The sequence below is a fragment of the Scyliorhinus canicula genome, chromosome 9 (genome assembly GCF_902713615.1).
Source record: "Scyliorhinus canicula chromosome 9, sScyCan1.1, whole genome shotgun sequence".
Taxonomy (NCBI): domain Eukaryota; kingdom Metazoa; phylum Chordata; class Chondrichthyes; order Carcharhiniformes; family Scyliorhinidae; genus Scyliorhinus; species Scyliorhinus canicula.
The window spans coordinates 135,960,047-137,113,479 of record NC_052154.1 but is presented as its reverse complement, the minus strand read 5'-3'; the positions used below and the strand labels follow the sequence as shown (position 1 = coordinate 137,113,479).

General features: G+C 46.5%; 1 protein-coding gene across 6 annotated transcripts; it reads left to right on the top strand.

Moving 5' to 3' along the window:
* The first annotated feature begins 265,382 nt into the window (after positions 1–265,382).
* Positions 265,383–1,149,214, top strand: LOC119971728 (synaptotagmin-7-like). Of its 6 annotated transcripts, XM_038807685.1 has the most exons (13): positions 265,383–265,621; positions 645,796–645,899; positions 863,583–863,662; positions 887,588–887,719; positions 888,209–888,412; positions 903,435–903,797; positions 936,834–936,956; positions 981,797–981,932; positions 1,083,579–1,083,843; positions 1,110,532–1,110,701; positions 1,129,057–1,129,171; positions 1,131,493–1,131,692; positions 1,149,071–1,149,214. In XM_038807685.1, the coding sequence occupies exons 1-13, from the start codon at positions 265,600–265,602 to the stop codon at positions 1,149,173–1,149,175; spliced, it is 2,019 nt and encodes a 672-aa protein (XP_038663613.1). In that variant the 5' UTR covers positions 265,383–265,599; the 3' UTR covers positions 1,149,176–1,149,214. The 6 variants fall into 6 exon arrangements, with proteins under 6 accessions (XP_038663613.1, XP_038663614.1, XP_038663616.1 ...); XM_038807687.1 differs by lacking the exons at positions 265,383–265,621; positions 645,796–645,899 and adding an exon at positions 762,375–762,392; XM_038807686.1 differs by lacking the exons at positions 887,588–887,719; positions 888,209–888,412.
* Positions 1,149,215–1,153,433: the final 4,219 nt, after the last annotated feature.

Here is a 1,153,433-nt window from a genome sequence, read left to right as displayed (position 1 = left end):
ATATTGTGGATGCTGGAAATCTGAAAATAAAACAGAAAATGCCTGAAATCTGCAATCAGGCAGATGCTGCAGATTTTCTGTTTCTATTAATTCCTTTCTTGCTCTGTTCTGACCTCTTTTCCTGGCAAGATGCTCGGAGATGCGGTTTTACATGCTCAAGCAAATTGTTTTTACTGCAGCTACTAGGGTTGATTCAACAACATCAGTAAAGATTGGCGCTAACAGGAAGAGATGGTGGGATTCTGTTGTCTTTTTATAAATTTCTTATCAATATATAGGCAATGACAGCAAAGCTGCATTTGGTAATCCAACAAAAGGGTTGGATGGGCCTTCTCTTTGAATCATCGTCATGCTCATGGTGATAATGGCCTGGAGTTTATCCTTGAGGCAGGTAGTGGGAGTCATGGAAATTGCCATCTCATTTGCTCGTAAAGGTGGGATCTTCATTTCCTGCGGGGGGGTGGAAATGGACGTGGGCTGGAGATGGCTCTGCCCACCTGGGAAGAAGTTTGGAGGCAGTTACAGGGACTGCTGGACACAAAGGTGGACTGTTTAAAAGGCCCACCACAGTGCTGTGCATTGTAATATACCTTTAAGGAATCTCAGCTCTACATCACTAGAATGAAATGTGTCAAATGATCCAGTTTTAGCTTCATTTTTGCTTTGAGCAAAGTACATACACAAGCTCTGATGCCTTCAACCTTCAACTGTTCTCATGTGCCTAATCTTAATAAATGAACACACAATGTGTTCACCAAATTTGTCAAGAGCGATTGGTGCTTTGTGTGTTGTGCAGTAAATAAGCCCCAGGTATTATATCATTAAAACAATGTAATATGGTGATCAATGGTGGTATGACAGGTGGTAGCAGGATTAAGTACAGGTATGACATGGTGAACATCCTTAGATTGTGCTATATAACATGAAAAGTCCCTCAACATTTTGGTCAGACCGCAAAGACGTCTCTGCATTGACAAGTGTTGAAAATGCTGTGCAGTGCCTGCAGAGAAAAGCTTTGGAGACAGAGCACTGAGCGAGTGCTCAGGTAAAGAGGTGGTCCCTCATGATGGGATTGCAACACTGTCAGTGTTGTGAATGGGACAGTACATCGAGAAGACCAGCTCTGGGTTAGCTCGATCGTGAAAGGTGAGTGACCAGTGGGCTGGATCGATGGCAAGCAAGGGGGAGTCAAACAAAAAAGGGAGGTCCCTGGATGCGGGCTACATCACATAGCCCTGTCGTTTTGCTGGGGTCGGGGTGGTGTGGACATCCGGGGGGGGGCACATCACACTCACTGGGGCTGAAGGCTCCATCACTCCTCACCCATAGTGGCACTCAGTCCCTCCACCTCCCCCCCACCACGCACGTATCGGACAGAACACAGAGGCAGCTTTCATCAGTGGTACAGTGGGTTTAATTACAAACATTATACATATGGGCCTAGCCCCTATAACTAAGCTGTGCCCTGCATCCATGCCAACATACTAGGTGTCTAAATCTCTGGCCTTATGGGCCCTATCACTAAATCTTGGTGATTGCCCAGATGGTACAGCAGAAGTGGAGGTCGACTGGTGCAGGTCCTCATTGGCGCTCGTTTTCTGGGCTGGCCCAGCAAGGATGGGCCTGGCTGCTCCTCAGGTATCCCGGCTGGCATGTTGCCACCCTGTTCTTCCCGCTGCCCACCAGATACAGCAGGGACGGTAGGCAGGGGAGTCCGACGGTAGGCGCGGTGTTGGAACCCATCCTGCAGGTGTCATCGGCACGGGCCCCTGCACCTCCTGCTCCCTCGGGGTGCCCGATTCCCCCCGGGCGTCTCCATAGGATGGGGTGTGAACAAAGCCATCCCCCGAGGCACCCCCGACACCTGCGCTGCCAGTCCTGGAGGCCCGCTCTGGTATTGACCAGAGTCTGTACGTTAGTGGCCATGGAGCTCAGGGATTGCACCATCATAATCCCCGTGCGACGTTGGCCAGCACCTGGACAATTCTGCCGATGCTCTCAGCGATGGGCTGCTGAGACTGGGCCACAATGAGGAACACCACTGTGATCTGCAGCTGGCTCTGGCTCATGGCTGCCTGTGAGTGGGCTGCCCTGTCCTGGTCCACGGACACTGCCTGCACAGAAAGCCCTTGGCCTTGCATAACCTGAGCTATGTCAGACACCGTCACCCCCATCGTCTCTACCGCGGTCGCCACCCGTGCGGTTTCAGCCTGGGTGGCAAGCACGACCGGCACCATTTCCTACTCCTGCATGCGGATGCACTCCTCCACTTGCATCTGCAGGTGCTTGAAGCCAGCTGTCCTTCCCTTCTCTAATCCCTGGGTTTCTGACTGCATCGGGTCTATGGGTGGTTGTGGAAATTCCAGGAACCCGGGACCCGTCTGGGCTGTAGCTGGTTGCTGGGGCTGCCCTTCGATCATCTGGCCCCTCAGCTGCTCCTACCTCCACTTCCTGTACCAGAATGGCTGTGAAGTACTCGCCAATAGGTACCCCAGAAGCCTCATCACTAGACACCAACCGAGGTGATAGTCTCTGCGATGGTGGAGGGTGTAGGAGATAGCAGTGACGGAAAGTCTATGCCCTCATCAGAGCCAAAGTCGGAGGTTTCCTGTGTCGTTTTGTGGTGTGTCTTGATCCCTGTATGTCTGTCCCCTGGGTTTCTGTCCCTTTGTCAATATGCCCTGGTTTGTGTCAGGCGCAGGGATGCTAAGACAGCTACCCTCCCCGTTGGTGCTTGATCTGCAGGCCACAGCTCTGGTACTGGCTGGGGGCACCGGATGGGCCGGGACCATCAGCGGCTGGTCCTGTAAGATACGAGACAGCATGTATGGTTAGAGAGGCGGAAGGGGTGAGGGGGTGGAGTGAGGGGGCGGGGCCAGACAGGGGGGGACTCACTTGGTGGTCCGCATCCGATCTCAGCATCAGCAAACTCCCAGTCCACCAGTGAGGTGCAGTGGCCTCTGCTCGTGCACGGTGAGGGGGTCCAATTCAGATGTACCTCCTCCAGTTTTCTCCCACTCCCTGCGGTTATGGGTGTTCTTCTCCTGGTGGGGTGGGGGGGGGGGGGGCACACAAACATCAACAGTGTTAGGCGGTCTGATGCATGCAGCCCAGCGGTCAGATCTATGATGGCATAGGTGCACAGGGCACCCGGCCAATTAGGCTGGCATGGGTGGGTGCACCCATGTGGGCCAGGGCGGGAGTTGGACCATCCCCCGGGTTGGGGGGGGTGCGGTGTCACATGTGTGGGGAGTAGCGGTGTTGGTGCCAGTGGCACAGTGCTGGGTAACCCCCTCCTCTGCTCCATGGCCTCCAGGAGCGTGTTCAAATCGCCATCCCGGGAAATTGGCGCTGCATGGTGGGCGGCCACCTTCCCTGCAACGGCTGTGTGTGGGGGATGCATTTTTTTAAGGTGTCGCGGCGACACGTCAATGAAGCGACCCGCGTATTGGACGTCGATTGCAGGCCGCTCCACCAGGCGCTTCTCATGGTGCCCATGCTGGCCCATTGTGGGCCGCTGAATCGGTGGGCTATGGGGCCCGTTGATGCCGGCGTAAAACACACCGGTATTTACGACGGTGTCAATACTTAGCCCCATTATAGGAGAATCCAGCCCCAGATCTTCAGCCACTCAGTGGGTGTGATTTACGCTGTCAGTCTGGTGGGCCAGGCCCTGATAGAGCCGGCAAGGTCAGCTCCGCAGGGTTTGGGGTGCCATCTTTAAAGGATGCCCCGATCAGCGCTGAAATTAAATGCCCCACCACCCCACCACGGACACAGAGGACCCCTTCACAAGCATCAGGGGCTCCCGCCCTCTCACATAACCACAGCACCAGCAACAGGTCTCCCCCAACAAACACAATGAGAATCCCCCTGCAATGGGGCTCCCCAGAGAGCCCTATCCTGCCACAGGATGGCACAGCCAGGGGGTTGTGTCGGGAGCAGTGTCAGAGCACTGTCCAGGCATGTCCCTCTCCCACAGGGGTTACACTTGCGTTTGCGCCTCCAGAGATCCCCTCAACTGATTCAATCCTTTTCAACCTATTGCAAACCTCGCCGATGTGACATCAGGCTGGCGAGGTATGACTATTCAGTGATGGGAGGATCTTAAAAATGTATTACAAGGATATTCTCGACCTTTCTAGGCAGGAACCTCGTTATGTCACCGGTGAGGGGCATTAAAAATCGGGAAACCGGGGCGGGATTCTCCAACCCCCTATCGGGCCGGAGAATCCCGGGGGTGGGCGTTAACCACGCCCCACCGCTCCGTGCAGGCTCTCGTATTCTCCAGGCTGTGAAAAAGCCCACCGACGGGCATTGCGCCGCGCACCTCGCAGAATGGCTAGAATTCGGCGCGACGCGATGGTTCCCGGGGCCTCTGCAAATCTTCAGCCTGGATGGGCCGAAGTCCTGCCGATGCCGGCGTCAATCAAAGTAGGTTTTAAACAGTGTCTACCAGTCGGCTAGCTGACGCCGACGAGCAAGGAGGTAGGGGTCGGCGTGGAGCGGCCGGTGGAGAGGAGACGGCACAGCCTTGGCTGGGGGGGTTGCAGGTGCCGGTGGAGGATGCCCCCCTAGGCGGGGGTGCGTGCCGGTAATTGGAGTCGGTGGCGGTGGGTGGGTGGGGGCGGTGGGTGGGAGGAAGGCCGGTAATTGGGGTCGGTGGCGGTGGGTGGGTGGGGGCGGTGGGTGGGAGGAAGGCGTTGGGGTTGATGTGCGGAGGGGATCGGGTGTGCTGGGGAGGGGATCGGGAGTGCCGGGGACAGGAGTGCCGGGGGCTGGGGGTGTGGGGGGAGGGGGGTGTTTGCCTGGCCAGGTACCAGCTGGCAACAGTGGCGACCATGCAGCCCATGGCACCTGGTTGCGGAGGGAGGTATGTGCAATGATAGTATGTCGTCTACCTCCACCCCCTGCAGACCATTATGTTTGGCCGTCACCCAGCGATGTTGGTCGCCGTAGCAGGGGCTGCTCTTCTACATGTTGCCCGATGGGAGCTGGAGCAGGAGCGTGCCAGGGAGGCGGCGGAGGCTGCCACAGAGGAGCGTGCTGCAGAGGGGCAGGCGGCAGGCTGGAGGGCCTCCCGCCCAACAGGGGAGAGAGGAGGATGAGGATGGAGGATGAGGAGGAGGAAGTGCCACGTCAATGGAGGCACCTGATGAGGCCTCGTGTGTGCCGGCGCCGCTAGTCATACCAGGACCTCACAGACCGGGCATGCCAGAGGAGACTCCAGATGAGCCGGGAAACCATCGCTCATATCCGCCACATGATGGCACACCTGGCACCGCGTGGCACAGGAGAAGGACACCCTCTCTCGGTGGCCGTCAAGGTGACGGTGGCTCTGAACTTCTATGCCACGGGGTTGTTCCAGTCATCGAGTGGGGACCTGTCTGGAATCGCCCAGGCATTGCTGCACAAGTGCATCCGTGCAGTGACTGCCGCCCTGTACGACATTGTGGACTGCTATATTCAGTTCCCTGTGGACCGCGCCCACCTGGATGCCTGGGCAGCGGGCTTTGCTGCCATGGCCAGGATCCCCGTGATACAGGGGGCAATCGATGGGATGCACATCGCCATGCAACCACCAGCGGGTAACAGGGCCATGTTCATGAACAGGAAGGGGTACTACTTCATGAACATTCAGGTGGTCTGTGACTGCCCCATGAAGATCCTGAACGTCTGCGCCCGGTACCCGGGCAGTGTACATAAATCATTCGTATTGGCGTAATCTTTCATCCCCACCATGTTCGAGGGACCCCCCCCCCCACCACCGGCTGAGGGGCTGGTTGCTGGGCGACAAGGGCTACCCGTTGTGGTCATGGCTGATGACGCCTGTACGGTGGCCATAGACTGACGTGGAGACCCGCTACAATGATGCCCATGCAGCGACCAGGGGTGTGGTCGAGAAATGCTTTGGGCTGCTAAACATGTGCTTTAGGTGCCTGGACCAATCTGGAGGGGGACCTCCAGTACCCGTCAAATAGGTTGGCTGCATCGTTGTTGTCTGCTGCGTCCTGCACAATATAGCCCAGCAGAGGGGCGATGTGCTGGAGGCAGAGGAGGGGAAGGAGAAACACGACAAAGGGCGGGCCTTCGCAGATGAGGAGGATGGGGGAGACGGGCTGGACAGGGATGGGAGGCTGCCCACCGTCACCGGCTGGGCCAGCGGGCACAGGAAGGGTAGATAGCCGCATGGTTCACAGACGGGGAAAAAAAAAATCTGCGAGTATGGGCACGGACAGCACAGTATGGCACCAGTCCACCACCAACCACACTCACCTCGCCCACCACCCACAGCCAGCCCGTCACCCACCACCCGCACCCCACCCACCACCGCACTACCCGCATGCGCACCACCCCTCCATTGCACATCTACCTGCAGCACAATGGGCAGGGCTCACACGCTCGCCAGTTGAAACGGGTCTATTGCATGGAATGGAGGATGATGACAACCCGCTCTGCGATGAACTTCGGGCTCTACATCGTTGGATAATGTCTGACTCATGGCCACAGTAACACCTTCCACCTGGCCTGTCCCTGCATGCGGCCAGGTATGGAGTGCTGCCAGCCTGTTCTGCCCGTTGCCAACCAGATGCACCTGGGATGGAAGGGGGAGTGGGGTGGGGTTTGAGTCCGAGGTGTCGTGGCATTCCGGGACCGCCCCTGCAGGAGGCACCGGCATGGGCCCCAGCACCTCCTCCTTCCTCAGGTTGCCCGGGGCTTCTCCATGGGTCGGAGATGCGAACAGATTCAGCACCTGACATATCCCCGGCACCTGCCGCTGCCAGTCCTGGAGGCCCACACTGGTATCAACAAGTGATACCAAGTTTTCAGCCATGGAGCTCAGGGAGGTGGCCATCCCTTTCTGTGTCTGGGTGACTTTGGCCAGCACCTGGGCAATGGTGCCGCTGCCCTCAGCGATGGCCTGCTGAGACTGGGCCACGGCATTGAGTGCCGCTGTGATCTGCAGCTGGCTCTGGCTCATGGCTGCCTGTGAGGCGCCAGCCATGTCCTGGGCCACGGCCACCACCTGCTTAGAAAGCCCCAGGCCTTGCATACTGCTCCCCATGTCTGACGCCGTCACACCCATTGCCTCCACCGCAGATGCCACCCGTGCGGTTTCGGCCTGGGTGACATGCATGACCGGCATCACTCCCTGCTCCTACACGTGGGTGGACTCCTCCACCTGCGTCTGCAGGTGCTGCAAGCCGGCCATCACCCCCTTCGATCCTTCCAGGGTCACTGACGGCATCGGGTCCAAGCGTGAGTGTGGCAACTTCAGGAACCGGGGACCCGTCTGAGCAGCAGCTGGTTGCTGGTGCCAGTCTGCTCTCCGATCGTCCGGCCCCTCGGCTGCTCCTATCTCCACCTGCTGTACCAGGATGGCTGTATGGTGCGCACCAGTGAGTGTCCCAGAAGCCTCATCCCTAAAGTGACCAACCAAGGCGAGTGTCTCTGCAATGGTGGAGGGTGTAGGAGATAGCAGTGGCATCATGTCAAGGTCCTCATCGAATCCGAAGTCTGGGGTGGTGTCTGTCTGTCCTCTGTGTGGGCATGTCCTCTGTGTGGGCGTCTCCTGTGTGTGGGCATGTCCTGTGTGTGGGCGTGACCTGGGAGTCAGTCTCCTGGGCGGGCGTGTCCTGTGTGTCAGTGTTCTGGGTGGGTGTGTCCTGTGTGTCAGTATTCTGGGTTGACTGGGATGGGGGCCTGTTGGTGTGGCTGCCCTCCCCATTGCTGGATGTGGCCCTACGACGTCGCCGCACTGGCACCACATGGGGGCGGCGTATGCCTGATGGTCCGGGTCTATCCTTGGCTTGTGTGTGCCACGGCACTGGGGGTGGGTGTTGTATGCCTGACGGCCTGGGTCAGTCCCTGTCTTTGGGGTGCCCTGGCACTGGGGGTGAACGTTCTATGTCTGACGGCCCAGGTCGGTTCCTGGCTTATGGGTGCACCGGCACTAGGTGGGGGTGGTCGGCATCCGCAGGGATGGGTGGGTTGACGTTTGGTCCTGTAATACACAATACAGCATGCATGGTTAGAAATGCAGACGGGGGTAGAAGGTGGGGGGGGGGGGTGAGGAGGGCAGGCAGTGGGGGGTCTCACTTGGTGCTGCGCCCCCGACCTCTGCTTCCGCAACCTCCCGGTTCTCGGGTCCACCTGCAAGGTCCAGGGCCCTCTGTTCAAGAACGGTGAGGGGGCGCAATTCAGGTGGAATCCCTCCGGTCCTCTTAAGCTCCCAGTTGTTAAAAATATACAAGGGGTTAATGTAAATACACTTAGACTAGCTAGACACTAGAGGGAGCACCAGAGACATTCACACCACACACAGGCATTCAACCAATAGGTCAGTAAGATAGGACACAGCCAATGGGCATTCACGATACACACAGAGGTGACACTACCACAGGAGGGCATTACACCAACCCATATAAAAGGACACAGCACACATGATCTTCCTCTTTCCAGTGGAGACACTTTGTGAGCACACAGGGTTGATTTGAAACACATCACACCCACCACGTGGATTGTAGCAGACTGGTTTGTCAGTCTGAGTAGCTATAGCAGGATTAACAGGAGAGCCGAATCCAAGTTGGAGAATTGCTAATAGTTTAATAAATGTGTTAATGCCATCTCCAAGTCTGAACCTTCCTTTGTCAGAGTGCACATCAAGGAAGCAGCATATGCTACGTCAAGAGCATAACAAAATATGGTACCCAGGAGTGACCTGTTTAAATCCATATAGTTACAACTCAGCAAACAGTGACAACCAGCAACAGCACCCAGGCAAGATGATGTTCCATAGTGAGACAACTGCACGTCTCCACACAGAAAATGACTCCAGTGTCACAAGCCTCCACAGCGAGCTCATGGACAGCCTCCACGATAGAAGGAACGCAAGATTCCAGAGCGCAGTCCTTGCATGAACAAGACCATGAGGGTCTAGCAACCTCCTCTGAGCAACCAGCAGCAGACAATGCAAGTCAGCCATGCTCAAGTGAACAACAGAAAGACTATGACAGTCTGCCATGCTCAAGGGCACAGCAAGAAGACTATGACAGTCTACCATGCTCTAGTGAACAAGAAGAAGACTACCCAGCTCAAGTGAACGACAAGAAGACACTGAGGCTCTACCCACTGTATGTGCGACAAGTGACAACAGCATCCCACTTCCCATACAAGATGTGCAATGTGACAGACCTCAGCTAGTGTGTACAGAGGCACTCGACAAGCACAGTGAGACCACTGATGACTCCGGTGACACTACGTTACTTCAAACCTCATTCGCTTGAGCCTCTCCACAAGCAAATGCATTCCTGAATGTTTTGACTCCGGACGTGGAGCATCAAGAAATCTCAGAAGATGCAAGTGAACCTGCAATGACTCCAGACGGGGAGCATCGACAAGCCAAAGCTGATTCAAGTAAACCGGACATGACTCCAGACGGGGAGCGCCGCGGACTCAGTGAGGGCACGCTCTGGAAACAGCAGATGCCACAAAGCACGCTGACTCGAGTAACCGTGTGAAGGACTCCTATTATCCACAGAGTGTGGTCCTTGAGCGCAGCAAACACGACAACAAAACCAACCAACACAACAACAACATCATAGACAACATCCAGAAGCATACCAGAGGCAACAACGTCGACAGCAAGCACGACAAAAACAACAATGGAACAACTACTATGACATGGTACACCTCTGCCCATAAGAGACACTGTTACTGCTCAGCTCAGTACAATGACATACCATGGCAGGACGACACAGATTGCATACATCGTTACCACAAGCATCAGAAGAAAAAAAGACTCCACATCAGACAACAGAGTGATGTGATCACTTCTTGGTTCCTTACGCACAGGGACACTGACAGCGTTTACAAAGCAATGCCACCATCAACATCACCACCTCACCAACCAAACAAGAAAGACACTCAACCATAATAATTAATTAATTTTGGACTCGTGAATATGATTTGGACTTATTGTTTAATGATCACTGTTCTCACAATTTGTACATAGGATTACTCATCTACCTAGTTTGTTCAATTTTCTTTAACACTACAGAAAATATGTAACATGACAAAAAGGGGGATGTGGTGATATGCATCACTGTAATTACACATGGGGTTAATGTAAATGCACTTAGACTAGCTAGACACTAGAGGGAGCACCAGAGATATGACACACAGACATTCAACCAATAGGTCAGTAAGATAGGACACGACCAATGGGCATTCACGATACACACAGAGGTGTGACGACCACAGGGGGGCATTACACCAACCCATATCATTACACCACACATGATCTTCCTCTTTCCAGTGGAGACACTTTGTGAGTACACAGGGTTGATTTGAAACACATCACACCCACCACATGGATTGTAGCAGACTGGTTAGTCAGTCTGAGGAGCTATAGCAGGATTAACAGGAGAGTTGCATCCAAGTAGGAGAATTGTTAACAGTTTAATAAATGTGTTAAAGCTATCTCCAAGTCTGAACCTTCCTTTGTCAGAGTGCACATCAAGGAAGCAGCTTATGCTACGTCAAGAGCATAACAAAACAATGGCCGCCCATCTCCTGGGGGTTGGCGGGGGGGTGGGGGGGAAGAGGGATGACAGAGATAAATGGCAACAGTGTTAGGCAGACATATACTTGCAGACCAGCAGTTGTGTGTATGTTGGAAAAGGTTCAGAACCATCCTGCCAATGCAGCCTGCATGGGTGTGTGCAGCCATGTTGATTTCAGCTAGGGCTGTGCCGCCCATCCGGGGGGGGGGGGGAGGTACTCACCCTGGCTGCCCTGACTATGTCATTGAACTTCTAGTGGCACTGGCTGCCTGTTACGGCCACGGCGCTGACGGCCTCTGCCACCTCCCTCCACATGCGCCGGCTGATGTTCGGTGCGACCCTGCAATCGTGTCCAGGGTACAGGGCCGCCCTCCTCTGCTGCATTTTTTCAGGAGTGCCTCAATGTCCCGCTCCTGGAAACACGGCGCAACGCGGCAGGCAGCCATTTGCCGTCTCTCCGGTGGCGACGTCTTTTGTGGAGCGACACCGCACGGCATCAATTACGCTGCACACATCTGTGACCCCGTTCCTTGGTCACGCCGATGCGATTGGCATCACGCCAGTGATAGCCCCTTCCGGGGCGGAGGATTCCGCTACTTCCAGTCGGCCCGACACCAGAGTGGTTCACGCCGCTTTTGATGTCAGCGGCGGGCCATCGCGCCGATTTCAGAGAATCCCACTGCAGATCTTGCTGCCTAGAATTACATTTCTTAATCCTCGTGAGAGTTTGTGCCTGCATCACCATTCATGCTGATAGCAAACACGGGCTCAAAGCTGCCCCCAGTATACTTACAGGAAAAATGCAAAGCTGTCATCTGATCCCCCACGTAAGTACAGTATCCATTTGCAAGACAAACTGAAGGTCGAAATGGACAGATTGGGGAAAAATGGCAGAATTAGATGAGTACAAGAGCACTTTGCATCCGATTGATGCAGCTCAATCACGTGTCATAAAGAAGGATGGATCATTGAGACTATGCCTCAATCCACAACATTTAAATACAGCTTTGAAACATCTTCATAAAAAAAATCCAGATGAGAATAGTTAATTCCAAGATTCACAGTGCAAAATTCTTCGCAAAGCTTGATGCCAACCATAGATACTCATCAGTAGATCACACAGAGAAGTCCCAAGAGCTTACTATATTTCATAACCCATTCAGACAATACTGTTTCCAACAGCTTCCTTTTGTGATAAATAATAAAATAAGCATCCCCACCGCACCATCACAGACATGGAGGGGCCCCCTCACAAGCAGGAGGAACAAATCAAGAACATGGCCATAATCTACACTTATTGATGCGCATGGCAAGTAATGAAGGATTGGTTTTCGACATTTCGAAAGGTGACATCAATATGTAGCAGATCAATTTCTAAAGTTCTGTTCACTGCAATGCTTTTTTAAAAAATTTAAATTAGCCAATTATTTTTCTTTTCCAATTAAGAGAGAATTTACCATGCCAATCCACCTAACCAGCACATCTTTGGGTTGTGGGGGTGAAACCCATGCAGACTATTGCTATGCTATCATACATCCTGATTCAAGTAAAATAGAGCAGCGTTTTTCAAATTTTTTTTCCGGGGACCAATTTTTACCAACCGGCCAACCTTCGGGACCCATGCTGGTGACCTTTGCAACCCACGCCGGCCAACCTTCGATCCACGCCGGCTGACCTTCATGACCCACATTGGCCATCATTCACGATCCACCATTTTCTCTTACCTTTAATGCGAGAGGTGAGCCTGCTTTGTCCTCACGATCTCACTCCAATCAGGTTCGCAGGAGGAGAGGGCTATGCACATATCGGGTGCAGGATTCATCGGTTCATTTGTGGCGTCTTCATCTTTGTGAGGACGGAAAATCCAACCTCGCACATGCAGGTCGTTGTGAAGGACAAAAGCAACAAAATGCTTACTTTACTCAGCTTCAGATACTCCTCGGAGACTCTTCTCCAGAATGCTGACAGTTTGATTGACATGTGCTGTGTTTTTTATGTGCTGGCAAAGCTGAGGAGCAGAAGTTCAGTCAGCTTCATTTGGAGTCAGGCTTGCCAGTCCATTTACAGTTTCCTTACTAATGCTGTTTTCTTCAATGTGCCGTAGTGGTGTGGGGAACATATAGTCATTTTGGCTTTGCACTCGCAATTGCCAATCTTTCAATGAGTTTTGGAAAGCTGCGATTTCTTCACAGTGTCGAAAGCAATCATCATCCTTCCCTTGCAATTTGAGGTTCAGTTCATTTAGAATTGAAAAGATGTCTGCAAGGTAAGACATGGTTAGCATCCAAGTTTCATCAGGAAACAAATCAGCCAGAGAGGACAATTTCTCGAGGAGGAAAGAGTGGATTTCGTACCTCAGTTCGTAAACGCTGAGTAGATCTCTTGTTGACTGATCATTACAGTAACTCTTCAAATGGATGAAGTCCACCGTCATAGGGATTGACTGGTCAGTGTTTCGATTCAATGTTTTAATGTAGTCTAAAAGGTCAGCAAAAAACTTATAGCTGCCCTTCAGTACACAGAGGGCGACGATGTGATGATTTCCCATGGCTTTCATTACATCCCTTTCCAAACATTCAGATCTGGCCATGATTAAACCATGAGGAATATATCCTCTCTCCAGATAATTTGAATAATGTTTAGGGATGCAAAACAGATCGAGGTCATAGCCTTGTTCATCATCGGTGATCACCATGCAGTCAGCCGGCGGCACTTTGACCCCGGGTTCAGGTCCTAACACGCCCGGGCTGCATGCGCACTGATGAGCGGGCACGCATGTGCAGTGTGCGTGCATTTTTTTAAGGTAGTCGCGGCCGCCATTTTTAAAGCCACTCGCAGCCAGCATTATTAAAAGCCGGCTGCTGCGGCTGTTGCACGTGAATTCCCGCAATCAGGAACGCCACGATGGATGGCTCTGCGACCCTCCTGACACCCACCTGCGACCCACCTGCTGGTCGCGACCCACACTTTAAAAATGCCTGAAATAGATGATATCAAGGTCAAGCCAACATCTCAAGGTTAGAATGATCCTCGAAGAAGCCTCAGACTCTTTAATTTCTTGTCTCTATAACATTTCAAATATTGTTCAAAAATCTTCTTCACGAAGGGAATTGTTGAGGAACAATGTACCTTTCCTGTTGCATGAAGACCACCCATACCTCATTGAAGAACTGACATAGTCATTATCAGAAGCATCAAAATTACAATTTTATATTCCTTGGGCGGCACAGTGGCACAATGATTAGCACTATTGCCTTACAGCTCCAGGGACCCAAGTTCAATTCCAGCCTCGGGTGACTGTGTGGACTTTGTACTTTCTCCCTGTGTCTGCGTGGGTTTCCTCTGGATGCTCCGGTTTCCTCCCACAGTCCAACGATGTGAGGTTAGGTGGATTGGCCATGCTAAATTGCCCCTTTGTGTCCAAAGGTTAGGTGCATTACTGGGTTACGGGGATAGGGTGGAGGCGTGGGCTTAAATAGGGTGCTCTTTCAAGGGTCGGTATAGACTCGATGGGTCGAATGGCCTCCTTCTGCACTGTAACATGTATGTTTGTCTGTATTTACATATGTGACAACTACTCTGGAGATAGATGTCTCACAGGAAGGTCTGGGAGCATGCACACTACAAAAAGGCAAACTGATTGCATTTGTCCGTAATGCAATCTAACTACTCCAATATTGAGTAGGAAAGATTAGATTTGGTGTTTGGAAGCATGTGTTCCATACCCATTTTTTTCGCAAAAGATATTAGAGACTGAATGCTAAATCGTCTCCAGTGGCTTGTGAAAACCATTGACCAGCGCACTGATGATGACTCTTGATAAAGATTCAAGGTTACAACTGTTAGTTTAGCTACAAGCCAGGTAATGTGATGATAAAATTGGATGCACTTTGCAGATTGACTAACCCAATGAAAACAGAAGATATATCCTTCGATCTGCAAGCTAACATAATTGACATCGAACTTGAATATGTTCTCCAAATTGATCTGGTACATTATTCCACAATGCAAAGGTCACTAGTTACAAGAAGACTACAAAAGAGTTTGCACTACAGAAACTGTGAAAAGCCATCAGTAAAAGGATGGCCTGATTTGATTCAGCATGTCCATGAATACATGAGACCATTTTCACCTTACCATTGTGAGCTGGGCACCTCCTGGGAAGTCATTTATCAAGGCAGGCAAGCCACCATACCAGAATCTTTGTAACCTGATATTCTTCAGCAACTTTATCACACACAAAAGGAACATAAATTGGATGGGAAGACTCACAAGAGAGACAGTCTATTTGCAGGGTTTGAACAATGACATTGAAGCCATTGTCCAGAAGTGTGAGGTATGTCAAGAGCATTTGTCAAGTCAGGACAAAGTAACATTGATTGCACATGAAGTTCCTACCCATCCTTAGTCCAGAATTGCAACCACCTCTTTCCATGTCCATGACACTGACTTCATCGTCATCATCATCTGCTTTACGAAGTACCCATTATTTGACAATTGCATGAAATGGCAAGCACGACTGTTGCTCGCACTCTAAGTGCTATTTTAAGTTTATTCAGTTTGCTTAGAGAGATCATAATGGATAATGGTCTGCAATTCAATGGTAACACATGATGTGTTATGCGGGTTGGTTTGACATTGACTGCAACTGGATGCAGGGAAACTAGAAACAAACGTCTAACACCGGAGATGATGCAACACGGTTTTATTTAAACTATGAACGGCTGTACATGTTCAGCTGTGGGTTGACACTCTACTAATCCTACTGACGACCTTTTACTGGTTCGACCAGACTTACTAGCTACCACATGGCAATAATGTCCACTGACTTGTGCACTCTGACTGTCTCAGTGTCTGGGTCCCGAAAAGAGCAGGAGTCTTAATGCCCTGTGAGCTTTATAGTGCTGGTGTCTTGACTGGTGATTGGTTGTTTTGTGTTGTGTGGTTATTGGTCATCCTATGTGTCAATCACTGCCTGTCTGCATCTCATTATATACATGAGTGGATATTATGACAACACATTTCAGGATAAACTCGTGAGAAGTAGAATACTGATCACATTACTTCTTCTCCTCATTACCCTAGGTCTAACGGCCTAGTTGAATGAACGATTCTCATGATGAAACCATAATTCTCAAATGTAGAAGACCAAACAAGATCTACATATTGCAATGTTTCATCTGAGAGTGATACTTTTAAGTGCAATTATTCTATCACTAGCAGATCTCAAGCTTGGTAGACCAGAGCACATCAGCTTTACCTGCTTTTACTCATTCTACACTCTCAGAAAATGTTATAACTACAAGGGACGATGACCACCATACACGATAAAAATGCAGGTACAAAATGACCAAATTTACGGTTGGAACGACAAGTTCACATCCAGAATCCCGCAGAAGATATCCGCCAACCAGCTAACGTGATGAGCAGCGCATCAGGGTGGCCGAGTTGTCTGAAGCGCTGCGTTCACGTCGCAGTCTCTTCTGGAGGCGTGTGTTCAAATCCCACTCCTGATATTGACTTTACACAGGGGCTGTTTAGCTCACTGGGCTAAATCGCTGGCTTTTAAAGCAGACCAAGGCAAGCCAGCAGCACGGTTCGATTCCCGTAACAGCCTCCCTGAACAGGCGCCGGAATGTGACGACAGGGGCTTTTCACAGTAACTTCTTTGAAGCCTACTTGTGACAATAAGCGATTTTCATTTCATTTCATTTCAAATCAGGTCCATTTCAGCTCTTCATCCACCGTATAATCCTATTACATCCAGGACAAGATCCCAAATGCAGCCAGGAATAATATCCAAGAATGGCAATCCCGCAGATTATTGTGAGCAATTAAATAAACTCTCAGACAAGGGGCGGCATTCTCCCCTACCCGGCGTGACGGAGGGTCCCGGAGTAGGGGAGTGGCGCCAACCACTCAGGGGTCGGGCCTCCCCAAAGGTGGGGAATTCTCCCCACCTTTGGGGGGCCAGCCCCGCGCCGGAGCGGTTGGCACCAGAAGACTGGCGCAAAAAACCAGCGCCCCCGGCAGCGGGGCTGGCCGAAAGGCTTTCACCGGTCGGCGCATGTGCCGGCAGTGACGTCAGTGGCAGGTGTTTGCTGACGTCACTGCCGGCGCATGCGTGATGTGGGGTTCTCTTCCACTTCCGCCATGGTGGCCGCGGAAGGAGAAAGAGTGCTGCCAGGGCACTGGCCCGGAGTCTGAGCAGGGGGCCCCGATCGTGGGCCAGGCCACCGTGGGGGCACCCCCGGGGTTTGATCGCCCCCCCCCCCAGGACCCCGGGGGCCCGCTTAGCGCCGCTGATCCCGCCGCTACAAAGGTGGTTCAAACCTCGGCGGCGGGAGAGGCCTCCCAGCGGCGGGACTTCGGCCCAGGCCGGAGAATCACCGCAGGGGCCTCGCCGGTCGGAGTGGCGAGATTCCTGCCGCCGCCACTTTCCAGGTGGCGGAGAATATCTGCCACGGCGGGGGCGGAATTTCAGGCGGCCCCAGGCGATTCTCCGACCCCCGAATTTCGCTCAAGATCTGTGTGTACGAGCAGATTGCCTTTATGCTTTAGATTCATCAGTTCTATGCACTTATGTAATGGTAACTAAACATGAACATGTAAACATGTCTTGTAAATAGTTATGCTTTTTTGGAAGGAAGTATATTTAAAAAGAAAGGGGATGTTGTAAAATATCTTTAAAGGATATCAGCATGACATCACTAGAAAGGAATGTCTCATGTAATCCAGTCTTAGTTTCAGTTTTGTTTCAGTTTTGCTTTGAGCAGATGTCTTCAAGGTTTATATCCATGTATAACTATTCTTGTGTGCCGAGGCTCAATAAATGAACCAATAATATATTTACCAAATCCCTTATCAATGATCGTGTCTTGTACTGTAAATAAGCCCAAAGTATAATATCATTATTATAATACAACACTGTGGGACTTTGTCCCAGTTAAAATAAAAACACAAAGTCCCTCCGACCATCACCCCTCACAGCCTCTCAACCACCAAACACTTCCCATACCCGATCCATACCAGTTCCATACTCCACCCACCCCATACTCCCTGCCCCCATGCAATACTCTGCCCTTCCACACATGCCCCATGGCCCCTCCTGTCCCTTATGCCAAGCTCTGCCCTTCCACCCACCTCAATGGCCCCTCATCCACCTATGACAAGCTATGGTGCTTCCATGTCCATTGCCCCAAGGAGCCCTCTAGTGACAGTGAGGCATGTAAAACAAAAAAGATATAAAAACTATAATTCACAAACAAGTGTTTCATATGTAAAAGAAAAATGTCATTTCGCTATAAGCTAATAAAAGTGTCAATCATCCATACCCTTTCAAGTATGAATAACAAAACCACAAACTATTGAAACCACTAATCATTGCATAAAAAAACAGTTTCAGTGAGCTTGCGTTTATCCTTTGAATAATGCTTTCTCTAGGGCGTAAGTGTTTTAATACTCTAATGATGGTCAATAGGAGGCCTTCCAGACATGGAAGAAAAAGCAGCCTGTCTTTCCAGGTACATGAGAGAGAGGGAGCCTCCATTTTTAGGTTCTCTCTCTCCAAGTTTTTGAACTTTATGTTAAAAATAGTCTCAGCAGTTAGCCCACAGTTTCCCACTCCATAGGACAGATTTTGCCTGTAGCCTGAGGCCAAGTAGGCAGGGAGGGCCTTGAAGCCTCTCTGGGACATCAGCTCCCTGGTCTTCCACTGAGAAGCCGATTCCAGGTAGCTGCACAGTTTCCTGATGCCTCCAGGCCAAATGGAACCAACAACCAGCCTTCGCAAGTCTTTAACCAGCTCAGTTGACTATGTGGTGTAAAATGACTGGGAGGCAAGATGGAACCGAGGAACTGGCATGTGGCTGACAATGCAAATTTACACGCCTGTCTAACTCTGGGCTGATTCATATCAGGCATCGAAATGTCAGCACCAGGACTCTCAGATAGGTGCAGAGCTCAGATGCATTTGGGAGATATTTAAAACATAGGAAATGTTATTGTGTGTGTATAGGTTTATTTTGTTCTAAATATTGCAACTTGTATGTCTTTATTAAGGTGCAAAGTCTTATTGGTCTAGAATTTTCACATTAGCAGAGCCAGGAATATGGCAAACTATAAGGGCCGCAAAAGGACATTTCCTTCACCTGCATCTTTGGATGTGATTTGTCGCTGTTTTAACTTTTATCAAAGTTCGGGCCAAATTTTACCAGCCCCTCGGTGATGAGCTGGGATCAGGAATGTGGAACAAATGGCACAGGAAAGTGGGTGGGGTTGTCGGGGCGCGGTGGGGAGGGGGGGTTGTGGGGGGTGGGTATAGCTTCACACACACTGTCATTTTTCCAGTGGAATTAAAGCTGGTAAATCATCATCCTGTTACCCGCCTAATTGAACGAATCAAATGGCTAATTAAGAGACTCTTTCTGCCTCTGTGGGTATTTTGGCCACAGCAAGAGAACCCCCGCTGTGTTGGGAGAAGACCAAGTGAAGTCTAGCAGCCTTCTGTGGTGGAAGGATCCTTATTTTTAAGAATTCGGTGGCTCACACAGCAATGGCGCCAACTGTCAACAGCAGCTCCCCCTCCACTTTACCCCCCCCCCCCTCCCCCCCCCACAACTATCGCACCTCAAATGATGGAGCCTCTTTCTCAGGCCCCAGTGCCCTCCAACTCTGCTTACCTATCCAACAGGGCGCCTCGGCCATTGGGGCATCCTCTCCTTGCAGCTGCGATCTCACATTGGGCAGCACCGTGGGCAGCATGGTAGCATAGTGGTTAGCACTATGGCTTCACAGTGCCATGGTCCCAGGTTCGATTCCCGGCTTGGGTCACTGTCTGTGCGGAGTCTGCACGTTCTCTCCGTGTCTGCGTGGGTTTTCTCCGGGTGCTCCAGTTTCCTCCCACAGTCCCAAAAGATGTGCTTGTTAGGTAATTTGGACATTGCAAATTCTTCCTCTGTGTATCCGAACAGGTGCCGGAATGTGCCGACTAGGGGCTTTTCACAATAACTTCCTTGCAGTGTTAATATAAGCCTACTTGTGACAATAAAGATTACTATTTCATTGGCCTCTACTGGCAGTAGCACTGCTGATATATTGGTCCTCTGATTAAGCTGGGAGCTCTTGGGAGTGGGCCACCTTTCTTAGTTTGCCATCGCCAGCAATATGCCATCCCAGGGCACCTTCCACTTTTAGCCCCAGTGGCGGGGCTTCTGCCTCCTCCATAAAATTCACTCTACTGTTTCAATCAGTTTAGTACAAGTGTGACACACAAGTATGTTGGGGCAGTACGGTAGCACAGGTGACTAGCACTGGTGGCTTCACAGCGCCAGGGTCCCAGGATCGATTCCCCGGGTCACTGTCTGTGAGGAGTCTGTACGTTCTCCCCATGTCTGCGCGGGTTTTCTCCGGGTGCTCCGGCTTCCTCCCACAGTCCAAAGACTTGCAGGTTAAGTGGATTGGCCACGCTAAATTGCCCTTAGTGACCAAAACGGTTAGGAGGGGTTATTGGGTTATGGGGATAGGATGGAAATGAGGGCTTAAGTGGGTCGGTGCAGACTCGATGGGCCAAATGGCCTCCTTCTGTACTGTATGTTCTATGTTCTATACAGGTGTAACACCAATGTTTGATGTCTGAAATCAAAAGACAATACAGCGAGCAGGTGGAACGTACCAATGTAAATAGTAGCAGAACCATGGCATTTATCGCAACAAGTACAGGAAAATAAATTACTATTCATTTCAATCAGCAATATGTCTCAAAATGCTCGCGTTCTGTTCTCTCAATCTGTCAAAGAGAAGATTTTCAAGGTAGCCACTTTAGCAGTTATCAGTACATTCACCAGCATGAGATCCACTTATGAACAATTTAATTAAAGCTCTCATTTTAACAGTGCCACTGAGTTCAAAGCTTACCAACTGTAAGGCCAGCTGCTTTAGTAATCAACTGGAAACATCCTTCAGCGTTAGGCAGGCGGAGAGAAGCAGAACAAAGACATTTGAACATTTGTAGCCTCTTTCCTTCATTCATACAAGGCCCCAATTATTTTGTGTTGTGTCTGTCTGTCTCCCTAATGCATAGAACATTTCCCGAGTTAACTATACATATCGGAAAAAATGAAAGCAAAGGTGGATTGAATCATGGAACATGGGATTAATTGTTTTATCAACCTAGAGGCTAAAACAACCCACATTCATTCTGTCAGGTGGTGAAGGTTGTATCTTTCCATACTGCTGGTGTACTTGTACCTAATTGGAAAATACATGTAGTTCTGCTTCTTGGAACGTCTCGCTCCTTTTTCCATTTCTCCCAATCTCTCACTATCTCATTAATAATGTTTTGTGAAACTACCTGCGTGAAAATAGTTTTCCTGTGAAAACATAAGAACTAAATAAAAATGTTCCAAATATTATGCTTTACTATGTTTTGATATTGTTGGGAAAGACAATTTTATAATTATCATTACAGCCTGAGGAGTTTTTTTCAAGCTGTATTCTGCTGAGACAAACACACTAATGAATTCTGGGAATTCTCAGGCATGTGGCTCAGACTTTGGCTTGCTGCCCATTCGAGGCAATCGCACTGTCACTGCAAATTGCAGGCGTCCCTTCAACTATCAATCACCGCCATTATCAAGCTGAGAAACTGAAATCCTAGTGTTTCCATAGAAGCTGCGTGGCCTTCAACAAAAAGGCTGAAGAACTTAAAGACGCAAAGAACAATTCGAAAGGTAGGTTTGAAGTTGTGAGAAAGGAAATTATGTCACTACTTATTTTTAGCAGTGAATTTGCTCAGTAGATACGACGGGACATAAATAATGGTTGAAATCTATAGGTGAGACAATCAGCTGCAAGAACTCTGAGTATCAACCACTGATGAATAGACATGGCATAAATTTGCCAAAATATAACATTAAGTGTGAAGTAATGGTTAGGAAATGTGAACGGATGGACAAATTTTACTGATTAATGGATCACCCGTGGTGTTACTCATAGTTCTAGGCATACTGAGTAAATTCAAGAAATATTAACTGGGGTCCTTGTCTCAGATGAATGACTCATTTTCTGTTTAGTTTTTGGTGATGGTTGATGATGCACTATCAATTACGACGAGACGAGAGTAGAGAGTAATCGAGGCTTTGTTACGCAGAGATGTGTAGCCTCCTGCAGCTGCTGCCGAAATGGCTGCAGCTCGGAGAGCCCACACATTTATACTCCACCTACTGGGCGGAGCCAGCAGGCAGGGACCTACCCCCGTACATGTAGTACAGGAGCCTTACTGTAATACACCTCATTTGCGATATATATACAACAGTGGTGACTACCACAGTTGAGGGGGAAATCTGTGCACAGATAAACACGGTTGTTCTTTAAATAGTGCCTTAAAGGTGAACAGCTCACACCTAAACCAAGTCAGGAACTAATTTAATATCTCACCCCCAAAGGAGAGTGGACGCGATTTAACTAAAAAAGTTCCATGTGTCACTTCGAGCCCGGTTTCCTGACAGCCGCGTTGCAAGATCGCAGCTTGTATCTAATGGCACATAGTGCCGAAAATGAGATCCCACGCTTCACATGGGTACTGGCTTTCCGCCAGCCGATTCGTCATACTTGCACCCAGCAGCTGGCCGTTGATATGTTGGGTAAGCTGGGTCTACGAGGACTGCGCTTACTGCAGTGGTGAGTAACACTTGAAGAAATGCAACTCGATTTTATTGAACACTTAACTATAATACATGCTTTAGCTTTGGGTTGACACTATGCTGACTTGACTGGAGACCTGAGGCTAACCTGACCAGACTATCTTACTACCACATGATGTTTGTTCTAGTTGCTGCTCACAAGCTCTGACTGTCTCAGAGGCTGGATCCCGAGAAAGAGGGAAAACTAGTGCCCTCTGGCTTGATAGTGGTCGTGTCCTGTCTGGTGATTGGTTTCTGTGTTCTGTGTGCTCACTGGTCATCCTGTGTGTCAATCGCCTGTCTGCACTCCATCATATACCTGGATGTATATTATGACAGCCGTAGCAAGGGGGAGCTGCTTTTAAACGCTCCCTCACAACTCATTCCCAGTCAGCACATAAGCATTGCACCACGCAGACCTGCTCAGGTTTCTGGACGCAGTGGAAGTGAGACGGGACAGCCTGTTCCCCCGAGGTGGTTGGAGGACCAGCAGTAGTGCCACCAATGCCGCCTGGGAGGCAGTGGCAGCGGTCATCAGTTTGGGCAGTGTGACAAGGAGGACCGCCGTATAGTGCAGAAGACCAACAACCTCTACTGAACTGCAAGGATAAGTGAACACCAGCCCCCGGCATCAGTTCAGCCTGCCACCCACCCCCCCTGACATCTGACCCCCCCCCCCCCCCTCAAACAGGTCAGCAACAGGCAACTCACATCCTCCCCACATCCAATCCCTGCATTTGAGTCCCAGCACACCCTGGCACCCACCAGCACAATCCCTCCATGTCCAGTTGCGGTGTCCACCCATGCAACCACCCTGGACGCATCAAGTGCATGGCTCACAAAGCTCCTTCTGTCCCAGCAGGAGAGGTTAGCCCATAATACATGTGAAAGGGCTCAGACGGTCGGTGGAGTCCCAGATATCAACGCCCTCACCCACTATGAGGAATGTGCTGTGGGATTGTGGGGTTGACCGAGGAAAGAGCAGTCGCCCACAGAGAGATTGGCCTTTGCTGCAGAGATGAGGATCCACTGCCCCTTTACCCAAATGATCTGCCTCAAATTTGTTATTCATGTCAGACAAAATTATCCTTTCCTCCTACTGACCACATGTCCATTCTCTCACATGATCGCCTTCTGGGGTACCCCCCCCCCCCCCAACCCCCCAACCCCACCGCCGCCACCCACGAGAACACCCCGAAGGATAATTCTGTGGAGAACACCATTGAGGCACCACAGCTATCATCGCCACCTTCCACCAATGCAGAGACACACACCTCGGTGGGCGACACTTGTTGTTAGGGTTCTGTTGCACAATCTTGTGAGCACCACACAGATGCTGATGGACATCAGGAACATCCAAGGCAGTAAGCAGACAGAGGTCTGAGTCCCTGTCAGATGATGGGCGTCTGGGAAAGTTGCTGATACAGATACTAGGACACGGCCGTGAGATTCAGGCAGGGATGTCTGTAACACTCCGGTGAGTGCAAAGCCGATTGTAGGAGTCCCAAAGCCTACAGATGCAGATTATGGTGCTGACAATGCGTGGCACCGAGGCCTACACTGCTAGCATGGCGACCCCAGTGGAAGACATGGAGCATGATGTCAGCGCCTCGAGTGGTGGTTTCCAAGGCATGGCTCAGTCTGTGCCAACCATAGCTGAAGGCATTGACATCATGTCCCAGATGCTGATGGATATTGTCGAGGCACCCCAGAGAGTGACCCATTCACTGTGGAGCATTGCTGAGGGCATCAACACCATGGTGCAGACAATGGGGAGCCAGCAGGACTGGCAGAGCCAAATGACTCAGAGGCCTCTGGAGCTCACTCCAGGTGCCTTTTTGTCCCATGGAGACCTCCAGGGCCCTAAGCACATTGTCCGGGAGGGGGGAGCACTGGAGGCCCACTCGGTGCCGGCCACCAGGGAGATGGTGACGGTTTCCAGTTTTTCAGAATCCCTCCCTCTTGACGCCAACGAGTTTCAAAGTCAGCGGGCAGAATGGGGTGGCATGACAATGCCAGTGACGCTGGTAAGTCAGCCAGGGCACACAGCTCCAGGTCCTCCAGAGGATGTCCGCCAAGGGCATCAAAGACCACAGGGCACGAAAAGCAGCAGGCTGCTTCCACCTCTGATGTGCATCCTGGGGATACACCTAGATGTAGCAGTAGAGCACGTAAAATCAAGTCACCTACATAGAACATGGCGGAAGGGCGAGTGAGCATCCATTTCCCCTCTCCAGCATTGGTAGTAGGTTCCAGACTCCAGACCACAGAAGGAGCTAAAGCAGGTAACCACATGGGGCGGGTATCTCCGACTCCCTGCCGGGTGGGAGAATCGCCGGGGGTCAGCATGAATCTCACCCCCTCCGTCCTCCCAATTCTGTAGCCCCCCCCAAAAACTGGCCCGGCGTGAGTCATACCGCCCACCTCAGAGAATGGCGGGGTCTGGCGCGACTCAATGGGCGCTGGGGCCACCTGAATTCTCCGGCCCTTAATGGGCCAAAGCCCCGTCCACCTGTTGCTGGTCCCGCCGGCGTAAATCAGAGCAGGTCCCTTACCGACGGGACCTGGCTATGCGGGTGGACTCCAGGGTTCCTGGGGGACCGCGGGGGGATCTGGCCCCGGGAAATGCCCCCATGGTGGCCTGGCCCACGGTCGGGGCCCACTGATCCGCGGGTGGGCCGGTTTCATGGGGGCACTGTATTTCTCCGCATCGGCCGCTGTGGTCCTCTGCAATGGCCGATGCGGAGACGAACGCTCCCGCGGATGCGCGGGGATGACACCAGCATTCGCTGACGCTCCCGTGCATGCGCTAACTTGTGCCAGCCAGTGGAGGCCCTTTGGCGCCGGTTGGCGTGGTGCCAAGCCCCTATCCCGCCGGCCGGCCCGGTGCCAACCACTCCGGGGCGGGCCTAGTCCCTGAAGGTGCGGAGGATTCCGTACCTTTTGGGGCGGTCCGACACCGGAGTGGTTCATGCCACTCCATCCCGCCGGGAACCCACGCCCTGCCAGGTATGGGAGAATCCCGCCCATGGTCTCCAGACATTAAAACAGTCAACAGTACAATAAGTCTCCCCCCCTCTCCCAGAACTCCAGCAGTAGACTCACATTAGTGGAAAGTTGCTCGAAAGTAACGTAACAAAGCACCTCAAAAGCCACACTGACACAGGGCACGGCACGAGAACAAAAGAACACTGCTGCCCCTTCGCTAACACTGGTACTAGGTAATAATAATAATAATAATAATCGCTTATTGTCATGAGGAGGCTTCAATGAAGTTATTGTGAAAAGCCCTAGTCACCACATTCCGGTGCCTCTTCGGAGGGCTGGTACGGGAATTGAACCCACGGCACTGGCATTGTTCTGTATTTCAAGCCAGCAATTTAGCCCACTGTGCTAAACCAGCCCCATCATCTCACTTTCACCCTTTTCCTTGCTCCAAGCTACAGATGTAAGAGGGCAGCATCAGACAAGCACATGGCCACCTTGAACAGCAACAGTACAATAACAAACACACTGCTTCCGGACATGAAACATGAACAGTCAACAGGACAATAAAGTCACCAGCCATCTGCATAAGCATTTCTTCAAGGCCTTCAGAAGTTGCTCAGTTGAATCGGACCACCACTCTTCCCCTCCTTCAGCACTGGCAACAGGACACCTGATTTCCTTCCTTTCCTTGCTCCAGGCCATAGAAGTACAAGAAGCAGTAAGGGCAGCACGGTGGCACAGTGGGTTAGCCCTGCAATCTCACGGCGCCAAGGTCCCAAGTTCGATCCCGGCTCTGGGTCACTGTCTGTGTGGAGTTTGCACATTCTCCGCGTGTTTGCGTGGGTTTCACACCTGCAACCCAAAGATGTGCAGGCTAGGTGGATTGGCCACGCTAAATTGCCCCTTAAGTGGAAAAAATGAATTGGGTACTCTAAATTTATTTTTTTTAAAGCAGTAGGAAACAAGCATATGGATTCCAGACATTAAATATTGAACAGGCAACAATACAAGAAAAGGCACCAGCAAGCTGCAAAAGCACTTCTTCATACCTTCAGCAAATTGCTCAGTTGAATCCAGCAACCACCCTTTATCTTCATCAGCACTGGCAGTAGTTTCATCTCACTCTCTCCAGGGCAGCATGGTAGCATGGTGGTTAGCATAAATGCTTCACAGCTCCAGGGTCCCAGGTTCGATTCCCGGCTGGGTCACTGTCTGTGCGGAGTCTGCACGTCCTCCGCGTGGGTTTCCTCCGGGTGCTCCGGTTTCCTCCCACAGTCCAAAGATGTGCGGGTTAGGTGGATTGGCCATGCTAAATTGCCTGTAGTGTCCTAAAAAGTAAGGTTAAGGGGTTACGGGTATAGGGTGGATACGTGGGTTTGAGTAGGGTGATCATTGCTCGGCACAACATTGAGGGCCGAAGGGCCTGTTCTGTGCTGTACTGTTCTAAGTTCTAAGTTTACCTTACTGCAGGCCACAGAAGCAAAAGAGGTGGCAGCAAACAGATATACAGTCTCCAGGCAGCTCCAACAGCATTTGGGTCACTCCCCTTCTGGTAGCTCCCAGGAGCAGACTCTCAAAGGCAGGAATAATCATACCGGAAAGTCACACTAACATAGAGAAAAGTGAAAGAGCATCCCTTCCCCTTCTTCAGACTGGTAGTAGGCCTGTTTACATTCCAGCCACAGAGCAGAAGAGGCACCGGAAAACAAACACTAGGGGCGGGATTCTCCAAATTGGAGGCAGAGTGTCGGTGCGGTCGTGAAAGCTGTCGTGTTTTACGATGGCACGAAACGGGCGCGGGCACTGCCGATTCTGGCTCCCATAGGGAGCCAGCACGGAGCTGGAGTGGTTGGTGCTGCTCCAGCCTCCCTTCCCGGCGCCAACTGGGCGCCGCGCCAATGCGCAAATGTGCGGGGGACTTCCTCAACACGCGGGGGACTTCCTCAACACGCCAGCCCCGATGCCACATGGCACGAGGGTTCAGGGGCCGGCCACGTAACAAAATAGGGCCGGGGCTGGAGAGGGTGACCCGGCGATCGGTGGGCCCCGATTGTGGGCCAGACCCCATCGGAAGCCCCCCCCCCCGGTGAAGGAGCCCCCCTCCCCCCCCCCCCCCCCCCACAGGCCGCCCCCTGATCCTGCACGCAGAGTTCCCGCTGGCTGCGAGCAGGTGTGGACGGCACCGGCGGGACTCTGCCGGTTCCACACATCCGCTTGGTCCATCAAGGCCAGAGAATCAGCGGCCCGGCCTTGGACAGCGGCCCACGACCGGTGCCGCGCCAAATGCGCCGGCGCAAATGGCGTAGATTCTCCACTCCTCAGAGAATCGCGTCTCAGCGTTGGGGTGGCGTGGCGTGATTGCGGCGATTCTCCGGCCCGGCGCAGGGCTCGGAGAATCCCGCCCTAGATCTCCAGGCATTGTAGCCAGAAGCAGGAGCAATCAGTAAACACCACCTGCAGCCACTTGAGAGCTGTGAAGTGCTTACATCACTAACAATGCCTATTCCTTATTAGCAATAGCCTTCAGCTGCGCAGCTAGGGGCTGCTCACAGTCAAAGGGGGTTAAAGTGACCTTCAGTGGAAGTGATTGGTAGGACAGACAGGCAGCAGCTGTGGTTAGCCCTGTTATGGATGTATACAATACTGGAAGATGGCTTATATGCTCCGTCGATGCTCAGCCCATTCACCCCTACATCCTAGGGACAACCCCTGACTTATGACACCCAGCTCTCCAACCAGGTCCATCCCCCCCTGGTATGTCCCCCCTCCCTTCCCCAAGCCCTGGGGCATGCAAATCCTGTGCTCCTGGGCTGCATGCCAGAGAATGGAAATGGCTACTCACCCCCTCGCTCCCCGTCAACAGCCATTATACCAGCTTCCCATTTTTAAAGAAGAGTGCTAAATGGCACCTGCATAATCTCTCACTGCAGAGCCAGTTAGTTCCTGTGAGGCCATTAGATTGGACTTATATATCGCTAATGAGATCGAGATTGGTCTCTCCCACAATTTAACCAGCGTGGATATGTGGAGCTTGTTCAAGGAACAGCTATTGCGTGTTCTTGATCAGTACGTACCAGTCAGACAGGGAGGAAAGGGTAGAGCGAGGGAACCGTGGTTTACCAAAGAAGTGGAATCTCTTGTTAAGAGGAAAAAGGAGGCCTATGTGAAGATGAGGCGTGAAGTTTCAGTTGGGGCGCTTGATAGTTACAGGGAAGCGAGGAAGGATCTAAAGAGAGAGCTAAGACGAGCAAGGAGGGGACATGAGAAGTCTTTGGCAGGTAGGATCAAGGAAAACCCAAAAGCTTTCTATAGGTATGTCAGGAATAAAAGAATGACTAGGGTAAGAGTAGGGCCAGTCAAGGACAGTGGTGGGAAGTTGTGTGTGGAGGCTGAGGAGATAAGCGAGATACTAAATGAATACTTTTTGTCAGTATTCACTCAGGAAAAAGATAATATTGTGGAGGAGAATGCTGAGACCCAGGCTATTAGAATAGATGGCATTGAGGTGAGTAGGGAAGAAGTGTTGGCAATTCTGGACAAGGTGAAAATAGATAAGTCCCCGGGGCCTGATGGGATTTATCCTAGGATTCTCTGGGAAGCCAGGGAAGAGATTGCTGAGCCTTTGGCTTTGATTTTTAGGTCATCATTGGCTACAGGAATAGTGCCAGAGGACTGGAGGATAGCAAATGTGGTCCCTTTGTTCAAGAAGGGGAGTAGAGATAACCCCGGTAACTATAGGCCGGTGAGCCTAACATCTGTGGTGGGTAAAGTCTTGGAGAGGATTATAAAAGATACGATTTATAATCATCTAGATAGGAATAATATGATTAGGGATGGTCAGCATGGTTTTGTGAAGGGTAGGTCATGCCTCACAAACCTTATCGGGTTCTTTGAGATGGTGACTAAACAGGTGGACGAGGGTAGAGCAGTTGATGTGGTGTTTATGGATTTCAGTAAAGCGTTTGATAAGGTTCCCCACGGTCGGCTATTGCAGAAAATACGGAGGCTGGGGATTGAGGGTGATTTAGAGATGTGGATCAGAAATTGGCTAGTTGAAAGAAGACAGAGAGTGGTGGTTGATGGGAAATGTTCAGAATGGAGTTCAGTTACGAGTGGCGTACCACAAGGATCTGTTCTGGGGCCGTTGCTGTTTGTCATTTTTATAAATGACCTTGAGGAGGGCGCAGAAGGATGGGTGAGTAAATTTGCAGACGACACTAAAATCGGTGGAGTTGTAGACAGCGCGGAAGGATGTTGCAGGTTACAGAGGGACATAGATAAGCTGCAGAGCTGGGCTGAGAGGTGGCAAATGGAGTTTAATGTGGAGAAGTGTGAGGTGATTCACTTTGGAAAGAATAACAGGAATGAGGAATATTTGGCTAATGGTAAAATTCTTGGTAGTGTGGATGAGCAGAGGGATCTCGGTGTCCATGTACATAGATCCCTGAAAGTTGCCATCCAGGTTGATAGGGTTGTGAAGAAGGCCTATGGTGTGATGGCCTTTATTGGTAGAGGGATTGAGTTCCGGAGCCATGAGGTCATGTTGCAGTTGTGCAAAACTCTAGTACGGCCGCATTTGGAGTATTGCGTACAGTTCTGGTCGCCTCATTATAGGAAGGACGTGGAAGCTTTGGAACGGGTGCAGAGGAGATTTACCAGGATGTTGCCTGGTATGGAGGGAAAATCTTATGAGGAAAGGCTGATGGATTTGAGGTTGTTTTCGTTAGAGAGAAGAAGGTTAAGAGGTGACCTAATAGAGGCATACAAAATGATCAGAGGGTTAGATAGGGTGGACAGCGAGAGCCTTCTCCCGCGGATGGAGGTGGCTAGCACGAGGGGACATAACCTTAAATTGAGGGGTAATAGATATAGGACAGAGGTCAGAGGTGGGTTTTTTACGCAAAGAGTGGTGAGGCCGTGGAATGCCTTACCTGCAACAGTAGTGAACTCGCCAACATTGAGGGCATTTAAAAGTTTACTGGATAAGCATATGGATGATAATGGCATAGTGTAGGTTAGATGGCCTTTAGTTTTTTCCATGTCGGTGCAACATCGAGGGCCGAAGGGCCTGTACTGCGCTGTATCGTTCTATGTGTCCAGATTCTCGCTGGGCGCAACGTGGCCGTTTAAATCATGCCCAGTAGCTCCAGTAGTAGAACACTTCATCCGTACAGCATTGCAATATTAGCCTCGATTATATGCTAAATCCTGAAGTGGTTTTAAACTCACAATTTAAATCAGTTATGCGTTCTACCAATTGACCCAAATCATTATAATGAACGAACCAAATTGACACTGTCAAAACAACAGAGCCAACAACAGCGGTTGGAAACTTGCCAGTGTTTTATCTTAAATTGTAAAAGTTTCATTTAAACAATTAAGCTTATTTCGTTAGTTAGCTTAACACTTTGTGAGTTAGAACAAGCAGCATCCAGTGAACCACCAGCAGCACTCTGAAAATAACTGTGCACAGCTGTGACCATTCAGACTTGTAACTGGCACCGGTGTCAAACACATGTTATTGAAAATGTTGATATTGATGAAATGCAGAATCTAATAGTGAGAGACTAAGCACGGACAAGGGCAGCAATTATGTGAATTAATGAAGGATAAATGAATGTAGGGTGCAGAAAAACGTGTTGCACATGTCAACTTAGGCCCAGACATTAACAGATCTGTTTTCAAATGTTATGTGGGGAGGTAAATCTTCGTACACTCTTCGGTATAGAACAGCAACATTATTCCAAATGGCCATTTGCTTCCTCACACACCAAATGGTCTGGGCAGTGTGGAGTTCAACATTCTGATATCCAGTAATAATACCATTTCCCAAAACTTCCCAAGATATTGCTTCCCATGTAATGGAACGTCAGTTGTGTGCACCATGATCTGCAGTTAAGACCATAGCAACACCTTTGCACCATCGTTGATACAATAGACCCTTTTACGTATATGTATTATGAATCTCATAGTGCCAGCTTTGGAGGTTTTGGAGCTACTATGCACAAAAGTATATCAACTAAAATTGGCTTCCACTTTAAAAATGAATAATCAGGTCATCATTATATATTGGTATCAATCAAAAGAGATAAGATTCCATTTACAATGGATAATACAAAATGTATTCATATTTCATCAGCGGAATTCTCCGTGTCCGAAACGAAGTGCTGACGCTGGGACTGAAGCAGTGGTGTTCTACGACAGCAGAATTGCCGCTGTTCCCAGAACAACCCATTGACCGTTAAGGGGCTAGCACCGGTGCCATGTGGAACACCATTGATTCCAATGAAAAACGGTGTCTGATTCACCGGTTCGGGATTGGCACTGCAGAGGCTGACAAGCTGCAGCCGTATACCAGCGCTCCACTCCCCACACACACCATTCCAGCCAACATGCCAACAGCAAGGAGAGCAGCACCATGGTTCACCGACGCCTAGCTGGAGATCCTACGAGACGCAATGGAGGAGAGTTAAGCTACCCTATATCCTCGGTTGTGGAGGCGGTTGCCACCCACCGCCATGCACCAGGCCTGGCCGTAGTTGGGAGAGGTCATGAGTGCCGGAGGCAACACCACTAGGACTGGTCAGCAGTGCCACAAGAAACTGCACAGCCTCCTCAGGGCGGTCAGCACTGTGCCCCTGGCACCAACCCCTGTCCCACATGCCCATGACCCCACCTACACCCTCCCCCCAGGTGCCATGGACTCGAAGGCCACCAGCAACCCACCCCCTATGCTGCACGCGTCCACCTGCCTAACATTGTGGATCCACTGACTCTCCCACCACCCCACCCCCCAGAAGAAAACGCCGCACAACCGCTTGGAGTAGGAGAAAACCAGAGGGAGACCGCCAGATTTGCAGCCCCTCACTGTGGCAGAGAAGACAGGCCTGGGGAGCAGGCAGTCACCGAGGCGGAGGTCGGCATCAGGCAAGGAAGTGAGACCCCAACACGTTGCAGTTCCCCGTGGCACGTGTGTCACGATTCCCATCCCCACTCCTCCACCGCCCCTCCCCCCGCCCCACACCCAATTGCTCCCTCCACCACCCCCACAACTTCCCCACACCACCCTCTCCACCCCCACCATCCCCACACCGCCATGCCCATCACCACCTCCACACCCCTCACACTACCCCCTTCACCACCCGCCACCCCCCCCACAGTGCACCCTCCACCACCCCCACACTGCCCGCCCACTATCACCCCCCGCCACCCCCCACAGTGCACCCTCCACCACCCCCACACTGCCCGCCCACTATCACCCCCCGACACCCCCCACAGTGCACCCTCCACCACCCCCACACTGCCCGCCCACTATCACCACCCCCCGCCACCCTCCACTGCCCCCACACTGCCCGCCCACTATCACCCGCCACGCTAACCCGCGTTCCAATCACACATCTTGTCTTGTGTCTTGCACCTGGCGATGACGCGGTCCTTTCTGGTGTTCCCCGACCTCAATCACAACCTCAATCATAGGAGTAAAGAAGCAGCGAGGAGTAGGACATGAAGAGGAGCTCTCAACCCGTAGCCAGAAACACCCCGGAGCATCAGTCCCTGGACGACACTGACTTTTCATCACAGCTGTATGCAACACCCTCCACCATCCCAGAGACACTGGCCTCGGTTGGGAAATTTAGTGAAAGTCTACTGGGGCAGATGCGCACCACACACATGTTGCGGTGCAGCAGGTGGAGGTAGGAACCCCCAAAGAGGCGGATGGTCGGATGGTAGCTTGACCTAGGGACTAGCTGATGTCCAGATCAGTTTCAGGCTTCTGGAACGGACAGTCCCATCGATCGTGGGGAAGCAGTATCAGAGCCAGGGTCTACCTGACGGGTTGTCAGCGAGCATCCAGCACTTGCAGTTACAGCCAAGGGAGTCAAACCACCAGCAGAAGCAGGAGACGGTGCCAACCATGCATGCCATCCTGGCCAACACCGCACGAGCTGTATGCAACACCCTCCACCATCCCAGAGACACTGGCCTCGGTTGGGAAATTTAGTGAAAGTCTACTGGGGCAGATGCGCACCACACACATGTTGCGGTGCAGCAGGTGGAGGTAGGAACCCCCAAAGAGGCGGATGGTCGGATGGTAGCCTGACCTAGGGACTAGCTGATGTCCAGATCAGTTTCAGGCTTCTGGAACGGACAGTCCCATCGATCGTGGGGAAGCAGTATCAGAGCCAGGGTCTACCTGACGGGTTGTCAGCGAGCATCCAGCACTTGTAGTTACAGCCGAGGGAGTCAAACCACCAGCAGAAGCAGGAGACGGTGCCAACCATGCATGCCATCCTGGCCAACACCGCACGAGTTTCATCCACAATGGTGTCGAAGGTTTCAGCCATGGGTCAACATGTCCAAGGCCTGGAGCACTCTATGTGGGCGGTGGCCGAGGCCCAGGACAGGGCTGCCCTCTCACAGGCAGTCATGTGCCAAGGCCACCTGGACATTGCAGTGGCGCTACTGAGCATGACCCAGTCACAGCAGGCCATGGCTCAGTGCGTCAGCGGCAGTGCCCAGGCACTGGCCGACAGAGCACAGACCCAAAACGTGGTGGCACAGTCGCAGTGGGATGCTCGACTGTCCCAGAGTGAGCTGGTTCATGCCCTGTGCTCTGTGGCTGCGAGCATCGACACCCTGGTCAGGGCGGGCATGGGTCTCCAGGACGGGCAGTGGCAGGTGGCGGGTGAGGGCCTCAAGGGTTAGTGCCGCTCGCACCCCCGACCCATGGAGTAACCTGGGGCCATCGGGCACCCCGAGGGAGGAGGAGGTGCTGGGGCAGGTGCTGGTGACTCCAGCAGGGTTGGTGCCAGAACAGCATGGTGCCTCGGTCTCCCCTCCACTCCCCCCCCCCCACTTCCCTGGTGCATCTGGTGAGAAGCAGGCAGAACAGGGTGGCACCACGCAACCTGGGATACCCAAGCAGCAGCTGGAACAATCCAGGCCCAGTCGCCCCAGAAGAACCCTGCAAAAGTGTGTTGTGTTATGCTTCTTCACGTAGCATAAGCTGCTTCCTTGATGTATACTCTGACAAACGAAGGTTCAGACTTGGAGATAGATTTAACACATTTACTGAACAGTTCACAAATTTCCTACTTGGGTTTGACTCTCCTGCCAATCTTTTGATAGTAACATAATCTAACTAACCAGTCTGCTCTAATCCATGCGGTGTGTGTGATGCTTCCTGATCTGCCCTTGTCTCTCTGCGTGTCGCCTATGGAAAGAGAAAGAGCATGTGTCCCCTGTCCTTTTATATGGGTAGCCCCCTTGTGGTAGTGTCACCTCTGGGTGTGTCTTGAATGCCCATTGGTCGTGTCCTATCTTACTGGCCTATCGGTTGAATGTCTGTGTGTCATGATGTTTCTGGTGCTCCCTATAGTGTTTATTTAGTTCTCGTGTATTTATATTAAGCCCTTGTGTATTTACAGTGTCCTCGTGTATCTACATTAACCCCTTGTGTATTTACAGTGATGCATATCACCACAAAGGGGACCCAGGTAACAGGGTGGAAATCGCAGCAGGCCACTTCCATTCCTGATGTACCTCCTGGGATCCACCTAGGTGTAGCGTTAGGACCCGTAAGGCCAGAAACGTAGACACCAGTTAAGGGCAGCACAGTAGCATTGTGGATAGCACAATTGTTTCACAGCTCCAGGGTCCCAGGTTCGATTCCGGCTTGGGTCACTGTCTGTGCGGAGTCTGCACATCCTCCGTGTGTGCGTGGGTTTCCTCCGGGTGCTCCAGTTTCCTCCCACAGTCCAAAGATGTGCAGGTTAGGTGGATTGGCCATGATAAATTTCCCTTAGTGTCCAAAATTGTCCTTAGTGTTGGGTGGGGTTACAGGGTTATGGGGATAGGGTGGAGGTGTTGACCTTGGGTAGGGTACTCTTTCCAAGAGCCGGTGCAGTCTTGATGGGCCGAATGGCCTCCTTCTGCACTATAAATTGTATGAAATGAGACATTATATCTAGACTCTGTTTACTTGCTCTGTTGGTGCAGATTCCATGGGCGTGATTCTTCGGAAACCGGTGGGGCGGGCAACTCCGGTGCGAAGGAGTGGCGTGAACCACTTCGGCGTCAGGCCGCCCCAAAGGTGTGGAATCCTCCGCACCTTCAGGGGCTAGGCCGGCGCCGGAGTGGTTTGCGCCGGCCGGTGAGGAAGGGGCTTGGCGCCATACCAACCGGCGCCAAAGGGCCTCCGCTGGCTGGCGCGAGTTGGCACATGCACAGGAGTGACAGCATGTGCTGGTGTCATCCCAGCGCATGCGCCGACCATCATGGGCTGTTACAACAGCCGGCGCGGAGGAATAACAACGGCACAGGCGGGCAGTGTGTGGGTGGTGGAAGGTGCACTGTGGGGGGTGGCGGTGGGGTGATAGTGTGGGGGTGGTTGAGGGTGCACTGTGGGGGGCGGCGGGTGGTGAAAGGAGCCACCCCCCCCCGCCCCCACCCCCCCGATAGAGAGGCCGGCCCAATGATCGGTGGGCCCCAATCCTCGGCCAGGCCACTACTAGAGCCCCCCCCCCCGGGGTCAGACACCCTCTCCCCCCCAACAGGCCGCCCCCGGAACCTTCAATGCGGAGGTCCCGCCGGCTTAGAGGACGTTAGAATGGCGCCGGCGAGACTCGGAGTTTTGGTGACGGCCGCTCGGCCCATCCAGGCTGGAGAATCGGCGCGCCGGCCCTTGCCGGCCCAGGCCAGAGAGTTGGCACATAGCCTGACCGGTGCCGTGCTGACCACGCCGGCCCCAGTAGCGCCGATTCTCCGCAGAGCGTCCTGGCATCGGCGCAGCATGGCACAATTCGAGCAGCGCCGTGACGATTCTCCGATCAGGACGGGGGCCGGAGAATCCCGCCAAATAACTCAATTTCTCTCTCCACAGATGCTACCAGACCTACTCAGTATTTCCAGAATTTTCAATTTTATACTCCAACATATGGCTCCATATGCACATTCAACTTTACAAAAAAAAAAACGTTTGCTTTTAATGCACAGAGAGTAGAGGGTGCCTGTAACTCGCTGCCAGGGGAGACGTAGTGGAAGCAGGGACGATAGTGACTTCCAAGGGCGTCTTGACAAATACATGAATAGGATGGGACTAGAGGGATATGATCCCTGGAAGGGTAGGGCGCATTAGTTCAGACGGGCAGAATGGTCAGCGCAGGTTTGGAAGGCCGAAGGGCCTGTTCCTGTGCCGTAACTTTCTTTGTTCTTTGTTCTTTGTTCAATTTGTCATGCCCCACTGTTGATACTCTCCCAACCCTTCTGCAGTGTGATGGATGTGTCTCATAGTCACCTTCACTAAGTGAATTGTATCTATTGGGTAAATAGACCTCACCTTCACTCACTCACTTTGTAGGAGAGGCGAATGTAAAACATCTGGATGGGGACAAGACAGGAGATAGGGTTATCAGATATAGCTCACTGGTACTGAGGAAAAGATAAATGGTGGATCTACATCCCTGTAAGTCAGAGATGGAAAGTCAGGGTCCTCACAGATAGCTGGTGCCAAAGTTGCAAATATCTCAGACACACAAAACTTCTTTCAGAACATTTGCATGTAACGAAAGCAAAATATCCATGAAATTTTGCATGCCATTCACACTCACTACAGTAATGTAGAGGATGGAGGAGTCCAACTCAATTACTAGTGTCAGACTGTCTTCCACAGAGATGGCAGACCATCTCTATTAAGCTGCAAATGAGAAAATGCACAACCGTGCAGATGTTGGGTCCTAAAACATTTGTGTCTTAAAAAGAATAACAATGACCTTATTTTCTGGTTTACAGCATATTACTGGCCTTGACCAAGTTGATCTGCAGGGGAGTAGCAAGAGCACTGGCCCAGGAGAGACAGATGATGGTGAAAGGGGATACGCAAGAGGGAACTTGCCTCACCCATTGCATTGCCAAGCTCTCCCTGCTAGTACCCAACATGTTACCTCATCTCCTGATGCCAACTCTGTCCCTGCATGGGTGCAGGTGGAGATTTTTTTTGTGGCACTCTCAGGGGTCCAAAGATCCAGAGGTTATAGGTCAAAATCAGCTTATCAGTCAGGGTAGAGATCTGAGCAGCCTGCCTCTCCTTCAAGCAGATGTCCCATGTAGAAGCATTAGGAAGGATAAGACTCCCAGCTCTCACTCATTTCTGCATTCCAAATATCAACTCACCCTTTCCTTTGTTTCATCATAAATGTCAATAAATGATTGGATCCATTGGGCAGATGGGCAATGTACAATGTGCGTGTATGCATGATTGAAGGACTGCTTTATTGGAAATTAGGAGGTTAGCTGGTTGGTCCGAGTGGTGTTTGTGGGCTCGAGAAATTTTCAAGTAAAACTGAACCTTCAAATCATTAGAGAAGCCCTGGCAGTAACATGCCCTACAGGTATGGTGATGCGGGTCCCATCTTTATCTTAATTATTCTCCTTTTCTTCAATGTTGTATGTTTTCTGTATTAGGGGAACAGTGATAAATACCTTTAACCTCTTAAATCCGAAAGCCTCTCTACTTCACAATGTTGTGCATTTTGCAGAATAACATTATTAGTCTTGGCATCCATTTGGGAAGATGATCACAGACATCTCCAGACTTAGATAGATGCCAGACGTGCATCTTCAACATTCTGATGACTTGCTGAATAACATACCAACTAGACCACCATATAGTTGTCATCGTAGTTCTCCTGCATCTCATCGATGGAGGGCAGGGATGACCACGTTTGAAGGGAGTATCCATTGTCTCCTATAAAGCAGCCCTTAAATGAAACAAAAGAGATCTTTAATGTTCAACTGTCACAGTAGAAAAGCATCTTGATGGTTGTCAGGAAATCAGACAGAGACATGCATGAGCTACTTCTTGTGGTTGTACAGCAGCTGTATATTGATGAAAAAGTATGCTTTGTTTTTTGTAAAGACTATTGGTTGCTGTGATAGTGCTCAGATTGCTATGTGTGTGCAGTTATCCAGCCAGAGAGATGAATCCCAGTGTCCCCCTATTCTAATTATTATCAACACAGGGGAAATTTGCAGAACTCCCAGCTTTGACAGACAATGCATCTTTCCTCTACAATTATGTGCAGTGGAGTGCAAGACCCTCGCTAAGTCTCCAGTAGCAATGGAGGCAGAGGCAAAAACATTGTCGGCTGTGGTGACCTTCACAACATTGGGAATTCTTGGCTGCCAGGCCCAGGAGAGTTTTGGTCCGATCAAATATCACCTGTCTTGACAACTTCAGCCTGTGGGAATTGTCAAGTTGCAAGCATTCAGAAAAGCTAAGCCTCCTGTGATCTTTTCTCCTCCCCTTTCCATCTCCCGCCTGTGCATCTGTTTATCTCACCGCAGCACATTGTCCTAATGACAGACTTCCTTTTCCGATGTGGTATGAAACACAACCAAAATTCTATCCACCCTAATGTTGTCGACTTGAAAGGCTGCAACCTTTTTAAAAAGATGGAAGCATTGAATCATGCTCTGCTAAATGTTTATCAAAGGGAATAGGGACTCCAATTGGCATATCTGTGCTTTTATTCAAATGGGACAGTCACAACTTTAAATACTGAAGAGAAACTGTGGCTCAATATTGCTTCTGTTTCATTGGCGAGATTCATGAATCCTGGGAAAGCTGTGTAGGAGATGTTAACTTAAAGGTTAGTGAAATTCAATTTAAAATGGCCTAATTAATGTCTCACAAGAATGCTGTGCGAGTTACTGCCCACATGCATATCTGTGATAAGTAGGTTACTCATGTATATCCAGATACACCTCTGTTAAACTTAAAAGTAGGGGTACTAGAGCTTTGTTGCAGTCATGATCCACTCACTGACCACCCCACCAGCTCACCCATGCTTGAAGGTTAAAAACCACTATCTTAGAAGGAGCAGACATGCTTAGGCCCACAACCACGCTTGCTGTCCTTAATGCTGTAAATCCCAAATCATCAAGTATGTGTTCAACTTCCTTTTAAAATTATCTATGAAATCAGCTTCCATCACCTTTTTACGTAGAGCATTCCGGATCCTGGCAACTCTGAGTGAAAACAACTCCAGAGATATTTTACTATGCTTTTGAGTATATGATCTTTATTGATCCACTCACAAGAGGGAATTTTCTTTTCTGTATGAAGCATCCTCAATGTCCAAGGTTGCTATTCATGGCTCTCCACACACCTCTATTAGTTTCTCCATGCTGCCATGAGATTACCATGGGGCAAGTAGACGAGACAAGCCCCAAGAGCCACCCCTGCTAATATGGGGAATAAACGAGCATTGTCGATGTTATTAAGCACTACGTGCTAATCAACTGAGCTAACTGGCCCTACTTTCCCTATTTATTCTATTAAAATCTTTGAGGTCATCACTTAACCTCAAAGGAGAACTGTCTTTTTCAACCCTCATATCTGAAGCATTTCCAAGGAAACTCCTGGGCCAGAATTTTATATTCGGAGATTGGGCACATGCTCAATCTGATCAGATGTAAAATATGATAATAACAACAATAATAATCTTTATTGTCACAAGTAGGCTTACATTAACACTACAATGAAGTTACTGTGAAAACTGGAGCGGTTCGGGCTTGGAACAGGGTTCACCGCTTGGGTAAAGCTCCTGTACAACGCTCCCATGGCGAGTGTACAGACCAACAATACCAACTCCCAATACTTCCAGCTGCACAGGGGCACCAGACAAGGATGCCCACTGTCCCCGCTGCTGTTCGCACTAGCAATTGAACCGCTAGCAATCGCGCTCAGGGCAGCAAAAAATTGGAGGGGGATCCGAAGGGGAGGTAGAGAGCACAGAGTCTCACTCTATGCGGATGATCTGCTCCTCTATATCTCGGACCCACAAAGCAGCATGGACGGAATCATCGCGCTCCTGAAAGAGTTTGGAGCCTTCTCGGGCTACAAACTCAACATGAGCGAAAGTGAGATCTTCCCATTACACCCGCAAGGGGGGGGGGGGGGGGGGGGGGGGGGGGCAGCACTAAAGGGGCTGCCGTTTCAAACAAGCCCGACATAAATTCCGCTACCTGGGGATCCAAATAGCCCATGACTGGAAAGGGATCCACAAATGGAACCTCACCAGCCTGACGGAGGAAGTTAAAAGGACCTGCAAAGATGGAACACACTCCCGCTCTCCCTCGCGGGGAGAGTTCAGACGATCAAAATGAACGTACTGCCCAGGTTCCTCTTCCTGTTTAGATCCATTCCGATCTACATCCCCAAGGCCTTTTTCAAAGCGCTGGACAAACTCATCATGGCGTTCGTATGGGGGGGGGTAAAAATGCTAGGATCCCAAAGAAGGTCTTACAAAAACCAAAACCAGGGGAGGGCTAGCCCTCCCGAATCTACAATTCTACCACTGGGCAGCAACAGCCCCGAGCGAGTAAGGGGATGGATCCAGGAGCCAGAAGCTGAGTGGGTGCGTTGCGGAGGAGGCCTCCTGCATGGGAACCTCCCTCCGGGCCCTCGCCACGGCAGCACTCCCATCCCCACCCAAAAACACTCCAGCAGCCCCAGTGGTGACAGCCACCCTCCAATCCTGGAACCAACTGCGGCAGCAACTTGGCCTGACCAAAATGTCGAACAGGGCTCCCATTCTGCAACAACCATAGGTTCAAACCAGCACTGACCGACGCCACCTTCAAAAGGTGGAGGCAGGACGGGGGGACACTGACAGTCAGGGACCTATACACGGACGACAGGATCGCAACACTGGACGAACTGACAGAGAAATTTCAGCTAGCTGGGGGGAACGAGCTACGGTACCTGCAGCCCCAAAACTTCCTACGAAAGGAGACAAGGACGTACCCACAACCGCCACGACAGACACTACTGGAAGGACCTACTGGACGCAAGTATCCTAGAGAAAGGGAACTGTAGTGACATGTAGGACCGACTGGTAGATAGGGACGACACCGTACTGGACGCAACAAGGAGGAATGGGGAGGACGACCTGGGGATGGAGATCGGGTGGGGACTCTGGAGCGAAGCACTGCATAGGGTCAACTCCACCTCCACGTGCGCAAGGCTCAGCCTGACGCAACTAAAAGTGGTACATAGAGCCCACTTAACAAGAACCCGTATGAGTAGGTTCTTCCCGGAGGTGGAAGACAAATGTGAACGGTGCCAAAGAGGCCCGGCCAACCACGCCCACATGTTCTGGTCTTGCCCCAGACTCGTGGAGTACTGGACAGCCTTCTTCGAGGTAATGTCCAAAGTGGTGGGAGTGAGGGTGGAGCCATGCCCGATAGTGGCGGTCTTCGGGGTTTCAGAACAGCCAGATCTATTCCTGGGGAGGAGGGCGGATGCCCTTGCCTTTGCCTCCCTGATCGCCCGCCGTAGAATCCTGTTTGGCTGGCGGTCAGCAGCACCGCCAGAGCTGCGGACTGGCTGTCCGACCTCTCGGAATCTCTCCAAATGGAGAAAATCAAATTTGCCATCCGAGGGTCGGACGACGGCTTCCACAGAACGTGGGAGCCATTCATGCAACTGTTCCGGGACCTATTTGTGGCCAATGTACAAGAGGAAGAATAGTCGGGGGAAGGTAGCGGGAGGGGGGGGGGGGCTACAGGTTCGTTACGGGGGTTCGCTGGCTAGCTAAGGCCCAAAACCAAGCTAAATAAACATGTTGAGGGGGGGGGGGGCGCAGTTACTACTACGAAGATGCTTACCTGTAATATGTATGTTAATTTTTGCGTGTTTGTTTTGTTTGTTTTTTTTTTTGTTTCTCTCTCCTAACAATTTGTAATTTGTTCAATATAAAATACGAAAACTGAATAAAAACATTTATAAAAAAAGAAAAAGTTACTGTGAAAAGCCCCTAGTCACCACATTCCGGTGCCTGTTCGGATACATGAAGGGAGAATTCAGAATGTCCAATTCACCTAACAGCATGTCTTTTGGAACTAGTGGGAGGAAAATGGAGCACCCGGAGGAAACCCACGCAGACACAGGAAGAACGTGTAGACTCCGCACAGACAGTGACCCAGTCGGGAATCGAACCTGGGACCCTGGTGCTGTGAAGTGACAGTGCAAATCACTGTGCTACCATGCTGCCCTACTAATCTGTAAGATGCATTCATTTAAAGCTGACCAAATTATAGTCTGTTAACATTTTTTGATTCAAAGTGCTCAATTTAAGGTCCACATCCATTCATTTTTTTCAAGCAAATAAATCAATCCGTTGCTGTTTTATGGACAGGAATTTCGCCCAAAGTAAACCAACCTTTTTGCTGGTCTGTCAAATCTTTGTCCCGCCCACTGTGATTCTTGAAGTCCTTGGATAGATGGCACCAGTAAGGTATTAGTTGTACCTTTTCAGTCCTGGGGCAGGATTGATACCAACAAGAAAGAGCTGTACCACTGTAATCCTAGGATCAGTGACACTACTAAGAGGACCAGTCCTCCTGCTACATTCTAGGGTAAGGCGCTGCTGTTTATCTTCAACTCTGATTGCAGCTCTACTGTTTGGAGGAAGATGACACAGCTGATGGTTGTTAGTTTTGTAATGGATTGTCAGCAGCATTGCTTGGAAAAGATCGCTTTCTATCACAGAGACATATATCCTGGGCCCTAGGCAGGGGGAGTCACAACCAGTATAAGAGCAACATGCTTCCATTTCTTGAATTAACTGTCTCGAGATTGTCTGTCACATACACCAGCCTGCATCCTGCAGCCACTTTCCTCAGAACCATCACGCCATCAGTTGATTGGCTTCCATAGGCTGCTATCTTCCGAAGGCTAATATCGTTTGCATGTCCTGTTGACCCATTGGATGAGGAAACCATCCGTTTGGTGTTTCCTCAAATTACATGCTCAGGAAAGCTTCTTCCAAGGACAGGCTTCAGCCTGGTCGAGAGACAATGTCCACATAGTTCGCATGTCTTATATCACAGGAGGTGCAGTTCTCGATGCAGTGAGCAGGAAATATCAGATATATTTAAGGGCAGCATGGTGGTTAGCATAAATGCTTCACAGCTCCAGGGTCCCAGGTTCGATTCCCGGCTGGGTCACTGTCTGTGCGGAGTCTGCACGTCCTCCCCGTGTGTGCGTGGGTTTCCTCCGGGTGCTCCGGTTTCCTCCCACAGTCCAAAGATGTGCGGTAGGTGGATTGGGCATGCTTAAATCTGTCCGTAGTGTCCTTAAAAGTAAGGTTAAAAAGGGGGGGGGGGGGGGTTTGTTGGGTTACGGTATAGGGTGGATACGTGGGTTTGAGTAGGGTGATCATTGCTCGGCACAACATTGAGGGTCGAAGGGCCTGTTCTGTGCTGTACTGTTCTATGTTCTATGATCAGATGATATTGGACATCTTCTCGATGTCATCGTGCACGCACGCAATTTCGAAGTCATGAGAGCACACGTGAAGCAGATGTACAACTGCCACCAATTAAAGACCAATTAAGGTCATTAATAAGTCAATGCCTAGATGTTTTGTGCTGCATGTGTGAATTTCAGCTCAGTGCACAGGTAAAACGGGTGGGCGCTAATCATGTTTTTATCATTTTCTCATCCCAGTGCAGGACAAAAGGCCGCTGGAGATGCAGCACTTTGTCATTGTCAGTTTATCACTATGCGAGTCCCAAGTTACCCCTGAGTTGCAGAACATAATGAAGCAGAATCAGCATGGCTTCATGAAGGGGAAATCATGCCTGACAAACTTATTAGAATTCTTTGAGGTAGTAAAGAGCAGGATAGATAAAGGGGAATCAGTAGATGTAACATACTTGGATTTCCAAAAAGTGTTCGAAAAGGTACTGCATATAATAATATATGAGCCCAGGGCGATGGGGGTAGTATATTAGCATAGAGAAAGGATTGACTAACTAATAGAAGACAGAGAGTTGGGATAAGAGGGGCTTTTTCAAGATGGCACATTGTAACCTGTGGAGTGCCACAGGGAGCAGTGCTGGAGCACAATTATTTACAATATTGTTACAACCCCCAGGTCTAGTGCGCAGTCAATTCCAGCCCCACTTGACCCAGAGTCGTAACATAATTAAAATTAAGAAATAATTCTTAGAAAAACACACAAAGTCTTTGGCCTTGACTGCCCAATAACTGCAATCACCAGGTATGTAAATTTAAACACAATTAAGTCTATTAATAACAATAACTATAATTAAATACAACACGTTAACTATTATCCAATTCCTAACCCCACTCCCCCACTGAAACAAAGAGCTGGATTCTCTGATCCCCAACACCGAAATCGCATTCGGTGACAGGGTGCAGAATCCCCAATGATCACAGAATCGGGGGTAGTGCCATTTCGCGATGCTCCCCCCCCCCCCCCCCCCCCCCCCCCGTGAAAAGCAGGGTACTCTCATGGTCTCTTCCGTCGGAAACTCAGTGTGGCGCCTGCGGACTCACTCCAGCACCGCCACAGTCGGGCAGGGCCAAAATGTGAGCGGGGGGGGGGCATTATTCAGGGCTGGGAAAACTTTGGGGGGGGGGGGCAGTTCGGGGTGCACAAGCCGGCTGCAGTGGGGGACTCTTTTTGTGGGCATGGTCCGTGGGTTGCGTCCACCATGAAGCATGACGCGGCCGCTGTGGGCTAAGGATTATTGCAGTACTCATGATCTGCATGGACTCCTCCATGACAGAAACCATAGCACGCATTACCTCCTGGATCTCTGCCAGATATTCCCATGCATCCCGCTGAACATCCAGCATCTGCCGTCTCCACAGGCTTGTCATCTGCCTCAGATCAGCATGGCCATGGTCTCTAGCAGTGCTCCCATAGTCAATGCCCTGGGACCTCTCTACTTCTATCAGCTTCTCATATAACTGTGATATGCCCTCACCTCTGTGCATTACCCATGGAAATGATGACCTAATGCCCACCAACGTGAAAGTATCTGCGCTGGTGCCTTGTTCCAAGAGACAGCGTGACACTGGTGGAGGAGCAATGTCTCCTGGTAACTTTGTGAGGGGTCCTCAGGGTCACCTGTGGCTTCTGTGGATGGCACGTCTACAGAAGGAAAGCACAAGATCAGTAAATTCAATCATCATATTCACTATGCAGTTAGGAGGGCTGAGGAGACAATACAGACTGGTGCCATCTACATTGGAGCTTCAATGGCTGCTCTGGCTGTGGCAGTTAATTTTCTAATGAGAGGAGACAGTAATGTTTCCTGTACTTGTCACACACACATCTGTCATCTGCACTCTTTCCTTCATCTGATACCTCCGCCTCGCCACACCTCACATGGAACGAGCTGGCCAGTGGCACTCCAGCTCCAGTGCATCGGAGTTCAGTGTGAGAAATATGGAGTCATGCACTTAGAGAGGACTAATATGGAAAGGTCATACTATAATGGCACAATTTTGAAAAGTATGCGTGAGCAAAGAAACCTTGGTGCCCATGTATATCAATTCTTACGGGGAAATTGGCAAGGTGGTTGAAAAAACATATGGGTTAATTGGGTTTGTAAATATGGAGATTGTGCTGGAAATGTATAAATCATTATTTTGGGATCAACTGGAATATTGTGGACAAGTCTGGGTGTCACATTTCAGGAAAGACTGAAAAGTCTTAGAAAGGGCACACACCAGGGCCTCAACTTTACCCTGTCCTCTCTAAGTGCATTACTCCATATTTCTCACACTGAACTACGTCTATCATGCTTCTGCCAATTTCACCCTCCTTTCTATGTCATCTGTAAGTCTACATCTGTCCTTATCATCCATTACATTACCAGCTGCAAACTTTATTTTGATGCTCCTCATACCCGATTCTGAGTCATTCAAACTAATTGAAAAGAAATGGACCCAAAACTGACCCTTGGGGAAGACCACTCTAACCCATTTCCGTCCACCAACACCATCTGCTTGCAGTCTCTGAGCCAGTTTCATATCCATATCACTACTTTCCCTGAATTCCATGAGCTTTCATTTTCTTAACAAGCCTCCTGTGTAGAACTTTGTCAAGTGCCTTCTAACAGACCATATAAATATAATCTACCACACAATCTTGATTAACTGCTCTGTTACTTCATTAAATAATTAATTCAACTTAATCTGATACAATTTACCTTCACTGTTCTTTGAATAACCCAAATTAAAAGCTGTTTGTGCCCATTAATGGTTTCCAATAATTTCTTGCCTTCAATGTTCAGCTGAGTGCTTGTAGTTTCCTGGTTTATTCCTCTCTATTTTATTAAATAGTTCATTAGCAGTCCCCCAATCCTACTCTTTTCACCAATGTGGATTGAAAAATTGTGACCAATGCCAATGCTAGTTCTATTTTTGTTTCTTTCAGCAAATTTGAATGCATTCCATCTGAGCCAGTTAACTTACTGACCTCTAGTAATGCTAATATTTCAGTATATCGTCTCTATCTATTACTATCATGTCCATAACTTCCCTCTCCTCTTTCAGTTTAAAAAAAAATCATTTTGGGATATTGTCATGCCCTTGCTTTTGAGGCTTTAGTAGGGCCACATTTCTCCTTGTTAACCTCTTACACTTAAAAGGCTGAAAGTTTGTGTAAATGGGGGTCATGATTTGTGATCTCTACAAGTCTTATTCCCTTTGAGGCAGGCAGCACTCAAACTTGCTACACCTTCCTCATTTAAATGATTGTATCATTGGTCTGAATAGGGTCAGTGCTGTTGGTTGCCTAAGTGCTCAGAAATGGGTGAGCAGCATCCATTGGTATTGAGGTCCTTTCATATCACCTCAGGATGTAGGTGACAATGGAGGTCAGTGCCTAGATTCTGGCCCCAAGGACCTTGCATTAGTCCAACTTGAAGTTCAATGATCTTGCGCAAATGGTTGAGTTCAATGAATACATCTTAACATGACATGCCCTGCCAACTTCATGACCAACCTTTCATAATACTCAAGCCAGTCACAGCTCCATCACCCATTCATCAGCAGTTTCTAGCGCTCAGGACTTGGGTCTTGAATCCACCTACTCCACCTTACCCTTATACAGCTTCCAATGATGGCAACCCCATAACCAAATCCCACTGCTTCCACATACCTTCAACTATTTAGCTGTGGCAGGTACATCATCGAATGCAGTGTGACACATCACTTACATTGGTCCCACTCTAGTGTAGGACAAGGTGACTCATAACTGCTGGGAGCAGATAGGAACTAATGTGGGACAAGAATGCCTGCATCTCCTGAGTTCTACAAAAGAGATGGTACTCACAACCTGAGTTCAGCCATATCAGAGGTTGTGATACCTAACATCACTGAGAACATTGACATGAGAGCATGTTCCTGCCTTATTCCCCCTCTCAATTGGGGCATGCCCTCATCCTGTTATGTGGCATGATGTGCAAGTTACTTGTGGCATAACCATGCAGTCCTTGTTTTTAAACCCACCGCTTTTACCCCACCTCAAACTTTTCCTTTCTGCTTTTCTGCTTTTGGACACCCAGGAGCTGGCACATGCCCAGCCATAGCAGCCTCAGGAGGAAGGGCAAAAGCAACATTCTCGCATTGATGAAGAAGCACCATCACTTATCTGAAACTCACAACTGCCAGCTTAGATGCTGGCACTTCATGACCTTTATAGAGTTTTGTAGAATCAGGGATCTGTAGGTGATGAGTCACAGGGCACAAGTGAGCTATAGCCAGACAGGAGAAAGGCTGTTTCATTTGCCAGCTCACTAGGGGATAAAGTTGCAGATGTGTTCTGCTGCAAGGACTTAGAATGAGGACTTAAATAAGGCAGCTTACAGAAGATTATTGATGAACATGAATACTGAAATGCTTCGGGCAACAGCAGGTTGTCATTGTCAAGGAGGAATCCAGTTCCAACGTGGTATTGGGCATCACATATAGCTTGGGTTCTATTATTTCAGTGTGGAAGTAGTAGCCAACGTTTTGATGGTTCTTGCAGACCTGCCCATGATGGAGTGTCTCGTAGTCAACATTTGAACTTTCACAGTGGCACAGATGAAAGACACCAAGCATCTCAGTGCTGCAGATGAAGCTCAAAGATTCATGCCTGCATCTATGCAGGCTCAAACTGCTGCTGTCGTGGCTGAGGTCCCAGTGCACAAAGTGTCTCCTTCACTGGATTACAAGGATTTCTGAAATGCCGATCCTGAGGAATGGATGGCAGCTCTCTTCGGTGACATAGTAGTGCTCCCACGACTGCAACTCCATCATTGATCGTGTTGTTGCCCTGTCAGCCAGACAACCCAGATGACTGCCAGCCATACTGCAGTCTGTAACCGTGCCTTTAAGAGCTATTCAAGGACATCCTGCAAAGACATCTAGAGTCTTCCTACAGTCAAATTCTCCAGTCATGCTGCAACCATTGTGGGGAAACTGTAGGAGCAGCACTGACAAAGCAGGCACTATGGGAATGCACAGCGGTGAATCATTCATTTTTGATTTTATCATTGAAAGTGTTGTCAGATAACGGTGTGATGGCAAGGGTTCTGTTGTTGGCTTTTACTTGGAGAATCTGGCTGTGAATATTGCAGATGAATGGGAAAGTGGTGTGCACTGGGAGGGAGTGGCATAGTGGTACTGTCACTGAACTAGTAATTGAGAGATCTATGGTAATGCTCGGGGGATCTGGGTTCGAATCCTGCCATGGCAGATGATGAAATTTGAATTCACTAAAAATTTGGAATTAAAAGTCTAACGATGACCATGAAATAAACCATTGTCGTAAAAACCCTTTTGGTTCACTAACGTCCTTCAGGGAAGGGAATCTGCTGCCCTTACCCAGACTGACCTACATGTGTCTCCAGACCCACACGTGATGCGTTGACTCTTGACTGCTCCCCGTTGAATTGAGTTGACTAGCGAGCCATTCAGTTCAAGGGCAACTAGGGATGGGCAACAAGTACTGGTTCAGCCAGTGACACCCACATCCCAAGAACGATTAAAAAAAAACTGAAACAATGATAACGAGAGGATGCCGCTCAAAGGAAACTGGTCCCTGAGTGGTTGCCCACAGACAATCCATCTGGAAAGAAGGTTGAGCAGGTTGAGCCTATACCCAGTGGAGTTTTAAAAGATGAGACGTGTGGATTCTTTGGTTCCCTAGCTGTGTGTTTCTCGGCGGTGTGCCATTTGCTCGCAATGGGATTCTATCTTCCTACTGCTTGTCAATGGGATTTCCTATTGGAAACACCCATGTCGCCGGGAAGCCCGCGGGCGTGTGTACGCTGCCGGTGGGAAAAGTGAATCCCAACGACCAGAGAATTCCAGCTGTGATCTTATTGAAACATAAGATTCTGAGAGAAGAGCTCTGAAGAAGAGTCATACAGACTCAAAACATTAATTCTGTTTCTCTCTCCACAGGTGCTGCCTGACCTGTTGGTTTATCCAGCATTTTCTGGTTTTATTTCTGATTTCCAGCGTCCGCAGCAATTTGCTTTTATTAAGATTGTGAGGGTGCTTGACAGAGGAGACATTGAGAGAAGGCTTCTCCTGATGGGGAATCAGAACTATGGGCCAGAGTTTATAAATAAGGGATCTCCCATTTTAGATGGAGATGAGGAGTGGTTAGTGTTTGGAATTCTCTAACCCTGAGCACAATGGAGGCTGATTATTGAGTATATTGAGTTTCACCCCCTCCCTCAATGCAGAGTTTTCTCTCTTTGTAGCCCCTTCTCCATGGGTGTTACAGCCCCACAGATTCTGCAATTGTAGCCCCCATACCTATTGCAGCCTTTGTGTGAACAAATCACCAAATCCTCTATCCTCACTGGGATGACCACCTGCCAGTCCATCATAACATTTCCAAAAGCACTCCACAGTGTTTCCACGTACTTTCCAATAGCAGATGCTACTCAAGATCACCTCAGCTGACGCTTGGGTGACTAGCCTTTCAAACAGCACTGTGGCAGCTGAACGCAGCTGGAATTTGTGTTACAAACGAATGCTTCAAATGAACCTGCGTGGTCCAACTTTAGAAAACATGCATCAAATCAGCTGGAACGGCAATTTGGCATCACAATCTGACCAATTGGGAAGCTTCTAGCACATGGATAGCACATCTGTGCAAGTGCTCTTCCCAATATGGAGTGCCATGTCGGCTGTGCTAAAAGTGCCACATGTGCCATTTGCAGAGTCCCTGGCTCCTGTATTTCCAGCTGCAGCAGACATATGGAGCCAAACGTCCCAACCTATATGTTTATAAAATGTTTTGGGGTTCAATTTAATTTTTCCTGCTAATCTTTTCTCAAATCCTGCTTTGCCTCCCATATTAGTTTCTTCAATTCCCTCCTGTCCTTTCCATAATCTTCCAGGTTGTTAATTAAATTTTGCTCCTGACCTCACCAGTAAGTCTCTGGCCAAGAAGAAGAAATGGCTTCAACATGGCAATGTGATCAAAGTGGAGTGCGTGCAGCTGGAGGAGCTAAAGGTCGATGGTCTTGTGTCTGAACAGACAGGTGACACAGCAGAAGATGACCTTTGTTGACACAGGAGAGAAGAAAAATCTGCTCCATCATGAAGGAAAATCAAAACTGCTGGAGACTGACCTTATTCTACATTTTTGAAATGTTGTTTACTCCTTTATTTTAACTTGTGTTTCCTTTGCAATCTAGAGCACTTTAGCTTTAGGTGCTTTACCTTTTCCCTTCAAAGGAATAGGCCTAGTTTGTACATGAACTATTTCTTCCTGAATGCCTTCCATTACTGTCGTACAGTTACACTTCAATCATCTTTTCAAGTCTCCCTGTCGTCTGTCTCTTTCATAAATGACTGAAATGAGATCTTTCTCAAATGAACATTTTAACTTCAAGGTGAGTGGCAGGGAAGAGTTTGATGAACTTTTAATTTATATCAGTTTGCATCAAATCAAGGAGTGCTTGTTTGAATGCCTGGTGAGTAAAGATAATTTTGAATCCTCTCATTTCATTTCTGCACCCCAATTCCTAATCTATAATTGCATTGCTTCATAAATCTTTCAAAATCAATAAGTTGGTATTATTGCCATGCTTGTCTCAATCATGCTGGGCTTAAGTGTTTCAAGGTTTGTGCTTGATGTTATTCATGAATTAATTGGGTAGAAATTGAATACACTCTCGTTATATTCCTACAACCCGAGAGTTTGAGAGTTCTAATGACTTATTTACTTATTCTCACTTATCTTTTCATTATTGATGCTTTTCATTTGGGCTCTAATCTCGAAATCTGCCCCCCCCCCCCCCCCCCCCCCCCCCCACACACACACACACACACACACACTACAATCTTCTTCCCGTTCCTCCCACACTCCACTAGCTCCCTCCTTGCCCCCCCCGTCTCTTACTAGTTTTAGTAACTGGTCTTTTATTTGGATTTTTAAAAACTTATTTGAGGGGAAGATATTCTTTGGTTCTTATGTTAGAAAATGTGTCTTATAATAGCAGGATGTTTGCTTCTAATTATCATTTCCAGAACAATTCTAAATGCCTTATGTTACAACAATTTGATAGTTCTTATAGAAACGAAAAAGGGAACTTCCCCAATATGTTAGCGGACAAAATTATGCCTATTTTTATGGGATGGTGGAGAGAGTGGGTGAAAAGCAGAGCAGTCAGAAAGCCTGGAGTAAAGGTTTTGTTCACACCCTGCTGATTTGAAGAACAGTAACCGATACGAGTAGACATGTGATATTGGGGCCACAACTGGGTGAGTAGTGGGAGCAAACATAGATTGGCCAGCAACCAAGGGGGGGTATGAGGTGGATTGCATGAGGAAAGGCAGAAGATTGTGGGTGGGACGGAGTGCACAGAGATTTAAGACAAATGAGGGCTGTAGAAAAAATGGTGGGTGTTGAGGTATGGTGCAGGGAGACAATGGGATTTGGGTGGAAAGGTGACAAGCATGGTCCATAGAGATGATTGCGGAGGGTGGAGCAGATCGGGCAGAGGTGGAAACTGGGAATGAGATTGGAGGATGGAGGACATCAGGACAGCATTGGATTGCAGTGAATTGTTGAATAACCAGAAGAAGTTGTCTGATTACTGGGCAGTGTAGTTTGAGGGATATGGGGTAGCAGGTGGAAACATTCCTGTATCACATGGCCCATAGCCTCTTCCAGAGAAGCATTTACCTGCTCTATCAGCAGTATTTGCCTTCCTTTACCAAATAATTTACCGAGGCCTGGTAAGCCTTACCAGCCAATGTTAAAGGAGGAACTCAGATAAAGGGCAGGATTTTCCAGCCCTTCCCGTCAGCAGTATCTTCTGGTCCCGCCAATCCTGCTTTGGGTTTCCTGGTGGCAGAGCCACGGTGGCAAAATGCCATTGTTAGCGGCAGGACTGGAAGATCCTGCTGCTGACCAATGGAGAGCAGTCGCTGCTGCCGAATACAAGGCTGCGGCAATCTTTGGCATACAACCTCTTTAAATATTTCAATTCAGTCACTTGTCATCTGCCACCAATTTTGTTCCAGTTCCATTCAAACCGACAGTGCATGCTCTTGTGGTGGACTGGTTTCTAGTTTGAAGCTATTCCCTATAACTTTCCACCAATCAAAACCTATCAGTTTTGGGGGGTTTAAATTATTGTCAAATGTTATCATAGAAAATCTTTTCCCAGATCTGACTTGTCCACCTGGTTCTTTGCACATCACCAAGAATGGCTCCTTAGCACCACCACAGACTGAGCTGGCCGGGCCCTAAAGGAAATAACTGCTAGACTGGGACAGCAGCAGGTGGTGAGGGAACCAACAAGAGGGAAAAAACATACTTGACCTCATTCTCACCAATCTACCTGCTGCAGATGCATCTGTCCATGACAGTAATGGTAGAAGTGACCACCCACACAGTCCTTGTCTTCACATTGAGAATACCCTCCATCGTATTGTGTGGCACTACCCTGAGCAAAATGGGATAGACTTTTAAATTATCTAGCAACTCAAGACGGGTTATCCATGAGGCGCTGTGCGTCAACATCAGCAACAGAATTGTATTCAACCATAATCTCATGACCCGACATATCCTCCCACTCTACCATTACCACCAACCCAGGGGATGAACCCTGGTTCAATGAAGAGTGAAGGAGAACATGCCAGGAGCAACATCAGGCATACCGAAAATGAGATGTCAACCTGGTGAAGCTCCAACAGAGGACTACTTGTGTGTTGAACAGAATGAGCAGCGAGTAATAGATGGAGATAGGTTATCCCACAATCAGCACATCAGATCTAAGCACTGCAGTCCTGCCACATCCAGCCATGAATAGTGGTGGACAATTAAACAACTCAGTGGAGGAGGAGGCTCCACAAATATCCCCATCCTCAGTGATGGAGGAGCCCAGCACATATGTACAAAAGACAAGGCTGAGGCATTTGCTACAATCTTCAGCCAGAAGTGCATAGTGGATGATCCATCTCTGTCCCCTCCAGAGGTCCCCAGCATCACAGATGTCAGTCTTCAGCCAATTGGATTTACTCCAAGTGATATCAGTAAACGGCTGAGGGCACTGGATAGTGCAAAAGTGATGGGCCCTGACGATATTCCAGCAATAGTACTGAAGACATGTTTTCCAGAACTTGCCGCATCGCTAGCCAAGCTATTCCAGTACAGCTACAACATTGGCAATGTGAAAAATTGTCCAGGTGTGTCTATTACACAAAATAACAGGACAAATCCAACCCAACCAAATACCGGCCTATCAGTCTCCTCTCCATCATCAGTAAAGTGATGGATGGAGTCATCAACAATGCTATCAAGCAACATGTACTCAGCAATATCCTGGTCACGGATACTCAGTTTGGGTTCTGCCAGGATCAGTCAGCTCCGGACCTAATTACAGCCTTGGTTCAAACATGGCTAAAAGAGCTGAATGCCAGAGGTGAGGTGAGAGTGACTTCCCTTGACATCAAGGCAGCATTTGACCGAGTATGGCATAATAATAATAATCATTATTAGTGCCACAAGTAGGCTTTATTAGTGTCACATGTAGGCTTACATTAACACTGCAGTTAAGTTGCTGTGAAAATCCCATAGTCGCCACACTAAGGTATACTGAGGGAGAATTCAGAATGTCCAATTCACCTAACAAGCACCTCTTTTTGGATTTGTGGAAGAACGCGGAGCACCCAGAAGAAACCCATGCTGACACAGGGAGAATGTGCAGATCCACACAGACAGTGGCCCAAGCCAGGAATTGAACTCTGGCCCCTGGCATTGTGAAACAACAGTGCTACCCACTGTTAACTGGAGTGAATGGGAATCATGAGGAGAAACTCTCCGCTGGTTGGAGTCATACCTGGCACAAAGGAAGATGGTTGTGGTGTTTGGAGGTCAATCATCTCAGCTCCAGGACATCACTGTAGGAGTTCCTCAGAGTAGTGCCCTAGGCCCAATCATCTTCAGCTGCTTCATCAATAATCTACCTTCCATGACAAGGTCAGAAGTGAGGATGTTCGCAGACTGCACAATGTTCAATACCATTCATGACTCCTCAGATAATGAAACAGTTCGTATGACAAAAATGTATATTTTATGGTAAATGAAGTGTTAACAATTTGATATGAATGCTTCCAACCACTAGGATGGTGATCAAGAACACACACGTGAATCACATGATACCTTGATTCTGGGAGTAGGTGATTAGGCGGGATATAGAGTTGTGTTTTCATAAGCTCTGTAGATAGAATAATAGTCTTAGTATATTTTGTAATATTTGCATCTTAGTAAGTTAGTTCAAATCTAGTTTAGTTGTAGTGTTAGTAAATAAACTTTGTTTGAAACATAGCTTGATATTCTTTGTAAGACACTACCATGCAAAGCCATCATCATCCACAAAGCAAAGAACATCACAGTGCATGTTCAAATGCAGCAAGACCTGGACAATATCTAGGCGTGGTCTGACAAGTGGCAAGTTACAATTGTGCCTCACAAGTGCCAGACAAAGACCATCTCCTACAAGAGAAGATCTAACCATCGCCCTTTGACATTTAATAGCATTACACGACACTCAACATCCTGAGGTTACCATTCAGAAACTGAACTGGACTAGCCATATTAATACTGGGACTACAGAGCAGGTCAAAGGCTAGGAATCCAACGGCGTGTAACTCACCTCCTGTCTGCTGTCCCCCCCCCCCCACCTCCCCTACCCCCATCCCCCCCACCCCCCTCACCCCCGCCCCCCGACCGAAAACCTGTCTACCATTTACAAGGCACAAGTCAGGAGTGTAATGGAAAACTCTCCACTTGCCTGGATGAGTCCAACAACACTCAAGCTCAACACCTTCACGGCCAAAGCAGCCTTCTTGAATGCTCCCCCTTCCACAAATATTCAAACCATCCATCACTGACGAACAGTGGCAGCTGTGTGCACCATCTTCAATATGCACTGCAGTAACTCACCAAGGTTCCTTAGACAGCACTTTCTAAACCCACGACCGCTACTATCTGGAAGGACAAGAGCAGCAGATACCTGGGAACCCCACAACCTGGAGGTTCCCCTTCAAGTCACGGTAGCATTGTGAGGGCAGCACGGTAGCATTGTGGATAGCACAATTGCTTCACAGTTCCAGGGTCCCAGGTTCGATTCCGGCTTGGGTCACTGTCTGTGCGGAGTCTGCACATCCTCCCCGTCTGTGCGTGGGTTTCCTCCGGGTGTTCCGGTTTCCTCCCACAGTCCAAAGATGTGCAGCTTAGGTGGATTGGCCATGATAAATTGCCCTTAGTATCCAAAATTGCCATTAGTGTTGGGTGGGGTTACTCGGTTATGGGGATAGGGTGGAGGTGTTGACCTTGGGTAGGGTGCTCTTTCTAAGAGCCGGTGCAGGACTCGATGGGCAGAATGGTCTCCTTCTCCACTGTAAATTCTATGATTCTATGAAGTCACTCATCACCCTGACTTGGAAATATATCACTGTTCTTTTACTGCTGCTAGGCCAAAATTCTAGAACCTCCTCCCTAACAGCACAGTGGGTGTATCTGTGCCTCAGGGACTGCTGCGATTCAAGAAGGCAGCTCACTATCTCCTTCAAAAGGCAGCGAGGGATGGGCAATAAATGCTGGCCGAACCAGTGACACCCATATCCTGTAAATGAATAAAAAAACATATGGAAATTAAAGCTGGCCCTGATATCCATCAAATTCTTGTCCTCACGAGTCAATAATATTTCTCAGCCTGATACAAATTACAAATTACACTAAAACATTCTAGCTTAGTTAAACCAAAAGAAAGTATTTTGTTCTCAGGGATTATTATAGTACATGACCTACATTTTGTGATGAGTTCGTTTAGACAGTAAGCGTGAGAAAAATATAGAAAGAGAAGAAATAAACTATGTGAAATTATGGGCAAAGTTTTCTGGCCCATTTGCCTCAGGCACAAATTCCATTAGGGCCACCAGATATCGTGACAGGACCAAAACAGGATTAGCCACGGTGAGATCTCAGGTTGAGATCTTCCCCGCCCATTTCCCCCTCCCCCCCCCCCCCCCCCCCCCCCCCCCCCCCCCCCCCGCGCCCCACAACCCCGGCAACGTAGTCAGGTTCATGTCTAGTGAAGGCGTGATCCTGATTACTATTAACTTGCATGCATTTTATTATTCAGAAACGGCTTGATGCCATTGCTTCAGGGGTCATCAGATGGAAAATATGGAAACCAATCGTGCTGACCACACAGAGGTGAGTATAGCGGGGGCCAGGGCAAGGGAGTCCTTGTACTGCACTTTGAAATTGGATCTTAAATCCGGCTCCAGGATGACCTACCCCGCCAGGGTAACGACACAAAACATGCGCCCTTGCTTATTTTTAACAAAGTATCAGAAGATTGGGATTCTCCGATCCAAGTTCACCCCGCCACCGCTGCCAGCAATGTTTAGAGAATTTGGTGCTCAGCCAAAGCATTGTTGTGGGGTTTTCTTCACAAAATAACTGGAAGAGTCTCAGGCACAGAACAATCATTTAATCACCAACATGCTGGGAGAGCACAACTTCAGAGAAAGACCTCCGGAGCTGACTCGGCCCAATATACGAAACGGGCTCATGTTTAACCAGTTAACCGGTTATGTCAGTAAGAGTATTGTTTAAATTTGATGGTATCTGTTTTAAACGTTACATTATGCAAGTTGTATTTGTACACCCATGCAGTGTGAGTGTTATCTACTTTTATCTATTCTTCATCTTTCTATGGATTCCTTTCCAACCTCCCTGGTGCCAGACACAATAGATCTGTGGTCCTTCGATCAAGTTATTGAAATGTGTGTTAACCTTTATCCTGGCTACTTGCAGAATGTGTCTTAAGAACAAGCTGTTAATGTCACTGAGAACCAGTTAAACTGGAAGCAAGTTGCTTGACTCTTCTGCTGACCGCTGCAGGTGGTGCCACGTTAGCTTTTAGTTAACATATTTGTAAATTGTCCTTTACTGCTTTAGTATCCAAAATAAACTGCATAGGTTGAAAAATCCCTAAGATTAATTGCTAATTGGCCTAATAGATTGTTGTTGATAAATACTAATTGTTTACCTCCCCACAACAGCGTCATTCTCTGCAGCGGGATCAGAGAATCCCGCTGGCATGAATGGATGGAGAATTCTGGCCCTGAGTGAAAACCTGGCTGTGTTTCTGGGCAAAAGAATGTCGGTGTACAGTCAGAACCTGACACTTCCCATTTTTTAGGAAAATTCTACCCAATGTGTGGCGAATTATAAACCGAGTAATTCACACTGTGTTCCACTATACGGATTGTGTCCTTGTGGGCTCTGTATACGAGCCATTGCGCGGCTCTGCCCATAGCGGGAGATGAGGCATGGCTCCTCCTACTAGCCGGAAGTATAAAGCTCTGCAGTCGTGAGCCTGCTGCCAGTTCATCTCGTCACAGGCAGGCTCTGTTGTAAGATTATGAAAACCACTGTTCACTTCCAATCACGTATCTTGTGAATTGATGGTCTCATCAATTTAATAATCTTAGGAATCTTGAAGAAAAGTACAATGGAATCAGCCCTCAAACCTGACCGACTAGAACTCGACCCGCAGGCTGCAGAGGCGAAATAAATCTTTCTACACTGGCTCAGATGTTTCAAGGCCTACCTGGCTGAATCAAGCACTTCAGAAACTACGGAGGAGCAGAAACTCAGTCTACTGCACGCAAGGGTGAGCCACCGTATCTCTACCCGATTTAACAGTACTACCTCGTATACAGAGGCCCTGGCCATGCTCAATCGAATGTACTTGAGGCCCATCAACGAGGTCTACGTGTGCCACATTTTTACGACCCGCCGCCAGCGCCCCGCGGAGTCGCTGGAGGAATTCCTGCATGATTTAAAAGTTTTAGCTCGGGACTGTAATTATCAAGTATCAGCCGCCCAGCATATAGAGCTCGTTGTCCGAGATGTGTACGTGGCAGGGCTCAGGTCGAACTATGTGCGCCAACGGTTGCTTGAGAAAGGGGCCCAGAACTTGGAGGACACTGTAGAGTTAGCTACAACCATGGAGGTATCGTTTCGCAGCCTCACCTCGTTCCCCGGGACCAAGCAACCCCATCCTGGGCCCCCGACCAGCGACTGCCCCAGGCCTGTGCCGCGCAGCCACCCCACCCACTACGCAGCCCCAGTGTGCCATTTTTGTGGGCAGCCCCAACACCCACGGCAGCACTGCCTGGCCCGCAACGCGACCTGCAGCAGCTGCAGTCGCAAAGAACACTATGCCCGGGTCTGCCTGGCGAAGAAATCCCCGTCTCCAAACTCTCCCACAACCCAGCGCACTCGCTTCCAGAACTCGCAGGCCCGCAGGCCCCGAAATGATGTGGCCTGTATGCCGACTCCACCCCCACCCGACACGTGCGACTCATGGGGGCCGCCATCTTGGCAACCCTTGACCACACGGCTGGCCACGTGCGACTCATGGGGGCCGCCATCTTGGACGCCATCTTCCTCACCGCCCGCCACGTGCGATCCACGGGGGCGGCCATCTTGGGATCCATCCTCTTCAACCTCTGAAATTCATCTCGAAGATTACGACCTCAGCGGACAGTCATCACGGGGCCACTCCAGCACAGCTGATCGAGCCGCCGACTACCCGCAAATCAGCGCAACCACGTTGGACCAGTCGCGTCTGAAACACCTCCGCAACTCGATGATGACCGTTAAAATCAACGGGTGGTGGGGAGTTCTGTGGTGGGAGAGCGGGGTTGCTTGGGGGCGTATTTCAATTTATTTTTATATTAGGGCACTCTTTAAAAATGGCACTCCAGTCTTCAAAAAAATAAAGTTGCTGGTGGGGCATGCTCAATTAGAACTCATCCCACCAGTATGACATTGTGGTACCGTCCCTTACTTTTTTTTGTCCATCAGTTTAAAATTCTAACAGGAAAACCCACCAACGCAATCAGTGGGCTACTATCTGCTTTTCCCGCCCAAGCTTACACTTTACCAAAATATAGCAAAATTCCACCTGATGTTTGCAAATTCAACCTGGTTGGAACGGTTGGGGGCTGGATTCTCCCGTCGCCGACGTCAAAATCGCGTTCGGCGATCGGCCAGAGAATCAAAGTTCCCGACTGAATCGGGGGCAGCGCCGCTTTCGCGATGCCGAGTTCCCGACGGCGTTGGTCACATGTGGTCTCAACGGTCGGGATCTCGGCGTGGTGGCTGTGGACTCAATCACAGTCGGGTGAGGGCCGATCCGCGGTCAGGGCGGGACCTTATTAGGGGCTGGGGGCACTGTGGGGAGGGGGGGGGGAGGTGGTCTGGGACATGAGCCGGCCAAAGGGAGGGCACTAATTCGTGGGCCGCGTCTGTGAGCGACCTCCGCCATGTAGCATGGTGCGGCCGTTGCACACCATGACCGTGCGCATGCGCAGCCACGAACCCGGCAATTCTCTGGGCTGCATCGGCAGCTAGAGCCGGGTGCCAGACAGAGGATCAGTGGCCATTTTACGCCACATTTTGTGGCATAAAACGCCACCTTTCCCGCACCGGCGTGGTGACATAGCCTCAAAATCGGACACTCCAGCCACTGAACTTTGCGGATTGATTTGGATAGGTAAATGGTGGATCAAAGGACCCCTTTCGATATGGTCACAGAACACAATGGCGGAGGTCAGGTGGCATTTGGAATTGCTAAAAGTAAAAAACAATTTGTGTAAAAGGTTCATAAGCTCTTTGGAACTGTGAAGCTCATCGGAATTGTCAATAACAACTGTCAAAAGTATCAAGATGAACAACCGTCAAGTTGTCAAGACATTTAAAGCTCCTGTGCTGGATCCTCCCTTTTTGGGACTATGTCCCCATGCCGACGTGAAAACTGTGGTCTTTTACGCCAGGAAAACTGGCGTCAAAAGGCCACACATTCACTCCCTTGCAGGGGGCTAGCACACAGCTGTCGTGGAGCTCTCAGCTCTAACCTCCGGGTCAGAGGTCGCGCAGGCGCACGGCTGCGTCTCCACAGGCCACTGCGTGCTCCAGGGTGGACTCAGACTGCAGACCGGGACCGCTGGCCTGGCCCGAACCACCAGCACAAACAAACTCCAGTCCCGAATGAGGCTCCCCCGCCCTCCGATCGGCCCTTCCCTGACTGTGGCGGCCCCGGACTGAGTCTGCAGTCGCCATGTAGGTATCACGGACGGTGGGACCATAAGTGGTCCACGCCATCGGGAATTTGGCCGTTCAGGGACGGAGAATAGTGGGGCTGGTCTCAGGCAATGGCCTCAGGTGGTGGACTCAGTGCAGCGTACTCTACTTTTCAGGGGGGGGGCGGAGAATCACAGAATCAGCACCGGGCCCAATTTCATGCGGGAAACTGGATTATCCGCCCCGTCGCCAAACGCGATTTCGTCATCAGGGTGCAGAGAATCCAGCCCCCTGTCCTTTAATTCATTACAAAAACAGCTTGAATAATTGGGTTGGTGCTGCATAACTGATTTCACAAACATCCAATATAACAGCACAGCACCTGCCATTTCACAGTTTGATTGACAGCTCTAAGTTATTTTGGACTCTTTGAAGTGGGAGTATATACCAATATTGTTTTTATAAAGGATCTTGCAATTGGGTGAAATGGTTGTTATAAGGAATGTAAATGTAGTAAATTGATTTTTATGAACTATATAATAGTCTGTTAATATGGTACAGTGCCTTGTGTTTGGAAATTGGTCAAGATAAAGTTACTTTGACGGATTATATAAGTTGTTTGAATGGTAATGTATGCACAACAGGCATTGTTTTAATTTTGATTCATTTCCAAAATATCTACTTTGATCTTTAAATATGCATTTGATGATTTTGGATTATTTTTTCATCTTCTAATGAGAATTGCACATATTCTCTAACTAATTAAAATGGGTGAAAATCCTGACAGGAACAGCTTTAAAAGGGAGCGGAGCCACTGAGCAGCTAATTAAAAAGAGCAGGAATCCTGAGCAGTAATAGTTTAAAAAGGAGCGGAGGCCCTGAGCATCTGTGAATCTCTGAGTAGCATGGGAAAGAAATACACAGTGATGTGACAGCACAGAAAAGGAGCAGAGGTAGGTAACGGGTAAAATATTTCACTTAATCCACCAATTACTTCAATAAAATCAAGCAATTTGTTAAAAACAAAAAAAAGCTATGTTGATTAAACACATTCAATGAATTAATTAAATAGTGAAAACAAGGTTAGACAGAGATGCCATTGCATGTGATGTGCTGTGACAGCAGAATTGGGGATTTTGTGGCAAGCACAGCGAGCTCAGACTCGCTGAGTCTGACTCCTGCATTTGCAGGAAGTGTCTTTAGCTCAGGTAATTTCAGCTCAGTGCAATTGAGCTGAAATCTGAGGTGACAACATTGCAGGGCATTGGGAGGTGGAAGGGGGTGGAGGGGGGGGGCTACATGGGGCTGCGTGGACAGTTTGGCCCAGGAGGCAGTTACGTCTGTTAGATTGTGATTAGCAAGATGGCGCCAGAGCGTGGCGACTCTCTGTGAGCTCTACCAAACAGATCCTCTATTTACATCTCCTATAATCGTACTATGTACTTTCTTTATATTTTCTTTTCTTTTCATGTATGAAATTATCTGTTTGAGCTGCTTGCAGAAAAATACTTTTCGCTGTACTTCAGTACACGTGACAATAAACAAATCTAATCCAAGTGGTACAGGTCTGGTTTGTGGTCAGGTGAAAGAGACCGTGGGTGGAATTCTTTGTTTCTGGGATCTTCCGCTCTGCCAGCAGCACACCCATGCCCACGGGTTTCCCGAAGGTGTGGAATGGCCAAAATGGGAAATCCCACTGGCTGGCTGCCAGAACGGAGGATCACGCTGCTGGTGAGGACGTGCTGGAAAACACAGCTGGCGGACGGAGAATCTCGCCCCATAACTGCGAGTCTGCTATTTAGGGGATCCCACATTTAGTATTGGAGGTGCCTCAATCTCTGTGTTTATCGAATGGTATAAGTTCTTTGCTAACTCTATGAATAAGGGCACTGTCTGCATAGCGGGTGAGCCAACTGATGACCACACTGTGGTACAGGCCATTCAAGAGGAAGGAATGAGCAGCAATATGGTAGTTGTGAAAGAAAGACTCAAATTCCTTTCATGTGGGCCGGATGTCACAAAGCACTTTACAGCCAATTCATTATTTTTTGTAGTGTAATGACTTTGCAGTGGAGACAGCAGGCACAATAAAGTGGGGATGGATACTGTTCTTTGTAGTCACCAGAGTTCCGAAGGTTGTGTTGCTTGCTGGGTGCCAGGATTTAGGATACCTCCTCAAGGCTTCAGTGGGAAGGGAAGGGTCTGGATATTATGGCCCACGTAGGAATGAATGAAATAGGTAGAATGAGTGAAACAGGTAGAACAAGAAATGATGTTCAGCTTGAAGAGTTTGAGGAACTAGGACCAAAATTAAAAGGCAGATCTGGATTGTTAAGTGAGCAATGTGAAATCAATAGATTTTTGGATACTAAGGGCATCAGGCAATGTGAGATAGTGCGGTAAGATGGATTTGAGGTAGAAGATCAATCATGATCTTATTGAATGAATTAACTGACCAAATGGCTTACTCCAGTTCCTATTCCTTATGTTCTTTTAATTGATTCATCATAATCCAAGATAATTATTAGACCTGAGCTACAGTAACGCAGTCTCAAAAGAGAATGAAGACTGGTTTTACTTCAGAACACTGAGCATAGGAATTACAAATGGATGAAATTCAAATATGAAGACTTAAGGGGCGGGATTCTATGTTGGAGGGATCCTCCACTTCGTCGGCAGCGCAAACCGCCTGCGGATTTCCCGGCGGCATGGGGGTGCCTACAATGGAAACCCCATTGGCCGGCTGCTGGGACGGAGGATCCAGCTGGCAGCAGGGGTGCGCCACACCAGAAAAGGGTGCAGCGCAATGGAGAAATCCGCCCGACATGTTTGGACTACAATTCTATGTGCGCCATTTTAATATAAGTGTCACCATAGAATCATAGAATTCCTACAGTGCAAAAGGAGGTAATTCGGCCCATCGAGTTTACACCGATCCTCCAAAGGAGCACTCTACCTAGACCCACGCACCCTATAACCCAGTAACACCACCTAAGTGGCAATCTAGCATGGCGAATCCACCCAACCTGCTCAACTTTCGACTGTGGGAGGAAACCGGATCACCTGGAGGAAACCCACGCAGACACAAGGAGAACATGCAGACACCACACAGTCAGTCACCCAAGGTCAGAATTGAACCCGGGTCCTGGCGCTGTGAAGCAGCAATGCTAACCACTGTGCCACCGAGCTTCCCCCAAATCATCTTTAGTTGAAATGTATTAATTAATGTATAAATGCAGACAGGAATGTGGTGTGACTATATTCTGTCCAACAAATTTCTGCTTTTTAAAAAATTCACGTTCTAGTCCAGTTGCTCACCCCAATGAGTGCTAGGTTGTGCAGAGCAGGATAACCTCTTGGCGCTGTATCGGAGGGCTCCCCTAACTGATCCAGACACCAGAACCGTATCTTGAGCAGGCCAATCGTCTGCTCAACCACACAAGCGTTCATGCTTGAGCCTCATTGTAGCGAGTCTCAGCGGGTCTTTGCTGCCTCTGAACTGGCGTAATCAGCTACCTTTGTCCCCAAGAAGCCATTCCTCCGGCAGCTGCTCTCCCTGAAACTGGCTGGGACTATCATGTAACTATCATGGACACTCATTGGGAAACGGGCACACATCTGCATGAAGCATATAGCGTAGTCACAGACGATCTGGACACTGAAGAGGTGGTATCCCTTGCAGTTCACAAATGGCGCCCCATGCCACTATGGGGAGTGTAGAGCCATGTGGATGCAGTTGATGACACCCTGCACCTGGGGCATGCCTGCCATACAGGCAAAACCCACAGCCCTCGCATCTTGGCTCGCCTCGTCCTGGTCCAAGTTGATGTACATGGGGGGGGGGGGGGGGGGGGGAGGGGGGCTCTCAAATAGCGCTGTAACTTACCTTATGCACTTGTGTGCTCCTGACTGGGAACCCGTGCCGCCCAAAGACGAGCGCAGCCATAGCAGTCAAATCGGCAGAAACTCTCAGTTCACAGCCAATGGGTGACCTCCCAATCAATGTGGTGCCAACTCTGGCATCACCTGGCACAGGTAGTCCACCATCTTCTGGGACTGACATAGTCTTCTCCGCCACTGAACCTATGAGTAGCAAATCAAGGGATAAAAAGCCCCTCCCAACCAGCCTCAAATTCCCGCCTAGCTTCAAATTTTCAGCTCCCAAACTCACTCTTTGATGTGCTTCACTCTGGATGTGTCCTCTCTATCTCACTGGGAGTGTGCAAAGCTCAGGCCCCCACTCCCCCCACCCACCTCACATGGGCAGGGCAAGCCCGAGCCCGATTCCTGGCACGGGCATAATGCCAGCCTGGGAATGCCCCTGCCAGCTTGGCAATGCTACATGGGGACCCTGGCAGTGCACAGAGGCCTCCGATCCACTAGGAGACCTCCCCAAGTGCTGTTCCACCTGCCCCCCATTTGTGGGGACCAGTACTGAATGACACTCGCCTAAGGTCTCCGAGGTGAAGTAGTTATATCCCAATGCCTCGGGTAGATCAGGCGAGCTGCATATTAGAGTGAGATCAGCTACTCATTCTAATACGCACATTTGCCAAATACTGATGCCTCCCACAACGGGCTGGATCCAGATTGCGAAGTCTCACGAGAACCCATTAGATCTCGCAAGGCGTGGCGAGCCGGGTAGATCACGGAAGATGTCCCTCTTATCATCTACCGGCTGTGTTCTGTCCACGTTCGCCCGAAACAAGGGCGCAACGTGGCTGGTAGATTGCACCAAATGTGTGGGCTAGCCCGGAGGGAAACTCCCCAGGGCCCGGAAAAGTGACTAAGTGTGGTTAATAGCGGTGGGGAACTCGCTGACAGAGCTCACCTGAAATTACACCGAGAAACATTTCCGTTAGATCCGCACAATATAATTTTATTTATTTTCACAAAGAAAAATTTGGGAAGAAAAACTGGGAGACATTGAAACAAAAGTAGAAACCTTGGGAGAATATTCATCTTTACTGACTGGAACCTGCCCGCAAGGGATACAGGAAGGTGATCTCACTTCCTCAAGGCAGCCGTGACCCCCATTTACCAGGAATGTAAAATGTAGTTTATGGGACGAGGCTACCTGGATTCCCAGATAACAGAAGCTGGATGTGGCCAGGCATAAGGCAACCTCCCCAGATCAATTCTCCTTCCTGGGAGATTCACCGGAAAGTATTCGCTTTGTCCAGGTTCAATTTATATCCCGAGAAGGAGCCAAAACACTGAAGCAGCTTCATTATCTCCTCTACACTGGAGAGAGGCACACAACTGGCACACAGCAACAAATCATTCACATACTAGAGAAACACTGTACTCCGTCTCCCATCCCATTCTCTATCCCTCTCCACCTCATTGATGACCGCAATGGCCAAGGCAAACAATAGCAGGGACAATGGTCATCCCTGCCTCGTGCCTCTCTTCAGCTGGAAATATTTCAAGCTCAAGGCTTTCGTATGAACACTCGGGGTGTGGGCCCGATATAGGTGTTGGGCGTATTAAAAAATATTAAGGTAGGTAAGTCCCCAGGGCCTGATGGGATCTACCCCAAATACTGAAGGATGCAAGAGAGGAAATTGCTGAAGCCTTGACAGAAATCTTTGGATTCTCACTGTCTTCAGGTGATGTCCCGGAGGACTGGAGAATAGCCAATGTTGTTCCTTTGTTTGAGAAGGGTAGCAAGGATAATCCAGGGAACTACAGGCCAGTGAGCCTTACATCAGTGGTAGCAAAATTACTGGAGAGAATTCTTCGAGACAGGATCTACTCCCATTTGGAAGCAAATGAATGTATTAGCAAGAGGCAGCTTGTTTTTGTGAAGGGGAGGTCGTGTCTCACTAACTTGATAGGGTTTTTCGAGGAGGTCACAAAAATGATTTATGCAGATAGGGCAGTGGATGTTGTCTATATGAACTCAGGTAAAGCCTTTGACAAGGTCCCTCATGGCAGACTGGTGAAGTCACACGGGATCAGAGGTGAACTGGCAAGATGGAAACAGAACTGGCTAGGTCATAGAAGGCAGAGAGTAGCAATGGAAGGGTGCTTTTTCTGATTGAGGGCAGTGACTAGCGGTGTTCCGCAGGGATCAGTGCTGGTACCTTTGCTGTTCATAGTACATGTAAATGATTTGGAGGAAAATGTAATTGGTCTGATTAGTAAGTTTGCGGACGACACAAAGGTTGGTGGAATTGCGGATAGCGATGAGGACTGTCAGAGGATACAGCAGGATTTAGATCATTTGGAGACTTGGGCAGAGAGGTGGCAGATGGAGTTTAATCTGGATAAATGTGAGGTAATGCATTTTGGAAGGTAGGGAATATACAATGAATGGTAGAAACCTCAAGAGTATTGACAGTCAGAGAGATCTAGGTGTACAGGTCCACAGGTCACTGAAAGGGGCAACACAGGTGGAGAAGGTAGTCAAGAAAGCATACTCCATGCTTGCCTTCATTGGCCGGGGCTGTCATGTTATGTACTCTGGGATAACAAAGGCTGCAACTGGATGCAGCTTTAACCAAAAGATACTTCAGACCTTGAAGTTAGTTCAATCTGATTTATTGAACCAGTAGCACAGTTAGCACAGTTCTCTATGAGTTCGACTCTCTGCTAACCTAAGTGTGGTACTGTGTCTGACTGAACCAGGCTAGCTCTTAGCTACATGCTGCAGGTGTGATACTGTAATACACCCTGACTCACTCTGTAGATGTTCATCAGTGGAAAGAGGCGGAGTGGAGTGCCTCGTGCTTTTTATAGTGAGATACCACCCCTGAGTGTCCTGCCTGCTCATTGGTCATGTCCTGTTCTCTGTTTTCATTAGCTGCCTGTCTGTGATTGTCTGTATATCATTATCTGCATGTCTGCATATCATGACATCTCCCTTTTTTTTTGTTGGCACATGGGAACATACTCACAAGCGGTGGCATATGTGAACGTATTTACATGTGAAGACAGCTGTCTAATGTGAGAAAACAGAACATAGCAAACAAAACAAATGTTCATAAGTCCAGTCTCTGGGGCTTGTGTCTGATCCTTGTCGACCGCCGGAGAGGTGGCGGTGGGGACAACGGTGCCTTGACAGGCAGGATGGAAACCTGACTGGTGGCCTCGTAGTTTGAGGTATTAGGAGGTGGCAAAACAACGGACGGAAAAGGAGAAGAAAGCGGTTGCGGGCAGGCAACTTTGCGCAGTGCCCATCTGTTTCATCGCATAACAGAACCATCAGCCGTACATATAATATACGGATGGGGCGGAGCCTGTCGAACAACGACAGCTGGAGCAGACCAGCCACCATCCGGTATCTTGATCCTGACAGTGTCTGCCAGGGATAACACAGGCAAATTGGATACATGAGCATCATAGCCCTGCTTTTGCTGGTTTCGCAGCTGCTGCACCTTCTGTAGCACCCTGAGGTGATCCAGATTGGGCAAGTGTATGGCTGGAGGTGTCGTCCACAGGTCCCTGTTCATCCGGAGTTGAGCCGGTGACATGCCAGTGGACAGTGTAGTCACCCTGTACGCAAGCAGCGCGAGGTTGATGTCAGAAGCAGAATCCGCGGCCTTGCAGATGAGCTGTTTCACAATGTGCACCCCTTTTTCAACCTTCCCGTTGGACTGCGGATAGTGTGGGCTGGAAATGACATGTTTGAAATGGTATGACTTGGCAAACATAGAGCACTTGTGGCTGTTGAAGCACGGGCCATTGTCACTCATGACAGCGAGTGGGACACCATGCCTGGAGAACGTCTCCTTACAGGCCTTGATGACGGTCCGAGATCTGAGGTTTGAGAGCTTCACGACTTCAGGGTAATTAGAGAAATAGTCAATAATCAACACGTAGTAACGACCTTTCGCACGAAAGAGGTCGATGTCAACATTGGTCCATGGGGAGTGTGGTGAATTATATGCCTCGTAATTCACACTGTATTGCCTTGCATGTATTGTGTCCTTGTGGGCTCTGTATGTGAGCCGTTGCGCGGCTCTGCCCATAGGGGGAGATGAGTTTGTACTGGGCTCCACCCTTGGCTCCGCCCATGGCTCTGCCCATGGCTCCTCCCACTAATCGGAAGTATAAAGTGCTGCAGCCGTAAGCCTGCTCTCAGTTCCTCTGGTCGCAGGCTGGCTTAGTTGTACGACTATTAAAACCACAGTTTACTTCAAATCGTGTGTCTAATGAATTGATGGTCACATCAGGGAGGTCTCGATTTGATGCTGCTGAAGCGTCTCCTTGCTCTGCGCTGGCTGAAAGAGTTGACAGGTTACACAGTTGAAGACTATGTTCGAGATGTCCTGGCTAGTACCATGCCAGTAGATAGCCTGCCTGGCTCTGCGTCTGCACTCCTCGACACCCAGGTGTCCCTCCTGGATTTGGTAGAGCACCAAGCTCTGGAGACCTAGTGGAATGACAATCCGTACCAGCTTGAGGAGGATACCATCAATCACCGTCAGGCCGTCCTTTACATTGTAAAATTGAGGGCACTACCCTTTCTGCCAGCCATTGGCAAGGAGGTGCATGACACGCTGCAAGAGGGGGTCTTTGGCTGTCTCCTCGCGGATGCGAACCATCTTCTCATCAGACGCCGGGAGGGTGCTAGCACACAGTTGCACTTGTGCTTCAATCTGCCGGATGATTTCCAGTGGTTCACTAGGCAATGTGAAGGAGTGGGCCAATGCATCAGCGATGATGAGCTCCTTGCCAGGCATGTACACTAAGTCAAAGTCGTATCTTCTGAGTTTGAGGAGGATGCGCTGCAATCAAGGCATCATATCGTTCAGATCCTTGTGGATAATGTGGACCAGAGGCCTATGATACGTCTCGACAGTGAATGTCGGCAGACCATAGACATAGTCGCAAAACTTGAGAATGCCAGTGAGAAGACCCAGGCTTTCCTTCTCTATTTGCGCATACCTTGTTTCGGTGGGCATCATGGCCCTCGATGCGTAGGCTACCAGTGCTCAGGATGAAATGGCATCGCGTTGAAGCAGCACCGCACCTATGCCATCCATGTTCGCATCTGTCGAGATCTTCGTCTCTCTGTCTGGGTCGAAAAGTGCCAAGACGGGTGCAGTGGTGAGCTTGGCTTTCAGCTCCAACCACTCTGCCTGATGTGCTGCCTTCCACTCAAAGGCAGTGGACTTTTTCACCAGGTTTCGTAGGGCCGTGTTGTATGAGGCCAGGTTTGGGATGAACTTGCCCAGAAAATTGACTATGCCCAGGAAGTGCAGCACATTCTTTAACAACAATGGAATCAGCTGACCTGAAAATTTCTCACAAAATTCGATCGGGAAACCGTCCGGGCCCAGCGCCTTTTCGGACTTCATCAAGCCCATACACATCATGACCTTCTCCAAGGTAAAATGGGACTCCAATTCCTCCCTACTCTTTCATTCTACTACTGGGCTAGAAAGGGGGTTCGATTCCCTTAACAGCCTCCCCGGACAGGCGCCGGAATGTGGCGACTAGGGGCTTTTCACAGTATCTTCATTGAAGCCTGCTCGTGACAATGAGCGATTTTCATTTAATTCATTCAGAGGGTTCCAACTTACAAAGACTGAGATAGAAAACCTCAAAAGCGTCATTGACCTTACCTAGGGTGCAGACGTCAGGGGCACTCAGTTTGGCTTCTCACAGGGTCACTCAGCTCCTAACCACATTACAACCTTGGATCAAACATGGATAAAAGAGCTGCCAGAAAGGTGAGGTGAGAGTGAGGGTGACTGCCATGACATAAAAGCAGCATTTGACCGAGTATGGCTTTGGGAATCAAGGGGGGAACTCTCCATTGGTTGGAGTCATACCTGGCACAAAGGAAAATGGTTGTGGTGGCTGGAAGTCAATCATCTCAGCTCCAGGACATCACTGCAGAAGTTCCTCATGGTAATGTCTGTGGTGATATGCCCATGGGCTATATCATAGATGGATGGTGTGCAACCTCCAACAAGCAGATGGTGGTGCACACACACCATGCAGTCTCAAGACCAAGATCATGTGACCAGTGAGTCCCATATAAGGGGAGACACATCCAGCTATCTTCAGAACAAGATTGAGAGGTTAATAAGACAAAAATATGACTGGTCAGTGCAAGGTGCAGATTCCAGAGAAGTACTAAGCAGACTCCATGATAACGTGCTCTGTATCAGATTGCTATCTTACCACACGAGACTCAATAAAAGATTCTGGTTTGGACAAGTCAAAGTGTTTGGTAGATTCCTTCATAAGTATAAAGGACCAAACACAACATGGAACTACAAGTGCTGAAGATTTAAAGATGTATAAATACCCTTGTCCAGAGTCAACCTGCAGTTCACAGAGAGTTCATCAATGGGTAACAGGCTGGCTCTGAAGTAAGTTGATTAAAGCCTCGATTCATATCGGAAAGACGTGTCTGGTGAACAACGTCCGGCCTTTGGAAAAGTTTGTTCCAGTTGCGGCCCTGTTGGGCATTTTGTAAAATAATGTTTTGCGCGTTCTACCATGGACCATGGTTCCTCATCGCGGCGAGGAACCAGGAGAATCCCCCAAAATCTTTATGTTGGTATTAAAATCGATGGTGATACTGTGCAATTATTTCATACATTGTGACTAACTCTAAAGCGACAGCCAAACTCATGAGTCGAGCTGCTTTGAAAAAGCTAAACATGCAGCGGGACTTCACTGATGGGCCAGGGCTGATCATGGACTTCGGAACAAGAACTCTGGAGACCATCAATGTTTGCGAACTCGTGATCTCAGTGGCAGACATGAAGCACACATTTCACACTGTGAAGCAACTGTGCTAACCACTATGCTACCGTGATGCCCGTATTTTCTTATTTATCAAAATCACAATCCTCCAGGCCCTACAGTCAAATCCCGAATTAAATACTTGGCTCCACCCAGCCCTTCTGTAACCTTGTCTGATCTTTAATCCACAAATGGGTCTCCTGCAACAGTACCACATCAGCCTTCAAAATCTTTTTACCGAGACACCATTTAACCCCCTTACATTCCATGTGATCGGCCAAATAGGGGGTCATCTATTCCTCCCCGCCCGTGACCCAGAGTTAGCCATTCCCACCACATAGGGAAGTCCAGAAACTACTCAAAGAGAGCCGACATCAGGTCCACCCAAGATGGCCACCACAGCCCCGTCAAGACAGAAAAAAGAAACGTTTACAGTCTGGATCAGCGAATTACCTCACCCCCCACCTCCATCAATACCTACCACACCCAAATAACCCACCAAACAACAGCAAGGCAAACAAAGTCTCCTACCCTTCCCGCCTCCCAAATTCCAACCAAAACAAAAACAAAACAGCTAAGATCATGCTTAAAAAAAAACACAGTATGAATTGCAGAGACCCCCATCACTCCGTTCCCGTTAACTAACTACTCAGCTATTTTGCTATGAGGATGGCCCCCACGCAGTGTAAATCGCAAAACAACAAAAACCCATAACGCCGACCAGCCTAAGCCCAAATCCCCAATTTTAAATGCTCCAGGAAAAAATAAGATACATGAACAACACCCATTCCACTAAACCTACAGTAAAGGTCCAGGTATGAAGCTCCAAAATGCCCACTAAACACCCCACCAAAACACCCAAATTCACGCACACACACATCTCCCAACCAATATAATTTACAGTTATCACGATCCCAGACTATGGGCGCGATTCTCCGCCCCCCATGCCGGGTGGGAGAATAGCGGGAGGGCCTCCCGACATTTTTCACGCCCTCCCGCTATTCTCCCCCCCCCCCCCACGCCCGACCCACGCCACGAATTGCCGCTCGCCGTTTTTTATGGCAAGCGGCGATTCTTCGAGGCCGATGGGCCAAGCGGCCGGGCCTTCACGCCAGTTTCAACATGGCAGCAAACACACCTGCTCGCTGCCGTCGTGAAACGGGCGCCAGATGCCCGTTTGGGGCATCTGGGGGCCCGATTGGCACGGCAGTACCACGGCCGTGCCAAGGGGGGCATAGGCCCGCGATCGGTGGGCACCGATTGCGGGCTGTGCGTCCGTAACGGACGCACTCTTTTCCCTCCGCCACCCCGCAAGATTAAGCCGCCACATCTTGCGGGGCGGCTGAGGGAAAAGACGCCAACTGCGCATGCGCAGGTTGGCATTATCCAAACTGCGCATGCGCGCCCGACGTCATCGGCCGTGTCAGCCTGCGTGACGCTTGACGTGCGGCCTTGACGACCGTCATCAAGGCCGTGCCACCATGACACACGAGGCCGCGCTCCTAGCCCTGCCCGGGGGGGAGAATCGGCCCTGGAAGTGGGTGTGAAGGCTGGCGTGGGTCACGGCCTGTCCCACGGCAGCTTTTACGATTCTCCGCATTTGCAGAGAATCTCGCCCTATGTTTCTGCACAAATGCCTCAGCCTTCAGCAAACTCACGCCCACTGATTTCCCAACAGTGTGGGCTACCCACAATGCGAAACCCCATTGGCCGGCTGCCGAGATGGAGAATCCCACCTATGATCTACCGATTTATGTCACTCGGAGGCACACAGGGTAAATCATGCCAAATTTAACATTGTTCCGATACAACTCAGCCATGACCTTGTTGAATAGTGCTCGTTTCCTGACCAGTTCCGCTCCAACATCTTGATAGATCCTCACAAAATGGCCTTCCCATTTGGAGTCCCGATTATCTTTTGCCCACCGCAAATCTCTTTCTTTGTCTTGACAACTGTAAAAGCACATGATGATCGCATGCAGTAACATAGCAGCATGGGTTATCTGCACCAAAGACCTGTAGGTCTGATCCAACTCAGGAGGGGGCCGCCATTTCCCCCTCCCTCACCATCTTCCAAAACTGCGACATATACTTTGTTGGACTCGGACCTTCCCAAGCCCTCCGGCAAACCACCCGCCCTCAAAGTCTATTTTCTGGAACAATATTCCAAACCATCCACCTTGGCTCTCAATGCTATTGTCCTCAGCCACCCATGCCATCTCCACTTCCAGAGAGGAGATCTGGTCACTTTGCCTTGAAAAAGCCACCTATACCTCTCTTAGCTCCGCCACCTGTGCATTTACCACTTCATCGACTTTTGCCAAGGCTGTTCGAATGAAGCGCATCGTCCCTTCAATAGTTCTTTCATGATCCTCATAAACCTCCCACTGTGGTCTCTGGTGTTTCCCCACTAGGATGCCTGTGAGCATCTTAACGTTTAGTGGAGGGGTCACCGACGCTGCAGGAGCCTCTGCCATTTTCTTCACAGACAGAGCTCTTGAGGCTGCCGAGTTCAACAACATTTCCTTATTTTGCTTCTGCCTTCTCTTGTATTTATTGGCACCCTTTTGTCATGGGAGTCTTAATTGTTCGATGTAACCAAACCCCTGCCCAAATCACCTCAAAAGATCAGGCGAAAAGCATTTAAATAAATGTTCTCTGGCAGGAGCCACCTCTTGTGCGACTGGTCTTCTACATGTCACCACCGGAAGTCCCCCAGCCACCCACGCAATATTCACTGACAGCATGGCCTCCATAACCAGTGGCTTTGTACTTCCAGAATTCCGCACCCTCTGGCTTAAAAGTGCAGCCTGAGTGTGGGGGTTCATTCTGATTGTACTCGTCCTCTCCCCTGTGCGACGGTCTTTAGCTCTCATGAGGCTAGAAATCAATCCTTGTCACAGTCTCCCAGTCTGCCCATGCAGCCGAGCAACTCATGCGACCTCAGCCAGGGACCTCACAGTTGCCCCTTGTGCTGACCCTGTGGGTATACCCACTCCAAACCACTTTCCAGCTGCTCTTTAGAAGGGCAATCCCTCAGCAGTTATATCACCATAGGACCAGCAAGGAGGCCACAGAAAGTGCTCCTGCAAAACAGCCACCAGATCCCTTTCAACCGAGAGGCCCACAGCCATGAAGCCGTTCAGGCCTGCGAGATTCACCCCTTTCCCACCCGAGATGCTGAGACTGAACCCCCTCACATCCTCAGCCCGAGTTGCACCAGGTTTCCCACATCCTCTCCGGTTGCCCCCTCTGCAACTGGCAGCCTGGAGGGTGATGAAGACCTGAGCGCTCACCTCTGATATCCCCTTCGGAGGTGAGGTCACCAGGTACTCATTTTTATATGGCTGTTATAAAGCACGCCGGCGTGATGTCACGCTGGTGTCCAATGAATACTCAGTGAGGGAGGATGTCCAATCGGGAAGACTCACTAAAGTATTTAAATGTGGTGTCCAACCTTATTGTTACTTGACCTGTGAGGCACATGGAAAACCGGGAAATCTGATTGTATTTTGTGCCCACATCACCTCTCTCGTGAGGAGATAACGCGGGCTGAAAATCACCTCCAGATTATTTGAAAAGTTCTATACTGATACAGCTGATTTCATCCAACTTCGTCCATCATTCAGAAAGAAAGTATATTTTCACTCCCATTACAGCACCTGTTGTGTCACCACTGTCCTCTCTCAAAGTCAATACCAGATGTTGATCACTCTTAAGATCTTCCTGACACAGTTCCCAAATTTGACCACTGCTATTTTGAATTCAAACCCTCTTCTCTTACTTTAACTTTGCTGTATAATTATGCAAATGTTCTGTCCAAATTTTAGCTGAATTTCCCATTTTTCTGTAAAACGAGCTTCAACATCAAACCTAAAATGAAAGGACTAGCTAGTTCAAATGTTACTTCATGCTCCACACAGTGTTTAATTTCAGGCTTGTATTTTTTCCAAAAGTCGCCTTCATTTTTTTTTTACATTTAAGGACTTATTTTTATCTGTGGCACATTATCAAGTGGGAAGAATAGCTATTCAATTTAAAAATAATATCCTGCAGCAAGAACTCAGTCATCATCCTGATAGTTCATGAATTACCTTCTTAATGGATTGTGTTATAGTTTTGTGTCTTGCATCAATGATATTCCATTTTAACGATATCCATGCAAAAAAATTCAGTTTGCTTTATCTCAACTTGACATTCATAGCAGAATTTCCAACAAGATATATGATCATTATTTTAAACTTCTAGATGTACAGAGCTAGTCCAACTGACATTACTGCCAGGAAGCTCTTTGGGAAAAAAACGACACTTACCAAAAACGTTCCACTCCCTCGTAACCGAACTTCAAACATGTATCGTTAAATTTATTTGTATCTCAGAAGATATTTTTCTTTGTAAAGCACAAGTAGATCACACTAAATTCATCATGTTCCAGTTATTCAGCACAGAAGCACAAGAAGAGTAGAAATTTGTGCAGAAGTCATTACCATTCAATCAGATCAATGGGATTCATACATCACAAAGCACTAATAAAAATATAACTTTTGCACCAGACTGGTCTCTGACTGGTGAAGAAATTCTGTTGGTTTTAAAGTTAATTCAATCATTTGTCATGATTTTCATGCGCCTTAATTTATATCTTTTGGACATGACTTTAAACTAACAAGGGGCAGGGAGGGCTCAGGTAAGGCAAAATCTAGAAATCTGAACAGAAAGTCAAGGATGAAGAGCAGAGTAGTGATTTGGGTGAAATCAAACTGATAGTTTCAGGAAGGGGCAGAGGACTAAAAATTTGGTCGCATACCGTCACCTTGAGAAGGGGGCGCAATGTCCCTTGCATACCCCGTAGACTTTGAGTAAACACTGTCCTGATGCCTCACAACAAACCAGCTGATGTAACATCAGGATTTCAAATTTGGACCATGCAGTTACTGTGCAGATATCCATTCATCACTCCAAAGATGGCTGCAAGATGATTCTTGCACTAAAGAGCCAAACACCCAAACTGGGGTTAAAATATTTTATTGACAATTATTTTCTTTGCAAAATGTCTGGAAGTACTCGGGAGTATTTCTGCAAATATTTTGTATTGGGCACCTGAATCTTCTTCAGAGTGTGATTGCACCCTCACCGGGAGGGCCGAGGAATAGGCAACATCGCCATGCAAATCCTGCAACAACAAGTTGGGCCATGATGCCTGTGTCTTGGGTCTGCAGGATGACAGGGCAATGGAGTTGATGCACAGGGGAGGTTCGATGCAAAGTCTTATGTCAGGTTAACGCTGGAGTCTTCCATGCACCTTGACAGTGATAGGAGACTGTCTAGCAGTGCAGACAATGCAATGAGTAACTCAGTTACCCAGTGTACTGGCAAATTTAATCAAGTGTTTTTCAAACTTCTTTTCTGGGGACCCATTTTTACCAACCACCTGACCTTCAGGACCCACACCGGCCGATATTCGTGACCATGCGTCAACACATTCGACCCACGCCACCCGAACTTCCCAACCCACCATTTTTGCTTACCTTTACTGCGATAGGTGAGCCTGCTTGGTCCTCACTTCCTTTGCCATTCAATGTTACATTTCTGATGGGTTGTTCATCAGAGGTCCTGGAGCTCACATCAGCACTGCTTTGTCCTGCCGTGGACCCTCCTGTGAAGCTCTCTCCAGCAGACTCAGTTGTAAGATCTTGGCCTGTTTGTATCTCTGGCTCTCTATTCCTTAGTCCAAAATGATCCATCTTCAGTTCATCACACAGTCCTGTTGATTGCCTTCTGGAAGCTACAAAACAGAGGAAGCTCTTCTCAGTAATTACATGCCCAGAGTGCATGATGTCAGTGTACTGGGTGCGTGACCCTGCCGTCACTTCTGACGAGAAGACTCCATCGATTAAATACAAAATTTACTCCTGTGACAGCACACTGATGTACGGAGGAGGCGATCTGCCTCGCAAGGCTTCAGGCCGATGTACTGCTACATCCAGCTGAGGCAGCACACATGTGCGAGGTGTCCAGCATTCTTGAAACATGGCCATGGCCAGCTATTTTAAAAGCCCGTCGCGGCTATTGGTCACTCCTTCCCGTGATCCGGAACGCCGTGACCGATCGCTCCGGGACTCTCCCAACACCTGCCCATGACCTACCCGTGGGTCGCGGCTCTGAGTTTGAAAATGGCTGCAGCCTACTTGGTTAACTCACCGTGTGCTGATCCCATATCTATACTAGTCTCTAGGGTACATGCTGTACTAGTATCTGAGCTGATGACTGCAAGTGTCAAATCAAGAGATAGAGTCTACTCATTAATGTTATGCTGAGCTCTGTCTCTCTTGGGCTGCTGAGGATGAGTGTCTGGAAATATGAAATTAAAAGGTGCAGGTTTGTGTAAGGAAAGAGGGGGAATAACTGGGATGTAATGAAAGATGTCCGTAGACAGAGTACCTGCAGCTCGCTCATCATGGCAGATAGCAGGATAAGGAGATGCGGGGAGTTGAGAAGCAGCATGAGGTAGTAATCATCAATGTTCTCAGTAACACCAGACCCCAAGGGTCTCTTTGCAGATGGCCTTTGATGTTGGGAGCCAGTTACTTCGCAGGGCTCAGGAAGGATGCAGTTTTTCACAATCCAGCTCGCTTTCCCTACTTCCCTCTATGGTGTGCGACCGTATCTTGCGAGAGAATGTCAGTGATGGTGTAATGCCTGTGGTGAGTGGGGTGATGTGTCTGACATACCTGAATGGGTGAAGTCAGCAACAGGTGGGTTGTGAGGCTGGCAGCATTATTAGATGTGTGAGAGTGAGATGGAGTATCTTGATGTTAGGTGTGACTGCTGAGTATCAGGGACTGCACCGTATGGTTGCTAAACAATGCCGTTCAGCCCACTGCTGAGTTTGGATGCCACAGGTAATGTGTAAGGGAGGAGCGTGGGACCTGCTTGACCCAATGTACAATCATTCAGCTGAAATGGTATACAAATTCACATATTGCTGTTAGGATACTGGACCAAACACCAACTTTTGTTAGAATATCGGGCGAGAACCCCAAACAATGTGTATTGGTAAAGCTGTGAGGAAAGGATCCTTCACCCCAAGAGTGATAACTCTAACCATTAGGTATCTTTTATGTTAAAACAAACTTTAATTTAAACACAGAATTAACCACATTAACACAAAATAAATAGTTTTACGATTATCAGTTAAACAGTTCTTAAATAAAAGGAAAAACGTGAACTTACTGTATATACCGGCTACTAACTCCAATAAAGCAATGTCATACAGTTTGAATGCCACTTATAAATGAAGTTAACAAAGCAGGTCACTTGCTTAGCCATGTGAGGGACTTTTGGAAAAGGTTCCTTTAAAGAGCAGGTACAGTACACTTCTGCGCAACCAAATAACATTTGGCAAAACTGCTATTCAACTTAAAATCCTGTAACAGACTGCAAAATTGCAGACAGATCTGGCTCCTCCCATTAATTATTTCATCTGTATCCCACTAAGTTCCATGGCCTGTTTAGCTAGGACTAAACACCACTCCCTCATAAATTATCTACACTGCAGGGAACCTCCAGCAATCAAAACACAATTCAATTATTCCTTTATCTTTAACTAAGTAAATGGCTGAAATCAATCATTACTTCACATTTTGTTACTCTTTTATTACAGCTTTAACAGACATACTGCCTATATGTATGTTAAACCAAGGTTTTTAATAACATTACTGCCACAAATATAAAATATAATATGCAATAATTATTACATTCATCACATTGCCTACTCGACCGAAACAAAATAGGCCGGTTGAAAATCATGGGCCCTGCAAAATGCTAAAATATTCTAGCCCAGGGTAATTAATAACTATAATCGGGCATCAATGGCAAGGCTACAGCGGGATAAACAGTGAAAGGTTAAAATTACAAGCACAGTATCTGAATGCACAAAGCATTCATAATAAGGTGGAAAAACTAATGGTTTGCTGTGAAAAACACATTTTCATGAACTGGATTTTCTTTACTCAAGATTGGAAGGACATTGCATTATTTGGGCACTTGGGGCAGAATTCTCCTTTTCCCCCCCCACCAAGTGCCTTGGAGGGTAGCTCCTGTGGTGTTGCTCCCACTGGTCAGAATGGCAGGAACTCGCACCCGATTCTGCACTTGGAGCCTTGTTAGTTATGCATGAGCACGTATCTGTCCCAATCACCTGGAAGGTCAGAAGCAGATTCATGCAACTACTGTCAGCTCGCAGGTTTGAAGACCCAGGGACTATATGTAACCACCAGACCAGCATACTCATATCACTCTCTCCAACCCACATGTCTTCATGGGATCATGCAGGGTGTCTCGAGCCGAGATGCCAAAGGCTAGCAGCTTCAGGAAGAAGTCTGCATCATGAGGGGGCGGGACAGTGTAGATGGGAGAAACTGTTCCCGCTCATAAAAGGATCAAGAATGAGAAGGCACAGTTTTTAGGTGATTTGCGAAAGAAATGTAATATTTATCGTACTAGTGTCACAAGTAGGCTTACATTAACACTGCAACAAAGGTTCTGTGAAAATACCCAAGTTGTCACACGCCGGCGCCTGTTTGGGTACACGGAGGAAGAATTCAGAATGCCCAATTCACCTAACAAGCATGTCTTTCGGGATTTGTGAGAGGCAACCGGAGCACCCAGAGGAATCCCAGCTGACACAGGGAGAACGTGCAGACCCCGCACAGACAGTGAATCAGACCGGAAATCGAACCCAGGATCCTGGCGCTGTGAAGTAACAGTACTAACCACTGTGCCACCGTGCCGCCCTGTAATGTAAAAGTAAATGTGATGCAAAAAAAAAACTTCTTCACACAATGAGTGTTTCGGGCCTGGAATGCACTGCGTGGAAGTGTGGTGGAGGTTGATTCGACTGAGGCATTAGATGATTACTTGAATAGAAAAAGTATGCAGAGATCCAGGGGGCAGGGGAATGGCACTAAGCCATAATGCTTGTTTGGAGGGCCGGTGCAGGCTCAATGGGCCAAATAGCCCCCTTCGGCACCATAACAGTTCTTTGACTCTGTAATTTAACAACCAAGCCTCGAGGCCTGGATTCAAGAAGTCCGGATGAAGAAACATGTCCTCTACCCGAGGGATGTCTTCAGGAAGCACATCCTTCTCACTTCTCCACTGCTGGAGACTATTTCCCAGGAGGTCAGCACAGCTACCATCCGTGCAAGAAGCACCATGCAGTGCAGGAAATGAATAAATGAACTCACCCACCCTGCCAGGGCAAGTCCTCTCTCAGCTCCTTCTACAATCAAACTCTCATAATGCACAATGTATTCAAATAGCTATTCCTTTCACAGATTTCAATCACCCATTAGCAGGGGACACATATCAACAAACACATATCATTCCCTCAGACATTTACTCATCTCCAACATTCCATCTGTCATGTTACTCACACACCATCCGTTGGTCCTTCTTTGGAGCACTCACCTATCTGCATAACCAGATTGCGAAGGACACAGCTAACTGCAATCATGACAGAGCAGACTCGATGAGCCGAATGGCATAATTCTGCTCCTATGTCTTATGGTCTTATGATCTTATCTGGAAAACCCTCTCTGGCTCTCTGGAGTGTATTGAACAGAGTCACCTGAGTGGTTGAAGCATCTCAATCGCACCTTCAGAAGTCCTGTGTGAGTTGGGAGCAGTGTTGTATCCTCAGCACGGGTCTGAGGGAGATGCACTGGAGCCATCAGCCACTGTTTACGTGGGTAGCCCTTATCTCCCAACAACCATCCCTACAGAAGTTCTGGATCCGGTCTTTGCGGAGAACATTCCACATTCCCTCTGAGCTCTTCGCCTGTGGGGTGTCCATGCCCCTTGTGGCCCTCTACCCATCTCGAGTCTGCATGCATCCCCTTCCAGTAAATGATGTGCTATCCCGTTGATCGCCTTACTTGTGAACATTTTGTGCAGCCTTGTCAGGGTCCAGTTTCCCTCCACTCAATCTTTCCTCTGCCTACCATTGTTCCTCATTCTCATCCAGCTGCTTACCCCTCTGCCTACCATTGTGTCGCCTTGCCTTTCCCCACCTGCCCTTACACAACCCTCCTTCCAAGTTGCGAGACCTTATCTCCTTCAGCCCACCACCTCACCTTGCACCCCACCCCCAGTAAAACTTTGGTCTGTTGGAGTGGAGGGTCCATGAATCCACAAGCACTATCCATGAAAACCAGCTTGATGTGAAGCTGCAGCTCACAAACCGATCTGCCCCTGCAGAGTGATGTTCAGAGCAACAGGACCGATGCAGGGCTATGGTAGGTAGACTATGTATGTTGCACTCACTCCAAATTCTCAAATAAATGGAGGTCTGTCTTGTGTACATCACTCTTTTTCAGATAGGTTTGAGACTGACATGATTTCCCACTGGTATGACACAAGATTAGAGGGCCTGATGAGATTCTGGCAAATAGCTGTTTTAATGTACATTCATGAGATGCAAATGGCGTTAACACACCACCAGGCACTGGGAGAACTGATCCACCATTGAGAGAATTTAAAATTGCTTTTACGCTTGTGGGTTTCCACCTTTTTGGCTTTCATTTGATTCTCTCCACCCGCCTGCTGCCAAAGATGCCACGAGCGGGATGGGAGAGTTTGATCCCTGTGGTGAATGTATAATATAAATTCACACTGTGTATCCCTGTGGGCTCCATCTGTGAGCCGTTGCGCGGCTCTGCCCACAGGGGGAGATGAGGAGCATGTATAGGGCACCACACTTGGCTCCACCCATGGCTCCGCCCATGCCTCCTCCCACAACCGGAAGTATAAAGTGCTGCGGTCTTGCGAGCCTGCCTTCAGTTCAGCAAGTCGCAGGCAGGCTCAGGTGTAAGTTAATTAAAGCCACAGTTTACTTCTACTCGTGTCCTTGAGTGAATTGATGGTCGCATCAACCCTTTTTTAAAATTAAAAATGTCACGCATTCAGCTTTAGACTGGGAGCAACAATGCACTTTCAAAGAAATCGCCTGACCAATATTGTATTTGAGGGGAAAGAGCTGTTTGTTTACTTTGGACTCCAGTCACTTTAGCTGATGGATGGGGGGGGGGGGGGGGGGGGGGGGGGGGGGGGATGAAAAAAGGCAAAGGCTAGTGATTTACTTGAATTCGCATGTCAGAGACAAGTTTTAAGTTTTGAATCCATTGGTTATGAACTCTCATTTTGGGCAGTAAACTGAGAAGGAAGACTACCCTAGCCGATTCTCTCTCCCTGCCCCCTGCCTTGCCTGAAATTCTGTGTGGTTATCATCCTGCAGCCAGATAATCCATTCCTGAGTGTAACTTGTCTGCATTTGGAAACTTGAAAATCTGAGATGAGAAGCTGTATATTTTCCTCTACTCTGCAGCTCCATTGATGAGAACCGCCAGACATCTACCGGGACCAGTCTTTGCAAAAGGGAGCTCCAGATCAACAGTGTCGAACCTCTACGAAATGTTCTTTTCTTACAGATTTTCTTATAAACTTTGCAGAGAGTGTGCCCTGTGTCCGGTGTCTGTGTATGCGTCTTCATTCGTGATGAGGAATTTTTAAGAAGAGGTAGGTAATTATACTTCCAGATTATAACTTTGTTAGCGGGTTAATTCAACTTGTTAAAACCCAATCATTCTAGGTTTATTAGAACAAGCCTGGTTAAAGTCTCTTTTTTGTAGGTCTAACAGTAGTGAAGACAAATAATTGGTCATTTTGGTGAATGAATTGAACATTGAAGCTAATGGTGCAACCTATTGGAGTTGTGGGGTTATGTAAACTGTGCACTCCTCCCATCCGGTCATAACAGCACAAATAGAGATAAATGAGTTTGGAATAGGATTTGGGTTTACTGTCACGTGTACCAAGGTACAGTGAAAAGTATTGTTCTGCGTACAGTTCAGACAGATTGCTCCACACGTAACAAGCATAGAACATACGACAGATACACAATGTAAATACATCGGGTGAAGCATAAGGAGTGTAGTACTGCTCAGTAGAGAAGATGCGTGGAGAGCTCTGCGGCGGGTTTCTCCCTTCTGGGTCTAGGTCCCCCAGCCCGCCGGGAAGCAGGTGAGAATCACTCCGGACTTTTTCCTTGAAGATCCGGGGTGCTTCTCCGTTTTCCAGGGGGCTAGCAGAGCCCTGGCGTGCGTCCTGCATCTCTGGCTGCCAGTGGGGTCCTGCCAACCAGACCTTGCATGCCCACAGCGGCCGCAAATGGGTCCGTGTATGCGCACGGCGGTCCACATTTGCGCGGGCGATGCTGACATGGCGGAACCACACAGCGAGCCAACATGGACGAAAGTAGGTCCCTCCCAGATCGCGATGGCCCGCCAATCAGTGGCCCCCGATCGCAGGCCTAGCCACCGCTGAGGCCCCCCCTGCCCCCCACCAAGACCGACACCACGGCCGCGGGTCCCGGCTCCCGCCGGGTGGTGCCATATGTAAGCCACGCCATTGGGAGTTCGGCCGGTTGACCGCGGAGAATCACTGCAGGGACCTGTTCCAACAGCCCCCGACCAGCGCCGCGTCGACCGCGCGCGTGGGACTGGTGGGTCCGCGGAGAATAGAAGCGCCGTCGCACCGGATTTCCGGCATGAATGACTATTCTCCGTCCCCACGCCGGGCGCGATTCTGCTGTGGAAGGTCAGAGAATCCCGCCCCAGTTCAGTCCATAAGAGGGTAATTCAGGAGTCTGGTAACAGTGGAGAAGAACCTGTTTTTTTTTTTACATAGAATTTTTACAGTGCGGAAGGAGGCCATTCGGCCCATCGAGTCTGCACCAACTCTTGGAAAGAGCACCCCACCCAACCGCACACCTCCACCCTATCCCCATAACCCAGTTACCCCACCCAACACTAAGAGCAATTTTGGACACTGAGGGCAATTTTTGCATGGCCAATCCACCTAACCTGCACATTTTGGACTGTGGGAGGAAACCGGAGCACCCGGAGGAAACCCATGCACACACGGGGAGAACGTGCAGACTCCGCACAGACAGTGACTCAAGCCGGGAATCGAACCTGGGACCCTGGAGCTGTGAAGCAATTGTGCTAACCACTATGCTACCGTGCTGCCCTAAATAGAATCTGTTAGTGCATGTTCTTAGGTTTTTGTATCTCCTGCCCGATGGAAAAGGTTGGAAGAGTGAATAACCCGGGTGCAAGGGGTCTTTGATTATGCTGCCTGCTTTCCCAAGGTAGTGGGAGGTGTAGACAGAGTCAATGAATGGGAGGCAGGTTTGCGTGCTCGACTGGGCTGTGTTCATGACTCTGAAGTTTCTTACATTCTTGGACCGAGCAGTTGCCATACCAGGCTGTGATGCAGCCGGATAGGATGCTCTCTATGGCACATCTGGAAAAATTGGTAAGAGTTAATGTGGACATACCGAATTTCCTTAATTTTCTGAGGAAGTATAGGCACTGTTGTCATAGCACCAACCAGGACAGATTGTTAGTGATGCGCACACCTAGGAATGTGAAGCTGTCAACCATCTTCACTTCGGCACCATTGATATAGAAAGGAGTGTTTACGATACTTTGCTTCCTGCTGCTCCTTTGAGTCTAGTTGCCATTATTAAGGCATGGTTTTCAGGTGTCCAATGTGGAGAACTAAATATTCAAGTCTGTATGACTCCTGAAAAGGTTAGACTGTGTTCGACTAAAGCTAAATACGTTTTACTTGATTCTTTAACATGTTTTATTTAATGCAGTTTTAATTACAACTCAACCCCAAACCTTTGCCACTTCCCCCCCCCCCCCCCCCCTTATTTTGGCACCCCAGACTCAGCCCCTCCCCACACATCCTCAGAAGAATCTCCATCAGATGCTGTTTCTAACATCGGCATGACTGAGTCCTGGGTTCGGGAGAAGTCTTGGTTGCAGGTATACGGAGGTGTTGGTGGGCACCCAGGGGTTGTTGAAAGTGCAGAGATGGAGAGCTGGGGAGATGAAATTGCAGGAAGGGGAAGGTGCAGGGTGTACTGGGGGAGAGGGAGACATGACAGCTGGAGCATAAAGGGTATTTTCACAATCTTGTTGGCTTAAAGGGATATACTATGTACTCCTGGCAGATGCTGTGCCCGCTAGGTGCAGTCTTTAAAAAAAGATGTAAAAGTTTGGGTAAGTCTTAAATAATCAGTACTTACCCACTGTGATAAATGGAGGTATTCGTTACATATTATGTTTTGTTATTGTAATGTTATTAAAAACCCTGGTTTAAAATACATACAGGTAGTAGGTCTACTGAAACTGTAATTAAGTAGTCATAAAATCATTGATTTTAACGATTTACTTGTTTACCTACAGATGGTTAATGGAATGTTGTTTATGTTTACGAGATTCCCTGGGGTGTAGATAATTTATGAGAGATTGTGTTTAGTCCTAGCTGAACAGGTCATGGGGCATCTTAATGGGAAGAGCCAGGTCTGTCTGTAGTTTTGCAGCCTGCTATAAGGTTTTAAATTGAACAAAAATTTGCAATATGATTTCAGTCTGACAAGACAGAAGGATTTTCAGGTTGTTCCTAAAAGTGTCTCTATCCAAAGATCTGCACAGAGAAGCATGTATCCTGATGGTTAACTTTATTTATAAGAGGCATCTAAACTTGCTTAATTGGAATATATTTTGGCAGGTGTAGACAGGGAGTTAAAATGTATTTTTCCTTTTATTTAAGAACTGTTTTAACTTAATTGGAAAACTATTAATGTGTTGCTGATGTTATTTATTCTGTTTTTAAATTAAAATTAACATTTGTTTTAACATAAGGATACATATTGGCCAGTGCATTCACTCCTGTGGTTTAGTAGTCTTCCCTCAAAGTCTTACAAATTGCACATTATTGGGATTCACGTACGGGAGACCCTACATCCACATGGCAGCACACAAACGCGGGCACACCGCAACTTCCAGATTTGAGCATAAGTGGGATCCCCAGAAGTTACAGTGCCATTGCAGACCTCAATAGTTAAAAACTTCTCAGCATGTATCTCTATTACGTCTGCAAAATCCAGGCCAAAAGATTTTTGGGCACTGTTAGAGAATGAAGGGATATGGAGATCGGGCAGGGAAGTAGAATTGCTGTATAACGTGAGCCATCGTCCTATTGCATAATGAGGGACCGTTACACCTATACACCTGCTTCCATTTCTTATGTTTCTGTGAGAGAAGAGCACTGTCCGAAGATTGCAGCTTTACATAGATATGTTGTTTACAGATCTATTAGATAGGACCATTACATTTTACAGCACAGAGGCCATTCACATCTCTGCTATTTATTTTGCTGAAGAAATTTAATTCCCTCCTACCTTGTCCAGAGCTCTGTATTTTTCTATTTCAAATACTTATCCAATTTTCCATTAAATGATGTAACTTTCTATTTCCATCTCTCATTCTCTAACCACTCCCTGTAGCGAGCATGCACTCACCAATTAAATTGCCAAATATATAATTTTTTTCAAACCTTTCCCCATCACTCTCTTTGAGATGATTTTAAACTGATGGCACTTTGTCAAGTTAGGTGGATTGGATATGCTAAATTGCCCCTTAATGTGCAGGTTAGTGGTGTTGTGGGGAAGGGGTGGGGGAGTGGGCCTGGGTGGGGTGCTCTTTCAGAGGGTCGGTGCAGACTCAAAGGGCCAAATGGCCGCCTTCTGCATTGTAGGAATTCAATGGTTCTATGGTCACTGACTCCCAAACCAAAGAAATCAGCCCTCTTTCACTTTATCGAAATGCCATAATGTTAAAAGCCGCCATGTTACCACTTTTCAGTCTACTCTACTGCAGTGGAAATTGTCTTAGGGGTCAAGTTAAATCCCTTCTGCCCAGTAAGAGAAAGAAGAGGGAGATCTTTAAAATGGACTTCCAGCCTCATTCTTGCTGGAACCCTGTCACAACTTAAAATGATCATTGCAGTTAGTGGTTAAGGTACCTGTCAAAGGGAGTCAACAACCTCATGGACATATGGAAATCAGGGTGGGACTATGTCAATGACAACCTGATTTCTTTTTACTCCTGAGTGAGGAAACCGCTGACCTGCATTTGCTCCAGGTGAATTCAAGTTGACAGCTCTCGAGAAGGATGAAAGGTAAGGAAAATTTAAAATGGCTGGGTGGGCAGAGTTATCTGAAGGAATATCTCTGGTATTATTCAAACAAATATTATAGTCAGAATAGATAACCGAGCATATTAAATCCCTTCTTTAGTTAAGTCCTAATTCAAAGAAGTAAACGCTCCTAAAATTCTAATAATCTCTTATTGTATGCTTCAAATGAAGTTACTGTGAAAAGCCCCTCGTCACCACATTCCAGCGCCTGTTCAGGGAGGCCGGTACAGGAATTGAACCTGCGCTGCTGCCTTGTTCTGCATTACAACCAGCGGTTTAGCCCACTGTGCTGAACCAGCCCCTTGGTTTGTTAATTGAAGACAATTGTGGTTTACAATAGCTTTTAAAAAGTACTACCGCAACAACACAAATTTAATATTATGGCACCTTGCTTCAAAATGCCTTATTTGAAGGAGATCTCTTATTATTTGGGCAGAATTAACTTTTCATTACCCTGATAAAAATGTAATGAAAATTGTAATGCTAATCGTTATTTGGACTATGCTTACTTCTTTAAATTCGCTTTGTTCATTCTTTTACTGTAAAATTGCTTACGTCATTCAATATCATAAATGATTATGGAACATTGTGTACATTTATTATACAGTGGGGCTTTCAATAATTTTCACTTTGAAGCCCAACATGTTCCAGGAAGTAACAATGTCAAAATTGACACATCCACTTTCATAGAGATATATAAAGTGCTGTTTCCTAAAATTGCAATGATCTACAACTTTGTCCTCAGCGAATTCTATTTTAAGATCATCGAACTAATTGAGTGCAGGTATTTCTTCCCTATTTAACAGTTTATTTTTAGACACGAGAAACTAATCCCTATTTTTGTTCACCGCATTTTGTCCTGTACGGGTCTACCTGCATAGTCTGGATTTTTTCAAAAGAAGCTTTTCATTAATAGTTAATAACCAATAATTACCATGCTCTCTTTTTTCATGTTTTACATTCAGTTCTGTTCATCAAATTCCATGGTGAATAACCATATTTCATCATGCTGCTATGGCGTTCTCATTTCTTAGCATTCTCATGTTATTTTCGAACAGCAATGGCACTTTGTAGATGTGAAATAAAGTTAACCATTATGGTATGCACATTAGAACTGATTATAACCAACTGCCTGGCATAAAAAATGGTAACTGCTGTGTTTTTATAGTGATGTAAAGGCACCAATCACTCATACACATGTTGTGAGGCAATATATTAAGGTTAGGTACATGGGAAAATTTATATATAGGTAAAAAGTTTGAAGATATCCGCAACAGAGGTGTATGTGTATGTGTGTTCATGTGCTTTGCTCAAAAGCAGAAGTGAAAATAAGAGTTGGAGCTGAACTCTCCTCTTCCCGTCACCAGCAGCAAGAATTGTGATTGGGCAGAGAATAGCACACAAGTGAAAAATCACAATTTTCTCCCGGTGCCGATTCCGACACCATGCTCTGTTCCCCGCTGACGGTATTATCGAAGTTTGCGTCCTGCGCCACTGGTTCCATGCGAAACTTTCATCTGCATGGATTCAAATCTCATTAGCGGATAGGACAAGTCATGCTCTATCGCTCCGAGATGTTGCACCCCTCTCAGATAGAAGTCACACGGGTGTAAATATATGCTGCAAATATTTACAAGCAGGAATTGGGCACCATGGCTGTTGAGGGGGAGCAAGAGGCTAACAAAACTCTCAAATATTGTAGGGCTTGCATGGACAAGGTGGGGAAAGTAGCAGGGAACAACCTGGTGCCAAGTCGTGGCCTCAGAGTATCCCCCTTGGGATCGGGATGGCGTGGCTCAGACCACCATTGCTGCAGTATGTGGTTTAAACATACCCCTCTGGTGTTACTTACAGGCTTCTGCCTTCTCACACTGCTGACTGCTAACTGGGTCCTGTAAATATACAGCGAGCCTCTGGTGCTGTGGAAGCCCACACAGGTCACCCCACTCGATACCCTCATATCCCAGTGGTATCATCAAGGGGATGGGCATGGCCATGCTCAATCACTGGCTCACCAGGTGTTGACACTCCTCAGAAGCGCAGCCCCACTGAAGGGGAAGCCGGGGATTAGCAGAGCTCACTCCAACCAACCTGCACCATGACCTTTGGAATCCTCCCTGGCACACGGCCCTCTCAGGGCAAATGCGGCACTAGTGACCCCAATCCCCTCAGGATCCTGAGCTGTCTTCTCCTGGTGAGGCTGGTAGCACTGACTGCCTCTGCCACCTCCTCTCAGGCACTGTTCAGGAGCTGATATCAGTCTGCAACCCACACTGGAGAAGGTGGTGTCCCTCCTCCCCTCATTGGCATCTAGCAGTGGGTCCACCTAAGATTCCCAAATCAGGGGCAGGCCATCTGTAAGTAACCTTCATGGCTGCAATGGGTATGTGGTGAGTGGAGCGCTTAAAAGAAGCTCTAGCTTGTCAAGGTCTTTAGCGGTAACTCCGACCCCAGCAGTAACACCGCCTACTGGGCTGGGAATTGCCTCCAATTCACACCTGCTGAGTGCTGACACATTTGCATATCCTGAATCATGGAACGAATAGCACCCCCAACAGAAAAGTAAACCGCACGCTATTCAGTTCCACCGGGAACACTTAGGGCGGGTTTTACCGAGCAACTCGCCGTGTGTTTTTCAGCGGTAAAGGCAGCCCGCCAGTGAGATTTTCTAGTCCCACTGTTGACAATGGGATTTCCCTTTGAATGCACCCCTCATCGCCGGGAAGCTCGAGGCGAGGGTGCGCCATCGGCGGGCCCGGAATATCCCACAGGCGTGAACAGCCAGTAAATTCCGCCTTTGTCTCTCAAACAGAGAATTCAGCCCTGGATCGCATGACACACTTCCCTTCTGGTGATGCCATGCTTCTATCACTCAATGGACTATTAGTTCAGTAACAATCTGAATATAGTGTATAGAATAAATGGCGCATTTATTTATTTATTTATTTACAATTAAGGGGCAATTTAGCATGGCCAATTCATCTACGCTGCACACCTGTTGGGTTGTGGAGGTGAGACCGACGCAGACACAGGGAGAATGTGCAAATTCCACGAGGACAGTGAGCCGAGGCTAGGATCAAACTCAGGTCCTCAATGCTGTGAAGCAGCAGTGCTAACCACTGCGTCACCGTGCCTTCCTTGAATGCCTCATTTATTTTGCCATTCTAGTTCCTGTGATCTTAGCCTTTAAATGGGCAGACAGAACAAATGCCTGTTTCAGATTTGGTTTGTCTAAATGTCCTGAACGGAACATTGAAGGTGACTCAGAAAATGGCTGAAAATGTTTTTCACTTTCTATTTTTGTGGGGTCAGGAAGAACAAGGAATGTTTGTCCTTACCCTACAAAATGTTCTGGTCAGCTGCTGACCTGTGACCCTCTGGATCACTTCACCCATGCTCCAGGTGGTGAGCCAGGGGATTTCCTGCCCCTTGCAACCAGCCAGCAGCACCAGAGCATCTATTTGATGTGCACAGCTCATTGGATCAATGCAAAGAGTCCCAACCCCAATATGACATGGGCTTCTAGACAAAAACAACATGCAGGCCAACATCTGTTCACTGGCAACCTGTTTTGCAGCAATATTTCAAATCAAGCCAGTTATCTTTAAAGGACATGCTATTGTCATGTAACAATCTGTGGGATCAAGTGAACCCGGCCAGCTATTAATATTTCCCTCCAATCTGTTTTTTGAGAATTGGCCCATTCGCAACAGGATTGCTCTAATGGTCCATTGTTCTGATGTAGGTATTTCACCACATCAAAATTAAATTCCTGAAATTAGGTGTGTTTATAATGGCATCAGATTTTTATAAAATCTAATTTTCCCAAAAGGAAATTGTGCATTCTGTCTCAATTAATTAAAACATTGCAATCATCTTGTAAAAGATCACCTGCCCTTTTATATTCAAAACACACAGATTATCGTGCACAGAAATTCAGCCAGCATCAGGAAATGAAAGGTAGATTCCAACTTTGGATGGGACTTTTGTTTTAGAATTGAGTTCTTTGAAGCACACTTGGCTTTTTTTCATTTCTGATGCCAACTGATTATCCATTTCCAGCACATTTTATTCCGATTTCAGATTCCTGACGGTTACAGATTTTGTTTAATGTCCTGATGCAGGTGGTCACACTGTAGATTTTATTTTCAATAACATTCGCTACTAAATCTGACTTGGACGCATCAAAAAAATTTGCCTGAGCCAGCTTCATGCCCCAGCAACATGTTCACACTTTTCAAAGTTTCTCAAGGATTCTTTGAGAAAAGAATGAGATCTGCTCTTTCCTAAATAATTTCTTTCACCGTCCTATTTTCTCCCTCTCACAGCAGATCTGTAATTGCACTGCCCTCTCTGACCTCCTCGTCCCCCATCCAGAGGGAAGTCAACTTGCTGTCAGGCTTAAACCAGCATGGGCAAATGCACAAGAGTCGCCCAGGTAATTATCTATTGGTTGTTGACCTCTTCCCTTGTGTCAATATTTGATTCTAGCTGCAGCTCAAGATTGGGCAAACACTGGGTGGTATTTTCCCAGGCAAAGGGCAGGGTGGGGGTGGAATGGTGTTGCATGGACTAGAGATTTGGACATATGGGTGAGTTAAATTTGCTGAAAGTGTTGTCCAACTGCAGTTCCAGCATCATTCCACCCTTTTCTCGGTTTCCAAGGCAAGTGAGAATTCCGACTCACCTGTTGGGTAAGTAATTAAACAGCTCACCGAGTAATTTTTAGACCCTCAATCTAGATTTAAGTCAGGGCACCTGTTTCCCAATCTGTCAACAACTCGGAAGGGTCACTATTGAGTTTGAGGAAGCAACTAAACAGGAGTATAAGGAAACAAAAGGTTTATTGACCTAGAACAGAAACTCTTTACACTGGTCCCAGAGGGACTACCTGTGCCCAGCCCACACTCGGACCAGAGTTTTTATGTCCTGATTAGCTCCACCGTCAGCAGGTGAGAGACTACTGTCCTAGAATTCCTTCTTAGAGAGTTCTTTCAATGTTTGCAGGAGATTGTCAACTTTTGGAGTGTACTTCACCTGCCTTATACTAAGCTTATCTTCAGCTGTATCCCCCTGCTGCCAGCATTGCCCACATCAACGTACGAAGCTACACCTTGCACCTCTAATAAGGGTCAAAGACGTGGGGCTTCCCACACACTGCAGCATCAGCAGCACCTGCCTCTATGCAGCCATATGCCTTTCCGGATGGCAGAAATGATTTTTAAAAAAATAATTTTTATTCAAACGGAAGAAAAGAGAAAAAACAGTAACCCTACCCCCCAAATACATAAGCAATAAATTAACACAAATAATTAAATAACATGGAAACAACTGCACATACCCAGTAAAGAACACCCCCCCCCCCCCCCCCCCCCCGGGGGGTTGCTGCTGAAATTGACCACCCCCTAATGCTCCGCCAGGAAGTCTAGAAACGGCTGCCACCGCTGGAAGAACCCTTGCACCGACTCCCTTAGGGCAAAATTGACCCTCTCCAGTTTCATAAACCCAGCCATATCGTTGATCCAAGATTCAGGATTGGGGGCTTCGCATCCTTCCACTGCAAAAGAATCCTGCGCCGGGCTACCAGGGACGCAAAGGCCAGAATACCGGCCTCTTTCGCCTCCTCCACTCCCGGCTCCGCTGCCACCCCAAAAATTGCGAGCCCCCAACCCGGCTCAACCCTGGAGCCAACCACCCTTGACAACGTCTCCGCGACGCCCCTCCAAAAGCCCTCCAGCGCAGAACACACCCAAAACATGTGGGTATGGTTTGCCGGGCTCCCTGAACACCTGACACACCTGTCCTCTTCCCCCAAAGAACCGGCTCAGCCTTGTCCCAGTCATGTGCGCCCCATGCAGCACCTTTAATTGAATCAAACTAAGCCTCGCGCAGGAGGAGGAGGAATTCACCCTCTCCAGGGCACCTGCCCACGTTCCCTCATCAATCTCCTCTAAAAGCTCTTCCTCCCACTTATCCTTCAGCTCCTCCACCGAGGCCTCCTCCCCCTCCTGCATCACTTGGTAGAATGCCGAGATCCTCCCCTCACCGACTCACGTCCCCAAGAGCACTCTGTCCTAAACCCCCCTTGGCGGCAACAGTGGAAACTCCACCACCTGCCGCCTAACAAACGCCCTAATCTGCATGTATCTAAAGGTGTTCCCTGGGGGGGAGGCCCAACCTTCCCTCCAACTCCTCCAAGGTCGCAAACTTCCCGTCGAGAAAGAGGTCCCCCATCCGCCTGATACCTGCCCTGTGCCAGCTCACAAACCCTCAGTCCATCCTCCCTGGTATAAACCGGTGGCTCCCCCGTATCGGGGACCAAACTGAGGCCTTCACTTCCCCCCTATGCCGCCTCCACTGCCCCAAAATCTTGAGGGTAGCCGCCACCACCGGACTCGTAGTATTACTTGTTCGGGGGAGCGGCAATGGCGCCGTCACCAGCGCCTCCAGACTCGTGCCCACACAGGACGCCACCTCCATCCTTTTCCAAGCCGCCCCCTCCCCCTCCATCATCCACCTACATATCATCGCCACATTGGCGGCCCAGTAGTACCCACAGAGGTTGGGCAACGCCAACCCCCCCCACATCCCTACTCCACTCCAGGAACACCCTCCTCACCCTCGGGGTCTTCTGCGCCCACACAAACTACATAATACTCCTCTTGACCCTCCTGAAGGAAGCCTTCGGAATCATGATATGGAGGCACTGGAAAAGGAACAAGAACCTCGGGAGTACCGTCATTTTGACAGACTGAACCCTGCCCGCTAGGGAGAGTGGCAACACATCCCACCTGCTAAACCCCTCCTCCATCTGCTCCACCAGCTTCATAAAGTTGAGACTGTGCAGGGTCCCCCAGCTCCTGGCTATCTAGACCCCCAGGTACCTGAAACTCCTCTCCTCCCTTTTCAGCGGGAGCTCCCCAATCCATCTCTCCTGGTCCCCAGGATGCACCACGAACAGCTCACTCTTCCCCACGTTGAGCTTATACCCGGAGAAGCCCCCGAACTCCTCAAGGGTCCTCATCACCTCCGGCATCCCCCCCACAGGGTCTGCCACGTACAACAATAAATCATCCGCGTATAATGACAGCCGATGCTCCTCCCCCCCGCTCTATCCCCCTCCAGCTCCTCGACTCCCTCAGTGCCATAGCCAGGGGCTCGATCGCCAGCATGGGGGGAGACAGGGGACACCCCTGCCTCGTCCCCCGGTACAGTCAAAAATTCTCTGACCTCCTCCCATTCATAACCACACTCGCCACCGGGGCATCATACAGCAGCCTCACCCACCTAATAAATCCCTTTCCAAACCCGAACCTTTTCAGAACCTCCCAAAGATATCCCCACTCCACCCTATCGAAGGCCTTCTCCGCGTCCATCGACGCCACTATCTCCGCCTCCCCATCCACCGCCGGCATCATTATGACATTGAGAAGCCTCCGTACATTGACGTTCAACTGCCTTCCCTTCACAAAACCCATTTGATCCTCGTGTATGACCTGTGGCCGGATGGCAGAAATGATGAACACAGAGATTCAGCTGGAAGGAGACAAGGTCACCAAACAGGGTCTGCAGGCAGAAGGGCAAGGGGCGGAATTCTCCGTTTCTGAGATTAAATGTTGATACCAGGGGCTGGATTCTCCCCTACCCGGCGTGACGGAGGGTGCCGGCGTAGGGGAGTGGCGCCAACCACTCAGGGGTCGCGCCTCCCCAAAGGTGGGGAATTCTCCCCACCTTTGGGGGCCAGCCCCGCGCCGGAGCAGTTTGCACCAGAAGACTGGCGCAAACACCCGGCGCCGTCGGAAGCGGGGCTGGCCGAAAGGCTTTCGGCGGTCGGCGCATGCGCGATGCGGGGTTCTCCTCCGCGTCCGCCATGGCGGAGGCCGTGGCGGAGCGGAAGGAGAAAGAGTGCCCCCACGGCACTGCCCCGCAGAGTGAGCGGGGCCCCCGATCGCGGGCCAGGCCTCCGTGGGGGCACCCCCCCGGGTCCGATCGCCCCCCCGCCCCCCCAGGACCCCGGGGGCCCGCTCGCGCCGCTGAGCCCGCCGTTTCAGAGGTGGTTTAAACCTCGGCGGCGGGAGAAGGCCTCCCAGCGGCGGGACTTCGGCCCATCCGGGCCGGAGATTTGTGTAAGTTTTTTAACAAATGAAATCCCGCCGGCCCCAGCTGTTTTCACAGGCTGCCGGCGGGATTTGCACAACGCCGGTTTTTGACCGGCGGGAGAATTACAAAACCTGCGGGAGCGGAAATAACGCCGCTTCCCGCCTATTCTCCGACCCTGCGTGGGGTCGGAGAATTTCGCCCCAGGACAGAATTCATGGACTTTTACGACAGCAAAATTGACGTTGAACCTGGACCAATTTAGCGACTGTGGAGGGGCTAGCACCGACACCATGTGGAACACAATCGATTCTAATGAAAAGCAATGCGGGATTTGCCAGGTCCAAGATTGGCTAACTCGGGAGGCTAGCAAGCTGCAGCAGCATATACACATTACAATCCCCACACACACTCATCCCTGCCAACAAGATGGCACTGGGTGTGATGTAGCATTCCCATACAACTGATGGGTCAGCTGGGGCTAGAGGGCACCTGCAGGGGGTGGCCTGGGGCGATACCTATGGCCCTAAGTTCACAGTGGGCAGTCAGTGTCGTGTACAACTGCATGGCTGCCTTTTCGGCTATGGTAACGGTGCTCCATGCTCGTCCACCTCAACCCCACAGCCTACCTCCTGGCCACCCCCTGCTACTGCCCCCCGGCCAGCGGTACAATTGTCAGCAAACTATGGCGATGTTGGACACTTTCCGTAACCCCTCTCTTTCCCTCAGCAGCCACGACGCTGGTTTCACAAACTCAGCCCATCGGAGGCAGAGAATATCGGAGGCCCCGGAGAATATGATATTTACTGTACGTGCGCTCAGGGCCACGTTGACACCGCTGTTGAGGTGATGGAGAATTGCGATTTGCCGTCAAATCAGCGCCCACTGCCATTTTGACTTCGGAACATAGTCTCTGCCCAATCGCGTTGCGCGATTTTGCCGTCAGCCAACAGAGAATCCCGCCTAAGATGTTTGAGCACTTCTGCCTCCAGTAGCTACTTGATTTAAGCTATCAAGGCAGGTTGCTACTGACATCGACAGCCTCCTGGAACAAGGCCTTCTTCACAGTGGACCAGGGGCTCAGATGTTGCCAGTGGATAAAAAGGTGTCTGTGACCAGACGGCTATCCCCACTCTGCCACCACAGCCACCCTCCATTCCCTCCCAACCCTGGGTCTCTGCCTCAAGGCTCTACGCTCTAGTCTTCTACAAGGAAAGAAAACTGACAAGTGTGAGTGTTCATAATGGCTTGTGTGGAGAGGAGGGAAGGACAACGTCTCTGGATGGTGATGGTGAGGCATGGAGTTAATTGGCTGAGGTGAGGATGAGTTTTTTGCTGTTCAAATGGGGATGTGAGGTTCCTGCAGAGATAGGAATGAGTGGAGTTGCAAGGTCTCTTGAGTAGTGCTGTGCAGGGGAATTCTTGGAAAATCAAAGCTCCTCATGTTCTGAATGCACTGCCTCCAGATTGAAGGGACCACATTTCTGCTGATGACTTCCTTGTCCGCGTACATTCATGCCTGTTTGATTGGAGATGCTGCCTTCTTCCTCCAGTCTTTGGGAGAGCTCACTTCAGTGCAGTTCCTTGGGCCCTATAGCAGGCCTTCCAGGTTAAAGTGAGAGACCAGTAGTTGGAGGATAGGGAGCAGCCTTTCCATCTTTCCTTTCCATTCCTGTGTTTGTTGCAATCACAAAAATGTAAGTGATGGTGGGCTATTGTGACCTTGAATAGGAAATTCTTCTTTTGGCAGATGTAGCATGCCCTGCTTGATGTGTTGAAAGACACTCACATGGGGGAAGCGAATGGGTGGATGCCCCAGATACTGAGAGCGCTGAGGGTCAGGGCAATGTCAAGATTCCTCATTGTTCACTTTGATGTTCTCTTCCTTTCAAATTTTGATTCTGGAGAATCATGGAGCCAGTTGATTGCAATTGACCAGTATGACATGACAGCATGGGGGATCTGTATGGTGAACAAAGTGATTATTAATACAAGTGCCATATTACAATGGTGACTTATCTCAACTAGTGCCTAGATTTAGCCGTGCCCACCAGGTGCCTATAGTTTCTTACTCTTCTTCACCCTCCCACTACATCCAGGTGCACCCCCGGATCCACAGCTGAGGTTGAGGCGGCCTGCTGACTTACACCCCTGCTACCAGAGAGGACAAGTACCCCATGGGGGACCTGGATCTAAGGGTCCAGGCCTACCTTCAGGCTGGCCTCCTCAATGTGGGGGCTGAAGGTTTGTTGCTCAGATGGAGTGGCTTATCAGATGGAGTGAACACCCCCAAGGCCTGCTGGGTGCAAGGCCCCTGGGCTCGTCCATGGGATAGAGGGGCAGTGGGATTGAGGTGCAGAAGCCCTGCCGTCCCCTGGCGTGGACACTCGTGGATTCCCACTAGTGCCTGCACCATGGAGCTCATAACCTCAGCCATGGAGGTCATGGAGTGGGCATTGTAGCCACCTGGGGTGACCACTGCCCAACACAAAATGGAAGATTGCAAGGAATGCAGGGAAAATGGACATGTTGCAAAAGCAAGCAGCTTGCAAAGTGCTTGTGTATTCTGACTACTGCAGAAACCAGTTCTGAATGCTGCAGAAACCAGACAGCACTGTGAAAGAAAACAAGTTAGCATACTAATGAGGCGATACCGGGCGATCCCCAGGTACAATTGAAACAAGTTAACACAAATCGATACATTAAATGGAAAGCCAGACTTCTCGGCGCCAAAAGAAGTCCAAAACAATAAGTCCCAAGAACCGCCCAGGGATCGAGGAACTGCCCCGTTATTGGGGATTTCAAATCAATCGATTGGGAAGAGACCCAATCGATTGCAAGTGAATAGAGGGTCCGCCCAGACTCTGAGAGAGGTATAAGACAGAGACCGTGACCCCAGCTCTCTCTCTCTGCCAGCCTCTCCTTGACCAGCCAACCCTCCCAGCAGAACACCGTTGCAGCAAAAGAACCTTGAGGAGGAGAGGCCTGGACAGTAGCCGCCATCACGTATGTGTCATACAATGCACGCTACGAGAGTAGACACTCCTGACCCCCTTTAGTCCATAACTACTGGAAGCCTGCGGACCCAGGACAAAGCTAGAGGCTGTTGTTCCCTGACCCGGCAGTCCCCTTATCCAGATAAGTATTTGGCCTATTAGTGGTAGGATTAGCCTAGTCTTATAGTTTTATATGCATGATTAGTAGATTACTGTAATATAATAAACATGTCTTGTTTGAACTTACTAACTGGTGTATGGATTTATTGCTTTGAACTTGAACTTGAAACTTGTGGCGGTATCTTAACGATACCTGGCGACTCCAAAGCTAAGGAACGAAACAGAGCCAAATTGAGTGTTAAGCACACTTACCCAGAACGAGCACCAGCATCCCCCACCATGGAGTGCACATCCTGCACCAAGGTCTCCACTGCAGATGCCACCCTCGCAGTGTAGACTCATTGTGTAGGAGTGACGGCACCTTCTCTACTGTCAGAAGGTGATGGGACCCCTTGCAAACCAAGGAGGGATGCTGTCATCCCTTCCTGATGCTCCTAACTCTGCCTTTGTAGCTCCAGCAAGTCTGGGGCGACTGCCCCCAGGAGCACGTAATCGGCCAGTGACTGAATACCTCAATCCTTCCTAGTGCTGGATCCCTGGGATGTTTTTGCTTCCGCCTGCTGTGGATCAACAGCTGTGAGGTGCTCACGAATGAGTGACCCAGATGCCTGCACATTAGTTAATCCCACCAAGGTTTGAGTATCTGCACAGTTGGAGGGTGCGGGTGACCTCTGTGATGCCTCCTCAGTGCTTTTCTGGCTGGACTTGGAACAAGTGCTGGAGAGGTGTACAAATGGAGCTCCCCACTGATTGCAGAGTTTTGGGCTGGATTCTCCAATCACCGATGCAGAAATCATGTTCGGCGATTGGCCGGAGAGTCCATTTCTATCCTGGAATCTCCGTTTTTCAAATGCTCCGCCCCCTGAGGCCCTCCCCTGATGTTCCATCCCAATGGGCCGAGTCCCCGATGGCGTGGGGCATGTGTCCTCACAACTTTTGGGGACCTCGTGTGGTGGTTGCGGACTGTGTCCAGTGCTGCCACAGACGGGAGTGGGGGGAGCTATTCTACTGGCAGGGGGGGCTTCGACGGGGGCTGGGGGGACTGGTGGGGGGTGGTCCGGGGGTGGCAAGGCTCGTTACAGGGGGGCAGTTGTTTGCAGGCCGGATCCATGCGTGCCCGGCGCCATGCTGTGGCGGCCGCATCGTGCGCATGCGCGGCCACAGACCCAGCCATTCTGCGGCCATATCCGCAGGTAAAGCCAGGGGCTTTACGCAGCACAGCTGCTAGCGCCCTACTGGGCGGAGGATTGGTACGGGGGCGGCACCAACTTTCTGGTCGTAAGACCAGATGGATCCTGCGGACATAGCCGCAGAATCGGAGAATCCAGCCCTCGGTTTTCCAGGGATGAGCGTATCAGAGACAAGCCACCACGAGCACGTCAGAAAAACGTTATTAAAGAGGCTGAACATTCGCTGAGTTTTCCTATTGTCGGCGCTGGCGGAAGGTTTCTCAAGGAACTGACACTTTCAAAAAATATGGTAAGATTCCACCCACTGTGTGGTATAGCAAATGTGAGTCCTATTATCTGACACATTTTTTCACAGCTTAACTAATAAAATCTCAGTAGCTATGGTTGCATTCCCAAAAATAGCAAGTAGGTGATCAATTTACTAGCTCCAGTCTGCACCAAACACAAATAAGAAGAAAATGTATAAAAATACATTTTCAAAAAACCACAACAGGTCCTTTGTATGATGTAATATTTTTATTTTCATATTAGGTCATGTATTCTTTTGCAGAAATAACTAGAAATCAGGAATATTAATAAATGTTTTTCCTCAAGAGGCACTGCAAAACGCTGGGACCATTTTTGTAGCTGGCCCAGAAATCGTCAACTTTGCATTTAGATTCAGAAAGAAAAAACTGACTTTAACTTTCATTACCATGTTCTGTTAATCATTAATTCTAAAAAATGCTTTTGAAATACATGCAGCAATCATGCCTTCCCATCACTCTCTACTATTATCTGACACAATATCAGACAGGTTGTCTATTAAGTTTGTTTACAATTCACTGTGATTACACTTTAATGTGCTGGGGATTGTGCAGGAGCTGGGCTGCAGTTGTTTGAAGTAGTTGTTAAAATTCTGCAGAGCAGAATTATTCCCTTAGGCAATCTAGATAGATGCATCTTATTTTATTCAAGGAAGAAATTGTGCTTCAGCTGCTTTCCCCCACTGCAACAGTGAACAGTTCTATCCCACTGGTGCTTTGCTGTAATGCCGAAGATTCTGCTCCTCCTCCACGATATTGATATACAAGGGTGCACCCTTGGGAATGACATATTTGCTCATTAGAAGCTCTCACTGTGAGTAGAGGTGAGAAGGGCCAACACTGTCAGGAGCAAATCCACAAGTCAGTAGGCAGAATTGCAAACAGAATTCTGTAAAATGTATTTCAGAGCTACACGAATCATTAATGGTACTCTTCAAGCTCAGAAACTCTAAACAACAGCCTGACAACAGCTGCTCCTTAAATTCCAGAGTGCATTTTCGGTGTAAATGATAGAAATTTTGAATTGTCGCTGCATTAATCCTCATTGCAACGTAAGTAGATCCCTTGGTAAAGCCAAAATACATGCCCAAACTTGGAGGGTAAAATAAATCGCTGCAAAACAGGGGAAAATCCATAGAGTACAGAAGGAGACCATTTAGCCCATCAAGTTTGCAATGACCCTCCGAAAGAGCACGCGACCCTGACCTGCCCGTCCTATCCCCGTAATCCCACACATTGTTCATAGTCAATCCACCATAGTCCATAGTCAATGTACATCTTTGGACTGTGGGAGGAAACCAGAGCATCCAGTGAAAACGCTTGTAGTCATGGGGAGAACGTACAAACTCCACACGGACAATGACCCAAGTCCAGAATCAGACCAGGGTCCTTGGCATTGTGAGGCAGCAGTGCTAACTACTGTGCCACCCCAATGTTTTTTTTAATGCCTTTCCTGTACCGCTAATATGTGAATAACAGCATGGAAATCAATTTCCTTGATTTTCATTCTCGTGCCTTTGTGACTTTGGTGTAGTTTGTCGTTTATTGGAATTATATTGCAAGGATTGAGTTCATAGCACTCGGAGTGAATACTAAGTATTAATGTTGCTTGGCAGCAGCATAAATGTAGAAGGCAATCAGCAGTGAGTTAGCTTATCAATCAGAATTTTACTTTGGCTTTCACTATTAAGATTTTCAGACAGACAAGAAATGCTGAAAATATATGTGTATGGGAGTGGGTGGGAGAATTGCAAAGTCAGCCCAGCAAACATGATGCTACAATTGCGAACATGTTACATAGCCCAGTGATAAGTGCACTTTCCAATAGTACAAAAATGAGCTGACCCTCCCCTGGTCCTACATACCTCAACGGGATTGGAAACAGAGATCATTGGTGTCTTCTCCACCACAGTTACCAAGACAGGGGGCTGGATTCTCCGCTCCGCCACGCCACTTTTCAGCCTCGACCCGCTGGCAGGATTCTCCGTTACGCCGGCCGGTCTATGGGGTTTCCCATTGTGGGGCGGCCCCAAGCCATCGGGAAACCCCCGGGCACTGGCAAAACGGAGAATCCCGCCGGCGGAGAATCCTGCCTCGAGTTTTAGAGTCCTCAATTCTTAACTTACTGACCCCTGAGAAAAGGATTTGCAAGAGTATGGAGAAAGAGTAGGGCCATCTGAGTTTCCCTTGTAGAGAGTCAACATGAACACAAAGAGCGGATTGGTTGATTGATTGCTAACTCTTCCACAAAAAACATTCAATTCCTCCACCACCGATGAACAGTGGCAGCCATGTGTACCATCTACAAGATTACTGCAGTAACTCACCAAGGTTCCATAGGCAGCACCTTCCATACCCACGACCACTACCATCTATGACCCAACCACCTGGAGGTTCCCCTAAGTCACTCACCACCCTGGTTTGGAAATATATCGTTGTTCCCTCACAACGGTCAAAATCCGGAAACTCCCTCCCTAACAGCACTGTGGGTTGGTACCTACACCTCAGGAACTGCAGCGGTTCAAGAAGGCAGCTCACAACCATCTTCTCAAGGTAACTAGGAATGGACAATAAATGCTCGCCTAGCCAGTGATGCCCAGATCCTGTAAAAATGAATTTTTAAAAAAGTTTCCTTCTGGCCTATAGCCATTCTATAATTTTACATGTAATTTGGATTCAGCCTTATTCACATAAGGTAGAAATGCTTCCAGCATTGAAAGTGACTGTGATTGGCAAATTGTTCACTAATATCCACAGATCTGATGTTACCATCAAATTCAAAGACCTGCAGCAACTTAAAAAGGCAGCTTAATTTTCAGCGTTTGAAAGCAAGAAATTTCATCACAGAAACAAAATGCCTGTAAGGAGTTTGAGAATAGCCCTTTACACACATTGGGCCATTACAGCTCTGCTACAATGCAGGGTCCTTAAACAGGGAGAAGGGAGGAGGTGGTTAGCAACGTTCATGCTCCCACATAAAGAAATTGTAAGTTGTGGGTTCACTGACAAGGACTTTCAACAAAGTACTTTATTTACCAGCTCTGCAGCTACCTCGATACTTGTGCCCTGCCTACACCCCTGGGGATAACTCAGGTGCTCCCTCCATATGGCCTCTTTTGTAGCCGCGCCATCACGCCTGTCCAAGTCCTTCTGAAGCCCGCCTGCTTCCTCAATACTACCTGCCCCTCTACAGATCCTTGTATCATCTGCAAACTTAGCAACCGTGCCTTCAGTACCTTCCTGCAGATCATTAATGTATATTGTGAAAAGTTGTGGTCCCAGCACCAACCCCTGAGGTACATCATTAGTCACCGGCTGCCATCCTGAAAAAGACCCCTTTATCCTTCTGCCAGTCAGCCAATCTTCTATCCATGCCAGGATCTTACCCTGAACACCATGGGCTCTGAACTTATTTAACAGTGTCCTATGCGGCACCTTGTCAAAGGCCTTCTGGAAATCTAAATAAATCACGTCCACTGGTTCTCCTTTGTCTAACTTCATTGTTACTTCCTCAAAGAACTTGAATAGATTTGTCAGACATGACCTCCCCTTGATGAAGCCGTGCTGACTCAGTTCTATTTTGTCATGCACTTCCAAGTACTCCGCGATCTCATCATTAATAATGGACTCTAAAATCTTACCATTGATCGAAGTCAGCCTATAATCTCCCATCATCTGCCTCCCTCCCTTCTTAAACAGTGAAATGAAATGAAAATCGCTTATTGTCACGAGTAGGCTTCAAATGAAGTTACTGTGAAAAGCCCCTAGTCACCACATTCCGGCGCCTGTTCGGGGAGGCTGTTACGGGAATCGAACCGTGCTGCTGGCCTACCTTGGTCTGCTTTCAAAGCCAGCAATTTAGCCCTGAGCTAAACAGCCCCAGTGGTGTTACATGAGCCACTTTACAGTCCTCTGGGACCCTTTCTGCCTCCAGTGATTCCTGAAAGATGATCACCAATGCCTCCAGAATCTCATCAGCTATCTCTTTTAGAACCCTGGGATGTAGTCCATCCGGTCCAAGTGATTTATCCACCTTCAGACCTTTCAGTTTCCCCAGAACCATCTCCTTAGTAATGGTCACAGCACTCACCTCTGCCTCCTGGTTCTCCTGGAGCTCTGGCATCCCGCTGGTGTCTTCCACCGTGAAGACTGATGCAAAGTAGCTTTTCAGTTTGTCTGCCATTTCTTTGTTTCCTATTATTACTTCTCCAGCCATATTTTCCAGTGGTCCAATATCTATTTTTGCCTCTCTCTTACTTTTTATGTTTTGAACAAAAACTCCACTTGCCGGAGTTACCCAAGGAACTAATCTAACCCCTGTGTGTTGGAGACCCCGAGTGAGCGCCGGTTAGTACTGGCATCCACAAACGGGGATGAGGCATACCAGCACTTGTGGGGTCTCCCAGTGGATAGGGGGCTCCTGGGTAACTGGGCTCTGGTAGGTTGGTATCCTGGTACCCCTGATACCACCAGGCAAAATGGCAAAATGCCACCTGGACACCTTGGCGCTGTCAATCTGGCATCCTGGCACTGCTAGCCTGGCACCCTGACAATGTGACTGCCAGAGTGACCAGATGGCATTGCCAGAGTGCCCAGGTGGCACTACCAGGCTGACACATTGACAGTGCCAAGGTGCCCGGGTGTCATTTTGCCTGGGCAGAGGGATGGGGTCCGCGGGTGCCCAGTCTTTATGAGGTGGGGTGTGGGGAGTTCAATGACCCTCTTATAGGGAACTTGGGGTGTTGGGGGGGGGGGGGGGGGGGGGGGGGTCCAAAGATCTCGTTGAGGGACATGCTGAGCTCCTCAGTGCAGGAAATGGGACTGAGTGCGACCTCAGCATGGCATTCCCTGTTGAGGCGCAGATAGGAAACAGTTTTCTGTCAGATAGCAGAGTCTTTCCCGGCGCTACGAGTGACAGGAAACACCCAATTAAACGCGCAAAACACAGAGCTCTGTTTCATTTCTGTTTACTCGCATCCCTGGAAACTTGTGTTTGGCCTGCACAGGCGCACTGAACTTGTGATTACACTGATTGATGGTGTTGTAGTTTTGCTGTGGCCACCATTCGCACTGTTTAACAACACAGAACTTTTCATCAGTGTTCGCCAGGTGTGCTATATAAGCTCACAGTGCCGAGAAACACACGCTATCTAACAAACTCCGGTTAGGTACAGGGCCTCAGCGGGGAATGTGTAGCCAAGACCATGCTTAGTCCTGTTTGCTCCATTGAGGAGCCCTGTTTGCTGAAAGTCCTCAAATGACGTCCCAATATCTTGAGAGCTCCGAACACCCCCCCCAAGCCCCAATGCCGCCCCACACAGGAAACCCCTCGGCCCAATCATCGTCGTGTAAAAACAATGCCAGCCTGGCACACTGGCAGTGCCATGCAAAAAGTGCAGAATATACTGGAGAGGGATTTGGATAGTTTAAGTGAATGGACTAGGATCTGGCAGATGGAATACAATATTGACAAATGTGAGGTTACCCATTTTGGTAGGAATAACACCAAAAGGGGTTATTATTTAAATGATTAAATATTAAAACATGCAGCAGTGCAGAGGAACCTGGGTGTGCTAGTGCATGAGTCATAAAAGTTGGTTTTAGGTGCAACAGGTGATTAAGAAGACGAATGGAGTTTTGTCTTTCATTGCCAGAGGGATGGAGTTTAAGACTAGGGAGGTAATGCTGCAACTGTATAAGGTGGTAGTGAGGCCATACCTGGAGTATTGTGTTCAGTTTTGGTCTCCTTACCTGAGAAAGGACGTACTGATACTGGAAGGTGTGCAGAGAAAATTCACTAGGTTAATCCCAAAGCTGAAGGGGTTGGAGTATGAAGAGAGGTTGAGTAGACTGGGACTGTATTCGTTGGAATTTAGAAGGGTGCGGGGGGGATCTTATATAAACATATAAAATTATGAAGGAAATAGATAGGATAGATGCGGGCAGGTTGTTTCCACTGGCGGGTGAAAGCAGAACTAGGGGGCATAGCCTCAAAATAAGGGGAAGTAGATTTAGGACTGAGTTTAGGAGGAAATTCTTCACCCAAAGGGTTGTGAATCTATGGAATTCTTTTCCCAGTGAAGCAGTTGAGGCTCCTTCATTAAATGTTTCCAAGATAAAGATAGATCGTTTTTTGAAGAATAAAGGGATTAAGGGTTATGGTGTCTGGGCGGGAAAGTGGAGCTGAGTCCACAAAAGTTCAGCCATGATCTCATTGAATGGTGGAGCAGGCTCGAGGGGCCAGATGGCCTACTTCTGCTCCTAGTTCTTATGTTCACCAGATTGTGCCCCAGAAGCCTGTCCACTAAAGTCGCCACACGTGGTGTGTGTCTTTGCGCTGGTGGAAGGTGGGGATGACAGCTGTGGCACCTCGATGGTGGTCTCTTGGGTGGTGGGGACGTAGAGGAGCGCTGGTGGGGACAATTTCCAGCCCCAACAGATGGAGATCTTGCGAGTGAGAGGGCATGTGATCAGTGAGAGGGAAGGATCTTTTTGTCTTGTTGCCTTTTTTACCTACTGTAAATATGGCAATCAATGAGGTTGCCCTTCTTTCTTTAGATATCAATATTATATTGCTCAGAGTTGCCAGGTATCAAATGATACCACCACAAGGTTCAACCGGATATCGATCAAAGAGCCAGACACCAGTTAGTTAGTTCAAGATCAAGGCTAATTTATTTACACACACAATTATCAGGCAACATAAACACTACTAGTTAAACTACACCTATCAACTATGACAACCTGTACTTAACTTCAGGCACCCGGCTTAGGTCAGAGGAACAGTGGCCGTTGTTCGATTCTGGATCTATCGAGTCTGTAGAAGTAACTGCTGCTCAGCTGGGCTCATCCGTCTGGTAGCGGGTGTTGAACTTGCACTTGCTTCTGGTGGTGCTGCACTTGGAAGCAGACGTTGCCAGAGCGCCTGGTCCAAGAGAGGCAGAACACATGGTGGTCTCTCTTTTTATCCTTGGGGGTTTTTGCACTCTTTTGGGTGGTCCTTCAGTTTGGACCCCACTAATTGGGTAATTCTTGATCACTGTGTCCGATTCGAACCAATAAAGGGGTGGGTGCCTTGATGGCTGGGCATGTCCTAAGTGGTCACTGACCCTGTTGTTTACACTTCCTGAGTACAGGGTGTGGAGCCGAAATGTCTGGGATTGTATCGGTCGCTCAAGTATCAGTCCTTTGTCTGATGGAGATGAGCCATCAAAATGCTAATTCGTTGGGGGTTTCGATACCGTCTGGATTCCTCGCTCACAAATATACATTCAGGCTCTGAGCCTGCCTGAATCTCGCATTGTCCATTTTTCCCGTTATGCCTTGCGACCTTCCCTGTTCCTTATTGTAAGTGGCCATCCCAGATGGCTACAGTCTGACATGAACAACTCACCTGAGAAGATCATCTAGGTGAAGGAGCAATAGATCCTCGCCTCTCTGGCACAGGCCAATCTCGCTGTCGGAGACTGCTCTCTCCTCGGTCAATGCCACAATCTCCAGGGCCCGTTCCTCATAGTGGGTCAGGACTCGGATCTCTGGTACTCCCGCCCCCGCCTTTGCCTTTCCCACTTACTATGGGCTATCTTCTCCAGCGGGGACAAAGAGAGGGCTTTGTGAACCATGCGTTTGATGGATCAGGGAGGTCTATAGCAGGTGGCATTTATGGGCTCCGCAACTGGGCATCAAGGGACTGTGCTGGTGGGTGCCTGGGGAAGTTGAGGAACAAGCATGTAGGTCGGATGTGGGGAGGGAGCAAGGTGTCTGCCAGTGATTAGTATTGGGGGGGGGGGGGGGGGCGTTGGGAATTTGAGGTGTGGCAGGCAGAACTGAAGCCAGGAAAGAGGTGGTAACTTACCTTTGCAGCTCGGTGGAGGTTGTTGGCCTTCTCCCTACATTGGACAGCGGTTCTCCTGGTCATGCTGCCCATAGTGACAGCTGCTGCCACTGCCTCCCAGGCGGTATTAGTGACCCTACTGCTGGTCCTCCAAACCCCTCGGGAACAGTATGTCCCATCTCACCTGCACAGCATCCAAAAGCTTGGCCAGGTCAGCATCACCAAAGTGAGGAACAGGTCTGTGCGCTGCCATGCTTGTGTGCTGACTGGGAGTGAGTGGTGAGGGAGCAATTAAAAGTAGCTTCCCCTTCTTAGTGGCGAGACGCTAAGGAGTGAGTCCCGTGAATCAGACAGGAAGACAGCCAGTAATGACGAGAAGATCGTGGGGGCTCATTTTTGGCACTATGTGCCATTAAATATGGGCTGTAATCTCACCAATGCGGCCATCAAGAAATGCCATGCCAATCGCACCCAAAATGACACAGAAATGTTACCATTAAATAGCGCCCAGAGTCTCCCAAACAGGGAATTTCGTCCTCAGGCTTTCTCTTGATACAGCTGTTTGTGGACTGAATTGCCATATATTCCACAAACGCTTGGGGAGGCGGTGGTGTAGTGGAATTGTAAGTGGTCTGAGAACCCAGAGATCCAGGTTCACATCCTGCAGTGACAGATGGTGAAATTTGGATTCAATTAAAAATTTGGAATTAATAGTCTGATAATGACCATGAAGCTTTTGACAGAAGTGATTGACTTTGTCAGGGACAAGGGACTGGGGGCGAGTAGTGTTCTTGAACTGCTGTTAAACTTCTTTTTTCTTGTGGGTTTGTATGTATTGTTTTGTACTAAGTTTGGGGCAGTTACTCAGTTTTGTTTGCGGGTTAACGTTCTTAATGAGGGATGGTGGGTGAAATGTTCTTCTTTGTGTTTGTTGGGGATTGTAATGTTTGCATATGTATGTAAGTCGGTCGAGCCGGGGAGAGGAAGACCAGTAGGGGGGTAGGATGTTTGGCGGCATGGGCGGGGGCTACCAGGCTAGCTGGGCGGGCTAGCTCCCGGAAGCGCAGGTGAGAAATTTGTTGAAGGGGGTTGGCATTGTTATTTTGTTATGGGGGGAGCTTTGCCTGTTCATCGTAATAACCTCTACCTTGTCCTCACATGCTGGCCTGCTGCTTTGGTTCCTATTTATCATTATGCTTCTTGTAGCATTACCCTTGCCTTCACCCCCATTTGCTAGTTTAAAATCCTTGCGACCACCCTATTTATCCTTTCCACTAGAACACTAGTCCTAGATCGGTTCAGGTGGAGACTGTCCCAATGATCCCACCTGCCCCAAGACTACCTGATTTAACTACCTGATTCACATTCAAGATTTCACGACTGACTGAGTCACCATACAATCTTCCACAATTCACCACTTTTGTGCATACGAAATGTTTCAGTAGAGTTGCATTTGATGGGTTTGGGTGATACAAATCAGACAGCATTCCTAATTTACATAATGAGAGAGTTTTTTATTAATAATATATTGCAGGTCAGTTTTATTTAACTTTTCAAAACTTTCCAGTTGAAAAGTGAAGTGAGGGACTCACGGAAAGATGATAGACATAAAGAAAGACCTGCATTTTTATGATGGGTGGCATTTTCCCGTCTGTTTTAGTCCCGATTCTGAGCCTCTCTGAAAAAGAAAATTTTGTGGACATGGTTTACGCCGTCACTGTGGCGGGGCAGGGTGGGACCTGATAGAGATGGCGAGGACAGCTCCTCAGAGATCAGGGCATCGTTTAAAAAGGGCACCCCAAACAGTACAGAAAGAAAACCGTCCCAACCCCACACCCCCATGGACATAGGGGACGGATTCCGAAAGTATACGGTTACTGAACTAAACTATCCTATCTCTGACTACAGAACTCTCAAATACTGATCTCTCTTAGGCCTAATTACTTTCTACCTTTTCTACTCAGAACCCCAGAAGTCACATGATATATATATGGCTGTTCTATGATTCCCTCTAGTGGTAAGAAGCATTATCGTTAACCTGTTAACTCTTTACATCCCAGTCAATATACATACCATAACAGAGGGCTCTTCCCTCCCAACAAACATAACGTGAATGCCACCCCAAGGGGCTGCCAACTTGACAGTGCTGACCTGTGCCAGGAATGCCCCCCCCCCCCTCCATGGGCTCCACGTACCTTTGCGACCCAGGGAAGGTTTGTTCGACTGATTAACGTTTTAGAACCAGTTGTAAACCTCACTAACGAGGTATTAATATTCAGTTTGAGGGGATCATGTGGCAGGGGGACTCGTTAAATATATTAAAATGTATTTAATTTAAGTTCTCGACATTTCTGGGCGTGAACCTCTACATCATTGGCGAGAGACGTGGAAAATCGGAAAACGTGATCTCGCCGGCGAGAATCAAGTTGCCCGATTCTCGCAGGATTTTCTGCCTGCTTTGCCATTCTCACTGACAGCTAACATGGGCTAAAACTCAACTCCAATATTTTCAAAACTTCAGGTCGGCCAAAAGTGCTTTATAGTTGTGTAGTCACCGTTGTAATGGAGGAAACATAGCAACAATGTGTGCATCGGAAGCTCCCACGGACAATAATCTGATAATAACCAATTAATCTGTTTTTGCAATGTTGATTGAATGAAGAATATTGGCCATTGTACTCGGAATCAATTTCCTGCTCAACTTTGAAACAGTACCATGAGATCTTTCACATCTACTTGTAAAGAGCAGAGAGCCTCAGTTTACTATCACGCTAATTATTTTGTTTAATTCCTGGAGTAGGGCTGGAAACCACACCTTTCTTAGAGGTATGAGTGTTACCAACTAACTGATCCATGGCTCACTGAAAGAAGTAAGAGTTCTTGTAAGACTTCTTACTGTGCTCATCCCAGTCCAATGCCTGCATCTCCACATCATCACTGAAAGAAGGAAGATTTCAGTTTAATTTCCAGGTTTCACTATGTAAAGTTAGTGCTTTAGACTTTACAGAGGCTGTTGATTCAGCAAACTTGTAAACAGTGGACTGATGGTTGATTAATTAGATAATACAGAAATTATAACATTAAAGTGTGATTATGATCACGTGAGGAGGAGCCAACTGGCTCTCCTCTTAGATCCCCTCATTTGACTGCAACAGTCTTTTTTTTAAATGGATATACTTCACAATTCTTTGAGTGCTTAACCATTTCCGTGCTCTGACCATAGAAGACACAATCAGGACAAATTTTCTTGAGTTTGTTAAAAAGAAAAGAGGATAGGTTTATTGTACGGAAGAAAAATTAATAAAAACGCTCTGACTTTCACACACTCACAATGGGTTACAAAGTGGGTTCAGGAAATAAAATAATTCAAGAATCCAGTAAAAGTGAAATGGTATACAGTTCCTGAAGGATGGTGGCTCAGCTGGCTTCAGAATCAATTCGGTCGTCTGCTGTTCACACTCGGTGATCCTGCTGCTCTGACACGGTGGTCCGGCTCCTCTCACTCGGTGGTCCGGCTCCTCTCACTCGGTGGTCCGGCTCCTCTCACTCGGTGGTCCGGCTCCTCTCACTCGGTGGTCCGGCTCCTCTCTCTCGGTGGTCCGGCTCCTCTCACTCGGTGGTCCTGCTCCTCTCACTCGGTGGTCCTGCTCCTCTCACTCGGTGGTCCGGCTCCTCTCACTCGGTGGTCCTGCTCCTCTCACTCGGTGGTCCGGCTCCTCTCACTCGGTGGTCCGGCTCCTCTCACTCGGTGGTCCGGCTCCTCTCACTCGGTGGTCCTCCTCTCACTCGGTGGTCCGGCTCCTCTCACTCGGTGGTCCTCCTCTCACTCGGTGGTCCGGCTCCTCTCACTCGGTGGTCCGGCTCTTCTCACTCGGTGGTCCTGCTCCTCTCACTCGGTGGTCCTCCTCTCACTCGGTGGTCCTCCTCTCACTCGGTGGTCCGGCTCCTCTCACTCGGTGGTCCGGCTCCTCTCACTCGGTGGTCCGGCTCCTCTCACTCGGTGGTCCGGCTCCTCTCACTCGGTGGTCCTGCTCCTCTCACTCGGTGGTCCTGCTCCTCTCACTCGGTGGTCCTGCTCCTCTCACTCGGTGGTCCGGCTCCTCTCACTCGGTGGTCCGGCTCCTCTCACTCGGTGGTCCTGCTCCTCTCACTCGGTGGTCCTGCTCCTCTCACTCGGTGGTCCTGCTCCTCTCACTCGGTGGTCCTGCTCCTCTCACTCGGTGGTCCTCCTCTCACTCGGTGGTCTTCCTCTCACTCGGTGGTCCGGCTCCTCTCACTCGGTGGTCCGGCTCCTCTCACTCGGTGGTCCTCCTCTCACTCGGTGGTCCGGCTCCTCTCACTCGGTGGTCCGGCCCGTCTCACTCGGTGGTCCTCCTCTCACTCGGTGGTCCGGCTCCTCTCACTCGGTGGTCCGGCTCCTCTCACTCGGTGGTCCTCCTCTCACTCGGTGGTCCGGCTCCTCTCACTCGGTGGTCCTGCTCCTCTCACTCGGTGGTCCTCCTCTCACTCGGTGGTCTTCCTCTCACTCGGTGGTCCGGCTCCTCTCACTCGGTGGTCCGGCTCCTCTCACTCGGTGGTCCTCCTCTCACTCGGTGGTCCTGCTCCTCTCACTCGGTGGTACTGCTCCTCTCACTCGGTGGTCCTGCTCCTCTCACTCGGTGGTCCTCCTCTCACTCGGTGGTCCGGCCCGTCTCACTCGGTGGTCCGGCTCCTCTCACTCGGTGGTCCTCCTCTCACTCGGTGGTCCTGCTCCTCTCACTCGGTGGTACTGCTCCTCTCACTCGGTGGTCCTCCTCTCACTCGGTGGTACTGCTCCTCTCACTCGGTGGTCCGGCTCCTCTCACTCGGTGGTACTGCTCCTCTCACTCGGTGGTCCTGCTCCTCTCACTCGGTGGTCCGGCTCCTCTCACTCGGTGGTCCGGCTCCTCTCACTCGGTGGTCCGGCTCCTCTCACTCAGTGGTCCTGCTCCTCTCACTCGGTGGTCCTCCTCTCACTCGGTGGTCCTCCTCTCACTCGGTGGTCCTCCTCTCACTCGGTGGTCCTCCACTCACTCGGTGGTCCGGCTCCTCTCACTCCGGTGGTCCTGCTCCTCTCACTCGGTGGTCCTGCTCCTCTCACTCGGTGGTCCTCCACTCACTCGGTGGTCCGGCTCCTCTCACTCGGTAGTCCGGCTCCTCTCACTCGGTGGTCCTCCTCTCACTCGGTGGTCCTACTCCTCTCACTCGGTGGTCCTGCTGCTCTCACTCGGTGGTCCTCCTCTCACTCGGTGGTCCTGCTCCTCTCACTCGGTGGTCCTCCTCTCACTCGGTGGTCCGGCTCCTCTCACTCGGTGGTCCGGCTCCTCTCACTCGGTGCTCCTCCTCTCACTCGGTGGTCCGGCTCCTCTCACTCGGTAGTCCGGCTCCTCTCACTCGGTGGTCCTCCTCTCACTCGGTGGTCCTACTCCTCTCACTCGGTGGTCCTGCTTCTCTCACTCGGTGGTCCTCCTCTCACTCGGTGGTCTGGCTCCTCTCACTCGGTGGTCCGGCCCGTCTCACTCGGTGGTCCGGCTCCTCTCACTCGGTGGTCCTCCTCTCACTCGGTGGTCCTCCTCTCACTCGGTGGTCCTGCTCCTCTCACTCGGTGGTCCTGCTCCTCTCACTCGGTGGTCCGGCTCCTCTCACTCGGTGGTCTGGCTCCTCTCACTCGGTGGTCCGGCCCGTCTCACTCGGTGGTCCGGCTCCTCTCACTCGGTGGTCCTCCTCTCACTCGGTGGTCCTGCTCCTCTCACTCGGTGGTCCTGCTCCTCTCACTCGGTGGTCCGGCTCCTCTCACTCGGTGGTCCGGCTCCTCTCACTCGGTGGTCCGGCTCCTCTCACTCGGTGGTACTGCTCCTCTCACTCGGTGGTCCGGCTCCTCTCACTCGGTGGTCCGGCTCCTCTCACTCGGTGGTACTGCTCCTCTCACTCGGTGGTCCGGCTCCTCTCACTCGGTGGTCCGGCTCCTCTCACTCGGTGGTCCGGCTCCTCTCACTCGGTGGTCCGGCTCCTCTCACTCGGTGGTCCGGCTCCTCTCACTCGGTGGTCCGGCTCCTCTCACTCGGTGGTCCGGCTCCTCTCACTCGGTGGTACTGCTCCTCTCACTCGGTGGTCCGGCTCCTCTCACTCGGTGGTCCGGCTCCTCTCACTCGGTGGTCCGGCTCCTCTCACTCGGTGGTCCGGCTCCTCTCACTCGGTGGTCTGGCTCCTCTCACTCGGTGGTCTGGCTCCTCTCACTCGGTGGTCCTGCTGCTCTCACTCGGTGGTCCGGCTCCTCTCACTCGGTGGTCCGGCTCCTCTCACTCGGTGGTACTGCTCCTCTCACTCGGTGGTCCTGCTGCTCGCACTCGGTGGTCCGGCTCCTCTCACTTGGTGGTCCTGCTCCTCTCACTCGGTGGTCCGGCTCCTCTCACTCGGTGGTACTGCTCTCTCTCTCAGTGGTCCTGTTGAAACTTTTGCAGTCAATTTTTAGGTTCCCCACTAATTTACTTTCAAATTGCATTTTCCCCAGCTTAATCTCTCCCGTGGTCTGCCTTTGCTGAATTTGAAACTGTTCCCAATCCTCAGGTCGATTGCTTTTTCTTGCTAATTTGTATGACTCTTCTTTGAATCTAATTCCATGTCTAATTCAGCTTGTAAGCCATGGTTTGTCCACAGTTCCCTTTCTACTTTTGCGGCAAATAGGAATAAATAATTTTTGGTGTTCACCAATTCGTTCCTTGAATGTCTGCCATTGCCTGTCCGCTGTCCTTCCTTTCAGTAATGTTTCACAGTCCTTTATAGCCATCTCATGCCTCATACCATCATAGTTACCTTTATTGACGTTCAGGACCCTGGTCTCAGAATCAACTACCTAACTATTCACCTTGACAAAGAATTCTACCATATTATGGTCACTCATCCCCAAGGACTCTATCACAACTAGATTGCTAACTAATCCTTTCTTATTGAAAAACACACAGTCCATGATGGCCTTTTCCCTTGTTGGGTCCTAAACATACTGGTCCAGAAATCCATCCCATATACACTCCAGAAATTCCTCCTCTATTGTACTGTGACTAATTTAAGTCACTCAATCTATATGCAGATTAAAGCCACCCGTAATCATAGAGGTTGCTTTCCCATATACATCTCTGATTTCCTGTCTGATGCTATCCCCATTACCACTGCAGTTTGGTGGTCTGTATACCACTCCGACAAATTTTTTTGGCTCCTTGATCTTTCTTAACCCAACCCAGTCAGATTCCACAGCATCTGTACTGATATCTTTCCTCAATATTGTATCAATATATTCTTTAATTAACAATGTAACTCCACCACGTTTTCCTTTCTGTCTGTCCTTCCTAAAAACTAAATAGCCCTCAATATTTAGATCTCATCCTTGCTCACCTTGGAGCCATGTCTCCGTATTCCCAACGGTATCATTTCCCTTTACATCAAGCGGCGCAATTTCCCTTGTAAGTCGTCCATTTTATTTTGAGTGCTCCGTGCGTTCAGGTACAAAACCTGAAGGCTAGTCCTTTTAACATACCTTGTCCCATCCCTACTATTTTTTACAGTGTCATTATCTGATACAGGTATCAGGTAGACAGTCGCAATGAGGAATGAAATGTTTATTGCAACTAACATGGGTAACATTTGTACAGGCACAGAGTTTCTAATATACTCTCGTCCCAGTTTCACTCTGAACAGGACCCGGCTTCCCGGGATGCATGCTGATCCCTCATTGGCATGGACTGTGAGGGCACACCCCTTAAAGGGACCGCGCTACCACATAGTTAGAACATTCTTCAGCTTGCAGAGCAAAAAATAAATTAATCCCATTGTCTGGTTCATACACATCTATACACCTTTTGTTCTGTAGTATCCTGGGTGATGCATATAATCCATCATCTGCCTACCCTCCAACAACCATCTTCCCTTCAATTATCCTCATATAATGTGCTTTATTTTGAAAATCTTCAATAGTGCTCTAGAAAATTGTAACACCTGGAACTCTCAGAGCAAAGTTACATCATGTCACATCTCTCTGGAGAGCTCAGCTGTTCAATATCTAATTGATAGGTGTATTTTCAGGGAACCCACTGCCTTTCTGCCAAAGACCAAGTGATTTTTAAATATAACATAACATTCATCAGAACTTTGAAAAACAGATGTTGACACCTGTCATGCTGATGATGAAGTAATATTTACACCTACCACATCTTTATTCGGTTGATGCTTGTACCCATTTTAGGATGTCAGCATTGAGGAATAAAACCAGTTCCATACATTCTTCACAACCAAAAATGAAGGACTTTATTTCTTTTGCTAAATTTCACACCTCCTAAAGACCTTGGCATGGTTCCCTTTTTTTCCCCCAGAACCCGCACTCCAGTGTGCCAATCAGAGCTCCATTTAATGACCACACCTCATCCACCTGGATCTGATGGGCTGTGAGTGAGCACTCTGGTGCAGCCAGCCAGCTCAACTTTAGAGTTGCAAAATATTAGATGGCTTGCGTCGTGCACAGCCTGGTAAAAGGTATTGCAATTTTTTCAGTATTAAAATCCTTACAGTACAGAAGGAGGCCATTCGGTCCATCAAGTCTGCACCGACATTCCAAAAGAGCGCCCTACCTAGGCCCACTCCCCATCCTATCCCCATAACCCCACCGAACCTGCACATCTTTAGACACTAAGGGGAAATTTAAAATGATCAATCAACCCAACCTGCACACCTTTGGACAGTGGGAGCAAACCGGAGCACCCGGAGGAAACTCACGCAGACAGGGGGAGAACGTGCAAACTGCACACAGTCACCCAAGGCCAGAATTGAACCCGGGTCCCTGATGCTGTGAGGCAGCAGTGCGAACCACTGTGCCACCTGATCCACCAGGTGGACCCTGGTGAGGGCATTCATTCTCCACCTCGTTAACCACCTTCTGTCTCAACAAAGGTCTGACAGGCATCAGGCCTTAACTAGATTTGGACTTCAGTCAGTAAGATGTCTGCTAAGTTAACCTTGCAATTTATTTTCCCCAAATTACCTTGTCCATAACCTTAGTTACACTGACAGTCTAATCATATTTTAAGATGGATCAGATAAGAAATTAGAGGGGTGAATTTCAAAGGGAATTTGGCGCCTTTTGTTTATTTTGGTCTAACTAAATTATTTTACATTGAAGTTAGGGTTGTGTGGGGCGGGGGGGGGGGGGGGGGGGGTGATTATATTATGTAAACAAATGAATGCCCGTGACCTATAAAACTTCAGATGACCCAGAAACATGAAAATATAAAGAGGAAGTTACAACCATATAAATAATTCACATCAGCTTTACTCAGCTTGATTTTATAAATCGAACCCAAATGTTTCCCATCACATCAGCTCTGCAGATGTGTTACTATTTCCCCAGCAAATTGATTCCTATCCCATGTTTTTTTTCTTCTAACTGCTCCAATATTGACAGTGTTTGAAGATGCTCAGAATTAAATGTATCATCTATGCCCAGGCAATTTTTCACCCGGCAGGATTAGGAGGATTATGTGTTGCCTCCAATAAAACTTCACCACATTTCAGGAGATCATCTGTAATAACAACCTCTACTTTGCGAAATATAGTTTAGTACACCTTTATTTGGTGCCTGCATTTTCCAGTGCTCGCTCTTTTGCATTAACACAGTGAGCCTCAATTGCAGAGGTCAACTGGTCCATTTCCCGTTTATTAGGTGTAATAATTTGCCATGTCGCAATTTGTATCCTACAATTTCCAGCTATCAACTCTGATAAACCACCATGATAAATACAAAATTAATCACCAAAAAGCCTTTGGGTTCCACTGAGTGCCTAATATAGCATCAGAGAATCTTACAGTATATAGGCGACCACATGGCCCATTTCCCATGTGCTGGCTCTTTGAAAGATCTGTCCCATTAGTACCATCTCCCTAATGTTCACTACTGCCCTGTAATTTTCTCCCCTTCAGGTGTTTGTTTGCCCTTTTGAAAGTTACTATTGGGCTGAGTTTTACCAGCCTTTTGAAGATGGACTGGGATGCAATATGACTGGCAAGATGGGACGGGAAGACAGCAGGTGGCATGCTTGTCCTCCTGCCACACCATCTTCTCAATGGCAGGCAAGGCGGTGGGCGTCCCTCCCATCCAGAGCCCAATTGAACCACTTAAGTAGCCAATTAATGGCCAGCTTGTGTCTCCACAAATATTTAACCAGCAGCAGGGAAACCTCCACCGCATGAGGAGACCCTCCCCAGCACCTGCCTGACTGCCTGGGACCCCTGGAGGGCGTACTTCCATTGCCTTCCTTCTCCAGGTGCGTTCCTGCAGTGCCACCACCATTGGTAGTGCTGCTAAGGTTGCTGAGTTTCTATATTCTGATTGGGCCAGCAGTTCTTGAGGTTGGAAACCATCCTGAATAGGAACAGTGGCATTGGGGGCAACCGATTAGTTAGCTGCAGGTGACAAGATATGACTCATGGACCCTCCGACAGCCAAAGCAGGTTTGCGCCCAACTTTCAGGCTCAGCTTTGGGATGTGTGCCACTAGCGCCAAATCCTGCCCATTGAGTTGGTTCCCCCCCCTCCCCCCCCCACACCCTTTCAGCTAATATATTCCAGATCATTATAACTCAACGTGTAAAATAAATTTACGTCATCTCACCTCTGCCTCCAATTAGATTAAAGTAGTTTCCTCTGATCACTGACCCTTCTGAAACAGTTTATCCCTTATTTATTCCATCAATCAAGAGTTTGAATAGCTCTATTAGATCTCCCCTGAACGGTCACCGGACACCAATCCAAACTTCTTTAAGTCTCTCCACACAACTGAAGTTCCTCCTCCCTGGTAACATTCCGATATTTCTCTACCCTAGCTCTACATTTTTTCAAATGGAATGATACATTAAAAATATTGTATAAACCCAAAAGAGGAAATTGCAGATGCTTTTTCCAACGCATTCTCGATTCAGGAATTGTCACCTGATGTTGGAACTATCTAAATCAAGGGTGGGCAAACTTTTCCGTGCAAGGGCCACATTCAGAAATTCACAATTTTAAAGGGCCGCATAGTATATTAAGTAAAATAATTACTTCACCCGGTTATGATTCTGGGCGCCTCATATAGAACAGTACAGCACGGAACAGGCCCTTCGGCCCTCGATGTTGTGCCGAGCAATGATCACCCTACTCAAGTCAACGTATCCACCCTATACCAGTAAGTAACCCAACAGCCCCCCGCATTAACCTTAAAAAAATATTTTTTTTTTAAAAATGTTTTTAAAAATTTTTTTTAATGACTTGGTGGGCCGCATAAAGACCTTTGGCGGGCCGCATGCGGTCCGCAGGCCGTAGTTTGCCCACCCCTGATCTAAATGTATCTCCATTATTTCAGAATGGTAAGAAAGAAAACTGGGAAACCTGGGCGGGATTCTCCGAGCCTCCGCACCGATCCCGAGATCGGGTCCGATGCCGCTCCCGTGCCCGGAGAATCACCGCCAATCGCATGCGCGCGGTCGACGTGGTGCCAGTCGGGGGGGCCATTGAAAGCAGCCCCTGCGGCGATTCACCGAGTGCAGCTGGCCGAGTTCCCGACGGCGTGGTTCTCTCATGGTTCCACCCGTCGGGAACTCGGTGTGGCATCTGCGGACTCAGTCCGTGGCCATCCTGGAGGGGGGGGAATCATACATGGGGGAGGGGGGGACCTCCAGGATGGCCAGGCTACCGATCGGGGGCCATTGATCCGCGGGCACAAACGATCTGGGGGGGGGGCCTATGTTTTCGTTGCCGGTTGCGGTGTGGGTCGGCCATGTCGCGCGGGGCAGCCACGCAGGCCGCCGACGTGCACATGCGCGGACTCCCGATCGAAAGTGCAGGGCCCCGTATTGGCAACTGGAGATGCAAGGAATACTCCGGGGCCCTGCTAGCCCCTTACAAATCGGAGAATCACCCTGGACTTCCTCCAGATAAATCCAGATTTATTCACGTGCGTTTTCCGTGGGTTTGGGGACATATCCCCATTTTTGGAGAACCCCGCCCCCTGTTTGACTAACATTTTTGTGGGGAAGTTATTGGAATCATTCAGGATGTGTGGCTGAGTGTTTCACTCTGTTCCAGTCGGGGAGAATCCAACCCAGAGGTGTGGGGATGGCTGACTCCTGCCCTTGCTTTTGAGAAACTAATACACAAATCAGCCAATTAACAGCTGCGTGCTGGTTCTTGACCAACCTTTGAGAGTTTGCTGCTGCCCAATGGGCCATGGTGGGTGGAACATCTGGACACATTGCTGACAAGCCGGAAGAAGGTCATGGCCACTCACTTAAAGGGGCATCTAGCAAGGGACGGTATTAGATGCACTGGGGTGAGAGTATTCATGAAAAAAGATTTTTGTGCTGCTGATAAATATTTTGAAGCATTCTCAGAATAATACAATCTCTACAGTGCATAAGGTGGCCATTCAGCCCATCGAGTCTGCACCAACCCTTCGAATGAGCATTCTACCCGTGTCTACTCCTGCGTCGATCCCGCTCTATCCTTATAACCCCGTAACCTAACTTGCACATCCCTGGATACAAATGGGCAATTTAGCATGGCCAATGCCCACATCTTTGGACTGTGGGAGGAAATCGAAGCACCCAGAAGAAATCCACACAGACACGGCGTGAACACACACACTGCACAAAGACTGTGACCCAAGGCCGAATTGAGGCCAGGTCCCTGGCAGTGTGATGCAGTGCTAACCACTGTGCCGCCATGCCACCCCAGGTGAGCGTCAACTTTTATTTATTTATGTGTTTATTTACTGTATTATAGAAACTTTGACAGGTGTGGTGATTTGTGGCGAGTGTCCCTTTAAGGGCAACACAGCAGAATAAGCGTCAGCTGACTTCGGAGCCCAATTGGGAGTGAGAGTGGGTAATCCCCCCATGGAGATGGAATCCTCTATTAGGCAGAGGACATGTAGGGGACTAAGCTAGCCATGTGGCTGCTGTACTGCTGTTTTTATTTTTAATAAATCCGTTTTGTTTTTCTTTTTTTAACAAACAATTTTATTGAGGTATTTTTCGGCATTGTAAACAGTTACAGATAACAAACAGAAAAAAAGACAAAAATATGCAAACACCAACGTAAAGCCAATGCCTCAATCGAACCATACTGCACAAGCCCGCTCCTCTCCCATGGACACTACCCGCCTATTTATCCCTCCTACTCTACTCTAATCTCACCCCCCCCCCCCCCCCCCCCCCCCCCCCCCCCCCTCCTCCGCTGACGTTCACTCTCCCGCGAAGAAGTCGATGAATGGTTGCCACCTTCGGGCGAATCCCAGTACAGATCCCCTCAAGGCGAACTTAATTTTTTCCATACCCAGAAAACTAGACTTGGCCGAAAGCCATAGTTCGGTCTTTGGGGGTTTTGAGTCCCTCCATGCCAGCAGTATTCGCCCCCGGGCTATTAGGGAAGCAAAGGCCAAAACATCGGCCTCTTTCTCCCCCTGGACCCCCGGGTCTTCCGAAACCCCAAAAATTGCCACCCCTGGACTCATCACCACCCTGTTTTAAGCACCTGGGACATGATCCCCGTAAATCCCTCCCAGTACCCCGTAAGCTTAGGACATGCCCAAAACATGTGAACATGGTTTGCTGGTCCTCCCGCGCATCTAGCGCACTTATCCTCTACCCCAAAGAATTTGCTCATCCAAGCTACCGTCATGTGGGCCCGGTGAACAACCTTAAATTGAATCAGGCCGAGCCTGGCACATGTTGCAGTTGAGTTTACCCTACTCAGGGCTTCTGCCCACAGCCCGTCCTCCATCTCCCCACCAAGCTTCTCCTCCCATTTGAGTTTCAGTTCCTCCGTCTGGGACTCTTCCCCCTTCATGAGCACCTTGTAAATATCTGAGACTCTACCCTCTCATCCTTCTCTTCCAAAGACTATTCTGTCCTGGATCCCCGTTGGCGGGAGGCGTGGGAAGGATGGGACCTGTCTGCGGACAAAGTCTCGCATCTGTAAGTACCTAAAGTCATTTCCCCTTGCCAGCCCAAATTTCTCTTCCAAGCCCATCAAACTCGCAAAGCTCCCCTCCAGGAACATATCGCCCACACTCCTCGCCCCCGCCCACCACCATGTTCGAAACCCTCCATTCATGTTCCCGGGGGCAAATCGATGATTATCACATATTGGAGCCCATACAGATGCACCCATCTCCTCTACATGCCTCCTCCACTGGCCACATATCCGCAGGGCCGCCCCCACTACTGGGCTGGTGGAGTACCTGGCCGGCGACAGCGGTAGAGGATCCTTGACCAGGGCTGTCAAACTGGTGCCCCTGCACGAAGCCGCCTCCACCCGCTCCCAGATAGACCCCGTACCCACCATCCACTTCCTTATCGTAGCGATGTTAGCCGCCCAGTAGTAGTTAATCAGACTTGGCAGTGCCAGCCCTCCCTCGCTGCAGCTCCTTTCAAGCATCGCCTTCTTCACCCGCGGGGATTTTCCTGCCTATCCAAAGCTCATGATGGTTTTGCCAGTCCTCTCGAAGAAGGACCGTGGCCGTTTTGTTTTTCTAATGAAGTCTGTGAAAGTGCATCATTAGAGCAGGCAAGAAAAAACTGAATGCATTTCAAACATTCGGGCGATTTTGCGTATCATGTTTAAGCACTCATCATCTCTCCACAGATGGCAGAGGGAAGTGAGTGAGGTGATGACCTAAGCAGAAGGACAAGTACTGTCCCAAGGTCAATGATGACTCCCGATGAGCTCTCTTCCAAGCTGCAAGTGCCAGACGCACATCCTGATTCCAGCTGATGGTAAGAGGAGAGCTTCCAGCCTTAACAAAGCAGCCTTGATGGTGGTCAAAGCTTTGGGGTCATCAAGAGGACCTAGGTACAATGCAGAAAGCTTCTCAACAACCTTTTACAATCTGCCAGGACGTGAATGAGGTTATGGTACAGACGTTCACAGAGGTGTGTGTGGGAAAAGCTCCATTCGGGTCTTATGTTGTGCATTGACAAACAGTGCGCGGCGCATGATGCACAATTGCCACTGTGCTCAGCCTCAAAGGCATTTTTCAGGAGAGGAGAGAATGATTGTGCAGTAGATGCTAAATCATTGCAATGTCACTGTCTTTGTAGGAGAAGGTGTTAAATATTGGCTGTGAAAGATAAAAGATGGGAGGCGGTGTGATCAATCTCGTTATCCTCATATCAATAGAGGAGGAGACTAAGCTCACTAACAGCAAATTGAACAGGTCCATTGGGAGGGGTGAGATAGGTGGAAGGCCCCAGGGTGGCGAGACTGCCATGGGCATTATGTTCAATTGAGAGAGATGGAAGTTAAGAGGGCTATGGGGATGGTGCATGATGTCTGCTACGTTGCTATGAAAAAGGCTTTAATCTTACCTACAAGAATGCTGTCATACATCCGTGAGGATTGACTGAATACATGTTGGAAGTTGTGAAATGCAACATCTCACAATGCATGAATTGTTGCCAATGCAAAAGTATGTCCATCTAAATTCTCCTCAAAGGTTGAAGATGGCAATAGCCTTCCCTATTTTTGTCTCTTGCACAGTGCAGTATTGGCTGCTACTGCCAAAAGTTGCCAGGGTCCGACGCTTACCTCTGGAGATGATGAGGAATCCCCAAAGGGTGCAGCATCTAGTCCTCATTCTGCACCCAGTCTCAGCACATTTACGAGAACCTCAGTGGGGAATCACACTTCGGAACTAAGGGAACTACAAACTGGTGAGTACGCACCATAGTAGCACATGCAGCTGCCAGACACTGAGATGGAGCAGGCCTCTGACAGCCAGAGCAATGCTGGAGGGGAATCAGTTGCTGAGTCTCAGTCAGATGACAAGCCTCTGGCATTGTCTGTAAGGCAGCAGATGCTGGGCATCCAGGGCGAGGTGCACAGAGATGTGGGAGAGATTCCGAGATATTGCATGTTCCGACATGGGCTTTGGAGGTGTCATTGCTGCGATCACACACTCAACCGAGAATGCAGATTCCTCCTTTGACAGACTGGCGACTGTCTCAGAGGGGAAAACCCAGCAGATTACACAAACAATTGTGGGAATGCATCCTGACCTGCACTCCAGGGGTCCAGAATCAGAGAGATAGCAGGAAAAGGAGCCTGGAGTCACATACAGCTCCTGGCCCTTCTCAGGGAAGGAGGGAGGGCCAATTACATATCATGCTGGAGGGTAAGCAGCAGCTGATGCCATTTGGAGGTACCTCTTAGGGCTATCTCATTCTGATAGGGACAGCATCTCCTCTGTCCCTCTGTCATAGGCATAGATGCCATCAAGTGCACTAGCAGCAGGAGGCTGTACCCCGACTGTGCAGGAGACTACCACTATGCTGGGGCCCTCATGACCCTATGTGATCAGAGGACGACTGCCAAAGTCTTACTAACCAAGTGGGCATAAGGGTTGCTCCACCACACCTGGCACACTACAGTACCGAAAGAAAATGAAAAGAACCTCGCACTAGTCACGTTTCAGTGCATGTGAGTGATTTTATAGCTTGCCTAACTTGCAAAGGACAATAAGGTTCTGTGTAAATAAATTATGTGTTGTTTGAACATCCGAGAGAAGAGCACTGGTTTATTTAGTGTGTATAATAATGCATTGAGATGGATGGCCTGATTTTCATGTGTATTAAATTGCAACCAGGGCTTGTGTGTTTGTTATTTAAGATGAGAACTGGTTTTCCGCTGAGGCTGGAGAGTGGAGAAGGAAACAATGGACAAGATGAGATGTTTTGATGGACTGAGCTTCCGGAACCTCTGGAGGGTTAAAGCATCCTGTATTTCACCCCAATCTGTAGGCTTGCTGACAGGCCCTTACACATCTATCTGTGTCCTTTACGCCTCCTCTTCATCTATCTCCTCATCAGATGTTCTACCTTGGTTCTTCCCCTATTAGGGGATCCCCTCACTGGAGTAGATAGGTGGATGCCTTTATGTGCAGCTTACATAAAGTTCCAGGAGGCTTTTGATAAGATCCTGCAGAAGAGACCGTTGGCTAAAATCAAACCAAAGGGAGTTGAAGGCAAATTAGTGACTTGGTCAAGAAATTAGTTAGGTCGGGAGTAGGGATAATGCACATGTCCTCAAATTAGGAAGAAGTAGCAAGTTTCCACAGGAAACTCTTACCAGTGCTTCACTATATTTATTAATGGCTTGATTAACAGATTAGAAAGCAAGATATCTAACTTTTCCAATGACACAAAGGTTGGTTGCATAGTAAGTGGTGTAGATTGGACCATAAAATTAATCAGAAACGTGGATAGATGAAGTGACTGGGCAAAACAGTGGCAGATAGATTTCAACACAGGTCATACATTTTGGATCAATTCTGGAGAGATCCTAATAGCTGTGACTTGCTATCATCTGTAAAATGCGATCAGACAGTCAGGCTTCACAGCACCAGGGACCGAGATTTGATTCCCAGCTTGGGTCACTGTCTGTGTGTAGTCTGCGCTTATCCACAACTCTGCATGGGTTTCCTCCGGGTGCCCCGGTTTCCTCCCACAAGTCCTGAAAAACATGCTTGTTAGATGAATTGGACATTCTGAATTCTCCCTCAGTGTACCCGAACAGGCGCATGTGACGACGAGGGAATTTTCACAGTAACTTGATTGCAGTGTTAATGTAAGCCTACTTGTCACACAATAAAGATTCTAAATTATAAAGATTTACCCTAAATTGTGCACAATATTGGCATGAATTTTGCTCAGAGTGGCACAGGAAAATCTTTCTGTGTTCACCTGGTGTACGGTTGCCCAGGAACATTTTGCAGGCTTGTCAGTGGAGATTTTTAAGCTTCTGATTAAGTATGGTGCTTTCTACATGGGATCTCTGGTATCTGTTTGAAGGAAAAGTAACAGGGTTACTTTTCTATCAATTTGATTGAAAAATTCTTACTGAAGGAAAAATTCTGACTGAAGGACCCAGAGCTGGCTGGGAGTTTTGCAGGGTGGGTGCTATAGAATTAGGATGGAAGGCAGGTGTGGTATGCATGTTGCCACCCTGACTCCCTCTGATTCAGTTCGAGGCAGGAATGATCAAAGATGGCCTCTAGTTTGGAGGACATTTGGGGCCATTTTGGCTACTTATGAGCTTCATTCCAATGCCACTGTTATTCAACCAGCTGTGAGCATATGGTGAGACTGCCCAGTAAAAGGGGAGCCTCCACTTACCTCAACAACAATTTTGCCATCCCCTGCATTGCTGCCTTGGCTGCCTGATTGGCTGCGGTGATGCCTCACACTACATCCATTCCATTGCCACCAGTCCTAGCTAGTCCCGCCCACTGCAGTGCCAATAACGTCTTGGCTGTTGGGAGAGGGTCACTCACATGACCAGTAAATTCATTCTACAGAGCAGAAAATGGAAAATAAAAAAACATAGAAATATAGGGTGCGATCGAACGGCAGTGTTAAGCCCGAATTGGTGATGCGACAAGGCCGTTAAATCTCGTACGAGGCCTCTTCCGAAATTTGCAATGCTTGAAATTCCTCCCGAGATCTAACAAGATTTCACAAGCTGTCACGATCTGGATCTCACCCTCATTGGGCGATCCCTCACACTACCTCCATTCAAGGGCCTCCTCCATTGTCACAAATCCTGACTAGTCCTGGCTAACTGCAGTGGCAACAGTAATCACTTTTCTCATTGGCATTACTGGGTCTGCTTATTGGCGAGCGTGATCCAGATTTACAAAGTTAAGTGAGCAGTTATGTGTCAGTGCCAAATTCTCTCAAAGCCCAGGAACCAACGGCCGCCTCTGGGAGACCTCACCATGGCGCCCTTAGAACTGGTCTACATAAACGTGGACAAGGCGTAATGGCACCTGAGGGGAGTCTTCCAGGTCATTGGAGGATCTCGGGTGGTCGGGCTCTTGGTGGGATGGTATCCTTGTAGTGCCGCTGACACTTCCAGTCTGGCGTGTAGCGTGCCCAGTGATGCTGGCAGGGGCACTGCCATAGTGTCAGGTTGGCAGTGCCACAGTGCCCAGGTGCAAGGTTGCCCATGCCAGGGATTGAGGGGGGGGGGGGCTCGAGAACCCCCAAACAGGTAGGTTGGTGCATTTGAGGGGTTCAAAGGTCACAGTGGGGGTGGGGGTGGTTTGAGAGAGCGGGGTGGCATTTAAAAATGGCTCAGCTCATCAGTGCAGGAAATGAAGGCGAGTGTGTCCTTGGCAGGACGTTCTTCACTGAGGCCAGAAAAACCAAACCACCGAGGCCAAAGAGTCCTGTTTGATAGCAGGTAATTCTCGGTGCTGCAGGTGCCGAGGCACAGTATATTAAACCTGCCCAAAACAGGACTCCGTTTTTCAAATCTCATCCATAAATACTATGTAAATGAGTGTAAAGGCGGTGAAATAAAGATTGGGAATTTAATTGCCACCCCTGGACTCATCACCACCCTGTTTTAAGCACCTGGGACATGATCCCCGCAAATCCCTCCCAGTACCCCCTAAGCTTAGGACATGCCCAAAACATGTGAACATGGTTTGTTGGTCCTCCCGCGCATCTAGCGCACTTATCCTCTACCCCAAAGAATTTGCTCATCCAAGCTACCGTCATGTGGGCCCGGTGAATGAATTTAAATTCATTTTCTTGCAAGGGAATGCCACTCCACACTTATAAAATTAAGTTTTGAGGCAAATAGAGCTTGTTCATTGATAATTGTCATTTATTACTGTATTCAAAACTCAATTACTCCTAATTACACAAGTGCTAAATTTTGAATTTGTCCTTGGTATGAGAAAAATTGGTGATTACCCCAAGTTCACAACTGTGATTGGGATCTCTGTGCAAATTTCAACAGTGAGGACTACAACAGCATAATCTGCAGAGGAGTAAGATATGACTGACAGTAACATTCGGATTTCCATATTTATGGAAGTATGGATGCCAGAAATTCCTGTTCGCGTTGCCCTGCAATAATGGTGACTGCTAATGATCTCTCAGTTATTAGAAAACAAAATCCATGGACTTTGGCCACTGAGAAGTAAGATAAGGGCTGGGATTCTCTGACCCACCAGGTCGGAGAATCTTCGGGGGAGGCGCAAATCCTATCACGCCACCCCGACGCCGGCTGCCCTATTCTCCGGCGCCGTTTTTCGGGACCGGCGGGATTCCCACCACACCGGTCAGGGGCCGTTGATATTGCCCCCCCCCCCCCCCCCCCCCCCCGGCGATTCTCCTGTCCCCAATGGGCCGAGTGGCCGTCGAATTTTGGCCAGTCCCGCCGGCGTGAATTACTCACATCATGCATGGCGGGACCTGGCAGGGACAGTCCTGGGGGGGGAGGCGTGGGAGGATCATACCCCAGGGGTCTCACGGTGGCCTGGCCCACGATCAGGGCCTACCGATCCTGCGGATGGGCTGTTTCCGTGGAGGCCTTCTTTCCTCTGCATCGGGCCCCTCTAGGGCTCCGCCATATTTCCCGGGGTTCAGCGCGGAGAAGAGAACCACCCCAACATGCGCGGAAAGACGCCGGCTGTTCATACATGCGAGGAAATACGTTGGCCGGTCTGCGCGCATGCGCAAAATCATGCCGACCATTTCACGCATGCACTAACTCGCATCGGCCCTTTGGCACCAGCTGGAGCAGTGCCAATTACTCCGGCGGCAACCTAGCTCCCAAAAATTTGGAGAATTTCTCACTTTCTGAGGCCGTTGACGCCGGAGTGGTTGGCAGCGATTTTCCCGGCGGCGTGGGGTTTTAGTCCCCAGAAGAGAGAATCCCGCCCAAGATTACCCAAATTAAATTCTCAAAGGACCCGTATTCACAGCAGAGAGGAGACCTTTGTCTGGGCGCAAGTCAATTGAAGATGCCATTGGTAAAAGGCAGATTAGAAGAATTTGATGTATACAATATGGATATGTATGAAAGACTCTCATAAAATCAGTCAAATATGTGTTCCTCAAGAGTTTTCAATCCTTTCAATTCATGGGGAAATTGCAGAGTAATTAGCTAAAGGAAACAAAAAATTCAAAGACAAAACAAAACAGATTTTTTGGTGCCATTCACCAACAGTAGCGCACATGAGAAGTGAGAGTGGAGGTCATATTTGAGACAACAGTTGGGACAGTTAATTAACTATAGAACAGCTTTTTCTGAATTTTTGAGGCATGATTTAAACATTAGTTCTTTTTAAATGTTTGGAATATTCAGGTAAATTCAGAGATGCTGCATTCAGCGTTCAGCATGTCAATCAGAGCATTCATGAGAAATAGGGCTATATCATACTCTCTTGGCGTCCTGAGATCATTGTACTTATCCATTAAACTGTGCTTTACCTGCACAAAGATGCAGACAAGTATAACTTTTCTGGCATTAGAAGCTGTTTTACTGATTGGGGAGCGATGATAGGATGGTTCTTACTTTGTTCACCTCCTGAGTGACCGAAGACCGACGTGTTTGACAATAAAATACCCCACTATGTGCTGTAACTGTTAAGAAAAGAAAAATTACAGGGCCGGGATTCTCCCCTACCCGGCGGGGCGGGGGGTCCCGGCGGGATGGAGTGGCATGAACCACTCCGGCGTCGGGCCGCCCCAAAGGTGCTTTCTCCGTACCTTTAGGGACTAAGCCCTAACCCTGAGGGGCTAGGCCCGCGGCGGAGTGGTTGGCGCCCCGCCAGCCGACGTAAAAGGCCTTTGGCACCACGCCAGTCGGGGCCGAAGGGATACGGCCGGCGGAAGTCTGTGCATGTGCCGGAGCGTCAGCTGCTGACGTCATCCCCGCACATGCGCAAGGGGGGGGGGGGGGGGGCACTTCCGCGTCAGCCATGGTGAAGACTATGGTGAACGCGGAAGGAAAAGAGTGCCCCCACGGCACAGGCCCGCCCGCCGATTGGTGGGCCCCAATCGCGGGCCAGGCCACCGTGGGGGCACCCCCCAGGCCAGATCGCGCCGCCAGTCCCACCGGTAAGGTAGGTGGTTTGGGGACCGGCATGACAGCAGCGGGACTTCGGCCCATTGCGGGCAGGGGAATCGCCAGGGGGGGTCCCGCCGACCAGCGCGGCGCGATTCCCACCCCGCCGAATCTCTGGTGCTGGAGACTTCGGGAGACGGCAGGGACGGGATTCATGCCGCCCCCCGGCGATTCTCCGACCCGGCAGGGGGTTGGAGAATCCAGCTCCAGATTTTTTTTGTAAGTTTTAAAACAAAGAATAAATATTTATTAGATAACATTCAAAACTTATTTGGATAATGGAGTCCGAGTTTGACCTATTCACATTTCATGATGATAAAATAGTTTTTTTTCCACACCAAGTCTTTGGAATCCACGGCGATGCCCAAATTGGGGCTGACGCCGGATTGACGCTGGTCAGCCATGCTCCCCCCCCTCGGAAGTTGCGTAATCGTGTTGCGTGCTGCATGCCTTTGCAACAGCATTGGCACGTTATTGGTAGGCCCTCCCGTGATGCTCCACCCCTGATGGGCCGAGTTCCTGACCGCGCAGAGCCATATGGTCTCAGCGTTCGGGAACCTGGTGTGGCGGCTGCAGACTGTGTCCAGCACCACCACACTCAGCCAGGATCCATGCCACTGGCCGGGGGGGGACTTCCAGGAAGGCTTGGAGGTCTGCTGGGGGGGTGGCCAAGGTGTGTCCTGTGGGTTCCGTGCATAGCCAGTGCCATGTTGCACAGCGCGGTCGCTGCAGGTCGTCTCCATGCACAAGGGGGGGGGCCAGGGATCCGGCCATTCTCCAGCCAATTTTGACGTGAAGAGTTTCACCTGGCGCCGCTGATAGCCCCTCACTGTTCCCGGAATCGCCGAAGGTTCGGTGCCAATCTTTGGGTTGTAAAATGCCTGTGAATTCTCTGTATGAGCCGACACTTAGCCGCTGAAGCAGAGTATCCAGCCCAATGTGTTTTTTGTGCACCCAGACTCATTTGTCAAATGTACAGAATATGAATGCAGAAAAAATGTATAGGAAACAACCCCAGTCCAATCCCGACCATTGCTCTTTGCATTAATTCAGCCCTGCCCATCATCCTACTCCAATTGTGTTACTGTTGAACATCGTGATGAAATGTAGTTAGGCAAATTGAAAGGACATAAGGTAAATAAATTGAATGGCTAAATGTTATTACCATGGTGTTCCAGTGATTTTGAAGAGCTGCAGCAATTACAAGAACATTCTTTTCGCACTCTGCAGACCTGCTCAGGGACCCCAGCCCAACTTTCAACCGTGCTGCAAAGGTAGGGTCAGTGAAGTCGCTTGGGTAACTGCAGAAAAAACACTATTTAACGTCCCCTTCCCGACACAATGCTCAAATTCCAGTCATTGATACAGCATTGCTATTTCAGCAACCAACTGGCAGATCTATCAGTTCAGCAAAGTGTTAGCCGTGACATTCAATGATTTTTGTCAGTGGATACCAAATTGTAAACTAGCGTAAGTATATGGAACTGTTGACATGTCACTTGAGATAGGTCCTATCCTTAGCTGGAGCTCTTCAGCAGATGCCCCGGGGACCCATGTATTAACATGTCCTTGCAGTTACTCCCATCATCCAACTGGAGAATGGAAAAGGCAGAAAGAAAACAGTGGGGTAGAGTTCCCTCACTGATCCAAATTGCAGTGGTTTTGTTAATTATTTTATCTGCATAATCACATAATCATAATTGTAAACCCATCTATGAACTAGGGTAATCAGGCAGCATAATAGGATATAATCATTTGTCTGTTCTTTACATTAAAAATATTAATTGACATTTTAAGAGTGGCAACCCAGTGCAGTTTTGTTAGTACAGCTGAAAATTGACATCACAAAAACAAGCATTTTTAATGAGGGTTTAGCCCTCCAACAGTGAGTAAGGCCAATTTAAATCACTGAATCTGACATAAAAATTATATTGAATCAGATATTAATTTCACTGATATGTGCTTTTCCGTTTCATAGTAAATTAAATTGGTTTTCTTGTATAAAAACTTATAAAAGGTGCCTGATATTCCTGTGCACCGAAAAAAAAGCTCCATTTGAAGGAGCTTCTCAAACAGCCACAACTGGGTGTTGTCATAATACACATCCAGGTATATGATGGCGAGCAGACAGGCAGTGATTGACACACAGGATGACCAGTGAACACACAGAACACAGCAGCCAATCACCAGACAGGACACGACCACTATAAAGCCAGAGGGCACTAGTTTTCCCGCTCTCTTGGAATCCAGCCTCTGAGACAGTCAGAGCTCGTGAGCAGCAACTAGAACATACACCATGTGATAGTAAGATAGTCTGGTCAGGTTAGCCTCAGGTCTCCAGTCAAGTCAGCATAGTGTCAACCCACAGCTAAAGCATGTATTATAGTTAAGTGTTCAATAAAATCGAGTTGCATTTCTTCAAGTGTTGGAAGCCTGTCTCTGTCACCACTGCAGTAAATGCAATCCTCGTAGACCCAGCTTACCCAACACATGATGGTACCAGAGAGTTTTGCTCACGTTTGACGGTCCTACCTTGAGATACTCTGCCTTTGACCAGCGATCAGCCATCCGGTAACATGGACAGCGTACACCCTCCTCCGCAGCTCCGCATCGCCGGCAACCTTGGTGCTAACTGGAAGATTTTCAATCAGAAGTTCCAGCTATATCTTGAAGCCACCGACCTCAAGGCTGCATTGAATTCCAGGAAGATCGCTCTCTTCCTCTCTACAGCAGGGGACCACGCTGTCCACATCTTCAACTCCCTCACTTTTGCTGAATGCGAGGGCAAGACGAAGTTTAAAAGTCCTGCTGAAGTTCGACAGCCACTGTGACATCGAGGTCAATGAGAGCTTTGAACGCTGTGTGTTCCAGCAGAGGCTTCAGGGTAAGGATGAACCTTTTCAGTCCTTTTTAACCCATATCCGCATCCTCGCGCAGTCATGCAACTTGATGGAACCATCAATTCACCAGACACGTGTTTCCAATATGAATCTAGGCTTTAATCGACTTACTTCAGAGCCAGCCTCTTACCTGTCGATGATCTCGTAGTGAACTCAGGCTGACTCTGGACAAGTGTATTTATACAGCTGCACTAGGGGGAGGAGTCGTGGGCAGAGCCAAGGGTGGAGCCCAGTACAAGTTCCTGAGTGCTCCCAGCGCTACTCTCCCTAGTGGTAGGATAGCACTACTGCGCTTACAAAGACAGTGTGAATTAACATATATATATCATAATTACATTCACCACATTCACCCCCTGCAAAAAAATCAAGTCCGGCAGAGGTGGTGGTCTAGTCTATAAAGTCAGTCTGTCCGGTGGTCGAATTGTCCGCTGTGATCTGCGGAGCACCGGGGTTGCAGCCTCTTGCGGTGGCTGGATGGGTGTTGTGTGCTGGGGTACGATGGCGGACTCCAGGAAGGGTTGTATCCGAGCTTCATACTCTCCTGGTTCGACCGGGGACTGGGGGCGCTGGCGGCTGGCCGGCGCGGGGGCGCGGAATTGCTGGAGCGAGCTCGTGGGCTCGGGAGCGCAAGGGGGCGACAGCATGGGGTGTAGGGTGGGAGGTCCTTCTGTGGGGGTAGAGGGGGCGCTGGATCCAGCGGGTGCCAGATCCCGGAGGGATACTGTGTCCTGACGGCCGTCAGGGAACTCGACGAATGCGTACTGGGGGTTGGAGTGGAGCAGGCGCACCTTCTCAACAAGGGGGTCGGTTTTGTGCGCCCTGACGTGTTTCCTCAGAAGTACCGGGCCCGGCGTCCGCAGCAATGCCGGAATGAGACCCCCGTGGTAGAGCCCCTGGAAAAAATGAAGAGCCTTTCGTGAGGGGTCTGGTTGGTCGCCGTGCACAAAAGGGACCTAATAGCGTGGAGCGCGTCTGGGAGGACTTCCTGCCACTGGGAGACTTGGAGCTTTCTAGACCGGAGGGTCAGTAGGACGGTCTTCCAGACCGTCGCGTTCTCCCTTTCCATCTGCCCGTTCCCCCTGGGGTTGTAGCTGGTAGTCCTGCTCTTGGCAATGACCTTGTCGAGCAGGTACTGACGCAGCTCGTCGCTCATGAAGGACGAAACCCGGTCGCTGTGTACGTAGCTGGGGAAACCAAACAGGGTGAAGATGCTATGCAGGGCCCTAATGACTGTGTGGGAGGTCATGTCAGGGCACGGGATAGCGAATGGGAAACGGGAGAACTCGTCTACGACGTTTAAGAAGTAAACGTTCTTGTTAGTTGAAGGGAGTGGCCCTTTAAAATCAATCGAGAGGGCCTAGAAGCCTTGACCAGGTGGGCCCTGTCTGGTCTATAGAAGTGCGGTTTGCACTCTGCACAGATCGGGCAGTCCCTGGTGACCGCTTTTACCTCCTCGTTGAAGAAAGGCAGGTTTCGGGCTCTGATGTAGTGGGCGAGCCGGGTGACCTCCGGGTGGCAGAGGTCATTGTGGATGACCTTTAATCGGTCGATCTGTGCGCTGGTGCATGTCCCGCGGGATAGGGCATCCGGAGGCTCGTTGAGCTTCCCGGGTCGATATTTGATATCGTAATTGTAGGTGGAGAGTTCGATCATCCACCTCAGAATTTCAGCGTTTTTTATTTTGCCCCTTTGCGAGTTGTCGAACATGAAGGCAACCAATCTTTGGTCGGTGATGAGGGTGAACCTCCCACCTGCGAGGTAGTGCCTCCAGTGACGGATAGCCTCCACAATGGCTTGTGCTTCTTTCTCGACTGAAGAATGTCGGAGTTCTGAAGCGGAGAGGGTACGGGAGAAAAATGCAACTGGTCTCCCTGCCTGATTTAACGTGGCTGCAAGAGCTACCTCTGAGGCGTCGCTCTCTACCTGAAATGGGGTGGATTCATCCACCGCCCGCATGGCCGTTTTGGCGATGTCCTCCTTGATGCCGTCGAAGGCCTGGCGTGCCTCGGCTGACAGGGGAAATCGTGTGGTCCTAAAGAGTGGGGGGGCTTTGTCCACATATTGAGGGACCCACTGGGCGTAGTAGGAAAAAAATCCCAAGCACCGTTTGAGAGCCTTAGGACAATGAGGGGGAGGGAGTTCTAAGAGGGGGCGCATACGGTCCGGGTCGGGGCCCAGGACTCCGTTATCCACGACATAGCTGAGGATGGCTAGTCTGGATGTGCGGAAAACGCATTTCTCCTTGTACGTGAGATTCAGTTTCTGTGCCGTCTGGAGAAAACGGTGTAGGTTGGCGTCGTGGTCCTGCTGGTCATAGCCGCAGATGGTGACATTGTCCAAGTATGGAAACGTTGCCCGCAGCCTTTACTGGTCCACCATTCGGTCCATTGCTCGTTGCAACAACAAGACCCCATTAGTGACGCCGAAGGGGACCCGGAGGAAATGGAAGAGGCGGCCATCGGCCTCGAATGCCGTGTAGTGGCGGTCCTCCGGGCGGATTGGGAGCTGGTGGTATGCAGACTTCAGATCCACCGTGGAAAAGAGCCGGTACTGGCCGATCTGGTTTACCATGTCTGCAATCCTGGGGAGGGGGTACGTGTCGAGGAGTGTAAATCTATTTATGGTCTGACTGTAGTTGACCACCATACGGAATTTTTCCCCGGTCTTAATGACCACCACCTGAGCTCTCCAGGGACTATTGCTGCCCTCTATAACCCCATCACTGAGTAGCCTTCGGACCTCTGCTCTGACAAATACCCTATCCTGCAGGCTATACCGCCTGCTACGAGTGGCTATGGGTTTACAGTCCTTAGTGAGATTGGCAAAGAGAGGAGGGGGGGAATTTGCAGCGTAGCGAGGCTGCAGATCGTGAGTGGGGGCAGGGGCCCTCCGAAGCTGAGGGTGAGGCTCTTGAGGTTGCATTGGAAGTCTAGGCCTAATAAGAGTAGCGAGCAGAGTTCGAGCAAAACGTAGAGTTTGAATTTCGAGTAGCTAGCGCCTCGGATTGTGAGTGTCGCGGCGGTGCGCCGCTGGATCTGGACCGAGTGGGAGCCTGAAATGAGCGAGATAGTTTGCTGCGCGGGGAAAACAGGGAGCGAACAGCGTCTTACCAGGTCTGGATGTATGAAGCTCTCCGTGCTCCCGGAGTCGAAGAGGCATGGCGTTTTGTACCCGTTGATATGGACCTCTGCCATCGAGTTTCGTAGATTCTTTGGTCGTGATTGGTCCAGGGTGACCGCGCTGAGTTGCGGGTAGTCGGCGGCTCGATCAGCTGTGCTGGAGTGGCCCCGTGATGACTGCCCTCTGAGTTCATAGTCGAATTCGAATTCCTCCGCAGAATTGTCCGAGCGCGGAGATGCCGATCGGGCCCGTGGATCGCACGTGGCGGGCGGCGAGGAAGATGGCGTCCAAGATGGCGGCCCCCATGAGTCGCACGTGGCCGGCCGCGTGGTGGAGGTTTTCCAAGATGGCGGCCCCCATGGATCGCATGTGGCTGGAGGGGACGGAGTCGGGGCATAGGCCGCAGCGTTTCGGGCCCCGCGGGCCTGCGAGTGAGGGGAGCGATTACTGCGAGTCGCTGGGGAGTTGGAAGCTGGGTCCCTTTTTGCGAGGCACACTCTTGCGTAATGGCTTTTTCACCCGCAGCTGCTGCAGGTTGCGTTGCGGGCCGGGCAGTGCTGCCGCGGGTGCTGGTTCTGGCCGCAGAAATGGCAGTCTGGAGCAGCATAGTGGCTGGCTGGAACAGCATAGTGGCTGGCTGGGGCAGCATGGTGGCTGGGCGGCCGCGTAGCAGAGGCCTGGGGGAGACGCTGGTCGGGGGCCCATGATTGGGTCGCGGGGTCCGCGGGGAACGAGTGAAGGCTGCGGAAGGAGACCTCCATCGTGGTAGCAGCTTCCACAGTCGTTTCTAAGTCCTGGGCCTCCTTTTCCAGCAGTCGTTGGCGCACATAGTTAGACCTGAGGCCTGCTACAAAAACATCGCGTACCGTCAATTCCCTGTGTTCAGCCGCGGTAACCGCTTGGTAATTACAGTCATTGGACAAATTATTAAGTTCCCTTAGGAATTCGGCGAGTGATTCCGTAGGCCGCTGGCGGCGAGTCGTGAACACATGGCGAGCGTAAACTTCATTAATGGGCCTTACATACATTTTATCGAGAACTGCTAACGCCGCAGGATATGAACTGGCTGAGTTTAGTTGTGTAGAGATTCTGTGGCTTACCCTCGCGTGCAGTAGACTTAGCTTCTGATCCTCTGTCGTTTCGGCTGTGTTCACTTCTGCCAGGTAGGCCTTGAAGCACCGGATCCAGTGGGAGAAAATTTCTTTAGCCTCTGCATCCTGCGGGTCGAGTTCCAGGCATCCAGGCTTGAGGGCCGATTCCGTATTCGATTTTTACTGTTCTTAAGTCGATTAAATTGATGGAACCATCAATTCACCAGACACGTGTTTCCGATATGAATCTAGGCTTTAATCGAGTTACTTCAGAGCCAGCCTGTTACCTGTCGATGAACTCGTAGTGAACTCAGGCTGACTCTGGACAAGGGTATTTATACAGCTGCACTGGGGGAGGAGTCATGGGCGGAGCCAAGGGTGGAGCCCAGTACAAGTTCCCGAGTACTCCCAGAGCTACTCCCCCTAGTGGTAGGATAGCGCTATTGCGCTTTCAAAGACAGTGTGAATTAACATATATACATCTATATTACATTCACCACACAACTATGGCTCCACTTCCGATTCCATGATCCGGGATCAAATCGTTTTCGGAGTCCACTCCGTTCCCCTTTGCCAGCAGCTCCTAAACGTTAAGCAGCTCACCCTTACCATCGCCATCGAGACCTGCGTCCTCCACGAGCACACTAACAACCAGTACTCCCATATCAAGGCGGCAGAAATGGCACGGCAAACCCCCACGATGTGGAACGGGTGCAGGCCATCAAATAAATGCAGGGCCTGAGTCTGGATGAGGGCGGCCATTTCGCGCACTTTTCCCAGGTTCCTGCGCATGCGCGCCTCAACCAAGGGGACAGCGAGGCCGATGACCGAACCGCGCAAGTACGCATGTCCTTCGACCGCACTACGCATGCGCAGTGGCGCACGGGACGTCCTGATAGCGGCGCTATGACGTGCTCCAGCTGTGGCTCCACCCATTTAAAGCGGCAATGTCCCGCGAAATCTCGACGTTGTCTCCAGTCTAGCAAGCGTGGCCACTACGCAGCCCTTTGCAGATCTGCTCCATTGCCCAACACACAGCGATCCCAGCCACAGCGCAAGAGTGTCCGGTCAGTACAGCAACCCGTCACAGACTCCAACCCCGACATTCTTCCAGATCCCGACACTGAGGGCCTCATATCCCCATTCCAGGTGGGCATCATCACCAAGCATACGCTGCCTTTATCAACGATGGTGAAACAACTCCCAATAATGAGCATTGATCCAGACGATGAGTGGTGTGCCACCCTTACAGTCAACAAAGCTCGCATACACTTCAAGCTGGACACCGGCGCTTCAGCTAACCTCATTTCAAAGTCTGACCTTGCCACCATCCGCGTCAAGCCAAGCATTCTTCCACCGGCCTGCCAGCTCCTCAACTACAATGGCAATGCCATTGCTGCCAGTGGCTCATGCCAGCTTGCGGTGTCCCATCGTTCTTCAAAAGCAACGCTGCGTTTTGAAATTGTAGGAACAAACAGTGCTTCCCTGCTCGGGCCTGCTAACTCCTGAACCTTGTGCAGTGGGTTCACACCATGTCATCCACAGAGGCAACGGCCTTGCCAGATGTTAACTTCCAAGCCCAACTCGATGACATCATAGCACAATACCATAGCGTGTTCGAAGGTATGGGCACACTCCCTTACCGTTACAAAATCCTGTTGAAGCCAAATGCCACCCCTGTGGTCCACGCACCGCGTCGGGTGCCGGCATCCCTTAGGGACCGCCTCAAGCAGCAGCTGCAAGACCTCCAGGACCAGGGTGTAATTTCTAAGGTCACGGAACTCAGGAACTGGGTTAGCTCCATGGTTTGTGTCAAAAAGCCGTCAGGGGAACGAATATGTATCGACCCCAAAGATTTGAACCGTTACATCATGAGGGAACACTACCCAATACCTAAACGAGAAGAGCTAACCAGCGAGATGGCTCATGCCAAGTTCTTCACGAAGCTGGGTGCCTCCAAGGGGTTTTGGCAAATACAGCTGGACACGTCCAGTCAAAAGCTGTGCACATTTAATATCCCGTTCGGCTGCTACTGTTACAACCAAATGCCCTTTGGCATCATCTCCGCCTCAGAGGTGTTCCACTGAGACAGTCAGAGCTCATGAGCAGCAACTAGAACATACACCATGTGGTGGTAAGATAGTCTGGTCAGGTTAGCCTCAGGTCTCCAGTCAACTCAGCATAGTGTCAACCCACAGTTAAAGCATGTATTGTAGTTAAGTGTTCAATAAAATCGAGTTGCATTTCTTCAAGTGTTGGAAGCCTTTCTCTCTCACTGCTGCAGTAAACGCAGTCCTCGTAGACCCAGCTTACCCAACACATCAGGTGTAATATATAGAAACCTGTTAAACTCAATATTTCGATCAGGGAATGTGGCTTTTTTTATGGAAAGTGCCAGTATCAGAGGAGACCATTTTTTAAACTAAAATTAATGATTGCTGAAACTTAATTTATTCTGGACATAAGTTGTATTTATAACTCCCTGATCTTTTGCGCTCATCATTTTGATAATAATTATGTCATCCAGCACATTGGCCAAGTATGCTCAACATTTTAAACATAAAATAATTAGGTAAGTTCAGAAAAAACGAACCTGCATTGATATAGCAGATTTGTGGCATTAGTCGTCCAAAAATACATAACAGTCAATCATGTATGTCACTGTACCATTAATCACTGTGTAAGGCCTTGTTAAGGGAATTGCAGTTAAACGAGTGACATTGATTATCTTAGAAATACAGATAGCTGCACTTTGGTTTGAGAGCTTCTTGTGGGTGAACAGCTATGAAGAAGTGTCTTACAATAAACCAGCTTGAATCTAACAGACCAGACTGGATTGATTCTTCCACCAATTTGTAAGTAACAAAGTATAGGTACCAGACCCCTTATCCAGCATCGCAAAATCCAGAAAATCCCAATACACTGCTCAATTCAAAGCTGGCCCCCTGGGTAGCAATTTTAATTAAAACCCTTTCATTCTTTGGGTGCGATTTAACAAAAAAAGGTCCCATCGTGGGCGCATTTGGCAGGGTGCTTGCAGCGCCGAGAATGACCCCGGTATTTAAACGGGACTCTTCTTTTTTCAGGCCACGGCGAGGAAGGCCCAGCCAGGGCCACACTTTCCTTCATTTCCTACACTGAGAAGCTCAGCTCATCAGTGCAGGAAGAGATCGTAGAGCCATTTAAACATGGTGCCCCAATCTCTCGACCCCCCAATGCCCCAATGTACCGATTAGGAGGTCCTTGAGCCCCCCTCTCCCCACCTCATAAGGGCAGGGCGCCCCTGGGCCTGATCCCTATGGGCACGATGCCATCTGGATGTCTTGGCACTGCCGGCCTGGCACCCTGGCAATGCCCATGCTGGGCAGCACAGTAGCACAGTGGCTAGCACTGTGGCTTCATAGCACCAGGGTCCCAGGTTTGATTCCTCGCTGGGTCACTGTCTATGCGGAGTCTGCACGTTCTCCCCGTGTCTGCGTGGGTTTCCTCCGGGTGCTCCGGTTTCCTCCCAGAGTCCAAAGACGTGCAGGTTAGGTGGATTGGCCATGCTAAATTGCCCTCAGTGTCCAAAAAAAAGGTCAGGAGGGATTATTGGGTTTCAGGGATATGGTGGAAGTGAAGGCTGAAGTGGGTCGGTGCAGATTTGATTTGCCTAATGACCTCCTTCTGCACTGTATGTTCTATAAGCCTGGCATGCCATCCTGACACTACCAGGATGCCAGGCTGGCAGTGCCAAGGTACCTGAGTGGCACCAGCAGTGCCAGGGTACCATCCTGCCCAGAAACCCACCACCCGGGGGCCTCTGATAACCTGGGAGACCCCCCCTCCTCTGATAACCTGGGAGACGTCCCCCACCCCACCCCCACCCCCACCCCCCAGGTGCTGTTTCACTGCTACACAGTGGTGCTCGACCGTGGTCTCTGAGGCGAGGGGATTCCATCCTGGACGCTGGATGGATCCGGCACAGACATATTCAGGTGAGGCTAACTACCCACATTCCCCTCCGAGGTCAGAGATGGCTAGCCCAGTGTCCCAGGGCTCATTGCCCGTGAGCGAAGATGGCTACTCACCTCCTCGGCTCCCTGTAGGAGCCCTTTCGCCAGATTCACATTTTTAAAAATGATTATTGACTTTTTGCCATGCTGCAGCGGGATCCCGATTTGATCTACAGTAGTGCGCCGGTTGCATCGCAACCGATTTGTCGTCCGGCACAGTTCTCATTTTTGCCCTCTCCTGCTCTTCAAGTGCAACAAGGCCACTGAATCATGCCGTCAGTCTTGAAATTACTCATCAGTTGAGCACCCACAGCCCTCTGGGGAACAGATATTCAATGATTCCCAACTATCTAAGTGCATTTCAACTGCCCTCAGTGCTAAATGGCAGATCTGCTATCCTGAGACTATGACCCTCTAGTTCCAGACTATCTCTCAGCATCTGGCCTGCTAAGCCACTAAAAATGTTACATGTATCAATGAGACCGGCTCTCAGTTTTCTAGACACAAGAGAATATGAGCCCATTCTACTCAACCATTCCTCATAGGACAGCCTGATCTTCCCAACAATCATATCAAATGGAACGTATTCATTCGTTATGTAAGGAGACCAAAACTCTAAATAGCATCCCAGACGTGATGCCACCAAAGCCCTATATAATTGTATCAAGTTTTCCTTACTCCTATATTTCAATTACTTTGCTGTAACATATAATTTACCTTTCGAATTGTTTGCTGCACATACGGATTAATTACAAAGCAAATCACTAACAAGAGACTACATTGCATGGAAGTGATGGGGGTGCCACTGGGAGCCCTGTGTTGCGTCTTTAAGGGAAGGCCTGCCAAATTAAGTGCTGCTCAGTCACTGAACTAGACCGTGGTGTGCCTTTCTGGGCCTTTACTGGGGCTGGTTTAGCACAGTGGCTAAACAGCTGGCTTATAATGCAGAACTAAGGCCAGCAGCACGGGTTCAATTTCCGTACTGACTTCCCTGAACAGGCGGTGGAATGTGGCGACTAGGGACTTTTCACAGTAACTTCATTGAAGCCTACTAATGCCAATAAGCAATTATTATTATTTCCCAAGATCAAGGAACCCAGGGATAGAAGGCTTGCCTGTCGAGAGCAGCTGGCCATTCAGAGGCCGGCAGCTCTATTGAACAACACTCGATCATTATTGGATCCTAAGTCATAGGTTAGTGATAGTGAGGATGGGAGTCGTGGGCTCCAAGTCTTGAGGGGAAGGATCACAGCAAATGCACTGGGGTGCCTCTCTTCAGGCTGCACCCCCCTTCCTAATGCCAGATCCCTTGACTAGGCAGTGAATGCCTTTGAAACTGCAAGCAACCCCACACGCATTTGCCATGGGTCCCTCAGGTAAGTCTCCTTCTTGCCACTGGATTATTTCCTTTTATTTTTTCATGGAATGTGGGGCATCGCTGACTAGGCCAGCATTTATTGCCCATTCCTAATTGCCCTGAAAAGATAGTGGTGAGCTGCTTCTTCAACCGCTACAATTCATATGGAGTAGGTACACCTGCACTGCTGCTAGGAAGGGGATTCCGACTTCCGGTGTGACATGTAAGAGGACCCGCTTTTTTCGGCACTTTTGTCGGTTTTTGTGGGTGATACTCACCAGAAAACATTATAGACCCGCAGAATAGATTCCCCTTCGCCCAAAAGAAAAGAAAGAGAAACCAGGAAGCCTATAATAGATCTTCTCTGATGTACTCTGGAACCTTGTGGAGCGCCTCAGCATCTAAGATGGCATTCGCAAATCTGCAATTGGTAGCAGCCCTGATCACGCTAGGCACGCTTTTGCATGCGCTGGCCAAGGAATTCAACAAACAATTTAATTTGTACTTCGAGAGGCAATGGATGCTGATATTGGACAGACTATGTAAGTCAATAGAGGAAACACTGGGCCTGATCCGGATGGAGCCCGATAAAGCCATTGGGATGGTTAAAAAACATGACGAGACAGTGAAGGGTGTTGAGGAGGTGCTTACAAGATACGAGGACCAGCTTGCGTCATGAGTGGCCAAGTTGGCAGTGGTGGCCTATGAAAGTAAAAGGTTGAAGGCGAAGGTCACGACCTGGAAAATCGGCCACAGAGGTACAACCTCCGAGTTGTAGGATTGCCAGAGGGAATGGAAGGCCTGAACCCACCGAGTATTTATCATGAATGTTCTGGAAGATGGTGGCCGATAATGGTCCCTCCTCCCCACCTGGTACTTGACTGGGCACATCGCTCAGGAAGAAGCCTCAAAGTAGTGAGCCACCTCGTGCGTTGATCATTTGGTTTCATTACTTCCACGATAAGGAGAAGGTCTTACAGTGGGCCAAGGAGCACCGCGATGCAAAATGGGAAAGAAACATTATATGAATGTATCAAGATGTCGGTGTAGAATAGTGAGGAAGCGGGTGGTCTTTAAGAGTTGAAGGCAATGCTTTACAGGAAGGGCATTCATTTCGGAGTAGTGTACCTGGCGAGGCTGAGGATCACACACAAAGCCAAGGACTCTTTTTTTCGAGACACCTCAAGAGGTCAAGGACTTTATGAACAAACATGGGCCAGGGTCCACATAAATGAAAGGTGTTTTGTTGGGGATTTCTTTATTTGTGGTTTCTTATGAAAGTTGCGGGCTGAAGGAGGTGATGGGTTTACTGTATATAGATCTTCATAATTAGTCGTTCGATTTTGTTTTCTCTAGTTGAAGGGATAGTGGAGGAATTTACATGTTGTATGGTTGATGGATCCCTATTTACTCTCTTCTCTTCTGAGAAATAGTTTATCCTCATGTTGGGCAAAGATCTTGTCCCTTTCATTGTCCTAATGGGAGCTACCTCGCTCGCAGTGTATAATGCTGGCCAATGGGAGAGAGATGGAGGGAGGAGCTGCAGCCATAAAACCAGTAGGAACTGGTTTGGCGTACTTAATGTCAGAGTTAGGCAGAAGGGAGGGGGGGGGGGGGGGTTGAAGTTGTGGGTCTGGTTCCAGCTTGGGGATTTAGGGGGAATAAGGGAGGAGGGGAGGGGTTAGCTGGCTGATGGTTGATCTAGAACATTCATTGTGTTTTTCCTGAGGTGGGATTGGCTGCCTCTTTGGGAAATCCTTTGATCGATATCTCTTAAAGATTTAATTGCTTATCCCTGTCGGTGGAAGCGACTGATTCCAGAAGGGGGGGGGGGGGCTGCGAAACTGCGATTTCAGCTGGTCACCTGGAACGTAAGGGGAATGGTTGGCACAGTGAAGAGATTGAGAGTTGTTTCCCATCCAAAGAACTTAAACGCTGATGTGATGTTTTATGCAGGAGGCCCACTTGTGTGTGAGGGATTAGACCAAACTCCAGAAGGGATGTGTAGGGCACGTGTTCCAATCTGGCTTCAATGTTAGAGACCGAGGCGCAGCAATTTTAACTAATAAGAGAGCGCCTTTTTCGACCACCAGGATTGTGACTGACCATAACGGAATGTATGTAATAGTGAGTGGGTCCTTGACAGGTATTCTGGTAGTTATGGTAAATATATAAGCCCCTAACTGGGATGATGCAGCATTTATCAAATGTGTACTACTGTAGTTGCCATCCCTGATTTGTACACACATCGATTGGTCTTGGGAGGATGGGTGGTCTTTAACTGCGTGTGGGAACCCAAAACGGACTGATCGAGGCCTAAATTTCTGCCTCTCTTGGGGATGGTGACAGTGCTTCGAACTTTCAATGAGCAGATGGGGAGAGCGGACCCGTAGAGATTCCTGCATTGACATGTTCGGGAGTTCTCATTTTTCTCGTAATTACATAAGGTACTCAAGAATAGACTATTCTTCCCATAAATCTCTGCTGCTGGGGGTCAGAAAGGTGGAACATTCAGGGATAGTAATCTCTGACCTTGCTCCACATTTTGTAGACCTTGAGCTGGGACAGATTCCATCCAGCGGACTCCATGGAGATTAGATGTGGCACTACTGGCTGAAAAGGTGTTCTGTGATCGCATAGCTGCTGCCATTGAGAAGTACATTAGGTTTAATAGTAATGGATTGGTCTCTCCATGCACACTATGGAGACACTTAAGCCAGTGATAAGAGGAGAGGTGATCTTGTATAAAGCAAACTTAGAAAGGGCAGTGAGAGAGGAATGGCAGTATTTGTTTGGACAGATCCTGGAAACAGATTGTCTCTACCCGGAGGCTCCTACGAGAGAATTGTATGCAACCAGAAAGTGGCTCCAGGTGCAGTTTAACTTGGTATCCATTGGAAAAACGGTGAACCAGGTAAGGCACGCGAGGGGTATAGTATATGAGGACGGTGAGAAGGCTGGTCATTTGTCGGCATACCAGCTGAGGCACCAGGTGGCCTCTCAGGAGATTATGCAGGTCAGAAACATGAGGGGTGGTTTAGTGACAGCACCGAGGGAAGTCAATGAGACATTTCAGGCTTTCTAAGGAGATCTGTTCAGTTCGGAGCCACCGGAGGGGCTGTCAAATATGGCAATGTTTCTAAACAGGTTGTCCTTCCCGAGAGTAGAGAGGAGAGGAGGGAGGAGTTGGAGGCCCCGCAAAGCTTTGATGAAGTGCTGAGGGTGATTGGGCTGGTGCAGATGAACAAGGCTCCGGGCCCTGATGGGTATCCCATTGAGTTTTACAAAACATTTTCAGACCAGATAAAACCATTAATGGTAGACATATTCAATGACGCTTTAGCTTGAGGTTCCGTGGCTGATATACTTCCACAGGCCTTCTTTTCCCTTATTTTAAAGAAAGAGTGTGGTTCTTTCAGGTCCATTTAACTGCTAATGGATATTAAGGTGCTGGCTTTGCAGTTAGAGCATGTGTCCCAGATCTAGTGGCAGAAGATCAGATAGGATATGTGAAGGGAAGGCAGCTGTGGTCTACTATACGGTGGATTCTGAACGTTGTCCTCTCGCCTCCTTTGACCCTCAAGGTGGAGGTTATTATATTGATGGATGCAGAGAAAGCATTCAACAGAGTGGAGTGGAAATACCTCATTGAGGTACTTGGGAACTTTGGGTAGGGGCAGAAATCTATTTCACGAGTGTGGCGCTGTACAAGAACTCCAAGGCGAATGTCCGCACTAATGCGACAAGATCAGGATATTTTCCTCTGAACAGGGCTACAAAATGGGGGTGCCCACTGTCAGCGCACCTTTTCACTCTGGTGATAGAACCTCTGCCAAAAGCACTGAGGGCTTCTCAGGGATCGAGGGGGATTGATCGGGGGGGGGGGGGGGGGGGGGGGGAGAGAAGGGAGCATGGGGTGTCAATAAATTCTCTCTGTCACAGATCCGGTCGCCTCCAAAGACAAGGTTATGAGTGTGCTAAGGGGATTTGGCTCCTTCTCAGGCTCTAAGTTAAACTTTCCAGTTAATCCCCAGGGAGGGGAGCCAATCTGGGGTATTACCCTTCCGCCAGGACAGAGGTAGCTTCCGGTATCTGGGTATCCGCATGACATATGATTGACACGGGCTTAATAAGTTTATTAGATACGGTGAGACTTAATTTGCAGAGATGGGGTAGCCTGCTTATCCCTGGCAGGCAGAGTTTAAACCTTAAAGATGAACATTCTGCTGAGGGTCCTATTCTTGTTTCAATGCCTTCCTATTTTTCTCACTAAATCATTCTTTACTGGGGTGAACAAGATAGTGAATTCCTTTATATGGGCGGTCAGAGAGCCAGAATTTGCAGAGTCTATCTCCAGAGGGTCTGTCAGTATAGAGGTGAGGGGGGTGGCTAGCACTACCTAATTTCCTCATTTATTACTGGGCAACCAATGTGGAGAGGGTGTTCGGGTGGTACAAAGAATCAGACACCATATGGGAGACGATGGATGAAGGTTTGTGTAAAGGGTTGAGCCTCTGGGCCCTATTAACAGCACCACTCCCATTCTCTGCAATGAAATATACCTCAAACCCGGTGCTGATCTCCACTTTGAAGATATGGAGTCAGCTCTGATAACATTGGAAGCTGAGTGACATGTCATTGTTGACTTCTGTAAGTGCTCACCATGTGTTTGCACCATCAGGTTTGGACTCAACCTTTAGGGAATGGGAAGGAAAGGGGCTTTAGAGACTTATTTATTGATGGATGGTTTGCCAGATCTGCTGCTCCAGCTGGGAAACAACAAGAAACTCCATTTAGAGCAACAAACTCAGGCTCCTTTAATACCTGAACTAGATGTTTGCCACCATCCGGGACCTGGATGTCAGGCTGACTGGACTATCATTAACAGGTTTCTCTCTCCCTTCATGGGCAATGGTGTCACACTTGCTTCTTCCAATCCAACTGTTCTAGAAAATACTGGAGGATCTGAACCAATGGGCTCGATTCAACTAAATGGGAACAAAGTTGCTTCAGTATTCACTAGACAGAGGACCTTGTTGCTCATGAGAACAGTGTGAACCAGGTTAATAGACTTGAACAGGTTGATATTAAGAAGGAGGATGTGCTAGAAATTTTGAAAAGCAGCAGGATAGATAAATCCCCTGGACCAGACGGGATATACCCAAGGTTCCAACGGAAGCGAGGGGGGAGATTGCTGCACCGTTGGCGATGATCTTTGCGTCCGCACTCTCCGCTGGAGTAGTACCGGATGATTGGAGGGAGGTGAATGTTGTTCCCCTGTTTAAGAAAGGGAATAGGGAAATCCCTGGGAATTACAGACCCATGAGTCTTACGTCTGTGGTGAGCAAAATATTGGAAAGGATTCTGAGAGATAGGATTTATAATTATTTCGAAAAATATATGTTGATTAGCGATAGTCAGCATGGCTTTGTGAGGGGCAAGTCATGCCTCACAAGCCTCATTGAATTCTTTGAGGATGTGAACAGACATATTGATGAAGGTCGGGCAGTGGATGTGGTGTATATGGGTTTCAGTAAGGCATTTGATAAGGTTCCCCATAGTAGGCTCATTCAGAAAGCTAGGGGGTATGGGATACAGGGAAATTTGGTTGTCTGGATACAGAATTGGCTGGCTGAAAGAAGACAGCGAGTGGTAGTGGATGGAAAGTATTCCCCCTGGAGGGCGGTGACCAATGATGTCCCAGAGGGATCACGGGCGGGATTCTCCTCTACCCAGCGGGGCGGGCCGTAACAAGCGCTGAGGTGTGGCGTGAACCACTCCAGCATAGGGCCGCACGAAAGGTGCGGAATCCTTTGCACCTTCAGGGGCGAGGCCAGCGCTGGCGGGGTTGGCGGCGCGCCAGCCGACGTGGAAGGGCTTGGCACCGCACCAACTGGTGCCGAAGGGCCTCCACCGGCCGGTGCGACTTGGCGCTTGCGCGGGAGCGCCAGCGTGTGCTGGCATCATCTTAGCGCATGCGCAGGGGGTTCTTCTCCACGTCAGCCATGGCGGAGGTTGACAGCAGCCGGTGCGGAGGGAAAGAGTGCCCCCAAGGCACAGGCCCGCCCGCGGATTGGTTGGCCCCAATCGCGGGCCAGGCCATCGTGGGGGCACCTCCAGGGGCCAGATCCCCGTCACCCCTCCCCTCCCCCCGAGGACTCTGCAGGCCACCCGCAGAGCCAGGTCCCACCGGTACTGGTTTGATTTATGCCAGCGGGACTGGCCGGAAACGGGCGGCCACCCGGCCCATCGCGGGGCGGAGAATCGCCGGGTGGGGGGGCACTGCCAATGGCCCCCAACCGGCGCAACGTGATTCCTGCCCCTGTCGAAGAACTGGCACCGGAGAATTCGGCAGCCGGCGGCGGGGCGGGATTCACGCTGCACCCCGGCGATTCACCAACCCGGCAGGGGGTCGGAGAATCCCGCCCCTGTTCTGGGACCTCTGCTCTTTGTGGTTTTTATAAATGACTTGGATGAGGAAGTGAATGGGTGAGATAGTAAGTTTGCTGATGACACGAAGGTTGGTGGAGTTGTGAATAGTGTTGAGGGCAGTTGCAGGTTACAACAGGACACAAATAGGGTGCAGAGCTGGGCTGAGAAGTGGCAGATAGAGTTTAATCTAAATAAATGCTTCATTTTGGAAGGTCCAATTTGAATGCTGTACACAGGGTTAAAGGCAGGATTCTTGGAAGTGTGGAGGGACAGAGGGATCTTGGGGTCCACGTACATGGGTCCCTAGAAGCTGCCACCCAGGTTGATAGGGTTGTTAAGAAGGCATATGGTGTATTGGGTTTCATGAACAGGGAAATTGAGTTTAAGAGCGGCGAGGTTTTGCTGCTGCTTAATAAAACCCTAGTTAGACCATATTTGGAATATTGGGCAAAATTCTCCCCTACCCGGCAGGGCGGGGTGTCCTGGTGTAGCGGAGTGGCGCCAACCACTCCGGCGTCGGGCCTCCCCAAATTTGCGGACTTCTCAGATGAGGATAAAGGTCGACACAACATCATGGGCCGAAGGGCCTGTACTGTGCTATGTTCTATAAGGTCCCATAGCGAGCATTTAGTGGGTGTTTCTCGGCAACATTGTGGGCATAATCGTCTGGCCATGCTGCACCGGAAAAGCAGCTTGCCGCAGTGTGGCCGTTAAAAGCCGGGAGACCCTGCTCCCGAATTCTACCCAGCACGCAACGCCTTGCGAGATAAAATGGAATCTCATGAGATGATGTGATGTGCATCCCACCCCCAATGGGCGGGGTCACTTTTTAGCAAAACTGCATATGAGAGTGAGGCTGTAACCCTATTCTTAATGTGCAGATTTCCAAGGACCTCCGGCATTTGGATTCAATCCCTTTGCCTTGGGAACCTTGGGCAAGCACCATTTGGTACTGGTCCCCACAAATGGTGACCAGATGGAATGACACGTGGCATCCTGGCAGTGCCACCTGGGTGCCAGCCTGGCACTACCCAGGTGCCCAGGCTGTTACTGGCAGAGTACCAGGTTGGCACTGCCAAGGTGCTGAGCTGGAATTTTCTGCGTGTGCGCGATCAGGCCGGGGTTGCCTTCTGGGGGTGCGGGGGGTGGGTGGTGGACCATCCCATGTTGCGTTCGAGCTGGGGGAGGGCTCGGGGCACCATTCAAAAATGACGTCCCTACAACAGGGACTTCCGTTGAGCAGAGCACCCCATTGTTACAACCGGGGTATGTGCGGCCTCAGCTCCGCGTTTCCTGTTTAGGCCCCTTATTCAAAGCGCGTCGCGTTGAATCGGCTAAACGTGCTCGCTTGGGGATCTTGTTCCCTTTTGGGAAGATCATGCCCTATCTCTCTGGCTATGTACAATCATGATTGGTCAATTAGCTTTCACCTCCATAATTGTCTTGTAATCAATATGCTGCTTTGGTTTTATTTTGCAACTGATAACTTAAGGCTTAGTTCTTTCACACTATCTACATTTTGTACATACTGCATGCCTGTTTATCAATTTGTAATAATGTTTATTTCAATGTTACAAGAAATGTACAAAAAAGAAACCAGAGTTTTTCTGAATTTGCTGGCAGTGCAAGATTCCAATACTTTCTCTAAAATTTTCAAATTTTCTCTAAATGTGGATCCTCTTAGCCTTGCATGTATAGGGATATATTGTCATTAACAATCATGTGTATTTGATTTTAATCTGTGTACAAATTATTTTTAATGATTACATTATACAGTAGGGTGTTTTTTAATAGATTGTTACAATGGGACATCACGGGAAATTACATTGCATCAAAGTGTATTTATGATTTACCTGGAACAAGACAAGCCACTATAATCAGCACGTCCTAAAATAAAGAGAAAGACTTGCAAATTATATAGCAAATTATCATGTCTTGGAGAAGCACCTCAAAGTACTTCACAATGAGTTACTTTGAAGTGCAGAGACTATTGTTATACAGACAAACACAGGAGCTCTTTTGTTCACAGTAACATCCCACAAACAGCAAAGAGATGACTAACTAGCTATTCTGTTTGTGACAGTAATAGTTGAGGGAGGAATGTTGGAACAGTAACAGTAAACCTAAATCAAAAGAAAAGGAGCTGGATCAGAAGGGGTGTAGCAAGAGTTTTAAAGCATGAAGATCTTGCAAATACTACAAGAAGCATGTATGTATCCTTTTAATATACAAAGTTCAAAAATGCTGAATGTGAAATGTTGTGAGGTTTAGTCATGGAAGGATTTTTCATAAGATCAGTTTCTGAATGAAATTACATATCAGCCACCGAGCCACACTTGAGATTGCTCTGATAATTCCAAGATGACCTTCACAGGTCTCAAAGGAGTTTTAATTAATGATATACCTAAGGTGTGAGGAGGAGGAGTGCAGTGTCTGCACCACAGCGATCAGACAGGCAATCTGTTTAGCTGACTCCACTTTTACTACTAGCACAGCAAGAAACAGGGCAGTCATATTAATACGACGTGGTGGAAACCAGACTAAACATCAAGAGCAATGTCAGTACCCTAAACCAATTCTAATTTCCCTGTAGAAGTGGTTGGCAGAGAGGTACCTTGAGGGAACAAAACTATTGAAGCACAAAGACATACTTTTGGCCTTGTCCCATCCATCCCTTTAATTTTGCCCAGTTCTGATGAAAGGTCACAGATCTAAAATGTTAACTCTTGCCGAGGTTTTGTGAACAGAACACCTTTCCTGACATCCCATCCAGAACTCAAAATTTACATTTCATTTGTAAAGATATCACATTACATGAGTTTCACTTTACTCATGTGTGCATCGTTGTTGTTTGTTGAGACTGGCAGAGTTAGAGAGCTCAATGTTCTGGCACCCCTCATGGTTGGCACACATTGATAGTTGCAGGGGAATTAGGGACATTCCTTTATTGTGGAAGAAACATGTTTTTTGCATTTTATTTTATTAAATGTTCATGTTCATGTCCAGCGTTGTACTCCCCTTTCTATGCAATTTGTCTGAATTTGCAGGCTCAGCTGGTCTTCATTTCACTGTAAAAGAGATCACTCAAAAGGGATAATGAATTATGAATTAGATGAACCCAAAGCTCTGGAAGGATACTGCCATGTGGAGTCCGCACTTTAAGTCCATAATTTTCTTACCTTGACTGACTGACCCCACTACCCCTCACAACCTTACCTAGGACAGCAGGTTTCTCTCATTTCTCTCCTCCATGCCCCAACTCTATTATTTGTCCTCCCCTAGATTCCTCTTCCAATCCACCATACCCCCCCAACCCAACCGTATGATCCACCTCAGAACTGGCTCACCCTTGCCTGTCCCCAACATCCATGCAAGTTGCAATTCTCCTACTCTCCTCCCTCGTTCTGTAGAGTTAAACAAGGAAAACCACTGACCTTGGTCACACTACTGCACAGAGCCGATTGGAGCACGTCACAAGTTTCTCATGTGTCGCTGACTTTAACTTGAAGGTAGGACTTTATTAAAAATTGTTTCACACTATTGAATATACATGACATGCAACCGGTATTACAAGTCTAAACCTGCCAAAGGCCACTGTAATGCTCGACACATTGCTGACTTTACCTCTGCATTTTAACCCGTTGGGAAACTGAAATTTTACATCCTAATGCCATGTTTCCCATTGTTGAGGGCTCCATAAAATCCTCCCCCCACCTCTGTTTCTCTCCACTGCCATAACCTGCTGACTTCACCAGCATGCTCTGCTCCTATTCTATAGATTGGAAGCAAGTTACAGTTGCCTGCCATCTTGCCCAGTGATATTCCTCAGGATAAATCTAAGAAAATCACCTCTCACATTTCAATTATCCACATCAACCATGTTCATGGCCTGAGTCAGATTAATAATTAGCTGCAAAATGGTGTTGAGATATGGACAATTTTGCACTGGACAATTTTGCACTGGACTGTTGGAGATAATCACATTATTGTATGAATGAACTTCACTTCATATTTGTATTTGAAAAACTGCATCTGACTTGAACAACAGTTAAAGTATTGTGACTAGTGAATTCTCCGCCTTGCTCAGTCTGTCAGAGAGGAAAAGAATCTTGAGAAGCACCTGATCAGAAGTATATGCTGGCATGATAATATCTTAGATACCAAAGAGTCTGTTTGGGAAAGTTACATTATCAGGATACTTGATTAATATACAAGTGTAAAGATAGATTTAACAAATTCATGAGTGGAAAACCCTGTGGAATCCTGTCCTACTTTCCAATGTCGATACACAACACGTGAAGCTCCTCGTCAAGAGCACGGACTTGTGAAGTCTACCCCATGGTGCTCATTCAGCTAAACTGGACTCATTCAAAGGGAACTCTTTATTGAGCCCCAAATAATAATTCTTTGCAATAAGTCTAGACCACCTCAGCTTGGTAATTACAGCTCAAAGCCAGAGTCCATAAGGCATTATTTAAATTGCCTGTCTACAAATTTGACAATGGTAGCCAGGAGGTGCTTCTACGCAATCATGCTTACATGCCTGCACAGAGCTCTACTCCCCTCAGTTGATTTCAAATCCATTGATTGGATGGGCAGGAGCATTCAATCTCAAAATATTTAAATGATCATCACTCAAGCTATCAAGTGTTCAGGTAGTTCATAAAGACCCTGAGAAATGTTTCAATTCTGTTGGGCGTGCACTAAAATTATACTGCATGTGTGAGATGTTACGTGCAAGAGATTTGGCACAGTATCCATAAAAGTAGTAGTATAAGCACACTCTTATGATTCATTAGATTAGGGCTCCCCTGGTCAAAATGGGGAAGGTTCATACAGAGCAGAAGGTACACAAGTGCATGAAATAGGAGGAGGCATTGCTCCACCATTCAATATGATCATGACTGATCCAGGGCATCATGGAGAGCATTAGCTCCATGCAGACGGGGAAGGCGCCGGATTCCCGGCGGACTTCTATAAAACATTTGCGACAGCACTGGCCCCGCACCTGCGGGAGATGTTCACAGACTCGCTAGCTCGGGGCACACTGCCACCCACGTTAGCACAGGCCTCAATCTCGCTGATACCTAAGAAAGACAAAGACCCAACGGAATGTGGGTCATACAGACCCATATCTCTGCTGAACGCAGACGTCAAAATACTGGCCAAAATCCTAGCCAAAAGGCTAGAAGACTGTGTACCTGAGGTGGTCACAGAGGACCAGACGGGCTTCGTCAAAGGTAGACAGCTCACCTCGAACATCAGGCACCTGCTGAACGTGATAATGACCCCCTCCGGGGAGAGAACACAAGAGGTGATCGTCTCCCTGGACGCAGAAAAGGCCTTCGACAGAGTCGAATGGAAATACCTCATAGAGGTACTGGAGCGGTTCGGGCTTGGAACAGGGATCACCGCTTGGGTAAAGCTCCTATACAACGCTCCCATGGCTACAAACTCAACATGAGCAAAAGCGAGATCTTCCCAGTACACCAGCAAGGGCGGGGGGGGGGGGGGGGGGGGGGGGGCAGCACTAAAGGGGCTGCTGTTCAAACAAGCCCGACATAAATTCCGCTACCTGGGGATCCAAATGGCCCATGACTGGAAAGGGATCCACAAATGGAACCTCACCAGCCTGGCGGAGGAAGCAAAAAAGGACCTGCAAAGATGGAACACACTCCCACTCTCCCACTCTCCCTCGCGGGGAGAGTCCAGATGATCAAAATGGACGTATTGCCCAGGTTCCTCTCCCTGTTTAGATCCATTCCGATCTACATCCCCAAGGCATTCTTCAAAGTGCTGGCAAACTTATCATGGCGTTCGTATGGGGGGGTAAAAATGTTAGGATCCCAAAGAAGGTCCTACAAAAAACAAAATCCAGGGGGGGGCTAGCCCTCCCGAACCTACAATTCTACCACTGGGCGGCAACAGCCGAGCGAGTAAGGGGATGGATCCAGGAGCCAGAAGCCGAGTGGGTGCGTGCGGAGGAGGCCTCCTGCATGGGGACCTCCCTCCGGGCCCTCGCCACGGCAGCACTCCCATCCCCACCCAAAAAACACTCCAGCAGCCCAGTGGTGACAGCCACCCTCCAATCCTGGAACCAACTGCGGCAGCAATTTAGCCTGACCAAAATGTCGGACAAGGCTCCCATCTGCAACAACCATATGTTCACACCAGCACTGACTGACGCCACCTTCAAAAGGTGGAGACAGGACGGGGGGACACTGACAATCAGGGCCCTATACACGGACGACAGGATCGCAACACTGGACGAACTGACAGAGAAATTTCGGCTAGCTGGGGGGAACGAGCTGCAGTACCTCCAGCTCAAAAACTTCCTACGAAAGGAGACAAGGACGTACCCACAACTGCCACGACAGACACTACTGGAAGACCTACTGGACGCAAGTATCCTAGAGAAAGGGAACTGTAGCGACTTGTATGACCGACTGGTAGAAAGGGACGACACCGTACTGGACGCAACAAGAAGGAAATGGGAGGACGACCTGGGGATGGAGATAGGGTGGGGACTCTGGAGCGAAGCACTACATAGGGTCAACTCCACCTCCACGTGCGCAAGGCTCAGCCTGACGCAACTAAAAGTGGTACATAGAGCCCACTTAACAAAAAACCGTATGAGCAGGTTCTTTCCGGAGGTGGAGGACAGATGCGAACGGTGCCAAAGAGGCCCGGCCAACCACGCCCGCATGTTCTGGTCTTGCCCCAGACTTGTGGAGTACTGGACAGCCTTCTTCGAGGCTATGTCCAAAGTGGTGTGTGTGAGGGTGGAGCCATGCCCGATAGTGGCGGTCTTCGGGGTTTCAGACCAGCCAGATCTATTCCTGGGGAGGAGGGCGGACGCCCTTGCCTTTGCCTCCCTGATCGCCCGCCGTAGAATCCTGTTTGGCTGGCGGTCAGCAGCACCGCCCAGAGCTGCAGACTGGCTGTCCGACCTCTCGGAATCTCTCCAAATGGAGAAAATCAAATTCGCCATCCGAGGGTCGGACGACGTCTTCCACAGAACGTGGGAGCCATTCATGCAATTGTTCCGGGACCTGTTTGTTGCCAACGAACAAGAGGAAGAATAGTCAGGTGGCCAAGAATCAGGGGAAAATGGATGGGAATCGGGGGAAGGTTGCGGGGGGGGGGGGGGGGGGAGGGGGGGGGGCTACGGGTTCGTTATGGGGGTTTGACGGCTAGCTAAGGCCCAAAACCAAACTGTAAATAAATGCCAATAAACATGTGCCTCGGCCATATTGGGGAATGTAAAATATGTATGCCGGCTAAAGGGGGGAGGCCACAGTTATTATTACGAAGATGCTTACCTGTAAATATATATGTTAATTTTTGCGTGTTTTTTTTTTCTCTCTCTAACAATTTGTAATTTGTTCAATATAAAACATGAAAACTGAATTTAAAAAACCTTTATAAAATTTTTTTTTTTTAAATGACTGATCCAGGGCTTCAACTCCATTTCCCACCCACTCACCATTTGTCTATCTCCTTCTTGAAACCATTTAATGATTCAGACTCCACCGCACAATGAGGCAGAGAGTTCCACAAATTCATCACCCTCTGCGAGAAATAGTTCCTCCTCATCGCAGTTTTAAATCAACCGCTTCTCAATCTATACCGTGACCTCTGTAATCAACAACATAGCATCCACGGCCCTCTGGGGCAGTGAATTCCAAAGATTCACAAACCTTTGAGTGAAGTGATATCTTCTCATCCTAGTCCTAAATAATCGGCCCTTTATCCTGAGACTGTACCGGAGTTTTAGATTCCCTGACCAGCGGAAACAGTCTACCCCATAAAATCTTTACAGAATCTTGTACATTCTTCTAAACTCCAGAGGAAACAGACTCAGTTTAACCAGAGACCCTAGTGAGCCTTTGCTGCACCACCTCCAATGCAAGAACATCCTTTCTTAAATGTGGAGACCAAAGCTGTACACAGTAGACCACATGTGGTCTTAGCAAAACACAGTACAACTTGAGCAAAATTTATTTGAACCTATACTCCAATCCCCTTGCAAAATAGGCCAACCTATTTTCCCTCCTAAGTATTTGTCGTACCTGCAAATTAACTTGTTGCATTCCTTGTACGAACACACTCAAGTCTCTTTGAATATCAACACTTACTGGTTTTTGACAGTTTAAAAAATATTCAGCTCTGCTATTCTTTCAATCAAGGTGAATAACTTCACACTTCCCTGCATTATTATCCATCCGTCATTTTGTTTGTCCACTCACTTAACCTGTCTATATAGCTTTTCAGCCTTTCTGGGCAAGATTTTCCAGGAAACCAGCAAAGGCCAATGGCAGGTGGGAAAAGCAATGTTGAGCCCGTGAATGGCAATGGCAGCATTTCCTGTTTTATAGTGTGGCATTTAGTGCCCAATGTTTTCTGCCAGAATTTCCACACTGTATTGCTGGTGGCATGGCCTCTGATTCACCAGCCCTGCCATCACCTCAACACCACAATCATCGTGGGACCACATTTAAAGACCGCTACAGTGTTTGAGGCATACAAAATGATCAGAGGGTTAGATAGGGTGGACAGTGAGAACCTTCTCCCGTGGATGGAGGTGGCTAGCACGAGGGGACATAGCCTTAAATTGAGGGGTAATAGATATAGGACAGAGGTCAGAGGTGGGTTTTTTACGCAAAGAGTGGTGAGGCCGTGGAATGCCCTACCTGCAACAGTAATGAACTCGCCAACATTGAGGGCATTTAAAAGTTTATTGGATAAGCATATGGATGATAATGGCATAGTGTAGGTTAGATGGCCTTTAGTTTTTGACTTCCCATGTCGGTGCAACATCGTGGGCCGAAGGGCCTGTACTGCGCTGTATCGTTCTATGTTCTATGTTCTATGTTCTAGTGCGCAACACTCAGACTTCGCAGGTCGCCGGGTAGTGATGGCTGCCAAGAAATGCATCCCCAGGTTTTTGGATCCTTCCTTGGAGAGACTCCAAGCATGTAGTGAAGGCCCACCGTGATGTGCTTTACCTGCGCTCAGTAAGAAAACTTACCAGCAAGGTCAACAGCACCAGCTGCAGAAATGGACAGCCATCCAGTGTTGCAAGAGGATAAATGATCTTCTCCATTCAGTCAGAGTAAGTCACTATTCTCATCGCTCTCAATTCACATACTCACACACCCATTACAAATCTACAGGGCCCTCACTCATTGCCAGCTCAAGGGACTCACTCTGCCACACACATCTTCATCTCGCCTGTGGGTCATGCCCTCATCATCCCACTCACCTGTCTGGGATCTCTGCCTCTTGTTGTGAGCCAGCTTCTTCAGCATAAAAAAACAGATGGACAGAGTGTAAACAGAATGCGTGCCAGGGAAGATGATAAGGATGCATGGAGGATTTGTCTGCCTTAGGTCTGAGGTGATTGTCCAATGCAATGAGGTTAACACAGCCAAGGTGGTGAATGCTGTGGAGACTTTGGGGCAAGATTTTCATCCTGCACTGCTACAGGACATATACTCCATGGTGCAGGCATTTGTTGGGATCCATGAGTCCAACGCCAGAGGACAACAGTGTTTCTCAAACCCATTTCAGCTTCCCATCTATCCAAAGGAGTTAGCCAGGGGCCTTTAGGTACTCATAGGGAGGCGGAGAAGCTGGTGCATAGCCCGGGGCCTTCCACCCATGTAACTCTGGGAGTTTACCACCCAACTGAATCTCCGCTTCCTGTGATTGCATCAGCTCCAGCTCTGCAGGCCAGTAGGGTTGCACCAACACACTGCAGGACCCTGAACGCAGGCTGGTGCCTGCCAGGCCTCAGCCCTCCTGAGGACACCTGGTCAGGTCATCACCGACAACAGGGCATGGCAGACAGCAGGGGGCCAGAGCAGGCCTCGGAGGATGGGGGACAGAGCGGGCCTCAGAGCAGGCCTTGGAATGGAGGGGTCAGATTGAGCCTTGGAGCGGGGAGCAAAAGCTGGCCTCAGAGCAGAAGGGGCCAGAGCAGGCCTCCAAGCAGGGGGAACAGAGCGGGCCTCGGAGCATGGGAGCCAGAGTGGGTATCGGAGTGGGTATCGGAGCGGGTAGGCCTCGGAGCAGGGGTGCCAGAGTTGGTATCGGAGCAGGGAGGCCAGAGCGGCCCTTGGAATGGGGGGAGTCTTGACGAGCCTTGGAGCGGGGGGCTGGAGCAGGCCACAGAGTGGGCTCCTGAGTAGGGGGCCAGAGCAGGTGACCAGAGCAGGCACCAGAGCATGCCTCGAGCAAGAGAAAGAGTGTAACTAAGTTTAGAAAGAGGGGGTTGAATGTGTGTGAGGAAGGGGTTTGATTGTGAGTGTAAGTGGAGGGTTGAGTTTGGATCAGAGAAGGTTGAGTGTGTGTGAGAGGGGAGTTGAGTGTGTGAGAGAGGGGTTGAGAGTATGAGAGAGGGGGTGAGTGTGAGAGAGGGTGTTGCATGTGAGAGAGAGAGAGAGATGTGTGTGTCAGGGAGACGTGTGTGTACCTGTTTTTGTCTGCATGTTTATGATGAGACCATCAATTCACACGACATGTGGTTAGAAGTGAACAGTGGTTTTAATCGTCTGACAACAGCCTGCCTGTGATGAGATGAACTCCAGATGAACTGGCAGGCAGGCTCAAAGCATCAACCTTTGTACATCTGGTTAAGGGGAGGAGCCATGGGCGGAGCCAAGGATGGAACTCAGTACAAGCTCCTCATCTCCCCCTATGGGTAGAGCCGCGCAACTACACGTGATCCAATACAATATACAGGCTCAACACATGTTGTACAATACAGTGTGGATTATTAGTATTTATAATTCACCACATTCACCCCCTGTAAAAAAACAAGTCCGGCGGGGGTGATGGTTTACAGATTGAGTCTGTCCGGTGGTCAAGTTGTCCGTTGTGATCGGCGGAGCACCGGGGTTGCAGCCCCTTCTGGTGGCTGGATGATCACGGTCGGTTGGGGTACAATGGCAGACTCCGGCGGTGATTCTGTCCGAGCTTCGTACCTGTCTGGTTCGACTGGGGAGTGGGGGCACTGGAAGCTTGCGGGTGCGGGCGCACGGAACATGTGTAGCGAACTGGTAGGCGCGGGGGCATGGGGCGCGGCGAGTTGGGTGGGATGTAGTGTAAGGTGTACCTCGGTGGTGGTAGTGGTGGGGTTTGATCCTGCAGGCGCTAGGTCCCGGAGGGATACAGTGTCCTGACGGCCGTCAGGGTATTCTATGAAGGCGTATTGGGGGTTTGAGTGTAGCAGAAGCACGTTTTCTACGAGTGGGTCAGTTTTGTGTGCCCTGACGTGCTTCCGGAGGAGTACTGGGCCCGGTGTCTTCAACCATGCCGGGAGCGAAGCCCCCGTGGTAGTGCCCCTGGCAAAAATAAAGAGCCGCTCGTGAGGGGTCTGGTTGGTGGTGGTACATAAGAGGGACCTAATAGCGTGGAGCACATCTGGGAGGACTTCCTGCCAATGGGAGATTGGGAGATTCCTGGACCGGAGGGTCAGTAGGACAGTCTTCCAGACCATCGCATTCTCCCTCTCCACCTGCCCGTTCCTCCTGGGGTTATTGCTGGTAGTCCTGCTCGAGGCGATGCCCTTGTCGAGCAGGTACTGACGCAGCTCGTCGCTCATAAATGACGAACCCTGGTCGCTGTGTACATAGCTGGGGAAACCAAACAGGGTGAAGATACTATGCAGGGCCCTAATGACTGTCTGGAGGAGGTCATATCGGGGCATGGGATAGCAAAAAGGAATCGGGAGAACTCGTCGATGACATTCAGGAAGTACACATTCCGGTTAGTCGAAGGGAGTGGTCCTTTGAAATCGATAGCGAGGCGTTCAAAGGGCCTAGAAGCCTTGACCAGGTGGGCCCTGTCTGGTCGGTAGAAGTGTGGTTTGCAGTCCGCGCAGATCGGGCAATCCCTGGTGACGGCTTTTACCTCCTCAGTGGAGAAAGGCAGATTTTGGGCTTTAATGTAGTGGGCGAGCCGGGTGACTCCCCGGGTGGCAGAGGTCAATGTGGATGGCTTTTAAGCGGTCGCTCTGCGTGTTGGCGCACGTGCCGCGGGACAGGGCATCTGGCGGCTCGTTGAGCTTCCCCGGTCGATATCGTATTTGTAGGTGGAGAGCTCGATCCTCCACTTCAGAATTTTATCATTTTTAATTTAGCCCCTTTGTGAGTTGTCAAACATGAAGGCAACCGATCTTTGGTCGGTGATGAGGGTGAACCTCCTACCTGCGAGGTAGTGCCTCCAGTGACGTATAGCCTCCACAATGGCTTGTGCTTCTTTTTTGACCAAGGAGTGTCGGAGTTTCGAAGCGGAGAGGGTTCGGGAGAAAAATGCGACCGGATTCATCCACCGCCCGCATGGCCGCTTTGGTGATGTCCACCTTGATGCAGTTGAAGGCCTGGCGAGCCTCAGCCGACAGGGGGAAAAGTGTGGCCTTAAATAGTGGGCGGGCTTTGTCCGCATATTGAGGGACCCACTGGGCATAGTATGAAAAGAATCCCAGGCACCATTTAAGGGCCCTAGGACAATGAGGGAGAGGAAGCATACGGTCCGGTTCGGGGCCCAGGACTCCGTTTTCCACGACATAGCTGAGGATGGCTAGCCTGGTCGTGCGGAAAACGCATTTCTCCATGTTGTAAGTGAGGTTGAGTTTCTGGGCCGTCTGGAGAAATCGATGGAGGTTGGCATCGTGGTCCTGCTGGTCATAACCGCAGATGGTGACATTATCCAAGTACGGAAACGTGGCCCGCAGCCCGTACTGGTCCACCATTCGGTCCATTGCTCGTTGGAATACCGAGACCCCGTTCGTGACGCCAAAGGGAACCCGGAGGAAATGGAAGAGGCGGCCATCGGCCTCGAATGCTATGTAGTAGCGGTCCTCCGGGCGGGTTGGGAGCTGGTGGTATGCAGACTTCAGATCCACCGCTGAGAAAATACGATACTGGGCGATCTGATTCACCATGTCTGCAATCCTGGGGAGGGGGTACGCATCGAGGAGCGTAAACCGATTAATGGTCTGACTATAGTCCACGACCATGCGGAATTTTTCCCCGGTCTAGACGACCACCACCTGAGCTCTCCAGGGGCTATTACTGGCCTCTATGATCCCCTCACGTAGGAGCCTCCAGACCACGGTTCTGATAAACACCCAGTCCTGAAGGCTGTACCGCCTGCTGCGAGTGGCTACGGGTTTGCAGTCCGGAGTGAGATTGGCAAAGAGTGGACGGGGGGAGATTCGCAGCATGGCTAGGCTGCAGATGGTGAGTGGGGGTAGGGATCCGCCGAAGCTGAGTGTGAGACTTTTGAGGTTACACTGGAAGTCGAGTCCCAGTAAGAGTGGGGCGCAGAGTTCGGGCAGGACGAATAGTTGAAAATTAGAGTAACTAGCGCCTTGGATCGTTAGGGTCGCGACAGTGCACCCTTGGATGTGAACAGAGTGGGAGCCCGAAGCGAGGGAGATAGTTTGCCGTGGAGGAAAAACAGGGAGCAAACAGCGTCTTACCAGATCTGGGTGTATGAAGCTCTCGGTGCTCCCGAAGTCGAAGAGGCACGGTGTACTGTACCCGTTGACTTGAACGGTCGTCATTGAGTTGCAGAGGTGTTTTGGACGCGACTGGTCCAACGGGACTGCGCCGAGTTGCGGGTAGTCGGCGGCTCGGTCCGCTGTGTTGGGGTGGCCCCGTGGTGAATGCCCGCTGAGGTCGCAGGCTTCGATCAGATTTTCTGAATTTGGAGAGGATGGAGCCCAAGATGGCTGCCCCCGTGGATCGCACGTGGCGGGCGGCGAGGAAGATGGCGTCCAAGATGGCGGCCCCCATGAGTCGCACGTGGTCGGCCGCGTGGTGGGTGGGGGCGGAGTCGAGGTATAGGCCGCAGCGTTACGGGGCCTGCGGGCCCGCGAATTCAGAGAACAAGTGCTTTGAGTCGCGGGAGGGTTAGAGGCTGGGGCTTTCTTCGCCAGACACACTCTGGCATAGTGTCCTTTGCGACCGCAGCTGCTGCAGGTCGTGTTGTGGGCTGGGCACTGCTGCCGTGGGTGCTGGGGCTGGCCACAAAAGTGGCAGGCTGGGGCAGCATAGTGGCTGGGTGGCCGCACGGCGCAGGCCTGGGGCAGTCGCTGGTCGCGGGCCCACGACGGGGTCGCGGAGTCCGCAGGGAACGAGGTGAGGCTGCGAAACGAGACCTCCATAGTAGAAGCGAGTTCAACAGTGTCTTCTAGATTTTGGGCCCCCTTCTCCAGCAGTCGCTGGCGCACGTAATTGGATCTGAGGCCTGCAACAAAGACATCGCGGACAGCAAGTTCCCTATGTTCAGCAGCATTTACAGCCTGGTAATTACAGTCCCAGGATAAGGCTTTTAAGTCTCTTAGGAATTCTTCTAGCGATTCTGTGGGGCGCTGGCGGCGAGTAGTAAAAATGTGGCGCCCGTAGACCTCATTGACGGGCCTCACGTACATTCTGTTGAGTAGGGCCAGGGCCTCTGTATATTTATGTGTGAGAGAGGGAGACGTGTGTGTGAGAGAGCGAGACGTGTATGTGTGACAGGGAGATGTGTGTGTGTGAGAGAGCGAGGTGTGTGTGTGTGTGCGTGAGAGAGGGAGATGTGTGTGTTGAGAAAAGGGAGATGTGTGTGTGTGAGAGAGAGGGAGATATGTGACTGTGTGTGAGAGAGGGAGATGTGTATGTGTGTGTGTGGGAGAGGGAGATGTGCGACTGTGTGAAAGAGGGAGATGTTTGCATGTGAAAGAGAGGGAGACGTGTGTGTGAGAGGGAGTTGTGGGTGAGTGTGAGAGAGGGAGGCATGTGTGCGTCTATGTATGTGAGGGAGAGACAGATGATTGTGTGTGTGTGTATGAGAGGGATAGAGGTGCATGTTTACAACATGGGTATCAACTTTAAAGCATTGCTCCTCCCATTATAAAATGACAAAAAGTTGACTTTTTAAAAATAACTTTAGAGTATCAAATTCTTTTTTCCAATTAAGGGGCAATTTAGACAATTCACCAACTGTGCACAACTTTTTGGATTGTGGGGGTGAGACCCACGCAGACATGGAGAGACTGTGCAAACTCCACACTGACAGGGACCCAGGGCCGGGATCAAACCTGTTGTCCTCGGCGTTGAGAGGCAGCAGTGTTAACCACCACGGCCGCGGGTCCGACCTCCCGCTGGGTAGCATCCGGTTGGAACCACGCAGGCGGGACTCGGTGGGATTTCGGCCGTTCGCGTGCAGAGAATCACCATGGGGGCCTATTTCAGCAGCCCCCGACCGGTAACCACTTGGGCGCGATTGGCACCGATTCGCCGGTCGCCAGAGAATCGTGGAGCGGTGTGGCAGGAATTTCCCGCACCCCCTGCAATTCTCCGACTCGGCGCGGGCTCGGAGAATCCCGCCCAATATCTGTTCAATGCAAGATGTCAGCTTAAATGATACGCCAACAATATACCTGGAACATGTGGTTTTATTCATTGCTTTTTGGTTTTCCTTGGAATTGTTCGTTGAGTTGTTCAGACTCCTCAGGGAGGTAAGTAACAACACCAACAACTAACAATTATATACTGTTCCAGTACTGAAAGAAATGTCTCAAACTGCTTTACAGGGAGTAGAAAACATGAACAAATAAGCAGGAAGAAAATAACAAGTGGAATGGAGCCTGTTTCAGAGTATTTGAAAGTTTGTAAAGGCAGGAAGGGGATCTATGATGAAGTGATGTTGGAAAAAGGCACACAGAGTAAGGGCATGGTTACTAAAAAGCGGGAAGCAAACCCGGGACCCCGGCATTGTGAAGCAACAGTGCTAACCACTGTGCTACTGTGCTGTACGTAATCCCAAAGAAACATAGAAATTAGGCCACTCTGCCCATCAAGCCTGCTGCACCTTTCAATAAGATCATGGCTGATTTTATTGTACCTTAACTTCTTATTCCTGCCTACCCAGCGATAACTTTTCACCCCCTTGTTATTCAAGGATCTATCTAATTCTGTCTTAAAAATATTCAAAGACTCTGCTTCCACTGCTTTTTGATCATTCCAGACACGCACCAACCTCTCAGAGAAAATATCTCTCCTCAACTCCATCTTAAATGAATAACCTGATATTTTTAAACAGTGACCCCCTAGTTCTAGATTCTTCCACAAGAGGAAACATTTGCTCCACATTAACCCTGTCAATACTCCTCAGGATCTTAAAGGTTTTGATCAAGTCACCTCTCACTCTTCTGAACTCCACTGGATACACGTCTAAACTTTCCTCACAAAGACAACCTGCCCATTCCTGGTATTAGTCTCGTAAACCTTCTCTGAACTGTTACTGATGAATTTACATGTTTCCTTCAGAAAAGAAAACCATTCTCCCAAAGTTTGTGTGGGTTTCCTCTGGGTGCTGCGGTTTCCTCCCACAGTCCAAAGATGTGCAGTTTAGGTGGATTGGCCATGCTAAATTGCCCCTAAGTGTCCAAAGGTTAGGTGAGGATTATGGTATAGGGCTGAGGTAGGGTGCTTTTTCAGAGGGTCAGTGCAGGTTCGATGGGCCAAATGACCTCCTTCTGCACTGTAGGGATTCTGATTTACTCTTCTGACACAGCAACCCCTTCACACAAAGACATCAGTGATGACCACACAAGAAATTCCTGTTGAACATGCGACACTGACACTTTTCCTTGTTGATTGGATCAGGTCATTGGCTCATTTGCTGCACCAGACCCAGGAATCCTCCTCTGCAATCTCCATCCAAGCCACCTTGGTCGGGATGGAGGGTCATCTTAAGCCATATTCAGGAAAGAGCACCTACTGCCTTTCCCTGATAGCCTGAGAAGAATGTGCAGGGAGGCATCGTTGAATCGTGGGTTGGTCTGCTTTGTCAAGCACTCATCTCTCCAAAAATATGGCACTCTCAAGCAGTGGATCATTGTGGCAGTTCCACACAGCCTCCCTGTGTGAACAGGAGGCACTTTAATCAGCCACCCATAGATGCAGCTGACGTTGAGTTTCACCGCTGAAAAATTTCCCCCACCTGTAAATTACACATGTTTTGCATGTATGCCGCTGTCAGTTTGAATTTTAATTATAATCACATGGGGGAAATCAAAACCAGAGAAAATAGAAATGGTGCAGAGTTCCAGTAATGCCACCAGGAATTACACGGTGTTTATGAAATCCCGGCCAGGGTTAACATTGTTAAGAGGACAGCTGATGTTGAATGCTAGGGTATTATTAAATCCTGCACACAACTGTATTTTGCAATTTGATATAAATGTGAGGAAAGTTGCAAAGACCAGTAAAGGACTCTTTTGTGATTATTTTAAGCAAAATAAATGTTCAATACACATGAAATAAAATAAAAGTAAAGTTGCCATAATCCCAGATGACTAAAGTCTGCTTTCCCCTTTGAGGGGGAGAGCAGGCTGGTGATGATTTAACCTGAGAGTCACTTCACCTTAGGTGAGGGGAAGACTGGAAGGTGGGGCCTTCATGAATAACCTCAGCCAGTACAGGAATTGAACCCACGCTTTTGGCCTTGTTCTGCATCACAAACCAGCCGTTTAGTCAACTGAGCTGAACCAGTCCCCAAAAAACAGTAAAACACGCAAGAAAGTCAAGTTAAAATGCACTGAACGACATTAATGGCAATCCACAATATCTTTAAAAGAGTTCATTTGCCCCATCGAACCTGCACTGACCCTTTTATTTACCTAACCTCAGAACCAGCCCCCCCCCTCCCAAACAACATCCCATTGGTTTTAAAACTACAAATAAAGTCCAGAGATTTTTACCACATCAGGCACCTATATCATTTAGATTTGATTCTGATTTAGAATAGAGACAACGTGTTTCTCAAAACAAACTTTGGCTAAGCACAGCCTTTGGATGTGGACTCAACTTGCTGCTGCGTAGGCTGTGGTCTCAAACACCTACCTTGAACAGAGTGAATATGCCTCTGATATACTGTTGTCACTTTTGATCATCCCTTTTCTGAAATAACAGAAGCCCCTCTTAAATATCTTTATTACATGAGCTCACCTTTGAGAAGGGAGGATAAACAGTAAGGTATATAATTAACAGTTGGTAGGCCAACAACTTACAAACTTATAAGAATTTTGACATTCCCGACACAAGATCATTTGGCCAGTTGGTGAAACTGGTCAGGGAACATTTCAATCCCTGACCTCCAATCATACCACAGCGATGTTAGTTCAATTCAGCTGTCAGGGACCCAGGAGAGACTAACTCTGCCTTTGTTGCCAGACTCAGGCAAATGGCCAAGCACTGCCAGTTTGGTGTAGCACTGGGAGACACGCTGCATGATCATTTAGTATGTGGTATGAACAACGTAAGTGTGCAAAAGGAGCTTCTGGTTGAAATGAAGATTACCCTAGGCAGCACAATTGAGATCGGCCATCCAAGTGTGCTGAGAGGGGCGTGTCAGAGCTTCAAAGCATGAAAGAGGGTGAGGTAAACCAGTCGTGGGGCATATAGCTGCAAGGCGCACAGCCAGGTCGACAGGCACAGAGGATGTTCAGCCATGATCCCAGGAACAAGGGGCTGGATTCTCCGACCCCCAGCCGGGTCGGAGAATCGGCGGGGTGTGGCGTGAATCCCGCCTCCGCCGGCCGCAGAATTCTCCAGCACCGGATATTCAGCGGGGGCGGGAATTGCGCCGCGCCGGTTGGTGGGCCCACAACCCGGCGATTCTCTGGCCTGCGATGGGCCGAAGTCCCGCTGATGTAATGCCTCTACCGCCGGCGTGAATCAAACCACCTCCCTTACCGGCGGGACTGGCGGCGCGGGTGGGCTCCAAGGTCCTGGGGGGAGGTGCGGGGTGATCTGGCCCGGGGGGTGCCCCCACGGTGGCCTGGCCCGCGATTGGGGCCCACCGATCCACGGGTGGGCCTGTGCCGTGGGGGCACTCTTTTCCTTCGGCGTTGGCCATAGCCTCCGCGATGGCCGACGAGGACGTGATCCCTCCCCTGCGCATGCGCGGGGATGACGTCAGCAGCCGCTGATGCTCCAGCGCATGCGCGGACTTCCGCCGGCTGGCGAAGTCCCTTCGGCCCTGGCTGGCGTGGCGCCAAAGGCCTTCCACGCCAGCCGGCGGGGCGGGAACCACTTCGGCACGGGCCTAGCCCCTCAAGGTGAGGGCATGGTCCCTAAAGGTGCGGAGAAATCCGCACCTTTGGTGCGGCCCGATGCCGGAGTGGTTCACGCCACTCCATCCTGCCGGGACCCCCAGCCCCGCCGGGTATGGGAGAATCCCGCCCAAGATCGTAGTCAGTTGCCAAGAAAGAAAATTGGGCCCTCAGCCTAGGAGTCAAGGTGACTGTTATTGGTGCTGGGAAGATCGCCCCCAGGAATTGTGCTGCTGCAGAGAGTTCATTTGTTTTCGGTGCAGTAGGGGAGGTCATATCCAGGCATATTGCCACGCTCATCAGAATGTGGCAATTCAGAAAAACAACAGCAAACCACTGCTGAAAGTGGAGAAGAATTCAGATGAGGAGTTTGAAACATACAGATTTAACGTGGTGAGTGAGCAAAACAGCCCCACTGTCTGTGTGGAGTCTGCACGTTCTCCCTATGTTTGCGTGGGTTTACTCTGGGTGCTCCGGTTTCCTCCCACAGTCCAAAGATGTGCAGGTTAGGTGGATTGGCTTTGTTAAATTGTCTCTTAGTGTCCAAAAAGGTGAGGTGGGGTTACTGGGATAGGGTGCTCTTTACAAGAACCTGTGCAGACTCAATAGGCCGAATGGCCTCCTTCTATGATGCTATGATACATCCAACCTCCACCCTTGGGAGTGGTCTAGACCCCCCATGGAGAAGGGTACATATGGATTTTGCTGGTCCTTTCATGGGCAAGGCATTCCTTGTTTTGGTCGACGTCCATTCAAAGTGGTTGGAAGTTCAAGAGTTGGGAACAACAACCTCGGCAGCCACAATAGAGGCTTTGCAGCGAGTGTTCGGCCTCCCTGGACAATGGTATCCCCTTCAATGGTGAAGATTTTCATAATTTCATCAGAATGAATGGCAATCACCATACAAGAGCAGCCCTCTATCACCCTGCCTTAAATGGGTTAGCGGGGAAAGCTGGATAAACTTTCAAGGCAGCTACGTCTTCGGTTGGCCAACCTTCTTATGTCTTACAATATTAGCTCCCATGCTACTACGGGTGTCACACTGGCAGAAATACTGATGGGCCGTCGTTTAAGGAACCTGTTGGTCTTGGTCTTCCCAAATTTGGTGGGATGTGGAGGCGTGGCTGGCCTCCCAGAAGAAACACACACTTTACGAAAAGGGGACAGTAGGTGACCTGGTCCTTGTCAGAAACCTGCCTCAGGCCCACTATGATTACCAGGTCGGATTGTGTCCAAGACGGGGCCAGTTTCATATGTAGTGGACTTGGATGGGAAGACAATAAAGAAACACTTAGACCAAGTGAGAGGTCAGGGAACCATAACCCCAATCCTAGAGCAGTTGGAGCCAACAGCCAGCACCAGTGTTTCTGTGGCAGATCCAGTGAAAAGGGGATCCAGCAGTCTCGAGGAGGACTCGTTATTGATCCAGGAACAAGCTCCAGAAGGGAATAAATCTGCGGTATTGGTTGCCCCATGGGAATATTCTGCAAAGAGTGATGATATCATCACCTCCAAGTTGGAGGAACAAGTTCCTCATCAGAAACTTGCCTCAGGCCCACTATGATTAAGATGGTCCATGAGAACTAGGAAATGTCCTGATTGATTAATGCTCTGATGAACTGTTTGGATTCTCTTCCCATGTGTGCCTCAGTCTTATATTGTATATAATTGTTGTATGTAGCCTGTTTGTACATACGTTATTTGAGGGACTTTAAGGGCTGGTTGGATGTGGTAGCATGACCCCTTTAAGGGGCGTGCCCTCGTGGTCCATGTGACTGACTCAGGGCCTATTGTGCGAGAGTGTGCAAATCCCGACCAATGAAGGATCGGCGTACGTCCGTGGAGCGGGGTTCTGGTCAGAGTGTTAACACCTATATTAGAGATTCTGTGCCCTTACATAGGTTTCTCACGTTAGTTGCCAATAAACACTTTGTTCTTCATTACTACCTTCGACCTATACAAGGAATCCTGCCTTGAGCCACCAAAGTACCGTGACTGGAGTGGGCTCGTCAGAGAGAGACTACATGTGAATGGTGACAATGATGAGCTTCAGGGTTAAGAGGGTTGTGATGGAGGCGGTGAGGGTGCTCACGATCATTGGTTGGGAGGGTAAAGGTTGCATTGGAGAGGTCAATGATAAAGCAGGGAAGAGTGTGGGTTACAGGTGAAGGGTAGGAAGTGTTCAAGACTGTTTGAAAGGAAACACACATCGCTGCTGAGGTACTGTCCACTCCCTTGTTCCAGCTCAAGATTTGCCGTTTGGGATGAGGGTCATCAGGTGGACGGATCTGCAGGTCAGCTCAAATGGACAACTGAAGGTGAATCCTAATATACTGTCCTGACAAGGGGAAAGTGTTTCTACAGAAGAAGCAGTAGGGGGTTGGGAACGCAGGCATGATTCAGGGACCTACGTCAACCCCTTTTCGGCATACATAGGCATTAATATGTATAGAAGCCAATAAACCAGCAGACCTCCATAAAGTGCAACTAATCATATAATTACTGGTGTGCAATAACAATTTACAATGCTTCTGCACTGGTGCCAGCAGAGTGAATTCAGGACTTTTGAATTTTACATGGCCTACCACTGTGACTGGTGCTTCCCCGACATTGCAGCAGGGATAGAGGCAGCATGCTGGCTACTATACTCCCTTATCTATGATGACCTTGATGGGTGTCATCTGGAGGCCCGAGGCCTGGAATGCCCTGGCTGTCTTTGGGTCTCCTGCTCTCGAACAGCTGCACGCTCAGTGGTCTGAGAGGCTGGAGCTGATGGGGTCACAGGCAGAGGGGATTCGGAATGCATGGATACACTTGGAGAGTCCTGAGTGGAGGGCCCTGGGGGACATCTGCCCAATGCGCTTCTTCCTTTTGCATGTCTGAGGGCCCCACCCTGACTCTTGAGGAGAAGAGGCACCATCTGGAGGGAGGTCGAGATGCCCCACCCCTTCTCGCATTGCCACTGCAAAGCTCACCATGGCTCCAGCGATGGAGGGCAGGTCTATGCTCATCTCTGGCAGAAACTGGCCATTCTGCTGGGCTACATTTTCCATGACGCCTGCCACCCTTCCCATGGAGATCGCGATATGTGCATGTGTCAGTGCCACTACAGTAAGAGCTGGCAGACAGATTCCTCCGCCTCATTTTGTTGAGGGCCTCTGACACCTCTTTTGGATGTTTCCCCGCCTCTCACTGCATCTCCGGCATCCCATCCAGTACCGCTGCCAGAGATTCATCATCAGACTCGGACTTAGCATAGGCCTCTTTCCCAGCAGTCGTCAGAGTACCGGTGACCTTGGATGTTCCTACCTCCTCCAGCTGCAGACATGTGTCTGTGCAGTGAGTGTGAGGTCATGTCCAAACTAGATCTACGCACCACCGAGGTGATTGTCTTTGGGCTGATGGAGGGTGCAGGTGAAAGCTGTGAAGGCTCTGCAGGTGAGAGGTCATCATTGTCATCCTCACCCTCAGTTCCCTGTGGGCTGAGATTAGGATCAGGGTCTGGCCTCACTCTTTTCCTGCTGGCACCTGTAATGGAAAAAAGACAGGAGTAACTGTTTGAGCTGCCTCCCAAATTGCACAGATCCTCATCCTAAGGTTTTGATGGCTTCCTCACTGCCAAAATATGGGGGGGGGGGGGGAGGTGGGGTGCAGGGAAACCTCATTGTCAAAGTCATGCTACTCCCCTGCCTGCTCAGCAGCCCAGTCATATGGTGTGAGGGGGGTGCAGATTAGACAAGCCTCCTGTCGTCTTCTGCCTCTCACACCTGTTGTATGCCACCTTCTCCCGGATAAAGAAGAAAGATGGTTTGTGAGCACTTCTGATGCAGGTGGCATTTGCATACTGCCAATCTCTACCATAAACCCTTTGGCAACTGTGTGTACCATATGAAAGATGCACTGTTGTAGTCCCCAAGAGCAGTTTGGCAGCACCCTCCAGAAACATGAGCTCCAGCAACTAGAAGGACAAGAACAACAGAATCATGGCAGCAGCAATCTCTGTATTTTCCCTCTATGTCCCGCCCAACCCCCCGCACACCCCAATCAGCCTCGCCCATTCCCCCTCCCAAGTGAGTGTGGCTGGGTCAGTGTGGCTGGGTCAGCAAGCTGCAGTTGCCTCCCTACCAGCAGATGACATAGACTGCAGTGGGGCTATGAGGCAGCACTCCAGCACTTTACAAAGGGCTTTTCCACATGACAGCAGAGATGCTGGCCTCGCCATTGAAGACCATGGACGGGATTCTCCGATATTGCGCCAAGTGTTGACGTCGCGTCAAAATTGGCGTGAGCAACGCCGGCGTCAACAGGCCTCCAGGCCCAGTAATTCTCATGTTTTTTGGGGTCAGAACGGTGCCAGAGTGTTGTGCGCTGCTCTGGCGCCAAAAGCCAGCCCTGCACAGCTGGCGCGGGTCTGTGCATGCGTGCAATGGCTGGCGCAGGTCCGCGCATGCACGCGACGGCCATCTCTGCGATGCAACATGGCAGAGACAGTAACCACGTGCATGCGCCGGTGCACAGAGGGTAGTGGGTGCCTGGAACTCGCTGCCGGAGGAGGTAGTGGATGCTAGTGATGTTTAAGGGGCATCTTGATAAATACATGAATAGGATGGGAATAGAGGGATACCGACCCTGGAAGGGTTGAAAATTTTAGTTTAGTCAGGCAGCATGGTCGGCGCAGGCTTGGAGGACCGAAGGGCCTGTTCCGGTACTGTACTTTTCTTTGTTCTTTGTTCTTGTTCTTTTGTGTGTAGACGGCCGTCGCGCGCAGAGGAACATAGACCCCCCCTTGAATGAGCGTGCCAGCTGATCGGTCGCCCCCGATCGCGGGCCTGTCCACCATGGTGCCCCCCCACCGGAGCCGGATCCCCCTGCCCCCCACCGGAGTCGGACCCCCCCCCCCGCTACCCCGCCCCCCCCCCCCCCCAATCAGGACGGCCCCCACGGAACCCGGTGGGCACTTGGCCCGTCGAGCGTGGAGAATTGCTGTGGGGACCGCTTTCAACGGCCCCCGACCGGCACCGCAGGCGCGATGACCGTGCAAGCGCGATCGGCGGCCCGGCGTCGGAGCGACGTGGCGGGATTCCCCCCCCCCCCCCCCCCCCCCCCCCGCCGATTCTCCAACCCGGCGCGGGCTTGGAGAATTCCGGCCCTTTTCCCAGTTCCAATTTACAGAATCATGGAATTGAATCATAGAAATCCTACAGCGCAGAAGGAGGCCATTCGGCCCATCGAGCCCATACAAAACTGAGGAAACAATACCCTACCTAGGCTCACATCTCCACCATATCCCCGTAACCAAGTAACCCAACCTAATCTTTTGGACATTAGGGGACAATTTAGCATGGCCAATCCACCTAACCTACACATCTTTGGATTGTGGGAGGAAACCGGAGCACTCGAAGGAAGCCTACGCAGACTCAGGGAGAAAGTGAAAACTCCACACAGACGGTCACCCAAGGCCTGAATTGAGCCCGAGTCCTTGGCATATGAGGCAGCACTGTGCCACCATGCCACCCCAGTGAGGTGAGTATGGGGAGCAGCGGGTTCACTGACCCTGATGCCGCAGATGAGGTAATTCACTACCCTGCACTACAGGTTAGGTCTCCTCCGAATGTAAATGGCATTGCCCATCCTGGAGACCTCCTCCCATGCAGATGTGGTGAGGTAATTGGAGGTACTGGGTATTGTAGAATCATAGAATGATTCATAGAATCTCTACAGTGCAAGAAGGAGGCCTCAAATTCCAACTTTAATTCTGGCTCCCAGTCCTTACATCATTCTCGAGGTCGGTTCATGCAGGCACGAGAACAAAAAAAGTGCTACAAGTTGGAGTATGGATCTTGAATGCTGCCAAGCAAAAGGAAAGTGCAGCCAACAAAACACCAGGCAGTGGTTACACCTGCTGCCAAGGAAATGCAACCTCTGCAAGCAGCAGTCAAAACCTCATTTACATTACAGTCCTGTGCCAAGTCTGAGTTACCACCAAGCAACAGTCGAGTAAGGTAAGTGGGCTATTAAGAGCTAATTTCCTGCGGAAGCATACTAATTAATATGCTTGCATGAAACTCGTTTAAGCATCATGTTTAAATCAAAACAGAAAATGCTGGCAATAATCAGCAGGTAAGGCTGAAATACTAACTCAGTTTCCCGCTCCACATTTGACCTGCTCGAATTTGCAGCGTTTCAGATTTATTTCAGCTTTCTGGGATCAGCAATTCTACTTTTATATTACCATATTTACACAGTCGTTAACATTTTATATTAAATTGGTTGGCAGCTGTTTAAACGAGAAAACACATTAACCGATTAAATAGCAGAGGAAATTAAAATAAAACAGTGGCCTTCCTTACATCCAGTACAGAGAAAATGACTTACCTGCTACATTTCCCAGTCTCAGGTCTTCAGTGCAAGTGCAGTTCTGACATTCGATGCATTCCTGCCCCTTCGACATCCAACGGAAGATTTCCATGATAATAATAATCTTTTTTAGTGTCACAAGGAGTAATATATTAATACTGCATGAAGTTACTGTGAAAATCCCCGAATCGCCACATTCCGGCACCTGCTTGGGTACACGAAGGGAGAATTCAGAATGTCCAATTCACCTAACAGCATGTCTTTCCTGTGGGAGGAAACCGGAGCACCCGGAGGAAAACCACGCAGACACGGGGAGAATGTGCAAACTCTGCACAGTGACCCAAGGGGCATTCTAACCTGGGACCCTGGTGCTGTGAAGCAGCAGTGCTAACCACTGTGATACGATGCCACGAATGTTGTAGCAACTTCTAGTAGAAGTGTGTCATGTTTGTGGATTGTTATTAGAGCCTAGAAAATGGGTTGGGATCGTAGTGGATTCAAAGCAGCAGGCAGAAGCCCCACCCAGCAAGAATACTTCTCTTTTCATTGAGAATCATGGCCACAGCATTTAGATCCTGAGTTCAATATTCCTTCTGTTCATGTAATGCACATAAACCAAATTTGGCACCATCATGTAGAATCTAATTTTGCCAATTGGAATTGCCATGTACAGCTGATGCGTCTATTAGTGAGTGCCTTTATAGGTTTATTCATATAATACCTGCACTAAAATATACTGGGTCTTATTCTCCAGCCCCTAGCCCTTTGTTTCTTGGCGGAACGCCGTTTCCTGGCAGCGAGGTTCATGTTGTAGTTGAAGCCACTACACATCACCGGGAAACCGGGGAGGCGCTTCCGACGGGAACAGTGAATCGCAACGGCCAGAGAATCACAGCCAATGAGATCACAAAGAATGGATGGGACCCTCCCTCGGCTGACGCCAGAATCAGGAAACGCGATTGGGCGAAGAATCGGTTCTCATGCAGAAGTCATGGCGGGCGCCAGTTTCACGGCAAATCGCAATTCTCCATTACCTCAACACTGGCGTCAATCTTCCACTTCGCATGTACAGGAAACGCCATTGGCATATGGGCCTGACCCGGTATTCCTCGACAATTTTCCGCCTCCACTTGGGGGGGGGGGGGGGAGAGTTCCCGATGGCGAGGTTCACTTGTGCTTTTCAAAGTTTAGAAACAGGCGACGTGGCTGATGAGGGACGGAGAGATGGTAGGAAACAGAGAGGAGCAACCGTGTGCTGCCAGGCTGGACATGAGCCTGGCGGTGGGGGAAAGGGTGCCTGCCAGGGTCGGGAGTAGCTGACCAGGGGATGGGCCGTGGGGCTGAGGGAACCCCCAGGCATGGCGCAATAGCCGCAGACTGCAACGCAGCCATCTTGCTGCCCACCCCACTGACCACCTACCTTGGCCCCTGATTCTGTAAAGTGACAGCAGCCATATTGTCGCCCCCCCACTGCACCACCCCAGGTACCCAACCCCCACCCTCCTCACACCCCACACTGCACCATCCCCCCCCCCCCCCCCCAACCCAACCAGCCACCACCCACGGCCAGGGCATCATGTAGCCCACCAAGGGGAATACCCACAGAAGCCTTTACAGCGCAGTGCTGGAAGGGGCCATGGAGTATATCACGTCAACACTGAAGGCGGGATTCTCTGTTTCTGAGACTAAGGGCTCAATTCTCCAATACTGCGGCTATGTCCGCAGGATCCATCAGGTCTTACGACCAGAACGTCGGCGCTGCCTCCGCACCGACCCTTCGCCCGGTGGGGGGGCTAGCAGCCACGCTGAGTAAAGCCCCCCGCTTTACCTGTGGATGCGGCCGCAGAATGGTTGGGTCCATGGCCATGGCCGCCCATACGCACGGCGGCGGCCTGTGGTGGCCGCGCGGTACAGCACGGCGGCGGCCGTGCGCGGTCCCAGCCCCCGCCGAAGCCCCCTGCAACTGGAACGGCTCCCCCCCTCCACCCCCGTGGCTGGACACAGTCCGCATCCAAACATCACTGCCCCAGGGATCCGATGGGACCATGTGATGGAATGGCCAGCCCACATGCAGGGATCACCCAGGTAGACGGTGGAAAGTGCTACCATGGGCAGAACTCAGACGCTGTCATATGATTGTCATCATCCACCATCCCATGGACCAGACCCGCTGTTACTGCCAACCCAGGGCCCCCACCCTGTAGAGCGGCAGGTATGTATCATGGAGGGAGCTGCAGGTGGGGCGTACCCAGGTGAGGGCTTGGGGGGGAGGGGAGGGCAGGGAGTGTAGTGTTGGGATGGGGTGTCCGTGTCCCTGGTCAGCTCCACATCCCTTCCCCCCCCCACCCCCCCCCCCCCCCCACCCCCCCACCCCCACAACCAGCCTGGCTAACATCAGGACCGGCAGCACACAGATGCGCCTCTCCGAGTCCTACCTCCTCTTTCTCTCCGTCACCAGCGAACGGCGCCTGTTCCTTGATTTTTAAAAGTATAAGTGAACCTTACCATCGGGTCTTCGCCCCGCTGGAGGTGGAGAATCGCGGAGGCCTGGAGAATACCGGCTCAGGTTCGTTAATGTTTTGCCAATGGTGTTTACTGTATGTGTGGTGTGGAACGCATTGACACCGTTGTCAAAACCAATTCTCCGCCCAATCGCAATCGATTCCAGCGTCAGCCGATAGAGAATCCCGCCCCCATTTAAAAAAAATTTATTTAGTGTACCCAATTATTTTTTTTCCAATTCAAGGGCAATTTTATCGTGCCCAGTCCACCTGCCCTGCACATCTTTGTGTTGTGGGTGAGAATGTGTAAACGTCACACGGATAGTGACCCAGGGCAGGGATCGAACCTGCGTTTTCAGCGCCGTCGGCAGCAGCGCTAACCACTGCACGACCATCCCGTCCTGCCCCGCGTTTTACAGCATGACCTGTGGCATCTTTTTCCTTGATTATGTCAGATGCAAAGTATTTATTTAATACCTCAGCCATACCCCCTGCCTCCATGTGTAAATTCTCAATCAGCCTCACCCTTTTACTATTTATATGCCTGCAGGAGACATTTAGATTCTTTATTATGTGAGCTGTTAAACTCTTTTCATTCTCTCTCTTTGCATTTCTTATTTGCTTTTACAATTCCCCTCTGAACCTTCCATGATCACTCTGGCCCTCTGTTGTATTATCCATCTGACAGCTGCCATAAGCAAACTTTTTCTTCTTTATCTTAAAGTCCTAGGGCGGGATTCTCCCTTATGGGGACTAAATCTCCATGCCTGCCAGAAAATGGGTGGGAATCACTCCGGACTTTTTCCTGGAAAGTCCGGGATGATTCTCCATCTTCAAGGGGGCTGGCAGGGCCCCAGCATATGTCCCGCAGCTCCGGCTGCCAGCGGGGCCCTGCAGTTACGCCCGCACAGGTCCGCGCATACGCGCGCCGGCCGTCTTCCCGCCAGCCCTGCGCAACATGGTGGAGCCCTACAGGGGCCCAGCACGGAGGAACATAGGGCGCCCCCCCCCACCCACCCCCCCCCCGGGAATGAGTGCGCCCGCTGATCGGTAGCCACCGATCATGGGCCTGGTCACCGTGAAGGATCGCGCACGCGCGACTGGAGGCAATTCTTTGGTTGTCGGAGAATCACATGCTGGCGTGGGAGCCTATTTTGGGTAATTCTCCGCCCCCGCACTGAGCATGATTTCGGCGTGGAGGGTCAGAGAATCCCGCCCTGTATCTTTGTCTGGATTTGTTTGCTCGACCTTTACTTTTCATGAAAATCCACCTGGCCCGTACAATTTTAAAAATAAATTTAGAGTGCCCAATTCATTTTTTCCAATTAAGGGGCAATTTAGCGTGGCCAATCCACCTACCCTGCAGATCTTTGGATTGTGGGGGCGAAACCCTCGCAAGCACGGGGAGAATGTGCAAACTCCACACGGACAGTGACCCAGAGCCAGAATCAAACCTGGGACCTCGGCGTCGTGAGGCAGCAGTGTTGTCCATTGCGCCACCGTGCTGCCCCCACCTGGCCCGTACTTTATTAAAAAAATCTTAGTTACAGTTCTCTCTGCCATTCTTTGGCCTGAATTTTCCATTCTGGAGTCTCAATTCAGTGGTGGGTATGGAAGCGAGAGTGCACTCTGCTGAGCTAGGGTGGGAGGAACGGCTGACCACGTGTTATCTTGCGCTGTTCAGCTCATTACATATGCTTCGGTGAGGAGCTCACATGACGGCAGCTAGTAAGTCACTGTCCCTGCCGTTACTTTGTGGGTTTGAAGGTAAAGGTGTAATATTTAACTCACTGCCAGCTGGGAGCTCAAAATTATGTATCAGCTAGAATGACACAGAGCAGACAACATGTGGCCCTCTGGTTCAGCCAAGCGTCCCTGCAGCTTCTCCTCCAGGCTGTCCAGGAAAGGCGGGAGGTGCTGTTTCCCGGGGAGGCAGCAGAAGATCCTCCTGTCTGATCATAGTGGAGGTTGCAGCTGAGGTTAGCACCTGTGGGCCCACAGGAGAACCTCCCAGCAATGCAGAGAAAGGATGAACGATTTATTGCACTCAACCAAGGTAAGTGACTCCGCATACTTACTGCAAGGTGACTCACATAAGGACATCAGGCAGTGTAAGTGTTCAAGTGCACAAGGATGGCAGACAGGAGTTTGGGTTGTAGGACTCTGGAGCAGATGGGTTTGTGTACTGAATGTGTGCCAGTCACTTCATGCTCTCAATGTTCTATCGATTTCAGGACATCCTTCTTGTTAATCACTCGCTGGGAAGGACTCAGGAACTGGCCCAGGCATTAATGCTCCTAAACTGCTCATGCATCCATTGAGATGACAGTCAATCATTCTGCCTTTCTGCAGGACAAGAACAAATACAAGAGAAGGGAGTGGGCCAAGACCGGAGGCGACATTCTGGACGTTCAAGTGCTCACCCCTTATTCAGCAGGAAACTGGCAAGATGGCCAAGGAGGATCAAGACCATGCCTGCGCTGAAGGCCAGGCCAGACTCCGTCAGGACGTCAATGAGAATGCCTCCAGTCTCCTGTTGTCGGATGCACCTTTTGTTGAAAGTGTTTTTATTGCAGTTTTTTATTTTATACACTGTACACCAGAGAGATTGTGTGCATTAGGTACAATATACAAGAACTTTCCATGGGTATCCGTCACCCACACCCATCCCCCTCTCCTTGATCCTCCCCGCCCCTCCCCCTTTTTGTAGTTTAAAGATATTTTATTAGATTGCATATCTTACAGTAGGTGATGGTCATCTATTTACATTTATGTAACTCTTTCCCCTTCCCCTCCCGCTTTGATGATTAGCCCCGCCCCCTCTCCCCCCACCACCTGTCTTGTTTCTTTGGGAGTTCTTTCTCTGTAGCCTTGCTTTAGGCCTCCTATTATTGTTCAGGGTGTTCCCCAGCCTCCCCCTCCTCTCTCTCTGGCCTCCCCCACCCCCGCCCTCCCCTCCTATCTGTTCCCTGCTGTCTCATTGACTCCCATGCATGCCCCGTCTACCCTCCTCTATTGGCTGTTGGCTTCGAACAGGCCCTGGAACAAGTTGGTGAATGGCCTCCATGTTATATGGAAGTCCTCCTCTGACACTCAGATGGTGAATTTGATTTTCTCCAGGTGGAAAAATTTTGACAGGTCTGCCAGCTAGTCAGCAGCTGTGGGTGGCGCTGCTGATTGCCAGCCAAGGAGGGGTCTTCGGTGGGCGATTAGAGAAACAAAATCAAGGATATCGATCCTCTTGTCCATGAATAGTTCTAGTTGGTCCGATACCCGAAAACTGCCACTCTTGGGCAGGGCTCCATCTGCACCCCACACCCTTGTGGAGAAAATTCATAACCTGTAGATGGCGGAGTTTGTTCCCGTTGGGTAGCTGCAGTCTCTCTGTCAGTTCCTCTAAGGTCACTAGCCTGTCCTTTGTGTAGAAGTCCCTAATGGTCAGTGTCTACCCCCCTCCCCCCACACCCCCTCGAGCATGGTTGGCACAAACTTGTGGTTGCCACGGACAGGGGCCATGGTGGACATTTCGGTCAAGCTGAAGCGCTGCCTCATCTGGTTCAGATTTGGAGTTTGGCTACCACCACTGGGCTTGTTGAGTGTTTGGTTGGAGGGGATGTGGGCGTTGCCATGGCGAGGGCCCGGAGGGTCATCCCTGTACAAGAGTTCTCTTCCATCTTCACCCATAAATGGCAAGTAATTTTGTCAACCGTATCGAAGAAGGCTTTGGGGATGTAGATCGGTATGGATCTGAATAAGAAGAGGAACTTGGGCAACATGTTCATCGTGATCATCTGCACCCTTCCTGCAAGGGAGAGTGGATCCTCTGCCAGACTGGTCAGGTTCCACTTGTTGATCCATGTCCAGTCATGGGCAATCTGGATCCACAGATAGCGGAATTTGTTTTGAGCTAGTTTGAATGCTTAACCAGAATTTTTGCAAGTATTTTCGCATCCATATTGAGCAGCAAAAGGCACAAACCGCATTCCATTGGGTCCATGTCTTTCTTGGGCATCAGCGATATGGTGGCTTGTGTTAGCATTGGAGGCAAGGTGCCCCTTGCTAGTGAGTCTGCGAACATCTCCCCCAAATTCGGGGCCAGTGCCATCGCAAATGTTTTGTAGAAGTCCGCTGGGAACCTTTTCGAGTCCATGCGCCTTCCGCTCTGCATGGAGCTGAGCTCTCTATGACCTCTCCCAGTTCTAGTGGTGCCTGCAGCCCCCTCCTCCTGCCGCCCGAATGACTGGCATATCCAGTCCATCGAGACACTGTTTCATCCCCGAGTTCCCATTGGGGGCTCGGAGGTGTTCAGCCTCCGGTAGAAGTCCTCAAGTGCTTTATTGACCTTTTTCAGTTGAGCTACCAGTCCGCCTCTGCTATCCTTCACCTGCACTATTTCCCTCGTGGCTGCCTGCTTTCTCAGCTGGTGAGTCAGCAGACGGCTAGCCTTGTCTCCGTGTTTGTAGAAGGTCCCCCATGTCTGCAGGAGCTGGTGCCCTGTTTTCCTGGTGGATAACTGATTAAAGTCCATTTGTAGCTTTTTCCTCCCCACCAGAAACTCGAGGGCCTCGAAGTATCTTCTGTCGACCTCCAGAGTGGAGTCGATCGATTCGAGCCATTCTCTCTTCCCTATCTTAGAGGCAATCATTTCTGCTCTAATCACAGCCTTCAGCTTCTGCTGCCTTATGATGCCGAGGTTCCGGGTTCAATCCAGGCTCCACAATGTCCATGTGGAGTTCACACATTCTCCCAGTGTCTGCCTGGATCTCATCCCCGCAACCTAAAAGGATGTGCAGGTTAGGGGGATTGGCCACACTAAATTGTACTCTAAATTAAATTATTTTACAAAATTAAATCACAGTTGTTATTAATATACTCGTCTATGGCCTGTGATGTTTTCTGGCAGAAGACTTTGTCGGCCAAGAGGATTGTGTCCAGTCTCCATGTGGGGCGTTGGACACGACCCATCTCCATCCTCCCACCCATGTAGCGTGGAGTATGGTTGGAGATTACAATCGCGGAGTATTCTGCTCATCCTATCCCTGGAAGCACCGATATCTCCACTATAATGATGTTGATATGGTATAAACCCTATGTACTTGCGAAAAGAAAGAAAACTCCTTCTCCTTCTCACCTGGGTGCATGAACATCCATGGGTCCACAGCCCCGTCTATTCCATAAATGTCCCCAGTTCTCTCTGCCTGCCGTTTTCCCCGTTTTGGGGTTTGGACCTGTCCATCAGTAGGTCCTATACACAGTTAAAGGCCGGCACAGTAACACAGTGGGTAGCACTGTTGCTTCACAGCACCAGGATCCCAGGTTTGATTCCCGGCTTGGGTCACTGTCTGTGTGGAGTCTGCAGGTTCTTCCCGTGTCTGCGTGGGTTTTCTCCAGGTGCTCCGGTTTCCTCCCGCAAGACCCGAAAGACGTGCTGTTAGGTAATTTGGACAATCGGAATTCTCCCTCTATGTACCCGGACAGGCACCGGAATGTTGTGACTAGGGGCTTTTCACAGTAACTTCATTGCAGTGTTCATGTAAGCCTACTTGTGTCAATAAAAGATTATTATTATAAAGTCCTCCTGCAAAGGTGCATACCTATTCCGCCATGGTAATTTGGACGAACCCGTCTGCTTCTGCAGGAGCGGTAAAGTAGTGTTTCTTGCACTGGTATGTTACCCAGAGTCTGGCAGGGTACAACATCCCAAATTTAATTGTGTTCTTGTATAGGGCTGACTTCACCTTATTAAATTCTGCCCTCACTTTGCAAGGTCCATCCCAATGTCCTGGTAGACACTGATTTTGTGTCCCTCCCAGTTGCAAGCCTTTGTCTGTCTGGCCCAGCAAAGGATCCTTTCCCGTTCCTGTTATTTGTGCAGCTTGGCAATGACCACTGCGGCTGCTCCCCTTCCTTGGGTTTTGGCCTGAGCGACCTCGGAGATCTGTTGATCTCCGGCGGCTTGGGGATGCTGTCTCGCCCCAATAGGTTACCCAGCATTTGGACCACATGGTCAGTCAGATCCCTGCCCTCGATTCCTTCTGGCAGGCCCACTATTCTCATATTCTGTCGTTGCAACCGATTTTCATGGTCCTCCATCTTCCCTCTTAAGCTCCCCTGGGTCACCACCAACCTCTTAAACTTGGCCTCCAGGGCATCGATTTGGTCACTCTGGTCCGTTGAGGCTTTCTCCAGCTCCTTTATCGTGATCCCCTGGGCGTCCAACTCCTTCTTATACTGTTGAGGACCACCTGCATGGTGGCCAGTGCATCCATGACTGCCACGTGAGGAAGGTACTGGATGAACTGTGCACAGTTATAAACAACTACAAAACAGAACACCCGGAGGCCTTGTTTATCGTGGCTGGAGACTTCAACAAGGCCAACCTCAAGAGTGTACTGCCAAAATTCCACCAGCACATCTCCTGTCCCACCAGGGGCGACAACACTCTTGACCACTGCTACTCAAAAATCAAGGGCGCCTACCGTTCTATCCCCCGACCGCACTTTGGGTAATCAGACGGTGCTCCTTCTTCCGTCATACAAGCAGAAACTCAAGCGGGAGAATCCAGCTAAGAAGGTCGTGCAGTGATGGTCCGAGGAAACAGAAGAGCTTTTACGTGACTGCTTAGAGAGTGGACTGTCCATATTTAAGAACTCAGCGACCAACTTAAATGAGTATGCCACCACCGTCACAGATTTCATCAGTAAATGTGTGGACGACTGTGTGCCAAAGAAAGCAATACGTACGTTTCCCAACCGGAAACCATGGCTCAATCGTGAGATTAATTCCCTACTGAAGGACAGGTCTGAGGCGTTCAAGTCAGACGACCCTGACCTAGACAAGAAATCCAGGTACAAACTCCGCAAAGCCATCCGAGATGCAAAGAGAGAATATCAAATCAAGCTAGAGTCACAGACAGACTCTCGGCAATTGTGGCAAGGACTAAACAACATAACGGGCTACAAAACGAAGCCGAACAGATCTCCGGCAGCAGCACACCCCTCCCCGATGGACTCAATGCATTCGATGCTCAGTTTGAGCAGGAAACCAACAATTCGCTGTCAAGTGCCCCAGCAGCCCATAATTCACCCATACCCACCATCAGAGCTTCCGAAGTCAGATCAGCCTTCCTGAAAGTGAACTCTCGGAAAGCGATGGGCCCGGGCGGGATCCCAGGTCGTGCACTCAGAGCCTGCGTGGACCAGCTGGCAGAGGTGTTCACGGACATCTTTAACCTGTCCCTACTCCACTCCGAGGTCCCCACCTGCTTCAAGAAGACCATCATACCGGTGCCAAAGAAGAACCAGGCAACGTGCCTCAATGACTACCATCCAGTGGCCCTGACTTCAGTCATAATTAAGTGCTTCGAGAGGTTGATCATGAAGCGCAACACCTCCGTACTCCCAGAACGCTTTGATCTACTGCAATTCGCATACCGTCACAACCGGTCCACAGCAGACGCCATTTCCCTGGACCTACACTCATCCCTAGATCATCTCGACAACAAGGACTCCTACATCAGACTCCTATTTATTGACTGCAGCTCCGCCTTCAACACCATAATCCCAGCCAAGCTCATATCAAAGCTCCAAAACCTAGGACTTGGCTCCCCACTCTGCAATGGATCCTCGATTTTCTGACCAACAGACCACAAGCAGTAAGAATGAACAACAACACCTCCTCCACAATAGTCCTCAATACTGGGGTCCCCTACTATACTCCCTATACACACACAACTGCGTGGCATAATTTGGTTCCAACTCCATCTACAAGTTTGCTGACGATACAACCATAGTGGGCCAGATCTCGAATAACAACGAGTCAGAATACAGGAGGGAGATAGAGCACCTAGTGGAGTGGTGTAACGACAACAATCTCTCTCTCAATGCCAGCAAAACTAAAGAGCTGGTCATCGACTTCAGGAAGCAAAGTACTGTCCACATCCCTGTCAGCATCAATGGGGCTGAGGTGGTGATGGTTAACAGTTTCAAATTCCAAGAGGTGCACATCTCCAAAATCTGTCCTGGTCCACCCACATCGACGCTACCACCAAGAAAGCACAACAGCGCCTATACTTCCTCAGGAAACTAAGGAAATTTGGCAAGTCCACATTAACCCTTACCAACTTTTACAGATGCACCATAGAACATCCTATCGGGCTGCAGCACAGCCTGGTATGGCAACTGCTCGGCCCAGGACCGCAAGAAACTTCAGAGAGTTGTGAACACCGCCCAGTCCATCACATGAACCTGCCTCCCATCCATTGACTCCATCTACACCTCCTGCTGCCTGGGGAAAGCGGGCAGCATAATCAAAGACCCCTCCCACCTGGCTTACTCACTCTTCCAACTTCTTCCATCGGGCAGGAGATACAGAAGTCTGAGAACACGCAGGAACAGACTCAAAAACAGCTTCTTCCCCACTGTTACCAGACTCCTAAATGACCCTCTTCTGGAATTACCTCATTAACACTACACCCTGTATGCTTCATCCGATGCCGGTGCTTATGTAGTTACATTGTACACTTTGTGTTGCCCAATTATGTATTTTTTTTAATTCCCTTTTCTTCCCATGTACTTAATGATTTGTTGAGCTGCTTGCAGAAAAATACTTTTCACTGTACCTCGGTACACGTGACAATAAACAAATCCAATCCTTGACTACTGCCTTTATTTCAGCCTTAATGTCGTCTCTCATCTCCTTTCGTTCCTTGGTCTGCCATCCATCACCTGGCAGGGCAGGGAGCTAGTTTTTCGGGTTCCTGGTCTCTCACTCTCGGGACTGGCCGAGGATCCCTTTCCTGTGAGTCTGTTCATCCACTTACTCACCGGTCCTGTTCCTTGCCACAGTTTTGTTGTCTCTGTGGCCTCTCGAACTACTGCTTCTTGGCATCCTTGCTGTATTTCGTATTGTTGAGGGAGAGAGGGTGTTTTAGTCTGATTTTGTGGGCTAAATTCGGCTAAAAGAGCCTAATATTCTGTCTTTCGGAGGAGAGCCACCCGATGTGCACATCCCCGTCACACATTGCTTTATTTATGAAGCTTGCTTCGGCACTCACTAAATCCATTTTTTCTTGCCAGAGTTAAGGTCCCAGCACTGATCCTTGTGGCACATCACTCATTACATCTCACCAATCTGAAAAACACTCATTTATGTCTCCTCTCTACTTCCTGTTATCCAGCCAATCTTCTATCCGTCCAAATATATTGCCCCTTCTCACATGAGCGTTTATTTTCTGCAATAACTGTTGATGTGGCACTTTATCAAATGCCTACTGGAGAGGAAGAACAGGGTGTTTGCAGGTTCAATGTGTGCCTTTAGCACCAGAGCTCTGTGTATCAGCACAGCTTGGTGCATGCAAAGATCAAACCACCTGCAGGGCAGATGTTAAGTAATGCAATTTAATTCAGCTATCATAAATCAAGAAACATTTAAAAAAAGTATAATGGCTATTACAAAAAGGAACTGGAGCCTGCCAGTTAACAGAGGATAGATAACCAAACAGTAACAGAAATGTCCCTGCAGCTTACTCTTTCTGGAAAGCGTTTAGCTATCAGATTGTCACAGACCTCACTGCCACGTTGTACCCTTGCAATGACCTCATGTGCTCGGTGACATTCTGGCCCGATCACCACCATCCCCTCCGCTGTTCTCATCAGAGGATATTTTGGTCCTCCATGCCTCCCACAGCCAAAATACCCCCCTCTGTGGCATGGACTTGTGCAGGGTGTTGCAGGCAACAATGATTTGGGACACTCACTGAGATGAACATGGGAGATCCCTGCCTGAGGAGCCTAAACATCTGAATCTCATCTTCAAGAGGCTCAATCATGCAACTTGTGGAGGCACGAACGACATTGTACATCTTCTCAGCAGCACTCTGTGGACGGCGAACTACAGTCATCAGCCAGATCTTCTGGGGGTATCTCTTGTCCTCAAAGAACAAGTCCTGCAATTGCTAAGGTCCTTCAAACACTTGTGCCCCCTGCAATATACCCAAGGTCGGGCCAATGCTCACCCTCACAATGGCCCCTGGTCACTCGCGTCCTGACCTTGAGGTCCCACTGTCTCTTGTTGATCAGGCTGTTGATCTTCCTGGCCCTGTGCCAACCTGCACTGTTCCCTCCTCCTCCTCATCTGGATTAGAGCCAGTAGCAAGACAGAATTTCCCAGAGTCTGCATCATCTAGGTCTCGCTAGATCTGTGAACGAATTGCAGTAATCAATCTGGTGAACATATTCTATTCAGGTTTGCTTCCATCTCAGAACCACAGCCACTCGCCCCATTCCCCTGCCACCCTCTCCCTTTCCCCGGCTCTAGCAGGAACCTCCCCACCCAGACCAGTGTCCGGCCTGGCAGTCCACAGTCGCTCAACTCTGTGTTCTACCTCCTCACTCTATCCCTCATCAGCCACCTCGCCGGTTTCACAATTTTTAAAAACACAAGTGAACCGCGCTGTCGGGAACTCAGCCCATCAGAGGAGGAGATTTATGGAAACCCTGGAGAATACTGAGTTGGGCCCACTAATAATATGCAAACGGTGTTTACTGCACGTGTGTTCAGATTGACGCCGCTGTCGAGGTGACGGAGAATCGCGATTCGGCGTCAAATCGACCCCCGCTGCGATTTTGCCGTCGGAACCAATTCTCTGCCCAATCGTGTTTTGCGATTTTGCCATTGGCAAACCGAGAATCCCGCCCCTGGTCTTTATGAGTAAGGTCTCTGTTACAGCCACGACCTCATATTTCCACGTGGAATAATTTGCAGTATTTACAAACTTGGACCAGACAGACCCATTCAATACATTCGCTTGCCACTCACCAAAAAGCACGTGTTCAGCTTCAGAAAGGCCTCAACACCAGTGCTATTTAAAGGGCCAATCACCCAACTTGCAGCCAGCAGGAAAACCGTCTCCTTCATAAGAATTCAGAAGATGCAGCATTGTTGTGACCCATCTGTTCCACTCTGCTCCCTTCTATTGTGTGCCACCTTGTCCTACATGAGGAAAGCATATCAGCGATTGTGTATCACTGTTTATTGAAAAATGCCTGCCACAGCTGAACAGCTGCAGATATGAGAAAGGTGTGTGGTTGATTTTATTGGAATGCTTGTATGAGCAAGGAGCAGTATTTGGATTTTGCTGATAAGTAAGTGATGGGGGTGTGGTGCATTAAGCAGCATCAGTGGTTCATGGTGTAGTGGTAGGAAATCTTATGTGAAGATGTATCAACTGACTGTGATCATCTATCTGATATCATTACTTTCTCATTGCAGCATTCCTGAAAGGCTGATTCTGGGCATTGAACTCCCAGGCCATCGACTTCCATTGTTTTTTGAGGTTGGTCCTGGAGAGCTGCCTGGCCATGTTCAGAAACATTACATGGGGACAATTTCAAAGTTTACAGATGACACAAAACTTGGAAGTATTGTAAACTGTGGGGAGGACAGAGTAGAACTTCAAAAGCAGATAGGCAAGTTGTGGAGTGGGCAGATAGGTGGCAGATGAAGTTCAATGCAGAGAAGTGTGAGGTGATTCATTTTGGTGGGAAGAACCTGGAAAGACAATATAAAGTATAGCGTAAAATTCTCAAAAGGGCTCAGGTGTAGAGGGACCTGGGTGTATATGTGCCTCGATCATTGAAGGTGGCAGGGCAGGTGGAGAGCAGTTCATAAAGCATTTAGAGTTCTGGGCTTTATTAACAGGGGCATAGAGTTCAAAAGCCAGGAGATTATGCTGAATTTACACATAACATGAGTTAGACCTTGGCTGGAATATTGTGTCCAGTTCTGGATGCCACACAATAAGAAAGATGTGAACACATTGAAGAGTTTGCAGAAGAGGTTTACAGAATGGTTCTGTATGGTTCTGCGGTGAAAAACTTTAGTTATGAGGTTAGATTGGGGCTGTTCTCTTTGGAGAGAAGAAGGCTAAGAGGGGATTTGATAGAGACATTCAAAATCACGAGAGGGTTGGACAGAGTAGATTAGGAGATGCTGGGCGTGATTTTCCGCTCCCCACAACTGGTAGGAGAATCACGGGAGGGCCAGGCGACTCACGACACGCCCCCCGGCACCCACCCCCCGCGATTCTCCCACCCCCGCTCGGAAGAATCGCCGCTCTCCGTTTTTTACGGCGACTGCCGATTCTCCGGCCCGCATGGGCCGAGCGACCTGCCTTTCCCGACCAGTTCACAACGGCAGCAACCACACCTGGTAGCTGCCGTCGTGAACATGGCTGCCAAATGCTCGTTTGAAGCTTGTGGGGGGCGGAGAGGGGAGTGAGCACCACGGTCGTGCTCGGGAGTGGACTGGCCAACGATCGGTGCCCACTGATCGTCGGACCGGCGTCTCAAGGCGACGCACTCTTTCCCCTCCGCCGCCCCGCAAGATCAATCCACCACATCTTGCGGGCAGCGGAGGGGAAGATGGCAGCCACGCATGCGCAGTTGGAGCAGTCAGCCGTTGTGACGTCAGCCGCGCAAGCGTCAAGGCCCGGCGGCCGAGAGTTACGGAGTGCCGCTCCTAGCCCCCGGGTGGGGGTAAATAAGGTGCAAGAGCGGCATCCGAGGCCGTCGTGAAACTCGGCCGAGTTCACGACAGCCTTCCCGATTTACCGCGGGAGCAGAGAATTCCGCCCAGTGATTCTGCTCGGAAAAGGATAAAGAATGAAAGGGCGCAGATATAAAGTGATTTACAAAATAAACATACATGATGTAAGAAAAAAGCTTTCTCACAGTGAGTGGTGCAGGTTTGAATGTACAGTCTGGAAGTGTGGTGGAGACAGGTTTAATCAAATCATTCAAGAGGACTTAGATGATTACTCAAATAGAAACAATTTTTATGGGTATGGGAAAAAAGCAGGGGAAATGCACTAAGACTTGATGCTCATTTGTAGAGCCAGTGCAGACATGATGGGCCAAATGGCCTCCCTCAGCACTGGAACAATTCTGTGATTCCTCCTGCAAACCTCCATCACTAAGATCTCAAACATTACGGTAAGGATTCTCTGATCCTGGGGCTAAGTGTTGACGCTGTCGTAAACGGCAGAGTGTTTTACGCCGACGTCAACAGGCCCCTAGATTCAGCAACCCTGCGCCGCACAGGGGGCCAGCAGGGAACTGGAGAGCCTCACGCTGCTCCAGTTGCCGAAACAGGCGTCAGTACGGGCACCGCTGGTCCGCGCATGCGCGCTATGGCCGCCGTGAGTTCGCGCATGCGCGTCACGGCCGGTGGGAATTCGCGCATTAGCATGGGTTGCCTTCTCCGTGTCGGCCCCGATGCAACATGGCGGAGAGCTACAGGGGCCCGGCGCAGAGGAACATAAGCCCCCACCAGGATAAGCCCGCCGGCCGATGGGTGGGCCCTGATCGCGGGCCAAGCCATCGATGAGGTCCCCCCCCCAACCAGGCCGCCCCCCCCACAACATGTACAGTGAGGTCCCACCGAGTAGGACCATACGAGAATGGTGCCAGCAGGACTCGGCAAGACTTGGCCTAACTCGGCCGGCACGTGGCCCATCATGTGCGGAGAATCGCCAAGGGGGCCACGTAGAGCGGCCCCCAACCAGCGCCGAACGTGCCGTTGCCAATGCGCAATTCTCCGGTCACCGGAGAATTGGCGGACTGGCGTTGGGGCGGCGTCGTGTGAATCACACCCCAACCCCCGACGATTCTCCGGCCCGGTGGGGGGTCTGAGAATCCCGATTTGTGAACCTTCTTTCTTCCTGGTGCTCAGTCTTGCAACTCCTACATTCAGTAATTGTTAAAACAGGCAGCCAGCAGTAGCTCCCTGCCAACGTCTGTAGTTCCCCATCAAGCAGGGCAAACCGCCTTTAAAAGGAGCAGATTGGCTACATCACAGCGATACATTAGTGATCAAGCTATGCTGAGACTACAGCACAGAATTTCATTGAAACATGTATCAAACAATGGGTTAAATAGAGTGAAATGGTGATTCTCAGCACAAAACATCAAGGAAATTCATCCAGATGATTCAATCACGTTTTTATGTTAAGCCTGAATTTCCAAGGTGCCCAGGTGCGCAGTGATAGCGTATTCGTAATGTCATTGGAATAGAAATCCAGAGACCCAGGGCAATGCTCAAGTCGTGATTCTTGGAGGTCAAGTTCCAGGGAATCACTGCAGGAATTCTTCGGGGTAGTCTCCTGGGCCCAATTATTCTTTAGCAGCTTCCCTGAATGAACCTCCCTCATCATAGGGTCTAAAGTGGGATGTTCGCTGATGATTGTACAGTCTTTAATGCCAGTTGTCACCTTAGATACTGAAGTCGATACCTGCATGCAACAAGACATGGATAACATTCAGTCTTAAGTTCACAAGTGGCAAGTCACATTCGTGACTAAAAATGCAGGCGAAGGCCAGCTAAAACAAGAGAGAATTTAACCATCTCCACATGATGGCATTACTACCACTGGATCCCCCACCATCATCATCATGTGGTTACCATTGACCAGTAACATAATCAGACCAAATAAATACTGTGGCTCCAAGGAGTCAGAGGCTAGGAATTCTGTAGTGATTTACTTGTCCTGACTCCCTGAAGTTTGTCCACTATCTACAAATCAGGAGTGTGCCCAAATACTCTCTACTTGCCTGGATGAGTGCAGACGTTATCCAAGACAAAGCAGTCCACTTGACTGGCACACAATTCACACCTTAAACATTCACTCCCTCCACCACCAGTGTACAGAGGCAGCAGTATGTGCCATCACCAAGTCTCCTTCGAGAGCACGCAAATCCACAACATCTATCATCAATAAGGACAAAGCCAACAAATGCAAGGGACCACCATTACCTGTAAATTTCACTCCAAGCCACACACCATCCTCATTTGACACTATGGGTGCATTCTAACTACTTTGGAACAGAGACCCGTGACAATCGCTGAGAAACACCATGCTATGAATTTACTGACCACCCCGCCATGTGATTGAGCAGGACAGACAGCCCGGCAGTGACAGCACCCCTCATTCTGGGAACCCCCCCCCCCCCCCCGGCGTGAACAGCATGTAAATCCCGCCCACTGTTTCAATTCGTGGCCTCAGTGGAGAATGCCGTGCTGAGGCTGCACTTAGTCCCATTTCCTGCATTGATTAGTCGGCTTATCGGAACGCTTCAGTGCAGGACGAGTTCGGGACGTCAGTTGTAAATGATTCCCCCAACACAACCCCCAAACTCCTCCAAAGGCCCAATGCGCCCCCTACCCCCGCATGTGCAGGGCACCCTACCCGGGCCCGTTCCCCACCATGGGAAGAATGCCAGCGTGGCAGCTTGCCATTGCAGGCTGGCATGGCCACCTGGGCAACTTTGCAATGCCAGCCTGTCAGTGCCAAGGTGCCCAGATGGCGTCAGGGTGCCACCCTGCCCAGAGGGAATACACCTGTGGCCTCCGATTCCCTGGGAGAGCCTCCCCCCTGCCCCCGCCAGTGCCATTCCGTCTGGTCTCCATTTGTGGGGACCAGCACTGAGCGGAGTTTCTCCGAAGCGAGGGGATTAGATCCCAACGCCTCGGATAGATCAGGGGAGTGCATATTAGAGTGAGACTAGCTGTCTCACCTCTAATGTGTAGATTTACAAAATTCTAATCCCACCCACAATGGGTGGGATTCATATTGCAACGTTTCACAAGATCGCTTCAGATCTCGTGAAGGGTGACGAGCTGGATAAATTCCGGAAGAGTGATCTCCCGGTATTTATCGTCCGTGTCGCCTTTTGGGCACAATGCAGCCAGCAGATCACGCCCTATATTGCTGTTTCATCTCAGTCTTTGTGTCAAAAAGCCTAGAACTCCTTTCTAATAACGTTGTTGGAACACCCACAGCCCAGGGACTGCACCTTACCACCACCTTCCCAAAGGCAACTAGGAATAGACAATAAATGCTAGCCTTTCTAGTAATATTAACATTCCACAAAGAAATAAAAAAAAGACGGCTCTCACAAAAATTCTTTTGACTGAGCACATATATGGAATTCAGTGTGGAGGTTTGTAACCGATACAATTGCCAATCCATATATTATAGTAATGAAAAACAGTGCAGACTGTGAATCAGGCATGCTTATCACAGAGTCCAAATCCCTATAAGTTCTTGATCTACAGGGGGCGTGAAATACAGTAAATGTTATCCTAGTGTGCTGTCCCACAGCACAGTTCAGTCCAATAAAATTACAATCTATTTCTTTGGTGCAATATATTTATCTCGATTCAGCTGAGATGCTCCAGTGACTATTAGTTACAAATCCTCATAAACAAATCAGAATACTTTACAACTAAAAAGTAATCATGGTTCAGATTCCTTCTGAAGAATGCTTCTTACTTTGTTATATGCTTCATTTAATCTCTAAATAAAATCTACTGTCACAAAATGAGGGTGTGATTCTCCGCTCTCACGCCGGTTCGGAGAATAGCGGGCCACGCCGATTTTCACGGCGACGCCGGTCCGACGCCCTCCCGTTATTCTCCGAACCCCGCACAAACTACACGTCGGCATTCCCGGCAAAGGCCTCGACAGACCGCCCCCCGACAAGACCAGAAGCCCGACTTTTTGGCCCCCCGCTATTCTCCGGCCTGGATGGGCCGAAGTCCTGACGTCATCACGCAATCTTTTCACGCCGGCCAACACACCTGCTTTTCAATTTCGTCAACCAGTCGTGCTGGCTGACGAGAGCTTTGAGGAGGTGAGCGCACCGCTCAGCGCACTGCTGGAGTCTGGACACAACGGGGAAGGCATCCCCGAGAACGGGAGGGGGGTCCAGAGCGGGGGGGATGTGGGAGACGGAGGGGGGGGTGGGAGACGGAGGGGGGGTGGGAGACGGAGGGGGGGATGGGAGATGGAGGGGGGGTGGGAGACGGAGGGGGGAAGTGGGAGTGGGGGGGGGTGTAGGGAGAGAGTGAGCGAGTGACTCGTCCACCCCCGGTTACAAAGTGTCTGCCAGCATGCCATGGCGTGCCGGTCACGAGGACACGGCCGCTGGTTCCCCTGTGGCTTACGGCGACAGGCCACTGACGCACCGGTGAAGAGGACGTAGTTAACTGCCCGTTGGATGCAGAAAGTGACCAGGGGTTAGGCTGCCCGCGTGTCAGCAGCGCGACCAGGCCACCGGGACACACAGGTATCCCGTGGCAGGCGGCTGCCGAGGTGTCGACTAACCTCCGTCTAACATGTCCCGTTTCTCTGCCCCCCACCACCCTTCTGTAGGTTAGCAGAATGTATGCGAACAGAACGGCTATGTTCAGCGCAGTGGTTGGGGCCGCTGCACTGCATTTGGAGATGGAGCAGCGTCCACAGCCACAACCCGCAGTGGATGCAGGGCCAGGTGCAGCAGCAGAGGGAAGGGCCGAGGAGTTGCCAGTCGTCGAACAGCATGGGGGGCGGAGGAGGAGGAGGGGGAGGAGGAGAGAGTGAGGGTGCAGCCTCGGCGCCAGAGGCGACGACCAAGGCCGAGGGTGTACCGTGCCCGGATCTCTTTCCTAACAATGACGGACATCATCTGCAGGAGGAGACTCTGGCTGAGTAGGGGGACGGTGATACATATCTGTCACCTCGTGGCACACCTCGCCCACGTGGAATGGTGGGCGGACACGCGATCCCGGTTGCCATCAAGGTGACGGTCGCTCTTAACTTCTATGCAACCGGCTCCTTCCAGTCTCCGAGCGGGGACCTCTCCGGGATCTCCCAGTCATCGGTGCACAGGTGCATCAGGGATGTGACCGACGCCCTCTATGCCATCGCGGACCGCTACATCACCTTTCCCAAGGACCGAGCAAGTCAAGACTCACGAGCTCGTGGATTTGCCAGCGTGGCCGGGATACCGATAGTGCAGGGGGAAATTGATTGTGTTCACGTCCCCATGCGCCCGCCTGCAGGGGACAGGGAGGTCTTCACAAACAGGAGGGGGTCATACTCCATGAATATCCAGGTGGTATGCGGCCCCCACATGAGGATCATGAATGTCTGTGCAAGGTTCCCAGGGAGTGTGCATGACTCCTAAATACTGACGCAGTCGTACATCCCTGCGATGTTTGAGGGACATTCCCCCCGGCTGAGGGGCTGGTTGCTAGGCGACAGGGGTTATCCGCTGAGGTCTTGGCTGATGACGCCTATACGGAGACCTCAGACCAATGCGGACACCCGATACAACGAGGCCCATGCAGCAACCAGGGGTGTGGTGGAGCGCTGCCTTGGCCTTCTGAAGATGAGATTCAGGTGCCTGGACCGCTCCGGAGGGGCCCTGCAGTACCAGCTCGACAGGGTCGCTCGCATTGCTGTGGTCTGCTGTGCGCTGCACAACATCGCGATGCAGAGGGGAGATGACCTGCTGCAGGAGACGGAGGGAGAAGCCAGTGGCAGTGGTGCCAGCACAGAGGAGGAGGAGGAGGAGAGGGAGGAAGGGGAGGAGGAGGTTGGCGGTGTGGCGGGCGCAGCACGCAGACACGACCCAGGTGCTGGTGATGCCCAGGAGGCGGCACGACGGACCCGGCGAGGACGGCGGGCACGCAACGCCTTGGTGGCAGCACGGTTCACGCGTCGCATGCAATGTCCCCGCTGAACACCAAACCACCACCTGCATCGCCAGTCGTGCAGAGGGTCAACACACAACTGCCACCACCACAACCCCACACCCCTCTCGTGTACACTGCTACACTTCGACATCACCCTTACCACTGGGTCCAGACGGTATGGCACAACATTGATGGCTGTGTCAGCGGGTGTGATCAGTGCCATGTGGAATGATGACAGCCCGCTCTGCGATGAGCTGTGAGCTCAGAATCGTTAGAGAGAGTCTGACCCATGGCAATAGCTGAACCATCCATCTTGGTGGCCGCTGAGTTTGTCACGGACACTCCATCACGTGCCCGCGTGGGGTAGCTGTGGGAGGGGGTGGGGGGAGGGGAAGGGACTGCACACCCGGTACCGAAGTTTCACCGCTCGTCAACCCCAGCGACACTCGGTCACCATCACAATTCCTGTGGCTGTGGAACAATCACACAGTATTACAAGTAAGGTGGAACAGTGCGTTTAATGTTAACAATAATTTACAGATGCCCTAGCCCTTACAACTAAACTGTGCCCTTCACCCGTGTCAACTTACTCAGTGTCTCTCTTTGTGACGCTCGGCCGGGTGCTGGACGGTCCCAGTGGGCAGGGTGTGAAGGGACTGAGGATGGGGGAGGTGTTCCAGTGGGCAGGGTGTGAAGGGACAGAGGATGGGGGAGGTGTCCCAGTGGGCAGAGTGTGAAGGGACAGAGGATGGGGGAGGGGGGGGGGTGTTTGTCATGCAGGGTTGTCTCACTTGTTGCAGCTCCGCCAACCTCGCATTGCGCGATCTCCCGGGTGGCAGATCCCCCAACAAGGTCCAGTGCCCTCTGCTGAAACGTGGTGAGGGGGTGCAGGATGGGCGAACCCCCTCCAGTCTTGTTCCGCTCACGAGTGTTGTGAGCGGTCTTGTCCTGTTGGGGGAGGGGGCATAGGTAGATCATTACAATACAGCAGGTATCAGCAGGCCGTTCAGATACTGGCACAGTTTGGGGGTCAAGTTGTAATAAGACCATTGCCTCTCTCCACGGGGGCCAGAGCGCTGGGTCTGTGACTACTTTGTGAACCACCCTCCACTCACTCTGCCCCAATCCCCCTCCACCCCCCGTGCCGGGGAAGGGGGGGGGGGGGAGGTGGGTGATTAAGTAAAGGGGGGGAGGGATGGTTGTGACCTGGGGGCACCATCTTGGCACTTACCCTGGCAGCCCTGGTGAGGTTGTGCATCTTCTTCCTACATTGCTCTGCAGAGCGAGGGGTCTGCCCCACAGCACTGACGGCAGCAGCCACGTCACGCCAGGCCTGGCGCACCGCGCTGGCAGGGTGGCGATGCCCTCTACACGGGCAGATGATGCCATTCCTCTGCTCGATTGAATCCAGCAGCGTCTCGACGTCAGCCTCCAAGAATCGCGGGGCTGCTCTCCTTGGCTCCGACATCTTGGCCTACAGTTTCTGTGCTCGCCCGCGCCTTTTTACGGCGTCGGGCGGCCTCACGTGGGCGTGTTCGTGTCGTCGTCGCGTTCCGGCGTCATCGCGCACATGATTTACGCGGCCTCGTTCCTAGCCCATTTCCCGGACGTGAATACGTCGGGAACGGGGCCGTGTCGGGCCGTCGCAAAAGTCGTCCGACTTCGCGATTTTCCGCGGGTTGCGGAGAATCGTGCCCTTAATGCTTGAAGATATTGTGCAGCTCTGTAAAATTCTTCTTCACCAATTGTGTACAATCTTTGGGTATATATACTCCTTCCAACTACTTTGGCTCCCCCCCCCCACACACACCACCAGCCCAAATCTTACCCCCCACCCGCACCCCCCTCCCCCCAATCTCCTGGTAACCTCAGGCTTTTTGCCTGCCTTCAGACAGAGCACAAAATAATCATCCCATTGAGAATGACCATAAATAATTGTTTTCCGAAATGAGCAGAAGAATTGGAGGGAGCTGTATCACCTGCCTTTTTTCCTCCTCTCTTCTCACTATCCAGAGCTTCAATCATTCCTTTCCCAGGTGAAACAGTGATTTATTGGATCTCTTTTTGTTTGTACACTATATTCACTGCTCACTGTGTGATCACCGCCACAATGAGGGACCAAATGCAGATTGAGTGACTGCTTTGCAGAACACCTCCATTCTATCTGCAAGTATGTCTCTGAACTTCTGGTTGCCTGTCATTTTAATTCTCAACCGTACTCCCATCTAAGCTCTCTCTACTTGACTTCCTATTCTATTTTGATGAAGCTCAACGTTTAGCCACGACACACTCATTCTTCCCACCTCCCCAACCGCGTAGCCATTCCCCTGAAGTGAGCAATGGCCCCTTCGGTTCTTACCCTCTGGCCTCTCCACAGCCAAGGGATCTGCATCCCTGGTGACTGGCCAGCTTCAGAACGTCCTCCTCCATCTGAGTTATAAGTACCAGCTTGGGCACTCCCCCACTGGCCCTCGCCCTCTCCCAGACATTATGGGCCCTCATGGAAGAATGTTGAGTTCCATTTCTGGAGAGATCAAACTCCCCAGGCTTGGGGTCTCAGGGTTGGGTACATCACTCTTCCGCATGGTGGTATTTCTTGCATACCACCCTACCTTTCCCACTCTCATTTCGCCAGCCCTGTAAAGACAGGCAGGACACCAAGGCTCCCTGAATCTGCATTCTGGCCATGTGCCAGTCACATCTATTTCCATGCACCTACTTCCATCACACACATATCCTCCTATCAGTTTGTGATCACATTGATAATTTTGTTTGTCATTCACCCTTGCAGATTGGAGAAAGCTGATCACCCTTTTGCAGCACTATAGCCAGCTCCTCCAGATGACCCCCATAGCTACTAACGTCCTCAGCCACCTGAATCCTGGCTTTCCTGGTCTGGCGACATGGTCTCCTCTCCCTATACTGCAGTGTGACAACCTCCCACAGTTCAATTACAACCTGGAGGGGGGTATTCATGGTGTCATCATCAAAATGGAGGGGAGGGAGGGGGCGGCTGCCCAGTATTTTGTCTCTTCCATTGCTCCAGGACTCCATGGGAGTCCTGGGAGTTATGGGAGTGGGTCACTCTGATTTAGGGAGGAGATTTGCCCTGGTGGAGCAGTTGTTATATAAACCCTTCTTATCCAGGTGGGTGGAAAGGATGGCAGCTGCCATAGGAATAACAGACTGTAGCTGGATACGCAGCCCAGGAAGTTCAGGCTCCACCATCCCCTCTCCCCCTACATTTCTGCCTTTAGTCTGAGCTGATGGGCAGCTAATTGGCAGAGGAAGCCCCTCAGAGTGTCAGCAGCACTGCGCTGGCTCCTTAAATGAAGCATCAAAATATCCTTCCAATCAATGGCCTGATCCCATCAGCACAGGAAAGCCCACTCTTGACCACCAATTCGTCAGCATTTCTAATGATCGGCCACAAATTGACTTAATTTCAGTGGGGCACAGGACAGCATGTCACCACGGCACACATCGTGACCACAAAACTCAGCCATTAACTCGTTTCTCAGCCCAGAATTGCTGGCTGATCTCTTGACTATCTACAGCATGTTCCGTTTTTTTATTTCAGATTTTCAGCATCTGCAGTATTTACCTTGCGTTAAGTAGGGAGTTTAAATCAGGATTGTTACATATGCCTGGCTTACCATTTCAGGCAGTGTGACTTTTATCTGTTTTGTAAAAGGGGTAGTGCCGGCAAGTAACAAAGAAAAGGGAGATTATGCATGACATAGGTCAGAATCCAGTGCTCAACTGGTGTTGAGCTTGTAGGTGGGAAGGGCATTTAAGTGGCAGAATGATGGCATATCTGAAGCCTGCCTCCTTCCCTCCTGTGCCAGAATTACATTCTGAGCATGGTCGACACTCCCGCCCAGCTGCCAATTGAGTCGCTTGAGTAACTCACTTTCCCAACATTACTTTAACTGTTGCCTAACAGTCTGGTATACTGGGGTTCCAATGCCTGGCGTTCCAACAGCAACCACCGCCACCCCAATGGTGCCGCTAAGCACAAGAATTGTTGGCCTTGGATTGGCCGACAGCTTTTAGAAGGCGATACTTCCACGCCGGGTCTTGATTCAAGGGAACGGCACGTTGCTGACCTTGCCTAATTAATGTGTCGGTCGACGGGCCTTCCTATAAAGAATCAGCTCGGGTTTCTCACTGGCTCTACAGGTGGCAAGCAAGATTCCAATGCCTCAGCAAGATTCTGCGAATAGTCCTTCCATGCTAAACGAGTAGATCATCTTTTGATCGAATCATATGAGACCAAACCCTCAAAAGCTATATAATTGCATTTCATGTGCAATCCTCATGATCTTCCTCTCATCAATTTAGACAATGCTGAGGTAGCGCAACAAAGCTGTATTAATTTATTAGGAATTACATTCAAACCATTGGATTACTAAGTTTGCAAAACATATAAGATGAAAAATGGAAAACTTTACATGCTACATCTTGTCAAGAATCACAATGTATTTTATACAGACGTGTTCACTGTGTTTGATAAGACTTAATGTTGAAAATGCTGGGCTACTTTGGAATACTTGATTTATCAAAAAGCATGTGAACAACCTAAAGAGCATTCAGAAACAAGCACTGAAATTGATCCCTGATAGCATGTACCAAAGCTACTCTGACACAATCAAACAACTGAATATGTGTTCCCTTGCTGAAAGGCAGAAAAAGCTCTGCCTGGGCTTTGCTAGAAATCTCCTGAATCCCAACTTCCACTATCTCTTGCTATAACCACACAAAACTAAATGCGCAATGGTACTAAAAGGCACGATTCCGCAAATAAGAGATTGAGCTAGACTATGAAGTAGTCCAATGCTATTTAGCCATTTTAAAATGCAGGGTATGTAAATGATTGAGAATGTAATGAACTCAACCTGACAACATATGATCTATTGACTTTAATATATAATGTAGAGTGCAGTAGACTTTTAATTGTTCAGTAAATTAAGGATATCTGAATTTTACAATGTATTGTAATTATTTGTGCATTGAAATATTCATAATTGTGCAATCCTTGTATGCTTTATTTTTGTTTTAATGATTGTTGATGTACGAATTAAGATTCCTTGTTTTATTTGTGTCGCTATCACAATTCGGCACTTGCCACCTTGATGATTTTTCAATAAACCAATGGTCTGCCTGCCTCTGCCTGCCTCTCTCTGCTGGCATTTGGCAACTGCATAAACACTCCTGTGTAAATCTTGCCTTCATATTCCCACCACCAATTTGCCACCAATATCAGACCTCTGTCTGCAAATACTTCAACTCCTGTCGACCAACTCAGGCTATCAAGTCAATGTCACTTAATTTTACTAATGTCTGCACACACACCAGTGTGTGGTATGGGGGTATGCCCCTTCTGGGACTCAGTCTGGATGTTTAAAATAGTTACTCTGAAGTCAGAACAGATTTTTTTTCCTTCTAAGAGCAAAATGTGTAAAACCACCCAAAATTAGCGATTTAAATTGTTTTGTCGTTTGGTTCCTAGCGCAGCGCAATTGTCCAGGTGAAGTTAGCCCTTCTGGACAGTTGCCAGGTGAACCCCTGCCTGGGAACTTCTGAGAACGATTCTTTGGGATACTGTCCCATCCCCCCCCCCCCCCCCCCCCCCCTCCAATTCCAATGCTGGAGAGCCAAGGAGGTCAGAGCGCATAATCTTCTTATCTTCATTACTTTTCATAGAATCCCTACAGTGCAGAAGGAGCCCATTTGGCCATCAAGTCTGCACTGACCATCTGAAAGAGCACCCTATGTAGGTCCACTCCCCTGCCTAGCCCCATAACTCACCTAGCCTGCACATCTTTGGACACTCAGGGGTAATTTAACATGGCCAATCCACCTAACCTGCACATCTTTGGACTGTGGGAGAAAACTGGAGCAAATGGAGGAAACCCACTCAAGCATGGGGAGAACGTACAAATTCCACACAGTCACCCAAGGTTGGAATCAAACCCAAATCCCTGGCACTGTGAGGCTGCAGTGCTAACCACCATGCCCCCATGCTGCTCTGAAATTGTTGGAGGATTAAATATTGGGCAAGCTGCTCCATTTCAGAGTCTAGGTGCTCCTGCCAGCGGAGAATTGTGACTGGTCCTTGTTGGTGCTCGGAGCATTGCCCAGGTGCTATTCACATACTTTTACCATGCAAATTTATGCATGGCAGCAAATATATGAGTTTATCTTCCATTCCCGGCCTCGGGCTTCCATTTTCAACAAGCACCTTGATCCTTTCCTCACACCTCCACCCTCAGCCCAATGACTTTAAAAATTCTGCTTTTTGAATTGTCAGAGCCTTCCTTGAAAGTCCACAATATTTCAAAAGGCTTTAAACCCCCTGAGAAACTTTCAAATGGTCAGCATTTACTTAATTTCACAGAGCAATACCTTTCACTAGCCTTTGATTAATAGCTTAATGGTTTAAACATAGCTGCCAGAAGGGTCTTCTGATGGCGGCACTGCGGAGCTAAGCCGCACGTTCGGCAGCTGTTTCGACTTTTCCCCGGGGGGAAACACAGCCAGTGTGCCCAGCGGCCGGTGGATGGACTGGACTCGCAGTGGAGCGGTCCAAAAATCGGTTTTACCTCAGAAATGGCGAGAGGCAGAAAAAGCAAGATGGCGGCGGGCGGGGAAGCAGCAGCAGCGTGGCAGCAGTGGGCGCGGGAGCAGCAGGAGCTGCTTCAGCGCTCCTTCAAGGAGCTCAAAGCCGTGATTTTGGAGCCATTCAAGGCCTCGCTGGACAAGCCAGTGGCGACTCAGATGGCTCAGGCCGTGGAGATTCGGGAGCTGCGGCACAAGGCATTCGGAGAATGAGGATGAGCTTTTGGGCCTGGCAGTGAAAGTGAAGTCGCACGAGGCACTGCACACAAAATGGCAGGTGAGGATGGAGGAGATGGAGAACCGCTCCCGCCGGAAGAATCTACGGATTTTGGGTTCGGATTTGGCGGCCTATGTGGTCCTAATGTTAAACTCGCTGATGGGTGCGGGGTCGTTTTGTGGTCCCCTGGAGCTGGAAGGCGCCCATCGAAAGCTGCAGCGGAAGCCGAGGCCGAATGAACCGCCCAGGGCGGTGCTGGTCCGTTTTCACCGCTTGGTTGACCGGGAGTGCGTGTTGAAGTGGGCGAAGAAGGAGAGGAGCAGCAGGTGGGAGAACACAGGCGTTCGGATTTTTCAGGACTGGAGCGCGGAGGTGGCGAGGAGAAGAGCTGGCTTCAATCGAGCGAAGGGAGTGCTCCACAGGAAGGGGGTGAAGTTTGGCCTCCTACAGCCGGCTCGCCTCTGGGTCACGTACAAGGACTGCCAGCTCTATTTTGACTCTCCGGCGGAGGCCTGGGCTTTTGTCCAGGCTGAGAACTCGGACTCGTACTGAGGACTGGGGGGCTGGGGGGAAATGTACTTTGTTTGGATGCTTTGCCCTCTTAGGTATCCTTTCGCCTATATTGGCTGTGTTTGCTGATGGTTGTTTCCTGTTTGTTTTCGTTGTTTTCGCTATTTTGGTTATGGTTATTTGGGTTCTTTCGGGTTTTTTGGGGCTGTTGGTTATTTATTGTGGTGCTTTTTTTGTTTTTTCCACTGGTGGGTTGGGGAGCAAGTTGGGGTCCCGATGGGTCATGTGTCTTTTTCCCGTGTGTTGGGTCAAGGGGCAGGGCTCGGGTTGGAAGCGCAGGCTTTTTTCCCGCGCCAGAGGAATTGGGGGCGGGGCCGGCGCTGGTAGGGAGGGATTGGTGGCTGTGTAGCATCCGGGGGGGGTCGTGGTTATGGCGGGAGTAGCCGGGGTCAGCAGAAGTCAGCTGACTCACGGAAGCATAATGTTGGGGGCAACGCAGCTGGGGGGGCCCTAGCTTGGGGGGGGGGGGGGGGGTGGGGGGGTTTGGGGGGGGGAGGAGGGGGGGTGCCGGGTTGTTGCTGCAGGGACTGTGAGGGAATGGATGGTGAAGGGGGGGGTTGGGAAGGGGGTCTGCCACCGTGGGGAGCTGGCTTGGGGGGTTCCCTGGGCACGTGGTGGGTTGACGAAGGGCTATGGCTGATCAGCGTAGAGGAAAGGGGACGGCCCCTCGGGTTTGGTTGATCACATGGAACGTGAGGGGGCTGAATGGTCCGGTGAAGCGATCCCGGGTCTTGGCTCACTTGAGGGGGCTGGGAGCGGATGTGGCTATGCTCCAGGAGACGCACCTCAGGGTTACGGATCAGGTGAGGCTAAGAAAAAGTTGGGTGGGACAGGTGTTTCACTCGGGGCTTGATGCGAAGAACCTTGGGGTGGCAATTTTGGTGGGTAAGAGCCTGTCGTTCGTCGCGTCCAAAGTGTTGGCGGATAGTGCAGATCGATATGTGATGGTGAGTGGGAGACTTCAGGGGGAGCGGGTGGTCTTGGTTAATGTTTATGCTCCCAACTGGGACGATGCGGGCTTCATGCGGCGTATGCTAGGCCTGATCCCGGACCTGGAGACAGGGAGATTGATTTTGGGTGGGGACTTTAACACGGTGCTGGATCCGGCTCTGGATCGCTCGAAGTCTAGGATGGGCAGGAGGCCGGCAGAAGCCTTGGTGCTGAAGGGGTTCATGGATCAGATAGGAGGAGTGGACCCTTGGAGGTTTTTGGAGCCGGGGGGTAAGGAGTTCTCCTTTTTCTCCCATGTTCATAAGGCGTATTCCCAGATTGACTTTTTCGTGCTTAGCAGGGCGCTGATCCCGAGAGAGTTGGGGGCGGAGTATTCGGCGATAGCCATTTCTGATCATGCTCCACATTTGGTGGACCTGGAGCTGGGGGAGGGGAAGGATCAGCGCCCGCTGTGGAGGTTGGATGTGGGGCTTTTGGCAGAGGAGGAAGTGTGCGGGCGGATCCGTAGGGGTTTAGAGGGGTATCTGGAAACCAATGACAACGGGGAGGTGCAGGTTGGGATGGTTTGGGAAGCGCTAAAGTCAGTAGTTAGAGGGGAGCTGATATCTATTCGGGCGCACAGGGAGAGAGGGGAGAGGGTTGAGAGGGAGAGGCTGGTGGAGGAGATGGTCAGGGTGGATAGAAGATATGTAGACACCCCGGAGGAGGGGCTTCTGAGGAAGTAGCGCAGTCTCCAGGCGGAGTTCGACATTTTAACCACCCGTAAAGCGGAGGCGCAGTGGAGGAGGGCACAGGGGGCGGTGTATGAGCACGGGGAGAAGGCAAGTCGGATGTTGGCTCACCAGCTCCGGAAGCGAGAGGCAGCTAGAGAAATTGGGGGAGCCACGGATGCAGTTGGGAACTTAGTGCGGGATGGAAAGGACATCAATGGGGTGTTCAGATCCTTTCATGAGGGGCTGTACCGGGCAGTTACCCCCCCCCCCCCCCCCCGGGAAGCAGGCGGGATGGACCGCTTTTTGGATAAGCTGGAGTTCCCAAAAGTAGGGGACGAGCGGGTGGAGGGTTTGGGGGCCCCAATTGGGTTGGAGGAGCTGGTGGAGGCGTTGGGTAGCATGCAGACAGGGAAAATGCCGGGGCCTGTTGGGTTCCCGGTGGAATTTTACAAGAGATTTTCAGATTTGCTGGGCCCGCTGCTGGTGAGGACCCTGAATGAGGCCAGGGAGGGGGGGGCTCTGCCCCCGACGATGTCCAGGGCAATTATCTCTTTGCTCCTAAAGCAGGACAAGGACCCCCTTCAGTGTGGGTCTTATAGGCTGATCTCGCTCCTTCACGTAGATGTCAAGTTGTTGGAAAGGTGCTCTTCAAGTCCCTCAGCTCCATGGGGCCAGGGGCTCAATTGCTAACAATTGTAAAGGGGAGGCAATTGAATGCCAACGTGTGGAGGCTCCTGAATGTCATGATGATGGCGCCGGTGGCTGGGGAGTCAGAAATAGTGGCGTCCATGGATGCGGAAAAAGCTTTTGATATGGTGGAGTGGAGTTACCTGTGGGAGGTGTTGCGGAGGTTTGGGTTTGGTGAGGGGTTCATCAGCTGGGTGAAGTTGCTGTACAGCTCCCCAGTGGTGATGAATGGGAGGAGGTCGGAGGACTTTCGGCTTTCCAGAGGGACGAGGCAGGGGTGCCCCTTGTCTCCCCTGCTCTTCGTGTTAGCAATTGAGCCCCTGGCCCCATGGAGCTGAGGGACTCGAAGAGTTGGAGGGGGATTGTGCGGGGGGGGGGGAGGGAGGAGCACCGGTTGTCGCTATATGCAGATGATCTGCTGCTGTATGTCGCGGACCCGGCCAGAGGTGCTGAGGATACTTGAGGAGTTTGGGGACTTTTCGGGATATAAGCTCAATGTGGGGAAAAGTGAGCTGTTTGTTCTGCATCCGGGGGGTCAGGAGAGGGAGATAAGGGCACTCCCGTTGAGGAGGGCTGAGAGGAGCTTTAGGTATCTTGGGGTTCACGTGGCTAGGACCTGGGGGGCTATGCATAGGCTTAACTTTTCGCGGCTGGTAGATGGAGGAAAAGTTCAGGAGGTGGGACGCGCTACCGCTCTCATTGGCGGGCAGGGTCCAGTCGGTTAAAATGACGGTGCTCCCAAGGTTTTTGTTTCTTTTCCAGTGTCTCCCCATATTGATCCCGAAGGCTTTTTTCAGAAGGGAGAATAAGTCGATTCTGGAGTTTGTGTGGGCATGAAAGGCCCCGAGAGTAAGGAGGGTATTTTTGGAGCGAAGAAGGGAGGTAGGGGGCCTGGCGCTGCCCAACCTGTGTGGATATTATTGGGCGGCGAACGTAGCGATGATTCGCAGGTGGGTGACGGAAGGGGAGGGTGACGCATGGAAGAGATTCAAAGTAGCGTCCTGTGGGGGTACGAGTCTGGAGGCTTTGGTGACGGCCCCACTTCCACTCCCGCCGGCAAAGTACTCCACGAGTCCAGTGGTGGTTGCGTCCCTTAAAATCTGGGTACAGTGGAGGTGGCATAGGGGGGAAGTGAAGGCCTCAGTTTGGGCCCCGATACGGGGTAATCACCGTTTTGCGCCGGGGAGAACGGGTGGGGGATTTGGGAGTTGGCACAGGGCAGGCATCAGACAGTTTGGGGACCTCTTCCTGGATGGGAAGTTCGCGACTCTGGAGGAGATAGTGGGGAAGTGGAACCTCCCCCCTGGGAACGCTTTTAGGTATATGCAGGTCAGGGACTTTGTTAAGAGGTGGCGGAGTTTCCGCGGCTGCCGCCAAGAGGGGTGCAGGAAAGGGTGCTTTCGGGGACATGGGTCGGGGAAGGGAAGATCTCGGCTATCTACCAGCTGATGCAGGAGGAGGAGGAGGCCTCAGTAGATGAGCTCAAAGCGAAATGGGAGTAAGAGCTAGGGGAAGAGATTGAGGATGGGACGTGGTCGGACGCCCTGGAGAGGGTGAATTCTTCCTCCTCTTGCGCACGGCTCAGCCTAATTCAGCTGAAGGTACTGCACAGGGCTCACATGACGGGGGCAAGGATGAGCCGGTTTTTCAGAGGGGAAGACGGGTGTGGGAGGTGTTCGGGTGGCCCGGCAAACCACACCCATATGTTTTGGGCATGTCCGGCCCTGGAGGGGTTCTGGAAGGGGGTGGCGGGGATTTTGTCGGAAATGATTGGGTCTAGGGCCAGGCCGGGCTGGGGGCTTGCGATCTTTGGGGTAGCTTCAGAGCCGGGAGTGCAAGAAGCAAGAGAGGCCGGCATTCTGGCCTTTGCATCTCTAGTAGCCCGGCGCAGGATTCTGTTACAGTGGAGGGATATACGGCCGCCGAGTTCGGGGACCTGAGTCAACGACATGGCTAGGTTCCTCAAGTTTGAGAGGATGAAATTTGCCCTTAGGGGGTCGGTACAGGGGTTCTTTCGGCGGTGGCAGCCCTTTCTCGATTTCCTGGCGAAGGGGTAGAGAGCGGTCGGTCTCAGCAGCAACTGGGGGGGGGGGGGGGCAGGGGGGGTGGGTTTGGATGGTTGGGGGTTTGTTTTTGCGGCGGTGAGTTTGTTATGTTATTTTCTTCTTTCTTGTATTGCTATTTGTTATTTGTTATTTGTTATTATTTATTTGGGGGGGGGAGTTCTTTTCTTGTATTGGTGTGGAAACACGCCTTGTTTGTTATAAATTGCGGGGAGAAAATTTGTTATTGTTATTAAAAAACTTGAATAAAAATTAATTTTAAAAAAAATAGCTGCCAGAAGGTTTGTCTATTTATCTTTCCCTTCACGCTTGAATGTTTCTGAAGTACTCCCCATTGATTATAACTGTAATGCTTAGAAACATTCTTGTTATGCCTGACAGCTCCTGATCACTTCAACAATGCTGAGTGCCTTCTACCATTAAAAACAGAAGAAATGAAACCACTTAACTGCTTTGATGTGGCCAGAGCTGTCAATCATAACAAGAACCTTTATAAAAATATGGTTAGAATCCATGGTGGTACTTCAGATGCATTCAGACGTGAAGTGTGATCTAAATAAACAAACCTTCTGGCGGCTGTGTTTAAACCATTAAGCTGCCAATCAAAAGGAACTGGTGATTCAGGCTTCCAGTCCATTAATTATATTGTAATCCATGCAAATCAGCTGTTTTTATGTTCTCGCAGGCACAGAGTGGGAAGCCCGATTTTAGCGATGGGAAACAGAGAATCCCGTCCATGTCCAGCATGGAAGTGAAAACTTTCTCGCTCTTCTTTGAAATCTAATCTTTTATGTTGACCCCTTAGATGGGGCTTGGGGCATGATGGGGCTTCAATTTAACATCTCATCAAAAAGATTGTAGTTCAACCTTCTGACTCAGAAAAGAATGCTAATATCAGGCAAAGGATGAAATAAGGGGATGTACAAGAACTTATATTCTGCTGTTAGTCATTATTCTGTTATAAGTCACTGAATCTACACAACATAAACCAGATATGATTTCTGTTTACTTGCCTATCGATGTATTGCAAAATTCAGGAATATAACTATACATTGTGGTCTGAACTGAATCCAGGCATGCCATGAATTATCATCAAGATATCGTTAGCATTTAGAATTTACCACATCTGTAGGAAAGAATTTAACGGTGTGATTTATTTGTTATGTTGGCAATATTGAAGCTGAACTCAATAGCAATCAAGTAATAGGAAATATTCCATTACACTAATGCTTATTACAACTGAAATGATTATGGTGTCAAATTATGTATCTCAATCAGAGTGATTTGATAGCTGATCATTTGAACTCTGTGTTCCTGCAGACAGAAGTGGTAATTGTGATTTCATTTATGATGATGAGTTTGGAGTTTATCTTTAGATTGACCTTGTGTGCCATGGCTCTAGCGCCATTTTTTTAGTCTACGTGATGGCAGTATAAGGACTTGTTTAAGTGCAGCAAATTCAATGGTCCCCATTGATATTTGAGGGAGTAGGTATGATAATTCACTTATATTCTGCTTTTGGTGGTGGATAACAGCCAAACAGTTCAAAAGACCAGGAAATTATGGAGTGAACTAAGTGATGGCATAAGTTATATATGCAATAATTCCTGGAACAAAGGGCAGCACAGTGGGACAGTGGTTAGCACTGGGACTGCAGTGCTGAGGACCTGGGTTTGAATCCCGGCCCTGGGTCAATGTCCATGTGGGATTTGCACATTCTGCCTGTGTCTGCGTGGGTTTCACGCCCACAACCCTAAAGATATGCAGGTTAGGTGGATTGACCATGTTAAATTGCCCCGTCATTGAAAAAAAAATAATTGGGTGCTCAAAATTTTATTTTTTTTAAATGATAATTCCTAGAACCTCTGAGCTAAGATAATGGAACATGCCACAAGTATTATGCTGCAAGTTTTCAACAAATCCCAGGTCAAGATTTTAGAATTTAAAATTATTTAAATTTGTCACACAGCTTTTGTTATGCTTCAAGGGGTTTTGCTTTAACTTCACAAAAAAGGCATAGGTAAACCAGGCTGCCACAGCGCAGGTTATTAACCAGTTGTCAGACTTTGGGCGCTATTCAGGACTTGAATTAAATCCGGCTGAACGGCATATTTAGCAGGGTGTTTCTCAGTGCTGCAGAGCCGGCTATTGTCACTATGCTGGGGGGTTTTTGGCCTCGATGAGGATCTCCCTATTTTGGCCACTCTTGAAGTCATTTGCTGCACTAGCAAACTCAGCTCACCAGTGCAGAACTACTCGCGGATCAGGGCGCCATTTCTAAAGGTAGCCCCGATCTTTCGGCTCCCCTTAGCGACCTACCATGGCCTCATGACCCCACCACTTCACCCAACATACCTCTTCCGGGGTCGTCAAGCCCTCTGCCCCCCCCTCACCCTACCTCTTTTGGGCAAGGTCCCCCAGAGCTGACCCTAGCATGGGTAACCTAGCACCAGGACACCTTGGCACTGTCAACCTGGCACCCTAAAAGTGCCCATCAGCCTGGCAGTGCCACATGGACACTGTAGGTGGCACTACCAGGGTGCCAGGTTTGCAATGCTACGGTGCCAGGGCACCACCCTGCCATGACCCAGCCACCCGGGGGCCTCAACTCCCAAACGAAATACCACAGGTGGCACCACGACTTTGTCAACCAGTACCAAATGATTCCCGGTTAAGGCCTTGCTGTAATGTTCCTTTATACTTTCTGTGAATCGTTTCGGTCTCAAAATAAACTTTTTGTGGGCAGCACGGTGGCCTAGTGGTTAGCACAGCTGCCTCACGGCGCTGAAGTCCCAGGTTCGATCCCAGCTCAGGGTCACTGTCCGTGTGGAGTTTGCACATTCTCCCCGTGTCTGCGTGGGTTTCGCCCCCACATCTCAAAAATGTGCAGGCGACACTAAATTGCCTCTTCATTGGAAAAAATAATTCGGTAATCTAAATTTTAAAAAATAAAAATAAAAAATAAACTTTTTGTTGCTGTTATCCACAGATAGTCACCTGGAGTTCTTGGTATTACAGTAGCGTTAATTCAAGTTCCCTTATTCTTTATAGCTTGAATTCCAGATTCCTCCTCTTTCCAGCCAGTGGCATACCTTTCAAGATCTTGTCCATGACCTTCTTCATCACCAGATCTGACCTTGTGTACCTTTGTACTTGAGAAACAGTAATAGGCGTAGCATCCATCTGGCAAAAGTACACATAGTTCTCCTGAGATTTGGCTTTGTTCTGCATTTGTAAAGGTGATAGAGCATCAGCATTAGCATGCTGCTTAAATCTTCTGTATTTAATCTTGTAATTATGCACTGATAAGATGAGGGACCATCTCTGCAAATGGCTCGCAGCTCGAGAAAATATTCCTTTCTATGGACCAAAAACTGTTGTGAAAGGCCTGTAGTCTGTTAATAAGGTAAAATATCTTCCATACAAGTAGTAATGAAATCATTTGACTCCAAAGATATTATTCAAGGTTTCCTTTTCCAATTCAGCATAATTCTGTTCAGCACTTGTCAATGTTCTTGAAGCAAAAGCTATTGGTCTTTCATCTCCATCTCCAACCCAAACTAGGGGCTTTTCACAGTAACTTTATTTGAAGCCTACTTGTGATAATGAGTGATTTTCATTTTTCATTTCATTTGGCACGCTATGAGAAACAACTGCACCCACACCATAGGGCGATGTGTCACATGTGAGTTGTATTTTCAACTTAGGGTCGAAATGAACTAAGACTTCAAATTTCCTAACTCCTTTTGAGCTCAATACATAACTCTTTGCAGTCTTTTGTCCAAGTCCATTGTTGGTTCGCAGATAATAATGTACAAAGTGATTTTAATATACTCGCGAGATTTGGAATAGATATTCCATAGTAATTGATGAGTCCTAAAAAGGATCTCAGTTGTAATATATTCTGCGGTCTTGGCACATCTAAAACTGCAGTCGTCTTTTTAGGTTCCTTCTGGAGCCTGTCCTTATCAATTATATTGCCAAAATAGTTTATTGTTGATTGGAAAAATCCTTATTTTTCTCTCTTAACATGAAGATTGTGTCTTTCAAGATAAGAACATGAGAACATAAGAACGAGGAGCAGGAGTAGGCCATCTGGCCCCTCGAGCCTGCTCCGCCATTCAATAAGATCATGGCTGATCTTTTGTGGACTCAGCTCCACTTTCCAGCCTGAACACCATATCCCTTAATCCCTTTGTTTGTTAGTCTTCAAAAACCTATCTATCTTTATCTTAAAAACATTTAATGAAGAAGCCTCTACTGCTTCACTGGGCAAGGAATTCCATAGATTCACAACACTTTGTGTGAAGAAGTTCCTCCTAAACTCAGTCCTAAATCTACTTCCCCTTATTTTAAGGCTATACCCCCTAGTTCTGATTTCACCCGCCAGTGGAAACAACCTGCCCGCATCTATCCTATCTATTCCCTTCATAATTTTATATGGTTCTATAAGATCCCCCCTCATCCTTCTAAATTCCAACGAGTACAGTCCCAGTCTACTCAACCTCTCCTCGTAATCCAACCCCTTCAGCTCTGGGATTAATCTAGTGAATCTCCTCTGCACACTCTCCAGTGCCAGGACGTCCTTTCTCAAGTAAGGAGACCAAAACTGAACACAGGTGTGGCCTCACTAACACCTTATACAATTGCAGCATTACCTCTCTAGTCTTAAACTCCATCCCTCTAGCAATGAAGGACAAAATTCCATTTGCCTTCTTAATCACCTGTTGCACCTGTAAACCAATTTTTTGCGACTCATGCACACCCAGGTCTCTCTGCATAGCGGCATATTTTAATATTTTATCATTTAAATAATAATCCCGTTTGCTGTTATTCCTACCAAAATGGATAACCTCACATTTGTCAACATTGTATTCCATCTGCCAGATCCTAGCCCATTCACTTAACCTATCCAAATCCCTCTGCAGGCTTTACCATTCATCTTAGTGTCATATGCAAACTTGGACACATTGCCCTTGGTCCCAGATGCTCCAATATGTCTTCTAAATTCTTTCGGTGCTCCTGTTCAGTCCTGCTGGTAATTAAAATGTTGTTCAAATAATATTGAACACCACTGAGGCCACAAAGAATTTGGTCCATGGACATTTGGAATAGGGCTGGAGCAGACATTATCCTGAATGTTAGGCATTTGTAGCTGAACAGCAAAGAGTTGCAACTCAGCTGCTACCTTCAACTGGAGGTACACTTGGGATAAATTTACCACCTGACAATCCAGCAAATAGATCCTCTATTAATGGTAAAGAATACTGGTTGGTACACAACACTGGGTTTATCGCCATTTTTAAGTCACCACAGATTCTTACTGAGCAAATGGGGTTGCCCAATTATTCGTCGTCACACTCTTGATCACTCCACGTTTGATTAATTTGCCAAGTTCAACTTTTGGTTTGAAAGCATATGGCACAGTTCTTTCCTTTAAGCATTTACGGGTGCTATGGAGAGTCATGCCTTGACTCCAGCTTTAAGATTGAGTGAAGGGTATTTTGCTCAAAAGGACACTGGAAGATCTACCCTGGCAGGAGAAGAGAGCCTGTTGAATCACTGGGAAACATGAGGGACTTTAAATATAAGGGTAAGTATCTGCTGAGAATGTGCCATAATGTATAAACGCAACATGGGGTTTTCAGTTTATCAAGAAGTTACTGGTGGAATGGCTCAATGACTTTTCTGGAGTTTAGTGTATTAGTTGTCTACAAAGTAATGTTTCACCAATGTTGATGTTAGTTTCATACTGTAAAAGTCTAAAATGTGAAATCTTATGTGATTCTTTGAATAAGTCACTACGAATTCACAGGGAGAAGGCAGCAATTCTTGCCACTTGCAGACTCACAGACTCTCTGAGGCAGTCAGGCTGAAAGCAGATGCTGCTATGCCAGGCAGAAGAATAGGACTGCTTTTGGGTTAATCATGAAACGGAGTGCTGGTGAGAATGGACTCCTGTTTGAAGAAACAAAGCATTTTGAGGAGAGGTTTTAAAAATACATTTTATTCAAACAAAATTTTTGTTATTACAAAAATAACCCCAATACAATACAACCCATCCCAAACCAGTTTTGTACCAAAACTACCCCCCCCAACCCTCCCAAGTCCTCCAACCACAAAGAAGACACTAAAAGACTGACCAATCCCCGCCTCGCACCCCCCCCCCCCCCCCCCCCCCCCCCGCCTTAACAGCTGATGGCAACCAGCTCCCTGAAAAAGGCAATGAACGACTGCCATTTAGAATAAAACCCATCCATTGACCCCTAATGGCATACTTGATCTCAAGGTACAGAAATTTCATCTGGTCCCCTAGCCAGGCAAAATCCTTAGGCAGAACTGGACAACTCCATTCGAGCAAGACTCGCTTCTGGGATATTAGTGCGGCAAAGGCCAAGACATCTGTCTTCGTCCCCACCTGCAGCACCAGTGAGTCCGACACTCCAGAAATGGCCAACAATGGGCAAGGTTCCGGCTTAACACCCACATTCCCTGACATTGTTTCAAAAAAGGAAACCCTAAAATTAACAAGCTTGGGGCAGGACCAAAACAGGTGTATGTGGTCTGCTGGTCCCCCTAGAGCACCTCTCACACTGTCCTCCACCACCAAGAAATATAAAGTCATATGCGCCTTGGTCAGGTGTGACCTATGAATCACCATGAACTGTATCAGACTTAATCTTGTACACAAGAAGCTGAAGTTAACCCGATGAAGTGTCTCACTCCACACCCCCTTATTGAAGACCAAACCCAGTTCATCTCCCCACTGTCTCTTTATGCCTTCCAGCAATGTCTGCTCCCTCACCAGCAACTACCCATAAATGTCTGAGATCCTTCCCTCCCCCATCTCCTTCAAGGACATAATCTTATTCATAAGCGAGGTGCCGGTACCAAGGGAAACAAGGGAAGCTCCTTACATATAAAATCGCGCACCTGAAAATATCTGAATACATTCCCTCTCAGGAGCTGGAACTTCTCCAAATCTCATCTAGACCAGCAAACCTACCCTCCAGAAACATATCACTAAACCTGTCCAACCCCTGCATGTCCCATGCCCTGAACATTGAATCTAAACCAAACGGCACAAATCCATGGTTCCTGCAAATCGGCACCAACAGTGAAATAGAGCATAATTTAAAATGCTGTCAAAATTGATTACAAATCCTCAAAGAGGCTATACCACTGGGCTCTACAAAAATGATACCAGCGAGAATTGGAGAGGAGGGCATTAGCACTGCTGCCTTACAGCGCTGAGGACCCGGGTTCGATCCCGGCCCTGGGTCACCGTCCATGTAGCGTTTGCACATTTGCCCCGTGTTTGTCTGAGTCTGACCCCCAAAACCCAAAGATGTGCAGGGTAGGTGGATTGGCTATGCTAAATTGCCCCTTAATTAGTAAAAAAAAGAACTGGGTACTTTAAATTTATTTTTAAAAAGAGAATGAGAGGAGCAACAGCAAAGGCCCTCAGACACGATCCTAAGCACAAAGCCTCCTCCATCTGTCCCCTTACAGAGTCTGGATCCTTAAACCACCCACCACCTTCTCAATGTTAGCAGCCCAGTAATAACACAGCAGATTAGGTAGTGTCAATCCCCGATTGTCTACACTTTGCAGAAATGAGGGGTCTTATCCACCCAAACAAAAGTAGATAATAACTTATTGACCCTACCAAAGAAAGCCTTAAAAAGAAAGACTGTGAGACCCTGGAACAAAAACAAAATACTTGGGAGAATATTTATCTTCATTGTCTGTACTCCTCCTGCCAAGGTCAGAGGAAGGGCATCCCACATCTTCAAAATCACCCTTCTCTCCATCCACCAGACTAGCCTAGTTAGGTTTATGGAGCGAGGTCCAATCGTTGGCCACCCAAATTCCCAGATACCAGAAACTAGTCCTGGCCGGCCAAAACAGTAGCCTCCCCAGGTCCATTCTCCTCCCCGGGGGTTCACCGGAAACAATTAACTCTTGCCCAGGCTTAAGCTTATACCCTGAAATGGAGCCAAAATTCCTAAGCATCTCCATTATCTCCCCCATATTGGAGAGTGGGTCCATGATGTAGAACAACATTATGCGTATATAAGGACATCTTATGTTTCCTTCCTCCACACTCTATCCTCCTCCAATTGGTAGACAATTCAGCACAATGGCTAGTGGCTCAATAGTGGAGGCAAACAACAACAGAGATAATGGGCAGCCCTGCCTTGTACTCCTATTCAGCTGAAAGTACCCCGAGCTCAGGGTATTAGTATGGATACTCGCAGTGGAGGCCCTATACAACAGCCTAATCTAAGATATAAATTTTGACCCTCAGCTAAAGTGCCCCAAAACCTTGAATGCTTTTTCCGTATCCATTGAAATAATCACCTCTGGCTCAGTGATTGAGGAGGGCCACAGCGTCACATTCAAGAATCTCCTAATGTTGGTCAACAACTGCCAGCCCTTAACAAATCCTATCTGCTACTCCAAAGTCACCCCCAACAAGCAGGACGCCAAAACAGTAGGCAACACTTTAACCAACACCTTAGTGTCAACGTTTAAGAGAAATATGACCCACACTCTGTGGGATCCTTGTCCTTTTTCAGAATCAAGGAAATCGATGTCAGCGCCAGTGTTGCCGGCAACACCACCCAGGGCGGACAATCATTGAACATATCCAGCAGAAGTGGAACCAATAGACCAGCAAACTGTTTATAAAATTCAATAGGGTATCCATCCGGACCCAGTGCTTTGCCCATCTGCATTAAACAAATACAATTCATGATCCCCTCCTGTCCAATCGGTGCCTCCAGCTTCTGCCTTCTCTCCTGTTCCACCTCCGGGAAGGTCAACCTATCAGATTAATATAGCTCATGGTAAAAAGCCTCAAACACCTCATTAACCTTCTGTGGGGTAGAAACCAACCCACCACCTGAGTCGCTAAACTGAACTATCATCCGGGAGGCAGCCTGCCGCCTCAGCTGTTGAGCTAAGAGATGCTGGCCTTCTCTCCATGCTCATAGAATGTCCCCTTTGAATGACACAACTGGTTTACTGCCATCCCTATTGACATCTCAAAATCCGTCTGCAATTTCTTTCTCTCTGCCAAAAGCTCTGGTGTTGGGGCAATTGAGTATTGGCGTTCGATCCCGGCTCTGGGTCACTGTCCGTGTGGAGTTTGCACATTCTCCCCGTGTCTGCGTGGGTTTCACCCCCACAACCCAAAAATGTGCAGAGTAGGTGGATTGGCCACGCTAAATTGCCCCTTAATTGGAAAAAATAATTGGGCAATCTAAATTTTTTTTAAAAAATTGAGTATTGGCAGTCCACTTCAAGGATGGGATCCGCCAGCCTCTACCTCTCCACCTGCCCAGATTTATCCCAATATGCCTTATAAGAAATGATTTCTCCCCTAATAACCGCCGTTAATGTTTCTTAGAGCATGGAAGGTGAAACAGCCTTGTTCGAGTTAAACTCCACATATTCCCTCCCAGCTGAGGGTACTCACTCACAAAATCCCTTATCAGTGAGCAACGCCATGTCCAACATCCACAGGAGTTGCTGAGGGTGACCTGGCTACAAAAACAGGTCCACATAATGTTGGGGTTGATCCGATATAACGATCACTGAGTACCCGCCCCCCCCCCCCCCCCCCCCCCCTAACCACAGGGAATAAAGACCTACCCATCATAAAGAGATCAATCCAGGAGTAAACCTGATAAACGTGGGAAAAGAAGAGAAAACTTATCACACGGATAATTAAACCTCTTCAGGTGTGCCCAATGCTCCCCCTCATCGTTTCCATGAACACCAACAGCTTCTTTGCCATCCCTGATGAAGAACTTGGGACTTGACCCATTCAGCCTAGGATCCAGAACACAATTGTAGCCCCCATCTATAATTAACAGATGTGAATCAAGATCGGCGATAGAAGCCAACACCTTCTTAATGAATTCCGTGTCATCCCAATTCGGTGCATATACGTTGACCAAAACCACCGGTGTTCCCACTAACGCCCCACTAACAATTATGTATCTCCCTCCTGAGTCTGCTAAAATGTTAACCGCAAAAAAAGCCACCCTCTTGTTCATCAGCACTACGGTCCCCGGTGCCCTAACATCAAAACTCGAGTGATATACTTACCCCCATCCATCCTTTCCACAGCCTTGTTTTATCCCTGACTCTCAAATATACCTCCTGTCGAAAAACCACATCAGTTTTCAAACTTCTTAGGTGGGCAAACACACAGAACATTTTAACTGGGCCATTTAATGCCCTCACATTCCATATAACCAACCGGACAGAGGGCCTCTGACACCACTCCCCCTCTTATGATCAGCCATATCCCCCACTGTGAGGCAATCCAGCAGGGCCCCCAACTGCACCAGCTCCAGGCCCACCCAAGGTGGACGCCATCATCCCCATCCAGCCAGTTCAAAAACAAAGGAACAGTCACTGTCAGCAGACTACTCCTCCCCTCACCTCCTCCACTTCCCCCCCCCCACTCAGCCCCACCCTCTCCCAAACACCAGATAAACATTCCACGAAGAACCAAACACCCCCTCGCCACACCCCAAATGAAACAGAAACAATACACCTAAGCTTGTTACCTTGAAGAACAAACAAAACCTCCTCATAGGTAACCAGCTGTAGCTATCTCCCCCTTTCTGCTCCCATTAACGGGCTATACCGCTAGTATGGTGACCCCCACCCAGGGTAAGTCTTTCAAAACATTGAATCAACAATCAGCTCCCCGACAAATTCCCAATTTTAATACCAAACATTATAAGAGAAGAGAACCACACCCAAATCCTCTCCCCCAAGCAGCTCCAACAACCCCCAATTTCACCCAGCTACAACCACCACCACTGGATGTCTTTATCTGGGATGCTAAAAGGAAGACAGAGATCATCTTTCCACAGGTGCCAGGAGGCTCTCCAGACAGAGACTACGAAGTTAGTCGGAGAAGATTGCCATGGGAGTCAGTGACAGGAGCCTTGCCCCGAGGACCTCGATACAGAATCAGAAGAACAAAAAACAAAGAACAAAGAAAAGTACAGCACAGGAACAGGCCCTTCGTCCCTCCAAGCCTGTGCCGATGATGCTGCCCGTCTAAACTAAAATCTTCTACACTTCCTGGATCCGTATCCCTATATTCCCGTCCTATTCATGTATTTGTCAAGTTGCCCTTTAAACGTCACTATCATCCCTGCTTCCACCACCTCCTCCGGCAGCGAGTTCCAGGCACCCACTACCCTCTGTGTAAAAGACCTGCCTCGTACATGTCCTCTAAACCTTGCCCCTCACACCTTAAACCTATACCCCCAAGTAATTGACCCCTCTACCCTGGGAAAAAGCCTCTGACTATCCACTCTGTCTATGCCCCTCATAATTTTGTAGACCTCTACCAGGTCGCCCCTCAACCTCCGTCGTTCCAGTGAGAACAAACCAAGTTTATTCAACCGCTTTTCATAGCTAATGCCTTCCATACCAGGCAACATCCTGGTAAATCTCTTCTGCACCCTCTCTAAAGCCTCCACATCCTTATGGTAGTGTGGCAACCAGAATTGAACACTATACTCCAAGTGTGGCCTAACTAAGGTTCTGAAGAAGTTCAATGACCTCACCTGAGTGGTCAAAGCCAGTGAATACATTTTCAAATGTCATATCATACCAACTACATGACCAACCTTGCACAATGTTCAATGCACCACACCCCCATCCACTAATGACTTTTAGCAGTCAGGACTCAGTACATTCAGATGTTCTACCTCGTGTTCACACAAGCGAAAAAGACAAAACTTAAGCCAGAAGTGCCAAATGAATGATCTATCTTGGCATCTTCCTGAGGTCCCCAGCAATACAGATAGCAGTCTTCAGCCAATGTTATTTCCTCCTCCTGATAACGATATATGACTGAAGGCACTGAATATTACAAAGGACATGGGCCCTGACAATGTTCTGGCAATATTACTGGAGACCTGTGCTTCAGAACTAACCACGCCTTAGCCAAACTGTGGGCAAACCGAAAATGTAGAAAATTACCCAGGTATGTGCTGTCCTAAAAAATCTAACAGTCAATTACCACCCCATCAGCCTACTCTTCGTCATCTACAAAGAGATGAAGGTATCATGTCATACTCACTCAACAATAACCTACTCACTGATGCTCAGTTTAGGTTCTCTCAGGGTCACTCAACTCCTGACCTGATTACAACCTTGGTACAAGCATGAGCAAAAAAGAGTTGAAATCACAAGGTGAGGTGAGAATGACTGCACCTTGACATTAAAGAAGCACTTAACCAACGATGGAACCAAAGAGCCCTAGCCAATGGGAGTCAGTGGGAATATGGGGAGAAACTCTTCACTGGTTGGAGTCATACCTCGAAGAAAGGAAAATGCTTGTTATTGCTGGATGGTAATCATCGTAATCCCAGATCATCATTGCAGGAGTTCCTCAGGGTAGTGCCTTAAGCCCAACCATCTCCAGCTGCTTTATCAATGACCTTCCCCGCATCAGCAGGTCAGAAGCGAGCATGTTGACTGCTGATTGAACAATGACTAGCTACATTCATGACTTTTCAGATACTGAAGCAGTCCGTTCCCATATACAGCAGATAAAATTGTATAAGAAGCAGTTCAGAGAGGGTTAATTTGACTCACAGGGACACATTTTATGGCAACACTTTGAACAGCTTGGGCCGATATCCATTGCAGTTTAGAAGAATGAGAGTTGAACTTATTGAAATACAATTTGAGGGAATTTGATAGGGTAGATAGCGGGAGGATGTTTCCATTTGCGGGTGAGACTAGATCAGGGGACACAGTTTATGAATAAGAGCTCTATTATTTAAGATTGAGATGGTGAGAATTATTTTCTCTCAAAGGATTGTTAGTCTGTGAAATTCTCTGCCCTACAAAGCAGTGGAGGCTGAGTCATTGAATTTATTCAAGGCTGAATGAGACAGATTTTTGATAGACAAGGGAATCCAGGGTCATGGGGGCAGACAACAAAGTGGAGTTGAAGCCACAAACAGATCAGCCATGATCTTATTGAATAGTGGCACAGGCTCGAAGGCTGAATGGCATTTTCCTGCTCCTAAGTCCTATGTTCCTGTGTATCTGGGCAGCATTCAGCGCCTCCATCCCACCACCTTCTCAGCCTATTGAGTGGGCAGCTCTCCATCCTCACCAGCTGTCTCATGTTCCTCTGGAGCAAGCTCCACTGCTGCAGGGTCTTCCCCGAGCAGCTCTTGCTCGTACAACCACAGTGCATCAACCAAGGCTGCGGTGGTTAGGATGAAGGACACCATTCCTGGTTAGATTCCTACACCCATTGTCTGCGGGGGTTGAAAGGCAGACATGTTAACATGGTGCCTTCCCATTGCCCAACCAGGTCCAGCAGGCTACATGGAGGCCCCAGCCTGCACTTAAGCACATGCCCCCGCATGTCCACCTCCCCTCCCCCCCTGGCCATGCCCACACCGGGCCATTCCCCCAGCACTCTGCCCTCTGCTCCGCAACACAGTGCCTCCTCTGGCCCCAACACCTGTCCTTGCCGACAGGGGTATCGGTGGCTGGCCTTACCAATGCCAGAGGTAGACTCAATGGTCCCCATCCAGCACCCTCCTGTAGGGGCTACTGTGGGCATTGGCCTTGGGTGGACTGCATGATGCCCCGTCAATAGGTAGTGCCCAGTTGGGGGTGGGGGGTTGGTATGGTGGCGTGCGGGGAAGGTGGGTTTGCGACACCCATATGGCTGGTGTCACTCTGCGCATCATGGGTCACGGTGGGTGGTCAGTGGGGTGCGTAGTGGCAGGACTGGCAGCCCACGGTCATGCCTCCTGGGAACATGTCCGACCTCCTCTCCATCAGCAGCCATGGCGCCTGTTACCCAATTTTTTAAACCACAAGTGAACCTTGCCATCGGTAATTCCTCCTAGCGGGGGTGGAGCACGCAGGTGTAATAGCTGAAGGAAGCGGCTTTGTGGAATGCACGGTAGGTTAAATAGGAACAAGGCTTATTTACTCTATGCACAATAACCACAAGTACTACAATTCCTCACCCTGAAGGGACCCGGACCTGTACCCAGGCCAAGGTTTATATATTGTGAAGCTCCTCCAAGTCAGGAGGAAGGCTCCATCGCTTCACTTACCTGGGGAGTTCATATTGCACGGTGTAAGAGGGGAATTGGATACAACATAGTGCTTGGCCCCTGAGGGGATCATAACAGTGGGAGTCCCTGGAGAATACCAGGTTGGGCCTGTTTATGATATGCCAACAGCATTTACTGTACATGCGGAGTAGAATGCATTGACGCCGCTGTCGAGGCACCTGAGCATGGCATTCCATCAGGCGACCGGCACTGGCCACGATTTTCAGCTCATTTACGATTCTCCACCCAATCGTGTTTCACAATTCCGGCGTCACTGGATGGAGCATCCCACCCATAATCTTTGAGAGATCGTAGATCTGCACTTTACACAGTATTCTTTTTAAAGTCTATCATCCTAGATGGAATGTTAAAGAAGTATTATTGGCAGCTGGAGATTGTGATTTAAAGCTAATTATTTCAAAATTGCATCCACAATCCTCTGGCTGAAGGTTGAAGATTTTGCTAAAGGATGCAGGGCTACTGGATGAGGAATACACCAGACTTTTTGAGGATATCACTGAAATATGTGATACAGGAGAATGCCATTGCAACCAGGAGTAAGTCGTCCGTTGGTGAAAGACTTTAATGAAACCACAGCGATGGACCTCAAAAGTATGGGATAAAGAAAATATTTTTCTTCTATGTTTTCTAAACATAGCGACTAGAGACAAATGTAATTATCAATATGATAATGGAAAGATGGATAGAAACGGGGCTGGGAGCACCAGCTAAATTCTCAACAGACAATGCAGGAGAATTTGCCAATGATAAATTCAGGACTATGTGTGAAAATGTGAATATTGTAGCTCTGCACACAGCTGCAGAAAGTCTTTTTAAAATTGGGATGTGTGAAAGAAATCCCGCTGTGGTTGACAAAATGGTCTGAAAATTTTAGCTGACCAACCAAAATGTAAATTGACAACTGGTCTAGCGTGATTGCAAAAAAACATATTTTGGATAGCTGGGGGCTACAGTCCTCATCGATTAGTTTTATGGCAGGAATCCAAAGACAACTTCAATATGGGACCACCCAGCAGTTTTGTAGGGGACTACAATTAATTCAATTTTTGCAGAACATTTGAATGCAATGCATTCAGTGAGGAGAGAATTTATTCAGGCAAAATATTTATTCAGAAAAAATCAGGTAACTTTGAGGTTTCGAGTCAGGCCATCAGAAATTAATTTTAAGCCTGGGGACATAGCATATTATAAAAGAGAAGGGCAGAAGGAATGGAAAGACCCAGGAAAGGTTATAGGCACCAATTGAAAAACAATAATCTTGGTTCATAATAACCAATCTGTGAGCATACATTCCACACAGCCTTCTGGCACTGATTACACATTGATTGAACCTGAATAGATGATGGAAACTGAAGGTGCACCATGTACTTTGCACACACATATGCGGGACCGATATAAACAAGAAATTATGGAAGATAATTTGCTAACAGAGTAGTGTTAATAGGGCAATTTATCACAAAGATTATAATAATTAGTGTGGGTCATGATCAGCAGGTGATGTCGAAAGGGTCACAGAGTAATCGGTTGTGGTGTTTCGAAGCACAGTTGCATTATCTGCCATGCAGTATTCTGACCATAAGAGACAACAGTGCACAGGTCATGCACCCTGCACATGCACTTGATGCCACGTTCCCTGTCCATACATGCTTTTAGCGCAAAATCATGGAGGTGAGCTTATTTCATTTTCTATCTGCTAGCAAGCAAGGCAAGAAGACTGTTACAAGAAAGAGACGGCCAGATACACAAATAGACTATGTACCTATTGGCCAGGATCCCACATTATAATCTGCTAGAGAGTGCAGCACAGGAGAGTCCATGATAAGGCAGAACAGTTCTAGTGTTAGCTCTGTGAGTGTAAAAAGCTCCAGTGCCTCCGGTGACAGCCCACAAAGAAGTTTGGTAAGTGCGTGTACAAAACCAAAACTATTAGATGTTCCCCACACTGCTATGGCACATGGAAGAAAATAGTGTTAGTAAGGATACGGTCAATAGACTGGCAAACCATATTTAGTCACATCTGGCTGCCCTGATAAAAAATGTTGTCGCTACTTTCGAGAGAAGTTTCAGATTTTGAAAGAAAAAAGGTGAGTGAATAATTCTTTTGAGGTGAGACCCCAAAGTCAGTTATTACCTGACAGCTGACTCCAAATAAGGAGACTAAGCTGCTGCACTTGACCTGTGACAGCACATTAAAAACATGCCACAAGTTCAAGAGGTTGTGAGCATTCTGGAGTAGCATCTCCCAGGATTATCTAGCAATGAGTAAATCAAGCATTTTGATGCTATTGCCCTTCACAGTGACCAACACGTGTGAAGCTGTTTTTTCCGTTCTCAATGATGAAGAGGGAACAAAGGAACCAACTAACCTCTGCAACTGAGATGCGCATTGCCCTCTCCTCCTGTGCACCTGATTTGAGTGAAATTGTGAGGACCAAGTAGGTTCACCTGTTGGATTAAAGGTAAACAAACGTCTCGTGTGTTGTGAAGGTTGGTTGGAGTGAGTCCCAAAGCTTGGCCAGTTGGCAAAAGTGGGTAACAGGGGAAAATGTTTATAAAACACTGTGGTCGGGGACATAGTTTAATGGGAGCAAAAACCAAAGAATAGGCGAGGAGTGACACAAGACACAGTAGAGAAGCTCTAGTGATGACTAACATGTTCGCTGGTAAATTGGTAACGGGGGCAAAACAAAAAGAACTTGACAGTTAGAGAATTTAACGTTTATACAGAGATGTCAGTCAAAGGACAGCCACAGTTGTTCCGTAGACAGATATGTACAGAGAAAGTACATGGTAAATATAATGCTATGGCAAGAATTGAGGCTCGGGAATTTGGGGAAAAGTAAGTTTGAGGACTTTGTGAGCACTTTATTAATGATATTCTCATGGGAATGTAAATCCATTGACGTCAAAACTGCAGTTTTGCAAAGGGAGCAATTCTAAAGTGCATTATTCTTAAAGCCTCCCAAAGAAGCTAAAGATAGAAGGGGAATTATGAAAGCCAGAACAAGTCTGTTTACAGGCTGAATGATGCATCCAAGGTCTGGTATTTTTCAGTTAGGTCCTGCTAAAAGCTGGCTGTCTTCAGCTGAAAACAGCTCCAGCAATGTTTTATTGGTACTCTGAAGGAAAACTTGTAGGCACTTTTTTAATGCACATAAATGGATTTTCTTTCAGGGGTGGGAGGCAGTTATGTGTGACATTTGAGAAATTTTGTGATAGATAAAATGTTATAAAGTAATTCAAAATTGGAAGTCAGGCTTCTGGAGCTTTTAAGCATGTATGATTAGACATTAGGCAGACTAAGTTGTGAATAACCCTGACTCAACAGCCTTACCTCGAATATTAACAGGATCCCAATAAATCAACAGATCCTCACAAGAGGAAGACTACAACCAAATAAAATGATCAATTAAGAAGCTTAAATTGGGCTATTAAACTGGTTATGTGCACAAATAAGACAAGATGTGAGTAATGCTGTATTAGAATTGAGGACCGTGCTGAAATATGCTACTGGTGAGGAAGTGTTAAACGCAAATAAGATATTGTAGAAATTACGGTTAGGAGAATATATACATTTAGATTTCCATTCTTTGGTTATCCATAGGGTTCAAGTTAGTCATTTATAGTGATGCCTTCCTGATTGTTATTCGAGTTAAACAGAATTCATTATATTTTCAGTGGGAAGAAATGGTAAATGTCCTACCAATCAAAGAAAATAAAGAATAGCTAAAAGCACGTCAGCTACAACAACACTTGCGCTGGTAAAAGTGAAAGATATGTGTGGTATTATCGTAACTATCAGCATTGCAAGGGTTAATGTAGTATTGAGAGTAGCCACTAGAGGGAGCTACAGTTACAACACGTGAGAACACCACCCACCAGGTACGCAGTACATACTTGTGCAACTCGGCCAACGTTGTTACGCTGCAAGAAAGGATGTTCCGAGGCGTGGTACATTGGCAAGACCATGCAGACGCTACGACAACGGATGAATGGATATCACGCAACAATCGCCAGGCAGGAATGTTCCCTTCCGGTCGGGGAACACTTCAGCAGTCAAGGGCATTCAGCCTCTGATCTTCGGGTAAGTGTTGTCCAAAGCGGCCTTCAGGACGCGAGACAGCGCAAAGTCACCAAGCAGAAACTGATTGCCAAGTTCCACATGCATGAGTACAGCCTCAACCGGGACCTTGGATTCATGTCTCATTACATTCACCCCCCACCATCTGGTCTGGGCTTGCGAAATCCGACCAACTGTTCGGGCTTGAGACAATTCACACCTCTTTAACCTGTGATTACCCCTCTCTCCAGTTGCTTCGTCTAGACCTGTAAAGACTTAATTGCCTGCACAGACTCGCATTCAAAGTATCGTCTTGCATCATTGACTTTGTCTATATATGAGGTTGTGGAAACCACCCCTTCACTCACCTGATGAAGGAGCTGTGCTCCGAAAGCTAGTGATTCAAAACAAACCTGTTAGACTTTAACCTGGTGTTGTACGACTTTTTACTGTGTCCACCCTAGTCCAATGCCAGCATCTCCACGTCACAATATATAAGCCAGTAATGTTATACCTCAGGGGAGGTGTGTATGCAGGAGTTAGCTAATGAAGGTCAGAAGAGCAGATAGTGCAAGCAAGATTTGATGATAGTTTAAACCAGTAGTGGGATTAGCAGTAGATGAGTGTAGTTAGATGTTATTGATCAATTGTGTATTCTTAAGGAGTACGTGTCAAATCCAAGTTAGTAGTATAAATAAAATAATTGCTTTATTTAAGTTAAAGCTATTTTGTGGTCTTTGTGAACACTACACCCACCATCCTGAAATAAGCAACACGAATAACACCACAAGTTACCATAAGTGGAAAACGTTAAATAGTAAGGTTCCCACATGGTACTAGGAGTCTATTTCTTGTAAGAAACAACAGTTAGATTAGGTTAGAATAAAAATAGAGGTTGAAGAATAACTACTTAGTAGTTAATCGGCAGCACGGTAGCACAAGTGGATAGCACTGTGCCTTCACAACGCCAGGGTCCCAGGTTAGCTTCCCTGCTGGGTCACTGTCTATGCGGAGTCTGCACGTGCTCCCACTGTCTGCGTGGGATTCCTCCGGGTGCTCCGGTTTCCTCCCACAGTCCAAAGACATGCAGGTTAGGTGGATTGACCATGATAAATTGCCCTTAGTGACCAAAAAGGTTAGGTGGGGTTATTGGGTTACGGGGATAGGGTGGAAGTCAGGCCTTAAGTGGGTTGGTGCAGACTCGATGGGCCGAATGGCTTCCTTCTGCACTGTATGTTCTATGTACTTGTCCGAGGTTTTTGGATATCCTCGGAGGGATGAAAACACAGAACGTTTTATGTGATAAACATATTGCTTTTTTGTTTGTTTTCAAGACATGGGGAGAGTATTGACTATGTTAAAGATTGACTGTATGATATAATAACATGTATTAACAATTAGTATTTTTCTTATGAATAACTTTAGTTTGAATATCAATTAATTTAATGAAAAGAAGGGAATCTGTTAGTACCTAATAGGTTCTGTTGATGAATGTTAAACACCTAGTAGTTAAAGGTTAGATTTAGATTTATTGTCACATGTACCGAAGTGCAGTGAAAAGTATTGTTCTGCGTACAGTCCAGGTAGAACACTCCATACATGAAAGACATAGGACCATACCTGAATACACACTGGGCAAGATTCTCCAGTTGCCGATGCCGAAATCGTGTTCGGCGATCAGCCGGAGAATCCCCGTCTGCGCCGAAATTGGGTGCAGCGCCGCTTTTGCGATGCTCCGCCCCCTCGAAAATGGGGTCCTCATCTGAGGCCCTCCCCAATGCTCCGGCCCTGATAGGCCAAATTCCCGACGGTTTCTGTGAGCCCGGCGTGGCAGATGTGGACTGATTCCAGCACCAGCACAGTATAGGGAGAGCCATGCCGGCAGGGATAGTTTTGACGGAGACTGGGGCACTAGTGGGGGGTGGTCTGAGGGTTGTCGTGGGGGGTTACTAAAGGAGAGTATGTGGCAGGCTGGGGTATAGCCGGGGGCTTTACGCTGTGTGTCTGCTAGCCCCCCACCAGACGGAGGATTGGTGCAGCTATTGTGCCGTTTTATCTGGTATAAAACGCCACTTTTCCCTCGTTGACGTCAGCATTTAGTCTTCAAATCGGCGAATCCAGCCCATAATAAATACATAGGCATCAAGTAAAGCATACGGAATATACAAGGTGTGATACGGTGAACAGGTGTTCAGTATTGATTAGTTAATTATACTAAGATATATTTGTATGCATAGTCTGAAGACACTGGATACTGCAAAGACTAATGCGCTGACAATATTTCGGCAATAGTACTGAAGACTTGTACTCCAGAATTTGAGGCTCATCTAGCCAAACTCTTCTAGTACAGCTACAACACTGACATCTACCCGGCAATGTGGCAAATTGCCGACTCAAAAAACAGGACAAATCCAACCTGGCCAATTACTGCCATTCAGTCTACTCTCAAGTGGTGGAAGGGGCCATCAACAGTGTGATCAAGTGGCACTTACTTAGCAATAACCTCCTCATTGACGCTCAGTTTGGGTCCCGCCAAGGCCAGCTCCTGACGTCATTGCAGCCTTGATTAAAATGTGGAAGAAAAAGCTGAATCCCAGAGGTGAGGTGAGAGTTACGGCCTTTGACATCTAGGCAACAGTTGATTGAGTGTGGCTGGAGTCAATGGGAATCAGGGGGGAAATCCTCCACTGGTTGGAGTCATGTCCAACACAAAGGAAGATGGTTGTGGTTGTTGGAGGTCAGTCATCTCAGTCCTGGGACATCACTGCAGAAATTCCTCAGAATAGTGTTCCAGGCCGAACAATCTTCAGCTTCCTTTCAACATAAGATCAGATGTGGGGAAGTTCGCTGATGATTGCACAATGTTCAGCACCATTCATAACTCCTCATATACTGAAGCAGTCCACGTGCAATTTCAGCAAGACTTGGAGACTATCAAAACTTGGGCTGACAAGTGGCAAGTTACATTCATGCCACACAAGTGCTAGGCAATGGCCGTCTCCAGAAGAGAGAATCAAATCATCGCCCTTTGACATTCAATGGCATTACCATCACTGAACCCCCAACTATCAACATCCTGATGGTTACCATTGACCAGAAAAATGAGCTGGACTAGTCACATAACTACTGTGTTAGGTCAGACGCTAGGAATCCTGCAGCAAGTAACTCACCTCCTAACTCCCCAGGGCCTGCCCACCACCTCCAAGGCACAAGTCAGGAGTGTGATGAAATACTCTCCATTTGCCTGAACGTGTGCAGCACTCAAGAAGCTCGACAACATCCAGGACAAAGCGACCCACTTGATTGGGTCCTATTCCACAAACATTCACTCCATCCACCACTGGCACACAGTAACACAGTACCATCTGCAAGATGCACTGCAGGAACTCATTAAGGTTCCTCAGGCAGCACCTTCCAAACCCACGACCACTACCACCCAGAAGGACAAGTGCAGCAGATACACCTGGAAATTCCCCTCCAAGTCAATCAGCACCCTGACTTGGAAAAAAATCACCATTCCTTCACTGTCCCTGGGTCAATATTTTGGAACTCCCTCCCTCATAACATAGTGGGTATACCTATATGGACTGCACTGGTTCAAGAAGGTAGCTCATCACCACTTCTCAAGGGCAATTAGGGATGGGCAACAAATAGAACATAGAACATAGAACAGTACAGCACAGAACAGGCCCTGTTGTGCCGAGCCATGATCACCCTACTCAAACCCACGTATCCACCCTATACCCGTAACCCAACAACCCCACCCCCTTAACCTTACTTTTATTAGGACACTACGGGCAATTTAGCATGGCCAATCCACCTAACCCGCACATCTTTGGACTGTGGGAGGAAACCGGAGCACCCGGAGGAAACCCACGCACACAGGGGGAGGACGTGCAGACTCCACACAGACAGTGCCCCAGCCAGGAATCAAACCTGGGACCCTGGAGCTGTGAAGCATTTATGCTAACCACCATGCTACCCTGCTGCCCCAAATGCTGGCCTAGACAGTGAAACCCACAACCTATTCAAATTATTTTTTTCAAAGTGATTTGGTGCTGTCACACTCATTTATTTATATTTTGTTTAATTGATTTTTTTTTGTTCCGCCAAAAGAATATAAAAAGATGAATTAGTCAGCACTGGAAAGATTGTGTTAGAGTGGAGAATAAATGTCTGTGATAAGTAATAAACAGTCTCACCCTAAGCACACTAGTCTTGGTGTCTTCGAAACAACCAGGCTTGGGAGTTTCCTCTGAAAAGCATAACTCTAAGCGGTACAACCACCACCTAGGATACAGCAGGCATGGCAGCATATCCTCACTCCCTTGGAGGAGATGGTACTCTGCATTATTGGCTCTGAAGTCACTGGGAACATGACAACCAGCATTGCTGAGCCATCCAGGACGATGATGGTATGCTCTTGCTTGTATGAAGCTTCTTAAACCCCACTTCATATTCATCCTGTTAGGATATAGAATCTGCAGTGGGTGTATCTATGCACTGTCCTTTTTAACCCACGGCCCTCCACACTTCACCCTAACCCTCCCGTGTGCATTTATCTTATCAGACTCCTAACATCTGCCACATAGTCAGCCAGTGGTGCTTGAGGGTGATGACCCAGAAGACGAGCAGGCCTCTGTGGAAGAAATGCTATCAACTGATCTGACACTCACAGCCAACACTGTCTCTGCACACACCTTAGAGGATAGTATCGAGGTGAAATCTGCATGGGGTGAATTAGCAGACAAAAGCAGGTTTCTGTCAGGCCAGGGGAAAGGGCATCACTTGTGCCAACTCACCAGGAGGTGAGGTTACAGAGGACTTCAATGGGGTGACCTAAAGGAAAATGCTGATGAGAATACACACTGAAATACTTGGTGCAATATCAAGTTTGCTGTCACCATCAAAGACATGGAACCACTCCTTTCCAGTCAACTCCATAAAGACACTTATGGGCCCAGCGTAAGACAGGGTCTGATGACTTATATCTCAGCTTTTATTGCAGTGCAAGTAGAAGTCATCCAATGTCTGAGGACTATAGTGAAAGCTCAGACCGAGATCCTGCAACCACCATTGAGCACCAGTATCCACAGCCTCAATGGCAGCAATCTGCTTGTTGGCATCAAATCCAGTTTGGTCCCATCCAGGCTTAGATTGCTGCTATTATGGCTGTGAATACTGGTGCTCAACAGCACTTGCACAATCTCACGGCAGTCCAGCAATCTGTGCTCGAGCAATTACTGGCACTTGAGCATTAGCAGTGGCTCATTGTGCATGAACCTGTTGTCCGCATTCAAGGTAACAGCATTTGTCTCACCACCAGAGCCCCTGTTGTTGCCTGTCAGCCAGCCAGCCCAGACTGCTCCCACACATGTTGAGATTATACAGTCCAAAGCTGGGCCTTCAACGCCAGAGCTCTTTGCCAACATCCTGCAAAGCCACCTGCATTCTTCCTCACTGAAAATCAGCAGTGTTCCACTAGCCATGCTCCACGACTGGGGAACAGAGCACTGCCTATAAGCACTAGTAAGAAGTCTTACAACACCAGGTTAAAGTCCAACAGGTTTGTTTCAAACACGAGCTTTCGGAGCACGGCTCCTTCTTCAGGTGAAGAAGGAGCCGTGCTCCGAAAGCTCGTGTTTGAAACAAACCTGTTGGACTTTAACCTGGTGTTGTAAGACTTCTTACTGTGCTCACCCCAGTCCAACGCCGGCATCTCCACATCATATAAGCACTAGAGCCAGGCAAATGTAACCACAAGAAACTAAGGGTATGCACGAGAAAGAATAGTTCAGTGGTGTGTGGAATATTGGGAAATTCTGTTGGATAAAGTCTTGTGGGATGGTTGCTTTTCAGAGTTTTTTTATTTCAGAATTTTCAAGAGGATGCTGTAATGGTCAGTAACAGAGGGACGCTAACTTGAGAAAGTTTTGAGCAATGGGAATCTGGGGAAATATTCAGCAGAGCGCCTCCCTTTTTATTTTCTCCTCCTGAGGTGGTTGCTGAAGCCCTAGTGGCAAGGCCTATACCCACCTAATGGCCAGATTGTAGATTGTTGTCATTTATTTACATTTGTACAAAATTTTAAAAATAGGACTCAAGTCTTTTCTTTTTTTGAAATCTTTTTATTGGCATTTCTCATATTTCGAAACAATTTTATATATAGATCACATTTTTCTTACCCGCGTTAATTTACTTTATTGTACTGCAGAGGTTTATTACATCTTTCATTTAATTAACCCTATATACATTTCGCCGGTCTCTCGTCTTCCCCCCCCCCATGGCTTCAGCTGTGTTTTGCTTTCATTTTCAGGGAAGAGGCGGGTTAACCCCCTCCCTCCTTTGGTTCCTCATCTGTAGAACATAGAACATAGAACAGTACAGCACAGAACAGGCCCTTCGGCCCTCAATGTTGTGCCGAGCCATGATAACCCTAGTCAAACCCACGTATCCACCCTATACCTGTAACCCAACAACCCCTCCCCTTAACCTTACTTTTATTAGGACACTACGGGCAATTTAGCATGGCCAATCCACCTAACCCGCACATCTTTGGACTGTGGGAGGAAACCGGAGCACCCGGAGGAAACCCACGCACACAGGGGGAGGACGTGCAGACTCCACACAGACAGTGACCCAGCGGGGAATCGAACCTGGGACCCTGGAGCTGTGAAGCATTTATGCTAACCACCATGCTACCCTGCTGCCTGTCTTGGTATTTTATTCTTAACTTACTCCTCGTTCTGGCCTCAAGCAGGTTTTGGAACAGGCCAACAAACTGTCCCCAAGTATCCAGGAAGTCTTCCTCCGACCTTCGGATGGCGTACTTAATCTTCTCCAGGTGGAAAAATTCCAAGAGGTCAGCGAGCCAGTCTGCAGCTGTGGGTGGTGCTGCTGATCGCCAGCTGAGCAGGATTCACCGGCATGCGATTAGGGAAGCGAAAGCAAGGGCGTTAGGCCTTTTCCCCATGTGTAGTTCTGGCAGCTCCAATATCCTAAAAATTGCCACTTTCGGGCATGGCTTCACCCTCTCCCCACAGCCTTGGACATTGCCTCGGAGAAGGTTATCCAGAACCCAGCAAGTTTGGGATATGCCCAGAACATATAGGTGTGGTTGGCCGGGCAGCTCTGGCACCGTTCACATTTATCCTCCACCTGAACGGTGCCAGAGGGGCCCGGCTCAAGTGTTTTCTTGTGATCCAATAAAAATTAATTCTGAGCCTATCTTGGGATACTCTGCAACAAGTGTTGTGCAATAAATTTAATTCTAATTCCACAAAAGTCCATAGGGCTTGATTCCAGTATTATATTGGGTTTGCGCCTGCTTGTGCCCTACTCTTCTGTCCCCTGCCGTAATTTGGAGGTTCAATGGCACCTCCTATTTGTGGAGTCAGGCACCAATAATATCAAGGTACAAAGGTGGTGCCTGTTTACCCAATTTGCCCTTGACCCAAATGTGGTGGTGGGGATCACGGTTTGTATGCCATCATGGAGCAGAAGGAGAATGGTGATGAACTTGTGCAGGCAGCCAAATTTGAGAATGCTGCCCCATAATCCATCACCGTTGGCAAAGTTTTTTTAAGAATTATAAACAATTATGTACATTGCTGGTCGTGTTCATTCACTGTACAATACAGAAAGGTTTGTCTTTTCCTTCCCTTGAGTTTTCCTACATCTTTTTTTCTTTTTTTAAAAATTTAAATTACCCAATTATTTTTTCCAATTAAGGGGCAATTTAGCGTGGCCAATCCACCTACTCTGCACATTTTTGGGTTGTGGGGGCGAAACCCACGCAGACACGGGGAGAATGTGCAAACTCCACACGGACAGTGACCCAGAGCCGGGATCGAACCTGGGACCTCAGCGCCGTGAGGCAGTTGTGCTAACCACTAGGCCACCGTGCTGCCCTGAGTTTTCCTACATACAGTCTTCCGCCATCTGGCTCAGCGTGCGGTCCCTCCCATGTCCGTCCCTTCCTGCCCCCCTCTCGGCACCCTCCCTTGTGCCCACCCTGGTTAGCCTGGAAGGGGTGGGGGGCTTCCCCCCTTCTTCTCCCATCCCTCCCCCTCTTTCTTTTCTTCCCCCGTTGGCTTCGACCGTGTTTCTCCAGTGGCTGGGGGGGGGGGTTACCACCCCCCGCGTTGTCTCTTTTGTGTCTCTCCAGCCCTTCCTCCTCCCACCCGGGTTGCACGTTCCTATGGTTCCTCCTTGTCTTTTTTTTATTTCCTCTTTTTTTTCTTTCTAACTTTCCAGTTTCCCTGTCTATTCATTGTTGCTGGCCTTGAACAGGTTCTGAAACAGGCCGACAAACTGCCCCCATGCATTTAGGAAGCCTTCCGCTGACCCTCGGACAGTATATTTAATCTTCTCCAGGTGGAGAAATTCCGAAAGGTCAGCTAGCCAGTCCACAACTGTGGTTGGTACTGCTGATCGCCAGCCGAGCAGGATTCTTCAGCGTGCGATTAGGGAAGCGAAAGCTAGAACCTCGGCCTTCTTCCCTATGTGTTGTTCTGGCTGCTCTGATACCCCGAAGATTGCCACATTTAGACACGGCTTCACTCTCACCTCTACAACCTTGGACATTGCCTCGGAGAAGGCTGTCCAAAACCCAGCAAGTTTGGGACAAGCCCAGAACATGCGGGTGTGGTTGGCCGGGCCTCTCTGGCACCGTTCAAGTTTGTCATCCACCTCCAGGAAGAAGCTGCTCATTCGGGTACTGGTCAGGTGTGCTCTGTGATCGCTTCTGGCCTTTTGGCTAAGATGAGCGTGAGGTCAGGTGCAATGCCTGGATCTAGTATGTCTCTCTTGAGGGGACCATGATTTGGTTTCAATTTGAATTGGTTTTTGGAGCAGGCAAGGAGCTGGATTAGGAGTTTGCCCTGTCCACACTCTGAGCTCTGGCTTTATAACTCTGATAAAGTAATAAAAAAAACATTTTTTAAAAAAGATGTGCTCTGTGCACCACTTTGAGCTGCATGAGGTTGAGCCTTGTGCAGGAGGAGGTGGAGTTGACCCTGCTTCGTGCTTTGCTCGAGAGTCCCCACCCCACTTATGTTCCCAATTCTTCCTCCCATTACCGTCTGGTCTCGTCCAGTGGTTTTCGGGCTCTGTCCAATAGCTGTCCATATATTATTCATCAGGTCCTCTAGTAGTGTGGTCTCCGGGCCCCAGGGGTACCCTACTATCTCTTTGCGAAGGAAGTGCTTTTGGGTAGTCATTTCGTCAGCTGCTGTAGGAGGCCACACATCTCAGTGTAATAAAGCCTTGATTACATCCTACTCTCGTCTTTGCGTAATTGATAGTGCATCAATTTATTACACTGAGTTTTCAGAGATTGACCTCCGCGTCAAGCCGGATCGTCTGCAGCTGCATCCTCAAGCACACAATGCCAAAAGGGACTTTGAACATTGGCTAGCATGTTTCGAAGCGTACATTGGGTCTGTGCCAGACACAATTCCAGAAGCTCAGAAGCTCCAGATCCTTCACACGCAGCTGAGCTCCAACGTCTTTCCACTCATCCAGGATGCGCCGATCTACGCAGAGGCCATGGCGCTACTGAAGGGAAACTATGCTCAACGGACTAACAAAATCTACGGCAGACACCTCCTCTCCACGCAGCACCAACTTCCTGGTGAGTCGGTGGAAGATTTCTGGCGCGCCTGCTCACCCTAGTTAGAGACTGTGACTGTCAGGCCATTTCAGCCACGGAACACTCGAATTTGCTAATGAGAGACGCATTTATTATAGGCATAGGGTCTGACTACATCCGCCAGAGCCTCTTAGAGGGGTCCAAGCTCGACCTCGAGGCAACCAAAGAATTAGCACTCTCACTTACGGTCACGTCATGCCTATGCCCCCGACCGGCCCAGCACCCTGTGCATCGTGAACTCCGCAGACCGCCGCCCCATCGTGGACCCCATCAGTGACCGCCCTCAGCCAACCCCACACCTGTGCTGCGCGGCAGCCAACCAACCCCGGGGGGCCCAAATGCTACTTCTGTGGACAGTCAAAACACCCCCAACAGCGCTGCCCGATGCGGAGCGCCCTCTGCAAAATCTGTGGCAAGAAGGGACATTTTGCTGCAGTGTGCCAGGCCCGCTCAATCACCGCTATTGTCCCGGCACCCCCACGTGCGGCCAGTGGGCGCCGCCATCTTCCCCTCCTCGGACCACGTGCGGCCAGTGGGTGCCACCATCACGCTCGACTCGCAACACGTGCGGCCCGTGGGCGCCGCCATCTTGTTCCTCCCAGGACTAACGAGCGCCACCATCTTGCCTCCCCACGACACGTGCGGCTCATGGGCGCCGCCATCTTACCCGACTCAGGACCCCTGCCTGCCGGGCACCTCATCCGGCCGCTCATCACCTGCAACCGCCGACGACCAGCCACGTCTCGCCTCGGTCATGATTGACCAGTCTCGACCACGCAACCTCGTGACTGCTTCAACTAAAATGAAGGTTAACGGACATGAGATCTCCTGCCTGCTGGACTCCGGGAGCACTGAGAGTTTCGTTCACCCCAATACGGTAAGGCGCTGCTCCCTCGCGGTACACACCACTAACCAGAGAATCTCACTGGCCTCCGGATCCCACTCCGTGGCGATCCGAGGGTACTGCATCGCCACTCTTACTGTCCAGGGCGTGGAGTTCAGCGGCTTCCACTTCTACGTCCTTCCCAACCTCGGCACTGCATTGCTGCTAGGCCTGGACTTTCATTGCAACCTCCAGAGCCTAACCCTGAAATTCGGCGGGCCCCTACCCCCCTTACTGTGTGCAGCCTTACGACCCTTAAGGTCGACCCACCTTCCTTTTTGCAAACCTAACCCCGGATTGCAAACCCGTCGCCACCAGGAGCAGACGGTACAGCGCCCAGGACAGGACCTTCATCAGGTCTGAAGTCCAGCAGCTGCTTCGAGAAGGCATCATCGAAGCCAGCAACAGCCCCTGGAAAGCCCAAATGGTAGTGGTCAAAACTGGGGAGAAAAACAGGATGGTCATTGACTACAGTCAGACCATCAATCGGTACACACAGCTTGGCGCGTACCCCCTCCCACGCATATCTGATATGGTCAATCAGATTGCACAGTACCGGGTCTTCTCGACAGTTGACCTGAAATCTGCCTACCACCAGCTTCCCATCGCAAGGCGGACCGCCCATACACTGCGTTCGAAGCAAACGGCCATCTTTACCACTTTCTTAGGGTTCCCTTCGGCGTCATCAACGGTCTTCCAACGGGAGATGGACCGAATGGTTGACTGGTATGGACTGCGGGCCACTTTCCAGCACCTGGACAATGTCACCATCTGCGGCCACGATCAGCAGGACCATGACGCCAACCTTGAAAAATTTCTCCGCACCGCCACTCACCTCAACCTCACGTCTAACAAAGAGAAGTGCGTGTTCAGCACGAACCGCTTAGCCATCCTCGGCTATGTGGTCAAGAACAGAGTTCTGAGGCCCCACCCCGAACGCATGCGCCCCCTCATGGAACTCCCCCCTCCCCCACTGCCCCAAGGCCCTCAAACGCTGCCTGGGTTTCTTTTCGTATTACGCCCAGTGGGTCCCAAACTATGCGGACAAGGCCCGCCCACTCATTCAATCCACCGTTTTCCCACTGACGGCCGAGGCTCACCAGGCCTTCAACCGTATCAAGGCCAACATCGCCAAGGCCACAATGCACGCAGTCGACGAGACGTTATCATTCCAAGTGGAGAGCAATGCAACCGACGTCGCTCTGGCCGCCACTCTCAACCAGCCAGGCAGGCCCGTGGGATTCTTTTCCCGCACCCTCCACGCCTCCAAGATTCGGCACTCCTCCATCGAAAAAGAGGCCCAAGCCATCGTTGAAACTGTGCGGCATTGGAGGCATTACCTGGCCGGCAGGAGATTCACTCTCCTCACTGACCAACGGTCGGTTGCCTTCATGTTTAACACACAGCGGGGTAAGATCAAAAATGATAAAATCTTGAGGTGGAGGATCGAGCTCTCCACCTACAATTACGAGATTTTGTATCACGCCGGTAAGCTCAACAAGCCCCCCCGATGCCCTATCCCGAGGTACATGTGCCAGTGCACAAGTGGACAGACTTTGGACGCTGCATGACAACCTCTGACACGTAGGGGGTCACACATTTTTACCATTTCATCAATGCCCGCAACCTGCCCTACTCCATCGAGGAAGTCAGGGATATCACCAGAGACTGCCAGGTCTGCGCGGAGTGTAAACCACACTTCTACTGGCCATGCGCGCCTGGTGAAGGCCTCCCGCCCCTTTGAACGCCTCAACATGGACTTCAAAGGGCCCCTCCCCACCACCAGCAGCAACATGTACTTCCTCAGTGTGGTCAATGAATATTCCCGATTCCCCTTTGCTGTCCCATACACCTCCATTATGTCTGCCACCGTCATCAAAGCCCTCAACACCATCTTTGTTCTGTTCGGTTTCCCCGCCTACGTCCACAGTGACCGGGGATCCTCATTCATGAGCGATGACCTGCGCCAGTTCCTGCTCAACAGGGGCATTACCTCGAGCAGGACGACCAGCTACAATCCCAGGGGAAACGGGCAGGTGAAGAGGGAGAATGGGACGGTCTGGAGGGCTGTCCAGCTGGCCCTACGGTCCAGAAATCACCCGGCCTCCCGCTGGCAGGACGTCCTCCCCGACACTCTTCACTCCATTCAGTCGCTCCTGTGCACCGCGACTAACGAAACGCCCCCATGAACATCTCTTTGCCTTCCTCAGGAAGTCCACCTCCGGGGTTTTGCTCCTGACGTGGCTGGCAGCTCCAGGACCTGTTCTCCTCTGTAGACACGTTCAACTCCACAAGGATGACCCGTTGGTTCAGAGGGTAGAGCTACTGATCGCCAACCCACAGTACGCTTACGTAGCGTACCCCGACGGCTGCCAAGACACAGTCTCCCTCAGGGATCCGGCACCAGCTGGTTCCCCACACGCCACCCCCCCCCCCCGACCCGGCGCCACCCTCCCATCCCCCAGCGCACCCCACCACAGCCCCCGCTCCGGGACAATACACCTCTCCTTGCCCACACCCGGGGATAAAGAGGATTTCAACATGCACCCGGAGTCCCCGGAGTCACCGAAGACCAAGCCACCACCTGAGTCGCCACCAGCACTGCGGCGCTCTCAATGACAGATCAAGGCACTGGACTGCCTGAATTTGTAATATTATCTGTACTTTTAAAATACAACTTCCTGTATGTAGTTCTCAACCATCCCCGCCGGACTCATTTTTTAACAGGGGGTGAATGTGGTAGTCACCACTGATGTATATATTGTATATATAGGATGTTGATATAGGTGCTTTACGTTAATGCTTCTGTACTACAGGTAGGGTGGTAGATCTCTGCCTGCTGGCTCCATCCAGTAGGCGGAGTATAAATATGTGTGCTCCCCGTACAGCAGCCATTTTGTCAGCTGCTGTAGGAGGCCACACATCTCAGTGTAATAAAGCCTTGATTACATCCTACTCTCGTCTTTGGGTAATAGATAATGCATCAGTGCTTCGTTTGCAGGTGTCTCATTTCTTGTCATCATAGATTATCATAGAATTTACAGTGCAGAAGGAGGCCACTCGGCCCATCGAGTCTGCACTGGCTCTTGGAAAGAGCACCCTACACAAGGTCAACACCTCCACCCTATTCCCCATAACCCAGTAACCCCACCCAACACGAAGGGCAATTTTGAACACTAAGGGCAATTTATCATGGCCAATCCACCTAACCTGTCGGTAGTTCCCATTCCTCCGTCAGTTCCTTCAGTGATGGTTGACAGAGTTGAAGCCATTTGCGAGATTGAAAAAGGCCATGTTCAGAGGTTGATGCTGCTCCCTACACTTTTCCTGGATGTGTCGCACGCTGAAGGCTATGTCCATTGAGCTGCTTGATGGGCAGAAGCCACTTGGAGACTCCGGGAGGCGCACTTCAGCCACTGGGAGGAGGTAGTTGAAGAATATTCTCGATATGGCCTTTCCCATGATGGAGCGTAGGGAAGTCCCTCTGTAATTTCCACAGTCGAACCTGTCTCCTTTCTTCAAGGTGGTCACAATTAAGACATCTCTAAGATCATTTGGCATGCACTCTTCCTGCCAGACAAGAGTGATGAGGTTGTGAGTTCTTGTCACGAGTGCATCTCCACCACATTTTTGTATTTCTGCGGGGATTTCATCTGCGCCAGATGCCTTGTTGTTCTTCAGCTGTTCTTCAGCTGTCAGATGGCTTTGTGAACCTCTCCCCGAGCTCAAGGAGAATCCTGACACTCCTGATCATTCTTGTGTTTCCTGGTTGAGCGCCCGAACCTCTCCTCTCAGGTGCTGACTATGGTGGCTTTTAAGGTGGACCAGGCGCTGTGGCCGTTCTGCGGCTCTGGCTCATTGGTTGTCGCCAGGTTAGCTGTAAGTCGCTGATTGAGTAGCTCTTTCTTCCCGGGGTCTTTGAATCCAACGACATTGAGTCGCCTGTGGCAGAGTTTCTTCTGCCTGTGCTGTTTTGGGGCCAGAGTGATGGAGATGGTGGAACGGATTAGCCAGTGATCAGTCCAGTAGTCGTCGGTTCCGAACGTGGCACGGGTGATACGGACATCTTTGCGGTCCCTTGCCTGGACAATGATATAGTCTATTAGGTGCCAGTACTTGGAGGGGGAGTGTTGCCAGGAGATCTTCTGCTTGTCCCTCTGGTGGAACAGGTTGTTTCTGATGACCAGGTCATGTTCTAACATCTCCCAGGAGGAGGACCCCATTGGCGTTTGTTTCTCCATGTTTTCCTTGCTTAACACACCTTTCCAAAGGTTTGCGTCTGTCCCAACTCTTGCACTGAAGTCACCGAGGAGAATCAGCTTGTCTCCCTTTGTTATGCAGGACAGCGATTGGTCGACGCTGGAGTAGAATGCTTCTTTTGTCTCGTCCACTGCATCTCAGGTTGGGGCGTAGGCACTGACGGCTGTGATTCTCTGCATCTGGGCCAGGGTGAGTCATAGGGTCAAGAGTCGTTTACTCACCCCGCAGGGGGGTTTGTTGAGACCAATTTGCTTTTTACGGTGAAGCCGACCCTGTAGCGATGGCGTTCTTCTTCTGCTTTACCTTTCCAGAAGAAGTTGCTGCCATTTGGCCCACATCACTTTCAGAATCCGAACGTCATCTCAGGAGCTCCACCTCGGGATTCAGGGAGGGTACGCTGCATTTCTCCTTTTAAAGTTTCCCGCACTCCGAACAGCTGTTTCCTCCCCAGTTCCACTCTCCCTCCAGTCTCTGGTGTTGTGTTTCTTTAACTCTCGCTGCGCTGCTCCTTTTAAAGTTTCCCGCACTCCGAACAGCTGTTTGGGGGTTTGTAGTAGCCTGCATGGGGCTACGGGGTAGGAATGATTATCTTCCCTGTGGTCCTTGCGGAGCACGAGCTCCCCTGCCAGGGGTGAGGGATCTGAATTGACCTCTGCATAAAAGGTTGTCCAGGAAGGCACCACCCAGAACAGGAACCCAGTAAAGATCTATGGCCAGTGTAAGTATCGTGTGTAATTCACGGCGCCCAGGACCTGGGTTCGATCCTGGCCCCGGGTAACTGTCCGTGTGGAGTTTGCACATTATCCCAGTGCATGCGTGGGTTTCACCCCCACAATCCAAAAAGATGTGTAGGATTGGTGAATGGGCCACGCTAAATTACCCCCTCGATTGGAAAAAAAGAGTTGGGTACTCTAAATTTATTTTTAAGAAGTATGGTGTGTAAATAAAACCGTGTTTCTTTACTTTACTCATTGTGTCCTTATTAAACTGTTATTTCAAATTAGAAAATAAAACTACATTGTACTCTCCTGTAACAGGAATGGAGGAATAACCTGAAAAGAGAATTCCTGGCTGCAGCCCCAGCTGTGGCCTGATCCCTTCCCCTCCTTTAATGTCAGTGGTCTTTTAAGTAACAATGGACGTTTAGTCCCAAAAAGTCTAATTTTAAAAATCCCAGTATCAGCAGGAATCTGGCAATGTCATTACTTTTTCTTGTAGTCTTCATCGGTCACCTGCCAAAGTTATGGCAATAGTTTTGGTAATCTTTAATAAAAATCGGTTCCTATATATAGACAAATTCAACTAATGATAATTAGATTATGAAGTATGTTGCAGAATCCGAAAGTACATCGTCATACAGAGTTTTAAATCATGGTTGAAAACGTAATCTCCGTTAGGAAATATTGAGCAAGAAAGATTTATCCAAGTGGTCTACAATGGGCCTTCTCCTCTGTATTCTTCTTCAACCACCCATCATCTCCCTTTCTCCTGACTCCAATGCCATTGTCCTGCTCTACACTCTCACTACCACCCCCCTCCCCTCTTCTTCTCTCCTCCAATAACATGTCCTCTATCCTCATTTCTTCCATCCCTCTACTTAGTCTTACTCCTCTCCATAACCTATTTTGCCTGATTTCTCACACATCCTTTTCCCATCCCATTCTCGTTCGTTGGTTTCACTCCAACCTTTAAATATTCCAGAAGATCAAGAGGGGTGCACAAATGGTGACAGAATCCCAAATGCTTGTTTGGTGCTAAATACTGAAGTTGACTTTCAAACCCTGTATTTAGTCCAGACTTCCTTTCTGCAATCCATGAGAGATTGACTAGTATTTTTTTTAAATGTATTCCATTGTCTTGTTCCATGCTTCTTTGGATCCTTGTCCTTGCTGTTGTCTTTCCTCAGATCCAAATCTTGGTAATGTTAATAAAGGCCATCATGAGTTATAAAGATAAATCTTGTAATCACGTTACACTTTTTAAAATTCACTCACAGATGCCGGCATCTTGACAATCCTGCCTTGCTTTCCTAACCAGTTCACCAAAATGTAATGTTTTGTAAAAGTACATTTGTGTTTAAAAAAGGTTCAAATACTGTGGTTAATTATCAGGATTTTGTCTCTTATCAAATTAAATTACTTCTCAATGATATGAAGACATGTTCGACTGAAAACATGTGCTAAGTAATGAAATTCATTCATTATTCATTTATATTATTCGCTCTATATTTGTATTAATGGCCTTCAGATATTGGCATTACACCATCATTACCTCACTACTAGAAGTTTCTAGAGTGGTCTACAGAAGTGCTTTCATGCAATCTTGCATTGAGGAATCGTTGGTTAACACTTTGTTAACAATCTCTTCCCAAAGGTATCAAGTGCGATGGCACAAAACATAATCGGCAGCATATTGGTCGATTAGTAGTAACACCATTTAGTATGATGTGAATCAGTCTGCCATTATGCAATGTGTAGGATCTTTCCTGCTCCGTGTCCCAGATTAATAGTGCGACCAAGTACTGATTCGTAAATATGCCAAAATCCCAGGTAGAATACACTGACCTGCATTTTGGTTCTAGATAAGAAAATTAATAATCAGAAATTTTTTAGCAAGAGATTCAGATTATGACTAGATTTATTTAATACTCTTTGATTTATCTCGTGACAGAGCAAGGGCAAATGTTGTCTGAGAGTAAAGCATAGTTAAAGGCGGGATGATTATTGAGTCAAGGTACCAATATAAGTTAAGTATACATTCTATCTTTATTTTATATAATTGGATTTCTAAATTCCTTTTTCCACATTTTAAATAGACCAAGCTATATAAAGTTGATGCACTGTAATTTCATCCTCCTACCAGTGATGATACTGCAGTGCCTCCTCTGTGAGAAAGATGCAATTACAACATAGCAAGTTTCCATCAATAGTTTCCATTATAAATGGACACCCAAGAGTTTATCAAGGAAAAAAGATAACAGGAAACAGGCAAGATGTTTAATATATTACATGTCAATAAGCTATTGTATTGCCCACAGAGGATGAAGACCAAATGTCATTATGGATGAAGCAAAATTAGAGGTCAGGGGATAATTGTACAATGGTGCAACTTGAATAATCCATAGGAGGAGGGGTAGAGTAGAGGGTTTATAAGGGATAGGAATGAGGGGAGAGAGGGAGAAAGGAAGATGGTGGCAGCAGAGAGGATAGATAGAGTGGAGTGTGGAGAGAATTTGGAGGAGGATAGACGGAAAAATTAGACCGTAAAAAATTGGAAGTAGGCAGTTTTGCCCCTTGAGCCTGCTCCCCATTTAAAAGGATCCTGGCTAATCCGACATTCCTCACATCCACTTTCCTGCTCTTTTGCCATAACCCGTGATTCTCTTACTGATCAAGAATCTATCTCTCTCAGCCTTAAATATACACAAAGATTCTGCCCCCACAGCTCTCTGTGGCAAAGAGTTCCAAAGACTTGCAACCCTCTAAGAAAAAATTCCTCCTCATCTCAGTCTTAAGTGGGCACCCCTTTATGTTAAGACTATGCCCTCTGGTCTTAGACTCTCCCTTGAGGGGAAACATCCTCTCAGCATTTACCTGGTAACGCCCCTTAAGAATCTTATATGTTTCAATTAGATCACCTCTCATTCTTCAAAATTCCAATGAGTAGAGTCCCAACCTGTTTAACCTTTGCTCATAAGACAATCCCTTCCATATTGGGGATCATCCTCATGAACCTTCTCAGAACCATCTCCAATGAAATAATATCTATCCTTAAATACGGGGGGAAAAAACACTCACAGTGAGAGGAATCCTCTGCTGCCCGTCGCTAAGATTGGGAACTTCAATAGGGCAGAGAATCCCACATTGGTCCAAAAACAGTCTTGGCGCGAGGCAGCAGACCCATCCCTAGTACTTTGTCTCACCCTGCCAGCCACAGCGGGCGTTCCACCCTGCACTGATGGGAACATGCAAACAGCTCATGCGCATTCATTTGAATGCAATTAACAGGTTGGAAGCCCAAATCTCCACTGCCTGCCACCCCAACCCCCTCCCCATCCCCCCTCACGGGCTTTGCTGCAAATGTCGACAAGTGCTATTCTGGTGAACTGGACCCCAAGAGTCCTCGGGGTTGGGCTGTGGTTAAGGGGTTGACCCTGAGACCTTCTCTTGAGATGGGGATCCCATGTCTGGGCTGCTCCTTCTAGCCCTGAGAAACCTGAAGATCACTCTTGCCTCTATTCAAAATCATCATCCTTGTCTGCCTGTTTAAACTTTGAAGTGACTGTTTTACTTTGAACTGTCTGCTTGACAGCTGCAAAGCAGATCAGACAGCTCATTGAAGATTCAAACCAGGAAGACTTTTCCTTTCCTCACATCTGTTGCCTCAGCTTTTTGCTTTTAAAACTGCTGCTTTTTGAAATGTCAGTACCTTCCTAGAAAGCCTACAACACTCGAAAAACTTTGAAATCCCCTGCAATGCTTTGAAATGCTTGGTATTCATTCAATGTCACAGTGTAGTAACTTTAGCTAGCCTTTGATTGATAGCTTAATGGTTTAAAAACTGCAAACAGGAGGTTCCTTTATTTATCTTTCCCTTCATGCTTAAATGCATCCGAAGTATCATCCGTTGATCCAGACCGCAATCCTTAAAAACATCCTTGTTCTGATTGATAGCTGTTGGCCACTTCAAAAATGCCTTCTATGGCTAGAAAAGAGGAGGTGAAAGCACTTAGCATTTTTGAAGTGGCCAGCAGCTGTCAATCAGAGCTGGGGGTGGGTCACCTTCATGCATGCTTTGTGTGGGGGGTGACCCATTATTCCCATGGTGGCGAGGTGGGGGGGGGGTGGATACTCCTCCTTGATGAAGGGTTGTGGCTGCTCCCCTTGTCAGCGGGTGAGTGTAAACATTTGTGTTGTGGGGGGGAGGGGGGCCTGTCTCTGGACACTGGGATCAGGCCGTCTTTTCAAAATAATGACCCAGGACTGGTAAATGCAGGGAGACCAGCGTGCTCATCGCCATGCATAATTTAGCAGAGTAACAGCATGAGAATACAGTAGTCCCCCGTTATACCGCGCTCCGCAATACCGCGGTTCGCGATATACCGCGGGGGGGCTGATGGACCCCAACTGTCAGTTGTGTCAATTTCAGCGGCCGGCTGATTATTTCAGTGAGAGCAGCTTCCCTCTCTGGATCAAAGTGAGCCGGCCGCTGAAATTGACACTGCCCGCTGCTCTCTCCCTCCAATCCAACTTTTAAGTTTTAATGTTTCTGATTGGAGGGAGAGAGCAGCCGGCAGTGTCAATTTCAGCGGCCAGCTGATTATTTCAGTGAGAGAGCAGCTTCCCTCTCCGGATCAAAGTGAGCCGGCCGCTGAAATTGACACTGCCGGCTGCTCTCTCCCTCCAATCAGAAACATTAAAACTTAAAAGTTGGATTGGAGGGAGAGAGCAGCGGGCAGTGTCAATTTCAGCGGCCGGCTCACTTTGATCCGGAGAGGGAAGCTGCTCTCACTGAAATAATCAGCCGGCCGCTGAAATTGACACTGCCGAGGGGGGGGGGGGGGGGGGGTGTGGGGGGGGGAGAAGAGGGGGGGCGGGTGTTGGGGGGGGGGAGAAGAGGGGGGGCGGGTGTTGGGGGGGAGAAGAGGGGGGGGCAGGTGTTGGGGGGGGAGAAGAGGGGGGGGGCGGGTGTTGGGGGGTGAAGGGGGGGGGCGGGTGTTGGGGGGGAGAAGAGGGGGGGCGGGTGTTGGGGGGGAGAAGAGTGGGGGCGGGGTGTTGGGGGGGAGAAGAGGGGGGGGCGGGTGTTGGGGGGAGAAGAGGGGGGTGGGTGTTGGGGGGAGAAGAGGGGGGCGGGTGTTGAGGGGGAGAAGAGGGGGGCGGGTGTTGGGGGGGGAGAAGAGGGGGGGCGGGTGTTGGGGGGGAGAAGAGGGGGGGCGGGTGTTGGGGGGAGAAGAGGGGGGCGGGTGTTGGGGGGAGAAGAGGGGGGGGGCGAGTGTTGGGGGGGAGAAGAGGGGGGGCGGGTGTTGGGGGGGAGAAGAGGGGGGGCGGGTGTTGGGGGGGAGAAGAGGGGGGGCGGGTGTTGGGGGGGAGAGGAGGGGGCGGGTGTTGGGGGGGGGAGAGGAGGGGGGCGGGTGTGGGGGAGACCCCCCTGGGGTGTGGGGGAGAGAGGGTGGACCTGCGGGTGTTGGGGGAGAGAGGAGGGCCCTGCTGGTGTTGGGGGAGAGAGGGGGGCCCTGCGGGTGTTGGGGGAGAGAGGGGGGCCTTGCGGGTGTTGGGGGAGAGAGGGGGGCCCTGCGGGTGTTGGGGGAGAGAGGGGGGCCCTGCGGGTGTTGGGGGACGGGGGAGGAGAGGGGGGGGAGGGGGGCGAGCCAGAGGGTGTGGGGAGGGGGCGAGCCGGAGGGTGTGGGGGAGAGCAGGAGGATGTGGGGGAGAGGGGGAGAGGGAGCGAGCCGGAGGGTGTGGGGAGGGGGCGAGCCGGAGGATGTGGGGGGAGAGGGGGCGAGCCGGAGGGTGTTGGGGGCGAGCCGGAGGGTGTTGGGGGGGAGAGGGGGCGAGTCGGAGGGTGTGGGGGGAGAGGGGGCGAGCCGGAGGGTGTGGGGGGAGAGGGGGCGAGCCGGGGGGTGTGGGGGGAGAGGGGGCGAGCCGGAGGGTGTTGGGGGGGAGAGGGGGCGAGTCGGAGGGTGTGGGGGGAGAGGGGTCTAGTTGGAGGATGTGGGGGGAGAGGGGGCGAGCCGGAGGGTGTGGGGGGGGGGGGGGCTAGTTGGAGGATGTGGGGGGAGGGGGGGCGAGCCGGAGGGTGTTGGGGGGGAGAGGGGGCGAGTCGGAGGGTGGGGGGGGAGAGGGGTCTAGTTGGAGGATGTGGGGGGAGAGGGGGCAAGCCGGAGGAAAAAAAAAGAAATTGACACTGCCGGCTGCTCTCTCCCTCCAATCAGAAACATTAAAACTTAAAGTTGGATTGGAGGGATGAGAGCAGCGGGCAGTGTCAATTTCAGCGGCCGGCTGATTTCAGTGAGAGCAGCTTCCTTCTCCGGATCAATGTGAGCCGGCCGCTGAAATTTTAATTGGATCCACGAAGGGGGTTTTAAATTTATTTTAAAATCTATGCTAGCGCTTCCCATTGTGAGTCTACGGGGGTCTGACCTCTCCCCCCGCCCCCCCGTAGACTCACAATGGGAAGCGCTAGCATAGATTTTTAAATAAATTTTAAAACCCCCATCATGGATATCCGCGGCTCGGTTACAACGCGGGTGGCTGTCTTGGACCCCAACACCCGCGTTATAAAGGGGGACTACTGTACAACCTTGGTGACACTCCAGGCACCAATGGGCACAGTTCCGATTCTCCGCTGGTGGGAGGACTGAGTGCTCAATCTATTTATTGTCTTCCTCATCCTCATCAACGGATGAAGAATCCCCAACCAGTACTTCAGATGTAGTCTCATCAGTACCTTATATACTTGCAGCAAGACTTCCACTTATGCTCCATCCTATTGGAAATAAGAGCCAACATTCCATTTGGCTCCTGATTACCTGCCGCACCTGTTTGCTAGATTTCTGCGTTTCATGCACACGTACTCCCAAGTTCCTTTGTATTGCAGTATTTTTCAGTTTTTCTACATTTAAATAATGCTCTCTTCTTTTTTTCTTCCTTCCAGGAGAGAGTTGAGGAGAAGAGGACTGAGAGGGTGAGTGGATAGTAGATTGGGGAGAGAAAGGATGAATGAAGTGAAGAATAGGATAAAGGAGAGAAGATTTAACCTGTCAGTCTGACCAGTGTTGAAAAATATACAAGACTGGTAATACCATAACAACCACAGAACTCAGAGGGTTCTTGTGTTGAACTGAAATTCTAATTATGATCCTGATCATTGGCTCATAGGATGAATTGGATTAGTGGACTCATGGTGCACAGAGAATTGACTTAACATATTTATCCAAATAATGACCAATCCTGTGTATAAGTTGACCCCTAATTTAGCCAAAAAGTCCTTAATTTTTCATATATTTCGTGCATAAGTTGACCCTGACTTTTGACTTTCTACTTACCACCTGCTCACCGCTGAAGTCAAACGCGCCCTGGTGCAAATATATTCATTCACAGAACCATGGAATATTACCCTATCAAAGGTGGCAGTACAGCTCCTCATACCTGCGCACATCAACAGGGGATAAGACTACTACCTCTCTGGTGCATGTTGCATTCCTGCCAATCCCACCCTTTAATATGGAAATATGACATAAAGAAGAAACTGCAGGTACACAGCCCACTTCAAACTTAAAGTCGTTGTGATTGCAGAGCAGACAAACAATTGTGAAGCAGCTCGGCAATTCAAGGTATCAGAGCAGAAGGTTAGCGACTGAAGGAAGCTCTTTATACAGCTTAGGCAAATGCCTAAAAATAAATGTGCACATTTGGAAAAGTAAGTTGCAAAATACATTGATGAAAATCACTAGAATGGACTCTCAGTTTTTTGTGGGTCTGTCCAAATGTTCACCCTCAATCAAGCTAGAAAATTAGGCATTGTATATTTTAAAGCCAGCACTGGATGGTGTACCATATTTACGATCAGGAACAATTTTGTACAATGACAGAAGGCCAACATTTCCCAGCATCTCCAAACAGAAATTGATGACAGGCTTATCTAATTTCAGCAGTTTATAATCAAACGATGACATGAGAGTGGATACAGATTGGTCTGCATTGAGAACACGGATGTGACCCAAATGTTGACATTAGCAACGTTGTGTGAATGGGCTATAGAGGCCTGGGATGAAATCGGAATGGAGATTATCATCAGGTCATTCAAGAAATGTGGGATATCCAATGCATTTGATGGCACAGAAGATGATTATCTGTGGAATAATATGCACAATGACGACATGATTGCCTATAAAGATGGTGGTTTTTAAAAAAATATATTATTCTCCATTTTCACATTTTCTTCAGAATTCACACCCCACCAACAAACAGTAAACGGTAACGAATACAATGTCAATCCCCCTACCAACAACAACAATCCCATCATCCAACCAGCCCCCCAAACAACGGGCCCACCTGACAATATAAGCATCAAATAAAACAAACCCTCCCAAGGAGGAAAAAAAGGAAGAAAGAAAAAGGAATCGGGAATCGCCTATGGTCACCATTAACATACAGTATATAGTCCACCCCCCAACCGCCCCCCCCCCCCTAATATTCAACACCATCCAATCCCCAAAAGAGTACCGTGAATGACACCCATGAATTGTAGACACCCTCCCACCCCGCTCCCAGTGTCCTCCCATCCAGTTCCTCTTGTAAACTCCTCCCCCCAACGTCAGTTGATAAAGACAATGTTTTTTTTTAAATTTAGAGTACCCAATTATTTTTTCCAATTAAGGGGCAATTTAGAGAGGCCAATCTACCTATCCTGCACATCTTTGGGTTGTGGGGGTGAAACCCACGCAGACACGGGGAGAATGTGCAAACTCCACACGGACAGTGACCCAGGGCCGGGATTCGAACCCGGGTCCTCAGTGCCGTAGGCAGCAATGCTAACCATTGCGCCACTGTGCTGCCCGTAATAAAGACAATGTTAATGATCCATATGATGATACAACTCAAGAAGCAGACTTGGAGATGCATTGTGAAGATGATGAGGGTGATTTTAATGGATTTTATACATGTTCAGTGCATGCTTTGCTGCTAAGTTGTATTCTTTTCTGTGCTGTGAAAGAACTGGGTGAAATTATAGAAATTTGTATATTTTGGACAGGATTCATCTTTTCTGAGACTAAGTGTTGATGCCAACAAAGGAACTGTGGCATTTTACGACAAAAACATCGGCGGCAACAGCTCACCGATCCTGTGACCAGTGAGAAGTTAGCAGCCATGCTGAGTAAAACACCTGGTTCCTACGATATAAATGCCTGGAGAATGTTCGGCTCTGTGGCCACTCATGCACCGGCTGTGCGCGGACCTGACCTGCCAGATAGTGACCCCCTGGCCACCCCCCCACCAATCCGCCCAGCCAGCAGCACGGCTCCCACCTGACTGTGGCGGCACTGGACATGTCCGCAGCCACCATGCTGGGCTCCGGACCACTGAGACCACACGTCAACCGTGCGGTCGGGAACTCATCCGTCGGGGGCGGAGCATTGGGGGAGGGTCTTCAGATGTGCATTAACACCGTTCCAACGGTGTGTGCCATGCGACGCGATGACACCATTTGGGGGGGGGGGGGGGAATACAAAGCCGGCGTCACCCCTGATTTTGGCGTCAGAAGGGATTCTCCACCCGATCGTTTATTACGGAAGCATTGTTGGGGAACGGTGTATTCCGCTCATGGTTTTTTATTTTTGATTAATTTGATCACTTTGAATTTAATGTACACAAATAAATGTCTGTCTCAGTGGAGATTATTATTTTATAAATAAAAATCTAATAATAAAAATAATTCTTGGCTCCTTTGGCGCTACTTCTGGGGTTGGGTTGGCAGCAACAGCCTCTGATGTGGCAACACTGAGAGCAAGATGATAGAAGAGGGTCGATTTCAACCTTTCAAAAAAATAAAATAAAAATTTAGTCTCAGAAGCATGACTTTTATATGAGTATATGCAGTAAGAAATCCAAATCTCCATCCAGCGATCTTTGCTGTTCTCACTTGTGGGCATTGGACAAGGTCAAGATTAACTTTGGCTATGATGTCCTTTGTAGAAAAATAGAAAGCGAGCACTGATGATCAAATCCTTTAAGAAAGGTCCTTCGGTTCCTAACGAACAATACTAAAGCGTGGAAATGAAAGGAATGGTAGAAGTTTGAAGGTCAACTGTGCCAGAAGCCTTGTGTACTTTCTGATGCCAAAATGCTACAGACTTAGGTGGAGAGCAATTACCACTGCAACACAAATTGCCCGAATCAATTTCGAACATGAGGTCTACCATCTCTATTAATATTTGGTACTCTACAGGTGCAAATGTCATGGTAGGGACATTTGACAGCCACAGCAACAATTGACTGGAATTGTCGGAGCATGAAAGCCAAGAACTGTCATTGTAATTTTTTTTCAAACCATGTTCCATTATCCCCAGGCTCTACTGCTCAGATTGACAGCTCATCTATAGGGAAAATGCTGTTCTGCAAGGGTAAAAATAACCACCTGTCTGGGTTGAGCAGTGTTACACTGTTGAATGCGGACAAATTTATTATTACCAGCCCTATTATTCATTTTATAGGCAAGCCATAAATAATACTACCAAAATTGTTACTGTATAGAGTGGTCAAACTAGGATTTGAAATATCAACTACTGCTTTTAGCGCTCTCTGAGGATGTTACATGTGCAGAACTATCTGCCATTGGGAGATTGATATACCAGAGATAATTGAGGAAAGCTAGTGTTCTGTATTTATCCAGGAGAAACATTTCCCATTTGACCCCACAAAATATATTTTTTATCGATGCTTACCACCTTCTACTAAATCCAAAAATGAATGATACAATGGTTAGGATCGCATCCTGACTTCTGAGGTTTGCTTTGCTTATGATGATAATTAGCTGAAAATTTAATAACTAATGTCACAGCAATCTGGACTTCTATTTAAAATCTCGACTCCATGTCCAGTTTGTTTTTTATAATTTCCCACTCAGTGCACTCAAAATTAAAAATGACAATCAGCCAATAAATTATGAAAGTAACAATCTTGTGCAGCCAATAAGGGATGTCTGCAATCTGTATGAATCCCAGAACCCCAATCTATTGCTTCCTGTTATCCTTGGGGTAAGAGATGAAAAGAATTACTCCAGAAAATGTATCATTACTGACCTAGCTAAATGAAAGCAAAACCCACTGACTGATGTTGCTGATGACATGTGCTGCAGCACGGAAACAGCTGTATGGCAAAGAAGTTTAGAGCAGCAGTGAGCTTGACTGCAACAGGTAATGTCATGCTGGCTGCAGCAGGTGGTTGCAGGTTTAGCCATATAGGATGACACAACTTGTCTTCCTGAAGAAATGCAGCCTTCTGGTGCGCTGTTCTTCAGATAAATGCCGACATGTTGGCCTGAACCTATATATACACTTTGTTAGAATGGCAAGGATTCCTCGGACTGAGTCTTCTTCTATTTATTGTCCTCCTCATCCTCATCATCTAGCCAGAGTGGAGTACTCAGATAGAAAATGCCTTGACAGAAGCTTTTTAACACTGTCTAGTCATTAAAAGTACTTTAAAACTGCCTCAGCAGCAAAACTAATCCTATCATTCACTGATCAATGCTGAAAGTGGGCATATGTGGACACTGGGCAAGGACGAGCTCAGATTTGACAATGATATCCTTCATGAGGGAACAGCAAGCTATCTAATACAAGTATATTGTCTTGCAAACCCTTCCACTTTTTTAACTGAGAGAAGTTGAAACCCCTCTCAAAATGGCCACCTCCCAACTTGTACCAACCATACTTTGTAGCTGGGTGAGAAATACTCAGTGTCACCATGGGTTGTGATGTAAATGCAGTTGGGGGTCTCTACTTTATCATTTGAGAACTATTTGCTCTTAGTAATTAAACCACTATCAGTTTTAGCAGGAGCTCCAGTTCCTCAATCAACATCCACCTAGAAATTGAAACTGACGGATCGGCATGGTAAGTTGGCACATCAAACCCACGTGATTTTTGTCACACTATGCCCAGTTTCTAAATGCAAACAGGGTGATGGCGAGACAAAAATTATGTGACCTGGGAAATATAACACAAAAAAATTAACCTTTAAATTGATCTTTCAGTTTCCATCCACACTCAGACACCTTAAATTGCACAGTGGTTGAGTTGAACATCCAGAACAAGCCTGAACTCCTGCATTTTATGATTAAACCATAATTTTAGGATGTGGAAGAAAAGATAAAACTTGGTACTGTAAATATTACCTGAATCCAATACCTGTCTTTGGAGTTGTCTCTTTCTACAACAGTACAAATGGAAATCAGTATTCACTGTGCCACAGTTGATACACCAACTTTAAAAATGACACTCTTTTTAAAAGGATCAACTACAAACTATGAATAACTTTAGTATCTTTCTTTCATTTTGAAATTCCTTATGTATAGCATGAATATCGATCCAGTTTGAAAACCATTGCATCTGATCATGTAAAAGATCTGAATTAAAGGCAGTAACCACAGTCACTAATCCAGAGTGTTCTACCTTGGTTGTGTTATTTCAACAGTGCATGTTGATTTGGCTCCATCACCCTGCTAGGCTTGGTAATTTCTCCCAGCAAAAATATCTATTAATTGGTAAAACGTTTCTTATGCAACTACAAGTAGACTACATGGAAAAGAAAATTCTATGTAAATTAGCAACACCAACCATGACTCTTGCTTCAAAAAAACAACGCTTGACCCCACCATCCTCGAAAATTGCTGCCCTGTCTCCAAGCTCCTTTTTCTCTCGAATGTACTTCTGCCTTCCAAACCTATGACCATTTTTCCTGGAACTTCATCTCTGAATCCCTCCAATGAGGTTTCTGACCCTGCTAAAGTATCAAACCGCTCTTATCATAGTCACAAATTACATCCTAAGTGACTGTGACAAAGGTAAATTATCCCTCATCTTTTCCCAGCTGTCTGTAGTCTGTGACATGTCTGGACACACCATCCTCCTCAAACACCTCTCTGCTGTCATCCAGCTGGGTTTGCCTACATGTCCTTGGCTAGATTTATTCTTATCTATTCAGTCATGAAAATCAGCTGCAATGGCTTCTGTTTCCATGCCTGCACCATCTCTGGAATCCCACAACGATCTATCCTTGACCCCTTTTTGCTTTCTCATCTGTATGTGATGCCCCTCAGCAACATTATCTGGAAACACAAGGCTAGGATCTGCATTCAGGCTAGTGAAATCCATCTCTACCTCAGCACTATCTTTCCTGACCCTTCCACTGTCTCTAAATTCTGACATCCAGTACTGATGAACAGAAAGTTCCCCCAAGTGAATGCTGAGAGGGCAAAGCCATTGATTCTAATCTTTGCCAAATACTCAGTTTCAAAATGCTACCCCACTCCTTGGCAACTAGATAAGGCTGAACCAGACTGCCTGAAACTTTGAAGCATAGTTGACCCCAAGATGACCTTCCAACCACATATCTGTACCATTAATAAGATTGGTTATTTTGACTTCAGTAACACTGCCTGACTCCACCTCTGCTGCAGTTCACCTGCTGCTGAAAACCTCATCCATGTCTTTGTTACCTCCAGTCTCAACAATTCCAATGCACTTTTGGCTGGGCTCCTATGATCTGCCCTCCATAAACTTATGGTCATGCATATCTTTTGTGCCTATTTCACGATTCACATCAAGTCCCCTTCACTTGTCAGCCCTATAGTCCCTGACCTCCATTGGCCAAGCAAAATCTTAATTTTAAAATTCTCAACATTGTTTGCAAATCCCTCCATGGTCTCACCACTCCCTATCTCTGTAGTCTCCATCATCAGGGACCACAATTTCAGCTGCCTAGGCCCAAAGCTCTGGAACCCCCTCCCTAAATCTCTCAGCCTCTCTTTTCCCCTTTAAGACACTCCTTTAAGGTTATCTCTTTGACCAAGCTTTTGGTCATCTGCCTTAATACAATAATAATCTTTATTGGTGTCACAAGTAGCCTTACATTAACACTGCAATTACTGTGAACTGTTACTGAGAAAATCCCCTCGTCGCCACACTCTGACCCCTGTTTGAGTACACTGAGGGAGAATTCAGAATGTCCAATTCATATAACAAGCATGTCTTTCGGGACTTGTGGGAGGAAACCCACGGAGACAAGGGGAGAACGTGCAGACTCCGCACAGACAGATAATATGCACATTGTTTTAGAATTATTTGCATTCTGAGGGCAGTATCCTATTATGTGTCCCATTTCAGCCGAGGCATTAAACCAAATTCCGTATGCCCGTTCAGGTAAGAAGATCCCACAGCACTACTCAAAAAAGAGCACAGGAACTATCCTGCTGTCCAAGTCAATGTTTATCCCTGAACCAACATCTAAGAACAGATGACCGAGCCATTTATTTTATTGCTATTTCTGTTGTGCGCAATTTGGTCGCCATGTTACCTACAACAGTGATTACATTTCATAAGCCCTTCATTAGCAGTAAAGTGCTCAAGGATATCCTTAGGCTGTTGAAGGTGCAATATAAATACGAGTTCTTTCTAATCAGCCACCATATACAGACATAGTTCCAAATGTACATAGATGCCGAGGAAATGTTTTTTTCTTTGATTTATTTTCCTCTAGTTTTCTTGCTCCATCGGTGCTGGCAACACTCCAATACCATAGCCCAACAGCTATTCTTCATGTGGCCAGCCACAAACAGTTATTGGTGCTTGTGAACATGCCGAAGGGAAATCCAGCATTTAGTTGGAAATTTTACTCAGAAAGGCCCCAAAGCTTGTTGCAAAAAACAAAACTATGTGCAGCAGCAGTTGCTCTATTAATCCCGACTGTAATGTTTGTCTCCCAAGCAATTGGAAGTTTATTCTGTATTTAATCCATACTATGTGACAGTATTCTGTTTAAACAAACCAATGGGATGTCAATTATATTAGATAGAGATAAACGTCTGCCCAACCTTGAAATTACAGAACAACAAACATTAATAATCTACTTATGCCTTATTTAAATCTTAAGCCGTCATACATTTTTTGTCTGCACTTTTTGATTTTCTGTTGCGTATGTCCCACTTTGTTCTTTTCCCATCCTAATTTTCATGCCAGTATTTGTTATGGAAATTCTCTGATTAGGCAATTTGACCATCAGATTCCAACAAATCACTCAAAATGTTTTATTTTTTCTAAAGGGGGAGACAATGACATTGTGATAATATTATTGCACTATTAGCCAAAAGTCCAGATTACTGCTGTGGAGGCATGGATTCATAATACCACCATATCAGCTGGTGGAATTTAAATTCATTTAATAATATCTGAAAGTAAAAGAACTGGTCTTGGTCATTGGGCGCAATTCAATACAAAACTTTCTTTTTTACTGGGTTTTTCAGGGAGTTACCCACCTCTAAGCAATGACACTTTGTTACTTTTTTGGGCACTGGGGAGTTTCTCACCGGTTTAGCTCCGGAAAAATTTCCAAATGTTGTAATGAGTGGGAAATGCCGCGAGTTTCCCGGCACTCAGCCCAACGAAACTGGCAATGCAATTCAAAGTTAATTGGTCCACTTATGGAGGCCTCACGGGCTTCTTGCTGCAAATAATGCCTCGGCAACCAATTTGCTGAGACCAGCGCCCCCCCAAGAGGACTGGCCAGCAGTGCAGGAAGAAGGCCAACGACCTACACTGGGCAGCACGAGTGAGTAGACACCAACACACCCCTCTCCCCCAACGCAAGGGAGCATTCACCCCTAAATTTTCCAAGTGACCCCCAGTCCTGCCTCCTCATTCCCCCCAACGAAAGAGAAAATGCTGGAAAATCTCAGCAAGACTGATAGCTTCTGTAGGGAGAGAAAAGAGCTAATGTTTTGAGTCCAATGACTCTTTGTCAAAGCTAACAGACAGAGAAAGTGGGAAATAGATGCTGCCAGACTTGCTGAGATTTACCAGCATTTTCTCTTTCGTTTCCGATTCTAGCATCCACAGTAATTTGCTTTTTTCCCCTTTCCCCCCAACCCCACCTTCACATCCCCTCTCCCACCACTGAACCACGTGTGGGGGCCGGGGGGGGGGGGGGGCGTGTGGCTAACGATGCCCTCTCTGTGTCCCCTCAGGAAAAGCTCTCCCACAATCGGAGGGACAGGGCCCTGACTGGCAAAGGGGTGTCAGACATGAGGATCCTCACCTCCTTCGAGGAGCATGCCCTGGAGGTGACGGTGTGGCCGAGATCAGGGCGGTCACCTTTACGGGAGGCTGGCGGATGCCACAGTGGTGAGGAACCATTGGGATCCACCCGGAGAACCTGTCAAATGTGAATAGTGATTGCCTTAATGACTGACCCAGACCACCCACTGACTACATGTCCAGTCTCCTGCAGGTCCTTGAGCTGATGTACCGGCTCATCCCGGGCAGCACCCTTGCCTGACTCTGAGGAGAATAACTTGGAGGAAAGCTCAGAGGATGCCACCATAATAGTCATGGCACAGATGTCATTCCCACCCTCCACCAGCGCAGATACATACATCTCGGTGGGACGTGATAGTGGTCAGGCTCCTCGGGCACAATCTGGTGAGCACCACACTGCTGCTGATGTACATCAGGCAGAGACAGGAACCTCCAGGTGAGAAAGCAGTCAGAGGGCTGCTGGATCCCAGGTCCCAGCCTGAAGCTGAGCCTCTGGAAGTAGATTACCCAGAGCTAATGGAGACGATAGGGAGCGGCCGGGACATTCAGAGGGAGATGTCAACTTCACTCCAGCAGATCCATAGCTGCTTAGAGGAGTCCCAGACGCTACAGGTGCAGGAGATGGTGCCAGCAATGAGTGGCACCGAGGCCAACACTGCTCGGGTGGCGACCGCAGTGGAGAGCCTGGTGCACGTGCAATGATCACCCTACTCAAACCCATGTATCCACCCTATACCCGTAACCCAACAACCCCCCCCACCCAACCTTACTTTTTAGGACACTACGGGCAATTTAGCATGGCCAATCCACCTAACCCGCACATCTTTGGACTGTGGGAGGAAACCGGAGCACCCGGAGGAAACCCACGCACACACGGGGAGGACGTGCAGACTCCGCACAGACAGTTACCCAGCCGGGAACCGAACCTGGGACCCTGGAGCTGTGAAGCATTTATGCTAACCACCATGCTACCGTGCTGCCCCACGTTGTCGGCACCATGAGTGAAAGTATCCAAGGCGTCGTGCAGTCGGTGACGGTCATGGCTGAGGGTCTCGGCAGAATATCTGACTCACTGGGGGATGCCACTCAGTACCAGGCTAACCTTGATGAGGTTCTGCAAGACATGTCCGACTCTCAGATAAGCCTGGCCGAGGCACTGCGCAGCATGTCTCAGTCACTGGTGGGCATGGCTGAGGCACTGCAGAGCATGTCCAAGTCACTGAGGAGCATCACTGAGGGCATCAACACAATGGGGAGCCGTCAGGGCTGTCAGAGCCAGATGATTCAGGGGGAGCCAGGGCTCGATCAAGCTGCCCCTCTGTCCCAAGGTGAACCTAAGGACCCTATGACCACCTATCGGGAGGAGGGGGCGCTGGTGCCAACCTGGACCTGCCCCATCTAGTAGCGATGGTGTCTCCAGCTCCCCTGAGTTCCACCCCTCTGATGAAGCTGCATATCACAGGCAGCACGTGGGACAGGGCAGCATGGCTGTGCATGTGCCACCGACAAGTGAGCCCCCAGAGGACGCATCGAGGGTCACGGGACGAGGTAAGCAGCACGCTGCCTCCACATCAGAAGTGCATCATAGGGAAACACCTGGGCGTAGTGGTAGAACTAGGAGGGCCAAGCATGTTGAGGATCAGTAATGACACCGGGGTAGGGGCTTGGGAATGGGGGTGCTGGGTGGAACTATTGGGAATGGACTATTGTACAGCACATTAAACAACTTCTTACACAACCATTATGGTTGTCACTTTCTTCTGCAATGCTAGATGACCCCTGGACCCTTTGCCTGGCTCTCCAGGCAACACCCCCCCCCCCCCCCCCCCCCCCCCTGTGGCACTCATCCAGTCTCAGGCCGTGGACATGTCCCCGGAACTGTGTCACATCCCCTGGGTTTTCAGATGTTGGCTGCTGCGTGTGTGGTGTTGCCTCCCGCTGTGTTCAGGCATCGTGTACAGGCATCACAGTCTGATTGGGATGCTAGGCAATGACTCCCACATGCTACATGGCCCACCCACCCACGGGACTCCACTTAGCATGCATCAAGCGTTCGCTTATCCACGATTGCCAATTCCCTATTGGTGATAGCCTTCAGCCGCGCAGCCAGAATCCTCAGCAATTGGTGGGAGGTATGGGTAATCGGTGGGGCGGATGGGCAGGGACAAGAGTTGCCCCCGGAATGGGGTTGGGATCCAGGGTTTGACATGAAATGAAAAATGAAAAAATGAAAATCACTTATTGCCACAAGTAGGCTTCAAATGAAGTTACTGTGAAAAGCCCCAAGTCGCCACATTCCGGCGCTTGTTCGGGGAGGCTGGTACAGGAATGGGCTGGTACATGGTGGTGCTGCAAGCATTTGCGCCCCCCCCCCTAGTTGCCCCACCAGCGCCAACCCCCAACCCTCCCATGGCAGCTCACCACTGTGGAGGGTCCCCCACCCTCCGTCGATTGCTGGGGTGGCAAGCCCAGCACACCCGGGCTCTTTGACTGTGAGCAAAGATTACTACTCACCTCCTCAGCTCTGCACAGAAGCCCTACCACCAGGTTAATGTTTTTAAAAAGGAGTACTAATTTGTGTGAGTACTTGCTGGGGAGGCTGATGAATGATGGGAAGCTGCAGGATATGGGATGGCTACCGTTGATTGTATGGAAATGGAGCTAAAGTGGTGATAATTGGTTTCTCGCCATACTACGGCGAGATCCCGATTTCGCCTTCAGGAGCGGTCTGGTTGTACAGCAAATTGTTCGCCGCCTGGCGTGGATCTCATTTTTGGTCTCTCCTGCTATTCACCGGCCTCGTTACACTAGAGCGTGAGTGTAACAAGGCTGGAAGACCGCGACCTTAGGGCGGGATTCTTTGGCCACTTTCTCCGGGCAACCAGAGAATCCCGACCGAGGTCAATGGATTTTTCCATTGTCGGCCTCTTTCCCATGGCGTTCTTGCGGAGGGGGTGGGCGGGGGGGGAATTTCAGCCCTTAGAATTTTTTTCAGCACTGGGGAGTTCACCTTATAGACCAGGCTGCCATTTTGAAAGCGTTCCCCCGATCTCTAAGTGAGCTTGTGGGTCCCCACACTCCCCATCTGTGGGCAATGTCACCCCCACACACATGAGTACTCCATCCCCCACCCCGTGAGGGCACCTTGCTATGGAGTCCCTGAGGGTCCCACCTCTTCAGGCCCCCCACACCCCTTACAGGCCCCCCTTCCAGGACCCCCTACCCACCACCTCCCAGAGACCCCGAGATACCTGCCATGAACCCCCCACACTTCAAGCCTTACCTCTACCCTCCTTTCATGGGCATGGCCCCCCTTGATCCCTGGCCCTTGGCAGTGCCACTATGGCACATGGGCACCCTTGCATTGCCAACCTGGCACCTGGAAGTGCCAAAATGCCACCTGGATAGTGCCAAGGTGCCCACATTCCAGGGGTGGGCCAGGCATGGCCACCCTGCACTGATACTGACCACCCAGGAATCTCCGATAGCCCCCGGGTGCCGTTCCGCCTGGTCCATGTTCCTGCAGCCTCGCTGGGAAGGCCGGTAGATCCCAGGAGGCTGGTAGATCCTGGTAGGTTCGCTGAAGTCAGTTCAAAACCGACTTCAGCGCGCGAGTTGTTTGTTCCTGCCATTTTTGACGGTGATTCTGATTCCGATGCCTCACGGGACTTGGGTAGATCCTGAGAGGCTTGAGGGCTGCTGGGAAACCAGTGGGAGGCCTCTCCTAGGATTCACCAGCCTCACTGTGCTCGAGCGAGAGCACAATGCGGTGTGTGGATCGTGCCCATAGTAACCATGAAACCGTCATTGATTGCTGAACCCATTTGACTTACTAATGTCCTCGGGAAGGAAATCTGTTAGCCTTATCTGGTCTGGCCATTTTGTACTCCAAACCCACAGCAATGCAGTTGACTTTGAAATTGCTGAGCAAGTCATTTAGTTCAAGGCAAGTAGGGATGGACAACAAATCTTGGCCTCACGAGCAATGCCCAAATTCCATTAAATAATTTTTTAAAACTTGCCATTCTTTTCTGTAACTGAAATTTCTCAAGTCCAAAATAAGGTTTAAATCAAAAATGTATTTGATTTATATATTTCACATTAATATGATTACACTTATCAATTGAATTGTCTTTTGTGCCTTTACTAAAGTTTGTACTTGAAGACTTTTTTGCTCTCTGAGAAACATAGCCTTGAACTTTATAGTGTTGCCCACAGCTGTGTCTCTATGAATTAAATTTAGATTGTGCTCTCTGAACATGTTCAGTTATCTCATTTCTGTGGATCCATCAATACTGTTCAGGCAGCTGCACTGATAGAATATTTTTCTGTAGCTTCTGGTTGTTTCTGCCAAAAATCTTTTCAAACTGATTTGAAGTTAGAGGACAAATTTCAAAATCTTTATTCAGGTAAAGTTTACATTTTTCTTGAACAGCAATGTTTTAAATGTGGAGGTGGAATGTGTATCACTCAGGAACCAAAAGAGCCTGCTGATGACACACCTGTTTACAGATTCTCCAAACTTCGGAGAACCTGTGACTTTCCTCATGACAATTGGAGCCCATTTTGTTAAAAAATTGCATTTTGTAGCAAAATGCCACTAATTATCTCATTTGATTATCTCACCTGGTTTGACAATTAAGCTGCCTGATTGCCACCTGGGTTATGCTGACAGTTTTAAATATTATAATTGCTGCCAAAAGGCAAACAGAGTTACACACAGGGAAAACACAACAGTATGATTATGTTTTGTGACAAAGTGGTGTCATTCTGGCAAGGGGACCAGAATTTTGGGCACAAGGCAGGTTGTACATACCCATTCTAAAATAAATTCTGGCAAAATTCACAGAAGCTGTGCCTGTTCCCAAAGTGACCAATGTAAGCAAATTACAGAGTAACCAGGGCTAAAGTGCTGGCCCCGGAAATCCACCATTTATACCAAAATTGCATCTGACTTGTTTATGTTGAAAGAGGGATTAATTACCTGCATGATGTCAAGACAGTTAGTGGTTGAACTCATAGACTCTGGATAACCACAAACTTTCCTTGAAACTTCAGATATGATCTGAAGCAATTAGAAAAACCCTTTCTCATGTCATGAAACAGTATTCTTAAATTTCATCAATTTCTTTTATTTTATAAATGTTTTTTATTGGGTATTTGAACAATGTATATTTGCCGTTATGTACACAGGGTATGATATATATTTATATAGAAGAGAAGGGCACACACACAAATCACAAAGGGAAAGAAAAAAATAGAAAAAAGGTAACAACACGAGTAAAATACAAAATCAATTATTTACACACATAAGTAAGCATCGGTTTGTTGGGGGGTGGGGGGGTGGAGACTGGGGAGGTTGGGTAGATATACATTTGGGTGCCGGAGAGACAATTACAGAGGGAAATACTCAAATGGGTCTGGTGCTGGTGTTGTCCCTTGCTTCTCCCGGACGGATTTTGCTGCCGTTGTCGTCTCGTGCTCACTTCCGCTTCAGCCGGCCCTCCAGTCTTCCGCCTGTATTCTCCTTTTTCTCTGTTCCTATGGATGCCAAGTTTGTTAACGTTTCCCTGCCTCCGCCCCCCCCCCCCCCCCCCCCCCCCCCCCGGCTCTCCTCTATTGTTCCATGTCTCTTCCCTCTTTCCCCCCCCCCCCCCCCCCCATGGTCAATCCACTGAACCTGCATATCTTTGGACTTTGGGAGGAAACCGGAGCAGCCGGACAAAATCCACACAAACACGGGAAGAACGGGCAAACTCCACACAGTCACCCAAGGCTGTAATTGAACTCAGGTCCCTAGTGCTGTGAGGCAGCAGTGCTAATCACTGTGCCACCTGAAGGACCTCCTCCTGTAGTTCAATCAGCAGTGGGTGGGGCCCATGCCCATGAGAAAGTGCCAGGTAAACACTGACAGGACTGCCTGCAGCCTGGTGGAGAACCCTCCTTCTGGGCATCCTTTTTCCCAAATGAATGATCCATGAACAAGAAGGGAGGACCCTCCCTGACTGTCCCCAGTGACCCAGCCCCAATTACCTGCATTCCAGAATTCATCGATGCTCCTTCTCCTTGAGCTTACTGCAGTACTGGCAGTGACCACTGCTGCCTGTGGCACTGCCAAAACTGGAGACATGCCTGCATCTGATTGGCTAGCAGTTCTCGGAGGCAGGATTTTCTGCCTGCAGGAACAAGGAACCTGTACACAGCCAGCAGACTGTCTGATTTGGATATTAATCTCATCGGGGTTTCTGAAAATGGCTGTGGAAAGGTTGCCAGTGGCTCTGCAGCTGGTGGACAGGTCACAATCATTAAATTCTGCCCTGGTCTCTCATTCAAACCTGGCTTCTAAAGATGTGCTCAAACATACAAAACAAATATCACACTGACTTCAGAAAGTTGGACCTCAGATCACAATATTGTTACACTTGTGAATCTACAACAACTCTGTTTTTGTTACCATTATGACTACCCCAGTGGCATCTTTCTGCTACTTTTACCTTGGTGCTTCACTGTTGATACATGAAGGTCAGGGATACCAGAGATGCTTGGCTGCACAGTGGTATCATAAGCCTGTTAGTATATGGAATAACATTCCTATTGTTACAAAATACCAAATATTTTGATTTAGTGTAAGCAACACCACAGGAAATCTACTAGTAATATAGTGAAAACCATACAATTTGCACACACCTCCTGTCAACTTTTACCAGCACCGCCACTGATGGGAGCATATAATTACAATGTAGTAAGTTTCCATTATAAACATGGATATTAGACTTTAGAATGGCAATATTAAAAAAGGATCAAACTTATAACTTTAAAATGTGCACTGATTTAGAGCTGTGTACCCCAGTTCAATTATCTCCCTGCCCTCTCACTCAGCTCCACCTGATGACTATATTAGTCTTCACATTCCAAGTACAAGGCCACAGGAAATTGAACAGTTTAAATTAAAATTGTGAGATAATGTACTACAATGGACAATAACATGCTATGATCAGTGGTTACTGATAACTCTCAGTAATCTGGCAGCATCACCCATCAGTACCACAGTGCACAAAGATCAAAGCACAAGACTGAAAAGGCTCTACTCTGCACTGCACCTCTGTTCTATTCAGCTGGCCCTGTTTGATGCTGACATTTGGTTCCAAAAGTAAACGTTTGTTCAGTTCTTGACCACGGAAATCATGGCCTTGACAGTCCACATAAGCAAGTGTGAACCCCTGTCTCCATCCCCTCAGTATTCCTCCAAAAACAGATAAACAGGCCACCACACTTTGATGCTGCTTGTGGATGTCAGGCTGAGTGTCCCATCACAAACAAATCTGCTACATACTAATTAATTTGATTGATTGATTTGAAATATGAAAGCACAAATGTCATCTTAAGAACTTTTATACCAATCTGACAAATGTAATAAAATGTTACATAAAATTAAAAGACACAGAAAGGAAACATTTTGGTGTAAAAGAACGAATATATTGCATTTGGATAGCCCACCTTTCACAATCTTAGGATGTCCTGAAGTATTTTAAAAGTAATAAAGTGTTTAACAAATGTAACCAGTGGTACGGCCTGTGTGCACACAGTCAGGTTCTACAACAGGAACGAGGGCACAAAATCAATTTTACTTGGTGTCCAGTAAAAAAGGGGGTTGGCCAAAGACACCAGGGAGAACTCTCCTGCCGTTCTTTAGAAGAGTGCGATGGAATCTATCGGGCCTCCATCTGAGTTCTGGATAGACAGCACCTCTTCCAGCGCAGCACTCCCACAGTGCTACATCGGAGTGCCCGCCTCAAAATGTAATGCCCCTGAAGCGGGGCTTACAACCTCCTGTTGTCAACCTCACCTCTTGAGCCGCGGCTAACTTGTTGCAAGCGTAAGATAAATATCACAGACATCTGTCCTCCCACCCCACAGCCCATATGTAATTTTGGAGTCCATAAGTAATTTTGCTTAATTCCAAAGGGCGGTGGCAAGAGATTCAGCAGGGGCAGAAATTTACTTCATTATCGAAATACTTTTATTTTGGGGGGGGGGGGGCGTGGGTGAGGAGCGAAAGTGTTTGCAAGAGAAAGTGAGCTAAATGTGTGGCATTGCACATATAGGGTACACCTTATAATCAAAAATAAAAGAGACGTTTGTAATTTCTACTTTGCAAAAACGGTAGGTGGACGAGCGGGCGGGGTTGGGGATTGGTTTCGTGATAGGAAATCTTTGCAAAAACCTCCCCCCACTTTGACTTGTGGCAGCGCTCGCTCCCTCGCTCGGGTGTGATCGCGCGCTCCTGGCCGCGTGCATGCTACCCCCCACCCCGCGCGCGCGCGGGCGAGTCAGTGAAGGCTGGCGCGAGCTGCCGGAGTGTGGCAGTGTTGTCAGCGCGTGGGAGCGGGCGGGAGTCAGGGAAAGTGTTTGCAGGAGGAGAGGCTTCAACAGCCCCGCTTCTTCCTTTCGCGTCTCTGTGTCTCATATATATAAAAAGAAATATGCAACACGCCGCTTTCTGATTCCTGGCTTTGTGCACCTCAGGAAAATTAAAACCACGGACACTTACCCCCGGAGAGAATTTTTTTTAAAAAATGTTCAAGGACACTCCGAAAGGTAAGGAGATGTATGTGTGTGGTTGGTTGGGGGTTCTTCTTAAGGTTGCATTGATTTGGTTTTGCATGCTGGTTGACAGTGGAACTGGATTTTTTTTTGCTTCGTTATTTCGTTGCTGTGGCTATCTCCTCGGTCAACCTGTCGCGTCCAAAGTCTGCTCTGTGACAGCTCCTCTTGCTTCGCCGAGAGGCTTTTATTTTTAAAGATGCTCGGGATCTTCCCGCTAACGTGTGTGAGCTTTAATTCGAGAAGTTTATAATATGCACACACACACACATCCCCAGGAGTGGCGGAATTGACGCTACCACAGCGCTTTCGGCATATGCCTTGGCAAGACAAGATATATATCACGGCCATTATTAGTTGGTGTTATGTTAGAGGAAGAAAACAATGACATTACTTCAGTATGATGCTTTTCTCTGTTTTATGTCGTTCCGTGCGGTCTGGACTTTAATCATTTCTTATTGCTGTCGGCTGCCCATTTGCTGTGTGGGTCTCTCCATCCTGCTTCGGCAGGTTTTTAGTGTTGAGGGTTTCGTGGTCACACTCCTTTTAAACCGATCCCTCAGTGAATTAGATTTGAGGCTGCAGTTTAACCAATTTTTGGATCACGTTTGCGCGTGTGTACGGCTTAATATTTCCTTACAGATTCTTGCAAGGGTTCTTGTATTTGGTTTCTGTAGAAGTGTTGAATGCCTCTTTCTCCCTCCAACCCCAGTCCATCTTCTAACATTTTACAACGAATTGCCCTCCACATCTTCATTTTCAAGGTCAGTATATGTGTGGCACCTTCCGGAACAATACTTATTATTTTTCTTCTTTCCCGCATCTAGGTCATACCTCAGAAGCCTAAGGTGGTATAGATTTGGGTGAATATTTTTTGACCTTCCTCGATTTTGCGAGAAAGGAGCACAGCGGAGTTATGTTTTTTTTTGGGGGGGGGGGGGGGGGGGATGTTGTGATGTTGACGCTAATTGTTCTAATTGGACAGAAGTTGGTCTGAAGGGATTTGCAGCGATCCCAATTGTTCCTGAGTGTCGTGTTAGTTACCCTTACTTCCACCTAACTATTGTCCTTGGATTACATGTTACTGTTAAAGTTCAGGTAAATAATTTATGTGGAACTGTTGCTTCAATAACAACAAATTAGGAAATCGCAATCCTAACGGGGCGAAATCTTAACTGTGAAAACTTGGATAGCTTATCCAAACAAATTCGCTTTGTAGGTATGCCGAGTGCAGCCTCTCACCTTGATCGTTGCATTTAGCGAGTGGGTTGAGCATTTATTATCTCCAATATTCATTGTGATGAGTCTGCCTTGAGGCACCTTTTAAAATTTGAACACGAATAGATGTTTATACAACATTCGGATATTACCCCCACCCACCTAAAACAGTGTGAGCGCTCAGACTGTATAATAATGGAAAGACTTGTACACGGTGGAAGCAAAGTCATTTGGACTGGTTCAATGTAGATTGTTTAGAAAGTCGAGATGGTTAGTGAAGTCACTGAGCAGCAGCATACATCCCACGCTCACTGGACAAACCGCGCCTTCCGTCCAACGTGCTTCTACCCACTTCTCCAGGTTTCTGCTGCTTCCCCAACCATTAGATTTCAAACGGGCAATAGCGTCAATCCGAGGCTCGTCCACACCTGGCTCTCCCCTCCTTCTCTCTGAATAAAACGTGTCGATTATTCCCAATTGAAAGGCGTTGAAAAAGGTGTGTGGGGTGGGGGGTTGTGTGGGGTGGCGGGTTCCGGTAAGTACCCCATCTGCTCTTGTTTGATCACCTGCTCAGTCCCAGGTCCCGCCGCCGTGCAGCATGAAGTGGCTGTGCTGCAGGTGTGTGTGTCAGCGAGAGAGAGAGAGATGTTCGGCAGGGAATCCGTGCTCCATTTTCTGTCGTGTGCATCCCTTGTCGCCTGGGTGGGTAAGAGGAACTGGCGAATTCACAAGCGATATGTCCAGCGAATGGAATTAGGGGCAATCAATGTACACGGAGAGGGCGAATGTTATCACTTTACAATTCGGACATTTAACTAGTGGACATAGCAGATAAGGGCAGAGGGAGAGATCATATTGGCGCGATTTCAATTCAGCACACGTCCTCCAAGGAGAGAGAACAGGTAGCCAGAGAGTGGTAGATTTGCATTCAGTCTTGTTTGCCAGCCGATGAGTGTAAACATTTGACAGTCCCTTCTGTACAATGAGTAGCGACGGCTGTAGTATCTGGCTCAACATTGCGAGCATTGACCTTCAAAAGCGAAGACTAGTCCCGCAAGAAGAACAACTTAAATCACACCGCTAAACGTACAATAGATACGAGAACACGCAAGGAAACCATGATCTGCTGAGAGTGAAATGACCTGAAATAGTACCCGCTCAGCGGTGGCAGTTAACGTATTGCAAGTCATCGCCTTCGACTGTTCTTATTGAGCGTGGATGGAAGAAATACGAAATTGATCACTTGTTAGTGCCAGCCAAAAGCATTTCTTACTCTCATCGCTGTAAATGTATTTGCCTTGCCTGAGCTCCTCTAATAGTTACAGGGTCAAATGGTCATTTGGTCTTTATTGCGGGAGGAAGCGATTAGAATAAACACGTACATGGGGTCGACCTGTCTGATCACTTTCCCTCGTTCTACATCAATATTCCAATTTCACGTGAATCGTCCCTCGTCTTTGTGCAGGATATTGGGTCTATTAAAGTTGAAGTGTACGTAAATAAAAGAGGGCGAAATAATGTCCACGGGACATGTGTCTCCAAATTATTTTTGTTAACAGTGATTTGTAAATATTATTGCTGAATCCATATTAAAAGCGCACGAAATTATGCGTGGACTCATGACAGCGTCAAAAACAGTCTTGATCGACTTTGATTTCCTTCTTCCTGTTGCTTGCTCAGCTGTTCGCCTATTTGAGCGCAGCACAGGTGTTTCTTTTTCATGTCTACTTTGTATAATATACTCTCAAAGGCTTTCACCTTCACCTACAGAGAGAGAGAGAGAGGCTGTTTGTTGAATGTTAACCCATTGTCTGGAAAGCACAGTGCGGATGATTCTATCACTAGTTTGACAGGGAAAACAAATCAGCATATTGATCCAGATTTCCACAGAACACAAAAGACCAGTCTGCAATGTTTACACCCAAGTCATTTAGCCACCTTTGCCACAGTTGACTCTTAATTATCTCCATTTTACATTTGTTGCAAAAGGATCGTCCAGAGCCAGCATTAATGACAGTAAATTTAATCTTTCTGTTTCACTTCTTTGCCACTATTAGAAAAAGAAGATACTTTAAGCAGGAACCATGTGGTAATCATGCTATTTTAAGCACACCTTCAGAATAATGCGTTGAGAGAGACTTGCAGGCAGAGAATAGAAAGGGGGAAAATGGTAGCGGTCGAGGGAAGCAATATGAATGCCCAAGTCCACCTGACGTTGCCTTCTTGTTTGCAGAGTTCCTTCTCCAGATTGTGACCCAGGCTTCTTATTTTTGAGGCATTGGAAAAGATTACCAGAATGGATCCAGGGATGAGGAACTCTCATCATGTGGATAGATTGGAGATCTGGAACTGTTCTCCTTGTAGAAGAGAAGACTGAGGAGCTCTGACAGAGATGAGGAGACTGGACAAGGATAGGTAGGGGAAAACTGTACCCATTGACGGAAGAGTCAGGACCCAAATGGCATTGATTTAAGGTGATTGGCAAAAGAGCCAGGGTTAACATAGAACATAGAACAGTACAGTACAGAACAGGCCCTTCGGCCCTCAATGTTGTGCCGTGCAATGATCACCCTACTTTTTTTTTTTTAAATTTAGATTAGCCAATTATTTTTTCCAATTAAGGGGCAATTTAGTGTGGCCAATCCACCTACTCTGCACATTTTTGGGTTGTGGGGGCGAAACCCACGCAGACACGGGGAGAATGTGCAAACTCCACACAGACAGTGACCCAGAGCCGGGATCGAACCTGGGACCTCAGCGCCGTGAGGCGGTTGTGCTAACCACTAGGCCACCGTGCTGCCCTATGATCACCCTACTTAAACCCACATGATTTTTTTAATATGCCAGCAAGAGGTTACGGTCGGGAATGAGTTACCTAAGACTTCGGTGGAGGAATATTCAAGTGGAGCTTTCAAAATTGGATAATTATGTAAAGAGAAATAATTTGTTGAGTGACAGGAAAAGGAATGAGACTAGCCGAGTTGCTCTTGCAGAGAACCAATATGGACATGACAGGCCGAATGGCCACCAGTGCTGTAACCTTTCAATAAAATTAGCTTGTTGCTGTAAATTGTTATGCACGAGTCTTGCAGTTGAATATCTTAATCTGTGCACAGTTAGAGGTCCCCAAACATTCTAGCACTAACATCATACCATCTGTTAATATATTGTGTAATGTTGGGTACTGTATACTGCACATAGCTAATATATCTATGGAAACAATATTGTGAATGAATGACAAAGAATACTGGTGCTTAATGTATGTTCAAGAAAATTACGGGTTCTTCTGGCATAGTTCATTCATGCATGGTGTGAACTGCTATTGATTGCAAAGATCAGAAAGGCCTCGAATACAGTCCTAGGTCTCCACAGATTAACAACAAAACCATGACTTTATTTTAGTGTTATCAGGAATGAAGGGAATAATTGACCATATTTTCCTACTACTGTTTGTAGTAACCCTTGATGAAAGGGCACTTGTGCAGAACTGATTCTTAAGCCCCATGATTATGCAGCCTGCGCAAGTTCATTTTCCATACGAGCCTGGAGAATTCTGACTTTGTGAAGGCATGACTTTTTGAAATGATCCCCAACTATGTTGCAGAACGTCACAAACTCTTCTCCAAGCTGCTTTGTAAACAATTTGGAGAAGGCACGTGGGAGTGATATGGTTGGCTCCCAGTTTATTTGCATTGCAACTTTGCACCAATGCTTCAATTGTAATGTAAATGCAGATCCAATAAGGAGTTGTGGTTTGTCCTACAGTAGGGAGACTCACTCCACTTTAGGGTTAGTTTCAGGCGTGACATCTGATTTACACAATGCTGATATCAATGCTTCAGACCTTGTAGTGTAACTACACTCAGTATGCTTTTCAGTAATTTACCTGTAATCGGGCACTTGTTCCTAACTCCTGCTTCCAAAGGCACAGCTAATGTCATGAACCCTTATTTTGCGGTGACCGGTAGAGCTTACCCTCAAAGATTTAGCAACCTCTTTGTTGTGATTTTCCCTCTCCTGACAACAATTTAAATCTGGTAGCAAGTCAAAGGGGATTCTTGGCATGCAGCAGCAGTGATGTCAGCAAATGGGTAAGGCACCTGTCGCATTTCAAATATCCATGCACAGCAAACCCGGAATTTAAAAGCACTGAACATCCTCCCCATTTAAAAATTCTGGTGGTGAAACTGTATAGGTGATTAGTATTAACACAAGTACTAAAAGATAAAGTTAAAATACTTTTTTAATGTGAATTTTTTATAGTTATGGAGAAATCTGACATTCCAAAAACAAAGTTAGTTCTTCAGGGCCACAGAGCGTTTAGCAGTCTTTATGAACTTACTAGACTAATAAAAATCAGATTACACCTCAAACGTTTCCAGGTTTTCATAGCAACAGTGGAAGAGAGGAAGTCCTCCTAAATTCATACATACATTATACATTGAATTCTCGTGATTGGGGCCAGGAGAAGTATACAATTGGTGACAGCAACTTCTGGGTTTCTTCCAAAGGTAGTTGTAGCTTTGAGTTTAGTAATAATTAACAGATGCTAACAGTTTCACTATCATTACCACAGCAAAATCTGGGCCATGATATTAATGTGTGGAGTGCAAAACATATACACTTTAATCATACTATCAAAATATGTAAATAGATGGGGTGTTGGAGTTTCATACAATATACCGGAGCACAATCCTGTAATAGGTGTCATTTTAAACACTGAAATACTGGCTTCCATCGTGTTGAGTATTTTGTGGCACACAAATATGTGAAATTAAAAAAAATAACTTTCTGGATGTGAAAGCAATTGTACATTGGATTTGTTATGGAATATGTAACTTTATTAGTAAAGCCATTGTGATTTTGTAGATGTTACACTTGTCATTATGCTTCTCAATAAAATATGATTGTGGAGTGAGCACTTTTCTCTATTTTTAATACATGCTATATGGAAACTTTCTGCATGCTGTTATATTGCCACTAGATGTCATGAGTACACTTATCTTCAAGGTGAACTAGAGCCATCTAGTGGGAATAATTGTGCATTGCAGTCTCCGAAACATATTTTTTGCTATTATTAAACATTTACCAAGATTTTGGAGTCTTAGAGTCATTTTTGTTCTTTATCCCTTAAAACTTTTACTGTTTAGGTCTCCATAGGCAGACAAGCTGTCCCCAGAGCTATGATCACCAATCGTTCACCTTTTCACATTAGGTAAAATTTCGAATGAAATAATCAAACTTATATCACGCAATCTCTGATTTTGTACACTGAACATCCCAACTGCTTCAATTTGAGAAAATAAACAAATGCAACAATGCTAATTTAGCTAGTTCTAAAGAATGCATACCAAATGGTTCTAGTTTTCATAGAATAATAGAAACCCTACAGTGCAGAAGCAGGCCATTCAGCCCATCAAGTCTACACAGGCCCTCTGAAAGAGCACCTTACCTTGGCCCAATTCCGCACCCTATCCCTGTAACCCCACCGAGGAGCAATTTAGCATAGCCAATCCACGTAACCTGCACATCTTTGGACTGTGGGAGGAAACCTGAGCACCCGAAGGAACCCCACATAGACACGGGAAGAATGTGCAAACTCTGCACAGACAGTCACCCAAGGTCGGAATCGTACCTGAGTCCTTGACGCTGTGAGGCAGCAGTGCTAAACACCGTGCCGCTGTACAGCCCTAAATTTATTAGAACATATTTTTCACAATTTTGTCAATACCAGTCAGCTAAACACATAATCTACTTAACGGCAACCCAAAACATTCAAAGCACCAAATATAAATACTGTACATTAAATACAATTAAAACTGATGCATTGCTGCTGGGCGAAGGATGAGACCGGATTGGGAAGGTTAAATATGAAGCAAAAGTAATCCACGTGGAATATATGTGATGGTCCGAAGGTCAACATATTGAGGGTGGAATACTAGGTGTAGGGTTGAGGGTGGGTGATATGAAGTGATATTGAGGATAGTATGGGGATAATAATTGTGAACAGTGTGGTTGGATTGCAGGATTGAGATTGAAGTTCAAGTAGTGAATGTGAGTGGGGACGACAGTAGTATGTTTTCTAAACATTGCCGAATAAAATACTCCATTATACAGTACTATTTCTTGGACTTTTCCTTTGTACTGTATAGGTTTGCCAATGTATACAGTTAAAAAGACAACAGTTTGTTGCTGCTGTTGACTGGTTTCCTCCATGAAGCAGCTCTCTTCCATAATGATAAACTAAATAAATCCTATTTACTGGTAAGTGTCTACCTCTTTTAGAAGTGTTCCTGCGATGAGAGTCATTAGGCACCAGCAGTTGATTTTCTGTTTGTATAAAAGACAGTGAGCATTTTAATCCTGTCAAAGACATTTTCCTGAAGTGAGATTGGGTTTGGAATGAGTAACAGAAAAACATTTAGCAGCAGAAAGGTGTACGTGTTGGGATTGTGAACAGGTTTGACTGGTTGGGTTATGCACAGCTGTTTTTGACATGCCACCAAGTTGTATGTCATATTGTTGTGGAGCTGGAAATACAGGTCCGGTACATCAATTGAAAAATAAGCCTTTTTTTTTGTTTGATATATAATCACAGAATTGTTGCAGCGAACAAGGTCACTTGGCCCATTGTGCTTGCACTGTGTTATGCTCAGGAGAGAGACAGTCGAAGGGAATTGATTTTCTCTTACCACCTGTCCATAAGTAGGTGGTGTTTTTAAAAGAATAGGTGGTGGCATGTTTTCCCATCCCCTCGTTTCTCGTGATCAAGTCTTACTAATACTTCACAGCAAATTCGTGTTAAAATTAACTCAATGTTAAAAGCAAATTACTGCGGATGCTGGAATCTGAAATCAAAAGAGAAAATGCTAGAAAATCTCAGCAGGTCTGGCAGCATCTGTAAGGAGAGAAAAGAGCTAACGCTTTGAGTCCAGATGACCCTTTGTCAAAGCTGGCAAAGGGTCATCTGGACTTGAAGTGTTAGTTCTTTTCTCTCCTTCCAGATGCTGCCAGAGATTTTCCAGCATTTTCTCTTTTCGTTAACTCAATGTTAGTTTATTGTGCACACTCAAACCCAGAAAAGGGAATGTTCACCACTTCCCACTCTACATACATGCATACATACAAGGGTGAGAAGAGAATAAAGTACATTAGTTTTATAGTATAAAGACCACAGAAAATCAATGTTAGTTCACATGCGTGTCATAGTCGAGAGGGTGTTTGCTTCATTGTGGGCTTCAGGTTCCCATGAGGTCCTAGTTGGTTAAACTAAACAAAAATCTTTGAAATGAATTATGCTGCTGCACAATGGGTTTTGTGTTTAGACGAATTGTAGCCGTTGATCAGAGACTTCTTAAATCACACAAGGTTCATGCAATTGTGACTGTTTATGCAGCCCAGCTGCTGGAATTATGTCCGGTTGATGTTGGGACAGCAGAGAGGCACAAAGGTGTAATGTTAAAACTGCCCGATGGCCAGAAGCTGGAGTCATGTGACGTGACCTATTGATGGTTATTTGCAGCTTAACAATTAGTTTCTGTGCTCCTGTTCAAAATCCATTCTTCCTCCTTCGGAGAGAGCCAAATTAGTTGTTAGCATCTCTTTCAGTAACTGGTTTTGACCTTTCTCTTTTGTGATAGCTTAGAATGGGGGAGGTGGTTCATCTCCATCTCCTCTGGTTTTGTTGATTACAAGGGATATATATGATGATCTACGGAATTCCAGAAGCTGAAAGAAGTATTATTTTGTTCTTGAAGCTGTTGGGAATAGGTCCCAGGCAAACAGTAAGCCCTGTGATCAGGTGACTTGTAGCTGCCATCTTTTTTCATTGCTCAGCAGAAAAAGTCCTGTTTTTAAAAAGAATAGCAAAAAGGATCAATGTTACAATATACAGTATTGGGTTTATTTGTGAGGAACCCAACAAGTGGCTAATAAATAGAAAGTACATATATTGTTACTCCTCTTCCTGCCTGTTACTGATGTCCAGGATAAGGGAGCTCATGTGGTTATAAGTAGAGAAATTTGTATTCGTAAAATGTGATTCCACTAATTCAGAAATGATACTATGTGCATGTTTCTGGGATCTAATTGGTTGAAGGAACAATGGTCTTTGAAGAAATGTTTTAATATTGCATTTGCCTCCTCTTAATCTTCACAGTGAGCTTTTACTTTGCCTTTCACTAAAATTAGGCTTTCAGTGATTGGAATCTAGAACAGGAAATGGCAAAAATACTCAGGCATTCAGCCTTAGTAATTAGAAACAACTGATTTTTAATATACACATGTCTTCAGTTTGACACAGTCTGTTGAAAGGGACCCATCTGAAACTTCATGGGCGGGATTCTCCGTTTCTGAGACGGGGGGGGCGGAATTTCTCAGCCCAGGGCCGGGCGGAGAAACCCTGCGATCGGCGTGAATTGTGCCACGCTGCCCCAACGCCGGCACATGATTCTCCACAGAGCGGAGCATTGGTGCCGGTGTGGTTGGCACGGGATTGCCATCGTGAAAATGGCGAGTCCCACCAGCAATGTCCACACCTGCTCTCAGCCGGCGGGAACTCAGCGTGGAAGGGTCGAGGGCTGGCCTGTGGGGGAGGGGGTTGGGGGGGGGGGGGGGGCGAGGGGGGTACGACCCCACGGGGGGCCTCCGATGTGGCTGGCCCTTGATCGGGGCCCACCAATCGGCAGCCCGGCCTCTCTGGCTGGAGGCCTCATTTCTTCCGCCGGCCCCGTAGTCCTGCGCCGTGTTGCGTCAGGGCCTGCACGTTGAAGGAAGGCACTGCACATGTGCGCTTTGGCGCCGGTGCCACTGCACATGTGCGGATCCCGCAGCACCCAGTTCGTGCCGGGATCAGCAGCTGGAGTGGCGTGAACTCCAGTGCTGTGCTGGCCCCTTTTGTGGGCCAGAATTAATCGTCGGGTTGGCCCCTTCACGCCGTCGTAAAACGCACCGGCGTTTACGATGGTATGGACACTCTGCCGCGGGATTAGAGAATCCCGCCCCAGCTGTTGACGCCAGCGCAAAATTTCGATTCCTCTAGCACTGGGACCACATGGAACACAGTCGATTCCAATGAAAATCGATGAGGGGTTCGCCAGATCCATGATTGACACTCGGGAGGCTGACAAGCTGCAACCACATAAACAGATTACGATCCCCACGCACACCATCCCAGCCAACAAGATGGCACTGGCTGTGCTGGAGCAGGCCCATATAGCTGATGGGTCGGCTGGTGCCATAGGGCACTTAGGAGGGTGCCCTGGTCAGGCACCTTTACGACCCTTGGCACTAAGTTCACAGTGGGCTGTTAGCGGTGTGCGCAGCTGCATGGTTGCCTTGCGAGCTACGGCAATGGTGTTCTGTGCCCATCCACTCCCACTTCCTGGCCATCCCACGCTACTCCTCTCTCCCCCCACCCCCTCACCGCCCCCAGCCACGGCAGAACTGTCAGCAAACTATTGCAATTTTGGACTCTTTCCATACCCTCCTATCTCTCCCTCAGCAGCTACGCCGCTGGTTTCATGATTTTTAAAAACTCGGCCCATCGGAGGCGGCAAATCGCGAGACTCCAGAGAATTTCGGGTAGGGCCCCCTAATGATATGCAAATGGTGTTTACTGTACATGCATTCCGGAATGAATTGATGCCACTATCAAGGTGATGGAGAATTGCGATCTGGCGTCAAATTGGTGCCCGAGTGATTTTGGCATTGGAACCAATTCTCCACCCAATCGCGTTATCTGATTTCCATATCGGCCATCAGAGAATCCCGCCCCATATCTTTTTTTTCTCTTTGCCAATGCTTACTAACATGCTGTGTGCGGAATTACTTGGTTATATCCTTAAAATGGTTGTCAAATGCAATCAGAATTGTAATTGTACATGTTGATTATGGAAACCAGGAACCCATGAAACAGTTTTGAATAATTCAGGAGATAGCAACAGGACAAATGTCAGGGTGATCAAGTTAAACCTAAAAGTTATTACAATGCTATTAATTTGTCAACATCTGACAAAAGAAGTGCTAAGTTTTGAGTAGAAATTGTCAGTTAGAAAAGATCTCATACCTTTTAAATTCCAGTGCATCCAGTGCTTATTTCCAAGCACTTTCTGTTTTGACTTTAGATTTTCAAGTTTTCTTTTAATATCTGAAGATTTTTGTATAGTTTCAGGAAAACCAAATGGGATTGGGATTTATTAGTTATTGCTGGAATTCATTTTACCATGTGTCAGGAAGTTTGAGTTAATTTGAGTTACAGGAAAATAAATATTGACAATGATATAAGACCAGAAGAAATAGGAGCAGAATTAGATCACTTGACATATCGGGTTTGCTGCGCCATTCAATCATGGCTGACATTTTTCTCATCCCCATTCACCTGCCTTCTCCCCTAACCCCTGATCCCCTTATTAATCAAGAACCTATCTATCTCTTTCTTAAAGGCACTCAGTGATTTGGCCTCCACAGCCTTCTGCAGCAAAGAGTTCCACCGATTCAGCACCTTGTGGTTGAAGAAATTCCTCTTCATCTCTATTTTAAAGGATTGTCCCTTTAGCCTGAGATTGTGTTTTCTGCTTCTAGTTTTTCCTTCAAGTGGAAACATCCTCTCCCATCCACTCTATCCAGGCCTTGCAGTATCCTGTAACGTTTCAATAATATCCAATAATATTCAATAATAATGGGGCAGCAGGGTAGCATGGTGGTTAGCATAAGGGGGCAGCAGGGTAGCATGGTGGTTAGCATAAATGCTTCACAGCTCCAGGGTCCCAGGTTCGATTCCCGGCTGGGTCACTGTCTGTGTGGAGTCTGCACGTCCTCCCCCTGTGTGCGTGGGTTTCCTCCCACAGTCCAAAGATGTGCGGGTTAGGTGGATTGGCCATGCTAAATTGCCCGTAGTTTTCTAATAAAAGTAAGGTTAAGGGGGGGGTTGTTGGGTTACGGGTATAGGGTGGATACGTGGGTTTGAGTAGGGTGATCATGGCTCGGCACAACATTGAGGGCCGAAGGGCCTGTTCTGTGCTGTACTGTTCTATGTTCTATATCCCCCCTCATCCTCACTCACTCCAATGAGTATAGACCCAGAATCCTCAACCGTTCCTCATGCAACAAGCTCTTCATTCCAGGGATCATTCTTGTGAACCTCCTCAGGACCCTTTCCAAGGTCAGCACTTCCTTCCTTAGACACGGGGCCCAAAACTGCTCACAATACTCCAAATGGGGTCTGATCTTGTATAGCCTCCGAAGTACATCCCTGATCTTGTATTGCACTTGCCTTCCTAACTGCTGACTGAACCTACACGTTAACCTTAAGAGTATCGTGAACAAGGACACCCAAGTCCCTTTGTGCTTCTGATTTCCTAAGCATTCCCCCATTTAGAAAATAATCTATGCCTCCATTTCTCCTTCCAAAGTGCATAACCTCACACTTTTCCACATTGTAGTCCATCTGCCACTTCTTTGCCCACTCTCTTAGCCTGTCTAAGTCCTTCTGCAGCCTGTTTGCTTCATCAATACATCACCAGCTTCTACAGTTCTACAGTGCATGCTTTAAGAATAGTAGTGATGATATGATACCCAGTCAGTAGCATAGAATTGTAAATCACCAGACAAAGAATCTTGGAGAGAGATCTGCAATGTTTGTTTACAGATATGCTTATAGCTCCGCAAATAGGCTCATGAACTCCAACTGCGTAAATATAGAAAAACGTTAGTTTCAGCTTGTTTCAAAGATGGTGTACGCTGAACAATTAAATGTGTCCTTTTGTAGTTTAATTAAGGAATCTTCACTTATGTCAATATCCTGTTATTTATTAGTCATATGTGGGAGGGAGGATGAAAGGTTAAAAGTCACGTATGTGGTTTGGGGGGAAAGTAGCAAATCTCACTTGAGTGAGACCATTTAAACATGAAATGTAACCACGCAATTGATCAGGCTCTGCAAATTTGGCATGATGGACACCAACTTCAAAGTGTACAATACTGTGTATTGCAGTAACTATCAGCATCCATTTCACTCCTTTCACACCACTTTTTAAACATCATCTTACAGAGGCGGAACATACTTTTACCAATATAGGTTGCAAAATCGCAATGTTGTGCTGTGATAAAACTACTTGTCCAAGCTAAACTACAGTTGTTGCTGTTTATGGGTCTTTCTTGTTTTATTCCCTTATTTCCCACTTTTATTTTGCCATAATTATTTTTGATCCATGGATGATTAATGGGCACGTTTCTTTAAATCAAGCAGCAGAGAGAATGTGCAATTCAGAAGTTACAGGAGAGAAAACTCTCCAAGTTTTTACTGGTTTGAACAGGACTTTTTGGTACCAGAGAGACAGATGGGGATGGGATTTTGTTTGATTGGCTGGTGGCGAATTAATTGGCCCAAAAGGTCTTACCCTGCCCAGTAACAGGTGATGAATGGATCATATCCCAGTGGAATGATTTTAGAGTCCCAAATAGTTTCAGTTTTAATCCTGGCAGCACATAGACAAGGGATGGAATTCTCTAATAATGGGGCTATGTCCTCACGCCCATGAGAAAACAGGCGCGAATCACTCCAGACATTTTTTTAGAAAGTCCAGAGTGATTCTCCATTTTGAAGGGGGCTGGCAGGGCCCCGGAGTAGTCCACGCGGCTCCAGCTGCCGATACGGGGCCATGCACTTCTGCCCATGGTGGATTCACACAGTGGGTCGGCCCCGCCAATATAGGCCCCCCAGAACGCGCGCACCCGCCGATCGGTGGCCCCCGATCGTGAGCCTGGCCGTCCTGGAGGCCCCCCCCCGGTGATGGATACCCCCACCAGAGCGGCCGCGGACTGAGTCTGCAGCTGCGACTCCGAGTGCCCGCCTGGTGGAACCATGAATGACCGACGGCAGCGGGAACTCAGCCAGTTGCCGGCAGAGAATTGCCGTCGGGGCCTCTTTCAGTGGCCTCCGACCGGCGCTGCGTCGACCGTGCACGTGCGACGGCCTGCAATTCTCAGGTTTCCGGAGAATCATGGGAAGGCATCGGACCCGATCGCAGGTCTGACGCTCTATTCTCCGGCCCCTCGCCGAGCGCGATTGCGGCTCGGAGAATCCTGACCAAGATCCTGCTATCTCTCTCCAGAAATTTGGTGTTAAACACAATAGTTTAAAGTCTAACAGGTTTGTTTTAAATCATTAGCTTTCGGAGCGCAGCTCCTTCCTCAGGTGAGTGAAGAGGTGGGTTCCACAAACACATATATAGACAAATTCAATGATGCAAGATGACACTTTGAATGTGAGTCTTCGCAGGTAATTACGTTTTTGCCCATCTCTTCACTCACCTAAGGAAGCAGCTGTGCTCTGAAAGCTAGTGATTCAAAACAAACTTGTTGGACTTTAACCTGGTGTTGTAAGATTTATTACTATAACTTTCTGTAACACAACTATACACTACAGCTTCCAACTGCTTATGGCTTTCTTAAGGATGCATAAGCCGTACAAGTTATTTTCTGCAGTGAATACTTTAATTGTACTACCTTTCAGCAAAGCATACCTCTTGATGCAAATATGTTCGATTCAAAGATGTTCACTTCCCCAAAGCTTAAAAAACAACATTTTAAAAGGTCTGAGTCTTTATCCAAAATATTAGCTTTTCTTTTTACTTCTGATGCCAACAACGGATATTGATTTCCACCATTTTCTATTTAATTTAAGGTTTCTGGCTTTTTAAAATTGTTCACTACCTTTTAGAAAGAGGGGTGCAGGATTATAGGGCGGAGTTCTCCCGTATCCGACGGGGCGGGGGGTCCCGGCGGGTCGGAGTGGCGTGAACCACTCTGACATCGGCCCACCCCAAAAGTGCGGAATCCTCCGCACCTTCGGGCTAGGCCGGCGGCGGAGTGGTTTGCACCCCGCTGGCCAGCATGGATGGCCATGCCGCGCCAGCTGGGGCCAAAAGGACTCCGTCGGCTGGCGCGAGTCCGCACATATGCGGGAGCGTCAGCGGCTGCTGACGTCATCCCCGCACATGCGCGGGGGGGGGGGGGGTTCACCTACGCGTCGGCCATCACGGAGGTTGACATGGCCTATGCGTAGGAAAAGAATGCCCCCACAGCACAGACCCGCCCGCAGATCGGTGGGCCCCGATCGTGGGCCAGGCCACCGTGGGGGCACCCCCAGGGCTAGATTGCAAGCCAGGCCACTGTGGGGGCACCCCCGGGGCTAGATCACCCCGTGTCCCCCCCAGGGCCATGGAGCCAGCCCGCGCCGCCAGTTCCTGCCGGTAAGGCACCTAGTCTAATTTACGCTGGTGGGACTGGCAAAAAACCAGCGGGAATTCGGGCCATCACAGGCTGGAGAATCGCCAGCGGGGCCGCTGCAAGCAGCCGCCGACCGGTGTGGCACGATTCCTGCCCCCACCGAATCTTCGGTGCCGGAGAATTCGGCGGCCAGCGGGGGCGGGATTCACGCCCGCCCCCACCCCCGGGCGATTCTCCCGGGATTGTGATGGAAAGGAAACAATTATATTCACACTATACAAACAATGTAAAATCACTTAGTACAATGAATTGGTTTGCATTGATATAGCATCTTTAACACAAAAAAGTCTCAAGATAGATGCAAAATCATTGGAGGGGTTGCCACACTTTGTCAACATTGTATATTTTAAGGATTTTTTTATAAAGAAGAGAGAAATAGAGGGGCAGAAATGTTTAAGGAGGGAATTCCAGAGTTTAAGACCTTGACAGCTAACAACCGATGTATCATTCATGGTATTAAGGGAAGAGACTATGGATAGGAGGCCAGAAGCAGAGAAATACAGAATTCTGGGAAGGTGTTGGTAGAGCAGTATAAGTTTGAGGATGCAGTGGGACAAGGCCATGAAGGGTCTTAAACATAAGGATGAGAATTTCAAACTGCAGGCGCTGAAGAACATGGTATCCAGAGTGGACATGAGCAGGATAGAGTCTGAGGGACAGAGTTTTGGTTCATCTGGGTTTGTAAAGGTTGAGGAGGCCAGGAGAGCAAAATACAAGCAAATACAAGTTTGAATTGATAAACTTCATAAATGAGGTTCAGTGTAAGACAGATATTTGTAATTATAGGATAATTTATCAGAACAGCCCATGGTAAACAACTTACTTATCCTATGATATGGAGGCTTTGGTTGTAAAAGCTATTAAAATTGTGATTATTACTAAAGTAAACATCAGGCCTGGTGCTACACTCTTGTTTTGACTTTACATATGGGGGGTTTAATTATTCTAATATAGACTAAGATAATAGTGTACAGTGCAAAGAAGGGGAATAATTCCTGAAGTGTTTTCAGGAGAACTTTCGTAATTAGTATTTTCCAGCTCAGTTAGGTGGTTGCTTTTGACCTCACAGATGCAATGAGCTGAAGGGCCTTTTCTGGGCTTTCAACCTCCATGACTCTGACTCATCACTGAGGAAGCAAGCTTTGCTGGACCTGGGAAATGAACTGCATGAAGTGGACCATTTGTCAGTAGGGGAATCGTGATCAAGGTATGATAAGATTTAGATTAGCAATGGGAAGGATAATGAGCAATCCAAACTTTTTTTAAAAATACTTAACCGAAGGAGAGCTGACTTCAAGTAAGTTGAGAGGATCTGGGCTGGATAAATTGGAATCCAAGATTAGCAGACAGAATTGTAATCATAGTGTTTTCATAATTGGACAGTGGACGACCTTTAAAGAGGATATGATCCTGGTACAGTTGAGATACATTCCCATGAGGGGGAATGGCAAGATAACCACATCTAGGACTCCCAGGATAACAAAAGAAATAGAGAATAAGATGGAGAAAAAGTGAGTGCATGACAGATGTCAAGTTGATAATACAAATTTGAACGAGGCTGAATATAGAATGTTTTGAGGAGAAGGGACATAAGAGGGGTGAAGAAATATGAGAAGACACTAGCTAGCATCATGAGGAATTCAAAAGTCTTCAGTTAGCCTATAACTAGGAAACGCGTCCAGTTTAGCTCAGCTGGCTGGACAGCTGGTTTGTGATGCAATGGAAAGCCAACAGTTTAACGGTTCAATTCCTGTACCAGCTAAGGTTATTCATGAAGGCCTTGTCTTCTCAACCTTGCCCCTTGCCTGAGGTGTGGTGATCCTCAGGTTAAATTACCACCAGTCAACCCTCCCCCTCAAAGGGGAAAAAAAGCCTATGGTCATCTGGGACAATAGCAACTTTACATTTACCTTAAAATGGTAAAACGACAGTATAAAGAAGTGTGTAATTTAGGGACCAGAAAGAAGACTGATGAACGCGGCCAAGGACAGACCCTAAATTAATAAGGGAGAATACACTGCAAAAATCATAAAAAACTAGAAGGTTGTCTAAAAATTGATATACGAGTTGCAGGAAAGTGAATAAATCACTAGGTCCAGATGAGATGCATCCAAGGTTACTGAGGGAAAGTAAAGTTAGAGATAGTGGTGGTACTTACTGCCATATGATAGTACCCATTTACAGGAGTGATGCCAGAATACTCGAAAATTGTGCTTTTTAAAATTTATTCTTTCATGAGATATGGATGTTGCTGGCCCATCCTGAATTGGCTTCCAGTTGGTCTGGATTCACAAGTAGGCCAGCCCAGAAAATATCAGACTTCCTTCCCTAAAGTAGATTAACTAACCAGATGAGCTTTTGTGACAATTGTTGATGGTTTCATGGCCGCCATTACTGAGGCTAGTTTCTACTTCCAGAATTATCAATTGAATTCAAATTCCACCAGTTGCCGCGGTGGGATTTGAAGCGGTGTCCCCAGAACATTAGTCTGGGCCTCTGGGATTACCAGTCCAGCGGCATTACTACCTTTTGCTAACGTCTCCCCACTCTTCTATCTTTGTTCAAAAAAAAGGTGCAAGTATAAACCTAGCATTCGTAGGCCAGTTAGTTTGACCTGCAGTGCTGGGCAAGCTTAGTTTTTTTTAGGAATGACATGCTGGGACAAAATTATCCTTAATGTAGATTGATTAAGGAAAGCCAAAATGTATTTGTTAAATCATGTATAACTGACTTAGAATCATAGAATGGTTACAGTACAAGAGGAGGCCATTCAGCCTGTCATGTTTGTGTACGCAATTCATCTACTCCCCCTCTGTTTTGCTGGAGCCTTGAAAATTAGATTTGGGGTAAGACAGGGTTGATAGGGGAGAGCGGTGATATGGTGCACATGCACTTTCAAAAGGTATTTGATAAATTGTGACATAACATACCTGCCAGCAAAGTTGAAGCCCATGGAATAAAAGGGGTAGTCGCAGCATATTTATGAAATTGTCCAAAGGACAGGACATGAAGTAATGGTGGATGGTTGCTGTTGCTGGACAGGAGGCAGATGTACAGTGGGGATTCTTGAACCATTCTAGGACCAATGTTTCTTGTGATACATTAATGACTTGGACTTTCAGATGACACAAAACTTGGAAATATAGTGAACTGTGAGAAGCATGGTGATGGAATTGAAAAGGACAGAGGCTGATGGAATGGGTGGACACATAGCAGATGAACTTTAACACGAGGAGCAAAATAATATATATTGTAGGGGGGAAAAAGGTGGAATATAAAATAAAGGGAATGCAGGAATAGAGGCCTTAGAATATCTGTGCACAAATCATTGAAAGTGCAGGATAGGTTGAGAAAGTATGTGGAATCCTGGGCATTATATCTAGATGCAGTGTACAAAAACAAGAAAGTTATGATAGAGCTTTATAAAACACTGAAGTATTGTGTCTAGTTCTGGACACCATACTTCAGAAAGAAAATAAAGGCCCTACAGAAAAGAAATACCAGAACGGTTCCAGGGATAGGCGGCTTTCGTTATCTGGATTGACTGGAGAAGCTCGGGCTGTTTCCCTTGAAGAAGAGAAGATTGAAAACTTTTATATAAGTGCTCAAAATCTGGAGGGGTCTTGACAGTGATAAAAATCTTCCCATTGTTAGAGGAGATGAGAACTGAAGGACACATATAAGATGATTGCTAAAAGAACCAAAGTTGACATGAAAAATGTTTTTGTACAATGATTAGTTCAGATCTGGGAGTAGCTGAAATTCTGATGGAGGCATATTCAATCATGGCTTTCAAATGGGAACTAGATCAGTACTTGAAGGAAAACAATGCAGGATGATAGTGAAAGGGCAGAGAAGTGAGACTAGTTTATACACTTGGTAACTAGTTGCAGGTAGAATCCAAGGCCAGCCTTCACAGGATAGATTTATTCACAGTGAAGAAATACAAGTATGTATCTCCTGACTCCACTCAACTCTTGTCAGTGTCTCTTTATATCTGCTCACGTAGATATCCAATCAATGCCTGACATCTGTATGTACTTATTTTGATACATTAACAACTGGCTGGATTACTCTTGCAGAGAGCCAGCAGGGACTCGATGGGACAGATTTCTTACTTCTGTGCTGTGACCATGTTATGATTCACAGGAAGAAATGCAAGTGGGGTGTTACCTCTAATTATACTTTTCATGTTACACAACTCCATAGAATGTGCAGTGTGCAAGCTGACCATTTGGCCCAACTAGTTATAATCAGTGTTGATGTATGCGCCACATGAGGCTCACCCAACCCTCTTAATCTAACCCTATCAGCATTACATTATATTCCTTTCTCTCTCATCTATTTATCTAGTTTCCCATTAAAGGTATCTATGCAATTGTCATAGTGAATTCCATGTGCGACCATTCTCTCTATAAATAAGTCTCCCCTGAATGCCCTCTTAGATATATCAGAGGCAATTATATATTTATGACCCCTAGTTTTGGTCTCCTACGCAAGTTGCAGTACCTTTTCTATGACTACCCTCTTAAGCCTTACACAAAATTTTAAATGAAGTGGTTATGTTTTGAAGTTAAAACGTTGAGGATATTTATGCACCATGAGAGTTATACTTATGACTGATGTGTGTAATTGTATTGCAGTTTTAGAAAAATGCTATTGGTATAAGTTTCAAATGTATACCCGATACTATCAATCTTTTCCTTTTTCCTGTTCTCCCACTTGCAACTGTTCTAGGTGTGACGTTTATTGAAAGTAATTAAAAATACCTTTTGTGAGTAGCAAAAAGTAAATATTGATTATTTAACAATGTAATGGTAGAACTTCAGGCAAAAGATCTCCCATTAAAATGTCATTCAGAAGAGGATATTTACTTAATCTCTCTTTTTGTCTCTCAAAGGTCACTTATTAAGTACTAAAGTTGGATTGACATGTCCAATTATTTCTTTTGGAGTGTGGGTGTGAGAATTTCAAGCCATGGCTATAAAGAGCCAGGTGTTGCGTGGAGTCAACTAAGTTTCCACGTACAATATACATACACCCACACATTTGTGTAACACCAAGAGGTGGGAGGAGGTTCCATTGATTTAGACATAAAACTTGCAATATGCTCACAGGTCACCCATTCATTTCCAAGACATTTTTCGCCATAGATTTCACGTTTTTTTGCCAAAAACCTGCCAAAATACAGGAAATGTTAAAAGTTTGTCATCTGAAAGAGTGACATAAGCAGAGTTTTAGTATGTAGAAAATTGTTTTTTTTAAAACCAAACAGGTGACATGAGACAGACTTCTGAAAGAGGAATTTGGGGCCTCACGGTAGCATGGTGGTTAGCATCAATGCTTTAGGGGCCTCACGGTAGCATGGTGGTTAGCATCAATGCTTCACGGTCCCAGGTTCGATTCCCGGCTGGGTCACTGTCTGTGTGGAGTCTGCACGTCCTCCCCGTGTGTGCGTGGGTTTCCTCCAGGTGCTCCGGTTTCCTCCCACAATCCAAAGATGTGTGGGTTAGGTGGATTGGCCATGCTAAATTGCCCGTAGTGTAAGGTTAATGGGGGGATTGTTGGGTTACGGGTATACGGGTTACGTGGGTTTAAGTAGGGTGATCATTGCTCGGCACAACATCGAGGGCCGAAGGGCCTGTTCTGTGCTGTACTGTTCTAATTGCAAACCTTTGCATATTCTGCATGCATTACATTGCCGAAATATGTTCCATAGATGATAGAAATTGAGAGCAGGGTTTTACATGTAACCAAAATGTGACTATTCTTCGCCACAAGTGACATGTAGTAGTTGTAATGTTCGTCGATTATTTTCAAGTGCACTTTTGTTTATAAATTTAGAGTTATTTTTTTCCAATTAAGGGGCAATTTAGTGTGGCCAGTCCACCTAACCTGCACATCTTTGGTTGTGGGGGTGACACCCACGCAGACATGAGGAGAATGTGCAAACTCCAAAAGGACAGTGGCCCAGGGCCGGGACCACTGGGCCACATGCCGCCCTTCAAGTGCGCACAACTTGTACATCACTCCATGTAGAATGATGTATTTTATTGCTGTATATAAAAGCATACACAATACTCCAGGTATGTTCTGACCAAGACTCCATATAATTTAGTATGATTTCTTTATTCTTACATGTCAATCCCTTTGTAATAAAGACCAACATACTATTTACTTTCCTAATTGCATGCTGCGACATCATGTTGACTTTTGTGATTGTATATAAGCACATGCAGATTCCCCTCACTACCAAACTCTCATCATTTAAATAAATACTTGTTTTATATTTTCCTAACCCAAGTGGATAACTTAAAATTTCTTAATTTCTGTCTGCCAAGTTCTGTCTGCCATTCACTTAATCTTCCCAAATTATTTTGCTGTCTCCTTTAGCTCTCCTCTATTTACTTTCTCATCTAACTTTGCATCGTTACCAAACGCAATTGCATTACACTTGTCCCTTCTTGAAAATCATTGATACAGATTGCAAATAATACACCACCAGTTACAGCATGTCGATGTGAAAGAACTCCATTTATTCCTACTTGTTTCTGTCCATTAACCAAGTTCCTATCTGTTACTTTTGAAAATTATTTTTATTCTGTTTTTAACATTTTATAATAAAAGAAAAACATAAAGAAGAAAGGGTAACATAAGAACTCCCCCCCGCCCCTCCCCCCCACCAACGAATACCTATGTGACTCAAAAAATAACTCCCCCCCCCCCCCCAGCAGTTGATGGTGACCAACTCTTTAAAGTGAAAATATACAGACTCCTTCTCTTATAGAACCCCTCCAATAGCCCACATCAAGGTGAACATGACCTTGTCAATAATAATAATCTTTATTAGTGTCAGAAGTAGGCTTACATTAACACTGCAATGTAGTTACTGTGAAAATCCACTAGTCACCACACTCCAACGCTTGTTCAGGTGCACTGAGGGAGAATTCAGAATGTCAAAATCACCGAACAAGCACGTAGGGGCTGGTTTAGCTCACAAGGCTAAATCACTGGCTTTTAAAGCAGACCAAGCAGGCCAGCAGCACGGTTCGATTCCCGTACCAGCCTCCCCAGACAGGCGCCGGAATGTGGCGACTAGGGGCTTTTCACAGTAACTTCATTGAAGCCTACTCGTGACAATAAGTGATTTTCATTTTTCATTTCATTTCATTCATTTTATTTCGGGATTTGTGGGATGAAACCGGAGCACACTGAGAAAACGCACACAGACATAGGGAGAACGCGCAGACTCTGCACAGATAGTGACCCAAGTGCTAACCACTGCTACCCTGCCAAAGGTCATCCAGCCACACTGCTCGCAGCCGGGTTCTGTTGGGGTGGAGGTCAGCTTCTCTGCCCTGCGCCTCAATCAGCGAGGTGAAAGGTAAAACATCCGCCCCCATCTGTAGCTCCGGCAGGTCCGATGTACCAAAACTGTCGCTCAGGGAACTGGGCTCCCAGACCAAGTGCAAGATCACCAACATAGTGCTGAACAAAGAACCCCAATAGTTCTCCAACATTGGACAGGACCAGAACATATGCACATGGCTGGCCGGGCCCCTCCCACACTGCTCACAAGTGTCCACAACCCCCTCAAACAGCTGGCTCAATGTTGACCACGCCAGGTGTACCCTGTTAACCTCCTTTAATTGTATTATCCCTGGTTTCAGGCATGAGGTTGTGGCATTCACCCTCTGCAAATCCCCTCCAACGACACTGTATCCTACTCCAGAATCCTCCCCTAGATCACCGACAAACACCCCTCCCAACAGCGATGAAGGGAGATGTCACCCTAGACGTCGGGAAAGACTTCCTTACAAAATCCCTCACCTGCATATACCTAAAGGCCTCCTGCCGTGGAATCCCAAACTTATCCGCCAACTCCTCCAAGCTCGCAAACTGCCAGAAATAAGTCTTTAATTTCCACCACTCCCCGCTCCTTCCAGGCCCGAAACGTTGCATCCAATCTCGCCGGCTCAAACAAATTATTCTCAAATCGGCATCAACTGCGACCTCTCCCCTCACTAGGAGAGGAAGATATAGGAGGGATGTCAGAGGTTGGTTCTTTACTTAGAGAGTGGTTGGGGCATGGAACGCACTCCCAGCTATGGAGTGGAGTGGAGTCAGACACTTTAGGAACTTTCAAGCGGTTATTGGATAGGCATATGGAGTGCATGAGGATGATTAGGAGTAGGTTGATTTGATCTTGGTTTCAGACTAGTTCGGCACAACATCGTGGGTCAAAGGGCCTGTACTGTGCTGTACAGTTCTATGTTCTATGTTCCCTGAATGAAGAAAAGGCATTCGCCAGCGTCAAATGGGAGTACATTATAAGAAGTACTGGAATGGTTTGGGTTTGGGCAGGGTTCACCACCTGGGTGATACTACTTGTGGTGATATGATCTGCATACTCGTCTGCCATTGGGCCAGAACGTCGGCTTACCATTGGCCCTGGTCGGTCATGTGCCTCTCGACCGATTGGCCGAGAGGCTGAGTTAACCACGCCTCTATTAACGAGGTATAAATGGTCAGACGCCTGACGATCGTCCCTTTCCATTGTAGACGATCGCAGACCTGTGTTCTAGTCAATTAAAGCCAGACTTTGGTAAATCACTCGCCTCGCGTACAATTGATGGTACATCACTACTCTACAGTGCTCCCATGGCGAGCGTAGGGCCAAACACCACCTGCTCTAGATATTTCAGACTGCACAGAGGCATGAGGTAGGGATGTCAGCTATCCCCCCTGCTGTTTGCTCTGGCAATTGAGCCACTGGTGATCGGCCTCAGAATGGTGAAGTGTAGAGAGTTATCCAAAGGGGGCACAGAGAGCATAGAGTTTCACTCTGCGCAGATGATCTGCTCTTCTATATCTCGAACCAGAACTCTTCATGGGAGGTTAGCCAACACCCTAGCCTTTGCCACCCTGATTGCCCACCAGGAATCCGCTCTGCTGGCAATCAGCAGCACCACTCGAGGTTGCAGTCTGGCTGTCCGACCTGGTGTAATTTCTCAGGCTGGAGAAAATAAAATTTATCATCTGTGGGAAGGGGAGAGAGAAAATTTGAAGTATCCAATTAATTTTTTTCCAATTAAGGGGCAACTAATAATAATTATCCTAATTGTAACAAGTAGGCTTACATTAACACTGCAATGATGTTACTGTGAAATGCCTCTAGTCGCCACATTCCGGCGCCTGTTCGGGCACACAGGGAGAATTCAGAATGTCCAAAGTACCTAACAGCACGTCTTTCGGCACTTGTGGAGGAAACTGGAGCACCAGAGAAAACCCACACAGACACGGGAGAACATGCAGACTCCACACAAACACAGACAGTGACCCAAGCCAGGAGTCGAACCTGGGATCCTGGAGCTGTGAAGCTACCCACTGTGTTACCTTGCTGCCCCAATTTAGTATGGCCAATCGAACTACCCTGCACATCTTTGGGTTGTAGGGGTGAGACTCACGCAGACACTGGGAAACTATGCAGGCTCCATACGGACAGTAACCGGGGTAGGGGACGGACTCAGGTTCTTGGTGCTGTGAGGCAGCAATGCCAATTGTGCAGCCCCTGTGGAAGCCATTCACCAACTTGTTTCAAGACCTGTTCATAGCCAAAAACCAGTAGAGTAAGGTAGGTAGGGTGGGTGGAAGAGAGACACAGGCGAGCCATGGGACAGGAATAGGAAATTGGGAGGAAGGGGTGGGGGCAAAGAGAGGATGGTGGTGGGGGGGGGGGGGGGGGGGGGGGACGAAGGCACACAAAAAGAACGTAAGGTAGAAAACCGCAGGGGACCAGTCCAAGAGTAAGCTAAGGCCCAAAACAAACTGTAAATAGACACTTGTAAATATGTGTATTGGCCATATTGGAGAATGTAAAATTTGTAGGCCAACTAAGTGCGCGGGGGGGGGGGGGGGGGGGGGGCGGTCATGGCCACAGTTGTAGTGAAGATACATGCCTGTGAATATATGTATTGGTTTTTTGGAGCAGTTTTGTGATTTATTGGTTGGATATAAGGGGCGAAATTCTCCCCTACCCGGTGGGGCGGGGGGGGGGGGGGGGGGGGGGGGGGGGTCCCGGCGTAGCGGAGTGGCGCCAACCACTCCGGTGTCGGGCCTCCCCAAAGGTGTGGAATTTCCCGCACCTTTAGGGGCCAGGCCCGCGCCAGAGTGGCTCCCACTCCGCCGATGGCGCCAAAACTGGCGGCAACGGCCTTTGGCATTACGGCGCCCGGCATCGGGGCTGGCCAAAAGGCCTTCTCCGGTCCGCGCATGCGCCGGAGCGTCAGCAGCCGCTGACGTCACCACCGGTGCATGCGTGGTGGAGGGGGTCTCCACCATGGTGAAGGCGGAAGAAAAAAAGTGCCCCCACGGTACTGGCCCGCCCGCTGATCGGTGGGCCCCGATCGCGGGCCAGGCCACCGTGGGCGCACCCCCCAGGGTCCGATTGCCCCGCACCCCCCCAGGACCCCGGGGGCCCGCTCGTGCCGCCAATCCCGCCAGCACAGAGGTGGTTTAAACCACGTCGGCGGGATTGGCCTGTCAGCGGCGGGACTTTGGCCCATTGTGGGCCGGACAATCGCTGCGGGGGGCACGCCGATCGGCGCGGGGGGCACGCTGACCGGCGGGGCGTGATTCCCGCTCCCGCCGATTCCTGGGTGGCGGAGAATTCCGGCCACAACGGGGGCGGGATTTACGTCGGCCCCGGGCGATTCCCCTACTCTGCGGGGGGTCGGAGAATTTCGCCTAATATATGAACTCAATAAACACATTAAGGAAAATACTATTTTGAAAAGCCTTGAGAAGCTTTAGTATGTTGAAGATGCCATATAAAGGTAATTGCTGATTGACTGGGCTCTGCTTTTTAATTACATAATGTCTTCTAACTCTACACCAAGTCAAAATACCTAATCGTAATTGTGAAAAGTCATATGAATATACATCTATAAATATACTCCTTCAGAAATAGTAACTTTTCTTTTGTACAATCTGTAACTCTACTGCTGTTTGAGTATTTTTGCCTGAAAGATGAGGCAATCGATTGTGGAAACCTAGATTACTATATTAAAAAAACGATGACCTAGATGGGTCTAATTTTCTCCTTATCTGTCCTTATCTTTGTTCTCTTAATGAGCAGATTACCTAAAGATCATTTATTTGGACACCACTATAGCTGAGATTGGTTGAGCAAATAACCCCCTTTCATTTGTTATGCTATGAGTAACATGCTATGACAGAATAAACTATCTCAAAGTAAGTCTCTACTTTCTCAACAGGAAATCTCTTATTCTACAATTAATGCCTTTCAAGGTAATGAAGTGAAGCTTTTGGTCGTGTGCCATGGCTTACCTGTCCGTGCAGTCCAATATTGCGCTCTCTTTTTATAAAAAAAGGAGTTAGAAAATATAGTGAATCTGAAAGTTTTTGTTGTTCAACTTTTGGTGTGGTCTTCCTCAAGTGACATCAAATGGATGCGTGGAAAAGGGAAGCTCGGACCCTTTTAAGTACTTACTGACATACATATTGATTGTCCTCTTCATTTCTAGATGTGCGTGCTTTTGATTCAGAAGATAGTGGTGTCTAATGCCACTCTAGAATTAAAGCCTACTGACATTGAGTGCAATAATGTGAGTGCTACACCTTTAGAAATGCTATCATTAGGATGAGATGTTAGAGGCCCAATCTGTCTTGTTAAATGGACATAAAAGGCTATTTGACATTTAAATAGGAGGAGGGAGCTCTTCCAGTGCCCGAGCTAATATTAAACCACTAACTGAAACTCCTTTCTGGGTGAATAACTGGTCATATATCTCATTGTTTGCAGGATCTCTCCATGTGAAAATTGATGCCATGTTTGCCTACATTACATCAATGACTTCAAAGGTAGTTTATGGTTGTGAAGGCCTTGTTGAGCATTCTTAGATTGTGAACTATGTTTTATCAACATAAGTTTGTTCCTTTCTCGCTCTTCTATATTGAGCTGCCTTCTGGAAGCATACCATAGTTATTTTAAAAGAGGCAACAACGTCCTGAGTTGTTGCAGAAAATACTCTTGACATCTCTGTGAGAGCCAAATGGCAGCTGGTGTTGGATGCAAGGGTTGAGCTGCAAGCAAAAAAAAAATTGGGATTGCCAAACTTGCAATCAATAACCTATTTTATTTTCAACATTTTTGAAGCCTTTAATTAAATACTTCTATGATAGTACAGAAAAACTAAAAATTCTGATGTCAAATTAAGAACTAGCTTGGTGCACTACAGTGAAAGCTACCCATTCATTAGTGCATAGTCTGTTGTAAGAACAAATCTAAACAGCATTTGCCTTTCCCATTTAGGTTTTGCTGAAAGCATGAATTTGGTGAAAGCATGAATTGAAGATGTTGCAGAAAGGCATCTGCAACTTGAGTAGACAGACCAAACAACTGTGAATCTCCTTAAATCGGATTAAATGATTGTGAATTTAGCAGCACAAGGATTGAGAAGGAAATGTAAATTATAGTGGCTGAATTTGATGTCAAATTGGGTATAAAAAGAGAAATGATGGAATGGGAAAGAAAACTTAGACAAAGAAAATAATAAAAACAAACTTTAAATGTAATTTCTATGTTTTTTTAAATTCCCCAGCAAAAAATTAAAACCTGAAGAAATGCAACTCCGCATTGTGTGGAAGTTAATTTTCAGTGTTAGGGAGATTGGCAATTAGTAATAAACAACGTGCTATTAAAAGGAAACTTCAGAGCTTGTCCATTTCAGCCTCACTTTCCATGGCATGTTTACATAGAACATAGAACATTACAGCGCCGTACAGGCCCTTCGGCCCACGATGTTGCGCCGTCCTATGAAACCCCTCTAAAGTCCCTCTACACTATTCCCTTATCGTCCATATGCCTATCCAATGACCATTTGAATGCGTTTAGTGTTGGCGAGTCCACTACTGTTGCAGGCAGGGCATTCCACGCTCTTACTACTCTCTGAGTAAAGAACCTACCTCTGACATCTGTCCTATATCTATCTCCCCTCAATTTAAAGCTATGTCCCCTCGTGCTGGACATCACCATCCGAGGAAAAAGGCTCTCACTGTCCACCCTATCTAATCCTCTGATCATCTTGTATGCCTCAATTAAGTCACCTCTTAACCTTCTTCTCTCTAACGAAAACAGCCTCAAGTCCTTCAGCCTTTCCTCATATGATCTTGCCTCCATACCAGGCAACATTCTTGTAAATCTCCTCTGTATTCTTTCCAATGCTTCCACATCCTTCCTATAATGCGGCGACCAGAACTGCACACAATACTCCAAATGCGGCCGCACCAGAGTTTTGTACAACTGCAACATGACCTCATGGCTCCGAAACTCAATTCCTCTACCAATAAAAGCTAACACACCGTACGCCTTCTTAACAACCTTGGATCTATGGTACAAGCACAGCATTTGTGCACTGTTCGGGACCTTTGAATGGTAATCCAGACAACTCAATGGCATTTTTGCAAAGTTAACATTCGACCAACACATATCCAACAGTAATTTTACAATTTCAATGTTTAGTTGTGCATTTTCCTTCACCAGAAATTTGAAGCATTTGCAAGTAATTAATGCCATTCGCCTCATAGTTACTGGAACAGAAAATTATGGTTATTATTAGTTCAAATCATAAGTTGCCATCAGGAAAGATGAGCTGAGGGTTTTCTCCTGTTGCAATTGATAAAGGAAATGCATCTATTGTTTTGCAAATAAATTAGAGATGTAGCTTTAAACTAATATATCTGATGACTTATTAAACATTAGAAATTTATGGTTTCAAGAAACCATGAATTCAAATAGTCTGTTAAAAGTCAGACTATCGAAGTTAAGATAGGGATGTTGGGGAGGTGGGCTATCTTTTGTGACAGCTCATCCAAGTTATTTTCTCTGTACCACTTGCATAAGATTGAGCAAATAAAAAAGCTGCTAACAATGCGGTCAAAAAACTGCATTGGACAGAGAGATTGATCATATTTCAAATTGAAGGACTTTATATTAAATAATTGATAAGGTTAGGGCCATTATTTTAATTTGATTACTCCTGATTTGGTGAATTAGAGAATACATATTGGACTAGATTTTCCATAGCCCGACGCCAAAATCGTGCTCGGCGATTGGGCGGAGAATAGATTTTTGTGCTAAAATCGGGGCCGGCGCCAGTTTGACGCCGGTCCACCATGCTCTGCCGCCTCCAAACTAGCATTATTGTGACGCGCACTGTTTCAACGGAGTTGGCTCGTCATCGGCTGGCCTACCCACGATGCTCCGCCCCCGATAGGCCGAGTTCCCGGTGGTGCGGGATTCGTGTGGTCTTCGCGGTCGAGCACCTCCACACTCGGCTGGGATCCAAGCCGCTGGCCTGGGGTGCTTCTATTAGGGCTGGGGGGATTGGGGGGGTGACCAGAGGGTGGGCTGTGAGGTCGCGGATGGTGGATTGGTTTTGCGCACGGCCGGCGCGGGAACCAGCCATTCTCTGGCCATTTTCGAGACAGGAAGCGGAAGTTTCAGTCGGCGCAGTGCTAGCCCCCCACCCCTCACTGGCGCCAAAATCGGTGAGGGTTTCACGCCAATTTTACAGTCATAAAAGAGTGCAGGACATGTGTGGTCACATCCGTTGGGAACTGGGCATGGTGGCTGCGGACTCAGTCTGGGGAAGGCCAATCCACGGGTAGGGGTGCTCTATGCTGCTGTCCTACAGTATTAGCCCCCAGAAAAACGGGGAATCGGTGGCCTTTTTGCGCCAGTTTTCCTGCCATCCCCAGAATTGGAAAATCCAGCCCAGTGTTTCTGACCTACCAAAAATGGGAGTCTTTTGCAGCAAGCAATTGCTATTTTAAATCCTACAGTTGATAGTTTTATTCAATTATGAAATGGTCATAGAATCCTACAGTGCAGAAGGAGGCCATTTGGCCCATCAAGTCTGCACCAACCCTCTGAAAGAGCACCCTACCTAGGCCCAAACCCCCACCCTATCCCCGTAACCCCACCTAGGGGCAATTTAGCACTGCCAATCCACCTAACCCGCACATATTTGTACTGTGGGAAGAAATCAGAGCACCTGGAGAAAACCCACGCAGACACGAGAAAAATGTGCAATCTCCACACAGACGGTCACCCAAGGTCAGAATCAAGCCCCGGTCTCTAGCCCTGTGAGACAGCAATGCTAACCACTGTGCCTACATCTAAGGAGAAAAGGGTTGATAGATTTTTGCTCAGAGAAATATTTGTCCGCTTTTTGTGAGTCAACCGATTCTTCCTCCTTTTTCAACTGAAACCCCGTGTGGAGATTGTTAAATCATGGATCTGTCAGCTATTCAACCTCCACTATCCAACATAAGTAATTAGTCAAGTATCATACTTTCTATTTTGTAAATTGAGGACGTAAAAAGTAAATAACTAATGGAATCAACTGTGCTTACCATTTGAGCCAGCTAATTTGTATTTTAAGCAAACCTGATTTTGTAAAGATTTGCAAACATGATCGTGCATGGAGACAAAACTAATTATTTAGGTTTTCTGACATACCAGAAATGAAAGTCTGTTGCCCCAGGCAGCCCCACAGGTGATTGACAGCTTAACACAGTTGTGAAAGTTATCACTTGACAGCCCCCTGTCTCTGGAGAAAGGGGTTGATTAACTTTGTCACACAGTTTGATAGTGATTATGCTTCTCTTGACTGAAAACTGAGAGTACTTATGGCATTTTTTTACAACTGCAGCAACATTAATTTATGAAGCTCATTTTAACGTAGAAAAAATGTACCAGGGTGCTTCACAGAGGTATAATAAAGGAAATGGATGTCAATCCACAGAAGAAAACACTTGAATTTGTGGCCAAAAACCTGGTTGAAGAAGTCTTAAAAGAGTGAGATGGTATTGGAAGAGGTGAGGTTTACATAGGATAATTCAAAGTGTAGAGTCTATATAACTGAAGGCATAGCGGCCAGTGATGGATTGTGCGGATGTGGGGATATACAAGAAACTGGAGTGGGGAAAATGGGATGGAATACATGTCTGCAAAGTTTTACAGACCCATAATTGCGGGATATGTGGACACTGATTTGGAGGCTACAGTACCGTCCAAGGTGAACATTTAAAGGTTTGCAAGTACAGAGTCAGCATTTTAAATGGACTGGTACAGTAACTAAGTAGACATTTACAATGTCAACTAGCATGGGCTTGGAAGGGAAGGGATTAATTTAGAAAATGGAATCTGTGAAGGAAATTGGTCTCATGGACAAGATGAGCTTCGAGGAGAACATGAGGAAACAAAGGAGAAAAAGATGTGGGTTCAGGACTAGAATCACAGAATAGAATCCCTACAGTGCAGAAGGAGGCCATTTGGTCCACCGAGTCTGCACCGACCCCTCAAATGAGCACTCTACCCATGTCCACCCTGCCCTACCAATGTAACCCAATAACCTAACCTGTACACTAGGGGTCACTTTATCATGGCCAATCCACTGAAACTGCACATCTTTGGATTTTGGGAGGAAACTGGAGCACCTGGATGAAAATCACAGAGACACTGGGAGAAACGTAGACTCCACACAGCCAGTGACCCGAGGCTGGAATTGAACCCAGGTCCCTGGCACCCTGAGGCAGCAGTGCTAAACACTAGGAGAGAGAGAGCTTAGGATAAAGCTTTGCTTTGTGGAAAAGGAGAGGGTTTCTACATCAGAGACGGATTAGAAAGGAAGGAGCATTTAAAGGAGTTGACTGTCATGGGAAAAACTGGGTTGTTTTTGTTCCAGGTCTCCTGGAAATGATGAGGCCCAATGGTGCTTGAAATGGTCCCCAGCAGATATGCTCAAATAATTTGTCTTGGACTTGTATGAGCAAAGTGTGGTGGGAGGTTGGTGAGGAGGAATGCAGTACCAGGATGGGGGAGAGTAAAGGTTTTACAGGCGGTGGATGAGGGAGGAAGTGTTGCAGTGAGTGATAGGCTAAAGGCCAAAGAGTAGCTTGAATGTTCTGTTGTAAGTTACTTATGGGAGTGTTTTTTCTTCATTGATGGTGGAAGTAAGTAATGGGTATGGAAGGTGGTTAAGCAGATGTCTACAATTGAGACCATGGATGGAGAAAGGCCTCAAAATGGCAATGTCATGGGTGCAATTGTGAATTTAGGCACAAGGTTTTATATGGTAGGAATGCGGAGGAAGGCCATTGTATTGGAGGAAAGAGGGAAATGAGAGATGAGCAAGATCATTTAGGGTGAATGCCCCCCAGTTAGTCGATAGACTGAGGAAGATATTTTAGCATTAACACAACAACATGGTATCAGTTTGAGTGTGACCTTCATCCTCTAGAATACATTTCTACCCTATTCAATGATCTGCGGCACTTAAATAAATTCCAAGGAAGTTCATTCATCAGATTTGGACTTCTATTGGAAGCATCATTCTACGGAACAAGCAAGTCTATTCTTCATGGATAGTTTGGAGTCCTAACGGCAACGGCTTCTGGTAATCATATGCTTTTTCATCCAAACAGTTGTATTTTCACTTTGTTTATTTGTGCCATCCATCTACCTATGGGGGTGTTAGCCTAACCTGGTGGCAATTATGAAGAAATCTGTAAAGGAAGAATGGCGAGGGTGTTCTTGAAGTCTTGGATTATTTAGAAGCCTGGAGGTGGACTGTGCTGTTTGTAGGTGTGTGGGCGCATAATTACAGCTAAATTAATAGATAAATTGATTTTTATATTTAATAGTGAGTTTGTGAGTGGAGAATACTTTTGGAAGTTCTATCCGGGAGAAATTTATTTTGATTAACATTGAGGAAGAGGGTTTTATGATATTACTGGTGAGTAACAAGTAGAAAACAACTTTTATGGGAAGAAGGGTTGGGGAAATAGATGTAACAATTGACAATCTCTGGGTGTTTTTAACCCAATGACTCCTAGAGCGTATGGGTAAAGCAAGGCCCTTCTTCAGGCAGAAGGGGCTTTGTATCGTTTCCTCTTCTAGTTGTCTTTAAAACTGAAATGTACATTTGTAAATTTAAAGAACGAAGACAGGAGACATTTTTTGTTGCAAAGTATCTTGATAATTAATGCTTTGTTACCTCCCTGTTAATGTGTGTTTGTGTCACTGTTACATCAATACAAACATTAGTATTGTCGCATTTCTTTTGGTAATATATTCTATTAGCTCTCCATCAGTCTGTATTCTTAGCATTACCAGGGAAGGGATCTGTAATAATCTTGAGTGCTACCATTGAATAGTGGACAAATATGCATGTGACAATTTATGTGCCTGTTCATGAGTTTGCTATCTACACATCGGCTGTACAATTCTGATGGGAGTTCCTCTGTTGGTTTCTTTCTTTGGGGATATCTATGTCTTTTGGTTCCTTTTATTCTTCCCCTCTTTTAATGTTTTTCCTGATTCAGAAATTTAGGCGTGAGAAATGATGCTACATACACGTGTTTCGCTTGTCTAATGCAGAGTGTGCTTGTATACACGAGTGTTGCACCTTTGTGATAACAGCATTATGCCACATTAGAACTTAATTTGTTCCTCCACCAGTCAGCAAATTGTAGTATGCAAGTATTAGAATATGTCATCCATCTAAAGCACCTGATATTCATACATGGAACATAATAAGAAATCACTTTTTGTATCAATGTCATAGAGAATGCTGGAGATAAGGCTAAAACCTTTCACCATCAGTGTGCTGAGATTAACTTTTGCCATTAACTCTGTTCCTCGCTTCACAAATGCTATCAGACCTGCTGAGTTTTTCCAGTATTTTCTGTTTTATTTTGTATTTCACTTGACTGATGTGTAGCTCATCAAGTTAATTTTCTGGTGTTTTTACAATATTTTTAATGGGCTGTTGACAAGATATCAAGCTTATTGGGCAGTTTACCACAATGGACAATAAAAAAAATCTGTGCTGCGTCAGGAATCTGCCTTTAGGTTTTATTATGGAGCGAAGGGGAGAGACCAGCTTCTGCAATATCCCACAATTTATCCAACTTCCTAGACGGATTTTTAACCCTTTTTTAAAAAGGCTTCCATTGGAACCAATTGGAAGTGAGGAAATATCTAATGTTACAGCTGTAATGACAGGGTGATTTTGATCTTTCAGTCTTCAAAACAAAAAGCATATTAAAATAATGTCACAAAATAACAGTATGATCTGTAGACAAAACAAAGAATATTGAATGAGAGTGCAGGACTCTAGTATAACAAACCCTCAATTGGTTATAATACTAGCATAACTAAAACTTAATATCTGACATGGTGATGACAGAAGCAATGTTGCAGATCCCTGCTCATTTCTGTTCATGCATTTATCTTCTGCTGAAACACCCTGAAGTCTTTATGCAATGTGAAGACCAATCAAGTTGTAATAATGAGATGACTTCCGGCCGTTACATTAGAAGGTAGATGCAGGATCCAAATGAGCAGAGGTCTGCAACCATACTTCTGTCTTCCATGTCAGATATTAAATGTTAGTTATGCTAGGTTAACTACCAAATCAATTGAGGGTTTGTTATACTACATTCCTGTACTCTCATTCAATGTTCTTTATTTTGTCAATAGATCATACTGTTGCTTTATGACTATTATTTTAATATGGTTTTTGTTTTGAAGACTGAAGGATCAAAATCACCAATTGTTACAACATGCAAACAGGACATCTGGCATTCCACTCCACAAGCTATCTGGTCTAAACTCATTTGCTGATTTCCTAGACTCTTTAATATCCCTCTTAACCAAATAACTAATTTTTTAGAAGGATTTTGCTCCAATAATAGTTTGTGGCAGAAGGTTTCACGTTCTAACCACCCATTTATGGGAAATCCAACCTTTTATTTCTTTAATCTTTTGGGCATCTTAAATTTGAGCATAATTGTTTTCATGATTGTACATCTTTGGATCGTATCCAGTATAAAATCCATATACCATTATGTACACCATGCCAGAATCAACTACTATTGGTCATTAACACTTAATTTTTTTTTCTGTCAGGCTACCGTTAGATCTCTTCTCATTACAAGATAAACCTTCAGGAATCAGAAGTGCAGCAGACTATAATGACAACCAGTGTAAATCTTGTCCAGCCTGAGAGGAGCTTTTGTGCTCATGTTTGCTGTAAAGATCCAAGTCAAACAAATTTGGGCAGTTTTCAATAGGCATTGGTAATGTGCTGGGAACTGTGCAGGATATTAACTGTTTGGGATTTTTGGCTGTCAAGATTCTGGCATGGTGGGGAATATTTTACAGAATACTGTCATTGAGAGAGGCAGTGACCTAATGGTGTCTGGATTTTGCATTGGATACAGATCCAAAGGTGTACAATCATGGAGGTGTAGGATACTGATCCAAAGTGGACAGATCTGGGGGTGTAGCATACTGACCCACAGGTGTATAGACCCGGAGGTGTAGGATACTGACCCACAGGTGTACAGAGCTTTGGGTGGGAGGGGGGGGGGAAGAAAGTGGTTTTGATAGTGACCCAAAGTCCTATAATCATGGGATGCAGGATGTGAGCCCAGTGCCCAGTGGTGTACAGATATGGGGGTGCAGGTTGTTGATCCAAAGGTACAGACATGGGGGTGCAGAATGTTGATCTAAAGGTGTACAGACATGGGGGCAGGATTCTGAACAACAGGTGGACAGTCACCCTGGAGTGTGGAATGCAGACCCAGCGGTGTACTGATCAGGTACAGGATACTGATCTCACTGTGCTTTTGCTGGAGAGTTGTCACAGACTTTATGGTAGGTGGCAAAGTGGCATAGTGGTTAGCACTGCTGCATCACAGCACTCTGAACCCGGGTTCAATTCCAGCCATGGGTGACTTTGTGAAGTTTGTATGTTCTCCTCGTGTCAGTGTGGGTTTCTTCTGGGTGCTCCAGTTTCCTCCCACAGTTCAAAGATGTGCAGGTTAGGTACATTGGCCATGCTAAGATTGCCCCTCCAATGATGTGCAGGTTAGGTGGGGTTATGGGGATAGGGTGGAGGAAATGGGCCTGGGTAGGGTGCTCCTTCAGTGGATCAGTGCAGACCCGAAGGGCCAAATGGCCTCCTGCACTGTAGGAATTCAGTGAATGTTTAAGATTAAAATAAAAAATGTGCTTTGGAAACTAGAGTCCTCTGAATTAATTGTCTCATTTGACATTTCATCCTTTTACAAGAAGCATGTAAAAATGAAGCCAACAAAACAAAAGTGAGGTTATTTTGGTTGGAATGTGTTGAAATATGTGACTGTAAAATGTTTAGCTGTGCAAACAACCTGTAATTGAAAAGAATCGGGTTGATATATACAAACATATTCAAAGACAACTATTTAGAAAGTATTTTCTGAAAATGCATTGGCCTCAAAATTATCATCTAAATGACAGTGACAACTTTAGTTGAGGGCAGATGCATAATTAAACACAAACATCAGGAAGTTACTGGCGTAGATGTACCACTCTGCTATTAACTTCATGAAAACAGCATTTAGCTATCTGGAAACCCATAAATATATTGTGACATAATACATTTCTGTACTTGCATTTTAGGAATTGTGTAGGAATTATGTAGGCTCATCCATTTCTGTCTTACCTTCAGTACCTGAAGTACCTTCATAAGATCATAAGATATAGGAGCAGAATTAGGCCATTTGACCCATCTGCTCCACCTTCGATCATGGCTGATCTCATCCTGGTCTTAACTAAACTGTCCTGCCCGTTTTCAATTACCTTTCAACCCATTACCAATTAAAAATCTGTCTAACTTCTCCTAAAATTTACTCACTGTCCCAGGATCCACCGCACACTGGGGTAACTAACAATTATTGCCAGCCAACCACACGTGCAATGAAAATTAATTATTGCAAGCAAAGTCTTATTCCTTAATGTTTTAATTGTTGTTTTTAACAAACGTTGGTTTATAAGTGTCCCTTTTTAATTTCCTGCTTTAACAGCTTCTCTGAAAGACGCACCCCTTCTTAATCCAATCTTCCTCTTGCTTCCCCTTTCTCTTTCTGTATCTAATTTCATATTGAATTCGCTATTTTAATTATGCTTTTTTCTTCAGACTTCATACCTTAAATTTAGTAATTCTTCAATCTATGCAGGAACACAGTTGTTTGCCCTGCTACTCAATTCAAGAGTTGTAGCATTTGTTTAAGAAATAGATAGCTGATCGAGCATGGTATTTTTAAAGAATTATATTGTAGAGCTCAGACTGCTATTGGACTATTGCTTCAGAATTGTACTTGAAAGAGTGAAAACTCCTAAACTAGGTGCAGATTAGAAATCACTAACACCCGCTATTGCATAGTAGTTCATAAAATCCAAGAAATACATTGTAGGAAAGGTGGTAGCTATATAGAGCTACAAAAAGTAGAGGTAATGACCAGCTTATCTTGTGTTTTAGCTATGGTTGAAGGAAAAACATATTGTCCAGGTGATAAATCTTTTATGTCCACCTGGGAGGGAGGATAGGGCCTTGGTTTAACATCCCATTCAAAAGAATGCACTACACCAGTACTGCACATCCGAATGTCACAACACAGATTTAAAGGTGAGGGTTCTACTACAAAGAAAAGGTTCACAATACCATCATGCAGCTGCGACATGATGAAGTACAGTCAAGTGAATTATCCATGTGATGAGCCACACAACCCAACCTGCCATTGTTCACAGATGCTAAATATTGAACAAAACTGTGCATAATACAATGTATTTTTCATTACTGCAGACAAAATGAATGAATGCCAAATTGTATTAACATAATCTATTTGGCTGTCCATTATTTGGCAATGTTAAAGTACATGTTCACTTGTATTGCTGCATTAACATTTTCCAGTAAAAGGAAATAAAATTGCATTTTGAACCTATAATTGATGTAAAAAGGAAGCCAATTCACTTGATTCAAGAGAAATTCTTTTGACCTTCAGTAAAATCAATTCCACTGCCTGTTTTAAAATGAACGTGTCTTTTATTGGAGTTCAAAAGATTTGCACCATGCCTTTGTTCTGTTAAATATCAGTGAATGCTGTACCATCTCTGAATAGCCTTGTAAATTATTCATAAACAAACCTCCATATATGATACCTGGATGATCAGCCAGCAATGCCTCGAAGAGTAATAATGTTTGGCATTCTACCTTCGGCCTCTCTTTTGAAGATCACATCATAAAAGTAGCATTAGTACGTTTGAACACGTTGGAACAGATGTTAAATTTAAATCAGCTTGAGCTTTGGGAAATAATGAATGCAGTTCTAAGATAAATTAGTATATATGATCCACAATTTCAAAAAAGGAAAAGGAAAACTTGCACATAAATAGCAACTTTCACAACCACTAGATGTTCCAAAGTGTTTACAGCCAACCAAGTGGTTTAATCAAAATCCTTATACTAATGCAGGAAATGTGACAGCAAATTTAATCTACTCCTATTTAAAGATTGATACTTATATTAAAATAAATTAATTCAAACAGCATTTCTAGTTCGATGGGAAATGTACATATCAATGAACAATACATTGTATTTCAATCAGGTGAGGTTAGGTCAAATAACTACCTTCTTTTCCCTCTCCACATTTGACCGCAAAAGATTTTAATGTTTTGAAAAGATTTCACTTGCCAATTCAGTGAGGACTTAACTCTTTACACTTGATCATAAGAACACTCTTTACACATGATCATAAGAACCAATCAGACAAGTTTTTAAAAAAATTTAAACTGTTACTATCCCAGTTGATGTTATAACCGGACAGGAAGATCCCAGAGTGGAACTATGGCTCGAAATGCCAAAACAATGGCTCAAGGGGGCATGGTAGCTCAGTGGTTAGCACAGTTGTTTTACAGCTCCAGTGTCCCAGGTTCGATTCCCGGCTTGGGTCACTGTGCGAAGTTTGCACTTTCTCCCCATGTCTGCGTGGGTTTCCTACAGGTACTCCGGTTTCTTCCCACAGTCCAAAGATGTGCAGGTTAGGTGGATTGGCCATGCTAAATTGCCCTTGGTGTCCAAAAAGGTTGGACGGGGTTGCTGGGTTACGGGGATGGGGTGGAGATGTGGACTTAGGGTAGGGTGCTCTTTCCAAGGGCCGGTGCAGACTCGATGGGCCAAATGGCCTCCTTCTTCACTGTAAATTCTATGAAAATGCCATGGGCGAGATTCTCCGTTCTCCGACGCCGATTTCATAATCGGTGATCGGGCAGAGAATCCCTTTTGATGCTGAAATCGGGGACAGCGCCTGCTTGACGCAGGTTTTGTATGTTCTGCCTCCTCTGAAATGCATCATCACGTCGCGTGCCGTTGGGACGGTCTCAGCACGTTGCCTGAAGGCCCTCTCCGATGCTCTGCCCCCGATGGGTCGGGTTCCCGACCACGCAGTTGACGTGTGGTCTCAGCGGTCGGGAACCTGAAGTGGCAGCTGCGGACTGTGTCTACTGCCGCCACAATCAGGTAGGAGCCGTGCTGCTGGGTTGAGGGATGTCCACTATCGCTGGAGGACTAGTGGGGGGTGGTCAGATGGGGCACTACCTGGCAGGTTGGGTCGCACACATCTGGCGCCATGTTTTCTGGCGCGACCGCTGCAGGTCGTTGACTGGCACATGTGCGGCCAAGGACCCGGCCATTCTCCGCCTTTTATATCATGGGAGTTTTACGCGGCGCGGCTGCTAGCCCCTCACCAGTCGCAGGATCGGTGAGTGGGCAACGCCGATTTTTTTTCAGGTAAAACACCACGGATCCTCTACACTTAGCCTCAGAAACGGAGATTCCAGCCTCATAATTTTTACTTTTCTTTTAAATTTGGAGGAACAGAGTCACAGGACTGTTAATTAGTTTTAACAAGGAAAAAAAGTTAAAGAAAAGTTGAATTATGATACAACTCCTTTACTCTCCACCTCTTTTACCTTAACAAATACACATCGATTTAAAAATTAACATGGATTGCAAAGCGCATCTTAATCTACAATAGTTTCATTAACACAAAATGTCCCTTTTAAGCATACAAGGTGACTCGCTCTGAACCTAAGTTAGTGTCTGTGGATTTCTCCTCCAAATCCCCGCCCACCACCCAATGATCACCTATGATTTTCCAAACCCCAAAAACACATTTTAAAAATTTTTTCTCATAAAAATGCTTTTCGCTTGCTTGTTTTCATTCTGAAATCCAGGTTTTACAAATGGTTCTTTTAAACAAAGCTTCCGCTCCGCTCCACTTTTATCAGCGGATTCAGTCTGGGATTTCACACCAATTCTTATCGGATTTGTTTCTCTTGACTGCTGTGCAAACTGCTCCACAATGCTTTAACTCTTGATTTCCAGGCTGTACTAAAATGGCATGAGACGTTTGTTTATCTTTGAAGGCTACTGTCTCACTTTAACTCTATTACTGCAATTGACTCTTTAACTTTGAACACTTTGTTTGCTCTTCCTTGAATTCTTCTGAGCAGTACCTTAGTCTCTAATCACTTAACTCCAGTCATTCTTTCTGCCCTAATTCCCTGGTTATCTAGGCTGTAGCTTACACTTTAGGAAGCCCGTTTCATAGATCATAGATCATAGAATTTACAGTGCAGAAGGAGGCCATTCGGCCCATCGAGTTTGCACCGGCCCTTGGAAATAGCACACCACTTGAGCCTGAAACCCGTAACCGAGTAACCCCACCTAACCTGTTGGACGCTAAGGGCAATTTAGCATGGCCAATACACCACATCTTTGGACTGTGGGAGGAAACCGGAGCACCCGGAAGAAATCCACATAGACATGAGGGGTGCATGCAGATACGCACAGATAATAACGCACACTGGGAATGGAACCTGGGACCCTGGAGCTGTGAAGCAACTGTCCTACCGTGCTGCCCTGTCTCTTTGCAGTTCCTGTCCTGTCCAGTCTTTCTTCTGGCAGAGTTGAGAAATACTTGCTCCCCAAAATCCTGTCGCCAATTTCTCCCAAATTCAGTTAAAAATAATAGTTATTTTTATCCTGACCAGGGCCTCCAGTTGCTAAGCAACCCTACATGCTTATGCCATTTATTTATTCTACACCCAGTAGCCCTTTCTAAGCACAATATAAGCTGTAATTTAACCAACAGCCGCACATCCTTTGTCCAGCATGAATCTAACTATGGGCACTGCCAAAGACGATGGGGTAGGCATCCATTACTGCTGCTAAAGAAGGACAAGGACTCGGAGGAGCATGGGCCATATAGACCAATATCTCTGCTAAATGTGGATGCCAAGATTTTGGCGAAAGTGTTGCCACTTAGGTTGGTGGAGTATTTCCAGAAGATGATTGGGGAGGATCAGACAGGGCTTGTAAAGGGCAGGCAGCTGTTCATCAAATACGTGGCATCAGTTAAATGCGGTACTTTTTCTGGCAAAAGGGAGGGAGTCAGAGATAGTGGTGGTGCTGGATGCAGAGAAGGAGTTTGATTTTGTGGAGTGAAGTTATTTGTTTGCGGTGTTAGAGAGGTTTGTGATTAGGCCTAAATTTGTGGCGTGGGTTAAATTGCTGTATAGGGAACCGAAGGCGAGTGTGTGCACGAATAAGGTGAGTTGGGGTATTTTCCATTGCATAGGGGAATGAGCCAGGGGTGTCTATGTCCACCTCCTTTTGGCACTGGCGATCGAGCTCTTGGCCATAGCGCTGAGGTGCTCGAATAAATGGAAGGGGATAGTGAGGGGGTGGTGGAGCATAGGGTGTCTCTGTATGCTGTTGTTGTATATCTCCAACCTGGGTTCTTCAGTGGGGAATATAATGACGCAGCTTAGGAAATTCAGGATCTTTTCAGGTTATGAACTGAATCTGGAAAAGAGTGAATGTTTTATGATATCTTCTCTGTGGGCGGGAGCTTGTTTGGGGAGTGCGGTTGCTGTTTTGCGTGGCAACTACCCCCTTTCGGTACTTGACAGTTCAGGTGGCTCAGGACAGGGACAGGCTCTATAAGTTGAATTTCATGAGTATAATGGGTAGGTTCAAGGCGGACCTATTGAGATGGGATCCCCTATGTTTGGCAGGCCGTGTGCAGGCGATAAAGATGAACATTTTGGAGCTGTTTTTATCTTATTTCAGTGTCTGCCAGTCTTTTTAAACGTTTTTTATGGGGGTGGAACGGTTGATCTCTTGTTTGTGTGGGCAGGTAAAGTAGCGAAGATTTGGAGGATAGCGTCAGAGAGGGCAGCAGTTAGGGGGCTGGCCCTTCCAAACCTGGTTGTACTATTATTGGATGGCGAACTCTGAGAAGGTGCGGGGCTGGAGCAGGGAGTCGGCGGCTTTGTGGGTGAAGATGGAGACAAGGGGTCAGAGTTGAGTGCGCTGGTAACAGTGCCGCTCCCGTTTGCTCCAGGGAAATTTTTGGGGACACCGGTGGTGATGGCCACGTTGAAGATATGGAGACAATTTCAGCAGCACTTTAGGTTCGGGGCGCGGTTGGATTTGATGCCAATCTGAGGGAATCATGGGTTTGAACTAGCACGGTTGGATGCCAGGTTTCAGGGATGGAGGGGTGATGGAAATGAAGGACTTTTTTCTTAATGGGCAGTTTGGAGGAGTTGGGGCAGAAGGTTGGGATCCCGAGTGTTTTTTTTTAAGGTAGATGCAGGTGAGTGATTTCGCAAAGAAGGTTTTCTCGAGTTTTTCGGTGGCACCTTCTAAATGTTGGAGGCGGTGTTGTCAGTGGTGGGTCTGGAGGCGGAGGTCATCTCTGTAATCTACGGGTAGACGTTGGAGGAGGATATGGCATCTCTGAAGGGGCTGAAGGCCAAATGGGATGAAGAATTGGGGATGGCGCTGGACAAGGGGCTGTGGTGTGAGGTGCTGCAGAGGGTGAATGCCTCCACCTCATGCGCAAGGCTGGGGTTAATGCAGCTAAAGGTGGTATAGATAGTATAGAGCACAACTGACAAAGTTGTTTGAGGGGGTGGAGAACATTTATGAACAGTGTGGGAAGGACCAGGCCAATCACGTACATATGTTCTAGTCCTGCCCGAAGTTGGGGAAATTTTGGAGGTCGTTCTTCAACACCATATTGGCGATCTTGCAAGTGGATTTGGAGCCCAGTCCTCTGGGGACCACATTTCGAGTGGCAGACTTACCGGAGCTCCAGACTGGTGTGGGGGTCGGTGTTTTAACCTTCACCTCACTGATTGCTTGCAGGCGGGTCCTGTTAGTATGGAAGTCAGATTCTCTATCCTGTGCCTCGGTTTGGTTGGGGGATCTGTTGGAGTTCCTGTATTTAGAGAAAGTCAGATTTGTTTTCACAGCTGCGATTGAGGGGTTCCACAAGAGATGGGGTTTGTTTGTATTACATTTGAGCTGATTACTGTCAACTGTTAAAGGGGAGGGGGCAAAGTGGGGTTCTAGATTATTGGGGGTGGAGGGGGTGGGTTGGGGTTTGTGTTGTTTTTGCTTTGTGTTGTGTATTTAAAGTACTAAAATATTAAAACTTGAATAAAAACATTTTCAGGAAGAAAATGAATCTAACTATATATTTTTCCGAAATATTACAACTAAACCGACTTAAAAATCTACCTTATTTCTAATGTTTCTCAATGCAAATATAAATCCCTTAAAACTAACTTTGTTTTCCCAACACAACAAAGAAAGAATTTACTTTATACTTAAACTGATCTAAATAAAATAAAATATGCTGTGACTTTTGATAGTAATAATCTTTATTGTCACAAGTAGGCTTACATTAACACTCCAATGAAGTTACTGTGAAAAGCCTCTAGTCGCCACATTCCGGCACCTGTTTGGGCACACAGAGGGAGAATTCAGAATGTCCAAATTACCTAACAGCACGCCTTTTGGGGCTTGAGGAAACCCGTGCAGTGACCCAAACCAGGAATCGAACCTGGGACTCTGGCGCTGTGAACCACAGTGCTAACCACTGTGCTACCCTGCCGCCCAGGTATGCACAAATACAGATTAGAGATGGGAAGGATAGGTTAGTCAGAGTCTGCAAAAATTAAAAGGAATATGCAGTCTGTGGTTTGGTGACTTGGCTGATTTCAGGCTGAATTTGGTTGTCTTGTGACTTTCCTTTGGTTCCGATGCTTCTGATTTAAAGATGTGTACAGTTGATTTTGATGTCCTTCTAGAGATGGTGGTGATGGATTGTTTCTGTCTACAGCAGAGACATCACTGGATAATCATAGTCATGAAATACGTTTCAAAGCTTGCATGATGGGTTGGAGAGAGGGGCTGGCGGTGGTGGGGGGTGGAGGGGGGAGGTGGGACCCTACCTAGCTCTTTTGTGTATCAGCTGCTTGTCCTTAGTTTTGCATAAAAAGTTTAAACATGTAAAGAGTTGGCTTGTCATGTGACCTTTCCAACTGCTCTGGGCATCTAAATAATGTGCTTGCCAGTGTATTCCAAAGGTAACTAGATTAGATCGTGTCTGGCGAGCTCTCTTAGCCTGGGTCTCATTGTCCAAGCAATGACGTTTTAACGGTTCGCTTCCAACCGTTGTATGCCTGAGGTGATTCCTTTGGTGCCTTGCTAATGGGATAGGATATGTGGGTCCATCACATTTCCCTGAAGTCATTGTCTTTGAGGATCTGGCAGATATGCTGTCTCCATTCCAATAGATTAGAATGTACAGCAGTGCAAACTGAAGTAGCTGTTTTTGGCTATAAATTCAAGTCACCTTTAGTCTCTGTGTTTTAAAAAGTTGTTGTTTTTAAAAGCTCAGTTCAGCTTTCTAGCCGTTGGATTAAAAATCATTACTTAACCACATTTTCATGACAATGACTTGTGAATTCGATCACTTATTCTTTGCTGAGTACAACATCTAAAATGATAAATTCAGTACACCAAACTGCATTATGCCTCATCATAAAGTTAACTCTCTGAAAATTATGTTCAATATTTAAATAATTCAGAAATATGCATGAGATTTTTTTTTTAAATAGGAAAAACTGGTATTGCAATGACGCATACTTACATCCTCTTTTTAAAATCCTGTCAACCCTAATTAAGGTAATGATTTGTCAGCCAGGTGATAAGGTGCACAGCTTCATGGGTGTGGATAGCCCCCTGGTGCCTTCTCCAAATTTCCTACATGAGTTGATACAGTGTCATTGTCATGATTGTAACAACAAAGCCTGTTATTGTCCTTTTGAACTTTCCCAAATATACAAACTCTTTCTGTAGCGTCATTCCTTATTTTGCGTACTTTGTCTGATATTTATGTCAACAAAATGAGCTGTATTCCAGCCCCGGATGTGGCCAGTAACTCCTGTTGATTGTTACTTATGGTTGGCATTTCTGTCCAAATAACACAAACATTTGAACAGAATAGGTCCTTGGAACAAGGTTGAGGTTGGTTCTGGGCCATTTCAGAGATTAGGAATTTAACTTTTCACTTTACATGCTAAACAGCCAGAATGTAATGTTTGCACTTGTACAGAACTTTACATCAATTTTTTCACACAATTAATAAGAAAGCATGGAATGCTTTGGCCTCTCAAGCTCCCTGCTTCCACAGATCAATAACTTAGTACCCTGAGAGAAGTTTGGAAAATAATTTGTTTGCCTGAGAGTGCTATTTACAAAGCAGATGGTGGAACTGTCTGATTTTGACTGCGTCTAATTCTTTCTAAAATAGTAAATGAGATGCGTTAGAGTGTCTCAGCTAGCTAGCTACCCAGATCCTAAATTAAATACGCAAGCATATTTTCAACACCTAGTTTGGGTGAGAATAATGCTGACATCAGTCCAATAATGGGTTTGCATGTGAGTTAGTGTGACCTTTGAGTTAAATCTTTAATCCTTCAACACCTCTGTTGCAATGCTTTTGCATTTTAGCTTTCCTGTTCCTTGCTTTCATTTAATCTCATCACAGCCCATCTGTCTCCTGTTTCCTTTCTCTGGCCCTGTATTCTGTTCCCAAAGTTTTTATTCATTCCATAGAATCCCTCCAGTGTAGAAGGAGGCCAGTTGTCCCATTGAGTCTGCATCAACTCTCCAAAAGAGCTTCCTACCTAGCCCCCCCCCCTCCCTCCCCCCTCTCCCCATTCTATCCTCCTACCCTATGTAACCTGCACATCTTCAGGGCCAATTTATCATGGCCAATCCACCTAACCTGCACATCTTTAGCCTGGGGAGGAAACCAGAGCATCCGGACGAAACTCATGCAGACATGGGAAGAACGTGCAAACTCCACACAGTCAGCCAAGGTCTGAATCAAATCTCGGTCCCTGGTGCTGTGAGGCAGCAGTTCTAACCACTGTGCCACCATGCTGCCCCTGCGCCATCCCACTTATCCTTCCACTTATCTTTGTAATATAACAACTGAGGCTGAAGTACGTGAATCATGTTTATCTGATAGCGTTGCTTTAAAATTTGTACGTGGAAGTTGTGCAAGGGAGACCCGGGTTGGATTTCTTTGGTTGTTCTCCTTTCTGCAAGTAAGTGTGCTTCCCAATAGCAACCTCAAATGGGCAACTTGGGCATGTAACAAATTTAATGCCTCAACCTTGCAGCCATCATTTGCGGTGCAATACTTTAGTTCTCCAATATTTAGATTTAGAACAGTACAGCACAGAACAGGCCCTTCGGCCCTCGATGTTGTGCCGAGCAATGATCACCCCACTCAAACTCACGTATCCACCCTATACCCGTAACCCAACAACTCCCCCTTAACCTTACTTTTTAGGACACTACGGGCAATTTAGCATGGCCAATCCACCTAACCCGCACATCTTTGGACTGTGGGAGGAAACCGGAGCACCCGGAGGAAACCATATGCTGTTCTATCCTGCACAATTCTTTCCAGCTTCACTACCCTGTTAAAACACACATCAGCAATCTTGGTTGCTGCTGCCTTTTAAAGTTTAAATACACTTTATTTCACCTAATAACCTACTCACCAATGTAACCAAGTTATCAGGCAGGTAAACATAGTTATTACAAGAACAAAGATGCGTGCATGCTGAAAATCTGAAATATATGCAGGAAGTACTCCGGTCAGGCAATATTTGTGGAGGGAGAAAGTTAACACTTCACATCAATGCCTTTCCATTAAAATCGGAAGGTATTAGAGATTTAACAGTTTTAAAGCAAATACAGAGCTGGCAGGGGATGGTAAGGCAAGAAGAAAAGGAAAGCTCTGTGATAGTGTGTAGTAATTCAGGAGGCACTAAGATTAAGGTTAAACCAAATTTATTTTGACTCAAAAGTAAAGTCACACCCTTGGCATACAACACTAGTGACTCAGCCCAGTCCGGAACTACCCGGGCCTGGGATGGTATTTAAAAGACTCGTCATTGCGTCACAGCTGGAAGATCCTCTGCCCGTTACCATAGGTACTCCTGCTCCACAGGGAGATCATTGAGTGATCCCTCATGATTCCCATGAGAGTTATCAGAATTGATTCCAGGACAGATTAAACGACCATAGGGATTTAGGTGTAAGACAAAAGGGAGTGGTAAAGAAACAAAATTATGGGTCGAGAGCTATCAACAGAACCATAACTGCCAGCACCTGCTGTCCATCAAAAATGGGAGCAGTGTTACCTTGAGTGAACTGCTGGAGATGTTTTGAAGTCTTTGATCTTTACTCACCATTGACTCCTGCTGATGTGACCAAAATCAAGTACTTAATATAAAATAATTTTTATTGGAATTTTTTACAGAAAATATAACAACAAACAATGAAATGCAACAAAATAACCCCATAATAACTGTAACACCCCCCCCAAACCGTATCCACGCATGTATCACATCCCCCCCAACCCCAATGAATAACAAAAAAACTTAAAAATAAATTAAAATTAAATAAACAAACATAATCATTGTCCCCCACTTTCTCTCCCCCTTCCCCCCCTCCCCCCGGGTTGCTGCTGCTGCTGTCCCAGTACCCTATCGTTGAGCCAGAAAGTTGAGGAAAGGTTGCCACCGCCTAAAGAAACCTTGTACCGATCCTCTCAGGGTGATTTTGACCCTCTCTAGCTTGATAAAACCCGCCATTTCGTTGATCCAGGTCTCTACGCTTGGGGGCCTCGCACCCTTCCATTGTAGCAAGATCCTTCGCCGGACTACTAGGGACGCAAAGGCCAGCACACCGGCCTCTTTCGCCTCCTGCACTTCCGGCTCCACCCCAATCCCAAAAATCGTGAGTCCCTATCCTGGCTTGACCCTGGATCCCACCACCCTCGACACCGTCCTCGCCACCCTCTTCCAGAACTCCTCCAGTGCCGGGCATGCCCAGAACATATGGGCATGGTTCGCTGGACTCCCCGAACACCTGACACACCTGTCTTCACCCCCAAAGAACCTACTCATCCTAGACCCGGACATGTGGGCCCGGTGCAGCACCTTGAATTGGATGAGGCTAAGCCGTGCACATGAGGAGGAAGAATTAACCCTCTCCAGTGCATCAGCCCATGTCCCGTCTTCGATCTGTTCCCCCAGTTCCCCCTCCCACTTAGCTTTCAGCTCCTCTACTGACGCCTCCTCCACCTCCTGCATAACCTTGTAGATATCAGATATCGTCCCCTCTCCGACCCAGACCCCCGAAAGCACCCTGTCACTCACCCCCCTCGCGGGAAGCGAAGGGAATCCCTCCACCTGCCGTCTAGCAAACGCCTTTACCTGCAGATACCTGAACATGTTCCCCGGGGGGAGCCCACATTTCTCCTCCAACTCCCCCAGGCTCGCAAACCTCCCATCAATAAACAGGTCCCTCAGCTGTCTGATGCCCGCTCTGTGCCAACCCTGGAACCCCCCATCAATGTTCCCCGGGACAAATCGATGGTTCCCCCTTAACGGAGCCTCCATCAAGCCCCCCACTTCTCCCCTATGCCGCCTCCACTGCCCCCAAATCTTGAGGGTAGCCGCCACCACCGGGCTCGTGGTATACCTCGTGGGAGGGAGCGGCCACGGCGCCGTTACCAGGGCCCCCAGGCTTGTATCTCCACAGGACGCCCTCTCCATCCATTTCCATGCTGCCCCCGCCCCCTCCATCACCCATTTGCGCACCATCGACACATTGGCCGCCCAATAATACCCCGAGAGATTGGGTAACGCCAGCCCCCCACCATCTCTACCCCGCTCCAAGAAGACCCTCTTCACCCTCGGGGTCCCATGCGCCCAAACAAAGCTCATGATGCTGCTAGTCACCCTTCTAAAAAAGACCCTAGGGATAAAGAGGGGCTGGTTTAGCTCACAAGGCTAAATCGCTGGCTTATAAAGCAGACCAAGCAGGCCAGCAGCACGGTTCGATTCCCGTACCAGCCTCCCCGGACAGGCGCCGGAATGTGGCGACTAGGGGCTTTTCACAGTAACTTAATTGAAGCCTACTCGTGACAATAAGGGATTTTCATTTCAAGATGGGCAGACACTGGAAGAGGAACAAGAACCTCGGGAGAACCGTCATTTTGACGGACTGCACTCTACCCGCCAACGATAGCGGCACCATGTCCCACCTTTTAAATTCCTTCTCCATCTGCTCCACCAGCCTGGTAAAATTAAGCTTATGAAGAGTCCCCCAACTCCTGGCCACCTGCACCCCCAGGTATCTGAAACTCTTCACTACCCTCTTAAACGGGAGCCTCCCAATTCCCTCTTCTTGATCACCCGGCTGTACTACAAATACCTCGCTCTTGCCTAAATTTAACTTATAGCCCGAGAAGCCCCCAAATTCCGCTAACAGCTCCATCACCCCCGGCATTCCCCCTTCTGGGTCCGCCACATACAACAGCAGGTCGTCCGCCTACAGCAATACCCGATGTTCCTCCCCACCCCGCACCAGACCCCTCCATCTCCCTGACTCCCTCAACGCCATAGCCAGAGGTTCAATCGCCAATGCAAAGAGCAAGGGGGACAGGGGGCACCCCTGCCTGGTCCCACGGTAGAGCCTAAAGTACTCCGATCTCCTTCCATTGGTAACTACACTCGCCATCGGAGCCACGTAGAGCAGCCTCACCCATTTGATGAATCCCTCCCCGAATCCGAACCGCTCCAGCACCTCCCACAGGTACCCCCACTCAACTCTATCAAACGCTTTCTCTGCATCCAGCGCCACCACTATCTCTGCCTCCCCCTCCACTGCCGGCATCATAATAACATTTAGCAATCTCCGCACATTCGTGTTGATCTGCCGTCCCTTGACAAATCCTGTCTGATTCTCGTGTATCACCCCTGGCACACAATCCTCTATCCTGGTGGCCAGGATCTTCAGCAGCAACTGAGCGTCAACATTGAGGAGCGAGATAGGCCTGTATGATTCACACTGCAAGGGGTCCTTATCCCGCTTCAGGATCAGAGAGATCAGTGCCCGCGACATCGTCGGGGGCAAAGCCCCCCCCTCCCATGCCTCATTGAAGGCTCGCACCAATAGGGGGCCCACCAGATCCGCATACTGTTTATAAAATTCCACCGGGAACCCATCCCGCCCCGACGCCTTACCTGACTGCATTTGTCCAATCCCCCTGACTAGCTCCTCCAACTCTATCGGCGCCCCCAGCCCCTCTACCAGCTCCTCTTGAACCTTTGGGAAACATAGCCTGTTCATGAAGCTCTCCATCCCCCCTCTCCCCACCGGAGGTTCCGACCGGTACAGTTCCTCGTAGAAGTCCCTAAAGACTCCATTTACTTCTACCCCCTTCTGCACTACATTCCCACCCTTATCCGTCACTCCACCAATTTCCCTAGCCGCATCCCGCCTACGGAGCTGATGTGCCAACATCCTGCTCGCCTTCTCGCCATACTCATATACCGCGCCCTGCGCCCTCCTCCACTGTGTCTCCGCCTTTCTGGTGGTCAACAAGTCAAATTTGGCCTGCAAACTACGCCGTTCCCCCAGCAATCCCTCCTCCAGTGCCTCTGCGTATCTCCTGTCCACATCCAGGAGCTCCCCCACCAGTCTCTCCCTCTCCTTCCTCTCCCTCCTTTCCCTATGGGCCCGGATGGAGATCAGCTCCCCCCGGATCATTGCTTTCAGAGCCTCCCAGACCATCCCCACCCGGACCTCCCCCGTGTCGTTGGTATCAAGATACCCCTCAATACTTCCCCAGACCCTCCTGCACACCTCCTCATCAGCCAGCATCCCCACATCCAGGCGCCAGAGCGGGCGCTGGTCCCGCGCCTCCCCCACCTCCAGATCAACGCAGCGCGGAGCATGGTCTGAAATTGCTATGGCCGAATACTCGGCATCCTGCACCTTCGGGATCAATCCCCTGCTCAGGACGAAAAAATCTATACGGGAATAAACCCTATGGGCATGAGAGGAAAAGGAATACTCCCGCGCTCTCGGCCTCCCAAACCTCCAGGGATCCACCCCTCCCATCTGGTCCATAAACCCCCTCAGCACTTTGGCCGCCGCCGGTCTCCTACCCGTCCTTGAACTGGACCGGTCCAGTGGGGGATCCAGCACTGTGTTAAAGTCTCCCCCCATGATCAGGCCCCCTGCCTCCAGGTCCGGAATGCGGCCCAACAAGCGCCTGATGAAGCCAGCATCATCCCAATTCGGGGCATATACATTAACCAGCACCACCTTCTCTCCCTGCAGCCTACCCTTCACCATAATATATCTGCCCTCCTTGTCCGACACCACCTCAGCCGCCTCGAATGCCACCCTCTTCCCCACCAGGATCGCCACCCCCCGGTTCTTCGCGTCTAATCCTGAGTGAAAAACCTGCCCCACCCCTTCCTCAGACGAACCTGGTCCGCCACCTTCAAGTGGGTCTCCTGGAGCATAGCCACGTCCGCCTTCAGCCCCTTCAGATGAGAAAATACCCTAGTTCTCTTAATCAGCCCATTCAGCCCCCTCATGTTCCAGGTAATCAGCCGGATCAGAGGGCAACCCGCCCCCCTCCCCCACCGGCTAGCCATAGCTTATCGACTGTTCGCCCCAGGCCAGCTCGCCCCGCCCGACCCGTTCCCCATGGCGATAACGCCTCTCCTTTACCCCCCCAGCCCACACCAGCTCCTTCCTGTCCATTCCAGCAGCAACCCGGGATTCCCCCCCCCCCCCCTTCCCAGGCTAGGACCCCTCCTAGCCGCGACGCACTCTCCATGGTACTTCCATGAGTCAGCTGACTTCTGCTGACCCCGGCCACTCCCTCCAAAACCCATCCCCTCCTGGCATGGGGTCATCCCCCTCTTGCCACAACTCCTTGGCACCGCTTCAGCGCGGGAAAGAAAACCAGTAGAGGCCACGGCTCCACCGCCAGCTCCGCCCCCCCTGCCCCGCAGCGCGGGAAGCTAGAGGAAAGCCCGCGCTTTCATACTGCCACACCCCACCCTTCTGACGCAGCTCCCCAAAATCCAGTTTCACCCCAACCCCCAGCCCCTTACAGAAGAGAACATATAAAACACAAACCCCCAACATTCCCCACATACCCCACAACCATACCCAACAGACAGACCCACCCGGAAACAGAGCAGAAAGAAAACCAGCATAAAAAACACGTGCCAAAATTGCAGAACATCAACAGCGAAAAAAACCAGCAACGGCCATAGTGTGTCCCCAGACCCTAGTTCAAGTCCAGCTTCTCCGCCTGTACAAAGGCCCACGCCTCCTCCGGGGACTCAAAGTAGTGGTGCAGGTCCTTATATGTCACCCACAGGCGCGCAGGCTGCAGCATTCCAAATCTGACCTGCTTGGCATGCAGCACCGCCTTCGTCCGGTTGAACCCAGACGCCGCTTAGCCACCTTCGCACTCCAGTCCTGGTAGATTCGCACTACCGAATTCTCCCACTTGCTGCTCCTCTCCTTCTTGGCCCAGCGCAGCACACACTCCCGGTCGCTGAATCGATGGAACCGCACCAGCACCGGCCGTGGGGGTTCATTTGCCTTGGGCCTCCTGGCCAGCACTCTGTGAGCTCCCTCAAGCTCCAGGGGCAAATGGAAGGACCCCGCTCCCATCAGCGAGCTCAACATCGTGGTCACATACGACGGGAGATCCGACCCATCCAGCCCCTCCGCCAGGCCCAGGATCCTCAAATTCTTTCGCCTCGTGCAAACGTCCAGCTCCTCCAAGCGGTCTTGCCACTTTTTGTGGAGTGCCTTGTGCAACTCCACTTTCCCCACGAGGACCACGGCCTCCTCCTCCCGCTCAGCGGCCTGCTGCTGCAACTCCCGGGCTCCTGCGCCCACTTCCACCAATCCTCGGGTGTTCCGCCGGCCGCCATTTTGTCCTTCTTCCCCCGCTTTTCTTGGGGAGCTGCCGCAGCTTTTTCCAGTGCCCCACTCCGGGTGAGCACCATAAATTATGGAGAATGCTCCTCTAGACACCTTCCCCCACCGGGATTCGTCGAGACTGCGCCGTTTGGGGCCCTCAAATCGGCCCAAAAGTCCTTAAGTAGCAGGAGCTGCCGAACGTGCGGCTTAGCTCCGCATAGCCGCAACTGGAAGTCAAAATCAAGTACTTAATACATGTAAGATTAATACAAACCCAATTCACGTATTGCAATGTCGATGGATTATGCCAACATTTTTAGAATTTAATAAGTTACATGATCAAAAATTCTAATTATTATCCAAAAGGTAAAATACTGCAGATATATATCTGAAATAAAAGCATAAAAATCTGGAAACAATCAATAAGTCGATGACCTTTTGTCAGAGCTTGAAGATATCATGATTCAACAATTTTAAGCAGGCACAGAACTGGAAAGAGGTAGTCCGGAAAATGAGGAGAAAGCTCTGTGACTAGTTGATGGTTAAGTTACATAAATTGTAATCATGCAAGGCAAAAGGAGGGAACTTCAAGAAATGTCCAGAGGATGTGTGAATGCTTACACTGAATAATGGCATGAGGAAGGCATGAAACACCTGGCAAAGTAATGGAGGCACCCATGGCCCAGGAATCTAGCCAAGGAAAGGGTAGAAATGAGCACCAATGGTGTCTACCTGACTTTCAAAATTATTGAACCTCATAATACATGAATGCAGTAATTAGGAATGGAAATATTTTGCAAGCTTTAAGATCCCACACGTAATCAGATGAATGACATGTTTCTTTTTTTCTGTTGGTTGAGTGAGATGTAAATGAGGCTCAAGGAGAACTTCATGTTCTGAATAGTGTCTTGGAATTTTCAGTTGAGCGTACAGGAAGTACATTGACTTAATAGCTTACTGGAACATGCAAGTCTCTCCATCCCACTTTGAATGTTTAGCTGAATTTAGCAGTTCAAGTCCTGGAACAGGATGTAAACCCTGAGTCAACCAACTTTTCTTGATGCAATGTCTTTCACCTGCTGTTTGAGTATAACTTTTTTCTCCAAATTAGTTGTGCCATAATTTAACTTTAGAAAATGTGGTGCAACCGTTTCTGTCCGGGAATTCATTGCATCATTATCTGCTGATAAAGCACCGTGCTCAGCTCCATCACAAATTAAGTCGCTCATGTCAACCTGCAGCAGAACCAGGACAACGGCCAAGCTTGGGCTTGCAAGTGGCAAGTAACATTCAGTTCGCCACAGGTGCCAAATGTTTTCCAGAAAAGAGGGCTGGATTTTCCAATCCCACGGGCAAGTTCTGACACCGGCGTGAAAAGTGGTGCCAACCACTCTGGCGTCAACGTTCCCCAATAATCAGGAATGCACCCCTTCCTGGGGGCTAGGTTGGCGCCGGATTGGTCCCTGCAGCTCCAGCCAGCACGAGTTTGCACATGCGTGTTACTGCCGCCATAATTCCACGCATGCACGCTACGGCCTGCATGATTCCACGCATGCGCAGAACGGCCGGCGTGATTCCGCGCATGCGCGTGGGTTTCCGTCTCCACGCCGGCCCCCGGGCAATATGGCGGAGCCCTACAGGGGCCCAGCGCACAGGAACATAGGCTCCCACGGAACCAGCCCACCCGCCAACCGGTTGGCCCTCATCGCGGACCAGACCACTGTGGAGACCCCCCCCCCCCCGAGTCGGATCCCCCCGCACCCCCCTCCCCCCACCCCCCCCCCACCCCTTCTAGGGCTGCCCATGCAGCCACACCTGCCAGGCTTCGCTGTGTGGGACCTGAGTAACCCATGCCTGCGGGACTCGGCCAAACTCAGTGGCCACTGGGCCCATTATTGCCCAGAGAATCGAGGGAGGGGGCGCTTTCAATGGCCTCTGACTGGCAAGGCGGTGATCCCGCAGCCGCCAAGAATCAGTAAGCTGGTGGCGGGCCGTGATTCTCACGTCCCCCGGGGATTCTCCGACCCGGCGCCAGGTCGGAGAATCCTGGCCGAGATTTTTCTTTGACATAGAACATAGAACATTACAGCACAGTACGGGCCCTTCGACCCTCGATGTTGCGCCGACCTGTGAAACCATCTGAAGCCTGTCTGACCTACACTATTCCATTTTCATCCATATGTCTATCCAGTGACCACTTAAATGCCCTTAAAGTTGGCGAGTCTACTACTGTTGCAGGCAGGGCGTTCCACACCTCTACTACTCTCTGAGTAAAGAAACTGCCTCTGACATCTGTCCTATATCTACCACCCCTCAATTTAAAGCTATGTCCCCTCGTGTTGGTCATCACCATCCGAGGAAAAAGACTCTCACTGTCCACCCTATCTAACCCTCTGACTATCTTATGTCTCTATTAAGTCACCTCTCAGCCTTCTCCTCTCTAACGAAAACAACCTCAAGTCCCTGAGCCTTTCCTCGTAAGACCTTCCCTCCAAACCAGGCAACATCCTAGTAAATCTTCTCTGAACCCTTTCCAAAGCTTCCAAATCCTTCCTATAATGCGGTGACCAGAACTGCACGCAGTACTCCAGGTGCGGCCGCACCAGAGTTTTGTACAGCTGCAGCATGACCACGTGGCTCTGAAACTCAATCCCCCTACTGATAAAGGCTAGCACACCATCTGCCTTCTTAACAGCCCTATTAACCTGGGTGGCAATTTTCAGGGATTTATGTACCTGGATGCCGAGATCTCTCTGTTCATCTACACTACCAAGAATCTTGCCATTAGCCCAGTACTCCGCATTCCTGTTACTCCTTCCAAAGTGAACCACCTCACACTTTTCCGCATTAAACTCCATCTGCTGACCTTTAATGTCAGCACTTTCGATGCTTTACGGGTCATCATTAGTCAGAAACCTAACTGGACCAGCCATTTTAACACCATGGTGACATGAGAGCAGGCAGAGCCTGGTACTCAATATTAAGTGATCTTTTCGAAGTTTATCCACCAAGGCCCAAGTAAAGAGTGTGGTGGACTACTCTCCATACTCCTGGGAATTAGCAACAGCACTCAAGATCAACACCATTCTGGACAATTCATTTGAACCAGACCACTGAATTCAGAATCCACGTAGAATTACGTGCGATATATAGAAAGCACTGGAGTAACTTAAATTTATTTTCAATGCTATCTCCTCCCCCTGCAATCTCTACCACTAAGGAGGTTGATGTAGCAATATGTGGCAATTCCATCACTTAAAGGTTCCCCTTCAAACCGGATGCCAAACTGGTTTGTAAACTGGATGCCAAATTGATTTGCACATAACTGCTGTTCCATTATTATTGTTGGGTCAAAATTCTGGAATTCTCTATCTGCTAAAAATATGACCAGGATTGCATGGTTCAAGGACCATGGCCCACTATCACCTTGGCAAGCAGAGTTTGGTAATAAATGTTTCCATTTTCGGAATAGCACATATATTGCAAACAATCTTTGAACAAAACTATAGAAAAGTATGAAGCGCAGAATTCTCAAGATACTGCTTGCATTGTGCATAAATCAGCCAGAATTATGATGAATATTCAAATGCCCAGAAGCTGTTTGTGAATTCCAATTTGAGAATCTGTGCCATAAGAGTTTAGTTTGCAGCTTTATCTATGTCAACTTAAGTGAGCAAGATCTACGCACTCTTAGGAGGAAGCAATAATGAGAGCAGGTTGCCTGGGCTGCTTTGATTGTGTCATAATAGGAAATCATGAGCAGAGGCCTCAAAATAAATTGTGGCTTCCACTTTAAATGGAGAACAAAATGCAAGTAGGGATCATAGTCTTGGTCCGAGCTAAAAGATCAAAAATTGTCAGAATAAATATGCGTTGTCCTTTCTGGAATTGTTCATTGACATTTTTTGGCAGTTTAATGAACATTGAATGTAATTGGCCCAACAAATCACACTAGTCTAGTCAGATAATGCTCCAAACTCCATGTACGTGTGGAATTAAACAAATTAATAATAAAGAAATTCATTGCTAATTAGTTTTGTTTTGCCAACTAAGTAAGATCTTTAGAAGATCTTTTGTAATTCTTGTGTCTGTGTGTGTATGTGTATATGTTTTTAAATGCAGGTGTTTGCATAGAAAATATATGCACATAGCTTGATTCCAGGCTTATAAATTGGCAAATGCACTCGGTTTAACATTTCTTCCGAACAGATTTGAACAAAGGTCATGGGCTGGATTCTCTGTCGTGAGGATACTCTGTTTAGCCAGCATCTTGGGGAGTTCAGCGTGGAGCTGCCCCACAATGGGAAACCCCATCGACCAGCTGGCAAAACGGAACATCCCGCCGGTGTACTGAACCAGAAATCTGGCATGGCGGGACAGAAAATCCAGCCCCATGTCTGCCCTCAGAATGCTGAAAAATGATTACCAATGCGTCCACTATTTCTAGGGCCACTTTCTTAAGTACTCTGGGATGCAGAGCATCAGGCTCTGGGAACTATCTGATTTTAATCCCATCAATTTCCCCAATACAATTTCCTGACTAATAAGGATTTCCTTCAGTTCCTCCTTCATGCTAGACCCTCTGTCTCCAAGTATTTCCGGAAGGTTATTTGTGTCCTCCTTAGTGAAGACAGGTTCAAAGTATTTATTCAACTGGTCTGCCATCTCTTCATTGGCCATTAGAACTTACTTGATTCTATCTGTAAGGGACCTACATTTGGCTTCACCAGTCTTTTTCTCTTCCCATATCTATAAAAGCTTTTGCAGTCAGTTTTTATGTTTTCTGCAAGCTTACACTAGTATTCTATTTTCCCCTTCCGAATTAAACCCTTTATCCTCCTCTGAATTTGAAATTTCCCCCAGTACTCAGACTTTCTGCTTTCTCTGGCTAATTTATATGCCTCCTCTTTGGTTTTAACTCTATCCCTGATTTCCCTTTTTAGCCATGGTTGACTCTTGCACCAGACAGGGATGTACAATTGTTGACGTTCATCCATATATTCTTTAAATGTCTGTCAGTGCCTAAACACCCCTTTGCCAGCTTATCCTAGCCAGTGCACGTCTCATGCCATCAACATTAGTTTTCTTTAAGTTCAAGACTCCAGTATCAGACTTAACTGTGTCACTCTTCATGTTAATGAATAATTGTACCACATTATGGTCATTCTTCCCTAAAGGATCTCACACCACGACAATGCTTATTAATCCTCTCTCATTACACAATACCCAGTCTAGGATGGCCTGCTCTCTATTTTGTTCCTTGACATATTGGTCAAGAAAACCATCCCTTCTTACACATTCCAGGAAATCCTCCTCGATTGCATTGCTACCAGTTTGATTCGCCCAATCAATATGCAAATTGAAGTCGCCCATAATGACTGCTGCACCCTTACTCTAATTTCCTGTTTGATGCCATTCCCAACCTCACAACTACTGTTTGGTGATCTGTACACAGCTCCCACTAATGTTTTTTTCCCTTTGGTGTTTTGCAGTTCCACCAATATAGACTCCACATCGTCCAGACTAACGTCCATCCTTATTATTGCGTTAATGTCCTCTTTAACCAGCAACATTACCCCACCTCCTTTTCCTTTCCTTCTATCTTTCCTGAATATTGAATAACCCTGGATGTTGTTTTCCCAACCTTGGTCACCCTTGAGCCAGGTCTCTGTTATCCTAATTACTTCATTTCTGTTAATGATTGTCAGCACAGTTAATTCATCAACTTTATTGCAAATGCTCCTCGCAATGAGACAAAAGGGCCTTCAGGCTTGGTTTTTTTAAAACATTTATCGCCCTTTTAGAATGATGATGTAATGTGGCATTTTTTTATTTTTGCCTTTGGTTTCTCTGCCATCCACCTTTCCCTTTACTGCCTTTTGTTTCTGTCCCCACCTTGCTTCCCTCCCACTTCCTTCACTTCCATCCCCCTGCCATATAAATTTAATCCCTCCCCAACAGCACAAGCAAACACTCCCCCTATGACTTTGGTTCTGGTCCTGTACAGGTGCAGACCATCCAATTTGTACTGCTCCCACCTCTACCAGAACCGGTTCCAATGTCCCAGGAATTTGAATCCCTCCCTCTTGGCATCATCCCTCAAGCCATGTATTCATCTTAGATATCCTGCCATTCCTATGCTGACCATGGCACTGGTAGCAATCCTGAGATTACTATCTTTTAAGGTCCTGCTTTTTAGTTTAACTCTAATTCCCTAAATTCTGTTGTAGGGTTTCATCCTGTTTTTTGCCTATATCGTTGGTGCCTATATGCCACACGACAGAATGCCCTGCAGCAGCTCTGAGACATCCTTTGCATCAAGGATGCAACACACCATCCTGGAGTCTCGCTTGCGGTCGCAGAAATGCCTATCCATTCCCCTTACAATTGAATCCCCTATCACTAATAATAATAATAATAATAATAATAAGAAGAAGAATCTTTGTTGTCACAAGTAAGCTTACATTAACACTGCAGTGAAGTTACTGTGAAAAGCCCCGAGTCGCCACATTCCGGTGCCTGCTTGGATACAGAAAGGGAGATTTCAGAATGTCCAAATGACCTAATAGCACATATCTTTGGGGACTGTGGGAGGAAACCGGAGTACCCGGAAAAAACCCACGCAGACACGGGGAGAACGTGCAGACTCTGCACACACAGTAACCCAAGTGGGAATCAAACCTGGGATCCTGATGCTGTGAAGCAACAGTGCTAACCACTGTGCTACCGTGGCACCCACTGTAGCTCTGTCATTCTTTTTCCTGTCCTCCTGTGCAGCAGGCCTAGCCACAGTGCCATGAACCTGGTTGGCAATATGTAACTCGTGGATGCCATCGGGTTCGGTCCTCGCGGATCCCAACCATTTAATGACTTAGATGTAGGGATAGAAAGTACTTTAACCAAATTTTCAGATTACATACAAAATAGGTGGGATGGATGCAAGAGGAAATAAGAAATTTACAAACGGACATAGATAGGTCAGTGGGCCAAACATTGGCAGATGGAGTTTAACATGGATAAGTGTGAGGTTATCCATTTTGGTCAGAAAAATGGAAAAGCAACTTATTATTTAAATGGGGAGAGACTTTGGGGTGCTCCGGTGCAATGGGATCTGGGTTGCAGACACAATATGCAGGCACAGCAGGTAATAAGGAAAGCAAGTAGAATTTAGCTAAAGGGATAGAGTATAAAAGTAGGGAAGTGTTGCTGCAACTGTAAACTGCATTGGTGAGGCCACACCTGGAGGACTGTGTAAATTGCCTAATCCTGCTTCTTGCACCTAGTTGTTATGGTGTTTTACCTAATGTTAAGGAAACTAACTTGCGGTTCCCATAATTTGGTTATATTTGAAGAATTGCAGCATCCATTTGACATTTTCAGATTGCTGACATGCTCAGATGTTTTCCCCTGCTCAGTGGAGGCTGCACTCGTGCCTCTCGGTAAGGGATTTTGAATTCAAGCCCATCTCCAGATGCTTAAGCTGACAGCTCTTTGCTCGATGAGATAATCAGTAGATCAGGGCGTCAGAGTAAACTGTTCCATAGTAATGCTGAATGGTTTGGAGGAGATCAGTTCAATGATATAACCATGATTAAAATTTTCTATTTTGGAACATCCACAGGGACAATAAGAAACTCTATTACTAAATGAACCATATAAGATGAACCCCCAAGCACACAAGAGACAGTCAGGTTCAATCTGGAACCCCAAATTGCCTGTTATTGCAAACTGCATTTTGTACAGTTTCTTTTTAAGTGACTGCAATGCGTATTGACTTTGCGTTTCAGTGGAAAAACATACACCCTCTTGAAGGTCAAATGACCAAGGTGAACTCAAAATGACCGTTGTTGAGAGTAATAGATGCATGTTTAATTTGTTTGCCTTGTATTCCTCTGTATTTTTCTAAGGAAAAGTTTACCAGTTCACATCAAATTGATTTATGCCTTCTGGTGACATACAGACTGAGGAATATCACATGAGCATTTCAATTTCGCAACTGTTGACCACGATTAACCACAACCTGTACTTTTCAATCCTGGAGTAGCTTGTAGTATAGCAAGTTGATCAGTTAAAGGGTTGGACTTTAGTTTGGACATCACCAGGAAATACATGTCTGATGTGTTGGGCAGGCTGGGTCTATGTGGACTGCGTTCGATGCAGTGTAGTGAGAGACAGACTTCCAACACTTGATGAGATGCAACACGATTTTATTTAACATCTAACTATTTTACATATCCAACTGTGGGTTGACATTATGCTGACTTGCCTGGAGACATGATTCTAGCCTGACCAGACTCACTGACTACCACATGGTGTTTGCACTGGATATGTTCATGAGCTCTGACTGTCTCAGAGGCTGGATCCCGAGAGAGCGGGATAACTGGTGCCCTCTGGCTTTATAGTGGTTGTGTCCTGTCTGGTGATTGGCTGTTGTGTTCTGTGTGCTTACTGGTCATCCTGTGTGTGAATCACTGCCTGTCTGCACACCATTATATACATGGATGTATATTATGACAATGTCGTGTTTTGTGATCAAACATGATTTATTGCTCGCAAGTAGCTTAATGAATCGGTCATAGTGGCAGCCATGGTGTGAGTGGATGCACACAGGGCAGCTCCTGCTTGAAGGCACAGAAAGGAGCTCTTTTTACCCAATATGGAGTGGAATTTTGATGAAAAGGTGTGGGTGAAGGCCGAAGAAAGCGGCGGTGGGGCTCCTATGACACCTAGGAGTTCTTTGTAAAACGTTAATGACAAAGGTGGAGGAGCAGGAGAATACCTCGAGAAGGCAGAATCGGTGACTAGTGGGCCTGCCTGAAAGAGTGGAAGGTGTGAGTGTCTCGAGGTACGTCTCGTAGTTGCTGGCGGCACTGATGGCGGAAGGTGCTAGATAAAGCCCCTGAATTGGACCAAGTGAATAAGTCCCTGAGGCAGAAGCCTAGGGCTGGGGAGCCATCGTGGGCGGTGAGACTTCACGAATTTGTGGAGAAAGAGAAGATTTTGCATTGGGCCAGGGAGAAACGTATCTGCGAATGAGAGGGGAATAGGTCCGATTTATTGGGACATCGGAGCATTTGTTTGTTTGCTTTTGGGGGAGATGGCCTGGAGTTCTGGAGGAGTCTTTGTTTGGGTGGGGAGGGTAAGGTCCACAGGGAGCCTTCTTCCTTGAGCTGAGGAGTGGGAGAGGGGAGGTTATTGGGAGGTGTCTTTGAGCAGGCGTTGCCATGCTAGCAAGTAATGCTGGTGAACAGAATTGAGGTGGTGGGGGAGAAGGCTGAGAGGAGGGTGAAGGAGAGGGTGTTGCAACATGGTAGGGGGTGAGAGATGACATGGTTAGAGGCGGAGAAGAGGGCCATCTGGGATGGGTTAGGAATAGGGTGGAATAAAGGGGGCTGGAGTTAAGTGGAGAAGATGATGGGCGATAGAGAAGATTGGAGGTAAAAACCTCGAGTAAGGCTGGTAATGTGGAACGTCCGGGGACTGAATGGGCCAGTTAAAAGGGCAGCGATTAAGGAGTATGTAGAGTTGAATCAATATGGGGAGGCGTCGGTGGCCATTTTTTGAAAAGGACGGAAGGCAGTGGTCCGGGGGGGGGGGGGGAATTATTCTGTTTAAGGCTCGAGAGACTAGGGAAAGGAGGGAGGAATATGATCCTCCAGTGAGCGAGATAGTGGAGGTGGACAGGGAGTATTTGAGGGTGCCCACCGCGGAGGGCTGGCGAGGAGGAAAACGTTGCAGGGGCAGTTTGACAGGTTGACAACTGGGAGGATGGTAGGGCAACAGTACAGGGCAAGAGGGGTGCAATATGAGTATGGGGAGAAGGCGAGCCGCATGCTGGCGCACCAGCTGCGGAAACAAGCCGCGCCCAGTGAAATATTGAGGTTATGGACTGGGGTTTAGATGTGGTGTCAGAGCCAGGGAAGATAAATAGGGTGTTTAGGGAGTATTATGAGGACTGTAAGTGGCAGACCAGGGAGGAGAGGATGGGACATGGGGCGGTTTCTGAACGAGCTGGAGTTTCCCAGGTGGAGGATGCAAAGAGGCAGGCATTGGAGGAGACCCCGGGGCTGAGGGAGGTGCTGGATAATCGGGGGCATGAAGTTGGGGAAGGCCCAGGGCCGGGCGGGTACCCGGCCGTATTTTGTGAGGAATTTGCGACGGACCTGGCACCACACCTATTGGGAGGCGTATAATGAGCTGCCGGAGACAATGACGCAGGCAGTAATCACGCTAATGCCAAAAAAGGGGAGGACCTTTGAAGGCACAGAAAGAAGATCAAAAAAGGGAATATGGTTCGTATAGTCCCATATCAGGGGCTGGTTTAGCTCACTGGGCTAAATCGCTGGCTTTTCAAGCAGACCAAGCAGGCCAGCAGCACGGTTCAATTCCCGTACCAGCCTCCCCGGACAGGCGCCGGAACGTGGCGACTAGGGGCTTTTCACAGTAACTTCGTTGAAGCCTACTCGTGACAATAAGCGATTTTCATTTTCATTTTTTTTTCATCACTATTGAACACAGATGTGAAAGTATTGGCTAAGTTGGTGGTGAGGAGGATGGAGGACTGTGTCCCGGGATGGATGCAGAAGATCAAACAGGCTTCTGCCGAGTAATATATGACTGCTGTTGAATGTAGTGATGAATCGGTTGGGGGCTCTGGTACCGAAGGTGTTGGTGTCCATGGATGTGGAGAAGGCATTGGATCGGATGGAGTGGCAGTACTTGTTCAATGTTTTGGGAAGGTTTTTGTTTGGGCTGAGATTTGTGGCATGGGTGCGGTTGCTGTATGTGGCACCAAGAGTGAGTGTACGGACGAATAATATGAGTTCGCGAAGCTTTGACATACACGGGTACAAGGCAGGGGTGCCCGCTGTCGCCGTTGCGGTTTGCGCTTGCCATAGAGCTGATGGTGATGGCTCTTAGGGAGTGGCTCTTAAGGAGTCAGCGGAGTTGCAGGGGATTATGAGAGGACAGAGGGAGCATCGGGTGTTGCTCTATGCCGATGACCTCATGCTGTATGTTTCAAATTCACTGGAGAGTATGGGAAGGATTATGGGCCTGCTGGAGAGGTTTAGAGGGTCCTCTGGGTACATACTGAATGTAGGTAAAAGTGAGATTTTCCAGGTGAATGAGCTGGGACAGTGGGGTAATTTAGTGGGGATGGCATTTATGGTAGCGAGGGATAGGTTTAGGTATTTGTGGATTCAGGTAGCGAGGGAATGGACAGGGCTCCCTCAGTGGAACTTAACGAAGCTGGTGGAGGAAGTCAGGGGGGATCTCAGGAGGTGGGATACACAGCAGTTGATGTTGGCGAGGAGGTTCCAAGTGGTGAAAATGAATATTCTGCCGAGGTTGTTGTTTATTTTCCAGGTGCTCCCGATCTTTATACCAAAGGACTTTTTTTGGGAATTGGACACGATCATTTCAGACTTTATATGGGCGGGGAAGGGGCCAAGGGTCGGGAGGATTCTGCTACAGAGGCAGCGTTAGCAGGGGGATTGGCTCTGCCGAATCTGCTTCATCATTATTCGGCGGCAAATGTGGATAAGGTGCGGCGATGGTGGGAAGGAGAAGGGGTAGAGTGGGTTAGGGTGGAGGAGGAATCCTGTGAGGGGTCCAGTTTGAGGGCAATGGTGATGTCATCGTTGACAATGGCTCCAAGTAGGTATTCAGTGAGTCCAGTGGTTCAATCCATGGTGAAGATATGGAATCAGTTGAGGAGGTATTTTAGGGTGGAAGGGATGTCTGTTTTAACGCCACTGTGTGAGAATCATGGGGGGTGGGGGACGGATAGTGTATACAGGAGGTGGAGGGAAGTGGGGGCTGGTCAAGGTGAGAGATCTGTATTTGGAGGAAGGGTTTGCCAGTCTGGAAGAGCTAAAGAAGAGGGTCGAGCTGCCAAGGGGGGGTGAGTTCATGTATCTGCAGGTTAGGAACTTTGTGCAAAAGGTCTGGAGGGGTTCCCTCGGTTGCCGGGATATACCCTGCTGGAACGACTGCTGCTTCCGGATGTGGAAGGGGAGGGAAGAATTGGTGATATATACAAGTAGCTGGGTGAGCAGGGAGGTGCGTGGGTGGTGAAGATCAAGGAAAAATGGGAGGGGGAGTTGGGAGGGGAGATTAATTGGGGAGTATGGAGTGAGGCACTGCACAGGGTAAATGGGATCTCCTCCTGTGCAAGGATGAGCTTGATACAGTTTAAGGTGGTGCACAGGGTGCATATAACTCAGGTGGGAATGAGAGGGTTCTTCCAGGGGGTAGCAGATGAGTGTGAGAGGTATGGGCAGGGGCCAGTGAATCACATGCGCATGTTTTGGGGTTGCGAAAATTTGGGAAGATTCTGGGTGAGAGTGTTCCCGTTCTTAGCCAGGGTAATGGAGGAGGAGGTGGACTCAGACACTTTGGTGGCGATATTTGGGGTTTCAGAGAAGCCGGAGATCATGGAGAGGAGGAAGTCTGATATCGTAGCCTTCGTCTCTCTGATTGCATGCCGGAGAATTCTGCTGGAATTGGGGTTGGCATCGCCAACGGGGGTAGCGACTTGGTTGGGTGACCTGTACGTCTTCCTGTGGTTAAAGAAGATAAAGTATGAGTTGAGGGGCTCTGCAGAGGGATTTGAGAAAAGGTGGGGGGTGTTTGTGACCGTGTTTGAGGGGCTGTTTGTCGCGGCGGGGGGGGAGGCGCTGAAAAAGAGGAAAACATTTGTACAGACTGTATAGTTGATTGTTGGGAAGAGTTTTTCCCAGGGTGTTTATTTGTTGTAACCTGTTTTGACAGACATTTGGAATAAAATAGATTTTAAAAAATGTTCCGGTGGGTTACCAATCTACACGTTAATCTGTTTTCTCTGTGAATCAGTGGTAAGAGTTATAATCATCAAAATAGATGAAAGTTCTTGTGTTGCCAAAATCACAGCAACGACATCATCTCTGGATTGCAGACAGGCTGGCTTGAACAAGATGGTTTCTATTGTTAGATTGGCGCTTTGCTGTTATTTTGTTATGTTCTGGCACTTGGCCAATAGGAATGATGTACAGTAGAATGTCTAGTTCTTGACTAGTTAAAGTATTTTATTATAAAATTAATGCATGGTAAAGATAACTATAAGAAATATATTACAAATTACTAACTGATAAATTATCCCAGAGCTACTACAAGTCTGACTGTCCACTAACGTGACTATCTCCCAACTCCTCGAGGTACATAGTCACTTTGTAGATTTACACTGCCACCTGCTGGTAGAAGGTCATTTACTTCATTGCATACATGATTGTTTATGCATATCATCACAATCGTCTCCACGGGCTGAGAGAAATTTTCACCTTTGCCTTTACCTCAGAAATTGTACCCATGGTTAGCCTTTTCCCATTGGGAATGTAATAACCATAGAATCATAGAATTTACAGTGCAGAAGGAGGCAATTTGGCCCATTGAGGCTGCACCTGCCCTTGTAAAGAGCACCCTACTTAAGCCCACACCTCCACCTATCCCCATAACCTAGTAACCCCACCTAACCTGTTTGGACACTAACAACAATTTTGCATGGCCAATCCACTGAAGCTGCACATCTTTGGACTGAACCTGAAGAGTCAGCTCAGTTGCTGTCACACAAATGAGTGTATGCATTATTGTATCGTAGTTTCTTCATCTTTTGTCGAAGGTACTTTTTCTACACCCTTGAGTATATCCACAATTGTTTAAATTATATACCCCTGTGAAGGGAATAGGTTGTGCCGGAGGGAGCATGATATTTTCTAATTTGCTGTTTACATGTGTTTTTATAGAAGATTAAATTTTTTAAAACCTCCCAGAGAAATAACACAAACAACTGAAAATAGACATTTTCAGCCATTGTGTTATTTCTCTGAGGAATATTTTGATCTCCAAACACGTTATAACAGGAGGTCAGGCGAATCTATATGGAAATTCAGAGAACAAGTCTAAAAAGGCAGCAATCCTAAAGCACCAGGGCCGGATGGGTTCTGGTGGACTTTAAGAAGATTTTGGGTAGACTGGTGCTGCTATTGGTGGAGATGTTTGAGGACACAGTGGCTAAGAGGGTGCTTCAGAGACAATGGGATAGACTTCGATTTTGTTGTTAAAAAAAGGATAAGGACCCAGTGGAGTGTGGGTTATATCAGCCAATATCTCTGTTGAATGTGGATGCCAAGATTCCTGCCAAAACGTTGGGTTGCAGAAGTACTGTTCGCAGGTTCTTGGGGAGGAACAGACAGATTTGTAAAAGGTAGACAGTTGTCCACGAATGTGTGCCACTTGTTAAATGTACTGATCTCCCTTTCAGAAGAGGGGGGGAAGCAGGAGGTGGTGCTGGCACTGGGTGTGGAGAAGGCATTTGATTGTGTCGAGTGGAATAACTTTTTTGCTGTTTTGGAACAGTTTGGGATTGGGCCTAAGTTTGCGGCGTGGGTCAAATTGTTGTATAACACCCCCCCCCCCCCCCCCTCCGCGAATCATTGCTAGGCCGGGTGTAGGCGATAAAGGTGAATGATTTGCCATGGCTTTTATTTTTATTTCACTGTTTACCAGTCTTCTTGCTGAAAGCATACTTTAAGGGGGTGAAACGGTTGATTTTTTTCATTTGTCTGGGCAGGTAAGGTAGTAGGAATTCGGAAAACAGTGCTTCAGAGAGGGCGACAGTGATCTGCCAAATATGATATATTATTGGGTGGCGAATGTTGAGAAGGTGCCGGGCTGTGTTAGGGAGGCAGAGGCTCTGTGGATGAGGATTGAGGCAGACTCTTGTCACGGGTCGGCTTTGCAGGCACTGGCAACTGTGCCGCTTCAGTTTTCCCTAGGGAAATATTCAGGTAGTCCGGTGGTGATGGCCACGCTGAAGTTATGGAGGCAATTTTGGCAACATATTAAGTTTTTTAAAATATAAATTTAAAGTACCCAGTTCATTTTTTTTCCAATTAAGGGGCAATTAACATGGTCCACCTATCCTACACATCTTTGGGTTGTAGGGGTTAGACCCATGCAGACACGGGGAGTATGTGCAAACTCCACATGGACAGTGACCCTGGGCTGGGATCAAACCCGGGTCCTTGGCCTTGAGGCAGCAGTGCTAACCACTGTGCCACCATGCCACTCTTGCAGCATATGAAGATGGGGCGGGGACAGATTGATGCCGATCCAAGGGAATCGTGATTGAGCCGTCGATTTGGATGCTAGGTTTCGGGGATAGGAGGAACAGGGTGTGGTGGACATGAAGGATTTATTCTTGGAAGGGTGGTTTCTGAGCTTGGAGGAGTTGACAGAGAAGTTTGGCATTCCACGAGGGGAGGCCTTCAGGTATATGGAGGTGCGGGAATTTGCAAGAAGTTTTTCTCGACGTTTCTAATGGCACTGCTCCCTTCATTGTTGGAGGGGATGCTGTTGGTGATGTGGTTGGAGGTGGTGTGGGGTCATCTCGACGATTTATGGGAGGAATCTAGAGGAGGGTATGGCATCTTTGGGGGGGGGGGGTTAAGGCAAAGTTTGAGGAAAAGTTGGAGGTGGCACTAGAGGAGGGGCTGTGGTGTGAGTGTTTCCGGAGGATGAATGCCTCAACTTAATTTGCGATGCTGGGGTTGGTACAGTTAAAGATGGTGCACAGGGTGTACCTGATGAGGTCAAGCATGAGACGTTTCTTTGTGGGAGTGGTGGATACTTGCGAGATGTGTGGGAGATGCCCAGTCAACGATGTACATATGTTCTGGTCCTGTCCAAAGTTGGAGAAATTTTGGAGGTCGGTTTTCAGCACCACGCTGGCGATTTTGCACTTTGACTTGGAGCCCAGTTCCCGGGATCTTGTTTGGGGTGTCAGGAGTGGCAGACTGGGATGGGGCAGATGTTTCAACCTTCGGCTTGCTGATTGCTTGCATCCTGTTCGGATGCAAGTCAGCTTCTCTGCCCTGTGCCTCAGTGGTGAGGTGACCTGATGGAGTTCCTGAATCTAGAGAAGGTGAAATTCATCTTGAGGTGGGTGATTGAGGGGTTCCATAAGAGGTGGGGTCTACTTACTCTTCACTTCAAAGAGTTGATTACCGTCAACTGCTCTATATTTTGCTGTAATGTGCTGCATTTTCGACTGAAACCCATTGCTAACCAGATATACATGCAACTTTTCTTCTTCACAAGAGCTCATCAACATTGCAGTAAGTTTTCTAAAAACAAAATTTTCTCGTGTGAAGAATTGTTTTGTTGCAATGACTGCCTAATAGCGAGATGCATTATGTGGTGAATTGATAATGCAGTTGGTATCACTGGGTGTGGGGGCATGAAGCTGACCATGCTAGACCTGACGTAGACAATAAACATGAACCTGAAGGTATTGTCACATAACCAACTGCCACCACTGGCTGCCCAACACATTCGCCCTTGTGATGTATCACCTTCCCCTGCCAACCAGAGCAGACAGATTCATCATTGCCCAAATGGCAGTCAAGAATTAGCCAAACAGTTTATTTTTCTCACTGTCAATGTTTTTGTAACAATTAAAATTGTTCAATAAAACCCTTTTTACGTTGTACCAATGATTATCTCGTGTCTTTTTTTGTTTGTAGCAGTGGCCAGGGCATCCATCTCAACTTTACAGTTTGCCCAAACAACAACCAGATAAAAGCAGAGAGTTCTCGTTGCTCTCTTCTGTCACTACAAGGTAATGTTTTTCTTTACCTTCGAGAAGTTGCAGCCACTCCTGGTTCAGATCCTTGGAAAGATCCCCTATCAAAATCTTCCTCCACACCAATCCCAACTTCACCTTGGTCCTACCACATGTTGAAACCTCCAGGAATCAACAATTGACACAGCGAGGTAGCCACTCTGACTCGAACCAAAATAGAAGATACCGGAAGTGCAGCAAGCAGGCTGCTGCACTTTTAAAACAAAACGTTAGCTCTATTTTCCACCAAAATCAAATGTGAAGCAAAAAGCAGGTAATCTCCAGAGAAACATTTCTCCTGAGTATGTTCAGAAGATTTCTGTCAAAATCAGGAGTTGGCAATGCTAATAAAAGTACTAAAATTGGCTAGCAAAACTTAAATGAAGGTGCTTCTCCATTATGCAGTTGGAACGTCCAATGAGCACTCCAGTTGCCACATGTTACCTTTTCTGCTCTTGCATTTCAAGCTGCACCACTACAGTTTCCTCTGCTACTTGACTTTTCATATCTTTTTGGGAGGGGTTTTCAATCTGACTGACTGATTAGAGAAAGAATCCAGGGCAATTACTGAACAGAGAAACTCCAAATTCACTCTTGTTATTGATCAGCCATTGCCAAGTCGGAGAGATGCATGGAGATGACTTGATGAACCTGGGAAGGAGGGGAAATGGAGGAGAAAGAGGAAGGAAATTTAAATGCTAGATTCTCTCCAATATCGGCAAAGGTTGATGACAGGCGGGAAAAGTGGCGTTGAGCCCACCAAAGGCAATGGTCGCTTTTTCCACCAAATAGTCTGGAACTTGGGAGGGGGGGAGCAACTTTCAGTCATGGGTTCCTGATGGATCACTTGCGGAGGGCCTCATTTCATCCACCCTGCCATCAAATCAGCACCTCAATAATGCAGACACTATTTTGAAAGGCTGCCCAGCCCACAGCTAACAAACCAGGAAACTATCTTCACCCAGGTGTACCCCTGCTGGCATGACCTTGATGGCACCCTCTTTCCCCTTAAGTGCTGCACTTGCCTCCAAGCTCCCCTGGGAATACTGCTATCTAGCCTTCAGACTGTTCTGACAAGAAGCTGGATGGATATTTTGACATGGGGATAAGATAACAGGAGTTCAAAAAGGAAGATTTAAACACCATGCCGAGAAACAGTTGAACGGATTATTAATTAAGAAATCTGATGGGACTAGACAGAGTAGAGAGGGAGAAACTGTTCCAGCATGTAACTATTCCTGCTCATAAAAGGATCAAGAACAAGAGGGCACAGATTTAAAGTGATTTGCAGAAGAAGCAAATGTGAGAAAAAACATCACACAACACATGGTTCGGATCTGGAATGCACTGCCTGGAACTGTGGTGGGAAGAGGTTCAATTGAGGCAGTATTAATATTGGCACAGGCTTATAGAATCATAGAATTCCTACAGTGCAGAAGGAGGCCATTCAGTCCATCAGGTATGCACAGGCCTCTGAAAGTGTACCCCATCTAGACCCCGTTCCCCACCCTATCCCTATATCCCCACCTAACCTTTGAACACTTAGGGCAATTTAACATGGCCAATCCACCTAACTTGCACATCTTTGGACTGTGGGAGGAAACTGGAGCACCTGCAGGAAACCGGACAAAGTGCAAACTCCACACAGCCAATCATCCAAGGCCGGAATTGAACCCAGGTCCGTGGAACTGAGGCAGCTGTGCAAGTCATCATACTACCCCTTGTTGAGCAAAATGGCCTGTTTCTTTTTTTAAAAATGTTTTTTCCCAATTAAAGGGCAATTTAGCGTGGCAAATTGACCTACCCTGCATATCTTTGGGTTGTTGGGGTGAGACCCACCCAGACATGAGGAGAATGTGTAAACTCCACACACACACTGACCCAGAGGTGGGATCAAACTCGGATCCTCGGTGCCATAAGGCAGCAATGGGCCACCGTGCCGCTCCCCTGCTCTTTTATTGTCCTGTTGTTTTCTCCCCTATTCTGCATTAAATAGCATAATCTGAAAATGATCAAACATCCAATAAGACTGGAAGAATTTTTTTCTGTCTGAGTCTACAATGTATGTGGAAAATTTGCATTTTGGAAATGGCATTTGTTACTCTTAAATTAGCAACATCAGAAGAGCAGATTGATGGTGTAACATTCCTTCAGGTGTGAGATAAAAAACATGTTACACACCTGAGGAGAGAGTTATTCTTTATTAAAACCGATACATATGCCATGTGCAGTGTTGTAAAATGATATGCCATGTATAAGCTACAAAATTAAAGAATATACATTTAGAGTTGGAAATGGCCATATACATTTATTACCAGTGATGCAATGAAGGGCCCCTTTGCCTCTAATTTAGAAAAAAAGAGTTTCACATATAAACCACAGAAATACCTGGGCACAGGAAAATTGGTGCCACATGGACTGTGAATGAATAATCCTGATTTTCCTTCTATTGAACAGAAGAATAGCCAGACAGATTTGAAGTTGGCCTTTAAAATGATAGATAATTTGAGATGGAAATTTGATGAGAAGGTCTAAGGTCTTAGCATAAAGGAAGAGGATTTCTGGGGAATATGAAAGAACGAGTGAGTACAAAAGGAGAGTCTGTGATACTCGGTGTGGGTTTTTACTAAACTATGCAGGAGGAGGAAGTAATTAAGTTTAGCCAGCTATTGCAATTTAAAAATAATCTATTTGATATGGTAAGCTATCCCTTCCTCATTCTTCATGTTGATCTTTGCTGTGCCTTTGTAAAGAAGGAAATAATGATTGCTTTGTTACTCACCTGTTGATAGGTTGAGTCTTATGCCCTCTTACCAGTCTACCTTTTTTCTGAGGAAGATATCTGAGCGTGTGTGATAAATGGGGAATGTGATAAGAGAACAAGAATATCAAAATACAGCTGTCTAAGTATGCTACTGTTTCCAATGTATATTAGTGAATGTTTCAAACAGTAGAATGGAAAGAAGGGGGAACAAACTGGCAGTATCACAGTTGATGTTTGTATGCTGAATTAGCACGCAGTCTGAGCTAGTTTTGAGGAAAGCAGAATTTTGCTGATGTGGGTTGGGAGTTGATTCATTTGTCAACAGGATCAGTTCTGGCAAAGGGTGAGCACATTAAATATCAACTCCAGGCTGGTTTAGCACAGGGCTCAGTCGCTGGCTTTGAAAGCAGACCAAGGCAGGCCAGCAGCACAGTTCAATTCCTGTACCAGCCTCCCCGAACAGGCACCGGAATGTGGCAACTAGGGGCTTTTCAAAGTAACTTCATTTGAAGCCTACTTGTAACACTAAGCAATTTCTTCTGCTTCTTCTTCTCTGATTTTGTGATTTTTGTTATTATCTGTGCCATTTGATGTTGAACCGGCATGGCAGCACAAATATTTCATGGGTGACTGTGTTCATTGCAAACTTGAATTCCTGGAATATGTTTGTTTTGCCTACCATCAGCGCCACCTTGTTTCAAAAATAGAATATCAATTAATTTTGAGATATAGAGCTGATCCAGCTGATTACTTCGAATATGACACATAGCCAAAACATTCGAGGTATGTGTGTAAATGTTGTTCAAATTTCTGTTGAACTAAAACAAGCCTTGATGTGACTTATGAAATTGTACACGTTGCTCATGTTCAGATTGCGGAATCTGTCTTCAAGACAAGGCGCAAGTCTTTGGGAAAGATTAAGGCCTTCAAGTATAAGCTTTAACAAGCATTATCAACACAGAATTAAATATCAAATTCAGTAATTGAGATGACTGAATGAAGTTTGGCATCTATGTGGAAGGAAACAGTTATTTAGAGAAAATATAGCCAACAAATTGTGTGGCAAATCAATCTTTAACTTTGGCATTGTGTAATTTTTCTGATTTACTTTTGTCTCTGAAATCAAAACTAAGTAGAAAAGTGAAATATCCTTAATTTTGAAAGGATAGTGCCAAGTTCCTGACTGTAAATCTGAAATAATGTAGAGATATTCTGTGAAGAAGGAATGATGCAAGTGAACAATATTTCCAAGATCTTTTTTCTGCTTGCATTGTAAAAACCCATAGGTGAAACAATTAACGGTCAAGAGCTGTACCTCATGTTAGAGATAATTGTATATTTGGTGATTGTGCTGGGAATGTGTTTATTTATCTATGTGCGTTGGCTAAGAGTTTGGAAAGATGTTTTAAGATCTCCTTTGGAAAACTGTTTTGTCATGAGCTATTTGAGTGGCAGAGAGGAACCCACCCCAAGTCGGCAAGCAAGTAAGTCCTGGAGCAAAATGTCTGCTGACAACGTTATAAATAATTACTACTTTATTTTTCTGATCCAATCAACAAATATTTTTCATTTTGTTCTTTGGATATAATGCCTAGGGAAATGACTGGGTAGGAATCTGTTCCTTTGTGCTTTATTTCATGTAATAGGTGTGACAGCTTGGCAGAGAGAACTGTTTTTGACCTTTTCAGGAAATGAGCTTCTTACCTTGAACAGACTGGAAATTGTTTGGAATTTCATTTGCACCTGTAGTAAGCAGTAGTGCCATGTTATGCCTATGAATTCTGTTGAATTATTTGCTTCATCATTGCATTGATTTACCAGCCTCAGAAACAACCAGAGTTTCCACAACCTATACAAAAGCAAATTTCTTTGGATGCTGAAAATCAGAAATAAAAACAGAAAATGCTGGAAATAATCAGCAGCACTCGGTTTCTGTGGAGAAAAACATAATTAAAAGTTTCAGGCTAAGCCTTTTCACCAGACCTGTTAAAAGTTAGAAACCTGAATAGTTTTTCAGCAAAGGGAAGGGTGGTGACAAGAACAAAATTGAAGGTCTTTGATAGGCTGAAAGGTAGGAAAGATTAAACGATGAAAGGTTTCATGTGAAAGCCAAAGTGAGTGGCAATGGAGGGATGGAAACACCAGAGGAGATGTGAATAGCATAGATGTCAGGGTGAGGATGAGCCAGCTCTTTGAGGGGGTAGATGATGTGTGTGAACATTGCTGTCGGGGGCCCCGCAAACTACGTTCATATGTTTTGGGCCTGTCCAAAGCTGGAGGATTACTGGAAGGAGGTGTTTAAGGTAAGTGTTTAAGGTAAGGAGGTGTTTAAGTGGTGCACGTGAAACTGGACCCGGGCCCTCGGGAGGTCATATTCGTGGTGCCGGACCAGCCGGGGTTGGAAACAGGCACGGAGGCAGATGTTGTAGCCTTCGCCTCGTTGATAGCCCGAAGGTGGATCTTGTTAGGGTGGAGATCAACCTCTCCATCCTGTGCCCTGGCGTGGTGGGGGTGGGTTGGCCAGGGGGGGGGGGGGGGGGGGGGGGGTGCTGCTCAAATTCTTGATGCTTGAAAAGGTCAAATTTGAACTGAGGGGAAGGATGGAGGGGTTCTACAATTCATGGGCGTTATTCATTATGCACTTTTGAGAATTGGATCACATCAACCATTAGGGGGGGCTGTATGTGATAATGGTGACTATGGGTGATTCCTGATTCCTTTTTGTCATTTGTTTATGTTAACATGCAGGCTAATGTCTGGGATTTGGTGGGAGGATGAGATCATTATTATTGATACGGGGATTGACATTACATTCGTTACTGATTATTGTTTATTGTTTGGTGTAAATTTAGGAAAAAATGGGAATAAGGAGGAAAATAATTATTTTTCAAAAAAACGTAGAGATTAACTATTTCTGCCAGTCGAAATTCTGCTGGATGCCCTAATAATATCTGAATTATATGGACTATTGTTCAAAAGTATATCCTCTGCCTCACCTTGTGCAACTCATGAAATATCGGGTTATGTATTTTTTTGCGAGATGTACTTGAGTTATTCAATACCTTTCTGCTATTTAAGGATCCTGTCTGACTGCAGCTCTGTGTTTTCACTGCATCATGGTAACTACACGTTATGCTGCAAGAAATGCAGAAATTAAATGAAGCATGTATTGGCAGATTGCTAGTGTCACAAGCAAAAATAATTTATCGTTCTGTTACAATCTCAGTTGGTGTTATAACTGGACGGGAAGATTCCAGAATGGAAATCTGGCTCAAAAGACCATGGGCTGGATTCTCCGTTTTTGGGACTATGTCCCCATGGCATCGTAAAAACTGTGGCCTTTCACGACAGAAAAACTGGCGTGAAAGGGCCACATATTCAAAGCCCTGCAGAGGGCTAGCAGAGACCCAACGTGAATCTAGCAGCTTTTACTGCAGATACGGGCCACCGCACATCCGGGTCAGAGGCCGTGCATGCGCGCGGCGCCGGCCTCCAGTGGCTGCGCCGTGCTCCATGGTGGACTTGGACCGCGCGGAGCTGGATCCTCCAAAGAGTTCCCCCGATCGGCCGCGCGCTCAACCCAGACTGCCCGCCCAAAATTAGCCGGTGCCGTATAAGGCCCCCCCACCGTTCGATCAGCCCACCCCCGACCATCGCAAATTCGGCACTGGGTTGCGGAGAATCCAGCCCCCTAACTTCTACTTTTGTTATTAAAAAGTGAAGGAACAGACACACTGGCCCGCTAATTAGTTTAACAACAAGGCAAAAACATTTAGTAAACATGAAAAGATTGGATTATGATGCAATACCCCTTTACTTCTCCCTTAGCTTAACAATTAACACTGATTTTAAGGCTAACACTATCACAAAACATATCTTAAGCAACAACGGTCTGAGTAAGTCAACGTCCCTTTAATCGAACAGATTGGCTATGGTCAGATACACGCACTGAACTCAAGTTAATGTCTGTGGATTTCTTCTCTGAATCTCCTCAGATGATTGTCACATGAGAGTTTCCAAACTCCACTCCCAAAAATGTGCTTTAAAATCTTCTCTCAATAATGCTTTCCCTTAGTGAGTTTGCATTCTGAAACCTAGGGCTGGATTCTCCCCTACCCGGCGTGACGGAGGATGCCGGCGTAGGGGAGTGGCGCCAACCACTCAGGGGTCGCGCCTCCCCAAAGGTGGGGAATTCTCCCCACCTTTGGGGGCCAGCCCCGCGCCGGAGCAGTTTGCACCGGTAGACTGGCGCAAACACCCGGCGCCGTCGGAAGTGGGGCTGGCCGAAAGGCTTTCGCCGGTCGGCGCATGCGCCGGCAGTGACGTCAGCGGCAGCTGGCCGCTGACGTCACTGCCGGCGCATGCGCGATGCGGGGTTCTCCTCCGCGTCCGCCATGGCGGAGGCCGTGGCGGAGCGGAAGGAGAAAGAGTGCCCCCACGGCACTGCCCCGCGGAGTGAGCGGGGGGGCCCCGATCGCGGGCCAGGCCTCCGTGGGGGCACCCCCCCGGGTCTGATCGCCCCCCGCCCCCCCAGGACCCCGGGGGCCCGCTCGCGCCGCTGAGCCCGCCGTTTCAGAGGTGGTTTAAACCTCGGCGGCGGGAGAAGGCCTCCCAGCGGCGGGACTTCGGCCCATCCGGGCCGGAGATATAAGGTAAGTTTTTTAAAAAATGAAATCCCGCCGGCGCCAGCTGTTTTCACAGGCTGCCGGCGGGATTTGCACAACGCCGGTTTATGACCGGCGGGAGAATTACCAAACCTGCGGGAGCGGAAATAACGCCGCTTCCCGCCAATTCTCCGACCCTGCGTGGGGTCGGAGAATTTCGCCCCTAGTCCGGGTTTCCAAATGACATTTTTGTACAAAGCTTCTGCTCCACTTTTAACAGTGAATTCAGTCCAGGGGCATGATTTTCCACCTGTTCATGACGGCAGGACTTTCCCATTGACAGCAGCAGGACAAGAAGACCTGACCAATGGCGGTCCACCTCCAACTGCTGAGAAACACACCACGTGGAGGCCAGAGAATCTCACCCGCAGGGTTTACAACACCCTCTTTAGGATTATTTTGTCTTGACTGCCGTACAAACTGTTCAAAATTGCTTTAACTCTCGATTCTCAGACTCTCGTTAAATGCCATAAAATGTTTGATTTATCTCTGAAGTCTGCTGTCCCACTTTAAAGCTAGTTACTGCAATTGTCTCTTTAACTCAGAACTCTGTTTACTGTTGCTTAAATTCTCCTGAGCAATACCATGATCTGTTTTCTCTTCACTCCAGTCGTCTTAAGACATTCTTTCTGTCCCAATTCCCTGATTAGATGGACAGTGACCAATATGTTAGGAAGCCTGTCTCTTTGCAGCTCCTATCCTGTCTGTCTTCTGGCAGAGATGTTCATTCCCCGATGTCCTGCCTTCAACTGAAATATATCTTACTAAAACTGAAGCTTTAAAAGCTTTTCTACCTAACAAGGACCCCCAGTTGTGAAGCAATGACTGCTACTTACATTTATTCTTCATGCCATAGAGCCCTCTAAGCACAGCCAAACAGAGGTGGAATCCAACCAACCGCTAGACATAGAAGCAACTTTGTCCAGCATTAATTTAACAATAGATTTTACTCTTCCAGGCGCAGAAACATTAAATTAAATTAAAAATATAACTTATTTCTAATATTTACAATACAGGTATAAAAATCCCATAAAACTACTTTTGTTTTCGAACTTGCATTACAACTACTGTTGTGTTGGATTGAATTATCTTTGCTACAGTGTCTACTTAAGTAAGTGCTGAGAGTAACTTTTGGCAGTAGCCATCGATCTTGTGTTCTGGAACTTGAAGCTCATCCAATTAACAGTAATGAAATCAGGTAGAAAAATTGTAATAGTAGTAATCTTGGTTGCATAGGTTAAATCAAAAGGTTGCATCTTTTGGGCCATGTCCCATTAAAACAGTTTTCATAGCTTCATTAAGCTGACTAGGTAGACTGCTCTGATTTTGAGCCTTCACGATTAGAAGGTTAGATCCCAAGTTTGTGCTGAATCAACTGGGCCAGCATTTGACACTGAAATCCACAGTATCTTTAGGCTGCAAAAGGATCAGTTGTATCTTCAGAACGTGGATATCTGGGAGAGACCACATGCCTCAGTACAGTGATCATTCCATGCAAATGTGTTACTTCAGTATGAGACACCATTCTGGACTGAATCCATGGCTGCAATATGTAAATAGATTTTTCAGAGAAATATTGTCTCAAGTTCCATCAGCTTGAGTGCTGATATGTTCAAAGGTCAGCATCGAGCAATACCGTGTTTAATAATCTCCACATAGCTGTAGTAGCTAAATAAAAGGATTCTGCATTTGCACTACAAAGGATCATACAGTTCCAAACATGAATCATTGAGATATAAAATGAATAATGAATAAGATTAATGTTTATTTCATCACTTTTGTTGGAGAAGTAGAGGCAAATAAAGACGAAAGGGCATCCAACCGAGTTCTGCAAATGTAAACAGTTCATGAAGAATTTATCAAAACAAAAGTCAAGCAAAAGTTGTAGACAGAAAAAGACTTTCCTCTGTCTGAGATGTTATTTTGAAAATATTTTTATTGTAAGTAAAAACAAAACTTATTGCAAATACTCAGCAGGTCAGGCAGCAACTGTGGAGAGGAACCTTTAACATAAAAGCAATATCCTGGAATGCTGGAAATGTGACACTGGTCTTGTCTCGATTCTTAATTTATCCCTTGCATTCAGTGTAGTCATCCACTCTTCACCTGGACACATTCCTTTCCCCCAACACTAAACTCATTCCATACCAGGGATCATTCTACACCACAGCAGAAATGAGAAGAACGTTTGCTACTCAAATCTGAAACGAGACGTCATCAAGAATACGTAGTGGATAGAGAGGGCCAATATAACCCATTACTATAGAGACATGTGTGACATGCGGCACAGTGTCTTCCAGACTGCCAAGATCATCTGTGGAGCATAAACAAACCGTTGCTCCATTCTGCAAGCTGACGGCAGTCAGACTATGAGAGAATACATGAGGGAGATGGAGAACCTAGTGGAGTGGTCTAATGGCAACAATCTCTCAATGTCAGCAAAACTAAAAAGCTGGTCATTGACTTCAAGAAGCAAAGTATCGTACACACCTTCGTCTGCATCAATGGGGCCGAGGTGGAGATGGTTGACAGCTTCAAATTCCTAGGTGTGCACATCACCAACAATCTGTCCTGGTCTACCCACGTCGATGCTACGACCAAAAAAGCACAGCGGTGCCTGTATTTTCTCAGGAAACTAAGGAAATTCGGCATGTCTACATTGACTCTTACCAACATTTGCAGATGCACCATAGGAAGCATCCTATCTGTCTGCATCACAGCCTGGTATGGCAACTGCTCAGCCCCAGAAAGTAAGAAACTACAGAGTCTTGAATATCACCCAATTCATCATGCGAACCCACCTCTCACCCACTGACTTTGTCTACACCTCCTAAAAGCGGACAACATAATCAAAGACCCTTTCCATCTAGCTTATTCTTTCTTCCAACTTCTTCCATCGGGCAAGAGATACAAAAGTCTGAGCACACACACTAGCAGATTCAAAAACAGCTTCTTCCCCACTGTTACCAGACTCCTAAATGACTCTCAGAACAATACTTTTTACTATACCTCGGTACATGTGATAAACAAATCCAAATCCAAGTATCCAAGACCATTTGAAGGTTCACGACAGGAACCTCCTGAATCAGAAGTCAACCGTATCAGTTCCTCTCTTCTGTCCAGTTCCCACATGATTTTGGTTTTGTCTATGAAATCTCCTCTCAATATTCTCTTCTCCAAGGAGAATAGTCCAAAATTCTTCAGTTCCATAGATTGGATTTTTTCCCTGGAGCCATTCTCATGGATCTTTGCTGCACCCTCTCTACTGCCATCACATCCCTCCTCAAGCAAGTTGCCCAGAAATGGACACAGTACTCTAGTTGAGGATGAACCAGTGTATTATATAGGTTTAATATAACTTCCTTACTTTTGTAATGTATGACCCTAATTATAAACCAGAGAATCCCGTGTGCTTTGTTAACTGCTCTCTCAACTTGTTCTACCACCTTCAAACATTTGCATACATGTCCCCCAGGTCCTCTGGTCCTGCACCCGGCACCCGCTTTAAAATTAAAATCATGAAGGTAGTAATGTGAAGATTGTTGACACATGAAGGCAACTGAACTGATGTGTGTCTACAGTACCTGGATATTATTTGGAGGGAGAGAAAAACAGTTAACATTTTGATTTGGCAATGGCTCTTCTTTGGAATTGAAAGGAGGTAGAAATGTGATGGGCTTTCTGCTGTTGAAAGAGGGAGGGGAAATCAAATGGGAAGATCTGGGATAGGTGAGGGAGTTATAGTAGATGCAAAGCATTTGTCCAGAGTAAGTGCTAATAGAATAATGAACAACTCTGTCTGAAAGCAAAACCATAAAAACAAGATACATACTGACACTGGCCATTTGATCCATTTAAAAAAAATTACGTGTTAGTCTGTACTTTGTATTTATGTTCCCGCTTTCAAACAGAGCTGTTAATTTTTCTGCCAATAACACTTACTCTGGAACAATCTTTTGTTCCTTTAGCACATACAATCCTGCTCCACACTGGACAGGAAATTATGTTGAAATTAGTTGAAGACTACAACCACATAAAGTAATTGACATGAATGGGGAACAACTGGGAATCCCAGTTTTGAAGAAAAATCCTATTGTACTCTCTCTCTCTGTCTCCACAGATGCTATCAGACCTACTGCATTTATTTTTATAATTGGTAAATCCAACTGGAAATCAGTTGGTACCAGATTTTGTCAGCCAACTTGAGTATGGGGGGTTGTGATTTCTTGGGAAGAGTTACCTTATAAACTAGACACTGGCTGGCTGCAATCTGCATTCAATGTTCCCAATTCTGTCAATTATCAGACTACATGGACCCCATAATGTTTGTCACATCAGATTACTCTTCCCCATTCTTGCGTGTTTCAAATTGAACAAGTTTATATACTCTTACCCACAAATTTTGCCAGGTATGGTTCTGTGTTACCAGATTGTACACAGACCCCTGCCTGAGTCTCCACCCAGGGTGATCAACTGACTTGTGTTTAAAATTTACGGAATTGTCCTGGAATTTGCATTGCTCTTCCATGTCCCGTGTGTTGGTTGCTCCGAACACGATTTGTACTGGATTCTTATGGGCAGTGGCTCATTAACTCAGTCTCGAGCCCAAGGGCAGGGGAGATCCAGGAAGCACAGGAGGGACTCTGGATTGTGGTATTCAGTGTCTCAGGCTGATGTTTGGATTTGGGGCTTTGGGGAATCCGGCAGGCCAGGGTTTGTGGGTAGAGATGTGGGGCAGGCCCAGGCACAAGCGAGCAGGGTGGTGGTCTGGTGGGCCCTGGGCCCCCAGATCCCACCTCGGTCATTTGTCTTGGTAGCACAGTCCCTAACGTCATTAGCGTCGGCAGCACCTATCCCCACAGTCCCATCAGCACCCCCCACAACAAAGTGTCCCTTTCTTTTCCCCACAACAGAGTTGCTCACCCTGATTCCACATTCTCTGGCTGGATTAATCAAATTAGTTGATTGACACTGTACAATTAATAGCAGCAACAGGATTGCAGGCGTGCAGGATGTTCCCATGGGTTTGTGTTTCCCAGGCAGGAAATGATCCCCCTGCACTCACAGGTACCTCAGGATGATCCCTGGCAGAGACACGCCCAGGCAAGACACATATGGGACTTATGAGTAAAATGTGCCTAAATTAATTAATTGTGCAGGATATATAGTTCATAAAAATTTGCACGAGATGAGATTCCACCCCCGGCATTGTATTATTACAGCATGTGGTCCAATTTTTAGAAAGTCTACATTGTATCTCCAGAATAACACATCCATACAGCCGGTATCATATCTTGTCAACAAGAATTATTTGTAATTTTAACTGAAGCTAGTTTCTTTATCTGTCTGGATGAAGCACACTTCCCTTCTCGTTTTCCCTACAATTGAGAGAGAGAAAGAGAGAGAGAGATTGTCAATTTTCCAGCTGACGGGACGATCTGCCATTAAAGTGTACTAGAGCAACACACCATGGCGCATAATCGTATCATCGGCAATCATCTGAACTGCACTGACATGTAACAAATCTCCTGTGACACTTTTTTGGCTGTTGGAGTTATTTCAAATTAATTGAATTCTCCTCTGCAGTTGGTCAGTATCCCTCTCGGAATTACTCTGCCGAACGACTCTAACAACATGTGGAGGCTGAAGTGTGGGAGTAGTTCAGAAGGAACTTATCTGAGATGAAGAAAAAAACACTCGAAACCCAAGGCTTGCTGAAAAGCAGTGTTTAAGTAATCTGTTGAATGCTGGTTTTATTTTTTCTGCATTCTCTAGGAGATTAATAACAAGCAGATAATTTATGGAGAGGGCGGCCTGGTGATTATGATGCACGGTTGCAGCACCACTGTATGCAACAGGCTTCACTGCCCAGCTGATCTTTTCCTGCCTGTCGATTGTTTATCTGTGTCTTTGTATGACGGAAAAGTTCCTCCAAAGTCAACTCATTTTGGCTTAAAAATGTAATCAATTTTAAGTATCTCACTCTTAAAGCAGTTCAAATAATTGTAGGTGATTTCAATTACCTCACGCTTCTTTTGTCACAGATCTTCCGAAGGTTTCCCATTTGTTAACTCTAATTAATTAGTGACCTCCGGGAAATGAGAAAAATGTGGTCAGTTGTATTTTTGTTACTTTTTCATGAAGTTTTGAGTGCATTTTGTCAAAACTGCTTCAAGGTCCTCATGTTCAATATCAGTTACAGTTTGCCGAATAAGAATGATCCCTAAAATGAAGAGACTGTCATATGAGGCACGGTTGAGGAGTCTGGGACTACATTCATTGGAGTTTAAAAGGATGAGGGGGGGATCTTATTAAAACTTACAGGATACTGAAAGGCCTAGATAGAGTGGATGGGAGAGGATGTTTCCACTAGTAGGGAAAACTAGGACTCGAGGACATAGCCTCAGACTGAAGGGACAATCCTTTAAAACTCAGGTGAGGAGGAATTTCTTCAGCCAAGGATGATGAATCTGTGGACCTCTTTGCCACAGAAGGCTGTGGCAACCAAGTCATTGAGTGTCTTTAAAACAGAAATAGCTAGGTTGTTGATTAATAGGGGGATCAGGGGTTCTGGGGAGAAGACAGGAGAATGGGGATGAAAGAAATACAGCGCGATTGAATGATGAAGCAGACTCGATGGGTTGAATGGCCTAATTCTTCTCCTATGTATTGTGGTCTTAACAACATCCCCAATTCAGTAGACAATACTGCCCTGACCTTAGTCCATTGGATCCAACAGCACATGGACAGATTAGGCTACAATGTTCACGCAATCTTTGTTGATTTCTCTTCGGCTTTTAATACCATGCAACCATTCAAGCTTATGGAGAAATTGAGAAACCTTGATGTCAATCCCACTTTGGATCAATGATTTCCTTCACAAAGGGATCTAATGGGTGTTAGTCTCTGGGATTTACTTGGAACCTATATAAATGAATTATGGATCCCCTCAGAGCTGTGTACTTTCACCTTTGTTAGGGGAATAAACTTGGGTGGGGAAATAAGGACTTGATGGGTCGAAAGGCCTTGTTCACTAAATTCTATGATTCATCCTCGACACAAATGATTGTCAATCAGCGCACAATGGCATAGCAATCCTGTTGTATGCTCATAATGGGGTACCTATGGGCCTCTGATGGAATAATGAAGTAAACTATAGGAACTCAGTGGAGAAGTTCAGAAAATGGTGCAATAGCAGTTCTCTTAAATGGATCAAAAGCAAGACGAAAGAACTACATACAGACTTTAGGAAAAAGCCAGTTAATATTGTCCCAGCGAAGATTCATAATGTGGAAATTGAACTTATTACTAACTGCAAGTGTCTAGGTAACAAAGTGGATGATAATTGAGTTGGAGGAACAGTATACAGATGTGGTAGCCAAGCCACATATATGTTTATACTACCTCAGAAAATTAAATTCCTTTTGAGTATATCCTACAATCGTACAATTCTTCCTTTAGGGCACAAATGCTTTACATGCTTCATCTGTCTATGTCTACACTGAGTAATAGTTAAATTAAAATTCATCTAACATATGCTGTTCAGAATTGCGTGTGTACACATGCTGGTGGTGGGGAGAGATGTAATTGCAGGCCTTTTTAATGAAAGAACATAAAATATTATTGACAACTGATTTACATTATCTATACAAGTGTCATATACAACATTTGCAGTAATATTTTTGTGATCAAAATAATTAAATGCATAAATGCTCAATATCAAGTGCAGGGAATGAATCATTTGAATAAACAAGTTATAATCGGGAGTATTAAAACATAGGATGACTTGACACTTTTAATAACTTATTTCACGATCCAGGGAAATCCCAAAATGCTTCACACCCGATTAAATATTTTAAAAATGTAGTCATTATTCTAATCTAATGAAACCCAGCAACCAATTTATGCACCGTGTGGTCACACAAAGCAATGAGCCAGTTAATCTCATTGAACAATGTTAGCTGAGGTAAATATTGGGCAAGAGAGAAATCTGATGCTCCTCTTCAAATTCTGCCATGGTTTCTTTTATGTGCACCTGAAAGGGCAGATTTGGTCTCAGACTAACATTTAAGCCAAAAAACAACACTTCTGACTGGTGCAGTGCTTAAGTCTCAGTTTTGATTGTGTTCAAGTGCTGAAATGTACTGTGGACCTATGAACTTGTAAGAGGTGAGAATACACCCACTGAGCAAAGACTGGCTTCCAATAATGAAATTAGTGGAACCTCCCTCTATCTGCTGTCATTTTAATTTGTTAACAATTAAATGTTTATCCAACATCCAGTATTTGTGTGCAGGAATTTTCTTCAGTTAAATATTGGGAAGACTGAAGCATAATATTTGGTCCTCGTTCCATGCTCCATTCCCTAGCTACTGATTCCCTCCCTCTCCCTGGTAACAGGTTGAGATTAAGCTAGTCTGATCTCAAACCTGGGCCGGGATTCTCCCCTACCCGGCGGGGCGGGGGGTCCCGGCGTGATGGAGTGGCGTGAACCACTCCGCCGTCGGGCCGCCCCAAAGGTGCGGAAGTCTCTGCACCTTTAGGGGCCAAGCCCTCGCCTTGATGGGCTAGGCCCGCGCTGGAATGGTTGGCGCTCCGCCGGCTAGCATGGACGGCCTTCGGCGCCACGCCAGCCGGGGTCGAAAGGACTTCGCCGGCCAGCGTACGTCCGCGCATGTGCCAGAGCGTCAGCGGCTGCTGACGTCATCCCCGTGCATGCGCAGGGGAGGGGGTCAGTACCGCCTCCGCCATGGAGAAGACCATGGTGAAGGCGGAAGGAAAAGTGTGCTCGCATGGCACAGGCCCGCCCGCCGATCGATGGGCCCCGATTGGGGGCCAGGCCACAGTGGGGGCACTCCCCGGGTCCAGATCGCTCCGCGCCTACCCCAGGACCCCGGAGCCCGCCCGCAACGCCTGCTCCCGCCGGTCAGGTAGGTGTTTTGATTCCCGCCGGCGGGAGAGGCTTGACAGCGGCGGGACTTCGGCCCATTGCGGGCCGGAGAATCTCCGGGGGGGGGGTGGCCGCCGACCAGTGCGGCGCGATTCCCACCCCCGCCGAATCTCTGGTGGCAGAGAATTCGGGACACGGCGGGGGCGGGATTGACGACGGCCCCCGCCGATTCTCCGACCAGGCGGTGGGTTGGAGAATCCCGCCCCTGGTGTCATATTTGTCATCACCAAGACCTGTCTATTTCCACCTTTGTAACACCAGCTGAATGTGCCCTCTCTCTTGGTTCATCTGCTGGAACCCTCATTTCATACTTTCATTATCTATATGTTGGAACATTCCAACATACTCTTGGCTGATTCCATATTCTATTCTCCATAAACTCAAGGTTATCCAAAACCCATCTGCCCATGCCCTGCACGCAGTAAGTCCTATTTTCTATCACCTTGTGCTCACTAATTTCCATTGGCTCCTTGTCAAACAACGTTTTGACTTAAAAATTCTCATCCGTGTTTTCAAATCTCTCCACGGCCTTGTTCCTGCCTATCTCTGTAATTTTCTCATGTCCCACACCCTCCGATATCTGCACTCCTCTAATTCTGTCCTGTGGTGCATTCAAAATTAAAAATGTTCAATCATTGGTGTGCCTTCAGTTGCCTAGACCCCAAACTCTGGAATACTCTCCCTGCAATACTCCAACTCCACCTTGCTTTTCTCTTGAGATGTATCTTAAAATCTCTTTTATGGTCATCTGACCTAAGATTATGGTGTCATGCATTGTTTTACGTTGCTTCTGGAAAGTATCTTGGGGCATCTCATGACATTAAATGTGCTATATAAATATGTTCCTGTAAACTGGTCAAGGGGTTAGAGGAATCAATTCTAGGATGGGACAGCACGGTAGCTCAGTGGTTAGCACTGTTGCTTGACTGTGGCGGGGTCCCAGGTTCGATTCCCGGCTTGGGTCACTGACTATGTGGTGTCTGCACGTTCTTCCTGTGTCTGCATGGGTTTTTCTCCCTGTGCTCAAGTTTCCTCCCACAAGTCCCGAAAGACATGCTTATTAGGTGAATTGGACATTCTGAATTCTCCCTCAGTGAACCCGGACAGGTGCCGAAATCTGAAGATGTGTAGATTGGGGTTAAGGGGATAGGGCAGGTGAGCGGGCTCAGGTGGAGTACTCTTTCGTAGGATCGGTGCAGACTCATTGGGCCTCCTGTACTGTAGAGATTCTATGATTCTATAAAAACTAATTTAAATGTAGCTCTTACGATTTACTCATCATCACATTTATGATATTTTTGGTATTTCCATATTTAGCTTGCGAGTAGACCCTCCAACCTTATTTATTACTGTTGGAGGGAACTAAAACCTAGAGTCTGTTCTTGACCGTGTGGAGTTGTAAAGGTTGCGTTTATTCGGAATTGCTCTGTGTGCACAGGCAAGGCAAGTTCTAATGCTAGCCTTAGTTCGCAAAAGTCAGCTCTGATCGTAGTCAGAATTACACGCATATATATTTAAGTTCTTTCAGATTTACAAGAAGGCACTGACGTCATCAATTCAGTCGGAACAATACAAGGTGATCAGTATGCATATTTTGTAGTCCTTTTAATGGGAAAACGATCAGCTACTACAATACTTCTTTACAATCTCCTGGATTCTGTTCAACATATTTCCTTTACCCTGAACTTTTGGATGGGTTGTTAATGTGTTTTTATCCCCTGCACTGGGCTGGACAATGAATCTCCTACAGACAGGCTGGAGCCATGATTTCTGTGACATGGGTCCCCTTTCTTATCCTAATGCCCTGTAAGATGATTGAATTATCTCCAGTGCAGGTGACTCTTCTTTAAGGTCTAACATTTTAACCCCTTGCCTGCTGTTTTTTCCCTTGACCTGTGCTGTTATAATACTTGAGACATCTTTATTATTACTTATATCAATTCTGACACACATAACAATTTTTTCCACTAACAATTACAACTGTGACTTTAAAGACACTGTTGAACTTGTTACCCTACATGTCTGCCTTTATTGGTGCTTATTGGAAAGCTCCTTTTGGATTGTGGTTTGTAAAACGCAGTTCAACTAAAAAGTCATTTTGGGCAGCTTTGGCGGGTGATTCCTGCCGGCTTTTTGTGAGAACCAAACCTGTATTCGCCCACACTGAATCATTTTTTGGGGCTTGGAGAGTTTCTCACCAGTAAATCCCACAAAAAATTTTCTCTGTAGTGGGGGACTAAACTCGCCTGCCAGACTGGCTCTTCCGAGATTGGAGCACCATTTTGAAAGGATAACGCTCATGGACATGCGACCGCACCACCGCCCCCCCCCACCCCCCGCATCACCAAAGGATAACATGAGCCCCACCACCACTCAGACATGAGGGTGACCCTGCCCCACACCCATCCATCCTTGTGGCATTGACCCCCCCGAGCCTTATGCCCTTTGGCAGTGCTAAACTGATACTGCCAGGGTCCTGCCCTGTCCCTGACCACCCAGAGGCACTAATGGTCTCCTAATGGCTCATTTAAGTGTGATCACACCATACGAGAAGGTGATGTAAATGGTGTTGTGAGTTACGCGAAGTTCGTTTTGGGTCCCTCTCACGATGGGATCAGCGCTGGCCATTACGCCATGCGGAAATCACACCCTCAGACTGTGTTCAATGTTTTGGAACGTTCCGCGCTTGTTAATTGGTTCTCTGACCTATGTAACTATACTTGATTGAGTAAGGCTATAGGCAGAGATAAACAGCTAATTAAACAAAGAAGATCACAGAAAAGACCATTGTTCTGGCTGACACCAGGGGCGGGATTCTCCGACCCCCCCCGGGGGGTCGGAGAAACGCCCGGGGCCGGCATCAATCCCGCCCCCGCCGTGTCCCGAATTCTCCGCCCCCAGAAATTCAGCGGGGACAGGAATCGTGCCACGCCGGTTGGTGGGCCCACCGCGGCGATTCTTCGGCCCGCGATGGGCCGAAGTCCCGCCGCTGACAGGCCTCTTCCGCCAGCGTGGATTAAACCACCAACCTGACCGGTGGGATTGGCGGCGCGGGGAGGCTCCGGGGTCCTGGGGGGGGGGGGGTGGCGCGACGCGATCTGACCCCGGAGGGTGCCCCCACGGTGGCCTGGCCCACGATCGGGGCCCACCGATCGGCAGGCGGGCCTGTGCCGTGGGGGCACTCATTTCCTTCCGCCTTCGCCATGGTCTTCACCACGGCGGAGGTGGAAGAGACCCCCTCCCCTGCACATGCGACAGTATGACATCAGCAGCCGCTGACGCTCCGGCGCATGCGCGGACTTACGCCGGCCGGCGAAGTCCTTTCGGCCCCGGCTGGCGTGGCACCAAAGGCCGTTCACGCCAGCCGGCGGAGTGGGAACCACTCCGGTGCGGGCCTAGCCCCTCAATGTGAGGGCTTGGCCCCTAAAGGTGTGGAGAATGCCGCACCTTTGGGGCGGCCCGACGCCGGAGTGGTTCACGCCCCTCCGACATGCCGGAGTGGTTCACGCCCCTCCGACCCCCCGCCCCGCCGGGTAGGGGAGAATCCCGGCCCATGTGTGTACAAATCCCATACATTCTGAGATGTTTTAAAGTATTGTAAATAAGTCTGCTGTAGAATTGGTGCTTAGGTCATCTAGAGTTCTGAGATAAATCAAACATATAGATATATACCAAACCAGTGAATAATGAACAAAAGGTTACAACAATGATGGTTGAGAAAAGTTTAATTTTACCAGCTACAGAACCATTTGTTTCATCACTGGGATATCCTCCCATGTCGTGGGAGCAATATATATCGAGGTTCAAGACCTACTTGATTGCTACAGGGATGTACAGTCCAGATATAGCAATAATATGCAAGAAGGCAATACTTGTATATTGTCTCTGAGGAAATGTCCATGAATAGTTCAGCAGCTCACAGACGATATAGCCATATTTTATGTCGGAGGGCATGCTCTCAAAAAATACTTTGAGCCAAAGAACAGTGTGATGATTGAACAATATACATTCCAACAAAGAAGCCCGAAAAATGGTGAACCCATCGAACAATATGTGACAGTGTTGCAGCAATTGGCTTCTATGTGTTTGGGATCCTAACCTGTGAACTAGTCTGTGACCTGTCAATTAAAAATACTTCAATGCCAAAAATTGGGGAACATCTCATTAAGGATGATCACTCAATCTTGGAAAAATCCAGGACATCGGCAGTTCAAATCTACAAATTACATCTTGGATTTAAAAAGGTTGCACAACAATGGACCTTTAGACTCAGGGTTGCAGACACAGCCTGCCCAACCAGCTCAAGAACAATGGTTGTGGACAAGGAGCTCTCAACAATCTCAAACATGTGCCCCATCATGGCCAGACACCTTTAAAACTCCCCCAAATTATGGAACAGCACATTGTGTCACAATAAAGTGTTCAGTTCAAAGGAAAAGTGCAACTCGTGTTGAACTTTTGTGCAAGAACTGAATTTGGAAGAGAGACCATGCCAGCAATCAAACACTTTATTTTAGACACCCTTCTCTCTGCAAAGGGAAATGATATTTCGAATGTGACAAAAGTCTTTGAGACTCCCTCTGTGCTTAAGAGTCATAAGAAGGCACATTGAAAATGAGGAGGAGGCTTGACCATTTTGTGGTCAAATATTTGCCAGCAGTGGAATAATATATTTGCACATTTAAACGCGCACAGCTGAACACCCCTAGTAGTGTCCCTACTGTGACAAAGCCTAGACAAGGAGCTTAAATGAACATGAGGACCGTTGTTATTTCATGATCATGTGATTGGTGATCATCCACTTATCAGCTTGATCACACAGAACCACAACATCAGATTAATAGATGTAATTGTACATTGAAGAGACCTTGCAACCTCAAAGATCATATTTATATTTTCACAAGTTGAAGTGTCTAAGAAATGATTTGATACATAAATAGTTTACAATTATTTGATACATAAATAGTTTAGAATGATTTAATTGAAAATAATGTATTTGGTTAAAATGGGAAAATATGTAGTATTCAATGCTTTGATTGATCTGTGTTCGATTGTTAATTGGTGTGATGATCTATATAACTGTTGCTTATGCCTCTGGGTCGAGTTCGAGAGCTAAGAAAAATGGAGGAAGTTCTAGAAAAGACTTGAGTTCTTTTTGCTGTCATCTATGTGTACTGAAAATCCTGTAAATTCTGAGATGTTTTAAAGTATTGTAAATCCATTAAATGTCATCTTGATATTATTATTCAGATAAATCAGAAATAAGTTACACAGCAACCTGATGAATTCAGAAAATGAATTTGATTAAAAATATATACTTTAAAAAAAATTAAATTTAGAGTATCCAATTCATTTTTTCCAATTAAGAGTCAACTTAGCATGGCCTACCCACCTAGCCTATACATATTTGGGTTGTTGCGGTGAAACCCACACAAACACAGGGAGAATGTGCAAACTCCACACGGCCACTGACCCAGAACCGGGACCAAACCTGGGACCTCGGTGCCGTGAGGCAGCAGTGCTAACCACTGCTCCACCGTCCTGCCAGATTAAAAATATATACTTAATTGAAGATTTTTAGAGCACCATTTTAGTTTGATTAGAATGGGGAACGCTCTTTCATATTTTAATAAAATTAATACATTATTTCAGTGGATTCATTTTTTGGAAGATAGGAACATTGACAAATATGAAGATAAAACGGAGTGGGATTGGACTAAGTTGCTTACTCAGGTAAATGGACATGCAAAGTTGGCTTGTGTGTGGTGTAATTTTCTGGGAACAAAGGCACTCGAACAAACAAATGACCATAATTCATCCAAAATAATTAACTGTAGATTTGTATGAAATACTTCACAAGAAGTATTTGTGTGCATGCGATCGTTTTCACTCTGAATTTAAAGCAGCTTTGAAGGCTACAACATCTGTATTATTATTGTAATTAACTTCAAAATGCTAGCTAATTGTTGCATTACTTCCAAATTAAATTGTTACACTTGTACCTCTTGTTCTACCAGCTTTAATTTGGGATCCAATTTGTTTCATTATGAAGAAGCACTGCTTGCAAACACCCATACCTTTTCCAACATCTCTTTCCTCTCCTTTCTCCAATTTTTCTCAAGTACTTGAATATATTGCCTCCCAAATATTCAAACAATGTCTGGCTATTTGGAAATAATTGAAATCTGCAGCACATTTGCAAATTCCAAAAGTACAGAACTATGGAGTATTGCCAGACCATGGGGCTATAAAAATACCTTGGTAGCGTCTGCTGATGGGTAGTATGATTTAAGTGATCACATTTTGGAATTAGCATGCTTATTTAAAACCTCTGAGGTGCTGTTAACTGAATGCTTCCTTGTTAAATATTTTATCATGTCTGCTCGTAATGCTGATCATAATTGATTACACGTTCATGCTGTTGTGGTGGACTTCTTCCAACTAACCACAGGGTCCCAGTAACAGGTTACAATAGTTTATTCATCATTCAAGCATGAAGGGAGTTACCCCCAGAGAACAATCTGGGGGTGGGAGTCTCCATTTCTGATACATAAGTATTGATGACAACTCAGAATTCGTGGACTTCTGTGACAAAAAATCTGGCGCAACACCTGGATCGATTTCACTACTATTAGGCCAGCACCAGTGCTGCGTGGAATACAATTGATTCCAATGAAAAACAGTGCAGGATTTGCTGGGTCCGTGATTGACACTAGGGAGGCTGACGAGCTGCAGCTGCATATACACATGCACTCCCCACACACACACTTATCCCAGCAAACAAGATGGCACTGGTTGTGCTGCAGCATGCCCATACAGCTGATGGGTCGGCTAGAGCTAGAGGGCACCTAGGGGGGTGCCCTGGCGCGACACCTATGTGAACCATGGCACTAAGTTCAAAGTGGGCTGTTAGCGGCGTGCGCAGCTGCGTGGCTGTCTTGCCGGCTGCGGCAATTGTGTTCCTTGCCCATCCACCCTGCTCCCATTTCCATCTGCTGGCCACCCCCCACTACTCACCCCGGCCCTGGTAGAAGACCCCGGCCAGTGGCACAACTGTCAGCAGAATATGCCGATGTTGGACACCTTCTGTACCCCCTCTCTCTCCCTCAGCAGCCGCCACGCTGGTTTCACGATTTTTAAAAGCACAAGTGAACTGCGGCGTAGAGAACTCAACCCATAAAGGTGGAGAATCGTGGAGGCCCTGAGAATACCGGGTTGGGCCCGCCTATTATATGAACACGGTGTCCACTGTATGTGCGTTCTGGAATGCATTGATGCCAAGGCCGAGGTGCTGGAGAACTGCGACCAAGTTAGCATGCCTCAAAGACTACTGACCGGTGACACTGATGTCTGTTATCATGAAATGCTTCAAGCAGCTAGTCATTAGACAGATCAATGCACACCCCCAAACGGTCTCGATCCATTGCAGTTCGCCTATCGACGTAACCGGTCCACATCAGATGGTATCTCCCTGGCCCTACAATCAACACTCGAACACCTTGATAACAAAGACGCCTACATCAGACTGCTGTTCATAGACTGCAGCTCCGTCTTCAACACCATTAACCCGACAAGACAAATACCCAAACTCTGCAATCTTGGACTTGACCCCTTCCTGTGCAGCTGGATCCTTGACTTCACTAACAGACCGCAATCTGTCAGGATATGTAACAGCAACACCTCCACAACAGTCCTTCACACCGGGGCCCCTCAAGGATATATGCTCAGTCCTCTACTGTACTCCAATTTGATCGGAAAGTTTGTGGATGATTCGACTGGTGGGTTGTATCTTAAACAACGATGAATCAGACTACAGAAGGGAGATAGATCACTTGATTGCATGATGTAGCAAAAACAACCTCTCTCTAATGTCGGCAAGACCAAAGAACTGATCATCGACTTCAAGAAGCATAGCACGACCCCCCCCCCCCCCCCACCCCCCCCCCCCCCCCCCCCCCCCCCCCCCCATCTGTCCATCTGTCTACATCAATGGCTCCAAAGTGGAGATGGTTGATAGCTTTAAGGTCCTGGGGGTCACCCTCACCAACAGTCTGTCCTGGTCCACTCACGTTGATGCAACAGTCAAGAAAGCCCAACAACCTCTCTACTTCCTATGGAAGCTAAAGAAATTTGGCATGTCTGCATTGACTCTCTCAAACCTCTACAGATGTGCCATAGAGTGCATCCTATCCAGCTGCATCACAGCTTGGTATTGCAACTGCTCTGCCCACGATTGCAAGAAACTGCAGAGTGCGGTGAGCTCAGCCCAACTCATCACACAAGCTTGTCACCCTCCCATTGATTCAGTCTACACATGCCATTGCCTCAGGAAGGCAGACAGCATTGTCACAGACCCCTCCTACCCAACCCAGGCTTTGCCCTTTTACAGACCCTTCCATCAGGGAGAAGATACAAATGTCTGAAGACCCGCACATCCAGACATAGGAACAGCTTCTTCCCTACAGCTACTAGACTCCTCAACAACTCTCCCTTGGACTGATCTGTTCCGTGTAAGAACATTCATGATGCCCTATGCTGCCCTTGCTCATGTATTTGCTTTGCTTGGCCCTTTTCCGCACTGTAACCAATCACTATTTGTCGATGTACTATTTGTCGATGTACTTTGTTGATAATTCTGTTTTGTTTACTGTGTACATTCTATTGGCCGCAGAAAAATACTTTACACTGTACTTCGGTACAGGTGACAATCAATCAATTAATCAATCATTTGCCATCAAATCGGCGCCTGCTGCGATTTCAGCATCAAAACCGATTCTCTGCCTAATCGCTGTCATAATATACATCCATGTATATGATGGAGTGCAGACAGGCAGTGATTGACTCGCAGGATGACCAATGAGCACACACAACACAGCAGCCAATCACCAGGCAGGACACAACCACTATCAAGTCAGAGGGCTCCAGTTTTCCCGCGCTCTTGGGATCCAGCCTCTGAGACAGTCAGAGCCCGTGAGCAGCAGCTAGTACAAACACCATGTGGTAGTCAGTTAGTCTGGTCAGGCTAGCCTCAGGTCTCCAGTCAAGTCAGCATAGTGTCAACCCACAGTTAAGCATGTAATATAGTTAGATGTTCAATAAAATCGTGTTACATCTCACCAAGTGTTGGAAGCCTGTCTCTCTCTACACTGCATCAAACGCAGTCCACATTGACCCAGCTTGCCCAACACATCAATCGCCTTTCCTGATTTTGGCGTCGGCAAATGGAGAATCCTGCCCCTGAAGTAGCCTTTTTCTCTGATGCAGCTCTCTTGGCTTTAACACAGCTCCAAGTCACCGATACAATAATCAGTACACAGAACATTGTTTTAAAATTCCAATCTTACCTATGTAGGTTTATTCTTTAATCATCACCCAAAAGCTTGTCTGCAATCTTCTAGCTTCAGACTGTCTGTTGTTTGGAAAAGTGAACAGCCTTGTTGGCGAGTTCTATTGATGTTAGGAACTTGAGGTGGAGCATTTGAGTAGCATTTGATTTTACTCGAATGCAGGAATGTTAGATCTATCCCCCCTTTTACTAAATCTTCTAATTCACTCTTGCAAAGCCCAGCAGGGAAGGCATATCTCCTATGAGAGGGATTAACTTTTTGTGGTATGCTTGTTTCACCAGAATAGATTTTGATGTGGGGCAGCATCTGAAACATTAACCCCTTTTTTCTTGGGTGCTCACTAGCCTGCTGTAGCAACTATTAGGCTTACTGAAATGCTAATACGGTGCATCTTGCTACATTTGTTGATTGCATGGACTCTGAAAGGGAATGCTCAAGAATGTGTGGCATCCTTTTCCAAAAAGAAAAATCCTGGTAGGAACCCTTGCCCGCAGAGAACATATGTCAAATATTGAGACACGTTATTTTCCTTTGCTATAACTGATCTGAAGATTGTCGCATGTAGCACAGGCCAGGCTTTCTGACATGCTCTCTTGGCTGGTATGGAGCATGGAAAATCAGAAACGAACTTCTGAAGTGCAAAGTATATAAGGGTCTTCTTTTTGCTGATCATAGAAGTGCGGATGTGCTCTGATACAAACATCACCACATGTACCCCAAAAACAAATTATGTTTTCATTGTATGAAACTTGTGTAACACAGGAAGATTTGTTCTCAAACCTTGGTGATATTAAAGAAACGTTTGGCCTTGACCAAACATAAAAAAATATATTTTTTAAGAGGGTCAAAACTGACATAATTGTGGGAGCAAATTACAGAATAATATTTTATATAGTCAATTTAAACAAATCAAGCTGATGCACAAGTTTTAAAGTTGTCATTGTTATGTGAATAAGGAAGCTCCCATTCAGATTGTGTCAAAGTCTAGAGAACAAGGCAACAGATTGTCAGTTTAAAATATTACTGAAAGAATATTACAGCACTCGTTAGTATTGGAAATTCAGCTTGAGTTATCACTGCATACTGAACATGTGCCCTAGCTCTTTTGTGAACACTGAACCCGTCAGCCTTCAAGGATACCGGACCAGACCCCAGCAGTTGTTAGGATACTGGACAAGAACCCCAAACTATTTTTCTTATTTGTAAAACTGTGAGGAAAGGATACTTCACCGCAGGGGTAATGATTGTGACCAATAAGTATCTATGATGTTCAAACAAACTTTAATTAAAACACAGAATTAACCACATGAACATAAAATAGCTTTACAATTATCAGTTAAACAATTCTTAAATACAAGAAATAACTTGAACTTATTACCTATACCTGCTACTAACTTCAATTAAACAATACAATACTATTCAAATGTCACTTAGAAATAAAGTTTGCAAACAGATTGCTCAGTTGTCTGGAGGCATTTGGAGAGAGAGACCCTTTCAGGAGCAGAACCAGTACACTTCTGCTCAACCCAGCAGCATTTGGCAAAACTACTGTTCAACTTAAAATCCTTCCATCTTGTCAGACTCCAAACTGCAAATCTACTGACAGACCTGGCTCATCCCATTACATCATCTGTTTCCCACTAATGTCACATGACCTACTTATCTAGGTCTAAATACAATCCTTCATAAATTATCTACTCTCCAGGGAATCCCATGCAATCATAACAATATGCCATTAGCCCTCTTGTATGCAAACAAGTAAATGGTTAGAATCAGTCATGACTTCACCTTTTATGACTTCTTAATCACAGCTTTAGCAGACACACAGTCTGGTCAATCCCCCTTTGTGGGGATAAGACACATGCAGACACAGGGAGGAAAATCTCATAAGTTGTATTGGTAAAATCTGTTTTCTTTTTGTTTTGTTTTGTAAAGTTTATAATGCTTAACTCTTAAAAACAGCAGACCAACGCTTGTTTTTTAAATTATATCCTTGAGTTAAATTAATTGAAAAAACATGCTGTTTCTATACAAATAAAATAAAATAATTTACTCTGCCAGCTGAAGTAAACTTTGATTTAACCAGTCTTTGTTGTAGCTCAAGATCAAAGATCAGTGAGCTAATCCCCTGCATCATTTAGTTTTGAAAGTTCCATTAAATATCAACTCTGGTTAATGGAATAATGTTTAGCAATAACAATAGTGTGGATGTTAAGGGGCGAGAGGGGATGTTGGGGGAGGGAGGGTGCAAGATAAGGGAAGATATATATATACACACAAGATAAAATTGATTGGTGAGGAACTATTTAAAAGTGGAGCAGGATGTAATGATAGGAAAAAAATCACTGTAAAAGAAATTGGGGCATTTGAGACTGAGAATGTGTGAATAGAGTCTGCACTGTAAATTCTATGATTCTATGAAGATGAAGGTCTGATGCTTAAAATTATATTGCCTTTTTTCTGGGAGGAATAATTTTAATAAATGCAGCATGTTATCATTATGGTATGCTTTAGTTTTTTAAACATGCTTTAGACTTGATAAAAAACCTGAGTAAACATGAGAATATATTTGAATGAATAGCTTAATAATTCGCTGAGAAAATTGTGTTCTTGTTAAGTTTGTATGTTTGACTTGCACAGTCATTTCCTCAAGAATTACCTGGAATTAGACTGTTTTTAGTTTGCTTTTGAAGTGCTTCAAGAGTTCTCATTGGTAACACTTGCGGTGAGTCTGTCATGAATTTGCATCATCCACTGGATGAGAATTGATGGCTGTGATTGTGCTTCCTTGTTTTATTCAAGACAGTGTTAAGATAAAAATGTTTTATGGATATGCTTGGGTACTATTTAAATATGATCAAATTTATTACATCAATAGAGATTTCATATCAAAACAATATCATTTTCTGACAGAAGGTTTCAAAGTTTTATATTGGCTTTAATAAGCATCAAAATGTAATTACGTTCAGGTAAGTGGTTAGATGGTTGGATCCACTTTCACTTTTCATACCATTAAGCTGGGTAAATTACTTGCTTTTCAGCTGGCCCAGAGATAGTGTGGGCCAGTGGTCCAATTTTCCTTCCTACGACCGTCTTCAACATCAGAGCATTGAGTTATGCAGGAGTGACTGGAGCTATTTGAAAGAAACTGAGTGCATGGAATATATAGCAGATAAGGTGAATCTGGAGCACAAAAGTGAATCTAATAAGAGGGTGTCTTAGGGGCCTCATGGTAGCATGGTGGTTAGCATCAATGCTTCACAGCTCCAGGGTCCCAGGTTCGATTCCCGGCTGGGTCACTGTCTGTGTGGAGTCTGCACATCCTCCCCGTGTGTGCGTGGGTTTCCTCCGGGTGCTCCGGTTTCCTCCCACAGTCCAAAGATGTGCGGGTTAGGTGGATTGGCCATGCTAAATTGCCCGTAGTGTAAGGTTAATGGGGGGATTGTTGGGTTATGGGTATACGGGTTACGTGGGTTTGAGTGGGGTGATCATTGTTCGGCACGGCGTCGGGGGCCGAAGGGCCTGTTCTGTGCTGTACTGTTCTATGTTCTATACCATTGGAGTTGCAATGTTGGCAATTTAACTCCAGTGTGAAATGAAACTGCTTTCTCAGCTGACGCACTTTATGAATTTAACCATGAGTAATTTTCCGTTTTCTAAGAAACATCGACATAAGCCTCATTTACATTTCACAGCAAGGGACTATTCTCAATGGGTGACTAAGTAGGTCAAGCTGCTGAATGTGTCAAAATATTATACCATTGAACTGAGGCAGCAATTTTTAAAAAAGTAATTCAAGGGATTTGGGCGACACTGGGTAGACCAGCATTTATTGTGCATCTCGAATTGTCCTCGAGAATGTGGAGGTGAGCTGCTGTATTGAACCACTGCTGTCACTGAGGTGTAGGTACAACCACGGTGCTAGTAGAGAGGGAGTTCCAGGATATTAACCCAGCGACAGTGAAGGAACAGTGATATATTTCCAAGTCAGGATGGTGAGTGACTTGGAAGGGAACCTCCAGGTGGTGATGTTCCCAGGTATCTGCTGCTCTTGTCCTTCTAGATGGTGGTCGTGGGTTTGGAAGGTGCGGCCTAGGAACCTTGGTGAGTTCGTGCAGTGCATCTTGCAGATGGTACACATGGCTGCCACTGTTTGTGGAAGGGGTAGCAATCAAGTGGGTTGCTTTTTCTTGGATGGTGTCACTCTTCTTCAGCGTTGTTGGAGCTGCACCCATCCAGGCAAGTAGAGAGTATTCCACTACGCTCCTGACTTGTGCCTTCTGTCATGTGAGAGTACCTTTAAGAAATGAGTGTTTAAGAAATGTACCTTTATGAAATGGGTGTTTATCAGTGATTTCACAGTGTGGGTAGAGCTGGGCTGTCTGTCAGCTTTTTACTTTCATTTTAGGCTATTTGCTGCAGAGCGTATTTTAGTTTCGTTTTCAGAGCTGGATAGCTGCAGTCACAGCCAGAAGGTGTATGAATCTCTCTCTCTCTCTGTATTCTAAGGACTGTAAATAGATCCTTTGGTGATTTAAAACTAATAACTGCTCTCAGTAGTGACTTTAACCTGATATGCTTCTGTTTATAGGTGTTTTAAGTCTTCTGGATGTTAAAAGGACAGTTTAAGGATTATGTAGTGCTGTATTCTTTTGGGGGGTTGTATTTGAATTAATGGTTGCTAAGATGTTCACTGTATGTTTTAAAAAGGTTAACTTGAGTTCATAGAATAAACATTATTTTGCTTTAAAAAATACTTTTCCATTTCGGCTATACCACACCTGTAGAGTGGGCCATGTGCTCCCCATACCACAATCTATTAAAAGTTGTGGGTCAGGTGAACTCCATGATACACCTTTGGGTTCTCTGGCCCATAACACTTCTAGGTGGTGGACAGGTTTTGGGGAGTCAGGAAGTGAGTAACTTACCGCAGGATTCCAAACCTTTGACCTGCTCTGCCAGCCACAGTATTTATTTGGCCAATCCAGTTCAGCGTCTGGTTAATGGTAACCCCCAGGATGTTGAGAGAATGGAGTGGTTCAGCGATGAAAATGCCATTGAATGTCACCATTGAAAACGGAAAGAAAATCAGATGGTCACTTTTTTTGTGTATTAAGAAAAATCTAGTGCAGGGGAAAAAAAGGGTCATATTTAAGGCAGATGATTTGACACAGCAGTGTTTGTAAAATCATGGAATAGTTTCAGTGGATAATCACAGTCAACTGAAGATGCTATCCGTGCAGTCAAAGGACGTTTCTCCATTACCAATACTTCATTTATTCACGTGCTTTGCCTCTTTCTGTCGGCCTATAGTTGAGGGAGTTTTACTGCTACTGGTAAACAGGACTTCATTCTGTTCACGCACTCAAACATTAAAGTGTGAAATAAAAATGCTGGTAAGTTAATTGGAAGGCATCCCAGTGTCATGGCCAGCTGTTAGAGTACATCTCTGGCAACATCCCTATTTGCACTACAGTGAGGCAGAAACCAGCAATTAATCCTAATCAGTTTATTTTGAAGTTTGAATGAGTGGGGGGGAAAAATTTATAAGGAAAATTGTACTATGAAAGTTAGGGATATTCGATCAAGGTTGCACCATGACATTTTTAAAAAATATTTTAATTACACTTTTATCATTTTATATAAATCACAACCTCAATAACATATGTAGCGACAATAGTAACAAATAACCACAAAAGAAAGAACCCCCCATCCCTACGACTAACAGCTCACAGTGACCAGCTCCTTAAAGTGCAAAATAAACGGCCGCCATCTATGATAGAACCCATCGATCGACCCCTTCACCATAAACGTGACCTTCTCAAGGTGCAAGAACTCCATCAAATCACCCAGCCATGCTGCAGTGCTAGACAGTGTTGCCTGCCTGCAAAGAACAAAGAAAATTATAGCACAGGAACAGGCCCTTCAGCCCTCCCAGCCTGCGCCGATCCAGATCCTTTATCTAAACCTGTCTCCTATTTTCCAAGGTCTACTTCCCTCTGTTCCCGCCCGTTCATATACCCGTCTAGATGCCTCTTAAATGATGCTATCGTGGCCGCCTCTACTACCTCAGCTGGTAAAGCATTCCAAGCACCCACCACCCTCTGCGTAAAAAACTTTCCACGCACATCTCCCTTAAACTTTCCCCCTCTCACTTTGAAATCGTGACCCCTTGTAACTGACACCCCCACTCTTGGAAAAAGCTTGTTGCTATCCACCCTGTCCATACCCCTCATAATTTTGTAGACCTCAATCAGGTCCCCTCTCAACCTCTGTCTTTCCAATGAAAACAATCCTAATCTACTCAATCTTTCTTCATAGCTAGCCCCCTCCATACCAGGCAACATCCTGGTGAACCTCCTTTGCACCCTCTCCAAAGCATCCACCTCCTTCTGGTGATGTGGCGACCAGAACTGCATGTAGTATTCCAAATGTGGCCTAACCAAAGTCCAATACAACTGTAACATGACTAGCCGACTCTTGTACTCAATACCCCGTCCGATGAAGGCAAACATGCTATATGCCTTCTTGACCACTCTATCAACCTGCGTTGCCACCTTCAGGGTACAATGGACCTGAACTCCCAGATCTCTCTGTACATCAATTTTCCCCAGGACCCTTCCATTGACCATATAGTCCACTCTTGAATTTGATCTTCCAAAATGCATTAGCTCGCATTTGCCCGGATTGAACTCCATCTGCCATTTCTCTGCCCAACTCTCCAATCTATCTATATTTTGTTGTATTCTCTGACAGTCCTCGTCACTATCTGCAACTCCACCAATCTTTGTATCATCTGCAAACTTGCTAATCAGACCACCTATACCTTCCTCCAGGTCATTTATCTAGATCACAAACAACAGTGGTCCGAGCACGGATCCCTGTGGAACACCACTAGTCACCCTTCTCCATTTTGAGACACTCCCTTCCACCACTACTCTCTGTCTCCTGTTACCCAGCCAGTTCTTTATCCATCTAGCTAGTAGGCCCTGAACCCCATACGACTTCACTTTTTCCATCAACCTGCCATGGGAAACCTTATCAAACGCCTTACTAAAGTCCATGTATATGATATCTACAGTCCTTCCCTCATCAATTAACTTTGTCACTTCCTCAAAGAATTCTATTAGGTTTGTAAGGCATGACCTTCCCTGCACAAAACCATGCTGCCTATCGCTGATAAGTCTATTTTCTTCCATATGTGAATAGATCCTATCCCTCAGTATCTTCTCCAACAGTTTGCCTACCACTGACGTCAAGCTCACAGGTCTATAATTCCCTGGGTTTTCCCTGCTACCTTTCTTAAACAAAGGGACAACATTAGCAATTCTCCAGTCCTCAGGGACCTCACCCATGCTCAAGGATGCTGTAAAGATATCTGTTAAGGCCCAGGCTATTTCGAACCTCTCTTCCCTCAGTAACCTGGGATAGATCCCAACCGGTCCTGGGCACTTGTCCACCTTAATGTCTTTTAGAATATCCAAAATTTCCCCCTTCCGTATGGCAACTTGACCTAGAGTATTTAAACATCCATCCCTAGCCTCAATATCCGTCTTGTCTCTCTCCTTTGTGAATATCGATGCAAAGTACTCATTAAGAATCTCACCCATTTCCTCTGAGTCCACGCATAAATTCCCTCTTTTGTCTTTGAGTGGGCCAATCCTTTCTCTAGTTACCCTCTTGCTCCTTACATACGAATAAAAGGCTTTGGGATTTTCCTTAACCCTGTTAGCCAAAGATATTTCATGACCCCTTTTAGCCCTCTTTATTGCGCGTTTGAGATTCGTCCTACTTTCCCGATATTCCTCCAAAGCTTCATCAGTTTTGAGTTGCCTCGATCTTATGAATGCTTCCTTTTTCATCTTAGCTAGTCGCACAATTTCACCTGTCATCCATGGTTCCCTAATCTTGCCATTTCTACCTCTCATTCTCACAGGGACATGTCTGTCCTGCACTCTAATCAATCTTTCCTTAAAAGACTCCCACATTTCAAATGTGGATTTACCGTTAAACAGCTGCTCCCAATCCACATTCCCTAGCTCCTGCCGAATTTTGTTATACTCTGCCTTTCCCCAATTTAGCACTCTTCCTTGCGGACCACTCTTGTCCTTGTTCATGAGTATTCTAAAACATACGGAATTGTGATCGCTATTCCCAAAGTAATCACAGACTGAAACATCAACCACCTGGCTGGGATCATTCCCCAATACCAGGTCCAGTATGGCCCCTTCCTGAGTTGGACTATTTACATACTGCTCTAAAAAAACTCTCCTGGATGCTCCTTACAAACTCTGCTCCATCTACACCTCCAACTCTACATGAGTCCCATTCAATGTTGGGGAAGTTAAAATCTCCCATCACAACCACCCTATTGCTCCGACATTTTTCTATAATCTGTCTGCATATTTGTACCTCTACTTCATGCTCGCTTTTGGGAGGCCTGTAGTAAAGTCCCAACAATGTTACTGCACCCTTCCTGTTTCTTAGCTCCACCCATATTGCCTCAGTGCTCGAATCCTCCATTGTGCCCTCCTTAGTCACAGCTGTGATATCATCTCTGATGAGTAATGCAACTCCACTGCCCCTTCTACCTCCCTCTCTATCCCTCCTGAAGCATCTATACCCTGGGATATTCAGTTGCCAGTCCTACCCTTCCCTCAACCAAGTCTCAGTAATACCAATAACATCATATTCCCAGGTGCTGATCCAAGCCCTAAGTTCATCTGCCTTACCTGCTACACTTCTCGCATTAAAACAAATGCACCTCAGACCACCTGTCCCTTTGCGTTCATCAACTCTTCCCTGTCTACTCTTCCCCCTAGTCACACTGAGTTTATTATCTCGCACCTTACTGGCGTTAGTTGCTGCTTCTTTACTGACCTCTAACTTCCTAATTTGGTTCCCATCCCCCTGCCACATTAGTTTAAAACCTCCGCAACAGTGTTAGCAAAAGCACCCCCGAGGACATTTGTTCCAGTCCTGCCCAGGTGTAGACCATCCGGTTTGTAATGGTCCCACCACCCCCAGAACCGGTTCTAATGTCCCAAACATCTGAACCCCCTCACTCCTGCACCATCTCTCAAGCCACGTGTTCATTCTGACTATTCTTGAGTTTCTACTCTGACTGTCCCGTGGCACTGGTAGCAATCCTGAGATTACTACCTTTGAGGTCCTACTTTTTAACTTATTTCCTAACTCCCCAAATTCTGATTGTAGGACCTCATCCCTTTTTTTTACCTATATCGTTGGAGCCTATATGCACCACGACAACTGGCTGTTCACCCTCCCCCTTCAGTATGTCCTGCAGCTGATCGGAGACATCCCTGACCCGAGCACCCGGGAGGCAACATACCATTTGGGAGTCAAGTTTACGACCACAGAAACGCCTGTCTACTCCCCTTACAATTGAATCCCCTATGACTATAGCCCTGCCAGTCTTTTTCCCGCCCTTCTGTGCAGCAGAGCCAACCACGGTGCCATGAGCCTGGCTACTTCTGCCTTCCCCTGGTGAGTCATCTCCCCCAACAGTATCCAAAACGGTATACCTGTTTTGGAGGGAGATGACCGCAGGGGACACCTGCACTGCCTTCCTGCTCTTTCTCTGCCTTTTGGTCACCCATTCCCTATCTCCCTCAGCAACCCTAACCTGCGGTGTGACCAACTCACTGAACGTGCTATCCACGACCTCCTCAGCATCGGGGATGCTCCAAAGTGAGTCCACCCGCAGCTCCAGAGCCATCATGCGGTCTAACAGGCGCTTCAGCTGGACACACTTCGCGCACATGAAGATGTCAGGGGCATCGGCCGTGTCCCTGAACTCCCACATTGAGCACGAGGAACATAACACGGGTCTAGGATCTCCTGCCATTTTTTGCCTTTACCGTAACTGACTACAAACTATACTATTGAATAATTAATAAGTGACAGGAAAAAAAAAACTTTACTTACCAATCACAATACTCACCAACACAGGAAGAGTTAAATTTCTCCCTGCTGCTGCTAATTGGAGCACTTTGCTTGGCAGGCAATCAGGTCACTGCTTTGCTGTGATATCACCCTTCCAGGTAAATTTTTAAAGTTTTAAAGAGGTAAACTTACCTTCCCAACGACCCCTCACCACTGCTCCCGCCGAGAATCTGAAGTCCGCTGCTCCTTATCACCAGTCTTTTTTTTTGGTTAGAGGAGGAGGGCGGGTGGGAGACACTACACGTGTAGTGTCTCGGGTTTAGCCGCTGCCCAAATATATCAGTTCACTCACCTTTCCAGAGCGCAATTCGGCCACTCCCACTCAGCTCCTCCCACGCACTGAAACTGCAAGGGAAGTTTTTTAAAAATAGGTAAACTTACCGCTCCCGTTCAGCTCCTCCCATGCACTGAAACTGCAAACAGCCCCCTGGTTACTGCTCTCGCTGAAAAACAGAAAGCACACTCCGCGCTCCTGAAATGAAGTCTCACCCCTGTCTCGCCGCTCTTTTATGAAGTCTCCTCACCTTCCCAGAGCGCAATTCGGCCGCTCCTGTTCAGCTCCTCCCACGCACTGAAACTGCAAGGAAATTTTTTTTTAAATGGAAACTTACCGCTCCTGTTCAGCTCCTCCCATGCACTGAAACTACAAGGGAAGATTAAAAAAAAATGGAAATTTACCGCTCCTGTTCAGCTCCTCCCATGCACTGAAACTGCAAGAGAAGTTTTTTAAAAATAGGTAAACTTACCGCTCCCGTTCAGCTCCTCCCACGCACAAAACTCAACAAAATCTGTCTCTGGGCCAGCAAAGAAGCAAATGCCAAAGCATCCACCCCCATCCCCTTCCTTTGCTCTGGCTGGTCCGACACCACAAATACAGCTACCAACGGGAATGACTCTAGATCCACATTCAGGATAGTCTATATGATGCTAAGAAATGGCCCCCAAAAGCTCACCAGCTGGAACAGGACCAGAACATGTGCGTAGGTGAGCAGGCCCTCTTGAGCATCACTCGCACTTAACCTTGACCCCTTCGAAAAAGCAACTCATCCTGGTCTTGGTGAGGTGTGCCCTAAACTCCACTTCTAACTGAATCAAACTCAGTCTCATGTAGATGATGTCACATTCACCCTATGAAGGGCCTCACTCCTCACCACCTCCTCCAGAATGGGTCCCAGTTCCTCCTCCCACCTTGCCTTCCATTTTCCTCTGAAACTTGCCCTTCTGCCACGATCCAACCATATATCCCAGACATGCAGCCCTACTCTGACCCCACACAGGGGTAGACAGGTAGACAGCGGTGATTTCAGGAATGTCAGATATACCCGACGAACACAGTCCAGCACCTGAAAATACCTGGACGCATCCAGTCTCCCAAGCCCTGCTTTCACCTTTAATTCTTCCCAGCTGGCAAACTGCCCCTCCAGAAACCAGTCCCTCACCCTCTCCAGCCTTTGCCTCTTCACCCCCAACACCCCAAATGTAATGTCAAATTTCACCGACTCACACAAATGGTTTCTTTGGACAGGGGCCCACCTTCACTCAGCCCTCAACTGAAAATGCTGGCTGAGTTGATGCCATGTTTTAATGTGGAGACTACCACCAGATTCGAAGAATATTTTGCTGGAGCAAACAGCAGAGAAAACGTCATCAGCACCCCCAAGCCCATCCCTTTACAGGTTCCTGACTCCATCTTGACCCAAATAACATTGTATCGCCTAATCACCCTGACACGTTCTCCGTATTAGCCACCCAATAATAATACATCAGGTTTGACAGTGTTAACCCCCCCTCCTCCCCACCCCCACTGCCTCTCTCGTTGTAGGATCTCCCTCTGAATCTGAGGAGTTCTCCCCGCCCAAATGAAAGCCTTTCGGAGCTGCTCCATTTTCCAAAAAAACAACTTTGGTCGAAAGACTAGGAAGCAAAATATTCATCTTAATAGAGTGAACTTGGCTTGCGAATGACAATTGGAGACTGTCTCACCTTTGTGAATGGCTCTAACCTTACTTACTAGGCTTGCAAAATTTAACTTGCGATGTCACGCCTAGTCCCAAATAGCGAAAACTAGTCTGGGCCAGATGGATCAGCAGCCCCGCCAGCCCAGCCCCTCCCCTTGCAGGACTAGTCACAAAATACTCACTGTTTCCAACATTCAGTTTATACCCCGAAAAGGACACTAACCTCTTCAATATGCATAATATGCCCCACATAACTGGCACTGGATTCCTTAAGTAGAACAGCAAATCATCTGCGTACAAGGACACCCTATCCTCTACTTGCTCAACCCCCCCCCCCCCCCCCGCCCCACCCTCTCAACACCCTCACAACCCCTCTTGCACCATGACATAATTACCTGCTGCATGACATCAACAAAGATTCACAAGTTTAAAAAAAAGAGAAATCAAGGAATAGTGATGAGGTAAATTGATAATTTTTTTAAAAACGTACTTTTTATTCATTCGTGGGATGTGACTGTCATTGCTGTGCCAGAGTTCATTGCCTATCACTAGTTGCGCTCAAGAGGGTGGTGGTGAGCAGGCATTAGAACTGCTGGCCATGTGATTTTAGTGCACCCACTCTCCTGTTAAGGAGGCAGTTAAGGATTTTGACATCAATAGTGAAGGAACAGCAATATAGTTGCAAATCACTGGTATGAGATTTAGAGGAAAACATGAGCTGGTGGTGTTCCCAATCACCTGCTGTCTTACTGTAGAAGTCAAGGATTTGGAATGTAATGGGCTGGTTACATACTTGTGTTGGAAATGATAATTTCCTGGAACTGATGTGGCAACAATTTTACCACTTATCAGCCCAAGCTTGAATGTTGACCAGGCCTCATGCAGATACATACTGTTTTATTTTCTGAGGAGTTGTGAATTATATTGAACGTTGTAATTGTATAATAAGCAACCCCCCCCCCCCCCCCCCCCCCCCACTCCACACTCCTGACCTTTAGTTTTGGGGGGGGGGAGTCATTGATGAGTCAGCTAAGAAACTCCTGTAGTAATGTTCAGGGACTGAGATGATTGGCCTCCAACAACCACAACCATCTGAATTTGTGCTAGGTATGAGTACTATCACTGGAGAATTTTACCCTGATACTCATTGACTTCAATTTTGCGAGATCACATTGATGACACACTCAGTCAAATGCTACCTTGATTCCACAGGTGGTCACCTCACCTTTGGAATTCAGCTCTTTTGTCCATGGCTGCATTGAGGTCAAGAAACGGAGCTCTGTGAACATGCTGTTTGCTGAGTAGGTGCCATTTGATAGCGCTGCCGACAATCCCTACCATCACATGGCATCGCATGATTGAGGGGCAGTAATGGCCTCATTTTAATGAGGGAAAGCAATGGTTAAAACTTTAAGTTCAGATAGAGCTTTGATCAGTATGTAGAAGGGAAATAGGGTAGCGCAAGTGACTGAGATGACAGTGCGGGACCACTTTGGGGCCAGTGACCATGGTTCTATTAATTTTAAAATAGTTATGGAAAGGGCAAAACTGGTCCACAGGTGCAAGTTCTAAATTGGGGCAAGGCGAATTTTGATGGAATTAGACAGGAGCTTGCAAGAGTTGATTGGAGTAGCTTGTTTGAGGGCAAAGGGAGCTCTGGCAAGTGGGAGGCCTTTAAAAGTGAAATAGCTGGAGTTCAGGGCCTATATGCTCCTGTTAGGGTAGAGGGAAAAGCTGGCACGAGTAGGGACTCCTGGATGACAAAACATATTGAGGTTATGGCCAGGAAAAAGGAGGCATGGCTCAGGTACAAGCAGCTGGAATCAAAGGATTCCCTGGAGGTGTACAGGGGATACAGGAGTATACTCGAGAAGGAAATTAGGAAGGCAAAAAGGGGGAATGAGGGTCGGAATTCTCCCCCCCCCCCCCCACACGCCGGGTGGGAGAATCGCTGGGGCGCCGAGCGAGTCCCGCCACGCCGCCCCGGCACCCGCACGCGATTCTCCCACCCCCCCAAACCGGCGCGGCACGATTCACAGCTGGCCGCTCGGAGAATCACAGCTCGTCGTTTGTAACGGGCGAGCGGCGATTCTCCGGCCCAAATGGGCCGAGCGGCCTGCCCAACACGACAGGTTCCCGCCGCCGCCGTCCACATCTGGTCACTGCCGGCGGGAACAGCGCGGGAATGGTGGGGGGGGGGTGGCCTGTGGGGGGGGGGGGATCCAGCACCGGAGGGGGCCTCTAAAGGGGTCTGGCCCACGATTGGACCTCCTTTCGTCCGCCGCCCCGCAAGATCCATCTGACATTTCTTGCGGGGCGGCCGCGGGGAGGACGGCAACCGCGCATACGCGGGTTGGCGGCGGCCAACCTGCGCATGCGCAGGTGACGTCATTTATGCGGCGCCGCTTTTACGTGGGAGAATAGGGGGCAGGTTGTGGCCTCCGACGCCGGAGTGAAACACTCCGGTTTTCACTCCGACGTCGGGACTTAGTCTCCAGATGGGAGAATTTCGCCCGAGGTAGCTGTGGCTGAGAGAATGGAGGTGAATCCAAAGGGATTCTTTCAGTATATTAAATAAATTACTGGAGAGAGAATAGATCCCCTCGAGGACCAAAGTGGACACAGGAGATTGACAAGATTCTCAATGAATATTTCTTCTTTGTGGAGACTTGGGAACCTGGGAAGGTTTGTGGTGATATATTGGGGACAGTTCGCATTATAGTAGAGCAGGTGATGGATGTATTAATATGTATGAAGGTGGATAAATCTCCTGGCCCTGACCAGGCATATCTAAGAATATTGTGAGGCTAGAGAAGAAATTGCGGGAGCCCTGGCTGTGATATTTGCAACATCGTTAGCTACGGGCGAGGTACCAGAAGTCTGGAGGGTAGCAAATGTGCCCTTATTTAAGAAGGGCTGCAAAGAAAAACCTGGAAATTGTAGACCGTAAGCTGAACATCTGTGGTGGGTACGTTACTAGAGAGGATTCTGAGGGATAAGATTAATTAGGAGTAATCAGCACGGCTTTGTGCATGGGAGATCATGCTTTATAAATTTGTTAGCATTCTTTGATGAAGTGATCAAAAAGGTTGATGAGCGCAGGGCGATAGACGTAGTCTATATGGACTTTCAGTCAGGCCTTTGATAAAGTTCCATATGGTAGGCTGCTCTGGAAGGTGAGATCTCATGGAATCCAGCTGAGCTCATTAGTGCAGGAAATGAGCCTTTGTGCAGCCTCGTCGGGGCATCCCTCGCCGAGGCCCAAAAATTAAGCAGAGTCCCGTTTAATTGCAGGGTCGTTCCTGGTGCTGCACCCCGCTAATTTACCCGAAACTGGATTCTGTTTCATTTCCATTAAATCATGTTCAGTGTTGATATACTTAAAAGGATGAGGATCAAGGATCAAGAGAGCAGACCAAAGAACTAAAGGCAGGTGCTCCACCTGTCATACATCCACTGAGAAAAGCGATACTTACACTTAGTAATGCACTAGATAGAATGGAGAAAGGGTGTAATAAAGAACATAATAGAATCAAGCCAATGTGTCAGCAGAACCTTTGAAGGCAGACAGTGATGAATGAGAATATTATTTATGATTTATATGCTGTAATATTTAATTACCATTATTTTTGCAATTCATGATGTGTGTTAACAAACTCAATCTGAATATTTCATTGAATGTACTGATAGTGCTACACCATTAACGTCAGTTCCCATATTTTCAATGTTACAGCTTGTTTCGCTGTCTCTTGCTCTGCCCTCTGTAAATCTTTTGGAAAATACATATTTTTCAGTGCAAACTGTAGAGGGAGTAATGTCATGTTTATCAAGTGCTAAAATCATTATTCAAATTGAGGAGACTGGCAATAAAGACTTTTAAAGTTATGCACACTTGAGGATATTTTGACAGATATGTTTATATAAAACGACCTTTCCAGAGATCATAACAGCTGCAGGAATTTCCAACACTTTTGTTAAAGATGCTTGATGAAATTGGAGGGTGTAGAAATCATTAGATATTATATGATTAAAAGTTGGTCAAAAAAGTAATACAAGTGAGAGAATGCAATGCAAATAAGTGGTGAGTACAAAATATAAAATTGAGGGGACACAGCAAAGCGGATAAGGGGCGGGCTTCTCCATCCCGCCGCACCAGATTTCGTCGGCTGGTCAATGGGGTTTCCCGTTGTGGGGCAGCCCCACGCTGTCGGGAAACCCACGGGCTGCTGGCAAAATGGAGAATCCCAGCGGCATGAGAATTCAGCCCAAGATATCAACCATATGGGGCCAAGAAATGAGCAAAATTCCATTAGACGGCAAAATATTTGAACAAGCTCCAGCCTAATTTGTCAGAAGTCGCAACACTATTAAGAAAACTGCTTGAAAAAGAAATAGCAGAGCTTTAGACTGATCATATTGAGAGTTCCAGTGTCCGATGAGAGAAACCTAATGTTGAAGAACTGCAATATGGCAGTGAGGATTAAAATTGATGGCTGAAATTAAAAAATGAGTGCAGTATTACTACAACCCACAGAGTATGCGTCACTAGCATTCATATCAACTGAATGTTGACAATTTGGACCAAAGAAAATATTTGGGTGTAAACATTCCAAAATTATGGGGAGTAGCCATAAATCTACTGAGACAATTATTTGTAAAGGCTTTGATAACTGTCCAGAGTGTGCATATTACTAAAGTTGTGAAGTGTACAGTTTAAAAAAAACAAACAAGCAAGGTGCGAAGATTAGAAAGATGTAACCATTGAATTTAAACTGACTACTTGAAACTGATTCTATTTACAATGCCTTTCATAACTTCAATATGTCCAAAAGAACTTTATCGCCACTTTATAGAAATTCTTTGGAAGTATTCAAGTAATGTAAAGGTAATCCATATCAACGGTTTTGTCTTCTGATATTATGAGCAAGACAAGGTAGATAATAAATGAAACCGAGAATGAAGAGTAATTTCATGTCAATGTCTTTAATCTTGAGAAGGAATTCTAGGCACCAAATTTGAAGCTGATCCAGGTCAAAATGATGAGATTACTGACTTGTTGGAAGACAAGTAAATCTTGGTAAGTCAAAGACCTTAGGCGTGATTTTCCGTTCCTGCGACTATGTGCCGGCTCGAATGGAGAATCCGAGGGAGGTTTTGTGATAAGAATCGACGCAGACTCCTCACCGATTACGGTAACGGTGAAGGGCTAGCATTGGCGCTGACCCAAACTCCCGCCTCTGTGGCAAGAATGGCCGGGTCCTGGGCCGCACATGCGCACGGTTGACAACCTGCAGCGGTCATGCTGTACAACATGGCGCTGGCCGTGCGCGGACCCAACCCGCCATCAGTGACACCACAGCCCACTCCCTGGCCACTCCGCACCAATCTCCCAAGCCATCGCAGAAGCCCCCCCCCCCCCCCACCGGCCAGCGGCATGCTCACTGGCCGAGTGTGGTGGCGCTGGACACAGTCCGCAGCCGGTAGGTCAGGTTCACGATTTGTGTGAGCACAAGTGCCCCGCGCCGTCGAGAACCTGGCCCACCAGGGGTGGAGCATCACAAGTGGGCCGGCTTTTGCAGTGACAATGGCATTGTGACTGTGTGCAGTGCGTGTCACAATAATGCCGGTTTGGAGGGGGCGGGGAATCACAAATCGGCGTCAAACTGGCACCGTCCCAGATTCCGGCGTCGGAATCGATTCTCTGTCTGATCGGCGATTACGATTTCGGTGTCGGGCAATGGAGAATCCAGCTCCCATTCTCACAAAATAATTATGTTTTGAAATTGGGAAAAGGTTTAGAAGATCCTTTACATCCTCGTATATTGGTGGAGTTTGCAACCATGATGAATTCGTGCCTCATGGAATATATACAGAAATGAAGGAAAATATTCAACACTATCCCAAAATATTCTATATTTAAACAAAAATTCTGCTGAAAAATTATCTAACTTCCCTGAGCAACTGTAGACATACAAGGACTTCTGGTTAGATCCATTGTTGGCTTCCCTTTTTTAACCAACTTTATTTGGATAGCACCTTCAGTGTAATATCATCAGAAGGCACTTCATATGGGAGAGTTAAAAAGTAGAATCTGATACCATGCACATGCGACGGCATCAGAAGAGATGGACAAAAGTCAAACAAGTAGGTTTGAAGGAGCACCTTGATAGAGAGATGCAGAAATTTGAGGGGGAATTTTAGAGGTTAGGCAGCTGAAAGTATGGCGACCAATAGTGGAGCAAGTAAAATCAGACATGCTTGAGAAAGCAGAATTAGAGTGCAAATATCTCAAAAGGTTGATAGACTGAAGAAGATTACAGAGATTTGGAAGGGCGGTCCCATGGAGAGATTGGAAAATATAGGTGAGAAATTGCGACTCTCCTTAATCAGGAGCCATTGTAGGCCGGCCAGCCAGCTACGGATGGGTGAACAGGATTTGACGCAAGTAAGGTTATGGGCAGCAAAATCTGGATGACTTTACAGAAGGTTGAATGTAGAAGGCCAGCCAGGAATATTTTGGAATAGTTAAGTCTAGAGGTAAGAAAGGGTTTCGGCCACAGAGGAGCTGATGCAGGGACAGTCAAAGATATTTTGAGGTAGAAGTAGCTCATCTTAGTGATGGCACAAATGTGTTTGGAAGTTGCAACTCGGGCTTAAATATGACACCAAGGTTGCAAAAAGTCTGATTCAGCCTCAGCTGGTTGACAGGGAGAGGGATGGAGTTGATTATTAAGGAACAGGAAGATAAGAATTAGGAGCAGAAGTAGGCAATTCAGCCTAGATAAAAGACAATTGGGAGGGAATCTCTGATCCTGAGGCTAAGTGTTGATGCCGTAGTAAACGCCGTCACGTTTCCCGACGGCGTCAACATGGCCTCAGGATCAGCAATTCTGGTCCCTATAGGGGGCCAACACAGTACTGAAACGACTCAAGCTGCCGATCCCGGCGTCAACTGGGCGCCGCAGGGTCCGCACATGCACAGTGGCACTGGCGCCAATGCGCACATGCGTAGTGGCTCCCTTCAGGCCGGCCCCGATGCAATATGGCGTAGGGCTACAGGGGCCGGTGCGGAAGAAAGGAGGCCCCCAGCCAGAGAGGCCGGCCCGACGATTGGTGGGCCCCGATCGCGGGCCAGGCCACAGCAGAGGGCCCTCCCCACCACCCCCAAAGGTCGGACACCCCCCCCCCCCCCCCCCCACCCCCCACCCCCCACCCCCCCACAGGCCACTCCCGGACCCTTCAAAGCCGAGGACCTGCCAGGTATGACCAGGTTAGAAGGGCGCCGGAGAGGCTCACATTTTTTGTTAGAGCCACTTGGCCCATCCCGACCGGCGCTACGCCGACCACGGCGGCGCCAATGGCGCTGATTCTCTGCAGCGTCGGGGTGGCGTGACGCGATTCACGCCAGGTGCCACGATTCTCCAGTCCGGCCCCAGGCTGAGAGAATCCGGCCCAATAGCCTCAATCTTCCGAATATTTAATTGGAGGAGATTTCTGCTCCTCCAGTAGAAAGTATTCAGAATTTAGCAACAGTGAACAAAGAAACTAATGAGCTACAATTGAAACTCACCCCAAAACCGAACCAAAGAAAGATGATTACTTTTCAAGTTGACTGAGACTGACATTTATTCAGATGTCTATTCAATAATATGCTAATTTCCACCCTTTTCACTGAACACACCAATTATTCAAAAGGGATGTTGCTAACATTGTAAATAAAATAACTTGAAAAAAAAGAAGTACCTAATTCACCTTTATCGTATGCCTGGCGATGACTTAGCATTTCTAGGACAATTGTTGATTGACAATAGAATGAAAAGAGCACATCCAATGTTAAATTGAAAAGAAAAATGCTCGAACAACAAGGAATCATAGAATCATAAAATTTATAGTGCAGAAGGAGGCCATTCGGCCCATCGAATCTGCACCGGTTCTTGGAAAGAGCACCCTATCCAAGCCCACACCTCCAACCTATCCCCATAACCCAGTAACCCACCCAACACTAAGGGCAATTTTGGACACTAAGGGCAATTTAGCATGGTCAATCCACCAAATCTGCACATCTTTGGACTGTGGGAGGAAACCTGAGCATCCGGAGGAAACACACGAACACACAGGGAGAACGTGCAGACTCCGCACAGTGACCCAAGCCGGGAATCGAACCTGGGACCCGGGAGCAGTGAAACAATTGTGCTAACCACTATGCCACCATGCTAATCACAACAGTTAAATTACCAAAAATATATTGCCAAGAACTGGGGGCGGCATTCTCCCCTACCCGGCGTGACGGAGGGTGCCGGCGTAGGGGAGTAGCGCCAACCACTCAGGGGTCGGGCCTCCCCAAAGGTGGGGAATTCTCCCCACCTTTGGGGGCCAGCCCCGCGCCAGAGCAGTTTGCACCAGAAGACTGGCGCAAACAACCGGCGCCCCCGGAAGCAGGGCTGGCCGAAAGGCGCGCCGACAGTGGGCCGCTGACGTCACTGCCGGCGCATGCGTGATGTGGGGTTCTCTTCCGCTTCTGCCATGGCGGATGCCGTGACGGACGCGGAGGAAAATAGTGCACCCAGGGCACTGGCCCGGAGTCTGAGCGGGGGGCCCCGATCGCGGGCCAGGCCACCGTGGGGGCACCACCCGGGGTTCGATCGCCCCCCGCCTCCCCCGGGGCTCACTCGCGCCGCTGATGCCGCCGTTCCAGAGGTGGTTTAAACCTCGGCGGCGGGAGAGGCCTCCCAGCGGCGGGACTTCGGCCCATCCGGGCCGGAAAATCACCACAGGGGCCTCTCCGATCGGAGTGGCGAGATTCCTGCCACCGCCACTTCCCGGGTGGTGGAGAATCTCTGCCACGGCGGGGGCGGGATTTTCGGCGGCCCCAGGCGATTCTCCGACCCTGCTGGGGGTCGGAGAATTTCACCCTAGGCCTTTGAACCCTCTGCAACCATGAAAATAAAGATGTATGTGTATGTATGTATACGGTGAAAAATGAGTTAACGCCAGTTATCAAATTGCATAAATGTGAAGGACAGAAATTAAAAAAGAGTAGATAATAAAGAGAAATCTTGACATGCATAATGACCCTTGTATACTATCATCTCAAGAGATGAAAGCAAATTACTGCGGATGCTGGAATCTGAAACAAAAACAGAAAATGCTGGACAATCTGGTCTGACAGCATCTGTGGGGAGAGAAGGGAGCTAACGTTTCAAGTCTGGATGACTTTCAAGCTTTGACAAAGAGTCGTCTAGATGCAAAATGTTAGCTCCGTTCTCTCTCCTCAGATGCTGTCAGACCTGCTGAGATTGTCCAGCATTTTCTGTTTTTGTCTCGAGATGGAATGGGCATTTTTCAAATCACCTCTTTGAGGAAATAGTCAGGCTTGCTTTGACAGTTGAGCATTATGAAAATCTCAGAACAGGACACAGTGCAGAATAATCGTTCAACATGTGATAGCAGAGAATTGAGTTAATGCTTCACCTGCAGCTCTAATTTTGTGCATCATTACCTCAAAAGCACATGCAGGTCATGCAGAATAAAATACATACGTTACATTGAATAAATTAATTCAGCCTTGTGTGAATGTTTCAGCCTGTTTTTGGTCTCCTTGCTGTTTTAATTAAGAATCTTTATTTGTGTCACAAGTTGCATCCATTAACACTGCAATAAAGTTACAATGAAGAAAATCCCCTAGTCGCCACACTATGGTGGCTGTTCGGGGACACTGAGGGAGAATTCAGAATGTCCAATTCACCTATCATGCCCATCTTTTGGGTCTTGTGGGAGGAAACCGGAGCACCTGAAGGCAACCCACACCGACACGGGGAGAATGTTTAAACTCCGCACAGACAGTGTAACTCTCTCTCTGTATTTGTTTCTCTCTCTCACTATTTCTCTCTCTCGCTCACTCTCCACCCCCTCCCCACCCCCACCCCGGATTCTACTCTGTATCGAACCTCCTGCTGTACCTGCCCTGCTAGTGTTTGATGGGAACAATCTTAATATAGGTGGTGGTAAATTCTTCCCTGGGACACATCAAGTAATAAGCACGAAGGAGGCCGTTTGGCTAGTACTGATTCAGAGAACCATCGAATTATCCCCGCTTCACTGCAATTCTCCCACAGCCCTTCTAATGTTTTCTTTTGTATTTTTCCAATTTCCTTTTGAAAGCTATTCCTGTATCTTCAACCCAACCAACCTTCCAGGCAGTGCATTCCAGATCGTAACTTTTCTCTCAAAAAAACTTCTCATAACTGCCGATTATCTTAAATCTACTTTTTTGGATTATTGATTATTTTTTCGAGTGGAAACTGGTGATATGCCTTTGGGCTATATCATAGAAGGATGATGTGTGACCTCCAACCAGCAGCTGGCGATACAGACACACCTTGCAGTCTCTAGACCAAGGTCATGTGACCTGTGACTCCCATATAAGGGGAGACACATCCAGCTTTCTTCAGAAGAAGATTGAGAGGATAATAAGATATACAGGCAAATGCTCAGTGCAAGTTCCAGCAAAATAGTGAGCAGACTCCATTATAATGTGCTCTGCATCAGATTGCTATCTTACCACACGAGACTCAATAAAAGATTCTGGTTTGGACAAGTAAAAGTTGTGGTGGACCTTCGTACAGTACAAAGTTCCAAACAAAACAGAAACTACTATATATATTGCCAAACCCTCTGGGGAATTCAGTGATGGTAATGCCATTGAATGTCGAGGGGCGATGATGACTATTCTAATCTACCACCTTGCGCTCACACTCATATTTTTGTACTGGGCCTGCTGCAGTGTTCTAGTGAAAATCAACACAAGTATGAGGGACACTGGTTATATGGCTAGTCCAGTTCAGTTTCTGGTCAATGGTAACCGACAAGATATTGATATGGGGGACTTCCGTGATGGTAATGCCATGGAATGTCAAGGGTCGATAGTTAGGTTATCTCTTGTTAGTAATAGTCATTGCCTGGCACTTGTGTGGTGTGAATGGTACATGCCAATTGTAAGCACAAGCCTGAATGTTGTAAAATCTTGCTGCATTTTGAAATGGACTGCTCCAGTATGTGATGAATCACAAATCGTGTTGAACATTGTGCAATCATCAGGAACATCCCCACTGCTGAACTTATGATGGAGAGAAGGTCACTGATGAAGCACCTGAAGATGGTTGGGCCTATATGTCTATGTATACTGTAATTGCAAAAAATTATAAACGGCTGAATTGAAGGGTTTGGCATGTACTATTCTTTTGATAATACCTGATTCATTATAAAATTCTAAAGGTCAATTTGGCCTGTGGCTCAACATGAGATGGAGCCAAGAACAAACCAATGTATTAGAATGTAAATCAAGAAAATTATATACTGGAGAGTGTCAGAGGTCAGTTTGTCAGAGCACTTTAAACTAATACAAACTGTGGATTGGCATTAATAGTTGTGGACTAACAATTTACAATCCCTTGGTGCATTTCTGCATCTGGCATCAGAAAATATTGGGAAGTGGGATTCTTGAGCTGTCTATATTGAGACATTTATGATAAATTATATGGGGATGTTTGCTCATGAACGTTACCACAAACTAAACTGGTGCAATGGGCCAAGGGGACAGTATTTCAAAGTGATAGAAGATACATTTGCTGGAAGTTGTTATTTGAATGAACTTGCTGGTGAGGTACTGGATGAAAATTATATAGAATCTTTTGAGGAGTAGTTTAATTCTAAAATGGGGAAAGGACACTGTCTAATTCTGGGTGCTTGGGTTAGGTTAGCTTAGATTCACTTAACTCATTTTATGTATCCTGCGGCTGGTCACCCAGAGGACTGCAGGAGTCTGGAAAATGGGATTTTCCAGCTACTTTGGCTTGCTTTCCTTCTTTAATAGATAGAATGCTTTGTGAAAGATTGTATTTTCTTCAACCTTTTTTAAGTGCTGGGAGAGACAGACTTTCTGATCTGTGGCTTTACAGTTTCATTTATGTCCAGGTCAAATGAACTGCATTGGGGCACCTCACTGTCATTGGAACTGAATATTCCAACTCAGAAGCACTATTATAAAATAATGACCGCTCATAAATAAAGAAAGAGTATTCTACTGAACTAAATCATGGCAGTTAAAACAATTGATGTCCTGTGCAGCCCACTGGTCACGAAAGATTTAAAATGAAATGATGGACAGTGCACAGAAGCTGTTTCATCGCCACATACTGTTTGATCACCAGATGTAATTTAGAGATTGGAACATGGGCCAGCAGTCTGTGCGACACATTCTAGAACTGTCAACCTGAGCAGCAGTCTCAGATAGGGTGCCAATCAGGTTGTCCCATGTACCAGGTGCCAAATTGGAGAGAAATTACATCTAAAGCGGAAAGATAGAATCGCCATAGGGCAGCACGGTAGCATTGTGGATAGCACAATTGCTTCACAGCTCCAGGGTCCCAGGTTCGATTCCGGCTTGGGTCACTGTCTGTGCGGAGTCTGCACATCCTCCCCGTGCGTGCGTGGGTTTCCTCCGGGTGCTCCGGTTTCCTCCCACAGTCCAAAGATGTGCAGATTAGGTGGATTGGCCATGATAAATTGCCCTTCGTGTCCAAAATTGCCCTTAGTGTTGGGTGGGGTTACTGGGTTATGGGGATAGGGTGGAGGTGTTGACCTTGGGTAGGGTGCTCTTTCCAAGAGCCGGTGCAGACTCGATGGGCCGAATGGCCACCTTCTGCACTGTAAATTCTGTGATAAAATGACATAGGCTGCTTTCCCCTTTGAGGGGGGAGAGCTGACTCGTGGTGATTTGTTTTTTTTTAATTTTTTCCAATTAAAGGGCAATTTAGCCTGGCTAATCCACCTACCCTGCACATCTTTGGGTTGTGGGGGCGAAACCCACGCAAACACAGGGAGAATGTGCAAACTCCACACGGAGAGTGACCCAGAGCCGGGATCGAACCTAGGAACTCGGCGCCGTGAGGCAGCAGTGCTAACCACTGTGCCACCATGCTGCCCAACTAGTGGTGATTTAACCTGAGGGTTACCACATCTGAGGCAAGGGGCAAGGTGGAATAACCTCAGCTGGTAGCCGGAACTGTGCATTCAATTTAGATAGTTGAAGAGGGGCTATGTCGCTGGCATTGCACATTAATATAGAACATGATTTTAGCTTGGTTACAGAATGGGAATGCATCTATGACATCTGTGAAGTAGGTTTGCTAATGTGTTATGGCAGCAGTTTGCACTGTAGGCCCCCAACAATGCCAGGAAAAACAAAATCACCTGTCAGGATACTATGTCTGAAAACCAGGAAACTTACAATAACAACATCCAGTCAGAATAGAGTGTTATGTATATCTTTAAAAATGTGTTTTACTTTTGTACATCCAGCTTTTCACCCAATCTATTGGGCTCCTGGTCGCAATCGTGATGGTGTAGAAGGAGGCCAGGCATCTTCACAGAAATAGTGTGGGAAAATTTAAGGGAGAGTTTCAGCGAACTGAGCGATCGAGTAAATATTATCAGCAGAAGCTTTGTATCCAAATGATTATATGATTATAGAGCAAATCATAATGGAAAATCTGGCAGTATTGGAACAAGTCATTTGACCCGTACAGCACATGGTGTTTTCCTCCATATTTTTCAAGGAGCAATCAAATTCCTTTCTAAAAAATGATATAGACTCTAGTTGACCAGAATTGTTGGCAGAGAGTTCACATTCTGTATAAAGATGTTTTCAAACCTCCTTTAATATTGTATGTGCACTCTTGTTACCATCTCACTCACTATTGTTACAGAACCCATTGAAGTCTAATGGGGTCAGGGGACTTCTGGAGCTGCTTCTTGGGAGGATTATGGAAAGAATGAGGATAGATCGCATTCATTGTCAAACTTTAAAAAAAAAAATGTATTTATTTATTTATTTCTAAATTTAGTGTACCCAATTCATTTTTTCCAATTAAGGGGCAATTTAGCATGGTCAATCCACCTGCACATTTTTGGGTTGTGGGGACGAAACTCACGCAAACACTGGGAGAATGTGCAAACTCCACAAGGACAGTCACCCAGAGCCGGGATCGAACCTGGGATCTCGGCGCCATGAGGCAGCAATGCTAACCACTGCACCACCGTGCTACCCAATTCATTGTCAAACTTGTGATTTTTTTCTTGTTTTCTAAAAATGTATTTACTTTTTTTTGACTGGCATAGGTAAAATATGAGAGGATGGTGGCTGCAGGTAGTGGAATGAAAACTACCTTATGCTGGAGGGTTTGAGAGTACCATGCCTTGAACTGTGGCCATTCTGCAAGGAATTAACATTTCTGAAGCTGCTTGCTCTGTGAGTGACAGAACAAGCTGGCAATTTGTGTCCTGCCAACTTGTGTCTCGTTCTCCCATGATTCAGTGCCTTGCTAACAATGTGTGTTCCATCTGACTGACTGGCTAAGAGCTGAAAAAACGCTAACACTTGATTGTGGCTGGCAAAGTGGAGTGATGGACAGCTCCAGGATTGGGCTTGATGACCATTTTGTTGCTAATCAAGTCCCCTGATCTTTTTAGCTGCAAGGCCATGTGAAAACTAAGCCATTGAAAAAAGAAAATTGAAAAAAATTGACCAAGAGTGTTGGCATATATGTGATGGTTTAGATCTGGAATGAATTTAGCTCGAGCAGGTATAAATACGTCATTAAAATACCACTGCAGTAGCCACTGGTAGTGTCACGAGCAATTAATGGAATCATTTGGCTATGAAAAGTGTAATATAAAGGGTTAACAGATGGGGTATGCTAATTTGACGTAGATTATGGTGTATTATGGTCACCGATCAGTCATGTGATAAACTCGAGAGAGCGAGAGGAGTTGAAATAGGGTTGGAATAATGTCTAGGAGCCATGTGCTTACTTGTTATCCTGTTTAGGTGTAGTACTAATAAACAAGGCTGAAGCAGAGTCCTGATTATGTCTACAGTCTGTGTAAGCATCAAGTTCCATGCCCAGAGTCCAAGGCAGAAAAACTCTGACCTAGAATCAGTATTCATATGCATTAGATTCATAGAACTTACAGTGCAGAAGGAGGCCATTCGGCCCATCGAATCTGCACCAGCTCTTAGAAAGAGCACCCTACACTCCACCATTTCCCCATACCCCAGTAACCACACCTTTTTTTTTTGGACACCAAGGGACAATTTATCATGGCCAATCTACCTAACCTGCACAACTTTGGACTGTGGGAGGAAACTGGAGCGCCCGCAGGAAAGCAGCAACAATTTGTGATAATATACAGCAGGGAAAAACCCCTCCCAAAACATTGGAACTAAGAAAATCAGTGAACTCTTTTCTGCCAATGCATTTTGACCAGGTATTTGTTGGGTGGCCACTATCTATTCAGTTCTGTTGAAAAGGTGTTTCATTTAAAATCTTATTTAATTTGTCACCTTCCGTTCCCTCCTGAATATGCTGATACTGGTTTGGACTTTGGTTCTGCTGATGTCAGCAGCGTCCTCGTACTTCGCCATATTCCGCATGTGTGAGGCTACACAGCATGTGACTGCAGATGATTGCTTTCTGGGTAAGTACATCACAGATGTCGCAGTTGTTATCTGACCCCGCAAACAATTGCACTTACCTGCAGTAGTCACTAGGTAATGATCAGGAGCAATAGCTGTGCTCATTTAATTTACTTTTATTGTGACTTCTGTGTGAGTGTGCTGAACACTCAATTTGGCTCTGTTTCTTTTCTAAGCTCTGGAGTTGCCAGGTGTCGTTAAGACACCGCCACAAGCTTCAAGGTGAAGTTCAAAGCAATAAAACCGTACATCAATTAGTAAGTCCAAACAACTGAGTTTATTATAATACAATTATAATAACTACCCATGCACACGCTAAAAGAATTAAACTTACTCCTACCGCTAAATAAACTAATACTTATCTCAAAGGAACTGCTGGGTCAGGGAACAAGGCCTCTTGCTCTGCTCTGGTCTGCAGACTTCAGGTTGGTATCAATTAAAAAGGGGGTCAGGAGTGCCTATCTCTGGTAGCAGTCATTGGGAGGCACTTACTTGTTGGTGGCTGCTGTCCGAAGGCTGGAGCAGGAGATAGGAGACTGAACCATATGTGGGACCTTTCTTTTATAGGTCCCAGGGGATCCGCGCCTCTTTGGGCGGACTCCTTTACCTGCTTGGAATCAATTGGGTCTCTTCCCAATCGATATGTTTGAACCCCCCCAATCATGGAGCAGTTCCTCGGTCGCTGGGGCAGTTCTTGGGACTTATTGTTTTGGGCTCCTCTGGCGCCAAAGGGTCTGGCCTTCCATAGAATGTATCGATCTGTGTTTAACTTGTTTCCATTGTATCTGGGGATCGCCCGGTATCGCCTCATTAGTATGTTAACTGGTTTCTTTTCACAGTGCTGTCTGGTTTCTGCAACAGTCAAAACTGGTTTCTGCAGTCGTCCCAATACAATCGCTTTGCAAGCTGCTTGCTTTACAACATGTCCATTTTCCCTGCATTCCTTGCAATCTTCCATTTTGTGTTGGGCAGTGGCCACCCCAGGTGGCTACACTTTCACGAGTTAACTTCTTACCAATCGTAGCCATCCCTTTGTCCCACTTCTAGTTGTGCAAGACAAAATCTATTAGCTCAGTTGATTTGCCAACTGAGTCAATGGGGGAGTTTGGGGGTTTGTAATTACAGTTATACCTTGTTTTGTTCAGGAGACACATAAAATTAACTACACCTGAAGATAAGTTGACCTCGAATGTGGCAGAACAGTCAATGAAGTCAAACATCATTATCGCAGAGCCTTTAATTTTGTCCCATTTCTGTTGACTGCTCATGAATTACCCATTTACCGATCATGTTCTTTTGCCAAGTATTTGGCCTGCCCTCTCAAGGTTTCAATCCCATTGTTTTATCTGTCTCTAAGTTCCTGGATGAGCATTACTGAGTTCACACTCCTCAGTCCTTGCTTAGTCCCCCTTAAGAGCAAACACTAAAATGTTCTTATCAGACGTCTCTAAATCTTTTATTATTGTACCCACACTCCACAAAGTAGCAATGAGATGAATAAATGAACAGTTCATCTGTTTTAGTAATTTTGATGAGAAAATATTAAGAAAAACATTGCTGACCAGGACGCTTGAGAGGACTCCCCTGCTCTTTGAAAAATGCCTTTTAATCTTTAATATACATTTTGAACAGCATATAGGGTCTTATTTAGAAGTTTGCATCTTAAACAATGCATTCTATTTTCCACTGTATGACATTTCAATCCAAACCATGAGCTCAGGATGGCAATATAGCTACATTACTATTGACCTTGAAACAAGTAAAAGGAAGCCTGGCAACTCTGTATCAGAAATATAAGGCGTTTCCAATTTTAGACGCATGCTCTTCAATAGACTCTGAACTATCGTCCAATTTAATTTGGAAATTTGTGCATACTGTCAATCATGAGGCATAATTCCAAGGATATACTTCATTTTTGATTTTGACATGAAAAAAATCTGCAGATAGATAATAGCTGATATGCTTACACCTTCCGGGAGAAGTTCAAAGTTTGTCTTATTGTATAATTTCTCCTTCCTTTTCCCATTCCTCAAAATGAATTTCTCTCACTGAAATCCATCTTGGCAACATTAGAAGTTGTAACTATGTGAATTAATTCAACCTTGGCGCTGTTGGTTTAAAATTGTCTCACTTTGGTTAAATGTGCAATCATCTTTCATCCAAATCCTGTGTTTACTGTGATGATTCTTCACACCAGTGGCGGACTGGGTCTAAAAATATTGGTTGCCAGGAGACAAAGGGGGCCCACCCACAACTACAATGCTATCATTTAATTTTCATAACGAATAAATAAAATTTTCAAAAAATACATATGGAAAAAAGGGTACAATTAAAATTTTTGTGGAAAAAATGTGTATTTCTTAGTAATTACAGTGTACATGTACTGTACATATTACTGGCAGTAGATACCAAATGTAAATACAGAATATTATAATTGAATTTTTAATTTATTTTTTAAAATTTTAATTGGTTGATATCTTTAAATAGTTTTACTGCACAATTTACACATTAACAGATAGTTCAAAAGCACAATAGAGCATTGCATGCAGTCCACTATATTAAGAGCAATCGTTCATGTTCGCTAGATGATTGTGCGAATCTGCCAATAATTGCTTCTGCATCCAATTCATCTAACAATTCATTTTCAATGGATAGCAACATGTATGATTCCAAATTCTCCTCAGACAGCGAATTTCTTAACCTTGTCTTTATGATCTTTAGCTTTGAAAATGTCCTCTCATAATTGGACTTGAGTAACTAATAGTGTGCATATGACTTGAAAAGTTCATAAAGGTTATCATATGCCTTGTCATGAAGTCTGTTGGATGCCAGAATTTTTAGTACACACGATGGGCAGGTGCTGCAAATTTTACAATTGTTGCAACTGGAATCCATATTCTCACCATCATTAAGCAATAGCTTTAATACATCAAAGTTTGAAGCAAAAGAAAACAATTCTAACATTACTTGATCTTTGCTGATTTGTGGAAACAGCTTAATAATACCTTCCAATGCTTCATCTTCAAGGCCCTTCTCTGCAATAGTTTTAAACTTTGCTGAGTCCAAGCAGGACAAATCTTCATACAACTGTTTGTGTTGTACAAAGCGTGATTCTAGTGACTGGGCAATGCGATCCATCATTAGGTTAAACACATTTACTCGAAAATCAGCTAGAGAATCTGAGGAATTTCTTTCATCATCAATAAGCTCATCTGCCATTCTTTTCTTCTTCCTCTGCCTCTTAACTGGCAATGCTGTTTCCAATGCATCAATTTCCAATGTTTGATTTTCATCCATATTCATCTGTGAAATCCTGTTATTACATTTATTTACAAATTCCAAAGCCTTGCTGTGAACGTTATCAAATGTTCTTGTCTGTTCCTTCAACTTTGTTGTAGCTGAATCTACCAAACTCAATGCAGTAAACATATCTAAACCACTTGTCTGTAGATAACATGATAACGGGGTTGTAGTTTCAAATATATACAAGTAAGTAAATGCTGTCAATATGGTTTCAAACTTTAGAAGACTTTGAAGTAAAACATTTGCTTCATGTTTTGTTTTTGCATCGAACCTGTCTGAATCTTGTATCATTGATAAGCATGTCAATAGATTTACGAAAGTACTGGCAGCGGCATCATCAAAATGTCCAAATATAGTTGTTGCTGCATTGGATTTTCCTGACCATCTGGTCTCACCAATTAGCTTTAATCGTTTCATTTTTTCTTGTCCTAGATGTTTTCCAACAACTTCTATCCATACAGCCATTCTCTTGTAAAATGCTTTCACAAACGTTGCTACATTCTGGAGCAAATTGAAAAAAGAAACTGCAGACACACAACATTTTGTTGTTTCAGTTATCACCAAATTCAAGACATGGGCATAGCACCATATGTGAACATGTTGATCAGCCACATCAGCAATTTTACTTTGTAAACCATTATACTGGCCATGGTAGCTTGCAGCGCCATCTGTGCTATCAGATGAACATTTTTGGGGGTCAATTTTAAGATGCTGTAATATTTCAATCAATAGATCAAAAAGTCCCTGTCCTGTACCATCATTACTTGGCACAACTGAAAGTAGTCTCTCACAGATAATACCTTTAAGCATATACCGAATAATAATGCTAAACTGATCGATGGATGAATTATCTTGTGTTGAATCCACCTGAATAGAATAATATTTTGCTTGAGAAACTTCATGACTAATTCTTTCTTGTATCATATTCTTCATAATTTTGATTAACATGTTTATAGTTGTTTTACTCAGGTATGTAACAAGTCCACCACGGCCTTTACTTTGAGCATTTCCTTGTTGCTCTAATCATTTGATTCTTTGTTTAGACTTGTTTTGCACTGCAGAAATGTGAGCTGCCATAATGGGGTCATATTTTGCCATCAACTGCACTGTAGCTAAAAAATTGCCATGATTCAGAACCTCATTATCTAGAGTGTAGGCCGATTCATTTTTGTGACCTCGAAAAGGAAGTGCTTGCTTGCCTAACATCTTTATGATGTCTATAATCCTCATGACAATACTTCTCTGCTTCAATATTTCTTTCCTTTTAATTAGTGATGCTGCAAAAAATTTATCTAAGGTTCTATCATTAACCACACTGATATATTGCTGAGCATTTCTGACATGTGTTGTTGTTGATTCATGTAAAGTCAAGCTCTGGCTAATACGCCTGTATTCACTAAAGCCACGTACATGGGTGATGGATTACAAGTGTTGGGAAACTCAAAGGCTAAGCAGTATGAACAATATAAGCATCTATTTTCTTTGTTATATGTTAGCCATTTTCTTGGGACTGAGTCATTCATAATTTTCCTCTCATACAAACGAGCATCAAATGGCAGATCATCAAGTGGCTGAAGTGGATGTTCAGCAAAAAACTGTTTTAGCTTTGCTCGTGATGGATATTGGAAGATTCCAGTAATTGATCTTTTATTTTCTTGCATAGGTTCATTTACAGGATGTGCTTCAGAAACCAAGTCATTTATGCTTGAAGGAATATCTGATTCCCTGTCACTAGTTGAAGCTATGTGTTCAGATGTTGCAACTACAGGCAGTGCAGATACCAGAACAAGGAAGCCAGAAGAAATATTGGGCCTGGGTTGATTAGTAATGGATGCACTTGTATTTGTCTCTACATTCAAAGTAGCTCTTCTCTGTTCTTGTAACTCGCATGTCATTGCATCATCACCATGAGCATTGTTTCTTGCTTCTTGATTATTTGTTGCAGAACTGGATATTGATGTGGATTGTGCTTGTGGTATTATAAAGTCTGTAATAGGCCTGCATCGCTTGGCTGATTCCTTCCTTTCTGCTTCTTTTTGTTCTTTGCGTTTTAGTGACCCAGATTTATGCCTTTTCTTTTCCATGCTGGTAGGGGTAATATTCCTGAAATAAAAACTTAATTAAAAATAGCCCACATTGGGAAAAATGAATATTGATGATTGCAAGAATAACTTGACGGTACGCCAGATAAACCCCTACTTGATAAAAAATATAAAATAACTTACTTACACTTCAATAGGCTATGTTCATTAGTCAATACTACTGTGTCCTATGCAGCTTCAGAAGAGGAGACAATCCACTGTCCAGTGTTCACACCAGCAAGCAACTGAGACAACTGTTGAAACTTAGAAGTTTGGTCCGACTATAGTAAGACATTAAGAATGGTCCCACGACCAAAGTTAACATGTCCAGTTTGATACCAGTGTAGTGTTACAAGTCGCAACCCTTTGAGTTTACCGATCATGGCTTATCACTTCAATATCTTTGACCTCATGATTCACGGTCAAAGGTACCGCTTCTCCTTATCGGTGACCTCACAACCCTATGTACTGCTTGATATCCTTTTGAAGTTGTCGACCATCTCAAATCACGAATTGTAACTTTATCTTTAAATTCACACACTCTTGCTGAAAACATGGAATTTCCTTAATTATGCCCGACCCGGACCCCCCTATTCCACATCCTTCCACTACCTCCACTGCTTCGTTCCTTTTCATGCACTGCTTATTTGTGTCCTGTTCTCTTTTTTTTTAATTCCTTTTTATTACTAAAACAGTTGTCTGTGTTTGTTTCTTTATTGCATTTTTATTTGATATGGGGGCCCACTTCATCAGGGGCCCACTTGCCATCGGGCAAGCTGACACCCTGGCCAGTCCACCATTGCTTCACACTATGAAATTCTGGATTTCAGCACTGGCTCTTACCTGCTCTATCATCTCTATCTTATTATTGATGCTGGAGGATTATATATTGACACTTCAAAATGAAAAGCCTTAGTTGAAGGTCCAATACAGACACTTTAATGGGTGATATGCCTTTAGGGATAGCAGCATTTCATCACTAGAAAGGAAGTGTGCCATGTGATCCAGGCGTCTTTTCACTTTGGCCTGTGAGCAAGAGCACTGTACACACATTTCTGCTGCAAATGTCCTCAAGTTTTCTACATTTGTGTAAATGTTCTCAAGTACTTAGTCTCAATAAATGAATCCAGAATGTGTTTACACAATCAGTTATGAGTGATTGGTGTCTTTATATCATTATTATAATGGGATCATAGAAAAAGAATAAAAGGGAAGACTGGTTCATCAAGTAGTGACTAGGTATCTTCACACTCGGGGCTGTTTAGCACACTGGGCTAAATTGCTGGCTTTTAAAGCAGACCAAGGCAGGCCAGCAGCACGGTTCAATTCCTGCACCAGCCTCCCTGAACAGGCGCCGGAATGTGGCGACTCGGGGCTTTTCACAGTAACATCATTGAAGCCTACTTGTGACAATAAGCGATTTTCATTTCATTTCACCTGTGTTTCAAGGACCTTTTAGCGGTAGGATGAACAGACTGAGGTTCAGAAATTTTAATACTTTTAAGGTTCTGGGAAAGAATGAATTTAACTGGAAATGCTGGACTAAATATTAGTACCCACACTGAGGACGCAGGAGAAAGAACTTTTGTGCACAGCGCCTTTCACTCCCTGCAGCTGTCCCAAACTGTTTTATCGCCAACTTGTGATGTAAAGAAACCCAGCATCCAATTTGTACGCAGCAAGGTCCTACAATTATAGAATAATTTGCATCCGCCTGAGAAAGCAGATTGGGTTTAACCTCTCATTAGAAGGACAGCAGCTCCACAATTACAGTGCCCCCTCATTACTGCACTGATGTGTCGGTCTATGTTTTAAACATGTGACTCTGTAGCGGGACTTGAAGTTAACACGCTCTGATTTAGAGGCTTAAGTGCTGCCATTGACCCACAAATCTAACCCTCAAAATTATGCTTCTATTGCTGCTGAACAAGATTGGCAGCAAAATAAACATGACTGCTGGGTATAAGGAACTCCATCTATTTTTTTTAAGCCAGCAATAAACTGAGTAGTTCAGTTTGTCTATAAATGTCTGAAAATTGATTTGTTTAGCTCGCTCGCTTGTGCCTTACACAAGCTTCCCTCACCATCTCTAATTAGCATACAAATGCTGCAAGAACTCTGATTCCTGCCAGCTCTAGCTTCTTGTGTATCTTCATTCCCTTCACACTATTGACAGATGTGGCTTCAGTTGCTTGCTACCTTTCTCTCCACCTTTAAGCTTCTTGAAAATCAAAAATGGCAAACACTCCAACTGATCAATGCTAACAGAACAGAATGGCATTGTTACTTGTTTGTGTGATAAAATCATGGCAAAAAATGTTCACAGATCTTTTTTCTCTCGAGGAAGAAAAATTGCAATGCACTTTGTGAAGAGAAATTATTTTCGCACTGAAAGTCATTATAATCAATATTGAATGTTTTGAGATCTGAAGTGGTACAATGAACATTGGAGGAACATTTATATTGCAGAGGAGAAAGCTTTATAGCACCCAAGAGAGCAATTTAATTGTTAGGATTAAGATACAAAATAATAAATGTAATGTTAGTTACAGCTGCCTATTTGTTAAAATATTGCTGCATGATAGAATAGCACCTTTTACAGTGCCATGCATTCATTCTGGTGAAAAGCAAGTACCAAAACAATAATCACAGAAATGTGTAGAAATTTGTGCTTTGTATCACATGGGTCTGGAATTATGAGGAGTAATTCATTGCATTAACACAGTCCACTGAGAAAACAAGGACATTTTTTGACATTTTGGTCATGGTGCATAAACTCCTAACCATAATATTCCATAATATTGAAATGTATCTTGAATAGAGGGATTCGGTAAGTCTGTGGAAATGTATATGTGTTGACGCTTGCGAAGACAGAGTTGGGCTTAGCTGGAGTTAAACAGCCTGTGTGATTCTACATAATCATTATGGCAAGATATTGGAAGCAAGTGGGGAGAAAATTAAAAAGGATAAAACACTTCTCTGGGGATTATTTTGTTATAACTTGTGATGGGGGTGGGTGGGGAGCTGAGGGCTAATTACACTTGAAACTGTACATTCAACAATGGAATTGATTATTACTTGAGGGTCAATCACATATAGTGCTGGTATTTGAGTGAGTTTTCCCACACCATCGAGACTGAGTGGGTCAAGAAAGTGGCATAAAATTTTTCAGAGAAACTCTCCGACCTTGCACTTTTACCTAAGACAGTTTCAGAGTGTAACTCGCCTGTCACGATGGTAAGCCATGTCAGGTAATTATAGAGGCAAACAAATATTTTTGGAAGGCAATGGATATTTTTGCAGTGACGTTCGGGACCCATGCTGTATCTGCTCTGCATTGGCTCGTAGGAGCCAAGAAGACAGCAGGAGGTCGGAGCACCATGAAATTCATATATGTTGATCACTTTTATATGGTTATTTGCAGGTAAATGTGAAGTTTTGCAGGCAAGCAGCATTCACAGTGGGTGTTCTGGCTGTTCAGATTTGCCCCCTCACCTGATTTGCAGCCCACCCACATCCTTAGGCTGTGCACCTGGAATAACTTCTACTGGGCCTTCTCCAGGAAGATGTGCTACTATATACATGTTGGGTTTGTGGCCCAGAAATCAGGCTGGCAATGAACTCAGCTTTCACGCAGGGAAAATTCAGCTCACTGAGTTTATTACACATTGGGACTGAACTAAAAGGTGAATTAACACATACTGCTAAAAGGAGTAATAGTTATGTGTTTCTCCCCCTAATTTTCTTCCCTTCTGTGCTGAGAGCAGATGCTGTCCATTTCAACAGACGTTTTGAGTATCAGAAGTGAGCAAATGTTTTTGCTCAGCATACACTTCACTGCAGGAATCAAAACCACAGTTTTTCTTATTATTTTCTTCTTTGTTCAGGAATACGGTGGATAAATGTCTGGGATAACAGTCACAAGTAGCATATTCACTGAAAAAAGCTAAAACATACCTGTATTCAAAACAAAGTCTCATAATAATATTTGACTTGTTATTTAGAATCATCAATCATGTCAAAGCAGAACCATCTTCATTGCTTCTCATCAAAAATATTCAGCAATATTAATTAGAAACCACTTGTTTCTTTCTGACAAAAGAAAAACTGTGGCACCAGGAATTGTTAATCTCCAATAAACGTATGCCCTTCTAAAACATTTCACTGTGGGGGAGGGGGGGGGGGGGGGGGGGGGGGGGGGGGGGGGGGGTGGGGGGGGGGGTGGGAGGGGTGGAGAGAGTTGATTTTTTAAAGAAAAGCACAGGAGTTGCAGAATATTAGGGTGCTTGTCCTCAATACTGCGTCTCCAGGTTCATTCCATCCACCTCATTCTATCAAAAGAGTAGAAGGGGCTGAATCAAAATGGCCTTCCTAATCTGAATTTTCACATGAGTTGACGTCACCATAATAGCCCTTCATTAGTGTGTAATAGAACAATATTGGTTTTAACAATATTGGTGTTTTTAAATCTGAAATAATTTCATAAAGGATCCATAATTTCATAGTTGCTACTACTCTTCCTACCACATTAGTTCCACATGAAAAGAAAATAAGACTCACCAATGGCTAAATAGGTAAATATTTTTGATACAATGTCAAGCGCTGCACACAAAGGCCCAGTTTTAATTATTGACCTCTAGGTCTACTTGAGTAGTATTGAGAGCACAATTAACCGCTTGTGTCCAAGATTAGGGACAAAGGGACAAAAGCTTTTACCAGAACTTACCGGAAGCTGAATTAATATACTCCATTCCAGTAAACTAAATTTTGTGTTGCAGCTGTCTGTAGATATGCTTGTCAAAAATCTATGTTAATAACGCAGGCCTTAAAACAATAAAAGGGCAATTTCATTGTTCTAGATACAAAACGCAACAAGGAGCATTAAACTTTTCAATTAATACTTTGTCAGCATCCAAACATTTTTAGTGATCCTATGTTTTGTCGTATTCGCTCTCAGGATCAAATGCTATCAAATACATTTTCAAGTGATTAATAATAGCTGAGGTGGCACTCAGGAATTTAATTATTTTAGTATGTATCAGAACTCTTATTTAAATAATAAACCTGTGGAAAGTTCATGTTCATATCTCAAGGCAGGACCTCAGTGCATCTTCCACAACTGACACTCCATTGTACTTTGGGATAGGAATGATAAGTTAATTGAAGATGGGAAGGACAACAATAGTGAAAACCTTTTATTTGTGGAATAAAAATTTATAATAGTTTGAAATGTTAATATCTGACATTTGCAACTGGACATAAATTTTAGATTTTTATTCAGGTGATTAATTTGATTGAGAGGGAGGCCAAGGATTGGACAAAAAATAACTATATTCAAAAGATGCAAGAGTTTGGGTATGAGGCAACCAAATCTAAATTTAGTGTACTTGTAGAAATGGGTTGGAATGAATCGGAGAAAGGAGGAGGAAACTGTTATGGAAAACCATTTGTTACAGGGAGTAGGGTTAGACTGATCACTTTTCACAGCCAAAAAATAATTGCAGTCTCAATGTTGAAACAACCTAGGTATAAATGCAATGAAAAAATATTGCAGGTGTTATTTGAATGACTTTGCTCATTTAAAAGAGGTGTCAAGCAAATTGGATAGGCTACTACCTCAATGTGGTGGACAAGGGAATGTCATAAAGCTGTATGTGCCTATATTAACAATGCAATTTCAAAATTTCAGAATAGAGAGCAGTTATCAACAGAGATACATTTCCTGTTAAAAAAAAATAATTCATGGCTTTTATTTGAATTCTGGTTTATTTATTTACGTGACACATTTGTGACTAATGGGAAAAATGAACACAAACAAGCTGCAGGTAACAATGTTCCAAAAGAAAAATGTAATGTTGCATTTAGTGATTTTTATTCTATGATCCTGTTTGTATTCTGAGTCAAGCTTGACATCAGTTTGTCAATATTATTGAATTGAGTTCTGGTCAGTCGAAAATGATATCACTGAAATCAAAGTGTGGTGACAATGAAAACGCATCAAAATGATAACACTATTGTGCGGTGCACAAAAGAAGCGTGTCCTATTTCAACGTTAATTTTGTCGAGTCAAAATTGTTCTTTATTGTGTATTACTGAGCTATACTGGAGATGATTCCTTCTAAATCAGGCCAGCCATGATTTTATCAAGGGATATCCAAACTCAATTGCAGCTGATGAGTCATTAGGGATACCACTCTCTCAAACTGTGCTGGTGGGTCACTGGATAGCAAGTCTGTGTTGATGAATCAATGGGTATCAAACTTGTCGGGAAATGCTGGTGAGTCACTGGGTGTTCCTTTTAAGGATCTTCTCTATCAGCCAGAAGCATTGTAATATTGCATTTTTTAAAAACTGCATAGTTTGGATTAACAACTACTTCATATTAAAGATTAAAAGTGAGCATATAGGTGTATTGTTTCTTCTCTGGTTACTGATAGAAGTTTTTCATTTTCTGACAAGATTCCTCGTTGGCATTTTTTATTGTCCATTGATTCACATGGAAGTCTGACGATACTCATCAGCCAACTGCATACAAGTGTAGGCTTCTGCAATAATCTATACTGTAAGAATTTCGACACCTGGCTGTGTTACATTTCTCAATCAATTTGGCTCTGTTCTTGAATTATTGGGCAATTAATATATAATAATGTACAACTTAAGATCAAGATAATTGGAGGCTGTCATAGGAGTTAGCAAAATGTTGAGGCTACAAATGAACCATAACAATTTAAAAACCGTAATATTTATTAATATTTTAAATAAAACCTGCAAATTAAAGCAAATAAAAATTTGAAATCGGAAAAGAGAGGGCTGGAAATAAAAGAATCACCACATTTTTAAAGATAACACAGTGGCTATTGTTTTGGGTTTAATCTTTTGAAAGAATTGACACCTGGGGCGGGATTCTCCGACCCCACGCAGGGTCGGAGAATTGGCGGGAAGCGGCGTTATTTCCGCTCCCGCAGGTTTTCGAATTCTCCCCGCCGGTAAAAAACCGGCGTTGTGCAAATCCCGCCGGCAGCCTGTGAAAACAGCTGGCGCCGGCGGGATTTCATTTTATTTGCACTGACCTTAAATCTCCGGCCCGGATGGGCCGAAGTCCCGCCGACGTGGCCACGGGTCACGTCGGCGAAAATCACAGTTGATTTAAAACGGCGTCAACCATTGATGATGGTTGACGCCGTTCAGTGTCGGGGGTGGTTGCGGCATGGGGGGGGGGGCAATCGTGGGTGGGGGGTTGGTTGCGGCCATCGGGGGGTTGCGGCCATCGGGGGGGTGGGTTGCGGCATGGGGGGGGCATCGGGGGGGGGGTGGGTTGCGGCCATCGGGGGTGGGTTGCGGCCATCGGGGGGTTGCGGCCATCGGGGGGTTGCGTTGCGGCCATCGGGGGGGTTGCGTTGCGGCCATCGGGGGGTTGCGGCCATCGGGGGGTTGCGTTGCGGCCATCGGGGGGGTTGCGTTGCGGCCAATCGGGGGGTTGCGTTGCGGCGCATCGGGGGTTGCGTTGCGGCCATCGGGGGGGTTGCGGCCATCGGGGGGGTGGGTTGCGGCCATCGGGGGGTGGGTTGCGGCCATCGGGGGGTTTGCGTTGCGGCCATCGGGGGGTTGCGTTGCGGCCATCGGGGGGTTGCGTTGCGGCCATCGGGGGGTTGCGGCCATCGGGGGGGTGGGTTGCGGCCATCGGGGGGGGGGGTTGCGGCCATCGGGGGGGTGGGTTGCGGCCATCGGGGGGGTGGTTAGCGGCCATCGTGGGGGGTGGGTTACGGCACTCGGGGGGGTGGGGGGCAGCGGCGGGCAGAGGGGGGGGGCGACGGATGCCCGGGGCCACGCACCGTCGCCCCCCCCCCTCTGTACGCCGCTGCCCCCTACCCTAACCACCCCCCCTCACCACCCCTACCTCCCTCCAACACCCCTACCCCCCTCCCCACCACCACTACCCCCCTCCAACGCCGCCCCCCATCTCTCGCAACGCCGCAACCCCCCCCTCAACGCCGGGTGCCCCCCCCCTCAACGCCGGGTCCCCCCCCCTCAACGCCCGTCCCTCCCACCCCCCCTCAACGCCGGCCCCCCCCCCCCCCTCAACCACGTCCGCCCCCCCCCCCCCTCAACGCCGTTCCCCCCCCCCCTCAACGCCGGTCCCCCCCCCTCAACGCCGGGTCCACCCCCCCCCTCAACGCCGGTCCCCCCCCCCCTCAACGCCGGCCCCCCCCCCCCAACGCCGGGTCCCCCCCCCTCAACGCCGCAACCCCCCCCCCTCACCGCCGCAACCCACACCCCGTCCCCCCCCCTCTGAAGGCCGGTACCCACACCCCCCCTCTCTCCTCCTCCCCCCTTCCTTCCTCCTCCCCCCCTTCCTTCCTCCTCCCCCCCTTCCTTCCTCCTCCCCACCCTTCGCTTCCTCCTCCCCCCCTTCCTTCCTCCGTTAGTGGGGGGGGGGGTGCGGCATTAGTGGGGGGTGGGTGCGGCGTTGGAGTGGGGTGGGTGGTGAGGGAGGGGGTTGGGGTATGGGGCAGCGGGCGTGCAAGGAGGTGGGCGACGGATGCCCGGGGCCAACGCACCGTCGCCCCCCCTCTGCACGCAGCTGCCCCTACCCCAACCCCCTCCCTTCACCACCCCTACCCCTCACCACCCCTACCCCCCTCCAACGCCGACGCCCCACACCCCCACTACGCCGCACCCCCCCCCCCACTACAGAGGAAGGAAGGGGGGGGAGGAGGAGAGAGGGGAGGTGAGGAGGAGAGAGGGAGGGGGGGGAGGAGGAGAGAGGGAGGGGGGGGAGGAGGAGAGAGTGAGGTGGGGGGAGGAGGAGAGAGGGAGGGGGGGGAGGAGGAGAGAGGGAGGGGGGGAGGGAGAGAGAGGGATGGGGGATGAGGAGAGAGGGAGGGGGGGAGGAGGAGAGAGGGAGAGGGGGAGGAGGAGAGAGGGGGGGGGGGAGGAGGAGCAGAGGGAGGTGGGAGGAGGAGAGAGGGAGGGGGGGAGTAGGAAGAAGGGAGGGGGAGGAGGAGAGAGGGAGGGGGGAGCGTACAGAGGGGGGGGCGACGGTGCGTTGGCCCCGGGCATCCGCCGCCCCCCCTCTCTGCCCGCCGCTGCCCCCAAACCCCCCCCCCCAAATGCCGGAACACCCCCCCCCCCAAATGCCGGAACACCCCCCCCCCCCAAATGCCGGAACACACCCCCCCCCAAATGCCGGAACACACCCCCCCCCCAAATGCCGGAACACACCCCCCCCCAAATGCCGGAACACCCCCCCCCCCCAAATGCCGGAACACACCCCCCCCCCCCAAATGCCGGAACACACCCCCCCCCAAATGCCGGAACACACCCCCCCCCCAAATGCCGGAACACACCCACCCCCCCCCCCCCCAAATGCCGGAACACACCCACACCCCCCCCCCAAATGCCGGAACACACCCACCCCCCCCCCCCCCCTCCTATCCTCCAAAAAAACGCCGGGTCTCACCACTTCCGCAGCTGGTGAAACTGACGCGTATCGCGTCAGTCAGCTGCTAGCCCCTCCGGGAACCGAGAATAGCGGCCTTAAAGAAGGCCCCGACGCCGGAGTCTTAACACCGATTTTCTCGCCGGAAACCCGCGTTACTGACGGGCAACGGAGAATCCCGCCCCTGAAGTGCAAGAAGAGTCTTCCATGTATTTTGATGCTAATGGTCCTCATTGCAGGCACCATTTTTCCATTCACTGTTCCTTTCGCCAACTGTTTAAAAGGGTATTCATGTACTTAAAGGAAGCACAAAATCAGATTGGTCCTTCGGGATAGGCGCATACCTTCACAATCCGAGTTACACCTCTACAATCTCATTGATTATAGCTAGCTTGGGAGAAAAGTTTTGGATTCTAATTTCAGCAATGGGTTTCCCAGTCTCATCTATTGTACCTTGCTGTATTGCAGTTGACTTCTTGGTTCCTGTTAGCGTGTTTCACTCTCTTGGTTAACCTTGCCTGAATGAAGCTTAATTACTTATGGCCATTTTAGCTGCTTCAGCACTTAGCAGTACTCTTTTGCTGCTTGATCTCCATTAATGGGGTCTAAGCTGCAGGTTTTATGTTTGTTTCTGCCTTTGTTCTCTGCCTATGAAACCAGTTGGATTATCACCATTAAACTAGTACTAGTAATATTGCAAGCTTGCAAAGAATGACGTTGAGTTTATTGACATTTTCACATTTTTGCCATTAGCTATGTGGGAGTTTGAGATGGGTCGAGTTCTGAGGATTTCAGTAGCAGGTCCATTGTCCTTGTGCCATAATCCTCTTTACTGAATGCTGCAAAGGTGTGTCACCAACTGTGGACAAATATAGTTGTGTGAGAAATGTTGCAAGGTGCCTGCTGAACTCCTCCCTCTATCAGAAGTGGCATGGGTTAGTCCTTGTCTATCATTGATACTTAAGTTGCAAAAGCCATCAGTTTAAAAACCACATGCTGGATTCCTCGCAGCCCCACGGTGGGCCGGAGAATCCGCATGAATGGGCTACGCAGTGGTTGGTGCGGCAACAAGGTCGTGAGCCGTTCTACTGGCCAGCCGCCGATTCTCTAGCCGATGGGCCGAGCGGCCGTAGGAAAGGAGCCAAGTCCCGCCAGCACCATTCTAACCTGCTCTGGGCCGTGGGACGTCGGCGGTAAGGGCTGGGGTGGTGGCCTGTGGGGGGGGGGGGGGGGGGGGGGGGGAGAGGGGTCTGAACCTGGGTGGGGGGCCTCCGATATGGCTTGGCCCGCGATCGAGACCCGCCGATCGCGGGCCGACCTCTGGTGGCGGGGGCCTCCTTTCCTATGCACCAGCCCCTGTAGCCCTGCGCCATGTTGCATTAGGGCTGGCGCGTTGACAGAGGCCACTGCGCATAGCGCGCATTGGTGGCCGACGCCACTGCGCATGTCCTCGTTGGCACCAGCGCAACTGCGCATGCACAGATCCTGCGGTGCCCAGTTCGCACCAGATTGGCAGCTGGAGCGGTGCAACTGCTCCTGCGCCGTGCTGGCCCCCTGTTGGGCCAGAATTAAATGTGGGGAGTGGCCCGTTCACGGCCGTGAACTTGACGTCGTTTACGATGGCGTGGAACACTCTGCCGGGGGATTTTGGAGAATCCGCCCCACAGCTGTGGAAATGAATTCTGTGGATAGAAGCACCGGGGTGGGGGGGGCTAGACAATCTGCCTCAATGCTTGAAAATTAGCGAGCTTAGAAATTTAAAGGTTGTTTTCCTGACTAGTGGGGTCCAGGCCAATTAGAGTTAACCATTCTTTATCAATTGGGATTTTACCAGTCATCGAATTTAGGAAAGTGAAAGTCCTGAGAATGAAAGTTTAGAATGTTGCAAACATCAGGTAGCAGCAGAAAAGGAAGTGGTGATAGAAGGAAATCAATGGAGTAATTATGGCAGTGCAAGACCAAGCTAGCTACCACAGAACTAAGTGAGCAGCCACCCAATGGTTGCAAAAGGAACATTTAGATTTTTGTGCATGGGGAGCATTGAAGATTTTTTGATGTGTAGAGCTGTTGGGAGTCTTGAATTTTTAGGGGGAGTTGGATTTATATTTTTGTATAAGATCTGGAAGGTTCAGGAGGTGGGGGACCTTGTAGTTTAGTATTCTGGCATGCAACTCATTCATTGGGTGTGCCATGAATAACCATCACCTGTTCCAAATTATTGAACACTGTTGCACAGGTTGGGAACCCAACATACTACAGAAATTCACCATACGAGGTTTCTAAAAATTGAGATCTAGACCGCAGGCTAGTCAGACTGGTAGAGGTTGAGTGAAGTTTTCCATGAGTTATGTGTGGGAAATGGAAGAAGTCAATCATTCCAGGCACTTTGTACCCTTCCTTGGTGGGAAGTTACAAACTGATTACCAAAAGACCTCTATGAAAAAGCAGCTGACCTTCCATTACTGTCGTCCTTCCTCTGCTATCCTGCATGAGTCCAGGAACTTACTGCCCTTAATTAAAACTCAAAAAACCCTTTGCCCATAATTAGGAGATGATATTGATACATCTATGTTGTCTGTCTTTTTCCATCCTAGCTCTGAAGATTGCAACACTATGGACAATCTTTCTCCATTGATTTTTATTTTTCTCTGTCCTCACTGCCTGTCTCACATAGAGAGGCCAGTTAGTGTTCTGGTGTCCTTAGATCATCATTCATTAGGGACAATACTGAAGGTCAGAGAAGGCAAAATGACAAAACAGGTTTTCCATGACACAAATGATGGAAATGAGCTTAAGGATGACAAGGCAGCACAGTGGAAATCACTAACAAGTTTCAAGCTCTACGGATGGTGGCTGATGAGAGGATTTTTTGGCAAATGGCAAAAACTATTCTTCTGGATGTAGCATAGAAAATTGTGGGAATTGTGCAGCCTAGAGATGGAAAGAATGGATATCTGATTGGACATTTTCAATGACTAATATAATAATCTTTTATTGTCTCAAGTATGAAGTTACGGTGAAAAGCCCCTAGTCGTCACATTCCAGTGCCTGTTAGGGGAGGCCGGTACGGGAATTGAACCCGCGCTGCTGGCCTTGTTTGGCATTACAGACCAGCTGTCTAGCCCACTGAGCTAAAACAGCCCAATGACTGAAGCCAAGAGGGAGACAGAAGAAAAATGATGTGGATTGTTATTGAGGGAACTGCAGCTTTAATATTTGATCATATGGGTGTATTGGGAGATTTTAGTAGCATTCTACTTTCCCGAGGTGTGATGCTGAGTTGCTGGGGTATCATTGCATTAAATCTTGGCAAGCCTCGGTTGATGAGTCTCAAAAAAAATAGACGTGGGAATGTCATGTGTGGGTTAGAGCCAGCTGACAATGAGTTTATAAAATTAGATATTTGCTCAAGATCTGGATTTGCATCCTCATCAGGTAGTGGGGAGTCTGGAATATTCTGTTGCTCCACAACTGACCGCAGGAGAAAGTGCCCCGCAAGGAAGGGATTTTCATTGAGTCCTTTGCACGGCTTTCTCTTTTCTCTCCCTCTCTCTGAGAATTGGCAATTTTGTTTTTGTTTTTTACTATTTCCCCACAATGAAAGACAATCAGTAATCATGTAATCACCATTAAGCAGTTGCCTAGAGCAGCACATTTTTGGGGTGCAGTGGTGGTGGTGGGGGGGGGGGGGGGGGGGGGTGCGGGTATATAAAATCTGAATGAACTGTCCATGAAACTACATAAGTAAACAACCAGGCTTCAGTCGTGGAATTAAAGGTAGAGGTCTACTGATATACATCCACATATACCTGACATACATATGGGGCACAATTCTCCGCACTCACGACGGTGCGGAGAATAGCGGGGTTCGTAAATTTTTACGGCCACGCTAGTCTGACGCCCCTCCCGCATATTCTCCCCCCCCCCCCCCCCCCCCCCCAGGCCCGACTCCTGACACGAATCGCTGCCGCCGTTTTTTTACGGCCAGCAGCGATTCTCAGCTGGCCGATGGCCGAAGTCCCAAGCCCTTTACGGCTGTTTTTACGAATGGCAAACACACCTGGACTGACCGTTCGTAAAAACGGCTGTAAAGTCCCGATTTTGAAAACCATGGCACCGATTGGGTGCCATGGGCCCGCGATCGGTGCCCACCGATCGCGGGCAGCGGGTCCGATTCCCGCCCACTCTTTGTCCTTCCGCCGCCCCGCTGTATCACTTCGCGGGGTGGCTGAGGGGCATCCCGGCCCGCAAATGCGCGATGACGTCATCCGCGCATGCGCGGGTTGGAGTCTTCCAATCTGCGCATGCGTGGCTGACGTCATGTGACGCGTCAGCCAGCGCAAACTCTGGCAAGCGGGCTTAACGAAATCGTTAAGCCCGCGATGCCGGAGTTCACGGCCGCGGCATACTAGCCCGACCGTGGACCATAACGGTTCCCGGTCGGGGGAGGGGGAGGCTGGCGTCAAACCCGCCCGGATTTGACGCCAGCCTTACGATTTCTCCCTGTCTGGAGAATCGCGCCCATAGAGTTCCATGTCGCATTGCAGTCTTTCCCCGAAGTTCTAATACTCCTCATTCTGTTTATGCAACAGTTTTACAAATCTACATGACTATTCCAAAACTGTGAACCAGTAAATAATAATTGAGTTTAATCTAGCCCATGCCATAATTATGATTATTGATTGTGTGAATTGTGCATAAAATCATCTGGTAGCTGCTGCAGAAAACATAGTACATCATGCGAGCCATATTGCACAATTATGTTCATTTCCTCCACTACAAATGCCTGGAAGAGAAGAGAATGTACAATCAATATCATAATTTCCCTTTTCATATAAAATAAAATGAATTCTAAATGCATTATTTGAATTCATATTGTAGGATCTCTTATTTTCAATGAGAAGACAAGGATCAGGTGGTAGCTTGAGATGGAGTTTTATGCAAAAACGTGGTTATTACACTTTCAAAAATACAGAAAAAAAGAAACAAAAGCCCAGCAGGGCTAAGGAAGAAAGCAATGGAAAGAGAACAAAGGCGAAGAGGAGCGGGCAACACATGCAGCAGTAACCTTATACCTGCATGGTTTCATACCGTCCCACCCCCGTCCACCGTCCCCCCACCCCCACCCCCGCTATTCCTGTTGGCTTACAAGTTTTGAATTGTGACTTCTGAATAGTGGTCCTTACCAATCACTCATATTTGGTGTCTAACTTACTGGCTGTACTTAACAGTTAGAAATATTTTCAAAACTTGGTTTAACTATTTCCCTACAATATAATGTACAAATGTTCATTTTTGAGTTAATGGTGTTGGCAAGGCTTGAGGCTCGCTGTGTGCGCCGGACATTCTTGCGCCAGCCCTGCTGACAATCTTCAATCAGTTGCTCAGCAGTCAACACACACAAAGAACTGCTCAAACAATGCAGCAAAAGCTGTACTATATCCTAATGTAATTTTACTGCAAGTGGAATACTTGACTACCTCCTCTGATTGCTGAAGACTTAAGAGCAGCAAAATCTCAATTAAAAAAAAAATTCTTGCTGTGGTTCGATCTCTAATTTCTATGTTTGCATATAATTGACTACTGTGACAAGCCTTGAGATCTGTTTGCTTATACTGTAATTTTAGTCCAGTGTATGTCTGCTGCCTGAACCTCAGCTAAATTGGCCCTGATCCAGGATCAACTTACACCCTTCTGGATCTGTCTGCCTTGCATCACTTCAGCAAGTCTCTCCCTCTGTTGAACCATTGGAAAATGTGTTCCCATTTGCTTAGAGATGTTTTTCTTCCAAAGACGTTCTACAACAATCTGTAGATTATGTTGTGATATAGCAATATTGTTCACTTTTCTCATCTATATTTAATGGCAGTTGAGGATCATGAAGAACTAACTGTGAAAGCCAGCGTCTTTGTTTCTTAAGGATTAGCTGGTGTAAATACTTCCATTGATTCTGAAAGATATTGGAGTTAGACACTTCACGAGAAGTCACCTTCATTTAATGCCAGGGTAATGAGATTTCTAAAAGTGTTGACCTTTTTTTACGTGAGCTGACTGAAGTTCTGGTATCTGTGCATAAGAGTGATGAGGATGTTTCATTGCAAAAACTAGCAAATGTAGCCTGCATGACATACTGGCACAAAATGAATATACTTTGTTTAGTCAGTCTGTAATATACAGTAAATCTGAAAATGCCACTGACTGTTAATGAATCCAAACTGTGCCACAGTTGCATGTGCCGGAATCAGCAGGCTGTTCATACCGTGTTGTCCCTTTTATCATTCTTTTGCTAGCAAAATCCAATTAACCTTTCCCTTGGCTGAGAACTTAAAGATAAATTGCAGAAAAGATGTTTTATTTTGCCTTAAATGTAAGTGCTGAATAAGGTTGGGATTTTTGAGGCAATGTATTCTCTTTAACATAGAACATAGCATTCACAGAGCAGAAGGAGGCCATTTGGTCCATCGAGTCTGCACCAACCCTGGAAAGACCACCCCACTTACGCCCACACTTCCACCTATCCCAGTAACCAAGTAACCCCTCCGAATTTTTTTGGACACTAAGGGCAATTTAGCATGGTCAATCCACCTAACCTGCACATCTTTGGACTGTGGGAGGAAACCAGAGCACCCGGAAGGGAACCCATGCAGACATTGGGAGAACGTGCAGACTTCACGCAACAGTGACCCAAGCTGGGAATTGAACCTGGGATCCTAGAGCTGGGAAGCCACAGTGCTAACCACGGTGCTATACCGTGCCACCCACTGCATGCAGTAACATCATTACAGTGCAAAATGCAGCTTATTCTTTGAACAAATTGTGCTAAGTGGGTTATGACTGGTCTACAGGCAACGTCTCCAAAGTTGTTACCCTGCTCTCTTTGGGAACAGTTTTGACACAAGCCCCAATTGATTAAGTTCTCGATCAGACACATCCAAATTCTCTTCAAGAAACGTCAGAGAGTCGTGAACACCGCCCAGTCCATCACAAAACCCGTCTCCCATTTATTAATTCTATCTACACCTCCGCTCGCCTTGGGAAAGCGGGCAGCATAATCAGAGGACCTTCCCACCCTGCTTACTCATCTGCCAAATCTTCCAAATGGCAGGAGATACAAAAGTCTGAGAACAGGCACAAACAGATTCATAAACAGCTTCTTCCCTGCTGTTACCAGACTCCTACATAACCCTTTTATGGAGTGTTCTGATTAATACTACACTCCTGTATGCTTGCCCGATACCTGTGTCTGTGTATTTACATTGTGTACTTTGTGTTGCCCTATTACGTATCTTCGTTTCATGTACTAAATGATTTGGTTTGAGCTGCACGCAGAAAAAAACTTTTCACTGTACCTCAGTACACGTGACAATAAACAAATCCATCCAATAAACAAATCCAATCTTGCCCTTGGGTTAGGAAGGATGAATTGGCTCCCTTCCTTTATTCAACCCCATGGTTGGTCACAGTAAATAATTTAAAAGGGTCCCTTCCTTGTGGATATCTTTTCCCAGTTCAAGTGTATTTAATGTTTTCCAACGAGCCAATTTAAACCAGGCTTTCTTGAGTTAAAGAGTAAGTTTATTAGTTCCTAAAAGGTGAGGAAACAATAATAAAATGCAATATACATTTGCACACATTAGAAATGAGAAGTGAAGTTTTTTTAAAAGGATGTACAAATCAGTCTTCAACGTGTCCATGAGGAGAAGAGTGGTGAACTGTTGCAGCTGCTTTGGGTTTGTGATTCCAGTGGGACTGGACTTCAGCAGTTGAACAGTTGGTTTTGGGATTCCAGGATTCTGTAGTTTAGTCGAGAGGGGTTGTTCCTGCTTCCTTTTCAATTGGGGCTTTGCTGACTTGACTTGCTGCCAGCAATCGGAGAGAGAGAGAGAGGAGAGTGAGACTTTTATTTTACCTGGGAGGTGGTGGTAGTGCGTTGTTATGTTTACTTTGAGTAACATAAGCTGCTACTTGGTGTCGGCGTGTTGAAGAATACTCCAGACCTCGAGGTAAGTTGAACGTATTTATTGAGCGATTAATAAAGCTCCTAAATGAGTTCCACACTCTACTAATCTGACTCTAGTAACACTCTACAACTATATGAGCTTTCTCTAGACCACATGCAATGGTGTGGCGGTGCTGCTAACTACGTCTTTCTCTCTAGGTTTCTGCCGGTGGAAGGGGCCCAGGGCCTGTGTGCCGTGTCCTTTATAGTGGTCGTGTGGTGCCCTCCTGTGGTGATGCCACTGCTGGGTGTTCTGATTACCCATTGGTTATGTCTTGTTCTGATGACCCATTGGTTACATGTCTGCATATCATTACAGGTTGTGTAAGAGATTATCTGCTCTCTTTGCTTGTTCTGTGCCACATTCTCTGACACACCCTGAAGCAGTCCACGCTGACTAGGTTTGCAGCTGGCTTTTATCCCAGCTCTTGTGTATTCCTGGGAGGAGGAACCCAGGTCTGGGACATAACTTCGAGGATATGATTTCTGCTGAGGTTGTATAATCCACACCGGAGCAATTCAGACAATCAATGAATTTACATTCTCAGCCATATCGGCTTGTATATCCATTTTTAAAAACCATGTCTTATTTAAAAGTTCAATATGTCCATACATATTGTTGTGTTTGATCCATCATGACAGTTGGGAGATGTCCATTCCTTGGTTAACATATAACTTCAAGGTCAATATAGTGTTCTAATCTAATCAGTAAATCGGATTTATTTTTTGGCCCTCTTCAGTTATTCAGATGTGCATACATCCTCTCCATAATCTTTCTCCCACCTATCCTCTCCCAAAGTTTTCCCCCTGGTACTTCAAGCAGTTACTAATATTGAGTGTGAAAGTCAGTGGTGGGTTATGACTGCTTAATTTTAAGAGGACATTACACAGAAGCCCAATCCTGGTCTTGCCAATTTTGTCCTCAATGAAGATCCACATTACATGTTTCCAGAAGGTGTCTCCTGAATACGAATCTTGGGTATCTTCCACCCCACCTACAGAGCTTTTCTAGCTAATGTTTATGTCCTAATCCTATCAAGTGTTATATCAACTAATTCATTACCACTCAAGATCCTAAAAGCAAATGACTGTGGGCGCTGGAATCTGAAACAAAAAACAGAAATACTAGACAATCTCAACCGGTCTGACAGCATCTGTGGAGAGAGAAGGGGACTAATGCTTTGAGTCTGGATGACTCTGCCAAAGTTCAGGAGCATTTTCAGCACTAAGCTAAAGAAAATGAATAAGAAGAACCAAAAGTAATTATGCACTTTGGAGACCCTGAATCTCCCAGAGAAGTACACTGACGAGGTGGGCTTGGTAGTCCAAGAACTTGTTATGCTCAGTCAAATTGCTATTGTTCCCCAGACATCTTCAGCTTGGACAAAACCTTTTGTGATGCATGTTTTGATTTCAGCTGTAGGAGCGTTTCCAAGGCCTGAGTATTCAGCTAGCTTTTACATGGGATTCCTCCCTCTTAGTTACAGCTCAGCTGCGCCTACAGATCTGCAGACACACATCAACTCTGGTTAAGACAGGTTTATTATTCCAAGCTTGGTCCACGTATGGGGAGAGAGATCTGGATAAATGTCCAAATCACTCTGTCTGACACTGGTTAAGGTGCAACAGTTATACAATTTCCAAAAATCAATAGCCCACCCCAGTTGGACTTGATCCAATCCTTGGAGCTGTCAATGTTATATTGACCAGTAAAATTTACTCTAAGCAAAATGATGACTGTGATCAGCTCATGATTTAACCCGATCCTGCCATCTGGTGTTTACTAGGATCTTGCGTCCTATTAGACAGCTGTTTTCTGACATTCCCGTCTTGTGTCGCAGCCCATTCCTGCCTACCACATTGTTCATCCAGGAGCAGGATGAAAAAGTTGGTTCCTCTTTACACCATGGATTGCCTAAGACAGGATATTAGGGGCACTGATGAGAGCATTTACTAAGCTTGTGTTATTGCTGACCACACTACTTCTGTCAAATCCTGTTTGTCTCAAAAACATGGGCAAGTTAGCTAGCTTAAATCCCATCATGTATTGTGGCCACTGCTGTGGCAAGAATTTAAAATACTTATTACTGCTATGTCCTAAAAATACATGTTTCATGGTTAATGATGATTACTGGGTATATTTGCTATGATTAGTTTCAATCTTTAATAAACTAACTTATGTAGAATTATTCTAGTGTTATCCTAGTTATTCAGTTTTAAGGGGTCTCATCTCGGGACCCCCCCCCCATCAGCGGCAATTGATTGTTGAGCTGAAATATGTGAAGCGATCAACGATCTCCAGCATAATATTGTCAATGCTAATAGATGGTGGAATAGCAACATACCGGGACATTCATCTTCCTGATTCTGATGATCAAATCAAACTCTTTACAGGTTTGTCAGAGCCTGTCCATTTGCTGCTGCAGATGTTCCTCCATGTGAAATGTTAGTGTGGCATCATTAGCATAGAGCAACTCTGAGGACTTGGCACACCTTTATTTTGGATCTTAGTTGAGCAAGGCTGAACTGTTCTGGAAGTAATCATCTTGATTGAAAACATAGTAGGGTCTATTGAATACCAGGCGTGTTTTCTGATGTCACTGCTCGTGCTAGAGCTGTGGAATCCAGGGCTCGGGATTCTCCCCTACCCGGCTGGGGCGGGGGGGGTGGTCCCAGCGTACCGGAATGGTGCCAACCACTCCGGCTCGGGCCTCCCCAAAGGTGCGGAGAATTCCCGCACCTTTAGGGGCTAGGCCCGCACCGGAGTGGTTGGCGCCATGCCGCACTGGCGGCAAAACCGGTGCCAATGGCCTTTGACGCCGGCCGGCCGGCGTCGGGGCTGGCCGAAAGGCCTTCACCGGTTCGCGCATGCGCCGGTGCGTTCAGCGGCCGCTGACATCACCACCGGTGCATGCGCGGTAGGGGGTTCTCTTCCGCCTCTGCCATGGTGGAGGCCGTGGTGGCGGCGGAAGAAAAAAGAGTGTCCCCACGGCACTGGCCCAGCCCACCGACCGGTGGGCCCCGATCACGGGCCAGGCCACCGTGGAGGCACCCCCCGGGGTCCGATTGCCCCGCGCCCCCCCCAGGACCCCGGGGGCCGGCTCACGCCGCCAATCCCGCCGGCACCAGAGGTGCTCCAATTCCCGCTGGCGGGAGAGGCCTGTCAGCGGCGGGACTTCGGCCCATCGCGAGCCGGAGAATTGCCGCGGGGGGCACCTCGATCGACGTGGCGTGATTCCCGCTCCCGCCAATTCCCGGGTGACGGAGAATTCTGGCCACGGCGGGGGCGGGAGTTACACCAGCCCCGGGCGATTTCCCGACCCTGTGGGGGGGTCGGAGAATTCCACCCCTTGTACCTCAGAGAAATAGCTGGAATACGAAGAAGAAATAAAATAAATTCTGGACAGCAGGGATGTATCTTTTGGGTTGGTCCCATGAAAAATTAATGAACCTTTGAGATTTCATAATGTCAGGATAGAAGTAAAAAGTGGAATTGAGTTTATAGCGCACTTTTTTTTATAAGCTTATAGTGTTAGCTTAGTGGTGTTTGCATTGTTTAATTTTCCTTTTGTGTCCAGTAAAGTCTGATTTTGTTTGAAAACATTCAAATTTGTGATGTAGTTCTGACAGTTTGGATTTATTATTTAAACAGTCTGGTCCCTAACAGGATCATAACACTGCACAGCCTGTCTTGACAGGATTGGTCTCAACTTAAATGCCTCTTACAACTGATCAGCTTGTCAGCATTGATCCATGTTAGCTTGCCATTGGAGAATAAGCATATGCACAAGGTACTGGATCACACTTAATTCATGTAACTCAATGAGTCAGCACCAGCATTGAGGTTTGAGAGGAATCAAGAAAATTGGTTTAACTACAAATGATCTTGAATTAGAATTAAGGATAATATTTGATCTTTGGTTTGCTTCAAGGTATGAATAGGAAAGGTTAATAATAAAGTTTAATTATGTAAATGAAATGGACTGATGTCTATACGATAATTATATTTGCTTGAAAGTTCATGCGTTGAATAATGTTCAAGGATACTCATTAGCGTTTTCATTGGAAAAACAGATGAAATCAGAGAACATATATAACATCTTGCATTTAATTTAGAAAGACATCTTGCATAATCAAAAAGTCTATAACCAGTCAAGTGGCACTATTAGACGGCATGACCAAAACCTTAATTTAGAAGGTGGTTTTAAGGAGGTGAGGACAGTTCAGGGGAAAATAGACTTTCAGGAGTGAATGACTGAACACAAGATGCTGGTCAGGAGTGAATGACTGAGCACAAGATGCTGGCCAGATCCCAAGTCGATGACGAAGTTTGAAAGTTGACACTAATCCTTTCTTTGACAATGGGTTTATTTACATTACGTATATCTGTATTCTCGCTACAACCCCAGTATCCCAGCCATGCCTCTTTTTACTCCTTTGATTGTCAGTAAAATAAAATAATTGACCATTTAAACAACCAAATTAACAGCTTTTAAAGAGACTAACAAGAACACGCAACTTCAAAGAAACCCTATCTAATTAGAAATATCATTTTAAGGGCCGATGATGCACTCCAACCCCCGCGGTGCCCATGGGTCATGGAAGGCCTCAAGCGCGCCAATGGGTACTGTGTGCTCCCTCTCCAAGGACATCTGGGCACAAACAGAGCTGCAGAATAGGGGCTGATAGTCAGGCTGGACGACCCCTCTTAACAATTCGCTGCCTGTGCCTGTTTATGGAAGCATTGACCAGACCCGGTAGCAAGCTAACGAGGAGGTCCTCCCTACCCATCCACTTCTGCACTGAGCAACCAAAGATCAGACACGCGGGACTGAAGTGCAGCCAGAACCTCAGGAGCGGCCTGTTCAAAAGTAAAACAAAAGGGGTTGCAACCTTATGAACTCGACAAAAGCACGGAACCTAAGCTCCTCAAGGCTGCAAATGTCTTTTTAATCTAGTTAATCAAAAAAGAATCATGATGGGAAAAAAATTAACAAATTAAATTAAAGTGACAGTCCTTAAAGGGGCACATATCTCTATTCTTTTGAGTGCCTGTGAACTAAACCACTTAAATGAACTAATTCAAACAAATTGACAGCCTTTTAAAGGGGCACTGTGACGAAGAAAATTTAAAGGAACCGTGCCAAAATTGTCATTTTGGGGTTGAGGATGCACTCCTTCTCAACGATGCCCTCTGGACACGCAAGGGCTCATGCGAAAAGCAGTGAGAATCCGTAAACATGGAAATGAACAGACGCGTCTCTCAGGTGCACCTTAGCAAAAAGATTCACGTATCATTAACACATATTCCAGCTGGATAAAGGCATAGACAAGAGTGGTGTCCAAAGGGAGGCTGTGAACGAAAGACATGAGTGAGTTGAATGAAGGGAATGTTACAAGATGGGGATGTACGAAGCCATGAAGAAATTTAAATGTGCAGATGAGAGAATTTTAAATTGGGGAATTCAGAGCCAATATAAATCAGCAAAAATCTGGACAGTGAGCGAGCAGAGCTTGGTGTTATTCTCAAGTGCCAGTAAAATGCTGTGTTTCTCAAGAAAAATGGAAGTTGGCTTATTCAGTCACTATGTATCAGTGACTCTGATTCTGTCTCAATAGTTTCTTTGCTTGATGTATTCACTATCCAAAACAATGTGCAGACCAAACACACATTTTTCAGCTGATCAGAGTGAGCCAGCGTAAATTTGTAAAGGATACGTCATACCCAATGAAATTTTTAAGTGATGAGTCAAGTCCTTAGAATTCCTACAGTCCAGAATGAGGCCATTCAGCCAATCAAGTCTGCAACAACCCTCCGAAAGGGCACAAATCCATGCCTATTCCCCCCACTAGCCCCATAAAACCTAACCCCACCTAATCGGTACATCTTTGGACACTTGAGGCACAATTTGCAACATGCAAATCTTTGATAGGGGCACGTCTATGGACATTAATTATCTGACTTCCAAGAAGGCATAAATTGCAGATCATACAATTGACACTGTGCTGGAGTTAGAAGTAAGAGATGACTCGAATGAAACATGCAAGATTCTGAGGGGCTTGACCAGAATAATGTAGAAGAGTGTTTCTTGTACGAGAATCTAGAATCATGTGCCACTGTTTAAAGGTTTGGGACCGCTGATTTTTAGGTGACAAAATACGAGTTGAGATTTGAAATTCTTATCTTCAAAGTGGTTGAGGCAGAGTCTTTGAATATCTTTTAAAGAAGTAGATGATAGCTTTTTGATAAGCAAGGGGATGAAAGATTATCAGGGTAGGCAGGAATGTGAAGTTGAGGTTGAGCATGAGAGAGAACGAGTGGTCTTCGACTCCAACTTTGTATGTGCATACGGAAATTATTGTCCTAGTTAAGAAATTGGCTGGGAAGATGGAGACAGAGTAAGGTGAGGCTCAGTGGCAGGAGATGAGTTTTTTTTAAACTGTAGTTTATTCCAAACAAATATAAAACTTTATGACACACAAACATTCCGGAAACAAACTTGCAAACACACAGCTATAGTTTGTACACATTTCCCCACCCCCCCCCGCCGTCCCCACACCCCACGATGAACAACTCCTCAACACGGTCACAACATCCCTCACCTTGCCTCGAAACTCTCCACTGAACCCCTTAACTCATAATTGATATTTTCCAGCTGAAGAACGTCATATAAGTCACCCAGCCAGGCCACTACCCCCGGTGGCGCTTCTAACCACCACTCCAGTAAAATTCATCATCGGGCAATCAGAGAGGCGAAGGCCCCAACATCGGCCTTCGTCCCCTCCATCAAGTACTGTTTCTCTGATATCCCAAATATTGCCACCAAAAGGTCTGGCTCAACCTGCTCCCCACTATCCTTGCTGGCGCAGTGGACATTCCAGCACAGAATCTGTCCAACTTTTCAGAGCCCCAGAACATATGTGCGCGATTCGCTGGCCCCCGCCCACACCTCTCACACTCGTCAGCCACCTCCTGAAAGAACCCACTCATTCTTGCCCGAGTCATATGTATCCTGTGTACCACCTCGAATTGTATCAGGCTCATCCTTGCATGAGGAGGTCGCATTTACCCTCTATGGCGCCTCACTCCATACTCCCCAGTTTATTTCCCCTCCCAGCTCCCCTTCCCACTTCTCCTTAAACTTCACCACCCGCTCACCTCCCTGTTCTCCCAATTACCTATATATGGCTCCGATTCTGCCCTCCCCTTCCATATCTGGAAGCAACAGTCACAACAACAGGGTGTACCTCAGCAACCTGGGGAATTTGTTCCAAACCTTCCGTGTGAAGTCCCTTACCTGCAGTTACCTAACCTCACTTCCTCTTGGGTGCTCTACAGTCTCCTTCAATCCATCTATACTGGCAAACCCTTCTTCCAGATACAAATCCTTCACAACCAGCCACGCTTCTCTCCACTTCCTATACATGCCACCTATCCCCCCCCCACCTCAAAATTGTGGTTTTCGCACAACGGCATGAACACCCACATCCCCTCTATCCTAAAGTGCCTCCTCAGCTGGTACCAGATCTTCACTGTGGACTGCACCAGAGGGCTCTCTGAGTATCTGCTTGGCGCCGTTAGCAATGCCGCTGTCACAGTAGCCCTTAGGCTGGGTCCCCCTACAGGATTCCTGAGCTCTCGATGGGATCATGATCACATTTAACAGCCTCCTGATTTTGCTAGAAAACTCTCTGCCCTTTACGAAGCCTGTTTGGTCCTTCACAACCACCCCCGGGATACAACCTTCCATCCTTTCCACCATCAACTTAGCCAGCACTTTCACGTCTGTACTTAACAATGATATGGGCCTATACAGCCCACATTCAAATGAGTCCTTCCCCTTTTTAATGTGTATTAATGTGATCGTTGCCTGCGTCATCATCTCCGGCAACTCCCCCTTCTCCAACGCCTCACTAAACGCCACCTAAAGGTTGTGTCTAAACTTGGCACAAGATGATATGATTACCAGAGATAAGAGCCAGCAAAGACATGGAGTTGAATTAAAAATGTTTTCTGAATTGCTTCCAGATCCTCGGACACCACCATGGGATTCAAAGAAAATCTCATAGGAGACCGAAGTGAGGGAGTTACAAAGGCCCCCAAACTAGTGCCCCTACAAGAGCTTGGCTCCATTTGCCACCATATGGAACCAGGATCGCTAAGCCACCCAAGCACTTTATCAATATTGGCAGCCCAAAAATAAAATTGGGTAAAGCTAAGCCACCTGACTGTCACTCCCTCTGGAGAAAAGCCTTATGGATCCTTGGGGTCTTCGCCACCCAAATAAAAGATGACACCAATTTGTTACCTCTAACAAAAAGGATTGAGGGAGAAAAGTGGGGAGACACTAGAAAGAAATAGAAACCTTGAGAGGACATTCATTTTAATCTGAAGCCTGCCCACCAAGGACAGGGAGAGGTTACCCCACTTTTGCTGATCAGATTTGACCCCACTCACCTGAAGTAGCAGAATTCAACATATGAAGTAAGGCCCAAATGTGGGCCACCTGAATACCCAAGTAACAAAAGCTTGATCTGCCTAGGCGAAAAGGTAACATCCGCAGATTGGCTGCCTTCCCCGGGGGATTGACCGGGAATTATTTGCTCTGACCAGATTCAACTTATGTCCAGAAAAGGAACCAAAACCCTTAAGTAGCTTAATTCATCTATAGAGGAGACTGGGTTCACAGTACAAAGGAGCGGATCTTCTGCATACAAGGACACTCTATGTTGCCTCCCTCCCCGATTTAACACCTTCCACCTTTCAGACGATCGCAGCGCTATGGCCAATGGCTCAATTGCTCAAGCGAATAGAAGGAGAGATGATAGACATCCCTGTCTCATACCCCTGTTCAACAAAAAAATACTCTAAGCTCAAGGCATTAATGTGGACACGAGCTGTGGGGGCTCTATACAGTAATCAAACCCAAGATATGAACTTTTGCCCCAAACCAAACATCCAAGGAACCTCAAAGTTATCCCCATTCAACCCTGTTGAATGCTTTTTCGGCGTCCATGGACACAATCACCTCCGGTTCGGGCACTGGAGAGGCAGAAAGAACAATATTTAACAGCCAACATATTGCCAGGCAATTGCCGACCCTTAATAAAACCTGTCTGGTCTTCCGCAATCACCTCTGGGAGACAGGGCTCCAATTGCAACGCCAACACCTTGACAAGTAATTTAGCGTCTACGCTCCAAAGCAATCTAGATTGTTATGACTCACATTCCATAGGGTCCTTGTCCTCCTTCAGGATCAGAGAAAATAGAAGTGTGTTTTTTTTTAAATATATTTTTATTCTCCTTTTTCACATTTTCTCCCAAATTTACACCCAACAATAAACAATAATCAGTAACGAATGTAATGTCAATCCCCATATCAATAACAACGATCCCAACCTCCCACCAAACCCCAGACATAGGCCCACATGTTAACATAAACAAATGACAAAAGGGAATCAGGAATCACCCATAGTCGCCATTAACATATACAGACCCCTCCCCCCAACCCTCCCAGCCCCCAACCCCCCTAATGTTCGATGTGATCCAATTCTTGAAAGTAGAAATAGAAGTGTGTTTAAGCATAACATGAAACAAAACCAGAGACGAGGAATAATTGAATATGTCCAATATTAACGGAATCAACTAACTCGCAAACTTTTTGAGGAACTCAATGGGGAATCCAGCAGGGCCAGGAGCATTATCCGTCTATATTAACCCAATGGGCGGGATTCTCCCGCAACTGGACAGCTGGCCCGACACTGACGCGAAGAGCGCCGCGAACCACTCCGGCGTCGGGCTGACCGGAGGTTGCGGAATCCCCCATGCCCCCACATCCGGGGGCTAGGCCGGCGCCGGAGGGTTTGGCGGCCGGCGCAAGTTGGCACATGCGAAGAACCGCCGGCATGGTTTCCGCACATGCGCAGACTGGCCGGCGAGTTCCTGCACATGCACAGGGGGGGGGTTCTTCTCTGTGCCGGCCATGGCAGAGCTTGACAGAGGCCGCGCGGAAGGAAGGAGTGCCCCCATCGAGGGCCAGGCCACCGTGGGCCCCCCCCCCCGGGACCGGACCCCCCGCCCCCCCCTTCCCCCCCCCACCCCGCCTCCCCGGAGGACTCACCTAGCCGGCCTACAAGCCAGGTCCCGCCATGTGGGACCATGTCCATTTCACACCGGCGGGACTGGCCAGAAGACGACGGCCGCTCGGCCCATTGGGGCCTGGGGAATTGCTGGGGGGGGGGGGGGATTCTGCCAACAGCCCCCGACCGGCCCGGTCCCACCTGAAACCCGACGCGGGAGAATACAGCAGCCAGCGTCGGAGCTTCGGGGGCGGGACTCGCACCGCCCTCCCCCCGGGGTTCTCTGACCCGGCGGGGGGGTCGGGGGCAGGATTCTCCTGTACCTGGCAGGGCGGGGGGCCCGGCGAGACGGAGTGGCGTGAACCACTCTGGCGTCGGCCCACCCCAATCCTCCGCACCTCAGGGGCTAGACCGGCGCCGCAATGATTAGCGCCCCGCTGGCCAGGCATGGAAGCCCCTTGGCGCCACGGCAGCCAGGGCCGAAGGGGACTCCGCAGGTCCGCGCATGCACGGGAGCATCAGCGCTGCTGACGTCAGCCCCAGCTCATGCGCAGGGGGGGGTTCACCTACGCGTCGGCCATCGCGGAGCTGACACGGCCGGTGCGTAGGAAAGAGTGCCTCCATGGCACAGGGCCCGCCTACGGATCCCCCGGGCCAGACCACCCTGCGCGCACCCCCCCCCCCCCCCCCCCCCCCCGCAGGACCCAGAGCCCGCCTGCGCCGCCAGGTCCCGCCGATAAGGGACCTAGTCTAATTTACGCCGGCGGGACTGGCAAAGAACCAGCGGGACTTCGGCCCATGGCTGGTTGGAGAATCGCCTGGGGGGCCGCTGCGATTGGCCGCTGACCGGCGTGGTGCAATTCCCGCCCCCGCTGAATCTCCAGTATCGAAGAATTCAGCGGCCGGCGGGAGTGCGATCCACGCCGCAACCCCCCCCCCCGGCGATTCTCTGACCCGGCGGTGGGTCGGAGAATCCCGCCCAATATCTTTGATAATCGCATCAGGATTCCTGCTCTTCCTGTGTTTCTTGGTCTTGACCGAACTCTCCTCTGGGGGCTCCAATCTATAAAGGTTCCTGTAGAATGCTTCAAAAGCCTCGTTGACTTTAAACGTGACATAAAACAAATGGCCACTCGAGTCCTTAATCTGTTTTATCTCCCGGGAAGCTCCCTAGCTCCTCAGCTGATGTTCTAAATGGCGACTGGCCTTCTCCCCGTATTCATAAAATACTTGTTTCGGGTGCCGCAGCTGACTCACCGCCTTACCTATTCATAACAATTCAAATTGCGTCAGCAACATTTTCCTGCCCACCAACAACTTCAGGATAGGGGCAAGTAGTGAAGGTCCACTTCAAGGATGGAGTGGAGTCCACCAACCTCTGCCGCTCCACCCCTGCAGCCCTTTCTATATCAGCTTGATAGAAGATTATCTACCCCACATCTCCCGACCCCCAATAACCAACTTAAGGGCTTCCCTTAGTATAGAGGGTGAGAACCACCCCCTCTCCCCATGTTAAAATTGGCATATTCCTCAATGGTGAAGGATATACGTTTGTAAAATCCTTTATCTGCTAATAATGCCATTTCCAACCTCCATGCCGGCCGCGGAGAGGGTTTTGACTCTCTGACCAATTACACAAAGTACGGAACATGGTCCGAAATCACAATAGCTGAATACCCCGCCCTCTTCACCCAGGAGGGAAGGGACGTATTCACCAGAAAATTCAATCCACAAATACAACTGATGGACATGGGAGAAAATATGAAATATCCTTATCCATCGGATGTCCCTTTTTCCTTTCATAACTATATTTTTTTCTCCATGCCAATGCTCCTGATTTTGGTCTTTCTTTGACCCCAACAGATTGCATACAAAGCTTTTCACTAGTGATTAGAATGCTAGATGACAAAATGTCGACCAGTATTTCACGGAGAAACTCCTGTTCTACTCCAGTGCTCTGGCCTTGCATTAACAGATGCTGCTAACCCTTTTTATTAAAGCCACACTTGGTTTTGCATATCAAGCTCAGGCATAGATTTGGAAGATGCTTAGCTCAGAAACCTGAATATACCATTTGAATTTGTTGTTCCTCCACTCTTCATTGGCTTTGGTCTGGACTGAAAGAGGACGAGAGAATGAATTTCTTTCAGAATGTAGATCTTTTCCTAACTTAATGGTCAAGTGAAAAACAAGTTATTTTCAAGCTATTTCCGCTGTTTTCAGCAATCTGGCATCTTTGTCTCAGAATATCGTAAAAAGTTCTGCCCCAGTACATTGTAAAAGGAAGAGCATGAAGTGGAACAATTATAAAATAATTGGTTTGTTTGAGTTAAAATTTATTGTTTGACAGAACCAGTTGTTTCAGTCACGCAGCCAGTATTAGCATGGATAGAGGATTGGTTAACTAACAAAGTAACGAGTGGGGATAAATCGGTGTTTTTCTGGTTGGCGGTAGGTGGCTAGTGGTGTGCCTCAGGGATCAGTTTTGGGGCCACAATTGTTTACAATTTACAGCGATGATCTGGAGTTGGGGACCAAGTTTGATGTGTCAAATTTCACAGATGACACTAAGATGAGTGGTAGAGTAAAATGTACAGACTCTGCAGAGGGATATAGATAGTTTAAATGAGTTGGCACGGTTCTGTCAAATGGAGTACAATGTTGATAAATGTGAGGTCATACATTTTGACAGGAATAATATCAAAATGGACTATTATTTAAATGGTAAAAAAAATGCTGCAATGCAGAGGGACTTCAGTGTCCTTGGGCATGAATCACAACAAGTTTGCGTTTGCAGCAGGCAATTAGGATGGGGAATGGAATTTTGTCCTTCATTGCTAGAGGGACGGAGTTTAAAAACAGGGAGGTTATCTTGTAACTTATAAGGTGCTGTTGAGGCCACACCTGGAGTACTGTGAACAGTTTTGGTCATCTAATTTACTGACACTGGAGGGTGTGCAGAGGAGATTCACTAGGTTGATTCCGGAGTTGAGAGGATTGGCTTATGAGGAGAGATTGAGTAGACTGGGACTACACTCATTGGAATTTAGAAGAATGAGGGGGTGGTCATTTAAAATTATGAAGGGAGTAGTTAAAATAGAAGCAGGGAGGTTGTTTCCACTGGCAAGTGGAACTGGAACTAGGGGCATAGCCTCAAAATAAGGGGGAGTAGATTTAGGACTGAGTTGAGGAGGAACTTCTTCAACCAAAGGGTTGTAAATCTGTGGAATTCCCTGCCCAGTGAAGCAGTTGAGCATACCTCATCGAATGTTTTTATAAATATTTTTATTCTCCTTTTTCACATTTTCTCCCGTATTTACACCCACCAACAATAATCAGCAACAGATATGTCAAACCTCATAACAATAACAAAGATCCCATCCTCCCACCAACCCCCAAACATCAGCCCGCATGTTTACATAAACAAATGACAAAAAAGGAATCAGGGATTACCCGTAGTCATCCTTAATATACACAGCCCCCATTCCCCCCCCCCCAACTAATGTTCAATGTTATCCAGTTCTTGAAAGTGCAGAATAAATAATGCCCATGACTTGTAGAACCCCTCCAAGCTTCCCCTCAGTTCAAACTTAACCTTCGCAATGGTCAAGTATTCCAACAGGTCCCCCCGCCATGCCAGGGCACAGGGTGGAGAGGCTGCTCTCCATCCCAGCAGGGTACGCCTTCGGGCGATCAACGAGGCGAAGGCTACGATATCTGCCTCAGCACCCGTTTCCAACCCTGGCTGGTCCGACACCCCGAATATGGCCTCCCGGAGACCCAGGTCCAGTTTTGCGTGCGTCACCTTGGAAATTATCCGAAAAGCCCCCTTCCAGTACTCCTCTAGCTTTGGACAGGACCAAAACATATGAACGTGATGAGCGGGGCCCCCCCCTCCGCAACGCTCACACACATCTTCTACTCCTTCAAAGAATCGGCTCATCCTCGCCCTCGTGAGGTGCGCTCTATATACCACCTTCAGCTGTATCAGCCCCAACCTAGCACATGAGGTGGAGGCATTTACTCTCCGGAGCACCTCACACCAGAACCCCTCCTCCATATCCTCTCACAACTCTTCCTCTCACTTTGCTTTGATCCCTTCCAGTGATGCATTATCCTTTTCCAAAATAGGTCTGTACACCGCTGACACTAGCCCTTTCTCCAGTCCCCTCGTCGTCAGCACCTCCTCCAGCAATGTGGAGGCCGGTCCCTCCGGGAAGCTCGGTATTTCCTTCCTGGCAAAATCCCGAACCTGCATGTATCTGAACATTTTTCCCTGCTCCAGCCCATACTTCGCTTCCAGCTCCCTCAATCCTGCAAACCGACCCCGAAGAAACAAATCTTTTAGCGTCTTAATCCCCTTCTCTTCCCATTTCTGAAAACTTCCATCCCACTTCTCTGGCTCAAATCTGTGGTTCCCCCGAATCGGCATTTCCCTTGACCCTGCCCGCAACCCAAAGTGTTGCCGAAACTGCCTCCAGATTTTCAATGAAGCTACTATTACCGGACTCCATGAGTATTTCCCCAGAGCTATCGGGAGCGGCACTGTTGCTAGTGCTTTCAGTCCCGACCCTCTGCACAAACTCTCCTCCATTCTGGCCCACTGGGAATCAACCCCTCTGACCCAGCACCGCACCTTCTGCACATTCGCCGCCCAGTAGTAGTACTTCAGATTTGGGGGACCCAAACCCCCTGCCTGCTTCCCCCTCTGTAGCAGCACCTTTCTCACTCTGACACCTTCCCTCCCCATATGAACGAGGTAATCCTTCCCTCAATCTCTCTGAAAAAAGCCTTTGGCAGGAAAATCGGTCGGCATTGAAAAAAACCCAGAAATAACATTCATTTTAAATCTGTACCTGGGAAGCCTCCCCCACTCCCGGGCCACCTACACCCCCAGATACCTAAAGAGAGTCCCTGCCCTATGGAATGGCAGCCCCCCCACCCCCGGCCGAGACACCACAAAATACTCACTCTTGTCCAGGTTCGGCTTGTACCCTGAGAAAGACCCAAATACTCGCAGTAGCTCCAGTATTCCTCCTATCGACGCACTCGGCTCCGACACATACAGCAGCAAGTCATTGGCATATAAGGACACCCTATGCTCTATCCCCCGCCCCACACTATTCCTTTCCATGCTCCCGAACGTCTTAATGCGATGGTCAACGGCTCAAGTGCAAACAGCAGGGGGGACATAGGACAACCCTGCCTCGTCTCACGGTGGAGAGAAAATATCTCGAGCTGATATTGTTTGTGCGGACACTCGCCTTCAGCTCCTTATATAATAGCTTTACCCAGTTCACAAATCTTGGTCCAATCCCAAACTGCTCGGTGTCCAATGCCACAACCACATCTGTTTCCTTCTCTTCCGCCGGTGCCGTAACGATGTTCAAAACCCTCCTAATGTTCGAAAACAGCTACCTCCCTTTCACGAACCCCATCTGATCCTCACCTATCACCTTCGGGAGGCACTTCTCCAGCCTACCCGCCAGTACCTTCGCCAATACTTTTGCGTCCACATTCAGAAGTGACATGGGCCTATACGACCCACACTCTGTCGGATCATTATCTTTGATAGTTAGATGAGTTAGAATCATTAAAACCTCCTTATTTTTCTCTCCTTCTCTTTCAAAGTACCATTTAAGCATATTCACATGACACACTTGGTGAGTTTTCCTTCTATCTGGTGTTTTTACCACATAATTCATCTCACTTAATTTCCTTACAATCTGATAAGGTCCACAAAACCTAGCTTTTAAAGGTTCACCTACCACTGGTAACAACACTAAAATTTTATCTCCACTGACAAAACTACTGACTTTGGATTTCTTGTCCGCTACCCGTTTCATCACATTTTCTGCAACTTTCAAATGTTGTCGAGCCAATTCACCTGCTCTATTTAATCGTTCCCCAAAATTTGACACGTAATCCAATAATGTAATTTCTGATTTCTCAGTCACCAATTTTTCTTTAATCAATTTAAGTGGTCTTCTTACCTCATTTTACCACTTTAACAAACCCCACTGTCTTATCCTGTTTCACCAAATCAGCCGTCCCAGTGCATTTCTTCAACCACCAACATTGTGACTTTACATGGCTAGGTTTATTACAGTGAAAACATATGAAACTTTTCATTTCTTTTCCACCCTCCTGGATTTATTTTTCAATCTGAGATACACTCTCCTTATTATCTCACATCAGATCACCTTTGCCTCTGCCACTTGAGTATTTTTCATGTCCCCAGTTTCTATCCCTCACAGGCTGAAACTGATGTCGGAAACCAAGTTTGATTTATGAACTAATTCATAATCATCTGCCATTTCTGCTGCTAATTTCGCAGTTTTAACCCTCTGCTCTTCCACATGAATTTTCACTACATCAGGAATTGAATTTTTAAACTCCTCCAAAAGTATAATTTCTCTGAGAGCTTCATACGTTTGATCTATTTTCAAAGCCCTTATCCACCTATCAAAATTACTCTGTTTGATTCTTTCAAACTCCATGTATCTTTGACCAAACATTTTACTTAATTTTCTAAACCTTTGTCTGTAGGCTTCAGGCACTAGTTCATAAGCACCTAAGATGGATTTTTTCGCCACCTCATACATCTCGGATACCTCCTCCGGTAGTAAACACTTCACTCGCCCTACCTACCAGCTTTGTTTGAATCAGTAATACCCACATGTCCTGTGGCCATTTCATTTGTTTAGCCACCTTCTCAAATGAAATGAAAAAGGCTTCTACCTCCTTCTCGTCAAACCTTGGCAATGCTTGGACATATTTAAAATAGATTCCCACCAAGCCTTCGACTTTGGCACTCTTTCCCACTATCCTCATCACTGTCATCCAACTGTACGTTTCCCTTTACATTTGCCAATTTTAACTGACTGTCATGTTTCATGGCCATTTTCTGAAGTTCAAACTCTCTTTATTTTTTTCCCTAATTCTCCCTTCTCTTTCTTTTTGTTCTGTCCTGGCTATTCTCTGTTTTCCTTTCTTCTCGCTCTTTTTCCTCTCTCTTTCGTATTCAAGCTGCATTAATTCTTTCTCGTGATCCATTTACTAAATTTGTAACTGATTTTTTGCCATTTCCAATGAGTCAAACTCTATCTCAGGCAATTTTAAATGCTTAGCCACTGCCAGAATTACCTCATCTTTTTGCATTTTGTCAGGTAATGTTAACTGCAATATTTTTGCCAAATCTAACATTCTGCTTTTAGTCTCTGTCCGTAAGGTACTGCATGTGACCGTCTGCACCCCAAAAACATCTGAGCCTCTGAAAGAGCCATTTTCCACAACACACTCCCTACTTAAACTGAAATACCACACCTGAAAAGCAACCACAATATGCTCACCTCTCACTGTCTTTTAAATTCTCTAAGCCAATCCAATAGATAGACTTTTATCCCGGATGAGCCCCAATTTGTTATGGGCCAGGGTTTAGAGAACCCCACAACTTTTAATAGATTGTGACATGGGGAGCACACTGTTTAAAGCAGAACAATGTTTATTCTCTGAACTCAAGTTAACCTTTATAAAATATACAGTGAACACCTTAGCAACCATTAATTCAAATACAACCCCTAAAGAATACAACACTAAATAATCCTTAAGCTGTCCTTTTTAACAGCTAGAAGACTTTTTTTTAAAAAGAACTTTCAACAGAAGCACATCAGGTTAAAATCACTACTGAAAGCAATTATTTGTTTTAAATCACCAGGATCGATTTACAGTCTTTAGATTACAGAGCAAGAGACTTGTACATCTTCTGGCTGTGACTGTAGCTATCCAGCTCTGAAAACGAAACTAAAACACACCCTGCAGCAAACAGCCTAAAACAAAAGTAAAAAGCTGACAGACAGTCCAGCTCCACCCACTGTCTGACATCACTGCAGTAATAAACACTAATTTCTTAAAGGTACTCTCACTACAGATACTTATATACACACCCATTTCTAAACACCCATTTCTTAAAGGTACTCTCACGTGACACTTTCTATTACGTCTCAATTTCCCATTCCTGTAGGAATAGTACTACTGTCCTACACCGTGAAAACTGAGGCAAAGTATTAGTTTATCACCTTTGCCATTTCTGTGTTCCCTACTATTAACTCACCGGGTTTAATCTTCCAAGGAGCCAACATTCACCTGAGCGACTCTCTTCCATTTTATGTTCTTAATGCCACCAGAAGTATTGACATACGTGAACTAAATCATATTGTATGACTGTTTTACATTCTGCTAAAGAAATGAACTCCTTTGTTTCACTTATTTTCTTTCTTGATTTAAAATTGTAAATTAATTTCAGTTAACGCAATACTTGTGCTCAGGCAATGTGACATGGCTTCTAAATGGGCTAATTTTTTTGCAGCAAATTCGGACCTTAAATGGATTTGGTTACTTCCTGGGAGTACCTTCGGACTATAAAGACTATGCTTGAACATTGTATATGTGTGAACAGAGGCCAATTAAATGTATTTTTCTGTTTTTGACACAGTGGATACTAAAACCATAATGTTTGTTAAATGCAGATTACACATTTTGTGTCGTTGAGTTGGAAAAAATCTTTAGGTAGGCATCATTCCTCCAAATGCTTTATTGCCCACAGCAGAAATTGAACAAGATATAACATCTGTTAATAATTTTTATTGTCACAAGTAGTCTTACATTAACACTGCAATGAAGTTACTGTGAACGGCCCCTAGTTGCCACATTCCAGCACATGCAGAGATAATTCAGAATGTCCAATTCACCTGACAGCACATCTTTCTGGACTTGTGGGAGGAAACCGGGGCACCCGGAGGAAACCCACGCAGACACAGGGAGAACGTGCAGACTTCACGCGACAGTGACCCAAGCCGGGAATCAAACCTACGACCCTGGAGCTGTGAAGCAACTGTGCTAACCGCTGTGCTACCATGCTGTCCAAATGAGATACACGTGGGATATTCCCAGGTGTTCAGGCCAATATTCATTGCTTGATCAACTCCAGAAATAAACATGCCAACAGATCAATGATCTCACGATTGTTTGTCAATTCCTGCTGAGCAGAAAATGTCTGCCCCCGCAGAATTAATAATATGTTCAGTACTTTCCTGAGGCAAAAGAAGGCAATGTATAAAGGAAAAGGAAATTTCATTGTTTGTACCCTCATTGAATTTAAACATTTATTTCTCCCTGAGTGTAATGGGCATGCAGACTGATGTTCCATGACTGTGCGACAGAATATTGAAGCAGAGGTAAGCGTCTGAAAGTTCTGGCATGCTGAGTTTGATTTTTAACTGGAGTGAATTCTGTACACTTTTTCAACAGGGAGGGAAATAAAATTATTAGAAAGATGCCAGTGATTGTCATAATATATACCAATATATCATGGTGCAGACACACACTGATGGACATACACAGGGACCAATCAACATGTACAAACACCGCAGCCAATCACCAGTTAGAATACACACACTGTAAAGGCAGAGGGCACCACGGTTCCCGTTCATTCTGGTTGCTGCCTCTGAGTGTAACAGGAATTTATTCAGCCCAGCACGGACTCTCAACACGTTCTGAGAGTATCAACTGGTTCGGACAAGGCTTAGTTCTCTAGTTCAAGTTAGTATTATTTAGACCCACAGTCATCGTGTGTTAGTTAGAAGTAGTTAATAAAATTGAGTTGAACCTTCATCTGTGTTGGAAGTGTCTGTTCATCTCTCAAGTCTACACAAGCCAATGCAACATGATATCAGGAGTTGAGGAATGCTCCCACTTCTGAGACCTACCCTTCGGTAATCTGCCTTCCACCAGTCTCCAGCCATCCTACAGAATGGACTCCATTCGCCCGCCGCTGCCTCTCCGCATTGCAGGGAATCTGGGCTCCAACTGGAAACTTTTCAAACAGCGCTTCCAGCTGTACTTCGAAGCCAGGGACTTGGAAGCTGCCTCGGACACACGTAAGATTGCTCTCTTCCTCTTCACAGCTGGTGACCATGCTCTGCACATTAACAACTCGCTCACCTTCGATGAGGGGGAGGACAAATCGAAGTTCAAGACCATAATTCTGAAGTTCGACAGCCACTGTGCAGTCGAGGTCAACGAGAGCTTCGAGAGATACATGTTCCAGCAGCGAACTCAGGGTAAGGACGAGCCTGTCCAGTTCTTTATCACCTACCTCTGCGTCCTTGCGCAGTCCTGCAACTATGGATCCACCTCCGACTCCATGCTCCGTGACCAGATTGTTTTTGGTGTTCAATCTGAGCCCCTGCACCAGCAGCTACTAAAAGCAAAGCAGCTCACTCTCTCCACTGCCATTGAGACTTGTGTGCTTCATGAGCATGCCTCCACGCGTTACTCATGCATCCAGGCTGCTGAAACGCGCAGCTAGCCCCCTATGAGGCAGAACGGGTCCAGATGATAAAATCTCTTCAGGCTCTGGACCTGAATGATGGCAGCCATTTCGCGCGTTTTTCGCAGAGTCCCGCGCCCACACGCAGCAAGCGCGCTGACGTCACGGACCGCTTCGCGCAGGTGCGTGCTACGCTGGACTGCCCCATGCATGCGCGGTGGCGCGACGAACGTCCCGACGCTCTGGCGTGCGGCAACTGCGGCTCCGCCCACTTAAAGCGGCAATGTCCCGCGAAGTCCCGACTCTGCCTGCAGTGTGGCAAATGAGGCCACTACGCTGCAATGTGCAGATCTTCCATGCCTGCTGCTTTTCGAAGGTCCACCCAGCCCCACAGAGACGTCAGGGCTATCCAGCCTGCCATCAATGAACCTAGTCTACACCTTGATTCCGACTATGCCTGAAATGACTCACAGGTCCCGTTCCAAATCGGCGTCATTATTACCAACAGGATGTCCCCCAACCGTGGCACTGAACCTGTCCACGTCCACAGCATCAGCCAGGATGATGAGTGGTGTGCCACCCTTACGATCAACCGGTCCCCTGTCAGGTTCCGCCTGGACACTGGCGCTTCTGCCAATCTCATCGCGTCATCTGACTTTCCCAAGCTCTGCGTACAGCCTGCTGTCCTGCCATCTGCCTGTAAACTGCTGGACTACAATGGCAATGCCATCGCCGCCAGTGGCTCCTGCCGCCTTGAGGTGACACATCGTGCTCACACAGTCATTTTCCCGTTCGAGATTGTTGCTGCCTCAAAAGTCTCCTTGCTTGGTGTGCAGGCATGCAAGCTGCTCCACCTAGTGCAGAGAGTACACTCTCTCTCTTCAAGCTATGTGTCTGCATCCTTTGACACAGACTTCAGGGCGCAGCTCGACTCCATCATCCAACAATACCGTGATGTTTTCAAAGGCATGGTCACGCTCCCTTACACGTACAAAATCTTACTCCAGCCCAACGACACACCTGTCGTTCACGCACCTCGCAGAGTCCCAGCGCCCCTCAAGGACCACCTCAAGCAACAGCTCCAGGACCTCCAGGACCAAGGAGTCATCTCTAGGGTCATGGAACCCACAGACTGGGTAAGCTCCATGCTCTGTGTCAAGAAGACGTCCAGCGAGCTGCGGATCTGTATTGATCCTAAAGATTTAAATCAGAATATCATGCGGGAGCACTACCCGATTCCGAAACAGGAGGAACTCACGTCCGAGATGTCCCACGCCAAGCTATTCTCAAAATTGGATGCCTCGAAGGGTTTCTGGCAGATCCAGGTAGATGAGTCAAGCAGGAAGCTGTGTACATTCAACACACCCTTTGGCAGGTTCTGCTACAACCGGATGCCATTCGGCATCATCTCTGTGTCCGAAGTTTTCCACCGGATCATGGAGCAGATGATAGAGGGGATCGACGGCTTCCGGATATATGTCGACGATATTATCATCTGATCAACCACCCCACAGGAACACATTCAGCGTGTTTCCAGGTGCATCCATGAACATGGCCTCCGCCTCTATAGGGCCAAATACTCCTTTGGCCAGTCGAGTATCTAGTTTCTGGGGGATCACATCTCCCACCAGAGGGTGCGTCCGGACGAACAATCACGCCCATGAAGACGCCCGAAGGCAAGAAAGCGATTCTCCGGTTCCTGCGGATGGTGAACTTCCTCGGGAAGTTCATCCCGAATCTTGCTTCACACACCAGGGCCCTCAGAGACCTGATTCACAAAACCACAGATTTCCAATGGCTCCCTGCTCACGAGCGTGAATGGCAGGAGCTGAAGGCCAAGCTTTCCACGGCCCCAGTGTTGGCTTTTTTCGACCCGACAAAAGAGACCAAAATCTCTACTGATGCCAGTCAGTCGGGCATTGGTGCCGTGCTGCAACAAGACGAGGCCTCGTCATGGGATCCCATTACGTATGCGGCTCGGGCGATGACTCCAACAGAACAGCGCTATGCGTAAATCGAGAAAGCATGGGCGCGATTCTCCGCTGCCCACGACGGGTCGGAGAATAGCAGGAGGGCGTCCCCGACATTTTTCACGCCCTCCCGCTATTCTACCCCCCACCCCCCCCACCCCACGGCCGCCCCATGACACGAATCGCTGCTCGCCGTTTTTTACGGCGAACAGCGATTCTCCCCAGGCCGATGGGCCGAGTTCCCAGGCCTTTACGGCCGTTTTTACGGCAGCAAACACACCTGCTTGCTGTCGTCGTAAAAACAGCCACAACATGCCTGTTCTGGGCATCCAGGGCCCTGATTGGCACGGCCGTACCACGTGCCCACCGATCGCGGGCAGTGCGTCCGTAACAGACGCACTCTTTCTCCCTCCGCCGCCCTGCAGGATCAGTCCGCGGGGCGGCCGAGGGAGATGATGGCCCCGCGCATGCGTGGGTTGGAGCCGTCCAACCCGCGCATGCACGGCTGACGTCATCGTGCGCGTCAGCCGGCGTGACGTTTGGCGCGCGAACTTAGCGACGGTCGCTAAGGCTGCGATGCCGTGCTTCACGGGGCCCCACTGCTAGCCCCGCCCTGGGGAGAGAATCGGGTCCCGGGAGGGGGCGCGTAGGCTGCCGTGAAACACGGCCAGTTTCACGGCAGCCTTTACGATTCGCCGCATTTGCGGAGAATCGCGCCCAGTGTCTCGGCCTTCGCACCGGAGTCGTGAAGTTCCACGACTATGTCTATGGGCTTCCGCAGTTCACGGTTGAAACAGACCACCGCCCCCTTGTAAATATTATCAAGAAGGACCTGAATGATATGACGCCTCGCCTCCAGCGTATCTTGCTCAAGCTGCACAGGTACGACTTTCAACTGATCTATACCCCGGGCAAAGACCTTGCCATTGCCGATGCTCTCTCAAGGTTAGTCACAACTCCATGTGATAATGACGGCTTTGTTTGTCAAATAGACGCTCACGTCCAGTTTGCAGCCTCTCATTTGCCAGCTACGGATGCATGACTGATGCAAATTCGCCGCGAGACAGCAGCTGATCCACTTCTGCAGCGGGTGATGCGCCTAATGTCGGACAGTTGGCTCAAGGGCCAATGCCAGCAATTTTACAACGTCCGCGGTGACCTGCCGGTTGTCGACGGGGTGCTCCGGAAATTGGATCACATCATCATCCCACGAAGCATGCGCCAGCTGGTGTTGGAGCAGCTCCATGAAGGGCACATAGGCATCGAGAAGTGCTGCCGCAGGGCCAGAGAGGCTGTCTATTGGCCGGGCATCAATGATGACATCGCAAATGTGGTGTTCATCTGCTCTACCTGCCAGCGTTTTCAGCCCGCCCAACCACGGGAGACCCTGATGCCCCATGAGCTCGTCACATCGCCTTGGACCAAAGTGGGCATAGACATGTTCCATGCATTGGGCAGGGACTAGGTCATCATCATCGACTACTTCTCCAGTTACCCGAAGGTCATCAGGCTGCATGACCTCACATTCTCGGCTGTGATCAGGGCGTGTGAGGAGACATTTGCCCGACATGGCATTCCGCTGACGGTCATGTCGGACAATGGCCCCTGTTTCACAAGCCAGGAATGGGCCGGCTTCGCACAACACTACAATTTCCAGCACGTGACGTCCTGTCCCCTGTACCCCCAATCCAATGGGAAGGCGGAAAAGGGGGTCCACATCGTAAAGCGGCTCCCCAGCAAGGCCACCGACGCTGGCTCAGATTTCCATCTTGCTCTGCTGGCATATGGCTCCGCCCCGCTCTCCTCCGGCCTGTTGCCTGCTCAGCTGCTAATGAACCGCACCCTCAGAACGACGGTGCCATCAATTCTTGCTCCCAACCTCGACCATGTCCCTGTGCTCGACCATATGCACATGTCCGGACTGCAGCAGAAAACCTCATATGACTCGCGGGCTGCTGACCTTCCTGACATCCATCCACGCAACAAGGTTCGCATCCAACCCTCGGATGGTGGCTGGTCTTCACCTGCTGTCGTTCTAAAGCAGGTGGCCCCCCGCTCCTTCCTGGTCCGCTTACCAGATGGATCCATTCGGCGCCGCAACAGGCGTGCTCTTCGCCTGGTTCCAGGGTCGTCACGGGATCCTCCGAACAGCTCTTCTGCTGATCCCGCCATGGACTGTGTGGCGCTTCTGGTCGCTCTGCCTGCCCCTGACGGTGCTGCAGCCCTCCCGGCTCCTGAGGCGCCAGCCATTGCCCCACCCTTGAGGCGGTCAACCAGAGTCCATCGCCCACCTCAGAGACTGAATTATGAACTCTGCACACATGTGGACCTTTTGAAATGTTCTTTTTTTTCCCATATTCTTTGTTGTTGCATTCGTTATCCAGTGATTTGTAAATAGATTTGTTGGTTGTTCCAGTTCATGGTAGTCATCTGCACCAGGCACCTTCCTCTGTAAATAGTATTGTTCCCTGTATATAGCCTTGTACATATGTCTTCACACCTCACACATAGCTAGGTACATTCTCCATACACCAACACTATTTATTAGCACATGCCTAGATCAACATTTTTTTATAAAAGGGGGGATGTCATAATATATACCAATATATCATGGTGCAGACACACACTGATGGACACACACAGGGTCCAATCAACATGTACAAACACTGCAGCCAATCACCAGTTAGAATACACACACTGTAAAGGCAGAGGGCACCATGGTTCCTGCTCATTCTGGGTGCTGCCTCTGAGTGTAACAGGAACTTATTCATCCCAGCACGGACTCACAACACGTGCTGAGAGAATCAACTGGTTTGGACAAGGCTTAGGTCTCTAGTTCAAGTTAGCATTATTTAGACCCACAGTCATCGTGTGTTAGAAGTAGGTAATAAAATTGAGTTGAACCTTCATCTATGTTGGAAGTGTCTGTTCACCTCTCAAGCCTACACAAGCCAACACAACAGTGATCAGGTCAATGTGGCTATTTTTCAGTTGGAGATCATTGGACAACATCGTTATAACCACTGAATCAAACAGTCAGTGTGGGGTGGGGGGGGGGAAGGGGGCGCAAGAACATTGGTTCAATAGGAACAGTTTTAGTTGATACTGGATAATAATCTGAACTATTACGAAATAAAATTCTGTGTTGTGGATTCATTCTTTCTTCCATAACTACTGAGGACTTCTCAGCAAAGAAAAGTCAGCCCAGCCTGCCCTGTAAACTACCTGATGGCTAAATTGATAATTGTAGAGCTGAGAATTCGACTGAAACTTTCAGGAAGGCTCTAGTCACCAGTGTGGTATATTGGCTGATCCCAGTTAGGGTAGCTGGTGTGTGTGTTTTGTGTGTCACATGACTGTGTCCAACACTGGACTGATTCCAAAGTGCGGGTCACGTGTTCTCTTACATCACTGGGCAGATGGTACTCCATCCCACTTTAATCCTACATGTGCCAGACCCTTAGACGACAGTAACAGCTTTTCTCACTTTGATATCATGTGATTCTAACTCTCTCTACCAACTTTGGTGGAAGATATGCAGGCATGTATGTCAAATAACGGTGTGTTAAGCCTGGCTGTAATGCCTGCCAGTACTCATGTATAAAATAGTGATTTGGGTGCTTGTGATATGATACTTTTACATGAATCAGTACAGTCAGGAGAGGGAAGCAGATTGCAAGGCATTTATATAAAAGAAACATGAGCTCTTCTGATGCAAGGTTTATTTTCTTTTTGTGAGGGCCACAAAGAATACAGCAGATGTTTGTCAAGCAAACAGAAAGTAACTTTATTTACAACAATATGTGCATAGTACCAGCCATTCACTACTGGTTTTCTCTCTAGCCGGTACCACACAGGCCAGCTCTATTTATGCAGCCCCACTGCTAATGATCACCCTGCCCCCTTCTCATTGGGGGAGCTCATATTCCTCAAGGGACATGGGGTAACCAATTGTCCCCAGCCAATAGGATATGGGCAGGTTATAACATTTCTCCTTTCTGGTTTTGTAAAAATCCAAAAGCCTGGCATATTAGAACAAATTTCTTGTGTTCATGGGAATAATTGCTCCTCTTGATATGAAAAGAGACAAAATAATCATGTGTAGAAGATGGCAATTATTTCCAATTAACATTTTATGGTAATTCTGCTGCTGGAAACGGCTTCCCCCAAGCCTAAAAATGATCTTAATAATTCAGAATGAATCAAAACTCAGAATTAAATGTTTAGTGAAAATCAAACTTGAAGCTTTGCATAAGCAGCTCTACTTATCAGACAGGTTCAGACTTGGTCCCTGTAATGAAGCATGCAATGTATCTACAACCCTCCGAAACTATTTTAATTTCTTCATCAGCTCACTTTGATAAGAAAGCTGCAAAGTGAGAATTCAAAATGAAATGCCATCGTGTCTGGGATTCCAGAAACTTCCTACCAAGAATAATTAATTATCTTGAATTCTGTTGCAGGATTTACTCTTAAAGCGAAAGTTCTATTTTTAAGCTCTCGCGTATTTTTGTCAGGTTTAGTACCAAGACCACAATCCGCTCTCAGTGCCATCTGAAGGTGAGATTCCAGCCCACTTGCACATTGAGCACTTTATCATAATTTGATTAATTTTAGAATATTACATAACAGCGACGCCATTGGTGATATTTTGCTTTCCAAAGGTATCCTCTTCAAGCATGTTGCCATTAACCAAATGTAAAATGCTCAGCCATATCTCTCTCAATAGATAAAGATACACTTCCTTATGATTTGAACTGTGAATTAGATCTTATCACAAATTCTACCCTTTTAAATTAGTCTCTTGCACACATAATTAACACTTCCCTCACAAACGATACCCTTTTCACTTATGTTGCGATTCCAGTTGATGTTATAACTGGGTGGGAAGATCCCAGAATGGAATCCTGGCTCAAAAGACTTTTTACTTTTTAAAACAAATGTGGAGGAACAGAGTCAAAGGACCACTAATTAGTTTTAACCTGGAAAAAACATTTATTAAACATGAAAAGTTAGATTATTCTTCTACTCCATCCTTATTTTAAGAAATACAGATTTTAGGATTAACATGGATTACAGAGTACATTTTAAACTACAATTGTCTCATTAACACAAAAGGTTCCTTTTAAGCACAAGATGGCTGCGGTCAAGTGTACACTTCACTCTGAACCCAAGTTGGTGTCTGTGGTTTTCTCCTCTGAATGCTTTAAATTCTTCTTTCATAATAATGCCTTCGCTGGGCAATTTGCATTCAGAAATCCAATCCAGGTTTTACAAATGATGCATTCAATCAAAGCGTCCGCTCCACTTTAAATTGAAAATCCAGTCCCTTTAGGATTTCTTGGTCTTAACTGCTGTGCAAACTGCTCAAAATTGCTTTAACTCTGGACTCCCATTATTAAAATGTAATAAAATGACATCAAACGTTTCCTCTACCTCTGAAGTCTGTTGGCCTACTTTACATCTGGTTTCTGCGATTGTCTCTAATTCAGAAAACTTTGTTTACTCTTCCTTGAATTCTTCTGAACAATACCTTGGTCTCTGTTCAGTTAACTCCAGACTTTTTAGACACTCTTTCTATCCCAATTCACTGGTTATTTAGACTGTAACCTGTACTTCAGGAAGCCTTACTCTTCCTTGAATTCTTCTGAACAATACCTTGGTCTCTGTTCAGTTAACTCCAGACTTCTTAGACACTCTTTCTATCCCAATTCACTGGTTATTTAGACTGTAACCTGTACTTCAGGAAGCCCACTTTTTGGGATCCTGTCTGCAACTACTCTCAAATTACATGAACTAAAATGTAAAAGCTTTTTATGATACTGACTATGTGACAACAACATGCCCCCCACGTATCCATAAATTTCATAACGCTATCTGTAATTTTACCTCCCACCAAGTCCTGCTCACCCATTATCGCAGTCTGTTTCCATTCCCCAAACTGAAAATAGACACCATAAAATTACAACATAAACTATGTCGCAATACTGCGGCTGTCAGTAGGAGAAAGAAAAGTGAGAGGATTTCAAGCTTGCCGAATTTAGAAAGGCCAATGGTCAGAATCATAAAAATATTTCATATTTCCATCCTGTTTAATTCCTCTGCAGCTTTGTGATGTCCTATATCTTTTTTTTAGAAAATGTTTTATTCATTTGCAGGATGTGGGCGACGCTGTGTTGGCCAGCATTTATTGCCCATTCCTAGTTGCCCTTCAGAAGGTGGTGTTGAGTACCCTTCTTGAACCGCTGCAGTCCTTGAGGTGTGGGTATACCCACTGTGCTGTTAGTGACGGAGTTCCAGGATGTTGCGCCAGCAACAGTGAAGTAACGGAAATATATTTCCAAGTCAGGGCGATGAGTGACTTGGAGGGGAAGCTTGGAGGTTGTGGGGTTCCCAGGTATCTGCTGCTCTTGTCCTTTCAGATGATATGGTTGTGGGTTTGGATGGTGCTGTCTGAGGACCTTGGTGAGTTCCTGCAGTGCATCTTGTAGATGGTACACAGCTTTCACTGTTCGTCGGTGATGGAATGTTTGAATGTTTGTGGAAGTGGAGAGAAATCAAGCAGGCTGCTTTGTCTTGGATGGCATCGAGCGTCTTGAGTGTTGTTGGAGCTACATTCACCCAGGCAAGTGGAGAGTATTCCATTACATTCCTGACTTGTGCCTTGTATATGATGGTGGGGTTAGGATGTGAGTTACTCGCTGTAGGATTCCTAGCCATGACCTGCCCTAACCACAGTATTAATATAGCTAGTCCAGTTCAGTTTTTGATCAATGGTAATCCCCAGGCTGTTGGTTGTGGGGGATTCAGGTAATGCCATTGAATGTCATGGGACCGTGGGTAGATCCTCTCTTGTTGGAGATGGTCATTGCTTGGCACTTGTGTGGTGCGAGTGAAACTTTCCACTTGTCATCCTAAGTCCGTATACTGTCCAGGCCTTGCGGCATTTGGACAAGGACTGCTTCATTGTCTGAGGAGTCGCAGATGGTGCTGAACATTGTTCAGCCATCTGCAAACATCCCCATCTTATGATGGAAGGGAGGTCATTGATGAAGCAGCTGAAGATGGTTGGGCCTTGGACTCTACCCTGAAGAACTCCTGCAGTGATGCAGTAAGTCTTGGAGCAGAGATGATTGACCTGCGACCACCACAACCATCTTCCTTTGTGCCAGATATGACTCCAACCAGCAGAGAATTTGCCCCCCATGCACTCAGTTCAGTGAGGGCTCCTTGATGTCAAGGGCAGTCACTCTCACCTTACCTCTGGCATTCAACTCTTTTGTCCATATTTGAACCAAGGCTGTAATCAGGTCAGGAGCTGAGTGACCCTGGCAGAACCTAAACTGAGCATCTGCCAGGAAGTTATTGCTGAGTAAGTGCCGCATGATAGTACTGTTGATGACTCCTTCCATCACTCTGCTGATGATGGAGAGTAGGCTGATAGGGTGGTAATTGGCTATGTTGGATTTGAGCTGTTCCTTGTGTACAGGATACACCTGGGCAATTTTCCACATTGTCGGGTAGATGCCAGTGTCACAGCTGTACTAGAACAGCTTGGCCAGTGGTGCGGCAAATTCTGGAGCACAAGTCTTGAGTACTATTGCTGGGATATTGTCAGCGCCCATAGTCTTTGCAGTAGCCAGTGCCTTCAGCCACATCTTGATATCATGTGGCGTGAATCGTATTGGCTGAAGCCTGACCTGGGATATACTGCTGCAGATGGCCTCATGGATGCCCAGTCTTGAGTTGCGAGATCTGTTTGAAGTCTATCCCATTTAGCTCGGTGGTAGTGTCACACAACACGATGGAGGGTATCCTCAATGTGAATACGGGACTTTGTCTCCCCGAGGACTGTGCGTTGGTCACTTCTACCGATACTGTCATGGACAGATGCATCTACAGCAGGCAGTTTGGTGAGGATGAGATCAAGTATCTTTTTCCCTCTTGATTCACCTTTTGCTGCAGTCCCAGTCAGCAGCTATGTCCTTTAGGACCCGGCCAGCTTTGTCTGTGCTGGTACTACCGATCATGGACATTGAAGCCCCCGACCCAGAGCATATTCTGCACCCTTGCCACCCTCCGTGCTTCATCCAAGTCTTGTTCAACATCAGCTGATGGTGGCCGGTACGTGGTAATTAGCAGGAGGTTTCCTTGCCCATGTTTAACCTGAAGCTATGAGACTTCATGGGGTCCAGAGTCCACGTAGAGGACACCCAGGGCAACTCCTTCCCGACTGTATAACCACTGTGCCCACCACCTTCCCCAGGGGGTCGGAGAATCACCTAGGGCCGGCGTCAATCCCGCCCCCACCATGTCCCGAATTCTCCGCCACCACCTCCCCCCCGAGATTCGGCGGGGGTGGGAATCGCACCGCGCCGGTTGTCGGGCCCCCCGTGGCGATTCTCCGGCTCGCGATGGGCCTTTCCCGCCGGCGTGGTTTAAAGCACCTCTGGTACCGGCGGGATTGGCGGTGCGGGCGCGCTCTGGGGTCCTGGGGATCTGACCCCGGGGGGTGCCCCCACGGTGGCCTAGCCCGCGATTGGGGCCCACCGATCGGAGGGCGGACCTGTGCCATGGGGGCACAGGGGAGACCCCCTCCCCTGTGCATATGCCGGTTGGACGTCAGCAGTCGCTGACGCTCCGGCGCATGTGCAGACTTCCACCGGCCGGCAAAGGCCTTTCGACCCCGGCTGGCGGGGTGCCAAAGGTGGTTTGCGCCGGCCGGCAGAGCGGAAACCACTCCAGCGCGGGCCTAGCCCCCAAAGGTTCACAACACTCTGACACGCCAGGACCCCCTGCCCCGCCGGGTAAGGGAGAATCCCAGCCCTTGTCTGTAAGGTACAAATCTGTGAGTATAACTGTCAGGCTGCTGCTTAACTATTCTGTGAGACAGCCACAAGCCCCCAGATGTTAGTAAGGAGTACTTTGCAAAGTCGACAGGGCTGGGTTTACTGTTGTCGTTTTCAGTGCCTGTTTGATGCCGGGTGGTCCATCCAGTTACATTTTTGTGTTTTTGTAGCAGTTGAATACAACTGAGTGGCTTAATAGGCTGTGGATCTGGAGTCACATGTTGGCTAGGTAAGGATGGAAGATTTCCTTCCCTACAGTGAACCAATGGGTATTTACGACAATCAACAATGGCTTAATGGTCATCATTAGACTTTAGTTCTATCACCTGCTGTGATGAGATTCGAACCCAAGTCCCCAGGTCATTAACCTGTGTCTCTGGTTTACGAGTCCAGCGACAATACCACTATGTCACCGCCTCCACCTGCTTAGCATCTCCCCCATTTCCTTGTTTTCCATTATCAATTCCCAGATACACTCACTCTTGAAAACTAACACACTAGTTTTAGTTACTCCTTTTTGCCATTTAAATATTTGGAGAAGCTCTTACTCTCTGTTTATATATTGCTCTAGCTTCCGTTCATGCTCCATTCTCTCTATTTAGTTTTTATCATTGGTCAGTTTTTAAGAAATAGCAACAGATTTTTTGACCAACCCATAATCGTTTCTGATTTGCAAAGTATTTCATTTCATTTGATCCTTCTCGAAGACACTTTCTTGCTCTGAGTTTTGAGAGTTATTAAATATCTTCTTAAAAGTCTTTTGCTGCACCTCTACTGTTCTAAAATTTAATCTAGTTTCCCAGTACACTGATCTAGACTTGTTTTCCTGCCCATACAAGTACCTTTAATCAGGTTTAAAACACTAGTTTTAGACCCATACTTGACTCCTTCAATCTGAACATGAAATTCTATCATTATAATTGTTGTCACCGGTGGCACAGTGGGTTAGCACTGTTGCCTCATGGCGCCGAGGTCCCAGGTTCGATCCCGGCTCTGGGTCACTGTCCGTGTGGAGTTTGCACATTCTCCCTGTGTTTGCGTGGGTTTCGCCCCCACAACCCAAAGATGTGAGAGCTAGGTGAATTGGCCATGCTAAATTGTCCCCTAATTGGAAAAAATGAATTGGGTACTCTAAATTTTAAAATAAATAAATAAAGAATTGTTGTCACCTCGGGCAGCACGGTGAAGCAGTGGGTTAGCCCTGCTGCCTCACGGCGCCGAGGTCCCAGGTTCGATCCTGGCTCTGGGTGACTGTCCGTATGGAGTTTACATATTCTTCCCGTGCTTGCGTGGGTTTCGCCCCCACAACACAAAGATGTGCAGGCTAGGTGGATTGGCCATGCTAAATTGCCCCTTAATTGGAAAAAATGAATTGTGTACTCTAAATTATTTTAAAAATTGTTGTCAACTGAAGGCTTTTTTACCATAGGATTAATGATTAATCCTGTCCCATTGCTCATTTCTAGGTCTAGAATATCCTGCTTCCCTGTTGGCTCTATAATGTGCATCTCTAAAACATTGTCCCACACGCGCTCGACAAACTTATTTTCTGGGCTACATTTGCTGATCTGACTGTCCATTATACATGTAGATAAAATCACCCATGACCATTGTGCTATCTTCCTTACATAGCCCAATTCCATCTTCCAGTATACCCTGTCCTATTGATAGGGGCCAAGAAACTATTCCCATAAGTGACCTCTTACCTTTGTATTTTTTATCTCTATCCAAAATGATTCTGCATCTTGCTCTTTCGAACTAAGGTAATCTCTCACTATTATACAAATGACATCCTGAATTAACTGAGCTGCCCACCACCTTCTCCTAGCTTCATATCTTTCCAAATGTCAAATGCCCCTCAATATTTAGGTCCCCAGTCTTCGTCACCTGCAACTGTGTATCTGTGATTGCTATAAAAACCTTTTTATTTCCATTTGTGCTGCATACATTCTGGTACAGAGCCTTTAACTTTACCTTTTAACAATTTTTTTCAATCTCTGGCCCTATTTCTTTGTACTCTCTGTCCCTTCCTGCCACATTCTAGTTATCTTTACCCAAATCGCTACCTCACTCCAGTACATGGTTTGCTTTGATTATACAACATCTCTCATGTGATCCCTTGCCCCCACCATTTTGTTTAAAGCCCTCTACCACCATGTTTATATGATTTGCCAGAACACGATGCCAGCACAGTTTAGGTGAAGACCATCCCAACGTTACAGCTGCCACTTTCCTCAGTACTGGTGCCAGTGCCTCAAGAATCATACATTTTTCCCATACCAGTCTTTGATCCACAGCATGGCACAAGGCGGCACAATGGTTACCACTGCTGCCTCACAGCACCAGGGACCCAACTTCAATTCGAGCCTTGAGTGGCTGTGTGGAGTTTGCACTTTCTCCCCATGTCTGCGTGGGTTTCCACCAGGTGCTAGTTTCCTCCTACAGTCCAAAAATGTGCAGGTTAAGTGGATTGGCCATGCAAAATTGTCCCTTAGTGTCCAAAAGATGTGCAAGTGTCATAATATATACCAGTATATCATGGTGCAGCCACACACACTGATGGACATACAATAGGACCAATCAACATGCATAAATACCGCAGACAATCACCAGTTTGAGCACACTCATTATAAAGACAGAGGGCATCACTTTTCATTCGGGATGCAGCCTTTCAGAAGCACAAGAGCTTATAGTTTACAGTACAGATTCTCACCACTTGCTGAGTGATTCGACTGGTTAGGACAGGCACAGGTCTTTAGTTAATCTAACATTGTGTAACCCACAGTAATAGTATGTTCAGCAGTTTATAGTTTAATAAAATATTGTTGTACTATTTTAAGTGTTAGTGGCCTGTATGTGTTTCACGGATCCAGAGCACCCAATACATCACAAGTGAGGTGGGGTTATGGGGCTATGAGGATAGGGCTGGGGAGTGGGCCGAGGCAGGGTGCTCTTGGTGCAGACTTAATGGGCCAAGTGGCCTCCTTCAGCACTGTAAGGGTGCTATGGTTTCACATCCATCTCTCATCATATTTATGCTATGCCAATTTGCTCATGGTTCAGGTAATAATCCAGTGATTATTACCTTTGAGGTTCTGCTTTTTAATTTAGTCCAACATCACCAAGCAGAACATCTTTCCTAGTCCTTCACTGGCAGACAGCAAACACAACTCGATCATTTATTTAACAACGCAGTTAAGAAGAAAGCTCAGGCATCTTCGGTGATCCCTCTCACTTTTTATATCATCAATTTGAAAGGCGCTCTTCAGGCTGGTGCTTTAGAATGCCTAGAGCTAGGAAAAATCTGTTCAAGAGATCTTTTGTTCCCAATGCTATAGTTTACTAAATAACCATGTAAATTCAACTTGCTGTTTTTATTTATTTTAACTGCAGTAAGCGCTTTAATGGCAAGATGTAGGGCTGGGTTCTTCGAAAAGTGACTATGTCCCCACACTGGTGTAAAAACGCTGGCTTTTCACTCAAGATTCCTGTGAAAAAGTGGAGCCAGTTCACTGATCTGCAGGGGGCTGGAGGGACCCATAGTTCACGCAGCTTTAGCTGCGGATATGGGCCCCACTTCGGTTTTGAGTCCGCGTATGCGCACGGCGGTGGCTTCCGGTGCGGACCATTCCATGGATCGCGGAGGCAGATGAAGAATGCAGGCGCAACCCCCCCCCCCCCCCCCCCCCGATCGGCCGCACGCCTGAAGATCCGACAGCGCTAATCTCTTACCCCACCACATATAAGGCCCCCATGTCTCCCCCCCCCCTCCACCAGGGTGGTCGCGGACTGAGTCCGCATCCGGCACGCGAGCATCCCGACCAGTGGTAGGTGGTTAGAACCACGGCATCAGGAACCCGGCCGGTCGGGAGCGGAGGATCGCTGGCAGGTCTCGGGCAATGAACCCCCCCAGCCGCACGGAGTACTCCACGAACACGCCGATTCTCGCGTCCTGGAGATCCGCCGGTCCAGTGCCGGGCCCAAATTCGGTGTGAAATTGGATTCTCTGCCCCCCCCCCCCCGCCCCGCAGGGCTGCGGCGAATCCAGCCTGTTATATTCGTATGGCATGTATGTGTGATTATATATGCACAAATGTATAAATGTAGGTATACATGAAATATTTACTGTTTTTAATTAATGACTGCATGATTATATGTTATATTGGAAGTAAAGCAAAGACAAATTTACACTTTTGTGTGGACAATAAAGATCTATTTTATTCCATCTATGTCATTGGTACCATCTCAGACCACAACTGGATCCTCCCCATCCCAATGCAAGTTCTTCACCAGCCCAAGCAAGTGTCGCGAATCCTGGCATTGAGCAGACAACACAGCCATGTTTCTGTTGAGAACAGTAGATTTTCCCAAGTGATCCTGTTCCCTACTATAAATACTACAAATACATTCTTATTAATTCCCCCACTTTAATGACTTCCTGTATCTGGTGCCATGGTCAGTTCGATCATTCCCCTGCTACCCTACTTTGATCCAAAAGCTGTAAGAACCACAAACCAATGGACAATTACTGTCTTGATCTCTTTACCTGCCTCACTTGCAGTTACACACTTCTGCCCAGGTCTTGCAATCTGGATCGCCCCTTCCCAGATTTAAATATTTAAGTGAGCAGTTAGACTCATTTACGTTGTCACCCGATGCTCACAGTAATGAACGTCCATATCTGGGAGAATTCGTCATGGCGCCATTTAGTACTGGTCCACACAAAAGCGGTCAAGGTGTAATGGCACCTGGGGGGATCTTCCAGGCTATCTGAGGTCCCCGGGTGGTCAGGCTCTGAGCAGGGTAGCATCCTGGCACTTGCACTGTCGCCTGGGCACTGCCAGGGTGCCAGGTTGCACGTGCCAGGGATTGGGCCCAGGGATGCCCTAACCTGGTGAGGGGGCGTTTGAGGATCTCCTAAAGGCTAAGTTGTGGCATTTATTTTTTTGGGGGGAGGGGGGGTACGGTGGCTGTGGTGGGGATGCCAAGGGGGGTCGGGAGATCAGGGCAGCATTTAGAAATGGCTTCCCGATATTTCTTCCATCTCTTCCAGCACTGACTAACTGAGCCTGCCAGTGCAGGTAATGAAGATAAGTTTGGCCTCATCTGGGATTTCCTAGCCAAGGCCAAAAATACCCTGCTTAAAGGCACCAAAAACAGAATTTATTTTCCCCCGTTAAATTGTGCCCTATGTCTAGTTGTCTTGTGATGAGCTGCAGCCTTTGTGCTTGTTTATTCCAAGGGTGAGACCCTAGCACATTTGCATGTTGCCCAGCACTTTACCTCAATTTAATATATTTCCAGACAATGACAGCAATTTATATTTGTGACTTCTATTTGCAATGAACATTGATTTGCATTTTCAAAGTACGTCTAGTGACATTCCTTTTATAGAACACAAGTTCACAGTGCCAGGGTCCCAGGCTCGATTCCCGGCCTGGGTCACTGTCTGTACGGAGTCTGCACGTTCTCCCTGTGATTGCGTGGGTTTCCTCCGGGTGCTCCGGTTTACTCCCACAAGTCTCGAAAGACATGCTTGTTAGATGGATTGGACATTCTGAATTCTCACTCAGTGTACCTGAACAGGTGACTAGGGGCTTTTCACAGTAACATCATTGCTGTGTTAATGTGAGCCTACCTGTGACAATGAAGAATATTATTGGGTGAGACTCTCCGCAAATGCGGAGAGTCATAAAGGCTGCTGTGAAACTGGCCTTGTTTCACGGCAGCCTTCACGCCCGTTCCCGTGACCCGATTCTCCCCCCCCCCCCCCCATCGGGGCTAGGAGCGGGACCCCGGGAATCCCGGCGTCGCGGCCTTAACGACCATCATTAAGGCCGCGCGCCAAGATGACGCGCGTTTGGCGTCTGTATGACGTCAGCCGCGGATGCGCAGGTTGGTGCCGGCACCAACACCCGCACGCGCGGGTGACGCCATCACGCCATTGATGGAACCCGCGCATGCGCGGTTCCGCATTTCTCCACTGCCGCCCGACAAGATGTGGCGGCTTGATCTTGTCGGGCGGCGGAGGGGAAATAGTGCGTCCCTTTTGGACGCAGGCCCGACGATCGGTGGGCACCGATCATGGGCCTGTCCCCTCCCGAGCACAACGGTGGTACTCCCGCCCCAAACGGGCCTCTGGATGCCCCAAACAGGCAATCAGCGCCCGTTTTTATGACGGCAGCAAGCAGGTGTGTTTGCTGCCGTGAAAAAATGGCTGTAAAGGCCCGGCCGCTCGGCCCATCGGCCGCGGAGAATCGCCGCTCATCGTAAAAAACGGCGAGCGGCGATTCGTGATGTGGGTCGGGCGTGGCGGGGGGGGGAGAATAGCGGCAGGGCGCAAAAAATGTCGGGAGGCCCTCCCGCTATTCTCCCAACCGGCGTGGGCAGCGGAGAATCGCGCCCATAATTTTTAGTTGGTTTTGAGTGGGAATGGTTAAGGCAGTGGGGGTGCTTTCTGTTGGGGGTGCTATTCGTTCCATGATTCAGGACATGCAAATGGGCCAGCACTCAGCAGGTGTGAATTGGAGGCAATTCCCAGCCCAGTAGGCGGTGTTACTGCTGGGGTCGGAGTTACCGCTAAAGACCTTGACAAGCTAGAGCTTCTTTTAAGCGCTCCACTCACCACATACCCATTGCAGCCACGAAGGTTACTTACAGATGGCCTGCCCCTGATTTGGGAATCTTAGGTGGACCACTGCTAGATGCCAATGAGGGGAGGAGGGACACCACCTTCTCCAGTGTGGGTTGCAGGCTGATATCAGCTCCTGAACAGTGCCTGAGAGCAGTGGCGTGCAGAGGTCTGGTGATGCCCGGGGCAAATCTTGATTGTATGCCCCAAAGACTCAAGTATAAGGCCTAATATACTGAGAAATATTATGAGAAAGGAAAACATTTTGAATATATAAACACAGATGAAACATGAAATAAACGCTTTATTCGATTTTAATATAAATCAATCAAATTTATTAAGTTATTTTCCCCAAATGATACCTCCTGTCACAAAATACCTGAACTACTTCACTTTTTACATCAGCTGTGAGAAATTCTTTTTCAATGCTTATTAAAGCCAGGTTGGTCAGTCGCTCCTGTGACATAGACGACCTCAGATATGTTTTTATTAATTTCAGTTTTGAAAATGACCTATCACAGCTTGCGACTGAAAATGCGATTGTAAGCAGTAATCTGTATGAAACACACAGCGTCGGAAAGACTCCAGAGCATCTTTAGGATCAGGGGGAACTCTATTCCTTCCAGCTGGAAGGAGCATCACAAAATTAATAATTTTATCATATAACTGAATTGCAACCACATCATTGTCATAATAATTTGTAAAGTCTGAACATTCCTTTTTTAATTTCTCTCTTTCTTGTTCATCTTCAATCACTACTGAATTCAAGTTCAGAAGAAAAGAAAATCGGTCACTGAGTCTTTGAAGACGGACACTGCGGTCTTCAATTTCAGTTTTTAATCTCTTCACAATCTCTACCATTACTCTATTCATTTCTTCTTGTGCCGTCAGTCCACTATCTCTTACTGACTCTCTAGGCATTACTCTTCTTCTCCTTGTTCGTGCAATTGGTATTCCCCAATTTTCACAATATTCATTGGCTAAATCTATTGCATTATGGATAATTTCGTCATTCTTCAAATTCAAGATATGAATAAGTCCTCTCAGATCACAAGAAGCTTCATGGAACACCATTTTCGGATCCTGCAAACGTTTTGAGACTTTCTCCAATGATGATAAAACTGAGTACCAAAAAATTAATAAAGCTATAAACGGGAACTGTTGAATAGAGTTCAGTAGCGATCCTGCATCAGATTTAGTTTCCCTTGAAAATTCTCCTTCCAGCAGGTGTTGAAGGCTTGCAATAACGTTGTCACACTCTTCGTGGATTACTTGCACAGCATCATGGCTGGAACTCCATCTTGTGTCACACTGTCTTTTCACAGTCCGAGTGACAAATGATTTTAACACTTCCCAACGAGAAGTAGATGAAGAAAAAAAAGTAAAGAGTTTTTCTAGAATGCCAAAAAATGTAACAACAACAGGTTGCACCTCACTTGCATGGACACAGGCCAAATTGAGGCTGTGGTTCTCGCAGTTCACAAACACAGCTTTTGGGTTAACTTCAAGAATTTTTTGTTGAACACCTCCTCTCACTCCAGCCATAACTGCTGCGTTATCATATGCTTGACCATGACAGTCATTCATGGAAATTTTGTCTTCTTCCAATTTTTCCTGAATTTTATTTACCAGGCTGACTGCATCTTTCTTGTTGACTTGAAACATCCCAGAAATGTCTCCTTTATTTCTACTTTTCTGTTTTCATCAATATGAACGTAACGCAGAATTTTAGAAACCTGATCTTCATGGGCAATATCTGGAGTTGAATCCAGCATTATGCTAAAATATTTTGCGTCCTTAATTTCGGAAATTATATTTTTCTTGACAGTTTCACCAAGAAGATTGATTATTTCGTTTTGAATTCTGTTGGACAAGTAGGTGACACTTTTTGGTTTCTCTTTCCCTCTCTGCAAGTGTTTTGCTAAGATGTCATCATATTTGGCCAAAAGTCTGATTGTTGCTAGAAAGTTTCCTGTATTTTCACTGACTGTCTCCCCTGGCTCTGATAACCCAGATATTCCTTCTCCTCGATGTCCACGATAGGCCAGATTCTGTTTTGCCAGAAAGGAGATAACCTCGACGATCCATTCAGTTATAGCTTTCCATCTTTTCTTTTCAGCAGACATTTGCTGTTGAAGTTCAGCATCTATCGTAGTTGAATGATGGAGTCGAACTACGAGGTTCAGGTATTCCCTCATGTGAGCTCTATGAGAAGGGCTTTTCTCATGGTCAAGTATTATTGGATTTAATTTTCTCCAAGTGGAGAAACCGTCTTCCTTTCCAAAGTTTGACACAGACGACAAATGCTCCTTTGAAAACAAAAGCAAACAAAACAGTTTGCTTTCCGATATGGAGAGTATAACAACCATTTTCTCTCCACAATTTCTCCGTTTGTGGAAACTTTATCAAACCACTGTTTGGAAAATGATCTCCCATCCTTCTCAGCAAATGGACCACTTTTATTCTGATATCTTTCAGGGCCATGTTGTAATATTGTCATCTTCAAATAATCTGGAATCGGTTTCTTCAAACAGCCAAAATCGCTTATTTGCAAAAATATGCTAAAATCTTCTTTATTTTCTTCACATGGATCATCATCCTGACAACGAGACTGAGGAGAGAGAGTATTATGTTCTGACCGAGCTGAATCCGTATCAGAAAAATCCTTCTCTGCACCCACATCATCTTTTACTTCTCCAGGTTCTCCTACTTCTTCTTTACTTCTTTTTATCCATGCATCTAATGCCCCTCTTTGATGGGACTCTTCTTCGACTCTGGCCCTCTTTTTTTTCCTGTTCTGTGCTCCACTCGGTTGTACACGAAATACTCGTAACATTTCATTTTCTATCTCAAAAACCGTAAGACGCATGAGAAAATGGGAAGAAAATGGTAAACAATCGGTCAGTTGCAGACGGATAAACCATATTTCATTTCTTTGTTCCTTCGTATCAAATTATTTCACACTGATTCTCCACTGATAATTTTGTGCAATTTTATATCATAGACTTGAAAATTAGTGGTATCTGTATTCGAATATTAGCATGTTAAGGAATAAATGTCTCCTATTCCGAGATTAAATGCCATAGCAGTCCTCTGATCATCCAGGCTTCACTCTTACTACATCCCACGTTAATATTTCATTAAATATCACCAAAAAACCTATAAAAAACGTAGTTGCACCTGTTCTAGAGCTATTCACTGACCTGAGTAGGTAAAAGTACTAATCTAGATGCACAAAAAGCTGAAGAAAAGACGAGTTATGACTTGAGGAAACGCAGGAACGAACAGCCACGTCTGCTTGTTACTTTTGATGGTTGCACCACGTACATCATGCGCATGCGTGTGGGGGGATGGGGAGAAGCACCATTTTCTCTAGACAGAAAGGGTACACCATGTTAAAGGAATAAAGGGCTAACAACTGCCTCTGCAGTGTGGTGACCCTCCAAAAATGGATTTATCACCGCTGAAATTTTAAAATTACTATCTTATTTCCTTCTCTGGGGCAGCACGGTGGCCTAGTGGTTAGCACAACCGCCTCACGGAACTGAGGTCCCAGGTTCGATCCCGGCTCTGGGTCACTGTCCGTGTGGAGTTTGCACATTCTCCCCGTGTCTGCATGGGTTTCGCCCCCACAACCCAAAAAATGTGCAGAGTAGGTGGATTGGCCACGCTAAATTGCCCCTTAATTGAAAAAAATAATTGGGTAATCTAAAAATTTAAAAAAAAAAAAAAAAAAATTATTTCCTTCTCTGTTTGGATGCCCCCATCCAATGGATGCCCGTGGCCAATGCACCGTCGCCCCCCCCCCCCCCCCCCCCTCCCCCTCTGCACGCCACTGGGCTAAGGAGAGGAAAATCAATCAGAATTCCTATTTCCCTGTGCTATCGACGACCATATCAACTTCTTATCAGCACTCACTACTTCATTTTACATATGAAAAATCACTTCTTGTTGTTTAGTTTGCAACACAAAAAAGAAATATGGTTAAATACCAACAAATTAATCAAATATGATACTCTTTTATCAAAACAAGTCAAAGATTTGACACAGCACTGACGTTCAGTGGCAAGAGAAAATAAATTAATGTATGACAATGCACAACCTAAAATTTCACATCAAATCCTTCATCTAAAATTGAAAAATATCTAATGATGTCATTAACAAGGAAAACAAACTCAATGAGACATAGTAAATTGGGAAAGGGTATCAATGCAACCTCTAAGGTTTTACCACACAAAAGTCAGAAGAACTGCCTTTTCAGGAGCTATGGAAGTTGGTTAATGATCTCCTCTCACCAATGTATTGCTGAATCAGCATCAAATATCAGAACAGGAGTTGGGCAGGACGGTAGCACAAGTGGATAGCACTGTGGCTTCACAGTGCCAGGGTCCCAGGTTCAATTCCCCACTGGGTCACTCTGTGTGGAGTCTGCACTTTCTCCCCGTGTCAGCATGGTTTTCCTCCAGGTGCTCTGGTTTCCTCCCACATTCCAAAGATGTGCAGGTTAGGTGGATTGGCCATGATAAATTGCCCTTAGTGACCACAAAGGTTAGGAGGGGTTATGGGGATAGGGTGCAAGTGAGGGCTTAAGTGGGTCAGTGCAGACTTGATAGGCTGAATGGCCTCTTTATGCTCTGAGTTATTTTAAATTCAAGTCCACATTTTTAATCAAGTTTTTGGTTCCTCCTCTGAAGCTTTCTCTCTAATCGCAGATTCATCATAATACTGAAGGTTCATCTGTTGTCATATTTTACTAAATCTCAATTGCCCAACACAAGGAGCGGGTCAAAATGACAGCTTGATGAAGGCACTAATGTTTTGTTGTGAGCAGGCCAGCGATGAGCGAGTAAAAACTCTGCTCTAGCTGAGGTGAAGTAACTCCAACTGGAGATCAAACTGATCACTTTGTTTATCTCCCTCTAATGATGCTCAGCTCTACATAATTCCAGAACTGGTGAGCAATGCATTTCACACCTAAGAGCCCAGAACTTTTATTAAACGAGCCAAAGAATAGATGAAATGCAATTTTTTCAATTAAATTATTAAAGATCACTTTATACAGAAGCAGTTGTCCACAGGCAGCCACCCTCGAATAATGATGGTCCATGTAAAGCCATATCCAAAGTTGCGTGCGCTTGGCAGGTGCTTTCAAATTGAATCTATTATTCCTTGCGCATATCATGAAGAAATATCATCGTTTAGTAAATCATTCTGAGAGTCAACATACAAGTTGTTTTTCCGAAAGTACACACCAATGTTTAATGAGCCAAGTCCCTTGGCTCAAAATGTGCAAGGCAGAAACCAAAACAGTTCAATTTACTTTCTACAGTATGTTCACCCAGAGGGAATGCATGCATGTGTATCTGCGTGCATGCCCACGTGCCTGCCTGAGAGAGAAAAACAAAACTTACGATTATGATCAGCACTTTTTTCCAAACTAAACTGGAGAAGAGAGATTGATGCACAGCATTTCAATTGGTTTAAAATGCAACACTAATTAGATTGGTTGGAGCATTCCCGGAAGCCAGTGTTTTTCACCAAGCTTTCTATTAAATATTCAGTTGAATAGAAAGGAAACAAATGATCCGATGATGGTAAAAAATGTTTATTTTTTGAAACTTTTAATGCTATACTACCATCAAACTCTCAATTATTCGTGTTAATTTTGGAATAGAATTTATAGCCAATTGCACTCACATTTTTAAAGCTATTTGAAAGGCACACCATCACATCCCTTTCCAAATGTCTGTGTTATGCAGCAATATTACAACTAATTGTGTCACGTGCTAAAAATGAACTGGTTATCTTGGAGCTGTAGATTCCTTTATCTAAAGAAACATGTTTACTTGGGACTATTAAATTATAGCCTTTTATGACAGCACTCAGAGGCAGATTGAGCCAATCATTGGCAGATTTGCAGTGATGCACAGGAGTTGATGATTATCTAGGCTGATTGAGCAGCAGGGAAGTGCAGTTTACCCTCATTGAATTTTATCTGTATAAATAATGGATGAGCTGCTAGGAGAATATTAGCGAAACCACAATCATTTCAAATCCCTGTTGCTAACACTCTGCCTTGATTGCTAATGCATCTCTTTTTCCAAATGCTTCCCTTTCCCTTACCACCCAGACCAGCGAGAGCAACTACTGAGTGCAGTAAATATTTGACCAATCGGAGGTGAGAGATTTTCATTTGCATCCTGGAAGGACTCCCAGAAATGTAACTTTGCTTTTACTGTTGTGGGCAATGTCTTGTTTGGGAGGAACAAGGAGGAAGGTGCCCCTCACCAGACTGTCTGCAGGTTATTTGTTTCTGTTACCTATCCCTTTTTCTTGCCCTTCTCATCTTTGCTGCAGTAAAGTTCCCAGCTTGCAGCATGTTTTTATCCAGAGACAGGTGATACTGGAATTGGCTCGATGTAGGTGGCTGTTCCTCGTCATTGATGGCACGGATGTCAATGAGGGAATGAAACCTGAAATGAGCTTTCTGGCAAGATAGGGACTTTGAAGTGTTTGTCAGTATGTAGGTTCAGCTCTTCTTTGAACACAAATTCCTTTGGAATTTCCTCCTTTTTAAACACAATCCTGCTACCATGCCTTTTTCTACAGCCATTCTCATAGTAATTGACTTGTAATTGCAAGCCCCCTCCCCAACCCCCTTTTCCATATGAGCCACCGTTTAAAAAAATTAAAATCCTGGTGTGTTTAATTGTACCATGCAGATTAAAAGGATATTGACTTGATCCACAGCTTCACCTAAATTAACTGGTTTTAGCTAGGGCAGTAGTTGTGACAAGTGTTGTGCTGGACTAGGGAAGAGATTGGAAGTTAGTTCAGGCCTTCGCTTATGCTGGACTGAAAATGAATAGGTGCACACTTACTTTCTTTATACTGTAACCTGCTGGAGCTGTGAACCTGCTGTCTTAAGGACAGTGGGGCATCTAGGAGCTTTTAGTGAACTAGGAGTTTTTAAACCTATCACATTAAAGATGAGGGATCATAGCAAAGGAAATATTGATTAAAGTTGGCTCAGCGACAAAAATAAATAGCGAGGGTAAACAACAATTCTCTATCTCTAAAGTTGCAATGTTATTTTTCTGGGACAGAGTGTTTGGTATTGTATTAAGAACTATCACATCATTAAAAGGGTATTTCTGCTCTTAATTACCAGGCTTATAATACAAAATGTGAAAATTCAACATGTTTTTAATAAGAGGGAGAGTAAGAACAAGATGCTGTTTGTACAAGGTAGATGGCAGAGCAGCATAAATTGATAGAAAATTTGGGGGTGATGGTGGCGTAGTTGTAATGTCACTGGACTACTAACCCAAAGACCCAGGTTATTGGTCAGGGAACATGGATTTAAATGCTATACCGGCAGTTGGTGGTGTTTGAATTCAATTAAATCTGGAATTACTACTATTGTATGTACCGATGAATAGCCACATATCAGATTTGAAATTTTTCAGCCAGTTGGCGGCCTCCTTGTCAGCCTGGTTGTAGGGTAGTGAGACCGTCACTGAAACATAAGTTGGGGCACTTGTTGATTATCTGCACCATGGTTTACACTTTTCGGCAGTTGCACAGTGGTTAGTCACGGTATCCCCAATGCAAAAGGTTGTTGCGGCAGGCTCTAAATCTAGTGCAAAGCCTATTTGACCCATTCGCCGCACTCTGAATCCAGGTCAAAACCTGGGATTCCCAATGTGGGATCATCAAAAGTGCTGATTCTGGGCTGTGTTTTTGGTGTTCAGCAGAACTGTCTAGCTCAGGCAGGATGGTCTACATTGGTTGTCTTGAGATGAGGTGTTGTCTGGGTGGGTGGGTGATGTCTTCTACCAGTGGCAGATGAAATTTTTGTACACCCTTTCGAGCCATTATGCTGTGCTAGCCACAAGACAGATTTATGGTGGCTCAGTGTTGCAGGGCACAGGTAGTCAGTTTGTATTTGTTGACCAGATCACTCCTAAGATGTTCCTCATGGTCTCATTCAGCTGGACATCCACCAGTTTGCAGTGCACAGAGTTCTTTCAGACATAAGTGCAATACTCTGCTACCGAATAGCAGATAGCCAAATAGGAGGTTCTGAGTTCTGGTATTGGCTCACCAAGAGGGTTTCATGTTTCCTGACAAGATTATTGAGAGTCTTCTGTTCCATTGAGACTTTCTGGAGGTGTGGCTTGAAGATGGTGTGCGGTCCAAAATGGCACCAAGATAATCTTTTTATTGTCACAAGTGCTTACATTAACACTACAATGAAGTTACTGTGAAAAGCCCCTGGTTGCCACATTCCGGTGCCTGTTTGGGTACACAGAGGGAGAATTCAGAATTCTCAGCTGGTACGGGATTAGGTAGGGTGGTGTGTGATGTGGCTGCTGTTCAGGTGGAAGTCAAATTCTTAGTAAACTCTTGCATCATCAAGGTGTTAGGTACATGATGCAGTTTAGGCAGTACTTGGTTTGAGACACCGGTGTTGACAGTAGTCAGAGTTTTAGATCATCATTAAGAGCACTGTTAATGTTGTTGAAATCTCTCGCTTGGTAAGCACAGCAGATGTCATCTGCGTAGATATACTTGCAACTGCATATGACTGGCAGGTTTTTTATTATAGGTTGAACAGGGTGGGGGCCAGTACTGATCCTTGATGTGGGCCATTTCGCTGCTGCCTCTTGTTGCTGGCTTTGGGTCCCATATGGACTGGAAATAGTCTGTTTTGGAGAAGAGAAGCGATGGTATCAACACACCAGGGTGGTAGGACCCTAGAAAGCTTGACCAATTGGCCTTTGTGCCACACGGTGCTGTAGGCTGCAGTGAGATTGAGATAGATGACTCCAGTTTTCAGCTGCTTTGGAAAACCATTATCGATGTGGGTGGTGAGGGCAAGTACCTAGGCCGGGATTCTCTGAAACCCCGGTCATGTGTTGAAGCCGGCGTAAACACCGGAGTGGTGTATGCTGGCGTCAGTGGGCCTCCTGGCCCAGCAATTCAGCGCTGTTCAGGGGGCTAGCACAGTGCCGGAAAACTGCACGCTGCTGCAGACTGAAAGGTGGCTGTGCACGGCTGGCATGGGTCCGCGCATATGCACGACGGCCGTCTCCGTGCGGCCCCCGCGCAACATGGTGGAGCCCTACAGGGGCCTGGCATGGAGGAACATAGCGCCCCCCCCCCCCAACGGAATGAGCGTGTCCACCAATTGGTAGCCCCCAACCGCGGTCCTGGCCACCGTGGAGGCCCCACCCCCCTCCCCCACCAGGATGGCCCCCGGAGCCAGAATGCCGAGGTCCCACTGGGTGGGACCACATGTGAACCACGCCGGCAATACTCGGCGGGTACTCAGCCCGTAAAACGCAGAAAATCACCACGGGGGCCATTTTCAACGGCCACCGACTGCCGCTGGGTTGACCGCGCGCGACTGACGGGGCCGCGGAGAATCACGTAAGTGTCGTCCCGCCGGATTTCTGTCGTGAACGGCTATTCTCTGTCCCACGCCGGGTGTGCTTCCGGCGCAGAAGGTCAGAGAATCCTGCCCCTGGTCTTCTGCGCTCCTTATGGAATCCAGCTTGGCCTATGAATTGTATCTCCTCCACGATCATTTGGATACAATGCAAGATGATCCCCTCCAGCAGCGTATTAATAGAAGAGTAATTGGAAGCTTCTTCAGGATTTTTGCCAGGCTAGGGATTTGCAATGGTTTTGGCATTTTACCAAATTTTAGCAGTTGCATCTCCTGGATGATTCTGGTCAGGAATATAGAGAGCCATTTTGTCGCTATGGGACCAAGGTGCTTAAGGAATTCAGTATAGACTTGGTCGTAACCAATAGCTTTGTCAGGTTTCAGTTTGCTGATTGGACTCGTCTGTATTTATGGCTTTGGTTGCTTGCTTGGTTTTGAGTTTGTTTCCCTTTTGAAGGACCTCCATTCCATAGCAACACTACATCAATGGCCTGATCCTGTGAGAGCTCTGCCGCCTTTGACAAGGTGGCTGGTCACTGCATTTGGCAGGACGGAACTCCGGTTAGAAGTTGCAGGTTGCTGCCCAACAGACAGTTTCTGGATCAGTCTCCAAACTTTCCATTCGGGAATTGAAAGTTGTTCTCCTTCAGAGAAGGCAACCCCGTCTGGCCTACACTTGACCCCAGACCCACAGCAATGTGGTTGACTCTTAACTGGTGTCTGAAATAACCTAGCATGTTACTTAGTTCAAGGGAAATTAGGGATGGGCAACAAATACTCACAACCTATCAAAGAATAATTGCAAAACAATTCTGGAAAAACATGCTCAGAATATTCAATATGCAAATCTGACAGCAATTCTGGGGAATCTATGTAAATTTTTCTACAAGATCCAGCTCAATGTTTCTGTGTCTAAATGTTTTCTACAAATCCTTCCACAAAGCAGACATGAGACCACAACCAATGGCTTGAATTTGTCATGCTGTTTGGTAAATTTAAATGTCCAATGTGAATGTTAGTGAATGAATGAGTAGGCACAGTGGCAGGTGGGTGTAGTGAAAGTCTGGTAGGATAATTGGGTTTGAAGGTGGAATCATGGGGCAGGGGGTGGAAGGGGGGAGGTTGGGGGGTGTCAGTGTGAGTCGTTGGTGTTTCAGTTCTGTAATTCCCTAGGAGTTGGATTGGGAATTGCTAGTGACTATCTAGCTAAGTCCCATGGAACTTTCTGGAGTCTCTCACTCTGACTCGGACTTCGAGACTGAACACTTTCACAAAGGGTCCTGGGGAGCAGGGGAATTGTCCATTGGAAGTTCAAACTTCCCAGGAAATTCGCATGGAGGTCAGCACATTGGGACCTCCGTGGGGTCAACCATGCTTCTTGGGTCATGTGCCTATCCTTTGATCCAGAGACTGGAAGATCTGGACCTACGTTCTGAACCAGGGCAGGCTCAGTTGAGATTCTCTGCCATCAGATAACCTGCCAACAGTAAGCAGGCCAAACACTAGAAAGCTGCTGATGATCTTGGAATCATCACCCAGAAAGAATCTGTCTCCCATTCATTCCAGACAAAACACAATTTGCAGGAGGAATGTATAACATCCACATTGGACTCGGCTGGCTGGTTCCCATTGCATGAATCCATGCCCTACATTGTTCAAAAGATTTATTGAAGGCTTGGACAATGCAATGACAGGATCAGATATGGGACATTAGGTAAAATTATAGTTTGTCCTGATTGATGTGTCATGTACACTGTCCTCCTTGAAAAGTGATCTGGTGAACTCCATCTTGAGCTAAGGTGCTGAGAGTAACCAAGAGCAAGTGGCCTGTTTAAGATGGTGATGGTAAGTATAATGAACAACAATAGCTGACAGCAGCCAAGCCTATCTTCTGAGAAGGACTGAGAGCTTACATTGCCAGTAAGGCAAACACCAGCCAAACAGATTTTCGTTAACTAAATGTATTGGAAGATATTGGGTAAAGGTGGATATTTGGAATTGGGTCACGAATCAGCCATCATCTCAATAACGTACTTGATAGGCTAAATGGCCCACTCCTGTCCCTATATTCATTCTCCATAGAATGCCACATGCAATTGCAGTGACATTGTTTGTGGCAGTTGCATAACATTGCACATTGGTCTCCATGACAATATGCTGATTTTTTTGTATCAATATTGCAGTCATGAAATAAAATAGAGAGCATCCTATCTGGCTGCATCACAGCCTGGTATGGCAACTACTCGGTCCAAGATCGCAAGAAACTGCAGAGTGTGGTATACAGAGTGATAGGGATAGGTATATACCGCAAGGCAAGGATTATAGCTGGGGGAAAGGCAATTATGATGCTATTCGGCAAGATTTAGGATGCATAGGGTGGGGAAGGAAACTGCAGGGGATGGGTACAATCGAAATGTGGAGCTTTTTCAAGGAACAGCTACTGCGTGTTGTCGAGCAAGGGAACCGTGGTTTACTAAGGAAGTTGAAGCACTTGTCAAGAGGAAGAAGAAGGCTTATGTTAGGATGAGACATGAAGGCTCAGTTAGGGCACTTGAGAGTTACAAGTTAGCCAGGAAGGACCTAAAGGGAGAGTTAAGAAGAGCGAGGAGAGGACACGAAAAGTCGTTGGCGGATAGGATCAAGGAAAACCCTAAGGCTTTCTATAGGTATATCAGGAACAAAAGAATGACTCGAGTAAGATTAGGGCCAATCAAGGATAGTAGTGGAAAGTTGTGTGTGGAATCAGAGGAGATGGGGGAAGCGTTAAATGGATATTTTTCGTCAGTGTTTACACTGGAGAAAGACAATGTTGTCGAGGAGAATACTCGGGTACAGTCGTCCAGGCTAGATGGGATTGAGGTTCACAAGGAGGAGGTGTTAGCAATTTTGGAAAGTGTAGAACATAGAACATAGAACGATACAGCGCAGTACAGGCCCTTCGGCCCTCGATGTTGCACGGACATGGAAAAAAAACTAAAGTCCATCTAACCTACACTATGCCCTTATCATCCATATGCTTATCCAATAAACTTTTAAATGCCCTCAATGTTGGCGAGTTCACTACTGTTGCAGGTAGGGCATTCCACGGCCTCACCACTCTTTGCGTAAAAAACCCACCTCTGACCTCTGTCCTATATCTATTACCCCTCAATTTAAGGCTATGTCCCCTCGTGCTAGCCACCCCCATCCGCGGGAGAAGGCTCTCGCTGTCCACCCTATCTAACCCTCTGATCATTTTGTATGCCTCTATTAAGTCACCTCTTAACCTTCTTCTCTCTAACGAAAACAACCTCCAGTCCATCAGCCTTTCCTCATAAGATTTTCCCTCCATACCAGGCAACATCCTGGTAAATCTCCTCTGCACCCGTTCCAAAGCTTCCACGTCCTCCCTATAATGAGGCGACCAGAACTGTACGCAATACTCCAAATGCGGCCGTACTAGAGTTTTGTACAACTGCAACATGACCTCATGGCTCCGGAACTCAATCCCTCTACCAATAAAGGCCAACACACCATAGGCCTTCTTCACAACCCTAACAACCTGGGTGGCAACTTTCAGGGATCTATGTACATGGACACCGAGATCCCTCTGCTCATCCACACTACCAAGAATTTTACCATTAGCCAAATATTCCGCATTCCTGTTATTCTTTCCAAAGTGAATCACCTCACACTTCTCCGCATTAAACTCCATTTGCCACCTCTCAGCCCAGTTCTGCAGCTTATCTATGTCCCTCTGTAACCTGCAACATCCTTCCGCACTGTCTACAACTCCACCGACTTTAGTGTCGTCTGCAAATTTACTCACCCAACCTTCTGCGCCCTCCTCTAGGTCATTTATAAAAATGACAAACAGCAACAGCCCCAGAACAGATCCTTGTGGTACGCCACTCGTAACTGAACTCCATTCTGAACATTTCCCATCAACTACCACTCTCTGTCTTCTTTCAACTAGCCAATTTCTGATCCACATCTCTAAATCACCCTCAATCCCCAGCCTCCGTATTTTCTGCAATAGCCGACCGTGGGGAACCTTATCAAACGCTTTACTGAAATCCATATACACCACATCAACTGCTCTACCCTCGTCTACCTGTTCAGTCACCTTCTACCTGTAAAAATAGGTAAGTCCCCTGGGCCAGATGGGATTTATCCTAGGATTCTCTGGGAAGCCAGGGAGGAGATTGCAGAGCCTTTGTCCTTGATCTTTATGTTGTCTTTGTCGACAGGAATAGTGCCGGAAGACTGGAGAATAGCAAATGTTGTCCCCTTGTTCAAGAAGGGGAGTAGAGACAACCCTGGTAATTATAGACCTGTGAGCCTTACTTCGGTTGTGGGTAAAATGTTGGAAAAGGTTATAAGAGATAGGGTTTATAATCATTTTGAAAAGAACAAGTTGATTAGCGATAGTCAACACGGTTTTGTGAAGGGTAGGTCATGCCTCACAAACCTTATTGAGTTTTTTGAGAAGGTGACCAAACAGGTGGATGAGGGTCAAGCGGTTGATGTGGTGTATATGGATTTCAGTAAGGCGTTTGATAAGGTTCCCCACGGTAGGCTATTGCAGAAAATACGGAAGTATGGGATTGAAGGTGATTTAGCGGTTTGGATCAGTAATTGGCTAGCTGAAAGAAGACAGAGGGTGGTGGTTGATGGCAAATGTTCATCCTGGAGTTCAGTTACTAGTGGTGTACCGCAAGGATGCGTTGTGGCGCGGTTGTGGTGATTCTCAGGCCTGGTGAGGGGCTCGGAGAATCTCCCCTGTTACGTCTCAATTGCAATTTGGGAAGGGAATCACTGCTCTGGCAATGTGCTGTTTTTGTATTCCAGACATCTGGTGGCATTAGTGAGATCAACAATTAAGTGCCAAATTAAGAGACAAACTTGAACTTTGACCCCATTCGAACTGGGAGCTTGATTGTCACTGTTGAAACTCATTTCATACAAGCAGCTTTCCTTTTACTAAAATGGACTAGGTCTGTAGTTATAAATAACATCCCATCAATATGTTGTCTCAGTGCAGCAGTCAATGTAAGCTCACACACTTTCTAAATAGATTTTGCTTTGAAGATGGAAATGCTGGTTTATGAGCCTGTAAATTTGAGCGAGAAGCTGATTTTTGAGTCCACTGTATAAATTAATCTCTGTCTGCTAGGTTATTGCCTAAGGTTTGGCTTGGAAGGATTGGATTGTGGTTTACAATTAGACAAAATGCTGTGCCCAGACAAGATAAATCTGGATACAAAAATGAAGCACTGTGGATGCTGGAAATTTTAAATAAAAATGGAAAGGAAAATACTGCAGGCAGCATTTGTGGAGAGAAACTTTGGGTTCATGAACTTGCACTGGAACTGGAATAAGTGAAGGGGGCAGGGGAGGGGTATGTGTGGAGAAGGAAAGGGGGAAAGAACAAAGAACAATACAGCACAGGAACAGGCCCCTCAGACCTCCAAGTCTGTACCGGTCATGATACCACCCATGGCCAAAACCCTCAGCACTTCCGAGTGCCGTAACCCTCTATACCCATCCTATCCATGTATTTGTCAAGATGCCTTTTTAACACCGTTAATGTATCTGCTTCCACAACCTTTCCTAGCAGCGCGTTCCAGGCACTTGCCACCCTCTGTCTAAAACCACCTGCCTCTCACATCTCCTCTAAACCTTGGCCCATGGAGCCTATACCTATGCCCCCAGTGACTGACTCCTCCACCCTGGGAAAGAGAGCCTGCCCATCGACTCTATCCATACCTCTCATAATCTTGTAGACCTCTATCAGGTCGATCCTCAATCTTCGTCGTTCTATTTCAAACAGTCCGAGAGAAGGTGTATGATAGAATGGAGGGAAGGTGGGATCAAATGACAAAGGTTTCCATGTTGAAAATCCAAAGGAAGTAAAACTAAATGAATGGGGTGAATGATCTTAAATTAATTACATAGTTTTAAATGCTCAATCGAAAAGGTACTGTTCCTTGTGCTCACATTTTGTTTAATTGGAACATGGCAGCAGGCCAAGGGCAAAAGTCAGAATGGAGCAAGTGGAGAATTAAAATGACAGGTGACTGGAAGCTTAGGGTCACACTCTTGGACTGAACCCAAGTGTTCTGTAAAGCGCTCACTCTAGTCTGCATTGGTGTCCCCAGTGTAGAAGAGATTGCATTGTTAGCAGTGATCCAGCATATTAAATTGAAAAAAGTGCAGGAAAATTTCTGTTTTACCTAGAAGAATATTTGGAATATTGGATGGTGAGAAGTGAGGAGGTAGAAGGGAAGGTGTTGCATGGAAAGGTGCTGTTAGAAAGAAAGGAGATGTTTGGGTGATGGAGTAGAGAACCAGGGCTATTGTGGAGTGAATAGTCCCATCAGAATGCTAAAAGGGAAGAGGAAGATCTGTTTGTGGATAACATCATGCTGGAGTTGTCAGAAATGATGGAGGATGATCCATTGAATATGGGGCTTGGTATGGTGGAAAGTCAGGACAGCAAGGGGAATGCTATCATAATCTTGTCAGGAGAGAAAGGGGTGAGAGCAGAAGTATGGGAAATCGAGTTGATCTGGTTGAAGCATGATCGTCAATGTTGTGGGGGAGATACACAGTTGGGGGAAAAAGGAAAGCATATTGGAAGAGCTAGTATGGAGCATTGCATCATTCAAATAAAAGTTATGGTGATTGAGAAATTGGGAGAAAGGAATGTAATCCTTACAGGTGTGAGGGAGTGTAGTCAAGGCAGCTGTGGGAGTCAGGAGCTTGCAGTGAATATCTGTTGATAGCCTATTCCCAGAAATGAAGACCAGGAATTCAAGCAAAACAACGGAAGAGTTGGAGATGGACCCCCATGTGATGGTGAGAAAAGGGTGGAAATTGGATGCCAGATTAAACCTTTCAGTTCAGGATGGGATCAGGAAACTGCACTGTTACAGTTGTAAATGGACTGGAGAAGGAGGTGAAGGAAGAGCCTGAGTAGAACTCAAGCAAAGAATGTTTGCCATATTTTGAGAAGGAGGTCGACGTAGGTTGTTGAGACGGAGGTTGGAAGCTGTGAAGTGATGATCTCCAAAGGTCAGTGACAGTCCTGGAATGACTTGATGTTTGGTGGCGTCATGGTGCAGATATCTGGAGTCTAGTTGTATTCATCACTGTTGGAAACCTACTTAATTTGGCACAAAAATATTGAATATTACCATGAATGGAACTTAAAATCCAGCAAAAGATCTTGCAAATATACTTATTGGTGGTATAAAATTTGCTGCCTGAGTATCGCAAATTTTGCTCAAAAACTTCCAGTGGGAGAGAGGAAGCAATAGGCATTTCTCAAATTTATGTGGCCTTGCTTTGTAGAACACTGAACATTGCTATTTATTAGAGATGTTGAACTTCAGTGCAGTGCCTGTAAAAATGAACACTCATTGTGTGCCATAAGAAAACTGTTTCAACAGTTGGAGATGCAACACTTCAGCAGTAGCTGTTAACTTCTCTGCTGCTCAATCACAATCTGATTGGAACATTCGATATACCCATCCTCCAGGCAAAGCATTCCAGTAGTTGAGCTCTCAAAGTTTTCTTCATTAGCTGTATGGTGGTAGCTACCTTTAGCACCTGGAAGGATCCACGCAGGACAGCTGTTCTTGTTTGTATTCTCCCTTTGGGTGTGGGCGTCACTGGCTGGTCCAGCATTCATTGCCCATTCCAAATTGTCCTTGAATTGAGTGGCTCGCTGGCCTATTTCAGAAGGTAGTTAAGAGCCAACCACATTGCTATGGACCTGGAGTCACATGTAGGCCAGACCAGGTAAGGACAACAGATTTCCTTCCCTACAGGACTCGTCAACCAGACAATGGAAAATGGTTTCACAGTCGTCATTACTTTTAATTCCAGATCTTTAAAACTAGAATTCAAATTTCACCATCTGCTGTGGTGCGATTCGAACCTGGGTCCTCAGAACAGTACTCTGGGGATCTAAATCCCAGTCCAGCAACAATACCACTACACCACCACCACTCCAAGTTGTTGTACAATCATCTTGATGTAGTAAATATCTAATTCTAATGTTATATAATTGGTTTAATCATCGCCAATGGCTAAAACAGGGTCCTAGTGAAGAGCTTATCCAAAATGTTCTATCCAAGTTGAGATTCACTCCACATCCAAGACGGAATGGTGTAGCCTGTAATCTGAGCATTCCATTTTTGTTATTCATTCACTTTAAAATGTGCCTTCAACCCACTCTTTGGTTGGAGGAGCTTCTTTTGTTCTAAATGTAGGAGAGTTGAATTATGGAGGAGAACTGTTTCGATATATCTTGGACATTGTAAACTTAACCTGCAACAGGGTTTTGGTGATTGTCATTTTACTCTTCAATCTTTTTTGGCACACACCCAAACAATTGCCTCCAAGCTGATCTTCTTGAAGCCCCCATCTAACAATATGGAAAAGTACCTCTCAACTTTCAATCCATATCTTTTTTAAGGTCCCCTCTTGCACTATGCACAAACATAATGGTTAATTTGATGACACCTTACAGAGAGCTAAATTCTCAAAGTAGCTTCTGACATCCCATGGGGTGACCAGGCTTGGTGCATTCCTGTGTTTTATACTCATCAATGACTTTCTCTAGTTGCTTACATTTTAAAAATCTGTAACACATTTAAAATACAACCTGTACACAACTGTTCTGCTGATTTAAAACTGACAACAGGTTAGGTATTGCATCTCCATTGACAACAGGCCTAATGTGACAAGCTGAAAGTCAGCTAAAACGGAAGGAGAATTCCCTTAGCTATTCTGGTCACACTATAATTAGCCAGTGCAGAATTGTAGATGATAAATTAAAATAAACTAATTAGTCCAGGCTGTTTTTTGCTTTGACCTCTCCACACCTTCAGGCTGCCTGAATTGAAAGATTTTTGCAGCCGCTGCAACAGCAAGCTTGACAACTGCAGACACTAAACCACCTGATGAAATATCAATTTGCATTTAATGATTAACCTTAATAATATATATGGGAAGAGTTATTTTGAAATAATTAAGTTTTCTACCTCTATCTGCACCAGGGGCACCAGAACAGGAAAATGCTGAAAAATAGAAATTAAAAAGAAATCCCTGCTCTAAATAGTTTGGTTCAGTAATACATTGAATGCCAAGCCCCTGGGCTGCTATTGCCTATTAGTTAATAGGTAAGTTTTGTAAATTGGACAGATTAAAATATTATTATTTTTGTAGATAAATTCAGATCTTGGTAATATTGAACTGTAATTTTCAAAGTTTAATCTGATTTTCCCTGAAATGTGAGTCACACAAATCTACATCCACAGGTCTGCGGAATGGATTTAGCAGTGTAGCTGGAGTACAATACTCATTGTTGAAGAATTTCCTGGCAGTGCGCGCTGCCATTGTTGTATAAGAATCCAGCATAACATCTGTGCAATCTCAAGAAAATCATTAACAAGAGTAATGCATTATTTTATACACCAGCAGCATTACCAGAATTAATATACTGTGATTATTCTGTAAATTTGCATACAGATGCCCCAAGCAGGACCGCCATTAAAGATTACACCAAAATAATCAAAGAGTCAGGAATCTCTATTTGTTGCAACCAGCATTCACTTCTCAACCAATTATATCAACTGGTCATTGATTATACTTGGGTGGTCTGCTGTGCGTAAAGTGGCTGTTATGCTTGTCTTGTGTAATGATTGTACTTTAATCACTGTCTCAAGTGTTTTGAGACATTCTGGAATGACATGTTGGTATAGCTATGATGTTTGCTTCAGTCAGCCCCAAGAAGTGAGAATTTATCTGGTTTGAAAATGATCCAATTTTAAAACTTTGAAACAAAAATCAAGTACTTTGCATTTTTCTGATTAAAATACATTGAAGTAGATTAAACTTTCAAACCTAAAATGGGACATCAGCATTATCTAGCGCAAAGGGGTAAAGATACCTTTCAGGAATATCTGTCAATTCCTTTGATCCTAAATAAGAATGATAACATCTTGGTTAGGTTGGGGCTGGTTTAGGGCTAAATAGCTAGCTTTGAAAGCAGACCAAGGCAGGCCAGCAGCACGGTTCAATTCCCGTACTAGCTTCCCCGGACAGGAACCGGAATGTGGTAACTAGGGGCGTTTCACAGTAACTTGATTTGAAGCCTACTTGTGACAATAAGCGATTTTCATTTTTCATTTTTTTCATTTGTGAATTCTAGCAGTTTAGGGTGTCTCATTGGTGGCATGATGGCGGAAGAATGTTACCAGAAAGTGTGAAAAGTCTTCATTCAAAAAGGAAAAATACAAAAACACAAATTGCATTATGAATGCTGATATGCAGCTGGACTGGAATTAACTCCCTATTCTTGCGTAATCAAGACTTTCAAAAACTTTTCAGGTGTCCTTTTAAAGTGCAGCTTTAAAAGAAGAATTTTATGTCTGCCTGTTGCCAGACTTGACTCTTCAAATGCACTCCTGGCCAGTCTCCCAAATTCCACCATTAGGAATCTTGAGCACAGCCATCCTTACTTGTGCTAAGTTCATGTCACTGATCATTCCTTTGCTTGTTGACTTACACTGGCACCTGGTTTGACAAACCCTTCACTTTAAAAAAAAGTCCTCATCCTCCTTTACAAATCATTCCTGGACATAGCCCTCCCTACCTCTAGCCTTCCCCAGCCCAACAATCTGCTAAAATATCTGGGTTCCTCTAGAAGTGTTCTCTTGTGTCATTTTTTTTGTTTAAATTTAGAGTACCCAATTCATTTTTTCCAATTAAGGGGCAATTTAGTGTGGCCAATCCACCTAGCCTGCACATCTTTGGGTTGTGGGGGTGAAACCCATGCAAACATGGGGAGGATGTACAAACTCCACACAGACAGTGACCCAGGGCCGGATCGAACCTGGGACCTCAGTGGTGTGAGGCAGCAGTGATAACCACAGTGCCACCATGCTGCCCTCTCTTGTGTAATATTGATGGGCATGTCTTCAACAGCCTGAACCCTGTACTCTGGATTCCCTCCCTGAACCTCCCTCCCTGAACCTATTTGCCTTCTTTACTCTCTACTCCTTAAGCTGTTTCTTTGACCAAGGTATTGGCCATCACTTCTAATATCTCCAACTCACTTGATTTCAAATACTGCTCGCTAACTCTCTTATGAAGCACTTTGGGATATTTTACTATAGTAACGACACTATATAAGTGAAAATGTTTCTTATAGTCAGACTGCAAATTTTAAATTGCTCAAGTTCATGAAAAGTTTTTTTAAAAAATCTTGCATTTGTTATTTAGATTGCAATTTCGGCCATTAATATCTAGGGGTGGAGCCAAAGCAAGGAAACAGGCTGCTTCTGGTGTAAAGGCCAAGATTTGCCCATCCAGAGCCTCTAGCACAAGCATACCGTAGTTTAGAGTTGGGATATTACATTGATTTTACATGCTGTTAGTGGGAGTCCAGGAGCTTTTTTTGAGGTATTTCCCACTTCTGAGATGGAAGAAATTTCTAGCCAGAATCCTAGGCCAAGATGTCTTCCAAGAATCAAAGTTTCCCCGCAGGGAGCCATGCGTTAAGACTTCTTGTCTGACTAGATTTAACCATATTCGGTTCAGATAATTATTTTCCAGGATCTCAATGTGGAACTCCTTGTCATGTTGTCTCCTCTTTCTCTGTAAATCTATAGATTTGTCAAGGCCAACCTCTGCGTCACCTGACCACTACTTTACTTATCCTTGAATGTACTACTTGGGAGGGTGGTAGAGGCGGGTTGCCTCACATCCTTTAAAAAGTACCTGGATGAGTACTTGGCATGTCATAACATTCAAGGCTATGGGTCAAGTACTGGCAAAAGGGATTGGGTAGGCAGGTCAGGTGTCATTCATGCATCATTGCAGACTTGATGGGTTGAAGGGCCTCTTCTGCAATGTATTATTCTGTGATTCTATGATCCTGTTTTCTCACTCTTGGTGTTGACCTACATTGATAAACTTCAACAAAGAACCAAGTTTCATAATGCTTGCAAAAAAAACTTTTGCCCTGCAGCTGAAGCAGTCAGGGACTTTTTTTTAAAGAGTTAAATTAGAACCAAATTTCAAACAGCCAGATAAATGTATGAGTACATCAGAGATTTAAAATTAAAACCACAAAAGGAGGAGCTTTTGTGTCACTGAACTTGTGCCAGGTCTATCCATACATGCATCTCATCAGAGCTTTTAGATCTTATTTCCTACTGCCAAATGACAGAAATCATTTTTTACATCTAATTACTGGAGTAAAACATCCTGCCAACAAAAAATGTTTTTTTTAAAAAAACGATTCTTTTAAGACATAGTCTGCATGTTACATACTTTTAGTCAACAATGATATTTTATGTGACTTCAACTATCCTTCCTTATTCCCCAGCCCCCATTTCCTCCCTGCATCAAAGTCCCTCCTCCACAAAGTGTTTTCCCCACAGTCCAATTATTTTCCCCAACTCTCAACTCTTTCCTGATTCCACTCATACCTGCCAGACTAAAGATAATAGCACCGTCTGATTTCCTTACAGACCAAAATAAACTGCTTCATGCACGTGGGGTTCAAATACCCAACCAAACTGGTTTATTCCATTTTACCTACTTACATACACAAATGGCACAAAAGGGTGCTACTGTATTACTCGCCTATTTAAAATAATTACGCAAGTTCAAATTCAAATATTTGCAAATCCAACTATTCCTCTTCTCGGAATAAGAAACCTATATTTACCTTCTTTCTTGACCCCAAACTTTCAGAACTTGAAGGACCTTGACCCACCTGAGCCTCAGTTTGAGTAGATGTTTACTCCTTTCAGTTAAAATTTCCTGACATTTGTGTCTTTCTCTGATCTGAACGAGGTGTGTTGGAGTAACTATATGATCTCTCGTCTTATCCCAACTATCCAATCAATCACTTTTTTGTTTCTTCTCAACATCTTCCTTTGTGAACCTCTGCATGTAAAACATGATTTATATGTATAAATGTAACCTTTCCACAACTGAACATCTTGATCAAATATGATTGAGGACTATTTTTTCATGACTGTCCATGGTAGCTACTTCAACCAGTTATTAGCATATTCTTTCTTCTTAACCTTCTGGTTAAATCTCAAACTTTTTTCTCACTCTATCAAATCTCTACCTGGATTGTTTGCCCTCTATTGACTGTGCTAAATGTGGCTTCAACAATGAAAATATTATAAATATTATTCCTAATTGTCATCTTAAAAGAAAACAATTTTGCTGGCATCCTGCCAGTTTGTTGCAAAAAGTTGCCAATTTGTGATTCAATGACAACAAATCTTTCTTCCAATTTATATCCAGAATTTTCCTAACCAGAGCATGCTTAACAATTTAGAATGTGTACTCCGATGCACCCTTTAAAGCAGGATGAAACGGTGCAACTCTATTTTACTCTGCTTATTCTCATACATTGTACAAAATAAAGGTCTGTTGTCAGCCACCATTTCATGGGAGCCCATTAGAGTTAGTTGTTGTTCAATTCATCAGAACCTACTCAACCCACATCAGATGACCAACTATCACAATGAATAGTTGTTGCCCTTCAAAATTTGCAAATTCTATGAACAGCCACTGCTACATTCTAGATGGTCATCTTACTCCAAATATCAAAGACAATGCTTCATTGTTCTATCCGAGCAGAATTTTGCTCACGGGTGCATGAGGAAAATCGGTCTCTTTTCACCATTATCCAACAGTTGAGAGATCACAGCATCTACTCTGAATGGAGAGGCATCACATGAAAACGTAATCTTTTTGGACACGAATCTTCCAAATTACTTTGACATAAATTGAATGTTTGGTCACACTTCTTTGTCCAATTCCACGAAACATCCTTCCTCAAGAGTTCATTCAATGGATACAATAAGGTTTCCAAATTTAACATGAATTTACCGTTGTAATTCATCAACGTAACTTATCTTTTTCTGCGCTAGAACCCCAATACTCTACAGTGTTTTGAAACATTTCACATTTGGATGCCTTCATGTGTCCTTTGTTTTTTCAAACTTTGGAGCACCTTATTCAGCCTGTTACCATACCCTATCTGTTTGGACCTGAAATAAGTATGTCATTCACTACTCCTTGAATTCCTTGCAAGATTTGGTTTTTAAGTTCATTAGGAGCAGAATTAGGCTATTTGATCATGGCTGATCTCATCTTTGCCTTCACTCCACCATCCTACCCATTTTCCATATCCTTCAACCCATTACCAATTAAAAATCTGTCCAACTCTTCCTTAAATTTACTCACTGTCCTAGCATCCACCGCACTCTGGGATAACAAATTCCACAGATTCCTTTTTTTGACACATGACAACAGTGATGGGCAATTTTGGTATGATAGGGAAACTAATACTCCATCCAACACTACTTGGCCTGCAATGTCCTGGAATTTCCACTGAACATCTTCATGCTTTAGATCATTTGGGTTTCAACAGACCCCTCATCAACCTGGTGCTGTTTGAAAACTGTATGCTGTGTTGCCATTTCCTCCATCCAGGGTTTTCTTTCATAATGCTTTGGCAGGATGACGACGACTCTTGCAGCTGGCGCACTCTACCTTCACAAATAGACAATTCTGTGCCCAGTGTTGGCCTAAGCTCTGGTAGCAGGGTTTTGTCATACCTCTGCTACGACGAACTGCTATCTATGGGGCCTTTTGTTCACCCAGCTGTAGCCTGTTTACTTCAGCTGATTGGAATTAACCTCTCCGCCATTCTGCCATGTCCATAACAGATAGAAGCAGAATTTGGCCACTCGGCCCATCGGGTCTGCTCCGCCATTCAATCATGGCTGATATTTTTCTCATCCCCATTCTCCTGCCTTCTCCCCATAACCCCTGATCCCCTAATTAATCAAGAACCTATCCATCTCTGTCTTAAAGACACTCAGTGATTTGGCTTCCACAGCCTTCTGCGGCAAAGAGTTCCACAGATTCACCACCATCTGGCTGAAAAAATTCCTTCTCATCTCAGTTTTAAAGGATCGTCCCTTTAGTCTAAGATTGTGTCCTCTGCTTCTAGTTTTTCATACAAGTGGAAACATTTTCTCCACGTCCACTCTATCCAGGCTTCGCAGTACCCTGTAAGTTTCAATAAGATCCCCCCTCATCCATCTAAACTCAGAGTACAGACCAGAGTCATCAACTGTTCCTCATTCAACACACTGTTCATTCCAGGGATCTTCTTGTGAACCACCTTTGGACCCTTTCCAAGGCCAGCACATCTTTCCTTGGATGCGGGGCCCAAAACTGCTCACAATACTCCAAATGGGATCTGACCAGAACCTTATACAGCCTCAGAACTACATCCCTGGTCTTGTATTCTGGCCCTCGAGAAAATGAATGCTAATATTGCATTTGCTTTCCTAACTGCCGACTGAACCTGCACATTAACCTTAAGAGAATCATGAAAAAGGATTCCCAAGTTCCTTTGTGCTTCTGATTTCCGAAGCATTTCCCCATTTAGAAAATAGTCTGTGCCTAAATTCCTCCTTCCAAAGTGCATAACCTCACACTTTTCCACGTTGTATTTCATCTGCCACTTCATTGCCCACTCTCCTAGCCTGTCCAAATCCTTCTGCAGGCCTCTTGCTTCCTCAATACTACCTGTCCCTCTACAAGTCTTTGTATCATCTGTAAACTTAGTAACAGTGCCTTCGGTTCCTCCTTCCAGTTGTATATTGTGAAAAGTTGTGGTCCTAGCACAGACCCCTGAGGCACATTAGTCACCAGCTGCCACCCTGAAAAAGACCCCTTTATCCTAACTCTCTGCCTTCTGCCAGTCAGCCAATCCTCTATCCATGCCAGGACCTTACCCTTAACACCATTGGCTCTTAACTTATTGAACAATCTCCTATGCAGCAACTTGGCAAAGGCCTTCTAGAAATCTAAATAAATCACGTCCACTGGTTCTCCTTTGTCTAACTTCCTTGTTATCTCTTCAAAGAACTCTAACAGATTTGTCAGACATGACCTCCCTTTGGCAAAGCCGTGCTGGCTCAGTCCTATTTTATCATGTACTTCAAGTACTTTGCGATCTCATCTTTAATAACAGACTCTAAAATCTTACCAATACTGAAGTCAGGCTAACCGGCCTATAATTTCCCGTCTTCTGCCTCCTCCCCCCTCTCTCTTCCCCCCCCCCCCCCCCCCCCTTCTTAAATAGTGGTGTTATATTGGCCACTTTCCAGTGTTCTGGGACCCTTCCTGCCTCCCGTAAATCCTGAAAAATCACCACCAATGCCGTAAAAATCTCATCAGCTATCTCTTTTAGAACCCTGGGGTGTAGTCCATCCGGTCCAGGTGACTTATCCACCTTCAGACCTTTCAGTTTCCCCAGAACCTTCTCCTTGGTGATGGCCACTGCACTCACCTCTGCCCCCTGGTTTTCCTGGAGCTCTGGCATCCCACTGCTATCTTCCATCGTGAAGACTGATGCAAAGTAACTATTCAGTTCATCTGCCATTTCTTTGTTTCCTATTATTACTTCTCCAGCCACGTTTTCCAGTGGTCCAATGTCTATTTTTGCCTCCCTCTTACCTTTTTATATATTTGAAAAAAACTCTTCCAAACTTCTTTTATATTACTAACTAGCTTGCACTCATGTTTCATCTTCACCCCCATTATTGCTTTTTAGTTGTCTTCTGTTCGCTTTTAAAGGCTTTCCAATCATCTGGCTTCTCACTGATCCTCGCCATGGACAATGGTGTTTGGTAAGCCAAGTCAACTTTGGAAATGTCATTAACTTATTGCAAAAGTGTACTTTTTAAACCACAAATATGTCCTGCAAAGCACTCTCTTGAAATTCTCCAAAATTAGAATGAATGGACAGCTTTTTCGAACTCTCAAGTCATGGCATGCCCAGTAATGCCTATTGATGGAGCCATCTTTGAAGGTCAGTCCACCCACATGTCCAAGCAGAATTTTCTCTAAGACCGGATTTTTAAGCTTATTTCTCAGCAAAAACAGAACTTTCAGTTCTTCTGGCTTGCTGGAAGCTTCCCCAACCAAATTTATTCAGTTAGGAATCCACTATCCCACCAGTTCCTCCATCTTTGTGAGACAAAAGAGACTGGCGCATGCACATAGAGTTCAAGTACACAGCCAGCTTGCTTATATACATACAAATAGTGTCAAGAGGGTGCTTTGTACTTTTGTGTTAATTTGGTTGCTTCCAGTATACCCATGCTTCTATCGTTCACCTCATTCCCATATCCCTTGCTGATACATGGAACTAGGGTAAGCTTTCTCACGTTTATTGTTCACATTCTATTTAGTGATCTCCTTCATTGATGCCTGAATTTTTGTAGATGTATGTTTTTGGCAAAGGACGTGCATTTCTCGAGTACTGAACATTTAATCCTTCCTATGCAACATCAAAGTGTAGTGTTAAATGTGGTTATGTTGGAGTTCCCATTTCATTTTAAGTTGCAACCAGGTGTCTAGATGCCATCAAATGAATAGATTCAGCACTTTACTTTAAGAAATGTACATTGATCTGAAGATATTTGGGGATTATTTGCAAGCTTGCAAATCTTAGTTAGTACTTGAAATTAAATGGAGAAGCAACTTGAACTGATTATTGACTGCTCTTACATTGTGTGTAATCAAAATGTAATTTGTGCAAATTTCTTTCAACACTGATGCTGACCCTAAAGGCAAATTGTCTGTACCACAGCACTATAAAAATTAAATTTCACTCATCTTAAGCAGCGTTTCGTCATACCATATTGATATTTCATATTTAATTATTTTTATGTCCCTGCTTTCACTTCATTACTTATGCATTTCTAGGTGGTTGGTGTTCATTCTCTCCTCCAGGTCAATATGTTATGCATTCAAGTCTCAGAATTAGAATACTTAATGCAGTTTGACATCGACATCAATTAGAGAATGCTGCATTGTCAGTGTTTGTTCCTAACAAGATGCTCACAGGTGATATGACGAAAAGGCTTTTTTTAACGTGACAGATTTGGAATGCACTACCTTGCAAGATGGTGGATATAGATTCTACAGGAATCTTCAAAAGTGAATTGGATAAATACTGGTGGGTACAAATGCAGCTTTATGGAGAAGAAGCAGAGAAGTGGGACGAGCTGGGTTGAGCTTGTGAAAATTCGGGAATCAATGGCTGCCTCCTTTGCTGTATTATTCTTTGATTCAATAATAAGCTGACATCCAGTCTGCCTTTCTGCTGGTCTGGTGATGTTAAAGATCTTCAAGAACCATTTCAAGGACTAGATGGGACCAGTATTCCTTTTACAAGAAGCAACAATAAAATTAATCTCATTACTATTTGTGGGGCTTTCTGTGCTCTTATTTGCATAGATCACAACAGTCAATGCACACCAATCTAATTAACTGTGTCAGAAAATATTTTGAGGCATTTCTGAGATGCCATTTGATGATATATAAAGGCAACCACTTTCTACTGTACCAGTAATTACAGACCAATTTTCAGATGCTGTGATTTGAGTGTTATTAACTATGCATGATGAACCAAGTTAATTGACTTGTTTCATTGGATACATTGGGCTGGATTCTCCGCAGCCACGTGCCGAAATCGGGTTTGGCGCGGGGGCGGAGAATCCAATTCTCCGGGACCCACCCGAGAATCGGCCTGTTCACGGAGTACTCTGCACGGCTGGGGGCCCAATGCCAGAGGCCCGCCCAGCGATCCTCCACTCCTAACCGGCCGAGTTCCCGACGGTGTGGTTCTAACCACTTATCACCGTTCGGGAAGCTCGCATGGCGGCTGCGGACACGGTCCTTATAGGTGGCCAAGAACAGATCGGGGTGGTCGGATCTTGGGGCGCGTGGTCGATCGGGGGGACCTACATTCTTTATCTGCCTCCGCAGTCCGGGTCCTCCATTCCATTCGGCGTGGCCGCTGGAGGCCGCCGCCATGCTCATGCGTGGACTCAAAACTGGAAGTGCGGGAGCTAAAACATAGTTTTATCCACAGCTAAAACTATGTGAATTACGCTGGGTCCCTGCTAGCCCCCTGCAGGTCAGTGAATCAGCTCCACTTTTTCCAAGAAATCTTGAGAGTGAATCGCCAGCGTTTTTACGCAGGCTGGGGACATAGTCCCATTTTGGAAGAATGCAGCCAATTGTATGCAAGATTTTAATAAAGTGAAATAAAAAGAAGGGGAAACAAATTTTTTAGTGGAACAAGGGGATATGGGTTCAAAGTAATAAAAATTAACTTCCAGACTGAAATCGCTAAGTTCTTCACAAACAATGATCAACAATTGGAATGATTTCTGGTACAGTGGAAGTGAAAATGCTCAATGCTTTCATAAAGCAATTGAATGCTGCAGGATGGGGACCGAGGCTCCTCTGGAAGGATGAACGAAGGTTAGGTAAATGGTCTTCCCTCATCTGTTCTCATGTTCCAACACTAACTAACTGTGTTGAAGAAGAATGGAACCTGAACAATCATTGAACCTTCTATCTTTTTTATCTTTTTCCCCTTCCTTCCAATAATGTCTTTATCCTGAAGATTTTAACTCTCACAAGGGTACAGCTACTTGGGAGCTAGTTTCCTTCCATGTGACCCTTCTTGAGGAAGCATCAACAGCATATACAGCTCACAAATGGCCTTGATACTGTTCTCTACTGCTCACATAAGAAGTAGGAGCAGGAGTAGGCCATCTGGCCCCTCGAGCCTGCTCCGCCATTCAATGAGATCCTAAACTCAGTCCTAAATCTACTTCCCCTTATTTTGTGGCTATGCCCCCTAGTTCTGCTTTAACCCGCCAGTGGAAACAACCTGCCCGCATCTATCCTATCTATTCCCTTCATAATTTTAAATGTTTCGATAAGATTCCCCCCTCATCCTTCTAAATTCCAAGGAGTACAGTCCCAGTCTACTCAACCTCTCCTCGTAATCCAACCCCTTCAGCTCTCGTGAATCTCCTCTGCACACCCTCCAGTGCCAGTACGTCCTTTCTCAAGTAAGGAGACCAAAACTGAACACAATACTCCAGGTGTGGCCTCACTAACACCTTATACAATTGCAGCATAACTTCCCCAGTCTTAAACTCCATCCCTCTAGCAATGAAGGACAAAATTCCATTTGCCTTCTTAATCACCTGTTGCACCTGTAAACCAACATTCTGTGACTCATGCACTAGCACACCCAGCTCTCTCTGCACAGCAGCATGCTTTAATATTTTATTGTTTAAATAATAATCCCATGTGCTGTTATTCCTAACAAAATGGATAACCTCAGATTTGTCAACATTGTATTCCATTTGCCAGACCCTAGCCCATTCACTTAACCTATCCAAATCCCTCTGCAGACTTCCAGTATCCTCTGCACTTTTTTGCTTTACCACTCATCTTAGTGTCATCTGCAAACATGGACACATTGCCCTTGGTCCCCAACTCCAAATCATCTCTGTAGGTTGTGAACAATTGTGGGCCCAACACGGATCCCTGAGGGACACCACTATCTACTGATCGCCAACCAGAGAAGCACCCATTAATCCCCACTCTTTGCTTTCTATTAATTAACCAATCCTCTATCCATGCTACTATTTTACCCTTAATGCCATGCATCTTTATCTTATGCAGCAGCCTTTTGTGTGGCACCTTGTCAAAAGCTTTCTAGAAATCCAGATATACCACATCCATTGACTCCCCGTTATCCACTGCACTGGTAATGTCCTCAAAAAATTCCACTAAATTAGTTAGGCATGACCTGCCCTTTATGAACCCATGCTGCGTCTGCCCAATGGGACAATTTCTATCCCGATGCCTCGCTATTTCTTCCTTGATGATAGATTCCAGCACCTTCCCTACTACCGACATTAAGCTCACTGGCCTATAATTTCCTTCTCTCTTCCTACCTCCCTTTTTAAACAGTGGTGTCACGTTTGCTAATTTCCAATCCACCGGGACCACCCCAGAATCTAGTGAAATCATCATTAGTGCATCTGCAATTTCCCTAGCCATCTCTTTTAGCACTCTGGGATGCATTCCATCAGGGCCAGGAGACCTGTCTACCTTTAGCCCATTAGCTTGCCCATCACTACCTCCTTAGTGATAACAATCCTCTCAAGATCATCACCTGTCATAACCTCATTTCTATCAGTCACTGGCATGTTATTTGTGTCTTCCACTGTGAAGACCGACCCAAAAAACCTGTTCAGTTCCTCAGCCATTTCCTCATCTCCCATTATTAAAACTCCCTTCTCATCCTCTAAAGGACCAATATTTACCTTAGCCACTCTTTCTTTGCTTTATATATTTGTAAAAACTTTTGCTGTCTGATTTTATATTCTGAGCAAGTTTACTCTCATACGCTATCTTACTCTTCTTTATAGCTTTCTGTTGCCCCTTAAATATTTCCCAGTCCTCTAGTCTCCCACCAATCTTTGCCACTTTGTATGCTCTTTCCTTCAATTTGATACTCTCCCTTATTTCCTTAGATATCCATGGTCGATTTTCCCTCTTTCTACCGTCCTTCCTATTTGTGGGTATAAACCTTTGCTGAGCACTGTGAAAAATTGCTTAGAAGGTTCTCCACTGTTCCTCCATAAAGTCTTTGCTCCCAGTCTACCTCAGCTAGTTCTTCTCTGATCCCATTGTAATCTCCTTTGTTTAAACACAAAACACTAGTATTTGATTTTACCTTCTCACCCTCCATCTGTATTTTAAGTTCCACCATATGGTGATCGCTCCATCCAAGAGGATCACTAACTATGAGATCATGAATCAATCCTGTCTCATTACACAGGACAAGATCTAGGACCGCTTGTTCCCTCGTAGGTTTCATTACATACTGTTCTAGGAAACCATCGCGGATACATTCTATAAACTTCTCCTCAAGGTTGCCTTGACCGACCTGGTTAAACCAATCGACATGTAGATTAAAATCCCCCATGATAACTGCTGTACCATTTCTACATGCATCAGTTATCTCTTTGTTTATTGCCTGCCCCACCATAACGTTACTATTTGGTGGCCGATAGACTACTCCTATCAGTGGCTTTTTCGCCTTACTATTCCTGATTTTCACCCAAATGGATTCAACCTTATCCTCCATAGCACCGATATCATCCCTAACTATTGCCCGGATGTCATCCTTAAATAACAGAGCTACACCACCTCCCTTACCATCCACTCTGTCCTTCCGAATAGTTTGATACCCTCAGATATTTAACTCCCAGTTGTGACCATCCTTTAACCATGTTTCAGTAATGGCCACTAAATCATAGTCATTCACGATGATTTGCGCCATCAACTCATTTACTTTATTCCTAATACTATGAGCATTCAGGTAAAGTACACTTTTATGTTGGTTTTTTTTACCTCTGTTTTGAATCTTAACATCTCCAGTTTTACTCCTTTTAGTATTACTGGGCCTATTCACTGAGCTCCCCTCAGTCACTGTACCTTGTACTGTCGCCCTTTTTGATTTTTGACTATGTCTTCTCTGCCTTGCACTTTCCCCCTTACTTCCTTTTGCTTCTGTCCCTGTTTTACTACCTTCCAACTTCCTGCATCAGTTCCCATCCCCCTGCCACCTTAGTTTAAACCCTCCCCAACAGCTCTAGCAAACACCCCACCTAGGACATCGGTTCCAGTCCTGCCCAGGTGCAAACCGTCTGGTTTGCACTGGTCCCACCTCCCCCAGAACCGATCCCAATGCCCCAGGAATTTGAATCCCTCCCTCTTGCACCATCTCACGAGCCACGCATTCATCCTATCTATCCTGACATTCCAGGAATCAATTATGGTAGCAACCAGAGAAAGAATTAAACCACATCTTTCCCCAATCACCGTGTCCCAAAACCCACTTCCAGTCCAGGCTCTCTTGAAGCATGTTCTTGCCCTTTATAATGCTATTTTAACTTGAGATCAAATTACTCAGTAAAGATTTGTGGTCTTTTTAAAAAATGTTTCCAATTAAGGAGCATTTTAGTGTGGCCAATCCACCTACCCTGTACATCTTTTAGTTATGGGGTTGAGACCCATGCAGACGTTGGGAGAATGTACAAATTCCACGACAGTGACCCAGGGCCGTGATCAAACCCGGTGCCATGCGGCAGTAGTGCTAACCACTGTGCAACCCAGAATCATGGGCCGGGATTCTATGACCCCCCCCCCACCTTGGCCGGGTCGGAGACTCCCTGGGGGTGGTGCAAATCCTGCCCTGCCGCCCCAACGCCGGCTGCCCTATTCTCCAGCACCATTGTCGGGGGCCGGCGGGATTACCACCACACCAATCAGGGGCCGTTGAGAGCGCCCCCCCCCCCCGGCGGTTCTCTGGGCCCTGATGGGCCGAGTAGCCGTCCAGTTTTGTCCCGTCCCGCCAGCGTGAATTGCTCACCTCACGTACGGCGGGACCTGGCAGGTAAGTGTGCGGGGGCAGTACTCTGGGGGATTGAGGATCTGACCCGGGGGGGCGCATGGGAATCCAACCTGGGGCGGGGGGTCATGGGAATCCGACCTGGGAGGAGGGGGGCGTGGGGATCCGACCCGGTAAGGGCCCCATGGTGACCTGGCCCGTGATCGGAGCCTACCCTGTGATTGGGACCTACCGATCCTGCGGGCGGGCTGTTCCCATGGGGGCATTTTTTTCTCAGTGCCGGGCCCCTGTAGGGCTTCGTCATATTGCCCGGGGGCCAGGAGCCAGCGCAGAGAAGAGAACCCCCGCGCATGCGCGGACATACTCTGGCCGGTCTGCACATGCGCAGAAATACTCCGGCTGGTCTGCACATGCGTGAAAGTACTCCGGCCGGTCTGCACATGCGCAGAAATACTCCGGACGATCTGCGCATGCGTGAAAGTACTCCGGCTGGTCTGCACATGCGCAGAAATACTCCGGACGATCTGCGCATGCATGGAAGTACTCCGGCCAGTCCGTGCATGCGCGGAAATACGCCGGCCGGTCCGTGCATGCGCGAGATCGGGCCGGCCGTTCCGCACATGCGTGGCGCCAACCCCTCCGCCATCAACCTAGCCCCCGAGAATTTGGAGAATTCCTCACTTTCGGGGGCTGTTGACGACGGAGTGGTTGGTGCCGGTTTTCCCACCGACGTAGGGACTTAGTCCGCAGAAGGGAGAATCCCGCCCATGGTCTTCAAGAAAAAAACATGCAGCCTAATAAACAAATGACTCTACTTTTCCTTGGTCAAAAAGACCAATCACAGCAGAGTTTTTCTGTCTCCCCACAAAATTCCATTAAGCATTGCTTGAAAACATTTTGTATGATAAACCTGGAGAATTCATAGTCATTGATCTTTGGATATTAACTTCATTGCTCAATAATGCAGAGTGTGCTGTCTATTGATCGTTGGTGGAGCCAAAGTCAGCAAAAAGTGAAGAATAAACATTAATCACATAATTTGTCTTAATTTTTGGGAGTAGTTTTGTACAGTATTTCATATCCGTACCCTATTAATGTGCAGCTAATATTGAGTTGTTGGAATCCAATACAACAAAACTAATGCACTTGTTGATAGGATAATGTAGTCCTCGGTACAAATCCATTTTCAGCTTGTTTAGCTACAATAGCAATACGCATGCTGCAGTCAGTTTCTGACTTAAAAATCAGCCAAGGCGATATTGTTCCTGTGGTTCAGTGATGCCTGTTGGATAGTTTGTGTGTTTGGATAATGGGTGAGGGGTGATGTAAAATGGCTGTGATGTCGTGTGTGATAAAATACATACTAACATTCACAACGTAGGATCACGTGCAGAATGGATGAGATGACAGAGTATTGCTAATGTCTGGGGAACTGTGATCAATTATGATTTGCTGCCTTCTGGAAGGAAACGCTGAAATTAATTAGAAAAGAAAAATTGGATGCAAAGATGTCATGCAGAGGCAACACATTTGCCTTAATGATATCATGAACCAACCGACCGATAGGCAAAGACCTGAGAATTGCCATTTATTCCAATCAGGAGGATAGTGCTTGGGAGTTTAAAAGAGGTGAAAACCCAAAGTTTTTATATTTAAAAGTATAAAATTTGTTTCAAGCTCTTTTAGCTTTTGTAGAAATCAAAAAAAAAGTAAAATTAATCACTTGCCTACCTCTTAATGCACTGTTGAAGAGGGAGAAAACTAGATTTTACCATTTAATTGGAGGTGCCTCACCTTGAATGAGTGCCATGTTGAAATAACAGATTGAATCGAGACATTCATACCGTGGAAGTGAAATTTCAATCTGAGTATCCTTGAAAGGTCATATTGGTAGTGATTCATGTATAGCTGCCAATTCAGTCATCATCAGTCAGTCTTGATGTGTGTATCCAAAACCCTTCAGTACTAGAATCATGTGTAAACTCAGCATTCCTATTTTCTAAATAAGACATCAGGGGTGGAATTCTCCGACCCCCCCCCCCCCCCCCCCCCCCCGGGGGAGTCAGAGAATCGCCCGGGGCCGGCGTCAATCCCGCCCCCGCCGTGTCCCTAATTCTCCGCCCCCACTGAGATTCGGCGGGGGCGGGAATCGCCCCGCGCCGGTTGGCGGGCCCCCCGCGCCAATCAGCGGGCCCCCCGTGGCGATTCTCCGGCCCGCGATGGGCCGAAGTCCCGCCGCTGACAGGCCTCTCCCACCCGCGGGAATCAAAACACCTACCGGATTGGCGCCGCGGGCAGGGTCCTGGGGAGGGCGCGGGGCGATCTGGCCATTGGGGTGCCCCCACGGTGGCCTGGCCCGCGATCGGGGCCCACCGATCGGTGGGTGGGCCTGTGCCGTGGGGGCACACTTTTTCTTCCGCCCCGCCATGGCCTTCACCATGGCGGGGGCGGACGAGACCCCCCTCCCCTGCGCATGCGCCGGTATGACGTTAGCAGCCGCCAACGCACTGGCGCATGCCCGGACTTCTGCTGGCTGACGGGGCGTCAAAGGCCGTTCGCGCCGGCCAGCGGAGTGGGAGCCACTCCGGCGTGGGCCTAGCCCCTAAAGGTGTGGAGAATTCCGCACCTTTGGGGAGGCCTGACCCTGGAGTGGTCCACGCCACTCTGTCCCGCCAGGACCCCCCGCCCCGCCGGGTAGGGGAGAATCCCAGCCCAGGTTAGCACACTCTTTTCCATGTCAGAAGGTTGTGGGTTCAAGTCCCACTCCAGGACTCGAGTACAAAGATCACAGCTGACATGCCAATGCAGTGCAGAGGGAACGCTGCACTGTTGGCTGCAGTTTTTTTGATGTTGCCTGCCTCCTCAGATGGTTAGATAAGATTCCATGACACTGCTTAGAACAGGAGTAATGAGTCCTGACCAATAATTGTCTCTCCCTGAACATCATGTAAACATATTATCTAGTTAGTAATACTTTGCTCTTTGTGGAAGCTGTGTTCACAAAGTGGAGACCTTGGGCGGGATTCTGTGATCCTGAGGCTAAGTGTTGATGCCATCGTAAATGCCATCGCGTTTCTCGACGGCATCAACACTGCCTCAGGATCAGCAATTCTGGCCCCTACAGGGTCACAGCATGGCACTGGAGCGATCAACGTCACTCCAGTTGCTGATCCTGGTGTGAACTAGGTGCCGCGTGGTCCATGCATGCGCAGTGGCACCGGCGCCAATGTGCGCTGGCGCTGTGGCTCCATTTCCACTCCGGCCCCGACTCAACATGGCACAGGGCTACAGGGGCTGGCGCGGAAGAAAAGAGGCCACCAGCTAGAGAGGCCGGCCTGCCAATCGGTGGGACCCGTTCACAGGCCAGGCCTCATCGGAGCCCCCACCCCCACCCCCACCCCCATAGGCCGCACCCAGACCCTTCCACACCATCTGAGAGCAGTTGTGAACCGTGCTGGCGGGACTTGGTTTCTTTTTTACTACGGCCGCTCTGTCCATCGCGGGCCAAGAATCACTGAGGGGGCTGCATAGAGCGGCCTCCGACCGGCACCACGCCGGAGAATCGCGTCCGGGCGGTGTGGCGCTGTCCGCGATGATCGCAGGGATTCTCCGGCCTGGCCCTGCGCTGAAAGAATCCCGCCCCTTGTCTCCTATGTTACAGCAGTAATTATACTTCAAAATGACTTAATTAGCTGTAAAATAGTTTGGGACCATTTGTGGTCAAAAAATAGTGCTATATTAAGGCAAGTCTTCCCTTACAGCAAAAATATTCAACACCACTACCAACTTTCTTTGTAACTCCAACCTTAGAACGTTTTCCTCCTGATTCACATAGACTTCATTTTTGCTCAGTTTTCTTAAATGCTTTGATGTTGAGCACAGTCACTCTCACTTCAACTCTGGAGTTCAGCTCTTGTTTCCATGTTTGGCCCAAGACTGTAATGGGGTCAGGAGCTGAGTGACCCTCGTAGAACCCAAGCTATGAGACAGTGAGCAAGTTATTACTCGGTAAGTACCACTTGATAGCACTGCTAACCACACCTTCCATCACTTTTCTGGTGATCGAGAGTAGTCTGATTGGGCATAATTGGCCGGGTTGGATATGTTCTGCTTTTTGTGGACAGGAGATAGCTGGGCAATTTTCCCCATTGCTGGGAAGATGCCAGTATGGTAGCTGTACTATATCAGCTTGGCTAAGGAGCATGACTAGATCTGGAACACAAGTCTTCAGTACTATTCCTGGAATGTTGTCAAGGCGAATAGCCTTTTCAGTATCCAATACCTTCAGCTGTTTTTTTTTATATCACGTGGAGTGAATTGAATTGACTGAAGTCCGGCATCTATGATGCTTGAGTACTCGAGAAGCCTGAGATGGAACATCCATTCAGCATACTTATGGCTGAAGGTGGTCTGTCACATTGATGTGCAGGGTTCCCCATCATTGAGGATGGATGGAAGATTTAAGAAACCGCCTCCTCCAGTTAGTTATTTAAGTGTTCACCATTATTCTCAATGGATGTGACAGGACTGCAGAATTTGTATCTGATACGTCGGTTGTGGGATTGTTTGGCTTTGACTATCTCATCCTGTTTCTGCTGTGTGGCAAACAACTAGTCCTGTGTTGCAGCTTCACCAGGTTGACACCTGAAGAAGGAGCCGTGCTCCGAAAGCTCGTGTTTGAAACAAACCTGTTGGACTTTAACCTGGTGTTGTAAGACTTCTTACTGTGCTCACCCCAGTCCAACGCCGGCATCTCCACATCATGGCCCTCATTTTTAGGTATGTCTGGCATGGCTCCTGGCAAGCTCACCTGCACTCTTCTTTGAACCCATGTTGATCCCCAGCTTGATGGTTATGGTCGAGTGGATGATATGGCGGGCCATGAGGCTTGTGGTTGAATACAATTTTCTTGCTGCTGATGGCCCAAAGCCACTCATGGACACCCAGTTTTGAGCTGCTAGATCTGTCTGAATCTACCACACTTAGAATGATGGTAGTACCACACAACATGATCAACTGTATGCTCAGTGTGAAGAAGAAACTTCACAAGAACTATGCAATGCACATTCTTGCTGCTGCTGTCAGTTGCATCTGTGACTGGTAGATTGTTTAGGACAAGGTCTAGTAGGTTTTTCTCTCTTGGCTCCCTTACCACCTGTCATATACACAGACTAGCAGCTATATCCTTTAGGACTCAGCAGTGGAGTATTGAGCCAATCGTGGTGATGGGCATTGAAGTCCCCCACCCAGAGCACATTCAATGTTTCCTCCAAGTGGTGTTTGATGTGTTAGACAGGTTAGTTCGACGTTGACTGCAACTGTATGCAGGGAAGCTAGAAACAAAAGTCTGACACCGGAGATGATCCAACACTGTTTTATTTGACTATGAGCTGCTGTACATGTTCAGCTGTGGGTTGACACTCTACTAATCCTACTGATGACCTCTTGCTGGCTCGACCAGACTTACTAGCTACGACATGGCAGTACTGCCCACTAACTTGTGCACTCTGACTGTCTCAGTATCTGGGTCCCAAGAGAGCGGGAGTCTTAATGCCCTGTGGGCTTTGTAGTGGTGATGTCCTGTCTGGTGATTAGTTGTTCTGTGTTGTGTGTTCATTGCTCATCCTGTGTGTCAATCACTGCCCGTCTGCATCTCATTTATATACATGAGTGGATATTATGACCGTGTTCAATGTGATTCATCAGCTGAAGGAGGGTAGGATGTTTCCTTGACCTTCTGCATGAGACTTCATTAGGTCAGGTCTCAAAGTTAAGGACTCCAAGAGCAGCTCTCTTCCAACTACCTTTGCTGGACCTTTCCAGAGCACAGGCTAGATCAGGTAAGAATGGCAGATTGCTTTCCCTAAAGAATATTAGTGAACCAGACGGGTCTTTAATGACGATCAACGATGTTTGTGGTCACTATTACTGAGACTAGCTTTTCATTCCAGATTCATGACTTGAATTTAATTTCCCCCAGCAACTGTGGTGGAATTTAAGCCCACATCCTCAAAGTATTGCTTGTACCTTGGATTATTAGACCAGGAACTTTGCCACTGTGCCACATTGCCATAAAGTACGACAGAGCTATCTTTCTGATATCTATCGCAAATTTGTCAATATAAGTAAAATATATTGAAGCATTTGTTTGTGATGTTTTTATTAAACTCTGTCAAAGTGGATCTACAGAAATAATGCATTAGTATGAGAAGTACCAAAAAAGCATTCCCAAAACTGTATCATAGAAATGACAGCGACTGAAATTGTCTTGTTGTTCATTTTGACTGGAATTTGAAACAAGTTGACATGTCATCTTGAAGGCGGTTTCGGGAAAAATCCAGATGCATCACTTATAATAATTAAGGATGAGATGAGTCAAAATCCCCTTGCTTCAATTAGAAAGCAAGAGCACGCCATATCATGTTGTTAATGGAAACAACAGATAAGTTGCTGATAAGAAACCGGAAGCAAAAAATCAAAGTTATGCTTGGCAAAATTGAGATTGTGATTCCCACAAAACAACAGTCACTGCATTCCACAATAATTTACTTAAGTGCTTGGGAGATTACTGAAAGATGTGATTAAGATGTTCTATAAATATAAACCTCTTAATTTAACAGTAACTAAGGAAAAAAGTTCATTCCTCTGAGTATCAAACATGGACGTGGTTGCAAATAGATTCTGACATGCAGGTCTGGTTCTACCTTCAGGCTGTCAGCCTGTTTGTACACTTTCCAATAAAAGTTCTGATTAGTCTCTGAATAGAAAGAAATAAAGCCTCAGGTTCCATTATGGTATCAGATAACACTTACTCTGTATTCCTGAAAGGTTGATAACTGTGCAATCATGTGGTTTTCAATTTATTTCTTCTATCCTCTTTCTTTTAATAGCATAATTTACTGAGGTAGAAAATAATTTGCAAAAACAAATCCGTCACTGCAGCTGGTAGGTTATGCCTATCCCTGTTGTTCCTAGAATTATCAAATTTGCTCAATAGTACTTGTGACCTAACTTCAAAATATACAACCAAAATTAATCTGAGCGACAATGGTTATATTTATAGCTCATAGTAAAATTGTGAACTAAATAATGAATTCCGTAGAGGGTAAATCTGTTAAGTAGTAGCAATCGTTAGCAGCATGAAAAATAGTTGAAAATGAAGGATTGAATTGCAGCCCTGTAACACTCCTCAGTTTCTATTGTAACAACAGTCCTTGCATATATGGATCTCGAGCTCCCAAGCGTTCATGTACAATAAATTACTTTTCAAGGCAAAGGTGTCAGCAGCTTTTAAATAGTAAAATCTCAAGAAGCAATGGCGTGAATAGCTCTTAATCTGTTCTTCGAGGTGGTATTGGAACAAGGAATGCTGGCCATGGCCAAGACAACTTCCTGACTTTGAGAGAGAGTGAGGTGCTTAATGTTCCCTTAAATGCAAATAAGCTTTAGTTTACACCTTACTGGGAGCACAGCATTGTTCACTATGAAGCAGTCCCTCAATACTGTCAGAATGTCAGCTGAGATTATAAAAAGTCTTGGAGTGAGCCTTGATTCAGTAGCCTTAAAGATGACGCTGGTTTTTATTCGGCTAGCTTAATTTATTGTGCATGCAAGATGATGAACAATGTTTGCCTTCCAAACGAAAAGCAGTTGTTTTAACGGTGAAAACCCAAGGCGTGGGTGTGGATGAGAACCTGTTGAAAGCAAGAATTTGGAAACTTGTCACTGGGAGAAAAGCTAGCAATGTCAGCATCAGTCGAGCCGTTTCTGCCCTTTCTCCAGCCAATTGAAAACTTGAGGGCCTCACTGAGAGACCAGAGTTTAGAGTTGTGGAAGAAAAGCTTCCTCATGTCTTGAGCAGTATTGGGTTTGTATGCTAAAGCACAGCAGCACCCGGTCAGTTTATTCCTTTACGCTGTAAGGCTAATCGCCGACTATGTCCTCTTGCGATAAGAGAAACAAGAGACCTCTAGAGACTTCAAAACTGTTCTAAAAGCATTTGCTTCGCATCTCACTCAAATAAATCCTCATAATCAGTACACTGGACAGGCCAAACTCAGAGCAAGAAGTTAGGCTATAGTCTAGCTCGACACCAATATTCTACATTGCCCATTTAGTCACAAAGGACCGAGAGCAGCACTCCAATGCCCACAAAATGGGTGAAAGGGTGAAAAACCATACTGCAGCCATCTTGAGGTGCTTATGCTTCAGCATGAAGAAGCATCACAGACACAAGGAACTGCCCAGCAGGGGGTACAGAGTGTTCCCAGTACAGAAAGACGGCACTGCTATAAATCGAGCAATTTCAATAGATGAACAGAATATTTATGAAATGCAAGCTATCCAAAAAAAAATTGGAACTAATAACTCTCAAAATTAGAGCTCGAAGATAAGTAAATGGTCATGATCAAGATTATTGGTTGTAGTCACAGTGGATGTTTGAGGATTTAACACTGACTTTAAAGTTGACATGGAGCTGGCGTTACATTTTCAGCTGGTCATCTGGTCTGGCTTCAAACAGCGGCAAGGTGGTACAGTAATTAGTACTGCTGCCTCATATATTCCTGAGTGAATTCTCCGAATCTATCCTCTTTCAGTTCAAGAAGAGTTCAAATGTTGATGACCTCTTCTCTCTTCCTCTTTGAAAATGGTCCTTGCAGTTCAGCTGTCCTGAAGATCAAAGGTAAGACGTTTCAGAAGTACAGATGTGAAAGGTGGCATAATTGGAACAGATAATGTGGAAAAGCTGGAAAAATGGAATATAGTTTATTCGGGAAGCATAATGTGGAAAAGCTGGAAAAATGGAATATAGTTTATTCGGGAAGCAGAGATTGAGGAAGTATGATCAAGGTAATAAACGCAAAAAACTGTGGATGTTGGAAATCTGAAATAAAGACAATTCTGGAAACACTCAGCAGGCCTGGCAGCACCTGTGGGAAGAGAAACAGAGTTAATGTTCCGATTCCAATATGACTCTTGTGTGAGAGTAGGTATTTGCAAGTTTACCGGTAAAATAGAAGCAAATTTTTGTTACATCATGATCTCAACAAGAAATAGTGTTGATTTGCAACACAATAAGCTTAATGATGGCACTCGTACCTAGAGTTTTCAAACTGCATCTGAGTAACCTTGCTAATCTTGACAAATATCAAAAGCCAATAGATATTTGAGCACAATTTTAAGGCATTAGTCTAATGAAAAAGTTTAGTATCATTCTCAATTACCATATCCAAGGTAAGATTCTGTTTATTGGCGATGTGTAGAAAAACTGCAAATATTGGTGATTTGAAATAAAACTAGAATTTCTGGAAAAAATGCACAAGTTTTGCAGTTTTTGATGAAAGTGACTAAAAGGATTGCTAGTGTGAATCCAATGAGGAATTATATTTTCCCCTCTCTTTCAAATATTGACAACCTGCTGACCATTTTATTATTTTATATATTTGATAGATATTGTGGAGTAGAAATCTGAAATGAATCATAGATGCATGATGACAATTACACTCAAGGTTAACAAATGTGAATTGAATAATAGAATTTACAGTGAAGAAGGAGGCCATTCAGCCCATTAAGTCGGCACCGACCTTGGAATAAGCAGCACCCTACTTAAACCCAGGCCTGCACCCTATCCCTGTAACCCCGCCTAACATTTTAGAAACTATGGAGCAATTTAGCAATGGCCAATCCATTTAACCTGCACACTTTGGACTGTGGGAGGAAACCGTAGCATCCGAAGAAAACCCACAGAGACACGGGGAGAAAGTGCAAATTCCACAGAGACAGTTGCCCGAAGCCGGAATTGAACCAGGGTTCCTGGTGCTGTGAGGCAGCAATGCTAACCACTGTGCCGCCCAGAAATTGTCAAGAAATTTTGAAGTCTGGTTCATATTATTTCTTTGCAATTCTCAGATGATCATTGTTCTATCTTGCTGTATGTCAGCATTGTTATCTTAGGATGAAATGCACTTGAAACATTCCTGTACTGCAGAGTGGCCTCTTTCATGCAGGCTTGCAACTTCTCTCCTATTTCAGATACAACGGTCTTCTGAAGTGCTTCATGTAGAAATACATGTGGCAGAGATGGACTAAAACTTTTGGGGGCCCTACACTGTCCCTCTTTGTGTGTCCCCATGTTACGCCCACCTCTTGGTGATGTGGTACCCCACCCCCGAATTATGTCACTGCCCTCCTGACTCCATCCACCCTCAGCTCACAATTCAAGGCAGACGCACCCAAACTCACTGCTTGACAGTTTGCTGTGGTGCTCTTTAATTGAGAACAGCAACAAGATTGTACTCATTTAAAAATTGAAATCCAAGCCTACCTGTTGGCTTGTCAACGGAGATGGTCAACATTATGATCACTGTGTCTTGAGGCGAGCAAATATGAACTGGTTCATGGGCAATGGGATGGAGAAATCTATCGATAATATGACTGCAGCACGGTGCAGGACAGAATGAGTCAGAAAAAGTACAGTGCAGGAGCAAATACTTCAATGAAGTGGAATGTCCAGTCCAGGATTCCGTTCTTTAATTGTCCAGATAAGTAAGAAGAGACTTTCTGAAGGCCAGTAAAGAGCAATGGAAATTATGGTTACTCACCGGTTATAACTGTTTGCATGTGACCATCAGCCTTTATTTAAGACCTGCTTGTGTTATCTCTTGAAGAACAAAATTTAGAGTGGAGAACATTGTAGAGGGACTTTTTTTGGGGGGTATTTTCAGGCTTCAGTAGTTGTTTGGCAATCAATGGCAACTTAGATAGCTTTTCTGCTGCACTTTTTCTTCACAAAATCATCAATCACATTATCGTCAGTAAAATTTTGTAATGACACAATTTCAGTTGTTAGTATTGCTGAACTTGTCAAATGTCCTGACTTATCGTACGTCACAGATAATTTTTCACTTTTTTCAATACGGAGAAAGAATGTTCATCGGAAGTAATTGTGACGGGTATTTTTAAAAAGATCGTCAGAATGGTTTCCACATTTGGAGAGGTTACCTGCAAACAATCATGTATAAGTCTGTACAAATCAGCTCGTGATCGTGAAGCACAGAGCTCCTTATCATCGATGAAATTAATGAATTGTTTCACTTCATTTACAAAAAGATTTGTGTCCATGCCATCCCGGTAGAATTCAATTAACCTCTTACTACAGTGGCTCTTAACATGCTCATCCAAACTTTTGTCGAAAAGCACATAAAATAATTCAACTATCTTCTTCAGAGATTGACTTCTGCTCTGTAATTGCACCATTAGTGTGTCACAAATAACATTGACAGTCTCAGTGATAATCTTCTCTTTCCCTTTTAAATTACTTCATTGTCTCTAGTTTCGTCAAAAAAATAATTTTCTGTATCTTGTACGCTTCTCATTATCAGAGGGACCTTTATTTTTTTTAAATGTTAAGGGCCGGGATTCTCCACCGGCATGATTCTCCGTTATGCCGGAGCCTGGGGGTTTCCCTATGGCGTGCGGCTGCCCCACAATGGGAAACACTATTGACCGGCAGGTGGTGGGGCAGAGACTCCTGCCCAGTGCCTCAGCTTCCACTGAGGTACAGCCATTTTGAACTCCCATGACAAAACTTCTAACTCAGGCTAACAATTCGGAAGCATTCAATAAAGTTGTATGAATATTTTTCAGATATTTGCTGACAGCATTAATTCTTTGAAGTAAACTGCTCCACAAAACAGTAAAAACTGCAATTTCGTACTTTTCAAACTTTTCTGCAAAAGAGTTTGCTTCAACTTTCACATGTGGTTTCTCTGAATTTGATGCGGCTATGTCTGAAAAGTATTCCTTTGTATCACCAATGTTCAGTCTCAAAGCCAGAACTGTATATGCATGAGCAGACCACCTTGTGTCACAAATTCTTTTGACCATCAAATCTTTTCAATGTGCCTGTTCCAAGCATGATTACAACATATTCCACCTATACATGGAAACCGAAAAGGAGGCACGCAAGTTTGAGCAGAGTGAAAAAAATGTACGGCTGACTTACTTGATTCAACTGCAGCATTGCAGATCAAATTCAACAAGTGACTGGAACATGGGATGAAGAATGCACAGTGACTTGCATTGTTCGGTCTCATTTGTGGACCTGAATATCTCCCTACCATATTTGCAGCATTATCACAGCTCTGCCCGTGACAATTTTTGATGTCCAAATCTAAATTTGCATTGATTTCAAAACTGTTGCTCCAGGCACTGCGAAGTGTGGGATTGTGACTGGACAAAACCGAGAAATTGCTGTGCAACTTCTCCATCACTGGTGACATATCTTACATTTAATGTTAACTTGTCCCTACATGGCTCACATCTGGTGTGAATCAACTATCATGGAATAGTATTTGGCATCTTTGACTTAATTAACAAATTGGTTTCTGTACTGCTCTAGTGATGATGTCATCATAGGTTCATGCATTAAAACATTGGTCATCCTAGTATTGAGAACTTTTCAAATGCTCTTTGAGAAGTTCGTCAAATTCGTGAAATAGTCAAGGCAGGCTGAAGAATGATCTCTTCGACTTGACACTGACTCATCATGCCAGAAGATTTACGCCCAATGTTGTAATTGACTAGCAGCGAGCGGAACAAACATTATTGTTAAGGGACGATGGCAAGAGTAAATCGATGGCCTAATAAAATTGGTGGAACCTTTGCAAACCAAAAATAATGCTGAGAGCTTCTTAAGTTAAGCATAGTTAAACTTGGCGCTAGTCAATGTCCTGGAAGCAAATGCTATTGGTTGCTCTTCACCTGAAGGCATTATATGTGAGAGAACTGCTCCAACCCCATTGGATGATGCATCGCAAACAAGCTGCAGCTTGAGTTATATTGAACCAATAACTCCGATTCCTGTAATTTATTTTGACATTTTTCTAAGCATCCTCACAATGTTTCGTACAGAGCAAAGCATGTTTGTTACAAAGCAATGTGTGTAAAGGCTTCAGCCTTGTTTCTAAGTGTGGCAAAAGCTTTCCACAATAATCCGAGTAACAACCTTGACTCAGTCACCTTCTGCAGTCCTGAAGCATCCACTATTTCCAACATCTTAGGTTCTTTATGCAGACCATCTTGATCGATGATGTACCCATGATAGTGAATAGAAGATTTAAAAAATTTGTACTTCTCTTTCTTCACTCTGAGGTTATGTAGTTGTAGCCTTGCAAGAGTAGCTTCTACGTTCTTTACATGCTCTTCGTCATTGGAACCTGTAATCAAAATGTTGTCCAGGTAATATTGCACATCCGATAACCCACTCAAGATTGGATCAAGATTGTTGGAAGAGAGCTGGTGCTGACATTATACCAAATGGAAGTCTATGATATCAAAACAGACCATCGTGTGTTACAATGTTCGGAAACAGTTGAGACTTATCCACGTTCATTTGTAGATAAGCCTGGGAGAGATCAATTTTGCTAAATTTTTTGAAAGCCCGAGAGGCCTTCACTAGGTGGTATTGATCAGTATATAACACAGGGTTGATGGACGTTTTGAAATGCCCACATATTCGTACTGAAACATCCTTTAAGTCTGGGACGATTGGGATTGCCAACAATTGGTAACTGGCTCAATTACTCCTGTCTTCAGTGACCTCTCGTGTTCTTATTCCATTTTAGTTACAATAGCATGCGGTACGGTACACGCTTTCAAACACTTGGGCATGCTGTGTGCCTTTATCTTGAGTTTCACTTCGACTTCATTTCAGTCATGGATCCAAGTGACCCCTCAAATACATTTGCATACTTTCTCAGAAATGGATGAAGTTCGTTCATAGAATCATCAAGTTGGTTAACGGTGGCTCAGTTTAGCTTAACCTTCTTTGATCAAGATTTCCCAAACAATGCTGGAAAGTTCCCTTGAACATTATGAAGACACAACTCCATTTTCTGCTTATTAACTTTCACCGTTGCCTTGATGAAGCCTTTCAGCAGCATGGCCACTGTATAAGTCCTCATGACCACATCAGATAGTTGTACTGGCATTTCCTTCAATTTCTGCATTATATCGATTTCCGGTATAAGTGATACTGCAGCATTTGTACCCACTTACACCTTAATTGTGTTCCCATTTAATTTTGATGTAGAGACCGGCATTGGGCAAGCTTTCGAAAGCTTATGACTTCAAATAAACTTTAACCTGGTGTTGTGACATTTAATTGTGGATAGACCCTAAATCATTGCTGGGCTCCTTGTAATGCTAGAATGCTGAGCTTAAATTAGTTAAGCTGACTTAGCTGGGGTGGCTCAATGGCACAGTGATTCTATGGAATCTATTCTATGGGTGTAATATTCTGGTGCTCAGTGAGTTTTCTTTTATTCATTGACCGGATGTGGGCTTCACTGGTTAGGCCAGCATTTATTGCCGATCCCTAGTTCCCTTCAGAAGGTGATGGTGATTTGCCTTCTTGAACCGCTGCAGGCCTTGAAGTGTAGATACACCCACTGTGCTGTTGGGGAGGGAGTTCCAGGATTTTGCCCCCGCAACACTGAAGGAACGGCGATATATTTCCCAGTCAGGATGGTGAGTGACTTAGAGGGAAACCTCCAGGTGGTGGGGTTCCCGGGTATCAGCTGCTCTTTTCCTTCTGAATGGTAGTCGTCGTGAGTTTGGATGGTGTTATCGAAACCTTGGTGAGTTACTGCAGTGCATCTTGTAGATGGTACACATGGCTGCCATTGTTCGTCAGTGCTGGAGGGTTTGAATGTTTGTGGAAGGGAGAAGCAATCAAGCAGGCTGCTTTGTGGAAGGGGGAAGCAATCAAGCATGCTGCTTTGTCCTGGATGGTATCGAGCTTCTTGAGTGTTGTTGGAGCTGCACTCATCTAGGCAAGTGGAAAGTATTCCATTACACTCCTGACGGGGGTCAGTAGGTGAGTTACTAGCCTGGGTTTGATTTGTCCTGTTTCTTGTGTCCAGGAATCGATAGTCCCATAGGGTCACAATCCTGGAGCCTGTTTTGAAATCTCATGCGTGGTCACCACAGCTCTCCCCACTACAACAGTAAGTGCACTGAAAACTTCAATCCTCCGTTTGCAGTAAGCCCCTTGTGATTCGCAGTTGTCCAATAGCTTGTCTTTTATGAAAACCCTTTTACTAGCACTTGCGGCTGTCACAATCAACTGGGTGAATCGCTGACTCCCTGCTACAGTGCCCAACTATTTACTTGAGAGATGCTTTTATTGCCTCAATGATGATTTACCTTGGAAATAAATACTTATGTTAAAAGTTGCTTTTCTCCCATTTCTTATTTATGGCCCAGTTCTCATCGCCAGTTTCTCCTTTTGATATCTTCTTTGTTGTAGCCGCAAAGAGAGAGAATCAGAGGTGGTACACGTCACGTTCACATGACACAGTACAATGGGTTTGTTTACCAGATGCTGCACAAACAGTGTGCAATGGCGAACTTCACAAAAGGCTGAGATAGCCTTAGATTATGTCACAGCGAAACATTTGACGTTGCTCCAGCCAATGGTGTTCCTCTGATATGCAATAGGAATGATGAGGCATGGCTGTTATCAACTAGACTTTCCACTTGTGGGTGGGCCAGTCATTCGTTCGGCTTGCGAAGAAGTTAAAACTCATGTTTAGTGTCTCACTACAGTCTGGCTGTCTGTTTCTTAGCATGTAAATTTCAGAATTCATGTTCTTATTTTCAAATATCTCCTTCTCCAGTTGTGCTCGCTAATCTTGTGACCTCCAGTTGCTTTATATTGCTGTATATAACCTCTGTTCCTTAACACTGGAATTCTCCTTCCCACTTCTTCACTCCACTCTACCATCAGTGATTCGTTGTTCAGTTACTAAGCTCCTGTACACTGTAATCTGTCTCTCTGCCTAGATCTCTTCCTGCTTTCAAATACAAAATGAATACCATTCTCTTTGGTCTTGCATTCAGTCTTCCAGCTTCATTGTTCCATTTATCTGTCCCTCAAGTCCACTATATCCTTTTGCTCCTTATTGTAAAGTGCTTTGCATGTAAGTGCTATATAAATGCAGGTTGCTAAAGTAGTGAATGTAATAAAATAATAATTATCCCACAGTAAAGGCAGTTGTTTTCCCAGAGGTGCACTTTACCTGAACATCTCTCTAATTAATGATTACATAGAGAGAGATTTTAACAGGTGATCTATATTTTCATCAGAGGGATTTCTATTTGTAGTCTACTGAAGCTGACTTTTACTTTCATATTTGGTTTAAGAGATAGTCTGAATTTATTTAATTTTCGGACCACCTGTTTTCTTCAGATTAACCAGCTACAAAATATGTAGGGAGCGCTAACCTAAAGAAGAAAACTGTTGTCATGAACTTGTGGGGAGGCAGTGGCATAATGGTATTGTGATAGGACAACACCACTTTTGCTGATCACACTGCCATGCTAGCCAACCCAAACTTGGGAAGCCCCTTAATTAGTCTTTCCTAATGATAGGTAAAAGACAGAGAACAACATGTTGGAAAATAGGTTCTCATTGTTGGCTATAGGCATCACTTGGCAGACAGTTTCTTGGGAATTATATTTACTACTTTATGATTGATTCTCATTCAGTGCATGACTAATGGCTTAAATTGTTTTTCTAGATTGCACAACCCTGAATATGTAACATTTGCATTTGGCTTACCTAATAAACATAATAATTAACTGAAGAGAAATGTTACATGGCGCAACACTTTTACAAATGGCAACAACACAACTGAAGTCCCTAGTGCCTATAACAATCCTCCTTTTGATTCTTTCCCCTCTGTATACATAGATTTATGCATGTGTTTGTAGTTGGTTGAACCCTTTAACCTACTGCCAGCATTTCGGAAATTCAGAGGTAAAGTCATGCAAATGTTCTGACTATTTGTGTGCATTTGTAATATCCGCTTGTCTCAGAATTATATAACACAGAAGGGAGGCCATTTGGTCATGCCTGTGTTGCCTCTTTGAAAGCACTTTCAAATTAGTCTCACTCCATTGCTTATTTCCATGGCTCTTCAATTTTTCACTTTTAGTATTTATTCATTTCTGTTTGAAAAATTATTGCATTTGCTTCCCTTTTCAGTCAGTGCATTTCATTATGGTGAGCCCTCTGTTACTGAAATAATAATAATCTTTATTATAACCTTCATTAGTATCACAAGTAGGCTTATAGTAACACTGCAATGAAGTTACTGTGAAAATCCCCTAGTTGCCACACTCTGGCACCTGTTTGAGGAAACTGAGGGAGAATTCAGAATGTCAAATTCACCTAACTAGTCTTTTGGGACTTGTGGGAGGAAACCGGACACGGGGAGAACGTGCCTACACCACACAGACAGTGACCCAAGCTGGGAATCGAACATGGGTCGCTGGCGCTGTGAAGCAACAGTGATAACCTATCATGTGCTATCATGCATTAGCTTCAAATGCCCACTTGGCACTTCAAATACACTACAGATCAGTCTATCTACAAGCCGAATAAATTATGTATCTTTTACATTTGTTTAACATTAGAAATGTTACTTTTGATGTTTCTTTCTCTAGTTGGTGAAAGAAACAAGATGGGAACTATGAATGTTGGTTCCCCTTTCCTTCACAGCTGTTTCTTGTCTGATTGTTGATTAGTGGTTCCAATACTGTTCATCTGCCTGGGTCAGAAGATTGTCTTTTGAGCATAACTCAAGGGAATTGAGCTCAAACCTAGGTTGGTACTTAAGTCCAGAGTAGTGAGCAATAACACTTTTTTTGGTGTTTTAGCCACCATTTCTACTTCAACCAACACTGCCAAGCACAGATTATTTGGTTACTTGTCTTGTCTTGTCCTTTTGTGTGATTTTGCTATTTTGAGCACACAAAGTAGAGGCAGGCAAAGCACACTAACTCCAAGGATCCAGAGTTTAAAGCACACATCTTTCTTGGACTAGAATTGGAGACAATACAACGCTCCAGATAACAACTACCGGTAGATACTCCACAAAACCAACATGCAACACCATACCAGACAATTGGCTGTTGTACCATAGTTTGGCCAACATAGATCAGTTACACCAATCTCCTCATGACTCCAAGCTGACAAATTGCACAATTAAAATCAATTAATTGGAGATGGAAACATTTTTTAGTCAGACTAGTTATTGTAGGATTTTTAAAAACATGTTACAAGTGTGAAAGTACAACATCCCCACTTCATTTATAGATCAAAGACAATGTAGCAAATTTACAATTAAAAAAATATATTCCAAAAAGATTGAATTCTATTCTCTCATGGTTGGTGTGATACTGTTTATACATTGAGTATGCCTTGTTCATAAATGTAAGTTTGTATGCCAATAATTTTACTATTCTATAAATTTTCTCAAACCCAAGCAACAGAAGAGTACTCCTTCTCAATTGATGTGATGTATTATTTTCCAATATCAGTCATATGAGTGAATCAGCAATTTAACAATGTGTTTTGTTCCCGGCGGGGAAGCATGTGTGAAGGGAGACTAGGCCAATGAATCTGTACTGGAGTGTTCTTGCCCTGTCTTTGACCCATGCTACATTCAAGTTCAGCTCCTGCTGAGTGTGTGGTAGTACTTGAATGTATCCTTTAGTGGTGAATTAATAGTTTTGAACTTTGAATTCAGGTCAATAAGAAGCTGGAATGAAGTTGTACATTCCCCCAGGCAGCAAGAAGTGAAATTTAATCCCAATGATCTGGTAAACCCAGTAAGTGAAAGACCAGAATGCTAATCCACCCTTAAACCAGACGGTTGTACTTTAGACTTTTTGGTAATATGCACCATTTTGAAATACTTCCCTCTCATAAACAAGCTGTTCAGGCTTTGGCAAAACAAAATACCGTGGATGCTCGAAATCTGTCAGGCAGCATCTGTGGAGATAGGAGCAGCTGATGTTTCAGGTCTAGCGCTATGTGTTTTTGGTGACTTTTCGTGCCCTCATGATGATGGTAATCACACAGTGAAAAGGTCAGAAACTTTCTATGTTCAATTTAGCAAGACTACTTTGCACAATTGAACCAGATTGAACTTGTTCTGTAAACATCACATCAGTTAATAATTAGCTGTAAAATGTGCCCCCCCCAACCTCCCACCCCGGAAACTTAACACAGCACATCAGTTCCTGGCTATTTACGGACGATACAACAACATTCCTCTTTTTTAAAAACCTAATCCCCTCATCAATGTAGCTTTATAATCATTAACTTTTAGAAACAAAAGAAGACAGTCAATTAAATTTTGGAAATAAACTGTACCCTTTCTAAACTGTAATCCTTCTCAGAGTCTTTTATAGATTTAAAAAAATATACTATTCATGGTATCACTTAGATGGTAAGATATTGTGCCTCCATCATGTATATTTGTCATTTGTTGCTCTTAATTAGGAGCTCGCAGGTTTTTAAAAAATTCATTCATGGGATCTGGGTGGCACAGGCAAGATAAGCAATTATTGCCCACCCCTTATTGCTCTTGAACTGAGTAGCTTGCCAGGCCATTTCAGAGGACTACATTGCTGTGGATATGGAGTCACATGTAGGCCAGACCAGATGAGGACAGCAGATTTCCTTCCCTAAAATATTTAGTAAAGGAAATACGCACAGGTAATGCTGTATGTCTTGTCCCTGGTGTTGCAGGAGTCATGTTTGCTGTTGCAAATGTCTCATTCTTTCAATGTTGTCTTCCTGGATATTAATATTACTGGTGTTGATGGTCTTATGTTTTTCCAGCTTTAATGCAGGTCGAATATGAACTTATTTTTATATTTTTTTGCTTCCAGTTTCGGTCTTGATTATGTACGATCTTGGTATCTTGGCTTCAGCAACAACTTTTGCTGGTGTCCAGATTTTCATGATTGGTTCCTGTACATACACACTTTGTCCTTTCAAGAGCTCCAGTAGGGATTTGCATTTGTGTTGAGTGCTGACCTCCTCTTCAGTTGAGTAGTTGTTTCACTTCCTCCTGGTCACTTGGATGATGTATTTTGCTTGACAGAATCGTTTTCTATTTTCTTCCGCGACTCCCTTAGTGATGTCATCTCAGCCTTGACCAGTGTGGAGCGGAATGATAAATCATGATTTGGGTTTTCCTTTGTCTCTCAACGTTTTGGTCTCCTGGATGTGTCTTTCTACGAAACCGATGTCCTCGAGGCTATTGTGGTGATGATGTTGAACTCGTACTGTTTAACTTGCTCCTCAACTTCCCTATATATGAGCTGGATGCCATTGTCACATACTAATCTTTCAGGGATCCCTTGCTCATCAAACAGAACTTGTAATGCTGAGATAATTGTTGCTGCTCTCAAGTCTTCCATCTCATGGATAAAAGGAAGCCTTAAGTAGTAATCTGCGACTGAGATATCATTCTTGATTGAAAAATTGGCTCCCACAGTTTGCCATAGACAGGGCGGTACTTACCTTTCATCTCCTTCGGCTGTCTGTTTCTGTACATCTGGCATACATTGCATACGGAAACCATATTTCCAATATTCTTGCATATGCATATCCAGCACCCAACTGATCTGTGTCTCAGCTAACACTTCTCCATTCCTATATGACCTTCATGGATCTTCTAGTGAAATGGTTATGGCATTGTTTAGAGTATGATTTTTTGGATATGGCTACCAGAACAGAATCTTCCAGTGAAACGTCATCACGGATAGTCCAGTACTGCCATATTGCTGCCTGTGTGTGCTGTATCTTGTCAGGCCATCCCTTGTTCGTTTACTGAGAGAGCAACTGTAACTCGTTGTCTTTGCTGGTCTAATCTCTATTTTGGTTCTGTTTCTGTGGCGTTGTATTCACTAAGTGTTGGGTCTTTAAAGGTAGATCTTCTATATCATGTTTCTTCTGATGCAACACCTCTGCCAGCACCATTTCTCTTCCTGACTTGTATTTCAGAGTGAAATTGTAACTCTGGACCCTGTGTAGTCTTGCTGATGTTTTACACAGATTCCGCTTGTAGATTTGTTTCAGTGGACAATGATCACTCTAATATCTATCTTCTCCTATAGAGATATGCATGGAACTGCTCACATTCATACACAACAGCCAAAAACTCTTTGGCATACCTGGTCCCAGCTGAAGTTATATCTTTGTATGTAAATGCTATTGATTTCCCTCATGTAGCAATCACTTTGTAAAGGCATCCACTTGTATAGTGATAGTTTTCCTTTCCTTCTGTTATTGTATGACAGACTTGTCTCCTAACATATTACCATTTAAATTTTGTTAACTCCTGCTGTGTAACTCTGACCACTGGTACTCTATTATCTTCTTTCAACAGCTCCTGCAGGTTTGCTCTGTGCTCTGACATGTGGTATGAACAAACTTGTGTCTTGGATCAGGCCAAGGAAACATCTGTTGTCTTTATCTCTTGTGGCTTCAGGGCCAAAGGTGCAAGCAGGAATTTTTTATCGTCCAAAGATAGTGTTGAATGGTGTCAGGAGTGTCATGATGGCGCAAAATGGGCGCGGGCACTACCGATTCTGGCCCCCACAGGGGCCAGCACAGCGCTGGAGCGGTTCACACCGCTCCATCCTCCCTTCCTGGCACCAACTGGGCACCGCGCCAACCCACGCATGCGCGGGGGACTTCCACAAGGCATTGGCCGGTCGCGTAACAAAATAGGGCCGGAGCTCGAGAGGCCGGCCCGCCGAACGGTGGGCCCCGATTGCGGGCCAGAGCCCATCGGAGGCCCCCCACCCCACACACACAGGCCGCCCCGATCCTGTAAGCAGAGTTCCAGCCGGCTGCGAGCAGGTGTGGACGGCGCCGGCGGGACTCTACCCTTTCCACGCGGCCACTCGGCCCATCAAGGCCGGAGAATTGCCGGCCCGGCCGCACACAGCGGCCCGTGACTGGCGCAGCACCAAATGGCGCCTATTCTCCGCTCCTCGTAGAATTGCATGCCAGCAGCGTGGCGCAGTTGCAGCGATTCTCAGGCCCAGCTCAGGGCTCGGAGAATCGCGCCCTCTATGTTTCAGTAGCAATTTCTGGCATTCAGCTTGCCAAAATATTTTTTCCGTGTCAGTCTTGGTGTGATCTCTTCCAGTGTTGGAAAGAGGCAGTGATCCTTCTTAATGGTTTGATTAAGATCTTTGGGAGTCAGTAAATCCTTAGCTGTCCATTTGACTTCCAAGTCATCATTGAACTCAAAAAGTTAACTCTGTTTCTCTCTCCACAATTGCTACCAGATCTGCTGAGTTCTTTCAACACTTTTTATTTCTGGTCTCCACAGAGTTGGTATTGCCATACAAAATAGGATCTTGGATGCACTGCCAGAACTGTGAACATTAGTGAGTTGAACAGACAAGGTTGCTGTTAAAAGTGTACTTTTTGTTTTTGGAGACCTGTGCAGCTGTACAAATAAAACTGAAATGGAAAAAGAGCTCACCATTGTGCGCATGTGCAGTGTTTGAAGATCATCTCAAAATTGTGGGTTTCATGCTCAGTATTTTACCAGCATTCCACAAAACAATCTATATGTTCTGAAAATAAAACCCTGTCTATTCATTTAATTAGCCTATGACAATCAGTTTTAGCACTAAAGACCACATGCTATAGTTAATCCCTAATGTTGCATGGTTAGTGGTTAATAAAATAAAGCATATTTGAATGTTTTAAAAGAAATTATTTTACATTTGACTTTAATCAACTAGCAAAATTATCCTCGCTGCTTGATGTGAACTTGGTGAGAATAAACAAACAAATAAATAGCTAGGATGTAAACCATACAGCCAACAGACATTATTCGGAGGAGTTTTCGGTTTAGTTAGAAGAATGTGGTGTGAAGAAATTGAAGCTATACTTTTCCTGTTAACAATAGGTGTTGAATCTTTATAAGAAACCTGGCTGCTGAACAATCCTGTACTACACCTTAAAATAAACCAAACCTACATTTAGTTTACCAGTTCTATGTGAGATTGAGAAGCTTATATTAAGCAAACATAGAAATACAACAGATTCTACTGATTTTTAAAGCTCCAGAACAGCGTACAATTCCAGGCCCAACCTGATAGTGGTGTACAGACACCACTGCTGCTACTGGTGACAAAAATATAGATTTTGGATAGGAATTGCATATGGAAACATGTGAAAGCCACAGGTGGTAGCTTTGGCCTTCCTCCGATTCCTCTAGTTAACATCTCTGACCCCAAGCTCAGAACCGACCATCCTGCTCTTTCACAACTGAACTTCAGAATTGTGTTGCTGTTCCTCCGCCTCTCTTCCAATCCCTAATTTTGTGCTAATCACCTCCCCTGTCTAAGTATAATGGCTTTCCCAAGGTAAAAGTTCCCACTGCAATAACAACTTTCTATGAATATCATTCCTTCAGCCAACTTGACACCCGTAAAAAATGGTGAAAGATTTTACATTGTTCATTGCTATCCTTGATAATGACCATCTGATGTTTGTCTCTTTTCTGGGTGGGTGGCATCACCAACAAGATATGTCCAAGGACAGACTTCCTGCAGCTAACAAGTTTAGCTAAACAGCTTGTGTAATATAGTTCGATACAAAAGAGTTTTAACCCTTTCAGCACTAATTGGATAACTAAAGTTTTAAAAAACGAATTCTGATACAAAGTCTAAAACTAGACTGCTGAATCAGCAAATCCTAAGAATGCTGAAACAGTCAGGATGTGCCGACATCTAAGCTGGTAAGAAGTCCACACAGGTCAAACTATATGTGCAACCCAAAGCTTGATATTCTACTCCCTCCCAGCATTTCTTTCTTTTTCATGTTGCAGCACCTTCCAGATACACTATGTGCCTGATAATTATAAAAGTTAGCTGTGACTTAGTTGGTAATGTTCTTGTCTCTTGAGTCATTAGTGGTTGTGGGTTCAATTCCTGCTTGAGTACTGAGGATCTGCTGTGCTGTTTGATGCAATGTCACATCAATGTGTCTCTATCCTCTTCGGTGGGTGTAAAAGGTTCTATGGCACCATTGTGAAGAAGAGCAAGGGGTTCATCCTTGGTGACCGTATTTATCTCTCGATCACCATCATAAAACAGATTCTCTAAGCGCGATCACGTTGCTGTTTACGGGAGCTTGGTGGATGCAAATTGGCTACTTTGGTTCCTTCTGTGATGATATGCATCACTGTAGATACACAAGGGGTTAATGTAAGTGCACGTAGACTAGCTAGACACTAGAGGGAGCACCAGAGACATGACACACAGACACTCAACCAATGGGTCAGTAAGATAGGACACGACCAATGGGCATTCACGATACACAGGTGACACTACCACAGGGGGGCATAACACCAATCCATATATAAAGGACACAGCACACATGATCTTCCTCTTTCTAGTGGAGATACTCAGTAAGTACAGACACAGGGTTAATTCAACATTACACCCACCATGTGGATTGTAGCAGACTGGTTCGTCAGTCTGAGTAGCTATAGAAGGATTAACAGTAGTGGCGAATCCGAGTAGGAGAATTGTAAATAGTTTAATAAACGTGTTGAAGTTATCTCCACGTCTGAACCTTCCTTTGTCAGAGTGAACATCAAGGAAGCAGCTTATGCTGCGCCAAGAGCATAATAAGACACCTACATTACAGCAGTAACTACACTTCAAAAAATATGTACTTAATTGGCTGTAAAGTACATCCATTGGTCGTGGAATGCTATATAAATGCAAGTTATTTTTTTTCCCTATGGAACAATGGAAGGCACATCACTGAAGCATCAAATACAGAGGCACAAATGAGACCAACCTCAAGCTGACTGCGTGTGGAGAAAACAAGAGATCAGTGGCTCTCACTTCCAATGTTGCCTACCTAAATCCCACTTCTTAGCTTCCTTATAATACCTTCTCACCTTGGTGCTCTGTTGAACATAGAACATACAGTGCAGAAGGAGGCCATTCGGCCCATCGAGTCTACACCGACCCACTTAAGCTCTCACTTCCACCCTATCCCCATAACCCAATAACCCCTCCTAACCTTTTGGACACTAAGGGCAATTTAGCATGGCCAATCCACCTAACCTACACGCCTTTGGACTGTGGGAGGAAACCGGAGCACCCGGAGGAAACCCACGCAGACACGGGGAGAACATGCAGACTCCGCACAGATAGTGACCCAGCGGGGATTCGAACCTGGGACCCTGGCGCTGTGAAGCCACAGTGCTAGTTACACTTGAGATGAACAAAACCAGCTAGCAAATAGAGACAACAAATTTACATTTAATGGCCAATAGCTAGTCATAATTGATTAGTTGACCTGATAAATTAAGTAGAATTATTATCTGAATATAGGGTCAGCTCAGAATCCAAATTTGGGATTTTTAAGCTGCCGCATATTTGCTCACCAATACAAGAAGCGGATATAACAAATCATCTTGCAGTTATTGATATACTAAATATTACTTTTGATTAGTGATTTGGTGTGATTAGTAATTAACTATTCATGAGTCACATTTCAATTTATACATAATGGAAATATATTGCCTTCATACGTCCTGCTGATTCAAATTCATGGAAAATTAACAGTAATTTTCAACAATTAACCTTTAAATTCTGCTATTGGTCATCTTAGGGATTGAATATATTTTGCTGTCACTGCTGTAATTGTAGAAAAATGCAGCAGCAGTTTACAATGGGATGAATTGATATGACAATTTATATTGATGATGTTGGCAAGAGATTAATATTGGTCAGGGCACGAGGGAAAACTACATTGCTCTTTTGAATCTTGCCATGGGATATTTTGTGTCTGCCTGACAGGGAAGAAGAGGCTTCTATCTGCAGCATGGCACCTCTGACAATGAGACATTCTCTCCGTGTTGCACTTTGAATGTTTCCTTTAAGGCCTGGAGATAGATCTGAACCCATGACTTGAGTCAGAGTTGAGAGAGCTACCAGTAAGCTATTGCTGACACTTTGGGGACGATTTTACGCATGGGGCCACTGTCAGAGCGAATGGTGATGGGGGTGCAAAATATCACAAGAATCAGGCAATTCTATTCTGGCAAGCGAATTATAGTTTCCTGATTTTCCATGCCCCTCGCCGGTGACATAACGAGGTTAACACCCACAAAGAGTGAGAGCCTCATTTTCATATATTTTGATGTATTTACATATAATTAGCGAGCCCTCCACCACATGAATCCCCACCCTCACTTAGTATTCAAACCTCACTAACGTGATGTCATGTTGGCAAGCTTTACAACAGGTTTTGAAAAATGAGAGTCGTTGGGATACGCCTGGGGGTGCAAAGGTGAGTATAGATCGTGGGGGAGAAGGTCAGGCCCTGGATGCTACCGCATTAACACTGCTGGCTTGGCACTGGGCTGTGCAAACCTTTTCCGAGAGGCAATGATGGGGCAGACCCTCTAGGGAGCCCCAATGGCTGCGGTGTTCCAGTTCTGTTTGTTGGAGGGGGTGGTGAAGGCTCTGATGCTTGTGTTGGGGGTGGGGAGCACCTCAATGCTTTGGGGTTGGGGGAGGGGGGGTAAGAGATCCACATGCTGGTGGTGGATGTGGGGAGGGGGGGGGGGTTCATTCAGTGCGATCGGGGCATCCTTTAAAGACGCCACACTGATCTTTGTGAAGTCAGGCCCCATCACAATGATGGCGTAAACCGTACCCAGTGATTTTCTTTTTCTCCCAAGTGGCTCAAAGTCTAGGCTAAACATTTGCCTGTGCAGCTGGAAAGCTACACTCCGGGTTTGGGTCAGAGCCTGAGACTCTGACAAAATATCAGAAATTCCTCCCCTTGACTTGGACAATCGTGGCAATTGTTCTCTCATGCAGCAAAATTAATTTAGAGATGTCACAGCTGAATGTACCCTGAACTTTGGTTTTGAGGTCTGCTGTTCATTTCCAATGTAAAAGCTCTTCTCAAATTCTTTGTTGCTCCTGTCCTTACCCTGTGTTCAAGTGATCTTTATTTGAACTGGAATAGCATGCTAACTCTCTGATTAAATATAGGTTTACTGAACAGCAAGAGCAAGTGACTTCTTCAGTGTACTTAGCCCACCAAGCATCATATATTAACTCCTTAATTGCCGTAATTCAATTTTTTTACTGGAGCAAAGCACCGCTCATCCTCTTCCACTAATAGATTGGAATGAAAAAAATGTCACAATGAATTATACAGACCAGAAAGAGTGTCATTTATGGCACGCTGTTCAATTGCTTTTCAATCAGACAGATGGACTTGCCTCTTTTTGCTGTTGAAAATTGATTCAGTTCCAGCAGCCAAGTTTGCCTGGCAAACAAAACCAAGGTTACAAGAATTAAGCTGTGTCAGATATATTCTAAGTACAAATAAAGATATTCCTGAACAAAATAAGGGGAAACAAACAGACACAGAAAAAAGGCAGTTGCATTTTTGCACCTGATTGTAAGAGAACAAAACGGGATTGCATGCTGTACAATTATAAGCTGCCATCTTATTGCTTTCACACATGCATATTTTTCACACCATCCCACTAGCTCTAGAGGTTGATCATTCATGACCTGGTGGATTTGTTCAAGAAGTTCATGTTTGAATTCAGACCTCCCCATGTTTCCTCAATTGCATTTTAGCGTCATAATTCAGGTTGGTCATCCATGATCTGGCCGGTTTGTTAAAGAAGTTCATGTTTAAATTCCGATCTCCCCATGCTTCCTCAGTTACATTTTAGTTCCTTCATTCACAATCTTTCCATTAAGCAAGTTCATCTTTTGTAAAGAATTGGTAAGTTATGTCTGTGTAGTAACTTCAGCCACACAGTACTGACTTATAATAAATCCAGTAGCAGTTATTCGTAGATTTTCATTTTTTAGTGCTGAGCAGTTTTCCTTTATATGTGTAAAATATATTTGTCCTGAATATTGCTTCCTAACATGCAGCATTAGAACATGTGCAGCCTCATCTCTCTGTTCCCTTTAGCATGTCACTGAGCATTTTAAACAGGAGCACACGTGGCTATACTTGGCAACATTTTCATCACTGCTTCCCCCTTTATGGGTGAGCTACAGCAGCAGTAGTGCAAATGCAAATTCAGTTCAATTTGTATCAGTAATACCTTGGAACATTTTGTATGTGGGTGACTTTAGTGGCCAATGATCTACTATTACAGGATGTATAGATCTGCATGTTTCCCAATCCTGGATGTCAAACTCAACACTTAGCATAATTAAGCAGTGAATTTTTGGCCAGGAATCATCTTTCTAGATGGAACTAGACTTGTTAAATTACTTTTCAGTACTAGGTTTGATGCCCATGACTTGCAGAGATGCCAATTTTTGGTGAGTGTGTGAGAAAACTGAAGTTAAGTTTACTGAATCAAGAATGTACAATATTTTGGGGCTGTAGTGGGATGCAGATCAAAATCAGTGAGTGAATGGTATATGATACAGAAGAAATTTGAGCCCCCCCCCCCCGAGGTAATGGAAAAACAGGAAAATAGTTCAAATAAGTTAAGGTGACTTCATTCCCACAAAATCAAATGCAAAAATACAACTGCTTTTTGAATGCAGCAAACAAAATGGCCTTGATGCTGTTTCCTTTTCATGCGCCAGAACATCTTGATTTGCATTCAGAATATACTAAACACATTTGTATCCCATACTTAGTTATACTCAGTCTGCTAGAAAACCCCACAGCAGCACTGCTGCGCCACAGCGCCGAGGTCCCAGGTTCAATCCCGGTTCTGGGTCACTGTCTGTGGAGTTTACACATTCTCCCTGTGTTTGCATGGGTTTCGCCCACACAGCCCAAAGTGTGCAGAGTAGGTGGATTGGCCACACTAAATTACCCTTTAATTGGAAAAAATGAATTGGGTATTCTAAATTTAAAAAAAAAGAAAACCTGGCAGCAATTTTCAACAGGAAATAGAGTTTAACAATTTAAGGGCAATATAATTAAATGACCTGCTATATATGATACATGCATATTTCTGGTTCTGGTCATTATTAAAGTATTTACACATTGCAGAATGTTAAACAAGATGCTTATAATATTTTGAGTGGAAAGGCCAATAAAATGTATTTTAATAGTCGTAAGATTTTTACATGATTTATCTCTCATCTGTGGCCTCAAACTGCGCATAAATGAACATGTTTAAGGTAAAATGTAATTTAAGACAGAGATGAGGAGGAATTTCTTTTCTCAGAGAGGGTGGTCAATCTGTAGAAATCTTTGCCGCAGAGGGCTTTGGAAGTTAGGTCATTGGGTATGTTCAAGGCTGAGATAAACAGATTTTTAATCAGTATGGGAATTGAGGGGTGTGGGGATGGGGTGGGAAACGTTCAGGATTATCACATCTGATCATTTTTGACCTCATCAATTAGTAGAGCAGACTCGATGGGCTGAATGGCCTACTTCTGCCCCTATGCCATGTGGTCTTATGCACTTGTTTCCTTTAATTTACCATGGCCCAAATATTCCATTCAGGGTCAGCACCCTGATTTCCAACCTTGATCAGACAAAACATATGCACACTAACCTTCCTCAATTTTTCCGGGCAATCTTCCAATGAAGGATCCTGCAGAACTCGGTCAGCACAGGAAGTAGCAATGAGAACCCGTGCATATGCCACGCCACCTTTTGTGGCAATAGTTGTCATATTCTGGTAAGTAAAGAGTCAAAATGTCTCAAAGTTTCTTTGTAAAGCTACAGCGAGAAGATACACCGTGTAGAGTGGGTGAAAGGGTAGGTGACGCAAATAGAAAGAGATTTAGGCAGATGGGGTGGGGGGAGGGTGCGGTGATGGTGGTGGGGAGTGGAAGTTAGGGGGTGATAAATTGTATTGTTATCCAGGTGTTAGACTAGGTTTTAATCTGTCTCTAACGTTTCCTGGATAACTATTCCGTTAAGTAAGTCGGAACTGACTGAGAGTTGGAGACATTTACAGAGGGGACCTGGGAGCAGGGGATTTGCTCGCTGGAAGTTGAAACTCACCAGGCAGTCCAGATGGAGTCATTCCTATAGCACATCTTGGGGATTATGTTCGGTCTCTGAATATCCAGAGACTGAAGATCTGGATCAACTCGTTTTTGTCATCAGACTTTCTCTTCTGTGGTGATTTTCCATGTTTTTTCACTCCTGCTGCTGTGACATTGTGAATATTCTTATTTGGGCAACTTTAGTTGCCATGGCAATTCCTTCCTGTTGGCATAATTTGAGTGAGTTTGTGTTGCTTGATGCGTGTACTCTAAAAGCTGTGAAAATTATATCTCCTGGACAGGCTTTGCACAGGAAGTATCAGTTTCTGATTGGCATCATGTTTTACCCTTTTGTGGAATACATTTTGACAGCTCAAAAGATTTAAATAGGTGATGACAGAGCACTTCAGTGGTAAAAAATCTCTTCTTGTTTCCATGTTAAAGTGTCGATTAGTCAGGCCTTGTGATGACAATGAGGGAAGATTCCTTTGTTTGATATCTGTAGTGCAATCACAAACATTATGCTTTGTTTACCATTTCATTACTGACAGCAAAAAGGAGAAAATCATCCTTTCAGTTTTTCACAATTCATTGTTGCCTCCATATAAATATTCATAATCTTTAATCACTTTCCATTACTTTCAAAACTGCTCTTCAGTGCTACAGCTGATAGCCTGGTGACTATCATTGAAATGTTAGTGACAGGAATGTGAATTATCAAATGATTTTGAAAAGTTCGAAATGAAATTGAAGTAATATGAAAGGGTTGACATCACCACTCTAGTTTCATTTCCGTCTTAAACTTTTAGACGTGCTGTCCTGTAATAGTTCCCTTCAGCCTTAATACAATGTGACGGAAGTCAAGTGAACAGTGAATGAATGTAGTACTGGGGAAATCGGAGAGACATGAACTAAACAAAAACTTGTCACTGAAATCAATACTGTTGGCATATGTGCCAACATTGATGTAGCTTGGATATAACAGGAGCCTGTTGGGCCAAGCTCCAGGTGCACTTTGTGTTATGGACTGTCTGCTGTCCTAAGATTTAACAACAGCATGAAGAAATGGAAAAGCCTTAGGAATTCCATGCAGGATATCTTGAAATCACATATTATGGGCGTGATTCTCCACTCCCCAGGCCGGGTGGGAGAATCGCGGGAGGGCTGCTCTGGCATCCCCCCCCCCCCCCCCCCGCGAGTCCTCCCCCCCCCCCCCCCCCCCCCCCCGACACGCCGCTCGGAGAATCGCGGGTCGCCGTTTTGCAGGGCGACCCGTGATTCTCCGGCCCGGATGGGCCGAGCGGCCTCCAGTTCCTGACCTGTTCACGCCGGCGGCGACCATTCCTGGTCGCTGCCGGCGTGAACATAGCGTGAAAGGTAGGTTTTGGGCCTGTGGGGGGCGGAGAGGGGATCGAGCACGACGGCCGTGCTCGGGAGGGGACTGGTCCGCGATCGGTGCCCACAGATCGTCGGGCCGGTGTCTGTAAACGACGCACTCTTTCCCCTCCGCTGCCCCGCAAGATCAAGCCGCCACGTCTTGCGGGGCAGCAGAGGGGAAGAAGGCAACCCCGCATTTGCGGGTTGGAGCCGGCCAACCTGCGCATGCGCGGCTGACGTCACTAAGGCGCCGCCGACCGCATCATCATCGGCGCGTCGCCTTGGCGTTAGCGTCAAGGCCCGGCGGCCGAGTTCCACAAAACGCCGGGGGGGGGGATAGGGGGCGAGGAGCGGCCTCCAACGCCGGAGTGAAACACTCTGGGTTTCACGCCGGCGTCGGCCGTTGCGGAGAATTCCGCCCTATGTCCTTAATGAAAAATGCAGATTACATAAAAGTAGTTTTGGAGCTGATGTTTGGCAGCACATTTCTGCAGCCGTATGTACATTGTTTGATTTTCTTCATCCCCCCCCCCCCCATCATGCAAATGAAATTAGGAATCTTCATCCTGTCTCCTATGTATTTTGTTTTGAAACTCAATGCAGCTCCTTCTCTCACTTAATGTTTGTGTATTTATAAAATCTATATAGTCACATATTTTGTCTTTTTCTAACTTTGGTGCATTTTTTCTATTTTACTTATCTTCTCCCATCGTGAATATCATCCTGGACTAAGGCCCCAACAGGCATACAATGCATTCCTCAAACTCTGTGATGTTAACCTGCTGTTATATGTGGATGTGGTGTCCACAAGACCATCTTTGGAGCAGTGGTGATTAGGAGATGTTACTTACTTATTATTTTTAAAACCCCTATGGGATGTTTATACTAATTAAATCTTTGAGGGTAATTCTTGGAGATAGTCTTGAGTCCCACTGTTGCCCTTGCATGGTCCTGAGACGTACCATGCTCTTTGACTTTTTAAAATTATAGATATGTTTACCTTTTGGTTTAGTGCTGCTCTACAAAATCAATCTACAAATACTGCACTACCTCGTCCCTTTCCTGACATCATGCTACTACATGCAAGATTTGTTTTGGTAATATAGAGAGCAGTCAACTATGTTATGCTGACATTTCATTTTAGTTTTATTATTTTCATTGAACAACTATTATACTATTGATGTTGGATATACTAAAGTTGCTCCAGGTTTTTAATGTGACAGACGTGGTGCTAGTGGACTTCACTTCAGGTCATCCACTGCCACCAAAATAATACTTTTGTTTATATTTCCAAAAGCAGTTGATGGTGGAATAACTGGTGATTGGTGGAGTCTTTAAGAAAAATAGAATTTCAAGGTCACTATAGTCTGATGTGAGCCTCCAGATATAAGTTCTACTTTGTGGTGCTAACAATTGCAGTCAAAGATGAGAGACAAGTTCAATCGAGGCTTTATTGCTGTGCGATGCTATTCCTCCGGCTGCAACTGAAGACTAGGGTCTGAGTGACTCACACGCATATTTATACACAAGCTCCCTGTGGGCAGAGCTCGCTGGCAGGGGCTTACCGGAGGAACCTGTATTACAGGTACAGCCATACATCCCCCTACTGCAAGTATGCATAGCTACAGTGGTTATCACCACATTCACCCCCTGTAAAAATTGAGTCTGGCGGGGGTGACGTGTAACTATGATACAAAGGATGATATATTTACAAAAGGGTCAAAACAAAGAAAACCAAGAGTCCATCCGGTCAGCAGGTTACAGGTTGAGCCGAACTGGTGGTCGAATGTTCCGCTGTGGTCGGCGTAGCTGTTGTGGCGACATCGGTGCAGGTGCTGGCAGTGTTGGTGCTGGCTGCTAGCGGGATGACTCCAAGAGCGAGCCAAAATCTTCCGTGTCCTCCAGTGTGGGCAAGGGGATGAGGGATGGACCTGGTGGGGATGAATAGGGGGGCGCCGGGGAAAAGGAGGGTGGCGCGGGGGGAAAAAGGGGGCGTGGGCATGGGATCGGCACCTGAAGGAGCCAGGTCACGGAGCGAGACTGTGTCGTGGCGGCCGTCGGGGAACTCCATGTAGGCATACTGAGGGTTGGCGTGGAGAAGGCGTACTTTATCCACCAGGGGTTCCGCCTTGTGGTGCCGGACATGCCTACGGAGAAGGACTGGGCCCGGAGTCGTGAGCCACATCGGGAGCGACACCCCGGATGTAGACTTCCTAGGAAGGCAAAAACACGTTCATGGGGTGTACTGTTAGTTGCGGTGCACAGTAGTAACCGAATCGAATGGAGTGCGTCAGGGAGGACCTGCGGCTGGGAGGTTCCTGGACCGTAGGGCCAGCTGGACAGCCCTCCAAACCGTCCCGTTCTCCCTCTCTACCTGCCCGTTTCCCCGGGGGTTGTAGCTGGTCGTCCTGCTGGAGGCGATACCCCTGCTGAGCAGGAAATGACGGAGCTCATCACTCATGAACGAGGATCCCCTGTCACTGTGGATGTAGTCGGGGAAACCGAACAGGGCGAAAATGGAATTCAGGGCCTTGATGACGGTGGCAGACGTCATATACGGGCATGGGATGGCGAAGGGGAACCTAGAAAATTCATCGACCACACTAAGGATGTAGGTGTTGTGGTGGGTGGAGGGGAGGGGCCCTTTGAAGTCCACGCTGAGGCGTTCAAAGGGGCGGGACGCTTTCACCAGGTGCACGCGATCTGGCTGGTAGAAGTGCGGCTTGCACTCGGCACAGATCTGGCAGTCTCTTGTGACTGTCCGTACTTCCTCGACGGAGTAGGGCAGATTGCGTGCTTTGATTAGATGGTACAAGCGAGTGACCCCCGGATGGCAAAGGCTCTCATGCACGGCACGGAGCTGGTTCACTTGTGCGCTGGCACATGTGCCTCAGGAAAGGGCGTCTGGGGCTCGTTAAGCTTGCCGGGGCAATACAAGATCTCGTAGTTAAAGGTGGAGAACTCGATTCTCCACCGCAAGATTTTGTCATTCTTGATCTTGCCCCGCTGCGTGTTGTTGAACATGCAGCCTACCGACCATTGGTCAGTGAGGAGAGTGAATCTCCTGCCGGCCAGGTAATGCCTCCAGTGACGCACCGATTCAACGATTGCCTGGGCCTCCTTTTCAACAGACGAATGTCGAATTTCGGAGGCATGGAGGGTGCGGGAAAAGAATGCCACGGGTCTGCCTGCCTGATTCAGCGTGGTGGCAAGTGCGACATCTGAAGTGTCGCTTTCTACTTGGAAAGGCAGTGTCTCATCTACTGCAGGCATCACAGCCTTGGCTATGTCAGAGCGAATGCGGGCGAAGGCCTGTTGTGCCTCGGTCGAGAGGGGAAAATGTGTGGACTGGATAAGTGGGCGGAACTTGTCCACGTATTGTGGGATCCACTGGGCGTAATAAGAAAAGAACCCAAGGCAGCGTTTGAGGGGGAGTCGGGCCCCAGTAGGGAGTGGAAGCTCAAGGAGGGGGCGCATGCGGTCGGGGTTGGGCCCCAGTAGCTGAGGATGGCTACGCGGTCTGTGCAGAACACTCACTTCTCCTAGTTGTACGTGAGATTAAGGAGAGATGCGGTGTGGAGGAATTTAGAAAGGTTGGCGTCATGGCCGCAGATGGTGACATTGTCGAGGTACGGGAAGGTGGCCTGCAGTCCGTACCGGTCAACCATTCGGTCCATTTCTCGTTAAAATACCGAGACTCCATTCGTCACGCCGAAGGGAACCCTAAGAAATTGGTACAGACGACCGTCTGCCTCGAAGGCAGTGTAGGGACGGTCCGATTTATGGATGGGGAGCTGGTGGTAGGCGGATTTCAGGTCAATAGTAGAGAAGACCCGGTGCTGTGCAATCTGATTGACCATATCAGAAATGCGGGGGAGGGGGTTCGCGTCGAGCTGCGTGTACCGGTTGATGGTCTGGCTGTAGTCCACGACCATCCTGTGCTTCTCCCCGGTCTAAACCACTACCACCTGGGCTCTCCAAGGGCTGTTGCTGGCCTCGATGATACCCTCCCGAAGCAGCCGCTGGACTTCGGATCTGATGAAGGCCTTGTCCTGGGTGCTGTACCATCTGCTCCTGATGGCGACAGGCTTGCAATCTGCGGTCAGATTGGCAAAGAGTGAGGGAGGCTCGACCTTGAGGTCGCGAGCCCGCTAACGGTGAGGGAAGGTAGGGGTCCGCCGAATTTGAGGGTGAGGCTCTGGAGATTGCACTGTAAATCCAGGCCTAGTAATAGTGACGCGCAGAGGTTGGGGAGAATGTACAGACGGAAACGGTTGAATTCCACGCCCTGTACAGTAAGTTTAACCAGGCAGAAACCCCGGATCGGGACAGAGTGGGAACCGGAGGCGAGAGTGATCTGCCAGTTGGCGGGATGGACCGCAATGGAATAGCGAGTTGATGAGGCAGGAGGTCACGTGGCCGTTGCCCAGCACCGACGTGGAAGAGGGTGCCAGGTTGCGAGGACGCGACTGGTCGAGCGTAACGGAGGCGGGTAGCGGGCGATCAGCAGTCGAGTCAGATGAGTCCGACGAGGAGCGGTAGCGACCAGTGTCCCGTGGCCCTGTCCCAGGGAGGACAAAATGGCGGCGTCTGGAGTACCTGTGTGGGAGAAGATGGCGGCGGACAAAATGGCGGCGCCCATGGAGCGCACGTTGTGGGGTCGGGACAAAATGGCGGCGCCCATGGAACACGCATAGTAGTGGGGGATGAAGATGGCGGCGCCCATGGAGCGCACGTGGCAGGGGCGGCAAAAGATGGGGACACCCACTGATCGCACGTGGGGTCGGGGGAAGCGGACGGCAGGACCCATTGTGCGATCGGCTGAGGCGAGGGGAACGGTGGAGCGATAGCGGCAACCGTCCGGGACTGACACACCGCTCCAAAGTGGCCTTTCTTCCCACAAGCTTTGCAGGTCGCGGTGCAGGCCAGGCAGCGTTGGCGGGGGTGCTTCTGCTGACCGCAGAAGTAACAGTGGGAACCCCCAGGGTGTGCGGTGTGGCCAGCAGTGCAGGCGCAGTGCGCGGGGGCGGCTGCTGGTGGGGCCGGTTGCGGGGTCCACGAGGGGTAGGACGGGTGGGCCTGGGGGGCCGTTTGCAGGGTCCATGAGGGGTAGGACGGGTGGGCCGAGCGGCAAGCGGTGTAAGTTCACGCACTACGGGAGGCGGCCGTCATGGAAAGCGCCAGAGTCTTTGTGGCTGCGAGGTCGAGGGCGGCCCCTTCCAGCAGTCGTTGCCGAATGGGGTCCGATGCAATGCTTGTAACAAAGGCATCGCGCATGAGTAAGTCAGAGTGTTCCGTGGCTGTGAGGGCCCAGCAATCGCCGTATTGTACCAGAGGTAAAAGGGCCCTCCAGAAGTCCTCAATCGACTCACCTGGCTGCTAGACGCGAGTAGAGAGTTGATGACTCGCAAACAGGGTGTTTGTCGACTGTGCATAGTTCTCCTTGAGCAGTTCCATAGCTCTGGTGTAGTCAGTCGCATCTCGAATTAGCAGAAAGACACTGGAGCTAAGTCTCGAGTACAGGAGTTGCTTTTTCTGAGCCTCCATCGGGGCACGGTCCGCTGAAGAGATGTAGGCCTCAATGTAGGAACATTGATGTTTCTAGATGTAGGAACAAAGTCTTTCCTGGCGTGAGGCGACTGCGGATCCAGCTGCAGACGGTCAGGCTTGATTCTGATGTCCATGGTGTACGGAAAATCACACAGCAATAAATTGTGGCGCTAACAATTACAGTCAAAGACGAGAGACAAGTTCAATCGAGGCTTTATTGCTGTGTGATGCTATTCCTCCGGCTGCAACTGAAGACTAGGGTCTGATATTTATACACAAGCTCCCTGTGGGCGGAGCTAGCTGGCAGGGGCTTACCGGAGGAACCTGTATTACAGGTACAGCCATACATCCCCCTACTGCAAGTATGCATATCTACATTGGTTATCACCACATACTTTAGATATTGAAGTCAGTGGTTAACAAGGTTGCAATGTTGCATAATTTACTTGAAGCTAAGTAGATCATTTGTGTTCTTTTTTTTTGATTATGAGCCACAGGAAAAGTTGTAGCCAGAATTAAAAGGATTCCAGATATAGTAAAAATAAATAGTCCAGTTTAAACAAGAGGTAAGGGGAGAGGGTTGATTCAATGGGAGATCTCATTGACAGGGGCGGGACCAGAAGATCCTGCCACCAACCAATGGCCGGCCACCTTGCTGCCCCACATTTCTATGCTGTGGGGGCATCGAAATCCCCCCATAATGTTTCAGGAAATAGAAGTTCATTCTAAAATATTCAAGACTATCTTAATATAATTGCAATGATTTTTCATTTGAAGGAAGAATAAGGTTTATAATCTTTGCCAAAATACTAGTTGCAAAATAACTTCAGTACAGCTCTATTGATTGGATTTTTTGACATGATGTGCAGGTTGTTGCCTTTATATTACTATTCCCTTCCTTGTGTTTGAGGCAGGTATAGGTGGATTGGAGGTGCGTGAAGCAGATGGGAACTTTGTTGTGATTTAAGGTAATTTGTGGGCATTGACATTTAGTTTTATTTTGCTTTGATAAAATATGTGCTAATCGCTTTAGGAATATTAATATGAAGAGAAAAATACGCTTCCATTTTGAGCATGCAGTGCGAATATCAAATACTCTGAGGCCTCGTATAGCTAGGGTCTGCTGCAGTAAAGATCAGTCTTTATAATTAACAAAATATTTCAGCTAGAGATATACAACTCTGCTGTTTCCACATATGCCATCTTTACTGTGGCCTTCCTTTGCTGAATTAGGGATAGTTTTGCCCCTACTCACTAGTAAAGAATTAACCTATTAAATTTATTTCAAAGGACCAGAAGATGTGGGACACTTTCAGTCCATCACCTGAGACTGGGTTCCAATCCAACTCTCAGTAATGAAAGATCACTGTTCAGATTTTGTTGCAGTCCACCTATATTGCCACTTCCAGCAAGTATATTAGCTTTCTTACAATGCTCAAATAGAAAACAGGGGAGGTTGCAGGAATGGGAATTCCAATATCGTGCAATATTCATAATTCTTGTTCTATAATGCTGTCAATTTGAGAAAGATGGAGGATGTCAAGGTTCAGTAATTTTTTTGCCAAAATAACAGAATCAAAGTAATTCCAGCAAACAATTTAAGTTTATTTTGCTCCAATAATAATTATATGATTAGCAGATGCAAGTTTGTTGGAAAAATGCTTCAAATCAAGACCGTGATTCCACTTTCAAAAGGAAGATTCCCTATATGTGACAGCAATGGAACAGGAATGCTGCAAAACTGTAATCTCACGGGAAAGATCAAAGTGTATTCTGATACCTTGACCCAAATTCAATGCCACAGCTTCAATCTTTCTTCTCTTGTGTGTAGTAATTCTAAAGATAAATTTGCCTCCGCAATACCAATGCCCAAGTGGCTGTGGTTGGATCGTGGTTATTGCCCTGTTTTATAGAGGCATGGTTCAAACTGCTTAATTGCTGTGCAACTGATTCTAGGCACCAACAAATGTGCTTCCAGTTTGAATAATACCATTCTGTGTCAGCTGGTTGATTCAGATGTCTCCGGTATACTTTAGCTCAAGATGGTTGAAACACATCAGCTACATTGCAGGCTTGTTTATTTACATGATGTGTTACAGCTTAACTTTTCCCCAGGTGACAAATAAATTGGTGATTCTGTTGCATCAAAGTTTTTAAACATTTTTTAAAAACTTTTACAATTTATCCATTTAAGATCGCAATCTTCCCCCACTTAAACCTGGACAACATTCGGGCTCGGGTTTGTTAGTGTAAAGTAACATTCACTTCTCACAAGTGCCAGGCAATGATCATCTCTATTAAAAGAGAATCTAACAATCTCCCCTTCCCATTTAATGGTATTACACCACTGAATCTCCCACTATCAACATCCTGGGGGTAACCATTGACCAGAAACTAAACTAGACCAACCATGCTCGGACCACTGTTGTTTGTGATATACATAAATGATCTGGAAGAAGGTATAAGTGGTCTGATGAGCAAGTTTACAGATGGTACTAAGATTGGTGGAGTTGCAGATCGCGAGGAGGACTGTCAGAGAATACAGCAAAATATAGATAGATTGGAGAGTTGAGCAGAGAAATGGCAGATGGAGTTCAATCCAGGCAAATGCAAGGTGATGCATTTTGGAAGATCTAACTCAAGAGCAGACTATATGGTCAATGAAAGAGTCCTGGGGAAAATTGATGTACAGAGAGATCTGGGAGTTCAGGTCCATTGTACCCTGAAGGTGGCAACGCAGGTCAATAGAGTGGTCAAGAAGGCATACAGCATGCTTGCCTTCATCGGACGGGGTATTGAGTGCAAGAGTCGGCAGGTCATGTTACAGTTGCATAGGACTTTGGTTAGGCCACATTTGGAATACTGCGTGCAGTTCTGGTCACCACATTACCAGAAGGATGTGGATGCTTTAGAGAGGGTGTAGAGGAGGTTCACCAGGATGTTGCCTGGTATGGAGGGTACTAGCTATGAAGAAAGGTCGAGTAGATTAGGATTGTTTTCGTTGGAAAGACCGAGGTTATGGGGGGACCTGATTGAGGCCTACAAAATTGAGGGGTATGGACAGGGTAGATAGCAACAAGCTTTTCCCAAGAGTGGGTGTGTCAATTACAAGGGGTCACTATTTCAAGGTGAGAGGGGGAAAGTTTAAGGGAGATGTGCATGGAAAGTTTTTTACGCAGAGGGTGGTGGGTGCCTGGAACGCTTTGCCAGCGGAGGTGGTAGAGGCGGGCACGATAGCATCATTTAAGAAGCATCTGGACAGATACATGAACAGGCGGGCAACAGAGGGAAGTGGATCCTTGGAAAATAGGCAACAGGTTTAGATAAAGGATCTGGATCGGTGCAGGCTGGGAGGGCCGAAGGGCCTGTTCCTGTCCTGTCATTTTCTTTGTTCTTTCTTTGTTCTATAAGAATACTGTGGCTACAAGAGCAGATCAGAGGCTGGGCATTATGGAGCGAATAACTCCTCTCCCGAGTCCCCAAAGCCTATCCACCACCTACAAGGCACAAGTCAGGAAACAGATGGAATACTCTCAACTTACCTGGATGAGTGCGGCTCCAACAACACTCGAGAAACTTTACATCACCCAAGTCAAAGCAGCCTGCTTGGTTAGCGCCCCATCCATCACTTTCAACATCCACTCCCTCCACATCTACAAGATGCCAAGATACCCACCAAGGCACCTTCCAAACTCATGACCTCTACCACCTAGAAGGACAAGGGCTGTAAATGCATGGGAATGCTGTGATCTGCAAGTTCCCCTCCAAGTTACACACCTTTCTGATAGAACTATATTACCACTCCTTCACTGCCGCTGGGAAAAAGTCCTGGATTTCATTTCCTAACAGCACTGAGAGAGTACCTACACCATATGAGCTGCAGTGGTTCAAGAAAGGAATTCATCACCGCCTTCTCACAGGCAGTTGGGGATGGACTATTGATTTAACAGTAGCAGTGTTGTTAGAATTTATGTCATCAATAACATGTATGTGCGTTTAGTATCGTACAAAACATGTTTGTGGGATGGGGGGAGCAAGAAGTATTTTCATGCAAAAATAGAAATGCACATTACTTTGATGCTTCAGTTTAAATATTTTTAACCTTGGCACTGATGATCCCGGCCCTGGGTCACTGTCCGTGTGGAGTTTGCCCATCCCCGTGTCTGCTTGGGTTTTACCCCCACAACACAAAGATATGCAGGTTTGGTGGATAGGCGACGCTAAATTGCACCTTAATTGGAAAAAAAATTATTGAGTACTCTAAATTTATTTTTAAAAATATTTCTAACCTTACTGCAAAGTATAGCACTGAACCATAACAATAGTGAAATATTTGAGTTTCATCTCCTGTCTGTTTAGAAGCAGCGGATTTCTGCTTGGACATTATATGAGAAGAACAGGAGGTGGGCTAGAGGACCCTGGAAAGAAGTAAAAACAAATAAGCTAGAATTCCCATTCCTGGTCAGTGGCTCTAGCTGAAAGAGAGAATATCTGACTTTGTTCCATTATCCTGAAAGGTTGGATGCATTACTCGATCATTCTGTTTCAATAAATTGAGTTTTTTTTCAGGGGAATATGATGTTTCCTGCAATCACAATTCCCAAAACACTTCACACTCAACAAAATACTTTTCAAGCATAGTCACTGTTATAATGATTGGGTTATTGAGGCAGCCAATTTGAACACAGCAAGATCCCACAATTAGGATTGAATATTTTTTAATGTGAAGTTGCTTGAGGTGTAAATGTTGCCCAAGATATCCAAAGAACTCCCTTAAACCTCTTGTAATAGTGTCATTGGATCTTTTACATCAGCCCAAAAAGAGCAAGTAAAGGTTCATTTCAATGCCTCATCACTTCTTTTGTGGTTCACCTAAGTATCCACCTCGGTTATGATCTCAAGTCTTTGGTATGGGATATGAGCCCTTTCACCACCTAATACCAGAGGATTATAAGTAAAGGCAAATGTGTTATATCTGCTCCTTGGCGAAGTTCTAGCAGTTGCTTTTTGTCTATCGAACTGCACAGAAGCATCAATCACTCCCTTTTACCACTTGACTGGGGAGATGGTGTTGGGAGGAGGTTACGCTGACCAGAAAGGTGAAAGTGTACCTTTCTTGTGCTAACGATTTTCCCATTTGGGTCTGCTTCCTGAAACCTTCTAATGTGTCTTTCTTGTACATGTAAAGGTATGGCTAATTTAACCGTACTGGCTGAGTTTCAGGTGTAATGTGTGAAGCTACTATAACGGAGGAGATTTAAGAAAACAAGAAACATAAGCACATTTCTGTGAAATATAAGTTGCTCTGAGATGATTGAGTAATATAAAGAGACACAATGTGCAGTATTTTTGGATTAAATATTAAATGAGCGCAGCACGGTGGCGCAGTGGTTAGCACTCTGCCTCACGGCGCCGAGGTCCTAGGTTCGGTCCTGGCCTGGGGTCACTGTCCGTGTGGAATTTACACATTCTCCGTTTCGCCCCCACAACCCAAAGATGTGCAGGGTCGGTGGATTGGCCACGCTAAATTGGCCCTTAATTGGAAAAAATTAATTGGGTACTCTAAAAATTTTTTTAAAATATTAAATGATCATACGAAGGGCGGCACTTGCTGATTCAATAAGCTTTTCCGGAGAGGAATTGATGAGTCTGAATGCAAAGTAGATTTCTTCAATTAGAAGCTGAGCAGATTAATAGAAGAGAAAAAAATATTTTTCCAAAGCAATAACTGTGCATGTATTACTTGATTTGTTTCCTTGACATTATTGAACACCTGATTTGATATGTGAGGTCCGCATACCTTAGAAACCTAGTAAATTTCTGCAGGTGATTTTTCTGGAGCACGATGGGATTTATGACACTGGCTTATAGTGAAAAGTAATAAAATTTCCTCTTTTTATTGAATTAAGTTTGCAGTGTCTTTATCAGCAGACTCCAGCAACTTGCCTGATTAATAAAATGGGACATACAGTATCATTTGCAGATTTGGACTGAGCTGCAGGCTATTTAATGGATTTAGGTCAGGGTTCAGGTTTGTAGGTGAATAACAGAGGAAAAAAATACTCACCAATGTGAAAGAAATGGGAAGAATAGGTTTTCATCGAAAGAAAAAATACCTTTTACCATCTGAGGCATTTTATCGTGTTGAAGGAAACCTATGTAAAACCTGCCAGTAGCCTGAAGACGAGCGGCTAATTTGGAAATTTATGCCGTCATTGGTTATTAACTAGTGCAATCTTTTGTAATAAGAATTCCAGTCTCTGTTGGATTGTTGCACATGTATATCCAATGTAATTAGTTAATCCTATGTGTTGTTGGGCATTTGGACCAAGTACAGTATTCAGGTCAAGCACGATTAGATGGTGGAGTTATGTGGATCCGGGGGGATTATGGGGGTGCGGCGTGGTGGAGGAAGGGGGAGAGTGATAATGGAGGGGTGAGATTGGTGCAAAATTAGATTGGAATGAAAAATAGAAAAGAGAGTAGGAGGGGCAACGAGGAGGTAAACACTGGGTAAAACTAGACCGTGGGCAAGTTTTTACTTGATGGAGGAAGTGCAATGTGATAAAATATATTTCCTTAATGAGAGAGGGAGAGATTGCACAAGGTAGGCATCCTAACGGGCTTGGGGAGAAGAAACAGGGTACATTTTCGGCTTAATAGAAGGGAAGAGGCAGCAGGTCCAGGGTGTTCCTCAATTTGGGAAGGAAGTAACTGCATTAGCTTAAAAAAGTCCGTGCCTCAATGCATGGGAGCAGGGAGGAAGGGAGGAAGTAAAAAGAGGCCAAGTTTATTTCTGGACTGGAGATGGGAGTGTGATGGTAAATGAAGGAGAGCTAGTTTACGTCCATGGTGAGAATGCACAGATTCGTACTTGCAAAGGGAGCTAGTTGAAAGTCCCATCAGTTTCAGATCCTTACAGCAGAGTCGGAGAGCGCTACCATAGGAAAAAAGAAGTCTGATGTCAAGATATCCTGGACTAATCTTTGAATGTTGACTAAAGGGAGACCTGGCCCATCCAGGACACAACAGGTATAGAACTGTCTAACTGGGATCTGATGCAAGGCACACAGAGACCTTAAAGATAGGACATAGTGTGCTGCTTCTAGGGGAACCTGTGGAATATGATTTTGACGTGACTCACCCAGTAATTCTGTGATTGTAATGTGATAGTCTCAATTTCTGAAGGACTTGCTCTGCTCTTCATTGCTGATACTGAATGCATCAGTGTTACAGTTACCAGACATGCACATAGGCAGCTGCCTGTATTGAACTGTAGGAATACAAATCCTCTTATTACTTTTGTGGAATTGCTATATGAATCACCGCTCTTTCACAATTTTAATGATGTTTGACACAATGATTGCAATGGTTTCAAAGCAGACCAATTAAGGCCATTGAAATTTAATATTGAGTTGGAGGAGCTTCAAATTGGTTTAAGCAGCCTGTGCATTAAGCTTCAAAAGCACATTTGCACTGCAGAATGGCTGATGGTTTCCTTTGTGACATTACATTTTTGTGCTTTCCTTTGGGGAGTTAATGATATGGTACCCTAGACACGAGCCTTAGAGATGCTTATGGTAGTAAATGTGCCCGAGTGGATGAGAATTAAAATGGTGCAGGAAATGGATTTCATAGAATTTTTATAGCAGAAGGGGGTTTCTGGCTTATTGAGTCTGCACCAACCCTCTGAAAGAGCACCGTACCTAAATCTGCTCCCCCACCTTATCTCTGAAACTCCACCAAACCTGCACATCTTTGGTTAGTAAGGGTTAATTTAGCATGGCCAATCCACCAAACCAGCACATCTTTGGACTTTGTAGTCCTGTGACTCTGTTCCTCTGTGCATGTCTGCTAACTGTAACACTGATGCATTCAGTTATCAGCAACGAAGAGCAGAGCAAGTCCTTCAGAAATTGAGACTATCACATTTCAATCACAGAATTACTGGGTGAGTCACGTCAAAATCATATTCCAAAGGTTCCCCCAGATATTTGATCGGTCGGTCAGTTAAAGTCGCTCCCCATGATCAGTCGGTGTGCGTCGTTGTCAGGGATTTCCGCCATGGCCTTCTTTATAAAGTCTGTGTCGTCCCAGTTGGGTGCATACACATTCACCAGTACCACCGCTGACCATGACGTACCATTTCCCCTTGGTCCGTAACCGTCCTGGTCTCCGTAAACCTCGTCCTCTTACTAATCAGTATGACTACTCCCCGAGCCCTCGTCCCGTAGCATGAATGGTATGTCCCACCCAGCCCTTTCTTACCAATAGTCTGCCCTTTTCCCTCAGGTGTGTCTCCTGCAGGAAGATTATGTCGGCCTTCATCATTTCTTTACTGCCCAGTACAGTCTCACCTGCATTTGTCTTTGATGGACCCATGTTCCCCTTTAACATAACAATAAAATCTTTTACTGACTTGTCTGTTTTTTAAATGCCCTTTTTGCATCCCATCACTAAACATGATGAATGAAACTGCATAGCACAGAAAGATGCTGACTATTTTAATTGGTTTCCCACATTTTTTTGTATTTGTTATAAAATCCCACACCTTTATCACGTGGACAGTCAGAGCTCTTCCACTCTTTCCTCCTCAGCCATATGATATGAAGTAATTTATTCATCCACATTGATACATTCCATGATGCCACACGCTCAATCGGAGCCATAGGCATAAAGAGGGCCCAACTTATGCAAGTGAATGTGCTCACCCAGAGGGTTACGGAATCAGAGTTCAATGTTGCAAACCTTTCTCTGACTTTGCGCACAACTTGGGACCATTAACATTTACAGCATAAAAGGAGCCTGTCAGCCATCATATCTGATGATTCTTGCTGGTGCAATTCAAAGCCAGTCCCATAGCACTACTCTCATCCCGCAGTTTTGTGCTTCGTCTGCTTCAATTGTCCAATCTTCCTCTTAAAAAGTATAAGGCTTTTGCCTCAGTCATTCTGTGACAGACCATTCCATACTCCAACAAATCTGTCCTGAGTGCAAGCGATGATTTTTAAAATAGTGCTGCGTAATTTTATAATTTTCTCCTGACTTTCTTTGCTCCTGTTGAAATATTCATTATATAGAACATAGAACATAGAACTGTACAGCCCCTTCGGCCCTCGATGTTGTGCCGAGCAATGATCACCCTACTCAAACCCACGTATCCACCCTATACCCGTAACCCAACAACCCCCCCCTTTAACCTTACTTTTTAGGACACTACGGGCAATTTAGCATGGCCAATCCACCTAACCCGCACATCTTTGGACTGTGGGAGGAAACCGGAGCACCCGGAGGAAACCCACGCACACACTGGGAGGACGTGCAGACTCCGCACAGACAGTGACTCAGCCGGGAATCGAACCTGGAACTCTGGAGCTGTGAAGCATTTATGCTAACCATCATGCTACCGTGCTGAGGAGTCTCTCCTCAGAATCTTAGTTTTCCAATGCCTTAGCATCAAGCTAGTGAATTTATGACTTTAATATGTCGTCATTATTTCTTTACTCTTTTTTTCTTTATTGTTGTAAGCTACATGAGACCAATGAGGCAGGACCTATTAGGCTCCCTTGAGTCTCGTGGAATACAGCTTCCTCACGGGGGGGGGGGGGGGGGGGGGGGGTGGAGCTCTCCTCAGCCAGAGAGCAAATCAGGATACAAAAACCCCAGCCTGAGTATGGACCGGGCGTGGGGTAGTCCCTTCTGGGTCCAGTGTACATAGTCTTTACTTTGTTGTTAATAAGTATTTTGCTCCTTGGGCTGCCTGCGTAGCATCTCCTTGAACTCAACACTGGCAATGAGGGTTAAATAGAGCTGCAGATGGCGCCATTTTTGCTGTACTCGGCCACCTCTCAGAAGGCCTTAAGAGGTAATTTTGCCTGCCGTAGTGATAGGTAGCACGATAGCACAGTGGTTAGCACTGTGGCTTCACAGCGCCAGGGTCCCAGGTTCGATTACCGGCGTGGGTCACTGTCTGCGCGTAGTCTGCACATTCTCCCTGTGTCTGCGTGGGTTTCCTCCGGGTGCTCCGGTTTCCCCCCACTTGTCTCGAAAGACATGCTGTTAGATAATTTGGACATTGAGTTCTCCTTCTGTGTACCCAAACAGGCACCGGAGTGGGGCAACTCGGGGCTTTCCACAGTAACTTCATTGCAATGTAAGCCTATTTGTGACAATAAAGGTTATTATTATTATGTCGCATGTTGGGAAGCTAGAGAAGTTTGATGCAAGTATCAAAGACAAGTCACAGTATGTTGAGCGTATGCATTATTTGTTCGAGCCAATACCATATTGACGATGAGCGCCAGACTGTGATTCTGTTAATGGCTTGTTGTGCACCCACCTTGAGTGTGATAATGTGTGACCCGCCACCCCGGACTCAAGTCATTCGTGGACCTGGTGGTGCTTGTGACCGATCACTTCAATCCCAAACACACGGTCATCGTCCAGCGCTATAATTTCAATACGGCTGAAAGGACCCGCGGGGCTTCCATAAAAGTTTTTAGCGCATCTTGGGAAACTCAGGGAATACTGCGAATGTGATGCCACCCTCTCGAAAATGTTGCGAGACAGTTTGCTCTGAGGCATCCGTAATGCAGCAACTCAGCGGAAATTGATTGCTGAACCTGAGCTGGACCTCACCTTGAAGGCTGTGGAAATTGCCCTCTCTCAAAAAGCGTAGAACGGGGTGTACAAGAATTACAGGGGATAGAAGTCCTATGCTTAGGCTGCATCGATTTCTGGAGAAAGGTACTCCCTCGGCCAGGAAACCCTGGTTCTCCGCCCAGGGCAGAAACCTGCCAGGGTTAGCCCGGTGGCCTTGGACACTGGTGACTAGGTGGGGCCCCTCCCCTGATCCAGACGAGTATGTCCCTGGCGTTGTGGGACGTTTGTTTGGCATGGTCACAGAGAGCCGTGTCTGCAGGATGGTCCGCCCACCCGAAGGCCCACAGATGATTGTATACAACGGAACTGCATTTCCACAATCTGTTTCCCTACCCCTTGTTGTGGTGGGGAGGTGACAACCCCAGTTTGCATAGCTGTAACTGGTTACAACACCTCCACATAGAGTGGCAGCAGGTGTTCCGGATGGGTTCGGGCAGCCTCAACATGGCATTGGCAAAGTACCACAATGTTTTCAGGGCCGGACTGGGGACAATCCGCTGAGCCTTGGCAGTGATCCACATGGACCCTGCGGCACAATAGAGAGAGTTTTGTGCTCGCCCAGTCCCTTTACGTGCCATTGCCGAAGGTGGAAGTGGAGCTCGATCGGCTCAAAGGTTTGGGGATCATCCGACCGGTGAAATTTGCAGATTCATTATCGCCGTTTGTGTCCGTAACTAAGCCCAATGGCACTATCCGTCTCTGTGGCAACTATAAAATGACGGTAAATTGGGCTTCCAAGCTGTACTGGTATCCCATGCGTGGATCGAGGACCTGTATACCAAGTTGGCCAGTGGTCACTCATTCACGAAATTCAAATTGACCAATCGTAAGCCGTTGCTGGGAGTGTTCCTCCCATCATGTCGGCCAGAATTCCACAGTGGACCCTCACCCTGGCGGCGCCCGAATACATGCTAGATCATTGCCCAGGGATGCAGATAGCACATGCAGGAGCTTTGAGTAGGCCTCCCGACGTGGCACCGTTGCCCCCCCAGGGCCGACTATGTCGTTGCTACGATGCATTTCATGAGCACGTTGCCAGTCACAGCAACTCGGATATATACGTGGACCCAGACTGGCCCCCTGTTATCCAGTATTTATCATATTGTCTTGTATGGAGCCCTGCTTCGCACCGTTCCCAGCGAACTGTAGGCATTTACAACAAAGATTGCTGAGTTCAGCATGGAAGATGGTGTCCTCCTTTGGGCGACATGTGTGGTGGTTCCACATAAAGGGCAAGGCCCCATCTTAACAGACCTCCACAAGGGGACCCTGGTGTATCAATTATGCTCACCTGCAGTTTTGTGTGGTGGCCAGGTTTGGTCCTGGAGACATAGCAGCTCGCAATGCAGAATATGACATGAGCAGCCGGGGCTCCCGCTTGCAGCACCACTTCACCTCTGGGAGTGGCTGGGTCGCAAGTGGGTAAGCCTCCATGCCGATTTTGCCGGCCTTTTTCATGGGTCCATGTTCCTCCCCATTAATGACGCCCACTCAAAGTGGCTGGACATCCGCAGGATGTCAGCGACAACTTGACGGGCGACGGTCGAGAAGCTTCAACTCTTATTTAGTATTCCCGGAATTCCAGAAGTACTGGCCTCTGACAACACAACACCACTTACTAGTGTTGAGTTTGAGAATTTCATGGGGCCAATGGAGTACGCCACATACGTACTGCCCCCGTATCACCCAGCATCCAATGGTTTGGCTGAGCGGACGAACCAGACATTCAATTGTGGAATGAGCGGGCAGACAACGGATGCTTCGACATATGGTTGGTGTGCTACTGCACCTACATGCACGCCACCGCCAGCAGAGCTTCTTGCGTGTCATTGGTTTCAGACTCGCCTCAGCCTAGCATTGTCAGATATTGGTAGGAGTATGCATGCAGGCAGGGGCATTGCCCTGCCAAACATGCTGTGCCTAGGCAGTTGGACCTGGGTGGCACAGTCCTTGTAACAAGTGGATTTCAGGCACTATCGTTCAGCAGACCGGACCAGCGTCAGACCTGCTTGATGTGAAGGATTGTGAATCACATGGGCACCTTGGTCATCTCTGCAGTAGGAGCTCCGTAAGGAGGGCCCAGCATAGTATGGCCCCTGGGTGCCCTGATGGTACTGTTGCCACAAACACTATCCCATGGGGGTCGAGATGCCGGATGCCGAGGATTCAGACTTCGAGATGGAGGTGCCACCACTGGATATTGCCAGTGGCTAGTCCCCTAATTGCTGTCAGCCGATGGTAGTACCACCGCAATGGTCGACGAAGAAACGTCGGTCGCCTGACCGTTATACGTCCGATGGCCCTGATCCAATGATGCTTAAGCAGCAATCATAGGCACAGAGGTGCAGCACTCTCCCACCATTTCTTCTGTTGATGGAAGCATTTATGGATTTTGGGGTGGCAGGGGGGAGACTGTTGGAACCTACACGTGACTCACACGGCCGGGCCAATTCGGTTCCCCGTGAGCCTTGCAGAATATGAGCTTCCCCACTGAGAGGGAGGTGCTCCCTCATCAGGTAGAGAGCAAATCAGGATATAAAAGTGGGCAGCACGGTAGCACGGTAGCATGGTGGTTAGCATAAATGCTTCACAGCTCCAAGGTCCCAGGTTCGATTCCCGGCTGGGTCACTGTCTGTGCGGAGTCTGCACGTCTTCCTCGTGTGTGCGTGGGTTTTCTCCGGGTGCTCCGGTTTCCTCCCACAGTCCAAAGATGTGCGGGTTAGGTGGATTGGCTATGCTAAATTGCCCGTAGTGTCCTAAAAAATAAGGTTAATGGGGGGGGGGGTTGTTGGGTTACTGGTATAGGGTGGATACGTTGACTTGAGTAGGGTGATCATTGCTCGGCACAACTTTGAGGGCCGAAGGGCCTGTTCTGTGCTGTACTGTTCTATATTCTAAAACCCCGGCCTGAGTGTGAGCTGGGCACGGCAAGCACCTCCTGGGACCAGTGTAAATGGAGTCTTCACTTTGTTGTTAAATCTTTCATTCTTACGCATCCTGTGTGGCCGCCCCTTGCATTCAATATTTTTAAAAATAAATTTAGAGTACCCAATTCTTTTTTTCCCAATTAAGGGCCAATTTACTGTGGTCAAAACACCTCGCCTGCACATCATTCGGATATAGATATAGAACAGTACAGCACAGAACAGGCCCTTCGGCCCTCGATGTTGTGCCGAGCAATGATCACCCTACTCAAACCCACGTATCCACCCTATACCCGTAACCCAACAACCCCCCCTTACCTTACTTTTTAGGACACTACAGGCAATTTAGCATGGCCAATCTACCTAACCCGCACATCTTTGGACTGTGGGAGGAAACCGGAGCACCCGGAGGAAACCCACGCACACACGGGGAGGACGTGCAGACTCCGCACAGACAGTGACCCAGCCGGGAATCGAACCTGGGACCCTGGAGCTGTGAAGCATTTATGCTAACCACCATGCTACCGTGCTGCCCCAAATATGTGGGTGAGACCCATGCAAACATGTGGAGAATGTGTAAATTCCACACGGACAGTGGGCCGGGATCGAACCCGATCATCAGCACCACAAGGAAGCAGTGCAAACGACTACACCACTGTGCCACCCCCAAACACAACATTTACGAACCCCCAAAGTCTGTTAGCCTTTTTATGGCTTTATCCACCTCATTTGCATTGGTTGTGGTTGTTGAAGGTCAGTCATCTCAGTCCCAGGATATAACTGCAGGATTTCCTCAGAGTTGTGTCCTAGGCCCAACCATCTTCAACTGCTTCATCAATGACCTTCCCTCCAACATGCGGTCAGATGTGGGGATGTTCACTGATGTTCAGCATCATTCACGAAGACTCAGATACTGAAGCAGTCCATCTCCAAATGCAGCAAGAGTTGGACAATATCGAGGCTTGGGCTAACAAGTTTCAAATAACATTTGTGCCACACAAGTGCCAGGCAACGACAATCTCCAACAAGAGAGAACCTAACCATCGCCCCTTGACATTCAATGGCATTACTATCGCTGAAACGTGGGTGGTTACGATTGACCAGAAACTGAACTGAAGGAGCCAGATAAAGACTGTGGCTACAAAAGAAGGTCAAAGGCAAGGAATCCTGTCACAAGTAACTCACCCTCTGATTCTCCAGTCTATCCACCATTTACAAAGGGCAAGTCAGGAGTCTAATAGAATACTCTCCACTTGCCTAGATGAGTGCAGCTCCAAAATCACTCAAGAGGCTCGACACTACCCAGGAGAAAGCCCACTTGATTGCTTCACCTTCCACAAAATTTCAGTCCCTCCACCACCGACGGACAGTGGCATCAGTGTGTATCATCTACAAGATGCACGGCGGGAACTCAAAGGTTCCTTAGGCAACACCACTACCATCTAGAAGGACAAGGGCAGCACCACCACCTGGAGGTTCCACTCCACTCCAAATTACTTACCACCCTGACTTGGAAATATATCACTGTTCCTTCAGTGTCACTGGTCAAAATCCTGGACTTTCCTCCCCAACAAAACCATGGGTGTATCTGCACCTCGAGGAATGCAGCGGTTCGGGAAGGAAGCTCACCACCACCTTGTAAAGGGCAGCTTGGAATAGGTAATAAATGCTGGCCCAGCCAGCAACGCCCACATCCTGAAAATTATTTTTTAAATGACTGTCCAATACTTGATGCAGTAAAATAAAAGATCACAGGCAATTCCAAATATAAATGAAACTGTTCAGTGGTCAATATAAAGCTTTGTCAAGTTTATTAAATTAGATCTTTATAACACCATTGTAATCAATGCTCACTGCTTAGTTATTAAATATAATATTATTCTGGCACAGTTACTTTATTGTAACTTATTTACAGTGCAGGTTATTGAACTCAACAGCATCCAGATCTGATTCCTTTTCAGTTGAAATTACATGATGGCTAAAACTTCCGTTGGGTTAATGATTATATTCCTGGGATATTTCAATTTGTGTAATGGTGTAAGATTTTACGGTTCAGGAGTCAAAGATTACTCGGAATATATGGTTGAGAACTCAAGGTAGTTTATTAAGAAACAATGTGATGCATAAGCTAAATAGATAAGGCCCATGACCTGTGACAGGTGAAGTTTACTGATGCCAATGGATGAATGGCTGGGTGGCGCAAGGTATGTTGACTTTTGTAGCTTGTGGTGGGAGCATTCTACAAATTATGGAACTCTTCCTCCATCTTCCCTGGTCTTCCTCCATTTGAAGAATGCAGCTGCATGATGAGGAATGCCCTCTGTCTCTGAGCATCCTTTAGTGCTCTTTACTTTCAAGAGCTGGCAGTTTCCCCTATGTCAATCACTTGATCAAACCCTTTAACCACTGAATACAGGACAGATACCCAAGATATTAGAGTGGTCTCTTATATTGGGTAGTCGATCAGCTCAGTTAGCTGGACAGTTGGTTCATGATGCAAAGCGAGGGGACAATTTCCATACCAGTTAAGTTTACTGTTTTCTCAACCTTGTCCCTCGTCTGAGGTGTCGTGACCTTCAGGTTAAATCAGCACCATCAGCTCTCTCAAAGGGGAGAGCAGCCTAAGTTCCTCTGGGGCTACGACTACTTTTATATCAGGAGAGTAACAATGATGCAGAGATATGTGACATCCAAGAGACGATCACTCCATTTTAATTAAAATCCATTGGACCATAAGTGGGGAAGTCTTTCTGCTTCTACATCTTGTAAGATCCAGGAAAGGCTGATTTATTGATATTACAAGTATGGAGTTGGTCTCACTATATTCATAATAGTTTAACTAATGACTAGAACATCATGCTCTTTCCCCTAACAGAACATTTTCAGTATAAAAGTATGAAATAATATTGTCCGTTTAGCCCCCACCACATTTTCAGGCAGACATTTTCCCTCCTAGCTGTTATAATATATATAAATCCAGTCATTACATTTTTTTCAGTAAAAGGGAGTCCATTTCAAAGTTCGCTTGTGACTGCAATGGTTTTGTGTACATGCCTGCTCTTGCACACTGTCTTTCTGTGTGTGTGTATATGTGTTTGTCTGTCTGTGTCTCTTAAGTATTCACACAGACTCTCACTCTGCCCCAATTCTCAGGTGCATTATTATTTTGATACATTTGCACAAAAGAGATTGTTGGTGTCAACAATGTGGCCCTGGTTCTGTTCTGATCACATAGGGCCATTTTGGTTTTATCATGAATAAAACAGAAACTGGTGGAAAGTATTCAGTAGTACCGGTAGCAACAGTGGAGAGAGAAACAGTTAACATTTCAGGGGTTGATGGTCCTTCTTGATTTTATTATCAGCTGCATTGTTTAAATTGTAAGTACGATCGGATGTTAAATTTCCAAATTTTGAAATAGAAGAGTGAACTACATTGTGTTATCGCTAAAATACCTTACTCCTCCAAGACACACTATTTTTGGTTTTATATGGTGAACTGTGCTCTCCCCTCACCACCCCTTTCAGAAATGTCTGTAACTCCGACTGTTTCAAACTGTTTGCTATCGAGTACTTTGCTGTATCTCTGTGATGAATGTTATCAGTAGCTGCTGTAACTGTACCTGACCTTTAATACATTGGCCCTTTAAGACCGGGCTTGGAACCCTGGGGCACTCCGCCTCTGGCTCCGCCCCCAGGAAACGGTATATAAGATGAGGCTCACACTGGCAGCATGTGGTGAGCACACTTCTCGGCTGCTGTTCAGTTCTCTGATGATTAAAGCCTTTGAATTACCAATCTTCTCTCCTGTGTCGTAATTGAGGGTATCTCAATATAATCATCAGACGCATCAAGATGGACAGCGCTCTAAAGCCGGAGAAACTCAACCTGGACGCTCGGTCGCCGGAAGCCCCGGAAATGTTTTAATATTGGCTCCGGTGCTTTGAGGACTATCTTGACTCCTCAGCGACTGATGTCAACGGCGCTCGCAAGTTGAGATTACTACATGCCCGGGTGGGCCACTGACTCTCCTCCGTGATCAAGAACGCTACGACCTACGAAACTGCGGTCAAGATACTGAAGAAACGCTTCGTAAAGCGATTAACGAGGTACACGCCAGACATTTGCTCTCAACCTGCAGCCAGCGTTCCGGGGAAACTCTGGACGAATACATGGAGAGATTCACTGCGCTCGCGAGGAACTGCAACCATAAAGCAGTGACAGCAGAAACCCACATGAACTTGCATATTCGCGATGCCTTTGTGTCCGGTATCAGGTCCTCCGTACATCCGGCAGCCGGGTCAAAGGATCTCCAAGGCACGGTAATGCTCGCCTCTTCTCTAGAAACGGCCCTCCATACATACTCCGCGGACCTCGCAAACCCCCCTCGATCCCCTCCAGACTCGGCCACGCTACAGGCCTGCGCCGCGCGGCGATCCGTTCACTCCGGGGGTTCCCCATGCTATTTCGTGGGCAAGGCCAGCACCCACGTCACCGTTGCCCGGCCCGCTCCGCGATCTGCAACGACTGCGGGAAGAAAGGGCACTTCGCTAAAGTCTGCCTGGCTGGGCCCAAAGGCCACAAACAAAATCCTCACCGGCCCAGAAATCAAGCTCCCGGCCTCACAGGCCCCGCAATGCGGCCGCACGGCGGCCGGACACACCCACTTCCGACGCGTCATCGACCTTGTGCAAGTCATGGGAGCGGCCATCTTGGCGGTGGCCATCTTTGAACCCCGACACGTGCGACCGACGGGGCAGCCATTTTGTGACTCCAGGTGGCCATTTTGTGAGTCCGACTTAACCGAGGACTCTGACTACCCGCAACTTGGAGCGATCACGCTCGATCAATCGCGGCCAAAGCACCTGCGTAACTTAATGATGCGGGTACAAATCAATGGCCACGACACTCCCTGCCTATTCGACTCCGGGAGCATGGAGAGCTTTATCCATCCAGACACGGTAAGGCCCTGCTCTCTGCGCACCCACCCCGCCTTCCAAACTATCGCTCTCACCTCTGGGTGCCATTTGGTTCAAATCACGGGGTATTGTGTCGCTGACCTCGCAATTCAAGGCGCTGAATACACCCGTTTTAAACTCTACATCCTCCCTCACCTCTGCGCCCCCCTGCTGCTCGGTCTGGCTTTCAGTGCAGCCACCGGAGCCTGACACTGAAGTTCGGCGGACCCCTGCCCCCACTCACGGTATGCAGCCTGGCGACACTCAAAGTTGCGCCACCCCCCCCTTTTCGCGAACCTCACTCCCGACTGTAAGCCCGTCACCACCTGGAGTCGCCGGTACAGTACCCAAGACATGACTTTTATCAAGTCAGAGGTTCAGCGGCTACTAAAAGAGGGGGTCATAGAGGCCAGCAACAGCCCTTGGAGGGCTCAAGTATTGGTAGTCCGCTCCGGGGAAAAGCAACGAATGATAGTGGATTATAGCCAGACCATAAACCGCTTTACGCAACTCGATGCGTACCCACTTCCCCGCATAGCAGAAATGGTGACTCAAGTCGCCCGGTATCGGGTATTCTCCATGGTCGACCTAAAATCGGCCTATCATCAACTCCCTATCCGCCCAGAGGACCGCCCTACACGGCTTTCGAAGCAGCCGGTCGGCTGTTTCACTTCCTCAGGGTCCCTTTTGGTGTCACAAACGGAGTCTCCGTTTTCCAGAGGGCGATGGATCAAATAGTGGACCAGTGCGGCTTACGGGCTACCTTCCCATGTTTGGACAACGTCACCACCTGCGGCCATGACCAGCAGGACCACGACGCAAACCTGAGGAAGTTCCTCCAGACTGCCCGGGCCCTCAACCTCACGTACAACAAAGAGAAATGCGTGTTCCACACAACCCGGCTAGCCATCCTCGGCTACGTCGTGGAAATCAGGGTCCTAGGCCCAGACCCTGACCGCATGCTTCCCCTTAAGGAGCTCCCCCTCCCCCATAGCCTCAAGGCACTCAAACGGTGCTTGGGGCTTTTCTCCTATTACGCCCAGTGGGTCCCCAGATATGCGGACAAAGCCCGACCACTCATTAAGACCACGGTTTTTCCCCTGATGGCTGAGGCCCAGTCGGTTTTCAGCCGTATCAAGGCCGACATCATCAAGGCTGCCATGCACGCAGTGGACGAAGCCATTCCCTTCCAAGTAGAAAGCGACGCATCAGACGTCGCCCTGGCTGCCACCCTCAACCAGGCGGGCAGACCAGCACCGTTCTTCTCCCGAACCCTCACCGCCTCGGAAATTCGGCACTCTGCAGTCCAGAAGGAGGCACAAGCCATAGTGGAGGCCGTGCGGCACTGGAGGCACTACCTAGCCGGTAGGAGGTTCACCCTCGTCACCGATCAACGGTCGGTCGCCTTCATGTTCGATAACGCACAACGGGGCAAAATAAAGAATGACAAAATGTGGAGGTGGAGGATAGAGCTCTCCACCTATACGCATGATATTAAATATCGCCCGGGGAAGCTCAACGAGCCCCCAGATGCCCTGTCCCTTGGCACGTGCGCCAACGCGCAAAAAGACTGCCTGAGAGCCATCCACGATGTCCTCTGCCACCCAGGGGTCACCCGGTTTGCCCACTTCAAAAAGTCCCACAACTTACCCTACTCCACAGAGGAGGTCAAGGCCATGACTAAGGCATGCCAGATCTGTGCGGAATGCAAACCGCAATTCTATCGACCAGACAGGGCCTGCCTGATAAAGGCCTCTGGGCCCTTTGAGCGACTAAGTGTGGACTTCAAAGGGCCCCTCCCGTCCACCAACCACAACATCTATTTCCTCACCGTTATCGATGAGTTCTCCCGCTTCCCTTTTGCTGTCCCCTGCCCCGATATGACCTCGGCCTCGGTGATCAAGGCACTGCACAGCATTTTCACACTGTTTGGTTTCCCCGCTTATATCCACAGCGACTGGGGTACATCGTTCATGAGCGATGAGGTGCGTCGGTATCTGCTCAGCAAGGGCATCACCTCGAGCAGAATGACTAGCTATAACCCGCGGGGAAACGGGCAAGTGGACAGGGAGAATGCAACAGTTTGGAAGGCTGTCCTTCTAGCCCTACGAGTCTCCCAATCGCCCGCTGGCAGGAGGTCCTACCTGATGCCCTACATTCCATTAGGTTGCTCCTCTGTACGGCAATGAACGAGACCCCTCACAATCGTTTGTTTGTCTTCCCCAGGAAGTCCACCTCTGGGGTCTTGCTTCCACGTTGGCTGACGACTCCGGGTCCAGTCCTACTCCGGAGACACGCGAGGAGCCATAAAACAGATCCAATAGTCGAGAGGGTCCAACTGCTACACGTGAACCCTCAATACGCCTACGTCGAGCACCCCGACAGCAGGCAGGATACCGTCTCCCTGTGAGATCTGGCACCTGCTGGCTCACCCACCGACCCTGCCGGCTTCCCCACCCCCCCCTTCCTACCGATGCTCCCCTCCCCGCACCGACTGCCGACCCCGACAGCGCCCCCCCCGCCCCCCAGCCAGCGCCGGCACTGATCACCCTAGTCACCCTGGATACCCCCCGCTCCACGGTGGGCAAAGGCTCAGTCAACCGTGCTCCCGGATATACCACCATCGAAACCGACCATATCCACGGCACCACCACCGGAGCGGAGAAGGTCAGCACGGACGGTCAGACCACCCGCAAGACTGAACTTATAACTCCACTTCACCCCCGACGGACTATGTGTTTTTTTTAAACAGGGGGTGAATGTGATGAATGGTATCAGTAGCTGCTGTAACTGTACCTTACCTTTAATACATTGACCCTTTAAGACCGGGCTTGGAACCCTGGGGGCTCCGCCTCTGGCTCCGCCCCCAGGGAACGGTATATAAGTTGAGGCTCACTTGGCAGCATGTGGTGAGCACACTTCTCGGCTGCTGTTCAGTTCTCTGATGATTAAAGCCTTTGAATTACCAATCTTCTCTCCTGTGTCGTAATTGAGGGTATCTCAATCTCCTACAAAAGAAGTGGCTCAGATTAGTGGCTAGCAGTGAAACAATGGTGCCCACCACTGGCCTGAAAGAAAGCTCTCTAGAAAGATCCAGTGAACTCTCTGCTGCAGATTTCACGTTGATTTCAATCTGCCACCAAATCATGGAGATTTCCAGACACTTAGCACAGTGATGTGATGTAGTAGGATAAAGAACCAATTACATTGATGAATTCTCAGAGGACCAACCAGAAAGTTAAAGGCCCTGATAGTCCATCAGTTTTTAAAATAATTTCATGAAGCAAATGATTGTGCAAAACACATGGGATCAAAAACAAAATTTAAAAAAAATTAGTTTGTGGATTATTTTTATTGTATGGTAAAGCACCGCTGTTCACAGGATTCTGTTCCTGCAAAATCTCACGAAGGGTGAAATAGCAGAGGGCGTAAGTACTTTATAAGTGGTGTAAACTAAATAGGTCCCAGCCATCCCAAAATTTCAAAGTACAAATTAGATTACAGTGCAGCTAACATATTTAAGAGTGCAAGTAGAGGGAGTGGGTGAGTGACTGATGTTGACATTGATGTGGATGAAAATAACTATGTGATTGTTCACTGCTTCGTCTCTTGCTTTTCAATTTTGTAAAGTTCGTAACAAGGGGCAATAGCTGTGTCAATCACTGCAAAAGACAATGCTTCCTTTCATGCTTGTGCCATGGTCCGTCACCTGTTTTTTTTCAAATATTCAACTGATCTTGCAGATCTGCCTTCATTTTGATTGTGAGTTGTGCTGTCGTCTTCCTGATCCTGCTCTTTGGTTTCATTTAATTTTATCAGTTCGATCAATTTTTCCACTGAGAATTCCTCTTGATGAGATTGAAGCAACTCAACCACTTCATCTGTGGTTAAGACTTCAAATCCCTCCCGTCCAACTTGCTTTGCCAAGTCAACAGTCCTGGCCACTTAAGCATCCACATTGGGGAGCCCTGTGAAATTATTCACAGCCTCAGTTTAAACTTTTTTTCCAGCTGGTATTTAAGGTTGAAGCTCCAACTTCATCCCATGAGTCGTTAATTATGCCTACTTCTATGAGGACATTGAATTGCTTCCAGCAATCACAGACTGTGTTTGAAGGATCTGCTTCCATAACATGAAGGATGTGGCTGAAACCTTGTTGGGCATAGTAAGCCTTGAATGAGGCAATGAGCCCATGGTCCTTTGGCCGGATAAGTGAGATTGTATTTGGGAGTAAAAATAAATATCACATTAGGCAGCCCAAAATGCTTTTTAAAGCGATTAAACCACCCTGTGCTGGCTGAGAATCCTTTTGAAGTCGAAGGAGATGCAACCTCTGCACCACCTTCATCATCACCCGTAATACCCGTACTATTGTTCACGTGCCTGATTTCAAATGATTGAATCATTAACTGATAAGAGGTGGTGGTATAGTGGTTTTGTCACTGGGCCAGTAACAAAAAGACCCAACAATGCCCTGGGACCTCAAGTTCAAATCCCATCACAACTGATAGTGAAATTTGAATTCAATAGAAATCTGATATTAAAAGCCCAACTAGGACTATTGTTGATTATAGTAAACGAATGTCCTGGCCTACATGTGACTCCAGATCCACAGCAATTTGTTTGACTCTTACATGACCTCAGTTGGGCCCAATTAGGGATGGGCAATAAATACTGGCCCGTCAACATCTCTAGATGAATATTAAAAATATTGGGGTGCTCTGATGCTGGTGTTCTAACTGCATGTTGAGTAACTTCTCAAAGTCTGGATCTCTCCACTCATGAAAGTGAAACAGCCCTTATTTTTTCTTCAGACTGCCTAATTGTGGATCTATTCAGTCTATCTGAGATTGTGACATTTTGGTCAACTGTCATCACTTTCTTGGGATGTTTTCTGCTTGGTGCTAAATTGCTGTACTGCAAAATACTGGTGGGGCATTACTGTAACCTTGTAAATTATAGCATTTAGATGGCACATGTATTTTCTATGGAGGAAAGGTACATGGAAATCTTGTTTTTGTTGTGCCTCTAAATTCTGTCTTTTTTTTCAATTTTGAGACAACCTACCTTAAGGTGAGAAGTTTCAAATGTTGAATCGTGCATAGGTGAATATTTGGAGCAATGATCAAGTAAATGAGCAATTTTGCATGTGTAAATAAATTTGTGATGGAGGGGGTTGCGAATGGCAGGGACTGACTCTAATTGAGTAATTTGACATTGCACAAATATAGAATTTGTTTTGCAAGACCAGAGAGCTTGTTCAGCAGTAATTATTAGCTTGCGCCCCGAGCTTCTGGAGGAGACCTCTGCTGGAGTGACGCTGACATCTCCCTCTCTGAACGTCCAGGTTTGTCCCTATTGTCTCTATCAGCTCCGGGTACCTCTGCACCACAGGCTCAGCATCTGGCTGGGAATCAACTAGGTCCTGGGATCCAACAGCCCTCTGATTGCTGACTCGTCTGGGGGCCCCTGCCTCCACCTGATGTGCATCATCAGCGGTGTGGTGCTCCCCAGATTGTGCCCCCGAAGCCTGACCACTAAAATGTCCCATTGAAGTGCGTTATCTGCGCTTGTGGAGGCTGGTGATAACAGCTGTGCCGCCACTACGGTTGCATCCTCGAAGCTCTCCTCAGAGGTGTTCTCCTCAGAGTCAGGAGAGGCTGGTGCTATCAGATGGAGAACCTGCAGGAAATGGACATGTGGTCAGTGGGAGGGATGGGTCAGTCAGTAAGGCAATGATACTCATGTTTAACAGGTCCTCCGGGTGGAGCTCAGAAGTTCCTCACCTCTGCGGCGTTTGCCATCCTCTGCATGGCTGGTGAATCTGTCCTCAGCCACCCCAGTCTCCTCCAGGGCCTGCTCCTCAAAGGAGATGAGGATTCTGATGCCTTGCACCCCTCCATCAGTTTGAGCTCTCTCCCGACGATTATGGGAGAGTTTTTCCTGAGGAGACACAGAGAGGGTATCGTTAGCCACACACCTGGTTCACAGTGGTTGGTGGAGGGGTTGAGGAGGGAGCAGAGTGGAGGGAGGGCTGGGGGGTTATATGTGAAGTTGGAGGGTGGTTGCTCCCATGGGGGGGGGGGGGGGGAGCGGCGTTGGTGTCTACTCACTCATGCCACCCTGTATAGGTCGTTGACCTTCTTCCTGCACTGGAGGCCAGTCCTCTTGGTCATACTCCCCGAGCTGACAACTGCTGCCACCTCATCCCAGGCAGCACGGACTGTCTTGTGGCTGACTCTGGGACCCTCGGGGGAACAGGGCATCCCTCCTGGCCTTCACGGTGTCTAGCAGCCTCCCCAGGTCAGCATCTCTGAATCTAGGGACGGGTCTCCTGGGCCCCAATGTTCCGAGCAGGCTGGGGTTGGCTGAACAAGTGCAGGTGAAGTGCTGTTTGACCTTGTTACTGGGGGGCTGGCGAGTGCAGTCTGGTGAATCAGCTGGCGAGCCTTCATTTGCGACAAGAACCCTTGAGGCCTTGTTAAGTGGGCCAATTAACGTTGAATTGTGTTGACGGCCTCGCTTGGCCAAGTGCTGGGAAGCTCACTGCCCGGTTATACATTGGTTAGCACTGCTGCATCACAGCTCCAGGGAAACTGGTTCAATTCTGGCCTCAGGTAACTGTGGAGTTTGCACTTTCTCTCAGTGTCTGCCTGTGTTTACTCTGGGTGCACCGGTTTCCTCCCACAGTCCAAAGGTGTGCAGGTTAGGTGGATTGGCCATGCTAAATTGTCCTTTGGTGTCCAAAAGGTTAAGTTGGGTTACAGGGATAGAGTGGAGGTGTGGGCTTAATAGAGTGCTGTTTCCAAGGGCCAGTGCACACTTGATGGGCTGAATGGCCTCCTTTTGAAGTGAAACTTTTCTGATTCTATAATTCCCACTCGCTACCGCTCTTAGAAATGTTTTTGGAGAATTATGCTCTTAGTTTCTATTCCTTATTTATATGCCTAACCTTTCCTTGGATTACCACCGTGCAATGATAGAGAGGCTTGAATGTTCCATTGTTCCAGAGAGCAGTGCAGTCAGGGGTCTTAAGCTCCTGGTAGGGTCACACATGACAGTAAGGTTGGAGGGGAGGAACCAGACAAAGTGCAATCCAAAACAAGTACTCAGTGGTGGATCAGGCGGAAGATACTTGTATCAACGGCTGCAATGGCGGATGAAGGCTGCAGCAGTAGGGGGATCCCTAGTCATCGTGGTTCCCTTGCCATTGGAACTGTACCTACCCTCTGTCAAGGACCATGTGTCTGCTGATGTGCAATGGCATACTCACATTAATAGATGTCCTGCACCAGGTGTCTATCTGGAGGAAACCAACACATCGCGTTGAAGTGACACAATTCTTCGAGGACACCAGACAGCAAGAAGAGGGCTGGAAAAGGAGACTGACAAAGGTATATCGGTGATTTTGAGTCCAAGGATCGATCCTAGCTCCAGGAAACAGCTGCCAAGAAGTAGCTCTCGGGTCGGGCTCATCAACCATGCAAGAACCCATGACCAGTAACACAGAATTTCTTAGGTATACAATAGTGCTTGTCATAATATCCACTCATGTATATAATGAGATGCAGACAGGCAGTGATTGACACACAGGATGACCAGTAAGCACACAGCACAGTGCAGCCAATCACCAGACAGGATACTACCGCTATAAAGCCAGAGGGCACCAGGTTTCCCGCTCTCTCTGGACCCAGCCACTGAGACAGTCAGAGTCCACGAGCTAGCAAGTGCAAACACCATGCGGTAGCTAGTAAGTCTGGTCAGGCTAGTACAACGTCTCCAGTCAGTTCAGTATAGTGTCGACCCACAGCTGAATATGTATATTAGTTCTATCATTGAATAAAACCGTGTTGGATCTTCTCCAGTGTTAAAGGTCTGTTTCTACCTTCACTGCATCGAGTGAAGTCCAGATCGAACCAACCTGCCTAACACATCAGTGCTCTTTAGCGCGTGATCGCCAAACAAGATATGCTTAGACAGTGTCAGCTGATGATTTGTACCATCAAATCTAAATAATGAAGTCACAGGATAATTGCATATCAGCATGCACCATCGCGTTTGCATGTGAGTGTGGTACATCATCTTCCAGGATCTATTCTCTATATCTTATTTCTTTTTTAAATAAATAGTTTGCATTATCTTTTGATATTTGTATGGAAAATTAAGAGTTTAGAACAAGGGCAACTAGGGTGCCTATGACAAAAAATTTCCTGATGGGAATTGGGCCTAGTGTGTACAATCTACAGGTGTTCAAAATTATTTTTTTGCTGTGCTACATAATGATTTGTTTGTCTGCAGCTAATTTTAATGAATTACTTCATTCTGAGACCTGTGGGACTAGATCCAGTTATTTCTTTTGTTGAAATGGGAGTTTGTATGGAGGATACTTGCAGAGTTCAGTCCTATTAATGTATGATTGTGTCTGTGCTCTGTGCAGAGATCGTTCATTTGTTTTGGGTGTGTAGAATCATAGAACCATAGAATTTACAGTGCAGAAGGACGCCATTCGGCCCATCGTGTCAGCACCGGCCCTTGGAAAGAGCACCCTACTTAAGTCCACTCCTCCACCCTATCTCCGTAACCCAGTAACCCCACCTAACCTTTTTGAGCATTAAGGGGCAATTTAGCATAGCCAATCCACCTAAACTGCACATCTTTGGACTATGGGAGGAAACTGGAGTACCCGGAGGAAACCCACGCAGACACGGGGAGAAAGTAAAAACGCCACACAGTCACCTGAGGCCAGAATTGAACCTTTGTCCCTGGAGCTGTGAGGCAGCAGTACTAACCACTGTGCCACATTGCTGCCCCTAACCGTACTTGACTCTGAAGAGATTATTCCCAATAGTGTGTAAATTGCAGAATTGAACTCATTTCTATTGTGTGCCAGACTATGGCCGGGATTCTCCCCTACCCGGCGGGGTGGGGGGTTCCGGCATGTCGGAGTGGCGTGAACCACTCCGGCGTCGGGCCACCCCAAAGGTACGGAATTCTCTGAATCTTTAGGGGCCAAGCCCTCACATTGAGGGGCTAGGCCGGCGCCAGAGTGGTTCCCACTCGGCTGGCTGGCATGAACAGCCTTTGGCGCCACGCCAGCCGGGGCCGAAAGGACTTCGCCGGCTGGCGTAAGTCCGCGCATGCACCGGTGCGTCAGCGGCTGCTGATGTCATACCGCCGCATGCGCAGCGGAGGGGGTCTCTTCCGCCTCCGCCATAGTGAAGGCCATGGTGGGGGCGGAAGAAAAAGAGTGCCCCCACGGCACAGGCCCGCCCGCCGATCAGTGGGCCCTGAATGCAGGCCAGGCCACCGTGGGGGCACCCCCCGGGGTCAGATCGCCCCACGCCCCCCCCAGGACCACGGAGCCCGCCCACGCCGCCAATCCGGTAAGAGAGGTGGTTTAAACCACGCCGGCGGGAGAGGCCTGTCAGCAACGGGACTTTGGCCCATCGCGGGCCGGAGAATCACCGCGGGGGGCCCGCCGACGGGCGCAAGGGGCCCGCCGACCAGCACGGTGCAATTCCCGCTCCCGCCGAATCTCGGAGACGGAGAATTCGGGACACGACGGGGGCGGGATTGACGCCGGCCGGGGGTTGGAGAATTCCGCTCTATATGTTGGGATCCTTATAAGTATGCTTTTTTGGTCTGTGAGTTTGATTTGAGATATGCACAGGCCATATCTTCAGTGCTGTGTTATCTGTTGGTCTTGGGAAATGCTTATTCAAATCGGTCTGCAGTGCGTTAAGCACTTTATTCAGAAAGACAAGCTGTATTTCTTGCTCTCCCATTAAGGAACAATCTCGTGTTCTTTTTTGACAATTAAGGTAACATATGAAAAGTAGCCAAAACAGCAAATGAGCCAGATGTCATCAAGAGTTAAATATCCAACCGAAATCAGGGCAAAATAACAAGATAATCATGGAGTTTGTAGTATAGACAGAAAGTTAATATTATGGGGTAATGTGTGTCTTAATAATTCAAAATTTGATATTTATAACTGGGGATGTGATAAATTTATGTTTCGTTTTGTTCCTCCGAGACAAAAAGGTGAAAAAGGAGTGCGACACCTGGTCATGGCCCAATTGAAGGAAGCAATGACAACTTGGCCCAACAAGGAATATTTTTTCATGTCTAGTTTCCTGTGGATATGGAGTTTAGCTCACTTGGCTAGCCAGCTGGCTTGTGATACAGAGCAAGGCTTGTGGAGCGGATTCAATTCCCGTACCAGCTGAGGTTATTCATGAAGACTCGCCCTCTCAACCTTGTCCCTTGCCTGAGGCATGGCGATCCTCAGGTATAATCACCACCTGTCAGCTCTCCCCCTCAAAAGGGAAAGCAGCCTATGGCCACCTGAGATTATGGTGACTTTACCTCACCTTTATAACATGAAATATATTTTTTCCAATTGATTCGAGTGAAACTTCATATTATTAACTGTTCCTAGCCCCCAACTGTCATATTGTTGAGTAATGACATTTTTGGACACCTACTAATGTCATTTTAAATTTACAGAACATTGTGTCCACTCTGTTCAGTTGGCCTCTAATCTATTTTGTCTGATATCTCACAGTCTCGGCGGTTGCTTTTATTACACCTAGCAGTTGAGCTTAGATTCAGTGTCCTTATTTTACCTGTCAGAAACATTACCCATCTCAAGCCAGTTTGGCTGGTGTAGCTGACATGGATGTGAAAGACCACATCAGGAACCACGCTACATTATTCAGGAGAAGGCAGGATATTCAGAAGAGAAAACATCCATCACTGTTTGATCAAGCAAAATGACAAACCTAGTTTGAAAGCTTTGCATTAGCCCTGCCATAAAGTAGTTTGATGCCTTTTCAGAATGGTTTTCAAGGACATGCGATGAACAGTATATTGATTTGCCTCGCATCTCTGATAACGATCTGCAAGAGTTAGTTTGAAAGTATAGCAATCTGGCAAGAACTGATGAAAAACTTTCAACTTTTGATCTGTCTTTCACTGTTTACCGAGAGCTGACTGGAAATTGTTGTTTGGAGAAGGGGGATATAAATACAGTTGGAAAAAGCTCTGTATGAAATAGCAAGCAGTTATTGTTAGAGACCAAGTTTTTTTTTTGTTGATATTTTAAGCCTCGTGTTCATTTTTTGAAAAAGATAAGCATAGAATATCTGGCTATTAATTGATGAGAGCATTATTTTGTACATTTCCAGTAGAAATGTCCTAACATTGCTGCTATGGGGTGAAAGTCAATTAAATCAATAACAATGAGGGTGCAAATGCTGCATTAACGAGCACTGCTCAAAAGCAAGCTCCAAACTAAACACTATTTTTGAAAAAACACCTCACCATTTATTCAAGCTGCATCTGACCAATGCAAAGCAGTCAGTAGGTTATTGATTATTTCCTCTTCCTATTATAGGAAATTTGTGGGCACCTCCGTTGTTCCTTTTCTTGTGGCGAAGACACCTTACACAATCAGAGGTTGAACTTGGGAACTTCTTAGTCAATATAGCTTGGATACAGTCATGATATAATGTTCTTGGCTCAATGCAATTGTAGTCCTACTGTTATGTGATCCAACCCAGGGCTGCTAACCATCCATTCACACAGTTCTAAACATCTCTTGGGCACGGGCACTTTTGTCCATCACAGTTTTGTTCCAGCAGCAGTTTGGGTTATTCAAGGACTTCAAGAAAATTGTCATTAGGTGAGCCTCTGATAGTCCTCATGCTGTCTGTCTGCGAGAATGGGCTTTGGCATATTTCAGGCTTCAGTTTGCCCCCACACTAATAATTTAATTATTGATTGACTTGGAGGCTACAGCATTGCAAGGGGTCCGATAGATCAGCCTATAGATGAAGGTTTCCTGATCCTGCCAAATGAACACTGTGACATTAATTTTTTGCACGCTGTATATTTGTCTAATGTTATGTTAAGCCTAGCCACTAGAGGGAGCTGAGGAACAGTACTATAAACTTCACTGGCTCTTAAACTGAGGGGACGAGATTAGACTGGAGCTGACGAAGATAAGATTCATAAAAGAAAATTACTGCAGATGCTGGAATCTGAAACAAAAGAGAAAATGCTGGAAAATCTCAGCAGGCCTAGCAGCATCTGTAGGGAGAGAAAAGAGCTAACGCTTTGAGTCCGATGACTGTTTGTCAAAGCTCAGATAAGATTTGTAGTGGATTGCAGAATTAGTTAAGATATAATAGTTATAATTAGTAGATAGAGATAGTATTAGTGAGTGTAGGTTAATTCGTACATGTATGTTTGCTATTCAGAATAAGTGTTCAACTCAAATTTAGTAGTGTTAATAAAATTAGTTCAGTTCTTCAAAACAGCTGTGTGTATCTTTTGTGATCAGTAGACCTTCCATCCTGGAAACCCCTCACAAATATCACCATAAACACATGATAGAATTTGATTCTTTATTATACAATTTATTCCAGAAACATTCTACAGGTTTGTATCTTACAAAATATTGTCAAAGGAGAGAGCAGCCTATAGAGATCGTTGTAACCAGGAGAGCAGTCTATAGACATCATTGTAGTCAGAAAGCATTTTAAATGCTTTTGCATTTAAGAATGACAGACAACAGTAAACATATTGGGCAACTTTTGTTGTCAAAACAAACTGAGAAGCTAATGGCCATGACCATTGTTTATGTAAGAATGGTACAATAACTTCAGGTGAGCAACAGATGCACAGGTTAAATACTTGTGTTTAAAAAATATTGCACCACTTTGCTATTCTCTTTGAGAAAGCAGAATTTTACGGGCTGCCCCATGACTCAATAATAAAAATATAATAATCTTTATTAGTGTCACAAGTAGGCTTACATTACTCTGAAGTTACTCTGAGAATTCCCAGTCGCCACACTACACCGCCTGTTTGGGTACACTCGGGGAGAATTCAGAATGTCCAATTCACCTAATAAGCATGTCTTTCGGAACTTGTGGGAGGAAACCACAGCACCTTTGGAAACCCACGCAGACATGGGGAGAGCGTGCAACTCCGCACAGTCACTGACCCAAGCCAGGTATTGAACCTGGGTCCCTGGCACTATGTATTGATTGTCATGCAGTTGTAAGAGACATGGACAAAATCTACCGTAGATGTTTAGAGCTTGCAATTGCAAGTGTAAGCACCCTGTTAATGATATGATAAGAGTTCATGTCTGCAAAGCAACCTCTCTGGCACTAAATATTAACTATTATAAGAATGGAATCGAAGTCTTCAGGTTATAAATAATTTAAAGAAATTTCAAAAGCTGTCATTTTCTTCTTTTCCTTTTTTTCTTTTCCCTCACTCTTAATCCAACTTTTATCCCTCTTTTTATGTACCTGGTTTGGCATTGAAACCCCTTGAGATTGTCCTCCTCTTCATTTCTCTGCTATTCCTTACTACCCGTTCCTTATATTTCAAGAGAGCCTTGTTCACTCGAGTCCCAGATTACCTGTTTTTTCTTTTGCTGCTTTATCTTCTAATTTGCATTTTCAGCAAAGTGAGGGCAAAGAAAATTGAGCAGAAGCATTTAGGGTCAAGTCTAACTAATAGCAGATGGTGTCAGGCACCCTACTACAGCAAAATCCGGTCTTACAAGACACTTGCCTTCTTACAAGTCTGAGGAAATACAGTTGATTCATCAATTTTGCATCTGATAGCGCCTGATAGCAAAGCACTACAAAATAGGTGTATAAATGTGGAGTTTTACAAAAAGGCTAGTATAACACTACTTTACCTGCTACGGAAATATGTGATTAATCTGACTGTTCCTTGGTAAATAATGACATTAGTGATAGTGCAAATTTAGGGCACCAAATTAATGGTACCATGACTTTGTGTCATTTCATCATTTTAGAAGACAAAATCTTGTATATGATTTGTGTGTCTTGATGTGATTAATTGATGACAATATGACATCTATATACTGGATGTGTAGAGATTTGTTTATTTTTATTTCTTTGCATGTGCAGTTTCCTACTGCTGTTCGTTACAGAAACTGGCATCAAAATTTCCATTTAAATGTGAGAGTACGTGTTTTATGTTGATTTCACAAAAATAAGAATAATCTTTTGTCACAAGTAGGCTTACATTAACACTGCAGTGAAGGTACTGTGAAAAGCTCTTAATCATCACATTCCGGCGCCTGTTCGGGTACACAGAGGAAGAATTCTGAATATCGAAATTACCTAATAGCACATATTTCAGGACTTGTGGGAGGAAACCAGAGCACCCAGAGGAAACCCTGCACAAGGCGAACGTGCAGACTCCACACAGTGACCCAAGCCGGGAATCGAACCTGGGATCCTGGCGCTGTGAAGCAGCAGTGCTAACCACTGTGATACCGTGCCGCCCATGAAATGAAGATGAAAGTTCCATGAGCTTTACCAACAGAGATGGAACTGATCTTAATCTAAGCCAAACATGGTTGGTGGTGCAAATTAACCTGATTACTCCATCCTCCTTATGGCATTATGGAACCATAATGTGTGGGAGCAGATTTGTGTCATCAGAATAATTAGCTAGTTTACTAATATGAATATAGGCATTTGAACTTGTGCATTTATAGTGTGAGGCTCAAAATAAAAGAGGAGCCAATTATGTCTTTGGGGTGACTCCCAATCAGAGTTCTGCATGGACGTCACTACCAAGAAATAGTACTGTACGCAATTATAAAATTGCCTCTGACATAAATGAATTTTGCTTTTTATTGATTCTAAACACTTGGCACTTTAATGTGCTCAGCCTCCAAGTTAGAGTAAGTTGTAAAGAATTTTATTCAAGTCTTTGATGAGAGCCTGAACAATGAGTACATGGTCCTGTAATCCGTGGGATATTAATATAAACCGTGCTTTTGGAGATACAGCTATCTAGTAGGATTGAGATACAAATTAACCGCTATGTAGAGATTATTGAGGGTGAACACTTTTATTGTTGTGGTCTTTGAAAGAAAGATAATCATAGTTGTAGTTCCATTTGAAAGGTCAATAATTGCTATTTTTCTGCTTTTCCATTATTCCTAGATGGTAGCAGCATCTCTACAGCACTCTGGGGAGGGATTACTGATTGTGTTGCAGAGTACAGGGTTTTTCCTTCCCCAATCAATTTTCTATGTTTTGAGAGAAAGATGCTCAATACAGAATTGATACTATTTTTGTTAGGAGAGGACTTACATTAAGACGAAAGAGTGGGGGGAAATTATATTTGAGCTGACTTGATCAAAGGTGTGTAAGAAATGTTGGCATCTGTTGTCTCAACTTATTCAATGGTTTAGCACACTGGGCTAAATCTCTGGCTTTTAAAGCAGACCAAGGCAGGCCAGCAGCACAGTTCAATTCCCGTACCAGCCTCCCTGAACAGGCGCTGGAATGTGGCGACTAGGGGCTTTTCACAGTAACTTCATTGAAGCCTACTCGTGACAATAAGCGATTTTCATTTTCATTTCGATATTCTGCTTCAATGGCCTCCCACCACGTCCCACACTGCAGAAATATCTGCTCATATACAAAACAATAGACCACTTCCAATCATCCCTGTGTTTGTTATGACCCATCCTACTTGAGCCTATCCCAAGTAAATTCATGAGGAATCAACTGAACCTTCTGGCTTCTAACCTTGCCAATATGATAGATGGCTCCCTTTGCTCCGGCACTGTCCTTAATCTTTTTGGAACTGGCATCAACAACATCATCTCCTCAAATTATATATCCTCAACCTGCCTAATTGTTGCAATTACCATTCCATTTCTGATCTCCTTTGTAACCCTTGGACATGTTGTCAAATCCCTCCACCAAAGCTTCCTAGCCACACACCCAAATGCACTCTGACCCAAGTCATGAATGCCACTACTTTGTCTTCATAAGACTGCAGTGCGTTATCCTTTCTTTTTCTCTTGCTTTCTGTGATGATCGATACAATTGAGAAGGATTGAATGGCCAATTCAATCTCCTCATTTTCTTTAACTCCATGGGGCTGTTTGAATGGTTACGCTTTATATTTCCTAATGCAGTCATTGCATTTTGAGTATTGGATTCTCTATCCACCACCATGAAGTAACCAACTGAGTCAAGTAATGATCCACCTTTGACCTTTCTTATCTACATGCTGTGTCTTGCTGTTGACATTTGCAGATACTGGGTTAGCTTTTATTGCGTGCCATTGAGAAAATAATCCAGCTCTCTGTCACTTGCTCTCGCCCAGGCTATTAAATCTTTAAAAAAATTATTTCACCTAATGGTGGCGTTGCTGGCTGGGTTAGCATTTATTGCCCATTTCCAATTGCCTTTGAGAAGATGGTGGTGAGCCACCTTCTTGAACCCCTGCATTCCAAATGCTGTAGCTACACTCACAGTTCTAGTAGGATGGGAGTTCCAAAATTTGATCCAAAGGCAGTGGAGGAACAGCGATATATTTCCGAGTTAGGATGGTCTGTGGCTCGAAGGGGAACTTGCAGGTACTGGTGTTGCATCTAATGTTCTGATCCTTCTAGGTGGTGGCTTTGGTAGGTGCTGTTGAAGGAGCCTTGGTGTGTTGCTGCAGTGCATCTTGTAGTTGGCACACCTTGTGCATCAATAGTGGAGGAGGTGACTGTTGAAGGTGGTGTATGAAGTGGTCATTCAAGCAGACTGCTTTATCCAAGATGTTAAGTTTTGAATATTGTTGGAGTTGCATTCATCCAGACAAGTAGAGAGTATTTCATCACATTGTTTCTTGTAGGTGGTGGACAGGTTCGGGGAGTCAGGTGGTGTACTATGTGCCATAGAATTCCCAGCCTCTGACCTGCTCTTGTAACCACAGTATTTATATGACTCGTTCAGTTCAGTTTCTGGTCAATGGTACACCCCTAGATGTTAACTTCGATATTAAGACAGGGTTGAATCAAAATGTTCTTGAACTAAATACTGCCCCACACTTCCACTGTGTAAGCTGCTGCAGCTCGCATCTCCCTCTACCCAATTACCCTATACCCCTGCCACCTCTGCCTTTATGTGCATCATCCTTTCCTTTTATGACATTGCTAGTGACAGAAACTTCAGATATTTCTGCCATATTCCCTGCAACTTCGCCTCTAAAACCACTCCATCTTTAAACCCCGCCACCACTCTCCGTATTTAACCTCTTTAAAGCTCATCACTTTGATTAGGTTTCAGTCACTTTTCCTAATTTATCACCATGCATGTACCCCATTCCCTTTTTTTTGCCCTCTGTAAAGTGAATTTAAATGTTTTTCATTCCATGCAATTTATATAAATGCAAGTTATTGTTCTGAATCGTTTTTAGATCTGTTAAGAAATGTGAAGGTATCCTCCTTGTGTAGATTAACATTGGCATTGTCAAATGGCAGTAAGTGCAGTCAAGAGCACTATGCAGTCAAGCGCACCAGTAAATATGCACTTTTTCTGCTTAGTCAATTTACTTTTTCTTGGATTTTCAGCTTGAAGCGAGTATCATTTTCTCCCATTATTGCCTTGCAAATCCATTCAGCTGGCTCACAGTTGCAATGCTTGTGTTATATAAAATCTTGTTAAAAGTAGCTGCAATTTGCTGGTCAGTGCCTATTCCTCACTCTTTTTCATAAATTATTTCACATTGAATTATCTTTGTATGAAAAAGCTATCAATATATTGTGTCTTCACTTTCCTGTAGACCTATTGGAGATTATTCCCAGAAAACATTGATCCGGATCTCCCAAGAAGCAGCTATCATCATCAGATTACCGCTCTGCTCGAACTTTCCCACTTCAACACTTCTCCGTCTTTCTTGCCGGGTCTTCCGAGCCTGGCTTTACCAGAAATGGCAATGTCCCTTAGAGAGAGTTCCGTCGGAATCCAGTAGATTCCGGAGCGATGGGACACATCCATATTTTAAAGCACTAGCTGCATATGTTAAGTTTAAAGGTTCAGTTTGAATGTTAGCGAGTGAGTAAATAGGTGAATGTGTATGTGCGTAAATGGATGAATGGCTGAATGTATATAGATGGATAGCTGGCAGGTGAGTGGCGAAGGGTGGTGGTGGCAATAGTCGGTCTGATCAGGTGGAGTTTTTGGATCAGAGAGTAAAATGCAGTCGGCGAATTGAGGGGGAATGGGGGGGGGGGGTCGGCTGGGTTGGGTGATCAGTATGAATGATTTTGGGGTCAGTTCTGTAGTTAATTAGATGTTAGATTTGGTTTTAAGGTGTCTAAAATTTCCAGAATAATTATCCAGGCAAATAAATTAGAACTGTTTTAGGGTCTCTGACTCTAACTCTGAGTCGGAGACATTTGCGGAGGTTCCCGGGACCATGGGAATTGTCCATCAAAAGTTCAGACTTGCCAGGCAATTTCTATGGGGGACAGCATGTCAGGATGTCCATGAGGCCCTGATGTGTTTTGGGTTGCCATGTCCCGTCTCCAACGACTTGGAGACTGGAAGAAATGGACCATCCACCTGCAATAGACTTGTTGAGAGTGAAGAATTTGTGGGAGAGGAAGAGATTAGCATCACTAAGTGTAAAGGTGTTGTTTTTACATGTGGCATTTGATCAAGCTATCAAACCCTCTTTCAATTTCTACAATATCATTTTTGCACAAGGCATTTTAACGATCAAAACTCTATGTGCAGCCAATAGGATTTCTGAAGTTATGAATAGGAACTTGAAGGTAGCAAAGAGAGCAATCATCTGATCTTTATAGCCGGAAGACTATCTGGTGGATGTCTTCCAATATCTCTTCAGGAACATAGGGGCATTATCTTACAATTAGAACCAGGAAGGGTGATCTAAATCTGGAGTTCTTTCCTCCAACTTCCACACCTCAAAAGGCTGTGGTTGCTGCATCGATTGAACATTTAAAGCCTGAATCATAAGTTTTTTAGGTGACGGTAACGGACAAGGAACAAGGGTGGGTAAATAACTTGGGGTACAAAGGAGTCATGACCCAGCTAAATGGCAGAATATGCTTGAGGGGCTGAATGGACTACTCCTGTTCCTCAGTCTGAATGAGTGTTTAACCATCGCCTTTACTGCATTAATGTTCCTGGCATCTTCAAAAGGAAAAGATATTTTGTCTAGTTTATGATATTTCTCAAATAATCAAGTAGCATGAACTTCATACACGCCTGCGCCAAAATAATAATTGCATTATCAATAAACTTAATCAAAAGGTAACTGTGAAAACAACACCTTATGAATTGCTCTGCAATAAAAAAGAAGTGCATCAAGGGTTACATACCAAATGTTCCCATGATTTGGTTCAATGCAATGCTCAGTCATGCAAAATCCAACTAATTTGAAAAAAGAGCACAGGGCTGCAGATTAACCTGTAACTTGAGTTTCTGTTTAAAATTCCACAGACTAATGATCTGGAAAAATGCTCGTCTGCTCAATTTTTCACTTCTCAGTAACTCTTCTGCAAAGTATAAAGGAGTTTATTTCTTCAGTGGCACTTTGCTGATTTTACATTCGCCTGAAGCAAATAAGCTAGTATTTTCCAGAGTCCATTTTGCTCTTTAATACAATCTATCATACGTGATAGTCTCCAGTGTTTTAATCTTAGGCTACTAGAATTGCGGATTAGAAATTTTGGACACCTGAGTCAACAGCTTTTTTTTTGTTTTTAGCTGATGTGTGGTAACACTAATTCATTAATGAAACTATCCAAAACGGGGAGTAATTTTATCAATGCAATTCGGCGTTAGCATTGCATTACATTAGCTTCTCTGGATGATAGCTTGGGTCTGTTGATAGAAAACTTCTTCGTAGCCAAAGGGTTGTAAATTCCCATTCAAGGACTTGAGCATCTAGACTAACTGAACTATAGAGCAAAGAGACTGCTGAATGCCGTTCATTACTTTACTTTAATTTAAATATTAAATCAAAGCCTTGTTTGACTTTCCATTCAAGCTAAATTTGTTGTATGTTTGCAATTTTGATTTTCCTCGTTGTATTTCAAATCACTTTGGATTGGTTTTGTAATACGTTCCTATCTTCAAATAAAATAAACTGTGAAATATAAAATGCAGAATAGCATCTGCAGTCATGCTGTTGTTCCTACCCTTATATCCTGGTTCATCCTGCGCACAAGGTCCTACAGGATTAACAATTGCTGAACTTCACTGGTGGCTGTTGTTGGCAGGGCTAATTTCTTGACCATCTCTAATTGCCCTTGAAGACATTAACATTACTAAATCCTCCACCTTCAATATCTTGACTGCCACTGTTGGCCAGAAACCTAATTTGACCAGCACATAATTACTATGGCTACAAGAGCAGTTCAGAGCTCACCTCCACATTTGCTTAAAGCCTTGTAATCTACAGGGCAGACATCAGGAAAGTGAAGGAATACTCTCCACTTGCTAAGGTGCAGTTCCAACACTTCAGAAGTTCAAGAGCAGAACACATCCCGCTTCCTTGAAATCCCAGCCACTTGGAAAGATGGCAGTATTGTATCTGTGCCGGAACATTTTGATGAGGGACGCAGTTAATTCTGGAGCAGTGTCTTCAGCACTGCAGTTGAGATATTGTCCGGGCCCTTAGCCTTTGCTGTATCCAGTTCACTCATGCAAACTTTAAGATCATGGAACATAGCAGGAGTAGACTATGCGTCTGGTCGAGCCTGCTCCGCCATTCAGTAGAATCATAGCTGACCTTGGGCTTCAACTCTGCTTTCCTACCCACACCTCATTTCTCTTGATTCCTGGAGATCCCAAACATCTGTCCATCTTGGCCTTAAATATTGTCAATGGTAAAGCGTCCACAACCCTCGAGTAGAGAATTCCAAAGATTCAAATCCCAGTGAAGTAATTGCTCCTCATTTCCCCTTATCCAGGGACTATGCCCCATCTCTTTGACCAGTGGAAGCTACCTCTTTGTGTACCCAATCAAGCTCCTTCAGAATCTTATGTTTCAGCACCAATTTACTCAGCCTCTCAATGTACACAACCCCCTCATCCAAATGAACCTTCAGTAAGAGGTGGTCTCATTGAAAAATATATGTTCTTGGAGTGACTTGGCGGGGTGGACGCTGAAAGAATGTTTTCCCTTATGAGACAAACTAGAATTTGGGGACACAATTTACAAGTAAGATGGAGATGAGAAGTTTTTGAGTGTCTTTCTAACACTCTTCCCCAGAGAGTGGTGGAAGCAAGGTCATGGAATATTTTAAAGCAGAAGTAGATAGATTCTTGGCTGACAAGGGGGTCAAAAGTTACTGGAGGTAAGTGGGAATGTGTAGTGGACCCCACAACCACATCAACACATGATCTTATTGAATGGCAGGGTAGGCCTACTCCTCTTAATTTGTATATTCACTGTACTGCCTCCAATGCAAGTACAACTGTCCTTAAATGTGGAGTCTAGAACTGCAGTGTTCCAGTTGTGGTCTCACCAAAACATATGGCTAGGAGATAAAACTGCACTCCAATCTCCTTGCAATAAAGGCAAATATGACATTCCTTTTCCTAATTGCTTGCTGTATCTGCATACTAACTTCCTTGTATGAGCACACGCAAGGTACTCTGAAAATCAGTCTTTACAAGTTTTGCGCCTTTGAAAAAAATTCTCTACTTTTCAATTCTTACAATCAAAGTCAAAAACTTCACACTTCCTCATGATATACTCCATCTGCCATCTTGTTGCCCACTCATTTGATCTGTTTATATCTGTTTGCAGCCTCTGTGTGCTCCTCACAGCTTACCTTCCACTTAGCTTTCTATCATCAAACTTAGATACATTACTCTCTGTCTCTTTGTTTAAGTCATTAATGTAGATTGTAAATTTCTGAGGCCCTAGCACTGACCCGAGTGTGCACAAATATCTATTAATCGGTTGAAACAGCTGCACTTAAGGAAAAACATTGCTTGTTTCACAGTTCCTGCTCTGTGCTCTATTCTACCAGTTGCACAAAGTTTACCTTGTTATGATCCACTGTCAAGTGCACGGTCTGTTCCAGCCCCCCCTCCCCCCCCTTCCCGGAGTCACAACACAAGTGAATTAACCAATAATTCTTATAAAGACACTCAAAGTCTTTGGCCCTTGGCTTCCCAATAATTGCAGTTACCAGGTTTGTAAGTTTAAACGCAATTACTATTTATTCATACCAACAACTATCAGAAAATATACAGTAAATACAACTGGATACCAACAAGCTAGTATCTACTATCTCCTCTAACTGTTCACCTTCTACCCACACAAGACAGACAAACGCAGAGGGGGGGGAGGGGTAAAAAATAATATGGATGAAAGTCATGAAATGAGAGTCTTTGCTTCAGATGGTAGATCTTTAGCACACTTTCTTCACAGCAAACTTACAAATTAGTGACTCTGGTTTGCTGCCAGTAGTGTTCTACTATAGAGTCATTTGTTCAGAGTTCCTGAAGTTTTGAAAAATGTTGTACGCACAGGCAGCAGGCATTCTGGAGAGACACTTTATTTCTCATCAAATTGGGCCTTCAGCTCGAGGTTTGCATTGAGGCCTCTGTCTTTCTGGAGGGACACTTTATTTCACATCAAACCTTGCTTTCAGTTGGTGATTTGACATCAATAGTTTCAGAAATTCAACACCCACAAGCTTATTGCAGGAGTTTAGCTGAATCTTTTCAGGAGAGGATTTAGTTGCATTTCTTCACTGGGCTGCCGGAATCAACACTGAAACCAAACAGGAAGTTTGGAACTCTGGAAAAAATATCAGAGGGATCAGATCCAATCACCACCTGTTATTGGGCAGAGGTTGGATAGTCTTTGGGCCCATTCATCGTCCACCAGCCAAATCAATCAAACAGAGTCCTCACTGATGCTGGCCAGTCTGCGATCACAAATTCAAATCAGCGCAACCTTCCGGATTATTCTGTCTGAATTAAAGGTGCAGGCTGCTTGCCTTAAAGCCACAGGTCCATTAAGCACCAATGGATCAAAAATGTAATGGCAAAAAAAGAAAGGGAAAATAAGGGAATGAACAGCAAGGACCCTTACAATCCAAACAAGATGAAGATGTTTAAATTGCTTGCAGTTCCAGCTGTTGGTAGTTGAAAGGATCTGAGATGACTGAGGCATCTAGAGAGCTGCAATAACAGGATTTTTTAAAAAGAAAATAGAAAGCTACGATAGAACGTTTTAAAAAAGTCTTTTCACACATCCTATTGTTACAAGAGTTCTGTGCACATAAGGCCAAGATCATGAAGGGATTTAAACCCGAGGATGACCATTTTAAATTGGGTTTTGTGGGACTGCCAGTGAGCACAGCAGGGCTGATGGGTGACTGGAATTTGATCAGCAGAGTTTTGAATGAATGTACAAAGTTGGTAATGGAAGGCTGACCATGAACGCATCAGGATAGTTGAGCCTGGAAGTGACAAAAGCATGGATGAATATTACAAAATATGAATAAGCAAAATGTACCCTGAGATGGGATGGAGATGGGATAGGCTGTCTTTGTGATGGAGACAATATATTATTTGCTTTGGGTCAAATATGACATTTGTTTCAGGATGAACGATATTGCATCTCAATAGCTGAACAACGAGCAGGTGTAGGCCACTTGAGTCTACCCTGTCATTCAATACGATCATAGCTGATCTGATTGTAAATTCAACTCCACACTCCTGCCTGCCTCCCAAACCCTTTTAGCACAATGCTCATCAAGAATCTACCTACATATTTAAAGACTCCACTTCCACCGTCTTTTGGGAAAACGTTTTCCACAAACTCCCGACCCTCTTCAGCGGAAAAATTCTCCTCATCTGTCTTAAATGGGCAACTTTTATTCGTAAACAGTGACCCCCTATTTCTAGATTCTCACAAAAGAGGAACAGCCTTTCCACATTCACCCTGTGAAGACGCCTCAGGATGTTGTATGCGACAATCAACTTGTCTCTTTGCCTTCTAAACTCCAACAGATACACATCTAGCCTATCCAACCTTTCCTCCCAAAACAACTTCCAGTTATTAGTCTGGTAAAACCTCTGTGAACAGCTTCCTTGTATCCTTGAATAAGCAAACCACTAGGGCAGCACGGTAGCATGGTGGTTAGCATAAATGCTTCACAGCTCCAGGGTCCCAGGTTCGGTTCCCGGCTGGGTCACTGTCTGTGCAGAGTCTGCAAGTCCTCCCCGTGTGTGCGTGGGTTTCCTCCGGGTGCTCCGGTTTCCTCCCACAGTCCAAAGATGTGCGGGTTAGGTGGATTGGCCATGCTAAATTGCCCGTAGTGTCCTTAAAAGTAAGGTTAAGGGGGGGAGGGTTGTTGGGTTACGGGTATAGCGTGGGTTTGAGTAGGGTGATCATTGTTCGGCACAACATCAAGGGCCGAAGGGCCTGTTCTGTACTGTTCTATGTTCTATGTTCTATGTTCTAATACTGTTCACAGTACTCCAGATGTGGTCTCACCAAAGCCCTGTATAACTGAAGCATAACCTCCCCAACTTTTGCATTTATTTCCCCTTGCAATAAATGATAACATTCTATTAGCTTTCCCAATAACTTGCTTTTCCTGCGTACTAACCATTTGCACTAGGATCAGAAATCCCCTGCATCACGGAGCTCTACAATCTCTCACTATATGAGATTTATTTTTTTCTTCCAAGGTGGACAGTTCTGCATTTTCCCACATTGTACTCCACTTACCAAATCTTTGTGCACTCACTTCAGCTATCTATATCTGTTTGTAGTCTCTTATGTCTTCTTCACAACTTATCATCAGCATTAGCAACCATGGGCGAAATTCTCCCAAAACGGGAAAAATCGTCAAACCGCCGTAAAACCCGGGCGGGTTTTACGGCATCGCGCCCCTTCCCGACGGGGGACCGATTCTGGTCCCCCGTCGGGGCTAGCAGCCCGACGTCGGAGGCTCCGACAAGTCGGGCTTAACGAAAATCGTTAAACCCGCTTGTCGGACTTAGCGCCGGCTGACGCGTCATATGACGTCAGCCGCGCATGCGCAGGTGGGAAGACGCCACCCGCGCATGCGCGGGTGACGTCATCGCGTTTTTGCGCGAAACCCGCGCATGCGCGGTCCGGGTTGCCCCTCAGCCGCCCCGCGTATTGATACTGCGGGGCGGCGGAAGGACAAATAGTGCGCGGGCATCGGGCCCGCTGCCCGCGATCGGTGGGCACCGATCGCGGGCCCATGGCACCCTTGGCACGGCCGTGGTACTGCCGTGCCAATCGGTGCCATGGTTATTTTTTTCCAGGTGGTCACGACGTTTTTACGAACGGCAGGACCAGGTGTGTTTGCCGTTCGTAAAAAGGTCGTAAAGGGCTGGGACTTCGGCCCTTCTAACAGCTGTGAATCGCTGCCGGCCGTAAAAAAACGGCGGCAGCGATTCGTGTCGGGATTTCGGCGGGGGGGTGGGAGAATAGCGGGAGGGCGTCAAAAAAGTCGGGAAGGCCCTCCCGCTATTCTCCCACCCGTCGTGGGGGGCGGAGAATTTCGCCCCATACCTTTACATTTTGCCAACCAAAAGAAATTCATGCCTATTTTCTGTTACCTGTTAACTAGCCAATTTTCTATCCATGCCAATATATTATCCCTACGGATGGCGTGGTTGCACAGTGGTTAGCACTGCTGACTCACAGCTCAATGGACTCAAGTTCAATTCCAGTCTCAGGGTAACTGTGTGGAGTTTACACCACGCACTCCAGGCGCTCCAGTTTTGTTTCACAGTCCAAAGATGAGCAGGTTAGGTAGATTGGTCATGCTAAATTGCCCCTTAAGTGTTCGAAGGGTTGGGTGGGGTGAGTGGGTTACGGGGATAGGATGGGGGCGTAGGCTTGGGTAGGGTGCCCTTTCGAAGGCCCGGTGCAGACTCGATTGTCCAGGTGACCACCTCCTGCACTGTAAATTCTATGATTCTACACTGAGCTCTATTTTCCAAAGTAACACTTGTTAAGACACCTTATCAAATGCCTTCTGGAAATCTAAGTAAGTGCATCCACTGGCTCCCTTTATTCATAGCACATGCTCTTTCTTCACAGAACTCTAATAAATTGGCTAAACATGATTTCCCTTTCATTAAACCATGTTTGTTCTGCCTGATTACCATGAATTATTCCAAGACCCTTGCTAAAAGAACTTTAGTAGTAGCTTCTAACATTTTTCCAATGATTCAGATTTATTGTCAGGTGTACGGAGGTACAGTGAAAAATATTGTTCTGAGCACTGTCCAGGCAGATCGCTTCATACATGAAAGACATAGGACATACAATAAATACACAATGTCAATAGGTAGATGTCAGGTGAAGTTAGGGAGTGTACTGCTACACAGTGGAGAAGATGCGTGGAGAGATCGGTTCGGTCCATAAGAGGGTCATCAGGAGTCTGGTAACAGCAGGGAAGAAGCTGTTTTTGAAGGTGTTTGTGCGTGTTCTCAGGCTTTAGTATCTTCTGCCGGATGAAAAAGGTTGGACGAGAGAATAGCCCAGGTGGGAGGGGTCTTTGATTATGGTACCTGCTTTCTCAAGGCAGCTGGAGATGTCGACAGATTCAATGGATGGGAAGCAGGTTCGCGCGATGGCCTGGACTGTGTTCACGACTCTCTCTAGTTTCTTCCGGTCATGAGCCGAGCAGTTGCTATATCAAGCTGGGCAGATGTTAAGCCATTTGGCCTGTTGCCTCCTGCTTTGTCTCCCACCCTTTTTGAATAAAGGAGTAATATTTGCTATCTATAAATTTAATGGAACCTTCTGGGAACCAAATCTAGGAAATTTGGAGAAATTAAAACAAACCCATTAACTATCTCACTGGCATCCTATTATATGACCCTAAGCTGAAGTACATCAGGACCTGGGACTTGACAGCCTGCAGCCCTAATGATTTGCTCAGTATCATATTCCTGGTGAGGGGAATTTCCTTGCAATCCTCCTACTTTTAATTTCCCAATTTACAGCAATTTTTGGGATGTAACTTGTATCTTCTCTGGCGAAGACTGATGCCAAATCCCCGACTTCCGGTGGCGGCCATGCGCGGGTAGGTCGTGTTTTCGGCAGCTCCCGCTGCTAACGGACTAACGGGCCCTTTCAAGGAGCTTTGACGACCCCTTTTTGATGCAAACTGGCGGGCAGACGGCGCTAGAAGGCTCCCCACAGCAGTTTATGGAGCGGACCAGGAGCAGGACGGCCAAACAAACGACCAGCGAGAAGCGGCAGGAACGGGCGTGGGATCAGAAAATGGCGGCTGGCTTGGATCAGCCAGTGTGGGCCCAGTGGTCGCGGGAACAGCAGGAGTTCCTTAGAAGCTGGTTTGCTGACCTGAAAACTGAGATGCTGGCCCCAATGAAGGCCTCGATGGTAAAAATTGTTGAGATGCAGGAGAAGGCGATAAAGGAGATTGAGAAAAAGGTCTCGGATAACGAAGACGAGATACTGTGCCTGGCCGTCAGGGTGGAGGCACACAAGGCCCGACATACGAGGTGGCAGGAGAGGCTGGAAGACTTTGAAAACAGGTCCAGGAGGCAGAACCTGCGCATTCTGGGCCTACCTGAAGGTGCGGAGGGGTCAGACGCGAGCGCATTCGTGACCACATTATTGGGGTCCCTGATGGGGCTAGAAGCATTCCCCCCGGCCTTTGGAACTGGATGGGGCACACGGAGTCCTTGCAAGGAAGCCCAAAATGAATGAACCACCCAGGGCCATGGTGGTACGGTTCCACCGCTTCTCAGATCAGGAATGAGTCCTGTGATGGGCTAAAAAGGAGCGCAGCAGCAGGTGGGAGAACAGCATAATCCGCATCTACCAGGACCTGGGAGCAGAACTGGCCAAGAGGCGCGCTGGATTCAACCGTGCAAAGGTGGCCTTCCACAGCAAAGGGGTGAAGTTCGGGCTGCTGTATTAGGCGAGGCTGTGGGTCACGTATCAAGATCTCCACCATTACTTTGATACACCGGATGAGGCGTGGAATTTCAGCAAGCAAGAAAAGTTGGACTCGAACTAAAGGACAGCCACACTGGGACGTTACTCTGGTGGGGATGGTAATTACCGAGTAATTGCAGAGGATGTTGTTTCCTCTTATTTTTGTTTGTTCCCTGTTTCTTCGGCCATGTTTTTGGCTTTTGTAGAACTTGGCCACAGATGGCGGAAGGGGCTCTACACGTAGGACTGCTCTCCTGGCAGCTGGAGCCGTTTCTTTGGTGGGGCCGGGTTTGCGCCTGGGGTTTGCTATTTGTTTCGCTGGGGGAAGGGGGCAGAAAATGTTCTTTGGGGGCCGTTGAAGCAGATAAATTGGGCTTTCCACAGGGAGGGAGGGGCCCGCAAAATGAGGCACCTGAGTAATCGGAGACAGAGGCGGGAGCGGCCGGGGTCAGCATGGGTCAGCGGACTCACGGAAGCGTAATGAGGGGAGAGCCAGTGTCAAGCGGATGCTTGACTTGGGGGTTTGGGATCATGGGATTGCTGGGGGTAAGGAGGGGTGTTGGATGCTGCTTGGCTGACAAAAAGGTGCCAACATGGGGGAAGAGAGGGAGAGTCGGGAGGTGGGGGGGGGGGGGGGGGGGTAAGCGGGGGATGCGGGCTCGTGGCTGGCCGAAAATGGGCGATGGCTAATCAGCAGTGAGGGGGGATGTGCAGGGCCAGAATGGGCCGATCAAGATGGCTCGCGTGTCCTCGCACCTGAAGGCGTTAAAGGCAGACGTTGCCATGCTACAGGAGACGCACCTAAAACTTGCAGACCAAACAAGATTGAGAAATGGGTGGGTGGGCCAGGTGTTCCATTCGGGGCTGGATTCAAAGACCAGAGGAGTAGCAATCCTGGTCAGCAAACGGGTTTCTTTTGAGGCAGGAAATATTTTAGCTGACAAGGGGGGCAGATACATAATGGTCAGTGAGAAACTGCAGGGGACTCAAGTGGTGCTAGTAAACGTTTACGCCCCGAACTGGGACGACGTGGAATTTATGATTTGCATGCTGGGTAAAATTCCAGACTTAGACTCACACAATCTGATTATGGGGGGGTGACTTTAACACAGTTATAGACCCTGTGCTGGACTGGTCAAACCCCAGGTCGGGGAAGCGACCAGCGGCGGCTAAAGAACTGAGGGGATTCATTCATGGAACAAGTGGGGGGGGGGGGGCGTAGACCTGTGGAGATTCGCCCGACCGAGGGCGAAGGAGTTCTCTTTCTTTTCCCATGTTCACAAAGTCTACTCCCGTATAGATTTCTTTGTGATGAGCAGGACGCTGATCCCTCGGGTGGAGGGGACAGAATACTCGGCCATTGCAGTCTCCGATCATGCTCCACACTGGATGGATTTGCGTCTTGTGGGGGGGGGAGGGGGGGGGAGGAGAGATGGAGGCTAGATGTGGGGCTGCTGGCAGACGACGAGGTTTGTGGGTGGATAAGGAAGAACATCAAGAACTATCTGGAAACTAATTATACGGGGGAGGTAGCGGCGTCCACGGTGCGGGAGGCCCTGAAGGCAGTTATCAGAGAGGAGTTGATCTCTATCAGGTCCCATAGAGAGAAAAAAGAAAGAGCAGAGGGAGAAAGGCTAGTTGGGGAGATACACAGAGTAGACAGGAGCTATGTGGAGACCCCCGAGACGGGGCTACTGAAAGAGCACCGGAGGCTGCAGGCGGAATTCGACCTGCTGACCACTGGGAAGGCGGTAGCACAGCTGAGGAAGGCCAAAGGGGCTGTCTACAATTACAGGGAGAAAGCGAGTAGAATGCTGGCACACCAACTTCGCTAGAGGGAGGCGGCCAGGGAAATTGGGGAAGTACGGGATAAGGACAACACGGTCATAGACCCAGAGGGGGTAAACAAAGTCTTTAGGGCGTTTTACGGTAAATTGTATGAGTCAGAGCCCCCGTCCGGGCGGGGGGGGGGGGGGGGGGGGGGGGGAGGGGGGGAATGAAGCAATCCATGGACCCAAAATGCAATCCCAAAGGTGGGAGAGGATCTGGTGGAGGGACTGGGGGCCCTGATAGAGCTGGAGGAGATGGTAAAGGGTGTAGAGAACATGCAGTCGGGCAAAGCCCCGGGGCCGGACGGCTACCCTGTAGAATTCTACAAGAAATTTTTGGAACAGCTGTGCCCACTCCTACTGAGCCCAAAGAGAGAGGGCTCCTTCCCCCAACAATGTCACAGGCTTCAATTTCACTCATCCTCAAATGAGAGAAAGATCCGCTACAGTGTGGATCTTATAGACCAATATCGCTCCTGAACGTAGACGCCAAACTGCTGGCCAAAATCTTAGCTGCGAGGATTGAGGACCGTGTCCCTGGGCTGATGGGGGAAGGATCAGACAGGTTTCGTCAAGGGCAGGCAACTGAACTCCAATGTATGGAGGCTTCTAAACATCATCATGATGCCCTCAGAGGGAGGGGAGGAAGAAGTAGTTGCGGCAATGGACGCGGAGAAAGCCTTTGACCGGGTGAACTGGCGGGGGTTGGTTTGGTGGGGGGGGAAGCATCGGGTCTCGCTTTATGCGAATGATCTGCTCCTGTACATTTCAGACCCACTAGAGGGGATGGGGGAAGTCATGCAGATTCTGAGGGACTTTAGCAATTTCTCGGGGTACAAACTAAACGAGAAGAAAAGTGAGATGTTTGTGATCCAAGCTAAGGGGCAGGCAAAGGAGACTGGGAGAGCTTCCGCTGTAGTTGGTCGAGAAGAGCTTTCGGTACCTAGGGATACAGGTGGCTCGAAAGTGGGATGCCCTCCACAAGCTTAATCTATCTCGGCTGGTAGAACAGATTGAGGGGGACTTCAAAGATGGGACATGCTCCCGCTATCTCCAGCGGGGAGGGTGCAGACCGTTAAGGTGACAGTCCACCTCAGATTTTTGTTCATCTTCCAGTGCCTTCCTATCTTCATCCCTAAGTCCTTCTTTAAGCGGGTGAACAAGATCATCTCTGGATTCGTATGGGCAAATAAGACCCTGTGATTAAAGAGACTGTACCTAGAGCGTAGTTTGGAGGGGGGGGGGGCACGGGTAGGCTGGTGCTGCCGAACTTTTGCAGGTACTATTGGGCGGCTAACATAGCCATGATTAGGAAATGGGTATCGGGGAGGGGTCGACGTGGGAGCGGTCAGAGGCGGCCTCATGTAAAGGTACCAGCCTAGGGGCACTTGTAATGGCATCCCTGCCATTCTCGCCGGACTGCTGCTGCTCTCGTCCGCTGATGGTGGTGGCATTAAAGTTCTGGGGTCAGTGGAGAAGACACAGGGGGTGGAGGCAGCCTCAGTCTGGACCTCGATATGCAATAATCACAGATTTGTCCCGGGCAAGATAGACGGAGGGTTTCAAAGCTGGCATAGGACAGGCATTAAAAGGATGTGGGACCTGTTCATAGACGGGACCTTCCCAACCTGAAAACGCTGGAGGGGAAATTCAGTTTGCCGCCTGGAAACGCTTTCAGCTACCTTCAGGTATGCGCCTTTCTGAAAAAGCAGGTGGTATCATTCCCGCTGCTACCCCCACGCAGGATACAGGATAGGGTGGTCTCCGGCACCTGGGTAGGGGAGGGGAAGTTTTCGGACATCTATCGGGAACTTCAGGAGGCGGAGGGAACCCCAGTAGAGGAGCTTAAGGGTAAATGGGAGGAGGAGCTAGGTGGGGAGCTGGATGCGGGCCTGTGGGCGGATGCCCTAAACAGGGTCAATTCCTCCTCATCATGTGCCAGGCTTAGTTTAATCCAGTTTAAGGTGGTCCACCGGGTGCACATGACAGCACCCAGGATGAGCAAGCTTTTTGAGGTTGAGGATAAATGTGCGAGGTGCGGGAAGCCCTACAGATCATGTCCATATGTTCTGGGCATGCTCGGCTCTTAAGGGATTCTGGCAGGGTTTTGCTGAGGCAATGTCCAAGATCTTAGACACGCGGGTGGTGCCGAGTCCAGAGATAGCGATCTTTAGTGTGTCAGACGATCCGGGAGTTCAGGAAGCGAAAGAGGCCGATGTATTGGCCTTTGCCTCTCTGGTCGCCCGGATCCTTTTAATGTGGAGGGACTCAAAGCCCCCGAGTGTCGAGACCTGGGTTAGTGATATGGCTGGGTTTCTCAGCCTCGAGAAAATAAAGTTTGCCTTGAGAGGGTCCATGGCGGGGTTCTCTTGGAGGTGGCAGCCGTTCCTTGACTTTCTAGGAGAGCAGTAAAGGTCAGCAGCAGCAGCATCCTGGGGGGTGGGGGGGGGAATTGTTACGTTGTACTGTTCGTTTCTTTGTATATACGGTTAACATTTATTTTGTTCTGTTAATTGTTTCGTACGGTTATGCAAAAATTATGATTTTGACAAAAATTTGAATTAAAATAATTTTATAAAAAAGAAGACTGATGCCAAATACTTGTTCAATTCATCTGGCCTCTCCTTATTTTCCCTTATTAAATCCCCAGACATTTCCTATCAAACTAGCACTTGTTTGTTAATTCTTTTCTTTGTATTGTGATGAATATAAGAAATTGCCATTATTTATAGTCTGTATTTTTGCAGTTATGAAGCCTAGATCAAAATGCTTTCAGATGGTATGTCTGATACATTTGTGCTTAAAAGGCATTTTACCTGTGCAGATAGAGAGCCAAGCTTGGCTAAACAAATCAAGGCACATTTTCTAACAAACAACAAAAGAATGCTGTGTGATTTGAGTGCAGCTAGTGCAGCTAATGGAATGAGCCAAGTCTGTTTGGACAAAAGTGTTGCTTCCTCGGCTCAAAGCTGAGCAGAAGTTTTTCAGTTTTGTTCTTAAAAAAAGGTTTCTCTCTCCAAGGACTCTGCATCAAGATTAGCAAGTAAAACCTGGTTGTCAACCCAGTTCTGGGCACTAGACGTGAGGAAGGATATTTTGGCCTCGCGAGGGAGTGGAATGTTCGCTTACAAAAATGATAACTGGATTACAAGGATTGAGTTGAGAGGAGAAATTATTCAAATTAGACCTGACTAGAACTTCGAAGGTTAAGGAGTGATCCAATCAAAGTGTGATCTGATCGAAGTTACTCAAATTATTAAGAGCGAAAGATGGGGAAGGTAACCTATTTCCACTGATTGGAGTTTCTCAAACTAGGACAGCGTGAAGAAATAGGGCGACACCATTCAGGAGAGATGCTAGGAGGCACTTCTTCACTCGAAGTGTGGTAGAGGTTTGGAACTCTCTCCCACAAACAGCAGTTAAAGTTAGAACAGTTGTGAAATTCAAATCTGAGATAGATGGATTTCTATTAAGCAAGAATATTAAGGGATATGAGCCAAAGGCAGGTATATGGAGTAAGGCCATAGATCAGACATGATCTCATTGAATGGTGGGACAGACCCAAGGGGCTGAATGGCCTACTTCTGTTCCTATGTTTCTTTTCATAAAAATTGCTTTAAATTAGCAAGAACATATTTACAATTTCTCCTGAATCTCTAATTTAATTGTGCTAATTATTCATAATGAGAAGAACATGGAGATACATAAATACTCATGATCATTGTCGATGTAATATCAATACACAAGTATCAAATAATCTAAACTGTAAGGATTGATTTGATTGCTGTGTTTAGTGAAACTCTTGAATAGTTCACTGTTGGGGAAAAATTGTAAGCAACTTTTTAATGCCTTTTGACATTGCTACATGCAACAGTTGACTGAAGAAATTGCAGAATTGTGATCAACAAAAATGTTGGCTGATTTTTCTCTCCCCCTTTACCCCTCCTTCAGGGTGGTTGAGACTAATTGAAGCAACCTCCTGCTTTGTGACTGAGATCTCCCTCATTTTATGGATCAATCCTACAATGAAAAGTGCATTTATTCACTGAGGCATCATTAACACAAACTCATTAAAATGAAATGTACTTGGTTTACCAGGATACTATATCACTGCGTTGAGTGTGTTTGTGGTTTTAAAAACTGTTAAAATAGATTGCATGCAGTCAATCACATAATTACTTGAAAAGGGAAATAACATGTTTCTATCCTTGTTGACCTTCAATGGTTCCATGTCAATCAAAGCACAAACACTTTAATGTAGAAAAAAACTCCACCGATATTTAACAAGAGATTTAAAAATACAGATGCTGGGCCAATGAAAGAGATGTTAGAAGGGTGCCTTTAAATCTTATGCAGGCTCATGGCACGGAGGACCTGGGTTCAATATCTGCCCCGGATCACTCTCTGTGTGGAATTTGCGCATTCCTTCCCCCCCCCCCCCCCCCGTGTCTGTGTGGCTCTCATCCCCACAACCCAAAGATATGCCGGATGGGTGGATTGGCCACGCTAAATTGCCCCTTAATTGGAAAAATTAAAAATATATAAATCTTAGTCAAAGAAATTGGGCTGGATTCTCTGCCAGCAGCATGTTTCGTTTTGCCTGCAGCCCCGGGGGTTTCCCGATGGCATGGGGCTGCCCCATAATGGGAACCCCATTGACCAGCCGGCATAACGGAGCATCCACCATCGGGCTGAAACAGAAATGTGGCGTGGCGGGGTGGAGAACCCAGCCCCTGGTATTTAATTTGGGGCTTGAAGGAGAATCAGCCATGTTAGGGACTGTATTCCAGAAAGTGGAAACAAGGCAGTTTAATTAAATGGTCAGCAATTAGTCAGTGAGTTGAGGGAGAGGTTATATTCGGAGCAAATTAGATCATTGGGACTGCAAAAGAAAAGGCAGACCAAGAAACTATTTCAATGCATGGATTATAATTTTAAATTTCAAGCAGTGGCAGCCATGGGCCAAGATATATGTTGATACCCAAGAAGTACTTTTGAACTGTAGTCACTGCCATAATATAGGGAAACAGATGAAACAAACATGGATACAACTAAATCTTACTAACAGCAGTGATATAATAACTCGATAATCTGTCCTTTTGATGATGGTTGAAGGATAAAAATTGGACAAAATCCCAAGGGAAACCCATATTCATTGAATAGTGCCGTTAGATTGTCTACACCCACTAGAAAGAGTTGACAGGTTTAATATCTCACTGAAAATATGGAACTCGCTTAGTGATGATTCCACTGGCATAGATTATTTATGTTTATTAATACCTAATATGAAACCTTGGGTGACTGTCTCCTGTTCAAAATTTGCATTTGTGATGCTGACATTGTTACAGATCGGGTCACTCAAGTCGATTAATTATTTCCAAAAGTACTCTTACTGATGCTTGTTTCAGTACATTCGGGTCCGTATGTGAAATCTAATGTTTCTTGTGATTTGAATTTTGCTGCAGCTCTTTTCTGCCTCAGTAGAGTCAATATTTCTGTCCTTGCTGAAAAGAGTAATCTAACTGAACATATATCAAAGTGATGACATTTTTAAAGTGTTAAGCAGGTGTTGTCATTGGGACTTTCTGGCTTGTAATCAATATGTGCTTGTTTGATCAAAGAAATGCACTTCATAAGTGTTCGCAGCAGCAGATTCAAACACCGTTCGGAAAACGAGGCGATGTAAGTTGGTCAGGAAATCAAACCGAAAGACTTATGACTGTTCTCAAAGCAGTTAATATGCCTGCCTTCATGACATCCAACTGTTCTGCCATGATGATAAAAGCAAAATACTGCAGGAGCTGGAATCTGAAACAAAAACAGAATGCTGGAAAAATCTCTCTCCTACAGATGTTGCCAGAACTGAGTTTTTCCAGCATTTCCGATTGTATCCAATGTTTGCTTTCGCCATCACTGCAAAGAGTCTCACCTTTTAGCAATACCTGTACCAGTAAATCTGCCCTACTCTTTCAGTTGCATTTCCAACACTGTTCTCGTACTGACTTCCATTCATTATTGTTTTTATTTTCCCTATTTGATTCAGCAATAGTGATTTTGTTTTTGCAATTAAGGCAGTGAAATACAATCAGCTATGAGGCCACTGTTCAAGTTCTTCATAAGTGACTGCAAACTCTTGGCACATAGCTTTAATCTTCAAGTGGAGTTGATACTCTTCAACTTTAAGCGTTAACTCTGTTTCACACCATAGATGCTGCCAGACCTGCTGAGTATTTCCAGCACTTGATGTTTTTATTTCAGATTTCTAATATCTGCAGTATTTTGCTTTGAGAATATTCTTTGTCATTTTATTCCAGAACTGCTTGTCACTTGTTTCTGAGGTTGCCAGTTGGAATAGATCAGCATACATCACAGGGAAGATTATAGAGCAGGGCAGGAAACCTAGGCTAGTGACTGGGCCACATGAGCCGCCTCATCTCAGTGGGACGCAAGATTGAAATTGGGCATGTTCACTAACCATGACCCCACAAATAATATTGAGCACATTGAATACATACCAAATATTTCTCAATGAGTTATAGAAAATGCTTCAATATTCATATTAGTAGAACTATCAACTTCAAATAGTAAAAGCAAAATAAATATTTATGTTTTGAATGGATGCACAGGGAGCGTATGGCTCTCACAGTTAATGTTGTGTGCAGTCAGCACAACATCCAGAGGGGACGGACTCTACAGGTATCCTTGCGTCACGTGCCTTTGTTTTTCATGCGTATTACTTTAATCATACTGCTGGGAAGAAATCCGGTAACCCTGCTCCTGGGCAAGGGTCAACAAATGTCTTGTGGGCTGCCTTCAGAACCCTGATTGGCCACATGTGGCCACTTGGCCACAGATTGCCCCAAACTGTTATAGATCATTGGTCAAAAAGAAAATGCATTTATTTAGCACCAGTCATTACCTCAGAAGATCCTCAAGCATTTTACAGCCAATTAAGTGATTTTCAATATCAGTAGCATGCAATACACACAAATTTGTGCTTCACAAACTCTCTTAAACAGCAGTGTGATGATGACCAAATAATTTGTACTTGTGTTGTTGATTGAGAGATAAATATTGGGTAAGACACTGGGGAGAACACCTTTTGCTCTTCAAAGCAGTAGCATAAAATCTTTTACATTCACCTGAGAAAACAAGGCCTCATCTGAGGATGGCACTTGCAACATTGCAGCATTTGGTCAATGTTATATTAGATTTCAGCTTCAATTTTTGTGCTCTGGTCTCTGCAGTGGGGCTTGAACCCACTGTCTTCTGACGCAAAGGTGCAAGTGCGACCACTGAGATATGGCTGGCGCTTCCAATAGCAATATCTACCTTTAATTCCCTCGACATTCTCAGGTACATCCCATCTGGTACTGAAAATGTATCAACTTAAGCACAGCCAGCCTCTCTAATACCTCTCCTTTATCATATTTTAGTCTATCCATTAGCTCGATAACTTCCTCTTTCACTGTGAGCTAATATCACAGTGTTGAATGTTGCAAACTCAATTTAATTCTCTGGCCACAAAGTCTCCCAAATGTTGTTACAAGATCTATATATACCAACAGTGCAAAACACTGAACAAATAGCCTGTCTAAGTGGGATGAGTGCTTGAACCATCATTGGCCAGAAATAAAATAGGAATTGCAACATCCTTTTACAGTATTGCCAAACCTCAATTCTCCAAATTACCCATCCTACCCAAAAAAGTATTCAAAGAGAAAATAGATTTTTATCGGCATCGTTTATTGATTAAAAAATTAATGTAATTTTTATAAAAATGAGAATAGGAAATGCAAAGTATGATATCTGAACTTGAAATATGAAATGTGCTTGCATTAAAGGAGTGAAAGGTGTAGATATTTTTAGTGAGTTTGTAGCAGTAATCCAGAAATGGTGATGCTCAACATCAATGTCCATGGAAATAGTCACATCAGGTCTCTGCCTGAGGGGATGAACTCAACAGGTGCCCTATTTAGTTCAATTGACTTACACTGCTGTCGCATTGGTTATCGTCAAATTTTAGTCATGCTTACCCTGGTGTTGTTTAGTATTGTTTCACCTAGAAATGTTAGTTCCTTTTGTAAGTTTGAACAAATCATTTCTGATTTGCCACTGAACCAAGTTGGCCCCTTTAGAGACATCACAGCCCTGTCACATCAGATCGTTTGGAGAAAGCTCTGTTTGGTTTCACCTGACAGGGGTCATGAAACAAATCAATGAAAGCGGCAATCACTGGTCGATTTAAATTCCTTTTGGTTTTCTTATTTCCCCGCAGTAAAAGAAGAATGGGAAATCATTGTTCTTCTCTGAAGCAATCCAGTGAAAGTGTGCCTTCAGAATTGCTGAGTATTTCCAGCATTTTCCATTTCTTCTCAAAACTTAACTCTTTAACTTTATTTCTTGTCATCTGGCACAATGTTTCCTTCATTCCAGCTTGCTGTCGGATTCTCTTTTCCAAGACACTTTTGAGCTTCTGGTCTGGCCAAGATAAGGCAGATGAAAGGTCACCAGTTTCTCCTGTAAGTGGACCCTGCAGCCCTCCTGTAACTTACAATCAGGAATTTACTGCCATTGACCAATATCTAGGTGAACAATAGCATAGTCGCAGGTGATGTCCTAATAATCTTTATTAGTGTCACAAGTCGGCTTATATTAACACTGCAATGAAGTTACTGTGAAAATCCCCCAGTCTCCACATTGCGGCGACTGTTCGAGTACACAGAGGGAGAATGTTTGGGCAGCACGGTAGCATTGTGGATAGCACAATTGCTTCACAACTCCAGGGTCACAGGTTCGATTCCGGCTTGGGTCACTGTCTGTGCGGAGTCTGCACATCCGCCCAGTGTGTGCGTGGGTTTCCTCCGGGTGCTCCGGTTTCCTCCCACAGTCCAAAAATGTGCAAGTTAGGTGGATTGGCCACGATAAATTGCCCTTAGTGTCCAAAATTGCCCATTAGTGTTGGGTGGGGTTACTGGGTTATGGGGATAGGGTGGAGGTGTTGACCTTGGGTGGGGTGCTCTTTCCGGGAGCAGGTGCGGGCTCGATGGGCCGAGTGGCCTCCTTCTGCACTGTAAATTCTATGATAATTCAGAATGTCTAATTCACCTAACAAGCACGTCTTTCAGGACTTGAGGGAGAAAACTGGAGCATCCAGAGGAAACCCACGCAGACATGGGGAGGACGTGCAGACTCCATACAGATAGTGATAGTGTAATATGAACTGGAGATGGTAATCTGGATATCCTCCCTCAAGCACTACTTCAGTCTTCTGAAATGTAAAAACTCAGAGTTTAAAAGTCAATGTAAAAATCAAGAAAATTGTTTTATTTGAAGGTTTGCATATGACAGAACAGATCAATTCCAAATTTAGTTAATTTATTCTGTTTCCTGTAACATACAAAACATCTCCTGGTCAGTGAGATAAATAACCATTTTTGGGGAGTTCAGTAAGGAGCAGAGAGGCGTGTGTTCAGAAAGGAGCGGAGAGAGAGGTGGGAGTTCAGTAAGGAGCAGAGAGAGAGAGGTGGGAGTTCAGTAAGGAGCGGAGAGAGAGGCGGGAATTCAGTAAGGAGCGAAAGATAGATAGATAGATAGATAGATAGTTTTTTGAAGAATGAAGGAATTAAGGGTTATGGTGTCCGGGCCAGAAAGTGGAGCTGAGTCCACAAAAGATCAGCCATGATCTCATTGAATGGCGGAGCAGGCTTGAGGGGCCAGATGGCCTACTCCTGCTCCTAGTTCTTATGTATGTATTACTACTGGGCAGTAGTGCAGGGTTGGTGTAGGGAGCCAGAAGCAGTGTGGGTGAGGATGGAGGCAGGCTCATGTAGGGGGTCAGGGCTGTGGGGGTTGGCTATAGTACCACTCCCATTCGTGCCAGGGAAGTACTCGAGTGGCCCAGTGCTGGTGGCGCCGCTTAAGATATGGAGGCAATTTTGGCAGCATTTTAAATTAGGGGCGGTGTCAAAATTGATGCTGGAACAAGAGAATCACTTGTTTGAACCAACGAGATTGGATGTGAGCTTTCGGGCCTGGCAGGAGAAGGGTGTGGTTACACTAAAGCATCTATTCCTGGAAGGACGATTCCCAATTTGTAAGAGATTGAGGGAGACGTTTGGGATCCCACGGGCCGAGGCTTTTAGATATATGTAGGTTGAGGATTTTGTCAGGAATACTTTCCCGACGTTTCTGGCGATTCCTCCCCACTCTTTGCTGGAGGGAGTGCTGTCGGTGAGAGTTGGAGGGGGTGGGGGAGTCACTACTGCTATTTATGGGAGGATTATGGAGTAGGATATGGTGTCCTTGGAGGGTGTAAAGGCCAAGTGGGAGGATAAATTGGTGTGGTACTGGAGAAGGGGTTATGGTATAGGTATTGCAAAGGGTGAATGCGTCAACCTCTTGTGTGAGGCTGGGACTGATACAGTTGAAGGGGTGTACAGGCACACCTGATGACAAGATTGAGGATGAGTCGGTTGTTGGAGGGGTGGAGGATATTTGTGAGCGGTGTGGGATGTGGCTGGCCAACCACGTACATATGTTTTGGTCATGCCGGAGATTGAGGACATTCTGGGGCTTGTTCTTCAGCACCCTGTTGCTGATCTTGCAAATGGACTTAGAGCCCAGTCCCTTGAGGGCCATATTCAGGGTGTCAGACCTGCCAGAGCTGCAGAACAGGGGGGGCAGATGTTTTAGCCTTCACTTTGCCGGTGGCTAGGAGGCAGGTCCTGTTGGGGTGGTGGTCAACGTCTGCACCCTGTGCCTCAGTGTAGTTAAGGGACTTGATGGAGTTTCTGTATTTGGAGAAAGTTAAGTTCACCTTGAGAGAGAATGTGGAAGGGTTTCATAAGAGTTGGCACCCATTTATTTTTCACTTTAAGGAACTGGCCTTCACCGGCTGCTGGGGGTGGGGAGCGGGATTGGGTTACGGAACGGCCTCCGTCAGCTGCTGGGAGGGGTTCATTTCTGATTTATGGGTGTTGGTTGGGGGAGGGTTGTTTTTTTCTATTTTTGTTTTTTTTGCTTAAGTTTATGTACAGAATGTTGACAATTTGATAAAAATATTTTTTTTAAATTTAGTAGTTAACCTTACCTCAACCACCTCTACCACCATTCATGGCTTCCCTATCAATAATTTCTGGGAGTAACCTCTCATACAAGATTCAAGGTTAATTGTTAAGGAGACCACTCCTATATATGTTCATCCTTTGTCATCTGCTGCAAGCAGAAGAGAAGCAAGGAGTCACAGTTGTCAAGATGACATGTGCCAGTCTGGCTGCGGCAGACACAAAATAACCACAGAATATGAGCATAAAATATTTTATTTGCCTCTGCAGGCTGTTTCAGTTGGAATCGCTACTGTTCCAAGAGGATGTATTGCTTCTGAGCATGATACTGTGGGATGGGGAATAGAAGGGGTAGCGTGGCAGACTGCTGCTTCTGTCTCTTTCAATATAATAAAATATAAAGAAACAATCCAATGCGGAGCAAGAAAGGACGACTTAGTCCATCACGTTTGCTCCATTGTATCCACATACAATTTCTTTATCATGGAATGCTTCCACACCACAGTTGATATCCTACTCTGATGAACATAAATTTTCTTCTGTGACCTCCCCTGAAATAAAAATCTAGAGTCATTAAATATCTCTACGACCCTCAATTCCCCCTTCTTAATTGATCTTGATTCAACTGAATTTTAAAGCGTAAATTCCCTCAGTGCCACATCAACATTTCTATCATTGATGTAAACATTTTTGATCCACCAGTGAGCACTGTTCATTTAAGTTTTTCCTGCCTGCACTTTGTTTTCTCATTCTATAACATCTCTTGCTCCAGTCTCTCTCCTCACACTCTAATCATCTTCAGTCAAGTAGCTTGATAGTTCAGTATACTGCCCTTGCCACAATCGTGACTATTTTCTCCCACTGTTGTCAGTCATGGATCTGGAGGGTTTATCGCAATCGTGTGCAAGTGAGGTCAATGTTATCCTCTAGGTTTTTGCAGCTACTGGTAAACATAGCTGACGTGACCTGTTTCATCTTGCCAGAAGGGCAGCTGCCCCACAATTGTGTTGATATTTGCCATAGCTGCCCCACAATGAAGGAAAATGACGGAAGATTTTCATTGTAACAAAGACATACAAAATCCCAACGCCGCACAAAACACCCACCCAATCCCCAAGTCCCATCTTCCCTCCATCCTCAACCCCCTTAAAGAAAACAGAACCTTAACAAAAGGTCCCCTTCCAACAGTTGACGGTAATCAGTTCCCTGAAATAGGAGATGAAGGGCAGTCACCTAGAGTAGAACTCTTCCACTGACCCCCTCATGGTGTACTTGATCTTCTCCAGGTGCAAGAATTCCATCAGGTCCCCCAGTCAAGCCGAGGCTTTAGGCAGCACTAGGGACTTCCACCCAAGTATAACTTGCTTCCGGACTAATAGCGAGGCGAAGTCTCGGACATCTGCCCTGCGCTCTTCTCCGTCTGCGGCACCAGTGAGTCTGATACTCCAAAAATGGCCACAATGGGCATGCCTTCAGCTGAATGCCTAAAATCCCTGACAATCTATCAAAAAAAAGAGACCCAAAAACTACCAAGCTTGAGGCAAGACCAAAACATGTGCATGTGATTTTCTGGCCCCCTACAGCACCGCTCACACCTATCCTCCACCCCCAAGAAGCACCCACTCGCATGCGCCCCAGTCAGGTTGCCCTGTGCACCACCTCGAACTAGATCAGGCTTAACCTCGCACATGAGGAGCTGAAGTTGACCCTGTGAAGAGCCTCAATCCACACTCCACTATCCGCCCATCCTCCCCCTAAGACCAAACAACCTGTACTCCCTCCCTCTGCTACATATTCTTAAAGTATCCCACTATCAAGACTTATGCTAAGCTGCTTCATAAGACACAAGTCTCCAATACCACACCTATCACTAAACTCCCAAAAGTTGAAAACCTACACTGAAATGAACATTCATTGCTGGGGTCAAGTCATGTTTAATTTGGCAGCTATCACAAGTTCTACAATACCCCTCTCCTTATCTAAGGCTATTTTTATCAATATGACTCCCTTTTGTAGAAATTAATTTACATTTAGTTTCTATGATAGTACACATATGAAGCCCTCCCTCATGCAATGCGGGTAACCTGTCAGTGGCTGGATATGTTCCCTGAGAACTTTAAACTCCTGAGGTGAAACTCATCCCAAGCTAACTGCTGTACCAGAGGGAACAGTTTCCAGCAGCCTTTTAGAATTAGTCAAGAAGTCCTAGGTCTAAATCTGGAGTCTTTGGTCATAGCATTTGGTGCTGTTGATTGGAGATGAGGCATTGGTTTGGAGGTGTTACTGACGGTGTCAACATAGACAGAATATTTCCAATAAGGTCCTGCAAGACCTGTGACATTGTCCTATCATTTGAACATTGTGATCTGTCTTTGTGCACAAACTAATGAATGTATATCAAATAGAATCAAGGTACTTTCATAACTTCATTACTCTAATGTGAAAAATTCCATAAGTTGCCTATGCACCTGCCACTTATGAATCACTGATTTTTCAGATGTAAAATAAAATCAGTAATGCACCATTACGAGCGTGATGTCTGTCATGCACTCAAATTCAATTTACAATTGTTTTGCATTGCAGTTCCAGTTCATCAACTTTAAAGTTGCATTGATAAACAGAAAATGTTAGTTTTATTAAATTAGTAAAAAAACATTTCTGCTACACAACAGCTCTATAAGCCTTTAATGCAAAACATTGCCACAGGAAGTAGTGTAACCACTTAACAACACAAAATCTGAGCATCAATAAGCTGATAAATCCATTAGCAGAATAAGTCAAAAGCTGCAGTTGACAGAAAATGAAATTCCAAATATAAATGATATAAGACTTCTTACCAAATATAAATGATAACAGAGTAGGATTTTTGGTAGATTTAGCAGTTCATCTAAATGATCTGTTAAGAGTTTTATCTGCAACATTTTTCTTAAAGCACAAATGTGCATTTTGGTGAATTTGCTGGGATCAATCCTGCTTAAATTCTGTTTCTACCTTTGACACTGCTGTATTCCTGCATTGTCAGGGTATTTCTGGAACTAAGTTATAAATTGTAGACTCTATGATTTCTGTTAGCAAATTGGTGGTCCAAGGCAGCAATACTGAAGGAGCTTACAGGAAGTAATATTTTGGGACATATGACTATATTTGAGAAGGGACATATGTTCAAGTGTAGCAAGCTTGGAAGAAAAAGCCTTTGAATTGATGTTTACCAAAGCTTTCTACAATTGTCTTCTCTTCCCCCTCATTCTCTACGTTTTTTGTGGAAGCATTGAAAAGATTGATTACTTTGACTCCTTTATCATTTCATCAAGCCACCATGAGGATGGTAGAAGTGCAAATTAAATTGCCTTGATTTATTTTTGTTCAGCAGTTGTCTTATGTGTAGGGACTATGATCTCTAAGTATCTCATTTCCCCCCCACCCCACCACCTTTGCATATCTACAAACGGATGATTGTTCCTCGATCACAACCGCATTCATAATGACAACCACTGCAGGCATCAAGTTACCTTCCTTTATAATATGGTGCACCATTGCTATTCGGAATAATGTATATTGACAGCACATTTATTGAGATAAAATATCTTTGCTCATTCAGCTAGACATCAACCAGTGCTTTTTCCAAGTGTTACCTAGTAATGGAAAGAAGGGCCAAGAATTCACAAACCTGATCCCCTAGCCACACTGGAATTCCTTAGCTCAGGCAATTTACAGTGAGCAAGTGAATGTGCTCATAATGATGTATTTTAGGGAGAGGGAGGCACACTGGAAATTTCAACTAAGAATATTGGATGTTAGTAAGAATAAAAGTGTGGATATGTAAATGACAAAGCTTTAAATTGTTCAGAATATTTGGAGCCTCACATAATTCACACACTTCATCACATTGAAAAATAGACATTGGGCTGGATTTCCATCTGGGGTGGTATCAGAATTTCACCCACCACCTCAACACCTTCAATGGATATCGCTGCTTACATTGTTAGCATTATGCCTCTTATCTGTTCTTACTGGGGATTAGTGATTCTGTGTTGAGAAGACAAGGAAATGGGCTTATTTCCCTTTGCTATCATTTAGAGGTGGCAAAGTTGTCCAGTAACAGTAGCAAAGATGTCTGCTCTGGTGGAGGTAAGGGGACAAAATTTTCCAGTGCCAGATTTAGGGATGGCAATCTGGCAATAGGTCTACCTGTCCTATTTTGTGGTGGTGGAGCATAATCTACCCCTCCAATTTGAACTACTTTTAGGAGTTATTACCATGCTGCAATTTTACATAGTCACTTGAAAACGCTATAAATATAGGTCATTATATATTTTTCTCTTTCATATCACATGCCAGTTGGTTGCACATCAACATTAACAAGAAATCTGGTAACAGTTCAGCTAATTGAATATCCATAGCAAAAAATAAGTAATTGAATTCAAATTCTGTAGTGATTGGCAAGGGTATGGGGATCCGATCAATGACATTATGTTGAAAATATATTCATGTGATACAAATAATTGGTTATAATTTGAAGTGGAACTTCTATTTACTTGCACGTTCATTATACAAAGTATAGTATGCCTGAGGTAATTTTAATCAACATTTACTTTAAATGCGACCGGTGTATGACAAATTTTTCCTTTACCTCAATTTTCTACTGAAGTTGCTGACTCACTAGCAACCCCATTGTACCGCACCTAGCTGTCAGTTTTCATTTGGGGATCCAAGACATTTGGCTTGTATCTAAAATTGTAAAGGAACACATTTAAGAATTCAATTAACTTCCACATTTGATCTAATTTAAAAGTGTGTTCCTTGCTGCTTGAGATGAAGTGTCCAAATATGTGATATGGTTTGAGGACACAACGTACTGAACAGCATTGTAGTTCCCTTTGATGGATCAATAGGTAAATGCACTCTCTGGTATGAAGCTGAATTGTTGGGAAACCAAAGGTAGTTTTAAGGAGTTTTTATTTGTATTGGTAAACATTAGAAATAAGGTATTTTAGGTGGGTTTAATTTAACATTTCTGCGCTTGGAAAGGATCTGTAGTTAGATTCATGCTGGACAAAGGTGTTTGTGTGCTTGGGAGTCGGTTATATTCGGACTGTGTTTCTGTTGTGATAGAGAGAGCTACGGCATGAAGATTAAATATAATTGTTTAGCAACAAGGGGTCCTTGTAAGAAAAAAAACATTTCCTTTTATTTTTTTAAGTCAGCTGGAGAGCGAGCATAGCTCTCAACTTTACTGGAAGAAAATCCATACAATGTAGTAATGGTTAAGAAAGCCAATGCCATAAATCTGAAGGACAGCTACTTAAGGAAACTAGAGAAATGCAGAGGAATTTCCAGTGCACTTGAAGTTAAAAGAGGAAGCGGGAGCACAACAAGATAATATTCATTTCAAGGCACAGCTGGAAAGCAGCTGGCAAAGAAGAAGTCAGAAGGATGTCTGAAGTGGATCTACAGTTTGTGATATCTTACTACAGTTTGTGATGATGTGGAGATGCCGGCGTTGGACTGGGGTGTACAGTTTGTGAGACATTCATTGAAATTATTGTGGAGCAGCCGGTGTCTGGAAATCGGAAATTGGTATGTGTAAAAGAAGTCAAGACAAATAAATCTTAAAAGGGGGGTAGATCTATAATGTGGTAGGAGTAGACATAGAGTGGAAGCACTGTTCAAAAGAGCCCTTTCGAAAATGTGGAGTGGATTTCAGAATTCAACTTGCTAATGGAAAGCACGATTGAGAGATTTTAAATAATATTATGGGAGTAGAGTTTGGAAACTCTCACAATACAATCATCTGCAGGGATTCTGAGGAATAAATCCACAAACACCAACATGGCTGAGTGGTGTGTGTGTATGACCACAGCCAATTTTTGCGTTTAAAAAAAGACTTTGTATACTAATGAGACCATTGTACCTTCACATGTACTATGTCGTAATCTTAAAATCTGTGTTAAATGTTAAGATAAGGGGTGGTGGTAAAGGAGTATGGTAAAGGAGTATTGTATTATAATCCAATTTTGCCATGTTTAATAATGTTTTAAAACGAATTAGTGATCCTGTGACTCTATTCCTCCACGTTTGATTAAAAGTTATGGTCTTTTGAGCCAGGGGTCGATTATGGGATCTTCCTTTCCAGTTATGACATCAGCTAGGATTGTAACAGAATCAGACAGACGAAAAACATTCCGAGTTTGTATTCTGATCCGAGTCTATTTACCGTACTTTAGCAAAGGCAGCAGTTTCTGCACAACAGTTAGTATGTTTATCCACAGGTTAGAACAATGAAAAATCAGCCTGGGTTTCTATGGCACTATAAATTATCATGTTCCCCCACAGTCTATTCTTGACCCACTTCTATTTCTCGTAAATGCTGTCCATTGGCGACATCATCGGTAAGCAAAGCATTCGTGTCCACACCCAGATTTATATTACCTTACCACCACCTCACCTGACTCCTCCACTGTTGCTGAATTATCGGACTGTCTTTCCTACATTCAGTGCTGGAAGAGCAGAAGCTCCCTTCAATTAAATATTGGGAAGACTGAAGTCATTATTATTGTTCCCTTCTCCAAACTCTGCTCCCTTGCTATTGATTCCATTCCTCTACCTCGCAAGAGTCTGAGATTAAGCTAGTCTGTTCACAACACTGTTAACACATTTGATACTGAGATGAGCTTCTGACTATCATTTAATACCATTGATTTCTACCTCCATAGCATTGCATGATCTCCCTTATCTCTTCACAACTATTACTTAAACTCTCATCTATAACTTTGTTTCCTCTAGACTTGTCTTTTCCAAATCTTGGCTGGTCTCCTGCACCCAACCCTAACTAAACTTGAGGTAATCCAAATATCTGCTGTCTGTGCCTTAGCTCACTGCAAATCCCATTCCATATCATCCTTGTGTTCACTGATCTACATTGGCTCCCAGTCAAGCAACAGCTTGATTTTAAAATTTTCATTCTTGTTTTCAAATCCCTCCTTGGCCTTGCTCCTCCCTATCTCTGCCGTCCCCTCCAGCATATAACCCTCTGAGATATCTGTACTCCTCTAATTCTGGCCATTTGTACATTCCTAATTATAATGACTCCATCAATGGTGGCCATCCATTGCCTCGGCCCCAAGTTCTGAAATTCTCTCCCCACACCTCTCTACCTCACTCTCATCTTTTAAGACACTTAAACCCTACCTCGATGACCAAGCTTTTGTTCATCTACCTTAATATTTCCTATGTGGCTCGGGTTATGGAATGCTCCCTTGAAACGTCTTGGGATGTTTCATTACACTTGAGCTGTTTTATAAATGTAAGTTGTTAGAAAAGGTAGATGGTGGGCACAATTTATTGGGAAAGGTTCTAAAGTCTCATATTGGCACAGCTAAGCCGGCGGGACCACTGCCCGTATTTCACAGCACTTAGTGCTGGAAATAATCCCCCATGAGCTTCACGGCAGAACTGGCTGTTCCACCAGCTGATTGTGGCCCAAACCACAGCCAGCAGCTCCACAGTAACCAAGGGATGCTGCTCGTAAACGCACCCTCTGAACTAGCTCCCAGGCAGCACATGACCATGGCACCACGTTGACCTGCTCCATGCTTCAGGAATGCCAACCTGACAAGACCGCTGGATGCTGGGGAGGTGAAACAAAACACCCTGTTCGCCCAAGGAGGACCAGCTGCAGGGCCGCCAATGCCAGCTGGGAGGCATGACAGCGGCTGTCAGTTCGGACCGCTGTATAATGTCAAAAGAAGACCAATGAATTCCACGGGGCTGCAAGGGTAAAATGAAACAGCTCATCTTGTTACACAATCTCTTCAGAAGAGCGGCACGGTGGAACACTGGTTAGCACAGCTGACTCGCAGCTCTAGGGCCTCGGGTGACTGTGTGGAGTTTGCACTTTCTCCCCATGTCTGCGTAGGTTTCCTGTTAGGTGGATTGGCAGGTTAGGTGGATTGGCTATGCTAAATTGGCCCTTAGTTCCCAAAATGTTAGGTGGGTTACTGGGTTACAGGGATAGGGTGGAGGCAAGGGCTCTTTCCAAGGGCCGGTGCAGACCTGATGGGCTGAACTTTACTGTACTGCACTGTAAATTATATGATGAGACTTTTGGCTGTGCCCAATACCATGCATAAAGATTGAGCCATTCAATTCAAATACAAGCAATTTGTGGAAGTCGGACATTAGAATCTAAGATGACCAGCTTGAAGTTGAAGACAACTACTTATATTTCCTGTAACCCTGTCAGATTTTGAATGCACATAACACCTTGCCTTATTCTAATTGAGCAATCCTTGTGAAGCTACAAGAGTGGTAGCTAGCCCAATGATTAATGAAGATCATATGGAATGTATGGTCCAACAGTAGACCAAAATATAATGATTAAGTCTTTCATTTGACCCCTGGGCTTGTGATAAATTGCCCTGATATTGGGCAGGTATAGACACTTTAGTGCATAGAGTGAAAGGCTTCTGACAATCTGTACGACGCAATTGAAGGAAACTATCTGGACTAAAAAGCTAAATATATAATACTCATCTTTTAAAAATTATCCTACTAGCTTTTTTTGTCAGAAAATGAAGGATTTCAAAAATTTTAATTTGAATCAAAGATGATAATGAGTTGAGACGGAGCAGTCAGGCATGAGGGAGAAAAAACAGAATATATAGGATATTAACAGATGTGTGTGTGTGTAGGCTCATTGGAATTGGTTCCAAAATGTTTCAATCCTCATATGCAATGACTAGTTTGTAAAGTGCTTGAGAGGATTCGAAGTACCATTATTTAGAAATGCATTAATTTGTGATGTATGGTATCGCTAAAACATTTGTATTCGAGGAATCGCATTTATAAAAATGCACTCCAGAGATATTGTTGACAACTAACTAATTTTGACAACAAAAAAAACCCAGGTAGAGCTAAGTTTCTGATTTTTAAAAAACAGTCACTTCCCTTCCATTCAGACTACTTAGTGATGCAAGCAATTGGAGTCTAGTCTCACTGACTCGGAGAAAAAAACATTGTGTCAAGCACAGTACATGCTTACTTGCGGAAATCACACATTAAACTTAAAACAAAACTTAATAAAAGTACAAAAGAGAGAGAAGCCGAAATATTCATGCCAATTCCATAAAATAAAATGTTTTTAATTTTTGTCTTCTGATATTCCTGCTTGGGAATTGAGAAAACAGATCATGCTGATGTAGGTTTAAATACAATCAATGATGATTTGCATTCAAATAGTGTCTTTACTGTAAAAAACATTCCAAAGTGCTTTAATTGAAGTATTTTACAGCAAATGTTCTAGTGCAGAGTTTTAGAAACCAATATCAGGTTTTGCCTGCCTGTTCTCAATTCTCCTGATAAATCTAAATCTTGTAATTATTCAAATGACATTGACCAAAACCTTCCTAAAGCCAGTGTGCGTTGCTTTAGATTTTTCATTTATCATGACCCAAAATTACTGTTATGGTTTGCATGAAAAATGTCAATAAATAATTCCCAAAATGTTGGTAAAATCAACTGTGTTGCATGTGCGTGATGTACATTACAGCAGTAACAACATTTCAGATACTTCGTTGGATGCACATTGAGATATCTTTTACAATCTAGGTGATTTACTAGGATAAATAGATTGAGATGAATGTGAAATGTATCTGTAGATGAACCTGAATTTATGAAGAGAGGAAAGAGTGGTTCAGTCTGATTTGGCTTCCTTCCTCTTCCCTGTAGCCCCTTAAACCCAGAATCTGAAAATAGGAAACTTGTGTATGGATGAGATTATGCAGAAACCTTTAACACTTGTCTTCGGTCTAAAAATATTTGTGTGAAGAACACCTACATTTAATATGTTTGAATAATGCAAACTGAACGGGCATAGTTATCAGTGTAAAACTGTTCTGACATGCAGACACCCTTGAAACCTTTGGCCAGTGTGTTTAAATGCTATTTTAGAGTGCGAAGACTCACAATCCAAGCTGAGACTTGATTATTCAGTTAAAGGTAAAAGGTTATAAGGCACTATTTTCAGAGGAAACGGAAAGGCCTTACAGTACTGAACAGAAGTTAACCAGGACCATTAAAACATTTATCTAATGTTGTGTCTGGACTTAGGTGTGTATGCAGCTTGCACCCCTTTTGATAATTGATAATGCAGGTCGTTCACTCTTTTTGGTCAGGGAGCATTTCAGGCTATCGGTTTCAGACTGCAACTCAGAAGTACTTTGCATCTTAAGATCAGTAATTGAGTTGGAGCAAATTTCAAATCACTGGTGGGGGGGGGGGGGTGATAGTTCTTTATTTTGAATAAATTAGGTGCTAGTCTGATCACCATGATCTCTTAAAGACTGCAGCACTGTGGCATACATTGTTCCTGCCACATCCTTTTGCTTGTTTTATGCCATGAAAGGATGAAAGTCTGGGTGAGCCGCTTTGGATTGAGGCCTTTTCATTCACAAGAATTGTTCCTTACAAATAGTGAAGGATACTTCAGCCTCGGTGCTTAAAATAACGATGCATCAATGATGCAGACACAACACTAGGGAGAGCAGTGGAATTGAATAAGGTGGCTGGGAATACATTGCACAATATCTGTATGCGAGTAGAACAATGGTAGATAAAGTTAAATTTGGCAACTGTAAAATATTGCACACTGCTTGGAAAAATAAAGGCAAAGAGACACTTGTTCACGGGAAGTAAAGGTACATTTAATCTCACACAAGAAGTTACATGCAAAAGGAGATCAGCACTTGAAATTGATTTCTCGATTGGATGGTGAAGGTGAAATCTCAAGATTATTAATGAATAGGTGCTGAAATTGAACTGCTAGCAAAATTAAAAGAGAAATGTTCCTATAACGTAGTTGGCACAACATCGAGGGCTAAAGGGCCTGTACTGCTCTGTTATGTTCTATGTTAACTTGTATATTGCATGTTTTAACTGTCAGTTAGGACTAGACTTTGGCAGAGTTACAGGATACAGAGCATGCGATGCACAGTACTTGGTAGGACATACATTTGTGTTTGCGAATCAGTTTATCTGCCTGCATCTCCTCACTGCTTCAAGGTGTGCTACCTAAAATAAAGAAAAATAGAAGCCAAAGAGGCAGAGAAAAAATCCTGCTAAGAAAAAAAGGTTTCTTACTCCGTATGTACAATCTTTTGTAAAGCTGACAACGCTATTTCCTTGTAGTTATTCTGGGCGAAGTGCCAGTTTATCAATGAATAGTTATACTATTTGCTGCTAGGCAACTGTAACTTAGATTTGTATTCATGTGCCCTACTCCTAGGGAACTGTCTGCCTCGGTAGTGGTGAAGAGCAGGCAGTGGCAATATTGTGTGTGCTAGAAATTAATACTTTGATATGAAGAAATGTTTGAAATTTAACTTTCCTCCATTTTGGCAGTTTTTTAATTCATTGTCCAGATGCCGATGTTTCTGATTGTTAGGCGGGCCCTAGGTGTTCGTTGGCCTGCCTTTGTCCTAGCTCCCACTGGCGCTGGGGAGTCTGTCTTGGTCCCGATTGTTTCAATGTTTCTGATTGTTTCTGGAGATCGCTCATTAGTATGTAAATGGCTATTGGTTTCAGTTCTGTCTGGGTTCTGCAAATCTTAATACACAGGAAACCTTGCACCTGCTTGTGTTCCCTGTAGCTGGCCAATTTTCCCTGCACTCTTTGCGGGCATCCATTTTGGAATCGGGACGTGGCCACCCCAGGTGGCTACAATACAAACTTCCCAACCTCTCACTGTGAATGTGTCTCTAATTCACTTGTCTCTCAGTCCAGAAGAAACGGTCTCGAACACGTTCGTACTTTAAAATATTCTTTATTGCGATCGGGGTAGCCCTCTAGGTATTCCAAAGAAACACCTCTGAGAGTGCTAAAATATTGCTCAAAACACCCTTTCTTTTTTAAGAGGGCTGTCCCTTGCATTCACTTGAGCTTGCCCCCATTACAAAGCATGGCTTGTTTTTACCATAGATCTAATACATGATTAACTTGTTATTGCCATAATTTCAATACATGATTTTGCAGTATTTGAGGTTATCTATTGGCACATGAGTATGCAGTAGTTTTAGCAAAAACAGCAGGTGTTTAGCCACAGTATCAATGGCTCCCACATTTCATATTCCGTCATCCAGCCATCTTCCTCGTTTCTCAAGGCTATTCGGCTTACAGTCATGAGTCGGCTCACGAATTCAATAACAACTCCCTTATTTGTAACTTTCCACTAATGTGTCCCATTAATTCTGGCTTGTTCTAGCTTCACATTCTCATCACAGGGTAACAGGGCCTTCAAAATTATGAAAATGTTTCACAGAATGGGCGCAGTGTTTTCACTGGTAGGAAAGATTAAACTAGACGAAGTCACCAAGAAATCAAATAGTGAATTCAGAAGAAACACCTTTACTCGATATTGAATGTGGAAGTCGCTACCACAAGAAGTTGAAGCAGATTATATAGAGGCATTTAAGGGGAAAGAAACTAGGGATAGCAAAAAGGATGAGGAGAATTATATTGATAGTTAGATGTGGAAGAATTGGACGTTCAAAATTGGAGCAATACTACCAGTACGTTCTGATTAGGTCTAATGGTCTGTCTTTGTGCTACATTCTCTGTAGATGTGGGTCCTATTTTACATTTCCATGAATAATGTAGCTCCATCTCTTAGAGATACACCTAACCAGATGAAACTACCCTCTGCAACAGACACCAAAATCATTTCTCTCAATTTGTGTATCATGCACTAATTTAATTGATTTCATAAAGCCTTATCTCAGATTTGCAAGCTATGATGCAAAAGTAAGCAGAGTCTGAAAAGTATATGATTGTGTGCTTTGAAGCTACATTCCATGCTTTGAAGTTACATTGTGTTACTATAAGCAGTAGCATAGAATGCAGTAATCCACTACTGTAACATGATCAGAGTCATAGAATGCTAGTGCAGAAAGAGACCATTTGGCCCAGCAGGTCTACACCGGCCCTCTGAAATAACTCCCTACCAAGGCCCACTACCCTGCCCTATCCTGTAACCATGTAATCCCCCCATCCACCTTTGGACGCTAAGCAAGGCCAATTCACTTAATCTACACATCTTTGGACTGTGGTAGGAAACCCATGCAGACACAAAACAAACTCCACACAGATAGCCACCCAAGGCAGGAATTGAACACTGGTCCTTGATGCTGTGAGGCAGCAGTGCTAACCACTGTGCTGCCCTTATGAGGCAGCACAGATCGTTGTATAGTGATGGAGAGGGATACTTCTTTCACTGATGCAATGCTTTTTGCAACCTATTGTAGTGTCTACCATTAAAATGAACCAAATCTCCTTTTACTTTCATGGAGTGCAAACTCCCAATGCATAGTTCTAGGCATTTACTTGATTTCTCAGATGAGGTTGGAGGAGAGGAATTTTCAAACTGTAGTTAATTAGCAACTGCATAGAAGAGCAAAACCTTAGATTTTTATTAAACTTGTTTTTGAGATAGACGAAATACAGTTGAAATTAGGATTTTGATTGTTTTCCAGAAGATTTAAATGTGTCTTGAAAAGAAGTGTGAGGTTCAAATCTTATTCAACCAGAGTCTTGAAAAATGATTGAAGCAATCATTTTTTTTGTTTCCCTGCTAATTCTACAATAAATGTTACAACATATGAGGTTTTCAATTTCACCTTTAAAATGACAAAGCCTAAATTCATGTGGAACTAATCCTCCCTTTAGTGCATGTCATTTATTATTCAAGATGAAGTCTGGTGTATACTATCATAATCTCAGATTTGGTAAATTCCTTCCAGTAGCTGATAGGCCACAATCTATTTTCAGGGAAATTTCAGAATGGCGCTAACTTTTGCCTTGCTGTTTCAATGATAAAGGTCCAGAACCCAATACACAAGAGACTTTGATTGTAACCATCTTCTGTAGTTCAGACCTCTGAGGTTTATGCCATGCATCTCAGTATCCAGTGACCAAAATATTTTTCTTAAGTGCACCAAGCAAATTTTATCCAATCGCTTTTATCATTGAGTCTACGATGGAATCATTTTAAACAGGTGTCCTGTCGGTACAGCTGATTTAAATAGCATGCTGACCAGGGGTCAAAATAATTTTTTTCAAGGGCTTTTCTTGAGATTTTCTCAAGGGTGAATTTTTGATTTTTAGGGGCTACTTTTTCATTCTCACTAGCTCCTTTAATTGTGTGCATCTTGTGACTAGAAGGTGATTAATTGTCTCTAGCACTCTGAACTCTACTTTTGGACGCCTGAACCAATTCAAATTGCATTCTAATTTTAGACCTTCTGGATTTCTCCCAACACTGCAGCCCTGAGTTTAAGATTTAATGTGATGATTGCATCCATCCATCCATCGCAGGAGATGGTGGACTGCATCCACAGTGTATGCCACTTCAGAATTGATCATCATCTGTTCTGGTTGTAATGGCAGATTCGCGAGTGGCAGTCCTGCCTGTGTCTGGCACAGGTTGACTGTTGTTTTTTTTTAGTCCGCTAGAGAAGGTCTTTTCTGCCATCTGGTCATTTCTTTTCCCCTCTGCTTTTTCCATGCCTTTCCTGACTGCTTGTTTCTAGGCACTCCAGTCAGCAGCTAGGACTTCCCATTCATCAACTCTGATCCTGGTCCACTTGAGGTCTCACAGACATCCTTGCACCACAGAAATGGATGACATGTTGGCCATGCGCCACTAGCAAGATTGCTAGAGTGTGTGTCTTTGGGGATGCAGATCTTCTGGAGCAACTTGTAGGAGAGCCCACTAGGGATCAGGTAATTCTGGATTTGGTGATGAGGCAGACTTGATTAAGGAACTTCAGAGAAAAGAGCCCTTGGGGCAGTGACCACAATATGATAGCATCTATCCTCCAGTTTAAGAGGGAGAAGCTGTAATCGGATGTAATGGTATTGCAATTGACTAAAGGTAACCACAAAGACATGAGAGAGGAGCTGGCCAGAGTTGATTGGAAGGGGAGTCTAGCAAGAGTCTGGAAGACGGTGGAACAGGAAAAGCAGGAGTTTTGGGGGGTTATTCGGGAGGCACAACAGATATTCATCCTAAGGAGGAGGAAACATGCTAAGGGAGGACAACACAACCATGATTGACAAGGGAAGGCGGGGACAGCATAAAAGCAAAAGAAAAAGCATACAATGTGGCGAGGATTTGTGGGAAACCAGAAGACTGGGAAGCCTTTAAAAGCAAGCAGAGGCCAACTAAGAGTGCACTAATGGTGGAAGAGGATGAAATATCAGGGTAAGCTAGCTAGTGATCTAAAAGACGATTGCAAGAGTTTTTTCAACATATAGAAGGTAAGAGAGAGGCAAGAATATTGGCCATTGGACCACCGGAAATTGAGGCTGGAGAAATAGTAATAGGGAACAAAGAAATAGCAAAGGAACTGAATAGTAATTTGTATCAGTCTTCATGGTGGAAGACACCAGTTACATACCAGAACATCAAGAGAGTCGGGGGCAGAGGTGAGTGCAGTGGCCATTACTAAGGAGAAGGTGCTGGTAAAGTTGAAAGGTCGGAAGGTGGAAAAATCATCCTAGGGTTCTGAAGGATTGTGGAGGCAATGGTGTTGATTTTCAGGAATAATTGGAGTCAGGGAGGGTCTCAGAGGACTGGAAAATGGCTAATGTAACACCACTGTTTAAGGAGGCAGAAGATGGGAAATTATAGGCTGGTGAGCCTGACTTCGGTCATTGGTAAGATTTTAGAGTCCGCATTAAAGACGAGATTGTGTAGTACTTGGAAGTGCATGATAAAATAGGGCTGAGTCAGCAGCAAGTTAAGCCTGACCAATCTGTTAGAATTTTTTGAGGAAGTTGGACAAAGGAGAACAAATGGACATTATCTATTTGGATTTGAAGAAGGCCTTTGAAAAGGTGCCGTACACAGGAGGCTGCTAAATGAGATAAGAGCCCATGATGTTAGGGGCAAACATTGGCATGGATCGATGATTGGTTAATTGGCAAAAGCTGAGAGTGGGAATAAAGGGGTCTTTTTCAAGATGGCAGCTCATGCCTAGTGGTGTTCTGCAGGTGTCGGTGTTTGGATCACAACTATTCACAATATACATTAACGATCTGGAAGAAGGAACTGAGGGCACTGTTACTACATTTGCAGATGATATAAAGATATGTAGAGGAATAGGTAAGTGTTGAGGATAGAGGGAGGTTGCAGAAGGACTTGGACTTGCTAGGAGAGTGGGAAAAGAAGTGGTAGTTGGAACACAATGTGGAAAAGTGTGAGGTTATGCACTTTGGTAGGAAGAATAGAGGCATAGATTATTTTCTAAATGGGGAAAGACTAGGGAATCTAAAGCACTAAGGGTCTTAAGAGTCCTAGGTCAGGATTCTCTTCAGGTTAACATGCAGGTTCAGTTGGCACTTTGCCAGGCAAATGCAATGTTAGCATTCATTTCTATAGGCCTAGAATACAAAAGCAGGGAGTACTGCTGAGGCTGCATAAGCTCTGGTCAGAACCCATTTGGAATATTGTGAGCGATTTTGGGCCCCGTATCTAAGGAAGGATGTGCTGGTTTTGGAAGAGGTCCAGAGGAAGTTCACAAGAGTGATCCCTGTAATGAATGGCTTGTCATATGAGGAGGGGTTGAGGACTCTGGGTCTTAACTTGATGAAGTTTAGAAGGATGAGGGGTATCTCCGTGAAACTTACAAAATACTGAGATGCCAAGATAAAGTGGACGTGAAGAAGATGTTTCCATGCGTAGGAGAGACTAGACTAGGAGAATGGAGATGAGAAACATATCAGCCATGATGAAATGGTGAAGAAGATTTGATGGGCCAAATGGCCTAATTCTGCTCATATCTTATGACTTTATGGATGCGGCTGTCATCTATTTGGCTCACATAACCCAGCCAATGAAGTCGCTGCTGACTCAAGGATACATGCTGGGAATCCCTGCACACTGGTGTACTTCCAAATCTAGCACTCTGTCTTGCTGGGAGATGCCCAAAATTCTTATTAAGGAGCAGAGGCAGAAGCTGTTCAGCTGCTTTTCTTGACAATAAAGTTGTCCATGGTTCACTACTGTAAAGGAAGATGCTGGTAGATGAGGAGCTTTGTATTTGTGATTAGTTTCTGTTGGTCCACATTTGATTTCTCAATTTTAGTATGACAGTTGCAACCATAGCAATTCTGGTGTTGATTTCAGCATCAAGGGACAGGTTGCTGGTATTGTTGATCCAAGCTATGTGAAGCTGTTGACGACCTTCAGAGAAATTGTCGTTGCTGATGGAAGACAGAGTCTCTACACGTCGGCCCACAACTTTGGTCTTCCTGACGCTGATTGTCAGTTCAATCTCCTCTCAGCTTTCCAGCAGGCTCTCTATTCCCTGCTACACCAAGTTGAATCTTCAAGTATTCTTTGAGAATCATTTCCCTCACTCTTCTGCATCCCTGAACAATCTTCCACTAGCAAGGCCCACTACAGTGATCCCTTGTTACTTACTCTCCAAAAGTTCTGTCTCTTCAAACAAAGAACCAGTTCTCATGAGCATCCTGATTGGGTGTTTCTAAAAGTAGTCTTTTCCTCTGCTCTTCACAGAAGGAGTTGTTTCTGTCTGTCTCTATCTATCTTATCTCTTTCTCCCCAAGTGTCTGTATCTCTCTCTAGGTTTCACAAACTACTTGTCCCAGATGTGTAACTCGTCACTTGCTTTTCAGTAGGTTTTGGTTGCAGATCACATGGGTCTGTCTCTGGGCAGAGTCAGTATGATCATCATTATACTCTTGAAAATTATGTTTAACCTTGAATTAAAAGAAACAATTTTGTAAAATTCAACATTTGGATCATACCTCTGAAATATCTTCCTGTTTTATAATACAGATTCACGTAGATTTTCTGATCTCCGCTCTGTTTATTAGTGCTTAAAACTAATAGTCATCTTTCATCCTGAATGTTAAGTACTTTAATATCATTCAAGTATTATGTTGTCCTTTCTTTCTTACATTCGCTATTTTCAAACTGTATGCATTCAAATTCATGTATCATTGTTCAGTCCACTTACATGTTTGATTCAAATCTTCTGGGAGTTTCTGTGCTTGCTTGCTTAAATTAAACTATGCCTCCTTAGCTTGGTATTGTCAGAGAATCTGACTAGTTTGAATTGAGCTTCTGTCCAAAAATGATCTTCCAGGCCCTCCATTCCTTTAACTCACAATTCACCAAGACTCATGCAATAGCATTTTCCAAACCGATGATCACTACGATCTAACAAGAAAAGGGCAGCAGGTGCATGGAAACAACACCATCTGCACATTCTCCTCAAAGGGGCAGCACGGTAGCATTGTGGATAGCACAATTGCTTCACAGCTCCAGGGTCCCATGTTCGATTCCGGCTTGGGTCACTGTCTGTGCGGAGTCTGCACATGCTCCCCGTGTGTGCGTGGGTTTCCTCCGGGTGCTCCGGTTTCCTCCCACAGTCCAAAGATGTGCAGGTTAGGTGGATTGGTCATGATAAATTGCCCTTAGTGTCCAAAATTGCCTTTAGTATTGGGTGGGGTTACTGGGTTATGGGGATAGGGTGGAGGTGTTAACCTTGGGTAGGGTGCTCTTTCCAGGAGCTGGTGCAGAACCGATGGGCTGAATGGCCTCCTTCTGCACTGTAAATTCTATTTATGTAAAGTCACTCCATCCTGACTTGGAAATATTCCTTCACTGGAATATTCCCTAACAGCACTGTGGGTGTACCACATAGACTGCAGCAATTCAAGAAGGTGGCTCACCACCACGTTTTTGAGAGCAATTGTGGCTGGGCAACAAAACCTCTGGCCTAGCAATGATGCCCATGCCCTGCAAACAGAAATATAAGTACGTACCCACTTCTTCCTGCCCCTCAGCTTTTGATCTGTTGCTATGTTTATCGCTGGCTTTTAAAGCAGGCCAGCAGCACGGTTCGATTCCCGTACCAGCCTCCTCGGACAGGCGCCGGAATGTGGTGACTAGGGGCTTTTCACAGTAACTTCATTGAAGCCTACTCGTGACAATAAGCGATTTTCATTTCATTTTTCATTTCATCTTATACTTAGAGTTGAAGTAGGAAGTGATTGTATCGAACTTGGCAAATCCATTTTGCAAGTCGAGGTGTATCAAGCCACTTAAAAAATAAATGATCAAAGAGGTTGATTGGTCAAGATTTCCCCTTAATGTATCCATATTGACAAATTAGTCTTTAAAAATTGTTTTCTTCCCCAATTAAGGGGCTATTTAGCATGGCTAATCCACTTACTCTGCACATCTTTTCGGTTGTGGGGGTGAAACCCACACAGACACTGGCAGAATGTGCAAACTCCATATGGACAGTGACCCAGGGCCAGGATTGAACCCGAGTCCTCAACATCATGAGGCAGCAGTGCTAACTACTGTGTCACCATGCTCACTATTGACAGTTTTATCATATAGAATTATTATCATATTAAAGATGCATATCCACACACATGCCTTTTCCAACTAAACAAAACTTGGGGGACCATCACTCTCTGGTTCATAGAATTTACAGTGCAGAAGGAGGCCATTCGGCCCATCGAGTCTGCACCGGCTCTTGGAAAGAGCACCCTACCCAAGGTCAACATCTCCACCCTATCCCCATAACCCAGTAACCCCACCCAACACTAAGGGGAATTTTTGACACTAAGGGCAATTTATCATGGCCAATCCATCTAACCTGCACATCTTTGGACTGTGGGAGGAAACCGGAGCACCCGGAGGAAACCCATGCACGCACGGGGAGGATGTGCAGACTCCGCACAGACAGTGACCCAAGCTGGAATCGAACCTGGGACCCTGGAGCTGTGAAGCAATTGTGCTATCCACAATGCTACCGTGCTGCCGTATGTTCATTCCCTATATCGATGCAGTAACAAATTTGAGTGAACCTGTCTTGTTTGAATTTGGAACAAAAGCTTGAAGGTTAACTGTTCTTTGCTAAATTCTCCATGGCAACGCTTCTACCAATCAATTAATTTTCCAACCAATCAGCACTCTTCTTATGCAGTATGAATTGTTGTACCCTTACTATAGTTTATCCTGCGAGCTGTCCTGATGGGTGCAAGATGAAAAGCTTTGATAGTCTGTCTTTATTTTCAGCCATTTTCAAGTTCTTTTTTTGAAATAAATTTAGAATACCCAATTCATTTTTTCCAATTAAGCGGCCATTTAGCATGGCCGATCCACCTACCCTGCACATCTTTGAATGAAATCCACATAAACACGGGGAGAATGTGCAAACTCCACATGGACAGTGTCCCAGAGCCGAGATCAAACCTGGGACCTTGGCACCGTGAGACAGTGCTAATCACTGCGCTGCCGTACTGCCCACCATTTAAGTTTTGTGCTACCAAACAGTTTTACTTTTAAAAAGCTACCGTTTAGCTAGGGACAGAATACACAAGTGTATGGCAGGCAGTTAGGCACAATTTAAGCACTTAAAGAACTAGTCTACATTATTAACAACCTTTCATGAAGATGGGGGGATGTACGATAACTGCTTGCCCAGAGAGAGACACTTGCTAATTAACAAACTGCGGGAGGGGTGGATTCTATTTTCACAAAGGTCCCCACTGCCCCGCAGATTTCCTGTACCTTAGTAAAGTGAATAATATATCTTAAAAAAACGGAGTGAATTAAAATACCAGTGGTATTAAGCTCTGTAAAATTTCAGTTTTATACTTCATCCCATCTAGATGGGTTTTAATATGTTGTTAGTCACAATTAGTGATGAATCTGCTGCCAATTTCATTATTTCTTTGCAAAAAATTGCAATTTCTTTACGACTATAAGCAATAGGAGCAGGCTTAGATCGACCATGTGGCCCTTCAAACCTGCTCTGTCCTTCAATACATTTATGGTTGACCTTCTGCCTCATCTGCATTTCCTAGTCTGCTCCCCATCTGCCTTGATTCCCTGAGTGACCAAACGTCTATCTCAGCCTTGAGTATATTCAATGACAGAGCTTCCACAACCCTCTGGGGTACAGAATTATTAAAATTTACAATCCTTTGAGTGCAGAAATGTTTCCTCCTCTCGGTGCATCAATTATAGGCCCCTTATCTTGAGACTGTGTCCCATTGTTCCAAATTCCCCAGTCAGCGAAACAACTTTCGAGTGCCTATCTGGTCAGGCCCTTCCAGAATGTTGCATATTTCAATGCAATCACCTCTCGTTCTTGTAAACTCCAGAGAGTATAGGCCCAATTTCGTCTAATCATAGGACAACACTCTCATCCCAAGAAACAATCTAGTGAACCTTCACAGTACCACCTCTACGGCAAGTATACCCTTCCTTCAATACAGAGACCAAAACTACATTGTACTCGCCAAAGGCCGATATAATTGTACTCAAAAATTTTTATTCTTGTACTCCCGCTCCTTTACATTATAGACCAACATGCTTTTTGGTTTCCAAATTGCCTGCTATACTTTCATGCGAACTTGTGTGCAAACTTTAGCAAAGAACAGTATACTTTTAGGAGTATACCAAAGCCCATCTGAAAATTAACATTTCCAAATTTCAAATCTTTAAAAAATATTCGGCTTTTCAATCCTTACAATCAAAGTGAATAACCTCACATTTCCCCCATTGTACCCCATTTACCATCTGGTTGCCTATTCCCTGTAAATTAAGACTTTGATCATTTTTTAAAATGTTGTCCATTGTCTTAATCTCATAGAATCATAGAATTGACAGTGCAGAAGGAGGCCATTCGGCCCATCGTGACTGCACCAGCCTTTGGAAAGACCACTCATCAAGCACACGCCTCCTCTACCCCATCCCTTTAACCCAGGAACCACAACTAAACCTTTTGGACACTAAAGGCAATTTAGCATGGCCAATCCACCTAACCCGCACATCTTTGGACTGTGGGAGGAAACCGGAGCACCCTGAGGAAACCCATGCACACACATGGAGAACGTGCAGACTCCACACAGACAGTGACCCAAGCCGGGAATTGAACCTGGGACCCTGTGAAGCAACTGTGCTAACTGCTATGCTACCGTGCTGGCTGGTACTTCATTTGAAATCTGCTTCCCTTAGTGTATTTTTTATGGCTTCCTGCTCAAAAGGCAGGCCTGCGCAAATGATCCTTTGAAGCCCACTCCTAGGAGACAGTGAACATGGTCTATGGTGAATCTCCTGCCATGTAGTTGACTGAATTCAACATGTGGTAAGTAACAGGTGTAAAATCGCATCACTTGGCACTCCCACATCACCCGTGAAAATTTTAAAAGTGGGCCTGAACCTTTGATACAAAGCACCTTTGATAACCCAGGAGATTGCTATGCTTGACTAGCATCATGTAATTATTAATCTTTGACATTCTGAGGAATGAAATTGAAATGATCAAGATATGTTAGAATCACATTTTTAATGTATTACATTCTCCAGTCCTTAAAGTTAATCTGATAAACATCACTTGTTCTTGATGGTGCTGATAGCACCAACTGGAGCCGAGTGCCTCGCTACAGCATTAAAGCTTTTAGCATTTACTACTGGATGCGTCAACTGATTGCCATCTGTGCTCTCACTGGTGTTCTGCAAACTTGTCGATTATAGTTGTCAATCAGTATTAGTAGCTATGACCTGAGGAAATAAACTGTCACAATGTTAATTGGCATTCACTGCAGGTAATAAGTTATTTTTCAGCAATCTTTGAAATCCCTATTGTGCAATGTTCAAAGGCATTCAATAGTCTAGGAGATAGCTTAAAAAAGTAAAATGTAGCTGGTTTGAAAAGGCATAGCATCAAATAAGCACAGCAGCTACTTCTTAGGTTTTACTTGGAGCTGCTCAGTTTAGTCATAGGCACTCCTGTATCATGACCAGGGAATGTTTTGTTTTCCCTCCCTTTGCCGCATACGGTAATATGATAGTAAGCCTGCAAACATTTTGACATCTGCCATCAGTTGGGACTGCTGGTTCTGTAAAGTAAATACATTCCTGTGTTATCAGATCATTGTATCTGAGCCTGAGCCATGGAGAACAAACACTAAAATATAAAGTAAAAAAGGGAGGCTGGTACAATTTCTGGTAGTTTTTTAAATGTATGTCATGAGAGTACCTGAAAGCTACTTTTTAAAATCCAAACGATAAATTTATATGACAAGAAATAGGAGTGAGTAGACCTTTCAGCTCCTCGAGCCTGCCCCACCATTCAGTGAGATCATGACTAATCTGATTGTTCTTTGTAACCCTTGACTCCCTTGTAGATCAAACATCAGCCTAACTCAACCTCGAATATATTCAATGACCCAGACTCCTCTCTCAGGAAGAGAATTCCGCACTTTCAAAGACCCTCTGAGAGAAGAATTTCCTCCTCATCTCAGTCTTAATGAGGAGACCATTTATTTTTAAACTCTGCTCCTTAGTTTTAGGTTTCCCCTATGAGGGGAAACATTCTCTGAGCATCCATCCTGCCAAGCCCACCCAGAATCTTAGATGTTTCGATAAGATGAACTCTCATTCTAAACTCAAGGAGTACAGACCCAACCTGCTCAACCTTTTCTCATAAGCCAATCCCTTCATCCACGGAATCAGTCCAATTAATCTTCTCTGAACTGCTTCCAATGCAATGCGATCTCGTCAATTCCCTGTAGAGTTGTACAAAGATTTTCCTGTTTTTACACTCCATCCTTCTTGTAATTAAGTCCGGCATTCTGTTTTCCTTCTGAATTACTTACTGGACCTGCATGCTAATTTATTGTGATTCATAAAGCCCACACATTGTACCACAGCATCTGCAATCTCTCTCCAAATATATAATATTCTGCTTTTCTATTCTTCCTGCCAAAGTGAACAACCTCACATTTTCTTACATAATGGGCATGATCTAACCTGTGACGAGCACCTTTAGCCAGGTGTTTCTGGCACTCGAAGCTCCGAGAAACACCCTGCTATCTATCGGGACTTTGATGTAATTCGGGGTCTCTGTCGGGAACGTCCTGCCAAGGCCGCACTTAGTCCTGTTTCCTGCACTGAGGAGCTCCGCTCGCCTTAATATACAGATCTGCCAGATCATGATCCTTACCATTGTGGGCAGGATTCAGATTGCAAGAGTGCATTAGATCTCATGAGGCTTGGCGAGCTGGTTGCACTTTGCAAAGTGAAAATTATTTATTCTGACTCTGTTTGCTATTGGTTAGCCAATCATTTATATGTACTGGCATAACATTTCCCAACACCTTAAGCTCATATCGTGCGTAGTAACCTTTTTATGTGGAACTTTATTTAGCAAATTTTGAAATTGTATCGTATTGGATCTCGAGTTGATGCAGCTGAATTATAGATATTGAGATGTAGCATATTTATCTTGGTGTAATTACATACGGCTTGAAATTAAGTACATTGATATTAAAACTGCTTAAGCCCATTGCATTTAATACATACTCTGGGGACAACAAATAAAACTGAATACGCACCTGGGGCTAAAGTTGTGGAAAATCTTCTTATTAAAAAATGCATGCATAATTAGGCATTTTTCTTCTTTAACAAAAATTGATCCATTTGTCATAGGATTGATCATAGATAATTTGAGGTCTGGTGCACAGTGTCATGCATATGTGTTTTTAACCCAATTTTATAGTCACTGCTGAGTTATGTCCTGTTGGAAAATATTTTTCAATTAGGCATGTCCTAAGATCAATTATTTCTCAAGAATATTTGTGTACGAAAGTAACTGCTTTTGGACACCTGGCTCTTTCTTTGGGAGAGACAAGCTTGTCAAAGTCATAAAACCATCAAGAAATTACCTGCTTTTTTGAATCCTGACATGGGATTTTCTGAGCAGAATAATAAACTGCTGGAGGGCATCGAGTGACTGGTGATATGGATATATGCATGGCAGATGAAATTTATTACAGAGAAGTATGAAGTAAGATATTCTGATGGGAAGAACCAGGAGGGGCAATAAAAACAAAATTATATAATCTTAAAAGGGATTGCAGGAACAGTGCAACCTCTGAGTTTATGTACAGAAATCTTTGAAGGTGGTAGGAGAAGTTGAAAAGGCTATTTTTTTTTAAGTGTTTGGGGTCCTTGGCTATACTTATAGAGGCGTAGAGTATAAAGTGTGCTAAATACCAGTTTGGCCTCAGCTGGAGTATTGTGTTCAGTTCTGGACATCACGCTTTATGAAGGATTTCAAGACCTTGCAAGTCGATGCAAACTGATTTATTAGAATGGTACAAGTCATGTGGAGAGACTGGAGAATCTGGGATTGTTCCCTGTAGAGCAATGGGGTGGGATTCTCCCGCAGCTGGCCGGATGGCCCGTGCCGGCGCCAAGAGCGGCACGAACCACTCCGGCATCGGGCCGACCGGAAGGTGCGGAATCCTCCGCACTTCCGGGGACTAGGCTGGCGCCGGAGTGCCGGCGCGAGTTGGCGCATGCACAGAACTGCCAGCGTGGTTCCGCACATGTGCAGACCGACCAGCGTGTTCCTACGCATACGCATGTTCTTCTCCCCGCCGGCCATGGCGGAGCCCTACAGAGGCCGGCGCGGAAGGAAAGCGTATCCCACGGCACAGGCCCGCCCGCAGATCGGTGGGCCCCGATCGCGAGCCAGCCCACCGTGGGGGCCCCCCCGGGACCGGACCCCCCCCCCCCCCCCCCCCCTTCCCCCGAGGACTCACCCAGCCGGTATACAAGCCAGGTCCCGCCATGATGGACCATGTCCATTTCACGCCGGTGGAACTGGCTGAAAACTGGCTGCCGTTCGGCCCATCAGGGCCTGGAGAATTGCCAGGGAGGGGGGGCACTGCCATCGGCCCCCAACCTGCGCGGTGTGATCCGCGTCCCCGCCCGAAAACCAGCGCCGGAGAATTCGGCAGCCAGTGTCGGTGGGGCGGGGTGGGATTCACACCAGGGGGTCGGAAAATCCCACCCATTAAGTTTAGAAGGATGTTCAACATCATGAATGATCTCATGAGGAATAAATTAGGAATAATAACATCGAAATGATGGAAATATTCAGCAGGCCTGGAAGTATCTGGAGAGAGAGAGAGAAAAACTGAGTTAAGAGCTGACTTTTTCTTGGGTGAAAAGGTGGGAATAGAGGAGGTAATGCAAACAATTTGGTGCCAGAGTGCAGGGTGCAGGTTGCCAGTATGTTATGAGTCATTTTGGAACAAGCTAGTTCACAAGTGCTGGATAAACAATTGAGCAACTTAAAGAACACTAATGGCCATTTGTGATTTAATAGCAAGAGAACTTGGAAAACGATGAATCGGATAGAGTCACCATGGATGTACGAAAGGGAAATCATGCTTGACAAATCTACTGGAATTCTTTGAGGGTACAATTGGTAGAGTTGATGAGGGGGAGCAAGTGAAACCGGTTTAGTTTGACTTTCAGAAGGTTATCACAAGGTCCCACATAAGAGATCAGTAAAATTAAAGGGCATGGAATGGGGGGGGGGGGGGGGGGGGGGTGATAAGGTGATAATGCATTGAGATGGATACTGGTTGGAAGACAGAAAACAAAGAGTAGGATTAAACGGGTTTTTTCCGAATGGCAGGCAGTGATTAGTGGGATACCGCAGGGATCGGTGCTGGGACACCAGCTATTCACAATATATATTAATGATTTGGATGAGGAAACTAAATGTAACATCTCCAAATTTACAGATGAGACAAAGTTGGGTGGGAGGGTGAGCTGCGTGGAGGATGCAAAGATGTTTAGTGTAGTTTGGACAAGCTGAGTGAGTGGGTAAATGCATGGCAGATGCACTATAATGTGGATAAATGTGAGGCTATCATAAATGTGGTAGCAAAAACATGAAGGCAGATTATTATCTGAATGGCTTTCAATTGAAAAGGGAATGTGCAATGAGACCTGGGTGTCCTCGTACATCGGTCGCTGAAGGTAAGCATGCAGGAGGTGCAGGCGGTAAAGAAGGCAAATGGTATATTTTTGCCTTCAGAGCGAGAGGATTCGAGTACAGGAGTAGGGATGTCTTGCTGTAGTTATACATGACCTTGGTGAGACCACACCTAGAATATTGTATGCAGTTTTGTTCTTATCTGAGGAAGGATGTTCTTGCTATCGAGGGAGTGTAACAAAGGTAGTCCTGGGATTGAGTGACTGACATGAGGAGGGGTTGAGTCATTTAGGATTATATTCAGTGGAGTTCAGAAAATGAGGGGGCATCTCTTATAAACCTATAAAATTCTAACAGGATTAGAGAAGGTAGATGCATGAAGAACATTCCAGATGGTGAGGGGTGTCTAGAATCAGGGGTCACAGTCTGAGGATACGGGGTAGATTTAGGACTGAGATTAGGAGACATTTCTTCACCCAGAGAGTGGTGAGCCTGTGGAATTCGCTACCACTGGAATTAGTTGAGGCCAAAATATTGTGGGTGCGATTTTCCGCTGCCCACGACGGGTCGGAGAATAGTGGGAGGGCCTTCCCAACAATTTTCATGGCCTCCCGCTATTCTCCCCCCCCCCCTCCCCTCCGGCCGCCCCCCCTACACGAATCGCTGCTCACCGTTTTTTACGGCGAACAGCGATTCTCCGCAGGCCGATGGGCCGAATACTGCGGAGTTTATGGCCGTTTTCATGGCCGCGATCACACCTGCTTTCAGCGTTCGTGAAAACGGCCGCAAAGTGCCCGTCCCGGACAACCATGGCACCGATTGGCACGGCCGTGCCATGGGTGGCATGGGCCTGCGATCAGTGGGCACCGATCGCGGGCAGTGGGTCCGATACCCGCGCACTATTTGTTTTTCCGCCGCCCCGCAGGATCAGTCCGCAGGGCGGCTGAGGGGCATGACGGCCCGTTCATGCGCGGGTTTGACGCGTCTGCGTGATGACATAATCCGCGCATGCACAGGTTGGAGCTGTCCAACCCGCGCATGCGCGGCTGACGTCATCGTGAGCGTCAGCCGCCGTGACTCTTGGCGGGCGGAGTTAGCGACGTTCACTAACTCCGCGTCTCCGTGATTCCCCCGGCCCCGATACTAGCCCCGCCCGGGGGGGGGGGGGAGGGGGGGGGGGGAGAATCGGGTCCCGGGACAGAGCTCCGAGGCTGGCGTGAAACACGGCCAGTTTCACGCCAGCCTTCACGGCACGCCGGATTTGCGGAGAATCGCGCCCTGTATGTTTTCAAGAAAGATTAAATATAGCTCTTGGGGCGAAGGGAAGGATCTGAGGGGAATGCGGGAACAGGCTATTAAGTTGGTTGAGCAGCCATGGTCATAATGAATGGCAGAGCAGGTTCGAAGGGTCAGAGGACCTCCTCCCGCTCCTATTTTCTAACCTATTAAAGCCACTCTCCTGACATCGATTGAAATTTTTCAATCAACCTGTAAGCACCCTATTGAGACCAAAACCCAGCTGTTGCATGATGGCATTCTCTCCCCACCGTGCACCCTTGTGTAAAGGATGGGATTTTTCCTGTCTTCACCTCAACAAAGGTTGTAAGCTCCAACTTGGAAGCAGCAAATGTTGTATGTTTTTATTTGTTCCTGACCTATAAATTATGCCTCCCATTCATTGCCAATTGCAGGTAACTTGTTGTTGGCTACCTAGGCTGGGGTGAGACTACCCCTATTTCATTCATATGAGATCTGAACAAATAAAGACGCTTTCCATCAGATTGATGTTAAGAGTTAACTCGTGCTTCTGTGTTGTCATTTATCACAGTCTCCCCTCAATAATCTCCTGTTATCTGTTTATCTCTGTGAAAAGCAGAAAAAACAGCATAATGAGATGTAATGTTTGAATGAATTATGCCAATAGATACACAATGATATGAATAGAAGCAATGGCAGGAAGAGCAAAAATTATAATTTAATACCGATTCATGATCTGATAAAACTGAACAATTATCACCCTTTCAACCAAGCAGAAATGTAATTTGTATGCTTTGAGGTTTTTTGATCCCAAGGACTTTTGTTCTCAGTCCAATTTTCCTTCTTAATTTTTTTCTTTACGCAAGTGACCATTATTGATATGTGAGCTATGACAGACTGCTGCCAAGCTGTTCAATTGCCCGAATCATTATGGCTCAAGTCCAAACATGTCCTCATCTAATAGTTTCTGAGACTGTTACAAGATCTCCTGAATAATTTCCAGGCCCCCTTCCCCATCACTCTCTCTGAAGGTGTTAAGTCCTGTTCTTCCCCCAAGATAGTTTCTGATATTGAAACTTTGATATACTTGAGCTGCATGGCTTTACTAGTTACTGCCCAAATTACAGGACCAAGGGAAGGTTGACCCCGCAATCCCCATTCTGACACAGACACCACTAATTTCTGTGCCAACCTCTCGCAGGTAGAACTGGGTGTCACATTGACCGGGTGATTTTTCACATTGTTTTTACTCCTTACTTTCCAGGACCTCAAAACCATACAACTGTTCAGCTCCCTTTTGTCTCCCGTGCATCTTGTAAACTGCAGACTTTTGAAACCCGTGCCTGACATTATGTAGTCAATAATATTTAGTTCACCTCCTTTTCTACCTCATTTTATTTGGTCTTGATGGTGTCCTGCCACTTGGTTCCCTGGCAAATTTCTCAGAGATTGCATCTTCATTCTGTAAACAGGGGCAGAACTAAACTGCCACACTTGTAAACCAGAAAAATTATTTACTGAAATTCTATTTTGGCTTCATAAAAAATGGTAATTGCTTGATAAATGATGGTGTAATTTTCCAAACTACTTAATTTAACTGAAAGAACTACATAATCTGTGGCATAATTTTTACTGACAGTTTAAGTATGACTCAAACATTTTAATTGCATGTTGTGCTTGGGTTTTCTCCGCTAAATCATAAAGAAAGTTATACTTCTGGTAACTAGTTAATTCTTCCTTTTGTATCCAAAGCAAAGACTTAATTCTCTGTTTCCCATTTTCAGTATAAATGTTACCTGGAAGGCTGCACATTGAAAATTATTTCCAATGTGCAGCCTTCCAGGTAACATTTATTTTCCACATTTCTACCTTTTTTCTTAATTCATCCCTGAAAGACTTCTCTTTTCCATGACCATGTGTAACTCTTCAAATATCTCATCTAATTTAGTATTCCTTAAATGTCAGCATATACAGTGAATGTTAGCAAGTTTTCTTTTGCCTACTAGCCACATTTGAAGCCCTCACCCAAATTGTGCACAGATCTACTCACCCAGTGTCTAGCAGAGTTTGCTGAATAATAGTCAAGCTGCAACACTGTTCATTTTTCTTTCACGAGTTCAGACCATTGGTGCCATTTGGAAATATTCCAATATGCCATCTACATTGAGATCAGCTAACGCAGTGCAGATGGCAGATTGAATCTAGGATCAATATTTGACATTGGACGGTGTCTTGGCATACTCACTGCTGTCCTGATTAATTTGATAGCATGAACAATGAAAAATCAATAAAAAATACTGAAGTCTTCTGTGGCCATTTTGGTTTACAAAATTGATATTGCACGGGATTCTCTGACCCCTCCCGCCAGGTTGGAGAATCGGTGGCGGGCGGTTTGAATCCCACCCTGCTGCTCCGGCGCTGTTTTTTTGGTGGGGGTGGGAATTGCGCTGTCCGGACTACTGTTGGCAGTGGCACCGCCCCCCCCCCCCCCAGCAATTCTCCGGTCCCCGATGGGCTGAGCGGCCGCCGTTTTTGGCCAGTCCCGCCGGCGTGCATTACACAAGGTCTGTACCGGCGGGACCTGACTCTGAGGGCGGCCTGCGGAGTCCTCGGGGTGGGGTGGGGGTGGGGGCGGGAGGGTGCGGGGGGGGGGGGGGGGTTCCGGCCCCTGGGCGGGTGGGGGGCCACGGTGGCCTGACCCGGGATCGGGGCCCATCGATCTGCGAGCGGGCCTGTGCCGTGGGGGCACTCTTCCTTCCGCGCTGGCCTCTGTAGGGCTCCGCCATGGCCAGCGTGGAGAACAACCCGCTTGTGAGTGCGCAGGAATCACGTCAACGGTTCTTGGAACACACTGGTGCTCCTGCGCATGCGCCAACTCGCAGCGCCGGCCTAGCCCCCGAAGGTGCGAAGGATTCCGCACCTTCCGGGCGGCCCGACGCAGGAGTGGTTCATGCCATTCCTCGCCGCTGGTATGGCCCTCCCCGCCAGTCGGCGTAGAATCCGACCCAAGATCTTTTGCTGTTGTCCACCATGGCAGATCGGGAAACTCACTGGAGGCCGGTGTGAACCTCATTTGTACCCCACTAAAGGGATGCAGATGAAGGCCTGACCACCAATGCCCGTTTCTCCATGGTGCCAGTGGGCAAACGCGCCAGCCTGAAACAGGTTTGGAACAATGTAGCGTGTCGATGTCAGGACTCACCTAAACAATGCCTAGGGCTGCCCCTGAACCACGGAACACCGCTGCGGTGAGTGGGGGGAGCTCTACATGTGGACCTTTCAGATTTGGTGTCCTGGAAGGGGTCTTCCAACCTCAGAATGTTCCTGTCAATCCATCTTCTTTCTCAGGAGGTCAACCATCAGTTCTCTGAATGCTCCCAGAGATATATCTTCATTTTAAGTAGGTCAATGATATTGGCACTTTTTTAATATGGCGCCCAGATTGGAGTGTGCACCATTCACCATGAGGCCTAACCATGGAATATGATGTAAAACATCATGTTGTGTAAGTAATGAAGTCCGGGCTTGAAGATTTGGCATGTTTTCCTGCTGGCCTCCGCAGTGGGGAACGCCACATTCCTGACCCTGCCACAGGACTTAGTACACAGATGGGAGAATTCTGGCTACAGAATATTATTTATGGCCCAGATATTCCAGACTGATTTTCCAGCCTTTGCCACGACCAATCTTCAACGAGAAGTGCTCATTCTCTGCCCCCTCTGGAAGTCCCCAGCATCACAGATGCAAGTCTTGATAATTAGGAATGGGCAATAAATACTACCCTAGCTAGTGACACGCACATTCCATGAATGAACATTATTTTAAAATCATGTCAGTCACAACAAAATAGCCGTGGGTGAGGCAAGGGTGTGCAATTGATGCAGGTTCCTGTTTTTCTGTTATTCAGCGGCCCTATGCCAAACTGTGTGTGATCGCGCACGTGTCCAGATGATTACATAATTAGGCTCAGCTGTCTTGCTTCCCCTTCCCACCTCCCCATGATGAATGTCTAGTATTCATTCTCTGGGCTAAATACCATTAGCCTAAGTCCTAGAGAGCAGAAGTAACCAAACATGCTTTCTGAAAAGGAAGAGGATGTAAGCACTTCTGTCAGCACATATTATTTTCAAAAAGTGATGTGTGCATCAGAAATTATATGCTGACACCTAAAAACTTTCAGTTAAGGTATTCCTAAGTATTTTGATGATCGAGTGGAAAATTTGAGAATTCACCTTCAGAAAGTCGCTGCTAAGAATCTTTCAAAATCTTCAAAGAAAATTTTCAATGTTTTGTTTAGCTGCAGACTGCAAATAAGTCACTTGCTATTAATATAGTACCCACATGAACAGTACTTGCAGTTGTTACCAGATTTTCATAATGTGATAGCTTAACTACTTTTTCTAAATTTTGACCATTATTTTTAACAATTATGTCAACCTGAAATGTTGCCTTCAATGTCCTCAGAATCAATGGCCATTCACCTGAAGAAGGAGCCGTGCTCCGAAAGCTCGTGTTTGAAACAAACCTGTTGGACTTTAACCTGGTGTTGTAAGACTTCTTACTGTGCTCAGAATCAATGGCCAAATTCCTCTGCTGTTCAACAGCACTGAGCCTGCTTTCATCCAGTGTATCACTGCTGTTGTTTTTGAACAAAAATGTATGACTTCAGACTTAATTCTGTTGAATTTGATTTGTCACATTTTAGACCATTTTTCCATATTATTGATATTCTTTTGGATTGCTGAAAAATGAGACATGTAGTTGAAACTTTTCATCTTGCACTGATTAGGATGGATGCAAGATTGCCAAATTCCAAAGGGAATAACAAATTATATTGCATGAGAAATGGATGCTGACTGTTTGGTAAAATGGCTCAGACTGGTCATCATATTGTCATAATGAATGCACCAAGCAGTTATCGTGATATGTCTGGACATATTCCTTTTGCTTGCGGAGGACAAGTCCCTTCAATTGAATATATGCAGCTTCCGGCATAAGTGAGCCACATTTCAAGTCTGCCTGATAATCTAAACAGGCTGTTAATGTAATTCTTAGCACACTCCCAAGTCAGGATGATGAATGGCTTGGAGGGGACCTTTCGTATGGTGCTGTTACCATGTGTCTGCTACCCTTGTCCTCCGTTCCCGGGAGGGGGGGGGGGGGGGGCTCCGATGGGGTCTGGCCCGCGATCGGGGCTCACCGATTGGCGGGCTGGCCTCTTTCCCCCCCCGCCCTACTTCCTTGCGCAACCGGCCCCAGAACCCCGGCGCCATGTTGGTGAGGGGCCGGAGCGCTCCGTGAGGTTACCACACATGTGTCAGTTGGCACTGGCGCCACTATCAACGCGCTAGTTGGCGTCGGCCCAACTGCACATGCGCCGGACCCAAGGCACCGCGTCTTTCACGCGGCACCCGGTCTCTGACGTATCGCCGAGGCCACACCCCCGTAAGTCCCGCGACACCCCTGCTAGCCCCACGGAGGGCGGAGAATAGGTGTCTGGGAATGGACGCCGGAGTAAAACACTCCGGTTTTTACTCCAGCCTCGGCACTTAGACTCCCGTTGGGAGAATCCCGCCCGATGTTTGGAGCAGCACGGTGGTGCAGTGGTTAGCACTGGGACTATGGCACTGAGGACCTGGGTTCGAATCCTGTCCCTGGGTCACTGTCTGTGTGAAGTTTGCACATTCTCCCCGTGTCTGCATGGGCTTCACCCCCTCAACTAAAAAGATGTGCAAGGTAGGTGGATTTGCCTTGCTAAATTGCCCCTTAATTGGATAAAAAATTGTGCACTCTAAATTTAAAAAAAAGAATGTTCATGTTTAGGTTGCATAGTAAGAGAATCTTCCCCCACACCAGATCCAAACAACAATATTTGAAAAACTTTATCAGAATAACGCATTTTCGATCCCCTCTGCTATCACTGTTACTGATGTAGGCGTTCTTTTACTCCACACATGGTGGTGGTCTCCGCTACCATTCTTGGATGTGTGCATCTCTCCTGAATGTGGAGGAAACAGTGGAAGTGTCACACTGGGACGACTTCACAGAAGAGAGAGAAAGTGAGCCACTGTTTATGCCTGACCAGTGAACCCGCTTGAGTGAGAGTTTTTGAGGTGCCCGAACCCCCACGGTTCTAGACATTGGAATTATGAAGAGAGATGAGTGGGTGGCACAAAAGGCCAAATTTTATTTAGGAAGAAATGAAATCAACCAGGCCTACCAATATTCACACATAACCAGTTACTATGTTATGGAAGGAAGGAACTATAACGGCACAACAGCCATGTTTAGGTTTACATGATTTTACACAATTCCCAACCACCCTTCCTCAACACCTGGCTAATTGGAGATTTCTGGGGACTGTGGAATCTACGCACCACTCCTGGGGTTGAGTAATTTTAGAATCTTTTCAGTTGTTGGAGCTGATAGGATTGCAGCTCAGTCAAAATTGATTGGTTCTGGTCATTGGTGTCTGCCTTCGGTCCTCGGGTTCGTCATTTTGGTGATTTGATAGGCCTAAGAAGAGCTCCAAGCTGTATTCGTGAAGAGGTTAACTCAAGAAGTGAAGCCCTGAAGTGAATTCCCAAGAGGACTGCCTTCTCAATTTCAAAAGCTGCAGCCTTTATAATCCTGACCAGCTCCTCCCACCGGTCGGTTGAACTGATATGAGTGATTCGAGCTGATGGGGTGCAAAATGGTTTTGATGGGCCTCAGGAAATGCTAATCATTTCCCCATTGATATAGTTTACAAGAAATAGATTGGGCCCTAAATCTGTTGGAATTTGCAGACAACCTGGAGACATTGTGGGTAGCACTGTTCTCAGGCCTAGCAGGGCCCAGTTTTGTATAACTAGCAGGCTAGCTTTGTCCTTGACTCATTGTCTTTGTCAGCTTAAGCAACTCTCAGATAAATTTGATAAGGCTGTGTATCTTTTCATCTGCCACTGCCTCATTTGCAGCTATTGTAAGTCCATGTGTTTTGAAACACAACATTTTAAGTTTTCCCGTTTTTCAGCCAGTTTTGCCCATATTCCACGTGTTGTATTGATGTCGATCAAAATGTGGATTTACCTCGCCTTACACTGATGAGATAGTTACTTTCGCTCAGCGACACAGACAAAAAACTTGATAATGGCCAAAATGAATTGTGATTTGATGGACAAAGTGCATTCAAATTAAAACTTATTTTATTTCTAGTAATGGGTGCACAAAGTTTTTATTTAAGACTGCATTGATTTATGAAGTAAGTTCCTGGAGATGGAAAAACAAAACATAATGCCCCTGAAACCAGTCATATCGCAATGATATTAAATGTTATTATAATGCTCAACTGTTTATAACTATATTGCGTAAAATGATTATTGTTGGCTGTTATTGCACCCTATCTGCTGTAGAAGTCATGAAAATATTTTGTTGAAATACATAAACAAATAAAATAGAACATATTTGTGCAGAAAGCAAGGAATAATAGATTTAATCTCCACAACATTTTGCTGTTGTCTATAAAATTACACTGACAGCAATTGCACTTGTGACTAAGCGGGAAGTGATATCATTTGTATTTCATTGAGTGATACAGGAAACGGTGTATACTTTGTATATATCTTGAAAAAACACAGTGATCTTAACATAGGCCCTGATTTTCACCAGGAATACTCTGTTGTGGCAAAATTAGTGGCATTGACTGAAAATCACAACTCCCACCCCAAAACATGGCACTTCCCATTTTTGCAGGTGCCGGATATATTTCCCTCATGCATGATTTACAGAGGGAGCTGCCTCCACTGAAGTGGGATTCTTGTAGGTCATGAGGGTGAAGCACAACGTGTGCAGATTAGACCAGGTAAGAGCAGGTGTAAACTTGATAGATTTATTAGGATAGCCTTTTGGAGAGTTAGAAACCTTTGGATCTGACCCTGGGAAATCTTAGAGGGAGGTCGGATGACCTTTGATGGATGTCAGATTTGTTTTGGAATACTAAAAGTGTGCATAAATGTGAGTAAAAAGAGCATGAAGACATTTCTGATAAGATCATTGGAACTGTCAATAGACCTGTCAAAATAAATTATCAACATTGTCAGAAACATCTATCAAAGGGAGCTTTCAACACAGTCAGAAGTATTTAAAAGTCCGGCCCTTTAACTCAATCTGGTTTAAAAATGATTGCTTGTTATTTCACACTGTTGCTTTAAGCCTGAGGGCTTTCATTACTGGATTGATCCTGCAGATTGATTTCACAACCGTCCATTATCATTGTACAGTGCCTGCCACTTCTCAATTTTATTCACAGCCCTAATATTTAGATTCTTTGTTATGGGACTATGAATTCCAGAACTTGTTATAAAGGATTGTGCCCTTGAATTAAATGTTTTATGGTATCAGGCTTCATTTGTTTAAAGGAATGTAAATTTAGTCGATTTTTTTGAATGTGGCTTTTTCCAATATAGTAAAGCCTGCAATAGACACTTAGAAATAACTATATCACATAATTACATAGGTCCTGAGGTCTGTCCATGGTAAGTGTAAGTGTGTTGTGTGTGGAGGGGGGGGGGGGGGGGTGTATGGATTGATATGAGTTGGCATGGGGCTAGAAAGGACCATGTGATAGGTGGAGTGGCATCAATTGGCAGGAGGGTATGAGAGGTCATGAGGATACTTAGAGTGGCATAGGTTGACCTGGAAGGTGTGAGGGGCTTGGCTGGATGGAGAACATGGGGTGTATGTGGTGGGGTGAAGGGTGGCAGGATGTTTCAAATTTTAATCTTTAGTTTTAAACTTTGGACACTGTGCTGGAGCCCAAGGCAGGCCTTGCACTTTGCTCACACCCACACTCGCACACAGCATCCTTCTCAGTTCTTCCTGGGTAGTCTGATCCATCTTCTAATCCAGCCGTGCCCCCAGATTGTAAAATCCAATGTCAAGACAGTCATTTTTAAAGGTCAGATTTGCAGAGTCGTGAATTTCTCCTGTCTCTGCATACGTGACCTGGGAGCGAAAATCTGTGCCATAGCCTTTATTCCATCATCGGGCATTATGTATAGGTCACTTGTGTTTCACCAGTTGCCAAAAAAGGTTAAAGTTGTCATGAAATCACCCTTCTGTGTTTGTAACTACATTTTATGAAAATTATGCATACATTCAATACTAACCTAATGGGGTTCCGATTATTGTAAACTGATTGAGCTTCACTGTTGTGGTTTATAATGTATTTTGAACCTTTACATTTTATTGTCTTATCATCATCCTTGGGTATTTTCCATAAACTAATCAATATAAGAACGATCTTCCAACATGGGAAAGTTTGAAAGCGGACGTTTCAAACTTTGACATAGTCATCCAGACTTGAAAGCTTTGCTCCCTTCTCTCTCCACAGATGCAGTCAGATCTGCTGAGACTGTCCAGTATTTTCTGTTTTTCTTTCCAACATTACTGATTCGGAGACCCCTGAAAATATTGATGCACTGCGTTGAACTCTCTGCCCACAAAAATCTTTTTGATTTTGCCCTTGCACGGAAAAGTTTGCCCACCCCTGTTCTAGATGCTAGTGGTTGTGGTTTGGAAAGTGTTGTCTAAGGAACCTTGGTGAGAAACTGCAGCGCATCTTGTACATGGTACAAATGGCTGCCACTGCTCGTCGGTGGTGGAGGGTTTGGAATGTTTGTGGAAGGGAGAGCAATCAAGCGGGCTGCCCTGTCCTGAATTATTGTGAATAGTTACCTTTCGCTGAAGTCTTTTCAGATCCTGAGTCCTGCACTTAGCCCAGTTTGCAAACTACTAGTTATTTGGTTGTGTGGTAGGGATTTGCGAATTGTCTAGCCGTCTAAAAGTATACTGCTCACGTCCATTGTCTTTTTAACCAGAATTATTTATTTACAGCAAGTATTTACACATTTGGACCTTCACAGAAGATCCCTTCCAGATCTTTCTCATGTGATCTGGCATTATTATATTTGCATCATATATTCTTCTGATGTTAACCCTTTACTCTACATCCTCCCTCGAGTCTTTATCCCGTACGCATGCCTAAATTGCCTACATGCTGAAAATTGCAGCATTGATGTTCGAGTGGAACAAGAAAACAATCAACTTGTAGAAACACGCTGGTTATTCTCATTGAGTTTATCAGTACTTCATCTTGTAACAAGCTCTGAATTTCTCACTTGCTCACAATCTTGTGAGGATCACTGCACTCCTGGCTGCTGATGCATGTTTATGTTATAAGTTCTAAGGAGAAAAGTCCGGCATATTTAGTTTTCTTTTCCATTCAGTGTAGTGTGTGCTTTTGGCAGATATCCAAGGTGATCCTCTAGAGCTTTAGATTTGGATACTATCTTACTGGACTCAAATTGGGTAAATTACACACCACACAACTTCCTTTCAAAGAATAACTTACAGCAACAACCTGTCCTCAATCCATTTTATATTTCCCTTGATGTGAAGTAATTGTCAAACATGGAATTCACTGTATTGCAAGCTCAATTTTAAAAATGTACCTTTTTTGTCCAGTTTTCTCCCCTCTTCTAAAAGGAGTAATTCATCGCATTTTGTGGTTCCATCATAGGCTCCTGAAATCTGACAAAACATGTTCAATCGACCATTCTGCCTCCATGAAATGGGAGGATGAGCATCAACAATGGTGTGGGCAGGGAGGGTTGGGTGGAGGGAAGATCTCTACAGTCATTGCTCAACATGATCTTCACTTGTCCTTTGCACACGTGAGCACACACAGATTAGCAGCAAATAATTAACAGTGGTACATGGGTGTTCCAGTGTAGTGGGCTGTGTAATTGTAGGACATGGGTTTGTTGTTGTGTGGAACATAGTTTCTACAGGTTCTGTACATTCCTATTATGGGTCCAGTACCCTATTATGGGTCCAGTACCATGTTAGCTCTAATTTTCTCAAATTGCTGCACTGGTCAAATCCTATGATGAAATTCTGCTCTGAATTTACTGACATGGTTAATTCTAAATTACAACTAAGCCGGAGAGAGTGCGCGTCTTCATCATAGAAGAAGAGTCTTCCTGGCTCATTTTGCATTATTCCATTCTAACTAAAAGATAATTTCCGCAGATAGCTAAGAGGTCAGCATTCTGCATGTCACTCTATCCTTCCTATTTTAAAAATATTTCTCCTACCCTACAACCTTTGGGTACTTCCCTAGTCAAGTTGCTTAACACAATGTATTGATGTTTCATGCTGATATTAGTATGTGTATGCCAGATTGGGCCAAAGAAATGTACTCATTAATATCTCAATTTTGGCTTAACTAATAGCACTTTTGTTTTGAAGGTAGAAAGTCGTAAGTTAAGTCGTGGAGTTTAGCACATAAAGTGTAGAACTGTAATTGTAAAGTAAGTCTTGCATTTATTTAGACATTGGGATTTCTCGTTACAGCCACTGAAGGACTTTTAAAATTTAGTCAGTTTTGGAGTAAATGAGGGAGTCACAATTCATACCTTAAGGTCCCATAAACAGTGGGGAGAGAATAGCCAAGATATTGATTTTATAATGCAGTTGACTGAGAGATACAAATTGGCCAGGTCACTGAGAAAATTGCCCGACATTTGTTCAAAAGTTGCCATGGAATTTATTTACATGCAATGGAAAGGGCAGACAGGATTTAAAATCTCATATTTGAAAGATGTCATCTCCAAAAGTAAAGCACTCCTTCAGCATTTTAATGGAGGACTTCTGGTGGAGACCAGTCACAAATGAAGGGCAGGATTCTCCGGCATCGAGGGGTGGCATGAACCACTCCGACATCGAGCCGCCCAAAGGTGCGGAATTTTCCACACCTTCAGGGGCTAGGCCAGTGCGGGAGTGTTTGGCGCCCCGCCAGCTTGGCACCACACCGATCGGCGCCGAAGGGCCTCCGCCAGCCGGCGCGAGTTGGCGCATGCGCAGGAGCGCCAGCGTGTGCTGCCATCATCCCAGCGCATGTGCAGGGGGGTTCTTCTCCGCACCGGCCATGGCGGTGACAGCGGTCGTTGCGGAGGGAAAGAGTACCCCCACGGCACAGGCCCGACCATGGATTGGTGGGCCCCGATCGCAGGCCAGGCCACCGTGGGGACACCCACCGTGGCCAGATCCCCCACCCCCCCCCCCCCCCCCCACCCTGAGGATTCTGCAGGACGCCCGTGGAGCCAGGTCCCGTTGGTAAGGACCTGTTGCGATTTACGGCAGCAGGTCCCGCCGAAAACGGGCAGCTACTCAGCCCACTGTGGGCCGGAGAATCGCCGGGGGGTGGGGGGTGCGCTGCGAGCGGCCGCCGACCGGCACGGCGTGATTCCCGCCCCCACCAAAACCCCGTCGCCGGAGAATCCGGCAGCCGGCGGTGTAGGATTCATGCCGCCCCCCGCCGATTCTCCGACAAGGGGCGGGCGGTCGGAGAATCCCGCCCCAAATGTCAGAGTACTTTGATTTTGGCTCTTTTCGCTCGTTTTTTTGGGGGGTGGAACTTTAATAGTTCAATGGGATAGGAGTCCCACATTAAAGGAATGCCCAAAAAGGCAAGGCAGCAGACAAGTAAAGAATTATCGTCAGACTCTGAAGTCTCTCGAGCTTCGTCTGCTGAGAAAATCAAGTTAATCTGTTGGACTTTAATCTGGTGCTGTAAGAATTCTGTGCCCACCCCAGTCCAACGCCGGCAACTCCACATCATGCTGAGACATGGTGGAGACTCCTGCCACTCCACTGAAGACTGAGTCGCTCACAAGCACCTTGACGGTGGAACCAGATATTAAGGCAGGCTATCTCTGAAGACCTCGGCAGACACCCATTTGTGTGGCCTTGGCAAAAAATGGACCAGATAGTAAAGGTGCAATGGGGGGTGCTACAGGGTGTGAAGGTGGCTCTTTTAAGGAGAGTGACCAGGTCGCTTCCCTGGAAGTGGAGATGGCATAGATGGCTAGGGATAACAAGGCGCTAAGGCCCAGGGTGGACAATCTGGGGAATCGCTCCAGAAGGCAGAATCATAGGGCTGCCTGAGGGCCTGGAAGGTCTGAATTCAATAGAATACATGTCGTAATTGTTTGGGAAGATGGTGGTGGGGTGGGGATGGGTGGAATGGCTTTCCCTCGCAGGTTGGATTGGACCCAGAACAGGCTCAGGAATAGCTCTGTTCTGGTGAACCATTGTATGCGATCATCGTGCGCTTTCATAGCTGCCAAAAAAAGGAAAGGGTCCTGCGGTTGGCAAAGGACCATCGGGACTATAAATGGGGGGGGGGGGGGGGGGGGGGCATGCCATTAGGCTTTACCAGGATGTGGGAGTGGTGCTGGCTATGAGGCGTGCAACATTGAACAAGGCCAAGGCTGCTATGTACAGAAATATTCAATTTGGTGTCGCATACATTGCACACCTCAGAGTAGCGTACGATTCTAAAGACTATTTTGATAGCTGTATAGTTAGCGGAATGATGGAGGTAACTGCGGCTCATACTTTAGGGGAGGTTTAAGGAAGAGTTTAGGATTTTTGTTTCATTTGGGGTTAAGGGTGGGGGTGGGAGAGTAGAGGCCTTTGTTTGCCTTGTTATTGTTTAGTGGTTTATTTGGATGTGGTATTGATGGTCGGCAGGCTGGGTTGGGGGAGGGTTAATTCCCTGACAGTGGCTACAACGTTTTCTTTGTTCTGTTCTGATGGGGGGTTTGGTGACCTGGTGTCAGCATTCTCTGAGTAGTTGCTAAATTTTGGATTACCCAACATGGTGGGAATGGTTGACTCTGGAGTGGGGCAAGGCGGTGCACCAGCTGTGACGTTCGAGGGGGAATTTTATGAATATAGGAGAAGACCAGTCGCCTGTTAGTGCACCAGCTGAGGTGGCAGGCTGCCTCCCGTGAGAAAGTGCAGGTGAAAGAATCAACTGGCAAGTTGGTCTTCACCCCAGGGAAGGTCAGTGCTGTTTTTGAGACATTTTACCGAAGCCTATGTAAATCGGAGCCCCCGGAGGAGAGGTAGCCCATGACAGAATTTTTGGAAGGTTTGTCTATCCCAGTTGTCGACCACGAGAGAAGAGAGCAGCTGGCGTCCCCATTGAGCCTCGAGGAGATCATGAAATGTATGGGTTTAATGCAGTTGGGTAAAGCTCCGGTTGAATTTTACAATAAATGTGCGCATCAGCTGATCCCATTGTTGTTAGATATGCTTAATTCCGTGTCACAGAGGGTATCGGCAGTCACACCGGCGCAGGCATCAATCTCCTTGATTTGGACGAAGGATAAGGATCAGACAGGGAATGGGTCGTATCTGCCTATTTCATTACTGAACGCAATGCTAAACTGGTGAAGGTTTTGGCAATGCGCTTGGAGCCCTGTCTTCCAGGAGTGATCTCTGAGGAACAGACTAATTTTGTCAAGGGCCAACAGCTATCAGCCAACATACGTTGACTACTTATTATTATTTTGTCCCCCCTCTCAAGTTCCTGAGCCAGAGGTAGTTATTTCATTGAACACTGAAAAGCATTTGTTGGGGTAGAATGTGGGTATCTGTTCAAGACCCCCTTGGAAGATTCAGTTTTGGGCCTACGTTTATATCCTGGCTCCATCTTCTATACAGGGCCCCCAACGCAAGTGTTCATATGAATGCCCTAAGCTCAGGATATATCCCGTTGAATAGGGGGTACGAGGCAGGGTTGCCCATTGGTTCCCGCTATTGTGTGCTTTGGCAACTGGGCTTCTGGTCGTAGCGTTGAGGTCATCCACGGGGTGGAGGGAAAAGAGAGGGGAGAAAGAGAGCATAGGGTGCCCTTGTATGTTAATGGCTGCTGTTGTAAATAACGGATCCACTCTCCAATGTGGAGGAGATAATAAAGCTGCTAAAGGAGTTTTGGCTCCTTCTTGGGTTATAAATTAAACCTGGACAAAAGTGAATACTTTCTGGTGAATTCCCCGGGGAGGGGAGCTGACTTGGGGATGTTGCCGTTTCGCTTGGCCAGGCCTAGGTTTTGTTATCTGGCAATCTGGGCGGCCCTCGACCGGGCCTCGCTTCATTGACTTAATTTTGCTAGCCTAGTGAATGGGGTTAAGTCTGCCTTGAAGAAGTAGGATAATCTCCCTCTGCCCCTGGCAGGCAGGGTCCAGTCATAAAAATGAATGAGTAGTTGCACAACACTTTGGGTTGTGGGCGGGGTCAAGGGAAATGCCGATTCGAGGGAATCATAGATTTGAACCTGGGAGGTGGGATGGGAATTTTCGGAGATGAACGGAGACGGGAGCTTGGGTATTAAAGGATTTGTTTCTGGGAGGTCGGTTTGCGACGTTGAAGGAGCTGGGGGAGAAATGGTAGCATAGTGGTTAGCATCAATGCTTCACAGCTCCAGGGTCCCAGGTTCGATTCCCGGCTGGGTCACTGTCTGTGCGGAGTCTGCACGTCCTCCCCGTGTGTGCGTGGGTTTCCTCCGGGTGCTCCGGTTTCCTCCCACAGTCCAAAGATGTGCGGGGTTAGGTGGATTGGCCATGCTAAATTGCCCGTAGTGTCCTAAAAAGTAAGGTTAAGGGGGAGTTGTTGGGTTACGGGTATAGGGTAGATACGTGAGTTTGAGTAGGGTGATCATTGCTCGGCACAACATCGAGGGCTGAAGGGCCTGTTCTGTGCTGTACTGTTCTAAATATAGGTTGGGGACAGGGGGAGATGTTTAGATATATGCAAGTCCCAAATTTGGCCAGGAAGGAGGTACAGAGCTTTCGATTGCACAGGCCCCACACTGTTGGAAGAGAAATTGACGGCGGGGGGATTGGAGAAAGGGGTGATGTTGGCGATCAATGGGGGTATTCTGGGAGACTATAAGGTATCACTGGATGGGATTAAGGCAAAGTGGGAGGAAGAGTTGGGGGAAGGCATGGAGGAGGAGTTGTGGTGTGAGGTGCTTCAGAGGGTGAATGCCACAACACTGTGCGAGGTTGGGGCTGATAGAATTGAAGGTGGTGTATGGAGCGCACCTCACAAGGGCAAGGGTGAGTCGCCTTTTTGAGGGGCAGAGGATGTTTGTGAACACTGTGGGGGTGGGGTGGGGGGGGGGGGCAAATCACATGCATATGTTTTGGTTCTGTCCAAAACTGGAGGAGTATTGGAGGGAGGTCTTTAGGGTAAGCTCAAGGGTGGTACATGTGAGACTCGTATCAGGTCCCCTAGAAGCCATATTCGGTGTATCAGATTGGTCGGGGGTTGGAAGCAGATGCGGAGGCAGATATCTTAGCCTTCACCTCACTGATTGCCCGAAGGCGGATTCTGTTGGGGTGGAGGTCGGCTTCTCCACACTGTGCCTCGGCGTGGCGGGGGGACCTGCTGGAGTACTTAACACTCGAGAAAGTAAAGTTCAAATTGAGGAGGCAGATGGAAGGGTTTTACAACTCATGGGCCTTGTTCATCATACATTTTCACAAATTGGATGACATTGAACAATAGGGGGGGTGGTTTGAAATGTGTAAATTAATGGCATGGTAGCACAGTGGTCAGCACTGTTGCTTCACAGCTCCAGGATCCCAGGTTCGATTCCCAGCTTGGTCACTGTCTGTGTGGAGTCTGCACGTTCTCCCCGTGTCTACGTGGGTTTCCTCCGGGTGCTCCGGTTCCCTCCCACAGCCCAGAGATGTGCAGGTTAGGTGGATTAGACATGATAAATTGCCCTTAGTGTCCAAAAAGGTTAGATGGGGTTACGGGGATACGGTGGAGATGTGTGCTTGGGCAGGGTGCTCTTTCCAAGGACTGGTGCAGACTCGATGGGCCAAATGATCGCCTCCTGCACTGTAAATTCCATGATTCTATGATTCTTTTTCATTGGTGTTTTGTCTTCAAAATATTGGGAGCTGTTTGAGGGTGGATGGGATGAGGTGATTGTTGGTGAGAGGATAGCCATTGTGTTTGTTGTGGCGATTCCGGCGTTGGACTGCGGTGAGCACAGTAAGAAGTCTTACATAACCAGGTTAAAGTCCAACAGATTTGTTTCGAATCACTAGCTTTCGGAGAACAGCTCCTTACTCAGGTGAATGAAGAGGTGGGTTCCAGAAACATTTATACAGACAAAGTCAATGATGCAAGCCATCCATATTCTCAACTTGCGCTCAGGACGCAGCAGATCAGCTGCGGAACACCGCCAAACAGATGAGACAACGATACTACACCACCTATATACACACCAAGAACAGGAAGCTTGAGAAACTCAGCATCAACACCAGCAGCAACCAAGCCTCCCCCGGTACCACAGTAGAAAACAATACAGGGAAATCTATTGTCAATTTGTTGGACTATACCCTTCAATCAGACGAAATCGAAGTCCTCAGCAGAGGGCTTAATTTCTGCACCACAACCAAAATGGACGCCATCAGTCTCGCGGCAGATACTGAGGAATTCATCAGGCAAATAAGGCTCCGGGAATTCTTCCACAGGCCCCAAGAGACCGACAGCAAACCCAATGAGACAACCAGTGAACTGTAACAGCAGACCGAGAGATCTGCGGTGCGGCAACCAAAGAGGAAATAGTCGAATTGGACCCCTCCGGAAGGCCGCTGCCCTAGACTCGACATGTATGCTCAAGCCTTCAGGAGTCGCTTCAATGTCAGATTCAGGAGTCACATTCACAAGACAGCCCCGAACGTCACCCAAGCACAACGCAAGACCAACCGCAACATGGTCATCAAACCAGCAAACAAAGGTGGGGCCACCATCATACTGAACAGAACGGACTACTACAAAGAAGTGTACCGACAACTCAACAACCAGGATCATAAGACAGTTACCCGCAGATCCGACCAAGGAACACACTGGCAACTCAACAGGCTGATCAAGACCTTGGATCCAGACCTTCGTGCTCTCATCCCACGTACTCCCTGCGTTGGAGATCTCTACTGCCTCCCGAAAATACACAAGGCTAACACACCAGGCTGTCCTATCGTATCAGGCAACGGGACCCTATATGAGAACCTCTCTGGCTACATCGAGGGCATCTTGAAACCCATTGTACGTTGTACAAGGAATGCCCAGCTTCTGTCACAATACAACGGACTTCTTACAGAAACTCAGGACCCATGGACTAGTTGAACCAGGAACATTCTTCGTCACAATGGACATCTTGGCACTCTACACCAGCAATCCCCCATTGCTGCAACAGCCTCAGTACTCAACACTGACAACTGCCAATCTCCAGGCGCAATTCTGCAACTCATCCGCTTCATTCTGGATCACAACGTTTTCACCTTCGACAACACGTTCATTATCCAGACACACGGAACAGCCATGGGGACCAAGTTCGCACCTCAATATGCCAACATCTTCATGCACAAGTTTGAACATGACCTCCTCACCACATAGGACCTTCAACCGACGTTACACGCCAGATACATCAATGACATTTTTTTCCTTTGGATCCACGGTGAAGAATCACTGAAACGACTACACGATGATATCAAGAAGTTCCATCCCATCTTCAGACTCACAATAGACTACTCTCCAGAATCGGTTGCATTCTTGAACACACTCATCTCCATCAAGGACGGTCACCTCAGCACTTTGTTTTCCCGCAAGCACACGGATAACTTCACGATGCCCCACCTCTCCAGCTTCCAACCTAAACACATTAAAAAAGCCATCTCCGACGGATAAGCCCTCCGTATACACAGGATCTGCTCAGACGAGGAGGAGCATAACAGACATCTACAGATGTTGAAAGATGCCCTCGTACGAATGGGATATGGTGCTCAACTCATCGATCGACAGTTCCAACGCGACACAGCAACAAATCGCACCGACCTCCTCAGAAACAAACACGGGACACAACCGACAGAGTACCCTTTGACGCCCAGTACTTCCCCGGAGCGGAGAAACTATGACATCTCCTTAGCAGCCTTCAACATGTCATCAATGAAGACAAACATGTTGCCAAGGTCATCCGCACACCCCCACTACTTGCCTTCAAACAACAGCGCAACCTCAATCCTCAACAGCAGCAAACTACCCAGCCTTCAGAACAGCGACCACAACACCACACAACCCTGCTATGGCAATCTCTGCAAGTCGTGTCAAATCATCGACATGAGTACCTCCATTATATGTGAGAACACCACCCACCAGGTACGCGGTACATACTCGTGTGACTCGGCCAACGGTGTCTACCTCATACGCTGCAGGAAAGGATGTCCCGAAGCGTGGTACATTGGCGAGACCATGCAGACGCTGCGTCAACAGATGAACAGACATCGCGCAACAATCGCCAGGCAGGAATGTTCCCTTCCAGTCGGAGAACACTTCAGCAGTCAAGGCCATTCAGCATCTGATCTCCGGGTCAGCGTTCTCCAAGGTGACCATCAGGACGCGCGACAATGCAGAATCGCCGAGCAGAAACTTATAACCAAGTCCCGCACACATGAGTACAGCCTCAACCGGGACCTTAGATGCATGTTGCATTACATTCACCTCCCACCATCTGGCCTGGGCTTGCGAAATCCTATCATCTGTCCTGGCTTGAGACAATTCACACCTTTTTAAAATGTGATTATCCCTCTCCAGTTGCTCCGTCTGGACCTGTAAAGACTTAATTACCTGCAAAGACTCGCATTCAAAGTATCGTCTTGCATCATTGACTCTGTCTATATATATATATATGTTTCTGGAACCCACCTCTTTATTCACCTGAGGAAGGAGCTGTACTCCGAATGCTAGTGATTCGAAACAAACCTGTTGGACTTTAACCTGGTGTTGTAAGACTTCTTATTGCATTTGTTGTTGTTGTTAATTATTTGTTGTTGTAGATACGATGAAAATGTGAAAAAGGAGAATAAATTATTTTTTTGTAAAAATGAATGACCTCCCAAAGTTTTCACTTTTGTTTCAGTGTCTTCCCGTTATTCTTTCCAAGTCTTACTTTTTTAAAGTTAATAAAATTATATCTTCCTTTAGTTGGGTGGGCAAGGCCCCACAGATTCGTCAGGTGTTTCTGCAGAGGGGGAGGCAGTCGGGGGCCGAGGGCTGCCTACTCTGTAATTTTGTTATTAAAAAAGTGCAGGGATGATTTAAGGATCTGGATTCCATGAGTGGTTTTTTTTCTGGGAGTGGAGGATAAATGCAAGCGTTGTTCACGCGGGCCGGTGAATCATATATGCATGTTCTGGTCATGTCCTAAACTTGTAGGCATTTGGGTCTCCTTCAGCACAATGTCAGGGATTATTGGGATTGAGTTGGAGCTGTGTCTGCTAGTGGCCATTTTGGGTTCTCGAACTTGCCGGAGCTGCAGATGACGGTGCAGGCGAATGCTCTCGTCTTTGCCTCGTTGATAGCCCAGAGGCGAGTTCTGCTTGGGTGGTGGACTCCGATTCCACAAAGTGCTTTTTCTTAGTTGAGTGACCTTATGGAGGTTTTGTACTTGGAGAAAGTCGTGAGCGGTTCGGCAGAAGAGTTCTACTCAAGGTGGCAGTCTTTTATTTCCTATTTCAGGGAGCTGGTCAACGTCAGATGTTAGGGAGGAGGCGGGGGTGGGTGGGGGGGGCTTTTGGTTAGATTTTGTTTGCTTTTGTGGGGGGGGGGAGTCGGGAGGGTGGTTAAGTTTGGAGTTGTATTTGTTATGTGTTGTGGTTTTACTGTGTTATAAAGAACATTTTCACAATAAAAATATATTTTTAAAGAAGGATTGCAATGGAGTGTCAACCGAGGTTTTTATGTTCAAGTGTTTTGAATGGGACTAGAACCCACAGCCTTTTAAGATTGCTGTTATTAAGCCAAGACTGACAGCTGCACTGTGGGAATATTCATGGAGGTGTATTCCTCAGATCTTTTGGTTCAGCTGGAGGTTTTATTGCACTATTTGAAGAAGTGAAAGTTTTCCTGATATCTTGGCAAAGAGCCCTGTCAAATAGGTAGGTCATTCATTTCATTCCTGTCCATAGAATATTACTGCAGGAGAATTGGTTTCTTAAAAATAACCATTCCATGTCAAATTGCTTTATTGTTATGAACAGTCCAAAGATGTGCAGGTTAGATATATTGGCCATGCTAAATTGCCCCTTGGTGTCCAAAAGGGGAAGAGATGGGGTGTGGGTTGAGGTGGGAAGCTCTTTCTGAGGGTAGGTGCAGACTCGATGGGCCAAATGGCCACCTTCTGCACTGTAGGGATTCTATGATTCTAAGCATTGAGGAGATTCTCAGACATGGTAAGGTGCTATTTAAATGCAGTCTGTTTTTTCATCAATTCGCTACAGATATAGAATCTAGCATAGCAATATTATTTGAGACTTTCTCTGCTCAGATGCTAGGAAATGATTTCTACTGCAATTAAGATATGATGGTTTGGAAAGAGTCAACAACAGCCTTCACATCCATTCACCATCAATTTGGCCAGAGATTAATTCTCCCTGGCTCATGTTATTTCTCCTTTTGTCTATCTTTGCGTTATAAATGTGGTGACCCTGACTTGAGACCTGTTTGCGGGTACTGTTTCTGAGCCATTCACTATCAAATAGAAGGTCTATATTTGTGGAGATAGCCAGTGATAGGATTTAATTCAGTTATCATAACCTATGATGAAATGGTGTGCTCATACTCACTGTCCAGACTTGTACATAAGAGTTATTGCTCAGACACAGTACCTGCAAACAGACTTGTGCATAAAGAGTTATTGCTCAGAAACAGGTCTCCAGTCAGGGTCATCACCTTTATGACACAAAGGTAGACAAGAGGAGAATTAACATGAGCCAGGGAGAATTAATCTCTGACCATAATGATGTTTAATGTCTGAGGAAATATCTCTAGCAACATTGTTAAAATTGTAATATAAAAAAATACAAGTACAGTTTCTTGGCAGTTGTGGGTAATGGTATTATACGTCATTGGGAGGGAGATACATCTACTGAGAATTGCTGGGAGTATTTCCATGTCACATACCTCAGAAAGAAGTCTTACAACACCAGGTTAAAGTCCAACAGGTTTGTTTCAAACACGAGCTTTCGGAGCACGGCTCCTTCTTCAGGTGAAGAAGGAGCCGTGCTCCGAAAGCTCGTGTTTGAAACAAACCTGTTGGACTTTAACCTGGTGTTGTAAGACTTCTTACTGTGCTCACCCCAGTCCAACGCCGGCATCTCCACATCATGACATACCTCAGAAGCTAATTATCCAGGAAGCCAGCACAATACTCTATCAATGCAACTGCAAGCTCACACTTGTTTCCACTGCTAAGTATTGTATTGAAATGTCTTAGGAAAAATATTTCCAGTCTGGATTCAAGGTAAAATACTGCAGCTGCCAGAAATCTGAAATAAAAACAGAAAATACTGCAAAAGCTCTGCAGGTCTGACAGCATCTGTGGAGTGAGAAAAAATTGAGTCCAATATGACTCTTCGGTACCCTGAAGGGCTTGTATGTATTTGCAACAACGAGCAAGCCTCTTGGCAGTGAATTATGAACGTCAGGAGAAATGTCAATAGAAATATATTTTTCTTAGTACGTTTTCCCCTGTGTCACATCACAATATTTATACTCTGCTCCCATTCTGCAGTTCAAGCTGCTAACAGCTTGCATGAACATGCATACAAAAAGTGAGAGGCAGGAAAAGATCTACTGTTCCATCCAGCCTGTCCTATGCAATGCTGTGCGCATTCTCTGATTCCACTCACACTCATCACTGGAGTGAAAGTGATAGAGTTGTGCCCCAGGCACAGGTGAAAGAAGAGGTCATTTGCAGGGTATCATGCTGTTACAAACCATGTGCTCTAATTATTGGCAGCTTCTGCCTTGTCACGCAATTAGATACAATTTACATTCAACATGCATTAATTCATTGTGTACATTCATTAGGAAACTGGTGAAGTATTGAAAGACTGCAGTCATGGAGACGTTCTTTAACGGGGCTCGCACACTCAGGAAAACAGGGAAGCATACTGGAGAAATAAACCACCCCCTAGATTAAAAGCCACAATATTGTCTGCAGTCTTCAATAAAATTATAGCAGTTTAAGGTTGTTTTTAAACTTTGCACATGCAGAATTCAACTGCCATGTTCTGAAGCAAGCAAGTTGTAGTTAGCAGCAGTATCAAAACAGCTGACTGAAAAGTTGAAGGTGCACTCTTGGAACACCGTCCTTGAAAGTCCTCTGTCGAATGTGAGACAGACACATCACTAATTTGTCCTTGTTGTCCACAATACTTTCATCACCTGAATGAAGGAAATGTCTTTCAGGATAATGGAGATTGAATGAAAGCAGAATGCGTTAGCTGGATCTTGCAGGTGTCCTGACACTATAATTGTTACTTCATGTAGCTCTATAAATTAATTCAGTACTGTGTGCAATTGTTTCTCAAATCCCTCATCAGTGCCCCATAATCACTATAGTTTTGGCAATCATCTTCAGAGTATCTTTGAATTGTATTCTTTGTGCCTCACCATTAAGGCATTGTGACTGCAGTTTAATGGACAAGTTGTTGCCATTTTGAATAACGGCATCAAGAAATCTTCAGAGAATCTTTAAATTGTATTCTTTGTTCTCCACTGGAAGGTTGGCCACTTGGGAATTGAGAAAGTAGGGACTTGACCAGGGAGAGACACCTTTTCGATTTTGCCGGAAGGAGGATCCATTGATGGGAGAATGAAAGGTGCAGTAGAACTTTGACAAACTCTGCTGCCACTCTTGTTATGCAAATCATTGGCTGGCCCTCGATTCGAAACAATGTCTATTCAGGGTCGTAGGTTCCTGCTTTGGATCTTCATGTGGCTGAACAAGGCGATTCTGAACCCAAGGATCTTTAGCACATGGGGCACGATAGCCTGTGAGATAATGATGTCCAGATCGCAGGATTTTCTTCCTTTTCGTTCTTTCTTTGCTGTTGCTTTGCATCACCATTAAGGCATTGTGACGCACTGTCCCCCCCCCCGTCAAAGAGACTCACTGTCCCCCCCCGCCCCCTGTCAGAGAGACTCACTGTCCCCCCCCCCCCGTCAGCGAGTCTCACTGTCTCCCCCATCAGAGAGACTCCCTGTCCCCCCCCCTTCAGAGAGACTGACTGTCCCCCCCCTTCAGAGAGACTCACTGTCCCCCCCCGTCAGAGAAACTCACTGTCCCCCCCCGTCAGCGAGACTCACTGTACCCCCCCCGTCAGAGAGACTCACTGTCCCCCCCGTCAGAGAGACTCACTGTCCCCCCCCCGTCAGAGAGACTCACTGTCCCCCCCCCGTCAGAGAGACTCACTGTCTCGCCCCCCCATCAGAGAGACTGACTGCCCCCCCATCAGAAAGACTCACTGTCCCCCCCGTCAGAGAGAATGACTGTCCCCCCGTCAGAGAGACTCACTGTCCCCCCCCCCGTCAGAGAGACTGACTGTCCCCCCCCGTCAGAGAGAATCACTGTCCCCCCCCCCCGTCAGAGAGACTCACTGTCCCCCCCCCCGTCAGCGAGACTCACTGTCCCCCCCGTCAGAGAGACTCACTGTCCCCCCCCCCGTCAGAGAGACTCACTGTCCCCCCCCCCGTCAGAGAGACTGACTGTCCCCTCCCCGTCAGAGAGACTGACTGTCCCCCCCGTCAGAGAGACTCACTGTCCCCCCCGTCAGAGAGACTGACTGTCCCCCCCCCGTCAGCGAGACTCACTGTCCCCCCGTCAGCGAGACTCACTGTCCCCCCCGTCAGAGAGTCTCACTGTCCCCCCCGTCAGAGAGACTCACTGTCCCCCCCGTTAGAGAGACTGATTGCCCCCCCTTCAGAGAGAATGACTGCCCCCCCCCGTCAGAGAGACACACTGTCCCCCCCCGTCAGAGAGACTCACTGTCCCCCCCCCCCGTCAGAGAGACTCACTGTCCCCCCCCCCGTCAGAGAGACTCACTGTCCCCCCCCGTCAGAGAGACTCACTGTCCCCCCCCATCAGAGAGACTCACTGTCCCCCCCCGTCAGCGACTCACTGTCCCCCCCCCGTCAGAGAGACTCACTGTCCCCCCCGTCAGAGAGACTGACTGCCCCCCCGTCAGAGAGACTGACTGTCCCCCCCCGTCAGAGAGACTCACTGTCCCCCCCGTCAGAGAGACTCGCTGTCCCCCCCCCGTCAGAGAGACTCACTGTCCCCCCCGTCAGAGAGACTCACTGTCCCCCCCCCCCGTCAGAGAGACTCACTGTCCCCCCCCCCGTCAGAGAGGCTCACTGTCCCCCCCCGTCAGAGAGACTCACTGTCCCCCCCATCAGAGAGACTCACTGTCCCCCCCCCGTCAGAGAGACTCACTGTCCCCCCCGGCAGAGAGACTCACTGTCCCCCCCCGTCAGAGAGACTCACTGTCCCCCCCCGTCAGAGAGACTCACTGTCCCCCCCGTCAGAGAGACTCACCGTCCCCCCCCCGTCAGAGAGACTCGCTGTCCCCCCCCAGTCAGAGAGACTCACTGTCCCCCCCCGTCAGAGAGACTCACTGTCCCCCCCCTTCAGAGAGACTCACTGTCCCCCCCCCCGTCAGAGAGACTCGCTGTCCCCCCCTTCAGAGAGACTCACTGTCCCCCCCCGTCAGAGAGACTCACTGTCCCCCCCCCCGTCAGAGAGACTCACTGTCCCCCCCGTCAGAGAGACTCACCGTCCCCCCCCGTCAGAGAGACTGACTGTCCCCCCCCGTCAGCGAGACTCACTGTCCCCCCCCGTCAGAGAGACTCGCTGTCCCCCCCCCATCAGAGAGACTCACTGTCCCCCCCCGTCAGAGAGACTCACTGTCCCCCCCCCGTCAGAGAGACTGACATCCCCCCCGTCAGAGAGACTCACTGTCCCCCCCGTCAGAGAGACTGACTGTCCCCCCCCGTCAGAGAGACTCACTGTCCCCCCCGTCAGAGAGACTCACTGTCCCCCCCGTCAGAGAGACTCACTGTCCCCCCCCCGTCAGAGAGACTCACTGTCCCCCCCCGTCAGCGAGACTCACTGTCCCCCCCGTCAGAGAGACTCACTGTCCCCCCCCCCGTCAGAGAGACTCACCGTCCCCCCCCCCGTCAGAGAGACTCACTGTCCCCCCCCGTCAGAGAGACTCCCTGCCCCCCCCCCCCCCCGTCAGAGAGACTCACTGTCCCCTGTTGCTCGTTTTACTGGAGTGTATTAACACGCCTCCGTTTAAAGGCCGTGTGCTTGACACTACTATGGCTCTGTGTATGTAATTATGCTCAGGAGTCGCCAGGTGCCGTATTTAGACACCTCACAAGTATATCAAGGTCAGGTTCAAAGTAATAAATCTGTACACCGATTAGTAAGTCCAAACGATTGATATTTATTATGACAAATATAATAAAGACACATGCATACGCTAAAGAGACTAACTTACTTCTAATACTGAACAGGCAAGGTCAGGGGACAAGGCCTTCATCCCGTTCTTGGTCTGCAACTCTCAGGTACTTAAAGTTGTCAGGATCTAGCAAGGTCTGGATCACGTAGCGATCGTTGTATTGGCACTTACAGTTCGATGGCTGATGGCTCAACGGCTGGTGATGGAACTGGAGTCAGGATGCGATGTATCAGCAAAGCGGAGCCGGAGCAAAGCAGCAGTCAGAGCCGGAGCCAAAGCAGACCGAACCATGTGCGGGGTCTACTTTTATAGGTCTTAGAAGTCTGTGCCCCCGTGGGGCGGGCCTTTTACCTGCCATGTATCGATTGGGCCTTTCCCAATCGATATCTTCTAAGCCCCCCAATCTGAGGGTCGTTCCTCGATGGGTAGGGCGGTCCCTATGGTTCTTTATGTTGGATACTGTGGTGCCGTTCTGTCTGGGCGTCTACTCAAAAGTATCCATTCATACTTAAATGTTTCTATTGTGCGGGGTCTGCATCTGGATCACCATTACTATGTAGATCTTGTTGCCATTTACACCTTTGGCTGAAACTCTGCACCTGGCCAAAAACTGGTTTCTGTACGTGCAGAATGCTAATTAGTCTCCTGCAAACTGCTTGTCCTTGCTAAGACTGTTTTTCCCTGCAGCCTTAGCAGTTCTCCATTTTGTAGCCCAGTGTCCATCTTAGCTGGCTACATTCCCTCCTTGTGATCCTCACAAGAAATTGTGAAGGATCACCTATGTACGTTTCTTCGAGTGCCTTTGGGTGCCCTCTTTGGGTTCCCTGACCTTAGCAAGTTCCTGGGCATCTACGCTTTCTTTAACTATGGCAAGAAAATTTTATCTGACATTTCTACTTGGCGCTGTGTCAAAGGGGACATGCATTACCAATAACCGGGAACCTCTACCTATCACAAGTACTATCCTTATCTTACTTTAAACATTTTATTACAGCCTAAAAACCTTATCCATTCACACCACATTACATATCACTTTCTGACTCGGCAGTCGAGTTCAGAACAATATAATACATTAGTGTCTTTATTAACATATTGCTTTATTCATCAAGGGGCAAGGGGGATTGATGAAACCGAAAAATAGGGGATCGAACTCCGTAAACGGTTGAGGGGCAGGAACGGGAGGCTCTCCTTTTCCACTTCCTCAACCTGAGGGTCTGTACAATTACGCAGAGGATTGCAATCACCAACAGTGATTCAATCACGTACGACATTGAGTACCATGTCATAAATTTTGTGCACCAGGTCTGAACTTCGCTGATCAGAGCTGAGCACGGGGAAGTTGGTGTGAGGGAAACATTGACGGCGGGGGTTGTGGGGGAAACGTGACTTGCTTCCACATATACAAATACAACATTTAACAGTAATCGGTAGGCTTCCATCATGGTCTTCTCTTCGTTCTCTTTGTCCTCTTCCTCCTGTATGGCTGATCCTTGCCGTGAACCCTCTTTCGACTCTTTGAAAGCTATGGGATCAAGCACAGTATCTGTCAATACACAGTTTAATATCCGTACTTGCTAGTGTATCTGTCCTCTCATTCCAATTGACCCATTAAATGACTGGCCAAGTCACACTCTGTGACTCCCCTCATTTTTTTTTCAAAAGCGAATTTAGGAGCAGAAATACACCTAACAACGTTCCTCCTGCGAGCCGTCTCGCAGGCTTTGCAAATTTACCATCCGAATGTTCCTGGATGTAAATAGCATGTGGGATAGCGGCCGAAGGGCTACCTAACGAAAAATGAAACAAAGTTTGGAACAAAAAGGTCGGATGGGTTGCGTATGGGCCGCTACTGGTAAGATTTGGATGGGATCCCCGGGTAAGGCGTGCTGTGCCGTACCCGAGCTTGGCTGACCAAAGTGGGTTCTCAGACAGGGCGGGTCCTCAGTGCCGTTTCTCCACTGCCTGAGTAACCTGGAATGAACGGGCAAGAATGTGTTAACCGTGGGTTTGCAGCCTCTATTCGCCGAATAGAGGGGCACCTAAAAACAAGGGAGGAGCCAAGATGCTCCTTGTGAAAGTTGAGCTGAGCTCCAGATATTTTAGCGATAATGTGAGGTGGTCACAATCTTTTCAGCTGAAAAGATCTGCAATCAAACCCTTAATATATCAACAATCAAACAACATAAACTAACAAACAACACATACGTGCAGGTTCCATCAGAAAGGATCTCGCTTCCCTCAAGCGGCTCCTATTTTACATCATCTGGACACCTCACTTTTCCTCTGCCTCTGTGAACAGGGTCACAAAGCGGTTGCCGTATCGGGAGTCAGACACCGTGTCGTCCTGCTCTCCCGGATCTCACACCCTTGTGTAGATCAGGAATGCAATTTTGGAATTATGTGACCGGGGGTCACTTTCACCGTTACGGACAAGTCTGTATGAATTGTCCCTGTGCCATAGTGTGGGGTCTAAACTTGAATGGGCATTGTCGGGGTAGTCGGGGTCGGGTGGTGGGTCTGGGTATTTAATATAGGTGACCTCCATGGGGTTACTGGAGTCGGGGTCGTAGTCGCTACAGTGGGGGCTGTAGGGTTGAGTGCTGTGGCTGTCCTCAAAGTCAGTGTCAGTATCGCTGTCTCTGCTGTGGCAGCTTGTGGGCGTTTCGGGGCGTGGTCTGAAGTCAGTGGGCGGAGTCGTGGGCGAGTCCGATGATGAACTGGTCTGTGAGGGGGATGGTGGAAACGTGTCTCTAGTGGGCGGGGCGAGATGTTCTGCTGCGTCTAGCAGGACATGGTGTGCATGGTTCGACTGTGTTCCATATGCCTTCATTCGGTTAATATGGAACCACGCAGTCTTTCCATAGGGGTATTTTATCCTGTAAACTGAGGGGCTAATTTTGTCCGAAATTTAATACGGGCCTGAAAATTTTGGTGCCAAAAAACTGCTGGGGTTATACACAGATAGCATTACCTGTTGCCCAACTTGAATTCTGTGGGGTGTACGTTCTTATTAAAGCAGGCTGTGCTTTGTCTGTGTCGTTTTCCTAGTTGAACTGCGGCTCCGATCTGTGCAGACCTCACAGTCTCAACTAGGTCTTTAACAGCTTTCTCGTGCGTGAGGGCCGTCACTTTGGGGCTAGTCATGTCCAGTCCTAAAAGGAATTCTGTACCTTTCATAGGGCGTCCGGTCATGAGTGTGTGTGGGGTGAATCCTGTTGATGTTGAAACCGTGTTTCAGATAAACATGAGTGCAAATGGGAGTACTGAATCCCATGTAGAATTGTTTTCTTGAACCATTTTCCTAAGGGTCGATTTTAGGGTCCGATTCATGCGCTCTACAATCCCGCTGGATTGTGGGTGATACGCAATGTGAAAATTTTGTTTAATGCCGAATATGGTCAGGACGTTCCTCAAGACACGTCCTGTGAAGTGAGATCCCTGGTCCGAATCTATACTTCTGGGTAAACCCCATCCCGTGAAGATGTGGTGGGTCAGGATCTTTGCAGCTGTCTTAGCTGTATTCGTGCGTGAGGGGAATGCCTCTACCCATTTGGTAAAGGTATCAATTACAACCAGCACGTATTTATAGCCATTCCTACAAGGGGGCAATGGTCCTATAAAGTCGATCTGGAGGTTTGTCCAGGGGCCATTAACTGGTCGAGTATGCCGAAGCTGTGCCTTCTTGGAATACCTTTCCGGGTTATTCTGGGCGCAAATAAGGCAATTCTCAATGTAATGGGTTACATCGGTCCTTAGGTTAGGCCACCAACAGAGTTGCCTGAGGTGCCTCGTGGTCGGGTCGATCCCTTGATGTCCGTGACTGTCATGGAACAAGGCAATCATTTGGTTTCTGTCCTGCTGCGGGACCACATAAAGCTGGTCCTTGATGATCACACCCTCATGTGTGGTCAGAGCGTGTCGGAACTTATCATACTGGGGCACAAAATTTCCTTTAAAAATCTCCCTGAGATCCTCATCTTGCTTCTGTGACTCGGCTAAATCTTTAATGTCCGTCTGTGAGACTTGAACTGCACTCACAGGGGCGCTAGCTGGTGCGCTAACTGGGGGTGTCCAAAAGTGTCCTCGCCTGGAACCTGCTTTAGCCAGTGCGTCGGCTTTTACATTTCCAGGGGGGGATGACCTATGGTGACTTCTCACTTTGATAATGCCAAACGTCCTATCCTTCGCTTTGTCTAGAATGTGGCGGAGTAAAGGGGCTGATGGAAGGGAGAGACTGACTGCCCCCCCCCTTCAGAGAGACTCACTGTCCCCCCCCGTCAGAGAGACTCACTGTCCCCCCCCCCCGTCAGAGAGACTCACTGCCCCCCCCCCCGTCAGAGAGATTCACTGTCCCCCCCCGTCAACGAGACTGACTGTCCCCACCCCCCCGTCAGAGAGACTGACTGTCCCCCCCCGTCAGAGAGACTCACTGTCCCCACCCCCCCCGTCAGAGAGACTGACCGCCCCCCCCCCGTCAGAGAGACTCACTGTCCCCACCCCCCCCCGTCAGAGAGCCTCACTGCCCCCCCCCCGTCAGAGAGACTCACTGTCCCCCCCCCGTCAGCGAGACTCACTGTCCCGCCCCCGTCAGCGAGACTCACTGTCCCCACCCCCCCCCGTCAGAGAGACTCACTGTCCCCACCCCCCCGTCAGCGAGACTCACTGTCCCCACCCCCCCAGTCAGAGAGACTCACTGTCCCCACCCCCCCAGTCAGAGAGACTCACTGTCCCCCCCCGTCAGCGAGACTCACTGTCCCCACCCCCCCCCGTCAGAGAGACTCACTGTCCCCCCCCCCGTCAGAGAGACTCACTGTCCCCCCCCGTCAGAGAGACTCACTGTCCCCCCCGTCAGAGAGACTGACTGTCCCCCCCCGTCAACGAGACTGACTGTCCCCACCCCCCCGTCAGAGAGACTGACTGTCCCCCCCCGTCAGAGAGACTCACTGTCCCCACCCCCCCCGTCAGAGAGACTGACCGCCCCCCCCGTCAGAGAGACTGACCGCCCCCCCCCGTCAGAGAGACTCACTGTCCCCACCCCCCCCCCGTCAGAGAGACTCACTGTCCCCCCCCGTCAGAGAGACTCACTGTCCCCCCCCCATCAGCGAGACTCACTGTCCCCCCCCCGTCAGCGAGACTCACTGTCCCCACCCCCCCCCGTCAGAGAGACTCACTGTCCCCACCCCCCCGTCAGCGAGACTCACTGTCCCCACCCCCCCAGTCAGAGAGACTCACTGTCCCCACCCCCCCCAGTCAGAGAGACTCACTGTCCCCCCCCGTCAGCGAGACTCACTGTCCCCCCCCCCCCCCCCCGTCAGAGAGACTCACTGTCCCCCCCCCGTCAGAGAGACTCACTGTCCCCCCCCCGTCAGAGAGACTCACTGTCCCCCCCGTCAGAGAGACTGACTGTCCCCCCCCGTCAGAGAGACTGACTGTCCCCCCCGTCAGAGAGACTGACTGTCCCCCCCCCGTCAGAGAGACTGACTGTCCCCCCCCCCGTCAGAGAGACTGACTGTCCCCCCCGTCAGAGAGACTGACTGTCCCCCCCGTCAGAGAGACTGACTGTCCCCCCCGTCAGAGAGACTGACTGTCCCCCCCGTCAGAGAGACTGACTGTCCCCCCCGTCAGAGAGACTGACTGTCCCCCCCGTCAGAGAGACTGACTGTCCCCCCCCCCCGTCAGAGAGACTGACTGTCCCCCCGTCAGAGAGACTGACTGTCCCCCCCGTCAGAGAGACTGACTGTCCCCCCCGTCAGAGAGACTCACTGTCCCCCCCCCGTCAGAGAGACTCACCGTCCCCCCCCGTCAGAGAGACTCACTGTCCCCCCCGTCAGAGAGACTCACTGTCCCCCCCCGTCAGAGAGACTCACCGTCCCCCCCCCGTCAGAGAGACTCACTGTCCCCCCCTTCAGAGAGACTCACTGTCCCCCCCCCGTCAGAGAGACTCACTGTCCCCCCCCCCATCAGAGAGACTCACTGTCCCCCCCCCCCGTCAGAGAAACTCACTGTCTCCCCCCCCGTCAGAGAGACTCACTGTCCCCCCCCCGTCAGAGAGACTCACTGCCCCCCCCCCCGTCAGAGAGACTCACTGTCCCCCCCCGTCAGAGAGACTGACCGTCCCCCCCCCGTCAGAGAGACTCACTGTCCCCCCCCCGTCAGAGAGACTCACTGTCCCCCCCCCCGTCAGAGAGACTCACTGTCCCCCCCCCCGTCAGAGAGACTCACTGTCCCCCCCCCCGTCAGAGAGACTCACTGTCCCCCCCCCCGTCAGAGAGACTCACTGTCCCCCCCCCCGTCAGAGAGACTCACTGTCCCCCCCCCGTCAGAGAGACTCACTGTCCCCCCCCGTCAGAGAGACTCACTGTCCCCACCCCCCATCAGAGAGACTGACTGTCCCCATATGTTCTGGGCATGCCCGGCACTGGAGGAGTTCTGGAAGGGGGTGGCGAGGACGGTGTCGAGGGTGGTGGGATCCAGGGTCAAGCCTGGATGGGGACTCGCGAATTTTGGGGTTGGGGTGGAGCCGGGAGTGCAGGAGGCGAAAGAGGCCGGTGTGCTGGCCTTTGCGTCCCTAGTAGCCCGGCGGAGGATCTTGCTACAATGGAAGGATGCGAGGCCCCCAAGCATGGAGACCTGGATCAATGACATGGCGGGTTTCATTAAGCTAGAAAAGGTCAAATTCGCCCTGAGAGGGTCGGTACAAGGGTTCTTTAGGCGGTGGCAACCTTTTCTCGACTTTCTGGCTCAACGATAGGGTACGGGGACAGTAGCAGCAGCAACCCGGGGGGAGGGGGGGGAAGGGTGAGGGAAAAGGTGGGGGAGGGAAAAGGTGGGGGAGGGAAAAGGTGAGAGAGGGGGCGGACGATGACTATGTTTGTTTATTTAATTTAAATTTATTTTAAGTTCTTTTGTTGTTCATTGGGGTTGGGGGGGGGGTGGGGGGATGTGATACATGCGTCGATACGGTCTGGGGGTGTTACAGTTATTATGGCTAATTTTATTGCATTTCATTGTTTGTCGTTATGTTTTATATTTTCTGTAAAAAATTCCAATAAAAATTATATTTAAAAAAAGAGCGACTGACTATACCCCCCCCCCCCCCGTCAGAGAGACTCGCTGTCCCCCCATCAGAGAGACTGACTGTCTTCCCCCCCGTCAGAGAGACTGACTGTCCCCCCCCCCGTCAGCGAGACTCACTGTCCCCACCCCCCACCCCCGTCAGAGAGACTGACTGTCCGCCCCCTCCCATCAGAGAGTCTCACCGTCCCCACCCCCGTCAGAGAGACTGACTGTCCCCCCCCCTCCGTCAGAGAGACTCACTCCCCCCCGTCAGAGACCCCCCCCCCCCCCCGGGCGACGGGGAATGCATACAGTGATGCACAGAGGACGGCCAGACAGTCAACGGACACACCTGACACGGAACATGACATGGGCCGCGGGCGCCTTGCTTCGGCCCAAGAGTCGACCCAGGGCACACCAGACCTGTGGACAGATGAGGACCTCGAGTTTGCGGCATCCACCATCCCAGATACACTCACCTTTGTTATGCACATAAGTGATGAGGCTCCCGGGTCACGGACTGGTGCACATCACACAGCCCAGCCGGTACGGCAGGTGGAGGTAGGAGCAGCCGAGGGGCTGGACGGTCAGAGGGCAGCCCAGGCCCTGCACCCAGCTGTTGCCCAGACGGTTCCCGGGTTCCTGGAATTACTGAACCCACCAAGAGACCCGTGCATATGGAGACCCAGGGACTGAACATGGGATGACGTCTGTCTTCCAGCATCTGCAGACGCAGTTGGAGGAGTCCATCCACGTCCAGGAACAGGGATTGGTGCCGCTCATCGCAGCCACCCAGGCCGACACCACACAGGTGGTGTCCGCGGGGGAGGCAATGGGGGAAACGGTTTTGGCCATTGGTCAGGTTCTGCAAGGCGTTGGGCTTCATGTGCACGCGTCATCCGTGGCCCAGGAGAGGGCTGCCCTCTCACAGGCAGCCATCTCACAGAGCCAACAGGACATTGCCGCCGCGCTCTGGGGTCTGGCCCAGTCCCAGCAGGCCATGGCCCAGTCCCAGCAGGCCATGGCCCAGTCCCAGCAGGCCATGACCCAGTCCCAACAGTCCATCGCTGAGAGCATCAGCTGGATGGCGTCGCGCACTCGCAGGTACAGGTTGCACAGTCCCTGACAAGGATGTCGCACTCCCTAGGCTCCGTCGCTGCGAACGCTCAGACCCTGGTCGATACCGCTGCAGGCCTCCAGGACTGGCAGCACCAGCTGTTGGTGGTGCGCCGGTGATTGTCTCCGATCACACCTCCGTCCCACTGTGAGGCCCGGGGGCCACCGGGCTCCCCAAGGGAGGAGGAGGTTCTGGGGCCAGTAACTCCAGCAAGGGAGGTCCCTGACCACTCTGCCTCCCCCCGTACCGTCCCTGGTGCATCTGGTGGGCAGTGGGCAGGACAGGGTGGCCCCAAGCCATCCAGCACGACCACCGAGCACCCTGGCCCATCGAAGCCGGGTTGCCCCAGGAAATGCGTGCCGATGGGGAGCCATGTTGCAGGGCTGGATTATCAGCAGTCCGTCTCCACTCCTGCTGTACTACCTGGGGATACACCAAGGCGTAGTGGTAGGGCCCGTAAGGCAAAGAAGTTAGACACTTAGTAAGTTGGCACGGGTGCAGGGCATAGCTTAGTTGTAGGGCTAGACCACCTGTCCTGTGAATGTAATGATTAAAGTCACTGTTACACTGAATTTTGAAGACTCTGTGCTATATCCGGTGCCAGAGGGCTCGTGAGGGTGACCGAGTGACGCTGGGGTTTATGTTCGGTGCAACAGTGATGCCGGGTGTGTGTTCCCTCGGCCCCCCCTCCCCGCCAAACCACACCGATGCCATGACGCATACAGTGGCCACCGAAGTGCAAGGTTCAGCTATTGCCATGAGTCAGACAGTGTCTGACAATTCTGAGCTCACAGCTCATCACGGAGCGGGCTGTCATCATTCAACATGGCACTGATCACACCCGCTGATGGACCATCAATTGGACGCGAGACACGATGAAGGTCCAAACATAGGCTTTAATCAGCTAGATGTTAGCCCGGTGGTCGACTACAGTGAAAGGCCGACCACCTGGAACTCTGGGTACTTATACCCCGCCTCGGAGGCGGGGTCTACTTGCCTCTCTACCAATTGGTGAGCAGTCACATGACTAGTCCCAGCCAATCAGCCGAGAGGCACATGACCAGCCAGAGCCAATGGGAAACCAGTGCTCTGCACCAATGGCAGTGATCCTATTCATACCACCACACCCACTTACACAATCGTCAATGTAATGCAATCCGTAGTGCCGCAGTCGCAAGGTGATGTGAAAGTGGTAGGGTGTGCGCGGTGCAGAAGTGCGGTGGTGGGGTGGGGGTGCGGTGGGGTGGGGGGGCTGTTAGGTGCTGGGTGGTGCCCGTGTGCGCACATGGTAAAACCTAGAGTTAGATTTGTGCTGGTCAAAGATATTTGTATGTGTGGGAGTTTGTGAAGTTCCAACTGTTGCTATTGCGTTTGGAGAGGGCTATGGTGTATAGAATAAATAGAACTAGCCGGGGTTCCTCAGCAAATCAAGGCTCTTGTGAGGATAAAAAAAAGCTATATTTTGGTTTAGCTGAATTTGTTGCAGTTGGAGACTCGGATTGAACATCTCTCAACTCCAACAGAAGAATAACTAGACAGGATGGCAGCTGCAAAGAGGCAATATTCCTAAAGTGCAAGTAACAGTTCAGATAACCAGGAAATTGGGATAAAGAATGTTTAAGGTGACTGGTTTTATAAGAACAGAGACCAAGGTATTGTTCAGAAGAAATCAGGGAAGACTTAGTTTGTTCTCACTAGAACAAAGGAGAGGCGACCTGATAGAGGTCTACAAAATTATGAGGGGCATAGACAGAGTGGATAATCAGAGACTTTTTCCCAGGGTAGAGGGGTCAATTACTAGGGGGCATAGGTTTAAGGTGGTCGCCGCAAGCTTGGAGGGCCGAAGGGCCTTATCCTGTGCTGAACCTTTCTTTGTTCTTTGTTCTTTGAATGAACAAAGTGTTATGAGTTAAAGAGACAATTGCAGTACACGGATTTAAAGTGGGACAGCAGCCTTCAAATGCAAATCAAACATCTTAACAACAGTCTGGGAATTTTAATTTTAATGCAGTCTGGGAATTAAGAATGAAAGCAATTGTGAGCAGTTTGCACAGCAGCCAAGATGAAGGCATCCTAAAGAGGGTGGTGTAAATTCTGGACTGGATTCACTGTTAAAAATGGACTGGAAGTTTTCTTTAAAGGTGTCATTTGGAAAACCTGGCCTAGAATTCTGAATGCAAACTGCTAAGGGAGAGAAGATTATGGGAGAAGATTTGAAAGCTTGTTTTTGGTAGTGGAGTTTGGAAACTCTCACATGACAATCATCTGGAGAGATTCTAAGGAAACATCCATAAACATTCATTTGGGGTTCAGAGTGGAGAGTGTATTTGCCCACAGTTACCATGTGTGCTTAAAAGGGGCTTTGGGTTAATGAGACCATTGGACTTTGTAATCTGTGTCAATCCTAAAGCCTGTGTCTAATTTTAAGGTAAGGGTGGAGTAAAGGTGTACTGTATCATTATTCAGTTTTTTCATGTTTAGTACATGTTTTTTTTTCTTGTTAAAATTAATTGGACAGGCAGTACGGTGGTGCAGTGGGTTAGCCCTGCTGCCTCACAGTGCCGAGGTCCCAGGTTCGATCCGGGCTGTGGGTCACTGTCCGTGTGGAGTTTGCACATTCTCCCCTTGTTTGCATGGGTTCCACCCCCACAACCTAAAGATGTGCAAGGTAGGTGGATTGAACACGCTAACTTGCCCCTTAATTGGAAAAAAATGAATTGGGTACACTAAATTAAAAAAATAATTATTATTATTGGACCTGTGACTGTTCTTCCACGTTTTATAAAAAAAAAGTAAAAGTTACAATCTTTTGAGCCAGGGTTCCATTGTAGGATCTTCCCATCCAGTTATTACATCAATAGGGGTCGTAATATTTTGAACATGGGTTCCATCCTTACCAGCCCTTGGCTCGTAGAGTAACCCAAAAATAATTTGTCTAATTGGCAGGGCAACGAAGACTTCCGGTTGCAGCATTTAGGTGAAGGTGTCATGTTTGCTGGCTCCTGCCAGAGCTGGCTTTAATGGCCTTTATAGTCCAGCTTTTAATGAAGATTTGTTAGTGAGGAGCTGTGGGAAGGTTTAGAGCATTTATAGAATGTCAAAATCTGGTAAGTAGAATCCAAGGAAGAAGGCAACGAGTGAACGTCCGTCAGCGAGCGTGGTGAGGAGTACCTCTCCCAGTCAGAGTTGGACAGGGCCCATCGGTCTCTCCGGCCGAAACCGAGAATGAATGAGCAGTGATCGTCTGCTTCCATAATTTTCAGGTGAAGGAGAGCGTGTTGAGGTGCTTGAAGCAGAGGCACAAGGTGGAGTAGGAAGGCAAGGGTATATGTATATATCAAGACTTGACAGGGCTGGCAAGGAGGCGAGCTGCCTTCGGATGGGCTAAGGTGACATTGTATAAGCGCAACGTGTGGTTTGGTAGGGCCTACCTGGCGAAGCTGAGGGTCATATACAACGGTGAAACTGAGGGACATGTACAACGGCAGAGACTATTATTTCAAGATTGCAGTGGAGGCGGAGGCGTTTGTTAAGGCAGAAGGCCTGGGATTGGACTGAATTTGGACTTTTAATCATTTTTAACTGAGTTTTTTCAGAGGCAGGGCGGTTCGGCAGTAGAGATGAGCATGGGGAGTTGTATATGAATATGGTGAGAAGGCCTGTTGATTACTGGCGGGCCAGCTCATTCGGAATGTAGCGGTGAGGGAAATTGTGCAGATTAAGGAGGGGTGGTAGTGGTTCCGGAGAAGGTGAACAGGGTATTTGAGGACTTTTATAGGAAAGTATATAAGTTGGAGCTGCCGGATAATGAGTCGGGATAAAGAAGTTTTTGGAGTGACTGGAAACACCCTGCCAACCTCTCCCTAAATGACACTTTTTTGGGAGAATCGTGCTTTTAGTCACCTTAGAATCCCTGTACTGGAAGTATGCCCGAGATTCCTACCCATGCTCTTTAACCTATATCCTAATCTCGGGCCTCTTAAATGCCCTCTGAAATAGCCTAGCAAGGTACGCAGTTCAAGCAACGCTCCCATCTCATGAAAGAATAAGGAACAAATGAATGATTTGATAGAATCTGAACAAAAAGTGCCCTTGGACTATTTTGTAATCTGCCTCCAGAATACCAACTCCATTTTGTTCCCATTACAGCTTTAAGGTGAACTTGAACGGACAGACACTTCATCCATTACACAATTTAAAATTTTTAATTTCCAACATTTGTGATTTTTCTGTTTTATATTGATTCTAAAATGGGCTACATTTCTAAACTGACACTAACGAGTTTCAATCCAAATGAAGGATAATACCATAAGTGTATTTGTGTACTTGACGAGCTACAGCCTGCCTTGTCCTATAATCATTCCGTGTGAAAGATCAAGTGCACAAGGCATTTTTCATTGCTAAATGCTGCATTAGCTGTAAAATATTGTCAGAAGTGAATACAAATTAAAAGGATAGCAGAAAATAATTAATAGTGTAATATATTTTAATTTAAAAATATCATCAAATTAGTAATTAACCTGAGAGCCAAATGTGCAAAATAAGGAGATGCACATTATATTGTATAATTGGTTGTGTTCTCGTGAGTAGAAATTAACTTAAAGGAAATCTTGAATTTTGTCTGTATCTGTCAACAGTGGTGCATAATGGATTTCTTGCACATAGCTGTTACATGGATTCAGGACATGTTTCCTGACTTTGGCACTAATTTGTCCATGCTCCTTATTTTCCTGCAGATTCATTCGCCCTGGATGTGGCTCTGGTTTCGGCAGCTGTGGTAATTTGTCTTGTTGCAATGGTCGCCATGTGTGGGATCTGCAAATGGTGTCAGCGCAAACTGGTGAGTTAAACTGGCTGTGATGTTCCAATGGCCTAGTGAGTACAAAAACATACTGTATGATGCACGATCAATTGCACAAAGACTTCAGTTGGGTACAATGAGGCTTTGCTGCTCTAAGATGTGTGGCCTCCCACAGCAGCTGGCGAAATGGCTGCTGCATGGAAGACACACACATTTATACTCCTCTTACTGGGTGGAGCCAGCAGGCAGGGACTACCAATGTACCTGTAGTACAGATCCTACCATACATCCTCTAATGGAGGTGCAACAGTGGCTTACCACATTGTACACTGACAACTTTCTCCTCTGTAACCTCACAATGTACTGCTAGAGAATACTTTCCCTCAACACTGTCATATTTCAGACCATTCAAAATACAAGCTGTAGCGCCGATCAATAAAAATACTTTCCTCATTTCTGGTTGTGATAAACTTTGGCAGGAGATGTGTCTGTACTCCTGATTATTCACTAATGATGACCATGGAAGACAATGGGAGGCTATGGCTGTGTAATAATGTTTTTAAAATCCTGAAAAAAAACAGGGGGCTCAATTCTCTGCCGTCGGGAAGTTCCATTTTAGCAGCAGTCCGGGGGTTTCCCGACGGCGTGGGGCTGCCCCACATTGGGAAACCCTATTGACCGGCCGGTGAAATGGAACACCCCGCCGACGTGCTGAGCCAGAATTCTGGAGCGACGGGACGGAGAATCCAGCCCAGGATCTATTTCAAATATTCGTAGGATGAAGGTGGGCCATATTATCAACAAGGCCAAATAAGGCTGATTTCAGTCAAAGTAATTATATTCATACCATTCACCCTGGCATGGTTAATGAATATGTCTCTTTAAAAAAAGAACTTCACAGCGATTGTTCTTGAATGTGCTTTATCAGTGTGACTCAGTTGGTCGTCACTTGCCCCCAAACTGGGATTTTGACAAATTAGCGCGCTGACATTACAATGCAATACGGAAGAAAGGCTACATTGTTAAAAGCAGTGACTCCTGAATGAGAAGCGATAGCAGCTCAAAAATTAAATTATTTATTTCCCTGCCCTGTGCTGGTGCTAAAGGGAAACAGGATCACCAAGATTTCATATCCCTGTCCTCCATAGAACCACATATTTGCAGGATTTAATGCCAGTGAGCAAGGGATAGAAAAACAAGTTGGAGCTTCTGGTTTGCCTGTTAATGCACATTAGTTGCCAGACGAACCCAATAGAAATGGACAATTCTGGAGTGTGTAGCTATTATGCAGAGCCCCTGTTTAGAATCTACCACACACCTTGGGGTCAATATGCCACACCTCTGGTGGGTTTTTAATGCACAGTTCATATTAACTGGACTTCATCACCAACAAGGAAAAACCTTGGCTTAACAGAAGTGTGCAAAAAATGCTTGGACAGTATGGAGCCATGGACCGAGATCTTGGTTTTTGCTCCTTTTCCCTGATACTTTTACATTGACAACTGGGTATTTCCAGAGAGCAAAGGCCACGAGAACCCACTGTTGCAGAGTAGGATCTACATTTGTTTCATTGTGTGTGAAATGGTTATTTTAATATTTAATTTGTTGGGCAGCACGGTGGCACAGTGGGTTAGCCCCGCTGCCTCACGCCGCCAAGGTCCCAGGTTCGATCCCAGCCCTGGTTCACTGTCCGTGTGGAGTTTGCACATTCTCCCCGTGTCTGCGTGCATTTCGCCCCCACAACCAAAGATGTGCAGGATAGGTGGATTGGCCATGCTAAATTGCCCCTTAATGGGAAAAAATTAATTGGGTACTCTTAATTTAAAAAAAATATATTTAAATTGTAAACCACTTTTATAAAATAAATTATTGAACATTTGTTAATGAATACAGAACAATAAAATAAAATAAATAATGTCCTCAAACAAAACAGCAACCCCCAATAGCTGACGGTGACTAGTTCTTTAAAATACAGAACAAAAGGATGGCATCTTTTATAAAACCCCTCAATTGCACCCTTTAATGTATACTTAATTTTCTCAAGATGCAAAATCTCCACAAAATCCCCAGGCATCCATTCCAACAGCACCCACCTGCCTGTGAGCAATCTGTGAGCAAGTGAAGGCTAAGCCATCCACCCTCGCACCCGTCTGCAGCTCTGGCAGGTCTGACCCACAAATGTGGCCACCAGGGGACAGGGCCCCAGTTCCATCTATAGAATTGCCAACGTGCTGAAGAAGGAAACCCAAAATCTCACCAACTAAGGACATACCCAGAATGTATGCACATGATTTGCCAGACCCCTCCCACAATGCTCATACTTATCTTCCACCCCCCTCAAACAACCGACTCATCCTAGCCATAGTTAAGTGTGCCCGATGCACCACCCTCAACTCTATCAGCCCCAGTCTTGCACACGACAAAGAAACGCTCCCCTGCGCAAGGCCTCACACCACGCACTCTCATCTAATTCCATCCCCAACTCGTCCTACCATTTGGCCTTGATCTCCACCAGGGATGATGTATCCTCCAACATTATCCTCCTGTAACCGAGGTGCCCCCCTCCTCCATCCCCGCGAGCGACTGAACCCTCTCCACCAATGAGACTGGTGGCACTCCTGGAAACGACGGGAAGACCTTCCTCACTGAGTCCCTCACCTGCAGATATCTAAAGATCTCCGACTGAAATCCCAAACATCTCTGATAACTCCTCAGGACACACAAACCACCCCTCCTGAAACAAATCCCCCAAACCTTCCATTCCCTTCTCCACACAGTCTCGAAACCTGACATCCTATCTTGCCGGCTCAAACCTGTGGTTATCACAGATCGTTGCCAGCAATGTCGTGACCACGACTGGGTTACGTGAAAAGGTACCTGGAGAGAACGGAAGCGGGCCGTTCACCAGCGTCCGCAGCCCCAACCTCCTACATGAATCCGATTCCTTCCTTACCCAAACTGCCTCCTGGTTCCCAAATCAGCCCAAAACCTGTGGTGCATTTGCCACCCAATAATTTTTTTTTTTTTAATTTAGAGTACCCAATTCATTTCTTCCAATTAAGGGGCAATTTAGCATTGCCAATCCACCTAGCTTACACATTTTTGGGTTGTGGGGGCAAAACCCACGCAAACACGGGGGGGGAATGTGCAAACTCCACACGGACAGTGACCCAGAGCCGGGGTCGAACCTGGGAATTTGGTGCCGTGAGGCAGCAGGGCTAACCCACCGCGCCACTGTGCTGCCCCTTGCCACCCAATAATAAAAGATCAGGTTTGGCAATGCGAAGCCCCTTGATTGCCGATCCCTCTGCAAAACCGTACTTTGAATCTTTTCAACCTTACCCGCACAAATAAAGGGCAAAATCAGTCTCTCTCTACCCGCATAAAAAAACACGGCAAGCATTAGAATAGGAACAGAAACCGTGGCAAAATGTTCACCTTCACAGATTGCGCTCTGCCTGCCAAGGACAGAGGGATGCTATCCCGCCTCTGTCGGTCAGCCTTAACTCTACCCACCAGACTTGTAGGGCGCGATTCTCCGCAAATGCGGAGAGCCGTAAAGGCTGCCGTGAAACCGGCCGTGTTTCACGGCAGCCTCCGTGCCCCCTCCCGGGACCCGATTCACCCCCCCGGTCGGGGCTAGCATCGCGGCCCCGTGAAGAACGGCATCACGGACTTAGCGAATGTTCGCTAAGCCCGGCCGCCAAGACTCACGGCGGCTGACGCGCACGATGACGTCAGCCGCGCATGCGCGGATTGGACGGGTCCAACCCGCGCATGCGCGGATGATGTCATCGCGTATATGCGTCAAACCCGCGCATGCACGGTCCGTCATGCCCCTCAGCCGCCCCACGGACTGATCCTGCGTGGCGGCGGAGGGACAACGAGTGCGCAGGTATCGGACCCGCTGCCCGCAATCGGTGGGCACCGATCGCGGGCCCATGCCACCCTTGGCACGGCCATGGTGCGGCCGTGCCAATCGGTGCCATGGTTGTGCAGAACGGCACTTTGCGGCTGTTTTCACGAATGGTGAGAGCAGGTGTGTTTAAATTCGTGAAAACGGCCGGAAAGGCCTGGGAACTCGGCCCATCGGATAGGGGAGAATCGCTGTTCGCCGTAAAAAAGCGGCGAGCAGCGATTCATGTCGTGGGGCGGCCGTGGGGGGGGAGAACAGCGGGAGGTCGGTAAAAATGTCGGGAAGGCCCTCCCACTATTCTCTGACCCGTTGTGGGGGGCGGAGAATCGCGCCCGTAAAGTTTAATTTCCAAAGCTGAGCCCAATCCCACACTAGCTGCACCCATATGTACGACACAACCCCCCCCCCCCCCCTCCCCCAAGGCAGGGACAGAACCACCCACCCCCTCCCACACCACCCTCCATGGCAGGGACAGAACCACTGCCCCCCCCCCCCCTCCCACACCACCCTCCAAGAAAGGGACAGAACCACCGCCCCCCCCCCCCCTCCCACACCACCCTCCAAGGCAGGGACAGAACCACCCCCCCTCCCACACCACCCTCCAAGGCAGGGACAGAACCACATTAGAGGACAACCTCCTACCCTTCACAAATCTTGTTTTATCCTCCCTAACAATGCTCAAGAGACACTACAGTTGTCTTGCAGTGTGATGTGTGTTCGGCGGGATATATATATCTGTGAAGATATAGTTGGGTGCAGGAGCAGTGTGCTATAGTTAATCTTGTTTAATGAATGTTTTATTATTTTGTTAAAATTTCGTTGGCAATCCTGTGACTCTATTAATCCATGTCTCTAAACAAAATATACAAGTTACGATCTTTTGAGCCAGGGTCCACTCCGGGACCTGACTGTCCAGTAGTAACGTCAGGTGGGATCGTAACAATTCTTGATTGACAGTATTGTTGTTGACTAATATTATTTATGGCCTTGATTAACCAATCTTTTACAGCAGTCTGTGCTACTTCGGTTGCTTTCTTTCTGTATTTGGTTGTGCAATTGACATTATAGATCACATTGTGGCTCGGTGCAACATCAATCTTCCTTCAGACTTCAGAGAGACCATCAATTAACCTTAGTGTTGCATGATTCCGATTTTACTGAAAACTGCACCCAATGTCATGAAGAACTACTTGTCATGGCCAATTTTTAGTGTGTTTGAGTATTCATTTGGTAAAAGTGCATCTAATCTGTAGCAACTAAATTATGTTCCATGAGAGATCGTCTTAGTCAGAGTAGCTGGTGGACATTTACCAGCCGCTGGTTGATAAGTGGTTAACACTACTACCTCACGGAGCCAGGGACTCAGGTTTAATTCTGGTTTTGGGTAACTTTCTGTGTGGTATTTGCACTTTTCGCTGTATCTGCGTGGGTTTCTTTCGGGTGCTCATGTTTTCTCCCATAGTCCAAAGATGTGCAGGCTAGGTGGATTAGCTATGCTAAATTGCCCCTTGGTGTCCAAAACGTTAAGTGGGGTTACTGTGTAATAGGGATAGGGTGGGAACATGGAAAAATGGTGCTCTTTCCAAGGGCCGTTGCAGACTTGATGGGCCGAATGGTGTCCTTCTACACTGCAGGGATTCTATAAAGTAATAATTAGCTAGCTTGTGATATTGATGTATAAGGTACCTAAAAAGTCTGGTCAAATGCATTTAAATCTGAGAACTTTAACAACATAGTACAAATGCTGTAACATTCATTGTATGACTTCTGTTAAGTGTAGAAGACCAAGGAAAAAAATGCACATTTATATGACTTTAAGTTAATTGTTGCATTTTAATAATGTTGTAACATGGCAGCTAGAGATAATACACTGATTTATTTGGCACTTTGGCTGAATTTGTTTTTTTTTACCTCTTTGTTTCCTGATGTCCCTCCTTTCCTCCACTAACAATAGTACTATGTAAGCTGAATATAGGAAGTTGGGACATAAATTAAAATGCAGGCATTCAAATGTAGTAACTCAGGATTACTCCCAGTGCTAGGTGCTAGCGAGAATAGGAATAAGAGGATAAATCAAATGAGTGCATGGCTGGAGAAATGGCACACTAAGGTGCACTAGATTGGTGTCCTAGATTTAGATTCTTGAGGCAATGGGACTGGTTCTGGGGAAGGTGGGACCTGTATAAGCCAAATGGGTTCTGTGCAGAGTTGGGACCAATATACTTGCGAGTGCTTTCGCTAGATCTGTTGGGGAGGTTTTAAACTAGTAGGGCAGGGGATGGGAACCCAAGGGTAGGCTTAGATGGGTCAGATTTAGATCAGGAAACAGGGGGCTGGATTCTCCCCTGCCCGGCGGGACGGGGGTCCTGGCGGGATAGAGTGGTGTGAACCACTCCAGCGTGGGCCGCCCCGAAGGTGAGGATTTCTCCGCACCTTTAGGGGCCAAGCTCTCACCTTGAGGGGCTAGGCCCGCACCTGAGTGGTTCCCGTATCGCCGGCTGGCGTGGAAGGCCTTTGGCGCCACGCCAGCCGGCGGACGTCCGCGCATCGCGGAGGCTATGGCCAACGCGGAAGGAAAAGAGTGCCCCACGGCACACGCCCACCCGCGGATCAGTGGGCGCTGATCGCGGGCCAGGCCACCTTGGGGGCACCCCCCGGGCCAGATCGCTCCGCGCTGCCATTCCCGCCGGTAAGGGAGGTGGTTTAATTCACACCGGCGGGAGACGCATTACAGCAGCGGGACTTCGGCTCATCGCGGGCTGGAGAATTGCCGTTGGGGGGGGGGCCCGCCAACTGGTGCGGCACGATTCCCGCCCCCGCTGAACATCCGGTGCCCCTCACGCCGCCCCCCCCCCCCCCCCCCCCCCCCCCAGCGATTCTCCAACCAGGCGGGGGGGGGGTCGGAGAATCCAGCCCAGGATGTAGAACATTAGGTAGTGGCGTAATCAGCAATTCGGAAAAACAAAAGAAAATGAGAGTTTAAAAGAGTCCAGCAAAGAAATTGATGGGGTGATTTGTTTATTTTTCAATGCAAGGAGTATTAGAAATAAGGCAGATGAACTAAGGGCAGAGATAGACACATGGCAGCAGGGTGTTATTGTTTTAATGGAGTCCTGGCTAAAGGAGGGGGAAAATTGGCAGCTCAATAGCCCTGGGACTCCTGCTGGTAGTTTATATATTAACAATTTGGGCTTCAACGTGGGGGGCATGATTGGGAAATTTTCAGACGACACAAAAATTGGTTGTGTAGTGGAGAGTGTAGAAGATAGTGTAAGCTCCAAAATTATATAAATGGGTTGGTGGACTGTGCAGGAAAGTGGTGCATGGAGTTCTGCTCTGATAAGTGTGAGGTAATGCATTTAGGGAGGTTAAAGAGTAATAGGGAATACACAATAAACGGAATAAATCGAGAGGGGTAGAGAATTGGAGTGAGAGATCTTAGTATGCAAGTGCACAGGACCCTAAAGGTAGCAGTGCAGGTGGATGAGGTTGTAAAGAAGGTATATGGAATGCTGTCGTTCATTGGCAGAGTAATAGAATACGAAAGTAGGGATATAGTGATGGAACTGTATGAGGCATAGGTGAGGCCATAACTGGAGTAATATGCACAGTTCTGGTCACCACACGAGAGGAAGGATGTAACTGATCTGCAGAGAGTTCAGAGAAGATTTACTAGACTGTTGCCAGGGTTGGGGAATTGTGGATTCGAGGAGAGATTCGAGAGGTTGGAGTTGTTTTCTTTGGAATAGAAAAGGCTGAGGGGTGGCATAATTGAAGCATTCAAAATTGTGATGGGTCGAGATACAGTAGACAGGAGGAACTCCCTTGGCAGAGAGTTCAAAAACCAGGGGTCGTAGATTCAAGCTAAGTGACAGAAGGATTAGAGGGGCACAAGGAAATATCTCCTAGGCAGCGGGTGGTGGTTGTCTGGACTTGCTGCCAGAGTTGCTAATGGAGGCAGGGACCTAAACTCTTTTATTAAAAAGAACCTGGATCTACACCTTAAGTGCTGTAAGTTTTAGGGCTACAGGTTGTGTGCAGGAAGATGGGATTAGAAAGGGCACTTGGGTGTCCTTGGGTCGGCATGGACAAGGTGGACCGAATGCCCCCCATCTGTACTGTATCATTTCTATCGTTCTACATTGAGTGCTGAAATTGTACAAATCTTAGGCTTCTCAAAGCTTGGAATTGATGGAAGAGTGGAAAGTTTGTGCCAACCACTTTTTAAAAATCATCCTCTGTGTGTAATGATTATGAATTCAAAATCAAAGCATTGCTTAATCACGAGCCAATGCTGGCCAACGAGTATAGGTTGATGGATGGACGGTCATAGAACAGAATTTACAGTGCAGAAGGAGGCCATTCAGCCCATCGAGTCTGCACCGGCCCTTGGAAAGAGCACCCTCCTTAAGCACCTCCACCCTATCCCTGTTATCCAGTAACCCCAACTAACCTTTTTGGACACTAAGGGCAATTTTTCATGGCCAATCCACCTAACCTGCACATCTTTGGACTGTGGGAGGAAACCGGAGCACCTTGAGGAAACCCACGCAGACACTGGGAGAACGCGCAGACTCCGCACAGACAGTGACCCAAGTTGGGAATCTAACCTGGGACCCTGGAGCTGTGAAGCAACTGTGCTAACCATTGTACTACCGAGCTGCCTTTGGCACAGTTTAGGACAAAAGGCAGCATAGTTTTGGATGACCTCAAGTTTATGTAGGAAAGAATGTGAGGCCAATCAGGAGTGAATTGTAATCGTTGAGCCCACACCAGACCCCAACAGTTGCTGGGATATTGGATAGAAAATTGTATTTAATTTGTAAGACTGAGGAAAGTATACTTCGCTCCTGGAGTGATTTCCTGGAATAAATAAATAGGGATATGGTATATTAAAACAATCTTTATTACTAACACAGTATTAATAACGTTAACCCTATTACTTCAATAGCTTTAAATTACCAGTTAAACAATGCTTATCAATACAATGACACAACGAGACAATAACCCTTAAGTGCTATCTTTATTTCCAATCAACCAACACCCTTCCTGAGCCAAACTCCAGTTCGCAGACTCATGAATACTTACTGTAAAGAGATGTTTTGGATAAACCACACAATATCCTTCAGGAACCAGCTGAAGATTCTTGCCTGTCTCAACTTTCTGTTTAAACTGCCTATCCTTTATAGCAGACCTGGTGGGGGGAATGCCGGAGGTGGTGGAGATTCTTGCTGAGTTTGGGAGTTTCTCGGGCTATAAATTGAACCTGGGCAAGAGTGAGCTGTTTGTTGTGCACCCGGGAGATCAGGAGGAGGGGATTGGTAGGCTCCCACTAAAGAGGGCAGTGAGGAGTTTTAGGTACCTGGGGGTTCAGGTGGCTAGAAGCTGGGGGACTCTGCACAAGCTCAATTTTACTAGGTTGGTGGAGCAGATGGAGGAGGAATTTAAACGGTGGCACATGCTGCCGTTGTCATTGGCGGGTAGAGTACAGTCCGTTAAAATGACGGTGCTCCCGAGGTTCTTGTTTTTGTTTCAGTGCCTCCCCATTTTCATTCCGAGGGCCTTTTTTAGGCGGGTGAACAGCAGCATTCTGGGATTTGTTTGGGCGCATGGGACTCCGAGGGTAAGGAGGGTCTTTTTGGAGTGGGGCAGGGATAGAGGGGGGCTGGCGCTGCCCAACCTCTCTGGGTACTATTGGGCGGCTAACGTCTCGATGGTACGTAAGTGGGTAATGGATGGGGAGGGGGCAGCATGGAAACGGATGGAGATGGAGTCCTGTGGAGGCACGAGCCTGAAGGCACTGGTAACGGCGCCGCTGCCGCTCCCTCCAACGAGGTACATTACGAGCCCGGTGGTGGCGGCTACCCTCAAAATTTGGGGGCAGTGGAGGCGACACAGGGAGGAAGTGGGGGGCTCGGTGGAGGCCCCGCTGCGGGGGAACCAACGGTTTGTCCCAGGGAACATGGATGGCGGGTTCCTGGGGTGGCACAGGGCGGGCATTAGGAAGTTGGGAGACCTGTTCATTGACGGGAGGTTTGCGAGCCTTGGTGAATTGGAGGAGAAGTTTGAGCTCCCCCGGGGAATATGTTCAGGTACCTTCAGGTAAAGGCGTTTGCTAGGCGGCAGGTGGAGGGATTCCCTTTGCTGCCCCCGCGGGGGGTAAGGGATAGGGTACTTTCCGGGGTGTGGGTCGGGGATGGGAGGGTGTCTGACATCTACCAGGTGATGCAGGAGGTGGAGGAGGCGTCGGTAGAGGAGCTGAAGGCTAAGTGGGAGGTGGAGCTGGGGTAGCAGATTGAGGAGGGGACATGGGCGGATGCCCTGGAGAGGGTGAACTCCTCCTCTTCATGTGCGAGGCTTAGCCTCATCCAGTTTAAGGTGCTGCACCGGGCCCACATGTCCGGGTCTAGGATGAGTAGGTTCTTTGGGGGCGAAGACAGGTGTGTCAGGTGTTCGAGGAGTCCAGCGAACCATGCCCATATGTTCTGGGCATGCCCGGCATTGGAGGAGTTCTGGAAGGGGGTGGCGAGGACGGTGTCAAAGGTGGTAGGATCCAGGGTCAAGCCAGGCTGGGGACTCGCGATATTTGGGGTTGGGGTGGAGCCGGGAGTGCAGGAGGTGAAAGAGGCCGATGTTTTGGCCTTTGCGTCCCTAGTAGCCCGGCGGAGGATCTTGCTGCAGTGGAAAGATGCGAGACCTCCGAGTGTGGAGACCTGGATTAATGACATGGCGGGATTCATTAAGTTGGAGAGGGTCAAGTTCGCCCTGAGTGGGTCGGTACAAGGGTTCTTTAGGGGGTGGCAGTCTTTCCTCGACTTTCTGGCTCAACGATAAGGAACTAGGTCAGCAGCAGCAGCAACCCGGTGGGGAGGGGGGGAATGGGGGGGGTCTTAAGGGGATAGTGTTTCAGTTAATTTGCTTATTGTTAATTTATTTTGTTGCCTATTGGGCTTGGGGGGTTGGGGGGGTTTGTTATATGCGTTGTTATGGGTGCCGGGGGGTGTTTATTATTGTTATTGTTATTATTGTTCTGTTGATATTTCTTTTTCAAAAATTCCAATAAAAATTATTTATTAAAACAAACTGCCTATCCTGTTCAACGGCAAATCTTTAACTCTCCGTCTTGAGAACAGCTGCTTCTGGTCTGTCACTAGTCAAATCTTTAACTGAACTGTTTGGAAAGAAACTCTTAATCGGTCTACAGACAGCTCTTTAACTGAACTGTGTTGAGAGCAGCTGCTTGTCTTTTGTTCACGTGCCACAGATCCGTGATCGGAAGTTCATCTCTGGGCTAAATATAACAACAAGGTTTTAAACTGTCTGCTTCACAAGAGGAAAAATGATTGGCACCATATACATGTATAAACTTGAATATGAGTCTTTTGGCACGATTCTCCGCACCCCACGCTAGGGGGGAGAATCGCAGGAGGGCCGGGCGAATCACGCCACGCCGCCCTGACACCCCTGTGATTCTCCCACCCCCCACAAAATTGCGTGTCGCGTTTTGTGACAGGCCGCTCGGAGAATCGCCGCTCGCCGTTTCTCACGGTGAGCGGCGATTCTCCGGCCCGGATGGGTCAAGCGGCCTGCCGAACCCGATCGGTTTACACCGGCGCCAACCACACCTAGTCGCTGCCAGCGTGAACAGCGCGCGACCGGTGAGTGTGGGGCCTATGGGGGGCGGAGGGAGGATCGACCACCACGGGCGCGCTCAGCAGATGTCTGGCCTGCGATCAGTGCCCACCGATCGTCGGGCCGGCGTCTCTAAAAGACGCACTCTTTTCCCTCCTCCGCCCCTCTAGATCAAGCTGCCATGTCTTGCGGGGAAGCGGAGGGAAGACGGCAACCGCGCATGCGCGGCTGACGTCACTTCGGCGGCGGCCGCCGCATCATTCCCGGCGCGCCGCTTTGACCCAAGCGACAAGGCCCGGCACGTGGAATTCACGCGCCGCCGCTCCTAGCCACCCGGAGGGGGGGGAGAATAGGGGCCGAGGAGCGGCCTCCGACACCGGAGTGAAACACTCCGGGTTTCACTCCGGCGTCGGCTGTTTGTTAGAATTCCGCCCTTTTACTTTCAGGAGAGAAGTGGAAACTAGACAAGCGAGTCTTAAAAATTGGATAACCAGGGTTGTGAAAGGTAGAATACTGGAGCCTAGTCTTTACATGCTGACAAGCTTTATGTCCATTGTATGTTGTGCACCTAGAACTAAAAACCCTCTTTCAATCTACTCCTAAAACCATAGGTGGAACTCCAATGAATACCCACCACCTAAATATAATTAAAACTCGATATGCAATTAACAGGGAGCATTACTTCTCCTATAATGTGGATTTCCCCAATAATCTGCATGCATACTTTGTCACCCATGCATTCAAAAATAATTGATAAATGTCATGGGAGTAATTTGATGTTGGAGACAATGATTTTAATCAGATAGGAACAAAGAATCATGGCTATTCAGACATTTTTAGGAGCAATAAAACCATAATTTTTGACAAATCAGTTGGTTTATGCTATTGCATTTTAAAATATTTTTATTCTCCATTTTCACATTTTCTCCCCAATTTACACCCTCCAACAATAAACAATAAGCACTAACGAATATAATGTCAATCCCCATAGCAATAACAACAATCCTATCCTCCCACCAACCCCCAAACAACTGCCCGCATGTTAACATAAACAAATAACAAAAAGGAATCAGGAATCACCCATAATCACATACAGTTACTCTCCCACCAACCCTCCCAGCTCCCCCCCACCCCCAGCCCCCAACTAATGTTCGATGTTATCCAATTCTTGAAAGTGCATAATGAATAACGCCCATGAAATGTAGAACCCCTCCATCCTTCCCCTCAGTTCAAACTTAACCTTCTCAAGAGTCAAGAATTCCAACAGGGCCACCCGCCACACCAGGGCACAGGGTGGAGAGGTTGCTCTCTATCCCAACAGGATCCACCTTCAGGCAATCAATGATGCGAAGGCTACAACATCTGCCTCCGTACCCATTTCCAACCCCGGCTGCTCTGACACCCTGAATATGGCCTCCCGAGGGCCCAGGTCCAGTTTCATGTGCACCACTTTAGAGATTACCCTAAAAACCTCCTTCCAGTAATCCTCCAGCTTTGGACAGGATCAAAACATCTGAAAGTGATTTGTGCCCCCCCCCCCCCCCCCCAAAACAATGTTAATACACATCTTCTACCCCCTCAGCTGGCTGATCCTCGCCCTTGTGAGGTGTGCTCTGTATACCACCTTCAGCTGTATCAGCCCCAATCCTGCTCACGAGGCGGAGGTGTTCATTCTCCGAGGGTTCACACCAGAACCACCCCCCCTCCATACCTTCTCCCAACTCTTCCTCCCACTTTGCTTTGATCAGTTGGTTTATGCTAGCTCATGTTTATCAGTGCCACATTATCCTTCCCGTCTCAATCACTGAGGCCATAAGAAGGATCATTGCTGCAATTTTAGATTCAGTATTCTGTTCTATAACAGAAACACATTCTGCTCATAGGTTAGATTTCAGTTCCATTTCAGAACATCCTTTGCCTTTTACTGTGATAGCCATAGCGACCACATTTTCTTTCATAGAGGATTTGTGTAAACGGCATGACGTCCTAAATACCATATATAACTTATGTGAATGGTCCCATGAATCTGCATATATTTCATTACTAGCAGATAAGGAATTTCATATGTAGCGTTTATTCACTAATTGGGAACAGGATTCCAAACTCCCAGGCCTTAATAGGAGTCACAAATGGAATACAAATAAATACGAAATGGAAATTGGCTGGTGTATTCGCCTGCATTACAACAGTGATTACAATTTTAAAGGCACTTTATTGACCACAAAGCACTTTAGAATGTCTCAAAGATGTGAAAGGTACCATGGGATGGCAATTTTATTCTTTATTCCGTGGGCAAGTTTGTCAAAGCTCACAGACCACAAATAGTTCAAAGGCTTAGTACGAATACCTTACTCTTAGGTGCTTATCTTGGTTCAACATGGCTGAGTTTTGGTCTGCAGAAATGGCTGTCATGTAAATTGTACTGCAGTTAGATGGCTTTATTCTAAGCTTCTGCTGCCTTCGCACTTCATAATGTGGGTGAATAGTGATATCGCTGAAATATTCCATATCATTTTCTTAGCCCTCTGAGAAAAAATATCTCCATCTTAATACAGTTTGCCTTGAATAAATCCATGCTGGATTTCCTTAATTATCCTGCATTTACCAGAATTCCAAATAATTTTCTGCACTGCAGAGATTCTATGATTTTTGTCCTAATTTATTGTTTATCGAAGCTTCTCCACCACTAGGGTTAAACTATCTGACTTGTAGTTACCCTGCTCACCTTTCATGAAGAAAAGTCTAACACATTGAACCATAAAACCCCTACAGTGCAGAAGGAAGCTATTTGGCCCAACGAGTCTGCACCAACCTCTGAAAGAGTTCCTTACCCAGGCCCACTCCCCTGCCCCATCCCTGTAGCCCCACCTAACCTGCACATCTTTGGATATTGTGAGAGTAAACTGGAGCACTTGGAGGAAACCCACAGAGACAGGAGGAGAACATACAAACTCCACACAATCACCCACGGCTCGAATTGAACCCGAGTCCCTGGTGCTGTGAAGTAGCAGAGCCCAACCTCTCACTACTAAATGTTGAAGGCATTTTCCATTTGGTGCTGAATTCCCTGTACTCCCTCCAGTGACATTTTGTTGCTGACTTTTGTGTTGCTCAAAATGAGAGACTCGTGCAAGGGACCTGACCATTTTCAGTTAAAAGCACTTGGTGTCAATATCAAGTGCTCACATGTCAGAAGTAAAGTATCCCTTGATTGAGCTTCATCAGTACAACTCGGCAAATCTCAAAAGAGCACAGCGACGAAACCAATCTGATATGTTCCCTTTCTTCACAGCAGCTCTCTGAGCAACATTATTTGATTATTGCCAGCTACCACCAAATGAGACTAGTATTCCACAGTGAGCCAATGCCGACTACGAACTTGAGACTGCTCAAACTCATTTCATAAAGAAGCCTAAATAGTTACCAGGCAGAGTACGGTTTTCATCCATATTTACCCCAAAGACAAGTTGAACAGCGGTCCCAGAGATTAAAGTCTGTACCTGAAATTTGCACTCTTCAAATATGGGACGTGTGTCTGTTCTTTCATAATTTTCTTTTTTTAAATTTAATGTACCCAATTAACTTTTTTCCAAATAAGGCGCAATTTAGCATGTTCAATCCACCTACCTTGCACATCTTTTGGTTGTGGGGCCGAAACCCACGCAAACACGGGGAGAATGTGCAAACTCCACACAGTGACCCAGAGCCAGGATCGAACCTGGGACCTGTTTTTTCATAATTTTCAACAATGGGAAGCAACTAGATTGAGCCCAAACTTCTCGATCATTTGGGGGAAGGATACAATATGCTCAAATATTTTGGCACATCTCCTCTTGCTTAAAACCTTGGAATTAACCTTAATGAATGCTCCCTCTCCAGCTCAATAGTGGTTTCTACCTTTGCAGCTGGGGCCACTGGACTGCGACCAACAGCCTCTGAGTGACTCTATAACTTGATAGAATGATAACTCTGAGGCTTAGCTCTTCAGTGAGAACTTGGTCCAGATCAGATATTGAGCCTGGGACTTTCCTATTCTGCATGACTCTGCACTATTTTCCATTTACTAGTGAAAACAAATGGCTACAATGCTCTGTTGGGCTGAAATGATAGACACAATGTCATTTACCCTCTTACAGGCCTGGAAGGAGGGGGCACACTACATGGGTGCATTAATAACATGTTACAAAGCTGCAGACCTGACCAGTAAATTTGAGTGTTTTGAGAGCAAAGGTAAAATAATCTGCACTATGGGCATGATGAAGTCAAATGGGAACTATGTCCCATAGGAAGCACGTTTAGCCACGTGTTTCCCGGCGCTCACAGCACCGAGAAATACAACGCTATCTAATGTGACTCCGGTTAGATATGGGGCCTCAGTGGGGAACGCACGGCCAAGGACGCACTTAGTCCCATTCCCTGCACTATGGAGCCTGGCTCCCTGAATGTCCTCAGTGCAGGGAGTGATCAGCACACCACTTTTAAATAGCATCCAATCTTGCGAACCCCGAAACAAGTCCAGAACCCCCTCTCCCCAAGCCCCAACTCGCATATAAGAGGTCCTTGGGAGGGCTGGGGTGCATCCCCCACACACCCCAAGGGCACCCCCTGTCCCAATCCCTGCTGCACAAAAAATGCCAGCCAGCCTGGCACCCTGGCAAGTGTCCCTGCCAGCAGTGTCACCAAGGCACCTTGGCAGTGCCAGGCTGGCACCCACGTGACAGTATCAGAGTGCCAAACTGGCAGTACCAGGGTGTCAGGTGACACTCTGCCCAGAAAGGTGCCGTTCTGTCTGGTTCCCGTTTGTGGCAAAAGTCTCCAATGCAAAGGGGATCCCAATTCCTTGGTTAGCTCAGGGAATTGCATACTAACTGTCTTGCTGTAAGACAGATCTGACCAGTAAATTTTAATGTTTTGAGACCACACTCAAATTTTTAAAAGCATCTTTACAAATATCTGGAAGATATACTATGGGCATGATGAAGCCAAAAGGGAATATGCAAATATGCAAATTTGTCAACACGTGACCCCTCCCACAATGGGCAGGCTTCACAGTGTGACATCTCACGAGCTTGCATTAGATCTCGTGAGGCATAGCGAGATTGGTAGAGCCCCAGAGCGAGATTTTCTGGCATTTACCCGCCATGTTGGAGCACGGCGCACCGCTTTTCGGGTGCATCGTGCCTGGTAGATCACGCCCAATGTGTTTGAAGATCTTGCTGACGGCTTCTTAAACCCTCTTGAAACTAAATAACAGCTTTATTCCAGACAGAATCAAGTCCAAAGAGGGCCAAGCAACTTCCTTCAGGGATTCAGCCATTGATTTCTGGAGTCAGGTTGAGTTGAGTTCAGAGATACACTAACATTTTTATATTGTCAAGAGTGGAAACTGCTAAATATCAGTGTAAAATTGGCAGCAACTGTACCCTTGTAATATATTTACCAGGCAAATAATGTATTGAGCAACCTCACCATCTAAAAAAAAATTGAAAACATGTAGGTGCATATCTAACTGAGATTATTTCCATAAACTGTGTCTGGACCTATCAGCAGAACCCATACATAACAACCAAACAAACCAATAACTTCAAAAAGTTGGCACAGCCACAAACCGTATTGTATGGGTTTATCATATCTTGGGTATTTTCATTCCATTCCTTATACAGGGAAATTACTTGGTCTTTTGTGAATTCTCCAGTTCCTTCACTCTACCATTGGTGATACTGTCTTCAGCTATTTAGGCCCAAAGTTGTGAAATTCTCTCTCACAAACATCATTACAATCCCACCTTTCTTCATTTACAAAGCTTCTGAAAATGCACTTCCGTGACAAAGCGTTTACTACTTGTTCTAATGTCTCCTCCTTTAGCTCAGTGTCAATTTTTGTCTGCATATGTTCCCGTGAAGCACTTTGCACATTATAATACATTTGAGGTATTATATAAATAGAAGTTATGAGTGAAAGTGTGTGTGGCAAACATTTTAGAGAATTCACTCATTTTTTGGGGAGAAAGTTGGCACTGTCAAGCAATTGTACTTCTTGTTGCTGAATTGAAGTGTTGAAAAAACAATTTTAATGGTTGTCATGATGACTTTAAAACAAATTGTTCATGAGATGAAGGCATTTGTAGCATTGCCCTTGACTATTTGTTCTCAAGATGGACGTGATGAACTACTGCCTGAACCACTCCAGTCCATGTGGAATATATAAACACATTGTGTCGTTAGGGAAGGAGATCCTGGTCTAATTGCAGCCTTGTACTAAATATGGACAAAAGAGCTGAATTTCAGATTTGGGATAAGAGTGATGCCCCTTGATGCCAAGCAGCACTAAACTAAGCACTAAATTGTGGCGCAGTGGTTAGCACTGGGACTGCGGCGCTGAGGACCGGGTTCGAATCCAGGACTTGGGTCACTATCCGTGTGGAATTTGCACATTCTCCCCGTGTCTGCATGGGTTTCACCCCCACAACCCAAAGATGTGCAGTTTAGGTGGATTGGCCATGCAAAATTGCCCTTAATTGGAAAAAAGAAATAATTGGGTACTCTAAATTTATTTAAAAAGTAATTGTGGTATCAAAGAGCTTTGGTAAATTGAAATCAATGGCAATCCAGAGAAACTCTCCACTGGCTGTACTATACTTTACATTGACCATGGACAGATTCCACCTCTGCCTCCATTTATATTAATATTTATTCTCCCTCGCCAATCCACCATCTTCCTATCTCCCTTGTTAATGTTGGCCATTAGCCTCCTTAACATCCCATCTCTTGCTCCCAATGGCCCTTGTTCAAAGAAAGAGAGATGAATAAACCTGGTAATTATACAGACCTGTCTGTTTAATATTTGTGATGGTGAAGCTTTTACAAACAATAATCCGGAACAAAACTAATGTCCATTTGGACCAGCAAGGGCTTCTAAATGAGCGACAGTGCTGATTTGTTGAGGGAAAATTGGGTTTAACTATCTGGGGCGGCATTCTCCCCTACCCGGCGTGACAGAGGGTGCTGGCGTAGGGGAGTAGCGCCAACCACTCTGGGGTCGGGCCTCCCCAAAGGTGGGGAATTCTCCCCACCTTTGGGGGCCAGCCCCGCGCCGGAGCGGTTTGCACCAGAAGACTGGCGCAAAAAACCGGCGCCCCCCGGCAGCGGGGCTGGCCGAAAGGCTTTCGCCGGTCGGCGCATGCGCCGGCAGTGACGCCAGTGGCAGCTGGCCGCTGACGTCACTGCCGGCGCATGTGCGATGTAGGGTTCTCTTCCGCTTCCGCCATGGCGGACGCGGAAGGAGATAGAGTGCTGCCAGAGCACTGGCCCGGAGTCTGAGCGGGGGGCCCCGAGTGGCGAGATTCCGCCGCCGCCACTTCCCGGGTGGCGGAGAATCTCTGCCACAGCGGGGGCAGGATTTTAGGCGGCCCCAGGCGATTCTCTGACCCTGCTGGGGGTCGGAGAATTTCGCCCCTGTTTGAGGTTTTCCTTTTATAAATTTAGAGTACCCAATTCATTTTTTCCAATTAAGGGGCAATTTAGTGTGTCCAATCCACCTATCCTGCACATTTTTGGGTTGTGGGGGCGAAAGCCACGCAAACACTGGGAGAATGTGCAAACTCCACACAGGCAGCAACCCAGAACCGGAACCGAACCTGGGACCTCGACGTTGTGAGACAGCAGGGCTAACCCACTATGCCACCCTGCTGCCCTGGTTTGAGGTTTTTTGATGGAGTAGCAGACATGGTGGATGAGGACAGTGCAGTTAATGATGTGTATATGAACTTTCAAAGGGCATCTGATAAATCAGCACACATTAGCCATGTTAACAAAACTAAAGTCTTTGGGATAAAAGGCCACTAGTGGTATAGATAAGAAATTGGCTAAAGGATAGATAAGAGAGTTGTGGTTAATTGTCCTTCAGACTGGAGGGGAGCATAGTGGATTTCCTAAGATTCAATACCAGTTATGTATTTTTGACATACGATTTAGGGTACAGGATAAATTTCAACATTTGCAGATGAATGTATTTATCTAATTTATTCGAGTTATTTGAGGAAGTAACAAGCAAGATGGATAAAGTGGAACCTGCATTTGATAAAGTGTCACCTCAAAGGTTACTGCACAAGATAAGAGCACATGATGAAAAGACAACATATTATTTCAGATAAAGGATTGGTTAGCTAATAGGAAGCAGAGAATAGGTGTTATATTCTCAATGTGAAACAAAGAGTAAAGGCATGGAGGTGCCACACACTTTGGTTTCTTTCAAACATGATGCAAGGTTTATTCCAAAGATGTTGCTCATACAATACTAAGATGAAAAACCTGCACAAAAACTTTGCTGACATCATTACAGATCACTTGACGTTCCACTAGCAGGAATGTATTACTTAAATAAAGAACACACCTCCCCATTACTTTTTTAGTACAAATTACAGCTTTTCTTAATGTTTAAACAACAGACCCAATTATACATTAGATAAATTACTTTGCACCATTATCGTTTAACATATATACAACTTAACAACAATCTCTCAAGTGGACGTCTATTTCTTTTGAGTTGTACTCGACATTCTGGAACCTGGTTACTCAAGACATTTGAAGTGTCTTCTTTTTCTTCTGTTTGCAGTACTTCCTGTGAAGTTACATCAGTGTCCATCTCCATTGGTGTGGAAGGTTTCTCAGAAATGTAATGTCAATTTGTCTATGTTTGGTCTCTGATATGGAGTATCACTGCGTAGATTGGCCGATTGAAATACTTCTGGGAGATTTCAGTGATTTCACTTTTGAAGCTGGCAGTTGGTCAATATGGCGTCATCAAACTTTCACAATATTGGTCTGTACAGTGTATGATACTGGGCCTGTTTTTGCTCAGATAACTGCAGATGCCATTTCTCATTTACAGTGTAGCTAGCACCCCCTCTCCTTAAGTGAGTAGTCTCTTTTGGAGTTTTGTTATAGCAATCTGTGCTTGTTATTGTTTGACAATCTCGTAAGTATCAGGTGGTATCAAAAGGTCAAACTTTGCTACAATTTTCTTTGGAAAGCAGCATTGATGGTGAACTCTGTCATTGTGTGTAAGGTATTTCTATGTGATATCAGAAGTCTTTTGCTCATCTTGATGATGCACCTTGATACTTTGATGCCTTGATTGAGTATTTAAAAGATTGTATGAATTGCTCGGCCAATCCATTTGTTGAAGGATGATACTGAGCCGACTTTCTGCTGTATAGCATTTCTTTTTAAGTAATCTTCGTGAGCTGAGTTCCATTGTCACTTACGACCTGCTCCGGTCTAACAAATTTTGCAATTATTCCATCCATAAGACCATAAGACATAGGAGCAGAATTAGGCCACTCAGCCGATCGAGTCTCCTCTGCCATTCAATCATGGCTGATATTTTCTCATCCCCATTCTCCTGCCTTCTCACCATTACCCCGATCCCCTTATTAATCAAGAACCTATCTTTCTCTGCCTTAAAACACTCAGTGATTTGGCCTCCACAGCTTTCTGCGGCAAAGAGTTCCACAGATTCACCACCCTCTGGCTGAAGAAATTCCTCCTCATCTCTGTTTTAAAGGATCGTCCCTTTAGTCTGAGATGGTGTCTTCTGGTTTTAGTTCTTCCTACAAGTGGAAAAATCCTCTCCACGTCCACTCTATCTAGGCCTCGCAGTATCCTGTAAGTCTCAATAAGATCCGCCCTCTTCCCCTCCCCCCCCATCCTTCTAAACTCCAACGAGCACAGACCCAGAGTCCTCAACCGTTCCTCATATGACAAGCTATACATTCCGGGCATAATTTTTGTGAACCTCCTCTGGACCCTTTCCAAGGCCAGCACATCCTTCCTTAGAATTGGGGCCCAAAACTGCTCACAATACTCCAAATGGGGTCTGAACAGAGCCTTATACAGCCTCAGAAGTAAATCCCTGGACTTGTATTCTAGCCCTCTTGACATGAATTGCATTTGCCTTCTTAACTGCCGACTGAACCTGCATGTTAACCTTAAGAAAATTGTGAACAAGAACTCCTAAGCCCCTTTGTGCTTCTGATTTTCTAAGCATTTCCCCATTTAGAAAATAGTCTGGTCCTAAATTCCTCCTTCCAAAGTGCATGACCACACACTTTTACACATTGTATTTCATTTGCTACTTCATTGCCCACTCTCCTAGCTTTTCCAAATCCTTCTGCAAGCCCCTTGCTTCCTCAATACTACTTGTGCCTCTACAAATCTTTGTATCTGCAAATTTAGCAATAGTGTCTTCAGTTCCTTCTTCCAGATCATTATGTATATTGTAAAAAGTTGTGTTCCCAGCACAAACCCCTGAGGCACACAACTAGCCACCAGCTGCCATCCTGAAAAAGACCCCTTTATCCCCACTCTCTGCCTTCTGCCAGTCAGCCAATCCTCTATCCATGCCAGGATCTTACACTTACACAATGGTCTCTTAACTTATTTAACAGTCTCCTATGCGGCAACTTGTCAATGGCCTTCTGGAAATTTAAATAAATCATGTACACTGGTTCTCCTTTGTCTAACTTTCTTGTCACCTCCTCAAAGAACTCTAATAGAATTGTCAGACATGACCTCCCTTTGACAAAGCCAGGCTGACTCGGTCCTATTTTACCATGCACTTCCAAGTACTTTGTGATCTCATCTTTAATAACGGACTCTAAAATCTTATCAATGACCGAAGTCAGGCTAACCGGCCTATAATTCCTTGTCTTCTGAATACCTCCCTTCTTAAACAGCGGTGTTACATTAGCCACTTTCCATTTCTCTGGGACCCTTCCTGCCTCCTGTGATTCCTGCAAAATCACCACCAATGTCTCCACAATTTCCTCGTATAACTCTTTTAGGATGAGGTGTAGACCATCCGGTCCAGGTGACCTATCCACCTTCAGACCTTTTAGTTTCTCCAGAATCTTCTTAGTGATGGCTACTGCACTCACCTCTGCCCCCTGATTCTCCCAGAGCTCTGGCATCCACTAGTGTCTTCCACCGTGAAGACTGATGCAAAGTAACTGTTCAGTTTGTCTGCCATTTCTTTTCTTCCGATTATCACTTCTCCAGCCACGTTTTCCCATAGTCCAATGTCTATTTTTGCCGCCCTCTTACCTTTTATATATTGACAGAAACTCTTCCTATCTTCTTTTCCATTACTAGCTAACTTGCACTCATATTTCACCTTCTCTCTCTTATTGATTTTTTAGCTTTCCTCTGCTCACTTTTAAATGATTCCCAATCCTCTGGCTTCCCACTAATCCTTGCCACTTTGTATGCTTTTTCTTTTTCTTTTATACTGTCCTTGACTTCCCTCGTCAACCATGGTCCTTCACCTTATGATCCCTAATCAAGTCTGCCCAAATCCAGAATTGCCTGTTCCTATTCCCTCGTGGGTTCTACCACAAACTGCTCCAAAAAACCATCTCTTAAACATTCCACAAATCCCTTTTCTTGGGATCCACTACCAACCTGATTTACCCAGTCCATGTGCGTATTGAATCGCTCATGATTATTATGATATTGCTGTACACGAAATGAAGTCACAGGTTCATTATCCACATATGAAAAATATAGGATGTTGACAAAATTTTCTTCAAGTTCTTTCTTGATTTGTGACTGTAATCTTGACAATGCATCAGTATTTGCTTGTTGCTCTGATTTACAATATTGAATATCATAAGTGTGTACCGATAATATCAAAACCATCTCTTTAACCTACAAACTGCTAAAGAAGGAACAACTTTCTATGGTGCAAAGATAGTCTTCAAGGGTCTGTGATCTGTCGAGAGTAAAATGACATTCATAAAGGTAGTGATGAAATCTTCGAATATGGGGCGGGATTCTCCGATTTCCCCCGCTGGAACGGAGAATCGCCGGGGGGGGGGGGGGTTGAGGGGGTGGGGAGTGGGGGGGTCGGCGGCGGTGGCGTGAATCCCGCCCCCGCCGCTGCCAAATTCTCCGGCACCGGAGATTTAGTGGGGGCGGGAATTAAGCCGCACCGGTCGGCGGCCGCTAGCAGCGCCCCCCCCCCCCGCCCCCCGTGATGGGCCGAGTGGCTGCCCGTTTTTTGCCAGTCCCGCCGGCGCATATTACAGTAGGTCCTTACCGGCGGCACCTGGCGGCGCAGGTGGCCTCTGGGAGTCTCGGGGTGGGATCTGGCCCTGGGAGTTGCCCTCACGGTGGCCTGACCCGCGATCGGGTCCAACGATCCGCGGGTGGATCTGTGCCGTGGGTGTACTCTATTCCTCCGCGTCGGCTGCTGTTCCTCCACGATGGCCGATGTGGAGATGAACCGCCCATGCGCGGGAGCGCCAGCATGTGCTGGCTGGTGGAGGCCCTTCGGCGGCGGTTGGCGTGAGGCCAAGTCCCTTCCCTCCGGCCGGTGCGGCACAAACCACTCCAGAGCTGGCCTAGCCCCTAAAGGTGCGGAGGATTCTGCACCTTTGGAGCGGCCCCACGCCGGACTGGTTCACGCCACTCCTCGGCGCCGAGACTACCCCGTCCCGCCAGGTCAGGGAGAATCCCGCCCATGATCTCAAAGCTTCTTTTTCTAGCTGAGTGTAATTCGTTTCTGCATGATCGTTCTTCTTCTGAAGGCATCAAATGCAAGACAATTGTGCCAACCCCTTTGGGTAATGCATCCCAAGCAAGTTGTAACTTCAGCTTCGGATTGTTGTGAACCAATAGCTCTGATTTCTTTAAGGATTCTTTAACCACTTTATATGCAATTTTCATTCTTCTGTCCAGTGCTATACCTGTCTAGCACATTAAAATAACTGGGTAAAGGCTCCGATTGCTTTACTAAATTTGGGACTAATTTACCACAATCATTTATTCATCTTAAAAACTATCTCCATTGTGTCACATTGTTGAGGATATGGTGCTTCTAAAGTGTAGATCGTCTTTTTCGGCTCCTTATGCAAGCCATCTTTATCAATATGAGCCAGGAAGTTTTTGGATGCTTTGAAAAAGTCTCACTTTTCCTTTTTTATTCCGAGATTATGATTTTATAGATGTTCTAGTGTAGCTTCTAAGTTCTTCAAGTCCTTTTGTTCACTTGAGCCGATGATGAGGATGCAATTTAGATTACCTTGCACCCCATTTAGCCCATTCAGAATTTGATCCATGGATCTCTGAAAAAGAGGAGGAGCAGATGTTATCCCAATTGAACATCTCCTGTAATGCAACAGACATTTGTGCGTCACGATGGTGAGTAGCAGCTGTGACTTTGCAGCCGCATACATTTGTAAATACACTTGTGATAGATCTATTATACTGTACTGAATTTCTGAACACTAGAACGTCCAGCATATAAGTCTTCAATCAGCGGCAGTGGATAATGATCTGCGTTCTGTACCAGGTTTATATTCATCTTAATATCTCCACATATTAAGATGAATATCCAGCAGAGGGCAGTAGAGCGGAGCTGCTGATTGGCTGTTCTGGGGAAATTTGCATACGTGCAGTGCGGTCAGCATAATTTGAAGGTGTACCTGTGAAAGCGACCCCAGGTGTTCAAGTGAAGGCAAGCATCCAGCAGAGGGCAGTAGAGCGGAGCTACTGATTGGCTGTTCCGGGAAAATTTGCATACGTGCAGTGCGGTCACCGTAATTTGAAGGTGGTTTGTGGAGGGGCTGTTGTCAAGTGACAACACTTAGCACTCTTCCTTTAGGACCACTCTCGTCTTTGTCCATGAGTATTCTAAAACTTACAGAATTGTGATCGCTATTCCCAAAGTAATCACCGACTGAAACTTCAACCACCTGGCCGGGATCATTCCCCAATTCCAGGTCGAGTTGGACTATTTACATACTGCTCTAAAAGCTCTCCTGGATGCTCCTTACAAATTCTGCTCCATCTACACCTCCAACACTACATGAGTCCGATTCAATGTTGGGGAAGTTAAAATCTCACATCACAACCACGCTATTGCTCCTACATTGTTCTATAATTTGTCTACATATTTGTACCTCTACTTCACACTCGCTTTTGGGAGGCCTGTAGTAAAGTCCCAACAATGTTACTGCACCCTTCCTATTTCTTAGCTCTATCCATATTGTCTCAGTGCTCGAATCCTCCATCGTGCCCTCCTTAATCACAGCTGTAATATCATCTCTGACTAGTAATGCAACTCCTCCACCCCTTTTACCTCCCTCTCTATCCCTCCTGAAGCATCTATACCCTGGGATATTTCGTTGCCAATCGTGCCCTTCCCTCAACCAAGTCTCAGTAATACCAATAACATCATATTCCCAGGTACTAATCCAAGCCCTAAATTCATCTGCCTTACCTGTTACACTTCTCGCATTAAAACAAATGCACCTCAGACCACCTGTCCCTTTGCATTCATCATCTCTACCCTGTCTACTCTTCCCCTTAGTCACATTGAGTTTATTTTCTAGTACCTTACTGGCTTTAGTTGCTGCCTCTTTACTGACCTCTAACTTCCTAATCTGGTTCCCATCCCCCTGCCACATTAGTTTAAAACCTCCCCAACAGTGTTGGCAAAAGCACCCCCTAGGACATTGGTTTTTGAAGTTTTAGAACATTTTGTTCTGCTTAGCCATGGTTACACTTTTTTTCTCAAACCTTTCTGCATCAGCGGCTCTTCCTTCAATCAATTTTTGAACCAGCCCGAGAATATTCTCCTCGACTCTCGTCACCACTTTTGCTTTTCTCATTAACAATTTTAGTGCCTTGCCCGTTTTCTTCTGCCTCAATTCTCTTTGCCAGTTTTCTCTTTTGTTATGTTCTCAATGTGTCGCACAGAGTAAAGATGTGGAGATGCCACAACTTGGTATTCTTCCACACAGGATGCAAGATTTATTCAGGAGATGTTGCTCAAACAATACTAAGATGGAGAACTAAAGCCTACGCAAACAATCTGATGTCACTACAGATCACATGACGTTCCACCAGCAGGGATGTATTACATAAATTCATAAAATAGGGGTAATGGAACTTTTTCAGGTTGGAAATCTATACTGTTGAAGTGCCATAGGGATCAGTGCTGGGGAGTCAACTATTTACAGTCTACATCAATGGTTTAAATGAAGGGCCGAATGTATGGCGACTAATGATGGCACCTCAGGGGAGGGGGATCCAGGAACACATTCACCTCCTAATAATTGCTCATAAACTTCTTAAGGCGCTTGGTAATGGGCTGGGAGGACCTGGAGGCAATTTTGAAATTGCAGATCAGCAAACCTGAACCCTCTGGTGCATATTAGTGTATAGCTGTCAGGTGCAATGCAGGAGTCATCAAGTCATGTGAATGTTAGGATAGTTTGTTTTGGCATTAAGAGTTTTACTGTCAGGGTGTGTCAATTATTGTTTTGCTGGCCACTTGACCACTTGTTTGCACTATGTGGCTGCTGCCCTTCTGATCACCAAACTCCTCTATTCTGCAAGGCAGTGGAAAACCTGCTCTCAGCTGCCGTTTGTCTTTGGGAACTGTACTCAGGAGTCCGTTCCTGTCTCCTGGTCGTGTTTGGCACCACTACTTGGGTCGCGAGCTAATAGCTAGCCCAGTTAGGTGATGTGCATTTGAAGATTTCATTACATCGGCTAATAGAGTGTTGGAATTTATTTTAATGGGGCTAGAATACAAAAGTGAGGGAGGAATGCTTCAGTTTTACAGAGCCTTGTCAAATCCCATCTGTAATTTTTGACAATAGATCTCTGTAAACTGATTGAACTTTTTGAAGAGGCAACCAAAGGAGTTAGTTTGTGGCTGTTACTTACCTGGGCTTCCAGAAGGCATTTGATAAAATCCCTCAAAAGAGTCTGAGCTAAAGTTGAAGCCTGTGGAATTGAAGGCAATTATTATTGACCTGTTTAGGAAATTGGATGAGTGGCAGGAGGCAGAGAGTATGGCAGGTACTCTGGCAGCACAGGGATCTGCCTTGGGGCTATTTATTACTGACTTAAATGATGTGATAAAAAGCCACTTGTCCAAATTTGCTAAACATGGTGTAAGCAGTGCAGATGGAAACATAACATTACAAAGTGATACTGATATGTGTGGATGGTCCAAACTGTGGGAAATGGAGGTCTGTACACTTCGGACATAAACAGGATAGAAGTGTTCATTTTAAATCATGAAAAGTGGTGGTTCAAGGTACATCGATCATTAAAACATCACGACCAGGCACATATCAAGAAGAATGCTGGTCTTTAAATCTAGAGGAATAGAATACAGGGGAGTAGAAGTTGTGCTGCAGCTGTACAATACCTGGTCAGACCTCACCTGGGGCACCTTGAGCAGTTCTGGGCACCACATCTGAGGAAGGTTACACTGAACTTGGAGGGGGATGCAGCAGAAGTTCACCAGAATGATACCTGGCTCCCAAGGGATAAATTAGAAGAATATATTGCACAAAGTAGGGTTGTATTCCCTGGAATTTGGAAGGTTAATTGGTGACTAGATTGAAGTTTTCAAGATATTAAGAGACAAAAAAGGATAGGTTGAGAGAAACTATTGCTGCTGGAAAAGGGTAAGAAGTCTTACAACTCCAGGTTAAAGATCAACGGGTTTGTTTCAAACACGAGCTTTCGGAGCACTCCTCCTTCCTCAGGTGCTCTGAAAGCTCGTGTTTGAAACAAACCTGTTGGACTTTAACCTGGTGTTGTAAGACTTCTTACTGTGCTCACCCCAGTGCAATGCCGGCATCTCCACATGCTGGAGAAGGTGCATGATGTAAAGGCATTTTGTGTATGAAATTAGAAAACATTTCTGAACATAAAGGGTGGTAGAATTCTGAAGCTTTCTTCTGCAACAACAACTAATGTTAGATCAATGTCCTGGGCCCACCATCTTGAAATGGAATGAAATGAAAATCGCTTATTGTCATAAGTAGGCTTCAAATGAAGTTACTGTGTGTGGTAGTATGACTAGGGATATTGCGGTACCTTGGAAGCGAGCTGCTATTGGTGCAGAAGACTCGCTGCCCATTGGCCCGGGCAAGTCATGTGCCTCTCTGCCGATTGGCTGGGGAAGTCATGTGCCTCTCAGCCGATTGGCTAAGCGGTAGGTAGCTCTGCCTACGAGGCGGGGTATAAGAACCCGTACTGTCCAGCAGTTGGCCTTTCTTCTGTACGTCTGCTGCCGGGCACATATCTTGTGCATTAAAGCCTGTCGTTTGGATCTCATCCTCATCTCGTGTCCAATTGATGGTGCGTCACTGTGAAAAACCCCTAGTCGTCACATTCTGGCAGCTGTTCGAGGAGGCTGGTACGGGAATTGAACCGTGCTGCTGGTCTGCTTTCAAAGCCAGCGATTTAGACCTGTGCTAAACTTCAGCTACTACATTAATAACCTTCCTTCCACCATAAGGTCAGAAGTGGGGATGTTCGCCGATGATGCAATGTTCAGCACTATTCGTGACTCCTCAGATTCTGAAGCAGCCCATGTTCAAATGCAGCATGACCTGGACACTATACAGGTTTAGGCTGACAAGTGGCAAGTATCATTGTGCCACACCAAGAGTCAGCCAATGACCTTCTCCAAAGAGAGAGAATCTAACCATTGTGCCTTGACATTCAATGGCATTACCATCGCTGAATCCCAAGTATCAACATCCTGGAGGTTACCAATGGCCAGAAACACAACTGGACTAGCCAGTAGAAATACAGTGTTTACAAGAGCTGGTCCGAGGCTGGGAATTCTGAGGTGAGTATCCCACCCTGACTCCCAAAAGCCTGTCCACCATCTAAAAGACACAAATCAGGAGTGTGATGGAGTACTCTTCACTTGCCTGGATAAGTGCAGCTCTGACAACACTCAAGAAACAACATCCAGGACCAAGCAGCCCTCTTGATTGGGACCTCTTCCACAAACATTCACTCCCTCCACCACCGAGGAAAAGTGGCAGCAATTTGTACCATCTATTCGATGAACTTCATCAACTCACCAAGGCTCCTTAGGAAGCACCTTCCAAATCTATGATTGCTACCCATCTAGAAGGACAAGGGCAGCAGATCCATGGCAACTTCACCACCTACAAGTTCCCTTCCAAGCCACACGCCTTCTTACCTTGGAAATAGGGTCCCGTTTCATCACTCGCTTGGGTAAAATTTCTGGAACTCCCTTCTTATCAGTAGTGTGGGTGCACTTATACTTCAGTGAATGCAGTGATTCAAATGGCAGCTCACCACTGCCTTCTCAAGGACAATTAGGGATGGGCAATAAATGCTGACCTAGCCAGCGACGCCCACATTCCATAAATTAATTTTTAAATTGTTAATCTTAAAGTGATAGATTTTTGATAACCAAAGTATGAAGAGATAGGGGACAATGATGGGTATATATCGTTAGGTCACAGGGCAGCCTTGATTTCATTGAATGATGAAAGATGATCGAGGAGCTAAATGGTCTATTGCTGTTTTAATATTCCTATGAATTATATATTGACCTTGGGATGGATTTGATTTAACTGGTCTTCCCAAATGTTAAATTATGGGAGAAAATGGCATTAACTAGGCTTGTGTTCCCTTGAGCACTAAAGATTGAGGCACAGTTTGATTATAGTGTTTAAAATAATAAATGGGTCTCACAAATAGAATGAAACTGTTTATTTTGTTCAGGAATCTCAAACAAGGGGTCAGAATATTAAAGCAAGTATTCAGCAGTAAAATCAGAAACATTTCTTCACGTAGTCATGGAAATCTGGATCGATCTTCCTCAAAAAGCTGTGCACGTTGGGTCAGTTGAAATTTTCAAGGCTGAGATTGCGAGATGCTTGTTCGATGCAGGCACCAAAGGATATGGAGCAATGGTTTCGAACCCCAAGTTAACATGTTATGAACTTCACTGCTTTGAATATAAATTTCACTACTGACCTTTGTTGTTTCAGATTAATGCCATTTTAAAGTTCAAAGGGCCAGTAGGATAAGTAAGAGTTTAGTATTGCCATATCTATAATGTGCCACTAGAGGACAGTGCAAGCTTTATGTTAACAACATCATACCGTAACATTCGAACACTGACTGGTGCTGGTATCGCCATTGTGTGCAAAGGGTATGCTTTAAGATGGTAGGACTGAATTTGGTGCAATAGCTGAAAAAGAATGCAACAGAAAGCATCTAGTTATCGAGGGACAAAAAACTCAGCATAAAAATAATGTATTTCTATATTTACTATTCTTATTTTCATGTTTATTTTGTACCACAGAGGAGCAATTGACCTGGAATCGGAGTATCATCCAGGAATTTAAGCACATTCCTAAATTGCCTTTGCTGTCAAATCCTTTAACCAGCCATGCCTCAAAATGAGCCTGTTAAATTTTCTGGGGAATTAACACAGTGACCAAATGGATGATGATGGAGATTGTCACTGCAATTTATATAATCAAACTGTGGAATTGGAGAAGGCATATACTGATGCATTTAATCTCCTGTTGACTTCAGCTTGCATGCAAAGTGATTTCTGAGATTTTGTTTGTGGAAACTCTTTAATCAAAGCATATTAAGATCCTTACTGAAAAGTGTAAAGTGGCTTGGAAATTCTTCACTTGGGCTGTGGCTTTCACTCCCAGCTAACCTGTGAATAAAGGTTCAAGAGGCAAGCAATAGGCAATAATGATTGATTGTGGAACCAATCTTCATCACTCGGAGGGAGAGGAAACATTCTGTGATGGAAAAACAACATTATTTGGAGATTTGAAGTTAACGCTTGCAGAACACATCATTATGGGTTATTAATATGCAGTAGCAAAGTATACAGGACAACATTTTGAAAAGGTGATTTGTATTTTCACTGGACCCTTAATTTCATATTAACCTCTTATTTTCTGATATCATCCCCAATAATTGTTAATTTTTGGCATGGATAATTCCAACACAGAAGGTTCTTGAGAGTTTAGGATAAGTATTGCTAACAGGTTCCCACACAGCATCCCATCCTTGTTTTTGTGTTTCTACTTGGGGAAGCTCTCTTCTTGATTATTACCCCTTCCCATTCTTCACCTATCTTTCTGCCTGCCCAACGGCATTTGTGAGATCCAGAGTTTAGCAAGATGGGGTTTTAAACCCGAGTCTCCCCTTGGTAATAGCTTATAATTGCAAATAAAATTATTTTCTTTTGACTCTACGAACTTGTGCTGCATTCTTCCTGGCCCTCATGAAAGGTAGAAAGTCAGTTGTGGGTGGTTTATAGCCCCCCCCCCAACAGTAAACACACGAGGAAGAAATGATAAGAGTTTGTGAGAAAGGCACAGCGATCGCCATGTATGATTTCCATCTACGTACGGATAGGCCCCCCAACAGTAACCACACTAGGAAGAAATAATGAGAGCTTGTGAGAAATGCGCAGTGATTGTCATGCGTGATTTTAATCTATGTACAGATTGGAAAAATCAGATTGGCAAAGGTAGGCTGGATGATATGTTCAAAGTTATTTCAAAGCAGTTGCTCAGAATAGCACATTTCAGAGCCACTCAGAGAAAGCAGGCTATGCTGGATCTGGTAATGGACAATGAGATAAGATTGATTAAGCACCTCATAGTGAAGGTGACCCTAGGTGGCAGTGATCATAATGTGATTGAATTTCACATTCAATTTGAGGGAGAGAAATTTGTCTAAGACTAGCGTTTTAAACTTAAATATGGACAATTGATGTGATTTGATTTATTGTCATGTGTACCGAAGTACAGTGAAAAGTATTGTTCTGCATACAGACCAGACAGATCATTCCATCCATGAAAAAACATAGGACACACATAAATACATAATGTAAAGACATCTGGTGACAGCGGGCGGGAGGCAGCTGCACACCGGAGGGCTCCCACTCGGGAATAGAATTTTCAGGGTTTTAACGCCCGGTCCCAGGGGCAACGGAGGCTGAAACAGTTGTAGGAAGGCACAGCGAGGAGAAATGTTCAAGTTTGGGGGAAAAACGGCCGTGAAAAAGGGGGTTAATGAAAGTCCGCCGGTGAGTGTGAAACGTCAGTGTGGGAACTGTAAGGAAAGCGGAGGCTGGAGCACCAGGGGAGGCCGCATTGCTCATGGCAGAAGAAATGACCAAGGTGATGGCCATGGAACTTGAAAAACAGTTCACAAAACACATGGAAGCGATGAAGAAGTAGATGGGGTGATATGGAGGAGGCGGTCGCCCCGGTGAGGGCAGCGGTATCGAGCGCAGCGGCGGAGGTGCGAGAGCAAGGCGAGACACTGGAAGAGGCATTATCGCAGCACAGTGATCAACTCACCTCGATGGGGAAGGAGTTGTGCAGGGTGATAGAGACCAACAAGGGTCTGTAAGCCAAAATGGAAGTCCTGAAAAACAGATCCAGGCGGCAGAATCTGAGGATCGTGGTCTGCCTGAAGGGGTGGAAGGCCCGAGGCCGACAGAGTATTTTGCCACGATGTTGGCGGAGTTATTGGGGGAGGGGGACGATCCCTCTCGATACGAACTGAATTGGGCTCATAGGTCGTGGAGGCCTATACCAAAGGCGAGTGAGCCGCCAAGAGTAATAACTGTTTGTTTCCGTAGGTACAGCGTGAAGGAGAAGGTCCTGTGCTGGGCAAAGCAGAAGCGGGTGGTGCAATGGGTTGGAGCTGGTATATGCCCGGGCTTTACGGTGGAGTTGGCGAAGAGGTGGGCAGCCTTCAGCTGGGTGAAGAAGGGACTGTACAACAGTAAGGTGTAGTGTGGCATAGTGTATCCAGCTAAGTTAAGGGTTACCTACAAATCCATATTTTGGGACAGCAGAAGCGGAGGGGTTTGCGAAGGCAGATGGATTGTGACAGAATTTAGAAATGGGACTGAGAGCGAGTCGTGTACCGATGTAGCCTCATGTAACTTTATTTTTTCACTGTGTGTTGGTGTATGTACTAAATGAGTTGACACTGTATATTTGGACAAGGGAAGAGTTGGGACTTTATCATTTGCAATGATGGTTCTTTGGGGCTTGGGTGTGTATGCTGGGATTGTGTACTAAAGGGGATTTCTTTGTTTTCCTGGGACCGGGCAAGGGGGAAGGAGACCCGGGCAAGGGCTTCCACGCTGGCCGGTTTAAGCTGGCCAGTGAACGGGAATGGGGTAGGGGGAGGGGCTGCGGCCATCGGAGCCTAGTAGAACAGGTTTAGGTGAGTCTAGCCAGGGTGAAAAGTTGGGGAGAGGAATCGAGGCTGGGGGGAGGAGTTTGCAAGAGGAAGTAGAGAGGAGGAGTCTGTGTGTGGTAGTAGGGGGTGTGTGTCTACAATTCACGAGTGTCATTCACAGTACTCTTTCGGGGATTGGATGGTGTTGAATATTAGGGGGAGGTGTTGGGTGCGTGGACTATATATGTCAATGGTGACCATAGACGATTCCTGATTCCTTTTTCCTTTTTCTTTTTTTTTTCCTTGGGAGGTTTTGTTTTATTTGATGCCTATATTGTCAGCTGGGCCGTTGTTTGGGGGTGGTGGGAGGATGGGATTGTTGTTGTTAATAAGGGGATTGACGTTGTATTCGTTACTGTTTACTGTTTGTTGGTGGGGTGCACATTTTGAAGAAAATGTGAAAATGGAGAATTAAAATATTTTTTTAAAAAATACACAGTGTGAATACATGAACACAGACATCGGGTGAAGCATACAGAGTGTAGTACTACTCAGTAGAGAAGATGTGTAAACGATCAGCTCAGTCCATAAGAGGGTCATTCGGGAGTCTGGCAACAGCGGGGAAGAAGCAGTTTTTGAACCTGTTAGTGTATGTTCTCAGACTTGTGTATCTCCTGCCCGATGGAAGAGAGAATAACTCAGGTGGGCGGGGTCTTTGATTATACCGCCCTCTTTACCAAGGCAGCAGAAGATGCAGACAGTCGATGGATGGGAGGTGCGCTCACATGATGGACTGGGCTGTGTTCACGACTCTCTGTAGTTTCTTACAGTCTTGGGCCGAGCAGTTGCCATGACAGGCTGTGATGCAGCCAGATAGGATGTTGTCTATGGTGCATCTGTTAAAATTGGTAAGACTCAATGTGGACATAACGAGTTTCCGTAGTTGCCTGAGGAAGTATAGGTCCTGTTGTGCTTTCATGGCCATAGCATCAAAATAGGTGGATCAGGACAGATTGTTGGTGATGTGCACACCTAGGAATTTGAAGCTGTCAACTATTTCCACCTCAGCCCCTTTTGATGGAGACAGGGGTGTGTGTGATATTTCGCTTCTAGAAGTCAATGACCAGCTCCTTAATTTTGCTGAGGGAGAGATTGTTGTCATTACACCACACCACTAGGCTCACTGTCTCCCTCCTGTACTCTGACTCATTGTTGTTCGAGATCTGACCCACTACAGTCGTGTCATCAGCAAACTTGAATATGGAGCTGGAGCCACATTTTGCCACACAGTTGTGTGTGTATAGGGAATATAGTAGGGGGGTTAAGTATGCAGCCTTGCGGGGCCCCGATATTGAGTACTATCGTGGAGGAGGTGCTGTTGTTTATATTTACTGATTGTGGTCTATGGGTCAGGAAGATGAGGATCAAGTTGCAGAGGGAGGAGCCAAGTCCAAGGTTTTGGAGTTTTGATATGAGCTTGGCTGGGATTATAGTGTTGAAGACAAAGCTGTAGTCAATTAATAGGAGTCTGACATAGGAGTCCTTGTTGTCAAGATCCTCCAGGGATGAGTTTAGGGCCTGGGATGGCGTCTGCTGTGTACCGGGTGTGACGGTATGCGAATTGCAGTGGATCAAGTCATTCTGGGAGTATGGAGTGGATGCGCCTCATGACCAACCTCTCGAAGCACTTCATAATGATGGATGTCAAGACCACCGGATGGTAGTCGTTGACTTACGTTGCCTGGTTCTTCTTTAGCCCTGATATGATAGTGGTCGTCTTGAAGCAGGTGGGAACCTCAGAACAGAGTTGGGAGAGGTTAAAGATGTTCCTGAACACATCTGCCAGTTGGTCCGTGCAATTGAGGGTATGAAGATAGAATTGGCTAAAATAAACTGGTAAATAGGTTTAAGAGATAGGTCAGCAGAGATGCAGTAGCAGACATTTCATTGAATCATAGAATCCCTACAATGCAGAAAGAAGGCCATTCAGGCCATGAAGTATGCACAGACCATCTGAAAGAGCACCCTACCTAGGCCCAATCCCCCGCCCTATCCCAATAAATCCGTAACCTAAACTGCACATCTCTGGACACTAAAGAGCAATTTAGCATGGCCAATTCACCTAACCTGCACAACTTTGGCCTGTGGGAGGAAACCAAAGCACCCAGAGGAAACTCACACAGAAACTGGGTGAACGTGCAAACTCAATGCAGTCAGTCACTCAAGGCTGGAATTGAACCCTGTCCCTGGCGCTGTGAGGCACCAGCGCAAACCATTTAAAGAGATGTTTCAGAATTCTCATAAAAGATGCATACCAGTGAGAAAGAAAGTCTTGAAAGAAAGGATTCACCATCTGTAGCTAACTAAGGAAATTGTTATCAAAATGAAAGATAAAGTGTATAATGTCACAAAGATGTGTGGAGAGTCAGAAGATTCAACAGAATATAAAGAACAAAAAAAGGATGACTAAAAGAGGAAGGGAGAAATTAGAGTACAAGAGAAAGCCAGCTTGAAATAACAATAACAGACAGTAAGAGTTTCTACAAGTATTTAAAAAGGAACAGAGTAAGTGAAGTGAGCTATGGTCTAGTATGTGGCACCAAGGGTGAGGACGAATGATATGAGGTCACAAAGCTTTGATTTACACAGGGTACGAGGCAGAGTGTCCCCTGTCACCTCTGCTGTTTGCGCTGGCCATAGAGCCATTAGCGATGGCTCTCAGGGGGTCGGCAGAGTGGCGGGGGATTATGAGGAGACAGAGGAAGCATTGGGTGTAGCTCTGTCGATGATCTCTTGCTGTATGTTTCGGACCCTTGGAGAGTATGGGAAGGATCATGGGCCTGCTGAGGAGGTTTGGAGGGTTCTCAGGGTACAAGCTGAATGTAGGGAAAAGTGAGGTATTCCCGGTGAATGAACTGGCACAGCAGGCTAATTTAGGGGAGATGGCATTTACGGTAGCGAGGGTATAGGTATTTGGGGATTCAGGTAGTGAGGGAATGGACGGGGCTCCATAAGTGGAATTTAATGAAGCTGGTGGAGGAGGCTAGGGAAGATCTTAAGAGATGGGATATACTGCACCTAACGCTGGCAGGGAAGGTCCAAGTAGTGAAAATGAATATTCTGTCGAGGTTATGGTTCATCATTCAAGCTCTCCCGATCTTTATACCAAAGGCCTTTTTTTGGAAAGTGAACACAATCATTTCTGACTTTGAATGTGCAGGGAAGGTGGCAAGGTTGGGGAGGACCCTGCTACAGAGGCAGAGGCAGCGGGTGGGGTTGGCGTTACCAAACTTGCTTCATTATTATTGGGCGGCGAATGTGGACAAAGTGCGGCAGTGGTGGGAAGGGGTAGTGTGGGTTAGAATGGAGGAGGAATCATGTAAGGGGTCGAGTTTGAGGGCTATGGTGACAGCAGCGTTGCCAATGGCTCCGAGTAGGTATTCAAGGAGGCAGATGGTGCAGTCCACGGTGAAGATATGGAATCAGTTGAGGAGGCATTTTAGGGTGGAAGGGATGTCGGTGCTAACGCTGCTGTGCGAGAATCATGAGTTTGAGCCGGGGGGCTGGATAGTGTATCCAGGAGGTGGAGGGAAGAGGGGCTGGTCAAGGTGAGAGATCTGTATTTGGAGGAAGGGTTCGCCAGTCTGGAGGAGCTAAGGGAGAGTGTACAGCTGCCTAGGGTGAGTGAGTTCAGATATCTGCAGTTTAGGGACTTTGCGCGATAGGTCTGGAGGGGGTTCCCGAGGTTGCCGGGATACAACCTGCTGGAGTGACTTCTGCTTTCGGATGTGGAAGGGAGGGAAGAATAGGGGATATATACATGTGGCTGGGGGAGCAGAGAGGCGAGCGGGTAGTGAAGATAAAGGAGAAATGGGAAGCGGAGTTGGGAGGGGAGTTCAATTAGAAAGCATGGAGTGAGTCACCGCATAGGGTACACAAGACCTCTTCATGTGCAGGGATGAGCCTGATATAGTTTAAGGTGGTGCACAGGGTGCATGTGACTCGGCCGAGAATGAGTGGGTTCTTTCAGGGGGTTGCAGATGAGTGTGAGAGGTGTGGACGGGGGCCAGCGAATCATGCGCACATGTTTTGTGATTGCAAAAAATTGGGACGATTCTGGGTTGGAGTGTTCACAGTCTTAGCCAGGATCGTGGAGGAAGAGGTGGACCTGGACCCTTTGGTGGTGATATTTGGGGTCTCCAAGAAGCCGAGCTCATGGAGAGGAGGAAGGCCGATGTCATGGCCTTCGCCTCTCTGATTGCACAGTGGCGAATTTTGCTGGAATGGCGGTCGGCTGTTTGGTTGGGTGACCTGAATGACTTCCTGCGATTAGAGAAGATAAAGTATGAGTTAAGGGGCTCTTCATGGGGTTTTGAGGAAAGGTGGGGGATGTTTGTGACCGTGTTTGAGGGGCTGTTCGTCATGGGGAGGGGGGTGAAAAAGAGGAAAATCTGTGCAGATTATATAGTTGATTGTTGGGAAGCATGTTTCCTGGAGTGTTTGTTCGCAGTAACTTGTTTGTTTTTTTTTAAAATAATTTTTATTGAAAATTTTTTGCAAAATATATAACAACAAACAGTAACAAGCAACAATAAAACAACATAATAAGCATACCACCCCCAAGACCGTAGCAACGCATATATCGAACCCCCCCCCCACCACCCCCAAACCCAGTAAACAACAAGAGAACTCGAAAATAAATTAAAATTAAATAAACATAGTCAACGCCCCCCCACTTTTCCCTCCCCCCCCCCGGGTTGCTGCTGCTGCTGACCTAGTTCCCTATCGCTGAGCCAGAAAGTCGAGGAAAGGCTGCCACCGCCTAAAGAACCCTTGTACCGATCCTCTCAGGGCGAATTTGACCTTCTCCAGCTTAATAAAACCTGCCATGTCATTGATCCAGGTCTCCACGCTTGGGGGTCTCGCATCCTTCCACTGTAGCAAGATTCTCCGCCGGGCTACTAGGGACGCAAAGGCCAAAACACCGGCCTCTCTCACCTCCTGCACTCCCGGCTCCACTGCAACCCCAAAAATTGCGAGTCCCCAGCCTGGCTTGACCCTGGATCCTACCACCCTCGACACCGTCCTCGCCACCCCCTTCCAGAACTCCTCCAGTGCCGGGCATGCCCAGAACATATGGGCATGGTTCGCTGGACTCCCCGAACACCTGACACACCTGTCTTCGCCCCCAAAGAACCTACTCATCCTAGTCCCGGACATATGGGCCCGGTGCAGCATCTTGAATTGGATGAGGCTAAGCCGCGCACATGAGGAGGAAGAGTTAACCCTCTCCAGGGCATCCGCCCATGTCCCATCCTCGATCTGCTCCCCCAGTTCCCCCTCCCACTTAGCCTTTAGCTCCTCTACTGACGCCTCCTCCACCTCCTGCATTACCTTGTAGATATCAGATATCTTCCCATCCCTGACCCAGACCCCCAAAAGCACCCTGTCCCTCACCCCCCTCGCGGGAAGCAAAGGGAATCCCTCCACCTGCCGCCTAGCAAATGCCTTTACCTGCAGGTACCTGAACATGTTCCCTGAGGTAAGCTCAAATTTCTCCTCCAACTCTCCCAGGCTCGCAAACCTCCCATCAAAGAACAGGTCCCTCAACCTTCTGATGCCCGCTCTGTGCCAACCCTGGAACCCCCCCATCAATGTTCCCCGGGACGAACCGATGGTTCCCCCTTAGCGGGGCCTCCATCGAGCCCCCCACCCCCTCAATGTCGCCCCCACTGCCCCCAGATCTTGAGGATAGCCGCCAACACCGGACTCGTGGTATACCTCGTAGGAGGGAGCGGCAACGGCGCCGTTACCAGGGCCCCCAGGCTTGTGCCTCCACATGACGCCATCTCCAACCTTTTCCATGCTGCCCCCTCCCCCTCCTTCACCCACATGCGCACCATCGACACATTGGCCGCCCAATAATACCCCGAGAGATTGGGTAACGCCAGCCCCCCACCATCTCTGCCCCGCTCCAAGAAGACCCTCTTCACCCTCGGGGTCCCATGCGCCCAAACAAAGCTCATGATGCTGCTAGTCACCCTCCTAAAAAAGGCCCTAGGGATAAAGATGGGCAAACACTGAAAAAGGAACAAGAACCTTGGGAGAACCGTCATTTTGACGAACTGCACTCTACCCGCCAGCAATAGCGGCACCATGTCCCATCTTTTAAATTCCTCCTCCATCTGCTCCACCAGCCTGGTAAAATTAAGCTTATGAAGAGTCCCCCAACTCCTGGCCACCTGCACCCCCAGGTATCTGAAACTCTTCACTGCCCTCTTAAACGGGAGCCTCCCAATTCCCTCTTCTTGATCACCCGGGTGTACTACAAATACCTCGCTCTTGCCCAGATTCAGCTTATAGCCCGAGAAGCCCCCAAATTCAGCCAACAGCTCCATCACCCCCGGCATTCCCCCCACTGGGTCCGCCACATACAGCAGCAGGTCGTCCGCATACAGCGATACCCGATGTTCCTCCCCACCCCGCACCAGACCCCTCCACCTCCCCGACTCCCTCAACGCCATAGCCAGAGGTTCAATTGCCAGTGCAAAAAGCAAGGGGGACAGGGGGCACCCCTGCCCACGGTAGAGCCTGAAGTACTCTGACCTCCTTCCATTAGTAACTACACTTGCCATCGGGGCCTCATAAAGCAACCTCACCCATTTGATGAACCCCTCCCCAAATCCAAACCTCTCCAGCACCTCCCACAGGTACTCCCACCCAACTCTATCAAATTCCTTCTCTGCATCTAGCGCCACCACTATCTCCACCTCATCCTCAACCGCCGGCATCATAATAACATTTAACAACCTCCGCACATTCGTGTTAAGCTGTCTTACCTTGACAAATCCTGTCTGATCCTCGTTATCACCCCTGGCACACAGTCCTCTATCCTGGTGGCCAGGATCTTCGCCAGCAACTTAGCATCCACATTGAGGAGCGAAATTGGCCTGTATGATCCACACTGCAGGGGGTCCTTATTCTGCTTCAGGATCAAAGAAATCAGCGCCCGTGACATCGTCGGGGGCAAAGCCCCCCCCTCCCATGCCTCATTGAAGGCCCACACCAACAGGGGGCCCACCAGGTCAGCATACGTTTTATAAAATTCCACCGGGAACCCATCCAGCCACGGCGCCTTCCCTGACTGCATTTGACCAATCCCCCTGACTAGCTCCTCCAACTCAATCGGCACCCCCAGCCCCTCCACCAGCTCCTCCTACACCTTTGATAACGTAGCCTGTTCATAAAGCACTCCATCCCCCCCACCCCCCCACCGGTGGCTCCAACCGGTACAGTTCCTCGTAAAAGTCCCAAAAGACCCCGTTCACCTCTGCCCTCTTCCGCACCACATTCCCACCCTTATCCATCACTCCACCAATTTCCCTAGCCACATCCCGCCTGCAGAGCTGATGCGCCAGCATCCTGTTCGCCTTCTCCCCATACTCATAAACCGCGCCATGCGCCTTCCTCCACTGTGTCTCCGCCTTTCTGGTGGTCAGCAAGTCGAACTTGGCCTGCAAGCTACGCCGTTCCCCCAACAATCCCTCCTCCGGGGCTTCCACATACCTCCTATCCACATCTAGGAGCTCCCCCACCAATCTCTCCCTCTCCCTCCTCTCCCTCCTTTCCCTATGGGCCCGGATGGAAATCAGCTCCCCATGGATCACTGCCTTCAGAGCCTCCCAAACCATCCCCACCCGGACCTCCCCCGTATCGTTGGCCTCAAGGTACCCCTCAATACTTCCCCGGACCCTCCTACACACCTCCTCATCAGCCAGCAACCCCACGTCCAGACGCCACAGCAGGCGCTGGTCCCGCACCTCCCCCATCTCCAGATCGACCCAGTGCGGAGCATGGTCTGAAATTGCTATGGCCGAATACTCGGCATCCTCAACCCTCGGGATCAATCCCCTGCTCAGGACGAAAAAATCTATTCGGGAGTAAACCCTATGCACATGGGAGAAAAAGGAATACTCCCGTGCCCTCGGCCTCCCAAACCTCCAGGGATCCACCCCCCCCCCATCTGGTCCATAAACCCCCTCAGCACCTTGGCCGCCACCGGCCTCTTACCCGTCCTTGAACTGGACCGGTCTAGTGGGGGATCCAGCACCGTGTTAAAGTCTCCCCCCATGATCAGGCCCCCTGCCTCCAGGTCCGGAATGCGGCCCAACATACACCTCATAAAGCCAGTGTCATCCCAATTCTGGGAATACACGTTTACCAGCACCACCTGCTCTCCCTGCAGCCTACCCTTCACCATAACAAACCTGCCCTCCTTGTCCGCCACCACCTCAGACGCCTCGAACGCCACCCTCAATCCCACCAGAATAGCCACCCCCTAGTTGTTCGCATCTAATCCTGAGTGGAAAACCTGCCCCACCCACACCTTCCTCAGACGAACCTGGTCCGCCACCTTCAAGTGGGTCTCCTGGAGCATGGCCACGTCCGCCTTCAGCCCCTTCAAATGAGTAAATACCCTAGCCCGCTTAACCGGCCCATTCAGCCCCCTCACGTTCCAGGTGATCAGCCGGATCAGAGGGCACCCTGCCACCCAGCCATAGCTCATCGACTGCTCGTCCCAGGCCAGCACACCCCGCCCGACCCGTTCCCCATGACGATAGCGCCTCTCCCCTCCCCCCCCCCGGCCCACACCTGCTCCTTCCTGGCCAGTCCGGCAGCAACCCGGTATCCACCCCCCCCCCCCCCTCCCCCCCCCCAGGCTAGGACCCCTCCTAGCCACGACACACCCTCCATGGTACTTCCGTGAGTCAGCTGACTTCTGCTGACCCCGGCAACTCCCACCAAAACCCGTCCCCTCCCGACATGGGGTCATCCCCCCTCCTACCACTCCTCCTTGGCACCGCTTCAGCGCGGGAAAAAACCAGTAGAGGCCACGTCCCCACCGCCAGCTCCACCCCCCCGCCCCGCAGCGCGGGAAACCAGAGGAAAGACCGCACTTTCACACTGCCCCACCCCACCTTTCTGACGCAGCTCCCAAATTCCAGCTCCACCCCATCCCCTAGCCCCGTACAGAAAAAAAAACAAACCCCCAACATTCCCCACATAACACAAAACCATACCCAACTGAACCACCCAGAAACAGAGCAAGAACCAGCATTAAAAACACAAATTACAAAAACCGCAACAGCAAAAACAGCAACAACCGTAGTACACAAGACCCCGCAGCCCCCAAACCCTAGTTCGAGTCCAGCTTCTCCGCCTGTACAAAGGCCCACGCCTCCTCCGGGGACTCGAAGTAGTGGTGCCGGTCCTTATATGTTACCCACAGACGCGCAGGGTGCAGCATTCCAAATTTAACCTGCTTGTTATGCAGCACCGCCTTCGTCCGGTTAAACCTGGCCCGCCGCTTAGCCACCTCCACACTCCAGTCCTGGTAGATTCGCACTACCGAGTTCTCCCACTTGCTGCTCCTCTCCTTCTTGGCCCATCGCAGCACACACTCCTGGTCACTGAACCGATTAAACCGCACCAGCACCGCCCGCGGGGGTTCATTCGCCTTGGGCCTCCTGGCCAGCACTCTGTGAGCTCCCTCAAGCTCCAGGGGCAAATGGAAGGACCCCGCCCCCATCAACGAATTCAGCATCGTGGCCACATAGGACGGAAGATCCGACCCCTCCAGCCCCTCCACCAGGCCCAGGATCCTCAAATTCTTCCGCCTCGTGTGAAAGTCCAGCTCCTCCAAGCGGTCTTGCCACGTTTTGTGAAGTGCCTCGTGCATCTCCACCTTCCCCACGAGGACCATGGCCTCCTCCTCCCGATCAGCGGCCTGCTGCTGCAACTCCTGAATGGCCGCCCCCTGGGCTGTCTGGGTCTCAAGCAGCTTGCTGGTAGTCGCATTCAGGGAGTCCAGCAACTTAGCCTTCAGCTCCGCAAAACAGCGCAGAAGAGCAGCTTGCTGCTCCTGCGCCCACTGCCACCAATTCTCGGGTGCCCCGCCGGCCGCCATTTTGTCCTCCTTCCCCCGCTTTTTCTGGGGAGCTGCTGCAGTCTTTTTCTTTGCCCCACTCCGGGTGCGCACCATAAATTTCAGGGAATGTTCCTCCAAACACCTTCCCCCACCGGGAATCGTCAAAACAGTGCTGTTTGGGGCCCTAAAACAGGCCCGAAAGTCCTTTGATAGCGGGAGCTGCCGAACGTGTGGCTTAGCTCCGCATCACCGCAACCGGAAGTCTCGCAGTAACTTGTTTTGGTACATATTTGTAATAAAATATATTCTAAAAAATCAATGGAATTGGGGAATGGTGGTTATCACATGAGGAAAGGTTGGACAGGCTGTATCCATTGGAGTTCAGAAGAATTGAGGTGATCTTATTGAAACATTAAGGTCCTGAGGAGGCTTGAAGTGAATGCTAAAAGGAAGTTCCTTGTGGGACATATTAGAGCTCAAACTTTCTCTATCAACATCCTAGGATTTATCAGTGATCAGAAACTGAACTAGGCTAGCCATATCAATACTGTGACTACCAGAGCAGGTCAAAGGCTAGGAATCCTATGGTGAGTAACTCGCATGCTGACTCCCCAAAGCCTGTCCACCAACTACAAGGCATCAGCAAGTATAATAGAATACCGTCCATTTGCTTGATGTGCTGTTCCAACAACACTCAAGCTCACACCATCCAGGATAAAGCCCATTTGTTACTATCCCTTCCACAGACATTCAATCCTTCCACCGCCAATGAACAGTGGCAGCCATGTGTACCATCTACAAGATGCACTGTAGGAACTCACCAATGTTCCACAGGCAGCACCTTCCAAAAGCATGACCACTATCATCTAGAAGGACAAAGAGCAGCAGATACCTGGGAACCCCACCACCTGGAGGTCCCCCTCCAAATCACTCACTACCCCGATGTAGAAATATATCACCGTTCCTTCACTGCCGTTGGGTCAAAATCCTGGAATTCCACCTCAAACTGCACTTGGGTGTACCTACACCTCAGGGACTTCAGCAGTTCAAGAAGGCAGCTCATCACCACGTTCTGAAGAGAAACTAATGATGGGCAATAAATGCTTCCTCAGCCTGAAACACCCACATCCCAAAAATGAATAAAGTAAGTGCTCTCCCATTTAATATGGAAACGAGGAGAATTTTTTTCTCTGAAAGTCATGAGACTTTGGAACTCTCTTCTCTAGAAAGCGGTGGAGGCAGGATAATTCAATATTATTGAGACAGAGGTAAATAGACTCTTGTCTAATAAGTCAGTCGAAGGATATTGGGTGAGAATGTGGAGCTGAGGCCATTATCAGATCAGCCATGATCTTATTGAATGGCTGAGCAGGCTCTTGGGGCTGAATGGCCTACTTCTACTCTTAATGTGTATGTTCGTAAATGGCAATAGCAGAATCATTATCAACCACTTGATCAAGAAAGTGGGCATGGTAGTTATGATCACAAATTGTTGCCTTCACTGTTGAATCTGGAAGACTATAAAGAGCTAACCGACAGGGTCTGCTAAGCTTCATTTGAACATTGTAGGAGGCCAACGATAGAGAAGGCTGAGTACGAGGGAGCAGAGAATTAAAATTACAGGCGACCAGAAGCCCTGGATCATGCTTGTAGACGCATTCCCATGCCATCAGTTAAACCAACAATGATAGATATTTTCCTTGTCAAAATCTTTAATAAAAGCTCAAGTTCCTATCTCCTCTTCTAAAAAAAATTGAATGTTTGCTTTGCAGAAGAAAATAGGTCCTTGTACAGTCAACAAATTCTGCAGTTTGTTTTGCATGCATTGTTCTAGAAAAGAAAACAACCCAAAGATTAATCCACAAACTGATGACATCTTACTGCAACATTGCCAAGTGCCCACAATGTTAATGTTACCACTCTGAACACATTATCAATAAAATTATTGTAATCTTTAGCATGTGATTTATTGTTCTATAAATGTTCTCTTTTCCATGGCGTCATCCAGTGGACAGGCCTACTATGCAAACAATCTTGTTGGATTTAAGTGCTGTAATGTGTCCCTTGGAACTGATGATGCCAAAGATTTTGGCTAATGTATGTGTACTACCTGGAGAATAATGAATTAGGACAATCAGGCTTGTTGACATTTAACTTTGCTGGGAGCCGTGTTAGTGCAGGGTATTGATCAAGTGACATTTTAGAAATCATTCTGTTCAGAATGGTATAACAGTTACTTGAGGCCTTCAATATAAGATAGTCTGCAAGAAATTCATTAGGGAATTTGGAAAATAATTCCTTGCTCACAATGGTGAGAATGTGGAACCCGTTATCGCAGGGAGTGGTTGAAGCTAATTTTATAGATGCACTAAAGAGGGAGCTGGGCATGGATACACGGGAAAAGGGAATATACATGGTTACGGTGGTAGATTGGGAAAGATAGGAGGAGACTTAAGTGGAGCATAAAAACCAGCATGGATGGGTTGGGCTGAATGGCCTATTTCTGTGCTGTAAATCCTTGGTTTGAAAAAATAAAGCTGTGGTCTTTGTGAAAAGTATAGAGAACGGTGTTACCAATCCCATTCCAAATCTTTTAGGGCATGTTAATATTTATCCAGGGGTCATTGCTATGTGCAGATGGTCTGAGATTAAGGCAGAAACTGAAAGAAATTTGGATTGGTGATTTGCTGTCTTTGTATGGTTTTCCCTTCAATTGTTCATACTCTGGGTTTCTTTCTCTTGCTTTCTCCTTTAGTATTCACCTTGATAAAACTTTTCTCTGTAATCCTGAGGCCGCCACCACATGTCGATTTGCCAAGTTCCACCAAGCTGCACATGGTTAACAGCAGGATCAAGTGCAAGATAAATGAATCCCATTACTTCTTTGTCATTGCTGTCCTACAATCTGACAATCATGTCAAGATTAGAGAGCAAGGCATGCTGACTTACTCTGATGTTGACTGAACTCCGTTCGCCTTTCAAAATTGGTTTCCTACCTTTATCCCCCCCCCCCACCTCCCCCATTCCTCTTTAATAGCACTTCACAAATGGGTTTCCAATGTGAAATATAAATGAACAATTCCGGACTCCTGACGTCAGATTTTCCATGGCACCAGGGATGACAGGCCAGAACCACTGTGCCCATATCTCTGTGCTGAGTGGGAAGGCAGATGGTAGCAGTAAGATTAGATCTGTTTCAAACTGGTATTTTCTGACTCTGCACATCCTTTAATGAGCAACGGACTGTAGTAACCGCTTGATAGATTACAAACCAACAACAAGCAAAGAGCAATATGCCAGATGAGACTTTAATTCTTCAAATAAATTAGAAAGCAGGAAAACTTGGCAATACGTTTTAACTATTTTTGATCAATGTTTTGTTTAAGCGAGAACTTATCTCCAATCGATTCAGTGCTATCTTTCGCATTGTGACCTCTGAGTCAATTGCTGTGATGGACCCTGTCGTGTTATGTACTCTGCGATAACACAGGCTGCAACTGGATGCAACTTTAACCAAAAGATACTCCAGACCTTGAAGTCAGTTCAATCTGATTTATTGAACCAGTAGCACAGATAGCACAGTTTTCTGTGAGTTCGACTCTCTGCTAACCTAAGTGTGGTTACTCTGTCTGACTGAACCAGACTAGCTCATAGCTACGTGGTGGAGGTGTGATACTGTAAATATACCCTGACTCACTCTATAGATGTTCATCAGTGGAAAGAGGCGGAGTGTGAGTGCCTCGTGACTTTTTATAGTGAGATACCATCCCTGAGTGTCCTGCCTGCTCATTGGTCAAGTCTGTGTTCATTAGCTGCCTGTCTGGATATCATTATCTGCATGTCTGCATATCATGACATCTCCCCTTTATTTTATGTTTTGTTGGCATATGTGAACGTATTTACATGCAAAGACAGCTGTCTAATGTGAGAAAACAGAACATAGCAAACAAAACAAATGTTCATAAGTCCAGTCTCTGGGGCTTGTGTCTGATCCTTGTCGACCGCCGGAGAGGTGGCGGTGGGGACGACGGTGCCTTGACAGGCGGGTTGTAAGCCTGACTGGTAGCCTCATAGTTCGAGGTATTAGGAGGTGGCAAAACAACGGACGGAAACGGAGAAGAAAGCGGTTGCGGGCAGGCAACTTTGCGCAGTGCCCATCTGTTTTGACACAGAACCATCAGCCATATGTACAACATACGAGCGGGGTGCAGCCTGTCGAACAACGACAGCTGGAGCAGACCAGCCACCATCCGGTATCTTGATCCTGATAGTGTCTGCCAGGGATAACACAGGCAAATCGGTGGCATGAGTATCATAGCCCTGCTTTTGCTGGTTTCGGAGCTGCTGCACCTTATGCAGCACCGTGAGGTGATCCAGGTTGGGCAAGTGTATGGCTGGAAGTGTCGTCCGCAGGTCCCTGTTCATCAGGAGTTGAGCCGGTGACATGCCAGTGGACAGTGTAGTCGCCCTGTGCGCAAGCAGCGCGAGGTAGATGTCAGAAGCAGAATCCGCGGCCTTGCTGAGGATTTCACAATGTGCACCCATTTTTCAACCTTCCCGTTGGACGCGGATAGTGTGGGCTGGAAGTGAGATGTTTGAAATGGTATGACTTGGCAAACATAGAGCACTCGTGGCTGTTGAAGCACGGGCCATTGTCACTCATGATAGTGAGTGGGGTACCATGCCTGGAGAACGTCTCCTTACAGGCCTTGATAACAGTCCGAGATGTGAGGTCCGAGAGCTTCACGACTTCAGGGTAATTGGAGGAATAGTCAATAATCAACACGTGGTCATGACCATTTGCATGAAAGAGGTCGATCCAATCTAGGACTACGGGGAGGTCTCGATTTCATGCTGCTGGAGCGTCTCCTTGCTCTGCGCTGGCTGGAAGCGTTGACAGGTTGCACAGTTGAAGACCATGTTCGAGATTTCCTGGCTAATACCGGGCCAGTAGACAGCTTGCCTGGCTCTGAGTCTGCACTTCTCGATGCCCAGGTGTCCCTCATGGATTTGGCGGAGCACCAAGCTCTGAAAACTGAGTGGAATGACAATCCAGTCCAGCTTGAGGAGGATACCAACAATCACCGTCAGCTTGTCCTTTACATTGTAAAATTGAGGGCACTGCCCTTTCTGCCAGCCATTGGCGAGGTGATGCATGACATGCTCCACTTTGGCGGTCTCCTCACGGATACGAACCACCTTCTCATCAGACATCGGGAGGGTGCTGGCACACAACTGAACCTATGATTCAATCTACTGGTTGATTTCCAGTGGTTCACTAGGCAACGTGATGGAGCGGGACAATGCATCAGCGATGATGAGCTCCTTGCCAGGAGTGTACTCCAAGTCAAACTCGTCCATTCTGAGTTTGAGGAGGATGCCCTGCATACGAGACGTCATCTTGTTCAGGTCCTTGTGGATAATGTGGACCAGAGGCCTATGATCCGTCTGTCATTGAATGTCGACAGGCCGTAGACGTTGTCGTGAAACTTGAGAATGCCAGTGAGACGACCCAGGCATTCCTTCTCTATTTGCGTATAACCTTGTTTCGGTGGGTGTAATGGCCCTTGATGCATATGCTTTAGGTGCCCAGGATGAAGTGTCATTGCGTTGAAGCAGCACCGCACCGATGCAATCCTGGCTCGCATCTGTCGAGAACTTTGTCTCCCTGTCTGGGTCGGAAAATGCCAAGACGGGTGCAGTGGTGAGCTTGGCTTTCAGCTCCAACCACTCTGCCTGATGTGCTGCCTTCCACTCAAAGGCAGTGGGCTTTTTCACCAGGTTTCGTCAGGCTGTGGTGTGTGAGCCAGGTTTGGGATGAACTTGCCCAGAAAATTGACCATGCCCAGGAAGTGCAACACCACCTTCTTGTCTTCAGGGACCTTCATGGCTTTGATGGCCTTGACCTTGTCTGTGTCCAGGCACACGCCCTGCTGAGAGATCTGGTCACCTAGGAACTTGAGTGTCGAGATGCCAAAGCAAGATTTGGACCTGTTCAGCTTCAGGCCATTGGCATGGACATGGCGGAATACCTGCTGAAGTTGGGAAACATGCTCTTCAGGGGTCGTGGGCCATATGATGATGTCCACGTACACATGAACCCCTTCCATGCCCTCCATCATCTGCTCCATGATGCGCTGGAAGATCTCCGATGCCGAGACAATGCCAAACGGCATGCGATTATAGCAGTATCTGCCAAACGGTGTGTAGAACGTGCAGAGCCTTCTGATGGACTCATCCAGCTGGATCTGCCAAAATCCATGTAACGCATCTAACTTGGTGAAAAAACGTGCATGTACCATCTCACTGGTGAGTTCCTCCCGCTTCGGGATGGGGTAGTGTTCACGCATTATATTCTTATTGAGATCCTTGGGGTCAATGCAGATGCGGAGGTCCCCCGAAGGCTTTCTACCACATACCATCGAGCTGACCCAGTCAGTTGGTTCGGTTACCTTGGAAATGATGTCCTGCTGCTGAAGATCCTTGAGCTGTGCCTTCAGGCGCTTCCTCAGCGGAGCTGAAACCCGGAGTGGTGCGTGGACCACTGGCTTGGCATCACATTGTAGCAGAATCTTGTATCGATATGGCAGTATGCTCATCCCGTCGAACACATCCAGATATTGAGTGAGGATGTCGTCAATGCCGGCTGAAGATCCGCAATGGACGATGTTGTTGTATAAACCCGCTGCACGAGGTTCAGCTGCTTGCAGGCATATGCGCCAAGGAGGGAGGCCCTATCTGGCTTGACAATTTCAAAACGTAACCGTGCATGGGTGCTCCGGTTGGAGACGAGTAGATGGCAGGATCCCAGTGCTGTGATGGCATTTCCATTGTAGTCCAGGAGCCTGCAGGCTGCTGGAAGGACCTTGGGGGGCTTCTTTATGCGTTTGAAATCTGCCTGTGAGAGGATGTTGGCAGAAGCACGTGTGTCCAGTTTAAACATGATGGAGCAGTGGTTGACCTGCATCACCGCACGCCATTCGTCCACAGAATCCACAGCGAGGATGGATTGAATTTGTGATGAATTGGATGTGGCATATTCACATTTGGTAATGATGCCCACACAGTAGGCGGAGTCCAGACATTCTTCCTCTGGATCCGTTGTGCTGCCAGGATCAGAATCCTGAAATAGTTGTTGCACACTCTGAACGCGCCGTTGTCGGAATTGGGAGCATTGGCCCCTGACTGGTGGTGCAGACCTGCACAAGGATGCATAGTGCCCAGGCTTCCCGCAGTTTAAACATTGCCTGTCTCTTGCAGGGCAGTGTTTATTTAAGTGGGCATTGCCGCAGTTTGAGCACGTCATGACGTCGGCGACCTGACGCTCCGCGCATCGTCGCACATGCGCAGTGCGGGTGTTGGCCACTTCGTTATCCCGTTCGCATTGTGCATGCATGGGGCCCTGGGAAAAGCCACTTTTATCAATGCTGAGGCGCTGCATCCAGGAGTTGGCCTGCACACACTCTGCCTCGTGGGAGGCAAGTTTCTCATGTTTAGCCGATTTGTACTGGGCATAGCGATTTTTGGCGTGCTCATGCACAGTGCATGTTTTCAATCGCGACTGGCAGGATCATATGCTTGATTTTCAGTAGCTGCTCTCTCAGAGGATCAGAGTGAACTCCAAAAACAATTTGGTCTCTGATCATGGAGTCAGCAATATCACCAAAGTTGCAGGACAGCGCTAGCAGGTGGAGGTTAGTTAAGAAGGAGTTGAAAGATTCATCTTTACCTTGTAGATGGTGTTTGAATATGTAGCGCTCGAAGATTTCATTGATGTCCACTTCACAGTGACTGTCAAACTTGTCCAGGATGGTCTGAAACTTTGTCTTGTCCTGGCCTTCGGTGAAGTGAAAAGAGTTGAAGAGTTTGATGGCTTGATCACACGCTATTGAGAGGAGAAGCGCAATCTTCCTTGCATTAGACACACGCTCGAGGTCTGAAGCTTGAATGTACAGCAGAAACATTTACTTGAATGTTCGCCAGTTGGCACTGCGATTGCCTGAGGTCCTGAGTTGGTGAGGAGCCTGAATCTTCTCCATGGTGCCAGGATATATTCGCTGGTCATCACGAACGGACTGAGGTAAACCAACTAGATGAAGCAGTCTCCTGGTAGCATGTCATATTATGTACTCTGGGATAACACAGGCTGCAACTGGATGCAGCTTTAACCAAAAGATACTCCAGACCTTGAAGGCAGTTCAATCTGATTTATTGAACCAGTAGCGCAGTTAGCACAGTTCTCTATGAGTTTGACTCTCTGCTAACCTAAGAGTGGTTATTCTGTCTGACTGAACCAGACTAGCTCATAGCCACATGCTGGAGGTGTGATACTGTAAATACACCCTGACTCACTCATGTTCATCAGTGGAAAGAGGCAGAGTGTGAGTGCCTCGTGCCTTTTATAGTGAGATACCACCCCTGAGTGTCCTGCCTGCTCATTGGTCATGTCCTGTTCTCTGTGTTCATTAGCTGCCTGTCTGTGCCTGTCTGGATATCATTATCTGCATGTCTGCATATCATGACAGACCCAACAAAGGACATTGGCGCTGATGCCTGTATCATTAACTCCAGGTAAGAATAAATTCTGACATTGCTGGGATAGCAAAGAATGTATCTTAATAATTTATCACAGTTATAAATTTAAAATCTGTAAATGTTAGTATTTAAAAGCTTTTGAACAAAAAAAATATTCACAGCTCTTATTGCAATATTAAAACCAATGAAACAACTAAAGAAATAAGAGCAAGAAAATTACTTGCAGCTCCTTGCTTTTAAGATCATGGTTGCACTTGACATCAATTCTAATTTCCTGCCCTTTCCCTATATTCCATGATTCCTTCAGAACCTTGATATCATTATTGGATGCTCAGCTGGTAAGTATATTCACAGCCCTCATGGGTAGAAAATTCCAAAGGTTCACAACCCCTCTGAGTTACGAAATACCTTGTCACCTCAGTTTTAAATAGCTGAGCCTTGATCTGAGACTGAGGCTTGTAGTTCTGCACTCTGAAGACAGAGGAACCAGAACAGCTCTCTGAGTAGCCTTCCTGTAACCCGTCTGCCTGCCCCCAATCTGTCCAGAATTTTATACCGGATGGGTGAGATCTTAGACAACCCTCCCACCCTTGCCCTAATTGAAACCCATAAGTAACCAATAATCAGCTGCCTTCTGTTTGGTCTTGTAAAATAATGGTTTAATTACTATGGTAATGAGATAGTGATGTCCTTCATGATGTAACAGTGTAGATTAGGCCACAATATAAACCACAAACACTTTGGGCTGGTTTCTCTGTTTCTGAAGCTAAGTGCTGGCGGCAACGGATAATCCGTGGTGCCCCACAACGGGAAAATCGGCACCAAAAACCCTCACCGATTCTGGAACTGGTGAGGGGCTAGCACCGGCGTCGCATGGAACACCCACGGATCGCGCGGAGAACGGCCGGAGAATTGTGGGTCCTGGGCTGCGCATGCAGGGCTGACAAGCCACAGTCGTGCATGCCTATACCCCCACCGGGAAACATGGCACCGACCGTTGGGGACCGCATACCTGCCCATCCCGATCACAAAGCCCACCCCCTGGCCAACCCCCAGGCCCTAGCAGACCCCCCCCCCCCCCCCCATGCAGCGTCAGGGATCTCAGACGAGTGTGGTGGTGCTGGACACTGTCTGCAGCCGGCACGCCAGGTTTCCGATGGCTGGGACCACATGTGGCCCGAGCCATCAGGAGCTCGGCCCATCGGAGGCGGAGCATCGCGGGTGGTCCGGCTGATGACCTGCCAATGGCGGTGTGGATGTGCGCAGCGCACCCCGATGATGCCGATTTGGAGGGGCGGAGCATCGCAAACCGGCGCCTGCCCCGATTCCGGCACCAGAAGCCATTCTCTGCCCAATCGCCGATCCCGAATTTGCAGTCGGGCTACGGAGAATCCCGTCCTTTGAGGCTGATTGGAGGAGTTCAAGGCGGGGGGGATCTGACATGACACTCTGCACGGGACTTGGGTAAGAAAATGGGAATGGGAGGGTGTTACTCAAGGGCTCTCTTTCCAAATAGAACCCCTCCCACAAAAGGTCTGCCCTCGCCCCCAAAAATCCCCAACTCTCTCTCTCTCTCTGAACCCCCCCTCACCTGCTCCCAAGCTTCACCTTCCCTCCCTGCAATAAGAATTCCCACGTGTACCTGCTCTGGGACATTGTATTTGGGAACTGCTTGTAACCTCAGACCTGGCCACAGCTGCCACTGGCAATGCTGGGGCTACAGAGCTGCCAGTCAATCAGATTTCCTCACCCTTCTGAAGGGTGGATGTCCCCTTTCCATGTTAATATACTGCACTCACTCTCATGGGTCCTAATCTTGACTAACAACCACTGGTCTGGCACTGCGCTCCTTGCGTGTATCATTGCTGATGCAGCCGACATTATAAAAATGAATATCAGCTCTTTTACAACTTAAAAGTTCATGAGTGCCACAAATGTTGTGACTGCTGAGGCTGCATGACTTGATTGTGACCTTTTACAGCAGGTTTTCTGTGGACAATTAGAATGTTAGACCGAAAGTTGTTTGTGTTGTGATAGGCTCTTGTGCTGTGATATGCTCTTGTGCGTTTTTTTATGAAGAGTGCACTGCTGACCCATGAGCTATGTTTGGTGAAGTAACTTATTTCCATAAATCTGCTTTCTTGTATTTCATAAAAGCTCTCTCAGTAGGAACTTTGTATGTGTGAAGGATCGTCCAAAAATAGATATCTGTTTCATATCAAGTTCTATAATTCACAACAAATTATATCTAACAGTTTGCCCTTGATACTGCTCCCATCGTGCCAACGTGAAAAGTAGCAAAAGTTGACCCAACATACACATGCCAAGTGAATGGAAGTAGGTATACTGAATTGCAATGAGACCCAAATTCGTCACAACCTAAGCTGCAGGCGTGCTGAACAATCTGTCACTTGCATCACAGGAAGAAAAGTGTCTGCACAAAGGCACACAATTTACAGCAGTGATAGGTTTAATAATTTCTGATGGGATATGTGACTGCTGAAAGTGTGCAAGATTTATTTCCAGAAAGATTGGAACGCAATGTCCCCTTCCCAAACTACCTTATTAATGCTTTTATTTATTTTGCACTTGATTACAGAAATTTATCAGCATTTTGAAAGTTAAATGTTTGTTTTTTGAAGCAAATTCTCGAAGTGTTGGGGATATTTAAATGTGTAAGTACAGACTTCAATACAGCTGTGGTAATCTACTTTTAGATTCTTCATGTTTTTAAAAATAACTGAAGTCATTCACACCATATGCAGTATACCCAACTAATTTACAGTTCCCAACAGATTTCATTAATCATATTGTTGGTAATCTGCAGTATTACAACACAGCAAAGTTTCTTTTTTCGGAGCCCTATGGAGTTTTACCCAAAAATGGCAATAATGTCATGTCGACTGCCATCTTCCAAGCCTGTTATAGACTAATATTTCTTCTTTGGTTGCGATGATTAGTCAACAATTCCATTAAAATTTTATCACGCAACGACTACCAGGATGGTAGAAGGCGAACAAAATGGATTCTAGTCTTTTTTCATCGAGCAATTCCTATGGTAGAAGGAGAATGCTGGAAGGTAGTTCTGCCATCTGGTCTAATCTTCAACCTGGATGCAACTTGGGAAAAGTGAATATATATTTTTAAGTTATTATTTTCAGAGTGTTATATGACCAAGTATTCGAATCGTAGAATAGTTAGTGCAGAAGAAGGCTATTTGCCCTGTCAAGCCCATCCTGCCTTCCTGCAAGAGCAATTCAGCTACTTCCATTCTTTATCCTTTCCCCATAGCCTTGTGCATTTTTTCCATTCATGTACTTATTTAATTTTGTTTTGATGCCCACAATTGAACTATCTCCACGATCCTTTCTGGCAATGTATTCCAGATCATAACCATTTGCCATGTACGAAGATTTTCCTCATGACACCTTTAGTTTTTTTGTCAATGACCTTCAATCTGTGTCTTCTGGTTTGTGGCCCTACTGCCAATTGAAACAATTTCTCTTTAGTGTCTAGATTCCTTGTGATCTTGAACACCTCTATCAATCTATTCTTCACCTTCTATAATCTGTGGGGAATAACCTCAGTTTCTGCAATCTATCCACATTTCGGAAGTCACTTGTTTTCAAAACCATTTTGGTAAATTTCTTTGCACCCCCTCCAAAGCCTTCATGTCGTGCCAATGATACGGTGCCCAGATTTGGACTCTCAATTCAAAATGTGGCCCAAATCCGGAACATAGTACTTTGAAACAGGAGGCGGACATTTGGTCCTTTGGTCCTTCGAGCCTTCTCCACCATTCGACAAGATCATGGCTGATCAAATTGTGGCCTCAACCCCATTTCCCTATCTGCCCATAACTCTTGATGTCCTTGCCTATCAAGAACCTATCTAACTCAGCTTTCCATTTATTCAATGACCCATCCTCCACTGCTCACTGGGGAAGAGAATTCACAGTATAATGACCCTCGGAGAAAAACATTTTACTCATCTCCATCTTAAATATGAAATATGAAATGTGTAATTTTTAAACTGGCTCTCATCTCCCCCGGAGAGGAAACATCCTCCAGGTATCCACTCTATCAAGTCCCCTGGAGGATGTGATCTTATTGAAGCATATAAGCCTCATTCTTGTAAAGTCCAATGGGTGTATGTCAATCCCAGACCAGACGCCAGCAGCGGTTAGGATACTGGACTGAATCCCCAATATTTTCGTTTATTTTAAGACTGTGCAGAAAAATTGATTCGCTCCAGGAGTGATTGCATGAAAAATATAGGGATTTAGTATTTCTAAAACAAACTTTATTATAAATATAACATTAAACTTTTCAACTTTGCACCCAAAAAGAACAGCTTACAATTGCCACAATTGCCCCTTAACACTATTGCACAATTTCCCACTGAACAGCAAGAAAAGAAACTACAGTTCTCAATCTATCGTAAAAGTAATAGGGCATAGGGCAATGCTTGCAGTACAGAACATATTCTCGCTCTAGTTAGAACCACTTGATTCTGTGGCTGAATGTCTTCAAATAACTGGTTCCACTGGGTTGTTTCAGCCTCTTCCTTGTCTTTGGACAAGACTGCTCTGCTTTTAAAATAGTATTACTCTTGTTTTTAAACTCTCCTACATGAAAAGAATTGTGGACTCCGAGTGTTTCCTCATCCTTCTGACCAAATGTCTTTCCACACCCTTCCCACCAGATGTCTTTCCTCATCCTTCCCACCAAATATATTACTTCATGCTTCTTAGTATGAACTTTCATCTGTCGATATCCACATGTTCCATTAACCATGTCTTCCTCCAGTGCAAGAAAACAACCATTCAACACTAACTTCTGTATCCTGTCATTAAGTCATATTTGTATCACAAGTCCATTTTGTGGCACTTTATTAAATACCTTATCAAAGTCACTTTTGCACCCCCTCTCGTGAGAGCAAGTGAGCGAGCAATCGAATGAGCATGCGGGTTACACCAAATCGCAGGGTACCCCTTATTCTTTTTATAATGTGGAGACCAGAACTGTTCACAGAACTCAAGTGTGGCCTAACTAAGATTCTATAATATTTATGCCTTTCAGTTTCACCCCTCAAGAAATAGACCCCAGTGATTTTACTGTGGACTTCTTAACATAAGACCATAGGACATAAGAGCAGAATTAGGCCACTCGGCCCATCGAGTCTGCTCTGCCATTCGATCATGGCTGATATTTTTCTCATCCCCATTCTCCTGCCTTCTCCCCATTACCCTTGATCCCCTTATTGATCAAAAACATATCTATCTCTGTTTTAAAGACACTCAATGATTTGGTCTCCACCGCCTTCTGCGGCAAACAGTTCCACAGATTCACCACCCTCTGGCTGAAGAAATCCATCCTCATCTCTGTTTTAAAGGATCGTCCCTTTAGTCTGAGATTGTGTCCTCTGCTTCTAGTTTTTCCTACAAGTGGAAATACTCTCTCCACACCCACTCTATCTAGGCAATGCAGAATCCTGTAAGTTTCAATAAGATCCCCCCTCAACCTTCTAAACTCCAATGAGTACAGACCTAGAGTCCTCAACCGTTCCTCATACGACAAGCTCTTCATTCCAGGGATCATTCTTGTGAACCTCCTCTGGATCCTTTCCAAGGCCAACACATCCTTCCTCAGATACGGGGCCCAAAACTTCTCACAATACTCCAAGTGGGGGCTGACTAGAGCCTTATATAGCTCAGAAGTACATCCCTATATTCTAGCCCTCTCGACATGAATGCTAACATTGCATTTGCCTTCCTAACTGCCGACTGAACCTGCACGTTAACCTTAAGAGAATCGTTAACAAGGACTCCCAAGTCCCATTGTGCTTCCGATTTCCTAAGCATCTTCCCATTTAGAAAATAGTCTTTGCCTCCATTTCTTCTTCCAAAGTACATAACCTCACATTTTTCCACATTGTATTCCATCTGCCACTTCTTTGCCCACTCTCCTAGCCTGTGCAAGTCCTTCTGAAGCCCGCCTGCTTCAGCAATACAACCTGCTCCTCTACAGGTCTTTGTATCATCCGCAAACTTAGCAACAGTGCCTTCAGTCCCTTCCTCCAGATCATTAATGTATATTGTGAAAAGTTGTGGTCCCCGTACCGGCCCCTGAGTTATACCACACGTGTGAATACTTTTACTGATTTATGTATCTGTACCCAAAGATCCCCCTGCTCCTCTACCCTATTTAGACAATTATTCTCCAAGTAAATTATGGCCTCCTTATACTTTCATCAAAATGTGGCAAATCGATATTAAAATTAATTTGCAAATTACATTTATTTTTATTTATTAATGGCTTTCTGTATTTTGTTGCAGTCCTCCTCTTTATTAACTGTATAACTATATTCCCCAATTTGTTGTCCAATCTGAGTCCAAATCATTTATGTAAATATGGGGTGCGACTCTCCCCTACCCGGCGGGGTGGGGGGTCCCGGCGCCGAGGAGTGGTGTGAACCATTCTGGCGTCGGGTCGCCCCAAAGGTGCGGAATCCTCCGCACCTTCAGGGGCTAGGCCGTCGCCGGAGTGGATTGCGCGCGCCAGCCGGCGGGGAAGGGGCTTGGCGCCACGCCAACCGGCGCTGAAGGGCCTCCGCCAGCCTGCGCGAGTTGGCGCATGCGCGAGAGCGCCACCGTGTGCTGGCGTCATCCCAGTGCATGTGCAGGGGGGGTTCATCTCCGCGTCGGCCATCGCGGAGGACCACAGTGGCCAACGTGGAAGAATGGAGTGCCCCCACGGCACAGGCCCGCCCACGGATCGGTGGGCCCCAATCGCAAGCCAGGCCACCGTGGGGGCACCTCCCGGGGCCAGATTCCCCCCCCCCCCCCCCCCCCCCAGGACCTCAGGGGCCGTCCGCACAGCCAGGTCCCGCCGGCAAATACCTGGTGAAACATACGCCGGCGGGACTGGCCAAAAACGGGCGGCCACTCAGCCCATCACGGGCCAGAGAATTCGGCAGGCGGCGGGGGCAGGATTCACGCTGCCTCCCGGCGACCGGCGGGTGGTCGGCAAATCCCGCCCATGGCCCTAGCACCCACAATTCATCAGTTTTGAATTTGATGGGCTCACTTGAGCCTCACTTCAGCCTATCAGCAGAAAACCAGGAGAGAAACAGCCTGTGATTGGAGGAGAAACTCCTTGCAGAATCTTTCAGTTCATTTATCTGTATTTTGAACACTGGTTCCATAGGTTGGATAGAGAGGCATGCTGAACCGGATCATGGCCCACTGGCTGTATGTTGGATAACCCTACTGTACCCCTTAGTGTCTCTATCCCTTTCCTGTGTTTTCTTATGTATCTGTATGTTAACGTCATTGTTCATACATCGAGTAAAGCAGTGTTTGTCAAACTTTCTTCCTGGGACCCACTTTTCCCAATTGCTGACCTTGGTGACACACAATTTTCACGCTTCAATGCGACAGGTACGCCTACTTGCTCCTCACAGTCTCACTCCAATCAGGTTCACAGGAGAAGGCATTGTGCATACCAGGTGCAGAGTTCAGCCGGTTCTTTTGTGCCGTCTTCACCTTTCTGAGGATGGAAAATTCAATCTCGCACATGTAATAGCAACAAGATGCTTGCTTTACTCAGCAATGGATACTCCTCAGAGACATTACTCCAGAATGCTGACAGCCTCATGGACTTGTGTGTTTTTAATATGCTGCCACAGGTGAGGCAAAGAGTTCAGACTCTTTATTTGAAGTCAGCTGTAAGCTAATAATTGACTAAGTTAATAATTGACTCTGGGGTCTTAAACGCAGAAGGATTTTTCACCCACTTCTCCTCTGGAAAGTAACGACAAAATCTGTTGATCAGTGCAGCCAGATGCGACCGAATAAGACAGTTCTCTTAATAACATTATTTACTTCGATGTGTCCTAGCATGTGGGAACATGGGGTAGTTTTGGCTTTGTACTCTCACTTGCCAAACTTTCAATGACTTTCAGAAAGCATCTATTTCTTCACAGTGCCAAAAGCAATTATCATCCTTCCCTTGCAATTTGAGGTTCAGTTAATTTCGAAGGTGTCTGCAAGGTAAGACATGGTTAGCATCCAACTTTCATCACCAAACAAATTGGCCAGAGAGGATGATTGCTCAAGTAGGAATTTCATACATCAGTTCGTAAACTCTGACAAGCACCTGACCGCTTGACTGCCAAAATACCTCTGTGCGGAACAATAAATGTGTGTGCTCAGCCCCAATATCAGAACGCACAGCCTCAAAAAGCCTGGTATTGAATGCACTGTGTTTAATTAAATGCACATCTTTCACAATTGGGGGCACGGCAGCACAGTGGTTAGCACAGTTGATTCACAGCTCCAGGATCCATGGTTCGATTCTGGCTTGGGTCACTGTCTGTGCGGAGTTTGCACTTTCTCCCCTTGTTTGCGTGGGTTTCCTCCGGGTGCTTCGGTTTTCTCCCACAGTCCAAAAATGTGCAGATTAGGCGGATTGGCAATGATAAATTGCCCTTCGTGTCCAAAAAAGATTGGGTTGGGTGGGGTTACTGGGTTATGGGGCTCGGTTGGAGGTGTGGGCTTAGGTAAGGTCCTCTTTCCAAGGGCCGGTGCAGACTCGATGGGCCGAATGGCCTCCTTCTACACTGTAAATCCTATGAATTCCTTTCAGCATGACAAGATCGGATTAAATTCCAATCAAAGTCCTGACCATCTGCCTTCTTAATCATTGTAAGAAGTCTTGCAACACCAGGTTAAAGTCCAACAGGTTTGTTTCAAACACGAGCTTTCGGAGCACTGCTCCTTCCTCAGGTGATGAAGGAGCTGCGCCCCGAAAACTCGTGTTTGAAACAAACCTGTTGGTCTTTAATCTGGTGTTGTAAGACTTCTTACTGTGCTCACCCCAGTCCAACGCCGGCATCTCCACATCATTCTTAATCATGACTATAACTCCGCTATTTTTCCCAGTCATGTCAGCTGCCCAATCGCTTGTGATTACTCTGCAATGAACCCAGTAGAGCCTGCACTTTCCAACCATGTAAATATTCAATGCTTCAAAAATCTGTGCAGAAGTCATGTTGGTTAGTTATGTCTGGCAGCACAGCAAATCCTCAACAAAGACATTGCGCCAAACATACCTAATGTAAACTAGCACGGTTGCACAATCTAAAACATCTGTATTTTCATCCAGTTGTATTGAGAACTCATGTGCTGACTTTAAATGAGAAATAAGCTGGGCTTCTCAAATTCTCAGCAATATCACTGTGTTAGTGGATGCATTTCAGTTTTTCAGCTGACCTCTCATCTGGGACCGTAGGAGCCATGTCTATTGTTGCAGGGAAAATTAATCTCTCTACTATAGTGTGGAGCATTTTCTCTTTAACTAGAGTAAGCTACCATGTAAGAGGCTAATTGTGCTTTGTCATTCAATGTTACATTTCTGCAAAGGATTTATGTTCTCGCTGCATCCTTTGAAAAAAATCAAGGAGGTTATCCTTGCTTCGTCTTCAAATGCCTTTGAAGTTTTGAGTGTTTTGAACTCATTTGCCAATAAGTGCAAGACTTTTTTCATCCTGATTTGCATTGGCACAATTATCAAAGCCATACCTCCAAGAAATTATCTTTATACTGCTTTGTTCCCGAATTCAGTTCTTTCTTTGTTGGCTGTACACCAGAGGCCCTGGAACTCTGTGCAGAACTAACACTAGCACTGCTTTGTCCTGCCATGGAGCTTCCTGTGCAACTGTCTCCAGAAAATTAAGTTGTGAGATCCTGACCTGTTTGTGACTCCGCCCCCCTCGTCCTTATAACAAAACGATCCATCTTCAGTTCTTCTCAGTCCTGCTGCTTGCTTGATTGCAGCTAGAAAATGGATGGAAAGCTCCTCCATGGTTTCATGCCAAAAGCACAGATGTACAGGGTACGTGGTGTCAGTGTATGTGCCGGGTGCATGACCTACTCTCTGCCGCTGCTTCTGACCAGAAGACTGCATTGTTTCATTTGAAAGGCGATCGCGGAAGACATTGTCAATTTAAAACCTGGTCGTCGCCATTGGGCGTTTATCTCACGGTCGGGAACATCGCGACCGATCACCCCGCGACCGTCACAACACCCATCCAATACCCACACAAGGGTCACGACCGGCAATTTGAAAAATCCTGGCGTAACGGGCAAATCTGGATCGAGTCTTTTACTTAACACAGGTTTATTCACAAAACCACTGAGCACAGTCACAGACCCCATTTCTTTCCTTACACACCCCGGTGTAAACCAGTTCTAACATTCTTAATAATTCCTTAACCTTTCCTTAGTTCGTAACAGCTGCTATCCCAAATTGTCGACTTATTGTATGCACTTTCTTTCAGTTTGTTTTCTTTATTTCTTTCTTTGTTATTCATCCATTATGTGCCATTACTGGCATTGCTCTTCTTTCTTAAGAGATATGTTTCTCCCGTGCCAGCCTCCCCGAACAGGCGCCGGAAAGTGGCAACTAGGGGCTTTTCACAGTAACTTCTACTTGTGACAATAAGCGATTTTCATTCATTCCATTTCATTCCTTGATATTACTGGTTACCATTTTGGTATTTCGTACTGCTGTTCTACTTCTTTGTCAATAAACTTTTATAGTTTATTTTTCTTTATTCCATTCTCTAACCTCAAGCCCCCCCCCCCCCCCCCCCCCCACCAAATGTATTCCATTGGTCTTTGGCCTTGGAATGTCCTTCCAAATCTTTTTCTTAACATTTATGTTGTGATTGTCATTGCCTAGATCTCTTCTGCTTAATCCTTCTACTTGCTCTGCAGTTCTCCTTCTCTAATTGGGCTTTTTAAGAGACTGGATAAGAAAAAAGTCTTGCACTTACTGTAAATATCCATTCCCTGCACCTATCTGCTACTTCATCATGCCGGTTTATTTAGAGTTACTTAAGATCTTCCATGATTCTATTAACTTTATTTATTTAGTTCATACCTGCAGTGTTTAGTTGCCCCCTTATTCTTTAGGTAATCACGTTATGCCTCCTATATCTATTTTCTCACTGCAAATTATTGTTTCCAATTTTATTTTGGATGCTATGTACATTGTTGTACATGCATTTTAATCATCTTTCATGGTTTGTTTTTCTTTACTTTTGGCAACTGTTTTACACTCTTGTTTATAACTATTAAACTGTAATTTAAAGATATTTGTGCACTGCCTCACAAGTCAAGCGGTAACTGATTGGAGAAAACATGTTATGATGTCTAGCTCTCTATCTGGTAGTAAAACGTTATCAGCAATAGCATTAACCGTAGTCCGATGAGATTTCTCAGTGTTATAGCCTATGAGCTAATATCCCAAATGCAATTTCCTGGAATTAGTAGCAAAGAGTTAAACGTCTTTTCTTTCTTAAGAACATCAGTAACAGCCACTGCAGCAGATAACATGCATGTAAAGAGAATTAGATTCTGTTTCAGTTCAAATCTTGAAAATCTTTGCTAAACGTCCCTTATTGATCTCCTTTTAGTTTATAGTAGCTGGCCCTCACAGCTCTTGCAAGCAATGAAGGCCCGAGAACCAATTCACATTTTCCAGTGGGACAATAAAGTTAAAGGAAAATTTCTGACATGTGACCCGGAGCAAACAGTGTCACTGCTCAGCAGAATGTCTTTTATCTGAGATCCCTCAGATAAATTGGTTTACTTGCTATGTGCGATTGATTGCTGCCATAGTAATTCTAGCACAATGCACTATGCTGAATTATAGTCAAAGGCACTATTGCATGCGCTATATGGCACTGAAGGGGGCCATTTGGTCCAAATAATTTATGTTGCAGTTTATATTTTACACAAGTTTCCTACTATTTCATCTACCTCATCTCAGCCTTTCAGTATATCTTTCTATTCCCTTTTTCTAATGATCGTATATTGATGGGTTTTTTCTGGAGGCTTCAAAGCAATTTGCTTCCTACACTCCCTGTGGCAGCAACTTCTACATTCTAATCACTAATTAAGTAAATAATTTTCTCCTTATTTCCCCTTTGAATTTATTATAGTAATAATAATCGGGCAGCATGGTGGCGTAGTGATTAGCACTGTTGTCTCACGGCTTCAAGGTCCCAGGTTCGATCCCGGCCCTGGGTCACTGTCCATGTGGAGGTAGCACATTCTCCCCGTATTTGCGTGGGTTTTGCCCCCACAACAGAAAGATGTGTGCATGGTAGGTGGATTGGCCACATTAAATTGCCCATTAATTGCAAAAAATGAATTGTGTACTCTAAATTTATATTTTTTTAAATTGTAATAATAATCGTTATTCATGTCACAGGTAGCTTACATTACACTGCAATGAAGTTACTGCAAAAATCCCCTAGTCGCCACACTCAGGCGCCTGTTCGGGTACACTGAGGGAGAACTGTGCAATTTAGCTAACAAGCAAGTCTTTAGGAAATTGTGGAAGGAAACCGGAGCACCCGGAGAAAACCCACGCAGACACGGGAGAGCGAGCAGAGTCCGCACAGACAATGACCCAAGCCGGGAATTGAATCTGGGTCCCTGGCACTGAAGCAACAGGGCTAACCACTGTGCTACCGTGCTGCCCATGAGCAACTATCTTGCATTTATAGTCCTAAGTTTTGAATTATCCAACAAGTGGAATCATGCTCTCCAAATCCACTCTGTCCAATCTATTCAGATTTTTAAAGCCTTCCATCAGGACTCATCCAAGTCACCGTTCTAAAGACAAAAGTCCCAACCTACTCAATCTTCCTGCTAACTGTAATCTCTCCATTCAGTGCCATTCTTGCAATTTGCCAGAATTGCAGAGAGCGTTGGTTAGTCCACATTGGGAACACTGTGGGTGGCACAATGGTTCGCACTGCTGCCTCACAGTGCCAGAGACCTGGTTTCAATTCTGGCTTTGGGTGACTGTGGAGTTTGCATGGTCTTACCAGGTCTGCGTTGTTTCCTCCAGGTGCTCTGGTTTCCTCTCACAGTCCAAAGCTGCCAGATTATGCGTATTGGCTTTGCAAAATGTTTCCTTAGTGTCAAAAGATATGCTGATAATGGGGCGTGGGTGCGGGAGTGGGCTGAGGTAGGGTGCTCTTTCAGATGGTCAGTGCAGGCTTGATGGGCCGAATGGCCTCCTACACTGTAGGAATTCTGTGTGGATTAACCAGTGTACGATTTTGGTCTCCTTGCTTATGAAAGGTTATTGCATTAGAAGCAGTGCACAAGAGTGTTTCTGGGATGAAGAGGCTGTCTTATGAGGAAAAAATGAACAAGTTGGTCCTGTATCCATGGGTTTAGTAGAATGAGAAGTTATCTTATTGAAATACATAAGATCCTGAGGTGAATTAATTGGGTTGATACTGAAAGTGTGTTTTCCCTTTTGGGAGCGAGACTAGAACTAGGGGATATTATTTTAAAATAATGGATGGGATTCTCCATTCTCATCCGTAATGGGACCCGTTGTGAGTGGGAACACAAAATTTGTTGTTGTAGCCAAAACTCCATTAATTCTCAGTGGCACCCACCTGAAAATCCCAGCTTCGAATGAGGGTGGAGGATTTCGGCCAATGCGCCTCCAAGTTAAGGTGGCGATGTGGAGAATTTTGTTTTTCTCTGAAGGTCATTAACCTGTGGAATTCTCTTCCCCAGAGAACAGTGGAGGCAGGTTTGTTGAATATTTTTAAGGCTGAGTTGTATAGATTCTTAACTGATAAGGAAGTCAAAGGCTATAGCGGAATAGACAGGAATGTAGAGTCCATATCAGATCTGTCACAATCTTATAAAATGGCAGAACAGGCTCAATGGGTCAAATGACCTACATATGCTGCAGATTTGTATATTGTATGTAAGGCTGGAAGTTAGTTGAAATCTGCTATAGTAATAAAATAGGAAAGTACATTTTACATAATTGTTCACTGGATACAGTATAGCAATGATCCAGATGCGTTTCAGAAAAGTACAGATGCAATTAAAAATTATGTTACAAATAACAACAAGTCTCATGCAGTTTACTGTCAGATAAACGCCTTGAGGGTGTTGCAGCCTTGAGTGGGCCTTCAGCCATCTAATTGCTGCCACATTTGGTCATGCTGCTTTGCATCATGTGAAAACACGATAGAAAAAAATTAAAGATTTCAGTTCTGCTGGGGCCACAGTAAGTGCCAGCTCCCAGCAAGATCATCCCATCCCAAGAAACAAGGCACCATGTACCATGGAAATGGAAATGACATGAAATTGAACTGCACTGCAAATGTTCTCTCTCCGTTCATGACTTTACCTGACTCTCGTACTAAATTGATCATCGGCTAATGATGGATTTCCATCATTAACAGCCAATGAATATTATTGTTTTATAGGGATGTTAGCAATTCTTTTTAAATGAAAAAAGTGTTTTGGAGCAATGCAATGACCTTTATTGGTAATGTTGTGGGAAATTCAGATATGTAATAGTATGCTCCTCCAAAATGTTGAATTTCAACATTCATCAATTCGGCTTCATTTAAAGCATTCCTTTATTTCACTATTAGTGGAATCTTAGTTTAATATAAAGACATTTCAATTAGAATTTTCATTGATATCGGGCGGTATTCTCCGCTCCCAATAAAAATCAGGATGGCCGTCGTGAAATCGGCAGCGGTTCACGACGGCCTCGGGGCCCGCTCCCCGCACCTAATTCACCCCCACCCGGGGGGCTAGGAGCGGGCCTCCGTCTTTCCCGTCGCGCCGGAAATTACGCACAAAACGGCGCATTTGTGAGGTCACCACGCATGCGCGGGTTGCCGGTTCCAACCCACGCATGTGCGGATGACTTCATCGCGCAGACGGCGCAAACCGCGCATGCGCGGTGGCCGTCTTTCTCCCCAGCCGCCCGGCAAGACGTGGCGGCTTGATCTTGCCCATCGGGCTTGGAGAATCGCCGTTCGGTGTGAAAAACGGCGAGCGCCGATTTTTCCTAGCTGGGGGGCGGGTGGAAGGAGGAGAGAAGAATCGCTAGGGTCGCCAGGGGGTCGTAAAAAATGTCGGGAGGCCCTCCCGCGATTCTCCCACGCCACGTGGAGAGCGGAGAATTCCGCCCATTATCTTTCTCAAATGTTACCAGAGCCACTGCCCCTCTTCAGTTCACACAGGTCATTTACACTTCCAGATTTAGTTTATGGAGATACTGTACACCATGCACCTCTTCCCCCTTTCGTAGAGATACTCCATTCCTCCTGGTTCTTTCTGCCACTTTTCTCTCTCTCTCCCCCCCCCCCCCCCCTTCCTTCAACTCAACTCAACTTGACAATTTTGACCCTCTTTGGATCAAGCTAGTATTGAGCTTCCTGTCATCATAGGATCAGGAGGGGATAATTCCCTGAGCCTGTTTTGTCAGTGAATTAAACCATGGCTGATTTGCATCTTAACGGTGTCGACCCATCTTTTTATTCAATAACCCTTAATATCTTTGACTAACAAAAAATAATTGATTTCCACTTTGAGATTTTCTGTTGACCTCAACAGCTTTTTGGGGAGTGATTTCCAGATTTTCATTACCATTTCTGTGAAAAATTACTTCCTGATAGCACCCAAGAATAACCTAGTTCTAATTTGAATGCTTTATCCCTCGTTCTGCACTACCGTACCAGAAGTAATAGTTTCTACCTACCTTTGACCATCTTAAACCTCAATTAGATCAACCCTTAATCCTCTATGTTGAAGAGAACACAGTTTAATTCATTTAATCTGTTCTAATAATTTAACCCTCTTAGCCCTGCATTATCCTGAAAAATTTGCCCTATAGCCCCTCCAAGGACAATATATCTTTCAAGAGCCATGGTACCTGCCAAGAAATAAATACTGTATTCTGAATAGTGTCTGAACACAGCTCTTTACAGCTGTAACATGATTTCTCCCCCTTTTTTTCTTCCGGGTCCAGCTCTCCTGAGATAAAGGCCACCGTTCTTCTCGTCTTTATAATTAATTTTTTTGTACCTGTTAACCAGCACTTGAATGCCTCAATCCCTCTGCACTTCCACAGCTTCAAGCTTCTCCCCATTTAGAAAGCACTCTCGTCTATCATTCTTGGGTCCAAAGCGGATGACCCCACACTTTCTCAAATTGAACACCATCTGCTAGTTTTTACCACTCACTTAATCTATCAATGTCCTTATCTGCTTCTATCTACACTATTTACTGTGCCACCTAACTTTGCATTGTCAGTAAACCTAGATATACAGCTCTTCATTTCTTCATTATTTATGTTTATAGTGAAAAAGGTGAGATCCAGAACAGATCCCTGGGGCAACCTGCCAATTTGAGTACATACCAAATTCCCTTAATTTGCCTCCTCCCTCCTAACCAATTCTCTACCCAATTCTTCAAAAAAAATAAACTCTTTTAAAATAAATTTAGAGTACCCAATTCTTTTCTTTTCCAATTAAGGGGCAATTTAGTGTGGCCAATTCACCTACCCTGCACATCGTTTTTGGGTTGTGGAGGTGAGACCCACGCAGACATGGGGAGAATGTGCAAATTCCACACGGACAGTGACCTGGGACTGGGATCAAACCCAGGTCCTCTGCACCGCATGGCAGCAGTGCTAAACATGTGCCATCATGCTGCCCAAAAATAAACTCTTAACGACGTCTGCTCTTCACACACTTGAACCTGAAATTTACTAACCCCATTGAGGGGTTAACTAATCCCACGGTGGCACAATTGTTAGCACTGCTGCCTCACAGCTCCAGGGACCCGCGTTCAATTCCAACCTCGGGTGACTGTGTGGAATTTGCACTTTCTCCCCGAATCTGCATGGGTTTCCTCCCGCGGTCCAAAGATGTGCAGGTTAGGTGGATTGGCTGTGCTAAATTGCCCCTTAGTGTCCAAAAGATTAGGTGTGTTACTGGGTGACAGGTATAGGGTCGGGGCATGGGCCCAAGTAGGGTGCTCTTTCCAAGCGCCGGTGCAAACTCAATGGGCTGAATGGCCTCCTTCTGCAGTGTAAATCCTATGAGTCTTATGGTTGGAAAATTCCCTGTGAGGCCTACCTGCCACCGCCTGTCCACTCAGCAATTTTACGGGGAGCGGCTGAAGCCAAGGGTGGCCCACCCGCCCTTTAAGTGGTCAATTATGCCCACTTAAGTGACTGCTTCCTGGTCACCTTCAATTTTCAGGGAGGTGGTCAGGATTAGTGGTCAAACCAGAAAGCTAGCCAGCTTGTGTTTTGGGTGGTAAAGTGGCGTGCCTCCCTCCTTCCCAATCTCTGGCCCCCTTTACAGATTCCCACCACTAAATAAAATCTCTCCATATTTGTCTACATCACTAATAACTCTCTGACTATTGTGCCTTGTATTTTATTTCAGGAAGCCAGATCAATGGTTTAATAGGTGAACTCTTTCTAGGTTTAATCAGTTCTCCTTTTAATTATTGAAGTAGTGGGATAAAAAAAAATGGACTGAAGTTTACCTATTTTGGTCCATCAAGTCTGTACTGACCATCCGTCAGAGCACTCCACCCTATCCCCATAAACCCGTAACCCCACATCCCCCACATCTTTGGAATGTGGGAGGAAAATGGAGCACCAGAGGAAACTCACGCAGGCATGGGGAGAACGTGCAGACTCCACGTAGATAGTCACCTAAGGTCGGAATCGAACCCGGGTCCCTGATGCTGTGAGACATCAGTGCTAACCACTGTCCCACCCAATGGAAAGTTGGACAACATTGGCTACCAGCTACGGTGGCCATGACGTGTGCAGGGATGGAATTCCCAGGGTGATCAGCAATTTGTGAGGAATTGTTAGGGGTGTGGGTTGGTCATGTTTGGAGAGAGATGCCTGGAGCAAAAGAGACCTGACAATTTCTTTCTGGAACTCGAAAAAAGTTATTTCTGACCTCGCAAAGGTTAATTGTCCACTTGCCTGCAGCAATCTCTTCGCCTTCAACCCTGGTTGTAGGAGGTTGCTGCGGGTGACTCACTCTCTTCTGGGTCAAGATGACATTAGGGTCCTATTGCTGCAGTCAGACCCCAATTTGAATAAGCTGATTCGAGCAGGCCACGAAGATATCTGAAAAATAAAAATTGTAAAATCAGCTCCAGATGGGATTCAAGGGGGGGGGGGAGGGTGCAGGGGTTAATTCAAATTCCCTCGATCTGTCTACAAAACCACATTTTTCTGTACATTTCATGTTTCTAAAAATCGTCAAAATCTCTTTGGGTATATGGGGCGGGATTCTCCGGTATCCGACAGGCGAGCTGTACCGGCGCCAAAGAGTGCCGTGAACCACTTGGGCAGGGGCCGCCCGGAAGGTGCGGAATCCTCCACATCTTCGGTGGCTAGGCTGGCGCTGGAGTGATTGGCGCCATGCCAACTGGCGGCGAAGGGGCTCCGCTGACCAGCGCGAGTTGGCGCATGCGCAGGAGCAGAACCGCTGCGGTGATTCCTGTGCATGCGCAGTGGATTTCTTCTCTGCGCCGGCCATGGTGGAGATTTACAGCGGCTGGCGTGGAGGGAAAGAGTGCCCCCACGGCACAGGCCCACCCGCAGATCGCTGGGCCCCGATCGCGGGCCAGGCCACTGTGGGGAATCCCCCGGGCCCAACGGGGGGGGGGGGGGGGGGTGGAGAATCCCACCCATGTTTTTTCCTTCCCATAAACTGATGAATATTTGAACAGAAAGTCCCCCTCCAGATCTTTCCAACTTTTAATCCTAATATCTACACTGTATCTTAAAATTCCAGAAATATTACATATTGTTACTTTAACTTCTATATACATTTGTATACATAAAGCAACTCCTTTAAAGACAGACTTAATTAAAATTTGACCTCCAACATGGTTAAAAGTTCAACTCTTGATCTGTGCCAAACCACATTTTATTACATTTTGCAGATCTCGGAGAAGTCCAAAGCTGTCACACATTGTACCATATAACTGAGTTGTTGGGGGGTGGGCGGCAACTGGGGCGTGGTAAGGGAGTGACTAGTGAATCCCAGTAGTCATTTAATCATTGCATAATGGACATATTAAATGTTTCATAGTCGCACTGAATGCTTTGTCATCTCTATCGGCTGAAAACCTTTCCATCTGATTGCACGTGGAACTGCTTTGAAAGATAAATCCATATGCATTATGTACTGTAGAATAGTTTGCCTGTGGAGGTTAGGACCACTGCCAACTTTTAATTCTCTGAAGAATTGTATCAGTGATAGATATTGAAGTAGAAAATCAGTGATTTTTTTTTTCATTTTAAATGTATTGTTTATTGGGTATAGTGCCAAGCATTTGACAACGGTCTGCCCGAGTTTTCACTTCTAGAAGCACAAAATACAATTTTGGGGATTAATTATTGGATTTAGTGGGCGGAGGATATAATGTGATATTAATTAATATAAACATAAGGCAAGAAATGTGGAGTAGGAAAGGTGACATTTTTATACTTTCAAAGTGACTGAAATATTTACATCTCCTTGAATTAACATGGGAGGGTAGCGAACGGGGACCCTGCTACCTTCCTACCACTGCCACAATTAAGTCCATGGTGGATGGTTCATGGTTGACCTTCCTACTCTACAAACAATTGAATCCATTAAGTGGGCAATTAATGCCCGTTTAAGAGTCCGATCCTGCTGCCGTTGATAATCACCCAGCAGTAAATATGAGGACTTGGAAAATGGGACCCAGAAAAGCAAACCCTGGTGTGTTTGCTTGTGGACTTCTGGGAGCATACATCATTGCTCGGCTCAAGGGTGGGGGGGGGGGGGGGGGGGGGGTGGGGCTCTAAAAGTCAGCCGACCGCCCTCTCCTGAAACCCCCCCCCCACCATCACTTCCCTGTGCCTTGGTCCTTGGTGACCCTATTCCTCGTAGGTGCAGCGTTGGAGTGTGGCGACTCGGGCTGATTAGTGCTTGAAACAGCAGGTTTATGCTGAGCTAACGATGCTCACTGTGCTCATCGCATTTGGAGAAATGCCAGGAGTGTACATTTAATTGTTAAAACTGTCACAGAAATCTGTATCATTGTATAGAAGTTGGTGACTGATTCCAATGGAGTTGAATAGGAAGAAGTTTGATGAATTGAAATTTTATGCAGTGAAATTGAATGGAAAGTAAATATTTGGATTGGAGTTCCACTGTAAATTGTATGTGTATCTCCATATATTGAACTTTAGTAAATAAAAGGTGGGCAGCTTCAGCTTCACATTGGCTCCAAGTGTTGTATGCCGGAAGAAAATAAAACAGTTGCATATATTGCAGAAGTTTGCATCATTGTGAAAGTTGAAAGCTTGACTCTCTCCAGGATTAATGCTGAACAACTGAAGAACTTGCCAAAGACGTTGATCTTGAGATAAGATAATGCACACTGCCAAAATATAGTATACCACCTATTTTGATTTTTAAAAAAACATTAATCAATTCAGAATGGTTGAAGGAGCAACATCTAGATTGGACAGAGGGATCGAGTTCTTAGGCTGAGTAGTTGTGACTAATGCGTATAAAGAATCAATCACATTAAGATTTAGGAAAAAGTGAGCACATAAACAAACACTCTTGTAAATAGTGATCTGTTTTAAAATGCTGCTTGATTTCTCCTTGCAGCATTTGAGAAGCAGAAACCAAATCATCCCCCTCTCTTGCCAACCCCCTATCCATTTGGCCAGGGGTAAGAAATTTAATTTCAAATTCAAAGCACAGGGATGCTCACATTACAATATATTGCTTCATGGTTAGAGTTGGCCACTTCCAATTTCTCTCCTGAAGCAGACATATCAAAACATTAATTTGCAAAATATATTACTTAAAGTTTTCCTCTGGGAAAGTCATTTTACTTTCCACAGAAACTCCACAATGTTTTTCAAGCATTTTTTTTTAAGGAGACACCCAAATGTTGGCTTTTATCAACCTTCTCTCTCAGATTTACAAAATGGTCCGATCCTGCTGTTTTGGGTGTGAAGATTTCAATTTCATGTTGAAGAATTGCAACATTGCAGAGCACCAGATGTCACTAACGAGGTGGTAACACCTATGTTAATGAGAATTACATTTCTTGATTGAATAACTTTGCTCAAAGCACTCCAAATATCTATTAAAAGTTATATTTTCCATCTTAAAAATATTTTATCCTTGCCCCCTCCTCTTCAGAGCCTAGCCATATTTATTATCTTGTCCTTTACAGCCTATGTTGACATTATTGATAGGGAACAGCCATTCCAGAACTATGCTTGCAATTTAAGGCAATCCAGAAACATTCGATAGGCAAGGAAATCGGCTATTAGATATGTAATCTATGCTGGCCGTTGACATGTTGGCTAGTGTAGACTTGAGAGATGAACAGACACTTCCAACACTGATGATGGTTCAACTCAATTTTATTAACTACTTCTAACTAACTAACACACGATGACTGTGGGTCTAAATGATGCTAACTTAAACTAGAGACCTAAGCCTTGTCCGAACCAGTTGATTCTCTCAGCACGTGTTGTGAGTCTGTGCTGGGCTGGATGAGTTCTTGTTACACTCAGAGGCAGCACCCAGAATGAGCGGGAACCGTGGTGCCCTCTGTCTTTATAGTGTGTGTATTCTAACTGGTGATTCGCTGCGGTGCTTGTACATGTTGATTGGTCCCTGTGTGTGTCCATCAGTGTGTGTCTGCACCATGATATACTGGTGTATATTATGACAGCCGTGATGGGATGTAGCTTGTTGGTTGTGATTCTTTGCCCACTGAATTCCTGCTGTAACTCCTGTGTAACAGGTGAAGAGGGCATTCAAGAGCATATACCTCTCCCATGCTGTTAAGTCAACATTATTACAATTGTGCACCTCTTCTTTGAGGCTTTTCCTTGTCTAACTAATGCTCTAAGCATAAAGCTGAAAAAAAATTAAGAGCTTCCAACACTTGAGGAGCTACTGCACTTAACCAATCCACATCCAACAATCTGTTCTGAAAACGCTGCTCACATTTTGACAGCTGTGACAAATGCCACAGCAGCAGATGATACAATCTGTAACATTCTGAAACAATCGACAACATTCTAAATCAAACAACCCACAACATTGTTTTTAAAAAGTCAATTCACCCAATCTTTCAATGTTAATGAGTCCTTAAAACAAAATTCAGAACTGGGTTGATATCTGCAAAAAACTAACAGCTTAGTCCTTGGGTCATACCCTATCTGTGCACCAAGTTTCATTGAAATCCATCCATTAGTTTTAGAGATATATTTACATACAAACAGCCAAACAAACATGAGGGAAGACATTAACTCTGCCCATCTAACAGGGGGGAATGAAATCTATCTCACATCATGCAGATCGGGCCTGCAGAAATGTTTCAGCATTATTCTTTTTATCGTTTTACACGACCAGTATCTGCAGTAATTACTGAAGGTGATGTATGATATGAGTAATGCTAGACCATAATCCCTGGGATTTTTGCATTGCTTCATGCTGGCTGAAAAAGTCGAGTAGCTAATGTTCATAACTCCAACTGCCAATTGAATCAATGGCAATTGCAAAATTTGTGCATTTATCAGAGTATTCATGCCATTGCTCTCATACTGAAAGTTAATGGCGCTGGAAATCTGGCAGCAGCGTGATTTATGTGTTTGTGCAAGATTGTTGCTTCTGATGTCATAGTCTCCACACTTAGTACACATGAGATCAATCTGAAGAAACTCCCCTGACACCATTCTCGTAAATCAAATTCAAAGTCTATGAGACTTCATAAAGCATGAAACAAATTCAAGTCTTAATTTTAGTCATAGGTTTTATTATTGACAACTTGTATTTAAAATCGATGAGAAATAACCTGGGCAACAGTTAAATTAAATTATGCAGGGGGCAGCAGGGTAGCATGGGGGGCAGCAGGGTAGCATGGGGGGCAGCAGGGTAGCATGGTGGTTAGCATAAATGTTTCACAGCTCCAGGGTCCCAGGTTCGATTCCCGGCTGGGTCACTGTCTGTGTGGAGTCTGCACGTCCTCCCCCTGTGTGCGTGGGTTTCCTCCGGGTGCTCCGGTTTCCTCCCACAGTCCAAAGATGTGCGGGTTAGGTGGATTGGCCATGCTAAATTGCCCGTAGTGTCCTAATAAGTAAGGTTAAGGGGGGGGTTGTTGGGTTACGGGTATAGGGTGGATACGTGAGTTTGAGTAGGGTGATCATGGCTCGGCACAACATTGAGGGCCGAAGGGCCTGTTCTGTGCTGTACTGTTCTATGTTATGTGTCTGGCAAAGATGAAGAAAACTTACCCTTGGGAAAATAATACAACAGTTGCAATCAAAAACTGAAGTTAGTTGCGCTGGCATTTTAGATTTGTCCAGTTTGGAATCTTTTGTTGCTCTCCAACTGTAATAAAACATTGGCAATATATAAAGTTAAATGTAAATGGAGCTTTTAGCACCAGTAAAAATGGCAACATTCACAAGCAGCTGGCCACGTTTTATACAGACTGCTTTCACTGTCCATCAGTTGATGATTTTCTGGTCAAAACTTAAGCCTCATTCAGCAAGTGGAATTTATGGCATTAAAATGTTGTCACATTAGCAAGAGGCACCCAGTGGATATTATCTTAATTAAAATTATTTGTAATGCCCTCTAGATGCCACTTGAAACAGTTACCATTTTAATCAAATTTATTGTATACTATGTTTATATTATGTACTTTAAGAAATATTTGAATGACAAGATGAGGTGCTTCATATGAATCCATTTTTAAAAATAATTTTAAATGACTGATGTTGGCCTGAGATGTTCTTTAGTCACGGGACTATATTTGAAAGTTTTATAGCATCCACTGTCGTATCCCAACCCCACCCTCTGCCTGTCATAAGGAAATAACATTTCTCTTCTGTGAGCAATTATAAAATGTAAGTAAAGTAGGAAATATTACATAACAGTATTGCTTAATGGTTTTGCCTTAATCTAAAAACAGTACAGCAAAAAATAAGGTGTGAATAATATTGTGACTATTAATGTTCATGAAAATGAATAGATTTTATTAGTGAGAGAAACAACAAATGGCTTATTACACAAATAGGTTATTTTTACTTAGAATTTTATGCAGTGCAATATTTTCACCATTGAACTGCAGAAAAGAAAATGAGAAGGAGATGAAAGTAGTTGGGCTATGGCAGCACCATAACTATCATTTACAATAATATTTTGTTGGGCCCATTTTCCACCTGCTCTGCTCAACATAATATCCCAAGTGCATTCATTGCTTGGGACTTCACTTGTGAGGGTATGCCTCGTATGTGAGGCCCAGATGGTGGGGTGTCAGCTGGGTGTTCAAACCTAGGAAGCTGAATAGCGACATCTGACTCGGTTATCTCTTGGCACCCTCACATGCCCACTTTGTGGCGAACCACAAATAGAAACAGGAACATTGAGATGATGTTTCCTGCCCTAGATCAGAGTGTTAAAGCTAAGTATAGTGCTGTTACTTCTGTTCAACTGAGATGAAGTGACACAGATAGGCAATCAAACCTCGGAGTTTCTGAACTCTCTGGGCCAGTTACACGCTGTTCTTCATAAATTAATCACTGGGAGCTCAACTATTAGATTTTAAAATAAAAATACCGATAATAGTAAATTAAATGTTCTCAGAAGGGATAAGAAGAGTAAACTGTGATTGTGCTTTTTTTCAGTTAAAAGAAATGATAACCCATGACTACTTTATTGGAATGTACATGTTCACCTTATCGTAGCAGTGCCCCCAGTTCTCACTGTGGGTGCTTCACCCAATCAGTTTAATATTGAAGATAATTATATCTGCTTACAACAAATCCTGTAGCAACAGAGTACCCAATCTTTTGTAACTCTCCAATCTACCTTGATCCAAGGTCTCCAGGAAATGACCAGTAAACCTGTTGAATTGGAATCAGTATATCAGTTTTTACAGTGACATACTGGTGCACTATTGAAGAACATTGATCATTGCAGACTCTATTTTGTCAGAAAGGCCAGCATGTCATAGTCTGTCCTGTAAGCAGAGTGTGTGTGGAGCTGCGAAACATAGGCACTTACTCCACTGGAGGACTAAACAGGAGAAACAGATAGGCCAGTCACCTAGTGGCCACTACAGCACAAAGATGAAGACAGAAAGTGCAGGAAAAACTCAGCAGGTCTGGCAGTATCTGTAGTGAGGGAAACTGATATTTCAAGTCGATTAATGCTCCTTCGGAACTTTTCTTTGGGTTCCGAAGAGGAGTAACTCGTCAGAACATTAACTCTGTTTCTGTCAGACTTGCTGAGTCTTCCAGCATTCTGCTTTTATTCCAGATTTCCAGCATCTGCAGTATTTTGTTTTTATTGCAGCATAAAAATACCAATTATAAAATGCCAGCGCTTTGGTGTCAAGTGCCAGTCAGTTTACGGATAATCCTGTATTCCTTACCTATCCACGTGTCTTCATCCTAAAACATGTGCATGATAATAAGAGTTGGCATGCATGATAAAATTGTATGCATTCGTTTATAATAGACCTGATGTAGCTATGGCAACAATTTCTCAGCCTTCTTCGCAGTGATGTGCTTCAGTGCAAATAAACTCACCTTCTGAAGGTGATTTACACTACCAAGTGACTGCTGAAGGAGAGCATTCACCAGATGCCGGCCTTCTGTCTTGCTTGGTATAGAAGAAGATTCCACTGCTTTTTGCTATTTTGTGGAGAATGGAGAACTAATTGCTGAACCTCCTCAAGGAACAGTTCCTGTGTAAAATTTAGTGAATTTACATGGCACAGTTGTAGCAGCACACTTTTCTGTCTGATGCCTTTTATGCCATGAAATACAAGCAGACTGCATACCTCCTTTCAGCTCCACTTTTATAATAAATTATCTGACCTACTGTATCTAATTGTTCCCGTCTAGGAACATCAAATTACGTCGCATCACATCTCAAATTTTATATATGTCATGTCAATCTTTGGCCCAGAGGTATTACAGTAAGAAAAATCTGTAATTTATTTAAAATAGCTGTGCAATCTGCAATTGTATGTCAGTGTTTGAGCACTTTGTGTTTGCATCAATTGTAAAGGGATTGATTGTAAGTTTCTTGGATTTTAAGAAATACTGGTCTATGTTGCCTGGCAACCCTTGACCTGGAAGTAGTACCAAGAGGGAAAAATATAAGATCCAGATACCAGTTGCCAGCCATAAAGGAGAGCTACAAGCAGAGGAGGTGGAAGGTAAAGGATCAGATGCAGACACAAACAGAAATCAGACAGAGACAGAAAAAGGAACACTGAGAATTCCTCTGAGGAAAGGAAGAAAATGATAGGAAAAGGTCAGTTTTCTGTTCAGTAAAGGCACAAGCTGGCTAAAATGGTCTTGAACCTGGAAAACAGTGAATAGCTAAGAGATGCTGCTGGGTATTTTCTGAAAAGTGGTCAAACCCTGAACAGGGTGTTGTTGGCTGGTTGAAAAAAAGCTCTGTAAAGCTACACCATCAGGTGTGGTTGCCCCAAGGAAGACCAGTTTCACAGAACTGTGCCGGCTAATGATAACCACAACTTGTTGAACACGACTCTTAACCTACCATATGCAAGTAAAGAACAAAATATTGGGGGACTGTGGAGCTACACAGTGCCACACTTGTATAGGGAGTAATGCGGGTGCTTGTTGTTGCATAAGACATATTTTTGTTGCATCAACTATTTAAAGTGAAATTTACATTTTTTGAAGTATTATTTTTCAAGTATCATTTATATTCTTTAATTTACATTGGTTCTGAATTGTGTTAACGTAAAAGCTACAAAAGGCCCTTTACCTGCAGAAATGTCTTGCTGCCCGATTACATGGGATATACGGCACAAAAACAGGCTATTCTGTTCAACTAATACATTTATGCTCCACTTGAACCTCCTCCCATCTTTCATGTCTAAATATATAACTGTAACGTTCCATTATTTCTCTCTCTTATGCTTGTCTAATTTTCCCTTAAGTGTATCTATACTATTTCCTCAAACCACTCTATGTGGTAGCAAGTTATACATTCTTATGAAAAAAATGAAAATCACTAATTGTCACGAGTAGGCTTCAATGAACAATGAACTGTGAAAAGACCCTAGTCGCCACATTCCAGCGCCTGTTCGAGGAGGCTGGTATGGGAATTGAACCGCGCTGCTGACCTGCCTTGGTCTGCTTTAAAAGCCAGCGATTTAGCCCAGTGTGCTAAACCAGCCCCTTATCACTTATCACTCCTTGGGTAAAGATGATTTTCCTGAATATCCGATGAATTTCTTGAAAACATTCTCACTGTATCCACTCAATCAAAACCTTTCAGAATTTTAAAGATCTCTATTAAGTCACCGCTCAGTCTATTTTTTTTTAAGAGAAAATAGAATTGCTGCTTACACAGTCTTGACAAGGTGGAAATTGGCCATCTACGATTACTTTAGTAAAATCAGCATAGTTAACTCAATAACACATTCATGAGTCCATGGTTCCAACAGCTTACAGTTACACTCATTCTCAGAATGTCAGATCATTTCCAATATGGAGTGCAACCAGTAGAAACAGACTCTCACATCTATTTTCATTTGCCCTTTTGCAACCTGCAAAACCCAAAGAAAGTGACAGCTTGGAGAAAAAAAAAGTATAATTGGAAGAAAAATTGCATTTAAAGACCCATGATCAAGGCTACTACTTCAAAGTCAATACGTTAAATTTCTTTTTATTATACTGAATTCCATGATTTTCTTGGTTTTTGGATCATATTCTGTAATTAATTGGTCGATGAAGCTGTATGCAAAGAATTAGATACAGTGGGACTGCAGTGGTACTTAAACTTACTGCGACTATATCCAGTATTGCATCAGTCATTTTATCTTGAGAGGAGCGAAACTAATATGCATGAAAGATGTTTCCATGAGGATTTAGACATTTTTGAACAGCTCTGGTGATGCAAAATCTATCTTCCAGCTGGGTTGGGTGATGCCTTACTTCCACACCCCTCACAAAGAAAGCTCTGGCTTTGAAACTTTGTTAGTGTATTATTGCCACTGTGAAGTATACTGAGATGAGGTTTTGGACATAGCAAAGGGTGGCAGAAACTTTATCTGCTAAACAGTTCCATTTCCTTGATCAAAATATTCTGTATTTCAAATGTATTTAAACGCTTAAATATTGAGTTTATAGTTGAGTCTTCATGCACAATAGGAACCCTACAGTGCCATTCGGACCATCAAGCTGCCCTGACACTCTGAAAGAGCGCTCTATCTAGGTCCACTTCCCTGCCACACCTCTGTGCATTTATTTTGGTCTTTCCCGCTTTTTAGCCAGATCCACGCCGGGCGCAGTGCGGTGGTTAAATCACACCCCTTAATTCTGTTTCTCTCTTCAGAGCTGCTGCCAGAGCAGCTGAGTTTTTCCAGCACTTTTTGTCTTTATTTCAGATCTCCAGTATCCACAGTATTTTGCTTTAATCACACCTTTCATCGTGACCAATTTTCATCACTTTCATTATAGTGTGTTCGCCACATCCAGCACTCTGAACAGCATTTATATTTGAACTGTCCCCGTCGTGGAGTGCAGTTTATCACGGGGAAACAGACTGCACATTCTTGGGCCAGAAATGTGTGTTTCTACACCCCCTCCCCCACCTCCAAAGTTTATTCTTCCTCCTCGTCCGCCCCGTAATCTGCCCAGTTGCTGAGGCCTCCAACAGCTATTTTCTGGCAGAGGCCTATATCCCAACCACACCGCCACCCCCGAGCCGAAATTATCCTGTTTTAACCAATTCCCAAAGCAATCAATTTTATCGGCAAATCTTCCCTCTAAGCTACAGTTGGGCAGCAGCCCAAAGCCCACACAAAGACCATGCACAAGTTGGCCCCTTTAAGTTGCTGCGAAACAAATTTTAAATGGACTGCACACTTGAGGAAATCACCCTGCAATTTAAATAAAATAGAACGTTAGGAGCAGCGGCTGCCAAGTCACATGAGCAAAAATTAAGGTTCACATGCCAGCTTAATGCTGAATGTCCACTTAGTTACAGATCATTTGTGAGGAAAATCCATTCTGATGACTACTGATATACAGACTTTACAAGTCTGAACTATTCATTTATTAAAAAATTAATTATTCACTTTGTGATGATAACATATTGGGTTTGAAATGAAAGGCTTGAGCAAAAATAACAAATAAAGGTAAGTAAAATAGCTGCACTGATTGTTGAAAATAATTTCAGGAAACTTAATAATGAGAAGAAGCAACAAAGTAAAGAATGAATACTTAATCAGTCAATGCACTATTAGCAGTACATTTTGTAAAGTTTCTTTCTGTTTTTCTTATGAAAAAAAGTGCTTGCAGAGATGCCAGACAAAAAACACAGCAAAGGAATAACACCTCTCCCAAAGAAAACCTCCGGCTTTGACACTTTTCTGGTGCATTTTTAGCATTGTCAAGCTGGCAAACCATTCCTCCACAAACAAGTGGCACGGTAGCACAGTGGTGAGCACTGTTGCTTCACAGCGGCAGGGTCATAGTTTCGATTCCCAGCTTGGGTCACTGTCTGTGCGGAGTCTGCATGTTCTCCCCGTGTCTGCGTAGGTTTCCTCTGGGTGCTCAATGTTTCCTCCCACAAGTCCTGAAAGATGTGCTTGTTAGGTAATTTGGACATTTTGAATTCTCCCTCTGAATACCCGAACAGGCGCCGGAATATGGCGATTAGGGGCTTTCCACGCTAACTTCATTTCAGTGTTAATATAAACCTGCTTGTGACAATAAATATTATTCTAAAAAATTCCCAAATCTCTCGAGCTCTATCCCACACCCAAAACAGGGCATGCAGTCTCGGCGGCTCAAATAGGTGATTGGCACAAATAGGGGTCATCCTCGACACGCACCCAAGCTTAAAGTGCTGCCTGAATTGCCTCAATTTCCTTAAAGGGTTCACGACCACCGGGTTCGAACAGTCCCTTGCCGGAGTAAACGGAAGCGAGGCCATCACCAGTGCACCAAGACTAGATCCCCTACGAGCTCTTGGCCCACTTCAGGACCCGCTCCTTCTCCTGGAAGCTATGGAATCTTCCAATAACTGCTTGTGGTTGCTCATTCACCCAAGGCTTCTGCTGGCATGTTCGATGGGCCCTGTCCAACTCTGGATGGGATGCCAGTCCATCCTCCCCCATCATCTCCCCGAACATCTGCGAGAAGTATGCAGTAGGATTCGGACCCTCCGCACCCTCCGGCAACCCCACGACTCTGAGATTCTGTATCCTCGACCGATTCCCCAGATCATCCACCTTCACCCTCAGACTCTTATTTTACTCCACAACCAACGAGATCTCAGCCCGCAACAAGGCAATTTGTTTGCTGTGCCTCAACAGAGTTATCTCCAGCCCCTTCAGCACCTCACCATGCTCCTTCACAGCTTCCAAAGTTCTCGCCAAGTTTTCTCAGACAGGACAAGCCCGACTCGATCGAGTTACGGAGGGTCTCAAACATTACTCTCCATTGCTTCAAAATGCTTGTCAAATTCAGTAGCCAGTACCCCAGTTAGCACGTCTACCATGATCAGGGCGGCCGCAACTGCCGGAGCTGTCGCCACCATCTTCCCTGCTGATGCCTCATGCGAAATCTCTGAGTTAGCCAAAGAATTTCCGTCCGCAGATTTCTTATTTTGACCCTTTCTAACATTCTTCAACTATAGCATCCTTCTACTTTCATATGGGTAAAATTTGTCCACAAAAAACCCCCAAGAACTGGGCAAAAAAGGGCAGGAAACAAGTACCCTGGTAGGGGCTACCTAGTGCTTGACCTCCTCCTACATGCCATCACTGGAAGTCCCTTGGTAACTATCATCAGCTCATTTAACTGTTGATGATACCACAGACAAATCTGACCTTGCGCTTCTCTGATCTTCACACACGCCATTTAAGCAAGAAGCACTGAATCAAACTCACTGGTTTTTTTTCTGGCCTGATCTATCCCAGGGATACATTTATCAAACATGTTGCCTAGATGGGCAAACAGGGGCAGGCCAAGAGTTGGGAATCATCTCAAGTGATTAAATACAAATCATATACATTTATAAATGGTCACTTTGTGGCCTTTACAACAGGCTACTAACCACCTCCATTTGGGCACCAAGGACAGAATTTTATGTTGCTCAGACAGGTGTGCACCCAATCCAGAAGCTCGTGAAATCGTGTAAGAAGGTTTTGGGTGCTGTCCCGACATCTTCGCGCACTCGGTCAATATTTTTGTCAGCGGGCGTGGGGTCGCTGAATATCAAGCATGCAGTTTAGCCCGTGGAGGGGCCAATTGAGAGCAATTTTACGTGGCCCGTCTGTTTTTAAAGTTGGCGGGCCAGCTGATTGTCCAGATGGCCTTTACGTTTAACTGCAATCTGAAACCAGAACAGAATGAATGTTCAGGGCTGAAATAATCTTAACAAATGTGTCTGGGGACTGAGGTCTGTGTATGATTGTGCTGCCTAGATACCCGTGGCATAGCTTCAGCAACAATATTTTTCACAGGTCAGCAACACCCTGAGCTCCCCTGAGGCTGTCCCTCTGAGGAAGCACATTAGAAACACCAACCTCCACTCTCCCTGATCCTGGTACCCACCATGTTCCCACCCTCCTTGGCCTTTCTCAACCTTTCACAGAGCGCATTTCGCGCTGGATGGTTGGTAATTTGCCTGCCGGTGTGAAATTGCACTTCGGGCCTGACCACGGCTAGAAACGTGTTTCATTTTCAGAACTGACAAATGTGTTCGCCCAACAGGCAAAAGATTCAGGGCCAAATGTTCCTACGTCAACAGAGATTTCAAGACACTGCATTCATATTTCGAAATAGAGCTTTTGAGATTTGTTTGTATCATTTATTCATTGAGAAAATTGAGTTAGTTGGAACAGAGATGCATCAAACATTTATGATGAGGTAATGCCAAGCTTGGGTTTTAAAAGTGTTGTATAATGTCGGAAGAAAGGAAATTGAAGGAGATCACGAGATTGAAAATTCAACATCCTGGACTGAATGAGTAAATTACATGAATTCAACACACTGAGATTACAGAGGGAGTAAGATATTGTACTTGAAATAGAAAGCAACAGGAGAGTTATGTTCCTCGTGCAATAAGAGTGCTTCTGCACTCTTGTGTAATTGCATTACATAAAACATTTTTTCCCGGGATTCATTTTTACCAACCCGCCGACCTTTGCAACCCATGCCATCTGAATTTCACGACCCATGCCACCCGTCCTTCGCGACCCACGCCACCCGAACTCCACGACCCACCATTTTCGCTTACCTTTAATGTGACAGTTGAGCCTGCTTAGTCCTCACAATTTCACTTGCTTTGTCATTCAATGTTACATCTCTGCTGAGCACTTCAGCTGATGATTTAATATCGCACTGCATCCATTTGTCCTCGAACTTGCTATGCTTAGTCTTCAAATGCCTTTGAAGTTTTGAGGGTTTTAATCTTTAATTTGCCAAAACTTCCCTGCATATAACACACATGGGCTTTGCATTCTGATTTGCAGTGGTATAATTAATAAACCCACACCTCAAGATGTCATCTTTATACTGCTTTGTTCCTGTTTTCGGCTGCTTCTTCATGGGTTGTTCACTAGAGGCCCTGGATGTCTCACCAGCACTGCTGGCAGCTACATAATGGAAGAATCTCTCTCGCGCCCAGAGTATGTGATATCAGTGCCTGCTCTCTTCTGGAGAGAAGACTCAAATCAATTGTTTTAAAGAATCTGCTCCTGGGTCAGATCACTGACATCAAGAGGAGGCAGTCCGCCTCGCTGGGGTCTGGCTGCGCACTGCTGAGGGGGCATGTATGCGCGGGACGGGCTGCATTCTGAAAGCTGGTCAGGGACAGCATTTTTAAAAGCCAGTCCCGGCCGGTGGGACTTGTTCCCGCGATCAGGAACGCTGAGATCGATGGCCCCATGACCCTCCTGATACCCGCCTGTGATCCACCTATGGGCCATGACCCTGAGTTTGAAAAGGACTGTATTACATCGTTTAAATATCAATTGGTCTCCTGTTTGTTTACAAAGCTCATAACACACTGAGTTAATGATACTTCTGCCTCATTGATTTGATTTTACACCAAAGGTCTATTGAAGCAATTTCAGAGATCTTGGAGTATGAGTGTACGCCTATAATCACAGTAGTTTGCGCAAAAAAAATTTCAAGATTATTTCCTAAACAGGGAATATAATGCCTTTTTTATAGTCTCAGTTTGGTACTTCCAGTTTTGACTAAGGTGCATTCCGATGATGCATTGTTCTATCTGCAGAACTCGTTGGGATCTAGCTTGAGATAATTAGATGCATTCTGGAGCTGAATTAACAATTAATAACTTCTATATTAATGGTAAGAAGTGTGTGATTTGCAATTGCCGACAATTTATCTTTGGGTACAGTTTCTAATAAATATTTGGAGGTCAGTTAAACTAATGGCTTTGTGACATAAGCTGGAATGTATTTATCAGGATTTGTTCTCTGTCAAGATATTATTGCATGCATTTTCTTTCTGTTTGTCCTTTAGACTGGCTCTCATAAATTGGGTCATTGGTACCGGAGGGTCTCCAGTTTAGAAACTATTTGCATCAAATGTTTTTCAAAGTCTGTGATCATTGATAGGTGCCTACAAACTCATGCTTAGAAAGGAGCATGATTGAATGTTAGTTAAGAACGGAATGCGACTTGGTCCTTCAACAAGTAATTTGCAGTGTAAATCTACCATGTGACTGTAGGTCGAGGAGATGGGAGTTAGTGGATAGCCATACTCGCAGTAACCTCCAGTTTGTAATATATTTATCATAGTTATGTTCACCATGCATTTATTTTCTAATAAAATACTTTTACTAGTCAAGAACTATGTGTTCTTCTGTGCATCATTCACACCGGCCAAGCACAAGAACGTAACATGGTACCAGGTCTGAAGATCTGCTGAGAAAACAAGATTCTTTGAAGATCTGAACATCTAAAGATAACTCCGAAGGAAAAAAGAAAAATATCTTCGACTGGTGAACTACTGGCAGCTTCTACTCAACGTATAGAAAGACTTCAAAGTCCAGGATGGAAGGTTTGAAGGCACCACACCAATTGTGAGTCACTGGTAATGTAGATGGCATGTATTCAAAGAGCAATGTACTCTCTGTGTTGCAGCTCTTGGTCTGCAGGCACCGCCTGATGAGAGACGCATAGCATGGCTGCTCACTGTAGCAGGTCCACAAGCGATAGAAATATTTAATACATTTTTGATAACGAGGCGGGGTAGCAAGAACTCCAAAGAGGTTGGAAAGCAATTTGATCGGCATTGCATTCCAAAGAAAGGTGAGACTTTTCAGCGCTACATATTTTGCATGTGCACCAGAAGGCAGGCGAATCGTTTGATAGTTTTCTGACTGGTTTGAGACAGAAGACGCAGTCGTGTAATTTTGCTAAATTACAAGCATCGATGATACGTGATCAGATCGTATTCGGGATGTGAAATGACAAGGTACGCGATAGGTTATTAAGAGAAAATGAGCTTCAGTTTGATGATGCTATCAAAATTTGTCCTGCCAGCGGGCTCGCTGCAGAGCAGACTAGCAAGTTGAATCTCAAACGTTTTGGCATAAAGATAGGGGAGGCAGTCAACGCCATTAGTGTAGTGATGCGCTATCAATTATGACGAGACAAGAGGAGAGTGTAATCGAGGCTATATTACTCATCACTCTCGACTTGGAAGGGGAGCATGCATCGCGGCCTTGGCGATGTCGACCTTGATAGGGTTGAAGGCCTGGTGAGCCTCGACCGTCAGTGGGAAAACGGTGGAATGAATGAGTGGGCCGGCCTTGTCCGCATAGTTAGGGACCCACTGGGTGTTTTACGAGAAGAACCCCAGGCATCGTTTGAGGGCCTTGGGGCAGTGGGGGAGGGGGAGTTCCATGAGGGTGCGCATGCGATCGGGGCCGGGCCCTCTAACTCCAATTTGAACCACATAGCCGAAGGTAGCTTAGCGGTTAGTGCTGAACACGCACTTTTCCTTGCTGTACTTTAGATTGAGGAGTTTGGCGGTGTGGAGGAATTTGGAAAGCTTAGCGTCGTGGCCGCAGATAGTGACGTTATCCAGGTACGGGAAGGTGGCCCGCAGTCCGTACCGGTCGAGCATTCGGTCCATCCCCCTTTGGAAGACCGAGGCACCATTAGTGATGCCGAAGGGAACCCTAAGGAAGTGGTAACGGCGGCCGTCCGCTTCAAACGCGGTGTACGGGCAGTCCGCCTTGTGAATGGGGAGCTGGTGGTAGGCAGATTTCAGGTCCACTGTCGAGAAGACCCGTTACTGTGCAATCTGATTGACCATATCAGATATGCGGGGGAGGGGGTACGCGTCAAGCTGCGAGTACGGATTAATGGTCTTTTTTTAAAAATAATTTTTATTCACATTTTCACAAAAAAGAAAACAATAACAGAAAATTCTAACACAAAAAAACAGAACCCCCCCCCCCCCCCCCCCCCCCCCCGGGTTCCTGCTGCTGCTGACCTTTTGTTTTTACTGTTCTGCCAAGAGATCTAGGAATGGTTGCCATCTCCTGAAAAACCCCTGCACTGATCCCCTTAGGGCAAATTTCACCCTCTCCAATTTAATAAACCCTGCCATATCGTTGACCCAGGCCCCCACGCTTGGAGCCTCGCATCCTTCCACTGAAGAAGAATCCTACGCTGGGCTACTAGGGACACAAAGTCCAGAACACCGGCCTCTTTCGCCTCCTGCACTCCCAGCTCCACTGCTACCCCAAGTATTGCGAGTCCCCAGCCTGGATTGACCCTGGATCCTACCACCCTCGATACCGTCCTTGCTACACCCTTCCAAAATTCCCCCCAGCGCTGGGCATGCCCAGAACATGTGGACATGGTTTGCTGGGCTCCCTGAGCACATGTCCTCGGACCCAAAAAACTGGCTCATCCTTGTCCCGGTCATATGAACCCTATGCAGTACCTTAAACTGTATGAGGCAAAGCCCCGCAGACGAAGAGGAGGAGTTCACCCTTTCTAGGACATCCGCCCACGTCCCCTCCTCAATCTCCTCACCCAGCTCCTCCTCCCATTTAACTTTCAGCTCCTCCACCAAGGCCTCGTCTACCTCCTGCATCACCTGGTACACTTCCGAGATTCTCCATTCTCCAACCCATACCCCCGAGAGCACCCTGTCCTGGACCCCACGCGGCGGCAGCAGGGGGAACCCCGCCACCTGCCGCCTGACAAACGCCCTTACTTGCATATACCTAAAGGTGTTCCCTGGGTGGAGCCTGAATTTCCCTTCCAGCTCTCCCAGGCTCGCAAACTTCCCGTCTATGAACAGGTCCCCCAGCCTCCTGACACCTGCCCTGTGCCAACTCAGGAACCCGCCATCAATTCTCCCCGGAACAAACTGGTGGTTCCCCCGTATCGGGGACCCCATCGAGGCCCCACCTCCCCCCTGTGCCGCCTCCATTGCCCCCAAATCTTGAGGGTAGCTGCCTCCACCGGGCTCGTGGTATACCTCATCGGAGGGAGCGGCAGCGGCGCCGTTGCAAGCGCTTCCAGGCTCGTACCCACACAGGATGCCATCTCCAGCCTCTTCCATGCCGCCCGATCCCCGTCCATTACCCACTTACACGCCATCAAAGAACACCCGTCTCACCCTTGGAGTCCCGTGTGCCCACATAAACCCCGGAATGCTCCTGTTAACCCACCTGAAAAAGGCCTTCGGGATAAGGATGGGGAGGCACTGGAACAGGAACAGAAACCTCAGGAGCACCGTCATCTTGACTGACTGCACCCTACCCGCCAAAGACAGCGGCAGCATGTCCCACCTCTTAAACTCCTCCTCCATTTGCTCCACCAGCCTTGTGAGGTTTAGCTTATGTAAGGCCCCCCAGCTCCTGGCCACCTGAACCCCCAAGTACCTCCGATTAATGGTCTGACTATAGTCAACGACCATCCTGTTTTCCTCCCCAGTTTTCACAGCTACCACTTGGGCTCTCCAGGTGCTGTTGCTGGCCTCAATAATGCCTTCCCGTAGCAGCCGCTGGACCTCAGACCTGATGAAGGTCCTGTCCTGGGCACTGTCCCGTCTGCTCCTGGTGGCGACGGGTTTGCAATCCGGGGCGAGGTTTGCAAGCAGAGAAGGCGGGTCGACCTTACGGGGACAGTAAGGGGTGGTAGGGGCCTGTCAAATTTCAAGATTAGACTCTGGAGGTGCACTGGAAGTCCAGGCCGAGTAGCAAGGCAGCGCAGAGGTTGGGGAGGATGTAGAGCCGGAAGCCACTGAACTCTACGCCCTGGATGGTGAGGGTGGCAATGCAGTACCCCCGGATCGCCACGGAGTGGGATCCGAAGGCCAGGGAGATTTTCTGGTTAATGGGGTGTACCATGAGGGAGCAGCACCGTACCGTATCGGAGTGGATGAAGCTCTCCGTGCTCCCGGAGTCCAGAAGGCCTTGTGCCCATCAACCTTCACTGTCATCGACGTGGTTGCGGGTTTGTGTGGTCGGGACTGGACGATCGTGAAGGAGGCGAGACGTGGCTGGTGTTGGAAGACCCCTGGCTGGTTGACAGTTGTTGCAGGTGATGAGAAGCCCGATGAGGTGCCCGACGAGCAGGTGTCCTGAGGTGGGGAAGATGGCGGCGCCCATGGGCCGCACATGGTGGGCAGCGTTAAATATGATGGTGCCCACGGGCCACACGAGGCCTGAAGGGGGGAAGATGTTCAGAATGTTCAATGGCCGAAATGGCCTGGCAATCGCAGTCCCTCGTCAGGGCTTGCAGGGCACACCAGAAATCTTCCACAGACTCACCGGGGAGTTGATGCCGCGTGGGTGGGAGGTGCCTGGCATAGATTTTGTAGGTCTGCTGAGTACAGTTCTCCTTCAGTAGCGCCATGGCCTCAGCGCAGGTAGGCGCATGCCGGATGAAGGGAAAGATATCGGAGCTCAGCCGTGTGTACAGAATCTGGAGCTTCTGTGCCTCTTGAGGGTGGTTCTGTCGCAGATCCGATCTATGCTTCAAAGCAAGCTAGCCAATGTGCGAAGGCCGACTTGGCGTTGTCTGCTTGAGGGTGCAGCTGCAGGCGGTCCGGCTTGATGCGGAGATCCATCGTTGTAAAATCTCTGCATAATAAATTGATGCACTATCAATTATGACGAGACGAGAGTAAAGTGTAATTGAGGCTTTATTACGCAGAGATGTGTGTCTCCCATAGCTGCTGCCAAAATGGCTGCAGCTCGGAGAGCCCACACATTTATACTCCGCCTACTGGGCGGAGCCAGCAGGCAGGGATCTACCCCTGTACCTGTAGTACAGGAACCTTACCGTAATACACCTCATATGTGACATATATACAACAGTGGTGACTACCACATGTAGTGACTCACTCGAGTTCAAAACATGGTCCCACCGGTGCCAATTTAAGGACCAACTGAAACCTCCATTTCATGTGAGAGATGCAGCAATCGACATTTGCCACAACAATGTCCAGTGTTTGGAAATATATGCTCCAGATGTAAAGGCAAAATCATTTTGGTAGGCATGCTATACCAGTAAAAAAAAGCGGAACAAACAAAATCAATCAACATGGTTAATGAAGTATGCCTCGGAGACACTTTCTTCGTCGACATGATTTCTAGCGAGGACAAGGATAGTCAAGGCATGCAAAATGACAATGTTTTAATTTGATTTGCAGCAACAGTGAAGTAAATGCAGAAACTCCAAAAGACAAATGGATAGTCCCATTGATGATTAATGACACATTAATTAACTTCAAACTTGACATGGGAACGAGAGCCAAGCTTATCCGTTTCTCAGATTTAAATGAGCTGAGATTAAAACCGCAAGTGTTAAATAAAGCAGTACTATTTAAAGACTACAACTGAAATGAAATTACTACACAAGGAGCATGCAAGCTCGATGTAAAAGTGAAAAATAAAGCTCATAAAGTAAAATATTCCATTGTGGAGGTTGAACATGAATCTCTACTGGGAGTGGAAGCATGTGAGGCTAGTTAAGAGGGTTTACAGTGCAGACTCTACTTAACCAGACAAAATGCCTCAGTATATTTCATACTGAAGGAATTTCCTGGGACGTTTCAAGGCTTTGGCACTCTACCTTTCACGTATAGAATCCAGTTAAAAGAGAACGCGCAGCCAGTATTACATGCACCAAGACGTGTACCAGCTCCATTGAAAGATGAATTGGGAGTGGTCTTATTGCAACAAGACAGTAATGAAAATTGGCTTCCAATTGACTATGCTTCCAGGTCAATGTCAGAAACAGAGAAATGGTACGCTCAGATTGAAAAACAATGCTTATGTTTAATTAATGGTCTTACTAAATTCCATGACTATGTATATGGCCTACCACCATTTTTAGTCGAAACTGAGCACACACCACTGGTAGCAATAGTTCAAAAATGTTTAACAAGATGTCCCTCAAGATCCAGCGCATGATGATGAAGCTACAAAGATATGATTTTGATCTAATCTACACGCCAGGCAAGCATCTTGGTGTAGCTGATGCACTATCTCGAGCTACAGACATGGAAGAGATACACCAGATGGATGAGGGCAGCACGGTAGCATTGTGGATAGCACAATCGCTTCACAGCTCCAGGGTCCCAGGTTCGATTCCGGCTTGGGTCACTGTCTGTGCGGAGTCTGCACATTCTCCCCGTGTGTGCGTGGGTTTCCTCCGGGTGCTCCGGTTTCCTCCCACAGTCCAAAGATGTGCAGGTTAGGTGGATTGGCCATGATAAATTGCCCTTAGTGTCCAAAATTGCCCTTAGTGTTGGGTGGGGTTACTGGGTTATGGAGATAGGGTGGAGGTGTTAACCTTGGGTAGGGTGCTCTTTCCAGGAGCCGGTGCAAACTCGATGGGCCGAATGGCCTCCTTCTGCACTGTAAATTCTATGTCTATGAGGATGTTGAAGTCTATGTGAATATGGTCACTAAGTCCCTTCCGGCATCAGATGACAAATCACGATTGATAAAAGAAGAAATGACCAAAGACACTGGGCAGGATTCTTCGTTGCCCGACGATGAAATCGGGAATGGCGATTGGGCGGAGAATGACTCCCGACGCCGAGAGCGTGGCAGGCGCCAGTTTGATGCTGGGTCGCAATGTTCTCCGCCCCCTCCAAATCTGCAACATCGGGACGCGGGACGCGCACAGTCGCGCCTCAGATGGGCTGAGTTCCCAATGTCGTGGGCCACGTGTGGTCTCAGTGATCCTGAGCCTGGCGGCTGCAGAGAGTGAGAGAGAGACCAGACAGACAGACTGACAGCCAGGAACTGGGCTGTGGGGTTCGGGTGGATGGGTACGCAGTCCAGCACAATCTGCGTCATCTTTTCAGGCGCGATGGGTGTGTGGGTGGGAGGTGTAGGTGTATGCGCCTTGCCAGCCCTGCACATGGCCAGCACAAACCCAGTGATTCTCGCACCGTTTCTTGAACGGAGAATCCAGCCCACAGTATTACAAAAGGTTATAAAATATCTCCATGAGGGATGGCCTGCTCCAGCCATTACAATGTGAGGGTAGAATTAAGTGATGCAAATGGTTTTTTGCTTTGACAACAAAGGATTATAATTCCACAATCGTTAAGGTCGATGATGCTTCAAAAACGCCAAGAAAGGCACTTGGGAATAGAGAACTGCAAGAGAAGAGCCAAAGACGCAGTTTATTGTCCGGGCATCAACCGAGGTATTCGAGTAATGGTAAAACTGCACACAGTGTAGGAAGCTTCAGTTCAAACTGCCAAAAGAACCAGTTAATCGATCACTGATCTTTCAAAAAAATGAGGCAGAAGATTACAAACCTACAAGAAGACATTGTGAGCGCTCCTGAGACAGTTGAAAAAGAAACATTTCAGCACACAGAGCCAGAACAAAGTCAAAATACACAAATTCAAGAAGAGCAACAAGAGACATCAACAACAACAAATGAACATGAAACACGGTCATAAATTCAACCACTACTCAGAAGATCAACAGGACAGAGAAGGAAACCGGAGAGACTGAATTTGTGATGGACTGTAAATAGTTGAATGTTATAAAGAATTATACATATCATATTGTATGTGTTAAACAAAGTCAGGAATGTATATGTTAAACAAAGTCATGAATGTAAATAGTTGCATTTCCAAAGGAAAGGGCATGTAATGATATGCATAAGCTATCATGTATACGACCTCCGACCAGTAGGTGGCAGTGTAAATCTACCATGTGACTTTGACGTCGAGGAGTTGAGTTAGTCGTGTTAGTAAATAGTGGATAGTTTAACAGTATTTGTAGTTTGTAATATATTTATTATAGTTATCTTTACCACGCATTTATTTTATAATAAAACAACTTTACTGGTCAAGAACTAGATGTTCTTCTGTGCATCAGTCACACAGCCAAGCACAAGAACATAACAGTAACAACCACCATCCTGACCTGAAAAAAATAATTCTATTCGCAAAAAAGTATAAAGCATCTGCGCATTTGTCATACATTTTACATCAAAATGTTGGAATTTAAGGACAGTGGAATTTAATTTGTGGTACCAGGGAATCACGGGTTAGGCCAGCAGTTATTTACCATCCCTAATTGCTGCTGAGAGAGTGATGAAGAGCAATAGTCTTGAACTGCTGCAGCCCATGTGTTCTGGGTACATCCACAGTGCTGTTGGGGACAACGTTCCAGGATTTTGACCCAACGACAGTGAAGGAACGACAAAGTAGTTCCAAGTTAGGTTGATGGTGACTTGAAGGGGAACTTTCAGATCTTTCAATGGGTCTATTGCCTTTGTCCTTCTAGTGTGGTAAGAGGTCATAGATTTAGAAGGTGCCAACGAAAGGGGATTGGCAAGTTGCTGCAGTGCATCTTGTGTTGGTGGTGGATGGGATACCATTCAAGTGGGCTGCTTTATTCTGTATCATTTCAAACTTTGAGTGCTGCTGGAGCTGCACTCATCGAACAAAGAGAACAAAGAAAATTACAGCACAGGAACAGGCCCTTTAGCCCTCCCAGCCTGCGCCGATCCAGATCCTTTATCTAAACCTGCCTCCTATTTTCCAAGGTCTACTTCCCTCTGTTCCCGCCCGTTCATATATGCCTCTTAAATGATGCTATCGTGCCCGCCTCTACCACCTCCGCTGGTAAAGCGCTCCAGGCACCCACCACCCTCTGCGTAAAAAGCTTTCCATGCACATCTCCCTTAAACTTTCCCCCTCTCACCTTGAAATCGTGACCCCTTGTAACTGACACACCCACTCTTGGGAAAAGCTTGTTGCTATCCACCCTGTCCATACCTCTCATATTTTTGTAGACCCCCCTCAACCTCCGTCTTTCCAATGAAAACAATCCTAATCTACTCAACCTTTCTTCATAGCTAGCACCCTCCATACCAGGCAACATCCTGGTGAACCTCCTCTGCACCCTCTCTAAAGCATCCACATCCTTCTGGTAATGTGGCGACCAGAACTGCATGCAGTATTCCAAATGTGGCCGAACCAAAGTCCTACACAACTGTAACATGACCTGCCGACTCTTGTACTCAATACCCCGTCCGATGAAGGCAAGCATGCTGTATGCCTTCTGACCACTCTATCGACCTGCGTTGCCACCTTCAGGATACAATGGACCTGAACTCCCAGATCTCTCTGAACATCAATTTTCCCCAAGACCCTTCTATTGACCATATAGTCCACTCTTGAATTTGATCTTCCAAAATGCATCACCTCGCATTTGCCTGGATTGAACTCCATCTGCATTTTCTCTGCCAAGTCTCCAATCTATCTATATTTTGTTGTATTCTCTGACAGTCCTCCTCGCTATCTGCAACTCCACCAATCTTAGTATCATCTGCAAACTTGCTAATCAGACCACCTATACGTTCCTCCAGGTCATTTATGTCGATCACAAACAACAGTGGTCCGAGCACGGATCCCTGTGGAACACCACTAGTCACCCTTCTCCATTTTGAGACACTCCCTTCCACCACTACTCTCTATCTCCTGTTGCCCAGCCAGTTCTTTATCCATCTAGCTAGTACACCCTGAACCCCATACGACTTCACTTTTTCCATCAACTTACCATGGGAAACCTTATCAAAAGCCTTACTAAAGTCCATGTATATGACATTTACAGCCCTTCCCTCATCAATTAACTTTGTCACTTTGTCAAAGAATTCTATTAGGTTTGTAAGACATGACCTTCCCTGCACAAAACCATGCTGCCTATCACTGATAAGTCTATTTTCTTGCAGATGTGAATAGATCCTATCCCTCAGTATCTTCTCCAACAGTTTGCCTACCACTGACGTCAAGCTCACAGGTCTATAATTCCCTGGATTATCCCTGCTACCCTTCTTAAATAAAGGGACAACATTAGCAATTCTCCAGTCCTCTGGGACCTCACCCATGCTCAAGGATGCTGCAAAGATATCTGTTAAGGCCCCAGTTATTTCGACCCTCGCTTCCCTCAGTAACCTGGGATAGATCCCATCCGGTCTTGGGGACTTGTCCACCTTAATGTCTTTTAGAATACCCAAAACTTCCCCCTTCCATATGACAACTTGACCTAGAGTATTTAAACATCCATCCCTAGCCTCAACATCCGTCTTGTCCCTCTCATTTGTCAATACCGATGCAAAGTACTCATTAAGAATCTCACCCATTTCCTCTGAGTCCACGCATAAATTACCTCTTTTGTCTTTGAGTGGGCCAATCCTTTCTCTAGTTACCCTCTTGCTCCTTACATACGAATAAAAGGCTTTGGGATTTTCCTTAACCCTGTTAGCCAAAGATATTTCATGACCCCTTTTAGCCCTCTTCATTGCACGTTTGAGATTTGTCCTACTTTCCCGATAATCCTCCAATCAGCTTTGAGTTGCCTCGATCCTATGTATTCTTCCGTTTTCATCTTAGCTAGTCTCACAATTTCACCCATCATCCATGGTTCCCTAATCTTGCCATTTCTATCTTTCATTTTCACAGGAACATGTCTGTCCTGCACTCTAATCAACCTTTCCTTAAAAGACTCCCACATTTCAAATGTGGATTTACCCTTAAACAGCTGCTTCCAATCCACATTCCCTAGCTCCTGCCGCATTTTGTTATACTCTGCCTTTCCCCAATTTAGTACTCTTCCTTTCGGACCACTTTTGTCCTTGTCCATGAGTATTCTAAAACTTATGGAATTGTGATCGCTATTCCCAAAGTAATCACCGACTGAAACATCAACCGCCTGGCCGGGATCATTCCCCAATACCAGGTCCATTATGGCCCCTTCCCGAGTTGGACTATTTACATACTGCTCTAAAAAAAACTCTCCTGGATGCTCCTGACAAACTCTGCTCCATCTACGCCTCCAACACTATACAAATCCCATTCAATGTTGGGGAAGTTAAAATCTCCCATCACAACCACCCTATTGCTCCTACATTTTTCTATAATCTGTCTGCATATTTGCACCTCTACTTCATGCTCGCTTTTGGGAGGCCTGTAGTAAAGTCCCAACAATGTTACTGCACCCTTCCAATATCTCAGCTCCACCCATATTGCCTCAGTGCTTAAATCCTCCATCGTGCCCTCCTTAATCACAGCTGTGATATCATCTCTGACAAGTAATGCAACTCCTCCACCCTTTCTACCTCCCTCTCTATCCCTCCTGAAGGACCTATACCCTGGGATATTCAGTTGCCAGTCCTGCCCTTCCCTCAACCAAGTCTCAGTAATACCAATAACATCATATTGCCAGGTACTGATCCAAGCCCTAAGTTCATCTGCCTTACCTGCTACACTTCTCGCATTAAAACAAATGCAGCTCAGACCACCTGTCCCTTTGCGTTCATCATCTCTTCCCTGTCTACTCTTCCCCTTAGTCACATTGAGTTTATTGTCTCGTACCTTACTGGCTTTAGTTGCTGCTTCTTGACTCACCTCTAACTTCCTAATCTGGTTCCCATCCCCCTGCCACATTAGTTTAAAACCTCCCCAACAGTGTTAGCAAAAGCACCCCCTCGGACATTGGTTCCAGTCCTGCCCAGGTGTAGACCATCCGGTTTGTAATGGTCCCACCACCCCCAGAACCGGTTCCAATGTCCCAAAAATCTGAACCCCTCCCTCCTGCACTATCTCTCAAGCCACGTATTCATTCTGACTATTCTTGAATTTCTACTCTGACTGTCCCGTGGCACTGGTAGCAATCCTGAGATTACTACCTTTGAGGTCCTACCTTTTAACCTATCCCCTAACTCCCTAAATTCTGATTGTAGGACCTCATCCCTTTTTTTACCTATATCGTTGGTGCCTATATGCACCACGACAACTGGCTGTTTACCCTCCCCCTTCAGTATGTCCTGCAGCCGATCGGAGACATCCCTGACCCGGGCACCCGGGAGGCAACATACCATTCGGGAGTCTCGTTTTCGACCACAGAAACGCCTATCTACTCCCCTTACAATTGAATCCCCTCTGACTATAGCCCTGACAGTCTTTTTCCCGCCCTTCTATGCAGCAGAGCCAGCCACGGTGCCATGAGCCTGGCTCCTACTGGCTTCCCCTGGTGAGTCATCTCCCCCAACAGTATCCAAAACGGTATACCTGTTTTGGAGGGAGATGACCGCAGGGGACACCTGCACTGCCTTCCTGCTCTTTCTCTGCCTTTTGGTCACCCATTCCCTGTCTTCCTCACCAATCCTAATCTGCGGTGTGACCAACTCACTGAACGTGCTATCCACGACCTCCTCAGCATTGCGGATGCTCCAAAGTGAGTCCACCCGCATCTCCAGAGCTGTCATGCGGTCTAACAGGCGCTGCAGCTGGACACACTTCGCGCACATGAAGGAGTCAGGGGCATCGGCCGCGTCCCTGAACTCCCACATTGAGCACGAGGAGCATAACACGGGTCTGGGATCTCCTGCCATTTTTACCCTTTACCTTAACTGACTACAAACTATACTATCAAACAATTAATAAGTGAAAGGAACAAAGATTTTACTTACCAATCACAATACTTACCAACACACAAAGAGTTAAATTTTTCCCAGCTGCTGCTAATTGGAGCACTTTCCTTACCAGCCAATCAGGTCTGAGGGTGGACAGGATTTAAGAAGTCAGCATGTGATTTTCTTGCTCCAGAATTTCCAGCCTCTGACCTGCTCCTGTAAGCTGCAGTTTTCATAAGGCTGGAACAGTTAAGATTCTGATCAATGATAACCCCAGGATGCTGATGGTGGAGGATTCTGTGATGGAATGCCTTTAAACATCCAGGATAGAGGGTTTGATTATCTCCTGTTGGCGATAGTCATTGCCTGGTCATTGTGTGACATAAATGTTACGTTCCATTTATCATCCCAAGCCTGAATGTTATCTAGGTCTTACTGCATGCGGGCAGGGACTGCATCAGTATCAGAGGAATTGTAAATGATACTGCACAAGATATTGGGCGGCATGGTAGCACAGTGGTTAGCACTGTTGCTTCACAGTGCCAGGGTCCCAGGTTCAATTCCCAGCTTGGGTCACTATCTGTGTGGAGTCTGTATGTTCTCCCCGTGTCTGCGTGGGTTTCCTACGGGTGCTCCGGTTTCCTCCCACAAGTCCCGTAAGACGTTCTTGTTAGGTGAACGTCTTGGGGCCTCACGGTAGCATGGTGGTTAGCATCAATGCTTCACAGCTCCAGGGTCCCAGGTTCAATTCCCAGCTGGGTCACTGTCTGTGTGGAGTCTGCACGTCCTCCCCGTGTGTGCGTGGGTTTCCTCCGGGTGCTCCGGTTTCCTCCCACAGTCCAAAGATGTGCGGGTTAGGTGGATTGGCCATGCTAAATTGCCCGTAGTGTAAGGTTAATGGGGGGGATTGTTGGGATATGGGTATACGGGTTACGTGGGTTTAAGTAGGGTGATCATTGTTCGGCACAACATCGAGGGCCGAAGGGCCTGTTCTGTGCTGTACTGTTCTATGTTCTATGAATTGGACATTCTGAATTCTCCCTCTGTGTACTGAACAGGCGCCGGAATGTGGCGACTAAGGGATGTTCACAGTAACTTCATTGCAGTGTTAACGTAAGCTTACTTGTGACAATAAAGATTATTATTATTACACTGTGTACATCTTGTATATATTTCAAAGGCGAAGATTTGAAATGGGAGACTTGTTGTTTCCCTAGCGTCTCTTTTGCTGGGGAACTCTGAAGTTAAGTGTAGCATCCCTACTGAGAAAAGATAAATAAACACAGATCAAATTTTAGTACCCCACGGCTAAATTGTAGGTTTCGGTGTGTGGAGAGGGGTCGGTCTCCTTGGTTTATTTATTTATCCAACATTGAGTGGAGTGGCTCATATTTCTTCAGAGTTCCCCTAGAGGGAGACCTATAGGCCGGAATTCACCGATATCGCGGCCACATGTTTACGCCAGCGTCAAAACCGGCGTCAACTGACTTCCAGGTCCAGTAATTCTCCTCTTCTTTGGGGGCTAGAACGGCACCGGAGTTCTGTGTGCTGCTCCGGCACTGAAAGCCAGCCCTGCACGGGTCCGCGTATGTGCGCCACGGCCGTCTCTGCGCCGGCGAGGAGCAGCATGAGGGTAATTGAACAGTGGGCCTGCACGACAGGAGGTAGGCTCCCTCCAGATCGCAGCTGCCCGCCGATCGGAAGAGCCCGATCGTGGGCCTGAACCCCATGGAGACCCCCCCCCCCCCGGAGTCAGATCCCCCCCGTCCCCCCACCAGGACATCCACATTGGCCGCGGGTTCGGGCTTCCGCCGGGTGATACCAGGACTGAACCACGTCGGCGGGACTCAACGGAACTCGGCGTGAGTTTGACCCGTCGCCCGCAGAGAATTGCCGCGGCGGCCTATTTCAGCGGCACCCTACCGGCGGCGCAGCGACCCGGCGGACGCGATTGGCGCCGATTCTCTGGTTGCCGGACAATCGGCGGCCCGACGTTGGAGCAGCGTGGTGGGATTCTTGCGCCCCCCCCTCCCCCCAGCGATTTTCTGACCCGGGCTCGGAGAATCCCGGCCATAATCTTCTATTTTAATCAATAGCACCATCAAAATTGGTTGTACTGTTTTCTGATACAACTGCACTTCAAAGGGCAGCACGGTGATACAGTGGTTAGTACCGCTGCCTCACAACGCCAAGGACCCGGATTTGATCCCAGCCCCAGGTCACTGTCAGTGTGGAGTTTACACATTCTCCCCGTGTCTGAGTGGGTCTCACCCAACAACCCATAGATGTACAGGGTAGGTGGATTGTTCATGCTATATTGCCCCTTAATTGGAATTTTTATAAAAAACGACACTTCAAAAACTAATTAACAATCAAACATGAGTTCCATGTGAAAGTATAAATCAGATCTGATTACGGTAATCAATTCTTTCCTTTGGACTGAATTAAACTAAAACAAATTATTCCATTCAGTCGTGAACAAGTACACTCATTCAAAATGTTAAAAAGTCAAAATGTATTTGAGGCTCTTTTGCAGAGATGTGCAACCTTAAAAGTTATATCAATTAAGCACATCCATGAGCATGAATGCTGAGAGCATTCAAGTACTGCATTTCATAAGGGATAAATTGCTGGCTCTGTCGGCAGTGATGGAGAAGAGAAAAGGATCAAAGAGCATGATCACTGTAATCGTATGAAATCTGGGGCGGAATTCTCTGACCCCCCGCAGGGTCAGGGAATCGCCCGGGGCCGGCGTAAATCCCGCCGTGGCCGGAATTCTCCGCCACCCCGGAATCGGCAGGGGTCAGGAATCGCGCCCTCCCTATCGGTGGGCCCCCCGCGGCGATTCTCCGGCCCGTGATGGGCCGAAGTCCCGCCGCTGTCAGGCCTCTCCCGCCGACGTGGTTTAAACCGCCTCTGTGCCGGCGGGAGCAGGCAGCGCAAGCGGGCCCTGTGGTCCTGGGGGGGGGGGGGGGCGCGGGCCGATCGGACCCCGGGGGGGTGCCCCCACGGTGGCCTGGCCCGTGATCGGGGCCCACTGATCGGCGGGCGGGCCTGTGCCATGGGGGCACTCTTTTTCTTCCGCCGCTGCCACGCCCTCCACCATGGCGGAGGCGGAAGAGACCCCCTCCACCGCGCATGCGCCGGTGGGGACCTCAGCGGCCGCTGACGCTCTGGCGCTTGCGCGGACCGCGCCGATCGGCGAAGGCCTTTCGGCCAGCCCTGAAGCCAGGCGGCGTGGCGCCAAAGGCCGCTCGCGCCGGTCGGCGGAGTGGGAGCCACTCCGGCGTGGGCCTAGCCCCTAAAGGTGCAGAGAATTCCGCACTTTAGGGAGGCCCGATGCCGGAGTGGTTGGCGCTACACCGGGACCCCCTGCCCCGCCGGGTAGGGGAGAATTTCGCCCCAGATCATTCTGCGTAGCTGCCCCACTGCCTTCCCCGTTGTCAACCCGTCAAACTGTCCCTGTAACCTCTTTCTCTCCACAAATCCCTCCTTGCTGCGGGCACTCAAATATTTCCTATCCACCTCAACTATCTCATCGAACAACCGTCCATTCTCCTCCTTGTATAGTTTTAGAGGTCTGCTGCAGATTTACTGAAGTAGGTACTGGAATGAAATGTGGTCCTTTTTCCAGTAGAGGTGCATCTTGTGAAGTTAGTAAGAATAAAGGCAGTTTTCTCTATGACAGCATTCAAGGAGCAGTTGAGGAAGAAGTTTGCAGGATTCCAAAATGTTGCGAAAGTAAAGACATTCACACTTTGCTTAATTTGACAATGGGTACCGTGGTGCATCCCGATGTCCAGATGATCTTATCACTGGAAAAATATCCCATCTCTTCACTTTAAGTGATTTGATGATTATCTGAGATCATTGGATCTGTGGATATGACCTTGTGTCCTTCTCTGTGGAGCATTCATGTTGGTACTGTTATGACTAGGTGAGAAGGGTGAACTGGCTCCCCTCTATTTAACCTCATTGGTTGGTCACAACAAGGTTTTAAGTTTCTTCTTTACGAGGATTTGCATTTTCCAAATCCAAATATAGGGAACTACTTAAGGTGTGAGCAATAGGAGCCAATTAAACAAGACTTTTTTGAATCAGAGAAAGAGCATATTTATTAACCACAGCAAATTAATAACCACTAAACTGGGGGGAAAATTAATGTAACTCATGCACACGCACTCACACATATCAGAAATAAAGGAAGTTGGAGTCTATGAATAATGGCAAGAATAATCCACACCTAACTGTCCATTGTGCAGGATGCATAGATTTTTAAACATTGTGGCCAATTTGGATTAGCTGGTTTCGTGGGTGTGGTCAGATGTAGAAGATGTATTTATTGCAAAATCTTAGTTCGCCGATCGAATTCTCGTAAAATTTGCTTCTGAACCATGTAATACACTTATTCCAAGAGAGAGAGAGAGGGAAAGAAAGAGATACTAGGTTTCAGCCGGTTTCATCTGCTGAAAACATTTTACCAGCTCTCTGCTATGGCTGCAGCCTGGCCATAAAATATTGCAGATGCTGGAAATCTGAAATAAAAACAGAAAGTGTTGCTAAACTAAACAGATCATGGCAGCATTTGTGGAGGGAGAAACAGAGTTAATGTTTCAAGTCCATACGACTCTTCTGCAGAACTGCTGAGTTTATGCAGCATTTTCTGTATTTGATTTGCATTTTAATGTTAATGTCTCTTCCTTAAGACAGTGATGGATTTCAATGGGCCTTTGAATTATAGGAAATGTTTCCCTTTTCACATGTCGCCTGAAGGTGATTAGTTTGTTTTCCACCTTCACTTTGGAAGATAGTCCAAGTAGTTTGTTCTGTCTCATTACAAACTGCAAAATTTCAGTCAGTTGAACGTTGAAAACCCATTTTCAAAAAATAAAGGGGCATTGGCCAGTGACAGTGCATCTATCTCGTCCAGCAAGGGGTAACAAAAGTCTTTAAAAAGGAAGTCTGTTGTATGACATGGTGATTGCAGCAGAAACTGGAGGAATCAAGCTGGAACTGTGGTACTCTCCGATTTAGCGTAAACCTGCAAAGGTACAGAAAATACAGGGTTGTGTGTTAGATGTCGTATTCGACAAGGTCAAACAGCAAGCTTATTTATTGGATTGAACTATTTCTTATGAGGTATGTTGATCTAGCCCCCGAGCTAGTATAAATTATGTTCAGGTTTGCCCAGCAGTAATAATGCTTGTGTGTGATTATGGTAGGCTCTGCTGAGGGACATATCTCATTACCTTTTGATATACGGCTGCAACCAGTCTGATTTTGAAGGTGACAAAGGTCTGTATTTCACAGTATGCTTTGTAGATAATTAGACTGCAAGTTAATAGGATGATGGTGGAGGATACTGAACCACAAATCAAAAACTAGCTCAGCCATTGTTGTTAGGTGCAGAAATTGATCAAATGATCTTTGGCTTTAAATTAATCTGACAGGGAGGTGGGATCCAAGATGTAGCATAAGGAAGGAAAAACAAGATGCACAAAGGGTTAGGTGAAGCAGATAGCACTAAAGTAAGTAATACTAAAGTGTAGCTAGGCTAAGGTGGGTACAAAAAGATTTATTTCGGGTTTACATTGCATCTACATAAAGTGTGATAAATAAGCTTGGTAAACTGCAAGCATAAATAATCACATGGGAAGGTGATGTTGTGGTGATGACAGAGACCTGACTCAAAAAATGTCAGGACTGGGTAATAAATATTCAAGGCATTTAGGAAAAATTGGGAAGGAAAGTAGGGAAGAGGGGCATTAACGTTGATCAAGGGGGGCTGATGTCCTAGCCTTTGCCCCCCTGATCGCCCGCCAGAGAATGCTGCTCGGCTGGCAGAATTTCTCAGATAAAGAGAAGATAAAGTCCGCCATCCATGGGCGGAAGGTTTTCACAGGATGTGGAATGGAAGTACCTCATAGATGTACTGAAATGGGTTAGGTTTGTGCCAGGGTTCACCACCTGGGTGGAAGTACGGACAAAAACCACCAGCTCAAGACACTTCCGGCTGCACAGAGACACGAGGCAGGGATGACCTTTGTCCCCACTGCTGTTTGCTCTGGCAATTAAGCCACTGGTGATCACCCTCAGAGTGGCGAAGGGATGGAGAGGTATTCAAAGGGGAGACAGAGAGCACAGAGTCTCACTCTATTCAGATAACTTGCTCCTATACATCTCAAACCCCTGGCCAGCATGGAAGGAATAATGAAATGCCTGAAGGAGTTTGGAGGCTTCTCCGGTTGCAAATCTAACCTTGGTAAGAGCAAAATCTTCCTTGTGAGCCTGCAGGGGGGGGAGGATCACAGCTGGGGGGGGGGGGGGGGGGTTGGGGGGGGGGGGAACTGCTGGGGGATTTCAAACTGGCTCAGGCCACCTTCCGCTATCTGGGGATCCAAATAGCCCATGACTGGATACTGATGCACAAGTGGAACTTGACTAGTCTGGTGGAGGATGTAGAAAGGGACCTGCAGAGGTGGGGCTCACTCCCAAACTCCCTGGCAGGGAGAGTGCAGATGATCAAATGAACGTGCTGCCCAGGTTTGTTTTTTTTAATATAGAATTTACAGTGCAGAAGGAGGCCATTCGGCCCATCGATTCTGCACCGGCTCCTGGAAAGAGCACCCTACCCAAGGTTAACCCCTCCACCCTATCCCCATAACCCAGTAATCCCACCCAACACTAAGGGCAATTTTGGACACTAAGGGCAATTTATCATGGCCAATCCACCTAACCTGCACATCTTTGGACTGTGGGAGGAAACCGGAGCACCCGGAGGAAACCCACGCACACACGGGGAGGATGTGGAGACTCCGCACAGACAGTGACCCAAGCCGGAATCAAACCTGGGACCCTGGAGCTGTGAAGCGATTGTGCTATCCACAATGCTACTGTGCTGCCTCTTCCTGTTCGGATCCCTCCTGATCTACATCCCCTCTGCCTTTTTCAACACAGTTGATAAGTTAATCATGGCTTTTGTTTGGGAGGAGTGGGGGTGGGGGGAATGGGGAAGAACCCAAGGATTAGAAATCCTTACAAATCTGGGGCGGCAGGGTAGCATAGCAGTTAGTACTGTTGCTTCACAGCGCCAAGGTCCCGGGTTCGATTCCACTGGGTCACTGTCCGTGCAGAGTCTGCACGTTCTCCCTAAGTCTGCATGGGTTTCCTCCGGGTGCTCCAGTTTCCTCCCACAAGTCCCAAAAGACGTGCTGTTTGGTGAATTGGACATTCTGAATTCTCCGTGCGTACACGAACTGGCGCCGGAGTGCGGCGACTAGGGGATTTTCTCAGTAACATAATTGCGGCCTCAATGTAAACATCCGTGTGACAATAATAAAGATGAAGAAGGTCCTGCAAAGGAGGAGAAATGTCTGAGACCTGGCCCTCCAGTTCTACCACAGGGTGGCCACCACGGAAAGAGTATGGGAATGATTCAAGGAACCAGGAGCAGAGTGGGTGAGGATAGAGAAAGTTCCTGTGCTGGGACATCCCTCCAAGCACTAGTCACAACCGCACTCCCATTCCCTCGGCCAAATACTCAGAGCCCAGTGGTAGTTGCTATGCTCCAAAAGTGGAATCAAATGAGACAGCACTTCGGACGAACCGAAATGTCCACCATGAACCCCATCTGCAATAATCACAGGTTCACACCCACAATACTGGATGTCTCCTTCAAGTGGTGGAGACAGGACAAGGGGGCATTGACGGTTAGGGACATATACACGGACAGTAGAGTATTGACTCTGGGGAAACTCATGGAGAAGTTTCAGCTCCTGAGAGGGAACGAGCTGAGGTACGTATAGGTTAAAAATTTCCTCTGCAAGGAAATGACTACGTAGCCCCAGACGCCAGGACAGTCACTACTATAAAGACTACGGAACGTGGGCGACCTAGGGGAGGGGATTGTTAGAAGAGGTACGCTCACCCCTGGAAGAGACAAAGAAGAAGTGGGAGGAAAAACTAAGCAGGGAGATAGCGGAAGGATTCTGGATCGAAGTACTGCACAGGGCAAATCTCACCTCCACATGCTGAGGGCTGAACCTAACAAAACTGAAGGTGATGCACAGGGCGCTCCTAACGAAAACATGAATGAGCGGGTTCTTCCTCGAAGTGCAGGACAAATGCACTTTGCACGGGGGAGGCCCGGCCAACCACATTCACATGCTCTGGGCATGCCCCTGACTTGCCCCTGGACGTCCTTTTTTAAGGCCGTGTCCAGGATTATGGGAACGAGAGTGGAGCCTCATGCACCAGTGGTGTTCTTTGGGGTGTCAGAGCAGCTGGAGTTATTCATGTGGAGAAGAGCTGATGCCGTAGCCTTTGCCTCCCTGATCACCCATCTGACACTCTTGCTCGGCTTGTGATGGGCAGCACCACCCAAGACTGCAGACGGGCTAGCCGACCTGGCAGAATTTCTCTGATAAAGAGAAGATAAAGTCCGCCATTCAGTTCGGAAGAAGGCTTTCACAGGATGTGGAAGCTGCTCACAAACTTGTTTTAAGACTTGTTCATACCCAGCCATCAATAAAGCAACCAATAAACGGGGAGGACACAGAGCAAGTTACGGAACAAAGAAGAGAAAGAAAGGGGAGAGTTTGGGGGAAGGGAGGGGCAAATGCACCCAAGAGGAGCACTGGGGATCAGCAGAAAGGAGAAAAACTGCAAGAGACCGGTTTTCCACATTGTACATAAACCACTGTCAATATGTGTTTTGGCTAAGTCTGGCAATGTAAAGTCTGCAAGAGAAGTATATTCGTTTAGGGGGACTTTTGATACATTCATTGGTTGGAACTTCTTTTGCTGTTTAATGTGTCAGTTTTGTGAATTTTTGATATGAAATGTAAAATGCTGAATAAAAATATTTTACAAAAAATATATATTATTTTGGGCAGCACGGCGGCAGAGTGGTTAGCACTGCTGCCTCTGGGCCGGAGAATCGCCGCAGGGGCCTCTCCGATCGGAGTGGCGAGATTCCTGCCCCCGCCACTTTCGGGTGGCGGAGAATCTCTGCTATGGCGGGGGCGGGATTTTAGGCGCCCCCAGGTGATTCTCCGACCCTGCTGGGGGTCGGAGAATTTTGCCCCTGGGTTCAATTCTGGCCTTGGGTGACTGTCTGTGTGGAGTTTGCATGTTCTCCCTGTGTCTGCATGTGTTTCTTCCGGTTTCCTCCCACAATCCAAAGATGTGCAGGTTTAGGTGGATTGGCCATGATAAATTGCCCCTAAGCGTCCAAAAGGTTAAGTGAGGTTACTGGATTACGCGGATAGGGTGGTGGCATAGACTTAGTTGGGGTGCTCTTTTGGAGGGTTGGCGCAGACTCGATGGGCTGAATGGCCTCCTTCTGCACTGTAAGGATTTATGATTCTATGATTAGTGTTGGAGAAAGAGAGAAGATGTCCTGGAGCAGTGAAGTAAGAATCCATTGAATTGGAGTTCGGAAATATTAGCGGCACTTTTCAACTGCCAGACATGTCCTATTCACCAGCTGGTGGGAATGAAAAAGGAGTAAATTGGTGAGAAAGTGAAAGGAAGGTGCAAGGACCACTGAATAGTGATAATGGGGGATGTTAATTATCCTCACATTGATAGGATAGCAACAATGATAAAGGGCAAAGAGTGCGAAGACATTTTGGAACCTGTTCCAGAGATTTTTTTATTGGTGCATTTCCAACTTGATGTGGGAGGGAGAAAGCACTGCTTGACCTGGTTCTGAGAATGAGGTGGATTAACTTCTCCAAAAGCGTAGGTTCAGTTCCTGTACCAGCTGAGGTTATTCATGAAGGCCTCACCTTCTCAACCACGCCTCTTGCCTGAGGTGTGACCCTCAGGTTCAATCACCACCAGTCAGCTCTCTCTCAAAAAAAATGGTCCTCAGGACAATGGTGACTTTCACTTCCACTTCACTGAGAGAACAGTGACCATAATATCATAGGGTTTAAATTAGAAGTGGGAAATTACTAGAGGCAGTCTATAATAAAAGTAATTGGAGGAGGGACAATTTTAGTGGGTTGTGAACAAACCGGTCCTGTAGTAAATTAGAATAGAAGATTGAGGGGCAAAATTGTTGACGGGCAACTTTACTGAGGAGATGGCTTGGGCACAGCCAAGGTGCATTCCCAAAGGAGGAAAGCTAGAGCAATGAAAGCCAGATCTCCGTCGATGACAGAAGTGATGCCGAGCATTTACACGGTTAACAGAAAGGGCATGGAAGTGGGACTAGCTGAATTTCTCTTGCAGCGAGCTTGCGCAGACTCAACGGGCCAAATGTTCTCGTGCAACCAAGTTGACACTACAACCAAGAAAGCACAAGTACGCCTATACGTCCTCAAGAAACTAAGGAAATTCGACATGTCCACATTGACTCTTACCAATTTTTACAGATGCAGCATGTCTGGCTGCATCATAGCCTGCCATGGCAACTGCTCATTCAAAGACTGTAAGAAACTACAGAGAGTCGTGCACACAGCCCAGTTCATCATGCCACTCGTCTCTCATCCATTTACTCTGTCTACACCTCCCACTTCCTTGGGAAAGGGGACAGCATAATCAAAGACCTCTCCCATCCAGGTTATTCTCTCTTCCATTGGGCAGGAGATCCAAAAGACTGAGAACACGCAAGAACAGATTCAAAACAGCTGCTTCCCTGCTGTTACCAGACTCCTGAATGACCCTCTTCTGGCCTGAACTGACCTCTCAACACATCATCTCTACTGAGTAGTACTACACTTCATATGCTTCACCCAACGTCTGTGTCTATGTATTTACATTGTGTATCTATCGTATGTCCTGTGTTTTTTCATGTATGGAATGATCTGTCTGGACTGTATGCAGAACAATACTTTTCACTGTACCTCGGTACACGTGACAATAAATCCAAATCCAATCCTGTGCTGTAACCATTCTATGATTTAAGTACAGGTAAACAGAGTTCTTTTACCCAATTTATTAAATATCCGATGTATGATTCTGGAACTGCAGACTAGCTTGAATGAGAGTTAATAATAATAATCTTTATCAGTCTCACAAGTAAGCTTATATTAACGCTGCAACAAAGTTACTGTGAAAATCCCCCAGTCACCACACTACAGCTCCTGTTTGGGTACGCAGAGGGAGAATTCAGAATGTCCAATTCACCTAACAAACACGTCTTTCGGGACTTGTGCGGGGAAAACGGAGCACCCAGAGGAAACTCACAAAGACATGGGGCGAACGTGCAGACTCCGCACAGACAGTGACCCAAGCCAGAAATCGAACCCGGGTCCCTGTGCTGTGAAGCAACCACTGTGCTACCGTGCTAAATTAAAATAAAGCACTGTGCTAAATTCACTTAACTACAATTCTGATAGAATAATGGGCTGTCATGAAATTTATTCCTCAAAAAATCTATAAAATTCCCAGAGCATGATTCAATATGAATTGAGTTTGACTTATTCAGTCAACTGTAAATGAGCTTCCCTCTGGTTTCTCTCTATTAATAAAGACTCTTATTGTTAAACAACACATTTTCAGCCTCCCAATGAGCATTGCCATGGGAAAACAGTTGAAGTTCAGAAAATTCTGTTTCCATTCAGAAATAAATGTGAATTAAGCAAAATAAAAGTGAAAATCTAAATGTGAAAAATCTGAGAAGCTGCATTGCATCCTTACTGGAACATCTCAAAAGTGATGTTTCAAAACACACTGTCTTCAGGTTAGGTCTCTTTGTGATGCATTTCAACAGTTTTAATTGCAGAGGTGTTGTTCAAGAAAATATATTGATGATTTCAGAAAGTTTTTGTTCATGAAGTGAACAAATTTACTGAAAGCAAAGTGGAACACCAATTTGTAGTACCTTTTCACCTATTTCATGAGCAATTTCTTGACTAATGTTTCAAGTGGATTATCTTCTAATGTTCGTCCCCATTCTCTTGAAGGCCCTGACTCCTTGTATATGATTACACAGGAGCTGATGACGCTCGCTGCATTGTACAAATGGTTGCCTTTCATGGGTGAGTCTAGACATTAACTGCCAGCAGATTATTCAACCAAGCAGTGGGTCATAGCTGAGTCCAGTTCTGTGCTCAATGACATTCATATATGGCGCATTAAGATTTGTGATGTGCGCTCACTGACGTCACATTTCCAAGTACTTACACCAGTTGGCAGAAAAAACCTTTGTGCTTGAGAATAAAGAAGACTAATTGAGCATTCAAACTTTGCACTGCAATACTAAAGTGGTTGAGCGCTCATGTGGTAGCCATTTTTAAAAGATCTGGTTTAAATTGCAAGTTCATATGCCACTGTACCTTAAGTGTAATTGTGAGAACAAAGATTTCATTAAAAAACTGAGCCAAGTTGCAGAAATGATTCATAAATGTGGGGAAAGCTTTTGATTAAATCGCTGAAACTATCCATCAGCTTTTGTAAGTTGACCAGGTATGTATTTATGCTGAGGCATTGAATGAAAGTGAGATAATATTTGTCTTTCATGCGATACACAAAAATGGCAGCCAAACTAGAGGACTCTGGTTCTAATCTGGCTATAAAACCTCCTTTCACTGCTTGACTTGACATAATTTGGAACATTTACTATAGAATCTTTTTTTATGTATATAGTAATGGGACAGAACCTCCAATCTCTGGATGGCCGTATCCAAGAGATACCCCTGATAAGAACATAAGAACTAGGAGCAGGAGGCCATCGGGCCCTTTGAACCTGCTCCACCATTCAATGGGATCATGGCTGATCTTTTGAGGACTCAGCTCCACTTTCCCACCCGAACACCATAACACTTTATTCCTTTATTCTTCAAAAAACTATCCATCTTTACCTTGAAAACATTTAATGAAGGAGCCTCAACTGCTTCACTGGGCAGCGAATTCCATAGATTCACAACACATTGGGTGAAGAAGTTCCTCCTCAGCTCAATCCTAAAGAAGTTCCTCCTAAGCTCAGTCCTAAAGAAGTTCCTCCCAAGCTCAGTCCTAAGAAATTCCTTCTAAGCTCAGCCCTAAAGAAGTTCCTCCTAAGCTCAGTTCTAAAGAGGTTCCTCCAAAGCTCAATCCTAAGAAGTTCCTCCTGAGCTCAGTCTAAGAAGTTCCTCCGAAGCTCAGCCCTAAAGAAGTTCCTCCTAAGCTCAGTCCTAAGAAGTTCCTCCTAAACTCAGTCCTAAAATGTTCCTCCTAAACTCAGTCCTAAGAAGTTCCTCCTAAGCTCAATCCTAAAGAAGTTCCTCCTAAGCTCAGTCCTAAAAATGATGTACTTGAAGTCCCCATGCATTGGATGTGTGAGAATTGCCTGAGATTTGGACCGCCAATGGGCACCCCTGTATCTGGCACCCTGAATTGGAGTCGGAAATTTCAGATGGTTCCAACCTCTTAACCCAGGAAAGGTTCAAAGGATTAAAATCAGTTGTAACTCCTGGATAACTATACTATTCTCCACTGGATCCCGAGCCGACTCCCACGACCAAAGCGCCAACCTCAACCCGACCACCCGACTACTCATGCCTGACCCCCCTCGGTTCCCAGAACTACTACCCTGACCACCCCTCCCCAACCCGAAAATCACCCCGACACGCCAACTACCCCCTCCAACACCCCAACCATACCCCCTGATCACACAAATACTCACCCCCAACCAACTGTCCCCGAATCCCCCAGACACTACCCATCTACCCTCCATCCTTCACCAAATCCCCAACCGCCTCTGACACAGATTGCCCCTTAAGTCCCAACTACCCCCTGACCCCTCGTAATCACCCACTGAAATCTCAAGTACCTCTACCCCTCACAGACCTGCAACTCTAACACTTCACCCACCCACATGCTGCACTGCCCCCTCATCCAATTACCTGTTACACGTACCCCCTCACACACTTATCTGCCACCCTGTCCCCCTCACCTAATTACCTTACACACTTCTCTCCGTACCTTATCAATGTGGCTTAGGGACATTTAAACTCTCTACTTATTAGAATATTGCAGCTAGTGCTGTAAAAAAAAGGCGGGGTCGGGAGCTGGGAGGCTTCTCTTAAGATTTGCTGTGCTACTCTCTGTGAGGATTGTTGCCTGGGTTTAGGAGGATCTTCCATCAAAATACACCCCCATAAGACCCTAGGAAGGGAAGTCAGTAGTATTTTGCATGATCTGGGTCGGGAATATGGATTGCATAGACTGGAAATGGAATAGAAGGGAAAATAGACTGCATTGCCTGAAACTTTCTAGATTGAATCTCACCTCCCCCAACACTAGTACACAAACTTTGGGCAATACCTCACATTCTGAAATTGATTATTTTCAAAGCTCGGGACAAGAGTGCTTGTCGATTGAGTTTCCCCATTCTTCACTGTCATTCTCATATGATTGACTGTGGGCACCCAGCAATGCCGCAAGCTCAAAAAAAAACCCCCAAAATGTCAGATTGGAAGGAAATTTGATTTGTTATCCATTGTACAACAAAGTTGAATGCATACTCATCTATCTGGCAAGGAAACATGTTGACTCATTATTGGCAAGCTTTGTTGTAACCTTTACATTGTCTTGCACTGTATTTATTGCAAAGTAATTCTGTGGTGTTTGTAGTTTCTTTCATTCTTGTGCAACATATCTGACTGCCGACATCTTTTCATGAGTGTAGTCGCCAGTGTACACAGTCCCATCTTGGGTTTATGATCTGTGTAGAATTGTTAACATTTAGACGGAAATTTGAATAACCAGTTATACTGCGTGTGAAAAAGAACATTTTGTCAAAATACAGTATAATCCAGTTCCCCTTTTACTTCCTAATTCCACCAAGAGCTGACTTATACATTGAAATCTTAAGGGTTCATTTACTTCTGTTATGGGGATCAAACCAAGTATTCCACAGCTCTCCAAAATTCATTTGATTTCTCCTCGGTGTTCCAGCTATTTTCCAAGGGATGAGATTTTATGGAGATGCCCACTACACAAGAGGCACACTCACAAGACCAAAGCTGCAGCTATCTTTGCCAGTGGTATTACTGGATTTATAGGAATACCTGTAACTCGATCCCAGAAATGGCTTCCCCTTCCTCCTTCTCCAGGACAACGGAAACGTCTTAGCCTTCCCTCCAAGTAGAGCTGTTAATTAGCTATCTTTAACCACAACAACTTTTCAATTGAGAAGCAAAGGGAGGGTTTCAACACAACTGTTTACAATCTTGATACTGGTAGCATCTTTCAGGACACGTAAAATATTTTGATTGCGGACATAGCACCAGGTGAGATTGTCCTCAAATGTAAATATCAGTTACCTCCCTCAGTGACACAACTTGAGTTTTCCTTTTGATCCTTACTAATTACCACCCAGTGTTTACAGTCAGAGAAACATGCCATGGTGGAATTTGCACATTCTCCCCGTGTCAGTGTGGATCCCACCCCCACAACTCAAAGATGTGTAGGGTGGGTGAATTGACCATGCTAAATTGCACCTTAATTGAAAAAAATGAATTGGGTACTTTAAATGTTTTAAAATCTCTGCCAGGGACAAAATGATTCCTCTCATTTACCCAAAATTTCAAGATACAGCCCCAAACTATAACCCTCTAGCAAATCAAAAGATACAGCCCCAAAACATAATCATATAAACTTCACCATTGTAAGTGTACACAGTGATCCCAATGCTGAGTTAAAAGAGGCGCGTGGAAGTCACATCCCCAAAATTGGATATTTGCACCCTATGTTTAAAGCAGTTAAAGTAAAATCCCCTTGTGTCTGCACTTTAGAGCTAGGTTCCCTGCTTGGACTTCCTTTACTTCTTCAGTTTGTCCTGTATTTCTTTATTGCAACCTTAATTTAGATTAGTTTAAAACTGAGAGAATCTGAGGACAGTGTATTCACATGGAAGATAATTTTTTTAATGAAAAACATTTATTCAATTAGATTAAAAATTGAAGAATAGAGAAACTTTTCATAAAAATACCTTTTATCTCTTTGGCATGGATTGACTAAAACTGCTAAAAATGTCAGGGAACGCTGTACTCCTTTGAGCTCGATGTTTCATTAAGTGAACAGTTCACAATGGTGACACTGAGGGGAAAAACAGTGTTACATAATAAAATCATTTAGATATGAGTAATAACTTTATGTAAATATTAATCTCTTTCAATTTATTATAGATTGGAATGAAAAGTAAATTTATTTCTGCCTATCCTCCTTCATTTCTCTGCTTTTCATTCACTTCCTCTTTTTAACTTGTATCACATTTTTAACTAATACTTGCTTTATTCACTATTCCACTTCCTAAAAATTGCTGTTTTGATGATAGTGGTTTAAATTACATTCCTCTGTTGCTATTTCAAGAGTCATTGCCATATATAGTTTAATGACTTTAGCCCAGATTACATTTTGTGTGTTCACCTTCTAATTTAACCAACAGTAGTTCATAGACACGTCTCGTTTCATTTGTATTTTGTTTTATAATCTGTAGTTTCTAGGCCTTGCTACCTACATTTGAAGAGGGAGCCCACATTGGAAAATTGGTATTTGATTGGTTGTGTGCACTAGTTTCCATGGCACAGCTCTAAATATGGTTGCCTCATGGTCATAACTAGGTTGAGATTTGATGTGTTTCAGTTTCAATGGGCAAGTTGTTGAATCAAGTGCTTGGCAGTGTGATTCAGCCTGGATAGGATAACAATGAGAGCTAACTCTTGTAAAATCATAGCAGGGTGCCTGTAAAATGGGAGCAATGCTAGAACTGAGAAGGTTCAAGGGTTACCTCTGAGAGGTTTTCCAGATTCCGAAGGGTTATGATAAATGCTGATAGATAATTTTCATTGATTGAGGAGATGCTAATGAGTAGGTATTTAAGGTAATCACAAAAAAAATAAAGGGACTTTGAAAGATTCTTTACACGGTGGATGCTTAAGTCGTATAATTAGGGCCCATATTTTCTTTTCCAAGAGAAGTAAATGTTTAATTGTCAAATTAGCTGGACAGTAGTATTGGATTAAATATGGAGGACATCCAACAATACAAATTTGATCGTCTGATCACCTATTGTTACGATTTTGTTACACGGATATTTTCTGTATTGAGATATTTCAATTTAACTACAGTTGGATTAGCCTTCATGATAGATTATTTATGCTGGATCAAAAAGGTAGTACTTTGTTAAAGTATTCCTGTCTGAATGGAAGCTGAAGAGTTACTAGTTTTGGCTTTTGGTGGTATATAATTCAACTAAAATGAGTTGAGTTATTACAAGTGTTTAATGAGGTTAAATCATTAATTAATCTCCAATTGAACCTGTTGTGCAGGTCAATGCAGAAAGCATTTTGTCACTGTTTACTGCAGAATCATTTCACATATTACTTCAATTATGCGTCGTGGAGCACTTAACCTTCCCAAGACCCAGATACAAGTGGCATTGGCAGGATAGTTGGCCACTTTTCCAGTTTCGAATTGTAACAGCTTTGCTTTGAAGTAGGCATCCAGTTGTTTAATAATCAATAACTAGACGTCAAAAGAACAGTAAGGTGCATTCTTGAAAATAGGCCCATATGCCATTAGAACTCTGTGCATAATTTTTCTTTTAACATTAAACATCCTTGTCTCATTTTGGGTTGTTCCTTCCTGGCTTGTTGTCTCATTTTATTATGTGCATTTATTAAATATTTAAGACTTTTTGTGCGTTAAATTTGAGTTGTCAGAGAAATCAGAGAATAGTATTGACCTTGGGCAGTACCCAGCAACCCTGTTGACTGTAAGAGAGTGTAGCCATTAGTGAAGAGCGACACAAACTGCGACCATGTCCTCCAGCTCCAGGTTCACATTAATAAGTCATATAGAGGAGGTCTAGTGAAGTCTATGGAAAAGCACCTCAGAAAAAGGAAAGCAAATTAAGGGCAGCGGTGGAAGAAAGGCTTAAAATCCTAACCTAGTAACATTTTTAAACGGTGGTACACCATGCAACAGAGTGGAAGAAAACGATAATGTCAGGAAGCCAGCTATTCTTGTATTGGTGTCTCATAGATTTTCTGGACTTTTTCTGCAGTGAGATTGTTAGTGGATCAGAAACAAGTCAGCTGCCTGTCCTGGTAGGTGTGATTGATGAGAACCACCTGCGGAAACTTAAAGCACAGCAGGGGAAAAGGTACCCAGGCCAATTTTCTCCATACTATCCTAGGATCACTCAGGGCAGTTATTCTAGCCACACACACACACACACACACACACAATTTCCGAACTCACTGCAAATATATTATCAAACCTTGGATCTTAGGCATTCTGGAAGCTTCCTGTTTCTAAAGCAGGACATGGACTATATTTTTGGTTCCACTTTTGTTTGTTCTAATCTATTAATGAGCAAAGTAAGTGAAAAGATGATCTCAACTGCACTCCATGAAGTGTGAATTATTTTCTAATATGTTACTTACTTTAGGCACATCATACTCTTCCTCACCTTTTCTTAATTTACCTTTTTTCAATTCTGCTTTTGCACCTTTTAAAATAACATCCTTGTTGTACACTTGCCTCTTGATTCATTTTGTTCCATGGTTCCTAAGTTTTTAGAACTGAAAAGCATGTGACTTTTTAAAGCTCTTTTAATAAAGCACAGCAAGAACCCTTTGAGGCAGATCACAGGATTGCAGTCCCAGGCTCGATGCAGCCATAAACCAATTACAAGGTAGGATTTGCATATAATGTTACAGCTGAAATTACTGATATCAATTCTAACTGTAAAGACAGCATTAAATAAAGAGTTGTGTCGCTCTTAACTTCTCCAAAGGAGCCCTTTATTGGAAATCAAATCTAATATTAATTATTAAATTATTTTTTGTGCATTGAATTGACGGCAAAAGTGGCAGCCGTTCTGTAACAGAAAAAGTCAAGTTATGGTGATAAAATGGTGATGTTCCAGATGAGTAATTCTGAAACCTGCATTAATGATCACCATATCCACTGGGGAATTTAAATTCAGTTAATTGATTAAATCTGGAATTAATACTTAGTGTCATTAATAATGATTGCTTTACTCTCCTTACCCAGTCTGAATTGTTTGTGACTCCAGATCCAGACCAAAGTGATGAGCTCTTAACTGCCCGCTGAAATTATCCAGCAAGCCATTCAGTTGTATTCTAGAAGCTGGCAACCTAACCACCTTAGCACGGTCAATTAGGGATGGCAAAAAAAATGCTGGTCTTACCAATGATCTCCACATCCCTTGAATGAATGAATAAAGCACTGCTGAAGTGAACAACCAGCTGATTTACACCGAATTCTTGCTTGTTTGTCAGAATAAGGGTTACTCACCAAGCACCTGGATAGGTTTTCTGTATATTCAGTAGAACTTGGTATGGGGTTCCTTCAGCAGCATACGGTTAACTCACTGCATAGCTACCTGGAATGTATTTCGTCAGGCAGGTAAAGATTATTCACTGTGTAACACAAGAATTTATTTATAGCCAGCTGCTCTTATACTACAATTGTAGCATTGATGTGAGGCAGATTTGCATTCTAGCAATACTGAAGTTGTACTGTAAGCCTGGAGTTTATAATAAGAATCTTCGTCACAAGTAGGCTTACATTAATGCTGCAATGAAGTTACTGTGAAAAGCCCGCAGTCGCCACATTCCGGCGCCTGTTTGGGTACACAGAGATAGAATTCAGAATGTCCAAATTGCCTAATAGCATGTCTTTTGGGACTTGTGCGAGGAAACCGGAACACCCGGAGGAAACCCATGCAGACATGGGGAGAACGTGCAGACTCCACACAGACATTGACCCAAGCCGGGAATCGAACCTTGGATCCTGGCGATGTGAAGCAACAGTGATAACCACAGTGCTACAGTGTCACCCATTATCGGGAGCAAAATGGAATAAGAGGGTCCATGTGGCATGGTCAGGCTGACTGAATTACACTATAACTTTATGTTCAGCACAATAACGAAAAGGCTTTGGAGTGATGTTGTAATTCCTTTTTATTCAATAGGATAGAAGTTTGAATAAGTAAATTCATTCTCATTTTATTTTATTTTAAAATTTGCAAAATACACTTTACTATATTTCCTTCATCTTCTGTGTCTTGAGTAGGAACTCATGTTAAAAAGGTTGGACCTTGATTGGCAAAATACTAGTTTCTGAGACAGGTTTATAAAGATGGTTACACCACATTCACAGGTCCAATCTATTTTATTGTTTCAAGTTTAACTGGTAAGTTATTGTGCCAAGTGCTGGTTGAACCTGGTCAGACTGCCTAAAGTTAGGGAGAAAAGCCAGCCACGGTTTGTTCTTCTGAGTCTGTCCACTGTTACCCACTGTTAGGTAGGACGTATATGGATAGCAGGTGAATAACGTTGTGTTCATGCCCTTCCTTGTAGAATATTGTACCTCGTCACAAATGAAGAATTATTAGTTGGATGTTGTCCCAGGTTATGAAGTGAAGTCATACGGAACTTGCATAAACATCTTCAGAAGAGGAAGCTTAAGGTGATGAGAGAAATAAAGTTACTTTCTTTCAATGTTCTCAAAATGCTGCAAAATGTCAACATTTTAATTCATTCGATGCAAGATTGGTTGAGATAGCGTTGCTTCCTCCAAGCAATTCATTTGTCATAAGTAGGTTTTGTTTCAGGCATTTATTTCTGTCAACCCACAGCATCGGTGCTGAGTACTCTCTTCCAAAGGGAGCTGATTGCAAAAAGGGTGTGACATTAATCTTTATCACATTTATTGTATTTATAGCTCGAAGCATAGTTCTATTCACAGTACAGTTTGCATCAAAATTGTAGAATCGTGTACAGTAGATCACATTTACATCTTGCACATTGTTTGAGGCTGTCTTAATTACGTATTCACAAGTAACTGTAGGCAGTATATAAATCTGGAACAACGTCACCGCATTACTTATTGAAGTTAATGCATCAATGCTAATTTGGCCCTTTGTTTCTCATGGAATCTATTCAGACCAAAATCTGTATGTCCACATTCCAGGTTATATTGAAGAATATGCAATAAATTACAAATATGTACCCATTTTTATTAAACAATAAAAGTATCCCCAGACAATTCACAAGGAAATAAATTCAAATGCTCAGCAAAGTGATAGAGAAGAGTTTGAGTCCAAAGATGTGCAAGTTAGGTGGATTGGCCATGCCACATTGCCCCCTGGTGTCCAGAAATATCCAGTTAGGTGGAATTATGGGGATAGTGTGGGGGTGTCTGCTTAGGTATGTGCTCTTTTGAAGAGTTGGTGCATACTCGATGGGCAGAATGGCCTCCTTCTGCACTGTAGGGTTTCTATGAAGGTTACTAAAGGCAAGATAAGGCAATAGATTTTGAACAAACTTTTGAAGATCCCTAAAATGAAGTAAAGCAGTGGGTTTTTGGAGAGAATTCAAAACTGTATGGCTGAGACACTAAAGGTTATGACATTATGACACTGATGGTAGAGCGGAGGGAGGGGAGGATATACAGACTCGAGAAGATGATGAAAGTAATGATGCAAGACTGGAGGAGGTTGCAGTGGTAGAATGACACCATATAAAGAAGGATATTTAAATCAACGCACTGAGAAATTGGGAGCTACATATCAAGGGTGATGGCAATACTGTTGAATTACACAATTAACCTTCTGTTACATTGCAAAATTCAGACCCAAGTTTGTGCAGGCATATTTGGCCCAGCTATTAAATATATCGGTACCCAGCTTCTAATTCAGACTTGTTTCCCCGAAAAAATATCATTGACTAAATGGAACCTACATGGAACTAATCTGTTCAGTTCTGCACTGTTTTTGGCAAAGGAAAGGCAAGGCAAGGCAATGAAGTGGCTTTAAGTCTTGATTTTACTTGACTATTACAATGAAAATTTATTGAAAATCTTAATTAATATCTATATTGTAAGATATAAAAAAATGGCAGCTGATTTAGAATGATCATTTTCGGACTAAAAGTAATATTTTCTTTAGTGATGGCATAAAAACTTTTGGTTTTCCTAAACTCTTGGGACAGATTTATAGCTAAAGGAGTGCATCTTGATTGATGAATGGTATGTGTTCATAATTCCTCAATTAAGGTAGATTGCTCCAAGATACACTCAAGTGCCTTAAAGGTTGCAAGATGCCATCAGAGAAAGCCTGGGGTAGATTAACTGTGTGTTAGGACATAAATGAGGAATAATGCATCTTGTAGGAGGGTACATTTTTTAAAAAATGACAAAAAATGTATTGAAAACAATATTTTTTCAAAGTGATTGTTATTTCAGCTTTAAAACAAAGACATTTGACATTTTTTCACTGCCTACACATTGAGAAGATGGCTTTGTATAAGCCTGATTTTATATATGCACAGAGTTTCAACTGAGTCTTACAAATAAAAGGAACACATTTGACCTTTTCGATGATGTATAACTGATAACTGAACTGGTTTCTAGGAGTGTAACACTTGTGTGCAAAAGATAAGGTCATTGAATCACATTTATAAAAGAAATTACTATTCTGTTGTCTGGATATTTATTCAGTTTAGTCAGTGATATTTTTTTCTGGGAAGCAGGACTGAATGGTTGCTGAAATATTTAATATTTGATCTAAATATGTGCACAGAACTTGGGTCTGAATATGTGCAACAAAGGCAACCTTCTCTAGCTTTGCGAGAATAGCAGACAAGGTCAAAAGTCAGAGACCCTGCCCCCGAACACGGCATCTACCATTTTTTGTTGGGGCGGCAATGGCTGCGGACCCAGTTTTGCACAGGTGGGTTTCGCAAAGCCAGCTGCACATAAAGAAAACACCTGCTGCCTCCAGTCATATATGATTTCATGAAACAGGAGTGGGAAACATGACGTTTGCAGTTTAAACCTGGCAGGAGCAGGTGTGAAGTTTGTTGAGTCCTTTGGAGAGGTAGTGTGCACTTTCAGATATGGCCTTGCTAATTCGCACACTGAGATTTAAACAAATATAACTAAATTGAAAAAATGAAATTTAACTAGAAGGGGAAATCCAAACAAAAATATAACTGACCGACATATTTGCATTTGTATAGCGCCTTTCATGACCACAGGGTATCCCAAACTGCTTTATAAGCAATCGAGTGCTTTTGCATCATAGTCACTGATATAGGAAATATAGCAGCTAATTTGTACACAAAGTGATCCCCACTAACAGCAATGTGGTAATTGTAGCATAAAGGCAGGGACTAGCTAAATTGCTCTTACAGAGAGTTGGTACATATATTTCAGACTGAACAGCTTCCTCTTGTGCAAGAACCATGCTAAGATTCTATTCTGTTCAATATGGGACACTGGAATAACTCCTGTGCTTTTCTCCAAAATAGTATAATTATCTTTTACATTCTTCTGAGAGGACAAATGGTACCTCGGTTTAATGGCCCATCCTAAAGGCAGCATGTGGAACAGTGCAGCGCTCTCTTGGTTACAGCACTGTAATGTCAGCCTAAATTTTTGTGGTCCGGTCCTGCAGTGGAACATGAATCCACATCCTTCTGACTCTTAAGCTGAAAATGCTTCTGACTGAGCCATAGCTGATGCTTGAATTGAAAATGTGTTATTGGGTTAGGCTGACATAATCATAGCACTAGGCAAACATGACTGTACGGGGACACATTCAAATGCCTCACAGAGATAATGTCACCAATGTTCTAGGGAGTGTGCCCACTTAAACTTTTTGAAAAGTAAGATAATAGCCTGAAAAAAGGAATTGAAAGAGCTAATATTTCTAAAAGGGTACATCTTCCAAATCATCTACATTCAGTGCAATAAGCGGGTCCCATGGAAAGTGTTCAAAAAGATTGAGAGTGCTGAGAGGGAAAATAGTTTACAAAACTAAATCAATTAGGTTTTTTATTCTTTCACAAATGTGGTGCATCACTGGCTAGGCCAGCATTTTTATTGCCTATCTGTAATTGCCCTTAAGAAGATGTTGTGTTGGTACACACACAGTGCTGTTAGAGAGGGTGTGCCAGGATTGTGACTCAGCAACAGTGAAAGGAATGGTGATATCGTTCCAAGTCAGGATGGTGTGTATCTTGGAGGGGAGATTGCAGGTGGTGGTGTTCCCATGCATCTGCTATCCTTGTTCTTTTGGGGGCTGGAGAGAGCAGGTTTGGAAGGTACTGTCAAAGGAGCCGAGGTGAGTTTCTGCAGCGCCACTTGTAAATGCTACAATTTTGCTCCCACTGTGCATTGATGGTAGAGGGAACATATGTTGAAAGTGGTGGATGGCCAATGAAGCTGGCTGCATTATCCTGGATAGTGTTGAGCTGCTTGAGTGTTATTGGAACTGCACTCACCCATAAGTGGAGAATATTCCATCACACAGCTGGTTTCTGCCTTGTGGATGGTGGACAGGCTTCCAGGGGTCAGGAGGTAAATTAATCTCCACAGAATTCCCAATTTCTGAACTGCTCTTATAGTCACAGTATTTATATGGCTGGTCCAATTCAGTATCTGGTCAATGGTAACCCCACGGGCGTTGGGAGCAGGGGATTCAGCAATGGTAATGCAATTGAATGTCAAGGGGAATTGGTTGGATTCTCACTTATTGGAGATGGTTATTGTCTGGCACTTGTATAGCATGAATGTAACATGTCATTTGTCATCTCAAGCCTAGATATTGACCAGGTCTTGCTGTGTTTGGACATGGACTGCTTCTGTATCTGATGAGTCATGAATGGTTTTGAACATTGTGAAATTATCAGCAAGCATACCTACTTCTTATGTTATGAGAAGAGAAGATCATTGAAGAAGCAGCTGAAGATGGTTGGGCCAAGAACACTACCCTGAGAAACTTCTGTTGTGATGTCCTGGATTATGATGATTGATATCCAACAGCCACAACCATCTTCCTTTGTGACAGGAATGACTCTGCCAATAGAGAGTTTTCTTCCTGACTCCAGTTTTGATGGGGCTCCTCGATGCCACATTTGGTCAAATATTGCCTTGATGTCAACAACAATCACTCCTCACCTCACCTCACCTATGCCAGTACAGGTCATGAAGGATACACACACACACATAGGTACATATACTAAGGACAAACAGGGTATTTGCAGAGATGGGCTTTGGATGAGAGGCTTTATAGAATAAAGAATAGGGTTTGTATGTTTTTTACACTATTTATCTGAAGCTTGCTCCTGTGAAGGTGATACAGTGGACTCCGATATCTGGAGGTTCTCGTCAGTAGAGTTTCGAAGTGGAGGAGCGTATAGAGTTGGATCCTCTTCAGTTATTTTCCCTTCTCCGGTTGTGCTGTAGCCATTCTTTGCTATGATTGAGTTGGAGGTTGCTTCCAACATGTGGTGTAGGTACACCCACACTGCTGTTAGGGAGGGAGTTCCAGGATTTTAACCCAGCATTAGTGAATGAACGACAATATAGTTTGTTGCCTTAAGTATGAAAAGATGTTTATAGGCCACCTTTGTGAACTGCTGCAGTCAATACAATGGAGGTACTTCAAATGTACTATTAGCTAGTGTGGTGATATGCATCACTGTAAATACACAAGGGGTTAATGTAAATACACTACGACTAGGTAAACACTAAAGGGAGCACCGGAGATGTCATGATATGCAGACATACAGCTAATGTCATAGAATAGGACATGACCGGGCAGTCAAGATACCCAGAGGTGGCATTATCACAAAGGGGCATTACACAACCCATATATAAAAGGACAGGGCACACATGCTCTTTCTCTTTCCACAGACAGACATCTAGAGAGTAGGATGGGCAGATCAGAAGCATCACACCCACCACATGGCTTAGAGCAGACTGGTTAGTTAGAACTGAGTTATTATTAGCAAGATTAGCAGGAGAGTCGAACTCATAGAGAACTGTGATAATGGTTCATTAAATCACATTGAACTTACTTTAAAGTTTGGAGTATCTTTTTTGGTCAAAGCTGCATCGAGTTGCAGCCTGTGTTATCCCAGAGTACATAACACATCAGCTAGGAACTTTCAGGATTTTGACTCACAACGTGAATGGAATGGCGATATAAGTCCAGATATTGTGTGATTTTGAAGTGATGGTTCTCATGCATTCATAGAACTTCTGCCTTTTGTCAACTTTTCCTGCTTAGATATTGGAGGTCACAGGTTCACAGTTAAATAAACATTGGCAACTTGCTGCAGTGCGTCTTGCAGATACTACGCACTACAGCCACAGTACACAAGGAATGGATATTTTCACTTTAAAATGAGGTGCAGCCTAAGCATTCCCATCCTGGATGGTATCAAACCTAAGTGATGTTGTTGCAGCTACGCCCTACAGCTACTCTGTAACGCTCCTCCTTTGGCCTCACCAGTGATGGCGAGGCTTTGGTGGTTAGGTGATGAACTACTCTGCAGCTTATCCAGCCCCTGACCTACTCTTGTAGCCAGTATTTATGTGGTTGGTCCAGTTGAGTTTCTGGTCAGTGGGTTCCCTCAGGATGTGGAGAACCTGTTGATAACAATGATATTGAATGACTAGGAAAGGTTGATAGACTATTTTTTTGTTACAAATAGTCATTTCCTGGCACTAATGTGGTAAGAATGTCAGTTGTCACATATCAGTAAACCTGCATGTTGACTAGGTCTGCTTTATGTGAAAAATTGCAAATGGAGTGGTGCTGACCACCAATCATTTATAACCTGGTCATGAAGGGAAGATGGGCGGCACGGTGGTACAGTGGTTAGCATTGCTGCCTACGGCGCTGAGGACCCGGGTTCGAATCCCGGCCCTGAGTCACTGTCTGTGAGGAGTTTGCACATTCTCCCCGTGTCTGCGTGGGTTTCACCCCCACAACCCAAAAATGTGCAGGTTAGGTGGTTTCGCCATGTTAAATTGCCCCTTAATTGGAAAAAATGAATTGGATATTCTAAATTTAAAAAAAAAGAAAAAAAAAAAATGAAGGGAAGATCATTGAAGCAGCAGAAAGATTGTTGGGACCTGCCTGAGGAGTTCCTTGAGCTAAGGTTATCAGTTTCCACAACCGTCTTCTGTATCAGGCATGACTCCAGCCATTGGAGTTTTCTTCCGTGATGCCCATTAACTTTAGTTATACTTTAAATCCTTGGTGTCACGTGGTTGAATGCTGCCTTAATATTCAGGGCAATCGCTCTTGTTTCACCTTTAGAATTAAGATTGTTCGACCAAGGCTGTGATGTAGTCTGGGGGTCGAGTGAACTCAGTTGATCACAAACTGAGAAGATTATTGCTACATGTCCTTGATAATGTGCCCCCATCCATCATTTTGCAACAGGATTAAAATCGTTTGGCTAAAAATGCAACTACTTTTGGAGCATGGGAACACCTTTCATGGGCAATATGTTGGCAATAAGAGCATTAAAACCAGGATGTTTTGGGGTTCATAATCTTTGCTGTGTAAGCATGCTATAATTTTTTCACACGGAGTAGAGTAAACTAAATTGACTGAAGCATGGTATCTATGATAATGGGGACTGCAGAAGGACAATGTACCGTAGGGGCTGGTTTAGCTCACTCAGCTAAATCGTTGGCTTTTAAAGCGGACCAAGCAGGCCAGCAGCACGGTTCAATTCCCGTACCAGCCTCCCCGGACAGGCGCTGGAATGTAGCGACTAGGTGCTTTTCACAGTAACTTCCTTGAAGCCTACTCGTGACAATAAGCGATTTTCATTTTCAATTCATATACGGTAAATAAAACTGCGGTGGTAATTGGCCTGGATTTCCATCCTTGGGGGTAACAGGAGTTGGGAAAATTCTCAGCTCAGCCAGCTTGCCTCAGGAGAAAGTGTCCAAGGAGGTAGGATCCTTATTGTTGGGGGACAGCTGCAGGCTAGATTCAGGTCAGCTGATCCAGGAAGAAGTTTGGAGTCAGCCACAGGGGCTGTCGAGTACAGAAGCAGTCTGGTTAAAAGACCTGCCTATGTGCTGTGAGATTTTGCCCCCAGTTAAAATAAAAACACAAAGATCTTCCAGCCCTCATCCATTCATCCTCCAAACACTCCCTTTCCCCCATGTCACCTCATGCCCTTACCCACACCCCACTCGCCCCTTATGCCCCCATGCCAAGCTCTGCCCTTCCATCCACCCCTCCATGGCCTCTCACGCCCCATGGCAAAATGTGACACATCCATACCGATTAACTCACTATATACTATCCAGAATAAATGAACCCTATAGTATTTAGTGATATGTGTGAAAATTATTAATATAATGTTTTCATAACTCACTATGTTGAAAAAAAGTCATTTTGCTGCTACCTAATAAAAGGGCCCAGACAAACATTAAAATACAAAAGCACCTGTGTCCAAGAAAATACATTGTTTGATTGACAGCTTTCTTAGGCTCTCTTGGGCTCTCTGATCTCTGCTGTCAATTTCACAATGTTTGTTTTCACAAGTTAAGTGGCGTTTGTAATTAATACTTCAAAGGGTCTGGATAATTGACCATGAAGCTACCCGAAGGTTGAAATCAGCAGCAGAGCAACTCGGTGAAATTGACAATGACGCTACAGGCGGCTTTATAAAAAAATCAGAACTCAATCTGATGGTCCTGAGTTTTTTTTAAAGGTCGCTTTTCGCCTGGCTAATCAGGCAGGGGGTCAACAAGAAACTCTTCTCAGAGCAAGGAGTTCAGGCTCCCTCTAGCCCCTGGGTGGTGGTATTTGGCACCGTTTGCACCCTCCTCCTTTATTTGGGCCATGGTCAGGAATGTTCGATGTGGGCCTTGAAATGAAGCAGCCTGCACCCTTTGAATGCACTTCCAAAATCAGACAGCCTGACAATGGGATCGGGAATCATGGAATCGGAGCCTTTTTTAAAAATGTGTTCAGGGAATATGGACATCATTGGGCCAGCATTTATTGCCCAGTTCTAATTGTCTTTGAACAAAGTGGTTTGCTATACCATTTCAGAGGGCAATTGAGAATCAAACATATTGCTGTGGGTCTGGAGTCACATGTAGGCCAGACCAGGAAAAGGTGGCAGATTTCCTTCCCTAAAGGTCATTAGTGAACCAGATGTGTTTTTACAACAATTGACAATGGATTCATGGTTATCATTAGACTTTTAATACCAGATTTTGATTGAATTCAAGAATCACCATCTGCAGTGGTGGGATGCGAACCCAGGACCCCAGAGCATTACTCTGTGTCTTCTAGGTTACTAGTCCAATGATAATACCATTACTCCACCATCTCTCCTGCTATTCCTCACTATTCGGTGAAAATCCAGGCTATTGTGTCATGTTACTCACCTGGGCTGGTTTAGCACAGTGGGCTAAACAGCTGGCTTGTAAAGCAGAACTCGGTCAGCAGCACAGGTTCAATTCCTGTACCAGCCTCCCCGAACAGGCGCCGGAATGTGGCGACTCGGGGCTTTTCACAGTAACTTCATGAAGCCTACTTGTGACAATAAGCTTATTTCATTTTCATTCATTCACATGGCAGTGGACATGCATAACATGGGTCAGTGCAGTGATTATGGAAATTCAAACTACATGACCCACAAGCCCATCTCGTGGATATATCAAATATGACAACAGATTGGGGGAAGGGTGCATCATCTTTTGGATTCCAACCTGATGATTGTAAACCATTTGAACTAAAATTAATAACTTTCTCGAAATCCATTGATGGTTTGCAGCCTGTTAGCTTCCACTCGAGCATCGATAACTCAGTCACCTTGAAACTGAGTGAACCTACGTTTTGTTATGTGATCTTAAAATAGATTGAGTATTGATCTGAAAAATGGTACACATGGACTTGTATTTTATTTCCTCTGTATTTATTAGATATACACTGACTCTTTTAATAATACATGCAACAAAAAGATGTGCTTTCAAAATTTAATGCATCTGAGTTCTTGTCTTTTATTTTCACTTGTTATTGTGTTCAGTGTATTTCAAAGAAGAGGTGGAGCTGTTGCCGAGTTTAAGAATTCTTCTCATGTAATTGCAGTAAGCCTTATGGGAGAGAGCAGCTTGTTGTAAATTGATAGCTGCAAGCCCCCTCCTGCTCAAGGCTCACATGTTTGCTATTAAATGCAATCAAGTTTTAAAAGAAAATGAAGCATCTTAAAATTCTCTTCAAACTACAATGATATTGTACCCAGACTGGGCAATGTGGAAGAGTTGACAAAAAGATTAACAATTTTTAATCTTTCCACATGAAAATGAAAGAATTCTGATCTCAATAAAATGGTTTCTCAAATTGGCCATCTGAAAACCGGCGATCCAAAACCTGGTCATTTTTCTAAGCTGCCATGCATAATGCACTAGCTATTCGGCTAAGAGCTGCATGCGTGTGGTGGCACGCCAAGCTGGTTATCCACTTTGCACGCTGGTCTCTTCCTCCACTTCAAGTGGTTCAAGCAACCCTTGACCCCTCCCAATCTGGCCCGAATGGGTGTGAACTGCCCAACCCAAAAACCGACCTGATCATAAATCTGGCTCCGACACAGTCCTGACATTGCCAGTTTTGAGACACTATCTGTGTCACAATTAAGCTTGTATTCAACTAGAATTAATACATAGTGGCTGACACCAGAGGTAAAATGTAGTTATTAATTCAAAATTATTGTTTTAAAAAAAGTGTTGATATAAAAAGTATTTATTTTGTTGAGCAACCTAGTTGAAGGGTGAAAGGCCATAGTGCAGCTGCCCCCAAAGTTTAAAGAGAGAGCGAACATGAAATAAATCAAACTGGTGTTTGCGAGATGTAAAGCTGAAGCTTGCAAAAGCTTTCAATGGAATGCAACATTAAGGAAGTTCACAATTTTGAACTTCAGGAAATAAATGCATTATAGGAGTAGAATGTTTTCTTTAAAAAACAGATGATTTAAAAGCCAGTTTAGCCACACTTAAAAAAATATTATCAATAATTTCCGCAGGAGCTGACAGAACTGTATTATCAGGATCTGGATCCAAAGAGAAGCAGGTGCCATTTGTTACAAAGGCAGCTTCAGCTACCATGAGAGATAGTGCTGGTAGACAGTGTGACAAATGTAGAAATTGTTTTATAGTCTATTTTCTATTCTGTTGCAGTAATGCTATTAAAGAACCAGATTAAGGTATCCAAACTGTATGGCTACTAAATTTGTAATTAAAGAGCTGTAAAAGGTGGGGTAATCATTCATTCCAACCACTAATTTGGTTACAGATGAAGAGTTAGTAGAATCATGTTTTGATTGCTGGAGATTCCCTGGAGTGCAGATAATTTATGACGGAGTGGTGTTTACTCCTAGCTAAACAGATCATGGGACTACAGATGATGTAACTAATGGGAGGAGCCAAGTCTATCAGTAGCTTTGCAGTCTATTATAGGATTTTAGGTTGAACATTCGTTTTGCCAAATGCTGTTATGTTGAACAGAGGTGTACTGGATCTGCTCTTGCAAGGAACTCTCTCCAAACATCTATGCAAGTAATTGGTTTGTTAACTTAAATTTATAAGTGGTAATTGACCTTTATTGGGTTGCTTAATTGGAGTTAGTAGCAGCTACAGATAGTATGTTCAAGTTTTTCCTTTTGTTTAAGCACTGTTTAACTGATAATTGTGAAGCTATTTCTTTGATTTTTAATTTTAATGTTGTTAATTCTGTGTTTAGATTAAAGTTTCTTTTGACAGAAAATATACCCAATAATCAGAGTCATCGCTGCTGGGGGAAAGGTATCCTTTCCTCATAGATGGACAAATTGAACCGAAATTGTTTGAAAATTGTTTGGGATTCTTGTCCAGTGTCCTAACAAATATTTCGGTCTGATCCAGTATCCTAACAATAGAGAGACAGTAATAGCCAGTTCGTGCCTAAAACATGATTGTACCCCAATCCAGTCTTGCAGCAGTATCGATCTATTTGGATATTATCATAAAGTGGCATAAGGGGAAACCCTCCTGAAAAGAATCTCATACAGCACCACCTGGGCTTCAATAACCATCACAACATGCCATCAGCTGCTCCATCACTTGTCTCCTGATTTACATCTGCAATTGAAGTCCCCTTGCCTTTTCATATTTATCTGATAATTCTTAGTCTAATCTCTTTCAACCACTTAGTAGTTTTGGGATGCCTTTGTGACTTTCCAAAAGTTTTCTTTAAAGGATCATTATCTCCCTACTTGACAATAACTTTTAACTATCCCAGTCCCTTTAAATTTCGCACACCTCCCTACACCTGTCTGAATATACATTGGATGCAGTGATTAATTATTCAAATTAATTTACACCAGAGAATTGAAGGATGAGAACAGCAATCTCATGGGAATGCAGTCACTCGCAAATTCCCCTTCAAGTTGCACACCATCCTGACTTAGACACATTATCATTCTTTCATCTTAATTGTATTAGCACCCTGGATCTTCTTCAAAATAACACATCGTGGAAACACCATTATTACTGCCATGCTCATGCCATATGGATTCCTAAATTTCTGGAGTTATAAATTTGAAATGAACATTTTACTTTGAAATAAAATGGAGAATGAATACTTTAAAAAAAATAATAAAGTGGAGTTGGGAGATCAGGTGACCAGCTATTTCCTGTCAATGTACATGGAACTGCCAAGGCCCTGGAGCTAGTCTTCATGTCTGGACAAAACATTAAAATGCAATCACATGCCTTTTGAGCTTTAGAATGGGTATAAAAAAACATATTTGATCATGATGTATGAAAGATTGAAACTCAGACCCCATTGTTTAACAAAGGCCAAGTCATCAAAGCCCATTTTTGAGAGTAATGAAAAGACAGACAATGGGGCAGAAACTAGATATTTGATTAGGCACATTTCTGTGGAGCAGAAGGCCCATACCAGCAAACGAACAGGACCCTACTAAGATCAGCAAGCAGAGAATTTGGGTTAACCTTTACCTATCACTCTTGTTACGACATACTGGGCGAGCGTGTGGTCAGTTCCAGCCCCACAGACCCCGGAGTCCCAGCATAGGTAGATTAACCAATAATTTGTATATTTTCCTGAGACCTTTGATGCTGGACTGCTCCAATGACTTACAGGCACCAGATTTGTAAGTAAAACATTTTTTAAAACTTTATTTATAATAAGAGAAGAGATAAACATGTAATGGAAACAATAAAACAATGATCTACAAATCTTACTATTTCCCAAACCCTTCCCACCCTCCACCCAGGTACACACAAAAAAGAGACATGATGGGCAGGAAGGAAAGGTTCAAACAGCACTGAGTGCTGAGCTTGTGGCATTTGAGTGCTACAGTGAGAGTTTGGTGACTGAGGGAGTGCTGAGCTTGTGGCATTTGAGTGCTACAGTGAGAGTTTGGTGACTGAGGGAGTTAGGTGAGGAGGGAGTAAGGTGTTCCTTACATTTCATTTCCTATATTTATCAAAGAGCGTGAAGGGAGCCAGGAGTTTAGAGTACAGCTGACTGGAAGTAGAGTCGGAGGGCGGAGGTCCAGTTGGTCCACGGGGCAGCTAATTTTGTAAAGTAAGAGGGGGTGGAGGCTAGGGCAGTTGCATGCTCCTCCTGTAGGATGTGGGTGGTGAGGGATACCACTGGTGTCCCCGCTGACTATACCTGCGGGAAGTGCACCCAACTCCAGCTCCTCAGAGACCGTGTTAAGGTACTGGAGCTGGAGCTGGATGAACTTCAGATCATCCGGGAGGCAGAGGAGGTAAAAGAGAAGAGTTACAGGGAGGTAGCCACACCAAAGGTACTGGACAAGAGTAGCTGGGTTACAGTCAGGGGAAAGAAAACTAACAGGCAGACAGTGCAGGGATCCCTCGTGGCCGTTCCCCTTCAAAACAAGTATACCGTTTTGGATGCTGTTGGGGGGGATGACCTACCGGGGGAAGGCCCCAACGGCCAGGTCTCTGGCACTGAGTCTGGCTCTGGGGCTCAGAAGGGAAGGGGGGAGCATAGAAAAGCAATAGTAATAGGAGATTCAATGGTTAGGGGAATAGATAGGAGATTCTGTGGTCGCGAGTGAGACTCCCGAAAGGTATGTTGCCTCCCGGGTGCCAGGGCCAGGGATGTCTCTGGTCGTGTCTTCAGGATCCTGAAGGGGGAGGGTGAGCAGCCAGAAGTCGTGGTGCACATTGGTACCAACGATGTAGGTAGGAAAAAGGGTGTGGAGGTAATAAACAAGTTTAGGGAGTTAGGCTGGAAGTTAAAGGCCAGGACAGACAGAGTTGTCATCTCTGGTTTGTTGCCGGTGCCACGTGATAGCGAGGCTAGGAATAGGGAGAGAGTGCAGTTGAACACGTGGCTGCAGGAATGGTGTAGGAGGGAGGGCTTCAGGTATTTGGATAATTGGAGCGCATTCTGGGGAAGGTGGGACCTGTACAAGCAGGACGGGTTGCATCTGAACCAGAGGGGCACCAATATCCCGGGGGGGAGGTTTTCTAGTACTCTTCGGGAGGGTTTAAACTAATTTGGCAGGGGAATGGGAACCGGATCTGTAGTCCAGCAACTAAGGTAGACGATAGTCAGGACGCCAAAGCACATAGTGATGCAGTGGGGAAGGTAACAATGACAAAGGAGAGTACTTGCAGGCAAGGAGATGGGTTGAAGTGTGTATACTTTAATGCAAGAAGCATCAGGAATAAGGTGGGTGAACTTAAGGCATGGATCTGTACTTGAGACTACGATGTGGTGGCCATCACAGAAACTTGGATAGAAGAGGGGCAGAAATGGTTGTTGGAGGTCCCTGATTATAGATGTTTCAACAAGATTAGGGAGGATGGTAAAAGAGGTGGGGGGGTGGCATTGTTAATTAGAGATAGTATAACAGCTGCAGAAAGGCAGTTCGAGGGGGATGTGCCTACTGAGGTAATATGGGTTGAAGTTAGAAATAGGAAAGGAGCAGTCACCTTGTTGGGAGTTTTCTATAGGCCCTCCAATAGCAGCAGAGATGTGGAGGAACAGATTGGGAAACAGATTTTGGAAAGGTGCAGAAGTCACAGGGTAGTAGTCATGGGCGACTTCAACTTCCCAAACATTGAGTGGAAACTCTTTAGATCAAATAGTTTGGATGGGGTAGTGTTTGTGCAGTGTGTCCAGGAAGCTTTTCTAACACAGTATGTAGATTGTCCGACCAGAGGGGAGGCCATATTGGATTTAGTACTTGGTAATGAACCAGGGCAGGTGATAGATTTGTTAGTGGGGGAGCATTTTGGAGGTAGTGACCACAATTCTGTGACTTTCACTTTAGTAATGGAGAGGGATAGGTGCGAGCAACAGGGCAAGGTTTATAATTGGGGGAAGGGTAAATACAATGCTGTCAGACAAGAATTGAAGTGCAGAAGTTGGGAACATAGGCTGTCAGGGAAGGACACAAGTGAAATGTGGAACTTGTTCAAGGAACAGGTACTGCGTGTCTTTGATATGTATGTCCCTGTCAGGCAGGGAAGAGATGGTCGAGTGAGGGAACCATGGTTGACAAGAGAGGTTGAATGTCTTGTTAAGAGGAAGAAGGAGACTTGTGTAAGGCTGAAGAAACAAGGTTCAGACAGGGCGCTGGAGGGATACAAGATAGCCAGGAGGGAACTGAAGAAAGGGATTAGGAGAGCTAAGAGAGGGCATGAAAAATCTTTGGCGGGTAGGATCAAGGAAAACCCCAAGGCCTTTTACACATATGTGAGAAATATGAGAATGACTAGAGCGAGGGTAGGTCCGATTAAGGACAGTAGCGGGAGATTGTGTATTGAGTCTGAAGAGATAGGAGAGGTCTTGAACAAGTATTTTTCTTCAGTATTTACAAACGAGAGGGGCCATATTGTTGGAGAGGACAGCGTGAAGCAGACTGATAAGCTTGAGGAGATACTTGTCAGGAAGGAAGATGTGTTGCGCGTTTTGAAAAACTTGAGGATAGACAATTCCCCCGGGCCTGACGGGATATATCCAAGGATTCTATGGGAAGCAAGAAATGAAATTGCAGAGCCGTTGGCAATGATCTTTTCGTCCTCGCTGTCAACAGGGGTGGTACCAGAGGATTGGAGAGTGGCGAATGTCGTGCCCCTGTTCAAAAAAGGGAATAGGGATAACCCTGGGAATTACAGGCCAGTTAGTCTTACTTCGGTGGTAGGCAAAGTAATGGAAAGGGTACTGAGGGATAGGATTTCTGAGCATCTGGAAAGGCATTGCTTGATTAGGGATAGTCAGCACGGATTTGTGAGGGGTAGGTCTTGCCTTACAAGTCTTATTGAATTCTTTGAGGAGGTGACCAAGCATGTGGATGAAGGTAAAGCAGTGGATGTAGTGTACATGGATTTTAGTAAGGCATTTGATAAGGTTCCCCATGGTAGGCTTATGCAGAAAGTAAGGAGGCATGGGATAGTGGGAAATTTGGCCAGTTGGATAACAAACTGGCTAACCGATAGAAGACAGAGAGTTGTGGTGGATGGCAAATATTCAGCCTGGAGCCCAGTTATCAGTGGCGTACCGCAGGGATCAGTTCTGGGTCCTCTGCTGTTTGTGATTTTCAATAACGACTTGGATGAGGGAGTTGAAGGGTGGGTCAGTAAATTTGCAGATGATACGAAGATTGGTGGAGTTGTGGATAGTGAGGAGGGCTGTTGTCGGCTTCAAAGAGACATAGATAGAATGCAGAACTGGGCTGAGAAGTGGCAGATGGAGTTTAACCCTGACAAGTGTGAGGTTGTCCATTTTGGAAGGACAAATCTGAATGCGGAATACAGGGTTAATGGTAGGGTTCTTGGCAATGTGGAGGAGCAGAGAGATCTTGGGGTCTATGTTCATAGTTCTTTGAAAGTTGCCACTCAAGTGGATAGAGCTGTGAAGAAGGCCTATGGTGTGCTAGCGTTCATTAGCAGAGGGATTGAATTTAAGAGCCGTGAGGTGATGATGCAGCTGTACAAAACCTTGGTCAGGCCACATTTGGAATACTGTGTGCAGTTCTGGTCACCTCATTTTAGGAAGGATGTGGAAGCTTTGGAAAAGGTGCAAAGGAGATTTACCAGGATGTTGCCTGGAATGGAGAGTAGGTTGAGGGTGCTAGGCCTTTTCTCATTAGAACGGAGAAGGATGAGGGGCGACTTGATAGAGGTTTATAAGATGATCAGGGGAATAGATAGAGTAGACAGTCAGAGACTTTTTCCCCGGGTGGAACACACCATTACAAGGGGACATAAATTTAAGATAAATGGTGGAAGATATAGAGGGGATGTCAGAGGTAGGTTCTTTACCCAGAGAGTAGTGGGGGCATGGAATGCACTGCCTGTGGTAGTAGTTGAGTCGGAAAATTTATGGACCTTCAAGCGGCTATTGGATAGGTACTTGGATTAGGGTAGAATAAGGGAGTGTAGGTTAACTTCTTAAGGGCAGCACGGTAGCATTGTGGATAGCACAATTGCTTCACAGCTCCAGGGTCCCAAGTTCGATTTCGACTTGGGTCACTGTCTGTGTGGAGTCTGCACATCCTCCCCGTGACTGCGTGGGTTTCCTCCGGGTACTCCGGTTTCCTCCCACAGTCCAAAGATGTGCAGGTTGGGTGGATTGGCCATGAAAAATTGTCCAAAATTCTATGATTAACCTAGGACAAAAGTTCGGCGCAACATCGTGGGCCGAAGGGCCTGTTCTGTGCTGTATTTCTCTATACTCTATACCATAACAGGGGCTAAAGGGGCTGATATGGGTCTTTGCTGCTGAGGTGGCAGTCTTTGTCGCGGGTGACCTTGAAATCATTGGGTGGTTCTTCTAATGTTTGACTCCAACCAGAACTCTGATTGTGGGGCTTCCTCTAAGACGTTACGCTGACCTGGACTTTCACAAAAAAGGTTTCCTGCCGGTCTGTGCAATTCTAACATGAGTCCACCAGATGGATCATCAGCCTCACTGAGTCAAACTGAAGTTCTCACCATGAGAATATATGATACATTTTCCGTCTACTCTGTCTCTGGAATACTTGGCTGCCCTTTCTGCAGATCAAGATTACCTGTAGTGAAGAGAAAGTAAAAGGTCCTTTCTTCCAGATAACTAGAAATCTGAGGGGAGAGCTATCAGCACTGTGCCTTCCTCAGCCTTCCAAAGAGAGGTTAGGCTTTTACGGAGCTGGCTGGAGACTGCGTGCACTCTTTTGATCAGAGGTTAAACTTCACAGGCCTGGCTGGGTAGAGAATGCTTGCAGCATTTAAATCAGGAGTTAAACCTTCACAGGACTGAGTGCCCAGACCTGCTCACCCCAGCCGAAATATCAGAGAGAACATCCATCTGGGAGAGATGTTTAACAGGCTCCCACCCATCTCCTTCTCAGAACGAAACTGGAAGCAAAAATAGAACCTGCCTTATGCTCCAGAATCTTCTGAAAGTCTCTACCAATCCCAATTGAAAACAGAAAATGTCCTGGAGTTGAAGAAGAGGATATTTACTACTTGCCAAGTCCATCAAAATGACATCACAATCTATTCCACAGGGCACACTTCATCAAGGGTGTGCCTGGGCCACTTAAAATAGCTGTTTGCAGTGGGGAAGGAGGGGGGGGGGCTTAATTTCAAAACCAAAAGTCTGTAGTTTTCAATATAACCAGCAAGACAAGCATTTAAAATAAGTTCCTTACACTGAAATTAAATGAAAATGAAATGAAAATCGCTTATTGTCACAAGTAGGCTTCAAATGAAGTTACTATGAAAAGCCCCTAGTCGTCACATTCTGGCACCTGTTCAGGGAGGCTGGTATGGGAATTGAACCGTGCTGTTGGCCTGCCTTGGTCTGTTTTCAAAGCCATTGATTTAGCCCTGTGCTATACCAGCCCCTACTGAAGAAAGAAACCAGGTTTTCACTACAGGGGTTTGACTGCACCTCGACTGGAGTGAAGCACGGGATAAGCCACAGCAAATTCAACTTCCTAAATCTTCAAACTCTATTCCTGCAGTGGATCAAATAGGAATCATAGGCTTGCAATATTTCAAGACTTCATCTCGGGAGAAGCAAGTGTGAAAGTGAACATTTGGACCTCTAAATTCCAAGTGCATTTTTAAAAATCCTTTTGGGGAAGTGGGCATCAATGGCAAGGTCAGCATTTGTTGCCATCCCTAATTGTCCTTGAACTTTAAGAAGGCAGTTAAGAGTCCACCACAATGCTGTGGATTTGGACTCACATGTATGCCAGACAGGGAGAGCAGATTTCCTCTCCTAAAGGACATTAGTGAACCAGATGGGTCTTTACAACAATTCATGGTAGTTTCATGGTCACCACTAATGAGAATAGCTTTCAATTTCAGATTTTATTGACTGAATTGAAATTCCATCAGCTGCCAGGATGGTATTTGAGCCCGCGCAATTAGCCAGGGTCTCTGAATTATTAAACCAGCAGCATGAACTTGACACCACCATCTCCCCCTAAAAGGTACCGCTTATGTAAGCACCATCTTTTCTTGAGTGTTTGTGAGTGTGAGAGTAGGTGTGGTTGTGAATACATTTAGGTTATTGCGTAGTAAATATTGATCCATCGTTTTAAAACTTGGAGAAAACCTATCATTTATTTGCTCTTAACAGTTACAGAACTCTGGGTTATTACCTTTTAGAATATAAACACATCTGTCTTCAGTCAGTCGAGAGAAAAGGAAGAGGGGACCTATCTTACCATCTCTCCCCTGTACATAACAAGGACATTTACTACAAAGACTGCAGTGGTTCAAGGTTAAGGCTCACTACCACATTTCCATAACTAGAAATAGACAATACATACTGATCTTGTTGGCAATGCCCATAGCGCGTGTACAAAAATATTTTACCAACTAATTCCAGCTGGCACAATGCTAGGCAGGTGATTGCAGCAATTCTCAACAATTTCGAACTGCCTGAAGACAAAAATCAGCCAAAATGCATCTAGTAAAAGAGAGAAGACGTTTTGTCTTAAATTGCAAATGCATGTGTTCCAGGTGTTAGTTCCTTTTTGGGAGCAACAATGATTTTGGCTTTGCTCATGAGGCTGTGCTCCCTGTCTAGCCTGTGGAGAAAATGTCAATGAAAGATAACGGTGCTCACAAGAACCTTCAGTATCATTTGTCAGTTTTACAGCACATAAACACACTGTGGTTCATACGTTTGTCAAAGCAGGGTGTGCTGTGGATTTGCAAAACTTACATTTTTGCTTTACTTGCATTTTTGGGATCACTGAAAGGTTGCAAAAGGTCTTAAGATCAATTCCACATCTGAGTGATCAACTGTTGGCAACTAAACCATGTGGGCCAATATTCTACCAACAAAGAGCAATACAGCACAGGAACAGGCGGCACAGGCCCTTTGGTCCTCCAATTCTGTACCAGTCATGATACCACCCTTGGTCGAGCCCTCAGCACTTACTAGTGCTGTATCCCTCTATGCTCACCCTATCCATGTATTTGTCGAGATGCCTTTTGAGCGTCGGTAATGTTAATGTATCAGCTTCCACAACCTCCCCTGGCAACGTATACCAGCCACTCACCACCCTCTGTGTAAAATACCTGCCTCGCACATCTCCTCAAAATTTTGCCCATGGATCTTAAGCTTCTGCCCCCTGGTGACTGACCCCACCACCCTAGAAAAGAGCGCCTGCCCTTCCACTCTATCCATGCCCCTCATAATCTTGTGGACCTCTATCAGGTCACCCCTCAACCTCCATCATTCTAATGAAAACAGTCTGAATCTATTCAGCCTTTCTGCATACCTAACACCTTTCAGCCCAGGCAAAACCTTAGGAAACCTCCTCTGCACCCTCCATATTCTTCTGGTAGTGCGGCGACCAGAATTTTGCACAATATTCCGAACGTGCTTGTAACAAGATTCTATACAACTGTAGCATAACTTGGCAGTTTTTATACTCAATGCCCTGTCCAATGAAGGCAAGCATTCCGTATGCTTTCATGACTACCTTGTCCACTTGTGTTGCCACTTTCAAAGGTCTGTGGACCTGCACACCCAGATCTTTCTGACTTTCTATATTCCTAAGAGTTTTGCCGTTTACAATATATTTCCCCTCTACGTTAGACCAACCAAAATGCATTACCTCACATTTGTCTGGAATAAACTACATTTGCCAATTCTCTGCCCAAGTCTCCAACCTGTCTACGTCCAGCTGCATCCTCTAATAATCCTCAACACTCACTGCCACTCCGCCAACCTTGGTGTAATCCGCGTTCTGCATGTCTTAACAGTCTCTAGTTTTAATTGCTTGGACTCTTTAAACCTGCAACCAGAACAGAATACTGTAAAATTATCCCCTTGTAGGTGGCACGGTAACGCAGTGGTTAGCACTTCTGCCTCATGGCACCGAAGACCCAAGTTCAATCCTGGCCCTGGGTCACTCCGTGTGGACTTTGCACATTCTTCCCATGCCTATGTGACTCTCACCCCCTCAATCCAATGAAGTGCAGGGTAGGTATATTGGGCATGCCCCATTAATTGGAAAAAAAAAGATTGGGCACTTTAAATTTTTTTTTTTAAATTATCCCCTGGAGGCCTGCACATGGGTTTAAGCAAAAGAAAACTATAATTGCTGTTAAATTAATTACTTAAGTAGAGATCACAAAAATATTTTTTGCATAAAACGTTCTTTCTTAAAATGGTAGCTTGGCTTGACTATGAAGCTCAATATTATTGAATAGGTGAACACTTTTTACATCCTGACCTCTGTAGAATAGCAACAACACATGAAAGATTCAGCATCTTTCGAAGAACACCGGAGAAAAAAATAATCTAGATATAACTGTTCCAGATAATTAATTGTCAACATGTTTTCTTTAAATACACAAGTTTTAGATTCTGTTGGTGGTTTTGCAGCAGAGGGGAATGATGAGGAATTTTAAGAAGTGCAAGAACAATGGTAATTAATCTTTCAGGCTGACAAAGGTCATTGACCTGAATCGTTCACTTTGTTCTCCATCCACAACTACTGCCAGACCTGCTGAGTATTTCCAGCATTTTCTGTTTTGTTTTTATTTGTCACTGTAAATGGTCAATTTATTTTCATATGGGATGCCTTTTTATTCTGATACACTCAGTTCACACCCTAACACACAGGAACCTCAAAAAACTCAGTATCACAAAAGATTCAACATCAGACTTTCAATCCTTCTCACATAGGTAATTTCAGGACACCTCCTTCCATTTTTCATTAGTTTTTCCCTACTCACTCCCAAATTACTTTTTAAATAAATTTATAGGACATGGGAAAAGCTGGTATTTGTTGCTCGGCCCTATTTTTAAAACAATGTTTTTATTCTCCATTTTTACATATTCCTCCAAAATTCAAACTCCACCCACAAACGGTAAACGGTAACAAATACAAAATTAATCCCCTTAACAATAACAACGATCCCATCCTCCCACCACCCCAAACAACGGCCTACCTGTCAATATATGCATCCAATAAAACAAACGCTCCCACGGTGGAAACAAAAAACAAAGGAGAAAAAGAGAAAGGAGTCCGGGACCGCCCATGGTCACCCTAGAGTCTAGAGTCTCCCCCCCCCCCCCCCCCACTCAATGCCGTCCAACCTCTGAAAGAGTACCGTACATGATACCCAAGAGTTGTAAATCCCCTCCCCTCCCCTCCAACTCCTCCTGCCCACTGCCTCTTGTAAAACTCCTCCCCCCAACCTCGGTTCCTTCCCCCCAACTTTCCACCCCGGCTAGACCACTCGGACCCTGTTCTACCAGGCTCCGATGGCCGCAGCCCCTCCCCACACCTCACTCCCGTTCACTGGCCAGTTTAAACCGGCCAGCGCGGAGGCCCCCGCCCGGGTCCCTTTCCCCCTTGCCCGGCCCCAGAAAAACCCAGAAATCCCCTTTTAACACACACACCCCGCCTATCCACCTACACCCCAAAAAGCCCTCACTTCTAGTGCAAGTCCCATCACTTCCCTTGTCCAAATATATACACCATTGGCTCCTTTAGCCCGTACACCTGCACGCAGTGAAACAAAAAAGAAGAAAATACAATCCTGAGGTTACATCGGCACATGGCCATTTCTCAATTTCTCAGTTCTGCCACAGTCCTTCTGCCTTCGCAAACTCCTCCGCTGCTTCTGCCGTTCCAAAATAAAAGTCCTTGAGCTTATAGGTCACCCTCAGCTTCGCTGGATATACAATGCCGCACTGCATTTTGCTAATGTACAGTGCCTTCTTCACCCGGTTGAAAGCAGTCCGCCTCCTCGCCAGCTCCACCGTAAAGTCCTGGTATACACGTATACCAGCTCCAGCCCACTGCACCACCCGCTTCTGCTTGGCCCAGCACAGGACTGTCTCCTTCACACTGTACCTACGGAAGCACAAAGTCACTACTCTTTGCGGCTCACCCGCCTTTGGTACAGGCCTCCACGACCGATGAGCCCGGTCCAGTTCATATCGGGAGGGATCCTCCCACTGTCCCAATAGTTTCGCCAGCATAGTGGCAAAATACTCCGTTGGCCCCGGCCCTTCAACTCCTTCGGGCAGCCCCACAATCCTCAAATACTGTCGCCTGGATATGTTTTCCAGGTCTTCCAATTTTCCTCGCAGATCCTTGTTCACCTCCATCACCTTCTGCATCTCCTTCCCCATCGAGGTAAGCTGATCACCGTGCTGCAACACCGTCTCCTCCACTTCCTTCAGCACCTCCCCTTGCGCCTGCACCTCCTCCCCTGCGCTTGCCACCGCTGTCGTCACCGAGGAAATCGCCTCCTCCACCAGCACACTCAAAACCTCCCTCATCTACTTCCTCATCGCCTCCAAGTGTTTTGTAAACTGTCTTTCGAATACTGCAGCCATCACCTTGGTTATTTCTTCAACCTTAAGCAATGCAGCCTCCCCTGGTGCTCCAGCCTCCTTTTTCCCTGGTGACCCCGTGGTGACGTCTCCATTCCCCGACCCCTCAGCTCCTTTTTTAACGGCCGTTTTCTTACTGACCCTTGACATCTTCTTCTGCTGTGCCTCCTCTGTGCCTTCTCCGTGCCTTTGACGCCTCCGTGGACCCCAGGACCGGGCTTAAAGCCCCGAAAATGCCGTTCCTGAATGGGAGCCCTCCGTTGCGCGGCCGTCTCCCACCCGCCGTCAGCGGAAGTCTCCCAGCATTTTCTATTTTAATTTCAGATCTTCGGCATTACTAGTATTTATATTTTGTGTTGCGGCAATTAATCTTACTGCTTTTCTTTCATGCCTTTCATGATCTCATAACCTAGCTGCCTAATTTCCTATTGAAACAAATTTCACTTCAAGCATCACCAACTTAACCTCAGCTGAGCAAACTTTAAAAATTAGCTAGGTCACTGCTTATGTCTGCAGTACGGTGACCCCTGCTGGAAAATGTACTTATGTATACATTGTGAGGAACCAGTTTGAATTTAATTTTGATTCCTCCAAAAAGAAATAGCCTGTCAACACATTTTTTTAAATGTTTTTTTAAAAAGTTTTTTCAATTAACAGTTAATTTAGCCTAGGCAATCCACCTATCCTGCACATCTTTGGATTGTGGGGGTGAGACCCACACAGACACAGGGAGAATGTGCAAACTCCACAAGGACAGTGACCCGAGGCTGGGATCGGACCTGGGACCTCGGCGCCGTGAAGTGGCAGTGCTAACCACTGCGCCACTGTGCTGCCCATTCTCAGTAATTAATAACCAACAAACAAAATCACTTCAATTCAAAGCTATGTTCAAAGCACTCAGGAGAGAGCCTGAATAAAACATTCGATCCATCCCAGTTGGAACATTAGGCTGAATTTTTACAATCAAATCATGACCCAACGTAATTGGCCTCAATCTCGGTCAGAAATCCTGAAGTGGTCTTGACAGGACATTGTAAGAAGTCTTACAACACCAGGTTAAAGTCCAACAGGTTTGTTTCGAATCACTAGCTTTCGGAGCACTGCTCCTTCTTCAGGTGAAGATTCACTTGAGGAAGGAGCTGTGCTCCGAAAGCTAGTGTTTGAAACAAACCTGTTGGATTTTAACCTGGTGTTGTAAGACTTCTTACTGTGCTCACCCCAGTCCAACGCCGGCATCTCCACATCTTGACAGGACGTTGGCCGCGTACGTCTCAGAGGCAGCCAATCAAGAAGCTGTCTCCAGGGATCCTGTCTGATTAGCACCTCAAAATAGATGCTGTGTGTGCTGTAATGGGAAAAAATTAAAAACCGTGATGGCCCCTGACATGTGACCCAGCGGCTACCTCCAGTTAAACGATGTGGCTCAGGCCTCAGCAGCAGACCTATCCAACGTTAGGATAAATCTAGTGGTGCCATCACCTGGCATGTTGACCCCACCTGCAGCAAAATCGCTTGGATGCAGGAACATATTTGTGTAGCCAACCTGATGCACTAACTTTTTATTTGTTCAGGGCATATGGGCATCACTGGCTAGGCCAGCATTTATTGCCCATCCCTAATTGCCCTTGTTAAACTGTTTCAGGGGGCATTTAAGAGTCAACCACATTGCTGTGGGTCTGGAGTCACATGTAGGCCAGACCAGCTAGGGATGGCAGATTTTCTTTCATAGAAGGCATTAGCGAACTAGATGGGTCTTTACAACTATCGACAATGGTTTTGTGGTCATCATTAGACTTTTAATTCCAGATTTTTATTGATTTGGATTTGAACCCGGTCCCTAGAGCATTACCCTGGATTACGAGCCACTTCTCCACCACCTCCCACAAATTTACCTCTGGTTCTGCCTCCTAATTGAAAAACCATCACAATTCAGCATATGTGTGCCTTTCTGGACACCGCACATTGGAAAGAATATAAAAACTTTGGAGAGACAGAAGAGATTTTGTAGAATATTTCTAGAGATAGCGGATTGCAGTTACATGGATCAATCTGGAAAAACTGGAATAGTTCTCCTTAAAACAGGGAAGGCGAAGAGATTAGGTAAGGGGAATTTACATGCACAAGTAGCTTAGATAAAATAAAGAGAAGCCATTTCTGGTGGCTTGAATAATGAGAGAGCATAAATATAAAGTGATTGGCAAAAAAAACCAAAGAAGTCAGGAGGACTGCATTTTTGGCTGCAAATGGTTAAAATTTGGGATGCACTACCCTGTATGATGATGGAAGCAAATTCAATGATCGCCTTCAAGAGGAAACTGGGTATATATTTGAATGATGCAGTGATATGGGGACAGAACTCCGAGGACTAACTAGATTGCTTTTCGAAAGAGCCCCAGGCTGACTTGAAGCAACTGTCACAGAATCCATAGAATCCCTACAATACAGAAGGAGGCCATACAGCCCATCGAGTCTGCACTGACTCTCTGAAAGAGCACTCTACCCAGGCCCACTCCCCTGCCCTATCCCCATAACCCCACTCATTGATCATGGCTAATCCACCAAATCTGCACATTTTTAGACTGTGGGAGAAAACCGGGGTACTCGGAAGAAACCCATGCAGACAGAGGAAGAACATGCAAATGTCAGACAGACAGTCACTCAAAGCCGGAATTGAACCTGGGTCCCTGACACTGTGAGAGCGTAATGCTAACTGCTGTGCTTCCGTGCCGCTGCTTCCTGTGTTGTATTATTCTACAATTCCCTGAAAACACAGCTATCAAATGGCTGCTGGTGCCCATATAACCATACTGCAAAAAAATTTACTTGGATTTGTTAGAGAGCAACTACATTTATTGTTTATAACAAGCAGACAGAGGGTTTTATGATTATTAAGAAGTGTTGGTTAATAAAACACAAGCGCTACCATGGAATGACATGAACATCTAGAAAAATATGGAAATTTGCTTAAAAATGATACCAAAGGGGACGAGATGAAAAAAACCTCATAATTCACAAATCCTCAACAGTCAATGCAGTCTTTATATTACTTGAATTGCATATTAAAATTGCATGCAATTCTTATTCAAATCATCGTCCTTTTTAAAATTATGCACTTAAATTCAAATTGATCAATGTTATTAATTTTCACATCCATTAAGTGCATCATACTGGTTTCATACTGACAATGTGACAGTAAAGAAAGGAATTGTCGTTTTAAAAAAGCAGGTGCAGGATACAGGTGTGGCTCATTATGGTGCAATGTGATGGAGCAAGCCAGTCCACTAGTGATTTACGAGGAACTCTCAATGCAAAAACAACTTGATCTTGGCAGCTGAAGGCATCATGGAATTGACAGTGCAGAAGGAGGCCATTCAGCCCATCGGGTCTGCATCGGCCCTTGGAAAGAGCACCCTACTTTAGCCCCACGCCTCCACCCTATCCCCTTTATCCCCGTAACCCAGTAACTGCACGTAACCTTTTTGGACACTAAGGGCAATTTAGAATGTCCAATCCACCTAACGTGCACATCTTTGGATTGTGGGAGGAAACTGGAGTACCCGGAGGAAACCATGCACACACGGGGAGAACGTGCAGACTCCACACAGACAGTGACCCAAGCTGGGAATCAAACCTGGGAGCCTGGAGCTGTGAAGCAATTGTGCTGAGGTGCTGCCCGGCTTGGCCACCAATGGTGAAGAAATTAAAATCTGGAATTCTCACGAGTGCAGATTTGACGGAGCACGGATATACCTGATGACTGTAAACCTGGAGGAGATCACACGTGATAGGGAAGAGCGAGGCTGTGGGGCGAGGGTGGGATTGTAAAAAAAGAATGATCATTGCAAAATTGAGCTGTTGTTTAACTGTGAGCATGAATGGGTGAATAGGACTTGGACCTCATTAGTTCAAGACCCAAGTATATTGTTAACTCTGATATAATTGTGGCACATAGTTTAAATTCCAATTAATATTAATGCACCAACATTTGCAATTTTAGATTATAAAGTTAGCTACCTTGAAATTTGCATTACAAATGTGCCCCACAGCATTTCTAACAGCCGTCCAGTAATTCATACATTTCCATTATTCCTCCATTTTGTTTTTTGCCCCCTTGGGGCACCCTCCCCTCCAGGAAACTGGAGCTCCGACCCTCCTGACGCCCTGCCTCATGCATTGAGAACAGTCCTGGGAATTCCACAGTAAGAAGTCCAAAAGCTGGTGATTCGAACTAAACCTGTTGGACTTTAACCTGGTGTTGTGATGCTTCTTACTGTGCCCACCCCAGTCCAACACCGACATCTCCACATCATGGGAATTCCAGGCAGAGCCTTGCAGTACCAATTCTGGCCACTGCAGCACTGTGCCTGAACGGGTTGGAGAGCAGTTCGGCCAATCAGATTGGCCGACAGCTCTAACATGCGGGATTTCCAGGGGTGGACCAAAGTCCCGTCCACTACCAATCAACGCTCAGGTGAGCGTTAAACGGTAGTGGTCCTCCAAGAGTCGTCGGTTGCACATTATGCTGCAACTCTCAAAATGGCGAGACCCAACTGCTTGCCATCCTTAAAGTTCTACCCATAGTTTTTTTAAAATGTCCCCTCTCTGGTAGCCCATAGTTTCTTAAGGATGTTATGCAACTCATGAAAAAAAATATATAATCAATTGTTGGGGCTCAGTACAAAATGCTTCATATTATTTTGTTGGATTTTTAAAATTAATAACTGTTCTAATGGAGATTCCCAGCCTGACTGGTAAATTGACCTCCTGTTCCCTTTTATACCTTCTCTCTGCTCCACAGCAATGTACAGCCACTCCCATGAGGAAGCAGCTCCACAGATAAATTTAGCCATGCATGTACTCTATATATTAATTGTAAAAAGGAAAGGCTCCTCTTAAGGCAACTTCCTATGAATTTCAGATCTAAAAACGCAATATTAAATTGCAAATTCAATTTCAAACATGAGCTGGATTTTTTGGATAGTGGGATTTCCCTGTCCCACCACTTGAAGTGAACACCTTCCTGCTGATCAGCTTTGCAGCCAGTTAGTGCTTTATGTGCGTTATATGGGCTGGTTTAGCTCACTGAGCTAAGTCGCTGGCTTTTAAAGCAGACCAAGCAGGCCAGCAGCACGGTTCGATTCCCGTACCAGCCTCCCCGGACAGGCGCCGGAATGTGGCGACTAGGGGCTTTTCACAGTAACTTCATTGAAGCCTACTTGTGACAATAAGCAATTTTCATTTCATTTAATTTCATGTGGTGTAAATTGGTATGGAAGCACCAGCATCAATAACCAGGATGGGCTATAAGCAGAACCTAGATTCTCGAAGATTTGATTCTCAGTGTTGTTAGCAGAGGGTGGAGATCTTAATGGAGGGGTTGATGGTGGGATGGTAAAGGGACACCGGGCAGAACTTTGGGGGCATGATGGTGCCCGATGTGGGGAAACTGAGCCCTGAGGTGTCCCCATGCCCTATCCTTTCCACTTGACGTCCCGAGTAGGGTGACCTGCTGGGCTGCCCCTGCCCCTAAACTCCTCCCATCAGCCTCAAATTTAATGATGTGGAGATGCCGGCGTTGGACTGGGGTGAGTTGTCTGCTTTTTTGCATCTTTGTAGAAACTTAACGTCAGTGTCTATATGCGCGATCTTCCAGGCGATCCTCTCCACTTTGAGCCGGCAGTTTGCGGTGTCGATGGTAGCCATGATATGGAGATGCCGGCGTTGGACTGGGGTGGACAGGGGTGTTTGAAACAAACCTGTTGGACTTTAACCTGGTGTTGTAAGACTTCTTACTGTCCTCAAATTTAAGGTCTCAATTGGGGTGAGGGCAGGCCAGCTGTCTAGGCCTCGACTACTCCTGTAATAAATCCGGACAGGTTAGGAACATGCAGGAGGGCAATGGGAAAGCCACCAAGGCATTTTTACGACTCCTTCCCCAATTTTAAACCCACTACCGGGGAACTATAAAGTTCAGCCCATGTGTAGGAAAAGAAAAAAAGGGAGATGTAAGTTACAGATGATAGAATCGATAGAATCTCAAATTTAGCCTCCATCGATAGCTCTGTTGATAACCCAGTGTACCCAACTGGATTATTCAAACCAGATGGATCCGAAGTTTGGTTCCAATTCTGTTCTGAATGAACTGATCTCCATTAGGGCAGGATGGCAAGGGAAGTGAGGGGCTAAACTTTACTTCATATGCTGAGCAAAGGCAGAGATCAGCCAGAGTTCTTGTTTCTTTTTGCAGTCTACATGTATGAGCTTACCATGGGAGAAGCAAATCTGCTGTACTACCTCTTAATGTTCAGCAACCTCCTGAGACGCACACACATCAAGAATAGTTGGGCGAGACACAGGACTCACTAAAAGCAACTTCCTGAAAGGTCATTCATCTCCTATGTAAAGTTATTTGCAAAAAGATTATCACATTTAGCTGTAACAGTTACTGCACTTCAAGGTCATTCATTATGTTTGAAACACAGAAACTTTTCTGAGAGATGTGATAAAGTCTTTCAGTCAGCCAGGCCTTGAAGACTAATGACATTGTAAAGGTTAGCATTAGGCTGCCAGATACACATTCATCTCAGCACTTAAAGAGATGCCATTTAATGTTATTAACAGATCCACTAGTCTGTTTCCATCAGGAATAGTGATCATTTAACTTTTAAACCACTGAAGAAATGACTACATCGCCGCTCTGTCAAAGATGGAAGAGAAATAATTTGCATTTGCATAGCAGCTTTAACATGAAAATCCCTCGAGTATCATTACAGACGTGTAATCAGACAGAAATTATGCCAAACCAGTGAAGAAATTAGGAGAAACAAAAGCAAAATGCAGCAGATGGTGAAAATCAGAAATAAAAACAGAAAATGCAGAAAATATTGACCAGGCCCGACAGCACCCGTCTAGAGTGAAAAAGAGTTAATGTATCTGGTAGATGATCATACATCATAACTGCAAGTTAGAGATTTAACAATTAATAAATGAGTACAGAGCTAGGGGGCACAAGGTAGGTTGATGAAATGGGGAAAAAAGCATTAGGAGTTGTCTGTGATAGGGTGGAGGGCAGGAGTGATTAAGTGACAAAATGGATGATGCAGTCAAAAAAAAGTGGGCGTTAATTGGACAAGTAAGGAAACAAAAAATTGTTATGCAAAGAATGTAAATGGCAACATCAGAACCATTACCAGCATGTACTGTTGAAAAATGGCAGCATTGATAATGATCTGCACAGTTGTTGAACCTCAGTGTTGAGCCTGGAAGGCAGTAAAATGTATGATTGGAATATTTGTTCAGTTGAGTTTTACTGGAACAGTTTAGGAGTGAGAAAAGAGAGGTCAGAGTGTGAGTGGAGCAAAAATTTGAAATGGCAAGCTACTGGAACCTCAGGCTTGAGGGTTGAATGGGTGATCACTGTGTTGAATGTCTCCAAGCTGCAATTAGCCTCAGAAATGTAGAGGAGCTGCAACAACTGTAATTTTATCTTTCCCTTCCCTCCATTCAGTGCTGCAAACCCTTCCCCCAGTGGGCAGCAATTTACTTGTATTTTCTGTTTAGCATAATCTATCCTCTCTGTGTAGTTTTCTGTGTCCTGAGGAAACCAACACTGGCTGCTCCCTATCGGGCTAGGGAATTGGGTTCTAATTGCAGTTCCTCCATTGATGCAGTGGTGGAGAACAGCTAACTAATAATAATAATCTTTCTTAATGTCACATGTAGGCTTACATTAACACTGCAATGAACTTTCTGTGAAAATCCCCTAGTTGCCACACTCTGGCGCCTGAGGCTTTTGTGGAGTATTTTGGAGAGTAGAATCGAGGTGGCTGAAGGCCGGCTGTTAACGATAGGATGAAGTAGCAGGGGTATAGTCACCAACTATGGTTCAATGAATTTCTGGAGATTAAACCACACAATGTTCAGCCTCCAACTGCCCCATCCCCAAATTCCTGCCATGAGTTACCTAACACATCCGTAGTGCACTGCCATCTCCTACCAATTGGAAAATTAGTACTCTCATTTTTGGGGCGTGAGGAGGAGCTGGGGGTTGTGTGGTGGTTCAACCAAAGGCCCAAGTCAGAAGAATGGAGAGTCTGCTGAGGAAATCAGCTAAGCACAATAGCATAGATAGGGTCGGCAGGGCCATGAAGTGGATTAAAATAAGAGACCAAACATTTTTAATGTAATGCTTCAAGCAACGGGGAGCCAGTATAGGCCATTCATGATTGTATAATGTGCAGTTTAGCACAGTCATGTGTCTCCCTACATTCCAAACCTACCTTATTGCAGGTGCATAACTGCTTTCCTCCTGTTTAACCAAGCTATACTAAAACATTGTGATAGCCCAGCAGGTCTTAACAATTATAGTGGCTGGTAGACAATATAATAAAACATTAACACTGCTTGGCAATTGGCCATTATTGATCAGACAAACAAATTCTCGTGTTTGGACTGCCTGTGCCCCAGGTCCTGGAACATTGCTTTGTGGATTAAAGCTCATTACTTTGAGGTAACTAAAGTGACTGCCTGGACAACCACATCATTCATTTTGAATGCCAAGGGAAGCCAAGTGGGGGAAAAAAATGATTTCCAGTCAGATGTTGCTATTAATTTCTCTGACTTTCAAAAATAAATTTGCAACAATTGCTTAAATTTCCAGTGTTATTTTCATGACACAACATAAGTAAAAGACATTTATTTTCAATTCCCGTACCAGCCTCCCCGAACAGGCGCCGGGATGTGGCAAGTAGGGGCTTTTCACAGTAACTTCATTTGACGCCTACTTGTGACAATAAGCAATTTTCATTTTTCATTTCAATTATATTAGGTTCGGGAAAGGAAACTACCACTTCAAAGGTCTTTTGTGCATGGCAACTTCTGCAAATTTATCAACTCCTTTCATTTGGCCAGAATCCCAGATCAATCTGCCAATCCTGGCCATACTCTGTAACCCTTTTTTTGTATCAACAAATGCCTCAAGGTGCCTTAAACACAACTTCCCAACTGTCTGAACACTGCTGCCTTGGTTAGAGTCACTGTTTCAGGGTCAATGTTTAAGGGTGCCCTGGGCAGCCTTAGCAGATTTCCTGATCTGTGCTCCCTGAGATTTGTTTTAAACATAAGCTGCTAGTTCTGAGGAGAAGCCTGCTGGCTGTCTGATAATTCCCGACTGTCATCCCAGTCAGATGATTCTGCCACTCTGATCAACGCCTTGGGTGTCCTTGGCATTCTGTGCTGCCTCTCTGAATGATGCTCTTGTTGATGCACAGGTGGTAAGAAGGAAAGGTAACCTTGAAATTAAAATAAGAAAAGTATCTCAAAGCAAAGTGAGTGTGATTCCTGAGCTGAGGAACTGGTGATATGTGGTGCAGATTCTTGCAAGGCTATTTTTAAAATAACTAACAATCCAACAACAGGAAGCTCATTTGCAAAATTAATTCACAGAATAGGCTCCAAAAATACGTTAACATATGTTTTTTGTTTAGTCAAGCAGATTTATTTGAAGTGTTTTCACTAGTGGCTGGTTTCTGAGGGAGACAGTAAATATGGAGAATTATAATAAGCCAAAAGTTTAAACAGTAATTGGGAACATGATGTTTGCATATAACAAATCTGAACTTATTGAGTTAAATGTTTATCACAAGCCCTCTGTAAACAATGACTTGACAATTCACAAAAAGTGTTTATAGAAAAAGGGTGTTGTTTATTGGGTGTTCAATGTTTTTTTTAAAAGGAGAGAACTGTAGGGTGCTCAATGATTTCTCAGGGAAAGAACTGTAACCATTGATTAGTGTTATGTCCCAGAATTTGAGTGTGTTTATTAATTTTTTAAAAAATAATTGTTTAATGGATGTTATATTCACTGTGTACTAGAGCCTGAAATGGAATGCATTGTAGTGGCAATGGATACTTTTGCATTTTTGGTACCTTTTTGTTAATGAAACAAAATATGATGATTGGCATATAGTCTGGTGCATCAAAATGTATCTGTTATAGAACATAGAACAGTACAGCACAGAACAGGCCCTTCGACCCTCGATGTTGTGCCGAGCAATGATCACCCTACTCAAACCCACGTATCCACCCGATACCCGCAACCCAACAACCCCCCCGCTAATCTTCTTATCTTTGGAATAGTGTACTTGCCTAGCATGGCAGTCTGATTCACTGTCAATTTGTAGTCTGCACAAATGTGGATGGTCTTGTCTAGTTTTATCACAGGGCTGCCCATGTTGTAGTTCAATATTTGAAAGAAAAACAACTCTGTTAATATTACACGTGGTGCTGATATACCAGCATGTCAGGATCAATAAGTATTAAATTCATAAAATGTTATGGTAATTATTATTTGGCTAATAGCTGAGTGGTATTCCACATAGGCCTGTGCAGCATGCCTGTTCCTTACTGCTGAATTACAGGTGGAAATCCAGTGCTACTTTGTTAGTAGTCCATGAGGTTATTTTGCTTAATGCTTTTTTATCTCTTTCTCATTTGAAGATCATAATATATTAGAGTATGATTCCATTGATAGCCGTTGTGTGAACTGAGACAATGTGTGTCAGTAGTCTATTAAACCTTGGCAAGCATAAAACCTAACCATATCCTGCCTGCACCTGATAGGTCCAGTGCGGCTCTTGATGCAGAGATCAGCTAGCAAATCCCAAGATGATTTTTTTCCTTCTCTAATTCAGGGCGACTGAGGTTAATTGCAGCTCTCATTCTGCTGCCATGATTGTAATCCATTAGCTCTACATATATTAGTGAAGACTGAAAAAGGTAAAAGATGGCAAATTTATTCAAGAAGCAGTCATTAGATATGGGCAAGCTTGAGCTTTAAAATCAAAAATGGTTGCAGGAAGAAGGGAAGATTGAGTGGGGTAATGATATAATGATACAAGTAAAATGCATGAATGACAAAACGCTACTTGACCCATCAAGAATATCTTTTGAGATTATCTAACCTGCCAATCCACTGCATCCTGAACTTTCCAATGTCTTTGATTCCAATTCGTTATTGGATAAAAGAACGATAGGTTCAATTTATATACCACCTTTCATGACATCAAGCACTTAGGAATTAAGCCACTCTAGCCAGCTCTGCCATTCAATGAGATTGTGGCTGACCTGTGGCCTAACTCCAGACCCCTACCTTTGGCTGATATCCCTTAATACTTTTACTTAACAAAAGTTTATCTGCCAATCCACTGCATTCTGAACTTTTTCAATGTCTTTGATTCCAATTCCTTACCGGATAAAAAGCATGGCTCACAATGCCCCTCTCTATGCCCACAGAAGTTAGCCCATAATAGGCATGAAAGGGCCCAGACTGGGCAGCAGAGTCCCAGACATTAGAGCCCTCATCCCTATAAAAAAACGGGCCCCGAAGATTACGGGGTTGGCCAAGGAGAGAGCAGTCACCGACAGCGAGATTGGCCTGCACCGCAGAAGCAAGGATCCACTGCCCCTTCACCCAATTGATCTGCCTCAAGTGAGTTCATGTCAGATGAAGTGATTCTTTCCTCCCCCGTCCCTCCTCCGTTGGATCTCTACCTGTAGGGGCAGGACATCCCCCCCCTCCTGCCACCCAAGAGGACAGTTTGAGGAGACCGCCATTGAGGCTCCAAAGCTGTCATCCCCACCCTCCTCCAGTGCAGAGACACACACCTAGTGGGCAACACGAATGGGCAGGCTTCTGTGGCACAATCTAGTGAGCATGATACAGTTGTTAATACACATCAAGTGGAGGCAGGAACATCCAAGGGAGTCAGCAGTTGGAGGTCTGCTAGATCCATAACTCGACTGCGCCCCAGTCAGATGCTGAGCCTCTGGGCAAGGTTATCCTAGAGCTGATGCCGACTCTAGGGCATGGCCGTGAGATTCAGGAGGGAATGTCAGTGACACTCCGGCGAGTGCATAGCCAATTGGAGGAGTCCCAAAGACTACGGGCACGGGAAATTGCGGCAGCAATGTGTGGCACTAAGGTCAACACTGCTCGGGTGGCGACCATTGTGGAAAGCCTGGAAGACATTGTCAATGCCTTGAGTGGTGGTGTCCAAGGCTTGGCTCAGTCAGCGATGACCATTGCTTGGCATCATGCCCCAGTCCCAGATACAGGTGCGCATTGTCGAGACATTGCAGAGCATAGTACCGTCACTGAGGAGCGTTGTTGAGGCTGAGAACACCATGGTGTAGACAATGGGGGGATTCCAGGACCAGCAGAGCCAGATGATGCTGATGCCTCTGGAGCTCACTACAGCTGCACCTCCACCTCATGGAATCTCCCAGGGCCGAAACGGTACTGACCGAGAGGAGGGAGACGACAGTGGTCTCCGACTCATCAAATCCCCCCTCCTGACACTGGTGCATCTCAAAGTCAGTGGGCAGAACAGGGTGGCACAGCGATGCCTGTGACACCGGTAAGTAGGCCAAGGCCCTCCGACTCCAGGCCCTCTAGGTGACGGGGGCAGTGTTGGAGCTGTTGATAAGTTTGCACACTTTATTGAAAAATTGCAATGATTCTCATATTTGGTTTTTCTATGATGTAGTAAACAGATGTGGGCCATTGGTCAAGAAAAGTAGAACAAGAGGGGACCATTTGGCCGGCAAGTCTCTTCCATCATCCAATTTGATCATTTAGATTTGTTCTCGCGTGTACCGAGGTACAGTGAAAAGTATTGTTCTGCGTACAGTCCAGGCAGATCATTCCAAACATGAAAACACAGGACATGCACAAGATAAATACACAATGTAAATACATAAATGTAGACATCATTCCACGATTTGCATCTTAACGTCACTTATTTTTGTGTTGTTGGTCGATGTCACGTAATAAATGTAAGCAGGGAGCAGCCTCGCAACATCCATATTAGAATGGTCACTGTCCACAGTTGACAATGTGGGGAATGACATTAATCAAAAGCTTGAAGATCAACTAACCTGAGTGCACAAAAATTGCCGCTTTCTGTGACTGAAAATCACATTTTTGCTGGCTACCTCCAATATGAAATGATATATGCTTCCAGTAGCATAAAAGTGTTTTGACAGGATTAATAAAGCAGCATATGCTGAGAATAATTGTTGATGATAGCAGATTAATGTTTGTAGAAGTTCCATGATATTCATCTGTCCTTTTTAAACAAAAGCACTAAAACAATTTGTTTTAAATGGATAACTAGCTCTGCTCAAATAATAGACAAGAATATCACATAAATGTGTTAACCATGTATCCACTATGATCACCATTAATCATTTTTAGCCTCATTAATTTTGAGGTTTTAAAGATGGAAAATATTTGAAGTGCGTAGTAGATTGATGAGGAAAAGGCAGGTTAATGTTCCAGTGTGACCCTTCATCAGCTCTGTTCTATGGTTTTATTTCAATGATATTGACACAGCCTTATCTCTCTTGAAGCTGCTTAAAATTAAAACAGAAATCTTATCTCCAATTGTTCCTTCCACTGAGGTAATCCACCATCTGTCTCTGAGTATGAACTCTTGTAGGTGTAGAATATGTTGTTTGTCAAAATTGTTGTTGACGTGTCTACTAAAACATTTCAATACACAAATTTGATAAAGTGTCACACAAAAAAAAGGCTTGTTACCAAAGTTAAAAATCATGGAAAATAAAAGGGACAGTGGCAGCATGGATACAAAGTTAGCTGAGTGACAGGAAACAGCATAATGGTGGAGGTTGTTTTTGGACTGGAGGAAGGTACCAGTGAGGTTCCCTAGGGGTCGGTATAAGGTCTGCTGTTCTTGATTTATATGAATGACCTATACAGGTGTGGAGGATGCAATTTCAAAATTTGCATGTGGAAGTATCATGAAAATGAAATGAAAATCACTTATTGTTACGAGTAGGCTTCAATGAAGTTACTGTGAAAAGCCCCTAGTCGTCACATTCCGGCGCCTGTCCGGGGAGGCTGGTATGGGAATCGAACCGTGCTGCTGGCCTGCTTGGTCTGCTTTAAAAGCCAGCGATTTAGCCGAGTGAGCTAAACCAGCCCCTGTGAGAACGACAGTAATAATTTTCAAGTGGACAGACCAAATGGGACAATAGGCGGACAAGTAGCAGATGGAATTTAATGCAAAAAAGTGTGAAGTGATACATTTTGGCAGGAAGAATGAGGAATGGTGATATAAAATAAAGGATACAATTCTTTTTCTTTTATAAATTTAGAGTACCCAATTCATTTTTTCCAATTAAGGGTCAATTTAGCGTGGCCAATCCACCTACCTTGCACATCTTTGTGTTGTGGGGCAAAACCCACGCAAACACGGGGAGAACTTGCAGACTCCGCACAGACAGTGACCCAAGCCGGGAATCGAACCTGGGTCACTGGAGCTGTGAAGCAACTGTACTAACCACTGTGATACCGTGCTGCCCACAGGTTATTTAAGGAAAAGCCTTTTTATGTAGCGAGTGGTTAGGATCTAAAATGCACTGCCTCAGATGGGATAGGGAGAGTTTAAGTTGTGACTTTCAAAAGAGAATTGACTAATTATCAGAAGTGAAAATAAATTGCAGGGCAACTTGGAAAAGAGAGAGCAGAGGGACAAGTTTAATTGCTCTTGCAGCGAGCATGAACCTGACTGGCTTTGTAACCTCCTTCTGTATAGTAAACGATTCTATGATTTTATGTATCTGGGGATAGTCCCCAATGAAAATGAGTACCTACAGCTATTTTTTATTTTTGTTTTGAATATATACAGTAAAAAGGCAGAGTTTAATTACATCCATAAAACAAAGTGCCAAAAAGTCAAGAAAGCATGGCTAGGAAAACAAACTTTGTTCTCTCCACATGAAATCCTCCTTCAAAAATTTCCCTAACAATTCTATGAACAACTCTTTACATGTACCTTTTTAGATCAAAGTGATCAAATGTTGGATATATCTGAACTTGCATAAATAATAAACTTACATTGAAAGGTGCCTTTCATGGGCCTCGGGACATCGCAAAATATTTAACGATCAATGAAATCCCTTTGAAATACATTGTTGTAATGTAGCGGTCAAAGGTTGAAACTACTCAAATATGTAAGTTGTAGTAGCTTGAGACTTTATTGAGAGACATAGAGTACATAGAATTTACAGTGCAGAAGGAGGCCATTCGGCCCATTGAGTCTGCACCGGCTCTTGGAAAGAGCACCCTACCCAAGGTCAACACCTCCACCCTATCCCCATAACCCAGTAACCCCACCCAACACTGAGGGCAATTTTGGAAACTAAGGGAAATTTATCATGGCCAATCCACCTAACCTGCACATCTTTGGACTGTGGGAGGAAACCGGAGCACCCGAAGGAAACCCACGCACACACGGGGAGGATGGGCAGACTCCGCACAGACAGTGACCCAAGCCGGAATTGAACCTGGGACCCTGGAGCTGTGAAGCAATTGTGCTATCCACAATGCTACCGTGCTGCCCTAAAATTAAAAATTATATCCTGAACACATAGCCCTGCTCCTACCAAATGTCTCCCTAGTTCCAAGGCTTTAAAAAATATTTATATATTTTCGTTATCACTCTTCCACGATAAATCTCACAAGCAGCATTATAGTGGCTGCAACTGTAATTTAACTAACTGAAGGCTGTAATATGTGCTTCTTCTCTTGCTTACCCATCCTGTGACAGTCATTAAGTCACTTTCCCATACCAGCATTCTGAGAACGGGCTCCAATAACTTTTAAAGCTGTTAATGCTCAGAAGTACATTTGCCTACTTTAAAGTTATTAATGACAAATTATTTCAATTGCCCCACTTCACCAAGTGCAGCCAAATCTCAGAAACAGCAATGAGATAAATATTAGCCAGGAAAACTCTCTACTGTCAAATAATGTTGGGGATCCTTTTACACCCTACTGTCAGTGCAGCAGCAGTCTCAGTTTAAGTATTATTTGAGAAATAGCTGCTATGACAGTACCCCAATCCCACTGTACTACACAATGTGTCAACCTAGATTATGTTGTTATGACTATGTAGTCGAGGGTCCATGTGTTCAGGATATAATTTTTAATTTTGGGAATTCAAGTTTAACTTCAGAAAATAAGAAAAATACAATTAAAGCAAGCTTGGAGCCTTTAACACTTAAAAGGCTGAGGCCATGTTGCCTTAAGAGGTTACGAGCTAGAAAGATAAAGTAATTAAAACACTGGGCTTTAGAGATTGCCAAAATAACTAAAGAAATGGCAGTTCAAAAGGTGACCCAGATTTGTTTAATACAGTCAAAATATAAAGCAGCAGGTGGGCTTACTCCGCTAAAGAGCTGGAGTCATGATATCTCCAATGTTTGCAAAAACAAACGCAGTTCCAGAGAGATGCTTTTGTTCTTGAGAGATAGAGAAACACTGGTTTAAAAGCATTCAATAAATGCTGCAAGCTTAAAAATCCATTTACTTTATCAGATCTAAAAATAAATGGTTAAGGAAAGATTATTAACTGAAAGGTCAGTTTGAGGACAGCGCAGAGCAAGCTACATAATTATGGAGGTGGGTGGAGCTTAAGAATGTTCTTTGGTTTCAATGTTTGCTGGGAGAGTTAGTTGCAGTTTGGACCTCATGCAGTTTGCATCTCGCTGAGACAAGTTAGCCAAAGTAAATGATAGATAGACCTGCACTGTAAAAAAAGATGAAATAACTAACATCATAGGTGGAACCAAGTGGAATATGGGTGAGGCTTAAACTACGTTTGAACCTTGTGAGAAGACAAATCTAGTGTGGGCCTCTGTGTCATATTGCAAAAGAAAATAATCAGCTGAATTAACTTGGAAGTGTTGAAAAGTAACCAGAAAAAGGGACTAGGGCAAATACTCAAGAGATGGTAAGTTAAAGTTTTATCTCTGAGAATAGCTGGAGCTGAGATGAACCTTCAGAGGACTGTGGCATTCTTATGGGTGGTTCTTACTAATTAAATGACATTAAGCTTGATGTGTGTTTTTAGAGAATTCTTGGGCAAAGTATGAAATAAACCTAAATGCTTGATGTATGTAGTTTTCAATGGTATTGTTGATGGTGCTTGTTTTAAGTCTGTACTTTTTAGTAAATTTTATTTCGTTAGAAACTGAAATCTTGTGACGCAGTTCTATTTGGGGAGGTGAGCTGTTTGGATTTATCTTTAAATATTAACAGTCCTTCACTGGATTGTGCAATGTATTCAGATTTGTAGAATGGAACTTGCACCTGAGCCCTTCTGACTCTGAGCTGAGAATGCTTCAAGTGAAGTAAGATTGTCACATAACATTTGTAATGTTCTTGTTGGCTAGCCTGATTTATATTACAGGAATGCTTGTAGCTAAAGCTATAAACAATGTATTAACATTAACTGTGTGTCAACTGTATACAAAACACCAGATGAATAACAGTATGAACATGCACAAGTGACCTCTCTTTCAGCTCCCCAGTCAGTCTGAGGTAATCTGACTCTAACATTCACTTATATATTAATGAGACTCCGAGTGGTCAGTAGGTAAATTACAACACAACCATGATATCACTACAACATTAATTTATGATGAACCATATATCCTCCTGGACTAATGTCACCCTTCATATGTCTTGAGGCTGATATTAGGCCTTTTCAGTTGCTAGCTGCTTTGGTGTTTTGTCAGCTTTTCTGAAACTATCGGTCAACTTTAATTAGTTTTCTAAATGAGCATGTGTATGGTAGGAAAGAAAATGGATTGTTCAAACGGAACTTGGTTGCAGCCTTAATTTTAAATTGAAGACACAAGTAATATTGAAATGAAGGAGAGATTTTGGAAGCAGAATTTGAGACATGGATTCCCTATCTTAGGTGAAAAGCTTTCTCTTTTGTCTGTTCAGGAATGTGAGAACGCATTCTTGGGCACTTGGACCTTGTGCCTCAGTAGAGGTTAATTTGCTTAATACAAACTTGCTACATATTTTTTTCCAAACCAGTCAAGTAAGGGCTCAGAGCATAAATCACAAGATCAAAACACCAGCAATTTATAAAGAAAAATGGTATTGCTGCCTTGTAGTAAGCAATCCAAGTCACCTGTCACTATAAATAATGCATACAAATTTTTTGGTGTGAAAATGTTAATTTGAACATATCTCCTGTCAGTTCAGGGATCAGGATGCCACATGATAGGAATAACAATGTGGACGACATGTGTCTTCATAGAAAAGTTGAGACTGTTATCTTTTTGTCTCCAGTATATTACAAACACAAAAACATACAGCTAATATTGTCATTAAGATTTTAGTCGACCTGTCAGTTAAGACCAAATATAATTTAACAGGTGAAGCAGAGTTATCGGTTAAGATTCACTGGACCAAAGCCTGCAAACGTAATTCAGTCTATACTAGTCTCTCTAGAGGTGAGCAGGTGGAATCAAGACCAAGACTTCAGGTCAAATATAGGAGCTGGTTTAGCACAATGGGCTAAACAGCTGGCTTGTAATGCAGAACAAGGCCAGCAGCGCTGGTTCAATTCCTCCCCGAACAGGTGCCGGAATGTAGCGACTAGAGGCTTTTCACAGTAACTTCATTGAGGCCTACTTGTGACAATAAGCGATTATTTTTATTGTAAGTAGGGTTAGAGATTAGGGATATAAAATATGAGAGAGAACAGTAGGCAGACGGGATGGGGGCGGGCGGGGGGGGGGGGGGGGCGAAGTTCTCCATTTAGTAGGCTAATTAAGTGTTGACACCAGGACTGAGTTGCATGTAGTTCACGTTCCTGTTGGGGGTGCTATTTGTGGAGCAGTTCAGGACATGCGAATTCAGGACATGCGAATTGACCAGCACTGTCCACATGAATCTAAAACAATTCTCACTCCTGCCGGCATTTGATTCGCTGGGACCAGAATTGGTGCTGGAGAGCTTGACAAGTTGGAGCTGCTTATAAGCACTCCACTCCCCACACACACTCATTTCAGCCAAGAGGATGGCACAAAGGAGAGCTGTCCCGAGATTGATAGAGTCAAAGCTTGATCGAATGTTGGATGCGGTGGAGAAGAGACACCGTCTTCACAGGATAGGGAGGAGACTCCAATCCGCTATCGTCAACCGAGCCTGGGCAGAGGTGCCAAGGTGGTCAGTGCTTTCAGCCTCACCAGGCAGACCAGCGTGCAGTGCAGAATAAAGATGAACTATCTCCTTAGGGCAGTTAAGGTGGGTCACCACCTTTGTTTCCCTGGCAGCACCCCTGTCCTTCATTGCTCACAAAGCACATCCCCTCCAATAGTGGGCAATCAAAACCCACCTGCGTGCATCTCCCTCACATCCCACCCTGCACTAAACTCCAATACCTGTATCGTCTTCTTAGGCCAGGTGCCTTGCAAACACATGCCACCAGCTACAGACCCCCCCCCCCCCCCCCCCCCCCCACCCCACCCCCACGGCCCATGTAACTCACACTAAATCCACATTCAGGGAGTGGGAGCCCTTCTGATTGATGAAGGGCTCCCCCGATGAACTGGTGCACATGGGAGAATATGTGTGCCATTCACCCCTTAGATCTGGGGCATATTAGCGATGGTGGAAAATCCTGTTGCTTGTGCATCCTGGTGTGCCTGGTCCAGACTGAAGTTTCTATAGTCTGCAGCCCGAGTGCTGAGGGCACCTGTCACAGCATGGATGCACCTGTGTACCGATGTCTGACAGTTTATCTGATTATCTGGGACTATGGCGACTTTACTTATTTATTTTACATGTGGCCTGGTGCGGTGCCTCCTTCGCACCTCCTCCTCGGCCTGTTAGGTGGCCAGCACTTGAGTTTCACCGGCTGGCCCCTGCTCTTCAGGAGCAGGCTTCTCTTGTGCAGAGTCCTCCACAAGCAGGCCCCGTGTCTCCAGCCCCCATGTGTCCGTAACAGCAGCTGTGGCCAGGTAGATAGCGAGCAATCCCGGCTGTACTCCGAAATTCATTCTCTGCAGGGGGAGAAAAGAGATGTTAGCAAGATGAGTATTCCCTTGCCCATCCAATTCCAACAGGCTACATGGTTAAAAGCAAATTACTGAAGATGCTGGAATCTGAAACCAAAGAGAAAATGCTGGAAAATCTCAGCAGGCCTGGCAGCATCTGTGGGGAGAGAAAAGAGCTAATGTTTCGAGTCCAGATGACCCTTTGTCAAAGGTCTGTCAAAGCTTTGTCACAGCTCTTTTCTCTCCCTACAGATGTTGCCAGACCTGCTGAGATTGTCCAGTATTTTCTGTTTGGCTACATGTAACCCTGAGTTGCACTTCAGCTCCACCCTCCACATGTCCCCTCCAAAATGCACCTCTATCCTCATCACACGTCCCTGCCAACAGGGACACTGTTGGCTGCCATAACCCATGTCACGATGGGCTCTCAGGCCCTTGTCCTGCTTTGCCAGTGCGGTCTACAGTGGGTGTCCTCATTGGGTGGGCTGTGTGTTATCTCGCCAGCAGGGTGGCACCTGGTTGTGTGGTGGAGGGTCACCGTGTGCCAGCAGTCACCCGCCTGCTTAGAGGCTTGTGTGTATGCAGATCCTAGAGATGGGGGTGAGGTAGGGAAGTGTGCATCTACTGGGAGTGTAGCTGCAGTGAGATGTGGGTCCTGGGGTGTGACACACAGATTGTGACAATCTGACTGGGGGAAGGATGGATGGGAGCAGGAGCACAGTGGGAAAGGCAGGTCTTGGAGACAGCTGGAGGTCCTGTGGAGTGGGCTAGCTGATAGTGTCACTGTTGAGGTCTCTGCCCTGAGAGGGGCAGTGTGCCAGGGAGGGCGCCAAAGGCCACTCTGCATGCGTTCTTGGGATGGGGTGAGCTCTGCTATTGCCCTGCTTTGCCTGTAATGGGGCACCCATTAATGAGTGCAGTGAGGTGTGCCAACACCTGGTATGCCACTGATTGAGCTTGACCATGTCCATCCCATTGATGGGTCAGCTGGGGTCTAAGAGGTTTCCAGAGGGGCAGCTTGGGTGGGCTTGCAAATTACTGGAAGCTCTGTGAACATTTACAGGGCAAAGTGAGCAGCCAAGGGCCTGTAAATTGTACCATATGGGCCTACTAAAAGAAATACTGCAGCAATAGTGGCCTGAGCCAGGCCATCTGATACTGAGAGGGACACCCTAAATCCATGGAACTGTCACCAAGTTGCTCCCTGTTATTCCCCCCAGCCCTGGCAGCCACCCAAGTAAATGTTACTAGGGAGTTACAGGAGCATGACTCCCGAATTAGTGCCAGGCATGGAACTCTATTTTGGCTGGGCGCCTGATTCTCCGCCCGATCCCGGTTCGGGTTTGCAAGGCCGTGAGGTGGCAAATTTCGCCTGGGAAGAAGATGAAGAGGAGAGGGGGGAAAGGAGGAAAGGAGACCAGTGTCAATAAGAAAGGTTAGGGCAGAGAGGTGGAAGAGGTTTTTTATTTGCTAATGGGATGTGAATATCAGTAACAAGGTCAGCATTTATTACCTATCACTAATCACCCTCGAGAAGATGCTGGTGAGTCATTTCTTGAACCGTTGCAGTCCATGTGCTGCAGGTACACCCACAATACTGGGAGGAAAGTAGCTCCGGGTTTTCAACTCTGGGATAGTGAAGAAAATTTAGGAAAAATAAAATCAGAAGAGGGGAAGAAGCCAAGAGCAGAAGAAAGCGAGGAAAGAGTAGGAGGGTGGACTAGAATTTAAGGTCCTCAGGTAATTAATGGCCTGCAGTTGTGTCTTGCATCAGAAAATATATCTCTGCTGGTAAAGCGTCACGTGATGTGTAGTGACATCAGCAGAATGTTTGCGCGGGCTTTGCAGTCCTCTCTTTTAGATTGTATGAGCAATACGTCTTAATAAACCGCTCTTCGTGTTTGAAAGAATCCAGAGTGTGGGTGCCTTCAGACCTTTTCTCTTTACAGCTAACAAACAAATTTAGCAAGTTGTGACTTCCCCACCTCTTAAAATAGGACGTTACTCATCCAAGAGCTGTCAGGTAAACAGAGGATCAGCTGTTCTTCAGTCCCAGCAGCACCAATGAGAGTGGTAAGCACTGCTGGGACTACAGCAGTCCTCAGACTAACCACAAGGGGATGAGGCTTGAAGAGCATGTAAATGAGGATGACGATCACTCGGGCCAATCTAACAGAGATTTCAAGGAAGGGAGGTGATGATTTGAAGGCTTTTAGGGAGCAAATTCCACATATAAGGTTTCAGTAGCCGAAGGCACAGCCACCAATTAAGAGAATGGAGATGCGCACAAGATCACTTCCGAATCAAGTGGATCAGAATGTTCAGGGACGAAAGGGTTATAAAGCTAAAGAATGTTAATGATGGGCAAGGTCATATGAGGATTAAAGTATGGCAATGAGAATTTTAAATTTGAGATTTGGAGAGGCAAGGGATTTGATGAAAATCTGCAAGTTGCGAATAAGTGAGTGGCTATTAGTAGTTGGTAAGATCTGGGTTTTGGTTGAGTTGGCGATTACACACGTGGGATTGGGGTTTGGCTATTAAAACATTCAAGTTGGAAGATGCAGAGACATTGCTGAGATTTTCAGAAGCAGGTGGATTGAGGCAAGCATGTTATGTTATAGAGAAGTAAGCAATTTTTATGATGCAAAGGATGTGGGGCCAGAAGTTCAACTTGGGGTCAAATAGGATAAGGTCTGGTTTCTGATGAATAATAAGATAAAGCAGTTTGTGGCAGTGGGGGGAGGGGGGGGGGGGGGGGGGGGGTGCAAACACTGCTTCAGTCTTTCCATTGCTTTATTGTTGGAATCTCAACTCATTCAAAACTAGTTGTTGGGCAAGTAGACATCCCAGAGACAGTGAGACATGTAGCCGTTAGGTAGAGTCAAGTGTCATCAGCAAGGACTAGCAGTATGACCAGCTGAGCCATGTCCATTTGTGAAGTTGTTAAGGAACAGCACATAGCAGAATAGGAAGAGGCTTTGGGGTCTCTGGGGATCTTACTTTGGGACAGAAAGCCATTCCTGAAGGTCCTCTGGCCAAAATCAGATAGGTAAGAGTGGAAGGAATTCAACTGAGCTGGATAATGAAGAATTTTGTTTTAGAAATTTAGAGTACCCAATTTTTTTTTTTCCAATTAAGAGGCAATTTAGTGTGGCCAATCCACCAACCTGTACATTTTTTGGGGTGTGGGGGTGAAACCCACGCAGACACGGGGAGAATGTGCAAACTCCACACAGACAGTGACCCAGGGCTGGGATGGAACTCGGGTCCTCGGTGCCGTAAGCAGCAGTGCTAACCACTGCGCAACCGTGCCACCCATGAAGAAATTGAAAAAGGATTGAAATAGCCATGAAAGGATAAGAAAATATATTAATCACAGTCACTGCTGCAGAGGGATGTTTTGTGTGACTTTGGTTAGTTAAGGTCACATCAGTGCGACAGCAGGGGCAGAAACATGAGATCTTCTCAGACCCAGTTCTCCCAGAAGAGGTCCGGAGGCAGTCACAAGTGTTGCCTGGTGCCGAGGGGGGTCGTTTGAAAGGCCAACATAAAATCCAGGCAGGACTCCTCAATTCATCACTGTCCAGCTGGGAGATCCCCATACCGTCTCTAAAATTGTACCAATCCCAAATGAGAAGGGATGAACTGGCTCCCTATCTTTATTTAGCGTCTGTTGGTCACAACAAGATTTAATCCAGAAAGGATCCCTTTTCACAGCCACCTTTTTCCCAGACCCAATACTTATGTTTTAAATGGAGTTAATTTAAACAGGCTTTCATGAGTTAGAGTGAGTTTATTAATTACTCGGGGCAAGAAAATGCATTCACACGGGCATACAAACATGTGAATTAGGAGCAGGAGTAGGCCACTCGGCCCCTGGAGCCTGCTCAATAAGATCATGGCTGATCTGATTGTCACCTCAACCCTGCGTACCCCAGATAACCTTTTACCCACATGTTAACCAGGGCTCTATCTAGCTCTGCCTTCAAAAATACTGAAAGATTCTGCTTCCACTGCCTTTTAAGAAAGAGTGTTCCAGTCACAGTCAACCCTCAGAAACAAATTATCAACATCTCCATCTTAAGTGAACAATCTTATTTTTAAACAGTAGCCCATAGTTATAACTTCTCTGACCATAGCGATGAAGAAATCCTTGAATTACACAGCAATATAGATGGGCTAGTCAGATGGGCAGAACAGTGGCAAATGGAAATTAACCCTGAAAAGTGTAACTTGAGGCATTATTGGAGGACTAACAAGACAAGGGGATACACAGTGAATAGTAGGATGCTAGAAAGTACAGAGGACCAGAGGGATCTTGGAGTGCATGTCCATTGGTCCCTGAAGGCAGCGGGACAGGTAGATAAGCTGGTTAAGAAGGCTTATGGGGTACTTGCCTTTATTAGCCAAGGCGCAGGGTATAAAAGCAGGGAGGTTATGATGGAGCTGTCTACAACACTTGTTAGACAACAGCGGGAGTACCGTGTGTAATTCTGGTCGAACTATAGGAAGGATGTGATTGCATGAGAAAGGGTGCAGAGGAGATTCACCAGAATGCATTACTGGGTTGGAGCGTTGTTAAGCTGGGGCTTGTAGTGATCTTTGTATGTGCATGTACATAAGGGGTTAATGTGTAATCAGTAGCACCACATGATCACTAGAGGGCCGGACCAACAGGGGTATAAAAAGCAACCACATTGTGTCTCTCCCTCTCTCTTAGGTGCACTGTGACCAGGGCAGTATCAGATTAGTTCAGATGGCTAGTGGAGTTACGTATAGTTACTGTAGTTAGATCTTATTAACCTTATCACTAGTATGAAAGTTAAAGTAAAGCACTCATGCAATTATTGTTATAGTTACTCAATAAACCTTTTGTTACTACTGGACGAGTTCGAGTCTGCTTCATCGAGAAGACCTCATTCATTCAGAAGACCTCATCATTAACCAAGGATTGAGTAGCACATGTTACCTACCACACAGGTAACAAAACAGGGCTGTTCTCCTTGGAGCGAGAGAAGGTTGAAGGGGGACCTGATTGAGGTGTACAAAATTATGAAGGACATAGATAGGCTAGATAGGAAGAAGTTTTCCCCATTAGTAGAGGGGTTAATAACCAGGGCTCATAGATTTAAAGTAATAGGCAGGAGATTTAGAGGGGTTTTGAGGAAAAACATTTTACTAAAGGATGATCAGAATCTGGAACTCATAGCCTGAAAGGGTAGTCGAGGCAGGAACTCTCAACATCAAAGAAGCATTTGAATAAACACTTGAAATGCCATAGTATACAAAGCTACAGAACAAATGCTGGAAAATTGGATGAGAATAGATAGATGCTTGATGGCTGACACAGACACAATGGCGGAAGGACCTCTTTCTGTGGTATAAAACTCAATGAATCTATAAAAGGAAACATCTGCTCCACATCCACCCTCTCAGCATCCCTCAGGATCTTAAAAGTTCTAATCAAGTCACCTCTTACTCTTCTGAAACTCGGTGATACAAATGTAACCTCTCCAACCTTTCCACATAAGCCAACCCGCTCATTCCCGGTATTAGGCTAGTAAACCTTCTCTGAACTCTAACACACACATGTTTCCTCAGATAAGGAGACCAGTACTGTACCCAGTACTCCAGATGTGGTCTCATCAATGCCCGGTACAACAGAAGCATAATCTTCCTGCTTTTGCAATTAACTTCCCTCACAATAAATGATAACATTCTATTAGCTTTCCTAATGACTTGCTGTACCTGCATACTAGCCTTTTGTATGTCATGCCCTGAAAAACGCGCTTGTTAGGTGAATTGGACATCCTGAATTCTCCCTCAGTGTATCTGAACAGGCGTCGTAGTGTGGCGACTAGGGGATTTTCAGAGTAACTTCATTGCAGTGTTAATGCAAACCTACATGTGACACTAATAAAGATTATTATTATGTACTAGGACACACCGGTATCTCTGCAATGCAATTTGGCAGAACTTTATAATGTAATTTTCTTTTCCTTGCATTGAAAAGATCCCTTTATATATTTAAGAGTGGTTAACTAGTGCACCGTTATTAGTACACCTGAAAATTAATTCACCATAAAGTTTAAAAATTTTTTTTTTAGAGTACCCAATTAATTTTTTCCAATTAAGGGGCAATTTAACGTGGTCAATCCACCTATCCTGCACATCTTTGGGTTGTGGGGTGAAACCCACGCAAACACGAGGAGAATGTGCAAACTCCACACGGACAGTGACAGGATCGAACCTGGGACCTCGGCGCAGGGCTAATCCACTGCGCCACCGTGCTGCCCCACCATAAAGTTTTAATCAGTGTTGAGTCATCCATCTGTGTGTAAAATGACTTTTAGTAACTGAAAATTATATTAAAAATCTATACAGAACATTTGCTAGTTTTCATATTTTTCTTGCTCAATTTCTTTATCATTTTAAAAGCTTCCACAAAAGGCGACAGAAAAGTACAGTTAGTGGGAACTTGTCATCAAGATTCATTTGGATTTGATCTGAGGGCATGATCAGTTTTATGGGCAGGTACAGTTTTCAGTGCAAAAGATCACAGCAACGTGATTTGTGTCGGACATAGTTGACATGTGAAAAATCTTTTGTACTGGTTCCGTAGAATTTGGCTGAATTGCTTGGACATACCAGTGCAGACTAGCATATCTCTCCCCCATAGAGGGCGAAATTCTCCCCCCCCCACGACGGGTGGGAGAATAGCGGGAGGGCCTTCCCGACTTTTTTGACGCCCTCCCGCTATTCTCCCCCCCCCCCCCGCCGAAATCCCGACACGAATCGCTGCCGCCGTTTTTTTACGGCCGGCAGCGATTCACAGCTGTTAGAAGGGCCGAAGTCCCAGCCCTTTACGACCTTTTTACGAACGGCAAACACACCTGGTCCTGCCATTCGTAAAAACGTCGTGACCACCTGGAAAAAAAATAACCATGGCACCGATTGGCACGGCAGTACCACGGCCGTGCCAAGGGTGCCATGGGCCCGCGATCGGTGGGCACCGATCGCGGGCAGCGGGCCCGATGCCTGCGCACTATTTGTCCTTCCGCCGCCCCGCAGTATCAATACGCGGGGCGGCTGAGGGGCAACCCGGACCGCGCATGCGCGGGTTTCGCGCAAAACGCGATGACGTCACCCGCGCATGCGCGGGTGGATTCTTCCCACCTGCGCATGCGCGGCTGACGTCATATGACGCGTCAGCCGGCGCTAAATCCGACAAGCGGGCTTAACGATTTTCGTTAAGCCCGATTTGTCGGAGCCTCCGACGTCGGGCTGCTAGCCCCGACGGGGGACCAGAATCGGTCCCCCGTCGGGAAGGGGCGCGATGACGATTTCTCCCGTTTTGGGAGAATTTCGCCCAGAATGTTTGATGCATTTTCCCCTCATTGTGGTTGAACAGAACAGCATGTTATTGCTCACGATACATTTCAAACATGAATAAAGACTGCTTTTGGGAATATACATTGCAGAAAACCTGGTGGTATTAAATCCTGGCCCCATTTATTGACAAGGGAGGGAGACAAACCTGAATTCCTTTATTTTCTCGCCATCTGGCCATATGCAGATGTGTTTTAATTTTTGAAATAGGCAGTGGCATGTTTCCCGAGCCCTCGGTTTATGAGATAATTTTTTTAAGTGCCCTGCAGCAAACTCCCTTTGGAGCTAAATCGGAAGAATTGTTTATTCATACATTCAAACCCAAGAATTGTTTATTCATACATTCAAACCTAGGAAATGGTCACAGCTTCATACACAAGAACATAACAAGAAGATAGGAAAGAGGAATTTTTATAGCGCTGAATGACTTAAGAAGAAAAAGAACTTCAGATATTAATATGAGGCGGCACAATAGTTTGAGATTAATTTCCTTACACATTGCTTTACATGTGTAAAAATATCGTACATTGTAAATTCATTCCAAAATGATTTATTCACAATTTTGTTGCACACAAAAATCCGGAAAATGCTTTCCCCAATATAATTAATCCAATTCTGTAAAACATAAATTTTCTGAATCAATCAGACTAATAATATTTAAGCAAATGCAGTGTTATATGATATAACACACTACTCACCATCCGATAACTGTTATTTTTAGAAAGGGTGTTTACTAATTGCCTGTTTTATCAAAATAATCAAATTGGTTTCACTTACGGTATTCTACTTGATCCTGAAACTCAAGTCTGTATTTTGTTTCATGAATATTCAAAAACTTACCTTATTGAAAATTCTTAGAACAAAATGAATGATAAGCATTTCCACATCTATTTTAATAAACTGCAATTACTAGGTCAGAGCAAAGCAAAGAAACATTTCAGTCTTCAATTAATCTCTCTCTAATAATTTCTGCAGAAACCTGTGTTCCAGGGAACATGATTTTGGCGAATGTTACAATGTTGTTGCCCTATCAGCAATGCTCACCAGCATTGTGTGTAGCTCCTTTCTGGGGCCACAAGATTGATGAATTTACCATAGAAATTGCTGTCCCGATTTCTGGCCAGCTGTTCAATCAATGCTTGTAGTACCCTCCATTACGACACAAGAGTGTGAAATGGTAAATGAAGGCTTTAATAAGCAGAGAACTAGCCAGTTACCGAGACGTGTGCTTACTGAGTGCCGCCTACAGGGCGCCACATTGTATACGGCTCCCTGGTGGGCGGAGCTTTCGTCCAGGTCGGGGGGCAGGGGGAATAGCTGGGTGAATAGCTGGGGATGGGGGTAGCGGTGCCGGCAGGGAGTGTGCTGGGGGGGAGGGGGTGCTGGGAGGGGGAGCGGTCGGTGTCTACCGACGGGGGGGGGGGGGGGGGGGGGGTGCGGTGGTGAGGGTCCTGGGGGGGGGGGCATCAGGGAGCATCAGTGGGGGAACCAGCGGGTGCCGGGTCCTGTCGGGAAACCGCGAGGGGGGTGAGCCAGAAGGACAGCGTTCCAAACTGTCGCGTTCTCCCTCTCCACCTGCCCGTTTCCCCGCAGGGTATAACTGGTCGTTCTGCTCGAGGCAATGCCCTTGCTGAGCAGATACTGACACAGCTCATCACTCATAAACGATGTACCCCGGTTGCTGTGGATATAAGAGGGGAAACCAAACAGGGTGTAGATGCTGTGCAGTGCCTTTATCATGGTGGCCGAGGTCATGTCGGGGCAGAGAACGGTGAATGGGAAGCGGGAGAACTCGTCGATGTAGGTTAGGAAGTAGATATTGCGTTTGGTGGGCGGGAAGGGGCCTTTGAAGTCCACGCTTAGTCACTCAAAGGGGCCCGAGGCCTTTACAAGGCGAGCCTTGTCTGGCCGGTAGAAGTGTGGTTTGCACTCCGCACAGATCTGGCAAGTCCTGGTCATGGCCTTGACCTCCTTGATGGTGTAAGGTAGGTTGCGGGACTTGATAAAGTGGGCAAGCTGGGTAACCCCCGGGTGACAGAGGTCATCGTGTATAACCCGCAGGCGATCCTCCTGCCCGTTGGCCCACGTGCCGCAGGACAGGGAATCTGGGGGCTTGTTCAGCTCCCCAAGACGATACTTGATATCGTACGTGTAGGTGGAGAGTTTGATTCTCCATCTCAAGATTTTATCATTTTTAATTTTGCCCCGTTGTGCGTTAACAAACATGAAGGCTACCGATCGTTGGTCGGTAACGAGGGTGAGCCTCCAACCGGCTAGGTAGTGCCTCCAGTGCCACACAGCCTCCACAACGTAGCATAATCAAGGATCCCTCCCACCCGGCTTACTCACTTTTCCAACTTCTTCCATCGGGCAGGAGATTCAGAAGTCTGAGAACACGGACGAACAGACTCAAAAACAGCTTCTTCCCCACTGTCCCCACTGTCACCAGACTCCTAAATGACCCTCTTATGGACTGACCTCATTAACACTACACCCGTGTCTGCTTCATCCGATGCCAATGCTTATGTAGTACATTGTATATATTGTGGTGCCCTATTATGTATTCTCATGTATTTTCTTGAATTCTGTTTAATTCCCTTTTCTTCCCATATACTGAATGATCTGTTGAGCTGCTTGCAGAAAAATACTTTTCACTGTACCTCGGTACACGTAACAATAAACAAATCCAATCCAATCCAATCCAACGGCTTGTGCCTCCTTTTCGACTGCGGAGTGCCGAATCTCGGAGGCGGTGAGGGTCCAGGAGAAAAATGCTACTGGCCTGCCTGCCTGGTTGAGGGTAGCAGCCAGGGCGATGTCTGATGCATCGCTCTCTACCTGGAAAGGGATGGTTTCGTCCACCGCGTGCATAGCGGCCTTGATGATGTCATAATATACATCCATATACATAATGGAGTGCAGACAGGCAGTGATTGACACACAGGATGACCAGTAAGCACACAGAACACAGCAGCCAATCACCAGACAGGACACAACCACTACAAAGCAGAGGGCACCAGTCTTCTCGCTCTCTCAGGATCCAGCCTCTGAGACAGTCAGAGCTCGTGAGCATTAGCCAGTGCAAACACCATGTGGTAGTCCATTAGTCTGGTCAGGTTAGCCTCAGGTCTCCAGTCAAGTCAGCATAGTGTCAACCCACAGTTGAACATGTTAAATAAAATTGTGTTGCATCTCATCAAGTGTTGGAAGTCTGCCTCTCGCTACACTGCATCAAGCGCAGTCCACATAGACCCAGCCTACCCAACACATCAAATGATGCCGGCCATGATGCGGCTGAAGGCCGACCGGGCCTCAGCCGTCAGGGGAAATGTCGTGGTCTTTATGAGTGGGCGGGCTTTGTCCGCATATCTGGGGACCCACTGGGCGTACTAGGAGAAAAGCCCCAAGCACCGTTTGAGGGCCTTGAGGCTACGGGGGAGGGGAAGTTCCTTGCGGTCGGGGTCGGAACAGAGGACCCCGTTTTCCACGACGTACTCGAGGATGGCAAGTCGGGTTGTGTGGAAAACGCATTTTTCCTTGTTGTAGGTCAGGTTGAGGGCCCGGGCGCTCTGGAGGAACTTTTCAAGGTTCGCGTCATGGTCCTGCTGATCATGGCCGCAGATGGTGACATTGTCCAAGTACGGGTAAGTAGCCCGCAGGACGTACTGGTCCACCATTTGGTCCATCGCCCTCTGGAAGATGGAGACCCCATTTGTGACGCCGGCCAGCTGCTTCGAAAACAGTATAGGGGCGATCTTTCGGTGCATAGGAAGCGGGTGGTAGGCGGATTTGAGGTTAACAGTGGAGAATACACGATATTGAGCGAAATGATTGACCATCTCTGCTATGAGGGGAAGGGGGTACGCATCAAGCTGCGTGAAGCGGTTTATGGTCTGGCTGTAGTCCACGACCATCTGTTTCTTTTCCCCAGACCGTACCTACCACCACTTGTGCTCTCCAGGGCTGTTGCTAGCCTCGATGACCCCCTCTTCCAGTAAACCCTGGACCTCCGACTTGATAAAAGTCATATCTTGGGCACTCTACCACCGGCTCCTGGTGGCGACGGGCTTACAGTTGGGGGTTAGGTTCGCAAATAGTGAGGGGGGTGCAACTTTCAGTGTTGCAAGGCTGCATACCGTGAGGGGGGCTTGATTTGGACCGAGTGGGACCCAGAGATGAGGGCGATGATTTGGGAGGCGGGATAGGTGCGCAGGGAGCAGTGCCTTACCGTTTCTGGGTGGATAAAGCTCTCCGTGCTCCCGGAGTCGAAGAGGCAGGGAGTGTCACGCCCATTGATCTGGACCTGCATCATGGAATTCTGCAGGTGCTTTGGCCGCGATTGGTCGAGGGTGATCGCTCCCAGTTGCGGGTAGTCCGAGTCCTCAGCTGAGTCGGATTCACAAAATGCCAGCCGTCGTCGGTCGCACGTGTCGTGTCTAGAAGATGGCCGCCGCCAAGATAGCCACCCCCATGACTCGCACGAGGCCGATGACGCGTCAGAAAGGGGCATGTCTGGCCGGTGCGCAGCCGCGTTGCGGGGCTTGTGGGCCCGTGAGCTCGATTTTCAATAACGACACAAGAGTGTGGAATGGTCAATGAAGGCTTTAATAAGCAGAGAACTAGCCAGTTACCCAGATGTGTGCTTACTGAGTGCTGCCTACAGGGCGTCACCTTATATATGGCTCCCTGGTCTTAAAAGGTACAATAACCATTCATCACAATGTTACAACAATTGTAAATCCAACATAATCTTCCAGAGGTAGGGTTACCACATTATAAACCTAATATTGCTGTGACTGGGCATCTGCCATTAGTTGGACTTGATTTTGGACATTTATTTTCATCACTGCAGGGGTTCCTCAGGGTATGACCTAGGCCCCACCATTTTCATTTGTTTCCCCAATGATCTTCCCTCCTTCATAAGATTTAAAGTGGGAATGTGTGCTATGATTACACAGTGCCCATTTACTACTCCTCAGATAATGAATTAGTCCATGCCCTGATGGAGCAAGACTCGGGACAAAATTCAGCTTGCGCTAATAAGAGGCAACTAACACTCACACCACACCATTGCCAGGTAATGACAATCTCCAAGAGAAAAACTAATCACCTCTCCTTGACATTCAATAATATTATCATTAAATACCCACCATCATCATCCTGGGGATTCACCATTGCCCATCAACTTACCTGAATCAACCACACAAAAAAAATACTATGGCTGCAAGACGAGGCTAGAAGTTAGGTATTCTGCGGTTCCATTTCCTAAATGTTTCCACCATCGATACGCACAAGTCAGGAGCGTGATTGAATGTTCGCACTCACCTAGATCAATGCAGCTCCAAGAGTATTCAAGAAGCTTGACACCATGCTGGACAAAGCAAGCACTTGTCAACAACCCACTTATCACCTTAAACAGTCACTCCCTCCACCACCAACGCAAATGGCCAGGATTCTCTGATCCTGCGCCATTTTTCAGGCGCCAATGGGATTCCCACCACGCCGGTCGGGGGCCGTTGACAGCGGCCCCCCGGCGATTCTCCGGGCCCCGATGGGCCGACTGGTCGACGAGTTTGGCCCAGTCCCGCCTCCATGGATTACTCACCTCCCACACAGGGGGACCTGCCAGGTAAGTGTGCGGGGGCCGTCGGGGGCGGGGGGATCCGACCCCGGGGGGAGGCCCCATGATGTCCCGGTCCGTGATCGGAGCCTACCAATCAGCGGGTGGGCTGGTTCCGTGGGAGCCTACTTTATTCCGCGCCAGGCCCCTGTAGGGCTCCGCCATATTGCCTGGGGGCCGGTCAGCAGAAGGGAACCCCCGCGCATGCGTGGAAATATGCTGGCCATTCTGCGCATGCGCGGAAATAGACCCGTCGTTCCGCGCATGCGCAAAGACGTGCCGGCTGGGGCTGTGGGAACCACTCCACCATCAACCTAGCCCTCTAGAAAGGAGAGAATTCCTCACTTTCGGGGGCTGTTGACGCCGGAGTGGTTGGCGCCGTCTATCACGCTGGTGTGGGGACATAGCCCCAATATTGAAGAATCCCGCCTATAATGTCTGCAGTGTGCACTCTTTGCAAGATGCACTGCAGCAACTCGCTAAAGTTGTTTTGACGGTATCTTCCAAATGTGCAAACTCTACCACCTGGAAGAGCAAGGGTCGCAAGTGCACAGGAACACCACTTGCAATTTCCCCTCTAGATCTCACATTGACATGACTTGGAACTATACCGCTCTTCTTTTATTGTTAGGTCCAAATGCTGTAACTCCTTCCTCACACCACCACAGAAAATGGTGTATCTGTGCCACATTGACTACAGCAGTTCAAAAAAGCAGATTACCTCCTTTTTGAGGGCAATGAGGGATGGAAAATATATGCTAGCCTTGATAGTGATGTTAATATCCCACAAACAAATTTTTAAAGTGTATAACAAGGCCATAATGACAGGCACGGCTAAAGCAATAAGACAGTCATGTATTTAATAGGCACTCGTGTTGAGCAAAAGCAGCTTTCAGGTGAGAATCGCTTCTGTCTAATATGTTTCAATTTAAAAACAAATATTCTTCATAGTCTCATATTGAATAGTTCTACTTGAAGACAATGTTTTGTGAGTAATTTCAGTTTACTGAGCAATTTGTATTGTGGTCACTGAATATTTTCAGTCAAGTTAGAGGATGCCCAGGGATGTAAATGTAACAGGAATTCTTCTGCGGTATCGATGATGCTAGAAGTATTCACATCACAGATTCCTACCTAGCTGTGACCTTGCAGCCGTCCTTTTGGTGCACGCACACACACATACCAGTAACTCATCATGAGTACTGTTCTTAGCATCCATATGCTATCCCTGTCACTGCAATCAAGGGCTCATGCATTTCACAAACAGGCAGTTAATCATCTTTCATGTCGTATAGTGTGACATAAATATCACCATCACTTTTTTGTGGCAAAGGAACAAAATGAGCTGAATAAAATGTAATTTTTTTTTAAAAATAATTTTTATTGAAATTTTTCGATACAAACATTTACCCCTATTACATTTTAAATTATAACACCACAAGTCCCCCCTGGAAAAACCTCCCCACGCCCTCCCCCGCGCGCACCCCCCCACCCTCCCTCCCCCCCCCCCCCCCCCCCCCTCCGCGCTATCAGTCTAGCAACCAAACCGTTTTTCCCTTCTTCTGCCGATGGCCTCGGGCAGTCCTTGCCCGCGACCCCCCGCTGACGTGCTCCCTTCGTTGCTATCCCCCCCCCCTCCCTTCCCCCCCCCCCCCTTTTCTCCCCGGGTTGCTGCTGTTTCGGCCTCCGGTTCCTATCTCTGATCCAAAAAGTCAAGGAAGGGCTGCCACCGCCGGAAGAACCCCTGTACCGACCCTCTCAGGGCGAATTTGATTCTTTCCAATTGGATGAAGCTTGCCATGTCGTTTAACCAGGTGTTAACGCTTGGTGGCCTTGTGTCCCTCCACTGAATCAAGATCCTTCTCCGAGCTACCAAGGACGCAAAGGCCAATATTCCGGCCTCCCTTGCCTCCTGTACTCCTGGCTCCACCCCAACCCCAAAAATCGCTAGCCCCCACCCTGGTTTGACCCTGGTTCCCACCACTCTCGATACCGTCCCCGCCACCCCCTCCCAGAACTCTTCCAGTGCCGGACACATCCAGAACATATGTACATGGTTCGCAGGGCTTCCCGAACACCTAACACACCTGTCCTCCCCCCCGAAGAACCGACTCATCCTAGTCCCCGTCATATGGGCTCTGTGCAGCACCTTAAATTGGATGAGGCCCAACCTTGCGCACGACGACGACGAATTGACCCTCTCTAGGACATCCGCCCATGTCCCATCTTCTATCTAATAAAATGTAATTTTATAGGGCATGATACAACGGCCTCATTAAATCCTGACTTTGTGAAAAGGCCTTTGAACTTTGCGAGAGGCATCTCGTGAGATTTCGATGTCACGATCAGATTAACAGCCAGTGGGCTCATTCAAATATGTCTGCACTGTATTCACCTGGCGACTGGGAACTAATGCCCTCGCATGGGGGACCTTATCAGGGAACCGTTTAGCACAGGTTTCCACACGTCACTCCTAATTCTCCCGCCCCCCCAAAAATTGCCCCGGCGTGAGTCGCGCCGCCCGCCTCGGAGAATGGCGGGGTCCGGCACGACTCAATGGGCCCCAGGGCTGACCGAATTCTCCAGCCCGCGATGGGCCGAAGTCCCGCCCGTTCTTTGCCAGTCACGCCGGCGTAAATTAGAGTCGGTTCCTTACCGGCGGGACCTGGCGGCGCACGCGGGCTTCGGTGTTCCTGGGGGGTCGTGGGAGGAACTGGTCCCGGGAGATGCCTCTACGGTGGCCTGGCCCGCGGTCCACTGATCTGCGGGTGGGCCTGTGCCGTGGGGGCACCGGTGCCGTGGTCCTCTGCCATTCCCGGTGCGGAAGCGAATCCCTCTGCGCATGCGCGGGGATGACGCCAGCACGCGCTGGCACTCCCGCGCATGCGCTACTCGCACCGGCCGGCGGTGGCCCTTCGGTGCCGGTTGGCGTGGCGTCAAGCCCCTTTCCCGTTGGCCGGCAGGTCACCAACCACTCCAGGGTGGGCCTAGCCCCTGAAGGTGTGGAGGACGGCGGCCCAACGCCGGAGTGGTTCACGCCACTCCGTCCCACCGGGACCCCCCGCCCTCCGGGTAGGAGAGAATCCCGCCCAAGAACTAGCAAGAGGCAATTTAACCTCCCGAGCCGAAACACCTTCAACGTGATCGTGGCTGATCCCATCATGGCCTCAACTCCACTATCCTGCCCATTCTCCATAACTCTTCAACCCATTAAAAAACTGTCTGGCTCCTCAAATTTACTTACTGTCCCTGCATCCACTGCATTCTGGGATTACGAATTCCACAGATTCACAACCCTTTGGGAGAAGTAGTTTTTCCTCAAATCTGTTTTAAATTTGCTCCCTCATATTCTAAGATTATAACCTCTCATTTTAGAATGCCTCACAAGAGGAAGCATCTGCTCCATGACTACTTTATCCATACCTTTTGGCACCTTGTATACCTTGTATCAATTTTCCCCCTCATTCTTCTAAAATCCAGAGAGTATATGCCTAAACTGTTAAATCTGTCCTCATACGACAAAGCCCTCATCTCTGGAATCAACTTAGTGGCCCTCCTCTGAAATGCCTCCAATGCCATTATATCTTACCTCAAATAAGGGGACCGAAGCTGTGCACAAGACTCCAGGTGTGGTCTCACCAATGCCGTGTATAGTTGCAACAGCACTTCCTTACCTTTATACTCGATTCCCTTTGGTAACTCAATGGTAACTCAATTCAATGGTAACATTCCACTTGTTTTCCTTATTATCTGTTGTACCTGCATGCTAGTTTTCTGTGACTCATGCACAAGGACACCCAGATCCCTCTGCATCGGAGCACCCCAAAGTCTCTCCCCATTTAGATAATAAGTTGAATTTCCATTTTATCAACCAAAATGCATGACCTCACGCTTATCCCCGTTAAACTCCACCTGACACATTTTGGCTCACTCTCCGAACCTATCAATATCCATTTGTAAGGTTCTTATTTCCTCACAGCAACTTACTGTACCATCTATTTTTGTGATATCTGCGAATTTGCTTAGGGAGCCTTCTGTCCCTGTATCCACGTTGTTAATAGAGATTGTAAAGAGCTGGGGCCCCAAGGACAAACCCTGTGGCACCCCACTAGGTACATCTTGCCATCCAGAAAAATATTCATTTATCCTGACTCTTTCCTGTTTGTCAACTCGTCTTCTACCCAAACTAGTAATTTATCCTTAAACCCATGTGATCTCACCTTGTGAATTAACCTTCTGTATGGCACCGTATAAAATGCTGTCCGGAAGTGCAGATATACTGGGAGCAATTCTCCGAGCCTCGTGCCATGCCGGAGAATCGCCGCAATGAGCCCCGACGCCGGCGCGCGATTCTCCGAGGTACGGAGAATCGGCGGCATTTGCGCCGGCACATTTGGCACGCCGCTGTCCGCGTGGCTCTGGAATTGGCGGGGCCACCGATTCTCCGGCCCGGATGGGCCAAGCGGCCGCTCTGACATGACAGAGTCCCGCCGGCGCCGTTCACCCCTGGTCGCTGCCAGCGGGAACTCTGCGGGAACGGTCAGGTGGCAGCCTGTGGGGGGGGGGGGGCGGGAAGTGGTTTCCTTCACCAGGGTGGGCCTCCGATGGTGTCTGGCCTGCGATCGGGGCCCACCGATCGCCGAGCCAGCCTCTCTCCCCCCCCCAGGGCCTACGTCCTGGCGCGGCCGGCCCCTGAACACCGACCCCATGTTGGTCGGGGCCAGCACGCAAAAGAAGTACCCACGCATGCGTAGGTTGGCGCGGCCCAACTGCGCATGCAACTGAGGGGGCCAGAATCGTACGTGACCGGGCCCGGTTCGCGCCGTCGTGAAACGTGATGCCGTTTCACGACGGCACGAACTCTTGGTCCCAATATTGGAGAATCGCCCCCACTACATCTACAGGATCCCCATGATCTACTTTGCTTGTTACATCTTCGAAGAATTCTCGCAAATTAATGGAGATATGGGTGCAGTTGGGGGGTCTGGAGGCCATGGTGGGCAATGAGAGGGTCGAAAGAATGGGCCAGGATTTTAAAATGGCGGCCCGATCCGCAAGTACTCTTGCTGCACTGGCGAGTTGAGCTAGTCAGTGCATCAAATAAGGTAAGTGCAGCTCGGCGAGGGAGGCGGGTTGTTCCTCGCTGAGGCCAAAAAAAAGGCAATGTCTTTGTCTCATTCTATTCTTTTATAAAAAAGGGGCCTCACGGTAGCATGGTGGTTAGCATCAATGCTTCACAGCTCCAGGGTCCCAGGTTCGATTCCCGGCTGGGTCACTGTCTGTGTGGAGTCTGCACGTCCTCCCCGTGTGTACGTGGGTTTCCTCCGGGTGCTCCGGTTTCCTCCCACAGTCCAAAGATGTGCGGGTTAGGTGGATTGGCCATGCTAAATTGCCCGTAGTGTAAGGTTAATGGGGGGATTGTTGGGTTACGGGTATACGGGTTACGTGGGTTTAAGTGGGGTGATCATTGCTCGGCACAACATCGAGGGCCGAAGGGCCTGTTCTGTGCTGTACTGTTCTATGTTCTATGTCTTATTAAATAGGGCAATGTCTCTCAGCGCTGATAAACACCCTGCTACATGCGCCCAAAATGGGTCTCAGTTATTGTCCCGTTAAATCGTGTCCATAATTTATCTTGTTGCAACACCCTGGGTAAGTTCGCAGTCAATTCCAGCCTCACAGACCCTGGAGTTCCAACACCCTTGACTGCTCCAGATTTATAAGCAAAACATTAACTGTTTATTAATAATGATGAACATGTACGGAAATATCAGGATAATGATCTACCAGACTATGTTAACCTGAGACCCAGTCCCACTCTCTACCCAGATACGCACAAGACAGACAAAGTGAGGGTCGGCGAGGAATAAAAAGACAGGGAATAAAGGAGTAGGTCTGAGATGAGTCTTCACTACTGTGATTACAGCCTCTGGGAAATAGGTTTACTCGAGAGGTTCAGGTTGGTGCAATTCTGTCCTTCGACCACCAGATGGTGTTTCACCTAAGATTCTGCTCTTCGGCCACCAGCTGGAGCTAGGTCTCTGGTTTTCAGATCGGTGCAGTTCCTGTCGCCAGCCACCAGCTGGTGCTCTACACAGGATGCTCAGGTCGGAGCTTCTGCCTTTCTACCACCAGAGAGAGCTTTTGCCTACCTGTGAGAACAATACAGCTCTGATCCTGGAATTCAGCAGTTTTCATTGATCTGATTCCTGTCCAAGACTCTGGTGTGTTTATCACAAATACTTCCACCTTAAGCTTCAAATATACAGCTCTTCCCAGCCCCTGATGCACACAGTTCGAGGTTACTGACCTTTGGAAAAACGACTTGCACACTTACATTCAGAATCGCTTTCTCAGTTCTGATGGCTTCCTGTGCCTTTTTTATCAAGAAAGTCTTCACATATTTGGCAAGAATGCCTCTTAAAATTGTCCAACAGAGAGAGAAGGAGAGAGAGAGATTTCAGGGTCCTAATTTGCTGGCTGCTTAACAGAACCGAACAAGAGATGGCACTCTCCAGGAGACCAGCCTTCTTCCCTGAAAGTTTCTCGACTGGCTTCACCAACCGCATGCCTTGATAGGAGAAGGCTGAAAATCCCTCATGCACCAACTGGCTGCTTGCCAAGTCGATCAAACACCATCACAGATTCTGCCACAGAGCCAGAGGATTGTTATCACTACGGAGGTAGTGATGGGCAAGCTAATGGGGCTAAAGGTAGACAAGTCTCCTGCCCCTGATGGAATGCATCCCAGAGTTCTGAAAGAGATGGCTAGGGAAATTACAGATGCACTAGTGATGATTTATCAAAATTCACTAGACTCTGGGGTGGTCCCGGTGGATTGGAAATTAGCAAACGTGACACCACTGTTTAAAAAAGGAGGTAGGCAGAGAGCAGGAAATTATAGGCCAGTGAGCTTAACGTCGGTAGTAGGGAAGATGCTGGAATCTATCATCAAGGAAGAAATAGCGAGGCATCTGGATAGAAATTGTCCCATTGGGCAGGCGCAGCATGGGTTCATAAAGGGCAGGTCGTGCCTAACTAATTTAGTGGAATTTTTTGAGGATATTACCAGTGCAGTGGATAACGGGAAGCCAATGGATGTGGTATATCTGGATTTCCAGAAAGCTTTTGACAAGGTGCCACAGAAAAGGCTGCTGCATAAGATAAAGATGCATGGCATTAAGGGTAAAGTAGTAGCATGGATAGAGGATTGGTTAATTAATAGAAAGCAAAGAGTGGGGATTAATGGGTTCTTCTCTGGTTGGCGATCAGTAGCTAGTGGTGCCCCTCAGGGATCCGTGTTGGGCCCACAATTGTTCACAATCTACATGGATGATTTGGAGTTGGGGACCAAGGGCAATGTGTCCAAGTTTGCAGATGACACTAAGATGAGTGGTAAAATGAAAAGTGCAGAGGATACTGGAAGTCTGCAGGGGGATTTGGATAGGTTAAGTGAATGGGCTAGGGTCTGGCAAATGGAATACAATGTTGACAAGTGTGAGGTTATCCATTTTGGTAGGTATAACAGCAAACGGGATTATTATTTAAACAATAAAATATTAAAACATGCTGCTGTGCAGAGAGACCTGGGTGTGCTAGTGCATGAGTCACAGAAAGTTGGTTTACAGGTGCAACAGGTGATTAAGAAGGCAAATGGAATTTTGTCCTTCATTGCTAGAGGGATGGAGTTTAAGACTAACTGGCACTGGAGGGTGTGCAGAGGAGATTCACAAGGTTAATCCCAGAGCTGAAGGGGTTGGATTACGAGGAGAGGTTGAGTAGACTGGGACTGTACTCGTTGGAATTTAGAAGGATGAGGGGGGATCTTATAGAAACATTAAAAATGATAAAGGGAATAGTTAGGATAGATGCGGGCAGGTTGTTTCCACTGGCGGGTGAAAGCAGAACTAGGGGGCATAGCCTCAAAATAAGGGAAAGTAGATTTAGGACTGAGTTTAGGATGAACTTCTTCACCCAAAGGGTTGTGAATCTATGGAATTCCTTGCCCAGTGAAGCAGTTGAGGCTCCTTCATTAAATGTTTTTAAGGTAAAGATAGATAGTTTTTTGAAGAAAAAAGGGATTAAAGGTTACAGTGTTCGGGCCGGAAAGTGGAGCTGAGTCCACAAAAGATCAGCCATGATCTCATTGAATGGCGGAGCAGGCTCGAGGGGCCAGATGGCCTACTCCTGCTCCTAGTTCTTATGTTCTTATGTTCTAAAGGGTATGTTTCTGCACCAGCCTATCAGAACAGTGGAGGGGGGGAGGGGGGTGGGGTTCCAGCGTCTAAAGACTACAATGAAAAACAGAAATATCAAAGGGTGCAGTAACTGTTTAAATAAATAAATAATCTTTTATTGTCACAAGTAGGCTTACATTAACACTCCAATGAAGTTAATGTGAAAAGCCCCTAGTCACCACATTCTGGCGTTTGTTCGGGTACACAGACGGAGAATTCAGAATTCTCAGCTGGTACGGGAATTGAACCCGTACTGCTGGCCTTGATCTGCATCACAAACCAGCTGTCAAGCCCACTGAGCTAAACCAACCCTCGCAGCTACCCTGAAGAATGTAGATCAGAACAGGCAGCAGGGTGGGCATTAAGAGGGAACACAGGACAGACAGGCGGGGGCGATTCTCCGAGCCCCGAGCTGGGCAGGAGAATCGCCGCAACCGCGCTGGCTGCTGGCCGCGGGCCACTGGAATCAGCGGGACTGCCGATTCTCCAGGCTGAGCGGCCGCGCCGATACGACAGAGTCCCGCCGGCTTGGTCGCTTGGTCCCTTGGTCGCTGCCGGCGGGAACTCTGCGCAAACGGTCAGGGGGCAGCCTGTGGGGGGGGGATAAGAGGGACTCCTTCACCGGGCCGGGGGGGGCTCCGAAAGGGTCTGGCCCGCGATCCAGGCCCACCGATCGGCAGGCCAGCCTCTTTCCCCCCTCCCCCCCTCCCTCATACCTACTTTCTGGCGCGGCCAGCCCCTGAACACCAACGCCATGTTGAGTCGGGGCCTGCACGCTAAAGAAGTCCCCCACGCATGCGCAGGTTGGCCCGGTCCAACTGTGCATGCACGTGTTGGCACGGCGCCCACTTGGCGCCAGAATCTGTCGTACCCGGGCCCGGTTCGTGCCGTCGTGAAACGCGACGGCACTCACGATGGCACGAACATTTGGGCTCCATATTGGAGGATCGCCCCCACAATATCTTAACACGCTCAATGTTCTTTTCCCATATTCTCCTAAAGGCAGTGCTGTCATAAGGTTGTGGATGCAAACGCCAACCCACAAGTGCTACACTGTTGGAGGTGCCATCTTGTAGATGTAAGGTTTGCCAGTAATGAAGGGAGATGTGACAACTAAAAGCATAAGATTGGAGAGTTTGAATTTTGTGACATTTTGGTATCTCCTGCAATTCTTTTGAGCTGAAACAATGTTTTTTGGATGGATTACAGATATTTTGAAAGAAAATCAAAGTAGTAACTTGGCGACCTTCTCTTCATAGACTCTCGAATCAGAAGAAATTGTGTTTTCCTATGTGTTCTATTATAACACTTCATAATGTTAAATCTTTCTAATAAATCTCCTCTTAATCTTTACTGCTCCAATGGAAATTGTCCTCTGCCCTCAAGCTCCGCTCTATCAAGTGTGATGGTGGAAACCACCCCATAGATTTTGTGTACATAGAGTGCCGAAGAATCTGGAGAGAAAATGCGGCTGCGTAGCTGGAAAGCTACACACTGGTTTTCTCGCCCCAGCCAGCAATGTGTAAAATTCCACCCATTGTGTATGCATTCCCATTTCTTGTTTACTCCTCAATGTGTTACTTCTCACTTGCCCATCTTAATTGTATCTGCCGTTTGCCAGCCCATTTTGAAATCTGTATCCAGTATAATATGTGAATTTTACTACACATTTATATGCTGTGCATTGTACATGTAGAGAACAAACCTGGCTCACTGACATAGCTTGATCCCTCCCCTCATCTCTCCAATGACCCTGTTGTTTTTTTCTCTGCCTGCCTTCATCACTAAGGCAAACATTCCTGCTCAGTGTTCTTTCCACCTCGACGGGAGTGTTCTCCGTTGTTCCCAGTACACCTCTGCTTGACACAGATCAAGGGAGATAAATCAAGATGGCACCTTTGCATTCATTTCATTGAGGAGAGCACCACAGTACTCATCATAACCATGCTTCCCTGCTCTTATATTACATTCTGCATTTGGATGCATTTTTCTTGGCAATATTCTCCTGCTCCCCTTGCTCAATGTTGACTTCAACAATGCATACATGTCAATGTTACGATACTGTATAGCAATTGGGGATAAGGTTGTTTTTTTCATTTCCTTGGCATGGAGAAGCCAATTATTTTTTGCCTTTTGCTTAAATGTTTAGCTGACCTGTGACATGATACTTTTTCCATTATAATTGAATAGAGATAATGAGGAAGCCATAACACAAAGAAGTAAATAATGGAGGAGACGATTCTGCGTAATGCCCACACAAGACTAATTGCATAGCAGTAATGACCCCATTGTTGCAGTTCAACAAAAACTTAGTTAAGAAACATCAGACATTAGCACCGATGTTATCTCCTGATTAATGGCAGTTAATGCTGCCTTTTCAGGCAAAGACAGTGTTGTATGAAAAACATCAATAGTCCACCATGAATGCTATGAATGAGGATTGGTAATCTGTCGGATTGATACTATACTGATAACTCATAAATAATAAATGATCCTGTGCTGGTCAATTCAGCTAACAAAATTGTTACTGTGTAAAAGTTTTGTCGAAGCAAAATTAAAACCATATTAGAACAAAAGAAATAGAAGCTAGAACATCAATGTCTCTGAGTCTGTTTACCCAGTCATCAAGATATTAGCTGCTTTTCTACCTTAATTCCACATTTCTGCACTATTCCTGAATTCCCTTCGTTACCCAAAAATCCGTTGACCTCTGTCTTCCATATACACAATGGATTCATCATCCAAAGCTCTCCAGAGTCACCACTTCATCATCTTCAGTTTTCCATCTGGCTCACAACACTGCGATCTCTACCGTGAGTCGGGCATGGAGACATCTTCCGAATCCACTCCAGGTAGAACGGGATTGAACTCTGGGCTGTTGACACCAACTGATCCACAGCAACCATCCAGAAAAGTGAAACAACTGCCACCCCCTCCCCAGCCCTCTCATGGAGTCTGAATTATTGTGGCATCATGCACTTTTACAGGCGTGTTGTAATCCGGAACTATGAATAGACATAGAGGGTCCAATTTTCTTTCCAGCATGTGGCTGACCAGGAATATCTTCCCATATGTTGGAAGGATTTGCAAGTTGTCAACCTGTTTGACTGTGATATTAGTGCATTTTCCTTGGTCATCAAATCCTAGAATTGGATGTGAACGCAGTGATTCTGTCTCAGAGACAGAGATGCTACTACTATACCACAAGACTTCCTTCTACAGGGTAGAGAATTCTATAGATACACCACCATTTGAGTGAAGAAATTGTTTCCCATCTTAGTCTGACACAGTGGAACCCTTATTCTGAGACTGTAGCTCTGTGTTCTGCATACACCAGCTAAGGAAAACATTTCAGCAGCATCTACCTGTGAAGCTTCTTCAGAATCTTAAATATTTTGATTAGATCACCTCTTATTCTTCTAAACGTGAGGGTAAATAGACCTTATCCACCCAATATTTCTTCATAAGATAATTCTCACCCTCGGAACTATTCTAGTGAATTTTTGTTCCATTTCCTTAAATTAAGACCAAAAACTGCACATGGTATTCCAGCTATGGCCTCACCAATGCCCTGTATAATTATGGCTATCTTTAAGGAAGGTAATAAGCCCGACTGCAGTAACTGCAGAGTAATTTCCCTGTTGTTGACCATAGCGAAGGTCATTGCAGTGGTCCTCCCTAATCACCTTCTCTCCTGAAGTGATCCTCTCAGAGTCGCGATGTGGATTTCGCCCACTAAGGAGCACAACAAACATGATCTGCACTACATGGCAATTATATGAGAAATGCAGGGAACAGGACCAACACTTGTACATTGCCTTCTTTGACTTTACAAACATCTTTGAAACTGTTAACGAGGGATTATAGAGCTATTTCCCCCCCCCCCCCCCCCCCCCCCCCCAATTTAGGCTCCCCCAAACGTTTGTCCCCATCCTCCACCAGGTTCATGATGGCATCCAAGCTGTGATCCTGACCAATGGATCCACCACAGATCGAATTTACATTCAGACTAGGGTCAAGGCTGTGTCATTGCACCAACGCTCTTCTCGATCTTCCACGCTGCAATGCTCCATCACGCCCTCAGCAAGCTCCTGCAAGAGTGCAACTAAATTACAGCACTAATGGGAATTTGTTCAATCTCTACCACCTGCAGGCCAGATCCAAGGTCGTCCCATCCTCTGTCATTGAACTACAGTGTGCAGACGATGCTTGCATCTGCGTGTACATAGAGCCCAAGCTGAAAGCCACCATCAACACCTCCACTGAGGAGTACGAGAGCATGGGCCTTGCACTAAACATCCGTCAGACGAATGTCCTCTACTGACCTTTCCCACCTTGCAGCACTGCCCTCCGGTTATCAAAACACATGACGAGGCTTTGGACAATGTGAACCACATTGCTTACTTTAGGAGCCTACTGTCAACAAGGGCAGGCATCGACAATGAGGGTCAATACTGCCTTCAGTGTGCCAGTGCAGCCGTTGTTCACCTGAGGAAGAAAGTGTTTGAGGACCTCAGACATGGCACCAAGTTAATGATCTGCAGAACAGTAGTGACACTCGCCCTCCTATATTGCTCAGAGATGTGGACTATGTCTAGCAGGTAGCTCAAGCTCTGGAGAAGTACCACCGGTGCTGCCTTCACAAGATCCCGCGAAGTCATTGGCAGGTTGAAAATGAAAATGCAACAACGTCAGTGGTCTCACTTGATCAGCTCCGCTGGGCGGGCCACATCATCCTCATGCCTCGTACGAGCTTCAACACGGCAAGCAAGCTGCAGGAGATACTTCAAGGACATCTTGAAAGCCTCCTTGAAAAAGTGCAACATCCCCACTGACATCTGGGAATCCTGGCCCAAGACCACCCAAAGTGGAGGAAAAGCATCCGGAAAGGGGCTGAACACCTCAAGTTTCATTGCCAAGAGCAGGCTGAAGCCAAGCGTCAACAGCGAAAGGAGCGCACGGCAACCTGGGCATCTCAACCACCGTCTGCACCGCCTGTGGCAAAGATTGTACATTCCACGTTAGAATCTTCAGTCACCTGAGAACTCATTTTTACTGTGGAAGCAAGTCATCCTGGACTTGCAGGGACTGCCTTAAGACAGAAGATTCCCATGATGATTTCTCCTGTTTCATTTCTAAAGAATTAATGTTTACTTTAGCTACTCTTTTTAAATACTTGCAAAAGCTCTCAAAATGTGTTGTATATTTCTGGCTAGTTTACTCTTATTTCATTTCTTTTACTTTTTGGTCGCTCTTTGGTGGTTCCTGAAACTCCCTATCCTCTGGGTTACTACTATTCTTATTATATAAACCTCCTATTTTAATCTGTTCCTCTACTCAAGACATTCTGCACAATTTGATAACACCTTGCTGGATCCTTGGTTTCCCCATTATTATGGAGTATATTCTGTGTCTTTGACTGTGAAGAGTATTTGTTTCATATCTCTGCCATTACCTCATTCTCCATGTTAGAATTATGAGCTTTATATTATTATATTTCGGAGCTATAGCTGTAGCTTTAAATTTCAGGTAGATGAAAGGGGGTCATGTGACCTACTCTGCAGTCTGCCTGACAGTTGGCATGAGTCGTTTGACTGTTGGAGATCAATGGGATGCTTCATTTGTTTTCCTAAGACGAAGATGCAGGATACTTGTGATTGCAGACAATGACAGCTGTCTTCACATTTACAATGAGTCGACTCCCAAAGTCTCAGAAAGATGTTGTTAGTGTCGGGTTGTGCTGCAGATTATCCATTTACTCCTTAATGAAAGGGAGTTGGGAGCAAGGATAGCTAATTCGCATTTCTACCTGGATGCAAGGTTAATGTGCTTTACATTGCCATGGGGAAGAGGGCAGAGACCATTTTGTTGGCGTCAAATTACAGACTTTCGTGTAAATCAGTGGCTATCACAGGAAAACAATATTAAATTGATTTGCACTCTCTCTTTTTATTTTCATACATTGCATACTAGATAGAAACTTGAAGAGAAAATTGTATACCCAGTTTAAACGTTAATATTGCTTCATATTGCATACATTGTTTACATGGCAAAAAAAAGAAATATAATGAGAGACAGCACCTTCTGGGGAAGAAACAAAGCATCATCACAACTTTCCCCTTTTCCTTCACAATTTAATTTGAAAAAAGCTATAGGGCCCACTTTGTGAGTCAAATAGCCGAGACTGTGATAAAGAAATTACGACAAATATACTGAGACTCTGATGCGGTTTGGCATTGAGTCTGTGGTTGAAGGTTGAAATTGTGACGCCACTGCAGTATGTTGTGATTCTGACAAATTAAGCAGCAATCACACAAGAAAAGTTTGATGACTGGTTTCTAAATTGCAGTCCTCCGTGTACATAATGTTTCTGTGGTCAAACAACACTAAGAATTAGTGAAAGGGCCATCTGGATCAAAAAACCCAGGGTTTATGAGGAACTGTGCCCCATGTGTGATGTTTGATGCCATGGGCACTGGACAGTGCTGCCATTCAGTGCAAACTTTGTTGAATTGATGCCTCCTTCCTACAGGTAATATGGTGAAGATGCTACGCTTGCAAACAATGTGTTTGTCACTTACCTGATAAATGTGTGTCGTGCAAACTGCCTAACCTTTGCAGCTGTCCCTTTGCAGTTAATTGCCAATATGAAAGCTTAATTCTGTGGTGACCTTCATTTCTATGGGAAGAGTTGTCCAGGTTCCAGGCATTATTTGCAGGTCAGTCTGCAGCAGATGGCATTGCTCTTTGACAGCCTCTCTTGTGAAATGAAGGTAGCAAAAGCAGTTTATTTTCTGATCTGTCTAGCTTAGTGTGGCAGGCCTATGAACATGGACAACCAACAAATGCAAACAAATATCAAATGTCATTGCTCGACTCTTCATGGGTTTGACCCCTCATTTTGTGTGTTACTATTTCAATGGCAGCAGCAGTCAAAAATTATTTACAGAAGTATTGACAGAAGAATACCGGAAAAAAAGAAAAACTGGAGCTTCTCTGGGACTTTTATTTGAGGGCTGATCTTATTGATGTATTAAAAATTATTTTTTAAAAAGATTTGATAGTCTAAAGAGTAAACAATTTCTTCTGGCGGGAAATTAAAAAAAGGGCAGATTATATTAAAATTAGAGGCAGATAATTCAGAAGTGACGTCAGGAACTAGTACCTCATATGAAGGGTGATACTGCATAAACCTGGAAAACAGGATCCACAAAGGCTGTGGTCGTTGGGTCAATTGAAACTTTCAAGTCTGAATCCGTATGCTGTTATTAGGTAAGAGTATGACATGCAGGCAAATGGACTTGAGATACAGATCAATCATTCTCTACTTGGATGGCAGATCAGGCTCGAGGGCTAAATAGTTTACTCTTGTTCCTATGTTACTATGACCAAATGTGATTTAAATAGCTTTGGTCTGCAAGGCATATGTGAATCTGCATTTGTCAATAGTGAGTGCTCTGTGCTTCATATTTCTTGCCAGAAAACAAAGTATTTTTAAAAAAGTTATGTTTTCATCTCTTTCACTCTTTCATGTCAATTCAAGTCACTTTCATAGAACATAGAACATAGAACAGTACAGCACAGAACAGGCCCTTCGGCCCTCGATGTTGTGCCGAGCCATGATCACCCTACTCAAACCCACATATCCACCCTATACCCGTAACCCAACAACCCCCCCCCCCCTTAACCTTACATTTTAGGACACTACGGGCAATTTAGCATGGCCAATCCACCTAACCCGCACATCTTTGGACTGTGGGGGGAAACCGGAGCACCCGGAGGAAACCCACGCACACACGGGGAGGATGTGCAGACTCCACACAGACAGTGACCCAGCCGGGAATCGAACCTGGGACCCTGGAGCTGTGAAGCATTTATGCTAACCACCATGCTACCGTGCTGCCCAAACTCTGATTGCCAAACTCTTTCAAACTCTGATTGCCACTCCACTCCTATTTAAACCTTATTTTTTTCCCCATCCTGTCTCATCTGACCTTCTGACTCCAGCCGGGCGAGATCAGAGTAGTGCAGTGCATCCCCAGTGTCTAGCTTTGAATGGAAGGATGCCATGCCCCCTTTTTATGGCACAAGCTAGTCAAGTATCTGGTTGGGCCTTGGGGAGGGGGGGGGGGGGTGGTTGTTTGGGTGTCAGGCCTTGTCTCTGGGTGGATGGAGATCTGGGGATCATGTGGGGCCTTGAGGGAAGGGTGGGATGGGGTGTTGTCAGGTTAGACTTCATGGAGGAGTTTTGTGACGGGCAGGGCCAGGAAAGGAAGTGGGGGGGGGGGGGGGTAGCTTTTGTGCATGTTGGATGCACTCCACCCCAAGGTTGTACCTTATATTATCCCTCCCCTCCCCCCACCCATGGCCTATCATTCTCAGCACCCAACCACCTGACTCTTCTCACTGGAACCTGCCAGCCCGGCCCCGTATAACCCTTTTTAAACTGCAGTCTGGCTTCCATAACTCGCTCATTTTCTGAGACTAACTGTAATCCCAGCAGTGGTCACCTCCCAGAATCTCACCGCCAGCTAATTGAATGTTGAATGGCAGCGAGGCAGCTGGCATCGGTGGGGATTGTGTTCCCTGCTGACTCTTCAGGTGGTGGGGTGGGGTGGGTAAAATCATGCCCATTTTCTTTTAGTCAGTTCTTTCCCACTTGCATGTGCGCTGTGCCAATACTCTATGTACAAAAGTTTGCAAGTTTCTACTTCCTTTTGTAAAGTGACAAAACCAATGCAATGCAACTTAAAAAGTAAAAATCCTCTATTAAGACCCAGGAAGCCGAGCCTAAGGTGAATGCCTGGTCACAAAAAGTCTGCCCACTGCAGTGAATATATTTACAGAGTATAGCCCCATTGGGACAAACAAGATGCCGGTCCCTGTCCAAGCTGATCTTTATGAAAGCTCCAAAATATGGCAATGGGTATAATGGGTTGAGGAATAATTGAGCTACAGATGTATTTTGATTTTGAAAGATGTGCTTTTGATTTATTTTGCTCAAACTTCAGCTGCCAAGGTAAATGCCAGGCTTATTATCTCTCTCAAATCCATCTCTACAGGTCCCTCTCCTCCTTCAAAAAAACCTCCTGAAAGCTCACATCCTTGCCGGGTCACCCCTGATAATATCTCCTCCTTTGATTTGCTATCCATTTTTAAATTATGCTTCAGTGAAGAAGTTTGGGATGGTTTTGCACATTTAAGATGTTAAATAAATACAAAAGCGCACGCCTCAAGACACCATGGAAGAATATGTGGAGTACCTCAGTTTAGAGAATTAGTCAGAACTGCATGGCTACTATTTTACTCAAGGAAGAACAAACAGTTCTGTAAAATAGTGCAAGTGCTATATTACCTTTGTTGTCATTAACCTGTTACTTTTTAGCTCTGTCATAGAAGTCAGAATCTGAGTGTTCATTTTACCACTTTCCAAAATCTTAAACACCCCAGTGAACTTTGTGACCTACCCAGTATGGCCATGTTGATCTGCAAATAAAAAGTGTGATTTGGACCAAATATTGATTTTTATGATATATTTTAACCCATTATAGGATCCTTTTCCTTTGGATTAAATGGAGTTCTCTATTTTATTATTTGTGCATGAATCAAGTATAGTGAATGAGATATTGCTTCTTCATCATGCAGAGGTTAACCTAATATAGTTCTGTGCCAAAGAAACAGCAGCTCAGCAGAAATACATTTACAAAGCGGTCTCGAAGAACAAGACAAGATGAAAGCAAATTTAATAATTCAACATAATCGTATACTCCGGGTGGCTGAATTAGCTGGGGACCTCGAAACATGCAGGTCCTGGAGAGTGGAAGTTGAATCTAAATCCTTTTCAAAATGGTTTTATTAAGCACTCAGCTGGAAAGTGATATAAGACAGCTTTGTCAGCAACATTGGGTGCTGTGTTTTATATGTATAAAAATAGCAACCATATTGGTTGAACCATTAGTTCAGTATGATCCTGAGACCTTTCTGAATGCATTTGTGCAAGCACTGTAAAGCACGTTTGGGATAGTAAACTTGTTTAAGTAGCTCTTCTGAAATTTAAACACTGAAGCACACTAGAGCTGCATACAAAACAATGTTCTGTGTACATACAGCTAAGGGGGTGGGTCCGGCTTAAGTTAACAGCTGTCCTAAAGAGGGGCTTGGGCTGGATTTCAGGAAATGAGATTCATTCAAACATTAGAGGTCATTACATTTGGTAGGCAGTGATTATAAACTCCAACAGATGTCTGTACCCTCATCTAACACCTGGTACTGGATTCTCTGATTTTCAGGCTATGTCCTGACGTCGGCATGGGAACAGTGACATTTTACAACCAAAATATTGGCGCAAAACGGCAACCGATCCTCCGTTTGGTGGGGGGTTAGCAGGCAGGCACCCGGCTACAGCTGCCGATGCAGCCGGAGAGTTGCCGGGTCCGTGGTCGCGCATTCGCATGGCATGGCCTGCGGCGGCTGCGCCGTGCAGCATGGTGCTGGCCTCCGCGGGCGGACCCGGCCTGCCAAATAGTGCCCACCTTTGGCCAAGCTTGCCACCCCTGGACCACCCCCCACCAGTGCCCCCTGCCAAAGTACCCCCTGCCTGTGGATCGGCTCTCCCCCGACTGTGACGCCGCTGGACTGAATCCGCAGCTGCCACACCGAGTTCATGAAAAAAAATAACATGCCCAGACCCACGCCGTCGGGGACTCGGCCGGTCGGGGGCGGAGTATCGGGGGTGGGCCTCGGGTAGTGTCCTGAGGTTGTCGAAACGGCATGCGGTGCCACTGCTTTGGAGGGGGGCCGTGCATCACAAAAGCAGCGTCGCTCCCGATTCCATCGCAAACGGGAATTCTTTGGCCAATTGCTGAACGCGATGTCGGACACCGGAGAATCCTGCACCTGGACTCTTTGAGCTGAGAAATATTTAGGGTTACAGCAACGAAAATTTGCAAGACTTTGGATCACGTGAAAAGAGCATCCTTTTTAAAAAAAAAGACAAATTTTGGTCTGTGTTAGCAGGAGAGAATCTTGAAGAAATCACTCAACTCTCAGGGCTGCTCCTTGCATCAAATGGTTTATTTCACTGTCGGGGAGATGGCATCTGTTAAAGACCCAGACCATCTCCCCACGGAACAAAGGAAAACATCCATTCTTATACATTTTCTAAACAGCTACACAGCCCATTTCAACTTGACCTTGTCCAACAATATTGATTATAGATTACATACATTAGTTATATATCCCATATCCCATGAAATTTTACATTACGTAGAGTGAGTTGGTTCTTGACTAGCCCATCTTCATGAGTACTACTCATTGTAACTGTTAAAGTTATCTTCTCTGTCTCCACCTTGAGCAGGCGAGGATGAACAATGCCCCTTGTCCTGTTTGCCTTGTTTATCACTTCTTTGTGAATGCCTCCCTGAATCCCACATGTCCACTTTCCATTCAAAATCTTAATATCAGCCATCATTATCTCACTAACTATCTCTACTCTCTGTAATTATTAATGTTGTATATACAAGTTTCTGAGCTAATGGTTGTTCAGGAATGTGGCTAGTTCAGCTAAAAGCCATTTTGTGTTTTTAATAATACTAACTCAGCTAACAGCCATTTTGTGTAACTTCTTTTTAATGGTGTGTCTGTCCTTTCTGATATTAGTAATTCTTGGGTTATAAATTCACACATATAGTTTATACCCTATATATTTCTACAAATTGCCTCTTATACAAGCATCTAAGCCAGTGGGTATCTTCTGTCTAAAAACCTTCCTTCTAAATCTGACAGTCTGGGTGACACTGATACGGTCATATGTATTAGCTGTCCCCAGTTTCCCTCGAAAGATGTGACCATAAGCCTTTTGAACCACTGCAGTCGGTGTGTTAATAGTGCTCCTACAATAGTAGTAGATAAGGGATTCCAGGAATGTGTCTGAGAAGTGACAAAGCAGCAGGAATAGTAGGCATGACAGGATGCAGTGTTACCTGAAATAATATTGGATAAAATGATGTGCCCAGAACATTGCTGCTCTTGACCGTGGTGTTATATGTCAAACAGAGAGAGTGTCAGGATGGAAGTGCTGTTCAAGAAATCTTAGTGGGATGCTGTAACTCGTACTCTAGTTTATTCTATTGAACATTTGTATTTTCTTGTGTGTTGTTTATTGATAATTTTATAGCTGATTGACATTGTGACAGGACCAATTGAAGCTGAATGTGCACAAGATGCCAGAATGAGTTTGAGTCAAGTTCCAATTTGATTCAAGTCTCCAACATCAAAACTAATGCAGTTACCCATGGTATAAGTTTCTGCAGATTTATTACATGAATTCATTTCTGCTGAGATGTTGTTTCTTTAAGGTGGTTGAGTTTGTCATGATATGCAAGCTTGCAGTGAATGAACACATAGAATAGGACACGACCAATGAGCAGTCAGGACACTTGGGTGGTATCTCACTATAAAAGGGATGAGGCACTCACACCCCGCCTCGTTCCACAGGCCAACATCTACAGAGTGAGACAGGGTGTATCCTCTTTGGTGGTATAACTAGGAGGTTTACGGTACCTATCTGCCATTGGTGCAGAGCACTCGGTGCCCATTGGCTCAGGTCGGTCATGTGCCTCTCTGCTGATTGGTTGAGGCTAGTCATGTGACTGCTCACCCATCGACCAAGAGGCAAGTAGTCCCACCTACGAGGTGGGGTATAAGAACCCGTAGGACCCAGCAGTCGGCCTTTCTCTGTACGTCGACTGCCGGGCACACAACTAGTTGATTAAAGCCTGATATATTGAACTTCTTCACGACTCGAGTCCAATTGATGGTACATCAATTTAATCAACTAGAATTTAGAAATGGAGCTTCGAATCAAACCATACTGCCTCCGCATCAGCCGGCATGCTACAAACGTGTCAGCTTCGTTGCAGGCATGCAACCTTCTGCAATACGCCAGCGACTATTAGAAAAAGATACTTTAAGCCTCGCTGAGGCATGGACCCTCGCATCCTCTTTGGAGGTTGCCAACCGAAACGCCTGCGCATATGCCCCCAGCTGCGCGGCAGCCCCTTGGGCAACGTGGCACGCAACCCACCTGTCCCCCGCCGACTCCGACCCCCCCCCCCCCCCCCCCAGGCCTGCGCTGCGGGGCGCCCCGATAAGCTCACTGGGCCCCGCTGTTACTTCTGTGGCCTGGCCAAGCACCCCCGCCCATGCTGTCCAGCCCGCTCCGCAGTATGTAAGAGCTGCGGTAAGAAAGGTCGCTATTCAGTGGCTGGCCAATCAAAGTCCCCCCACGCTCCTCCAGGGCCCCGCGTGGCACACAGGCCTCTCTGCCCCTTCTCCCGGCCACCACGAGCGACCCAAGGACCCCTTTGCCCCTGCCTCTAGCCACCACGAGTGACCCACGGGCGCCACCATTTTGGGTCCCGGACGCCACGTGTGGGTCCCGTGCGCCACCATTTTGGGGCCCCGACCCCACGTGCGGGCTACGGGCGCCGCCATCTTGGGCCCCGACTCCACGTGTGGGTCCTGGGCGCTGCCATCCTGGGGCCCCGACTCCACGTGCGGCCAATGGGCGCCGCCATTTTGGACCAATGCAGAGGACCCCACCAGCAATTACTCCGCAAGCGAAGACGTCCCAGACCTCCTGCCACGACTCGCTGCAGTGACTCTCGACCAGTCGCAACCACGCACGCTCTCCACGGCGACACACCGATCCTTCTCAATGGACACGAAATGAGCTGCCTACTAGACTCCGGGAGCACAGAGAGTTTTGTCCACCCCGGTACGGTAAGACGCTGCGCGCTCCCCGTTCACCCGGTCAAGCATAAGATAGCTCTAGCCTCAGGTTCGCACTCCGTCCACATCGCCGGGTGCTGCGTAGCGGACCTCACGGTCCAGGGGAGGGTTTTTAAAAATTACAAACTCCTCGTCCTCCCCCGCCTCTGTGCACCGGCACTCTTAGGACTGGATTTCCAGTGTAACCTGCAGAGCTTGACTTTTAAATTCGGCGGCCCTATTCCCCCCCCCCCCCCCCCCTTACTGTCTGTAGCCTCGCGTCCCTCAAAGTGGACCCCCCTTCCTTGTTTGCGAACCTCACCCCGGATTGCAAACCCGTCGCCACTGGGAGCAGATGATACAGTGCTCAGGACCGGACCTTCATCAGGTCCGAGGTCCAGAGGCAACTAAAGGAAGGAGTCATCGAGGCCAGCAATAGTCCCTGGCGAGCCCAAGTGCTGGTAGTTCGGACTGGGGAGAAAAACTGAATGGTCATTGACTACAGTCAGACCATCAACAGGTTTACGCAGCTGGACGCATACCCTCTCCCTCGTATTTCCGACCTGGTTAACAGGATCGCGAAGTACGAAGTCTTCTCCACGGTGGACCTTAAGTCGGCCTATCACCAGCTTCCCATCCGCGCGGGTGACCGCAAGTACACCGCGTTCGAGGCAGATGGGCGCCTCTATCACTTTCTAAGGGTTCCATTCGGTGTCACAAATGGGGAGATGGACCGAATGGTTGACCAATACGGTTTACGGGCGACCTTCCCGTATCTTGATAATGTCACCATCTGCGGCCAGGACCAGCAGGACTATGACACCAAACTCCGAAAATTCCTCCGTACCGCAAAACCCCTTAACCTCACATTTAATAAGGATAAGTGCGTGTTTCACACCGACCGTCTAGCCATCCTCGGCTACGTAGTGCGTAACGGAGTGATAGGCCCCGATCCCGAACGCATGCGCCCCCTGATGGAATTCCCTCTCCCCAACTCCCTCAAATCCCTTAAACGCTGTCTGGGCTTCTTCTCTTCTTACGCCCAGTGGGTCCCGAACTACGCCGACAAAGCCCGCCCCCTCATCCAATCCAACACTTTTCCACTGTCGCTGGAGGCCCGCCAGGCCTTTAGCCGCATCAAAGCGGATATCGCGAAGGCCACGATGCGCGCTTTCGACGAGTCCCTCCCATTCCAGGTCGAGAGCGACGCATCAGATGTAGCTCTGGCGACCACCCTCAATCAAGCGGTCAGACCCGTGGCCTTCTTCTCCCGGACCCTCCACGCTTCCGAACTCCGCCATTCCTCGGTGGAAAAGGAGGCACAGGCCATAGTTGAAGCTGTGCGATACTGGAGGCACTATCTGGCCGGCAGGAGGTTCACCATCCTCACAGACCAGCGGTCAGTGGCCTTCATGTTCGATAATGCACAGAGGGGCAAGATCAAGAACGACAAGATCTTGCGATGGCGGATCGAGTTGTCCACGTACAACTATGATATCTTGTATCGTGTTGGGAAGCTCAATGAGCCTCCTGATGCCCTGTCCCGCGGTACCTGCGCCAGCACGCAGATTGACCGCCTCCGCACCCTCCATGCAGATCTCTGCCATCCAGGGGTAGCCCGTTTCTATCACTTTATCAAGACCCGCAACCTGCCCTACTCCATTGAGGAGGCCAGGACCGTGACCAGGGATTGCCACATTTGCGCAGAGTGCAAACCGCACTTCTACCGCCCCGAGCAAGCGTATCTGGTAAAGGCGTCCCGCCCTTTTGAACGTCTTAGTATGGACTTCAAGGGTCCCCTCCCCTCCAACAACCGCAACACCTACTTCTTAAGTGTGATTGACGAGTACTCCCGCTTCCCTTTCGCCATCTCCTGCCCCGGCAAGACCACGACAACCGTCATCAAGGTCCTCCTCTCCATTTTCTCCCTGTTTGGTTACCCTGCGTACATCCACAGCGACCGGGAGTCCTCCTTTATGAGCGACGAACTGCGTCAATTCCTGCTCAGCAGGGGCATTGCCTCTGGCAGGACGACCAGTTATAACCCTCGGGGTAACGGGCAGGTTGACCGGGAGAATGGCACAGTCTGGAAGACCGTCCTACTGGCCCTACGGTCCAGAGATCTCCCTATCTCCCACTAGCAAGACGGCATCCCCGACGCCCTCCATTCAATTCGGTCTCTCCTCTGCACGGCTACAAACCAAACGCCTCATGAACGTCTTCTTGTTTTCCCTAGGAAGTCGTCCTCCGGATCCCCACTCCCGACTTGTTTGGCCACACCCGGTCCAACCTTGCTCCGGAAGCACGTGCGGGTGCACAAGTCCGACCCGTTGGTGGAACGAGTCCAGTTACTCCACGCTAACCCGCAGTACGCGTACTTGGAGTATCCCGACGGTCGGCAGGACACGGTCTCCCTTCGAGACCTGGCACCCGCCGGCGTGTGGCCCCAACCCCCCACATCAACACCCTCCGCCCAGTCCCACCCCCCCGGTGCCCCCGCAACCCAGTGCACAGGAACCATCTCCCCCGGCCAGAGCTTCGCTAGCACCGACCAGGGGTACGGACACAGGATCACGACCGCCGCTCCCGGAGTCAAGGACGGCCACCGGCCCGACATCACCATCACCGCTGCGACGGTCCAGCAGAACATCGAAGGCGCCCGACAGACTGATCGCGTCGATCTGATGTTCCACTGGACTTTTATCAGACTCCTTGTGTCATTCAGAGTTCCAATGTACAAGTTGCACTTTTTTTTGTTGTTTTTTTTCTATTTGTGTACTGTTTATTACCGTTCATTGTATCTGCACAGTCGTCACGAGCCAGTGGGCAGCCGCCATTTACCTCGGTACACCGCGTTCTCTCTAGTCATACCACCAGTCTAACAGCCCCCCCTTCTTACTCCTGCCCCCCCCCCCCGGCTTCTTTCTCTGCAAGGGGTGAATGTGGTGGTATAACTAGGAAGTTTACGGTACCTATATGCCATTGGTGCAAAGCACTCACTGCCTATTGGCTCTGCCATTGGTGCAAAACACTCACTGCCTATTGGCTCAGGTCGGTCATGTGCCTCTCTGCTGATTGGTTGAGGCTAGTCATGTGACTGCTCACCCATTGGCCAAGAGGCAAGTAGTCCCGCCTACGAGGCGGGGTATAAGAACTCGTAGGACCCGGCAGTCGGCCTTTCTCTGTAAGTCGACTGCCGGGCACACAACTAGTTGATTAAAGCCTGATATATGGAACTTCTTCACGACTCGAGTCCAATTGATGGTACATCATCCTCAGCATCACACTCCAGCACGTGGCTTAGAGTAAGGTTGGTTCAGTTAGATTGAGTTACTACATTTAGATTAGAAGAGTCGAACTCATTGAGAACTGTGCTAATAGTTCAATAAAACACATTGAACTCACTTCAAAGTCTGGAGCATTTTTTACTCAAAGCTGCATCAAGTGGCAGCTTATGTCATTCCAAATTACATAACACAACATGATACCAGGAGTCTGTTCAATCTAGTCAGTTCAACTCAGCAAGATCAATGATGACCAGCGAATGTATACCGGCACAATGGAAAAGATTCAGGCTCCTCATCAGCTCAGGACCTCCGGCAATCTCAGTGCCAACTGGCGGACATTGAAGCAGAAATTTCAGCTTTACGTCGAAGCATCAGACCTCAATGGTGCATCTGATGCACGGACGATAGCTATTTTGCTCACCACAGCGGGTGATCACGCTTTGGAAATATTCAATTCCTTTCACTTCGCCAAAGACCAGGAGAAGACAAAGTTTCAGACCATCATGGACAAGTTTGACAGCCACTTTGAGGTGGACGCCGACAAAATCTTCGAGCGCTACATATTCAAGTAGCGATTGCAAGGTAAAGACGAATCCTTCAACTCATATTTAACTAACCTTAGACTGCTAACACAATCCTGCAACTTTGGTGATATCACTGACTCCATGATCAGAGACCAAATCGTTTTGGAGTTCACTCTGATCCTCTGAGAGAGCAGTTACTGAAGATCAAGCATATGACCCTGCCAGTCACGATTGAAACATGCACAGTGCATGAGCACGCTAAAAATCGCTATTCCCAGTACAAAATGGCAGAAAATGACAGACAAGCCTCCCACGAGGCGGAGAGTGTGCAGGCCATCTCCCAGATGCAGCACCTCAACATTGACGAAAGCGGCCATTTTGCGCGCTCCTCCTGGGCCCGACGCATGCGCGATGCGAACGGGATAACGAAGCAGTTGAAACACGCACTGCGCTGGTGCAGATGTCTGTGCAACAACGCACGGAGCATAGGACGCCAACGTCATGATGTTTTCAAACTGTAGCACCGCCCATTTAAAGAAACACTGCCCTGCAAGAGGCAGACGTTGTTTAAACTACGGGAAGCCAGACCACTATGCAGCCCGATGCAGATCTTCACCACCAGTCAGGAGCTAGCGCTCCCAATTCTGATGACGGCGCATCCGGAGTGTGCAACAACGCCTACAGGATTCTGATCCCGGCAGTGCAGCGGATCCAGATGATGAATATCGGGACAATGCCTGCTGTGTGGGCATTATCACAATGTGTGAATATGCCACACCAGACTCATCGCAAGTCCAATCCATCCTAGCTGTGGATTCCGAGGACGAATGGCGACCACTGATGAAGGTTCACCACTCCCCCATCCAGTTCAAGCTGGACACAGGTGCCTCTGCCAACTTCCTCTCACAGGCAGACTTCAGACGCATTACAAAGCCCCGCACGGTCCTTCCAGGTCCTGCAAGTTCTTGGATTACAACGGGAATACCGTCACGGCACTGGGATCCTGCCATGTGCACGTATCCACCGGCACACACAGTCACGGTTACGCTTTGAAATTGTTAAGCCGGACAGGGCATCCCTACTAGGTGCTCAAGCAACTGAACCTCTTTCAAAGGGTTTACACCACAACATCCTCCCATGTGGATCTTCAGGCCGGCATCGACGACAGCCTCGCCCAGTATCGAGATGTGTTCAACGGGATGGGCACGCTGCCGTATCGATACAAGATTCTGCTACGACCTGATGCCAAGCCAGTGGTCCACGCACCACGACGGGTCCCTGCTCAACTGAGAGAGTGCCTGAAGGCACAGCTCAAGCATCTAAAGCAAAAAGGCATCATATCCAAGGTCACCGAACCGACTGACTGGGTCAGCTCGATGGTGTGCGTAAGGAAGCCTTCAGGGGACCTGCGCATCTGCTTTGCTCCCAAGGATCTCAATAAGAATATCTTGCGGGAACACTACCCCATCCTGAAGCGGGAGGAACTCACAAGTGAGATGGCACATGCGTGCTTCTTCACCAAATTGGATGCATCACAGGGATTTTGGTAAATCCAGCTGGAAGAGTCCAGCAGAAGGCTCTGCACCTTCAACATGCCTTTTGGCAGATACTGCATGAGTCGCATACCATTTGACATCATCTCGGCATCGGAGATATTCCATCGCATCATGGAGTAGATGATGGAAGGCATTGAAGGGGTTCATGTGTACGTGCATGACATCATCATATGGTCCACGACCCCTGAACAACATGTGTCCCGTCTCCAGAAGATATTCCGTCGTGTACATGCTAACGGCCCAAAGTTAAACAGGTCCAAATGTTGTTTTGGCACATCGACGCTCAAGTTCCTAGGCGCCCAGATCTCACAGCATGGTGTGCGCCCGGACACAGACAAAATCAAGGCCATCGAGGCAATGAAGGCCCCCGAGGACAAAAAGGCGGTGCTGCACTTCTTGGGTATGGTCAGTTTTCTGGGCAAGTTCATTCCAAACATGGCCACAAACACCACGACCCTACGCAACCTGGTGAAAAAGTCAACTGCCTTTGAGTGGAAGGCGGTACACCAGACAGAGTGGCTGGAGCTGAAAGCCAAGCTCACCACTGCTCTCGTCCTGGCATTCTTCGACCCGGACCGGGAGACAAAGATATCCACAGATGCGAGTCAGGATGGCATCGGTGCGGTGTTGCTTAAACGAGATGACACATCATCCTGGGCACCAGCAGCCGACGCATCAAGGGCGATGACGGCCACTGAAACCAGGCATGCACAGATTGAGAAGGAGTGCTAGGGCCTTCTTACCGGCACCCTCAAATTTCATGATTATGTCTACGGCCTGCCGACATTCACTATCAAGACGGGCATAGGCCTCTGGGCCACATCATCCACAAGGGCCTGAACGACCTGACGCCTTGGTTGCAGAGAATCCTGCTTGAACTTAGGAGGTATGACTTCAACTTGTTGTACACACCTGGCAAGGAGCTCATCGTCGCTGATGCATTGTCCCGCTCCGTCACCTTGCCCAGTGAGCCGCTGGAGATCATCCAGCACATCGAATCGCAGGTGCAGCTGTGTGCTAGAACTCTCCCGGCGGCAGATGAGAAGGTAGTTCCCATCCGTGATGAGACAGCCAAAGACCCCCTCTTGCAGCGTGTCATCCACAACCTCACCAATGGCTGGCAGAAAGGGCAGTGCCCACAATTTTACAATGTGAAGGATGACCTGACGGTGATTGATGATATCCTCCTCAAGCTGGACAGGATTGTCATTCCGCTCAGTCTCCAGAGCTTGGTGCTGCGCCAGATTCATGAGAGACACCTGGGCTTCGAGAAGTGCAGACGCAGAGCCCGGCAAGTTATCTACTGGCCCAGCATCAGCCAGGACATCGCGAACATGGTCCTGAACTGTGCTACCTGTCAGCGGTTCCAGCCAGCGCAGAGCAAGGAGACGCTCCAACAGCATGACATAGTGACGTCTCCGTGGTCCAAGGTTGGCATCGACCTCTTTCAAGCGAATGGTCGTGACTACGTATTGATCATCGTCTATTTCTCGAATTACCCGGACCTCACCTCTCGGACCGTCATCAAAGCCTGTAAGGAGACATTCTCAAGGCATGGCTTCCCAATCACCGTCATGAGCGACAATGGCCCGTGCTTTACCAGTCAAGAATGGTCCACATTTGCCAGGTCATACAATTTCCAGCACGACACCTCCAGTCTGCAGTCCAATGGAAAAGCCGAGAAAGGGGTGCACATTGTGAAACAGCTCAGGGACGCTAAGTTTGAGTTCGACCAGGGCCAACCAGATCCTGGCCTCATTACAGCCTTGATACAAACATGGACAAAAGAGGTAGGTGAGACTGACTGCCTTTGACATTAATGCAACATTCGATGGAATTTGACATTAAGGATCCTTAACAACACTGAAGCCAATGGGATCAGGGGGGAAAAGCTTCTGGTGGTTGGAGTCAGGTGTAGCACAAACAAAGGTGGTTGTTGCTAAACAGTCATCTCAGTTTCGGGACATCACTGCAGGTGTTCCTGAGGGTAGTGCTGTGAGCCCAACCATCTTCAGCTGCTTCATAAATTACTTTCCTTCCAGCATCAGGTCAGAAATGGGGATGTTCGCTGATAATTCCACAATATTTAGCACCATTCACGAATCTTCATATCCTGAAGCAGTCCGTGTTTATGTGCAGCAAGACCTAGACAATATTCTGGCTTGGGCTGATAAGTGGCAAGCAACTTAGATGGCACACAAGTGCCAGGCAATGGCTATCTCTGCCAAAAGAGTATATAACTATCACCCCATGACATTCAATGGCATTACCATCGCAGAATCCCCCACGATCAACATCCTGGGGTCTACCATCAACCAAAAGCTGAACTGGGCCAGCCATGTAAATACCGTGACTACAAGAGCAGCTCAGAGGCTGGGAATTCTCTGCAGAGTAATTCACCTCCTGGCACCCCAATGCCTGTCCAAAGACTACAAAGCATAAGCCAGGAGTATGATGGAATGCTCCTGACTTGCCTGGCTGCTCGCAGCTCCAACAACACTCAAGAAATTTGCCACCATCCAGGACAAGGCAGTCCACTTAATTGGCACCCCATCTACCACCTTAAAGCTTCAGTCTCTCGCCACCACTAATACACTGACGGCAGTGTATACAATCTACACAATATTCTGCAGCAACTTGACAAGACTCCTTTGATAGTACCTTCCAAACCTATGGTCTCTACCACCCAGAAGGAGAAGGACAGCAGATGGATGGGAATACCACCACCTGCAAGTTTCCCTCCAAGAGACACACTATCCTGACTTGGAAATATATGTTCTCAAGGGCAAGTAGGAATGGGCAAGAAACGTTGTCCGAGCCAATGATGCCCACATCCATGAAAGGATAAAAAAAAATCTCAGTTTACTATTCTCTGCTAGTATGTTGAGTTGACTACCCAACGCCACATAATTTTTCACTGCTCGCCCTCACTCATCTTCCCAACCACTTGTCTACTTCTCCCTATTGCCTGCCTCCCTTGTTGACTCCACAACCCCACCTTTTTTCTCCTCTAATTGCTCCACCCACCAACTTGGTGTCTCTGTTTACTTCTCCTCCTGTCCTTTCCATCTCTCTCTTCTCTGCAATATCCTCCTCTCTGTCCATACCTAAAAACCTTCCTCACCCCTACTTGGTCTCCTGCTCTGTCCAGTCCACCCGTACTCTATGCCTGTCTGATCCTGCTCTACTTCTTTCACCCTTCTCTCCTCTGCCCACCCCACCAATATGTACACCTTCTTTACATATCTGTCCACATTTCAATTCCTCCCATCCACTTACTCCATCGACAACCCTACCCTCCCCAGTCACCCGACCGACCACTGTCTACTTCACCTGTGTGTGCTCTCCTCCCCAGCCCAGCCCCTCCACCTGTGTGTGCTCTCCTCCCCAGCCCAGCTCCTCCACCTGTGTGTGCTCTCCTCCCCAGCTCAGTCCTCCACCTGTGTGTGCTCTCCTCCCCAGCCCAGCTCCTCCACCTGTGTGTGCTCTCCTCCCCAGCTCAGTCCTCCACCTGTGTGTGTTCTCCTCCCCCAGCTCAGTCCTCCAACTGTGTGTGTTCTCCTTCCCAGCCCAGCTTCTCCACCTGTGTGTGCTCTCCTCCCCAGCTCAGTCCTCCACCTGTGTGTTCCATCCTCCCCAGTCCAGTTTCTCCACCTGTGTGTGCTCTCCTCCCCAGCCCAGCCCCTCCACCTGTGTGTGCTCTCCTCCCCAGCCCAGCCCCTCCACCTGTGTGTGCTCTCCTCCCCAGCTCAGCCCCTCCACCTCTGTGTGTTCTCCTCCCCAGCCCAGTCCTCCACCTGTGTGTGCTCTCCTCCCCAGCCAGGCTCCTCCACCTGTGTGTGTTCTCCTCCCCCAGCTCAGTCCTCCAACTGTGTGTGTTCTCCTTCCCAGCCCAGCTCCTCCACCTGTGTGTGCTCTCCTCCCCAGCCCAGCTTCTCCACCTGTGTGTGCTCTCCTCCCCAGCTCAGTCCTCCACCTGTGTGTTCCATCCTCCCCAGTCCAGCTTCTCCACCTGTGTGTGCCCTCCTCCCCAGCCCCTCCACCTGTGTGTGCTCTCCTCCCCAGCCCAGCCCCTCCACCTGTGTGTGTTCTCCTCCCCAGCTCAGTCCCTCCACCTGTGTGTGCTCTCCTCCCCAGCCCAGCTTCTCCACCTGTGTGTGCCCTCCTCCCCAGCCCAGCCCCTCCACCTGTGTGTGCCCTCCTCCCCAGCCCAGCCCCTCCACCTGTGTGTGCTCTCCTCCCCAGCCCAGCCCCTCCCGCTGTGTGTGCTCTCACCCCCCAGCCCAGCCCCTCCACCTGTGTGTGCTCTCATCCCCCAGCCCAGCTTCTCCACCTGTGTGTGCTCTCGCCCCCCAGCCCAGCCCCTCCACCTGTGTGTGCTCTCCTCCCCAGCTCAGTCCTCCACCTGTGTGTGCTCTCACCCCCCAGCCCAGCCCCTCCACCTGTGTGTGCTCTCCTCCCCAGCCCAGCTTCTCCACCTGTGTGTGTTCTCCTCCCCAGCCCAGCCCCTCCAACTGTGTGTGCTCTCCTCCCCAGCCCAGCTTCTCCACCTGTGTGTGCCCTCCTCCCCAGCCCAGCCCCTCCACCTGTGTGTGCTCTCACCCCCCAGCCCAGCCCCTCCAACTGTGTGTGTTCTCCTCCCCAGCTCAGTCCTCCACCTGTGTGTGCTCTCTCCCCAGCCCAGCCCCTCCAACTGTGTGTGCCCTCCTCCCCAGCCCAGCCCCTCCAACTGTGTGTGTTCTCCTCCCCAGCTCAGTCCTCCACCTGTGTGTGCTCTCTCCCCAGCCCAGCCCCTCCAACTGTGTGTGCCCTCCTCCCCAGCCCAGCCCCTCCACCTGTGTGTGCTCTCCTCCCCAGCCCAGCTCCTCCACCTGTGTGTGCTCTCCTCCCCAGCCCAGTCCGCCACCTGTGTGTGCTCTCACCCCCCAGCCCAGCCCCTCCACCTGTGTGTGCTCTCCTCCCCAGCCCAGTCCGCCACCTGTGTGTGCTCTCACCCCCCAGCCCAGCCCCTCCACCTGTGTGTGCTCTCTCCCCAGCCCAGCTTCTCCACCTGTGTGTGCTCTCACCCCCCAGCCCAGCTTCTCCACCTGTGTGTGCTCACCCCCCAGCCCAGCTTCTCCACCTGTGTGTGCTCTCCTCCCCAGTAAATTAAGAAATAGAATAAAATTGAGCCACAAAGAATAAGTTCATTAAGCGTAAGACTAGTGAATCAGTCGAGCAGTATAAATGGGTTTAAGAGATGATGATATGCTCCTGTGCAAAAAAATAATTTTCAGGTTATGATTGATTGGAAGTCAGATGACTGGAGAGGAGTTCAATGAAAAAGCATATGGGACTTGGTGTCTTTCCATCTTCTCTTGTTGTGACCTCTCATCCCTTCTAATTGCTAGTTTTGTTTTGTTTACGAGTAAAGCAGTTACAGAATACTAAGTGATTAATACTTTGATACAAATAGAAAACATGCAATGGAAATGTCAGTTTAGTAATGAATACTTGGCACTACTTTTCAAGCATAAATATGCGATTGTTTAATGACAGTCACTCAGCAGGGCTCTAGTTCATTTCTGGCAAGTTAGTACCACTTTCCTGTACTTTATAACAAGAAATTAACACAAGGTTCAAATTCCAAAGTAAGATTTAAACTAGCTAATGTTTTCAGAAGATTGGAAAGGGAAACTATAATAAGCATTAGGATGTTCTGAGGTTCTGTAAGGTGCTATTTAAATGCAATATCTTTCTTCGATGTGATTTTCCAAGTATTAAAGGAGCAGTGATGGTGCAGTCAGAGATTTTAAAAGATGTGGGGTCAGCCCCATTTCAGAGACTGAATGCATGATCAATCTAAAACATTTCTGTGTAGCACTCGGGGAGTGCTGCATTGTTGGAGGGACTGCCTTGTGCTTAAGATGTTAAGCAACTGCCCTTGGGTGTCCTGAAGAATTAATACAATACTCTTCTGTCATGAGAATGTCACTTTAAGAAATGTCTGTCTGCTCATATTACTGCAGTGATGTCAGAGTGTGTGTGGAGCTGAGCTCTGGCTCTGCTTTTAGTTTCACTTTGAGAAAAGCTTGGATGTGTCTGGTTTTTTTTTTTGGTTTTGTTTTTTCAGTGTTGGAGCTGAAGTCAGACAAAGCAGGTGTACTGCTGTTCTCTCTGCCATGAAAAGACTATCTCTTGATCATTTGGTGAATTCTGAATTATAAATGTTCTCAGCAGTGTATGTAAACCTGATGTGCTTCTGTTTAAAGGTTTTGTTCAAGTCTTCTGGATGTTGAAAATGAAATGAAATCGCTTATTGTCATGAGTAGGCTTCAATGAAGTTACTGTGAAAAGCCCCTTGTCACCACATTCCGGCGCCTGTTCGGGGAGGCTGGTGCGGGATGTTGTTTGAGTGGTTATTACAGATTACTTAGTGTTGTATTCTTTGGGTTTTGTATTTGAATTAATGGTTGCTAAGATGTTCACTGTATGTTTTAAAAAGGTTAACTTAAGTTCATAGAATAAACGTTGTTATGGTGTGCTCCCCATACCACAATCTATTAAAAGTTGTGGTTCAGGTAAACTCCATGATATACTTTGGGGTTCGCTAAACCCTGGCCCATGACAAATTGGGGGCTCGAGGGGGATAAAAGTCTATCTATTGGATTGGCATAGTGAACCCAACGACAGTGAGGGGTGAGCATATTGTGGTTGCTTTTCAGGTGCAGTATTCCAGTTTAAGTGGGGAGTGTTTTGTGGACAGTGGCTCTTTCAGAGGCTCTGAAGTTTTTTGGGGGGGAGACGGTCACACGCGGTACCTTACGGACAGAGACTAAAAGCAGACTGTTAGATTTGGCAAAAACATTGCAGTTAACATTACCTGACAAAATGCGAAAAGGTGAGGTAATTATGGCGGTGGCTGAGTATTTAAAGTTGCCTGAGATACAGTCTGGCTCATTGGAAATGGCAAAAATTCAGTTACAAATTAAACAAATGGGACATGAGAAAGAATTAAAGCAACTTGAATACGAAAGAAAGAGAGGAAAAAGCAAGAGAGAGGGAAGAAGGGAGAAAAGAAAGAATAGCAGAACAAAAAGAAAGCAAAAGGGAGATACAGATCAGGGAAAAAGATAAAGAGAGAGAGTTTGAACTTCAGAAAATGGCCATGAAACATGACAGTCAGTTAAAATTGGCAGACGTAAAGGGAAACGTACAGTTGGATAATAGTGATGAGGATAGTGAGAAAGAGCGTCAAAGTCGAAGGCTTGGTGGGGATCTATTTAAATATGTCCCAAGCATTGCAAAGGTTTGATGTGTAGGAGGTGGAAGCCTTTGTCATTTCATTTCAGAAGGTAGCTAATCAAATGAAATAGCCACAGGACATGTGGGTATTACTGTTTCAAACAAAGCTGGTAGGTAGGGCAAGTGAAGTGTTTGCATCACTACAGGACGAGGTATCTGGGACGTATGAGGAGGTGAAAAAATCCATCTATATGAACCAGTGCCTGAAGCCGATAGACAAAGGTTTAGAAATTGAAGGAAAGAATTTGGTCAAACATACATGGGGTTTGAAAGGCTCAAACAGAGTCATTTTGATAGATGGATAAGGGCTTTGAAAATAGACCAAAAGTATGAAACTCTCAGAGAAATTATAATTTTGGAGGAGTTTAAAAATTCAATTCCTGATGCAGTGAGAACTCATGTGGAAGAGCAGAGGGTTAAAGCTGTGAGATTAGCAGTAGAAATGGCAGATGATTATGAATTAGTTCATAAATCAAAGCTTGGTTTCTGATATCAGTTTCAGCCTGTGAGGGATAGAAACTGGGGACGTGAGAAATACTCAAGTGGTAGAGGCAAAGGTGATCTGATGGGAGATAATAAGGAGAGTGTACCTCAGATTAAAAAAGAAATCCAGGAGTGCAGAAAAGAAATGGAAAGTTTCAAATGTTTTCACTGTAATAAACTAGGCCATGTAAAGTCACAGTGCTGGTGGTTGAAGAAAAGCACTGGGAAGGCTAATGTGGTAAAACAGGATGAGACTGTGGGGTTTGTTAAAGTGGGAAAGGAAAGCCCAAGTGAAGCGAAGGAGGTGCAAATGATTGTACAGCCTGATCAAGAGGTGATTGATAAGAAGGTGCCAGATGTCTTTCAATAATCTACTTGTGTGTATCAAGTTTACTCATGTGAATCAGGAGGAGCAGGTAAAGAAGTCACAATTTTAAGAGATATGGGAGCTAGTCAATCTTTAATGGTAAGAGATGAGGAGTTATGTAGTTTGGGAAGAATGTTGGCAGAAAAGATGGTGATATGTGGAATTCAGGGTGACAGGAGTAGTGTTCAATTATATAAGCTAAGGTTGGGAAGTCCAGTGAAGAATGGTGAAGTGGTAGTAGGAGTAATAGAGAAACTATCTTGTCCAGGAATACAGTTTATCTTGGGTAATGATATAGCTGGATCGCTGGGAGTGATGCCTACTGTGGTTGATAAGTCGGTGGAAAATCAGACAAGACAACTGAAGTGTTGAAGGACGAATATCCTGGGATTTTTCCGGATTGTGTAGTAACAAGGTCGCAAAGTCACAGGTTAAGACAAGAAGAGAAATCAAAGAGTGAAGATGAAGTTGAAGTGCAATTATCAGAAACAATTTTTGATCAGATGGTTGGAAAAGAACAGGTGGAAGATGAGCCGGATATTTTTAGTTCAGGAAAATTGGCGGAGTTACAACAGAAAGATATAGAAATAAAACGGATGTATCAGAATGCATGCACGGAAGAGAAATCTGAGTGTATACCAGAGTGTTATTACCATAAAAGTAATGTGTTGATGATAAAATGGAGGCCTTTACATATGCAGGCAGATGAAAAGTGGGCAGAAGTTCATCAAGTAGTATTGCTGGTAGGGGATAGAAAGGAGGTGTTGCGAGTTGCACATGAGGTACCAGTGGGAGGTCATTTGGGAATAAGGAAAACTCAAGCTAAAATCCAGAAACATTTTTATTGGCCTGGACTACATAAAGATGTAGTTAAATTTTGTCAATCATGTCGCACATATCAAGTAATAGGGAAACCTCAAGCAGATAAAACCAGCGCCCTTAATACCCATTCCAGCATTTGAGGAATCTTTTATAAGGGTCCTAATTGATTGCATAGGACTGCTTCCTAAGATGAAAAGTGAGAATCAGTATCTTTTGACTACAGTGGATGTGTCTACTCAGAGGCCATTCCAGTACGTAATATTACAGCTAAAAAGATTGTGGAGGAGTTACTTAAAATATTGACTAGATATGGACTACCCACAGAAATTCAATTGGATCAAGGATCAAATTTTACCTCAAGGTTATTTAAAGAAGTTATGGATACCTTAGGAATAAAACAATTTAAATCAACTGCGTACCATCCGGAATCGCAGGGAGCGTTAGAAAAGTGGCATCAGACATTAAAGATAATGTTGAGGTCTTATTGTCAAGATTATCCAGAGGATTGGGATAAAGGAATTCCATTCGTAGTGTTTGCAATTAGGGATGCATCTAATAAGTCAAACAAATTCAGTTCTTTTGAACAAATTTTTGGTCATGAGGTAAGAGGGCCACTTAAATTGATTGAGGAAAAATTGGTGACTGAGAAATTGGAAAATTTTAGGAAACGATTAATTAGAGCATATGGATTAGCTAGACACTTACAAGTTGCTCAAAATGTGATGAAACGGGTGGCGGACAAGAAATCCAAAGTTCGTAGTTTTGCCAGTGGGGATAGAGTTTTAGGAGTTTTAGTATTGTTACCAGTGGTAAGTGAACCTTTAAAAGCAATGTTTTCTGGACCTTTTCAGATTGAAAGGAAATTAAGTGAGGTGAATTATGTGGTAAAAACACCAGATAGAAGGAAGACTCACCGAGTGTGTCATGTGAATATGCTTAAAAGGTAGTTTGAAAGGGAAGGAGAGAAAGAGGAGGCGGTTTTAATGATTCTAACAAAGTGACGAATCAAATCCAGATGACTGTGAATTTGGCATACCTCAAATTAAATTGGAAAATGAGGATGTTCTTAAAAATTGGGATTAAATGTTGAGTTACCTCCCAGAGGAAAAATGGACTGACCTGAAAGAGCTATTGATATCTCATGGGCAAGTTTGTGGCGATAAATTGGGAAGTAATAAAATGGCTATACATGATGTAGATGTGGGAAATGCTGTTCCAACTAAATAACATCCATATAGACTTAACCCTTTAAAATTGGCACAGGTTAACAAAGAGATTGTGAGTATGATTAAAAATGGCATAATTGAAGTGGGTTGCAGCAATTGGAGCTCACCCATAGTGATGGTACCTAAACCAGATGGTACCCAACGGTTGTGTGTGGACTATAGAAAGGTTAATGCAGTTGCAAGAATGGACGGTATCCCATCCCAAGTTTGAAGGGTTGCATTGAGAAAGTGGGACAACCAACTTTTATTTATTTCCAAACTGGATTTATTTAAAGGTTACTGGCAGGTACCTTTATCCGAAAGGTGAAGGAGATTCAAGATGGTATATACGAATTCAAAGTGAGCCATTTGGCATGAAAAACGCCCCAGACACATTTCAACGGGTAACTAACAGGATTATCCAATTGTGCGGTTTACATCGACGATCTGGTAATTTTCAGCCAGACATGGAAAGAACATTTAAAACATCTGATGGAGTTATTCGATTGATTTCAGGAAGTGTGTTTGGTGATAAACCTAGCCAAAAGTGAATTTGGAAAAGCCCAAGTCACTTTCCGGCAATTTGTACCGAATTTTAGCAGTGTGGTCGCTCCACAGATGGACCTGCTCAAGAAGCATAACAAATTCCAGTGGACACCAGAGTGTCAACAGGCATTTGACAGCCTGAAGGCTGTGTTAACCACTGCTCCTGTGTTAGCCATCCCAAATTATACAAAACCATTCAAAGTGGCGATTGATGCGAGTGACGTGGATGTAGGTGCGGTGTTTCTACAAGACGACGACGAAGGACTAGAGCGGCCTATTGGTTATTTTTCTCGACACGACGGGAAATAATGCGATTTCTTGGTATGAGTGGATTTTACCGGCAATTTGTACCGAATTTTAGCAGTGTGGTCGCTCCACTGATGGGCCTGCTCAAGAAGCATAACAAATTCCAGTGGACACCAGTGTCAACAGGCATTTGACAGCCTGAAGGCTGTGTTAACCACTGCTCCTGTGTTAGCCATCCCAAATTATACAAAACCATTCAAAGTGGCGATTGATGCGAGTGACGTGGATGTAGGTGCGGTGTTTCTACAAGACGACGACAAAGGGCTAGAGCGGCCTATTGGTTATTTTTCAAATAAATTGAATTCTCACCAGAAAAAGTATTCCACGATTGAGGAGACTTTGAGTTTGGTGCTGGCTTTGCAACATTTTCACACTCATGTGACCAGCAATCCGCCTGATACCATTATATATACTGATCATAATCCGTTGACGTTTTTGGAGCGATTTTGGTATAACAATGCAAGGCTATTTCGCTGGAGTTTATTGTTATAGCATTTCATTTCAAAATAGTATATGTGGCAGGACGAGAAAACGTGATAGCCGATGCTTTGTCACGAATGTGATTAGTGGAAGCGGGTCCAGTTGGAGGAAGAAGAACAAAAAAAATGGACTATGTTATTATACCTGTTTGCGTGTGTTGTTTTTGAAACAAAAACATATATTTACTGTGTGCATTTCTTAAAGGATAGTGAAAAGGTGAAAAATGAAACCATCTTGAAGTTGATGGGTTTTTTTTCTTTGAGGGAGGTGTCATGAGAATGTCACTTTAAGAAATGTATGTCTGCTCATGTTACTGCAGTGATTTCAGAGTGTGTGTGGAACTGGGCTCTGGTTCTGCTTTTTAGTTTCACTTTGAGAAAGCTTGGGTGTGTGTTTTTTTTGGTTTCATTTTTTCAGTGTTAGAGCTGAAGCCAGACAAAGCAGGTGTACTGCTGTTCTCTCTGCCATGAAAATACTATCTCTTGATCATTTGGTGAATTCAGAATTATAAATGTTCTCAGTAGTGAATGTAAACCTGATGTGGTTCTGTTTAAAGGTTTTGTTTAAGTCTTCTGGATGTTGTTTGGGAAGTTATTTGGGATTACTTAGTGTTGTATTCTTTGAGTGTTGTATTTGAATTAATGGTTGCTAAGAAGTTCACTGTATGTTTTAAAAAGATTAACTTGGGTTCATAGAATAAATATTGTTTTGCTTGAAAAAATATTTTCCCATTTCTGCTATACCACACCTGCAGAGTGGGCCGTGTGCTCCCCATACCACAATCTATTAAAAGTTGTGGGTCAAGTGAACTCCACGATACACTTTGAGGTTCTCTGAACCCTGGCCCATAACACTTCAAACAAGAATATGAGAGTTCTCCCAATGCTTTGCCCAATATTTATCCCTCTAGCAAAACCTAAAACAGATTATCTGTTCATTTATAACAGTGCTGTTTGTGGGAGCCTCTGTGAAAAAAATCGGCTGCCGTATTTCCTACATTATAATTGTGACTACTCTCGAAGATAATGCACGGTAGTGCACTTTGTGATATCATGAGGTAATGAAAAGGTGCTAAATACGAGGTTTTAATTCCTCTTTAAATTGATTTTTCGATCCCTGTGCTTGGTGTTTATGGCATTTGACTGACAGCTACATTGGGGAATGTTGCACATTTGGTCAGGCAGAGGAACGGACTTCTCTTGATACAGTGCTATTTAGAAAAGCTACTGCCCTTTGTAGTATGTACAGGGTTAACGTGGGACTATCCAGAGTGATGTAAGAAGGAATATGAACTGCACCTCAGGTCAGTGTACATTGAACAGAGATGTGTTCAGAGCTAGACACTACTCGCTCTGCCTGAAAATGCTCTAACCCGACTCTGCTCACTCCCCACTCTGCTCACTCCCCACTCTGCTCACCCCATGTGAGCAATGTTGGGAGGGGTGTTGAGCAACATTAGGCGGGATGGGAGATGGGAGCTGGGTGAGCCTTGATTTGTTGGAAGGGGGTGAATACCAAACAAAGATGAGGACATTTAAAAACTCTGCACCTGAGGGGTATGTCTACAGTTTGTTATGATAAAAGGGGGTTTGCCTTCACTCTATTTGCTTCACCACAAACCCCCCTTACTCTGCTTGTCATTGGATTCAAGCTACAGCAGTGATAGGAAGGTCACAATAATTAAATATTTTAGATTGATTACCTTTTTAAAATTTATTTTAATCAAACTATTTTCACTTTGTCTATCTGTCAATGATCCATCCATGTGCCTACCTCATCCTTCGCTACATGCTATCTTTGATGGTGTCTCCAGCAGGTGTCTGGTCAGCTGCTGTATGCACAGAGATGTCACCCACCTCCACCTCTTCCTTTTTTTTTAATAAACAATTTTATTGAGGTAGTTTTTGGCTTTATAAACAGTTACAGACATCATCAGAAAGGAAGCAAAAAAGGCAAAAATGTGCAAACATCCACGTACTTTCAATACTTCCATCGTAACATATTGCACAAGCCCGCTCCCCTCCCACCGGTACTACCCGCCATATTTTCCCTCCTACTCTACTCTACCCCCCCCCCCCCTCCCCCCACCCCCCTGCTGACGCTCACTCTCCCGCAAAGAAGTCAATAAATGGTTGCCACCTCCGGGTGAACCCCTGCACAGATCCCCTCAAGGCAAACTTAATTTTTTCCATCCCCAGGAAACTCGACATGTCCGCAAGCCACCACTCAGTCTTCGGGGGCTTTGAGTCCCTTCACGCCAATAATATTCGTCGCCGGGCTATCAGGGAAGCAAAGGCCAGCACATCGGCCTCTTTCTCCCCCTGGACGCCCGGGTCTTCCGAAACCCCAAAAATTGCCACCCCTGGACTCATCACCAGCCTTGTTTTTAGCACCTGGGACATGACCATCGCAAATCCCTCCCAGTACCCCCTCAGCTCAGGGCATGCCCAAAACATGTGAACATGGTTCGCTGGTCCTCCCGCGCACCTAGCGCATTTGTCCTCTATCCTGAAAAATTTGCTCATCCGAGCCACCGTCATATGGGCCCGGTGAACGACCTTAAATTGGATCAGCCCGAGCCTAGCACATGTCACGGTTGAGTTTACCCTACTCAGGGCCTCGGCCCACAGCCCATCCTCCATTTCCCCGCCTATCTCCTCCTCCCATTTAAGTTTCAGTTCCTCTGTCTGGGACCCTTCCTCCCTCATGAGTACCTTATATATACCCGAGACTCTGCCCTACCCTTCTTCCCTCCTAGAGACTATTCTGTCGAGGATCCCCATTGGCGGGAGGCGCGGGAAAGATGGGACCTGTCTACGAACAAAGTCCCGCAACTGTAAGTATCTAAAATCATTTCCCCTTACCAACCCAAATTTCTCCTCCAAGCTCCTCAAACTCGCGAAGCTCCCTTCCAGGAACATATCACCCACCCTTCCCGCCCCTGCTCGCCGCCATACTCTGAACCCCCCATTCATACTGCCGGGGGCAAACCGATGGTTGTCGCAGATTGGCGCCCAGACAGACTCCCCCATCTCCCCCACATGCCTCCTCCACTGGCCCCATATCCGCAGGGTCGCCACCACTACCGGGCTGGTGGTGTACTTGGCCGGCGGCAGCGGTAGAGGAGCCGTGACCAGGGCTTCCAAACTGGAGCCCCTGCACGAAGCCGCCTCCACCCGCTCTCCACCTCTTCCTTGTGCCATGCATTTAGTCTTAGATGAGTTGTAATACTCTCCACCTAAAAATTTGCAACACTAAAGCCATCGTCTTCAACTCACCGTGCACTCTCGATACTCTCACTACTGAGTCCATCCCCATCCTTGGCCCATTGCCTCAGACTGAGTGAGATTGTTGGCAGTGTTGGTGGCCTTGCAACAAATCTGCCTAAAATATCCTCCTGGATTGACACTGGATAAGAGGTTCACCTCAGTACCTTAGCTCTTGAATATATGCATTTTATAGCGTTTTTTTTTGAGAAAAGACCAATACTAGAATTGATTGAAACCACCTTCCCCTCCTGCACCCAAATATCATTCATCCTATCAGAAAATTTGACACATGACATGGTAGAAAATATTCTCTATTAAGTTAAGCTAGTATTACAATACAGAGGCTTTGTACCATTTTTTTGGATGTTTTCAAAGTCACATATCATTGCATCAGTCAACTAAAATTACCTCTTTGTTTTACTGCAGTAGTAGGCCAAATGAGCTAGTTTTCAATACTGAAGAGATTTCACTTGCTAAGTATGGAAATGACCTGATAGGTATGTTGGAGTAAAAAAAGGACATTAGAATTTTTAAATCATTTGGTGGAATATAAATGATAGATGTAAAATTGCACACATTGAAGCAATATTTTCTTTGTGATGATTCAATTACACTCTAGTTTTCATCAAAGTCATCTCAGTCATTGGTATAAATTGGACGAAGTTGATGCCGCAGCACAGACCTCTGCAGGACTCCATTTGTCACCTCCTGCCATCAGAAAAGGACCCATTTATGCATAATCTGTTTTCTGCCAGTCAACCAATATTCTATCCATTCTAATATATTACTCCCTACATCATGAGCTTTTATTTTCCACAATAACCTTTGATGTGGTACCTTATCAAATGCCTTCTGGAAATCTACAGAATCCCCTTTATTCACAGTACATGTTACTCCTAGATCATCTAGACTTGGTGAAAAAACAAACTGATGTCAAGAAAGGGAAGGCTGCAGTGCAAAGATTGCTAGATATTTGTCAGCAATTTTTTTCAAGTCATTGTTAATACACTGCTGACTGTAAAATCCAGCTCATTTTAAAAATCTTTTCCCACAAAAATACCAATCACCACAAGGCCCACTTTGTCATAATTGTATAATGGATTGCAACTTTATTAAATTATTCCTTTATTTTCCCCCTCTATTTTTAAAGGGTAAAAGACACAAGAGTTCATTGGAGGCAGTCAACACACCAGACTCCAACCGAGGCCGCAATGAGAAGAAAGCTATCAAGTAGGTGCCATGGGTAAAACTCAGGGAAAAGTTTGAAAGGTCAAGACTAGCAACCACTGTTCTTTTCTATAAATAAAGTTGTTTCATTGACTTCACTTTGATGAAGTGATAAACAGTGCTCCTAATTCAGTTATAAATATTTCAGTTATAAATATTTCATGTTGCCTCTTTAAGATGTCACATACATATGTTGGTTTTACAGTCTATTTCTGTCATATGAAATTTGTTAGAAAAGCAGCAAAGTTATCTTTGCTAACTTATTCATTCCTCATGTAGCCTGCGTATATCCACGGATACATGGGAAGATCTGGTGTGTACAATCTTTGCAGCTTCTTGGGAAGTACAAAGTCAGATGTTTGACTCTGTCCTGTTGTGATCTAAATGAATGATTCTTTCTGGGGCAAAAATCAAAACCCAGCATTGAAGTGTGAGAGGCCCTTCAATAATGATGGTGACTGTTTCTCCTGCAGATTCTGGAACAAAAAAGGAAACTGTAGAAGAAGGAGGAAATATGGCAAGGAAACCTAATGGTTGTCCTTCTTGTAGCATTCAAGAGAGTGTAGTTGAACATGAGAGGCAGTGGGGATTCTCTAAACTATTCCTCAGATTGATGTCTATGTGAAATTACAATTTTGCTCTTTTGGTTGCATTGCTGTTCGCTGCAGCTATTAGATTATAACGATATACCTTGTTTGACATTTTCTCCCCTTTTTAAGCATTGAAACTTGAAAGGCGTTGCCTGCAGCTGTGATAAAGTGGTAAAGATTACTCTGTCCACTGAGGCTTGCTAGAAAACTGCTGTTTCAGACATTGCATTTGTCACACAAGTCATTTGAAAATATGTTTTTATCTGAAGCTAGAAAATGAACCAAATCCAATGTATTTTCTTGTTATCTTGCCGTTGAATATCTTTAAATCACAATGAACTATTTTATCTCAGTTTATAGGACAAAGTCTGTGTGAACGTTTAACAATGAATTAAGTCTTCTGGATTGTAAATGAAATTAGTTTAACTTGTTAACTCTGATTTTCACTTTTGTTTTTTCTTCCAGGTAATACACAGTGATCCAATTATCATTCATATTTTGTCAGCTTAGATTTGAGTACCACAACTACCAGTCCAGTCATCTATATAGGTTTTATGTAAGATCCACAGCTGGGTTGGATTAAAATGATCGACTTTAGCCGAGATTATAAGTGCTGCTTCATATTTAACTATGGAATGATATGGGACATGGTACACAGGGCAGTCCCTCCCTGGGTGGGTGAGCATTGCAGCAGTTTTGCACTGGGGTTTATTCCTGCAGCACAAGTACTGGAAATAGTCCAGTAATGATTTAAAAGTACCTATCGCTTTTGTAAGAGAATTTCAGAGATGTGGTGATTACATACTCATCTCCACTTTTCTTGAGACTCAATCATTTATTACACATGGTGTTGGTCAATTGCTTCCCTCTGACTTTTCATTAAATTGTCCAAACTGCAGCACTATTCATTGCATAACGATGGTAATCACACTTGCTGAACTATGACATGGGAACTTCTACTGTCAGAAGTCCAGCATGATTTTAGATCAAGAGCAGGTAAAGAGTCCCTCTGTATTCCATTATCCATTCCATTGCCAGCATACAATGTGAGACAATTTTGCAGATCAGAAGTCTGTTGATTACTGATCATCATTAATGATTTTGTAGCACACTCATTTTTATTCAGTTTTTGGAACAACAATGAAATATATACTAAGCAGATAATATTTTTTAAAAATATTTTTATTCCCCTCCTTTTTCACATTTTCTCCCAAATTTACAACCACCTACAATAAACAATAATCAGTAACAAATATGTCAATCCCCATATCAATAACAACGATCCCATCCTCCCACCAAACCCCAAACATTAGCCCGCATGTTCACACAACCAAATGACAAAAAGGAATTGGGGATCACCCATTGTTGCCAGTAACACACACAGTCCCCCTCCCACCCACACACACCAACCAATGGTCGATGTTATCCAGTTCTTGAAAGTACATCATGAATAATGCCATTGAATTGTGGAACCTCTCCATCCTTCCCCTCAGTTCAAACTGAACCTTCTCAAGAGTCAGGAATTCCAACAGGTCCCCCCGCCATGCCAGGGCACAGGGTGGAGAGGTTGCTCTCCAGCCTATCAGGATCCACCTTCGGGCGATCAATGAGGCGAAGGTTACAACATCTGCCTCCGCACCTGTTTTCAACCATGGCTGGTCCGACACCCTGAATATGGCCTCCCGGGGGTCCGGGTCCATTTTGACATGCACAACTTTAGAAATTATCCTAAAAACCTCCTTCCAGTAATCCTCTAGCTTTGGACAGAACCAAAACATATGAACGTGATTACGTGACTAGCGGGCCTCCCGCCCCCGCAATGTTCACACACATCTTCTACTCCTTCAAAGAATCGGCTCATCCTCGCCCTCGTGAGGTATGCTCTGTATCCCACCTTCAGTTGTATCAGCCCCAACCTCGCGCTCGAGGTGGAGGCATTCACTCTCCGGCGCACCTCACACCAGAACCCCTCCTCTATATCCTTTCCCAATTCTTCCTCCCACTTTGCTTTGATCCTTTCCAGTGGTGCCTTCTCCTCTTCCAAAATAGCTCCGACACTGCCCCTTTCTCCAGTCCCCCTGTCATCAGCACCTTCTCCAGCAATGTGGAGGCAGGCGCCACCGGGAGGCTCTGTATCTCCTTTCTGGCAAATTCTCGAACCTGCATGTATCTAAACATTTCCCCCTGCTCCAGCCCATACTTCGCTTCCAGCTCCTTCAATCCTGCAAACCGAGCCCTAAGAAACAAATCTTTTAGCGTCTTAATCCCCTTCTCCTCCCATTTCCGAAAATTTCCATCCCACCTCCCTGGCTCAAATCCGTGGTTCTCCCAAATCGGCATTTCCCTTGACCCTGCCCCCAACCCGTTGTTGGCGAAACTGCCTCCAAATTCTCAATGAAGCTATTATTACCGGACTCCCTGAGTATTCCCCCGGGGCTATCGGGAGCGATGCTGCGTTAGTGCTATCAATCCCAACCCCCTGAACAAACCCTCCTCCGTTCTGACCCTTTGGGAATCAACCCCTCTGACCCAGCTCCGCACCTTCTCCACATTCGCCGCCCAGTGGTAATACATCAGGTTCGGAAGACCCTAACCCCCTGCCTGCCTTCCCTTCTGAGGCAGCACCTTTCTAACTCTGGCCACATTCCCTCCCTATATGAACAAAGTAATCCTTCCCTCAATCTCTCTGAAAAAAAGCCTTTGGCAGTAAAATCGGCTGGCATTGAAAAATAAACAGAAATCACGGCAACACGTTCATTTTAACCGCCTGTACCTGACCCGCCAGTGACAAAGGGAGACTATCCCACCTTGCCAGATCAGCTTTCACTCTCCCCACCAAACTAGAAATGTTGTACCTGGGAGCCCCCACCCCCACTCCCGGACAACCTGCACCCCCAGGTACCTAAAGTGAATGGCAGCCCCCCCCCCCCAACCCTGCCCCCACCCCCGGCCGAGACACCACAAAATATTCACTCTTGTCGAGATTTAGTTTGTACCCTGAGAAAGACCCAAACACTTGAAGCAGCTCCAATATTCCCCCAACAACACACTCGGTTCCGACACATATAACAGCAAGTCATCAGCATGTAAGGACACCCTATGCTCAACACCCGCCCCCCCGCACTATTCCTTTCCATACCCGCAAACTTCTTTATGCGATGGCCAGTGGCTCAATTGCGAGTGCAAACAGCAGGGAGGACATAGGACATCCCTGCCTAGTCCCATGGTGGAGAGAAAAGTATCTTGAGCTGATGTTATTTGGGCGGACACTCGCCCTCGGCTCCTTGTATCGTAGCTTTACCCAGTTCACAAATGTTGGTCCAATCCCAAACCGCTCCAGAACTGCCATCAAGTACCCCCATTCTACATGGCCAAACACCTTCTCAGCGTCCAATGCCACAACCACCTCTGTTTCCTTCCCCTCTGCCGGTGCCATAACGACGTTCAATACCCTTCTAACGTTTCAAAAGAGGTTCCTCCCTCTGATGAACCCCGTCTGATCTTCACCTATCACCTTCAGGAGGCACTCCTTCAGCCTCCCCGCCAGTACCTTTGCCAATACTTTTGCGTCTACATTCAGAAGTGATATGGGCCAATATGACCCACACTCCGTCGGATCCTTATGTTTTTGTAGCAACAGGGAAATCGATGCCTGCCCCAAAGTTTGTGGCAACACCCCCTTCCTTATTGCCTCTTCAAACATCCCCACCATCAGGGGTGCCAACATATCCTTGAATTTTTTATAATATTCTACCGGAAACCCATCCGGCCCTGCCACCTTCCTCGACTACTCAGCACACAATTATAGGAACCCTTCCATCATTTATGATTTGAATGATGTTGTACTGCAATCATATCAGAATAGATTTTCAGTCTTCAATCAATCTAATTTCAGTATTATATTTAATTGGCATTACTGTTTCTGTAATCCAGCCTTGGGGTTCCAGTGATATACACTTGAATTCATTCTTCTTTCTAATAATTATATTTGTAGCCCTCAATGGAGTTACAGTCATGATGCTGGCTCCAAGTCCTCCATATCATCAAAATAAATCCAGGCGGAAATGCTACAACAACATCACAGCCACCCTGATTTAGCAATTTACCAAGATTTTCTGAAAACCTGCCAAGATCATTCAAAGTGGTCTCATTTCACATTGAAATTTGCTTGGTGTTTTTTAGTCCCATTCCCCGCTACTTTTCCTCCGTCAGATTAATATAGTAGCCCATAATCCAGCCTGTAGTAACCCCTGGCCCAAGAGTAAATTGCACCAATCTGTAAATTGTACTGTCAGGTGAAACTTGCGTTTTCCAGTAAAATTATTTACAAATTGTTTTCTTTCCAGCCACGCCTCCCAATTTTGTGACTCACTCTCTGTGCATCTTTTGTGCTCATCAAGCTGATCGATGGTTGTGCTGGGAAATAAAGCATTGTTCCTTTCAGGCACATTGGCCAGGCAAAGGATGGTTAGATGCGGGGTATAAATTCCCAACAAGGTGCCTAGGGCTCAGACTCGGAAGAACACCCGACTTTGTACCATAATGGCATTTTCTATGTCCCACACTAGGTATCCTGTGGCCTCTCACAGATGGTCAATTTAATGCCAATTAGGAGCAGTTCTGTGCTGTGGGTTCATGGCCATTAGGAAATTGCACTGAGGTTGACAGACTCATGCCAAAAGCACTTAAAGACTAAAATGCCAATGATTTATGCACCAACTGCAGCAGCCACTCAAGGTCATTTTATGGAGTAGATGTTAACTCTTTGAAGACCACAGGAATATTTGTTAGTTAATTGTTATTTAACAGAAGTTCACAATACCAAAGAAACATTCTGCAATGTGATGAAATCATACGTCTGTTTTACATTTGTCTGGCACCAATGCTTTCTTCTGTTTGAAGTCAAAGCAGTGGCAGGAGGTGGACAACGCTCTCCTCCTGAAACTATCAGCAGCAGCAGTTTCAATCCACTTTTCAAAAAGAAAATTACCATAGAAATGATTGATTGGCAAGTATTTTTATTAACAATTTGTATTCCGATACTTAAGTAGAAAATGTTTGATAATTCACTTCTTGCAAAAAAACCAATGGTGTTAATGGCAGTTCTTTGCTGTTAATCAAGCATGTAAAATGTAAATTTTAAAAAACATATGCTTGGCCGAATTATTTCAAGAGGTCCCAAAAGTGAATTATATTTTGAATCAAATTGAATCCCAAGGAGCCCTCCTTTCCTGATTGCCAGTGTATTTTCTTGAATTTATTCAGTATTTCATGTAATCTCTTTCAAATATTTAAAACAAGGATGGATGTCAGTGCCAGAGAATGGAAAATGATAATTTGCACCCAGTGACAATACTCTGCCCTCACAGGGCCATTACAATAAAGGTCATATAAAGGTGAAGTTGTCAGTATGGTTTAGATGCAGAGTAAAGATCCATTGTGCACTCTCCCATCAATTACTCCCAAGTGGAGTCAGTTAGGTTGAATGCAGGTTAAGGCTCCTTCTGCAAAGTAGCCTTTGTATGTTATCATCAGCCTAATTTTAATCATGTACAGGACAGACATGATGGCAGAGAAAATCATTATGTTGTATCTTAAGGATTTGAATTATGATCCCATAAATGTCACCCACTTCAGCTTCTGACGACACCAGCATTCATCAAAGACTGGAGTGGTTTTGGGGCAGTATGAGGAAGCATCTGCAGTGCCCCTTACCAAATATGTTAGAAATTCTATTTCTGCATATCAAAGGAGATTTAAAAAGTTTTTCTTTAAATCTAGCTATCTTCAAGTGTCCAAGCCAATGGATCATTCTGCTCTCCCCATCCCACTTGCACTCTTCTGGTGTATCAGCCTCATATATATGCTAAAATCCCACTATGTTAAAGTGTCCCACCTGCTCATGGGATAAGTTCCAACCATCTGCTGGCATTGCAGTAGAGGTTTGGTTGAATGACTTGAATGCATGTGGGGCCAATTTGTTAGGTCAGTGAAATTATCATGTTATTTAATATGCTGAAACACATTTAAGGAGCCACATGTTGGACTATTATGGTAGAGCAGTCGAGAACGAGAGGACATAGGTTTAAAGTGAGAGGAGAGAGATACAAAAGAGACCAGAGTGGAAATTTCTTCACACAGAGGGTGGTGAGCATCTGGAATGGGCTGCTAGAGGCAGTGGTAGAGGCGGGTACAGTTTTGCCCTTTAAAAAGCAGTTAGACAGTTACATGGCAGGGTGGGTCGGCAAGTGGGACTAGTGTAGTGATAGAAACTGGTCGACATGCACCAGCTGGGCCGGAAGGGCCTCTTTCCATGCTGTAAACATCTATGTCTCTATGACAGTATGACTTCCATAGAACTGGGTGGAATTTTCTGTTTTTTTTAACAAAAGTGTCAACTCTGGCAGGGAAAGCAGTGTGCTGTCCATCCGTTCTACTGTTGGCTTTTCCTGCCATATCTTTTGAAATTTAGTTTTTAAAAATGCTGAAGGTGGGTCCCATGGCTCTAAGTGAGTCCGCCCCGCCAGCAACCTCCGCGTTCAAGAGATTGGAGAACCCTTTAAAAATAAAAACAAGGATCCTCCTCCACCCCCCCCCAATGATCACAGAGACCCTCTTCCCCCCCCCCCCCCCTCCACCCCCAACCCCTCCTGCACAGACAAAGGGAACCCTCCTGGCAGTGCCTGCGCACTAGCCCCAGCACTACCCCTGGAAGGGGGCAATGTCCACAAATGTGCCTCTCTCCATGGTAGCATGATACAGTGCAACTAAAGCTGAATACCAATGGTAGAAGGTGGCATTGGCCCCTGGCCCTCGCCCTGGAGCGTGGGCACCCTGGCACTGCCAGGCTGGCATCTTGGCACTGCCAGGCTGGCATCTTGGCACTGCCAGGCTGGCATCTTGGCACTGCCACCCTGGCACTAAGATGCCCAGGTGGCACTGCAAAATCGGCAGGAGCACTGCCAGGGTGCCAGTGTGGCACTGCCAAGGGTTAGGTCTCAAGGGGGCCATGCCTATGAAAGGAGGCTGGAGGAGGGGTACGAAAGGTGGGGGGTGCAGGTCAGGTAAGAAGGGGCATCTGGGAGGTTGGCATGGGGTGACTGGTGGGGGTCCTGGAAGGGAGGCGGTAAGAGGCTGTGGGAGAGCCTGAAAGGGGGGAGGGGTGTGGCAGGGGCCCGAAAGAGGGGTGTTCTCATTTTGGGGGTTGGAGGGTGATGCCCATGTGTGTGTGGGGTGACATTGCCCATGGGTGGGGGGGTGTGGGAGACACACAAGCTCACTTATGGAGACCAGGGTACACTTTCAAAATGGCACGCCGATCTCGCAATTCAGCTCCCCATGTTTGAAAATAATTCTAAGTGTGGGCTAAACCGGTGAGAAACTGTCCAGTAACTTGTGAGACAGGAGATGAGACAGCACCTACCTGGAGCTGAACATTAATATGATTTATCAAAGTGCCTCTGTTTTGGGAGATAGAAAGAAAATTACAGTGATACTGGGAACAAGCCAGTCAACATCTGCAGGAAGAGCAAGCAGCCCTTCATAAAGGATTGGGGTATCTGATCGCTTGTTCACCCACCTAGGGTACTTAATGCTTTGCTCAACCACTTTGATGGCCCGTTTGAGATTCACTTTCATGTTTTAGTCACTCCTTGGGTGAAGGCCGGTATGTTTTTAATATGTATCCTGATTCTTGGGATGCGGATAAGACTGGCGTTTATCCTTTAATTGACATGTGCTTTTCACGTGCTGAAAGCACAAAAATTAGTACATTCTCTGGTTCTGTAATACATAAAAAGGTGCAATAGAGATATTTCAGCAGAGATGATAAGTTTCAACAAAAAATTGTGAAAGCACCCATACGAAAACTGGATTATTTTAAAATTCAACTATCCGCTCTAAAGCTACCAAACCCACAGAGCGATGATTTGGAAGTGTTCTAAGTTCAACCATAAGGGCTAAAAAAAAATCAAGGAGGTGGAAGGAGGAGTAACCATAAAAACACAGTTAACCCCGTAAAATTTCTGTTAAATCAGAACAAGAAACTCCCAAAATTAATGTCGAAAAATTAAGAGAAATTAAGAAAATAATGGCACAAAATGTGACAAATCGCCAAAATCAAAGGTTTCCACCCCAACAATTTAGATGAGAACATTGCAGGTCCCTAACTGTAATCTTCTAAAGTATCTTGACTCAATAATGCTTCCTTCAGAGAGCAAAGTTGTGTGTTATTGCATTATTTAGGAAAGGTGACAGTGGAAAACCAGGAAATTATCACCAGTTAGCAAAAAATTTTAGAATCTAAAATTAAGGGCAGGATGACTGAATACCTTGAAAAGTTACAGATGATCTGAATGAACCAACCCAGTTTTGTGAAGGATGCATCATGCCTAATTGGAACAATTAGAACATAGAATGCAGTGCGAAGGAATAAGGCCATTCAGCCAATCGGGTCTGCACCAACCCTCTGAAAGAGCCCCCCCCCCCCCCATTCTATCCCCATAACTCCATCTAATCTGCACATGTGACACTATGGGGCAATTTAGCAGGGCCAATCCACCTAACCTGCTCACCTTTGGACAGTAAGAGGAAACCGGAGCACCCGGTGGAATCCCACGCAGACACAATGAGAAAGTGGAAACTCCACACAGTCACCATAGGCAGCAATTGAACCCGAGCCTCTGGTGCTGTGAGGTAGCAGTGCAAACCACTGCATTACAGTGCTGCTTAATGAACCGTATAGAATTTTTGAAGAGGCGACTAAATGTAATGCCTATGGATGATAATCATCTGCACTTCCAGAAAACGTTTAATTAAAATCACTCATAAAATATGGTTGGCTAATGTTGATGTTTATGGAATTGAAAGGAAAATTTAGACCTGATTGGAAAGTGGCTAAGCAGCAGGAGACAGACAGCTGGGGTAACGGGTAGGTACTCTAACTGGCATGATGTGATTGGTGGTGTCCCATAAAGATTTGTGTTGGGGTCCTCAACTATTCACCATATTTATCAATTATTTAGGTGATGGAATAGAAAACCACATATTAAAATTTGCTGATGACACAAGGATTATGGCTGGTGTAGATGGAAGCATAAAATGACGAAGAGAGATATATTAAGTGAATTGAATAAGCTGTGGCAAATGGATTTCAATGCAGAAAATGTAAGGTTTTGAATCTAAAATGGATTGAACAAGGTATTTTATCAATATGAAAATAAAACAGTAGATGTTCAAAGAGACTTGGTGGGGGTGGAGGGGGGGGGGGGGGGGGTCCAGATACATAGAGCATCAAAATGGATAGGTACAGAAAATAAATTGCAAGGGCCAAAGGAATCCTAGTCTTTATATTGAGGCGTAGAATTCAAGCCGGTAGAAATCATACTTCGCCTATACATAGTGCTATTTAGGACAGACCTGAAATACTGTGAGCAGTTCTGGTTGCCACACCTTAGGATGGGTATTGGCCTTGGAGGGATTGCAAAGTAAATTTACCAGGAAGATACCTAGATTTCAAGAGATAAATTTCAAAGTGAGATTGCACAAACTAGGTTGTATTCCCAGGAATTTAGAAGGTTTAGCAGTGACACTGATTGAACCTTTCAAGATATTAAGGGTAAGTAAAAATAAAATGTTTCCACTGCTTGGGGAGTCGAGAACCAGATGCATAGTATCACATAGTCACATCTCTCAGGAGTGAAATTAGGAAAAGCTTCTACATGCAAAGGATGCTACATTTGGAACTTACTTCTATTATCAGAAATTGTTGCCTGTTCAATTGTAAATTTCATATCTGAGATTGATAGATTTTTGTTGTCCAAAGATATTGAGGGATATGAGGCAAAGATGGGTAAAGGGAGTTAAGTCACAGATCAGCCATTATATTGAATGTCCGAACCGGCTCAGGGTGCTAACTGGCCTAGAATCATGGCTGCAGCACAGAAAAATCTAATTGAGGACATTGTGTCTGCACTGACTCCCTTCCTGAGTAACACGACTAGTCCAACTCTACCATCTAATCCCTGTAGCCCTGCAAATATTTTTCTCTTGGATGCTTATCCAATTCCCTTTTGAAAGCTATGGTTGTACCTGCATCCACCACACTCGGGCAACACATTCCAGATTCTAATCACTCGTTGGATAAAAAGATTTTTCGTCATGTCATCATGGTTCATTTGCCAATCACCTTAAATCGGTGGTTGCTGGTTCTCATTCCTTCTGCTGCAAAGTTTCTTATTATCTATTCTTTCTAAACCTCTCATGATTTTGAACATCTCTAACAAATTCCCACTCATCTTCCTTTTCTCTAAGGATAACAACCCAGCTTCATCAATCTATCCACATAACTGAAGCCCCTCAATGCTGGAAGCATTCTTAAATCTTTTCTGCACCTTCTTCAAAGTCTTCACATCCTTCCTAAAGTGCATTGTCCAGAATTGGGCACACTACTCCAGTAGAGACCAAACAAATGCTTTATAAATGTTCACCACAATGTCCTTATTTTGCACTCGACACTTCTGTCTACAAAGCCTTGGATCCTATATGTCTCTTAACCTTTTTCTAATCCTGCTTGCTGCCTTCAACAGTTGTGCACATAAGCCACCATGTATCTCTGTCCCTGCACCTACTTAATAATTGTAAATTTGAAAATTCATTCTTCCTACCAAAATGTATCACTTTTCTCTTCTCCCTATTAAATTTCAGCTGCCACCTCCCTGCCCGTTTACCCATCCTATGTCCTCCTGAAGTCTGTAAATATCCTCATTCACAATACTTCCAAGTTTTGTCTCATCTTCAGATTTTGAAATTGTACCTTGTACACCCAAGTCTAGGTCATTAAAATGAATCAAGAAAAGTAGTGGTATGCCGGCACGGTGGTGAGTTGTTAGCACTGTTGCCTCACGGCGCCGAGGTCCCGGGTTCGATTCCTGCCCCAGGTCACTGTCTGTGTGGAGTTTGCACATTATCCCTGTGCTGTGTGGGTCTCACCCCCACAGCCTAAATATGTGCAGGGTAGGTGGATTGGCCACACTAAATTGCCCCTTAATTGGAAAAAAAAGAATTGGGTACTCTAAATTTATTTTAAAAAGAAAAGTAGTGGTGAAAGTACTGGCCCCTGGGGAACCCCATTGTATATCGCCTCCAGTTCGATTAAAAACCATTCACCATTACTGTCTGTTCCCTACCACTTAGCTAACCTCCAGATGTTTCTGTTCCTTGCTGACAAGCATGTTATATGGCACTTTATCAAGTGTCCATGCAAACCACATCAATTGCAAAACTCTGTTCCCTCATCAAAAACTCAATTGTGTTCGTAAAATACAACTTGCCTTTAAAAAATCCAATTTGGCTTCTATTAATTAACTCATACTTATCGATGTGACTTAATTTTGTCCTGAATTATAATTTTAATACAGATTGAGATAGTGATGGTGTAAAGGGCAGAAAGGGGAAGAAGTTTCTGAAGTATTTAGAATTTTGTTTCTGATCATTATGTTTCTGATCCAATGAAGAAAGAGTTATTGCTGGATCTGATTCTGGGGAATGAGGTAGATCATGTGTCAGTGGGGGAACATTTAAAACCATGATCATCGGATCACGAGGTTTAGGTTTGCCATGAAAAAAAATAAGGAGCAATCTACAATAAGATGAAATACTTAATTAGAGGAAGACCAATTTTTAAGTGGAATGAAAACAAACCGTTCAAAGGTAATTTGGAATGAAAGATTGGCAGACAAAGCTGAAATTGAATAGCAGGTTGTCTTTAGAGATTAGATATTTGGGGGCAGTTGAGGTACATTCCCATGACATTGAAATAAAGAGCAACCAAAGCCAGATCTCCCTGGGTGATGAAAACAATCATAGAAATGTGATCGCATAAATTAGATCAATCAATCCATCATGTCTGTGTTGGCCCTCTAAGGAGAAATTCACCGAGTACAACTTCTTTGCCTTTTCCCTGTTTCCCTGCAAATCCTTTCTTTTCCAATAATATTCCAATTCTCTTTTGAAAGTCTCAGTTGAACCTGCCTCTACCACCCACTCAGGCAATGCATTCCAGATCTAATCACCCTACATTAAAAATGTTCTCATGTCACCCTTACTTTTTTTGTCAATTACCTTAAATCTGTGCCCTCTGGCTCGAGTATAAGGTGAACCAGAAAAGGGTTGTGTATGTCAGATGTCAGGCTGATAATACAAATGAGAACCAGGCTGAGTGTCTTGAGTTCAGAGGGGAAGGGTAAAAGCAAATGAAAGAGGCAAAGAGAGGTTATGAGAAGAGACTAGTAGTTAAGTTAAAAGGGAATCAAAAGTAAAGGTTTTGGGAATGGTTTGGTATCAAAAAGGGGATCTACACATAGAGGCAGAGGGCATGGCTGAAGCATTATATGACTACTTCGCAATTGCCTTTTTCAAGGAAGGAGATTCTGTCAAAGTCACAAGAAACAGAAAATAGTTGAGATACTAAATTTACTGGAAAGTAAAGTTTTAAAAAGAGAAGGTACCAGGAAGGTTAATTTAAAGTTGATGAGTCATCAGGACCAGATGGTGGGACTGATAAATGAGGAAAGATTGAGGTGCTTCGGATTATATACGTAGAAGTTTTTAAGAAATGGAGAGGGGGGGGGGGGAAATCTCATAGAAACATATAAAATTCTAACAGGACTCGACAGGGTAGATGCAGAAAGGATGTTCCTAATGGTGGAGGAGCCTAGAACCAGGGGGTCACAGTCTGAGGATATGGGGTAGATCATTTGGGACTGAAATGGGGAGAAATCTCTTCACCCAGAGAGTGGTGAGCCTGTGGAATTGTCTACAACTGAATAAATGTGTAAATTGTAGACCATAAAACCATAATTTTCCAAACCTGCTTCAATTAGAAAGTGGTGATAGAAAACTGAAGAATGGGCAGCACGGTGGCGCAGTGGTTAGCACAGCTGCCTCACGGCACCGAGGTCCCAGGTTCGATCCCGGCTCTGGGTCACTGTCCGTGTGGAGTTCGCACATTCTCCCCGTGTTTGCGTGTGTTCCACCCCCACAACCCAAAGATGTGCAGGGTAGGTGGATTGACAACGCTAAATTGCCCCTTAATTGGGAAAAATTAATTGGGTACTCTAAATTTATTTAAAAAAAGAAAAAAAAAGGAAACTGAAGAATTGCCGTCTCCTGCTCCAATGTTACTAAACTTTTGGGGGCATTGCAAATAATACTACAAAACTATGCTTGAATATGAATACTGTTAAAAGGTCCACCATCAAGCTTGAATGGTTAATTAATAATTTACTGATACATAACTAGATGAAACATAGAAAATAGGAGTAGGAGTTGTCCATTCAGTTCTTCGAGCCTTCTCCGCCATTCTTTATGATCATGGCTGATCATCCAAGACAGTAACATGTTCCGCTTCTCTCCCATATCCTTTATTCTTGTGAGGGCCATGGGCCCGACTGCCAGGACCGGCCAGCAGCGGCGCAAGAAGCATGACCTACTCAGGGTGGCCAGCGTGAGTGGCCCCTGGCACCAACATCCCAACACACACACACAGCCGTAAACTGCCCCCCCCCCCCCGATCCAGAGGGTGACTGAACCCCACCCACCGGCAGTCTGCTCTCATCCCTCCCTGCGCCACATGCCAGCACCCATATCGCCCGCCGTGGCTGGGCGCCCTGTCACAAAGGCCACCACTGCCCACCCCTGTGCTGCCCCCCCCCCCGAGAAGGCAGCACATAAGCACATAACCGTAGGGAGAGGGAGACTGAAGGGGGCCCCGCCGGACCTGTGGCCCCTCATGGAGTGGCAGGCACCTGGTCAGTGGGCCCAGTGAGAGGGCAGTCGCAAGGTGACGGTCCTGTTGAATTGTGGTCTCTCTGTGGCACACATGGCACAATCCCCACGCCACCCCAATGCCAGCAGCCCATCTCCCTCACCACCACAGCAGTCCAACACCCCACTTCCCCCAAACCACACCACCTAACCTCAGCAACCCACCACCTCCACACCACTTCACAAACCCACCTCCCCTGCACCACCACTCTACTTGCAGGCGATGAGGCGGGCCCTTCTGGTGTCACAACCCCAGGACATGTCCAGCGAGGAGGTGGCAATGGACAGCGAAGCGAGCCCCCAAACGCCAGCCCACGACTCCCCGGGGTACCAATCTAAGGACAGGACCAGCCACTAGTTGGCGTTCATGCTCATCCTAGAGACACTCACCTCAGTAGGGCATGTTAGTAAAGAGGCTCCTGGGGCGCTATCTGCCATCCAGATAGATCTCGGGCTTCTGGAACACAGAAGCTACTGGAGATGCAGTCACAGAGCTGGGTCACCTATATAAGGTGCTGTCTGCAACCATCCAGCGCCTGTAGGTGCAGATGGAGGAGTCCAACTGCCTGCAGGGGCAGGAGGCGATGCCGACCATGCTCGTTACCCAGGCCACCACTGCACAGGTGGCTTCCATGGTGGAGGCCTTGGGACGAAAGAAGCGGCCATGAGTAAAGATGTCCAAGGACTAGGGCACTCTGTGTGGGTGGTGGCTGAGGCACAGAACAGGTCCTGTCACAATCAGCTATCCACCACGGCCACCTGGACATTGGAGTAGCGCTCCTGAGCTTGGCCCAGTGACAATGGATCATGGCTGCAGCCGTCGATGGCATTGCTCAGGCATTGGCTGACATGAGGCAGTCACAGAGGGATGTGTCACAGTCCCAGAAGGAGGTAGCCAAGTTTCTGTGCTCCATGGCAGCGAGCATTGAGACCTGATTATATGAGAGCAGGCCTCCAGGACGGCAGTGCCAGATGGCAGCGGAGCCCCCGGAACCTGCTCCGGCCACACCCCCATCACAAGGGATAGCCCGTGGGTCATCGGGCACCATGAGGGAGGAGGAGGTGATGGGGCCCTTGCCGGTTAATCCTGCAGGGGAGGTACTGGAACACTGCAGTGCCTAGGACTCTTTCCCCCCCCCCCCCCATCCCAACCCCTCCTGTCTGCAGTGTGTCTGCTGGATAGTGGGGAAAACAAGGTGGCACCATACCACCTGGGACCCCTGTCGGGCCGGTCAAGACCCGGTTGCTTCAGTGGATGCTTCCAAAGGGACACAGGTCACAGGGCGGGAATCGCAGCAGGCTGTCTCACCCATGGATGAGATCCTGGGGATCCACCTAGACGTAGCATTAGGGTCCTTAAGGCCAGAAGGTTAGAAACCAGTTAAGTTGGCACAGGTACAGCATACAGGATAGCATTAGGGGCTAGGGTACAAACCAGTAGATACATGTTCACTTGTTCACAATAGACTCCTGTTCACAAACGTTTCAACCTGCCTCAGTGCTCTGTCACAAGGGTGTGAGGAATGGGCTGGGCTTGGCTGGCTGCAGAGGTGGCACTGGGAGAGTGGGGGGTTGTCCGGAGGTTATTGGGAGGGGGTGCCTGGGCCAGGGCCCCCAGATCAGCCACCACTAACGCCCCGTCCCTACCTCCATCCCTCTCCACCCCAAACCCCTTCACCGGTACACATGAGGCCTAATGTGGCGCCGCCTTCCCAACTCTCCTTGGCCTGTTGGGTGGCCGGCTCTCCATCCTCACCAACTGGCTCCTGTTCCTATGCGACAGGCTCCGCTGGTGCAGGGTCCTCCTTGTGCAGCTCCAGATTGTACAGCCTCAGTGCATCCCCCAGGGCTGCGACGGCTATGGTGATGGCAACCATTCTTGGTTGGATTCTGAAATCCATTGTCTGCAGGGGGTAAAAGACAGACATGATAGAGTGGTGTGGCTTGCACACAGCAGCCACTGCACCTGTTTCCTGATTTTTAAAAGCCCAAATTGGTAATTCTTCCAGGCGGAGGAGGAGTAGTGTGGGAGCCCCGGAGAATACCCGGTTGGGCCCGTTAATGCACGTGTAGCATTAAATGCATTCATGCCACTGTCGAGGCATTGGAGCATGACATTCCATCGGGCACCCGGCTACAACCTTGATTTTCAGCTGCGCAGAATTCGCCACTCAATCGTGTTTTCCGACTCCAGCGTTAGCTTGCAATGGTTTGGCCTCAACTGCTTTCTGTGGTAGAGCATTCCACAGCCTCACCCCTCTGAGTGAAGACATTCCGTTCAGTTATAAATGGTCTGCCCAGTATCCTCAGACTGTGACCCCTGGTTTTGGACTCTCCAATCATCGGGAACATCCTTCCTGCATCTACCCTATCTCGTCCTGTTAGAATTTTATAGATTTCTTTGAGATGCCCCCTCATCCTTCAAACTCCCTTTTCCTAATTGACTCACTCTCCTCCTAAGACAGCCCTGCCACCCCAGAAATCAATCTGGTAAATTAACTCTGCACTCCCTCTCGAGCAAGAACATTCTTCCTCAGGTAAGGAGACTAAAACTGCACACAATATTTCAGGTGTGGTCTTACCAAGACCCTGTATAACTGCAGCAAGACATCCCTGGTCCTGTACTTAAATTCTCGCTATGAAGGCCAACAGACCATTTGCCTTCTTCACCACCTGCTGCACCTACATACCTATTTTCAGTGACTGGTGTACAAGGACACCCAGATTTTGTTGCACAGCCCTCTCTCTCAACTCTCAATCTATAGCCATTCAAATAATAATCTGCCTTCCTGTTTTTGCTACCAAAATGGATAACCTCGTATTTATCCACATTATGCTGCATCTGCCAGCCATTTTTCCATTCACTCAACTTGTACAAACCACACTGAAATCTCTCCCCATCCTCCTCATCGCTCACCCTCCCACCCAGCTTTGTGTCATATGCAAATTTGGAGATATTACATTTAATTCCCTCATCTAAATCATTAAAATGCATTGTGAATAGCTGGGGTCCTAGCACTGCGGTATCCCACTAATCACTGGAAAACAATTCTTGTGTGCCAACCAGTTTTCTATACATCTCAGTACACTAAACCCAATCCGATGCCCTTTAATTTTACACTCTAATCTCTTATACGGGATCTTGTCGAATGCCTTTAGAAAATCCAAATAAACCACATCCACTGGCTCCCCCTCAGCAACTCTACTTGTTACACACTCGAAGAATTCCAGTAGACTTGTCAAGCATTATTTCCCTTTTGTAAATCCATGCTGACTCTGTCCGATCCTGACATTGTTGTCCAAGTGGTCTGCTGTTAAATATTTTATAATCAATTCTTGATTTTTTAGACCAATATAATTGTTGCTTTATTATCCTTCAATACCTTCTCTTCCTATCATTGTGAAGCAAAGTTCACCAAGCATTGAGATTCTTCGCCCTTTGATGAGGAATGTGAGGTAGGGTTAGATCATAATGAGACAGGTTCCTTTTTACTTTCTTCGTGTGTTGTTGCAATAATAATACTAATCAGTCAAGAGGCATCACATGTTCAGACTTCCACCACATTCGTGCACCAGAATTCCATATTGTACCCTGTATGGTGCCGATACACTTTCTTGTACAATGACATTGTTGTGCTTCTTGTTTAATATTACATTGTTTTGGCGATACATCCTATTACAATATATCTGTTTCAATCTTATCAGGACTTTGGGGATAAATTGGGAACAAATGTTTCCACTGGATCCAAGTCAGAAAACTTATGAACACCAAAAGATAAATCACAGAGGTTTGGAGAATTTAGCCAGTTGTTATTGCATAGGATGCATCAGAAATATTGATAAGATGTTTATTAAAGAGTGGATAAATGAAATGAAGAATGTTGAACTTATGGGAAATGGGACTAAGTTAGTTAGGTCAGAGCTGATGCAGACACAAGCAGTTCTGTGACCCTGTGTGCAGTAAAGGTCTGTGGGTGGAATTTTCCATTCCAGGTCTAAGTCAGTGTTTCCCGCTGCGGAGGCCAGTGGAAATTTGCCCGAATTGCACGATGCTGGCCTAATTAATTGTGCAGTTGGGGTTTCCCAATGTTGTGTGTGTTGGGGTGGACTGGATGGCACGGCCCTGCTGTCATACCCACGCACCATATTAAGGCACCTGGACATCAACTTACCCACTGTTGTAGGAAGAGATGATCCACGGATCACCGGGATCTCCAGTCCCCAGATTCAGTGACACTTCCGTTGATATGCTGTTCAATGCAATGGAGGCCAGGACAGGCATCCTCTACCCTGAGGAAGGAAGGAGGCAGCTGAGCCATCAGACCGACAGCATTGGAGTATGTCTCCAAAGTGGTCAGTGTGCAGGGACAACACCCGAGAACTCCCCTGTAGTACCACAAATGCATGAATAACTTCATCTGCTCTGCCAAGAGAATCCTCAACTGCTCACACTCACGCTTAAGAAAGGTGAGAGAGGGAATCTCAGGAATTATAAACCAATTAGCCTAACCTCTATTGTCAGGAAGTTGCTAGGTGCCGTCAGGGCACCTGCCATGCTGTATGGACCACGCCAGAAGATTTCTTGCAAAATGTGGCACAAAAAGCCAGCTGCACACCAGTTTTCCCGCCTCAGCCTGCACTCTGTGCAAATAATGGAAACGTCCACCAAGAGTCTACAATTAAGGATGGAGGTGACTGAATACCTTGAAAACTTTCAGCTGATCAAAGTGAGTCAGAATAGATTTGTAAAGTGTAGCTCGTGCCTGATAGAACTGATTGAACTTTTGAAAAGCAGACTGAACTGGTGTACAGATGGTGCCTATGAATGTTATTTATATGGACCTCCAAAAAGCATTTGAAAAAGTCTCTCATAAAGAAACTGTTGGCTGAACTTGAAGCCCATGGAATTGAAGGAAAATTAATGACTTGGACAGGAAATTGGCTTCGCAACACAAGTCAGAGTAGGGATAATGGGTAGGATGTGACTCATGGTATTCCACAAGGATCTCTATTGGGACCCCAAGCAATTCATTGGGAGGGATCCTCTCAGCCTGGGGCCGGGCCGGAGAATCCCCACGACCAGTGCCCCGACGCCGGGATGCGATTCTCCTCAGAGTGGAGAATCGGCACTATTGGCACAGGCGTGGTCGGCACAGCACCAGGCTGGGGCCGCTCTATGCGCCCCCCCCCCCCCCACGATTCTCGGCCTGGGATGGGCCGAATGGCAGTTGCAAAAAACCCGAGTGCCGCCGACGGCGTTCACACCTGCTCTCAGCCGGCGGGACCTTGGCATGGAGGATTCCAGGGGCGGCCTGTGGGGTGAGGATCCAAATTAAAATGTCATGAAAAGGTACAGGACATAACTAAAAGCTTTAGAGGAATACTGGCCTTTATATTTAGAGGACTAGAATACAAAGGAATCAGAGTATTGGTCCCCTTATCCAAGGAAAGATACACTGGCATTGGAGGCAGTCCAGAGAAGGTTCACGAGGTTGATCCCTAGTATGGAGGGATTTTGTTTTGAGGAGAGGTTGAGTAGGGTGGGCCTGTACTCACTGTAGTTTAGAAGAATGAGAGGCAACCTTATTGAGACATGTAGGATTCTCACGGGGCTTGACGGGGTAAGTAAGTCTTGAGAGGTTGTTCCTCATGTGGGAGAGTTTAAGCGCAGGGGGCATAGTAAGGGGTTGCTCATTTAAGACAGATAAAATAAAAACATTATCTCTGAAGTAAATGAATCTGTGGAATTATTTACCACAGACCAGGAGTCTGGGTTATTGAGTATGTTCAAGGCTGAGATATATTTTTAATTAGTAAGGGAATCTATGGTTATGAGGATAAGGTGGAAAAGTTGAGTTGAGGATTAGCATATCACATCAGTCATGATTTGACTGAATGGCAGCACAGACTTGATGGGCTGAATGGCCTATTTCTGCTCCTAAATCTTAAAATCTCATGGTCTAAAGTTTTCCTTTTAGATAGAATTTAAAGGTTTATCAGTGTTTTGATCACAGTTTTGAAGATACGGAAGAGAATAAGCAGGATAGATGGTGAGAAACTATTTTCACTGGCTGGGGAGTTAAATGCCCGGAGGCACAGATTAGATCCTGACCTTTTAGGGGTGAAATTAGGAAACACTTCAGCATGCAAAGGGTGATAGATAGAAGTTTGGAACTGTCCACCAGAAGTGGTAACTGATGTTAGATCAATTGTAAATTCAAAATCTAAAATGAATAGGTTTTTGTTATCCAAAGCTATAAAGGGATATGGGGTAAAAATATATGGAGTTCGATCACAGATCTCATTAAATGGTGATTTAGGCTTGAGGGACTAAATGGCCTATCTTATGTTCTTTTATCTTTTACCTCAGTGTTCTTCTCCTTAACCTCTCCCCTATCTGCTCTGACATATTTCTCAATTTCACCCTTGAGCTTTGTTAGAATATTTTTGATTCATCACAGTACTTATCATTAAACCCTCCTCAATATATTGAAGAATTGTTCCTGCCCCTTGTGGTAGTCACCACTAGCAGTATTATATGTATTATGGTAAGACACGTATCGTAGAGGTGCGTGGGTAAATTCCTGCCAGGCACCTCCTGTCCACGAGACAGCAACTCCCCAGAGTCACAGGTGACCAAGTCGGTGCCCATATCAGCACCAGGACTGAGGCGATCACAGAGGAGGATCAAGGCCCCCAACAGACTAAACTTGTAAAGTTTTCCACCACCCCCGCCAGGCACTTTTTTAAACAGGGGGTGAATGTGATAGTCACCACTAGCAGTATTATATGTATTACGGTAAGACACGTATAATAGAGGTACATGGGTAAATCCCTGCCTGCTGGCTCCACCCAGTAGGCGGCATATAAATGTGTGTGCTCGCCGGTGCTGCAGCTATTCTGGTTCCAGCTACAGGAGGCACAACATCTTTGATCAATAGAGCCTTGATTATTCCACTACTCTCGTCTTTGTGGTAATTGATAATGCATCACCCCTGTAGTAGTTTAAATTTCCCTTGCTCTATTCATCTCAATGCAAGGGTATTGATATTGGTTTGGTTTGGCTGAAACCATTCCATCTGTAGAACTCCTCCTAATACCTGAGAATTCTACACCTTTCTACAGCATATCAAATCATGCATTGATGTTTACACTACTTTTAATCAAATGTTATGCCTGGCCTGGAATTGTTTCATGGGAAAGGGCCAGTGGATCTTTACTCTGTGGAATTATAGTTGCTTGCTTTAATAGTACTTGATAAAACACTGCAGAGAGAGATTTACTCTGCTGTATCTTAACTTGGTGCACTCCATAGGCTGTGTCGTGGATGCAATATGTTGCTCCCAACATGTTTAACTTTTGACCTGGAAGTGCTTGATAAGATAGAATAGATGGACTTTTCCTTGCACTTCATCTTTTGCAGATGATTGTGTAATAATTAATTTTGAACGTGGCAGATTTTAAAAATCCATTGCACTCTAACATTCCTCACTCCAGTGTAAACAGAATGTCACTGCAGAAATGCATTCATTCTATCTGGTGGGATATTGCTGTATTTTCTGGTGTCAGTGAGCTAAAGAGCTGGCTACTTGAAGCTTGGTGAAGGTAGGGCAAGAGTTCAGCAGGCAGAACATTTGTCCTGGGAGAGTGGGATTCTAGTTTGCCGCATCTTCCTACCTGCAGGCCATTTTCAAAGTGATCTCATCAGAGGGACAACAACGGCCTTCTGCAAGAGGTGGGTAGTAAATTAAGGGGCTTATGGAGTTCCCTCTCCCTCGCCAACTGGAATTGTCCAGTTGTTGGTCAGAACTCACACCCTCCTGGTAGCTGAAACACAGCCAGTGACCTCCAAAGGCGGATGTTGGCCCAGTGCTCCAAATCTTTAAAAAAAATATTCCCACCTTTCCCTTGCAACAAACTTTCAAATGGCCACAGCCCCAGCTGCATCCACAGCTCTCCCTTTGAATAGTTAATTACTTCCTCCACCAAGGTGGTCTGGCAGCTGGGCCAGTCAACAATTTCAATAGTGCTGACAGGGCACATCATCTTGGGGCACCCTCTTTCTCCCTTACCTGCATTGGCAGAGTATAGCTCTCTAAAGTTCTGGACGGCCTCTTCGTCCACCAGCAATGAGCCTGCTCATGCTTAACTGGATCACAATTGCCCCACTTTGGCCATTAATTGTTCAATCCTGCGAAGATGGATGTTGGATGGCTAGATCCCAACAGCGGGGAACGTGACCGTAAACAGAAAATCCAACCCACAGTCTTTATATGCTGTTATTATCAGCTAGCCTCAGTAAACTACAGTGAAAATTATTTTCTGGAAAGAGATTCCTCTTCACCCAACTTCACCCGGCTTCAGTGTTCTTAAAGGTGCCAGTGATGAAAATGGGAGGACAGTCACATGACACAAATGCTTTGGTGAAGCAAACTCCAGATATTTTCAAAATACCATAAATAAATGTTTCTGTAGTGCTGACAAGGGTTAAGATTAGTTGGTACATTACATAAACATATTTGTTTTGTTGCAAGATGTAATTCAATATAGCATCTTGGAATGATTTATTTAGAATGGTATGATCCCTGTAACAAGCTTTACCTGATTTACAATAATGTCTATTACAGCTCATTGCACATTTTAGAGATTTGGTGACGTACACTGCTGCTGCCTACATGTGTTTGATGACCTCTCTTTTCTTCTCTCTCTCATTCAAGTACATGGATTTTTTTTTTTAATCTACACACTTTATACCATGTGTGATCAATTAAACAGTTCAAGGCATAACTTTTGCTGTAAGTTATGTATCAATGCTTGACTTAACAATCAAATACTGTATTTAAAATATAAATCACATACTGTGAAAGAAAGATCAGCAGAAGTGGTGTTTATAAGCACAGTAGCAGAAGGGTCTCAGAATCTGCTAAACCAGCTGAGTGGCATCATGCACTGGGACTTCCACCATCCTTTAGCTATGCTTTAAGAAAACAGAGCCCATTCATTGGGTATTTTGGGGTATGTATTCAAAGTACTTCAGTCCCATCATGTCCTCAATCAGTATTAATTTTAGTTCAATTACTGTGAGCTTTGCAAAAGAGTCATCAAAGGAAGCCATTTTTATTGAACCTAACTTGACTTGCTCCTGACTAACATATTCTAGCTGTTTTTTCTCCCTGCAGTATGTCTCTCATTTAGCAGAATGCTAATGTTCTTAAATCCACTAATGCACATATTATTTTCTTTAAGCCAATTTATTTTCTTTAAACCATAACTTTTAGAGAAGAATTATGCTTTTAAATTTCCCAAAGATTTGGAAATTAACTCTGTCAGACTGTTGATCCCCATTGAATTCAGTTGCTTAATGATGCTTCATCTGAAAGTGAATTTTATCACCACCCGAGCTGCCATTCGCCTACAGTGATAAGAAAAATAAACTCCAAAATTTAACAGTCATTTTTTTCATATTTCAGTTTCTGTTGTGTTTCCCTCTTTTCTTCTCTCTCTGCTACTCTAGTGATCTTGACAAAGACTTTTGGAATAACAATGACAGCACAGTGCAAAAGAAATGGAGTTCCTACCCTCCAAAGGAGTTCATTCTAAATATTTCGCCTTATGCACCTTATGGTGACCCACGACTTTCACTCAAGTGAGTTTCTTTCGATGATTTGGTTGTCTATAGTATGTACAATGCTTCCTTCCTCTGTTTCCTACCCATCCAACCAATCATCCACTCACACCCACTCCCAATCCTTCTGCAACCCCATGAACAGCTTGATCCCATGGAGATGAACAACCCTTCTATACCTTGCTTGACGTTCACAACTGAAAATCCTTCCTCATTTGATCCTCATGTGTGGAATAGCAGAGTGTTGCTTACTGAGGCCTGTGCAAGCATTCCCTCTGCAACACTGTGTAGCAGAACTAACTTTACGAAATGATTGTCTGATCTGTAATATGGATGCTGATGGCATTTTTCTGACTGCTTAATCTCCTTTTGCTGTTTATTTTTTTTGAGCTTTGGAAGGAAGGGTTCTTTAGGTGTGCACTGTCACACTGTAACAGCATAACTACTTTACTCCAATCTTCAATTAGGGCTGACTCATTCTCTGTCCACTCTGCTTCCTGTCCGTATTAGTGGCTCTCTCATGTCCGGTAACAAAGCTTCAGTAGCTGAGAAAGAAACCCGCATGGCCGAGAAGCAAACCCGCAGCAACAGCATGAAGAGCAGCGGATCTTCCAACAATAATCGGGGTGAAGCTGCCAATGGCAAGGTTGGGAAAGGTGGGCGCTGGCACACAGTCCAGACTCTCCTAGCATCGGGCAAGCTCAACCAAGCTAAGTGAGTTTAAATGGGTAGTTACATACTTACTGAGACTGTGCTGGCTGGAGAAACCAATCTTTTGATTTAAAAATGATTTTTGCAGACAATTTATAACATGTCTTCACCTCATGTGGCTCCTCTGAAGCTCTGGATCACATCGTTTGTCCATCACATTTTTACATGTATGGATTTTAAGAACATTTATATCTTATAAAGCGCGATTTATGCATTGACTCACCATCACAATTAATTTGTCATATCATTCACACAGCACCACTGAAATGTCTCACTAACATTTTATTTAGCTTGCCTTAGGAATAACAAATGCTGGGTTTCATTGCAGATTTCAGGATCTGCTCTCTCCCTGTAATTAACTGGCTTTGTGGGAGACAAATGCTCTTTGCCCACAGTGATATGCTGCAAATTGGCAAACCAAAAGGTTTGTCCAGACTTCTGATTAGATTGCAATAAATTGACAGGCATGAAGTCTCCTATTTAGCAGGTGGAACTTGGCATTGTTCTTTTTCCTGATACTATTCTTTTCATTGGCTGTACTTGCCATAAAAGCACTGGCTCCCTACAGTCAGCCAGAAAAGCACTGGCTCATTGTAGTCAATGAAACAATGGCTTTAAACAGGCCTGCTGATTGATTTTTATCAAAACATATATTCCCATATTTATTTGAAATAATTCAAACAATGTACTTTGTTTTGCAAAAGGTCTTTTATTAAAAAAACGCAATGGAGAACTCCACCTGACCAAGTTGGGTCATGGAAAGTTTAGAAGCAGCAAGGTCCATTTTCATACACATACTCAGCAGCTTATACTTGGAGAAAAATGAAAATTACATGCTACTTGTATCTTTAATTTTCAGTATATCTTATATCAGAAAGAGGCATAGAACCAAGTTGGAAAAAGCGATGTGGGTTAATTTTGGGTAGTTGATGATTGAGTTACTTTTCTCTGTTAAATTAAGAAAACATTATCCATTTAGAGAGAACGGAATCTTTTCGTGCACAGGATAGATCACTGTGATTGCCACAGAATTTTAGTGAGACAATATATCCTCAATGACTTGCTAAATATTACTCTGCAATGATGGCTTGTATCTGTGGCTGAATTTTATGCAGTAAAAGTTAATTGTATTTGTGGTTTTTTATGAACTCCCATTTAGGGATGTATATTTGTCTATATTAGCTTGTGGTGTGTGGTGTCAGGCTTCCTTAATGATTCAGTATTGTGCATGTGCCCATTTTTCCTGGTCCTCTATTAGGAATGGTTGTCTTGGTAATCCCTGGCAATTGTTTCTGTGGCAGAATTGAAGTGCAGTTATGTTTTCTGGAGCCTCGGAAACCCTAGGAAGATTGGATAGAGCTTTGAATTTGGTTTATTGAATTTCTTTCATCTTTGAACATATCTGAATCTTGGTGCCAAAGAAGCTCTTCAAATTCTAGCTTCCTGCGAAGAAGGCAATAATCTCTGCCTGTTAGTTATTCATTTTTACAATACGAGCATTGAATTGTTTTTTCGTTAGGTACTCCACATATGGGAGCAAAGACCTGAGAAAGCCTTGTCCTAAAATAAGGGTTGTATAAGGTATAGAGCGTTGGTTTGAGGGACCTCCACTGCCTGACTCTGTTGCAAGCTACACCCATCATCATAAAGCTTTGGGAAATCATAGTCTTCTGTTTTAGATGCAGCCAGGCACTGCCCATTGGGAGCCTGAAAATCTTCCCCACACCAAATTAATCCCAAAAATACACCATGCTGCCCCTAGATTCCATACTCTTTTATAATTACGGAATACAAGCAATTCTTTATGACATCATAAATTAGCTACATCTAATTTTTCACACATCAAAACAAATGTAACTTTTTTGTAAGTTTGTTGCCAATTGATTCTTGATCACATAGTAAACAGGAATATATAATCAGGTAAGGATTCATGTCCAATCTCTTTGTGCGCTGTTTCACAATTATAACACTTTCCACACTCATGTTTCACTTAACTATAAGTACAATTACAATGTTAATGTTGCCATTGGTGTTAAACTTTAACCTAAATCACTAAGGCACTTTGTTTAGTGTTATTGTGTAGTATATGAATGCACATTTGATTTGTTGTACAGAAGGCATTCTATTTGTTCAGGAGATTCTCCTATTTATTACGGTTTAATTCTCATCAAAGAACAAGACAAATAAATGTGATTGGCATGGTTTGTTTCCAGACTGGGATTCAGGCGCGATGTTTTGTATAGAGTTAACCAAATTTACCATGACCCTCACTCCCTTTTTATTAAAGGTAACTAAATCAATCCATAAAACACAAGATCTGAGTTAGTTATATCATGTACATTTAAAGTAGCCTACATCTCTGTGCCCAGACAGAATTAGAATCAAGATGACTAGCAAGAATATTTAGCTATAATATTATAGATAATAAAATTGAATAAATACCTGGTTTCCATTAGGAAATTAAAGCGCTTTGTGATGGCAATAAATTGAGACTGTCAATTATTCCACAGGGGGCTTTAAAGGTTCATGAATGGCTGAATCTGGGCAAATTGGGCTGTCATCTGGGAGGGTTGTTTCTTCCTCAGTTGAAAAGCAATGACATCAGGATCAATATATATTTTGGAATTTTGCTGGTAACTTTTCAGGTCAAGAAATAATTATGTAGAACTTTTTGAAGAAGCTTGAATGAGTGATGAATCCATGACACATTAGATTTTACATGATCTTTGCAAAAAGTGCATTTGATTATGTCAAATGATCTCTTGGGGAGAGTTTGCAGCAATTTCCAAATGATGCAGCTGTTAAAGGTGAAAATATTCACAAGAAGGCCTAAGTATAAGTAAGAAAAAGCAGTTTATTATATCAGAATTTTGGGAGAAAAGGCCTGAGGCTCCGCAGCCTTTTGACAGCACCCTTTCTCACTTGAGCTAAGGCTCACATGGGTTAATATACAGATTCAAGGCGCGGAATTAGATGTATTCTTATTTACATACAATCAATCAACTATATTCGCATCACACTTCATTACATGTAGTCAATCAATTTTCTTAGCATCCCAGTTATCTCATATATGGTTAAAGTTGGTGTTGTCTTACCCACCCCTAACTTCAAACAGAAGTCATTCAAAACTAAGACAAGGATATGTCCTCTCTGTAGCTGTGGACCTTGAGCTTTATCAAGGATACATTACACTCCTTGTTCTGTGAAGCTGTTATCAGTGGCTGTTAAAATACTCCTTAGGTTCTCATGAGGTAGTTTACACAGTTTGTAACTTGTTGTTCAGGAAAGTGGCTAGTTCAGCCATTTTGTGTCTTTAGTGTTGCTTTAATAACTAACAGCCATTTTGTGTCCTTTCTGATATTAACAAGCATTGTGTATACATTATCTATTTCTACAAATTGCTTCTTCTAAACAGGCATCTAAGCCAATGAGTATCTTTTGTCTCATCAGAACTATTCAAAAGTAATATAGGAGCACAAATGTAGTTACAGGCCCACCTATAATTTATAACATAGTCCAGTATCAGAAAATGCCCTCCAACAACAGCCATGTCACATAGACAATATTGTTTGTTTTCACCTTTGACACTCTAACTGAGAAGTTAATTTGACACTTTTTATAAAATCATTGTCATTAAATACTAATGTTGGAATTATGCACGATTGCATTTTTGGGTAGGAAGTTATCAAGGAGAATTTCTCACAGCTTAACTTTCCTACAGGCAATCAGATAAGTGCGGGGCATACTTAATGGCACTGTTGGGGCTTTGGTTGAAATTATCACTTTGTTGCTGATGAGCAAGTCACAATCCAGGAAAAGGATACAAAACGGGATTACTGGCACCTCAAGGCAAATAATGCTTTTAATTCAAAAGATTACATTTTGTATCCATTCATTATATTGAACCTTTATTTTTTGAAGTCCTGGCATTGAGCATCTGAAGTCCTTATATGACTTTTTAAGACAAAAGCACAATTGGATTGAACCATCAACATCCTGGTTATAATTATCATCACAGGATAACTCGAAGCTCAAGAGTGCTTGTAAATTATGTATTGTTAGTTCTATAGTGAGTAGCAATCACAGATGTCTGCAACATTTTTCTGCATTAGTGCTGTTTGAGTTGTGTTGAGTTCAGTCTTTCAACTAAACTTGCACCTCATACCATAATCCAAACACATTGCTATTGCCTTTTGTTATTGCAACATTGTACCTGTTTAACAGTTCACGTTTTCATTTACATTGAAACCCAGACTCACGGTTAGACTAAGTATTTTTTAAAGGAGTTTAAGATCATGTATGCCTGAAAAAAATGGGGGAAATATTTATAGGAATAGGTCTCAAGTTTAAATAGAGGCCAATAAAGCAAAAAAGAGATGAATTCCCTGAAGCTAGTGGTATGGAATGTGATGAGGGATGATAACTTCTTACTTCTAGCGAAAAGAAGTACTCAAGCACGTTTTGTTTGCACTGTTGCACAGTCAAATTATATGACGATTTTAAATCTGTAGCAACAAACCTGGTGCGTGTGATTCTGTACAGATACTTACCTGATTCGCATTTACAACTCATAGAGCTGTAGTTGATTTTACAATTATGACTCCTATGTCAAATGCTTGATCCAATTAGAACATCAAGGTGCTTCCCTGGGATAAATAGACAGAAGGGAAATAGGAAGGCAGGTCAACAGATGATTTAAAAACATTTTTGGCAGATGCCTGGGGGCAGACCTTCTGATAGATATAGGGTAGAAAGGGAGCAAACCTAGTCATGGCACAGAGAGAATAAAGAGTTTGAACATGGCATGGGAAAGCAGACCTGCAGCAACACCCTAGTAGGACAGAAGAATTAAAAGATAGGAGTAAACAAATGATATAATTGACTATAAAAATGGAAAGAAAAAATTGTTTACAAAATGAAATCATCAAAAGTAAAACATGAAAATATTTATTCTCCAGAGACATCTGCCATGTAAACCAGTCAGTGGCTCAAACTGTCATTTAATTTAATGTCATGATTTATTTACTCATCTGGTTCATCATTTGGCTTTGTTTTATTTCCAAATAACTTGTTTATCTGTCAGAGCTCACACTATCACCAGCTGTGTTGCTTGTCAGACCTCCGTCCCACCTTTCCCTTTGTGAATTCATCTGTTGTCTATATTTGACATTTGGCATAATGTTTTCTTTTGTAGTGTTTGTGGTCAGCAAGGCTCCCCTTCCTCGTGTTTCACTCTTACAGATGCACAAACTCACTATCTCGCCTTAACTCTCCTGGGCTGCCCTCAAACACCTTTGATCTCCCCTTTAACATGCTTGGGCTGCCTTTGGCATAGATTGACCTTTCCTTTGTTGTCCAGCTCCCTCCCTCTATCCCCTGGGACCCTTCTTCACGACCCAACTTCCCTTCCATGAAAAGCCAAACCCTAACCTCCCTGGACAGAGCCTACCCTAACTCAGTGCAACAGCTTAGCTCCCTGGGCCAACAAAGTTCCCCATAAAAGAAATGCATCTCTTATTCATTCCAAATCCACCCGGTAGATTGCATTGTTTGCTGCTGACTTATTTGCAAAGGTTTAATTTCATCCAGCTGCCATTTGTTTTAATGAAAGTGCTTCACATGCTAATGCTGTCGGGAACAACAATTCTCCTTTAATCTGCTGTACTTTCTTCCCAAAGTCATGCTGACACTGGGAAATTGATATTTTGCCTCCCATGCAACTAAGAACCTTGCCCCATCTTGTTTTCCCCTCCCAGAAGCTTCACCAGATTCCACCCTCTCCCTCGTTCACTCTGGTGAACACACGCAGAGACTCACTTTGTCACACATCACATGGCTGGATTTTTATCTCTGAAAATTCACAACTTTACCAATATGAACCAGTCACCTTCTCCATACCCACCATATTTCTGTCTTTTAGAGATGTGGCTGGGCACATTTTGTGTCTTATGCCTGGGGGCATGTGACAGAGGCATGCAGGTGCGGAGGCAGGCTGATTAGAAGGTCCACACCGGTTCTCCAGGACCTCTGCCCAACTCTCCATAATGTTCTCACCCCCTCCCAACCACTCCATGCCTTGCTATATCTCCCATGCCTTTGCTAAGCCCCCACGTATCCTCTTTAGCCATTCAGACAGTATCCACAAAGACAGACCTCAGGAACCACATGATAGCAATGGGAAGTCCTTGAAATGGACCTAAAAAAATACTTCTAACTATTTATAATTATCAGTCAAACACTCTACCACTCATACCACACAGAAAAGAAACTCCAGTGCCATTGAAAAAATGTTAAATCCCCTTAAGTGGTCGTTAAGTTGATTATTTTTCTTTCACAGGATGTTGGTGTTGCAGTCTAGGCTAATATCTATTGTCCATCTCTAATTGTCCTTGAGAAGATGGTGGTGAGCTGCCATCTTTAACTTGTGCAGTCCTTCTGGTATAGCTACACCCACAGTGTCGTTAGAAAGGAAGTTGAGCCAGTTATTGTGAAAGAATGGCAATATAGCTCCAAGTTCAGAATGGTGTGCGATTTCGAGAGGAACTTGCAGGTGGTGGTGTTCCCAATGATCTGCTGCCCTCATCCTTTTAGGTAGTCGAGGGAGTGTATGCTTAAGTTGGTGGAGGGCAGCACGGTGGCACAGTGGTTAGCACTGGGACTACAGCGCTGAGGACCCGGGTTCGAATCCAGGCCCTGGGTCACTACCCGTGTGGAGTTTTCACATTCTTCCCGTGTCTGCGTGGGTTTCACCCCCACAACCCAAAGATGTGCTGGTTAGGTGGACTGGCCATGATAAATTGCCCCTTAATTGGAAAAAATAATAATTGGGTACACTAAATTTAATTTTAAAAAAGTTGGTGGATTGTGTGCCAATAAAGAGAGCTGCTTTGTTCCGGTTGATAAGCTTCTTGAGTGTTGTTGGAGCTGTACTTGTGCAGGCAAGTGGAGAGTTATCCATCACACTCCTTGACTTTTGCTTTGTAGATGGTAGACAGTCTTTGGGCAGACTAGAGAATCCCCAACCTATAGCGACAGTATTTATATGGCTAGTCCAGTTCAGTTTTTAGTCAGTGATAACCCCAAGATGTTGATAATAGGGGATTTAGTAATGGTAATACCACTGAATGTCAATTCAAAATTATTTATATTCTCTCTTGTTGGAGATGATAATTGAAAGCATGCAAATATATATACAGAAAGCACATCAAACACAAATTATAGTTTCCTAAAACCATCAGTCAAGCCCTCACCATCTCAGACTGAAGGGACAATCCTTTAAAACTGAGATGAGGAGGAATTTCTTCAACCAGAGGGTGGTGAATCTGTGGAACTCTTTCCCACAGAAGGTTATGGAGGCCAAATCATTGAGTGTCTTTAAGACAGAGTTAGATAGGATCTTAATTAACAAGGGGATCAGGGGTTATGGGGATAAGGCAGGAGAATGGGGATGAGAAAAATATCAGCCATGATTGAATGGCGGGGCAAACTCAATGGGCCGAGTGGCCTAATTCTGCTCCTGTGTCTTATGGTTTAAGCCATGCTACCAGCCTCCTGAAAAACTGTGTAAACGACTAACTGCTGACCTAAGTGCTTTATCAGATTTTGAAACTCAGGCAAGCACAATCGGCTTAACTGCCAAAACAAACGATTATAGCTCGGACAATGAAACCTTTCGAAACTGAAGCAACAGATGGCTAGGTTTTTTCTAAGTTACATCAAATGGCCTCTCATTTAAAGCCCTCCAGGAATAGAGGGCTAGTTATTCTTAAAATTTAAACAGCAGGCATTTGTTTTTCTAAGTTAAAACACCGTGAGCATTAAAATCACTTCAAATCATAAGAGAGTTTGCACTATTTTCTACAATTTTGAGATGCATAATAATATCTATTTGGGAGAAGTACTATAATATATATAATATAATATATAATATAATATAATGCATCTCCACGTTATGGGTATAGAGGGATATGGGCCAAATGCGGGCAAGTGGGACTAGCTTAGTGATAGAAACTGTGTGGCATGAACCAGCTGGGCCGAAGGGCCTATTTCCAAGCTGTAAACATCTATGACTCTATAACACACAATAATGGTTGATGTAATGGTTAGCCTACTTTCCATGACAGAGCCCCTAGACCAAACACTGCAGTAAAAGCATGTATAACTTATGAGATGGGATATAATAGTGATATTTAATGTTGCTCACCTGTCAGAATGTTCCTGACTCCTCAGAAGATTTCTTCCAAGTTACCTGCACTGTTGGATGTGAAATACAAACTTCCCCTGGTCTGGCAGTAGCGACCCTGATGTCACAAGCTGTGCGTGTGGGCTCACAACCCAAACCTTGGCTGAACCTCTTCCTGCCTCTGAAAGGGAAGTTTGTGTATGATTCTGTTTGTGTGTGATTCTGTTTGAAGGGTAATTTAAATTTTAGGTCCCACTGCCTATGTTTGCCAATCTTCACACCCGTTCCCGATATTTATGGGACACAGAAATATGACCCACACTCTCTTTCATGCACACATGGGCAAAATTACATTCCATCTATTTCTCACACACCCACACTCAGACATATGCACAATTACCCACCCCTGTTGTTTCCTCTGAGATATCCCAAAATGTCATTCTCGCTCCCATTTTCTCATTTCCCAAACATGTTTCAACAATATTAAGTATAGCTATGGGGCATACTTCCATATGATATACAGCTATAACATCTCCATGGCTACCATTTTACTGTCAAATTACTTGTCTGAAATCAAGTAACATCATGGAGAAAGTTCAATGATATTCAGCCAAATATTAGCAGAAATTAAATCATCCTCTTTTGCTCCTACCACACTGTAGTGTTGACTCCAAATCCATTAACCTCTGGTGGCTGCATGCTCAACCTGAGATCAAATGTCCTGTTTTCTATGAGCTGAGCTTAAAGTCAACATCCTATCTGTCCTCATGTTTGCTTGAACCCAATTCCAAAGGTTAGTTCACCTCCATCCTTGTCATAGCCCTACTGCTAATGATATTTGTTACCTTTGTTATCTTATCTTCTCTGACAGATCACTTACAAGCTGCTCAAGTTCCATCCTGCACAAACTCGCCTTGATCTCTCTCCAACTCCTCGGCCTGCATTCTGTACTCTAAAGTGCTCTTCACCCAGTGTCCCTGTCCTTGAATTCCCTTCCCATCTCTCAGTCCATTGAATTCAAAAACTTGATCTTTGCATACAAATTCCTTCACAACATCACACACTAATATCTCTTCAACCTCTTCCAGCCCCGCATCCCAGTCTGTCTTCATCAGGACTCCAACTCTTGTTTACTATGCATCCTATGGCATTCTACTGTATCGTAGTGCCACTGTCTTCAACCATCTTGACCCTACTCTCAGGAAGTTCCTCCAAAAGCGCCTCAGTCTTGATATTTCTCTTACCTCTTTAATCTACTTCAATTGTGCATTCAATCATTTCTCCCAATCTGTCTTTTGCTGCTCATCATTTGTTTCTCTTCCTGTGAAGTACCTTGTGAAATTCTATACATTAATGGCACCATCTGATTTGTGCAGCAAAACATGTGACTATATAGGTAAATGGTGTTGTGTTTATGCATGGCGGGTTTACATTATGGTTGCTTTGTTTGAAACAAAAGCAAAATCTCTGACTGAACTTGGATGTGAGACTTGAATACATTCACTATTGCATTGATCTGTTATCTAAGCACATGCGCTGAAAGCCGTTCTATTTGACATGCCTTTTTTTAGGTAATGAGTGCCTTAGAAACATAAGTAAGAGTGTGCATCGAAGGTAACTCTTGACCTGTTAGAGTATTTATTTCTGATTTATGCTGTCCTGGGACTTGCGGTCAAGTTCGGATGTTAATTTCTGGACAAAGATAAATCTGCTAATTCATGGACTCAAACTTGATATCCCTTTAGACTTTTTAGTTTATGATTTACATTGCATAAAAAGATATCTCTGGTTATATTAGGATACCAGTCATTGTATTTATATATCTGGACATACCATTGCAATTATCACTGAACCATGATTAATGGCATTCCAGTGTGATGAATTATGCTGGTAATTCACTCCAGAATTCGATCTCTAATGAGTGAATGAATGTGTGTAATCCTGACAAAGAGCCTTAACACTATAAACTCTCCTATTCCAGTGTTATCCATTTCAGACATTTATTGCTGTCCCTGTACAAAAGCTCTGAAATGCAGCAAATGTGTGCGTTCTCTGTTTGATATGAATGTGCTACGTGCCAGCAAATCTAAGTGCATAATTGCCAATTAGTGCCATGTTTATCCCCCTCATCAGTGTTGGTGCTGCTCTGTGCTTGTTCTTTGTTACCAATTGCCTCATATATGTCTTGTTTTAAGCAGTACTAGCAACTGACAGCATGTTTACAGTGGTATGGTGAGAATCTCTCAATTTCACATCCAACTTTTGAAACATGTGTCTGCTTTGTGTAAGATTTGGTGGTGAGGGAGCAATTTAATTTACTTTAATCTTTAGGGCCCATGATGACCTCCAGGACTTGTACTGTTTAAAGTTGCAAATCAACATTTGCCCCCTCGAAAAATAAGTGTTGAGTAATTGCTATAACTGAAATATGATTTTACACTCCTTCCAACTTTATACCATGTATGTGAACTAAAACACCCCTCATCTTGAGGACTTAGCTGTCATGTGCTTAGCTAACTCTCACCTCTTGTCAAGCAAGTGGACTCTGTTGCACACTGCAGCTTCATAGACTCTGCTTCCTGCTGATCTTTTTTGAAAAGTAATATTAAAATATTAAAGGTGCCAGTTATATAGCAGTGCCAACATATTGAATGTCTTCTACTTTTTGGAATTGGGTGGGAAGGAAAGCCAAGCAGAAGGAAGAAAAGAAAGCATTCTTCGCCAATTCATTTGCCCACTTGTCCATTGACTCAGGTCAAAATCTGTATTTATGTTTGATAGGTGTTTGAACATTTTAAAACAAGTATGTTTGGGACTATCCAAATATTGAATTGAAGAGATTTCATCATCTGTAATGTACATTGGGCCCAACATTTGTTAGTAATTCCAATTGCAGATTGCTTCTTGATGAACCTAATGCAGTGATGTGACGATTGTTTGATCTTTTTATTTTAACATTTAATTATTTTAACATTCACACTTCAGGTATGGGAAGCACACTGTTGGTCCCAGCCTGCACTGACAAGCCCCTAACCAGCACAAAAATGGATCATAAACAGGGTAGGTGGTGCAGTATGTTAGACACTGACTTTTCACATCTAATCTGATTTGAGTCCTACTCAGGTGGATGGAATGAGTTTGATCTGTCTGTCTGCTGCAAGGGCTCTTTGTGGCATGTATTTTCACAACTCATTCAGTTGCTAATGGACATTGACCCACAGCACAAAACTGCCCCAATTTAGCATTAATTCATAATCCAGTCAGAGAGGTCACAGTATGGCTGTGTGAGCAATTAAACTTTCACTGCAATGGAGGTGCACTAGTGTGATGGGGCTTGACTGGGGGAGTTTTACTGTGGAATAAAGCAGTGCCATACCTGGGAGTGCATGGTACTGACACAGGTTGCCTGGAATGGAAAGTGCTCCATCTCTCATCACTAACATTCATGACCACAGTGAGGAAAAAATAAGAAATGGCAGTCTGCTCAAACTTTTATTGTGCCAATAAAATTTATGCTAATATTTTGAAAAACTGTTAAGATTAGCTCTCATTTTGCTCATTGAATTGGGATATTAAATGTATACCTTGCACACATAAAAGTTTTGAAAATAAATAATTCTACCGTCCACCCTGGCCACCCAAAGTAATTGTAGTGTTAAATAAAAGTTGATGAGACGTTAAAATATAGTTGATATTTTGAGACAGCTTTCAGTTTGCCTACAATACTGCAATCATGCATAGGAGCAGAGACATGCTATCAAAGTAATTAATGTTGACAACTTGGCTGAGGAGAATATACCTAGTGCTGATTCAGTGGCAGCAGCTAAAATAGAACTGAGTCCCTGCAAGGAAGTCTCTCTCACTCTGACTGTGTAAGGTCCTTTGATAATCATTGTTTAGTTGATCATGTTGTTGGATATCTAGAATAAAGGAGACTGCAAGTTCAAACATTGACTATGCTTTAAAATCTTGTATCTTCCGCAGGTATTAAAAGTCCATTGAAATATAAGTTGACAGTGATGTTCTTTATAAATTCACTATTTCCATGAATAGAGGACCAAAGGTCAAATACCCTCTGCAAATAAACTGCAACAACTTTAACTTCCTCTCTTTTTCTCTCTCTAATTTATAATCTGACATTGCTTTCTTTGTGTAGCTACACTAAGGAGATTATAAGAATTACAAATTTCAAATGATCACAACAATTTATACTACAGGAGAATAGAGTGCAAATGAATTGACAAGCAAAATCATTGCTCTGGAGAAAGCATTGGTGCATGATAGGCTCTTTAAGCTCCCAGTAATTAAAAGAAGTTACAAGGTTTGGATGAGTCCCTGTGTATTATTGAATGTTACTTTTAGCAAGAATTAATGAGCCACATTACAAACTTGACTGATTATCTTAAATTGGATGTTAGTATAGCTATTAGCGCACACAGAATTGTTCAGCAAGTGCTGCCGAATCAAGGTGTCACACCTAACAGTCAACTTCTTTTTTAAGTATTGCAAGCGTGGGATGGTGGAGTACAGACTGTACTCTGTCAATACAAACAACTGATATGATATGCTCTTTGATTTGGTCAGCCAATCATTGGGACGTATAGCCGACATAACTGATATCACATCTAAAATTCATGCATGACGTTACTGAATTGTGTGGCATGCATAACATCTCTTGGGCTGCAGCAACATCCTGTTTGTGGAAAATACTACTCATGTAGCAACAGCATAGCAGTAGTATGAAACAGCTTGTTTAACACTAACCGGCACGCGAGCACAGTGGTTAGCACTGTTGCTTCACAGTTCTAGGTTCCCAGGTTCGATTCCCGGCTTGGGTCACTGTCTGTGCGGAATCTGAACATTCTCCTCATGTCTGTGTGCGTGTCCTCCCATAGTCCAAAGATGTGCAGGTTAGGTGGATTGGCCATACTAAATTGCTCTTAGTATCCAAAGCGGTTGGGTGGGGTTGCTGGTTTACGGGTATGGGCGGAGGTGTGGGCTTAAGTAGGATGCTCTTTCCAAGGGCTGGTGCAGACTCAATGGGCCGAGTGGCCTCCTTCTGCTCTGTAAATTCTATGTCTATGTCTAACCTATTGTTTAAATTTTTGAGGTGCTTTGCCTTTCCAGGGTAATTTGAGACAGACTCAGCACTTTTTAGGTCTGAAAATTATGGCCTTTGGCTGATTTGTGATCCACGATCTGACCAGGATAACTTTAATATACTCTACTTCTGTCTTAAATGAGCATACAACTAGGTCCTATTTACAAGATTGCTGATAAAGCCAATATTATAGTGCTTGGAGGTATAGAAATTCCAACGTGTATGTTGATTGGTGAAGTTAGGCTTGTGTAGACAGTAGAGAACCCATTAGCGGAATCCTCATCTTGAAAGTAACCTCACAGAAAGGGAGCCAGGTGATTTTGAGCATGGGATAGAATGTATAGGTCATGTGAGGAAATCCTGCAGATTCAAAGATCACAAACATATCATCTACACATTGGAAATACTCACTAGGTAGGAGGGTAACATCTCTTGGACTGGTGCAGTGCCAGGTATATAGGCCGTATGTGTTCTAATGATCGGCTGATTAAATCAAATAGCGTGTTCCTTCAATTGTTTGTCACGGCCAGATTACAGGCCATGCTCAACCAGCTCATGCTTGAAAAAAGCCAAAGCAAAGTGTTCACAGTTGGATGTGGTTCCGTGATTGGGCAGCACTTGCTGAACAATCCTAATTGCTGCACTAACAACCAATTTGAGATAATCAGTTAAACTCATAACATGGTTCATTTACGCTTGCCTGAAGCAGCATACACTCAGACGCAGGAGCCCATTCTCTGAAAACAAAAGGAATATGTTCAAGCCTTGAGCCTTTTTTGAATTATGCAGAAGCTTTGGGTGCCTGTAGTTCCCCATTGTTCTCCCCATTGCAACACCTCAGCAAATCAGAATTGACTTGCCAATCTGTCAGCACCCTTTTCATGTCACATAAATGTCTGTGATTGTTTGAAATTTTAGCATTCTTTCATGTGTCCTGGAGTGCAAATGCTTTGGCACAAGTCTCTCTTTTCAGCAATATTCAAGTCATTTACTGCCAAGTGACTTGAGATTACCACTGATAAAGCTTTATTCTTGCCCCAATTTTATAGGCTTTCTCCCTGTTTTTAACATTGAAAAACACGATTGCCGTCAATTATTATACAAAAATGGTTCTGGAGGTGTTTAATGCAAACAAAAATTGATGCAGAAATATAATGAAGGTGCAAATATGCCAGGGAATTCATGCCGAACATTACTTTTCATTGTCATCTCTTTGCAGTATGTTTTTTTAACAAGTCAAGTTATTTCTAGAAATTGAACATTTGTCACCTATAGGTATTATTACGTTTAACTTCCTAAATTGCTATGAATAATTTTAGTCCTGATGCTGGTTTTGCTTATTACTACCCGCCAGTGCTGGGGGAAGGATGTTCGATCCATAGCTAAAGCTGTTTTATTTTCAGCAAACCAATTAAGTGCATTTCTGTTAACCCTTACTCACCTGCTGTGTTCCGACAACTGGTGCAAGTCACAGGCTGATCGTGATGAGGAGGGCAAAAAATAAGAACAATTTAAATTGGAGTCGATAACAATGTAACGAGCCACTTTACAGGAAATGAGAATCACCTGCCAGTAATGATGTGTTAATGACCTATGAGTGCAAAGCAAAGCCAGGTATCCAACAAACTCAAGACGCATTACTGTACTTCACTGCAGGTGACTTCGCTAACTGTGCTTTGCTTTTTGTCTTCTCCCTTTACTCTTTCTTTCCGCTCTTTTCTTCTGTCGTGCTGTACTGTTAGCTTGGATGAGCCGACCTTATCAGCAGCATCCACGTTAGAGCACATATCTACGCCACCAGGTGACCAACAGCCGAAATGCCCACGACCTCGGACGCTGCAGAGGCAGCAGAGCCTCCAGCAGCCGTTGCAGCACCATAGACCTGCCCAGAGCCAGCCCACCACCAGCCAGAGTCTTGGGCAGCTTCAGTTCCAACAGCAGACAACCTCCGGCAGCAGGTCTCCCTACAGAGCCCAGCACAGGCCGAGCGGTATGGCGGGCTCACGCAATCGTACAGCTGGAGGCCGCAGCCGCTCCAACCCTGGGAGCTGGGATTACGTGATGGGACAGCTCCGTAATCGAGGGTTAGATATGAAGTCTTTCCTGTAAGTCTCTCTTCATTTTCCTTTCCACCCAAAAAAAAGAGTAATGTCCATATCCCCGATTATAAATCTGTTTGTACTTTTATTTGGACCGCACCTATTAAGAGGTGTGGGTATGCCTTAATTTCTCATTTGTGTTTTGCTAACTTTATCCACAGCAACATATTTGAACAAAACATTCTGCAGGGAAAAAACTGTAAATTGAGTTGGGCTTATGTTCTGAATTACAGGATTTCCTGGACAAATCACCAAGTCTATAGTGAAGGATAATACTGCAATCCTAACTTATCCCTGCCATTGATGGAGAAGTTCTCACTTCAGGTCCAGGGTGTAATGTACAGGTTGAGGACTTGTCAATATCAAAACAGTTGGATTCAAGTAGAAATAATTTACAGGTCACTATTGTTGCAGAGCCGTTGTTGCCCATGGCAACTACTTAGCAGTGTGATTATTCTAGTATAGAAATAGGAAGTGTTTTGGAACACAACTGGCTCATCACTACTGCTCAAGGACAATTAGGGATGGGCAATAAATGCTGGCCCAGCCAGCGATGCTCACATCCCAATGTATCCAGAGAAGAAGGCAATTCAGATCTTTAAGATTTCCAACATTGTATTCTGTTTCATACTTATGTACATGACCCTGGATCTTGTGCCGTTAGAATTTCCCATCTTTGGTGCATTGTTATCTTCTGAAACACAAACGTTTTATATTTGAAGCAGAAACTTGCAAATCCTGAAGTTATCCTTCACCTTTTTAAAAAATCAAATGAAACCATCTTTTGTTTAGCTGAAGAAAACCACCCAGTGTTTTCAAGCAAGTGCTTCAACTAGTGTTGCGTCAAATACACCTCTGTCATAATTTGAATGCATGCCAATGCAAAAAAAAATCCAGCAATGTCTTTGTGTACATGAGGTCTTAGAAAAGTCAATGTGCATCACTGTAATTCTTCTGCACTATTACTGTATCTGCTATTGTGTGCAGCATGGTGGAACAATCCAATTGGATAATGGGCATGTATGCCTATCAAATACCTAAAGAACAAAAATTATTTTGAATGCTCTTTACATTTTCAGAAGTTGAAAGGGAAGCACATATTTGATGCAGCACTAGTATTAACTCTATAATCAGACTATTGTTCATCAGTAAGACATGGAGCAGGTATGTATGCATTTCTACAATGGAATGCTCTTGAACTGTCATGTTAGCACCTGGTGAACTGGTGAAGGCTGAGTTTGCGTCAACCATGCATTTACTGTGACAATGTAATTTTGAATTCAGCAATTGTCCTGGATTTTGTGAACTCCTTAAAAAAACGAAATTAATGTATCTCAGCACAGTCTCATTAAACCAAAACAATTGTGGTTTCTTCTACCTACTGAAACAAAAGTAGAACATTTCTTTTTCAACAAAATATTATTTTGTAAAATCTATTTTGAAGATATTGTCTCATTTAATCTCTCAGTGACTGGTCACTTCCTCTAAATATCCATGTTGGAACCAGGGTTTGCTCTGTACCCTGTTCCGTTGTATTCATGACCGGGATTGGATCTGCAGTTTTCTATGTACTGCAGTTTGCTATGTTTTTCTGCATTGAGGCTCAACGGTTTTTGAGGTTATGTTTGTTACCGAATGCTTGATTACGGCAAAGTTGAATTGTGATGAAAAATTGCTTAGCAAACATAATTTACAAAATGCCAAATTGAGGTCATTGGAGGGAAAGTTGAGATGCTTTGTAAAATCACAAATACGGTTCCAAATTTTTGTCTCGAATAAATAAATAATCTGTGCTCAAATGTTACCAAGCTTTATTAGTTGAATAAAGAATGCTAAGAGTTCAAAACGAATACTAATCAAGGGTCAAAATTGTGTAGAATTCACAGGGGCTTAGGGCAATATGAAATCATTCCTTGAAGATGCAAAGAGACCCACTGATGTTTCAGGTATTTCAATCTCATTATAACTAAACACCTGACATTAGTAGAACAATTAAAGAAAATATATAAACACTTGTACATAATATAAAAATACATGCATGCATTTCCTGCCTATCATATTGAAGGCATGCAATATCCTGTTTGTCATACAATCAATCTCGCCTTTATAAAGGCAAATTCACTTCCGGTGGCGGCTATTAAGGAGTAAGTTGCACATTTCGTGGCTCCCGCTCGGGTCAGACTTTTGGACCTTTCCCCCCGATTTTTCACCGGACTTGAATTGAAAAATCGATGACAGAGGCAATTTTGTACTGGATTCCCACGTTGGTGCATGGAGAGGAGGACTAGAAGTGCTCGCAAAGTCAGAAACAGATGGACAGAGAAGGTTTGGGCTGAAGCTTTAGCGGGAGAAAGCATGGAGGGTGACCGGACCTCTGGCTTGTCGACCCAGTTAACAGAGCAGCTGGTGCAAGTTATCCAGGAGGGCTTCGCCGAGCAGAAGCGGGACTGCTTGGACCCGATTTAAAGAGTCAATTGCGCGGCTGGAGCTTAGATTGGATGCCCAAGATCGGGAGATCCCGAAAGTAGAGAGGGCACTGGCTGACCAGGTGGAACATCAAACTGCAGTGGAGTTGGAGGTGGGATGCTGAGACCAGCAGAAAAGGCTACTGAGAAGGTGGAGGACCTAGAGAATAGGTCCCGCCATCAGAACGTGAGGATCGTTGGGCTCCTGGAGGGGTCCGAAGGATCGGACACTGGGGCATACATAGCGGAAATATTTGAGAAGATGCTGGGGAATGGGCATTCTCCCGACCCTTGGAGGTGGACAGGGCTCACAGAGCGTTCACGAGGAAGCCGCGAATGGGAGACTCCCCGAGGGCAATGATGGTGAGATTCCCCAGGTATTTGGATGAGGAGCGTATTTTACAGTGGGTCAAGCAGACACGGAGCTGTAAATGGGAGAACAGTATCCTACGGATCTATCGGGACCGGAGTGCGGAGGTGGCTAGGAGAAGAGCGGGGTTTAACCAGATCAGGTCGATTCTTTTTAAGAAAAAGGTGAAGTTCGGACTGCTGTATCCGGCCCATCTCTGGGTTACGTACGAGGAGCAACATTTTTATTTTGAGTCACCTGAGGAAACGCTGGACTTTTGAACTTTGCTGCAACGTTCATGTTTAAAAATGTTTCTCATTTTCTGTTTTGTGGACATTATTTGTAATGCCTTCTGTATTAATTTGGGGCCAGTTGCAGAACTGAGTGAGTTAAAGTTTACATTTGCACTGTTGGAAGATGGAGGTGTGTTTATTTAGTTGCTGGATCTCTTGCTTGATCTTTTCTTTGTTTAGCATTTTTTTTTCTGTCCGGTAATTGTGTTGGGATTGTTTGTCATTTGACTATGTGTGGATGAGCGGGGGGTTGGTGGGGAGGGAACAATAGGTGGGAGAATGTCTGGCAGCAGGGGTGGGGGCCACCAGGCTAGCTGGGCGGGTTAGCTCACGGAAGCGTAGTGGGGGATGAGCAGATGTTAGGCTTATCAAAGGGGTTTATTTACATTGTGCTGTTACTAGGGGGGAGGGAAGAAACGTTCTGCTGATGAGGGAGGGAATGTTGCTGAGGGACAGAGAGGGGTAGAAGATAGGTGTGCAAAGAGTGCGGGAGGGCCAGCGAACCATGTCCACATGTTCAAAGCTTAGGGGATTTTGGCAGGGGTTTGTGGATGTCATGTCCACGGTGTTAAAAACAAGCATGGCACCGAGTCCAGAGGTGGCGATTTTCAGGGTGTCAGAAGATCTGGGAATCCAGTAGGAGAAAGGGGCAGCCGTTCTCGCCTTTGCTTCTGTGGTAGCCCGGAGACGGATATTATTAGCTTGGAGGGACTCAAAGCCACCGAAGTCGGAGACTTGGCTATCTGACATGGCTAGCTTTCTCTGTTTGGAGAAAATCAAGTTCGCCTTGAGAGGGTCAATGTTAGTGTTTGCCTGGAGGTGGCAACCGTTCGTCGACTTCTTTGTGGAAAATTAATCATCAGCAGAAGTGGGGGAGTAGATTAGTTTAGAGTAGGGGGTTAATAAAGGTGGGACCTGTAAGGGAGGGAGATGGCTTTTGCACTATGTTTATAGATTCATGTACATTGTTTATTTTGTTGTTGTTGTAAAGCCAAAAAATATCTCAATAAAATGTTTATTAATAAAAATTAAGGTACAATCAAATTCTTGTAGTTGATTGACATAAATTTTATAAAATGAGAAGTTGTTTAAAATGACTAGAGCAAATTTCTCCATCATCCATAATTATGTACTAACATATGTCATAAAGGTAGATTTCCTGGATCGACATTCAGGTGCACTAAAACACCTGTATGGAGTGAAGATTGGATGATTATGTAGCTTTTGGAGTGCATGCCTAAAACGCAATTCAAATAATTTCCCTTCCATTTAGTCTAGTAGAAGAAAACAAGACAGGTTCCTTGCAACCTCACCTAAAATGGCTGTGCTTTGCAGCTTCAAATATAATCTCAGCAACTGTCACACCTGAAAAAAGACAAATCCAGACAATTTGTCTTGGTTGATACTGACAATCCCAAGCAAACAATCTAAAAATGCTAGGTCCTTCTGAAAACACTCCAATCTCAATATTTCTGTTCAAACAACAGTATAAATCTGAATAATTTTTCAAAGAATTGTTCTTGGAATATGGATGTCATAAGCAAAGCTGCATTTATCCATTGTTCTTACTTGCTTGCTAGGCTACATTTTAAAGGGCATTATGAGTCAATCACATGGTATAGGACTGGAGTTGCATGTGGACCAATCCTTACAGGTTTGGATGGTTCCCCTTCCAGAAAGACATTAGTGAATCATTAAGGATGCAAAGAAGAAAATAATTCAATTGTTCTAGGTTTTGGAGCAAAAGGAGAGGAAAGTTCATTAGTAAAATAGAGAGGGAGGGAGAGAGGCCACCTTTGTGGTGGTATTGGAAATTAAAGGAATTTGACATGATCAGGTGCTGACCATATAAAGAATTATTCTTGCAGAGAGATCGAACTTACAGGCTCACATTCATTCACTGAAGATTGAATTGTGCCAAAAATGCAGACAAGAAAACTGGTGCGAAGCTCGCAGGCTGCACGGCCAGCTTTTCTCGCTGTATTGAACAGCATCCTGTGCAATTTTAAAAAGGGGGCAAGAATCAGAGAATCAGCTGGAAGGGTGCAGCCTAAAGGCATCGGCACAGCCAAGGATCCCGAGATCGGGGCACCATTTTTAAAGGGCACCCCAATCTCCGACTTAAATAAACGGCAGCCCCCCGCCTCCCCCCACAAAGCATTGGGGCATCCATCCGATCACGCAAACATTGGGGTACCTCACACAACACGAAGATCAGGGCAACCCGCTTACCGTGAAAGCATGGAGGTGACCTGACCACTCTTCCCCCTCCTCATCATTGGCACCGCCCCACCCCCACCTTCACAGGCCCCGGCCCAGCCTGTCCCCCACAAGCATTGAGGTGACACCCCCACTACCCCTCAAGGATCGGACACCTGCCTCCCCCACCTTCCCAAGCACCAGGCCCTCTCCACCCTAATACAGGCACCCCCTAACCTCACAAGCATGATATCGCCCTCCCATTACCTCCCCCCCCGCCCCAACCCTATATCAGGTAAGCCCCCAATGGGGCTCTCCAGAGGGCCTGTCCTTGACATTGACCCTGGTTGGTGGTACCAGGGGAAGTCCTAGGGCACTGCCCAGCCATGTCCTGTATGCCACAGCAAGGTCATCACGACTGGATTTTTGTTTTGGAAACCAGTAGTACTTTGCACCAGCATGACATCACGCCGAGAGGGTGGCAACATGCATTGAGGGTGGAAATAATCACACTTAATTTTATTATAAAATATGCTGATCCGGTTTGCAACATGAGCATGAACTTAGTCGTCATTAGCGGGGGAGCGGGGAAGATCGTGATCAGGATTCTCGCTGGCACAAATCTGTTTTTGGCCTCATGGGATTTAGTGCCAATTAAAGGATTTGTGCCCTGGGCTAGCGTTGCCCCGAACTCGCAGCCTAAGTCTCCAATTGAACCAATGCAAAAATATTTAGTCAGCACTCACTTAGCTACACACGAGTGAGAATTTAAAAAACTGTTAACTACAAATTCAAGAAACAAGCATTGAAAAAAGAATCCGATATTTTGTACAGGAACTGAGTGGTAATTGATTTATAATAATCTAACTATTATCCAAAATCTTCAAATTGTCCTTAATTAAATACAGACTATTTTAATTAACATAGCTCAAATGGTGAAATGAAATGGAATCCATTATCTTAATAAATGTGCTAATTGTATAGCTTTGTTGGTCATAAATATGGAGAGTTTGTTTCAACAAAATTATTAAGTAGGCACTTAGTTCACATTCTGCAGCGTAGTAATTATACTAGCTGTCCATAAATACACCAACTGACTACCATATTCACGGTTAATTGAAACCAAAATCAGGTTCGAGGGATAGGTACTTTAATAATTAAGGCAAACTGGCAGAAAATGACTAACTACTTTTTGAAATGTGGCAGATACTTTTCCCCTTAATTTTTTTTCTCTGCTCCTGAAACAAAAATCTCTGCATCGGTTGGCTTCACTGGTACCGGGCATCCACTTGTACTTCATTCAATTAACCCTTCTTTATTTTAGAACCTATATAGTGGTTGACAGGCATATTGAATTTAAAGGGCTTCAAAATCCGCATTCCGTATGGGGTAACTAAGTAGGATGACTGTCCCTCCCCACCCCCCACCATCTCCTTGAAGAACAGCATAATATGGAACTGCTGCTTCAGCTGTCAGCCAAATTAGCACAGAATGGAGGTCAAAATCTCGAAGGAGAAATCTGTGTGAAATTTGCTAGATTTATCCAGCCAATTTTCTCTCTCCCTCCTACAGCAATTTATCTTTGGCATGTTAACTGAGAACTATCATGGCAAGGCCTTCATTTTTTCTCACCGAGGTCGGAAATTTCTTTGTAGTAAATGTAGTGTCCAGTGCTTGATTATATTGTGCTTGGAGGTAATAGAAATCAGGTAAGATACCAAAGGCGGAATGCAGAGGAGAAAAGTTGATGACTTTCATGTATTTTTAGAATAAACAGAGATGAGATGATAAGGTCTTTGCCAAATCTTTTAAACAGAAATCTCGCTAGAATCTTGCAAGTGCAGCATGTGTTAAAACAGTGACAAGTGAATGAAAGAGGGGCTTGAATACAGAAATAGCATTTCTCTCAGTGATTTCCTAATGGGCAAATTACATACGAGTTTTGTGTTGACACAATAGTTTTACTGTGTTACAAAAATTAGAAAATCAAGTTTTAAAATGTGCCAATTTTTCTGCTGAACCATTAAATGTTTTTAATTATCTTAAAGAATCAATGCCAACAATTGTGATGCAAGTCCAAATGGCTATTATTCACCTGTCAACTTAGACAATGGGCAGGATTCTCCAACCTCCCTGTTGCAAGTTGCTCGGCAGCAGGAGGTGGCGCGCCGTTCACTGGCAGTGTGATTCTCTGTTCCCGCCGCTGTCAATGGGAATTCCCACCCCATGCCACTGAGAAACCTATGGGCGGAGGTGTGCTGCCAGCGGGATGAGCGATTAAAGTTTTAACCAGTTTCCGCCTTCCATAAATTTTGATTTTTAAACTACATTTCAGTCTTAGTTTCCCTTTTTGTTTTCTCTTTCTGGTTTCAATTAGGGTCTGTTTCAATGAGTGCAAACTTTGAAACCACGGAATCCATCACAACATATGGTTTTGCATAAGCTTTAAATAATGCTTTCTAATGAGTCTGAATTTATCTAGTGAGTAGTTGAGTCATAGACAGCTATGAGATCCCAGGTGCAATCTGTGCTAAGTTAACTGATGGCTGTAATGCTGGAAAAAGGTTTAAATTTATTTTTTGAAAAGGTGGAAAGTTGACCAGAATTCTCATTCCGACAATATGCATCAAATAATCTTGGCTGGAAAGTGCATGTATGGTTATTGTGAGGGTGGGTTTGTGCCTAGCTGAGATGCTTATTTGGCTGAATAAATTACCAATAACATAGAACATAGGACAGTACAGCACAGAACAGGCCCTTTGGCCCTCAATGTTGTGCCGAGCCATGATCACCCTACTCAAACCCACGTATCCACCCTATACCCGTAACCCAACAACCCCCCCCTTAACCTTACTTTTTATTAGGACACTACGGGCAATTTAGCATGGCCAATCCACCTAACCCGCACATCTTTGGACTGTGGGAGGAAACCGGAGCACCCGGAGGAAACCCACGCACACAGGGGGAGGACGTGCAGACTCCAATAGTTATAGCCAAGCCACAAATACATTTATTAGCACAATGGTTACTTGGTGAGCTACAAGGCGTGACTGGAACCCATGCATTTATACCTAAACAAAGAGTAAAAGTCTTGAAGAGATCAGGGAAGGAAAATATAATTGAAAAAAGAAAAATTTAACCTTTTTGAAATAGTGTTTTTGAAGAGTGCAATGCTCTGTGCAGCGATAATCATCATGATCTAGTTCTGTATATCTTGACAGTATTTTTAAAGAGAGATTTCAAGATGTTATTGATTCACAATTATTTACAGGGACAATGGCCTAGATTTTCCTCTTGGCATTTCCAATAGTACTTGCACATAAACCGATGATTTGTTGTGTCTTGCATCAGTTCCAGAATAAAATAGTGATACTTCAGCCAGAAATCTAAATACTGCAAGCTGCGAAGTAGACATAAACTTACAAGGGGCAAGGTTGAACATGAGCATCCCTCTACTGTCACTTACAGCTTCCCAATCCTCCTGGAATAGGGTTTGAACAAACAGCTGAAGCTAAATAAAAATTGCTGATGGATCAGGCAGCGTATCTACTGCCACCAATGAAATTTTTGCCAGCATCTTTTTATCATCATCCTGCAAGGTAAATGTGTTGATTGCCTCCTATGTGATCAATACAGTTAGATTTTCATGTCGAAAAATATGCGCTTTTTTTGTTATAAAAGCATCACAGGTTTCTCCACAACACAAATAATTTCTTAAGATAATAACAGTTACAGTGGTCCTTTAACATTTAAAGCTGCAGCTGATAATACTATACACCATTTTCTGAAACAATACCTCATAGATGCATGCACAAACAAACCCAAACTGGGAATTTGAATATGAATTAACTGATATCTTCACAACCAGGGACCTATTTCTCCTGGGTTGACTGGTCTGCTGTTCAATTAAATAATCTCACAGGTCTGCTAAACATACCAGGTCAATTTGATGCTTCAGTATGATTGGGTTATGCTGCAGATTACACCATATAAAGCAAGCACATGACTGGCTCAGGTGAGGCAGTGGCATTGTGGTATTGTCGCTGTACCAGTAGTCCAGAGACCCAGAGTAATGCTCTGGGTCGAAGTGTTTCCTTACTATCTTGCCCCAAGTCCATTACACATGAAACTGGCTCCATCTCGGACACGATCTGTTCTCGTAACCATAAGAAAGTTTCTGACAAGGACCAGTTGATCTTGGAAACATATGTCCCATTTTCATGAAGTATGAGTTTCTTTTGGGAAGCCTGTTGTGCCTCCATCCTCCCCTCCAAATTTTGGAAGACCCAAGTCCAACCATGCCTTTTAAAGACGGCCCATCAGTAGTTCTGCCGGTGTGATGCCAGTAGTAGCATTGGGCGGGAGAGTCACACTGGAAGACAAAAGAAAGTTGGCCAACCTAAGACAAAGTGATTGGCTGGACTGCCTCTCATACCTGCCTTTAAAGTCAGACAGGTCTCTCTGCTAACCAGTTTGAGGCAGTGTGATAGGGGTTTGCCCTGGTATGCTCTAATGAAATGCTGAAAATCCTCACCAGTGACGGCGGTACCATTGTCTGACACTTCTTTGGGGAGGCCATGCATGGCAAACAACTGCCAAAAATCCACTACTGTGACCATCAAGGTTGTTGTTCCCACCTCTTGAACCTCCAACCACTTTGAATGGACGTCAACCAAAACAAGACACATCTTTCCCATGAAAGGACCAGCGAAACACACATGTACCCTTGTCCATGGGCATCCGGGCCACTCCCAAGGGTGGAGGTTGCATGCAGGGGGCAGAGGCTGCTGGGTCTGGCAAGGGCTCAGATCGTCCTTGAGTGAGATCAGTCTCAATTGGGCAGATTTGTTGTGGTGACACCCGGTCAAAATTTTACGTTTTACCTTGGTCTGGACTGCATCCCGTTGTGTCCAATTCCTTATGTGGCCGGCCGAAATTGGCAGGTGTACAATATGTTCAATGCTAAGACGGTTTCTTGAGGTACCTGCGGGGGTGCTTAGTTCTTTGGAAGTAGGAGCCGACTCAGCATGAGCATTCAACATCTGTATACTTGGCCTATGCTGATAGATGTAGTCATAGACCACCAGCAACAAGGCACACTGTTGTACTCGGCAGAGGCGATACGCGGTATCAGCTTATCTTCACAAAGGAGTGCCAACGGGGGCTGGTGGTCCATTATTATTGTAAAACGCAGTCTTAAATATACTAGTGACATTTCTTGATGCCGTAGATTACAGCAAGGCCTTCCTTCTCAATTTGCATGTACTTATGATCAGCATCAGAAAGTCTTCTTTTTTTTTTAAAATATTTTTTTAATTCTCCTCCTTTTTCACATTTTCTCCAAAATTTACAACCACCAACAATAAACAATAATCAGTAACAAATATGTCAATCCCCATATCAATAACAATGATCCCATCCTCCCACCAAACCCCAAGCATTAGCCCGCATGTTCACACAAACAAATGAAAAAAACAAATTAGGGATCACCCAAAGTCGCCATTAATACACACAGCCCCCCCCCCCCCCCACCCACACGCCCCAACTAATGTTCGATGTTATCCAGTTCTTGAAAGTGCATAATGAATAATGCCCATGAATTGTAGAACCCCTCCATCCTTTCCCTCAGTTCAAACTGAACCTTCTCAAGAGTCACGAATTCCAACAGGTCCCCCCGCCACGCCAGGGCACAGGGTGGAGAGGTTGCTCTCCAATCTATCAGGTTCTGCCTTCGGGCGATCAACGAGGCGAAGGCTACAACATCTGCCTCCGCACCCGTTTCCAACCCTGCCTGGTCCGACACCCTGAATATGGCCTCCGGGGGCCCGGGTCCAGTTTCACGTGCACCACTTTAGAAATTACCAGTAATCTTCCAGTTTTGGACAGGACCAAAACGTATGAACGTGATTAGCAGGGCCCCGCCCACAACGTTCACACACATCTTCTACGCCTTCAAAGAATCGGCTCATCCTCACCCTCTGAGGTGTGCTCTGTATACCACCTTCAGCTGTATCAGCCCCAACCTCGTGCTCGAGGTGGAGGCATTAACTCTCCGGGGCACCTCAGACCAGAACCCCTCCTCCATATCCTCTCCCAACTCTTCCTCCCACTTTGCTTTGATCCCTTCCAGTGGTGCCTTCTCCTCTTCCAAAATAGCTCCGTTGACCGCTGACACTACCCCCTTCTCCAGTCCCCCTGTCGTCAGCACTTCCTCCAGCAATGTGGAGGCCGGCTCCAACAGGAAGCTCTGTATCTCCTTTCTGGCAAAATCTCGAACCTGCATGTATCTAAACATTTCCCCCTGCTCCAGCCCATACTTCACTTCCAGCTCCTTCAATCCTGCAAACTGACCCCTCAGAAACAAATCTTTTAGCGTCTTAATCCCCTTCTCCTCCCATTTAGGAACATTTCCATCTCACCTACGTGGCTCAAATCTGTGGTTTCCCCCAAATCGGCATTTCCCTTGACCCTGCCCCCAACCCGGTGTTGGCGAAACTGCCTCCAAATTCTCAATGAAGCTATTATTACTGGACTCCCTGAGTATTTCCCCGGGGCTATCAGGAGCGATGCTGTGTTAGTGCTATCAATCCCGACCCCCTGAACAAACCCTCCTCCATTCTGACCCTTTGGGAATCAACCCCTCTGACCCAGCTCCGCACCTTCTCCACATTCGCCGTCCAGTGGTAATACATCAGGTTCGGAAGATCCAAACCCCCTGCCTGCCTTCCCTTCTATAGCAGCACCTTTCAAACTCTGGCCACATTCCCTCCCTATATGAACAAAGTAATCCTTCCCTCAATCTCTCTGGAAAAAAAGCCTTTGGCAGGAAAATCGGCTGGCACTGAAAAATAAACAGAAATCACAGCAACACGTTCATTTTAACCGCCTGTACCTGACCCGCCAGTGACCGAGGGAGACTATCCCACCTTTCCAGATCAGCTTTCACTCTCCCCACCAAATTAGAAATGTTGTACCTGCGGAGCCCCCACCCCCCCTCCCGGGCAACCTGCCCCCCCAGCCGCGCCCCCCCCCCCCCCCCGACCCCAACCCTGCCCCCACCCCCGGCCGAGGCACCACAAAATATTCACTCTTGTCGAAATATAGTTTGTACCCCAAGAAAGACCCAAACACTCGAAGCAGCTCCACTCTGTTCCGACACGTATAAACAGCAAATCATTGGCATATAAGGACACCCTATGCTCTATTCCCCCTCCCCCGCACTATTCCTTTCCATACCCCCGAACTTCTTAATGCGATGGCCAATGGCCCAATCGCAAGTGCAAACAGCAGCGGGGACATAGGACATCCCTGCCTAGTCCCACAGTGGAGAGAAAAGTATCTCGAGCTGATGTTTTTTGTGCGGACAGTCGCCCTCGGCTCCTTATATAGTAGCTTTACCCAGTTCACAAATTTTGGTCGAATCCCAAACCGCTCCAGAACTGCCATCAAGTATCCCCATTCTACCCGATCAAACGCCTTCTCAGCGTCCAATGCCACAACCACCTCTTTTTCCTTCCCCTCTGCCGGTGCCATAACGACGTTCAATACCCTTCTAACATTTGAAAAGAGCTTCCTCCCTCTCACGAACCCCGTCTGATCTTCACCTATCACCTTCGGGAGGCACTCCTCCAGCCTACCCGCCAGTACCTCCGCCAATACTTTTGCGCCCACATTCAGAAGTGATATGGGCCTATACGACCCACACTCCTTCGGATCCTTATCATTTTAGCAACAGGGAAATTGATACCTGCCCCAAAGTTTGTGACACCCCCCCCCCCCCCCCCCCCCCCCCCCCACTCTATCGCCTCTGCAAACATCACCACCATCAGGGGTGCCAGCTTATCCTTGAATTTTTTATAATATTCCACCGCAAACCCATCCGGTCCTGCCACCTTCCCCACTGCAACCTCCTAATCACATCCTTTATCGCCTGCTCCACTATCGCTCCTTCTAATGTAGTCCTGTCCCCCTCCCCTAACCTCGGGTACTCCAATCCAACTAGAAATTCCTGTATCTCACGGTCTCCCCCAGGTGGCTCTGACCTGTACAACCTCTCATAAAATTCCTCAAAAACCTTGTTTATCAGATCCGGAGCCACCACCAACTTCCCTGCCCTGTCCCTCACCTGGACAATACCCGTTACTGCTGCCTCCCTCCGGGGCTAACCTGTTAACATATGTCCTGCCTTATCTCCATGTTCGTAAACTGGACCCCTTGCTCGTCTCAGTTGGCGCACCGCCTTCCTGGTAGATAGTCGGTCAAAGCTCGCCTGTAGTTCCTTCCTCTTTTCCAGCTTCGCTGGGTCCCCGTCTTTTGCATAACTCCTATCTAGCTCCAACATCTCATCTATTACCCACTGCCGCTCCAACCTCTCTCTTTGTCCACCCTGGCCTTAAACTAAATCATCTCACCCCTCACCACCGCCTTTAGAGCGTTCCAGACAACTGCCTTCGCCACCTCACCCGTACAGTTGAAACCTACGTATTCATCAATTACCTCTTCAATTTTGTCACAGAACCCTTGGTCCCCCAAAAGTCCCACATCTAATTTCCATCCCGGCCTCTCCGCTACCCCCTTCTCCAGTACCATATCCACCCAATGCGGAGCTTGATCTGACACTGCAATTGCCGAGTATTCCGACCCCTTAACCCCAGCCAGCAAAGCCTTCCCCACCACGAAAAAGTTGATCCGTGAGTTTACCTTATGGACTGCTGAGAAAAACGAGTACTCTTGTTCCCTCGGGATCAGAAATCTCCAAGGGTCCACCCCTCCCATTTCCAGCATTAGCCCAGCCAACGCCTTCGCCCCTCCCCCCTGATGGGACCAGCGAACGTGACCGTGACCTATCCAACCTTGGCTCCTGCACTAAGTTCCAGTCCCCCCCACTATCAGTTTGTGTGTGTCCAAGTCGGGGATGGCCCCAAACACCTTCTTTGTGAATCCCACATCGTCCCAATTGGGACCGTACACACTTAACATAACCACTAACCTCCCCTCCAGCACCCCTGTCACAATCGCATATCGACCCCCCTGATCTGCGTACTATTTTGCTGACCATTACTGCTACCCCTCGAGCCCTTCCGTCAAATCCAGAGTGAAACACCTGACTAACCCAGCCCTTTTTAAGTCTCACCTGGTCCTTCACCCTCAAGTGAGTGTCCTGCAGCATTGCTACATCGGCTTTCAAACTTTTAAGATGCGTAAGCACCCTTGACGTCTTGACCGGACCTCCTAACCCCCTCATGTTCCACGTGACTATCCTAACTGGGGGGTCTCTCATCCCCACCACCCTTCTTATCCACCATCATCATACCACCGGGCCCTGCCGCATGAGCCTGACCCGCCCTTATCCATTATTAACATCGAACGCCTTCCCCCCTCCCAAAACCCCCCCCTATATTTCATCTCGAAAAAACATCTCCCAGCATCAATCCCTTCCCCCGCCCCCTCGCCCGCCTCGTAGGCCCATTGAAACCTGCTAACCAGGCTCTAATGCCCCAGCCCTCCTATCAGCTCACCTCCATTCACCAGCCGACTATCAGAAAGTCTTCTCGAGGCAAAGACAGTTGGCCTCTCTGAGCCATCCTCCATTCTATGGAGTGGAACTGCCCCATCACATACAGCGAAGTATCGCAGGTCAGAATGAAGGGTTTTCTCGGGTCAAAATGAACCAGTATCCTCGGTTACCTGGTGCAGTGATGTGCCTGGATAGGACCCTTCCTATTGCACCAAAATTCTGCAGTGGCACGATTCCTGGGGGTGATCTCCCCAGCACTGATAAGTCATCTGACTCCTAGGCTGAGGCCGAATTTATTTCCTGGCCACTGACTATGATCCTGTTCCTGGGATTGTGGCTGATCTCCCTCTATTACTGCCGACCTGGCTACACACCTTGCAGCTATATCGCCCCACAACTGGTTTAACTCACCCTTTGTATGCATTGAAGCTCTCAGCACACTCGGTCATTGGTGTGATTTCAATCGCCCTGCCTAGGGTAATCTTTGTTTCAGCCAGAAGCTTCTTTTGCACACTTACATTGTTAATACTGCATGGTAAACGATCATACAGCATGTCGCCCAGTGCCGCACCAAGCTCTCAATGCTCACAGTATACCCATAATACAACTGAATAGAGGCTGGTTTAGCAGTGTGGGCTAAACAGCTGGCTTGTAATGCAGAAAAAGGCCAGCAGCGCGGGTTTAATTCCCGTATTGTCCTCTCCTATCAGGCACCGGAATGTGGTGACTACGGGCTTTTCACAGTAACTTCATTAAAGCCTACTTGAGATAATAAGCGATTATTATTATTAATTGAAAGGAATAGTGCTCTTTTACAGATCATAAGCAAAATAATAGCTTTTGGTTAATGTGATTGGCTAGATCTGGAAAAAACATTGCAGGCCTGGTGAAGAAGGAGTCTTCACTCCTGAAGTGTAGTTTAGGTAAGATCAACAGCTGGCAACATGTGTCAAAGTGATTTTCAGAATTTCTGTTAAAGATATGAACTTTCTGCAGGTCACAAAGTTTGTTGTTTATAATCTCATTAGCAGGACTCGAAAAGAAAGAGATTTCTTACGATGGTAAACTCTCCAAAACTCTCCAATAGATGTCACTTCCCTTTCTGCTGATGCTGTATCTCTGCTGACAGCTCTTAAAGATAAAAAAACATTACCAGCTCTGCCATGTGGCTTCTTACTGTTTCCTTTTCCAAATATGGTGTTGGTCTCATGGATTGGTTACAACCTAGTTTATTGTTTGAATACATTTATCCTGAGCAGGGTTGAGACAATCATCGTTTTTTGTTTCAAAAAGGCCCATTTAATTCAAGAAATGTCTTTTGGAATGGTCCCTAGATATGAGTTGTTGATGGCCCTTCGTCTCGAATGTCTTATTTTGTCCTTGCAAGACAGTGTGGCAGTTTTGAGTTCATAGATCGGGGTCAGATGACACTCGGTGGCATATTTTGCAGCACAAATTGTCCATTTTAAAAGGAAAAGCCGGTTCCAAATATTCCACACCGAGTAAAGTTCAGCTTTTTAAAATGATGAATTTTATCCATTTTGGTAGGAATAACAGCAAATGGGATTATTATTTAAACGATAAAATATTAAAGCATGCCGCTGTTCAGAGAGACTTGGGTGTGCTAGTGCATGAGTCACAGAAGGTTGGTTTACAAGTGCAACAGGTGATTAAGAAGGCAAATGGAATTTTGTCCTTCATTGCTAGAGGGATCGAGTTTAAGACTAGGGAGGTTATGCTGCAATTGTATAAGGTGTTAGTGAGGCCACACCTGGAGTATTGTGTTCAGTTTTGGTCTCCTTACTTGAGAAAGGACGTACTGGCGCTGGAGGGTGTGCAGAGGAGATTCACTAGGTTAATCCCAGAGCTGAAGGGGTTGGATTATGAGGAGAGGTTGAGTAGACTGGGACAGTACTCGTTGGAATTTAGAAGGATGAGGGGGGATCTTATAGAAACATTAAAAATTATGAAGGGAATAGATAGGATAGATGCGGGCAGGTTGTTTCCACTGGCGGGTGACAGCAGAACTAGGGGGCATAGCCTCAAAATAAGGGGAAGTAGATTTAGGACTGAGTTTAGGAGGAACTTCTTCACCCAAAGGGTTGTGAATCTATGGAATTCCTTGCCCAGTGAAGCAGTTGAGGCTCCTTCATTACATGTTTTTAAGGTAAAGATAGATAGTTTTTTGAAGAATAAAGGGATTAAGAGTTATGGTGTTCAGGCTGGAAAGTGGAGCTGAGTCCACAAAAGATCAGCCATGATCTAATTGAATGGCGGAGCAGGCTCGAGGGGCCAGATGGCCTACTCCTGCTCCTAGTTCTTATGTTCTTATGTTCTTATGAAGTTGAGATGCTTTTACAGGGCATGGTGGCTGTTTCAGCTCTCTTGGCTAGACAGCTGGTTTGTGATGCAGAGCGAGGCCAGCAGCGCGGATTCAATTCCCATGCCGTCTGCGGTTATTCATGCAGACTCACCTTCTCAATCTTGCCCCTCACCTGAGGTGTGGTGATCCTCAGGTTAAATCACCCCAGTCAGCTCTCCCCCTCAAAAGGCGAACGTAGCCTATGGTCATCGGGGACTATGGCGACTTTACCAATTTTTACTGGGCATGGCAATTGAATTTATAATCTTAGAAGCTTCCACAGAGAGTTCAGCTTTAATGACATCATGTATGTCCAAGCAGATGTTGTTGCCATGAGATCCCATCAAAACCCAGCTCTCACTAACATTTTCTTTAGTTTCCACAAGAAGCTTGTTTTTAATGGAATAACTCCTAATCTCCTACCCTTTGCATATCTCCAATACTTGGATAAAGCATTGGCTATATTTGAATCTATAACTGCATGTAAGGATTTCTTTACTCAACTTAAGGCGCTTCAACTCACACTCAAACCCATGTTTAAAATAGAACAGTTTGATGAACTTGCTTTTCTTGACATGTTATGAAATGAAATGAAAATCGCTTATTGTCACAAGTAGGCTTCAAATGAAGTTACTGTGAAAAGCCCCCAGTCGCCAGATTAGTCGAGAAATCTGCCAATGAGTTCTTTACTACTGTCTACCAAAAGCTGACCTTCACTGGTCAGTGTATACGTTAGAATTCCCACAGCTCCACGTGCCATAAGATTGGCCTTATCGAAACTTCATAAATAGGGCTCAAGCCAATTGTTCACCATTCAAGCTTGATGGCAAAATGGTCTGCAACAAAGTTATCCCGCCAGATAATTGCTACCCCAATCGGATCAATTCTCGTCGTGTTTCACGTATGCCCATGAATGGGCCTGAGACCATCACTTTTAGATCCAATCTATCTTAAATTATGCTGGCAGGGTAAGGTCCCTCAAATGTTGAGAAGCAGGTAAAACTAACCATTTCATGCTGCTATATGCAATTGCAACACAAGTGCTACATTCTACTAATGGGATGCTGGCATCAAGCAAAAAAAAACATTCTGCCCACCACACAAATTAGTAATTTGGTATATGAAATTCAATGCCAGTCAATGCTAGGTATGTAGGCAGTATGCCCAACAGCTGGCAAATCGTATCAACTTCCTTTGGCTGTTCACAATAGGGAAAGTACCAGCTGTCCTATTTGCAAAACTCAGAACATAGTGTCTGTTGTTAGGTGGGATTGCATGATTGGACAGTACTTACTGAGCAATCTTGAGTGTGCTGAGAATGACACTAACAACCAATTTAATGTTATTAGTTGGGCTTGCAATATGTCACACTGATGCTTGCTGGAAGCTACATATATTTATATACAGGAATCCTGTCCTCTGCAGGCAAAACTAACATGTCCAGGCATTGCACCGGATTTGAATTAAGCAAAAAATTGTGGACAGTGGTTCCCTGGTGCACCTTCCATGGCAACACCTCAACCAATCTTGGCAGCCTATCTGTATTTTCTTTTCATGCAGCATAAATTGTTGCTCACTTTGAAATGTAGCATCCGTGCATCTGTCCTGATGAGTGTAAGACAAAACGCTCTGACAGCATGTTTTTGAGTTTATCTCTGTGTAGTTAATTAATAATGTGGAGATGCTGGCATTGGACTGGGGTGAGCACAGTAAGCACAGTCCAACAATACCAGGTTAAAGTCTAGCAGGTTTGTTTCAGATCACTAGCTTTCGGAGCACTGCTCCTTCCTCAGGTGAATGAACAGGTAGGTTCCAGAAACATATATATAGACAAAGTCAAAGATGCAAGACGATGCTTTGAATGTGAGCATTTGCAGGTAATTAAGTCTTTACAGACCCAGGGAGAGGGGTAATCCCAGGTTAAAGAGGTGTGAATTGTCTCAAGCCAGGACAGTTGGTAGGATTTAGCAAGCCGAGGCCAGAGGGTGGGGGTGAATGTAATGCAACATGAATCCAAGGTCCCAGTTGAGGCCGTACTCATGTGTGCGGAACTTGGCTATAAGTTTCTGTTCAGCGATTCTGCGTTGTCGCGTGTCCTGAAGGTTTGAGAAACTCGGCATCACCACCAGCAGCAACCAAGCCTCCCCCGGTACCACAATAGAAAACAATACAGGGAAATCTGTTGTCAACTTGTTGGACTACATCTTTCAACCAGACGAAATCGAAGTCCTCTGCAGAGGGCTCAATTTCTGCACCACCACCAAAATGGACCCCCTCAGTCTCGTGCCAGACACGGAGGAATTCATCAGGCGAATGAGGCTCCGGGAATTCTTCCACAGACCACAAGAGGCCGACAGCGAACCCAATGAGTCAACCAATGAACCGGAACAGCAGACTGACAGATCTGTGGTGCGGCAACCAAAGAGGAAAGAGTTGAATTGGAGCCCACCGGAAGGCTGCTGCCCTAGACTCGACATGTATGCTCAAGCCGTCAGGAGTCGTGTCAATGCCAGATTCATCAAGACCTTGGATCCAGACCTTCAGAGCACCCTACGTGCTCTCATCCCACATACTCCCCGCGTTAGAGATCTCTACTGCCTCCCTGAAAATACACCAGGCCAACACACCAGGCCATGCTATCGTATCAGGCAGTGGGACCCTGTGTGAGAACCTCTCTGGCTACATCAAGGGCATCTTGAAACCCATCGTACAAGGAACGTCCAGCTTCTGTTATGACACGACAGACTTCTTACAGAAACCTGGCACCCATGTACCAGTTGAACCAGGAAAATTCCTCGTCACAATGGATGTCTCGGCACTCTACACCAGCATCCCCCATGACGACAGCATTGCTGCAACAGCCTCAGTACTCAACACCGACAAATGCCAATCTCCAGACGCAATTCTGCAACTCATCCGCTTCATTCTGGATCACAACATCTTCTCCTTCGACAACAAGTTCTTCATACAGACACACGGAACAGCCATGGGGACCAAATTTGCACCTCAATATGCCAACATCTTCATGCACAAGTTTGAACAAGACCTCCTCACCGCACAGGACCTTCAACTGATGTTATATACCAGATACATCAATGACATTTTCTTCCTTCGGATCCACGGCGAAGAATCACTGAAACAACTACACAATGACATCAATAGGTTCCACCCCACCATCAGACTCACCATTCACTACTCTCCAAAATCGGTTGCATTCTTGGACGCATTTATCTCCATCAAAGACGGTCACTTCAGAACTTCGCTTTACCGCAAGCCCACGGATAACCTCACGATGCTCCACTTCTCCAACTTCCACCCTAAACACATTAAAGAAGCCATCCCCTTTGGACAAGCCCTCCCTATACACAGGATATGCTCAGACGAGGAGGAGAGTAACAGACATCTACAGACGCTGAAAGATGCCCTCGTACGAATGGGATATGGCATTTGACTCATCGATCGACAGTTCCAACGCGACACAGCAAAAAACCGCACTGACCTCCTCAGAAGACAAACATGGGACACAAACGACAAGAGTACCCTTCATCGTCCAGTACTTCCCTGAGCTGAGAAACTATGACATCTTCTTCGCAGCCTACAACACGTGATTGATGAAGATGAACATCTTGCCAAGGTGATTCCCACACCCCCACTACTTGCCTTCAAACAACCGCGCAACCTCAAACAAACCATTGTTTGCAGCAAACTACCCAGCCTTCAGAACAGTGACCACAACACCACACAACCCTGCCATGGCAATCTTTGCAAGACTTGCCAAACCATTGACATGGTACCACCATTACACATGAGAACACCACCCAGCAGGTACGTGGTACATACTCGTGCGACTCGGCCAACATTGTGTACCTCATACGCTGCAGGAAAGGATGTCCCGAAGCGTGGTACATTGGCGAGACCATGCAGACGCTGCGACAACGGATGAACGGTCATCGCGTGACATTCGCCAGACAGGAATGTTCCCTTCCAGTCGGGGAACACTTCAGCAGTCAAGGGCATTCAGCCTCTGATCTCCGGGTAAGCATTCTCCAAGGCGGCCTTCAGAATGCGCGACAACGCAGAATCGCCGAACAGATACTTATAGCCAAGTTCCGCACAAATGAGTACGCCCTCAACCGGGAGCTTGGATTCATGTTGCATTACATTCATCCCCCACCAGTTGGCCTGGGCTTGCAAAATCCTACCAACTGTCCTGGCTTGAGACAATTCACACCTCTTTAACCTGGGATTTTTTGTGTTTTACTTACAAATCTGGTTCCTGTAAATCAGTGGAGCAGTCAAGGGACAAATATCTCAGAAACTACATACAAATTATTGGTTAATTCACTTATGTTGGAACTCCGGGGCCTGTGGGGCTGGAATTAACCATGCACTAGCCCAGGGTATCGTAACACGAACAGGATCATAACAAAATTACTTGAAAACCAAAGCTATACATACCTTACACACAAAATGTTACTTTAAAAGAACCACAAATACAACTACAAGTACGTTAGGATCAGTTAGCATGGCATGTGGTGAAACATAATACAGTGCATACAGATAATTTTAATGGCGGCTCTAGCATTCTGCTAAAAAGCTTAGCACTTCATGAACAGATTGTGTTTATTAAGGCAATTACTTTTCAAGAATATATATCTTGATGTATTTACTATTTTCAACCTTTCCTCTTGACATCCCCACAGGATGCTCCATCTGTTCCCAAAAATCTGTGCAATCTTAAGTCTCTGAAATCCTTATCCAGTAACTGGACTTTAGTAAATATATAGCGGTAGCTTGAAACGATTTCCTGCAACATCTCTTGTTTTATAGTCCAGATGAAAACTCATCCTCATACAGTTGCTTTTATTTGACAGATTTATTAAGAACATTCAAACACAGACGCAGGCCGGAATTCTCCGACCCCCCGCAGGGTTGGGGAATCGTCTGGGGCCTTCGTAAATCCCGCCCCCGCCGTGGCCGAAATTCTCCGCCACCTGGGAATTGGCGGGGGCGGGAATTGCGGCCCGCCGGTCGGCAGGCCCCCCGCGGCGATTCTCCGGCCCGCGATGGGCAAAGACCCGTCGCTGTCAGGTCTCTCCTGCCGATGTGTTTTAAACCACCTCTGGTGCCGGTGGGAGCAGGCGGCGCGAGCGGGCCACTGGGTCCTGGGACCCCACGCCCCGCCGGGTAGGGGAGAATCCCGGCCCCAGTGTGTCCATTAAAGCCTTACCCAAGACAGAATATATTTTTACTTGCTGAGTTAACAGAGAAAACATGATTATTTAATAATAATTCAGAGGGAGGAAACCTTTAGAAAGTAATTTCCTTATACTACTATTAGAAAAATCTCTGATCATCCAGATGGGAAATGTATTATGGGACTGCAATCCTATGTTTATAAGGATGATATCAATACCCTAGTTCTTCTCACTTGTCAGTTTTTGATACGTTATATACTTTAGAACTAGCAGAAATTAAAAAGCTGCTTAAGAGAAGATCTTTTTGTATGGAATTGGCCCGCCTGACTTCAGCGATGGGCCAATAGAATATTTCTGAGTCACACCATCGAGACAGGAACTGCAAGATGCTATAATGGAATTCCTATCTAAAACATAACAGGATCACCACCAACTGAGTTCCGATCTAAAATATAACAGGGTCACCACCAACAGGTTAATAAGTATGACTGCAAAGCACATTTTCCCTATAAAATTAACAGGATAAAGATCAATGGAACAAATCCTTTAAAGTGTTACCCAAAAAGAAAATAGTGAAAGAAAATATTTCAGGAGAAGTTTGAGGAAATGGTGAGTCTAATCCAAAACACTGTTTGATTATGCTCTGGGGAGCTGGAGGATTTGCTGTGAATACATATTTGAAATAAAAATATTTTAAAAGGAAACTATTTGTGATTTTTGACTTGTTTTCAATGCAACCATGACATAGAACAGGCAGTTCATGTTGAAAGCTGCTGGACCCCTCAGTTTGTGTTCGAAAGTATTCAATGGAACAGCGTGTCAGAGTAAATCAAATATTTTTGATCTGAGATTAAATACTTTCATGGAAGAGACCATTTAAGGTTACATTTTGACCACTGCCTGAATCTGCAATGAGACTGTGCTGGAATGTTTCCATGGTTCAATGAGTGTGTTTAATTCACATTTTTCTGTTGTGCTGTAAATAAACCTGGCATATTATTTTGTTTGATTTCTTCCAGTTATATATCCAGGATGATATGTTGCATTCTATTTATGGAACCCTGACTACATTGACAGGTGAAACAAAATATTGGATTACAAAGCATATGAAGGAGGCATAAATAGCCAGAATCACTTTATTTTCTGAATGTGTGAACTGCAGAAAAGTAAAATAACAGAAAATATAATTTTTGAACCATCACATATTATAATCGGACCATTTATCTGCTGTTACCCAACTGCAAGTGCTCTCCTGAGCAAAGGTATTTCTTTCATTGTATTAATAAGACTGCACCCACAAACTCCCACAGACATGCAACTGATTAGAATATCAATGGGCCTTCTTGAAAAGAAACTTTCTCTGAACATTCAAATTTTTACTTAGTTATGTCCTATAGCTGCAGAAATAGCAATCACCTTTATGCCAAACAGGAGTTGTAAATAACAAATCCCATTATTGCCCATTTCTTAAACAGATAATATTAATAGTACCAATATGCAATATAAAATGTAGAGATTAATTAAAGCAACAATTACATTCTAAAATAGGGGAAATGTGTTGGGTGGGAATTGGATTACTCTGGATGCATGGAACAAAAACAAACGCTTTGTTTTATCCAGAATGTCATTAATTCTCTCCAATTTTCTTCAATTTCACTGAAATAAAGTAACCTGGTTCAAAAAAAAATCCCCACTCTATTCACTGTACTGTCTGAAGAAACCAGCAGAGGGGAGGAGCAGAAAATGTAGTTTCCGCATAGGTTCCGAGAAAGCATCGCAGCAACGATATCCATACCTCAGTCCACATTAAAAAAATCTATTTTGGGGAGGTTTTTCAGTTGAACAGGCAGCACACTGACAACTCCCAATTCATCCTCATCGCCAGTATGATAAAGCAAGGGGAGTCCGATGAGTTCTATAAAATATATTTATGTAGCAACAACATTATGTACACGAGGCCCGGTTACAGCTCACCTGGTCCTCTCTCCTTTCTAATCGGCTCTACAGTGGCCGAGGTTTTATAGTAGTGCTGAGTGAGCTACCCTGCTCACAGCAGGAGGGGCTCACAGTCCAATCCGCATGGGGGAACAATCATCCCCAGCTGGATGAGTCCCATGCAGGTTACTCATGTGCTTAATTTTCAGGTCTTAAAAGAGGAAGCTGCAGAGATAGTGGATGATTTGTTTTTAAAATGAAGAATTCCCTAGATTCTGGAATGGTGTCTGTGGCTTGGAAGGTGGTAAATGTTAACCCCACGATTGAAGAAAGGAGGGCAAGAAAAAATGGGGAACTATCGGTCAATTAGCCTGACATCAATCACAGGAAGGATGCTAGAATTATTGTTCGAAATTTGACAACAGGGCACCCTTCCTCTCTCAAATTATGATTTTCTGAGTCAAAATAATGTTTGATAGAATTACTAGTTTTTTGAGGGCAATGTCATGCTCCCTTAATTTTCCTCATTTTAAATTCCTGAAGGTGTTCTCAAGTTCTGCCTGTGGCACAATTAGAGCTGCTGTATTTGTGATGAGGTGCTAGAGAAAGGCCTTGTCTGCCTGTTCAAATGCATAGAAAATATTTCACAGCATTTTATAAAAGAAAACCAGAGTATTTTGGTCAAAATCTCTCCCTAACCATTACTATCAAATATTAATTAAGTGGTCATCCATTTTATTCTCTGTTTGTGGCACTTTGTTGTACCCAAACTAATTACGAGAAACACCGACAATGGTAAGATTTTTAAAACCATTTAATTGATCGCTTATTGCCCTTGGGTTGGCTTGAGGATATGAAAAACACCAAGCAAATCATTACTGTTAAATTTTGTTTTATGCCCTTTATTTTCTCGGGGGTCACCATGTATGAAGCTATATGGACACATGCACAATGCTGTCCCTATTTGTCTTGCCATGTGCTATTGCTACTGCTTCTCTGGTACGATAACAAATTCCTTATCACCCAGTCACATTTTCCTTGGCTCAGGACATTTTCTATCTTCCAGGATGATTGTCTTCTTTCCTGACCTTGTTCCCTCTGGCTAAAATGTCACCCAGAGCTGAGTTTTGTTTCTTTAACTTGAACATCACGGTTCTCGCTCTAAAGCTTTCACATCCTTCCTAAATTACAATTCCCAGATTTGGCCATAATACTGCAGTTGAGGTTGAACTGATGTTTTCTAAAAGTCAATCATAATTTCCTTGTTTTACACTCCATGCATCAGGTCTAGTCATCTGCCTTTCCAACCACTTTATTTTCAAACTGCCCGACCATCTTCAACTTGTTTGCTTTTCCCATGTTGCATGAGGTCACCACAATGCTGGTTGATCACCCTTCGTTAACAACCATCAATTTGTTTGGATTTGGTGGGTCGTTTTGCAGCTGGATGCCTTTTCAACCCTTTATCCGAGCTAGGGACTGGCGCCAATGCATGCAAGCATGCTTGCAACAGTGGCTGGGTTGTTCTGTGGCCAACAAGTCCCAGTGTGAGGCTTAAACCCAGGACCTTCCAGCTCGCAAGCAGGAGCACTGCCAACTGTATCACTCTGGCTTCTTCCTATCACCTTTAAAGCCTTATGCATATATGCCCCCAGTTCACTCTAATTCTGCACCTTCTTTACAATTGTACCCTTTAGTTTATATTTTCTCTCTATATTCCTCCTACCAAAATGTATCACTTCACATTTTTCAGTATTAATATGCATCTGCCATGTGTCCACTTATTCCACGAGCCTATTTATGTCCTTGTGTAGCCTATCACAGATCATAATATTTCTAAGTTTTGTGTCCCTTTGAATAAGGGAGTAAAACATTTGCAATTTTCCAAACTGCTGGCACCATCCCCATATCTGAAGAAGATTGAAAGGTTAAAGCAAGTACCTCCACAATTCCGACCCTCTCTTCTCTCAGCATCCTTCAATATGTCTGAGCTGGTCCTGCTAGCAATGAACAATTTTAAGAAAAGCCAGCCTTTCTGACATCTCTATGTCAATTTGTAGTCCATTCTGATCTCAGTTACCTCCTTGACTGACTGTGAAGCATCATCATTCTTGCCAAAATCAGGTGCGGAGTACTCAATTAGCACTTTACCTCAGCCATGCTCTCTGCCTCCAGACATCGATCTCCGTTCTAGGTATCCTGACTATTAATCTTGAGCATACTTTGGATTTCCCTTTTACATTAGCTTCCAGTCTGTTCTCACACTCTATCTTTGTTGTTCTTATTTCCTTGCCTTTTCTGATCTTTTGTAGTCAACCTGGTCTTTCTTGTATTTGAAACCTGACATCTGTCATACACCTACATTATCTGCTTCATATTTCTCTTGTGTCATCCAGGGAGCTCTGCCTTTGATCATCCTATTTCTCCCCCGGTGGGAATGTACCTCAACTGTTTACAAATACTCTTCTTTGAAGGCAGCCCATTGCTCAGTTGCCGTTTTGCCTCCTAATCTTCGATTCCAATTTACCTGGGACAGGTCTATTCTCAATGTGGCCCCACCAAAATGGGCCTTCCTCCAATTAAATATTTTCACTCCAGGTTGCTCCTTGACTTTTTCCAGGGATTTAAATTGAACTGTTCTTTCAACATTCCCCTACTGACACTTGATCAACTTGAACCACCTCTTTCCCAGAACCGATCCAGCAATGCTTCCTTTCTCATTGGATCAGAAATTTGCCGATCAGCATAATTCTCTGGAGCACAATTGAGAAAAATAGGATTAGTTCAGAAATGAGTTCACAGTACTCATTTTTAGATCTCCGTCACCCTCAAATCAGTGGTTGTTATTATGCTGCCTGTACGCCATCAAATTGTGGATGAGATAGAACTTACATCATTTTTTAAATTAGCAAGTTCCATTGCAATTGGTTCTTATCAGAAACTTTACTCCGAGGGTTTAACCTTTTAGCAGCTGTTCTGTTCACTGATCTCACTGTTAGCTTCAAATACCACATGCTGGTTACTATCTTGGACAGTAGAGGAGTTTGCAACCATGGGGTCCACTTGCCTTCCTTCCCTCATGTTTCTGGGCCACGGAAGACTTTTCTTTGCCACAGTTTCATTGCTGTCTTCCTCCTCTGCAATTCTGCTATCACCATTTACACCTTCTCTTCACTCATCATTTGATTCTATATTTGAGCCATTTGCTTTGTACCATTATTTTGTCATTTAATGAATCCTGCCCTTCACCCTATTATATCACAGTAAGTAGTCTTACAACACCAGGTTAAAGTCCAACAAGTTTGTTTCGAATCACTAGCTTTCAAAGCGCAGCTCCTTCATTAGGTGTGATGAAGGAGCTGCGCTCTGAAAGCTAGTGATTCAAAACAAACCTGTTGAACTTTAACCTGGTGTTGGAAGACTTCTTACTGTGCCTGCCCCAGTGCAACACTGTCTTCTCCACATTATGGCTATTGTGTCACAGCATTTTGTTCTTTTCCTGCTCTCATTTTTTCCTGTCTCTGCAATTGCCTTAAAGCTGTTCAGCTCTTCTAGTTTTTATGAAAGGCCAGTGACCTGATATGTTAATTCTGTTTCTCGCTGTATAGATACAATTCTGTCTGCTGAGAGTTTTCAGCATTCTCTGTACTTATTTATTTTTCTGAATATCTATTTCTGTTCTGAAGCTAATCCTGTCTTTGTCACTTCCAGGGACAACCACTTCAATTTCCCCAAGCCAGCCTTCTGAATTCCATCAAAAGGAAATTCAAACCTTACATAGAACTGCAAAGTTTATATTTTAGCTCACTCTAAGTCCTGCAGGCTGCTCACTGATTGCTCAATGGTCCCCTGATAAGTTCACTTAAGGTCAGGAATGAAACCCCAGTTAATGCCCACCATCTACAAGCCATTAAACACATTTGACATACACTTACAAACGGGTGTTAATAGTATCTACTTCTGTCCATATCATAGAGCCTCCTCAAAACTTGCTATCGTACACACCTCCTAGGTGTGTTCCATTTACTTCTTGTGCCCAATCCACTTGTTTTGTGGATTTCCTTGGACCATTTCACTACATTCAATACGATTCAGTAAGATATTGTAGCCTCCTGAATTTTATTTTGCATTTTAAACGTTTTCTTGGTGAAGTAAGTATAATTTTTATCTTTATATTGGTTCTACTCTAATCCAGGGTTCTAAGTAGCAGAACATTCATATCTAACTTCAAATCCCCTTTTTCATGCCCATTCCTGTTTGTTCTTGCTAAATGTAATGACTTGTGTTTTCACTCTGTCACCTTAACAGCTGATTGCGGTACCAGACTATGCTATAATTCTTTCATTCCCTTTTCTTTACAGCTGTTAATATAATGACATATGCATATTACAGCACATTCAAATTATGGCTTCATAATCATCTTGAAATGTGCATTGAAGAGATCGAGAGAAGGGGTTCATTCTTGTTAGGTGTTGTTGCGTTACACACTTTATTGTGGAAATCTTGAGAAGTGCTGCATTGCTTTTTGAAATTGCATCTGTTGCTCTCCGTTACTGAAATGCTATGAGGTAGAGGTTTGATGTTATGTTTTCTCTAGGATCAGCCCTGGGCTAAAGTTAGTCAGTCCAAAAGTCAGACTTTCACTGCAATTTATTTTTTCTTACTATCATGGGGTTGTTTCCGATGACTTCAAGCAGCACCTTGCGGTTGTTTGGAATGATGGAGTCTCTGTTGATTTGATTAGAACTCTTGAAATATGAAGCATTGTCTCACTGAACCACAAGGTCAGAGGTGATCTTTGTGTGTTAGTTCACCTTGGCTGAGGTAGCAGCAGGTGTTTTACAATTGACCTCATTACTTCTGGGATAGGGAGGTGAAAATTTGGGAAGTGCTTGTGTACAACACATTGATGAACAATTGGATCAGACTTAGTTGCGTAGTCAAGTACTGCCATTCACTGCCAATCTTAGTGGCTGAATTAATTACTTGAGGACTGGTCATATGTCAGCCAGAATTGCAGTTCCTGGGGAGGGGGCATTTGTTTTATATTAGAAAGAATCCACAGGGGTGAAATCTCCCCTAATGTTTTCCCAATACCCACCATAATGTCAATATAAGAGCCGTGGAAATCCCAGTAAAAATAGTCTCAGCTATAATGTTAAGATAGCTTGAGTCTAACTCGCTCAAATCTTGGACTGTTTTCCTCAAACTGCCTTCTTATCCTTAAATGTGCAGCACAAGGAAGTTTGAGATGGAGAGGAGGAAAAAATCTTTAAAGAATGCAATCGCACTCCAAAACACAACGCTGACCACGTGATGATAAGAAAAATATGTAGGTTACTCTTTCTGGAAAAAACGGAAAAACTTGGGAAATGACTGGTACTGGGCTGAACTGGCTTTGTGTACTAAGTTTTACTGGTTTTCCATCTAATTATCAACAGCTGGATATGGTTTTAAGTTATATTCAATGCAATATTTTCACCAGGTCATGTATACATGGAAAATTTTATCTGCGGTGCAAAATAGGGCTCCGGATAAAAGAAAAGAACAAGTGATGCAGAGACGGAACATTAATTAAATTAGTCATTGTTCGACTGCAATTTGTTTCATGTGAGACGGACCAGTTACTGATAGCATACCAGTAGCCTACTGGTTAAAAGAATGAGTTCTAAGTTTAATGTGAACATATAAAGATGCATTCATCTTCCAGCTGGGAGAAACAATTTAGATTCTCAATTGGAGTAAATGTTCTACCGTGCAACAAAGAAATGGCAAATAATTACAATATGCTTATTTAGTTAATTAGGAACAATTCCTTCGGAACACTAATGAGCCAATATCACTACAGCTTCCAAAATTATTTTCCCCTCTTCCTTTCAACTCCTGAATGTAAATATAATGCCGTGCAGGAGAAAAAGATTACATTGACAAGACAAGCTCTTTACCTGTCAATCAAGTCAAGGTTCCTCTTTGTTCATGGTCTCTGAATAGACTACTCGGCTTTATTCAAGCTATTTGAGATTGAACTGTGTGTAAATGGTTGATGTTCTATGATACGTTTGGGAAATCAATCTCTGTAACAAATTCTCCTTTGCAGGGCAATTACTCCATTTTTATTTAATAGAACTGAAATGTCCAATCCATTTGTGTGCAGTCAACCTAGCCCCATCCGGTTTTCAGATAAGATATTAAACTGAGGTCCCATCTGCCCCCTCAGGTAGACAAAAAGATTTCCATTGCACTATGGTGAAGAGGGCAGGGCAATTATCCCCGGTGTAGTGGCCAATATTTATCCCTCAAACAATAGCACAGATACAGACTATCTGGTCATTATTGTATTGCTATTTGTGGGAGCTTGACATGCACAAATTGGCTACCTTGTATCTTACATTATAACAGAATCTTACATTACCCTTAATTGGCTGTAAAGTGATTTGAGACACCTGATGGTTGTGAAAGGCGCAAAATAAATGCATTTTTAAAAATTATACCAAGCCTTTTCCTTTACTAATGGAAAGGAGGCTTTTTTTGTGCAAGAACACGTATTGTGTGACTGGAGGTCATGGAAGTAAAGGCACTGCATTGGCAACTCTACAGTTGTAGGTTAAGTGACCTGTTACCTCCAATGCTTGAGGTCTTGTAGTTCCAGACTGTAAAGTAGAATTTCTTACATGAGAAGAGAGCCTCTTCCCACTACAGCAGAAAAGAAGAGGTTTGAAAGTTGATCCCGGACAGATATGGCATGTTAACTAAGCATGGTGCAATATTCGATTCATGAAGTATGGTCCAGGTGTCTTCACTGAGCTGCCAGAACAATGATAATGCTTGAAAACTAGAACAAAAAGGTAAAAATGTCAGAGAATTAAGTAGTAATTGAAGGCACAGAGGTAGATGCTTTGTCCTGTTGAAACGTTAGTGCCCAATTCTGGCTGTGTCCATTGTGATCCTGATCTAACTGAATAATAATATTTAACAAATGTTCTTCGCTTTCTGTTTACAACCAATTTTTCATGACACGATCCCAGATTTGAAGTTCATTCCTAAATGCTTTAACTTGTTTTCATTTGAAAATTGACAGAATTTCTGAACCCACATATTTTTTCAAAAATGTGTTTTGTAAGATTTAGTTCTGTGTCTCTTTCAGCTGCACCTGGAGATGGTCTGGTGTGATCTGTAGCATTTCTCTCCTGTCTTCTCAAGTGCACTAGTAAATCTATATCACCAGTGAACAAGGTGAACTGTGAATGAGTGTGCAAAACATTTGTTAAACATTTTGTAACATTACATTTGGTCTCTAATTTTCACCTAGAATACATTTTCTGTAATAATTGTGACATGCTTTCTACCTGGGCTTGTTTTTGTTTAAGCTAAAGCTCCCAGGTGGTTCAAAATAAATTAATTGAAAATGGGCTCCCCTGATGTCTCAGTTATAAGGAACACCGCTAAGTGTGGAACTGAATCATCCACACCAGGAAGGTCCCACGTTCAACCCATAGGCTGCTCTCAGCTATTGATCTCCAATTTGCCTCAGCACCCTTAGGCTACAAGAGGAAATATCATCTCTGGTTCACGTTTATGAACTCTACCAGGCTGGAATGTGTGTATCCAGGGACAGGATCAGACTTAACTGTGGCGCATCCCACACTCTCAGCATTTGCCATCTTGGATCACATGTAACTAATAGCTACTTGAACGAGATGGGTGGCAAATACCTGTGGGATTGGTTACACTGTCAACTCCTTCAAAAGAAGGAAAGTTAACTTGAAAGGGGTGAAAATCTGAAACTGAAGTTTGCTACTTCTTGATGCATATGCTATACCTTATGCATCCAAATAACTTTTAAGCAGAGGTCAAAGAACAAGATTTGTGAGAATTGGAATTAAATGACAGTTTTATTTTATACCTATTCTGTTCATTCCAAATGTTTTATGTATTGTCCTTTTTCTTTTAGTTAAGACCTGTCTCTAACATGCAATTTATTTCTTTGCAACTTAAACAAACAAGATATTTGACACAGACTATTCGACTGCGCGGAGCATCACAGCTGAGCCCCATCCTGTCCTCGTCTGATATTGACTCATTCATACTTTCCAGCAGGAGTAGTTGGATAACATTCAGAAGCGGGAACCCATCTTAGCTCAAGGTACTGAGGCCTATTGTAGTGTCCTTCCCACAATCCTAACTGAGACCAGGATATTTTTGTTTAGAATTTGAAAGATTTTCATTTGCAATCTCATACAGGTGTTCAAATCAAATCCATTTGAAATGATAATGAATCAGATTTAAATCAAGTGCTAATTTTGTTTATTACTTCATGGGTGGAACTTTATGGCCCCACCCCTGCCGTGACGGGCCGGATAATGACAATGAGCCACTCAGAAGTCCATTGACTTCAGCAGGATTGAAAAATCTCGCCAGTGGGAGGGGTGTAAAATTCTGCCCCATGTGTCCGAAATTGCACAAGTATGATCATTAATGTTCCTTTTCCACTGGACCTAAAATGGGCTTGTTCTTTCAACTTATACCTTCCATGGCATGCACACTTACCTCCAAATTTTATTACTTGTATTTTTCCATCTACATTATAACCTTAATTCCAAACTAGTCCCATTTGGTGCAGTTGAGTCCAGACCAGAGTTTGACCTCTACCTGTTGCATATTGGAATCTTTCTCTCTTACTTATCTCTCTCTCCCTGCCCTGTTCCTCTGAATGGGTTTCTTCAGTGAAGGCCGGATGGTGGTGCTTTCCCTTGTTATGGGTTTGACAGAACAAGATGACTTTGCAAATATTCCTGATCTACAGACCAGCAACAGCCAACAAAACCAAGGCATGCAGTCAGACAAAAGGTATGATCTGACGAAAAGAACAGCAAACTGATCGCTCAATGTGTATTAGGAGATGATGAACCAGAGGAAACGAAAGTGAGATTTTTAGGAAAGCTAGATGATGAGCTTGGCTTTGTGTGTAAGCAGTATGTATGTATTGTGCTAGTGACTTGAGTATGTGAGACCAGTTCTGTGTGTATGCATTTTGTATAATGAGCCACCCTGACACCTTTTTCTATGAGAAGGGAGCAATATATGAAGTCAGTAGAGTTATTCCTGAATATAGTTACACCAAACTTGAACTAGTATTAGCTTGAAAAGTATTTTGAGGTAGAAGATAACATCATGATAAAATTTTAAATTGATCTTTAAAAAGCCCTCAAAAATGATAATATGTCAGAATCCTTGCACAGACAAATTTCCCAAAGTTCCGTGTTGTTAGGAACATCATGTGCGTAAATTCTTTTTCAATCAAGTCTGTGAAGTCTTACATTTACATATTTTGAATATCACAGAAGCTGACTGGAGATTTGTTTTCGCTTTCTACGAAAGAGTGTTTGCTAATTTCTAATATTTTCCTCATATTTTCCTCTATTGATCCCTTACTCAGTGCTAGGCATAATCCCTACCGATTCTTGTCATTACTGCCTTCTACTACTAATATTTATTCCATCCCCACTTCCTCAACTTATCTTAACAATTCTCAGTATCTCCTCTTTAACCTATTCAATAATAACAGCCATCCCCTTCCCTTCCTATCCATGACTCTTGACTTAGACACTATCAAAGATTGAATTTTTGGTATCTTCTACCTCATTGACTTAAAGTTCTGTAACCTTAATATAAATCTGACTTCCGAGAAGTATTGAACTCATTAGCTTCTCTCAGTCAGCACACAATGATAATGGCAGCATCTCCACACACTAATCCAAGATTTTCACATTTACAGTTTTAACAATTACCTTATGCTGGACAAAAACAGAAAATACTGGACAATCTCGACAGGTCTGACAGCATCTGTGGAGAGAGAAGGGAGCTAATGTTTTGAGGCGGGATGGCTTTTTGTCAAAGCTGGAGAGAACTAGAAATAAGGCCAGATTTATACTGTTGTGGGGGATGCATGGAGCAGTGGGCTGGATAGAGGACCAGCGATATGTGGAGATTGACAAAGATGTCGTGGACAGAAAGGCAAAGGGAATGTAAGTGATCAAGGCCAAGAAGGGTGCTGATAGTGGCATAATTAAGAGATTAGAATTTCTTCATGGGGTCCCCAGGGCCCAGGTTCAATCCCGGACCTGGGTCACTGTCCATGTGGAGTTTGCACATTTTCCCCTTGTCTCACCCCCATAACCCAAAAATGTGCAGGGTAGGTGGATTGGCCACACTAAATTGCCCCTTAATTGGAGAAATTAAAAGAAGGAGATTAGCGTATGTTACAGGCAGAACAACGGTAAGCAGTGTGTCAAAAGACAACTAGGAACATGGAACAGATGTCCCATGTGGGTTTGAGGGAAAGGGGGCAATGGTGAGGGAAAACAGATGAATGGATGAAATGAAATTAAAATAAATTGATACAAATAAAAATGGGGTGAAGGTGGAGGAGAGAGTTCATAATCTGAAGTTATTGAATTTATTGTTAAATCCGGAAGGTTGTGAAGTGCCTAATCCAAAGATGAAGTGCTGCTCCTCCTGTTTGCATTAGGCTTCACTGGGACATTGCAGTAGGCCAAGGACAGGCATGTGGACATAAGTACAGGACGGCGAATTGAAATGGCCAGCAACAGATTTGTCTGGGTCCTGCTTGCTGATGGACTGAAGGTGTTTTGCAAAGCGGTCACCCAGTCTGCGTTTGGTCTCTCCAATGTAGAGTACACCTTCTGCGACTGCATGGGAAGGTGCCATGGGAAGAGGGTGAGGTGTAACACCTCCCCTTTACCTTCTCTCTGCTCAACATCCCAGGGCCTAAAAATTCTTTTTAAGTGAGACAGCAATTCACATGCACCTCTTTCAATCTGGCCTATTGCATTTGCTGCTCCCAATGTGGTCTACTCTACATTGGAGAAAGTAAACGCAGACTGGGTGACCACTTTGTAGAACACCTTCAGTCCGTCAACAAGCAGGACCCAGACAAATCTGTTGCTTGCCATTTCAATTCGCCGTCCTGTACTTATGTTCACATGCCTGTCCTTAGCCTACTGCAATGCCCCAGTGAAGCCCAATGCAAACAGGAGGAGCAGCACATCTTCGGATTAGGCATGCTACAACCTTCTGGATTTAACATTGAGTATAACAACTTCAGGCTGTGAACGCTCTCCTCCACCTACCCCATTTTTATTTCAATCAATTTATTTTTATTTCTTCCATCCATCGGTTTTCCCCTCATCATTGTCCCCCTTCCCCCCACCACACTTGGGCCATCTGTTCCTAGTCATCGTTTGACAAGCTGCTTCCCTTTGTTCCGCCATTAACACATTCTAATCTCTTAATGCACAACTACCAGCACCCTTCTTAGCCTTGATGACTCACATTTACATTCCATTTGTCTTTCTTTCCATGACACCTTTGCCAGTCTCCACCTAACCCTGACACTCTATGCAACCCCACTGCTCCATGCCCACTGCCCCGCCACTGCCCCCCCACAACAGCATAAATCCAGTTCGCCTCAGCTTTGACAAAGAGTCATCCAGACTCAAAATGTTAGCTGTCTTCTTTCTCCACAGATGCTCAGACCTGCTGAGACTATCCAATATTTTCTGTTTTTGTTTCAGATTCTAGCATCTGCAGTTGTTTGTTTTTCTCTCATTCTTGATCTAAGCCAGGGTTTTCCCATGGCAGATGTAGCAAACCATTGGCAACCAACATGATCTCCCAATCCCATCAAAGTCTAATGGTTTTTGCATGGCTCACCTGCCTGTGCTGCTGTGAGGGGTTGACTTCAGTCGGACCGGACGATCCCGCTGGTGGGAAGGACCTAGAGATCCTGCCCTTTGTAGCTGCTCAGTTAGTTCTCTCAAACAAAATTAATCACAAAACGCTGTTATTTGTTTTTAAACTGATATCAGCAGTGACTTTCGCTCTTCACATTTGATCAGGAAATGTATTCATTGCTATGCTCTATTTAACCTGCTGTGATGGGCTTCTGACCCATCCTAAGGTGTTAGATTTTGGTTTTCATGGAGCAATGGACAGAATCTTAATGCTGAAAACAGTCAATTTTGCTCTGTGTAACGCATTGTTCAATTTATAGTGCCCCTTTATGTGATCAATTGTTTATAATTTCTGTTTGTGTAATGCACTGTTTAGTTCATAGTTTCCACCTGTGTAATACACTGAAGTGTCCACCTCGCTGAAGCCTGCAATGTGTAGTACCTGCACAATTTGCGGTTCCTCAAGGCTATGTGTGTCCCATGTTCCTACATGTAGGAGAAGTGCAATAAATTGTGCACAAGCTCACAATCTGAGTTTGAGGAACAAGTGGAAACGTTCCTTATCGCATATAGGAGGCTAAAATGCATGACGCATTGGTGGTTAACTGCAGTCACTTTGAGGTAGTGAGGAAAAGAAATGAGTGACTATTCATTAGGGTCACAAGGAGAAAAGAAGCAAGGATTGAGTTCCCTAGAAATGTCAAACCAATCATGAGAAAATAGCAGTGATATTCATAACTATTTCAAGGAGGAAAACCATGAGTGAAACCACAGCAACGTGAAATAAGTGCTGGCTCAAGAGGGAGAAGTGAAATATGTAAAAGCAATAATAGCACGGGATTCCATCTTCAGGAAGTTGCAAGCAAGGGTCCTGAGTGATGTGTTGCCTGCCAGCAGCTAAATATAATTCAGAACTTGTATAAATGGAGTCTTATGAATTAGAACAATAGAATTGACAGTAATTTGAGTATAATTATCCTGGGATTATTCCCGATGCCACATGCTTGTCAGTCTAGAAGTAACAAGGTAAGGGAGGTAAATGCATATTGAAGGAAGTGTCTAGATCATTGGGCCCACTTACAAGACAGGAATGGCATGGACAGCATGGGAAACCTGCACCTGAGCAAGGCTGGGACTACTGTCAACGAGAGCAATTAATCCGATGGGGAATGATCTAAACAAATAGGGGGTGGTGAGGCGAAACAAGAAAAGGAAAGCAAAAGGAGTTTTGGAAAAGAAAGGAAAAAATATACAGAAAAATAACGAGCTCTATAAATCAGAAGAAAGTGTAGTATTCCAAAAGAATTTGGAGACAGGATTACATTTAATAGAAATTTAAAGCACAGAAGGAGACATTCAACCCGTCATGTTGTGGCTGGCTGAGAAAGAACTATCCAGTGTAATCTGACTTTCCAAATCTTGGTCTGCTGCCTTGTAGATCACAGAGCCTCAAATATACATCCAAGTATCTTTTAAGTATGATGAAGATTTCTGCCTCTCTAACCCTTTCAGGCATTGAGTTACAGGCCCCGACCACCTTCTGTTTGAAAGATGTCTCCAGCTCTAATCCTTATACAAATTGCTTTGAATCTGTACTCCTTGATTATTGACATTGTTGGAGATGGGGATGAGAGAGAATTGAGCCCGCAAGTCCCTTCTCTTACTGTCTTTAATCAGTGTGTATTTTTGGAAAGGAAGGTGTGTGTGTGTTTTTCTCAAACCTGTAGTGTCTATGTGTGTGTAGCCATTTTTGAATAATGAGCAGCAAATATTCACGGTCTTAAATAAAGAGGATTATTTATTCTTTTTAACCACATACACACGCATTTATCCTGAAAGCATAATGTTACGTCAATCACTCAGCCCACACACACCCTCAAGAAAAAATATAGGTAAAGAGGACAGTGCACTCTTACAAGTTGTAAATACAAGAGTAGTTTATAGTTCACATGTTTGGCTTGTCATAGGAAAATGCAGTCTTTACGGCCTGTTGAAGAAGGCATTTTCTCCTGGAGGGTTAGTCTAGGTAAATTCAAATAACCAGAGTTGTATGTCAGAATTGCTGCAGGATTCACTTGAAGAGATGGACTTTTTCGAGCAGGTCTTAAAGTTGGCTATTTGTGGTTTTAGTACTAGGAAGTCAACTTTCTTTACAGGTGGACTTGGAACAGGAACTAGGCTGGGAGGCTATTTGAGATGTAGCGGTTTCCATGTTTTAAAACGATGTGGATCTCCTGCCTTTTTCTGGCTGATGTCCTGCAGTTGTTCTGTGTAGACTGACCAGTTTCTCTCTAATTCCTGGAAAAGAAGAATTTGTGAACTAAAATCAGTTCTGGTCACATGACGAACTGGTGCTGCCTTTCCTGACTGGCTTGGAGGCGTATAGCCATGGAAGATGGATTATGGCCTTTCACACCTAACTGTTAACTTATTTCTGCAGCTCTCTTTTGTTAAATATCAAACTTGGAGAAAGTAGGTCTAGGAGTCTATATATTTTGAGATTCAGTAACCACATACAAAAGCTGGTGTAAATCCCACAGATGGTTTCATTGGGGTATGTCTATTGAAGTGGAAGATCCCTCCTCAGCCATGATCTTATTAAATGGTGGAGCAGGCTTATGGGGCTTGATGGCCTGCTCCTGCTACTCAGTGTAACACTTTGTTAAATGTATTAATTAGTGGAAAAAATAGACAAATTAATCCAATATCTATGTGTATGAATCCCAAAAGGCTTGCATGCAGGTACAGCAAGTAATCAGGAAAGCTAATAGAACGTTATTGATTATTGTGAAAGGATTGAAAAGGGTAAAGGGGTTATGCTTCAGTCATACAGAGTACTAGTGACCTACCCATGGAGTACTGTATACAGTATTGGTCACCTTATTTAAGGAAGGATGTAAATGTGTTGGAAGCAATTGAGAGAAGGTTTGCTAGTCTAACACTCAAAATGATTGGGTTGCCTTATGAGGAAAGGTTGGCAGGCTAGGTTTGTATCTGCTGGAGTTTAGAAGTGTAAGGGGTGACTTGATTGAAACATATAAGATCCAGAGGGATCTTGACAGGGTGGAGCGGATGTTTCCTCTTGTGGAGGAATCTAGAACTAGAGATCAATGTTTAAAATAAAGGGTTGCCTATTTAAAATGAAGATGAGGCAATGTCTTTTATCTAAGAGTTATGAGTCTTTGGAACTCTCTTCCCGAAAAGGCAGTGGAAGCAGTGTCTTTTGAATATTTTTAAGGCAGAAGTGGATAGATTCTTGGTAAGCAAGGGGATGGTAGGTTATCAGGGGTAGGCGGGATGCAGGTTTGAAGTTACTGTCAGATCAGCCATGATCTTATTAAATGACGGAGCAGGCTCGAGGGGCCGAATGGCCTGCTCCTCCTCGTAAACTTTTAGAATCCCTCATTCAAGGTCAAATTAGGAGCATTTACTGATGCATGAAATAATCGAGAACATCCGGCATATATTTGTTAATGGCAAATCATGTTTGACAAATGTAATTATTTTTGAAGAAATGCTGCACAAATCCTGCATGAATAATGAATAGATGTATGTGAATTTTCAGAAAGCATTTGCCAGATTGGCACATGGGATGCTAGTGCCAAAAGTTCAGGCATATGCTATAAATAAAAATGTAGCATTGTGGATAGAAAGTAATTTGTCATGCAGGAAACAAAATGTTAGGGATAACGAGGGTTGGTTGGAATAAGGTTCAAAGTGGTACTACCCAAGGGTCACTGCAAGTCGACATTTGTTTTTAACAAGTAGGTGGTTTGTCACCAGCAAGATAAACTCATAAAGACTTCAGGACATGCACAGGCTAGAGAAATTGGCAGACTGGTAGCAGATCCAAATTAATGCAGAGAATTGTGGGGAATGCATTTTAGGAGGGAACACGAGGAGAATATAAACAGAATGAAACATACTGAAGGTTATGGAGAAACAGATTGAGATTGAATGGCATAAATACATAATTACTGAAATTACAAGTGCAACTTCATAGAGCCATAAAAAAAGCTGATACCATTTTAGTTTTCATGGATAGATAAAAGACATAAGTACAAGATTTGCAGTTTCTAGAATGAACATGAAAGTGATTACAGAAAATGTTTCCTTCATGTTTAGTGACTTGTTTTGTGGTGGATTCTGAGAAAACAAAAGAAAGAACCAGCATAGAATCCCAGCCCTCGCAAACCACATGACTGCTTTTCTTCACTGTTGATGTGAAGAGCCTGCAGTTCCATTTGGACACGAGTGAATTATTTATATTTACTCAATGTTAAAAATGTCCTCCTTTACCTCCTGAGGAAACCTGAAACATGCATTTCTGGTTGTGAAGTGGTATTAGGTGACAGTACTGCTAAATGCTAAATAATGCTGGGATGTTGGGAGAGCTTTTCTATCTGCAGTTTATTAATAGCTCCAGCATTGCTGCTGATGCTACGGGTTTTATTTTTAGACATTCAGCTATAAAGCATTGGACGTAGTGGCATTCTCATTATGAATTGCCCTATACTTCTTGTGAAGATAAAACAGTGAATTAAAGACAGACGGGCAGGCAGCCCCACCTCAGCAGAGTTTAATCAGAAGAGAAAATGCCAGAGCTTGTAGCGGAAGCAGTCACCTAGATAAAATCTGTGAAAATGACAAAAAATCAGACCAGCCATCATCCCCAGTGGAAAGTACATCAAATTGTTCATTGGTTTATATGTATCTCTTCTCCACACTTATGAAAAGGAATCTGCAATAACCTCCTACCTTGCCCGAAATCATTCCATACATATCTCATCAATAATAACTTGTGTTTCAAAGCAAATATGTAGGTTCTGGATACATTGAAAAAAATGTATCTCCCATGGAGCTTACAATTGTGTACCTTTTCAATTGTAGCCTCATACATCTCAGTGTTGGCTTGGGGACAGGATTGATCCTTTCAAGTAGGAGGCTTGTGGCAGTGGATGACAGGGTTGAGGCAGGATGAGGTGAAAGTTCCTAATCTTCAGCTGGAAGTTATTTTCCCTTTTAATGAATAAATGTAGAAGATGTGAAGGCACTCAATCTTGCAATATCATATGGAATACAACCCAAGTGTCAGGACATATTCCCAATAACAGAATCACAGAATTGTTACATTGCAGAAGGAGATGTTTTCAGCACATCATGTTTGCACCAGCTTCCTGACTGTCAACTCACCTAGTACAATTCCCCTGCCTTCTCTCCATAACCATGCAAATCGTTCTGTTTCAGATAACAGTCTAACTCCCTCATGAATGCTTCAAGTGAACCTGCTCCCACCACACACTTAGGCAGTGCGTCCCAGATCCTAACCACTCATTGCGTGATTTTTTTTCCTCATATTGCTTTTTCTTCCTTTGCCAATTACTTTAAATCTGTACCCCCTCTTTCTCAATCCTTTTACAAGTGGGAACAGTTTCAACCCCTCGACTCTGTCCAGACCCCTCATGACGTTGAATACCTCTTTCAAATTTTCTCCCCGCCTTCTTTTCTCAAAAGAAAACAGCCCAAACTTCTTCAATCTATCGTCTTAACTGAAGTTCATCATCCCTGGAACCATTCTCCGGAATCTTTTATGAAGGGTTAGAACAGGTGCAGGGAACAATAAAATGTATATCACGTAAGTCCAATTTTTTTCCTAAATGCTTGGCTGTGAGCTAAGACAAAATGCAGGACAATGAAGAGGTTGGTAGGCCATTGTAGCAACAAATCTATCCTGGTAAGTTGTGGATGATGATCAAGTTAGCAAAGGCAAGGTGGCAGGTGATCGTTGGCATGTTCCTTTGGCTGTTTGCAATAACAGAGTACTGTCTCTGCTCAACCAGACTTTACTTGCACAACTCAAAATAACATCTAACATTGAATATGATTCCGCTATTGTACATCACTTGAGGAACAATGCTTTTTAAAAAAATGGTGCCCCTTATCATCTGCCTGGCCTAACTTTCATAACCACATTTTTAAAAATAGCTCCAGTTCAATTCCTTTTCTTAAAAGATCAAATAGCTCCATGAGCAATGCTATGCAAGGCAGAATAATGACAACTGATTGAAAAATATAAGACCCTGAGGAATTTTGACAAGGTTGATGTAGGGAGGATGTTTCCTCTTGTGGGAGAATCTAGAAAGAGGAGCCATTGTTTGAGCATAAGGGGTCGCTCATTTAAGACAGACATGAGGAGAATTGTTTTCTCGCAGAGGGTCATTAGTCTTTGGAACACTCTCTTCCTGAAAAGATGGTGGAAGCAGAGTCTTTGAATATTTTTAAGGCGGAGATGGATAGATTCCTGCTAAGCAAAGGGGCAATGGGTTATCGGGGATAGGCAGGATGCAGATTAGCCATGATCTTAAAGGTAGGACGCTAGGAAGTACAGAGCACCAGAGGAACTTGGAGATGAATGTCCAAAGATCTCTGAAGGCAGCAGGACAGATAGACAAAGTGGTTAAGAAGGCATAGGGGACACTTGCCTTTATTAGCTGAGGCATAGAATATAAGAGCCAGGAGGCTATGATGGAGCTGCATAAAACACTCATTAGGACACAGCTAGAGTACTGTGTGCAGTTCTGGTTGCCACACTATAGGAAGGATGTGATTGCATTAGAAAGGTGTGGAATCGATTCACCAGCATGTTGCCTGGACTGGAGTGTTTCAGCTATGAAGAGAGGCTGGTTAGGCTGTTGTTTTTCTTAGAGCAGAGAAGGCTGAGGGTGGAGCCACACCAAGGTGTACAAAATTATGAGGAACATAGAGTATATATGAAGAAACTTTTCCAGTTAGTGGAATAAGGATCAGTGACCAGGAGGCATAGATTTAAGGTAAGACGCAGGAAATTTAGAGAAGATTTGAGGAAACACATTTTCACCCAGAGCATGCTGGGAATCTGGAACCTGCTGCCTGAAAGAGTGGTAGAGGCGTAAATGCCATACATTTAAGAAGCATATTGATGAACACTTCACTCGCCATAGCATATGGACCAAGTGCTTGGAAGGTGGGTTTAGAGTAGGTTGGTGTTTGATGGCTGGTGCAGACACAATGGGATGAAGGTCTTCTTTCTATGCTGCAAAAACTCTATGAATTGTTAAATGGTGGGGCAGGCTTGAGGGTTGACTGGCCTATACCTGCTCCTTGTTCATATACTCCTAATTAAATTATATGTGACTACACCCACCTTGGTCAATTTTTCCATTATAAACACTGTTGATATTTATAATAGAAAACAGCCCATGTAAACATCTAACACTGTTTTTGCACCAACCTGGCAGTAGAGTCATGTAGTACCTATGCTGATAGGACTATGTAATTACATCACAAATTTACATTATGACCATAAGACTAAATAATGGAACTAAGATGTGGAAAGAATGTGTTCAAAAAGAGACTAAATTAGGTTTACAAGTTCAATTCAGTTATCGTTTACCTGGAGATTCAACTCATTTTGACATTTTGCACAGTGCCATGCCAGAATGACAACATATATATTATATATACAGCACTTCAGTGTAACACTTACTTCCTGCAACATTTTCCCATCACTCTATTCCCATATCACCTCTCTGTTATGTTTAAACATTAAATCATATTTTATATTTATTCAAGTCCATTCTTAAGTGCATCATCTGTCTGAATCTTCAAAAGCACGAGTCTTGCTAACGTTTTCCTGGTGTGACTCCCATCTCTGGGCTCCAAACACAAGTGCACTATCCACATTGCTTCCTGCTACCTTCTATCCATTCCTGTCCCGTTGCCCAGGTTCCCATGCCCTTCCTGTTTGCCATCTAAAAGTGCATTAAGAACAAAGAACAATACAGCACAGAAACAGGCTCTTTGGCCCTCCAAGCCTGTACCGGTCATGATACCAACCTTGGCCAAAACCCTCTGCTTCCACAACCACCCCTGGCAATGCGTTCCAGGCACTCACCACCCTCTGTGTAAAAAAAAAAAAACCTGCCTCGGCCATCTCCTCTAAACTTTGCCCCACAGACCTTAAACCTATGCCTCCTGGTGACTGACCCCTCTACCCTGGGAAAGAGTGCATGCTTATCCACTCTTATATGCCCCTCGTAATCTTGTAGACCTCTATCAGGTCGTCCCTCAACCTCCGTCCTGCTAATGAAAACAGTCTGAGTCTATTCAGGCTCTCCGCACAGCCATCACGCTCCAGACCAGGCAACATCCTGGTAAACCTCCTCTGCACCATCTCCAAAGCCTCCACATCCTTCTGGTAGGCGACCAGAATTGTGCGCAATATTCCAAGTGCGGCCTTACCAAGGTTCTATACAACTGTAGCATGACGTACCAGATTTTATACTTGATGCCCCGTCCAATGAAGAGAAGCATTCCGTATGCTTTCTTGAATACCTTGTTCACTTGTATTGCCACTTTAAAAGATCTGTGGACCTGCACTCCCAGATATCTCTGACTTTCTATATTCCTAAGAGTTTTCTCATGTACGGTATATTTCCCCTCTATGTTGGACCTACCAAAATGCATTACCTCACATCTGTCCGGATTAAACTCCATTTGCCATTTCTCTACCCGAGTCTCCAACCTATCTATGTTCTGCTGCGTCCTCTGACAATCCTCAAAACTATCTGCCACTCCACCAACCTTGATGTCAACCGCATTTAGAAAAATGCTTTCTTGAGGCTGGCATCCAAAAAGGATGTTTTTAAAAAAAATAATTTTAAAGAAGGTATTTTATATATGTACATAATCACAAAAATACAAAAGCCAACCATGGCAACAGGTAACAACATCCTCCTTTCCCCGCCCCCCCCCCCCCCCCCCCACCCCCCAAACCTGCACCCACCCCAGCAGCAACCCCTCCCCCGCCAATCGCGCTGCCACCCGGTACCCACATCCCTTTACCAACTTTTCGACCCTCTCAAACAAAAAGTAACCCCCCCCTCATGGATGACACCATACTCCTTAAAGAGGTCGATAAATTCCCAAAATCTTTTGCATTACATCCAAAAATCCTTTCCAAAACTCCGGCCCCCAAAGTACCCCTTCCTAATTCCTCCTCCCACTTGCGCCTGACCTCCTCACGCTCACCCACTGATATTCATTAAATACAACAATCTGCCTGTCGTGTCAACCCACCTTCCCCACTTTAGCATTTCCAAAGTTTAGTGTCCTCACACACGTCCCAGTCCATGGTCTCATAAATGTATTGCCTTCGACGGATCCCCGGCTTCGGCCTCCTCCTCAGCGCCCTGTGCAATCATTCCACCTCGCCGGGGGGGATGTTCAAAGACACCCTCCCCAATTAACCTCTCCAACATACTTTCCTCCCTCAATCCCCTCAGGTAGCCCCACGATCCGGAGATTCTGCCTCCTGGAATGGTTCTCGAGGTTCTCCATCTTCTCCCTCGAGCTTTTATGGTCATCTGCTACGAGCACCATCTCCACCTCCAGCGAAGCCAATCGGTACTCATGCTCCCCCACTGACTCCTCCACCTTCTGGAGTGCCAGACCCTGCAACTCCAACCTCTGCTCCACTCTCTCGATAGCCATCCTAAGAGGTTTCACCACCGCTGCCAGGACGTCCGAGGCTTCCTGCCTCTGCTGCTGAAAATTTGCTTTCAAAAAGTCTACAAGTCTACAGGCCTTATTGTGAACGCACCTTCCACAGCCATCAAGTCCCGGAGTTGGACATGAATCCAGAGCTAGGGACACTACCACTATGTTTACCCAGCTTCCTCCAAAAATACTATCAGACTCACACTCCCTACAGTCCAACCAATCCTCCCAAAGATTTTACATTCTGCCCTGTCAATCCTTCTGGACCCCATGATCAGTGTGCCCAGTTGTCCCAGACTCCGTTCTCCAGTATTTCCACATTGTGCAATTAACCTCCACTCCCATATCCCATGATTTCCCCCATGAATGGTTCAACACTCTGGCATTTAACTTAATGTACCCTCAGCCATAGACCCATACTTGTGAATCAAGCACTGCTTTCACAATCCCACTGTACACCTTCCATAGAACCCAAGCTCTTGAGACTTTACAGATTACTACTGAGATAATGGACCACGTAGTTATAGAGTCAAGTGATATAGAATTTTGCTGCTGCTGATGGCTATAGCAATTCATGGATGCCGGATCTATTAATCTATTCCATTTAGCATGGCAATAGTGCTACATGATGAAGGATGTCCTCAAGGTTCTGACATAACATAGCTTCCAAAAGGATGTGTAGGGTTACTCCAATCAGTGCTGTCATGGACAGATGCAGCTGTGGGAGATCATAGATCATAGAATTTACAGTGCAGAAGGAGGCCATTCGGCCCATCGAGTCTGCACCAGCTCCTGGAAAGAGCACCCCACCCAAGGTTAACACCTCCACCCTATCCCCATAACCCAGTAACCCCACCCAACACTAAGGGCAATTTTGGACACTAAGGGCAATTTATCATGGCCAATCCACCTACCGTGAACATCTTTGTACTGTGGGAGGAAATCGGAGCACCCGGAGGAAACCCACGCACACACGGGGAGGATGTGCAGACTCCGCACAGACAGTGACCCAAGCCGGAATCGAACCTGGGACCCTGGAGCTGTGAAGCAATTGTGCTATCCACAATGCTACCGTGCTGCCCACTAGATAGATTGCTAATGACACGTTCAAGTTGATTATTCACATGTTGGTGTTCTCAGTACCTGCCCTAAATCTAGTCTGGCAGCTCTGTCCCTCAGCGCATCAACAGATCCATCCATGGTGGCACTGCTATGTCTGTCATGGTAAGAAGTCTTACAACATCAGGTTAAAGTCCAACGGGTTTGTTTTGAATCACTAGCTTTCGGAGTGCAGCTCCTGCCTCAGGCGATGAAAAAGCTGTGCTCCGAAAGCTAGTGATTTGAAACAAACCTGGTGGACTTTAACCTGGTGTTGTAAGACTTCTTACTGTGCCCATCCGAGTCCAATGCCGGCATCTCCACATCAAGTCTGTCATGATGATGGATATTAAAGTTTCTCACTCAGAGTAAGTTCTCTGCCTTTCCTAAGCTCAGTGTAAAACTGGGTGGGAGGGTGAGTTGTGAGGATTATACAGAGATGCTTCAGTGTGATGTGGACAAGTTCAGTGTGCGGCAAATGCATGGCAGACGTCATATAATGTGGATAAATGTGAGGTTATTCACTTTGGTAGCAAAAACAGAAAGGCAGATTATTACCTGAATGGCTATAGATTGAGAGGAGGAAACGTGCAATGTTTTTGGATTATTGCCCACCCTTGATTCCTGAGGAAGTGATAGTTAGCTTTCTTGAACCCTGCAATCTATGCCCGATTATGAACTGGATTAGAGCATATATCTGCTCAAAAGCTCCGTAAAACCTTATGGGCAGCTATAAGGGTAGTGTAAGGATCTGGCAGATAGAGGGTTAATGTGGGACTGAGTATAGTAGCACCCACACACTGATATAAGAGAACACACGGCCTGCATCTTGGAGTCAGTGTGATGTTGGACAGAGCCGTATGCAAACGCAAGCCTGGAGACAGCTCCTAGCTTGTACCCTTTAATATATCTTTGTAAATAGTTCCAGTAGTTAATAAAGTAAGCCTACTTCAGACTATGAAGATTTAATTACAACCTACTGAGATGGAACAAACACCCCATAACATGGTGGCAACTCATGGAAAAAAAAAAACTCGCTAAAATGTGCAGATAAACCATAATGCTGGAAAATTGAGTTAAAAAATCAAACAAACTTTCTGACTTGAAAAGGAGCTCCAGAATCAGAGGCACAGAGGAACAAACAGCAGTAAAAAGCTCATAAGAAAGGCTTGGAAGCTGAAGGCAAATAATTAAAACTCCTCACTGTAGCAGGAGACTCCTTCAAATTTCAGAGTGCAGTGTTACTGAAGCCTGGTCAGCTCTCAACAGTGGCTCAGAGGCTGGACCAAATGTCATAATTTTTTTTAAGTTTAAAGACGACTGCAGAAATATGGATTCGTTCCAGGAGTTTTAACATAAGAAATAGGGCTTGGAAATACGCTTAATTATAACAAAAGAAAACAATATTTAAATGTTTACTTCATGCCTTAACACTAACAGATTACATATAGTTTCTTAACCTTAACACGAGTTCCCATTGTACATAACTGGAACAGAACATTTAGCTCTCATGCCATTTTCACAGGACGACAATGGCAATACTTGCATTTACGAAGCAATTTTCTTCTATTAGGGACATTTAGTCAGAATCCTTTTCCAAAGCCTGCCACGGTGGCAACTTTCATGACCTCTTTGTCGATCTAAAGTTTTCTCATAACTGTTCAAAATAGCATTTATTTCCCCCCTCTCTCTAAGCTCTGGCCAACCCCTGAGGTGGCCAGACTTGAATCCATTATTATTACCTGGGTTGTCTGGTTTCCCACTCCGATTTCTACAAAAGAACAAAGCTGTGCCATTCATCTGCAATTAACCTTCCATTGACAGACAAATAGGTCATCAGACTCTATTGGGCCAATGGCTGGTCAAATGGTTGTCCGTAATGACAATGAATCTTGAGTGGATCATCCTGGCTGAGCCAGGACATCCTGTGTATTCCCACTAGCGAGTTTAAGTCTGAATGGGACAAGGTAACTCAGGCTGTGGATGTATACTTCTGACTGCTGCATCCTTATATGGGGCAGGAGGCTTAAAGCTCCCACTGACAGGCACCCTTCAGGTGACACTAAGGTACAAGAATAAAACTATTCTTTTTTTTTAATAAACAATTTTATTGAGGTAGTTTTTGGCTTTATAAACAGTTACAGACATCATCAGAAAGAAAGCAAAAAAGGCAAAAATGTGCAAACATCCACGTACTTTCAATACTTCCATCGTAACATATTGCACAAGCCCGCTCCCCTCCCACCGGTACTACCCGCCATATTTTCCCTCCTACTCTACTCTACCCCCCCCCCCCCCACCCCCCTGCTGACGCTCACTCTCCCGCAAAGAAGTCAATAAATGGTTGCCACCTCCGGGTGAACCCCTGCACAGATCCCCTCAAGGCAAACTTAATTTTTTCCATCCCCAGGAAACTCGACATGTCCGCAAGCCACCACTCAGTCTTCGGGGGCTTTGAGTCCCTCCACGCCAATAATATTCGTTGCCGGGCTATCAGGGAAGCAAAGGCCAAAACATCGGCCTCTTTCTCCCCCTGGACGCCCAGGTCTTCCGAAACCCCAAAAATTGCCACCCCTGGACTCATCACCACCCTTGTTTTTAGCACCTGGGACATGACCCCCGCAAATCCCTCCCAGTACCCCCTCAGCTTAGGGCATGCCCAAAACATGTGAACATGGTTCGCTGGTCCTCCCACGCACCTAACGCATTTGTCCTCTATCCCGAAAACTTTGCTCATCCGAGCCACCGTCATATGGGCCCGGTGAACGACCTTAAATTGGATCAGCCCGAGCCTAGCACATATCGCGGTCGAATTTACCCTACTCAGGGTCTCCGCCCACAGCCCATCCTCCATTTCCCCGTCTAGCTCCTCCTTCCATTTAAGTTTCAGTTCCTCTGTCTGGGACCCTTCCTCCCTCATGAGCACCTTATATATACCCGAGACTCTGCCCTCCCCTTCTTCCCTCCTAGAGACTATTCTGTCGAGGATCCCCACTGGCGGGAGGCATGGGAAAGATGGGACCTGTCTACGAACAAAGTCCCGCAACTGTAGGTATCTAAAATCATTTCCCCTTACCAACCCAAATTTCTCCTCCAAGCTCCTCAAACTCGCGAAGCTCCCTTCCAGGAACATATCACCCACCCTTCCCGCCCCCGCTCGCCGCCATACTCGGAACCCCCCATCCATACTGCCGGGGGCAAACCGATGGGTGTCGCAGATTGGCGCCCAGACAGACGCCCCCATCTCCCCCACATGCCTCCTCCACTGGCCCCATATCCGCAGGGTCGCCACCACTACCGAGCTGGTGGTGTACTTGGCCGGCGGCAGCGGTAGAGGAGCCGTGACCAGGGCTTCCAAGCTGGAGCCCCTGCACGAAGCCGCCTCCACCCGCTCCCAAATAGATCCCGTACCCACCATCCATTTCCTTATCATAGCGATGTTGGCCGCCCAGTAATAATTGATCAGACTCGGCAAAGCCAGCCCTCCCTCGTTGCGGTTCCTCTCCAACATCGCCTTCTTCACCCGCGGGGATTTTCCCGCCCAGACAAAGCTCATGATCAGCCCGTTAACTCTTTTGAAGAAGGACTGTGGGATAAAGATCGGGAGGCACTGAAAAATAAACAAAAATCGAGGGAGGGTTGTCATCTTTACAGTCTGCACCCTCCCTGCCAGCGACAGCGGGAGTGCATCCCATCTCCGAAACTCTCCCTTCATTTGCTCCACCACCCTGGCCAAATTTAACTTATGCAGCCTGCCCCAGTCTCGTGCCACCTGGATTCCCAAATACCGGAAATTTTCCTAAGAATAAAACTATTCTTGAGACCCTCTTTGTGATCCAAATTCCTACAGTGCAGAAGGAGTCCATTCATCCAATCAAGACCATCTCAAAGAGCATCCTCCCTAGCTCACTCCCCATCCCTATCGCTGTATAACAACCCCATAACAACACCATACCGACACATCGTTGTGACATTAAGGGGCAATTTAGCATGGCCAATCCACATAACATCATCTTTGGACTGTGGGTGAAAGCGGACTAGCCGGAAGAAACCCACCCAAACATGAAGAGAACGTGAAAACTCCACACAGACAAGTCAGCAAAGGCCGGAATTGAACCTGGGTCTCTGGCGTTGAGGCAGCAGTGCTAATCACTGTGCCACAGCACCACCAATCCACAACTAGGACTGCTCATTACTAATCCGCAAAGCCCGTGTTCAACTTAACCTGTTAAAGAAGATTGACGAGCTCAGCCAGCAAGCTGCTGGCTCCAAGTACAAATGTGAGTTTACGAAACACTTCACAGGACTGACTCTTTGCAACACATAAGATCCCCCATTCACTCCTGAAGCAGGTGCAGCAGCAGCTGGATGAGATGACAAACATGGGAGACATCTTCACTCATCACACAACCAACTGCATGGTGCTCCAAGATGACCCCAGGCCCAAAATCAATTGGGGCCAACCATACATATCTGCATTTATCTGGCACAGCTTAATAAAGCTTTAGCCAGCGAAGCACATCCCATGTCCTCTGGATGAATGCTTGACTAAACCCTTGAAGAACATAATATTTTTCAAAATGTACGCAAATAGCAGCTTTTGGCAACTCCTTCTCGATGAAGAGACCAGGCTACTGACAACACCTTTAATTACCTGGTGTTTTGAAACACAGCCCCAGAAATATTCCAATGTACGATGTTGGCCATTTTACAGAGCCTCTCGTGGGTAATTTGACAAATCGACAATGTATTGGTTCCGGGTACAATGGTGGATGAACACAACAAGACGCTCGGCAGCTTGAGAGCATCTGCGGGAAGCAGAGCTGACACTGAATGAAAAAAGCAAGTTTTCCATAACATTCCATTTGATTCCTGGGCCAAATTGTCAGCAATAAGGCATCACAGCTGATTCATAGAAAACCAAGGTGAGTTCCGAACCTTCCAGAAATCAAGCAATTCTTGGGGTGGTGAGCCAGAGGTCAAAATTGTTACTTCATTTGACACAGGTCCCAGAACCATTAAGGAATGTAGAAGATGCTGGATAAACTCAGCAGGTCTGGTCGGTAGCACCTGAAGAGTGAAACAGAGCTGCGTTTTGAGACTGTACGACACTTTTTCTTCTCTCTGAAGAAGTCATACAGACACAAAACACTCTGTTTTTCTCTCTACAGATGCTGCCAAACCTCCTGAGTTTATCCAGAATTTTCTGTTTTTATTTCAGATTTTCAGCAGTATGTTGCTGTTATCTTGAAGCTGTTTGAGAAAGACCAACCATGGTTCGCATTGAGAACAAACTTTTGCTTACATCAAGATGATGCTGCTGTGCATGGACGTTCTAGCCCATTAAAACCCAGCCCTGCCATCACCATAGCAACAGCTACTTCTTCCACAGGCCTGGGAGCAGTCCTGTTCAACTGGATGGAAGTCGCCAATCGGTGTACTACCCATCCAGTGGGCTGGAGACAAGATACACCATCATCGAAAAGGAAGCCCTCACACTGACATGAGTATTCAAGAAGTTTTCAGCTTCAAGGTTACAATGGAACGGACCACAAGTTGCCTCCTTATTGGATGAGAAAGAACGAGCAAAGATGCATCCTAGAATCCAGAGGTTTATCCTGTGCCTCAAGGTTTGCCTGTGAGATAGTATATGTCCAAGGTAAAAAACAGAACAAAGCAGAGACCTTTTCAAGGGCCATAGTGAGCTTTCTGACTCACCATCTCATTGAACAACTGGAAGTGTACTCCCAATTTGTCAAGGAGACACCTGCTAACGACCACAAGTAAACTCCAACAGATCCGCCAGGAACAAATACGCGATGAAGGGTGTTTCCCACACCCGAAGACACTGCCTGAGCACAGGCCAAATGGAGAGACCCAAGAAAATCAGGTTTGAATAACAGAAACACTTTAAGATTATCATCTCCGCCTCCTTGCAGCCACGGAGCCTTTAAAAAAAATAGACCAGTACCACCTTGGCATCAGCAAGTGCAGAAGGCAGGCCCAATCTGCTGTCCGGTAGTCAGGTTTATCCACGGCATATTGAGACACCATTGCAAATTTTCAGGGATGTGTGCGTTTCACAGGCAGGACCAAAGAGAGCCCCTCCCCCTCATCTCCACACGATTTCCAACCAGCCCACGGGAGATGCTGGGTGTTAGCCTATTCACCTTCAACAGCAAATCGTTCCTTATAGTTCTCCAGATGGGTTGAGGTGAAGCAACTGTAGATATGTTTGCGAGCCATGGCATCCGGGCAAGATCATTTCCTACAACTCACAATTTTCAAATGACTACTTTGTGCACTTCACCATCACATCCGGCTTCCACCACTGCATCGACTTCCCAACATACCTATGGTCAAATGCGAAGGCTGAAGAAGGAGTCCATAGTAAAAGTCATACCAGGGTTGGTCACCAAGGACATCCAGGCAAGAGTCCTATTGTACAAGCAAGCTTCTGCCTACAAAAGAAGGTATCACACCAGATACTTGCACAACTACAGAGTGGTGATGAGGCCGGGATTAAAGACTTTGAGAGACAATACTATCATTAGAAAGGACAAGGACCAATCTTACTCCTACCTAGTTGGCACTTCAGAGAGCACAATCAGGAGAAACTGGAGGAGTTTGCATCTCATCCCTATATAAAGAACAATGCAGCATAGGAACAGGGCCTTCGGCCCTCCAAGCCTGCACTGACCATGGTACCTGCCTAAACTAAAACCGTCTGCACTTAGAGTCCATATCCTTCCATTCCCACCCTATTCATATATTTGTCCAGATGCCCCTTAAATGCCGCTATCGTACCTGCTCCCACCACCTCCCCAGGCAGCGCGTTCCATATATTTACCACCCTTTGTATAAAAACGTGCCTCGCACATCTGTTCTAAATGTTTCCCCATGCACTTTAAACCTATACTGCCCATCCCCGCTGTGCAATGGAGATGTATCACAGAAAATGCCAAGATGTCAGAGCAACCTCCAAACCTAGAGAAAGAACCAGCAGCAACAGATCCTACCACTCCTCCAACAGCAGTGTGACGAGATATGGAAGGGTTATAAGGCCCCCGGGCCACCTAAACTAGTATTACATCAAATCATTGGATAAAGACTTTGGGGGGAGGTGTGCAAGTGTCTGGCGGATATATAGGGTTAATCTGATGCTGAATATAGTATCGCCCACACAATGATGTAAGAGAACACATGACCCAAACCTAGGAGTTGATGTGATGTTGGGTAGAGCGCTTGTGGATTCATGCATGGAGGCAGCTCCTAGCTTGTACCTTTGCTGTGTCTTTGTAAATAATTCTAGTGGTTAATAAAGACTTGCAGTTAACCTACTTCAGACAATGAAGACTTCATTAAAACTGAGATGTAACCAACATCCCACAACAGTCAACGTAGTCAATGGCGAACCCCATTCCTTCACCACTGACTGCAAGTCTCCTGGCCATATACAGGGTAGTATTGTTTAAAGTCCCTTTGAAATCCCTGCACTTACTGCTGTGAACAAGAATATGCCATCCTGTACTCTCCCTCTCATTTCAGAATTCTTACTATTTTCAAATAAACATTCATTACATTATTTAATTTTCTAACTCATTCTCTCTCAAGACCTTAGAACAAGAGGACTACTTAAGCCCATTTGTCTTTCTTTTCTCCTTCAATTGTAGTCTTTTAAAACCTATGTAGTACTTTTCATTGGTCAGTGAGTAGATTATTTGACACAATGTGTGCAATAGGACTGGTGTGTCTGTTCCTGAGAGGTAATGAAATGGTGTGTTTGGTATTTGTGTTGATGTCTCTATATATGTTTGCATGTTCAGGGCAACCAGGAAAATTAACCAATCAAATTTGTCTGCACCACCTTGCTTTCTGTTTAATTCAGTTCAGATTTACCTAGAAGTCAGTAGGAAGTTCAACCTGCCTTAATCAGGCAGGGCAGCATGGGTTTCTCTTCTCATACGGCATTGTTCCAGAACTCCATTATGAAATGTGCCTCCTAGCTAACTTAGAAATTCTAAGATAATAAAGAAGGCTGATGACTACATTTGCCTACATGACATCAAGTGTTGCACTTCAAAACATGTGACTGTACACTGGATTCATTCTTTATATATAGGAATATAGGTACTATAGCAACATACAAATCAATATTGCCATTAACCAACATATATCTTAAAGTGGTGCCCATAATTGGGGCATATGTGCCAATGAGACAACAGCAGTAATAACAGTCCTTTCCAAGCTTATGGCTGATATGATTCAAATAGGGCACAAACAGCAAGAATGAAATATATGTACCGATAAAAGTGAATTGCCTGGGCTTTGCAGACCAGAATACCAAGGTTTCTTAATTATGGAATGGCCATTCCTTCCCTGTAATGCTTCAGCTTAATAAAGATAAATAGGGTGCAATAGCTCTTCATGGCTGTGGAACCCTGCTTGTGGGGTTAGTATAGCCTCTTTCCTTCACTCTGGACATTCACAAAATGACATGCATCTCTGCACGCAACTTAAAAAAGAAATAGAATGGAGTATGAGTCCACACACATCTTAAAGTTCATGGCACCTTCTGAAACCTTTTGTGTTTATTATCTTCTAATATTTTTAGTATTTCTACCTCCTTTGTGTTATCCTTCATCATGTTAGCAATATGGTCCCATCTTTTTGTTCCATGTATGCAACACATTCCCAGTTTATATTGTTATCCTGTTGATAACAGAATAGCAGATCATGGCCATCCAGTGTGTAATACCATAGTAGCTGTCCATTATTCAGTTTGTACTATATAGATTAGTGCTTCAGGACTGATTGATGCTACACTCATCTATTGGCAGAAGGTACTGTATTCTTGCAATGTACTTTTCAGTATTAGATGTGGATCATTCCTTATTCACACCACAATTTGATTATCAAATCAATGTGGAGCATAGGCACCAGAGCAAAATATTTGTAACGTAAATTACACCAGATTTCAATGATATAAGAATGGTGATTATAATTGTAGAATTGATTTTACTGTTGAGACTCGCTACACTCCAATAGTTAACCTAAAAAACAATGATTATATTATTTCATTGTGAAGCAGTTTGTTCTTTACATTGACAGTATAAAGGAGCTTAAATTATAAGACTGCATTTTATACCATGGAAACTGTTTATGATAATCCAGCTTGTTTGCTCCCTACAGATTTCTGTGGTAATTTAAACATCAGCTAAGAGACCATGAGTTTTCTAATTAAATTTCTCCAACTCAGTATTTACGCATGTTTCAAGCACTTATTTATTATTGGATAATTTCTTATTTGTAGGGGGAGTGAAGCTATTAGATTGTTTTTACCCCTTTGATCAGCAGCATTCAATGTATCAGAATACAAGTCTAATAATATGAGTTCTGTCTTCATCTTGTGTTGAAAAGCAATGTTTCCTGCAGATATCCTGGATTCAAAATCATGATATTTGTTTATCCCTCAAGCTGTCTGTGAACTGTATGTCTGGCCAATGTTCAAATTCTCCAAGAAACACTTCGCTCAATCCTGTCTTTTTATTTGTAGCTTCCCCTTCCAGCTGTCCATGTTATTTGTGGTTGACAGTCGACTGTTAATTGGCTTCCAGTATGGCTGCAACTGTCTGTAGCTCATCTATGTTTGAGGTTCTGCAACTTTGTTCTTCCTCAATCTATCTTATCTCTTACCTTTTTGTGTCTTTTCCCCGTCTGTTTAAGGAATCTCTTTGCTTTGCTTACAGACTGTACTTTCAGACCCAGATTTTCAACAGCCTTAACAGAAGCTATGCTGACTAACATCAAATCCCCTTTACAGCACTGGCGTTGGTAGTTGCTAATTGTTTGATCCTAACACCTCCTCCATTCACTTCTGTTTAGCCTGACCCTGACTGTCTTGCCTCCTATCTCTCTCTCTCTCCATTGCGTGCTGCCACTCATGCTCTGAGTCATTGGACACCTATAAATTCTAATAATGACTAATCTCTCTGTGCCTTTGCTTGTTGAATAGTGACTGTTTTCCTTCCTTTACTGCATAGCCGGTGTGTGTATGTGTATGTCTTTGTATATGTGTCAGAATCTGTGCAGTAAGGTCCATTGTTGCTGAATAATGTGGTTCTCCCATACCCTTAGAATGTTTATTTATGGAAGCGCAAGGACTCCTGCTAGAAATGGCCCAGAGGTATTGGTATTGACGACTTCTACTTGTATTTGGCAACTGTGTATAATTTATCCTGGATATAAAAAGTTTGGGATTATTGAAGATTTCTGGAAGTTAATCTGCAATTAGCAAATATGAAGCAAACTAACTCTTGCTCAAATCAAGAAATGTTGAATAAATACTATAATGGATTTTTCAAATTTACTGTATTTGCTGCAATTACTCTTTAAAACCATTTCAGAACAAGGAAATCTGTTGGGACGCATTATATGATATAAAGTCCTCACTGATGGTTTGCATTAGTTTTGGGGTGATAATTTTGTGATAGAGCTGCAAGGTATCATGTGAGCCAGTGGGCTGGTGTTAGTTAGTAAGCATTTGAATGCTGGCAATGTCAGCATGTTTAATGTTGCTGTTATATCCAACGTCTCATGGATTGCAAATGCATACTCCCCTTTTTTAAGTGTCAAGTTTTATTTGGATCGTCTTAAAAGTCATATTCAATTTGTGGAAATAGTGTTCTTGATCCATAATGAAAAAAAATCCTTTAATTCCAGCTATCTTCCTGTTATCTGAGGCATATTCTTTCCAAGTAATATTCTACAGTGGTTAGGCCTTTGTTCGTTTCAGGCTGGAGAGCCTAACTATTAAGTAATAGAGTTTCACTGTTGTTTGTTTCAGGAAATATGCAAAGTAGGAAACGTATATATGTTTTGAGGTTAAATGATTTTAACATTATTTTGCGCCTATAAAATGTGTGTCATCTTAAGTAAGATGTCAAGAGGTGCCATTTATAATATATAATCTGTAGCGTATTTGTCATATTTCATTGGACTACACAGCATACAGGCCGCATTACACAGTATGCGTATTACACGAAAGCAGAAAAGAAGTTGATTTGTGTTGGAACTGCTAGCACCACAGAGATTGGGATACATTTCTAGAAATGACTTTCGGTGTTGAAACATTCCGGCGGTTAAAGGCTAGCATGTTTCAGTTTTGAAAAATATTCTGATTTTGTTGCATTTGTTTACTTTTTGCCAGTTTTCTTCTGTCTCCCGCTCCTGAAGGCATTCCACCTGGTCATGCATCAAACTAAAGTCAGTGTCAGTGGGCTATATAACTGAAGGGTTATTCTTACCTGAGAACCTCATACATGTGTTTTGCAGCACAAAACGCTGGATAGTGATCAAGATTGGGTATCCTGCCTAATTTTTCCCGCCCCCATCATGGTACTTAGATTGACTTGTGATGGTTCTGCATCCAGGTAACTTGCTAGTATCACTTTCTGGTCCGATGCATGAAGAATAGCCATTTGAATGAGGTACAAAAAGGCTGGAAGCACTCTGCAGCCTATTGTATCTGAGCAAGAATTTAGGGAGGCACAGTGACACATTGATTATCACTGCTGCCTCACAGCGCCAGGGACCTAGGTTCAATTCCAGCCTTGGGTCTGTGTGGAGTTTGCACTTCCTCCCTGTGTCTGCGTGTGTTTCCTCCAGGTGCTCTGGTTTCCTCCCGTTGTCCAAAGATGTGCAGTTTAGCTAGATTGGCCATGCTAAATTGTCTCTTTGTGTCCTAGGTGGGGTTATTCGGATAGGACAGGGATTGAGTCTGGGTGGGTTGCTCTTTCGGAGGGTTGGTGCAGATTCGATGGAACAAATGGCCTCCTGCACTGTACAGATTCTATGAAGTATCTGAAATCTTTAGAACACTCGGGAAAGAAATTTGGAAAAGGGAGAAGAAAGCACCCAAAGAAACTGACTGTACTTGAAAATTTTGAGGTACTGCTGTCCACAGTCAAAGAAAGCAATGATTTTACAAAATGTACACTCTAGTTTTGTTGTGCCTTGCCCATTTTTAATTTTATTGCAGCCAATAAAAAACAATGTGATATTAACAGGCCCACCCGCAGATCGGTGGGCCCCGATCATGGACCAGGCCACCGTTGCCCTCCCCGAGGACTGCCCACGCCGACTCACTGCCAGGCCCTGCCATGTGCAGCACGGTAGCATTGTGGATAACATAATTGCTTCACAGCTCCAGGGTCCCAGGTTTGATTCCGGCTTGGGTCACTGTCTGTGTGGAGTCTGCACATCCTCCCAGTGTGTGCGTGGGTTTCCTCCGGGTGCTCCGGTTTCCTCCCACAGTCCAAAGATGTGCAGGTTAGGTGGATTGGCCATGATAAATTGCCCTTAGTGTCCAAAATTGCCCTTAGTGTTGGGTGGGGTTACTGGGTTATGGGGATAGGGTGGATGTGTTGACCTTGGGTAGGGTGCTCTTTCCAAGAGCCGGTGCAGACTCGATGGGCTGAATGGCCTCCTTCTGCACTGTAAATTCTATGATGTGGGACCATGTGTAACCCCCCACCAGCGGAACTGGGCAACAATGGACAGCTGCTCGGCCCATCGGGGCCCGGAGAATCGCCGGTGGGGGCTGGCGTGGTGCGAATCCTTCTCCCGTCTGAAAAACGGCTCCAGAGAATACGGCGGCGGGGCGGGATTTGTGCCGCCCCCCTGGGGATTCTCCGACCCGGCGGGGGGTGGGGTTTGAGAATCTCGCCCTATATGTTTTGTTTTACTGCATTCGGTGAACTTTATTCCGCTCATAAAGTTGATGGCTATCGGTGCTGGAGAAGAGAATATGTTTCCAAGGCCATAATTTCACCTTGGGTGGGGGAAACATTCCCGCCTTGCCAGGACATCAGCCCAGCTGTCATCGTGGTTGTTAAGCCCCCAAGCCCTCACACCCACAACCCACACCCCATGTCTCCTCCTAATCACCCATGCCCCTTTCAAACTTCCGACACATCTCCATGCATCTCATGTAACCTGCATAAGACATTGGAACAGAAGTAGGCCATTCAGCCCATCGAGTGTGCTCCACCATTCAATCAGCATGACTGATCTGATATAATCCTCAATTCCACTTTCCCTCTTTATCCCCATAACCCTCGCTTCCCTTCCTGATTATAATTGGTCTATCTCAGCCTTGAACATACCTAATGACCCAGCTTCCACAGCTCTCTGCTGTAAAGGATTTCCCAGATTCGCTACCCTCTAAGACAAAAAACTTCTCCTCATACCTATCTTTCAGAAGGTACAGAGCCAATGGGCTCTATAATAAGGCATGAAAACTTTGAAATGCTCATAAAACTATTAAAATAAACATACATCTGTTCAACATTCAAAAACGACTTCAAAGAAAGATCATTTCCCCAGCTGCTCCAAAAACTGTCAATAAAACACAACCATTCACATGTCCATGGAAAAAGAAGCTTTAAACCTCTCAGCACATCTTAATCTTGTCCAAATAAACACACACACTTTAAAAAAAACTTCAAAGAAAGGGCTAGATTTTTCACCACCCCTTGAGTGCGTTTGATGCTCGCGGTGGAGGGGGGGGGAGTTGAGTGGGCGGGGAGGGCTCATAAAATGCAATGCATAGCCTTCCCAACACCACCTCTCCAACCCTGACCTCTGCTCAATTTTACAATCTTGTGTTTAGAGGGTAAAATGATTACGGGGTAGCTTTGCTGACTTTATGTTGTGAGCTTGCTAACTACTGATTTTGTTTTTAGTAAGAAGTCTTACAGCACCAGGTTAAAGTCCAACAGGTTTCCTTGGAATCACTAGCTTTCGGAGTGCAGATCCTTCATCAGGTGTCAGACCAGTTTATTTTTAGTCGTTGTGGGGAATATGATATCATAAAATTCAGCCCAAAACGTTATTGCAAGCTCATAAAGCTGTGAAAATCCTGTTCACAGCTGTGTAAATATCCTCTGATACAGCTGAATCTATTAGTGGGTTTGCAACTTAACTAAGCAGTGTCAACAAAGGCTTCAAAACATAATACATTCATTTGAAAAAGGCTGAACAGATGGCCAAACTGGCAATCAAAGAAGTCAGCCATCTGCTGTGCCTGCTTCAAAAATGTCAATGTATTCTATTTTAGAGCCTTTATTTGCACAGTTTTACAATGGATTAAGAGGTGTTAAAATGGTTAAAGCTTTCTCCCACAGGGAGTATGATTTTTTGTGTTTTAATTGAAAGTCTTATCTGCTTCTGAGAGAAAATGTTTCTTTGGAAGTGTTTTTAATGGATGTTTATTTATTTTGTTTGTTTTATGAGCATTTCAATTCTTATTATCGGGCTCATGCATTCTGCCTATAATGAAAACTAGAAGAATACTTCAAACGCTCAACAGGTCTCTCGACTTTAAGTCAATTTGAAGATGAAAGAACAGTGTCCATATGAAATTTTAAAATTAGATTCACAATAATGTCTGCAGCCCTTTATCCACAGAATAATGTACTTCAATGTATGTGAACACTTACACAAGGCTGCTTTATTCAATAATCACTTACCGTTTAAAAACAAAACTCTATCATCAATCACTGCCTTGTAACATAAATTATGATACATCAGATAAATATAACATGAGGTTTGCAAAGCATTTTTAATTTACCTGTCAAAAGGAACCCAACTCCAGACTAGGTATCCCTCATGGTTCATGACTTCTCTGGAGCCGTGAACTTTGTCTCCTGCACAAGACCAGCCCAACTGCATCAAAATTGTGGAGGGCCTGAAATGCCAGCTTCCACAATGTAGTAAGCAAGGGTGGGATTGATGATGGAATGCTCACTACTCGCACCTGAATGCTGGGGTCACAACATTTCCACAAAATGGTAATGAGGGCAGGAATCTCAAAAGCGAGTCCTGCCAGCTATTTTTAACTACCCTTTACCCTCTCCACCTCTGTTAAGTAAGGACAGGCCCCAGTGTTAGCATTAAGTATTTCCTGGCCATTGATTGTGCATCTGGATGAATGTAGCATGGTCTCTACTTTGTGCCAATAATGCTGGTCAAATCCCATCTCTAAGTAAAACTCCCTGTTCTTTAATATGACAGTTTTACAGTATGGACGCAAGTCGTCCAATGGTCATTTAAATGTGAAACTGCCAGCTGGGTGGCTGAATGAAGTAATCTCTATCCATACACCTGTCTAATATGTGCAATTTCAGACTTTATCAGAGATGAACAAAATCTAAATGTTGTTTCTGAGCTGTAATCTGAAACTGACCAAACAACTGTTCAACTCCAGTCTGAATCTTTCTTCATTGAGAACAATTTATTTTCCTAAAAGATGCAGACCCACCTTAGCAGAACTATATTGAGTAATGTATAGTGTATGTGTATATTCTTATAGAATAGGGCATAAGAATTGCTATCTATTGTATATTAAGAATCTGGGGCGCGATTCTCTGGTTCAGAGACTAAGTGCTCCTGTCAGCCGAGAATCCGAATATTTCCGCATTGCTGCTCGCAGCACTAGGCAGGCGACATTTCATCCATCCAAATGGGCTATCATACTGCCCACGTGCATCCTGCCCGAGTCCCAATACCTCAGGTGAATTGTTTGCTGGGGTCGGGAATCCCATTGTTAGCCTAAGAAGCTGTAGCAGGTTTTAAGTGCTCCACTCAGCCCAGTTTCTCTTTCCAGTCAAGAAGATGGCTGCAGGAAAACCTGTACCACGCTTCCTTCATTCGGACATCCACAGGATGTAGACACCATTGAGTGGAGAAGGGGCACCCTCTTCCCCAGGGTGGGGTGGAGAGACCAGTCAGCTGCAATGAATCAAGCCTGGGCTGAGGTGGCAGATGCAGGGAGTGCTTGTAGCACCACCAAGAGGACCAGCATGCAACGCAGGAAGAAGATGAATGGCCTCCTTTGAGTTGTGACGGTGAGTAACCACCTGTGTGACCCTGGCATCACACATCCTTTACTCCTGACATCTGCCCCCAAACCCTAAAATGCCAGTAACACCCTCAGAATGTCCCTCAGAACCTACCAGGAACCCCCAACACATGCCCTGCCCTCTTCAGCCAGGCCCCTTGCCCAAATACGTTAACAGCTAGAAAGCACCCCCCTCCCCAAAACGGACGACCCAGAATCTCACTATGTCCTTTTTGCGTCTCCAAGGATAAAGCAGGCCATAATTGAAGGGACGGTCAGAAGACAGGCGGGGGCATAACCAAGATAGGGGCCAAGCCCCTTTGAAGAAAGGGCCGCCAAGGAACTTGCGGGGAAGCCAAGAAGTGACGAGTGGCTGATCTCTGGGGAAAACACTTATTTTTCAGCAATGATTTCACCAACACTATCCATCAGCACAGAGACTATCACCTCAGTGGGGCATGTTAACAGTCAGGTTCCTCGGTCACCCTCTGGTGAGCACCACACACATGCTGCAGCACGTCAGGTGGAGGTAGGGGCTCCCGAAGGCACGGCTGGTTGGAGGGTTTCTTTATCGCAGGAAACAGTTGCCCCAAAGACAGATGTCGTGCCTCTGGAAAAGAGTATCCCATCACTGGTGCAGATGCAGATTCAGAGCCAGAATTTACAGGAGGGGCTATGAGCAACATTCTGGTGCCTGCAAGTACAACTGGAGGAGTTCAATTGCCTTCAGGCGCAGGAGATGGTGTTATCTCTGTGTGGCACCCTGGTCAACACTGAAAGAGTGGTGTGATCGCCCAGTGGGAGGCCTGGGCAAGAGGTCAGAGCCATGCATCAGAACATCCTTGGGTCACATTGCGCTGTCCATGACTGAGGAGGAGGACTGAAGGGTCCAGCCACAGGCGGACATGTCCCAGGCACAGATGGACATTGCTGCCGCGCACCAGAGCTTGGCTCACTCATAAATGGTGGTGGCTGAGGGCATCGAGCATTGGCTGTGAGCTAACTGATCTTGACCAATCACAGTGGGGCATGACACAGTCACAGGGACATAACAAAGGCAATGGGAGACATGATTCACTCATTCAGGGACATATCCCAGTCAGAGAGCACCATGGCTGAGGGCATCGACACCATGGTTCAGATGAGGGCAGGACTCCATGACTGACAGCAGCAAGGGGCTGTTTAGCACAGGGCTAAATCGCTGGCTTTGAAAGCAGACCAAGCAGGCCAGCAGCACGGTTCAATTCCCGTAACAGCCTCCCCGAACAGGCGCCGGAATGTGGCGACTAGGAGCTTTTCACAGTAACTTCATTTGAAGCCTACTCGGTACAATAAGCGATTTTCATTTCATTTTCAGATGATGTTGAGGCCTCTGAAGCTCACCCCACTGTCCCTCCATCACACGGTTAGCCCAGGAACCAGCGAGCACCCAGAGGGATGAGGAACGGATAAGGCCCATCCCAGGGCGTCCCGCAAAGGAGGCAGTGAAACACTCCAGCCCTTCTAATTTCACTCCCCCCCCAACACATGCGCATCTGCTGGACAGCGGGCAGAACAGGATGACACATGGCCACCAGTGACACCTGGAAGTCAGCTGGGACAATCCAGGTCCAGGCTCTTAAGAGGCATCACAGGGCAGAGGATGAGACCAGCAGTAAGCTGCCTTGCTCCTGATGTGCAATCTGGGGGAACACCTAGAAGAAGCAAGAGGCCATGGAAGACCAGAAAGATAGATGACACAGAAGTTGGAGTGGGTGTAGTTGAACATAGTTAGTCAGGGGAAAGGGGACACATTCTGTAAAAACGCACCTTTTAAACACTTTTCCACCACCAGTCTTATCTGCTGTCCCACAGATCTGAAGGCTGGACTGCATCAGACCCGTGAACGTCCCACCGACATCCAACCTCACCGAGAAGTGACGGGCCATGGGAGCCATAGTGTGAGACTGCCTGATATTACAGCATCCTTAGTCTATGGTCCCAAAGCTTGCTCCATTTCCCACCGCATTGTCCTAAAATAATGTGGCCCATGAGGAGGTATCCCCAAAACACAACCAGGGATCAAAAGGTATATAATCCAAAAGACATGAGTCGAACTTTGTCAGACAATGTTTGCACCAGAGCTCATCTCACAGCGAATTGTCAACATCCATCACTAACCCCCTGTAACTGGGGCATACAAGCGTTGGCAGCAAATCCAGCAGCAGGGGCCATTCTAGATCATGTACTTGGCATTGCAGTTATGTCCCCATCAGTGACTTGCACCTGCCCTTGATGTGCGAAGCCTTTAACCTCAACGGTGGTTTCCACAGCAGGTGTTGGAGATGGGCTCTGTGCCCCTGTCCTGGTTCTCCCTGTGGGATCTACTGTGGGTGACCTTAAAATGTGAGCCTTGTGCCTACCCACCAGAATGGTGGCAGCTGGTTGTGTGGTGGAGATATTCACAATGTGTAGGCATGTGGCTCTGCACTAAGAGGCTGGTGTGTGGGTGTGTCCGACAGATGGGGTTCACTGAGGGATTTGTGCCTTTGCTGGGAGCTTGGCTGCAGTATGATATGGGTCCAGGTTGAACATAGAACATAGGCCATACAGTGCAGAAGGAGGCCATTCGGCCCATTGAGTCTGCACCGACCCACATTAAGCACTCACTTCCAACCTATCCCCATAACCCAATGACCCCTCCTAACCTTTTTGGACACTAAGGGCAATTTAGCATGGCCAATTCACCTAACCTGCACGTCTTTGGACTGTGGGAGGAAACCGGAGCACCCGGAGGAAACCCGTGCAGACTCCACGCAGACAGTGACCCAGCGGGGAATCGAACCTGGGACCCTGGTTGGTTCTGACAGTGAGCTGTTCAGGTTTCCTGCGTGGATACCGGATCCATACATTACATACCATTTGGTGTCAATTGGGCATGGTTGACCTGCCGGCGTGGAGAAATCACCTGATCCTTAAGAGTGGGTTCGCTGATCATAACTGGTGAGATTGTTACTCGTGAGAGGGGCTGTGTTCCAGTGAGGTTCCAGCAGCCAACGTACATGTATCCTGTTTGCAGGGTTACCTCTGTTAATCCACTGCTTCCTCTGCTGTGGAGTTGTGAAACCAAGATGTGCAATGAGGAGTCCCAACACCTGGTGGTCCAGTGATGGAGCAAGACCCCGCCCATCCTACTGATTAGACTTCTGATACATGAAGGTTTCCAGATGGGCAGGGTATTTGGATATTTATATGATCAAGGAGACTTAAGAGCATTTCAAGAATGCTGGCAGCAGTCAATAATTTAAACAAGGCCGGAGCCTGTAAGAAACACCGAAGGGGTGAGTTGCTAGTCTTTTACAGCAGCAGTGGGAGGATCAGCCATGGCACCCCGATCCCAAGAGTCCACGCCCTTGCCACCAAGTTGGTCCCCACTAGTCCCAGAGCTCCTGGCACACACCTCCCAGAAAACCTGAAGATAATTCCTCCTTGCTCCCCCTCAAAGGCCATAACAGCATTTGCAAATACGTGCACCAAATCATGCCCATGTGACACTGGCTTGAAGGAGTGGAGCATACTGGGAGGGGGGGTTTGGCTTGAAGGAGTACTGGGGGGAGGAGGGGGGGGGGCAGGGATTCAGGCTACCAGCCTGCTATGGCCGGCAGGATGGGACTGGAGACTGGGGATGCGACTATTGCCCGGCACCAGACCCATTTTGGGGCCGACGGGGGATTCTACGCCCGATTGGGATTCCTGATCTTACAGGCGGGGAGTGGAGAATTCCAGCCCTGGTCTCTGCACAAACTCACATTTAACTTTTACCAATACTCTTTAACGATTCAAGAGTAAAAAACAACAGAAAACTACAACTGAAAACCGAGGGAGATTACTGTCCAAAAGTAAGGAAAATGGCGAGAAACCAACCCATTAAAAGCTGCAGAAAACTTTTAAAACCACCCTATCTTCACAGATAACCTTCTAATAGAAGAAATGTGACCAAATGATGGTGACTATAAAATAAATACAAAATACTACATATGCTGGAAATCATAAATAAAAGATGAAAATGTTGGAAAAACTCTTATTCTGGCAGAATTTGTGGAGAAAGAAACAGCGTTAACATTTTATGCCTGTCTTCGACATTTTCCTTCCCTTCTTTGAACTCTGCCTCAATTTCCGATGATAGACCGGCCACCAATACTCATTACAAGCCCACCGACTCCCATACATACCTCAACTACAGCTCCTTACACTTCTCTACCTGTAAGGACTCCATCTATTCTCCCAATTTTATTTGTTCCAATGATGCCACCTTCCAAAATGGAGCTTCTGACATGTCTGAAGATGTCCTCACCACTTGCCTTCACAACTATTTTTGTGCCATCCGTAAGCTTGGCAAATGTACATTCACTTCCCTCATCCAAGTCATTAATATACTGGTTCCCCTTTATCTATCTTAGGGCAGCATGGTAGCACAGGGGGTAGCACTGTTGCTTCACAGCTTCAGGGTCCCAGGTTCAATTCTGGGCTTGGGTCACTGTCTGTGTGCTGTCTGCACATTTTCCCTGTGTCTGCGTGGGATCCTCCGGGTGCTCCAGTTTCCTCCCACAAGTCCAGAAAGACGTGCTGTTAGGTGAATTGGATATTCTGAATACTCCCTCTGTGTACCCGAACAGGCGCCGGAATGTGGTGACTAGGGGCTTTTCACAGTAACTTCACTGCAGTGTTAATGTAAGCCTACTTGTGACAATAAAGATTTTTATTATCCTGCTTATTACCACTTCAAAAAATTCTAATAAATTTGGCAGGCATGATTTTCCGTTAATGAAGCCATGCTGACTCTGCTTGATTATATTATGCATTTCTAAATGCTTTGCTATTACGTCCTTTATAATAAGAAGTCTTACAACACCAGGTTGGACTTTAACCTGGTGTTGTAAGACTTCTTACTGTGCTCACCCCAGTCCAACGCCGGCATCTTCACATCATGGTCCTTTATAATGGACTCTAACGTTTTCTCAATGACAAGCTAACTGGCCTTCAACTACCTGTTTTTTGTCACCCTCACTTTTCCAGTCCTATGGGACTTGTCCAGAATTTAATGATTCTTGGAAGATTATTACTAATGTACCCACTATTTCTGTAGCTACTTCCTTTGCAACACATCAGGTCCAGGGGACGTATTGGCTTTCAGGCCATTAGTTTCCATAGTACTTTTTCTCCAGTGGTAGTTATTATACTTATTTCCCACCCACTCCCATTTTGCCCCTCAATTATTTAGTATTTTTGGAATGTTATTAGTGTCTTCCACCATGAAGACTGACACAAAGTATTTATTTAACTCCTCTACTATTTCCTGGTTCCCCATTATTATTTGTCAAATCTGATTCTCTTACCGCTAACCTTTGCCACATTATGTTTTTTCTTTCAGTTTAACACTATTCTTAACTTCCTTGGTTCACCATGGTTGATTTACCCCTTTCCTAGAATCCTTCTTCCTCACTGGAATATACCTTTGTTATGAATCATAAACTACATAAACGACTGCCATTGCTGATCGACTGCCATTGCTGATCAACTGCTATTGCTGATCAACTGTCTTTTCTGCTGAATTCCTTTCCCAGTCCACTCCAGCCCATTCTGCCTTCATTTCTTTGTAATTGCCTTTATTAGGTTTGGCATAGTTGTTTATGACTCAAATCTCTCACTCTCAAAATGAATGCTAACTTCTACCATATTATGGTCACTGTTTCCTAGGGGGATCTTTTAATCTGAGATCGTTTTTTAAACCTGCCCCATTACATATTACCAGATCCAAAATAGCCTGATCCCTGGTTGGATCCACAACATATTGTTCTCAAGAATCTACATTTTCACTTTGTGATTTACATTTACATTTTTAAATCCATTGGACAACTGAATGTTTTCAAATACATATTTTGAGATCATTGTATGTAGATGTATATAATGGCATTCTTCTTCAGAAAGAATATTCCCATAATAATTTCGTGAAGTCATTGCATATCCTGATGATCATACAAATGGGAGGAATTTATCACTAATCGGGCAGGATAGCCAATTAATGGCCAGAGGGCAGGCTCCACTCCCAATTGAGGATGGTGGTTGCACTTTTTAAAATGAAGGGCCAATCAGTGGCTTTCCAGATTGAAAGGAGCTGCAGACAGTAATTGGAGGCACGTGAGGAAGAGGGTGCTTCCAAATGGAAGCACACCATTTTAAAATTTAAATTAAAATATAGCTTTGGAGCCAGGCCACCAATTTGGGAGGTAATCCTATCGCTCGGAGGCTACCTCCAGGCAACTAAACTGGCTTCTGCTGCTAGCAGGAACCTGGAAACCAACTGCAAAATCTAATTTGGCCTCATTTAACTGGATCCACTACCTGCCGTGTGCAGGTGGGTAGCTCCGCCGGGTCGGAGAATCGCCGGGGGGGGGCGGCGTGAATCCCGCCCCGCCAGCTGCCGAATTCTCCGGCGCCGGAGATTTGGCGGGGATGGGAATCGCGCCACACAGGTCGGCGGCCGCTCGCAGCGCCCCCCCACCCCAGCGATTCTCCGCCCCATGATGGGCCGAAGTCCCGCTCGTTCTATGCAGGTCCCGCCGGCGTATATTGGACTAGGTCCCTTAACACCGGGACCTGGCGGCGCGGGCAAACTCCGGGGTCCTGCGGCGGGGGCGGGGTGATCTGGCTCAGGGGGATGCCCCCATGATGGCCTGGCCCGCGATCGGGGCCCACCAATCCGCGGGCGGGCCTGGGCCGTGGGGGGCACTCTTTTCCTACGCGCCGGTCGTGTAGGCCTCCGCGATGGCCGATGCGAAGGTGAACCCCCCCGCGCATGCGCAGGGATGACGACAGAAGCCGCTGATGCTCCCGCACGTGCGCAGACCCGCGCCGGCCTGCGGACTCCCTTCGACCCCGGCTGGCGCTGCGCCAAAGGCCTTCCACGCCGGCTGGTGGGGCGCAAACCACTCCGGCGCCGGCCTCGCCCCTGAAGGTGCGGAGGATTCCGTACCTTTGGGGCGGCCCGACGCCGGAGTGGTTCACGCCACTCTGTCCCGCAGGGGCCCCCCACCCCACTGGGTACGGGAGAATCCCGCCCCAAGTGTTGAATCCCAAACTGAACAGCAATTGGAACCAAAAAGGGTGAGGGGGAAAGTCATCCCTGTTAATCACAGGACCAAGGACAGTGTGAACTCTGGCAATCCTACAAAACATCTTTGAAATTCATTTAAATGGGATGGGGGAATGCTTTGGGATTTTTCCACAGAGAAGATTTGTGAAATTGCATGTGTCCAAGTTTGCAGATGACACTAAGATGAAGGAAAAGCAAAAAGTGCAAAGGGTATTGGAAGTCTGCAGAGGGATTTGGATAGTTTAAGTGCATGGGTTAGGGTCTGGCAGATGGAATACAATGTTGACAAATGTGAGGTTATCCATTTTGGTAGGAATAACAGCAAAAGGGATTATTATTTAAATGATAAAATATTAAACCATGCTGCTGTGCAGAGGGACCTGGGTGTCCTAGTGCATGAATCGCAAAAAGTTGGTTTATAGGTGCAACAGGTGATTAAGAAGGCAAATGGAGTTTTGTCCTTCATTGCTAATGGGATGGTGTTTAAGACGAGGGAGGTTATGCTGCAACTGTATAAGGTGTTAATGAGGCCACACCTGGATTATTGTGGTTCAGTTCTGGTCTTTACCTGAGAAAGGCATTGGAGGGTGTGCAGAGGAGATTCACTGAGTTAATCCCAGAGTTGAGGGGGTTGGATTACAAGGAGAGGTTGAGTAGACTGGGACTGTACTCGTAATTTAGAAGGATACGCGGGTGGGGGGAATCTTATAGACACATAAAATTATGAAGGAAATAGGATAGATGCGGAGAGGTTGTTTCCAGTGGCGGGTGAAAGCAGAACTAGGGGGCATAGCCTCAAATTAAGGGGAAGTAGATTTGGATTGACTTTAGGAGGAACTTCTTCACACAAAAGGATCTATGGAATTTCCTGCCCATTGAAGCAGTTCAGGCTCCTTCATTAAATGCTTTCAAGATAAAGATAAATAGTTTTTGAAGAATAAAGGAATAAAGGGTTATGGTGTTTGGGCGGGAAAGTGGAGCTGAGTCCACAAAAGATCAGCCACGATCTCAGATGGCCTTCTCCTGCTCCTAGTTCTTACGTTCTTATGACATGCTGAGCTTTTAAAACAAAGTACATTCACACAAGTTTAAAACAAATTGAAAAAAGGGAGGTGAAAAAACTGACATGTTGATGCCGAGCACTGTTTCTTCGAAGATAAACGAATAATTTCATAATCTGTCTGAGATTGAGATGTTTATTGAATACTGATTCTTTTTAAAAATACTTGGTCACAGTGCTATGGAGGGTTGCCTGGCTTTGGTTATCCCTCTCCTGCTTTTGAGGAGGGAGTTTGATATTTTAAAAAGGGACAAAAAACACTCCCTGGCAGTGAACAATTTAAACAGCAAGATGCAAGCTTTTGTAAATGTTCAGAATGTTGGAATATAGGAGTATAGCTAGGAGTTTGTTTTAAGTCAAGCAGAACACCTGGTTGATGTGGAAATGTGCAGCACATTTGTTGTTTTGTATTATATGGGGAATTCTCATTCATTATTTTCATTTACTTCAATTATGTTGCTCTATACATTCACTATACTGTCAACTCCAAGCACATCTGGTCTCATCTCATCAAGGGTTTTCTCCTTCTGTTTATAAAAGATTGAAGATATGTGTTGGGCACATGTCAAAGGTAGAATATTTAGTTTGTATGCCACAGGAGAGACATTAGTTACACCTACAATTGTATAAGTTGAATGTTGGGCAGTGTAAGTCAACGCCCAACATGCTTGGAGCATGGGATCTACTTAGGGGAATGACTTGCGGCTTATGATCCAAAATATATCTGCCGTAGGCTCAAATTTATAACCGTTAGTGATAGCTAACTGGGATATTAATTTACCCAGGTGAGGAAAGTCATTTAAAACTTTTAACATTGAAAAGTGAATACAAACAGCCGAGCAGAGGCAAAGGTTGAAATAACGCATCAAGTAATTCTAAAAAAAGGAATTGCAGCTTGAGAGACTTTCAGTTAAGAATGAATGGTTTAGCCCATAAAAGAACGAGAGCAACATAAGTTGGAAAACAGCATGAATGAGAGGAGCAGAGCACATGGGCAGGAGGATCAGATGAATTTGAAACCAATGTGAGGGAGAACGACTGTTGCCACAATTTTCATCTGGCCGAGAAATAGACATCCATCGGGAGACTGCTAAGTAAAGTTGTGGAACTTGGGACCCACCATTTTATTAAATCAAATTTTAAAGAAGGTATAACTTTTATGCTATTGATATATTTATCCAGGCATTTGAATTGTTAATTAACCACCACAAATGGAATAAAAATGAATGTGGGAACTAACTTCCGTCATAACTGAACAAAAGACACTTTTCTCATGTCTATCCAGTTGATAGTGCAGACTATGATATTATAAAGCATTTTATTCTTGGGCTTATTATTTCATGCCTGAAATGAACAAGCAGAAATTGAAGAAAAAGATCTTTCTGCTACTTGTAGAGAAACGTTGTCACAGCTCAGTGTGGCTGGAAAGCAAAAGTACAATAGACTAGAACTGTCTGTCAATAAATGGGAGGTGACAAATTTCTGAAATAGTTCCAGATGGTTTAAGTTACTTAATCTGAACTGTAAAACTTTGAAGAAACTAGGTATATGTTGCAATCAGTTTATGGTCTTAGAAGAAAAGAGCTATCAAGCGGGCAGGTTGCCAGATGCTTCACCTGACCGCATGGATACAACTACTTTACCTACTACAAGACTGTGCAGAATGTGTGTTACCTGGTACACCTCTTGGCTTGTGACAGGCCAAGCCATTCATAGAAATGACTATTTCATCAAGGTGCAGATGGATAGGGAGAGGCAGGTTGAGGTCATATCCTGAAGCACCAGCTGTCCTCCCATGACGAAGGTAAGCTATGTACGTGGACACACAGGCAATCACAGGGCAGGGAGGTACACCCCATTGGAAAATGTGTGAAACTGTATTTGGCACAAGGGATTAGAATCACTTGACATGGTAGTTGCATGTTTCTTTACACGGGTTTCCATGCATTTTTCTGGGTCTTGAGATCCACGAAAATTGGCAGTCAACAAAGTGCACCTCATGAGGAGCACAAGGTCTTCAAAAGTGAATAATGTGTGACCTACCTTTGGGTGGGTAGTGAAATAGATATTATATTTCCAGAAATGTGGTAATATTTTCAAGAATAGTTACATATAGCATGTGTAGCGAACGGGACCGATGTATATGGAGGGATGGCGGGATCAGACTATTGAGTCGAATGATCGTAATGAATGGCGGAGCAGGTTCAAAGGGCCAAATGGCCGCCTCCTGCTCCGATTTTCCAACTTTCTAAATCTTGGCGTTTTAGAGTTAAGTGTGGTCACAGATGTAAAAGAGGCAGCTCTGATCTGAAATGTTTGAAATACAAAACCAAGCTTCAGTGAAAAGCTACAAAATTAGGATGCAGGAGTGTGCGGGAGGTAATTTTATTTAAGTCAAACAAGGAGACCCACTGATAATGCGAAGCATAGTAGGCAGGATTCTCCCCTTTCCGGCGGGGCGGGGGGCCCCGGCGCTGAGTAGTGGCGTGAACCACTCCGGCATCGGGCCGCCCCAAAGGTGCGGAAGGCTAGGCCAGCCCTGGAGTTGTTTGCACCGTGTCGGCTGGCGGGGAAGGGGCTTGGCGCCACACCAACTGGCGCCAAAGGGCCTCCGCCGGCCAGTGCGAGTTGGCGCATGCGCAGGAGCGCCAACGTGTGCTGGCGTCATCCCGGCGCATGTGCAAGGGGTTCATCTCAGTGTCAGCCATCGCGGAGGACCACAGCGGCCGATGCGGAACAATAGAGTTCCCCCACAGCACAGGCCTGCCCGCGGATCACTGGGCCGCGATCGCGGGCCAGGCCACCGCGGTGGCACCTCCCGGGGCCAGATCCCTCCGTGCCCCCCTGAGGACTCCCGGAGGCCACCCGCGCCGCCAGGTCCCACCGGTAAGGACCTACTCTAATTTACGCCGCTGGGACCGGCAAAAGAACGGGCGGCCACTTGGCCCATCGCGATTCTCCGACCCGGCGTGGGGGTCAGAGAATCCAGCCCAGTATGTTTATTATTTTGATCAATGATGTGGTGATTAAATTATAGGAATGAGTCATGATGAGCAGCTGTATTTCACTGACATTATATTAACGTTTTGTCTTTATGTTGTCTGTGAAGTAAAGCAAGTTAATATTTAACATTTGCTTCACGTTATTTTTTTTTTACGTTTTCTTGTCTTGTGTCATTTGTTGGAGAATTTCATGTTCAGTTTATATCAAGGAGGTTGTATCATTACATTCTCTAGGTCACATTGTTCTGCAAGTAAATCTTCGGAAGTGAGTATAAATTTTGGGACATAAGGGGAATCAGATCTGCTTACAGGTACATCTGAGGTCAATGACTGTCATGATGGACCCCTACTTGTGATGGGAAAACAGGACAATGACAGTACATCTCCTGTCATTCACATTACTTAAACTGAAGCCTGTATATTCTATAACATGTCCAATCTCTATTTCAGAGTGTAAAATATCCGCATTAGTAACATTCTTATAGAAGTCTGGAAAAGACCATTGTTATCTTCATCCACGATCTGGGAAAGATTATTTTTCTTCTTTTTATTAAACTTTAGAATACCCGATTAATTTTTTCTAATTAAGGGGCAATTTAGCATGGCCAATTTACCTACCCTGCACATCTTTGGGTTGTGGGGGTGAAACCCACGTAAACGGGGAGAATGTGCTAACTCCACACGGACAGTCCCAGGGCCGGGATCGTGAGACAGCAGTGCTAACCACTGCGGTACCGTGCTGCCCCGAAAGATGTTTTTTAACAAATGTTTGTAAAAGCATGCAAAGCAGTGATGATAATGACATTGTTCATCTCAGCTCATGGTCTTTCAATAATTTTAACAATTCAACCTTGAGGTGTTGGGAATAGAGAGATGCAAGAGGCAAGTTTTGTAGATGAAGCATAAAATGCTGTTGAAAAGCTACAGCATTTGCTTCGCTTTCAGTGACCAAGATTAATGATCGCTAAGTAACCATATGCCCGTCAGAAAAGAAAAAAATAAATTTGTTCGCAATTTAATCGGGAGGGAGGGTAGTCAAGGTGGCATAGAGGGTTAACACATTCTTAGATCTTAACTCAAACTGATGAATGGAAATCTCTTGATTTTTGGCCATCATGGGGTGGGATTCTCCAACCCCCCGCCGGGCTGGGGAATCGCCGGTCCCGGGTGGGGCGGCGTGAATCCCTCCCCGCCACCCTGACACTGGCTGCCGGATACGCCGGCTCCGATTTTCGGCGGGGGCGGGAATCGCATCACGCCGGTCGGGGGCCGGTGATTCTCCGCTCCTCGATGGACTGAGTGGCCGCCTGTTTCCGGCCAGTCCCGCCAGCGGGACCTGGCTCTGCGGGTGGCCTGTGGAGTCCTCGGGGAGGAGGGTAGGGTGGCGGGGAGGGTGGCGCGGGGGGACCTGGCCCGGGGGGTGGGGAGCAACGGTGGCCTGGCATAAGATTGGGGCCCACCGATCTGCAGGCGGGCCTATGCCGTGGGGGCACTCTTTCCCTCCGCGCCGGCTGCTGTAACGGTCCGCCATGGCCGGCAGGGAGAAGAATCCCCCTGCGCATTCACTGGGATGATGCAAGCACACGCTGGCGCTCTCACGCATGCGCCAACTCGCGCCGCCCTTCGGCGCTGGTTGGCGGAGAATCCCTGCCATGATTTTATTTGATATTAGTAACGGGCCATAGTATGAATTTATTCTTCATGTTGAACCAGTTTTTGCATAACTGTCCATCTCACTCAGCCCACAAGGATGGCTCGTGTAGAAAATGACAATTGTGGTGGGAAAATTGTCAAGCAGCATGCTAACGAGGCCAGACCATTAAGATCCACTAAGGCTGTCTACTGCTGCTCCTTGACCAGCCGGCTGTTTACTTTGTCACATTCCCACAAGGGAATTAAAATGGAGCCCAGGGAAATTCAATCATGGGCAGCAGATAGATATGTCACTGCGACTGGACCTACTCTGTCTCATCTGGCATACGTCCAAATGAAGATCAAGAATTGAAATTGCAACGGGATCTTTTTTTACACCCCCAGAACATTGAGGCTGGTTACAGCACTATTTAGAACAGCTAATGTTGCACTCACAGTGGATAAAATCCTCCATTTTCTTTGTCTCTATGGATTAATACGACCCTATGCATTTGCCAACGAAACCAATAAAGGAGGTCCAATTATTACTCTTATAGTTAATGAGTGTGCAAAATAGATTGCTATGTTTAAAACCTGATCTCACCCTAACACATGGGTGAATGGAAGCGCATTCAGGTTGGATGCCCAATTGACTTCAATAGACCCAAACTCACATGGAACATAAATCATGCGTCGGATCCAAACAAGTCATCTTTTTGTACACATATTAAGTTAAATTCTGCTGTATTATTACATGGTGCGTAAAGCTTTCAGATATATATGTGTGATAAGGTGAGCTACAATTAAAATAATTTATCATTTTGTATTATAAATTCTGTAACTGGTTTTAAAGAAATTGAATTTTCTTCTGAGTTTTTAATGCATTATCAAAGCGGGTCAATTTCTTGTAAGATAACTTTAGAAATAACTAAAGCCTACCTTAGTGCTGTGCAAGCTTGCTTGAAGCTATCATTACTTCATTCTGTTTAGTCACCTGATTAATTCCAAAACATTTATTGAGCAGGCTTGCCGTATCTCTGTCAATGCTGCATTACTGCCTTTAGCAGCCCTTTTTCTAGGTGGCTAGATTTTATAACCAATCAAGCAAAAAAAACTCTTGTAAAATGGCAATACCTCGCAACAAGCACATTAAGTTATAGTTGCATATTTGGTTGATAACATACTTAACTATTAATGACACATCGGTGTAGCAGATTTTCTGCAAGTTATCTTTACCTTGCAGGAGCTGAGCTGCTTTTACTTATCAGTCTCAATCTACACCTAGCATTCTACAAGGGAACATTGATTTAATCTTTGATCTGATTATTTATAATATATTTTAATATCTTGCATTTTCATTATTACTTATATGTACCAAGAGAGTACAAAGGACTCAGGATTATCCATCATGAAACTGCCAGTGAACCATATGCATACCCAGCATTGTCCTATTCTACAATGCAAAAATTGTGCAAACAACAGAGGTTCAGATTCCTCACAAAAGTTTGCACTTATTCATAATAGCGACCCATGATACAGCTTGTTTTATTCTCTTGTGATGTATCACAGTCGTAAAATCCTTGGATACACGTACGATCTGGAGAATTATCAACTGTGTTATACAGTAGAGCTGTCAATTAGCTTTATCTGTGAAGCAACAATCAACTGTTCATTTTACAAATAATTCTGTGATTTCCTCTTAACTCCACAAAATTAGGAAATACAATACAAACTAAATCAAGTTTCCATTTATCACTCAACATAAAGGCCTCACAGAGTCCTTACAACACCCCAATTGTTGTATTATTAATATACTTAATATAATTATGCCATCATATCACCCATTTCTTTGTCTTTTTCTATGTGCTTGTATAATTTTATTGAACATTCAGACTTCTACACTATATTACGTGGAATGGTAAAATGTTGTTTTTGTCAATTTATTAATTTTGCATTTCTTCTGTTTTGTACAATTCTGTGTTTAGAAGCAGCATGGTCAGATTAGTTGTTTTCTAGTGGAAGGAAATTTCTGAGACTTCGGACTGTAGATAATTTCAGCATTTATGATGCAATTTTTATAAACTGCAAAGTTTGTGAGTTGAGGCCTAGTCTGCAAACAGGATTGTTATAAACTACAGCTGCCTAAGTTTTGGACCCCATATTCACCACTAGTTGCATTATAGATAATGTAGTTCACGTATATGCACAATGTAAAAATAAAAATATCTATCTTCGACCTGTCATCCATCCATTTCTATGATATTTACCGTGTATCCTTATGTAAATTAATGAAATGAAAATGGTGCATAATTAATTAAATGTTGTCATCATTAATTGCTTAACATACAAATTAATTTTTAGTTTACGAACGTTGTGGACTATTTTGAGAAAATGAAGGGTTTTTTAAAGAACATTCACTGGGGGATTTGTGATCTTTTTCAGCTCTCAAAGCCTAATTAAGCCAGGGAAAGAAAAGGGATCCAGTCTCCTTTGCTAATGGAGCTACCTACAGTTATCATCCTTGTGGCATTGGCCTTGCAGTCAGATTATTAACTGTTCTTTCTATTTTCAGGTTACCCACTGGAAATAAGTCAGTAAATACAACACCTGTGCAAGGGCAGGGCCCTCAGGATGACTCTGACAGGAGAACAGAACCTCGCTCCTCCGTCTCGGACCTTGTGAACTCCCTCACAAGTGAGATGCTGATGGTGAGTAATGAGGCATCACAACACAACATAATAATTGAATTAGAAGATAACACTTTAAAATACTATTGATGCAGCAGGGCCAGTACAAGATTGGCATTGTCTGAAGAGAACCAGGGCCTATGTCAACTTGTATAATTTTTAATCTGTGTTATGTAACATGAAATTGCATGAGTTAACACAAGTTATTTGTAATAGGTCTAGCGCAGAACCTGAATTTTGTGTGAGCATCAAACTGGTCACATTTTAGTCATCGCAGCTCAGACATCCTAACTTTGTGTATTCTGATTCACCTGGAACAATGCTGTAGGCAAGCTGCTCGTATTATTTAACTAGGAAACAGTTCAAGTTCTGCCTGCTGCCTGTACATTATTCAGTGGAGTTTTAAATCCTTGAAAAACAGACAGCTATGCTATGATAACTTTGCGCTGATTTTACAAACTGTTCACCCTCAAGAATCACCCGTTTCATGGGTACAATGGTCATACAAAACCACCAGATACATTTTTTTCAAAAAATTCCAATTTGGGGGAATTTAGTGTGCCCAATCCACTTACCATGCACATTTTTGGTTGTGGGGGTGGGACCCACGCAGGCACTGGGAAAATATGAAAACTCCACACGGACCGGGATCGAACCTGGGTTCTCGGCGCTGCGAGGCAGCAGTGCTAACCACTGCACCACCGTGTCGCCACAGCCAGATTCATAACGGAGTATTGAACATTTTCACATTTCTCCAGGGTTTATGGAGCTTCCTCAGTCCAAGCTGAATTTGCAGTAGGTAGCATGCAAATTCGACAAAGTATATTCTCCACCTCCTATCTTTTTTTTATTGATTTGCAATCTGCCTACCCAGACCTAGGGAAATCCCATAATGTTGGACTTCATAGAATCATAGAATTTACAGTGCAGAAGGAGGCCATTTGGCCCATTGAGTCTGCACCGGCCCTTGGAAAGAGCATCCCATTTAAACCTACACTTCCAACCTATCCCCATAATCCAGTAACCCCGCCTAACATTTTTGGACACTAAGAGCAATTTAGCATGGCCAATCCACCTAACCTGCACATCTTTGGACTGTGGAGGAAACCGGAGCACCCGGAGGAAACCCACGCAGACCTGGGGAGAACATGAGACTCTGCACAGATAGTGACCCAAGCCGAGAATCGAACCTGGCGCTGTGAAGCCATAGTGCTAACCACTATGCTACCGTGCTGCCCTGCAGGTTTTAAGCCATTGAAGTGCCCCATTTAAGTTTGAAAGTTTCATTCTACTATATAGGAGCTATTCAGGTTTTGGGAATTCTTGTAGGTGGACTCAAGGCTGGCAATTGGGAAACCAGTTGAACGACTCGTGTCCTTCCAAGTTCCCCAGAACTGTCTGCTCTTTTTGTCAGAGGAAGGCTCGATTAGAAGGTGGTTTTATATCAGGAACGACTGCAGATCGTGGCCTAAGGCAGGAAATACTGGTACTTGTGGATCCATATAGGTACCATGAAAATTACCCCATTCATTTGTTTGCATCCAATGAAAAACGTCAAATTTTAATTCATGCTCTAGGATTAAGAGGATCTCCATTCACCATTGAGCCGTGGGAATACATGAAGTAGTGAGATGGTCATTGTCATTCTTAAAGAATTGGCGTCATTGTGCATTCTAAAATCAATGCATGGCATTTTGCTTTCCATGTATTAATCAACTGTGTCCTTAATAACATTAAGGTGCAGTGTATCCGAGATTGCAATGGTTGACAAATATTCACCTGAGGAAGGAGCAGTGCTCCGAAAGCTAATGATTCGAAACAAAGCAGTTGGGCTTTAACCTGGTGTTGTAAGACTTCTTACTGTGCTCACCCCAGTCCAACATAGGCATCTCCGCATCATGACAAATATTGGCAGTAAAACAGAACTAGATTAAGATCACCGCTGCATTTTCCTCCGTGTCTGTAACAGGAACCAAAATAAGAAATTATCCATCTGCATTCCGCTAGTTCTGTTGAAATCCAGGACAATGGGAAGTCTGAGCATGCTCAACTCAATACTCGTAGTTGTATGTTTTAGGTAAATTTTATGTTATAAAAATGCAGCTACTGGAAAAGCATGCTGTGCTTAGCTGTTGGCGAGGTGAGCCTTTGATTTTCTTCAATACCTCAGACGAATGGGTTACTCAGCATGAGATAAATTAAGTGAATGGGCAAAAATGTGGCAGGTGATGTTCAATCCGGGGAGTTTGGCATCACCCAGGTTGGATCTGAGAAAGACAAATCCGAATATTTTCTCAAAGTTGATAAAACTTTGGTGGAGTAGAGTTTTAAGTTTCCATGTACACAAATCGCTAAAAACTGGGGCATGAGTGCAGAAATTAATGGTAAAAGCTAATGAATGTCACCCTTTATCTAATAATAATACTCGCTTATTGTCACAAGTAGGCTTCAATGAAGCTACTGTGAAAAGCCCCTAGTCGCCACATTCCGGCGCCTGTTCGGGGAGACTGGTACGGGAATTGAACCGTGTTGCTGGCCTTTTTCTGCATTACAATCCAGCTGTTTAACCCAATGTACTAAAAGGGTACTGGTTTACAAAATTAAGTAAAATTCAGTTGCACAAAGCTTTGGTCAGGCCACACCCAGCATATTACGTTCAGGAAATATAATTATAACCCGGGAAGTGTACAGCACACATTCATCAAAATTATATCTGGGTTTAAAGTGTTATACTATGAGAATTGTCTGTATAAACATGCTTTCTCGTTTCTTGTGTTTAGACTGTTCCAAGGAATCTAATTGAGGTTTAAAAATTATTCAATAGGGTAGACACAATGAAACTATTTGCTCTGGTGGGGAATCCAGAACAAGAGAGTACTACCTTAACATTAGGACTAGGCTATTAAAAATGAAATCGGGAAACACTTTTACATGAAAATAATAAGAAAAATCGAGACTTCATCCTTTAAAAGGCTGTAGATTGTATATTTTTGTTAAGCTCAAAAGATTAAATGGTCCATTCCTATACCCGTGTTCCTAGTATAGAGGAAACAATAGTGATCATACACTTCACTTTTCATAATGGATCAAATAAAATAAAAAGCTACCATCCAACTTTTCTTTTTGCCTAGACCTCAAAAAGATTTACTGGCTAAAGTTTTAACCTGGTTTAGCTTCCGTGTAGAGTAACACAAACTGAAAACACAGAACCCTTCTGCTGCTACCGGACAGCTGAAAGTGATTCTTTGGTTAACAGCTGACTGACAGGAATGTTCTTCAGTCCTTTTGAAGCTACATTCATTTAACAATTGACAAGACAATTGACAGCCACATCTTTCATAATTAAATTAACGTAATAACCATTTACAGCCTATTCATTACTTGGTATCTTTCTGAGCCCGAATACAATTGCTGCTTTCAATTAACTATGGGGATCTCATAGAATTTACAGTGCAGAAGGAGGCCATTCGGCCCATCGAGTCTGCACCGGCACCCTAGAGCACCCGGCCCCAGCCGACACCTCCACCTTACCCCCATAACCGGCTACCCTACCCAACACTAAGGGCAACTTTGGACACTAAGGGCCATTTAGCATGGCCAGTCCACCTAACCTGCACATCTTTGGACTGTGGGAGGAAACCGGAGCACCCGGAGGAAACCCACGCACAGACAGGGAACCAAGACGGGAATCGAACCTGGGACCCTGGAGCTGTGAAGCAATTGTGCTAACCACAATGCTACCGTGCTGCTCAAGCTGGCTGCCTGTAATCAAAGTGTCAATCTGAATTAATCAAACAGAACAACACCTAAAGAGTTTTGTGTCACAAAGCACTTCTGAAGAACAGTGCATTTGAAGTTCACATGCTCGATAATGCATATTGCTTCACTCTACACAAAATAGCAAGCCATAAATGATCATAACCCTATGTTACCTGTTTTAATTCCACCCCGCATCACATGCTATTTCCAGTAACAAGAAACACAGGTTAAAAATTTACACAGAAAACATATCATGGTTGCAACCTTATTATTTAAGAAAATATAACCAAGAAGGCAGGGCAGGTGATGTGTTGCAGCTGTAGCATGTGGGGTATGATGGGCACCAATGTGATCCTCCACAACCACATCTGCACTAAATCTCTGCAGCTTGAATTGATGAGCTGAAGTCTGAGCTTCAGACATCGCAATGCATCAGGGAGGGAGTAAGTTACCTGGACACTTTGTTCCAGGAATCAGCCCTGTTCCATAGATTAAAAATGATAGATTTGGTCAGAAGGACATAAATATGAGTGAAGCAGGTATGAGGATTCAGAACGTACCATTGGAGAATCCTCAGAGACTGCAAGGAGGATTAATACACTGACCACAGTGCCATGGTATAGGGAGGCATTCAAGTTGGGGAGTAAAAAGGAATGTAGTGGTGATAGGGGCAGGGCCGGCTCAAGGTACCGGCAACTCGGGCAGTCGCCCGGGGAGCCCGGTGCCAACCAGCGCATGCGCGATGGCCGCCCTCTCTCAGGCCGCCCCGCACAAACATGGCGGATGGATCCCGGCTCGCCGGTGGTCACTCCGGCCCCCCCCCCCCTCGGGCTCCCTCCGCCCCCCCCCCCCCCCCCCCCCCCCGGCCTCCCCCCGCCCCCCCCCTCTGGCCCCCGCCCCCTCCCACCCCCCCCCCCCCCCCCCCCCGCCCGCCCCCGCCCCCCCGCCCGAAGGGCGCCGAAGTTCAGCTTGCCCGGGGCGCCAGCAACCCTAGGGCCGGCGCTGGATAGGGGATAGTATAGTTAAGGGACATACACCCTTCTCTGCAGCCAGGAACAAGAGTCTGAAAGGCTGTGATGTCTCCTTGGTGCTCGAGTTAAGGTCATCTCAGTGCTGGAGAAGAAATTTGAGTCAGAGTGGAAAGATGCAGTTCTCCTGTATAAGTAGAACATAGAACAGTACAGCACAGAACAGGCCCTTCGGCCCTCAATGTTGTGCCGAGCCATGATCACCCTACTCAAACCCACGTATCCACCCTATACCCATAACCCAACAACCCCCTCCTTAACCTTACTTTTATTAGGACACTACGGGCAATTTAGCATGGCCAATCCACCTAACCCGCACATCTTTGGACTGTGGGAGGAAACCGGAGCACCCGGAGGAAACCCACGCACACAGGGGGAGGACGTGCAGACTCCACACAGACAGTGACCCAGCCGGGAATCGAACCTGGGACCCTGGAGCTGTGAAGCATTTATGCTAACCACCATGCTACCCTGCTGCCCTAAGTAGGACCAAGAGTTTCTGTTGAGGGACTATGGTCAAGCTGACCATATTAAAAGCAGAACCACAAGGTAGTGATCCCTGAATTCTGGCCTAAGCTACAAGCAAATTGCCATAGGGTGAAAAATATCAGAGAGTTGAATGCATAGCCCAGAGATTGGTGGTGAAGAAAATGATCTAAATTCATAGACACCGAGGCCAGTTCCAGTATTGGAAAATGCTAGTTGTTCAGCTGGGATCAGATCCCCAAATGATGTGGGGGAAGGGAGGGTTGGTGGTGGAAGGTTCAGGTGAAGGGCCATTTAGTAAGTTAAAGAGAAAGGATGAAGGAAGAGTACAGAGGTGTGATATGGGTGATATTAACCAGTTTGTGACAGGAAGGAATATAGTGTACACACAATGGAGTGTGCCAACAAATAGGGTCAGAGTTGGGAAAAATGGCAAAAAAGAGAAGACAAAAGTTTTTAAAAATAAATTTAGAGTACCTAGTTCATTTTTTTAACAATTAAGGGGCAATTTAGAGTGGCCAATTCATCTACCTTGCACATCGTTAGTTTGTGGGGGTGAGACCCACGCAGACAGGGGGAGAATGTGCAGACTAAAAGTTCTTTGTCTGAATACATGCAACCTTCAGAAGGAGATTAGCGAGTGAATGGCCCAAATGACCTGGGGTTGGATTCTCAAGTTCCCCAGCCATGTGTTTCTCTGTGATGTGCCATTCACTGGTGGCAGGATTTACTCATCCTGCCGCTTGTCAATAGGAAACCCGCTGGCTGGGTGGCTCTGCCGGCGAGAAAAGCTGGGAATTCCGACCTTGATAGCTATTGCAGAGACATGGTTGCAAGATGACCAAGACGAGGAAGTGACGGGATATTTGATTCATGGATATTTGAAATTTCGAAATGTTGGGCAGAAAGGAAAAGCAGATGGGGTACTCTGTTAATTAAGGGTGAGATGAGTACAATAATGAGAAATTATCTGGGTAGGAAGATCAAGATATAGAATAAACTTTGAAGGCAATGAGAAATAATGAGAAAAAGTAGTCACTAACAGTAAGAAAGATACATAATAATTGTGGGTAACTTTAATCTTCATATAGATTGGATAAGATAGCCTTCTGAATTAGTTCATAAGAGTCTTTTTGGGACAGTTTCCTAGAATAGGATTTGTGGAGCAAACCCTGGGACAGGCTATTTTAGATTTGGTTATGTGTTTTGAGACAGATTAATCAATGATCTAGTAAAGGAACCTCAAGCACTACAAGAGGTTAGCACTATTGCTTCATCGCGCCAGGGTCCCATGTTTGATTCCCATTTGGGTCACTGTCTGTGTCGATCTGCACGTTCTCCCCGTGTCTGAGTGGGTTTCCTCCTGGTGCTCTGGTTTCCTCCCACAAGTCCCAAAAGACGTGCTTGTTAGGTGAATTGGACATTCTGAATTCTCCCTCTATCTACCCAAATAGGCGCCGGAGTGTGTTGACTAGGGACTTTTTACAAGTAACTTCTTTGCAGTGTTAATGTAAGCCTACTTTTGACAATAGTAAAGATTATGATTATAGGGAAGAGTGACATAAATGAAAATGTCATATTCAGTTTGAAGGTCATAGAAGTCATAGAATTTACAGTGCAGAAGGAGGCCATTCGGCCCATCAAGCCTGCACCGGCCCTTACAAAGAGCACCCTACTCAAGCCTACGTATCTACCCTATCCCCTGACCCAGTAACCCCCAACTAAACCTTTTTGGACACTAAGGGAAATTTAGCATGGCCAATGTACCTAACCCACACATCTTTGGACTGTGGGAAGAAACCGGAGCACCCGGGGGAAACCCATGCAGACATGGGGAGAATGTGTAGGCTCCACACAGACAGTGACCCAAGCCAGGAATTGAACCAGGACCTTGGAGCTGTGAAGCAACTGTGCTAACCACTATGCTACTGTGCTGCCCAAGGTGAGAAACCAGAGTGCAAAACTAATTATTTACATGAAGTCAAATGCAAAGGTAGATTTAGCTAAAATGGACTGGGAAAACAGATTAAGAGATAAGATAATAGATATTTAGTGGCTGACATTTCAGTGTATATTTCTTAATTCTGAATAAAGATATATTAAAGTGAGAAAGAAAGACTCCATGAGAAGGATATTCTATGGAAGTCAGAGATAGTATCAAATTGAAAGAAAAGGCATGGAATATTGTGGATTTTAGTGTTAGGCCAAAAGATGGGGAAATCTTCAGAAACAAACAAAGGATGACAAATCAAAGATGGAGTTAAAACATAGATTATGAGAATAAACTAGCAAAACAGACAGTAAGGGCTTCAACAACTGCATGACATTGAAGAGAGTAACTTTAATAAAGATTAATCCCTGTCTAAGAGACTAAAAGTGTCCCCATAACGTGGACAAAAGGAAGGAAAGAACGTAATACAATCATGATCGTGATCAATAAACAACCATGCAGCTTATGTGTCGAAGGACTGGTAATACCCTGGACCTAATTGGCTGCATCATAAGGTCATAAAAGCTAGTGGAAGCATTGCTTGTAACCTTACAAAACCTCCTAGATTTTAGTGAGGTCCCAGTGGATTTGAAAACTGCACATGTGTTCAAAAAGGGGGAAGATGGAAAGCAGGAAACTATCGACACACCCTGGGGAAGAGGGTATCTCTCTGCTTCTCACAGGCATGGAGCTGTGGGTTCACCTCGGGAGGGGCAGGTCTTCTGTGTGCCTTTGTGTCTGCAATGAGTGTGTGGTACTTGGGGCGCTTAAAAACAACTCCAAATGTCAGGCTCTTTATTGCAAACCTCAGCTCAAGTGGTTAGAATGCCTGCTGTGCCGGGAATTGCTCTATGTTCATGCTGGCAGAGTGCTAGCCCATTTGCATGTGCTGACCCGCTTACCAAATAGCGGCCCCAACAGGAACATGAATCACACACAATTCAGTCCTGCCGGCAATACTTAGGGCTGGATTCTTTGATTTTGAGGCTATGTCCAGAGAGTGTGCCTAGTCTTACGATGAAAAAGTCGGCGGCGCCCCCTCACCAATGCTCCGCACGGTGGGGGCTAACAGCCATGCCATGTAAAACCCATGGCGTCCTGACAGAAATAGCCGAAGAAACTGCAGCGGTCGTGCCGTACAACATGGCGGCTGCCGCCCGCCAGATAGTGACCCCGTAAACCCCCCCCCCCGCCACCCCGGACCATCCCCCACCAATCCTCATAGCCCATGCCGAAGCCCCCCCCCCCCCCCTTGACTGTGGCAGTGCTGGACACAGTCCGCACCCGCCATGCGAGATTGACGAAAACTCAGGCCGCAGGTGATCCATGCCATTGGGAAGTCGGCCCATCGGGCGCGGAGCATCGGTGGAGGGCCTTCAGGTGACGTCCTGAGGCCATCCCTACAGCAATACGGCGTACTCACCGATGATGCTGTTTCGGAGGGGGCAGAGCATCCAAAAACAGGTGCCGTCCTCGATTTCTGTGTCAAAAGGGATTCTCCGCCCAATTGCCGAATGCGATTGCGGAGTCGGCAAGCGGAGAATCCCACCCCAAGTCTCCCAAATGGAGAATTCTAATCAATGAAAGCAAATGGAATGTTGGCCTTTGTTGCAAAGGGGAAAGAGTATAACATTTGGGAAATCTTAACTCTAATTATACAGGGCATGAGTGAGACGACTGGAAGAGTACTGTGTACAGTTTTAAAATATCATTATTGAAGGAGATACGTACTTGCATTGGCGACGATTCAGAAAAGTTTCATTAAATTCATTCCTAAGTTTAGGTTGACCAGGATGGCCCTGTATTCATTGGAACTTAACAGAATAAGAAGTGATATTATTGAAACATATACAATTCTGGGAGGCATGACAAGGTAGTTGCTAAGAGGATGTCTCCCCTTGTGTGTGAATCTAGACCTACAGGAAATAGTTTCAGATTAAGGGCCACCATTTAAGATGGAGGTAAGGAGTAATTTATTTTCTCAGTTGGTTGTTTATCTTTGGAATTTTCTATTTCAGACAGAAGTGGGGGCTGAGTCATTAAATATAGTTAAGACTGGGTGAAATAGATTCTTGAACGATAAGATAAATAAGTTATGAGGAACAGGAAGGAAAGTAGAGTTGAGACCAAGATCAGAGCAGCCATGATCGGATTGAATGGCAGAGCAGATTGAGGGGCCGTAATGCCAACATTTATATTCTTAAGATTATGCACACTGTGCACAACCTCATCAAAAATCAAGGGCGCCGACCGTTCCATACCCCGATCGCAATTTGGGAAATCAGACCATAAGACGGTGCTTCTTCTCCCGGCATACAAGCAGAAACTCAAGCGGGAGAATCCAGCTAAGAAGGTCATGCAGTGCTGGTCCGAGGAAACGGAAGAGCTCTTACGTGACTGCTTAGAGACAGTGGACTGCTCCATATTTAAGAACTCAGCGACCAACTTAAATGAGTATGCCACCACCGTCACAGACTTCATCAGCAAATGTGTGGACGACTGCGTGCCAAAGAAAGCAGTACGTACATTCCCAAACCGGAAACCATGGCTCAATCGCGAGATTGACTTCACACTGAAGGACAGGTCTGAGGCGTTCAAGTCAGACCACTCAGACCTATACAGGAAATCCAGGTACGACTTCCGCAAAGCCATCTGAGATGCCAAGAGAGGATATCAAACCAAGCTAGAGTCAGAGACAGACTCTCGGTGGTTGTGGCAAGGCCTAAACAATATAACGGGCTACAAAGTAAAGCCGAGTAGTATCTCCGGCAGCAGCGCATCCCTCCCCAATGAACTCAATGCATTCTATGCTCGGTTTGAGCAGGAAACCAACAGTCCGCTGTCAAGTACCCCAGCAGCCCATAATTCCCCTATACCCACCATCACAGCTTCCGAAGTCAGATAGGCCTTCCTGAAAGTAAATCCTCGGAAGGCGACGGGCCCGGACGGGATCCCTGGTCGTGCACTCAGAGGCTGCAGCTGACAGATGTGTTTGCGGACATCTCTTTTTAAAAAAAATATTTTTATTCTCCTCCTTTTACACATTTTCTCCCAAATTTACACCCACCAACAATAAACAATAATCAGCAACAAATATGTCAATCCCCATAACAACAACAACGATCCCATCCTCCCACCAAACCCCAAACTTTAGCCCGCATGTTTATATAGACAAATGACAAAAAGGAATCCGGGATCACCCATAATCACCCTTAATACACACTCCCACCCATCCCCCCCAACTAATGTTCGATGTTATCCAGTTCTTGAAAGTGCATAATGAATAATGCCCATGAATTGTAGAACCCCTCCGTCCTTCTCCGCAGTTCAAACTTAACCTTCTCAAGAGTCAAGAATTCCAACAAGTCCCCCCGCCACGCCATGGCACAAGGTGGAGAGGCTGCTCTCCATCCCAACAGGATCCACCTCCGGGCGATCAACGAGGCGAAGGCTACGATATCTGCCTCCGCCCCCATTTCCAACCCTGGCTGGTCCGACACCCCGAATATAGCCTCCCGGGGACCCGGGTCCAGTTTCACGTTCACCTCCTTGGAAATTACCCTAAAAACCTCCTTCCAGGAATCTTCTAGCTTTGGAGAGGACCAGAATATATGAACGTGACCCCCCCCCCCCCCCCCCCCCCCCCCCCGCAACGCTCACACACATCATCTACTCCTTCAAAGAATCGGCTCATCCACGCACTCGTGAGGTGTGCTCTGTATACCACCTTCAGCTGTATCAGCACCAACCTCGTACACGAGGTGGAGGCATTTACTCTCCGGAGGTTCGTGGACATCTCTAACCTGTCCCTACTGCACTCCGTGGTCCCCACCTGCTTCAAGAAGACCACCATCATACCGGTGCCAAAGAAGAACCAGGCAACGTGCCTCAATGACTACCGTCCGGTGGCCCTGACCTCAGTCGTAATGAAGTGCTTCGAGAGGTTGGTCATGAAGTGCATCACCTCCACACTCCCAGAATGCCTTGATCCACTGCAGTTCTCATACCGCCGCAACCGGTCCACAGCAGGTGCCATTTCCCTGGCTCTACACACATCCCTAGAGCATCTCGACAACAAAGACTCCTACATCAGGCTCCTATTTATTGACTACAGCTCCGCTTTCAACACCATAATCCCAGCCAAGCTCATATCAAACCTCCAAGGCCTAGGACTTGGCTCCTAACTCTGCAGCTTGATCCTCAACTTTGTGACCCATAGACCACAATCAGTAAGGATAAACAACAACACCTCCTCCACAACATTCCTCAATACCCGGGCCCCGCAAGGCTGCTTACTTAGCCCCCTACTCTACTCCCTGTACACACATGACTGCGTGGCAAAATTTGGTTCTAACTCCATCTACAAGTTTGCTGACGATACAAACATAGTAGGCCGGATCTTGAATAACAACGAGTCAGGATACAGGAGTGAGATAGAGAACCCAGTGGAGCGGAGCAGCAACAACAATCTCTCCCTCAGTGCCAGCAAAACTAAAGAGCTGATCGTTGACTTCAGGAAGCAAAGTACTGTACAGCATCAACGGGGCCGAGGTGAAGATGGTTAGCAGTTTCAAATTCAGATGGGTACGCATCATCAAAAATCTGTCCTGGTCCACCCACGTTGACGTTACCACCAAGAAAGCACAACAGCGCCTATACTTCCTCAGGAAACTAAGGAAATTTGGCATATCCACATTAACTCTGGCCAACTTTTACAGATGCACCATAGAAAGCATCCTATCGGGCTGCATCGCAGCCTGGAATGGCAACTGCTCGGCCCAGGGCAGCAAGAAACTTCAGAGAGTCGTGAACACAGCCCAGTCCATCACACAAACCTGCCTCCCATCCATTGACTCCAGCCGCAACTCCCGTTGCCTGGGGAAAGCGGACAGCATAATCAAAGATCCCTCCCACCCGGCTTACTCACTCTTCCAACTTTTTCCATCGGGCAGGAGATACAGAAGTCTGAGAACACGCACGAACAGACTCAAAAACAGCTTTGTCCCTGCTGTTACCAGACTCCTAAATGACCCTATGCAGTGTTTTTCAAACATTTTTTGCGGGGACCCATTTTTACCAACCCGGCCGACCTTCACGACCCATGCCGACCAACCTTCGCGACCCACACCGGCCGACCTTCATGGCCCACGCCCGCCGACCTTCACAAGCCATGCCAGCCGACCTTCATGGCCCACGCCAGCTGACCTGCGCGACCCATCATTTTCTCTTATCTTGTATGTTGCTGACAAAAATGGAAGAAATAGCTTGGGCTCCCTTCGGCCCCCCGAACTTGTAAAAAAAAAGGCTGCGACCGTATATGAAAAAACCTCGGCCGCACTGCGCATGCGTGCCCGATCATCGGTGCGTGGCCATTTTGAATGCCACTTGCAGGCGGCATAGTTAAAAGTTGGCTGCTGCGGCTGTTGCACGTGGATTTGCACGATTGGGAGCGCCGTGACGGGCGGCTCCGCAACCTTCCCGACACCCGCCCGTGACCCACTCGCAGGTCATGCTCCCGAGTTTGACAATGCCTGCACTATAATATTCGCGTAACAGCTGTTATCCCCAAAATCAACCAGCGCAGACACACACCTTGGTAGGCGAAGGTAGTGGACAGGATTCTGGGGCATGTTCTGGTGAGCAGCACACAGTTGCTGATGTTTATCAGTTGAAGGCAGGATTGTCCAAAAAGGATAGTAGTCGGAGGTCTGATACATCCCAGGACCCAGCTGGGTCCCAATCAGATGCTGAGCCACTGGACCAAGTTTACCCAGAGCTGCTGCAGTTGATTGGGTGCGGCCATGAGATTCAGAGAAGGAGGTCAGCAACAAACCAACAGGCCCATAGCCATTTGGAGGAGTCCCAAAGGCTACGGGCACATGAGATGGCGCTGGCGAAGTGTGGCACCGAGGCCAACACTGCTAGGGTGGAGAGGCTGGTGCATGATGTTGGCAGCATGAGTGAAGGTGTCCAAGGCATGCCTCAGTCAGTGATGACAATGGCAACATGTCCGAATCGCTGGTGGATGTGCCCAGTCCCTGGTGAGCCTTTCTGAGGCACTGTGGAGCATGTCTGAGTCTCAGGTGGGCATTGCCAAGGCACTCCAGAGCATATCCCGGTCGCTGGGGGACTTGTCCCAGTCTCAGGTGGACCTAGCCGGGGCCCTACAGAGCATCTCCCAGGGCCCTGAGTGGCATCACCGAGGGCGCGAGACCATGGCAGACATTGGGAGTCACCAGGGCTGGCAGGGCCAGATGACGCAGGGGCGTCTGAAGCTCAATCCAGCTGCCCCTCTGTCCTGAGGTGACCCCCAGGGCCCTACGGCACCAACAGGGAGGAGGGATCCATGGGTGCCAACATGGAGCACCCAATAGGCTGGCGACGACGGTCACCTCCCCCAGGTTCCCCTCCCCTGACGACGGCGTGTCTCGGAGTCAACACCCGGAACAAGATGGCAAGGCTAGGTACGTAGCACCAACAAATGGGTCGGGGCCCTCCTGCCCCAAGGCACCTCCAGCCCCAGGGCCCCTAGAGCATGCCGCATCAACGACCACGGGACACGGTAAGCAGCAGGCCCACCACTGATGTGCATTTTGGGGACACTCCTAGATGTAACGGCAGAGCACGGAGGCCAAGGGGTTAGGGATCACTATTGTACATCATTAAAGCATGTTGCACCCGAGACAGGTGAAGCCTCTGGCATGTTATTCCGCAATGCGGGCCGACCTCCAAGCCCCTGTCCCAGTGCCCTTGCATAGTGGTGTTGGATTTCCTGCCCACCCCCACCAAGGCATACCACATGCCAGTGATGGGTGCGAGCATGCAGGTGATAGGTGCGAGCGCACACTCAGCAGTCAAGCAGGTGTCATACCATGGCATAGATTGAGGAGCACCAGCAGTCGGCTCACAGCGGGTTATCATCATTCTGCCCCCTCCCCTTCGATCGTGACCCGCTGACAGTGCCGACGCAGGCCCATTAGCCTGGGGTGATGTAACACAGATCCTGGGAGGGTGGACAAGGTAGTTGGGGAAGGGACGAAATGTGTGGTGTGAGGGGATTGGGTGGGTGGGGGGGGGGGGGGGATTGGTGACGCAGGCCAAGTGGGGGATAGGGAAAAGGTGTGGTGGGGTGTGAGTGGGAAGGGAGTGGGTGTGGGGCGAGATGATGGATAAAGCCACATGCTATGAGAAGCAGGCAGAGTTGAGGGCCACCTTGGCTCTCTGGGCATGACAGATCCTCACCACTGCCACCTGTCCTCTATCCTCCGCTGGTCCTGCGGGTCCTCCTAGGCTCGTCCTCCATCCTCTCCTGGTCCGGCGCTTCCTTGTCATCCACCTCTGAGATGGCCACATAGTCCGCCCCGTCCACCTCCAACATGTCGTCCCATGCTGTGCCAGGTTGTGAAGGGCACACAAAGCAGGCAACCCGCCCTGCACGTGGGCCACCGCCTCGAACTTCTGTCAATACTGTTGCCGCAGCCTTCTCCGGCGTCTGGTTGCCTGGACTGCCACCAGCACCGCGATGGCAACTTTCACGCAGTCCAAGATATCATCCATCTTGTGAAATATTTGCAAGGAATAGGAATAGGAGAGGGTGAGACAGACAACCAGCAATGGCTCCAACCCTGGGACTCTCCATTCCCCCATGGCTCCCCACCTCACCTCCCCTGCCATCCCTCAGGGTGACATCTAACCCGCCCTGTCCATGTACCCCCAGCCGCAGCGGGGGCCTCTGGGCACCAGTCCCCAGACCCATTACCCCCAGACACCTGCTGGTAATGTTACCTGGACTGGGTGCTGGTTCCCTCCCCAGTGCACGCATCCACCCTCTAGTCACAGGAATGTCCACAGTGCTGAGGCCCAGCTCCTGGGTGTTTGGAAGTTGGCTTGCTGTGTCTATGGTGTTGGGGCCTCCAGTGTTCAGGCAAAGTGTCTTGGCCTCATGGTCTGATTGGGATGGCGAGCCATAACTCCCACCTGCGACATAGCACGGAAATCCACTTGGAAGCTGTGAAGTGCTTGCTTTAAAACAATGCCAATTCTCAATCAGCAATCTCCTTCAGCGGTACGGCCAGAGACTTCCGGGGTCAGTGGGAGTTATGGGTGGCTGGGGGGACAGACGAGCAGGAGCTGGATTTTCCCCTGTTATGGGTATACGCAATCCAGGGGGTGGCAAGTCCACCAAGGTTCTATATAATTTAAACAAGACCCCTTACGACACTAGGAAGTGCTGAGGGTTTTGGCCAAGGTTGGTATCATGACCGGTACAGGCTTGGAGGGCCGAAGGGCCTGTTCCTGTGCTGTATTGTTCTTTGTTCTTTTACTCCTGTACTTAAATCCTTTTGTAATAAAGGCCTTCCTAATTGCTTGCTGCACCTGCATGTGAGCTTTCAGTGATTTTATGAACAAGGACACCCAGGTCCCCTTTGACATCCACACCTCCGAATCTCTCACCATTTTTGAAATACTGTGCATTTCTGCATACCTTCACACTTTTTCACATGTTCCATCTGCGATGTCCTAGCCCACTCTCTAAGCCTTCCAACTCCTTAAAACCTCTTTGTATCATCCTCACAATACATATCCCCTCTCAGTTTTGTATCATCCTCAAAGTTGGTAATATTCCATTTGATCCCCACATCCAAACCACTTGATAATGAACAGCTGGGGCCCAAATACCAATCCTAATAGTCACAGCTGCCAACGTGAAAATGACTAATTTATTCTTACTCTCTCTTTCTGTCCATTAACTAATCCTCAATCGCACCAGCAGGTATTACCCATATCCCATGTGTTCTAATTTTGTTTACTAACCTCCTATGTGGGACCTTATCAAAAGATTTTGAAAATCCAAATATGTTTTTTTAGTTCATTTCCGGGATGTGGGCATCGCTGGTTCGGCCAGCATTTATTGCCCATTCCTAGTTACCCTTCAGAAAGTGGTGATGAGTTGCCTTTTTCAAGCTCTACAGTCCTTGAGGTGTAGGTACACCCACTGTGCTATCAGCAAGGGAGTTCCAGGATGTTGCCTCAGCGGTGATATATTTCCAAGTCAGGATGGTGAGTGACTTGGAGGGGAACCTCCAGGTGGTGGTGTTCCCAGGCATCTGCTGCTCTTGTCCTTCTAGATGGAGTGGTTTTGGGTTTGGAGGGTGCTGTCTAAGGAACCATTGCCTGAAGTCTGTCCCGCGATGCTCCGTTGCTGACCAACCAAATTCCCGACGACGTGGCTTACTTGTGCTCACGCCGTCCGGGATCCTCGCGTGGCGGCTGCGGACTCAGTCCAGGGCCACCATAGTCGGGGGAGGGCTGATCGGCGGGCAGGGGGGGCTTTATTCCGGGCCGGGGGCAATGTGGGCGGGTGGTCCAGGGCGCACGAGTGTCCAATGCGGGGCACTACTTTGGCTGTCCAGGTACGCGGGCGGAGTCCGCCATGGAGCACGCCGCAGCCGCTGCAGGCCGCCACCGTGTGCACGTGCAGCCTCTGAACCGGAAGTGCTCAGGGCCGTATTGGCTACTGGAGCTCTGAGCTCTACGATGGCTCCCTGCTAGCCCCAACAAAACGGGAAATCAGTGGCCTTTTAACGCCAGTTTTCCTGGCATAAAAGACCACAGTTTTCACGACGGCATCAGCGCTTAGTCTCAAAATCGGGAAATTCAGCCCCATGTTTTTTATAATAAATTCTAGTATTGATGTCAGGCTAACAGGTCAGTAGTTCCCAATTTTCGCACTCCCTCCTTTCTTAAATATGGGCTATACTTCGAACGTTCCGTTTTGCAGACATCATTACAGAATAGATTGAATTTTGAAAGATAACCACCAACGAATCCACTATCTCCACAGCCACCTCCTTCAACACTCTTTCAGTCCCATTAATTTGTCCAGTACTATTTGTATTAACTTTTTTTCAGTTCATCATTCTCCGTAGTCCCTTGGTTCTACATTATTTCCAGGAGGTTTTTGTATCTTCCTCTGTGAAGGCAGATGCAATGTAATTATTGAGCTTCTCAGCCATTTCTCTGTTCCCCATAAATCTTCCTGTCTCGGGTCGGGGAGGGGAAGATCTCGGACATCTATAAGATTATGCAGGAGGCGGAGGAGGTACCAGTAGAGGAGCTGAAAGATAAGTGGGAGTTAGAGCTGGGGGAACAGATAGAGGACGGGACATGGGCAGACGCCCTGGAGAGGGTCAACTCGTCGTCGTCATGTGCGAGACTAAGTCTCATTCAATTTAAGGTACTGCATAGAGCCCACATGACGGGGACAAGGATGAGTCGGTTTTTCGGGGGGGAAGACAGGTGTATTAGATGTTCGGGAAGCCCTGCGAATCATGCACATATGTTTTGGGCATGTCCGGCACTGGAGGAGTTCTGGAAGGGGGTGGCAGGGACGGTGTCGAGAGTGGTGGGGTCCAGGGTCAAGCCAGGATGGGGACTTGCGATCTTCGGGGTTGGGGTGGAACCGGGGGTACAGGAGGCGAGGGAGGCTGGAATATTAGCCTTTGCGTCCTTGGTGGCTCGGAGGAGGATCCTGATTCAGTGGAGGGACGAAAGGCCTCCGAGTGTTAACACCTGGTTAAACGACATGGCAAACTTCATCCAATTGGAAAGGATCAAATTCGCCCTGAGAGGGTCGGTGCAGGGGTTTTCCAGGCGATGGCAACCCTTCCTAGACCTCTTGGATCAGAGATAGAAACTGAGGCCGTGACAGCAGCAACCCGGGAGGGGAGGGGAGGGCGGGAGGGAGGGGGGAGGGGGGGGGGGAGGGGGAGAAAGACGAAGGAAGTACGGTAGCGGTGGTGGCACGGGCAAGGCCTGCCCGAGGACGCTGCTAGAAATGATAAGTTGGTCTGACTGTCGGTTCGCCGGCGGGGGGGGGGGGGGGGGGGGGGGGGGGGGGGGGGGACGCGCGGGTAGGGGGGGGGGGGGGACTTTTTTTTCTTTTCTTGTTAAGTAGGGGGGTTTGACTTTGTTTTGTTATAATTTAAATGTGAATGTAGGGGGGGTTAAAATGTCTGTATTTTGAAAAATTCAATAAAAATTATTTAAAAAAAAAAAAAAAAAATCTTCCTGTCTCTACCGATAATGAACCCACCTTTGTCTTTGCTAATCTCCTTTTTACATACCGATAGAAACTTTTATGTTTGTTTAAGTCTGTTTTGATGAATTGTCTGTCCCCAGGATGCCCAGAATGTGTTTCCTGATGGGACGGAGAATCGGTCGTTGGGGCGGGATCGGTACCAACCTGAACGCCATGCACTGACTCTTCGCTGGCGCATGAACGAGTTCCATACCGCATGCCAGCGGGAGCATGGAATAAATGCAACCAGGCTGTAATAACCTATTTGCAAATACTTAGCGGGCCTGATGCCCTATGCTCTACCCCCTCGTGATTCTCCAGTCCCCACGGCTGGAAATTGCATGGGGAAGGTTCACTTGTGATCTCTACCAGCGTGAACCTGGCTTGGTGGACTCGCGGTGGGCCAAGAGGGCACCTGTTGGTGCTACGATGGTAGAGACCATCCAACCTCCCCCCCCCCCCCCCCCCCCGCCACACTGTAACTCAGCGCTCCCCTCGCTCTGCACCGCACAGCACAGCAGCATCCCAACCCCCAGATTGCCTGGGTGACCCCCACCCCCAAGTGGGCGAGTGCGGGTCAGGTCACCCACTACAGGACGTCTGTGATAGGGAGGCCCTCCAGAGGGACCACTGTGATAGCGAGCCCCCCCCTCCCCCGCACAGGGACCCCTGTGATAGTGAGGCCCCCCCACAGGGACCCCTGTGTAAGGGAAACCCCCCATAGGGGACAACCCCTGCAGCCACATCTCCATAACGGCAATTAGGTTTTAATAGTTTACTTCCATTTATTTCATTAATTCCCCTATGCTCCATGCATCAGATAGAGTGCATTTCATTCTGCCTTTTTAATCATCATTCCTGTTTTGACTCTACTTGATTCTGGCATTTGTTTCTGCTGCCTTCCGCTTTTGTTTGCTACTTTTCAACTTCCCATTACCAGCTTTGTTTTGCTCCTATCGGAATTTCCTACAACAAACTACCTTGAATCCTCTTTCCAGAAGACCTTAGTGTCCTGCATTGTAGCATCTCGATGTTTCTGAACTAACGTTTTCCCGTCACCATCTGGAAGTGTATTCTACATATTTATCACTTCACATGAGGAAGAATTTTCTGTCATCAGTTCTACATTACCTTATGCTAATTTAACTCTAAACATTCATATGTGTCCCACAATTTTTTTTTAATAAACATTTTATTGAGGTATTTTTTGGTATTATAACACCAACACAATAAACATGTACATGAAACTATAAACATAGTGCAAAAGCCGTCTCCCACCTTTATTAATCCCCTACTCTAAGCTAAACTAACTCCCCCCTCCCCTTCTGCTGACAATTAATTTTCCGCAAAGAAGTCGATGCACGGTTGCCACCTCCCGGCAAACCCCAACAGTGACCCTCTCAAAGCGAACTTGATTTTATCCAAACAGAGAAAGCTAGCCATGTCCAATAGCCAGGTCTCCGACTTCTGGAGCTTTGAGTCCCTCCAAGCTAATAGTACCCTTCTGCGGGCTACCAGGGAAGCAAAGGCCAGAACGCCTGCCTCTTTCTCCTCCTGGATTCCCGGGTCTTCCGACACCCTGAAAATCGCCACCTCAGGATTCAGTGCCACCCTTGTTTTTAACACCATGCACATGAAATTTGCAAACCCCTGCCAAAATCCCCGAAGCTTCAGACATGTCCAGAACATGTGGACGTGGTTCGCTGGTCCTCCCGCACATTTTGCACACCTGTCTTCCACCCCAAAGAATCTGCTCCTCCGGGCCACTGTCATGTGAGCCCGTGAACGGCCTTAAATTGTATCAGGCTGAGCCTGGCACATGTTGCGGACGCGTTGACTCTACTCAACACGTCCGCCCATAGACCATCCTCTGTCTCTCCTCCCAGCTCTTCCTCCCACTTGCACTTCGGCTACTCGGTCTACATCTCCTCAGACCCCATAAGTTCCTTGTAAATGTCAGAGACGCTCCCTTCTCCTACCCACCCTCTGGAAACAACCCTGTTCTGAATTCCCCCTTAGCGGTAGGAGCGGGAAGGTTGACACCTGTTTACGTAGGAAGTCCTGCACCTGTAGTTACCTGAATTTGTTTCTCCTCGCTAACCCAAACTTCTCCTCCAGCGCGCTCATACTCGGAAAGCTCCCACCTATAAACATATCCCCCATCCTCTTATTCCCTGCTCTCCGCCATATCCGGAACCCCCACCCATACTTCCTGGGGCAAACCGGTGATATTACAGATTGGGGACCAGACCGATGCTCCCTCTGCTCCCACATGTCTCCTCCATTGCCCCTTAGACTCTCAGGTCTGCCACCACCACGGGGCTGGTGGAGTACAGTGCCGGCGGGAACGGCAGAGACGCAGTTACCAATGCCCCCAAACTGGTGCTTGCCTCCATACGCTCCCATGCCGACCTCTCCCCCACCACCCACTTCCTGATCGTCGTTATATTCGCCATCTAATAATAGTTACTAAAATATGGCAGCGCCATCCCGCCCTCTCCACGACTTCGCTCAAGCATTACCTTCTATACCCGCGGGGTCTTGCCCGCCCAAACAAAGCCAGAGATCACTTTGTTGACCCGTTTACAAAAGGACCACGGAATAAAGATAGGGAGACATTGAAACCCAAACAGGAATCTCAGAAGGACCGTCATCATCACCGTCTGCACCCACCCAGCTAATGACAACGGGAGCGCGTCCCATCTCTGAAAATCGTCCTTCATTTGGTCTATTGGCTGGGCCAGATTTAATTTATGCAGCCGGTCCCATTCCAGCGCCACTTGACTGCCTCGGTACCTAAAGCTTCCCCTACTAATCTAAATGGCAGCTGCTCCAATCGCCTCTCCTGTCCCTTCGCCTGGTCCGCAAACATCTCACTTTTCCCCATACTTAGCTTATACCCCGAAAACCGGCCAAATTCCTCTGGAATCTGTCATGATGTGCAAACATGCAACCAATGAACACTCAGAATAGGACACAACCAATGGGCAGTCAGGACACTCAGAGGTGGCATCATCACAAGGGGGCATGACATAAACACTATAAAAGGGATGAGGCACTCACACCTTGCCTCTTTCCACAGACAGACATCTAGAGAGTTAGACAGGGTTGATCAGCAGCATCACACCCCAGCACGTGGCTTAGAGCAAGCTGGTAAAGTTAGACTGAGTTACTACAGTTAGGTTAGCAGAGAGTCGAACTCATTTGAGAACTGTGTTAATAGTTCAATAAACATGTTGAACTCGTTTCAGAGTCTGGAGCATCCTTTGGTTAAGACTGCATCAAGTAGCAGCCTGTGTTACCCGAAGCAGCAGAACACAACAGAATCCTCATGATTCCTTCCATCCCCTGTAATGGGTCCGATACATGCAGAAGCAGGTCGTCTGCATAGAACAAGACTCTGTGCTCCAGCCCCCCCACCCCCCGGACCAGCCCCTCCCAGCACCTTGAGGCTCTCAGAGAAATTGCCGGCGGTTCTATAGCTAGCGCGAACAACAGTGGGGAGAGGGGGCATCCCTGTCTCGTCCCCCGGTTCAGCCTAAAATAGTCCGATGTTGTCCTATTCATCCGTACACTTGCCACAGGAGCCTGATACAGCAACCTGACCCAGTCAATAAAGCCCCGGCCAAATCCGAACCGTCCCAGTACCTCCCACAGATAAACCCATTCTACCCGATCAAAAGCCTTTTCTGCATCCATTGCGATCACTACCTCCAACCCCCTACCTTCCGGGGGCATCATGGCCTCATTTAACAACCTTCTTACATTGGCCACCAACTGCCTGCCCTTAACAAACCCCGTCTGGTCCTCCCCAATAACATCCGGAACACAATCCTCAATCCTGGAGGACAAAATTTTGGCCAGCAGTTTGGCGTCCACATTCAACAGGGTTATCGGCCTGTCAGACCCACACAGCTCCAGGTTCTTGTCCCGCTTCAGAATCAGCAAAATCGTGGCCTGTGACATAATCGGGGGCAGCACCCCTCTTTCCCTTGCCTCATTGAACATCCTCATCAACACCGGCCCCAATATCCCAGAGAACTTTTAATAAAACACGACCCGGTACCCGTCCGTCCCCGGGGCTTTACCCGCCTGCATGGCCTTCGGACCCTCCACTATCTCTTCCAACCCGATTGGGGTCCCCAGCCCTTCTACCAGCTCCCCGTCCACCTTTGGAAAATTCAGCCCCCCCCCCAAGAAGTGCCTCATCCCCTCCGGCCCCGTAGAGGGTTCCGACCTATGCAGCCGACTGAAGAAATCCCTAAACGCCTTATTCACCCCTGCTGAATCTCCAACCAGGTTCCCAACTCTGTCATTTTCTTTCCCTATCTCCCTGGCTGCCTCACACTTTCTAAGCTGCTGTGCAAGCATTCTGCTGGCCTTCTCTCCATAGATGGCCCTCCTCGCCATTCTCATCTGCTCCACCTCCCTCCCTCCGGTTAACAAGCCAAACTCCGCCTGTAGCATCCGCCGTTCCCTTAAAAGCCCTGCCTCTGGGGTCTCCGCATACTTTCTATCAATCTGTAGTATCTCCTTAACCAGTCAGTTCATCTCTGCCCTGTCCACCTTCTGCCTATGGGCCCGTATTGAGATCAGCTCCGCCCTGACCACCACCTTCAGTGCTTCCCAGACCATCACTGCTGAAATTTCCCCCGTGTCATTGACCTGCAGGTAGTTCTGAATACATTTCCTCAGCCTCTCGCACACCGCTTTGTCAGCCAAAAGTCCCACATCTAACCTCCAGTGCAGGCGCTGGTTACTGTCTTTACTAACCTGCAGGTCAACCCAGTGCGGAGCATGGTCTGAGATTGTGATTGCCGAGTACCCCATGTGCACTATCCCTGCCAGTAAGGCCCTGCTCAAAATGAAGAAATCGATCCGGGAGTACACTTTATGCACGTGTGAGTTCACCTTCGGCTGGCCAAATCTCAATTGATCCCCCCCCCCCCACCCCAATCTGCTCCATGAACTCTTTTAGTTCCTTTGCCATTGCTGGCACCCTGCCTGTTTTCGATCTTGACCGGTCCAACCCAGGGTCAATAACAGTGTTGAAATCCCTTCCCATGACCAACCTGTGCAAGTCCAAGTCCGGTATCTTCCCCAGCATCCTCTTTATAAACTCCACGTCATCCCAATTTGGCTCATACACATTTACTAATACCACCTGCACCCCCTCCAGTTTCCCACTGACCATAATGTCCTGACCTCCCACATCCAAAACTATTCTACTCGCCTCAAACATCACTCGCTTATTGATCAGGATCGTGACCCCTCTAGTCTTTGAATCCATTCCCGAGTGAAAGACCTGACTGACCAAGTCTTTCTTCAGTTTAACCTGGTCAGTTACTCTAAGGTGAGTCTCCTGCAGCATTACCACGTCTGCCTTCAGTCCCTGAAGATGCACGAACACACGTGCCCTCTTGACCGGCCCATTTAACCCTCGGAACATTCCAGGTGATCAGCCGAGTTGGGGAGTTCATTGCCCCCCCCCACTTCGCCGATCAGTCATCTCCTTTTTTGGGCCCGCCTCCAGCCCATGCTCCGTACCTCCAACAGCCCGCCCCCAGGCAGCTTCCGCCTCCAATCTCCTCTCTGTCCCTTGGCCCAAGTCCCTCCCTCGTCAGCAGAACATTTCCCCCCCCTAGTAACAACACTCTGTAACCCAACCCCTTTGATAAAACAAACATATGCACCCCTCCCCCCACTGCGCTTCCGTGAGCTAACCCACCCAGCTAGCTTGGTGGCCCATCTCTAGCGTCGGATAGTCTTCCACCTATTGTTCCCTCCCCCCGTCCCCCCCCAGACAAACATACTCCAACATCAAACAATCCCCACGCAATTGCCCAACAGAAAAACACCAAAATCTAAACAAGCACACCTCCATCCACCAACAGTGCAAATAAAAACCTTAACTCACTCAGCTCTGCCACTGGTCCCAAATCAATACAGAAGGCATTACAAACAGCTTCCACAAAACGAAAAACGAGAAACTTTTTTTTAAAGAACAGAGAAACAAAAAGAAAAAAAAAATGAACGTTGCAGCAAAGTTCAAAGCTTCTCAGTCCACCACCAGTCCTTTCCTTTTCACGAAGTCCAGCGCATCCTCAGGCGACTCAAAATTAAAGTGCTGTTCCTCGTAAGTGACCCAGAGACGGGCCAGATACAACAGTCTGAACTTCACCTTATTCTCAAAAAGGATTGACCTAATCTGGTTGAGGCCTGCTCTTCTCCTGGCCACCTCCACACTCAGGCCTTGGTAGACCCGCAGGATACTATTGTCCCACTTACAGCTCCGTGTCTGCTTGGCCCACTGTAGCATGCACTCCTTATCCAAGTACCTGTGGAATCTCACCGCCATTGCCCTCGGGAGAGGGGTGGGGGGGAGCCCGTTCGCGGCTTTCTCGCGAGTGCTCTGTGAGCCTCTCCATCTCCAAGGGTCGGGAGAATGCCCCATCCCCCAACAGCTTCTCAAACATATCTGCGATGTATACCCCAGCGTCTGCTCCTTCGGACCCCTCCAGGAGCCCAGCGATTCTCAAGTTCTGCCGGCGGGACCTATTCTCTAGGTCCTCCACCTTCTCCAGGAGCTTCCTCTGCTGGTCTCTCAGCATCCCCACCTCCACTCTACCGCAGTTTGATGTTCCTCCTGCTCAGCCAGCGCCTTCTCCACCTTCTGGATCGCTCAATGTTGGGCGTCCAATCTAAGCTCCAGCCGCTCAATTTACTCTTTTATCGGATCCAAGCAGTCCCGTTTCTGCTTAGCAAAGCCTTCCTGAATAGCTTGCATCAGCTGCTCCGTTGACCGCTGGGTCGACAAACCAGAGGTCCGGTCCTCCGCCATGCTGTCTCCCGCTGCAGCTTCAGCCCAAGCCTTCTCTGTCTTTCTGTTTCTGCCTTAATGAGCACTTCTCTCCATGCACCGATGTGGGAATTCAGTACACAATTGCCTCTGTCTTCAATTTTACAGTTCAAGTCCGGTAAAAAATCGGGGGGAAGTTCCAAAGGTCCGAGTCTAGCTGGAGCCACCAAATGTGCGACTTACTCCTTCATAGCCGCCACCAGCAGTCCTCCCTGTCCCACAATTGAACCATTAGGCTCATTTAAATATGCCTTTGCTGGATTCACCCGGGGGCTGGGTGAGGGGACATTCCAGGGGCCTCCCCAATGTTGGGGAGGTGAGGGGTGTTGTGTTCCGTGGCAGCGAGATGAGTGGGGAATATTTGTTGGGGAGGATGCAGGGAGAGGGAGGGTTTGTTACCTGTGCCACAGTTGGCTTTTGTATTTTTGTGATTATGTATATATTTAAAGTGCCTTCAATAAAATGTTTTTTTTTTTAAAAAGAGATTCAGTTGAACCTCGCGAGACGTTTCGAGCACTGCAAGTCTCACGAGGGGCCTCTTGCGAGATTCAATGGCCTTAGGTTGCAGCTAACTCACTCACCTGACAAATCTTTATTGCTTGTTCCAATACCAAATCATCTACCCGCAGCAACCTCTCGCGTAGCTTATCATTTGATATACCAAACACAATTTTGTGAAGGTTTTCAATCACTCATCGTAAATACTGGTATGTAGAGGGATAATATTTAACATGCTGGTATTGCAAGCAAAGAGGTTAGAATATGAGAATAACTAAGTCTTGCTTCTATTCATTAGGGTTTCAGTGACACCATGCTTGTAGAGTAGTGTGTATGGTTTTGATTTCCTTATCTAAAGATTTGCCTTGGAGGTCATTCACTGATGGCTCAGTAGATTGATTCCTGGGATGAGATCTCTACTCATTGAGGAGAGATTGAGTAAATTGTCCAATATTCTACAGACCTGAGGTACGTGTATTTAGCTATGTAAAACATGTAGGCTTGACAAGGTATATCCTGAAAGGTGGTTTCTCATGGCTGAAGCAAGGTTGCACTCAAGCAGAGTCCGCACTGTTTTGTGAAAAGGAATATGTGGTTCACAAATATATTGGAGTTCTTTGAGGTGTAACAAGCAGGGTAAATAGAGGGGGAACAGTATATGCAGCATATTTAGATTTCCAAAAGGCATTCTGTAAGGTGACACAGAAAAGCTCATGGTGTTGAGGGTATTAGAATGGAGAGAGAATTGACTAACGGAGAGTAGGGATAAATGAATCATTTTCAGGATGGTAACTATTACTGAATGGAGTGCCTGGGGGGATCCGTTCTAGGGCGTCAACTATTTACATTCTATATCAGTGACTTGGATGGAAGAAGAGACTGTCTTGGAGCCAAATCTGTTGATGAGAAAAGATAGTTAGGAAAGCAAGTCATAAGGGTATACAAAGAGTCTGCATAAGGATATAGATAGGTTAAGTGTGTGGACAAAAGTTTGGCAGACCGAGTACAATATGGGAAAATGTCAGCTTGTCCACTTTGGCAGGCTGAGCAGAAAAGAAGAATATTGTTTAAATGGAAAGAGACTGCAGAATGTTGCAGTACAGAGGAATCAGTGTATCTTTGTACATGGATCACAAAACGTTAGCATGCAGGTACAGCATGTAATTAGGAAGGCAAATGGAATGTTGCTTTTATTGCAAGGGGAGTTAGAGTATAAACTCCCTTTAGAGTATAAAAGCATATTGTTGAGACCACCTATGGAATACTGTGTACACTTGTGGCTTCCTTATTTCTATTGGAAGCAGTTTTGGAAAGATTCACTGAGCAGATCCTTGGGACAAAGCGGTTGAGTTATGAGGAAAGGTAGAACTGATTGCATCTATATTTCAGTTTCGAAGAATGAGAGGTGATCAGCTTCAAACATATAAGATTCAGACAGGGTTTGACAGGGTAGAGTGTGAGAGGATGGCTCCCCCCGTGGGGGAATCTAGAACTAGGGGGCAAAGATTTAAAATGAGCGGCTCCCATTTGGAGTCGTTCACTTTTGGCATTCTCTTCCCAAGAGAGCAGTCATTGGATATATTTAATGCTAAGACAGGCAGATTTAGGATCAACAAAGGCAGCGAGGGTTGTAGGGAAGAATGGAGTTAAGGAGGTCACAATCAGATCAGCCATGATCTTACTGAATGGCAGAGTAGGCTCAATGGCCACATGGTCAATTCTTGTTCCTATTTCTAAGAAATTTTCTTTCCTGAATTCTGATTTTGGGTTATTACTGAGATGCAGTTTCACACTTGCCAGCTACCTTTTGGTACCATACCTACGAGATATTAATTGTGCTTGACTGCTGACCATGATTATTCATGAATGTACATATACGTGTATAAAATGAAATGAAATGAAAATCGCTTATTGTCACAAGTAGGCTTCAAATAAAGTTACTGTGAAAAGCCCCTAGTCGCCACATTCCGGCGCCTGTTCGGGGAGGCTAGTATGGGAATCAAACCGTGCTGCTGGCCTGCCTTGGTCTGCTTTAAAAGCCAACTCTTTAGCCCTGTGCTAAACCAGCCCCAGACCATGTCCAAGAGAAATGGGAGCTCTGGGCACCGAGAGCAATTGCAATCCCCACACTTGATCTCTGAGTTACAATAGGATGCAAGGATCAAATATGAGACATTTTGTATGGTTCAATAAATTCACTGAGTTAAGAGAGAAACTATTCCATGTTTTCTCAAGTTTTTACTTTTCTATAGATGCTGTCCATCAAATTGGATCAAAATTGCAGAAACGTACAGCAATTAGATTTCTTTAGGTCTGGGAATAAGTCCATAGAGATTGATCACCAGGCAGGAGGAAAGCTTTCCCGAGTCCCACAAGGCAAGGCCTAAGCGATTGTTACACACCTGAAAGGCCCCAGTCAGATGTCTGCCTAAACCAGTGAGAAGCAGCAGCTAACTTGCTGGTATAAGTGGACTGTTGGATGACAGGAAGCTGCTACTGGGGTCTGAAAAAATGGTCTCTTGCAGTCACATAAATAGCTGGGACAGAGTTTAAGAGAGTGTCATGGTGGAATGGAGGACACAAGGGAGAGGCCGAGAATTTTTACCAGTTTCTTAAAAGTCACACATGGAAAAATCAAAAACGTGTCATTTGTTTATTAATTCTAATTGGGTGTTTAGTTCTAATCAGATGGTGGGATTCATCTGCATTCATAAATATCAGAACCGACTGAAACTTCCATTGTTGGATTGGAGATGCAGGATATGTACTGTGTCTCTGCAAATACAAACTTTTAAGTTTATAAAGACAAGGCTCCTTCACTACTTGGCTATCTGAGTTCTGACAAAACTTACCTGTTGGAGCTTCCTCCGGCTATGACTTTTAGCATTTGGTCCACTTGGTTATGAGAACCTACAATAACAATCTGATGACGTCATCAGAACGGCCTTATATGTGATGAAAGTCCCGATAGGTTTTTAGCTGATATCCTTCCCACCTGTTCAGAAGAGCAACTTAAAATGGAACACTGCAGGAGAGGGATGTGGCAGGTAGTTCCCCTTGGCAATCATAGCTGGTTGCTTTCTGCCATGTGGGCAGGGTTAAAATCAGCCCTTGTGATTCTATCTCTACTCTGTTCTCACTTCCTGTGAAACATCATGGAAAAATAAATAGCCGTAGGTTTTCACTAATTATTACCATAAAGTAACTACCTCTTCCGCAATAGAAATATGTACGACGCAGTTGGTTCCAGTAATAACACTTGATCTGGTTTCTCTGTAACTACAGGAGAGTGTAGATTGATGGCATTAATGTTTGGTTACAGCCATTTGCTTCATAACTCTGCTATAATGGGGGCAGCATGGTAGCATAGTGGTTAGCACAAATGCTTCACAGCTCCAGGGTCCCAGGTTCGATTCTCGGCTTGGGTCACTGTCTGTGTGGAGTCTGCACGTTCTCCCTGTGTCTGCGTGGGTTTCCTCCGGGTGCTCCGGTTTCCTCCCACAGTCCAAAGATGTGCAGGTTAGGTGGATTGGCCATGCTAAATTGCCTTTAGGGTCCAAATTGCCCTTAGTGTTAGGTGGGGTTACTGGGTTATGGGGATAGGGTGGAGCTAGGGTGCTCTTTCCAAAGCCGGTGCAGACTCGATGGGCCGAATAGCCTCCTTCAGCACTGTAAATTCCATGATAATAGCTGAGGTCATGGTTTTCTTCTCATTCTCTGGCAACAAGGACAAGAATTCTTTTTGCAATAGATCAATGATAACGAGATAATTATCAGTTTTCATTGTAATTGACAGTTGGACCTATAATTTAATGATAATAGTTGACGATGTAGACTGCTGGAGAGTGGGATAAACATGATTGGCAATTCACCTTCAGTCAATTTGTAAATGCTGAAAACTGCTTGTTCAGAGATATTGTTTTGACATATTGAGGGAATATTGTCCTTTGTGACTTAATTTATTTCCATTGACAGACCTCTTTCAGCTACTTATATGAAACACGTGCAGATACTGTATGTTAATTGTATAGTAATTGAATATTTAATTCTGTGCAGGTGTTGTGCATTACCTAGGGTTTCCTTTATGCTCCAATGGGAGCAGACACACCTGTTTTGGGTTAGAAGGTGCATGTTTGCAATGTGTATCTCTAAATAAAAACTCCTAATATGTGTAAAGATTCGGCTCCAGTTCCAACTTTCACAGCAGACCTTTGATGAATGTAACATTGCAGGCCATGTCTGCGAGGATATGATATGGCCAGCCAAAATATAGAATTTTACCTCTCTAGTTTCCAAATACTTCTTTCGCATCCATTAATAGAAAAAGTCAAAAGTCCTCGAGCAAACATTGTTTTGGGCAAGCAAGAAATCTAAGCATTGCAGATGAACACATTTTTTTAAAAAATCGTTTCATCTTAAACAGCATCTGATATTTCACCTGAAAATTGACCTATTCTTCCAACAACAAAAAAATCTGAATTTGAGTGAGAGCCCTTCCAGCTTGATTTAAGGAACAAAGCGACCATAAGTCAACTGCAGATGTTTTACTCTGGCACTATTGTAGTGAATGTATTATGCCAATAATCCACCATTGTACTTGTATCTGTGCTGTTGCCATTGTATTTGTATCTGTGCTATGCTGTTGCCCTTGTGGGCTCCTCCTATGGGCCATTGTATGGCATTATCCATAGTGGAACATGTTGGGGCGTGTATGGGCTCTGTGCATGGCACCTCCCCTTGAAGGGAAGTACAAAGAGCAGTCGATCTGTAGGCGGTTCTCAGTATTGGATCAGTCGCAGGCAGGCACTGTTCTAAGTTGATTAAAGCCATGGTTTACTTACATAAGAACATAAGAACTAGGAGCAGGAGTAGGCCATCTGGCCCTTCGAGCCTGCTCCGCCATTCAATGAGATCATGGCTGATCTTTTGTGGACTCAGTTCCACTTTCCGGCCCGAACACCATAACCCTTAATCCCTTTATTCTTCAAAAAACGATCTATCTTTACCTTAAAAACATGTAATGAAGGAGCCTCAACTGCTTCACTGGGCAAGGAATTCCATAGATTCACAACCCTTTGGGTGAAGAAGTTCCTCCTAAACTCAGTACTAAATCTACTTCCCCTTATTTTGAGGCTATGTTTTGCTCTTGTCTTGAGTGAATTGATGGTCGCATCAATTTAATCAACTTAAATGCAACTATAGAATCGGCCCTCAAACCTGACCGACTGGAACTCCTTCCGCAGGCCGCGGAGGCGAAATACATTTTTTCGCACTGGCTCCGCTGCTTCAAGACCTATCTCGCAGCCTTCCCCACGGCTTCCGTCACCGACAAACAGAAGCTGAACCTCCTCTACGCATGGGTGAGCCATCGAATCTCTGTTCAACTCGACGAGGCCTCCTCCTACGCAGACGCCCTCGCGATGCACGTACGGCCCATGAACGAGGTCTACGTGTGACACATCCTCACCACTCGCCGCCAGCGTCCAGGGAAATCACTAGAAGACTACCTACGCGACCTCAAAGTCCTCGCACGCAGCTGGAACTACCAGGCTGTTACGGCCACTCAACATATGGAACTCGTCGTCTGCGATGCCTACGTGGCAGGAGTCCAGTCCAACTACATGAGACAGCGCCTACTCATAAAGGGGGCCCTGTACCTGGATCAGATGGTAAAGATAGTCTCCTCTCTGGAAGTAGCGTTCCAGAGCCTTAACGCGTTCCCGGCTGACCACACGACCCCCTCGTGGACCCCCGACCAAAGACTACCCCAGGCCTGTGCTGCGCGGCCGCCCGCCCATCATGTGGGTCTACCCTGCTATTTCTGTGGCCAGTCCCAACACCCCCGGCAGCACTGCCCGGCCCGCAATGCGAACTGCAGCAGCTGCGGGAGAAAAGGACATTTCGCCAAAGTTTGCCTAGCCAGGCCCAAGAACTCTAACTCACAGGCCCGATCCTCAGACTCACAGGCCCGCAGACCCCGCAGTGTGGTAGCGTGTCTGTCGACTCCGCGTCCTGCAGGCGCGTCATCAGCCTCGTGCTATCCATGGGGGCAGCCATCTTCTAGCCCTCACAGAACGTGCGACTCATGGGGGCCGCCATCTTGGCCAACCTCCCCCACGCGGCCGGCCACATGTGACCCATGTGGGCCGCCATCTTGGATGCCACCTTCCTCACCGCCCACCACGCTCTACCAACAGGGGTCGCCATCTTGGCCGCCATCTGCTACGCCGTTCGACGCGTATGATCAACAAGGGCAGCCATAGCGGAGCCACCCCAGGACCTCTGACCACGCGGCTACCCGCAACTCAGCGCGGTCACCCTGGACCAGTCGCGACCCAAGCACCTCCGGAGTTCTATGATGACCGTCCGGGTAAACAGGCACAAGACGCCTTGCCTTTTCGACTCCGGGAGCACAGAGAGCTTCATTCACCCGGACATGGTAAGACGTTGCTCGCTCACACTTTTCCCGGCGCACCAAACCATCTCCCTCGCCTCTGGGTCGCACTCGGTGCAAATCCGAGGGTGCACTACTGCAACCTTAGCAGGGCGCCCAGCACGCCAATTTTAAATTATATGTGCTCCCAGACCTCTGCGCTCCTCTCCTATTGGGACTAGATTTCCAATGCAACCTCAGGAGCCTAACCCTGAAGTTCGGGGGGCCCCTACCCCCACTCACCATATGCAGCCTCGCGACCCTAAAAGTCGACCCTCCCCCACTCTTCGCAAACCTCACCGCTGACTGCAAACAAGTCGCCACCAGAACCAGGCGGTATAGCATACAGGACAGGACTTTTATCAGGTCCGAGATCCAGCGACTCTTGTGGGAGGGAGTCATCGAGGCCAGCAATAGACCCTGGAGAGCTCAGGTGGTGGTCGTCAAGACCGGGGAAAAGAACTGGATGGTTGAAGATTACAGCCAAACCATAAACCGGTACACAACTCGATGCGTACCCCCTTCCCCGGATTGCAGATATGGTAAATGAGATCGTATACTACTGGGGGTTCTCCACGGTGGATCTGAAGCCTGCATACCACCAGCTCCCAATCCGCCCGGAGGACCACCACTACACGGCTTTTGAGGCAGACGGCCGCCTTTTCCATTTCCTCCGGGTCCCCTTTGGCATCACGAACTGGGTTTCGGTGTTCCAGAGAACACTGGACCGAATGGTGGACCAGTACGGGCTGCGGGCCACATTTCCGTACTTGGACAATGTCACCATCTGCGCCCATGATCAGCAGGACCACAACGCCAACCTCCACAGATTTCTCCAACCGCCCAAACCCTAAACCTCACGTACAACAAAGAGAAATGTGTTTTCCGCACAACCAGACGAGCCATCCTCGGCTACGTCGTGGATAACGGGCTTCTCGGTCCCGACCCTGACCCTATGCGACCCCTCCTGCAACTTTCCCTCCCCCACTACCCCAAGGCCCTGAAGAGGTGCCTCGGGTTCTTTTCATATTATGCCCAGTGGGTCCCCAACTATGCGGACAAAGCCCGCCCACTAATCAAGGCCACCATCTTCCCACTGGCAACTGAGGCCCGCCAGGCCTTCAGCTGCATCAAGGCGGACATCGCCAAAGCCACGATGTGCGCGGTGGACGAGCCCGTCCCCTTTGAGGTGGAGAGCGATGCATCAGAGGTCGCTCTCGCCGCTACCTTCAATCAAGCAGGCAGACCGGTAGCGTTTGTTTTGCGCACCTTCACCACCTCCGAAATTCGGCACTCCTCAGTTGTGAAGGAGGCCCAAGCCATCGTGGAAGCCGCACGGCACTGGAGGCACTACGTCGCTGATAAGAGGTTTACCCTCATCACCGACCAACAATCGGTAGCCTTCATGTTCGACAATACGCAGTGGGGCAAAATCAAGAAAGATAAGATCTTGAGGTGGAGAATCGAACTCTCCACCTATAATTATGATATAGTATATCATCCTGGGAAGCTCAACAAGCCCCCCGATGCCCTGTCCCGCGGCACATGCGCCAGCGCGCAAGGTGACTGACTACGGGCTATCCATGATGACCTCTGCCACCCGGGGGTCACCCGGCTTATCCACTATATCAAGGCCCGCAACCTGCCCTACTCCACCAAGGAGGTCAGAGCCATGACCAGGGACCGTCAGATCTGTGCGGAGTATAAACCGCACTTCTATCGACCAGATAAGGCCCACCTGGTAAAGGCATCCCGGCCCTTTGAGCGCCTCAGTGTTGATTTCAAAGGCCCCCCCCCCCCCTAATAACCGCAATACATATTCCTCAATATTATTGAGTTCTCCCGCTTCCCCTTTGCAATCCCTTGCCCCGACATGACCAAGTCCACCGTCATTAAAGCCCTACATAGTGTCATCACCCTGTTTGGTTTCCCCAATTATGTCCACAGTGACCGGGGCTTGTCGTTCATGAGCGACGAACTGCATCAGTACCTGCTCAGTAAGGGCATCGCCTCGAGCAGGTCTACCAGTTATAACCCCAGGGGTAACGGGCAGGTGGAGAGGGAGAAAGCGAAGGTCTGGAAGAGGTCCAGGAATCTCCTAGTTTCCCACTGGCAGGAGGTCCTCCCCGTGCGCTCCACTCTATTAGGTCCCTACTTTGCACGGCCACAAACGAGACCCCTCATGACCGCCTATTTGTTTTCCCTAGAAGATCCACCTCAGGGGCCTCGCTTCCATCCTGGCTGAAGATACCGGGCCCAGTCATACTCCGAAAGCACGCCAGGAGCCATAAGTCCGATCCTCTGGTAGAGAGCGTCCAGCTCCTACACTCCAGCCCCCAGTACGCTTATATTGAACACCCCGATGCCCGACAGGATACAGTCTCCCTCCGGGACCTGGCGCCCGCCGGTTCCACCACCACTGCCCCTCCACCATATCCCGCCCAACCTACCATGACCAGCGCCCCGGCCCCTATATGGCTCCCACGCTCCTTCCCGCCCGTCATCCCCCCTTCACCGATCCACAGGAGTGAAACTCCAGAAGAGATGCTCCCGGAGTCCACGTCTGTACCCGCACCGGCGCCCTCACTACCGATGCCAGCACGGATGAGTTTGACACCCGGCCAGCAACAACGCCAGAGCTTCGGCGATCACATTGCACAATCTGTGCGCCGGACCGGCTAAACGTATGAACCCATCACCCCCGCCACACTTCATTTATTTAACAGGGGGTGAATGTGGTGAATGTATTATGCCAATAATCCACCATTGTATTTGTATCTGTGCGGTGTTGCCTTTGTATTTGTATCTGTGCTATGCTGTTGCCCTTGTGGGCTTCTCCTATGGGCCATTGTATGGCATCATCTATAGGGGAACATGTTGGGGCAGGTATGGGCTCCACCCATGGCTCTTCCCCTTGAAGGGAGGTATAAAGAGCAGTCGACTTGTAGGCGGTTCTCAGTATTGGATCAGTCGCAGGCAGGCACTGTTCTAAGTTGATTAAAGCCACGGTTTACTTCTACTCTTGTCTCAAGTGAATTGATGGGAGCATCAACTATAAATGATCCACCACAACATTTTAGATCAAAGTCCTACACCCAGCTTGCCCATCTTGTCTCAATGTATTGATAGATGGCTGATTTCTATTTGCTGAAATAGTGCAATAACATGCATTGTCAAATGCTCCGCAAACACAGTTGCTGGCACGTCAACAATGTGAACTAAATAAACGGTTGAGGTTCCCAGTCAACAAGGAAGATACACATTCGAAGAATTTTATTGTGTATATCAGAACTCTGGTAATTATGTTGAATATTTTAATTAATATTGCTGTTGTGCTGTCAGAATAAGAAACACAATATTACTGTCAAGGGAGGAGAGACAATATTGGCTGTGGTATGAAGCGCGCACAAAATTGCTGTAATTTGTAAGCAGCACCAGTGAAGCAAGAAAAATGTCAATTTATGGAAAGGATTGAATACTTCCCTTGCTTGTGCAAAACCATCCAGGTTCTTTACTTTGTCCCTCATGTTACAAGAAGCAACTATAATTAAATGGCAGCAACATTTTTTGCAACATTTAAGTAGCTTTCCTATGACAAGGATATAAAATTAGTCAAGTAACTTGTATATATATTAAAATCTTGTGGGTGGCACAGTGGTTAACACTGCTGCCTCCCAGCACCAGGGACCCGGGTTCAATTCCAGCCTTCGGTCACTGCCTGTATGATGCTAGTACGCTCTCCCTGTTTCTGCGTGGGTTTCCTCCAGATGCTCTGGTTTCTTCCCACGGTCTAAAGATGTGTAGGTTAGGTGGATTGGCCATGCTAAATTGTCCTTTAGTGTCCAGAAGAGTTACTGGTTTATGGGGACAGGGTGGGGGTGTGGGTCTAGGTAGGGTGCTGTTACAGAGGGTCGGTGCAGACTCGATGGGCCAAATGACCTCCTTCTGCACTGTTTCGATTCTATGATGCATAGTGCTAATTTTTTTAACCTGACACAAATTACAAGTCCTTGAGGCCGTTCCTCCTATAGTTCGCCAACTCCCAGAGCGCTGAGAAGTCAAAATATTGGTCTGTCTATTTCCATTCGGACCTCGCACATGAGAGCAACCTCAGAAAGCTTGGTACAATTAAACGACCTGCAGATGACACTGGCATGATAGCCAGTTTCTCTCAGGCCACGTTCTTGGTTTCATCTGGGTGACTGCCTGGAAAGAAAAAACAGCTAGCCAAACATGGAAACATTGCTCCTTAAGGGATTGGAAGGTTTGTAAAGGAGCAGTCAACAGCTCTTAGTCAGTTTGAGAGTTCCATTGATTTAAATCTTCAAGGCGGCAGTACTGTACTGTTTCAAGTGGGTTTCTAGGGTCCTACCGCTATCAGACACAGCAGCCACTTATATAAAATATAATCTCACCTTTACGTTGCTGCAGGCCTTTTACATATGTCCAGTGCAAGAATTGATTCTGAGGCCATATTCTTGTTCAGTGCTAACTACCCAACATATGGGGCGAGATTCGCTTGCCTCGTTATGCTGTCGCTCAAGCGAAACAAGGCTGGTGAAGAGCGGGAGAGGTCAAAATCGAGCACCGTACCAGGCGTCAAACAGTTTGCGATGCAACCGGCCCGCTTCTGTAGACAAAATCGGGATCTCGCCGTCGAGTGGCAAGAAACCAATTCTCACCGCTTAAGCGCAATTTCCATACAATTAACGAGAGTCATTCATCGGCCTCCCCAGCAGGTGCCCACGCTGACGCCGATTAGTAGTCCTTCTGAAAAATGTGAACCTGGCGGAAGGGCTTCTGTGGGGAGCCGAGTAGGTGAGCAGCCAGCTTTGCTCACAGGCAAAGAGCCGAAGAGTGCTGGGCTGGCTGGTCCTGTGCTCGGCAGGGAGTTGGGGACCCTCGGCTGGGTTGGGGGGGGGGGAACCCTCCGCAGGGGCGGGCAGCCTTGGGAAGGTGGGGGAGAAATGCCAGGGGGGCAACCCCTCACGGTACCACCATGCCAATCCTTGGATCATCTGTACCCATTCCAGGAGCAACCCTTATCCCTGCCCGTCTATCCCAATTACCACCCATAACCCCCATCAACTGGCAAGGCCTCTGGCCGAGCGGCTGAAGGCTATTGCGAAGAGGCAATTGGCAATTGTGGTTAAGTGAACACTTTACATAACCCAAGTGGATTAGGGTGGGTAGGCGGACCATGTTGCATGTGAGAGTCATTGCCTAGAATCCCAATCAAACTGTGATGCCTGGACACTGTGCCTTAACACTGCAGGAGGGAACACCACACTCGCAGCAGCCAACATCCAATCCCCTGGGGTTGGGACACAGCTCCAGGGACACGTGAGTGAGTGCCATGGGGAGGGGACCAATGCCAGGTCCAGGTGATGTTACGAGCGGGTGTCCGGGGTACAGGATCTGGGGTCCGATGGGGGGGCCTGCAGTGGCCGGAGTGCCTGTGCAGGGCATTCTGGGTGGGGGAAGGGATCAGTGGGGGAATGGAGGGTCCAGGGTGGAAGCCACCACTGTTTTGTCAGTCGAACACTCTCTCCCAATGTCTTACAGATGATGAATGCTATGGCAGGGATATTAGACGCAGACATTGCCCTAATGGTGCTGTTGCTAGGCCGGGCGGCCTGACGCCGGAGATGGCAGCAGCAGCGTCTGCAGATGCTCGAGGCAGTGGCCCATGCGCCAGACCCCACCCCACACCCTGAGGACCCATCCACCCCTCAGGCCAGGTAGGGGCCCAGAAGGGGTGTCCCACAATGGCCCAGGATTTACTGACGTCACCGGTCGTTGAGCAGATGACGGTCAGGGCATGCCACAGGAGGCTCCGCCTCAACAAGTAGACAGTGCGGCACTTGTGCCATGTCGTCGCGGACTTGGCATCACATTAAAGAGGAGGACACCAGCTCTCTGTGGCCAATAAGGCCACCACCTCATTGAACTTTTAGGCCTCGTGATCATTCTAGGTTTTGAGTGGGGACTTGTGTGGTATCTCACAGGCCACAGCTCACAGGTGCATCTGATAGGTCACGGATGCCTTGTATGCCCTAGTGGAAAACTAAATCATCTTTGACATGAACCAAGCCCAACAGGATGCCCGGGCAGCAGTTATCTCCGCCATTGCCGGATGCCCCAGGTCCAGGGGGTCATAGATGCCATGCATATTGCCCTGCGCTCACCGTCCATGTAGGGTGCCTTATATTAACCAAAAGGGGTTCCAATCCCTCAACATACAGCTCACGTGCAGTCACCAAATGGAGATAATGCACGTGTGTGCTCACTTCCCAGGGAGTATGCACAAAAGCTACATCCTGGTCATCCACGACATCTTCGAGAAGCATCCCAGGATGGGCAGCTGGCTCTTGGGGATAAGGGAACTGCTGCACACCTGGCTAAAGACACCAGTACGAAGGCTGATGACCGTAGTGCAGACCCGATACAATGAGGCCCGTGTGGGCACATGGTTGTGATCGAGCAGTGCGTTGGACTCCTCAAGATGCGGTTCCGATGCCTCGACCACTCCGGTGGTGCACTCCAGTTCACCACCCAGAGGGTCGCCCACTTTGTGGTGATCTGCTGTGCCATCCACAACCTCGCACATCAGCGGGGTGATGAGCTGGAGGTTGGTGATGTGGAGCCTGTGGCCACCCCCGAGGAGGAGGACGAGAATAATGAGGACCAGCTGGCGGTTGCGGCGAGGGTCCGGCAAGCCTGGAGGGCTATGGCGGCCCTCATACTCGCCCGATTCACTTAGGACTTGGCCTGGTCCATCACCCCCTCCGCTCCCATTTTCCAACCTCCCAGGGTACGTGTCACATCACTCCAGGGTGCTGGGATTGTGTCGGCACCGTCAGCGGGTCACTGTCGAGGGCAGGACGATGATGATAACCCACAGCGAGCTGAGTGCCGGTGCTCCGCAACCTATGCCATAATCTGACCCCTGCCTATCTGCTGAGTGCTCGCTCACACCTATCAACTGCACATAGTGTGCCCGGGGACTGAGGGGATGTCTGGAGAGATGGGTCAAGGGTTCGGAGGTCGGCCGCATTGCGGAAGAAAGTGACATAGGCATCATAGTGATTGTGCACAAGGGTGTTTAATGTGCCATACAAATTCCCCCTCCTCACCCCTACCTAGCCCCCCCCCCCCCCCCCCTCCCCCATCCCGGTGCCCTCAGTGACCCTTGATGTGCTTCCCCTTCCTAGCTCTACCACTACGTCTAGGTGTTTCCCCAGGATGCACATCTGCTTATCCTGTCTCGTTGCCTTCGATGCCCCTGACGGGTGTTTTCTGGGGACTCTTGAGACCGGGGGGCCCCAGTGCACTTGCCGGCGGCACATGCACAGCCGTACTGCCCTGTCCTGTGTGCTGACTTCGCGATGCGGCTTCATCAGAGGGGTGGAATTCAGTGGGGCTGGTGGACACCATCGCCACTCCATGGGACAGGTCCGGATTGGCACTGATGGAACCATCAATTCACCAGACACATGTTTCCGATATGAATCTAGGCTTTAATCGACTTACTTCAGAGCCAGCCTGTTACCCGTTGATGAACTCTTAGTGAACTCAGGCTGACTCTGGACAAGGGTATTTATACAGCAGCACTAGGGGCAAGAAGTCGTGGGAGGAGCCAAGGGCGGAGCCCAGTGCAAGTTCCTGAGTACTCCCAGAGCTACTCCCCTAGTGGTAGGATAGCGCTACTGCGCTTACAAAGACAGTGTGAATTAACATATATATATATTACATTCACCACAGGCACTCAGCACCCCCTCTTTCCGATTGTAGCCCTAGGGCCCCGGGGCTCACCTTGGGATGGAGGGGCATCTGGTTCGAGCCCCGGCTGCCCTGCATCATGTGGCTCTGCCAGGCCTCGAGGTTCCCCATGGTCTGCACCATTGTGTCGACAACCTGGGCGATGCTCCTCAGTGATTGGGCCATGCTCTGCAGTGCATCGGCAATGTTCACCTGTGACTGGGACAAGCTCTGCAATGCTTCGGCCATGCCTAGCTGAGAGCAAGGCATGTCCTGCAGAATCTCATCATCAGCCTGGTACGGGGTGATATCCCCCAGCGCGTTGGATATTCTGCCGAGACCCTCAGCCATGGCCGTCACCGGCTGCACAACGCCTTGGACACCTTCGCTAATGGTGCCGACGTCATGCACCAGGCTTTCCAGGTGGTCGCTACCCTAGCAGTGTTAACCTTGGTGCCACACATTGCCGAAGGCATCGCCTGTGCCCGTAGCCTCTGGGACTCCTCCAAGCAGCTATGCTGGAGTGACTCTGACATCCCCTCTGAATGTCCCAGCTGCTCCCTATCGTCTCCATCAGCTTTAGGTAACTCTGTTCCACAGGCTGAGAATCAGGCTGGGACCTAGCTGGGTCTTGGGATCCAGCAGCGCTCTGAATGCTGTCTCGCCTGGGGGTTCCTGCCCCCACCTGATGTGCATCAGCAGCTGTGCCTTGCCCACCAATTTGTGCCCCCGAAATCTATCCACTAACATGTCCCACTGAGATGTGTGTGTCTGTGCTGGTGGAGGGTGGGGATCACAGCTGTGCCGCGGTTATAATGGTGGCATACTTGGAGCTCTTCTCCGAGGTGGTCTCTTTGGAGGCAGAAGAGGGTGCGGCCCAGGATGGGCCAGCGTTATCGGCTGGAGAATGAATATGTGGTCAGTGGGAGGGATGGATCAGTCAGTAAGGTAATAACAACTCAAATTTGACATGTCCCCAAGTGGAGCCTGGTGGTTCCTCACCTCTGCATCCTCCACCAGCCTCTAGGTGCGTAACTGTCCTGTCCTCAGGCACTCCGCTCACCTCCAGGGCCCGCTCCTCAAAGGTGGTGAGGATTCTTAAGTCTGGCACCCCTCCGCCAGTCTGGGCCCTCTCCCGACGATTATGGGAGAGCTTTTCCTAAAGAGACAGAGAGGGAGCATTATTAGCCAGACCCGTGGTTCACAGTGGAGTGGGAAGGAGGTATTGAGGGAGGGTTGGGGAGGTTGACGAGGGAGGGGGTTGGGGGGCGTTGGTGTCTACTCACTCGTGCTGCCCGATGTAGCTCGTTGACCTTTATTCAACACTGGAGGCCAGTCCTCCTGGTCACACCGTCCGAGCTCATAGCTGCCGCCACCTTGTTCAGGCAACACTGGTTGCCCTATGGCTCACCCTCCGGGCGCCCTCGGTCAAACAGGACATCCCTCCTGGCCTCCACTGTGTCTAGGGGCCTTCCCAGGTCAGCGCCCCGAATCTCGGGGCTGGTCTCCTCTGCACCATTATTGCGAGCTGGCTGGGGTCGGCTGAGCAAGTGCTGCTTAAATGCCGCTCGACCTTGTTAGCGGGGGGGCTGGCGAGCGGGGTCCCGGCAAATCTGCTGGTGAGCCTTCATTTGCGGCGAGAAGCCCGTGAGGCCTTGTTAATGTTGAATTGATTTGCCAGCCTGGCTGGGCTGAGTGCTGGGAAGCTCCCGGCAATTCCTGTACACTAACACACTTGAATTTGTTTCTGAAGAATCGCACCCATGATAATTAGTTGAACCCAGGAACACATTTGGGCTGACTCAAGATCAAGCTAGGAGGTCAAAAAGCACATAGTTTGAGGGAGAGAAACAGTCTCTTATAGTTTGCGATAAAGATTGCGTTTACATCATATTTGCACATTTGTTTTTACCTCAACTAAGTAGATATCCCAGTATGATACTGAATAGTGTTGGTCACACACTACTGAACCTTTGGGCTGAAAGCATCACAGCTCGTACGATCTTTTGGTATTAACTATCAACACACACACCACAACAGGGTGGATGTCAATGGAGAACAGTAAGGCTGCCTTTTATGTTTCCTCCAGTCCAGTGGCCTCAGTACACACACATTCTTGTGAAATCATACATCAAAAATTCTTGTGAAATCATACATCAAAAATTCTTGTGAAATCATGCATCAAAACATGATAGTTCAATCATTATTGCAAACTGTAAAAGGCCATTTGTGAAAGGAAAATAAATGAGATGTGCCCATATATACTGTCTTTTTAAAAATTATTATCCAGGTAACCAGAATATTGTCCCCGGGATATATTTTCAATCTCCCAACCCACAGACCTCCCCATCACAATCCTATTGATGTGGCAAGATAGATTTTGTGTCAGAAAGGAGAGAAAATTGACGGAATCATACTTGGGTTGTTTTGTTGACATCCTGACTTGTAGTTTAAGACGATAGCTGTGGGGGCAATGATGCCCCACTTGCCTCTGTGCCTTTTTTTGATAGATTAGACACACATAGAGGGCGCGATTCTCCGCCCCTCACGACGGGTCGGAGAATAGCGGGAGGGCCTTCCCGACATTTTTCCCGCCCTCCCGCTATTCTCCCCCCCCCCCCCGCCCAACTCCCGACACGAATCGCTGCCGCCGTTTTTTTACGGCCGGCAGCGATTCACAGCTGATAGATGGGCCGAAGTCCCAGGCCTTTACGCTGTTTTTACAAACGGCAAACACACCTGGTCTGGCCGTTCGTAAAAACGGCGGGAACAACTCGCTTTTTATAACCATGGCACCGATTGGCACGGCAGTACCACGGCCGTGCCAAGGGTGCCATGGGCCCGCGATCGGTGGGCACCGATCGCGGGCAGCGGGCCCGATGCCCGCGCACTATTTCTCCTTCCGCCGCCCCGCAGTATCCATTCGCGGGGCGGCTGAGGGGCATCCCGGCCCGCGCATGCGCGGGTTTCGCGCAAATACGCGATGACGTCATCCGCGCATGCGCGGGTTGGAGTCTTCCAATCCGCGCATGCGCGGCTGACGTCATATGACGCGTCAGCCGGCGCTAACTCCGGCAAGCGGGCTTAACGAAATTCGTTAAGCCCGTGATGCCGGAGCGTACGGCGTCGGGCTGCTTGCCCCGACCGGGGACCAGAATCGGTTCCCGGTCGGGAAGGGACGCGCTGGCGTCAAACCCGCCCGGGTTTGACGCCAGCCTTACGATTTCTCCCGTTTTGGGAGAATCGCGCCCAGAGTTTTTCCACAAGTGGGAAGAGCACAACCAGAAGCCGGCAATATAAAGTAATCACCAAGCAATCGGATAGTGAATTCCAAAGATGCATCTTTACCCAAAGAATGGTGAGAATGTGAAACTTAACTTGCCAGAGTGATTGGTTGAGGTGAATAGTAAAAAGCATTTAAGTGAACACTGGTGGATCTAGATGAAGAAGGTTGGGAAGAGATTCAAGTGGAGCATAAGTGCCAACATGGGCCGGATGGCCTGTCTCTATGCCTTATATTCTGTAATTCGTTTTGCATTTGGCACAGCCTGAACTCATGGAGGGTGGAAAAACAGGATTCAATTGTCCCCCTTCCAATTCCTAAAATTTGTTTCAAGTGCAAAATGGAACAATATCTATAGAATGAACCATTGTACTCATTCTAACCTGTTTGACTTTGATGGCAATGAAAATTCTGCCTGATGAAGTAGCTGCCGACTCTCTCTTAAGGCTGCAAATGCACAACAAATTATGCAGCTGAAGGAAATGAATGGGACAGATATGAGCAGCAGAGAGATTACAAATTCAGGTTCACTGAACACAATATATTATTCCGTCAATTGTTCAGTTAATTACATAATTGTAATTGCAATCTAATTACATTGATGCAGAGTCTGTTGTGTCTGGTGCCTCATAAAATAAAAAGTGTACTTGGAATCACCTTATTGGGAAAGGAGCCGTTGTGTTTAATGGTTGGAGAGAAGCCGCTGTATCAGGAATAACCATTGATATTCTGTGCAAGAGTTGGTAAATTGATACCACTATAAGAGTTCTCAGTAGTTCCAGTTATATTGGATTGGTCAAGGTTGACTGATCAGAAGCATTTTGCCCTTGCCCAAAGCTGTGTGAATTATGCAGCACATTAGTTCAATGAGTTACATAATCTGATACAAAACACTCATTATTGAACAGGAATAAAATATCATTACTGCAGTGCAGTTGGTTTCTGATGCCTAATTCAATGAGCTTTATAAATTCATTATTCTATTTAATCTATACACATGAGTTTCTATTTTTCTTGTGAATATAACTTTTAATTTACACAGAAGATAGAGCAATGTAAAATGTTGAAAGCACATGATGCTGTCTGTGTGTGTGTGTGTGTATGATTTAAATGGAGATGTATTAATTGAAGGGTTGCGTACCGCATCTGCTTGTCTCTGGCCTTGCATCTCAATTTGCCTCTATGTTTTTGTCCATCACTATCTCTTCGTATCTCTAATTATAAGTGTCCCATTTATTTTTTCACTCCAGTTAACCCTACGCTCATCTCACTTCAGAAAATAAATTGCTGTTGTTCACGGGGTTGGTTGGTGTCTAAGCAATATTTCCATTTGGAAATTTCAAATGTACCATATGTTCTTATTGTTTTGATGAGCACTGGTTCTTCAACCTCAGGGTGTGACTCTCTAAGGGGACTTAAGGGGGGCGGGTGGGTTCAGCGATGATACCTCTTAAAACTGAATAATTAGCATGCCACTAGAATAGTTCTACACAAATTACTTTATTAAGGATTGAGATGAATTATAGGACTGAGTAATCATTATTAACCATTAAACATGTATTTTTAGGACACAGCAGTAATAAGTAATCGAATAGGATTTAAGATAGCTAACTTGTCCAGAAGGACGTACTTCTGATATCTTGTCTTTGTGGAACAAATGCAGGAAGCTGGTTTTGCTGTCCTGCTTTTCACAGACAACGAATGCACAGCAAATTACTAGTAAGCATAGCTGTCAGGATGAGGATCAATCATGCGCTGCTTGCAATTCCATTGGATGAAGTTTCAACGCTGTTTGCAATTCTATTGGATAAGTTTAAACGTAGCAGCTTCAGGGATTGGATCATGTCCAATTGGGGTGGGCTATTGATTTTTGAAAGTTGTATAAGTACTGTGTTCTGGCCTTTGTTTGGCAGAACAGTCTTGGCAGATATCCAGTCTGTTCTCCGTGTACACATAACAAGCTTGATTAAATAGACATTTTGTCCAGGTTGTTGTTGTGTTTTTTCCTCTCCGTACAGAGTTGAGCCACAGGGAATAACCCCACGTGGAAGCTGACTCAATACACAGGTCTTGAAACTGCTCCTACATCAGGGACCATTTCAGAGAGAGATTTATAAAAAAAATTAGCGGAACAAATAAACACCCCAAAAATACTTCTCAATGTGCCAAAGCAACAGGACACTGGTTCATGCCTGTGAAAGACAAGTTTAGGACAGGCGGCGAGAATCTTTTTTTAAACATTGATCATTGCCTGTATATGGTTTTGCTGAGAGCTCTAGACTCATTTGAATGCACTACTATATGCTGCACTGGAACTTAGTGTGGGTTTTTGGAAATTTAAGATCAATGGGGTCTTCTCCTAAACCAACCTTCCAAATTTATCATTGCTTGGCATCACTGCCTATTAAATACAATGATCTCTCTTCCCATGTGATTGTATTAAATCCCCATAACAATTTAAACCCTTGCTGTGCTGCAACGTGCCTGAGTTACATACAGATCCTTAAGCTCACAATGGCACGTAAACAAAATATTATCTATTAGCCTGTCTTTCCCAGTATATCTAACTACAACAAATTTTACTGTTTATTTGTATGCCAGTACTGGTAATTTGTATGCTGCAGTAACGCGTATGTCACCCTATTTTAAGATCATAAGAACAAAATAAGAGAGGGAGCAGGCCATTGAGCCCATCAAACCCGCTCTGTTATTCAGTAAAATTATGGCTGATCTGATTGTGGCCTTAACTACACTTTCCTGCCCGCTCTCATAATCCTTGACTTCCGTGTTGAACAAATATTTGTCTAATGCAGCCTTGCATATATTCAGTAAACCAGCCTCCACGTGGAAGACAACTCCAAAGACTAATGAACCCCTGAAAGAAGAAATTCCACCTCATTCCCATCTTAAATGGGAGCCCCCAGTTCTAGAATACTCCATGAGGGCAGAGGGAGAACATCCTCTCACTATTTAACCCCTTCAGAAACTTATAGGTTTCAATAAGATCATTCTTCTAATCTTCAATGAGTTTAGGCCTAACATGCTCAACCTTTGCTCAGAAGCCAACCCTTTCATCCTAGGAATCTTCCTAGTGAAGCTTCTCTGAACTGCTTCTAATGTAAGTATATTTTAGAAGCTGTGGGCAAACTCTTTTTCTCTTTACAGCATGTGCTCTTCACTACCTGAGGAGTAACCTGGTGAGGTGGATAGCCCACCCATTGGTAGCCCCATAATACTTGATCCATCGAAATGGACGATCTACTCTGTCAGATTATTGTCCAGCAATGAAAATTCAGTTCCACGTATTGACATGATTGCCATATCCAACCTTTTCACTTTTGCTGCTTTGTATTCTAATTGTTATTGTAGTCCTACAGTTGTGGCTTTCTTAGGAAGAAGATAAAAATAGGGTTGGAAATAGGGTTGCCCTATTCAATTGAAGGTGTGACATTGTGCAACACCTTCTTTAACCATCAGTAATGCTTACTCCTGGGAGGGGGGTCATAAGCCTCTTAAATGTGTATAATATCCTCCAATTCTCCCATATGACAACTATACATAGAACATAGAAAAGTACAGCACAGAACAGGCCCTTCGGCCCTCGATGTTGTGCCGAGCAATGATCACCCTACTCAAACCCACGTATCCACCCTGTACCCGTAACCCAACAACAACCCCCCCCCCCCCCCCAACCTTACTTTTTAGGACACTACGGGCAATTTAGCATGGCCAATCCACCTAACCCGCACATCTTTACCACTATGTATGAAGAAATCAGAAAAAATTAGAAGAATAAAGTACAACACAAATCTTCAGTGCAAACAGGTTTTTGATCTCTCAAATCATGTTCGGTACAAGTGTCTGATCTTTCACAGTGCTTCAAGTGATGATGTGTGACGTGTTCTCTTCAAGCTGATCAGGTGTTCGTCTAGATAGTACCTCAGTGGGACGAGCAGTAATAGCCAAATATGCTGCCGTCTTGAGAAACAATACCAACATTCATTCCCATTCTAATCATACTCCTGATTCTAGGCCTTGCTTCAATGACCACTGATCAGTACAAGGATATAATCAAATTATAATCCATTTAGACTGACTGTTCAATAATTTGAAGCTCATTCCATGTTGGTAACAGTTATGATTTTTATTCAAGCGCAAAACAAAATCCATGCATTTTAAAGGAAAAATCAAGAATTATGCTATGCCTAGGATAGAGTTGTGTCCACATTCCCTTGTAGCCACTACAGTTCATTCTCAGTCATACACCTAATGGTTCTGTTAAATCCAATACAGTGAAAAAGGCCCGAAAATCAAAATTGTGGCAAAATTCATCTGATTGTGTATCTTCCAAACCCCTAATATGGGCCAGTAATACATGTCCTGACAGAGACGAGGCCTCTTATCTTTTAGCATCTCTATAAGCTCCCGTTTATCATAAGTTTAATAAAGGCTTTGAAACTAACAACCACTCTAGTTGTAAAAAGCTTAAAAATCATTCACTTTAATAATTCTAATAAGAAATAAAACTGCAGTCTAACAAACTTAATATTAAATTGCAAGCAAGCAAAGCTTTAATACTGAACAACAAACGAGGGGATTGTACTTGATTATATTTTAACAAATAACACAAGTTCTCTAATAGGCTTGACTATATCTAGGGAGTGTTGAGATAAAACTGTAGACAGCTTCATGTTTCAAACTTGTTCTCCCTCCCTTAGCTTGTAATAACATCCATTAGTCACCATGCAACTGCCACTAATTAAGTTGAGGGCCTACATCACTCCATTTTTTGAAGAACAGTGATCTCGAGCAAAAATGTATTATTTAACCCTTTGCATGGCACTTGGCTCCAGATCTCATTACAGCCTTGGTCCAAACATAAATGTGTATAATATCTTCCAATTCCAGAGATGCGGTGAGAGTGAGTCCTGGCTATTAAGGCAGCTTAGAACATAGAACAGTACAGCACAGAACAGGCCCTTCGGCCCTCAATGTTGTGCCGAGCCATGATCATCCTTCTCAAACCCACATATCCACCCTATACCCGTAACCCAACAACTCCCCCCCCCTTTAACCTTACTTTTAGGACACTACGGGCAATTTAGCATGGCCAATCCACCTAACCCGCACATCTTTGGACTGTGGGAGGAAACCGGAGCACCCGGAGGAAACCCACGCACACACGGGGAGGACGTGCAGACTCCGCACAGACAGTGACCCAGCCGGGAATCGAACCTGGGACCCTGGAGCTGTGAAGCATTTATGCTAACCACCATGCTACCGTGCTGCCCATTGATTGAGCTTCTGATTGAGTATAGCATTAAGGAGGCCTAGCATAATTGAAGTCCGTGGCAATTAGGGGGAAATTCTCCAGTGGTTTGGAGTCATACCGAGCACAAAAGGAAGGCATTTGTGGGGTTTTTTTAAACAGCGATCTCAACATTAATGCAGGAGTTCCTCAGGGATAATGTCCCAGACCCAACCATCTTCAGCTGCTTCATCAATGACCTTCCATCCATCATAAGAACGGAAGTGGTCATATTCTCTGAGTTTCACAGTGTTCAGTCCTTTTGGGACTCCTAATGAAGCAGTCTGTACCTGTAGGCAGCAGGACCTGGGCAACTTTCAGGATTGGGCTGATGAGCTGCAAGTAGCATTCACATCACAGAAGTGCCAGGCAATGACTTGAGAGAATCTAACCTTCTTCCTTTAATGTTTAATGGTGTTACCATTGTTGAAACTCCCAGCATCAACGTCCTTGGGGGTCAGTATTGATCAGCATCTTAATTGCACCAGCCATATAAATACTGTGGATTTTAGAGAAGGTCAGAGGTTGAGAAATCTGTAGCGAGTGTCCTTCCACCTGACTCCATGCAGCCTGTCCACCATCTTTAAGGCACGAGTCACGATTGTGATAGAATACTCTCCATTAAAATCATAGAATTTACAGTGCAGAAGGAGGCCATTCAGCCCATCGAGTCTGCACCACCCCTTTGAAAGAGCACCCTACCTAAGCCCACTTCTCCACCCTATCCCCGTAACCCCATCCATCCTTTTTGGACACTAAGGGCAATTTAGCATAGCTATTTCACCTAACCGGCACATCTTTGGACTGTGGGAGGAAACCGGAGCACCCTGAGGAAACCCATGCAGACACGGGGAGAAAGTGCAAACTCCGCACAGACAGTGACCCAAGTCAGGAATCGAACCTGGGATCCTGGAGCTGTGAAGCAACTGTGCTAACCACTGTGCTACCATACCCCCCTGTTTTTTATCATAGAATTTGCAGTGCAGAAGGAGGCCATTCATCCCATCGAGTCTGCACCTCATTTACGCCCACACTTTCAACCTGTCCCCAGAACCCAGTAACCCCACCCAATCTTTTAGGACAATAAGGACAATTTAGCATGCCCAATCCACCTAACCTGCACATCTTTGGACTGTGGGTGGAAACCGGAGCACCCGGTGGAAACCCACGCAGACACGGGGAGAACGTGCAGACTCCACACAGACAGTGACCCAAGCCGGGAATCGAACCTTAGATCGTGGAGCTGTGAAGCAGCCATGCTAACCACTATGCTACCGTAATATGCGAGGATGAGTGCAGCTACAACAACACTCGAGAAGCTCAGCATCATGCAAGACAAGACACCTCATCCATCATCCTAAGCATTCACTTCCTCCATCGCTGATGCATTGTGGCAGCAGTGTGTACTATCTGCAAGATAAACTGCAGCAACTCATTAAGCCTCCTTCAACAGTCTCTTCCAAACCTGTGACCTCTGTGGTGGTATGCATCACTGTAAATACACAAGGGGTTAATGTAAATACATGTGGACCAGCTAGACACTAGAGAGAGCACCAGCCCCTCCAGGCTCCCCGGACCAGCCTCCCCGGACAGGCACCGGAATGTGGCGACTAGGGGCTTTTCACAGTAACTTCATTGAAGCCTACTCGTAACAATAAGCGATTTTCATTTTTTTTTCATTTCAGAGACATGACACACAGACATTCAACCAATAGGTCAGTAATATAGGACACGATCAATGGGCATTCACGACACACACAGAGGTGACACTACCATAGGAGGGCATTACACCAATCAATATAAAAGGACACAGCACACATGCTCAGCCTCTTTCCAGTGGAGACTCTCAGTGAGTACACAGGGTTGATTTGAAACACATCATACCCACCACGTGGATTGTAGCAGACTGGTTCGTCCATCTGAGTAGCTATAGCAGGATTAACAGGAAAGTTGAATCCAAGTAGGAGAATTGTTAACAGTTCAATAAACGTGTTAAAGCTATCTCCAAGTCTGAACCTTCCTTTGTCAGAGTGTACATCAAGGAAGCAGCTTATGCTCTGTCAAGAGCATAACAAAACAACCTCTACCACCTAGAAAGACAAGGGTAGCAGATTTATGGAAACACCTTCATCTGAAATGTCCCCTCCTCATCACATCTTCCTGACTTGAAACTACCCTTGTGCAACAATTCACAGTCGCTGTGTCAAAAATTTGGTACCCCCTTCCCAAAAGCATTGTGGGTGTGCTGGTAACACATAGACTTTTGCAGTTCAATGTGGCACACCACCACCTCCTCAAGAGCAGTTAGGGATGAGAATCAAATACTGGCTTGTCATGATGCTGGCATCCCACGAATAAATGAAAAGAGATGAATCCCTTCTGAGTACACCCCAACTACTTCAAGAGAAAACATATTGACACCAATAAGATCAATGAAGGCACACATAGATGTTTCCTAGCTGTACCCATAATTTTGAGGCTATAAGCAATAACAAATCACATTTTAACCACAAGCCTTACTAATGGATTGCTGTGCACTCATGGGAAAATCACTGGCTTGCATTAAGGCCTTTCACATGGGTAACTCCACTGCAGATACACTTGATGCTATGTGTTCTTGGCTGATTGCAGTGCTGTGAAAGCACCCTGTGACTCTGCAAACATATAATCTGTGACATTTTTTACATCTGCGGAATCTGCTTAACGATTTGACCAAAATCAAATACTTACAGATCTTTCAAATTAGTTGTTGCCCTGAGATTTTGTTTCACTGAAGTGATTACAACTGGTCTTACTTACAAAACATGATTAGTTGGAACCTATTAAATACCTAAACTGTGCGAGCGTAATTCATTGAATTACACCGTGAGAATCTACATAGAATATACCGCACAGAAAATGGCCAGAAACACATCGTTGTGGGGTAGTCGGTAGAATGGGGGTGGGGTGTGATTCGGGGGGGTTGTCAGATGGATCATCATGGGGATTGTCAGTTGACAGGTGTGGGAGGTGGTTATTACCATAGTTACTAAGGATTTCAGATGATTCTGACACTCTTACCAGAGTAATTAACCAGGAAGTGTTGCAAGGATTATTTAAATCAAAGTATTGGATGGTTCCTGGTGCAGGGTAATTGCCCAATTGAAGTTTAACGCTCCTTGGCAACTGCTGTGCAGTCATTGTGTGGGGACCTCTGGAGTGGTGGGCCGGAGTGGTGGGCCCCAGTGTATCTTTTGGGGCAAGACCCCTTCCAGTGCATCTTTTGGGGCGGGATTCCCAAGCTCATCTTCTGCTATGGGCTCTCCCCAGGGCATCTTCTGGGGTTGGCCAGCACACCTCCGGTTGCAGGGTTATCCCAACGTATCTCCTGGGGTGGGGCCAGCCTATCCCATCCTCTTGGGCGTCTTCTGGGACAGGGGCCCCATAACGCACCTACTGGAATGAGGCCTCCCCAGTGCATCTTCTGGGGTGGGGCCTGTGTGTTCCATGTTCTTTGGCTAGCAAGGAATCTACAGAACTGCTGGTGACTTAGCCAAAACCTGGTAATGATCAGATACAGAGCAAGTTATCATCGAGTCAGGCACCCCTGGAACTACCCCTATGCAAGACTGTACGTCTGACAACCTCAAGATGGCCGGATATGCCCTGACTTATATCTGATTCCACCTGCTGGTGGGAGGTCACACTGCTGAGTACATGTAATGTTATCTACAGGCATATCACCACAGAGCCCCCCTCCACATCTTCCCCCAGTGCATCCTTGGGAGTTCAACTCCCCCAGCGCATATTTTTGGCCCACCTCCCAGTGCATATTTGGAGACGTATCTGCCTAGCGTATCTTTAGGGGCATTTTCAGTGTATAACTCCCCCACCCCCCCCCCCCCCCCCTTCTTTTTGCAGGGGAATTTAAGTTATGGACCATTGTTTCTCCTTCCATAATGTATCACTTCACCCTTCTATGCATTAAATTTCATCCTCCCACGACAGCCCTTTCCATCAGCCTGTTTATGTTGTCCTGAAGTCTATCGCTATCCTCCTAACAGTTCATAATGCTTCCAAAATAGTTCAATTGCAAATTTTTTAATTGTTCCCTGTGCACCCAAGTCCAAGTCATTAATATATATTTCAAAACACAGTGCACCTAGTAATGGCAATTGGGGAACTCGACTAAAACCAATTGTCCAGTCAAAAATACAACCATTCACCACACTACACTCAACCAATTTTATATCCATTGCTACCACTTTCCCACCTATTCTATGTCATTTATCAGCTTTAGCTTCTTTGCTGTAACAAATGCAATTGACCCATTTAGTACCTCAGTCATGTCCTCTGCTTCCAAGCATGTGCCTCTAATAAGCCCCACTCTTCTTTCTTGGTCTTTATCAGGTATATATATATGCCTGTCGAAGACTTTTGGATTCTTTTAACTGGAATATTTTAAATTAAGATTAAATTACTAAATATCTAGATCAAGGGAAAATAATGAAAGTGATGATAAGTGAGATGGATGTGGAAAGTGCAATGAATATCATGTACATTGACCTTTTGACAATTGATGATAGAAAATTAAGGGTTGTGAAATTTGGGGAAAACCAACAGCTTACGTTAGGGCCGAAGCTGGGCACAGTTTGTCACAGAAGTTGATTGTGATAAGCATTGTCCCACTGGGTTTGGCACTGGGGTCAATTCTGCTCCCTGTGTTTATCAACTATTTTGATATAGGTCTGGAAAAACTGATACATGTGTGGGTCATACTAAAATTAGAGGCATAATAACTAATTTTAGGGATCAGGGGAAGCTGCTGGGCAATATTGAGACCACGGCTGAATGGCAAAAAAAGTGTCAATAAATGTGAGATAGTACATGTGATACATAGAACATGTATGATGCTGAAGTAGGCCATTTAATCCATCATTGATGTAACAAAAAATACTAATTATATTTTGAATGGGGGAAAGGCTGGGTAATGTGAAAATGCAGAGGGTCAAACTCACAAAACATAAAACGCAGCACTTCAAATGGCAAAGACCTTGAAAAGGGCTCCTGGCTTACTGAGTTTTATAGCAAGAGGCATCGAATATGCAAGACCAGGTGTAATTGGTGGATCTGGATGAAACTGGGATCCTGTGCTCAGTTTGGATTCCAAGCTGTATGGAAGGATATTTGTCAATAGAGATGACACAGAGCAGGTCCCTTCCCCCACCACACAAGACAAACATTTTGTATGAAGAAAAATGTAAAGAGGAACAGGAAAAACAGGCACTGCTACTTTCATTACAACAGAGGAAATTATGGGTTCATTTTGTTGATTCATGGAAACAAAAAAGGCAGAAGGCCTATTGTGCCTGTACTGACTCTTTGGAAGAACAGTTGTGCTTGTCTCACGTTCATGCATTCTATCTGTAATCCTGTAAAGCTTCATCCTCATGTATCTGATCTTTATAAAATTATTTATGAAATCAGCTTCCACCACCTTTTCAAGTACAGCATTCCAGATCAATAACTCTGAGTGAAAAGATTTCTCCTCACCTCAACCTTTTGCCAATGACTTGGAATCTGTGACCTCCAGTTAATAACCCACTTGCAAAAGGTAATAAGTTTTTCTGCCTACTCAATTTAAAAAAAAAACTCTCAGCATCCTGCAAACCTGTTAGGTCACCTCATTATAATTTCTGCTCTGAGGAGAGTGGCCTTAACGTTTCCAATCCCCCTTCAGAACTGAAGACCCTCATTCCTGGTTAACTGCTACTGCATCCTTAAGGTCAAAGGGCTTTACTACTTTCCCTGAAGTGCGGTGCTTAGAATGGTCCACATTGCTCAAGGTGAGATCTAATCTGTGATTAAAAGTTAGCATGATCGTTTTGCTTTTTATATTCTATTCCTTCTATTGATAAACCCAAATAACCATATGTGTTATTTTAAGCACCTTATCAATTTGCCATGTTAGCTTTAAGGATGCAAGCATTTGAACACAGTGGCCTCTCTGCTTATTTACATTTTTCTAAATCGCATCAATCATTGTCTTTCCATATTAGCCCTCCAAAATAAATCACTTCGGGCTTTTATGCAATGAACTCCATCTACCTATTTCACAATCCTGTCTATCATCATGAAACCCGAGACTCTCCTCAACACCATCTATTAACAAGTTTTGTGTCAATTGCAAACTTTGCTGATTATACACCTCACCCTAGTTTGTTTATGAAAAAGAATCACAAGTGCAATGGATCCAACATTGACCCCTGGGGAACATCACTTCCAGCACTTCCCAGTTTGAAAGGCATTCATCTGCCAACTCCTTTTTTCTGTCACTGGGCCAATTTTGTACCCACAGCTCCACTTTCACTTTAATTCCATGGGCTACCATTTTCTTCATAAGTCTAGCATGTACCATTTTGTTGAATCCTTTCTGAAAGTCCAAATATCTGATGTCTACTGAACTGCCATGATCAATTTTTTGGTTGCCTCAAAGAATTCAATCAAATTAATCAGGTACTGTTTGCCTTTAACAAGTTCATCCTGCTTCTCTTTGATTAACACAAGCCTTTCCCAACACCGATGTTAGGCTGACTGGCCTGTACTTTCCTGATTTATCCCTCACTATTTTCTTGAATAATGCTATCACATTAACAGCTCCTCAGTCTCTGGCAGTAGTCCTCTATCCAATGTAGTTTGAAAGATTGTGATTGATGTCTCTGCCATTTCTACCTTTTCAGCAACCTAGGACGCATTCCATTTGAACCAAGTATTTACATTTTTAGTATTTTTAGTACATTAACTTTGGATGCTCTACCTTTTTTCTTCAAAGAAATATATCTAGTTTGCAACCAAACTATCTCTTTGAATCCTCTTCATTGAAGCATCAGTCTACATATGCTTGGTCACTTAAATCACTGAGCACAGTAAGAAGTCTTACAACACCAGGTTAAAGTCCAACAGGTCTGTTCCAAATCACTAGCTTTTGGGGCACTGCTCCTTCTTCAGGTGAATGAATCACCATTTACCTGAGGAAGGAGCAGTGCTCCGAAAGCTAGTGATTTGAAACAAACCCGTTGGACTTTAACCTGGTGTTGTAAGACTTCTTACTGTGCTCAGCCCAGTCCAACGCTGGCATCTCCACATCATAAATCACTGAGATTAGCTCTTTTCCAGTTGAAGATTTTTACCTTTGATATTTTATGGGTCTGATCTCTTTCGAAAATCATTTCAAACTGAATTATGTCTATTGTTAACTAGATAATCAAATTTAACACACTACATTTCACCTTTTTCCAGATTTTCCACAATCATCTCCAAGACTGCTTCTCTTCCTTGCTGTTCTGCATACTATTGATCAAAAAACTTATCCTCTACACATTTTAGGCACTTCCCGACTTCCCTACCCTTTGTGCTAACTATTCCCCGCAGTATATATTAGGACAATTACCATCTCCAATATTATACACTGCATTTGAGGCACACCTTTGAATTTTCTGACAAATGTTTTCATCTATCTCCTACTCACTGTTTGGAGGTCAAATTTTTTTTTAAATTCCAACAATCTAACAGTTTCTCCTGTTCGTCAACTCTGGCCACTTCAGATTCAGGACTTGGATCATCGAATAAATCCTTTCCATTTAGAAATGGAACATCACCCTTAATCAATACCGCATGCTCGCTCCACGTTTTCCTTCTGTATCATTTTAAATACGTGGTAACCAGAATATTAAGAATCCATTCCTGGCCTTATTTGTCTCTTTTAATGCAACCACATCATAATCCCATGTGGCAATTTGTGTCTGCAGCTCACCAATCCTATTAGTTAGACTATGGGCATTGATGTACATACAATTTGCTATTTTCGGCAATCTCTTTATGGGATTTTACAGCTGTGTATATATCTCCATCCCCTGACCTAACTTCTGCTCTTTTCCTGCTCTCCAGCACCCCTCGCCACCATCTCCCTCCTGGCTTTGTTCAGATGCACATTTTCCATCTTGCATCAATAGTACTTCTCCCAGAACATTTCTCAATACACCGAAAGTCCAAATGCTTATGCCCTGCCCCACTTCACCAGCTACACATTTATCGGCACCAAATATACTTTATGCTCACTCGAATGATACTGGGATGTTCTGGGTTTTTAAAAAATTTTATAAATGTACTCAATTCATTTTTCCAATTAAGGGGCAATTTAGCGTGGCCAACCCACCTAGCCTGCACATCTTTTGGGTTGTGGGGGTGAAACCCACGCAAACACGGGGAGAATGTGCAAACTCCACACGGACAGTGACCCAGAGCCGGGATCGAACCTGGGACCTCAGCGCCGTGAGGCAACAGGGGTAAACCACTGCGCCACCGTGCTGCCCTTGATGTTCTGTTTTTTTAATCTTCTCCCAAACCTGAAAATCTTCTGAAGGACCTCCAACTCGTTTTCTACCTATGTCATTGGTTCAAACGTGGCCCACCACTTCTGGCTGTTTCCCTTTCCCTTGCCAACAAGATCCATTACCCTGGCCAGAGGAAGCAACATGCCATTCTAAATCATGACCGTGGTAACATAATCCCCTGCCTATACCCCACTACTACTGCCTTTCTACTTTGTCTTTTCCCTTTGTACAGTCAAATCTCCCATGTTTGCCAGAGTTTGTTTTTTTACTGCATTCCTCCAAAGGGCCGCCACAAACCTCTGTACCCAAAAGTGAAAACTACTTGACAACTACCAGTGGCTTAGTGGATTCTTGTACTTCTCATGTCTTCCTTCTAACCTTTTTAGTAGTCACCTCCTTCACCTTCTATATCAATTGAATGACCACATCCTGTATTGTATGTTCAACAAAACTCTCAGAATCTCAGATACACTGCAGTGATTACAGCCTCTAAGCTTGAGCTCAAGCAACTGGCAGAATTTCCTGTACCAAATGGCTATCCATGTCCATGCAATGGATCCCAGCTCGCATGCTATAGTAGTCAATTCAGTGACCTCTAATTCAATCTCAGCCCAACCACTAAACACTTGACAATTAATTCTAAAATCTCAGAAACTTAAATTTAAATCAATATCCTAAAAAAAAACTCTTTAAGAAATTAACCTCAAAAAGTCCGAGGTACCAAAAGATGAAAACATTAATTTCAAAAGCGACAATGATATCTATCAAGATCAAACACAATGGAAGCTACCATCAAATGAATTTCAACAGTGAGAAGTGAACAACATAATAAAACAAAGTAACAGCACCTGTGACTAACTAATCTCCTCTCTCTGCAGATACATTTTTAAATGAATTACAGATTCAGCTCACTCTGACTCTGAACTATCTCTGATTAAGAAGGAATCGGAGAGCAGGTTGAAACAAACAGTTTCCAGTTGTCAAGTTACTTAAACTTGTCACATTAATTCAGCAGAAATTACACAGATCTGTGATTCTTCTTGAAAATGTGCAAGATTGAATAATAGCTGCATCAACATATGGAAACTGTAAAATTCTGATTTGGATTTTCTTTCGAGCTGGTTTGGAGAATCTGAACTATCCAATGGAAAACAAAAAGGGTGTTAAAACTGAGCTTAAATTAACTAAATACTCAGGGCGTCCTCATAGGGGCTTTACATAGACTTTGTTGGTTCATTAAGTCCTAAACTGGGAGCACATGCACATTGAGATACTTTCGTTTAAAAGATCAAAACACAAAAGATCCACCTTTATCAAGAATTCTAATGTATTTGCAATCAAATCAAACCCTGAGACAAACTCTTTTTTTCTGTATTGTTTGTCCGGTGTTATGATTCAGGCTTCCAAAAGAATATTACTGTTGATGGTTGTACATAGCTGCTGACAAGAGGTTCATGCCACTTCTGATCAAGAAGTGCATTTCTTACCTTGCGTAATCCAGGGTTAACAATTACTGTATTATGGACATTAATTGTGTGGCATTGGGTTGCCACTATATCTATGGGGCGCGATTCTCCGCTCCCCACGCCGGGTGGGAGAATAGGGGGAGGGCCTCCTGATATTTTTCACGCCCTTCCGCTATTCTCCCCCCCCCCCTCCCACGCCCGCCCCATGCCACGAATCGCCGCTCGCCGTTTTTTACGGCGAGCGGCGATTCTCTGAGGCCGAGCGGCCGGCCTTCACGCCCATTTCAACACAGCAGCAACCACACCTGGTCGCTGCCGTCATGAAACGGGCGCCAGATGCCCGTTTGGGGCATCTAGGGGCCCGATTGGCATGGCAGTACCACGGCCGTGCCAAGGGGGGCACAGGCCCACAATCGGTGGCCACCGATCGTGGGCCTTGCGTCCGTAACGGACGCAGTCTTTTCCCTCTGCCGCCCGGCAAGATCAAGACGTGGCGGCTGAGGGAAAAGACGCCAACCGCGCATGCGCGTGTTGGCGCTGTCCAACCTGCGCATGCGCAGCTGACGTCACCGTGCGCGTCAGCCGGCGTGACGCTTGTCATGCGGCCTTGACGACCGGGGCCCCGCTCCTAGCCCCGCCCGGGGCGGGAGAATTGGGTCCCGGAAGTGGGTGCGGAGGCTGCCGTGGGTGACGGCCTGTCCCACGGCAGCCTTTACGATTCTCCGCATTTGCGGACAATCTCGCCCATGATCTATATCCGTCAATCTGACAGACAGAAAATATCAAACCGTCAATCAATTTGTACAATCTAAAATAACCAATTGAATTTGTTTTCAAGTTTAATATAGCAAATACGTTGTTAAGTAACCACAGTATTGAGGTTTATTTTCATATATTTAGCCTGGAAAGGATTGGAGTTTAAACATTACTTTAAATTTTGATTCCGTTCCTAATACTGAGAAATGCCAGCTATCTGGGATATTGTTCAGGACAAATTAATCGAAATGTCTCGTGTGTCAACTGCTTCAGAATTGTGCATTCTCACATGCCATTATCAGTTTGAAGCAATGAGGCTCATCCCATATTCTGGAAATTTTTACACTGTTAATGTTGGAATGGTTTGCAAAACATTACATTGAATACAGAGTTGTCAGAGCTCCCAAACCAAATGGGAATAATCCTTATTCAAGGAAGTAATTTTGTTTGGCAACTTGGTACTCCTATCTTTGACAAAGGGGATTAAGGGTCCTCTGTTATTTTTACCACTCTCCTCTCTGCTTTGAGAGCAGGGAATTTTGGTTAAATTCTGAGACTGGAGTAATCAGGGTGAGAACTGTCTTTCCAAAATTAATGCTGGTCAGTTCAGAGATTGTTGATTTGTAAAGTGAGTTGAGTCTATATCAGACGGAAAGTAGCATGAATTTAAAATGTTGATAATATGGAGAGATACAGGAAATGGAGTACATCTTTCTGCCTGTATTCTGTTCATTCTTCCAGTTGGTGTAAAATAAAGCAAATTAAATGAGTTTATAATTAACCTCATCTCAAAAACATTGGCGCCGGCGTGGTTGGCGTGGCGCTGGTCGAGGGCTGCTCCATGCAGGCCCCCCCCCGCCGGGGTGCCGTCGTTAAAAACCCGAGTCCCGCCGGCGCCATTCACACCTGCTCTCAGCCGGCTGGACCTCGGCGTGGAAGGGTCCGGGGGCGACCTGTGGGGGCGGAGGGGGGGGGGGGGGGGGGGGGGGGGGGGGGTCGGATCCCGGGAGGGGGGGGGGGGGGGGCTCCGATGTGGCCTGGCCCGCGATCGGGGCCCACCGATCGGCGGGCCGGCCCCTCTGTCTGGGGGCCTCCTTTCTTCCGCGCGTCCCCTGTAGCCCTGCGCCATGTTGCGTAGGGCCGGCGTGGAGAAGGGAGCCACTGCGCATGCGCGATTTGGAGCCAGTGTCACTGCGCATGCACGGACCCCGCGGCCTCACTGGCCCCCTATAGGGACCAGAATTGCTGATCATGAGGCCGTGTTGACGCCGTTGAGAAACGCGATGGCGTTTCCGAAGGCATCAACACAGCCTCAGGATCACAGATCTCCGCCCATAATGTCCAACTTTGAAAAACATACTAGGGAACCAGATAGTTTAAATATTGTGTTAATTAGTAATTAGACAAGATTAATTTGTAATCCTGTAGGAAGGGATCCTCCTGAGAAGAGTATTAATGCTAAGTTTCACAATTACAAAATTACGGTCTTAAATTTAAACAAAGTGAATTATGTAGTTATGGGGGGGGGGGCTCGTTGGCTAAGGTAGGTTGGGGAACTAGGTTTAAAGATATGAATCCGTAAGCAGGATGAATAATGAGCATATATTGCCTAGATTGATAAAAGCTGCCTTCTTGAAAGTGAATCCGCGGAAAGCGACAGGCCCCGGCGTAGTCGCTGGGCAAACACTCAGAGCCTGCGCAGACCAGCTGGCGAGTGTATTTGCGGATATCTTCAATGCCTCACTCTTCCGTTCTGAGGTCCCCACCTCCTTCAAGAAGACCACCATAATACCAGTACCAAAGAAGAACAAAGTGGCCCTGACGTCTGTTATCATGAAATGCTTCTAACAGCTAGTCACGAGACAGATCAGCGCCAGCCTCCCAGATGGTTTCGATCCATTGGAGTTTGCCTATCACCGCAACAGGTCCACAGCAGATGCTATCTCCCTGGCTCTACAATCAACACGCGAATACTTCGACAACAAGGACACATACGTAAGATTGCTGTTCATAGACTACAGCTCCGCCTTCAACACCATTATCCCGACAAGACTTATAACCAAGCTCTACAATCTTGGACTTGAGTGGGTTCTTTATGGAGGTGGAGGACAAATGTAAAATGAGCCAGAGGGACCCAGCCAACCACACCCACACCCTGTGCAGCTGGATCCTTGACTTCCTCACCAATAGACCGCAATCTGTCAGGATAGGCAACAGCAATTCCTCCACAATAGTTCTCAACACCCGGGCCCCACAAGGATGTGTGCTTAGTCCTCTACTGTTCCCTCGGCCGCAGAAAAATACTTTTCACTGTACTTCGGTACATGTGACAATAAATCAAATCAAATCAAAGCTCCATGGGAAGAGAGGTCAAACCATGTGTAACCAGAGACGTGAAGGATAGAATTAGATTAAAAGAAAATGTCTACAGTGTTGCCGACAAGAATAGTGGATTGGATTCTCTGTTTCAAAGACTGAGGGCGGGATTCACCGTCGGCCGATACCGAAATCGCGTAACGCGATTGTGTGGAGAATAGCCCCAATGGCTGCCAGAGCACGTCAACGCCTCGCACCCCATCCCCCCACCGGTCCCTGACACATCTGATGGCAGAACAGGGTAGCATAATGCCACCTGGGACACTGACGAGCCCGTCCAGGCCCAGTCGCTCCAGAGGACAGCCACCAAGGGGGACCCAGGTCGGGCATTGCAACAGGCTGCCTCCACTCCTGATGAACCACCTGGGGATCCACCAAGACACAGCGTTAGGGCCAGTAAGGCCAGAATGTTAGACACCAGTTAAATTAGCATGGGTGCAGCACATAGGATCGTGTTAGAGGTAGGGCACAGACTTGTACACAAATGTTCAACTTTTCACAATAACCACCTGGAAACAAACATTTCAATCTGCCGCCGTGCTCTGTCAGAAGGGTATGAGAGATGGGCTGGGCTGGCAGGAGGAGGGGCGTAATAGGGAAGATTGGTGGCCGTTGGAGGTGAGCACAGGCCAGGGGCCCTAGTTCAATCACTGCTCACTGCTCCAAACCGGCCCCACCCCCATTCCGCTCCACCACAGACCCCCCACCCCACCCCATCCTCACCTCCGCCACCCTAAGGGTTCGGTGGGAGCATGTGATGAGATGGTCAGTTTGCATGCAGAGATCGCCCTGGTGGACAGTGGAAAGTGTTACCGTAGGCAGGAGTCAGACATTGTTTTTTTTTTTAGCTTAAATTTTTTTTTTTTTAATTGAGAATGCCCAATTCATTTTTTACAATTAAGGGGCAGTTTAGCGTGGCCAATCCACCTACCCTGCACATCTTTGGGTTGTGGGGGCTAAACCCACGCAAACACGGGGAGAATGTGCAAACTCCACACGGACAGTGACCCAGGGCCGGGATCGAACCTGGGACCTCGGCGCCGTGAGGCAGCATGGCTAACCCACGGAGTCAGACATTGTTGAACGATGCGGAGCACCAGAGCTCATTGGGGAGCAGGTTGTCATCATCCTCCATGCTATGGACCTGATCCACTGTTACTGCCAGCCCAGGGTCCACACCCTGTAGTGAGGCAGGTAGGACTCACGGAGGGTGTTGCAGGTGCGGGAGATGGGGGGCAGGGTTTGGTGCAGGAGGGCGGACATGGGTGGGAGTGGTCAGCTGGGCATAGGGGGTACTGTGGGGGTGGGATGTTTATGCAGCCAGCCAGGCCCCCTAGTCGATTAACCTGGAGGTGATCAGAAGGTCACGTGTGCGCCGTCTCTGGTGCACATAATGTGCTGTCTCCTGTGTCTGCTTGGGCCCATGTATTGTCCATACTGGCCCTCCCCTGCAGCCTTCTCATCATACGAGGCCTGCCGTTCATCCTCCTCCAGCATGTTGCAGCTTCTGTTGCGCAATGTTGTGGAGGATACAGCAGGCCACCACGCTGTGGGAGCTTCTCCTAGTGCTATACCGGAGCCTCCGCAAACCCAAAAGCGGTCCGATGCACCACTTGAACACTGTCCTGGTTGCAGCATTGGTGTCATTGTAGTGGGTCTCCGGATAGTCTGAGGGCTCCGGATAGGCATCATCAGCCATGACCGTAGCGGATAACCCCTGTCGCCTCACCCAGGGTGTGTCTCAAAGATGTCGGGAACCAACAAATGTGCTTGGATGAAAGCGCCATGCACATTGCCTGTGTATCGGAGCAGACGTGTATGATATGCATCTCATGGTCGCACAGCAGCTGTACGTTCATCGATTGAAACCCCTTTGGTTTGCGAAGATTGGCTCCTCATGTACCTTAGGGGGACATGCGTCCCGTCGATCACCCCCTGGACCTGGGGCATTCTGGCGATGGTGGCGAACCCCGTTGCCTGAGGATCCTGGTGGGCTCGTTCCATATTGAAGTTGATAAATTGTGCCGAGCGGGCATACAGGGCCTCCGTAATGGCACGGAATCACCTGTGCACTGAGGTCTGCTAGATCCTGGACCGGTCCCCACTCAGCGCCTGGAAGACCCTGTGGCAAAAAGATTAAGGGCGACCGTCACTTTGATGAGTGGGTGTCCTCCCTCAAACCACTGCAGTTGCAGGTATGGCATGATCCAGCAGATATGCCGTACGGTCCCCTGTTCAGCCGGAATCTCTGACGACACGCCTGGTTGGGCAGGTCCTTGAATGAAAGGCGCTGCCAGTACGCACGAGGCCGAATGTGGCACTGTCTACCCATTTTCTCCTCGGCCTGCTGGGAAGCCGGTTCTCCATCCTCACCACCTCGTTACTATTCCTCTGAGGCAGGCTCCGCTGCTGCAGTGTCGTCCTCGAGCAGCTCCTGCTTGACAGCGTCAATGCATCCCCCAGGGCTGCGGCAACTAGGATGGTGGCAAAGATTCCTGGTTGAATTCCGAAGTTCATTGTCTGTAGGGGTGAAACACAGACATGTTAACATGCTGTATACCCCCGTGCCCAACCAGGGCCGATGGGCTACACAGCTTCCCTGACCTGCACTGCAGCCCCTGCTTCCGCACGTCCCTCTCCCCCACTCCCTCCTCTCCCATTCCCACACCCAGTCCCAGCCATTCTCCCTGACACTGTGACCTCCACACTCTTGGCCGCATCAGTGCCCAGTACCGCAGGGGCCTCTGGACCCATCACCTGTATCTGCCAGCAAAGGTACCAATGGCCGGCGCTCCCCATGCCAGTAGTGTGCTTTGCGACCCTTGTTCAGCGCGTTTCTGTAAGGGCTACAGTGGTCGTTCCCCTTGGGTGGGCCATGTGATGCCCCTCCAGTTGTGAGTGGGATGATAGGTGGGGTGGAGAGGAAGGTGTTGGAAGTGAGGAGGGTGGGTGTATCCATATGGCCGTTGTCACTGCACAACCATGGGCTACGGTGAGCGGTCAATGGGGTGTGCAGCAAGATGGCTATCTTGTCTGCTGTGGCAATGGCGGTCCATACCTGGGCACCACCAGTGTCCTGTAAATCACCCCGCCGCCAGGGCCCATCCCCTGGTCACAGCCCCCAACCCCCCACCCCCCCCCCCCCCCAACCCCCACCCCCACTCCCATCCCCTCGCGGTCATCCCCCACTACATTCCACCCAGCCCTGGCCCCCTGCCAGCCATGCCAGCGACAGGACCGGCAGCCCAAGGTTGTGCCTCTGGGAACATGTCCTATCTCCGCTCTCTCCCTCAGCAGCACGGTGCCTGTTTCCTGATTTTGAAAACCACAAGTGAAACTTGCTGTCGGTAATTCCTCTTGGGGGAGGTAGAGCATCGCGAAAGCCCTGGAGCATTCCAGGTCAGGGCCATTAATGATATGCCAATGACATTTACTGTATGTGAATTGACGCCGCTGTTGAGGCATCGGAGCATGGAATTCAGTTGGGCACCCAGCAAGGGCACGATTTTCGGTTCACGAGTGATTCTCCCCCCAAACCGTTTCATTCGATATCGCTGGACACAGAATCCCACCCAGTATGCCTGAAGATGGGGACAGATTTTGAATTTTCAGTCATCCTTTAATTTCTTGGAGGGAAATATGGAATATTCTGTGTGTGCGTGGGTTTTCTCCGGGTGCTCCGGTTTCCTTCCACAGTCCAAAGATTTGCAGGTTAGGTGGATTGGCCATGCTAAATTGCCCTTAGTGTCCAAAATTGCCCTTAGTGTTGGGTGGGGTTTCTGGGTTATGGGGATAGGGTGGAGGTGTGGGCTTGAGTAGGGTGCTCTTTCAAAGAGCTGGTTCAGACTCGATGGGCCGAATGGCCTCCTTCTGTACTGCAAATTCAATGATTCTTCTGAATAGGAGAGCAAACAGAAAGTAATATAAGAACAAAGGTTGTAAGATCTTTTAGAAGTGCATGCAGTATCGAAAATTCAGCGATTGAAAATTTTGAACTGCCAAAAAGGGGCATTGTTAAAATGTGCCAATCCTCAATTTTAATTAAGTAAAATAACTCCTAGATAATTTAGCTTGGTGGAACCTTGGGTCCTGAATTTGCCAGTTTTGTGCCCGTATGTGAGAAAGAAAAGGTTAGTTGAAATGGACCTGGGGCCCATAAAGGCAGAGACAGGACAGCTGTAATGGAGATTTAGGAACTGGCAGAGGTTAAAGAAACATTTGTATCTATTATTAGGGAAGTGGTAACAGGGCATTTAGAAAATCATAGTATCATTAGACAGATTCAATATAGTTTTATGAAAGGGAATCATGTCTATCAAATTCGTTAGACATTTTTGGGCTGTAAAAAGCAGAAGAGGCTGTACCAAAGGATGTAATATATTTGGATTTTCAAAAGGCCTTTGATAGAACTTAAACATAAGAGATTGTTAATTAAATTAGGACTCATGAAATTGGGGGTAATATATTAGTTTGGATTGAGGATTGATTAAAGGTCAAAAACAGTGTCGGAATAAAGGTCATTTTAGGTTTGGGAGGTTGTAAAGAGTGTGGTGCTGCACAGATCAAGACATGGGCCTCGGCTATTTACAATCTATATCAATAGGTGCAGTTCTCCCAACCAGCGGACTGGGAGATATTTCTTAGAGGGTTGTGAATCAGTGGAATACTATACCTTGGGATTCTCACTACTGAATATAATCAAGGCAAAAATCTATGGATAAAAGAAAATTACTGCGGATGCAGTATGTGGTCTCCTCTATATCAGAGCGCCAAATGCAGACCTGGGTGATCGCCTTGCTGAGCACCTTCGGTCTGTGGACATTCAGGACCCTGACCTTCCCCTTGCTTGCCATTTTGACAGAAGACCCTGCCCCAATGCCCACATTTCAGTCCTCGGCCTGCTACAATGTTCCAATGAAACGCAGCTGAAACTGGAGGAGCAACATCCCATCTTCTGGTTAGGCACGCTACAGCCTTCTGGTCTCAACACGAATTCAACAACTTCAGATGATTAGCTCTACCCCACCTCGGCCCATTTGTTTTCATCCCATTTCATTTTAACTGTCTTTTACCATTTCTTTCTCTCTTGTCTTCCTTTATATACATATTCACCCTCCCCCCCCCACCACTCCACCTTATCCACCTTTCCTTACCCTTTCTCCCCTTTACTTCCCCCTACCCCTCCCCCCAACATCTACATCTCTCACAGTTTACCCTCTGATGTTAGTTTCTCTGCAGTTTGGCCTTTCACACCTTTTGTTCTCTCTGGGGACTGCCATTCGCACTCTTTCCCCTTGCTTTCTGTGGCTATTAGCACCCCATTCCCTGCGTTTGTGAGACTATGACTCATCTTTCATTCTCACTCCACAGTATAAATATTTCCCACTTTCTCTGTCTTTAGCTTTGACAAAGGGTCATCTGGACTCAAAACGTGAGCTCTTTTCCCTCCCTGCAGATGCTGCCAGACCTGCTGAGATTTTCTTTTTAGTTTCAAAAATCTATGGAATTATTTTTTGACACCAAGGGAACAGGACAGAAAAATAAAATTCAGCCACGGACGTATTGAATGATGAGGAGAGGACATGAGGGGCTGTATGGCCTACTGCTTTCCTTATTTAATTTCCATGTGTGTTAGGAGAACACACACGATAAGACATTTGAGATAACAATATTTAGTTCCCATGCAGGTGTCTTATTTGTATTGTCCCCCAGCTCAAGCTGCAGCTGCTATTTGAAGGCAGCTTGTCCTTCCAAAATGAGGTACCTAGTTATGATAATTTATGCAATTAATTAGTTGTGCTCCTTTGAAGGCAGAAAAACAACCTGCTGAATGTAGCTAGTGTTATTTTTGTTTTGTTTTTAGAATTTTTACAATTTGGAATACAGTTGTCCTCTGTGGAATTAACTATGATTGTCTTAACAGCTTTGCTTTGTGGTCAGTTAAAGAATCACTCATGAGGCCACAAATATGACACAAATGTGCTACAAATTAAAATTTGAGAGTGTGAAATAAAGGGGCTCATCTGGTTTCGTGGCTGAGGCATGTTCGGTAGGAAAAAGGAAGCTTCAATGTGTGACTTGGCCATATCTCATTTGTGAGTGTGTTTGAAGCTGGAAATCAGGAAGTGCTTCTCTATTTGCATGCCTTTCCATCTTCCCTCCAAAAACTATTCTGTTTCTGCCCTTAATTGTAATGAGCCCAAATCAAAAAATTGCTGTCAAAATTTAAAACACCTAAATGCATAATTAATAAGGTTGTGGCTGGAGGATTTGCCCGGTTTGCCCGCTGCAAAAGGAAGCATCTACGTTGCCACCCCCCAAGGCACTTAGTCCCAAAACGGGAGAATTTTGACTCAATGATGATTTATGGCTCAGCGTTTCCACTTAACCATGGGCTAAACTCTCGTTTTAACTTTCCTGATGTACATCTTTGCATCTCGGGGATGTTTGTCAAACAATCAGGAATAAACTGGCCACCGGTTTTCTGAGTGTTTTTTTAGTGGTCATAAAACCTTTGGCCACAGTTGCCTGATTTTGCAACACACATTTCCAGCATCAAAGTACTGATAATGTGAAAGATTTCCCTCGAGTTTTCTTTGAGATCAAGCTGTCCCATAATAAGCCAAAGCAACATAGGCTGGGCTCTGTCTAATTTGTATGCCATTCCAGGCTTGTGTATTAAATCAGACAAGGATTGCTCAGGGCAACATCCAGGTCACAACTCATTTTTATAAAGTGGGGTAAAGTGTGTCACAGCTGCACTAATATTGTAGCATGTTCCACATTTAATATGACTCCGTTTGTAAATCATTTTCCTTGCTGTGGCTTTTGAGCTTGAAATCACATGTCAGTGCCTGAGTACTTCTAATATAGAGTCAGGCCTCCAATGGCTAAAATCTATCTAAAATAAGACACAGAATGGTATGAAGTGTGTAATAAATCTATTTTGATGATTACGCAGACTGAAAAATGTTTACCATAAATGCACATTTTCCCCAATCATTATATCAGGATAGTTTTTCGTAGATGCAGTTAAATCGAAGTGAAATCTTTTCATGATTTAAGCATATAAAGTGATGATTATAATAGACAAAGTGGTTAGACTGCAGCACAGCCTGAAGTTGAAAGTAGCAAAAAAAAAGCAAAGTGAATACTGTATTAAGAGAACTTTAATTTCTCTTCACCCATGCACTGTTAATTTAAGAAACCTACTGCGGGATTCTCCATTGGCGGGATTCTCTGTGGCACCAGCAGTGTACTCATACCCACGGCTTTCCAGTAGAGTAGGGTGGCCACAATGGGAAATTCCATTGGTAGGTAGCAGGAACGGAGAGTCCCGCTGCCGGAGAAAGCATCGCCGAGGAGCATGTGGCTGGCGGACCGCAGAAACCCACCCATGTTTCCTTGTCAAAATAACTGGGAGGCTAAATGACTTGTTATTCATACATAAATGGTGCAGCAGCTTTAGGCGAGGGGTAAATGCGCAGTTAAACTCAAATATCTGAAAGTTTCCATCTGAGTTGTGATGCCCCGACATTATCTTTGGAAAAATTGTTTTCCCTGTCTGCTGCTTCATTAACAGGCATTGAGTGGTATGAATTTGTTACATTTGCATTGCAGATATTAACTAAACACACTACAAGAAGTTAAGTATTAGCGATTTCTTTCTAAATATCCTTTTAATGATGCAGCAGGAACTGATTATGAGCGTTCAAACTCTCCAGCATTTAACTTGCACAAGTCTGAAGTCCTTTAAGTTTTAATTCTTGGCGATCTCAATGTTTTTTTTTAAAGTCCTTTCTCTTTTTTTCTCTCTCTCTCAACCAAATTTTCCTTCATCTTTATTTCTTTTTCTGTACCTGACTTAAAATTGAGTTCACTTGTAAAAACAGAAAAAGTAGGAGCAGGAGTAGATCATTTGGTCTCTCATGCCTACTCTGCCACTTTATAAGATAATGGCTCATCTGACTCCACTTTCCTGCCTGCCCCATATAACTCTTGACTCCCTGTTGATCAACAATTTGTCTCGCTCAACCTTTAATATGTCCAATGACTCATAATAATCTTTATTGTGTCACAAGTAGGCTTACATTAACACTGCAATGAAGTTACTGTGAAAATCCCCCAGTCGTCACATTCCGGCACCTGTTCGGGTACACGGTGGGAGAATTCAGATTGTCCAATTCACCTATAAGCATGTCTTTTGGGCCTTGTGGGAGGAAACCGGAGCACCCGGAGGGAACCCACACAGACACGGGGAGAACGTGCACACTCTGCACAGACAGTGACCCAAACCGGGAGTCAAACCCAGGTCCCTGGTGCTGTGAAGCAACAGTGATGACCACTGTGCTACCGTGCTGTCCATCTTCCACTTCACTCTGTATCAGGGAACTCAAAAGGCTAACAACCCTCTGAGAGAAGATATTCCTCCTCTACTCTATTAAATGAAAGATCATAGAATCCCTACAGTGCAGGAGGCCATTTGGCCCATCGAACCTGCACCGACTCTCTGAATGAGCCCCCCCTGCCCTATCCCTGTAACCCCACCCAAACTATGGCCAATCCATTTAACCTGCACATCTTTGGACTTTGAGAGGAATCTGGAGCACCCGAAGGAAACCCACGCAGACACAGGGAGACACAAATTCCACACAATCACCCGTCGAACCTGGGTGCCTGACACTGCGGGGTAGCAGTGCTAACCACTGTGCCACCGTACCGCTCCGAAGATGTCTTATTGTTGAACAGAATTCCCTAGTTCTAGATTACCGCACAAGGGGAAACATCCTCTCAGCGTCTACTCTGTTAAGCCCCTGAGAGTCTTGAATGTTTCAATACAATCATATTTCATTCTTCTAAACTCGAATAAGTAATGGCCCAGCCTGAATAACCTTTCCTCATAAGACAACCCTTTTCATCACAGGAATCAACTTCAAGAGTCTTCTCAGACCTGCCTTCGATGCAAGAATATTCCTTTATAAATAAGGAGAAAAAAGCTGTACACAGTATTCCAGGTGTGGTTGCACCTGACTCTGGTTCCTGTTATTTAGCCAGTCTCATATTATCCCTAATACCGTTTTAATAAGGAGAGTCCACAGCGAGTTATAGTAAAGTCATTTATTTAACAACAATATTATCTACATGCGGCCTGATTACATTTCCCCGGGTCCTCCCTCCTTTCTGGTCGACTCCACGCTGGCCGACCTTTTATATCAGTTCTGATAAGCTACCCTGCCCCTAGCAGGTTGCGCACACTCCCAATGAGCTTGGGGAAACAATCATTCCCAGCCAGATGTGACCTCTGCATGTTATTACAACAATGATCCTATGTGGTAACCTTTTATGTAGCATCTATCAAATGTCTCTTGGAAATCCAAATGCACTACATCTACTGGTTCCCCTTTACCTACTCTACTTGTTACATCCTCAATGCCAATAAATTTGTCAAACATGGTTTTCCTTTCATAGACCCATGCTGACTGTTGCATTGTATTATGGATTTTCTAAATGTCCTACTACTACTTGCTTAATAATGGATTCCAACATTTTCCCAATACAGATGGTAGGCTAACTGGCCTATTGTTCCTGCTTCCCTCTTTTCTTGAATAGGAACATTACATTTGTAGTTTTCCAGTCAGCTGTGACCTTTCCAGAAACTAAGGAATGTATGTTGTTCGAGGACCTTTGCAGCATTTCAAAACACATTTGTTTTTTTTTTTTAAATAATTTTATTGAAAGAGTTTTTCCATACAGACATTTACCCCTACTAATTTTTAAATTATTTACAACACAATCCCTCTAGGCAAATGTCCCTCCCTCGCCCGCCCTCTCGCGCGCACCAGTCCTCCCCCCCCCCCCCCCCCCAGGCAACCTTAACAACCAAGGCAGCCTACAGTTTCAGACATGAGCAGCGAGCAGACTTGCCCGCGTTACAGTCGTGCATGTCCCCCCACGACCCTTGCTGCCCCCCCCCCTCCCCTCCCCCCCCTCCCCCTCCCCCCCCTCCCCCCCCTCCCTCCCCCCCCCCCTCCCCCCCCCTCCCCCCCTCCCCCCCCCCCTCCCCCCCCCCCTCCCTCCCCCCCCCCCCCCTCCCCCCCGGGTTGCTGCTGCCACGACCCCGAACGTCTATCTCTGATCTAAAAAGTCAAGGAAAGGTTGCCACCGCCTGGCGAATCCCTGTACCGACCCTCTCAGGGCAAATTTGATCCTTTCTAGCTGAATATAGCTAGCCATATCGTTAATCCAAGTTTCAACGCTTGGAGGCCTCGCGTCCTTCCATTGAATTAATATCCTTCGTCGAGCCACTAGGGACGCAAAGGCCAGTATTCCGGCCTCCCTAGCCTCCTGTACCCCCGGTTCTACCCCGACCCCAAAGATCGCAAGCCCCCATCCTGGTTTGACCCTGGACCCCACCACCTTCGACACCGTCCTTGCCACCCCCTTCCAGAACCCTTCCAGCACCGGACATGCCCAGAACATATGCACATGGTTCGCTGGGCTTCCCAGACATCTGACACACCTGTCCTCACCCCCAAAGAACCGGCTCATCCTTGTCCCCGTCATGTGAGCTCTATGCAGCACCTTAAATTGAATGAGGCTCAGTCTCGCACACGAGGAGGAAGAGTTGACCTTCTCCAGTGCATCCGCCCACGTCCCGTCTTCTATCTGCTCTCCCAGCTCCCCTTCCCACTTGGCTTTCAGCTCCTCCCCCGATGCTGCTTCCGCCTCCTGCATTATCTTGTAGATGTCTGATATCTTCCCCCCTCCGACCCAGACCCCCGAGAGCACCCTATCACTCGCCCCCTTACTGGGGAGCAGGGGAAACCCCTCCACCTGCCGCCTAGCAAATGCCTTCACTTGTAAATATCTGAACATGTTTCCCGGGGGGAGCTCAAACTTCTCCTCCAGCCCTCCCAGGCTCGCAAACCTCCCCTCTATAAACAGGTCCTTCAGCTGCCGTATGCCCACCCTGTACCAGCTCTGAAATCCCCCGTCGATGTTCCCCGGGATGAATCTATGGTTCCCTCTTATTGGCGCCGCCAACAGACCTCCCATTTCCCCCCTATGTCGCCTCCACTGCCCCCATATCTTGAGGGTGGCCGCCACCACCGGGCTCGTGGTGTACCTCGTGGGGGGGAGCGGCCATGGTGCCGTTACTAGGGCCCCCAGGCTTGTGTTGCCACAGGACGCCCTCTCCATTCGTTTCCAAGCTGCCCCCTCCCCTTCCATCATCCACTTGCGCACCATTGACACATTTGCCGCCCAGTAGTACCCCGAGAGATTGGGCAGTGCCAGCCCTCCACTGTCCCTACTCCGCTCCAAAAAGACCCTCCTCACCCTTGGGGTGCCATGCGCCCACACGTAGCTCATGATGCTACTCGTCACCTTTTTGAAGAAGGCCCTAGGGAGGAAGATGGGCAAGCACTGAAATAAAAACAAGAACCTTGGGAGGACCGTCATTTTGATTGACTGCACCCTCCCCGCCAGCGACAACGGTACCATGTCCCACCTCTTAAACTCCTCCTCCATCTGTTCCACCAGCCTGGAAAAGTTCAACTTGTGGAGGGTCCCCCAGTTCCTTGCCACCTGCACCCCTAAGTACCTAAAGCTCTTTCCTGCTCGCTTGAAGGGGAGTCTCCCAATACCCTCTCCCTGGTCCCCCGGGTGTATCACAAAAACCTCGCTTTTGCCCAAATTTAATTTGTACCCCGAAAAGTCCCCAAACTCTGCTAATAGTTCCATTATCTCCGGCATTCCCCCTTCTGGGTCTGCCACGTACAGCAGTAGATCATCCGCATACAGCGATACTCGATGTTCCTCCCCTCCCCTAGTCAGTCCTCTCCACCCCCCTGAACCCCTCAGTGCCATCGCCAACGGTTCAATCGCCAGTGCGAAAAGTTGGGGGGATAGGGGACATCCCTGCCTGGTCCCTCGGTGGAGCCCGAAATACTCCGACCTCCTCCCGTTTGTCACTACACTCGCCGTCGGGGCCGAGTAGAGCAACTTCACCCACTTAATAAACCCTTCCCCAAACCCAAACCGTTTCAACGTCTCCCACAGGTACTCCCACTCCACCCTATCGAATGCCTTCTCCGCGTCCAGCGCTACCACTATCTCAGCCTCCCCCTCCACTGCCGGCATCATAATTACATTCAGCAATCTCCGCACGTTCGTGTTGAGCTGCCGCCCCTTCACGAACCCCGTCTGGTCCTCATGGATTACCCCTGGCACACAATCCTCTATTCTAGCTGCCAAGATCTTTGCCAGCAACTTGGCATCCACGTTCAGAAGCGAGATAGGCCTGTAGGACCCGCACTGCACGGGGTCTTTATCCCGCTTCAATATCAGGGAGATCAGAGCCTGCGACATTGTCGGGGGCAGAACCCCCCCCTCTCGCGCCTCATTAAAGGCTCGTACCAGTACCGGTCCCACCAAGTCCACATTTTTCTTATAGAATTCCACCGGGAACCCATCTGGCCCCGGCGCCTTCCCCGCTTGCATCTGACCTATTCCCTTGACTAGCTCCTCTAGCCCTATTGGCGCCCCCAGCCCTTCTACCAGCCCCTCCTGGACCCTTGGGAACCTCAATTTGTTTAGGAAGTCCTCCATTCCCCCTCTCCTTGTCGGCGGCTCAGACCGATACAACTCCTTGTAAAAATCCCTGAAGACCCCGTTCACTTCTTGCCCCTTCTGCACTACCTTCCCGCCCCTCTCCTTCACTCCCCCAATCTCCCTAGCCGCATCTCGTTTGCGAAGCTGGTGTGCCAGCATCCTGCTCGCCTTTTCCCCATACTCATAGACCGCGCCCTGTGCCCTTCTCCACTGCGTCTCTGCCTTCCTGGTGGTCAGCAGGTCGAACTTGACCTGCAGGCTGCGCCGTTCTCCCAGCAGCCCCTCCTCTGGTGCCTCCGCATATCTCCTATCCACTTCCAATAGCTCCCCCACCAGCCTCTCCCTCTCCTGCCTCTCCTTTCTTTCTCTATGCGCCCTTATGGAGATCAGCTCTCCCCTGATCACTGCCTTCAGGGCCTCCCAGACCATCCCCACCTGCACCTCACCCGTGTCATTCAAGTCCAGATAGCTCTCAATGCTCTTCCGGACCCTTTTACACACCTCGTCGTCCGCTAACAGCCCCACATCCAGCCGCCACAGCGGGCGCTGGTCCCGCGCCTCCCCCATTTCCACATCCACCCAATGCGGTGCATGATCAGAGATCGCAATGGCCGAGTACTCAGCTTCCCGTACCCTCGGGATCAGCCCCCTGCTCAACACGAAGAAATCGATTCTGGAGTACACTCTATGGACGTGGGAGAAAAAGGAATACTCCCTCGCCCTCGGCCTACCAAACCTCCATGGGTCTACTCCTCCCATCTGCTCCATGTACCCCCTCAGCACTTCTGCCGCTGCCGGCCTCCTATTGGTCCTTGCGCTCGATCTGTCTAGCCCGGGGTCCAGCACTGTGTTAAAGTCCCCCCCCATGATCAAGCCCCCTGCCTCCAGTCCCGGAATGAGGCCCAATAGGCGCCTCATAAAACCCGCGTCATCCCAGTTCGGGGCATATACGTTGACCATCACCACTTTCTCCCCCTGCAGCTTACCCTTCACCATCACATACCTACCCTCCTTATCCGCCACCACCTCCTCCGCCACGAACGACACCCTCTTTCCCACCAGAATCGCCACCCCCCCGGTTCTTTGCGTCCAATCCAGAGTGGAACACCTGTCCCACCCACCCCCTTCTCAGGCGAACCTGGTCCACTACCTTCAAATGGGTCTCCTGTAACATTGCTACATCAGCCTTCAGTCCCTTCAGGTGTGAGAATACCCTTGATCTCTTGACCGGCCCATTCAACCCCCTCACGTTCCAAGTGATCAGCCGGGTCGCGGGACGACCCGCCCCCTTCCCCTGCCGATTAGCCATGTCCTGTTCCCTGCTCGCCCCGGGTCGACCCTCCCCTTCTGACCCGCTCCCCATGGCGATGTCCCCCTCCCCCCACCTCTCCAGTCCTCCACTTCCCGTTTCTGGTCTTTTCAGCAGCAACCCGGTGTCCCTCCCTAACCCCCCTCCCCCCCCCCCCCAGGCTAGGACCCCTCCTAGCCGCGATGTACCCTCCATCGTACTCCCGTAAGTCAGCTGGTTCACGCTGACCCGGCTGCTCCTGCCCCACTCCGACTCCCCCCGGCTCGGGGGGGGGGGCCTCCCCCCCCCTTGCCACTCCTCCCTGGCCCCGCTCCAGCGCGGGAAAGGTCGCCATTGCTAGCCACGCCCCGCACTCCTCCCCTCCCCCCTCCTCTGCCCCGCGCGCGGGAAAACAGAGGAAAGCCCGCGCTTTCGCCCTGCCACACCCCACCCCGCCATCTTCAGTTCCACCCCCGTCCCCGTCCATGCCTGTAAAAGAACCCCCCCTAGGAGCCCATATCCCCGATCTGCTCTCCCCCCCGTCCCACCTCCCCAACTTAACATTATAAATAACAGATAAATAACAAATAACAATGTACTTAACAGTCGCCCTCTACCAAACAGCATAAATAACCATAAATAACCATGAATAACCACAATAACAATAACTAAGGGAAGTTGGCAAAGGGGGAAAAAACATCAGAAGAAAAACCACAGCAAGAGTTCAAAATCCAAACAAAGAATTCAGCTGAAAGTACCCGAGCGGCTACGGCCGCCAAGTATCCCCTGGGTCTAATTCGAGTCCAGTTTCTCTTCCTGTACAAAGGCCCACGCCTCCTCTGGGGACTCAAAATAGTGGTGTTGGTTCCTGTAGGTGACCCACAAGCGCGCTGGCTGCAGCATTCCGAACCTGATCCGTTTTGCATGTAGCACCGCCTTCGTCCGGTTGTACCGGGCCCGCCGCTTTGCCACCTCCGCACTCCAGTCCTGGTAGACCCTCACCGTCGAATTCTCCCACTTGCTGCTCCTTTCCCTCTTGGCCCACTCCAGCACTCTCTCACGGTCGCTGAGTCGCTGGAACCGCACCAGCACCGCCCTCGGGGGCTCATTTGCTCTTGGCCTCCTAGCCATGACCCTGTAGGCCTCTTCCAGCTCCAGGGGCGAAGGGACGGCCCCTGCCCCCATCAGGGAGCTCAGCATTTCTGCTACATATCCCGGGAGGTCTGACCCCTCCAGGCCTTCTGCCAGGCCCAAGATCCTCAGGTTCTTCCGCCTCATTCGGGTATCCAGCTCCTCAAAACGGCTCTGCCATTTCAGGTGGAGTGCCTCGTGCACCTCTACCTTTCCCACGAGGACCGTGGCCTCCTCCTCCCTCACAGTCATCTCCTGTTGCAGCTCCCGAATCGACGCCTCTTGGGTCGCCTGGGCTCCCATCAGCCTGGTGGTCGTCGCATTCATTGACTCCAAGAGCTCCATTTTCAGCTCCGTAAAGAAGCGCAGGAGAGCGGCCTGCTGCTCCTCCGCCCATTTCCTCCATTCCTCGGGTGCGCCACCGGCCGCCATTTTGGTCTTCTTCCCCCGCTTTTTTTTGGGAGCTGCTGTTGCTTTCTTTACCACCCCACTCCGGGTACCGACCATAAAGTTGGTCTGGTTCTCTTCAGGGAGCCTTCCCCCACCGGGATTTGTCCTTACAGCGCCGTTGGGGCCCTCCAATCGGCCCGAAAACACCTTTGTAGCAGGAGCAGCCAAACGTGCGACTTAGCTGGTCATAGCCGCAACCGGAAGTCCCCAAAACACATTTGTGTCTGAACGTTATTTCGTAAATCGTGTGCTTCCCAAATTCGCACTGATGGGGTGAGATCTACCTGCTGCGTTGCACCCGAAAAGCAGAATGGCCGTTAGATACCGGGAGATCGCTCTTCCGGGATCTACCTGGCTCGCTTCATCTCGCAAGGTGTACACGATCTCGAAAGATGTCGTGATGTGAATTCTGCCCATTGTGGGTGGGATCACTTTCTGGCAAATCTGCATATTAGAGTGAGACAGCTGGTCTCACTATAATACGCATAATACACATTCCTGACATCTAACCAAGGCATGGGATTTATTCCCCTCACCTTGGAGCCCTTGGTCTCCACAAACATGGACCAGAAGGAACGGCACTCGTCGAGGCCTCCAGGGGATCAGAACCCCTGGGTGCTTGCCCTCAGGGCAGGGGGACTCCCTAGTATTGGTGCCACCTTGGTACTGGTGTCACCCTGGCACTGCCAATGTGGCTGTGGTAGTATGACTAGGGGTATTACGGTACCTTAGAAGTGAGCTGCTATTGGTGCAGAGGACTTGCTGCCCATTGGCCCGGGTAAGTCATGTGCCTCTCAGCCGTTTGGCTGAGAGGTAGGTAGCTCTGCCTACAAGGCGGGATATAAAAACCCGTGCTTCCCGGCAGTCGGCCATTCTTCTGTACATCTGCTGCCGGGCACACATCTTGTGCATTAAAGCCTATCAATTGGATCACTTCTTCGCCTCGTGTCTAATTGACGGTGCATCAATTTAATGCACAGATTTTTAAAGGATGGAGCTTCGTATCAAGCCGGAGTGCCTTCGACTAAGCCCGCACGCAGCAAATGCAACAGCAGCATTTAAACACTGGCTGGCGTGTTTCAATAGCCGAAAACCGCCTGACGAGGGAACAAAAACTGCATATCCTCCACTCGTGCGTTGGCACGCAGTGTATGCGCTCATAGAGGACACAACAGACTATGATGCAGCCATGGACTTGCTTAAGGGACATTTCATCCGGCCGGTGAACCAGGTCTACACACAGCACTTGCTGGCCACAAGGCAGCAATTCCCTAGTGAGTCTTTAGATGAATTCTACCGGGCCCTCTTTGTTCTGGGGAGAAACTGCGCCTGCCCACAAGTTTCTGCGGCCGAACACACCAAACTTTTAATTAGAGACGCTTTTGTTGTGGGTATTCAATCTTCCCAGGTCTGCAAGAGTCTTAGAGAAAGAAACTTTAAGCTTCGCCGAGGCACGGGCCCTCGCCTCCTCTCTAGATGTCACTAAGCGCAACGCCCACGCGTATGCTCCAGACCACGCGGCGGCCCCCTGGGCAGCATGGAACGCGACCCCCCCTCACCTCCGCAGACTCGGACCCCCCTCAGGCTTGCGCCGCAGGGCACCCCGATAAACCCACGGGGCTCCGCTGCTACCTTTGCGGCCAGGCCAAGCACCCCGCCAGCGCTGCCCGGCCCGCCCAGCAACCTGTAAATCTGCGCCAAAAAGGGCCATTTTGTGGCCGTTTGCCAGTCCAAGGCGGTCGCTGCAGTCCCGAGCAGTGATCATGGGTCCCCCCCCCCCCCCCCCCCCCCCCCGCGCTCCTCACGGGCTCCGCGCGGCCCGCGGACCTCTCTGCCCCCACTCCCCACTGCCACAAGTGATCCCTGGGCGCCGCCATTGTGGGCCCCCGACTCCACGTGCGATCCCCGGGCACCGCCATTTTGTTCACCCCCCACCACGTGCGGTCAACGAGCGCCGCCATCTTGGATCGGCACCGAGGACCCCGCAAGTGACCACTCGCTGCCGGATGACGACTCGGAGTTCCTGCCACGACTCGCCTCAGTAACATTGAACCAGTCACGGCCCCGCACGTTGTCCACGGCGACCACGAAGATCCTTCTCAATGGCCACGAGACGAGCTGCCTGCTGGACTCCGGGAGCACAGAAAGTTTCGTCCACCCCGCCACGGTAAGACGCTGCGCACTTCCCGTTTACCCAGTAAAACAAAGAATCGCTCTGGCCTCCGGTTCGCACTCTGTCCAGATCACAGAGCGCTGCATAGCGGACCTCACGGTCCAGGGGAGGGAGTTAAAAAACTATAAACTCTTCATCCTTCCCCACCTTTGCGCGGCAGCAGTCCTGGAGTTAGATTTCCAGTGCAACCTCCAGAGTTTAACGTTCAAATTCGGCGGCCTCGCGTCCCTCAAGGTCGACCCCCCATCCTTGTTTGAAAACCTCACCCCAGATTGCAAACCCGTCACCACCAGGAGCAGACGGTACAGTGCCCAGGACCAGACCTTTATTCAGGTCCAAAGTCCAAAGGCTTTTGAAGGAAAGGGTTATCAAGGCTAGCAACAGCCCCTGGCGAGCACAAGTGCTGGTGGTTAAGACCGGGGAGAAAAATCGGATGGTCATAGACCACAGTCAGACCATCAGCAGGTTTACGCAGCTAGACGCGTATCCTCTCCCACGTATTTCCTCCCTGGTCAACAGGATCGCGCAGTACAAGGTTTTTTCCACGGTGGACCTTAAGTCCGCCTACCATCAGCTCCCCATCCGTGCGAGTGACCGAATGTACACTGCGTTCGAAGCAGATGGGCAACTCCACCACTTTTTAAGGGTTCCTTTCGGTGTCACGAATGGGGTCTCAGTCTTCCAAAGGGAGATGGACCGAATGGTCGACCAACACGGTTTACGGGCAACCTTCCCGTATCTCGACACTGTCACCATCTGCGGCCAAGACCAGCAGGACCACGACACCAACCTCCGCAAATTCCTCCGTACCGCAAAACTCCTTAACCTGACCTACAATAAGGATAAGTGCGTGTTTAGCACCGACCGTCTAGCCATCCTCGGCTACGGAGTGATAGGCCCCGAACGCATGCGCCCCCTGATGGAGCTTCCCCTCCCCCACTCCCTCAAAGCCCTCAAGCGCTGTTTGTGCTTCTTTTCATATTACGCCCAGTGGATCCTCAATTACGCCGACAAAGCCCGCCCACTCATCCAGTCCACCACGTTTCCCCTGTCGATGGAGGCCCGCCAGTTCTTTAGCCGCATCAAAGCAGACATTGCAAATGCCACGATGCGCGCCATCGACGAGTCCCTCCCCTTTCAAGTCGAGAGCGACGCGTCGGATGTTGCTCTGGCGGCCACCCTCAACCAAGCGGGCAGACCCGTGGCCTTCTTCTCCCGTACCCTCCACGCTTCCGAAATCAGCCATTCCTCGGTCGAAAAGGAAGCACAGACAATAGTCGAAGCTGTGCGACATTGGAGGCACTATCTGGCCGGCAGGAGGTTTACCCTCCTCACAGACCAACGGTCAGTGGCTTTCATGTTCGAACAGAGGGGCAAGATAAAGAATGACAAGATCTTGCAGTGGCGGATCGAATTGCCCACGTACAACTACGACATCTTGTATCGTCCTGGGAAGCTAAACGAGACTCCTGATGCCCTGTCCCGCGGCACCTGTGCCAACGCACAAGTGGACCGCCTCCAAACCCTCCACGCGGACCTCTACCACCCGGGGGTCACCCGCTTTTTCCATTTCATAAAGACCCACAACCTGCCCTACTCCATCGAGGAGGTCAGGACAGTCACCAGGGAATGCCACATCTGCGCGGAGTGCAAGCCGCACTTCTACCGCCGTGAACAAGTGTATCTGATAAAGGCTTCCTGCCCCTTTGAACGTCTCAGCATGGACTTCAAAGTTCCCCTCCCCTCCAACAACCACAGCATGTACTTCCTCAACGTGATTGACGAGTACTTCCGTTTCCCTTTCGCCATCCCCTGCCCCGACATGACCACAACCACCATTCTCAAAGCCCTCCACACCATCTTCTCCCTGTTCGGTTACCCCGCATACATTCATAGCGATCGGGGATCCTCATTTATGAGTGACGAGCTGCGTCAATTCTTGCCCTGCAGGACGACCAGTTACAACCCCCGGGGTAATGGACAGGTCGAGAGGGAGAATGGTACGGTCTGTAAGACCGTCCTGCTAGCCCTACGGTCCAGAAATCTCCCAGTCTCCCACTGGCAAGAGGTCCTCCCAGACGCCCTCCACTCAATCCAGTCACTTCTCTGTACCGCCACTAACCAAAGGCCTCACGAACGTCTTCTTGCTTTTCCCAGGAAGTCTTCCTCAGGGATCCCACTCCCGACCTGGCTGGCTACCCCCGGGCCCATTCTGCTCCGGAAACACGTGCGGGTGCACAAGTCGGACCCGTTGGTCAAAAGAGTCCAGCTACTCCACACGAATCCGCAAGACGCGTATGTGGAGTATCCCGACGGCTGACAGGACACGGTCTCCCTCCGGGACCTGGCACCCGCCGGATCTCGGCCACACCCCCCAACACCAGCACCTCCGCCCCGACCGCCACTGCCCCCAGCACCGACGCCCCCACAGCTCAGCGGACAGGAACCCCCTCTCCCAGCCTGGCCCCCGCTAGCTCCGACCAGGGGTACGGACACAGGAACAAGATCGTCGCTCCCGGAGACATGGACGACCACCGCTCTGACATTGCTGGCACCGCTGCGCAGGTCAAGCAGGACATCGAAGGCGCCCACTCGACTGATTGAATTGATGTGACCTACTAGTGGACTTCTGCCTGCGGATTGACTCTTGTGATTTTTCTTTTGTCCTTTACCTGTTCCCCCATTTTTCCCCCCCTAATTGTGCACACTGTACACAGGTGTTGTTTTCCCTTTTGCACATAAGTGACAGGTCAGTGGGCAGCCATCGATGCAACGGTACGACCTAAACATCTCTAGTCATACTACCAGTCTCACGGGACACCACCCCCCCCCCCCCCTCCCCATGCCCGTGTTCCCCCCCCCCGCTTCTTTTTCAACAAGGGGTGAATGTGGTAGTATGACTAGGGGTATTACGGTACCTTAGAAGTGAGCTGCTATTGGTGCAGAGGACTTGCTGCCCATTGGCCCGGGTAAGTCATGTAGGTAGCTCCGCCTACAACGCTGGATATAAGAACCCGTCCTTCCCGGCAGTCGGCCATTCTTCTGTACGTCTGCTGCCGGGCACACATCTTGTGCATTAAAGCCTATCGTTTGGATCTCATCTTCGTCTCGTGTCCAATTGATGGTGCATCAGTGGCACCGCCAGCTGACAGGGGCACTGCCAAGGTGCCAGGTTGGCACTGCCAAAGTGCCAAGTTGCCAATTATCACACAACAGAGATTGTGCCCGGAGTGCCCTGCCTGGGTGAGTTGGCGCTTGGAGAGGGGTTTGGGGGCTGCGATGGGTTGGGGGCGGGGATGGGGGGTCAAGCCGAGAGATTGGGACGCTATTAAAGAATGGCGTTCCATTCTCTCTCTGTACTGAGGAGCTCCGGCAAGGGGAGCTCCTCAATGCAGAAAACGGGACTAAATGTGGCCTTGGCTGCACGTTGGCGCGGAGGCCCCCGATCTACCTGAATGACTGTTTGATAGCGTGGTGTTTCTCAGTGCTACGAGCACCGGGGAACATCTGGCTAATTGCACGTGCTATGGGACTCTGTTCCTGTTCGGGTAGATCATGCTCATGGTCTTTCATCCTCTCTCTCAATTTATAATCACCCTGTTTTCCCTCTTCATCACTATGTTTCTAGCCTTAGATTTATTGCTACTACTGCTCTGGGTTTTACTGTCCTTCCCATCATGGGCAGGAATACCATTTTCCACAAAGTTAGTGTGAAAAATCCTGTCCAAGACATGCAACCTAGCTTGTGCCCTCAGGGCAGCAGTAGCATCATATAATAACTGGGAAGGAGAAATTGCAGAACAGACAGGATGTTAGGGATTTCATTGAATTTGTTGATCTGATTTTCAAGCTGCCGTGATTATAATTAGGAAAATGGATTATATTCATAGAGAAGGGATCCAACCAGAATCTGGAAAGGTGTATGGAAGTGAATGATATTTCTGCTAGTCAGTCCATCAGAAGCATAAACTGAGAGATTAGGTGAAACATTTTCATATGGAAGTTTGTTGGATAGCACAAACACAATTGATTGTTAAAGCCAAGTCAGTAACAGTATTTAAGAGCGATTTATATAAACGTACAGGGGAATGGGACTAGTATAGATTGCTCTGACTGGTACTGCCACCAGCCCAGATATGATGGGATGAATGACCTCATTTGCATTCATTCTATATGTGCAGTGTGTTTTGGAATGCATGTTTTCTAAACTACTGGGTCAACCTTGTTGTGGCATCTCTATTCCATTCAGTGTGCCTGATATGAAAACTCAAAAGTGGAATATTAATATTTGAAAATTATAGACCATAAAAATACATAAATGATTGGCAGGCAGTGTTTTTTTATGGCCTTAATTTAGTCCCTCAGTCTGTTCATGTGCACAAACAGATAGACCTTGCTCTTCTAGGTTGCTGAGTGATTAGAATGTCCAGGTTCAATCATGGTCCAGTATAACACTTGGCCCTAATATTAAATTATACCCCTGCTCTTAAAACCAAAACAATACAGATGCTGAAAACCGGAAATAAAAAATGAAAATGCTGCAAATACTCAGCAGATCAGGTATCGTCTATGGAGAGAGAAGCAGTGGCCAAGATTTCCCAGCCCTGTCGTGTAGAGACACACCGCGGGAGATTTGATGGCCCAGCCAAAGGTCCATTGACTTTCAGTGGGACTGGATGATCCCTGTGGCAAGAGGGGTTGGAAAATCCAGCCCAGAGTTAGAGTTTAGGTTGATAACTGGTTATCAGAACTGGGATAAGTTTGAGATGCAACAGAGTCAGGGGGAAAGGAAGAACAAATCACAAATTTAGTACGGTGCAGAAGAAGGCGATTCGGCCCATCATGTCTGAATCAGCTCTCCACATGAGCAATTATGACTTAGTGCCATTCCCCCCCATCCCCTTGCACATTGTTTGTTTTTATTCAAATAACCATTAATGCCATCTTGTATGCCTCGATTGAACCTGCCTCCATCACACTTCCAGGCAGTGCATTTCAAACCGAAACCACACAGTGTGAAAAAGATTTTTCTCACATTAGGCTTACTTCTTTTGCAAATCACTTTAAATCTCCGCTCTCTCATTCTCAATCCTTTTGCATGCATGCACAGCTTTTCCCAATCTACTCAGTCCAACCCCCTCTTGATTTTGAATACCTGTATTAATTCTCCTATTAGTCTTCTTAAAGTAACGATTGATGCAATCCCCTTTGAGGGGGTGAGCTGATTGGTGCCAATTTAACCTGAGGATCACCACACCTCAGGCGATGGGCAAGGTTGAGAAAGCGGGGCCTTCATGTATAACCTCAGCCAGTATGGGAATTGAACCCACACTGTTGGCCTTGGTCTGCATCACAAACCATCTGTCCAGCCAACTGAGCTAAACCCGCCCCTTCTCTCCAAGGAGAACAGTTGGGCGACACAGTATAAACAGTAAAAGGATGGTAAAAAAGAGTATGTAGTGCCAATTAGGAACTTAAAAGGAAATTTACACATGGAGACAGAGCATGGCAGAGGTATGATATTACTTTACCAAGGAGATAGATGCTAATCTGGTAATGGGGACCGTGGAGGAAACTGTCACCAGAAGGTGGTTAGCACTGCTGCCTCACAGCGCCAGGGACCGGTCTCAAGTGACTGCGTGAGTTTACACATTCTTCCCATGTCTGCGTGGGTTTCCTCCGGGTGCTCCCTTTTCCTTCCATAGTCCAAAGAGGTTAGGTAGATTGGCCATGCTAAATTGTCCCTTAGTGCAAAGGGTAGGTGAGGTTATGGGATAAGGCAGAGGATTGGGCCTAAGTAGGGTGCTCTTTCGGAGGGCCGGTGCAGACTCAATGGGCCAATTGGCCTCCTTCTGCACTGTAGGGATTCTATGAAGTTCCGACCTCTCCAATCTATCAGCATAACTGAAGTTTCCATCGCTGGAACCATTTTTGTAAACCTCTTCTGCTGTCTTTCCAATGGGTTCACATTCTTCTTGTAGCGTGATGCCCAGAACTGTACGCAATTCTCCAGCTGAGGTCTAACTAGTGGCTTGTAGAAGTTCAACATAACCTCTTTATTCTAGTGTTCTATGCCCCTATTAATAAAGCCCTGGATATTGTATGCTTTATTAACTGCTCTCTCCCGTCCTACCTTCAATGATCCATGCACATATACGCCCTGGTCCCTCTGCTCCTGCACCCCCTCAGGAATTGAACCCATTATTTTATATTATCTGTCCATGTTTTTCCTGCCAAAGTGCATCACCTTACACTTTTCCACATTGAACGTCACTGATCTGCCCAACTTATCTACGTTCTGTTGAAGTTTTACACTATCCACCTCACAGTTTATAATGCTTCCAAGTTTTGTGTAATCTGAAAACTTTGAAACTGTTCCCAACGTACCATGATATAGATTGTTAATATAAAGCAAGGGTTACAATACTGACTCCTAGGGAACTCCACTACAAACCTTCCTCAAACCCGAAAAATACCCATTGACCATTACTCTCTGTTTCCAATTACTCAGTCAATTTTGTATCCACATTGCTACTGTCCCTTTTATTCTATGAGCTATAACTTTTCTCACAAGTCTGTTGTGTGGCACTGCATCAAATGCTTTTTGAAAGTCCATATACACATCAACAATATTACCCTCATCAACCTTTCTGTTACCTCTTCAAAAAACTACAGCACACTACTTCCCCTTTAGAAATCCACACTTGTTTTTCCTAATGAACCCACATTTTTCCATGTGCTTACTAATTCTATCCAAATAGTTGTTTCTAGGAATATCCCCACCACCCAAGTTAAACTGACTGGTCTGTAATTGCTGGGCTTATCCTTGCAACCTTTTCTGAACAAAGGTGTAATGTCTTCAATTCTCCAGACTTCTAGTACCTCCCTCGAGTCTAGGGGTGACTGTAAAATTATGACAGTGCCATTGCAATTTCCACTCTCACTTCCTTCAATATCCTTTGATGCATCTCATCCAGTCCCAGTGCCTCGTCAACTTTAAAGGCCGACAGCCTATCAAACACTCCATCTTTATCAATTTTCAACCCTTCTGGTTACAGTTTCCTCCTCTGTCCCCATTACCTGGTTAGCATCTATCTCCTTGGTAAAGTAATCTCATACCTCTGCCATGCTCCGTCTCCATGTGTAAATTCCCTTTTAGGTTCCTAATTGGCACTACATACTCTTTTTTACCATCCTTTTACTGTTTACATGTCTATAGAAGAATTTGGGCTTCCCCTTTATGCTAGCTGCCAGTCTTTGCTCATAATCCTTCTTTGCTTTTCAAATGTGCTTCTTCATCTCCCTTCTTAACCTCTTGGTTCTCAATTGTATTTGGGACGGTTTGTGATAGGATAGAAGGCTGGAGTGATTCAATGGCAAAAGGGATGACAGTGGAAGGCAAAAGGAGCAGTAATAGTACAGTAAAATAAACAAAAGATGGGTTTTGCAGAGCAGAAAATGTCAAAAGCAGGAGTTAATATAGAGCGTCAAATAAAATAATTCACTAAATGCTGATAATGGTTTCGAAGTAGGAGACATAAAATGTGCTTTGGGATTTCATCTATTGTCAGGTATTCAATTGGGTAGAGTTGCTTTATCAGAATGTTTTTAGTCAGAAAAACCAAAGGGATTAGTGTTGGATTTTGACATTTCTTAGAATTGAAACCGTGCTGATTGCTGTAACCTACATTGCAATCTCAGCCTCTGTGCCATCTTTCAGCACTGTTGCTGGTTGGTAAATTTGACATAATGGGAGTTTGTATGTCTTTGATGCTGCACTGAGCATGTACTCATTCTATATTTTTGCAACTAGGAAGGTTTAGACCGAATTAAGATTCAGAACCAGCAGAATCTAACTATGGGATTGGGAATAGTGTTGACTTTACAGAAATAGGCCTATCAGCTCAACTGGTCTATGACAGTGTTTATACTTCACACAAACCTCCTCCAGCTCATTTCCTTTATCCAACCTTCCCCCATGTCCTTCTATTTGCTTCTCCCTCATGCATGCATCAAGCTTCTTCTTATCTGTGTCATTGCTATTTTAAACAGTCAATGTGTCAGCGATTTCCACTTCTCATCACTCTCTATGTAATGAAATTCCTCCTAAATTCTGTAGTTCACCTGTCAGAAACTATTTTACATTTATGATTCCTTGTTCTAGACCAGGGGTGGGCAAACTACGGCCCGCGGGCCGCATGCGGCCCGCCAAAGGTCTTTATGCGGCCCACCAAGATCAAGTCATATTAAAAAAAAAATTATTTTTTTACTTTTTTTTTTAATTTTAAGGTTAATGGGGGGGCTGTTGGGTTACTGGTATAGGGTGGATACGTTGACTTGAGTAGGGTGATCATTGCTCGGCACAGCATGTGTTTCATGTGAAGTTTCTACTTTAAAATATTAATTAATAAAAATTAATTGCTTTTTTTCTTTAAAAACCTTTTATTTTGGCTATTTTAAATATTAATTATTTTACTTAATATACTATGCGGCCCTTTAAAATTGTGAATTTCTGAATGTGGCCCTTGCACGGAAAAGTTTGCCCACCCCTGTTCTAGACTCATCGACAAGTGGATACAGTTTATTGACATTTAACTTACTGGACTACTTCAGAATTTTAAGGATCTCTATCAAGTCACCTCCTTATATTTTCTCTTGCACAGAAAAGGCCCCAAGTTGCTCAATATTTCTGAGAATTGTATCCTTTCCATTCTGACAATGTCTCTGTCAATATTTTCTGATTCTTTTCAATTGTTCCATATCCTCCCGACAGTAAGAAAGCCAGTTCTGCATATAAGCTCTCCAGTGTGATCAAACCAAGGTTCTTTATAATTTTAATGTTACCTCTACAAATTAACCCAGATATTTTGTTTGCACATTTAATTACTTCATTTACCTGTGTTGCAACTTTATTGATTTATATATCATGTTCTTAGAATTTGCAATATTCTTCAACACACTATTTGGCCCAACAGTGCTCTGCATAAGCCAAATCTCTTTGCTTCTTTACCCCATTTAGTTTCTTACCTCCAAGGAATAAGTGCACCTCTTATTTTTCTTATTAAGAAGAGCCACCTCGTACCTAGTATATTATTTAAAATATATGATTACTCTGAAAATCTGTTAAAAGCCTCCTTGTATTTTGGTGCAACCTTACACATTATTATCTACACCTTGGGAGGGGCCTCACGGTAGCATGGTGGTTAGCATCAATGCTTCACAGCTCCAAGGTCCCAGGTTCGATTCCCGTCTGGGTCACTGTCTGTGTGGAGTCTGCACGTCCTCCCCGTGTGTGCGTGGGTTTCCTCCGGGTGCTCCGGTTTCCTCCCACAGTCCAAAGATGTGCGGGTTAGGTGGATTGGCCATGATAAATTGCCTGTAGTGTAAGGTTAAGGGGGGGATTGTTGGGTTACGGGTATACGGGTTATGTGGGTTTAAGTAGGGTGATCATTGCTCGGCACAACATCGAGGGCCGAAGGGCCTGTTCTGTGCTGTACTGTTCTATGTTCTATCATCTGCTTTTTCTGACACCATTACTCTAATTTCTTAGTTCAAATCATTGATGGATATAGTAAATATGGGGTCCCAGGTTTGATTCCCGGCTTGGGTCACTGTGTGGAGTCTGCACGTTCTCCCTGTGTCTGCATGGGTTTCCTCTAGGTGCTCAGGTTTCCTCCCACATGTCCTCAAAGATGTGCTGTTAGATAATTTGGACATTCTGAATTCTCCCTCTGTGTACCCGAACAGGCGCTGGAATGTGGCGACTAGGGGCTTTTCACGGTAACTTCTTTGTAGTGTTAATGTAAGCCTACTCGTGACAATAAAGATTATTCAATTAACAGTGATCCCAATGCAGATTCTTGTATGCCGCTATTTATCACTTTGTCAGGCCAAGAAAAATTCTTTAACTCCTACCCTCTGTTTTGTAGAGCTCAAGTCCGCACGCCTTGACATTTATCACAAGTCTCTTGTTCCGCACCTTGTCAATGAAATTATACGACAACCCTTGTCAACTCATTTTTTTGTCTCTTCAAAAAGTTCAATTAAGTTGATCTTTCAAAGCTCCATCCTGACAATTGTTAAGTATTTTGTTACCTGGTATGATTTAGCAAGGATTCTAATATCTTTCCTCCCATTGACATTTAGATAACTGGGGCGGGATTCTCCCATCCCCCGCCCTTCGCCGCCGGTTGACGCGGCGCCAGCCTCTCCGATGCTGGCCTAGCCCCCGGTAGTGCGGAGGATTCTGCAACTTCCGGTTGGCCCGAAGCCGGAGTGGTTTGCACCGTTCTTGGCGTCGGGCCACTTTGCCAATTGCGGGTCTTGAGTTCCTGGGTTAAAGTCATCTTGGTTATTGAAGATGGGATTTCCATTGCTGTCTGCCTGCCCTCCAACACAATACTAATGTCTTCTCTCACATTTCTCACTAGAATCTCATTCAACAGCTGTCAGAAGCCCTTCAGCTATTGCAGGTTATTCTTCAATGGAGGCAACATCCTGTCTGCACCTAATGTTCACAAGCCAAATTATTTAGCTTGAATCACTGATTTTTTTCCCATCTCTTCATCGGAATCAGATATTGATACCATTTGTACTGCCTTTTTTATCTTTGTTGTACTGCCCAGTTTATCTAAACTCAGTTAACACAGCAAGGAAATCAATTCTGAGGCCATCTTGGTTTCTGTGGTTCAATATCACAGAATCATTATATGAGGGTAAATTATTTACCCACTGGATCTGATGACATCTGAGTTCTTATTCTGGAGGCTAATTGTGTTAAATATCCCTTAGTCTATGCAAAGGTTGAGTTGGTTCTGGGATTTTGTCTCCTCACTTCACCTTGTCTAACTTCCCCAATGTTAATAAATCATAACTGAAAAGATTCCAACTTTTGCCCAATACTTCAGTAAATATAACTTCTTACAGAAGGCAATGAGAAACTCGTAAGTACTGGGGGATATCTTATGGCAAAAGTAATTTGATAACATTTTCCATTTCTATTAGAGCTGCAGGTTTGTATGAACTATTGTGTTCTAAGGCAAATCTGACATTTTCTGAATGTATAAAGTTTAGCAGCTGAGTGTTGCTACTCTTATTCGGCTTACCTTTCCTATTTTAAAAATAAATTTAGAGGGGGCGATTCTCCAAGCCCCGCGCCAGTCCGGAGAATCACCGCAACCATGCCCCGACGCCGGCGCACGATTCTCCGAGGGCCTCTGATGGGGTCTGATCCGCGATCGGGGACCACCGATCGGCGGGCCGGCCTCTCCCCGCCTGGGCCCACTTTCCTGCGCAGCCGCACGCTGAACACCGATGCCATGTTGAGTCAGGGCCGGCGTGCTGAAGAAGTCCCCCGCGCATGCGCAGGTTGGTACGGCCCAACTGCGCATGCCCGGGTTGGCGCGGTGCCGGCATGAACCGCTCCAGCGCCGTGCTGGTCCCCTATGGGGGACAGAATCGGTCGTCACCGTGCCCATTTCGCGCCTTCGTGAAATGCGACGGCGTTCAGGACAGCGCAAACACTTCGTCTCCATTTTGGAGAATCGCCCCAAGAGAGCCCAATTCATTTTTTTTCCATTCAGGGGAAATTTAGCGTGGTTAATCCACCTGCCCTGCACATCTTTGGTTTGTGGGGGCGAAGCCCACGCAGACACAGGGAGAATGTGCAAACTCCACATGGACAGTGACCCAGAGCCGGGATCAAACCTGGGACCTCGGTGCCGTGAGGCCGCAATGCTAACCCACTGCACCACCTTGCTGCCCCAGCCTACCTTTCTTTTAGATTAAAAAAAATAGCCTCAGTCCAAAGTAAATCAAATAGTTGCCAATAGCCACAAGTAACATTGTTCACCAATAATGAGAGCAAAGATTAAGCAAAAACTCAGGATTGATTCATTGCTTAGATTAATTAACAGACCTGCTTACCTGATGGCTCAATTGGTAATTCCAATAACTGCTGTGGAAATGAGGCACCTTGGACGGATTCTCTAATCCCGTGGCAGAGTGTCCACGCCATCATAAACGCCATCGTGTTTTACGATGGCGTGAATGGGCTGCTGCCAGGACTAATTCTGGCCTCGACAGGGGGCTAGCACGGCCCTGGAGCAGTTCACGCCGCTCCAGCTGCCGATCCCGGCGTGAACTGTGCCCGGCGGGATCCACGCGTGCGCAGTGGTGCCAGCACCAATGCGCGCATGCGCAGTGGCCTCCTTCAATGCGCCAGCCCCGACGCAACATGGCACAGGGCTACAGGGGCCAGTGCATACTAAAGGAGACCCCCCAGCTAGAGAGACCGGCCCGCCAATCGGTGGGTCTTGCTCGCGGGCCAGGCCACATCAGAGGTACCCCCCCCCCCCCCCCCGGGGGTCGGACCCCCCCCTCCCGGGGTCGGACTCCCCTTCCCCCCACAGGCCGCCACCTGATCCTTCAATGCCGCCTCAGAGCAGGTTAGAACGGCGCAGGCGGGGCTCGGTTTCCTTTCACGGCCGCTCGGCCCATCTGGACCAGAGAATCGCGTGTTGGCGTCGGGGCGACATGGCCCGGTCGCAGGGATTCTCCCGCCCGGCCCAGGGCTGGGAGAATCCCGCCCATTGTTTCAGAGGAAAAAGAATCCAGATTTGATTCTCAGTATGAGCTGAATTGATAGGGGATAAAAGGCATCCATGTTTGTCATATGCCAATTGTGTTTTGTTATATAGAGATGAGAGGATTAATTGAGGATTTTCCTTGAGCACATATATAAAGAGACTTACTGAAACTGTGAGTGCTTGAGTTAGAAGGGCTATGGATGTAAGGTTTCATTCTGTAAATAAATATGATACTGACTTCTGTATCATCCTTCGCCTGCTGGCTTTCTGGACTATAAAACTCAGCACCTCTTTTGGGGGACCTTCTGTCTTGTTGAGAAGTAATTGATGAGCAGAGGCACTTTCAAGCACCAGAATGTAACATTATTTATTGTGCTTTTTCTTCAATACTCAGCTGGTTCAATAGAGTGAAGATCTGTATGGCAGCCTGTCCTTTATTGGTGGCTTGGGAATATAACTAAAATCAGTCAGTTTAATTCTACAGATGGCGAAGTATTATTGCATTCAATCCAGCATTTAGTTGTATATGAAAAGAGTAAAATTATCCTTTTACAAAATACATTCATGGCATAAATTGATTGTTCCATCGGATGCACGTAACTATTAATAGGAACCATATCTCAGGCAAAGGATCTTTGCTTTTATATTACATTATTCTGCAGGTACATTATTCTTCAGGTACAATGAATATGATCTCAATTTCAAATCAGGAAGACAATGAAATGCCTATATATGTTGGAAACCCATCAACCGACAAGCCCAGGAACCACCATTAGTTTTAATAACAATGGCATGGGATAAACAAGAAATACAAATAATAAATAAAAATGAACACTCTATAAGTGCTGGAAATCTGAAACAAAAATAGAAAATTCTAGAAATAAATAGGCCAGTCAATAACTGTGAAAGGAAAATGCAAATATTAATTGCTGCTCGTTCTTTGATAACATACACCATTTAGTAGGGTTGAAATTCAAAAGGGTAGACAGTTATGTATCTTTAGAAGAGGGCAAAACAGTCTCCTGGGGGTGGAACTGCTCAGCTTGAATAGTTCACTGCAGATAATCTGGTTTAATCCAGCTGCTGAAACTTCTGAGGCAGAGTTTAAATCAGGAGGCCTCAGTGTATCTAACACAGAGTGCAGTGACCAGTGAGTGGAGTTGGTAGTTCTATAAGTATGGGAGTTATGAAAAGTGGGGGAGGGAGCTTTTTCTCTTTGCTGCTGTCTTGCTTTCCTAGCTACTTTCATAGGTCATAAGGGGCAGTTACAGGGCAGCACGGTGGCGCAGTGGGTTAGCACTGCGGCCTCACGGCGCCGAGGTCCCACATTCGATCCTGGCTCTGAATCACTGTCCGTGTGGAGTTTGCACATTCTCCCCGTGTTTGCGTGGGTTTCGACCCCACAACACAAAATATGTGCAGGGTAGGTGGATTGAACAGGCTAAATTGCCCCTTAATTGGAAAAAATGAATTGGGTATTCTAAATTTAAAAAAAATAAGGGGCAGCTACAAACCAAGACTCAAAAAGCTGGAAGATTATGGAGGAGCACCAGGGCTAAGTAAAAAGTCAGAGACGAAGTGAAGGAGGCAAAAGTGAAAGTAAAATTATTATCTTTAAGATGAAGTAATTAGCAAAGTTAGCATGTGTGACTCAGTAAGCCCACATTTAAGTCATGGTAGGTGAAGTCAGCCGAGTGGAATATGTGACCTGTCATATGTGCAACGTTATGGACCCCACTGGAATCTAGATGTTCACAAAGAACAAAGAAAAGTACAGCACAGGAACAGGCCCTTCGGCCCTCCAAGCCCGTGCCGACCATGCTGCCCTTCTAAACTACAATCATCTACACTTCCTGGGTCCATATCCCTCTATTCCCATCCTATTCATGTATTTGTCAAGATGCCCCTTCAATGTCACTATCATCCCTGCTCCCACCACCTCCTCTGGCAGCGAGTTCCAGGCAACCACTACCCTCGGTGTAAAAAAACTTGCCTCGTACATCTACTCTAAACCTTGCCCCTCGCACCTTAAACCTATGCCCGCTAGTAATTGACCCCTCTACCCTGGGGAAAAGCGTCTGACTATCCACTCTGTCTATGCCCCTCATAATTTTGTAGACATCTACCAGGTCCCTCAACCTCCGTCGTTCCAGTGAGAACAAACCGAGTTTATTCAACCGCTCCTCATAGCTAATGCCCACCATACCAGGCAACATCCTGGTAAATCTCTTCTGCACCCTCTCTAACGCCTCCACATCCTTCTGGTACTGTGGCGACCAGAATTGAACACTATGCCCAGTGTGGCCTAACTAAGCTTCTATACAGCTGCAACATGACTTGCCAATTCGTATACTCAATGCCCCAGCCAATGAAGGTAAGCATGCCATATGCCTTCTTGACTACCTTCTCCACCTGTGTTGCCCCTTTCAATGACCTGTGGATCTGTACACCTAGATCTTTCAGACTTTCAATACTCTTGAGGGTTCTACCATTCACTGTATATTCCCTACCTGCATTAGACCTTCCAAAATGCATTACCTCACATTTGTGTGGATTAAACTCCATCTGCCATCTCTCCGCCCAAGTCTCCAAATGATCTAAATCCTGCTGTATCCTCTGACAGTCCTCATCGCTATCTGCAATTCCACCAAACTTTGTATCGTCTGCAAACTTACTAATCAGACCAGTTACATTTTCCTACAAATCATTTATATATACTACGAACAGCAAAGGTCCCAGCACTGATCCCTGTGGAACACTACTAGTCACAGCCCTCCAATTAGAAAAGCACCCTTCCACTGTTACTCCCTGCCTTCCATGACCTAGCCAGTTCTGTATCCACCTTGCCGGCTCACCCCTGATCCCATGTGACTCCACCTTTTGTACCAGTCTACCATGAGGAACCTTGCCAAAGGCCTTACTGAAGTCCATATAGACAACATCAACTGCCCTACCTGCATCAATCATCTTTGTGACCTCTTCGAAAAACTCTATCAAGTTAGTGAGACACGACCTCCCCTTCACAAAACCATGCTGCCTCTCACTAATACGTCCATTTGCTTCCAAATGGGAGTAGATCCTGTCTCGAACAATTCTCTCCAGTAATTTCCCTACCACTGATGTAAGGCTCACCGGCCTGTAATTCCCTGGATTATCCTTGCTACCCTTCTTAAACAACGGAACAACGTTGGCTATTCTCCAGTCCTCCGGGACATCACCTGAAGACAGTGAGGATCCAAAGAATTTTGTCAAGGCCTCAGCAATTTCCTCTCTAGCCTCCTTCAGTATTCTGGGGTAGATCCCATCAGGCCCTGGGGACTTATCTACCTTAATATTTTTCAAGACGCCCATCACCTCATCTTTTTGGATCTCAATGTGACCCTGCTATCTACACACCCTTCTCCAGACTCAACATCCACCAATTCCTTCTCTTTGGTGAATACTGATGTAAAGTATTCATTTAGTACCTCGCCGATTTCCTCTGGCTCCATACATAGATTCCCTTGCCTATCCTTCGGTGGACCAACCCTTTCCCTGGCTACCCTCTTGCTTTTTATGAACGTATAAAATCCCTATTTGCCAATGACTTTTCGTGACGCCTTCTAGCTCTCTTGACTCCTTGCTTAAGTTCCTTCCTACTTTCCTTATATTCCACACAGGCTTCGTCTGTTCCCAGCCTTCTAGCCCTGACAAATGCCTCCTTTTTCTTTTTGACGAGGCCTACAATATCTCTCGTTATCCAAGGTTCCTGAAATTTGCCGTATTTATCCTTCTTCCTCACAGGAACATGCCGGTCCTGCATTCCTTTCAACTGACACTTGAAAGCCTCCCACTTGATGTTGATTTACCCTCAAACATCCGCCCCCAATCTAGGATCTTCAGTTCCCGCCTAATATTGTTATAATTAGCCTTCCCCCAGTTTAGCACATTCACCCTAGGACCACTCTTATCCTTGTCCACCAGCACTTTAAAACTTACTGAATTGTGGTCACATTTCCCGAAATGCTCCCCTACTGAAACTGAAACGTGTGCAGGAAGTGCTCCCGAATGCAGAAAAATGAGCTCTGGGTTTTGGAGCTCGCGGAGCAGCTGGAGACACTGGCACATCCACGAGGTTGAGAGTTACGTGGATAGCACATTTGGAGAGGTGGTCACACCGCAGCTCAAGGGACTTGAGGAAAAAAGGGAATGGGTGACCACCAGGCAGTCAAAAGGAAAGTGGAGGAGTCCCCTCGGGTCCCGCTCACAAATATGTTTTCCGTTTTGGAAGCTGGGTGTTCTTCCAGGGAGTGCAGACAGAGCTAAGCTTCTGGCACCACATGTGACCTGACTGTACAGGAGGGGAGGAAGAAGAAAGCAGGAGAGATAGTGGTAGGGGATTCATTAGTTAGGGGGAGTAGACAGGGTGAGTAGACAGGCATGTCTGCAGCTACAGATATGACTTGAGGATGGTGTGTTGTCTCCCTAGTGTCAGGGTCATGAATGTCATTAAGCGGTTGCAAGGCATCCCAAAGGGGGAGGATGAGAAGACTGAGTGGTGGTACACATTGGTACCAATGATATAGGTAGAAAGTGGGATGAGGCCATGCGTCAAGTGTTTAGTGAGCTAGGCAGCAGACTAAAGAGCAGGACCTCAAAGATTGTAATCGCTGGATTACTCCCGGTGCCACGTGCTAGTGAGTGCAGAAATAGGAGATTAAGGCAGATGAATGCGTGGTTCAAGAGTTGGTGCAGGAGGGAGGGGTTTAGATTCCTGGATCGTTTCTGGGGAATGTGAGACCTGTGACAAATTGGACGGTCTGCACCTGAACCAGAATGGGACAAACATCCTTGCAGGTGGGTTTACTAGTGATTTTGGAAGGGATTTTGAAATGAAAATGAAAATCGCTTATTGTCACAAGTAGGCTTCAAATGAAGTTACTGTGAAAAGCCCCTAGTCGCCACATTCCGACGCCTGTTCGGGACTAGGTCTGCAGGGGGAGGGGGACACAGAATGTTTATGCAATAGGGTCACAGCATGTTCATAGAATCTCTATAGTGCAGAAGGAGGCCATTCGGCCCATCGAGTCAGCACCAGCCTTTGGAAAGAGCACCCTATTTAAGCCCGCTCCTACACCCTACCCCCGTAATCCAGTAACCCTACCTAACCTTTATTACGCTCAGGGGGAATTTATCATGGCCAACTCACCTAACATGTACATCTTTGGACTGAGAGGAAATCGGAGCACCGGGAGGAAGCCCATGCAGACACGGGGAGATTGGCCATGCTAAATTGCCCTTAAGGTCCAAATTGCCCTTCGTGTTAGGTGGGGTTACTGAGTTATGGGGATAGGGTGGAGGTATGGGGTTGGGTAGGGTGTTCTTTCTAAGAGCCGGTGCAGACTCGATGGGCCGATTGGCCTCCTTCTGCACTGTAAATTCTATGGAAAAAAAAGTGCAAACTCCACACAGTCACCCAAGATTACAATTGAACCTAGGAACCTGGGGCTGTGAGGCAGCACTGCTAACCACTGTGCCGCCCATGTTGAGTTTCAAGGGAGTAAGGTGAGGCTGAATGGCCTCTACTTTAATGCTAAGTGTATCATAGGTAAGGCAGATGAGTTAAGAGAGTGTATTGCCACACGGAGTTATGATTTTGTTGTCATCACATAGGCATGGTTGAGGATGGGTAGGCCAGGCAGCTCAACATTCCAGGGTATAGGACCATCAGTCATGACGGGGTGGTGTAAAAGAGTGGGTGGTGTAACATTATTAATTAAGAAATCTGTTACTGTAGTGAGGACGATATCTTGGAAGAGTCTTTTCATAAGGATTTGTACATAGAGTTTTGCAATAAAAAGGGACAGTCACACTGCTGTGATTGCATTATAGATCACCAAATAGTCAGCAGGCAATAGAGGAGCAGATATGTAGACAATTCGCTGAGGTGTGTAAAAACAATAGTAGTGTAACTATGGGCCCGATTTAACTAAATGGGAACAAAGTCCCATAGCGAGCATGTTTAGACGCGTGTTTCCGGTGCTTGCAGTGCCGAGAAACACTCCGCTATTTAACACACCGCTGGTTAGATCGGGGGCCTTAATGGGGAATGTGCAGCCGAGGCCGCACATAGCTCCGTTTTCTGCACTGATCGCTGGAAATCCTCATTGTAGTGAGAGATCAGGATGCCATTTTTATATTGCATCCTGATCTCTGGAGCCCCGGTGCAAGCCCCAACTCACTATGATGGGTCCTCGGGCCTCCCCGCATTGCCCAACACCCAAGCAGGACACCCCCGTCCCGATTGCCGAAAGTGAAAAATGCCAGCTTGGCACCTTGGAAGTGCCAACCTGATACCCTAAGCAGTGCCCCTGCTAGCTGGCAGTGCCAGGCTGGCACCCAGGTGGCACTGCCCGGGTGGCACCAGAAGTGCCAGAGGGCCTCCAATCCCCTGGGTGATCCCACGAGTTCCATCTGGTCCCTGTTTGTGAATATCAGTACGGAACGGCACTCACCCAAGGTCTCCGAGTTGAAGTGGATAGATCCCAATGCCTCGGGAAACTGCATATTTTAGTGAGACTAGTTTTCTCACTCTAATATGCAGATTTGCCGAAAAACGATCCTGCCCACAATGGGTGGAATTCACATCGCAACATCTTGCAAGATCATGTTATGATCTCGCGAGGCAATGCGATATGGGTAGATCACGGGAGTGGGATCTCCTGGTTTCTCTCGACCACATTGTGCTACAGTGTGCCATTTTTCAGGCGCAACGTGGCTGTTCGATCTCTCCCTGTATTAGGATATTTCAACTTTCACAACATTAATTAGGATAGTCATAGTATAAAGGAATCAGAGGGAGTAGATTGCTTCAAATGTAATCAAAAGAGCCTTTTATATCAACATGTCGAAGGTCCAATAAAGGATGGTGTGATGCTGGACCTAGTTCTGGGAAATGAAGACGTGTTCGAGGTACAAGTGAAGGAGCATTTTAGTAATCACGACCACACTATATGTTTTAAATTTGTCATGGAAAAGGAAAATAATTCTTCACTCGGGAGACTTTGGTCACCTGCCAGAGCTGAATCGCACCTGATTTGCGCTCACTCTGGGAGCGCAAATCAGGAAGCAAGTCCCAATTCTTTGTCATGCAAACTTATACATGGCAAGGATTGCAAAGCGGGTGGCCGACAGCAAGGTCCAGTGGCTGGGACTCCCAGTATTACACTGAGTTCCTCCCACTCAGCGTAATACAATTCAGCCCTCCCCATTGCACGTAATGCAATTCAGCCCCCCCCCCCCCCCCCCCACCCCAGGATTTTCTAGGCCACCCCTTCCGTCCCACAGTACAGGAGTGACTCCACTCCACCAAAGCGCCCGTAATTAAAAAGACCCGCACCAGAGATCCCCCTATTAGAGAGACCCATGTCTGGAAGCCCTCCAGCAGAGAGACCACTGTCTGATAGCTAGTTTGCAGTCCAGATAAAGAAAAATACTCACTGCTTTAAAAAATCTATGCAACATACCTACAGGCTGAGGCACAGGAAGCAGCATCTGCCAATTCCTGGAAAGAGAAACCCAGTCAGCGGGGTTTAAACCCACTCAGATCATTGATCCGCAAGCCATTCATTTATGTGTGAAATTGACATTACTGAGCTGTGATTGACAGCTGCCTGCATTGTTTCATTCATCTCGCTTTACATTTGAATGACTTTTAAGTAGTCAGCTGTGAAACTAACTATAAACATCAAGTTATGATTGACAGCTCCTGGACCACATTGGAGATAGTCAAGTGCTTTCTGTTAGTTTCACAGTTGACTGGTTTTCTCTTCCCAGGAATTGACAGGTGCTGCTTCCTCTGACTAAGCTAGAAGGTGCATTGCACAGGTCAGTTTTAAAGCAGTGAATTTTTCACTGCCTCTGTATGGACTAAATGGACTTCTCTCCAGCTTCCAGACAGGGGTCCCTCTACAGGGGGGCTTCCAGACAAGGGTCCTCTTCAGGGGGCTTCCAGACAAATGTCTCTCTTCTGGGGGGGTTTCTGGTCGGGGTCTCTTTAATTAGGGGGTCTCTGATGCAGGGTGCGGCAGGGGGTCTTGTGGGAGTGGAGTGAGAAAATCTTGCATTGTGTGGGGGGAGGGTCGCCCTTAGATAGACTTTGGGGAGAACACCCTTATAGAGTTAACCCCTTAGCCCACCGCGTCAGGGCCACGTTTATGAAGACCTGCACCAATTCTCGCCGTGATTCCCGACCAAGAAAATCATGAGAGCCCCGAGAATATGGGGCTTAGCCCGTTAATAGGATGCAAATGTGACTTAATGAAATCGCTGGCTTTTAAAGCAGACCAAGCAGACCAGCAGCACGGTTCGATTCCCGTACCAGCCTCCCCGAACAGGCGCCGGAATGTGGCGACTAGGGGCTTTCCACAGTAACTTCATTGAAGCCTACTCGTGACAATAAGCGATTTTCATTTCATTTCATTTGCATCCTCCCGCTGGGGCAGGGTGCAAACATGTTCCCGATGCCAACGGGGGATTGGAACATCGGAATCGGATCGGCACCCGGCGCCAATGCCGTACCTATCAGAGTCTACCTGACAACCAATCAGCACACTCTTGCATTGTTTCCCATGATAAGACTATGTGATAAATATCTCCATTGATTAAAGTGATCAAAACCAGTCCAGGTTCTTATCACTTATGCAAATTCTTTATTCTGAGTTATGGCAATGGAACAGACAATGAATACCCATCAGGGAGCCTTAGTATATATTTTGTAAGTTCTGTATTTCAAGCAATAAATTGTTTTGTCTAGTCTTATCTATGTTTCTCCTGGAAGTACGGATTCTTGCTGGGGTACGGTTTCATGGGCAGTATTAGCTCTCAGCTCCTCGCCAAATTATTATTTACATATGAACTTGGAGAGCGAATATGAGTAGGTTACGTGGGGTGGTCCTCAAGGCCAATGCAATCTTGTCCCCACCTAGTAACTATGACCATGTACTTTCCAGCAAGTCATTGGTTTAATTGCATAACATATCATTTCATGCCACTGAAAAAATGCCTTTTAATTGTACCTCTGACAGAAAACTACCACCAAAAACTCTTAAGATGAATATAATTTCCACCTTTGATCTATTTTAATGATCCCTAAAAGCAGCACAAAATTATGAAAATGAGGCATTCGAGTTCTCATTATTTCATCATTAATTTTTTTTGTGAATATTTGTGCTTGTGAAGGTATTAGTCATAGGGTATGAAATACTTCCCATCTCAGGCACGCAGGGTCAACTTCAAAACATTTCCTTATCAAGCATAGAGTGGCAGGATGAAAGGCTTCCTCCATTCCTTCCCCAGCAATATGACTGGGACTCACCTACCCTTATTGCAGCAGTGTGATGTTTTTCAATTTCTAATATCAGCCATTGTGTGAGCACCAATTATAAGATAATAAATCAACACAAACTAGTGCCAAACGAGTGACCGTTTGGTGTTGTAGACTCATGTTCATATTGGATTGGGTTGAAACTATCCAAGCTCATCTGATTGATTTTATTGCTGTAATTCTTTTGCGTTTTTCTTTCTCATGACTGATATGTGATCAAAAACAATACTGCATTTCCAGGAATGGAAATAACTGGAAGTCAATGTCAAGAACCACTTGTTCAAATAAGTACCTTCTACAACAGCACCTTGCATTTATACAATAACTTAACACAGCAAAATGTCCCAAGAAGCTTCACAAGTGTTAAAAAACAGAATTTGACACCGAGTCACAAAGATAAATTAGGACAGGTGTAAGAACATCTTTAAAGTAGAGGCATAGGAAGGAAATTCCAGAGCCCATCTAAACCCTTGCAAGGAGTCATATTGTGATTTATGAACCTACAGAAGCATAATCAGGAATTCAGAATCCTATGTGAGTCTACAAGTGGAACAGGATTTCTAAACTCTGGTCATTTTCAGCAGCCTTTGTATTTCCTTTTTTTCAGCTGTCACCGGGTTCTGAGGAGGACCATGAGGGAAGCTCGCGCGAGAACCTGGGCCGTATTCAGTTCAGTGTCGGGTACAATTTCCAGGAGTCTACCTTCACCGTGAAAATAATGAAGGCTGTAGAGCTGCCAGCAAAGGACTTCAGTGGCACCAGTGACCCGTTTGTTAAAATCTACCTGCTCCCTGACAAAAAACACAAGCTAGAAACTAAAGTGAAAAGAAAGAATTTAAACCCGCATTGGAATGAAACATTCCTGTTTGAAGGTGAGGCTGATGAATGACTAGGGTTTGATAAGTTTCTCAATTCTTTGTCAGTTGTTTCACTGCATCTTTATTAGGGTGAATGACAAAGGTGTGAATGACAAAGATTTTGGCTCGCAAACTGTGGAATCAATTCATCCTAAAGAACGTGTGTTGCATTAATCCATCCTGAAGCAAGTTCTCCCTGTTGATTGTGTACAAGTAAGTGACTACATCCGACAACTGATGCAAACACTAATTGACACCTTGGAGGCTATAATATAACCAAAGGGTTCAAATGATTTATACAATATAATGAATATGCAGGAGTTACATAGTTCAAAAGGCTCAAAAACTGCAAGAGAGAAATGGTTTACAATTATTGCTTGAACCCCTCAGAGAATTTACATCTCAGAAAAATAACATGGAATGTGAAATTTTGTCCGTGCAGTGGTTATAGCGGTGAACCTTCCAGTGGTTATGTAAAGGTATGAGAATCCCCTTGTGGCATTTCATTCTGAGATGTACTCTAGACGTAAGAGGAATTTTTTTTTAAATTTAGAATACCCAATTCATTTTTTTCCAATTATGGGGCAATTTAGCGTGGCCAATCCACCTTTTGCACATCTTTTGGGTTGTGGGGGCGAAACCCACGCAAACACAGGGAAAATGTGCAAACTCCACACGGTCAGTGACCCAGAGCTGGGATCAAACCTGGGACCTCGGCGCCGTGAGGCCTCAGAGCTAACCCACTGCGCCACCGTACTGCCCTCAGATGTAACAGTAATGAGTGACAATGCCGGATGTGCTAAAACAACAATTTTATTGAATATTGAATAATAATTTTAATTAAATAATAATTATAATTGATATAAAAAGATAACTTTATTGAAAGGAGAAAGTACTTGGTGTGTGTGTATGTGTCTGTATGTATATATATATATGTATATATATGTGTGTGTGTGTGTGTTTTGCTCAGAAGAAAAGACGACAATTTTTGGAAGCATTAATAATAACACCAAATTGATCTGTTCCACCACAGCTCCTCAAACTGTAAAATTACAAATCATGACAGGACCATAAAATGGTAAAACTCCCCATTGATACATACATTCCTTAAATGGGGATGGACTCTTCAGCCAGTCATGTCGATGTCCCTTCCTCTGTGGCCTTCATTGGTTGACTAATCCACTCCGCCTGCAGCAGCGAGCCATACTAGCAGTGTTCCTTTATGCCAACTTTCTGGCTCAATTGCAGTCTTTTAAAGCCTTGCTCAGACTTCCCCCAACTAAGGGTTAGAACAACCATGAGTCTTTATCAAGCTTTGAATCAGACCTTTCAAGATCAGAGAATACACAGGACTTGGGCTGTTTACATGTGCTGGATGGTGTCTCTCACATGAATACTGCCCATCAGTCAAATTCCATCTCGCTGACCACACCAAGTGTAAGGCTATTCATTGGCCTGGTTTGTAGTTCAAAGGTCATTGGGATCAATACAGTAATAACAGTTCCTCTTTTTAAAAACAGGGGAAAAACTTTGTTTGCTGCAGCATATCTGGAAAAGAAACAATGTTCAGTCAAAACAGCAGCTGTGAATATGATGCACAGGATAAATCTTTGTGAAAAAGGCCCAAGTCTACAACTAATAATACTGATTATACAACTGATCAACAATCAAAGCACCTGGACACCTAAAACACCAAAACACCTAGGTTTAAATCAATGTCTGCAAAAAATTCCATAAAGGTTTGCTTAAAAATCAATGGTGAAGCAGAATTAAAATTGCAACAATTAGTGATTGCCAGCTGTTGACCTACAGCTACATTGGTGATGAGTGCTTTTGAATTAATCAGAATAAGTTAAGCTTGTTGGACAGAATGTTTATTTTGTTTCCAAGAAAAAAGTCTCAAGTTCTTAAATGCCTGGCTTTATTTATCATGAATTTTTAAAAAGCCAATTTTCATTATTCTAACATGGAACTGCAAGATTTGTTGTCCCCCCCCACCCCAGAAGATGTCCTTAATTCCAACGGCTATTTCTATATTACCCAGTCGCATATGCTGGCACACCATATTGCAGTCCATCTAGATGCCAATTCTGCTGATTATGGGCAGAAATGTGACTAGGTTTATACTGAGACGCTCCAGGAGTTAGAATCTCTCAGACCTTGAGTCAGGGTAATTTGCTGCCCACTGAGCCCTGTAGACTATTGTTCCAAGTCAAATCCGGGCTTCATTGTCTGTTTGGGATCTGAATCTTGTAATTGAATTGTTGTCATTAATTCATGGAGAGGCAATAGTTGTTCATAATATACATAAAGGCTACTGTTGCTTGGTAGTAAAAAACTTGAATATTACTTAACAGAGACATGTTGCCGAAGCTATTGTGTTGCGCTCATTAGGGCAAATACAAGAATGCCAAATTTCAAACTATACAGGAGAAAAGGGTGCTGATTGGTTGGCAATTCAACTTTGATTGGTCGTTACCATGGAGAAAGTAACAGGGGAGCTCTCTACTCCCTAAGCTCCGAGGTAATTCAAAAAGAAACGCGCAAGACTTGAATATATTCCTTTCATTTGCCGAGAACACACCCCTGCGTATGAATATACATCACTACTAGCAAGGGTAAATGAGCCACATTATGAGCACAACTGATGGAAGGACTGTCAATTGAATTTTTGTTTCTGTTCCAGCATCCAATTTTGAGGAATCCAGTACTGAATTTCCAGTGTGCCAGTGGATATAGTGCAATTGTTTTATCTCCAAATGACTTTAGCACAATTTGAAACTGTAATGCAGTAGTGACATCCAATGGCAAAAAATGAAACTGCATTGATATTTAGTAACAAAATTATTGGGTACATTGTAGCCCAGGTATGATGATGTTCAATATGAAGGCATCTGTCATAATTATTCCAAAATGTGCCAAGCCTTTATACACTAATACCACACAGTTAAATGGACTGTCAACCAGTTAGTAAAATTGGCTATATACTGCATGTACCATTGTGATGACAAAGATTTTAAAAAGAATTTTTTTTTTTTTATTTTTTTTTTAAATTTAGAGTACCCAATTATTTTTTCCAATTAAGGGGCAATTTAGCATGGCCAATCTACCTATCCTGCACATCTTTTGGGTTGTGGGGGTGAAACCCACGCAGACACGGGGAGAATGTGAAAACTCCACACGGACAGTGACCCAGGGCCGGGATTCGAACCCGGGTCCTCAGCGCCGTAGGCAGCAATGCTAACCACTGTGCCACCGTGCTGCCCTTGTGATGACAAAGATACCTGTTCAGTTGACCATTCATTACAAGCCCCTCTCATGGTCTTTACCTCTCTCCTCTCCTTTGCTGAAAGTGATATCTCGTGTAGGGGTGCAATTACATGGGTGGCAACCTAGAAGACCTATCCAATTTACAATTCTTAATGGTGAATGTCAGCTGGCTGTTCAATCAGTGGGGGATATCTTGGCTGAGTCCAATCTTGCCACCTCATTTTACATCTGGAGTATTAGGGTGTTCAGGGCTGAAAGAGTTACTATGTGGGGCTGGAGAAACAATACCACCCACAAGATGATGTAAGGAAGAGTCACATGACTAGGAGTCTAGAAGCAGAATGCTCATGGCTTAGACTGAGTAATAGTTAAACTTGTATACCTGTAAATAGTTATGTTCATACAATATACCAATTGTTGTTCCGTCATATCTATGTCTCTGCACTGTAAATTCTAATTCTAATTCTATGATCCTTAGCCAGCCACAACCGACATACATCTCTCTAATGTCATAATATACACCAGTATATCATGGTGCAGACACACACTGATGGACACACACAGGGACCAATCAACATGTACAAACACCGCAGCCAATCACCAGTTAGAATACACACACTATAAAGGCAGAGGGCACCATGGTTCCCGTTCATTCTGGGTGCTGCCTCTGAGTGTAACAAGAACTCATTCAGCCCAGCACAGACTTACAACACATGCTGAGAGAATCAACTGGTTTGGACAAGGCTTAGGTGTCTAGTTTAAGTTAGCATCATTTAGGCCCACAGTCATCGTGTGTTAGTTAGTTAGAAATAGTTAATAAAATTGAGTTGAACCTTCATCAGTGTTGGAAGTGTCTGTTCATCTCTCAAGTCTACACTAGCCAACACTTCATCTAACAGGGAACACAAAGTGAAACAGGTCGGGAGCAAATTTTTCCACTCTCGTCCAATGTAATTGATACCACTATTTTTACTTTGTTTGATTTTAGCTAAAAGTATTGGTTTGTACATGATTAGTATTGTATCATTTAATTGGGCAGCAGGGTAGCATCAGGGGCAGCAGGGTAGCATGGTGGTTAGCATAAATGCTTCACAGCTCCAGGGTCCCAGGTTCGATTCCCGGCTGGGTCACTGTCTGTGTGGAGTCTGCACGTCCTCCCACTGTGTGTGTGGGTTTCCTCCGGGTGCTCCGGTTTCCTCCCACAGTCCAAAGATGTGCGGGTTAGGTGGATTGGCCATGCTAAATTGCCCGTAGTGTCCTAATAAAAGTAAGGTTAAGGGGGGGGGGGGTTGTTGGGTTACGGGTATAGGGTGGATACGTGGGTTTGAGTGGGGTGATCATGGCTCGGCACAACATTGAGGGCCGAAGGGCCTGTTCTGTGCTGTACTGTTCTATGTTCTATGTTCTATGGTGCATTTACCCCGTAAACTGTGACGGTTGATCTGATTTAAGCCGACATTCAGACCTTCATGTACACAAACAAAATTGCAAAATTAAGCTCACTTTTTCCTTTATCTGTTTATTTTACAAAATCTGCAGTTTTTTAAAATAACAAGCTTTACGCTCCTTGGAGAGGTGGGGTCTGTTTTCCTTGAAAAAAGAAGGCCGAGAGGAGACTTTACAAGAAAAGTTTTCCAATTAAGGGGAAATTTAGCATGGTCAATACACCTAAATCTGCACCTTATCAGCCAGTGAGTTGGAAGTAAGGCAAGATTTAAAGGAAACTATTTTAGTTTACAGTTTAAAAAGTCTATTTAATAAAGAGAATTTCCAAACAACTGCAGAATGCGGAATAAATGCATGACAGAAATTGCAACAACCTCTCCCAGTCAAGGCACAGTGTGCAGAAGATCGAATTATATACAGTATGTGCATTAAGTCAATTACAGTCACTTACAGCACTGTGCTCTCCACGCATTATTAATGGTGGAATTATGTGAATCGCCATTTTGGCTGGCAATTATGGTGTCACTATATGGAGCAAACAGTGACTTATTCAGCAGTCATGCAATACACTGGAATTGGCATAGGATTTTTTTTCGCTTTCTATTCAATCCAGAAAGCAAAAGATCTTAAATACTATAGGTATTTCCTACAGGCAGAAAATGCTGATTGACTATTCACTTAGGTGGTCTACAGAAGTAGACTAATACTGTAGCACACAAATAGCAATTTGCCGCATATACTAAAATGACTCAAAAGACAGCTCTTTTCCAAGCACCTCTAACCAAATTGTGAAAAGGACTGCCTTGATATTACATAATCACTTTTCTATGGAGCTCGATGAACCCATATTCTAGCACTGTGGCTGCACCAAAATTCCCTGTGAATAATGTTTTTAATGTTTGGTGGTACATAGGTAGAATATTTCTAGTTTGGTGGGGAGAGTGAAAGCTGATCTGGCAAAGTGGGATGTTCTCTCTCTGTCACTGGCGGGTCGGGTACAGGTGGTTAAAATGAACGCGTTGCTGCAATTTCTGTTTATTTTCCAATGCCTGCCGATTTTCCTGCCAAAGGCATTTTTTCGAGAGATTGAAGGAATTATTACCTCGTTCATATGGGGAGGGAAGGTGGCCGGAGTTAGAAAGGTGCTGCTACAGAGGGGAAGGCAGGCAAGGGGTTTCCGTCTTCCGAACATGATGTATTATTACTGGGCGGTGAATGTGGAGAAGGTGCGGAGCTGGGTCAGAGGGGTGGATTCCCAGTGGGTCAGACTGGAGGAGAGTTTGTGTCGGGGGTTGGGATTGAAGGTGCTAGCAACAGTGCCGCTCCCGATGGCCTCGGGGAAATACTCAGGGATTGCGGTAATAATAGCTTCATTGAGAATTTGGAGGCAGTTTCGCCAACACTTCGGGTTGGGGACAGGGTCAAGGGAAATGCCGATTTGGGGGAACGACAGATTTGAGCCAGGGAAGTGGGAATCAAATTTTCGGAAATGGGAAGAGAAGGGGATTAAGACACAAAGATTTGTTTCTTGGGGGTCGGTTTGCAGGATTGAAGGAGCTGGGAGCGAAGTATGGGCTGGAGCAGGAGGAAAGGTCTAGATACTTGCGGGTTCGAGATTTTGCCAGGAAGGAGATACAGGGCTTCCACATTGCTAGAGGAGGTGTTGACGACAGGGGGACTGGAGAAGGGGGTAATGTCGGCGGATTAAGGAGCTATTTTGGAAGAGAAGAAGGCACAATGGAAGGGATCAAAGCAAAGTGGGAGGAACAGTAGGGAATGTGTATGGAAGAGGAGTTCTGGTGTGAGGTGCTCCGGAGAGTGAACGCCTCCACCTCGTGGTTGAGGCTGATACAGCTGAAGGTGGTATATAGAGCACACCTCACAAGGGCGAGGATGAGCCGGCTCTTTGAGGGGGTAAAGAGGTGTGTGAACGTTATGGGCTGGCCCCGCAAATCACATTCATGTGTTTTAGTCCTGTCCAAAGCTGGAGGAATTCTAGAAGGAGGTTTTTAGCATAATCTCTAAAGTGGTGCACATGAAACTGGTCAGGAGGTGCCTTGACCCTTCACAGGTGGCAGGCAGAGTACACATTCAGCGCCAGGACTTTGAAAGGGGTCAAAACCATCCATGGCACTGCAGTGGCTGAAGAGCAAGGCTTCCACAGACAATTGGGCAGCAGGCTGACGAGAAGGAAGGCTCCTGCTAGCAATGTGAGCACAACAGTCAACTTCTGGGCTCATGGCAAGAGGGGCAACACCCACTGCAGCAAGGATAGAACCCCGAGCAGCAGGAGGTCAAAGGAGAGGAAAGAAGGGCAGGAAGGCAACAGAGGTTAAATCCTCAGTACAATATTGACCACCAATAATGGGACTATCTTGGAGATTACCACAAGACCCAATGTAGCAGGAGACCTCAACTCTTCTGGCAGTCTGTGCCCTTGTAACTGAAGACTTGCATTACTAGTCACCATATCCTGCTAGTAGTCATCAAAGTCAATGTGGCCTTGAAATTCCTCCCTTCTGGCTCCTTCCAAGGATTAGCTGTGGACCTTCATGGTATCTCAAAGGTGGTTGCACACCATGCAACTTTATAATCACTGATGCCTTCTTTGCCAGAACATTCATTTAATGACTGGCAAACCCTCAGAGATACTAGGCATTGGCTTCACCTCCATTGCTGGAATATCCGAGGTGCAGGACATCATCCCACCCTGTCAACGGCCAATGAAATCCATCAAGGACTTCCACTCCCTCAGTGTCCAACTGGTCTGCAACCACAACAAGAGCTACATCCATGTGTGTGCTTGCTTCCCTTGTAGATGCCATGACTCCTTCAACCTCAGCCGGTTCACTCAGATTTTCACTCTAATGTGCAAAATGGATCCTAGATTTTATAGCACAGCATTTGGAAGGCAATGATGTAATCAGACAAAGTCAGCATGGATTTACAAAAGGGAAATCATGCTTGACAAATCTACTGGAATTCTTTAAAGATGTAATTAGCAGAGTTGACCAAGAAGACCCGGTGGATGTGGTTAATTCAGACTTTCAGAAGGCTTTCAACAAGGCCTCACATAGCAGATTACTATGTAAAGTTAAAGTCTATGGGATCGTGGGTCGTGTCTTGAGATGGATAGAAAGCTAGTTAGCAGAAAGGAAGCAAAATGTTGGAATAAATGGGTCTTTTTCCAGCTAGCAGGCAGTGACTATTGGGGTATTGCATGCTGGGACCCCCAACTGTTCACATTATATATTAATGACTTGGAAGAGGGAACTAAATGTAGTATCTCCAAATTTGCAGATGATACCAAGTTGTGGGAGGGTGAGCGGTGAGGAAGATGCAGAGATGCTTCAGCAGGATTTGGACAGGCTGAGTGAGTGGGCACATGCTTGGCAGATGTTGTATAACATTGATAAGTGTGAGGTTATCCGCTTCGGTAACAAAAATAGGAAGGCAGATTATTATTTGAATAATAGTATATGAGTGTAAATTGAGGGAAGTGGATACTTGGTGTCCTTGTGAATCAATTGCTGAACGCGCAGGTACAGCAGGCAGTAAAGAAGGCAAATGGTATGTTGGCATTTATAGTGAGAGGATTTGAGTATAGGAATAGGGAAGTTTTATTACAATTGTATAGGGCATTGGTGAGGTCACACCTGGAGTATTGTGTGTAGTTTTGGTGTCCTTATCTGAGGAAGGATGTTCTTGCTATGGAGGGAGTGCAGCGAAGATTTACCAGGCTGATTCATGAGATGGTGAGATTGTCATATGAGGAGAGACTAAATTGGGTCAGGAATATATTCATTGGAGTTCAGAAGAGTGAGAAGGAATTGTGGTGATATGCATGTGCATATGAATGTATATAGTTATCTATATCAATATATATAGTTATCGGTACAACCTCCGACCAGCAGGTGGCAAGAGATCCACCATGTGACTCTAGGGATTCGGCACACTCTTCCATCTTCCTGTAGCGCACACACCTCCATCTGCCTGCAAAACACACGCCACCATCCGTCTGTACCACATACTCCTCCATCTTCCTGTAGCGCACACACCTCCATATGCCTGTAGCACACACACCTCCTCGCCGTGGTCCAAAAAAAAACCAAAGTTCCTTTTGAGAGTGGGGATGTTCTCGGTGCTGCAGCCGCCGGAAACACCCCACAATTCACACCCAAAATTGGACTCTTTATTTTCAATAAATCGCACCCAATGGATAATAAATAAAAATGAGTATTGAGCGGGTGAGAGTGCGTTTTCAGTTCAGTCCCTGTCTCGCGGTGCTCGCTCACTCACTTTCACCAGCTGTGAGTGTAGATGTGTGTGGGTGAGGATGCCTGATAACGGAAGTGAGCCAGACTTATGGGCACTCTTCCCCTCACACTCACTCCTCTCCGTTCCCCTGTCAAACTCCCTCATCTCTCTCCTCCGTCACATTCTGTCACACAGTCTCCAGTCACTCACCTACTCAGATGCCAGTGAGCCCAGCTTACACCTCCTCATGCTTTACCCTGGAAGCCTGGGCCTCTCTTCCTGACATCTCCGCTGCTGGGCACCCGTCTCCTGGGCATGCCCTGCCGGTGAAAACAAAAGTTGAGGCCACCAAAGATCCAAGGTTCCTGAGGTCCTGGCCCGCCATGCACATCCATGCACATCTCTCCTCCCAACCCGCCAGCTTCAGTCACCACCCCTCTCCTACCCCGCACCACCACCCACTACACCCATCTCCCAAACGATATAGGGAGGGGGGGGGGGGGGGGGGTGCGGTTGCTGGATGAAAATGCATCCGGGGTCACATCTAGCCTGTGGGTCGGGCCTTGGACAAGCCTGGTGACACAGGCTGACATGCTAGCAGGTATCAGATAGCTGAAGTGAAAGGATCCACAGGTTCTCAGACATGGAACTGCAGGTCCTGGTGTAGGGGGTCTGGAGGGGAGGGGGTGGTGGGAGGTGTGGAATGCCCTGTACCTACGGGCCAGAAGCTGGTGCTGCTCTGCCAGGCCTTAAGCCCTACTTCACAGCAATGTGTTTGACTCTGAAATGGTCCATCAGTTCAAGGGCAAATATGGCTCGGCAATAAATACTGGCCCAGCCAGTGGTGCCCACATACCATGAGTGAAACAAAAACCTCACTCAGCAAGGGAGAACTGTAGAAAGATGCCTATGACCAAATAGTCTCTTTCTCCTGGTGCGTATAAGATTTCCAGTGAGGTATAGCAGCAGAACACTGCAGCTTTTTAGAAGAATCCATGGACTTAATATAAATAGTGTCAATGAAGACTTGACAGTGTCCCACAAAGACCCCAATGTGCTTAAAGTCTCTTTCAAACCATCAGCAGCAAGTGAACAGTAAAAGGTAGTATACTCAAAATCCTTAGCAATGATTTGTTCACTCTCAAGGAGTTGTTTGGTGCATTAGATCAAGCACTCTTCATCAAAATGATGCGAAGCCTCATTAATGAGAGTGATCAACAATTTAAGTACAATCAGCTGTTTAACAAATCTCTGATTCTGGTGCTTTATCGCACCTGAAGGCGCAGTCAAAATTGCTTTGCGTTATCTCTCATTGTTATTTTATTATATCTGAGAACACAATCAACACTTGTAACTTTACCAAGAGAGATGCAGGTGTGTGGTGCACCATACCTGGCATTGGTAATATTACCACCTGGATAGAGAGAAGCCAATCACAGTGTTAATCAGAGGTGGGCAGGGCAACTTGTGTGAATGAGGTAGAGGACGACTTACAATATTGCCTATTAACAATAGAATGTCCTTTGCAAATTAGGCGGAATATAATAATATATAGTTTTGAGAAGTCCCCTCTGTATTTCTTTTACAACTGAATGAAGAAGATTGCCAATGTCCCCTGCCTCCAGCCCACCCCCTCCGTCGGGTTCACTTGACACGAGTGAAGCATCTAAATGGTAACAAATGTGGGTGATTAATGGATTGATTCAATGATCTGTCCAGTCCAGAATGCATGTTTCCACGTAATATTTACAGTGTCACCTTGAAGGCCTGTCAAGGAATTGCAGGAATCCCTGAAACTGTACTGTAGCAACACCCTCATAAGATCCATTATTTGAGAGTCTAGAAGTTTCAAGGGAACACCAGAGAGATCCAACATAAACAATAGGATTCCTGAAATTCTTGAGCAGAGTAGAGTACGATGTGAAAGCTAGATGCACGCTTTCAGGGGAAGGTGTGGATATATGACATTTACGCTTAGTTACATTAGGAGGACCTGACTTAGGAAAAATATATGCAAAAGTAAACCTTCGCAGTTTTTAGGGTCAGAATTGAGGGAAGGATTATTAATCGTATTAAACCACTGGTCTCTGATTTCAGTCATGCAGGAACAGAGATGCAACCTTTGGTAACAGAGTCTGGAATATGCAATTTTAAAAATCAAGTAAAGTTACTGCTGTTGATCATCATTCAATGACTCCCATTGGAAAGTGTGTTTGAAAAATGAAGACAGAATCAGGTTTGTCTGGGATACATAGGCATAGACATAGGCCGGGATTCTCCGATCCCGCGGCCAAGTTCTGACGCCGGCGTCAAAAGCGGTGCGAGCCACTCTGACGTCAAAGGGCCTCCAGGCCCAGCTATTCATCCCTTCCTAGGAGTGCTGTCCGCTGTTCCAGCGTTCGAAAGCCGGCGCGCCACGGCTGGCATGGGTCCGTGCATGCACGTGGGTTCCCATCTCCACGCCGGCCCCCAGGGCAATATGGTGGAGCCCTACAGGGGCCCGACGTGGAGGAACATAAGCCCCCCCCCCCATGGAATTAGCCCGCCCATCGATCGGTAGGCCCCAATCGCGGGCCAGGCCACCGTGGAGGCCCCCCTGAGTCGGATCCCCCGGCCCCCTACCAGGACGGACCGCGAAGCCGGAGCTTCGAGGTCCCGCCAGGTAGAACCATACGTAACCTACGCTGCAGCACTCGGCCCATCGAGGCGCAGAGAATCGCTGGGAGGGGGCGCTTCCAACGACCCCCGACCGTCACGGCGGCGACCCAGTGGGCGCCGGAGAATTTGCTGCCCGGTGTCGGAGCGGTGTGGCGCGATTCTCATGCCCCCCCCCCCCCCCCCCCCGGATATTCTCCGACCCAGTGCGGGATCGGAGAATCCCGGCCATAGAATTTACAATGCAGAAAGAGACCATTTGGCCCATTGAGTCTGCACTAGCCCTTGGAAAGAGCACCCCACTTAAGCCCACAGCTCTGCCCATACCTGTAACCCAGTGACCCCACCCAACCCCTTTGGACATTAAGGACAATTTAGCATGGTCAATCCACCTAACCTGCATGTCTTTGGACTGTGGGGGGAAACAGGACTCTGCCCTTACCCGGGTGACAACCTTCCTGTGACATCTCACTTCCTTTTCTTGGTGCCATGGGCTGTCTACATGAGTTCCGTACTTCATCTGACCAACCTCCATTGCTCCCCCACTGGCTGAAGTGGACAAGGGCTCACCTTATGAAAATCTGAACTTTAATAAGCGGTAGATTCTTGACCCCAAAACAGACCTGGCTCCTGTTTCCCAATTCCATAGTAAATATTCAGCCCATGGGACCAACACAATTTAAGAGAAGCATATTCAGGAAAATGTGGGACAAGTGTAATTTGTTAATGCTACAAGCAGTGAGATGGTTCGTGTCATGGTGGCTCATCACGTTACATCATGGCTGTTCCATTTCTCCTTCACAATACCAGAAGTCGAGCCTTTCTCACAAAAAAAAATTCCTTATAGCAAGAAGAGTTCCTTTTCTTTCAGTGCTGTGATTGTTATTGTAATGTTCTGTTGCATGCAATACAAAGTGCAATCATCCAAGATCTTCATCGGACAATGATGGGAGTGAAATATTTAAGAGTTGCTGCATTTGGAAAAGCATCGCGTCTTGAGTTCTGATATTTTCTTTGCTAATGAAATCAATTGAACACTTGTATAAACACTTCCACATCATGGAGTACAGATTGGCCTTTTAAAACAAAAACATGAAATAACTCTCATCCACACTTTAGCCATTTTCAAATGATCCACTCAAAAAAAAACTGTTTAATCGAACACAGGACATTGCAATGACAATCCTGGATTGTTGATCAGAATGGTCTTATCAACCAGAGTGCATGGCCATGCAACCAAACTTATCCAGTATGAATAAAATAAAACATTTAATGTTTGCCTGCTTCTTACACTTAACTATTCAGTAAGAAGTCTTACAACACCAGGTTAAAGTCCAACAGGTTTGTTTCGAATCACTAGCTTTCGGAGCACTGCTTCTTCCTCAGGTAAATATTAAACTATTCAACTATTAGTGTTAAAATGAAAATGTTTTAATGGCTTAGTGTATTATTTTCATGAAGATAGTGGGCAAAGGGACTTTTACAGAAATATGTAAAATGTGCATAGGTTTGTACTCAACACGCTGGCTTCAAGGGTTTTCTGCCTTTGTGCTTCTCTGAATAATAGCTTGGCAAATGAATTAATTAGTGTTGTATTTTAGGCAGCCTGTAACGTGGGCCGAAAACGGTTTGAATATCTTTTGTTTTCCATTTTTGAACATTTGAGAGATGGATGGAGAATAAGAGAGCTACACATTTCTGGAGCTTTTATTTTGAAGGCAGAATAATAACATAGAAGAACATTTCAAACTCTTATTAACCTGGACACTCATGTTTTCCATTTTATCGAAAGGTAAACCCAAAATTCCCGTTAGCCTTCCATCTAAGAAAAGCAGACTGACAGCCACCAACTATCAATCATCCATCTGGCAGACCAAGGGCACTGGTTCATGGGAACACTGCCACCTGCAAGTTCCCCTCCAGCCGCACACTCTAGTTCGGTTCCTTCACTGTAACAGCATCAACATCCTGGAATTCCTTGCCTAACAGCACTAATGTATTTACTGCACATGGATTGCAGTGGCTCAAGAAAGAAATTCACCACCAATTTCTCACGGGAATTTCAGGATGGGCCATGCCAGTGACTCCCACATACACAATCTAACATAAAACAGCAGGTTTTGTTTATAGAACGCCTTTATGATAGAAAAAAATCTACAGTGCTTCAAAGAAGACTGGCACCAAACCAAAAAATGAGATATTAGGAGGGATAACCAAAGGCAGGTCTTTGAGTGGCTGGTTTAGCACACTGGGCTAAACAGCTGGCTTGTAATACAGAACAAGGCCAGCAGCGTGGGTTCAATTCCCGTGCTGGCCTCCCCGAACAGGTGGCGGAATCTGGCGACTAGGGGCTTTTCACAGTAACTTAATTGAAGCCTACTTGTGACAAGGAACGATTATTATTATTTGAGGAGTTTCTGGAAAGTGGAATGAGTGGAGAGCCTGAGGAGCTTGGGGGGGGGGGCTCCCAAAGCATGGGGCCACCAGCGGTAAGTGGAGATGTGGCTGCACCTGAAGCCAGAGATGGAGGAATGTAAAATTGTAGGAGGTTACAGAGATAGAGAGGGGTCAGGGCATGAAGGCAAGAAGGCAAATGTTGAATTAGAAAGGCCGAGGGACCAGACACCATTGTAGGTCTATGGCTTAGGGCAGCAGAGTTTTAGATGAACTGAAGTTTACAGAGACAGAGAATGAGAGGCGAGCCAGGAGAATATTGAAATAGTTAAGCCTGGAAGTGACAAAGACATGGATAAGAGTCAGTAGAAGATAATAATATGTATTTTTTAATTTTTTAAAATAAATTTAGTGTACCCAATTCATTTTTTCCAATTAAGGAGCAATTTTAGCATGTTCAATCCACCTACCTTGCACATCTTTGGTTTGTGAGGACGAAACCCATGCAAACATGGGGAGAATGTGCAAACTCCACAAGGACAGTGACCCAGAGCCGGGATCAAACCTGGGACCTCGGCTCCATGAGACTGCAGTGCTACCACTGCGCCACCATGCTGCCCTAGAAGTTAATAATATGAGCTGAAGTGCAGAAGCAGATGATGTTACAAAAGCCTTAATAGGCAGTTTCTGTGATGGAAAGAGATGGGGTTAGAAAATCAGCTCAGGGGTGAATTAAACATCAAGGCCGAGGAGAGTCTGATTCAGCCTGAAGCAATGGCAATGGGACAGGATGGCAATGGTGACAAGAATTTGAAGTTTGGGGCAGGAATCAAAGGTGATTCAGTCTTCCAATGTTTAGTTGGAAGACCTTATGACACTTCCACGGCTGTATGTCTAACAGGCATTTTGACAACACAATGTAAGTGGTGGAAAAGTAGAGCTTTTCGTATTGAGACATTGGATTTTCAGCGGATTCGACAGGGTAAATGCGGAAAGGTTGTCTCCCTGTGTGGGAGAGTCGAGGACCAGAGGGCTAAATCTCAGAGTAAACGGTCACCATTTTAGACACAAACGAGGAGGTATTTCTTCTCTTGGAGGATAGTGAATCTGTGGAATTATTTACCACAAAGGGCTATAGAGGGTAGATCGTTAAGTATGCTCAAGGCTGATATAGACAGAATTTTAATCAGTAATGGAATCAAGGGTTATGGAGATCAGGTGGGAAAGTGGGTTGAGGATTATCAGATCAATCATGATCTCATTGAATGGCAGAGCAGACTCAATGGGCCAAATGGCTTACTTCTGCTCCTACAGCTTATCGTCTTTTTCAGCTTATCATGTTTTTGTTGCTAAGACAAGGAAGGATAGATTTTGAGACACTCGCGAATAACAATATTGGGAGCGAATGAAAGGGGCCAGATATGGATCCTCGCAACACTCCAGCATAGCGTCAATTTGGAGATGTTCCAGCTATGATCAGAAAAACCCTATTCTTTTTTTTTTTTAAATAATTTTTATTGAAATTTTTCGATACAAACATTTACCCCTACTACATTTTAAATTATAACACAACAAATCCCCCCTGGAAAATCCTCCCCACGCCCTCCCCCGCGCGCACCCCCCCACCCTCCCCCCCCCCCCCCCCCCCCCCCCGCGCTACCAGTCTAGCAACCAAACCGTTTCTCCCTTTCTGCCGATGGCCTCGGGCAGTCATTGCCCGCGACCCCCCGCTGACGTGCTCCCTTCGTTGCTATCCCCCCCCCCTCCCTCCCCCCCCCCCCCCTTTCTCCCCGGGTTGCTGCTGTTTCGGCCTCCAGTTCCTATCTCTGATCCAGAAAGTCAAGGAAGGGCTGCCACCGCCGGAAGAACCCCTGTACCGACCCTCTCAGGGCGAATTTGATTCTTTCCAATTGGATGAAGCTTGCCATGTCGTTTAACCAGGTGTTAACACTTGGTGGCCTTGTGTCCCTCCACTGAATCAAGATCCTTCTCCGAGCTACCAAGGACGCAAAGGCCAATATTCCGGCCTCCCCTGCCTCCTGTACTCCTGGCTCCACCCCAACCCCAAAAATCGCTAGCCCCCACCCTGGTTTGACCCTGGTTCCCACCACTCTCGATACCGTCCCCGCCACCCCCTCCCAGAACTCTTCCAGTGCCGGGCACATCCAGAACATATGTACATGGTTCGCAGGGCTTCCCGAACACCTAACACACCTGTCCTCACCCCCGAAGAACCGACTCATCCTAGTCCCCGTCATATGGGCTCTGTGCAGCACCTTAAATTGGATGAGGCCCAACCTTGCGCACGACGACGACGAATTGACCCTCTCTAAGGCATCCGCCCATGTCCCATCTTCTATCTGCTCTCCCAGCTCCGCTTCCCACTTGTCTTTCAGCTCCTCTATCGATACCTCCTCCACCTCCTGCATTATTTTGTAGATGTCCGAGACCTTCCCTTCTCCGACCCAGACCCCTGACAGCACCCTATCACTCACCCCTCTATCGGGAAGCAAGGGAAATCCTTCCACCTGTCGTCTGGCAAATGCCTTCACCTGCAGGTATCTAAACGTGTTCCCCGGGGGGAGCTCAAATTTCTCCTCCAGCTCTCCCAGGCTCGCAAACCTCCCCTCTATGAACATGTCCCTCAGTTGCCTGATGCCCGCCCTGTGCCAGCTCTGGAATCCCCCGCCAGTGTTCCCCGGGACAAATCTGTGGTTCCCTCTCAGTGGCGCCGCCATCAGACCCCCCACTTCCCCCCTGTGTCGCCTCCACTGCCCCCAGATTTTAAGGGTGGCCGCCACTACCGGACTCGTGGTATACCTTGTGGGGGGGAGCGGCCATGGTGCCGTTACTAGCGCCCCCAGGCTTGTATTGCCGCAGGACGCCCTCTCCATACGTTTCCAAGCTGCCCCCTCCCCCTCCATCACCCACTTGCGCACCATCGATGCGTTCGCCGCCCAGTAGTATCCGGAAAGATTGGGTAGCGCTAATCCTCCACTGTCCCTACTCCGTTCCAAGAAAATCCTTCTCACTCTAGGGGTGCCATGTGCCCACACATAGCCCATAATGCTGCTAGTTACCTTCTTGAAGAAGGCCCTGGGGAGAAAGATGGGCAAGCACTGGAACAGAAACAAGAACCTCGGGAGGACCGTCATTTTGACTGACTGCACCCTCCCTGCTAGCGACAGCGGTACCATGTCCCACCTCTTGAACTCCTCCTCCATCTGCTCCACCAGCCTTGAAAAGTTCAGCTTGTGGAGGGTCCCCCAGTTCCTTGCCACCTGCACCCCCAAGTACCTGAAGCTCTTTACTGCTCTCTTAAAGGGGAGCCGCCCAATTCCCTCCCCCTGATCTCCCGGGTGTATCACAAAGACCTCACTTTTACCCACATTTAATTTATATCCCGAAAAGTCCCCAAACTCCGCAAGTATTTCCATTACCTCCGGCATTCCCCCTTCCGGGTCCGCCACATATAACAACAAATCATCCGCATAGAGTGATACCCGATGTTCCTCCCCTCCCCTTGTCAGTCCTCTCCACCCCCCTGAACCCCTCAGTGCCATCGCCAACGGTTCGATCGCTAATGCAAATAGTAAGGGGGATAGGGGGCATCCCTGCCTGGTACCTCGATGGAGCCCAAAATACTCTGACCTCCTCCCGTTTGTAACCACACTCGCCATCGGGGCCGAATACAGCAGCTTCACCCACTTGATAAATCCCTCCCCAAACCCAAACCGTTCCAGCGTCTCCCACAGGTATTCCCACTCCACCCTATCGAATGCCTTCTCCGCATCCAGTGCTACCACTATCTCAGCCTCCCCCTCCACTGCTGGCATCATAATCACATTCAACAGTCTCCGGACATTTGTGTTAAGTTGTCGTCCCTTTACGAACCCCGTCTGGTCCTCATGGATTACCCCTGGCACACAATCCTCTATTCTGGTTGCCAGGACCTTTGCCAACAGTTTGGCATCTACATTCAAGAGGGAGATAGGCCTGTAGGACCCGCACTGTACAGGGTCTTTGTCCCGCTTCAGGATCAAGGAGATCAGGGCCTGTGACATTGTCGGGGGCAGAACCCCCCCCTCTCGCGCCTCATTGAAGGCTCGCACCAGCACTGGACCCACCAAGTCCACATACTTCTTATAAAATTCCACCGGGAACCCATCCGGCCCCGGCGCCTTCCCCGCCTGCATCTGGCCTATCCCTTTAACTAGCTCCTGCAGCTCTATCGGCGCCCCCAGCCCCTCCACCCGTTCCTCCTGGACCTTTGGGAACCTCAATCTATCGAGGAAGTTCTCCATTCCCCCCCTCCTCCTGGGCGGCTCAGACCGGTACAATTCCCTGTAGAAATCCCTGAAGACCCCGTTCACCTCTTGCCCCTTCTGCACTACGTTCCCTCCCTTCTCTCTCACTCCCCCAATCTCTCTGGCTGCATCTCGCTTGCGCAGCTGGTGTGCTAGCATCCTGCTCGCCTTTTCCCCGTACTCATAGACCGCGCCCTGTGCCCTTCTCCATTGCGTCTCCGCCTTCCTAGTGGTCAGTAGGTCAAACTGGGCCTGTAAACTGCGCCGCTCCCTCAACAGCCCCTCCTCTGGTGTCTCCGCATATCTCCTGTCCACTTCTATAAGTTCCCCCACCAGTCTCTCCCTCTCCTGCCTCTCCTTCCTTTCTCTGTGTGCCCTTATGGAGATCAGCTCTCCTCTGATCACTGCTTTCAGGGCCTCCCAGACTACCCCCACCTTCACCTCGCCCGTGTCGTTCGTGCCCAGATATCTCTCAATGCCCTTCCGGACCCTTCCGCACACCTCATCGTCCGCCAGCAGCCCCACATCCAGGCGCCACAACGGGCGCTGGTCCCGTGCTTCCCCCAGTTCTACCTCTACCCAGTGTGGTGCATGGTCCGAAATCGCAATGGCCGAGTACTCCGTGTCCTGCACTCTCGAAATCAGCCCCCTGCTCAGTACAAAAAAGTCTATTCTGGAGTACACCCTGTGGACGTGGGAGAAAAAAGAATACTCCCTCGCCCTTGGCCTGCCAAATCTCCAAGGGTCTACCCCCCCCATCTGCTCCATGAACCCCCTTAGCACCTCTGCCGCTGCCGGCCTCCTATTCGTCCTGGAACTCGATCTGTCCAGCCCAGGGTCGAGCACTGTATTGAAGTCCCCCCCCATGATCAGGCCCCCTGCCTCCAGACCCGGAATGAGGCCCAACAGGCGCCTCATAAAACCCGCGTCATCCCAATTCGGGGCATACACATTCACCAGCACCACATTCTCTCCCTGCAGCCTACCCTTCACCATCACGTACCTACCCTCCTTATCTGCTACCACCTGCGCCGCCACGAACGACACCCTCTTTCCCACCAAAATCGCCACCCCCCGGTTCTTTGCGTCCAAGCCTGAGTGGAACACCTGTCCCACCCACCCCCTTCTCAGGCGTACCTGGTCTACTACTCTCAAGTGAGTCTCCTGCAACATTGCCACATCCGCCTGCAGTCCCTTTAGGTGTGAAAAAACCCTTGATCTCTTGACCGGCCCATTCAGCCCCCTCACGTTCCAAGTAATCAACCGGGTCGCGGAGCGACCCGTCCCTCTCCCCTGTCTATTAGCCATATCCTGTCCCCTGTTCGCCCCGGGTCGACCCTCCCCTTCTGACCCGTTCCCCATGGCGATGGCCCCCCCCCCTCTCTCCTCCCGTTCTTCCCTTCCCGTCCTCGGCCTTTCCAGCAGCAACCCGGTATCCCCCCCTAACCCCCCTTCACCCCCCCCCCCCCCCCCCCCCCCCCCCCCTGGCTAGGACCCCGAAAAACCCTATTCAAGCATGGGCAGTCCCACCAGGCTGAAAAACAGAAGAGTGTCGGATGATCAAAGCGATATCAAAGGTTGCAGAAACGTTGAGGATGGATGGTGCACTACTGTAATGGCTAATGTCACTTGTGACTTTGGTAGGGCTATTTTGGTGCTGTGGTGAGGACATAAACCCGATTGAAGAGATTCAGCCATGAGGTTGTAAGAGAGATGGCTGCAAACTTTGATAGCAACAACACATTTCTTTCCAAACTCATTTGGAGAAGGGAACAAAATGTTGGAAATGGGGTGTTAGTTTGCAAAGACAGAGGCCGGGATTTTCCAGCCTTCCTGCCTGCTGCATTTTCCGGTCCTGCCCAAAGTGATGCCCTCTCACCGCACTGGTCATTCACTTCAGCAAGTCTGGAGATCCCGCCAGCAGTCAATGGCAGGCTACCTCCATTGCAGAAGAATCAAGGCAAGAGTCATTAAGGATAACTTTATACGGTTGAAAGAGAAGAGAACTGATTGCAGTTTGGACGGAGTGATTGCAGTAAAATACAGATTAAATGTTAATTGTCTAATTTATGGTTGTGTATACAGGTGGGGGACATTTAAAGAACAAAGAAAGGTACAGGAACAGGCCCTCCGGCCCTCCAAGCCTGCGCCGACCATGCTGCCCATCTAACCTAAAACCTCCTCTACTTCCAGGGCCCAAATCCCTCTATTTCCATCCCATTCATGTATTTGTCAAGACACCCCTTAAATGTCACTATTGTACCTGCTTCCACCACCTCCACTGCCAGTGAGTTTCAGGCACCCACCACTCTCTGTGTAAAAAAGCTTTCCTTGTACATCACCTCTAAAGTTTGTCCCCCGTGCCTTAAACCTATATACCCAAGTAATTGACTCTTCCACCCTGGGAAAAAGTTTCTGACTATCCACTCTGTCTATGCCCCTCATAATTTTGGAGACTTCTATTAGGTCACCCATCAACCTCTGTCATTCCAGTGAGAACAAACTGAGTTTATCCAACTTCTCCTCATAGCTAATGCCCTCTATACCAGGCAACATGTAAACCTCCTGTACCCTTTCCAAAGCCTCCACATCCTTCTGGTATTGTGATGACCAGAATTGAACACGAAACTCCAAGTGTGACCTAACTAAGGTTCTATACACCTGCAGCATGATTTGCCAATTTTTATACTCAGTGCCCCTGTCAATGAAGGAAAGCACGCCGTATGCATTCTCGACTACCTTCTCCACTTGTGTTACCACTTTCAGGACCTGTACAACCAGATCCGTCTGCCTGTCAATACTATTGAGGGTTCTGCCATTTAATCTATATTTCCCACTTGTATTAGACCTTCCAAAATGCATTACCTCACATTTGTCTGGATTAAAATCCACCTGCTATCTCTCCGCTCAAGTCTCTTACTGATTTATATCCTGCTGTATCCTCTGCCAGCTCTCATCGCTATCTGCAATTCGCCCAACTATTGTGTCGTCTGCAAAATTACCAATCAGACCAGTTACATTTACCTCCAAATAATTTATATATACTCCAAACAGCAAAGGTCCCAGCACTGATCCCTGTGGAACACCACTAGTCTCAGCCCCTCATTCAGAAAAACAACTTTCCACTGCTACCCTCTGTCTTCTATAGCCGAGCGAGTTCTGTATCCATATTGCCAGCTCACCTCTGATCCCGTGTGACTTTACCTTTTGTATCAGTCTGCCATGAGGGACCTTGTCAAAGGCCTTACTGATGTCCATGTAGACAACATCCACTGTCCTACCTTCATCAATCATCTTTGTTACTTCCTCGTAAAACTCGATCAAGTTAGTGAGACATGACCTCCCCTTCACAAAGCCATGCTGCCTCTTGCTAATAAGTCCACTTGCTTCCAAATGGGAATGAATCCTGTCTTGAAGAATCCTCTCCAAAAATTTTCCTTCCACTGACGTAAAACTCACCTGCCTGTAATTTCCTGGATTATCCTTGCTAACCTTCTTAAACAAAGAAACAGCATTATCTATTCTCCAGTCCTCTGGGACCTCACCTGTAGTCAGTGAGAATATAAAGATTTCTATTTATTGGATAATCACTTAAACACATATCAAGAGAGGGCACTGACATTGGTGTTGGGTTGTAGATTGAGAAGCAGTGAATTTGTAACATTTCACTTTGTGGATAAATTGAAAACTAAGTAAAGATTGATTTCTGGTCTCCTCACCAACTGGCAGTCAGAAGTGCAACAAGGTGTAGAGATATATTTATATCAGTTAGAGAATTAAATAAAAAAGAGAAAATGCTTGAAATACTTAAGCAAGGCAGCCAGAATCTGTCGGGAGAGAAATAGAGCTAACATTTCATGTGGAAGACTTTGATCAGAACTGGAAAAGGTTTGAGTTGAGATTGATGTGGGGGCGGTGGGGGGTGGGTGGGGGGATGATTTTCAGCTTGAGTTCACTGAAGGCAGAAATGGCAGCACCGGCAGAAAATCCCATGGGAACGGAAATCTCATTGGCATGATTTTGGGTGAGCTGGGAGCACCATGATGCTTTCAGGAATCACTAGAGGCAGGAAGGGTCCCAGAGGACTGGAAAGTCGGTAATGTAACACCGCTGTTTAAGAAGGGAGGGGGAGGGGGGAGGGGGGGGGGGGGGGGGGGGGCAGAAGTCGGTAAATTATAGGCGGGTTAGCCTGACTTCGACATTGGTAAATTTTAGAGTCCATTATTAAAGATGAGATTGCGGAGTACTTGGAAGTGCATGATAAAATAGGACTGAGTCAGAACAGCTTTGTCAAGGAGAGGTCATGTCTGACAAATCTGTTAGTGTTCTTTGAGGAAATAACAAAGAAGCTAGACAGTGGACGTGATTTATTTAGATTTCCAGAAGGCCTTTGACAAGGTGCCGCATAGGAGACTGTTAAATAAGTTAGGAGCCCATGGTGTTCAAGGTAAGATCCTGGCATGGATTGAGGATTGGCTGACTGGCAGAAGGCACAGTGGGAATAAAGGGGTCTTTTTCAGGATGGCAGCCGGTGACTAGTGGTGTGCCTCAGGGGTCGGTGCTGGGACCACAACTTTTCACAATATACATTAATGATCTGGGAGAAGGAACTGAAGGCACTGTTGTTATGTTTACAGATGATACAAATATCTGTAGAGGGGCAGATAGTATTGAGGAAGCAGGCGGCTGCAGAAGGACAGACTAGGTGAGTGTGCAAAAAAGTGGCAGATGGAATACAATGTGGAAAGTGTCAGGTTATGAGATTGGAAGGAGAAATGGAGGCATAGATTATTTTCTAAATGGGGGAATGCTTAGGAAATCAGAAGCACAAAGGGACTTGGGAGTTGTTGTTAACGATTCTCTTAAGGTTAACGAGCAGGTTCAGTCGGCAATGAGGATGGCAAATGCAATGTTAGCATTCATGTCGAGAGGACTAGAATACAAGACCAGGGATGTACTTCGGAGGTTATATAAGGCTCTGGTCAGACCCCATTTGCAGTATTTTGAGCGGTTTTGGGCCCTGTATCTAAGGAAGGAAGTGCTGGCCTTGGAAAGGGTCCTGAGGAGGTTCACAAAAATGATCCCTAGAATGAAGAGCTTGTCATATGAGGAACGGCTGAGGTTTCTGGGTCTGTACTCGTTGGAGTTTAGAAGGATGAGGGGGATCTTATTGAAAATTACAGGATACTGCGTGGCCTGTATAGAGTGGATGTGGAGAGAATGTTTCCACTTGTAGGAAAAAGTAGAAGCAGAGGACACAATCTCAGACTAAAGGGAGGATCCTTTAAAACAGATGAGGAGGAATTTCTTCAGCAGAGAATGGTGAATCTGTGGAACTTTTTGCCGCAGATGGCTGTTGGGAGGCCAAATCACTTGGTGTCTTTAAGACAGAGGTATATAGGTTTTTGATCAGTAAAAGGATTATTGGGAGAAGGCAGGAGAATGGGGATGAGAAAAATATCAGCTATGATTGAATGGCGGAGCAGACTTGATGGGCCGAGTGGCCTAATTCTGCTCCTATATCTTATGGTCTAATGATGCTTGTTTGGGGGGTGGGAGCAGGGAGCACCCCAAGCTTGGTTTGGAGGTGGGAGTGGGGAGCACTCCAGGCATGGTTTCGGGCAAGCAGGGAGAACCCCGCTGCTTGCTCTAGAGGAGGGCGGGCGCCCTAATGCTTGTTGAGAAGGGGGGGGGGCTCGATGCTGCGAGCTTGGGAGGGGGGTGAGAGGTCGAGGAGGAGGAAGCCCCACTGCTTGTTCGGAGGGGAGGGGGAGCACCCCAATCCCTCCTGTGGGTGTGGAGAGGGGGGGTGCAGAGGTCGAGAATCCCGCAACCTGATCAGGTATGAGGGGGAGCGCCCGGTTGCTTGCCCGGGGGATGATGCTGCTTGCTCAGGGGAATGGCCAGCGCTAGTGCTCGTTTGAGGGATGGGGGAAAGCACGCCGATGCTGGTTGTGAGGGGGCAGCCCAAGCTTGTTTGCTGGTCAGAGCAGGGTGCCCCCATGCTGGCCGGAGCAGTGGCCCAACCCCATGCTTGCTGGGGGGAGTTCCCCATGCTCATTGGGGGGAGCGCCCCCACGCTCATTTGGGCGGGTAGAGACGAGTGTCCTGAAGCTCATTTGGGGGGGAGCAGTGTCCTCACGCTTGTCTGGGTAGGGAAGGGAGTGAGTGGGGAATGCCCACATGCTCGTTTGGGGGGAGGCGGAAGCACCCCCATGCTCGTTTAGGGGTAAGCGGGAGCACCACCATGCTCGTTTGGGTGTGAAGGAGGGTTGGACTGTCCCGATGTTCGTTTGCGGGAGCACTATGCTCAATGTGGGGGGTGGCTCTCCTTGCTCGGAGGGGTGTGGGTGCACCCCAGTACTTGTCGGGGTGACGGTGCTGCTTGTTCAGGGGAAGGAGGGGGGTGGATCAGGGCATCCACTCGTTCGGAGGAGAAGGGAGGTGCGCCCTGATGCTCATTTGAGATGGGACGTGGAGCACCCCGAGCTTGGTTTGGGCTGGTGGGAACAGGGAGCACACTGCCGCTTGCTCGGGGTGGGGGGGCGCCGTGCTGCTAGCTTGGAGTGTAGGGGATCTTGCTTGCTCAGGGGTTGTTGGGATAAGAGGTTGGGCGTCCTGTTGCTTGCTCGTGAGGGGAAGGGTTGGGGTGGAAGAGCTCCACTCCTCGCTCAGGAGGAAGGGAGAGCGCCCCGCTGCTTGCTTAGGAGAAGGGTGAGCACCCCACTGCTTGCTTTTGGGGGGGTATGTGCCCCGATGCTTGTTTCCGGGGGGGGGGGGGGGGGGGGGGGGGTGGTAAGCACTTGTTTGGGGGTGGCGAAGGGAAGCACCCCGATGTTCATTTGGGCTGTGTGGGAGCACTTCGATGCTCGTTTGGCAGGGAGGGGGACTGCTGCAATGCTTCTGAGGGGAGCGGAGGAGCACACCGCTGCTTGTTTGAGGGGGTGTGGTTGGTGAGGTGTCCCAATAGAACCATTACTCATACCTGCTGTCGAAGAATATAGGAGGTGGTTATGGTATAAATGTGTTGAACTCTGTGCCAATTCCAGAATGCTGCCAAATGCATAATCAAACATTTGTAGAACTGTGAGTACTGATTGGAAGTGTGATAGAGAACTAAAATTGCAAGTATTGGAAGTTCGGGGTTACTCATTCTAGCTCATTATTTTCAGTGGAAGACTGAGCAAATCTTGGGCGGCGTGGCGGCACAGTGGTTAGCACTATTTCATCACAGCGCCAGGAACATAGGTGACACGTGGAGTCTGCACTTTCTCCCCGTGTCTGTGTGGTTTTCTTCTGGGTGCTCCAATTTCCTCCCACAGTCCAGAGATGTGCAGGTTAGGTGGGGCTATGGCGTTACAGGAATAGGGCAGGGAGTGGACCTAGGTAGGGTGCATCTTTTGGAGGGTTGGTGCAGACTTGATGGGCCAAAAGGCCTCCCTCTGCACTGTATGGATTCTATGGTTCCTCCTAATTAACAAATGTTTCATTGGGTATATGATTACTGTTTGGCTATTGCTAACGAGAACAGGAATATGCAATGACTGTAGCATAATGACAGCTAGTACCAAGTACTGTCAAAAAAGTTAAAACAAACCAGTCCCTGCTGTGCCACCATTCACATAATCACATTAAATTCTGCTAACAACATTACTGCATGGTTCAGAATACCAAGTGTGGCATCTTCCCTTCCCAGCAATAAAAGTAGGCACTAAAAGGTTGGTTCCTGTTGATATAGCTGAAAAAATGAACCTAAGTACAGAAACTGCAGTTTAACATGATTTTAATATATTTCTTCCCTCCTTTTTTTGTTCTTGTCCCATTCTTCCTTATTTTCAATTGCTCTTTGTTTCTTTTTCTATCTTCAGGGTTTATCTGCCCATCACTGCAAGCACCAGGGACTTATTTATGTTGCTGGAAATCAAGGCAAAGCAATAACAACTTATATTTGCATAGCTTACATAGTATATATAACATGGGAGTTTCTCAGCCATCAGTGATAGACAAAGCACTGTACTGAAATAATAGCAGCCAGCTGTATGTGTGGCTGAACTGAAATGTCAATCCTAGACATCAATACCAATGTATCACTGTGAGGGGAAAGTGCACTTACACAAACGTGCTTTATTGTTGTGTGATATACTTGTGCAACAGCGTTCGATTTGTCACCTTGGATTGCTCTTCCTACTAAAGTCTGTCCCAGGATATCTCTAGCCACTTGTCCTTAACCATAGTTTTACACGTTATATTCCTGGTATTATATGTTACTGAAATCTGAAGACCAACTGCCCTTGTTCATTTCTGTATTTCTGAAGTACAAATTTTTCCACTTCCTGTTGCATGACAGCTGTTTGCATTATTTTTCTACCCTCAGGTTTCCCCTATGAGAAGGTGGTACAGCGAGTGCTCTACCTTCAAGTCCTAGATTATGATCGTTTCAGTCGAAATGATCCCATTGGAGAGGTGTCATTACCGCTAAATAAGGTGGACTTGACACAGACACAGACATTCTGGAAAGAACTAAAGCCATGCAGTGATGGAAGTGTAAGTAACATTTAGCTTTTGTTTATACTACTCTTATTTTGCAGATTTTAGCACATACTCTTAAGTACAATCTCAGTAATTGCATTGCTAGTTTACAGTACAGGACCTTTTGGCTCTAATATTTCCTGGCAGCTTATTCTAAACTAAATACATTGAATGGATGCATACATTCTTCCTAATAATTTGAATTTTACTTTTAATATTAAAATTTGTCTTTTAAAGCTTTAATTTCCTTGAAGAAATATATACTCCAACATTATTTTACATTAATACTTTGACACTAAGTCACACAATGAGATATTAAACAGGTGACCAAAGGTTTAGACAACAAGATAGGTTTTAAGGAGCATCTTAGGGAGAGAGTGAGGTAGTGAGGAATAGGAAGGGAATTCCAGAGCCTGGAGCCTTGTCAAATGATGGACTGGGTCCCCAATTGTGCGATGATTAAAATCAAGGATGCACAAAGGGTCAGGTTGAAGGAGTGCAGAGTTCTTGAATGTCTGCACGGTTGCAGTAATCTCCAGACCAAAGAAGAAACAAACTGGTTTATTTTGTCTGCAGTCTGTCCAATGCTTGTGCATATTCCCAGGGAATGGTGATCCGTGAAATATGACCGTTGTGTAAGAATAGGTAAATGTGTTTCATGAGGAAAATTCTGCCAAGTTGCAGACAAGAAAGGAAGATAACAGAAAGCAAGAATGAGTGGTAGTAATTTGATGGTACAATAGCTTCTGCGGTTTTGGAATCTAAAATGGGCTCCGAGTTTTGTGTAACATTTAAATTAAATTATATGTCAATTAAATGTTTGGAACAGATCTAATTAATTTTATTCTTTTGCATTACAAAACACTATCAAAGAGAAAGAATGGGCAGACTTGGAGACCACCGACCGGACACCTCAAAGTACTTTACAGCCAGTAAAGTAATTTCCGTATTGCAATCACTAACGCATGACTGAAAAGTAATCGATTGTGCACAGCATGTTCTCACGAAAAACAATGTGATAAAGCCCAGATAATGTATGTTTAGTGATTTGATGGAGGGATAAATATTGGCCAGGAGACCAGGGATAACGCTCCTGCTCTTCTACAAAATAGTGCCATTGGAACTTTCGGACAGACCTATGCAGGCAGATGCGGCGTCTACGGTCTCATCTGAAAGGCAGCACCTTTGGCCGTGCTCCCTTCATACTATACTAGTGTTCTGAAGTGGGACTTGAAACCGGAATCTTATTACTCTGCGGGCAAAGTGCTGCAACCTAAATTGTCACAACCTACATTTCATGGAAATGTTCCTAGAAATTTCATCGGAGAATTGGCAATGCCACTTATCTCCCTTTTTACTCACACTTAAACTGAAACAAAATGCATCAGAAGAATTGAAAAACTTAGCACAGACCAATATTCCAAGCATTAGTTATCAAACTACATTACTCCAGCTAATTTGCATTAGTTTTTGAAAAACCTGACTCAATCTAGTTTGTGTGTGCAGTGCAAAACTTTGATAATACGGAGGGGGGGGGGAGCAGATTTCATATGGCAGGTGCAGTTTATTACAGATAAGTGTAAAGTGATGCACTTGGACAGAAACAAGAGGAGAGGCAGTAAATCTTCATGATATTATTTTGTGTGGGGTGCATACTCACAAATCTTTGAGGGTGGCAGGGCAAGGTGATAAGTGCCATGATCCCTCCCTTCCGGCAGCGTGTCTTGCGACAGTGGAGGTGGCCCGCTGTTGGCCAACGGCGGAATGTTCCAATCTCGCCGCTGTCAATGGAGGTTCCTGTTTGCACCCTCCGCAACCGAGAACCCACGAATCGGCAGGACCGGAAGATCTGGCCAGTGGGAACAGCTAGAAAACATTTGTCAAGGTGTTTAAGAATATATGTGGAATACTTGACTTTGTAAATAGGGGCATTGTTTGAATGCTAAACCTTTACAAATATTTAATTAAGCCTTGACTGCAGTAGTGTACTCAATTCTGGGAACCACATTTTAGAAAGGATGTCAGAGCCCTGGCGAGGGTACAGAGAATATTTAACTAATAGTGCCAGAACTGAGGAAGTCCAGTTCTGTAGAGAGATTGCTGGGGTTGTCATTCATAGAGCATTAACCGTAAAAATTGTCAATCACTTCCGGTGACGGTGATGTCGCACATCAGGTGCCTCTCCTCCAGAATACAACCAAGTAGGCACTTTTAGTTGAAATTAGCCCAAACATTTGAACTTATTTTACCTACAATTAAGAAAGGGAAAGTATAGAATTATCATGGCAGCAAACGGGAGCTCGAAAGGCCGCAGAGACTGCAGGAGCGGAAGGAAACGCCACGAGCAGCAGGTGGACGAGTTGGCAGACCCACGAGGTAAGGCGTTCCCCCACCACCCCAGAGAGAGGTAGACCGATGGCCCAGACAACGCCCCCTCCTCAACCTTGGAGATAGATGGAAGACGTTTCTGCTGAAGGAACTGATGGCGATGAAGGAGGCATTAAAAGTGGCGATACCTGGAAGTGGAAAGGCCTGGACAAGGGGAAGGCAAGGCAGTGTTGAGGAAGAAGCAGAGGAGGATAAAGGGAAAAAGAACCATGATGGACATACACTATGTTTGCACAGGACAGTGCTGCCTCGCTTTGAAAGAAATGTCAAACCACAGACAAGGGCAAGGGCAACGGAACACAGGAGAGGGTGAAGAGGACACAGGTGGAACAGCTATCTAGTGGGCATAGGACAGGGGTAAGATCAGCGCCGGGAGGGGGGCCACCACACTAGCGGGGAAAGCTAGCGCTAGGAAGCAGGAAAGCAAGAGGGGCCGCGACACACCTGCCAGTAGGGAGTGTACGTCTGGCAAAGTGAGGCAGGGACATGGGGGAGATGGGGAGGGGGAACATAAGGGAAATACAAGGATAAGAAAGGGATGGGTCTCAGATTGATTTCAGCAGATTGAGGAAACAAAGCAAGCAACCACTTTTGAGGCTCCCTGAACAAAGGGAGCACATCCATATGGTGTACACTCATTCGGCGGCAAAGTTGGGTGGTTCCTGGACAAAGGGAAGCCACGGAACACAGGGGCCCGGCCTTATGGTGAGAGCGGCGACCATGGCCATTTTGGACGTCCCCTAACAAAGGGAAACCCGTGCGGGGGCGGGGCCACCAGGTAAGTACATATGGCTGTTCCCGCAGGAAAGGGGTACCACCAGGGTAATTACCACTAGGGTAATCATATAGAAAGTCAGGGGACTTGACAGCCCAGTGAAAAGATCAAGAGACTTCACCCATCTGAAGTTTGAAAGCCGGACCCGAGGAAGAAGGACCGACTGTGGGTAAGAAAGGGCTGGATGGGACATAAGAACATAAGAACTAGGAGCAGGAGTAGGCCATCTGGCCCCTCGAGCCTGCTCCGCCATTCAATTAGATCATGGCTGATCTTTTGTGGACTCAGCTCCATTTTCCGGCCCGAACACCATAACCCTTAATCCCTTTATTCTTCAAAAAACTATCTATCTTTACCTTAAAAACATGTAATGAAGGAGCCTCAACTGCTTCACTGGGCAAGGAATTCCATAGATTCACAACCCTTTGGGTGAAGAAGTTCCTCCTAAACTCAGTCCTAAATCTACTTCCCCTTATTTTGAGGCTATGCCCCCTAGTTCTGCTGTCGCCCGCCAGTGGAAACAACCTGCCCGCATCTATCCTATCTATTCCCTTCATAATTTTAAATGTTTCTATAAGATCCCCCCTCATCCTTCTAAATTCCAACGAGTACAGTCCCAGTCTACTCAACCTCTCCTCATAATCCAACCCCTTCAGCTCTGGGATTAACCTAGTGAATCTCCTCTGCACACCCTCCAGCGCCAGTACGTCCTTTCTCAAGTAAGGAGACCAAAACTGAACACAATACTCCAGGTGTGGCCGCACTAACACCTTATACAATTGCACCATGGGACACATGCACCATTCATGTTACGGGACGAGGGCTAGGGATGTAGCCATCCTGATTAGCAAGAGGATAGTGTTTACAGTGACAGGCCCAGGGGGATTGTATGTCATGGTCCACGGTGTCCTAGACAGGGCACCAGTAGTCCTGATAAATGTGTATGTGCCCAACTGGGACAATACAGATTTTATACAGGCCATGGCGGAAATTCCTGATATTGACCCACATGGACTGATCATGGGGCGGGGGCAGGGATCTTTAATCCACCTACACTGCACATCTTTGGGTTGTGGGGGTGAGACTCATGTAGATATGGGGAGAATATATACCGGGAGCATTCATGGAGCAGGTGGGGGCAGTGGACCCATGGCGGTTCCTACACCTTGGTGATAAAGAATTCTTGTTCTTTTGACTGGTACACGAAGTATATACCCATACTTCTTTGCAGTGGGGAAATCGGTGCTTCCAGAAATAGTAATAGCAGAATACTCCACGATAGTCATCGCCGACAATGCTCCATGTTGCATGGATATGAGGTTGGGGATGGGCCGTGCCTCACGCCCCGCCTGGTAGTTAACACAGACCTTTTGGCCGTCAAGGTCATCTGTCAGAAAACATCATAGGCCATAGGTGAGTACTTTACTAACAACAGAATGGGGAAGTCTTACCTTCTACGATTTTGAAGGCGGTGATTAGGGGAGAAATTATAGCCTACAAGGCTCGTAGAGATCGGGAAGAGATGGCGGCGAGGGAGCAACTGATCAACTCCATCCTGGAGGTCAACAGAAGGTACAAGTTTTGCACCAGCTCTGGCCCCACACTAATGGTAGATGTTCGCAGACTCTCAAGCAAGGGGTACTCCACCTCCTATGCTAACACAGGCCACCATATAGCTGATACTCAAGAAAAATAAAAGACCCGATGGAATTCGGATCATATAGACCCATTTCGCTGCTTAACATAGATGCGAAAATACTCGCAAAAGTGCTGGCCAAGAGATTGGAAGACTGTGTACCAGTAGTGGTTGCAGAGGACCAGAGGGGCTTTGTGAAGGATAGACAGCTAACTACGAGCATCAGATGGCTGCTGAATGTCATACTGACCCCACCTGGGGAGAGCACACCAGAGGTGATCATCTCTCTGGACGCAGAAAAGGCCTTGGACAGAGTCGAATGGAGGTATTAGAGCAGTTTGAGCTAGGGGTGAGGTTCACCTCGTGGGTGAAACTCTGTACAATGCCCCAAAGTGAGCATTCGGACCAACACCACCAGCTTTGAATACTTCCAGTTGCACAGAGGCACGAGGCAGGGATGCCCGCTGTTTCCGCTCTTGTTCGCCCTGGCAGTTGAACCCTTGCCGATCGCTCCCCGAGACGTGAGAGGCTGGAAGAGCATCCAAAGAGGTGGTAGAGACCAAGGGCGCGATTCTCCGCCGTCACGCCGGTTGGGAGAATAGCGGGCCGTGTAAGATTTTCACGCGACGCCTGTCCGACGCGCTCCCACTATTCTCCCAACCGGCCAAATTTCTGTCATCGGGTTTCGCGAGCAAAAACCCGGAGAATCACCCGATGCAGCCAAAATGGTGATTCTCCGGCACCCCCGCTATTCTCCAGCCCGGACGGGCCGAAGTCCCGACGTCAGATCGCGCCGTCGCCGTCCACACCTGCTTTTAAAAGTCGTCAGCCAGTCGTGCTGGCTGGCGAGGTGGGAGGAGGTGAGCGGACCGTCCCGGAGTCTTGGAAAACTGGGGAAGGCATCCCCGAGAACGCAGCGGCCAGTGGGAGGGGGGGGGGGGGGGGGAGGGAGAGGGAGAAGTGGGAGGGGGGGGAGAGAGGGAGAAGTGGGGGGGAGAGAGAGAAGTGGGAGGGGGGAGGGAGGGGGGAGAGGGAGAAGTGGGAGGGGTGGAGAGGGAGTGAGTGGAGTGGGTCGTCCACCCCCGGATGCAACATGTCAGCCGCCCTGCCATGGCAGGACGGTCGGGAGGACATGGCCGCTGGTTGCCCTGTGGCTTATGGCCACAGCCCACTGACGCACCGGTGAGGAGGACGTAGTTAACTGCCCGTTGGACGCAGAAAGTGACCAGGGGTTAGGCTGGCCGCGTGTCAGCAGCGCGACCAGGCCACTGGGACACACAGGTATCCCGTGGCAGGCGGCTGCCGAGGTGTCGAATAACGTCCGTCTAACATGTCGTTTCTCTGCCCTCCACCACCTTTTGTAGGTGAGCAAAATGTATTCAAACCGAACAGCTATGTTCAGCGCAGTGGTTGGGGCTGCTGCACTGCAGTTGGAGATCCAGCAGCATCCACAGCATCCCACAGTGGATGCAGAGCCAGCTGCAGGAGCAGAGGGAATGGCCGCGGAGTGGCCCGTCGTCGAGCAGCATGGGGGGGAGGAGGAGGAGACATTGAGGGTGGAGCCAGGGCGCCAGAGGCGACGACCGAGGCCGAGGGTGTACCGTGCCCGGATCTCATTCCAGACAATGCCGGACATCACCTGCAGGAGGAGACTCCGGTTGAGCAGAGAGACGGTGACACATATCTGTCACCTTGTGGCGCACCTCGCCCCACGTGGAACGGGAGGAGGACACGCAATCGCGGTTGCCATCAAGGTGACGGTGGCACTGAACTTTTATGCAACCGACTCCTTCGAGTCTCCGAGCGGGGACCTCTCCGGGATATCGCAGGCATCAGTGCACAGGTGCATCCGGGATGTGACCGACGCCCTGTTTGCCATCGCCGACCGCTACATCACATTTCCCGAGGACCGAGCAAGTCAAGAATCACGAGCTCGTGGATTTGCCAACGTGGCCGAGATACCGATGGTGCAGGGGGCAATCGATTGTGTTCACGTCCCCATGCGCCCGCCTGCAGGAAACAGGGAAGTGTTCACAAACAGGAGGGGGACATACTCCATGAACATCCAGGTGGTATGCGACCCCCACATGAAGATCATGCATGTGTGCGCTAGGTTCCCTGGCAGTGTGCATGATGCCTACATTCTTGCGCAGTCGTTCAACGCTGCTCTGTTTGAGGGACCGCCCCCCCCCGGCTGAGGGGCTGGTTGCTGGGCGACAGGGGTTATCCACTGAGGTCTTGGCTGATGTCGCCCATACGGAGGCCTCAGACCAACGCAGAGACCCTTTACAATGAAGCCCATGCAGCAACCAGGGGTGTGGTGGAGCGCTGCTTTGGTCTCCTGAAAATGCGATTCAGGTGCCTGGGCCGCTCCGGAGGGGACCTGCAGTACCAGCCTGAGAGGGTCGCTCGCATTGTTGTGGTATGCTGTGCGCTGCACAACATCGCGATGCAGCTAGGAGATGCCCTGGTGGAGGAGGCGGAGGGACAAGCTGCTGGTGCCAACACGGAGAAGGAGGAGGTGGAGGAGGAGGAGGAGGTTGGTGGTGTGTCGGGCGCAGCACGCAGACACGACGTGGCTGCTGGTGATGCCCAGGAGGCTGCATGACGGCACCAGCAAGGACAGCGGGCACACGCCGCGTTGGTGGCAGCAAGATTCATGCACCGCGCGCGTCGGCACTGCTACCGACACCAACACTACCACCTGCATCACCGGTCGCGCAGACAGTCAGCACACACTCATGGCAATAGCTGAACCATCCACCTCGGTGGTCGCTGAGTTCGTCAGGGACACTCCATCACGTGCCCGCGTGGGGTAGCTGTGGGATGGGGTGGGGGGAAAGGGACTGCACACCCAGCACCGACTTTTCAACACTCGTCAACCCCAGCGACACTCGGTCACCATCACGATCCCTGTGGCAACGGAAAAATCACACGGTCTTACAAGTTAGGTGCAACAGTGCGTTTAATGGTGAATATTAAGTACAGATGCCCTAGCCCCTACAACTAAACTGTGCCCTTCACCCATACCAACTTACTATATGTCCCTCTTCGTTGCCTTACGGGCCCTACAACTACGTCTAAGTGATTCCCCAGATGGTACAGCAGGAGTGGAGGCGGACTGCTGAGAATCATCCCCTGCGACATGTCTCCCCGTCAGCACTCGTTTCCTGGGGCGACCCAGCCTTGATGGGCCAGGCTGCTCCGCGGGCATTTCGGATGATGCGGTGCCATCCTGCTCTGCCCGCTGCCCACCCAATGCAGCAGGGATGGGACGGGGGGAGGCCGAGCGTTCAGGGACATCCCGTGATGGAGTTAATGGGACGGGCCCCAGAACCTCCTCCTCCCTCGGGGTGCCCGGTGGCCCCCGGGCCTCACTGTGGGACGGAGGTGCGAGCGGGGAGGTGCCCCGTCGCCCCACCGACACCTGGCGCTGCCAGTCCTGGAGGCCTGCAACCGTATTGACCAGGGTCCGAAGGTTCGCTGAGACGGAGTCCAGGGAGTGAGACATTCCCGCCAGGGACTGTGCGACCTCAACCTGTGAGTGCGTGATGCCATCCAGCACGTGTGTCAGGCGGTTGATGCTCTCCGCGATTGACTGCTGGGACTGTGCCATGGCCTGCTGGGACTGTGCCATGGTGTGCTGGGACTATGCCATGGCGTGCTGGGACTGGGCCATGACCTGCTGAGACTCGGCCAGGGCCCGTAGCGTGCCGGCAATGTCATGTTGGCTCTGGTGCATTGCTGCCGGTGAGAGGGCAACCCTCTCCAGGGCCATGGATGACGCGTGCAATTTAAGCCCAATGCCTTGCAGAACCTGACCCATGGCCGAAACCGTTTCACCCATTGCCTCGACCGCGGACGCCACCCGTGCGGTGTCGGCCTGGGTGGCTGCCATGAGCGGCATCGCTCCCTGCTCCTGGACGCGGTTTGACTCCGCTAACTGCTTCTGCAGCTGCTGGAAGACAGCCCTCATCCCGTCATTGTGTCCCTGGTGGGTCGAGTAAATACAGGAACCCGGGAAACGTCTGGCCGCCAGCTGGATGCTGGGCCTGGGCTGCCCTCCGACCGTCCAGCCCCTTGGTTGCTCCGACCACCACCTGCTGTACCGGCTCTGCTGTGTGGTGCACACCAGACCATGACCCAGGAGCCTCATCACTTAATTGGCCAACCGAGGTGAGTTTCTCTGGGGTGGTGGATGGTGTGGGAGACAGCAGTGCCGTAAGCTCTAGGTCCTCGTCCGTAATAATATCCGCAGTGTCGTCGTCCCAGTCATATCCGGCCGCAGGGCGCACGTGGCCCATGTCTGGTTCTCCCTCATGTGAGTCTGCTGACTGTGTCGGCGTCATGTGTGCGACCTGCTCGACAGTCCCGGGTTGGGAGGATGGCACTCCTGGCTGACCTCCTGCCACCCTCTGGCGTGCGGCCCTGGGTGCGGTGGTGATGGCGGACGTTCGGCTGTGTGTCGCAGCAGACGGCCCTGGATGTTCGGCTGCACGCCATAGGGAACAGAATAAGACGGGGTTATTTAGACACGCTCGGCCGGGCGTTGGATGGTCCAATGGACAGAGTGTGAGGGGAGAGAGGATGGATTGTCCAGTGGGCAGAGTGTGAGGGGGAGAGAGGATGGATGGTCCAGTGGGCAGAGTGTGAGGGGAGAGAGGATAGATGGTCCAGTGGGCAGAGTGTCAGGGGAGAGAGGATAGATGGTCCAGTGGGCAGAGTGTGAGGGGGAGAGAGGATGGATGGTCCAGTGGGCAGAGTGTGAGGGGAGAGAGGATAGATGGTCCAGTGGGCAGAGTGTCAGGGGAGAGAGGATAGATGGTCCAGTGGGCAGAGTGTGAGGGGGAGAGAGGATGGATTGTCCAGTGGGCAGTGTGAGGGGGAGAGAGGATGGATGGTCCAGTGGGCAGAGTGTGAGGGGAGAGAGGATGGGGGGTCCAGTCGGCAGAGTGTGAGGGCACAGAGGAGGGGCTTGGGGGGGGTTCTCATGCAGGGTTGTCTCACTTGGTTCTGCACCGCCAACCTCTCATTGCGCGACCTCCCGGGTGGCAGATCCCCCAGCAAGGTCCAGTGCCCTCTGCTCAAACACGGTCAGGGGGGGCAGAATGGGTGAACCCACTCCGGTCCTGTTGCGCTCCCGGTTGTTGTGAGCAGTCTTGTCCTGTTTGGGGGGGGTGCATAGATAGATCATCACAATTCGGCAGGTATCATCAGGGCATTCAGATATTGGCACAGGTTGGGGGGAAAGTTGCAGCTACACCATGGCATCCCTCCAGGGGGTCGCAGTGCTCATGTAGGTCTGTGACAACTTGGTTAACCACCTTCCACTCACTCTCGCCCCCCCCTCCCCCTCGTGTCCGGGGGGGAGGTGGGTGATCAGGGGCATGGGGGGGGGATTGTTGTGACACGGGGGCACCCTCTTGGCACTTACCCTGGCAGCCCTAGTGAGGTCGTGGAGCTTCTTCCGGCACTGCTCCCCAGACCGAGGGGTCTGCCCCACAGCACTCACTGCTGTGCCCACCTCACGCCAGGCCCATCGCACAATGCTGGCAGGGTGGCGATGCCATCTTCTAGGGCAGATGATGCCCCTCCGTTGCTCCACCTCATCGAGGAGGGTCTCGAGGTCAGTCTCACCAAACCTCGGGGCGGCCCTCCGTGGCTCCGTCATCTTCTCCCCCTCACTTGTTTTCGTCGCTTGCGCCTTTTTACGACGCGGAGCGGCGTCATTCGGGCATCGCTGGCTTCTGGCGTCATCCCCCACGTGGTTCCCGCGGCCCCGCTCCTAGCCCATTTCCGGGGACTTAATCGCTCGTGAACGGGGCCGTTTCGGGCCGTCGTGAAACTCGGCCGAGTTCACGACGGTCTTCCCGATGCCACGCGGGAGCGGATAACCAAGCCCCAAGATTCACACTATGTGGATGATCTGCCCCTCTACATGTTGGAACCATAGAATGGCTTGAAGGAAATCATGACGCTCCTGGAAGAGTTTGGGGCCTTCTCAGGCTATACACTCAACCTGGGCAAGAGTGGTGAACCCAAATGGGGGAGGGACGGAGCTGGAGGGTCTACCATTCAAACTAGCCCAAAACAAACTCCATGCTATATGGGGATCCAGATAGCCCACGACTGGGCACAAATTCACAAGTGGAATCTGGCCAGTCTGGCGGAAGAAGTTAAAAAGGACCAACAGAGATGGGATGTACACCCGCTCTCCCTGGCAGGAGGATGCAGACAATCAAGATGAATGTATTGCCAAGGTTCCTCAGCCTGTGTAGATCCAGACTGACCTTCATCTCCAAGACCTTTTCCCAAGGTACAGGTGTGTGGGGGTGTGCATGTTGGGGGGGGGGGGGGGGGGGGGGGGGGGGTCCAAGAATCCCCAAGACAACACTGCAGCAGAGAAGAAACATGGGTGGCCTGGCCCTTATGAACTTGCAATACTACCACTGGGCAGCCACAGCCGAGAGAGTGAGGGGATGGCTAAGGAAGCCGAGTAAGGAATGTGTGAAGGTGGAGGAGTCCTCCTGTACGGGAACAACTCTCTGAGCCATAGCCGCGACAGCATTCCCATCACCCCGGCAAAGTACATGTCCAGCCCAGTGGTGGTAGCTATGCTAAAAACGTGAACCAGATGAGACAACACTTTGGCTTAACCGAGGTGTCCACCATGCTCCCATCTGCGGTAACCACAAATTCCCACCAGCCACGCTAGACGCTATTTTTAAGAAGTGGAAATACGATGGGGGAACACTAGCGATCAGGGACTTCTTCATGGGGGCAGACTCGCAACCCTGGGTGAGCTGACGGAGAGACCAGAGCTACTGAACGGATAGGAGCTCCGACATTTACAAATCAAAACCTTTCTCCCCAAAGAGATGACGAGGTACCCTAGGGCCCTGAGAGACACAATGCTTGGGGGAACTGTGGGCGTGAACAGTATGGAGAAAGGGAGCTGTGGGGACATTTACGGATGACTTTTAGAATAGGCAAGATCACCACTGGCTGGAGCAAGATAGTAACATGAGAAGTAAGACCAACATCACCTCCTCCTGTGCAAGGCGAAACCTTATGCAGTTGAAAGCGGTGCTCAGAGCACACCTAACCAGAACCCGAATGAACAGGCTCTGCCTGGAGGTGTAGAACAGGTGTTAACGGGGGGTGGGGGGGGGGGGGGGGGCTGGCCTACCACGACCACATGTTCTGGGTCTGCCCCAGACTTGTTGAGTTCTGGGCAGCCTTCTTTGAGGCGATGTCCAAGGTTGTGGGGGTGAGGTAGTAGTACAAAGAACAGATCCAAATCCTTTATCTAAACCTGTCGCCTATTTTCCAAGGATCTACTTCCCTCTGTTTCCCGCCCGTTCATATATCTGTCCAGATGCATCTTAAATGATGCTATCGTGCCCGCCTCTACCACCTCCGCTGGCAAAGCGTTCCAGGCACCCACCACCCTCTGCGTAAAAAAATTTCCACGCACATCTCCCTTAAACTTTCCCCCTCTCACCTTGAAATCGTGGCCCTTTGTAATTGACACCCCCACTCTTGGAATAAACTTGTTGCTATCCACCCTGTCCATACCTATCATAATTTTGTAGACCTTAATCAGGTCCCCCTCAACCTCCGTCTTTCCAACGAAAACAATCCTAATCTACTCAACCTTTCTTCATAGCTAGCACCCTCCATACCAGGCAACATGCTGGTGAACCTCCTCTGCACCCTCTCTAAAGCATCCACATCCTTCTGGTAATGTGGTGACCAGAACTGCACGCAGTATTCCAAATGTGGCCTAACCAAAGTCCTATACAACTGTAACATGACCTGCTGACTATTGTACTCAATACCCCATCCGATGAAGGCAAGCATGCTGTATGCCTTCTTGACCACTTTATCGATCTGCGTTGCCACCTTCAGGGTACAATGGACCTGACCTCCCAGATCTCTCTGTACATCAATTTTTCCCAGGACTCTTCCATTGGCCATATAGTTCACTCTTAAATTAGATCTTCCAAAATGCATCATCTCGCATTTGCCTGGATTTAACTCCATCTGCCATTTCTCTGCCCAACTCTCCAATCTATCTATAGTTTGCTGTATTCTTTGACAGTCCTCCTCGCTGTCTGCAACTCCACCAATCTTAGTATCATCTGCAAACTTGCTAATCAGACCACCTATACCTTCCTCCAGGTCATTTATGTCGATCACAAACAACAGTGGTCCGAGCACGGATCCCTGTGGAACACCACTAGTCACCTTTCTCCATTTTGAGACACTCCCTTCCACCACTACTCTGTCTCCTGTTGCCCAACCAGTTCTTTATCCATCTAGCTAGTACACCCTGAACCCCATACGACTTCACTTTTTCCATCAACCTAGTCTTTGGGGTATCGGACCAGCACCCTCCATATAGGCAGAATGGCAGATGCCGTTGCTTTTGCTTCCCTAATCGCATGCCAGAAAATCCTGCTCAGCTGGTGATCAGCAGTACCACCCACAGCTGCAGACTAGCTGGCAGACCTGTCGGAATTAGGGGCTGTTTAGCACAGGGCTAAATTGCTGGCTTTGAAAGCAGATCAAGGCAGGCCAGCAACACGTACAATTCCTGTACCAGCCTCCCCGAACAGGCGCCGGAATGTGGCGACTGGGGGCTTTTCACAGTAACTTCATTTGAAGCCTACTTGTGACAATAAGCGATTTTCATTTTTCATTTCATTTCATTTCAACTACTCCACCTGGAGAAGATCAAATACACCATCCGAGGGTCGGATGATGGCTTCCACGAAATGCAGGGGGTATTCATCAGCTTGTTTCAAGACCCGTTCGAGGCCAATAGCGGATACAAAGGGAGATGGCGAGCGGGACCAACGAGGGCTGACAGGACCACACAGAGCAGATAGAAACAAAAGGGTGGGGGGGGGGGGGGGGGGGGGGGGGGTGTTGCAGCAAGGAAGGAACCTAGGGAAATATCAGGAGGGGATATGGGAAAAGAGTGAGGAGGGGGCCAGAGGGCCCCCAAACAAAGGCATATAGGCAATCACAACAAATGAAAACTAAAGATAGACTACAACACTAACGATGGAAGAAAAGGCCTGAGATGGAGCCCGAATAACAAAAAGGAGATGGTTGGGGGGGGGGGGGGGGGGGGGGGGGCAGTGAAAGGAATACATGTAAATTATACATAATAACCATCTTAATCACCTACTGTATAGTGTAAAGATGTAAAATTCAATAAAAAATATTACAAACAATTGTCAGGCAGACAGACCATGATGTGCGATCAATAACCACAGAAACAAAGGGGTAGTCCGAATTGAAGGCTTTAATCTACAAGATGTTTCCCCAGCAGCTCGAGCACAGAAAGAAGGATGGCTGCTGGGAAACACGGGTTCATATACTCCGCCTCATTGGGCGGAGCTACCTTCGTCTTGACCAATGAGAAAGCAACACTTGGGCCAATGAGCGGCGAGCCTTCTCCACCAATAGCAGCTCACACTCAAAGCTACCACAGACCATTGCACCATTAATGCCACAAAACTAAAGAGCTGGTCATTGACTTCAGGAAGCAAGAGGTGGAGATGTTTAGCAGTTTCAAATTCCTAAGAATACATGTGGTGAATCACTGTGTATACCTGTATTAGGGGATGTACGGTAGGACCTGTAGTGCAGGTTCGCCGGTAGCACCTGCCAGCTGGCTCCGCCCACAAGGAGCCGTATAAATATGCGTGTCCGCCATTGATCTGCCATTTCGCCAGCTGCAGTAGGAGGCCATGCATCTGACTGCAATAAAGCCACAGTTGTACCCAATCTGCAATTGATCGTGCATCAATTTATTGCAGTCAGATTTTCAACGAAATGGATATGAGAATCAAGCCAGATCGCCTGCAGCTGAATACGCACTCGCCCGACGTCGAAAAGGACTTTAATCACTGGCTAGCTTGTTTTGAGGCTTACATCAACGCTGCGACCCCCATGTCGACGGAGGCTCAGAAGATACAGGTCCTGTACTCCAGGTTGAGCTCCAACGTGTTCCCGTTGATCCAGGATGCCCCGAGTTACGCGGACGCGATGGTACTCCTAAAAGAAAACTATGCGCTGCGCCCCCTCATGGAGCTCTCCCTTCCCCACTGCCCCAAGGCCCTCAAACGCTGTCTGGGGTTCTTCTCGTACTACGCCCAGTATGTCCCAAACTATGCAGACAAGGCCCGCCCACTCACACAGTCCACTCAATTTCCCCTCGCGGCCGAGGCACAACATACCTTCGCCCGTATCAGAGCAGACATAGCCAAGGCCGGGATGCACACAGTAGACGAGACACTGCCCTTTCAAGTAGAAAGCGACGCTTCAGATGTCGCCCTTGCCGCCACTCTAAATCAGGCAGGCAGACCCGTGGCATGCTTTTCCCACACCCTTCGTGCCTCTGAAATTCGGCACTCATCCATCGAAAAAGAGGCCCAAGCTATTGTTGAAGCTGTGAGGCATTGGAGGCATTACCTGGCCGGCAGGAGATTCACTCTCCTCACTGATCAACGGTCAGTAGCCTTCATGTTCAATACACACAGCGGGGCAAGATCAAAAGTGATAAAATCTTGCAGAAAAAAGTACTTGTGCATTTCTTTCCTGTCATGGAATGTCTCATATTGGCCTAAATAGCAACAATCTATGGATTGTTTGGAATGCTTTTAGGTGTTCTGACTGTTAGTTCTGAGACATTTTCTTTTTCGTCTATGTAAGAACTTAGGGCGAAATTCTCCGCCCCCCACGACGGGTGGGAGAATAGCGGGAGGGCCTTCCCGACATTTTTGCCGCCCTCCCGCTATTCTCCCACCCCCCCGCCGAAGTCCCGACCCGAATCGCTGCCGCCGTTTTTTTACGGCCGGCAGCGATTCTCAGCTGTTAGATGGGCCGAAACACACCTGGTCTTGCCGTTCGTAAAAACGGCGTCACAAACTCGCTATTAATAACCATGGCACCGATTGGCACGGCCGTACCACGGCCGTGCCAAGGGTGCCATGGGCCCGCGATCGGTGGGCACCGATCGCGGTCAGCGGGCCCGATGCCCGCGCACTACTTGTCCTTCCGCCGCCCCGCAGTATCCATTCGCGGGGCGGCTGAGGGGCAACCCGGCCCGCGCATGCGCGGGTTTCGCGCAAAACGCGATGACGTCATCCGCGCATGCGCGGGTTGGAGTCTTCCAAACTGCGCATGCGCGGCTGACGTCATATGACGCGTCAGCCGGCGCTAACTCCGGCAAGTGGGCTTAACGATTTTCGTTAAGCCCGTCTTGCCGGAGCCTACGGCGTCGGGCTGCTAGCCCCGACCGGGGACCAGAATCGGTCCCCGGTCGGGAAGGGGCGCGCTGCCGTAAAACCCGCCCGGGTTTTACGGCAGCTTTACGATTTCTCCCGTTTTGGGAGAATCGCGCCCTTAATTTCTTCTAATTTCTGGATTCACTTAAAGTTCTTTTTAAATATAGTTTTCATGTCTAATTTTGTGAATATTGGTTAAATTGCATGAACTTCTACTATTTGTACTATGTCTTCTAAGTCATTACCCTTTTCAATCTTTTCCTCACCTATGAAAATAGATTTAATTCTCACCTTCACACTGAGACTCTAATAACTCAAGGCACATATAGCAGACTTTGCTTCTGGTTATCGCCATGTTAAAGAAATCATATAGCTTTTCCCACGCTATAAAATTCTGTTTCATACATCATTCACTACTTGGCAGATAACACTGTCACTTCTGGGTCAGAAATTGATTTTGAGCCACATACCAGAACCCCAGCTCAAAATCTAGGCTAGGGCTTCTGCGTATTACTGAATGAGCATTGCAATGGTGGAGAAGCCGTAATTCATGTTCTCGTGTTTACTGGTTTGAGGATGTTGCAGATCCCTTTTGCTAATTGAAAAATAGGAATTGCAGTGATTAAACTGAAGGTATTGAACCCCTCAGCATGGACACCACTATTAATCATCAATACAAAATGCACTAGTCATCGGTGTCCACTCTGATAAGCAGCCTGAAAATAAAATGCCTCTGAAGTTCAGAATGTAATGGACAGCTGGGAGCTGTCTGATGACAGATTCTGATGACAGATCTAAACTATCATAGCATTGACTTAATGAATTATAACACTTCATGTTCAGGGTTTTGAGGTTTTAAAAAAACTTTTAATTAAAATATAGAAGTTCCAAAATTCTTAATTTCTAACAACTGGGTCCTTCTTTGTGCCCGACCTAACAAGGTACAAATAACTAGTATTTATTAATCAAGTGGAATTTATTAAGCAAGGTGTTGCATGCACTTGGCAAGGGCCGTGAAGACAACAAGGAAGTTGCTTATCCCTCAAGGCCCTAGAATTCCTGGAGTATTGCCTTTCTCCACAGACAATGCCTTTCTTCTTCCATCTCTGAAGTGATGTTACATTGAACTGTCCCTCAGAAGAAACACATTACAGAAGGCGTGGGGCAGCACGGTGGTGCAGTGTATTAGCCCTGCAGCCTCACAGCGCCGAGGTCCCAGGTTCGATCCCAGCTCTGGTCACTGTGTCTGTGTGGAGTTTGCACATTCTCCCCGTGTTTGCGTGAGTCTCGCCACCACAACCCAAAGATGTGCAGGCTAGGTGGATTGGCCAGGCTAAATTGCCCCTTAATTGGAAAAAATGAATTGGGTACTCTAAATTTTAAAAAAAATTACAGAAGGCATGGTGAAGCTGTGCCAACGAAGACTTTGCTTTTCTAAATTTTCTTCCTATTTCTGACTGTTACTCATCCCTTTATCCAAATTACCCTCATTGGCTGTTGTGAGGGTCATTGGGTTTCAACCCTCCCCATAACTAGTCATGTAGGTGAAAGACAAATGTCTATATCCCTTATTCGATGGCTCCCGAGAGGTACATTCCATTGTGACAAATTACACATCCTAATAGATGTACATCAGTTGTACAGAAATATTACATCTACAACCTATTCTAAACAATTCACATCAACATATTGTAACCCATTTCATGAATACTAAAGTCATGAAGAACAAATGTTAGTAAGACTTCCTACCATAATGTCAGGAAAAAGGTTTTGCTCTCATACATATGTTCTGCCCTGCATAAATAGTTAATCAATTAAGGCATTTAGAGAACTAAAACCTATTAAAATATATAAGCCTTTGCATAAAGATATAACATCATACCATGTTCAAGCTGCTGAGTTCAAACCTTCTGGTTATTTCTTCTAAGTGGACGAAGAAACTCTCAATTTCACAGTTTAATTAAAACAAAATGCAATTCCTTGAACCCTGACTTTACAGTAGCTTTAAAGTAATTAAGTCATCAACACCAGTTCCTTACAACCTTAACTATCAATTGGTCCACTAGCAGAAATTCAAACTCAACTGTTTAAAAGGTGGCCAAGATAAAATTCAGAAATGGTACCTCAAACCAACAAAAGACCATTACATTTAGCAGCATTGTCTCAACATTAGACTGGGTGTCAGGATAAACGTTTAAACTACTTCCCTGACACCTTTATCCCATGGGTAATTCAGAAGTGACTCAGAACTTGATTCTGTTATTCCAGGGGAGTCGAGGAGAACTTCTCTTGTCATTGTGTTATAATCCAACTGCCAATACAATCACTGTGAACATTATAAAGGCAAGGAATCTGAAAGCCATGGACATAGGAGGTACATCAGGTAGGTGAAAGATATTTATACCGATTTGTAGCTGTAAAATCCAGCCCAATGTATGATAATTCAGGAAGTGAATCAATTGTAATTTAACAGAAATGGAAGGATGTTTTAAATAAATTTAGATAAATATTGTGCACAAAGTTGAGGAAAGTCAATTCTGGAAATGAAATGTTTCCTGATTGTTGAGATTAATAGTTTGCATCAGACACATTTAGGTTAAGTTTCACCATCCAAATTCAGAGTAAAGTTCCGATCGTAGTGCTAGTACAACAGGGAAGAAATTTGCTGTTTTGAGCGTAAAGGCAGCATTAAGGCTGCAACACATGGGGTGAAAAAACAGGTGGAGGTGATTCAAGTCGAGATACATTGGAGGTAGGAAAAATTCCTGCTTCCCCTGGCTCAAAAGCAACAGAGGAATAGGGCATTGGGCCCTTCAACCTATTAATTCAGAGTGATCATGATGGATCAGTATCTTAGCTTCCCCTGCCACCTTGGTTCAATGACCTTCAATTCCCTTGCCTGACAAAAATTTATCAAACTCAGAATTCCACATTTTGGTTACCCTTGTGTGAAGAAGCGGGCACTGGCATCATTTCTGAGCAACCTAACTCTAATTTTAAAGTTTACCCCTGTGTCGAGACTCCCTGCCAGTGGATATCTCCTTTAGTCATTTTAAACATCGCAATTAAAATAATAAATATTAAACTTTTTTTTTGTTGGCAGTTGCTGCTGAGGCTGTAGTGGTTACTGAAGAATCGAGAATGGATCAAACGCTGGGTTCCTCAATATCCAGTTTCGCACAGAGTTCCTAAAATAGACCCCATATTAAGATCTGTAAGGAACCTAAATTCAGTTTTAGGTGGTCAATAGCTTCTACCTGCAAAATAGCTCAACCCTGAAGTCCTTCAGGCATCCTTTGGACCTGGGCTGACGGGACATGTTCCATCCATTTTACACTATTTAAGTTTTCCCAGTGACATCAAATTTCTACTCCAATATTTCCTGACCACAATCTAAAATGACTCCCCAGGTATTGCACCTTGAGCGCTGTGTGATCTCGTCTTGTTTCCCATGGCACACCGATATTGGAGGCTCTTGGATAGGAGCTTTAATTGGCAGTATGACAGTTAATTAATGAATTAAAGCTGAGGGAGTTTGGAATTTTTCTGGCCAGATGGCCTTACTTATTATTTATCATGCAATTCACCATGCTTTTGGCCTGAGTGACACCTGAAAACCGCACCTCATGATCAATGCTATCTTGTGGCAATTAATGCTGAATCACAATCAGTTCCTCGGCGCGATCCTCTGGCCATGCTGCGCCAGGAAAGCATCTCGCCTCGGGGCAGCATGGCCGCTGAAAGGTGGGAGATCCTGCTCCCAGGATCTTCCAGGATCGCAATGCCTTGTGAGATGTTGCAAGGGGAATCTCGCCAACAATGGGCGGGATCACATTTCAGCAAATCTGCATATTAAAGCGAGGCAGAAAACCATACTCTAGTCCAGATTCTCGAGGTACCTGAGGCTTTGGGATTCAATCAGTTTGCCTCAGGTACCTCTGGCAAGTGTTGTTTGGTACTGGCCCCCACAAATGGGGACCAGACGGAACAGCATTCACGGGAGTCTCCAAGGGGATTGGAGGCCCCCGGCTGCATGCCCTTTGGGCAGGGTGGTGCGCTGGCACTGCTGATGCCACCTGGGTACCCTGGCAGTGCCAGCCTGGTAGTGCCACCAAGTTATTCTTTTTGTGGCCTCGGAAGGCGGGATGCCATTTAAAAATGGCACCCCGATCTCTCACTACAACAGGAAGTTCCAGAGAGCAGAGGTCCCCTTTACAAAAAACATTTAGGCCCCTTAGTGAAAGCGAGTTGCGTTGAATAGCCATGTGTTTTTCGGCACTGTGAGTGCTGAGAAACACGCAGCTAAACACGCTTGCTCGGGGACTTTGTTCTCTTTTGGGAAGATTGTGCCCCAATTGTCAGCATTTGGACCAAGGTGAAATAACCCTGCTAGACTTGTTAACAGATAGCATTCAACATAGACAATCTTATTAATCTCAATTGGGTTTAACCAAAGGCCCCAGAGTTGAAAGAAAGGTTTCCTTTACATTGATTAATATAATTGGATGCAGTTTTCATTTATGAAGAAACGAGGGAGTCAGGCTGCTCTGATTTTGAATGAATTTCTTCAGAATTATGTTTGTTTTCCTCATTTGCCATATCAAGGAGGCAACATTAGCACTCAATATAGATGCCATGTATTTATTACTAAGATAAACAATTGAGACTAATTATCGTGTCCTTTATGGTTTGCCTTTCTTGCAGATCCATACGTCAAAGTTTGGCTCATGTACAAAGACAAGAAAGTGGAGAAGAAGAAGACAGTTGTGATGAAGAGGTGTTTAAACCCCATCTTTAATGAGTCTTTTTTGTTCGATGTACCGACAGAGATATTGCGAGAGACGACTATTATAATCACTGTGATGGATAAAGACAAGCTGAGCAGAAACGATGTTATTGGAAAGGTTTGTACAAAATACCAATTGATGTTAAGTGATATATCTTGTCAAATATTGACATCACAGTCTTGGATTCCCGCAAAGTGGGTAGACATTTATCCAATGAGCTGTTCTGAGAAGGGCACTTATGTCCCTGAGCCACTTTGTGTCATTTTAATGTGACCAATTTGACTGCAGTTTGATAATCTACATAATTTGCTTGTCTTAGAATTTGCAACATTCTAAGTTGCTAAGGACATTAAAATGGAAACTTTTTCAGTTGGTTTCCAGCATCAAAACCACTGTCAGCACTCCGTTCTCATAAAAATCCATCCTTGAGCCCTCGAGCCTTGTAAATTACTGTTCATCTCCAAACTTCATGAACCTGTTGTCATCTTCAAAGTACGTGACCATCTTTTACAATGTTATATTTAAATATTTTCAATCAGGTTTTCCTCCCGTCACAGTGTCAAAACAGACTTAAGTTCTCTTCCTGTTGACCATCTATTCCTCCTCGTGCTTTTCCTTTGTTGTTCAGTTCAGTGGAGCTGCCCTCATTTGGTTCTATTGTTAGCTGTGCTACTTATCTATACAATGGTAGCCAGAGAGTGTTTGCCATTAGGCTTCTGTTTCCATTCCCACACTGTTAACTCTTTTGTTTTCAATATTCCACTCATAGAATGTTGTTGTTGTAGGCTGGGCCCATCCCAAATTGCTCTTGAGAAGGTGAGCTGCCTTGGCTCCCATCTCATTTTTATTTATGTGGTGCACTTCCAGAAAATGACCCATTTATCTTGACTTTCATTCTTCTATCCATCAGCCAGTCTTCTATCCAAGCTAATAAATTACCCCTAACTCCATATGATCTAATATTGTGTATTAAGCTTCTGTGTAACACCTTATCAAACACTTTCCGGAAGTCCAGACATACTACATCTACAGGATCCCCATTATCCATTTGACTTGTTACATCTTCAAAGAACTCCAGCAAATTAGTCAAACATCATTTACCCTTCGTAAAACCATGTTGACTCTGATGGATTGTGTTTTGACTTTCGAAATGTCCGTTAACGTGGAGTGCAAAGTACATCTGAAGCTACAATGGTCTTGTGAACACAATAAGTTCCATCTAAGCACAAAAGATGACTGGTCAAATACACTCTGCTCTGAATCCTAAGTGAATGTTTGTGGATGCCTCCTCAGCATCCCCACCCCCCCCCCCCCCCCCCCCCCCCCCCCCACCCCCCCACCCCCGATGATCGTCACATGAGTTTCTAAACTCCACTCCCAAAAAGATGCTTTAAAATGTTCTCTTAAAATAATTACCCCAAGCAATTTTGCATTTCAAAATCCAGACAAGATTTTCCAAATGACTTTTTTAACCAAGCTTCTGCTTCACTTTTAACAGAAAATCCAGTCCAGGATTTTACAACACCTCCTTTTAGATTTCTTAACTGTTTTTACACAAACCCGAGATCCAGCCATCAATGTCCATAGTTATATCAACTTGCGTAAAACAGGCTGTAGTAGACCTCACAAACCAGAAAATCAGTTCAGATAACCTTATGGCATCTCAACCTACTGAAGTTTTTTCTTATAGTATCTTTAATCTCAGTCTTATTGGAAACTTCTCATTTTTCCATTTTCCTTAACTAGCTGCTCCACCAATCTCTGCACTTCTTTTCTTAATTTTTGGTATGGTTTTTCTTCCAGAAAAGCTGAGAGAGTAGTTCCCTTTCTAGCCTTCAAAACCAACTGCTTTGAGCAGAACTGTGAGAGTTACCTTCTCTTTTTCTACCTACCTTCAACTGGAATCAAACTAAAAACTTGAAAGTGTTTCTACTTTACAAGGCCCTAGTTGCTAAGCAACCCCCGCATGTTATGCCTTTTATTTATTCTCCACACCATAGCCCCCTCTAACCACAATAGAAATTGAGTTGTAACTTACCCCCCCCCCCCCCCCCCCCCCCCCCTCACACACACACACACGGACACAAACACCTTTGTCTAGCATGAATCTAATTACAGGTTTTACCCTTCCAGACACAGGAATATTAAATTAAACCCACTTAAAACTATACCTTATTTCTAATATTTACCAATACAAATGTCAATGCCTTAAAACAACCTCGGCTTTCCTAATTGTCACCATCAAACTCACCGATGTTGTACTTTACAGCCGCCTGCCCTCCACCATCTATAGACATCAACTTATTTTCTAAAATTTCTCCCCTATCCTATGCTGTGCCACCTTCCATTGACCTAGTGACACTATCACCGATACTGTATGCCAGCCTACACATAGCAGAGCCCAATTAGCAGAAATTAAATGATTTCTGAATGATCAGTAGTATTGGATGAGGGGCAAATACAGGTGCCATGCAAACGGAGAGGGTGAAGACATCCCACAGATAGCACCTGCCAAATTCCAGCACAGTCTCAATACAATGGAATTTTCCGGTCCTGCCAGCAGTAGGTTTCATGGCCAGTGGGAGCAGAAAATTCAGAGAGAGACCAAATGTCAGAGTTGCGCTGGTAGGAAATCAATTCTGAATTTTCCCCTTACCACTTTCATGGTGGACTTTTGAGAGAAGCTAGTTTCCTGACTATCCATATCGGGTATTAGTATATCATGAATACTCGTGAAAAACAATGCTCCACTGAACGATGCTTCCCCCTCCCAATTACGTGTCACGCCAGTTGGAAGTTGAACTGGTCTGAATCTCGACCTGATACAAGTGGTGTACAACTGTGCACTCTCACTTCGCTTTGGACTTTTGAAGTGAGTGAAACATTCAAAGCCTTCCTGTCGTAACAGTGATGCTCTGTGTTCTCAGCAATGCCAGTGTGACACCACAATGCTGGGGCGGTAGGGTTGGTTCTCCATACTCTGGGAGGACAACATGCACTGCGGGACTCAGGTAGAGCTGTATTCTGTAACAGGGAGCAGCATTGCAATTGGTGGGATGGTGTAAATGTTGATAGAAAGATGGATCAATGAGATATGGTGGGGATGGAGAAGAGCAGGGAGAATGACGAGACTTGAGGGACAATAGAGTATGGCGGGGTTGGGTATGGTGGGAAAGCTGTCGCCTGACATGGAAGACTAGAACTCAGACACAGAAGACAGTAGATGAAAATTGTTGGTGGGAGAGAATCTCGAAAAAAACACTCAACGCTCAGGGCTGGTCCTCACATCAAACGGTTTATTTCACCAGAGGGGAGATGGCATCTGTTAAAGACCCAGACCGTCTCTCCACCGAACAAAAGAAAACATCCATTCTTATACATTTTTCTAAACAGCTACACAGCCCATTTCGGCTGGACTTTGTTCAAGAATATTGATTATAGATTACTTACATATCCAATTAAATTTGACATTACGTAATGTGGATTGGTACCTTACCAGCCCCTGACTTCATGAAGAGGTCACTCATACTAACTTTCTTTGTCTGCATCTGGAGCCCTTGGGCTGGCAAGGATTCATAACGCTCCTTGTTCTGTGGAGCTGTTATTACTCACTGGTGAAATACTCCCTAGATTCTCCCATGTCTGTTTCCCATTCAATCCCTTAATATCAATAATCCTTGTCTCGCTGACTATCTCTGCTGTCTGTAATTAAATGATGTTGTTTATAACAGTTTGCAACTTAACCGAGCTAATGTTTGTTCAGGAATGTGGCTAATTCAGCTAAAAGCCATTTTGTGTCTTTCGGATTGTCAGCTCAGCTAACAGCCATTTTGAGTAGCTTTTAATTGTGTGTCCGTCCTTTCTGATATTTGTAATCATTAATTTATAAATTCACACGCATTGTTTATACGCTATCTATTCCTGCAAATTGCCTCTTATACAAGCATCTAAGCAAGTAGGTACCTTTTGTCCAAAAACGTTCCTTCTAAATCTGACTTAAACAGGAATCAAACTATATGAATAGAAGGGGAGGGGATGGAAGCAACTCTGAAATTGTGTTGGGGGAGGGTGAAAAGAGTTGCTTGTGTTGTGTCAACATGACATTAAAGGGATGGGTTGCACAGAGACTCATGGGACTGGAAGGGAGACCGTGTTATGATCAGCCATGAAGGAATGGGAGAGCTCAATGAAAGGCAATAAGAGGGTGGTAGGAGGGAAACAGCTTGCACAGATACTCATGGAGGAGTAGAAGGGAGATGGTGTTGTGATCATCCAATTAGTCATGAAAGACAGGTCTGGAGCCAAGTGATCGGAGTGAGAGATGAAAGAGATTGGTATTTGTGGACCTCAATCAGAATGAGAGTCTAAATGGAGTCCTGAGGCTTTATGGGTCATGCTGTAGGGCTATGCATGGCACACACAGCATAGTCCCGCTACAGGGAGGGACAAGGCCTGTGTGCTCAATTGGGATAAAGCCAGATGTGATCATGGTCTTACAGTCAGTGGCCATGAAGCGGTCTGGCTTGGTACTGGAATGCAGGTGGGTTGGTCATGATTATGGGAGGCAACTGCAGCCTATAAATAGGGGAAAAAGTCTCCCAGGGGGATTCTCCTATGTATGTGACAGTGCACATAGCTTTGAGAGAGGAGGTTCCAGGAAGATTGGAAGGATCCAAACACTATCGGGGGTTATTAAATCTGAAACTAGAAAATATTCTGCATAGAGGGGTCAGAACCAGTGTGGAATGAGCCCAAAGCTGGACTATGGGGTCCTTTCAGGGGCACTCTCAAACTGCAAAGCATTTCAACTCTAAAATAGAGTCAGAGCTGAGGGAAAAAAAAGAGGAAGAATTCCTTGAGAAAGTGCAATTGGAGCCACTGCCTTTTGTTGTGTTTTAACTTGAGTCACTGGCTTCACAATATAGTTGCTCCATTTGAACATTAACGGAGAGGTAGGTGAGAATGGAAAACGCAGGCAACCATTAAGGAAGCCCAGATATTGCATCTGCCAGCTCATCAATTGTGGTGAATTATAAACCTAGTAATGCACACTGTGTTGAATCATATGTATTGTGTACTTGTGGGCTCTGTATACGAGCCGTTGCGCGGCTCTGCCCATAGGGGGAGATGAGGAGTTTGTACTGGGCTCCACCCTTGGCTCCGCCCATGGCTCAACCATGGCTCCTCCCACTAACCTCAAGTATAAAGCTCTGCAGTCGTGAGCCTGCTGCCAGTTCATCTCGTCGCAGGCAGGCTCAGTTGTAAGACTATTAAAACCACTGTTCACCTCCAATCACGTGTCTTGTGAATTGATGGTCTCATCAATTTAGTAGTCTTAGGAAACTTGAAGACAACGACTATGGAATCAGCCCTCAAACCTGACCGACTAGAACTCGACCCGCAGGCTGCAGAGGCGAAATAAATCTTTCTACACTGGCTCAGATGTTTCAAGGCCTACTTGGCTGAATCAATCACTTCAGAAACTACGGAGGAGCAGAAACTCAGCCTACTGCACGCAAGGGTGAGCCACCGTATCTCTACTCAACTTAACAGTACTTCCTCGTATACGGAGGCCCTGGCCATGCTCGATCGAATGTATGTGAGGCCCATCAACGAGGTCTACGCGCGCCATATTTTTACGACCCGCCGCCAGCGCCCCGCGGAGTCGCTGGACGAATTCCTGCGGGATTTAAAAGCCTTAGCTCGGGACTGCAATTATCAAGCTGTATCAGCCGCCCAACATATGGAGCTCGCTGTCCGAGATGTATACGTGGCAGGGCTCAGGTCCAACTATGTGCGCCAGCGGTTGCTTGAAAAGGGGGCCCAGAACTTGGAGGACACTGTAGAGCTAGCTACAACCATGGAGGTCTTATTCCGCAGCCTCACTTCATTCCCCACGGACCAAGCGACCCCGTCCTGGGCCCCCGACCAGCGACTGCCCCAGGCCTGCGCCGCGCGGCCACCCACCCACTACGCAACTCCAGTGTGCCATTTTTGTGGGCAGCCCCAACACCCACGGCAGCACTGCCCGACCCGCAACGCGACCTGCAGCAGCTGTGGTCGCAAAGGACACTATGCCCGGGTCTGCCTGGCGAAGAAACTCCAAACTCTCCCACAGCCCAGAGCACTCACTTCCCAAACTCGCAGGCCTGCAGGCTCCGAAATGCTGCAGCCTGTATGCCGACTCCGCCCCCACCCGACACGTGCAACTCAAGGGGGCCGACATCTTAGCAATCCTCCTCCACGCGGCCGGCCACATGCGACTCATGGGGGCCGCCATCTTGGGCGCCATCTTCCTCGCCGCCCGCCACGTGTGATCCACGGGGGTGGCCATCTTGGGATCCTTCCTCTTCAACCTCTGAAACTCACCTCGGAGAATACGACCTCAGCAGACAGTCATCACGGGGCCACTCCAGCACAGCTGATCGAGCCGCCGACTACCCGCCACTCAGCGCGGTCGCGTTGGACCAGTCGCGTCTGAAACACCTCCGCAACTCGGTGCTGACCATTAAAATCAACGGGTACAGGGCACCGTGACTCTTCGACTCCGGGAGCACCGAGTGCTTCGTACACCAAGATCTGGTAAGACGCTGTTCGCTCCCTATTTTCCCTGCATGGCAAACTATCTCCCTCGCTTCGGGCTCACACTCTGTTCACCTCCAAGGGCGCACCGTCGTGACCCGAACGATTCAGGGCGCCAGCTACTCGACCTTCCAGCTATACGTACTCCCCGAACTCTGCGCCCCACTCTTACTGGGACTCGACTTCCAGTGGAACCTCAAAAGCCTCACATACAGCTTCGTCGGGCCCCTACCGCCACTCACTATCTGCAGTCTAGCGACGCTAAAAATCGACCCCCCTCCACTCTTTGCTAACCTCACTCCGGACTGCAAACCTGTAGCCACTCACAGCAGGTGGTACAGCCTGCAGGACAGGGTGTTTATCAGAACCGAGGTCCATAGGCTCCTACGTGAGGGGGTCATAGAGGCCAGTAATAGCCCCTGGAGAGCTCAGGTGGTGGTCGTCAAGACCAGGGAAAAATTCCGAATGGTAGTGGACTATAGCCAAACCATTAATCGGTTCACGCTCCTCGATGCGTACCCCCTTCCCAGGATTGCAGACATAGTGAAAGCACCGCATTTTCTCCATGGTGGATCTGAAGTCTGCATACCACCAGCTCCCAATCCACCCTGGAGGACCGCCACTACACGGCGTTCGAGGCAGATGGCCGCCTCTTCCATTTCCTCCGGGTTCCCTTTGGCGTCACGAATGGGGTCTCGGTGTTCCAACGAGCAATGGACCGAATGGTGGACCAGTACGGACTGCGGGCCACGTTTCCGTACTTGGATAACGTCAACATCTGCGGCCATGATCAGCAGGACCACGACGCTAACCTCCATCGATTTCTCCAAACTCCCCAGAAACTTAACCTCACGTATAACACGGAGAAATGCATTTTCCGCACGACTAGGCTAGCCATCCTCGGCTATGTCGTGGAAAACGGAGTCCTGGGCCCCGACCCGGACCGTATGCGCCCCCTCATGCAACTCCCTCTCCCTCATTGTCCCAGGGCCCTCAAAAGGTGCCTGGGATTCTTCTCATATTATGCCCAGTGGGCCCCTCAGTATGTGGATAAAGCTCGTCCACTATTTAAGGCAACACTCTTTCCTCTGTCAGCTGAGGCTCGCCAGGCCTTCACCTGCATCAAGGAGGACATCGCCAAAGCGGCCATGCGGGCAGTGGATGAATCCGTCCCCTTTCAGGTGGAGAGAGACGCTTCAGAGGTCGCTCTCGCAGCCACACTAAATCAGGCAGGGAGACCAGTCACCTTTTTCTCCCGAACTCTCTCCGCTTCAGAACTTCGACACTCCTCAGTCAAAAAGGAAGCACAAGCCATTGTGGAGGCTATACGACACTGGAGGCACTACCTCGCAGGTAGGAGGTTCACCCTCATCACCGACCAAAGATCGGTTGCCTTCATGTTTGACAACTCAGAAAGGGGCAAAATTAATAATGATAAAATCCTTCGGTGGAAGATCGAACTCTCCATCTACAAGTACGATATTATGTATCGACAGGGGAAGTTCAACGAGCCCCCAGATGCCCTGTCCCGCGGCACGTTCGCCAGCGCGCAAGACGACCGCCTGAAAGCTATCCACAATGACCTCTGCCACCCGGGGGTCACCCGACTCGCTCACTACATCAAAGCCCGAAATCTGCCTTTCTCCACCGAGGAGGTAAAAGCCATCACCAGGGATTGCCCGATCTGCGCGGTGTGCAAACTGCACTTCTATAGACCAGACAAGGCCCACTTGGTAAAGGCTTCCCTTTGAACGCCTGAGCATCAATTTCAAAGGGCCACTCCCCTCGACCAATCGGAATGTGTACTTCCTGAACGTCATTGACGAGTTCTCCCTCTTCCCCTTTGCTATCCCGTGCCCCGATATGACCTCCCACACAGTCATCAGAGACCTGCACAGTATCTTCACCCTGTTTGGTTTCCCCAGCTATGTATACAACGACAGGGGTTCATCCTTCGTGAGCGATGAGCTGCGTCAGTACCTGCTCGACAAGGGCATCGCCTCGAGTAGGACTACCAGCTATAACCCCAGGGGCAACGGGCAGGTGGAGAGGGAGAACGCAACGGTCTGGAAGACTGTCCTACTGACCCTCCGGTCCAGGAATCTCCCGACCTCCCATTGGCAGGAGGTCCTCCCCGACGCGCTCCATGCTATTAGGGTCCCTCCTATGCACAGCCACCAACCAGACCCCTCACGAACGTCTATTTGTTTTTTCTAGGGGCACTACCACAGGGATTTCGCTCCCAGCATGGCTGAAGACACCGGGCCCGGTTCTCCTCCGGAAGCACGTCCGGGCACACAAAATTGACCCACTCTTGAGAGAGTGCTGCTACTCCACTCGAACCCCCAATACGCTTTCATCGAATACCCTGACGGCCGTCAGGACACTGTTTCCCTCCGGGACCTGGCGCCTGCAGGATCCAATCCCACCACTACTACCGCCGAGGTACCCCTCACACTACATCCGGCACAACCCTCCGCGCCCTGCGCCCCCGCTCCTACAGGTTCACTGCCTGTGCCCCACGCCTATGGGTTTCCGGCGCTTCCCGTCGCCAGTCGAACCAGTCGGGTATGAAGCTCGGACCGAATCACCCCCGGAGTCTACCATCGTACCCTCACCGGCCGTCATCACCCAGCCACCCGAAGAGGCTGCAACCCCGGTACTTCGCCGATCCCAAAGGACGACTTGGCCGCCGGACCGGCTCAATTTGTAGACCCATCACCCCCTCCGGACTTGATTTTTTTTACAGGGGGTGAATGTGGTGAATTATAAGCATAGTCATTCACACTGTGTTGTATCATATGTATTGTGTCCTTGTGGGCTCTGTGTACGAGCCGTTGCGCGGCTCTGCCCATAGGGGGAGATGAGGAGTTTGCACTGGGCTCCACCCTTGGCTCCGCCCATGGCTCCTTCCACTAACCGGAAGTATAAAGCTCTGCAGTCGTGAGCCTGCTGCCAGTTCATCTTGTCGCAGGCAGGCTCAGTTGCAAGACTATTAAAACCACTGTTCACTTCCAATCACGTGTCTTGTGAATTGATGGTCTCAACATCAATGAAAGCCTCGAATGTGCTTTCTCCAATTGGTATGATTACAGGCCAAAGGGCATCCAGTCATTGTTGAAGTGCAAGTTGAGCTTAGTCAGTATGCCAGATCAGAAACTGCAGGAGTGCCTTTGATGAGGTGGCACATTTCATGAATGTGTCCAAAGCTCTCCCAATCTCAGTGGAATTAAGATGTCAAGATGGGCAGCACGGTAGCACATGTTAGATAGCACAGTAGCTTCACAGCACCAGGGTCGCAGGTTCGATTCCCGGCTTGGGTTACTGTCTGTGCGGAGTCTGCATGTTCACCCGTGTCTGTGTGGGTTTCCTCTGGATGCTCTGGTTTCCTCCCACAGTCCACAATGTGCAGGTTAGGTAGATTGACTATGTTCCATTGCCCTTAGTGTCCAAAAAGGTTAGGTGGGGTTACTGGGTTATGGGGATAGGCTGGAGGTGTGGGCTTAGGTAGGGTGCTCTTTCCAACGGCCAGTGCATACTAGAAAGGCCTCCTTCTGCACTGTAAAGTGTATGATAATCTATGAAGTATCAGGGTCGGTATCTTGGTTACCTAGATCTGTGAGTTTGTGCCTCAGCTGCAAGGCTCTATCAGCGAAAAGCCAGTAGCGCAGACGTAGCTCTATGGCATGACGGTGAGTTTCTGCTCATGAGTGTAAAGTGTACTATATTTGCCCAATGTTCATTAATCTGTTGCAACTATCAGTCCACAGAGAAGGAGGATTGAATAATGGAGCCTCCACTTGTGCTGTCGTAAAGATGGCAATGACTGATTGAGAAGGGTCTGGCATCCATAACTATGGACTTTCCTATCTAGAGATGAGTGAAAGCTAAGGCTGCGGACTACGGTGCTTGGCAAGAGTTGTGGTGGATCATATCGCCTACATTTTGTGGGATGAGCTAACGTCCCATGGACTGGGAGGACGTCCTTTGCTCTTGCCCCTGAAGGTCACTGCCACAGACAATTTGTTTTGCCGGCAGATCTTTCCAAGGATCCAAAAGGAACCTAAAAGGCATCTCTGCCTTCAACACATAAATATATCAAGGAGGTGGCAAATGTCCTCTACAGTAAGGCTCATCATTATGTGACGTTCTTACACAATTAAGCTACCTAGGCTGCTAGATATCTGGGTTTTGCAGCTATCTCAGGCTTCCCTAGAGTACAGGGTGTAATCAATTGCACATGTCGCTTTGAGAGCTCCATGGCAGCAGCCCCGATGTTCATTAACAGAAAAGGATTCCACTCCCTGAATGTTTTTTTTTTAAATAATTTTTATTCAAATTTTTGCATAATATAAACAACAAAAAGACAGAATTTTTTTTTTACAAAGAACAGAAAGAACAGTCCCCCCCCCCCCCCCCACCCCCCACACCCGCCAGAGACAGCGGCAACATGTCCCACCTCTTAAACTCCTCCTCCATTTGCTCCACCAGCCTTGTAAGGTTAAGCTTATGCAAGGCCCCCAGCTCCTGGCCACCTGGACCCCCAAGTACCTGAAGCTCCTCTCCGCCCTTTTCAATGGGAGCCTACCAATCCCCCCCCTCCTAGTCCCCGGGTGTACCACAAACAGCTCGCTCTTCCCAAAGTTGAGCTTGTACCCCGAAAAGTCCCCAAATTCCCGGAAAATCCTCATCACCTCTGGCATTCCCCCCACCGGGTCCGCCACATACAACAATAGGTGCTCGGTGCTCCTCCCCACCCCGCACCAGCCCCCTCCCTTTCCTCGACTCTCTCAGCGCCATAGCCAGGGGTTCAATTGCCAGCGCAAAAAGTAGGGGGGGACAAGGGACACCCCTGCCTCGTCCCTCGGTGTAACTGAAAATACTCCGACCTCCTCCTAATCATGGCCACGCTCGTCATCGGGGCCTCATTTAACAGCCTCACCCAACTGACAAGCCCCTCCCCAAACCCGAACCTTTCCAGCACCTCCCACAAGTACCCCCACTCAACCCTATCAAAGGCCTTCTCCGCGTCCAGTGCCACCACTATCTCCGTCTCCCCTTCTACCGCCAGCACCATTATAACATTCAAGAGACTCTGTATGTTAGTGTTCAGCTGCCTCCCCCTCACAAACCCCGTTTGATCCTCATGGATAACCTGCGGCACACAGTCCTCTATCTTCGTGGCTAAGATCTTTGCCAACAGCTTGGCGTCCACACTCAAGAGTCAGATCGGCCTGTACGACACACACTGCTGGGGATCCTTGTCCCGCTTAAGAATCAAGGAGATCAGTGCCCGAGACATCGTCGGGGGCAAAGCCCCCCCCCCTCCCTTGCCTCGTTAAAGGTCCTAACCAACAGGGGGTCCAACAGGTCTGCATACATCTTATAAAATTCAACCGGGAACCCATCCGGCCCCGGCGCCTTCCCCGACTGCATGTTCCCTATCCCTTTAACCAGCTCCTCCAGCTCAACTGGTGCCCCCAGCCCCTCCACCTGTCCCTCCTCCACCCTTGGGAATCTCAGCCGATCCAAAAAGTGCCCCACCCCCCCCCCTCCTCCACAGGGGGTTCGGACCGATACAGTTTCTCGTAGAAGTCCCTAAAGACCCTATTGATGTCTACCCCCCTTCACACCATATTTCCTCCCCGATCCTTAACTCCACCAATCTCCCTAGCCCCATCCCGCTTACATAGAACATAGAACAGTACAGCACAGAACAGGCCCTTCGGCCTTCAATGTTGTGCCGAGCAATGATCACCCTACTCAAACCCACGTATCCACCCTATACCCGTAACCCAACAACACCCCCCTTAACCTTACTTTTTAGTACACTACGGGCAATTTAGCATGGCCAATCCACCTAACCCGCACATCTTTGGACTGTGGGAGGAAACCGGAGCACCCAGAGGAAACCCACGCACACACGGGGAGGACGTGCAGACTCCGCACAGACAGTGACCCAGCCGGGAATTGAACTTGGGACCCTGGAGCTGTGAAGCATTTATGCTAACCACCATCCTACCGTGCTGCCCATAACGGTGCTGGTGTGCCAGCATCCTGCTCGCCTTCTCCCCATATTCATACACCGCACCCTGTGCCTTCCTCCACTGAACTTCCGCCTTTCTGGTGGTCAACAAGTCAAACTCAGCCTGAAGGCTGCGCCGCTACCGCAACAATCCCTCCTCCGGGGCCTCCGCATATCTCCTGTCCACCCTCACCATCTCCCCCACCAATCTCTCCCTCTCTCTCCGCTCCCTTCTCTCCCAGTATGTTCGAATGGAGATCAACTCCCCCCGAACCACCGACTTCAGCGCCTCCCAGACCGTCCCCACTCGGACCTCCCCATTATCGTTGGCCTCCAGATACCTCTCGATATATCCTCGGACCCGCCCACCCACCTCCTCGTCCGCCAGCAGCCCCACCTCCAAGCGCCAAAGCAGGCGCTGGTCCTTCTCCTCCCCCAGCTCAAAGTCCACCCAGTGCGGGCATGGTCAGAAATGGCTATCGCCGAATATTCAGCATCTTCCACCCTCGCAATCAGCGCCCTACTCAGAATGAAAAGATCAGTCCAGGAGTAAGCCTTATGCACATGGGAGAAGTATGAAAATTCCCCGGCCCTCGGCCTCGCAAACCTCCATGGATCCACCCCTCCCATCTGGTCCATAAACCCCCTCAACACCTTAGCCGCCGCAGGCCTCCTACCCGTCCTGGAACTGGATCGATCCAGTGGCGGATCCAGCACCGTGTCGAAATCCCCCCCCATTATCAGGCCCCCCGCCTCCATATCTGGAATCCGGGCCAACATGCGCCGCATGAAACCTGCATCGTCCCAATTCGGGGCATATACATTGACCAGCACCACCCGCTCCCCTTGCAGCTTGCCACTCACCATCAAGTACCTCCCGCCACTGTCTGCCACCAAATTCGATGCCTCGAACGATACCCTCTTCCCCACCAGGATCGCCACCCCCCGATTTTTTGCATCCAGCCCCAGGTAATGGGCTGCAATAATAATCTTTATTCGTGTCACAAGTAGGCTTACATTAACACTGCAATTAAGTTACTGTGAAAATCCTCTAGTCCTGTGCCCGTTAGGTTACACTGAACATAGAACATAGAACGATACAGCGCAGTACAGGCTCTTCGGCCCACGATGTTGCACCGACATGGGAAGTCAAAAACTAAAGGCCATCTAACCTACACTATGCCATTATCATCCATATGCTTATCCAATAAACTTTTAAATGCCCTCAATGTTGGCGAGTTCACTACTGTTGCAGGTAGGGCATTCCACGACCTCACCACTCTTTGCGTAAAAAACCTACCTCCGACATCTGTCCTATATCTATTACCCCTCAATTTAAGGCTATGTCCCCTCATGCTAGCCACCTCCATCCGCGGGAGAAGGCTCTCACTGTCCACCCTATCTAACCCTCTGATCATTTTGTATGCCTCTATTAAGTCATCTCTTAACCTTCTTCTCTCGAACGAGAACAACCTCAAGTCCATCAGCCTTTCCTCATAAGATTTTCCCTCCATACCAGGCAAAATCCTGGTAAACCTCCTCTGCACCCGTTCCAAAGCTTCCACGTCCTTCCTATAATGAGGCGACCAGAACTGTACGCAATACTCCAAATGCGGCCGTACCAGAGTTTTGTACAGCTGCAACATGACCTCATGGCTCCGGTACTCAATCCCTCTACCAATAAAGGCCAACACACCATAGGCCTTCTTCACAACCCTATCAACCTGGATGGCAACTTTCAGGGATCTATGTACATGGACACCGAGATCCCTCTGCTCATCCACACTGCCAAGAATTTTACCATTAGCCAAATATTCCGCATTCCTGTTTTTCTTTCCAAAGTGAATCACCTCACACTTCTCTACATTAAACTCCATTTGCCACCTCTCAGCCCAGCTCTGCAGCTTATCTATGTCCCTCTGTAACCTGCAACATCCTTCCACACTGTCTACAACTCCACCGACTTTAGTGTCGTCTGCAAATTTACTCACCCAACCTTCTGTGCCCTCCTCTAGGTCATTTATAAAAATGACAAACAGCAACGGCGCCAGAACAGATCCTTGTGGTACGCCACTCGTAACTGAACTCCATTCTGAACATTTGCCATCAACCACCACTCTCTGTCTTCTTTCAACTAGCCAATTTCTGATCCACATCTCTAAATCACCCTCAATCCCCAGCCTCCGTATTTTCTGCAATAGCCGACCGTGGGGAACCTTATCAAACGCTTTACTGAAATCCATATACACCACATCAACTGCTCTACCCTCGTCTACCTGTTCAGTCACCTTCTCAAAGAACTCGATAAGGTTTGTGAGGCATGACCTACCCTTCACAAAACCATGCTGACTATCCCTAATCATATTATTCCTATCTAGATGATTATAAATCGTATCTCTTATAATCCTCTCCAAGACTTTACCCACAACAGACGTGAGGCTCACCGGCCTATAGTTACCGGGGTTATCTCTACTCCCCTTCTTGAACAAAGGGACCACATTTGCTACCCTCCAGTCCTCTGGCACTATTCCTGTAGCCAATGATGACATAAAAATCAAAGCCAAAGGCTCAGCAATCTCTTCCCTGGCTTCCCAGAGAATCCTAGGATAAATCCCATCAGGCCCCGGGGACTTATCTATTTTCACCTTGTCCAGAATTGCCAACACTTCTTCCCTACGCACCTCAATGCCATCTATTCTAATAGCCTGGGTCTCAGCATTCTCCTCCACAACATTATCTTTTTCCTGAGTGAATACTGACGAAAAGTATTCATTTAGTATCTCGCTTATCTCCTCAGCCTCCACACACAACTTCCCACCACTGTCCTTGACTGGCCCTACTCTTACCCTAGTCATTCTTTTATTCCTGACATACCTATAGAAAGCTTTTGGGTTTTCCTTGATCCTACCTGCCAAAGACTTCTCATGTCCCCTCCTTGCTCGTCTTAGCTCTCTCTTTAGATCCTTCCTCGCTTCCTTGTAACTATCAAGCGCCCCAACTGAAACTTCACGCCTCATCTTCACATAGGCCTCCTTCTTCCTCTTAACAAGAGATTCCACTTCTTTGGTAAACCACGGTTCCTTCGCTCTACCCCTTCCTCCCTGCCTGACTGGTACGTACTTATCAAGAACACGCAATAGCTGTTCCTTGAACAAGCTCCACATATCCAGTGTGCCCAACCCTTGCAGCCTACGTCTCCAATCTACACATCCTAAGTCATGTCTAATGGCATCATAATTGCCCTTCCCCCAGCTATAACTCTTGCCCTGCGGGGTATACTTATCCCTTTCCATCACTAACGTAAAGGTCACCGAATTGTGGTCACTGTTACCAAAGTGCTCACCTACCTCCAGATCTAACACCTGGCCTGGTTCATTACCCAAAACCAAATCCAATGTGGCCTCGCCTCTTGTTGGCCTGTCAACATATTGTGTCAGGAAACTCTCCTGCACACATTGTACAAAGAACGACCCATCTAATGTACTCGAACTATATCTTTTCCAGTCAATATTTGGAAAGTTAAAGTCTCCCATAACAACTACCCTGTTACTTTCGCTCTTTTCGAGAATCATCTTCGCCATCCTTTCCTCTACATCCCTAGAACTATTAGGTGGCCTATAGAAAACTCCCAACAGGGTGATCTCTCCTTTCCTGTTTCTAACCTCAGCCCATACTACCTCGGAAGAAGAGTCTCCATCTAGCATCCTTTCCGCCACCGTAATACTGTCCTTGACTAGCAGCGCCACACCTCCCCCTCTTTTGCCCCCCTCTCTGAACTTACTAAAACACCTAAACCCCGGAACCTGCAACAACCATTCCTGTCCCTGCTCTATCCATGTCTCTGAAATGGCCACAACATCGAAGTCCCAGGTACCAACCCATGCTGCCAGTTCCCCTACCTTATTTCGTATACTCCTGGCATTGAAGTAGACACACTTCAAACCACCTACCTGAACACTGGCACTCTCCTGCGAAGTCAAATCTGTGCTCCTGACCTCTATACTCTCAATCTCCCGTACCCCAAAACTACAATCCAGGTTCCCATGCCCCTGCTGAATTAGTTTAAACCCCCCCAAAGAGCACTAACTGAGGGAGAACTCAGAATGTCTAATTCACATAACAAGCATGCCTTTTGGGATTATGGGAGGAAAGCGGAGCACCCGGAGGAAACCCACGCAGACACAGGGAGAACATGCTAATACACGGGGAGACAGTGAACCAAGCCAGGTATCGAACGCGGGTCCCTAGCGCAATGAAGCAACAGTGCTAACCACTGTGCTACCATGCCGCAAAACCCGCCTGCCACCCCACAGTCTCCGGAATGGAAAATTTTGCCTGTAATTTTCTAATGTTCAACCTTGGGTGTAGCGAGAAAAGAGGGATATACAGTCATATCTTTAACATTCGATTTAGCATAGGCCTACTTTTATATGTTCCACTTTAAAATGATCTGACCCAAGGCTGTTCACCAGTCCACCAAATAGGCTAACATGGTTTTTATTTTTGACTAAGCCACTTTGTTATTACTCCCTTTGAATATAATGTGTGCAGTACGAGTTAGAACTAGGCAGACCTTTCCATGTACAAAATGAATACCTTTAAAGTGGCATGACTTTTGAATGTATATCCCATTGGTTCTTGATCAGAAAAATGCGACATTATTTGTCTTTAGGAAGAGGCTGAAAGAGAATACCTATCAAGGCCACCGCTGGTCATCTCTTCAATCCAGAAAACTCAACAGTGGTCGACTTACTCTTGCTTCAAGTTAGATCACGCATATAGAGGATGTCTCTCTATGTTTTCAGCAGATCGGGTTCAAATTTAGAACTTAAACAAATGACTAGCTGTTTAATGATGTTAAACTGACTTTCGATTTTTGTCTGCTCAGATATACTTGTCTTGGAAGAGTGGACCGGGAGAAGTCAAGCATTGGAAGGATATGATTGGGCGGCCACGGCATAATGTGGCTCAGTGGCATCAACTTAAGGCATGATTATTCACCAAATCAAAAGAGAGGGAAAAACAACTGACGTAAGAAGAGAAGAAAACATCTGATTAACCGTGACATTTTAAGTATGCACAATGAAGCACGTGGAGTGAAGTCATCAATCACTCAGTCAACACTCTGGGAGCCCAGCAGCCAATCCATATGCCATGGACTGAATAGCATTGAGCTGCCAGGAACATTTTTTTTAGTCACGAGCTCATATCCACCCAGTGCTTCAACACCGCCCCCCCCCCCCCCCCCCCCCCCCACCCCTTAAAAATCCCCACATATTTTGGTAGTGGCACAATTCATTCTGTGTCTGAGGAGTCTGTGGCCAGTTGTCACGTGGCTTAGATTTTAGTTTTTATTTTCCTGTGTGACAAAAAAAAAGCAAACCGTTCTTCCAGTAGTGAAGGAAGTCGCTGCATCGACAAAAAAACTTGTACTTTTCTTTTTCTGGAATAAGCTGACATTTGTATTGTTCCGGTGCAGGTGTAGATGCTGGCGGTTCTAAAGGCACCCGTTTCACTTATCTCAAAGTAGTGAGGGAGGAGGGAAAACAAGAAAAACAGGAACTTAAAATCTGTGTGCGTCTCTGTGTGTGTGTTTGTGTGTCTGTAACTATGTAAAGTGTGTTTTTGTGCACACAAAGTAAGTACTCAGCCATGCACTTGTTGCATGGGTGATTTTCTCTGCACTTTTTAAAATGCACAGTTTGGTTATGAAAAATAAGATTTAATGGATTTTTAGAGGTGGTTTTTAAGTGGACAATGTCTGGTTTACACAGTATTTTAACTTGGTTCTTCTTTATCCAGGGCTTATAGACTACCATACTGGAACAAAACAAAAATCCCAAAGGATTTCCATGCAGAAAATCCTAGTGTTGCATACAGTATTGGCCTAGAATTCCAAAAGACAACTGATAGCAATTTTAAAAATTGTATTAAAATTCCTATGAATGTTCTCCAAGGTAACCTTTTAGATCTTTTACATTATAATCAGGTATTCAAAATGGCCATAATTGGCATATTTGGCATAGTTTAATTGGTATGGGGACCTTAAAGGCATTGAACACGGACCTAGAGCTCTCAAAAAATTTAAAGATTCCCTTGTCTCCTTTAATATCGGTTGTCAAAATAACCTAATCACAGTCCGAATAATAGGGGTAGGCTTAAAACTAAAACCCAGTTTTGCAACCAAGGGAATGTGCGATTTGTATGATTCGGTGATATCTAGTATTACATCATGTCATGAGACAGTTAATGGTTAATTGCAGCTTAAGTATGTAGAAATAATGTGTCATTCACTTCATAGCAAAGTAAAGACTGGGCAATAACAAGAGGTGCTCAGGCCTGGGTCACACCTACAGTTCCTCAGACATAGAATTCTCATTTTAAGCCATGCTGTTCGAGGGTGATGACAGGCTGAAGGCAAGTTGAGGAAAAGTGGGCAAGTTGGAGACTCTTGGCTCAGCTGTTGTTACAGACCTGATAAAGCAACTTTTCAAACAGCATGAAATATGAAGTAGGGATTATCGTTACGCTCTCTCCTTTTTCCATTCTTTTCGTAAATGTTGTTCTCCTTGGTGTTTTCGTGCCGAGGAATGGAAAGTCTTTCATTTTGAGCATCAATTCTCTTGTGCCATCTAGGTCAGGTATAATATTCCCTCAACTGTACCAAGTGACCACAGCAAAAAAATTGTCCATTGTTGTAGATTCACATTGGCATGTTCATGAGGGAGGTTTTTTTTGTGGACTCTGCCAGTTTGCTGCCCCAGTTTTATAGAGAATTTTGTGCTATGATCCCATGTCAATAAGATAAAGACAGCCTAAACTTGCTTCACATTGGATCCTGAAGTGGGCAGATACAGGATACTTTAATCTCATCACTCAACTTTATTTGAAGCCAGGATGCATGATGAAAGGAGAACATTTAATTCATTGCATTACTCATTTTCCTATGTTGGACTTACTTTTTCTCTCAACATTGACTCATCAGTCTAGTTGTGGTTTCATTACATTTTTTACAAAAGCCAAGTTTTCTGAGTGCCCATTCCTGATGGAACCTCTTTCAGAGGACATTTTGGGAAAATGCAGACATAAAAGTGTCAACTCCTGTTAGTTGAAGCTCTGTATCAGGAGTAGACAGAAAAATTGCGCTCTAGCTTCATAATGTTAGTTCTCGCCTTGCTTTGGTGAAACTTAAAATATGTGGTGTTGACCCCACAATCCATTAAATCATCACCCTTTATAATCAAAGAAGTACGTCCATTTCCTCTGAATGCTCTTCAATACAGGTTAATACTCTCTATCAAAATTCCAGTGAGTGATCCCACATTTTTAATGTGCCATTTCTGGATATGTACTAGATTTTATGTTTAAAAATAGATTTTAATAAAAGGCAGAAAGCTAACCATGTGTCCTGATTTTCACTCCACAGGATGACCTACCTTACTCAGTTGGGAACTAGCAATTCAGAGCAATATAGCTCATTATGTTCTTTACACTCTATTAGACAGAGGGAAATTGGACCGGGTGCAGCCTGGCTTTACCATAGGGTATCTCTTTGTTAGATTCTAGTTGTGTCATTGGTCTTTATTTCTGGCCAAATATGGCTCTGCAGTCGTATCCCGAGGAGGGAAACAAATGAAACTATTTGTCAATGAATATCTTCTGAGAAGATTTAGAGAACAAATATCAAAGAAAAATTAGTTCACAAAAGTTTATCCATCTAGTATTACAGTTCTGGTTGCCATGGAACAAAAAGGGATCTTCTCTCTACATTGTCCAATGCTTGAGGGTCAATAAGCTTGCCAAAAAGCAGAGAAGCTAAAGTAATTCCAGGCACAGGAAGAGCAAGGTGAGAGGTACAAGAAGTTCAGTCCCCGTAGACCAGAAAAAAAAGATAAGGGGGAACCTTGTTGGTATGTAATTAGGTGATAAACTTTTCCCTCCCAGAAAGTAACTACCGTATATACTCGCGTATCATGCAATCTCGCGTATCATGCGACCCCTAAATTTTTGTCCCCAAAACATGATTTTATGCTATATCTCATGTATCATGCGAGTCACTTTTTGGAAATTAATGCCCAAACTAAAACTTCCAAATGGTATCATTGTCTGTGGATTCTGCAGAGTGGATTCTGTTGTGAAAGCTGTTCGCGAATCGAACAGCTTTCCAGCTGGCTTTACTAGCGTCGTTCTGCCATTTGACGTTTCCATTCATAAAAACGGCAAGTAAAACACCCGCGAAGTCTGTATCGGAAAAAGACAGCCATGTATTGAATAAACTATCCATATGATCAGGAATACTACTCTTCAGATTTTGACCACAGCATTCTGATGGGAAGATGTTCAGCCACTTGATGTTTCCATTCATGTTTTTATGAATGGAAACGTCAAGTGGCTGAACATCTTCCCATCAGAAAAAACAGCAAGTAAAACACCCGCGAATTTTGTATCTCGCGTATCATGCGACCCCCCCAAATTTAGGTTACAATTTAGGTCTTCAAAAGTCGCATGATACGCGAGTATATACGGTACATTTAAAAATGTCCCAAAGATTGCATCTCCACTATTCTACCCAACATTCTGTTGCAAGCATTTATCACCCTTTGTGCAAAGATCCCTTGGCTATCCGTTTGAAACATTTTTTCCCCCCACTGGTTTATATTTATGATCTCTGCTCTCACTATGTTACCTATTTTTAAACTAATATTCAGAACTTCTCTCAACTAAACTTTGTGTGATTACTCTTCAATTATTTACACTCAAGAATATTGACATTAAAACATTTCCTCATATCGCATTCAAATGTGTGTGGCACGATAGCACAGTGGTTATCACTGTTGCTTCACCACGTCAGGGACCTGGTTTGATTCCCGGCTTGGGTCACTGTCTGTGCAGAGTCTGCACATTCTCCCCGTTCTACGTGGTTTCCTCCGGGTGCTTCAGTTTCCTCCCACAAGTCCCGAAAAGATGTGCTTGTTAGGTGAATTGGACATTATGAATTTGCCCTCATTACCCGGACAGGTGCCATAGTGTGTCGACCAGGGGATTTTCACAGTAACTTCATTGCAGTGTTAATGTAAGCCTTCTTGTGGCACTAATAAAGATTATTAAATGAAGACTATAATTTTGCAATACACTATCAATAATGAACAAACTATGATACATCATTTAGTAATCTTCTTCTTTCGCGATCACTCACTAATGAGTATAATTGTCCACCTAAGAAGCTGTGTTACTGGGTATGGGTCCTTGGT

Coding starts and splice junctions, on each gene's coding strand:
- LOC119971728 (XM_038807685.1), top strand. CDS start 265,600: ATGTTCAAGGACACTCCGAAAG. Junction 887,720..888,208: donor GACCCACGACTTTCACTCAA/GTGAGTTTCTTT, acceptor TGTCCGTATTAG/TGGCTCTCTCATGTCCGGTA. Junction 1,129,172..1,131,492: donor GGACATAGGAGGTACATCAG/GTAGGTGAAAGA, acceptor CCTTTCTTGCAG/ATCCATACGTCAAAGTTTGG.